Source organism: Eschrichtius robustus, chromosome 6 (genome assembly GCF_028021215.1).
Source record: "Eschrichtius robustus isolate mEscRob2 chromosome 6, mEscRob2.pri, whole genome shotgun sequence".
Lineage (NCBI taxonomy): Eukaryota > Metazoa > Chordata > Mammalia > Artiodactyla > Eschrichtiidae > Eschrichtius > Eschrichtius robustus.
The window spans coordinates 48,267,794-49,421,226 of NC_090829.1; the positions used below are offsets into that span (position 1 = coordinate 48,267,794).

Consider the following 1,153,433-nt stretch of genomic DNA (forward strand, 5'->3'; position numbering starts at 1 on the left):
CTCTAGTTGCGGCAAGTGGGGGCCACTCTTCATCGCGGTGCGCGGGCCTCTCATGATCGCGGCCTCTCTTGTTGCGGAGCACAAGCTGCAGACGCGCAGGCTCAGTAGTTGTGGCTCACGGGCCTAGTTGCTCCGCGGCATGTGGGATCTTCCCAGACCAGGGCTCGAACCAGTGTCTCCTGCACTGGCAGGCAGATTCTCAACCGCTGCGCCACCAGGGAAGCCACAGGATTAGCAATCTTTTTGATAGCTTTTGCAATCTGAACGCCAGTTTGGAGATTTAAATGTATTGACCTAGGCTAACTTAGCCGCGAAATTTGCATCAGGGTCACTGTTTTCCTCCAGGACTTGGAGAAATTTCTGGTCTTGGCCTGAACAGACATCAGGCTGAACAGCACATGTTAGTGAATTAGATCTGCTGCCCAAGGTGTGAATTAAGAGCGGGACTGGCTGCCGGTGAGACAATAAGCATCTACCCACCCCCCAGCCCTTGCCCAAAATAACAAGTGAGAGGCTGAACGAAGTAGCCGGGTTGCCTGCCTTGTGATTTATTTCTTAGTATTCACTTGCATTTTGCATGATTTATATTTCTATACATATAGCATATTTTCCCATGTCTATAAAGCTTTAGGAAGTGCCCTGGTGAATATGTGAATAAACTCTGCTTAGTCGGTTAGGTCCCCAGATGCCCTGGGATGCCTTGGGGGTGAGTGAATGGTGAGGAATTCAACCAGAACTGTTTTGTGTGGCCATGCCCTTCCATTGAGACTGTTTGCACGCCTTTTTCTTTAGCTAGGATAATCGTCTCATTTTCCCTTATATACTGTTGGTTTTCCATAAGGCAAATTCATAGAAGTGAAATATTCCTGGTTATTTTAACGTAAGGATGTGGATGGGACAGATCAACTTAGATCACTGCTCAGTTCTCTTTGGCCAGAACAACTGCTTAATTTATTCTTCTTCCTCCAAGCAAAGTGCCAACCAGAGTATCTCAAATCATTGGAGATTAAAGAAGTTTTAGACCTTTTAAAAGTTTTTAGAACTTTGGATATTTCACATATTGAAAGCTCTGATAAGACTTTCATCATTCATCATTCAAAGGAAAAAGACGATAAATTCAGGTTTAGCCTTCTGGCCTCCAAACTCAGAAATAGTTCAGGGTGTCCATGTCCTGTCTCTTTTTCAGTGAGTCTTAAATGTAGAGGGAGAGAAACTTAAGAGTTGAGTTTGTCAGATGAGGATTCAGTGATCGCAACCACAGCATGAAGTTTTCTGTGATTATTCCCATTTTGCGAGTGGGCAAATGGAAGCACACAAAGATAAAGAATTTTGTCTAACTTCAGAAAGCTAGAGAATGGTGCAGCCAGTGGTCAAATTCTTATCTGTCTCCTTGCCTGGTGGCAGGAAGAAGCATAGGCACCTGGTTATATTCTCCCAGAGTGTTTTAACTGTGATTTTCTCACCATTAGTGCATCATGATAGCAAGATACTGAGTCATGACCAACACTGCCATGAAATAAAATAAAGTAAGAGAGGCATGAGTTGTTTCTTGAAACTTTTGTTTCATTTATGTAATCTAAACACACATATTCATGCACACTGTTTTGTGATATAAACTATCTTTATTTCTTCCTGTGATCCTACTCAGAAATGAAACTAATTAAACTGCCAAACTACTCTCTTTTGGGGATTCTTTGTTATTCTATAAAGACCCCAGTTTATGGGTTTGAGAAACATTGTTCTGAGGCAAAGCAATTGCATTATGAGTTTTTTTCTCCAAGTGCAGAGATTAATAGAACTATTAACTCATGTAATTCCCCACTGTAATATTCTGAAACTCCCCAGTGTGAATCTGCAAAAGACAGCTCTACCTCAGTATTACAGTATTTATAATTTACTTTAAAATACTTTCGCATAGACAATGTGGTGAGTTTATATATGTGGACATGTGCATATGTACGGTGAGGGGAGGTTTATTAACTTAAGAAGTTAACGCTGGTGGTACACTAACTGTGAATGCTGTTCTCAGAGTTGGTGGATCCGCCCTTGAAAGAATCTAAGCCAGTGACTTCCAACCCTGGCTGTACATTAGACTCTGAGACTTTTCTAAAGAATTTAATAGGTATAATATTTTATTTTTAAAATTATCATACAATAAGATTGACCTTTTCCTTTGTTGTTGTATAGTTCTATGAGTGTTAATACATGTACAGATTTGTATAAAACTCTCACAATCAGAACATAGAAGAGTTTCTCCACCCAAAAAACTCCCTTGTGTGTATTACAACCCCTTCAGGGTCCAATGCCAATCTTGATTTGTTGAGAGGTTTTTAAAAAATACCAATGCCTAGGCTCTGCCCTCAGAGTTTCTGATTAAATTAGAGTGGGGTTGGTATTGGGATCTTTATTTAAAAGTTTCTTCGGTGGCTCTAATGTGCTTCCAGGGCTGAGAAGCTGGTGCCCTCATAAGCCCACACTCCCGAGGCTGCTATCACAAGATCTTCTATTCACTTCAGCTCAAATCTGCAGTATGTGTTTAGTTGGGATCATGGCTCTTAAAGACTTTTTTTTTTTCATTGTAGAAATGAATGTTGCTCAAAATATGTGAGTGACCTGGAAGAAGTCTTGCCCAGGCACCTCCCCCCACCCCCCGCAGAGAGGACTGGGCACCTGGTGAGCCCATCACCCATTGCAGAAGGCCATGGGCCTTGTCAAGGAAGATTGTCAGGCGCAGGATCTGACCAGACGTTTAGCTGAATTCTGTCCCTAGAATATTATAGGATCTGCATGAGCAAATCCTTTATGCCTCATGGCTGTCTAAAAGGATAGTGCCTAAAAGGATAGGTATCTGTGACTTCACTGAGACTTCAGAGAAGTTTGATGTCTCTGTCTCTGCTTACCTCTAAATGTTTGCTTTGCAAATTTGGTATGAGACTTGATTTCTTTGTAATTTACCATCCGATAGAGAGATGTTGGGGGAAAACATTATGCTTTCCAACTTCTAACTTTTAAAGCAGTAGTTATCAGTCTTAGCTGTACATTAGAAACGCCTGGGGAAATTTTAAATCCTGATACCCAGACTACAGCCTACTACAATTAATTCAGAGTCTCTGGGAGTGGGATCCACGTATCACTATTGATACTTTTGAAATTCCTCAGATATGTAGCTAAGGCTGAGAACCACTGTATTAGAGGCTACTAATATCTGGCAAAAATAATCTAATAATTTTGAACAAATAAATTAGCTTAAGTTTATTCAACTCGTTAAGTTGAACTCCATCTTCCCTCACCTGCACATCTGGGCCTGGCTTCCAGCTGAGCAACTGGCTGGATGCTTATTTATACCATGCAGCTGCACATTGCCTTCACCACTGGCCTCTCCGCTTGGAGCCATAAACACCCTTAGAAGATGTATTAGTTGTCTACTGTTGTGTAACCAGTTACTCCAAAACCTAAAATGATAAACATTTATTATCTTATATGTTGTGTGAGCCAGGCATCTAGGAATGACTTATCTGGGTAGTTCTGGCTCAGGGTTTCTAATGAGGTTACAATCAAGTTGTAATCTGAAGGCTTGACAGGGGCTGGAGGGTCCACACTAAACTCATTCACGTGGCTGTTGCTAAGAGGCCTCAATTTCTTGCCACGTGGGTGTAGGTCTCAACATAAGGCTGTCTGAATACCCTCATGACATGGTAGCTGGCTTCTAAGAGACGGCACAGAGGAAGCTGCATTGTCTTTTTTGACCAAATTTCTGAGTCACACACCATCAACCCTCTTTAATTTTATTTGCTAGAAGCCAGTAACTAAGTCTAGCCCACGCTCAAGGGAGGGGAAACTAGACTCCATCTTTTGAAGGAAAACTGTCAGATCTTGTGGACAAATCTTAAAACCACCACAGAAGATAATTGGATATGGCTAAGGGAATATAAAATGTGCTTACATTGCCTTTATGAAAAAAAAAAGTCTAATTCCACTAGGATGCATCAACTTAACAGTAATCAGACACCTACAGAATGCAAAAACTCTCGGAGTGGAGATCACAAATTTCATGATTGTTAATGTATTAATGGGCAGCCATGGCAATTGGTTCTCATACCTTAAGTCTTAAGAAGGAGAAAGAACACACCAGACCAAAAGAAGTCATCTCATCTTGCTCAAACCCCTGTTTTACAGTGAATCAGTTCCTTAAGAGACATGTACTTTATGGGGAATGCTATGCATGTTGTTAACAGATAAACAGAAATGACGTTTAATTTCAAGCTCCATTAGTGAGAACAAGGGAATAGGGAGAGTGGTGAGAACAAGGTCAGCCAAGATGGTAAAGGACAAAAGTACTTCATTTCCAATCACTTAAAATAGTGTACAAATGCAACAGCTAGGATAATGTTGAGTGCTTGCCAACTTAAAATAGAAGGGATTATAGGAAAGAACTAGAAAGCCTTGATACCAGAAGATCTCAAAATGCTCTATTTTCTATTGAAATAATTGTTTTTACAGCAAGCATTTGGATCATCTAGACTAGACATCTACAGTCTATAGGCCGAATCTGGCCTGCTGTTTATGTAAATAAAGTTTTATTGGAACACAGCCATGCTCATTCCTTTACACATTTACCCTGGCTGTTTTCACAGTACAGCAGCAAAGCTGAGTAGTTGCAAAAGAGGTTCTATGGCCCACAACACCAAAAGATTTACTATTTGGCCCTTTACAGAAAAAGTTTGCCAATCTTACAGACTCAAGATGGGGATATATGAGCATTATTAACTTCATTACAATAATCCCAAAGCTTTTATGATAGATTCTCTGGGCTTAAAGACAGATCTAAGAGAAAAAATGATGATCAAGAGACTGGCAAAAAGCATGCCATTATTTATTAAAACTTGCTACATTTAGGGCAATATGACTAAAAGTTAATGAGAGTATTTCCTCTCATCCCATAAGTAAAAATGTAATCTGGAAGTAAGTCAGTAGTCTTTAGTATGTAATTGATAGAAAAGAACCTTAAACTATTTTCATGAAAAAGAGGGAGAGACATTTATCAGCAAATAAAATTAAAGGGAGTCAGAACCTGGGAATTTGAACACCATTCTTCTCTTTCTTTATGATTCTGTCTCTCACCCTTTCCCACCTTTCCTGCGCTCCCCCCTACACCCCAATCCTGTTCGTCTTTCTCTGTTGGCTTCAGTTTTTCTGCTGCAACTGAGTTTTCTCCATGTCATAAGGAGTGTGACTCCTGGAACCTCCAAATATATGATTCCTGTCATCACTAGAGCAGCCAAGAGAGCATTTCTCTTATCTAACCTCAGTATAGAAATCCCAGAAGATGAAGTCCAATGATTGGTTTGGGGCCCACTCCAGTGGTTACAGGACTTTCTACAGATGAAGAACAGAAGAGGAAATGGTGTGAAGCCAAAACGACAAGCAATGGATGGACACAGCCTACTCCATAGTACCAACTGGCCCTGCTGTAATAGTTAGTGACAAGACCCAAGGAAATTCTAAGAGGATATTCCATCTCTTCCTTGGCTTAGGCATGGCTCTTGAAAATCGTAATTATTTAATATATTGTGATTTGAAAACCTCTCTAGGTTTCACAACTCCATTCACTTGTTTCTCAAGAAATTCTTTATTCTTCATGCTATACTTGATGCTTCATAGAAGATAGACATACAATGTTACGTTTTCCTTTGACCATATCTTTCTCAGGGCAAATAATTCCAATTTCTTGGTTCTTCCTCAAGACCCTATAGCTGAGAGTTCACTCGTTTTTGTTTGTTGTTGGTTTTTTTTTTTTACTTCTGTAACATTTGTTTTTGCCAAATTTAAAACACATCTTCTTAATATATGAAACTCAGAATGTGACACTGGGTAATGATCCATAGAACCCTGGCGATATTTAGAATTAACATTGGAATCAGATTCACCTGGGAAGAAATCCTAGCTCTGTGACTTACGTGTTGTACGATCTTTAAATAATACTCTCATTTCATAGATGAGGATTATAAGATTTCATTTAGTAAATATTTATTGAAGTGCTTGGGATATCAACAATGAACAAGAGAAATAAGTTCTCCACCCTCACAGAACATGTATGTCAAGGAGAGTATAGACACATTGATAGGCTATTTCCATGTACTGTGGGAGGTACTGTGATGTGAAACACAGGATGCTATAAGGGGACATAGAAAAGATATTCAGCCTAGACAGGGGTGGGGGTGAGAAGTAGACACTTCCCAGAATTGGTATTCAGGTGAGACCTAAAGCAGTGAGCCAGGGAAAGGAGAGGAGAGTGAATAATGATTGAACAGTGTTTGGGGGTAGCAAATTTATCATAATACAGGAGAGCATGGTGATTTAAAGGAACTGAACGTTAGTCAAGTATTAGTCAGGAATCTTCAGGTGGTGAGTGGCAGAAATGCATTTCCAACTGGCTCAACTGAAAAAGTAGAATTTATTGGCTCACTAATCAACCTATGGGTCTACTTGGCTGGCATCAGGGATGGCAAGATATAAAGACTAAAAAAATGTCACAGTTCTCTTCATCTCTGCCCCTGCCTTTTGCTTGTCTTTGCAGGTGAGGTTTATTCTCTACTTCTGTAGACTATTTTCTCCACACAGCTGAGAAAATAGATACCAACTGATGTGAATTTACAAACGGTAGCTTTGCTATTGAAAAGGAAGGACAGGTGCTATTTTCCATTTGCTCCAGGCTGCAAAAATGTCAGTAATTGTGCAGGGTCTGAGATTTACCTTACAAGCTAACAAGTTAGCCTGCCACAGTTACATGGATGCTGGTAGAAGACTCTAGACTGCTGGCTCAAAGACATGTAATTCTCATGGCACAGCGGGGCAACGTGAGCTTACTGTTCACATCAGTTCCCCCTTGGTCCCCTAGCATCATGGGGATGATGTGTAGCATCCCAGGTAGATGTTGCACCCACAGTGGGCTTGTGTCACCCCTAAGGATCTCTGATCTTAAGAAACTTTCGATCTTAGAGAGGGACTGCTAGCAAACCTGCTCAAATTTCACCCTGCGGGGAGACATTATCTTTATTATTCTAGCCAGGGAACAAAAATGTCCTCTGACCCAGAGGGAGATACTATCTCTAACGTCTGGCTGTTTGATAGGCAAATATCCTTGAAAAAGCCCAGGATAAAAGCTGTCACAGGATGTGTAGAAACACCACGGAGAATTGCCCTTCAACCAAAATCCCAGGGAAGGAATTGAATTTGTGTGTCTTGGGTCACGTGCCCATCTTGGATCAAGCACTTTGTCCCAGGATATGGGGTAATATTATTGGCTCTGGTCAAAATCAACTTCCCACCTAAAGACAGGAGTCAAGGTCGGTTACTATGACATTGGCTTGGCAAAGATGAGTCATATTTATTATGATTCAGAATTAGAGTACAAATTATAAGGCTGAAGAAGTAAGATGGGTTATGAAGAACTATGTAGTCATATTAAGGAGTTTGGAACTTTTCCTATGTGCAATAGGGATTTATTAAATAATTTTATAATGGGGTAGTGTTAGTGTTATCATTAGAAATATCACAGTAGCACAGATTTTAGGGATAGGAGAGGGTAATTGAGGAGACAAGTTAGGGGACTATTACAATAGTCCAGGTAATAGATAACAAGGACCTGAGCCAGGACAGTAGGGATGAAAAAAATGGGCAAATGTAAAGATATTTTGGTAGCATCAATAGGGAGCGAGGACAGAATCAAGGACAAACTTTGCTTCTGTTTTGGGAAACTTAGTGAATTGAGATTCAGAACCTAGAAAGAGAAGTAAGTTTTAGGAAGGAAAGAAGGCAAATTCAACTTTGAAAATTATAAATTTAAGGTAGGACGGGTCATAGAAAGCTAGGTTGAGGAGATGGATTGGGAGACATGTCCAAGACATGAGAGAGAAGTAGGCTAGATAGAGAAAAGGCTCCAGGACAAAAGCTGAAAAACACGGATATTTTAGGGGCAGGCAGAAGAGATACCTGAAAAAAAAAAAAAAAAAAAGTTGGGAAAGAGTAGCCAGGATGGTTAGAAGAAAACTAAGAACAGATAGTAGAAGGGAAGCCAAAAGAAGATAATTCAAGAGTAGAAATTGACTTTTTTTAAAAAATGCTGTGCAACATGCCATACGACAATGTACCACAAGGTAATGAGAATTAAGAACAAAACAAAGAACTCAAAGCTTCAGGAAATCAAAATTCTTTGGTTGTAAGATAAGAAAGGAATTCCATCAAACTTAAAGGAGCACTGAGGGGATAAAGTGGGTCCTGTTTTCACATTTCTCACACTATGAAGGCATTCAGTAAGTGTCCATCATTTTCCTTTACAACAGAGTCACTGTGACCTCCACGTGGCTCAGATTATACTTACTCCTAGATCCTACTCAATAACTCATAAATACCCAGTCATTACATCTGTACTAATATAGCATTTTTGTGCTCCACTGTACTTGGCCTTAAAAAAAAGTACCTTTTTTTCCCTTCTGATTATGTCACTGGTACCAAATCCTTTGACATATGGGTTGCACCAAAAGTCATAGATTAATTGGCAAGGTAAATACAAGTGGCATTTTATTTCTGCTCATCTCATTAATGTAGATCAGTTCTGGGTGATTGGTTCTCTTCCACACATTAGGTTAAACAGCCCTGTAACTTGGTGCCATACAGAGTAGAATGGTTTGCGATCGTTCTGTTTGCTTTCCCAGGGAGGAGTCAATAGTTTTTTTGTTTATTTTGTGTGTTTGCACATGACACTCTCTTACATTTCTCTTTTTTCTTCCTCCAAAACTAGCTCAAATAAAATAAAAATTCTTAGCTCTTCCTTTGAAAAGGGGGGGAAAAAAAAACTCATGTGCCAATCCAAGTCGAGAAAGATTGGGAAAGGCATTTTATAATTCATTAATATACATTGGTTCCTCTTAAAATTTTTTCCTTTTATGAAAAAGAACTGAATAATGTTACAGGATCAGAAACTAATAAAAAAATCACATACTTTCAAAGATTTATCACTTGCTTTTTATAGCTTTATTGACTATTACCAAGTTTCAAATAATTAAATACTGCAATTGGGACATTAAAAATACAAACTAATTTACCAAAATAATTGTATTCTGAATATTATGTACAATATTATACATTTTACATTACATAAAGGGTTTTTATACATAAAGATTTGATTCATGATTACCGAAAATCCAAAATACATTTGAACAAAACATTCCTAGGCATACATACATAATCACTCAACTGGGATAATCAAAACCATACATGAGTGTGGTTATTAAAAAATAAAATTACATTCATACGATAATGGTAGAAATTGAAATCTGTTTTTATTGATTTGAAAGTACTATTATAAAACCACACACATAAGAATGATGTAACCTAATTCTATTTAGTTAAAAATCTTTATACTGGAGACTGCAATATGTCTCTATCCCATGGGAAATTTTTGATTTTTAATATTTTTATTTTAAGGGACTTGTATAATTCATAATCATTAAAAGTCTATCCATGGGCATAAAGCAGACCCAATCCCAGCAAACAGAAAAGTCATAAGGGTCAACCATACCACCATGTGTATTTCACCGTATAGTTTTTGAAAAATACCCTATTCAATTGTACAATTTGATATGTCTTCATATTCATGCTTGTCATCAGTGAGTACATACAGAGGCACAAAGCTCACAGGGGAAATATATATTACTGTAGAGAATTAGATACTAAAACAAAGCTATCACTGGGTGACTACAGAATAAAAAGGGGTGCTCACGTGGAAAACGCCACCCATACACACTAAATTAGTTATTAAACAAGGTGTCAGTCCTTCAAAAAGGTTAATATGCTGATGTGTCATACCTTGTTTGAATCCTGAAATATCTAAGTCCAGAATACTGTCAAGTGAGTTTTAGTTCTATCTCACATTTAAATTTAATTCCTCTCAAGAGGAAGAGCTGTGATTTTAAGCAAAGCCAAACATTTCTTCTAACTGATCTGAAAAGCCTGAAAGAAATGTCTTTATAACAAAAACGTCTTTCTAACTGTATGTCACTCTGTCCATGAATCTTATCCTAGAGATACACAGACTGGTGAAAATTCTATCAGAACTATGCATAAGAACCTCGGAAAGGCAGCAATTAGTAAACTGGCCATTCTCCTCAATGTCTGTACAGCATTTTTCAGTATTCTCTATCCTGCATTTCATCAAAGGCAAACAACAGAATGCTTGGAACGTAGAAGACAGAGAAGGAACAACTTGAAACATATACAAAATCAATGTCTTCTCCAACATCACATAATCTATGAAAAATGAGATTCAGAGCCTAAGGTCTGCTTTATTCTTCTTCTCGTTCATGTTTTGCTTGAATATAAAAAGAAGCTCTAACCTAGGGTAACAAAATATATTCATATAAATGTATGAGCATTTCTAATACAAAAGTTAAAAAAAAGTCTAAATTCTTAATTTCTGTAGTTAAATATCCTAGAGTTCAGTAGGCAGATTTATTTTTGAGCAGCTTGAAAAGAATCCGTCGGCTGAGCTCTGTCTGTGAAATCGGACACGGCTACATTTCAGCTCTTTGCCGAGATTTCTCAGCAGCAGCGGCTCCGTCCTCCTCCTCCTCTTCTTCTTCCTCATAGTGATCCTCTCGGCCTTTGGGGTGGTTGTCATCTCGAACTTCTTGCTCTTCTCCATCATTGTTTTTCTCATCGGCCTTCAAGTTAAAAAGAAAAAAAAGGAAAACTAAGAGAGAGGGCACAGAGTTAGTGGTATAAATAATTCCCTCTAAAAAAAAACACCCCAAAAAACCAGTATGAAGTTATTCATTTTTGGAGAAAGAAAACAAGTGCAGAAAAATGTTCCAACAGGCGAGTGCTACAGTCTTTTCTAATCTTCACGTTGTCACAAATTTTCCTAGTTCTAGGTTGGCCTGTTAAACTCTACGGCACCTTAGATGTACCCACTGGTATCTTTCCAACTATACATACGTATCTCCCATACTTTAGCGCACAGGCACACAAGCACAATAGAAATAGGCAGATCCTACGCATACGTTTTCATCATTTTCACCATAGGTCTCTTCAGCATTATGCTCCAATTCCCTTTTTTTCTCCTCAGTCAAATCTTCCTGAACCTAAAACAAACCAGAGACATCAGGTGACACCTTGATCATTTCAACACTTGCAACAACATGCTTTGATTTCCCAAAAGTTCATTTAAAGCAGCAGAGATAAAATTAAACTAAAAATAAATTTGAAAAGAAAGTTAGAGATTTGACTGGTCTATTAGCCATGAAGAAATGTATAATACACCTACTACAAAAAAAATCAACGTGATTCAGAATCTAGGACCTTTGTGTTTTGAGTTTCTGATTTGTTTAACACTCCAAGTATAACACCTGAAGAAATTCACCTTATAAAATTAAATGGGAGAACCGCTGGAAGTCTGAAGGCTCTGACAGAATGTAAGTTCTTGCGAAGACAGGAACCATCTGTCTTACTCAACTAACTGCCTTCAATGCCTAGATGCATACTTGGCACATTGCAATTGCTTAATAAATATTGTTGAATGAATGAGTCAATGAATGAATCAATGCAAAAAAATAGCTGCTCTGTAAAGGCACAGGAATCAGGCACCACTACCTATATATAATGTAGTAGAAAACTGAGGAAAACCTGTGTGTATACATTTCTAACATTAAGAATAAACTTCTCTGGCTAAAATATCTAGAACACATTTCAGTTTCTTCATAAAATAGTTATTAAGCTACCTCAAATCCCTACATCTCTTTAGTGTCCTAACACATTTCTGTTTTAAGTAGTTTTCTTCATGTATGCTACTACAATCATGTGTCATTGATTCCGATTGTTTTTTTTCAAAATGCAAATCAAAGAAAGCATCCAAATATTTTTGCTAAATAATCTCTATTTAATGATCACATTCCACACAAATAGAGGGTAAAATATTTTCTAACTTAACTATTCTGAAAACTATACATATGCCAAAAGGTTTAAGTCATTTGAATACATTTCAAAAAATCGCTGACTACCAATTAAGCATAATGCAGTGTCCAGGTACCAGAAAGAACCCTGATCTCTCTGAGGAGAGCGGCATAAAAGGAAGTCTTCTTGAATAACACACAAAATTACCTAATTTTGGGGGCCGGGGTGTATGTGTGATAAGTATCCCAGAAATGGGCAAGGGAAGGAAAGTATGCAGGTGTTACAATTAAGGAACGACTAATTAAGGGCTGCCTCAAGGTGTCCAGCCCAGGTTCAGCAGGGTGAACTGCAACCCACCAGACTCACTTCGGAGGGACCCTGGCCTGTTAGGAGCTTACAAAGATGACCCTTCAAAGATGCCCTAACGGAGCCCAGCCTTCACGAACCTCTTCTAACCAGTCAATTGTTGGCTGGACTCTCAGCCCCTACACCACGCTGGCACCAAATAAATACATTGTGGGGACAGGTATAGAGTATATTTTATATTCATGTGTCCTGGTAGAGCGAGCTATGAAGAAGACACCTCTGTCTTACCTGCAGTTTCTATCAGTGGCCAATGACATCTCTTCTGCCCTTAAGTCATGGAATCTCATGACAGCATTTCCCAGGACATTGTAACGAAAACAGTGACGCACTTATTTCAGACTATATTAAGGTCTCACTAATTGAAAATTGCTGAAGTGTCCCCAGTCAATTTCAGTGAACAGACATGTCTTCTACAGCCTTAATAATGAAAATATACTAGTGAACACTAAACATGCTTTAGTTGGGGTTGGGAGGGAACTGCCTTGAAACTGTGGTATGGTGAAAAGAACCAGTGTTGGCAAACTTTTGCTGCAAAGGGCCAGAGAGTAAATATTCCAGACTTTCTTGGCCATAAGGTCTCTAGCAACTACCCAACTCTAGTGCAGCATCAGCCTTAGACAACATGTACACAAGAAGGCATGGCTTGTGTTCCAATAAGGCTTCACTGATAAAACAGGCCCAGACTCTGTAGTCTGCAGACCATGGAGTCAGACAGACCTGTGTTAAAACCTTGGCTCCTCAACTCTCCAGGTTGTATGAACAACAAGGTCATTTGTTTTTACTGTGAAGATTTTCAAGCACACACAAATAAAGGCAATAATTCAATAAACTCCTTAGAGCCATCACCAAGGCTCAAAGGTTACCTCAATGTTGCCACGCTTGCATCACCTATCACTTTTCTTTATTTTCTGATGAATTATTCTTAAAATTCTAGATATCATGTAATTTCACCCCTACTCTTCTCGGAATGTATTTCTAAACACACTGGACTTTTCTTATATAACCATAATGCCATTATCACATCTGATAAATAATTCCATGGTATCATCTAATGTCTAGTCCTTACTTACATTTTCCTGATTGTCTTAAATATGTCTATTTATAGTTGGTTTGTTCTAATCATGATCCAAACAAAGGCCACATCTAACACCAGTTCCACTCCCCTCTTTTTCCCTTAATGCTATCTTGAATTGTTGTCCAGTAAAATGACCCACATTCTGGATTTATTTGCTTCTTTAAGGTATCACTTAACTCATTTTTTTAGCCTCCACATTTCTTATAAAAGGAAGTTAGCTTAAAGGCTTGAATGAATTCAGATTCAATTTGCAAAACAAGGACTTTTCAGAGATGATGCTGTAGATTTCATATTTTCATCACATCAGGAGGCATATAATGCTTGTCCCACTTTTAGTGAAGCTAAGGTTGGCCAGTGAGCTCAGATAGCTATAGCCTGATCCCTCCATGGTAAAATCCCCTGACCTCCATCCATCTGGTGATATCATCCATTGATGACTGCTCTTAAATCAACTGTTTTAATTAGGGGGTTACAAAACTGGTGACTTTCTAATTCCATCATTCCTTCTGTATTGACTAACTTCTATAAAGAAAAATTTGCCCATATCAGCTATTTAGTTACTATGCTTAGTATATTTAATCATGGTAGCTTTTAAAAGCAGACCTGGGTAGGGTCTAATCGTGGTTCTAACAATAACAAGCTGTGTGACCTCTGAAAACTTACCTAACCTCTCTGAAGCTCAAATGTCTTATCTGTCAAAGAAAGGGTTAGATAAAAAGCGGTGATTTTTAATTTTCTCTCTCTCTCTCTCTCTCTGTGGAGGAGGGGGGACGGGTAGGGGGAGTCATGGACCCTTTTAACACTTTGGTTAGGAAGTCTTTAGTAAATGGGCATAGGTACACATAATTTTGCATGGAAGTTTCAGGAGGTTCAGACTTCCCAAAGTCTAGCTACAGAACTGACCTGTCGTATGCCTGCTTCTCTAAACAGCGTGCTCCTGAAACATCAGCATCAGCTGGGGGGCTTGTGAAAAACTCCAACTCCTAAACCCCACACAGATAGGATCAAAATCTCCAAGGGTAAGGTCTGATCCAGGAATTTGTATTTTTTACACACTTTCCAAGGTGATTCTTAGCCACAGCAAAGCCTGAAAGCCATTCGCTTGAGTGACAATGAATGTCTCCGGCTAGAGAGATAAACACCTGTTTATGAGTTCTGTCTTCTCTTCTCTTGGGATCTACTGTAGGAAATTTAGGTTGCTGACCAGTTGTCAATATAATCTGAGGTGGGAACCACTGATTTAAATTACTTTTTAATTTAGGGATTGCACAAATGAAAATTTTGTAGGTTTTCAAATTTATAAATCTACCTTTTCTATTCTAGTAATATATTCTTCATGTTTGGGGCAAAAGTAATTCAAATCCATCTTAAAGGCACTGCTGAAATGGGACAAAGTGATATGGAGTTTCTCATTTTAAAATATGCTTACACTAATAACCAGAAGCCAAATGTGACTCTTTTACAATGTAGACACGCCAATTATGTCTTCCACACTTGACCCTCTTTATTATCCTGCTAAAGCCGACGCAAACATTTTGTTAAATATCTCCCTACACCGCTCCTCATTACTCATTACTGAAATCTAATGTTTTAGGCATTTTAGAAATGGTCCCTATGTGATGTGGCAAAGTTTAATAAATAGCGAAAACAAAACAAGATAAAACAGATCTTCTGAATCTGAAATGGGCTTTGGCTAGCTACCCAGTCCCCGTATGTATTCGCGCCTTTCTCTGATGCATCAAAGATGTTACGGGATGAGCCAGGAACCAGAAGGCTGCACCTTAAGTAGTCAAGAATCCTGGAATCCAAAGAAGTGGATGGGATGTGACAATGGAAGGGCCTTCCAACAATGTCCACTATGGTGGTGAACACCCCTGCTTGCCGGCGAATGTTTAATAGGAGAGGTTCTGCTATCTGGACAGCTTCTTGATGTGGTGATTCACAGGCTGACAAACCACTAAAGGGAGCCAGGTAACCCTGTACCTGCTCTTACGTGAGTGTTCAGATCAATCTGTTTTCAGTTAGATGGGAGAAACTGAGCACTCGGGTTTTTCAAAGCGGTCATTTAGTCTCTATATATTTTTAAACATTTAAATAATTTTAAAGCACACATAGTACTTTTTGGCAATGTCATAGTTCGTCTCGTTTGCTCATAAGGATATAAAAAATCTGTAAAGTAAGCAACATGAGGATGGGCACACCATATGAATGTCTTTCACTCTAAGGATCCCAAACAGTAAACAATGAATGCGTGTTAATAGCCATCGTCTTTACGTCTCAGAAGGATAACACTGTTGCACTCAGATAAGAGAAGGCAGGGAGAATGCACACTTGTTTTGGGTCCTCTACTCTCAGAGCTCAATCAGTCTGATGAGCTGTACCTCTGAACAGGTAATAACCCTGGCAAGGTGCAACTCCTCCCTAGGGGCAAATGTGACAGAAGTCAGGCTGATTGTGGGCTGGAAGGGAGGGGACCCCACGGCAGCAATGGGCCTTACATCCCAGGGGTCAGCTGGGGCAGTGGAAGACTCTGAGGCTTAAGGAAGATAAGAATGATGCAAATCACACAGCATTTTACGGTTTTCAGTGCTCACACACACAGCACTTGTAAACAACACGCTATGTGTTCTCACGTATTGCATCCCTGTTTGTTTTTCTTATTTTGCTGCAGTCTGCTGAGAACTTCGTCTCTGTTACTAGTCCGTGCCTGGTATATGGAAGTGCTTCTCCCTCCTCAAGGCAAGAGCTGAGAACAATGGAAAGAGGTGGGAAAATCCAATAACTAATCACCACAGGAACTACCAGAAAAATATAACACAGCCTGAGCAAGGGGCGCTTAGGGGGCGGAGGGGAAAGGTACCCAGGGAATAAGAGAGGCGCGCTGGGCTTCCGCTGAGAGCTAACACGGCAACCACCCTAAATGAGAGGGCGTGTTGACCTGGAGCCTCTGTGCGAGGGTTAGGAAGTGGGGACAGGGGTGCCACAGCTAGGAGCTCTGGGCAGGGAACCAGGGGTCGGGCGGGGGAGGGGGAAGGGCTCCAGTCAGTCAGCCCACCTGAGGGAGGAGGGACGGCGGCATCGGGCACCAGGCTCTGCCTGGTCACCATCCTCCTTCCCTCCCACCTCTCTGCCTTTGTTTTCTTTCTATCTTTGATCCCTCTTGGATCCCGGGATTTCTCTCTCCACCTTAACTGATAGAATATAGAAGTTAAAAAAAATAAAATCAGTAAATACTGATTAAAATTTTATGTTTACCCTTCTGAATTTTTATAAAGAAGCCAAGGTCAATCTCTTCTCTTTTAATGTCCCAAAGATTCCTAGCATCTGACATAATGAAACAAAGTCATATTAGTCTAGACATCCTGTTACAAAGAGAGGTCCAGATGAATATCTTTCTCTTGCCAAATGTCTTAATATTCAAGGCTGCTGGGTTCTCTAACGCTCTCTTCTGATAACACAGCTCAGGGGCTTCGTTAGGATGAACAGCAGGATGAGAAAAAGGAGAGAGAATAAGAAGATCAAGCCAGGTAGACTGCACGTGACTAGAGGTGTATGTTGCCAATGGCTGCAAAGAATGATGTTCTTGGGCTTCCCTGGTGGCGCAGTGGTTGAGAATCTGCCTGCCAATGCAGGGGACACTGGTTCGAGCCCTGGTCTGGGAGGATCCCACATGCCGCAGAGCAACTAGGCCTGTGAGCCACAATTACTGAGCCTGCGCGTCTGGAGCCTGTGCTCCGCAACAAGAGAGGCCGCGATAGTGAGAGGCCCACGCACCGCAACGAAGAGTGGCCCCCGCTTGCCGCAACTAGAGAAAGCCCTCGCACAGAAACGAAGACCCAACAAAGCCATAAACTAAATAAAATTAATTAATTAAAAAAAAAAAAAAAGGATGATGTTCTTTTCTGTTTTCCCGGGATAAACACAAATTTCAGCATCAGCTCTGAAAAGCTGATAAATGCAATCTAAATGAGACGGCAGACCTGGTCAAGGGAACCATGCCCGTGAATGTGGCAGCTCGTGCCTTCTGAGCAGGCTCTCAGGGGTTGGGGGGGTTTGTTCAGGCCGCCATTTGTCCATCCTCTCCTGCTGTTCCCCTTAGGGTCAAGAGCCACACGTCTGCAAGAGGCCTGGCTGAGAGGTGCCTCTGAACCAGGGCTTTAATTTGGTGGTCCATCTGCTGGTCCAGAGAGAGACTAAACATGGGGCCTTGGCCTCACCCGTATCATATTCCCGAGAACTGAGCTTCAGCGGTCCAAACAGTACCCCGCCATGACTAACCAGCTACAACCAACAGCGTTCATCAGTCAATTACATGATTGTGGCACCAAGGTGGATGCTCTATAAACCTAATTAACAATGATAGGCCAGAGGTTTACAATAAAAAGCAAACTAAAATGAAATGTTAAGAAATTCCACCCAAGTGCATTTTACTCAACAGAGCTCCTTACATATTTTTCCTTTTCTTCTTTGTTAAACTTGATTAAGATGCTAAATTCTTAGAAGGGCAGAGGCTAAAAGGAGAGGCTATAAAATTTTTTAAGTGTCTGGGGGTGTTAAGTGTATTCTGATAGACACCATGGGGTGCCCCTGTGACACAGGCACTGTGGCCGTGTCTACAGGGAAAGTCTCTGGGGTTAGTCCAGACCCTCAGTGTGCAGAGCTTTGCTCTTCTTCCCTGTGAGGGCAAGAGACAGGAGGAAATAATTCTTACAAAGATCACATAAACCTAAGTCCGCCATTTCTGGAAGGCCAAGTGTCTTCCCAATTCAAAATTTCTAGGGAAAACCAGAGAGGAAGATTTTATCACCCCATTTTTGTTATCTTCTAACCACATGTCTCCACGGCCTTGGTCCATTTCCCCTCGAAACCACCCTTCCTTATCCAGCCTACGGCTCTCTGGACCTTTCTACAGAAGCCCTCGCAGCCGAGGTTTGTTTCAGGTGAGCGTGAGGCCCCCAGCAGTCTGGCCTCCTGCCCTCCCCCTTCCTACCTCCTCTTCCCCCTCTTCCTGGTACTGGTCATCCACATTGTCCTCCTGCTGGTCTGGATTCCCTGCCATCTGTTGAAACAAAAGGGGAGGCTCAGTTTACTGAACACTGGAGATGGGTTGTCCAGTCCTCTGGGACAAAGAACAGGCAGGCCACCATGAACAGTACACTTTCAACGCATCAGTGGCCAGGAAATGATGACTAACCACTCTCAACACAAAGCCCAGGATGCCCATCACCCGCTCTCTCTGAGGGTGGGCATTTCACATGATGACCCCCAAAAAAAACCCAAAGAGGTGAACCTCCTGTCCACGAGGTTATGGCTAACCTTTTGCGTAAAACCAGGCATTTGTTAAAATACCCGAGTGAAAACCACCCTCCATCGTGGCATCCGCTTACCACCAAATGCTCCTCCACTTCTGCATTCTCTTGCTTTTGGTGACTTTGTTTCTGCTCTTCATTTTCATCTGGCAAGTTTTCTTCCCTCACTTGCCCGGCTTCCTCAAATTCATCCTCCCCTTGATTATTAGGGTCGTCTGCTGGGTTTATATCCTCTACAGCTCCCCTCTGTAAAATTTTAATGAAAAGCAACCACCACTTCAAATTCCAGGATCAAGTCTAATTTCATTTGAAAGGCCACACACTGGCAGAAAATGCAATTGTCCTTCACCAGATTGTTCAGATCTATCCTTGCCAAGACTCACAAGTATTCATACCACTGTCGAAAGATAAAGCCTCTGCTTTATTTGTCAGAGACTGATGCATCAGAATTAAGTTCAAGTAGCATTTCTTTCCTGCAAGCGATTCCAAAATAGTTCTCAAAACTCTAATATCACAAGTAATATGAACATAACTAGATGACAAGAAAAACAGTTAATGAAAGCCAAAGGACCAAGTAGGAGAAATAATTAAAATGAGAGATTTAGATAGGCAAATAGTAACTTCTTTCACTGGTATGCTGATTTTTTTACAGACGAGTTATCCTTTGCAAAACCAGCTGTTACATGTAAGTGAGTGAAAAGCAGTTGAGGAGAGAGGAAGCCCACACCAGAAAGGACCCAAGAAGAGGGCCCACGAGGAGACAAGAGGAGGCTAATTCACATGTAGACGATCACGTTCTAGTGTGGATCATATTTCTTTATAATGAACACTACCGTGAAGCTGAGAGAGGCTGCACTGGCAAGAGACAGGAGAAAAGGGACCGGGCTAACTCAGCCTCCGGCAACATATTTTGAAAAATACCTCCCCCTCCCCGCCCCACCTCTCAAGTAGTAGTTCTGTTATGGTGTTCAATGAATGCCCTTCACATTATTAACTTTACAATTATCTGGATGTCCCACTTATGCTCCCAAAGCACCTTTCAAAAGAATACATGCCCTCATAAAGATTCGGATTTTAGAGCCTGAGCCGGGCAGGAATGGCGATGCTTGTAAGAGCTTCCCTGATCACACCAGGGTCATCAATAGGACACTTCACGGAAGCAGCAAATGCTTCCCAGAGACGGTGAAGCCTCAGAGTGAGATTTAGTCTCCAGACCACAAAATTCTACTTCAATTCACCTCAGAGCCTTGAACGTGTACAAGAGCTCACTGCAGTCTCAGCTGATGTATTATCTGCACATCCCTGGCTATGTACTTTGTTCAAGAGCAAAATGACACTTTTCTTGGGAATATAGAGAGTGACAAATCATAACCTTCACACTAAACTCCAGTTACTCCACAATCTTGTTATATGGATCACTTTTTGTATGTTATCAGTAAATTGTGTGGAAATATAGGAAAAATGTAACACATTTTCTTCAGAAAAAAAGTACAAGATGTCTTTTGCAAAAGTACATGAAAATGTACACATTAGTTCCAACTCTAACCAAGTGGTAAAAAAGGTTTAATAGGCACGGTTGTTAACGTTCAAAAAATAGTTAGATGATCAATTAAATCTCAGTTTGTTTTTACTTTAAAAATAAATGGATAAAGTATGAGACAAAGAGAGGGACAAGCAGGCTAATAATTTCTAATTAAGAGAAGGCATGGTAGAAAGGCCAGCGTTTCCCAGCGTGTTATCTAGAGCAAGTCAACTGATGAAAGGACAATAAAGGATTATGCAGTCAGGTAAGCAATCGAAACACACAGCGTTTCCCACAGTCAGTGACTGGAATACCCACCCTTCCCCTGTCCCCTTCACCGCTCTCAGGACGCTCTCAGACATTTGCATGCTCGCTTTCTTGCTCTCTCTTTCACATCCTCTGGCTTTCTCACACTCTCCTGCTATCTATAGCTCTTGCTCTTTCCTGAAAATATTTCAGGGCTAGGGTTCCCTGGAGCATACTCTGAGAAATGCCAATTCAGGGGCGGGTGGGTAAATGTGTTCTGCCACCTCTCAGTGCAAGTTATGTGCAAAAGCTGTTTCCATCAGGGCGGCTTCAAGCACCTATCAGGAAGACCTTCTCAATGTTTATCAAGGAAGAATATGGACAGGGCCCATAGGATAGCACAGACTGAATTTTATGAACATGGTGGTGGATTTCCTAGCAAAAGATGACAGGAGAGCTAGGATTTTACACTGTGAAAACTACCTACACATAAGAGTAAGGACACACTCATTTGCAGGCAAAGCCACGGCCCCAGACCACCCAACTGAATTGGGAGTCTTGGTCCTTTTTGAGTAAACAAAAAGAACATTTCTGGTTACTATATCTCTACCTGCTAATATTCTAATTTTTCTATAGCATCATGGTGTCTGGGAAATTTTTTTCTTTCATTTCTCAAACGTCACATTCTTATCTGTGTATTTATTAAAATAGTCACTGGACTGTTGGGAGATTACAGAGTCACATGACACACATTCACACCCCAGCAGACGGTTCCACGTGCTCCATAGTGGTTAATCTCCTTTCTCTGGTTCTCTCTCCAACTCCCACACTTGCTTTTTTTTTTTTCTTTTTCATCTTTCAGAACTACTACATATTTCAATCCCTCTTTTTTGCTTTTCTATTTTAATTTGACTAATCTAAAAGTCCCCAGAGGGAACCTCCTTGGATGTTTTCCCAGAGCAACCTTTAACCCATTCTCATCACACACACACCCTGTGGTTTACAGTTAACAACACTGCTCGTATCAGATAATTGTGTAAGCCACCTTCCTTCTGTGCTGATGAAATAACAGACATATCTGGAGCCAGAGTCACGGTGTCAGGTAAACCTTCACGTTTCCTTTCTGCCTTGTGAGTTCCTGAGTGTCAAGACCGGAAGAGAGGACACTTACATCTGCCTCGGATTCTGGGTCAGCTTCGTGGGGCCCTTGTTCTTGAAGCTCATGTCCATTCTCTGGGTCTTCTTCTGCCTCGTCTTGGTGCTGGTTGTCTCTCTCATAAGCTAGCAAATCAAAGGAACTAATATCAGCCCGAACAAACCAGACAGGATTCTTCCTTTCAAAGCAAAGCAAAGTCACCAGCGGGCTTTCCTATAGACCACTTCACCCACTCTCTCCTCCTGCTAGGTTAGCTCAACATAAGGTGTATGTCTCAGCTTTTCTGGAAAAGTTATGCCCTTTCCCCAGGCCTTCTGTCTACAGAGATAGTGTGGAAAGGCCTTGTGTCTACAGAGACAGTGTGGGTAAGTGACACCATTCTAACTCTCCAAAAACAAATGTTTACAACAAAAGCGGCATTTTCCCCCCATTATGCCAAAAACAACGATCAAAACTTTCTTGATAAAATAAAGCCCAGTCAATTGGACATCGCTAAAATTATCAACTAATTTTTGGTAACGTCAGAGAAAACGGCAAGGCACTGAAAGAAGAAACTGATGCTATTTCAGGAAATGAAAGAAATAACAACCCCATTTGTGGAGCTAAAAAAACAAATTCAGCCAGTCGTCCTGTGTTCTCTGAGGTGGCGGTAATGATGATGCCACAAGCATGGCATGTTTATACTCACACACACATTTACTTGCTACGTTTTGAAAAAAATTATTTCAATTAAGAGAATTTATTGATAGATAAGAGCACACAAAGAGAGGAACAAATAACTTCTTTTGGTAAGATGCAAGAGGAAAGGTTAACTATAGGGAGAGTATTCAGCCTGTAGAAAATAAAGATGCAGGTAACTTTCCATCAGGTTTCAAGTGCACCAAGGGATCCATTAAATAAAAGAGAGAACAAATGGTTCTCTAGTCTTACTGATAATGGAACAAAAAAGCTTAAAGTGCTGCATGGGGGGACATAAGGAAAACAATTTCTTGACTATAAGGGCTATAAAATATCAGAACAGGCTGTAGAGGGAGTTTGGGTAATCACCTTCCTTTAGATTCTTTAGGAAAGGATACAGAGCTAAGTGTTAGTGTTGCCAGGGAAACGGTTACTGTCTAGTCCTATTATCACAGTAAGCGGTATTTGATAAATGACACATAGATGCGCACTGCAAATGAAAGCTACTATTGACTCAATTTGAAAAACTTTCAAGGCAATAATCTAAACACCTCCAAGGTAAGAAGAAAATGTAGAAGTTTCCCAAAGCATAACAGTCCTATGACAATGTGTTGGAAATAAGTATTTAGCATACAAAAAGCTTAAACTACCATTTCCTCTCTAAGATGTCAGGGAACAAACAGACTATCTCACGTGATTTAGGCTACCAACGTGAACTGTTTGGGAGGATTAAGAAAAGCATACCCACAACAACAAAAGACAGATGGTACGCAAATCTCTGTACGTACAGGCATCCTCCACTTTTTGAAAGTTCGTTTTACGTCACTTCACTTTCACGAAAGACCTACATTAGTACCTGTTTTGGGTAACCGAAAGAATTCGGAAGAGGATTTCCAATTTTATGGAAAAAGGTGAAAAGTAAAAATAGCGACTAGTGTTGGTTCTGCAGCGAGAGAGAGAGAGAGAGAGAGTCTCGTGGAGACAGTACACACCCAGAGCAGAGCGGCGAGAGTGGCATCGTCCAGCTCCTTCCCCAGGACCTACACTCAGCGGCTCAGCATCAGCCCCCAGAGCTCTGAACTGTGCCTGTGAGCATCTGTGCTTTACCTCGATTTATTCTGTGTATCCCTTAGCAAGATGTGTCCTATGGTAACTGCTTCTTTGCTTTACACCATTTCCGTTTACAAAAGGTTTCACAGGAACGCTCTGCTTTCAGAGAGCGGGAGAAACATGTATGCAGATACACATATAACTCTGAGTTGATGTTATATATTACCAAGCAGTTTTATTAAAACATTCATCATCTAAGAAGCTCACCACCTCCTTCCTCTTCCTGGATGCCCTGGTCCTCTGCTCCCTGAACAATATCATTATCTACAGCATCATAACGAGCTTGCTGCCTGCAAGGGAAACAAACAATCATCACCTCAGGGACACAAATTAAGTAGCACCGTTTGACATAAGTCATTTATCTTTAAAGAGAGTTATCAGTGAATTTTTCGACACTTTTTTAAAAGCCATAAAAATATTTCTTAAGCTTATCCAATTAGGTTTAATAAAGATTCCAGATATACTTTCAAAACATGCCTTATAAAAGAGAAAATACCTTTCAAATGATCAAATAAAATGAAGTTAGCACAAAACCTCATAGGTTATTTTGAGACATACACTGCCATTTTTAAGCAGGGAAAAAAAATGTTGACTATTCTGAAAATTCAATGTTTGGAATGTAATTTTCAGGTAGTGGTTCTGCCTCAGCTACGTGAGCAATAGGAGCCCCTCAAGTTCAAGGGTAACAGACACAGGAAGCTGTCTTTATGCTGCCTGTGAACGCCAGAGGCGGGCTGCCTAGGCCCATCAGGAGGCTACCGTGTGTGCTCTGCGCGCTGCGGCCGGCCCTGCGCGAGCCCAGCCTGCCTCTGCTGGGCCGTCTCCGCGGCGAGGGGCCGGTGCTGCTGCGGCGAGGGTCCCTGCAGCCTCTGCTGGGGCGGGGCCTCCTGGCGCTCCTTCAGCTCCTGGGCCTCCTCCGCCCGCCGCGCCGCCAGCCTCTGCTGCTGCAGCCGCTCCTCGTACGGCGACGGGAATTTGGCGACCGGCCTGCCTGAAGGATACACCTGGGGAGCAGAGAGTCGGTGCTGAGCAAGAGCTGTCTGTCGGGTGCCCTGGGTCCTCCCTTCGTCCGTTTCGCGCGACACGCGCAGAAGGCGGGGCTGGTTTATGAACACCTATCTGTCAGGTCAACTGTCATAGCGGTGCAAAGCCACCCGCGGCTGGACTCCACTCCTGTTTCCCAACGCTCTGAATCACCCCTGGCTTCTTTCGGCAACTGGTCTCCTCCATTTGTTGGCATTAAGGCAGATTTTTGCTCCCTCTCAAATGGAGGAGGACGCAACAGAAGAAATGTTTCGACCCTAATTAAATTTATGCTCAGAAGGCTCTGGTATATGTGGGCACTTAATAACCTCAGACTAAATGGGGCGATTTGTGAGCTGAGGCTGAGGCTAAGGCTTTTCCATGAAGCGCTAAAGACCTAGGGAAGCTAATTAACTCTAGCAATGCAGACACTAATCTCAGGCTAAGCGGAGCCAAAGCAAGTCAAATTTCAGATTAGGGTGGAAAAGCAGAGAACCATTTCTCTTCAAAGAAACCAAAAATGGACAAGAAGAGAGAACTTTCGGATTAAAGGAAAACCTGATACAGGAATTCTTAAACTCTGCTTCCATTAAGCCGTCTACCGCTCCCTCCTCCACCCCCCCAACTAATACAAGTCCACCAGTTCTCAGCAAAGGAAAGAGGGTGCACGGTTGAGGGAAATTAAACCTAGTGGGGAATTACCTTTGAGGAAGGCTATGAAGGACCCAAGACTGGGAGAGAGGCTTCTTCATGCCACGTTTGCAACAATTTAAGAGTGCACCTGCAGGGGCCTTCACACCTGCCCAGCCAAAGCCTCTAGCGGCTTGAAGTCTTGGAAAGTTTGAGGCCAAACAAAGCTTCAGAGCTGTAAATAAAAGGTGACCGGCATCCACCTAAGGGCCAGGTAGCCTACCGTCAGGTATCACCTTCGAGGTTGTGTAAGGAAAGTACACCTGGCTGCATTCAGGGTTGCCTTCAGTTCTTTTAAAGTGTCATTTATAATAATGGATGTTTTTCTGAGTCTTACTTATGTGAGAGGGGAGTGCTCAGTGGTGGAGCCTGAGCAGAGACTGGTTAGACACACTCACCTGGTGGCGTGTCCTTAAGTCAGCTTTCTGATGACTTGCTAACCACCCTGAAGGCGAGCGTGCAAAACCCAACGTAGGATTTGACAGTAAGTGAACAGGGAGAAAAGTACCCTTGATCACAGAAACTGAGTCACTTCTCGGCCTCAAGATGCCCACGGGACTCGAGCACAGAGGGGAAGGTGCGGGACGAGGTGCCCGTCTACTCTCCTACGCTGTTAAAGGGATGTGCCTGAGTCTCTCTCACTGCGCACCCTTGACAAAGACAACACGTACACACATGCACAGCACCTTCTCTTTTCCCCAACCATCTTTCTGGGATAAGGAAGCTATGCTACTAACATCACAATAGAACATTTAAATACGTACATGTAACATTTAGCAAGAGCACCCCAATTTTATTTTATAGACTGTTATACATGAGGGCTTTTCCCTTAACACAGCTGACCCTTGAACAGCGTGGGAGGTTGGGGCGCTGACCCTCCGTGCAGTGGAGAATCTTCTCATAACGTTCAGTCGGCCCCCTGTTTATAGGGTTCCTCCGTAGCCTCCCTGTAGGGGCTCCTCTGGGCGGTTCCTCACATGCAGGTTCTACCAACCACGGATCTTGTAGTATTTACTACTGAAAAAAATCCTGGTATAAGTGGACCCGTGAGGTTCAAACCTGCCTTGCTCAAGGGTCAAGTGCACGTAGAAACAGCGGCGCACCCCTCATCCCAGCCAGCTGGCTGGGTGGTCTCGTACCTCAGCACGAGCCTGCCCTTGCGGGAGTCTGGCCTCCTTCTGTTCGCGCCGTTCCGTCCACTCCCGGCCCCGCTGCTCCTCCGGCGGCGGGTCGTGCTCCTCCTCGAGGCGCTCCGCCCGCCCGACCTGCTCCATTGCCTCCTCCTCCAGGGCCCTCCGGTGCTCCTCCTCCACCTGGCGCTCCTCGGGTTCCCCGCCTCCCGCTTCCTGCCGGGTCAGTCCTGCGGGGGCCTGGGATCCTGCCTCCTTCTGGGTGGGGGGGTACGGTTTTGCTTCCTCCGTTCTTCCAGGGACTGCTTCACGGTTCTGCCACACTTGGCCGTTTCGAGACACCTAGGCCAAGCACATCACTGGAAATGACACTCTTCTATTTCGAAAGTAGTGACAGAATTTCTTTATTACCATTGTCTACCGGGTTACAACATAAGCAAAATCCTGGAGTCTAGCAATACAGAGTCCTGACTGAAAAGTATGGCTGCAATGGAGTCACTTAACTCTTCTCACTGTGTGATCTCACCTACAAAATAGAGATAACATAAGCAAAATTTCATCGTGGAAAGAATACCGTAAATAACCTAAAAGTAAAGCCTACAAGTGACCACATCTCAGTAGACCCTACCCTCGAAAGCAATCTAACGCCTGTTCTCCCTTAGAATAGAAAGGGAAAAACCCTCATACTTCAAGTGATCAAATACTTACGTAATTTTCTTCAAGGTAAATTTTGTTTTCAATAATTATTTGAAAAGAAAAGGATAAGATCAAATAGAGGATGAGTTAGCTTTTTTGTTAGCTAATATAAAAAAAAGAATGCCATTACTAATGGACATCCATGTTGGCTATAATAGTGCCATAATTAAACATTTTTGACGTATTAAAGTGGTATTTCTTTGTAAACCAGAGCAAGTCTTTTGTGAGTATTTTATATTATTAATACAGAAAACCCTGAAGAAAAAAAAAAAAAGATGTGTCTTTTTACAGAGAACTCCTCTTCTAAAACTGGTTGATTTAAATCAGTTTTCTCTGCAAGTTTCAGAGATTTCTATATGGTCTTCATTACTTAGAAAAGAGAGGCAAAAGAGAGATGGTATAATATCAATAGGAAAATGTGTCACTGTCCTCCCTCCCACCAACCTTCTTTAGCAGAAAGAATACTTTCTTTGGTCAGGTTGCTGTCCCGTAATTGAAATAAATGTGAAGCCCTGTTCTTAAGTTAGCAGAAACATAACTTAGAAACTGGATTGTATACATAAACAAATAAGCCAAGGAAAAAAGTCCTTTCTCAGACATCTGAGGACAGCTTTTGGAGGTGTACATTTTACCAAGTCCTTGCAAACCTGGCAAGTTTGAATTGATACTGCCCTGGCTTTACAGGAAATATTTCTCTGAAGGGCCCTAAGTGCTTTCCAACACCTGTCACTTATCTCCACAACATCCCCGTGAGAAAGGTTAGAGCAGATGACTATTATCTCCACCTCCCAGATGGAAGAACTAAAAAGTCTGAGTCATTAAAAGATTAATCCAGTAAACTGGTAGTTAAACTTAGATAGAGAATAGAACCAATTTCCACACCAGGGCTCTGGTTGTGCTTTCTTAAGTTAGGAGCAACAGAAGACCCAGACAAAGAACAAGCATCCAGGAGGATACAGAATCTGTCTGTGAAGGAATGCTTTGCTCAGACTGAAGATTCAAACGAAGTCCACTCACTTCAACTTAATTATTCCCATAAGGTGATAAGAAGGTGAGTTGGGGAAGGTCTTCTCAAACATTCATTGTTTAAAACGACTTTGTCGGGGGAAAGATAATCATACTTGCCATTTTTATTACAGGTGTGATTGCAAAAACACCTCTGTAAGAATTAATCATATGGGCGACATCGCTTTTGATGTTTCACTTGGGAGATATTCTTAAGCAACAAGGCTTAATTTTATCAAGAACAGAATACAAAAAATGGATTCTGTGACTAGCACTTACACTCTTGTAGTTTTATGAAGGCTATATAATACAAACTTTGACATGTTTTGTATGGACCAAGCACAGCATCAAGTTCAAATACATTATCAGCTTTAATACTTAAGTGGGCTGATTGTCATATAATATCCTCATGATCATTTAACCTTCTCACTCTATCCCCAATCCCCCCCCCAAAAAAACCCCTAAAATATTCAGACATAACAGCTCCTTTCAGACAAATATACCCACATGAAGAAAGACAAAACTAGTTCAGTCTTTTCCAGGAAACAGAACAGCAGTTCTCAAAGTGTGCGTCCCCAGACCAGCCGAATCAGCTAGAAATGCAAATCCTCAGGTCTCACCCCAAATTAACTGAACTGTAAACTGTGGGCTGGGGCCCAGTTATTCTTGTTTTAACAGCCCTGCTAGGGACTCTGATATATGCTAAAATGTGAGAACCGCTGTTCTGCAGTTAGAGCTGGCAATATTTAGAGCAGTTCACCTGAGAACAGCTTGACTGGGAAAGCACAGCTTGACAGGGAAAGCACAGGTCAGCTTGACCTGACCACAGATGACCAGTTCATGCCTCTTACCTCCCGAGGCTCTCCGGGTAACTTGTCCCTTGTTGCGCTGACACCTTGTGGAGAATGTGCCACCTGGGTAACATTTTGCTGCTCTGTTTGTTCTGGTTTTCGAAAGCTTGGAATCCTATTCAGAGTATCTTTCAGTTGTTTATATTCTGCAACTTGAGTCTGCATACAAATTGCACAATTGGATGCAAATTGCACAATTTGAGGAGGGAAAAGGATATCATTCATAGACGGTTCACTGGAAGACTAGACAAAAATATTATACCTAAATGCAAGAAAGGATAAATATGCAGACTGCTTCCATGCATTAGCTATACTTACTTGGACATGCTCAACCATTTTTAAGCACATGCAAATTAGAGTTAAAGGGAACAGAGAAAAAGTATCTAAGACAGATGTTAGTTTCCCATGCTACATTAAACTAAGTCAGGATTTTTATATATAAATTTCTAGTCTAAATATCATTATTAAAAGTAAGAAAGCTATGCAATCAGTTTTATGACATTAAACTCTATTTTAAAATTCCACAATTATATAAATATAAGTGCAGATTATCTTTTACCAATATGGTCTGAGTAACACTTTTCAGCAGAAAAGAACCATAGGCTTCAAATAAGTTAACTGAATATATATGTAAAGTCACTCAGACCATCCTCTTCTTCCAGTCAATATGTGCTCACATATGGTCCCTTCCTCTCCAGAACGCTTCCTGTATTGTGCTCTGCAGTTTTGGAAAGCAATAGCATAGGCATGAAATGAGGCTGGATTTTTATTCTTCAATTCTGAACGCCCTTTTCTTCTAGAGCAACAAAGGCACTAATGAAGGCACAGGTCTAGAATATACTCATATACTCATATGTGTGTACCTGTGTGTATATGTGATAGGGTGTGTGTGTATGTGATATTTTTAATACAAGAAGCTAGAAAGACGGAAAAAATCAGACACTTTAAGTAGGAAAACCAAGAGACTATACTTAGCTCATCATATGCACCAACACTGTAACCCTAAAACAGAAATACTGTGTGTGTAAACACACACTTACATGAACACAAAGCACCCAGAAATCTCTTCTGAAAGAAAGAGCCTGCTGGCCAGGGCCGCCGCCCTCAGTGTGCACAGCAGAGCGGGAGTCGAGGCTGGTTGAGTCGTGCTCCTGCGGCCACAGCTGTGCACCTGCACGGTGCTCTCCCACCCCCTTTCTGCCTTTTTCTAATTCACACAGAGGTGCAGAAGTCCGCTTGCTAAATCTGTCTCAGGGGAGTGCTTCTTTATCATTTGAACAGAGGCGTGCCATACGGCTAACAGTGGCCCTTAGCCCAGAAATCTACCAAAACATTTGCAAACCAACTTTGGAGGTCAAAGAAAAAAAGATGACATCCACACAGTGATACTTTTAATAAGATAAATATTCTAGTCTTTCTTCTTTCTCCTCCTCCTAGATACATAACCTTTGAAGGCAGTAATGCTGTGGTTCTCAAATACTAGTGTGCATTAAGAATCATGTTAAATTATGGAAGGATCATGTTAAAAATGCAGGATCCTGGACCCCCCCACCCTAGAAATGATGATTCAGTAGGTCTGGAGCAAGGCCCAGGTAACTGTGATACAGGGAGTCTCCACAAATTCCAGCTGAAGAGTTAAGTGTGACTTTGATGTCCAGATGACCTAAGCTTCCAGCTTGGTTCTGGGCAATGATTTCGGGCCAGCTACAGTACTCCTTTTGACCTTACTTTATTTAGATATAAAAAAGATACCATATTTTATAACTCAGTAGGTTGTGAATAGTAAATAAAATTCTGTACATAAAGTTATTATGATAATCCCTGATAAATTGTAAACTCTCAAATTCTACTCTGTTCCTGCTTTCTCCCGCCCTTAATTATTACATTTAAAAATCAGGTTGTCAAGACAGAATCTCATAAAATGATTTACATGAGAGACGTAGATGCCTGAAATAGCAGTTGTTTTCTGAGCAGATCTGGGGAAAGTTTTAATACAGGGGTAAAAGAGCAGGAGAAACTTGGAGGCCCCACCCAAAAGAACCAAAAAGCTATTGAAAGAAATAGAAAATCATATGTACGTTAAATAAAAAAATTTTTTCTGTTGCAAAACCTTGTTGGCAATACTCCCAGGATGCTTACGACAGAATCTGGTTTTGGTCATTAAATGAACTATTTTACTTATATTTTTCTGAATTTTCACATTGTTGCTTAGTCTAATATTTATGGCTATTATAGTACACAGAGTATTCAAATTGGTTTGTCACATTTTTCAGTATGAAAAGCAGCCTCAGAGAAAATAATAATACTTGGTAAAAATTTTATAAAGAAGGTTTTGAATGTAATAATATCCTCTGAAGTCAATTTAATTTATACCCATGGAAAAAATTACCACACAGCTACAGTTTTGTAGGGAGATAATCAATGACTGCCTTGAAAAAGGGCCCCATAGACACAGATGCTACAGCCTCTGAGATGAATCAGGGCCCAGCATATGATTCTTTTAATAATTTTATAAAGACAAAAGATAATACATGGTCTCCTGGTAAGCACAGATAGTTGGTTTTCCTTTGCCCTTTTCTTTTAATTCTTCCAAGAGAAGAAAAGTGAAGACCGGTGATTAAGAAGACATAGCAACTAAACTAGCCATTCCTATTTCTTTGCTTCGACTAGAAAGCTGTAAAACACTCAATGTGATATTACTTTAATGAGCTCTCCAACACTTGTATTTGTTCATTCAGTAAGTGTCTACTGAGGGCCTGCCTTGTGCCGAGGACTGTTCTAGGCTTTGAACAAATGAAGCTTACGACTCTCATTTTCCTTCTCTATTGACTTGAGAGCTCTTCTTATTTCCTGTAATTTGACCAAACAACACATAAGCCTAGTCCCAAAAGCAGTGTGTGCAGGCTGTAAAGCTGGGAGCAAGGGAGGGAGGAATAAAATATAGAGCTTGACAATAATTTATTTAGGTAGCTAGCATCATAAAATCCTACAGATCATATAGCGTGCGTCAATACAGGTCATACGGTGGCAAAAGACCACATATGTGGGATAATTTCTGTGACTGAAACAAGTATTAGACTACTGCATGCAGGGGCTGGAGGAGGGTAGAAAAAGTAATATGCACCACACTGCCAGTGCAAAAAAAAAAAAAAAAATCAAAGGTTTATTTAATATTCTCTTGATCAAGTTTTGAAAGCATGCATGATCTTCAGGATCAGGAAAGCTCTGTCCTAAGGAACTCAGTGAAGCCTGGCCTTTAAGAGACTACACGCAAAGAGGAATTCAGAAATGTTAAGCAGACTTAAAAAGAACCCAGAGAGGCCGCTACCCTTCTAACCTGTGCAGCAGCTAGTGCACTCTTGTGGTCTTCCAAAGTCACTACAAGTTGTTCATGCTTGGAGAGTAAATTCTTATGCTGTTGCTACACAGAAAAGAATTTTACAGGTTGAGTTTTAACATTCTAGGACAAACTCTTCTTGGGCAGACAGTGGCATGAGCACCCAGATGCTGCTTTCTTGCCGGTTTGTTTGTTTTTGCAGTATTTGTTAAGTTCCAAAATCTTTGTAGAGGGAAGACTATGATTAATGTAGTATTCCACAATCTAAAACGTGCTACCCAAATATCACAATCACTTACAGTGAAATCAACACACACAAAAAAATACCTCTCATTATTAATAAACCTTTGTAAATAAAAAAGCTTATTAATCTAACAAACCTGCAACATTACAGCCATACTGGAAATAAGTGAAAAATATTATTAATAATATTAGAATTAACATTTTTATTATTAAAACATTATAACAGTAGTGCAGAATACTTGAAAAATAGATGGGGAAATATATAATCCCACTATCCTTAAATAAGTTACAAACGATTTTATATGTTTCCTTTCGGTCTTCTCTACATAATTGTATATAGCTATCATAATAGCCTGCATTCTATTTCATGTACTTATTTTTCACTTAAGGTATTAAAGGTATTTCTATATTGCCAAAAAAAAAAAGCTTATTAAGATTCAGCCATCTAGCAAAAGAATCATTTCAGTACTAATGGAAATGTTGGGATTTCCAGATCATCGTTTAGCTTATGATGCAGAAGTGGTAAAAGTATTGGGCCTGGTCCAGTTTATGCAAAGCCCAAAATAACAGTGTGCATTGTAAAGCATGTCAAATAGGGAACGACTTTTAAGGTCACTCTACAAAGTAAAGCAGGCAAACACTAAACAGTCAAATGCTGGGTTTTTTGGTTTTTTTTTTTTTTTTACCTTGACATCTTGCAGCTGTGTGTGCATGTCCTGATGCGCTCTCCTCAGCTGTCTGTTCTCTTCTCTCAAATTGTACACGGATTCTATTTTAGAAAAAGGAAAATCATGCGTAAAGCCCTGGGCCTTTTGGGCTCTTGATTCTATTATTTTCACATCTAAAGCCTCACATAACTTTTTCTAGGACTGTTTTGAACTTTGACAGTACAATATTCCAAATCAACAAAACCTATACCATTTTGGGCTGTGGCATGGATTCAGCTGGACAACCCGATACAATCTGGTTCAGTGGTTTAAATACATTTAAACAAGCTACACGTCGCAGAAGTTAAGGATTTTTAATTACTCCTGTGCTGAAAATGAAATGTTTCTGTTAAGGAGCAAACCCTTAGGAATGAAATGTAATGGGTAGGAGTCATCTAAGATTTTGATCTCTTCACAAATTAAAAACAGGGCTATCAAAAAGCAAAACCACATTTCTCAGAGCATGAATAATTTCCACAGTCCCCAAAAGGTATTTCAGTTACAAAAGCAACTCAAGAAATAAACAAGAGACAGAGAGACACCCCATCTGCTCAAAAATTCTAAATATATTTTCTTTCTCCCACCATTGAGTTCTTGACTGATCCAAATTCTCCCTCCAATAGCTATAGGACAGTTCTTTCCAGGGCTACCATGTGAGACTGTAGCAATCAGAGTAAAGTCTGAAAACCTCCTGAACCACAAGCTCCACTGTTCGGGGAACAACCTCTTGCTAATTTTCCCACATTTTCTGTATCTGGATGCAATGAACTGGCAGTGCTTGGGCCAAATCCAACACACAAACATTTTTTTTGGCCCCTGCAGTGTTGGCCTAAACTTAGTGTCTTCCACGTTTGAAGAGCTGTCACCATTTAAAAATCAAGAATCTGGGTCTAATAAGACTCTGGCAACATTAGGCCGGTTCTCATGAGACAGCACTCAGCAGAAGTTAAATGGTGGCTGGGTGACCATAATGACTCATTTCCAATGGGAGATACTGTTGAGAGTGAAAGGGGTGCTGTTAAGAATTACGCTGGGACAGCAGCAGGTGTGGACCTGCACTACATCGGGCAAGCCGTCCCCAGAGTGGCAGCCGCTCGCTGCAGGCAGAACTTTATGCCTCCAGGGTGGCCCTCAGCACAGAGGGAAGGTGCCAGTCACCATCCCGCCTCGTACTTTCTGTCCACTTTCACTCCACTCGAGTCCCTGCTTGATCCCTGGGCGCTGGCTTCGTGACTGGGTTTGGGGAGAGATCAAGAACAAGGTGGGAACTGTGGCCAGTGGTTGGGTTGTCCACCTACACGTCACACCGGATTTTCTCAAAGGTCAAAACAGGACACTGTGGCAACTGAAGAGGACCACAAGTGTGTCATCGGCTGGATGGGCCCTCAGTCTACACACAGGCACACATGCACTTGAAATACCCAAACGTGGCTGACTTTTAAAGGAATTCAGTTTATAACCTTAATGAGGTGTCTCCTGTGCCTTTGCTGTGTGACCCTGAGCAAGTTACCTAACCTGAGCAGGCCTCAATTTCTTCACTTGTTAAATCAGACTAAATATAATGCCTACCTTGCAGGTTGTTATGGGACTTAAATAAGATACCTGTACGAAGAGTTTCCCCCAGTACTGGCACATGGAAAACATTTGTTAAGTGTCAGCTATTATTATAACGATAATGGGAAGAGTAATCATCTAAGTTTATATGCTATCAGCTCACAGCTATCCATATTCTAAATTCTGAACTCCCTCCTCATGTCACAGTAATCTGCCAAAGACTACTCGGACTACACACGTCATAGGTTTGCCGCTACCGACCCACGTCTATCACGATGTGTCTATCTTTAATTTACTATCAGGGACCATAATCAAACAAAAGTGCTGATGTGAAAATCACTTATCAAAGTGTCATCAAAGTCACTGTCACATTAAGTTGTTTGAAGTCTCTCTGAGAAACTTCTTCCAAAAATTAACTGACACCAAAAATACTGTTCTCTCTCTCTCTCGCCCTGTCTCCATCTCTGTCTCTCTCTGTCACTCCCTCACCCACCAAGGTATTGGTAGATTCTCTCTTCTGATGACAAGAGCCCTATCACTTACTGTATTTCTCCTTTTGTTCTGGGTTCTAGGAAGCTCAGACCAGGCCATCAGGCTTGAACTATCTGAGTATGCAGAACTCACAGACAAGTATCCTCCTATTTTCCATGGTTCCGATTTCTTGTTAACATTTTACTATACATGGACTTGGTTTCAAAGAAAGAAGTTAACTATGGAGTAGACACAAGATAATATGCCTTTTAGGGCTATTACTAAAATTGAATGAACTAAATTATGTAAAGCATGCCAAGGTCAGACACCTAGAAAATTTTACTTCTCACTCCTTAATGGATCTCCTTAATAGCAATATAATTAAATATATTTCCTCAGCTTGGCTCAGGTTTGAAAATGCTAAACAGTGGATCCTACAAGTCAAATGTCCTCCTTCACCACACAAAGGTCTAGCATCCCCAGGGTGGCAAGTGCTGTCTGCACAATGGAGTCTTCTGGTTCTCTCTTCCTCTTACCACCTTCGTAAGGACTTTCTGTGTTTAGTCTCTTCCTTTCTCTATTTTGTTATCTTACTGACTCCTCACCACCTGGCTCACCACCAACAAGCCAAGGCCCCTACATGTCTGCATCTCTTGGGTGTCATCTGCTGACATCTGGCTCCATCAAGACCACCTCAACCCTTTGTAAACTGCCTCAGTGGCTATTTAACTCCCAGGTGCCTTTTTGGAATACTTACAAAGTATTCCTATTATTTTGGAATACTGTTATTAGCCTACTATTTTGGAATACTTCGAGACAAAGCATTGCAAAAAAAAGCACAGAAAAGTCCAAAGGACCCTTCACACAGTTTCTTTCTATGATGACATTTTATATAAAACCAGGAAATTGTTCTTCACCTGTGTTTTTGCAAAGCACCAGGATTTCACCCGTGTTTTTGCAAGCACCAGGATTTCACCCGTGTTTTTGCAAAGCACCAGGATTTCACCCGTGTTTTTGCAAGCACCAGGATTTCACCCGTGTTTTTGCAAAGCACCAGGATTTCACCCGTGTTTTTGCAAGCACCAGGATTTCACCCTTGTTTCTGCAAGCACCATGTATGTTTTTAAACCAAATCTCACACTTCAAACTTATTTAGTACCTGGATAGGTGATTGTAGAATATGCTATTGCCCTTTTCCAGAACTCACATGTACTTAGAAGTGATATATTTTGTTCCATATTACTATGAAAATACCTGATGCTGATGCTGATGGTGGTTAATATAGACTGAAGGTCTACCATGTACCAGTAACTGTTCTAGGTGCTCTGCATAATGTAATCCTCATACCAACTCTACAAGGTTGATACTTTTTATGAATATCCCGCTTTTACAGATGAGGACGGTTTACACTACACAACTTGCCTGTGGTCATATATAAACTAGTCATTGAAGAGGCCAAGATTCACCAGGGCAGTCTGACTCCAGAGCCTGAGCTTTTTGAAGCTACTATTAGCGATCAACAGGGAGTCTTTATGCCCCTGTGGAGATTTGGAAATGCATCACTGTAACTGGGGAGCACTGATGGCATTTTGTGGGTGGGGTCGGAGATGCTAAATGTCTCACAACACACTTAAAAAGAGAACCGTCTTGCCCAACATGGCCAGTGTGCCCCGTTGAGAAACACTAAGTATTCTATTCTGTTTCCCTAAACGAACCCAAGGAGATAAGTATAAGTGTGAAACTTCATAAAGAAGTAAGAAGTAACTGGTAAAGGACCACATGTAAGGTAATCAATCACCAAGCAACAAACAAAATAAAACAAAAGTCTATTGTTCTATTCAAACGTTAATATGAGTATTCATTTCCATGCACACTGACTAATTAGGTTTCCAAATACCTTTTAGCTTAGAAAGCTCTTGTTCTTTCTCTTGCTGCAGCTGCAGGTATCTCTGCTTGTGGTCATTAAATGTCCTACTGAAGTCTTCTCCTTGCTTGCGGTGTTCCTCTTCCAAGTCGCTGTGCTGTTTCTTTAGCTCCTCATGTTGACTCTGCAAAGATGAAAACTTTAGCAGGGATGTACATTCTCTAAATTATATCACAATCTGTCTCTCGATAGTGTAGCCTTTCTCTTGCCAGAAAGTAAGCACAAATGAAGAAGTAGACTTCGTTTTCCTCAGCTTGCTTCGAATTTGTGCAGCTCCCTTCCATTCCAAATGAATAGTTTACGATCATGGCCAAAAATAATTTTCTCCTGAATTTTTAACATTAATGGCAACAACAAGAAGTTGGAAGTTTGCATGAGAGATGGAAAAGGAAGGGATCTGGGGAAATTCCCAGGGACTCAAGTTACTGTGGAAACAGGGTAAAGCTAACGAAAAAATTACCCCTCCGTGGATACTCTAGACTGCCTCTTTCAATCTGATGTTTTCCCAGCAACATTTTTTATTTCCCTTCTTTGATTTTCAGCCTTCCTGGTAACCCAGTTTAAAGAAGGGGGGAAAAAAAGACTTTTTTTCCATTTGAGGGAAGTAATAAATCTATTGTTTATAGAATGATTCTTACATATATTACTCCTGATTATAACACTGTAATCACAATCTAGATAAATTCTACAGTCTCCAAATGCTTAATGTGAAAGGGTGGTCTGCTTTAATTCATGTATTGCTTTCTTGATAATAGGAAAGATGCTGGTTTCTATAAAAAGCACATGCCCTACTGATATAGGAGAAAAGACAACACCAAACAAAAAGCTGGGGGGTAGGGGCTGGAGACAGTGGTGTGTTTTTTTTCCCTGCTCTGCAGGGTGGCATAATGTCTGCTGCTCATCTCTTCTGGCCTGAACAGAAATAGTGCATCTCTCTCTCTCTTTTTTTCAATTTTCCTGACACAATAATGAGTTTTATCCAAGAACCAAGGAAGGAGAATCTTTAAACATAAATTGTGCTCCTGTGGTAGGCAGAACACTTATTACACATTAGTAACAGGAAGGCAGCATTTTAATACTTCTACTGCCTCCAGCGCGACTAAGATAAAAGAAAATATCTAAGAAAAACCACTCTGAGAAATTAGATTTAAAAAACAAACAAAAATCCTTAAAGGATAGAGAACAAAATTAAAAATTACGTGACCAGAGAGCCTGATTTAGAAAAAATGTGTAATGAGCTAAATATGTTCTTTGTAATCAGGTGATAAAACATGATGGATCATTACAATTATATATCACTTTTAGCCAGAAATGATTTTAATATACCATATCACAATACAAATCAACTTTCTGTAAACTTTCTTTGATCACTTAAGTTACTTAGTTAATCCTTTGATTCACTCACGAAGAACCACTTTAAATTACTCACCTTTAACATCTGATGTTGGACATTCAACGCGCTGTACCTGCTATTAGAATCTTGCTGTAAATTGAAAAGCAAACAGTTAACACAAAAATAACAAATTTGGCTCTTATGCTAACCAGAGCTTAAAGGTCTAAATGGAAAGATTTCACTCATTTCACTTGTGTTAAGTGAAAATGAACTCTAAGCTCGAAACAGGACAATTCTGAGGCCATCTCCTTACTTAATAGCAGAAATGAAGTTTTCACATTCCTCTAAGTTTGCTAGACTTTAATAATGAAAAATCAGGACATGGATCCTGACGGATCCACGGATTAGATCCATCCATTTTTTTCCCCTCATGGAAAAATCATGGACATGGACAAAGAAACAAACAGCAGCTTGACAGGGCCCTTGCAGGTGATTTACTTCCACTCTCATACTGAGAAGAAAAACTGATGCCAGAGGCACAGGGGAACTTGTCCTGAGATGCAGCACCGCATATGGCCGATATGGCGCAATATATTGTGCCCGGTGCTCCAAGGGGAAAAGGAGATAAACCAGGTCTCACAAGCTTCGCCTGGCTTCCGGGAAGGGAGAGAAAAGGCACTTTCCTGCCCTGAGCTTCAGCGGGTAAGAAATTCTACATACGTGACTTTACCCCAACTCGACTCCAACTCACAGAGTGAGAAACCGAAAGGCTAAGGAACAGGCCAGGGCAAACACTTCCTTTAGTAGCAGAGCCAGGACCGAAACTTGAGCCTACATCTGTGGCTGAAGCACGCGCTCCAGGAGTGTGTCTCTGTGTGCCAGTGGAGTATCTTCACATGTGGACCTCACGCAAGTGCAGTCCTGGGCGACCATAACCAGTGAGTGTGCAAACCACAAAGCGCCTGAAAGTTTTCTCTCCCCAGGCTGCTGTGTTGTTCTGTCTTATGTGCCCCACTCCTTGCTTTACCCGTCACCGGTACAAGCACAGCCTCAATTACTTCTTTCTTTCATATTCTTGCAGCTTCTAAAATGAACTGCATTTTTGCTTTATCATTTTATTTGATCGCTTTACCATTTTAATTTGTAATAAATTACATTACAAAATGCACAGCAGAACACACACAATTCTGGCTAGGGCTTTTACAAGCAGGTAAGAGTTGAAAGCCGACAGCCTCCTAGCTATTCAAGGGACAGGCTCTTCTCAGTTTTAATACCCCAAAACGCCAATGCTTTATTCAACCAATGCTTACATATTTTTCTTAGCGTAAGAGAAAAACTTGCTTTTCTCCAGTTAATTTGGACTTAAAAACTTTTTAAACTGCCAATATCATTTATGTATTCATTCGTTCCACAAATGTTTTTGAACATGGGAACTCTAGGCCAGGTACCATGCCAGACATTACACAGCAATGTCTATGCAAGTGACGGTAACGTCGTGCAAAGGCAAATGAAAATAAATATCACATTCTATAGAAAAGAGAGACTACAAATGAATAAATAAGTGAACAAAAGTAATCTGTTTATGGTTGAACATTAAGGCTATTTCCAATTTATCACTATCACAGTAATGTGACAAACAAAGGAAGGTACGTTTTAAAAGAACAGTTTTTAGGTCTTCCTCTGAGAATCTCTTGGGAAGGAAGGAAGGAAAGGAGAGAGGAAGGGAGGGAGGGAAGGAGGGAGACAGGGAAATGTATTTCAGCCCTTCAATCCTAATGATCAACAGAGTAAAAGGTTTTGCGACTGTATTTCCCCCTCTTTCAAGTTTCGTGAAATAAAAAATTAAGGGAGAAAGAAAAACTCACCCTTCCCTTATTTAGTGTTTCTTGTGCTTCTAATTTATAAACCAGAAAATCTAGAACATACAAAATGGAGAAAATAGATTAAAAGTTAATTCACTGTGGCATTTTTAGACATCTAAAAGAACATAGGCGTACTTTACTCAGACCTAAAAAATGTTTCAGGTTTAAAACAATCTACTTGGTGACTTATATACTTTGTCTTTTAATGCTTTAGAAAGAGTTGAAAAAAACTGTTATATAATTTTCCTCTTTACCTTAAAGTTGTGAATCTTGTATCAACAAAATACGCACTATAACCAACTGATTAAAAGTGCATTTAGAATGTGTACTCGGTGATGAACTGTCCATGAAATTAAGGAGGAAAAAAAACATGAAGTGCACCTAAGGACAGAGATGATTTATTGCCAGCCACTAGATGGCACACGAAAATCATTCAGGACATGAAAAGGAAATCAAGCTGTGGAAACCATCTTTAATGCTCTTAAAGCTTTATTATCCACTAGATGGCTCTATAAAATCACTCTGCTTTTGAAGACAAGGGAAATCCAAATCCTATCAAAGCATTTTAATGATCTTAAACATCTCAGTAAAACATCCTAGCCCACACTGCCCTCCTCTGTTCTCCCTCCTTCTACCTCACACCAAGGTAATCGGACGGAACACCTCACTCCAAGTTCAAGATTTACCAAAAAGATGAATAAATAAAAATAGAATGCAGGTAATTTCAAATCACAACCTGTATAAGCTCCGTGCTTTATAGAAAAACTCTGATAAAAATCAACAGCATTGCCTAATACCTGTGCTAAATGTTAATTTTTCAAACCAAACCAATCAGTTGTGCCAGTAAAGCCTTTACCACAAGATGAAAACAGGTGTATAACTTAAAAGACATCGTACGATAAGATCAATTCACTACGTTCTAAATGTACATGTATACGTATATGTTTATATAACGTTTGTCATATTCTGGACAATGCATGCTGTTACTTTCCTGGATGCCTGTGGACAGAAGTTTCAGGTGTTAGTAACGTATGCATTGATAATATTCAAAGAAAAACTGTGTGTTATTTCCAAAGCAATACATATAACCAATATATGAATGACCTCAAAGTGGCACCAACTGAATGAAAGATTCTAAATCTAGTCTTAGCAGGAATTATTTTGTCGCACAACGTATAGCATATTGCTTGGTATCTCCTTCTCCATCCATCAAATAAAACTGACTTTGGGTGATTTGAAAAATTTCTTAGCAAAAAAATAGTAAAGCAAGTACGTGATGCTTCAAAGAAGAGTATGATAAAAACACAGAACACAAATTACATTATTTATTTACCTTCCTTCGCTTTCTTATGTTCAAGTCTTTCCTTTTGCAAGGATTTCTCTAATCTTGATCTGTGTTCATACACAACTGGAAAAAAAACAGTTAAAACTTATCTTCAAAAAATGAGAAATTCTAAGGTAAAATTAACATCAATTTTCAAAACAGGAAGAAGACAGCTTAGAGTCCTTTCACAATTAAAATTAAAATGTATGCATTTTAAGTTCCACATTCTTGGTAAAAGATGGAAACAATAATAGACATAATTCTGGGCTGACTCCTATGCAGTCCGCCCCTCTGTAAAACCAACACTCTGGAAGAGGCTTCCACCTTCTTGGCCAGCTCCTTGCCCTCCTGCTTCTGGAACATGAGTCTCTGTGAGGTTCCAGGTCTCTTCCCGGACAAGCATGTCCACGCTCACGACTTCAGCCAACATCTACACAGCATTGACCCTCATATCTGTGTGTCCAGCTCCCACCTCTCTCTCAGGTGTTAGGAGAGGATTTCCAGCCAGATATCCCATAAGTACTGCCAAGTCAACATGAGCTGAGTGAGTCTCAGTTAAAGATGCCTGGGTGGGTGAGGAAACCTCAGCAGCATACTAAGGTTTGCTGAAAGAAGAGGTGGATTCCGCCATGTCAGGAAAAACTTAGGTAAGATAGCCACAGAGATGAAGGAGGGAGAGACTCTCCCCACTGAAGAACCTAAACAAGTGCCCACAAAGGAACAAGTCAGGTTTACATCTGCCATGGCAGGAAACCCAAGGCAAACTGATGTCCTGCTGTAGGACCTTCCTGCACTTTACCAACCCCACCTCCCCCATCTACTCTGAAGTAGCTGGAGTTGCCTGGTGAGTCGGGGAGAGAGAGCAGATGTGTTAGGGGGAAAACAGGCAGAAGCCCATCGGGACTCTCTCCCCCACTACAGGTTTCACATCTACAGCAAATGGGAGCTGCAAGAGTGTTAGAAGCTTTACCTTTAAATGAAAAAAATATGTATTACTGCACTGGACTAGACCAGACATGATCCTTACTAAACTAAGACTGTGTTTATGGATAAAAGTTACTGGAAGATTTTTTTTGATCTGAGAGAAGCTGAAAAGTAGTGAAGTCTGTCTTAGATTTCATGCAGGGACAGAAAACCCAGCTCCGCAGAGTGGTTGGAATAGGGGAGAGGAGGGGAGAGGCAGAGAGAACAAAGTTACGTTTCTGACGCGCCCTTTAATCCTGTTTGTTCAGCATTATGGTCACAAATGATCTCATTCCCTGCAAGCTCAGCCAAGCCCGTCACTTGGTTCTTTTACCATCCCTAGCTCCCCATGACTCCCAAAGATACAATTCAATCACCAGTCACTGACTGTCCGCCGTCCAGTGCATACAACTGCCCGACACTGCTGGCCGCCTAAAGTTGCCGTGGTCGCAGCAACTCCCCTCCCTGACATCTGCTTGTTGCTGATGGACCCCCTGCCCCGTCCCTCCCCCCGCCCTTTCCCCACTGCCACCCCTGCCAGTTACCAGCTATCTCTGTCCTCCTTCCAACACGCCCATCATCCCCAGGGTCCTTCCCCTTCTCCCAACACTGCACCTCTCATCTTGGCGTCCCATAGCAACCTGCCATTCCCAGGGCTCCATCTACAACTCCCACAGCCCCTCGCTCTCCTCACACCTCTGCTAACATCTCAGTCCAGAACTCCTAGAAGGCCTGCCGCCACCCAAACTGGTGTGGTGTCGTCCCCTGATGGCATGCCTGCCCCAAACTCATCTTTCCCCTCAATTCAGCGTCCCATTAGTCATCGAAATAATGACCTGCTCCATTCCCTTTCTCCACTTGGGTTCCTATTCCATTCACCAGATGATCCCTCCCCCTCCCCCAGTGCTATTATTACAAAGGGATCTAATCCAGCTCCACATTTATTGAGCTGCTGCGATGGACCTGGCACCATATTATGAGTAGAAATGCAAAATGAATAGACATGGGCCTTGGCCTCAAGAAGCTCTAGTCCAACACAGGAGATAGATTAGGTAATTTTAAATAATTGGAGCTAAATGCATTTGGCATAATAAAAGCCCAGTGAAAGAGAGGGGTGAGCTCTGGATGGGAGAGGAGCGAGGGGAGATTCTCAGAGGCGACAATCTCTTGGCTGGCTTTGACAGTGAAGAACAAGTTGGCAGATGGGAGCACCACAGGAGAAAGGCACTGCTGGAAGACATCACAGGGACACAGACACAGAGGTGCTGAAATCGGACTAAAGGCAGCTGTGTTCCAAAAAGTTTGGTTCCAAGTCCATTGTTGAGAAATTAGACTTTTTTCAACCATATAGGTGTACAGTATATAAGTCTCTCGGCCAATTCCTGAAAGCCTATTAAAACCAAGAGGTTCCTTGGATTGGTACTAACACTACCATCTTGAATGACATTTGGAACGAGGGAGGGAAAACAAAGACTAGTGCTGTGGAACCTCACCAAGCCAAACCCAGAACTGCCTGCTCACAGTCTTTGAGAATGTCCGTCAGGTAGTGGAGGCTTACAGGGGAATAGATAAATTACAATGTTATCATGATATACACAGGCAAGAACAGGATGCCATGGGAACACCTAAGCTCCCCAGCTGGAAGAAAAAACACTCCCTCATCTCCAATCCACTGGCCAAAGTTCCCACAGTCTGGGTAGAGGGTCACAGGAACATAAACATGCCGGGTAATAGGGAATCTGGGTGCACTAATTGGACATATTGCAGACAATTTCAGCAGCATGTACATCACTTGCAAAGAAGGGTCAACAGGCAAAGTAGTCAAGATCTTGCTCTAATGGAGTCAAAAGTGGCAGCAGGGGTCCTGAGTCTAGGGGGCTCCTGAATGGGGGTCAGGACCATTATGGGGAGACAATCCAGCCTAGCAACACCCAAGATAACAACAACAACAAAACCCAGCAGCAGCACAGCCAAGAAAACATATGTGGGGGACTGCTCACCACCATCCCCAGCCACCTCAGACTCTAGATGTTAACTATTATCATGGAAGGGTAAGGATGGCGGCAAACGTTGTAGTTACAACTTTTAATCCTGTGAAATTCTTCCTGACTTAATAAGATACGGCAGCAGTCACTCAACGTCACGTGGCACTTGGTGACGGCGGAACGCTTACCTTTGGTTTAGGCAGCAGAAAACTCATCTGCGGGATTTCATCTTCGATAAGGGCGGAGGGTCCACTAGATCCCACCTAGCGGAGAGGGGGTGTGGGGACTGGGGTGAGGAGTGCCCTATGTGGGGGGTAGGGGAGACGGTGCTCTGTGCTTTACTCTCTTCCCTGCCATTCAGCCAGAAGGATAATGTGCCAACGGCTGGTCCAAAGTCCCCATCGACCAAACTGTCTTTGACAGTTGTATGTATAATGGGGATTTACACATTCGACATCTTAAGAGCAGCGTGTCTCAAGAGCTAGAAGATCCTAGGATACACAGTTAGAAACTTTCCTAAATCACCTAAAGAGATGCTATACAATGTCCACAAAGAGGAGAGCATGTTTATGGATTACAGTCCGCGTCCAAAGGTCTTGGGAAATCTGAGACTAGCCACGAATCCATAAAATGGCATCACTCATAGCGTGACCTAAGGCATGAATAACGTGCTTTTGCAAATGCAGCAGAAAAAAGATGTGGTAAACAGGAACAGAGGCTGTATGTGAGGAACCGTGAGGTAACTGTACGATTAATATTATCTTACTCAGAACTGGCCATTATGACAGCTACCAGCTTTAGTCCTGATATACAACCTAAGAATTCAGCAATGGTTTGAGGGATGGAGAATATCACCGAGGAGGAAGGTGAGAGAATGGGGCAGCAGTGACTGACGGAAAGCTGGAGAAGTGCTCAGAAAAAGGAAAAAAAAAAACCCCAAAACCGAAAAGGAACCTTAAAGTATAGGCTGAGGAAACGACGTTAGGTAAAGGAAAGTGAGAGTAAAAATTAACCCTTAGAATTGGAAACTCTAGAAAGAATGGGAGAAGGAAAGAGGCAGGCGGTACGTAAAGGTCGAGAGCACAGACTCTGGTGTCTGGGTTCAAGTCCCAGATCCATTCCTTATGGGGAGAGTTGCTGAACTTCTTTGTGCTTCAGTTTCCTTATACGGTACACGGGAATAAAAACAGTGCCCATCCCTTTGGGTGGATGTCAGGGCTAAATGAGTTAATTTACGTGAAGTGCTTCAAACACGGCAGGGCACAGTGTAAATGCCAGAAAAATATTAAATATTTTTTCAGCTATCTGTGATGGCTTAAAAGTGCCAAAGGATGAATCAGGTGATTCCCTGAGCTCTTTCAACCCTACAATTAGAGTCTAATAATAACAAAGTAATACACATATATATTGAGAGAGAGACTTGAAACAGCAATGAAATACTGATCTCAGTTTCCTGTTACTTAAAAAAAAAAAATTCCCTTAAAAAGGGGGGAGGGTTGCAAATAATCATTCTAATAGCTTAGTAAAACCTATAAGCCTATTTTCTAATAAAAACTGAAGAACAGTGAAACGGACCAGATAGAATCTTTGTGTTCTTGTGGCTCTTCTAGAAAATTTCCCTATCAATTAAACACACACACACACACACACACACACACACACACACACACACTACCCTTAATTCTTTAGCATGCATTCTCCAGGCTTTGGGGCTGGTGATTTATCTAGATAGGTTTATTTACTGTTTTGCTTAGAAGGAAGATTGCTATTCAATCCCTGTCACCTATCTCTATTTTTCTATTTATACTCTGAAGTCAAGGGCATCAGTCAAGATGAAACCAAACTGCTAGAACCTTTGCAACAAAAAAGGTATATAATTAATATTCTCAAAGCACCCATCAGGTTCAAGAAAAAAATAAGTATAAAAATAATGGTTCAATCTCGGCATTCAAGATCATTAATGCAGACCAACACTACAACGGGGATAGGATGTGAATCATAAGAACTCATGAGAGAAAGATGAAAATCCACAATACTCATCATCTCCCCTACTTACTGACAAGGAGTTTAATATTTTCCATGCAGTCAAGGGTGGAAAGAGTTTTTATTCCCCCCTTAACTCACTCAAGAGTTTAAAAATATGCCAGCTTCCGACAGCAATTTTCCATTTTAACTCTGACTTCCATCCGAAAGGCACAGAGAAATTAGGTGCATGCATCCACATAGGGGTAAAATATACATCTATGACATTTCATCCATGACAAACTGCTCCAATTCAGAATTAGAAAACAACAGTTTAAAATTAGACAGAAAACACTGCTAAGTGTTTTAACACCTTAAGCCAAGAGAGGGCAAGGTTTCTTTGGCAGAAGCAACGGCCTGTGAAATTTTGCTTTCAGTCCTGACGACAATACAGGGTTTTATCTTTATTTAAAAAAAACACACAACCGAGTCTTGGTATGAAAGGCACACAATTCAACTTGTGAAAACACTGATTTTCGAGTACCTTTATCATTTTACAGGTGATAAAAATTAAAATGAACAAATTTGTGTTTTGATAATTGTGGCTGAAGATCTTTAAGTACGATAGCAAGAGTGATGACAAAAAAGGAAAATAAATTGAAATCACTATAGTTCTCAGAAGATAATACCCTTGAGGTTTTGCTTTATTTTGGTTTTTTAGGCCTAAAATCGTAGATATTTATTATGTCTTTATGAACAGTTCTCAACTGTGGTTTTAACTGGCCAGAAGTGGGCTGGAGGCCAGCCACTTGCCCACCCACCTCCTCTGCTGCACCATGAGCTGGTAATTAACATGAAGACAACATCATAGATACAGTTTTGCAATTATCTTTCCTTCCTTCTTTCATAATTTCACCTCATAAGAGGTCTGAGAAAGAATACCAAAGATCTTCCTAGAAAACAACCCATATAAAACAAGTAAAAAGACAAAAGAAGGGGGACACCTATTACCATTTTGAGGATCACACCGGATCCCCCTCCAGCCCCCGTGAGTGGGCAAAGGCGCCCCTAAGGCTCTTCTTTGGTGTCTCCACCCCACTCTTTCCACAAAGTCTGCCCCATCCTCCTGACTCATGGAGCGTTTTTCTCACAGGTAACTCCTAAAACATTAAGTCCAGCTTTGGCTTCTCACCCCATTCCGGTTTCACAACTTCCAGTACAAGTCAACCTTTCCGGTCTGCTCGACCATTGATGGCTGAATTGAATTATGGTTAGTTCCCTTGGTCACATTGCAGGCCTGGGGGCAAAACCTCCCAATGGCTTCCCGTCACGCCTTGGGCGAAACCCACAGCCCTCACGAGGCTTCACCCCATCGTCCATCCTGCTCCAGCCCCAGCGGCCTCCTCACTATTCCCCGAACATGTGAGGCGAGCTCTCACTTCAGCACCTCACACTGCCGCTTCCTGGCAGCCCCGCTGCCCCTCCTCCAGGTATCTGTGCGACTAGCTCCCTCACTTCCCTCAGATCTTTACTAGAAAGATACCTCCTCATCAGATCCTTTCCTGGACAACCTATCTAAGACTGCCACCTGCTTCCCACCCTCAACACTTCCAGGCTCCCTGCCCACTTCATTTTTCTCCTTAGTCCTTAACTCTTTCTACTAAATTTTTTACTTTTGGGGGCCTTATTTATTGCCTTTCTAGCTCACTTGAATATAAGCTCAGTCAGGGCAAGAATTTCTGGTTTGATTTATTTCAGTGTTGTATCCCTGTTACAGTGAGTTATAGGCATTCAACAGATAATGAATGAATGAATGAATGAATGAACTATGGGTGCCATGAAGGCTGGGATTGGCTAGCTCCTCTTTCCTTCTCTTCTATATTCCCAACCCTCACTACCACTTCAGTTCCAATCCCCCAGCTCCTAATATCTAGTGGTATTCAATAATTCTTGTGAAATAAATGAATGCATTTAGAAGCTATTTCATTCTCTTCCTCATTTGCCTGCCATCCTTTAAGTCCCAGCATTTTTAACTGAATTTCCATATTTGTTGGCTCATTAGTACTCACATATCCCAGAGAATAGACAGCTAACAGAATAGAGATTAAATATAAATTTATCTGTTGATGTATAGGCTCATAAGATTAGCATTAGTTAAATCACAGCCCTGAAATATAGAAGTTTTCAGAATGCTGAGAGAAAAAAAGGACAGTCTGATTAGGTATTTTTCTACTTCATGGCAATTGCTGTATTTTTTTTTACTGCACAATAAAGTTCCTATAATAGTTCACGAAGTGTCTATTTTTAAGTTTGCTAATGCATACAGTTTATGAAGTCATTTAAATGGAATTTTAACCATGATTTGAATTGGTGCCTAACTGCCTTTCTTATTTTGGATAAAACTATACGAAGGCTTTCCCTCATGACACTATCTAATTGAGATTTGGCTTTTTCAAACAAGTATTATATTAGCTGACTTAAGATATATGTCTTCACACAAGTCTTTTTCTTGGCATTCTTTTGAGTGGTGAGCTACTAATAATTCTACTCTTAGCTGCTCAGAGCTATCATAGCACCAGCAGTATTCCAGGCCCCTTGGGAGACACTAAAGTACAGGCATTACTCTTATAAAAAGCTTCTAATCAACAAATTTGGGTTGTGAGAGCAGGCTAAGACAGTTAAAACAGTAAGAAGACAATCAGCGCTCACCAAAGGTTAGGTAAGCCAGGATGACAGAATGACCTGCTGAGCCAGCAGATTTTTACATATAATCTCTTGGTAAGCTAAGAGAAAAATTATCCTCCTGTCCCATGAAAATGCGGGACTCGACAAAGTAAAAGTTACATTCTCAAAGGCATGAATAAGTACATATGCGTATACATTAGAAACTTACGAATTCACAGTAATAGAAGTAAAAGTTATTCTAAAATCAGATGTATATAAATAGACCCTCTAGAGTAATGTGCTTATCTAGCAATCAGATTTCAGCTGGACTGCATCACAGCATTTCAAGAAATAATGCATGAGAGAGATTAGGTTTCTGGTCACCCAAAACTGATGCAAGGGTATATAAGAATGCTCTTCAGATGGGCTAAAATAGGCAAAAGCACATTGGTTTTATAATGGGACTAAGAATTTATGCATAAACTTTTCAAAATCGATGTGCTTGAACCAAACATAAAAGACATTTAATTTTCTTAAGTTATCTGATTTCTTCATGGAAACCTGCCTCTACGGACACTTCAAGTAATGCCAGCATCTTTGCTGGCATTTTTTAGGGAAAAACCTAACATCCAGGACTCAAGTATCAACCCTGTTGTATAAACCTGCACCTCGGGACTTCCCTGGTGGTGCAGTGGTTAAGAATCCGCCTGCCAATGCAGGGGACACGGGTTCGAGCCCTGGTCCGGGAAGATCCCACATGCCGCGGAGCAACTAAGCCCGTGCGCCACAACTACTGAGCCTGCGAGCCACAACTACTGAGTCCATGTGCTGCAACTACTGAAGCCCGCGCGCCTAGAGCCAGTGCTCCGCAACAAGAGAAGCCACCGCAGTGAGAAGCCCGCGCACCGCAACGAAGAGTAGCTCCCGCTCGCCACAACTAGAGAAAGCCCATGTGCAGCAACAAAGACCCAACGCAGCCAAAAATAAATATTAAATAAATAAATAAATTTTTTAAAAAAACACCTGTATCTCAGAGAATACACACAACTCAGGGAGGATGAGCTGGGCTGCAACTGGCTTCTCCTTCAAACCAATGAAGCAGTACACAAGCAACCCCAGCTTCATCCAAACGCCAGTGTCAAGTTTTCACTTCAAAATGTGAAGGTATGCAACATATCTTGGAAAAGGCTTCATAAAAAACCTGGCTTATAAAGAGATACTATGTAAGGCCTCTTCTCTATTGCATCCTGAATATTACATTCTACAAATCAAACAAATATTCACTGAGCATTTATTATATGCCAGGCATTGTTCTGATATTTGAGAATATATTGTGAGCACAACAGTAGAAAATATTGCCTTTGGGGAACTCATATTCTGCAGAAAGATGTAAATGATAAACATAATTAAGAGTACATCAGAAGTCAGTGAATGCCATGGGGAGAAAAGAACGGAGTATAAGAGATTGGAGTTGTGGGAAGGATGGATCAGGTTTCACTTTTAAATAGGGTGGTCAAGACAGGATTCACTGAGAAGGAGACGTTTGAGCCAACACTTGAAAAACGTGGTGAAGGAGTTAGTACTACAGACGCCTCAGGGCAAGTGTTCCAGATAGAAAGAACAGGAAGTGCAAAAGCTCTACAGTACAACCATACCTGGGATGTTCTAAGAAAAGCAGGGAGGCCAGAACAACTGAGGCAGAGTGAGCCTAGAAGGTCAAAGGGTGAAGGTGGGGAAGGCGTCAGATGGCGATGGGTCTTGTAGGACCTCATGAAGACTTGGCTTTTACTCTGAGAGAAATGTGGAGCCACTGGAGCGTTTTGAGCAGGAACATGTGATGTTAACTTAGATTTTAAAATAATGATCACTCTGACCCAAGATGCAAGCGGGAAAGCTAGTTAGTCGCGGGCTTCTGCAGTCATGCAGGCCCGAGTGTAACGGGAGAGTAGGACTGTGTGCAAGCTGCAGCCGATTCTGAATTTTAACTGAAGGTAAAACCAGCGCATGTAATCAGCTGAGATGGGGAAAGCCACCGTGGACTAGGTTCATGAGGAAGATGGGGAGTAAGACTTCACTGACTACAGAGTGGTTTACTCAGCCTGCAGGAGTCAGTCTAGATTCCCAGAGGCAACATTTGTGCGGATGTTTCCTTCCAATGGAGGAGAATAACCCAGACAGTGGACAGAGAACATGTAAGAGCACTGAGGCAAAAACAAAATCAACCTGTTTGTAGTATTCCTCAAACTTCCCTGAAAATAAGAATAACCTGGAGTGCTTGTTCATCACACAGATTCCTGGGGCCCCACTGGAAGCTACTGAATCAGAATTTCCAGGGAAGAGCCTTGATAATCTGAATATTTAGCAAGTGTGCCTCGACACCCGCCCAACGCCTGCTCCCCAAGACCCTTCAAAGGGGAGTTCTGGAAACACTCTGTTTAGCATAGCATCGATAGGAAGGTAGGTAATCAGGGAGGGGAGAGAATGAATGGGATAGGGCTACAATTGACTTGATCAGGTCTGCGTATAGAAAATAACTTTATGGGTAGCACGGAAGACGGAGCAGAGGATCTGAGAGAGAGGAGAGGTTGATGGATCAGTTAGGAGGTCACCTCAATAACTTCCATGTTGCCCCAATATAAGATGATGTCCAGTTCTGCCAAGAAGATAATCTGATTTAAAAAAAAAGTTGATTTCTTTTCCAACTGGAATATACAAAATTTTAGAGGAGTGAAAATGAGTGGGAAGTGGAAAAGAATATGAACAGACGCTTAAGGATATCCTAATGGTGGTTAAATATTTGAAAAAGTGGTCAGCTGGGTTAAGTCATCAGGGAAATCAAGTTAAAATCATAACGTAATACCACTATTCTCCCCTCAAAATGACTAAAATAAAAAAGACAGAAAGTACCGAGCTGGCAAGAATATGGAGAAAGGCGCCCTCCTACCTTGTTGATGGGCGTGGAGCTTGGTACAACCACTTCAGAAACCTGTTTGCCAGCACCCGTCAGAGCTGACGAGGGATATCCTGTGTGGTCTATAATCCCAGTCCCACATAGGTACCCAAGCCAATGCTGGCATGCAGTCACCGGAAGTCACAGAGGAGACTCGGAAAAGCAAGACTCTTCACAACCCTCCCCAAATGGAAACAACACAAACATCTATCACCGGAGAATGGATAAGGTGTGGTTGTTCATAAAATGAAATAACCACTCCGCAACGTGGAGAAACCGAATGAAGCAACACTTGAGTTTCACAAACATAATGTTGAGGAAAGAAGCCAGACAGCAAAGTGGCGCTTACTGAATGAGTCTGCTTACAGAAAATTCAAAAATAAGCGAAACTAGCCCGTGGCGAGAGGAGGAAGGACCTGTTCACACCGTGCCTACTGGCAGTGGGAGGTGCACAGGCAGTTCCCAGAAGAGCGCAGGAGGGCGCATTTTTGGGTGCTGGCAACTGTCTGATTCCTGGTCTGATTCCACACTGTCTGCTTTGTGAGAATTCACTGAGCTCCATACGTAAGATTCATGTACTTTTCTGAATGTACAAGTGTTTACGTAAGATCATGGTCCTTGTTATTTTCAGTTACATAAGTGAAATTAATAGGGAAATATAAAACATTTAGATAGGTCACTTTTGTCCCTCCATCCGCGTCTCCCCAATTTGATTCCAACTCTTCACAGGCATGTCTGACATCTGCGTCTGCGTCACCTCAGGTCAGCATTTTAGTCCTCTGACAGTTTTCTGAAGCACATCCATCTTCACTGGAATACAGCATTAGTGGAATCTCTGTCTGATGCGGTCACTGGAAATGTCCAAAGTCACATATATTTGGTAAAAATTAGGATAGCTGACATCTCCATTTGTCTTGGAGGTGCAGATTCATGCTTTTGGTAGCCCTAACTCCTGCACGTATTGGAGGTGTTTTTGTTTTGTTTTGTTTTTGCAGGGGTGGGGAGGGTAGTGAAAAGGCTTATTTATAAAGATATTTTGCATTTACCATTGTGAGATCACATTCCTGGGAATAAATACCCACACTATCTTAAATATTGCCACATCCTTTAAAAACAAAAAAAAGATTTTTGTCAGGTGCCCTTCATAAATATCTAGTCGCATTAAACGAGGCCCTTTTGGGCCAGTGTGTCTCCCTCACACAGTGCTCTGTGGTTTAAAATAAAGCAATTGGGAGAGCTCCCAGAAATAGCAGAGGCTTTATGCTCACTCCAGTACAACGAGACCCCCTCTTTTCTGAGGAGTAGTTTTGCAGGAGGAAGGAAATCTAGCTTTGTAATATTCAAGTATATGCAGTAATTATTGATGGAGGGAGGGGAATGCACAGAAGCAAAATGTATTTAAGCAATAAATGCAAAATGCCTCAGTGACTGACTCAAAGTACGTTATCAAAGTGGATCCAAGGATGGTGCAAAGATTTCCGGCTTATGCTACTGCGTGAAAGGAGGGTCCAGGACCAAGGAGGACAGTGGGAGCTCTGTGGGCGGGGGCAGGGCATCACGCACCCTGCATCCCACTAATGCATCTAATGCTTGAGAGGGATACCAAGATAGTGCAGGGAAGTAGGAAGAGTAATCTAAGAAACACTCAAGTTGCTAGTAGCTAGAAGGTCACTGCTGGAAAGGTCTATTTCATTATCACTTACAAGTCTAAGAAGACCCAACACAAGGACCCCTTTGAGGTAAACCCCAGCCTACCCTCCACAGCCACCTTGTACGTTTCTTGACATTTGTTTTGTCCCACAACTAAACTGCTTAACTACTTATACCAATTACCACTGAGGGAACTTAAGAAGATAAGATACTGTGGGGACAAAGTCAACACCAGATGTCTAAAACCTGCTTCACCAGTTTGATTAGAATTCTTAGTGATATCCTGCATTCTCTTTCCATTTTTGGACATTTTAAGCTCTCCTTTGAGATAGGAGTATAATTAGGTATGATTTCTTTTCTTTCCTTATATTTGCTACAGAACAATGAATATTTTCAGTTTGCTAAGATCATATGTGACTCTAAATAAGAATATCTCCTGCATTGAAATCCTGGGCACTGCCTGATTCGGGGCAAGGGTCATATTTTAATCTCCACTCACTGCACGGGCCCATCAAAGCCCTTAAGAGTAGAAGGGTGAGCTCACTGATTGAGACCCTCCAAGGTCAAATAGAAACATTATCTTTTCTTCATCCTTTAAGAAAGGGTATATTACGTATCAGGACTTGTGGGTTTTAGGGTGACAGCAGGAGACTGCTGCTGATGATGTGACATGAGGAGGACGCAGAGGGCTTTGTGAAATTCTGGTGAGTAGCCCTTGAGGTACTGCAATTGTATCGGCCTCCATCATGTAAACACAGTCACCCACGATGTGAAACCCGACATGTGAGATCAGTGCCCACCTTCACTGTGGTCCCCAGAGGCTTCTCCAGGCAGTATGGATGCCCCACGTCTATTCTTCCGTGGGGGCCTAAGCAAATCTCTATCCGTGGTCTTATTATCATACTTTACATACAGATTTGTCACTCCTACTGTTTTGTGGAATTACTTATGAGAGAGTCAAATCTGTGCAAATTGTCACCCAGCCTTGGGTCTGGTACAAAGTGGATAGCTGCCGATGGTTTATTAAATGACTGAACCAAGATAATCAGCACATGACGTTAACGATGTACTCTTCATACCAATTATTTCACAAAATTTACATATAAAACTTGTACTTGGTTACATATCAAGATGGATTCCTAAGAGTCCAACTTTAAGAAACTTTAAATTTGATACAGTTGACTTATACCAATATAAGCATAGGAATTCATTGGCAACCTCTCAAGGTTTTCTATGAAAGGTAGAGACAATATATCTAATATCTATATTGTTTAAATTGACGAAGTACATGGGGATCTTTGAAAGCACAGTAAAATCAACAGACAGTCCAGATCTGTAGAAAGGTGCATACATAACTGGATGCTAAAAGAAAGAAAAAAATCGTTGATGATACCAGCATTCTAATTAAACTTCCAGTTTTTCTTTTCAACCCATTCCATAGTTAGTATTCACATTAAATCCACTGAAAATGACTTAAGTAGAACTGAGATGGATTAACCTGGAAGAAGAAAAAAAGAGAGAGAAGGAATAAAGAGACAGACTGACAGAGAAATAGACAGAAACAGATGGAGCCAAGAGACAATTTAATGAGAATTTTTCAAGTAATTTAGGGGAAATAACACTGGCCTGAGCCAAGATTCCTGAGCTCCATGCTACCAGACACTAACCAGTTCTGTGCTCACATTTAAGAAACTTCACCTTTCAAATTCTGTTTCCTCAGCAATAAAATGAGGTAGTTGGACATTTGAGTCATCAAGGTCCTTCCAATGCTAAAATTCTAAATATGCATATTTAAAGCAAAGGAGAAGAGTAGGTGGCATCAGCAATACACTAATCATTTCAAAGTGGATTTGTGTATTCTCAGTAAAATAAACTTGGGGACTTCCCTGGCCGTCCCAGTGGTTATGACTTCACCTTCCAATGCAGTGGGGTGTGGATTCGATCCCTGGTCATGGAGCTAAGATCCCACATGTCTCATGGCCAAAAAACCAAAACAGAATCAATATTGTAACAAAATTCAATAAAGACTTTAAAAATGGTCCATATCAAAAAAAAAATCTTAAAAAAATATAAATAAATTTGAATAAGAGAGGAAAGATTCAATTTAGCAGAATGCTGGGAAAGGCTCTGATTTTTTAGGAAACAGTTTTTGACAAAAGAATACTATTTCAGATTTATCTGTCACCTATGATTTTCAATAAGTTGAAAACTATTATATATAAACTAAGACCTTGTGTCATACTTAATGTGTTCTATGGTGGGGCTCTCCTTTTCTATAGGTACAACTCTAAAAGATACAGACACATTATCCTTCTTTGATACTGAATGACTAACAAAAGCAGTAAAGTACATACATCCTTGCTCCTTTTTTTCCCTGCCTGATTCATGTTTCAATTTGCTCTTTCCCATACTAGGGCATAACCAAGCATATCTTGTGAACAGCCTGGACACAGAGGTGGGAGAATGCAAATATCAGGTATTCTTCAGAATAGGCAGATTTTTGCATGTGTCTACTTGCACATATCTGCAGGCAACACTTCCTGGTGGAACAGGCCAAAGGCTAGCAGTCCAGAGATTTGGGTTTAATTTTTAATCTGAAAGGTATGTATTTAATGTCATACGTTTCATCACTGGTAAAATAAAGGGGCTTAGCAACTGATTTCTGAGGCTTCCTCCAGCTCTAAGATTCTCTGATTCTCTGATGTGGTTTAACAAGCAAGGACACAGAATCAGAACTGTGGAATGACCTGGATAAATGTTTAAGATCTTACAGCATAATAGCGATCCTCAGAAAGAATGCTGGCTTGACTAGACTAGGGGGACCCAGCGGGCTTATAAAAGAAGACCACAAGAGGAGGGGCAACATCTTTTTTGGCTGAAGGGCTTAAGTCCCTTTTCTTCTGCAAAGTATCTGAAAATGATTAAAATTATTTTGACAGCTGCAAGTAATTGGGAGGTGGGTGAAAACAGGAAGTGCAGGCACAGAATAACCTCACTGGTTCCAGATTCTGACAATTCAATATTTATAGTAATTTGGACAAGAATAGCTGACATTTATTATTATACTACATTTTGATTTTCAAGTAATATAGCATAAAACTAATTATAACCATAACTTAAAACAAGATTCATTAGCATACTAGACACTTCACCTCTGATGCTATGCTATTTCCCCATTGACAAAGTGTAAATCAGAATTTCTCTGGAAGAGCAAACAGGTATTCCACTAAAGATCTCGGTTCTATTCTTTATCACCTTGTAGATAAATCTGTCACTAAGAGGTTAAATACATTTGCAGATGAGTGTTCATATATTCAGGGGAAAAAAGTGTCCTTTAAGAACCACTTTTGGTAGCAAAACTATGCTTTTATAGTCCTTTACAATTTATATACAAAGAGCTTTTTTACACCCAATTCACATGTAATTTGTGAGGGAACAAAGTGCTAATAAGAAATTACTCCTATCTATTCATTAGAGGATCCAGTGACCTTTCTTTAGCCATTAGCTTAGTACTGAAAAGGCATTTACTTAAGAAGCATTAAACTTTTTAGTGATTTAGTGTACTCTTGTTCCATTATTCTGAATTTCTGGGGAGATACTTCATAAGAAAAGGAATCCATTTATTACGGTAATTTCGTGATTGTCATTCAAGAGATTGTGAGAAAGAAATTATTATCTTTAAATTCACCTTTAAATCATTGATACAACATGCCCACCACCCCACCATAAAGCTGTATGAATTTAAGTATATAGATATAAGAAAGGGTTTTTTTTTTGTAATTACTGCTGAATATGAATTATCATAGGAGAATTGGGACAATTTTTAGTTAATATTCATGCTTGGTTCTTTCATCTTTGCTTTAGAATCTTGGGAACTCACTAGGTAAATTTTTTAACATTTTAAAGAACCCACTTTTGAGTTCTACTTTTAATGAAGATAATTTTGTGCTACTTTGTTACTTACTCAATGATGAAATAAAAACTACAGTACTTACAAGTAGTCTATCCCTTCAACACCACAAATTTATGAATTAGGAATTGCAGCTCTTGATCCAAAACAATAAATCTACAAATACACATTAGGCATAAATACATTTAGCAGTATATGCAGGCAAACAAAAAAATAGCACTAAACAGTTATTAAAGTTTTTCTTCTGAGGCTATCAAACACACACACATACACACACACAAGCACACGATATAAAAAACCAAAAACCAAAAAACCCCAAAAAAACAAAAAAACCCTCTGATCTAAACATTGTTGCCAATGTACTGTCAGAGCTCAGTAAATCATCCCCATACTAAAAGCATGAGAGAAAACAACACAGGCATTTGAGGGGGGAAAAAAGGCCCTTACCGATTCCTGTAAGGCAGAAAGGACAATTCTACATTATCAACATGCGAAATATACATGATATTTATCTGAGGTGCAAAAAGGGAGTATTTCCATCATTTCGTCTTTCAGAGTTCATGAATTTGAAAAGAACATAGATAAAAATCTAACAAGAGCACATTCATATTTTCTGGCCTGGTGTTTCACTAGGAATATACAAAAATAACTTTTTAATTCCTTAACTTCATAACTAAGAAATAAAAGATGTTATGAGCTTTATTTCTCACTCTGAATTTAAATGAGTTTATAAAGTATCACTATATATGATATATATCTGATGAAAATATGTATCTGATAATACTGTATTATAGGATTGAAAGAATTTTCACAAGATTTTCCTTACAGTCAATTATCAGAAATTAACCCATGTAAGATAAAGAAAATATTGATAATTCATGGTTGCGTTTTTCTGTTAGGCTTACATTCCTTATTGTGATGGAAAAACCTGAAAGCAAGCCAACAAAAAATTACTGTGATTAAAACTTTTCTTTCAATACTCCAAGTCAGAAAATAAGTGGGAAAAAACCTCGTAAAATTTGGCTTCTGAATGGTTCTATTTTTCAGAGAAACTTTTTTCCCGAATTCTGAAAGCAGGTACCTGATTTACTATTTTACATATCAACTTCTTGCAGAATAAAAACCGTTTAAAAATAATCTGTTATTTTTTTTCTGTTTCCCCGATGCAATACTGATTAAGAACAGAGTTTTTAAGCCACAAAGGGAAGTTTCATTTCTGTTCTTTTCATCCGTTCGTAAATTTCTCTAAAACTTAAAGTGGAAATATGACTAGATAAAGCAAAACATCAAGTTAAACAGATTCTAAAAAGCTTAAACTAGTCAAAGAAAACTGCACATCCATTTGCCTTTGATTCTATAAATAAAGACTAAACACTAAAACTTTAGAGATTGCTCTGGTTGTTAAGAATTATGAGTGACTTTTTGTCTCAAAATTTTTCTGCACTTTTCAAATTTCTACACAAACATAAACTACTCAAGTTTATATCATAATAATTAATTATGCTAATGCTCATTTTACCATAACTTAAGTGGAATTTTTTTTTATTGTATTCATGTTCTAAAAGAAAGGGAAAGATCAAAATCTGTTGATAAGTTCATTGCCATGTCCAAGGGACAATATACATTTAGTTGAATCTTCTTCATATCTGATCTACATTTTCATCCCTAGAGGAGAACTGTTGTTTTTAATGATGGCCATTCTTAACAATGAAGTAAAGCAACTAATACTTTAATGCTTTTCAACTAATACTGAAATGCTTTTCAATAATATAACATGAAACAAAAAGTATTTAATTGATTTCTCTTTTACCAGAAAAAAACTTGGTACGGAGCTTTCAATACAACCTCAAATTCAATAGAATGATTTAGATACAGAGAGCAGAAAACACATGGGTGGAGAAGGTAATATGTTTTTTATTTAACACTGACAACTGAATTCACCAGAATATTCTATTTCCTGGCTATTCCACTTAATTGAGTTTTATTGCTTTGATGTTCACAGTCTCTGAGTAAAATGAATTAACGATTGAAGCAGCAGCCTTTCAAAGATCGTTCCAAAATATGCTTCATGAGAGAAATAAAAATGCCTGTTAAAAACATCATGTCTTTTAATATGCTAAACTTACTTGCCCTAATGGAGATCTTAAAAGGGTGTCATTAGAAAATAAAAATAGGACATAAAGCTCTAAGTTGGTGTTATATGAAAACTTTGATGTAACGTAGATAGTTTTCAACTATGAAGCCTTTGTATAGAAAGATGAAGTTACTAACTCACCAACAGTAAGGGGAGTATTTTAATTTGTTTTTCTAGAAGTCGTAATTTATCAACTAATTAAAGCGGGGTGGAGTTGACTACCTTTTTCAAAACGTCTACCCTGTACCAGGCACAGAATAGATGTTTTCATTAGACTCATAACTTCAGAGAGCAAGTATAATCTTTGTTCAAATAGGCAATGAAACAGGCTGAGTGGCTAGGTAACCTGTCAAAGATCATCCAAGTATTTAATTCTGGAGTCCAGATTTGAACCCTGGTCTACACTCATTCCAAATTTTGGGAAAGTGCATAGTTTCCTCATCTTCTTGAGTTGGGTGTTCACACTGTAGCTTCATTAAAGTCTCTGACGTAATCGTCTGCCTCATCAAATACAGATTCAAAGGACCTCTGAAAACACATTATAAAACTCAAAATGAATTATTTTTAATATTCTCTTCCAATGATAAAATTAATCAATAATGGCCTAATTTTCAACTCATGGAAACCACCTTCATTTTCATTAGGGTTATTAAAGAAGTAATTTAAAAAAAGAAAAACAGTTTCTGCGGCCTGCCTGGACAGAGGCACGTGGCTTTATAACCTGAAAGGGAAAGCTTATTTATTCAATGTAACACCTTTCTGATTAAAGATTAAAACCATACTCTGAAAAAATTGAGGTCAGGGAGTTCCCCCGACTTCTTTACATTTAATAAGTTCGCTCCTCTTAGTGAGTGGAGGTTTTTTTACCCTCAATTGTTAAATCTACTTTTAAGACCAGTTCTTAAAAAAAAAAAAAAAAAAAAAAATCAACACTGAAAACTGCAGCTTTGTCTTCATCCTGCAGGCCAGGAGCTGGCATTACAGACTCAAGGTGGACCCAGAGAATGGTGCCCAGGGCACATCTGCCACATGTGTTTACAGCAGCCTCCTGTGTCAGAAAAGGGATGATGGCCAGTGGCACAGACTTAAGCATGACCTAATGAAGCCTTCCAGCTCACATCATCAGAGTTTCTCAATGCCCTGGCACACCTAGAGGAAACGGGAGTTGTGCTAAATTGGAAAGAAACCTGAATTTAGAGTGGGCAGATTTTCATTCAAATTCCTTCTCTCATATACCACCTTCGTCATTCTGAACACAAAACCTTTCTGAAGCTCACTCTTCTATTCCATAATGTAAGTATTAGGGCCTATTTCTATGTATGGGACAAAATAGGTACTCAGTGAATTTCCGCTGAATTTAAAGCAAGAAAAGGGCAGAATCTTGGCAGGACTCTCAAGGCATGAATGATGAATAAATGCAAGAAATGCAACATTCAGAAGGGAGCAACCTGGAGTGAAGAAACCGGTCATGGTGAGAAGTTTCTGACGGTCAGTGGAAACCACCCAAGAGGAAACAAGGAAACAGGGCAGCAGGAAGAGGCCTAAACTGAAATGAGATTCTCTGGGGCACACCAGACAATCCAGCAGGCCCGGGAGAGGACCCATTTTGCTTGATGACTAGAAGAGAACCGCTGATTTCACTGATTTTGCTACTGAATGAGTCACAAGGGTGGATAAACTGAGAAAATATGTGAGGGAGTGGAAAAATGTAAGTAATTACATGGATGCTGTAGAACTTAATTAAAAAATTCCTTGCTCTGAATGTTTTGTTAACTCTGAGTATGTACAGGGACTGATACATCCCCCCATGAAAGCCCCACGGCCTTATGCTTCTCAAGGGCTGAGCTGCCTCTGAGTTCCACTGTTGTAAACCCCAGGCAGGGAGTGAAATACCATGTCGCAGCTAATACCTGCTTCAGGGTATCAAATCTCTAAAGGATACCTAGAGAGTGAGTTTAATTTTACAGTCAATCTTGGACTGTGAATTTTCCATAGGGCCAAGTTACTGGTACCAGTCTGCCATGAAACTCAATCTTGGATTGTTCCCCAAGTTGTGCTGACAATGTTAGGAAAGAAAGCTGTCTGCAGGACTGGTCCTCCGAGTCCAGCTCTACACCGCTGGGTATAAGCTAGGACATCCTTGTCAGAGTGGCATGCATATGGATGCTGCTTACCAAGGCATTTGTTGCCAGGCACCAGGTGGTAGAGTGTGAAGCCCATTCAACCTGGTGGGGATGACTGGGGAAGGAAGAGAGGACGGAAGAAAATCCATGCCAGTAACGTTCTAGGCCTTTAACATATTTACTCTTTACATCGACACGGTAAGATACAACTTTTTAAAAATCAGGCTCAGAAAGATACGACAATTTGTTTAAGGACGTAAAACTAAAATTTGGCAGACTTATGAGTCAGTCTGACTTCAAAGCCAACTGTGATATATTGAACAGAGACAAAAAGTTCAACAGCAAACCTAAGTAAAACAGCATCTTGTCTATTAAGAGAAGATGTTAAAACACAGGTGAGTACCAGAAAGATGAAAAAATGAGCCACCAAGAGCTAAACTAAAAAGAAAACCTCCCTTAAAACTTAATTACTTGAAAACTCTTTCATAGTCTCGTTTATTCTTATTATACATAATTCTATCAAGCGTGGTTACTGGACTTTCAAGTCCACGGCAAAATTAGATGAAGCAACTTTTAAGGCGAGGGAGACAGAATGACTACCATAAGAAGCTGATAACAGTGAAGAATACTATACAATACAAGAATACAATTGTTACTCGGAGAACGAATTGCAAAGATACACTGATTGAAGGCTATTTAAAGTATGGGCAACTGCTCTATATATGATGACAACCACACATTATGAAACATGATTTCCTTTATTTTTAGTCATTTCAGCAAGGTGATCTTTAAAAATACATAACTAAACAATTTACCATATCTATAATACTCTTGTAGACCAGGCTTCCTGACTTTTTAGTTGTTCAGGAAATATGGTTTCTTTCCTTCTTACATTCTGAGAATGCTAAAAGAAACACAATATTACACGACAAAATAACATACTGACCCTAAGACATCAAGAGGGCCTTCTATTGTGACGCCTCCTCCAATTCTCACCCTGCCTCTCGCACTGCAATTTTTTCCCTCTTCTTTATTTTACTCATTCTTTACTTTACTTGTTATTTCACTTGTTCTCATATGGCACATACCCTTCCTTACTTAAAGGACTCCTTGGGGGTAAAGACCATTTGGGGGTAAGATTATTTCGTTTGTAACTTCAGAGTATCTAGCACAGTGCCTTCTACATAAGGTAAACTCAGCAAATATTACTTAAACTAATGAAATTTATGTTCAGTACACTCAATTTTAGAATACAGGGATGCCTGTAGAAACAACTTCCATATGAAATGGTTGAAAAGGTAACCTATGTGTTCATTTATCACAAAATGATCTACTTCATTTCAGGCATTGTTCTAAGCCCAAGGATTAAAATAGTGGACATGAAATACCCATTTTCTGAATTCAAGGTCTCATACTCTCATAGAGGAAGACAGACAAACAAGATACAATTAACAAGGAGACACAATACAGGATTTCAGATAGTCATCAGTGCAAATAAGATAACAATGTAGGATAATGGGATAGAGAGTACTTAGGTGAATGAACTATCATCATTTTTCAGCTTATTCCCTTATATCAAGGAAGAGACGCAGCTATGACTTCTAAAGATTGTTCAGAGGTAAAAAATATGAAAGATGCGGGCTTCTCAAAAGTAACCAGTGAAATTCCCATGGGCTGCTGTAGTAGCCAGCCTTCCAGATGGTTCCCTATGATCCCCACACCGCCTGGTACTCATACTCTTGTGCACTCCCTCCTACACTGTACCAGGGTTGGTCTGTGTGATTGATAGCATCCAGAGCAAGTGGATTCGATTATAAAAGCCTGGTTTCTGTATTGGGCTCTTCCTCTGTTAGATCCCTCACTCTGTGGGGGATGGCACGTCATGAGGACACTCAGGCAATCTATGGAAGAGCGTTCTGTAGTGGAAAACAGAGGTACCTGACCAACAGTGAGAAACTGAAGCCCGCCAGCAACCACGTGAACGAGTTTGGAAGTGGATCCTCCCCCAGCCCATCCTGAGTCGACTGTAGCCCAGCCAACAGCTTGAGTACAGCCTCGTGAGAGACCCTGAGCCAGAACTGTCCAGCTAAGCTGCTCCTAGATTCATGACCCTCAGGAAACTATGTGAAACAGTTAATGGTTACATATGTTTGTTACTTGAAAGTGCTAAGTTCGGGGGTAATTTGTTACGCAGCAATAGACAGCTAACACTGCTGCCTTTGTAAGAGTTGGCATCTGAGCTGAGGCCTGAATAAAAGGGAGTCAGTCAGTGATGAAGAGATCTTAGGGAAGAACATTCCAGGCAGAGAGAATAGCAGGTTTAAAGACTCTGAGAAGGCTGTGAGCTTGGGGTGTCACTGCAACAGCTAAAAGGCCCATGTGGTTGGAAACTTGTTGGTGAAGCACAACCAAGTGGTAAGAGAAAAGTGAAATTTTCCTTAAAGAGAGATAGGAAATAACATTACCTACCCTATATTTTACAATGTATAATCTTTATAAACTACTGAGCTACTATGTGGGAGGTAAGGGTGGAAGCAAGAAAACCAGGTAGAAGCTTACTGCAACTAGCCCAGTCAAGAGATGACAGGTAATCAGACTAGGATGTTAGAAACAGAAATATCACAGATTGGTAAGATTCAGGAAATGTATTTTCAAAGTGAAGGCAACACAACTATATAAAAAGCATGCACGTAGTCTACACCATGCCAATAGGTTTTTGAGTCACCTGGATAACACCAGAACAGACCTAGAAAGAGGGGAAATTAGATATGATCGAATGAGACACAACTCAAAATTCAAGACATAATTCTTGGTGTGATGGTTAAAAATTGTAATTTCTTGCAGTTAAAATGCTGTGGGGCCTGGTAAGACTCTTCCCTTTACAAAATAATTAAGCAGTCAGTAGAAATGTTCTCTTTGGCATCTGGTCCAATTGGTGCCAACCAGAGTGTTTTAAAAAAAAAAAGTATTTAAGCAATCAAATAGCAGAGTTAAAAAAAAAAAAGGTAATAAAACAGAGATAAAGAAAACCAAAAATAAAGTCAGATTTTCTTTCCACATCGACATATTTCCAAAGGGACAAAGTTAAAGACAGGAAGTATTTCTTTAAGTTAAAGAACAAATACATGGTAACTGGACAATTATTCACTGGTTTCATAGAGTATTAGAGTTTTACTTACTGGGGCTTAACAAGAATCTACATGTTCCTACTCTGAAAATTTTCTGAGCAGGCATTGTTCACAAGAAGTACAGAAGTGAATTTGTCGAAAAAACCTGCCTTTCTTACTGCTTCTTCTATTGTATACACAAAAAGCATGTCAGGACGACTCACAGGAAATATTTATTTCCAAATCAAGGCCATATTTTTGTACCTGGGGACCAGCCTTCAGCTTCCCTTTTTTAGTAAAAAAAAAAAAAAAAGTTCTGATATTCTCAAGCTGAGACATGAAGAATCAAGCTTTAAAAAGTAAAAATATAAACAAATTGTTATTAGGATTATCTTACTACAGAAGACCAATATAATTCTTAACTTACTAATCATACACACACATATATACTATATATATATATACATCTCACATTAAATGGAAGGAATTAATAAATATGCAACTTGAAAAATAAGGGTGTTTTAAAGAAATGCTTAAAATTAGATAAATCTTTAAAAAGACAGAAAGACTGACAAAAAGACAGGGCACCCATCTCTCTAAATTTTCCATATTTTTTTCCCAAGACCTTGGGTATAAAAATATATAGCTGCCATAGTAGGCGCTAGAACCTTCAAGTAAATACTAATGGCATAATTTTTTAAATTTATTTATTTTTGGCTGCCTTGGGTCTTTGTTGCCGCACGCGGGCTTTCACTAGTTGCAGCGGGCAGGGGGCTACTCTTCATTGCACTGGCTTCTCTTGTTGCGGAGCCTGGGCTCTAGGCAGACGGGCTTCAGTAGTTGCAGCGCGTGGGCTCAGTAGTTGTGGCTCGCGGGCTCCAGAGTGCAGGCTCAGCAGTTGTGGCGCACGGGCTTAGTTGCTCCACGGCATGTGGGATCTTCCTGGACCAGGGCTCGAACCCGTGTCCCCTGCATTGGCAGGTGGATTCTTAACCACTGCACCACCAGGGAAGCCCTGGCATAATTTTTTCATTTAATTTTTTTAAAGAAAAGAATCCCAGTGAATATATAATGAATATTTTTAAAAAGCCAAGCATTACTTGCATATCCATGAGAAGTCTACAAAAATATTTAAATGCCCAAGCCTATCCATGGGTCCATGTTCTATACTGTTCTAGTTTTTTCTTAACCCACATAAATCAGTGTATTAAATTAAATCCTGTATTTGATCACATCTGTTTTTGCTGCTAAAATCAGCATATTAAATGTTGAAATACTTCAGTGGAGAAGTTCTACTTATTCTATGTCACTGAAAGAGCAATCATAAAAATCCGATAGAAAAGCCTTCAGCTTTAAAGGATACTTCATTTACGTTCTATCTCTTAATGGCAGCACCAGTAAAATTATTATATCCCCCCAAGAGAGCCTGTGGACAGCAGGTGCTTCAGAAAAAGTTTGATTAAAAGAACATATATACTCGTTGCCTTTTGTTTATAATTTATGCTACGTGCCTTTTCATTATGAACTCATTCCTTTTGCCAAGAAAACTCAAATATGACTAAAATTATGTTAACCTTTTTAAAAGTCTACGTCAAATCACTGTAAAATAATTCTTCAATGAAGGAAGCTTTCTTCTTTTATTTCACACTGTACCAATTCTGAAATTGACTATGGTACATAGGGTCATCACTCCTAATTTTTCACCCCTCACTACTGTAATTATATACTCACACCCTGCCACCCAGGCAGTAGTGCCTAGCTGTGCGCAGAATGTTCTTCCACGCCCTAGTCCATCAATGTTGGCATTGACCACGTGTCTTACCTGGTCAATGGGATAAGAGAAATGACAGTGAGTCAGTTCCAAGCTTGTCTACGCCTAGATCCAGACAAATCAGTCCCAGGCAAGCCCAGTCGACAGTGGTCAAATCACAAACAAACTGCAGACCTGTGACCATGAATATGCTTGTTCTTTTAAGGAACTGAGATTTTGAACTTGTTACAAAACAAAAATATATCAATGTTCTGTATCTTTATATGGCTACTCATGTAACATTAGTTGCATCAAACCACACCTCCTTGGATTACCTATCCTAAATTAATAATAGTAATTTTCTTTGGCTATCTTCTATTCCAGAAAACAGAATCAGAAATCTTTTTAATAAAGGAATTTTTAAAGAAAAAGTTGTCATGGAAAGATATTCTATGAAGTCTAATTTTCAGATATAAACGACGATATGCCAAACAAACTATATTTTAACAAACCCAAGTTATAATTTTGTAACCTCAGATATGTCTACAATTTACCAAGCAGTTCTCTAAGTGAACTGAAAGTAACCCATCTCCCTAACTATCTGAAATACTCCAGAACCACTCAAAAACCGCTGGTTTTTTGAGCAGTTCCTGAATAGCTTCCCTTCAAAACCTCGCAGGTGTGAACTAAGCAGTGTTAGGAGGGGGAACCAGTATAAATTAGTAAAAATCTTGAATTAAAGAAGAGTTTAGAAAGTACAGTTTTGTTACTTTTGAATAATAATACTTTTAGCGTCTGCCTGAATCACAAGACAGGAATCATCTGTTAATTCTGTGGCTAGGAGGATGTCTTTCCTTTTTATGCTAAGTGATTTAGAAATCTATTCTTTTAAAAAGTAGGGTAGATTTTTGTTTACTCAAATATTTTATTAATTTTTTTCTGTCATAATTTGTATGAAGACAAACTGTGGCCTAACACAATTCAATTAAGACAAGTTATAAAAGTAATGAGATTTTCATGAATCAATTCCAAGAACATCATTGCCTTTTTAGCCATTTATATATAATAAAGCAAAACTAATATAGTGTGAAAACTGTATATTAATAATTGGCTGAGCATGAGTCACCACAAATAATTCTTATTTTCATTATTGTTCACTAAAGCTAGCATCACAGAATATAAAAACAATATTTTAGCTTAGAAAGATTCTTAAGGCTACTTCAACCACCCACCAGATATTTGAGTTAACTCTATAACATTGCTCCCAAATGCTCAGTTATCCTCTGGACCCTTCCAGTGAGAGGCAGTGTTCCCAAATCAGGGGGATTGTGAACCTGTTTCAGTAAAATAGCAAAAGGCGGTAATCAGGCCTATTGTAATTTCCACTTTTTAAATAAAATAATTACTTTAAAAATGACCCTTTTACACAACACAAATGGGAAAAGAATGTATCAAAAGAGCACAAATGATGGTGAATAGAGAACAGATAAGTCAGCTCACATCTGGATGGACCCTTGGGCAGCTTATCCTTATCCTTGGCTGAGCAATGACACCAATACTTGCGTTTTGAATGTTAGGTTTTAGTTGTTTTTATTTTTGCTCATATTTTTAAATTTGCACTGATAATAGTCCAGTGCATACAGACAGGATGCATAAGGATATTAAATTAGCACTAGTAGAAGGGAAATAATAAAATAACAATTTTGCAAATGCACTCAAAATAGTCCTTAAGTTGCATTATCTTACTCAAAATAGTCATCAAGCACGTCAAGAAGTCGCTAGCCCTTAAAAAAAAAAGAAGTCAAAAGGAACTAGAGCATTCATAGCAGCAGATCTATTACTCAAATGCTTACCAATAGTAGAATGGATAAATTGTGATAGACATATAAGACGGCACACTAAAATAAGTGAACAATCTATAACTACATGTAATAGCTTGGATGAATCTCACAAACAATGTTAAGAAAAAGAAGTCAGGGGACCTCCCTGGTGGCGCAATGGTTAAGACTGCACGCGCCCAATGCAGGGGGCCCAGGTTCGATCCCTGGTCAGGGAACTAGATCCCACATGCATGCTGCAACTAAGAGTTCGCATGCCACAACTAAGGAGCCCACATGCTGCAACTAAGGAGCCTGCAAGCCACAACTAAGGAGCCCACCTGCTGCAACTAAGACCCAGCACAACCAAATAAATAAATTAAATAAATAAATAAATATTAAAAAAAAAAAGTCAGAAACAAGATTATATGTTGTTTGATTTCATTTATGTAAAGTAAAAAAACAGGCAAAATCAATTCACAGCAATTATCCTTAGGGGGTGGGGGACAGTTAGTGACTGAAAGGGGCTCAAGGAAACTTCCGGGGTGCTGGTATTGTTATGTGTTTTGATCAGGTTGCTGATTATACAAATGTGTTTGTGAGAATTCATCAAACTGCCTTGCTTACAATTTGTACACTTTTATGTATGTATGTCACAATTCATAATAACTAAAATGTAAAAAAGAAAGTAAATGCTAGACTTGATTGGGCTATTCACATGCCCAGTGTTTTATTTGTGAAGTGTTTGATTTCTTTCTTCTCATGTCAAATATAGGAACTCAATATATTAAGTGTAAAAGTAATTTTGTCTAGTTTTAAGAGCTACAATATGTAACTAATTTTAGACTACATTTTAATATACATCTGTGTCAAAAATCAAATACAATGTTATTTTGAATGTGTTGAAAATTGTTTTCTTAGACAAATAATTCAGAGACAACTAAATGGTCAGTGTCACTTAAAATGAGAAAAGTAATTTTAGTCTTTATATATCATGAATATTATCTTTAAAATTACTCTTATTATATGATCATTGATAATACACAAAGCTAAATTTTCATTTACATAAAATCATTTCTGTATCATGTGCCATGCAAAAATGAGGAAAAATAAACTCCTATAGGGGTTTATGAGAGTGTCTGGTATAATGAAAAGGTTTTGAGAATTAGAAGGAAAGTTGGGCAAGAGTGTAGTAATAGACAAAAAGAATGGTTAGAACCGTGGATATCAGCTGACAAATTCCAGACTTTCCACCAACAAGCTGTGTGAGCTCTGTGAGTCAGGTCAACACTGTCCAACAGAAATACACCATGAACCACATTTGTAATTGTTAGATTTCTAGCAGCCACATTTTAAAAGGTAGGAAGTATATGTGCACTGCAATACACCAATAAGATCTAATGCGACCCAAGAGTTCATCGAAATGTAGTGCCACCAAAGCAATAAAGTTGTGTTTAACAGAAAAATATTTCACAATGCTTCGGCTAAAAATTTTAAGTTTAAATTAGTTAAAATATGAAATTCCATTCCTCAGTCACACACTAACTGCACTCTAAGTGCTTCTGCCACACAGGACCAGTGGCTACCACACTGGACAGCATAGTTGTCAAGTCATTCGATCTCTCTGAGGCTCGCTTTCTTCATTGATAAACTAAAGGAGGTATTCGAGAGGAAGAATTCCCAGCGGAAATGTTTGCCAACCGAAGCCCACATGCCGCACTCAAAACACAAGCCACGCAGGAATGCAGCGCAGTGTCGAGGGATCCTATGACTTTTCAGACAAAGTTGGAAATCCGGATGCTCACATGAAATATCTTTCTTTTTCCATGTAGACAACAACCGTGAAATTTTTCCAAGCACTGTGTGGGCCAAACCAAAACATATCCATATGCTGCTCTTTGCAACCTGGGTTCTACAAAGCTTCTTTCCTGTTTTTCCAATCTGTGATTTATTTAGGAGTGATTTGGCTTCTACATCTGGAAACTAAAAAACACAGCTGGAGAATCAGTTGAGTGGTGAGCTTCAAAGCCCTCCTGTGAAGTCAAGGTGAAGCTACAGAGCCTGTGGTGAAAGTTAGCAGGATCCCGGTGTGGGCCCGTGCCATGTCTACACCCCAGGTTGCGGAGGAGTCTGAGAAAGAATCATCTGAAGGCTAGGGACAGCCCAGGCCGCTAATTTTGGATCAAGGACAATGTGCTGGAGAGAGATGGAAAGGGTGGTGAAGCCAAGTTCACCACACTGACTATCACTCTTATTACCCTGGGATCCAACCCTGTGGAGCCTGCCTCCATCCTTCAGGGCACGAGATGCAGAGAGGGACACCGTGAACATGCTGCTGACAGTAGAAAGCTGCAGAGGTGAAGCAGCAAGCGGTAGCGTGAGCAGCCAGCAGCACCTTCCGAGGACACGGAGATGGGGAGTGGTGGGGGATGGCAGTGGACCCCAAGGAGGCCAGTTCTCAAGTCCAGCTGCGTCACCATCTGGGAATATTCTTAACTCTGAGGAGGCAAAGTAAAAAACTCTGTTTTGTGAATAGGTACTGTCAAAACCTCCTTTTAGCTCCAGGGTGAGGGAGCCTTGGAAACTGAGGATTAGTAAGAGTCCTGAGTTACGATTCAAGCAATTTGAGCATTAATCCCAAGTGTGTCACTGTCTTGCTGTGTGACTTCTGTTTCCCCAAATTCAAAATGGTAATAATATTGCATATTGATTTACTCAACATCAGAGGGTTTTCAGGACCAAATGATATCATGAATACAAAGCAATTTGAAAAGCATAAATGTCTCATGTGATAGCAAGGCATTTTTTTTTTATTATTTACTAAGCAATTACTAGTGGATTCTAGGAATGCAATTTATTAGATGTCATTTAAATCTCTAATCAGGATTCTTACATTTGAGGGAGGTGGAGTGGGTTTGGGCTTTAGAGGAATAGCAGTCAGCACCGATGACTCCATTACAAACCTGGCCACTTTCTAGAGGGTTCATGGCGTGGAACCAGGGGAGGTCAAATTCCAAGATGGACTTAAAAAAAACCTCAGAAGGGGGAATTTGCCCGAAAGCAGGGGTTCTTAACCTTTTTCAGGTCACTGATGCTTTGAGGATCTGATAAAATATACAGCGTCTGTCTTGGAAAAAGGCACTTATACAAAACTGACATAAATTTTCAGAAAATTCATAGACTCCACAGGTCCCAAATTGAAAATGCCACCCTCAGGGAAGAGAGGGTCACAGACAAGACCCACGACGTGGTCTTAGGACTGAGCTGCCTCCAGGTAGGAGGCAGTTTTGAGAACAGCTGGAGGCCTGCAATAAAAACAAAGCAGTCTTTCCTTAAAGGCTCGGTCTCTGCTCAAAGTATTGCTACTGTGGGACCCTCAGATGAACACTTCTCGGGGGCTAAAAAACGGGGTCTCACATGTATTCACAAATACCATCATTCTAGCTAACTGGGTTAGTAGCTACTGCTTCCTTGGGCAGTTTCAACAGAAAAGAGCATCTGCTAGCTTAATCCATATGGACCCTGACCAACCCAGGGAGCAAAAGGTAAATGAGAAAAAGACAATCTGCAGCCTGTTAGGTGTCCCTAAGAACCACACTGCACATGTTAGTACTATACTGTAGAACACGTGGGGAATTTTCCCATTTTGGTTTTTGGGACAGAGAACAGAGACCACATGTCTCAAAGGACTTACAATCACTGAGAGTATCACCAAGAGACGTCCCCAGCAACCCAGCCTAACAGAGAGGATTACGGCAGCAATCTGGCACCCACATAGATAGCAGGAGAGCAGGAAGAGAATCACTGATTCCCTAGAAATTCAACAGCAACTTCTCACTGACAAGAACAGAACTCTCCCTGATGTGTGAATCAAGTATGGCCTCAAACATTTTGACAAAATATTCTCCACCCACTTCCCGATCTAATCTCTTACAGAAATATGTTTAGGAAAGTACAATGGAAGTCAAATGGAAAACAGAAATATTCATCTCATGTATCTCTAATTATTAAAGTATGTTTGGAAGAGTGAGGCGGTACTGTGAATTTGAAATTACAATTGTTCATAAAACATTTAATGACTTTTTTCATAATATGCTCATATGCTCTATTTTTTATTTTATCGACATCACAAAAGAATACCTCATGTATTGCAATATTAAAAACCTGACTTTCAAAATAGGGATGAATGAACAAGTTGAAATTACTACTCATGCAATTAATGCTCTTTCTTTAAATCAAAGATATTTATCTTTCTAAGACTAGTTGAACTCCATTAAAAAATATATCTTCTGATTATCAAATAATGAGGTCTTCACCAAGGACTGCAGGCTATATGAAGTCAGAAGGAACATTCAGAAGCAAATGAAAATACTATATGAACAAACACACTGCACTGCATTCCTATCTACTTGCCAAAGAAATACAGTCATTTGTAGGAGTGGGAAATTTTCACAAATTGTCAATGGATTTTGAAACTCCCCAAGGACAGGATGGCTTCCACTTTGGGATTTCCCCTAACAGCCTCCTAGTTATTAGGTTTATACTTCAGAGAGATACCTGGAAATCTCTTTTAATTTTAATTCTTCCAGGTCAGACGGTTTAAACAGCAGATAGTTTCCCTCTGTAGTGCCATGACTTCAAATGCCACTTCTTACTACTATATGTCAAATTAAATGGTAAATCACATTTTAATATATAGTAGAACATTTTTACGAAAGTATTATGTTGGATATTCCAAGAATATAATTTAGAACAGTGCCTGGCACATAGCAAGTGCTCGAAGAATGCCAACAATGACAACGTCGTTCTCACCTTGTGGGAGGCAGCTACTAAGATGGCCCCAGGTGATCCTTACTTTCTGTCATTCTTGCCCTTGAGCATAGGCTGGACTTGGTGATTAGATTCTAATGAACAGAATATGGCAGAAAGTGATGAGTTATCACCTTCAAGATTAGGTGATTAAAATACTTTCACTTTCATCTTGGGTTCATACACGCTCTCTCTCTAGCTTTCTCTTGGATCTCTTGCCCTGAGGGAAGCCAGCTATTACGTTGTAAGTTCCAGGTTGGAATCATGGAAGTTCCTTCAGAAAGGCCCGGATGAGTGAGATTGGAATTGGATCTTCTGAGGCCTGCCAACAACCACATCAGTGAATTCTGAAGCAGAGCCTTCAGTCCCGGTCAAATTTTGAGATGACTACAACCCTGATCGGCTGTTTGACTGCAACATCGTGAGACAGAGATCTTGAATCACCCAGCTAAGTCGATTCCTTTCCAGCAAAAACTGTGAGATAATATTTGTCATTCTAAGCCGATTCAGTTTGGGGGTAATCTGCTATGCAACAGGATAACTAATCCAGATTTTAGAAGTGGGGTGCTGCCATGACAAAAACCGAAAAGGTGGTAGAGGCTTTGGAACCAAGTAGTGGGCCTAAGAAGAGTGCCAGTGACAGTGTAAAGTGCCTTGGACACATTGTTCACAGAATATTGGACTTTGAAGAGATTTCTATTAAGGGTATGAATAAAGGTGAGTAAAATCTTATTGGAAACTAGAAATTACATAGTGGCAAAAGGTTTAACAATACGACACTTATGTGTAGTTACGTGACCTGCAGACCCATGCATTTATATGAGACGTTTAAAAAGTGCCAAATGAACTGGGTGATTTAGTTAAGGAGCTTTCCCAGCAAAGTACTGAAGATGCTACCTGGTTCCTTCTTGCTGTTTATAGCAAACTATGAGAATATAAATCGGGGGAGGGACTACCAAACAAAAAAGGAGGCAGGACCTGAACGTTTTGAAAATCCTCAGTCTCTCTAGACAGCTAACAATGCTAAAGTTAAGAAATAGTTTCCAAGCAAAGATCATTTCTAGGGAACTGTCTGAGAAAACATGGTCTAAAGTGAGATCAACGGTGTAGCTTCTGAAATCCTTTTGGTAAGCCCTGGGAAACATGGCATCTCAGAGTACTATTCAGTCAGACCGCAGGATCTCCTACAACTTTAAGGGTGTGACTCACGGATACTCTCAACAGGCCTTTGGTAAGTTAAAGGGCATCGTCTCTCCCTTGCCTCTGCAGAAACTCAAGGTAGAGAGGGAATCATCTCCAAGATGGGTGTGGTTTTTTGTCTAACAGAGTAAACCTCAACAAGTTTCACAGGAGACCCACACAAATTTTGAGAGGATTTTACCAGCAGATACACTGCCAGTTTGGACTGGAAGGAATGCAGATGGTCCTAAATGAAAAAAGGCCATAGATCCCCAAAATTCTACAGGCAGGAAGCTGACTGAGAAAACTCAGCTGCCAACACATGCTACCTTTCATGAAAAAAGGAAGGATGACTCAGTAGTCCATAGGGTAGAATCAAGAACCATGGAGAATTATTCCCGGGCCTGGACCTAGTTGAGGAACATTTGCCTAACTGGATTTCAGAATTTTCATGGACCAGCCACTCCTACACACCTTGCACTTTCCGCTATTTTGAATAAGAATATGTAGGTATCGTATACCTGGCCCACTGTTGTATGTTGCTTATGTTGAGGTTTAGTTTCACAGATCTACCAATGAAGAGGAACTATACTTGAGAAGTTGTACTTGAGGAACTATATCCAAGGAGCCATACCCACACCTGGATAAAACTTAGATGACCTCTGGATTTTGAGCTGATACTCACCTATCTAGTAAAGAGGATATGCTTTTCATCTTCTAATAAAAGTGATGTTTGACATCAGGACTATTTAACATGTTTTACAGAATCAAACCTTTAAAAAGGATATAAAGTCCTTTTAAAAATTACCTCTAAATGTTTGTTAATAGGTTGAGAGATTGCAGTAGGAAGCATAGATTTACAATATTAAATCTCACTAATGTAAAACTTGATAAACTGTTCTACACTAACCAAACTAATCAAGCAATTTATCAGCTGCCCAATATTAATCTACATTTAGAATACTTACTTTATGGTATCATAGCTATTGTCTAGAGCATACAAGCAATGTCAATGTTCTCTTACATACCCTGATTTGTAGAATTTTTTTTTTTTTTTACAAAAATTCCACTTAAAGAAGGGCTTTAAATGAGAGGTGAAATGGGAAATAGAATGTTTGACTCTCCTAAAATGATTATATATTTTTCTTAAGTTCCCTTACTCTCAAAGGAAAGGAAATGGTGTCATTCAAATGTTCTAAAATGCCTCATTCTTCAGAATGACAGCACATCTTTCACTTTTCTATTCACTACGTATCATATTGTGACATTTTATATGTGAAAAATAGCTAAAGCAGTATTTTTTTTTAAATGTCATACTATTATAACGAGCAATTTATTTCATGCCCATGTCCCTCCAGGCTATGAGCCTATTTAGTGAGCCTTATTAGTGTAGGGCAGTGGCTGGCATGTCCTCTGGAAAAGCACCCACGGGCCAATAAAAACAAAGAACACAAGTGTGCCATTCAGAAATACATAGCATTGTTTAAAAATAGCAACACCCATGCTGCAGACAGAGAGGCGGGTGCTGCCGGTCTCCAGCCGGGCGCCGCGAGGAGTGCTACGCTGTTCTGGAAATCAGCGTACGTGGGCTCTGGGCTCAGCTTGAGACACATGCTAAGTGATCCATCCTCTTCGGGATTGTTTTCTTAACTGTAGAATTCAGTGTCTGCATCACCAAGTGATGCGTTCCTAAATGTCAGACATGCAGGTACTCATAACACGAGTTCTTATTTTACACATGCAAAACCTGTCTAGGTACAATGGGTTGCCAAATGCTCACTTTTTACCCTAACATAAACTTCTAAAAAGGAAACTTTACACTACTACTTTGTAAATGAAAAATCTGACTTAACGTGCCATTAATGGGTAGTAACCGTAAAATTTAAATACAATAAAACAACAAAACAATTATTAAAGTCTACTTGTCAGGCTGTTGGCTGCCTGAAGTCTGCTCTCTGAAAACAAATGAGCAACTATATCTAGGAGAGAGGCTCTAGTATCAAACCGAGAGTGTCTCCTTGACTTGTCAAGAAAACACTGAAAGGGAATTCAAAACGGCAGAAGTTTCTCATGTGATTTGATGTTATTTTATGCAGCATCTGCAGATCACCTAAAATCAACTCCAGTATCAACTAAAATCACCTTTTTCAACAGCACCAAATGTCCTACACTCTGGAAATGCTGCATCAAATAATCACACCTGTTACTTCTGATTCTAAATTTTACCTTGAATCCTCACACGACCCACCTAACCCGCTTTCTCAAAACCTGTAATATTGTCACAGAGACACTAAAATAATTTTGAGGGCAATGGAGTACTGTGGAAAGAATACAGGCTAGGAAGTCACATTGGGGTTCCAAGTTCAGAGTCATTACATTCGACCTTGACACTGGCAAGTGAATTTACCCCTCTGAGTCTCAGACTGCTCCTTCACACCAAAGTGCTCAGTCAGGGTTAAGTGAGAAAATGCATGTAACGTGCTTAAGCCCAGCACCTGAATGTGGCAGACACTCAATAAATGGTTATGTATTTAACATAATTTAATTCTTTCAAGGAAATTTTCAAATTTCTATCAAAATAAATTCGTTTCAAATAAGAGTGGCTTGAAAGAAAAAATACAGTTGGCCATTTTTATTTTACAGTAAAGTTATATTATACATACCTTTCACTTCCAAACAAAGCTACAAAACCCATAAACCACTGACTGGCAAAAGTAGCAAACACATTTTGTCCTCAGTGATAAAATAAGAACACTTAGTTGTCAAAATGAAAAACAGCAACTCTTAGCTGCTACCATGCAAAGCGTTCTCAAGTCCTGTCTCACCAAAAAAGGGTCAATATGGTAGAAAAGACAGAGTGAGAGTGTCTTTAATCAAGTAAAAGTTTCAGCCAAGGTGGGCATATGGCTCTGAAAAGAGCCACATTTAGACCACAGATAATGACTCTATTACCTACTAGATGTAATACACGGCGGGCAAAATAAAAAGTAGCCCAATATTAATCCTGCAACAGCAGTCCTGGTTACCTAGTAAATGTCATAGTGATGTGCTCTGGGATTTGTGCCAGTCACATTAGATGTATTATTTCTAGTCCATGCAAGTGTGCAAAATAGACATTGCTATCCCCAGCAAACTAGGAAGAAACCGAAGTTCAGAGAGGTTACCTGCCTGCTCAAGGTCACTCCATTGGTAAACACCAGAGTTGCATTCAAACAGTATCTGATGCCAAACCCACTCCCCCTTCACCAGTCCCCTTTTCTTTCTTTTTAGGACATGCAGATGTGGGCAAGAATCTTCCCCAATGCTTTGAAATGTCGTAAACTGATGTTAGTCCCCTTCTCTCTCTCTCACGTCTTCTAGTTTCTCTCAAATCATTTGCATTTTCGTCCTCCCGGCTTCAGTCGTCATTCTCAAACTCCAATTCACTCATTCCTTAAGTCTCTAAAACCTGGTCTTGTGTCCCAACTCTTGGTAAGGCAGGTGGGAATTTTAAAAGGTCAAGGTAAGTTTTCCAATCTACTTAGATGTAGTGAACTGTATAACATGCCTGGGTCTTCTACCTCGGACTTAAACAAAAGGCTCACAGATACTGAGCAATTCTCTTCCCTGGTGAACCAATATTGGGGAGTTCCAATTTACAGGGACGACTAAGGCAGGTACAATGTGTGGAATCACACATATTCGTGCATGTCACATATATTTAACAGAATGCTTAACTGAGTCATATTTTCAAAAGTTATCTATCTTTTATTCAGGAAATAAATCTTAAGCCAGGGTTTTACATAAAGAGTTTTTATGTCTGTTCCATTTTTAAAATAGAACAGAAGTAAACGAAAACAGCTTGATACATTTCACCTTTCAACTGCACGATGTATGTACTTCAGTGAAAATGTCCATTTAATAGACAACATCTAATTGATGTTTGTATGTCCTAACTTTGCGCTTGAAAACGAGTATCCCTACTACGCATTGCCTATACCCGTGGGGCTAAATTACTGAGGCCTGTGAACCACTCTGTTGTACATGAAGTTCCCCAGTACTCCAAAATGCAAGTATCACCCTTCTAAGCACTGTATACCCACTAACCCTATTGATCCTATGATAAACTATTATAAACACCATTATCCTGATTATTACATATGATGAAAGCAAATCACAGAGATGTTAAGTAACCCAAGATTACCCAGCTGGTTAAAAAAAAAAAAAAAAGATAACAAGACATCAAATCCAAGAGCTCTGACTCCTCAGCCCACATCCACTACATTTCACTGCTCACCATATATAAGCACATTCATTGGCAAAGAGCCAATGAATATATAGGTATAGATCTATATATTTATTGATCACCTACTACAGTATATGCCAAGCACTTAGCACTGGAGATGAAAGAATTTTTTCAAAGGCTGGTCCTGAGCTGAAGGAGAACTTTTTTTTTTTTTTCTTAAAGCAAATTCAGGGTAGGTTGAAAACAAAGAAGAAACCAGATACAATATGTTTTCATGCTCAGGCAAATGGGCCATTCTACGTCTCAGGGGAACATAATGCAAAGGACAACTAACTTGAATAACCATGTCACCCTTAGAAGCACCAAACGTGTTTGTTTTAAATAACTGTAATACACTTATCTGGAATAGGAGCATAGAAGACATCGTATGAACCTTTTCTTGATGGTTTCTGGTCATCACTGGGAAGACCAGGAGCACTGCAATAATGTAATACAATGTTTTAAGAATGAGGGACTGTTTGCCCCTACTTTTTAAAAAAAATTTAAATAGTTACATCCCTCTCCCAGATCTTACTGCACAAGGTTACTGCCTACCTCTAGCAATCACACCCTCTCCTAATCTGACATGATATAAAGAGAGTTAATTAGTAACCAGACTTGAATTCTAAATTTAAATTGTCAGGGAGGGTCCCTTCTCCAGAGTAAAGTACTTGGATTTATTCCAGTCTGCCTATTTTCTTTGATGTTCATTTAGGTACAACAAAAAAGGAGCTAATTATAAAAACGAATTCTGCCAATTTCAAAGTTTTACCCATGGCAACCCTGGCAAGAGAAAATGATCAAATATCTCAAACAGGGACTGTTATGATAACAACAGCTAAGGTTGAAGGAGCAGTACCTACTATGTGCTAGGTATGTGCTAGGAGCTTCACAGGTATTAATTATTTTATCCTCACAGTATTCTATAAAATAGGTCACTCTAATCTCCATTATATAAATAAGAAAAATGAGGCCCAAGATCACACAAAAAGTTGCAGGGCTAGAATCTGAATCACATGCTTGGGGTAAAAGAAAAAAGCCTCAAATGTCTTTGCAGCCAAGCCAGCGAAGTAAACGTGTGAATCAGCTCAGTCTTAAGATTACAGAGCTGTGGTTCTCGACCTTGACTGCACATTGCAATCACCTGGGGAGATTGCCAGGTGTGTTCCACCCCACAGATTGCGAGTTAATTGGACTGGGAGTTGCCCCCAGGTGATTCTAATGGACAGTCAAAGCTGAGAACCACTGTTTATAGACACAGAAAATGGTGCATGGCCCCAAAAGCATTTTTGCTTTTTTTTTTTTTTGGCTGCTTGGCGAGGAACGTGGGCTCTTAGTTTCCTGACCAGGGATCTAACCCGCGCCCCCTGCAGTGGAAGCTCCAAGACTTAACCACTGGATCGCCAGGGAAGTCCCAAAAGCAGTTTTTAAAAAAAAAATTCTAAGTTAACTAAACACTGAGCTGGTCAAAGGTTGTTACTACTGCTTCTGCCACCAGAGGTAACCTCTGCCCCACTCCTCAATATAATTAAGGAACACTATGGATGGAAGATAGAGAGGCTGGCAGACACAGACATTTGTTTTTAGTGGACGGAGCATTGCCAAAGTCTGGAACTTTCCCCATGTAACCCCTGCCATTTCCTATTTATGGAACTGTTCTACTCCAAAATACACTTGGAGTTAGACATAACCTACTTTCAGAATAATGTCTGGTGTACAACCCATTATTAAACTGAAGATGACCTAAATATGTTCATTTAACAAATGTATACCTTCAGATTACATGGCCAAATTACTTAACGTTTTTCAAGAGGCATTTTTTAAAAAAAGAAGGCCACTCATAATTAACTCTGATTTTAATCCAAGCCAGGTCAAGAGATCTCACATAACTAAACAAGTCTTAAGAATGGAGAGTTTAATGTCCTAAAAACAAATCTATATGTGTACATAGCACCGCTGAGTAAAATGTCATTTGTCATTGGAAAAGGGAAGCAAAAGCTGCGTACCATCAGAAAATCTTCATTAAATGGCCTGCAGATGTGAAATCCAAAATAAATGCTACAGAATAGAATTGTGAAAAACGAAGAATTGTAAAAAAAAAAAAAAAAAGAAGAAGAAGAAGAAACTGTAGCCTGCTTGGGAAAGAATTCTTCACACATAATCATATTGCAACTGTGCAGCACCACAATTCAAGAGGAAATGGCAAAAGACTAAATTAAGAAATGGACTGTAAGGCCACTGGTTCAAACTAGCTACAACATTTTTTTTTCATCTACTGCAGCAAAGCAAATGTTGTGTATTTTAATGGTCTTGTATTACCACTTACCACCGCTCTCCCCCACTACCACCACCAAAAGAAGGCAAATAAAAGGAGAAAAAAAACTGAGATGGATTTTCTAAATGGAATACTGCAAATAAAGGCCATGACTCAGAAATCAGGGCCTCCTCAGTCAATGAGTTCCAGCACTGGGAGTTTAGGCAAATGTGCTACTCGGGCAAAATATTTCATTGTTGTTACTTGGTTTTTTTCAAAAAGCAGACAAGGAAGTGAAGTCTGAGAAAGCAGACAAAAGTGCTTGGGACTAGTTTTCTCACCGCAGTTAAAATTTGTTTGTTGACTGAATAAGTATATACATTGATCCCCTCCTGAGTGTCAGGCACTGTGCAGTGCTGAGGATGTATTGGTGAATGTGACAGTACCTGCTCTCATGACTCTCCTGAACTAAGAGAACAAGGCATCAACCTTGCATAATCCACCATATACACCCTTCCAGTCACGTGTGTGAAAACCCAGTCCTGCCATTGTACTACTGGATGGCAAATTTTTCCCTTGGTCTAACTGCTGCTGGTGTCTTCTAAGTAAACAAGTAAATAAATAAATATCCATATTTTGCATACCAACAATAACTCATGGGTAAATTTCAACAAGTTTTAAAGAAAAAAATTTTTAAAGTAAGACTGAATCAAAACAGATTTTCCTTTTGAGCAAAGCCCAGCTCACGTATTTTCATTGCCTGTGGCTACACAGCTTCAGTAAGCTAAAAATACTTCCTTTGTTTCTAAATTGGGAAAAGCAAATAAGACCAAGAATCAGCTGTGTATCCTTTTCTCTCATATTTTTTTTTACTAGAAAACATTCAAAATAGCTAAAGCAACGAAAAGGTATCTGTTTTATATTTGTACAAATATACAATGACAGAAACTATCCCTGCAGCTTGTATATTCCTAGTAATATGAAATAAGCTATATTTGCATGATCAGCAAGGACTGTCAACATTTCACTACTCACAGCCCTTTACTATTTTTACTTTTTTTGGTGGAGAGAGGACTGCACAAGTGTTGAAAACTAACCACAAGTACAAGAAAAAGCTTTCAAAAAATATGTAAAGGATGACTCTGCTCTTAAGGCCACATGGTGCTTACTTTGCAGTCATGCATCATTTATGTTCCCGAAATTTACGTTAAATGGGATTCTAACATAGAAGGATAGGAGCTTTCCGTCTTTCTGCAGGTATTGCTCACGTTGTGTTTGCTCTGTGTCTGGCAAAGTGAAAAACCAGGTTTCTCCTCTTGCACTTCTCAAGGCTAGCTGTAACTAACACACACACACACACACCCCTACCTCTCCGGGACAAACTGAAAGTTACTCAGTTTAATAAAACTTTTTTTTTCTTTTTCCAAAAACATACCTGCAGGATGGTGAACAGTAGCGTGGACTTTTCCAACACATCCAACATCTCTAAAGTCACACTAGTGAGTTAACAGAAATAAGAAACTAGCAGGTCTAGGCTCCATTCGACTGGGCCATTAGTTTGGACCACCGGGTCATGGCTTAATTTCCCTTGAAGAAACAGCCCAGTTTGAGAAATCTCGGCCAAACTCCCCATTTCTTAGGCTACTGACAACGTCAACTGGAAAGCAAATGCCTAGAAACCAGGAAACCGTGCCCCTCCGGATGGGCTGGCAGGAGCGGAGGCAGGGATCCTGGCTTGTCTGCCCGGATTGCAGCTGGGCCTTTGACAAGGGCTGGGGTAAAAGACTCAGTGTGTGCCCGCCCATCCATCGCCCAGTGGGACCTGGGCTGGCGCTGCCAATTTCAAATGTAACCACCCGAGGAAGCAGGAGGATGCGGATGTGTCATCTCTGACACTCCGGGGTCCGGCGGGGCTTGCCTCTGATGTCCCTGAAGGTCAGAGGTGGTGCCCGCGGTGCCAAGAGCTCATCAAAACCACTTTTCCAGCCGGGGCGGGAGGCGCGGGGCAAAGTTGGCCACCGGCCGCGCGCGTCCCGTTAACCGTACCTTGTAACTGGGCGGAAAGGGACTCCTGGTGCTGCTGGTACTTGAGGGCCACCGCTTCGGCTTTCCGCAGCTGTGTCTGCAGCTCGTAGTAGAGCATCGCGCCATAGAGAAAGCCGAACACCACGGTCAGCAGCAGCAGCGTCTGGAAGATCCGCTTCTGCTTTCGGGAGCACATCCCGTTTCCCATAGTCCCGTCGGGACCCCGCGCCGCGGCCGTCCTCGCCGCCGCCGTCCCTTCCTCCCCTCGGCCCGAGCGGGCGCCTCAGCAGCGGCCGCCGCAGGAGGTGGCCGGACGCAGCATGAGGAGGAGACGCGAGACACAAAAGCTGGGCCGGAGGGGAAGTGGCGCCCGCTCAGCCTCCGCGCGCCGCGGGGCGTGCAGCCATCGACGCCGCCGGGGCAGCCGCCGCCGCCAAACTTTGGCGAGGCTGTGTCTCCGCGAGTGCCTGGGCCCGGGAGGGGGCCCTCCGCATACTTCTGAGCGGCCTGTCCTCGCGCCGGTCCGCAGATGCCGCCTGCCTTGTTCCCTCCTCCCCACTTTTTGGCCCGGCTGCCCCCGGCGGCGCTCAGAGTCCCGCCTCTGCCGCTCCCCGCCCCCTCGCGGCGGCTCCCACTGCGCGACTTTGTTGCCACCAAGAGGGGGTGCGCGCCCAACAAAGGGAGCCGGGCTCCAGGCGGCGCCTCGGCGCGCGGCCCGCGGGGGTGAGTGGCTGGGTGGGGGCCGGCTGCCCCGGCCGGGTTTGGGGGACGGCGGGCCGGTTTCACTGACGGGGCTGCGGAGCCTCGGCCGCCGCCACCTCCCACCTAACTTACGTGTCACCCACGGCCCCGCTATTCTGGCCAACGGGATTCCGGGAGGAAGTCCCACTCGGGCTCCCCGCTCATTGGGCCAGTCAGAGCCGCCGCTCCCTCCCTTCTGGGAGGCAGTGCCGGGCTCGATTGGACGTCCGCTTTGTCCGTCCGACCCCGGGGCCGCGCCTTCCCTCGAGCGCGGGGGCCGGCGAGGGGCTCCGTGGGGCGCGCGGCTGCCTGGCGCCGGGGTACGCCAACGTGGAGTGCTGGTGGCGGGGAGAGGCCTCGGAGCCAGCGGCGGGGAGGTCGGAGTGCGCTGGAGACGCGTCCCGCCTGACGGCTGGGAGAGATACGGGTGTGTGTGTGTGTGTGTTTGTGGTCCTGCCCTTGGAACGCACGTGGGGAGAGGAGTACAGTGTATAAAGTGGGAGAGAGTGGATAGGAACAGCTGTGTACACTCCACCAAGCACCCTTTCTTTCCCTGTCCAGTGGGCAGATGCGGCAGGCACACGGGATAGCTACAAGGTCAGCACAATTTTCTTGTGAACCGGAGATGCCTTGTCCACTGAGTCTTGCCCCATCCAGTGTACTATCACGGATGCGTGTGTCCTCACAGACGGCAAGACACAAGTCCGGAGACTCGAGCGCGCTAGCATGCTAGACTTACCGCTCAAGTGTACACGTGGGTTGGGGAAATCAGCTTGTCTTTGGCAGAGGGGAAAGAAATGATCTCATATGTTTTCCCTGGCTGCAAATAGAATAATTTTAAAACAAATCTTACAGGCTGAAATGAGTATGCATTTATTTTGTCATATGTATTTGTTCTATTGTTGGCAAAAATACATCAGTTACACTGCTAAGTTACATTTTAAAGGCCAACAAAGTTTCCCTATGTAAAAACAAGTAAAACGAACATAATAACTACAAACCTCTTCAAAGAAAATCCATAGTACATTTGTTCTTTCTATGTACTTGAGGGAAAAATTGAGGTTATGCATAAATGATAATTTTGCTTCTGCTCTTGACCTAAATTCTAAAAAAGTAAATTATTTCTTAGGTGCCTCAGTAATGTCATGGAATTTATCACATACTGCATACTTTTTAAGATACTTCAACCAGATTTTAGTTCTCACTATCAATAATGGCCAGTGAGTACTCAAAATGAGGGTAGATCTGTTTAGCCACAAATACAACTTAAAGACAGCCCCTGGTGCAGAAATTTTTTAGTGTTAAAAGCCATAAAAGAAACCAAATTTACAACCTAACTAGCCTGTGACGTTTATACTACCATGAAAACTAAGTGTGCCTGGCATGTGCTTTTCCCTAATAAACGATAACTTACATTATATTTTTTAAATGCTTTCATTTACTATCTCATCACAGCCAGGTTAAGTATTTGGCTCACATACTGGTAAATAAAGAAAGCAAAGCTTATCAAAGTACTGTGATAGCTCTAGGACCTTCTAGAAAGCTAGGAGCGCAACAGGATTATAACCCGGGTCACAATCTTCCTCTTTCGATCTCTTTCTCCTATAGAAGCCAGGTTCTCATTCTTTTTAAGCAAGTTATATAAACAAGTTATATCTGGTCCATTAGCGTGAGAACCTAATTTAAAGAGAAAAAGGTCTGAAGTTTTAGTTTTTGTCCTGTCATGTAAATATTACGTAACGTTGCTTGTTATTGAATTTACCACTGTTTAAATTTCACTCTTTCAATGTGACTCGAGACTGGAAACTGAGATTGGATAATTCCTGTGACCTTGTCAGAATTCCTCGTAACTAAAAATTCCTCACCGTTGTCAGTGTACAATTTGCTAAACAAACTAAACTCTTCCTCCAAAAAAAACTACCAAAACTGCTCTGGAAGAAATTAAGTTTTATAGCAACAATCCTTGCCCATACATGAATAGATAATTATCCTAGACACAAAAGAAAAAGAAACTGTCTAGAGGACTGGGAAATTATTGCTCATATATTACACAGTATGCAGTATTTGGTTGTTTTTTAAAATCTTTGGAAAATTCCTATGCTTCCAGAATACATGATTACTCATTTTAAACCTCTGATTTCTTCCCAAAGTCTGATTTCAGACTCCAAAGGTATTCTTTGCCTAAAGCTGCTGGCTGACTCTACAGAATATAATAAATGTAGGTCATAAAACACAACTCAATATTGCAGTCATAAAATTTGAAAGAGAACAAAAATTATTACCTGAACTTATCCATTATTTCAGATTCAAGAAGGGTATGTAGAAGTACATAAAATCACTAATGGCAGCGTCTTCACAGTATTACTTTTTCAGGTTGGAGTGTGCTGCTAGTTTCTTGAAAATATCAGTGTAGAGCTTTTCAAAGGCCAACATTGGGGAGGCTATTCAAGGTCTATAAATTGAATTTACATAACATTGCCTTTGGGCAGAGCTTGAAATAGATGAGCTATTCATACTGGTCTTGCTAGCTCTGTTTTAAGTTCTATCTTATTTTTGTTTCTAGCATTTAAAAAATAGTATGTAATTATATTTCTGTATGCCATATATTTAACAATATAGTATGTAAAATTTAAAAAAATGTAAATCTTGAGGAATTTCACCAGTTTAAAGTTTTATTCCTAAGACAGGAAGAAATTAAAGAGATTCAAGATCTTACATTTGAGAAGGGCTAAGGCAACATTTGGGAGCCTTAGTATTCTCTCCAGTTTTAGTAAATTTGTCATTCTAACAAAATTTGTTTATTTTCAAAATAGGGGAAGGCAAGAAAATTATAGTCAAGAGATACAGCTAATTTATAAAAATAGATGACTTTAAATTAATAATGTTCAGGATCCTAGAGCAAATTTTTCATTTAAATCTCTTTACAAATTGAATTCAATATTTTTTAATTTGCAAGAGAAATCAACACTTAAGATGATGAATTTTAAATCATATTTTAAAAATATATAACTAGGTGTGGTGATGGACGTTAACTAGACATTGTAGTGCTCATTTCAAATAAATGCATATATCAAATCATTATATTGTACCTCTGAAACTAATATGATGCTGTATGTCAATTATACTCAATTAAAAATAAGTAAATAAAATTTTAAATGGCGTTTTGGTATTAATAAACGAGTTTTAACCTTTTCACATGAAAACTGCTGAAATCAACTATCTTTTTTTCTCTATAGGAAACTTCACTCTTTATCTCTGCCTTTTGGCTAGCACCTAATTAGCACACAGGCTTCCTGCATGCCACCTGTACCTGCCTGTTTCCAGGGGTAAAGGAAGCTACATTCAAGGTATTCTGTCTTTTTGAGGATTCTGTGAGAGATGTTTTTATAACTCCTTTTTACAAGATTTTGCTAATGACCTGGTGGTAATTGTTAGCAGATTAACAAGGTAAGCCTGTGGCTAAACGCTTAACAAAGCAATTGAAACCCCACTCAATGTGTCTTGGTGCCTTGCTTTGGTCTGTCTCTAAGCTGCCACGTGGGTAACTTTGAACTATTTAAGGAGTTAGAGGAGAGTAAAGGGGAAAGTAGATGATTAGATGAAAAGTAAAATGCTTTTCAACAACAGAAACCACACCATCAGCACCACTGGTAAATACTTTGTGAGCACACTCTGATAATGGAGGAAATGATTTAGAAGGTTCTACTTGCCACCAGATGTGTAGCTAAAGAAACAGAAATTATCATTTCAAACTTCTTTAACCTTCTAAAGCAGGACCATCCAGCATACTCTAAACTCTTCCAAATTCTAAGATGGCACAAGAAATTATTTTGAATTTGTTGCTTAATGTTTATTATAGCTAACATATTAATTTTAGAAAATAGTTTAGTTCCATAGAATGTTAGAATGAATGGAAAGGGACCGTAAGTGAGACTCAGAAGTGAAGCGAACTTCCCAAATTTTCTGCTGCCTGGTTCAGGCAGCTTTTCACTAGCTCACTGCCTTCAGTAACTCAAACACTTCAGATAAGCAGGTGGACCACGGAAAAGATCAGTGGCCAATGAAACATACATCTTTAAACGTTCCCCTCTAAACGTATAGTTTGTTGGAGTCCTTTGTATTAAAGAGGTGTTTGGTTTATCCATGACCATTTTATAGAATTGGTATTACAATTTTATATGTTATATGATAGGTATTTATAGTAATTTCTTAATCGTCATGAGACATGGCTGGTCATATTTATGATGTATCTAATGCTGAGTCCTGGGTCAGATATTCTATATTCAGTTTCAGAACTGTTCCTAAAGGAAATCGTAACCTGCTTCATAAACATTCTTTATGCTCTAGTTTCCAGGAACATTTTGAGTCAAAACAAAGGGACTATCAATGTTTTTACTTAGAAATAAAGTAGAGCAAATTTTCAAATAAATAGGAAGAATCGAGTTACCTCAGGATTAAGTTCAGCTCAAATAAAAATTGTGAAATAGAAACATTTGTCTTGTGTTATTCTGCTCCTTCTCATTCTGTTCTCTAGTTCAACTCCAACTCCTGGCATCCAACATCCTAATAATTGCCTTTAGTTTCCCAGAATTCTTGCCTTTGACGTGCCCTTCACTCCTCACCACCCACCCATGTACATATAATACATTGGACTTTCCTTCTTGAAGACAAAGTATACTAATCTAAAATAATCCTTCCACCAGTCTTGAGAGGAAGTTCAAGATGGCTGTGTAGAAGATCCTGAATTCACCTCCTCCCATGGACACACATATGGAACAAGTCCCTCTGAAAGAGACCTGAAAACTAGCTGAGCAGCTCCTCCACAACAAAGGATAAAAGAGCCACATCGAGACAGGTAGGAGAGGGAGAGACACATTCTCACCAGAAACCCCACCCCCTGCACAGAGAGCCCCAATCTGTAGGGATCTCACAAATACGGAGCTCTTCCCTGAGAAATGAAGCTCTCATGCACCACATCAGGCACCCTAACCCCTGGGACCTGCACCGGAGAGAAGAGCCCCCCAAACGTCTGGCTGTGAAAACCAATGGGGCTTACATCCAGGAGACCCAAAGGGCTGCAGGGAACTGAGATTCCTCTCTTAGAGGGCTTGTGTGCAAACTAACGTTCCCAGGGACCCAACGCAAAAGCAGCAGCTTGAAAAGCTTGTAGGCTGAATGTGAAGGAGGTTCATTTGCTAATCTTAAAGCATTAGGGTCAGGGGCCTGACCCGCAGCTCTCTCTTTTTGCACTCTCCCTCTACCTTGCTAGCATTGCAGGCATGTGCAATCACAGCCCTCTCCAGCTTCCCCACTAAAGCCTGAGGGTGTGCCCCATGCCTGTGCTCTCCCACTCCCTTGCAAAAAACAGTGGGTGCTCCCCAACCCTGTGCTCTCTCACTGCCTCGATAAAGCTGGTGGGCATGCCTTGACCCTGCACTCCCCTGCTGCCTCACTAAGGCTGTAGGCAAACGTGATCCACACAGGAAACGTTCCTTGATTGCCTGGCTCTGGTAGCTGGAGCTTGCATTTCTGGGCCCCACAGGACCGAAACAATTGGAGAGACAGTTCTTGGCAGGCTACCAGTCCCAGGGCACTGCACAGACTGAAACACAGCCCAAGTCTGCCTGTGAAAAAGGCCTATTTACTTGTACCAGAGCATCAGCTTGTGGGTCAGGCTTCATGTTTGCCACACATCTAGAGGCTACAGAGGTGCTCTCAGGAATGAGGCTGGAGGAGCCATCTTTGTGTTCTCCCTTGGCCTCACTACAGCTCACTAGTACATCCCAGAAAGGAGCTTATATACTCATCTAGAGCCCCAATTTTTGCAACTGTAACCCATGGGACACTTCCAGATCACCTGGTCTGGAGGCCAGCAGGGCTTACAAATGAGGTGCCATTCATAGGACTGTATATGTTGGCATACTTAAAAAAATGCTGCCTGAGTGTCTGGCTTTCAACAGGCTGACTGAGATTTCTCCTCTTCACACATGCTCAACAAATGGGACCTATCAAGAATAAATTAGGCTGCTCAGACAATCAAAATGTTTTGAGAGAAAGCCAAGAGCTAGGACAAGGTTGAGCTAGAAAGGTTCATCTCCTATACAAGGCCAATCCTTAAGACTGGGAAAGGTAGTTGTTGCATCTAATACATAAAAACTAACACAGAGTCAAGCAAAATGAGGAAACAGAGGAATATGTTCCAAAAGAAAGAATAAGATAAAACCTCAGAAAAAGGACTGAAATGGAGGTAAGTAATCTACCTGATAAAGAGTTCAAAGTACTGGTCATAAAAATGCTCACCAAACTGGGGGGAAGAATGGATGAACACAGTGAGAACTTCAACAAAGAGACAGAAAATGTAATGAAGTACCAAACAGAAGTCACAAAACTGAAGAAAACAGCAACCAAACTGAAAGAATACACTAGAGGGCTTCAACAGCTGACTAGATGAAACAAAGAACAGAACAGCAACCTGGAAGACAGGGCAGTGGAACTCACTTAAACAGAGCAGCACCCTCCCCAAAAAGGAAAGAAATTTAAAAATTGAAGATAGCCTAATGGACCTATGGGACAACATCAAGTGGAAAAACATTTGCATTATAGGGGTTGGAGAAAGAGAAGAGAGAGAGAGAAAGGGAGCAGAAAACTTCTTATTTGAAAAAAATAATGGTTGAAAACTTCCTTAACCTGGGGAAGGAAACAGGTATGCTGGTCTAGGAATCACAGAGAGTTCCAAATAAGATGAAACCAAAGAGATCCACACCAAAACACATTATAATTAAGATATCATAAGTTAATGATAAAGGTAAAAATACTTATTACATACAAGGAAACCCCCATAAGACTATCAGCAGAGACTTTGCAGGCCAGAAGAGAGTAGCATGATATATTCAAAGTGCTGAAATAAAAAAACTTCCAAGCAGAATACTTTACCCAGCAAATTTATCATCCAGAATTGAAGGAGAGACAGAGTTTTTCAGACAAGCAAAGCTAAAGGAGTTAATCACCACTAAACTGACCTTACAAGAAATTTTAAAGGGGATTGTTTTTTTTTTATTTGTCATTCCCTTTTTTTTTTCTTCTCGTAATATTTTTTTTTCACACACACACACTGTATTTTATTTTTACAAGAGATAAATAGACTGACACCAAGCATTGTACATGGATGACCACAACAAAAGCAACAATGACTGCAATTACCACACATGAAACACACTTATACTATGTCATAATATTGACATTCAGTCCAGTAATCCTCCACTGTAACAGCTCTAAAGGGGATTCTTTAAGCTGAAAAAAAAGGGCACTAATTCATAACAAGAAAACATGTGAAAGTAAAATTCTCACTGGTAAAGGTAAATATATAGTAAAGGTAGTAGATTAATCATATAAAGCTAGTATGAAGTTTAAAAGAGAAAAGTTGTAACAATAACAATAACTACAATAATTAGTTAAGGGATATACAGTGAAATGTGACATCAAAAACAAAATGTGTTGGAAGAGAGTAAAAATGTGGAGTTTTAGAATATGTTCAAACTTGGTATCAACTTATGAAAGACTGATATCTATATCTATATCTATCTATCTATCTATCTATCTATCTATCTATCTATCTATCTATCTCAGTATACACACACACACACACACAAACACAGGCTGTCATATGTGAACCTCAAAGAAAAAAAACCTATACACAAAAAAACAATTAGAAAGGAATCTTAACATAACACTGAAGAAAGTCATCCAACCACAAAGGAATAGAGCAAAAGAAGAAGAACAAAACAGAGAGGAACTTCAAAATAGAAAACAATTAACAAAATGGCAATAAGTACATAACTATCAATAATTACTTTAAATATAAATGCTCCAATCAAAGCACAAAGTGGCTGAATGGATTAAAAAACAAAAAAAGATCCATCTAAATGCTGCCTACAAGAGACTCATTTCAGATGTAAGGACACACAGACTCAAAGTGAACAGATGGAAAAAGATGTTTTATGCAAATGGAAACTAAAAGAAAGCTGGGGTAGCTATAATTACGTCAGACAAAATAGAGTTTTTTAATGCCCCAAAGATGGGCATTGCATAATGATAAAGGGGTCAATTGAATAAGAAGATATAACATAAGTAAATATTTATGCACATAAAATCAGAGCACCTAAATATATAAAGTAAATATTAACAAACCTAAGGGCAAAATTGACAGCAATATAATAAGAATAGAGGACTTTAATACCCCCTTATGTCGATGGATAGATCATCCAGGCTGAAAATCTATAAGGAAACATTTGCCTTAAATGACACATTGGACCAGATGAATTGAATAGATGTATAGAGAACATTTCATCCAAAAGCAGCAAAGTGCATATTCTTCTCAAATGTACATGGAACACTCTTTAGGATAGATTATATTTTAGGCCACAAAACAAGTCTCAATAGATTTAAGAAGATCATTTCAAGCATTTTTTCCAACCATAATAATATGAAAGCAGAAACCAATTACAAGGAGAAAACTGCAAAAAATCACAAATATGTGGAGATTAAACAACATGCTACTGAACAACCAATAGGTCAATGAAGAAAGCAAAGGAGAAATTAAAAAAATACCTTAAGACGAATGAAAATGGAAATACAACATACTAAAATCTATGTAATGCAGCAAAAGCAGTTCTAAGAGGGAAGTTCATAGTGATACAGACCTACCTCAGCTAACAAAAATCTCAAATAAATGAACAACTTTATACCTAAAGGAACTAGAAAAAGAAAAACAAATGAAGCGCAAAGTTAGTAGAAGGAAGGAAATAATAAAGATTAGAGCAGAAATAAATTAAACAGAAACTAAAAAGACAATTTAAAAAAATCAGTAAAACTAAAAGCTGGTTCTTCGAAAAGATAAACAAAATTGACAAACCTTTAGCTAGACTCACTAAGAAAAAAAATAGGGCCAAAATCAATAAAATCAGAAATGAAAGAGGAGAAATTACAAATGATACCACAATAAACAAAGGATCATAAGAAACTACTACAAGCAACTGTATGCCATTAAAATGGACAACCTAGAAGAAATGGATAAATTTGTAGAAACATACAATCTTTCAAGACTGAATCATGAAGAAACAGAAGATCTGAATAGATTGATTACTAGTAAGGAGAATGAAACAGTAATCAAAAACCTTTCAAAAAACAAAGTCCAGGACTAGGCAGTTTCACTGATGAATTCTACCAAACATTCAAAAAAGATTTAATACCTATCCTCCTCAAATTCTTTGAAAAAATTGAATAGAAGGGAATGTTTCCAAACTCATTTTACAAGGCCAGCATTACTCTGATACCTAAAATGGACAAGGACACCACAAAGAAAGAAAATTATAGGCCAATATGCCTGATGAACATAGATGCAAACATCTTCAACAAAATACTAGCAAACTGAATTCAACAATACATAAAAAGGATCGTACATCATGATCAAGTGGGATTTATTCCAGGTATGCAAGGGTGATTCAACATCTGCAAATCAATCAACATGATACAAAATGAAGGATAAAAATCATATGATCATCTCAATAGATGCAGAAAAAGCATTTGACAAAATTCAAAACCCATTTATGGTTAAAAAAATCAACTCAATAAAGTAGGTATAGAGGGAACGTTCCTAAACATATACATGACAAGCCCACAGCTAACGTCATACTGAAAGGTGAAAAGCTTTCAGCTCTAAAATCCAGAACAAGAGAAGTGTGCCCACCCTTGCCACTTTTATTCAACATAATATTGGAAGTCCTAGTCACAGGAATTAGGTTAGAAAAGGAAATAAAAGGCATCCATACTGGAAAGGAAGAGGTAAAACTGTCACTGTTTGTGGATGACATGATTTTATATGTAGAAAACCCTGAAGACTCTACCAAAAAAACTGTTAGAACTAATAAACAAATCCAGCTAAGTTATAGGGAACAAAATCAGTATACAAATATTGGTTGCATTTCTATACTCTAAAATGATTTAATCAGAAAGAGAAATTAAGAAAACAGTACCATTTACAATTGCAATGAATACCTACAAATAAATTTAACCAAAAAGATTAAAATAGATAAAAGATAAAATGTTAACGATGTTAACATTTAACATTGTTAAAATGTCCGTATTACCCAAAGCTATCTACAGATTCATTGCAATCCCTATCAAAATTCCATGACACTTTCTACAGAAATAGAGCAATTCTAAAATTTGTATGGACTACAAAAGATCTGAGATAGCCAAAGCAATCTTGAGAAACAAGAACAAAGCTGGAGGCACCATGCTCCCTGATTTCAAACTATATTACAAAGCTATAGTAATCAAAGCAGTATGGTATTGGCATATAAACAGATACATAGATCAATGGAACAGAATAGAGACCTCAGATATAAACCCATGCATATATGATCAATTAATTTGTGACAAAGGACCAAGGATACACAATGGGGAAAAACAGTTTCTTAAGTAATGGTGTTGGGAAAATTGGACAGCAACACACAAAAGTATGAAACTAGATCACTATCTTACACCATATACAAGAATTAGGTCAAAATGGATTAAAGATTTGAATGTAAGACCTGAAACCATAAACCTTCTAGAAGAAAACATAAGTGACATTGGTCTTGGCAGTGATTTTTTGGGTATGACTCCAAAAGCAAAGGCAACATAAGCAAAAATAAACAAGTGGAACTACATCAAACTAAAAAGTTTCTGCCCAGTTAAAGGAGACCATCAATAAAAGAAAAAGGCAACCTATGAAATGGGAGAAAGTATTTGCCAATCATATATATGATAAGAGGTTAATATTGAAAATATATAAGGAACTCATACAAATCAAGAGCAGAAGAAAATCCAATTAAAAAATGAGCAGAGGACCAGAACAGACACTTTTCCAAAGAAGACATACAGATGGGCAATAGGCACATGAAAAGATGCTGAACATCACTAATCATCAGGGAAATGCACATCAAAATCACAATAAGATACCACCTTACACCTGTTAGAATGGCTTTATCAAAAAGACAAGAAATAACAAGTATTGGTGAAGATGTGGAGAAAAGGGAAACTTGTGTACTGTTGGTGAAATGTAAATTGGTGCAGCCACTATGGAAAACAGTTTGGAGGTTCCTGAAAAAGTTAAAAATAGAACTACCATATGATCCAGCAATTCTACTCATGGGTATTTGTCCAAAGGAAATAAAAACATTAACTCAAAAAATCTCGGCAACCCCACTGTAATTGCAGTATTATTTATAATAGTCAAGATATGGAAATAATCTGTGTTCATTGATAGATGAATGGATAAAGAAGATGTGGTATCATATACAATGGAATACTACTAAGCCCTAACAAAGAATGAAATCTTGCCATTTGTGACAACACTGATGGACCTTGAGGGTATTAGGCTAAGTGAAATAAACCAGACAGAGAAAGACAAATACCACGTGATTTCACTTACACGTGGACTCTAAGAAATAAAACAAATGAACAAACAAAACAGAAAAAATACCCAAACTCATAATACAGAGAACAGATTGGTAGCTGCCAGAGCAGAAGTGGGTGGCAGGTGGGGCAAGTGAGTAAAGAGGATAAAGAGGTACAAACTTACAGTTATAAAATAAGTCATGGGGATGTAATGTACAGTATGATGACTGTAGTCAATATTGTATTATTTCTTTGAAAATCACAAAGGGAGTAAATCTTAAACGTTCTCATCAAACGAAGGAAAAAAGTTTGTAACTTTGTATGGTGATGGATGATAATTCGACTTATTGCAGTGATCATTTCACAATATATATAAATATAAAATCATTATGTTGTACACTTGAACCTAATATTATATGTCAATTAAACCTCAATTTTTTACATGAAATTAACGTTGTTTATTAATTTAAAATATCAATGAAACTAAGAGTCAAACAGAAAACAAAGTAGCAACAATAATAATATCTGAAAAAAATTTTCACTAACAACTCCTTCATTTAGCACAGCAACTATTTCCACTTTTGCATATTACGATCTATTTCTGATCTGCATACTTATATTTTATTTAATTAAAATTATAAAACAGCATATTGTTTTATATAATGCTTTTTAATTACCACTACATTTATAATATTTTGGTTTCCTATATAGTCTTTTTTTTTTTTTTTTTTTTTTTGGCTGTGTTGGGTCTTCGTTTCTGTGCAAGGGCTTTCTCTAGTTGTGGCAAGCGGGGTCCACTCTTCATCGCGGTGCGCGGGCCTCTCACCATCGCGGCCTCTCCCGTTGCGGAGCACAGGCTCCAGACGCACAGGCTCAGTAGTTGTGACTCACAGGCTTAGCCGCTCCGCGGCATGTGGGATCTTCCCAAGCCAGGGCTCGAACCCGTGTCCCCTGCATTGGCAGGCAGATTCTTAACCACTGAGCCACCAGGGAAGCCCCCCTATATAGTCTTAATTCATTATACTTTTAAATGTCTACCTATCTATCCTTTTCAATGATGTAACATGTACTTAGCTGGTCTCCTATATTTGGACATTTGGATAGCTTTTTTTAAAAATAATTAACAGTGAATATTTTATAAATGCTGTATTTGGTTTTTTGTCTCTTTTCACATCTGCTAATTATATTTTTTAAGGATAAATTCCCAGGAATGCTATTTCTGAGACAAAGTGTATAAACAACTTCGTGGTCTGAATAGTTATACTAATTTTTATGTGCATTAGCAGAATTTTTCATTCAACATCACATTATTTCAGAAAATATGCTAATTAAGTTTTGGCTTGTGTGATGTATTTGTTATCCTAGCACAAGTGATAAGTAAATTTAGGCTTATGAGATGGGGAAGAGTTGGATTAAAGGAATGCCAGAAAAAAGGCGATATGTGACTAGGAATTGTATTATGATGATGAGAGTTCCCTGTTGAAAGCATAAGAAAAACGTTCATGGACTAGGGACAGAACGATAGTCACAAACAGGTACAGGCAAAATGTAAATAGCAAGAAAAAAAAACGAAACAAAAAACAGTTTCAATTAACATTAGTTTTCTTTTTAGTAAGCACATTGTCGATCTTAGATGGAGAATGATGCCTGGAAGCCAAAGATGGCTCCATCTTCAACAGGAGATCAGGATAAGGGTTTGAAAAGAAATGGGACAAGAAACCTCAATTTTTAAAAATGCAAAAAAAAAGAAACAAATTCATTCTCAAAATGCCCATTCCTTTCCTTTCCTTTTCCTCAGGTAATTACTTAATCAAAGGAAAGCAAATTGGATATATTAATTAATAGAAAGATGTTAAAGAATGCATTATTAACTTATTATTCCTCCCAGGAATTTTGTGGGAAAATGTGTTAAAGGGCTGAACTCTAAAGGCATAATCCTAGACAGCCTGGTAAAAAGAGTAGTGATAATTGTGGATAGAAAAGTTTGGCTTTTCACTCTTTAGTTCCTGATTCTCCTGCCCAATTGGGAAGGAGCTTAGGAAAAATTAAAAGGTGACTCAAGATGCCTAATGCCTGGGTACAAATCCCATTTAAGTCACAAACTATCTATAGGGTCAAGGGTAAGTCAGGAGCCACTAATTCTCTCATTTGTCAAATGGAAGGGATAATTATATCTGTCCTATCTAGCTTAGAGGCAATTGCTTCAGAGAGAATAAACCCACAGGATTCAAGAGATTAGCAAAACTTAGCCTTCATTTAGATAAAATTGAAAGCTGTAGTGGTACTTGCCATTGTCCACCTAAATTTGTACATTTCTGGGAAACTATAGTTGATTTTTAAAGTCAGCTTCGCCGCGATGAAGAGTGGCCCCCGCTTGCCACAACTAGAGAAAGCCCTCGCACAGAAACGAAGACCCAACACAGCCATACATACATACATACATACATACATAAAAAGAATGTAAGCAGACAAGAATAGCATTAAAAAAAAAAAAAAATTAAAGTTAGCTTCAGCTACCCAATTAAAACTGATAGTTTTCCGATTATAATTGTCGATTGAGTTTCTTTCCTTTAATTGTTGAGAGGGGGGTAAATTATGACTTCAAAACAGAGGATTTTTCTTGTAATACACCAATTTCAACCAGATTTCTAATAATTCTTGGGTTGTAACTTATGGACCAACATTTTCATTATGCTTTATATCTCAATAATTTTTGAAGTAGTTACTGTGGGCAAGGCACAGTGCAGGGAGGGCAGCAGAAGGTGAGGGTTTGATGATGAATGAACCTTGGACCCCTCTGTGAAGAGCTTGCAGATGTGGTGGTTATTTGTTTAAAGGCTACACTGAAGCTCTGGTTGGAAATTAAATTTCTCAAGGAGACAGCAAAGCAAGGAAAGAAGAGGCCTCATGATGTAATCAAGATATTTCTGACGAATGCCTCTTAGACAAGGCAACTGGGACAGGTTAATCAGTAGAGTCAGTTACAGCTGGGAAAAATAAGTGATGCATAAACATCTTAAAACATATAAATCTACTTTCCTTTAATTCTCTCTTGATGCAGGGTCAAGGTCTTTGCTTTGTGTGTGGATCTGTTGTTGGTTGGAGCTCACCTTCGTCTGTTAAACCATAGAGCATCATTCAGATTCCAGTTTTAGCTTTGTTGAGTGGTGCAAGAACTTAAAGACACGTGCATGGTAAGGTCACTCAATGTAAAATATGTCAAGATTTGAAAAATATTTTTCTTGGCCTTGTTTTTCACCTGATTTGACTGCAATTTTTCTTTAAGCTACCAACCATTATGAAGCTTTTCCAAACCACTCATATTAATTTTCGTAGAAACAACTCTTTTTTTACTCTCATATCTCATTAGTTTATATAACATTTGATTAAATTACACAATAAAAACAGCAAGTGTAATTGCACAGTTTTTAGAATAAACTATTTGTCTCTACTGACTGAGCATATAGGTCAGTAAGTATACACAGATGGATTGGAAGTCCATTTTTTTGTGCCAGGAGGCTGCAGCCCTGAAGTGTGGTGGGGAAGGAACCCATTTACAGAGAGGGGAAGAGCCTCCCCTAATCCTGTGAATTAGTTACCTGGAGTTAAGGGCTTCTACTAGTGAGAAGGCTAGTGAGATAAAAGGAGGAATTGGTGATTAAGAACAAGGTATGTGAGAGGAGTAACAGTGAAAGCAAAGGTGCTGGGAAGAGAGTACTTTGCAGAGAGAGGGGAGTCTTAACTGATTGAGTTACAGAGAGGTCAAGTAAAGTTAACTGATTAGGGGTGGGGTGGAAGATTGCAGTACTTGGGGAATAAATGGGTGATAGATAATTAAGGGAAGGGAAGTAGTAAGAGTGGACTCTGCTTTTGTTATGTTTGGCTGAGAAGGAAGATAGATTGGGTGGAGTTTGAGGAAGAAACCAGGTTGAGAAGAAGTTTGGTTTTGGAGTTTCGGGTTTTGTTTTTGGATTAGCATACACTTAAAAATTTTGGAAAGGAGCTAGTAGAGAGGAGTAGGTTAAGAATGTAAAGGGCTACATTTAAATATATTAGAATATATGGAGCATGATTTCTTAAGGCAGTGCCCTATTATAGATCATTTTCCATTTTAGAGGCTCAATAAATTATGGAATGAATGGTCTTCAGAGTTACCAAAAAGAAGAAAATTGAAAACACTGCCTGGCTAATAGAAAAAGAAATTTGCTTGAGGACGTAAGGTAGTGTGTGCTTATATTAATTCACTTGGATTAAATGTGTACACATGAAAAAATGGGCATGGTTGTCTGATAATATCTCAAGTAGAGAATCTGTAAAAATGTCTATTTATTTAAGAAAAGAAACTAACTCTGCTTTGAAAAGTGTAATTGGTCCATTAAAACCTGTTAGGTAGAGTCAGCTCTACCCACCACCAGAGCCTCCCATCAAGCCTCTTAGATAGCCTCAACCACCAGAGGGCAGACAACAGAAGCAAGAAAAACTACAATCCTGCAGCCTGTGGACCAAAAACCACAGTTACAGAAAGATAGAGAAGATGAAAAGGCAGAGGGCTATGTACCAGATGAAGGAACAAGAAAAAACCCCAGAAAAACAACTAAATGAAGTGGAGATAGGCAACCTTCCAGAAAAAGAATTCAGAATAATGATAGTGAAGATGATCCAGGACCTCGGAATAAGAATGGAGGCAAAGATTGAGAAGATGCAAGAAATGATTAACAAAGACCTAGAAGAATTAAAGAACAAACAAACAGAGATGACCAATACAATAACTGAAATGAAAACTACACTAGAAGGAATCAATAGCAGAATAACTGAGGCAGAAGAACGGATAAGTGACCTGGAAGACAGAATGGTGGAATTCACTGCTGCGGAACAGACTAAAGAAAAAAGAATGAAAAGAAATGAAGACAGCCTAAGAGACCTCTGGGACAACATTAAACGCAACAACATTCGCATTATAGGGGTCCCAGAAGGAGAAGAGAGAGAGAAAGGACCAGAGAAAATATTTGAAGCGATTATAGTCGAAAACTTCCCTAACATGGGAAAGGAAATAGCCACCCAAGTCCAGGAAGCGCAGAGAGTCCCATACAGAATAAACCCAAGGAGAAACACGCCGAGACACATAGTAATCAAAGTGGCAAAAATTAAACACAAAGAAAAATTATTGCAAGCAGCAAGGGAAAAACGACAAATAACATACAAGGGAACTCCCATAAGGTTAACAGCTGATTTCTCAGCAGAAACTCTGCAAGCCAGAAGGGAGTGGCATGATATACTTAAAGTGATGAAAGGGAAGAACCTACAACCAAGATTACTCTACCCGGCAAGGATCTCATTTAGATTTGATGGAGAAATCAAAAGCTTTACAGACAAGCAAAAGCTAAGAGAATTCAGCACCACCAAACCAGCTCTACAACAAATGCTAAAGGAACTTCTCTAAGTGGGAAACACAAGAGAAGAAAAGGACCTACAAAAACAAACCCAAAACAATTAAGAAAATGGTCATAGGAACATACATATCGATAATTACCTTAAACGTGAATGGATTAAATGCCCCAACCAAAAGACGTAGACTGGCTGAATGGATACAAAAACAAGACCCATATATATGCTGTCTACAAGAGACCCACTTTAGACCTAGGGACACATACAGACTGAAAGTGAGGGGATGGAAAAAGATATTCCATGCAAATGGAAATTAAAAGAAAGCTGGAGTAGCTATACTCATATCAGATAAAATAGACTTTAAAATAAAGAATGTTACAAGAGACAAGGAAGGACACTACATAATGATCCAGGGATCAATCCAAGAAGAAGATATAACAATTATAAATATATATGCACCCAACATAGGAGCACCTCAATACATAAGGCAACTGCTAACAGCTATAAAAGAGGAAATCGACAGTAACACAATAATAGTGGGGGACTTTAACACCTCACTTACACCAATGGACAGATCATCCAAAATGAAAATAAATAAGGAAACAGAAGCTTTAAATGACACAATAGACCAGATAGATTTAATTGATATATATAGGACATTCCATCCAAAAACAGCAGATTACACGTTCTTCTCAAGTGCGCACGGAACATTCTCCAGGATAGATCACATCTTGGGTCACAAATCAAGCCTCAGTAAATTTAAGAAAATTGAAATCATATCAAGCATCTTTTCTGACCACAACACTATGAGATTAGAAATGAATTACAGGGAAAAAAATGTAAAAAAGAGAAACACATGGAGGCTAAACAATACGTTACTAAATAGCCAAGAGATCACTGAAGAAATCAAAGAGGAAATAAAAAAATACTTAGAGACAAATGACAATGAAAACACGACGACCCAAAACCTATGGGATGCAGCAAAAGCGGTTCTAAGAGGGAAGTTTATAGCTATACAAGCCTACCTCAAGAAACAAGAAAAATCTCAAGTAAACAATCTAACCTTACACCTAAAGAAACTAGAGAAAGAAGAACAAACAAAACCCAAAGTTAGCAGAAGGAAAGAAATCATAAAGATCAGAGCAGAAATAAATGAAATAGAAACAAAGAAAACAATAGCAAAGATCAATAAAACTAAAAGTTGGTTCTTTGAGAAGATAAACAAAATTGATAAGCCATTAGCCAGACTCATCAAGAAAAAGAGGGAGAGGACTCAAATCAATAAAATCAGAAATGAAAAAGGAGAAGTTACAACAGACACCGCAGAAATACAAAGCATCCTAAGAGACTACTCCAAGCAACTTTATGCCAATAAAATGGACAACCTGGAAGAAATGGACAAATTCTTAGAAAGGTATAACCTTCCAAGACTGAATCAGGAAGAAATAGAAAATATGAACAGACCAATCACAAGTAATGAAATTGAAACTGTGATTAAAAATCTTCCAACAAACAAAAGTCCAGGACCAGATGGCTTCACAGGTGAATTCTATCAAACATTTAGAGAAGAGCTAACACCCATCCTTCTCAAACTCTTCCAAAAAATTGCAGAGGAAGGAACACTCCCAAACTCATTCTATGAGGCCACCATCACCCTGATACCAAAACCAGACAAAGACACTACAAAAAAAGAAAATTACAGACCAATATCACTGATGAATATAGATGCAAAAATCCTCAACAAAATACTAGCAAACAGAATCCAACAACACATTAAAAGGATCATACACCACGATCAAGTGGGATTTATCCCAGGGATGCAAGGATTCTTCAGTATACGCAAATCAATCAATGTGATACACCATATTAACAAATTGAAGAATAAAAACCATATGATCATCTCAATAGATGCAGAAAAAGCTTTTGACAAAATTCAACACCCATTTCTGATAAAAACTCTCCAGAAAATGGGCATAGAGGGAACCTACCTCAACATAATAAAGGCCATATATGACAAACCCACAGCAAACATCATTCTCAATGGTGAAAAACTGAAAGCATTTCCTCTAAGATCAGGAACGAGACAAGGATGTCCACTCTCACCACTATTATTCAACATAGTTCTGGAAGTCCTAGCCACGGCAATCAGAGAAGAAAAAGAAATAAAAGGAATACAAATTGGAAAAGAAGAAGTAAAACTGTCACTGTTTGCGGATGACATGATACTATACATAGAGAATCCTAAAACTGCCACCAGAAAACTGCTAGAGCTAATTAATGAATATGGTAAAGTTGCAGGATACAAAATTAATGCACAGAAATCTCTTGCATTCCTATACACTAATGATGAAAAATCTGAAAGAGAAATTATGGAAACACTCCCATTTACCATTGCAACAAAAAGAATAAAATACCTAGGAATAAACCTACCTAGGGAGACAAAAGACCTGTATGCAGAAAACTATAAGACACTGATGAAAGCAATTAAAGATGATACCAACAGATGGAGAGATATACCATGTTCTTGGATTGGAAGAATCAACATTGTGAAAATGAGTATACTACCCAAAGCAATCTACAGATTCAATGCAATCCCTATCAAATTACCAATGGCATTTTTTACGGAGCTAGAACAAATCATCTTAAAATTTGTATGGAGACACAAAAGACCCCGAATAGCCAAAGCAGTCTTGAGGCAAAAAAATGGAGCTGGAGGAATCAGACTCCCTGACTTCAGACTCTACTACAAAGCTACAGTAATCAAGACAATATGGTACTGGCACAAAAACAGAAACATAGATCAATGGAACAAGATAGAAAGCCCAGAGATTAACCCACGCACCTATGGTCAACTAATCTATGACAAAGGAGGCAAAGATATACAATGGAGAAAGGACAGTCTCTTCAATAAGTGGTGCTGGGAAAACTGGACAGCTACATGTAAAAGAATGAAATTAGAATACTCCCTAACACCATACACAAAAATAAACTCAAAATGGATTAGAGACCTAAATATAAGACTGGACACTATAAAACTCTTAGAGGAAAACATAGGAAGAACACTCTTTGACATAAATCACAGCAAGATCTTTTTTGATCCACCTCCTGGAGTAATGGAAATAAAAACAAAAATAAACAAGTGGGACCTAATGAAACTTCAAAGCTTTTGCACAGCAAAGGAAACCATAAACAAGACGAAAAGACAACCCTCAGAATGGGAGAAAATATTTGCAAATGAATCAACGGACAAAGGATTAATCTCCAAAATATATAAACAGCTCATTCAGCTCAATATCAAAGAAACAAACACCCCAATCCAAAAATGGGCAGAAGACCTAAATAGACATTTCTCCAAAGAAGACATACAGACGGCCACGAAGCACATGAAAAGATGCTCAACATCACTAATTATTAGAGAAATGCAAATCAAAACTACAATGAGGTATCACCTCACTCCTGTTAGAATGGGCATCATCAGAAATCTACAAACAACAAATGCTGGAGAGGGTGTGGAGAAAAGGGAACCCTCTTGCACTGTTGATGGGAATGTAAATTGATACAGCCACTATGGAGAACAATATGGAGGTTCCTTAAAAAACTAAAAATAGAATTACCATATGACCCAGCAATCCCACTACTGGGCATATACCCAGAGAAAACCGTAATTCAAAAAGACACATGCACCCGAATGTTCATTGCAGCACTATTTACAATAGCCAGGTCATGGAAGCAACCTAAAAAAAAAAACAAAAAAAACAAAAAAACCTGTTAGGTATCACTATCAGATATTATGTTTACTAAGAAGCTTATGGCATATGCAAATATTTTATAATGTTAAATGGAAAAGGTAGAATGTAAAATTGTACAAACAATATGATTACAACCATGTTAAAATACTTATATAAAAGGCAATTTGTTATATCTTAGTACTTTTAAGTGATTAAATGAAGCAGTGGGGTGGGGGGGGAGCAGATATTTTTACTTACTTCTGAAAACCTATGTATTCTTTTCAGGATAATTATGCTTTCGACTCATTTGCATTTTTTAACGTTATTGAGTGTATCCCCTGATCATAAGATCTGTTTCTCTACAAGGAGTGAGTTGATAGCACAACATGCAAAAAGAGGGCAAAATCCCTAGCACTAGGCTACGGGGCCACACATTTCCCCTCCCTCTTCTCTCTTCCATTGGCAATCAGTTAAGTGCACTGTCCCACTGAGTGACTTCAAATGTGACTTCAGTATCCCTCTCAACATTTGTCTCTAACAATGATGCCTAACACTGTGCCTGGTACATAGTAAACATTGAATATATTTTTATTGAGTGAGTGAATAAACTTGGCACACAAGATGGAATCTATTTTCGATCTCTGCCATATGTCAAAGTAAATAACAGAGGGATTCACAAGATAAATGTTAAAGAGAGACATAGGAAAGAGAAAAAATTCGAGAAAAAAATGTAAGATAAAATTTATCTGATTTTAATTGCAGGACAACTTTCTGAGTAGGGAACCATTAGAAGACATCACAAAGGAAAACAAATAAATAGATTGGATTACTCAAAAATCAAAACTGTTGTATTTTAAACAATTTTTAAACACTTAAAAGCAAACAGAATATTTGCATAGATTAAATAGATTGCATAAATGCTAAACCTAAACAACTTTAAGGTTGTATAGGTTTAACAACTTTAAGTTGTGTAATTTTATGTATATTGTTAAAAAACACTAGGATAATTTAAAATTGCAAAGTTTAACAACTTTAAGTTGTATAATTGTATGTATATTGTTAAAAAACACTAGGATAATTTAAAATTGCAAAGTTTATAAACAGAGGGTAAACAACCAGTAAATATGTAAGAAAATATTTAATCTCAGCGATCAAAGAAAACAATGCTAATAATCTCATAACTAATAAAATAAGTTTTTAAAAATGTTTACATTAAGATTGGCTTATTGTGGTAAAAATATTTTTGAAAGCAATACAGATAGATCAAGCACTGTAAAATATGCCTTCATGCCTTTTGATTTAGTAATTTCCCTTCTAGGAATATATCCATAGAAAGCAATCTAGAACACATGAGAACATTTTTGCATACAAAGATAATCATTACAAAGCTAGTTATTGTAGAGAAAAATAGAAACAATCTAAACACTGAACTATTTGTAATCATTACAAAGCTAGTTATTGTAGAGAAAAATAGAAACAATCTAAACACTGAACTATTGGGAAATAGTTAAATTCTGGTGTAAATGGTATAAAAAAAATATTAACCAACCATTAAAACTTGTTGTTCTAACTTGGAATCCTCAGAAAGGGACCTTAAAAAAAGGATTTGTGTGCAAGAGTGTTATTAGGAAGAATTCCTGTGAAAAATCAATATAATTTCAGGAAGGATGGCAAACATGCAGCCCCATAGAAAGTAATTTTGCTCAATCGGCTTTATTCAGACTACCAATTTAAACTTTAACGTCATCCAGAAACATCCTCACAGACACACCTAGAAATAATATTTAATCAAAATCTGTGCACCCTGTGGTCCAATTGTGTTAACACATAAAATTAACCATCACATGGAGGATGAAGAAGAAAGGAATCAAAGACAATTCTCTGTGTTCTACCTTAGATCCTTGTGTGAACAGTGGGTCCATAATTTCTAATTATTATTTATTTATTTATTTATTGTTTGGGCTGTGTTGGGTCTTCGTTTCTATGCGAGGGCTTCCTCTAGCTGTGGCAAGCGGGGGCCACTCTTCATCGCGGTGCGCGGGCCTCTCACTATCGTGGCCTCTCTTGTTGCGGCGCACAGGCTCCAGACGCGCAGGCTCAGTAATTGTGGCTCATGGGCCTAATTGCTCCGCGGCATGTGGGATCTTCCCAGACCAGGGCTCGAACCCGTGTCCCCTGCATTAGCAGGCAGATTCTCAACCACTGCGTCACCAGGGAAGCCGGTCCATAATTTCTGAAGAGAGTATGGAAAGAAGGACAGACGAGGTACCAGTGAGAAGTTTAGTGCTGGACATGTTTTGTGGAGCATATATGGGGCATCCAATTGTAAATATACTGCTTTGGATTTGGATTGGAGATACAGAATTGACAGTGGTCAGTATATAAGCTTTAGAAGGAGAGGATGAAATTCCCCAGAGAAAGGGTGTATAAAAAGAAAGGGTAGAGGGTGAAGGATGGAACTCTGGAGGATTATAAATATGAAAGGACAGGAGAAAGTCAAAGTCACAGAGGCAAGATAACAGAATGAGACCAGGAACCCAAGGCAGGAGTTTCAATAATGAAGAAGAGGAAAACTATCATCCACTGCCAAGAGGTCAAATATGGTAAATACTGAAAAACGTCCAACAGAAATAGCAAATAGGAGGTTTGTGTTATCTCCAGGGAGAAAACCTTACAGAAGTGGGATGGACTGAGAAGTGCCAATGCAGAGGAGGTAGAGACATGAAACATACACTTACGCTGTCAGCAGCTTAGATTGATGGAAAGTGAAGAGATGACCCAGGATGGAAATAGGTTAAAGAATATTTTTCTAAAATGCTGAAGGGAAGATCAGGGATGGGAAGAAGAAAGACAGGGAACAAGGTCCCTGAAGAAGAATGAGATCAGAAAGAAATAAGATCCAGAATACATGGAAAGTTTGGTTTCAGACATGCTGGTATTACTGCCCATTCTTTTCTGGTCCAAATAAACACGTGGAAGTTTGTCATTACAATATTAAGTTGCATTCTATCATGGGTGATGAATAAAATTTTCTGTATTTTAGATGTTACCTTTATATATAAGCTTAGGACAACGCTTAGTTTCATGATTTCAAAAAATATCTTTATCCAAATGGAATAATATATTTGAAATTACCGTGTAAACTCTAAAGAACTATATAACTGCCAGCAGTAAAGTCACTGGGAGCGACTTGAACGAAACGTAATTTCTGTTCTTTATTCTCTACCTAAATAATAATAATATGTCCCAGGGCATATGTTCCTTTTGTAAGAGGTTCACAAAATTCCACTTTCTTGCCTTTCTTTCTTTTTATCTTTTTTTTCTTTTTAAAATACCTCCCAAAGATCTCCTTTGCTTTCTATCTTATGGTCCAGTTTTTTCCTGCACTGCTCTAATGATCTTTTCATAGTTCTCTATTTTGCTAATTTCTGCCCCCTTGAATCAATCCTGGACCTGTAGCCTAAATTTAATTTTCCTCAAACACTGATTGCTACTTCACTATTCTAGTCAAAATCCTTCAATAACTCCCCAATTTCCCTGTATTAAACGCAGAATAAAGTCTGTATTTCTTAGCCTGGAATTCAAGGCAGTCCATAATTTGGTCTCCACTTTTCTCTTCAACCTTCTCTCTAACTTCTACCTAGTACCTACCGATCTTCCACCCCCTTCAAATTGATATGTTTTGTTTCTTGAAGTCATCTAGATGGACCGTATATATATTTTTTTTATTGGACCATATATTTTTATAAGGGTTGTGTATTTCCCAACTTTCAGAAGCACCGTTCACACTGCAACGTGGTAGGTGCCCACTAGCGTTGTACAGCTTACAACCTGCATAAATGGATGTGACGGCCCCTGTTACAGAGCAGAAATATTATTCCAACTAATGAACTCCAATTATATCATGACCTGCAGCTGAATTTCCCTCTCTATTCTTCTGCAAACCTACATATAGAGAAATTATAACTAGTTCAAATTCAAACCCAGTATTCAAAATCTTCCGTCAGCTAACTTCTCTGTAACCCTCTTACCTTATCCTCAACATGAATTCTCCATTATGAGTGGGCTGTTGTCTACCATCAGGTCTCTACATATAGAATGCCCACCTCTGAGCCATTTCATTCTTTTTCCTTCAACCCTCACTCTTTCCCACCCTCTTCCAACAATTCAAAGACAATCCATCTTTCATGAAACAAAATAGTTTTCACCGTCTCTATAAACCTTCAATGATTGTTCTACTCCACAATCATCCTTTCTTTCCTGAATTAGTATTAAGGTTATAATATGTGCTGTAATATTTAGCACTTGGTTAAAATCACATCTTCCATTCATTCATTTGTCATGCATCAAATTTTGTCAGCCACCAACTAGACTATGATTCTTCAGTGGTTGAAACTTTGGCTTTTATAACATTTATATCCCTTGAGCATAATACACAGTCATATAATATTTGCTTGTTGATTTGATATTTTCACTAAAATTTAAAAATGATAAAGCTAACCCTTATGTTAGTCTGTAAGATTCTTAAAAAGTTAATTTGGATTTGCAGTGTAATTTCGTAGGGTTTTTTTTTTTACTGTCCAGCATGCTTCTATTGTCTTTGAGTTCCATTAGGAAACTATGCTTTTATTTCTGTATCTGGTATGACTTTATGAAACCCAAGAAGAGCCAATGGTTTATCTTTCCTGGAGTTTGTGACCTGAGGCTGCTGGTGCCTTTCTTGACTGCCATGGGGAAAACATCTCCTTAAATAATGAAGACAGAGAAATATAGAAAGAGTAGAGAGATGGAGAGAGAGAACTGTAATGAAATTCTTTGAGCCCGTAAATCCTTTTATATTTGAGGTCTGCTGCACCCCTGGATTGGCCGTTTATATGAGTCAATAAATTCCCCGTTTAGGAACTAAGCCACTTTGAATTGGGAGAGTTGCTGTTATTTTGCAACTGAGAGACCTGACTCTTACATTTGTAATATATAAACTTAAGAATGCTAAAATATGGGCTTCATTAGGAAAAAGGGAGTCATGCCAGAATATTGAAGAGGATCAAAGTATTGTAAAATACACCTACTATTAAAAAAAAATTGAAGCTAGTGTATAATGAAGAAACTTGGGAAAGGAAGTGTATGAATTATACTTGAACTATAACATTTATACATCTCTTTTTGTTCATAATGTTTTCTTAAGTATCTCTATCAACATCTGTCAACAAAACTTATTTCTAGCAAACTATATCCAAGTAGGTGACGGGGTTTGAATTAGTATCTTTCTTATAGATATTTTAACCATTTATACTATTGGTATTCTTCAGAGATTAACCTTTTGCCCAAAACATAGAAAAATCATTGCTATGACTGAGTTTGAATTATTTTACAACATGTTTATAACCTTTTATTATCCATTTAATTCAAGGGTAGTGATGATTACATTTATTTGAACTAGCCATAGGCTTGAAAGTAGAGTGCATTCTTTGGGTTGTATTACACAAGGTATTTTTAGAGAATAGATGATCTTATTCCTTTGTCCTTTATTCAGTTATACTTGGCACTCAGAAGCCTAGCTTTTGCATTGCATGTACATGCTTAAAGAGGAGCTTAGAGAAGTTCTCTTTTCACCAAACTGTGGGCAGAAAATGACATACTGTGCAGCACGTGCCAAGTAAAGAAGCAAATTTCCCACAGAATCACGAGACAGCCCCATCTGTAACTCTGGGGTAGCTGTGGTCTCATGCCAAGTCTTTGCTCTGGAAGAGTTAAATAGGACTCTTTCCCAGAACTTCTGAGAATAGTCATGTCAGTTGAAGGTCCTGATGCCAAGTATCTGATAACCACTGGCCTAGACTCATAGGAGTCCTTTCTACCTAGCAGCTGCCTGGCTTGCTGCAGTTCACTTAGGAGAGGCCATGTTGCTCTTCGACAAAGCAGTGTCTTAATCTGGAAGACCAGGGCCCACTTGGATAATCCTGAGATTAGTAACAACTTAAATTACGTTGTATTTACCCTCTTGGTAGAGTTGTGAAAACTTCTTATGCATTTTAGAAAGATTTCCACTTAAAATGTGTTGAAATAGAAAATTTTGTGTGGAAATTATAGTTGTCCCATATCTGAGAAAAAAATAGCTGGGGTAATTTTCTCTCCTTGGTGATTGATGAGATACAAATCACCAGATAGGCATTTCTATATTGAATTTGTATTGCAAGCTGAAAAACTAAACCATTTCTAAATTTGATAATCTTCAGGGAGCAATTATGTCATTTTGAGGTGAGGCAGTAAATAACCTATCTTACATACTTCTAATTCTAATCTTCTGTTGTGACTGACCAGAGACTGGCTAGTTCACCTAGGAATAAACTGGGGCACTGAGAAAAAACAGTAGAAGGTGTGAAATTTTAGAGACAAGGGCCTGAGAGAAAATACTGTTTCTTAGGGTGGCCCTTGAGGGAATAGTGCTTTATTGTTGCAAGAATGCCTAAAGGGCTTCTTCCTTTTGTTTATTTCTTGTAGTGCCTATGTACTCATCTGTGTTAGTATTAATAAATTACTCTTTGCTTAAGCACTTCATGTAAGAGCCTATTTTCCCCATAGCCTGGAACAATGCCACCACTATCACAAGATGAAACAAGCATGAAAATTGAGGAGTGCCTTGGTGAAGCAACATTCTGCTTTATTTTCTTTGCTCTTCAGATAATGACTCTGGGGAAGGAAGAGAAACTCCAGAACTACTTTGTTCTCTTCAAAGACTGAGCCTCAGGAGAAAAAGTAAGAAGACAAGACACCTTTCCGGCTGAAGGGCCACAAAACACGCCAGCCCTGTGCCTTTATTTTATTATATTGATGATACTGAGTTCAAAAATTACTTACTTTAAAAAGAAAAACAGCTATGGGTAGTGGATAGAAGAAAACTAATGGTAGTATTTAAATCAAACTTTAGTTTGTTCACATACATTCTCAGTTACGTTTCCCCTTGAAGAGTGCACAATTTTAATGCACAAGAGGAAAAAAAAAGGAAATGAAAAACCTCTAGATTCTCATCATGCAATCAAATAAATAAAAGAACATGTCTTCATAATTGTTGGACATACACAGATGAGTAAAGAATTGCTGAGATTTACTGTTAGTTGATGTGCTAGTTTCCAGTAAAAAAAACAGAAACATGAACCCTTGGACTGTCAGTAAGTACAATGTGGAGTGAAACTAAGTGACTGGTGATGTAGTTTTAGAGGAGCACCTAGACCATGGAAGGGAGAAAAGGAAAGAGAAGGGGAGGATTTTCTCCAGGAGCATAATCTTTCCAGGTCAGTCCCTCTTCTCCAAGCTCAGTGACGTCTAGGCTCCTGTCCTAACCATGGGCTATTCAGGTTTTGGCTTGCCCACCTCCAACCAACTGTGTACTCTGTGACCTTGAATAAGCAATTTCACCTTTCCTGCTCTTGGTTACACACTTGTTGTTATGGACTGAATGTGTGTATCCCCTCAAATTCAGAAGTTGCGGCCATAACCCCCCTCGTGACTGTATTTGGAGATAGGGACTGTGAGGAGGCTCATTAAGGTCATCAGGGTGAGGTCCTAATCCGATAGTGTTGGTGCCCTTATAAGAAGAGGAAGAGACAACAGAGCCTTCTCTCTCTGCCCTGCGAGGACGTAGTGAGAAGGCAGCCTTTTGCAAACAAGATGTGGGCTCTCACCAGAACTGAATCTGTAGGTCCCCTGATCTTGGACTTCCCAGTCTCCAGGACTGAGAAATGTTTTTTGTTTAAGTGACCAGTTTATGGTAGTTTGTTATAGCAGCCTGAAATGACTAAGATGACTGTAAAATGAGAAAAATGAGGTATATAGATCACCTCTTATACCTTTTCAACACTAACATTTTATAACTGAAGTTAGAGGTTTGAAACAGTAATTAGATATATTTTGCCTCTTAGCTGAATGTATATATGTGTGTATATGTATATTACATATGTCTCTAGATTCTTCTAGATCCTGTTGTGATTCCTTGTGATTTCTCTAAATGTCCATATTCTCTTACACACACTTGCCATCTCTGAGTAGAATGTTCAGGCTCTCAGATTGTCTCTTGTTGTTCAGTCGTATCTTTCCCATATTCAAACCACATTTGCCCACTTCAATTTCAGCTGGACCAGTCAACCCTATGAGAAGTGCCATGGAAGTGTTAAAGAAAAGGATCGAGAGGCCAGAATATATGATAGCAGAAAAGCTTCAGAAGTATGGATGATCTTAGGGTAATTAATAAATACAATTGAGATATTTTAAGGTAGATATAATTATAACTAAAATGCTATTCATGCTGCTATATTTTCCTCACAATTTTTTGATGCCCATTAGGCGTATGAGCCTTGTTAACTAGAATTCCCTCAGAGTCCATGAAGCAAATCTCTTCTTGCTGATTAGGTAGTTTATTTTGAATTATTGCTGACAAGGCTTGGAGCTACAGTTACTCTTCTTTGAGTCTTGAATAGACAAAAGAAATCCAATATGAGTTTTTTAAAATGAAATTTATACCATGAATTAACATGAAAAAATGTTAGTTGTAATATTAAAACTTTTATATGTGATATTAAAAACTTAATATTCTTAATAAAACCTATCATATATTATAGGACTTAATATAAGTCCTGTAATAGCAGAATTAAGTATTTTATTGTCAAAAGTATTAAAAAAAAACCCAGCTCCAAAGCCTTTTGTGAAATAGGTAGGAATATAAACTTTTGCATATTTATTTACACCAACACATATTATCATTGTTTTAGTATTTGTTCTTGTGTTCTTTTTTTAACTTTGGGGGGAAAAAGTGAAAGATAAGTTATTGACCCTTGAGCTGGAAAGTCCAAGAGTTGGGCCAGTAGATTGAGGTGCTCAGTGTATGTATCCAGAGCCCTGGCTCTGTGACTCTTTCTGTACTCCAGTATCATCTTTATTTAGAGGATGAACCTTTGTGTTGGGAATTTTAATATAGAGTAGCTGCATGACTGGTTTCTGAAAGACGACTGTATGTCACTTCATAAAGTTTTAATAGGACAGTACTTGTGCTTGCATGGAAAACTCTTGGCTACTTACTTTATGAGAGTGGGAGAGTCACGTGTTCTGAATGCCAAGGGGGGAATCTTTCCAGTGGCTGGCTGATTTCAAAAGAAATCAGACGACGACCCCTGACATGTTTACTGAGGAGATTTTTGCACCATCATCATGCAGGTACCAGTGGCTTGAACTTTCAAATATTTAGCTGCCTGACTTCAGAGATGTTTGATATAAGACAATTTATTCTGTTCTGTTCTATTACACGTTTTCCCAATGTAACACCAATAGCTACTTTACCTTCCTGTTATTGATATACTGATATTATTTCCTATATGTATACCACTTAATGAGTCAACATGAACATCCATTTTATCTCCTTTTGGAAGGAAAAAGGATCAATTATCAACCATCTCACTTAATTGCAATACATGATTGGTGGGCTTTGGCTAAACTCCATGAGGAGCATGACCAGGTCTGTTTTGTTGAATGAGTGATGAATAAATTCACAAATCTCTCACGTGCTTTGATTCCCTCTTATGATCTCCAACAGTTTCTCCGGCCAGTCCTCTGAAATCCCGCCAACACATTTTTTTTTTTTTTACTTAATATTTACCAGTTTGACCAGAGGGAACAGAGATACGCATTCTCTTTAATCCATCTGATCCTACTTATATTATTATATACTTACAATAATACCTTTGTTTATATTTAAAGTACAGATTATAAAGCACATTCACATACTTCTCATTGAATCCTCATAACCACCTCAAGGTTAGCTTATGTGGTCAAATTATGCCCTCCCTTAGCACCTGATTTACCTTTGCAGAATTTAGTAATTGCCTATTTAATATCTATCTGTGTGCCTTGCACAGTGCTTAGCAGACAGTATCTGTTGAATCAGTACTTGCCAAAGGAATGGATGACTTGAATGAATGAAAGTTTCTATCCCTATTTCATAGTTGAGAAAACCGAGAATCGGAACATCTGAGTAACTTGCCTAAATTCAGAGTTCAAAATAGGTTGAGTCAGGGCTCAAACTCTTTTGGACTTCAAGCAATCCAGCCGCTAGACTGCGGAGAAAATACGAAAACAAATTTATCAAACAAATAGAATTGATAGAAGCCAAATAGGAAGTATGATTGTGTGTTAGTTTCCTAGGGCTGAGGAAACAAAGTACCACAAACTAGGTGGCTTAAAACAATAGAAATTTATTTTCTCACAGTTCTGGAGGCCACAAGTACAAATCAAGGTGTCAGCAGGCTTGGGTCTTTCTTGGGAGCCCAGAGGGAGGATCTGTTCTAGGGCTCTCTCCTTGCTTCTGGTGGTTGACAGCAATCCTTGGCATTCCTTGGTTTGCAGCTGTATCTCTCCAATTTCTTCCTTTCTCTTTACATGGCTTTCTATTCTATGCGTCTGGTATCCTTTGTTCTTCTTATAAGGTCACCAGTGGCTGGATTTAGAGCTCACTCTAATCCAGTGTGACCTCATCTTAACTTGTATCTTAATTACATCTCCAAAGACCCTATTTCCAAGTTAGATCACATACACAGGTACCAGGGGTTAGGACGTCAGCATGTCTTTTGGGAGAACACAATTCAAACTACCAACAGATGATTTTTTAAAAAGGGACTAATATGTGAATAATTTAAATATGGTTGAATTATTTCCACAAGTTAACACTTGCCATAGGACTAAGGTTATAACTTTATTAAATCACTTAGTACAACATTTCCTCAAGTGTGTTTTTTAAACTAGTCTGTGGGATAATAGGAGGTACTGCTTAGGAGGGAAAAAGGGTCTTATTATTAAATAGCTTTAAGAAACAGTAGGTCAAAGAAAGTTAAATGTCCTTACAGGCTATTTACAGTACTCCTCGGAGCCTTTAATGTGCCAGAGTGCATTGGGAAGATGTAGTACATTTCCCAAACTGATATAATGACAGACCATTTTTTAAATTGAGTGCTGTCCCAGGGAACACCCTTTATGAGACCCTGACTTCACAGGTAACATTATTTTGTAACTATCTGTTTACAAATTTGTCTCAGTAGGTTGTAAGCGTCTGAAAGGCAGAATCCATATTTCACTAATTTTTGAATCCTCAGAACATGCTTAGCATCTGACAGCTATAGGGCCACGTGGTTGTACAGGACAGCGGTCCCCAACCTTTTTGGCACCAGGGACCAGTTTCGTGGAAGACAATTTTTCGACGGATCTGGGGGTGTGGGGGATGGTTTCCGGATGATTCAAACACATTACATTTATTGTGCACTTTATTTCTATTATTATTACACTGTCATATATAATGAAATAATTATACAATTCACCATAATGCAGAATCAGTGGGAGCCCTGAGCTTGTTTTCACTTGCCACTCACTGATAGGGTTTTGATATGAGTCTGCAAGCAATTGATTTATTATGGTCTCTGTGCAGTCACACCTCTCCGCTAACGATGATCTGTATTTGCAGCTGCTCCCCATCACTGCCTCAGCTCCACCTCAGATCATCAGGCATTAGATTCTCATAAGGAGTATGCAACCTAGATCCCTCGCATGCTCAGTTCACAGTAGGGTTCGTGCTCCTGTGAGAATGTGATGCCGCCACTGATCTGACAGGAGGCTGAGCTCAGGCGGTAATGAGAGCAATGGGGAGCAGCTGTAAATACAGATGAAGCTTCACTCACTCACCCGCCACTCACCTCCTGCTGTGTGGCCTGGTTCCTAACAGGCCACGGACCGGCACCGGTCTATGGCCTGGGGGTTGGGGACCCCTGGTGTAGGATACAAATAAATGATGCTTACTGGACTTGTGTAACCCAACCACACTGGACACATAGAGTGGTATTTTATCAGTGAGGATTTCTTTTAGCTATGTCACAAATCCTGGCCACTCTTCCCTGACCATAGAGGGGTTACTTTTTTTCTCAGATCATAAGAGATTTGGGAGGAGGCAGTCCAGAACTGATGTACAGCTGCTCAAAAGGAATCACCAAAGACGCGGATCATCTTGTTTCAGTCTTCTGTAATAGGAGGTTTCCTCTCAATGTTGCAGAATGGCTGCTTCATAGCCAGCCTCCACTTCTGGGCGCCAGGCAGGAAGGAAAAGTCTGTTTTCCTTCTCTCTCTCCTTCCTTCCTTCCTTCTCTCCCTCCCTCCCTCCTTCCTCCCTCCTTCCCTCCCTCCCTTCCTCCCTTCCTCCCTTTCTTCCTTCCTTCCTTCCTTCTTTCTCGCTCTTCCTCCCTCTCCCTCCTTCCTCCCCCACCCCTCTCTTTCCCTTTTTGTTCTTTCAACATTTAAGAAAACAGTAGCTTTCCTAGAAACCGCACCAAGAACTTCAGCCTGTATTTTATGGTCCAGCCTATATTTTATTGTCCAGCATCCGGTCACACAGTCTCCCCCAGGTGCAAGGGAGTTTAAGTAGGTGTCCTTTTAGGCTCATTGGCAAGCCCCCCAAAATGGGATCCCGTTGGCAAAGAAGAATGAGAGAAGGGCTTTTCAGTAGCAAGGTCTTGAATCCCATGCAATATAGGTTTGTTTGTCACTGTTGTTATTGTTAACAGTACTGGAGTTGTGACTGGTGCTGACCTATTTATAGAAAAGAAAAGGTTTTTTTAATTTAAATATTTTTATATTTTAAATTCCATAAAGAAGAAATTTGTTTCAATAATCACTTAAGCTGTTAGGTTATATAACCTGCTAGTAATAAACTATTTTGATGGGAGAGAAAAATGTGTTGGAGAGTGTCCCAGGAATTCTGGACGCAGAATAGTAGGCTAATTGAGTGCTTATGCAGTCATTGGATAAACTCACAATTCAACTGAACAAGAAATTAAATATATAACCTCAAAATATTTCATGATTCATTGCATTGGGAAACCAGTATTAACTTATTGCATCCTATTGATTCAGCATGATAAATAGAGCATTTTAATGGGGACTTTGATTCCATAATAATTCAGTTTCTGACATCTGTAGAAATTTTATATCAGCCAGCAGAACAGCTAGCAATCTTGAGCCACGCTGGTATGATGTTTGCTTTTCAAAGTTGGTGCCCTTTCCCTCTTAGATACAGCCATACTCAATTAAAATCATGCAATGTTGGCTAAGTAACAGGGCAGCAACCAAGATTGAAATTGTGGAGAAAAATTCCAAAGCATGTCTGAATAATAGGAAGCAGGAACTCAAAACTAGAAACTGCTTTCTGCTGTAATCACACCAGTGCAGCCGTTAGAGATGTTTCCATTGATTTTGGGAGTGTAGGAGACACAGATTAAAAATAAATAACGGTAGCAGCATTGCCATGACTTTTTCTGTCACATTTAATTAATTGGAAGTTTGGACAACTTAGGACTTTGATATAGCTGCTTTATTTGTCTTTCATTCTATTCTTAGGCTTCCTGTTCCTATTTAGAAGGTAGCTCTCCTTCAGTTTGTTTTAATCTTAATATCAAGACAGTTAATCAAGGAATTGCTCATCAATGATTGTATCATTAAACATGATGTTCTAGCACCTCTGACTTCTCAAACATGAAGCAAGTGGGACTGACCTCACTCTCCCTCAGATGTCTGCTCATAAAATCCTATTTTTAGGGAGAGAATGCAGAAGATTTTAGCTCTGTCACATCTCCCAAAGATTATGGGATTGAAGAGAGTATAACCCCCCACCGCCACCAAAACTCATTAAGACCAGACCCAGAGGTTTAGTCAAACCTCAGACCCGGACTCTGTGGCCAAATTCCCTGATAGGCACACGGTACGTTTTCACTGCGTTTCACTTCTTTAGGTTCTAAATGAAGCCCTGTGTATTGTGCTGAGGATATGCCAAGCCTTAGGCTCCTAGGTAGCTTCTCAGGGCCCTTTCTTCATTTCTTCCTGCCTGAGGGCCTTTGCACAGGCTCTTCTTGTTGCCTAGAACATTCCTCTCTCCCCTATTTCCTTTTGTCCTACATTCCCTTCAGGTCTTGTTTTAAATTTCACTGGCATACTAGGTGAGTTTTTCTCAGTTATGAACTCCCAGATACACTTCTACTTTACTTAGCATATTTATAATTATTAATACTTTCTCAATTATTTGGGTAGTATTTTACCTTCTTCCTTGGGTGCAATGTAATTAGAAGCAGGTCTGAGATATATGAGAGGAATAGAGCACTGTGGAGCTGACCCAGCATTGGGCTCGCATTTCTATTTTAACCCTAATAACAACGTATTATAATAACCTCTGTACACGATGCTTTTTTCTATCAAATTGTTTGTGCCCCAGTACTGAATACTTGTTCTCCTATGCAAGTATTCCCATAATATAGGAGCTGACAGTCTAGAGTCTAGTCATCTACTCATGAAAAGTAATTAACTTTTCAAGCCATCATACGCCAAATACCAAACAAATCAGCAAATGTGGTAGAGCTATACTATCCATTCTGTTGTCCTCTAGCCACAAATGAGATGGAGAAGCAATTTATTTTGATAGTCATTTTAGTTCCTAGAGATGGCATAAAGTCTGTAAATATAAATTTAAATGCTACACAGTTTATAAAGCATGTCATAATGAAATTCTGCATATTGGCTAAAGCAGTGCCTCAAAATACTGAAGATACAGATGCAGAATTAAAACTAGAGGGCTGAAATATTATAACAGGATGTGGAAGAAAAGCAAGACATGATATTAGTGGAAGTTTACTATTTTTAGGACTTGCTTGGGGCATAGTCATGTCTCTCAACAATATATAGAAGTTTGTAAAATATTATTAACTTCTAAATCTTATACTATGTGAATGAATTGCTTATTCAAAAATAAAACTAAGAATAGGGAAAACTTTGTAATATTAATATGCTTTATTTTTAACTTTTGGTTAACTAATACATCTTTTTAAGTTGGTTATATAAACATTGTTATATTCTTAGAAGATGATGTTTGAAATTATAAACATACTTTTAAATATATATATTTTGAAGATTGGCTTCAGGAAGCTAAGATAGAAATAAGTAGTGTAGATGACAATGGGGATGATGGAACCGTAACCAGTACACATTTGTATAAATTGTGAAGACCTTGCTGAGAGCACAGTTATAGAACTACTTTCCAGATAGCTGGTTTCATGAAGTTCTTCCATGATTATGTAGCAATTCTGATTTTTGTTATCATTGTTCCATAATTTAGAGGCTGTGGTTTTCAAGAGTTTTTCCCTTTGGTCCATTTGATGTGCAGAATGTTTTTATTATTCTCCACCCTCAAAACAGCTTCCCACCCAATTATTTTTTATTACAAAGGCATTTAACATTTTAGAAACCTCTCTATGACTGAAATGTTAAGACTATGTCTGTTTTTATTGTGAAAATAATGGATGAGCATGTCCCAGTTAATATTTCTGTTTTAAAGTTTGGTGGATGTTTAATGCATTCAATGAATGCTACCGGTTGCATTAATGCAGTCTATTTACAAAAGAGCTGCCCTTTATAGTCAATATATCAATATTAGTTACCAGATAAATCCTCCAAATCCTCCAAATGAGAAAGTTGAGGTTCCTTTTGTAATATTGCAAAAGCACATTTCTCTCAGGAGTCATAATGACTTGAAATAATTTTAAAAGTATACCTGTTTGGGCTTCCCTGGTGGCGCAGTGGTTGAGCGTCTGCCTGCCAATGCGGGGGGCGCGGGTTCGGGCCCTGGTCTGGGAGGATCCCGCGTGCCGCGGAGCGGCTGGGCCCGTGAGCCACGACTGCTGAGCCTGCGTGTCTGGAGCCTGTGCTCCGCAACGGGGGAGGCCGCGATGGTGAGAGGCCCGCGCACCGCGATGAGGAGTGGCCCCCGCTTGCCGCGGCTGGAGGGGGCCCTCGCACAGAGGCGAGGACCCAGCACAGCCAAAAATAAATAAATAAATTTTAAAAAAAAAAGTATACCTGTTTGTTTCCAGTTTCTATAGAAAAATTGGTTGATTCCTTACAAATTATAAGTTGAATGGGAAGTTTCCTCTTCTTAGGTTGAGAATTGGTTTATGAGAAATCGTTGAATCTCTTAGATTTGCATTTGTGTATTTGAAACGTGGCTCTTAACTGGTTTGGCTCTTCATGTCACATGGGTCTTAGTAAGGAATAAGGAATATATTTGTCATGCCAAATCCTCCCCCTACCCCGCCATTTTTGTTTTGGCTGCACTACACGGCATGTGGGATCTTAGTTCCCTGACCAGGGATCGAACCATGCCCCCTGAAGTGGAAGCATGGAATCTTAACCACTGGACTGCCAGGGAAGTCCCCAAATCCCCCTTTTGTAATGACAACATGCAGGGGGCAAGAAATCATATACAATTGCATTTGATTAGTTCTAAAGTGTGGAGGTTCATGACCACTAAAATAGTTATTTCTTAACAGTACAGTTTAAATGAAAATACAAAGAGTGGACACATCTTCCAAAATATTGTGTGTTACAGTAAAATATGGTTTATTGGCCACTCTGTTAACCTGGCATTTCTCTTAATAATGACATTTGTGTTTTGGCAGTAATAGGATAGAATGTGATAATTGGTATTTATTATTGTGACCCCCAAAATGTGTAAGAGTTTTAAATACCCTCTGACTTATCAAAGAAAGATTAAATTATTTATATTTTCCAAGGCACTTCAGTATCTAGAAAATTGTAATTCTTTGACAATATTTACTCTCTATATAATATAGACAATAATCCTCTATACATTAGAATACCTTATTCCTAGCATATGTTAAAAAAAGAAACCCTGGAATTTGCAGTCATTTTCCATTTCAAGTACTTCTTTACAGCATGTTGAAATTCCTGACATACTAATTATTATAGAATATGACTAACTTATTTTCCTTTTATTCATATATTCTGTGGGAAACAAAGTTAAAATGAAAAGATTTGAATAGTTTTCTATTTAGGAGAACCCCAAATAATGAAATATTGTTCAAGTTATTAGATCCCCTTAACAGTATCACTATTAGTGACTTTCTTCTAATCCAGGAGCTTATAATTGAATAAGAAATAATTGGACTTTTCTAAGTATGAAAAATAGACTCTCTGAAAATCTTAACTAGGGCTAAGTTTTTTTCTCAATGTAGTGAAAACCAAAAGGAACATGTTAGTTTCAGCATTAAAAGCAGGTAATATAATCAGTGAATGTATATAAATCAGGATATAAAAAGGATCTTGACTCATAGTGAGATAGAGGTCAAACCAATAGGGCAGGCTCTCTATTCTGTTTTGCTTAGAAATAAGTAAATAGGCTGAACTTTAGGTTAACTAAACTCTGGGTGTAAATCAGCCATCTTTCAAGCCCCTGAATTCATTTTCCCCACTGGGTTAACCTCCTTCACTTAACAAGGGCTCAGAGGCCCCATGGAATTTACACTAATCAAAGCAGTGCCGGCAACCAAACAGCCTCAGTTTCAATACAAGAAGAAGCCAGGGGCAGAATACAAGTTACTGGTGAGTCTTGTACTTTGGACCACTCAGCAGGGCAGACATTCTTCTCCAAATATACCTTAAAGCAAAAGAAGGGACAGTGCATACCGTTCTGCACCTGGTTGGAATCCAGGGGAAATGTAAACCAAGCTGACCCGACTGGTAACAAGGCTGACTAACTTGTTTGGGTCTCAGAACTTACTCTTTTGGTGAAAGCTATTAAAAGGTGGAATGTACCTTTGGCATAATTTCAGCTGTTTTATGTATTCATTCCTACTTCATTTTGTCCTAGCTTGTGATTTATTATGTGACCTTAAACTTGATTTAAACTTGAGAAAGCTCAGATCTGGAGATTCTTTCAAAGTTTGTTTCAGGAGAAGGGACTAACTAGAGTCATAGAGTATCCACTAGCAGCAGTTTCAAATCTCAGCTCTGCCAAATCTAGGTCTGGCAGGTGTAACCCTCCTACGCCAAGTCCCTCATCTCTAAAATGAGGTTCCTAACATCTTCCACGGAGAGTGTTACTGGTTTTTTAAAACTCATATACTGAAGCACTTGGCACATAGTAAGGACTCAATAATGATTGTTCTGAACCTCTTTCTTCCTTTTCTCTTTCTCCCTTTTTAAGGTGACAGAGGGCTACTAATAATGCCAGATTTTCTGTTTTTGTTGTTCTTTACTTTTTTCTCTCTGATTCTCCTTTCCTCCGTCTCTGAAACTGAGCCCTATGCTTGCTATTAAATTATATCTTAGTGTCAGGAAATGAGCCTTGCCTCTTGCTATTAAGTGTCTTTGTGTGTGTGTGTGTGTGTGTGTGTGTGTGTGTGTGTGCGTGTGCTGATATTTATGCTGTACTGACTGTCAGTTCATATATTCTGGCCAAAATTTCTTTTTATCATGGATCTTAATCCCTGCATTTTATCTTTTCTGAAATGGTAAAACGTCACAATGTTTTCAGTACTGCAACCGGGCAGCGATGGAGTAAAAAGGCAGAGAATGATGTTACTGGAGAATGACAAGTTAAATTTTCTTCTGTCTTCTGATCCTTTCTGGGTATGTGGATGTATTTACTTACTCAATGTAAGGAAGGGAAAATATTTTCTCTCTACTGTTTTCAAGATTAAAAAATATCAGGGCTCCTGAGCCTATAGAACTGATCACTACTGAAACAAGCAGACTGAAAAGGAGTGAAAGTGTAGAGTTCACATGTGTTGTGTTTACTATGCGTGAAGCACCATTGTAAGGATTGCACGAATCATCTCATTTATTTTCACAAAAACTCTCTCATTGTCCCTGTGTTACAGATGAGGAAGTTGAGGTGCAAATATGCTAAGATGACTCCTTGTCTCACAGAAGTGTCAGGGCCAGGATCTGAACCCAGGGAGTCTGGTGCTGAGGAGAACCTTATCCGCCTTCTAATGTATGATGTGAACACACCAGTAAGGGCTACAATCAGTCTCCATCTCCTAAAATGGTGCTACTCACCGGATGCACCGACATCACCTGGGAGCTTATGAAAAATACAGCATCTCATCCTCACCCCAGACCTACCAAATTTTAATTTGCATTTTAAGAAGATCCCCAGGTAAGTGTCATACATATTAAAGTTTGGGAAACACAAGCCTAAAGCATTATTTCTGGGATCATATATATACTTTTTGTGTGATGTAGGGAGGAAAACAATCAGGATTTTTAGATCTCAAAGGGATTAAGATGAAAGACAATGCAGTTCAATCTCTTCCTTTTATAATTGTTGAAAATGAGTTATATGGTGGTTAAATATGTATTTAAGAATAAATAAATTCTTAAGAATTCAATAAACATTTATTGAGGGTCTGTCACGTGCCAGACTATATGCCAAGTGGGCTGGGGATACAAAGACACATAAATCATATCCCCTGGGAGCCAAATGGAAGAGACAAATAAAGTGCATGAGATTTATAGGTGCTATGATACAACCATATATATATACTGTGTATAATAGAGCACAGAGGAACAAAGAGGTTGGGATAGGGATCAGGAAAGACATTATTACAGACATAGTATTGGAGCTGAGTCTTGAAAGATTAATAGGTATTAACCAAAGGCGCTAGAATTTGAGCCTTTTCATTTGCAACTAGGCCAATGAACATCATCATTCAGGACCACAAGTTATTCAGAGAAAGGAGATGTTTAGAGGAGTGAACCTCAAACTTGGCTTCACATAGCCAAGATTACCTGGAGAGCTTTCAGAATGCCTATTCATGGCTCCACCTCCAGAGTTACTGATTTAGTTAGTCTGGGAGGAGATCTGGACATTTGTTTCTTTGTTTATGTTCTACAGATGACTCTAGTGTCCACACAAGTCTATTATAGTTCTTTTGTGCTTGGTTTCCCTCTATACTCTCTGGATTTTCTGACCATTTCATCTGGTTCCTGACCCAGCTTCCGGCCCTGGACTTCAGACCCACTCTTGTCATGAATCGCAACTTGTTACCTCTTGGATCCTGAACTAAGTCTGACGGTAAATGCCGTATTCGTGTGACCCCCCGTGAGCATGGAGTGCTTCTTCTGTAAGTCACCACATGTTGGGGCCAGAGCCAGCCCACTCTCAGAGAAGTTAGCATTAGAGCTGCCTGAGAGCAGACCCACCCAATCTCTATAACTAGTGTGCAGCCCTACCCACAGTATAAGACGTCATAATTTTCTCCCCCAAATAAATAGAATATCAAGAGATTTTCTTTTATGGTTTTTTAAATTGGGGTAACATTGGTTTAAACGTTATATGTTTCGTATGTACAATATGATATTTAGACTTCTGTATACACTATAGTGTGCTCACCACCAAAAGCTTAATTTCCATCTGTCACAATATAGTTCACCCCCTTTACCCATTTCACCCTCCCCCACCATTCCCCTTCCCCTCTAGTAACCACTATATTCTCTCTGTATCTATGTATTGGGTTTTATTTTGTTTGTTCATTTACTTACTTATTTTTATATTCCTCATATGTATGAAATCATACCGCATTTGTCTTTCTCCATCTGACTTTAGCATAATATCCTCAAGATCCATCCCTGTTGCTGCAAAAGGCAAGATTTTATCTTTATTATGGCTAAGTAGCATTGTGTGTGTGTGTATATGTATATATAACACCTCTCTATCTATATCCATTCAACTGTTGATGGGCACTTAGGTTGTTTCCATATCTTGGTTACTGTAAACAATGCTTCAGTGAACATAGGGGTGCATATATCTTTTCAAGTTAGTGTTTTCATATTCTTTGAATAAATACCCAAAAGTGAACTAGCTGGGTCATATGGTAGTTGTATTATTAATTTTTGACGAACCTCCATACTGTTTTCCATAGTGGCTGAACCAATTGACATTCCCATCAACAGTGTATGAGGGCACCCTTCTCTCCACATCCTTGCCAACACTTGTTATTTCTTGACTTTTTGATAATAACCATTCTAACGTGTGTGAAGAAATATCTCATGGTGGTTTTGATTATCATTTCCCTAATAATTAGTGATGATTAACATCTTTCCATGTGCCTGTTGGCCATCTGTATGTCTTCTTTGGAAAAATGTCTAATCAGATCCTCTGTGCATTTTTTTAGTTGGGTTGTTTGAGTTCTTTATATATTTTGGATATCAACACCTGATCAGGTATATGATTTGCAAAAATCTTCCATTCAGTAAGTTGTCTTTCTGTTTTGTTGATGGCTTCCTTTTCTCTGCAGAAATTTTTTATTTTAATGTAGTCCCATTTGTTTATTTTTGCTTTTGTTTCCCTTGCCTGAGGAGACATGTCTAGAAAGACATTGCTAAGACCAATGTCAGAGTATACTGCCTATGCTTTCCTCTAGGAGTTTTGTGGTTTCAGGTCTTACGTTGAAGTCTTTAATCCATGTTGAGTTAATTTTTGTGTATTGTATAAGACTGTGGTCTAGTTTTGTTCCTGTGCATGTGGCTGTCTAGTTTTCCCAACACCATTTATGGAAGAGACTGTCCTTTCTCCATTGTATGTTCTTTGCTCCTTTGTCATAAATTAATTATTCATATATGTGTGGTTCATTTCTGGGCTTTCAGTTCTGTTCCACTGATCTGTGTGTCTGTTTTTCTTCCAATACCATGCTGTTTTTTTTTTTTTTTTTTTTTTTACACATCAGTGTATACATGTCAATCCCAATCGCCCAATTCAGCACACCACCATCCCCACCCCACCACAGTTTTCCCCCCTTGGTGTCCATATGTCCATTCTCTACATCTGTGTCTCAACTTCTGCCCTGCAAACTGGCTCATCTGTACCATTTTTCTAGGTTCCACATACATGCATTAATATACGATATTTGTTTTTCTCTTTCTGACTTACTTCACTCTGTATGACAGTCTCTAGATCCATCCACTTCTCAACAAATGACTCAATTTCGTTCCTTTTTATAGCTGAGTAATATTCCATTGTATATATGTACAACAACTTCTTTATCCATTCGTCTGTTGATGGGCATTTAGGTTGCTTCCATGACCTGGCTATTGTAAATAGTGCTGCAATGAACATTCGGGTGCATGTGTCTTTTTGAATTACGGTTTTCTCTGGGTATATGCCCAGTAGTGGGATTGCTGGGTCATATGGTAATTCTATTTTTAGTTTTTTAAGGAACCTCCATATTGTTCTCCATAGTGGCTGTATCAATTTACATTCCCACCAACAGTGCAAGAGGGTTCCCTTTTCTCCACACCCTCTCCAGCATTTGTTGTTTGTAGATTTTCTGATGATGCCCATTCTAACAGGAGTGAGGTGATACCTCATTGTAGTTTTGATTTGCATTTCTCTAATAATTAGTGATGTTGAGCATCTTTTCATGTGCTTCGTGGCCGTCTGTATGTCTTCTTTGGAGAAATGTCTATTTAGGTCTTCTGCCCATTTTTGGATTGGGGTGTTTGTTTCTTTGATATTGAGCTGAATGAGCTGTTTATATATTTTGGAGATTAATCCTTTGTCCGTTGATTCATTTGCAAATATTTTCTCCCATTCTGAGGGTTGTCTTTTCGTCTTGTTTATGGTTTCCTTTGCTGTGCAAAAGCTTTGAAGTTTCATTAGGTCCCACTTGTTTATTTTTGTTTTTATTTCCATTACTCTAGGAGGTGGATCAAAAAAGATCTTGCTGTGATTTATGTCCAAGAGTGTTCTTCCTATGTTTTCCTCTAAGAGTTTTATAGTGTCCAGTCTTATATTTAGGTCTCTAATCCATTTTGAGTTTATTTTTGTGTATGGTGTTAGGGAGTATTCTAATTTCATTCTTTTACATGTAGCTGTCCAGTTTTCCCAGCACCACTTATTGAAGAGACTGTCTTTTCTCCATTGTATATCTTTGCCTCCTTTGTCATAGATTAGTTGACCATAGGTGCGTGGGTTAATCTCTGGGCTTTCTATCTTGTTCCATTGATCTATGTTTCTGTTTTTGTGCCAGTACCATATTGTCTTGATTACTGTAGCTTTGTAGTAGAGTCTGAAGTCAGGGAGTCTGATTCCTCCAGCTCCATTTTTTTGCCTCAAGACTGCTTTGGCTATTCGGGGTCTTTTGTGTCTCCATACAAATTTTAAGATGATTTGTTCTAGCTCCGTAAAAAATGCCATTGGTAATTTGATAGGGATTGCATTGAATCTGTAGATTGCTTTGGGTAGTATACTCATTTTCACAATGTTGATTCTTCCAATCCAAGAACATGGTATATCTCTCCATCTGTTGGTATCATCTTTAATTGCTTTCATCAGTGTCTTATAGTTTTCTGCATACAGGTCTTTTGTCTCCCTAGGTAGGTTTATTCCTAGGTATTTTATTCTTTTTGTTGCAATGGTAAATGGGAGTGTTTCCATAATTTCTCTTTCAGATTTTTCATCATTAGTGTATAGGAATGCAAGAGATTTCTGTGCATTAATTTTGTATCCTGCAACTTTACCATATTCATTAATTAGCTCTAGCAGTTTTCTGGTGGCAGTTTTAGGATTCTCTATGTATAGTATCATGTCATCCGCAAACAGTGACAGTTTTACTTCTTCTTTTCCAATTTGTATTCCTTTTATTTCTTTTTCTTCTCTGATTGCCGTGGCTAGGACTTCCAGAACTATGTTGAATAATAGTGGTGAGAGTGGACATCCTTGTCTCGTTCCTGATCTTAGAGGAAATGCTTTCAGTTTTTCACCATTGAGAATGATGTTTGCTGTGGGTTTGTCATATATGGCCTTTATTATGTTGAGGTAGGTTCCCTCTATGCCCATTTTCTGGAGAGTTTTTATCAGAAATGGGTGTTGAATTTTGTCAAAAGCTTTTTCTGCATCTATTGAGATGATCATATGGTTTTTATTCTTCAATTTGTTAATATGGTGTATCACATTGATTGATTTGCGTATACTGAAGAATCCTTGCATCCCTGGGATAAATCCCACTTGATCGTGGTGTATGATCCTTTTAATGTGTTGTTGGATTCTGTTTGCTAGTATTTTGTTGAGGATTTTTGCATCTATATTCATCAGTGATATTGGTCTGTAATTTTCTTTTTTTGTAGTGTCTTTGTCTGGTTTTGGTATCAGGGTGATGGTGGCCTCATAGAATGAGTTTGGGAGTGTTCCTTCCTCTGCAATTTTTTGGAAGAGTTTGAGAAGGATAGGTGTTAGCTCTTCTCTAAATGTTTGATAGAATTCACCTGTGAAGCCATCTGGTCCTGGACTTTTGTTTGTTGGAAGATTTTTAATCACAGTTTCAATTTCATTACTTGTGATTGGTCTGTTCATATTTTCTGTTTCTTCCTGGTTCCGTCTTGGAAGGTTATACCTTTCTAAGAATTTGTCCATTTCTTCCAGGTTGTCCATTTTATTGGCATAAAGTTGCTTGGAGTAGTCTCTTAGGATGCTTTGTATTTCTGCAGTGTCTGTTGTAACTTCTCCTTTTTCATTTCTGATTTTATTGATTTGAGTCCTCTCCCTCTTTTTCTTGATGAGTCTGGCTAATGGCTTATCAATTTTGTTTATCTTCTCAAAGAACCAACTTTTAGTTTTATTGATCTTTGCTATTGTTTTCTTTGTTTCTATGTCATTTATTTCTGCTCTGATCTTTATGATTTCTTTCCTTCTGCTAACTTTGGGTTTTGTTTGTTCTTCTTTCTCTAGTTTCTTTAGGTGTAAGTTTAGATTGTTTACTTGAGATTTTTCTTGTTTCTTTAGGTAGGCTTGTATAGCTATAAACTTCCCTCTTAGAACCGCTTTTGCTGCATCCCATAGGTTTTGGGTCGTCGTGTTTTCATTGTCATTTGTCTCTAGGTATTTTTTTATTTCCTCTTTGATTTCTTCAGTGATCTCTTGGTTATTTAGTAACGTATTGTTTAGCCTCCATGTGTTTGTCTTTTTTACGTTTTTTTCCCTGTAATTCATTTCTAATCTCATAGCGTTGTGGTCAGAAAAGATGCTTGATATGACTTCAATTTTCTTAAATTTACTGAGGCTTGATTTGTGACCCAAGATGTGATCTATCCTGGAGAATGTTCCGTGCGCACTTGAGAAGAACGTGTAATCTGCTGTTTTTGGATGGAATGACCTATATATATCAATTAAATCTATCTGGTCTATTGTGTCATTTAAAGCTTCTGTTTCCTTATTTATTTTCATTTTGGATGATCTGTCCATTGGTGTAAGTGAGGTGTTAAAGTCCCCCACTATTATTGTGTTACTGTCGATTTCCTCTTTTATAGCTGTTAGCAGTTGCCTTATGTATTGAGGTGCTCCTATGTTGGGTGCATATATATTTATAATTGTTATATCTTCTTCTCGGATTGATCCCTTGATCATTATGTAGTGTCCTTCCTTGTCTCTTGTAACATTCTTTATTTTAAAGTCTATTTTATCTGATATGAGTATAGCTACTCCAGCTTTCTTTTAATTTCCATTTGCATGGAATATCTTTTTCCATCCCCTCACTTTCAGTCTGTATGTGTCCCTAGGTCTAAAGTGGGTCTCTTGTAGACAGCATATATATGGGTCTTGTTTTTGTATCCATTCAGCCAGTCTATGTCTTTTGGTTGGGGCATTTAATCCATTCACGTTTAAGGTAATTATCGATATGTATGTTCCTATGACCATTTTCTAAATTGTTTTGGGTTTGTTTTTGTAGGTCCTTTTCTTCTCTTGTGTTTCCCATTTAGAGAAGTTCCTTTAGCGTTTGTTGTAGAGCTGGTTTGGTGGTGCTGAATTCTCTCAGCTTTTGCTTGTCTGTAAAGCTTTTGATTTCTCCATCAAATCTAAATGAGATCCTTGCCGGGTAGAGTAATCTTGGTTGTAGGTTCTTCCCTTTCATCACTTTAAGTATATCATGCCACTCCCTTCTGGCTTGCAGAGTTTCTGCTGAGAAATCAGCTGTTAACCTTATGGGAGTTCCCTTGTATGTTATTTGTCGTTTTTCCCTTGCTGCTTGCAATAATTTTTCTTTGTGTTTAATTTTTGCCACTTTGATTACTATGTGTCTCGGCGTGTTTCTCCTTGGGTTTATTCTGTATGGGACTCTCTGCGCTTCCTGGACTTGGGTGGCTATTTCCTTTCCCATGTTAGGGAAGTTTTCGACTATAATCTCTTCAAATATTTTCTCTGGTCCTTTCTCTCTCTCTTCTCCTTCTGGGACCCCTATAATGCGAATGTTGTTGCGTTTAATGTTGTCCCAGAGGTCTCTTAGGCTGTCTTCATTCCTTTTCATTCTTTTTTCTTTAGTCTGTTCCGCAGCAGTGAATTCCACCATTCTGTCTTCCAGGTCACTTATCCGTTCTTCTGCCTCAGTTATTCTGCTATTGATTCCTTCTAGTGTAGTTTTCATTTCAGTTATTGTATTGGTCATCTCTGTTTGTTTGTTCTTTAATTCTTCTAGGTCTTTGTTAATCATTTCTTGCATCTTCTCAATCTTTGCCTCCATTCTTATTCCGAGGTCCTGGATCATCTTCACTATCATTATTCTGAATTCTTTTTCTGGAAGGTTGCCTATCTCCACTTCATTTAGTTGTTTTTCTGGGGTTTTTTCTTGTTCCTTCATCTGGTACATAGCCCTCTGCCTTTTCATCTTCTCTATCTTTCTGTAACTGTGGTTTTTGGTCCACAGGCTGCAGGATTGTAGTTTTTCTTGCTTCTGCTGTCTGCCCTCTGGTGGTTGAGGCTATCTAAGAGGCTTGATGGGAGGCTCTGGTGGTGGGTAGAGCTGACTGTTGCTGTGGCGGTCAGAGCTCAGTAAACCATGCTGTTTTTATTACTATAGCTTCATAGTATAATTTGAAAGCAGGAAGTGTAATACTTTCAGCTTTGTTCTTTATTTTAAAGATTGCTTTGGCTATTCAGGGTCTTTTATCATTCCATACAAATTTTAGGATTTTTTGTTCTACTTCTGTGAAAAATGTTGTTGGGATTTCAATAGGGATTGCATTGATTCTGTAGATTGCTTCAGGTAATATGGACATTTTAACAATGTTAATTATTCCAATCCATGAGCACAGAAAATCTTTTCATTTATTTATGTCTTCTTCAGTTCCTTTCAACAGTGTCTTATAATTTTTGGTGTATAGGTCTTTCACCTCCTTGGCTAAATTTATTCTTGGTATTTTATTATTTTTGCTGTGATTGTAAATGGGATTGTTTTCTTTATTTAACTTTCAGCTAGTTCATTGTACTTGTATGGAAATGCAACAGATTTTTGCAGATTGACTTTGTACCCTGCAACTTTACTGTATTAGTTTATTATTTTTAATAGTTTATTGGTGGGGTCTTTAGGTTTTTTTCTGTATGTAAAATCATGTCATCTGCAGATAGTGAGTTTTGCTTCTTCCTTTCCAATTTAGATGCATTTTATTTATTTTCTTGATTAATTTCTGTGTCTAGGACTTCCAATACTATGTTGAGTAAAAGTGGTGAGAGTGGGCATCCTTATCTTGTTTCTGATCTTGGAGAAATAGCTTTCAGTTTTTCATTTGAGTGTGATGTTAGCTGTGGGTTTGTCATATATGGCGTTTATTAGGTTGAGATATATTTCTTCTGTACCCACTTTATTGAAAGTTTTTATCATAAATGCATCAGTGCCTCTATTGAGATGATCATAAGATTTTTATTCTTTGTTTTGTTAATGTGGTGTATCACATTAACTGATTTGTGGATATTGAACCCTGGAATAAATCCCACTTGATCATGGTGTATGATCCTTTTAATATATTGTTGTATTTAGTTTGCTAATATTTTGTTGAGGTTTTTGCATCTATGTTCATCAGAGATATTGGCCTGAATTTTCTTTTTTCATGTTCTCTTTGTTTGATTTTGTTATAAATCATAAAATAAGTTAGGAAGTGTTCTCTCCTCCTCAATTTTTTTGGAAGAGTTTGAAAAGAATAAGGTATTAAATCTTCTTTGAATGTTTGGTAGAATGCACCTGTGAAGGCATCTGGTTCTGAACTTCTGTTTTCTGGTAAGGTTTGGATTACTGTTTCAATCTCCTAATGATTGATCTATTCAAATTTTCTATTTCTTCATGAATCAGTCGTCAGAGGTTGGTTGATTATAAGAATTCATCCATTCTTCTAGGTTGTCCAATTTGTGGGCATATAGCTGTTCATAGTATTCTCTTATAATCTTTTGTATTTCTGTGGTATCCTTTGTAATTTCTCCTCTTTTTTTTTTTTGATTTTATTATCTGAGTCCGTTCTTTTCCTAGTAAGTCTAGCTTAAGCTATGACAATTTTGTTTATTTTTTTTAAAGAACCAGCTGTGAGTTTCATTGATGTTTTCTGTTGTCTTTTTAGTCTCTATTTCATCTATTTCCACTGTGATTTTTATTTTTTCCTTCCTTCTACTGACACTGGGCTTCATTTGTTCTTCTTTTTGTAGTTCCTCTAGTTTAAGGTTAGATTGTTTATTTGAGATTTTTCTTATTTCTTGAGGTTGGCCTGTTGTTATAAACTTCCCTCTAAGTACTGCTTACTGTATCCCATAGATTTTTGGTATATCATGTTTTCATTTTTATTTGTCTTCAGGTATTTTTTTTAATATCTCTTTTGGTTTCTTCATTGACCCAGTAGTTGTTCAACAGCATGTTGTTTAGTCTCCATATACTTGTGTAATGTCCAGCTTTCCTCTTGTAGTTGATTTGTAGTTTCATATTGTTGTGATCAGAAATGGTGCCTGATATGATATCAATCTTATTAAATTTGAGACTTGTTTTGTGTCCCAACATATGGTCTATTCTTGAGAAAGTTCCATGTGTGCTTGAGAAGTATGCGTGTTTTGCTCCATTTGGATGGAATGTTCTATATAAATCTATTAAGTTCATCTGGTATAATGTTTCATTTAAGGCTGCTGTTTCCTTGTTGACTTTCTGTCTGGATGATCTATTCATTGATGTAAGTGGGGTGTTAAAGTCCTCTATTATTTTTGTGTTGCTGTCAATTTCTCCCTTTAGGTCTATTAATAATTGCTTTATGTATTTTGGTGCTCTCATGTTAGGTACATATGTATTAATAAATGTTATGGCTTCTTGATGGGTTGTCCCCTTTATCATTGTGTGATGTCCATTTTTGTCTCATGTTACCTGTTTTGGCTTGACATGTATTTTGTCTGAGTATGGATATACCTGTTTTCTTTTGGCTGCCATTTGCTTGGAGTATCATCTTCTATCTCTTTACTTTGACCCTATGTTTGTCTTTAGAGCCGAGATGAGTCTCCTAGAGGCAGCATATAGGTGGGTCTTGTTTTTAATCCATACGGCCATTCTATGTCTTTTGATTGGTGAATTCAAGCCGTTTACATTTAGGGTGATTACTGATAAATGAGGACTTAGTACTGTCATTTAATCTTTAGTTTTCTGGTTGCTCCATATCTCCATTGTTTCTTTTTCCTTGTGTTTCTGTCCGCCTTTTTAGTTTAGTGGTTCTCATGATGTTTTTCTCAGTTTCCTCTTTTTATGTTTTGTGTCTGTGCTCTAAATTCATGTTTTGTGGTTACCATGAGGTTTGTATAAAATATCTCATAGATAAAATAGTCCCTTTTCTGCAGATAGTATCGTGTCTTCATTTGGCAAATGGACTCTGTCTTTTAACTCTTCCCCCTTTAAGTTTTTGTTTTCTCAAATTATCCCTTTTTATATTGTGCATTTGTTACCAAATTAAAGTATTTTTACTGCCTCTTTCCCTTTATCTTTTATGCTGTAATTATGTGTTTAACAATCTATTCTGATATAGAATTGCAGTTTCCTGATTCTGTCTATTTATCAACTTACTAATAGTTTTGTGTACTTTTACCTTTTCATTTCCCGTAAAAAATCTCCTTTCAACATTTCTTGTAAGACAGGTCTAGTGGGGATGAACTCAGCCTTTGTCTGTCTGAGAAAGCCTTTATTTCTCCTTCATATCTGAAGGATAACTGCTGGAGGGAGTATTCTTGTCTGATAGTTTTCATCTTTCAATATTTGGATATGTCATTCCACTCTCTCCTGGCATGTAGAGTTTCTGCTGAGAAATCTGCTAATGGCCTAATGGGGTTCCTTTGTAGGTTACTGCCTTCCCCCCACCCCCAAACTGAAAAGTCTTTATCAATAACTTTTAACAGCTTTAATATAATATGTCTTGGAGAAGGTTATTTTTTGCATTTAGAAAATTAGATGATCTCTTAGCTTCATGGACTTGTAAATCTAGTTAATTCATGAGGTTTGGGAAGTTTTTAACTGTTATTTCTTTAAATAAACTCTCTCCCTTCTCCCTCTCTTCTCCTTCAGGGATTCCCATTATCCTTCTGTTGCCTTTCGTAATGGAGTTGGATAGTTCTTGTAGAATTTCTTCACTTTTTAAAATCATAGTTCTCTCTCCTCTTTTACCTGAATCATTTCTATATTTCTATCTTCGAGCTCACTAATTCTCTTCCATATGGTCTGCTCTATTTCCAATGCTTTCTTTTTTGTTTTTTTTTAACATCTTTATTGGAGTATAATTGCTTTACAGTGGTGTGTTAGTTTCTGCTGTATCACAAGGTGAATCAGCTATACGTATACATATATCCCCATATGCCCTCCCTCTGGAGCCTCCCTCCCACCCTCCCTATCCCACCCCTCTAGGCGGTCACAAAGCACCGAGCTGATTTCCCTGTGCTATGCAGCTGCTTCCCACTAGCTATTTATTTTACATTTGGTAGTGTATATATGTCCATGCCACTCTCTCACTTCGTCCCAGCTTACACTTCCCCCTACCCGTGTCCTCAAGTCCATTCTCTATGTCTGCATCTTTATTCCTGTCCTGCCCCTAGGTTCTTCAAAACCTTTTTTTTTTTTACATTCCATATATATGTGTTAGCACGTGGTATTTGTTTTTCTCTTTCTGACTTACTTCACTCTGTACGAAAGACTCTAGGTCCACCCAACTCACTACGAATAACTCAATTTTGTTTCTTTTTATGGCTGAGTAATATTCCATTGTATATATGTGCCACGTCTTCTTTATCCATTCATCTGTCGATGGACACTTAGGTTGCTTCCATGTCCTGGCTATTGTAAATAGAGCTGCAATGAACATTGTGGTACATGACTCTTTTTGAATTATGGTTTTCTCAGGGTACATGCCCAGTGGTGAGATTGCTGGATCATATGGTAGTTCTATTTTTCTTTTTAAGGAAACTCCATACTGTTCTCCATAGTGGCTGTATCAATTTACATTCCCACCAACAGTGCAAGAGGGTTCCCTTTTCTCCACACCCTCTCCAGCATTTATGGTTTGTAGATTTTTTGATGATGCCATTCTGACTGGTGTGAGGTGATACCTCATTGTAGTTTTGATTTGCATTTCTCTACTGATTAGTGATGTTGAGCATCCTTTCATGTATTTGTCAGCAATCTGTATATCTTCTTTGGAGAAATGTCTATTTAGGTCTTCTGCCCATTTTTGGATTGGGTTGTTCTTTTTTTGATATTGAGCCGCATGAGTTCCTTGTATATTTTGAAGATTAATCCTTTGTCAGTTGCTTCATTTGCAAATATTTTCTCCCATTCTGAGGGTTGTCTTTTCATCTTGTTTATGGTTTCCTTTGCTGTGCAAAATCTTTTAAGTTTCATGAGGTCCCATTTGTTTATTTTTGTTTTTATTTTCCTTTCTCTAGGAGGTGGGTCAAAAAGGATCTTGCTGTGATTTATGTCATAGAGTGTTTGGCCTATGTTTTCCTCTAAGAGTTTGATAGTGTGTGGCCTACATTTAGGTCTTTAATCCATTTTGAGTTTATTTTTGTGTATGGTGTTAGGGAGCGTTCTAATTTTATTCTTTTACACATGGCTGTCCCGTTTTCCCAGCAGCACTTACTGAAGAGGCTGTCTTTTTCTCCATTGTATATTCTTGCCTCCTTTATCAAAGATAAAGTGACCATATGTGCGTGGGTTTATCTCTGGGCTTTCTATCCTGTTCCATTGATCTATATTTCTGTTTTTGTGCCAGTACCATACTGTCTTGATTACTGTAGCTTTGTAGTAGAGTCTGAAGTCCAGGAGCCTGATTCCTCCAGCTCTGTTTTTCTTTCTCAAGATTGCCTTGGCTATTCAGGGTCTTTTGTGTTTCCATACAAATTGTGCAATTTTTTGTTCTGGTTCTATGAAAAATTCCATTGGTAGTTTGATAGGGATTGCACTGAATCTGTAGATTGCTTTGGGCAGTATAGTCATTTTCACAATGTGGATTCTTCCAATCCAAGAACATGGTATATCTCTCCCTCTGTTTGTATCATCTTTAATTTCTTTCATCAGTGTCTTATAGTTTTCTGCATACAGGTCTTTTGTCTCCTTAGGTAAGTTTATTCCTAGGTATTTTATTCTTTTTGTTGCAATGGTAAATGGGAGTTTTTCCTTAATTTCTCTTTCAGATTTTTCATCATTAGTGTATAGGGATGCAAGAGATTTCTGTGCATTAATTTTGTATCCTGCTACTTTACCAAATTAATTGATTAGCTCTAGTAGTATTCTGGTAGCATCTTTAGGATTCTCTATATATAGTATCATGTCATCTGCAAACAGTGACAGTTTTACTTCTTCTTTTCCGATTTGGGTTCCTTTTATTTCTTTTTCTTCTCTGATTTCTGTGGCTAAAACTTCCAAAACTATGTTGAATAATAGGGGTGAGAGTGGGCAACCTTGTCTTGTTCCTGATCTTAGTGGAAATGGTTTCAGTTTTTCACCATTGAGAACGATGTTGGCTGTGGGTTTGTCATATACGGCCTTTATTATGTTGAGGTAAGTTCCCTCTATGCCCACTTTCTGGAGGGTTTTTATCATAAATGGGTGTTAAGTTTTGTTGAAAGCTTTTTCTGCATCTGTTGAGATGATCATATGGTTTTCATTCTTCAATTTGTTAATATGGTGTATCACATTGATTGATTTGCGTATATTGAAGAATCCTTGCATTCCTGGAGTAAACCCCACTTGATCATGGTGTATGATCCTTTTAATGTGCTGTTGGATTCTGTTTGCTAGCATTTTGTTGAGGATTTTTGCTTCTATGTTCATCCGTGATATTGGCCTGTAGTTTTCTTCTTTTGTGACATCTTTGTCTGGTTTTGGTATCAGGGTTGTGGTGGCCTCGTAGAATGAGTTTGGGAGTGTTCCTCCCTCTGCTATATTTTGGAAGAGTTTGAGAAGGATAGGTGTTAGCTCTTCTCTAAATGTTTGATAGAATTCACCTGTGAAGCCATCTGGTTGGAAGATTTTTAATCACAGTTTCAATGTCAGTGCTTGTGATTGGTCTGTTATATTTTCTATTTCTTCCTGGTTCAGTCTCAGAAAGTTGTGCTTTTCTAAGAATTTTTCCATTTCTTCCAGGTTGTCCATTTTATTGACATAGAGTTGCTTGTAGTAGTCTTTTATGATGCTTTGTATTTCTGTGATGTCAGTTGTTACTTCTCCCTTTTCATTTCTATTTCTATTGATTTGAGTCTTTTCCCTTTTTTTCTTGATGAGTCTGGCTAATGGTTCATCAATTTTGTTTATCTTCTCAAAGAACCAGCTTTCAGTTTTATAGATCTTTGCTTTTTTTTTGTTCTTCTTTCTCTAAGTGCTTTAGATGTAATATTAGGTTGTTTATTTGAGATGTTTCTCGTTTCTTGAGGGAGGATTGTATTGCTGTAATCTTCCCTCTTAGAACTGCTTTTGCTGCATCCCATAGCTTTTGGGTCGTTGTGTTTTCATTGTCATTTGTTTCTAGGTATCCTTTGATTTCCTCTTTGTTTTCTTCAGTGATCTCTTGGTTATTTAGTAGTGTATTGTTTAGCCTCCATGTGTTTGTATTTTTTACATTTTTTCCCCTGTAATTGATACCTAGTTTTATAACATTATGGTCAGAAAAGGTACTTGATAAGGTTTCAATTTTCTTAAATTTACCAAGGCTTGATTTGTGACCCAAGATATGATCTATCCTGAAGAATGTTCCATGAGCACTTGAGAAGAAAGTGTATTCTGTTGTGTTTGGATGGAATGTACTATAAATATCAATTAAGTCCATCTTGTTTAATGTGTCATTTAAAGCTGTGTTTCCTTACTTATTTTCATTTTAGATGATCTGTCCATTGGTGAAAGTGGGGTGTTAAAGCTCCTACTATTATTGTGTTACTGTCAATTTCCCCTTTAATGGCTGTTAGCATTTGCCATATGTATTGAGTTGTTCCTATGTTGCATGCATAAATATTTACAATTGTTATATCTTCTTGGGTTGATCCCTTGATCATTATGTAGTGTCATTCTTTGTCTCTTGTAATAGTCTTTATTTTAAAGTCTATTTTGTGTGATATGAGAATTGCTACTCCAGCTTTCTTTTGATTTCCATATGCATGGAATATCTGTTTCCACCCCTCACTTTCAGTCTGTATGTGTCCCTAAGTCTGAAGTGGGTCTCTTGTAGACAGCATGTATACGGGTCTTGTTTTTGTATCCACTCAGCTAGTCTATGTCTTTTGGTTGGACCATTTAATCCATTTACATTTAAGGTAATTATCAATATGTATGTTCCTATTATGTGCTTCCTGGGCTTGATTGACTATTTCCTTTCCCATATTAGGGAAATTTTCAACTGTAATTTCCTCGAATATTTTCTCAGTCCCTTTCTTTTTCTCTTCTTTTTCTGGGATCCCTATAATTCAAATGTTGGTGCGTTTAATGTTGTCGCAGAAGTCTCTGAGAATGTCCTCAGTTCTTTTCATTCTTTTTTCTTTATTCTGCTCTGTGGTAGTTATTTCCACTATTTTATCTTCCAGGTCACTTATCCGTTCTTCTGCCTTAGCTATTCTGCTATTGATTCCTTCTAGAGAATTTTTAATTTCATTTATTGTGTTGTTCATCATTGTTTGTTTGCTCTTTAGTTCTTCTAGGTCCTTGTTAAATGTTTCTTGTATTTTCTCCATTCTATTTCCAAGATTTTGGATCATTTTTACTGTCATTACTCTGAATTCTTTTTCAGGTAGTCTGCCTATTTCCTCTTCATTTGTTTGGTCTGGTGGGTTTTTACCTTGCTCCTTCATCTGCTGTGTATTTCTCTGTCTTCTCATTTTGCTTAACTTACTGTGTTTGGGGTCTCCTTTTCAGAGGCTGCAAGTTCATAGTTCCCGTTGTTTTTGCTGTCTGCCCTCATTGGGTAAGGTTGGTTCAGGGGCTTGTGTAGGCTTCCTGGTGGAGGGGACTCTTTCCTCTGTTCTTTTTTTTTTTTTAACATCTTTATTAGATTATAACTGCTTTACAATGGTGTGTTAGTTTCTGCTTTATAACAAAGTGAATCAGCTATATGTATACATATATCCCCATATTTCCTCCATCTTGCTTCCCCCTCCCACCCTCCCTTACTGTGTTCTGATGGATGAGGCTGGATCTTGTCTTCCTTGTGGGCAGGACCACATCCGGTGGTGGGTTTTGGGGTGTCTATGATCTTATTATGATTTTAGGCAGCCTCTCTGCTAATGGGTGGGGTTGTGTTCCTGTCTTGCTGGTTGTTTGGCATGGGGTGTCCAGCACTGGAGCTTGCTAGATGTTGAGTGGAGCTGGGTCTTAGCGTTGAGATGGAGATCTCTGGTAGGGCTCTCGCCGACTGATATTACAAGGGGCTGGGAGGTCTCTGGTGGACCAATGTCCTGAACTCAGCTCTCCCTCCTCAGAGGCTCAGGCCTGACACCCGGCCAGAGCACCAAGACCCTGTCAGCCACACGGACCGGTGCATGGGGAGTTTCTTGCCTTTTGGGAAATCTGAGGTCTTCTGCCAGCGTCCAGTAGGTGTTCTGTAGGAGCTGTTCCACATGTAGATGTATTTTTGATGTATTTGTGGGGAGGAAGGTGATCTCCATGTCTTACTCCTCCACCATTGTGAACGTCCTGTCTCCAATGCTTTCTAATGCATTCTTCATCTCATTTATTGGGTTCTTCTGCTCCAGAAATTCTGGTGTGTTTTTTTTTTTTTTTAAGAGTTCATTCTGGTAAAGTGTTCCTTCTGTGCATTAATTTTACTCCTGAGCCCACTGAACTGCCTTTCTTAGTTTTCTTGTAGCTCACTGAGTTTCTTCATGACAGCTATTTTGAATTTTCTTTCAGTCAGATTGCAATATTCTGTGACTTTAAGTTTGATTTCTGGAGAATTGTCTTTTTCTTTTTGTGATAACTGTGTTACCATGGTTTTTCATGGTGCTTGAGGAGTTGTTCCTCAACTGGTACATTTGAAACAGCAAACACCTTTCTTATTTAGATAAAGCTTTTAAAATTTTGATTCTAATAACTCAACTGGTTGGTAATTAAAACCTTTCTTTTGATTTTCAGCAGGTGGCATTACAGCACAAGGTTTTGATTTCTCTTACCTGAACTGCCTCTGGCTATATTAGAGAACTGGCACTTTCCACCTTCCAATGCCTCTGCCAGAGGTGTCACTGGTGTCATCATTATCATTGCCTGTACCTCTGGGTCACTGGTGCCTTGCAGCTGCTAGTGTCACTACTGTTGCTGGCTTTGCAGCTGGGGACACTGGGATGGCGGGAGCTTCCACTGCACCCAGGGTCACCTAGATTGAGGGCATTGATGCCATGGCAAGGGGAGGGGAAGGGTGGGGGAAGAGTTAGGGTCACCAGTACCTCTACCACATCTGGGGTTGTTGGGTTTGTGGGTGCTGCCAGCTGTGGCAGTGGTGGGGGACTGGAGTTGAGAGTGGTACCCCGGCTGGAGGAACCAGGGTCATGGGCCCTGCTGCTTGCACTGCCCAGCTCACTGTGCTCACAGGTTCTGATGTAGCCAGGAGGCTGGAGTAGCATGTGCCTCTTCCTCTCCTGCTACTGGGTTCTCTGGGGCTGCAGCTCAGCCACTGCAGTCAGGAGGCTGGGCTTCTGGGCACTGCCTGCACTGCTTCCCCAGTCTGCCTCGTCCGTGCATTTCAATCCACCCACCTTCAGGTGTACAGGTGTGTGGATCTCTCTGGTGTCCTGGTGGGCTGGGCAGAGGAATCTCTGTTGAATTCTGGATCCTTCACATGTTCTAGATTGAAGAGGAGGGGGATAAAAAGAGCTCTTCATGCCACCATGGTGCTGACTGACATCAGTCTCTTTATGGTTTTGATGAGCCTGCTTTCCAAACTAATGACACCTGGATTCAGTGAGGGAGGAGTCAAAAATCTTTGTAGATGAAGCAAAAGTTGGACACCTCTTACTGATACACTATGAACCAAGTACAAAACAGAGAGTGCATGTTTCCCGTAGCGTGGCCTATGGGCCACCCACATCAGAAGTACCTGGGGAAGCTAAATATAATTCAGTTTCTGGCTCCTTCTCTAATCCTTTTGGATAAGAATCTCTAGAGACAGGCCCTAGAGTTTAACACTCACCAGATGTAATTCTGACAGGCATCAGGTGGGAGAGGAACTGAATAAGTGTGTTATTGTATATGAAATCATTTTAGTAATCTGGCAAGTTTCTGTTTTTCATTATTCTTCACTGATTCTTATTTCAATTATATCCAAAAGAAAATGTGTCATAAGCAGTGAACAGAACACTATAAATAACCACAGAACAGGAAGTGCATTTCAAATATTTGAACAGGCAAATATGTTGCTTATTTTTGTATTGGGACAATTTAAAAAGGCATGGTGTGGCAAGGCTGCTGAAGAGTTAAGGAGTATTCATCTTTTTAACGTCTGGAGCACGTATTTGTTGATGTGATTTCATTTTAAAGCAGTGATTTTGCTGACCAAGAGTACCCAACCGAACTGGCAACAAGGAGAGAAAGTGGCACAGTGCCCAGGAATCATTAATGTTAAAAAGTTCGAAAGGTGCTGCTAATGGGCAATGCTGGTGAGAAGTTCTGCTTTAAATGCAGAGATTTGTAGAGAGTATAAAAGATGTGCTCTCCTGCGTGCTTGTAAGGTTGGGGAGCAGCTAATGAAATTAGACAACTTGGTTGGAGTCAGGTGAAGTAGGGGAAAAGGTCTCCTACTACCATTACTATTTCTCTTACTTAATTTCCCTCTTTCTCTCATTCAAATTTTCACCACCACTCTTCATTTTTGCTGCTTAAATTTGGACTCTATTATACCTACTCTGGATTATTGCCAAAACCTTCTAACTGATCTCCTGGTCTTCATTCTCTTTCTTCAACTTGCTGCCAGAATCCCCTTCCTAAAATTAGATCTCTTTCACTTTTGAGCTTAAAATCTCGGCAATGAGTAGTTTCTCACTGCCTACAGAGTCAAGTCCAAAGTCCTCTCCATCCCAGTGAAGACACCCTGGCTCCTGCCAACCATTCCCCTCCTTGACTTGAGTCATTCACTTTATGCCGTTTGCAGCCATGTTTCGTCACATTGATTGTAGTTCACTGAGCCATTTGTGAGCGTTCAGCTCTATTTCTTCCTCATAAACAAGAGATAAGCAATGCAACAAATCAAACCTCTTGAAAGTATACATTTCTGGCCAAGGCCTTTAGAGGTCAAAAATGTAATATTTTTCTTCCCAACGTCAGCTTATGAGCTCCCAAATTACATGAGTGCTCTTGGGAGAGAGAACACATTATCTTGATCCCAAGGATTTTCACCTTAGTCCATGGAATTTCTCCTGGGAAGTTCCTCTTATCTTTATATGAGCTGGTGACATCTAATGACAGGCCTTTTAGCAATGGGGGATTTTCCCGGACACTTTGGCACTCAAATCCCTTCCCCATTATCCAGGATGCCCTATTCCCCACATATCAGCTGGAGGAAAGGTGAAGCTCCTGAGACAAAGGGAAAGGGCTCTTACATGGTGTGAGTTATAGATAAGGAACCTGGAAGAAGGGAACTGAACCTTATTTAATCTTGCAGGAGTTCTTACTCCAGGTTCCTCATTCTGCCTAGATTGGGAGTCTAGGGTACTTAGAATAGTCAATTAGAAGACAGGGGAACTTTAATATTCTCTCTCCTGTTTGCTAAAGGTATACCTGGTTTAAATATTAATGAGACACAAAGCTAATAATGCTGCTCAATTCCTTTTCTCCTTTTCTTCAAAAAATCCCCTGCTGTCTGCAAATGCTTAGATGCTTACTTTCCAAAAAGATTCTTAGATGCTTAAGGCAAAATATTCTTTCTGTCTCTCAAACAGAAATTCTTTTATGAGGTTGCGTGACTTAAAAAATTATATGGTAAGCTTTAGGGGCTTCTTGTGTTTGTAAAACAGACAGAGTCAGGCCAAGACCAGAATATGATTTGAAAGCAACTGTAAAATAGTGCCCTTATTTAAGGACAGCCTGTCTTTCCTTCCTCCCTCCCTTCCTACCTTCTTTCCTTCCTTCCTTCCTTCCTTCCCATCCTTCCTTCCTCCCTTTCCCCCTTCCTCCCTTCCTTTCTTTCTTCTCTTTTTCACTTCCTTTTTCTCTTCTTTCTTTCTCTTGCACTTCCGCCTTTTCTATTTCTGTCTCTCATCTTTTCCCCTTTTTCTCTCTCTTTTGTTTTTGCTTCCATCCATTTATTGAACAGTACTACAGGCCAGGCTATGCATGAGAGAGAGAAATATGAAAAAAAAACCAAAAAACCACTACTGCCTTTAGAGACCACACAATCTAGTGTTGGGAGAAACATACAGGTATGCAATTAACAAGGATGTTTGGGGTTAAGCTGATGTTTTTTAAGGCAAGGAAGGCTTTTTCTCCAATTCAATGACTTATTTATTAATTCATGGTACTAGATTATTCTCATGGTACTGAGAATTGTAACTTCTTTTTGCTATAGCATGAGGACCGAGTTGGAGAGTGCTGATAAATAAATAGGCTGGAAAGGGAAGCAAGAGCAGATGATAATGGCCTTACAGTTCATGATAAAGGATTTGGCATTTGTCTTGAAGTCTGTGAGAAGCCACTACTAAAGGACTTGAAGTAAGGGAATGAGATGATCATATCATTAGAAAAAATGTTATCTGGTAATAGTGAGAATAGCCAGGTAGTGGGGAGAGGGTAGGGCATTAGATAGAGGTAAGGAGACATTTTAGGAGTATGTCACCATCATCTAGACAGTGATAAAGGCATTAAACTCAGTCAGTGGAACTTGAACCTTTAGAGAAGACATGAGGTTTTAACCCACAGAAGAAATGTGGGTGAGTGGCAGAAACAGAGGAGTTCCAGAAGGCACCCAGGTCTTGAACACAGTATCATTAACACAGGTTCAGATCACAGGAGGAGAAGGCCTAGGGCTGGGGTGGAGGGAGCATGATTTGGGGTTCAATTTGAAGCCTCTAACATATATTTAGGGGGGAAATGGCTTAGGAACTCAGATGAGAGATTGATAAAAGATGTAGCTTTGGAAGTTGGTGGTCTGTAGGTGGTGGTTGAGACCATGGGGTTGGGTACAATCACTCAAGGATCGGGGGGAAGAGAGTAGGATAGAGGCAAAAGACCAGAGTCTTTGGAAACACTAATACTTAGGGAAATAAGAGATGGCAACTCAGGAGTCTGAGATTAAATGACCTGGGAGGTAGAAAGAGGGACTAAAGCAAGTGATTTTATGGGAGCCAAGGAAGAAAAGTTTCAAGAAAAGATAAATAAAGCCAGCATTGAATATTGTAGAGAATTCAAGAATAAAGGCCCCAGACAACATTAACTGAATTAGGCAACAAGGTGGTCATCAGGGACCTCAGTGAGAAAGGTTTCCATAGATTGGGGGGGTGGTGGAACACAAAATTGGTTGAGGAGAGAAGGGGTGGGGGGCATTGGAAAGCTGGGCAAAAGCTAATGGGGGCTACAACACGGTGACACTGGAAAAGCTAAGCTGATGGCAGAGAGGCTGTGAATCAGGGTCCTTGCTGGGGTGAGGGTGGCCTTCTGTGGAGGCCCAGGAGCGGGAACTAAAGGGAACAAAGATGTGTCAGCGCTGAGCCACCACAGGAACAGACAGAAGGGGCTGGCCAAGCTGGGCTCGCCCAGCGCCCACCTGTCTGGGGGCACTCAGGCTCCAGAGACTGAGCTTACGTTCTCTTCTTCTGCGACCCAACTCCAGCACTGAAGAAGGAGGAGAAGCAGGGAAACATACCCTGGGCCTCTCTCTCTGTTCACTTCACTGTACTCCTCACATCGAGCCCTCTGTCCTTCCCCCGACACCCCCTCCATCGAAAGACTGTCCCTGCTTAGCCAATCCCACTAGCAATACTCAAAGAGGAAAGAAAGATGTGAGCTTATTTATGGAGGAGGATTCATATTAGATTCTACTCCAGGACACATTTTTATTAGTTTGTGCTACTGAGTCAAGAGTTTTTGGTTTTTTTTTTAATTTCTTGTTTTATTATTTCTGGGGGGGTTGGAAAGACTTGAGGATGTCTAGATAGAAAAAAAGAAACAAGCTCTGAAGCGGTGAGAGGCGTCGCACACAGAGCAGCGGTGAAGCCAGGGACAGCCCTGTCCGCTGAGGTGGGAGGCTCCGAGGTGCAGTCGGGAACTTGGCTTCCTGTTCACTGGCCTCTAGCTGTCCAGGGCAGGAGACTCACCTTGGGCCTGGGTTGTGTTCATGGCTGGGCTGAGGCACGCCTAGGAGCGATGGGTAAATTCGGGAACAGACTCTGGAGCGGTCAGTTATATGAGTCAGTTTCCAGAAGAGTTTTTTATTTGGTGAAATGATGAAGAAGAAGTTTTATTCGCCCCAGGTGGGTGTGGGAGAGGGGCGAGTGAAGGTGGGAATGGGAAAAGAGAAAAGGCATTCACTTCCAGCTCCTCTGTTTTTTAGCAACAAGCTGAAGGAGCTCTTTTTCTTGAGATGTGGAGGCACCAGCTGGCACCAGCTGACAGTGTTAGTTGGACACAGCCTTACTTGGCACCTAGAGGACCCCTGCCGGCACTTTGGTTCCTGGCCCTGCAATGACAGAAGCCTTGGGACCAAAGGGGTTCGTGGAACACATGGAGATTCTCAGAAGATGCCGGTTTGAGATGCATGTTGGCCTCTACAGGTCTCTGTATCTCTCAGTTTGGGGTGGACACTCCATGGGGCTGTCCAGAAAATCATGGGGCTGAAGTCCTGAGGGAGCCAATGAAAGCAAGGGCTATCTTAATGCAGGTTACGTTTTCAGGAAGAGAGAGGCTAGGCCATCCCCGGGAGAGGTGAGGTGTGGGTCTTGAGGAGAGGAGGGAAAATTAATGGAATAGGACACAGCTCTGTCTGGGGCTCATGAAAGATTGCTGAACAGTGCAGAGGGCCTGGCTGGGGATGGCGAGAAGAGTTCGTAGCGCTGTCATATATCTGATTTTCTTCAGCGTTTAGTAGCTTAAACATGAGAATGTAAAAAGCAGACAGCCAGATTAATCCAGGCTGTCCAAAAAGAAATAATGTCCAAAAAGAAAGTAGAGGGACAAGTTTACAATAAGATTCTAAAAACTTCCCAGCAAGACTTGGTCGGGGGAGGGCATCTAGAATTCCCATGGGCTGAACAGGAGAGCACAGCTGGTCGGAGAAGCAGAAAAACCCTGTTTTATAAAAAGTTATTGAGGCTGGTGTGGCCTGGGGGAAATCTTTGTTACACTTCCAGTAAGGCAGCCTACAATCGAATTAGCATTTTTGGCAAACACATCACACCTCAGGCTTATATTGAGCTTACGGTCGACCAAAATCCCTAAATCTTTCACACGTGCTGCTCCTGAGTCATGTTTCTGCCGTGTTGTACTTGTGAAATTAATTACCGTTTGGGACCTAAAAGTAGGGCTTTACAATTATGGCTATTAAATTTAATCTTGTTAGATTTAGGCCATGGTATCAACTTTCAGAGACTATTTTACATACTGATTCAAGTTTTCACGCATTTCCCCTATAATTTTCAATGAGACAGAACCCAGAGGAATTCCTTATGCACATTCAAAAGTGACAGATTTACCCTATGTGTTGTTTTTTAGTTCACCTCCTCATTTTGTCTAAAAGGGACTTGGTCATATTTCTTCCTAACATCATAATTTGCCAAACTGCATCGGTTAGGATGTTTTTGCCTGCAAGTGTGAAACTCTGAATCAGCCTGGAATAAACAATAAGAACATTTATTAGTGCTCAGAGGTAGGGAAGACTCCAGGCACAGCACAACCAGGGCTGAGACTCTGTTCTGCTGTTTGTAGTTTACCTTCTCCCATGTGTTGTCCTCAGGCCAGTTTCCTTTGTGGATACACGCTGGCTGCCAGCAGCAGTGGGGAGAGTGTGCTTCCTTGTTTGTGTCCAGAGGGAGGGTGGAAAGGGGAGAAAGTGTGAATAGAAGACTGTTCTTTCAGTTTGACTAGGACAACCTCCTACATGACCTTTAGAGTGACCAGCAATCCTGATGTGCTTGGGAGTGAGGGGTGTCCCAGGATATGGGACTTTTGGTGCTAAAACCAGGAAGATCCTGGGCTAGCAGGTGACAGCTGGTCACCCTAGCCCCTACACCTAGACCGGTGACCATTACCAGGATAAAACCTGATTCTGATTGTCTTAACCCATTGGCAAAAGGATGGGCACTCATGGTTGGTTTGCACACATGTTTCTGAAGTGTGGCTCTGGTCTATCAGATTCCACTGGGGGCAGATTCCTTGGCACCAAACCTACTGATTCAGAATCTCTAGGCATGGAAATGGGAAATTAATTTTTATCAGGCACTGCAGATGGTGTTCCTACACACCAGTGCTTAGAGAAACACTGGTTTAGACCTAATAGCGCTTATCCCTGAAGCTTCGGTCAACACCCAAAACGGCATGACTGCTACGCAGTGGGGCAGGGCTGGGGAGGATCCTGGGGAGTCATACGCCCCCCACACCGACTCTAGTTCCCTGGTTTTCCTGTCAAGTAATCGTGTCTTCCAGAAGGGAAGGAAGTTGCTTTGGGATTACTTGTTCTTAGAGAAACCATCCTTCTTCCTGGTAATGCCCAAGGGCATTAGTAAGACTTCCCTCACGAAGTGTTCACAAACCATGCTTGAGAGTTACTCTTCCTTTTTTCTTGGAATCAGTATAAAACTCTCAAGTGGCAGCTTGCATAATCCGTGACTTTAAAATATTTTTTGACAGTCACAGAATAGTATTTCCTGTGTTCAGTCCTTGGGGAAGAGACCTACATTTGAGGTTAAGAGTTTGAGCTCTGGTCAGGAAACAAAACAAAGAATCTGAGCCCTTCCTTTGCATATATTGATTTTGCATATATTTTTTAACTTCCTAAAACTCATCATCAGCAAAATAGAATAATTATGGAACTTACCTCATTGGGCTGTAGAGTTAAATGAGGTAATGTTTCTAAAGTTTGAGCACAGTGCTCGTCTCATTAAGCAGTCAGTAAATTATGATCATTAATATCCTGCCTCCTCATTCTTTCGTTGTTTGAGATATTCTGAGTAGGACCAGGCACAGTGCTTGTCACTAGAGAACACAAAAATAAGGAGCAGTCCCTCCTATCAGGGAACTCACAGTATTGACATTATAATATAATGACACTGTAGTAGACTTATATGCCAGATACCAGGACGGAACAGAGGAAGAAATGATCAATTGAGGGGATGTTGAAGAATGATCAGGAGTTTTCTAAATAAATATGGGAGAAGAAGGAAAGAGGACATTCCGGAGAAAGGATGTAACGTGAGCATTAATAAAAGCACAGGACATGAAAGAGTAGGGCCCCTTTGTGAATGTAAGTTGTTTTGAAGGCTGGAATGCAGGGTTCAGGTCAGGAGCAGTGGTAGATGATATTATAGGAAGCAAGGGCTGACTCGGGGCTTTGGGCTTTTATTCTAGGGGTAGAACAGGGTTTTAAACAGAGCAGTTAGTTGCATGATCACACTTATGTTTTGGAAAGAACAATCTGGGGACAGTGGATGAGGAGTTGGAGGGTGGTGAGGCAGAGAAATTTAAGAGCTTGCAGCATTACTCCTAGTGAGAGTTGATGAATATTAAACCAAGAGAAAGATATTAGGATCAGAGTGGAAAGGATGTAAAGAAGAGATGTAGGGTAGATACAAATGACGGGACTGGCTGATTGATTAGGTATGAGGTGGGGAAAAGGAAGATTTGAGGGGAATTCCTGTTTCTGTCTTGCGTGGATGGTGATGTCATTGCCCAGACAGGACTACAGAGGGCGATGGTGGTAGAGTCAAGCTTTGAGCCTATTGAATTTTAGTTCCACGGGAGACATCCAGGTGGAGATGTACTAACTAGGTTGTCTGTTTCTGGGGAGTAAGTTCTGGGATGGAGAGATGGCTCGAGTCAGCAGGGAATGGCCTTCAGGCATTGGAATCTGTGGGTGACCAAAATTGCCTGGGATGATGCCTCAGCAGAGTGTGTAGATTAGAATGAAGACAAGAATCCTCAGAAGCTACAAGATTCCACAAAGCTCATTGACGATTAAGTGATATAACCTGTATGTTCTACCAGGGTCCAGGCCAGAAGAATTCAACATATTTAAGCTTTATTTTTTTCTCTCTACTCTTTCCAAGATTTTTTCTAGTCCTTCATTTATTCCCCTTCAAGTAACTGAGATTTTTCTCTCAGTTTTGTTTTTCAAAGGGTAAAAATATAATGTTCAAAAAATTTTAATTACATTTCAAGAAGCTTGTTTTCTGATTAGGATTGTCTAGTTTCTTTGGAATTTCTCATAACTGTTTTCTTAGGTTCTTGTCCAAAAAATTCAAACAGTTCTAAATAGAAAACTTAAAAAAAAATTAAGTTAAAATAGAATATTACTTCTGATGAAGACATAGGGATGAAGAGCTTAAAAGTGAGACAGGCCTGATAAATGCATGCAGGAGGGAGAAAAATACTACAAAATCTGTGTACAAAGAACATTTTTAAGAAAGTGAAATGGACGTGTTTACTGCATCTGCTCTGGTATTTAAACGAGCTGAAGCTAAATTCTTCAGTCTTTCCCCTCAGCAGTTAGAGAGGCAGCCTGGGAAAGATTAAAGGGAAAAAACCCACTAGTTTTGCAGAGGAAGAAAATGTACAAGTCTAGTGAAGTAAAAGACATTGGCCGACTGCAAACAAGAAACCATGGGTCACTGGGGAGAAAGACCCCCGTAGCAACCAGGAAAGAAAGAACTCCAGATAATGGACGCCACCTAGTGGGAAACTGGAGGATTCGGAGAAAATGAACCACAACAGGATTTCAGAACTTGGAGGTGGCTTAACATAATTATTATGAGATTTATTCACTCTTTCAATAACATTCATTGAGGACCTGCTATGTACCAGGCACATTAATAAGTTCTAGGAATTACGTAGTAATGATTATCAGTTAAGCCCACAAACCCAGATGTCCAAGAATTCCCACTTTATTTTTCTATAACATAATCAATATCTGTATTAAACCTCCATTTCATTTGGTGATGAGAACTTAACCTTTGTCACTTTAGTGCCCCTACACGCCTTGCCCTGGTTGGGTCTGAGCTCTAGGGTTTAATTGCAGTGAGACCTCTGCATTTAGCGCTCTGCATTGCTGTCTTCTGCTGAGATGGTTTTGTTTGTCTGCTCTTTGGACATGGGCCCTCATAAGTCACTGCTGAAAAAAAAAATCTGCTTGTTTCTGTACATAGGTTTCTTCGAGTCTGCCTCTTTCTCATCTACTTCCGTTACCTTCTCAGACATTCTGCTGCTCCTGTAGGGCTGTCTACTGCCCTATCTGCATAGATACACGAACATCCATTTTTATGCTGGCATCTTGAGGCCTCTTCCCTTGGTTTTATTTAGGAACTGGGTCACAGGTCCCTTTGACCTCAGATTCTCCAGATCTCCCTTGGGCTTCCTCTGCCCCATTTTCTTGAAGCACGGAAGAGCTCATTACGGTTAAATAGCCCTGTGTGACTAGGTCGTAGGCTGCATGTTGGACAGCAAAGGGAGATGAGGCCACTTTGCAAAATATTTTGTATGTTGTGCTGAATAATTTTGTATGTATGCAATGCAAATAGAAGGCTGTTTCAGTGGTCTGGGTAAGGGATGACATGATGCTGACTGGGAGCACTAGAGAAGACTTGGTCAATTTAAGGGACACTGGGTGGTGGAACTAACTTTATTTGGCAACCCCCATCTCCTCCAGCCCAAACAACACCCATGTGAAAATGAGACAAAGGCAGTTCCTATAGGAAGAGGCAACACCTGGGTACACAGCTTGAGGACTAGAGCGTAGTCTAGATTTCATCCCACCTCTTGGCTGAGTGCATTGGTGTAGGGAATCATCTTCCCCAACCAAACATGTTGACCCTGAATGTGGAGGTGAAGAGTGGGAGGAATAACTAGGTTGGTGCCTTTAAGAAATATGTCTGGAAATAAATTTCTATACACTTGTTTCTTGCCCTTAAGTATTTCAGAGAATGACTCCGTAGGGTGATAAGCTGCAGTCTGGTGTGCCATGTGAGTTTCTTACCCCAGTTTTTACCCCATGAGAATATATTAATTGACCCAGCAATTCCACTCCTGGGTATGTATCCAAAATAAATCAGAAACACTAATTTGAAAAGATACATGCACCCTAATGTTCATAGCAGCATTATTTACAATTGCCAAGGTATGGAAGCAACCTAAGTGTCCATCAACTGATGACTGGATAAATAAGATGTGGTTTATATATGCAATGGAATACTACTCAGCCATAAAAAGAATGAAATTTTGCCATTTGCAGCAACATGGATGGACTTGGAGGGCATTATGCTAAGTGAAATAAATCAGACAGAGAAAGACAAATACCTTATGATATCACTTATATGTGGAATCTAAAAAATACAACAAACTAGCGAGTATAACCAAAAAGAAGCAGACTCTCAGATAGAGAGAAAAAACTAGTCAAAAATCAGTTAAAAATATTTGTGTGGGTCTATTTCTGGGCTCTCTGTTGTGCTCCACTGATCTATGTGGCTACCTCTCCAGCAATACCACATTGTCTGGATTATTGTAGCTATATGGTATCCCTTAATATTGAATAGAGTGATTCCTTGCACTTTATTCTTCTTTGTCAAGATTGCTTTAGCAATTCTAGGCGTGTGCTTTTCCATATAAATTTTAGAATAATCTTGTCTAAGTCTATGGAAATATGTGCTAGGATCTTAGTAGGAATGCCATCAAATCTATAGGTCAATTTGAGTATAACTGGCATCTATACTATACTGAATCTTCTAATTCATGGACACGGTATGTCATTTGTTTAGGTCCTTGATTTCTTTCATCAGCATTTTGTAATTTTCAGCATACAGATTCTCTATATGTTTTAAGTATATACTTAAGTATTTCATTTTCTTTGGGGCAATTACAAATGGTATTGTGTTTTTAATTTTGTTTCTTGCATGTTCTTTGTTAGATGTGTAATTGATTTTTTTGTGTTTATCTTGTATCCTATGACCTTGCTAAACTCACTTATTAGCTCTAGACAATCATGTTATCTGCAAAAAGAGAGTTGGTTGCCAGAGGGGAGGGAGAGGGATGAGTGAAATAGGTGAGGGAAATTAAGAGGAACAAACTTCCAGTTAAAAATAAATGAATCATGGGGCCAAAATGTACAGTATAGGGAATACAGTCAATAAGATACAAACTTCCAATTATAAGATAAATAAGTACTAGGGATGTAATGTACTATGTGATTCATATAATTAACACTGCTGTATGTTCTATATAAAATTTGTTAAGAGAGTAAATCGTAAGAGTTTTCATCACAAGGGAAACTTTTTTTTCTTTTATTTTGTATCTATATGAGATAATGGACATTCACTAAATTTACTGTGGTGATCATTTCATAATGTGTGTAAGTAAAGTCATCCTGCTGTTCACCTTAAACTTACACAGCGCTGTATGTCAACTGCATCTCAATAAAACTGGAAGAAAAAAATAATATAAAAAGTAAAAGTTTTAAAAATTTTGATGAAGTTCAAATTATTGATTTTTTTTGGCTTTTGTGATTTATGCTTTTTGAGTCTTAAGTAGGAAATCTTTGCCTAAACCAGTGCCTCAAAGATTTTCTTTTATGTTTCCTTTTAGAAGTTTGATAGTTTTAGCTCTTATGTTTAGGTCATGATAAATTTTACTATAACTTTTGTATATGTGGTGAAGTAACAATCAAGGTTGATTTTTGGCTTATGGCTATCTAGTTGTTCCAGCACCACTTGTTGAAAGTTTTATCCTTTACCTTTTGAGTTGCCTTCAAATATTTGTCAAAAATCAATTGTCCATACGTGTGTGGATCCATTTATGGACATTTTTTTCCTGTTCCATTGATCTATATTTCTATCTTTACATCAGTGAAAGTCCTACAACTTTGTTCTTCATTTTATTTCCACATTACTTATAAAATGAACTAGTCAATTTCAACAGCAAAGAGCCTGCTACAATTTTGCTTAAGATTGTGCTAAATCTACAGATCAATTTAGGGGGAATTGACACCTTAACAAAATTGGTATCTCCCCACTTACTTAGGGATTCTTTTATTTCTACTAGCAATGTTTTGTAATTTTCAATGTATGTGTTTTGCACATTATTGTTAATATACCTCTAAGTATTTTATATTTTTGATGCTGTTGCAAAATTTTAAAATTTCAGTTTCCCATTGTTCTTTGTTAGTATATAGATTATAGTTGATTTATTTACTGAGCTTGTGTCCTGCAACCTTGTCAAATTCATTTATTAGTTCTAGCAGTTTTTTTGTAGATGACTTAAGATTTCCTACATAGACAATCATGGTGCCTGTGAATAATGACAGTTTTACTTCTTCCTTTCCAGTTTTTAGGCCATTTAGTTCTTTTTCTTGCCTTATAATACTGCCTAGGACTCTGGGTATAATGCTGAATGTAAGGGTAAGTGAATATCCTTGCAGTGTTCCCAATCTTAGAGAAAAAAATCTTCACTCTTTCACTATTGAATATTATGTTAGATTAAGAAAATTCCCTTTAGTTCTTAGTTTGGTGGGAATTTTAAATCAGAAATAGGCTTATATTATAAACGCTTTTTCTGTATCTATTAACATGATCATAAGATTTTCCATTTTTAGTTTGTTAATATTGTGCATTCCTGGGAAAGATGCCAGTTGTCAAGCTATATTACCTTTTTATATATTGCTGAATTCCATTTGTTAATATTTTGTTGAAGATTTTTGCATCTATTTTCATGAAGGATATGGGTGCATAATTTTTTTATCTTGCGTTTATTAAGTTTTAAGATTAGGATAATGCGGACCTTATAAAATGAGTTGAGAAGTGTTTCCTCCTCTTTTATTTTCTGAGAGTTTGTGTAGAACTGGTATTATCTATTTCTTAAATATTAAGTAGAATTCATCTGTGAGGGATCTGAGACTAGAGGGTTTGTTTGCAGGGGGAGAGAAGATGGGGTGGGGAGAAGGATAGGGGAAATAAGACAGACTCTTCTAAATTGTTACCTTAATATTTCTTATTATATATTCTATAGCAACTGTTGATGTTAATATCTTCAGGCCCATTAAATGCTTTCAAGTTGAGATCCTTAACAGTAGTACAGTAATTGCAGATTTTTTTTTTTAATTTTTTAATTAGTCATCAATTCAGTAATTGCAGATTTTTAAACAATTTACTTTGGTCAACTCTTTTTTTTTTTTTTTTTTTGTAGTGTCTCATATTTATAGTCTTCCAAATACTACCACACTCAGTTTTGTCTTCAAATGAGTCCAGTTTTCCGGTAGCTTACAAACCATTAAGATCCAAGAAGAAGTTACCCTCGCCAGTTGACTTTTCTCTCCATGACAATAGAGGTAGCTAGGTTTCATCACTTTTCATTTTACCCAATGGTCAGGTGAAGTACAATATCTTATTGCAGCAGCATGGTAAGAGCTTATGAGACGCTTATTATCTTATTAATAGACTCATCTATTCTGGAAAATTAATTTCTTGATCAATTGAATGCTGCCCCTTTTCTTCTCACTCTTCCTTCACTTGCAATTTTGACCCCATCTTGCATCATTTTGCTTTTTCTACCCCTTTCTTTTTAAGTAAAAATTGGAATCTAGGCTGTTTCAAGATTTGGTCACCTTGGATAGGAAGCTCCTTAAGAAAATAAATGCCTTTGAGTCACAGAGACTTCTGTTCTCCACACTAATCTTGAGACTGACTTTAGATAGTCTATCTTGCGACAAATAGAGCTGGAAACTATGGAACTAATGCCAGTGACAGAGAATCAGAGTAAAGCATGATCATTTGTTTAAAAGTGAAATTAAACACAGTGAAAAAAAAATTTAAGACCTTAAGATTTTCTGGAAGTCCATATCAGAATCTTTACATAAAAATATCTGCCAAGTCATAATTCTTTAATTAAATCTATCTTCCCCACCTACCAGCATTCAAGACACATAGAAAACAGTTTATTATTCTGGTTTTGTTTTATTACAAGTGTTGCAACAGCATTTCTCTCCTCCAGCTTGAATCATAAATATGCAGTTTCTGCATTTTTTTACGAACTAAATAAGTGCTGTACGCTGACCTAGGAAATTAACATCTAATGTAGCATTTTTTCCATGAGAAATTGCACTTGAAATAATAATCTCTCTTCATTCAAAATCAGATTTCTTAAGAATCTAGGCTACATTTATTACCACTAGTTACTCACTTTTCATTCCTCCCTCACTCACTGCAATCTAATTTCCACACCAATCCCTCCATAGAATCTACTCTTGCTGAAGCTACCAAAGACCTTGTATTTATCGAAGCTAATGACCTCTTTCCAATCCTTATTCTCCTTGACTCATCTTTCCTCTTGATAGTATTGATTACCTATTTCTCTTAAGAGTTTCTCTTTGTTTCTATGATACTTTTTCTTCTAGTCCTCTTAATATTCTGACCATTTTCTATTTGTGTTTCTCACTACCTTTTTCCCTTTCTGTCTCTTTGGGGCAAGTTGTTGATTTTCTTATTCCTGAGTATATTCTTGCCCATCATCTGTTTGGGTAGTCTCATTCACTCTCACAAATTCAACTCCCTAGACTTGCACACTTTACTTTTCTACTGAGTTCCAGTCTCATATTTCCAATGCTGAAGTGTAGTTTATCCTTTTCTTCCTTTCCCTCTCTGTCTCAGTTAGTGAAGTCATTCAACATCAACCCAGTTTCTCTTCGTTACTCAAGTGTTAGCTAGGGCCATTCCAAGTTGGACTTAAAAGTGACTACAATCAGTCCTAGGGCTGTTGAAGGTCTATGCAATGTCTTTTTGCAAATTAGACAAAGTCACTCCCTTCCATGAGATATTGTACTTCTTAAAACAATATATAATAACTTCCATTGTGTAATGATTTATTTATAATGAAACATTTTATATAAATCTATAGTGACTAGGATGTAAATGATACTCCCTTAGATACTGTGCTGCTTCGGTTGAGCAGTGTACAACCTATACAACTGTACATAGCAGAATAATATTTCATATCCTTATGGCTAAGAAAGAGAAGGTCAAGATGGTACTCATCGTTCCTATGGGGCTCTACCAAAATTTAAAAGATGTGATTCCAGCTACTACTTTTCAGTGGTTCATGGAAAAAATGATTAGTGATGTGAATTATTGGGAAGAACAAGCTTAAATAGATGATATAATTATCTTAGAAATATCTTGCAGGCAAATGAACAAATGTCTTGGTGATATAATCTCAACACTGTTCCTTGACTGATGTCATGAAATACATGAGATGCTCAGTGTCCAAACAGGTGCTAAGCATAAATCCTGAGAAAATATAGGTCACAATCTTTGTCAAATATCTGAGAGTTCAAACGTTTTTGGGATTCAGTGATTCGCTAAGCCTTTCAATAGTTTGAACTGTAGGTTCCAGACAATCAGCAAACCATCATGAAAATAATACATGAAAACAGACATCTAGAACATTTTGGGGAAGGTGGAACTTATTATCCTTTGTGGCTGTTGGGAGTGTACAGCTTTTCTTTTTTTGAGCATTATTTAGTCATTTGGGAATAGTGTCTGATAAAAGGGAATGGTGGCAATTCCTGGCAGAAACTTCAGTTCTCAGTAGGGCAATCCCAAAGAAAACATTGTGAAGGAGTGCATAGTGGTAGTTAAAGTGAACATATTCATGTATACTTCCAGGTTACTCTCAGAAATACTCAGGGACAATTTTGTAGGGGACTAGGTAATACAAATTTGTGTATATATATATATTATATATATATATATATATATAATATATATATATATATTATATATATATATATATAATATATATTAGATCTACAAACTAATGAAGCATAGGAAAGTCTATTTATTTATTACACATACATATAATACCATTATTTATACATGTTAAATATACTTATAAAATTAGATTATACTATATACATTTGCATCCTTATTTTTCATTTGTCTTATCATGAACATTTTGCCCATGTCCATATATATTTTTCAAAATCATTGTTTAAAAGTCTGTGTAGTAGCTCATTTTGTGCTATAATGTAATTTATAATTCTATTTTTATGTTTGTTTTTTTAACCTTTATAAATAACACAGAACACAGAAACAGAAGAAATATAAAAGAATGTAAAATCCAGAAAAAGATGTATGCACATAATGTTGGATTATTTTCTTGGTATATATTCCTGAAGGGAGATTTTATAAGATGATTTTTGTGAGCCTTGGTATATACTTTTAAATTGGTTTCCAGAAAGGTTATACAACTTCTTTTTGGCAGATAATTTGATTGTTCTATCAAGGAAAAATAGTAGGTGTAATGTAACTGGATATAAAGAAGGGTTTGGAAAAGAATTATTTCATCCTTATGGAAAAGTTTGTGAAATGCAGAGTAGATAATAGTTCAATAAATAGATTTAATGTACCCAGGGGTACTGATTAAAATAAAGACATCAACTTTAGAAAGGGCTTCTAGAAGCTTACCATTGGGCTCCATTCTATATAGTATTTTTTTAAATGAATGATGTAAATGAATATATAGAAAATCTTCTTAGAAAACTTAACGATTAAGAAAACTGACATCTAGGAAGCAATTGTTTGGCTAAACTTTGGAGGCACCAGAACATAGTAGTAGTTAGATGCATGGGATTTGGAGTCAGACTCAGTTTTAAAGATCAGCTTCACCACTTGCTGGCTCTGTAAGTTTGGCCAAGTCACCTAACCTCTCTTAATCTCGTTACCTTTCTTTTTCTTTTTTTTTTTTTTTTAATAAAAAGTACCTCATTTTTGGAGCATTTTTAGGGTCACAGCGAAACTGAGAGGAAGGTATAGTGATTTTTCATATACTCCCTGTCCCCATACACACATAGCCACCCCCTTTATCAACATTACCCACCAGAGTCAAACATTTGTTACAACTGGTGAGCCTACATTGACACATCATAATCACCCAAAGTCTATAGTTTATCTTAGTGTTCACTCTTGGTGTTGTACACTCTACGAGTTTGGACAAATGTATAATGACATGTATCCATCATTATAGTATCATACAGAATATTTTCACTGCCCTAAAAATCCTCTGTGGTCTGCCTATTCACCCTTCCCTCTCCCTAATCCCTAGCAACTACTGATCTTTTTACTGTCTCCATAGTTTTACCTTTTTCAGAATGTCATGTAGTTGGAATCATACAGTATATATCCTTTTCATATTAGCTTCTTTCACTTAGTAATATGATTTAAGTTCCCTCCATGTCTTTTCATGGTTTGATAGCACTTTTCTTTTTAGCACTGAATAATATTCCATTGTCTGGATATACTACAGTTTATCTATTCACTGACTGAAGGACATCTTGCTTACTTCCATGTTTAGGTAATTATTAATAAAGCTGCTATCAACATCTGTGTGCAGGTTTTTGAGTGGACATAAATTTTCAGCTCCTTTGAGTAGATACCAAGGATCACAATTGCTGGATGATATGATAAAATTATATGTTTACTTTTGTAAGAAAACACCAAACTATCTTCAAAGTGACCATACTATTTTGCATTCCAACCAGCAATGTTTGAGAGTTCCTGTTGCTCCATATCCTTGTCAGCATTTGGTATTGTCAGTGCTCTGGATTTTGGCCATTCTAATAGGCGTGTAGTGGTATCTCATAGTTTTAATTTTCATTTCCTTGATGAGACATGATATGGATTTTTTTCAAATGCTTATGTGTCATATGTAGATATTTGGTGAGGTGTCTGTTAAGGTTTTTGGTTCATTTTTTTTTAAATTTATTTATTTATTTTTTTTTATTTATGGCTGTGTTGGGTCTTCGTTTCTGTGCGAGAGCTTTCTCTAGTTGTGGCAAGCGGGGGCCACTCCTCATCGCGGTGCACGGGCCTCTCACTATCGTGGCCTCTCCTGTTGCGGAGCACAGGCTCCAAACGCTCAGGCTCAGTAATTGTGGCTCACGGGCCCAGTCGCTCCGCAGCATGCGGGATCCTCCCAGACCAGGGCTCGAACCCGCGTCCCTTGCATTGGCAGGCAGACTCTCAACCACTGCACCACCAGGGAAACCCTTTTGGTTCATTTTTTAATCAGGTTGTTTTCTTTATTGTTGAGTTTTTAAGAGTTCTTTGCATATTTTGGATAACAGCCCTTTATCAGATGTGTCTTTTGCAAATGTTTTCTCCCAGTTTGTAGCTTGTCTAAGTTCTCTTGACATTGTCTTTAGCAGCATAAAATTTTTAATTTTAATGAAGTCCAGCTTATCAGTTATTTCTTCTTCCTTTGGCATCTCATTATCTTTTTAGTTATGACCTTCCTACCTGTTCTTATCTATTTACATAGTATGGACACATTTTTCATGAAGCTTATTTATTTATTTATTTAATATACAGTTATTTATATAATTCCATTATGGTAAGATTGCTGTTCACCTCCACTAAGAAAATTAACTTCAATCAAAAGAGTTATGTTTTTCTTTCCAAGGGTGAGGGGGTAGAGAGTGGTGGAAGCTGGGAACAAATAAACACATTTCTAGTAAGATTGTTGTGAAAAAACGCAATAATATAAAAGATATAAAATGCTTAACATGTTTTCTATCACACAGAAACTATATAATTAGTTATTACTAATCCAAAGATGTCTTGGCAAACTGGAAAAATGAGTATATTAATAGGATCAAATATGCTAGGGATAAATACACATTTATATATTTGGATTAAAAAATGACAACAAAATTGAGTATCAACTTTAATGATAAAAACATGTTTGATTTAGTTAAATGTAAGTTCAGTAGTATGATGTATCTATCAAAAAAAGTAAATATGACCTATGGCTGCATTAAGAGAATTAAAGGGTTTAGAATAAGGGAGGTGATAGTCTTGTCCTACTCTTTGCTAATCACACAATGCCTGAAGCATTGTGTTCAGTTCTCCACACAAGATTTTAAAGAGGCTGGGGTCTGGATTTGGGATTAAAGTCTATTTTTAAAAATTCATTTCTTTAGATGGTTGGGATTTTTCTCCCCCAGGAAAATAATTTTGAAGAAAAGATTAATTAAGTATGTTTTATGTGGAGAAGGGAAGTTTAGAAGGATATGATAAATATCCTTAAGTATTTGAAAATATACCATCTGGGCAAGTTAAATAAAGTTCCTTTGGATACAAGTAATAGACATTAGGAAAGGATTAGGATCTAAGGAAGATCTGAATAACCAGGCTTCAGTGAGGTGGGCATCGGGGAAGTTTCAGTGCTTAAGCTTGAGGCTCCTTTTTCTGGATGCCGCCGCTGATGTGTCTCAGCACCGGCATCCCAGTCTCTTCTTAATTCTCTGCAGAGAGAATCTGACCATCCAGCCTATGTCAGGTCCACTCTTGGATCGGAAAAGTATGCTCAGGTAGTAAAGTGGGCTTCAAATTTAGTTTTCTAGAAGTCAAAACTAAGAAGGGACACTTCACATATTCACAGCTAGAACTGTGAACTTTACTTTCTCTTTCTGCCTTCTCTGAAGTCCAAGTAGATAGAAAGATTTTAAAAGAAGCTTTATTGGCATTCTCATCCTTTTCTTCCAGTGTATTGCCCTAAATTCATCATGACTGTTGCTGTTGATCTGTCCTTAAGACTGAGCAGAAGGAAATGTCCTTTAATAAGCGATTTCCTTTCCTCTGAAATTAACGATTAATGCGATGCAGCTTAAAAGGTGGAAGACTGTATTTGAAAATCCTGTGTAAAGGATAACTGTTAGGTAACAGATTTCTTTTAGATCTGGGCCTGTGGAGGCAGTCCCTTTTAAGACTAATACTTTAAGAAGGTATTGAATATATACTATTTTATTTATACAAGAGATGAGCTTTGGGTAACTGAGATTTACAATGTAACAACTGCTAAGCCATTGGTATGGAAAAATAAACATAAATTTCATGGCAAAAATATCATATCAATTTTTATAAACATTTTAATCAATATCAATGGCTTTTAATAATGAAAAACAGGTTTTTAAAAAATTCACTGAGCCGGGGAATTTTTAAAAGATGTCTTAGATACTGTAATATTGTAACTCAGGGGTTGGCAAACTTCTTCTTAAAGACCAGAGTTCAACTATTTTCATCTTTGCAGGCCGTACTGTCTCTGTTGCAGCTACTCAGAGGTTCTGCCATTGTAACCCACAGAGAGCTATAGACAATACAGAAACAAATGAGCACAGCTGTGTTCCAGTGAAAGTTTATTTACAAAACCAGGTGGCAGATGGGGTTTGGCCAAAGGGCCATAGTTTGCCACCCCTGCTGTAACTAATTATACAGTTGTATTTGTTTTGGCTGTTAGGAAGCTCAGACCCAACTTTGCAGTCCGCTTCCAGCACGGACCACACCGCATGCAAGCTGTACATCACCCCACTCATGTCATCTTTCCTTTATGCCAGTGTCCTCAGCCACCTTTTAAATATTCTGTTCTATTGTTTGTATCTCAAACCATCACATGAATTCATTTTTGAAATAAGATTAACGTAATTGAATTAGATTAAACATAGTGTTTAATTGGGAATTGATTTTATATTACTGTAGATATAATTCTCAGTTCATAATGTGTAAATTTGTTAAGTAAATACCAAAATATCAGTTTGGTAGATACAGATATCTGTATTTACCATGGTAGCTGTATCTACCATGTGCTATGGTAGCTGACTTCTATTATATCTCATTCTAGCTAATATTCAAAGTCATCAAGTTGTACTGATGTTTTCTGATTCATCTTCATCCTGGATATTGGGAAAATGATATCTTTTTCTGTTTATTATCTTTTGGGCTATATTCATAGGATATAAAAATTAAAATACACGAAGATAAAAATCACAATCCAGCTCCCCCCAAATCCAGTGGTTCCGACAGGTTTTTACCCCAGAATCTCGGAATGTCAGTTCACATGCCCAGTGCCTCTTAAGGTTAGACGTGCTTCAATTAAAAAAGATATCTGCTATTTAAGTTGAAATAAATGTCTCACAAACCAGTCATTCATATACAACCTTCATAATTTTTGTCATGCTTTATAAAACTTTTTTCACTTAACCTAGTAAATGTAAGACAAAATTATGTATCACCAATATAAACAGAAAATCAGTGTCGTTTGTCATAGAGAGGTTAATTAAAATTATTAATGTATCATGTATTATGCGATCTAATTTTATCTGTTTAATACTTGTAATAAGTGCTATATTTTTGGAAATACTTGTTTAAATAATTTCTGCTTCCTGCTCCCCTGCTAATCCTAGCCTAATCAAGCAATCAATCAGTTGATCAATCAGAAACTAGGAATTTACTCCCCGCAGTTTTGCTCCTACCCCTGCCCAGTCAAGAGCCATATAAATTTCTTGAGGCCGAGGATCTAACAGAAACAGGCTCACCTTAAGATCCCTACTTCTTAAAATTACTGGGTCCAAATCTGTCCTGTAGGTGCTACATCTGTCTTGTCAACATCCACCCAGGGACCACAGAAATCCCTAAAGGAAGGACTGCACGTGACAAATCCATGGGTTTCCTTTTTTAAGAGAGAATTGACAGTTTCAGACCTGATTTTCTTTTCTTTGGTATATTGATTTCTAGAAATCAGACGTTTTTCTCCTTAAATCACTAGATGCAATTTCTGAAAAGGATGTTAGACTTTTATCATTAATGTACACAAAGCTAATCAGAAAATAGAATTTTAAGGAGTAAAAGATGGTCCTACCCTTCATTTCCACATTATACAGAGCACACTGCATTTTTCAAAAAAAATACATTATTTAAGATTATATAATCGTTGAGACTTGGTGTCATGTCTTAGATCTCTTTCTTTATGATGCAAAATTGCTTTTAAATAGAGCAAAATATTGTTTGTACTATGGACATGTTGATTTAATTCTCTATTACCGTTAAAATTTGAGATAATTACTAAAGGAATTTGAAAAAGTTAAATCTAAATTTTGTCAAACCAACAAGCGCCCCTGAATCTTCCCCTTCTGTTTGGCAGAGAGGACTTTATGGAAAAGGCACAAAAATGTGACCTACTTAGCCTGACACAAGAGTTGTCCTTCTAAATTTGAGATCTGTCCAGTTGGCAGTGTGACACTGACAGGCTTAATCCCTCCAACTAACTGCCATTTCCACAACTAAAAAGGATCACAGGGGGTCACACTGTCCATCTGTCATCCTTTCCAATGAGTAAAATTATTTTCGATTTAATTAAAAAACCCATGACCATTCCCCTGAACTAGTGGTAAAGTTGCTTCATATACTTTTGTAAGATACATTTCTATCCTTATAATGAGGACCTACTAAACCCTTTGAGGAACTGCCTTACCTGTGTATGATGTTTCACCTGCACGCAGCAGGGAACAGAGAGGAAGTGCGAGAGCAAATGACTATCCTAAAATTAGTGGTTTAAATTGTTTGTCAATATCAGTCTCATTATTATAATAATTCATACCTACTGCCTTTCATTTTGCACCATGTATTGCATAGACAATATGTATCATTCTAACAACAATCCAGCACAATGGGTAATTATACTCATTTTTCTGTTGGAGAAACTGAGACTAAAAAGTTAAGTATCAAAGCAAGGCTGTGCTTCACATTGAGTTCCAATTGGCATCATCCCTAACATTTCTATTTTACCCCATAATCTTCCCTTTTTATCCTGCATGCTTTTTACGTCTGGAGTCTACGTGATTGACAATCAGAGCTACTGATGGGCATGAGATGACCAGGTCAACAACCTTGAGGTCGTATAACGTGCTTAAAAACACCTTTTAAAAGCTTTGTTTAACCTATGCATTCTGATTGAGGGGATTCACTGGCCTCAAACTGTGTCTCCCGCACCCCCCGACACACACACAAAGTTGTTGCAAATAAAGTTCCTGAATTCTCTACTTTCCAGGACTTTCTAGAACACTGGACTTGGCTTGGCTGTCTAAACCATGATTCTAACAGGCTCTCTCTACTGAATTCTGTGTCCTTGATTGTTCTTGACCGGATTTGTGAATCTTTGGTAACCTAGCTTAATAACTTGTCCTCCTAGAGAACATCTTTTCCAGGCTCCTTCCTCTTAATCAATGTCTAGCTATGGTCCCTTCTATCACTCTTTGCATCAGGGCAGAGGCTATTAACTAGCAGCAAGTGGGCCATACTCTCCCTCACACGTGTTTGGTTTATCTAACCCAGTGTTGTTCATTGGTTTTTGGTATTGTGACCACATTTAAAATGGAGTAATTTTAGGAGCCAGACACAAAAGATCACATACTATATGATTCCATGTATATGAGATATCTGGCGTACATAAGTCTGTAGAAATAGAAAGCAGATTGGCGGTTTTTAGTGGCTGTAAGGAGGAGGAACAGGGAGTGATTGCTTAATGGGTATGGTGTTTTATTTTGGAGTGATGGAAGTGTTTCAGAACTAGAGAGAGGTAGTGGCTGCACAACATTGTGAAAGTACTAAAAGCCACAGTTCACTTCAAAATGGTTAATTTTATGCTATGTGAATTTCACATAAATGAATGAATGAAGTGATTTCAGATTTTCTACCTTTCTTGGGAAACTGCTCTCTGATTCTCACTATGTAACTGTCAGCTAGAGCTGAGTGGCCACTACTTGTTTAGATGACAATATGTGCTTTAGGGACCACATTGCCAAACCCTGAATTGTTGACTTGAGTCTGAGACTAAAAGTCAGGGCCAAGATTCTACATGCCCTAGCTTTTGACTGTATTGTAGCAGAGAACTATTTCTCTGCAAGCTCCATCAAAAGCAAGAAAATAAAATATTTGCTGAGAGAGCTAAACCATTCAAGAAGAAAGGAGGGGTTAGTGGAAAAGTGAGGAAACAGATTTCATTTCTGGAAAAGAAGGATATTCTTTTGTGTTTAATATGTAAATGAAGTATATCAATGCTGAACCAATATCAGATGGGAGCTTCACTCCTTTACTCACCTCTGTGGGTATTTATACAGGTGATCCCTACCTCAGAGTGACTAATCATAGTAATCAGAACTAACAGTAGTGGAAGTGGAGCAGGGGAGAAAGGGAATCAAATGAAATAGAGACCTATAATGACAAAGAGGAAAAGAATAAAACAAATAAATATGTTCTCCCCTACTATCCCTGATACTCTGTATGGTGGCAAGAAGAGAGTTACTGGTTCTCTCCTTTAAGGAACATCATTAAATAATGTCTGAAATTAATTGAAAATAATCAGTTTGGATGCTTTTACTCCTCTAATTTTTTTTTTTTTTTCCACTAGGAAGCCTGTGTAGTAAAGAATTTAACCTTGCTCAAAAAGCATTCTGGCATTTGACCTTGGCTTCTGGGAGGTAATCACTAAGCCCTTGGAATTACAGGCCTGAAAAAAGTGTCTTTATTTTCCTGGGCCTTGGTTCACCAGATAGTCTAGCACTATGCTACATAGTGGGCACTGGCTATACCCAGATAGTCTTAGGGTGGAGCCAGCCACACTAGAACACCCAGCAATGTTATTTAGAGTTATGCTGGGTCAGACAACCACATGGGCAGTGAACCCATCGATCATATCTATGTAATGGAGCACCAGTAAAAACTCTGGACACTGAGGCCTGGCTGACTTTCCCTTTCTGGCAACACTCCATGTGTTTTGTCACATATTGATGCCAGGAAAGTAATGTGTCCTGACTCCATGGGGAGAGGACAGTGGGATCCCCATGTTTGGTACTTCCCTGGACTCCACCCTGTGTGCTTCCTCTGTTGACTGACTTTCATCTGTATTCTTTCCCTGTAATAAACTGTAACTGTGAGTCCATCTAGAAATTGTCAAAACTGAGGGTGGTTCTGGGATCCCCACAAACTTGCAGTTGGTGTCAGAAATGAGGGGTGGTTTGTGTATTCTGTGTACCCTCTAATTTTACAGTTGGCTAAACTCTTCCCAGTCCCACTCTTGATTTTAATTTAATACACACACATATCATATCTTGATTACTTAATGGCAGTAGAATTCATGGGGACAGGGACAAATGTTACCTCCTACTTACCCACTTCCATACTGTTTTAAATTTTTATAAGTACCCGTTACTTTATAATAAAAAACATTTTAAAAATTTAAGAGTCTCATCTTTTCAGCATTACCCCTTTATCAAGCAAGAAATATGGTGGAGAAGGAAGGTGGTTTACAGAGATAAAAGAAATGTGAATCTGGAAACTAATCACAGAAATACATAATTAAGGTGAAATTATGCACTGTACATTATAATTTATTTTAATCCTTGGCAATATTTTAAAGAAGTATGTTGAATTGGGCATATAATGTGTCTAATTTTGAATAGCAATTAGGTCATTTAAACTATAATTAGAATTTTAAAAGAAATCATCATAATTTCTCTAAATATGAACACTGAGTCATAATATTGCTTTATGGAAAACACATCAGAAAACTATTTAAATAAAGCTTGGAAACTTTCATGAGTTTATGTCTATGTATGCATTGAACAAAATAGAGTTTTTCAGTCAAAAAAAAAAAAAGAACTTTTCTCTAAATGCCAAATTTGGGACTAAAATAAAATAAATATTTGGAAATAATAGTGGGAGATTGTAGAGTTTAAGAAACACAGAGAATACTAAAATAAAATTAAAAAGCATCTGCTGATTTCTCTCTCCCCTCCTCCCTCTTCTTCCTGGGAGAAGAAGATGGGGCCCCGACCTTAGGCTCAAGGTGGAACTGTTTCATGATGTCAAAGACAAAACTGTGTCAGAGACAAAATGAGCAAAGGCTGTTGATTCATAAACTGGGCAAGGGAACCCATCTGTCATCGCTTTCATTTCAGCAGGAGTTCTAAGGTGGTAGAAAGGAGAATACGTTTACAGAGTAAAGAGAGGAAACACAGTCTCTGACTGGAGACATTCTCTGGAGGTGGGATTTTTGCAAGTGAGGGGGACTTGCTGCTTGGACTCCAGGCACACTCATAATTCCTTGGTTGGCTTCAGGGGGCAAGTGAGCCACCCAGGGACATTTCTAAAGAGGAAGATGTGTTTAGTGTTGTTAGGAGTAGGGGTGTTCTGGAGGTGGCTATTTCCTGGAACAAGTGGGGGTCCATGGGATCCTCTTTTTGAGGTCCAACTATCATAATGGCACATAATGGGCAGGGATGGCTACCATGGTAGATAGTTTCTCATTGAAAACAGGGTTGGACAGCTATGCACTATTATTCTAGGGGGAATCATGTATTCTTCCTCCTTTTCTTCCTTTTCTTCTGCCACACCCTCCCTCATCCACTCTGCATCCATCACTTGGATCTTCCTTCTGATCCTTAGACACAAGACACCAATTTCTGTCCTGGAGCCTCTGGTCTCTCTCTTTTCTCTCCCTGGAATGTTCTCCTCTTCATCTGGCTCAATCTTCCTGCTACTCAGGCCATACCTAATTACCCCTTTTAAACCAAGCATTTAAAGGAAGGGAAGAAAAAGAATGAATCTATATTCAGATGTGTTTATGCATGCCTAGTGATACTGCGGATACATGAGAATCCAACAACAGTGGTTCCTTCTGGGAAGGAGCAGTGAGAACACCTGAGAAAGTGGAGGTGAGCATTGGAAGGGGAGATTTACCATGTATCTTTTTATATATTCTGATTTTTTAAAGCATGTGAATAAATCACCTATTCTAAATGGTTTTTTTTTTAAAATGCAGAGTGCATATGTTTTAATCTCAATGAACTTGCATTTCTTTTTTAAAAAATCTTATTTATTTATTTATTTATTTTTGGCTGTGTTGGGTCTTTGTTTCTGTGCAAGGGCTTTCTCTAGTTGCGGCAAGCAGGGGCCACTCTTAATCGCGGTGCGCGGGCCTCTCACTGTCTCTTGTCGCAGAGCACAGGCTCCAGACGCACAGGCTCAGTAGTTGTGGCTCACGGGCCCAGTTGCTCCGCAGCATGTGGGATCTTTCCAGACCAGGGCTCGAACCCGTGTCCCCTGCATTGGCAGGCAGATTCTCAACCACTGCGCCACCAGGGAAGTCCCTAAATGTTTTTTTAAACTGAAAGTACATTAACATATGAGCAGCAGCCACTTGGCCAGCCACCATCACTCTCCCTGTGCATGTGTTTGCCTGAAAATGACTTTCTTCCACATTCACAGTTAGTTAATAATTTGTCTGAGTATAGAAGTTTAAGTTGAAAATAATTTTAACACAGAATTTTGAATATATTTTTTTCTTCATTATTTTCTAGTATCTGGTGTTCTGATGAGAAACTGAATGTGCTTTTTTTTTTTTTTTTTTCTGTAGGAGACCTGTCTTTTTTCCCCCTCCCCTTTTAGGACCATCTCTTTATCTCCAGTGTTTTTTTCCCCAATTTAAAAAATTGTGGTACAATACAAATAGCATAAAGTTTACCATTTTAACCATTTTTAAATGTACAGTTCAGTGGTTTTAAGTACATTCATATTGTTGTACAACCATCACCACCATCCATCTCCAGAACTCTTTTCATTTTGCAAAACTGAAACTCTCTATCCACTAAATATAAACTCCCCATTCCCACCTCCCCACAGTCCCTGGCAACCACTATTCTCTTTCAGTCTCTCTGAATTTGACTATTCTAGATACATCACGTAAGCGGAATCATACAGTATTTTATACCCTGTGTTTTCATAGCACTTTTCAGCCTTTTCTTATTTATTCATTTGTTTATTGTTTGTTGCCTCAATTGCATTTTAATTTCCATGAAAACAGGGTCATTGCTTTTCTGATCATCCCTGTAGCCTCAGAATTCAGAGTAATGCCTGGAACAGAGTAGAAGGTGATTTGATGAATGTTAAACGGTCCCCATCATGGCAATTCTTCCTAGGGAAGGGATTCTCTACACCACTTTCCCAGAAGAGGTTTGAACCTGGCAGACATTTAACATGTCATCAATTGCCTGGGATATGGGGCGGGCTTGGATTTGCTCTTTATTGCCTGAATTTCTGACTTGCTGTCTTTGTGATATTATGATGGAATAACCAAAGCAAGTCCCCATTTTGTATAATTAGGATCAAATTACCCCTGTAAGAAAGACAGTTTGGGGAAAATTCTTATGATGCAAAATCAAGTGGAATTTCTCAGTTGGCGAAGAACTGGTCCTCTTTATCTTCTCTCTTGTCTTGAAGCAGATTATTCTACAGTCATCAGATAAATACCAGCTTATCCTCTACTTAGGAGAACCTTGGCTATGATCTTGTTAGAGTGCCAATCTTCCTTTCTTTCTGGGATAGAATTAGGCTAAACAGGCGGGTCAGCAACATTTTCTTAAAGGGCCAGACACTAAATATTTTAGGCTTTGTGGCCAAATGACTTCTGTCCTAACTACCCAACTCTGCTGTTGTAGCACAAAAGCACCCAAGACAATAGACAATATGTAAAGGAATAATAACACTTTTTTATGGTTACTGAAATGGTAATTTTCATGTGCCATGAAACATTATTGTTTAGATTTTTTTTCCCTACCCATTTAATAAAAATCATTCTTAGTTCGTAGGCTATATAAAAATAGGCAGTGAGCTCGATTTGGTCCATGGGCAGGAGTTTACCCCCCTTGAAGGAAGGATTACCTGTGAAATGTAAAATGTAATTCTCAGAGAGTGCAGGGCACACAGAAGACAGCATATAAATGCTCACAGTTCTTTCAGTGTAGATGTTCTTGAAACCAACAGGAAGAAAACAGCTTTGTTAACTCGCTTGCAGGAGAAAACACTGTGTGTATAAACACCACTAAAACATGCTACCACAGGGTAATGACTTTCACTTCTCTCCTAAAAGAAATTATTCTAGCTCTAATATTAGACACTAACTAAAAAGCCTACACTGAGCAAAGCTGAATAAGCTGTTGCCTTCTTAGTGGAAAGGAAAAGTATCATGTCGAATTGGTTGCACAAAGAGTTCTTGCACGTGTATAAATTCTCACTGTTGTCCTTGGTGTTCTTTATCTTTAACCACTCAGCTTAAGGATTAAGTCTATGACATGCTACAAGGGTTTGTGTATACATGCCACAAGAGTTTAAAGATGGGAGAGCCAAGGCACAGAGTGGTTCCGAAAGTCGCCAAAAGTCACACAGCTACTGCATGCAGAGCCTGATTCAGACCCTGGCAGTGGGACCCTAGAATTTGCTCTTTTCACCACTGTGCTATTTGTAAATCATCACACCTTTTAATTTTCATGCTAATAATAGTCTTTCTCTCCAAGGAAAATTGTGCCCTCTATAAAACGAGAGTGAGAGTTTAAAAATATTTCACCTCCTTCAATAAACTGATAGATAAACATTCAAGTTTTAAGTACAGTCTATAATATTCTCATCAGCCTGGCAAAGTGAGTCCTAGTGAAGACCTAGTCAGGGAAATCACCTGGGCTCTACACAGGCACAAGATAGCCTTTTTAGAAGGAGGTTTAGTATTGGGTTTTTTTTTTTAGGTAAAAACGTAAGATGAAAACGCATTCTTCTCTAGAATTGCTCACTTTGCCAGATTTCATTATATTGTAAAACATAATTAAATAAATAAAATTTCAAATTGGTGCTAGTAAAATACCCCTTTGACAGAAATTTTTTCATTTAAATATTAAAAGCTAAGCAAATGTCCATGTTATCTTTAAGTACTAATTGTAGAATGTAATTCAGGAGCTGTTGTCTCTTGGGGGAAGGATGTTGGTCAAAGGTCTATTCCAGAATGCTGATATAGGGGCTGGCAGGTGAGTGATTTTCTCTTCATCAAACATACCTGGGAAACTATATTATAAAGAAATGAGACCCTGTGGTGATAATTCTTCTTTCCCAGTGGTTTATATATATATATATATTTTTTTTTAATTTATTTAATTTATTTATTTTTGGCTGCGTTGGGTCTTCGTTGCTGCACGTGGGCTTTCTCTAGTTGTGGTGAGCGGGGGCTACTCTTCACTGCAGTGCGCGGGCTTTTCATTGCAGTGGCTTCTCTTGTTGCAGAGCACGGGCTCTAGGCGCACGGGCTTCAGTAGTTGTGGCGCGCGGGCTTAGTAGTTGTGGCTCGCAGGCTCTAGAGCACAGGCTCAGTAGTTGTGGCGCACGGGCTTAGTTGCTCCGCCGCATGTGGGATCTTCCCAGACCACAGCTTGAACCCGTGTCCCCTGCATTGGCAGGCGGATTCTTAACCACTGCGCCACCGGGGAAGCCCGGTTAATATATTTTTAATCTCATAATTTATCATTGCCATTGATAAGTTTTTTAAAAAAAAGGTGATGTAGCTTAGCCTTGAGTTATTAATAAGGATAAAATTATACAGAAAATGCCACCTTTTGATGAGGCAGTTATTCAGTGTGCTTTGTTCTCATATTTAAAACCATGTCCTATATCTTCAGTCACTTCTATCCCAAATAATAAATAACTTATACTGTCTCGTGTAATTTATGAAGCATTTTTGCATATGTGAACTAAGTTTATCTATAAAACACTGATAGGTGTTCTTGTTCCTTTTTATGGATAAGGAAATTGAGAAAGATTAGATGAGCTTGCTAGGATAATTTTATTCCTATTGTCTCAGTTTTTTTTGAAATGGATCATTTGATTACCCACGGTCTCATAAGAAGACATGTAGAGAAAGGAGACTATTATGAGTAGTCTATAATTCTTCCTGGTAAGTGGGTAAAGATATTTAACTCTGGGAGGGATAAGAGAAAGAAATATTGCTGTTTGTCCTTTGCTTATATCTCTTAATAGTATTAGCCACCATCTATTGAGTTCTTACTTTAGTTCTTACTCTACTGAGTTCTTACTAGTATAAAGCTTACTTGTAAGCTTTATAAAAAAACGTTTAATGAGCACATTTAATCATCACAGTACTCTAAGTGGTGGGTATATAATACAGACTTGGAAACTGAAGCGTGGAGGTAGTAATTTACCCCAGAGTGTACATCTAGTAAATGATTAAACAGGGTTCAACCCAAGCCATCTGACCCTAAAACTTGAGCTCTTCTATATTCTCCGCTAATTCTTTAGACTACTAGTACTATATTCTGTATTTTCCTTAGCTATATCCTTTTATGGCCCTTATAGGGAACCACGTTTCCTGTATCTTATATAAAAACTAAATAGTTTGAAAAAAGCTGAGATTGGTTTTAGGCTATGTATTTTTTAAAATTTTGTTTTGTTTTTGATAACATTATACACTGTGGAGGTTAGAAAGATGAGGTTTTGAAAAGGCAAATATCAGAAGCTTCTACTTACTGCTGTTCATTTTGGAATATAGGATGTGGCAACTGGCAGAGATACAGGAGAGATAAGGTTAGGTAGCTATGAGGGACAATCTTGAAAAAGTAGGTTGGGTTCTCATCAATAAAATCTTAGTGAAAGTTTCCATAAAAATGAGTCAGGCTTAAGATAAGGCTAGCCTACTCCCACGGTATCTTACATATCATGGGGCCATTTGCTCCCCTAAGACTTAACAACAGGCCCAGACCTTAAAAAACATGACTCCCAAGTGAGGGTTCCAACAATAGGGACAGATTTGCCCAACTTTACCAACTTGCAATATGGCAGAGCTAGGTCTCAAGCCCAAGTCCTTTAAACATATGTTTGAAAGTAGAACATGACTTTCACGCAAATAGGACCTAGGCAAATCACAGGAGGCACATTTACAGATTCTCACCTCGTTTCCCTGGACCCCAAGCACTCAGGACCTGCAAACTTTCCTCAGGAGTAAGAGGGTTTTACTCTGCCACCCCTCCCTGAGCAAGGCAGTGTCCCCACGACCACACCTCCATCCTCTGCCCCTCAATGCACTTCCCTTTCATCTAGTTCAGCAAGTGGTGCAGGACCCGCTGATGACTCATGCACAGTAAGGTATGAAGGACTGACAGCTAGCATCCCTGACCAATCAGTGTTTTAACGCAAAGGAAGAGTTCTGGTGTTTGATTAGCAATACCATTCCCCCCAGAAAAGAATTCTGCATGGTGGAATTTCCGCAGTGATATATGGCTTAGAGTGAGAAATGGGGTAGAGAGGAGGGAGAAATTATTTTTAGGAGGAAGTTCATCTTAAGGCTAGAGTCGGCAGAACTGGATTTGAGTGCAAGCTGTACTCCTCGTGGAGTTCGCCTCCAGGCCTTCTCACGTCCCTCAGCCAGGCGAGCCGGGGCCGCCGGGCAGCCCGCAAGCCCTTATTTTATTGACAAGTCAGGAGCATCTTTACCCAGAGGAAATGCCAGGTGACTGAATTTACCCACAGAACTCTTCAGAATCCTTTGTTACTTTGTGTGGATTTGATCTGTATAGATGGCACATTAATAATGTTCTAGGGCCCAGAGAACTAATTATTTACCCACAGATCAAATCTGTCTTTCTCATTTGTATACCTTGCAACTGCAAAGGATGGGAGTTGGCAAACTTGTTAGCACTGTGTGAGTCTGGATACAGAGAACATTTATAGAACAAATTCTTGTCTGTGTTTAGGCATGGATGCTGATCTTAAATACTTTTGTACTAATCTACCGGGGCACTTGATTCAGTAAACATTTACTGAAGACCTACTTTGTATGCTGCCAAACGCTGAATATAGCCATTGCGTTTCACTGGGCGCAGGTGTGCATTTCATACAGGAAACACAGCAGTACAAGAAGGAAAGTACATTTCCTTTACTAGGGAGAAGTAGCAGATAGATCAAATTTTGAGACTTTTTTCCCCCCTCTTGCCCTGAAGCTTTTCTCCCTGTCATCCAGAAAGTCAGGTAGTTTATTCTGCTGCATCCCTTCCAAGGAGGATTATGACACTTTCCAAAGAAGTCACAGCCAACCTTCCTGGATTTTGTTTCCAAAAGCCTAAGCCAAGATGAACAAATCCAAACACTTAGAGGGGTCTGGCAGATAAAGTGAAGGGAGGAGTGAGCTGGATGGGTCTGTGGTGAGTGGAGGGCATGTGGTTTGGATAAAGAAGGCAACTGCTGCGCTGCCCCAGCTTTTGTTTCATTTTGTGAGCCCAGAGAAGCCAGACGTCCAAATTTTTAAAGGAAATCCAACTTTTGGTACAAAGAACTACCGGCCCCAGCCTACTTGGGAGAAGAGAACTAGATGAAGAGATAGGTTCCCCGAGACTAAAAAGGGATTTTCCTGGGTTCAGAAAGGAAGATAATTTTGTGCGCTCTATAGAAATAGAGATCTTTACCCACAGCCTCATGGCAGCCTCTGGGTTGATTGAGAGGAGAGAGATGACTTCATGGTGCCCTAGGGAGGTGGGATCCCAGGCACTGAGATTTCCAGGGAAGCCTCCAAAAATTTCAGTCAGCCAATAAAATGAACTTTGGTATAGAATCCCATTTTAAGGGAAGACAAGGAACTATAGATATAAAAAATAAACTTAAAATGCTTAATTCCTTGCATAAGATAGTATTTTATCGAGGCGCCTGTAGCAGAGTGGTTTAACATAACCTGGTTTCAATTACTGAGTTCAGACCATGAATCTCACATTTACTTGCTGTGAGTCTTGAGGAAACATGTAAACTCTCAATGCATCAGTTTCTTCATGTTTAAAATGGGAATGGTACTTAATAATACTAAGCCTACTTCAGTATTATGAGAATTAAAGTAAATAATATGTGTATATCTGGTATGACGAACAAGCAAGACTCATGAGATACAATTAGAAATCATCCTTATTTTAACTTCCCACTATCCTTTTAAAATTTATTTAGAAGAGAAGTCCTTCTGCTGCTGGTTGAAAACACAGGCTGATGGATGAATTTTCAACTTCATTTTAGATATTAAGACCTTTTTAAGATTTCAAGGTTGCAAACATAACCTTAATTCTGAAAATGGTCTGATCCCACATACCAGTAAAAACTCCAAATTTGATTTAAAGTTCAATCTTCTCCTCTCTTTCATCCGAAAGATGGGAAGGGAGGGAAGGAAAGCTCTTCCTTGTTTGCTACTGCTGTAAGATGGCATTGTGCACACTGGCCCTGGCAGTTAAATATGGATGACTCCTTGGCCATTTTATATATCCTTCGGGGCCCCCATAAGAACTTACCAATACAAGCCATGCCTTGTCTTCCAGTTGCCACTTTCTCCCTCAGTCCCCGTTTTCTTTTCCTTTCTTCTTCTGGAGGTCCACAGAGCAGACTGTATTGCCTTCTGTCCTATTATTTCCCCAGACAGTCCTCTGGGATAGGTTTTAAAACAGCTCCATGCTGGCACATGGTAAGTGTTTTTAAAAATGTCATTATTGGGCTTCCCTGGTGGCGCAGTGGTTGAGAATCTGCCTGCCAATGCAGGGGACACGGGTTCGAGCCCTGGTCTGGGAAGATCCCACATGCCGGGGAGCAACTGGGTCCGTGAGCCACAACTACTGAGCCTGCGCGTCTGGAGCCTGTGCTCCGCAACAAGAGAGGCCGCGACAGTGAGAGGCTCGCGCACCGCGATGAAGATTGGCCCCCATACTGTTCTCCATAGTGGCTGTATCAATTTACATTCCCACCAACAGTGCAGGAGGGCTCCCTTTTCTCCACACCCTCTCCAGCATTTATTGTTTGTAGATTTTTTGATGATGGCCATTCTGACCGGTGTGAGATGATACCTCATTGTAGTTTTGATTTGCATTTCTCTAATGATTAATGATGTTGAGCATTCTTTCATGTGTCTGTTGGCCATCTGTATATCTTCTTTAGAGAAATGTCTATTTAGGTCTTCTGCCCATTTTTGGATTGGGTTGTTTGTTTTTTTGTTATTGAGCTGCATGAGCTGCTTGTAAATCTTGGAGATTAATCCTTTGTCAGTTGCTTCATTTGCAAATATTTTCTCCCATTCTGAGGGTTGTCTTTTGGTCTTGTTTATGGTTTCCTTTGCTGTGCAAAAGCTTTTAAGTTTCATTAGGTCCCATGCACAGAAATGAAGACCCAACACAGCCAAAAATAAATAAATAAATAAATAAATTTACAAAAAAAAAAAAAAAAAGTCATTATTATCACCACAGTTGGAAATAACAGGTTTGAGAGGATTGTATGAAAAGACATATTTATCTAGTTCCAAATTAGGCACCTTATACTATATATACATTTTAAGAATGTTTCTTTAAATGAAAATTTGACAATTTGATGCTTTTCCCATGTACCTATTGTAAGTACCATACATGAGTTTACAAAGTATGAATGGGCTAACATAGGATTCATTAACTAAATATATGTGGATTTTTATGAAAGGGGCATTGAAGGCTTCCTGAAAGGAGGCAGCATTTGAATTAAGCCTTGAAATTTGAAGAGGGTTTTACCATGATAGGCCCAGATGGTGGGAAGGGGAAGGAGTGGGAAACCAGAGGCAAAAGAAATGTGTCTGGAGCTAATACTCATGAGTGACACTGTGTTACAGCAAAGGTTGATTACAGGTAAAAGTTAAAGCTAGTATTGACTGAGGATTTCCTGAGTGCTTCATTTGGACTACTTCATTTATTCTTCTCAAGTTTGTGAGGCAGGTACTGTGAGTATCCCTCTGTTATGCATAAGGACATTGAGCCTTAGGGAGGTGAGGGTAGTGGCCTGAGTTCTCCCAGCTGGAGAGGGCAGGAGATGGGATTAGATCTGGCTGTCTGACCTGGACAGGGCCATGCCTAACTACTACATTATACAGGGCCCTTAGTTGTTAGGGGTTATAGGTGGCATTCACAATACACATTGGATCATAAAGAAAGTTCAGGATGGTCTGCATAAGGAAAATTTTAATTTTATACATCAATCTTTGAAAAACTTACAGTTTTTCGCTATATAATACTTTTTACAATTTCCTGCCATTCCTTTCTTCTTCTTCCCTTCCTCCCTCCCGTCTTTCTTTTTTTTTATCAAGTTGTTATTAATCCAGGGACTGTGTTAGTCCCAGGATATATAATGGTGAACCGAAATATATGCAGTCTCTGCCCTCATGGGAATTATATTCTCAGGGTGGAAGGGAGATAGATATTTAAATAATTTCTAAGATTAAAATTGCAAGTGTGACTTTTACCTAAATGAATGGTAATTTGAGCTATTACAGCTTAAAGTGGGACCTTTGATTTGAAAGGCCAGGAGAGAATTAGTGACTTTGAACCAAGTTCTGAAAGATAAATGAGAGTTAACTAGATGAAGCAGGAAGAGAGGAGTGCCCAGGTAATAGGAGCAGCATATGCAAAAGTCCTGTGGTAGGAAGAAGATGGGCTGTAAAGGCCTGAGTGGCTAAATCTGAGCACACCAGAGTGGGGCAGTGTACAGAGCAAGGCTGGAAAGGTGGGGGCCTGGTCATGCAGAGTCTTGCTGTACATGTTAGAGCTTGATATTTATCCTAAAGGCAAGGGGTTCTGACTTTTAAAATGAAGCATTTTAAGCAGGGGTGGCCCCATGCTCAGATTTCATTTTGAACATACAGCCCTAGCTGCCTTGCGGGGAGCAGATTGGAAGCGAGAGAAGTGGAAGAAGTTGGAAGAAGTAGATTATTCAGTCAACCAGGTGAGAGAGGCATTGCTTAAACCAGGGGGTGGCAGTGATGAAGGGAGATGGGCGGATTCAAGAGACATTTAAGGGGTGAAATCAACAGGACTTTGGGATTGACTCCATATGAGGGGTGAGAAACAGGGGTGGCATCAAGCAGACTCTGTTTCTGACTTGGAAACTGGATGGTTTGCAATCATTGAAAAAAGGAAGGCTAGCAATAGTTTTGTTTTGTTTTGTTTCGTTTTGTTAAGGATTGGGTTGAGAGTAGCAGGGAAGACCATGAATTTTGAGTTAAAGCACCTTTCAGATCTCAAAGATTTTTGGTAATGGAGTTTTAGCTTTGACTTACAATTTATCCCACCAGTACCCTACCTCTAATTTCCCCATTCCTGGCTCAGTTCCTATCCTGTGGGAAAACTGGGTCATCATAGACTGACAGTCAAGGGCTGCTGTCCAGTCATTCACCGGACATGCCCTATAGCCCCTCAGATTCAACCTCTCCCTCCTGCAGATCCGAGAGCCAGCCTGGCTGCCCAGAGTAGACCTCAGATAGCTCAGGTGCTCTAGGCTTGTTACCCCAACTCAGACTACAACGTGCGACCCCTCCTGATGCTGATTAGGGCTGTCTAGCTGCTCCTACCTCGCTTCACTCTTGCTGGTTTGGCTTTATCATCAAAGGCTCCCCTCTGCCCATGTCTAGCCTGCCACCTCCTCTCCACCTCCTTCCCAGTAGTTCCCAGCATGTCTTACGGAGGGCTCCACATTATATGACTAGTGGAGATTAATAATTCCTTCCTTCCTTCCTCTGGTCCTTCCCTCTGTCCTTCCTCAGAAACAATTCATCATTCTCAAGTGAAGCTGCTAACCTGAAAACTATCCACCAGATGGCACCAAAACATTATATTCCAAGTATTCGGCCCTCAGTACACCTTCAAGAAAGCCCAAAGGTTCCACTACTACGAGATGGGCACAGCCCCAGGTGCCAGTTCAACAGAAATTAAAATTCCCACTCGAACCTCCCAGAATATTTGGTTTTGGATTTTGTCGAGAGAGAGAGAGAGAGAGAGAGAAAACCTTTCTCAGTAAACGATCTTTATTTTTTATTTTCTGCTCTTTAGGTTCTGGATAAAAGACTATGATGGACATTACAAAATGCGGAACATGAATATTTTCAGGGACACTGTCATTTTCACTTGTGTTTGCTTCACTGTCCTTTTCTTAGTGCTAAAGCTTTGCTTGTTACAGAACAGCATGTCAAGAATAGAAATACAATAGCTCCCTCTTACCAAAGTAATAATTAAGTGAAAACAAATGTATGCATCCAGCATCCTAGTTAAACAGAAGAGTAAAATTAACCATTTTCTCTAGTTTTAAAATGTAACTGTAATTTTTTTCCATTTCAACATTTAGCTATCATTAATATAGCAAAAATAGTATGAGAGACCATTTAAATGATTAAAACAGTTAATGAAATTAACATATCTTGGTATTATCTTCTAACTGTGGGATAGTTTTTTCTTCAATCAACATAATTAACAATTATGTTGTTGATGACAGTTTAAGAAACTTTGAGGGTTGTTTGTTGTTGTTAGTAATATTCCAGTGGCTTAAAAAATACCACACCCCTTATAAATTAACATTTTTTACTGGGTGATCAAATGTCTATCTGGCAAAATTTAGTCAAAACTTCATATGAGGAAATATCTATAAGGATTTGTTCTTTCAAATTTGGAGAGCTGGGTACTGAGTGATTAAAGACTTTGCCAGGGGATGGAAAATGGATAAAGAAACAATAGATGTTAAAATTTACTATTTTGATTCTTCTTTGGAGGCGGAAGAAATGATCTATGAATAAATGCACAGCATGAAGTGAATTTTAAAAATGAAGACATGTTAAGAAATAATTTGATGTTAGCTCAGTTTTGTGTATATATTTTTATAATATTTCATATGTATACTCTTTTGTAAAATTTGGCCAGCAATTGTAACATGCACATACATATACATAGAGTACATAAATATTCCTTGTTTTGCAAAGGTGTGTGTGCATGGGGGGTGGTGCTGTGTTTTTCCACTGCACAGAATAGAATGTGTCTGGCTCTAGAGCTTGGATGAATGTCTGGCTGCTTCCCTACCCTAGGGAGTCATCTGAATGTCCACAGTTCCCAAAGTGCTTTGGGGTCACTTAGGCTAAAAGATGCTACTTATTGTGAAGCTATCTTGTTTTATTCCCAAAGGAATTTCATCATTTTATATTTGTGAAAACTGTCAATGCATCTTTCTCAAAATGCAATTATCTGAAAGAAGCAAACCAACACAGAGTGGACCCCTTGTCTTCAAAGTCATTTTATTAAGAGTAAATTAGACTGAAAAAGTGATAGTCTGAAATGCATTCTCAATAGATTGCTGTCAGCCTTGCTACCTGTCAAACAGAGAGGCCGGAAGTTTCATAGTGACATATGGATTAGCCCGGTCTTCCCTGCAGCGTGAAAACAAAAGACAATTGGTGATGCATGGGGCAAACTCATCTTAAAACAGAGATATCAACAAAGGAATATGACAGCATGAAAAGACAGAGTGCAGCCTGCTGTCCACATTTGCAAAGAGATTCTGTCTGAATCCATAACTTCAATACACTATGAGACAGAAAAAGAGAAAATACACATTAAGTGTAATTGTTCATCGGGCACTTTGCTTTAGCAAATGGTGAATTTCATTCTCGGAAGGGAGAAAGAAGTGGGAACAATGGATAAAATAGCTGCAGTTATAAAGAGTCATTAAGAAGAACCATATGGAATTAGAATTATTTGATTTTTTAAAATCATCCATCATAGGGACTTTAAATGAATGTTCAAAATTCTCATCCATTAATCAATTGAAAAAATAAAGGCTGAAGTCACAAAAGAACCTCAAGAGCAAAAAACTCTTTTCCCAGTTAGGGCTTTAAACTAGACTGGCAAGGTCATTTAGTTCAGGGTTTGTGTGGAAAAGAAGTGCATATCAAAGTTAGAGAAAATCATACAGATCTGCTTAGGTCTGGGAAAATACAGTATGGATTTTTTTTTTAACACCTCATGTGAACAATTACATAGACCACTTGTATGACCAGTAACTTACAATTAAATAGAAATGAAAGTTCCTCTCATAGTCATTTTAATCCCTGCATCCTAAGAGACTCAAAAAACAAGTGTAATAACTAACACAATGCAAAAGTCAGTGAAGGAAAATGGTGCATTGAATTATAGAAACTGCTGATTTTGTAAGCTTAGGATTAGATGCTAAAAGACCAAAGTAAGATAGTTTTGGAGTTATGCAGTGGCCACCAGAGACCCACGCAGAGCTCAGAAGGAAAAGTTCAGGAAAGGGCAACTTTGGGGTATCCTGAAGGAGTTTGCATATGGGACAGGGGTCAGTGATGAATGCTATTTTGTCAAATCATCACCTGCGTGATGGCTTCCTTTGGCGACAGGGCTGGCTCTGCAAATAAGAATAGGCAGCTGCCTACAGAGGGTCACTTAATGGGAACTGGAAGCCTCATTGGGGTGCCTTGAAACTCCTGTGATTAGTCATGTGTTAAGTGTTCATGGATATTTTACACAAGTGGAGGATGGGGGCATATTTTCTAATTAATATATTAGGGAGCTTTAGGATATCCATGTCCTTCCTAGGAAAGTGCAGAGTCCTGAAGGTTTGAAAAATGGAACAAATGAGTTTTGGGTGTTTTCCTTGGCTGAGCCAGAGGACACACATATAAGATACTATTGATACATCAGAAGTCATGAGGTTTTGGAGGGGGCTGAGGTTATCAGAAATCAGTAGGGAAGTAGGAAAGAAATTAAGGGCATCAGTGGAAGCATTTCCAAAATTCATAATTTTGCCTTTAAGCAGAGTTCTTCCCAGAGAATTTAGCCTATTGATATTTGCTTTAGTACTCTATGGCCTTAAACATGCATAGGAAAATTAGATAGGAATAAAATAGACATGCTTGTTGTACACTTTACCTCATATTTTAACACTTGTGTTTCCTTGTAATGTCCCTTTGTTTTCTCTATTCATTATATCTTCTGTCAATAGACATTTCTTTCTGAATAGCATTGACATATATACACTACCAAATGTAAAATAGATAGCTAGTGGGAAGCAGCCGCACAGCACAGGGAGATCAGCTCAGTGTTTTGTGACCACCTAGAGGGGTGGGATAGGGAGGGTGGGCGGGAGGCTCAAGAGGGAGGGGATATGGGGACATATGTATACATATGGCTGATTCACTTTGGTGTACAACAGAAACTAACACAGTGTTGTGAAGCAATTATACTCCAATAAAGATCTATTAAATATAAATAAATAAATGTCTCTTTTTTCCCACATACCCTTAGGAATCAGCTTCGATTTCTCATTTTTGGAGTCTAAACTCACACCCCTGAAAACACAGTGTGTACTCTTCTGCCATAATTGCTGTTGATTTCGTTGCTATTAGATTTGTTCTTGTTGTTGTTGTACCAGTGTGGCTACACTATTATCTGAGCATTGACACACGGTGTCAGATAATTTTCAACTGCATAAAAGGGATCATAGTCGATTATCCAGATGAGGGTTTATTTTTCTCTCATAGAAAATAGACCAGGATCAGCCATCCAGGACTTTTACAGTGGCTCTTGTTGACATCAGAATCTAGATGCTTTCTCTCTTTCTGCTCTTCTATTTTTGGCTTATGACTTTTATCCACACGGTCACCTCATGAATCCCAGATGTTTGATCTCTAGCCTTTCCTGAGCATTACAAGTGGAAGAGGAACAAAGCCACATGGAGAAAGCGTGGTGTCTTTATCAGGAAAGCAAAGCTCTTCCAGATATCTCCAGGCATCTGCTTACATTTTCTTCACCTGAACTGTGCCTGATGACCACCCCTATCTTGAGAATGCTTGGAAATAACAGCTTTTAGCCGGTCACGAAACCACTTCTCTATTTGTATGGAAGAAGGAGAGACTAGCGATATTAGTAGGTGACCAGCAGTCTCTACCTTATACTGACTGTTCTGCAGAGTATACGTAGAGTGGAATAAGAAAATGCATTTCTAAAAAGATCCCATATTTAACTGCTTAGGGTATAAAGAAAAGATCTTGGAGGGAAATGTAGAGCAATGGATGGATGGTTGAAAATACTAGCCGGGAATGTTGAAGAGGTTGATGTTTGGCCCAAGTGCACCAAGAAAGCTATTTTTTATTTTAAAAGGGTTAGAGGTTGACTTGTGTGGAATAAAGGAAGAGGCGCAGGAAAGAATACTAACATGAAGGAAAAGAAAAAGATAACCATGACTTGTTCCTTCATAATGTTTGAAAACCAAAGATAGGTAGGTGAATTTCACCTGTCTGCACCGCACATGGGGCTGTAATGATGAACAAAGGTAGGCAGAACAGGCCAGTTCTGGCTTCTTGACTCTTTGCTGCTTGGGTGACTCAGTTACTTAGCCTCTATCCCCATGTCTGTGAAATTGAGACATTGACTATTCCTATCCCATTGCTTTGCAAGATTAAATGTTATAATGCCCAACCCATAACAATCCATCAAACCGTGTTAAGTTATCATCATCATTAATCTTATGACTGCAGGCCTGGAAATTATTTCACTGATTCTGGCTCAATCTTCACACAGCTGTTCTGTGTGATCTTGGACAAGTCATTTAACTCTGGGCGCAGATTTTTTATTTCAGTAAAATGAATGTAGTCATATCAACCTCATGCGCTAGTTGTAACAAACAAATAACAGACTTATGTAAAAATCCTTTAAATGGAGAATCTTTATATCCAAGTGTGAGATATTATTAGTGTTACTATATTGCCTATACTTTTTTCCCCTTTCCTATTTGTTACTTTTTTTTCTCTACTCTCTGCTTACTTTCTCAAATGAAATTGGTACAGGGTAGAGTAGCTAATATTTGGGATCTTTCTAAAAATTAGAGTTGACAAATATGGATGGTATTCCATCAATCTGTAGCAGCTAGTGCCCAAATATTTATCTGTGAGAAACTGAGCTGTGGTCTAAAATACTCCTTGTGAGTTTTAGCTCAGATGGAAAAACTGTGTTTTCAAGCTGTGTGTGCCAGAGACCAATGTACTCTTCTGACATGTTACAAGTTCTAACTGCTTCCTTTCAGCTTTGAAAAGTATTAAAATTGTCTACCGTTATGATAAACAATTCCCATTTAAAACAATCTCAGCGTGGAGAGTCTGCAGAGGAGAACAGTGCAGATGATCTGCCTCTGCTGGTGGGAGTGGTCACTGATCTCCACTGCCCCCTGCCTCAGCCCTGGGGCAATTCCACATGCACTCGGCCTTAACAGCACCACAGTTCCCACAGATGTTGTCAGCTTTAGTCACTTTAAGTGGTCTCTGGTAAGCAGTAAAGAAATGGGTTCAGTAGGATATTCTTAATTTTTAGAGTTCAGGTAGATACTAACACATTCCTTTTATGCCTCCTACATAATTTTCTATTAGTACAATATATTGAATTTCTATTCCAATTTTCCATAATTTTACTTAAGGGACACTTAGTACTTGATAACAGCTTTTTCCAGATTGATGCATCAGAACTTTTGTTTTTCACCATTAATTCTAAAACCTTAAAAATGAGGCTGAGTAATGGCTGGCATTTTTCTTTTTTATGTGTTAGGAAGAAGAGTTCTTCATATCTGGCTTCAGCTCTCCTTTAGTTTATCCCTCTTTTCTGCCCTTCTTTCTTACCCTACTTATAGATAAGATCAATGTCGTTCAAGATGTCAGCCAGCACTTAGGCAAAGCACATGGGTGCCATTGTCTTATATGATGCCTGTGGTTTGGATCTCATTCTCAAGGACACAGGACTAGGGGACTCAATTGACTGGATGCTGAGGAAGTGGTTCACAATCAAGAGACCCACTAGGGATTTCTTTACAAATAAGAAGGCCAATACACTAATTTATAATAGAAAATATTTCTTATCACAAGAATATTTATGACTAACCATCCCTGGTATTAGCAGGCCCACCCCTAACCGTGTGGGGCTGAGACAAGGGTACTAATCGGGGCCCACATACCATGTAAACATTTAGGAGTAATAAATTAATATATGATTGATCAAAACATGTTCTGTCTTCCTACCTTGACAAATGTACCTTCATTATAATCTAGAAGGCCAGGTTAGGATTAGAATTCTTCACTTTCCTTGTGGGGAGGAGCCAGCTTCATGGCTCCCAGCCTCCATGCCTATGCTCGCCAGCCTCTGACCCATCTCTTTTCATCCCTGGATCTTTCCATGGCCTGCCAAGCATCTCACATGTATGTTGTGAACACCTCAACTGACAGAAGCACAAGTTAATCCGTTCCACCAGCAAACAGCCGACCACTGGCCATTCCTCTGCCTGCCTTTGGGAGGTGAGACCCAGGGAAGAGACAGTACAGTCTAGTGAGGCAAACTTGGAGCCATTTAGGTAGGAACTCTAGGGTCCTGGGCAATCAGAACATGATGCTAGAGCCAGCCCAGATGCCCAGAGTAGACATAAGTTGTCTCAGGTGCTCTAGGCTGGTGACCTTGACTCAGACCACAGTGTAGGGGCCCTCCTAACACTGATTAATGCCATTCAGCTGTTCTGTCCTTGCTTCATCTCTTGCTAGTTTGGCTTCATCACCACTCACTTCTCCTCCACCCCCACCATCTTGACTACTGCTCTCCTCCATCTCCTTACCAGTAATTCCCACCATCACACACTCTCCCTGCCCCTCCACTCTGCCTAGAAAGCTTTATATGGACTCTCAGATCCTTGTTTCCAGAAAGGACAAACATCAATTACCTTTAATCAAATAAATTTTAGGTCTGCAATCTGGAAATTCCCCTGAGTCACCTTGCCTGGATTTGGGGTGGGTCTCTTAACTCCTTAGTTATCTGTCCTTAGGAATTTCCTGGGTTTACATACCTATTACTGATCTCATCTATTGGATGAGCTTCCTTAACCGTTATGAAAAATCATTAGGAAGTATTTCACTGGTTATCAGGATGATCTTAATATAAATTTCACCCCCAATATTCTGTTTTAAAAAATTTTAATTAAAGTATAGTTGATTTACAATGTTGTGTTAGTTTCTGGTGTACAGCAAGGTGATTCAGTTATACATGTATATATATATATATTCTTTTTAATATTCTTTTCCATTATGACTTATTACAGGATATTGAACATAGTTCCCTGTGCTATACAGTAGGACCTTGCTGTTTACCTATTTTATATATAGTAGCTTGTATCTGCTAATCCCAAACTCTTAATTTATCCCCACCCCATATTCTTTTTTAATTTTTTTGGATTATTTCTTATTTATTTATTTATTTATTTATTTATTTATTTATTTATTTATTTATGGCTGTGTTGGGTCCTCATTTCTGTGCGAGGGCTTTCTCTAGTTGCGGCAAGTGGGGGCCACTCTTCATCATGGTGCACGGGCCTCTCATTATCGCGGCCTCTCTTGTTGCGGAGCACAGGCTCCAGACGCGTAGGCTCAGTAGTTGTGGCTCACGGGCCTAGTTGCTCCGCGGCATGTGGGATCTTCCCAGACCAGGGCTCGAACCCGTGTCCCCTGCATTGGCAGGCAGATTCTCAACCACTGCGCCACCAGGGAAGCCCCCCATATTCTTAAGTAAAAACTTAGTATAAATTCCTCCTCACTATTATTAAATAACCACTTCAAGTTCCTCACAAGAATCAGTGGTTCTCAAACCCTAGGAAGTATCAGAGTCATCTGGAGGGCTTGTGAACCCCAGATTACTGGCTGGGGAATATGTATGTAAGTGTGAGAATTTCCATTTGTAACAGTTTTCCAGGTGATACTGATGCTGCTGGTACAGGGGCTGCACTTGGAGAACCGCTGCTCTTCGTGTGCACTGTTCAGTCTCCTCTCATTCACTCTTCAGTACAGCACAATCTATCTTCCAGCCTCGCCATCTACTGACATTGCTCTGACAAGAGGCACCAGTGCTCTCCTGTGGCTAACTCCAATGCTTAATGGCTAAGTCTAAAGGACACTTTTCATGTCCAATAGATTCTTAGGAAACTTCTGGTGTGTTTGATGTGATTTACCCCTACTTCCATATTCCTTCTTTTGAGTTTTATTTCATACAACTTTATGGTCCTTCTACTGGTCTGGATGCTTTTCTTGCTTCACTCTCCACCTGGAGGGCCTCTACCCACTCCTCTTTCTAGACTGGGGCCCAGTGTCACTTCCTCAAAGAAGTGGTTCCTTTTCTTGTCCCAGAAACATGGATGACCCTTTCTTTTTCTTTCCCATTCTACTCTACTCATGCTTATATCATTCTCTCTGTAATGCCTATAATGGCATATATTTACTAGTCTCCTTACTCAGGAGAGTAAGGATTTTGACCAGATTTCCTTTTGTTCTTCCAAGTAGTGCTAAACAGTAGGTGTAAAGACTTCCTATGGTTCCTTATAACCGTGCTGGGTACCAGTGCCCACTCTCATTCTCTGGGATGTAGCAAAGGTATGTTTATGTGAAGCACATAGGAAGGGTAAAAGCTAAGTCTCTGGATTGGGACAGATGTCAACTGCTTTGTTTCCCCTTGACAAAGTGCTGGTTGCCCATGAAGCGAAATCCTCTACAGATGCAGTTACCAGTGGCAGGAACTGCTAGCATTACCTTGAGAGTGTGGAATGTTTTGCAGGCATGGTAGTCTGAGGATGAAAATTCAGCTCCCATTCATCTCCCGGATGCCTGAACAATGCCATAGTTGCCCTTTGCTGAAAATATATTTCAGTTTGCATGGCTTTAGTGGATTTGGCCCTCTCTTCCCTTTCTCATTAAACTCTCTGCCCTCATCCTTTCCCCTTTCATCTCTCCTCCCTGAAAGAAAAGGAGAATCTTTATCTTTGAAGCAAATATTTTATCCATTATTGGAGTTCACTATGTCCTTTAGGGTTAAATCTTTGGAAGCAAAGTCAGAAAGAAGGAAGACTTTTTTTCTTCTTTGCTTTTTTCACCCAATTATGTCACTCTTCTGGGTAATATGCGCAGCACAGACTTGGTGCTTCTCTGTAGGGTAACGTGAGGGTGAGAAGTACTCTGTCTGCAAAAAGAAAATATGCTGGTTATTATGCCAAAACATAGCCTATAATTCAATTCATTGTGCTGCCAGAAAACTTGACTATAACCTCTCTGCAGCCAGGAACTCTATGCTATTCATCTTTGTAGCTACCTTGCCTATTACACCTGTCATGCCTGTCATGTTTACTAGGGAATCAGGAGGTATTATCATTTCACACAAAATGATAGCCTATTGCCACCATCTTTAGAAGAATTTCAAAGAATACACAGTTAACCCCTAATATTAATGCACCCTTGGAGCTTTAGGTCAGTAGGTCTGAAAAGAGCCTCTTGAATAATCATCCTTTCCCTCCTCCAAAGCCCTGTTTCTCCGTATAATCTGGGGTCAGTAACAGCAGTAAGAAAGCCAGCAGCAGTCACATATGTGCAAGTCAAGCTTCTCTCCATCTGCTTCCTCCTTAGGGAAAATCTAATGCTAAAATGACTTTCTAAGGGGAGGAAGCACAGCTGTTTTCACCACCATCTATGGCGTCACGGGATAAAAAAACCCGCTTCCTTTCCCCTTAAGCTCTGGTTTCTTTTGGACACGTTTTGGATGGCAGCGATAATTCATTTTGCTGCTGGGATGCTGGTTCCAACAGCACCTCCTTTGCTGCTCTGGCCTCCACCCCATTTATCTCTGGCCCTGGGAGCCAGGGAGACACGGCTATTTCTATCTCAGGCATCTGTGTTTTTGATCAGCTCATGTGTTAGGCCAATCTAGGTGTGAGGAGGAACTGAAACTACTTCACACTTGTCTGAAGTAGTGCCTTCATTTGGGTGAGGGGCAGAGAAGTGTGTGTTGATGTCGAGATGCCCGAGTCAGAGGGCAGAGATTCTGGCAGGGACACCGTCGCTGTCTTTGAGAGTCCTGGTGGAATCCAAGGAATGTAGAATGTGAGTTACAGAGGAAAACTTTGGACAAATCTGGCAAAGTCTTCATATTTCTTGCTCTAAGAATGAAACTGTGTCTAGATAGAATCACTTTTTATTTTTCCAGCCCAGAAATAAGATTATAGCCTGGCCAAGTGACCTCAGGTTTTTTACTGTAGTTTACTCACCTATGTGGAGGTCCTGATTTTCCAGAGGAGCTCTAACTTTAAAAATTAAAATTGTATATTAATAACTCTTAGATTCTTTTATTTCTTTCATGTAATATCATTCTTCTCAAGAAGGAACACTTAATTCTAGTTAGTTTGAAGGGCCTGGCATTAGTATGATTTCAGTGCTCCCCATATGATTGTTGTACAGCCAGGGCTGAGAACCACTGACTGAGAAGCCATAAGAGCATCTCACTCTAAAGTGTAATTTGATGAGTCAAAGATTTACTAATAACTTACTGATATAATCTATCGAGTGGTTTCTTTCTCCAGACTATAGCAGTATATAGTTGGCATCTTTAAATTTCATAATTTGTTTTCAGTACAGAAATATATTGGAATTGGAATACAGGGCTAAGTGACTGTTTCCTTTGTGACTTAACAATGATGCTATGAGAGCTTACATTTTATGGTCCCTTGCATTTTATCAACAGCATTTATACAACCTCATTTTACTTTGGAAACAATTCCACTTGGTCAGTATTTTGGCATTTGTAATGATATGAGGGAACTATTTCTAGAATGCTTCATGAGGAATATTACCAGAAAAGTAGCTTTTCTCTCTGCACACGGTCCACCCTGTGGTCCCAGCAAAGGTCAAAGTCAGGGATGTGAAATAGAAAAACACTTGACAAACCCAAAGATGTGTAAAGCCGGCCCCTTTCACCCCATGTAGGAAAGGGAAGGAGGAAAGGCTACAAAATGAGGGGAGATGATTGGTCAGACATGGTTGCAATGCCTTTCTTTCTCTGGGTTGAAAACCCCGGAGGGCATCTGGGACAGTGGCAGCCATTTTGAGAGGAAATCTGAAAGCAGAGCTGTACGCCGGTCTCCCATTGAAACGTAGGCATAGAGTAAAAGTGGAAGCAGGACATAATTGTGTAAAGTTCCATGAGACGTGGAAAGGCTACAGATGTTCTCTTGGCCCCTACAAGAAAGCAGAAGGTTGAGAGCCACTGGCTTACTCTGATGCTGTGAAGTGGAGAACATAGACGGGACTCAGAGAGCTCTGAATCAGTGAGAACCAAGGTTGGGTCAAGTCCTTAGGGGAGGGCAACTCCACAGCTATTTTAGTTCTCCCCTGAACTCATGGAAACTGCTCCAGACTCCTGGGTTATCTAACTGCTTCTTCCTTGTCAAAGTTACCTACCTATGTCTCTTCTGAATGCACACTGGTCTAGAGTAAGTGGCAGCTGAATGGTTAATGTGGATGATTCACACTGAGAGGGGTGGACTTGAAAGGCCATGTGGTCAGGCAGACCTCATCCGGTTCCAACACTTTCTAGTTTGTTCTCCGTAAACAAGTCATTTAACACCTCTCAGCTGAGAATTCTTCTCTCAGCATCAGACACTTACATCTAGCTCTTAGAGCAATATAAAAATTAACTACATAACTCTCCTCATTAATTTTGGTCTCTTTGGGTCATTGCAAAACTGGGCCTGGTCTATAGTGAGTGCTTATAGTGGTCTATAAGCAATTGTTGAATGAATTGAATGAACGTCTCAGCTAGGAGGCTTTTAGCTACAAGTGGCAGACAACCCAACTCGGATGCTCTTCAAAATGAATAAAATATTAATATATAGGATAACATAATTGAGAAAGTCCAGAAACTTGGCAATGATTAATTATGGTTGAATTGATAGCCCTGTTTTTTTTTTTTTTTCTTTTGTAATTCTCTAACTTTGACTTCCTGCCCATGCTGACTTCTTCATAGCTGTACTGATGGCTGCAAGAGTCCTAGACAAAGAAAATTCAGAGAAAAAGAGAACATTTTTGGTGATTCTGTCTTTGGAGTGAGGAAATGTCTTTCCCAGAACTCCCATCAAGGTTCTCTTCTTGTCTCATTTGACCAAATTGTAACACATGCTCATTTTTGAGTCAAACTCTCAATTAATGCAGTGTGCTGACTGCTCAAGGCCTGGGTTGCTGTGCCCATCACTTCAGGGACAAAGGGATTATCCTTAGAATAATCAGTCTCTGAAGCTAGCAGAAGGGCCAGCTCTGGCTGAAGCACCTGGGTCATATGTGGAAGGGGTGGGTACTTGAACCCAAATTAAGGTACTTTTTGGAAGGAGAAAATGGATGCTGGTGAGACAATCAACCACTAATATTTACCACAATATGTAAGCACCAGCCACCGTATTTGACATGTAGTGGGCTCTCAATTAACGCTGCCTTCGTTTCTCTTATAAGCAGGACTTGTATAAGAACTCAAAGAAAGTGAACAAGTGTTTTGGGGGTGGACAGTAAGTAGATTAGTGGGATTGGAGAAGGATGGAGAGTATATCAGTCAGAATCCCAGGAGCAAACACATAATGCACTCAGATGAGGCAACTGAGGAGAATTTTTATAAAAGGGCTATTTACAAAAGCAAAGGGAACCAACCAGGGCTAGAGAGGCACTGCAGTGTTGGCAATGAGGGACGTGTTACTACCCCTAGGATGGGGGGAAACTGTTAATAAACCTGGACAGGGTAGCTCTCAGTTGGTCTCAGTAGTAGGGGTCGGAGTGGGGGAAGGGAGGGGATTTTGCCTCTTGGGGTACATTTGGCAATGTCTGGAAACATTTTAGATAGTCAGGACTTAGGAGATGCTATTGACGTCTAGTGGGTAAAGACCAGGTATGCTGTTACACAGATCCATACAATAAAGTATTATCCTGCCCAGAATGTCAATAGTGTCAAGGTTGAGAAACCCTATACCAGAGAAAGCACTGCGAAAACAGAGGGATGCTCAAAGTCTGGCCTTCGCCTATAACTCCCAGCAGCCAGAGACAGGGAGAGAGCTCGAGCAAGAGGTACCCTCCCTGCCTCCCGCTGGCCCGTATCCCCGTGGCTCCCGTTGAGCAGCAGGTTCATTGTTGTAGTTCAGCGATTGTTTAACTGGTTTCGGTGGCCTTCGAAAGCCTATCCCCGGGATGGAGACCAAACCTATTATAGAAAGGTTCATCAGATGACTATTATTACCTTCTTTAGTTTTGCATAGGGGTTAATAAGAAAATAGTCATTTGAGACTGTCCTATGTAAAGAAATGAAAGACTTAGTTTTCACTGATTTTTGCCACTCTGGCCTCTGACCAGCATGTTTGAGAATTAGACATATATACACTATTGATACACTGTATGTACCCATATATACACTATTTATACTATATGTATAACGTAGATAACTAATGAGAACCTACTGTATAGCACAGGGAACTCTACTCAGTGCTCTGTGGTGACCTAAATGGGAAGGAAATCCAAAAGAGAAGGGATATGTGTATACGTATAGCTGATTCACTCTGCTGTGCAGTAGAAAGTAACACAACATTGTAAAGCAACTATACTCCAATAAAAATTTTTAAAAAGAAAGAGAATTAGATGTGGGTTGTTTTTTTTTTTTTTTGCCTTATTATAGAATTTTTTCCCCTTACTGATGTAAGTAAGTATGGAGCAAACTTTTGTGTAGTTTATTATCTGAGCTTGTTATTTATCAATAATTAATTAGAAAAAGTATAAATGGAAAATATGGACGTTCACTCCTTTCTTACTTCATGCACTTTTGAAGGTGTTCACCCTGTTGTCCGAGACATTCCACTTCAGGGTGTTTCAGTTGGAGGATAACTTGAAAGAAGACACTCTGAAACTTAAACAAATTAAAGTAATTTAAGACCTTGCGCCCCTTGGCTAAGTAGTACTAAAGCCATGCCAGATAGAATGATCACCAGGACTACAGCCATGTGAAAACATTCAAGGCTCTTTTCAGTGAGATTCAAGATAAAAGCAAACTTATGAGTGAAGTAAGAAGCCTAATTTTGTGCTACTGATAATTAGCTTCTTGTTTGCTTCTTTCTAGAATTTTTACTCTTAGATTTATTTATTTACAGCTAAATGAACGAAGTCATCTAACATATTGTAAACAAATATGGGCATATTTATCAAATTGTATCTGTGGAATGTCTTGGAGATTTGTCATTATTTTATCTTAAAATTCAAACCCAAACAACTGCTTGGTTCATGCAGTTGTAATAAGTTGGTGGCGATGAATAGAAGACACAGTCTGGGAGACCCTTATAACTCACTTAGGATGTGCCCCCCCCCCATACCTACAGTGATGGAAATGACACGTGCAGCCCACAGAGGTAAAAAAATAAATGCGCTGACAGATGCATCCTGGACCTAGAGAAACCTGTGTAGAAATACAAATCTGGAAGATTTGTAGCAAAATTTTTTTGGTTACTCCACCTGAATTTCTGTGTGAAGCTATAGTAGTTCTGAGGTGTTTTTTTTTTAAATTTTTTTTTAAGCAAGCTGAATAGCAAGGTATTAACTATAGACCACAAAAACTTCAAGGGAAGTATGCAGAGAAATTCATTTAGCCTGCTGCTTCTTCCTCAGCTGAAAGAGCATGGTCTCTGTTTTGTTTTTGATAAGCCAATGAATTGAAATTAAGATCTGGATATCAAAAAGAAGTTAGAATTTCAGGAGATGAACCCAAACCACTAAAACCCTGAAACATAAAAAGATGTTCTTTTTAAATTTCATTATTGCATCTCCTTTTCCAGCCTCCCCGCTGTCCAACAAAATCCTTCAGAAAGTAGTTACATGTAAAAATCAAACATAGTGAGCCACAGTTTTTTTCCTAAAGAGAATATACTCAGAATATTTTCAAAGCTTCTTTAAGAACCGAGGCAGATAGTGACAACCTTGAAAAACTTGAAGTGAGAGTCCAGGGAGGGGCTTAGCGCAAAACCTCCTGCAGAAAGCTCACACGAGCCACCAGAGAGGTCTGGTGAGAGAACATTACCTTGTGGACATAGATGCCCAAACTTTACCTTCACTCCCCCAACATTTGCACTGGAACCATTCCTTTGAACAACCAGGAAATAAACTCAATTTTAGCTTCAGTGTTTTCCAATGAAGCAACGTACCAATTATACCCGAAGACACTCCCTCACTCCCCTGTCACTCCAGGCCAGCACCTCTTGTCACACTCTACATAACACTCCAATGCCTTCTATATGTGCCTATGTCAATGTACAAATCATCCATAATACACACTTTTTTTTTTTTTTGAGTGGAGACATTACTCTGTATTCCAAGTTGTCTAAGGCTATTCCGTATGATGAATGTGCTGATAACTTTCCGCTATTATTCATCTATTTGGCCAATCACCTCTCAGCATGTCTTCTAGCTCCGATGGCACACACAATCACAGCTTATCTCTTGATCATACATTGTAGCTCAACACAATTTTATCTCTGAAACTGCATACTGTAGCAGATGTATCTTCCATTATGCCTCTGCCCTTTTTACTCATCTTCCTGGACTGGGAATCCTAAAAGTGGCAATCTTGGAAAGCAAGGTAATGAATCACAGGTCCTACGACACGTCTGCTCTCCTTGCAGACCATATAAAAGTGCTTGCTATAAAAGTGATGGATTCCCTAAGCTTGTTGTTCATCTCCTGTGACACACTCCACTCCGTGTTCAGGTTCTATCTGACTCTTTGTCTAGCCCTGTGGAATTTGGAGCTTAGGGAACCAGCACATACATACTGATATGTCTGCTATTGCTTTTGCTGTGAGTAATAAAGGCCTTTGTTTCTGACGAAGAGGCTTGTGTCTAGCAACCACGGAACTGCAGAAGGCTACCTACGCACTTTGCACAGCTATTTCATTCAGTGTTCTACAGCTTCCAGCCTCCCTCCACTCTGTCAAACTCATTTAAGTAGGATAAAATCTCCACAGCTGTGAGCCCGTATATCTACCTAAATGCACGGGCATTCCCTTCTACCCTTCCTTCCCTCCTGGCTTCCTACCGGTTTTATCTATCTATCTTCTATATATATTTATCTATCTATCTATCTATCTATCTATCTATCTATCCATCTATCTATCTATCCATCCATCCATCCATCTCTATCTACTTATCTGTCATCTACCATTTTTTTCATTTATTCAACAAATATTTACTGAGCATCTCCTTTCTTTCAGGCACTGTTCCAGAATATGCAAATTCAGGAGCAAGCACAACAAGCTAATATCTCTCATTGTTGTATCTTTATCTTCATCTTTATTTGAAAAAAAAATATTAAAAACAGATTTCAAGGAATACATACAAATAGCACAATCCATACTAGATACAGGTAAAGAAGAGATGAAAAACAAAGAGAAAAACGGTAACAGTGCTTAGGGATGAGATTAATACAAAAGATGAAGCATACTTGTTTGTGCTGCAAATTTGGCTCTAAGGTTTATGCTGAAAATTTCTAAGTTCTCTGGGTATGGAAAAGCTTCCTAGAATGGGCACATCTTTCAAGAAGGCCCAATGGCCAGGCACATAATTATCTTCCTTGTGAGATTCTTTCGAGTTGAAAAAGTGCTCTGCTATTTTGTGGGAGCATCTAATCATGGGGACCAGGATTAAACCACAGAGTGAGAGCTCATCTAAGCCACGCCCATTTCCTGGGCTTAGGTTCTTCATTCATAAATTGGTCTATTGTACTCTATAGCTTGTGTGTCTTCACTACTGTGGTATTATCTGTGTTACAGTATACAAATGCAGAGACATATGAAGGTGAAGAGTGATTATGACTCTAATCTGAGAGAGAAAAAATGGCCCTTTGGATAGATTCCTGTACGTGTAGAAAATTCATATTAATTCCTTCACTAGTCCTTCATGGTACCCAGGTGCTAGCGTTTCAACTCCTTAAGATGCTAACTTGTTCTTTAAGACATCCTTCATATATTAAACTCTTGCAATAAGGGTTGCTCAGCATGTTACTTGTTCATAAAGGACATCTGCATTTGTCTAAATGCTTATTTAAAAAAGAAATTGGGATCTAGTGCTTGTCGGCACTAATGGAATCAATGGTACTTTAATATGTGTTAATGGTACTTCAGTTCACTTAACAGCAGAAAACGGTGTGGTTATTAATCAAACACACTGTTGTTCCAAATGAAAGAAAAAGTGTATGGAATCTAGAAAAGGCAAAGATGGCACATGATTGTGCTAGTGTGAGGTCATTTGAACCTAAATGAAATGTATGCATTTTTCTTCTTTGCTGTGTTTTGGTCCAAAGGGTAAACAAAATTGCAATGGCAGGTGTTGGTGAGGCTATCATGCATCTTATCAAAATTGAAGGTAAAAGAACTTGCTTAATGCTCCTCTGTGTGAAATTTCAGTGAGTTGCTAACTGTCAGCTGCTAGCTCTAGGAAAGGGTTTTTCCTCCCCATTGATGTAAATATCTTTAAAAGACCGAGTGAATAAGAGGGCAATAAGGGAACATGTATTCTAGAAGAGCAGAGACGGGCAGTGCATTTGGTTAGACCTTAGCTTATCGTATTAAACCCTACAAAATAAGAAGGCAAATTAATGGTTGAGGCCTTGATGCATATACCTTGCTTTTGAACCTCCAAGGCTCCCTTTACCTTGCACCTGTATAGAGTTTGTTCTTTTAGTGCTCATTTCTGGATGCATTCATTACATCTGGTGGCAGATTTTATAACTTAGACACTGCATGTTGTTAAGTCAAAGGCTAGAAATAATGTTATAAGAAAGTATGACATGATTACCTTCCAAAAGAAAGAACTACTTTTCCAATCGCTATCTATATCAAAATGATCCTAAATACTTCCTAATATGGCTGATCCTTAGCTTTTTTAAAGTCTGGTGAAAATTTTCTGCAGTTAAAAGATTAGTCAAGCGTTTTGAATTAGTAGAGAATGTGCTAAACTTTTGGAATATTTTGTGTAGTTATTGGAAAATATTTATTTTGTTCATCTTTCCTTAACATTTGTGTTATTCTTCTTTGGGATGGAATATAATAGACTTACATCCTTGGCTGAAAGAAAAAGTCACTTGAATTCTTACAATTGATTTTTAAACTTTTACTTACTGGTTTATGGACTCTAAAAGGATCATCTCTGAAGTAAAACCTTTCTCAAGTCTTGTATAGAATGCCTAATTTTTGGCATTTTTGGAAACTGAAAGGATGTCTAATGATTAAATGTTTGAAATACTAAATTAGAAATCAGGAAACTTAAGGTATTATCTCAGCTCAACACACCGTGGTCTCAGATACTGTGCATTGCTGAGTTGTTACAAAACCCGATAAGGCAATTTTAAGAAAGTGCTTTGTACTTTTTGGAAGAAAGTTTTTATATCAATATAAAGCATCAATATGAGTCGCTTGAAGTGCCATTGCCTGAAATCTGGGAGTCAATACAGTATTCTCTGTTGCTAGTGTCTAGTTACATAAAACACTCTAAGATTATACTGTCAATTTAATATCCATGCAGGGTTTTTGTTAATGCACACTCTAAAAGGGGATGCTAAAGCATGAGATCAATGAGCTATTAGAAATCACTCTGTATGTGGGCAACATTTCTTCCTGTATCATCCCTCCTAGTTTCCTAAAGAAACATTTTCCTATCTTGAATTTCAACAGGTCATATTTACTTTCACATCACAGAGACAAACATAGTGTCTAATTTTTTTTCTCTTTTTAAAAACAATGGAAAACAAAAATCAGTGATTCTGAATATTTCTCAAAGGGAACCAATAATTCCACTGTGAAACTACACCAGGCTGCTGGACATGAGTCAAACAGCAATGAATGAAATCAATAATGCCACAGCTTCCACCCAGAAAGATTAGACTGCCTAGAAGGCAAGTATATATGTAACACAGTTTCTGCCACAAGACTGTACCTATTTTCAAATTTTACGAAAATGTCTTTCAGGTAGCATTCTTAGCATTTTAACATGGGGCCATTTTCTTCAGTGTTCTCTTCAGGGTGAGTATCTATCATCCTACAAAATAAGAATTCAGGGCACATGTCAAACTTTCAAGGAGGGACACTGGGAGGTGATAATGACCAAAAGATAAATTGGAAAGTTACCATAGGTATTAGCCTGTGTAAATGCTGCTTTCAATTTGTGTAGCAGCCACTGTAGCACTTTCAGAACAAGATAATGAATTAAATGTAATTCTTGGCTGTCCCCTGAAGTCCTAGTAAGGACCAAGCAGCTGAATCCAAACTGATTTGAAACTTATCCTGGAACCATGACATAGATGCCTCACTTTTATTCTATAATTGGGCCAAGACTAGCTATAATATAGCTTAATTTCTATCCTTGAAGGCACTGACAAGAATGGCTCTTGAATTATAGCAAAATCTCATGTGTTTTCTTGTTTTATGAAGGACTCAATAAATGCCAAGACTTGTCCTTGGTTCTCATTTCTTAAGTGGGATGGTGTTTATATTTTAGCCCAAAGAGGCATTGCTATTATCTTATGCTTCCTTTTTTTATCTGTTAACCAACATAATAATGACAGTATAAATCAGCTCATTTGTTAAATGGTTCAGATCTAGGCTGGCCTTAAGAAAACGTTAGTTTTAGCTAAAACACTTCAATCACTCAACATGACCTCACCTGATACAGTCTGGTACTCTGAAGGATATAAATAAGATATTTCTCATCTTAAGGCGCTCACAATAAATTTAGATGGAGGAAGTGGACAGTAAAATTGAAACACTTGGATATTAATATGAAAAAAATCAACTCAGATTTTAGCATATGAAATTCATTTTTTTAAAAAAATATCTCCTGCTTTAACCATGAACTCTTTTTTTTAAATTAATCAATTAATTACTTTATTTATTTATTTTTGGCTGTGTTGGGTCCTCGCCTCTGTGCGAGGGCCCTCTCCAGCCGCGGCAAGCAGGGGCCACTCCTCATCGCGGTGCGCGGGCCTCTCACTCTCGCGGCCTCTCTCGTTGCGGAGCACAGGCTCCAGACGCGCAGGCTCAGTAGCTGTGGCTCACGGGCCCAGTTGCTCCGCGGCATGTGGGATCTTCCCAGACTAGGGCTCGAACCCGTGTCCCCTGCACCGGCAGGCAGACTCTCAACCACTGCGCCACCAGGGAAGCCCGGAATTCATTTGAAGTGGACAGAAAATGTTGCAGATTTTGTTTGTTTGTTTGTTTGGCCTTCCAATATTAGCTCTTACTATGAGTGTATTGAGAAGGAGTTTGCAATGAGGAAAAATTGTGAGGCTGAGTTAAGAAGGGCTTATCTTCTTTGGAATATGCAAGTTGGTATTTTCTAAATTCAATTTGTATTTTAATTCATGTTTTGCAGGGCTTTTCCAAAATTGGTTCAACCAACCAGTAAATCAAAAAGGATTCATTAAAGCATTTCATTGCAAGGCACTGTTTATAAAAAAGTAAGAAGATAGCATCATTTAGGTTTGAATGCTGTACAGAGAGCACCAGCTTATGGAGTCAAGATTTTCTAAAAGAAGAGGCAGAGTGACTCAGAGCTCCCTCGTCCACAACCAAGTCATCAGAGCAACTCCACTTCCATGAGGGCACCCAGGTTACTGCTTTACTTTTTTTGAAGCTCTTGCTGGCCCTGAGACCACAGTTTTACACTTCTCTATCTGATCTCTTGCCTCTAACTACTTTGCAATTTGCCCTCTTGAATGTCTCTGTAACCAGACTCCAAGTTCTACCCGACTCTGAGTGTCTCGTCATCCAGTCTCCAGGGTCATTCCAGCCAGTGGCCCAGGCTCTTGTGGGATTTCCACTTTTTAAGTCTGTGTGGAAGTTTCCCTCCCATTATCCTCCAGACGTGTTGGGTTCAAACCCTCAGTGTATGATACTCTTCCTAGTACCAGGTGGGCCTTTGAGACTTGCAGAATTCAGACCCAGGACGTGGTCTCTGATTAGCAGGTGGATCTCTCTTTTGAGCACTGACACTGAGGGGGTGGCCCCAGTAAGTTGTGCCGAGCCGCCAGCGACCACAGCATAGAGGTCAGGGTCCCGTATCCTTCTGGAAGGAGAAGGAACGCTGTGGCCTCTGCCTCATTTGCCAGGGGGCCTGGCATACTCTTGTTTGTGTGACTTCTGTGGAATTAATATAAGTCAGATAGCATTCTTTCTATTGAGGTTCTTAAAACCAAATACTTAAGACAGTATAAAACCAGAGCTTTTCTGGATTTAAAGAAATGGAGTCATGTTAAGAAGAAAGAAAATTGTAGCTTCTGGAAAAGCACGGTAAAAAAGCAATGAGATCTGAACAGTAGTAAATGTATTGTTTTATTCAATGAGAGAGAAGACAAAAAATTCTTATTACTTAACGATTTCCTAAAAGCATAGCTTTATTTATTTATTTTTGTATTTAGTCTCTGCTTGTGGTTTGGGACATTTCATTAAAAAATGTTAAATAAAATGTTCCCTATTTATAAAAAACAAAAACAAAACAAAACAGAAGAATATCTTTGCATTAACAAAAGGCATGATGTAGAAAATAACTTGGCAGAGATGGAGTCCAGACAACAGCAGAGTTGCTTGGGAGAACCTGGGGTCAAGCATCAGATTGGCATATAGTCTTGAGAGCAGGGCCACATCACACAGTAAACAGGAATTCACACAAGGAAGCGCCAAGAGTCCCAGAGGGAGATTCAAGATACTAAAATCAGGGTCCTGCATTGATAATCAAATGGGAATTCATGTGTCATGAAAAAGAACAGGGCTCTCAGGCAAGGTGGCTCTTAACAGATTTCTTCAGTATCAGCCAGCTTTCACTGGTCCAATCTAATTTGTAAACAGATAAACCAGTGGTGTCTTCAGGGTAGCTGAGGCTTCTGACACAATCTCTGTGACAAAATTTCATTATGTGAGGATACGAAGAGAAATAGGCACATAAAAACTAGTCAGATAAATCCATATATCTAAAAGACATTCTATGTTTCTTGTAATCTATTCATCACAGGTGTGAGAAAGAATCCCTTCAACAAGAAAAAATTGTTTAAAATTGGATATTCATTCCAAAGTATGAAGATCCTATATCTTTTATGCTTCCCTCCTACATTATCCATCAAACAGCAAATAAAGTCATGTGCAGAGGTTTGGGGAGAGTCCCCAGTGAGGGCTACTGTGAAGACAAATGGTTAATGTCTGCTCTCCCAGCTGCTCAGGTAATTACTGTAATAGAAAACATCTTGAGGGAAAACACTGCATACAGTTATTAGCAATTAACCCACAACTCTAAAAATCACAATTCTTACTAATAATAGAACATTGCCCAGCCAGCCTCATTATAATCTCTACACAAGAGTCTTGTATTTTCAGAATATGTGAAATCTTGTAGGTTACGACTATTTCAAATGCAAATAGGAACTTGGTATGATGAAGATGACATTGAGAAATGCAAAATGGAGTAGAGAGAGAAACAGAGAGCCTATGATTTATGTGGTAATAGACTAATTCCCAGACATGCAAACGATTCAGATATATTAAAAAGAACTTCCCTCTGAATGTTTACTACAATTACAGGGCCCCGTGGTGTTAATGGTTGATGGTACTAAAGTGGTAAAGAAGGTAGGATAAATGAATGCAGGGCAGGAGAAATCCACGAACTAAAATAAACAGATATGGTATTGCTTTGTTTTTCTTTGAATCATGGAATCTTCTTAGACACAGCAGGTCATGAAGCTCCAATGCTTTTCCTCCCATTTGGACATGTTTCATCCACTGTTCCCCATATTGTTGACCTCATTCAATGCTTACCAGTCTTCTTGCCTTTCTAGAACACACTAAGTTTATTCTTGTCTCAAGGTCTTAACGCTTGCTCTTACTTCTGTCTGTAATATTGGTCCCTCAGGTTGGGTGTGACTGCCTCCTTCTAAGAATGCAGATATCTACATAGAAAAGGCCTGATCACACTACACAATAGCCTGCCTCTCCTTTCTCTTTCTGTTCTATAACATTCTCCTATTTTTCCATACATATACGTCTATCTGATAGAGTAGCCTATTCTATTATTTCTTAATTTATCATATTAGGCAGTATTTATTGACTTCCTCCCTATTTTGGCTCCATTATACCCCACTCCAAACCTTGCTTTCCACTATGCCTTCAGTAGTTGTTAAAAAAATCTGCATCAATATTTGCATTATTTTATAGATGGCATATTGTTTGCAACTACACCAAATAATGTCAGGATATTTACTTTCTCAATAAACTTTGTTTTTTCTTCAGTTAATAATTTTCTTGTGTTTTTTTTTTTTCCTCATTGATCAGTAGTTAGTTTTCTCCCCAAGTGTTCTAATGCCTAGAAATAATTTCTGTAACTCCCAAGCACATTAAATGACCCTCCTCCCCTTTTATCTTCCAGAGATTTTTTCTATATTCTCTACTTACTCGCTGGCTGTAGGATGCTTTTTAATTTTGACTCACAGTTTGGGTTGTAAAACTTCCCTTTGTCACCTTCCTGAGAATCCTCTTTTCCATATTTTCTGGTTTCCATATTTTCCTTTCTTAGCTCACTTCCTCATTTTGCTGGGATATATCCTCCACTAGCTTCCTATGAAAGTATATGTGAGTGGTCAGTTTTTTTGAGCTTTTGTATGTCTGAAATGTCTTTCTCTTAAACTTGATAGATAGTTCAGATTAGTATGGAGTTCTAGGTTGAAAACCATTTCCCTCAAAACTTTGAGGTTATTATTCCCCTATTGTATATCTCTTGGTGTTTGTTTTCAGAAGCCCAATGCTATTCTGAATGATGTCCTTCGTATCGTACTATCTCTGACCCTTTTAGAATTTTCTCTCTGTCTCTGCTGTTGTGGAATTTCAAGACGATGCATCACTGTGAGTTGTTGTCCCACAAACTCTGTGTACTCAGTCCATGTGGAGATTGACGTCTTCTGGTTCTTAAGTTATTTGTTTGATGATTCCTCACCTTTGTTTTCTCTTCTCCTCTCTTTCTGCCTCTCCTGGATTAATCCACTCATTTTATTTCCTTTTATTTCCTAGTTTCTCTCTCTTCTTCCCTGTCTCTGCCCGTCTGTCTCTCCTTTTATCTTCTGGGAGATTTCCTTGATTTTCTCTAACCTTTCTATGGAATGTTTTTTCACTGCAGTTATCCTATTTTGAATTTCAAAAAGATATTTCTCAGAGTGTTCCTGTTCCATAGCAAAACATTTTTTTGTGTATGTGAATGTAACATATCCTCTTTCTTAAGATAATACTTATAATTTGGGAGGGAGGGGATTTTTCTCCTTTTCTTTCAGGTTTCTTTTATCTGTTATTTTCATGTGGTCTCTACATACTGGAAGCTTTCTTTATATCTGGTGATCCTTGGCTGATTATGTTTAAGAGTAAGCACTACAAAGATTATTAGAAAGAAGTTCTGCTTTTGTGGGTGGGTGTAGTCAAGTGGTAGACTTAACTGGAAGATTATCAATCACTGACCTTTTTATTGGGGTCTCCAGAAAACAGTCCTCCAACCTCCTGCATGGTGCAAGATATACAGTTGGATATAGGTTTTCTGGGGACCACAAGTGAGAAGGACCATGAGAGGGCTTCAGTTTATCCTGTGGACTTCCCACCTAACGCTCTTGCGTTTAGCCCTCTGCCAACCTCTGTTTTCCACTGTGTCAAGGATAAACCCCTGCAATTCAGTTTTTCCAGAGAATACATCACCTGTGTCTTGAGGGGTATAAGGAGAGGGAACATCAGGAAGTCAACTACCCTACATATTTTACAAGCATACCCCTCATTTTAGGCATCACTCACTCCTTCCAGGTTTCTTCAAGCACCAGATTTCTCAGATGTTCTCTCTGGGGAACTAACTCACTTCTCTTCTCCTAGGCATTGCCTTTTACAGGCACCTACCTTGTAACTTTTGTGACTTCTATCTACCAATGCAGTTAGTAATCCTGCATCAGGCTTCTATCTTCCAAACTCTTCTTGAAATAGTTGACTAGTTGTCTCCTCTCTCGTTCGTATTGGAGGATAGTATCTAAAAACATTTCTTTACTCTTCATTTAGTAAAATTTGGGGAGGGAACAGATATAAAATATTATGATCAATTCGCTGTATTAAACTGAAACACTATTTTTTTTTTCAGGACACAGCATCTATTTTTTAAACTAGTTGCTACGTTTATCTAAAACAGTGGTTTTCAAGCTTTAGTGTGCATCAGAATCATTTGAAGGGCTTGTTAAAATGAATTGCTGGGCTTCCCTGGTGGCCCAGTGGTTGAGAATCTGCCTGCCAATGCAGGGGACACAGGTTCGAGCCCTGGTCTGGGAGGATCCCACATGCCGTGGAGCAACTAGGCCCGTGAGCCACAATTACTGAGCCTGCGCGTCTGGAGCCTGTGCTCCGCAACAAGAGAGGCCGCGACAGTGAAAGGCCCGCGCACCGCGATGAAGAGTGGCCCCCACTTGCCACAACTAGAGAAAGCCCTCGCATAGAAACGAAGACCCAACACAGCAAAAAAATAAATAAATAAATAAATAATAAATAAATAAGTCAGGGGCTCTTTAAAAAACAAAAACAAAAACGAATTGCTATTGGTCACCTCCAGACTGGCTGACTCAGTAGTTAGGGGATGGGCCTGAGAACTATTTCCAACAAGATCCCAAGCAATGCTGATGCTGCTGGCTTGGAAGCCACACTTTGACAAACACCAATTTATATGTATGGACGTTTGGTTTAATTTACTCTGGTTCTAGTCTTTCGTATTCAGAAGTATGTGCCTGCTGAGCTCCTAATCATCCTTTATCACCTACCCCATATACATCCTCTGGAAGGCTTTGCAGACCATATAGAAAGCATATCCTCCCCCAAACTAACCCCTTTCTCCTCTATATTTTATTGCTACTTGTTATACTAATCGCATAGGACAAGTCACATGTCTGACTTCCATAGAAGAAAGTAAACTCTTCGTGCATGTAGCACCTGTCTTATTATTTATTTACATTCTTCTTCCTCCTTCTCCACCCTCCCTTCTCCCTCCAGTTCCCAACCTCCTCGGACTCTTTCCCCTGCTCCTCCGTCCTCATTTCTATTATGGGACTCATTGCCTCACATATAGAGGCATGATGAACGGAAGTTTTGTTACCACGTGCAGTTGATACATAGGACGCAAGTTTGGAATGGTTTCTCTCAGAAGTTGTGAATGTCTTAATTCATTCATCAGTGTGTCATGTAACCATTGGCAGGCACATTCCTGAAGTCAGGCATGCAGATTACAGCAGCTTTACTCAAAGTAGCTGATCTGTGAACTCTTCATTACCTGGTCCCAAGGATGATAAGGAGCTTACCTCAGAAGGAAATCAATGGACTGCTTACTTCACTGGGAAAGTCTTGCCATTAAAAAATATCAGCTGAACTAAATAGTGCACTTAGTGATGCAGTCCACTTTGATTCTGGCAAAAGCTTCTCATCTCGTCAGGGACGAGTATGAAACACGTTGCAGTTTTGCACTGGTCAGCAAACAGCACTTAAAAAAAAAATGGGGGGCTTCCCTGGTGGCGCAGTGGTGGAGAATCCGCCTGCCAATGCAGGGGACACGGGTTCGAGCCCTGGTCTGGGAAGATCCCACAGGCCGCGGAGCAACTAGGCCCGTGAGCCACAACTACTGAGCCTGCGCGTCTGGAGCCTGTGCTCCGCAACGAAAGGCCACGATAGTGAGAGGCCCCGCGCACCGCGATGAAGAGTGGCCCCCGCTTGCCGCAACTAGAGAAAGCCCTAGCACAGAAACGAAGACCCAACACAGCCATAAATAAATAGATAAATAAATAAATAAAATTTTTAAAAAAATGGGGTATAATTCACGTCTTAAAACTTACCCTTTTAATAAGTGTACAACTCAGTGCTTTTTCATATTTTCACAAAGTTATACAACCATCACCACTACCTAATTTCAGAGTGTTTTCATTACTCCAGAAAGAAACCCTGTACCCAGGAACACTCTCCATTTCCCACTCTCTCCCAGCTCCTGGTAACCACTAATTTACATTCTGTTTCTATGGATTTTTCTATTCTGTACTTTTCATACAAATGGAATCATAAATAAGTATGTGGCCTTTTGTATCTGGCTTCTTTCACTTAGCATAAGGTTTTCAAGGTTCATCCAGATTGTAGAATATATCAATACTCCATTCCTTTTTATGACTGAATAATATTATGATGTATGGATATGCCACATTTTGTTTATCTGTTCATCAACTAATGGACATTTAGGTTCTTTCCATTTTTTGGCTTTTATAAGTAACACCGTTACAAATATTCTTGTACAAGTTTTTGTGTGGACATATGTTTTTCATCCTCTTACAGTGGAATTGCTGGGTCATGTCGTAACTTTGTGTTTAATGTTTGGAGGAACTACCAAACTATTTCCAAAGTGGCTTCACGATTTTACATTTCCCACCAGCAATGTGTGAGGGTTTAAATTGCTCCACATCATTGTCAATACTTGTTACTGTCTCTTTGATTATAACCATCCTAGTAGGAGTGAAGCTGTACCTCATTGTGGTTTTGAATTGCATTTCCTTAGTGGCTAATGATATTGAGCATCTTTTCAATGTGCTTATTGGATATTTATGTCTCTTCTTCGAGAAATGTCTATTCAAATCATTTCCCCATTTTTACTGTTGCGTGGTAAGCATTATTTATATATACTGGCTACCAGTTCCTAATGAGATATGTAATTTGCAAATATTTTGTCCCATTCTGTGGGTTGTCTTTTCACTTTCTTGATAGTGTGCTGACTGCACTTTGTATACCGTAGCGCCATAGCTGAAGCTGTCTGTCTCCTATGCTTCAGAAAACACACAGTCAAAACTACAGAAAATATTCCAGGTGCAAGCGTGTACTATGCTTGTATGAAAGTGGAGGGTGATGAACTTTCAAATACACTAGCTTTGGGTTGGTGATTTAGAGCCTCAGCTATAACTTGGGCTTATCCTTCCAGAGAATAGCCAACAATGTTTCCTATCTTCTTACGTGGGGTTTAAATGGATAGGCTCAAGACCACATTAGGTTTGATAATTTTTCCTTAGGTGGATATGTTTTCCTTATTTACACTGAGGTTCATTCGTCACGACTATGCTCAGTGATTCACTCTTGTGAAACACTCCTCTGATTGATCCATACTGAGTTGGAGAGGAATGGAAAATTCTATACTACCAATGATTGATTTTGATGTTTCCTGGATGTGAATGCTTAGCTTATAAAAGGTGAGCTAATGGCACAGTATGAGTAGCTTATTGCAGCCGGGGCCTAAATAACTGGGCCCACTATGAAGCACGTATCAGGCTGTGCTGCTCCATCTGTGTGTTCTTTAGGATTAGATCTATTCAACATTAGCATGGTTAGTTGTAGAGGCATTGATAGTGGCTGTTAGGATTTGATCAGTTACCCAAGGCATTCAGACATTAAAAATTGGAATTCAGAATAAAAGCTTCCAGGGAAGGGATTTTTGTATTCACTTTTTCTTCTCTGACAGGAAAAAAAAAAAAAAAAGTTAGGAAAAGTGGGCTTTATGCAAATAATAGTAAAGAAGCTCTTTACGTACAAAAATTAGCCTTAAGTCACCCCAGAGAGTCAAAGCAATCTTGAAAAAGAACAAAGTTGGAGTCCTCACATTTCCTGACTTCAAAATATACTACAAACCAACAGTAATGAAGATGGTATGGTTCTGGCAAAAAGACAGATATATAGACCAATGGAATAGAGTAGAAAACCCAGATAGAAACCCTTGCATATATGGCCAAACAATTTTGACAAGGATGCCATAACTACACAATGGGGAAAGGGCAGTCTCTTCACCAAATGGTGCTAGGAAAACTGAATATCCACATGCAAGAGACTGAAGTTAAACCCTTATCTCACATCATATACAAAAATTCACTCAGAATCGATTAAAGACCTAAACATAAGACCTAAAACTATAAAAGTCCTAGAAGAAAACAAAGGGGAAAAACTCTAAGACATTACATTTGGCAATGATTTCTTGGGCATGACGCCAAAAGCACAGGCAACAAAAATAAAAATAGACAAAGGGGACTACATCAGGCTTAAGAATTTCTGTGCATCACAGGAAACAATCAACAGAATGAAAGGCAACCTAAGGAATGGGAGGAAATCTTTGCAAGTCATATATCTGATAAGGGGTTAATATCTAAAATATATAAGGAACTTCTACAATTCAACAACAAAAACAAATTACTTGATAAAAAATGGGCAAAGGATTTAACAGACAGTTCTTTAAAGAAGATATACAAATGGCCAACAAACACATGAAAAAATGCTCAGCATCCCAAATTGTAAGAGAAATGCAGTAAAAAGTACAATGAGATATCATCTCACACCCATTAGGATGGTGACTATCAAAAGAATAGAAGACAACAAGTGTTGACGAGGATGTAGAGAAATTGGAACTCTTGTGTGCTGCTGGTGGAAGTATAAAAAGGTGCAACTGTTATGGATAACAGTATAGAGGTTTCCCCAAAAATCAAAAATAGAATTACCATATGATCCAGCAATCCCACTTCTGAGTATATATCCGAAAGAATTTAAAGCAGTATCTTGCAGAGATATTTGCACACCCACATTCATTGCAACATTATTCACAATAGCCAAGAGGTGGAAGCAACCCAAAAGTCCATCAACAGATGAATGGAGAAACAAAATGTGACATATACATACAATGGAAGCAACCCAAATGTCCATCAACAGATGAATGGATAAACAAAATGCGGCATATACACACAATGGAATATTATGCAACCTTAAAAAAGAAGGAAATCTGTCACATGTTACAACATGGATGAATCCTGAGGACATTATGCTAAGTGAAATAAGCCAGTCATAAAAGAACAAATACTGTATGATTCTACTCATGAAGTGTCTAAAGTAGTCAAAATCATAGAAACAAAATAGAAAGTTGTTTGCCAAGGGCTGAGCAGAGAGGGGAAGGGGGAATTCCTGTTTAATGGGAATAGAGTTTAAGTTTTGCAAGGTGAAAAAGTTCTAGAAATCTATTGCACAACAACGTGAATATACTTAACACTGCTGAACTGTATATTTAAAAATGATTAAGACAGTAAATTTAATGTTACATGTTTTTTTTTTAACATACACACATACACACACACGAAATTAGCCGTGTAAAGTACAGTTTCCAAAAAAGTACAAGTCAAATGTTTATCTGGGCTGATCTTCTAATTATGTTCTAATAAATATACATAATTCTGGAGTTCGTAATTCTATTATAACTCACATCTGATTGGTCAAGTCTTTACGGCCAATGAGTAGCACAATACTGAGAAATTATGTATTAATCACTAGACAGATATCTTAGGAGTTTTATGCTAAATTTATCATTTTCCTTAAAAAGAGAGCTATTGGTTTGTAGGGACAAAACATAGTGGCAGATGAAACCAAAGCAAGAATGATTATTCACATCTTGGTGTGACAATCCCAGTGGGTTCCTGGGTGAATTTCATTCTATTTTGCCTGACATCAAGATTTCAATGTACATGGCTCATTAGTGCTTGTAGGCATTTCTATAATGGCAATTTATTACACTTTCAGGTGACAGAATCTGTCCTTTGAAGAATTGCTTTCTGACCTCCTCCTCTTTCCACCCACAACACCTGCCAGATGAAGTGGCCTGTTCTCTTTTCCTGTCCCCGTACAGACACTGGAAGTTTTTGTGTGCAGGAGAGCAGGGCTGAAAAGCTTTGGCAGGAAGGTTTTTGCAGCAGCCTGCCTGTCGAACTGCATGGATCAACAATTTCTCAATTAGAAGAAGATAGACGAGAAGATAAAGTATGCGGGGACTGTAAAGCTTCAAGCAACAGCTGAGGAAGATTTGGGAACATCTGGTCAGAATCTATTTCTTTTTAGGTAAGCATTCCTTTTTACAACGAGCATACATACAGCGTGAAATTGGCTTACCCCGACTCCTCCTTACAAGGGAGAAGCTAGTTAGATTTATCACTCCTTTGATGCAGGTCTGGAGAGAACGGGGTAGCATGTGGCATTCCCACCGGAGGTCCCCCCAAATCCTTTGGGCTCTCCTCAGAGAGAACATTTGTCTGCTGTAGCAAACCCATTTTAAAAAAACCTGTTCAGGTTGGCAGTGTAAAATACCATTCACAAAAATAAAACCCAATTCATGATGTGTCTGTTTTTTCCTCCATGAAATTTATGTCTGAGCAACGGATGCCATCAACACAAAACTTCTCTCTCTCTTAATTTAAAAAGTTGATTCTTTGTGTGTGTGGCTCATTCCCTTGCTTTGTTAAATTTTAAAATTTCTTTCATGTTGGGCAATAAACGCTGAATGAATGGTTTTGTCTGTATCTGGCTTCATTTTGTGTGTTCATAGCATCCCCAAACCACCAAACTGCATTGCTCTTTTACTGTGTAAGACTGTAGGTAACAGGTTTCATAATGCACCCTTTTTTAAGAGAATAGCATAACCAGACAATAAAACCAAATTACCAATTATTTTTAAATTGTATGAACAAACTGCAGAAGGAGAGCTGAGTTCAAATTAGGGCTTCCCAGTTCATGGAAAATTTTAAATCCTTATGCTGGAAGAGTATATTTCATTTAATGGTAATTGCTTACATGGCGTTGTGTCATATTATTATCCATGCTAGAATAATTTGAAATCAACCTCACTTTATGAAATATACAGTAATCACATTTAGCGTCACATCTGAAGTGCTTTTAAATATTCATCTATAATAAACATGGTTTTAAACTAATGTACATAAAAGGAAATTTTTCTAATTTGGGATTTTCAATTTACTGATTCACTTCCCCTGTACCCAAACTAAGCGTGCCCTTTATTAAACAAACATGCAGTCAGATAATTTACATACATTCCTATATTTCCCCATTATTCTTTAGCTCTTAAAATAGTTCTGAGTTTCAGCTGTGGCTTACATAAAATTTAGCCTTGTAATAAAGAAGGTCTATTATTTATGCAAGACTTTCTTTAATATAAAGAAAAAAAAATGATTAGAAACTTTTTCCACTCCAGGAGAGAATGAGATTAGTTGAAGATAGAGCCCTACGGAGTTAAAACTAGTCCAGAAGCAAAGAAACGCTTAGCAAATCATACGAATTCCAGGGTACAGTTAAGCTATACTGTCATCTTTAGGTGTGCTGTACATTTTCATTAAAACAATTAAGATAAAACTGTATTGAAATAACCCGGAGTCTTTAGGTTTCATCCAAAGACAAACTAAAAGTTGAATCAATGGAAAGAATTAACCTTTTCACCTCTACTTACATCCAGAAGGGAAGAAAAACAGCCTCACCTTATGTAGTTAGTACACACAGCTCAGGAATCACCATTACTGTGAATTACCAGTTTCCTTTTCTTCATTTCCGCCCTCACCGTGCCCTGCCTGCCCTTGGTCATTTCACTGTTCATTAGCACCTCACTAGAAGAGGGAGAGGAAAAAGAAGAGGATGTGAAATTAAGCATTCAACTTTGTTACTTGGTAACAAAGGTGACAAAGAGGTTCAGGAGAAGTTAAAACTAAGAGTTAAAAATAGATGTTAAAATTATCAATGTGTTTCAGCGACCCATGCTGGGCATGTCATTATCAGAACTAATTAAGAGTTAGCCAAGTGACAATGCATTTCTACAACAGATGTCAGCACTTTTCCGAAGTCCGCTCTGTGATTGGAGAAGGTTTGGTTCATGTATAACAAGTATTTAGAAAAAAAAGAAAGAATGAATCCCTGTTTTATAAAATAAGGGGTTCAAATAATGATTTCTATTGTGCAAATTGCTTCAAAATTCCGTTTGTTAAAGATATCTGTCAAAAGATAGAGATACCTAGTTGTATATTTATGATTTTTCACTTTAAGTTAACTTCAATTAAAAAAAAGTAAAAAGAATAAATATGTCTAGGAGAAATAGAGAAGACTGCAGGGTGGTGTGAACTCCCAACTCCCCAAATCAAGGAGGGCAAAATCACAGAGTGTGAAATAATTCAGGAGTGGAATGGTTCTAACGCACCCTCATCTTTTTCTTTCTTTTCATAGAAACCCCAAAAGTTTGCTCCTCAGTCTCCCCTGTAAATGCCCAGTTGCTTCTTTAGTTGCAGAAAAAGCAGAAAGAAAAGAAGGGAGAACAAAGGCTCAGAAGACTGAAACTAAGAGCCAGATGGTTAATTCAGCTATGAAGGGCAAAGGGAAGCCCAAAAGACCATTTGGGGAAGATCCTTTTAGGGCTCCTAGGATTGAGGAAATCAGGTGGTACCACTTTAAATGTTTGACTAGGAGTGAGTCATTGGAGAGCCACTTTTGGTAAGTTTAGGAATCAGAGAAAAAAGTTGTCCCGCTGCAGATTGATCCGTTTCCTGCAGGGCTGAACTGCAGATTATGGCTTCGGAGCCGGGCTGTCCTTGTTGGAGGGCACAATGCACCATAGATTTTTATTTTCACGAATCAGACTCCAGAGGTTTGTGGCCTTCCAGACAGCAGCTGGCGCCGGGCAGAGGCATCTCTTCGGGCCGGAGCTGCTGGCGACCGCGCGGCGCTTGGCTATGCGTCCCAGGCAGGCGGGCCAGCACCGCAGCCTAAGCCTCCCGTTCCGAGCAGACGCTGTTCCCTTCTGGAAGGGCTCTAGGGGCTCGCAACTGACTGCTCCTCAGCAAATTTGGGGGCAGAGGGGCTGGTTTGAAGGAAAGGAGGGAGTAGGTTTGGAAAAGGGTTGGCTCCTCCTTATAACTCTGGTGCCTGAAGGGGGTGAGATAGACGGTGGGCAAATAAATGGAAGGGAGATGATCCCATTTGGAGTAACGAGGATTTCTGGATGAGCCGACGAGGTGTCCTGCAACTGTCGATTTGGCAGGAGATTTGACTTAGTCAACTGCTGTTTGGTTCCTACTTCAAACCGACCTCGCCCCACCCCCCCCCCCCCGCCCCACCCCCCGGCCTGTGTTCTGACCGACTCCCAAGACTCGGGTTGGGAGCGAGCGGAGCAAGAAAGAATCAAAAGTCAGCCTTCCTTTGGTCTCTGCTTGTGGCAGATGTACAGCTGGCTTGGTTCTGAGCAGGTTGGTGTGTGAGGGGAAGCCAGAGCCGCTTCGCCTCTTTGGCGAGGTTTGGGTGTGTGTCTTGGGTGGGTGGGTAGGAAGAGGTAGGGAGCAGGGTTAGGCGGGAGGATTGAGCAGAGCCCCCTAAATCTCTTCTTAGCTGCCCCTCCAGCCCCCAGCGTCCAGCCCCCGCCGCGCCTCCTCCTGGCGGCGCGGGAGAGAGGAGGGGGTGAGGAGGGCGCGGGGGTGGGGGGCGCCCAGCAGCCAGTCGAGCCGCGGTGGCGGCGGGGCTGTCTCTTTAAGCGCTCCGGAGGGGCCGGGCCCGGAGGGCGGCGAGCGCGTTTCCATGGCACCGAGGCTGAGGAAGCTGCGGGGCTGCTGGGCTCGCAGGTTGCCAGTCGCTCCCGGCGGAGCAAGGGCGCGCATCTCGGCGGCCCCGGGCGCCTCGGGGACTCGCCAAGGCGCTCCGCCCGCGCTCTCCGCGTCGCGGGTGATGCCTAGTGGGCCCGAGCTGCTTTCGCGCCCTCCGCAGGGAGACGCATCTCGTCGGACCCGCGAGCCCCGCACACCAACTTCTGCCCGCCCAGCGAGCTCAACTTCTGCGCGGGGCTCGGACTTGCGGAGCCGGAGTGGCGCGCGGCGCGCAGCCGGCGTGGCGGCTGGAGCAGCTCCGCCCGGCGGAGATGACCTGGCGACTGTGGCTCTGGTGCTTCTGCGCTTGGGTGGCCGCCGGCTGGCCGCCAGGCAGAGCCCTTCAGCTCCGTCCCGGCATGTAAGTGGCGCCCGCGCGCTCCGGGACGCGGTTGGGGGGAGAGTCGGCCCCGTATGCCTCCGCCCACCCCAGACCTGCCGCAGTCCTGGCGGCCGCAGCCGTTTCCTCCCGGAAGGGATGGAGGGCAGGAGTGGCAGGCGGGCACCGGGCGGGGTCGGCGAGCAGTCCCAGGCGAAGCGCGGCGGGAACGCTGTCCCCAGTGCGTCCTCGGGTCGGAGACGAGGACCCGGGGGCGCTGGGTGCTTTCCACCTGACAGACTTTCTCAGCGCCTGACAGAATTTTCCCCCAAATTGTGTGTGTGTGTGTTAATTTCCTGTTTGGAAGAGTGATGGGCTAATGCTAAGTTCTACTTTCTGAAAGGGTTTTGAATGAAATCGTTACTTGACATGTCCTTTCTAGAGACCAAAGAGTTTATATATATATATATATATATATATATATATATATATATATATAGTCTTTTTTTTTTTTTTGAGAAGTATCTCCGAGTCCGAAGGAGTGGATTATTCCACAGGTTTGACGACAGGCGAACCCCGGCTCATTCGCAGAAGTGAGGAGCTGGGGAAGAGAGTATGGCAAGGACTGAATGCGCAGCCACTTAGATGCTAGCCCGGTTAGGAGAGAACTAGAGTAGGAAGATGACTGAAACGCATCGTTAGGAGAGAACTAGAGTAGGAAGATGACTGAAACGCATCCTCTGAGGGTGGGGCATGCTTTCATTTCCAGATTAGAAGTGAAGAAGGCAGCAGATACTCATTCTTGGTCACTGTGTCAACTGTAGCGAGAAGCTCAGGGGAAGTGTGAATCTTTACCAATTGCCCGGTCACCTTGACCGGCGGAAGAAGTTTGCACTAAATTCTGTAGCATCAGGGGATCGTCATCGAACTGTCTTGAGAGAGAAGCCAAATTTAACTGATTTTCCTTCCTGCTCCTGAGCGGTTATGAATAGACCCCAGGGTATTTTGAACCTTTAAACGTCTTTGCTATTTCTTTGCTTCATCTTTGATTTTCTGAAATGTGAATGCTTTATAGTAGAAAAATGGTTTAGAGGAGTACACAAAGCCATCCATACCTTTCTGGGTCTTGAGTTTTTCTTATCAAAAAAATTCTATTCTTGGATTCACTTTACATTTCCATATTTCATTCTTCTCATGTGAGATTCGATTTGCTACCTGGTTACTGCAAATGTCACTAACTATAAATCTTGAGACATGGCCACAGTGCGGTGGCATCTCAGAACAACTTGCCTACATAGTTTGTAAATATGTTTTTTGGCAGAAATGCAAGAAATTTCTGGGTAGGTGACTTATTTTACATTGATAAGATGTGTCTTGTTTATCTGAATAGGCGTTTCCTCTCCAGTTTATCTCAGGAAACACATCTTACTTTGGGTAGCTTGTACATGCATAAGCCTCCACTTTTTAGCAGCTGCTTTTTTAGCATGCTTGCTGCTGGCTAGCCATGCTCTTACTTTTACAAGTGCTGTTATTGAAGTGGACCCTGGCTGGCTCATTAGGTAGCTACCCACGCACATGAAACAGAGAAATCCCTTTGGGGGAGGGACACTGAAAACCAACAGAAATACCACCTCACTTTTCATATTGCCTAGATATTTTACCTCATGTTTCGGTATTGATACTTTTGTTGAAAATGCTGGAAGGATGACATTGCATTTTTTTTAAAGGACACTGCTGCTGCAGCTCATTCATTTATCAGGTGAGATGAGATTGGATATTAAAACCAATATAAATTCTTGGGTGTTTAATGGAGATGCTCTTTCTGGGAGTTAATTGAGATCACTCTGATGACTCTTAGTACTTTCTGAAATCTGGATAGGAAGCCCTGGTATTAGAGTTAATGGTTTCTTCAGCAGGAACCATGTTGGGATTTAGTGCTAGGTTTCTGCAGATGCCTTTGCTATCATTGTAGGCATGTGCAATACAACCGTGTATAGCACTTGGCTTCCACACACCTGTCCATCTATTAAATTAAAGAGAATTCTTCCTGAGATGTTTATTGACCTCTGAGGTCCATTATCAGTGAGAGCAGGCTTCTAATGAGATGAGGACCACTAATGAGAACACATCATCCTACTGACTGGCACTTATAGGTCATTAACACAGGTAAAAATTTTGTGTAGCTGATCTTGTACTTGAGCAGATTTTGGAGCTGGGGTGACAACTGAAAAGAGGAAATGACTGTGCAGCTAAATAACAGTCAGCCTAAACGTAATGCATTGTATTTACGGTACATTACTCCACAGGTAAGCTCATTTTCAAAGGAAATTTTACTAATGAAGCAAAAGACGTATGACATATAGGTCCTCCAACTCTAATGATAATTGATCAGATAACCTTGTCTTTTCACTTTTAGGAAACCTTGTATAACTAAGGTTAGGCAGATTCATAAAGTCAGTATTTCACAAAGAGTGCCTACGTACCTACTATGTGATTCCACGTTGGAAATCACAGGTAATGAATACTTAATCTTTTTGAATTCTTAGTTAGATGCCAGGCAAATTTCTAACTACTTTACATGTATTATTTCATATTATCCTGGAAATAGCCCTACAAGGTAGGCATCATTATCATCTCTGTTTATGGTGAAGGAAGAGACACAGTCAGGTTACGTTCACACTCCTAGAATTCATGAGATTTGGATCCAGGTGTTCGAATTCCAGTGCTGGAGTTCTCAACAAATATCATCCCTTTCAGAACACCCAGGCCCAGCCAGTGTTTCTAAGAAGTTCTTTGTAATCACTGCAGGGGGTTCTCAGTGGGAGGGTGGCTGGTACCTTCTACCTAGTGCATATTGAGGAACCTGTGGGGCTTTTTTGACTGTTGTGAAAGCTATAGGGTTCTGTTGGTGTTTGGTGCTGGGTATGGAGGCGGGTTGGGGTGCTGATTGTCCTGCAGTGGGTAAGATCGTTCCACACAAGGAAGATCTGCTTTCTCTCCTCACTGAGACTCTTCATAAGAAATTTCCTGCTCTCTCATGGCTGTAGACACTTAAAACACTTAAAGCAATGGGCTCGGCTTAAACTGGGAATTGTGGAATAGGGAAAGCTATCCATGGCAAGTATATTATGAATTGGAGAGTTGTAACCGGTGATGGCATTTTAAAAAAATTAATTAAGCTTTGGCTGCGTTGGGTCTTTGTTGCTGCATGCGGGCTTTCTCTAGTTGCAGCCAGCGGGGGCTACTCTTCGTTACGGTGCATGGGCTTCTCATTGCGGTGGCTTCTCTTGTTGCGGAGCACCGGCTCTAGGCACGCGGGCTTCAGTAGTTGTGGCATGCGGGCTTCAGTAGTTGTGGCACACGGGCTTAGTTTCTCCGAGGCATGTGGGATCTTCCAGGACCAGGGATTGAACCTGTGTCCCCTGCATTGGCAGGCGGATTCTTAACCACTGCGCCACCAGGGAAATCCTGGTGATGGCATTTTGATAAAGGGGTATTGAAGAGTTTACTTATGTTAATGGTACTCTGCAAATGTTTTCTCAAGGATTAAATAGATGGAAATAAACTCTACTCCACATCTTTGAGACATCAAAGGAAAATGACTGGCTGTAATACAGTCTATTAAAATTTATCCTTTGTAATGCTCTCTTGTAAGCACTTGCATAATTATTGTATACAACATGATGGAAGTAGTAAACATGAGAGTGTTGCAGATAGATATCACACAGGCAGAAGTCTATAAAGGCAGATCCAGTAGCTGAAGCTCCTGGGACTTGAGATACTTGGCGTTCTCTGACACTTGGGGGGGAATTTTAAAAAGGTATGGTCACTTTGTGACTCAACAGTCTCCTAAACTGTTTAAGACAGCACACATCCATTCCCTAATGTAGGTATCCGATACAGGTTGACATATAAATGCAAAATGTGCCTGATATGATACAGTTTATCCACTCGACCCTCGCATCCAACACATGCCTGTAGAAGAACTGTTTCACCTCAGCCTTGTGTAGCTGATATAGAAACTTGTGGTCAGAGTGGCAGAGATTTAGATTTTCAAATAATGAATAAATTTAGAAGTAGAGAAAGGTAAAAAGGTATAATAATTCAGAATCACACCATGTTGGAATTTGTTTTATTTTGTTTTGGTTTTGTTTTTTACTTCTGAGAAAGCCTGAAATTGAGCCAATTAGAGACATCTGGGGCTAATAACAGTCCACTTTTAAATTTACAAAGAATTTAAGAATGGTCTGTGGTCTGTCATTTACTCAGTGTAAATTAGTTCAGAAATATTTTCCTTTCTCATGAAGTCAGCCACACTGAGAATAAAGTGAAGTAGAGAAGGCTGGGTGTTCTCTCCACGGGCAAGGCATTATTTCCAGTAGTTTGTATTTACTGATATCTTTAATCCTAGCAACAATCCTCTGAGGTAGATAGTACTGTCATCTCTGTTTTCCAGATGAGGACACTGAGGCAGAGAGAGAGGTTAAGTAACTTGTCTGAAGTTTTATAGCTGAGAAGTGGCAGGATGGGCTTTGGACGCATTCTAACCCCAGAGACTTGTTCCTAATCACTGTTACCTGTGATGGTCCCTCTGCCCTTGACCTCTCCTTTCGAGGCTTCCTAGGGTCTCAAATTACCAGCCTCCCAGACTCTCCTGCTTATATTTAGCAGTAGTTTACTCTTTCTCCTATTGCTTCAAGTGGACCTAAGCCTCACCTCGGCCATGTAGTTTTAGCAGTCAGCTTCAACCCATACTTTATTGATGAGATTGAGATTATATTATTTAATATATAATATTTTGTCAGGCTCCCTGTCCTCAGCTTCAATGTTGTTTTCTGTATCTTTACTTCTTTCTTAGGTGTCTCATGGGAATAACTTTCTACTTTTTTCAAGGTAATCCCTTCCCTATATGTTCCACATTCCACCTTTAAAATTTTTCTTTATTAGTCATCTCTTTTCTTTCTTTTATTGCCAACTCTTTCCTTTCTACTATTTTTTCCTCTTCTCCCCAATGTGTCCAAGTCTCCTTATCTACATCTCTTTCTGTTCCATGTTTATATGTCTGTGTCTATATGTGGATCTGTCTTGACCTTGCTTCTCTCCTTCACCTTCAATTTCTCAAGAACAGCTCTTTGATGCTTATCAGTGATCTTATCATTGATCATTTAAACCACTGCAGTCTGGCCTCCTCTGCTGAAATTCCTTCTCAGAGGCTGCCTTTTTTCCAGAACTTTCCCTACTCTCATTTTCCCGTAGTATGTGATATTACTGCCTATTCCTATTTCCCACTTCTCCACTGCTGCACTTGTTCCTTTCCTTGGTACACTCCGTATCATCTGTAGTTCTCCTGCACCGGCCCCTGCTTTCTCTCACCTTCTATCCTCATTCCTCTTCCCGTTCTATATACTTTACCTGGTTTATCTCTTCCTTTCCACTGGCTTCTATCATATGTTCTATTCTGGTGAAACCCAGATCTGTACATCTAGCCCCATTCTCTTCAGAGCTACAGACTTGCATTTTCAATGATAGATTTATCATCACCATGGGGTTCAGACTCAAAATGTCCTTAGATAATCTCTAGTTATCAACGTTCTGTCCCTCTGAGGTACTTCCCTCATCTTCCCCTCCCTTCGTATTTGAAATCCTTTATCTGTCACTTTTCTCCCACTTTACCTTGTAGTTATATTATGAGCTTTAGGTGAGATGATTATGAAAAGGCCTTTGTATATGACAATGGATAACTAGAAATTAATTTTTATATTCCTATCAGGTACCAAAATTCTAGAAACACCAGCAATGAAATATCTCTTGAATTAGTTCTCTTCCCCATTGCCAGCACTCAAGCCCAGCCAAGCTATTTTTACTCCTAGACTGCTATAGTCATCTCTTGGGTAGTCTTCTGTTTCATATTCTCTGGATCCTCTTTATTTTTATTATATATATGGTTTAACTTTCATCAAAGTTGGTTTCTAAAGCAAAGACTTACTAGCATCATTTCCTTTCTTAAAAACTTTGACTGTCCATGGAGTAAAGTTCGAGCATCAGAATATTATTCCTAAATAGCATTTATTAAATGCCAGGAACAATTTAAGTACCTTCCATATGTTAACTCATTTAATCCTCACAACAACCCTATCAGAGGGTAATATTGGTATCCACATTTTATAATGAGGAAACTGAGATCTAGGGGAGTTAAGGTTTTCTGGAGAAATTGCATATAAAGGTATAAAGCTCAGGAGAGTTTATATTGTTAATAATTTTAAAAGCTAGGCTATGAACCCAGACTGTTTGACTGTAGAATCTTGCCCTTAACTATTATACTCTATTTAAGACTTTATCTTTCTGGTAGTATTCAATTTCATAAACGTTTATCAAAGAGTTAAAAAAATTTCCTTTAGTTCCCTTCTCCTTGTCAGGAACTCTGAAGTGTGTAAGATTTTACTCTACCTTCAAGGTAACAAGTTAGTCTGCCACAGTACATAGCTGCTGACAGAAGATATGAGGCTCCTGATCAGAGACAAAGGACTTTATTAATCAAGCCATAGCAGGTAGTGTGAGCTTCATGTTTGCACCGGCTTCCATCCCCCCCCACCCCGAATTCCATGGGGCAGTGAGGGGTGGCCCAAATGGATACTGTGTACATAGTGGATTTATGTCGCAGCTGAGGAACCTGGGCCTTAAAAAATCTCCAATCTTATAAGGGGGCTGATAGCAACCTTGCCCAACTTTTGCCCTTAGAGGGAGACATCGTCTTTATTATCCTGCTCAGGAAACAACTCCGTCCTCAGCCCTGGCAGGACACACTCTCTAAGTCTTCCAAAGCTGTTTGCTATATACAAACATCCTTCTAGAACAAAAGGCATCAAAGCGTCTTCACAAGGTATGAAGAAATGTAAGAGACCTTGAAGAATTGTCTCCCAACGCCCCTAACATTTTCCTTCCCAATTTCAGCAGCATGGGCTTTGCTAAAGCTTAAATCTAGTTTTGTTCTCTTTTGCTAAATCCAGCACTTGTTTTTCCATTTCTTTTTCAATAGGTGGGAAACTCTGGAACTAGATGAACACAGAGGTTTAATGAGCTGACTCAAGGGGCTATGTTCAAATCCCAAGTATCTGTCTTTTCTCCACTGAAGCTGAAATCAAATCACTAACCTAGTTGCTTAATGTGTAGCTGATTTTTTTTTTCTTGTTACTTCCATTTAACAAATAGTTGGTCAATGTCAACTACTTTGCTGGGCTTTGGGGATACAGAGAGGATAAGGTGACCCTCTGTCCTTGAGCAACTCATAGACCTGGAGGGAGATCAAGGAACAGACTAGAACCTGTCAAAAGAAAAAAAAGTTGCAGAGATGGAACATATAACCTAGTTGGAGGGAAGAAAGAATCCAGGGCCTCAGTGTAGGTTTTCAAGAGTGTATTTTTCTTAAGCTGATTCATTGAGTAAAGGTTAGATAGACGATAAAGGTGGTGCTGGTGGGTTCTAGTTGGTGAGAAGAGCATGTGCAGGAAGAAGGAGGTCTCCTCTCCTTTAGGAAAAACCGTAAATCATTTTCTTAATGGTACGTCTGGAGAGAAGAATATAAAAGGAGCCACAGTAGAAAATGGGTTTAGGGCAGCTGAGAGGGGATAGAGCTCAGGAAGGATCTTACATATCAAATTGAGAGCTTTGGATTTAGCAGTGGACCAGTGAGGAGCCAGGAAGTGACTGACTGAAAGCAGGGGAGGGACCTATTCAGATTTGTGTTTATTGAATGAAGAATGGCCTGGAGAGGGAAGAGGCCAGAGGTAGGGAGCCTAATTAGGAGGTTCCTTCAGTAGTAGAGGGAGAAGTGGTGTGAGTCTTATTAACAAAGGAAATAGTGGTGGTGATTAAAAGAAGGGACAGATTCCAAAGAAGAGTTGGTGAATGTGTGGAAGAAAGGGAGGGAGTGAGAGAGAAAGAAGACTTGAGGTGACCTCTGGGTAACAGAGAAAATCAGAAACACAGGAAAGGCGAGAAGAAGGTGAGTTCAGCAGTGACGCTGTGGGCACTTATGTGTCTGTGGGATCTCAGATGGAGAATTCTGGGGAAGCTCTACAAAAGGGCTTGAGGCTAGGAGAAAGGTCTGGGCTAGAGCTATATTTGGGTGTTGAAGTGGCAGGAGACAAATATGTATAAAACGTGAGGAGAAAAGATTACTGAAGAATGAACGTGGGGAATTGTAATATATGACAGGAAGACAGATGAAAAAGGACCCAAGGAGGAGATTAAGAAACTGCCTGAGAAGAAGGAAAGAGGGAGTGTAAATGCCATGGAAGGCCTCAGGAAAGTTAAATAAAAGAGGAACATGGAAAGTGAGGCTGTCACTACTGGAAAGTAATTGACTTAGAGTTACCCAAACACACTCGATGGAAGAACCTTGTTTTAGTTGAGAACTTACCTGTGGCAGCCGTCATTTGCGGTTGTGGTGACAAGAAGTGGAGACTTCTGGAGAGTGGTTGCATGTGTCTGAGTTCGTGCTGGACTAGTGTCTGCCATCATTCTCGGCCTCGCTATTCCCATTGCCAGACATGACAGGACAAAGGACTTCCTGCTGTCCTATTCCAGCAGCGTTAATTACAGATGGGGCACACTTTAAGATCAACTCACAATCGCCAAAGCATTTTCCTTGGTTCTGAGGAGATTGTCAAGACGGGCAAGATAAAGTCCCCAGCCCCAAGGAACTTCTAAAACTGTGTTCTTTGTTGTAGGATACTTAGACCAAAGTATGAGTGTAATTAAAAAGGAAGGAGAAACCAAACTCATGAGAGGAAATCGTGGAAGGCTTCATGGAAGCGGTGGCATTTGAAGGCGAGGTAGGAATCAAAGCAGAAGAGCATCCATTACAGGAAGAGAGCAGAGCACGGCAAGGCCTCGGAGGCTGTTGGAAGGGCGGAGTATCTTCCAGGGGTGATAAATACTGTGGTTAAATGGTGTTGCCATCATTGCTCCCATGCCCTTGGAACTCTCCCCTCACCAGGGTACCCACCCCCAGAGGCCCCCAGTGTTCTCCACACTTTCCTTTACTCTCAATGAACTTCGCAGCACAAAAGTCATCTATTTCACAGAGAACTTCCAGGTCCCTCAGATATGATTAGTTGACTCTCTGTCTGTCCCAGCAATCTGAGCTGTCACTTGTATTTGTCATAGGTATGTGAAGATCTCTAGTTTTCATAAAGAAATCTATTTGATAACCATGTGATAATGATGAGGACATGTTCGGAATAAGTAAAGACTTTTCCAGCCAACTGTTTGTAAAGTCAGCTCCTGGTTTATAAATTATGTGGCTTGTCAACTCACTATCTGGGAAGTGTTTTCTGTCACTCTTCAGTGGACAGTTTTCAGGGGTGTTAAGTGTTCCTCCTCACTGATATGGTTAATTAAGAATTGACAGTATTTCTGAGCTTTAGTGGCTTTTACTCTTGAGGGAAGAGGCAATCCCAGGAGACTTGAGGTTTGGTTTCTCTGAGTTATTAAGAGCGCTATTTTCATGGTTTAACGTAGTAGATTCTGATCAGGATCAGGAGAAACGCAACCTAATTTTGAATTTGTTTTTTCCTCTGGAGCGTAAAGCACTAATCTTATTTGCAGTACTTCCAGATTGTCATTATACTGTAAAGGGTTTGATTTATAGACAAAGGTATGCGACAATAGAATAATAGTCAAATTGTATTGCTTTTTTATTTATTGCGGAGTTTAAACAAATTTTGGCTATCCTAGCTTACAAAGTCCCAAAGATAAGAAAAGTGTTCTCAGCGTGAATAAACTGGGAATGTATCTTGACATCAAAAATTTATTTTCTAATGCCTTTCACGGTTTATTCATGCTGAGAACCGCTTCTTATCTTTTGAACTTTTGAACTCTCTCTGTATCAGGCTGAGCAAAAATGAACACGGGTTTCCTTTCAATGGACTGAAATACCACATGTAAAATAAAACAAGTAGGAACTCAAGACACAGCAATACACATTGGCCTATTATGTGATAACAGAATAGTATTTGTACTGGGCTTTAGGCATGTTATATGCAATATGAAATGAATTTTGAAATAGGAATCACAATAGGCAGCAGCCATTAAAAGGTATGCCTTACATCTCTTGTAAAGCACATCTTGCCTGAATTCAACTGACAGTAACAAGTTGGGACCAGGAAATGACTCAGTCAGCATTCTCCTTTGATAAATCTATTTATAGTAGAAACACCATTAACCTTTTAATTGTTTCACAGCTAAAGTTGCTGTCAGTGCCACCTTTAAAAGGGCTCAGGTCCATTAAAATTTAAGGGACCAGTAAGTTCACAGTCTACTCTAATGACCTAGCGATGGTTGTGCAGGCTCTAAATATATTTTTGGCTCACTGAACAACTGAGGGATTCTTTGTAGTGGCCAGGTGTGCTCCCAGTAAGTTGTTGCATTGTCCCATTTCAATCCCACCAGAAAAGTCTCCCCCCTTCTCCCTCATCTGAATCCTAGGGTCTCCTAAAGTCCTGTTGAGCGTCTTCTGTCAGTTTTTATTTAGTTGGCCATGTTAATTCTGCAGCTAGATTTTAATTTCATTGAGGGCAAAGTGTGAGCCCAGTAATTGTTTGTTGAATTTAAACTAATCACTGGTAATCTGTTTCTGCAGCCCCTCTATTGCCCCCTCGTAGATTAAAAAGTACCCCAAACTTATTTATAAGCATTGGGAGTTCTTGTTCTGGCTGTGCTACTTATTACCTGGCTGAGACTGTAACATCTCTGGTCTCTAGTTTCTCATTTATCTGTTAAAACAGATGTTCCAAGAGATACTGGGTTGGCCAAGAAGTTCATTCGTGCTTTTCCATACCATTTTACGGAAAAACACAAATGAACTTTTTGGCCAAGCCACTACATGTTCTTCAAGGATTAACCAGCCTTAAAATATGTCCCTAATGTGATTTGTTACATATGATTATTTAACATTGGTCCCTTAAATGTAAGGAAATGTCTGCCCAAGACATTATTTTTTCTGTTTGGCTTTATTCTATGTTAAGCCTTCCCTGATAAGATGTAGTTAAAGGATGCTTTTTCTCTAAAGAATGTTTCTGGTTGATAATAATGAAACACTCTCATTTGCTTATAGAGATAAAATATTTGATTTTCTAAGAGAAAACTGAGATGGAGAGATATAAAGTCTAACATCAAGGGGATCCAGAAGCCTTACACCATTAAAGTGCATTAAATACCAGGAAGATCCAAGATCATCTCACTGTAAATTGTTATTTGGGGTGCTAAGGATCTATTCTTAATCCTGGGATTTGGCAGTAATATTAGGATGCAGATTATACAAAAACAGTAATAAGAGGGAGCATGTGTTCATTTATCCTTTTTACCATGTGATTTTTGTGTGTTTATAAACCTGAAGAGTGAGGTGAACTAGTTTTGTGTGATTGTCAGTTTCTGGAAGTATCTCCTATGGGCTTTGCCCACACTGTGTGTTCAGTTTCCAAGTACTCTTTTTCGCCTTCAAAAAATGGCCTCACGAGAAGTCTGCAGCCTGGAAAAGGGCCCTCACCAGACCATGCTGCCACACTGACCTTGGACTTCCAGCCTCCAGAACTGTAGGAAATAAATTTCGGTTGTCTGTTAAAAAAAAAAAATGGCTTCGGACTCATTGCCAGAAGATTTTGGTTAATGGTGGTATATAATGACCAGAGTAGATTTTAAGAAGTCTTATGCCCAGGTGGTACTTTTACAGGCCAGATCTGCACTAGAGGCTCTTGAAATTCTTTTGCTTTAGGAGGTACGTGCTTCGGTTTCACCATTTCTTTTTTGTCTTGTAGTTTTCCTAAAAGTTATTTCTATTTCCAGTAGATTTTGTCTGTATGATATCAGCACACAAGCTGCCCTTTTTATGTCTTAAATTACTTACCCATCTTACATTTACACACTAGACTGGTTTACCTGACAGTGTGTGTTCAAATAAAAAATAGTTTCATTATCCCTTATCCATAATTTTGAAATCCAAAAAGCTCTAAATACTGGCAGGTACTTTTTTGATTGCTGCTGTTATTTGTCACAAACTAATTTGGTGGCAAAACCTACACCGAGCTGATGTGAGTCTAATTATAGACTTTATTTTATTCAATATGAGAATCCTCAAGTTTCTTTAAATAACTATTAATGGGTTTGGTTAGGGTGTGACTCTAGACACTTCTGGGCACATATGTACCATACTGCCTTTCTAAAGTCTGAAAAATTCTGAACTCCAAAGCAATTTGGCCTCAAGAAATTCAGATACTTGTAACCTATATTTGTAAATATGATATTTGAAGAACATACTGATTTTCACAGGATAATTTAAAGTTTTAGAAGTTTTTTTATTCATATGATTCTTTTATAAAATGAGGAATTGCTTTTAAGCAAAGAAGTACCCACCTATTTTTGTTTGTTTAAATTCTGGATGTTGGGTGGTGTAAAGAAGGAAAGTTCAGCTTCTTCTGTTCCCCACAGTAAAAAAGAACATTATCATAATGTTAATGGATGTTTTTTATCTGAAATCCCAACATTTTATAACATACCTTGTCAAAAGTAAAAAAAAAAAAAAGTTAGTGGATTTTATCATTGAAAAGTGTTCCCAGGGACTTCCCTGGTGGTCCAGTGGTTAAGACTCCATGCTCCCAATGTGGGGGGCATGGGTTCAATCCCTGGTCAGGGAAATAGGACCCTGCACACTGCATGGTGTGGCCAAAAATTAAAAAAAAGAAAGAAAGAAAAAAAATTCCCATTTTAATCATCAGAAAATAGAGATTAGATAGTCCTTTAAGGGTAATGCATGAAAATGAGTTTTATTGTTATTCTCTTAAGCCCATTGCTTCTGTATGAAAGAAGCAGAATCAATGGAATCCATTGAGCAGAATCTCCACGCCAGGCAACATGACAAGGGTTTTCTATATTGTTTCATTTTATTTCATCTGAACAACAAACTCTGTGCAGTTGTACCATGCCTCTAAAGTTGAAAAATCATTATTTAGGTATAGCGATAAGGCAAAACAAAACCCATTTCTACAATTTAGATATTTTATTCGTTCCAATTTTATTCTCTGTGAAGTAAGGATAAAACTTCTTTGGTCCTACTCTTGGTTACTTTTTATGTTGTCTAATTCCAGAGGGTGAACTGGTCTTTTGAAAGGTAAGGCGGTCTGGTTAGGATCAGTCTGCTGGACCCCCTAGTACCAGATTAATATTAATAGAAGTGGACTTTGAAGTCTTTTGCTCTCCTCTGCCTCACAAACTTTCCTATTTCACTTTCTTCATAAATTTTATTTTGTTCTGTGAAGTCCTTATTTTGACTCCAACAAGCCGTTATATTTTTGAGATTGCATTTGTGATAGATCCATAGCTGTTTAGACTGTGGTAAGCTATTAGTTTCCAAGGAGAGTCAACCAAAATTCCTAACTCACTTTGCTGTAGTCCTTGCATTTCAAATTAAATATGCTTGTGATATTCTCTTTTGTATGTAGAATCTGCGTGACCACATGTTGCATTATTAATGGCCTCCCCAAGGCTTTGCTTCTTGCTGTGACTACTTCAATTATCTCAGAGTTTAAGCTCTTCATCTGGTAGCGTAGGTGGGGCACTTATGTTTCTGGCATGACTTTCTAGCATAGCAGGAAAGAAGCCTGTTCTGAAGAAAATAGGGGTCCTCTAAAGGTGGGGTAAGTCCCTTGGTAGGGAGTTCTGGTCCCCATGGAGACAGACACTTCAAGAGAGCCTAAGGGTCTGGAAGAAAAGTTAATTCTGAAGGACCCCAGAAGCCCAAGGAAGACACTTTTACATCTGACAGTCTGGCCAAGAATTGAACATGAAGAGGAGGTAAACAGTCTCACAAGGGAGGAGGGTTACACATGGGCAGGATTGCAGGTGAGGCTTCCTGCCTCTGTTCAGTGTGGCAACAAGAGATAGTAGGGCTTTTGACCTACAGACAAATTAAATGCCAGCTGTCAAAAATGTGAGCTTTATGGCTGAGTCTTTGCAGTTGTATGAGATGGAAAACATATTTGTGAGAAAGCAGCTAGGAATGGAAAGTCTGAATTAAAATTAATTATTGTTTGAAGGAAAGATAAATGCCTATTCTGATTGAACCGGAGGCTAGCAGTGAATCTATTACACGAACGTATCATCACTGTCTGTTTCATTGTGTACTTCATTTGCCTACGAAATAAAACTTGTTTTCTTTTGAAAACCATCTTTAAAATTTCTGTGTGTTAGCAAAAAAATTGGAAATGGCCTAAATGTCCAACAGCGAGGAAACAGTAAGGTAAATTATGGTATATCCATTACGATGGAACATTTATGCAGCTATTAAAAACGATGTTTACAAAGAATTTTAACGTTCTATAAAATGCTTATAATAAGTCAAAAAAGAAGCAGGATACAAATGTCTGTAACAACATTATTTTATACAGAAATGTACAAATACAAAGACAATAAGCACAAAAGGAGGGAAATGCATCAACATGTTTTAATAGTGTTTTATTTCTTGGTGGTGAATTATGGATAATTTTTATCCCCTCATCTACAGTTCTCAGTTTTTGCCAGTTTTTCTATAATGAACATCTATTACTTTTTTCTCAGGATAAATACTTAAAAAAATTCAACTTGCTTCTGAAATAGTTTTCTGACCTGACATATATTACTGACCAGAACCACTAGAAGACAACTTCGTAAGACTACTATTGAGGCCACCAGTGCCACAAAATTATTTATGATAAGAACCTTTATGGTTCATTTGTATTTCATTAAAAACATGTCATTGTGTGCTCTATCTGGGTTGCTATGATTTATTCCATTGATGGTCCAAAAAAAAAGATGCAGGCAGTGTCCTCTGTTTAAAGTTCTGGAAGCATCCCAGAGCAAGGGGGGAAGAGGTAGCTTTACCTCATGGGCTCCAGTCTTGTAATCTGGCTCACGATTAACTGACATAACCATATTCAGGAACAAGTAGGCCATAAACATGGCTTCTTCAGACCTATAGTTACTAACTCAGAGTTACAGTCTTAACATTTAATCTACTAGCTGTAAATTGCTAAATACTTTAACAAATTTATCACATTTTTTCCTACTCCAAAGGATGAGATTAACCTGACTTGGCTTTTAGGTGACTCTTACTTCTGTAACCAGTTGGTTACAGGTAGCACTATTTTGCTTACCTGCAACTCAATTTTCTGGCAGCCTATCTGCCTGGAAAATAATTGAGAATCAGGAAGTAAATAATAATAGTAACACGAATAACAATAGCTAACCCATATTGGGTACTTGTTATTGTTTTAAATTCTGTGGGGTACTTTACCTCATCATCTCATTTAGCCTTTACAAAAGACAAATGCAATTGTATTGCTCTCCCTAGTTACAGATGAGAAAACTGAGGCTCAGAAAAGTTGAGTAGCTTGTCCAAGGTCACATAGCTAGTTGCTCTGGAGCTAGAAACTGAACTACATTCCAAAGCCCAAACGTATACTTAACTATTAGAGTAAATAAAAAGTGCAAACTGATGTCACAAAGTCTCTATTCAGAAAATACTGGATTTTAAACTTCAAGTTCCCAAGTAAGAATCACTCTATTTTTCAAATGACTTTAGCAGATTTACAAATAACATATTTGAAAAGAGGAAGAGAGGACTTCTAGAAGCAGGAATTGATAGCAAAAAAGAAGATATGGCTGTAGACTGATAGTAAGAGGAGCTGAAAAAAACTAGAATATATTCTCAAGATCTCTGAAAGCATTATATTCTGGATTGGTTAGGCAAGGCATCCTGTTCACTTTATTAAGTGTACCAATGACTAAATATGGAACTTGATCATGGTAGATTTATCTTGTCAATAAAATGTTAAGTTCAATATAGTCCTAATTTTTTTGACAAGTCTCTAATTTTATTATATAACGTATACATTTTATTGAGAAAATATTAGAATCTACAGACGAGGTAACAAAATAAAAATCTTTCATGATCTCACAACCAGAGATATCCACTGTTAACATTTTGAAAAAGCTACACAATATAAATACAAATGTAAATATAAATATGTATGTTTATGTTTTAACAAAATGGGACCATGCTTTACTTTTTAATATTGTCCTCACTATCGTGTGAGCATTTTTTAAAATGTTCTTTGATTATGAAAGTAGAGAGGTATATAATATATTTGAGAATGATTTTCTTCCAGAAAGGATTAAAAAAGAACCTGAAACATTTATTTGATGCTTTAAGGAAAAATGCATATTAATCCAGAAAATTATTTCATGTGAATCAGTTCATTTCTTAATTATGCTATATCAGTGAAGCACTGATGTACTTGAGTTATCTTCATGCCACAGAGCTCTCATTGTTCTCCTCTATTTAGATTAAACCTTTTAAAGTAACCTTTTTTTTCAATAAAGAAAAAAGGATCAATAATGAGAGTGATAATTTAAGAGTGTTTTGAAAGGAAGAGTATACATTCCCTGGCTGGAGCTGATGTAATTTAAAGCCATCTGCTTCTTTCACTTGAGATGCAGTTAGCTTTGTATCCATCAGCCTACTTAATTCAGGAGGAGGGGCAGGACCAGCTTCCAAAAGCTGTGTTTTCATTTGCTATTTCATTTGACAAAGATTTATCGAGCACCTACTTTGTGTGGGTCCTTGTGTTAGATGCTTATTTAATGCAAAGAGGTATAGGATGTGTCCTCTGTACTCAGAGAAGTCAAGTCTAATGATGAAAAAAAGCAAATAAGAAGGTAATTGCCATTCAGTATGATAGGTGCAAGGAGAGAAGTGAGCTTAGGAGGCTAGAGAAGCACATGGTCAAGCTTCTTTGGCCATAGAGATGCCTGTGTGAAGTGTCTTGAGAGTGAGAAGGTAGGTGAGTGATGAGGGGAAGGAGGGTGACGAAGTATGTTTCAGGTAGAGGGACCGCATGTATAAAAGGTTTTGGGGACTACAGAGCAAACATGCTGTGTTTAGGGTCATGGAGATTACGATCTAAGGCGGAACAAAGCTTGAGAATTGGCCATGGCCTATCAAAGAGGCATTGTATGCCATGCTGAGGAGTTGGAATTTTATCCTAAAGGAATGAGGAGTCACTGAATATATTGTCAGTGGAGCCTTGAGGAGAACAGCTGTGGTTTTGAGAAATCACTCTGGCAGCTGTATGAAGAGGCTCTCAGTTGTGATAAGAAACGATCAGGATCTGAACTAAGGTGCTGGAGAGAAAGTAGTTGAACTGATTAACTTGCTGATTGTTGGATGTGGGAGGCAAGGGAGTGGGTGGGAGAGAGGGTGACATCATCATCTCCAGGGTAGTTGATTGGGTACACGGTGGTGTCTTCTACCAGTGAAGAGTGCAGAGAATGAAGCAGATTGAGAGGGCAGGTCAAAGATGATGAGTTTGTTTTGAATGTACTCAGCAGGCAGCTGGATGTGTGGATCTTGAGATGAGAGACAGCTGTGGACCAGAACAATAGATTTGGGGTTGTCTTGGAATACAAGTGTGAAACCAGGGAGCGGGGTAGGCTCACTCAGGAAGCGTCTGTGGATTCAGAGGGGTCCTAGAGGACCACCATCATTGAAAGGATCAGCATAGAATATGGGTGTGGGCTCTGCTTCTGGGTTCAAATCCTAGCTCCACCAGTTACCAGGGCAAGTTACCTATTCTCTCTGTCCTTCAGTTTCCTCATCTATAATATGGAGATGGCACATATTTCAGTCGTAGGGTAGTTGTGAATCATAAAGAGTTAATATATTAAAGTATATGTAGTAGACTGGCTTGTAGTAAAAAAAAAATTGATAGCTGTGGCTTTACTCTAACATTATAATGATTAAGGGAAATTTGGCCAAAAAAAAAAAAAAAGAGTTAGTGAAGAATACAGAATAGGTATTGTCATAAGGGTAGGGGAGGACATCTGTGAGGGAAGAGGAGGTCATAATAATTAAGGTGGACCAGAGGAAGATGAGTCGTATTAATGTTACAGGAAAGACAAGCCACGTAAGAGCTAGAAAGTGTCCTCTGTTTTTTTGTTACAAGAGTTTGCTGGTGGCCTTGGTGTGTTGGGGTCCAGATCCTGATCCTGGCCTGAGGAATGAATGGAAGCTGACAGTGGAGTGAGCAAGTGGAGACCACTTTTCTAAGGGGCTTGATTGAAGCCAAAGAATAAGGATGGTGGTCAGGGGGAGATAGAGAGTCGAGTGAATATTTATGGTTGTTTTAAAGTATGGGTGAGGGGACTTCCCTGGTGGCGCAGTGGTTAAGAATCCACCTGCCAATGCAGGGGACACGGGTTTGAGCCCAGGTCCGGGAAGATCCCACATGCCTCGGAGCAGCTAAGCCCGTGCGCCACAACTACTGAGCCTGCGCTCTAGAGCCTGTGCTCTTCAACAAGAGAAGCCACTGCAATGAGAAGCCACTGCAATGAGAAGCCCGCGCACCGCAACGAAGAGTAGCCCCCGCTCGCCACAACTAGAGAAAGCCCGCGTGCAAAAACGAAGAGCCAGCACAGCCAAAAAAAAAAAAAAATTAATTAATTAAAATGTTTAAAAACAGAAGTAAAGTATGGGTGAATCTAAAGCATTTTATATTAGTTAAGAAAGAACTAGGACAGGGGAGAGGACTGAGCATTGAATTAAAGGAACCCCTCATTTATTCATCAGATTTCCCTCAGTATTTTCTGTGTCTGGCACTGGGCCGTAAGCTGAGTATATTGTCAAGGAACTCTGGTCTTAGGCTGTGTATGAAGGTAGGTGGCCAGAAGTCTAACATCCTTGTGTTCTGGCTGACGATGAAGTAAGGCATTGGAGGGACTCTGCCTTCTCATGGCTAAGAACCTCTCCTGAGAGTACTGGTCTGGGTTAGGGGTAGTAGGACCCCTGGGTGTTGACCTGAAGTATATGAGATCATCTCAAGAGTTTCTTCAGCAGGTCAGACCACCATGCAGGGAGCCTCCTGAGTGAGGAAAACCCCCCTGCAGTCATGCTGACCAAGCTATTCCCTACATGACCACTGGTAACACCTTTCATTTGGATACTTTCTCTTTCAAAGGCACAACAGTGTATTGGAAAGAACATGAAGCTAGATAACAGAAAGCTTACTTGTTTCATTCATTCATTCATTCAAAACTGTGCATTGAGCACCTACTGTGTGTCAGACAATATGCTATGGGCTGGGATTGCAATGGGGTCAGGAGAGGTGGAGTGCATGCCCCAAAAAGCTTGCATTCCTGTGAGGGAGACCAGCATTGAAACAAACAGTCACGCTCCTGTAGGGAGAGCAGAGGCCCGCAGTTCTGTGCAGAGAGGTCAGGGCATCTTCCTGAGGAAGTGATGGCAAGACTGAGCTGGAAGATAGGTTGGGATTAGCCAGGTGCAGGGAACAGGGGGCAGAGCTTTCAAAGTAGAGGAACCAGCATGTGTGGAGTTATGAAAGAGTCTGGTACTTTCCAGAACCTGAGAGAAGTTTGGTTAGGCTAGAATATGGAGGCTGCTCTTCGTCCAACTAATTAAGTGATGTCGGGCAACAGTGATGCTGATCTTCTGTCTCCTGCTCTCTAAGGGCAGAGGTGGGAGAAGGAGGCCCCCGGAGGCTGCTGTTCTCAGAACGCAGAGATAAAACGGGATTTGTGGGAAAGGACTCGGAGGACCATATGTAAGGTGGATTAGGGCACAGGGAAGACAAGGGAGAAACTAGAATCAGGGTGGTCTGTTGGGAAGTTACCTGTTGATGAGACTACTGCACTGGACATGTGAATGGAGAACGGAGGGGACTGGGAGAAGAAATCAGTTTGTTAAAGAACAGGAGATGCTGGGATGAGCAATTCCTTGAAAATTCCTGCAAGGAGGCTCAGTTGAGAAGGATCATCATGATGTAACGGAAATGAACTGAATTTTCAAAGGGACACATCTTAGAGGATAGCAGCTGGAAAGCTAACGAAGAGATGCAGAAGGTATATCCCTGGAGAGAACTCAGTGAATTTGTGTCAAGGAATTTTAGAAGGGAGTGTTTGAAAAAATTAGATTGAACTCTAACTTTCCTTTGATGAATGCTCTTTTAAACCCAGTGAATTGGGTAAATTCTAGGCTTAACAATAAAGAACTACAAAGTGCTGTTTATGACCTGCCAAAGCAAACCGGGTTAAGTCCTAGATGCTGTTCTAGCAGTGTTAGCCCTGATTTTGTCTATTTCATTTTTATTGCCAGTTGGTGAATACTAACAAATGTTTGAAGTTTCCAGTATTTTGTTTGGGGTAACATAGCAGGAGACACTCACATTGCCTTAGTAGAGTTAGTTGTTCCTGAGCAAATCCGGAGAGACTCGAATCTTGTGCGAAGGCTTTCTAGCAATTATTTGCAGTGGAGTGTGTGGAAGTAGAGCTCTGTTGATGTGCGTTTGAATTCTGAGAGAGATGAAGGGTGCTGTGAAAATGCATCGCGCTGCATTTGTTAGGAAACGGGATTGCCCCAAGGGGCATGGCCAACGCCTGGTACAAGCTCACCACTGACCCACCCCGTGAGGACAGGAGGCGGGCGCAAGGTCGATAGGCAATCACAGCGCCGCCGGAGGCTCCCTGGCAGCTGGCCAGGCGGCACCGCTCTGCGCCTCCATGGAATTCAAGGTTTCCTGAGCACGCGGATGGACGCCTGCCTGCTTTAGCATTAACAGTCAAAGAGAAGAAACTTGGGACCTTTAAAAAAATGCCATCTTGGTTTGTTATGATTGGACTTTGTTTTCATTTTTCTCAGTGGTCAGAGAATGTTGTTTCCAGCCAGAATATCCTTCCTATGTGTCCCTCAAAAGACTGATTTATGGTTGCTACGGGAACCGGATTATCAAATTTTGAAAATTAGTGTATTTTAGGTCCCTAGACACTGAAACACTGTGTGTGTGTGTGTGTGTGTGTGTGTGTGGTTGCTTCTTCCATTTGGAGAAGGAAAGAATAGAATCTTTTTCATCTATTTTTATTAAATAAAGTGAAATATACACCTTTGTTAGGTGAATTGTGGAGTGTGTGGTGTAACATTTCATTCACATTTACTGTGTGTCTCCACTATCTCATTCCTATAGGGACAAATAAACTAAAATGCTGAGGAAGGGGGAGGTTACTTTATGTGGTTATAGCTCTATTCAAGGTTTCCTTTTTCACCTCTTTTAATGAAAAATTAAATGTCACTTTCTCAGTAAAGCTTCCAACTCCCCAAGATCTTGACCATTCCTCTCCGCCCTTCCTTATTCCACATTTTTCATAGCACTTACAACTATCTCAGAAACTATATATTTTGCTTATCTTATTTATTCAATATTTATTGTGCATTTCCTGCATTAGGATGTAAGCTTCATGAAGGCAAGGTATTTTGTCCGTTTTGTTTGCTGCTATATCCCCAGCATTTAAAAAAGTATCTAGCATGCAGTAGTTGCTAACAAGTGCTTGTTGAACAAATAAAAAAGTAATAATGTCATATTAATATTCATTTTATTGCTATATTGCTTTGCATATACTCCACAGTAGTATCCATTGCTTTTGGAAATAGCTGTACTGTCCTTATTCAAGTGGTGACGACATGCTAATCCCCAAAGAGTGAGGCATCACCCCTAACACCAGCCACTAGGATACAAAGATGAGTAGGAAGCAGGTGCTGTTCCACAGGGAGCTTACAGTGGAGGAAGGAGGAAGGTAGTCAGTGTAGTGCTAGAGTCGACCTCTGGTGGCTTTGGCTGAAAGGTACACATGTTTAGCCAGAACCTGTGATATGTCAGGCACCTTGCTAGTCCCTCACCATTATTCTCCTGTTTTTCTTTTTTCTTTTCTTTTTTTTTTTTAATGAGTAAGCCTTCTTTTTGGCTCCTTCTTTTTTTTTTTTTTTAAATTTATTTATTTATTTTTGGTTGTGTTGGGTCTTCATTTTCTGTGCGAGGGCTTTCTCTAGTTGCAGCAAGCGGGGGCCACTCTTCATCGCGGTGCGCGGGCTTCTCATTATCGCGGCCTCTCTTGTTGCGGAGCACAGGCTCCAGACGCGCAGGCTCAGTAGTTGTGGCTCACGGACCTAGTTGCTCCGCGGCATGTGGGATCTTCCCAGACCAGGGCTCGAACCCGTGTCCCCTGCATTGGCAGGCAGATTCTCAACCACTGCGCCAGCAGGGAAGCCCCTTCTCCTGTTTTTCTGATGGCAAAACTCAACTTCAGTGAGGTTACATCAATTTCCCAAAGTTGTACAACCTGGAGGTTCGATGTTAAGACTGGCTCTGTTTAGTCATTTCTTTCCCTCTAAAACCATCCTCTTTTACTGTTTTAAAAGTCTACAAACTATTTATGTGCTGTACCCCAGACAGTAAGTTCTGACATCAGTCTGCTTGGAGAACATGATGGGGTGAGATGGAAGGAAACTGGCACTTTATAGCATCACGAAAGCATCTCAGTATGGAACTTATCTGTCTGGTCTGTTCATTTTTCTCCTGATTTACAATTGTAGAAAATTCAAAAGCAAAACTGAACTACAGTGTTTAGGGATGAATAACAAGCTGATGAAACTATAAAGATATACAAGGAAGTAATTACCCTAAAGCAGGATAACTATTGCTCTAGAGAGAGGGGAAGGTCTTCTGAAAGGGTATTAGGGGTAGTTCTGGGATGATGTTTGTGACCTGGGTGGTTGGTACACAGGTTTGTTAGGATGTGCGTGCACTTTGCCCTCACTTTTCTCTCTGTGTGTAATTGTTTATCACAAAATAACGCGTCACTTCATATTTCACCGTTTTGCCTTTGAGGAGAAGTGAAATGAGGGAGGAATGTAGGTGTGAGGTTTGACTGTGTCAGGAAAGGAGGCACTTGAAAATCTGAGGTCAAAATGTAAAACCTGTGAAGAGAGAGAGCAAAAAAGCGGCTCTGTCTAGTCTTAAAGCCCAAGCTACAGATATCACTTTGCCTCCTTTGGTGGAGGAATGTTTAACTCTGTACAAATGCCTGTTGCCTCTTTCCTGGTAGTCCTTGGTGCAGGTGGCAACATGTGCTTTTAGGAGACTTAAGCTTAAAGACCTTTAGCCTTTATGAGGGTAGAGATTGTTTAAATTCACATAATTATTTCTAATCATTAAATATTCTGAAATAGTGTGACAAGGCCATTTTGAATGGGAACATTCGGGACTCATCCTTTAAGGCAGGGATCCCCAACCCCCGGACCACGGACCAGTATGGGTCTGCGGCTTGTTGGGAACCAGGCTGCACGGCAGGAGGTGAGCGGTGGGCGAGCTTCATCTCAACAGCCTCATTCATTCCCCCCTGCCAACGTCCGTGGAAAAATTGTCTTCCAGGAAACCGGTCCCTGGTGCCCAAAATGCTGGGGACCGCTGCTTTAAGGGTCTTCTTTGCGAAGCCTCTGAGACCTCTAGGTAAAGTTCAAATGCTTTGTTTTCTAGGCGCCCACAGTACTAGCTTGCATACTTATTCACGATCAAATTTTTGGATAAATGTAGTTTTATTTAGATATCTCCTTCATCAGATGGGGGAATGCCTTAAAGGTTGGAATTTTTATCTTAACTCTCTGTGCCTAGTGATTTTGAAATGTTTGAGGAAAACAAATCCATAGAAAGAATTCACAATTCAACCTATAAATCTATAGAAAGCATGCACTGCGTGGGTAAAACTGGTGTTTGTTAATCTCCATCGAATAAAGCAGGAGCTGGGGACAAAGGAAAATTGTGTCACGTTTGTGAACCATCCATGCAGAGCCGGACAGTGAGAAGATGTAGGAAACCTTGGTTTCTAAAGTGGAAATGCTACTGACATTTGGAGAAAGTGAAAGAAACAACGTTCATAATTAGAATTCATGAATTACTTTATAATTGAACAAATGCTTTCACAAATGTTATTAATCATCATAAAATGCAGTGAGATAAAGAGATATAATCCTGTTTTACAGACAAGGAATCTTCAAAGAGGTTAGGATAACTGTGAACTTGACAAAGTCACACAGATGAATTATGGAGTCCACACAGAAACTTTCAATTCCAAATCCTGGACATCTTCCACTATACAATGTTCTTTCCAGAATAGGAGACTTTTATCTCAGTAAGAGTATGTAGGACTCTGACTTATGTTCTCCATTCATGGTATCTACAAAAATGAGTTATCTATTGTTTGGTTCATTTTTTTTCCTATTCCAAAATGCTTTCATGTATGGCTTAATAAGACTCAAATGCATGTTAAATCACATTTTATATTTTATTTTTCTTTCATCTGTAAAATGGGATTATACCTCTCTATCTCACTGAGTAACTTGAAGTGCTTTAAAATAGATAATCTTGTGCAAAATCCAGATGGACACAAGTGTTTCATAAACTTAGAAATTGGTTTTATGTTCTTTTTTTGATTTCTATCTTGCGTATCATGACCTTTCAAAGGTTTGTGGTTAAACCCAGAGTAAAACTCTCCCAATGTTATTTGCCCAAGAAGCTATTAGTATGAGTTTTATATATATGACAGGAAGTAGAAGTAATCTTTGCAGATAACTATTAGTAATATGAAGGAGCAGGTATTAATATGGGAAGTGACGGCTTCCTTAAAAATACCAGGTGAACTTTCGACTTAAAGTTAATCCAGCAGGCCTGCAGGGACAGTAAAGAATAGACGGGAAGTCATGTTTCACACCTGCGTACTTAAAACATCCAAGTCTGATTTCCCTCCAGCATTACCAATTACACTGATTATAGTTCTTAGTTTTCTTGGCACTTCAACCAAGTTTCCAGACAATTCAAAGTAGTTAGATGATCGATCTGTGTACATATGCTTATTGATTGCACTTATCAAAAACCATAATGGAATAGTTGTCATAAAGATCTCGATTAAATAATACACAAGCTGCTATGGCAAACATCTCATAGTTGCATTTTGGCTGAATACACTGAGCTGCAGTTTTTCACTTCATATTGATTGGATAGCCTCGTGCTGTGTATGTGCCAGTATGTTAATCTGTGAAGCTAGGGTGAGAATGCTGGGAAAGTTCATGAATTAACTATTGATCTAGAATCTGGAATTCACTCAAGATAGTTTTTGAAGAACATAGGAACCTCTGTAAGGATGACAAAATGTCATCAGTTGAAACTGGTTACAAATCTTGATAATTAAGAATACTAGTGTAGGGCTTCCCTGGTGGCACAGTGGTTGAGAGTCTGCCTGCCAATGCAGGGCACATGGGTTCGAGCCCTGGTCTGGGAAGATCCCACATGCCGCGGAGCAACTAGGCCCGTGAACCACAACTACTGAGCCTGCGCGTCTGGAGCCGGTGCTCCGCAACAAGAGAGGCCGCGATAGTGAGAGGCCCGCGCACCGCGATGAAGAGTGGCCCCCGCTTGCCACAACTAGAGAAAGCCCTCGTACAGAAACGAAAGACCCAACACAGCCAAAAATAAATAAAGAAAGAAAGAAAAAGAAAAAGAACACTCTCAGCCTTGTTTAAAAAAAAAAAAAAAAGAATACTAGTGTAATCAGACTCTCTAGATTAGTAAGGGCAGAACTAGATTTCTACTTCCTTTTCTTGTTAATAGTGTTCATACCCTTTGTTGAATCAGTGCTCTTCTATAGAGAAGCTCTTCTCATCTAAAGGAATAACGTAAAATACGGGGAAACTACATCAGCATGAAGATGTTCACAACTGCCTAGTTTATAGAAAGGAGCAGCTGAAAGAAGCCTATAGGACGTGATGCATCCACTTGACAGAATTTGGGAGGCATTGAAAGTTACGTTTATGAGGTCTTAGCAATGTGGAAACTGCTTTGATATGATGCTAGGTGAAAAATTATTTTACACAGGTAAAATTGTAGATAACTTACTATTATATTTTCACAAATATGTATATGAAAATAGATTTATGGAAAATAGTAGTCATTTAATTACGCTTATTATCAGCATTTTGCAGATCAGTGCTGTTAAGTAACTTGTCGAGGTCACACAGCTACTCAGTGAGAGAGTTTGGACCTGATCCCAGCATTGTCTGCCTCCCAAGACCATGCCTTAAGATTATAGTAAACTTGTAATATTGCTTCTTTGACACATAAAATATATATCTCTATTATCAGGAAAATTAATGAGAAATCCAAAATGGTGCCATAAAAAGTTTTTCTTTGACTTAATTTGTTCAACTTTAATTTTCTTTCCACTTTCATTTTTTCCTATACTCATTCATTCTTCTCTTTCCTTTGCTATTCTTTTCTCCTTCCCCATACTTCTGTAGAAGAGGAAAAAGTTTTCCTTGACTCTTAGGGTCCTTGGCTGGGTCTGAAAATGAGACCAACAACGATGGACAGGACTAAAGCATACACACTTATTTAATATCAGTTTTATGTGATTCAGGAGCCTTCATAGGGAAACGAAGACCCAAAGAAATGGTAAACCTGAGTGTTTTTATGCTACGTTTGATGAAGAGTGGACATTTGTGGAAAGATATGATAAGACAGAGTAGGAGATAAGTATAATAAAATGTGGAAACTTAGTGAGGCTGTTTCCTTTAGATTCTTCTCAAAGTCTCCAACTTTGCATGTTGGCATCTTGGATGTTCATTTTTCCTCCAGGTATAGGGAGGGTGCTTGTCACAGGAGGGTCTTAAGACCTGCTTCGGGGGAGAAGGGAAAGTGGAGGGTTAAGGTCAGAGAAGCTTCTTGCTTCTGCTCTCTTCTCAAACTTCTTCAGCTTAAAATATTCAATATGCCAAGATACTATATTTTGGGGCAGTGTGTCCTGAGTCTAATCACTTTCAGTTCTCAACCAGCAAGAGCCGTATTTCTACTAAGACCGTGTTCCGGTGGATAACTGAATCACTGCCTCACCCAGCCTCCCCTCTGTTCCTGACTGGTCTTCTCCCATCCTTGGTCATTTCCTCTTGGATGCCTCCCACCTATCTTAGTTTATTCCTTCTCTTCCACTGGAAGTAGCCAAGGGAATTTCTAGACCCTCTTTGTGGAAGGGGGTGGGTGACACTCATTTAGTCTCGTATATTTTAAATCTGAGCAATTGGAAATTTCTACTCCTGCTGTTTAGTTCTCATTTTAGGAGCTGCCTTTCTTGGCGGTAATGGCAGGAAGACTATTTTCCCTGGCCTCCCAGGGGTAGTGGGTAGAGGTGGAAGATGCTGGTGTTTATCTCATGTTTTTAATTAACATGTTTGCTTTTAGGGTGTCTTTTCTTCTCTGACATTTCTCCCTCTGGACTCAGCAAGTTTTTGAATCGTTGGTTCTCCTGCCATGAGAACATCCTTTGAGAGAGGCCCTAGAGAAGTTAAGAGACCCTGGAGATCTCAAGAGATGTTAATTAGTAGGAGTAAATAAATGGCTTGTTTATTTGTATGCGCATTTTAATGCTGTCCTTTCCTTTTTTAAATTAAGAAGTAGAAAATGTGCTTGTGCTTAAATGTAGTGTAAAGTTTCCCATATTCCTCTGGGTGTTGGTCTATTTTCCCTGGTTGCAGAAAATATGTTCAAAAGAGTTCTATCTCTTGAGAATGGCCTTCCCCCATTTTATTGCCTTTTATTGCCACCCCTACCCTTGCACAGAAATATCATCTGAATGGTAATAATATTTTATCTTCTGCTATGGTAACCATACTTGCTTATTTTCAAAAATTATACAGGACTAGAGTTGAAGAAACAGAGGCTTGGGAATTGCCCATGATTTGCATAAAACTCTTTTCATCCGAAAGTATAAAAATTATAGTGACTGAGTTAGAAGGAAACTTTAGAATGTCTTCCCCATTCTTATCTTCAGGCAGCCTCACACTTAAGACTGCTCAAGGAAATGAAATGCTGGAAGCCATTAAAATTATTTTCAGAACTCTTCCTGGTATCCTTCCAAAATATGATAAGTCAAGCTATTGGAGCTTTCTTATTAATATTTTACTTAATCTCTTACAGCAGGATTCAAGCTTGTTATTTTACATCCTATTCAAGAGAAGCAGTATGGAATAGTGGTTAAGAGCATGAATTCTGGAGTTAGTCCACCTGGGTTCAGATCGTGGCTTGGCCACTTACTGCTGTGTGACACTGGGTAAGATAGTTTATTTCACTTGGCTGTAGTGTTCTCCTCTCTAAGACCAGGTAAAACTAGGTATGAGAATTTAGTGAGGTACTATATCTAAGATACTTAGAACAGTGCCTGGTACAGAGTAAGCACTAAATGATCTTTATGAGATTAATCTTACCATTAAAAGAGGAGAATGGTCTTCAAATTAGAAGGGGTAGAACAGCAGTTGAAGGGGAATTGAATCTCAAGATGTCAGGAGATAGTAAGAAAGCCCCAGTTTGAGGTTTTTAATCCTAGACTAATTACATTCCAGATTCTTGGGATAATGTGTGTAGGTTATGATAAAACCATTTTTGGTAATCATCTTGGAAGCTTGGAGATATTTCTGAAGACAATTAAGAAATAAATGGTATTTTCAAAAGCCATCCAACAAAACCTAATGATAAGGTTGTGCACATGATGGACTTGATTATAACACCGTTAGCTGGATTTGCAGATTTGTGCTCATACAGTTACAGTGTTAATTAATGGCTCATGAACATTTTTTGTTGCATCAGGAATTTGAAGGAGTTTACAATTAGAATACCAATAATGAAAGAAGTAACATGTAAATAAAAGTAGAAAGTTGGCACTATGGCACAGCAGAGCCCAAGCATGGGACCTAGGATCTAACATTATATGTTACCACTGGGCTTTAGATTGAGCTCTGAGGTTCTTGGCAGCCAAGATGACAAAGGAGATATGATCCATTGTGTCACTGTCATTATCCCAGACTAGAAAGTAAATAGGTTCCTCAGGAGAATTTTTCCTTAGTGCTGATTTTTAAAAGAGATTTTTCACATGGGACCATAAATAGTGAGTATTGATTTAATAGGCAGTTCCTTCAACAATATGTTTTGAAGCAAATGCTCTTTCTTAAAACAACCTTAGGAAAAAAGTCTAAAAGTTATTATTAAATGTCAGTTCAGCAAAGGCACTATTATGAAAGGCTAAGCTAATTTGCTCTATGTATGTGAACTTCATGTAGTCTGACTTGATCCAAGATTTAGTTTAGAGGTTGACTGTATATCCTTCAGTAGTGTTTTTCAACTCATTTCTCCGGTTGGGAATTTTAGCAAGACCAGTATGCTTTAAAAATCGGCTCGGAAGCTAGTTAAGTCAGCCCACTATGAGGAAAACCATAATTTATTTCTCCACCAAATCTTGAAGCTCGGAGTTCATGAGAGGTGCCAGGGCACTTGGTTGGGTGGCAGGGGATGGTGAAGGAAGAGAAAGACTTGAGGGGTAAAATTAAGCAGTTTCAGCTTTAGTTATTTTTACACATTGGGTTTTTGGAAAAGACTATGTGACAAACAATAAAATAAATTATTTTGTTTAAAAATTTGGAAAACTACCATCATGTTGCATGGCCATAGTGATATTGGTCTAGTTAGTCATCCTGGCAATAAAAAAATCCAAAAGGAACTCTCATGGATTGGTTTATTTTAATAAGAACTTTTTCTGAAGATCTAGCCAAATGATTAGTTGCACAGATTACCTCCTGAAAGGGGTGCGGAAAGGGGGAAACAGACAAATTCCAATTGCCTTTTGAAGAAAAATTTCTGCAGATACTGATTTTAGTTTTAGAGTAATTAATACTAATCTATAACCTATTAACTTTAACTTTGGCTAGAAAACAGAACAAATTATATATTTCTAGACCAACCTAGGATTCTAGGTTCCTCGACCGAACTAGAAGAATGAAAATAAAACCATGTATCAACATACAGGATAATAATTAATTTTCTAATCTCTGTGGAAATGGAGACTGCATGCAATTTATCTGATTATTTACAACAAACTTGAGACACTAAAACACAGCAGCCATACTCCACACACCAGTAGAGATTATTTGTTCTGCTTTGAAAACCCTCATTCTTCCAATGTTAAAAAAAATGCAAGTTTTGCAGAAGCACCTATAACTGGGTGTCCGTACTGCTATCATGTATCGATAGCTTAGGTCACACCTAGTCCCTGTCCTCAGTGTTAAGGACAATTCAAGGGAGATAAAAAGCTATCTTTAATCTCTTAGGAAATGGAGAAATACAGATAAATAGAGATGAGGCCTTTCTCTCTCAATCCCTCCTCTATACTTGGAATAGAGCTTTAGCACATCTTTAGACATAAGACTGGTTGTATATTAGAGTCTTTTACCCCTCCTCGAAGCTTTTATATCCCTAATCCTAAAAACTCAGTTAGGATAAGGTCACTGTTAATTTATTATGTAAACCAGGGCCCCTTTGAGTATGGAAGTAGTTAATGACAAGACAATAAGCAAAAATGGAAGGGACTGTCCTGGACAAACTCCATGTATAGTGTCCTAGAATCTAGGTATAAACAGTTGCAGGGATCCTAGAGTGTGAAGGGTTAAGGAGGTGGAGAAATGTGTGATTAAAATTAATAAAACACATTCACTATTTACCAGTTGAAGTATATAAAAATATAAATAAGAAATTATAAATCACCTGTAGACCTGCTTCCTAGAGATAGCAATTGTTAATATTGGGGTGAGTGACTTTCCACCTAGAATCTTCATGCAGAGTAAAGAACATTTATCTTTTTTTTTTTTTTTTAAATCAGTATCCCTTTTAACCATCGCTTTGTATCTGTTGCTTTTACTTAACTTTAATCATAAGCATTTCCCTGAGTCAAATATTATTTAAAAAAATTTTTTTAGGGCTGCAAACTATTTTATCTTGTAGTTATACTATAATGTATTAATCTCTCCCTATCATTGGTATTTTGAGTTATTACAATTATAAAATATGATGAACATCTTTGTAACTCACCTTTTGAGTGGAAGTCTCATAATTTCTTGAGAGTAAATTCTGGGAAGTGGAATTACTGAGTCAAACTTTCGGGGCTCTTGATACATATGTGTGTGTGTTTATGTGTGTGTGTACATGTATATATACATATAAATATATATATGTATATATAATTTAAATTGTTGTCCTTCTGCAAAAATACACCACCTTAAAATGCCACCAGCAATATATCAGGTTGCCCCAAATGGTTGACTTTTTCCTTATATAACATCTATAAAACCAGTACCTAGAATGGAAAAAAAAATGTCAGTAACTAAAACGGAAAAAAACAAATGTGTGTACATGTGTCTGTATAGTTTCCTTAGACACCTCATAAATTGCTATGTGGCAAGTAAGTAGGAAATAATTACTTCGTTGGAACATCCTTTGCTTTATTAACTTTGGAGGAATCATGAAATCTTTTATTTTTCTCTCAATGTTTTTATGTAATGACAAGCAGTATGTCTGGGGTTGGTTATGAAAATACAAAAATGTACAGAAGTTTTTTACATGTGTCATTGGATTGAAAAATGAAGGGGAATTAGGCTGCTAAGTAAGTGTTCAGTTGGTACTTTATTTTTTATTGTTTTATTTAAAAAAATTTTTTTTTTTGGCTGCATTGGGTCTTTGTTGCGACGCGTGGGCTTCTCATCGTGGTGACTTCTCTTGTTGTGGAGCACGGGCTCTAGGCACGCAGGCTTCAGTAGGTGCAGCACGCAGGCTCAGTGTTTACGGACGTGGGCCCTAGAGCAGTGCATGGGCTTCAGTAGTTACGGCACATGGGCTCAGTAGTTGTGGTTCGTGGGCTCTAGAGCGCAGGCTCAGTAGTTGTGGTGCATGGGCTTAGTTGCTCCGTGGCATGTGGGATATTCCCGGACCAGGGCTCGAACCCGTGTCCCCTGTGTTGGCAGGCGGATTCTTAACCACTGTGCCACCAGGGAAGTCCCAGTTGGTACTGTAGACTTAAGTGCCAATCAGGTGGAGTAAGTGACGTGGTAGTGTGAATATCAGGGCTTCTAGCTTGAATGGACATTCCCAACGAGGTGAGTGGGCAGTTTGGTGCATGAGAGCCACATTAAGCTGGAGAGTGACCTCTTTGCTTAGTTACAGAAGATAAGTCAGGTTATTTTTCAGAAGCTTAAGTCTGTCAGACTGGCCTTGTTATTTATTGGGATGATGGATAAATAACAACAGGGGCTCATCCTCAAGGGCTATTGTGATCAAGACACAGCAAGTGAATAGAACATACAGTCCATTCTAGTGGATCTCAGGAGCTATAAGCAGATCTTTGACTGCCTATGAAGGGTTTTTATTGGTTTGTTTGCTTTTTAAATTTGTGGGTGTCATCAGCAAAGTCCCTTCTTACTCTATTCCAAATAATCTGTTGGGGAAAATTCCAGCTCTGGTTAACTTTTCCTAGTTCCTCAAATTGAGGGAAGAGAGTTGAATGATCCACTGTTCCAAAAGGATTCTTGTGTAGCCATGTCTTGTTGGAGGAAATAAGGCAAGAAAGCTTCTAGACCTGATTATAGATCCTCCATGGTGCTCTTCAGGGAGTGCATCCTCTAATCTTCTCCCATCTAATGAGGACATTTCATGAGGCCAGTACAGTGTCCAGGGTTGTCTGGGACTGAACCTCTAGACTCAGGTGAGTGAACTCTTTAGTAGGGCTTGGTTGGTATATTATATGAGAACACAGTGTTAATTGGACACCTCAGATGTGCTGGTAATACATGTAAATCCTCTAAGCTAATAAGCTGTTTTGGATTTCTCTGTTTCTTCATTAAGATCACACATATCTTAAGGAGAGTTGGCCATACTACCATGTTGTGTGGAGGGTGGATTAACAACCACAGTTCACCAAGCTTTAAGGTGAATCTTTCGATCCTTCATAGACTTTTAATACAGGAACCATCAGCTTAGACAAGATAACTGTGCAGACAGGATAAAAGAAATAGGACGTCATTCGCAGAGACAAAAGTTAACATATTCTCTCTTTCTAGCAGGTAAATAATAGAAAAGGCAGTATTGTCCAAGAGAAAACCAAAATAATATCAAAAGAGTTTCTTGGGACATACTTTGAACTTCCCCCTGCTAATTATGCAGAGGAAAATTACCGTGCTCCACATCCACCAAGGTTAGAAAAGGAGGAGAAAATGTCTTTAAACTGCAGACTACAGTGTGAGAGATTTAGATTGGTTATAAGGAATAATATTCTGGTAGGATAGTTAAACACTGGAAAGTGTTACCCAAGAGACGTTTCAGGCCTAAAAGTGGGGCGGAGGAGTTGCAGGTACCCCTGACCCCTGAATGCATTACGGTTAAGAGTCTTTAGAGAGCAGTGGGAAAAAGTTATGTGAAAGAAGTACACAAGCTACGGTTACAAAGAATTTTCGGGACTTGATAGAAAGAAAGAGGAATAGCAAAGAATCACTCCTAGGCTAAATAAACATCATCTCAGGGATGGCGGAAGAGTCGGGGTGCTAATGCACATCAGAATATAAAAGAGGCACAGAAGGAACTGTCTAGAGAAGCAAAACACACTGTGAAAAAAAGATCGAGAAAAAGGGAGAGGAATTAAAATGTTAGCTTGCTATGTTTATAGCAAACAGTTATGTGCTTGTAGAAATGTTTTGGTTTGGTGTCTGGAAAATATGTATAAAATGTAAATAGCTCTTTATTTAAAACATTTGAATTACTTTCTCTGAAGAATATTAAATAGTGATAGATTGTGAATTGGCTGAGATATTTATGGGCTTTCAAGGAGAAGGATAAACTCAATGGTCTCCTACAATCAATTCTTAAATTATGATTCCTTCATCATTATTGTGATTTTTGGTGCTGAGTGTGTGCTCTGAGGTTCCGAGTGCATGTGGGTGTCATTAGACAAATGTTTACTAAGCAGCCTACTAAGGAAAACGGCATGGGTTCCAAAGATGTGATGGATTTATCAAAAGGAGCTTGCAGGATCCTCAGGGAGATATGACGGTAGCAGACACCATAAGGGCCCCCGGGAGGTACAAGGCATTTCTACCAGAGCTGAGAGCTGGCGGCAGTGAGTGTGGGCTCTGTGAGAACACACAAGGCTTTCCTGGAGGGATGGCATTTGGGCTGGGCCTTGGAGGGGAGATGGAGGCTTTGACGGATGGAGATATGCAAGCAGAGGAAGACAGGCGTCCTAGGAGCAGAGAACAGTGGTTGGTAGTACAGAGAAGCTCTACGCCTAATGTGTGGTGTTTTCCGAAAGCCAACAAGGGCTTTTAAAGGAGGAAAGAGCAGGATAACCTTGAAGGAGCGAGAAGACAGGAAGACCAGTTAGGCAGCAACTGAGCTAGTTTAGGCAAAGGAATGATGGCTTGTCCTAGGTAAGGAAATGAAAATGACAAGAGTCGTGAGGGAGAAACTGTGAGAAAGACCTGGGTAGGTGAAAAGGGGGGAATGCAGAGAGAACCAAAGATGGGAGGATACTTAGTAGAATGTTGAGGCCATTGATAAAAACTAGAGAGACGGAAAGGATATTGATAAGCAAGTCCTTGGAATCAAAACCTGCTTCTCTTCTGCCTGCTTTTCTTTCTTCCCTCCCATCCTCCCTTTTATCCCTTGCATGAAGCCTCTGCTTTGTGCCTGCTCTGCTCAACGTAAAGTAATGAAGGGAAATAAAAACATGCAAAAGACATCCCCTTGCCTTTTAATTGCTCACCATCTAGTTTGGGGAATAGGATCTATGCCTAGTTCGGAAATAATTAGCACACAGTTAAAGATAATATAACTACCGTGTGAGTGCAAAAGAGAAAAATGGTGGGTTAAGGTCTCTGTCCGGCAGAAGCTAAACTTAGAAGTGGATGTGCAAAGCGTGCTCTATTTTAGTCGTGCACCAGGTAATAAATGGGGTCAAGCTCATTGGTTCTGGTTCTAGTTTGAACCAGATTTCTCTTTCAGGTACCCTTGAAGGTGTTAGCATGTCTCCCATGTGTTGTCACCCTTATATTCAGAGATCAGAGGAATATTAAAAAAGTTTATGACAAGCTATTCCTGCCCTCTTGTTATTTATGGAGATTTCTTTTCCCTAGGAATTACATTGCAGATAATTCATTTTTGAAAGCTTTCCTGTATTTCAAAAATATTTGTTGAATGAACAAATAGAGTGACTTTTTAAATTAATTTAACCCCAACTTTCAAATAACAGCATTCCTAGATGAAGTGAAGCCTTCACATGATTTCAGGGTCGGATTTATCGTGGTCACATCTTAGTGTAGGATTCCAGCTTTGGATTTCACATCCGGCAGTTGTGAACTAGAAATTTTAAACACCATGCACCCATCCCCTATCTTTAAAGGACCTGTGACTTCAGTAGAAGCTCTAAGAATTTATTTTACTCCAAAATGTTAAAAGAATCCAAAATGGGCTGGTTATTTTGCACTTCCCTCTTAATAGCACCCAGGGATAAATACTGGTATCTTTTGTTACCATCTGTTTTCTAGTTTCTCTGTCTATTTTTATGTCCTGTTTCTATTCTGTTAAACATTCTCTTCTATTTATAAAAAGTACATATAGTTGGCAATATGATATTTTTTTTGCATCTTCGTGTATTTGATGAGACAAACTACTAGATCATTTTGGAAGACAGTGATTTGTGAAATTTGAATATGAAAAACCAGTAGCAAAGAGAAGAAAAACATTGGGGGTATTTGCCAGATGGGAGACGCCTCACTGCTCTTTTGCAGGCCCTGAGAGCCACTTGATAGGAAAAGGCTCACTGAATCTAATCTTTTGATATTCACTCAGGGCAACTGCTGACTTCAGAACAGGTACTGTCTCTAGAAGGAGTAGAGAGTGATCCCTGTGGGGCACTAGAAGGCCTTTATTTTCCTATTTCTCCTCTTTCGGGTCTCTGTTCTCTAATTAAAATAGGTGTTTTGGAAAAAGAGAACATGAATTCTGAATACAGTAATAAATTGTATCCTTGCCTCAGATGGAATTAAAATGACTGCAGACTTGAAATTTCCCTGCCTCTGAAAACTTAATTTGATATTTTCTGTTACACACCAAGTAGTGATTTGCAGAGGCACAGACTGCATCTAATCTTACATCTAATTATCTGATCATCTGAATCGCAAATACAGTAGTTAAAGGGTGTCTGTTTAAAGGGCAGCTGCAAAATGTAAATATTAAAAAGGAGAGCTCTCTAGTTTTCAGGAAGCAGACATGGAGATTTATAATAGCCATTATGTTATTCACGGTATTAGGTCAGCAGGTCACATAAAAATGTGGTTACGTTGTTCTGTCACTAAAATGTGAAGATAATTCTGAAGTCTGTGCTGAGCTTGTTTTGACAATTAACCTCCATTAGTATTCTAGGCCACATAAGAGCAAAACTCTTAAAAGGCTCTCTTTCTCATGAATGTACTGTCAAATTGACTTCATCATTTAAATAGGACTGTAGTCACAGTAAATGATGAGTTGATATTTATACAAAGCATAACCTTAATTAAAATATTATGAGCAATTAAACGCCGTGTTCACGGAATTATTGTACATTTATATGTAATAGAGTAAAAACATTGCATGGGACAGTTAAGCTTTTTGTATGAATCTAATTAACTTTGACAGGCTCTGGGCTTTTCTCCCCCTTATTTTTAGAAGTGCTGTGGAGTAAATGTTCTTGCATCTGGAAAACTTCAAACAGTTTTGATCAGCAGTTCAGATCTGATTTAAAATGTACGTATTGAGATGCTCTCTTAGACAAGCAGGGCTCAACTTCTTGTGGCAGGAAGGCAGATGCGGAAGGGAGAACAGCTGTACAGTGGTGCTGCCAGTGGGTATTGTTTTTGTCACGATTTACTGTCAAGCCGCTACCGCTGTGAGCAGGTCTTTGTATATTAGGCTCTGGTTAATGAAAAGGTGAACTCGCGTGGCTGATTCCCTGGAGGGCGATTAGGAGGGAGATATTTCTCTTCAACCTTACACTTCTGTAGCCCTGAGGGAACAGAGGCACCAGGGAAAGAAGGCACCAGTTGCACTGTGAAGCCCAGAGGAGGCTGCAGAAATGAATAAGGCACTGATTCTTCCTTTTTAAGGTGTTTAAAGCATCATGAACAGACAGACTTATGCCCAAACAGCTGACAGACAAAGCCTAGTGTCATACGTGTGTTGACAGTGGGAGAAACAGTGCCATGGGACATTTAAGAGGGGACAATTATAAGGCTAGGGCTCACGTGACAATTTGTTGGGTACCTAGGTAGATGTCTAGGAGCTGGACGTGATGGAAGATGCCAAGATGTGGCCTCTGTCCTCAATGACTGTGTAATGTTGTAGGAAGGAGAACATTAAAACACGAGAAAATAAAGAACAAGAGAAGCCAGGAGTAGTATGTAATTGACTGCTTCGTAATATAAGTTAGGCCCTAAGTGAAGTAAGAATTCAGGAAAGGCAGTGATCACTGTGGGTAAGAATTGTAGAAGAGGGTTTCATAAGGAAATAAATTACAGTACCAGTATTTTTTCTGCTTAGCAATTGCTCTGTGAAAGAGTAGTGGCCAGGAATCCTAGTTAGTCTGCACTTTAAAATTGGCCTTTGAGTGGAATCTCTCTTCATTCTCTGACCGTTGTTTAAAAAAGGACTGAATAACAATCAAATCCATTCACAGCTGATGCATTTAGTTTATATGTATATACACACATACACATACATGCATTTATGTGTTATATTCATATAAATCAGGCATCACAGATGTCTCCCTTTCTCTCTCTCTTCCCTCCTTCCCTCACTCCTTAGCTCTCTCCATCCCTCTCCTCCCTCTCTTTCTCCCTCCCTTCTTTCCTTTTTTTCCTACTAGTATTTCTCACACATTGGGCACAGAATCAGGCACACTGGGTTTAAAAAAGAGAGAGATTTCTACCCTAAAGAATAGGAGACTGGAAGTGTAGAGGAGCTAGCTGTTTAGGGAGTTTCCTTTGAACAGATATTAAATCTGTGTTCTAGATCCTTCTAGTAGTACCGTGATCATGTGTCTAAAGTATCTAGCACAGTGCTAGCACATTCTAGATGCTTAGCAAGTGTTAGTTCTCTTCTCCATCCTCTTCTCCCACCTTTCCACAAGGCTTTAGTGATCCAGTCTGGGGAGAAGAGAGAAAAACCCACATGGGAGAGACTAAAAAATAATCTAAGACTGAGGGTTGCATATTTGGAAAAAATTTGATGTTCAGTAATCAATTCCTGCCAATGTCTCAATATTAGAGTGATTAGGTCTATTATTGAGCAACCCTGGACTTCCTTAGAGTGAAGATAAACAATGTAAGTATATTAAAAATGCATATGCATCTAGAGCAAACCACATACACTGTTAAGTATTTGGGATGGTTATTTTTGAAAAAGATATTTCTATCATATTGACTTTTTCCCTATTTTTTTGTTTTTAATCATTCTAAAACAGATAAAAATCTTTCACAGCCTGTCTGACTCATACTTCTTTAAAGACTGAACTTAAGACTCAGCCCTTGCATTTTTTAAAATGATAATTTTTCAAGTTATATATGTACTCTCACCATAGAGAACCTGTAAAATAAATAAAGGAAGTATGAAAAACAAACAAACAAAAAGACATAATCCTACAAGCTGGAAAAAACTATTGTTAGCATTTGGTTTCAAGTTCTTCCAGTCTTTTTAATGCTTATTTATATTATGGGTGTTGTATATATTTGGTTGCGATTATACTTTTTGGATTTGGCTGCACAGTTTTTTAGTGTGATTCAGCTTAAGATCATTACTCACTTTCACAATGGTTCTGAGGGGGGCATAGAGAAGAGGCCTGTCATTGAACCTGAGTGGGCTCCATGCCAAGGCTTCTCTCTCCTCTGATGTCATCCCCCAGAGTGTGGATGGCCAGGGAGTGACCTGGGAGGAACTTCTGCTCTGTGCCTGATGGGGCAGACTGTGAGGGCAGTTGCTCATGGCAGCTGGCTGGCACACAGGTTCTTGGACGGCTGACTGGACATGGTCAGAAACAGGAAACACGAAGTAACTGGCACATGTCTTGGGATCCAAGTTCAAGCAGAATAACAAGTTAGGACCTGATATGACCTGAATGTGGTGGACTTGTGGGATCGAAACAGAGATGGGAGAAGAGAAAACATTCCAAGAGCATCTTTAGTCAGACAGGAGACTTGTATATTCAGCAGTCTTTTCTGTCCTGTCTGGGTATTAAAGCCACTGAATGCATTTATGCCAGACTGTGGGGGCCCAGAACTCAGGTGTATGAATGGTTAGCGTGGCAGCACGTTTGGAAAGGGAGACAAGGTGTTTATCCCAGAACTTTGGCTTATATGTGTTTATTTGGGATAGTTTTGGGGAGTCTTGTGGACATTGTAGGGGAAGGGAATGTTAAAGTGTCCCTCCCCCAACAATGACTTGGTTCTCTTACTCATTATTTCTTTGGAGCCCAAGAACTACCCTTAGTTCAGGAGAACTCTTGGAGCCTTATTTGAGGGAAGGTCCTTCTCATCTGAACTGACTAGGGATTCCATGCAAGGTCCCTAGGCCTATGGTGGTCCAGAAAATCCATGTCCTTCTGTGTTGGATGACCAATCGCAAATACTTCTTGATTTAATATATATTTATTAAGCACCAACCATGTATCAGATACTGTGCAGAATACTGTGGATATAAAGACTAATAGAAATGGTCCTTATACTGAGGAAACAATATACAGAGAGGTAGATTTGTAAGGAGATTAATATAAGCCTTGGAGTTAGAGGTGGGGTTATGCTTTTTGTCCAGCCATGGGAGATCGGTAGTGAGTCCTAATGAATGATTGTTGAATGATTACATATTGCATTTACCTACTTACTCTTACCTTTTATCAAAAGCAGAATTTTGCACATAACTTCTGTTTATGCAAAGCTTCTCATGCTATTACTTGTGTTTTGAAGGCTGAGCAAATACATGACTGTCATTTTTTCCCTACTGTTTCTACAGTGTGCTATTTTTTGAATAGTCCTCTTTACATACTACTTTCTCCTCAGTTCAACATTTTATCTCATTTATAATCCAGTAAACCAGGAACTTGACTTGGGATGTTGCCTGTTTTATTATTCCTCCAATGATCTTTAGAGGCAGTTTCGGGATTATAGCAGCAGTTCCCGAGACTCTGAAATGAGATAGATTCACTGAGCAGTGATTCTCCACCTTTGGTATTTGTCAGACTCCAGAGATGATCAGCTCCTTGTCACAGCTGGAGAATCATTGGGGACGTGGAGCTACAACTGAGATTGTTGCTGGATATGTGTGAATGAAATGTATATTTCATGACTGCAAACTGTACAACATTGTGAATCTGCCACTGTGGACAAAACTGGATCTGGCTTTTGACCTTTTTAGACCTTTTAGAGTAAAATAAAATTCTTTAATTGCTGGAAGTTAGCTAGTTCTCTTATGACCATAGGGAAAGGGTATGTGTGCTACTGATCTGGTTGATCAGTAAAATCTGGTTGATCTTACTAGTTAGTAAGTTCTCTTACTGATCTGGTTGATCAGTAAGATCTGGTTGATCTTCAGTAGGTCTCTAGGGTTGCGATTCTCAAACTGTAGCATGCATGCGAATCACCTGGAGGGCTGGTTAAAACACAGATTGCAGGGCTCCACCTCGAGAATTTCTGATTCAGTACATCGAGGTGGGGCCCAAGAATTTGCATTTCTAACAAGTCCCAGGTATTGCTGGTGTGGCTGGTACAGAGACCACATTTTGAGAACCACTAATCTAGGAGCTTCCTTTACTGCGTAAAACTATGATTACTTTTTAAAAATGTAAATTGGAAGGAAAAAACACCTATTGGAGGATGGATTCTCCTTTGGAATATTCATGATTCTGTGGAAGATCAGAAAATCTGTGTTTAAGTATTTTCAGGAAGGGAGACAATAGCTTTCCTCATAACTTATTCAAATAGTTTTTCAATTAAAAAAAATCTATTATAAAACCTTTATCTGAAACTTACCTCATCTTTGTCTTAGACTTTTTGACCTTAGAAAGGTGGCATCATTGATCATTGAAGATCATTATCAATCGTCTCTATTTCCTCCCATCCCATATCCCCAGTCTAAGTAATATATTGCTTTAGTACCCTAATACTGACCTTAATTTAATTTTGATAAACAAAAGGATGGTGAATAGTAAGGCCAATTATCTTTGAAGAGAGAAGGCTGAACTCTTTTAACCTGTACAAGAAAGATTTCACAGAAGACATCCAAGTTCCTGAAAGGAAGTTTATCTGACCCAGACATGACAGGCAGAAATGACTTTAATTTAGCTTGCCTCTTTCAAGTAAGGCTTTATATCAGAGATTTATTTGGATACACTTTGGTGCCCTTTGTGTTTTCCAGTTAGTAAATGCCCCATGTAACACCTAGCCTATGGAAAAGTTGTGCAACTTTTCCTTGGATATCAGGGGTAAATCCCAGTTTTTATGTAGCCTGAGACATAAAATCTGGGAGGCCCTCCTAACGAGTACAAATATATCTTATATTTGCAAATTTTACAAAAACTTATGCCAATGTGAAAATATTAAACTTCTTCCAGGGCTGGAAGCAGCCCAGGCTAGTGAGGGGCCCTGAAGGTTAAGTTTCATTTGCTTCAAGGACAGTTCACTTCTGACTGTATTACAGAGCCCTGACACGATTGATAACACATTGTGGATGCTCAAGGAAATTTTGTGGAGTGAATTCATGAATTCTTCATCACAGTATCTTCAAAGCAGTGTGATTTCCATTATTTTTGAGCTATTGATGTCACTATCAGTAACTTGATGTTGAACATGTATTTAGCACTAGTTTTTTTGTTTTGTTTTGTTTTGTTTTTTAGAGAAAGAAAACACAGGATCTAAATCAACCAGTATTTTTCTGTGTAGAATCAATAGCATATTCATAAGGGACCTCCCATCTTAAGCTAAAGAGATTAGCAGTGAAGACAAAACAGTGATGATGAATGGCTTAGGCCAGGGAGGATGTCAGCCTGATAGACCTGACAAATACAACTCAAGGATGGTTAGCTTGGAATTCTGAAGATTCTATTGCTCTGTCTTCTAATTTTTAGAGGATATAGGGCTGGGAGGTTTTGAATGGTGGAGAATTTGCTGTAGTGAAGTCCTCAATTTCTGGATGATTTTAGTGGAGCTTTGGCTACTGCACTGGGCTTGGGAGGCCAGGTTCAGGTGAGGATGGACTAACAGCAGGAGAACACGTGATCCTGGAGTATGGTCTGAGCTGTTTGCCTCCTTTGCTCTCGAGTGTGTATCATCAGGTGAAGATTCACAAGTGTTTCTGCGTTGAGATGGCAGTAAAAAATAAACGAAGAATAAATAGCTGCAGCGTTCTCTTCATTAAGCTCAATGTGGTGGCTTAGGTCTTTGCAGAGATTCTGAAAGAAAATATAATAAAAGTAGAGGATTAAGGAGGTAGGCAAAACAATTTAAAGATAGTCACAAGCACTGAAAAGGTTTTCCTTAATGATTGGATTTAGAGTTGTGAGGGGGTCATTTAAAAGGAAGGAGGACTACATTATTAGTCCATTATATCCCTGATCAATAGAGACCACCCATTCCTTTTAAATAGTTTATGCGTAATAGCTAATAGATTGACCGGGGAAAACAAAGTATCATTTATAATTGCTATTTGAATATTTTATGTAAAAGTCAATCTTCTGAAGACTCAGAGAAATCATCGTAGATTAAAATAAGAACTAAAGATTTGCATTTATAAGAAATTAATGATAGTTCTGAAATTGAAGAATCATTTAGTGCTGGGAGAAATAAATACAAATTGTAACATCTATCTGATGGAGTTTTGCTTAGATTGCTTCTGGTAATAAACCATCTATAATAATATAAATCAAGGGCTGGTGTTTGCCATAAATTTGCACTGTTTAGCATAATATTTGTTTGCATTTCATACTAAAGTGACACCAAGAAATATGAGATTAATAGTTATTAAGTGAAAATGACTTTCATGTCTGTAGTCATTTTTAGAAACAGTTATGTGTAATTCATTTAGGGAGCAGAGAAAATTAATTTGCAGCTGTGGTGGGATCTAGCACGTTAAAACAAAGAGGGAAGTGCCATATAGTAATAAACTTTTGGAACATAAGGGTGGGATTCATTTTTAACCCCTCCTTTTGATTTCTCTCTAACTTCTCAATACCTTATGGTACCCTTCAGGTCACCACACCTTTGTTTGTTGACTCCAGAACATTATACTAATAGCTTAAGGAACAGGAAAATTGATACAAGTTCTCAAATTATGTCATAACATTGGAGATCACAAGCTTAACCATACCTAGGGGGATAGAGGGTCAGATGGCAGCAGCAGCAGTATGGTGCCTTATATTAATTTTAATTAGTGTTTTCATTAGGAAGTGTCATATTAGATTCTGATTTTTTAAAAAATGACACACTATCTACTTTCATTTGTTTCACTGCACTACAAATCCACAGTGATATTGAAGTTCAAGTCTATAAATTTTTTTTGAGAAATCTAGCCTCAGGCTTTATGAGCTTAAAAAAATATATAGATTATATAAATAGATTATATAAATATAAATAGATTGTAGAGAACAGAGAATATGGAAAACATTTTCCATCCAACAGACATAAAATTGAGAGAGGAAAAGAGTAAGTACAAAAACTAATAATACGAAAGAGTAAAGACACTATTTTAAATGCTTTATATGTGTTAACTCATTTGTGTTATCTTGGGTACTGGAGCCCTTTTTAGGCAGTGATGCATTTACTTGTTCAGGTACCACTTACTGAACACCGTGTCTGTGCTGGTCACGGAACTAGGTTGGAAGCATTAATGTTTTAGAGGAAGGTGGAGAACAATGATCATATTTAAGAGTTTTTAAAAAATAAGTCCAACTTCTGGTCAATCTGGTGTTATAAGTTCATATTTTGAGGACGCTCTGCTCAAAGTATCTACCAAAGCTAGATAAAATATTTTAAAAACATAATAATAAAAAACAGTGTAATGTGAAAATTTTAAATTAGATCTCTAGGTGGACCAGAGACTGGACAGAAATGCCAAGCAGTGGTGAGTTGAAGTCCAATGTGGGCTTGCTAGGCTCTGGGTCTGGAAGCAGACAGAGGTAGCTTAGGCAGTGGAGGGGCTGGAGGAGGATAAAAGTACCCTGAAGCCAGAAACAACATGAAATTAGGAGCCATCCCTACCTGGCTGACCCCCTCCCCTCAACTGTTGCCTGGGACACTGATTTCCAGGAAGCTGTGTGTTTAGCACAGGGAGGACAGAATCAGCCCATGACCAGGACCTGAACCAAACCATCTGCTGCCTTGGTTTACGTGTCTGTAGAAGGCCCAGCCATATCATGGGGGCAGTAACTCTGAGCTAACAAGATAAGACACCTGGCTCTGGACTGAGTGCCCAGGAGGATAGGTGGAAGGAACTACAGATCAGCCAGGGATACTGATATGGAAGACATCTCAGTATGCTGCGGTATAACATGGGACTGTTTTTATTTTTTTCTAATCACTACTTTCATTTATGTTAAGTTGCTTCCCCTTTTCCCATCCTAACCAGTCATTAGCTGATTCCAGAGTTTTCCAGTCACTTTCATTTATTAACTTATTCCCGCTCAGTGTAAAACTTAAATCTTCAAAATCTGGCTCTTCCTTTATGCCACGACAAGCTAGAACTGTAGCCCTGGTAGCTTGAAGTGATCAGTAAGGGCAAAGGCTGGTTGTGGTATGGCTCTGAGGCATCTTCTTTTTCTCCCATTTCCTCTGACAGCCCTATAGCTCCTCCCGGTTTGGGAAGGGTAGGGAGAAGGGGTCAAGGAGGCTGACTTCCTGCTAGTCATGGAGGTGGTGCCCGGTGTTACTTGGATCTGGCAGGGTTCTGTCTGAAGTCGGTGCCCTCTATTTTAGGTTCCCTACGTTCTTGGGAGAAATAGTCATCTTCAACATAGTCCATCTTTGAGGATCATCGCAGAGAGGGGCTGCACAGTTTCCCTTTGGGTCCTAACAATGGTCCACATGCCCAACAGCTTCTTTGGTTGGGTGTGTGATCACTTGACCCAGTAGCCATATGGAGCCTGATGACTTCTTCCCCTCCACTCATCTTGGTCTCCTTTGCGTGAAACCAAAGTGACCTTCCAACTTTCTGGAGGACTGAGATGAAGTGGGATTACTGCAGCTCAGTACTGACAAGCCCTACTTTATAAACTCTTTTTGTAGGGTCTCCCTACTTTGGTTCTCACATCCATGGACCAGAATCAGGCACTCATTTACATAAGACTCCATGACACCAGGGGACTCATGCTAAGTACTTCCAAGAATGCACCTGCCAATGTAAAGGTAACCATTAAAATATTAGAAATATAATTTAAAACTAGGTCAAATAGATTGTGGAGAATAGAGAATATGGAAAACATTTTCCTTCCAACAGACATAAGAGTGAGAGAGGAAAAGAGTAAATACAAATTGCTGGTATACAGAAGCCACAAAATGAGATGGTAAAAATAAGTACCCTTGTAATGAAAATGTATTAACTATATTTACCTTACCTATTAAAAGACAGAAACTAACAAGTTTTTTTTAAAGACAGCTAAAGTTGTAAAAGAATGCATAGCAATATTTAAAGTATCAGAACAAGATATGCCTAAGAGAATGCAAACCAAATGAAATTTGGTATAAAAATGTTAACATCAAGCAAACAGATTTTAAGGTAAAACAAAACAATACAAACACATTATCGTGAGTTAGAAGACACAATGCAAAATGAAAAGGAACAATATACCAGGTATATACAATACAGATGACCCCTGAACAACATGGGTTTGAACTGCACAGGTCCACTTATATACAGCTTTTTTTCAAGAGTAAATACTATAGTGCTGCATGATGTGTGGTTAGTTGAATTCAGGGATGCAGAGGAACTGGCTATACCAAGGGCTCTTTGGATTTTTGATTGCATGTAGAGTTGGTGCCTCTAACATCCGCATTGTTCAGGGTCAACTGTCATCATCAACTCGTAAACACTTAACAACATAGCCTCAAATACATAAAGAACTAAACTGTCAAAATTGCAAGAGTAATGTCCAAGGTAACTAATGGAAGATTTTAATATGCATCTCTCATGATCCAAAACCAAGCAGAGAAAACATTTACTAAGTGTAGAGGCTTGATCAGTATAATGCACAAGAATGAATGTGTGTTGTGTGTGTATATATGCACATATCCATGTTCTTATTTACAAAGAATACATATTATTGAGTATACATGTACACAAAACTTTTACACACACTATACAAGAATGATAGATCTTTTTATAGTCATAGATTTTGAAGAATCACTATCATCTGGATGATAGTCTTTGACATCTGTATAATTTAATTAGAAATCAACAACAGTCAGTTCTTCCATCTGTCGGGCAAAAAAATTTGTCCTCTACCAACTTACGTTTGGTGGTCTGGGGACCTGCAAATTAATTGACAGTAGGCAGATTAACAGGAGAAGAGTTCATTATTCAGGCATGCAGGAGTCCTCTGTAGGGAGGAGCACACAGAACAGCTAGGGGTAAAGGTTTATACACCAGCTTAATAAGTGGGGAGGAGGGTGCTTAAGGCTTCAAAAGATGTAAGGTTCTGATGATGTTTGCTTACACAGATTTTTTTGGAATGTCCTGACTCTCAAGGTCAGTTGCATTCCTGACTGAGAACTCTGGAGTAGAGGGGGTGGGGTTTGTGGCAGATGACTCTAGTAAATCTTTGCTTTAGGCAGATAGGGAAAGTTTATGTTAGATTTCTTTTTGCATCTGTAGCTCAGAGGTTTTCACTTTGAAGTAATCTTTATATCATTTTAGTGGGTTGTTGGTTGCTTCATTTCCCCCATGTAAAACATCTTAGAAAGAAGCTGGGTTGATTGCTCTGGAGAGAAGGCTCAGATTAGAAGTTATGAGGTAAAGATCTGCAGAAGGAGAGAAACGCATAGATTAGAATGAGAAAAAGAAAGAAAATAAAAGATTAATGTTTAGAGCAAACTACAAATTCAGTTTCTAAGTCTATAGTGCAGCTAGTCGATAAGATTTTAAGCATTAGGTTTGAAGTATTTTTAGGTGGTGGAGTGAGGACGTCAGTGGCAATTCGACGGATTTCCTGGTTTGAAGTTTGGATGTCTTTGGCGATGGCAAATAGATATCAATGTCACAGTCATGGTTATTTCCTGGAGCAGAGCGTGGAAGAATGAAGGTGTTCCGGTGAACTTCCTGAGCAGTCCATACAGTAGAGCGCCAGCCACAAAAGCTGCCCATATATGATCTGTTGTAGTGATGGGCCCTTTGAAGTTTATGTCAAGTCATTCAGCTTCAGCTTGCAGGGCTTCTTTAGATCCTGGGGGAAGAGGACAGCTCCAAGACAACCTAGAATTGCCTGGGTTAGTCAGGCTTTAGTTCTCAGCGATTTCCAATCAGGAGGGTGGGAGAAAAGTAGGAAATGTTAACTTAGAGGGTTGTAGCTAGGTATTGAAGGGAACTAGAAGAATCTAGAATTTGGTAAGGATTGACAAAATACGTAAGATAGCAAGATCTAGTCCAGTTTACGGATAGAGAGTAAAACCTCAAAGGCAACGAACAGGGCTAGAATCTGATAACCCACAAGGGTGGGTTATAGCTTTCCATTGAAACAAAATTTCTCTCTGTGATCCTCTCAATTTTAATCGGAAATAATCAAAATAAGATGAGTATTATTTACAAAATACGTCTGATCTTATTACATTTGGCCAGATTATTTACATAAGTGCTGCCAGAATGGCAATTGACCACATAGGCCTTTTTTAAAATTTGCTTTGCTGGAACTTTTATAAAGGAATCTCAGATTGGACTTTAAAAGCCTCTCAAACCTCTCAAGGCTAGGAAGCCAAGGCAAAAACTTGTCAGTAGACTTCACCTGCAGTATACATGTGAGTAAATTCCTCTGTTCTCAAGGTCCCCCAAATATCCTGATTCCAAGGCCTCTGAAGAAGAGACCTTCCTTATTTACCCGTATGGCTGGGAACCCTCTAAGCCACATGCCAGTCCAGTTTTTCCAACAGGGCTTTGTAAGCTTTGGCTCCTTCAAGTCAAACTTAGTTCCTGCAAACTGTCTGATCATATGTGATTCTATGCATCATTTTAAAATATGACATTCTAGTCAAAGCCTTGATTATATAACCATGTTTCCAATTATGTTTTGTTACAAGGAGGACAGATTCTTATCAAATTTATGCAAGTAACTATATGCCATGAACCTAAGAATGCCTAATGAGAGTTTCCAACGTCTGGAGGGATCAGGCAGAGAGAAAAAGATAAATGTTTAAAAGTTTCATTTTTGTTTACAAAAGTGTAATTTACAAAATTGTAAGCTATAGATAGCTTAAGAGAAAAGCAAAGAGTGTTCTTTAAATCCAGCAGCAATATTCCAAATAAAAGCCATAATCGTCCTTTATGAGTTCATTCAGTCCCATGTAATTCTTGTTCTGCTTGATCTTGGATTAGCAGTTTCATGAACCTATCAGCTTTTCCACTAGAGTTCTAGAAATCGTGACTTAGTTCAGTGGTATAATCTCAAAGTTATTTAAGCCATGCCATTAGAAGCTTGTACCCCAGAATACCTGGCATAGTCCTTTTTCATGGGTCTTTAAGAAAGATCCTTTTTGTTAAGATAAACACTCTAGCCTGTAGCTGATTGCAAGAGCTTTCAGGAAAGCATCAGAGTAAAACAACTATCTGTGTCTGAAAAAAGATTTAAAATAGCTTTGGTTAAAGATCTGATGAGAGTTCATTATAAAAGTAACGCAGTTGGCAGAGAATTTTGGTAGTTTCCATGACATAAAATATTTTAAAATAAAAACTGGAGATATGGCTGAACATTTACTGTTGTTTTCTAATATCAGGTAAAATACAACCAGGACATACCATGGACAGTGAGGGCATTGATAAATCTCAAGGAACTTCATAGAATTTCTGAATACTTATATTAATACTATTTACCCATACAAATATAACCTAGGGAAGGTTAAGCATCTCTCCTTATTTGACAGTGCTTTTCATGCAGTTTAACATACCTAATTAATTTTTAACATCTCTCTTTTTACAAGGTGAAAAAAACAAATCCTTTGAGATTTTTTAGGTCCCTCTGGGCGATTTCAAAGTCAGTTCAATGTCAAGATTTTATTTAGGGTTTGACTTTGAGAAGGCAAAATATCCAAGTTGAAAAATGTAAAAAGGTGTGAACACTTGATTAATAATAGGATCATAGGTCACTGTTTAACAATACTTAATCTATTCAACAAAGTGACAATGAAAGATTGTAAAAGTAATGATAGGAAGTTACATGGTTATAAGATAAAGCTTAGCTCTTTTGATAGTTAGAAGACTTGGTTCTCTTAAGCTGCCAGGAATATAATGAAGACAACAGGAAATTATTCTGAAAAGACACAATCTTTGTTTTCTAGGCAGATTACTTAAAGGGTCTAGAAAAACCTTCTACAATCCCTTCTTAAGAGCAGGCCAATAGCCCAATGTAAAACTACAGTTTGGTTTTAATAGAGAGAGGAAACCAAACTCTAGTTTTGCATTCAGGTATTGTTAATAATAAAGCTCATTTAAAAAAAAAAGTATAAATAAACCCATTCAACTGTAGCCAGCTTTGACCATTCAACATAAAATTCCTTTTCTGCAAACCTCCTATGACTTTCTATACCATTCAGGTTTTGTCCTATTCTTTCCTTACTTTAGGACAAAATTACTCTCCTTTTTCTTTTAACAATAATGTGTCTTATATTCCTTGCATACTTTTCATACAAAGTTGTTTTCCTTCACTCTCTTATTTCTAGTATTTTTATTCACATTTTTATTATAATTTATTTTTATTAGGAGTAACTGTTGTAGACTGAATTAGTAACTGTTATGGACCTCACCTCAAATTCATATGTTGAAGCTCTAACTCCCCATGTGAGTGTATTTGGAGATAGGATCTTTAAGGAGGTTACTCAGGTTAAATGGGGTTATAAGGGTGGGGCCCTGATCTGATAGAACTAGTGTCCTTATAAGAAGAGGAAGAGGCACCAAAGACTTCTCTCTCTGTGTGTGCATACAGAGGAGAGTCTGTGTGAGGACATTGGAAGAAGGCAGCTGTCTAAGCAAGGAAGAGAGTTCTTACCAGAAACTAACCTTGCTGGCACCTTGATTTTGGATTTCTAGCCTCCAGAACTACAAGAAAATAAATGTCTGTTGTTTAAGCCACCCAGTCTGTGGAATCTCACACTAATACAGAAGACTTTCTGTTACAAAGAAAGCTAGGAAGTAGGCAGTTGTGAATTGTCTGTCATATACCAGCATTTTGTAGCAGATTAGTAAAATTTATGAATATACCATCTCACCATTTTAAAGATATATACGTCTTTATAGTACAGTTTCTCAATGTGGCAAAAGATTATGTTTATTTACAGATTTATATCTTTAACCTCTTTATACCATGTAAAAATAAAAAGGCAAAAGTATATACAATTTAACTTATGCTTAATAATGAATGTCAGCATTTGATCTTATTTAGAAATGATTGAGCTATTTAGTGAATATCTGTTACTTAACTTATCATCACTTTAAGGCTACAGGTTACCAAAAAGATTATAGAAATTATTTTTAGGCAGACATAATATAAATCATTATTATTATTGAAATAAAATTTCAAAATAATGACTCAATTTGATTAAAATCAAATTCATTATATTTATAATTTAAAATATCTAGTAGATACACTATTAGCTTACTTGAGTAGCAAACCTAGTAAGATAAATTTATGCTTGTATTATACTTAATGCTGATAACTCAGAAGACAAACCTATTTTTATTAAACCAATAATAATATTACACCAGTCTTATTTACAAAGATTTATCCAAATCACATAAATTTGAAAAATATTTGGGATAGTTCCTATACTTCTGGGAGGTTTAGAAATATTTAATTTATAAAAGAGCTTATTTGTCTCTAAGCCAAATATAATAGAACTCTTTTAAGGGATTTTATAAATTGATAATACCATCCAGAGGTAGGATATCTCACGTATACATAACATACGACAAACATAAATATACAAACAGATGCAAATAGAGATCTTACGTGGCTTTCATTCTGAAATTTTAGCTGTGAGTCAGGCATATTATAGTAATGCTAATTACACTAGTTTATATAAGAGTTGGTTCTAGTCTTTGCCCCACTTTATGTTTTATCCTAATTACATTGCTGGCAGATGGAACAAGTTGTTACCTGCTCAACATGAGAGCAAATCTTTCCACCAATATTTAAAGAGAAGGTTTTTAAGATTTTCTTTTGCCTTGATATATAATCTTATGGAGGCTGTAGACTAGAATTTGGGCAAGGGATTGAGGAGACATCAAGTAGTTATCTGGGTGTCTCCAAATTCTTCTAAGTGGATAAAATATCCAGTCTGTTTCCAATTGGCCCCCTTTTTTTCCCTTTTCAGCTTCAGATAGTTGCTTTTGGGGGTCCTTAAGCATCCCTGAAAGGGTCAAGGGGCCTAAATCAGTTGAGTGACTTCTGCGCTTTAATTTTGTTAAGGGAATATTTTAGGCTAGCTTTGATACTCTTTATGTTCTTTCCATTTGATCTCCTATAGGTACTAATAGGGCATTTTCTTAGGATGAAAGCTCTCGAAAAATCCTTTAAATATAAAAGTTTTTCTGAAATAATCCATCATCTGGCCATTGACAATTAGGATCTGCATAGATATACCCATTCCAAATGTGACTCAAACCAATAAGACTTTTTGTGGCTTAGTCATGAACACAATAGGTGTCTCTGAAGAGGGCGCAGAAGATGCAGCTTCCATAATTCAAAATAACTCCCAACTAGAGGTGAAATGAAGAAAACCAAGTTGCCATAGGTGCTAAGAATGCTTAGTTCCAGTCTTCCCACAAAAGTGAGGCACCTCCAATCACAGGCCTGCAAATCTATGATACCAGATGGGTGATACAGAGATCGGAAGTTGCAGCACTACGAAGGCATTGGGAAGGAGATGACAAGGGACCTTATGGGTTGAGACCCTTTAGGATTCAGTCTTAGACAACCTCCCTGAGAGCTGGCAGTGGTTGGCAGGAAGTTTTGCTTGTGCACCTCATGTCTCAGTACTCTCTCTGGTTCCAAGCTAAGCCCTCAGGACACAAAATTGAGACAGAAGGAAAAACTCATCTGGTTTTATTGGTGGCCCACAGCAAATTTGTCCAAGCAGATACTGGTCCAGTGAGAACCGCAAACTCACCAGTCTGTGAGGGTGGCTTGAACAGGCTTATGGAACCTATACCTGTGTTCTTTGCTTTGACTGTCCTTCTTATGACAAGCAACACTTTTAGACATCACAACACAAAACAACAGCAAAAAAGAAAGTGACAAAAAGACAGCGCAATGACTATTTATTGGAAGATCCAAACCAAGGGTCATAATACCCAAAGAACAAGACGAGTTCTAACCAAAACATTTTCTCCTGTAAATCTAAATTTTGGAAACTTTCTTTCTGAGAAGATGAGAGGCTCTTATCACTTTTGCTCAACTGGACCCCAAGCAGAGATCTGGGAGTCTGATGGTAAGAAAGTTTAATTTTGCCAGCTTGGTCAGAGATCCTAAGAGCTCAGCTGCTGTCTCCAGAGTGAGTGAAGATTTGTAAACCATTCAATCCTTGTTGCCAAAACTGTTGGGAGGAAAATCTTTTCCTCTGTCAACTGAGGTTCGATTGTTAATCTCCTGAAAGATTAACAGGAGAAAAGTTTATTACTCTCGTGCAGTGCATGCAGGAGTACTCTATAGGGAGTAGCTCTCTGAACAACTAGGGATTAGGATTTACATACTAGCTTAATAAGGGGGGTGGTTTAGGGCTTCAAAGGATGGGAGGTTCTGATGAGGTTTGTTTACACAAATTAGCTTTGAAATGTCCCACTGCCCAAGGTCAGCTGCCCCTCTCCCTGCTCCCCCCTCCCCCCTCCCCCCACTGGAGACTTCCCTGGAGTGGTGAGGAGGGAAGTGGGAGGGGGCACTTGTGGCAGTTGGCTCTTGTAAATCTCTGCTTTAGTCAATAGGAGAAGTTCAGAAAAGATTTCTTTCTGGACCTGTAGCTCAGATATTTTCACTTTGACGTAATCTTTATGCCATTCTGGTGGGTCGTTGGTCCTTTCACATGGAACCCTGGAGAGGTTCTGCATTAAGCATTTAGAGTGGAGGCAAGCAATGCAGAGGGGAGATGTGTGGGGCTGGAGGAAGAGAGTTGTCTGAAACAGTGAATGTAAAGTTAGTGCAATCCCCAGGTCCCTTTCTCCAAACTGTAGACCTGGACAAATAGCCGTGCTTTAGTCCCACGAGAGAGAGAGAGAGAGAGAGAGAGAGAGAGGGGGGGGGGGGGGCGGGGGGAGGGGAGGGGTGGAGGGGGAGGGGAGGGGTGGAGGGGGAGGGGGAGGGAGAGGGAGAAGTTGGATTGGTTCTTTCCTCTGGAGAACGAGAACCAGAGAAGCTTCAGAAGGGGTGCAGACTGACACTGTCTAGGAGTGGATATGGACTAAAAACATAGCTCCCTTCTGCTATCTGGTCCCCAAGCACCAGCCACAAGCTGTCTGCTTCCACAGGCAAGAAACTGGAGCTACTTTTCTGAAAAAATGAATGGCCCTAAAAATCAGATTTCCATACACTGACATCCAGGAGCTTCTCAAAAATAAAGTTCACCCCTAGTCACTTAACAGTGAGTCCACCAATTGTAAGCCCTTTCTATCACACATAGCTCCCAATCAGCTTCTGGTGCCTCGTGCTTAAATATAGACAGGCACTGATAACCTGATACTTGAGAAAGCCTAAAACAGAAGAGAGGGGCTAAAAAATTCCTGAACTGAAAGGACTCAGAAGAAATAAATATTTCATAGGAAAATATAAAAAAAATTTAATCTGTAATTCAGCTGTTTATATAAGGAGACTGACATCAGAGTTGTTTACAGTCACAAACTATTAGAAACAACTATATGTCTATCAATAGGATGTTGGCTAAATTAATTCTGCTATATTATTCTGATAAGTCCATACTCTGGAAAAAAAAAGGGTTAAAGTAATTCTATAAATTTCAAAATGGAAAAATATTCATACCATGTTATTTGATAAGTTAAAATACTTTTTATACAATTAAAAAAATAGTAGATTATGATCCCATTTATGCAAAAATATGTTTGTGTGCTCCCAAAAAGAATTGAATATGAATACATCAGATTACTAGCAGTGGCTATATCTGGGAGCATCTTAGGGGCAAACTTGACTTTCTGTATTTATTCACTGTTCAAGCTTCTTTACCACTAACATTTATGGTTTTCAGTGTTAAGAAAGGAGCTTAATTTTTTTAATCGAAACATACCAGGACACCTGCAGAATAACTAAGTGACTGATTTTATTTAGCCACATCTGCTTAGTAGGCAAGGATGATACTGCTTTACCAAAACATTCCCTAGCATGAATTAACCTAAAAGAAAAACTCATCTCATCCAAAACTATGTTGCTTGTTAGCTCTGGTTCAGTAATATAATATGTGAAGTTCTGAAGTCACATTAACATTTCTTACGATGTTATCAGCGAAATTATTTGGTGACAATCTGGATTACATATAATTTTCTAGAAACTTTAGTCTAATACATTTTCCTTTTGGTGCATAAAATTTGTGCTGTGCCTTTTCTTGTTCACTGGTGCTGCTGGGTTTGGGTCTTCTGAAGGTACAGAGTTCCCTTGGGGACTTCTTTCTTTGTAGGAATGAGGAAAACCCCAAGGAAGGCTTGGTGGATTCCTGAGACTTGGGGGCCCATTGCTGGATTGGGCTGGGCTGTTACTAGTGCGCAGGAGCAGATATGACCTAAGTCATTATCAAGGAGGAGAGTTGGTATCAGAGAGGATCACAGGTTCATCTCCAGGTTCTGTCTGTAGGAAATGAGACCAGAATAAAAACTCTCTGTGGCTTCCAGTGCCCTGAGAATAAAATCAAAACCCCTCAGCCTGAAAGGCCCTGTTTGCCCTACCAAGCATCTCATCATTTGAGCCAATTTGGCCTTTTTTCAGATCTCTGGAGGCCAAGCGTTTTCCCATTTTGGAGCCTCTACTCATTCTGTTTCTTTCCACCTCAATGGCATCCCCTGGCTCTCCTGTGGCTGGCTTCTGTTCACCCTTTCAGGTCACAGTGTCACCTCTTCAGTGAGGGCTTTCCTAATTAATGAATCTTAGCAAGCTTCTTCTATCTCTGTTTCAGTCCCCTGATTGTTTCCATCTTAGCGCTTCACATTTTGTATTTATTGAGGCGCTTTTACTTACTCTCCCTTCTACTTAGATTGTTGGTGCAAACTGAACATGGCCTTTCTTTCGTTTGTACCACCTGCAGCTGAAACTGTCAGCACAGTGCCCAAGTCCCTCTCCTTTATCACTGCTCACCTGCAGGCTTCCAACTGCTAGCATGTGCAGTTCTGTGCCTGAAGACTTACTCTGGCTTCTGGAAGCTGACTCTTCCTACCTGTGCTTCTGCCTGAAATGCTGGAGAGGAAGTAGCCCTCAACCAGTCACTGATAGGAATCAGTGTATAAATGCCCAGGCTCCCTCCCCCATTTGGGGAGCTCGTCAGCTAAAGTTGGCTGGCTCAGTAATGCATCCTTTTTCTTGGCTAACTCTCCTTCACTGTCTCATTTCACCACTTCCTTACTGATGTTTTCTGCACTTTCCAAATAAACTACTTATATTCAAATCCTTGGTGGCGGAGGTGAGGGGTGCTTCTGGCACGTGTAGGTGACAGTATTTGCTGAATGAATGGCTGGCTGGCTGGCTGGCCGGCTGGGTGGGTGGGTGGATAAATGGAATAATAGATAAAAAATAGATTACAAAATAGAGTTCAAGGCTGCATGAGGTGTAACATTTCAGACTACTGACTGAAAAAGCAAATGTTTGGTGAGCTCATTCTAACTGGGGCTAGTTGGCTCCCCCAAAACACATAAGCCCATATAAAGATGGAGGTATAGGCAGGTTAGAGACAATCTAATACGGCATTTTTAAAAGCTAAGTTTTCTTTAGGTCCACTGCCCAGTTCTTGATGATCACATGGATGCCCGACTTAGGTGCAGTTTTTAAATTTATTGTTTTATTACAGTATTTACCTAAAGCGTTAAAATGTGCTATGCAAACTCATAAATGACGTTCAACATGAATTTTATTCAGTTTAGGTGAAGTTAACAGTCAAAAAAATTACCTTTCAGAAATATATCTGGAAGTGAGGATTGGACTGTAAGTGAAATCGGAGGGTGAGGTTTAGTCAGACCCTCAGAAAGAAGTGATCACAAAAACGGACTGCAGCTGTGGAGGGTAAGGTAACTGATTTTAGTGCAGCAATCGCTATTAGCTGTTTTTTTATCAGTGTTAACACTGGACAGGTTCACAGAGTTGTTTAGAGACAGACTAGAATCCTGAATCAGAAATCATTTCTATTTTCAGCAGATTATGAATATGGAGAGTTCAACTAGACTATGAGTTTCCTGATAGCAAAAAAAGAACGTCAAAGTCTGACCCTAGGGAGGTCAGTGTACGGCATGCAGGTGACTTTGAATGCATGAAAAGTATGAGTGTTTGGGCCAAACGGCTTTTATAATTAGTGCTGTTTTCAAAAGCAAAGCAATTGGTATGGATTAGTAAATCATTCATCGCTAAGTAAAGCATTCCTCAGATTACAAAAGAATTTAATTCTGACACTCCAGGTGATGAGTGTTATCTAGCCCCACACATTTAAAAATTAAAGATAATATATCTAAAATCCTGTAAATTTATATAAACTTTCTATAAGGAAATATTGATATAATGGTGCTGGTTGAAAAGTATTTGTGTTTAAATGAGCATTATGGGTGAACCTGAATTAACTAAACCTGTCGATGGAGATATTGTTCAGGAATAATTTCCAGGAAAAATTTAACTCCTTTTGATGAATCAGCCTGCCTTTTTTCTTCATGGATATTGGGAATCCTGCAGTTGTGTTTCTTCAGATATTTTGGCTACCAAAGAGATCAGAACTTAATTTGCAGCTCAATTTTCTCAAGCACATGGGAACTTAGGACTTTTATATGTGTCTTCTAAATTTTTCCTTGTTTTTAAAATCTATTCTGATTTTTCTTTTTCCTGGCCTGCATTTTTTTTTTTTCACATTGCCCGTATTTTTCTCTCCTACTTTATGTAAGTCACCACAAGCTTTTTGTGGAAAATGAAGGAGCAAATGATTCATGAATAAAACATAAAGAAGTAATCTATTTTTATTGCATTACTATTCTTTTTTTTTTTTTTCAAGGCCAAATGTTTGCGAAGAACAGCAGCTGACTGCGGTGGGACTACCACACCCTTGTGTCCAAGCATTCACGCACATCATCAAGATCTGGAAACAGGGCTGCAGTGGCCCACGGTGGTGTGTGGGTTCTGAAAGAAGGTAAGGGTGCTCCTGCTATGTCCTTTTGATTCCTGAAAATCAAAGCCAAAGCCTGAACTGCATCTAAAGATTTCATCCAATAAATTTTAGAAAATAATTACATAATTAAGTAAACGAGTATAACATATGCCCACCAGGAACTTTCAAAGTTATATATTTTCCTTCAGAAATAGGCTATATTATTACTTTAGTTCATGCCTTGTTTTATGTGTGAGCTATTTGGGGTTAGATGCCACTGATTTTACCTCTTGACATAATAAACTTTTGAAAGCTGTAGATCAGAAGCTTGAGAGAAACAAGGAATATTGTGTTGGTTTGCTAAATTTAGCATGACTTGGATCTGGGCATCTACGACTGTGAACCATCTCACCTGCCCCTGGTTCTCTTGTAACGCTTTGAAACCTAGAGCTTCTTTAACTTTATTATGGCATTTGAATTAGGATTAACTTGGCTGGCTGGGAGAGGAGAGAAAAAGCAAGTATGCACTTTCTGTGCGTGAAGCCTTCATAGGAACTTTTTAAAAAAAGTTTTAAAATAATTTTATAAAATATCTAAGTATCTCTTAACACAAATAGCTGCTAATGTGTTCAGGTTTTACGTAAATGAATCAATTTGGTCTGAATTCAGGAAACAAAGTTAAAAAAAGTGTGGCTTTAGATTAATGAATTTATTATTCTTATTATTACTACTACTATGATTACTAAAAGAAAGTTGAGGGCATTTGTAAATAACTGGGTTTTCCATTGTGTAGAAATGGCAGAACACTGATAATATAGGACTAAATAAAATAAGATTAAATCATTTATAATTGTGGATATTTACATATACATTGTGTGTGTGTATTTTTAATCTTTAGATGAATAGTCTTTTTTTTGGTCTATACTCAGGACCTTTAAATTAAATTTAAATCAGAAAAAACTTCAGGCTTTTACTGGCTGTGTGGCACTGGTAGAATTTCCTACATTTCTCTGTGCCTTAGTCTGTAAAGTTGGAAAAGTAATACCACATATGGATATTATGAGGATTAACTGAAAACATATTTAACACCTGTGGCACAATGCTTGGTACATAGTAGGTATTAGAGTACCTGTTTTTGAAAATAGCTTTTCATTTAGATTTTTTGGTACTCATCCCATGAGGTTTAATCATTGTTGATATTACACTGAACCAAAGAAAGTCCACTACCATATAGACGTTCAGACTTGGGAAAGCAAACATGAACAAGTAAAACATGTTTTATTTATTTTCAAGAGCTTAATAGTTTTATACATCTGTTTATTCAGCAAGTATTTATGAAACTGAGTTTGGAGTTGAGGCAGTGTTAAAAGATGTTTGGCATTTTTGCCAAACTAATATCCCTTTTGTTTGTATGTAAGTTTGCAAACCTACACTTATATCCCTGTTGAAGAGATGCACCTCCAAAATATTAGGTGACACTTCAAGATGGTGAATAATTGTATCATAAAAATTGACATTAAATCCTACTTTTGACAGAAGAGAAAGAACAATATACATTGACATGATGGGGAAAGAGAAGTTGGAGGAAGTGAAACTTGAAAATGGCTTTGAATATGAAGGGGATTTGGGCTGGGGATATGAGGATAGGTATGTGAAAGGAAGAGAATATAATACTTTGGGGGTAAAGAGTAAATATGACATCAATTTGTTAGAAAGGAAGTAAGCCAGTTTAGAGATGTTTGGTATTATGGTCTATTAAGAGGTCAGCACAAATAGTTATAGTGTAGTGTTTTCAATTTTTGTTCATTATTGCCCCCCTAAGGAACCTTTGTAAACTTTTTTTGAATTTTAGTAATCGTCCCCCTCCCCCATGAAGTTTTAATACCACAGATATACTTTGTTTCTGTTTGTGAACTCTGCTGGTTCGTAGGACCACAGACCATTGTATTAGCTAAGATTTTTTTTCACTGCTCCTACCCAAGAACCAATTGTCCCCCCACTTGTGGGTAATGTCACCGCTGTTGAGAATGCACACTATCATGAGACCAATTCATGCGGGGCCTTCACTGTCAGATTGAAAAGCATGTGCCTTATTATCCTCCAGGATTTCATTATTCTCTTCATAATTTTAGGTTCCATTTTTGATAGCTTCAGTGACCCTTAGGTTAGTTTATGCTGCAGGACTGGAGGCCCCTCTTAATTTTCAATAACCTATACCTATATTGAATCTTGGTTATATATTTAGTAAGGCGTGTGTGTGTGTGTGTGTGTGCACACGTGAGTGCATGTATAATGTATACAGATAATATATTTGTGTGTGTGTGTGTGTGTATAAATGGCAGGATTTGGATTGCAGGGAGAATTTTTTAGTGAGTTTAAGGTGACAGCTTTGGCCTTAAGAGGAAGCATTACTGATCTAGATTCCTATTTCTTAGGACCCGGTACTACACCATCTACAGACAGGCATACAGCATGGAGCAGCTGACCATCTACAGGTGCTGCCCTGGTTGGAGCTGGCAGGACAATGAACCAGGCTGTCTATGCTGTAAGTTATAATTCTTCCTGTCTAACTCTCTGTCACTAGAAGTAGTGGTTTCACTCTGTTTTGGGCTCCAATCATATCATGCCTGTCAAGTTTTAGACATCTTTAGAATCACCACGGATTCAGAGCATCTCTTTGGACTGAAAATGCGCACATGACACGTGCAGAAATGCACAAAAAGCCTTTCTATTAAGCGCTGCTAATGATAGGTCAGAATTCAGGACCCATAGAACTGCTGCTTTATATTCTGTCTCTTTATGTAAAAGACAGTTTATTTAAAGCCAGACAGGTTACACCTTGTAAGCTTCCATCTCCCTTTTCTGTTTGCCCCTTTCCCATATCATCAAATTTGTAATCCACAGCTGATTCAAAAGTCCGGAGGGAAATCACTGTACTAAATCTAAATGGGATTTCTTGACTTGTGCTTGTCATGATTAATTGCAGAACTCGGGAGGCAGTTTACTTTTTAAGATGAGGTATGCAGTCCTTTTACAAACCTCTGGTTGACGGTATTGCAGAACCTTTGGAGTATATTTGACAGCCCTCAAGCAGCAGAACTAGTGGCATTATATAGTTCATTCACGCCAGGAGAAATGGCTCTGTATAGCGACTTCTTTACCTATGTGTTTATGGTTATTGTGAAGTCACTTAAAATGCTTCAGTGTGTTGCAGTCAGTGCAGACCACAGCACAACAATTCATCTCTCCTGTTATCCTGCACCTGCGGGAGTTTGTTGGTATCCTGCTCCCCTCCCCGCCGTGCTTTCTGCTTTCGAACTATCTTAGTGAAGTTGCCTCCGGCTTCCCATGGTAAGCAGGCTTAGTGTTGAGGGGGTCACTGTATTTGCAAGCAGTGCTAGGCCACTGCAGCTGGTTGGCTTAAACTCAGTGAATACATCTGCCCACGATGTCATCTCAACTATATTATAGACTCCTGGAAATTAATGACCGTGAGATGAATTCTTTATATTGTTGTATGGCACCTAGCACAGTCCTTTGCCTCTGGTAAGTATTCGTATTTCTTGCTTGTTTTTTAGATTGTTTGGGCTACACAGTCATCTTCTCCATGGAGTTCCTTTATTATTAATTCCACTCCTTTTTTTTCTTTAATTTTTATTGGAGTATAGTTGATTTACAGTGTTGTGTTGGTTTCAGGTGTACAGCAAAGTGAATCAGTTATACATATACATATATCCACTCTTTTTTGGATTCTTTTCCCTTATAGGCCATTACTACGCAAACGCGAATGTGAATAAGGATCAGCTTGTTAAGATGTGGATTCTTATTCACTAGGTCCAGGGTGGGGCATTTCTACAGGCTTCAAGGTGATGCAGATGTTACCACGTACAGAGTTCTACAAGGCTTTAGACAGCAAGGCCTTAACGTGTAATGAAAACACTGTTTTCTATAGAGGGGCTATGGAAGAGCTGGTGGAAATTTCTAGATTATATCTATATTAGCAACTTGGTGCTTACCTTGAGGATTTTCTTTCTTTCCCTCAACTCTGTTCTCCCTGGCCTTCTTGTGTACCTTCCTTTTAGCTGTCTCTGCAGTGGGGACTTGTTTCCATGGGAAGAGATGCTCAGTGGGTAAAGTCCAGCAGTGCCAGTGTTCCGAGGGTTTTCAGGGACCCCGCTGTCAATACGGTGAGTCACCAACAAGACCATTGTATTATGATTTGGAGCTGTCTGCCTTGCTTTTAGGGGCCAGCCAACTTTGTCGATTCAGACTAATGGCAGGGTTATCCCTCTGGGGATTGGTGAGCATTTTAAAGGAGCCACTAAGCAAAAACCCACAATCTACAGTGTACTCAGCATCGCAAATTATGCTTTGCAGTTTAGTTTTAATTATTCACTATAAGAGTTCAAAGGGTAGCAGTAAGTACAAAATAGTCTATTTTGTAAAGGAAATGGCAGCTTAATAAGAAAACCTCTTTCTGACCTCAGATGTTAAATCTTTAATGGAGCCATGGTTTGGAAGTGCTGATACAGTATTCTTCTGTGAGATTTATGTGGTTTGTGAATGAACAAAGTGGAGATTAAGACGAATTCAGTGTGATGTGATATTTACTACTATTGTGTTCGTTGTTTTTAAAAAAAGCATGAAAAACCTGACACTTGCATTATTCTCGAAGTTTCAAAACTCGGTAACCTAGTTTTTAAGGTTGGAGCTTAATCAACTGTCAATTTAGGACAAGTGCATTTAACATGTTTCTTGTGCAGGAAATTTTCAAAATGGCCAGTGATTTATCTTTTACTGTATCTGCTATGAGATTGGGTGCTTTCAAAAGGATTTGTTTTGACTTGATCATCTGATTCTAGTCTCCAGAGAATGTGAATGCATCTGCATTTATCTTTTCAGGGCAGAGAAAACAAAACAAAGCAAAACCTATTATATAGAAGTTAAAGAAATAGGTGTACAAAGCGAACAAAAATAGTGTCTTCATTATCTTCTGCTGATACGTTTGCCTTCTCTTATCCATTACTTGAATCTTTGTCAGTGAAATTGGAACGTTGCTGAGGGCTCATCACTCATGTTCATTTGTCTCCTCTGCCCTTGGCGTAAGGTTCAGGCTCATGTTTTTCATGGGGCACCTCAAAGCTATCCTTCTTGTAAATTAATCTTGATATTCTTTTCTAGGTTGTTTGCTTTTTTTTTAATTTGTGAATTAAAATAAAGCTGTTTTTTAATCCCAATTTATTCTTTGACTATGGAAGACTAATTGTGAAACAGAGGTCTGAGCTCTGGAGTACATCTTCAATTGTTTCCATTATTTCTAAATGCTAACAGCAACTGTACGTTGTTCCATGAGACCAAATTATTTGCCCCTAAAGAAATTGTTTCAACTACATGCGCAACACTGGTTTCCTCATCTTGATCAGTATCTGAGATGGGCAATTACACGTAAATGATTCATTAAAAATGAAAAACATCAATTATTACTTTATTAATTCATTTGTTTTGGTAGAGTAAATCTTGCAAAACATCAAGTCCCTGAGGGGGAAAGGTAATTAAGGAGACATATGGTAATGATCATAGCCTCGAAATTACACCTGGATTAATTTATTCTTTATTTTTCTACATCAGTACTTGAATATTTTGATTATTCCAATTTCATAACTTTTATTTATAAAACTAATTAAAATGCTTTTTGAAATTCAAATAGTTAGATTTTGTATTTTTCAGTTTTGGGTTGGTGAAAATACTGGATTATTTTAAATATAGGCAGAATCAGTGTGTGTTTTCCATAAGTTTGTTTTTTTTTAAATTAAATTAAATTAATTAATTAATTAATTAATTAATTAATTAATTTTTGACTGCGCTGGGTCTTCATTGCTGCGTGCAGGGTTTCTCTAGTTGTGGCGAGCAGGGGCTACTCTTTGTTACGGTGCACGGGCTTCTCATTGTGGTGGCTTCTTTTGTTGCAGAGCATGGACTCTAGGCGCGCGGGCTTCAGTAGTTGTGGCACGCGGGCTCAGTAGTTGTGGCTCGTGGGCTCTAGAGCTCAGGCTAAGTAGTTGTGGCGCATGGGCTTAGTTGCTCTGTGGCATGTGGGATCTTCCCGGATCAGGGCTCAAACCCGTGTCCCCTGCAATGGCAGGTGAGTTCTTAACCACTGCACCACCAGGGAAGTCCCCACAAGTTTGTTTTTATACCAAGAAGTTCCAGAAGTCATGAGGGAAGGTGAACCACACAAAATACCATTCAGGAGTCTGCATTGCACTTTTAAGTACTGTTGTCCAAGTGTGTTTACCTTTAGATTTTGACAACGTTTCTTCTCTCACTGTAGAACTCCTGTTGAATGTAAAAAGACAAATTGATGAACCCTGAGGGATATTCAAAACTTGAAATAGAAGAAGTTCAGGCATCTCCTACGTGATATCACATTTCATCCAGCAAAATGAGCTATCATAAAGTATAGAAATTTAGGAGGGTTTGATGGGGGAATTTTGAAGACTTTCTAGGAAATCAAATATTTGGTGAGACAAATGGAGAACACAGTTAGGAAGGAATGGCATTAGCTGAGTCTTGAAAGTAGATCAAAAATGAAAATTAGAAAAGATTTTTTTTAAAAAGAATATAATTGGTAAGACATATACATAGTCTGTCAAGCAGGTGGATTATAGTCTGGAGGTACTGCCTATAGCTGATCTCTTATCCAGTGGCTGGATTTGAGGTCTGAATTATGAGTATATAAACTTTGGTCTGATTGACATTACTCTCTCTCCCTCTAGATATAGTATATATATCAAAATGAAAACTTAACGTTTTTCAAGTTATATAAACAATGATTCAAATGATAAAAATAATTCAAATTAAAGATTTTTTAATTATTAAAAACTAACAGTATATACAGTATAAGAAAGTGAAAATGTATAATCCTATTGCCCTCGGAAAACCATGTGGTCATCCTTTTATGTATATTTAATCATATTCATACAACATATGGAATTTTACATAACTGAGATCACATCTTATATAATGGTTTTGTCGTGAATGCCCCCTCTTTTTTTTTTCTTACATTACTCTTTCTTCTTTCTTCTTCCCATCCAGTATTCTCTCTCCTCCCTAGTAACAATCTTCTGAATACTCTTTTGTATATCTCTCTGGGCTCATGTACAAACAGCTGTATAATGTTCCATGGAATTGATATACCATAAATTTTTAACCACCCATTTATTGATGGACATTCATTTTGTTTGCAGCTTTTTGGCATTACATTAGTGCTGCAATAGTATGGTGGTTTTAATTCCGTGATACAGATTCCCAGCAGTGGGATTGTTGGGTTCAAGGAATATGTGTATTTTTAAGGATCAAAATATTCATTTAAATTATCTTTGAAATGTTTTGTGGGCCATGGTAATGACTTTACAAGCTTATCTGATTGGGATGGATTAAAACCTAGATGAGTGCCAATTATGTACTTATTTTTTGACATATTAACATAATGGAGAATCACTTGCATCTTCATCTAAAACCAGATATCTGATAGATTAAAACATCTAGGATCAGAGTTATTGTAAACATGGATTGCTCTCAGTATAAGGTAAAGTTGATTTTATTTGAGACGTATGGGAAAAATAAGTCAATAAAATAAGCCAGATGGCCTTTTAAAAATGGAGAAAAGAATCCAGTCCTAGAGAGAGAAGGGACGTGCTAATAACTGAGAGAAATGCTTGAAGTTGATAGTGATTCTAAAATTGCTGATCTACTTAACTCATTTGAAGAAATCTGCTTCTAATAAGGAAAAATGAAGAAAATGTATTTGGACAATTAGGAAGTAATGAAGAGCTTTCTAAAATAGCTATTGATTAAAGGAATCAAAGGGATTACTTTGAAGATTTGAACACATGCAAATCAAGCTAGATAGCTAGTGGTGAAATTTTCTCTTTTTTAATTCTGTGGATCCAGGCAAAACAACTTGGAGCTTCATTAACTGATTAATTTCACACACAAAGTCACTCCTTTTCTCCTCATTACTTATTCCATCTTCCCTTTTCCTGGTCAGAAGTCAGGTTAAATTGTAATGTGCCTAAGGGTTGGATGCTAAGACTCAGAGGTCTTCTTATTTCTTTCATTTATATATTCATTCATTCATTCTTCTAGTCAGTCTTCTAATTAGTCTGTAGATACTAATACCTCAGTCTGTGTGCTAGGCGCTGCAGATTCCAAAACAAATGTGATATCCTTAGTGTGGTGGGAAATAGAGACCAAGAAATCAGTGATTCTAATATAGCTCACAAGTGCTATGATGGAGGATAGTTCTTTTCTAAAGAAAACAAGAGAGGGTTGCTCTGTGTGATGCTAGGACATAAAGGAAGTTTTATGAAAAGATTTGAAAATACAACTTATTCTTAAAGATGAATAGAACAATAATATGAAATTTGGCATAGAAAATAGAATATTTCCAAGAGACATTAAAAGCACAGCAAGGGCTTCCCTGGTGGCGCAGTGGTTGAGAATCTGCCTGCTAATGCAGGGGACACGGGTTCAAGCCCTGGTCTGGGAAGATCCCACATGCCGTGGAGAAACTAGGCCCGTGAGCCACAACTACTAAGCCTGCGCGTCGGGAGCCGGTGCTCCGCAACAAGAGAGGCCGCGATAGTGAGAGGCCCGCGCACCGTGATGAAGAGTGGCCCCCACTTGCTGCAACTAGAGAAAGCCCTCGCACAGAAACGAAGACCCAACACGGCCAAAAATTAATTAAAAAAAAAAAAAAAGCACAGCAAGTTCAAGGAATATAATTATAATAATAATAATAATAATAATAATAATAATAATAATAATAATAATAATAATAATAAAAAAAGTAGTTCTCTTGGCTTCAATAAGAGATGCACACGGGACATGGCAGAAAACGTGGCTTTGCTTTCCTTAGCTTTTCTTCATCGTGCCAAACCAGCTCTTCCAGAACCTTATGCAGAGATGGTTACTGATTCTTCAAGGACTTTGCCTTCCCTAAGTCCAGTCCCTAAGTCCAGCAGGCAGTCCAGCAGTCGGGGTTTCATACAACCCTACTGGTTGGTGCTTTATTCCTATGCCAGAGTCCCCAAACATCTCCATTAATTCGAAGTGTGATGTTTACACACATTAAAAATGGAGTGTTGCTGGAATGTTGTCTGGTGACATGGAGAACCTCAGAAGTTCTGGGGTTGAGGTTGGGTCTCACCAATGACGACTTGGAGAAGTCATTTTATAGCTCTAAGCCTCAATGTTATCATTTGTAAAATAATAACAGCTCTAAAATTTGCCTGAGCACTTTCCTTGTACCAGGCACTATTCTAAACAATTTATATGGATTAAATTATTAATCCTTACAACAAGTCTATGAGGCGAACACTCGTATTTGTCCATATTTGTAGCCAACTGAAGCATAAAAACCTATCCAAAGTCAAACAGCTGGGAAGAAGGGCATCTGGGATCCATGTACAAGTGTTCTGGCTCAGAGTCTGCAAGCTTAACCTTCAAGCCATGGTCCCTTTATAATAATATTTGCCATAATTATGTCTGCCAGGTTGTTATTTGTGAGTCACTTGAGATAATGCATGTGATCCATAAGTTGGAAAGCATTACTCAAGCATTACTTCTTTTTGTTGACTGTAGATTCCCTGAGAATCTTTAGGGGAAGTGCACAAAGTGAAGGGAGAAAGGCGCCTGTGGTTGCTTTGCTTCCCATCCTGTGGGAAATCTGAGCAAACCTTGGGCGTTGGGTCACAGGTGTGATTTTAAGCCAACCAGTAGGTTCCAATCAAGGAGTCCAGTGAATTCTCTGCATGATATATCTATTCTATGCAGATACAAGATTGGACCAAAGAATTTTCTTAAAATGGCAAGTCCCCAAGAGCATTTCAAATTTGAGAGGTGGTACAGGTTGAATTGTGTTACCCCAAATTTGTATGTTGAAATCCTAATCCGCAGTAGCTCAGAGGTGACCTTATTTAAAAATATGAGTGTTACAGGTGTAATTAGTTGGGATGCAATCGTACTGAAGTAAGGTGAGCCCCTAATCCAGTATGACCAGTGTCCTTATTAAAAGGGGAAATTTGGACATAGAGGCATGCACACAGGGAGAATCTCATGGGAAGATGAGGGCAGAGATCAGGGTGAGACATCTATAATCCAAAGGATGCCAAGGATTGCCAGCAAACGATCAGAAGCTAGAAGAGAGGCATGGAAAGGGTTTTCCCTCACAACACTCAAAGGGAAGCAACCAGCTGACACTTTGGTCTCAGACTTCCAGCTTCTAGAACTCAGATAATACATTTCTGTTGTTTAAGCCACTCAGTTTGTGGTACTCTGTTACAGCAGCCCTGGCAAACTAATCTAGAAAGTTTAGAAAACATTTTCTCTTTATTCACAGCTTCATTTCAGCAGTAGGCCTACTGAAACGATGAAAATGGGGAAAAAGTGGCAGGGGGTTTATAAAGAGCAAATCGTGCTAAGAAAACTTGATGGCTTATTTTAATTGAATTATAAAATTAGTGTGGGAGGAAGATTTAATTTGGAAAAATGCAAAATCATTAACTGAACATGCCTATTAATCTGCAATCCTAAATGAGCATTACTAGGAGACAGTATGAGATGAAACACAGGTTATATTATGGAGATAAATTGATATGCCTTCTTAGCATGAGCTGACAGTATTATTTTGTTCATCACATAAAGATGCATTGCATTAGAGCCTTAAGCCCTCAGCAGGGTTCTAGCAAGTTTATATTAGGGCTGCGGCATTCTGCTTTACATAAATTGACAGAAGGATATGGCAGTATTGACAGGGATTGAGACAAGTACAGTAAAGGGACAGCTAGACCGTTTATGAGGAAAGTAAAGCAACAACCATTTGACATCTTCCTGTGAGCCTAGTAAAGGGACATCTTATTTGGAATCCATGAAGAAGATTTACTACCCTGACACTGATTTAAAACTAGAAGCCTTGACAGTGCTTTAACTAACATGCCCTTCTATGTATGCTTTGCATGGCCAGTGTTAGCAACTATAAGCTAGATGCAGTTTAAAAAAGACTGCTTGAGAATTGCCTGATATTGCAAGAATGACAACCTTAGAAGAGAATGACCTAGCACCATCCAGGGTTATTTGATTCTACAGGGTATAATTAGTGATGGGCTAGAAAAGATTGAAGATGGATAGTAATGACAATAATAGCTAACTCAGAAATCACGAGTTTCTACATGGTAGGTGCTGTCCTAAATGCTTTTTGCATGTCAGCTCATTTACTACTCACAACAATCCTGTAAGGTAAGTGCCATTAATAATCCCCTTTTACAATAACACACCAGGAGTAAGGAGAAATTAAGTAACCTACATGAGATCATACGTGTAGTAAATAATAGAGCCAGGGTGTGGGCTCAGGCGGTCTGGCTCCTGAGTTCGTCCTTTGAACTGCTGTGTGATGCTGTATCTTTAAAATGTAACAACTCTCCTGTTTATGAAAAATATAGTTGATATCATTTCCCTGAAAGCGACATAAGGGATTTATACTTTACTTTTAGTGTTTAAAACTGGTCAGTATGCTGAGAAAACAATCTTCTTACAAAAAGTATGAGCTAAATGATTTTCTTCACTTAAAGTTTTGCTCATTATACATACACGTATTGAGGGATTTTTAGAACCTGTGTAAGAAATACATAGCCCTGCTATTGAAAAGGCTACATTCTCGTTACAGAGATAGGAAAACAAATCATTATAATGTGATGAATGATGAATGGTGTTCTCAGAAATACACTAAAAGAGAGGCAGGGACCAAGTCATAGTGGGGAGCAGGACTTGGGGAATTATGGCCAATAAGATGCATATTAACGCCATGCCACTCATTATTGCCAAATTGGATCTCAACTCCTCAGATACATAATGCCGCTGAAGATTTTAACATGGACATTTTATGTGTAAAACTGTGTTTCAAAGATATAGCTATAATACAATGGAAAGAGGCTGAAAATCCAAAGGAAAAGAAAACTTTATGTCATTCAAATGGCCAAATCTTGCATGTAGTCATGTGTCATTTCTTCTTTTTCATTGCTTGCTGCCAAAAAGTTTTTGTTGCTGTTACCGGTATTTTAAATATCACACTTCTCTTATTTTATCAGATACATAGTAAAACTTAACAATGCCCTTTTTTATTTTTTTGACTATTTTTAAGCCCCATTTTCTCTTAAGAAACTTGATGAGCATAATTTGAAAGAAGAAATCCTGGATAAAAAATTTAACATGCTTTATGGCAAAAATCAATACCGTTCACTATTTTTTGGAATAGTGTAACTGAGTTTTTGCTTGCCATTTGAATTTGAAGTATATGGTGTATATGTGTGTGTGGAGGGTAAGATTTTACTCAAGGTTATTTATATCTGGGCAAAGTGAAGTAGGCACACACCAACAGCAGCACCATCAGTAATGGCCACTGGGATGCATCGCTTGCTTTGGGCAGTGCAACTTCATTTCTTAGTCATTTTTGAAACCATGCGTTCCTTAATCTACTGTAAAAGCCTACTAGTAATGGCTGTAGATGGAATGGAACATTCCACACTTCTCTATCAGAGTTTAGGCTGGTCAGTGTTAGAAATTACTAGTATGACAATCAATCATTAAAATTCCCTAGAGTGATTAGGGTGTTTTATGTTGGGTAAAGAAAAATGAAACTTCTCCACGAGATTCTCTGCTCTCAGGGCAGTCCAGTGAGACTGTGTTAGAGCGTAGGAGTAGGAGATAGGAGGAAGCACCTGATGGGTCTGCTACCTCAGTGATGTTCTCCAGACAGGAGGGTCCTGGGGACCTAGTTAACCTGGTCATGGGCTTTTCTGAGGGTTATTTAAAGGTATATTTCCTGAAACAGGCAAAGAAGAAGACTGGAGAAGATAAAGCCAAAAGTCAAATACTAAGGTAGATAAAGGGTGGAGAGTAGTGATAATCAAGAGAATTGAGAGACTAGATGATAGTGGAAGCTACAAATTTAGCTGCACAGATTCGAATCTTTTCTCAACAGGAACATCTGTGCAGGGCTCCCTCTTCCTTACTGGTCAAGCTAGTATAAAGCTGGATGTGCAGGACATAATACCTTATTATTATATTTTTTAAACATGAATAATATGCATTATTGTATTTCGTAAAATTTATTCTCTGGATCAGTGTTTCCATTGGATTTTAAGAAGTGTTGTAGGAAATGAAGTTTCTGTGTTTAAATAAGTTTGGGAAATTCTATGTCAAATAGTCTTACGTTATGTTCATTCCTGTAGGATTTCCCAGACCCTGCAGTGTACTAATGTGTATCGTGACTCCCTCAGAGGAGTATCTAGATTCCTGTGTTTCCCAAACACATGTGATCATATAGCTCTTTTATGGGGGTATCTTGAAGTATTATTATTATTTTTTAATACCTTTATTGGAGTATAAATGCTTTACAATGTGTTAGTTTCTGCTGTACAACGAAGTGAATCAGCTATATGTATACATATATCCCCATATCCCCTCCCTCTTGAACCTCCCTCCCACCCTCCCTATCCCACCCCTCTAGGTTGTCACAAAGCACCGAGCTGATCTCCCTGTGCTATGCGGCTGCTTCCCACTAGCCATCCACTTTACATTTGGTAGTGTATATATATCAACGCTACTCTCTCACTTCATCCCAGCTTCCCCTTCCCCCCTGTGTCCTCAAGTCCGTTCTCTATGTCTGTGCCTTTATCCCGCCCTGCCACCAGGTTCATCAGTACCGTTTTTTTTTTAGATTCCATATATGTGCGTTAGCATATGGTATTTGTTTTTCTCTTTCTGACTTACTTCACCCCCTATGACAGACTCTAGGTCCATCCACCTCATTACAAATAACTCAATTTTGTTCCTTTTTATGGCTGAGTAATACTCCATTGTATATATGTGCCACATCTTTTTTATCCATTCATCTGTTGATGGACATTTAGGTTGCTTCCATGTCCTGGCTACTGTAAATAGTGCTGCAGTGAACATTGTGGTACATGTATCTTTTTGAATTATGGTTTTTCTCAGAGTATATGCCCAGTAGTGAGATTGCTGGGTCATATGGTAGTTCTATTTTTAGTTTTTTAAGGAACCTCCATACTGTTCTCCATAGTGGCTGTATCAGTTTACATTCCCACCAACAGTGCGAGAGGGTTCCCTTTTCTCCACACCCTCTCCAGCATTTATTGTTTGTAGAGTTTTTGATGATGGCCATTCTGACTGGTGTGAGGTGACACCACATTGAGGTTTTGATTTGCATTTCTCTAATGATTAGTGATGTTGAGCATCTTTTCATGTGTTTGTTGGCAATCTGTATGTTTTCTTTGGAGAAATGTCTATTTAGGTCTTCTGCCCAATTTTGGATTGGGTTGTTTGTGTTTTTGATATTGAGCTGCATGAGCTGCTTGTATATTTTGGAGATTAATCCTTTGTCAGCTGCTTCATTTGCAAGTATTTTCTCTCATTCTGAGGGTTGTCTTTTCATCTTGTTTATGGTTTCCTTTGCTGTGTAAAAGCTTTTAAGTTTCATTAGGTCCCATTTGTTTATTTTTGATTTTATTTCCATTACTCTAGCAGGTGAGTCCAAAAAGTTCTTGCTGTGATTTATGTCATAGAGTGTTCTGCCTATGTTTTCCTCTAAGAGTTTTATAGTGTCTGGCCTTACATTTAGGTCTTTAATCCATTTTGAGTTTATTTTTGTGTATGGTGTTGGGGAGTGTTCTAATTTCGTTCTTTTACATGTAGCTGTCCAGTTTTCCCAGCACCACTTATTGAAGAGGCTGTCTTTTCTCCATTGTACATTCTTGTCTCCTTTGTCAAAGGTAAGGTGACCACATGTGCGTGGGTTTATCTCTGGGCTTTCTATCCTGTTTCATTGATTTATATTTCTGTTTTTGTGCCAGTACCATACTTTCTTGATTATTGTAGCTTTGTAGTATAGTCTGAAGTCAGGGAGCCTGATTTCTCCAGCTCCGTTTTTCTTTCTCAAGATTGCTTTGGCTATTCGGAGTCTTTTGTGTTTCCATACAAATTGTGAAATTTTTTGTTCTAGTTCTGTGAAAAATGCCATTGGTAGTTTGATAGGGATTGCATTGACTCTGTAGATTGCTTTAGGTAGTATAGTTGTTTTCACAATGTTGATTCTTCCAATTCAAGAACATGGTATATCTCTCCATTTGTTTGTATCATCTTTGGTTTCTTTCATCAGTGTCTTATAGTTTTCTGCATACAGGTCTTTTGCCTCCTTAGGTAGGTTTATTCCTAGGTATTTTGTTCTTCTTCTTCTTATTATTTTTTTAAAGTCTTTCTTTTTTTTTTTAAATTTTATTTATTTATTTATTTATTTATTTATTTATTTATTTATTTATTTATGGCTGTGTTGGGTCTTCGTTTCTGTGCAAGGGCTTTCTCTAGTTGCGGCAAGCGGGGGCCACTCTTCATCGCAGTGCGTGGGCCTCTCACTATCGTGGCCTCTCTTGTTGCGGAGCACAGGCTCCAGACGCACAGGCTCAGTAATTGTGGCTCATGGGCTTAGTCGCTCTGCGGCATGTGGGATCTTCCCAGACCAGGGGTCGAACCCGTGTCCCCTGCACCAGCAGGCAGATTCTCAACCACTGCGCCACCAGGGAAGCCCTATTGTTTCTTGATAATATTCTTCAAACATTATTATTTTGTGTGACCCAAATGCTCTGGAGGTTTTTTATGTGTATATGTATATATTTTACGTGTTAAAAACCATTCAGTTTTATTAGTTAACATATTAATTTCACAAATAGTCTAAATAAAACCTTTCACAATGTACTGTATGATCCTAGATCAAAATACAGATTACAAGAATTTAGAAGCATTCTTGATCTTCTGATATAATCATCTGACAATTGTGAATTCTATGGTTTACACAATAGAGGCTAATTATTTAGTAAATATGGACTTACATTACTTTTATAACCTTTTAGAAAAGGGTTACCTATATTTACCTTGAATATCTTTGAAGTTATCTGTATTTCAACCATGTCACCTAATACTAATTTTTATTGCTTTTATGAATATACATCAATATTTTAATGAACTGCCATCTTTTTATACTGAAAAAAACAACTGCACCAACTATTTAAAATTTAGAGCAATCCTTTTACTTTAATACAAAAATTTATATATAAATTCTCAAAATTGGAAATAAAAAACTGAAAGCTATTTTTTCCAATCTACTCAACTAATAATAACATATTTATATAATAGTTAAAAAACATACATTAACAGGGTGCTTTCCCATATGTTACCTTATTTAAGCCTCACAACCACTTTTTGAGGGAGTTCATATTATTCCCAAATTAGAACTGAAGTGACAGAAACTCAGAAAGCTTAATTGATGTGCCCAAATCACAGCTTGTTAGTAGCTGAGCCAAGGCTTTAACCTAGATCTTTAACTCCAGCGTTTTATGGTATTGTCTGTCCCACAGTTGCCTGGGGATAAGCAAGGCTTGCCATGGGCCCCAGGAGCATTTTTTTTTTTTTTTGGATGGCACTATGAACTGTGCTGGGCTAAGAAATAAAGGGGGCAAAGTGGGGTTGGGAAATTGTTTCTCATCTTTCTCTATTCTAGCCCTCATGCATTTTGCATAATTTATGTATTTCTTTTTTCTCCTCTTCATCCGTTAGAATTTAGTTCCATTGCTTCTCCTAGAAACAACTTCAAACTCAAGTATTCCTGGATACCTCTGGTCTAACTACAGTCAGCTCTCAGTATCTGTGGGTTTTGCATCTGCGATACAGAGGACCAACTGGACCAAGCCATTTTATTTAAGGAACTTGAGTTCCTGTGGATTTTGGTAACCTTGGCAGGGTCCTGGAACCAGTACCCAGTAGAGAGATGACTGGAGTAGCTTAACCTAAATGGTGACAGAGTTCTGGAAGTCAGCAGGTAGGCTGATCTTGTTGGTTAGGGGAGCTTTGAGGAATCCCTCTACATGTACTGTGTAGGCTGCTGTTCATCCAGAGGTGCAGAACTAGCTGTGTTGGCCCCCTCCCAGGCAAATACTAGATCTTGGCGGCAATCCACTCCTTCACTATTTCCGTCAAGTGAAAGAGCTCCTGCCATGTTTGTTCCAAGCCCATAATGCCAAGGTCTGGGTTTTTGACCAGGCATCATACTGCCTTTTACACCTACTGCCTTTTGCCTCCATATGTATTCTACTGTAAACTAACTTTCTTAATTTCTGTTTTATTAAATACATCTCCCTTGACAGTCACAATGCCCAAGGGCATAGTTACAATCATAATGAGTATGTTTACCATTGAGATAGATGCCCCAAATCAAAGGCTTATGAGAAAAGTAAAGTGTGTAGAAAAGAATTTAACCTTATGCAAAAAGACTTCTGCCTTTTGACCTCAGCTTCTGGGAGGTCATCTATATAAACCCTTGGAATAACATTATCTGATAAGAGCATTTTATTTTCCTGGGTGCCTTGGGTCACTGGATAGTCTGACAATATAACAATAGCCCCCAATATCACTGGATGAGGGCTGGACACATCTAGATAGTCTTAGGTTACCATGTGAGAAAGACCAACAACCTGATTTAGGGTAGAGGCTTCGGGTTACTTCCAGAGGGGCTGGAGACTGGAGACTGAAATCTGCCAAGTGGGCAGTCAGTCAGTCAATCATGCCTATGTGAGGAGTCTCAATAAAAACTCTGAACACAGGACTCGGCTGAGCTTCCTTGATTGGCAACATTCCATGTGTATTGTCACACACTGATGTCAGGAAAATAACACATTCTGTATCCACAAGAAGAGGACAGTGGAAGGTCCACTTTTGATACTTCCTGACTCCACCCTACCCTATGCACTTCTTCCCTTGGCTGATTTTAATACAGTAGCCTTTAATGATTTCTGTGAGTCCTTCTAACAAATTATTGAATATGAGTGTGGTTTTGTGAACCCTTTGAACTTGAAATTGGTGTCAGAAATGGTATGGTTCTTGTGGGGACTGTTCCCTGTAAATTCTCAGCTGGACTAAACTCTCTCAGAAGGGGGGTCACTTCTTTCTTTTCTTCTTCAGGAACAAAGTGCTTTTGGTCTTCGTTCTTCCTAGTGCGTGTGGGGCACAGGGAAAATTACGTAGTACTCTGTGGCTGCTCAGTTGTGCAGGATGGTATTGGATGAGGGCTTTCCTCATCACTGGTGAAGAACAATAGTGTCTGGACTGCCTAAGTGGGTTGGAAATAATGGTCTAACCCATCCATTTATTAAATCAGATGACAAACCACAGAAGGCAAGTGCAAAAATAACATTTTTATCATCTGTTAGTTCTGAACAATGCAGGAGACTGGGGGATGCGGGGGAGTAGAAGAATAAAGTACATGAGACCTGAAGTTTTTAAGAACCTGCCTGCATTTTTAATGAATATTTGTTGAAGTCATTGTAATGGTTTAAAATGGTTTTAAAGACTATCCGCTGGAGAATATTTAACAACTGGAGATTTAGTTATGTAACTTAAATAAAGGCTGTTTTTTTTTCATTCTGACAGAGGAGATGATATGTTTTGTTCTGTTGTGAGTTCTAGTGACCCCTGCTTAGCTTTCATTTATCACAAATAATCTTCTCCAGGATACTGCGATTGCTGCATTGTTGAGTTGCTTATATTACATTTAACCTTGACGAAGGGTCAAAATTTGTGAATTAAGCAAGAATGCATTACAGCTGGCTGAAGAGCGTGTCAGGAATACCTGAAGAGAAAACAAAACTATTTTTCCCTACAGCCTGTGTACAAGTTGATGTGACTCCTTTTCTATCTACTTGGAGTTTAATAGAGAAATACTATTCTTCATTTGGCCCTAATTTGGGTAAACGTTCATCATGGACAGAGTACTCTCATAGAACAGAGAAAGGACATGGTTGCTGGCCTTAGCTTACTCACATATACAAAGGGGGAAATACTCAGATAAGGCATCAGCTGTGATCAACCCCACTTACCCAGAAACAAAAACACACAATGAGAAGCTCAAATGCCTTGACTATACAAATGTATAGTTGGCAGTGGGTTAGAGAAGATGTGAACATCAGGTAACCTCAATGGTAACTTCATTATTAACTTAGAGAATTATGGATAAATGCTGATGGCACCTGTAGAGGAAGCCATGTTGCAAAAGAATACCAGAAGAAGGGTGAGCAAGATAGAAATTAAAATTGAAAGGAAGCAAACCAAACAAAAGACTTATACTGGAGGAAATAGGAATTGACTAATATACTAATGTAAGGAATATAAGAGTTAACATATTAGACATATTTTTAAAAATGTGATTCAAAGTCTTTGTTGTTTTCAAGTTTTTTCCTCATTTAGATAGTCCTACTTTATGATGATGGTACAATTAAAGAGGGAAAAACGTGTTTTCTATGAGTGTCACTTGAAAAATGTTTTTTCATGACAAGCAGTGATTAAAATTTTATAAATACAACAGGGCAAATACCATCCTTCAGAGGCTTTTTCATACCAACTAACAGATAAGAAAAGTTAGGTAATAAGAAAATTAAAGCTGAACAACTCTAACAGTTTAATAAACAGGAAATGATAGATGATGTTTTGCATGATTCAAAGTCATTTTTGTACTGAAAAAGAGTGATGTCTTCAATGAAATCACTGACATGATAAAGGGTATTCTGCTACTGTGTTGGGAGATGTTACATATTCATTCATTCATTCAAAAAATCATTATGCCAGATATTTAGCTAAATCTTTTGACCACAAGGGTTAAATACTCTCAGGGTTAAGAAATTTTCTTGGTGGTTAAGCAAAATGGTTCAGCGCCTTCTGAAACTTTAAACATAAGCTAGTAGTAAATATTGTATTGTCTTCTTAAACATTTTGAAATCCTTCTAAAATGTATGTGACCTTAAGGTGATCATATTTTTCAGAGAATAGGAACAGTCTTCCACTATTCTAGATAAACTGAATTTTACTATAATGAAATGGTAAAGATTACGTTCAAGAAAAATAATAGCACAACAAGAACAAAACAACCTTTCAAAAATCAGTAAAGGTGGTCCCCATCATACCCAAACATCCACTGTTACTATACTCAGAAATTTCCCCCTTTGTTTGAAAAAGTATTGTCTGACTTCCTTACTCTGTTGTGTAGAAATACAGTATATACTATCCTGGCCCTCAGTCCTGGAAGAAGTAATCAAGGTGGATAGAAAACAGACTTTCAGTAGATTTCTTTGTGACTTTAAACTATATTATGATCCTTCTGGCTTCAATTTATCTCTGTTGTGAAATGTTGCCTGTGGGAACCAGCTGGGGATCAGATCAATAGGTGAGACTCAATATTGTGATTCTAAACAGTTTTTAATGTTAAAGACAGTTTTTTTGATATCTGATTATTAAAAGAGAATGTATGTGTACTGTTTATTGAATTACACAAACATTTTTTGCTAAGCAAAAAGAAAATGCATGAAATCCAATTACAGAGACTTAATTAAAGTGGCTACTTCAGTTTATTTAGTTATTTTTGGGCATGACATTGAGTCCTACTTAATTTTTTTAACAATTTTTTTTTTTTTTTAGCAAAAAAGGAAGATCTTTCTTCCCAGGGAGGTAATACGTTTCCTCTCATTGAAGGTGTACACTTAGATTATGAATGACCAGGATTGGCATAAAGAAGATTGCAAAGTTAGAGAAAAAATGACCTTTTAGAGAAAAAATGACTTTTAAGTCCATTTCAAAGTCCAAGATTCTGTGATCTCTACATGATGATTTTGAGGCCAGAACTGAATCTTAGCCATTTTATATCTGGCCCCCAGCAAGGGGCCAGAAACAAATTGAGCTTGAAATGTGCCTGTTGAATGAGTGAATTAACAGATCAGTAAGAATTTAATTTAGCTTGTTGTGTAGATTTAAGTTTGAGGCTGCAAAGTGAGGCTTAGAAGGTGGTTTCTTTTTCTTTGAGTGACTATGTCAACCTTTGGGTCCTTGTCTCAGGATGAACAGTCTTGCAAGGCTGCGGCAGTCTGATCAGCCCTGCTGGGCTTTTCCTGGGGTAGTCTTAGCTTAGTCTCACATTATATCACATGACCCAATCAATAAAGTTATCTTTTGAGAAGTAAACTTTTTATTCAAATAAAACATTCCTATCAACCAATCACTAACACTGGCATATATTTTTAAAGATGTAAAAACTCTGGAGCAAAATTGAAAGAAATATAAATATCTAGCTTTGAATTAAACGCTATTATTAAATTTCAGAAGCAACTAATCATTACCTAATCCCACTCCCATATCCTCCCAGGGATTAAGTAACCAGTTCATTCCACAATTTTTCTGGAGTTAACAATCTTCCTAGCTGCATTCATGGCTTCACAGCGCTTTGGGGCGACAGAGCAACTTGGGCATCAAAGCTTTTATTTCAGTCTTTGATCCTTCTCTTCAGGTTAGACCTTTTTCTGCCTGCTTGCAATTTCTCAAAGAGAAGGCATTAATAATTTGCCATTGGAAGACTTCCAATTTCATTCTCTTGTTTCTTCATCTAACAACTTTTTTTTTTTCACAAGGAGAAAGTCTTTTGTGACACTGTGTGCTTGGCTTCAGTAACTTGGAGGAGGATTACAGAAGCATTCCTATGGCTGTCTGTAGTATGACTCCCTGTGTTAGCATTCTCCCTCCACCTGCCCTGTTTCTCTTGCCTAATTCCTAACCTTGTAGCCAGCCTTGTAGCTTGTAGCCTTGTAGCCAGTTGTGAAGTTGCTATGCATTGAATTAAGATTCCATTTTAACAACTCTTGCAGGATTACTGCCGCTGTAATGGACAGTTTTAAGCTCAAATCTTCGAAAAAAACAAATCTGATCTCCCTTTTACCTGTAAACATTTAAGTAGAACAGCACTAAGTTTTAAAATGTAGGTCTAGTGGATTGCTAAATGATAATTCTGGATGATTCCTTTCCCATTGTAGGAACTCAATATATATTTATTGTTGAATGAATGAGAGTGAGAATCTCAGATGCTTGCCATATTTCTCTTTACCGATTTTAGAGTGAGACTGTTGGGTTAAAAGAAGAGAATATGCGTTTAAGGTTTATGCTTCTTCTGTATTTCTCTAGAGGTGATCTTGGTACTTAGATAAAATTGTAATGGACATTTGAAAAAGAAATCTTTTTCCACATTGGCTTATTTCAAACTGAAACTAGTTGGATGCAAATCTGCCTATCTAATCGTCTTAGTATAAATTTGCCTTTGATGTTGTGGTTTCATAGTCTAGATGTGCCTCTTTCTCATTATGTCTTCTGGCACACTGGTATTTGGGGAGACATTTTCATTTCCTGTGCTGGCTTGATTAGGGGTGGGCGGGGGAGGGGGGGGTGAAGGGATTGGTCTACCAGATGCCCCTGCTTGATGGTTGCTCACAAATGCCTACATTGAATGTGCATTGAATGTGCATGTCTATATCCGCAGGCATAAACCTTTGGAAAGCATCTCTGCCCAGGCCACCCCAGTGGCATTCTTTATCTTCAGTTTTCTGCCTCTTTAGGGGGCCTCTCTTCAAAGAGGCATAAGTACAAAACATTCGCTACTGTCAGCAATTTAAATTCATACCACATTTCTGTAATTAAAGTATTTTTAAAATTTCTATTTATTGTTTTATTTGCTGACAATTTTCAGGTTAAAATGTGGATGCTGAAGACAGATTATAATTATTCAGATTCTACTAAGATACCAGTTTAAAATAGCAGAATTCTTCTAGCCTTGCTATATGCTTTATCATAGAATGTGCCTTTTCCAATACTGCAAATATACCTTTATATTTGAGAACAAGAAGGAAACAGACATATTTTGAAGTTAAAACATTTGAAATGAAAAGGATGAAACTAAGAGAGATTTATTTGAAAAAGTCAAAGATATGAGGCGGGAAATTCGGCCAATTTTGTTTGTAGTTCTTCAAAGGTATTTTTCAGGCTGGTCGCAGTTGCGAGAGGATTGATTAATCACGCTGAATGGCTTTATATTCCTGTATTGAAATGGATGGGTGCTAGGCATAAACACAAGATAGGATATAAAGGGCCAGTCCACTACTATAATTAATTTTAATGGAAACCTCTGGGTGACCTCTAATTTCACATGTAAAACTAAAATATGTTTGGTGTTTACTATGTGCCATACAATAGTATAAGGATTTTAGAAGAGAGTAGTTTGCGTTTTTCTCCTAATCAAAATGGAAGAGACAGACTGAGATATTAGTGCATTTATTCCCCATGGCAGCTCTATGCAAGAAGTATTTTATTATCATTTCTGTTTCAGAGATGAGAAGATGGAGGCAAAGAGCAATTAAATAAATGGCTTGAGATCAGTGTATGTGTAGGTGATGGGACTCAGACGAAGAGCCCATGATCTGAATGTTATTCTGCCTCTTAGTCTTAGACTTAATGATCCTATGAATTCGTGTTTGTGGTTGACAGCACTGTTTCTGGTCCCACAAAGCTCTTGTCATCTGTCTTGTTAGAGAACCCATAGTTTAACTGGACAATGCAAATTCTCTTGCCTCTGGGTTTTAAAATGACTCCTGGCCAACAGGAATATCTTCTTAGATTTGAAAAGATGTTTTAGGTTTTTAACACATTATAAATCATAGTTAGTGCCATTTGTCAGAAATATTTTATTACTCAAAAGTGCACTTGCCACCGATTCACATGCTTTATAGAGCCTATTTAAAATTGAGGATCTTCTGTCGCTTTTAACTCTTTCTAAAAAGAAAACAGCAAAATGGTGATTGCAAAATCATCAGCTGGCTAAGTTCCAATGGTGATATAGTCCATCTTGAGGAAGCACTCACAAGTTTCTGAAATTTCTGCAGCTGTTCATTCAAAGATTCAGGGAGATAGACAGTGCACAAAATAGCAAACAAAGGCACTGCAGCCTGCAGGAGAATTGGGATTTCATTGTGTGTGTCAAAAGTAAATGAATTCAAGAATAACCACTTGAAAAGGAATTCTCCCTTAATGTCTTTGGTACAGAAATGTGCTCAGATTGTACTGGCTCTGAAGAGTGACTCAAAGAGGTAAATTACTTTCTAGCTACTAGCTTTCAATTGCTACTGGCTCAAAGTGCTAGCTAACCTTGTAAAAGTGGAGCAGAGAAAAGAGTAGTTTGCATCGTAATCAAAATGGAAGAGACAGACCGAGTGAGATCCCATAGTGGCACCAAGATTTCTGATGGCAGAAGTTTATAAATAGGCATAAACAGACCATTGCAAGCCTCAACAAGAACCACTTAAATGTCCTGTATACATTTTTCAAGCAATTTTTCTTTGGAATAAGAGGTCTAGGAAATGGTTTCGATGTGTGAAAACTGATGTTTATAGAGAGTAAACTGTTTTCTTTGAAGGCTTTTCAAGTATGTATTCAGCAGCTGTGTAATTATGTAAATTTGCCTGGGATAGTTAGAGCAGTTAGAAACCAGTACTAATGAAATGATGGGTCACGGGTTCACCCATGGTCTGGGCCAGTGCGTTTTAGCCAGAGAGAAGCCTTTAGCATAGCCCAGGAAGCATCTCTGAGGCTACCCTGCGATCTGTTGGACTCCTTTGGCCACAAGAGGATTGAGGACATAAAAATAAAACCCCTTTCTCAGGAAACCTACCCCCCAAACTGCATGGCAGTTGCATCCTTTGTATCTCAGTGGGTAGAACTGAATAAAATATAGGATCTGGAAGAGAGAGAGCTGTGCTGTGAATCTGAACACAGTAGAATACACATGGCATAAACAATGCAGGACATCTTTATAATGTGATTTCATTGAATGAGTTTAGGAAATCTGTGACTTCACTCACAAAATCACGCCAAAGGGTTGCACACTTCTTGAATTGCTTCTACCTTGTTCCCATCTGTAAAATGGAGCTACTAATGCCAGTTTCAGGGTTGTTGAAGAATTAAATAAGGTAATGTGTGGGTAACACCCACTTCAATGCCTGGCAGATACTAAGTATCCAATAAATGGTGCCTATTATTATTATTTTCAGGAATCTCCAACAAATACCAGTATTAACTAGATACCACAAACACTACTTTGAAGCATTGATATGAATCAATGAAAACAAGAATCGCAATTTATATACAGGACATTAATACCTGGATTTTATGAATCTCAGGAATTTGATATGCCTTACTGTATTGTAGCAGATAGCACAGCCTTTAGTGAAGAATTCTCTCACCATTACTGTAATCTGATTCATACCAGATGTTGAGGAGTCAAGAGGTAGGTGCATATAACATACAATGCTTGTATGAAAATGTGTTAGAAAGTTAGGAAGCATTCAGAGATGAACTCCAGTAAATACAAAAATGCATTTCAGGAACCTACTAGAGGCCGTTAGGCAGATTGACTGAAAGAGAGGGCAACAGCAATGCAGAGTAGATGGACCAGCAAGGTGATACATCTTCTTGTGCACAATGGGTCTTTTTGTTGTTGTTGTTTGTTTTTTTTTTTTTTGTGGGGGAGGTGATGGGTGATTAGAGCAGTCCATTCAAAAGAGCATGTGCATAATAGTAGGGGACTTTAACACCCCACTTTCACCAATGGACAGATCATCCAAAATGAAAATAAATAAGGAAACGCTAGCTTTAAAAGACACATTAGACCAGATAGACTTAATTGATATTTATAGGACATTGAATCCAAAAACAACAGAATACACTTTTTTCTCATGTGCTCATGGAATATTCTCCAGGATAGATCATATCTTGGCTCACAAATCAAGCCTTGGTAAACTTAAGAAAATTGAAATCATATCAAGTATCTTTTCCGAACACAATGCTATGAGAGTAGATTTCAATTACAGGAAAAAAAACTGTAAAAAATACAAACACATAGAGGCTAAACAATACGCTACTGAATAACCAAGAGATCACTGAAGAAATCAAAGAGGAAATCAAGAAATACCTAGAAACAAATGACAATGAAAACACGATGACTCAAAACCTATGGGATGCAGCAAAAGCAGTTCTAAGAGGGAAGTTTATAGCAATACAACCCTACCTCAAGAAACAAGAAAAATCTCAGATAAACAACCTAACCTGACAACTAAAACAATTAGAGAAAGAAAAACAAAAAAACTCAAAGTTAGCAGAAAGAGAGAAACCATAAATATCAGATCAGAAATAAATGAAAAAGAAATAAAGGAAACAGTAGCAAAGATCAATAAAACTAAAAGCTGGTTCTTTGAGAAGATAAACAAAATTGATAAACCATTAGCCAGACTCATCAAGAAAAAAAAGGAGCAGACTCAAGTCAACAGAAGTAGAAATGGAAAAGGAGAAGTAACAATTGACACTGCAGAAATACAAAGGATCATGAGAGACTATTACAAGCAACTATATGCCAATAAAATGGACAACCTGGAAGAAATGGACAAATTCTTAGAAAAGCACAAACTTCCAAGACTGATCCAGGAAGAAATAGAAAATATGAACAGACCAATCACAAGCACTAAAATTGAAACTGTGATTAAAAATCTTCCAACAAACAAAAGCCCAGGACCAGATGGCTTCACAAGTGAATTCTATCAAACATTTAGGGAAGAGCTAACACCTATCCCTCTCAAACTCTTCCAAAATATAGCAGAGGGATGAATACTCTCAAACTCATTCTGTGAGGCCACCATCACCCTGATAACAAAATCAGACAAAGGTGTCACAAAAAAATAAAACTACAGACCAATATCTCTGATGAACATAGATGCAAAAATTCTCAACAAAATACTAGCAAACAGAATCCAACAGCACATTAAAAGGATCATACACCATGATCAAGTGGGGTTTATCCCAGGAATGCAAGGATTCTTCAATATACACAAATCAATCAATGTGATAACTGCATATTAACAAACTGAAGGATAAAAACCATATGATAATCTCAAGAGATGCAGAAAAAGCTTTTGACAAAATTCAACACCCATTTATGATATAAACCCTCCAGAAAGTGGGCATAGGGGGAATCTGCCTCAACATAATAAAGGCCATACATGACAAACCAACAGCCAACATCATTCTCAATGGTGAAAACCTGAAATCATTTCCTCTAAGATCAGGAACAAGACAAGGTTGTCCACTCTCACTGCTTTAATTCAACATAGTTTTGGAAGTTTTAGCCACAGCAATCATAGAAGAAAAAGAAATAAAAGGAATCCAAATCAGAAAAGAAGAAGTAAAACTGTCACTGTTTGCAGATGACATGATACTATACATAGAGAATCCTAAAGATGCTACCAGAAAACTACTAGAGCTAATCAATGAATTTGGTAAAGTAGCAGGATACAAAATTAATGCACAGAAATCTCTTGCATTCCTATATGCTAACAACAAAAAATCTGAAAGAGAAATTAAGGAAACAATCCCATTTAACATTGCAACAAAAAGAATAAAATACCTAGAAATAAACTTTCCTAAGGAGACAAAAGACCTGTATGCAGAAAACTATAAGACACTGATGAAAGAAATTAAAGATGATACAAACAGATGGAGAGATATACCATGTTCTTGGATTGGAAGAATCAACATTGTGAAAATGACTATATTACCCAAAGCAATCTACAGATTCAGTGCAATCCCTATCAGACTACCAATGCATTTTTCACAGAACTAGAACATAAAATTTCACAATTTGTATGGAAACAAAAAAGACCCCGAATAGCCAAAGCAATCTTGAGAAAGAAAAACAGAGCTGGAGGAATCAGGCTCCCAGACTTCAGACTATAGTACGAAGCGTCAGTAATCAAGACAGTATGGTACTGGCACGAAAACAGAAATATAGATCAATGGAACAGGATAGAAAGCCCAGAGATAAACCCACACACATATGGTCACTTTATCTTTGACAAAGGAGACAAGAATGTACAATGGAGAAAAGACAGCCTCTTTAATAGGTGGTGCTGGGAAAACTGGCAGCTACATGTAAAAGAATGAAATTAGGACACTCCCTAATACCATATACAAAAATAAACTCAAAATGGATTAAAGACCTAAATGTAAGGCCAGACACTATAAAACTCTTAAAGAAAAACATAGGCACAACGCTCTATGACATAAATCACAGCAAGATCCTTTTTGACCCACCTCCTAGAGAAAGGGAAATAAAAACAAAAATAAACAAATGGGACCTCATGAAACTTAAAAGCTTTTACACAGCGAAGGAAACCATAAACAAGATGAAAAGACAACCCTCAGAATGGGAGAAAATATTTGCAAACGAAACAACTGACAAAGGATTAATCTCCAAAATATGCAAGCAGCTCATGCAGCTCAATATTAAAAAAACAAACAACCCAATCCAAAATTGGGCAGAAGACCTAAATAGACATTTCTCCAAAGAATACATATAGATTGCCAACAAACACATGTAAGGATGCTCAACATCACTAATCATTAGAGAAATGCAAATGAAAACCACAATGAGGTATCACCTCACACGGCTCAGAATGGCCATCATCAAAAAATCTACATACAATAAATGCTGGAGAGGGTGTGGAGAAAAGGGAACCCTCTTGCACTGTTGGTGGGAATGTAAATTGATACAGCCGCTATGGAGAACAATATGGAGGTTCCTTAAAAAACTAAAAACAGAACTACTGTATGACCCAGTAATCCCACCACTGGGCATATACCCTGAGAAAACCATGATTCAAAAAGAGATATGTACCACAATGTTCACGGCAGCACTATTTACAATAGCCAGGATATGGAAGCAACCTACATGTCCATCAACAGATGAATGGATAAAGAAGATGTGGCACATATATACAATGGAATATTACTCGGCCATAAAAAGAAACGAAATTGAGTTATTTGTAGTGAGGTGAATGGACCTAGAGTCTGTCATAGAGAGTGAAGTAAGTCAGAAAGAGAAAAAGAAATACTCTATGCTAACACATATATATGAAATCTAAAAAAATTAAAAATGGTTCTGATGAACCTAGGGGCAGGACAGGAATAAAGACAAAGAGGTAGAGAATGGACTTGAGGGCATGGGGAGGGGGAAGGGGAAGCTGGGACAAAGTGAGAGAGTGGCATGGACATATATACACTACCAAATGTAAAATAGATAGCTAGTGGGAAGCAGCCACATAGCACAAGGAGATCAACTCGGTGCTGTGTGACCACCTAGAGGGGTGGGATAAGGAGGGTGGGAGGGAGGTTCAAGAGGGAGGGGATATGGGGATATATGTATACATATAGCTGATTCACTTTGTTATACAGCACAAACTAACACAACATTGTAAAGCAATTATACTCCAATAAAGATGTTAAAAAAAAAAAAAAAAAAAGAAAGAGCATGTGTTTAGAAGTTGTAAGCCCGAGCTCTGTTTCTGCTATAATATCTTTGTGTTCTCCTTGGGAAAGTGACTTGATTTCCCAGGCATGATCATCCTCCTTCATACAAGGAAGAAATTAAGCTTGATTTCTAAGTTTTCTTTCTGTTCTCACATTCTATGGAGTCTATGGATCTGAGAGAGGCAGGTAATAGTGCAGGCAATTTGCTGTGTCCAAATCAGCAACCTTCATGCTCCTCTCATCTTGTTGAGACCCCACCCTAAGTAAACCTAAGTCATTGACGCACTGGTGATCACAATGATAAACATTTGTGTTTTCACATTGCAAAACCAGGGGTGAGGAAGTAGCTGCTTAACACTGCTGAGAACATCGGAAGCTTTGGGGTTGAATAGGATTTAGTATTTATTTGGTTCACTAAGGGAAAAAAAGGTAGCTTTGTTGATTTGCTGGAAAGAACTGAGAATGACAGAAACCAAGGAAGGTGGAGGAAGAGAGGGAAGAAGGAAGTAGATAGTGGCCCCAAAGGAGGAGTAGGGGTAGGGAGCAGAAGTGTGGGAAGGAAGCAGGGCTGGTCAGGAAAGGGTAGAATTGGGTGCTCTTTCCTTCCTGCTTCCTCTCCCAAAAGCAGATGTTAATACCACTTATAGTATTGTTTCCCACTGAGTCCACATTTGGCTTCAGAATCCTTCTGAACACAGAATTCCACAAAGTTACTATCAACAGGATGAGCACATTAAAAAGAAATTGCATTTTGGGATTAGGGAATGAGTGCAAGTTTATAAGTTGTAAGCTTTTTTTTTTTTTTAAATTTATTTATTTATTTATTTTTGGCTGTGTTGGGTCTTCGCTTCTGTGCGAGGGCTTTCTCTAGTTGTGGCAGGCGGGGGCCACTCTTCGTCGCGGTGTGGGGGCCAGTCTTCATCGCGGTGTGCGGGCCTCTCACTGTCGCGGCCTCTCTTGTTGCGGAGCACAGGCTCCAGACGTGCAGGCTCAGTAGTTGTGGCTCACGGGCCCAGTTGCTCCGCGGCATGTGGGATCTTCCCAGACCAGGGCTCGAACCTGTGTCCCCTGCATTGGCAGGCAGATTCTCAACCACTGAGCCACCAGGGAAGCCCAAGTTGTAAGCTTTTCAGGCCTTAGTCCCAATTTTTCTATGGAATTCACTCCAATTTCATCAACTCACTATTATTTTTCTGCCCTCTCAAATCCTATAGCATTTCCTGTCTGTCAGTTATTTGGCACTTCCCCCCTTCTGTAGTCTGTAGTCTATTTGTGGTCTGAGTCTTGTCCATCCAACTGGATATAAACTCTTTAAGCCTGAGATCATGTCTTCCATGTCTTTGCTCTCCTCACAGTATATACTTGACACTTTAAAGTTCATGGTTTATTTGTGACTGTATCTTCGCTGAAGAAAATGATGTAACTAATTTTAGTAAAGTTTTTATAAACAGTTGAAGTAAAAGTTTTAGCACCAAACTGAAATGATCTAGAATGTGTATTTCATTAACTGTTCTGAACAATTGGCATGTCATTACAAAATGCTGAGAACAGACTAACCAACAGAGACACATGCTCATTTGTTGAATGTTAAGACATCTACAAGTTTCCGGAAGAGGCACATTTGAGTACCGGCTATGATTCCAGTTAGTGACAGAGAAGACTTGATCTCAGCTTGCTGGAATCCCAGTAAAGGTGTACTCTGGTTTCCTTCTGTGCTGCTGGAATTTTCCAGTTGCTGAATTTGATGGAGAAAACTCCCCACAATATTATGGCATGAGCTTTTTAAATGACAGAGGGTCTTCTTCCTCATTAGTGCAGATGAGACACTAATAACTGATTTATTGAACTCTTAATATTTGCCAGGCATTGTTTAAAACACTTTCCATGTAAACTGCATATTCGATCTTTGCCACGTCTCTGTGAAGTATCAATAAATACTCATTATTGCTTCTTCAGCCTGAAGTGCAGAGTAGTTATGTAACTTGCCCAAGGTCACACAGCTAGCAAGTAGAAAAGCCTGGATTAAAGGCAGCCTGGCCCCAGAGTCCAAGCTCTTCACTAGTACACTGTGTCTCTTCAGGTGAGTTCAAGCCCCAGAGGACTTGTCTTTGATTGACCTCATTAGCTAATCAACATTAGCTAATATTCTCTGCTCCTCTCAGTGTGGCGAAGAGAAGGCAACAGTGAATAAGCAAGTTACTTTCTGGAAGGTGAGCATCCATATAAAGACTGCTTCATCTTTTAATTTGGGGCAATAGAGTGACGTGGTTAAAACAGTGTCCTGAAATTAGACTGTATGAGTTTTTGGTGAGTTCTGCAGATTTCCAGTTGGTGACTTGGGAAGAGTTATTTATACTCTTGACCTTAGTGTCTTCATCCATAACATGGAAAAAGAGAAACAGTTCTTACCTGACAGGAGTACTGAATGAGTAAATGCAAGAACCTATATAAAATACTTGATACTGTTCCTGACATGTAGCAAGCACCCAATAAATGCCACCATCATCATCATCTTCATCATCATCATCATCATCATCATCATCATCATCATCATCATCGTCATCTCACTGCCATCATCACTGATTTGGCAGAAGGGTAGCTGTGCTACGATGTCTGGCAGCCAGCCACATTCTTTGTTTGCCTTTTTGTGAAAGTGACAAGCCTGTCATAGAGTCACCTGATTGAGTGGCCTTTTTCTAGACCCAATTGTCTTCATAGGACAACCAACTGCATGTGCATCTATATCTACAAGTACATATTGCATAGAGTGAATTATTAATGACCCAATGATGATCCTGAGTAGTGAAGAAGGTATTACCTAATGTTCACTCTGTGTCTTATATGTAAGAATCACAATTCATGGTATATTTTAGAAGTATTTCTATTAAAATTATATTTAAGGTATGAAAGTTTAGACTTAGCTATTTAGAAATCTTTTTTTTTTTTAACCTAGAATGGTTCATTCTCAAAGAATTCCAAGTAACACCCATTTTACTTTCCATCTTAATGTACTACCATTTTACATTCAAATATAGTATAGATTATCAGTTAGATCACAAAAAAATACCCAGGAAGGCAGGGGGGCATGATTTAATCCCACAGCTACTTGTGACTGAGTAAGAAGTACTGTGATAATCCTTTGGTAGAGGTGGGGAGGTGGAGGATGGGTTGGGGGCTGGGATGGAGCCATCAGCCCCAGATGCGCCCTGCTGGGGAGGGATTTTCAGTTTCACAGAGTGCCTGTCTTCATGCTTATCACCTGTGTAACCTTAGGGAGGTGACTTAACCTTTCTCAGCCTGTTTTGTCTCATATAAAATGGGGACTGTAAATTCCACCCTGTAAGATTAAAATGAGAATTATGCTGTATGCAAAACACCTGATACATGAGAGGTTGCATACTCAACAAATATTTCCAGAGCACCAGCTATATATCATGTGCTGCCATTCAAAAATGGGGCTATTCTTATGATTTAGAGTGAATGTGCTGTGCACCATGTTGTTAAAACACAACCCTCCCATTGCCAAGAAAGGAAATTTACAAGACTGTCCATATTTTGAAGTGTGTGCAGTGGAAGAGAGGTGTGTCTCCTTAAAATGCCTATACTCGTATGTATCTAAGTTTTGGTAAATAGGTATAGAAATAGCCAAAATTACTGAGATGCATGGACTTTAAAGCCTCAGCTTTGAAAAACTGTTAGTATGGAGGGAGAAGTTTCAGGACTGGTGATACAAATCACCCTGGCATGAAGGAACCAATATGAACACAGGACTTGTTCCAATATGGGGATTCAGAAGAGCACCAGCAGGTGATAACTGACCAAATGTCAATAGGTGAATAGGGATCAGAGCAGATTCCGGGCACCAGTGTTTTCCCTGCCCTTGCCCTCCTTAATGAAGTGAGGCTGTCATTCCACAATGAACTCTGGTAGTTTCTCTGGGAGGCCTTCCCTGGCCTTCCTATCTAAAATTTCACCTCCCACTCCTGCTCACTTCCTGTCTCCTGCTCAACTTCATTTTTCTCGTTAGCATTTAACACTGTCTAATATACTGTATACCTTGTTTATTGACCATTTAACCCACCAGATGGAAACTTCTTTAAGGATAGAATTTTTGTCTGTTGTGTTCACTGTTCACACCCTCGTGCCTAGAATACTACCTTGCACATAGGAAGCACTCAGTGAGTATTTGTTGATTGAGTGAGCCTCATTATGGTTTATATTTGAATAATTTTTAATGATTGTGGGTGTATGTTCCACTTAAGTAATGTTGATTGTCCATCACCTAGTATTGATTTGGTTATTTTCAGTCAGTCTGTTCTTACAAAGCTCTTTTGGGAATTACTAAGGAGAAATATGTTAACTGATGGATCAAAACCTGATATTCATAGTTAAGGGCCCTGAGTTCAGAGTAGGCAGAACAAAGGCCCCTCCCATGGAATGGCATCTAAAGAAAGCATCACTATCCAGGTACCTTGATGATATATACACAGTAACAAACCATATACATTTCAGAGGGTGAAGAAGTATGAAAATCAACTTGTAAAGTCATAGGATATCCCCAAATAGGTAAGAGAATGATCATTAGATATAAAGTTTGTCATCAAGTATTTTAAGACTAGTGACATTCTGTTTATGCCACTAAATCCTTAGGACTCACAATACCTATGATGGCAGAAGAATGTGAAGCAGACAGTCCTGTGGGACTGAATGCAGATCAAACTGATGACCGTGAACAGTTTCTCTCTGTCACTTTCTTATAGGACATTAAATTATTTTCAGTTGTGCTGAAAGTACTTTAAATAACATTGCCGATATTTCCTAGGAAAGATACTTCTTTCTTTCCTAATATGTGGTTAAGAGAAAAAAGGTAAATATTTTTATTTCAAGGGACATATGCCTTTGATTTTGAGAATTTTTTTAATGTAAAAATTCAGTAAACAGCCACTGTGGTAGGCAGAGTAATGGCTCCCCCAAAATGGTTACTTCCTAATCTCTAGAACCTGTGAATATGTCACCTTAAGTGGTAAAGGGGACTGTGCAAATGTAATTAAGGTTAAGGACTTTGAGATTGGGAGATTATCCTGGACTATCTAGGTGGATGTGATCTAATCACAAGAATCTTTACAAGTGGATAACTTTTCCCAGCTGTGGTCAGAGGGAACAATATGAAGACGCTGTGCTGCTGGCTTTGAAAATGGAGGGAAGGGGCCACGAGCCAAGGAATCCAGGTGGTCTCTAGAAGCTGGAGAAAGCAAAGGAACAAATTTTCCTCTAGAGCCCCCAGAAGGAGCCCCACCCTGCAGACAACATCACTGTAGCCCAGTGAGACCCATGTAGGATTTCTGACTTACAGAACTCTAAGATCATAAATTTGTACTGTTTTAAGCCACTGTTTGTGGTCATTTATTATAGCAGCAATAGCAAATTAATGCATTCACTGATTGTTGAATAAACCATACTTATAACAAGGCTGTAGTCATATTTATTTGTCTTTATTTTTATTTTAAAACTTTTAGTCATAAAAATAAAGCAACTGTTGTTGCACTTGTGCAAGTCAGCATATTACTTAGTACAGAAAAATTTCACTTCCTCGCTAATAATACTAATAATTAGTATGTCAAATACTAATTAAAAGGATTATATTAAAGTGCTTTTGGGGTACTCTTGTACCATCACAATTTAAAAATCAGATGGTTTTGAAATATTTGAACTGTGACAGATATTTCTTTTGCACTGTTAGTTCAGATGATGTGAAAGCACTTTGATATTGTTTTAGTGTGTGCATTTCAGTGTTTGACAAGATGACTTTTTTGCATTGTGAACTATGTCCTGTTTACATATTCTGGAGTTAATTTTTCATGAGTGGTAAATGGTCAGATAACATGAGATTTTGCAAGTGAAATCTGAAACTACACATACAGATTGAACATAATGTGTATGAGATCAAATGGCTCGACACAAGTAAGCAATGCATTAGCACCAATTCGGTATCCTCATGATCCAACTGCATTCCTTTGCATGAGTAGTATTTATAGTAGTTTAATTCATAGTATTCTTTAGCTCTGAGTTTTGTTTAATCTAAGAAGGCTAGTGAAGTTAATTATGTTGTCTAGAACTGGGAAAAGAAACCCACCAACAACCACGAAGATTGCTGCTAATGTTGATATGATTGAATTCATAGTAGAGGCAGCTGGATTTAATTATCAGCTTGCAGTGTTGTGGTTTTGGCAGCAATTGCTGAGGAACGGATAATGCAAGTAGCCTTCAAAGCCACTCACATTAGAGATAAAAACCTTGTCATTCAGGCAGACAGCTGACTGAACAAGTATTAAAATGAACAAAGATTTCCCAAGGGAGGTTGCAGACTAAGGTTTGGTTTTGTCTCCTTGGCTTCGATTCAAATATGTCGGAGACACAGGATCTTATTCTTTCTAACTTAATAAGATGTTAGCCATTCTTAGCATGAGGGGTGAGCTGGGGGAGAGTTTGAGGGTGGAGGCATTGTGACAATTACAGAAATCCTTAGTTAGGTAATAACTCCATGCCTCATTCGGCTCATTTATGGGAGAAATGTAGAAAAGAATCCTTGGGTTCTAATTATCTTAGTAGCAATGTCTAAGTCCCAACTTAAATTCTGTCACAGCTATGACAGAGCTGGCTAAGAGCAGCAGTGGCTACTGGCAGCAGAAATCCAATATTTTCCCTCTAAGTCAGGGTCTCTCAAGAGCAGCCCTATTGACATTTGGGGGCCAGATGATTCTTTGTTGTGGGGGACTGTCCTGCTGTCCTGTGTCTTGTAGGATGTTTAGCAGCACCCCTGGTTCCTATGCACCGAATGCCAGTAGCCCCCTCCCCCGGCTGTGAAGACCAAAAATGTCTCCAAATATTGCCAGAAGTGCCTTGGAGAGCAAAATCGTCCCCTGTTAAGAACCACTGCCATACATCTATGAGAGGAATATAGGTAAGGTATTACAAGTTTTTACACACACACACACACACACACACACACACACACACACACACACACCATCACACCAGACCGCTATACATTAGCTCTGTTTGCTTTTATAAGTAATATCCGTATGATACTCTAGACAGAGCTTTCAGAAGCATAACGTCTCTCAACATAAATTCTATATGGGGCTGCTTCTCCACACAGCAGTACTTCATACTCTAGGAAGCAGCCCTTTAGCTACATAAGATATGAAACAGCGGGATGCAATAAGGAATGAATGAATCTTTAATGAACAGTTTTTAATAGAAGTCGCATTGTTTTAATAATAGGGAAGATAACATGTTATTAGTGCTGGCAATTAATTAAGGAATCCTTGCCAGGATAATTGATAATCATTTTCTTAATTTCTTTGTGTGATTCAGTAAATACATTTTGCTTTTTTTTTTTTTAAAGTGTGATAACATTAGCTGACTGAATCACAGCTCCCTTTGCGTGTAGCTTAGTTACTAGATTGAAGTTCGAAAATGTTGAGGGAATTTGTCCTGCATTGTGTTGATGAATAAATCAAAAGAATAATTAAAGTAAAAAGCTTGTCCGTTTTTTAAAAGCATGATTCAAAAGAAAGGCCCTCGTAAACCCCATGTGGATGATTTTATTTGTTTTTAGTTATATTTGTAATCCCTGTTCATCTCAAAGCCCATACCTAAAGAACGTAGGAACTCAGATCTGGGATAGTTTGCATGCAGGAGAGAGAACCCAGAAATCTGAGTTCTGCCCTTGGCTTTCTTACCTGTCTGACCTTGAGCAGCCTGGAATTTATTCTTCCTGTTTTCTTAGGTCTAAAGGAAGATAACCCCTCTCTCCCCAGCCAACCATCCATAAAGTGTTCTAGGGATTAATTAGAGAAGTCATTTGAAATGTTTTGCAAGCCTAGAAGAAAAGCACTCTCTGTAACACCAGATATTACTCAGGGTTTCTCTTTTGCTTCCTCTCTGCCAGGCAGCTCTGCTTCCCCTGTCTACTCTCATCTATACATTTAGCAGTTGGGGGTTGATGAAACTGTTACTCTCTTTCCCAGCTTGCATTAAAGGAACAGTATTAGATTTCATTTTGCTGAGAGATTTAAACCCTACCTTGTCTGACAGACTTTGAATTCACCTCTTAAATGCATTCCAAAGGCCCCAGTCACAGTATCAACAAAGTTGAAAACAGCAACTTTATTTCTTAGTCACCTCGAATAAAAATGATGCCATTTATTTTTAGCAAGTTTGGAATATCCTGATACAAACACTATCAGTTCTGATGTACTTCAGTAATGGGAATAGTATCTGTGCTATTTTTTTGTGTGTGGAAAACTTATTTCTAACAGTTTCCTTTTTTTGGTAAATCTAATTGCTTTTGGTTCACCAGGAATTCATGGGCAATTGCTTTTCTCACTATTACAAATCTATTGCAAGTGGAGCTTTTATATTCAGGGTTGCTGACCTGAATCTGTTTCCTTCACAGTAATCTTGTGCTATTTCCAAGTTTAGGAAAACTGACGGAGTTTGAAGAGACAATATTCATCCATCAGACTATGGGTGCTACTTTTGCATCCTTTACACATAATTGTCAAAAAATCCTATTAATACCCAACTACAGGCCAATGCATGAAAATATAATCGGAATGTTGCAGAGATGATTCAGAGACAAACAGGAACCCTCATTTTCGACCCCAATTTACTGCTATCCCACACAAATTAAGTGTTCTCAATTTCTGAAGAAATTATCTATATCAGACACGTAGACTCATGATCCAGAGGTTATAGGAAATGTCACTTTGTATTAAAAAGGGGCCCACCTCATACCTGGCTTTGTGCTTTACTCCTTGCATTAATAATGTTGTCTTTTCAGCCTTTAATTCTGCTTTTCAGTCCTGGGGGACACATATTTTAATTTTTTATTGGTTGTGGTACAGTTTCAGCAGATTCATAGGAAGGCCTTCCCATATGCTTACTGATCCATTCGAACTGCAGCAAGATGTAAATGCTTCCGTGTGTGTGTGTGTATGTGTGTGTGTGTGTGTATGCGTGTGTGTGTGTATGTGTGTGTGTGTGTGTTTGATGAGAAAGAAGGAAGTGGTAACAGTTGATTTCAACTGAAGGAGTACATTTGTATCCTTATTTAAAGTGGATATAAATCAGAATAATTTTATACACTTAGCCATTTTTTTTCCTCTTATTAGGCCTTGGCCTTTGAAATTTGATGGCAAAATGGATTAGGCAGATGAAAATAATAAAGGAGAAGTCAGTCTGTCCATGAATTAATCTATATGATAAAATCCATTGAAATTCAAAACTTTATAAGGTCAAGCTTTAATAAAAAATAATGGTTCCCTATACAGTCAACTGGTTTCCACCACTTAGATGACTGTCTGGACTGACGGCATTTAGTAGGTAGGGCACTGTGCATGCATAGGCATGTGGTCTTAATTTTTACTCCCTAAAATCTTTATGTGTAACTATTTTAATTTTAATTTTTATTATTTTTTTATGCACACTTAGGTTGTTTCTATATTTTAGTTACTGTAAATAATGCTGCAATGAACATGAGGCTGCTTATGTCTTTTTGAATGTTTCTGTTTTCTTTGATTAAGTGTCCAGAAATGGAATAGGTGAATCATACAGCAGTTCTATTTTTAATTTGTTTTTGGAACCTCTGTACTGTTTTCCATAGTGGCTGCACCAATTTACATTTCCACCAACAGTGCACAAAGATTCCCTTTTCTCCACATCCTTGTCAACACTTGTTATTTCTTATCTTTTTGACAACAGCCATCCTAACAGGTGTGAGTTGATATCTCATTGTGGTTTTTATTTGCATTTCCCTGTTGATTAATGGTGTTGAGCTCTTTTATGTTCCTGCTGGCCATATTTATGTTTTCTTTAGAAAAATGTCTATTCAGATCTTCTGCCCATTTTTTAATTGGGTTGTTTGGTTTTTTGATGTTGAGTTGCATGAGTTCTTTGTTTATTTTATGTGTAACTATTTTTAAATTTAAATGTTTAAGAATAAAATATACTGAGAGTTTTGAAAAAACCTCTAAAAACTTAGAAGTTTGAAAAAAGCAGAAAATATATGTATGACAGCTTGCCCTTTGAGAAATGACCGTGGGCCTTTCAAATAAGTATTTGTAAGGCCTGGCTCTTTAGGTGAGGACTGCTTTGTTGATCAACAGCCCAGTAGACTGAGCTTGTCCAAGGAGTCCATCTTGAATCCAGGTATAAATCACCTGGTGGGGCAGTAAACAAGCATAGATTATGTGGTACAAGTATTTATATCTGAATTCTAGCATTTATTCCTCACCTAGGCTACAGTGTATTCTGGAAAAAGGTGTCTATGCTCCCTTTGTTGCCCCAGGGCATCACACTACTCGATGATATTATGTTAGAATTGTCCAAAAAGGTTTTTTTGAGCAGATTTGAATCACATTTTCTATTGGAATCTTAATGATCTTTAAAAAATCTGAAATGTTACTTTTCATGTCTATAAGTGGAGGAACTAACTAAAAAGGTTTGTATCATTAAGTAAAAGTTAGTGGTATTTCCCCTTCCTGGACATCCCTAAAACTTATTTGTGCAATATGTTTTGATATCCAACGTAGTGCTTTATTTATTGAGCACTAGCTCTTAATTTATTCTTACATCATTTTAACTAAAGTTTGTTGCCTCTTAGTAGTGTGGGAATGATGGTACGCCCGTAATAAGTTCTTTGAAGATAGGGAATGTATGATATTCAGAATTTTCTTAGGCGCCAAAGTTTTACAAACTGAAATAATCTTTAAGGCCCATTTCCCCTACACCTGGTTTTTTAAAGAGGACTGGACATGACCCAAACTAAGCTCCCCATCTTCCTCCTGAACTTACTACTCCCAGGGGCTTCCCCTTCTCCTTGACGGTGACAACTTTCAGTTGCTCAGGCCGAACATCTGGATGGCAGCCTTGACTTCACTGTTTCTTTTACATCTCTTGCCCAATCTTTGAAAAATATCCTTTTGATTCTATGTTCAAATTATGTCCAGACCCATCACTCTTCTCCACCTCCACTGCTACTACCCTCATCCAAACTACCGTCATCTTTTGCTTTGATTATTGTAGTGGCCTCCTAACTGACTCCCTGCTTCCACCTTTGCTCTCCTTTCTCTTCTTACAAAGGAGCTGGAGTGAGCCTGGTGAAAGCATAGCCAGAGCCTGCTACTCCTTTGATCAAACGCTGCAGTGGCTCCCCACTGCCCCACCGCATATGAGACTCTACGTGATCTGCCCCCACCACCCTTTTTCTCTCTCTGAACTCTCCTCTCCACTGACTTTCTTTCCTCTCCCCTTTTGGACCACACTGGCCTCACTGCTGTTCTTCACATAAGCCAGGCATGTTCCTGCCTCAGGCTGAGCAGTGGCTCCTGCATCTACCTCTGTTGCTCCTACACTCTTCTCTTAGATATTCGAATGATGGGCTCCCCTCTCTAATGCCTCCTTCCCATCAGGGTGCCTTGACTATCTTAAAAATCACAGCTGTTTCCCCGGCACTCTCCATCCTCCTTACTCTGCTTAATTTTTTTTTTCTCTCTGGCACTTGCCACTGACTAGCAGACTATACAATTTACTTATTTTATGTTTTCTGTCGTCACTTACCAGAATGCTATATGAAAGCAGGGAGGATTTTTGTTGGTTTTGTTCAGTGTCATATTCCCAGTCTGAACACAGCATATAATAATAATATGCATTGCATATAAAAATAATAATATAATAATATGCATAGCATATAAAAATAATAATCACTCTCACTTACTTACTGCTTACTGTGGATAAATTTTCACTTTCATTATTTAACTTGATTCTCCTCTGCACTTAGGACCGTTTGACATAAGAAGAGTTCAGTCTTGACTCTGAGTGGACTTTGAACAGATAGTGAGAAACGAGAGGCATTCAGGCAGCAGAAAGAGAGTTTGCAAGACACTGAGAAGTGAGAGAGCAGAGTGTAAAGATTTGGGGATGAAGGGCTGTAAGAACATAGGACAGGAAATGGGAGAACAACATTCGAAGGTTAACAGCAAACAGATTCTCAAGGCACTTGTATATCAGGCCAAGGTGCCTGGATTTATCACGTAGGCAGCGGTGAATCATTAAAAGATTACACAGGAGTTGACTTGCTCAGATTAGCATTTTGGGAAAGAAAAATCACTGCAGTGTACATTCTTTAGAAAAATTGTGAACTCCTCAGACGTATAGATGAAAATAGAGAACAGTTTTTCTCACAACATAATTATCATGAAACAGTACCCTGGAAAGGTTTATAACTTAAATAAATTTGCATCAAAGTTACAGACACGGCTACATTTGCACATCTGAGCATGAACAAGGGCTTGTGTGACCTATGTAAAATAAATGCCTTTGGACCCTACCACAGTTTTAGGAATTTTAAGAACTGATGTGATGTTCCTGGGTTACCATCACAACAGGCTAGTTACTACTGCACTTCATTATCGTTGAACGCGCTTTGATATTATTTGCAGCTAAAGGGCAAATGATAACTTTCCTTTCAATTAGCAGCATTTTCAATTACTTTTCATTCTACATTTGTAAAGAAAAACAGACTAAAAGTTTTCCGCATGAAATCCACTTGCTTTGTGAAAACAAAGACTTTTCTTAGTGGCAGAAAAATAGCCCCTAGAGGAAGAAATTTTATTTTGGAGGAAGTGTTAGAGGATGGTATTTTAGAGATAGTATGTGGTGGCCAGCAGGGATTGCATTTTTCCAGGTGAAGAGAGCTTCTACCAGGTGGACAGTCTCTGGAAACAGCCACATGTTCAATTAAAATGTTTTAGCAAATTTAGTGAGAGTTGGGTAGTTTTTCTTCTTTATCTCAACTTCCAGCACATCAAAAGAATTTAGCTTTAATTGCCTCTTATAGGAATTAATCTGAATGGAAGCCTATCTCTAAGTAGCCAGAAAGGCCATGCCCAAATGTGAAGCCAATCTTCTCTCGACACTTGGAAGTGCCCCAAAGAGATTTGCTCACATGTAAACAGACCCCTATTGAGTTCCTATTAGTAGAGCTAACAGTAACTTATTTTGAGATTTTTAGAAATTCTAATAACTTTTTGTCAGTTAGGATTCTTGGTTCCAAGCAACAGAAACTGGCTGGTTATTTTAAGCCCAGAAGGATTTCACTGGAAGGCTACTGGGAGAGAAGAAGGGCACACAAATTGATGGGGGAGGTGCAGAGTCTGGCAGGGAAAATTTGCAGGAGCCAGGGAGCTCTGGGGGAAGCAGGAAGTGCAGTCAATAAGTAGAAGTCTGGTCTGTACATGATTCAAGCTGCCAGAAGCAAGTGCCTGATAGGCTACCAGGGAATGTGCAATAGAAAAGTCTGTCTTCTTTTTAGAGACAGGCCACAGTACAAAAAAGGTCCTACTGCCAAGACTATGCCAAATGGACAGTTTCCCTTAAAGAAAGACCACAGTGTCCATAGGTAATAGGGACTGGGGTGAGGAGGTCGGATGCTATCAAAATGACCTGTATATACTAGTTTGGGTTTTTTATTGTTTGTTGCTTTGCTTTTTTTTTTTTTTTTTTTTTTGAAGTGACTGATATGGTGAGGGGTAAGTGTTCTTCCCTTTGTAAGTTGGTTTAAAATATCCATATATCTATATCTATCCATATAGCATATAGATTTTTTTCTTGTGGAAAAGGTGTTGTGGGTTAGAATGGAAAATGAAGAAGATTTGATACAGACCAAATTAACTGTCTGCCTAGAATAACTCAGGATTATCTGTAGTACTAGACCCAAACTTGTTGTTTCGAATTATACTTGAACTGCTCTACTTTTTCTTTGCCCACTGCTCCAAATTACTAGCAAAAAGGAAAGTAGGTACACAAAAAAGTCTATGTTTGTTTTTCTTAGTCAAATCAGATTAGGATATTAGGGAACTATTGATTAAAATATAGGCAGATGTATGCATGTATATACACACATATGTATGTATTTATATATTTTATTTAATATCCTTAACTATTTAGATTCGGCTGCATGCCTGATGTCTTTAAACACTTCAGCACGTATTTCTTTTTTTTTTTTTAATTAATTAATTAATTAATTAATTATTTTATTTATGGCTGTGTTGGGTCTTCGTTTCTGTGCGAGGGCTTTCTCTAGTTGTGGCAAGTGGGGGCCACTCCTCATCGCGGTGCGCGGGCCTCTCACTGTCGCGGCCTCTTGTTGTGGAGCACAGGCTCCAGACGCGCAGGCTCAGTAATTGTGGCTCTCTGGCCTAGCTGCTCTGCGGCATGTGGGATCTTCCCAGACCAGGGCTCGAACCCGTGTCCCCTGCATTGGCAGGCAGACTCTCAACCACTGCGCCACCAGGGAAGCCCCCAGCACGTATTTCTTAAGAACAAACAAATTCTTTTACATTACCAAGGATAGTTATTAAAATCAGGAAATTAACATGGATATATTATAATCTATAGATCTCATTCATTTTTCATGTCCATTATAGCAAAAGGAAATCTCTGATCCTGTGTTCTATTCTGTTGTCATGTCCCTTTCGTCTTTGTAATATGGAATACTCCTTCATTAATCTGGAAAGTGTTTCTTTGTATTTTAAGATACTGATATTTTTGAAAAATATAGGCTATTATATTGTAGAACATCCCTCATTTTGGGTTTGTCTGATAGATTTCCTTATGAATGGATTTAGATTACTTGCTTTTGGCAGGAGGATTACTAAATGGTATATTCTCAGTGCATCATCTCAGAAAGCTCGTGAGGTCAGTGCCCATTCCTGGTAATATTAACTTTGACTACTTGCTAAGGTGGTGTCTGCCAAGTTTCACCACTATAAATTTTCTCTGTTTTTCTTTTGTAATTAATAAGTATTTGGTTTGGAAGTATTTTGAGGCAATGGAAATAATCTGTTGCTTCTCAAACTTTCACCTACTGATTTTAGCTTCTATTGATAATTCTTGCCAAATACTGATTTTCCTAATTTAATTATTCCTTCTACATTTGTTAGTTGGACTTTTATTGTAAGGAGGAACTTCCTTTTTTTTTTTTTTGGTTTGTTTATTTGTATAAGTAGGGTGGACCAACTGATGCTTATTTAATATGTTATAATCCTTTACTCTCGCTTGTTTGTTTTGATGCTCAGAGTCTCCCAGATTTGCCCAATGTTAGCTCTTTTAAAATGGCTCGGTGGGTATCTATACTTCTCTGCCTCTCTCAGGTAGGAAGACACTGTGTTTGTATTCCCCATAGCATGGCACTTTGTATAACATAGATGCTTAGTAATAACTATATTGAATTTGCCAATAATTCATGCATTGTTTCCTCTAAAATTCTCAGCCTTATCATTTTGTAGAATTACCCTCTTGTAAAATAGACTTCCTAAGAAACCAATTCAGGAAAATATACAAAACTGTGTTGTTTTTATTCTCACACTGAGAATACCATGGTTTGAATAACGTTTGTATTTTTCTACTTTTATCTACATTTTATTTGATTTTCTTCTTTTTAATAATTTATTTACATATATTCTTTATTTTACATAATGTAAGATAATTTGCAAAATTTAGAGTGAGTATGCAAGTGGGTCCCTTGTCTGAAATAACATTCAGGCAAAGCGATCTGTGTGTTACCTGTCCATTTGCCATCCTAAGAGATACTGGGAAATTTGGGGCTGAATAATGACAACAGAAATTTTCTTCCATGAGTAACTTCTGTCCTGCCAGACACCCCTTTGGAAATGGTTTAAAACATAGTTCCCCATATTCCTTCCATAGACTGATGTTTTCAAAATTAATCATCATTACTTCTTATTTCCTTTATAAAAACTAAGAAGCCATGAAAGAGATAAAATACCAAATACCAAAATACTACTCTTGTCTTGATGTCATATTTTCAAGGGAGGTTTCAACTTAACCCAGACCTAGTGAAATCTCTTGAGAGGCCAGTGTTAACTCATCCAGCATTAATAGAGTGCTTATTATGTGGCAGGCATTGTGCCCAGACCTTAATAAGTCACTGTTCCTCTTCAAGAGGCTCACAGGATAGAGGTACATAAGAAAAATTCGAGAACGAGGCAATAAGGGCAGTGTCCAAGATGTTCTGAGATCAAGAGAAAGGTGCTCACTCTGCCCGGAGGGAGCTGGTTAGCGAGATGCTTTTGAAAATAAGTGCAAATCAATGTGTCCGAGAAAGGAAAGACGTTTCACCATATCTTTTAGAATGGTTGAAGTCAAATGATAATTTATCCTAAAAGAGACTATAATTTATTTGAACAAAAGTTCTGACCATTTAAAATCATAACAAAGAATGTTATATAACCAATGTTATGAGTTTGTGAACTTGTTCTATTTGAAATATCTGTTCTTGTATAATGAGGTGACATAACGGTCATGTCAGTGAACAGAAGTAGTAAATGAAATCTATCTAGAAGGTTATGAAGACTTTTGATTATTTTTTTTATGTGACATAAATGGAGGATTATGAATTCTTCATATTGAAGACTTGAAAAATACTGAGCCTGGTGACTGTGGCTCCCTGAGGATGGACAAGGATAAGCTTCATGAGTGTATGAAATCCTTTAAATTATAGGCCAATTTCTTTGTGAATTTACATTTATGTATATTTTTCTCTCATAGGGCCTATAGCTTTTATCAGATTCTTAGTGGGTTCCTGGAATTCCTCTAAATTAAGAGGTATTTGTGGGCTGGTATGTTGAAAGTAGCACTCGACCACAGTTATAGCCCTAGATTAGTTATACTCAATGCAGTTGTAGACCAATAATTTAACTTTTCTAATCTTCAGTTTCTTCTTTTCTAAAATAAGAGTTTTAATTAAGGTCAAGGCTCCTCAATAGATGTATCTCAATCAACCAGGGTGTCTTAAAGAATTTTGCGATCTAGGTGGACACAGGTGAGGATTTTTAGCCATTACAGTGTTGGCCCTCACGGTGTATTAAGAAATTTGAATCTTGGTTTTCAGGTTCCCTTGAAAAATTCAAAGACCTGTCTGCTCTGGGCCCATATTACAGCCCAGCAGTAGTTTGGAGAAGGTCAGTGCTAACATGTCTGGACAGATGCATGCACTCCGGTCCTCCACAGTATCCTCCATGCTCTACAGTCTAACACCAGCCTGCTCCACTCAATTATATGGGTGTCCTTCCCTTGGAAGCATTTGCTATGGTGTCCTCACAATACACTCTTGAGCTGGAGAAGGAGAACGGCTCATAGAGAGGTGGCTAATGTCAGGCAGGCATGCCTCAGTGTGCCTTTACTGAGAGAATTCTGAAGTCCTCTGTGTTCCAATGTGTGCCCCGATTATGGGGGAAGATTTAACACTTTTTACTCAAAAGTGTTCCCCTGCTTGGGGTAGATGCTGGAAACTGCTCACTAACTTGTATTGCTCATCTTATCTGACACTCTTAAGCATTTGCCATCCACCGATATTTTAGGATGTTATGCTAGGTCAGGCTTAATAGATCCCAAATTCAAATTGAGAGAGAGGGTCTGAAAAAGTTAGACAGGGTGTGATAAAACTTTTCAGGCCCTGTTTGTTCATACATAAGATGAAACCTGAAGTAATTGTGCATTGTAAATAACTTCATTGACTACGTCAGGGGTCCACAAATATTTCCGTAAAGGGCCAGAGAGTAAACATTTTTGGCTTTGTAGGCCATACAGTCTCTGTTGTAAGCACATAAGCCACCTTAGATAATACAGACATACATAAGTGAATGATCATGTCTGTGTTCCAATAAAACTTTATTTACAAAAACAAGAAAATTTGGCCGAAGGGTTGTAGTTTGCCAACCCCTGGGCTAGGTGCTCATTAGAATATGGAGTATGGTCTTAATAGGGGCTTAAAAATCTTGAAGAGTAATCACAAAGGTTAAAATAGGATGCTAATCCAGGAGGTATTAGAAAAGAAGACCCATAGGAAAAGCGATCTGGGATTGTTTAACTCTACCAAGAGGAGGCAGTTGGATGACATAATTTATGTTTGACATAAAAGATAATTTCCTGACAATGAGAGTGGTTACATTTTAGAATGAATTATTCAGGCGGTTTGCGGACTCTCCCTGAAAGGTTGTAAAAATTGTATAAATTTTCATCTTTCTGAGATGGCTTTCTATAGAAATATGAACAAGGATAACCTGTAGTCACTGGGAGATGAACAGCTTGGAATGTAGAACTCTCTTTGAAAATAAAATTGGAACAGGATTGGACAGAAGAAGACCAACAATTCAGAATTCTGATCTTTATATCAGTACTTGATGCATTTGCATTCTTAGGCAAGGAGTTTAAAACAAAAAAAACCTACCGTTCCAGGGAACGTTGTTGATTAACATCTAAAAAAGCTATTAGTAGTGTGTTTAATGATTGTGAAATGCTACATAAGTTTTAAATATCAGATATAGTATCTATGTAACAGATTTATCCTGAAGTTCTTTTGAAATCCCTGGAGTACATTTACCTATTCTATTAAGTTACCTGTGCAGAAACTTGTGATTTTTGTGAAGGGGGAAATGAAGATTATGCACCTATATTTCATTTACTTAGTCAGTCACATTGTGTGTCACTAACTTAAGACAGTAATTGCAACAATTTTAATTGGTTTCGGGTTACTATCTCACATCAAATAGATTCATAGGAAAATATTCTGACAGTGTAGGCAGGGACTTTGAAGGATGTCTAGTTCAAACCTTTCATATTTAAAATAGAGAAACGATAAGCCTGTCTTGGGTTTCTCTGCATCTGATAAAGAACTAGAATTTCAAATATATTACTTATTCCACAAAACTAACTTTTTCAACTTGGCATTCTTTTTGGCCAAAAAAAATTTTTTTTTATATCATAAGAGAGTAAATTCAAGTTTCATAGATCTACTTAGCAAAAAAATTATCATTGTATATAACGTGTTCAAGTTTAAGTGCCCAATTCTCTTCCAGGATTGTGCTATGGTCATTTTGGCAGTTGCTTTTTTATTTTCTTAATGGGTGTTTTGTATTATGAGAATCTATGCTCTCCATCCCAATAATAGAATAAAATAAGGTATGATAGTAGAGGGTTAGATTCATTCTATCCTGTTACAGTCTTATTGGGGAGGAGTAACCCGGGGCAGATATGATCAATGTGTTATATACTGTGTTATATTAGACAGTAAATAAAATTTAATAGGGAGAGAAGACCTCTTCCCTGTTAGTAGGGATTAAATTAAGCATAATTTTTTTAACATCTTTATTGGAGTATAATTGCTTTACAATGGTGTGTTAGTTTCTGCTTTATAACAAAGTGAATCAGCTATACATATACATATATCCCCATATCTCCTCCCTCTTGCATCTCCCTCCCACCCTCCCCATCCCACCCCTCTAGATGGTCACAAAGCACCGCCCTAGCTGATCTCCCTGTGCTATGCAGCTGCTTCCCACTAGCTATCTATTTTACATTTGGTAGTGTATATACGTCAGTGCCACTTCGTCCCAGCTTACCCTTATTTGAGAATATCTGTGTCTTTCAGATATTATATAATGAAAAAAAGATGTGAGGTATTTCTTTCTTGGTATCACAAAATATGTATAATTAACTTATCAGGGCAATTATACTCTATCATCCCTTCTGCATGAGATTAAAGTTGCTCTCTTAAAAGTAGTGAACTAGGGAGGCTTTGACACTTATTTCAATGATTCCACATTTAACCCAAAAGTTTTTGGAATGCTTAAATTGAATTTACTATGCCAGTTAGTTAAGAATAACTGTTTTGAATTTACTGTGCCAGTTGGTTAAGAATAACTGTTTATGTCTATATTTGTGTTTTTGTGAGAGAAATCATCAGTTTGTGAGAAAAATCATCCTCATTAAATTAATCAGTATTCCAGTGTGACAAACAAAAATGTTCTTTTCCAGCTTAATCACTTGTAGTGAACAGACTTGACCCTGAATGATGCTGGCTGTTTCTGAAAGTTAATTCCATTTTTATGAGATTCACTGCCATTGATGTCAAAGAAATGTGTTGTAGCCTCTGAATGCAATTCCAAAAGAGGAGTTCCAAAAACTCTGAGCTACAGTAACATCAGAGTAGGAGGACTAATCTTCTTAAGATGAATTATGTCTGGTACATATTTACTTTTTAAAACTTGAAGTATAATTTTCAGACAGTAAAATGCACAGATAGTAAGTATGCAGTTGAATGTTTTAAAAATTGCACGTACCTGTGTAACCCACACCCCCATCAAAATATAGAACAGTCCCATTACCATACGGTTTTTCCTGCTCCTTTCCTTCATTCTCTGAATCGAACCTCCACCACAAGCCAGGCAACTATTGTTCTGATATCTTTGACCACAACCTCGTTTTGCCTGTCCCAGAACTTCATATAAATGGCATCATCATAAAGTCTGCCCTCTGTTGTGCCTGGCTCTTTTCCTCATTTTTGAGGTTCATCCATGATGTTGCACGTATTGGCAGTTTGTTCCTCTTTATTGCCGAGTAAGAATTCTTTTGTTATGACCTCTTGTTTTATGATGTAAGTTAAAACTATATGGGAAGACTGGACTCTCTTCTTAGAAGTTAGAGAACAAGGTCACATTTAAGTATTTTCTTCTCCAGTAGACCAGTTCTTACTATAGCATATCTATTACACAAAGTATTTCTATATAAACAATTGAATAATGAATGAATAATTTAATAATGAATAATGAATAAATAAAATTCAATCATGGTGATAACTAATAGTTCACATATTTTGCCATAAATGTTTTAGAAAAAATTGTAGCAGAGCCTTAGTATTTTTAATTGGTATCTATCTAATACTTATTAATTTCATTAAATGAATTCCTGTCAGGAGCACACTATGTGGCAAACATAATACTGTATGAATTTTCTCATGTGTTTTGAAATTATATGTAAAACCTCTAGAAGAAATGAAGCATCAGTAACTGATCTAAACGTATATACCTGTTTAGAATCGATGACCACCAGTTTTAGTACAAATCTGTCACTTTACAGGTTGATGGAAATGAAAAAAAAAATTGTTTGAGAAGATGCAAGATCTGTTAGAAAGGTATAGGTACTGAGAAAAGTGAGTACCTAGACACCATTTTTCAAAAATCATTTGTCCTGAAGGCTTTCTTTGCTGCTTGCTGTTGAAAAATGGACTCCATGGGGTTGAAGCATCATGGAGATTTTAATTAAGTTTTAATTAAATGTTTTCCATAATAAGGAGATCATATCAAATCTAATTCCTGCAAAATCTAGCATACATCAACACAGGAGGAAACTCTAAGCATCCACATTGTTTAGTACTATTTCTATTAAGTGTATTCTAAAAGGATGATCTTTACAATGTCTCTAAATGTGTTTATTAGAATCAGTGAACTCAGAACTCTTCAGGGGAGAACATTTTTAAGTTTTACTTCAAATTTCATCAGTTTACTATGATGGCAATTTAATGATTTAATGCCTCTGAAAATAGTGTGTTTTGGTGTTTGCTAATTAAAAAATCTTACATGAGCACTTTTTTTTTTGACTTTTGAGAGTTGAAGGGGGATAGAATCTAAAGTGTTGCGTCACTTTCAAATGTGTGAACATGATAGAAGTTGCCTAAACTCTTTGTTGGTCTGTAGTTGGAGGTAATGGTGTATCAAGAAAACAGGGTGGTTGTAAGGCTTGCATGAGATATTATCTCAGAGTATTTCATTGTCATACACTGGTTAGAACCCATACTTTAGGTCTTATATCCAAATGAAGTTAATTAGGGATAATTACTAAGATGAACTAACAGGACTGAACATGTAAAATATGTCACAGTTTTGTTACTTTTTCATTTTTAATATATTGTAAGCTTTAAACAAATGAAAGTACCCCATGCCTCTCTTGACCTTTGGGAAACTCTAGTTTAAAAAATCCATAGCATGTAATGTAATCCAATTGACCAAAAATATATTGAGTTTTCACTGGTTGCCAAGGGCTGTATGAAGTACTAGGAATACAAAGATGGGTGATTCAAGATCCCTCACTTCCTTTTCTCTATTCATCTGTTTTTCCTTGTTCTTCTAGCTTTTCATTCAATCTGTACTTTTATCCCTAATTTCAAGACCTACATTTTAACTGTAAACGAATAGGTCAGACTAGATGATTTCTAAAATCTCTCCCATTTCTTTAATTCTATGCCTTCTAAATCTACGCTCTGAATATGATCATGGATCTACGCAAGTACTGAATCAGACTTTGTTGAGAAATGCAGACAGTTTGAAATTATTTTATATCCAAACTAAAGAAACTAGGCTTTGGAATCAGACAGGCCTAGGTACAAATCTTTACCACTTGGGTAAGCTACTGGATCCCCTTGAATTTATCTCTGTGGGGTAATCCATAAAATAGGGTTATAAATACTACTTACTTTATAAAGTGTTATGAAGATAAAGTGAGATAGTGCATGTAAGGCACTGAAACAGGTATGTTCAGAATATAATAAGCTCAGAATAAATATTAGTCATTATTATTCAGGCAGTATAAATATAGGTAATTTACCTATCCAGAAAAGTATTTGTAAATATTCCCATGTTAGGTAAAATGTGTTTGTCTTAATTTTAGAAGCACTTGGTGATGATGACAAACTAAATGTATTTTCAGTCTGTTGTAGTCAGGCTTCGAGATGCTTTGGTGGCAGAGGAATATGGCACGGTAGAAACATCTTATATCTCAGCTCCTCATTGCTCAGCACAGTACTGAACACAACAGCTCTACTGCGTGTTTGCTCAATGAAGGAATAAATGATTGACTGGAGGAATGAATGAAAAGGATTCCACAAGATCATCCGTCCTTTATACACTAGGGGAAAAAACGTCTTACTCGAGACATCATCAGTAAACAGTTGAGTAGGGACCATAATCCACATTTGCCCACTTGTTGGTATTTTTCCATAATTCTGTAAGCTTCTGTTTCTCACAATGACACAAATTAATGGACATGTTTCATTATGGTGACTTCGTAAAACATGTGATAAAATCACATTTTTGACTTATCTATAGCAAGAATCCCGGGTACTAAGTGGGGCAGTTAGCAGCAGTTTTTCTATTTTATTTTCAGAAAATGTGGGACTAGGAGAAAAGAGATGACCTTGGATTTCAGACCAATTTTTAGTATCCAGAAAATGTGACTCTGTTCCAGAGGAGGTGCTTCTCACCCAAAGTTTTAATGTTATCTCATCTATTCAGAGTCAATGATGGCCTGATGACTTTGAGCTGGACTTTGCAACAGTGCTCTGTGGCTCTTTGGTATTCCCCTGGACCTGTTGTGATTATGGAACCCCATTAAGAAGATTCCCTTTGAGATCTTGAGATGAAAGACCCTGAATGTGTATCATTAAGAGTGTAACACTGGGCCAAAGTCATGCTTCCTTTTATCTGTCTTTGATCTTAATGATCTGAGTTTGGGCCAGAATGGAGTTATGCTCTTAGAACAGCTGTTGGGGTATGAAAGAGCATTTTTGAGAGGGATAGAGATTGAGAAATATGAATTGAAATCAGGACTAGTGAAGTCAATTCAGCAGCTGGGTGTAAAGGAGCATTTTGAAATCTAGTATGGCAATGCACCAATACTCATGGGCCAGGTGTTTTTAGTCAAACATATCTTAAAGTATCAAAAATTTGAAATGCATGCATCCTTCAGACTTTTCCCTGCATATTTTGTGTGTGGAGTTAGATAGAAAGTAAGAATATAAAAAGGAACTAAAGAAACTGCCAGTAGGAAGATCAGTTGAAATAATCCAGATGCTTCTACCATTTTTCAAGATCAAATCTGGTTTGCTCATAAAACCCTGAGTAGCATGAGAGATGTTTAATAAATCTTGGAATTTGGTAGTAGAAGAAAAGAGGTGAATTTACTGACCTTAAGCTTGGTTGCTTGGATTGTCACATTATGCTAAGAGTGGAAAAGATTTCTTCCAGCTGCAAAATTGTGGGTTAAAAGAAATGTCACACTAAGTTTTTTTTTTCTTATTTAAATGAATATCCATATGCTTTGAATGTTATCAGATTTTCAGGCTTTAGAAACTGAAGGCTTTTTATTCATAGGAGAGGCTTTGCAGGAGCTACTATAGTGCAAATTCAACCCCCATACTCTCCTAACATACATATATTTCTCTTTGGAAATATCAGCCCTTGGGTAGCAAGAATAATTTCATTGTGGCCTTCCTAGCTTTTGCCTTTTGTCTGAAAGATCCAGCAAGTGCAGAGGTTATAATGTATCGCTTCAGTGACAGGAACACTTGTCCCTTAGGATTGACATTTCAGGAGCTTCTTCATGTGTTACAGAGCCGCCTGCGGAGAATGTTTGAAAGTCACTGGATAGCTGACTTCACCCACAGGGAAAGTGACAGGGACCTGGAGTAGATAGAGGCTTTTCAGTGGAACCATTTAGGCATAATCAGATTATTCTAGCAGGTAGTGGATTTATGTCAATCTAGCCATCTCCAGAGGATGCTGGGGGCTACCAGCATCACGTGACAGCTTTGACTGGTTGCCACTGAACTGAGGTAACTTCAAGGACCTTTGAACTGCCTCCAGGGGGTTAGGGTTAGGAATGCAGCAAGCTCAAGAGACATTTTAAAGATTCATTCTTCATCTGAGTTGGCCTTAAGGATTCAGAGAGAACCTGGGATAGTGGAAGTAATTCTAGAGTCCTCTGAAATGTGAACTATCTATAAAGTACTGGTATGACATATAGTAAGCTATTCATATAATACTGGTATATATTATTCATAAAAATCTTCATAAAATACTGGGCTGCCATATAGTAAAATATACATAAAATATTGGTGTTGAAACATGGCTGATACTATGTATGATGGTTAATTTCATGTGTCAATTTGGGCTAATGGATGTCCAGATAGTTGGTAAAACATTACTTCTAGGTGCGTCCTTGAGATTGGTTTTGGAAGAGATTAACATTTGAATCAATCAACTGAATAAAGAATATCTCCCTCACCTGTGCAGGTAAACATCATCCAATGCATTGAGGGCCTAAATAGACAAAGAAGGCTGACGAAGGGTGAACTTTTTCTCTTTTCGCTTGAGCTGGGACATCCGTCTTCTCCTGCCCTCAGAGGACATCAACACTCCTGTTCTTGGGCCTTTAGACTCAGAATGGGCCTTACACCATCAGATCATCTGGTTCTCGGGCCTTTGGACTTGGACTAAATTATACCACCATCTTGTAGATGGCAGAGGGTGGGACTTCTGGGCCTCCATAATCGCATGCGCCAATTTCTATAATAAATCTTCCTATCTATCTATCTATCATCTATCTATCTATCTATCTATCTATCTATCTATCTATCTATCTATCTATGTGTTAAATCTATCTATCTCCCATTGGTTCTTTTTCTCTGGAGAACCTTGATTAATGCAGATTTAAGTACCAAGACTGGTTCTAGAGGAGCAGAATTTTAAGGATGAGTCTTATGAATTTATTCTGTTTTTTTTTTGGAATTGGCTCTCTAATCTGATTAGACTTAAAAGACACTAATGACTCTATTTCCAGTAGTGAAGAGAGCACGGATGGTTGGCAGTGTGAACTGTTTATATGGATAGATAAAATATCTATATTGGATACTCCTAAACAACCATTTATAAAAAGCAAGGAGCCATGTGATTTTATATATGATACTTTTGAACATTATTGGAAAACTTAGAAATATCATGACATTGGTTGGTTGCTTCTAATGTCTCTGTACAAAGTGGTGAAAGAAAAGGATGAGCTCAGGAATTTAAATTCCCAGCTCAAGCACTAGTTGCGTAAATGACCTAAGAGCTTCTGTGTGTGCCTTGAAGGAGAACCTTATCTCCTGTTGCTGTAGGGCTGAACCTCATCCTGTGGTTGGCTGAATTATAACACAAGTTGAACTTTAAGCCTCAAGCAGTGTCACCATTAAAGTGAGGGCATTGATTGGAAAGGTTGGGATTCTATAAGTTGAGATGAGGATGTGTGGGAAGACCCTGATTAAGCTGGGGTCATCGAGACCCTAAATTCTGATGAGTCTTTTTTGCTAGTGGAAGTTGCCTCCTCATCCACTATGGTAACTGCTTCCCCACTCCCAAGAGTAGAGATCTCTCTGCTGAGATCTGACTGAAGGGATTAGTCCTGCCTGGTCTAAGGAAACAGTAATGGCCTCCCCTGAAGCAGTTGCCATGCAAGACAATGCTGATTCTCCTCAGGATCCACCCCCACCATATTCCTCTTTGCTTCTAGACCTATAATTAGACTCAATGTGAGGTGCAGAGTGTGACCTATGAGGAGGTGTGCTACACTCCAAAAGAACTACTTGAGTTTTCTAATTTATATCCATCAGAAATGCAGGGAATGAGTGTGAGAGTGGATGCTAAGGGTGTGGGATAATGGAGGAAAGGCACATCAGGTTGGATCAGTCCAAATTTATTGATAGGGGTTCTCTAAGCAAAGATTCTGCATTTAATGTTGCAGCTCCAGGAAAGGTTTAACAGTTTGGTTGGTTGGACCAAAAGATGGCCCACTGCGAACAAGTAAAAAATGTTCAAATTTGTGAGGGGTGCCCTAGCATCCTTGAAGAGCTCCGTGTCCGCTCTTCTCTGTAGGCCAGAACTTACAGTGAGAACTACAGCCACTCAACTGGAAAACAAAATGCAATGAGAGTAATTGGATCCCAAGGTGGTGGAGGCCAAGTGGCAGCAAGGTAGATAGTGGTTACCATAATGGACAGCAGATACATTGATAAATGCATAACAACTAGAGAACATATTTTAGGTATTGCACTTCCAGTGTCTATGCTGTTCTTTAAAGCTGATCCTATATTTGGAGTAAGACTTGGCATAAAGACTAATGCATTTGAAATATCTCAGTAGACGATAGAAGAATTGGTTTAAGAATGGCAAATTTTATATCTAATAAGCCAACGCTCTAAAGTCTAAAAAATGTGTCTGGTGTGTCAAAATGGTTTTTCACATTCAGATACATACTGGGGACTATTTCATTATTTCAGCAGAACCTGGTGTGGGTGCGATGTTACAAATACCAACAGTGAGGGAATCTGGTTCTTTCAAGTCTGTTTTTGGCTGAGGCTCCAGCGTTTCCCAGTGGTGACTGTTATAAAGCAATGTGCAGGACTTGGCAGCAGGTTAGAGATAACAAAACTTCCATCCCAAAGATCGTCCAAGCTGCATGCTAAATTTTCCCCATCTGTCACCAGTCTCCTCTATCCCATGTCAGAGTCTGCTTTGGAACTGGTGACATCGGAGGTACTTGGTATGCCTGTCAGAACAAAACCCAGAGGTCTTATTGTTCATGACAGTTCAGATGTACTTGAACAGTAATTACCATTTGTGTGGACCTCCTTGTGTGGTGTTCTCCTGTTTCATGAGCTTCCATCTCCCTTTACATGGGTCCCAGGGTACATGGTACTGAATAGTAGAGCCAGCAAGAGATGGTACCACAGATGCTTTTTAGGATATTACTTTCTGTGAAAGCCAAAGAATGCTAGTACTTCACATTTGATTGGACTATATTTGTTGCTTATTAACCAAGTAGGTAAGGGTAAGTAACATAGGGCTATAAATATATTTCAAGAGAAACTATGGTTTGAAACATTTAACTTTTATGAGTATATAATTGAAAATGTCACGTTAAAACTTACCCATTTACACACAACAATATGGATGAATCTCAGAAACAAAGTTGGATAAAAGAACCATACACAGGAAAGTAGGTACAGTATGATTCCATTTATATAAAGTTCAAATACAGGCAAAATTATTATATGATCTAAGAAATTAGGTTAGTGGTTACCTTTGGGGTAGTACTTGGAAGTGGGACAAAGTGGGGACTAAGGAGATGTCAGCGATGTTCTCTTTTCTTGATCCCGGTAATAGTTACATGATGTGTTAACATTTATCAGGCTGTATATTGATAGTATTTTGTGTACTTTGCTGTTTGAATATCATTCTTCAATTTGAAAAGTGAAAAAATAATTACCTTCTAAAGTAAAATAAGTTGTTATTTAAAAAAAATTCACAAAAACCATAAAGCAAGAGAATTATTTTTCAATATCATTCCAAATTACTGTCAAGGATGATGATAATCATTTATTGTGCACATCTCCTATGTTGGACACAGCTCTAAATGTTTGAATTACATTATTTATTTAAAGATTCCACCAATTTTTGAGGTGCTTATTATCCCGATTGTTTGGTGTGCTAAGGAGGAATTGGGACTTGGAGAAATTAAGCAGCTTGCTCAAGGTCATGTAGCAGGTTGGTCATGTGTGAATTTGAATGCTTCTCTGTTTAACTTCAGAGGAGGAGGAGCTCTTGTACTAGGCCACACACTTCCACTCACCATCCCACTTGCACATTGAGACGAATTGTTGATTTCAAGACTCTAGACTTAATTTGCATTTTGGGGGCAGGCAGTTTTCTTTCTGGATTTAACTTTCCTTTCCCATGATAATGAATGGTCATTATTACTAACATATTTTGCTCTCAATCTGTATTCAGAATTTATAGAACTCAGGATCAAATATAAAGCAGCAATATTGCTTTAACCCTAAAGTTCAGAAAAGCCAAAGAGTTAGTACTATTTCACAGACAAGTCAAACAGGTAAATTCAGGAATATTTTGATTGGCAGCCTCATATTTATTTTTTATTTTAGGAAGCCGCTTCCTAGTTTTGGCTTTTGTGCTTCTAAAGCTTGTGGTTGAGAGAGAGGAAAAGAGATGTTAAGATAAAAACTTTGAATTTAAGAATTGTAGTTTTTAATTTATTAGGGAAATATTGGATGATTAGATTTTGAGAAACTGGGTAGTCTAAGGAATCACATTTATTTCTCATTAGAAAGTTGATTTCTTTCCCTGGGCCACACATAGTACATACTGGTGTAGGGGAAAGGGATGGGGGAAAAGGGATATAAGGGAAGTTGATGCATGCCTTGAGGGAGACAGGCATTAACTTTCCTGCAAGTTAGAATTAAGAGGATGTCTTAATCCTTTTAAGCTGCTGTAACAAAAGTACTGACTTAACTAACAAACATTTACTTTCCAGTTCTATAGGCTGAGAAGTCTAAGATCTAGGTTCTGGCAGACAGGTAGAAGAAGTGAAACATTAATGTTGTATCGTTATAAAAGCACTGTCACATCTCATTTTACCTTCACGATTCTGTGAGACTGGTATCTCAATTTTATAGATTACCGAGGCTCAAAGAATTTAAGCACATTTAAGTAGTAAGCAACAGACTGTGAAAATGAAGGGGGAGGAGCAGTTAATCATGACTAGATAAATTGGGAAGGCTTTTACGTAGAAAATGTATGAATTAGGTCTTGAGGAGCAAGTGAGATTTAAGCACAAGAAAGTAAGGGGAGGGACACTGTTGGTTGGGTGAACTGTGGAAGCCGAAATTCAAATGTAGGAGAAAGCATGGCTCTTTTGGTCTTGCCGTCAGCTGTTCATTGTGGGTGGAGAATAGGTCCTAGAGCCGCTGTAGTTCAGCTGCCTATGAAATTCTTTTGTGATCACGTCATGAGGTCCTGGCTCTGTAGGCAGTAGGAAGGAGTGACCCTCCTATGTTAGAACACCGTTATTGTGGGTGGGTAAGAGAAGTGAAGAGATGGAAGAAAAGAGGCCAGGTAGCGAATTATTACAACAGTGCAAAGGGGGTTTGAACTAGGATGAGATAGAATCAGGAAGGGGGGAGATTGGAGAGGATTCCAACTGTGACTGTTTCCCATTGAGGCCCAGGTGCTCCTTACTTTGCCTAACTTTTTCTTTGACTACCATTACAAATGCATCTTCAGGGATCTTGTTAGACAATTTTCATTGTAACTCTGTTTACTCACTGTTTTGAGAAACTATGGTTCTTTATAAATTTATGAAGATTGCAGAAAAAGTAAATGTGACACTTCTCATTTTATTAAGATTATTTTCTTTTAATTTTACATAGATAAATTATGAAACAGAATTTTGAATTGCAAAGTCTTGACTTTAAAACTATTTGAGGTAAATACACACTACTATGACTTCCTGTCTTCAAAACTTGCATACCTAATACATTTGACACCAGAGCACATTGGTATTTTTTAACACCCTCTTTTATATATAACAAGATTATTTTCAGTAAGAATTATTGGTTAATCAGCAATATAGTTATTTTCTTGTTCGTACTTAGTTTTAAAACAAATTATAATGTGTTTTAATTTTAATGCAAATAAAAAATAGTTCACAATATTAAATATTAAACCTTAGAGTTTATACTGTTTTCCTGTTTTAAACACAAATAAAAATTCCAAGTCATTGCATAGAAGGACAGAATTAAACTAATTCAAGTTCTGTTTTTTTTTTCTTTGCGAAGACTGTGCTACTATTGGTTATTTTGAATCTAAGGATTAAATGTAGAAATGTATAGTACCACATATCTTGGAGGAATGAATTGCACCTGAAGGAGGCTCAAATGATTTTGAACTATTATAAAATTACACTTGGATGTGTGTAGTTTGGTCCTCATCTGTTAGGGATTAGCCGTATTAGTGGAATTTAGTTGTACGCTTGAAAGTTCTCCAAACTTCTATGTGGAATCCACAGTTTATGAAAGGATACATAACAAAAGTATGTGATTTTGAAACTTGCATATATTATTCAAAATCAACCATAATTGTGCATTGTTTAAGAATCAGACCAACAAAATATTTTTTCAGGGTATTTTGTCACTAACAGTTTTTAAATTGTAGTTGCATGGGGATAATAAAAAAACTAACCTTGTTAAAATTTTTACGGTATCTACAGGTAGTGGACCCCCTAATTACCTGTGCCCAGGGTAGACTGCTTCCCCTCCCTCACGCTTGATGGTGCTGCCTTGACTGGTATTTTTTTCTCCTTCTAAAATGACTCCTTTTCCCCTCATCCTGCCTTCTACCATATATCTTCATTGCCCTTCCAGTCTCAGTCAGACACCACCTACATTAACTGATTCCCATGACTGAATGCTATGTTTCCTTCCTTTGATCTCACAGTGTACTATTATCGTTATTCTGTGGGCCACCTTGTAATATAAACTTTGTGAATATTGTCCCTGAGAGTAGCGTCTTACTTCACTTTTATTTTTTAGTCCCTAGCATTAAACACGTTTTTCATTTAGTCAAAACAGTCCTTAGACACATCATATCAATTAAATACAAAGGAAACTATTAGAGTGACCAGACCACATTTTGTTTTATTGTTGTTATAGAAACTTAAAAATAAGATTTGGGGAAATATTAATATATAATAGTCTTTAATGCAATATATATATTTAACTTTATATTTCTTCTACCAAAATCTAAATTTATTTAGTATTTCTATCTTCCTCCAGAATAAGACAAGGAACTCTGCCCCCTGATCTAGCCCCATAGTCTTTTCCTACTATCTTTCTAATGTCTGAACTTTTATTCCCACTTATATTTTTAACCCCCTCCAAATTAACTTTTTTACACTGTGTTTAATCAGAATTTCCAATATATCTTATAATTACATTCAGCACTTTTTTATACATTCCATTCCTTCCTTCTAGGCCTTTCTTCTTCCGAAGTATGTGCATTACTAATTCTTGCAGGGAGTACCTTTTGGCGGAAAACTCTCCTTGTCTTTACATGCTTGAAACAGTCTTTGTTTCACTATCACTGTTATTAAAGTTTAGTTTAGCTGGGTTTGTAATTTTAGGTGGATAGTTACGTACTCTTCGTATTTTGAAATACTCTGGCTGCTACTGTAGCTGTTGATATATATGCAGTCAGTCTAATTGTCATTTATTAGATAGTTTATATTTTGCCTTAGGAGGCTTTTAAAGTTTTTATCTTTAATGTGTTTTAGTTTCATTACTATGGATTTAAATGTGAATTTATTTTTAATGTATCATCGTTTTCTCCTCATTTTTGCCTTCTGAGGATGTATTTTTCTTCAATTCTTGAAAATTCTCAGTCATCTCATTACAGTTGTTAAAAAAATATTGCTTCTTTATCATTCTCCTGACTTACTACTGCTGGAACATCTATTAGCAATGTGTGGAGCAGAGTGATTACTAGTACTCAAGAGTATCTGAATATTTATTCCCTCAAGGGCATACGGGTGACTATGCCTTTTTGCTCCTTGCAGTTGAAAACTATAAAGTGTGAGTGGAAGTGATGTGTGTTGTTTCCAGGCTGAGGTAGGGAAAAGGCCTTTGCAACTTTACTCTTTTTCTTCCACTTCAGCAATTATGGAAGAGGGCCTTGAATGATTGATAAATGAACTTTTATTAAGCCACTGATATTTGGGGATGTTTGTTACTGCAGTGTTAGCCTATCCTATCCTGACTAAAATAGGGAGGTTCTCAATCTATGCTACATGTCTCATAAAATTATCTTTCATAGTTTTCAGTCATTTATTTCTCTGGTACAATCTTTCACTTGAATAATTATTTCTTTATCTATGGTCAGCTTAGGATTAGTCCCTTGTTAACTCTTATTCTAGAAACTAATTTACTTTGCAGATTTATAACTCTTTCTTCATCATAGCCATCTATTCTTGGTTTATAATGATTATTTATAATTTTTGTACTTGAATTACATATATTATTTCTTTTTATTTCCATGAGTATTTTGAACATACTTGTTTATAAATATAATATTCAGATAATAGTTTTATGTTTTGCATTCCTCCAAAATGAATTCTTTCAAGAATGTCAGCTGCCTTTTGTGGCAGTTGCCTCACATGGTATGAAATTTTTGTTTGCTGACTCATTTTGAGTAGGGGTTTTATTGTTGTTGTTGCTGTTATTTTATTTTTAATGCCCTTTTCTCTGGGCTTATATACCTTGCCTACAAGTTTTTGCCATTACCTTTATCTAGCTCCCTGGAGCTCTCTATCCAGAACCAGGTCACATATTGGCATGTGGGGCCTCCAGTCCTGCAGAGGTATTGGTGTGTTACAGGTCTTGTTTCTGAGTCCAAGAATGCCTGGACCCAGGGTCAGAGTGGGAAGGAGTCTTGGCTCCCACTCACTTTCCTGATTGCAGCTTGACGGAGTCTCAGCCCTGGGCAGTGGTCACCATTTTGTCGAGACTCCTTTCGTAACTCAGGGAAACTAAACCCAACCTCTGGTTTCATAGCCTGAGTCTGGCCCTGGTCCCCTGAAACAAGGGGAGTGTTTTGAGCTCCTGTCATTCCCCCTCCTCACTTTGAAATGTCTTGTTCCTACCCAGGAACCTAGTAGTTTACTATTACTGTTTGTATTTCTGTTCCAAGATGTCTATCTTGTTCCTGAGTCCAGTTTTGTGTTTTTAAATATTAAATATATAACATAAAATTGTAAATATATGTATGTGCGTTTCTTTAATTACTATGGGCCTGAAGCAGAGGAATTGAGTATTTATACCTGAACTCACAATTTTGTCTTAATAAAAAGACAAAGTCTTTAATTTAAATGAGATTAAACCTCCGACTCATCATATGGTGATCCTTCTCTTATTACAAATTACAGAGATTTCATTTTGATTCAGTTCTCTCCCAGTGGTTTTCATTTGATTTTTAAAAAGATTTTCTGAGAAAAAAGAGGGTTTTTTGGTGTGGGGTGGGGCAATTTATTGAGTCCAAAAGGCCATCAGAGCAGCCTAGTCAGAATCATTAAATGCACGTACCACTCAACTTTCCCCTTTGTTAAAGGAGGCGAGTATGGGTTAATTAAGCTTTTCAGTCTTCCCATATTTGTTTTTCATTTTACCCTTCATTCAATAATATATATATATATATTTTTTAACATCTTTATTGGAGTATAATTGCTTTACAATGGTGTGTTAGTTTCTGCTTCATAACAAAGTGTATCAGCTATTCATATAAATATATCCCCATATCTCTTCCCTCTTGTGTCTCCCTCCCATCCTCCCTATCCCTAGATTGCTTTGGGTCATTGTCACATGCTGATTCTTCCAATCCAAGAACCTGGTATATCTCTCCATCTGGTTGTATCATCTTTAATTTCTTTCATCAGTGTCTTATAGTTTTCTGCATACAGGTCTTTTGCCTCCTTAGGTAGGTTTATTCCTAGGTATTTTATTCTTTTTGTTGCAATGGTAAATGGGAGTGTTTCCTTAATTTCTCTTTCAGATTTTTCATCATTAGTGTATAGGAATGCAAGAGATTTCTGTGCATTAATTTTGTATCCTACTACTTTACCAAATTCATTGATTAGCTCTAGTAGTTTTCTGGTAGAATCTTCAGGATTGTCTATGTAGAGTATCATGTCATCTTTAAACAGTGACAGTTTTACTTCTTCTTTTCTGATTTGGATTCCTTTTATTTCTTTTTCTACTCTGATTGCTGTGGCTAAAACTTCCAAAACTATGTTGAATAATAGCAGTGAGAGTGGACAACCTTGTCTTGTTCCTGATCTTAGAGGAAATGGTTACAGGTTTTCACCATTGAGAGCAATGTTGGCTGTGGGTTTGTCATATATGGCCTTGATTATGTTAGTAGGTAAGTTCCGTCTATGCCTACTTTCTGGAGGGTTTTTATCATAAATGGGTGTTGAATTTTGTCAAAAGCTTTTTCTGCATCTATTGAGATGATCATATGGTTTTTATTCTTCAGTTAGTTAATATGGTGTATCACATTGATTGATTTGTGTATATTGAAGAATCCTTGCATTCCTGGGATAAACCCCACTTGATCATGGTGTGTGATCCTTTTAATATGTTGTTGGATTCTGTTTGCTAGTATTTTGTTGAGGATTTTTGCATCTATGTTCATCAGAGATATTGGCCTGTAGTTTTCTTTTTTAGTGACATCTTTGTTTGGTTTTTGTATCAGGGTGGTCGTGGCCTTGTAGAATGGGTTTGGGGGTGTTCCTCCCTCTGCTATATTTTGGAAGAGTTTGAGAAGGATAGGTGTTAGCTCTTTTCTAAATGTTTGATAGAATTCGCCTGTGAAACCATCTGGTCCTGGACTTTTGTTTGTTGGAAGATTTTTAGTCACAGTTTCAATTTCAGTGCTTGTGATTGGTCTGTTCGTATTTTCTATTTCTTCCTGGATCAGTCTTGGAAGTTTGTGCCTTTCTAAGAATTTGTCCATTTCTTCCAGGTTGTCCATTTGATTGGCATATAGTTGCTTGTGGTAATCTCTCATGATCCTTTGTATTTCTGCAGTGTCAATTGTTACTTCTCCTTTTTCATTTCTAATTCTATTGATTTGAGTCTTCTCCCTTTTTTTCTTGATGAGTCTGGCTAATGGTTTATCAATTTCTTCATCTTCTCAAAGAACTGGCTTTTACTTTTATTGATCTTTGCTATTGTTTCCTTCATTTCTTTTTCATTTACTTCTGATCTGGTCTTTATGATTTCTTTCCTTCTGCTAACTTTGGGGTTTTTTTTGTTCTTCTTTCTCTAATTGTTTTAGGTGTCAGGTTAGGTTGTTTATCTGAGATTCTTCTTGTTTCTTGAGGTAAGCTTGTATTGCTATAAACTTCCTTCTTAGAACTTCTTTTGCTCCATCCCATAAGTTTTGAGTTGTCGTGCTTTCATTGTCATTTGTTTCTAGGTATTTTTTGATTTCCTCTTTAATTTCTTCAGTGATATCTTGGTTATTTAATAGTGTATTGTTTACCCTCCATGTATTTGTATTTTTTACAGATTTTTTTTCCTGTAATTGATATCTAGTCTCATAGCATTGTGGTCGGAAAAGATACTTGATGTGATTTCAATTTTCTTAAATTTACCAAGGCTTGATTTGTGACCCAAGATATGTTCTATCCTGGGAATGTTCCATGAGCACTTGAGAAGAAAGTGTATTCTGTTGGTTTTGGATGGAATGTCCTATAAATATCAATTAAGTCCATCTTGTTTAATGTATCTTTTAAAGCTTGTGTTTCCTTATTTATTTTCATTTTGGATGATCTCTCTATTGGTGAAAGTGAGGTGTTAAAAGTCCCCTACTATGATTGTGTTACTGTCAATTTCCCCTTTTCTGGCTGTTAGCATTTGCCTTATGTATTGAGGTGCTCATATGTTGGATGCATAAATATTTACAGTTGTTATATCTTCTTCTTGTATTGATCCCTTTATCATTAGGTACTGTCCTTCTTGGTCTCTTGTAATAGTCTTTATTTTAAAGTCCATTTTGTCTGATGTGAGAATTGCTATTCCAGCTTTCTTTTGATTTCCATTTGCATGGAATATCTTTTTCCATCCCCTCACTTTCAGTCTGTAAGTGTCCGTAGGTCTGAAGTGGGTCTCTTGTAGACAGCATATATACAGGTCTTGTTTTTGTATCCATTCAGCCAGTCTATGTCTTTTGGTTTAATCCATTTACATTTAAGGTAATTATCGATATGTATGTTCCTATTACCATTTTCTTAGTTGTCTTGGGTTTGTTATTGTAGGTCTTTTCCTTCTCTTGTGTTTCCTGCCTAGAGAAGTTCCTTTAGCATTTGTTGTAAAGCTGGTTTGGTGGTGCTGAATTCTCTTAGCTTTTGCTTGTCTGTAAGGGTTTTAATTTCTCTGTCAAATCTGAATGAGATCCTTGCTGGGTAGAGTAATCTTGGTTGTAGGTTTTTCCGTTTCATCACTTTAAATATGTCCTGCCCCTCCCTTCTGGCTTGCAGAGTTTCTGCTGAAAGATCAGCTGTTAACCTTATGAGGATTCCCTTGTGTGTTATTTGTTGCTTTTCCCTTGCTGCTTTTAATATTTTTTCTTTGTATTTAATTTTTGATAGTTTGATTAATAGGTGTCTTGATGTGTTTCTCCTTGGGTTTATCCTGTATGGGACTCTCTGTGCTTCCTGGACTTGATTGACTATTTCCTTTCCCATATTAGGGAAATTTTCAACTATAATCTCCTCAAATATTTTCTCAGTCCCTTTCTTTTTCTCTTCTCCTTCTGGGACCCCTATAGTCCGAATGTTTGTACGTTTAATGTTGTCCCAGAGGTCTCTGAGACTGTCCTCAATTCTTTTCATTCTATTTTCTTTATTCTGCTCTGCGGTAGTTATTTCCACTATTTTATCTTCCAGGTCACTTATCCATTCTTCTGCCTCAGTTATTCTGCTATTGATTCCTTCTAGAGAATTTTTAATTTCATTTATTGTGTTGTTCATCATTCTTTGTTTGCTCTTTAGTTCTTCTACGTCCTTGTTAAATGTTTCTTGTATTTTCTCCATTCTATTTCCTAATTTGGATCATCTTTACTATCATTACTCTGAATTCTTTTTCAGGTAGACTGCCTATTTCCTCTTCATTTGTTCAGTTTGGTGGGTTTTTACCTTGCTCCTTCATCTGCTGTGTGTTCCTCTGTCTTCTCATTTTGCTTAACTTACTGTGTTTGGGGTCTCCTTTTCGCAGGCTGCAGGTTTGTAGTTCCTGTTGTTTTTGGTGTCTGCCCCCAGTGGCTAAGGTTGGTTCAGTGTGTTGTGTAGGCTTTCTGGTGGAGGGGAGTGAGTAGTGGCTGTGTTCTGGTGGATGAGACTGGATCTTGTCTTTATGGTGAGCAGGGCCATGTCCGGTGGTGTGTTTTGGAGTGTCTGTGACCTTATTATGATTTTAGGCAGCCTCTCTGCTAATGGATGGGGTTGTGCTCCTGTCTTGCTAGTTGTTTGGCATAGAGTGTCCTGTACTGTATCTTGCTGGTCGTTGAGTGGAGCTGGGTCTTAGCTTTGCAATGGAGATCTCTGGGAGAGCTTTCACCATTTGATATTACGTGGAGCCGGGATGTCCCTGGTGGCCCAATGTCCTGAACTCGGCTTTCCCAACTCAGAGGCACAGGCCTGACACCCGGCCAGAGCACAGCCACACAGCTATTCAGCATATTTCTGAAGCTGGGAAATTTCTGAGGGGCTGAGGTGGGCCCATTTTTCCTGGTTTTTCATGGTGGTGGTGAGGCGATCTCTTACATACCAGGTGAGAAATTCTTTATTCAGATGTTTGGCAGAATTCATGCTTCAAAGTTTCCACATGGCATGTTTCATTATAAAATACCTCAGGCTTTCAAAATATGCACTCTGTCAACATGAGACCACTGTGGTTATGGGTTTGTATTTTCAGTAAGGTATTAAAGCATGCAGTGTGATGCAGGTGAAGGCTGGGCACATCTCTGAAGCCAGAGCAACTGCCTTTCCGGAGAGGAACCGGGACTAGCCAGCGCTCAGGATCCTTTCCAATTCACACGCTCCACACCGTCAGAAGTCCCCCTCATGGCTCTGCTTCCCCAGAGGAGGATCATTCAATAATAGAATTAATAATTACTTAAGGAAAGAATTAAGTGAAAAGATATGTGAACATCTGGAATAAAATCACTTAATAAAATGTCAGTGGCAGCTAAGTGAAGAGGTTATGCTACATTCATTTTCTGTGTTACTCTGAGTGAGATAAAATCACACTCTGTTTCATTCTGCTTTGGAGAGCCTTTAGGTGCTAGATCTCTGAGGTCACATAGAATATAAAATGCAATATTTTTCCAAAGAGGCACCCATGTAGATGGAACAATGTTTTACTTTCAAGATTAGGTTTGCTTTCATCCTATTTTGCTAAGTGTTTGCTATCACAAATGTGTTTCCTTTGAGAATATGTTTATGGGAAATCAAAACATTGAAAACAATTTCAGGGATAATTTTCCACATTATTATAGAAGCCTTTCCTTTATTAAAATACTTAAAAACAAGCTTCCCCAGTGCATTTGCTTGTTTTTAAATAATTTCTTCTTTAAACAAAAAATACGTTACTTTACAAAAAATAATCATTTTGGTGAAACTAGTTCTAAAATGCATGACATAAATGTTACCTTCTGTACTGGGTTGAATACTGTTCCTCCAAAATTCATGTTCAGCCAGAACCTGTGAATGTAACTTCATTTGGAAATAGGATCTTTGTAGATGTAATTAAGTTAAGGTGATTTCATACTCGATTATGGTGTGCCACTATAATGGGCCAATGTGTTGTCCTTTATGTGAAGAGAGAAATCTGGACACAGACTCACAGAAAGGGGAATGACATGAGAAGGCAGAGACAGAGTTGGAGTGACGTACCTACAAGCCTAGGAATGCCAAGAAGTGCCAGCAGTCACCAGAAGCTAGGAGAGAGGTATGGAATAGATTTTCCCTCACAGCCTCCAGAAGGAATCAACCCTGCTGATACCTTGATTTTGGACTTCTGTCTTCAGAAATGTGGGAGAATAAATTTCTGTTGTTTTAAGCCACCCAATTTGTGGCACTTGTGTCATAGAAACCCTAGGACACGAATACATATTTTCACATAGCATATTTTACTGAACATCATGCAGCTTTTATCTATGGTATAAACAATTTGAGTTTGTTCTAATGCTGTGATGTTCCGAGGGGCCTTTGAAGTGTTGTGGACTTACCTTGGCCCTCAAAGAAGGTAGATAAGGCAACTTTGATATTCTTGCTGGCCTTTGTGTCTTACGGTCATCAGCTATTATATTTCTGTATATGTCTTTCCTTTTTTCTTCCTCTCTGTGTCTAAATAGCTGTCATACTCTAAGAAGGATTGAAGGTTTTCAGGAGAAAAAAAGGCCAACCAACTTAAGTTTGTTATATCAGTTCTTGATTTTTACACACAATTCTAAGTTTATGGGCTCAGTTCTAAGAGTTCCTAATTTCCCAAAGTGTATTTGGCTATAGATGATCTGGGAAAATATGGTGGGGGATGACGGTGGTGGTAACTGTGCTGTTTATGGTCAAAAGCAGTTTGGGGAGTGCTGCCTACTGTATACCCCCTTTGGCAAAGTCATAGTCTCTTTATACATAACATAATATGTGTGTGTGTGTGTGTGTGTGTGTGTGTGTGTGTATTTATTTTTTTTAAAGATTCCTAGAAGTTCAAAAGTAAAGAATCTTGTTTAAACTAGTACTTGATACTAGACCCTTTCTTTCATATTATCTATCTCAGGATTCTACAGAAATCACTTTGAGGAAGACTGTTTTAAAGAGGAAAATGTCTGTTCCCTAATAAACAGTTTCCTTTAAGCTTAGAGCTGAGGATTTCTTTGTGGGCCTTCAGCTCTGTGACTTCGTTTTGAATATTTGAGGTTCCTGAAAACCAGAGGGTCAGAGACAAGAGGAGTTGTTCTAATTTGTTCTTAGCAATAATTAATCTTCCTAAAGTACCATTTATTTACATAGGAGTTTGTTTTTTGTTTGTTTGGGGTTTTTTTGGCATTTATTTACCTGTCATAATCTAGGTGCTAAGGAAGATTAAGTAAATCTCTATTTGGAAAATGCCGTATAAAGTTGAAATTGAAGACAGGCAAACAAACAACGTTGTAGTTGGACTCGTTTTGTTTTTTTTTTTCCTGCCTATATATCTAGTCCCTCACATCTTCTATGTTATTTTAACTTTGAGGCTGCTTTTGAGTTAGTGCCAGTGCTTAATTATGTGGCATCCTGTCTTATATCTAATTATTTAAATTCAGAAACCGAACAGTGTTGTTGCCAGCCTTATGAAGAATTAGGACAAGCCATTTACGTACTAAATCAGTCAGATGGAATATCTTCCATGTGCCAGTTACTGTTCTAGGAGCCAGTGATGCAGGATCCTAAAGGAGCACACACCTCAGTGTGGAGAGACCAACAATAAATGATAAACCAGTAATATTTCTAGTATGTTAGTTGGCAAAAAGTGTGATGGAGAAAAATTAAGTAGGCCGGGGGGCGGGTAGGAATATGGGTGAGGGTACGTGAAAGTTTGTAATTTGGATGATGGTGGTCAGCAGAGTTATCACAGAGAAGGTGGAATTTGATAAAAATATCACAAGAAGGTTAGGAGAGAATTCCCATTCCAGGAAAAAGGAACAACCGAAGCAAGTCCCAGAGCCAGGGGATGTCTGATGTCAGCAACAGCACAGGCTAATATGTACAGGACAGAGGGACAGGACATGAATAGAGGGGTATAAGATCAGAGAGAAGTGATGGAAAGCATGGCATGGAGGTCTTTTAGGCCATTGTAAAAATTTTAGCTTCTATGCTGAGTGGGATGGGAAATCATTGGAGAGATTTGAGAAATGACATGATCTAGCTTAGATTTTTTTGCATTACATAAGAGTTTATTTTACTTTAAAAAAATTTTTATACAATTTTAAAGGTTATACTCCATTTACAGTTATTGCAAAATATGGACTATATTCCCCATGTTGTACAATACATTATTAAGCCTATCTTAAACCCAGTAGTTTGTACTTCCTGCTCACCCACCCCTATATTGCTTCTCCCCCCCCACCCACCCACTGGTAACAACTTGTTTGTTCTCTATATCTGTGACTTTGCTTTTTTTTGTTATATTCACTAGTTTGTTGTATTTTTGGATTCCACATATAAATGATATCATACAGTATTTGTCTTTCTCTGTCTGATTTATTTCACTTAGCATATTGACCTCCCAAGTCCATCCATGTTGCTGCAAATGGCAAAATTGTGTTCTTTTTTATGGCTGAGTAATATTCCAGTGTGTGTGTGTGTGTGTGTGTGTGTGTGTGTGTGTATACACCACATCTTCTTTATCCATTGATATGTTGATGGACACTTAGATTGCTTCCATACCTTGGCAATTGTAAATAATACTTTTATAAACATGGAGGTGCACACCTGTCAGAATGGCTATCATCAAAAAAACACAAATAAGAAACGTTGGCAAGGATATACAGAAAAGGGAACCCTCCTACACTGTTGGTGGGAATGTAAACCGAGCAGCCACTGTGGAAAACAATATGGGGGGTTCTCAAAAAACTAAAAATAAAATTTACATATAACCTAGCAGTTCTACTCATGGGTATATATCCCAAAGAAACAAAAACACTAATTTGAAAAGATACATGCACCCCAGTCTAGCCTATATCTGACATCATGCTTTTAGGAGCATGGTGACTATTGGACTGTTGGCACCCAGGCTCATATATCAGCTCTCATGAAAGCATTTTCAAGTAGACTGAGGTAGTTTCTCACGGAGGGGAACTCATACTATGGAGGCAGATGTCATAGGAACTATGGGAATAAATTAAAATCTTTCACTTTCTTTTTAGAGAAAAATGATCTAGGGATATCAAAGGAGTCACAGTAGTGGGAAAATGTTTTTAGAAAATCTGAGCTGAAGATTTGTCTGTATTCTTTTCTTTAGCTCTCTGGCAAGAAGGGCTGCTCAGGCTGATATGTGTTATTATCGGTTCTGAATTCACTCTGGCATTTAATGCCACCAGAATAAAATAATCTGTCATAAAAAGTCTTATGTTATAGAGATTCGAGGGGAAGTTAAAAGCCTAAGATATAAGCTTCTCTTCTTTCAGTGTGTTTGAACATGCCATCGTTAGAATTTTGAAAGCTGGTTAGCATATATTTGTCTTTCTCTGTCTGACTTACTTCACTTCGTATGATAATCTCTAGGTCCATTCTTGTTGCTGCAAGTGGCATTATTTCATTCTTTTTTATGGCTGAGTAATATTCCATTGTATATATGTATCACAGCTTCTTTATCCATTCCTCTGTCGATGGACATTTAGGTTGCTTCCATGTCTTGGTTATTGAAAATAGTGCCGCAACGAACATTGGGGTGCATGTATCTTTTTGAATTATGGTTTTCTCCAGATATATGCCCAGGAGTGGGATTGCTGGATCATATGAGAGTTCTATATTTAGCTTTTTAAAGGACCTCCATACTGTTCTCCATAGCGGTTGTATCAATTTACATTCATATGCTATCACTTATATGTGGAATCTAAAAAAACAGGTACAAATGAACTTATTTACAAAACAAAAACAGACTCACAGACATAGAAAACAAACTTGTGGTTGCCAAAGGGGAAAGGTGTGGGAGAGGGATAAATTAGGAGTTTTGGATTAACATATACACACTGCTATATATAAAATAGATAATCAACAAGGACCTACTGTATAGCACCAGGAACTCTACTCAGTATTCTGTAATAACCTATATGGGAAAAGAATCTGAAAAAGAATGGATATATGCATATGTATAACTGAATCGCTTTGCTGTACACCTGAAACTAACACAACATTTGAAATCAATGGTACTCCAAAATAAAATGAAAATTAAATTAAATTAAATTAAAAAATAAAGGAATAGAACATAAAAAAGATAACTGGTTAGTAAAGGAATAGAATCAAGAATCAGTCCTGTTTTTCTTAAACAAATTATACCTTAGGATAACAAAATGGTTAATAAGAAGAATGTTCTTGATGTAGAGCTATGTTACTTAATAAAGAACAAGAGTCATAATATGAACCATCCATTGATGAACCAACCACTCATAAAATGTACCCCCATTCAGATATCCCTTCCTACAGATGTCTGTTCTTCTTCTATCCCATCCTGTTACCATCTTTTCTGGCCAGTATATCTCATATTGTTAGATGTGGCTGTATTGAGCAGTAAAATGTGAATCATTTCTAAGTGAAAATAGTAATCATTCAAAAATATAGGGGATTTCATGGAGTCCACAGAAGCAGTGCTAGAGAACTCCTTCAACCACCTTCAACATTATTAAGAATCAAGGGTCTGGCAGAGTTATGCTAGTTATCATTTGAAGGAGAAAAAATGTCACCATGGGTGATCATAGTGCTCTTAAAGTCAAAGCTTTGAAATGTCAAAGATCAAGAATAATAATAGTTATCAATTATTAATGTATACCGTGCAGCAAGCGCTATTCCAAGTGCTTTACATATAGTCTTAGTTGGTCTGTTAGTTTGGCTAAGTGTGTCACAGGGTCACAATAACCCTTTTGTAGATAAGCTAGAAGTTTATTTTTCTTAGACTGAACTGATATAGTGGCTCTGCTCAGCAAAATTCCGGAGGCCCAGTTCCTTTCATGCTGTGGCTCTGTTTCCCTAGAGTGTTTGCCTTATGGGCATAATCCAAGAATTTTCACTCTCTGAGTATATTTCTCCTAGTCACAGTTTTCTTCCCTTTTAGAGCCCACACTGGAAGTTCATGTATCACCTTTGCTTTTATACATTGTTGAGTACTTAGTCCCTTGGCCACATCTAGATGCAAGGATGGAGGCAAAATGTAGTATTTATTTTTGCTGGCCAAATGCTCAGATGACCACTGGAAAGCTCTGCCCCTCTGGGGTTATTTTATTCCATCCCCATAATAATCCTATGAAGTAGGTGCCATTACCATCACAGTATTATAGATGAGATATCTTAGGCATGGAAAGGCTTGACAGTTTCTCAAAGTCAGGGAATTCCTTAAGTGTTTTTGAAAATGTTACAATCTTGCTTTAAACATCAAAAGAAATGTCACAAACTTTGTGACCAGCGTTGCCCTGATATCAAAACCAGACAAAGACATTCCAAGAAAAAACAAATGTGAAAGAGTAATATCCTTCATGAACATTGATACAAAAATTCTAAATAAAAATTTTAGAAAATCTAATCCAACAGTAAATTAAAAAAATAATCCAAAATGGCAAATAGGATTGTAATATAATGTAGCTCACCATATTGACAAATTTTTAAAAAAATGATCATTTAAGTAGATACACAAAAAACATTTGACAAATCCAATATTCTTTTCAATAAAACTCTAAGCAAAGTAGGGATAGAAGAGAAACCTTTTAGCTTGATAAATGGCATCTACAAAAAAACATCCTACAGCTAATGTCATAATTAATGGTAAAAAAATCACAAAACTGAATGTTTTCCTGGAAAGATGAGGAACAAGAGAAGAATGTTCACCCTCATCAATTCTGTTCAGCACTGTATAATGATACTAGCCAGTAAAATCAGGCAAGAAAAAGAAATAAAATGTGTCTTGATTGGAAAAGAAATAAAACTGTCTTTATTTGCAGATGGCTTTATTGTCTAAGTAGAACATTTGATAAAATCAATGAAAACAATAGTAGAACTAAAAAATGAGATTCATAAGGTTGCAGAATATAAAATATTAAAAAATTAAATATACTTTTATATGCTAGCAATAAACCATATGATATTCAAACTAACAAAGCAAAACCATTTATAATAGGTTGAAAAATATGACACAGTTTGGGATAAATATAACAAAAGATGTGAAAGAAGTATACACTGAAACTTGTAAAACACTACTGACAGAAAGAAGACCTCAACAATTGGGGGAGATATGTCATGTCTGTGGGTCAGAAGATGCAAAACTGTTAAGAAGTCAGTTCTCGGGGCTTCCCTGGTGGCGCAGTGGTTGAGAGTCCGCCTGCCAGTGCAGGGGACACAGGTTTGAGCCCTGGTCTGGGAGGATCCCACATACCGCGGAGCAACTGGGTCCGTGAGCCACAACTGCTGAGCCTGCACATCTGGAGCCTGTGCTCCACAACGGGAGAGGCCGCGACAGTGAGAGGCCCGCGCACCGCGATGAGGAGTGGCCCCCGCTCGCCGCAACTAGAGAAAGCCCTCGCACAGAAACGAAGACCCGACACAGCCAAAAAAAAAAAAAAAAAGTCAGTTCTCCCCAAAGTGATCTATAGATTCAATGAAATTCCAATCAAAATCCCAGCAGGATTTTTTTTTGGTAGAAATTGACTAACTTATTCTGAAGTCATATGGAAATGTGAAGGACTTAGAATGGCCCAAGTAGCTTTGTGATGGAACACAAGTTGAAGAACTAACATTACCTGATATCAAGACTTACTATAAATCTATAATAACCAAGACAGTATGGTATTGGCACAAAGATAGACTAATATATCAATGGAACAGAAGAGAGAGCTCAGAAATAGGTCTACACAGAGACAGACAGCTGATTTTCTACAAAGCAGCAAAGCCAATTCAGTGGATAAGGGATAAGTTTTTTTCCCCCCAAAATGGTGCTGGAACTATTGGATATCCATATGCAACCAAAAAAGAACAGAAAAGAAAAAGAATTAATTCAAAATGGATTATAGACCACTATGTAAAATGAGAACAATAACATTTCTTGAAGGAAGCATAGGAGAAAATCTTTGTGATCTTGGGTTAGGTGCGATTTCCAGACATGACACCAAAAGCACAGTTCTTAAAAATTATTGATAAGTTAGACTTCACCAAAACTAAAAACTTTAGTTGTTGGAAAGACACTGTTCAGAGAATGAAAAGGTAAGTCACAAAATGGGAGATTATTTTTATGAAGCATACATCTAATAAAGGATATGTATCTTGAATACATAAAGGACTCTCAAACATCAACAGTAAGAAAACCTAATTTTAAAATTTGGCAAAAGATTTAAATAGACACATCATGAAAGAAGACATACAGATGGCAAATAAGCACATGAAAGGGTGTTCAACATTATAAGTCATTCAACAAATTCAAATTAAAACCATAAGGAAACCACTACACACCTACAAGAATGTCTACAATTAAAAAGACTGACAATGTTGGCAAGAATGTGGAGGAACTGGAATTTTCATATGTTGTTAATGGAAATGTAAAATTATACAACCAATATGTAGAGTTTGGCAGTTTCTTAAAAATTTAAGCACACACCTGTCATATCACCCAGCCATTCTCCTGGACGTTTACCCAAAGAAATGAAAGCGTATGTTCATACAAAGATTTATACATTAATGTTCATAGCAACTTTAGGTATATTAGGCATAACTGGAAAAAACCTTAAAGTTTAGCAATAGAAGAGTGGAGAAACTGCAATAAATTCATACAATGCAATATGATTCAGCAATACGAAGGAATGAACTATTGATACACATAGCATGGATGAATCGCAAATAATTATGCTGAATGAAAGAAACCAGACAGAAAAGAGACATACTGCAAGATTTCAATATGTAGAATGCAAATTGATATTCAGTCGCAGAAAGTAGATCAGTTTTTGCCTGGTGGGCCTAGTGGGGTAGGGGAGAAAGACTAAAAGGAGCAATTACAAAGAAGCCACTAGGAAACTTTTGGGGGTAATGAATGTGTTCATTATGTAGATTTTGATAGCGATTTCAGGAGTATATACATTGTCAAAACTTATCAAATTGCATACTTTACATGCAGTTTGTTGCATATCAATTATACCTCAATAACGCTGTTAAAAATGCTAATTGTGAGGGCTTTCTGCTGCCTTTTGCTAGCTGTAAGGAATATCTTCCCAAATAGACAATTTTAGCTTTGAGTAAAATGAATAAAGATGCATAATCAGTGTTGCTTAGTACCAAGCAGCTATATTCCCTGTTGAATCCTTTTTCATCTTTGGAAGTGACTCTGTAATACCAAAAAGTTCTGCAAATTCAGTTTTTAATCCCTAGCATACATGAGACCTTAACGCCTTCACCAACCACTTTGCCAGGTGCTCTGTCATTCCAGCTATGCTTGAACAGGGAGCTCACTCCTTAACCGGAGGATGTACTGTTCTTGCTCTTAGAAAGTTCTTGGATATATTGATAAGTTTCTACTTATATTGTTATTGATTGGGAGAAAAATACAGATTGTTACAGAAAATCTTTAATACTTGAAAGCACAAATCTGAGAATGAGATAAACCTTCTTAAAATCGGCAACACGATATGCTGCAGTGATTGCCCAATGGCGTCCCTCCTTAACTTACACCAGGAGAGAGGTTCGGTATGGGGAGTGTCAAGGGAATGACCCAGCCAGTGGGGTGATGCTTCATTCGAAATAGAATTATTTTTGTCTGTTTTAATATCTTACTTTTGAGCAAGTTTTCTTTTGACAACTTTTTTTTTTTTTTTTTAATCACTGGAGGGGTGGAAAGAGCATGTTCTTTGAGCAGAGAAGAATGAATTTACATCTTTCTCACCCATTTCCTAGATGTTTTACACATTAGTAATGTTGGTAAGCGAGGTTAAGTGAAATAATTGGCTATTAGAATTGAGAGTTACTACATCAACATGGCTTCTGTATTAGTTAACTAGGGCTTCCATGACAAAACACCACAGACTGGGTGGCTTAAACAACAGAAAATTATTGTCTCACAGTTCTAGAGGTGTTAAGTCCAAGATCAGGTGTCCATAGGTTTGGTTTCTTCTGAGGTTTCTCTCCTTGACTTGCAGATGGCCAGCCTTTCACTATGTCCTCATGTGGTTACCCCATGGTTTGCATATTGTCTGTGCCATAATTTCCTCTTCTTGAAATTGACACTGGTCATATTGGCTTAGGGCCCACCATATAGCCTCATTTTACCTTAATTACCCCTTTAAAGGTCCTATCTTCAAATACAGTCACATTTTAAGGCATTGGGGATTAGAACTTTAACATATGAATTTGGGTGGGAGGGGGACACAATTTAGCCCATAACAGTTTCTTTTTTTATAAAATGAGGACCTACTTTTCAAGATTCTTTTCAGCAATGATAAAATAATCTATATAAAGTAAGAGTAAAGCATGTGACACATTTTAGGTACTCAGTAGATGATGATTATCGTAACTGTGAAATAAATGTATAAATCTGTCCTTATACAGAGAAAATGATTTTTAGACCATTGATGTCCTGACTATATAAAATGTACTAAGATATAATAGGAATCTATAAAGACATCATAGAAAATGCTATTCTGGTTACAATGCATGTCTACTGTTATTTTTAACAAGTTGAATTCAATGGCAATGGCAAGACTCAACTTTTTTTTACAGAGCTCTTTGCTCAGCTGAAGAGAAACAATAGCTCTCGGTGCTCTAGAGCAGGGGTCCCCAGCCCCTAGAGCAGGTACCGGTCTGGGTCTGCGGCTTGTTAGGAAGCTGGATGCACAGCACGAGGTGTGCCGCTCCCCATCGCTCACATTACTGCCTGAACCATCTCCCCCCACCCCCATCCGTGGAAAAATTGTCTTCCACGAAACCGGTCCTTGGTGCCAAAAAGGTTGGGGACCGCTGCTCTAGAGCGCTTCGATTAAGAAGCCAATGAGGACCACAGGTATGCAGAATGTATAGGATGGCAGTGGTGGCAATTTGCACAGCCTCCAATTTCCCTCATGTTTACCTCCATTCCAGAGGAGAAATGAGAATTTGCTCCACTGCTTTTTAAGCTGGGGTCATAGGAACAGTTATTTTTGTTTCTTTCCCTAGTGAGAAATTTAAGAAGTCTGAAATTCAAATACATTTGTGAAATGCAAATAGTTTTATTTATTAATGGTCACTAATGGTCTGTAATCATCACAGATGATTATGTAAATAAATCATTTATGAGAAGAGTTTGCAGAGTTGAATTCACAAATTTTCCAATTGTTTTCCCTTCATATGGGTTTAGCCATATCTGATCTTGAATTGAGTTTAAGGGACCAAGCTTCAAAAGAATACAATTTGAAGGAGCAGAGGAGTATCTTGTAATTATAAAACATGATGATACTCCTTAAAATTCTATATATTACTCATAATTTCTAAGCTCAATGATCTGTGCTGTTATATTAATTAACTCTCAAAATTCTAACAGCTGAGCAGATCACTTGATTTCACTTGCCTACACTACTTTATGTTAATTAATGAAAACCATAAATTCAGAGCCCTTGCAAATTGTGCTGCTTCATTGCATTTAGTGCTCTTGTAATTCCTACTCTTAATTAAATAATGAGCCTCTACAGCACATTCCTAGTTGTGAGTTATACTATGTTGTGGATATAGCTGGGATTCCCACTAGCCAGTCAGGTCAGTCAATGTATGTCTTTTCTAACAGGTAGAAGAATTTATTATTCAGACTTGGTGCCTGATGTGGGGAGAGACATGTTATGGGGAAACCCACCTTTGTTTTGATCAGGTTACCAGAATTGGATTTCCATTTGCTCTTTCCTGTTGAGGTCACCTGAATTAGAAAGGGTGAATACTTTTCTTTCCTTACTATTGGCACAAGCCACACTTTTCTAGAGACAGAGCAATCAGGGTGTGGTGCACTCTTTTCCTTCCTTGAAAACACCTCTTTTTGTAATTCATTCGGAAGTCAACAAATATGGATTGAGCATCTAAGTTGTACCCCAGGGGATACAGCAGTGAGTAAGACTGTTCCTTTGAGAAAGCAGTTAAATCTCCATTTACATCAGTTCCAAATCCTGAACCATTTCAATGGAGAAAACCTGTACAGTATTTTGAGAGTCTTTGCATACAAAGGAATTTTTAAAAACACAATATTTATAAGAAGTTGTCATAGTAAAAATGCATAGTAGAGGAATAATAATTTAAACTGAAAGATCTTACAACTAATGACAGGCGTGGGTTTTGCCTATGTTTATGGGATTAATCCACTTTCCCCCTTATTTCCTAAATACATTTCCTGACTGATTTATCATATAAAATATTTTATCATATGTTACTTTTTATTTTCAGGATCTTTCATTATATATAGGGTTGTTTAGCACAGAGTGAGATAAGGCATATTCTGTTTTTTATGGCATAAGTTTTACTCAGTTTTACCATTAGGAAGTAAACATCAGTTATAGTTTATTTTTAATGAGTGACTAAATCATTTTTCACACACAAGTTTTACTGCAGAACAAGAGCAATTGATCCACCAGTGGCAAGATAACTCAAGGACCATAGTAACCCAGAATAGCAGGAGGTACTAAATGCCTACACTTGGAAGCAAGAAATATTTAATTTGACTGACATGGCTAATTTTTGATTATTCACGAACCATGTTTCAAATTGGTGGATTATCCAATATTCTTTCTCCTTCTTCTTGATCTCTGCCCTCAGACATTTAATTTATTTGTGGCAAAGAAAGTGAAATAAGCCAATTTTACTACTTGTCTCAATATAAGAAAATATACTGATAATTGTGATTCAAAATTATATGTAATAAAATATTGATTAAAAGTGATTCAAAATTATATGCAATAAACTTTAGTTATTACAATATTTCATTGACTCTAACACAGTGATACTTAAAATGTGGTTCACAAACTGTTAAAACAAGCATTTAAAAGAATTTGAGAGAAGCATTTAGAAGTGTTAATAGCAATTTGCCTTTTCAAACACATGCATTTTTTTTTTAACATCTTTATTGGAGTATAATTGCTTTACAATGGTGTGTTAGTTTCTGCTTTATAACAAAGTGAATCAGCTGTACATATACATCTATCCTCATATCTCCTCCCTCTTGTATCTCCCTCCCACCCTCCCTATCCCACCCCTCTAGGTGGTCACAAAGCACCGCCCTAGCTGATCTCCCTGTGCTATGCGGTTGCTTCCCACTAGCTATCTATTTTACATTTGGTAGTGTATATATGTCCATGCCACTCTCTCGCTTCGTCCCAGCTTGCACTTCCCCCTCCCTGTGTCCTCAAGTCCATCCTCTACCTCTGTGTCTTTATTCCTGTCCTGCCCCTAGGTTCATCAGTACCATTTTTTTTTTTTTAGATTCCAGATATATGTGTTAGCATACGGTATTTGTTTTTCTCTCTATGACAGACTGTAGATCCATCCACCTCACTACAAATAACTCAGTTTCGTTTCTTTCTTTGGCCGAGTAATATTCCATTGTATATATGTGCCACATCTTCTTTATCCATTCATCTGTCGATGGACACTTAGGTTGCTTCCACGTCCTGGCTATTGTAAATAGTGCTGCAGTGAACACTGTGGTACATGTCTCTTTTTGAATTATGGTTTTCTCAGGGTATATGCCCAGTAGTGGGATTGCTGGGTCGTATGGTAGTTCTAATTTTAGTTTTTTAAGGAACCTTCATATTGTACTCCATAGAGGCTGTATCAATTTACATTCCCACCAACAGTGCAAGAGGGTTCCCTTTTCTCCACACCCTCTCCAGCATTTGTTGTTTGTAGATTTTCTGATGATGCCCATTCTAACTTGAGTGAGGTGATACCTCACTGTAATTCTGATTTGCATTTCTCTAATGATTAGTGATGTTGAGCATCCTTTCATGTGTTTGTTGGCAATCTGTATATCTTCTTTGGAGAAATGTCTATTTAGGTCTTTTGCCCATTTTTGGATTGGGTTGTTTGCTTTTTTGATATTGAGATGCATGACCTGCTTATAAATTTTGGAGATTAATCCTTTGTCAGTTGCTTCGTTTGCAAATATTTTTTCCATTCTGAGGGTTGTCTTTTCGTCTTGTTTATGGTTTGTTTGCTGTGCAAAAGCTTTTAAGTTTCATTAGGTCCTATTTGTTTATTTTTGTTTTTATTTCCATTTCTCTAGGAGGTGGGTCACAAAGGATCTTGCTGTGATTTATGTCATAGAGTGTTCTGCCTATGTTTTCCTCTAAGAGTTTTATAGTGTTTGGCCTTACATTTAGGTCTTTAATCCATTTTGAGTTTATTTGTGTGTATGGTGTTAGTAATTTCATTCTTTTATATGTAGCTGTCCAGTTTTCCCAGCACCACTTACTGAAGAGGACGTCTTTTCTCCACTGTACATTCTTGCCTCCTTTCTCAAAGATAAGGTGACCATATGTGTGTCGGTTTATCTCTGGGCTTTCTATCCTGTTCCATTGATCTATATTTCTGTTTTTTGCCAGTAGCATACTGTCTTGATTACTGTAGCTTTGTAGTATAGTCTGAAGTCCAGGAGCCTGATTCCTCCAGCTCCATTTTTCTCTCTCAAGATTGCTTTGGCTATTCAGGATCTTTTGTGTTTCCATACAAATTGTGCACTTTTTTGTTCTACTTCTGTGAAAAATGCCATTGGTAGTTTCATAGAGATTGCACTGAATCTGTAGATTGCTTTGGGTCATTTTCACAAGCTGATTCTTCCAATCCAAGAACATGGTATACCTCTCCATCTGTTTGTATCATCTTTAATTTCTTTCATCAGTGTCTTATAGTTTTCCGCATATAGGTCTTATGTCTCCGTAGGTAGGTTTATTCCTAGGTATTTTATTCTTTCTGTTGCAGTGATAAATGGGAGTGTTTCCTTAATTTCTCTTTCAGATTTTTCATCATTAGTATATAGGAATGCAAGAGATTTCTCTGCATTAATTTTGTATCCTGCTACTTTACCAAATTCATTGTTTAGCTGTAGTAGTTTTTTGGTAGCGTCTTTAGGATTCTCTATGTATAGTATCATGTCATCTGCAAACACTGTCAGTTTTACTTATGCTCTTCTGATTTGGATTCCTTTTATTTCCTGTTCTTCTCTGATTGCTGTGGCTAAAACTTCCAAAACTATGCTGAATAATAGCGGTGAGAGTGGACAACCTTGTCTTATTCCTGAGCTTAGTGGAGATGGTTTCAATTTTTCACCATTGAGAATGATGTTGGCTGTGGGTTTGTCATATGTGGCTTTTATTATGTTTAGGTAAGTTCCCTCTATGCCCACTTTCTGGAGGGTTTTTATCATAAACGGGTGTTGAATTTTGTTGAAAGCTTTTTCTTCATCTGTTGAGATGATCATATGGTTTTTCTCCTTCAATTTGTTAATATGGTGTATTACTTTGATTGATTTGAGTATATTGAAGAATCCGTGCATTCCTGGAATAAACCCCACTTGATCATGGTGTATGATCCTTATAATGTGTTGTTGGATTCTGTTTGCTAGTATTTTGTTGAGGATTTTTGCATCTATGTTGATCAGTGAGATTGACCTGTAGTTTTCTTTTTTTGTACATCTGTATCTGGTTTTGGTATCAGAGTGATGGTAGACTTGTAGAATGAGTTTGGGAGTGTTCCTCCCTCTGCTATATTTTGCAAGAGTTGGAGAAAGATAGGTGATAGCTCTTCTCTAAATGTTTGATAGAATTCACCTGTGAAGCCATCTGGTCCTAGGCTTTTGTTTTTTGGAAGATTTTTAATCACAGTTTCAATTTCTGTGCTTGCAACTGGTCTGTTTATATTTTCTGTTTCTTCCTGGTTCAGTCTCGGAAGGTTGTGCTTTTCTAAGAATTTGTCCATTTTTTCCATTTTATTGACATATAGTTGCTTGTAGTAATCTCTCATGATCCTTTGCATTTCTGCAGTTTCTGTTGTTACTTCTCCTTTTTCATTTCTAATTCTATTGATTTGAGCCTTCTCCCTTTTTTTCTTGATGAATCTTGCTAATGGTTTATCAATTTTGTTTATCTTCTCAAAGAACCAGCTTTTAGTTTTATTGATCTTTGCTACTGTTTTCTTCATTTCTTTTTCATTGATTTCTGATCTGATCTTTATGATTTCTTTCCTTCTGCTAACTTTAGGGTTTTTTTGTTCTTCTTTCTCTAATTGCTTTAGGTGCAAGTTTAGGTTGGTTATTTGAGATGTTTCCTGTTTCTTAAGGTAGGATTGTATTGCTATAAACTTCCCTCTTAGAACTGCTTTTGCTGCATCGCATAGGTTTTGGGTCGTCGTGTGTCCATTGTCATTTGTTTCTAGGTATTTTTTGATTTCCCCTTTGATTTCTTCAATGATCACTTCGTTATTAAGTAGTGTATTGTTTAGCCTCCATGTGTTTGTATTTTTTACAGATCTTTTCCTGTAACTGATATCTAGTCTCATAGCGTTGTGGTCGGAAAAGATACTTGATACGATTTCAATTTTCTTAAATTTACCAAGGCTTGTTTTGTGACCCAAGATATGGTCTATCCTGGAGATTGTTCCATGAGCACTTGAGAAGAAAGTGTATTCTGTTGTTTTTGGATGGACTGTCCTATAAATATCAACTAAGTCCATCTTGTTTAATGTATCATTTAAAGCTTGTGTTTCCTTATTTATTTTCACTTTGGATGATCTCCCCATTGGAGAAAGTGGGGTGTTAAAGTCCCCTACTATTATTGTGTTACTGTCGATTTCCTCTTTTATAACTGTTAGCAGTTGCCTTATGTATTGAGGTGCTCCTATGTTGGGTGCCTATATATTTATAATTGTTATATCTTCTTCTTGGATTGATCCCTTGATCATTATGTAGTGTCCTTCCTTGTCTCTTGTAACATTCTTCATTTTAAAGTCTATTTTATCTGATACGAGTATTGCTACCCTAGCTTTCTTTTGATTTCCATTTGCATGGAATATCTTTTTCCATCCCCTCACTTTCAGTCTGTGTGTGTCCCTAGGTGTGAAGTGGGTCTCTTGTAGACAGCATATATATGGGTCTTGTTTTTGTATCCATTCAGCAAGCCTGTGTCTTTTGGTTGTAGCATTTAATCCATTCACATTTAAGGTAATTATCGGTATGTATGTTCCTATTACCATTTCTTAATGGTTTTGGGTTTGTTTTTGTAGGTCCTTTTCTTCTCTTATGTTTCCTGCCTAGAGAAGTTCCTTTAGCATTTGTTGTAGAGCTGGTTTTGTGGTGCTGAATTCTCTTAGCTTTTGCTTGTCTGTAAGGGTTTTAATTTCTCTGTCAAATCTGAATGAGATCCTTGCTGGGTAGAGTAATCTTGGTTGTAGGTTTTTCCGTTTCATCACTTTAAATATGTCCTGCCCCTCCCTTCTGGCTTGCAGAGTTTCTGCTGAAAGATCAGCTGTTAACCTTATGAGGATTCCCTTGTGTGTTATTTGTTGCTTTTCCCTTGCTGCTTTTAATATTTTTTCTTTGTATTTAATTTTTGATAGTTTGATTAATATGTATCTTGGCTTGTTTCTCCTTGGGTTTATCCTGTGTGGGACTCTCTGCGCTTCCTGGACTTGATTGATTATTTCCTTTCCCATATTAGGGAAATTTTCAACTATAATCTCCTCAAATATTTTCTCAGTCCCTTTCCTTTTCTCTTCTTCCTCTGGGACCCCTATAATTTGAATGTTGGTGCGTTTAATGTTGTCCCAGAGTTCTGAGACTGTCCTCAGCTCTTTTTATTCTTTTTTCTTTATTGTGCTCTGCAGTAGTTATTTCCACTATTTTATCTTCCAGGTCACTTTTCCGTTCTTCTGCCTCAGTTATTCTGGTATTGATTCCTTCTAGAGAATTTTTAATTTCATTTATTGTGTTGTTCATCATTGTTTGTTTGCTCTTTAGTTCTTCTACGTCCTAATTAAATGTTTCTAGTATTTTCTCCATTCTATTTCCAAGATTTTGGATCATCTTTACTATCATTACTCTGAATTCTTTTTCAGGTATACTGCCTATTTCCTCTTCTTTTGTTTGGTCTGGTGGGTGTTTACCTTCCTCCTTCATTTGCTGTGTATTTCTCTGTCTTCTCATTTTGCTTAAGTTACTGTGTTTTGGGTTTCCTTTTCTCAGGCTGCAAGTTTATTGTTTTCGGTATCTGCCCCCAGTGGGTAAGGTTGTTTCAGTGGATTGTGTAGGCTTCCTGGTGTAGGGGACTGGTTCCTGTATTCTGGTGGATGAGTCTGGATCTTGTCTTTCTCGTGCAAACACATGCATGTTAGTGGACTCACATTGAACAAGATAGCACTGTATAAGAATCAGGGGTAAACAAACAAACATTTATCTTGCACTCCAGAAAGTTTCGGATATACAGTTACAAGATGTCCTTGATTGATAAATGCTTTATCAATTTTAAGATGCATCTCCACTTTAGAGTTGTTTAAATGTAAGGAAACTGGTATCTCAGGATTGTTGATATGATAGTTTTCCATTATTAATTTATTGCTGTATTTCTCCATAGGGAATTTCCTTTTGGGGGTATATCATAATGGTGATTATTCCATATTTTTTGCAGTAATTTCAGTAATTGTGTGATGTAGTAGAAAGTGAGTTGGCTTTTGACTGCACACAGACTGACATTTACTGGGTCTATGACCTTGGACAAGGCTCACATTCCTTTCTGATGAAGAGGAATAAGAAATACGTCTCAAGGTTATTCAAATTACTTTCTTATCTCAGCTTGATTAATGGAAGAGGGTATTTGAAACATGTTTCCTGTTATTTATAATTTAAAAAAATCAAATATGTGCACACACACATAAATAATTTTGGTGCCTTAATAGTCTATAAATTAATAGTTTCATTATGTAGCTATGATATTTTAAATATTTACTCTAGAAAACTTAAACTCTACTTATATAAATGTGCAGTCAAATTTTTGAAAATGAGGTCAAGAATTACCTCTCAGAGTTTTGACTCCCTTGACTCCCATTACAAGTAATGGCTCATTGAATAAATACTGTAAATAAAGTTTGAGTATTCTCTTAATTTTAGCTAGTTTTAAATTTATTCATCTGGTGAACCAAAATTTTTGATATACATCTTCTAGATAAATAATATTTTGTAACTCTATATTTTATTATTTAAAATAATCTTATTGTCCCAGTTTCTTACTAATATTTTAGTTAGTTGGAGTCGTATTTCAAAAATTTCAATACTAGTGTTAGCTAATGAAGATTTCTTGAAGTGTGTAGTGTTTTCTTTAAGAAAATACAGCTCTAACAGATTTTCTTTAAGAAAATAAAGCTAACTAAATAATATTGAATACCACCCTTATATAAACAAATTCATGTTTAGGTAGCCTTTATTTTGAACTCTCTGATTTTATCACCAGAATTGTATGCTAGCATCTGAGCTAATTAAATGAACTAGACTCATATTATATTTACCTTATGCTTGATAGCTATCTAGCATATCTCAAATTGTAATATTAGAATACTTACTCTTTGATTCATCCTAGATTGTTAAGAAACTTGAATTTATATTTGGAAATGAAACAAACTACAGAAAATAGGCTTTCTTATTTACCTTAATCTTTATTCAAGTAATTAGCCTATATTTTGGTAACATATTATGGTGTACAAAGTATTTTGCACATATTTTAAAAACTTTTACAATTATAGAAATACGTATTTATTTTGGAAAAGTAAAAGAAAGAAAATTATTATTTTCTGTTGCATGTGACTTTTACTTATTTATTATTTATTTTCCCAACTTTATTTAAAAATTATGTTTTAACTCAGCTATTATCAATACTATCCACTGATAGCTATTGTTAACATTATGGTGTGCTTTCTTTCAGGATTTTAGAAGTATATATATTTTTCACCTAATTAGGTAATATTTTATCCTTTAAAATAATATTATATAACATTTATTCAGTGTAATTACAGTCTCTTAATAAACATCATCCATCACATGAATGTATTAACATTTAGAAAACCATTCACCTTTTATTGAATATTTAGGTTGGTTTCAAGTTTTAAGCACCATAGATAAGGTTGTGCTCACATCTTTAGGTGTGCTTCACGTGGTCTCTTTTGATTACCGCAACAACTCTGTGGGGTAGGCAAGAATTGGTTTATAATTTTTTTTTTCCATTGCTACCAGGAAATTGAGAGGTCAAAATCCTGACCCAATGAATGCCTCAAAAGTAGGAAGTCTAGGTGCCAGTTGGTAAACCCAGATGTTTAATATTTAATTAATTGCTTATTCTCTTAAAACGTCTTCATCATTTAAAGGGTTTAAAGTAGAGGTGGTGCTCATAAAACATGTATGTATATGTATATGTACTCAGAACATATATCTTTTAGAAAAACCAAACATATTTCACCCCTTAGTTAGGCTAGCATTGTTATTTTCCCTAATACCCAGTAAAAGGTGTAGTGGTACCATTTCCCCCTAATGGTATGGATTTAATCCTATCTTCTCTTTTACTGGCTGCTCTGTAATTGAATCATGGAAGTTATTTGTGTTTCACACAAGGAAAGTTGGCACATGGCAGTGGACAAGCATATAGGCTGTAAAGAGTATACACTTAACCCTGAGCAAAAAGGTAACTGGCTCACTGGGACCTTTCATTTCCTAAAATGCTGAGGGTAGCTGAGAAGATAACCGTGTAGAGAAGAGTGATTTACAGTATTTATAAGTGGGAAGTGCTGGCGTGCTTTTGGGTCCTACCCTGAATGCCACATGAGAGAGCCACAGCAGAATACTTCACATAAGAATCTTCTTGTGCCCATCCTGGCTTGATCGCTGTGACCAGGTGAGCTCTCTTTGCTTTATTTTGCCTTCTGAAATAAGGATTCTGACTTGATTTTTCATATACCAAATTCTCCAAACAATAATTCTACAAACAAATACCTTCAAAGTTATTTCAAGGCAGATTTCACACAATGTCTGGCCAAGTCACGGATATAGTGATTTGAAGTAATATACATTTTTTTGTTCTTTAGTGAGTTGCTAATACAATACATTTAAAATTTTCTGAGCCTCAGTTTCCTTTCTGCAAAATGGGAAAACTAAATCTATCTAGAAGGGTTGTGGTGAAAAGTAATTATGATCATATGGATAAAGTACAGTGAAAACTCAGTGCTTGGTAGCTATTGTTATTTATATAACAGGTAGTCAAAATAATAACAGAAAGAAAATAGGTTTTGGTATCAGTTGGATTCATTTGGAAGTTTTATTTTTGCCACTTATTAGCTGTATGACCTTGGGCAAATACTTAGTCACTAAGCTCAAACATTATATTACTTGAGTTTTTAGATAAAAACTAACTCTCTTGAGTTTTTTAGATAAAAGAGAAATTGGGCACACATATTTTGGAGAATGCTTACAGTGTCAGAACTCTAATGAAATTATTTAGGAACAAACTGAGAAGAATTTTATAGTAGTTGATTTTTGGAAAGTACATGGTTGAATTTGGTTGTCAATATTTTGATGATGAAGGTATGTATCATGAATGGTTGACATTCACCCTTGCAATAATAATTTAAGCTCATATAATGAATCAGTTCAAATCACTGAGCATATTTACCAAGCTGCACACATAATTAACATTTTAATTCCCCCGAATATCTTATCTCATTATCCACACTGCTTAGGAAAATATATTAAATAGACTCTGGCAACCAGCAAACTTAAGCTCTATTAGACCATAAGAGAAGGACATCACACTTCTACTAGTGACCAAGTGGGTTTTTGTTAACTTCTGAAATGAGGTTAGAGAAAGTTGTACATGTTTTTATGATTACACTCACTAATCAGAGCTTTGAAATAGTGGAGGTCGGAATTTGGACTGAGTGGGTGAGATTTGGAAGTGGGAAGTTTTGTTTAGAAATGTTAATTTGTTCTAGTGCAAATTAAACATTTTTCAAGCCAACAAACTGGTAATTTTACCAGTGTCCTTCCCTCCTGTGCTCATCACATTCACACCCTCTACTCCTTCCTCTTCTTATTTTTCAATATTTGAACTGCCATCTAGATTCTGAGTTTTGATTTCCTTTGCTTGGTATTTCTTATTTGCTTTTTATATTACTTCTTTTTCTGAGGCTTATTTTCAAAAGAAAAAAGTGAATATTCAGTAACAGGATCAATTGTCAAGTAAGAAGCGAATATTCAAGTTTTGAGGTGAAGTGACATGTTGTGAGCAGTCCCTGAATTACCATTAAAATTCCCATTAGGAAATAGCGGGGAAAAAAGCCAATTCATAACAGTGAAAGCCAAGATTTATAGTCAATCTATTGCCAGAATATGGGGACGACTTGTGATAATTACTGAAATGAAAAAATAAATAGATTAGCTTGAATAGGGCTCATTGTAATTCACAAAATTGTTGAGGAGATATGTTAATCTAGCTATTCATTAGTAAAATTTTTGGAAAGATAAATAGAAATAACTGTTTTGAAAAAGGTAATCACTTTAAGGAACACTTCTGCCAATTGAGATGACCTAAAATTGAGATGTTAAAAATGAGGAAATCTTTTTGTTTAAAAAAAAGGACATAAACTTGAGTTAAGGTTCAGTTAAACGCTTAAATCTAAAAAATAATGATGTTTAAAAATTTGATAATAAAGTTCGATCGAAAAGTTAAACCATTTTTAAAGTGCTGTGGACAATGTAAACGTAATAATTTAATTGAAAATAGATTAAATCAAGAGATTAAATTAACTCAGACCTCAATGGAGAGAGTAGAGGATAAAGAGAGGTCTTTAATTCCTTGTCTTGCGTGGTGGAGTGTGAAAAGCTACACAGTGTCTTTTGATTATTGCAAATTTGGGATCTATAGTTTGAATATTTGAAGATAACCATTAGTGGAGTTAAAATATTTATTCCACCTCACAGATTACTGGAGAATATAAAAAATATTAAAAGTTATAAATCAAAGTAAACATTTAAAAACAGCACAGAACTATATAATGGAAGACTAAGTAGAATAGTTCTGGCAATAAAAATAAATAAGTTAAACTCCTCAATTAGAATGAGACACATACATTTGGTTAAAAACTAAAGTGTGACTCTTTCCTACTTGTCCAAGGACAGAGAATTTTAAAAAGAATCAATGGTTAGTGTAATATCTTAACACATACAAACAGAAAGAGAACAGAGGTGGCTAAATTAATTTCAGACAAATTTATTTTCCAAGAAGAATTTATTTTTCTTTGATTTAAAGAAAAATTACAATTTCAGTGAAGCTATATTCACTAGTTTGTTGTATTTTTTAGAGTCCACATGTAAGTGATATGATACAGTGTTTGTCTTCCTCCGTCTGACTTATTTCACTTAGCATAATACCCTCCAAGTCCATCCATGTTGCTGCAAATGGCAGAATTTCATTCTTTTTTATGGCTGAATAGTATTCCATATATACATACATACATATATATATATACATATATATATATATGTACTTCATATATATATATAGTGTGTGTATGTATGTGTGTGTATATATATATGTACTCCATATATATATCGTGTGTGTGTATATATATATATATATATATGATGGAATACTCCACCTTCTTTATCCATTTGTCTGTTGATGGGCACTTGGGTTGCTTCCATGTCATGGCTATTATAAATTGTACTACTATGAACATTGGGGTGCAAGTATCTTCTTAAATTAGTGTTTTCATTTTTTCCAGATAAATACCCAGGATTGGAATTGCTGGATCATATGGTAGTTCTATTTTTAGCTTTTTGAGGAACCTCCATACAGTTTTCCATAGTGGCTGCAGTAATTTACATTACCACCATCAGTGTACAAGGATTCCCTTTTCTCTACATCCTTGCCAACATTTGTTATTTGTGTTCTTTTTGATGATAGCCATTCTGATAGGTGTGAGGTGATATCTCATTGTGGTTTTGATTTGCATTTCCCTGATGATTAGCAATGTTGAGCATCTTTTCATGTGCCTGTTGGCCATCTGCATGTCATCTTTGGAAAATATGTCTCTTCAGAGCTTCTGCCCATTTTTTAATTGGGTTGTTTGTTTGTTTTTTGATGTTGAGTTGTATGAGCTGTTTATATATTTTGGATATTAACCCTTATTGGTCGTATCATTTACAAATATTTTCTTCCATTCAGTGGGTTGTCTTTTTGTTTTGTCAATGGTTTCCTTTGCTGTGCAAAAGTTTTTAAGTTTAATTGGGTCCTGTTTGTTTATTTTTGCTTTTATTTTCTTTGCTTTAGGGGACAGATGCAAAAAAAATATTGCTACGATTTAGGACAAAGAGTGTTTCACCTGTGTCTTCTTCTAGGTGCTTTATGGTTTCAAGTTGGTGAAACTATAATAACAGAAAAATAAATGAGGTAATTACTATTAGATATACAAAAAAAATGATAAAAATAAATGTTTTAGAAGAATTTAATATTCAATTCAACAAATAAAAGATTAAGTAAAATAAAATAAACACAACTAGGATAAATTAACCAGGTTAAGATAATATACATAAGGGAATTCTCTGGTGGTCCAGTGGTTAGGACTCTGAGCTTCCACTGCAGGGGGCACAGGTTCCATCCCTAGTCCAGGAACTAAGATCCCGCAAGCTGTGTGGTGTGGCCAAAAAATAAAAAAATAAACTAGTATCTCTTATAAAACACATAATGAACATAAAATTGAACTTTGTATCTTTCAAAGACTGTACTCTTTTTTAAAGAATAAAGAAATAGTGATTTACTAATTTCTGAAACTTCATTGAAATTTGTACAGGGTACATTCTTTGGTAACAAATATTTATCAAATGAATGTTAAGTATGACAAACAGACTAGAAATAATGACTTTTTTTGGAGAAAAAAACAATTCTTCAAAATTAAAAAGCTATACCCTAAGTAAGGAAAATGGGAACTAGAAGTATTTTAATTTAAGCTGTGTAGCCAAAACAAAATGTAAGGGAAAAATCTTAGTTTTATGTCCTTTCAATGTTAAATAGGAATTAGTAATATAAATTAATTAAGGATTTAAATCACAAATTTAGAAAGAGTAAAACAAAATAAGCCTAAAGAAATTAGTAAAAATAATGAAACTCAAGGCAGAAATCAATAAATTATTAAAAAGAAATATAAAACATTCAAGAACTTGTTCTTTAGAAAATAACAGTACATTCAGGAACTTGTTCTATTAAAAATCAGTAAGAATAAAAGATAAAGCCAATGTTGAACATTAGAGGGAGCATACAGATATTATAAATGAGATATTAAATTTTTTTCAGTAATATCATTTTACACTCCAAGCTATAATATTTGAAAACATAAATGAAACAGTTCTGAAAACATACCAATTATCAAAGTTTTCTCTAGCAGAAATCAAAGATTAGATAGACCAATAATCTTAACAGAATAGTATAAAATAAAAGTCAGATTATTCCCTCCACAATAGTTTCTGGAATCAGGTGATTTAACCCAAGTTCTGAAGACATCCTTGTACATACCATTGCAGAACATGGAACATTTAGAATACTGAACATCCTATTTTAGGAAACCAGCATTAATTTTGATTATTGAAAATGATAAATTCAGTACAAAAGGACTATGGACCTGACTTACAAATAAAAATTAAATAGATAGGGTGGCAGACATGTTATTAATTTTATCCTTGAACCATCTTCATTCCATCTCTTTCCTTGCTAATAGAATCCTTATTTTCTGTGTGCTGAGATCTTCCCAGCCCAAGGTGATTAATCATGATGGGTTTAACTCTAAACTAAGGATGACAATTATGTTCCTCTTTGCCAGCAATTCATTTTCCCAGCCCTCCTTAGAGCATGAGTATGGCTGACTGGCTCAGTTCTAGCTAATGGAACTTAAGAGGAGCTTTGCTAGAGAGCATCTGGGAAAAGCTAAATTGAAGTCCTAACATTAGGATCAGATGGAAGAGGAAGACTTGTTAGTATGGTCTGGATTGCAGCAGACATTTTGCACATATGAGGTGTCAAGTGTGAAAAACAAAAACTTTTGACTTAGAGATGGTGGAGGAGAGACAGATAAAAAGAGCTTAGGTCATTGATGACATAATTGACCTACTGAAGTAGGTTGAAGTCTCCTCTATGTTTTTCCTGTTAACTGAGATAACATACACACACACAGGCACATACACATACTATATGCCACTGTCACCGTTACAGGTTTTTTTCTTTTTGTTTTGTTTTTACAGCTGGAAGTGCTCGTCTGAAATAAAGGCCAAAATCCAAAATAAAATACTGGCAAAGAGAAATAAAACAACAATTCATGCAAAGAATCATTCACCACACTTTAATAAAATGATTCAAAACTAAAAAGTTATTTTAAGAAGCAAAACTGGTCTAATATTAAGAACCCTGTTAAGGTTATAGCATATCACTAAGTCTGATGATGCTACAAAAATTAACACCCATTATTAATTTTTTAAAATGCAAGTAAATTTGGAATAAATGTATTAATTATAAAGAATAAAATTTTAGTGACTTTTCCATTAGATATAGTTGGGGCAAGTTGAGGGTGCTCGTTATCATTATTATAATTTAAATACTGCTCTGGAATTTCTAGTCAATGAAATATGTGCTGAAATAGAAATACAATTATAAGTTTTGAAAAGGAAATTAATATTGTTAATTGAAAAGAATATGATTATATGCTTAGAATTGATAAGAATGCTCATTGAAGTGGCCCTAGGAGAAATAGACTGTCTGATCTCAGGGAATTAACAGAGTACACACAGACCCCATAGAACATAGTGACAATAGCACTGACACATCTAAAATTGAGGAAGTTTATTAAGAGACAAAAACTGTGATGGGCATCCATTTCTATCCAGGGGAGACAGACATTGGCTCTGAAACAAAATAATTTCAGTCACTATGAAGGTCTGTTGAGCTCTGTTGTAAGGTTATTTTATCATCTTTCATCAAGACTTAGATGAAGTATCCTTAAGAACATTTATCATCTTTCATTCTGATTTCATTTCCACCTAGCAACATTCTGGTGAATTATTTCGCTTCTCATATATCTTGGTCCTGGGAAGGTATGAACATGTGTGTCCTATGAATAAAGTCTTTGAGTATTTTCATTACTAATAAAAGTCTAATTCCATAAATACATTAAAAAATTGGAAGTCTAGTTTACCACAATAGAACAAGAAAAATATAAATTGTTCAATAAATGACATCATGAAAATTTGGTTATATGGAGAAAGGTCAAGTGACATATGTATATATATTCACATATGTATATTTATATATTGTCAAAATGAATTTACATGGATTAAACAGAAATATTTAAAAGAAATAAAAAGAATTTTTAAAAAAATATAAAAAGAACATAGTATACGTGAATATTTAACTTATATCCTAAGTTTAGGAAGAATTTCCCAATTGGGAAATCATGTCAAGTGTAATGAGATCTTGCCCAGATTAGTAGATAATATTCACCAAAAATGTATTTGAAATTTAAATGCCCCAAAGTAGACCAGTAGGCCCACTTATCTGGGGAGGAATGTCTCCTCTTATAAAGCTAAAAAGAATGATAAAATTCCCAACAAGGTTTCTGCACTCCCTGCCCCTCTTGGATCAGGGAAATCTAGAGGACTCTTAAGATCTTTCACAAGCTATGGGATTCTTTGGCTGCTGCCGTTAAGTCCCCTAGTCAATCTTGTTTTCCTCTAGGATTGATCAAGTCAAGACAAACATCTCCTCTTCCTGTCCATGATTGTCCTCTCATTTCTTCACAGTCAGAGACCAGATAAACCTGTTTTTAAACCTCTGTTCCAGGACCTGCTAGGTGCCCGGAGCAGGGAGAGAGGGAAAGGTGGATTTTCTGTGTCTTAGGCTGATGTGTATTTTGTGAGTTTCTCCCTGACTCTTCCCCCAGCACTTTTCTATACCCTGCAGTTGAAGCCTCCTGCCCTGTTGTGCCCTTGCTGTCACCATTACATGTGTCCTCCTGGTGTCGCCCCACAATGAAAATGAAGAAAAGAATGACATGAGGAGAAGGGTAAGGTAGTTGAGTCTCCTGGATATAATCAGTGGTCCTGCTTGAGTAAGCCAGCGGCTGGAAGACCCCAAATGTCCAGAGGCTTTGTGGGAGACCATTACGCCCTCATCTAAGCTTTGCCTGAGAGACAGGTCTGGATGAAATCCTGTCCTTATATAATGTCACAAAACCAAGTCTTCCCTGTCCTACTCTGGCATTCTAGCTGCCTTGTCAGGTACCTAGAATTTTATCCCAGATCTGTGGAATGGTTCAGAATCAGCCTTCATCACCTAATGTATAAAATGCAGGTTCAGGTATAGTAAAGGTATTTTAAGGTTATCAGCATATAATGTATAAACGTGCAGGGTGTCTGAAAATTGTCCATATCTTTGTTTATCAACTTCAGACTAAACACCAGCAAACATGATTGAAAGTATTATGTTATTTCAATCATGTTTGCTGCTTTTTAGTTTTTAGAATCAATCTACAGGCAAAACACAAAATAAATATACTTATAGAGGATAATTTAAATATTATAAAACTTGACGATATAATAACAATAGTAATGTAGCAAATTTTATAAAATGGAGGATGAGAGGGGAAGTAATGAAGACAAATCATTTTTTAGATTGTGATAAATTATATATATATACAATAAAATAAGAAACCTAGAAGAATTGAAAATAATGAGTTTACAAAATTGGCAGGAAGTTTAGGTGTTTTAAACCTCTCATTTAATAAATACTGTCTAAAATTAATAAACAAAGATATGAGGTCATTAAGATTTTAATAGTAGTCTCCAAAAAGCTGTAAAAACTGTAACAGTGATTATCTGTAGTGAGTGGGACTCAAAGGATGAAGGATAGAGAAAAAAAATTATCTTTCATTTTTTTCCTTCTGTACTGTTTGGATTTTTTTAACCATATGTAAGTGTGTGTGTGTGTGTGTGTGTGTGTATGTGTGTATATATATATATATATTTTTTTTTTTTTTTTTTAAGAAAAGGATGGATGTTGTGCCTCTTCGATTTTCCATCTGTGGCTCTTACTTATCACTCTTTTTATCCATTTCTTTGCTTTTCATTCTTTGACATGTTCTTACTTTTATCCTACAGATTACTCCCTTCAGTTAAGTTGTTTTATTCTATCATTAAATCAACTGTTTTCAAACCCTGGATCACAACACATCAATAAATCATGAGTCCTTTTTACAAAATAAATAGAATTATCATAGAATAATGACTGTATGAGGAATTATTATTTAGTGAAGCTTTATGCATATAACATATACATACATATACACTATGTGTCATAATGTTAAATGTATTTATTGGTCAAGAAAGCTTTAACACTACTGATTTAGTCTGTGATTAATTAGTTGTGTTAAAGAATTTCTAAATCTTACCTTTTTTGCCCTTGAATTGCTTCCTAGTCATAAGAAGAGTCTTCTTGATTTATAGATATAATATCCTCTTGGATCTCTCTGAGGACACTATATTTATGAAGAACTATTTTCCCCCCTGATTTGACTCAGTTTTATCCCAGGTTTGTTAATTTATTTCTTTATTTTGATTTCTTATTTTCATGCTTTTAATATTCCTTCAATATCTGATGAACCTTGTTTGACTGTTTAGATTTATGAATAAAGGACTTGTGTAATTAGTAGAGCTAGCTTGCTTGGCATTATGCAATTTTATAGGTCTGTGTTCCCAACAGCCCTTGAATGTGCGATTCTAAGTTCAAACTCTAAAAGCACAGTCTGGGGAATTCCCTGGCAGTCCAGGATTAGGACTCTGTGCTTTCACTGCCAGGGCCCCGGGTTTGATCCCTGGTTGGGGAACTAAGATCCTGCATGCGGCATGGCCAAAAATAAATAAATAAATAAATAAATAAATAAAAGCACAGTTTGCTGACAGTAGGCACTGCACAGCAGAGTTGTTGGGCAGCATATACTGTCCCGTGACCTTCTCCATTGCCAAGAGAAGGCTTTACTTTGGGAGTAGGAATCTTAGTGAATCTTATTTCTGAGTTGAACAGTGTATTCTTTCTTGCCATATATTATAGAGCTTTGACATGACCGTAAGCCATGTTCTTCTCTCTCTCAGACTTCAACACGCACATGTGGAACTGTCCTCTGGGAGATGACACATTTTCTTCGGAGAAAAGTTCTCTGGGCATAATCCTGAGGGAAAAGTCACTAGCCTCTATACGCAAAGGAGGAGAAGGGGCTCTCTGGTCCAGCTATTCTAAATACACGTAGTGCTTTAATTAATCTACTCATACGCTCCTTTCTGTCATTGTACTCACTGACTTTGAACTTGACAGAGCTCCCTTGGGGAGAATCCAGCTAAGCAGTAGTGTTTGATGCTGTGGTTTTCCCTATTCTGTGTTATTCTATAATCAGATTACATCTGATTTTTATGTTTCAGGAATTTCTCAAATCTATGGAGTAGGTTGACACCCTTTCTTCCATTTTCAAAAGCAACCTATTGAATGCAAAAGCAGATATAAGAATCCACCTGTCTTCTATTAAGTCAGAACACTCAAGATATTTACAAAACATAAAACATGATATTATTCTCACTATTTTTGGGCCAATATATTTATTTTTCATTAAAATGTGTTATAACATATAATGGGTTTATTATTATTATATTCAAATAATGACTATATGTTTTTTTTTAATTCTCAGTTTAAATTTCTAATACAGTGAATACTGATAGATACACACATCAGCTGAAACTCTTTGGGTTCTTTAATAATCTTTAAAATGTAAAGAAGTCTTCAATATTTCCACAGTTTCTTTTAACTTGTAATATTGTACAATTTTAGGTGACTTGCCCAAAGCAACATGCTACTAAAGGGCTGAGGCAGGACTTGAACTAATATCTGATTGCTCTTCCTAAATATTTCTACATTCAGTCTTTGAAAGCTAATGGGTTTTTTCAGATCTCTGTCAATGTCTCATCCTGAATAATTTCTTGCTTGATTATCACTTTCATCCATCTAGCATCCAGCAGGTTCTGAGTAGTGATGGGGTGTGTTTATGAGTAGAACTTTTGAGGAATCTTGTATACATTTCTGAAATATCCTTGACATCTCAGCAGCTATCAACCATTCTTTCTTCAGACAGAGCTGACTTTCAGTTATCACACCTGTGCCTATTCAGGCTTTCAGACACTCTATAAAACTATTCTTTTCATTTCTTTGTCTCTTCCAGATTTGAATGCTCTTAATTCTTAGTGAGTATATTGTTATCACAATTGTTGTTAATGATTGCTATTGTAGGTTACAAGTAAAACACGTATTGTTAAGCGGCTTCTATAATTTGCTACTAATCACTATTAAAATATATCTCATGCAATATTAACAATCAGTATTGAAATTTCAGTATTCCTATATAGCACTCATTTGACAGTTCAGTCTCCAGTGGTTTGTAATAGCTCTCTCTTGCTCATAGTTTCAGTTTTCATACGAGAATATGCCAAATTATGGTACCCACCAATATGGCTTCCTTCCCAAGTCATGAATTATGCAGCTCTGCAGCTACTGCTGGCTCTTCTGGGAATTTGTTGCCTGTGGCCTATCCATCCCAGGTGGATCACTTGCTCTCTTCCTGCCAAATCCCTCTCTCTGCCTGGACTCTGGCTCAGTTTTCCCTTTGTGGCCCTAAGAGCTCTGCCAGCTTTTTTAGAGCATTTGTTAATATTAGAAAATTGTGCCCCTTCCTCAGGGCACATGTGATCCTGAAACAGAGACCCATGAACCCCTTGTGCCCTCTTCCAGGCCATTATAGAGACCACACTCCTTGGCTCTGAACAACCTCTGAGAGGTCATACTGGGAAATTGGTGGAAAAGTTTAGTGACACTGATTTTTGAATACCACTGTTTCAAATGCCTTCTGGGTAGTCTCCCACTTTCTAGGTAAGAATGCAAACCATACTCTTTAATTTTCAAAAGAAAATGTCAGCTTCGCCACTTGCATATCTGGTCTCTATAGAAAAATGTGTTACTTCAATACAGAATAACTGTGTTTTTTAAGCATTCACTCCCTGTGACTTTAGTCTCAAATTGTCTGCTCTCTAGATTTTTACAAAAAAAAAGCCTAGATATCATTTTGCTATATATAATTGTCAGTCCAGAGAGATGCTACAGAGCTCAAATAAAATGAATGTCCTCAGGGATTGATCATCATTTGTGTCCTCTCTCTGGAATCTATCCTGTTTTCATATTGATGCATTTGCTTGCTTCTCAGTGTCAACCCTTGCTTGCCCAGACCCTTCCCAGTTGGTCATTTCTTGACCCTGACAGTTTCTTCTACCCTTCTGGCCTTCTGATCTTGGATTTCTCCATCTGGCAAATTTCTGTGGAGATTTCTACTGGCAGCCTTATCCTCACTCAGGAGGTCTGGTGTCTTTCCCTCATAGATACTTCCTTGTAGGCAGCCTGCTACCAGGATTGTTTCTGGACGTGAATGTAGATGTGCCAAATCTCCATTCGTCTGAATTCTCAAGGCTGGGTAAAGTCAGACTCCCAAGTCATCATATAGTTGGACCTCATGCAAATGATTTTACTCTGTGCTTTAACATAATGCCTTTGACTTCACTGAGAGTTAGATTAAGATATGTTCATATGAAGAAGGTTCATATAGCTTTTATTAATAGCATATGAGAAGACCTTGCACATTGTAATTATTATTATTTTTAGGTCATCTTTGTATAAACATCCACATGATATCTTAAAATATTGTGCAGGGTAAGCTGTGTCTTCCCTAATGGTACTTGTAGATTGTTACATAATTAATGGTGACTAGTCTGTCATACACCATGTTTTGCACCATCCACTAAGAAGCATAGAGCTATATGTTGGGATCATTCTTCTGTAAGTATATTTAGCCTAGGTTTATTGATACTCACCTTTTTATTTTATGTTTATGAGATTCCTTAACTCAAGCTGATGACTTAAATTACTCTTATGATTTTATGCTTTACCTCATTCCAAAAGTCACCTAAGCTAGAACTATAAAAATAATGATAACAGAACAAGAGCCATGCAATAAAAAGAGGATATAGAGACCCTGCAGGGTTCAGAGAAATTAAAGGAAATTAGAGATAATAAAATAAGCTAATTTTATCTGGGCCAGTAAAACTCCAAATCATCTTTTCGGCAACACATGAAGTACTTCCACCAGCTTGACTTCTCCCTCAGTGGCACTACAGTCCTCTCATCTGGACTCCTGATAAGTGCACTCGGATGATGGCTTTTCCTTGAAGTCTTTTCTTTCTGGCCTATCCTGCTTGGTCATTAGAGGGAGTGTCACAGAAGGAAGAAAGTGGCGCTAAGCAGTCCTATCCAAGTCACAGACCTAATGCAGATTGCTATGGCACTAAAGTGTATAAAGATGTATATACAGTCACCTGCATCAGTATGAGAATATTTGCATACCTTAATTAAATCTCTTTCTAAAAAAACTCAAAAAAAGAGGTATATGACTGATGATTAGTAGAGGGGTTTGGATCTTGTCAGTACTGTCTTATTGCATAAGGAGTTTATACACTGTGATTGTTTTTTTCTCTGCCATATGTTATCCATCTTTATGGATCCCTTATGATCGCTTTTCAGTTGTATAAGAAACTACTTCTTTTTCTCTTTTCCTCTTCGGCCATCTTCTTATAGGGCCCAGGAACTTTCTCTGAGGCCACGGGCTCTCAGGTCATTTGTCCCCGTTATCTTTATGTCACAGCTTAGATGAGTTTTTAAGAAGTTGATTGTTATTTTCTATAAAGTGAAATGGGGGAAATTTATTTTTAAAATATAAAACTAGGGCACATAAGAGTTAAGTGTTTATCAAAGCTTCCTAGCAAGGAGATCAGGGTGAGAAGTCACAGCTGTGAGTGATGGGGCTACTGCTTACCTCTGGGGACTTGTGGTGCAGGTTTCTAGCCTGTTTCTTGACATTTCTGTGGACTTGTTTGTAACCTTGATAGTCACAGTGTGGGAGGGAGAAGGAGGAAGAGGTGAGCTAAGTAAGTAACAGTCTAATGCATACTATCTCTCTCTTCCTAGAGGACATTTTATGATCTTTAATATATTCCTACAAAAGGAAATAAAATTTTTAGAAATTCACATAGAAATTCAGAGAGTCACCATGTGCAACATTATCTTTTAAATCGCATATATATGTATGTATATGGAGAGATGTATGTTTTTCTTTTTCTCTGTCTCCACATCCTTCCTGACAAAACTCAAATTGTATTTTAAGTGTTCTGTGCTTGGTTGTGGCTGCTACCATTTTCAGAAAATTTTTCATTAAATTTTTTTTTCAAAATTGGTTGCTTTGAAAGGCTCCCTAGGGTTATGTAGGGTGTAGGTCTACACAATTATTATCTGCTGTCAGCAAAACTGAATAGCTGGGGGGGAATAATTATATACTCCCTGGTGCCATACGCCATTTCTGAACATATTGCAATATACACTGGATTCCTTTTAAAGTGGTTGTAACTAAACAAATCACAACCTTTTGGGGATAGGGTAATAGATAGTATATTAAGACTCTGTATAGTCTGTAAGAAGTCAGTATATTAAAATCTGTCAGAAAAGGTCATCGACTATGGGTTAATGTCTGTAGTCAGTACCTTGAATAGTGCCAATATGTGTTGGCCCTTATCTTTCTCAGAGTTCAAGGCAGGAAATGAGATCTGAAACTTTAGCTGAAGGGGTATGATCCAGATTACTAACTTCTTAGTGGAGAGAAGTTTCTGGGTTTGTTTGTTTGTTTGTTTGTTTGTTTTTTTAATGATTCTGGGTATTTTAGTGTTGAGGTATATATAGGATTTTATAGTCTCTGGACTTTTGGATTCAGGGAGAGAAAGGATATGACCTTTTCCTCTCAACCTACCCCCAACCAATTACCTTTGGAGAGGTATCAGCTGTGTTTTGCTAATGAGCATTGCCGGAGGACGTTCTGGAAGCTCACTGAACACAAGGACTCGTAAGCGTCATAGTGGAATCAGACAACCTGTCAGTCTGTTTATACGTGTGCTGGTGTTTTCTTTGCAAGGCATGCAAACCAATTAGAGTGAGGCTCTCTTAGAACATTTCTGAGGAGGTGGTTATTTCTTTTAATGTTTGACATGGGCATCTGTTGTATTGGGGAGAGTGAGATCAAGAATTTTCTGATCAAGTTTGGGAGGAAAATTAGGATGAAGGTAAAAACCAAGTTTTGTTTAACAAGGATTTAGTAGAGAAAATGATCTGAGTCCCATATATCTGTACAGTTGGAAAGTTCAAAAGAATGAGGACAAACATGTTTCCTTGACCGTGCTTTTCATTAAGTGCCTATTGTTTTGATAATTAGTTCATTACAGAGGAGAGATGTGAATAGTGACCTCTGTCCAGTCTGACTCATGAAAAACAAATGGACTGATTTCCTCTGGGCAATATGATCAATTACCAGTAATGAAGCTGAAATGAATGATCCTGATATGCCTTTGCGCATTTTATTTTGCAAGGAAATCAGTGTTTTATGCAGCTTGAGAGACAGCTAGGACTTAATATTAACAACATAATGTTCAGCCTTCCTACTCTCACCTCACCAACTCAAGACTTACTGTCAGATAAATTCAACTGGTGCCTTAAGGAGGAATCAGGTGAATATGGGGCAGACAGCAGAGTTACATTTCGAAGGTTTCCTACTGTGTGAATAAGCAGTCAGTTATAGAACAGGTAACCGTCAGCAGTTTTATTTTAATTCTTTGCTGTATGGAACCTCAGGGAGGAAATGTTCTTGTATGTAGTGAAGAGTTCTTTTTTTCTAAATTGCACAATGACTGAAAATCGTGGCTATCATTACCTGTATTTGCACTTACAATAAAGTGATGGCAATGCTACTTAGAAGTTGATACTGAGGCTCTATAAACATTTATTGCAAAAGTTGGTACTTAGCATCCTCATTAATCAGAATTAGTGCCACCACATCACATTGAAAAACTGTCAAGGGTCTCTAACAATGGATGGTACCTGGGTATTGTCATCTCATTCTTTGTCTGTTTCCTTCTGGCTGGAAATGTTGGAGCTAATAACTGTAACCCTCTAATTAAGAAATGTGGGACAAATGAGATAAATTGCAATCTCACTCTAGTTTTGTGTGTCCTGTCCGTTTCCTGCTTGGACCAAAATCTACTTATAAAAAATTACGTGCTTGCTTTGTTATAGCAGTGTTGTAAATATAAAAGGTCTGTAAAGACTTAAACTCATTATTTGCTTCTAATGGTTGGAGAAAGAAAATTTGGGGGTCTTTCAGCTCCTGGTCCACATTACTGTAGGATGAGGGAGTAATACATGTATTGATTTAATACCCTTATTTATAGGAATAGCTTATTAAAATTGTGAATTTCAATATAGCAGTTCATAGTGTTTTAAAAGGGAAAGAACTGAATAACTGTCATCAGTAGACCCAGTCTGAGTCTTCATGGTTCTGTCATTTATTAGCTATGTGATCGTGAGAGAGTTGTCTAACTTTCGAATATAGTCTCCAGATGTGTTCCATAAGATTTTTGTGTTAAACAAACTTTAATATCACTTCTAGCTCTAATATTCTATGCTTTAGTGATCATTAACTGTAGTCATTCATTATTATGCTCAGTAGACAATATTTATAGTCACCTGGGTACCAGGACTTTACTGGTACCATCTACTAGTACTGATGAAGAAGGTTATAAATGAGTAGCAACAGACTCTGCCTTTCAGAAGCTTATAGCCTAGAGGAGAAGACAGAGAGGCAGTGTGTGGCAGGTACTGGGTAAGACCCATCTGCTTGTCTACTTCTGAGATAGGTAGTTAAGGAGGTATCTCAGCCTGTGGACCTTACGCATCTTTTGGGAAGACAGATGAAAAGACTTAGGGTCTGACCCTCTGGCTCTAGGATTCGTCTTGATAGAAGTTTTCAAAAAAGGCAAGGAGCTCATCCTGGGCTAAAATAGGTGCCTGCCCTTTATCTTAAAAAGCATGTCGATTTTTAGAATCGACAGATATTTTGGTGTGACTCTGGATGACGCCCTTCAAAATGTCCTCCAACCTAGCTCTGAAGAGATAAGTTCAATTTTATCAAGAGAGTGAGAGAACTGAAAAAAAGACAGCATCAGCAATGGAAGAGCTGCTACACTGGTAGAAACAGAAGGTTTCCTTTTCTGCGAGGGCTGCATTAATGAATACGGAAAGGGCATGATTGGATTAATAGCTATGGAGACAATACCCCACACATGAGATCAAGGCCAGTGAAGTGGCAAGAAGTGGTGATAGCTTCTATGGGAGCCCTCGGGTACTATACCAGCAGAGATACAAGGAAAATTTTTAATTTCATGATCTTAAAAATTTTTTTATGTGTGCCATAGCCCATTTAAGAGGGCCAAAGCATCCTTTGCTCCTCCCTTCCCAAGGATTCAACTTGCCAGGCATAAAGTTTGCCACTATCCCCTATATTTTATCAGAAATAACATGCCAGTAAATGTAGGACATGCCATTATTTTAGGTATCATCAAAAAAGAAAAATATACCAAGTAAACTAAGGTTTTGTTATCACTTTATTTTCTATGTACTGAAAGAGCTCTTTAGAAGGCCTCTGAGTGCCAGGTAAGTTTTCTGATTCTGCTTTACTCAACTTAAAACAAAGAAGAGTCTCTAATGGTTACACTACCTCAGCTGGCAGATATCAGAGCCCAGCGATGGTGCAAAGAAATCTACCTGGTCCTGCAGTGTGTTTGTTTGGCATACAACTCCCAAGTTTATAGTCCAGGGGTTCAGAAAGGGAAGGAGAGAAAAAAGGAACAGCTCTAATCTCACAGGGGAAGGATTAGGGAAGTAGTAAATTTTCAATTGCCCGAAAAGGCTACCGTGATTTCAGAGATATAAAAATGTTGGGAAAACTGCATTTTTGAATAGAGAAAATAGGATGTGTGTGTGTGGTGCAATAAGTTGGAGCTTTGTAATGTCACCAGGTATTGAGTGTTGAAAGGCAACTGGGCCACAGAAAAAAAATGAAAATTGATAGAACTGCTCATTCTTCTCTGTGAATGAGAGAGGGGAGGGAAAAAGAGACCAGTGATAAAGACTGACTATCTTCTCCTTTGAGGACAAGCTTCCTGGGCTGATTTTCAAACATTTGTAGAGCCTAATAGTGGTCAAGGATCTGACTTTGAGAATCATTTGGTGGTTTAAAAGACCACTGTGGTGCCTAAGAGCCATCTGGGGCTATTGAGAAAAGAGACATAGGATCTGAGTGGTGTGGTAGATGAAGGACATAAGTTAAAAGAATTATTATTTGTGCTTTTGTTGGAATTCATGTACTTCAGAGATTTATCTCAGATTTTCTTGGGCTGTAGAATCATGGATGATATGAGAGAAAAAGATGATAATGTATATTCCTTTCATTCCCCCCATCCGCCTTTGAGTAAAGCTTTTGTGTGCATTTAAACTAGGTTGGTATTTTTTAAAAAATAGGTATTAACACACATTTTCTTTGCATAGAAATATACTTCTTCCTAGAATTTTTAGATTTCACATGTGGAGGCAAGCTAAGTGCCTAGAAATACTTTTCATTACTCACTGCAGCCAGGCACTGCTGGGCTGCCCAATTGCAAACATCATTCCAACATGCAGGGCTCCTTAGCTTTGAAGGCTACCAAGACACATTCAGTCTTTTCTGAAAAAATAACAGAAGATGCATTCATGTGTTAAATTATTTGCTTGGTAATACATTCAGAGAGAAGAAGAAAACATACAATGACATTGTTAATTGGGTGACACAAACATTTGTGATAATGAGCACATTGTGCAGAGTATCTAAGGTGGATGGTTGTGTGGTGTGGATGGAAGAATGTCAGCTGGCTTTTAGCCCATTGGTGAAAGGTTTGGACCATTTGTGTTGGGTAATTTTATGGTGGATTTAAGAGAATTTGTTTTCCTTCAGGAAGGAAATGGTGCATGCAATATTCCATATGTAATTCTTTGAGTAAGAGATAATTGCACTGCAAATTAACCAACTATTTGCATTTAATTAGCAACGGTTTCTACTACTGTAATGTTTCTCTTAAGTAAATGTTTGGGAATGTGTTTGCCTTATTCAGTAACTTTTTAAAGATGTTGCCACACCTCAGTGCTTCTCAAAGGTTATCTAAATGTCCTACTCAATGAAAACATTTTTCAGTTACTCAGCGTCTTAGGCTTCAGTTTCCTCATCTACCTGAGGGCTTGCACTAGGTGTTGTGTAATATTCTTACCAGCACAGACATGCAATTGCAGTTATGTATATGGTGTTATAGAACATATTTTAGAATTGCAGTCAGTTACAATTAAGTTTGTGTTCCTTTTAGGAAGGATGTGTGGGAATAGATTCTAAAGCAAGACCTCTCAAAGCCAGGTTCTTGGGCTACCTGCCTCAGACTCACCTAGGATGCTGGCTGAAAATGCAGATTTCCATGGTGCTATGGACCAAATTGTGTTCCTGCCCCCCTCCCCCATTTATATATTGAAGCCCTAATCTTCAATGTGACTGTATTTGGCAATAGGGCTTTTAGAAGATAATTAATGTTAAATGAGGCCATAGGGTGGGCTCCTAATCTGATAGAATGGGTGGCCGTATATGAAGAGAAAGAGAGAGATCTCTTGTTCCACATGCACCAAGGAAAGGCCATGTGAGGACACAGCTAGAAGGGGGCCATCTGGAAGCCAGAAAGTGAGCTCTCACCAGGAACCAAATCAGTGGGCAACTTGATTTTGCACTTTCCACCTCCAGAATTGTAAGGAAATAAATTTCTGTTGTTTAAGCCATCCAGTCTATGGTATTTCGTTATAGCAGCCCGAGCTGACTACGACACTTGGTTCTACCCCAGTTTTACTGGATTCAAAACACCAGAAATGAGGTGGCTCGGGAATCTGTATTATAAAGAAGCCCCTACCCTGGACACATGTAGGCAGCAAGTACATGGTGAGCATATAGGAGAGGATAAATGGTGTTACAGCAGCAGGATGGCAGGGGTTGGGGAGTGAGGTATGGTGGGAGTATTTGGTCTCAACCTTTAAGTGTCTGAGTGTCCAAGACCCCAGGCATGGCCAGGGATCTGAAGGTTGGCTATGGTCTCTGCATAGACAGCCAATCAAGTATTTAGATGGCGTATGGAAAATCCTGATGACCTCTGGGGGAAGCCAGCCACACCCTGAGCGAACCTTGCTTGCTAGGGAATAAGACCCCAGATATTGCAGCCACAGACTCTGACAGATCTTTGGACATCGACTTTGCCTTCTCTTATGCAGGGTTGTATATTCTGTGAGAGCCATCTGGGGTAAACTTGTTAAGGAGTAAGAGATTGGATTTGATACTGCAGCTGCCTCTGAAGGTGCTTTTATGTTCCCTCCATCCAGGTTCTTGGCATTTTTACACTGTCCCTGACTCAGTCTTCTCAGACAGTGTTTTGTGTTCCAGACCTTGTTTCCTTCTCTATCTGTAACATCCTTCTCTTCCACAGAACTCTGAGCTTGTGCCTGTGTGCACACACTCACACTCTCAGCACCATCACAATAAACTTGTCCGGCCACAGCCCTGAACCAGGGATTTGATAAATTAATCCTTGCAAATACATGAATGGATTTGCAGGTGATGACTTTTCAGGTAACTTATTTACATTTTAATAGAGAGCCTCCAGGAGGCAAGGCCTCAAAACACCAAGCAGTTATTCTACTGACAAAAATTTCAGACCCTTTCTCTCTCAGATTATTTTGTAGGCAGCTGTCTCATTGACTTAAGTCCAGAAACAACCTAACTCAAGTTATAAATAAAACAGAACCAAACTAGTTCTATTCAAGGTCATAAAAAGTACTGAAAGAGACCCACTATCCCCTGACCCAATCCACATGCACCTAGATACTGTCCCTTCCTTTTCCTGTTTATTCAAGGATCATGCTTTACCAAAATTCAGTGTCTCTCTCTCTCTCTCTCTTTCCCTCTCTCTGTCCCCCTGGCCCCCTTTCTTTGCCTATTTCCACTTAAACTTGTTCAAATCTCTCCCTGCTTAAGACCCAACACCTTTCTCTCCTCTCTGTGCTTTTGAGCAAAATGTTTAGAAAAATGAGTCTATAGGATCCTGTCCCTGTGTTTTCTCTATTACTCATTCTTTACTCTGGCTTCTGCTTACAACTCTCACCCTTTACACAGCTCCAGCTAAGGTCATCGAGCACATCCGTTTCTTTAAACTTAATCAACACGTTCCAATCTTTAGACCTTGAGAGCCATAGCCCACTGCTAAATCTTCCCATGTTGTCTAGAACACCACCACCCATACAAACACCCACAGCAATTGTGTGTCCACCACATCCAAAAGATAAAAATTCCAAATTATCACTGTAACAACTCTAAGAATATGTTCTTGCTCCCCAATCCCTTATTCCCCTGCACCCAAATATGAGGATCAGAAACTACTGGTAGGAGTGGTAGGGAAATGAAGCTAAGACAGAAGGAAGAATCTTAGCACCCCCCGCCCCCATTACCTTTGCAGATTTCCAGGTCTAAAGTAAGCTCCCAACTAGGAGGCAGCAGTTTTCTTAAGGCAGGGTTTCTCAACTTCAGCCCTACTGAGATTTTAAGACAGAGAATTCCTTGTTATGGGGCCTGTCCTGTGCATTGATCCCATAGCATCAGCCCTGGCATCTACTCAATAGCTGCTCGTAGCATCCACTCTCCCCAGTTGTGACAGCGAAAGATGTCTTCTGACACTGCCAAATATTCCCTGAGGGCAGAGTACCCCTCCTCCTTCATACCTCTTTCCTAGTTGAGAACCACTATTGATGGAGATGAAGTTTGGAGTTTTAATTACTGCACTGGACAAGATATTCAAATTACTGAAGTGAACTTTTCTAGTGATGAAAGAAGATAGGAGAAGTTATGGGATCTGCCAAACCTTCACACAGTGATAGGGAAACAAAGTTTAAAAAGATCCATACAAAAAAATAGTTTTTTTAAGGATTGCCCCCTCCTTTGTCATCTTTTGCATAAAATTATTATACTTATTTCCTTATCTAAAGGGTAGATATATGAATATATATTTTAGTTTGCCCCAGATAATTTTGTCCCAGCTTAATTATTAATAGAACTTCCTTTCATTCTCAAAAGTGTCTGATTTTGGATGAAAATAACATGGTCACCTACTATTTTCTCAACTACACTAAAAGGGTCAGGAGGGAAATGAATTCTTTCTTGTGTGCTAATGTATCCCTATGGTACTGTCATGGTGGCTAATTTCACGTGTCAACTTGACTGGGTCAAGGGATGCCCAGATTAAACATTATTTTGGGGTGTGTCTGTGAGGATGTTTCTGGATGAGATTAGCATGTGAATCTGTGGACTCAAAGTACCTTGATCGCCGCAAAGTGGATGGGCCTCATCCAATCCACTGAGGACCTGAGTAGAAGAAAAAAGCAGGAGGAATCTGCCTCTTTTGCTTCCTGCTTGCCTGCTGAGCTCGGACATTGATCTTCTCCCGCCTTTGGACTGGGATTACACCATCGTCTCCTCTGGTTCTCAGGCTTTCAGACTCAGGCTGGAATTAGATCACCAGCTTCCCTGGGTCTCTGGCTTGCAAATGGCAGATCGGGGCACTTCTCAGCCTCCATCATTGTGTGAACCAATTCTGCACAAAGCATCTCTTTTCGTACATATGTCCTATTGTTTCTTTTTCTCTGGAGACCCTGCCTAATACAGTCATGTAGTGGTCAATCAATAAATATTTGTCAAACCTACAGTAAAAACAAAACTCAGTTATGTTATGTAATCCATCAGTGGGATTGGCCTGGCCCCTAAGAAAATGAGGCAAGCATGTATACAGGGAGTTTCCCTCTGTCATGGTGCAGTTTAGAAGTCCTTTCTAGGAGATACTTGGGTTTTCTCGTTACAGTTCAGCTAGATCACCTTGCCCAGATTCAGTGAGGAGAGTAGGCTGGTTATACACACAGTTGAATGTATTTCTCTGTCATTGCTCTACAAGCTTAATTATATTTTGAAAAGATAGTCACTATTCTTACTTTATTCCTTTTAGGTAGGTCAGTCCCTGTGATTTTTCCCTAAGGGAAATAAATGAGTCTAGAACTTAGATTGTGAAGGGTATTTCTTATACAAGAATACAGTTCCAAATAGATGTGCCTAAAAGTATCGTCCTAGATTAACAAATGTGTTCCCTCATCTTTACTCTGTCCTTCATCACTACTGAGCATGTACTGGCCCACCCATACCTACACACTCTCAGAAACTTTCACATACTTTACTTTACCTTGTCATTTTCAAGTTCCTATTTTGGAGTTAGTTGCTGAAGAAATTGAGAAGAGCTCTTCATTTAAGAACAAATCAGGAATGATATGTAATATGACTGGTAAAATCCTCAACTTGGCCTTTAATAAGGGCTAGATGGCATAATTGGGATGCCCTTATCATCTCTTTGAAGAAAAGCTTAACATGCTAAGATGATAGCAAACACGTATCTGTACTAATACCCAGAAAAATGCCTTAACACCTCTGGAATTACGGATATGTCTCCTTCCAAAAATAATGGTAAAATTCTGGAAACATTTATGATTCAAGGAGATGGAGAGTGAAATAATATTATTTTCCTGCTCTGTCTGAGAGCTTTTGATTGTGTTCGTTTTGCTTGTATTAATCATAATACCTGTGAATTGGGTGTGAGTAGCCTCATTGTATGTTTGAGTCAACTCTTTGAGTGACTCTTGAGAGTTTAGGATTTGACTCTGAGCCTTTGCATCTTTCAGTATTTCATTAGGAATCTTCTGGCCAATATTATGAGGTAAAAGAACAAATACTGTAGCATATTTATTGCATTTAATGTGGGGAAATCCTTTTGAAAATTCTTGGACAAATTACTTAACCACGCCAAGCCTCTATATTTCTAATTTTTTTAATCTACAAAGTGAAGACAGTAAGAGTAACTACCCTTACAGGGCTGTTAAGAGACTAAAATTAAATAGTGTATTTACAGAACTTAACGAAGTCTCTGCACACAGCGAGGGTTCAGCAACTTTTTATTAAGAGCAGAGCAGGAATGCGCTTGATACACCAGTAAATTATTTTTAATATGTATAAGAAATAAATTAGGGAAATTAATAATTCTTTAAAAATTATTTGGTTTTGTGTCATAGTTAGGTATTTAACAAAAATCTGTTACTTTTGCAGCAATACGCTAGACATCACGGAGACTGTAGAGAGGCATCTTGTCTGCTGTTGAACCCCTTGTGTCCTGGTTATGAAGATAAAACATATACATAAGTTAGAGAACACTGAGTTGTGAGATTGCACCTGGAAGAGCAACAGGAGTTTGGTGGAGGGAGCAATTATGGACCCCAGACTGAGATGGGGTTGATGTTGTGAGTTGGCTCCTTAAGAAGTGTAGTCTGTGGAGAGGGTGGGAGGGCAGGGGGAACAAAGTTCGGGAGACATGAAGAGCAAGGCCCTTTGGGGAGAAGCAGCGACACAGGGCCAATGACACTGCCTTATAGGAATAAGAAAGGAAAGAAGGCTTTTTTTTGTTTGTTTTTTTTTTTTTGAGTTTCTACTCTGTTAAGTGTTCTATCATTTTCCGTACAGAAATCTTGAGAACTAAATTTGTAAACTAGGCCTATTTGGAAATGCCTGTTTTTCTCCATTCCATGCAGCAACCCTTACAGCAGTGAAAGAAATGGGGAGTCTTGGGGGGTGGCGGGGCTAAACAATTAATAGACTCCTAGTGTGGATTTTCTTCACATAAATTAGCATATACAAAAATGCAAAGGCTGTGCTGTCCTCTGAAATATTTTATATTTACATGTGAAATAACTTAAATTGTTTGAAAATGTTACTCGACTATTTATATGCATTTCCAAGTAGCCTGCCCGCCTACCCTTTGAACTTTGCTTTCACCAAACAGGTGGGGAATCTTTATTAGACTGACTAGACTCCTTTGTTCCTTGACTCCAATACTATCCTATCACTCATGTCTTCTAATGCCTATTGCAATGGATGGAAGATTACTTCTCTTTAGATAAACTTCTGGAGAGATTTTAATAACTTTTAAGCCTTTGTACTTGCATTCGTCTTATCTATGCTTTCAGCTGTCCTTTCATATTATCTTATAACATTCAATTCATTCATTTAAAGTATGCGATTCAGTGACCTTTAGTATCATCATAGAATTGTGCAACCATTACCACAATCAATTTAAAACATTTTCATCATCTCAGAAAGAAACCCTGCACTTTTTAGCTATCATCCCCCCTCAGCCCTAGGCAACCAAGAAACTACTTTCTATAGATTTGCATATTCTGGACATTTCATGTAAGTGGAATCGTGTTAATAAGTGGCTGGCTTCTTTCACTTGGCATAATGGTTTTAAGTTCATGCATGTTATAGCCTGTATCATTACTTCATTTCTTTAATATGTCATTGTTTGGAAACACCACAATTTCCTTATCCTTTCATCAGTTCATAGACATTTGGGTTGGTTCACCTTCTTGGCTGTTACGAATAATGCTGCTACGAACATTCATGTGCAGTTTTTTTGTGTGTGAGCCTATGCTTTTATTTCTCTTGAGTATATTTCTAGGAATGGAATGGCTGGATCGGATGGTAACTAGGTGATTAACCCCTTCATGCCCTTGGGAGCCGAGATAGCCTCACGACACAACCTATATCCAGGCATGCCAGACATAAGCATCGGCCCTCACATGCTCTTGTTTTGCTTGGCTCCATGGTAGGCTCTCTGTTCTTCTTGCATTTATATTCTTCTTTATGTCTTCTCATAAATCCAGTGCTTAGAATACCACCCACATGTTTATCTCTAACCCAGACTGCTTCTCTGGACTCTGAATCTCTATATCCAAATGTTTGATACCAGATCTTTTTGAATGCTCTATAGAGACTTCTAAATCAATCTTTTATTCTCCTCCCTTCCAACATGCTCCTTCTTCTGTATATTCTAAGTGGGGGAATGGTACATCCTAATAAGAAATCCAATAGCCATACTAGCCTCATTCTTTCCCTTAAACAGTCCATCACCGAACCCTATTGATTCAGTCTCCTACGCATCACGACTCTATCCCTCATTCTTACCCTCACTGTCATTGCTTTGGTTTAAGCTCTCAAGGCTTCTCCATGCAGTAGCCTCTTAACATATCACTCTGTAGTTCATCCCCTTCCTCCTCTATCTGTTCTTCCTGAGGCTGCCAGAAGAGTTGCTCTAAACACAAATCATATCACTCCTCTGCTAAAATCTCTCAGTGTTTCCCCATAGTCTACAGCAATGCAAACTACTGGGCTTGGTACACCAAACCGTTCATAACCTGACCCTGACAATTTCTCGAGCTTCTTTGATTAGTGCCATCCTGTGTCCAGACACACCAAAATCTGTCAAGGACCCCACATGAGCTGCAGGTATTTTCACCTTCATGTCCTCACATCAGTTTCCTCTACCTAGACTGTCCTGGCCCTAAGCGTCTTTGTGGTCTGACAAAATTCCACTACAATTCTTTGTGGGGCGAACAAATAAACATGTATCATTAAAAAAAAAATCTTTTTGCTCTTTAGGACATCTTGAGCCTTTAGCAAGAATTTTCCATAATCGCAGTTTGCATTAGTTTGGTTCCCAAAGCATCTGTACCTTCTTTCATCATAGGTATTACTGGGCTATATTTTAAATAAATCCCTTTACTAGCCTGACTTCCTCAATTCACGGTTCTTTGAGGTATAAAGCCACATCTGTTTTATCTTTGTCATCTCAACAGTCAGTACAATAGTAGGTACTGAATAATATGTTGAATGAATGCATGAATTCTACCTGCTCCAAATATTCTAAGAACCCTCAGATGACCTTTTCTTACACCTGCTTTCCTGCCACCTGCTCAGCTTGCTTTTCTTTCTGGTTCTCATGGTTATTCTTAATGTTTTGCCTCAGTTTGGCAAGAATGGCTGCTTAGACTGATCTCCAAAGGCCATGAGACTGGAACTCACTCTGTGATTTGTGAGGGCTCTGTGTGTGCTTAGTCTTCATGCTGCGATCTTATTATTCTATGCAGCCCTGCAGGTGATTCTCTTTGCAAATGGACATGATGGGAAACCAAACATTTGCCTCTGTAATGGCTATTACTTAACGGCCAAAGAAAAGTGCAAGCAGTTTTATAAGCTTTCTATGAGTTTCTTCTGATTCTCCCTTTAAACAGTTGAATTTATTAGTTAGACTTTTAAAAAGGAAGGAGAGTGGAATGGTACAGGAATTCAAGCCCTGCGTACCTCTTTCCCCACACATAGTTGTAGAATCGCTTCTTAAACGTTTGCTTCATTGTAAGAAAAATAGCTTTTTATATAGTATCTCACATTGGACTTCCGATTCCTCTCATTAAAATGAATATATTTGCAGTTTGGAGGAAGAATTAATAGGACCGTCCTTTTGAATGTGGAATGGAAGAGTGAATGCATTTAAGGCAGAAGAGGCTCTTGCTGTATATACGTAAAATGTGAACTATTGTATAAAAATAGAGCTGACATCTAGTTTCAAAAAGGTATTACTAGGATCTTAATCAGTCTAACAAAATATTTCAGTGTTTGTTTTGTTTTTTTTTTTTTGTCAGTTGAGTTTTGATTGGTAGCTTTACAATTCCTTGTATTTGAATATTGATTAGCATGAAGTACAGAATAAAACAAGAAAAATTTTAGCTTTTTTTATATTTTATACAGTGTTCAGAATGGACAAAATAAACAATTACATTGGTGATTGTGTAATTCAGTGTTTATCATCAAAAAGCTGTATTTCCATGCTTTTTATCTCTGGGAAGTTTGTGGCTGAAAGACATTTGTAAAGATTTCAGACAACAAATGGAAAATCTATTTCATAAAGCAAAGAGAGATAACTATGGTATTGTGAGGATTGGAAGTAGTTACTCCACAGAATTGTTTTCAGTTTTAAATACAGTATTTTGAAGAAAGATGAATAGGTTTTCAAGCCTACCATTTCTCCCAGACATTGCCAATAAGGTCAAGTCTGGAAGAAATGAAAGCGAAAGTTATAAACCAGTAACTTTCATAATGAGACTTTGTTTATTCCAGGAGATAAATGAGATTCACAAATGTATACAAAAGACATCTGCATTAAGTGTAATATGCTGAATGACTAGTTTGTAATTTGCTTCAGAGGTTTCTTTTCTGAACACCTGAAGTAATTCTCAACTCTGAAAATTCCTACAGGCTGTTTCAGAATTGTTTCCTTCATTACTTGTGTTTGAAGTTTCTTGAGATTACCACCCAGATCATCTTAAACTTAGAAAAATCAAACAGAATCAGTTTTCTAAATCTTTTGGAAAAAATCCAACATTCCTCTAAGTTCTTTTTGTATACCTCTCCATCCTGGAGAAAGGGATAACTAGGAGAAGTTAGGGTTCAGAAGCACAGATTTATTGCATAGACCTGTGATCCACCCTTTATTGGTTATCACAGTGTGGAAACAACAGCAGCAAGCATTCCAAAAACCAACGGAGTTGAATAAGGGTGAGGGGCAAAGAAGCAGCTTCTTCTGTTACTTTCGTTAATGATTGTCAAATGAAAGTCTGTAAATACAACTCGGGGTGTAGAAAGGTCAACACAGAGGTGACTTTTATAGCATGACATATGAATACAGAACACACTGGGAAGGATGTTTTATGAGGAAGGAGTCTTTTGACGGAAGGCATCCCTTAAATTTTATGTTCACTGTATAAAAAGAGACAAACTGAAAGATCAAGTCATTTTCTAAGTTAAGAGCAAAGCCTTATTGCAATGACACATTTTTTCTTTGCACTGGAGTTCACACAATGAGGCAAGGCTTTTGGAGAGTTGGGTTAGTGCTTTTCAAGTATATTGACAATAGCGAGAAATCTTTTGTTTAGCTTTTGAGTAGATTTTCTTTCTCCTTTTACGTGTTAGTGTTAAGTAGTATTTCCTATCTGTTGTATCAAAATGGAAATGGCGGTCAGTAACTCAGTTCTTAGCACCAATGGTGTAAGTTTGATGAAGGAGTATTGACTTAGATGAAACAACAACAGCAACTCTGACTCATTGTTGAAAATGATGATTAGTTGCATATCAGGCATGTTAGTAGTATACCATGAAATTTGAAGGCTGTTAAAAGTTACCTAACGGGCTTCCCTGGTGGTGCAGTGGTTGAGAATCTGCCTGCCAATGCAGGGGACACGGGTTCGAGCCCTGGTCTGGGAAGATCCCACATGCCGCGGAGCAACTGGGCCCGTGAGCCACAATTACTGAGCCTGCGCGTCTGGAGCCTGTGCCCTGCAACGGGAGGGGCCGCGACAGTGAGAGGCCCGCGCACCGCGATGAGGAGGGGCCCCCACTTGCCGCAACTAGAGAAAGCCCTTGCACAGAAACGAAGACCCAACACAGCCATAAATAAATAAATAAGTAAATAAATTTATTTAAAAAAAAAAGTTACCTAACTCCCTTCTTTCCCAGCCAGTATTTCACAGCAATCTGAAGTCTAATATCCCCAACATGTATATACTTACTTGTTTGTTTGCTCATTTATTTAACAAACATTCATATGGCACTTACTGTTTATCAGGCACTGTCCTAAGTACTTAAGAGAACCCGACGGGATAGATATTCTTATTATCCTTAATTTGCAGATGAGTTAAATGGAGACAAAGTAGGGAACCATTATTCTTCCAAGACCACACACTGTAAGTGTCCAAACTCATGTAGCCTGACTCCAGAATCTGTTCCTTCGGCTACTAAGCTATATACTTCAACTTCTCCAAGAGAAGAGTTTATACATACAGGTTATTTTTTAATGATGAAAATGTCATAGTGAAGAAGGACAAAGGTCTTGTAAAGAGCTGGCTGGTTTTCCCAGAGGGGAACTGAGACCTAGATATTTACCAGAGGGAAGGAGGGGCAGAAAGGTTTAAAACCCAGGATGTAAGTGGAGCGAGAAGGCTGCAGAAAGGGTCTAGGTATATTTGGGAAAGGGAATTGTGAGAAGTAAGGTGGGCACCCACATGGGCTTCTGAACAGACTTGACTGTTTTGTAACATCAACCAGGTCTGGCCATCCTAATCAACCTGTTGTTTTGTCCGCTTTGTTTCCTTCATGACTGTTTTTGTTGTTCTCCTCTCCCTCCTCCCCTCTCTCCCTCAACCCCTCCTTCCTCTCCTCCTCTGGTCTTTGCCATCCTTGTACACTAATTTATGCCAGGATCATACATTCTATGTAGCTATCTAAGATTTTTTGTTCCTTGAACTCAAAGCTCTCATATGAAGCAGCTCAGTGTGATCTGTGGTCCATGGGTAAATTCTGGCCCACTTTGGTGTGTGGATTTGTGTTCCTTCACATTGTGCTGTATTTGTGTTTTTGATTGAGTTAGTGGCTATATCAGCCAGGATAAGCAACTTAGAGCAAACACACGAGCGCATACGCATGCATACACACACAACCTCAGCAGTTTAAAATAACACAATTTTCTCTCTCACTCATGTGGCACATATATCATGACAATTGCACTGAATTGTCTTCGCTCTGGACCTACTTTGATGAAGCAGCCACTATCTGGACTATTAATAGTTGCCAGAGCAGAGTGAAAAGAGACTTGGAAGGTCATACATCCACAATTAAAATCTGGTTTACAGGTCACTGAGCAGAGCTACTCACATGGTCCCATCTAGTCAGGAGGAGGCTAGGCAGTCCAGTTCTACTGCGTGCCCAGAAGGCTGAAAACCCCATGACTCCTATAGTTGTAGACATTTAAATTCAGAGAGTTCACATAATGATTGGAAATTTTAAGAAAAATCAGAATTTGACAACATTGCTCCCCAATCCCTGCTAGGAAGTAGTTGGTTAGAGCTAAAATAGCAGAGGTCCCCTTGATGTAAGTTTTGTGGCAAGTCTCCCATTTACCAAATCCCCTAATCTCCCTTGATTAGGTGCCTGTAACCACATTTACTGTTCTTGCACTGCTCATTTTCTTATAGAGGGTTTGTAAGAGAAGTATTTGTAGCCACATCTATCAAAAGTAAAAATAATAAAAGAGAAAAAAAGAATCCAGGTTTCAAGAAGAATGGAATTGTTTCATTGTTGTTGTTGTTTTTTTTTCCCTTTGGAAGGTTAAAAAAAATGTTTCTGGTTGCTTAATATTATTTATTTTGAAAAAAAAGTTGGTCAAAATTTATTTGATTTTTCCCTTGAGGACTCCATTGGTCTAAATAAATCTAGGATGGGGTACATGTGGATTAATTTATTTTTTTCTTAAAATATCTTTTAAAGTTTCACTTTGGACTTAGGTTTAAAAATATTATTCAGTATATATGTTTTTTGCAAACATGAGGTGACAGTAGTTCAGATTTGAAAAGAACAATAGCCCAGGTGGAATCTAAGATAAACTATGTGTATGATGTCATGCTTTTTTCCTCCTGCTATTTTAGATGTTTTAGAATATCTTATTTTCTTTAAAAAAATTCTCCAGGAAAATTAATTTACATTCATATACATTTTCATCTTGACAGCAATAGGGAAAGAGTTGAAGTTAATTGATATTTACTTGCCAGGTAAAACAATTATTAATGTAAATAGACTGAATGTGAATTTTGTTAAAAAAAAAATTGGTCAACCTAATGTTTCTGAAGTTTAGATGAATCATTTTTGGGATCTTTGAATGCATAGTTGAAGGAAAGATTAAGTCAAACCATAATCTTTGTTTACCATTTCATATCAGAAGACGATCAATTCTAAATGACCTGCATTTCAGGAATTGGTTCAAAGAGTCTAAAAACTGGTATTTCATTTACCACTATGGTGAGAAGACCTCTACATATTGCAGAGAACAAATTTCTTTTAACTTTTTACTATTAAATTGGGATGAAATATGCTATTTTACTCTGAATATGAAGTGTCACACTTTAAAGTATATTAAAATTTAGATGGTTCAATATGTATTGCCAAATCATATGAATGGCCACGGACAGCTGAGTGAATAATTTTGAGGAATGACAACTCAATGTGTTATTCCTTTCAAATGAAAGCTGTAAAAAAAACTCACTCTGCCTAGTCTACTTTTAGAAGTTAATATAAGTTCAATCTCATTTCGTGTTTCAATTGTACCTGAATTTAAAATGCCAGGTTTCATCCATCTCTTATGGTAACTCTCAAGTCTAACCATTTCCCAAAATATTTTCTAAAGTGCATATAAAAGCCTATGGGAAAAAAGAAACCTTATGGTATATTGGCTCTTGTGCAGGTTAATCAAAGTATGGATAGTTAAAAAGACTCTCCTTAAAACAAGGTTATTAACATTTTGAATGAAAGTACCTCTCATAGTGAAGTGTGATAGGCTCCATTTCTCTTTTTCTAAAAGAGAACAGTTGAAGTCACAGCATATTCAGGGAAATATAAGTATCCATTGTTTCTGGAGGGGAGGGAATTTTGAGATTTGTGTCCTAAGGCAAAAGAAACAAAAGCAAAAATAAACAAATGTGACCTAATTAAACTTCAAACCTTTTGCACAGCAAAGGAAACCATCAACAAAATGAAAAGACAACCTGCAGAATGGGAGCAAATATTTGCAAATGATAAGACTGACAAGGGGCTAGTATCCACAATATATAAACAGCTCATACAACTCAATATCAAAAAAAACAAAACAACCCACAACCCCATCAAAAAATGGGCAGAAGACCTGAATAGACCTTTTTCTAACAAATACATACGATGGCTAACAGGCACATGAAAGGATGCCCAACATCACTAATTATTAGAGAAATGCAAATCAAAACAACCATGAGATATCACATCACACCTGTCAGAATGGCTATTATCAAAAATTATACAAATAAGGATGTAAAGAAATAAGGACGAGGATATAAAGAAAAGGGAATCCTTGTACACTGTTGGTCGTGATGTTAATTAGTGCAGCCACTATGGAAAACAGTATGGAGGTTCCTCAAAAAGCTAAAAATAGAACTACCATATGATCCAGCAATTCCAATCCTGGGTATATATCTGGAAAAAATGAAAACACTACTTTGAGAAGATATATGCACCTCAGAGTTCATAGCAGCACAATTTACAATAGCCAAGACATGGAAGCAACCCAAGTGCCCATCAACAGACAAATTTAAAGAAGATGTGGTTATGTACATATATACAATGGAATATTACTCAGCGCATAAAAAGAATGAAATTCTGCCATTTGCAGCAAGGTGGATGGATCTAGAGAATATTATGCTTAGTGAAATAGACCAGACAGATGAAGACAAATACTGTATGTTATTGCTTATATGTGGAATCTAAGAAGTAAAACAAACTAATTTATATAACAAAACTGAAACAGACTCAGAGGTAGAGAAAACAGACTAGTGGTTACCAGAGGGGAAAGGGAAGGGAGGAGGGCAAGATAGGGGTGTGGGATTAATAGATACAAACTACTATGTATAAAATAGAAAAGCAACAAGGTATTATATAGCACAGAGAATTATAGCCATTATCTTGTAATAACTTTTAATGGAGTACAATCTGTAAAAATACTGAATCATCATGCTATACACCTGAAACTAATATACTATTGCAAATCAACTATACTTCAATTAAAAAAATAATGAAGTATAGCAGAAAGGCAAAAAGAAAGGTGGTTGAATAAAAAGAGAGACATCTCTCACCCCTATCGTTCAGGAAATTACAAGGGATTTATGAACTCTGCCAGGAACTGGGGATGAAGACCGAATACATATTTTTTATTACATCACGATATCACAGTTACTTACCATCTTTGCATATTAAGGATAGTTTTATCACAATATGGAGAAATCCCTAGGCAACTATTTGTTTCCTGTTGTTTTTCCCACGGATTTATTATCATCCATAATACCCTATGTGCTATTTTTTTGCTAGGTACTTGTCTTTTTCTTCACTGAATTTTAATTTCAGCATTTGAATCTCTTTGTTGAATTTCTTGTCATATATAGTCTTACTAGTTTTGTGAAGTGCGTATAATCTCTTGATAGGAACACACCTATCATTACCTGAAACATGGTCTGAAAAATGTTGAATCTTTCTTTTTACAGTTTTTTCTCACTTTTCCCCTGAGATCTTTGAACTTTATTTTCCTGAATTTTGAAACTTTTATAAATTTCGTGTTATACACAGCTATTTAATATCCTGTACAATGGTGTTAGCATTTTTTCCCAAATTCTCAATCTTTCCAGTTATTTGTAACTGAGAATGGGTGAGTTCCTCCTCCAAGTTGTTCTTTTTAGGGATGTGTGTGCTGCCTTTCATAACATCCAACTGTATAGTTTATTTGAGCATTTTATCACTCCTCTTCCACATTTCAGTTTAAGAGATTCTACTGAATGTCCACTTTATGATCTCATGTCTCTGAATGTTATGTAGCTTTTGCAATCAGAACACAGTAGAATTACCATAGGAATTCACATATTTAAAAGATGCTTTCCAGCATGTAAAAGTGTCAGTGTACTTTCATTGCACAAGCAGTTAAAACATGTGTGTTGTGGATTTGAGCAAAGAACTTTCACCTCAGACTCAGATTATCTGATTATTAAAACACCCTCACATCTCAAATCCCCAGTTCTCTTATAATGTCGTGACCTTTAACTGGAAGAAGACATGCAAATACCACTTGTTCTCACAAATACTTAAGCCATTAGAGGAGCATTTTAGATTTCTCTAGGCTTTTCCACTTATTCTCAGAGGATTACCTGAATTGATGAGCATCTGATGGGTTTCATGCACTTGGGCAGGCAGAGAACAAACCTCTCTATTAGCTGTCAAATGTATAATAATGTGTGGTGCCGTCCCTGTATTTAGCAGCCATTCACTAACTCATCACCCACCATTCTGTTCATCTGCTGGCACCTTAAAGTTGTGTGGCATATAGAATGCTGTGGCTTAATCAAAAAGGTCAGTGGCAACCTTCTTTGAAAAAGGCCAAAGTCTTAGACCTGTAATGTAACTTCAGAACTCCAGGAATATAAAGTAGTGGCCTTCAACCTTGGCCATCCATGGAGAGCTTTAAAAAAGTGCTGGTGCCTGGGATCTATTCCCAGATATTCTGGAGTGAAAATTTGGGAGCATCCAAAGTTTAAAAAGCTTCCCAGGTGATTTTAATGTACAGCCAACATTGAGAAACACTGAGGTAACTTAGGATAGTTCTCAAACCTTAGCGTGAATACAAACCTTAGCGCTTCTCAAACCTTAGCGTGAATACAAATCATCTGGGGATCTTGTTAAGATGCAGCTTCCTACTCAGGAGGTCTTTAAGTGAGAGCATTACTTAAAAAGAGTCTGCATTCCTAACAAGCTGCTAGAGGAAGTTGACGCTGCTGATTCAGGACCACACTGTGAGTAACAGGCATGTAGAATTTCTCTCTCTTTTCCTTCTTTGTCATATTTTTCCACTCTCCAGAATTTTGGTGCCAGTTTTAACCCTATACTGCTCTCCTAGAATCTTTTTCTTTCCTACTTTGTGGGTTGCTGCTCACAAGTTTTTCTAAGCGCTTGTTCCTTTCTAATAAACCAGGGCATAGAGAGGCGTTCCTCGACCCTTGTGCCTTCTTTTCTAGCAGGGAGGCCAACTTGCATTTACAGTGCACATAATTGGTCAGTGCCTTAGGCCGGAAGATAAATATAACTCTGGTCGCTGGAAGGTTTCCTTCAGTGGCCCTGTCTCCCAGGTCTAGTGTTGAAAAACTGCCTTTTATAACTCCCCTGGGATTCCTTTTTGTTAACTTCTGGGAAAAACTGCATCCAAGTGATCCAGACTACCTTCTTCCCCCGCAACTAACCTCTGCGTAATTGCTTGTTGTTGATAATTAGCGCTAATTTACCCCAGCTGTCTTGAATTTAGAACGCAGTATTCCAGTATTCAGTATTCTGTTTTAAAACTCATAGCCTTTTCTACCTCTTTTGCTCCATCTGATTCACCAAGATCTAACGCTCAGATCTCTGAATTATGTTGAATGGTGGTTCTCAAATTTTACTGTAGATGGGTATCACCTGGGCTGGCTGATTAATAACGATGATTCCTGGCTCCATTTTCAAAGATTCTAATTTGGTAAATCTGAAGTAGGCCCAGGTATTTACATCTTTATTAATTGGACACTAGGGTGACTTTTAGTTGGTGATCCAACCTTCGAGAAACACTATTTTTGACCCGGCTTCTTAAGCTTTAATGTATATTCAAATCACCTAGGGGTTTTGTTACCACACAAAACAGATTCTGGTTTAGCAGTTTTGGGGTGGGATATTTCTAACAAGACTTCAGGTCCTAGAAGCCACAATATCTTGAAGAGTAAGGTTTCAGATCATATACTTCATATCATACTATTCATACTTATAAGTATACACTACCTTTAATATAATGTACTGTATGTTTAAAATCTTAACTGTATGGTTAAAACATAAGCTTTTTAAGGGTAAAAATCTCAAATCATAGAATACCAAACTTAGAAGAGACCTTCTAGATAACTAATCCAGAGATATTTTGCCCAGTTTCAACCCAAGGATCCAAACCTTCGGCTGTGTTTAAAGGAAACATTACATTTGAATCTTTTTTTTTTTTTCTATTCAAACAGAAAGTCACAAAAATTATAATCATCCTCATCAGTTCACTCAGTCCCATGTAACTAATTTTTTTTTCATCTTGATCTTTTGTTAGCACTTTTATGGATTCATCAGTTTTCCATTAGAGTTCTGAAAATGCTTATTCATTCAGTTCAGCAGTATAGTCAGTTACCAGAAACCTGTACTTCTCAGAGTCTTTTCCATTAATTCCTTGAAGATGAAACCCTTCTATAGGAACATTTTTGCAAAAGCATCAGAGTACACCCAGAACTGTCTCTAAATGACAAAAGACTTAAAAATGACCACGGTTAAAGATTTGAAGAAAGTTCATAATAATACAATTGACAAGGAAATTTAGTTATTTCTGAGATATACATTTTAAAATAATAACTAGAATTATGACTTATAACATTACACCAGAACATGTAAGATTTTTAGAAATTTCATGTAATGTCTGAAACATTTATATTAACATATTTCCATACAAATAACCCAAAGAAAGTTTAGTATTAGTTGTTTTTGTTTGTTTGTTTGTTTTTGTTTTTTTTATACTGCAGGTTCTTATCAGTCATCAGTCTTATACACATCACTGTATACATGTCAACCCCAATCGCCCAATTCAGCACACCACCATCCCCACCCCACCATGGTTTTCCCCCCTTGGTGTCCATACGTTTGTTCTCTACATCTGTGTCTCAACTTCTGCCCTGTAAACTGGTTCATCTGTACCATTTTTCTAGGTTCCACATACATGTGTTAATATACGATATTTGTTTTTCTCTTTCTGACTTACTTTATGACAGTCTCTAGGTCCATCCACTTTTTAACAAATGACTCAATTTCGTTCCTTTTTATGGCTGAGTAATATTCCACTGTATATATGTACCACGTCTTCTTTATCTATTTGTCTGTCGATGGGCATTTAGGTTGCTTCCATGACCTGGCTATTGTAAATAGTGCTGCAATGAACACTGGGGTGCATGTGTCTTTTTGAATTATGGTTTATTCTGGGTATATGCCCAGCAGTGGGATTGCTGGATCATATGGTAATTCTATTTTTAGTTTTTTAAGGAACCTCCATACTGTTCTCCATAGTGGCTGTATCAATTTACATTCCCACCAAGAGTGCAAGAGGGTTCCCTTTTCTCCACACCCTCTCCAGCATTTGTTGTTTGTAGATTTTCTGATGATGACCATTCTAACTGGTGTGAGGTCATACCTCATTGTAGTTTTGATTTGCATTTCTCTAATAACTAGTGATGTTGAGCATCTTTTCATGTATTTGTTGGCCATCTGTATGTCTTCTTTGGAGAAATGTCTATTTAGGTCTTCTGCCCAGTTTTGGATTGGGTTTGTTTTTTTAATATTGCGCTGCATGAGCTGTTTATATATTTTGGAAATTAATCCTTTGTCCATTGATTCGTTTGCAAATATTTTTTCCCATTCTGAGGGTTGTCTTTTTGTCTTGTTTATGGTTTCCTTTGCTGTGCAAAAGCTTTGAAGTTTCATTAGGTCCCATTTGTTTATTTTTGTTTTTATTTCCATTACTCTAGGAGGTGGATCACAAAAGATCTTGCTGTGATTTATGTCAAAGAGTGTTCTGCCTGTGTTTTCCTCTAAGAGTTTTATAGCGTCTGGTCTTACATTTAGGTCTCGAATCCATTTTGAGTTTATTTTTGTGTATGGTGCTAGGGAGTGTTCTAATTTCATTCTTTTACATGTAGCTGTCCAGTTTTCCCAGCACCACTTATTGAAGAGACTGTCTTTTCTCCATTGTATATCTTTGCCTCCTTTGTCATAGATTAGTTGACCATAGGTGCGTGGGTTTATCTCTGGGTTTTCTATCTTGTTCCATTGATCTATGTTTCTGTTTTTGTGCCAGTACCATATAGTCTTGACTACTGTAGCTTTGTAGTATAGTCTCAAGTCAGGGAGTCTGATTCCTCCAGCTCCGTTTTTTTCCTTCAAGACTGCTTTGGCTATTTGCAGTCTTTTGTGTCTCCATACAAATTTTAAGATGATTTGTTCTAGTTCCGTAAAAAATGCCATTGGTAATTTGATAGGGATTGCATTGAATCTGTAGATTGCTTTGGGTAGTATAGTCATTTTTACAATATTGATTCTTCCAATCTAAGAACATGGTATATCTCTCCATCTGTTGGTATCATCTTTAATTTCTTTCATCAGTGTCTTATAGTTTTCTGCATACAGGTCTTTTGTCTCCCTAGGTAGGTTTATTCCTAGGTATTTTATTCTTTTTGTTTCAATGGTAAATGGGAGTGTTTCCATAATTTCTCTTTCAGATTTCTCATCATTAGTGTATAGAAATGCAAGAGATTTCTGTGCATTAATTTTGTATCCTGCAACTTTACCAAATTCATTGGTTAGCTCTAGTACTTTTCTGGTGGCATTTTTAGGACTCTCTATGTATAGTATCATGTCATCTGCAAACAGTGACAGTTTTACTTCTTCTTTTCCAATTTGTATTTCTTTTATTTTTCTTCTCTGATTGCCGTGGCTAGGACTTGCAGAACTATGTTGAATAATAGTGGTGAGAGTGGACATCCTTGTCTCGTTCCTGATCTTAGAGCAAATGCTTTCAGATTTTCACCATTGAGAATGATGTTTGCTGTGGGTTTGTCATATATGGCCTTTATTATGTTGAGGTAGGTTCCTTCTATGTCCACTTTCTGGAGAGTTTTTATCATAAATGGCCGTTGAATTTTGTCAAAAGCTTTTTCTGCATCTATTGAGATGATCGTATGGTTTTTCTTCTTCAATTTGTTAATATGGTGTATCACATTGATTGATTTGCGTATATTGAAGAATCCTTGCATCCCTGGGATAAATCCCACTTGATCATGGTGTATGATCCTTTTAATGTGTTGTTGGATTCTGTTTGCTAGTATGTTGTTAAGGATTTTTGCATCTATATTCATCAGTGATATTGGTCTGTAATTTTCTTTTTTTGTAGTGTCTTTGTCTGGTTTTGGTATCAGGGTGATGGTGGCCTCATAGAATGAGTTTTGGAAGTGTTCCTTCCTCTGCAATTTTTGGAAGAGTTTGAGAAGGATGGGTGTTAGCTCTTCTCTAAATGTTTGATAGAATTCACCTGTGAAGCCATCTGGTCCTGGATTTTTGTTTGTTGGAAGATTTTTAATCACAGTTTCAATTTCGTTACTTGTGATTGGTCTGTTCATATTTTCTGTTTCTTCCTGGTTCAGTCTTGGAAGGTTATACCTTTCTAAGAATGTGTCCGTTTTTTCCAGGTTGTCCATTTTATTGGCATAGAGTTGCTTGTAGTAATCTCTTAGGATGCTTTGTATTTCTGCAGTGTCCTTTGTAACTTCTCCTTTTTCATTTCTAATTTTATTGATTTGAGTCGTCTCCCTCTTTTTCTTGATGAGTCTGGCTAGTGGTTTATCAATTTTGTTTATCTTCTTAAAGAACCACCTTTTAGTTTTATTGACCTTTGCTATTGTTTTCTTTGTTTCTATCTCATGTATTTCTGCTCTGATCTTTATGATTTCTTTCCTTTTGCTAACTTTGGGTTTTGTTTGTTCTTCTTTCTCTAGTTCCTTTAGGTGTAAGGTTAGATTGTTTACTTGAGATTTTTCTTGTTCCTTGAGGTAGCCTTGTATAGCTATAAACTTCCCTCTTAAAACTGCTTTCGCTGCATCCCATAGGTTTTGGATAGTCGTGTTTTCATTGTCATTTGTCTATAGGTGTTTTTTTTATTTCCTCTTTGATTTCTTCAGTGATCTCTTGGTTATTTAGTAATGTATTGTTTAGCCTCCATGTGTTTGTGTTTTTTACGTTTTTTTCCCTGTAATTGATTTCTAATCTCAAAGCATTGTGGTCAGAAAAGATGCTTGATATGATTTCAATACTGAGGCTTCATTTGTGACCCAAGATGTGATCTATCCTGGAGAATGTTCCATGTGCACTTGAGAAGGAAGTGTAATCTGCTGTTTTGGGATGGAATATCCAATAAATATCAATTAAATCTATCTGGTCTATTGTGTCATTTAAGGCTTCTGTTTCCTTATTTATTTTCCTTTTGGATGATCTGTCCATTGGTGTAAGTGAGGTGTTAAAGTCCCCCACTATTCTTGTGTTACTGTCGATTTCCTCTTTTATAGCTGTTAGCAGTTGCCTTATGTATCGAGGTGCTCCTATGTTAGGTACATATATATTTATAATTGTTATATCTTCTTCTTGGATTGATCCCTTGATCATTATGTAGTGTCCTTCCTTGTCTCTTGTAACATTCTTTGTTTTAAAGTCTATTTTATCTGATATGAGTATTGCTACTCCAGGTTTCTTTTGATTTCCATTTGCATGGAATATCTTTTTCCATCCCCTCACTTTCAGTCTGTATGTGCCACTAGGTCTGAAGTGGGTCTCTTGTAGACAGCATATATATGGGTCTTGTTGTTGTATCCGTTCAGCAAGCCTGTGTCTTTTGGTTGGAGCATTTAATCCAATTCACATTTAAGGTAATTATCAATATGAATGTTCCTATTACCATTTTCTTAATTGTTTTGTGTTTGTTTTTGTAGGTCCTTTTCTTTTCTTGTGTTTCCCACTTAGAGAAGTTCCCTTAGCATTTGTTGTAGAGCTGGTTTGGTGGTGCTGAATTCTCTTAGCTTTTGCTTGTCTGTAAAGCTTTTGATTTCTCCATTGAATCTGAATGAGATCCTTGCCCGGTAGAGTAATCTTGGTTGTAGGTTCTTCCCTTTCATCACTTTAAGTATATCATATCACTCCCTTCTGGCTTGTAGCGTTTCTGCTGAGAAATCAGCTGTTAACCTTATGGGAGTTCCCTTGTATGTTATTTGTCGTTTTTCCCTTGCTGCTTTCAATAATTTTTCTTTGTCTTTAATTTTTGCCAATTTGATTACTGTCTGTCTTGGCACATTTCTCCTTGGGTTTATCCTATATGGGACTTGCTCTGCTTCCTGGACTTGGGTGGCTATTTCCCTTCCTATGTTAGGGAAGTTTTCGACTATAATCTCTTCAAATATTTTCTCCGGTCCTTTCTCTCTCTCTTCTCCTTCTGGGACCCCTGTAATGCGAATGTTGTTGCATTTAATGTTGTCCCAGAGGTCTCTTAGGCTGTCTTCATTTCTTTTCATTCTTTTTTCTTTATTCTGTTCCACACCAGTGAATTCCACCATTCTGTCTTCCAGGTCACTTATCCGTTCTTCTGCCTCAGTTATTCTGCTATTGATTCCTTCTAGTGTAGTTTTCATTTCAGTTATTGTATTGTTCATCTCTGTTTGTTTGTTCTTTAATTCTTCTAGGTCTTTGTTAAACATTTCTTGCATCTTCACGATCTTTGCCTCTATTCTTTTTCCGAGGTTATCTTCACTATCATTATTCTGAATTCTTTTTCTGGAAGGTTGCCTATCTCCACTTCATTTAGTTGTTTTTCTGGAGTTTTATCTTGTTCCTTCATCTGGTATATAGCCCTCTGCCTTTTCATCTTGTCTTTCTGTGAATGTGGTTTTTGCTCCACAGGCTGCAGGATTGTAGTTTTTCTTGCTTCTGCTGTCTGCCCTCTGGTGGATGAGGCTATCTAAGAGACTTGTGCAAGCTTCCTGATGGGAGGGACTGGTGGTGGGTAGAGCTGACTGTTGCTCTGGTGGGCAGAGCTCAGTAAACGTTTAATCCACTTGACTGTTGATGGGTGGGGCTGTGTTCCCTCCCTGTTGGTTGTTTGGCCTGAGGCAACCCAACACTGGAGGCTACCTGGGCTCTTTGCTGGGGCTAATGGCAGACTCTGGGAGGGCTCACACCAAGGAGTACTTCCAAGAACTTCTGCTGCCAGTGTGCTTGTCCCCCCGGTGAGCCACAGCCACCCCCACCTCTGCAGGGGACCCTTCAACACTAGCAGGTAGGTCTGGTTCAGTCTCCCCTGGGGTCACTGCTCCTTCCCCTGGGTCCCGATGCACACACTACTTTGTGTGTGCCCTCCAAGAGTGGAGTCTCTGTTTCCCCCAGTCCTCTCAAAGTCCTGCAATCAATTCCCGCTAGGCTTCAAAGTCTGATTCTCTAGGAATTCCTCCTCCCATTCCCAGACCCCCAGGTTGGGAAGCCTGATGTGGGGCTCAGAACCTTCACTCCAGTGGGTGAACTTCTGTGGTATAAGTGTTCTCCAGTCTGTGAGTCACCCACTCACCAGTTATGGGATTTGATTTTACTGTGATTGCGCCCCTCCTACTGTCTCATTGTGGCTTCTCCTTTGTCTTTGGATGTGGGGTATCTTTTTTGGTGAGTTCCAGTGACTTCATGTCAGTGATTGTCCAGCAGCTAGTTGTGATTCTGGTGTTCTCGCAAGAGGGAGTGAGAGCACATCCTTCTACTCCACCATCTTGATTCCTCTCTGAATGTCTTTTTAAAATATCTGATTTTCTAGTTTTTTCTCATATTCCACCTAGCCTGTGAAGACCTTTGTGTTTGCCAGTCTGTGAAAATCTATTTACTTCACCTGAGGTTCAGGAAGAGAAGGTTCTTGGTCAATATCACACTGTTAAGTATTGAAGAATGGAAAATGGGCTTAAACGTGTCACAAGCCAGGGCACATAGTGGCCACACAATGCTTGTTTGTTTATTGCTTACATAAAATCTGCATCAGAGTGATGATTTTGAAGTTTTTTTTGGGCTTATAGCTCTTATATAGAAAACATGGTCCTGGTTTTGCTTTAGTAGTAAAACATCAAAAGTTATATTAAAAAAACTGTCCTGGATTCATTGTTGATGGATATAAGGTTAGTCTTTGCCTTTTTCTTGCTTTAGTAGCTTTAGCGTAAGACTGATCCATCTAAAGCATCAATAAAATGGCATTTCTCGTGTTGAAAGGAAGCCTTGGCTTTTCAAAACATCCTTTACAAGTAAGATAAAATTCTTTTCCATCATCTCCTAAGGAATTGATTAGAGTGAAGAAAAATAAAAGATTTTTATTTGAGAGGAAAACTGAATCTAAAAGCCTGGTATGGACTGAGCAGACACTTTGGAGCTGGATAAGGCTGAATTTAATCAAGATCCTGCCACTTGGCTGTGTGACAGGCCCTAAACAACTTATTTTAGCACTTTTGAACTGATTTTCCCATCTGTGAAATGGACATGATAATAACTACCTACAGAACTGTATATAATTAGAAAACATGATAAAAAATATCTATAACATAATTCGTAATAAAGAGTAATCATTATCTTTCTTCCTAGATTTGTTTTCTTACATATTATTGCTACTATAAATTCTCATTATTTTCACATATTTGCTCTGAGTCAAACATATAGTATATTTAGTCTATTTAAGTCCTGGAAATTTTACACAGATGACTTTAAAGACATAAATATAGTTGGAGGACTGTGGTAAAAACATTCAAAATCACATATTATTACAGAAACTTTTTAATAAAAGCTGGTCAGATATTCAGAATACAGTTTATGAGAGAGGCAAGGTGATAAGTTTGTACTGAATTATAAAATGGAAGATTGTTAGCTTTTAATAAAATGATAATTTACTAGGATAAATCATTTCTCTGTAGCATTTGCTATAAACTGAATACTCTTCTTCTTTTTGAGAAGTTGGTTGCCATGACTGGAGGGGAATGCTACTGGCCTCCAGTGAGTAGAGGCCAGGGATGCTGTTCAACATCCTACTAGGCACAGGACAGACTCCCCACGGTAAATAATTATTGGCTCAAAAGGTCAATAGTGCTGAGATTGAAAAACCCTGTTTTAATCTATAGATTGATTAAAGTAAATGGTACAGTATTAAAAATCTGTGGGTCTAAACCACGCTTTCTCAATGGGGGTAATATGGTTTTTAAGGGAACAAACTGGTTCTTGGTGGGCAAAAAACATTTTAGATATTAGCGTGGATTATGGCCCTCCGAAGCTCAATCCTACTCAACAACATAAAGAGATATATAGTATATCTGTGATGTTAAAGTTTCATAGGGGTGGGGATGGCCTAGTCAGAAAAAAATATCTAAATAGGCTCCTTAGGGGGTGATATTGAAAAAAAAGGTTGAGCACCATTTCTCAAACAAATGACCCTGGACAGGTCATTTCAGCTTTTTGTGCCTTAGTTCCCCATGTGCGCTTTAGCTCATAGGGTTATTTTGATGGTTAAAGTAATATTAAGCACCATTTACTTATTGAGTACCCACCATGTGTTAGTCTAGACACCCTTCTTATATTGGCAGTAACTGACACAACAACCCTGTAAGATAGGTATCACTATCTCCCTTTTCAAGATGAGGAAACTGAGGCTTGTGTAGAATACTTAAGGATCCAAAACAAGCAAATAGAGAGGACAACATGTGATTTTGTATCTGACTTCAAAGCCTTGTCTCTTTCTCACTCTATAACAGGTGTTATGGCAACATTTCAAGTAATAAAATAAGCACATGTCTAGGATTTTTCTCTGGGGAAGTAAACATTATGGTTAACACTCGTGGCTTTTTAAACTTACACCCAGCCTCAGGAAACATGTCCTTTCTTCCTTTCAAGGTTTACCTTCCATCTCTCTTCTTGATGCCAGCATTTCCGTCTCCTCTGGGACCTAGAACAGCTGCCAACATTTTTTTCTCCCTTCCCTGCATTTTTCACTCTGTCATTTTGCTGGCTCAATATCTACTGCCTGTAACTTGCTCAAGTCTTTTGAATCTTAGGAAACCCTTCCTCAAACCCATGACCCCCTGAAGATACCACCTTATTCCACTCTTTCCCTTTCCAGGCATCCTCTTTTTAAGACTCGTTTACAATGTCTGCCTTTACTTCCTTAGCCTCTGTTTGCTCTTCAACATCCCCGAATTATGCTTCCACTCCTAATCACCAGATCTCATTGGACTTGATTTGTTTCTGGTGTTTATACTGTGGACCCTCCCTTTTACTTGAAACTCCTTACTCTCTTAGTTCCTGAGACATGCTTCTTTCCTGGTATTTCTCCTACTTTTCTGACCATTACTTGTCAGCCTCTTATGCCCAAACAGAAGGGAAGGTAGTCCACAGGGCTTTGCCTTGGCCGTCTTCTCTCCTCACACTGCTCTCCTTGTGGTCCAGTCTCATAAATCTGGATCTCCAGCCAGATAACACTGGTGAGTTTGCAACCCATGTAGTATTATCCTGTTATGTGCTGAATATCTGTCTGCACGGGGGGTCCCCAGGCTCCCCAGATTCATCTTCTCTGAAACTAGACTTTTCCTTCCCCTCCTCCTGCACGTTTACTTCTCTACTGATAATTTTTATCTTGGTATTGACACCACACCAGCACTGAGGCAGTCACCCGAGATAACACGTGTACCAGGTGTAGTCCAACACATGACAGCCACTAAGTAAATTGTAGTTATTATGAATTTAATCCTCACACAACGCTATAAGTACTATTATTATTGCCATTTTATATATGAGAAATTGAGGCACAAAGTGGGCAGGTCACTCTTGCTTTCTGCATTTCTCTAACAACAGCCAATTAGTAAGCAAGTTCTTTTCATTCTGCAGCATTTTCCCATCTCCTACTGCCCGTGTTCAGGTTCATTTCTGTGACCTATGGTAATAACCTTCAAGGGATGTTTCTCCCTGTGGTGCTGTCCCACTCCCATCAATCCATCTACACTCGGGTCAGGTCAGAGTGAGTGATCTTTCTAAAAAAATTAACCTGTTCATGGTACTACTTTTCTTAAAACCCTTTGATGGCTTTTATTTCTTGCACTTCAATCCAAACATCATATCATATTATGTTGGGCCCTCCTGAGCTAGCCTGTCCTGGCTTCATCTCTCTCCATGCCCCTGCTTTAGAACTCATGCCCAGACCACACGGAATAATGAAGTAATTCTCAAATGCATCATGCTGTTTCACATTTCCAAGACTTTATTCACACTGCTTCCTCTGTTCAAAATGCCCTTTACTTCTTTGTCTTCCTGAAGAACTCCTACTCATCCCCTATGGCTGACATAAAATGTCAAGTACTTTAGGAAGCATTTCTATCTGAAATATCAAGGGCACCTGAGCACTATTTACTCCCAATGAACTGTGCGTGTACATTTAGCCTTGTGTTTTTAACAGTGAAGTTGTCCTAATGTGGGTAGCAGTGTGGTTCAGAGGTTGGACTCTGGGTTTGAACCCTTAGTCCAACTCTTGATAGTTGCTAGGCAAATTTCTCTTCCCACATCTACAAAATGGAAATCAAATAGGGCCACTTAGGGCTGTTTAGAGCATTAACTGAGATAATCACAGAAAGTTTTTGGCACCTTAGGTCATGTGCCTTTCCTACTCTCAACCTTCGTATGGGTTCCTGTAATATTTAGCACAGAATGTAAACTATTGTTATATTTTGCTATCTAAGTAGATTCAGTTCTGATTTGAGAGAGAAAGAGTTTGGAAAGTGAGGGATACCTGTACTTACGGTTGCCTTTACAGTCTTGCAGGACCCAGCCATTGGCTCCCTTTCCAACTAGATTTCTTACAACTCTTCCTTTGCTCTCTCACTCCACCTGTTGCCAAATCTTGGCTCCCTGTCCACTGAATGCTGAATAGAAATACAGACAGTTTGGAGGAAATAGAAAAGAGTAGCTTTATTACTTTTGCCAGGCAAGAGGGGAACACAGTAGGCTAGCGCCTCAAGAACTGTGCCCCCCTTCCCTGGGGAATAGGGAGAGGTTATATAGCTCGGGGCTCCTGGTCTGGAGTAGGTGATAAGGCTCAAAGTAATTAAGGTCTTGCATTTCTTTTATTCTGCAAATTCATGGCCAAAGCTGGCATCAGGTGGCTCAGCAACCGGGTCTGGTGTCCCTGAAGTTCTCGGGCTGGCCATGACCTTCTTTCTGAAATGAAGAGTGCTACAAGGGAGTGTAGGGGGAGAAGAAATGCCAGGTGCAAAGGGTAATTCATATGAAGTCAGAGAGTAATCAGCTTTGTGAAGGACAAGTCTAGCTACAAGTGTTTGTTAGTAGTAACAGCTAAAGAATAACCAAGATTGCTTAACTCTTTCAGGCCTGTTTATGTTGTTTCCCCAGCCTGTTCATTGTTTCCTTATTTTCCTTGTTTATCAGAAAAGTCTCGTTTCTATTTTTGCTGCAACACACCCTCATTGGCATCCTTGCTCTTCGTTGACTGCGGCATCTCAACTCCTGCCTCAGAGCCTTGTTCCTTGCTATTTCCTCTACCTGGGTTTTTGGTTGCTAATGTCTAAATGATTCCATACAAACGGTTGCTCAAAGGTTACTTAAACAATTTAAAGTAGAACCCACTTCATTTCCCTTTGACCTTTTTTAATTTTCTTCATCACACTGATCATTGCTTGACATATTAATCATTCTTTTGCTTGTTTTTGGCCTCTCTCATTCACGGCAATGTAAGCGTCATGACTTTGTCAGGACTTTTTGTTTATTGCTGTATCTTCAGATTTAGAATAATGCTTGACTTACAGTAGGTACTTAAATACATCGGTTGAATGGACAAATTAGTAAATTAGTGGATGGTATTAATATTATTACTATTTATTGAAGGTTCCTGAATGGCAGAGATAAGATCCTTTTTGACTTTATACGCCAAGTTCATTAGTTTGTAAACTGTGTTCCTTGACCACGCTTAAGGGTTTCTACCAATATTCTTCTGGGATTTAGGTGTCCTGGCTTTAAAGTTAGAGTAGTTCCAATTTTATTTGTTGTATAATTTGATCTGTGGTAGTGGTTTCACTGCTAAAAGGCTTTGAAATCCACTGGTCTAGTGTAATTCTTAACACATTTCAAAAGTCAGTCAGTAAAAATTGGCTGGATGAATAAATAAGGTAGAATGAAACTGCCAGAAATACTATCTTCAACACATAGAATAATACAGAGCTGACATATTCTCCAACATCCTATTCATAATAAAATATCCTCAGTAGCATTAACCTATATTTATTCATCCTTGCAAAGCTAATTTAGATTTAAAAATTAAAATACATATTTAAAAATATTTTCCTAATACAGCCCAATGGCTTTTCTGCTTTTGTGGCATGACTTTTATTGTTTTCTTGATATTAAGTAGTCAGTGAATACCAGTGCCTGTTATGTTAATAGCACTAGTTTAATTACCTGCCGTAAGATAATTGCTTTATTATTAGCAAACTAAAAGGAGATGATGATTCAATATTCTCCACATCTTACTAAAATATTTCTTACTAAAAATATTCTGCATCTTCAAAATATCTGGTAATATTTGGATGGAGTTAATTTTTTATTTGTACTTGATGACGCCTTTGAAAAAATTACACAGTTACACTTGACTGATGTACATATCTAATGCAATTAAATTCATTTGGTTTGACAGAATTAGTAATGGTCATAATGAAGTAAAATTTTAAGTTTATTTTACCTATTTTATTTAGTTTAATATAATATTTAAATGGTAACAATACAAATGTTATGGCCATAAAAGAATCAAAAGAAATTTCATATTTTAACACAGAGTGTATTTCTGGTATTTGTGACTGGAATAATTCCTATCCTTCAGGATCTTTCCACCACAGTAATTTCCAAGAAAGTGTTTTGATTCTCCCCAGGTCCTATCTTTTCCTTTTTCTGAGGAAGAAAGAAAAGGAAGTGGTGGTGATGCGAGTGGGGATTTGAGATAGAACTTGAGAATACACAGAAATCAGGAGAATGTAATATGAATGTATGATATGTAAAATATTGGAATGCACGGAGTTATTAGTTCCTGAGCGTATCATAACAAACTACCGTAAACTTGGTGGCCTAAAACGAACAGAAATTTATTTTCTCATAGTTCTGGAGGTCTGAAGTCTGATATTAAGGTGTTAGTAGGGCCACACTCCCTCTAGAGTCTCTGGGGAGAATCGTTCCTTGCCTCTTCCAGTTCTGGTGGCTCTCCTTTTCTTTGCGGCTGCCTCACTCCAATCTTCTGCCTGTGTTGTCTTCACATGGCTTTTCCCTCTTCTCTGTTCATGTCTTCTTCTCCTCTGTCTCTTGTAAGGACACTTGTCATTGGATTTAGGGCCCACTTTGGCACTCTAGGATGACTGCATCTCATCCTTTTTCCAAATTAGGTCACATTCACAGGTTCTAGGTGGACATGTCTTAGGGGAAGGATTAATTCACTACAACATACAAATTCATGTTCAAGTGTAAGTACCAATACAAACCGTGATATAAAAACGAGAGTAGGTCTGAGGGCTTACTTACATTGCCATAATGTGAATAACGGAGGGTTGGCATGGAAATGAATAAACATAAAATGCTCAGTATTTTGCAATGCATATTATGTCTCCAGGACAGTGATTCTCAAAATGTTAATGTTCATATAAAATCACCTGGGGTCTCCTAGGTATTTTAGGATTCATTGCCAGAGATTTGGATTTAATAAATCAGGCATGAGACCCAGGAATCTGCATTTGGATAGACAGAGAGGGGGAAAAAATATCTAAGTTTTGTAGGGCCAGGAAAAAAAATCTAGGACTTAATACAAATTTGTAAGGGCTCTTCTGAAAGAAAATAACACAAACTTATAAGTATAAAATTAGGTACAGTGTCACAGTAAATATCCCAGAAGCTTAAGCTTGACTAGTAGCTTTTCGGTAAATCTGCCCCAGCAGGTACCCCCGAAATCTAGCACGTTGTCTATGGACCACACTTTGTAGAATGCTGTTTAAGATGACTCCTTCCACCTCTCTTTTGTTGTTCTTGTTAAACATCATCTCTTGCTGGAATGCAGGGCTTTTACAAATGGAACTTCCCTTTACAGTCTTAAAGATAATTATTTAGAGGAGGTCCTTAATGTTATTAGAATTATGACTATATTAGGGGATGAATTGATCCCTGGTATTAAATGTAAGACTTGGGAACTTCAAAAATTCCTCTGATATAGTCTTATTTCTACTATTAGTATTCTATATTTATAGTTTATTTCCTGGAGGCATCATTGGATACAAAAAGGGGCATGGGTTAAAATCCTGGGTATCCTTCAAGACTCCTCATGCATGAAATGAGTATCTCACCACATTGATCCAAGGATTAAATGAAATAATATATGAGTGTCTGACACAGGGGCTGTACAGATTCTTGGTAAATATATCTTTCCTCACTTTAGGTTTTTTCTATTCCCCCTCCTCTCCTCTCCCCAGATTCTGGAAAGTAGTTTGCCCCTCCGTTACTAAGAACTCTTAAGAAAGAAACTATTAAGTTCACTAGGGAACTTTGCATTTTGGTTATTACCCATTTCACACATAAACAGACCAATGAAATTTTGTTACTTTTCCTATATGATAGAAAAATTTGGTTCATGATAATAATAGTAATAGCAAAGTTTTTTACTTGGGGCTATCTGTAAGCTAGACTCTGCAGTCAGTACTCCATACTTGTTACTGTATTCAGTTCCCACAGAAAACCTATAATGTAGACACAGTTATCTCCCATTTTTACAGTGAGAAAACTGAGGCTTACAAAACTTTATGTAGCCTTTCCAAGAAGTCATACAATGAGGAAGTGGCAAAGCAAAGACAACTACACTGGCCTGACCTGGAGCCCACCTCTTGGCTGTAATTCTGAGATAATATTCCATAGACCTGAATCAACTTATTCATAATAACTGATTTCTCTTACATAACAATAAACTTCTCTGTGTATTAGCAGCTAGTGGTAATAGAATGCTGTTTGCTTCATTTAAAATACTAGTACAGAGATATTGTAGTTGTGGGCACTTTAACCCAGGAAATTACTGAGAATACAATTCTCAGTGATTGGGTAAAAATGCTTTTAATTTCCATCTTCTTTTGGCAGTTATACTTTTTAAATAAAATTCTTTGCTGTACATTTCAGTTTTACTAATGTGATTATGTGGTCTAACATCAAAAGGGTTCATTGCTTAATGACTAAGAACCAAGCATGTCAGGATGCAGGAGTTGGAAATGGTTTTAAATAAATCAATTTCAAGTGAATTAATCTTTGCAAACAGTGCTTGAGCATTTTCCATATGAAAGTTATTTCCATTATGACTCCATAGAGCCATTCAAAGTGTCTTTTTGATGTTTATTGTCTTTATGGTACTGAGAGTAGCTACATTGTGTTAAAATAACATGGTTTATTTCTGCCTCTGAATTATCTACGGATGAGAGTGGATTTATATAGCTGTGTGTATTTGCTCAGCGTCTCTTCAATATCCTTCCAGAATCACTCATACATCGCCTTTGGTTGTATACGTATCTTTGTGAAAACGACAGCAAGCACTGAATCAGAGTGATGCGCCATTTACTCTGTGGTGCTTTATGTATTGTCACTACATTGGCACGTTCACAGGCAGCTTGGTGTACTTAAGATTTACTAGTCATTTGTCTGCTTCCAAGAAGTCATCAGTGATGACACTGTGTATTAAAGTTGCTAAACAAATTATACTTTTTGTGCCTAAAATTTCAGTGATTCAAGCTGTATCAGCATCTTCCTTTCTTTTCCTTCCTCTCTTCTTTTCTTCCTCCCTTCCTTCTTTCCTTCATTTCTTTCTTGCTTTTATTTTTCTTTCCAAAAAGCAATACATCTTTTGTAATTTGTTGGGTAACTTCGCTGAGCACCTGAAATCATTTTTCTTAGAAATCTCCTTCCTTCCAGTTTTTGCCTTTGCATTTCTATTGTCTCTGTGGCCCAACTTAATATTTGTCTCAAAGCAATTCACATTTTTCAAGCATTTTCTTTATTGGTATTATTAAACTTAGATTTTATCTTTCCCCATCCAGTCACTAAATTGATAAGATCAAAAGCTCAGTTATAGATGTGAGATTTCTTTAAGAATAAATTTTCTAAGTACTTAATATATACAAAAAAAATGAAGCCAGGGTCTGAAAGAAAAATATTGCTAGAGAAACCTAATACTCTCGACAAACTAATAAAAAAAATTAATTTCCATTTTAAAAGAACACATGGAATTCTTACAAATGTTTTAGGTAAACATTACAGCAGCCACTTATTAAAGTGATACTTTTTTTTTTTTTTGAGTAGTCGTAGGTGATTTTACTCAAGCCAGGTTCCTGGCATTAACCTGGGAAGTATCCATGTTGTAATGTTAAGTTTTGATATTTGTTTTTTTGCTTTTTTTTTTTTTTTTGCATTTACTTACAGAGTTTCTTCTCTCTCTCCCCAAATGAGAAATCTATTGCTTATTGTTTAATTCAAAGTAAAATTGTGCCATGATGATAGTGCTTTATGTAGAACAATACAGTGAATGATAACTTGTGCCACAGGCAGAATTGTAGAAGCCTATATAATATATGTAATTTGTGCTCATGACAAACAACTTCTAATTCTGATAGTCCCAGGTAGGTAAATAAAGAGAATGTAATAAATATCCTTTTACATCTTCTTCTTTGTTTATTCCTGCTTCCTTCTTTATTCCCATCACAAATATAGTCTTGAGTTAGAAAAAATACATACAGATATAGAAAACAAACTTATGGTTACCAAAGGGGAGATGTGGGGGGAGGGATAAATCAGGGGTTTGGGATTAACATACTCACACTACTATATACCAGGTAGATAACCAACAAGGACCTACTGTATAGCACAGGGAACTCTACTCAATATTCTGTGATAACCTACATGAGAAAAGAATCTGAAAAAGAATGAGTATATGTATATGTATAACTGTATCACTTTACTGTGCACCTGAAACTAATACAACATTGTAAATCAAGTATACTCCACTAAAATTTAAAAAAATGATTAAAATTTTAAAAATAAAATATAAATGGAAATACAGAAGTGATTGAACACTGTAGAGTGGCTTTCAGATGTAGACTGCTGGTGCCTATGAAGAACTTTGTCACATAATTCAGTCTTTTTTGAATTGTATAGTCTTTGAATCATCAAATTTGAAGGAATTTGGCCGTTATTCAGTCCTACATCTGCCTCCAATAAAAGCTGCTATTATTAAGTCATCCAAGTGAGATGGGAATCTATGCTTTCTTTTAGGCTTTGAGAGAAAATGATTCAATGATCTCTTTTATAACTTATTTCAGTGTTTAATAACTTGAACTGTCACAAAAGATATTTTCATCATTAGCCTAAATTCTTTTTGTTGTCATGTAAGCTCAAGAATCAGATGAACAGCCTCATAGAATTAGTCTACGAATGCAACATCAAAGGACACAGTAATTACAATCCAAGCTGTTTTTTCAGTCAAGCCATTCTAATTCTAAAAGTCTAGAACTGGGACTCTTATTAATAGTGATTAAATGTTAGTATTTAATACTCCTAATATTTATAAAGACAAAATATGCTGGATGTGCCTCCGAACATCTGTTAACTTGTTTAAAGCCCTATTAAGAATGCTATTTCTTAATGATGTACATATTGTTACCCTTTCTGTTTACTGTGGTTGAACTTATGAGTCCCCAGTCTAGATCTCTTTCCTCTGATCAGCTTCCTGAGCCCTTTGACTCAGGTTCTAATCCTTCTCGTCTGCCTCAATTCCATGCTAGTTCTGCAACTTCAAGCCTATTAGTTTTCCTTTCTCTCTATACTCAGTTATGGGCCTTGGTCCCCCAAGTTCTGTCATCATTGTTGTCATACTGTTGTCTGTCCCTGCTGCCAGTCCTGGAGAGCCTGTAGCTAATGATCTCATTCCTTGGCTACTTTCATTGCTGCTGCTACACTTATGCCACCTGGTCAGTAGGTTCCAGAAGCATGAATAGTGCTGGGCCTGATCCTGGGACATGAAGCAGAACCAGAAATGAATACACTATCTAGATGTTTTGCTTGTATGTATTATCCAAAATAGATTCTATTATGTTTTAAAGAAAAAATTATACTTATTAGAATTTACCCAAGAAAAAGCTTTATTTGTCTGATTTTAAAGTTCATCCAAGAGTATTACACATTGATTGGAGTGCTTGAGATTCCGTCAAGTGAGAGAAGCCCAATTCAGAACAGCTCAGGCAGAAATGTAGATTGTGTTAGCCTAAGTAATCAAGTGATGGGAAGGAAAACACACATACAGCATCAGGAACATCAAGATTGGTGATACCGAATGACACCAGAATTCTCTCTGTCTGCCCTCTTTCTTTTTCTACGGAGGGATCTATTTTCTCAAGACAAGTTTCCTACACAGGGCAGCTCTGGTGCTTCGCAATTCATAGCTTTGCCACTCGTTGGGTCTTAGAATTCTTTCCTTAGCTACAGTGTAGAAAATTCTGATTTTAATGAGTGATTTTTGGTGATGTTAAGCAGGAGTGTGTCTTGATCTGTGTACATCTGAGAAGAATCACCGTGGCTGCTCTGTTGGATCGTGGAGGAAAGAGGGTGGGAAAAGAAGGAAGCCAGTTAGGAAGTTATTACTGTAGTTCTGGTGAGAAATAATGGTGGCTTGGGATAGGATGGTCAAAGTAGAGATGATGAAAATGGTTCAATTGGGGTGTATTTTGGAAGATAACTAACAGGTCAGAGTGATGGCTTGGTAGTAAGATACGAGGAATCAAAGAGAAACCAAGGGTAACTCCTGTGTTTTGGGCCTAAACAATTAGATGGATGGTGATATCACTGATGAGAAAGAAAACACCGTGAGGAGCAAGGATGGGGAACAGCACATGAAGATTAGTATGCTTAATAAATATTCAAATGGAGATTCAAGTGCCAGTTGGTTATCCAATTCTGGAGCTCAGATAAGAGGCAAGAATGGAGATACAATTATTGGAAAGGAGTTATATGATTATCATCATATGAAGATAATGTAATTCTTTACCCAGAAAATCTAACAGAATCATCATGAAACGTCTTAGAAGTGGAATAAAGGAATTTAAGAAAATGACAAAAAAATAATAATATTTTTCTGTATGCTAGTAATAATCAATAACCATAAAAAATGTTAATCTATTCTAAATTGCAGGAAAAAATCCAGGAATTGCCCTAATATGCAATATGTAGTACGTATCTTCCAGTAAAATATTTGCAGATTTCTTTTTCATAGATTCAAACAAATGGAGAAATACCATGTCTTTATAGCCAAAGGCAGACTATTATAAACATTCTAATTTCAGTTGATACTCAATTTTGCCTTTTAACAGAACCGGAATGAGGCAGAACAACTGGTGAGGAACAGCTTTATAAAATATAAGACCTTACCCCTCTCTGCCCATAAATGATTAGACTGGTCATGAACCCATATAAAACCAATACTCTGCTTAGTATACCAACTGAATATTTTAGCATGCGATTTTTACTAAGTAATATAGAAACTATTCCAGTTAGAGGGAGGGAGAAGAAAGTTGGTCTTAATATGGGGCTTCGGTCCATGCAAGAAGGCTGCAATCACTGGAAAACTGAATTTGAGGGGAGAAGAATCACAAGAAACCAAATAAATGACTCTGAGGAGAAACTCAGGACAATGCAGCAGACTGGAAGTGAGGCACAAAAATAAGATATGCTCCATGCTATGAGAGAATAAGAAGTTGCCTCCGTGCCTGAGTTTCCCTTTCAGATCCTGTTAGGGACAGCCACATTTTTGTTTCCTTTCCTTTGGGTATCAGTATTTCCTGTCCTAGATGTAGACTTGGAATACCCCCCGCCCCCGTCACCTTAGGCAGAGTCAGGAATTCTGATGCAGGTAAGAAAATTATCACAGTTGCAGAAAAATATCCATGTACAAAGATATGTATAACCAAAGTATTTAATAGGAAAAAAATAAATCCTCAATAAATGGAAATGATTAATTTGTAGTATTCACACAGAGGAATATTATGCAACCAATAGAACTATATATTCAATGACAATTTGGTGATATGTACAGATGCTTATATTATAGTACTATGTTAAAAGCAAAAGCAGAATACAAAGCTGGAAGTAGATATAATGACACATTTACACATGCATTCCCATATGCCATCAGCCTCACCGCCTAAAATGTGACTATATGTTACTTCTATACACCAGCCAACTGGCCAGGAAGCAGGCCCTTAAGTTATCTCTGAGAGTTTCTCGTGGGCAGGTCTATTCACGCTTTGTAACAGGCCCTTCTCTGGCCTTTGTTCGGGTTGTTGTGTCTTGACCTTGCTGCTTGATGGACCTTGTGAGATCTGCACTTCACAGGGACTGGCTGCCCTCTAATGACCATTGTGGCCAACACAGCTGCTGCAGTCTTGGGAGTGGGGACCCTTCTCTTCCTAATACCCCACAGCACAATCCCTCCAGACTTTGCCAAAGCCATAGGAGTAACAGAAGTAGAGCACAGATTTGCTCCTATCAGTGGCAACTCACAGCACGTATAATCTGAATGTAATCCCATATATAGCCTTCTCAGAAGGTCTCCATGCACTAGCTTAACTTCCAGAAATGGGAATTTCCAGGCAGGGTCATAGCTTGAATCTGCGTCTTAATGCACTGCAGCCATAGTAAGAGGAAGAAAGACTTTTCTGCCTAAAGTCAAATTCCTCCCTGAATGTTCTGATCCAGAATGGTTGATGATGGAAACATTTACTTCCTTCAGAGGAAATTTTTCTTATAAGGAGGATGCTGGATCCTCATGACCTCTGTGATAATCACAGTAACCATAGCACATTTCCCGAAGTCTTAAATAGCATTGATGTGGGACAACAGTCCCATCCAGGTCATAAACTCCTAGAATATGAAGTGATGGGGCCTGATAAGGAAGACACATCCTTCCTGCCATGATTGGATCTCCCAGTTTCTTTGTGACCAAATGTTTGTATGAGAGTACACCATGCACTAAAGATAAAGTTTATCATAGGGTAAACCAAATGTGTATTTAGGGGACAAGATACTTTCTAACTCTGCAAAGGTACAATCCTGCCAAAAGAACTAACTTTTAACCCTGAAAAGAACCCCCAGTGCCTCAATCTGAAGCAAGTTTCCCAATGACAATGGAAAGGTACCAACCAAATGCCTGATTAACTAAAAGGCTTGCAAAAGTGATCCCTTTCAAAAGGAAAATTCCCTTACAGGAAAATTCTCTTTTCTACCCTAGAATTCATAAATTGCTTACAATCTCTGAAATTATATTATCCAAATAAAATAATTTAAGTTACAGTCTTCTGTGGTCATTTGTGTACAGTGATTATCTTTGGGTAATGAGATTGTTCTTTTTAACAATTCTGTTTTTAAAATTTCCTCTACTGAACATGTATTATTAAAAAATAATTTTAAGAAGTCTATGTTGGAGTGTACTTCCATTTGCTGTAAATAATTAATAGTTGCTTGCCTAGCTAGCTTATTAATGACTTGAACACCAATGATTTGATAGAGTTTTAATCTAAATGAAAATTTCTAATTCTGAAGAAAACCAGATGCTTCTATTAATAGAGCGATGATTACATCTATAAGAATTTTAGTCAGAATTTATAGCAGTTAAGAAAAGAGCTGAAAACTCCTAGAAATTAGCAAACAAGATCTCATCTTCCCCTGCCCCAATTAAATTAGAACATTATTAACTCTCTGTTGTTTGAAACTTGAAAGGAAGTTCATTTTATTTTGTGTGTATTTCTATTTTGGTGATGGAGAAGAGCTTTATCCAAATGAAGTTAATTATTGAACTGTCAAATGTGCTATTTTAAAGTATAAACCCATGGATAATTCTATGGCATGGGCTCTGAGGTCATCAAAAGTTTCCAACATTAATGAGATTATTATATCATGTTATTATTTGTGGTAGCATTTCATGTATTGAGTTTAAGTAACCATCTTAGCTCTAATTTTTGAGCCAATTAATCTATATGCCAGCAGAATTCAAGTTGAGTTTGTTTCAAACTCAATTCTTTTTGACTGTGGTGGAAGTAGGCAAGAAACTTTAATTCAATTTTAAGTGCTAAATACTTAAATGAATTGAGCTTATGAATGGAATCTTGTGATTGGAAATGCCAGGAGGTCAGTTAAGTAGTTTTATAGGATTTCTGTGAATTAAAACATATCTCCAAGTATTGTAATAAATATTCACTTTATAGGACTAAAAACATTGTTGAATTAATTGTCTTTCTTTTAAATTAGTCTGCAGTAGATAATTTCATTAGATTGTACAAAAACTACTACACATTTTTGAAAGCACAATTTCTTAATATAGATTTGATGGGGAAGCTTTTATCATCCCTTTTTCTTGACCCAAATAAAACTCTTTGGAGATACTTTATTTTAATTTTCATTTCTTTCACTAATGTGATGTTTCTTTGCTTTATGTTGTGGAATGTATACAAATCATGTAGTTTTGGATACTGAGATTCAATTCCAATGGGTACCCTTTACCTACAGTGAAACAGCTTTTTAATAAATTCTATAAAACAATGGTTAGAATCACACCAGAAACAGTGTGATCTTCTGATTCATTTGAGGTATTTTAAAACAACTTACATGCCCTGGGACTCTTACTTCCTTGCATCAGTTGAAATGTCAACTATTAAATCATTTCTTAATTTCACTTTCTCACTTTCTTTTTTCAGTATGTAACTTATTCATCCTTTTTTTTTTACTGACCTTGATAAATGGTTCTCTTTGTTATAAGAACAAAGTAACTGTGCCCTCTAACTTGATAATTATCAGGAAACTATGAGATCAAAGAAGGAATAGCTAATTTTATGTCTTCTTCTTTCTCTAAATCTTCTGTGCTCTTTCATGTCACTCCTTATCGGCCAGGAGAGAAAGCCTACCTTAAATGTGGGGTTACAGGTAAACACAGTGTCTGAACTCAGGCAAAGACCATCTTTTAAAATAAAAATAGAGTTTTCCTTTAATTATGCTTAAGAGGTTAATTACATTTTTTTTCTATCAAACAAATAGCAAACAGGTCAAATTGAAATTATTTCCATTAAAATTCACATAATTTTTGCAGTTCAGTATTGAATCTGCCTATATTAATTAGCCAAGGAGGGACTTCTCTGGTGGTTCAGTGCTTAAGACTCTGCGCTTCCACTGCAGGGGGGCACGGGTTCGATCCCTGGTCTGGGAACTAAGATCCCACATGCCATGCAGCCAAAAAAAAAAAAAAAAAAATTAGCCAAGGACAACTCAGTTTTTTACAGAATAAATGTATTAGGCCAAAAGGTATAATCTCTGTCTTCATTTTACAATTATCTCTGTATAGATAGTTAGCAAAAGGAATGAGTTTGTCATCTTGGATTTTTTTTTTTTCCTAGGTACATTCTTACGCATTAGGTAGCTATATGTTCTGCTGGATAATTTTTGTTAATTAAAGTTGATAATCCCAGAAAATGAAGGCTGGCATGTTCATCTCTTGAGTCATTACTGCCTCCTCTAAGTTTTGGCTAATGAGGTCAACTGCCTCTTTGAAAGGCTTCATAACTTAGTGTTCCGAGAGACTGTCCATCTAAAACAGATAGCATGAGGTAATGGGGCTCCTTTCCCTCCTCCTGTTGAAAGAGAACATTCTCTTTTTCTGCTTAGAAATGCTATGTGGAAATGAAATTATATATCTAATATTTTATGACTAGGCATTTCTCCTTCAGGGTTACTGTTTTTCATGTTTTTAGTCTAATGTATCTTGTTAAACAAGAAAGCAGGTCAACACTAGCATTTGGCTTTAATGACTGCCTTCCGAAAAGCGTAATCATTCATCAAATTTATTTTTAAATTATGGTTCCCAAGGCCATTCACAAATATGCATTAAAACCATTTCTTATTGTAAAGATTAATCATGGTAATTTCATTGTCTAGGGATTAGATAAAGAGATCTTCAAAAACTCCTTTTGATGAAATAAGTAATAAAATATAGGAACAGTTCTGTGGTTCAGTATTTGTGTGTCTGTACTAAAGTCTTTACATAAATTTGAAAACTTTTAATAGATATTTTCAGAGTGAAAATATGCCAACACTTTAGGCACACTTATAAACCCATCTTGTCTTCAGTCTCAGTGGCTATGTCCAATAAAGTTTGATATCTCCTGAAGGACCATTATGGTTTACTGGCTTAATGAAGCAAGTTGGAAAAAGTTTTGTGCAGTACCTCTTCTGTGCTCTGGGTGCTTTATAAAGTCGCAGAGTATGTTCCAATTTTAAACAAATTCCCAATGATGGGTTTATTTCTAGGTTGGGCAAAACCAGACCCGAGGGAATAGTTACATGAGTGCCTTAAACACACACACCAGCTCCATCACCTGTCTTAGACCATGTTAACTGCTCCAAAGAGACAATCCTTCAAGCAGCGATGAGTAGAGTATTAATTTCCTCTTTTGGAAATTTGCCAGGATATCACGGTCAGCATAATTGTTTGGGGAATGGGTTGGGAGTCTGATGATTAACATTTTGTCATACAGGAGAAGATTTCTAAAAAATAGATTCATCCCCTATTTTGCAGATTTTCTCAATATACAGATTTTTACAGCCAGAGCATTGGTGTTGGATACTGAAGAATTCTGATTTTCCTCACTAAGATCAATTTCTAAAAGAAAAACTTAGAAATACACTTCTTAATTTAGAGAAAGGAAATAAGAAGATAATAATATATGAAGTCTGTTTAGTATTTAAATAGGAGAGATGAAGCTGGAAAATGTTCTTCCAACAAGCATGATTAAGAGTATAATCTTTTCCACTCTTATTTGATTATGATTTTAAAACATTGATTTCTAGGCTCTCACTTGTAGCTTAAAGGATACATTTTAATGGATACTTTATTTCATTATTTTATAAATTTGTTTTCTTAGTATATATTAAGTTATTACATTCTGGTACCATCAAGAGCTTTGTGTCAGAAAATATGTTCACTGTTCTCTGAAAAAGTGAATAAGTCTCTAAGATAACCTATTAGGTTTATGGAAACACCTGACTTGAATGATCTGGCTAGAAAAAACTGGAAGTGTATTGTTAATGTATAATTTTTTTAAAAAGATAAAATCACAGTTCTTATACAAATATAAAATGAACATATGTCAGAGATTTTACTTGACTCATTAATTAAAGAGAAAACCAGTAAGATGCTACAACTAGTTCAAAGGAGAATTCACAGAAACATATATTTGAACAATAAGGAAAGTTGAAATGAATGTACAAGTAGATGCAAAACTGCTCTGTTCACGAGGCAATAATGAATTGCATTTCAACAGGACTCAATTCATTTGTATTTCTGTAGAGAGGAATGATTTGCAATATTTTCAGTTTTCTATAATTTACAGGGTTATCAGTTAGCTCAAAGACAATGAAAGGCAGAGGTAACCAAGAAGGGTGCGTCAAACAGGGCATTCAGCAGTCTTTTTGCCCTTTTAAAGCCTTTCCCAACTTTTCCTGAAAGTGATAAAGCTGTTTACATGTCATCTTCCCACGAGCTTGCTCATTAGGCAAGAGTCACGAGTTTTTTCTGTTAATTTTTATGAGAAAATATCTGGCAAAAAATAGTTCAATTAGATTCGAACCAATAATTTTAGGGCAGCTATTAAGAACTATGATTCTTAAGATGAATAGAGTGTGCTTCCTGCCACCGAAGACCATTTAACCTACTGAGAGCAGCAAGGTCTGACATGTTATGTGCTCTGCGTAAATTATAAAGTGCAGGGTGAATGTTGCAGAAGTTTTGACTTGGGCGGATCAGAGAGGGTAGCCTTTAATAATATTACACATTTGACTTAACTTCACCCAGAAGGGATCTTTTATCATCCATATCTGATTTTCCTCATGTGTAGCTATTGCAATTGAGGAGAGACTGTCTTCTTTGTGAAGGCAAGCTAGTAGAGTGTGCTGTGCTGTGTCTCAAACATGTACACAAATTTTAACACAAAATTGAAGTTCTCTGAGTGGACAGTTTCTAGATCCAAGACACTATGCTCTGAAGATGTAGAAAAAAAAAATCATGAATGAAAAAAAAAAATTGAAAGGTCAGAGATGGAAAGTGGGAAACTCAGTTTGAAGAATGCTATGCCCAAACTGGGATCAGACAAGTGTGGGCATGTCTGAAAACCAGTGGACGCGGCTACCAGTAAACATGATGAATGTGAAAGAGCAAAAATTCTTTGAAATTAAAGACTGTAAGCTTTGTATCTACTCACGAAAGAGGAAGCTTTGAATGCATCCTGAGAGAGTTTAGTAAAGTTCAAGAATTACTTAGTTTTCAAGATGCTACTTAGTCATTGAGTTCATTAGGATATATGCATATTTGTCTTGATTTACAGACCTTTTGGCTGGCACATTAATATCAAAATTTATTAGAGCAAACTTTACCCATGACCTTTTTTTGTAACAAGGTTCGAAAGCTTCCTATAGGCACTTTACTGAGCTCAAGGACTTAACAAGGTAACAGATACAATCAATGAGTCCTGTCCTACTCATTAGTAGGGACAGACGTTTCCCCAGGACTACTGAGAGATGTTCTTAGTAATAATAATTACAATAAAAAAATCTCTGCTTTATTAAGATGTGTTTCTGAGGGAAAGTCTTTCATTTTAAAAGATAAAGAGCTTCTAACATGTCCTATTCACCAGAATCTATATCATGTAATACATGCTGGTAAAGTGTCCTAAATACAAATGCTTGGGATCTCTTTTCCTTGACTGGCATGCAATGAATTACCAAAATGAATAAAATAAAGGTAGTTAAGAAATCAATTTTGGCTTTTGCTAAACTAGTGACAAATTTTAAAATAAAGAATTGTACATGCTGATTAATTTACACTCTTGCTTTTTATAAAATTCTGCTGTTATAGTCCATCAGCTGTTGGCTAAGTATTATGGAGGCATTTGGGTCCAGTATAGAGACTGGATTTTTATTTCTCATGCTGTCATTTCCTAACTTTGCAACTTTCTTCTTGACTGGAAAGGAGACAAGTTCTAAATAAAGGTGTGTTTTTTTAAAAAATAAACATTGTATTTTCCAGTATAGAAGAGTAGAGCACAAGATTAAAGGGAAACATTTTTGCAAACAGATTTGGAAATTTCAATATGTTTGAGCACTGTAGATACGGCTATAGAATTAATAGACTCAGTTAAAAATTATCACCTGATAAAAAGAAAGTTAATAAGAATCAAAAATGTATGAGATTTACATCTGCAGAGGTATTGCAACCTAAAAAGAAAGGTTTACATACGTGTTGCTAATGGACTTTTAGGACTTATAGGAAATACAGGTATTTTCTAAATCTCAAGAAAAAAAGATAGTGGTATCTTCAGATATTAACTAAAATAGCACAAGTGTAAGATTCTTCTTCCCTCTTGAGGTAATGTTAAAATAAATGTTCTGGTTGGCTGGTAATAAGGGATATAGAAAACTGAATAATTTACCTTTAAGTGGGATAGAGACCCCTCTCTAGTGGATATATGTGTTTGGCAAATAGAAAAGTGTACTCTGTAGTATAAAACTGCTTTGATTCTTGATTTGGAGTAGGGAGATGTGTTGGGTGCTATCTTGCTACTTGTCAACCATCTATCCTCAGGAATATTGTTAAGTTCTATCCTCTTTCTTCATCTTTGAAATGAAGTTAGTGATACCACCATAGGATTGTTAGGAATAAATTAAATAAAATTACCTGACTTCATTTCTGGCATGTAAGAAGCGTTCAGTAAGTATTTATTGGCATTACCTCTTTCTAGAATTTGGTTGGAATGACCCATGAAACAATTCAGTTCCTTTGCTCTGATACTGTGATAGGCATCTTGTCTGTGTCACCACAGCCTAGAGGTACCACTTCCTGTCATATTATTAACAGAGGCATGTGCCTGCAGTTCCTGGATGACACTAGTATGTCTGGGTGAAATAGTGAAAACTACAAAGATGTATAATTTGAAAAAAGCCTCTCAACTGATTCTCATATGATTCTCTCTAATTGGAGCATTGGCATATTATAATTACACATTTTTAACTGAAGTACCTTGATGACAAGAAGAGGGCCTGTGAATGAAACGCAAAATTTGTCTGGCTCTAAAAATATACACAGTGTAATTGTCACATTATTATTGTGGATTATAAACTAATCACTCATCATCTTCAGGTGAGCTCTTAAGATTCAAACCAGTAGACCTGAGGACTCAGAGCATCAAGGTGGTGTGGCCAGGGAACGGATTTTTCTCTCACACATTTTAATCTACTTTTCTGCCCGGAAATGGACACATTGTATATGCTGAAAAGTTAATGCTGTTTTTAAAGTTAATTCATGATAATTGAACTGAAGTGCTGGGAAAGTGCTGTTAGAGAGTCTCTTTATGAACCCTGTGCCCTCTTTGTCAATTCTGTAAAAGCGCTGCTCGGTAAAAGAAAGGAGAGCGAGGAGACGGCATGGTGTGCACTTAGCCGTACGTGCCTCCTTTTCCCCCAAAGTATCTGTTTTTCTAAGTGGTGTTTTTCTTTTAATCCGTCCACCTCATTGAGTCAGCAGGCCTGCTAGACCCATTCTCACTCCACTTTGAAGACCGGGAAGGGTAGATAAAATGTGTTTTGGTGGTGATTCACTGCAAATCACTTTTGTCGCTCTGAGGTGTGTGTCGGAGTTGGCAGGATGGGTCAGGAGGAGGAGAATATGTGAGGACAAGTGAATTCAATAAATAAGCTACTGTTTTGAGGATCACATTGAAAAGTATTTTAAATAAATACAATTCCCAGTCTTTGTTGGCATGTGGGACATTTTCTCACAACTGCTGCTGAGAGTGAGTCCTTTATAGGAAGCATTACACTTTTCCCCAGCAATTCCATTTTATAATACCAAAAAGTTGGTAACTACTTTTATCTTCAACAATAGCAGGTTAATTTACTTATGCTCTATTCAAACAGTGGTATAGCTAAGTGAGCATTAAAATGATCATCTAAAATAATACTTAATTACATGGAAAACTATCCTTGGTTGATTAAGTGAAAAAGAGTAAAAACCATATAATAGGGACTTCCCTTGTGGCACAGTGGTTAAGAATCTGCCGGCCAATGCAGGGGACACGGGTTCAAGCCCTGGTCCAGGAAGATCCCACATGCCATGGAGCAACTAAGCCTGCGAGCCACAACTGCTGAGCCTGCATGCCACAACTTCTGAAGCCTGCGCACCTAGAGCCCATGCTCTGCAAAAGAGAAGCCACCACAACGAAGAGTAGCCCCTGCTCGCTGCAACTAGAGAAAGCCTGCATGCAGCAACGAAGACCCAACGCAGTCAAAAATAAAATAATTTAAAAAATAAATAAATTTATTAAAAAAAAGACTATATAATATTTCTTGTTTCTTTTAAGGAAAGTATTTATGTGAAAGAAAAGAGACAACAAGAATATGCATATATACTCTAATAAAGATGTTTAAAAAAAAAGATCTACTCTCTTAGCAACTTTCAAATTAAAAAACAGTATTGTTCGGTGCTTTGTGTCCACCTAGAGGGGTGGGATAGGGAGGGTGGGATAGGGAGATGCAAGAGGGAGGAGGTATGGGGATATATGTATATGTATACCTGATTCACTTTGTTATACAGCAGAAACTAACACACCATTGTAAAGCAATTATACTCCAATAAAGATGTTTAAAAAAAAAATAAAAAGAATATGCATATAATATTAACAGTAAATTTTTGGTGATGGGATTTTAAATTTCCTTACTTTCCTTTAAATCTCCTTCCTTAATTTCCTGTTAATATTAACAGTAAATTTTTTGGTGATGGGATTTTAAATTTCCTTACTTTAAATTTTTGTTTTCCTTATTACCCTTGATAAAGATGAACTATAAGAAATTATAATAACTTTATGAGAAAATTATAAATAAAAAGAGTATGTACATGTCAAAGGAATCATGCTTGTAAACAAAAAGAAATTAGAAAGCAGGAAGGGCTGATTCCAGTATATTTCTAATTAATTACCCGACTGTATTACACTGTTCCCAAGAATTGAGACTTCCAGAAGCCTCTTTGCCAATAAAACCATTTTAATGGAGAAACGTATAATGACCAAGAACATGTAACTGAGAAAGAATGTAGAAACCTCATCAATGTGTAAAGGCTTAAAAAATAATTGAATCCACAATTGCTTCTTATCCTGAAAATGAAATCAGATGGGAATTCTTTAGAGGTAATAAATGAGAGTGCATTATTGTGTGTGAAACTATGCTTTAAAATATTTATAATACAAAATGTTTATAATAGAAACGATTTCATGAACCAACAGAAAATCATGCAAACAAAGACAACTTCAGCTTGTCGGGGGGAACTGGCTGAGGTCTTCACAGCACCGTCTCTATGGTACAAAAGTGGGTAGTCTGGGAGGTTGGGCTGGTGGTGAGGAAAGAACAGGGAGTCAGAGTGGCTTTCTATTCACCTCATTGGATTGTGTGACCTCTTTGGACCTTGAGTTTCTAATCTGAAAATTGCAGAAAATAATAATAAATAACTATTAAAGTTGTTAAATAAAAAGCATATTTAAGTCTCCTAGGGAAATGCTTGCCAAAAAGCAGTGATTCAATGAATATTAGCTCTGTACTTGAATTTGGAGTCTCCCTTGGTGGTTCAAATTTAATTATTGAAAAGGCTAATGGCTTCAAAAGTAGCCATTTTAGAGAGTGAATTCACAGCAGGGAGGAAAATCTCAAGCAGTTATTCTTTCACAGAACTCCAAGAACAGGTCTTGGGCTAATTTATTCAATTTAGAACCAAACGGCCATGGAACAGTGAGTTTTCAAATTTCTATCATTTGTTTGGGTTCGCATTTGACTTTGATAAGTTCACAAGTGTAGAGATTCTTTCAGCTAGAGAACAAGTTGAGTTTTTATCCTAGAAACTTCATATCCAGTAGGTTGACTTGATTGGCAGCCATTCTAAGGGAGAGATCAGAAGCAGAATAACAAGTTGGTGGCAATTAAAGATTAAACTACTGAATAAGGAAATTAGGTTGGAATTTCATCATCATGATATTTATTTGACTTCCATAATCTTTATGTTGAGAAAAAAAAGTCATGGCTCACTTCTCAAAAGAATAATCTTTGTAGGGAAAAGGAAATACTGAAACAGCTTTATGAAATTACATCCTCTGAAGTTTTGTATGAAACAGTAGTCTCTCTGACATGTAATTTGCCTTTAAACAATTCAGAAGAGTCTGAATGGTGATTGTTACTCGAGTCTTTATCTAAAACGTTCAGTGATAGGGCAGCATATGGACTTGGCGATGTCTCTGGTGGAACATCTATTCAACTAAGACGCAGAGGTGAGGGCTTTTTCTGGGGTCACAATGATCTGAAGGTTAAATTCAGCTTGTAAAAGCAGAGTCTTATTGCCTTTCTATCTTACTTCTTTGATTCCATTTTGTTTTAAGATCATTGCAGCCTAGATTTCTTTTACCTGTTTTCAAGTCACAATAATTCCGAAGTAATCGTTTCACCAGTCACAACAAAAAATGTTCTCTAAGGCTTTCGTGCTACTCTATAAAACAAAGCAATTCTATGATCATAAAAAGCTTTAAACATCTGAATTTGGTCTGGGAAAAGAGCACTGTGTAATAATATCTTTTCAGACTTGTAAAGCACATAGAAATGGATAGTATTCAACATATGGAGTTGTTCATTTTGCAGAACACTTACTATCAGATGTTCTTAAATAACAGGATGAAGAACACATGCTTAATTAGCTCAATTGTCCGTGGATAACCGTGGTGATGCTCAACTTTTCTTTCAGTTTCAAGTTTATGATGCCTTGGAAATTCTCTCTGAAATTTGCCATGGCATATAATGCTTGCACATTGTGCTTTAATAAAATTATCATCCCTACTAAAATCCTGCTGTAATCCATCAAAATATTTCTACTCAGCAATAATATTACCACATAAAACTATAGCCATACCTTAAACTTACAATTTTATGGGCTATATTTTGAAGACATAATATTCTACAAATTTTATTCAATTGTGAACATGTTTTCCTGTTACCTTTTTTTTTTAAATTAATTAATTAATTTTTGGCTGTGTTGGGTCTTCGTTTCTGTGCCAGGGCTTTCTCTAGTTGCGGCGAGCGGGGGCCATTCTTCATCGCGGTGCGCGGACCTCTCACTATCGCGGCCTCTCTTGTTGCGGGGCACAGGCTCCAGACGCGCAGGCTCAGTAATTGTGGCTCACGGGCCCAGTTGCTCCGCGACATGTGGGATCTTCCCAGACCAGGGCTCGAACCCGTGTCCCCTGTATTGGCAGGCGGATTCTCAACCACTGCACCACCAGGGAAGCCCCGTTACCTTTTATTTAAAAAAAAAAATTACAACCTTTTGCCTTTAATATTGGACCTAATAATATTAGTATCTCTTTTTGTCATCGTCATTGAATGGCTGTTTTAGGTGTCATGAAGTCAAATGCTTATGATATCAACAGTAGGAAGAAGAGATAATTGTGGGGAACTGGAATTGTTGCAGTGTAGCAACAGGGATCTAATGTGTGCATATGTATTAGTTTCCTATTGCTGCTGTAACAAATTGCTACAAACTTGGTGACTTAAAAGAATGCAAATTTATTATCTTATAGTTCTAGAGATGAGAAGTCTGAAATGGGTCTCACTGAGCTAAAATCAAGGTGTCGGCAGGGGTATGTTCCTTCTGGAGCCTCTAGGGGAGAGTCTTTTTTCTTGCCTTTTCCATCTTATGGAGGCTGCCTGCATTACTTGGCTCCTGGCCACCTTCCATCCTCAAAGTCAGCAACGGCCAATCAAGCCTTTCTCACCCTGACCCACTCTGACACTTTCTCACCCTGACCCACTCTGATTCTTTTGCTTCCTTTTTCCACATTTAAAGGACCCTTATGATTATGTTGGGTACACCTGGATAATCCAAGATAATCTATTTTCACATCAGTTTATTAGCAACCTTAATTCCATCTGAAACAGTAATTCCTGCTTTCCATATAATATAACATATTCACAGGTACTGGGGATTAGGGCATGGATATTTGTGGGGTGGCAGTTATTCTGCCCAGTGTGGACTATATTTCCATTTTTAAAAGAAGCTGTGAAGTCATGTTTCAGGTGAGATATCTGGATATTTAAATGTTTAAAACTAATTGTAATTTTTTTTTAACTCTATAAGATACATAGCGTCTTAGTAGGTCCATTTTGGCCTCCAGGCTGTCTATTTACAACCACTTGTCTATTGCATGTCTGACTCTATGCAAAGCATCATGCCCTTTTTACTCATGTTTTTTCAATCTAGTTGAGGAAATAAACATTTACGAATGTCTGTAAAGCAACACGTGAACAACACAGTATAAGGAACACTATGTAGGGAGGTGCTTAGGGGATGATTAGTATAGGGTAAAGCAAGATATTCTTGAAAAAAATTCAGGATCTGGATGGACAAAAGGAAACTTGAAAGATGTTATGATTAGGTAGAATTAGACTATGAGCAGCAGTGTTAGGAAAGAACAGGGTGTGTATTGATTGACACACCTGGAAGCTGGTCTTGCTGGAGTAGGAGGGACCAGATCAGGATAGATGAAATGATGCAGTGGCCCAGTTAATACACAGCTTCAAGCCTTTCTTTAGAGTTTGACTTTATTTTGAGATGCATTAAATTGTTCTTTTGGGTTCTTGGGCCAAAGAAACAGGTAGATGTAATACTGGCTAAGAAAGTTATTTTGAGAGTTAGCATAACGGAAATGAAAGCATGAAGACCAAAAAGATGACTATTTGAGTTATCCAGGTGTGCAAAAATGAGAAATCTATCCTAGGGTGCTCAATGTGGATTGAAAAAAATCTGCAAGTCATTGCAAAGAAAGGATCAGTGGGGCTAGTGAATGGCTGGCTGTGAGGAGCTAATGAGATAAAGGTAAAGATAAGATTTCAAGCCTGGGTACCAGGAGGACAACGGAATCATGGAATCATAGAATCATGGGCTGAGGTATATTGATTTGGGTAATTAAAACCATTGGATTGGATGGCTTTTTTTTTCCCCCCCCCAAGGGAGAAGAGCATGGGACCAAGGACCAGGCTTTAAGACATGCCTATATTAGAGTAGTGAGGGAGTAGAAGGAGGGAAAGCAGAACCATCATAACACAGTGCCTGGACACTCCAAGGAGGGGGTAGTTGTAGGATAAGGAAAAAAAGAAGAATTCCATGATAACAAACACAGGGTTTTTTTGCAGTATGAGAATTGTTTGATTGATATAGAAGTTCAGAGAGCAAGATAAAGAAAACTTGTTCAGAAGAGTTTGCAATGGAATTTGAGGCAGAAATGGAATGCTCGTTAAGGGTGAGAAGATGAATTCCTAGGTTTGTTCGTTCGTCTTGAAGTGGTTACAAGATAGAAAAAGGCCAAGGAAGAGCAGAGAACAATGTTCCTGAAGAGGGAGATGTAGTAGACACCTTCGAAGTGTCTGCCAGCTGACAGCTTCTTCCATGAGATATGCTCATCCTGCCTTTAGGGTGAGTCCAGGAAACCCCTTTCTATTTTGTGACCTCACCCTATTGGCTACAATATATTTTCAGAGAGAGGGAATGGGCACCTGACTCAACCTAGGCCAATCAGGATCTCTTTTTCTAGAAATTTCTCAGTGAGCCTGAGAAATGTGTCATTTATTTCTGTGGGTGACAGGAAATGCAGACATGCAAACTCAGGTTCTGAATGTGCTATTTAACTATGTCCATGTACATCACAACAGTGAGAATCAGTCAAGAGATGGGAGGGAGAGGAAGCAAGAGAGGCAGAAAGTGGCGGAGTGAGGGGGCGGGCAGAGAGTCAGGGAGGGGCAGAAAGGTGTGAGCGCTAGGTTCCTGCTGGCTTTCTTTTCTCTGCTTTGAGCATCTTATGAAGTTTGCCCTCTTCCTCTGGGTTTCTGTGATTAATCCATTATTTTTCCCACACGTTCCCTTCTTGGCTTAAACTAGGTTGAAGGGATTCTGATACTTTCAACCAAAAGAGCCATGAATAAGATACCAGGAAAGGTTAAATCTAGAACACTGGCTGTCATTTTGAGAACAATTCTTCCTCAGGTAATAGGGAAGTGGAGGTAATTGTACCAATAGGTAATTGGTACAATGAATGATCTGGGGAACCAGAAAACCGCAAGAGGTACTTCGTAAGCTCACATTCTTCACCCTACAATTAGTTCAAGCCTCACTTTAGAAAGACTTCTGAGAAGGCTTCCTTAAGCCACTATTCTCAGTAAGGTGCCCCTTCCATATATTCTCCCCCACAAGAACGAGCCCATCACAGAATTTGTTATACTGTATTTAAGTTGTGGGTGCACTTGTCTATAACAGCCTCTAGACTTTAATCTCCCTGGAGTCAGGGACCGTGTACACTTGCTGAAAGAATATTTCATATCATCCCAGTAGAGACCAGTACTTTTCCATTTTGCACAAGTGAAACAGCTCTTTCCTGAAATGTTTAGAATAGAAATTTAGAGTTGATCCATACATCATCATGAGAACATGCCCAAAGATGGTAAATATGTTAATTTGTTGTTACAATTATGAAGCATTATATTTAAAATAATTTACTTAGAGATTTGTTTTGGAAAGTTGTTGATTGCTTTTGAAAGTAATTAATAGTAATAAAGAAATCTCAAGGTGTTATTACATGATGATTTTTAGGGGTCTAGATCTTCTAAATACAAATACGGAGGGAAAGGAAAAAGACAGAAAGTTCCTGATGATTTGTGATTTGTTTTAGCAGAAAATTTGTTAAGAAATATAATGTGCAGTTAGGGGGAGTGTGAGAACAAAATCAAGGAAGGAAGTACAGCTAGCTCATAAAATGATTTGGCCATTTGAATAGTCTGTATTAGTAATATCTAGCTCTTGCAAGCTTTGGATCAAGAATCCCTTCCTTCCGAGCCAGGTCTTCAAGTCCATTGCTCATCCATCGAATGATCTCAAAGTAAAGAAATTGGCATGTAGCTCTTCTTCACAGTAAGGCCAGAGACCTTTGATAGTAAGAAGAAGGTATAACAGTGGTATTACTGTGGACATAGTTTGGGTCTAGCATAGATTATTTTGGACTTTTAAGCTGTGAAAGAGGTGGTAAGCTTAACCTTTATTTCCAAGGCTTGATTACTGTAGACTCATGCCATAGGTCTTAGGCAAATTTACCATCCCCTTAGAACTAATTTTAGCAGAGTTGACCCATGTGTTTGAAATCAGTTTTGAAAATGCAGAGTCCTTGGTTCTAAAAATAAGAACACATTTCTTCATTCATCCCCACACCCTACTTTACCCTGAACTGGAAAGCAGCCAATGTATAAGGCAGAGACCTTCCTAGTCTCTCCCGCACGTCAGGGTTGGCAGGTATCAGGTTGTCAGTCCTCCTGGGTCTTCCTGCACACGCTCGAGCTATCTGAATCAGTTTTTTTTCCCTCATTGAAACCCATTCCATCATCTTCTGAACATACTGATCTTCAGTCATGCACAATACTCATCATACCCTTCATGGTGTTTCTGCCTGCAGGCCTCTCCTCATTATTTCTATATTGGTCACTCTGTCCTTACAGCTGATGCCAATCACGCTTCTTACAAGTGTATTTCAAAGGCATTGAGCCTCTGGTGTTTCACTCACAGGAAAATGACACTGAATCTCTCTCCTTTGTACCTGTAGTATAGATTCACTTAGCCGATTTCATTTGAGTACTCATCAAAAATTTTAAGAACTTTTATAAAAGTACACGTGCTTTCAACCCCTCCCCACGGTCCCTTTTCACGCGATACGCAAGTGGAAAGAGAAGGGTTTCATGTAAGGAGCACAGAGAACAATTGTACCACACGAAAAAGAAAGGATCAATACTAATCATGACCGGCAGTCATACTACCTTTGGCTATGACCATCTCAGATCTCTTATCTGAGAGGGGTCCAGCTGGCTGCATCTTTTAAATAGAGGGCCCTGTGGAAGAGCCAAGAGGTGGTCAGAAGCACTTCTGGTGATTCTGTTTGTGACACTGCATTCTGGCAACTCTGCAACTCTGCCTTTCTCAAGAAGATTATGTATGCTTGCTGGATTTCTAGTTGAAATTTTCACAGGATTTTTACTGGTAGCTTGTGGTCAGTGTGTATTGATTCTATCTTACCTATTGGATAGTGTGTTTTGATCCTACCTTACCTTTAAATATTTTGGTCCAATCAGATTCACTAAAAATAGTAACAACAACAATAATAGTTGTTGTCTTCATCTCATTAAATTTCAATAATGTAAATTACCTTTACCTGTAGCCACATATACTACAGGTGAGGAAGCTGTGAATTAGAAACATGAACATATTTCATCAATTTTGATATATACATTGTCTTAGTCCATTCAGGTCACTATAACAAAATACCACAGACCAGATGGTTTGCAAGCAACAAAGATTTATTTCTCACAGTTTCGGAGGCTGGAAGTTCAAGGTCAGGGTCCAGCATGGTCAGGTTGTGGTGAAGGCCCTCTTCTGCCTTGCTGACTGCCGACTTCTCGCTGTGTCCTCACATGTTGGAAGGGGCTATGGGGATCCATCAGGCCCCTTTTATAAGGGCACTAATCCCATTTATGAGGGCAGAGCCTCCCAAAGGCCCCACCTCCTAATACCAGCACTGTGGGCATTAGGTTTTCAAGTATAAATTTTGATGGGGACACAAACATTCAGACCATAGCATACATTTTTCACATCTCGCAAATTGGACTGTGTTACTGTTAATGTATTTTATGAAGATAAATGCATTTCTGTTTTGTTTTTCTGAGTGGCACATAAACTACCTGTGTATCTTACATTCACTGGTGGTTTCAATTTCATGAAATATGGCACCTTGTCCAAACCCATCCAGTTAATATGTGGTAGAGCAGACTGGAAACCCCATGCTATGTTCTCAAACGTTACACTTCCAAGAAAGGAAGGCTGGGAACGAGGGGGAGGCATGCTAGTGGATTAGAAGTGGTATGTTCTTCATGAAATTGTGACATTCTTTCCACTGCAAGAGTTGGCATCGATAAAGGATTTGTGAAGAGTTTTATTATGCTGGCCCCAGTTTTTAGGGAAAGCAATTAGACAGGTTAAAGGAAGCTATCTTAGTGGCACTGGATGGAGAAGATAACCTTGGAAACTCCTTTCATTTTTCCAAATTCCGATTCTAATATTTGCTATGAGGATTAAGGAGAAGACCTTTGAGTCCCTTTCTTTTTTGAATCTTATATTCTCTGAATTTTTCCATCCTCTCTTCTGCAGTCCTGAGCAGTCCCTGAATATACAGGTTATCCTCCCAGGATTCATAACCCAATTAATCAAAGACAAAGGCAACCATCTCTTTGCTTAGGGACTGATAGTTTCCTGTTACACATTAGGAAATGTGTCTCAGAAGGCATTTATCTTTCTTTACTTGCTGTTCACATTGAGGAGTGAGAGAGTGAGAAGAGCAATAAATGGTCTCTCCTCCTGTAAGTGTTTCAGCATTCTTTGTATGGCTTCTCATGTTCTCTTGCTTCCTGTTTTAATAGCACTTCAGAATGTCTGCCAGTCTGTTTTAGAGACAGTTTATTGGCTGTGATACTGAGAAACATGCAACTTATGTTTAACTTTTTTTCCTACTGTATTTTCCTTTCCAAATTAATACCACAAATGGCAACCATTTTAAAAGTGGGAACTTGTCAAGAGAATTTGAAAAAAATTCATCCAATCCCAGACGTCTGTGATACGATGTTAATGAAATATTTTGGTACGCTGAAACCTTAATTTAACACTGGCCTGGTAAGTGAAACTGTCTTGTAATGAGTATCTTCAAGTCACAAAAAGTCTTGAAGCATTTCCAAAGATAATCAGAGTTCTATAATAGAAAATTTTATCTTTTGCAATGTCATATGAAGACTTTCAAATATTTAACACCCTCTCTCATCAAAGATCAACCTCACTTTAGTTGTCATACCAAATTTCTTATTGATCTTTGATAATAGTAAATGCCTATCTTGGGAATCTTTATGTAACCAGGTCATTTGTCACAAGATGGATATTCTTAAAACCAGAAATTAGATGCCAAATTCCAATACTCTAATAACAGCTTTTTAAATCACAAGATTCTTTTTTTATGACTTGTGAGTTATTTTAGACCTTTTAAAACCATTGCCCCAGCCTTTTCACTTATTCTTAGGCTGGGGATTATTTCTTTTTATCCAGCCTGCAAAAAGTTAAAGGTCAAATTTCCACCTGAAAGTAGTTGGGGAGTTTCCAAACAGAAGTTGTTTCTCAATTTATCTTCCTCCCGCCTGCCTTTTACTTTCTCATCCCTTGTCTGCCATCCAATTAATGCATATCAGTTTTGTTTTGTCACCTCTGTTGAGAAATGTGATTGAGTGATTAGTCCAATTTTATGCTATTAGCTAACACATCACACATACGTAATTGAAACAAAATGCTGCAGATAGACTTGCTTGGATCTGTGCTTCAGTAATTTCTCACAAAGAGCTGATGTAAGCACCCCTTCTTCAGAAACAAAGATAACTAGGGCCAGCTACATAATTTGTGGAGCTAAGTGCCAAAAAAAAAGCACATGGCTGCACCTGGAGGTGAGGAGGTCAGTCTCCTTTTCCCACAGTCAAGTGGACAGGTGACTTCCGAAAAATTGCATCCTCCAGCACGAGATGCCTGGACTGACAGTGGACAAGAGGCGGACCAGGGGTGGGAAAGAGGCTCCTGCCAGGTGGACTGCTGAGTACGTCATGGAGCTGGCAGCCTGCCTGAGGGCTGGGGTCCCCCTGACCTGCCTCCCTGCACCCACACTCAGGCTCCCTACCAGGGGCCAACCCAGTCCCCTGACCCCAGACCGAGAGCAACAGCTGCCCACAGTGGGGCAGGGGCTGGTCTGGGAGAAAGAGGGTGAGAACACTTTCAGGGGATGTAGGACACTGTGTGAATTAAAGTTCCAAACTTGTGGTACCTGCTCCGCTGGTCCATTGAACTTCACTTAAAAGCACAAACTCAAAGGTAAAGTGATTAAGTAATTTCAAGATGGTGACGCAGAGCATTAAAGCCATTTGCAAAACTACTGGATGCATACCCTTGAACCCTTCCCTGAAAGATAACCTCTTCTTCTGCTGTGAACTACTTACTTCAATTACTGTGTTTTTTCTGCTTAACGTTACAAATATTTATTCACAAGCATTTCGCCCTGCTAGATCATCCACTGATGAGCAGTCTGGTAGAAGAAGTGGTATCATTATTGGAGCTCTTACTATTATATTTATAGCTGCAGTATTGCACATAATAGGTTCATTAATTGGACAAGCAAAACAGACAGAAATACAAAGACTCAAGGAATGCTACTTAAACCCTACTATATTATTTAATTCGGGAATGGGGTACTTATGTATACAAGTTCCTAATATCTGCTTGAGTATTATATCACTTTTCAGGTTTGAAGGCCCAGAGAGAATATAAGGAGGTTGCCTATTTTCCTCTGAGGGTTGCACCATGCTGTTAGTCAGTGGCTTTCAACCCTGGCTGCAGATTGCAGTCACCTGGAAATCATTTTATAAACACTGACCACTTGGGCCCTTCACCCTAAGATTGTTATTTAATTGACTGGGAGGTGAGAGCTGTTCATTATAGCTTTTCAAAAGCTCCTAGAGTGAAAGGGGAGTGTGAAGAGGGGTGATGCTGGTTGTGGCCTGGGGCTATCAACCAGAGCCTCTACACAAGCCCCTCAATAGGGCTTGGGCTTCTCAGAGCCTGGCATCTGGGTTCCAAGCGGGAATCTTCCAGGAGCAAATGTTAGGAGGCCCAGGTAGAAGCTTCAAGGTTTTCTCTGACCTAGTCTCAGAAATCCCAAAGCATCACTTCTGTCACATTCTACTTGTTAAGCAAGTCACTAAGGCCAACCCAGATATAAGAGGAGAGGAATTAGACTCCGCCTCTTGTTGGTGGAGTGTCAGGATCACATTTGAGGAGAGCATACGGGATGCAAATTATCATTGCAGTTATCCCTGGGCATACAATCTGCTGCAGAGGTCATGGACCCTTTAAAGTTATTTTAGGTAGGACTGAAATAGTAACAAAATCAAGGAAATAGCCCAATGTGTGCTTTGTTCTCCATTTGTTTTTCAATTCACAAGCTAGGCCTTTATCAGCCAGTGATTCCTGACTTTGTAAAAATTCTATTCATTTTTTTAAATGTTTGTGATGATAAAAGTACATTGTCGAATTTTAAAAAAATGAAAAAAATGATAAATGGCAAAATCCCTTTATACTACTAAATTTTTCTTCCCAGCCCTACTTCAAAAAAAGACAGTGTATAAAATCTAGGATTTGGACAACCAATCTAAATCTCTAATTTTATATCAGTATATTCAAAACTCGAGAACACTGAAAAGCCAAAATTTTATCAAATCTTACCTTGGCGCTACCTCTTGGTACCTACCACTTTGATTAAGAGGCTCATTAATCCTTTGTCCAATTTGATTCATCCCAGCCACCAGACTTATATGGTAACAGGTGTTCATCCATACCTGCCTTGCTCCAGGTCTTCCCTGGGCATGATAATGTTCTGAAACTTCACAGAGGACGACATTAAGTTCAGTTTGCAGAAGCACAATGGTATTGTTTTGATGTTATGAATGTTCAACCAAAGTTAGAAAACGGTAACATAAAGTTTCCTCATTTGGCATATTTATAATATCTGTTGAGCAACCTAAACCCATTTAGGCAACCTAAACTGAGTGTACAGTACACATGATATAGAGATATCTTATGTGACTCTAACGGGCATTCATCTTTGCTGAGGACACACTCAGCAGCACTAAATGCAGGCTACAGAAACATCTGTGCGTTTGTTTTTATCCTAGGTAAATTTATGCCTATGTCATAGTTTCTTTCCAAGGACGATGAACTATAATTAGTAGCAGAATCCTTGGATACATCACTAGGCCAGTCTTAAAGTACAAATTGGTACATTCATTTCACGGGCCAAGACTCAGCCATACTGATACTCTTCAAAGGTGTTAGGCTGCTGTCCTTTGGGGCATTATTTTTTTTCTGATTGAGGGTCTCCCTGTACACTTCCACATGGCTTCCTCTTGCCTTATTTTTTTGAATAAATAATTGGTCCTCTACACCCTTCCTTCATCTTGATAACTCTGGCTATTTACAGTGCAAGAGTGAACACATCTTCCTACTTTCCACTTTTCAGTGTCCCTAAAGGAAAGATCACCTCCTTTAATACCACTCAGAGTACTCAACAAAAAAGTGTAGGTTCTTGGACCTACTCCAGATCCATGGAATCAGTAAAATGCCCACAAATCTGCATTTTAACAGGTTTCCCAGTTGACTCTTATTCACAAGAAATTTTGAAACTTACTGCCCTAGAGCCTTGCTATTTAAAGTACAATCCTAGTACCAGCAGCCTGGGCATCCCTGGGGAGCTTGTTAGGAATGCAGAATCCCAAGCCCTACCCCACACCTCCTAAATCAGAATCTGCATTTTAGCAATAAGCCCCAATAATTGATATGCACTTAAAGTCTGAAAAGCATGGATGTTGACAGTTCAGTCCAAATTCCTAAGGCTGTCAAACAAGGCTCAACATAAATAGTTACTACCTATGTCTCCAGCTCCTTCTTCTGCCCTTTCCCCCACGTACACACTCCATTTGAGTCATTCTCAACTAGGAAGATAAGCCTTTTAAAATTGTGGATATTCTATCATTTTTGAGCTACAAAATAACAAATTCTGTTCATAGCATATTTGGGTTCAACCTAAGTACTTGCAGTTCCTTGTATAAGGGTTTATGCTTCAGAATTCCTTGCCTTTGGACATTGTGAACTTCTACTGCAATATACCTTTTCCCACTTGGTGAATCGTCATTCATTCTTGAAGACAATCCTCTATAAAGCTGACTTACATCTGCACCTCTGAGGTGCCTTGCAGGCTTTTTCCTGCTTATTGTCCATTGCAATGCCTAGAATATATAGGATGTTCAATTAATATTTGTTAATGAATGAGTGAATAAATGAATGAATATTTCACATGTTTTCAAACTATCTTCTCCAACACCATCTCCAACACCACAGATTTACTACTGGTGATGGATTATAACTTCCTTTGTAGCAGCTAATATCAAAAGAAAAGAGAGTAGAAATATATTTTCCAATTTTAAATATAAGTGATAGATAAGTGTGCTTGCATGATGCAAAATATCTCTGCCTAAAAAGTTGTAAACTAATTACAGTCTTAATCAAACAAATTATACCTTTAAGGGAAATGCTCATCTTTCTAAGATTTGAACCCGACAGTATATTCTTTTTTTTTTTTTTTTTTTAGCAAACAAAAGGTTTATAGTTTATTTGGTCCAAATGTCTCATTTTACAGATAAAGATCCTGAGGCCCAGGAGGTTAAGATGGCACCTAATCTTATTTTTCTTTTAACTTTTTATTTTGTATTGGAGTATAGCCAATTAACAATGTTGTGATAGTTTCAGGTGCACAGCAAAGTGACTCGGTCATACATATACATGTATCCATTCTCCCCCAGACTCCCCTCCCATCTGCCACATAACATTGAGCAGAGTTCCCTGTGCTATACAGTAGGTACTTGTTGGTTATCCCTTTTATTTTATTTTATTTTTTTAACATCTTTATTGGAGTATAATTGCTTTACAATGGTGTGTTAGTTTCTGCTTTATAACAAAGTGAATCAGTTATACATATACATATGTTCCCATATCTCTTCCCTCTTGCATCTCCCTCCCTCCCACCCTCCCTATCCCACCCCTCTAGGTGGTCACAAAGCACAGAGCTGATCTCCCTGTGCTATGCAGTTGCTTCCCACTAGCTATCTATTTTACGTTTGGTAGTGTATATATGTCCATGCCACTCTCTCACTTTGTCACATTTTACCCTTCCCCCTCCCCATATCCTCAAGTCCATTCTCTAGTAGGTCTGTGTCTTTATTCCCGTCTTGCCACTAGGTTCTTCATGACCTTTTTTTTTTCCCTTAGATTCCATATATATGTGTTAGCATACTGTATTTGTTTTTCTTTCTGACTTACTTCACTCTGTATAACAGACTCTAACTCCATCCACCGCACTACAAATAACTCAATTCCGTTTCTTTTTATGGCTGAGTAATATTCCATTGTATATATGTACCATATCTTCTTTATCCATTCATCTGATGATGGACACTTAGGTTGCTTCCATGTCCTGGCTATTGTAAATAGAGCTGCAATGAACATTGTGGTACATGACTCTTTTTGAATTATGGTTTTCTCAGGATATATGCCCAGTAGTGGGATTGCTGGGCCGTATGGTAGTTCTATTTTTAGTTTCTTAAGGAACCTCCATACTGTTCTCCATAGTGGCTGTATCAATTTACATTCCCACCAACAGTGCAAGAGTGTTCCCTTTTCTCCACACCCTCTCCAGCTTTATTGTTTCTAGATTTTTTGATGATGGCCATTCTGACCGGTGTGAGATGATATCTCACTGTAGTTTTGATTTGCATTTCTCTAATGATTAATGATGTTGAGCATTCTTTCATGTGTCTGTTGGCAACCTGTATATCTTCTTTGGAGAAATGTCTATTTACGTCTTCTGCCCATTTTGGATTGGGTTGTTTGTTTTTTTGTTATTGAGCTGCATGAGCTGCTTGTAAATTTTGGAGATTAATCCTTTGTCAGTTGCTTCATTTGCAAATATTTTCTCCCATTCTGAGGGTTGTCTTTTGGTCTTGTTTATGGTTTCCTTTGCTGTGCAAAAGCTTTTAAGGTTCATTAGGTCCCATTTCTTTAATTTTGTTTTTATTTCCATTTCTCTAGGAGGTGGGTCAAAAAGGATCTTGCTGTGATTTATGTCATAGAGTATTCTGCCTATGTTTTCCTCTAAGAGTTTGATAGTGTCTGGCCTACATTTAGGTCTTTAATCCATTTTGAGTTTATTTTTGTGTATGGTGTTAGGGAGTGTTCTAATTTCATACTTTTACATGTACCTGTCCAGTTTTCCCAGCACCACTTATTGAAGAGGCTGTCTTTTCTCCACTGTATATGCTTTCCTCCTTTATCAAAGATAAGGTGACCATATGTGCGTGGGTTTATCTCTGGGCTTTCTATCCAGTTCCATTGATCTGTGTTTCTGTTTTTGTGCCAGTACCATGCTGTCTTGATTACTGTAGCTTTGTAGTATAGTCTGAAGTCAGGGAGCCTGATTCCTCCAGCTCCATTTTTCGTTCTCAAGATTGCTTTGGCTATTTGGTGTCTTTTGTGTTTCCATACAAATTGTGAAATTTTTTGTTCTAGTTCTGTGAAAAATGCCAGTAGTAGTTTGATAGGGATTGCATTGAATCTGTAGATTGCTTTGGGTAGTAGAGTCATTTTCACAATGTTGATTCTTCCAATCCAAGAACATGGTATATCTCTCCATCTATTTGTATCATCTTTACGTTCTTTCATCAGTGTCTTATACTTTTCTGCATACAGGTCTTTTGTCTCCTTAGGTAGGTTTATTCCTAGATATTTTATTCTTTTTGTTGCAATGGTAAATGGGAGTGTTTACTTAATTTCACTTTCAGATTTTTCATCATTAGTGTATAGGAATGCAAGAGATTTCTGTGCATTAATTTTGTATCCTGCTACTTTACCAAATTCATTGATTAGCTCTAGTAGTTTTCTGGTAGCATCTTTAGGATTCTCTATGTATAGTATCATGTCATCTGCAAACAGTGACAGCTTTACTTCTTCTTTTCCGATTTGGATTCCTTTTATTTGTTTTTCTTCTCTGATTGCTGTGGCTAAAAGTTCCAAAACTATGTTGAATAATACTAGTGAGAGTGGGCAACCTTGTCTTGTTCCTGATCTTAGTGGAAATGGTTTCAGTTTTTCACCATTGAGGATGATGTTGGCTGTGGGTTTGTCATATATGGCCTTTATTATGTTGAGGAAAGTTCCCTCTATGCCTACTCTCTGCAGGGCTTTTATCATAAATGGGTGTTGAATTTTGTCACAAGCTTTCTCTGCATCTATTGAGATGATCATATGGTTTTTCTCCTTCAGTTTGTTAATATGGTGTATCACATTGATTGATTTGCGTATATTGAAGAATCCTTGCATTCCTGGAATAAACCCCACTTGATCATGGTGTATGATCCTTTTAATGTGCTGTTGGATTCTGTTTGCTAGTATTTTGTTGAGGATTTTTGCATCTATGTTCATCAGTGCTATTGGCCTGTAGTTTTCTTTCTTTCTGACATCTTTGTCTGGTTTTGGTATCAGGGTGATGGTGGCCTCATAGAATGAGTTTGGGAGTGTTCCTCCCTCTGCAATATTTTGGAAGAGTTTGAGAAGGATAGGTGTTAGCTCTTCTCTAAATGTTTGATAGAATTCACCTGTGAAGCCATCTGGTCCTGGGCTTTTGTCTGTTGGAAGATTTTTAATCACAGTTTCAATTTCAGTGCTTGTGATTGGTCTGTTCATATTTTCTATTTCTTCCTGGTTCAGTCTCGGCAGGTTGTGCATTTCTAAGAATTTGTCCATTTCTTCCAGGTTGTCCATTTTATTGGCATAGAGTTGCTTGTAGTAATCTCTCATGATCCTTTGTATTTCTGCAGTGTCAGTTGTTACTTCTCCTTTTTAATTTCTAATTCTATTGATCTGAGTCTTCTCCCTTTTTCTCTTGACGAGTCTGGCTAATGGTTTATCAATTTTGTTTATCTTCTCAAAGAACCAGCTTTTAGTTTTATTGATCTTTGCTATTGTTTCCTTCATTTCTTTTTCATTTACTTCTGATCTGGTCTTTATGATTTCTTTCCTTCTGCTAACTTTGGGGTTTTTTTGTTCTTCTTTCTCTAGTTGCTTTAGGTGCAAGGTTAGGTTGTTTATTCGAGATGTTTCCTGTTTCTTGAGGTAGGCTTGTATTGCTATAAACTTCCCTCTTAGAACTGCTTTTGCTGCATCCCATAGGTTTTGGGTCATCGTGTCTCCATTGTCATTTGTTTCTAGGTATTTTTTGATTTCCCCTTTGATTTCTTCAGTGATCACTTCGTTATTAAGTAGTGTATTGTGTAGCCTCCATGTGTTTGTATTTTTTACTGATCTTTTCCTGTAATTGATATCTAGTCTCATAGCGTTGTGGTCGGAAAAGATACTTGATACGATTTCAATTTTCTTAAATTTACCAAGGCTTGATTTGTGACCCAAGATATGATCTATCCTGGAGAATGTTCCATGAGCACTTGAGAAGAAAGTGTATTCTGTTGTTTTTGGGTGGAATGTCCTATAAATATCAATTAAGTCCATCTTGTTTAATGTATCATTTAAAGCTTGTGTTTCCTTATTTATTTTCATTTTGGATGATCTGTCCATTGGTGAAAGTGGGGTGTTAAAGTCCCCTACTATGATTGTGTTACTGTCGATTTCACCTTTTATGGCTGTTATTTTTTGCCTTATGTATTGAGGTGCTCCTATGTTGGGTGCATAAATATTTACATTTGTTATATCTTCGTCGTGGATCGATCCCTTGATCATTATATAGTGTCCTTCTTTGTCTCTTGTAATAGTCTTTAAAGTCTATTTTGTTTGATATGAGAATTGCTACTCCAGCTTTCTTTTGATTTCCATTTGCATAGAATATCTTTTTCCATCCCCTCACTTTCAGTCTGTATGTGTCCCTAGGTCTGAAGTGGGTCTCTTGTAGACAGCATATATACGGGTCTTGTTTTTGTATCCATTCAGCCAGTCTATGTCTTTTGGTGGGAGCATTTAATCCATTTACATTTAAGGTAATTATCAATATGTATGTTCCTATTCCCATTATCTTAAATGTTTTGGGTTTGTTATTGTAGGTGTTTTCCTTTCTTGTGTTTCTTGCCTAGAGAAGTTCCTTTAGCATTTGTTGTAAAGCTGGTTTGGTGGTGCTGAACTCTCTCAGCTTTTGCTTGTCTGTAAAGGTTTTAATTTCTCCATCAAGTCTGAATGAGATCCTTGCTGGGTAGAGTAATCTTGGTTGTAGGTTTTTCTCCTTCATCACTTTAAATATGTCCTGCCACTCCCTTCTGGCAAGCGGAGTTTCTGCTGAAAGATCAGCTCTTAACCTTATGGGGATTCCCTTGTGTGTTATTTGTTGTTTTTCCCTTGCTGCTTTTAATATGTTTTCTTTATATTTAATTTTTGATAGTTTGATTAATATGTGTCCTGGCATGTTTCTCCTTGGATTTATCCTGTATGGGACTCTCTGTGCTTCCAGGACTTGATTAACTATTTCCTTTCCCATATTAGGGAAGTTTTCAACTATAATCTCTTCAAATATTTTCTCAGTCCCTTTCTTTTTCTCTTCTTCTTCTGGGACCCCTATAATTCGAATGTTGGTGCGTTTAATGTTGTCCCAGAGGTCTCTGAGACTGTCCTCAGTTCTTTTCATTCTTCTTTGTTTATTCTGCTCTGCAGTAGTTATTTCCACTATTTTATCTTCCAGTTCACTTATCCGTTCTTCTGCCTCAGTTATTCTGCTATTGATCCCTTCTAGAGAATTTTTAATTTCATTTATTGTGTTGTTCATCATTGTTTGTTTGCTCTTTAATTCTTCTAGGTCCTTGGTAATTGTTTCTTGTATTTTCTCTATTCTATTTCCAAGATTTTGCATCATCTTTACTATCATTATTCTGAATTCTTTTTCAGGTAGACTGCCTATTTCCTCTTCATTTGTTAGGTCTGGTGTGTTTTTACCTTGCTCCTTCATCTGCTGTGTGTTTTTCTGTCTTCTCATTTTGCTTTTCTTACTGTGTTTGGGGACTCCTTTTCGCAGGCTGCAGATTCGTAGTTCCTGTTGTTTTTGGTATCTGTTCCCAGTGGCTAAGGTTGGTTCAGTGGGTTGTGTAGGCTTCCTGGTGGAGGGGACTAGTGCCTGTGTTCTGGTGGATGAGGCTGGATCTTGTCTTTCTGGTGGGCACGTCCATGTCTGGCTGTGTGTTTTGGGGTGTCTGTGGCCTTATTATCATTTTAGGCAGCCTCTCTGCTAATGGATGGGGCTGTGTTCCTGTCTTGCTAATTGTTTGGCATAGGGTGTCCAGCACTGTAGCTTGCTGGTCGTTGAGTGAAGCTGGGTCTTGGTGTTGAGATGGAGATCTCTGGGAGATTTTCACTGTTTGATATTACATGGAGCTGGGAGGTCTCTTGTGGACCAGTGTCCTGAAGTTGGCTTTCCCACCTCAGAGGCACAGCCCTGATGCCTGGCTGGAGCATCAAGAGCCTTTCATCCACACGGCTCAGAATAAAAGGGAGAAAAAATAGAAAGAAAGAAAGAAAGAGGATAAAATAAAATAAAGTAAGATAAAATAAAATAAAGTTATTAAAATAAAAAATAATTATTAAGAAAAAAAATTTTTTTAATTAAAAAAAAAACGGATAGACAGAACCCTAGGACAAATGGTGAAAGCAAAGCTATACAGAAAAAAATCTCACACAGAAGCATACACATACACACTCACAAAAAGAGGAAAAGGGGAAAAAATAATATATCTTGCTCCCAAAGTCCAACTCCTCAATTTGGGATGATTCGTTGTCTATTCAGGTATTCAGCAGATGCAGGCACATGAAGTTGTTTGTGAAGTTTTAATCCATTGCTTCTGAGGCTGCTGGGAGAGGTTTCCCTTTCTCTTCTTTGTTCGCACAGCTCCCCAGGGTTCAGCTTTGGATTTGGACCCGCCTCTGCGTGTAGGTCGCCTGAGGGCGTCTGTTCCCCGCCCAGACAGAACGGGGTTAAAGGAGCAGCTGCTTCGGGGGCTCTGGCTCACTCAGGCCGGGGCGGAGGGGGGGGGGTGGGGGTGGGGGTGGAGGGAGGGGTACGGAGGAGGCGGGGCGAGGCTGCGGCGGCAGAGGCCGGCGTGACGTTGCACCAGCCTGAGGCGTGACGTGCGTTCTCCCGGGGAAGTTGTCCCTGGATCACGGGAGCCTGGCCTTGGCGGGCTGCACAGGCTCCCGGGAGGGGCGGTGTGGAGAGTGACCTGTGCTCGCACACAGGCTTCTTGGTGGCGGCAGCAGCAGCCTTAGCATCTCACGCCCGTCTCTGGGATCCCTGCTGATAGCCGCGGCTCGCGCCCGTCTCTGGAGCTCCTTTAGGCGGCGCTCTGAATCCCCTCTCCTCACGCACCGCGAAACAGAGATAAGAAAAATTCTCTTGCCTCTTCGGCAGCTGCAGACTTTTTCCCGGACTCCCTCCCGGCTAGCTGTGGTGCACTAACCCCTTCAGGCTGTGTTCACGCCGCCAACCCCAGTCCTCTCCCTGCGATCCGACTGAAGCCCGAGCCTCAGCTCCCAGCCCCGCCCGCCCCCGCGGGTGAGCAGACAAGCCTCTCCGGCTGGTGAGTGCTGCTCGGCGCCGAGCCTCTGTGCGGGAATCTCTCCGCTTTGCCCTCCGCACCCCTGTGGCTGCGCTCTCCTCCGTGGCTCCGAAGCTTCCCCCCTCTGCCACCCGCAGTCTCCGCCCGCGAAGGGGCTTCCTAGTGCGTGGAAACCTTTCCTCCGTCACAGCTCCCGCCCACCGGTGCAGGTCCCGTCCCTATTCTTTTGTCTCTGTTTTCTCTTTTTTTCTTTTGCCCTACCCAGGTACGTGGGGAGTTTCTTGCCTTTTGGGAGGTCTGACGTCTTCTGCCAGCGTTCAGTGGGTGTTCTATAGGAGCAGTTCCACCTGTAGATGTATTTCTGATGTATTTGTGGGGAGGAGGGTGATCTCTGCGTCTTACTCTTCCGCCTTCTTCTCCTCTGGGTTCAGTATATTCTTTTTATGTGTTGACTCTTAAGATGGTAATAGTCACCCCTAACTTTACTAATTTTGTAACTAGGTTTGTTGCTACTGCAGCTGATATGGGAGAGGGTTGGCAGGGCACCTCTGATTTTATTCCAGAAGAAATAGGAAAACTAGAGAACATTTTTACATTTCAAGTTTTTTTGGTGTTTTTTTTTTTTTTTCCATGATATGACTATGACAAAGAACACAGCTTGGATCAGTTTCGGCTTGGCTAGAGAATACACACTACACATATGCTCTTTGACTTTGGCAATGATATCTGTGATTTAAGGATTTTCCTTTTGGTTGGCAGATTTTTCTTGAAATGAATGTATCCTTGATGAAAATGAGATCTTAATGAAACCTTAATTCAGACACTGCAAAATCACACACATATTCTATGTATATAAAAATAAAAAAACTGAATAGAAATTTTCACTTTATACCAAATACTAACAGATACATTTCCCCAGATGGCTTGCTCAGTTCCAATTATCCATTTCAATAAAAAACACTTTTCTTTTTATATTTTCCTACTTGCAAAAATGTTTGTTTATTATAAAAAATATAAATTCTTTGGAAATGTAGCAGAAAGTTCTAGTCTGTGGTAATAATCACTTTAACATTTTAGTATATAATCTTCCAGATTTAGTTCTCTGTAGATATTACAATATTTATGTTATAATCCAAAGAAGCATGAACCACTGGATCTAAAATGTGCACTGCAAGGAACCTATGTGTTTCTGGCCCACAATCGTGAAGCATTTTTGATCCAGTGGTTCATGCTATAAATGAGCCATATTCATTGAGGGCAAGGGATGTACTTTTTCCTTTTTGTGTTTTGCATGTATATAAACATTTATAGTTTATTAACATATACTTTCAGCAGTAAAATATTACAAATTAATATAGTGTTAAATGAAATGATTACTTCAGAGTTTCATTTAACTTTGTGTTTATATCTTTTTCTGGAATGTTGTGAAGTTTTAACACTTATTCTTTTTCGTGAGAAAATGATTAGCAGGATTTTGTGAAAACTAATTGTTAAATAATTCTTTTTCTTGCCAACTGGGGAACATTTCTAAATTGGGAGCACTAATTTGTCTAGGATTCTTTGAACTATATTGTTTCTAAAGAAAAAATGGAAAAACTAGTGGTCATTTACTAGCGAGTTTTCTTAAGCAAGAAATTGTTAGCCCTTTTTCATTCTCATATTTTGCACTTCACTCTTGTTATTTGACAATAGTTTATGTCAATTCAAATGATTTTTAATTTCTTGAGTTTGAGTTTACTTGTTTAAATTATCATCATTATTTAGAAGTTACCACAAGTGAAAATTCCCACTTTCCATTTTCTTTTCCAAGTTATGTGTGACTTACAGAAAATCTACTAAACCCATTTACACACACACACACACACACACACACACACACAGATATACATTTATTCACTTACAGATACTGGAAACATATTTCAAGTTCAGGGTCAAGGCCTAAGAGTTTCAATTGATTAAACTTAATGAGAATAAGGCATTTGAGACACTTGAATAGAGAATGATATTCATAGTTCCAATGATTATATGATAATTATAAAAAGTGGACCCAATGACCTTTACTCTGTAAAATTCTCTAAATAAGGGAAAAAAATCAAGTTATTGTCCTTATATGATATTGTTCTTTAAGATGACTCCTAAAATGGAGTTTTCATAATAATTACCTTGGAAAACTTTTGAAATGTGATTCATCAATAGCTGTGGGCTAGATTTAAGGCTTGGATCAAGGTCAGGAATAAAATCACTTTGCTCAGCAAGAATATTACCTTTGTAACTGAAATCGGAAAAAACATACACTAAGTATTTTTACTTCATTTCTCTGGTGAGTGGGAGATTCTTTGTTTTTATTTCCTCCTATCTTTTTAAGAAAATGAAACGGAAATATAGTCCCTTCTCCCTAGGACTGTATGGTCTAAATTCAGAAATGTAAGAGGCAAAATTGACCTGTGTCTTTGAGTTTTGAAGAAACTGGATTTTGAAAAATGAAGTATGTTCCTTCTTTAGGGGGCACTGTCATATGTAACTGTAAGTCTTTAATTATCTTAAATATCTGCTCAATTTATGAAAATGTCTTTATTAAGCTGATTACTTTGCAACAGTGAAGTCCAACTTTGTTGTGTTCTACTTGGCTTTGAAATGTCACAGCTGTGATGACCCTCTGCTCAGTAGTGGCAATGGTCCCTGGCATCCTTGAGGAATCTGGAGATCAGAGATGAGTACAATACAGAGTGTTTTATTGATGTCTACCATGAAAAACATGTGTGGTTTTTAAACTCAATAACCACATATACCAAGCCCTGTAATAGAGATGTTTCTTGCCTCTGTGGGACTTTCAGTCTGCAGAATTTCAAATTTGGGAATTAGGGTTTATGAGGGAAAAGAATCAGATGCTGTGAGGGAAAATAATGATATGTGTGGAGCTAGTGGGAGCTGGGGGTATTTTACGTTGGTTACAGGTGTTAGAGAAGAACTTTTTGAACAGGTGTTACCATAGATTGGGGTCCTAGGAAACAGACTCTGAGATTTGAGGTCAAGAGGTTGATTGTGGAGTACTTTTGAGGATGGCATGATGAGGGATGAGAGAAGCAGAACTGGGCAGAGGTTGAACTGTGGTGCAGTTTCGACAGAGGCTTAGCCATTCCTATGGAGAGCTCGAGAGCTGAGGTGGTCCCTCCGAGCTGTCCCTGCCTTGAAGCAAGGGGGGCTGGCTTGGGCTTTCTACAATATCCACTGCCCCCATACACCTTCCCAGGCATTGGGATGGGCTGCCCCTCAAGAGAGATCATCTTGGGCAAGATTGCTCTTCTCAAATGACGATAACGCCTGGTTAGAAACTCAGTCCCCGACACTCCCAGCAACACAGGGGCAAGCACCTCAGTTCTAAAGAGGAATCAAGGCAGCACACCAGAGCATCCACTCTAGCTATAACTAATACCTGAAGAATGAGAAAGCCACGGCCAAATGAAAATGGAGGAGAAGTGCTTTCTAGACAGATAAAGCATCGTGGGTAAAGTCCCCGAATTGGCAAAAACCTCCAGCTACTGAAGTAACTAAGAGTGTCAGTGGGGCTACTGCTATTACTATATGGAGAATGGGTTTGGTAGGAATATGAATGAAAGTCAGGACATTGCTATGGTTCAAGGAAAATAAAATGGTGGCTTAGATATGATGGTAACAATAAATAGGAAGGAAAGCATGTATTTTCAAATTATATTTGAAAGTAGAATCAATAGAACTTGGTGATAGATTGGGTGGTGGTGGAGTGAGTGAGGAGGGCTCAAGGATATTTTCCACATTTCCGGCTTGAGCAGCTAAGTGAAAGGTGGTGCAGTTTACTAAGATGGATGATATTGGGGAAGGAACAGTTTTCAGAAGCCTATTATAAAAGAGTGATTTGACTGAGTTAATATAAATCAAAATACAACTAAATCACACTTCCTTTGGAACACTGTACAACCTGTGGCTCTCTTTCCCATGACTGAAACATTTCCTAAAAAACAGCAGAGTCATTACTGGGAACTACAAGAGAAACAACATTGCAGTGTAGAGTTCGTATCAGTTCAGAAATGCCTGTCCTTTGACGTTTCATTGTATTCTGTAGCACCTGTATTCTGTATTCTGTTGTTATATGATAACAACAACAAAGTTCCAGATGGTTCTGGATACTCTGTATGGATGTCTTGGCACAGAGCCTCTCACTTTAGATAACCATCATGCAAAACATCCCTATTCATTCGATCACTTATTCAACTGTTATATATATATATATATATATATATATTTTTCTTTTTTTTTTTTGTACTTACAGTGTGCCAGAGACTATCCTAATGTGCTGGAAGACAGTTCTGAACATGGCAGAAAAGGTGCCTGAGCTCCTCAGGAAGCTTACAGTCTCAACAAGGGAAAAAGACAATAAACATGTGAGTAACAAACTAAATAAAATCATTTCAGATAGTGATTAATAGATAAAAATAAAAAAGGCAGTGTGGTGATGTGTTCTCAGTACGATGGGGGAGTGCAGTATTCAAGAGGGCAGATGTGGAAAGCTTCTTCCAGGAGGTGACAGGCAAGTTGAAAGCTGAACAGTAAGAAGGAGCCATTATGTGAAGGTGCGGGCTATCTTTCATGGCAAAGGGAAGAGAAAATTCAGTTACCCGATGTGGAAGCGAGCTGGGCGTGTTTGAGAAGCAGAAGGAAGACCAGTTGTGCTGAAGCATAAGTGACATGGTGACTAGCAGGACATGAAGTGAGAGAAGTAATTTGGGAAGTGTTTGGGAAGCCATGGAAAGGATGTTGTCATTCAAAGAGCACTGCAAAGGCACTGAAAAGTTTAAGTAGCTCAGTGACCTGATCTGATTGCTATTTTCAAAAGATCACTTTGGCTGGTAAGGAGAATGGATTTTAAAGGGGACATGGGTGGAGAGGGAAGAAGCTCTTTAGGAGGACCTGGCAGTTGGCAGAAACAACATGAGTGTGACTTGGACTAAGGTGATAGTATTGGAGCTGGAGAGAAGAACGGTTCTAAACAGCTTTTGGAAGCAGATCGAATGGGTATTACTCCTAGGCGGGATCTGGAGGTGAGGGAAATGTCAATTTTTCACTTGAGCAGCAGGGGGAAGCTGGTAGAGTACAGCAAGAAATGGGAGTCTGTGGAAAGAACCGTTTTGCACAAAGAGACCAAATATTTTCATATAGAGAGGTCAAGGATGCTATTGGGCTTTGTCTGGAGATGAAGGAAAGAAGTTTGAGTCAAAACTGTAAGTCCAGGGGTCTTCGATGGATAGCTATTAATTAATACTATGACTGGCATCACCTCCAGAGAGAGAATAAAAAAAGAAAGGATAGGGCTCAGGGCCAAAGCCAGGGAGAGCCTGTCTTGTAGAGCTCTGGAAGAAAAGAGTCCAGAAAAGACCTATGCACACCCTTTGGTGTAGGTGTGTCACAGAATGACTTTTCATTACGTACTGAGCTCGATGGAAAACCAGAAGAGGGCACTGTCACAGAAACCTATAAGAAAAAAAAAGTTTCAATCAAGAGAAGACAGTCAAAGGTATTGGTATCAGCTCCTACTGAACAATGAGGGCTGCCAATAAGAATGTCACTGGTAGGCTTGGTAACAGCAGTTCAGTGGAGGGGAGGGAACTGAAACCTGATTATGGAAGACTGAATGGGAGACGATAAACTGCAAACGCCAGTGAGCCACTCTTTTGATAAGTTGTATTTACTGAGAAAGTGAGCAGAGAAGGGCAGTGGTCGAGAAGGAAGGAATGAGGAGACCAGAAATGGGTTTTCTAAGAAAAAGACCTTAGCGAAGTTTGTATGCTCATGGACATACTCCAGCTGAAAGAGAACAAATGAAGATGCAGGAGAGAAGGGGATAATTTACAGAGTGATGTCCCCAAGAGGTGTATCGGGTGGAGAACCAGGGCTCAAGTGAAGAGAGCAGACTTCCATCTGAGCAGGGCCAGGATGTGTCTTCCAGACAAGGAATGCAAAGAATGTTCATACAGATGCAGAGAGACTGGCGGGTTTAGTGATGAGAAGATGAAAGTGTTTCTGCTCTGTTGCATCCATGTTTTTCTCCCATGAACCGTGAGGCACTGAGAGCGGCAGGGGTGATTGCAGAGGCAGGTGTGTTGGAAGTGTAGATCAGAGGAATACCCAAACAATAAATCTTGTGTACCTTTTGCAAGAAAGGTTATCACCAATTAACTGAATTTAGTAGAAATGGAAGTATGGAATGAGAGAAACCTGCAAGAGTGCCTGATGCTGATCATAAAGAGTAAACAATACTAACCACAGTAGTGAAGTTCCCTCAAGTATGATTGATACATTTCCATTGCTCTTAATAAGAAGTAACTATTTCTAATTGCTGAAAATTATGGACACATTCACTTAAGTTTAGTATGAGTTTCCTTTAAGTTTGTAAATTTAGTGGGAATATTTTCACTATTAGCTTTGTTGTGACCTTATTGAAACCAAGAAAATATTTCTTTAGGGAAGAGGGTTTTCAATTTAATGTGCCTTTTCTTCTCCATAAATAAGGAATGAACACCCCTTTCAGAGCCCGTGAAAGGTCACTTATAAAATATATATTTTAGGGCAATAAAACTCATATATTGATCTTGTACCTCTGCATCCTCAACTCATTTTCCTCTTTCAGCTTCATATGAAGATCACAAGGGGGGCACAAGCTGCCTTTAGAAGTGCTTGTGAGAGCAGATTTTATCATGCTTGGTATAATTCCTGTTCTAGAACCTAGTCTATCATCATGAGAACAGATCATTCTGATGTGGTATCTCGAGCATGGTTGTCACACCTTTCTGGATAACTCTGAGAAGTAGGAAGGAAGGTCAATTCTAGCTGAAAATAATCCTCTGTTCTGTTTTTATTGATGTTGCTTGTTTATTTAATAGCTGATAAGCAGGAAACCAAACCTGGGTTTTGTGATAGAGGGAAAGAAATTACCTGCCCAAATTTCTACCACCCCTAAATATGTGTATTATGTATGCATGTAAGTATGTATGTATGTTTGCATGCATGTATTTCCCTTCCTCCTTGACATTGGTCTTCTAAGGATGACATTTTATTATGTAATATGATTGCTTTTCTCAAGATTAAGAGCATGTAGTGGTTCTGTTTTTTTGCATTTTTAACATTCTTAAATTACAGAAAATATCTTGAGGAGTATATCACTTTATCCAATGCACAGAAGAAAATGGGGAATGGGGTATCATTGAAATTAGATATTGTGGAAGTACGGATTTGGAACGACTTAGTACTTTTTACTTAGGTTCTAAATTATTTTTTGAGAGCTGAGTTATGATTTACAAGGTGATAGTAATGAAAGTTTAGCTTTAAATCTTTCTAATTTTCAAAACTCCGAAATCTGTAACCTTTGGAGAAAAACAGAGGCAAACACCTAAAAAGTTGAAACGGTACCTGGGTACATAGAGTAAAGCAAATATGACCAAAAATTTTAACGATCTGTAGACTGGAGCCAATTTGCAAAACATTTCTGAGTCTACAGTGATCTTATTAAAATGCAGACTCACACACAGTGTGCTGTAATGATATGCATTTAAGCACCAACTTTGCTTTGCCTCCAAGTTTGTTATTCTCATCTGCAAAAGGATTTAAAAAATAAAATTATATTTTTTATTTAATATTTATTTTGTGCCTGGGTATTAGAATGTTTGTTATTGCTTAACACTTACGTATATACACATATGTATATACACATGTTCAATGCATCATATGTATATACACGTGTTAAATGCATATTCTTTGGAGATATGCTAAACTATAAGTCTAGGAAATAAGTATGTACCTATCATTAATGTATAGCTTCCACTGTATATTTATGATACATGATATTTTTCTTTGTTCTTTTAGGATGATTGACTTTTGTCTCTCTGTAGCTTTTATGGTTAGATTGAGTGATGATTTTCTCTCTCAGAGGTATCCGTGGAAACATTTCTAACTGCCCGAGGCAGTCATATGCCACAGCTGGCACCATATTTAAGCTACTTCCCCATGTGAGTGCATAATTTTGTTACCTGGTGAGAAACAGCAAAGAGCTACAAAAGGAAAATTTGCAAAAATAGTCCTATTTTCACTGAGCTAATGCTGCAGCTCTATCAATTAGGCCTTTCAAGGTAGATGAAAACATTTATTTGCAAATTAAATAACTTAGAAAATTTCATCAAGACTCAGCAAAACTCAGAATGCCATTTCCTATAAGATGCAGCCACATTTCTATTGGGTATAGATGAACAGATGCTCTCTGTGACATTTAGTGGCTCCCCAGGTATTGAAAACCTTTTAAGTCAAGGAAAAACAACACTCTTAACTAAGGGATGGTCAAAGAAGATAACAAATGAAACAAAAATACTAAAAATATGAAATAATTTAAAAAAGAGATATATACTGAGAAAAAAAGAAGGCGGGAGAGATGATTAATTGGAATTGGTAAATGTTTTCATTTTATTTTTCAAGGTTTAGCTCTGATTTCCTTATTTTTAAACGATAAAGCTTCCTAATGAAGTAACAGGAATATTTGCTGTCTGGATTAGTATGATGTCAATAGTTTAAACCCAGGATGATGATTTAGTAAAAAACAAACAAACAAAAAAAACAAAAAACAGCCATCTGCTTAAAGTGACATTATGGAAATTACCCAAAAAAGTCTATTTTTAAAGTTTTGTACTTTTGAAATTACTGCCTATTTCTTAACAACTCCCTCAAAATTCGTTTCTGGTCCAAAGAGAAGAAATACAAAAATATTTGCAGTCACACTGTGCCAAACCACTTTCTAATGTGATATGCTCCCTGGCTTTCCCAATGCTGTCTTCTCCAGGGCACCTGAGGCCAGCTTCTAAACCTTTCCTGACCTTTCCAAACCTTCTACCTTCCGAATTTGGGGTCCCATTCATTAAATTCCCTACTTTCTACTTATTAATTTTTGTTTCTAATGTAAAATGATACCCTCATCCAATGGATATTTATCTCCTTGAAAAAAAACACAGTTCAAGGCATCAGTAGACATGTTTGTCCCTATGGGAGGGAATGATTTGCTGCTTCTTTTCCCCTCCATCCTTACCAAATTACACTGGGTTGAAATCTGCTACTTTCACTCGTGCAGCTTGACCCTACATCTCTCGACAGAGAATTGAACTGTCAGCCTTTGAAATAACAGAATATTTTAGGTGGTGAGGTTTTATTTTTTTCTTCTAGGAGGATCATACTGAAAAACATACCACTTTATATAGAGAGACAAACCCCAAATTCTAATAGAATAGTAAGAACAGTGCCTCTTTCAAAATCACATTTATGAATAAAGTGAATAGTTCATGTAATTCATTTGAGGGAAAAGTTTCTTTCAAGAACACTAATGGACAACAAGATAATTAAGCTTTGGGGGAGTGGAAGATTGAGAGAAATAGGGCTGTTTTGATTCTGGGTAGATAGTGAAAGAAAATTTCTCATAAAAATGTAAAAATATGGTTATTTTTATTAGATAAGAAAATAAGAGACTGGGCTGGAGGTCAATGAGTAACGTTACTTTTAGGAAATGTTAATTTTTACTCTGAGTTCTGGAAAAAGACCAGAAATAATAGTCAGCTTGCTACAAATATCTTCCAGATTTTCTCATATTCGTATGTGTATAATGTACAAATATGGACTAGCCAGGTCATCTCTCAGCTGGTGGTTGAGGTAGTTTGTCCAGCTGGGCCAGCTGTTTGACAGGCTAAAAATAGAAAGACTAGAAGAGTCAATTTTAAGGGACAAAGGACTTAATGATAGTTAATAGGAATTCAAGGTAATACCAACTTTTCAGATATTCAGAGAGGGCCAACAAATAGTACAATCAATGCCAAGTTTGAACAGCAGATTCAATCCAGGCACAAGCTAAGCATTTGTGGTTCTCTGCTGGTTGTTCATGTCAAGAAAAGTTGAACAAAGTTTTAGGGATTTGGCTTTCATGGAGCTCAAAACTAACCTAATGAAGGAAACCATATTTAATAAAAATAATACAAAATTAGACCCAGGGCCTTAGAAGGGGCTCATGGAGGTGAGGAAGCTTGAAGCTTAAATTTCAGAAACTCATCTTAAATCCATCTGAGTCCAGAATGATGCCCTTGTCAGCTTTAAAGGCAGGTCATTCCAGAGGGAGTAAGAGCCGCTGTAGAAACGAGCCAAGGAATTGACTTCATGATGGATCAGTAGTTCTCAGCCAGAACTGAATGTTAGAGTCACCTGGGGGACTTTCAAATAAAACATGCCTGGGCTCCAGATTTCCACCCAAGTAATCTGGGTTGGTGCCAAGTCATTGGTATTATTTAGACCCTCTCCTCCATGTAGTTGTAAAATGCAGCCAAGGCTGAAATCTACTGATAGTTCATAATAATGGTGGTGAAGATGATTTTGTTGTTGTCACGTATGGAACATCTAACTTGCGTGAGAAGATACAGTAGCAAACACTTGACAGGCATTATCTTCTTAGTATTCATGACCCCCAGAGGTACACATGGAGGATTCTAAGGCTCAAGGAAGTGGCTTGGGTCATACAGCAAAAGTGAGATCTAAATGCAGGAGCCAGGATCTCAACTCTAGTCTGGCCAGTTTTCAGGCTCTTTTTATTGCTCTATATTTCTACCTCCTTAGACAATAGCATCTCTGAGGCGGCCAGAGAGAGCTCAAGACCTCGTAGATTGAGCCAGGGAGTGACTGGCTGCCAGTAGGGGATTTTGTACAGACTGCCTGCCTGCCTGCCAAAGAATTCTTGGAAACCCAGGAATATTCCCACAGGCCCATGGAGCAGAGGTGACTATTAACTACTTCTGGATCTCAAAGGTGTTATGTGGAGGCTGAAGTTATCCTTTTTTTGGGTCCTTCTTCTTACCCTCCCAGCCCCAGCAATGAGGGTTAAATTCACCGTCAGAAACAACGGCACAACAAGCCTTTCTCACCCCTTTTCTCCTCATTCACTGGGTCCCTTTTGTTGCTCACAGAGGGTTCCTTGCTTCCTGGCTCTATATCGCTGCTCCTGTCTACAGATAACTTTTTAAAAATTTTCTACATTACTACCTTCCATGACCCTCCGTTTCCCTCTCTGCTTCAACTGTAGGCTAATGAAGTGTGTTTGTATATACCTTGTACATACATGGATACACACCTAACTTGCCTCCCCAAATTCCTGGCTTAAAGTCTTGAGCTTTGTTATTCAGCTACTCAGATGAAGGGCCTGAAGCTGCTCTCAATTTCTTATAGCACTTAATTTTAAAATTACTTGCTCCTGTTTTGGTAATTCTTTTTTCCCTGATAACTGGACAGTTCCATATCCTAGGAGCTGGATGAGTCTGTACCGGGCCAGGGGCAATTTGAGAAGCATCATAACTGCATTTAAGATCACCTGCAGCTACTGTCCATTCATCTGTGTCCCTAGAGCAAGTTTATGCACCGTATTTTCCCCATCTAGCTGTTTATGGCTCCAAAATCAGCCAGGATCCCCACTGACCAATAAAATTCCTGATGTCCATCCAAGCTTCCTAACTTGCCTGGCCATGGGAGATTTTCCATGCTGGAAGTTACTTGGTGACTTGCGCTGGTTCTCCAAGAATAAATAGGCAGGAGAGATGCAGAGGAAGGGGTATGGGAGGTAAAGTCAGAGTCCTGGATTCAGATGTGCCTCTACTGCTTTCTAGTTATGGGGTCTTGGGCAAGTTAGTTGCTCTGTCAACTCCTATATAAAATGGAAATAGAATGCCTATGTGATGAAATTTTTAAATGTGGTAATGTAAAAAAACTCCTTTGAATCATGATTGATACATGGGGATGTCTAATATATTTTCAAATCTTATTTTAAAATAAAGTTGCTTCCCTTTATCAAGAAAGATGTCTGCTGTTAGAAATTTTTCACAGACGTCCCCTTTCCTAGCATATCATTTTTAAAAAGTTTACTGATCCTGGTTATACTTCTCTTGTGATCCCAATAAGCTGCCAAAAAAAAAAAAAAAGCAGTGCCCATTTTTTGAGGGATGAAGTATAGATTTAGAGATTCCAGATATTACTAAATTTTGTCACTTCTTGCCTGCTGATTTGAGGTCCAAATAATATGTAAATCAAGAGAAATCATTAGAAATATTTCAAATTCTCCTTTCTTGTTAGTGTAGCTGTGTAACATGCGTTCAGTCAGTACTGATTTATGCATGGTACCGAATTTCTCCTTTTTGTACTGAAAATGTGCTTTTATTGCTTTCAGGTAATTGATTAGATTAAATGACAGAATCTTTTATGATGTATATGGAGCAGAAATTAAAAATATATGATACTTTGTATCAGATATATGTATTTTAGGAAAAGACAAAAGGGAAAGTAATATACATATTACATATTCATTCATTCATTAGATCAGCAAACTGTTACTGATTTCCTACTCTGTGCCAGGAAATGTTCTAGGTGCTACAGATATAGCTATGAACAAATCAGGCTGAAATCCCTGCTCTCATCTAACATAACACAAACAATTAAAAGGATAAAACATGAAGATGGATTTTTTCCCTTATTTATATTGTATGCTTACTATGACCAGTTAGCATGCATTTGTTCTTTTTGTTTTATAACATGCTTTCACCTAATAATTTATCTAATTAAATAGTCTTAGTAAGTTTGTGAGGGCATGCTTGTACTTCATCTATTCTATATATGAGAAAAGGCCAGATTGGAGGTAGCCTAAGTTCTCACAACAACACCAGTGTTAGAGTTGACCATGGATTTCAGATCCTGTGACTTACAGTGACACACATTCTGCTGCTTCTACAATCCTTATTTTAATATTCTTTCTTCTCCTATGATTTAACACTAAATACCATTGCCAGAAAGAATGATAGAGATCTATTTTCTTCTTGCTTTGCCACACTACGAGTGCAAAAAGTACAATTATATCCATCCCAATTGATGGGTATAGGAAAATCTAAGCATTTTAGAAGAGGAATAAAACAAAATTAGTTGTATTAATCAAACAGCCTTACACATCTGGCAGTAGCTTACATCTGATATGGATTAATTTTTAAATTTTGTTCTGGCTTTTTAGTGGTACAGAGACCACAAGAATGTTGTGTTAACTACACAGGCAGTTTAAGCTAAGTTTCAACTTTGGCTTTTATTTTTCTGTGCTTGTTAGCTTTACTCTTAGCATGATGTAGCCGTTTGACTATTCCTCATATGTAGCCTCAATGGTCTCCTTCATTGTTAGTTAACACTGAATGAGTATCTACAGGTAGATAGATGATCCCTCAAGAAGGTGACAATGTGGTAATAATTTAGAGTATCTTTGGACATGGCTTTGGAAACCAGAAAATCTGATAAAAAATCTACATTAAAGCCTTTCTCTTCTGCCTGATAATCCTTTATGAACTATTTCATAGATGCATTTTGGTGGAGAATTTGTGGATTGAGGGGAAAGCACATTTTTATCTGTAGGACAATAACGTTCAGCTTCATCATCAGGAGCAATTGCTGAGCAGCTAAAACAGATTCTTTGCATTACTGTGAATAAATAAATGTTGATAGTATAATAGGGTGTTCTCGTCATCATGCAACAGTAAAGAAAATGGTCCATTTCTTCACTCTCTAAGAAATATCCTTTAAGAAGGAAAGGAAAAATGTCAATGTGAGGAAGCCAGGAACAAATATTCATAATCGACAACTGAGAAAAAGACTCGAGTGTTAGCATATGCACACACATACTATATTACACCCTGGACTTCTTCAGGTTACCTCTTTAGTGCCCAAAGAGCAGTAGCCATTCTACAAAATGTATGGAATGGAGCAGAAAGGTCAAAGAGCCTCAGACCTTGATTCTTTCCCTTTCTGAGCATTGGCTTTCAACATGGATGAAGAAACAAGTCAAGTCACAGTGAGGTGAATGCACTGTCAGGAAGGGACATTGTGCAGGTTTGTTTTATTTCTTTTTTAATTGTGCAAATGATATAAGAATATGATAATGAATTTTTAAAAAGAAATATTTAAGACATAATTCCACTGTATGAATTTTTTACACGATTTTTACCTATTGACCTCACTAGCAAAATTAGTGTAGAGATACTGTTCATCTTTAGAACCTTCTTACCATGTTACTTAAATTATCTGTGTTGTCCAGTGAATGTGACTTTTTAAAATTTCAGACTGTTTACAACAACACTAAAGTTGCATGATAATTGCCAGTTTGGCTCCTCTCAGTGTCTTTAGTGACTATCAAAATGCCTGGCACATAGTAGGTGCTTATAAATGTTTGTTGAGTGACTGAGTGAAACCATAGCCTAGTGTTCAAACTACTTTCTTTTCCAAGATTCTCCTCCTGTCCCCACCCCAACCCTCCAAACTATGCTCTGTTTTTCTTTACTTAGATAGAATTGACATACCATAAAATTCACCATTTTAAGGTATGCAATTTAGTGCCTTTTCGTAAATTCTCACAGTTGTGTAGCCATCATCACCATCTCATTCCAGAATATTTTTATTCCCCCGGAAAAGAAACTCCTCCCCATTCATATCCACTCCCCATTCTCCCCTCCCTCCAGCTCCTGGCAACTATTAATCTACTTTCTGTCTCTATGGATTTGCCTAGTATGGACATTCATATAAATGGAATCATATAATATGTGGCCTTTTTTCCCCCCGGCTTCTTTCAGTTAGGGTAAAGTTTTCAAGTTTTATCCATATTTTAGCTTTTATCAGTACTTTATGCCTTTTTAATGGCTGAATAATTCCATTATAAGACTATACCACATTTTGTTTATTCATTTATTAGTTAATGGACATCTTATCCATTCATCAGTGATGGTCACTTGGGTTTTTCCACTTTTTGGCTATTGTGAATAATGCTGCTACGAAAATATGTGTACAAGGTTTCTTGAGAACATATGTTTTTATTTCTCTCGGGAAGATGCCTAGTTGTAGAATTGCTGGGTCATATGATAACTATGTTTAACTTTTTAAGGAACTGGTTTTCCATAGTAGTTGCATCATTTTTCATTCCCATCAGCAATGTATGAAATTCTTGAATCTCCACATTCACATCAAAAGTTATCTCCACTTTTTAAAAGATATTATAGCCATCATAGTGGGTATGAGGTGCTATCTCATTGTAGTTTTGATTTACCTTTCTTAATGACTGACTAATGATGTTGACCATCTTTTCATGTGCTTATTGGCCATTTGCATTTCTTTTTTAAACAATATTTATCTATTTATTTATTTATTTTTGGCTGTCGGGTCTTATTTGTGGCACACGGGATCTTTGTTGGGATCTTCATTGTGGCATGCGGGATTCTCTGCTGCAGTGCGTGGTTTTCTCTCTAGTTGTGGTGCATGGGCTCAGTAGTTGTGCCGTGTGGGCTCCCTAGTTGTGGTGCGTGGGCTCCAGAGCGCATGGGCTCTGTAGTTGTGGCCTGCGGGCTCTCTAGTTGTGGCCCGTGTGCTCAGTAGTTGCAGCACACAGGCTTAGTTGCCCCGTGGCATGTGAGATCTTAGTTCCCTGACTGGGGATGGAACCTGCATCCCCTGCATTGGAAGGCGGATTCTTAACCACTGGACCACCAGGCAAGTCCGCATTTGTGTTTCTTATTTGGAGAAATGTCTATTCAAATTCTTTGCCCATTTAAAAATTGGGTTATTTGTCTTTTTACTGTTGAATTGTAAATGCTCTTTATATATTCCAGATATTAGACCCTCATTAGATATATGATTTGCAAATAGTTTCTCCCATTCTGTAGGTTGTTTTTTCACTTTCTTTCTAAGTGTCCTTTGATGCACAAAAGTTTTTACCCATGATGAGTTCCAATTCGTTTATTTTTTCTTTGGCAGCTTATGCTTTTGGTGTCGGGTCTGAAGAACCATTGCCTAGTCCAAGGTCATGAAGATTTACACCTATGTTTTCCACCAAGAATTTTATAGTTTTAGCTCTTACATTGAGGTCTTTAATCCGTTTTGAATTAATTTTTGCGTATGGCATGAGGTAGGGGTCCAGCTTCATTCTTTTGCCTGTCTACATCCAGTTGTTCCACTACTATTTGCTGAAACTATGCTTTTCTAATGCCTTCAAGGCTTTTCTCTCTGTGTCTGCTAAAATATAATTTCTCCAAGGTGGCTCTTCATTATTTAAGGCAGTAATGTGGATGAATAAGTTGTTTTAATTTTAATGGTTACACCTTTATTTTAGACTTCCCATTTATAGTGAAAACATAATTCTTTCAGTAAAAGTAATATTGATTTAAAGAAAAATATTAAGAACACCATAATATGGGTGGTACTTAGATTGACAAATACAATGACAGTAAGGTAGGGTTAAGAAAAGTATGGAAAATACTGTTTAATAAGTTGGAATTGACTAATCTTTAGATATTAGAAGTTAATATATTGTTGGAGGGGAGTAAGCTGTTAAATCTTTTCAATTGATAAGAACCACAAGTTTGGCACACAATGAATGCTCACAAACAGTGATAGACACTTCCTCATACATTATTACTGCTTTTAATTTGTACTCAATTAACTCTCCTGAAGTCACATGGCAAGGAAAGAGCAAAGCAAGATTGTGAATCTAGGTCTCTCTTACCTCTCAGCCTCTGTGGTCTCCTCTATACCAGGCTACCTTTCACAGCTTACGTCAGATGACCCTACTCTTGAGGTAGTCAGGCCATGTGAGCGCTGGATGTCAGGCAAAGGAATAGCAGGTGGGGTCCTCAGTCACCTCTGAACACTGTTGAGACAGCTGTTTGACCCTCCTCTTCCCTTCCTCTTTAACCATTCTCTCCCTTCTCTTTCTCCCTTTCCTGTTTTCTCTTCTGAGCGATAACTAAGAATGAACATTTTATTATCTCGTGCATGTGTGTAGTTACTTCTCGTTTACCAAGATTCACGTTTGAAATAGAGCTACAGTGATTAAAAATTACATGTTCATTGTTTTCATGAGTTATTACAAAAAGTATATAATCTCAGGTTCTGACACTTCACTTTAGTTTTGTAAAATTAATCTTGAATCCATTATTCCTTTTCTTCTTGCCTTCTTCCTCCTTCCTTTCCTTCCTTCCTTCTTTCCTTCCTTCCATCCTTCCATCTAAAGCACTAAGAAATCTGGAATATTAATATAAAGAAGAAGAACAACTTCTCTGTTATTTCTCCTTATCCTGAGAGACAATGAGAAGGTACATTGGCTTTTGAGTTTAAATCCTGGGACACTCCACTAATTATTAAATTTTTCTGAGATTTTTTCCTCATAAAATGGAAGCCATAAAATCTACCTCATAGGATTATTCTGCAAATTAAATGAGATATATTTATAGTGTCTAGTCATATCCTAGGTTACCCAACAAATGCAACCATTATTAATTTTTTGCATATTATATTATATTATCATTAATGTTATTAAACCAGAAATTACGGCAAAAATCAGAGTGCTTAGGAATCCATACATGATGAAAAACACTGGTGTTCTGTTGGTTGTTAAGTGGCTCCTTCTATAGATAGTTAGAGACTCTTGGATGTAGCAGAAACACCCGGCTAGTATTCAAAGTGTATAGATATTGGAAGTGTGCTTATGGCTCTCAAAAGATGCTATTTTGTCCTTTTATTGTCAAACATGATACTAATTAAGTCTGTTGGCAACACTTACTTATATTTTTAATAACCAGAGGTATATTAGCTAAAATAAAAGTGAAGAGTCATGATTCTTGACTGTTTCCAAAAATACCCTGATGGATTGTACACATTGTCTTTATATTAAGTAATATACACTATGCAGGATTTGTAATTATATTTCTATAGAAGAATTCTAAAGGATTTTGCAAACCATGATCCTCTGAGCATATAGAGAGAAGTTGTAAGTATTGTTTTGTCACCAGAACCTGCCTTGCTGTATGCTATTAGGTTGATGTAAAATGTACTAGTGAAATTTTCAAACATTTTGGTCTGGTCTGGTACACAGTAAGTTAATACATTTTATATTGCTAGCTTGCACATATACATTCTTAAGAACAACAAAACGGTCCATCTTTGCCATGTGCAATGTTCTATATTTTTTGATCTGGTCTCTTCTATTTCATTAACTAATGTCACTAAATTGGTTTTACAACCCACTAAAATGTTGCAACCTGCAGTTTGATAAACACTTCATTTCAAGAAGTAAACACTTTGCTTTTGAATTCCTTCCAGAATCAAACCAAGGAATTGTTTGAAACACCTAGAAAAATCTTATGAAGATTTATGAACTTTTTAAAGTATTTTCCATTTTCATGCCAGATCATTCTTTTTGGTAACATGCCCCTCCTCCTTTCACATTGGTTAAAGTTACTTTTGTTTAAAATAAGAATACAGAAGCACTCAAATGCATCATGGAATTGTATTGCATTCCCTTTAAGTACAGTAAAAGATAATTCTACTGAATCTATATTATGCTCTTTCATTTTTGCCTTCATGGTTTCTATTAATTTTCCTGCATTTGATAAGGTTTGCATTTCATATGAAGTTCTTCTTAACGAATGATTTGTATTGAATGTCATATTTTAAATGTAAAAAAGAGTATATTATCACAATGAAAAGGAAGCATGTTGAATAAAAGAGCAGATGGACAGAGCCTGATTGATGTTCGGAAGTTATTTTTGCTGTGAACTCCCGTCAGCCTAGAAATCATAAAATAGAAAGGAAGCTTGGTTCAGCTCACACGCCCTTAGGGGATGTATGGAAAAGGATTTAAAATTCTGATAGAGTAACTTCAAAAATGTAGCAGCTGAAATAATTTATTTCACTACAGAGCAACCAACTGAAGTTTTACATTGAAATTATTCTTTTTGAACTTGCACATTGTAGCAGGACGGCTCAGTGGTCTCTGCACCTCTGTGCTAAGGATGCCGGGCGGCACAGCTCTGCCTTCCTGACCCAAACCAAAGAGCAGCGGCTGCTCTGGTCCCTCCTGCACCTTCTCACTGATCATTCCCTGAATAATGGGCAAAAACAACCCAAAGTCCATGATTTCAAAAAAAAAAAGGTGAAGAGGAGGAGGCTGAGGGTAATGGAGAAGTTTTTCTTTTCTTCCTTAGGAAAAGTTTCCAAAGGTTAGTTTTGGGCATTGTGTGAAAGCAATAGAAAAAATACTGGGCATTTTTATCCATAGTGACTGCCACATTCAGTTAGCTACAATTGTGACATTTGATCTGGGTGATCCTTCAGATCATCTTAGAAGAAGAAATAGAAAAGTAATGAACCAGGCAAGGGCCACCGCTAGTTTTTGATACATGACATTCCTTTTCATTCTCTGTGCTCTTTATCAAGCTACGCCCGGACAGCTCCATGCGTCTCTTTGTTCTGAGTGACATTGAGATGATGACCACCAAGGAAAAAGCAGCTCTGTCACCTCTGGACAGTGTTTCCCAACCTGACCCCATCTATGATGGTTGCATGCTTCATCTCATCTAACTAAGAATATACAGAAAAATGACAGTGATGAGACCAATAAACTATAAATGAACGTCCACTGAATTAATCAAAAGCAACACATACATTTGATAAAGAGTGTATTTCTATGTATATGTATGAGAGTGTATGACCTATCATGTATTCAAGCTACACAAAAATTTACCCATAAGAATTCCCAGACTCTGTAATCACTCAACGTATCTACAGTGGTCTGAAACTCACAAGTTGAAAACCATTGCTCTAAAATTTTAAAGATCACTATCAATCAGGTGAGGAAAATGCAGCCCAAAGGGATCCCTGAATTAATCATTTAAATGGTCAGACACTAAACAATAAAAATAAAAGGAGGATGAATCAAAAATGTATTATCTAATTTGCCTTTATTGAAAACCATACCTGAGACAAATAGAGGAAGCCCAAAAGGATGGAAAATTATGTTTTTTTTTAGATAAACATTTCCCTGGAATATACAGATTTTATTTTTTCAGATGAAATCCCGCTATCTTACTTTGATGTAAAGAAACATCAGAAGATATACTGCTGCTATGAATAATATTTGTAATTTTAATAACTTTCTATGCTAATTACCTACATATGTGATTTATTATTAACAATTGCTAAGGTAGATAATTGGGACCAAAACAAACAAAAAAGGCACAATGACAACAACATCAACAAAACCAAGTCTTTACATCCACTTCTGGCAAAAGTGAAAGAATTAGAATTATTTTTTAATAAGTAGAATTATTTTCAATTTATGTTATTGAGTTTTTAGTTTGTTTTTATTTAAAGAGAAAATGTTTGCATTCTAAAAAACAGTATTATGGTCAGATACAGAGCTTGAAACCTGGGAAAATTCTGCTTTGAGGCAGATGTTAATATTGAGTCACTTCCTGGTTCATAGTTAATGAGCATTTATCTAATGTTGAATAGAGATAGTCAACTGAAAAGCAATCTCTAGTTAATAAGCTTTTACAATTGAGGGTAACTTTTGTCCCCCCACCGATGAATAGCTGGATTGCATTCTATGCTAATGAAACTGTTTTTCAGTGGAGCATACAGTGATTTTCATAATTCTAGTCCTGGCTGGGATGTTGGGAAAATGGTACATAGCCAGAATAATAAAAATGGGATTTAAGGCCATATTTTGGAAGGCTTCTGTTTTTCAGGATGGTTGTTTGTGAGTGCTGTTACTTCTGAAGTCTCAAAAATTTCAGACCTGAGAGTAAATTTGGTGTTGAGGGAAGTTGTGAGTTTTGATTCAGATTCCAAATTTGCTACTACTGGCTCTGTGATCTTGACCAGTTTGCTTAATAATGTGATATATACCTTGAAGGGTTGTTAAGGAAGTTCTATATCATATCTAAAGTACTTGTCATGCTGTATTCAATAAATCATAGCTGCTATAATTACTATCACTAGCACTGCTACCAGTATAATTCACAGAGTGATTATTATTGTCCCTGTATTATTTAGCAGTTGATCCTTTAAAATATACTGAAAGTAAACTCCTTTCTAATGAAGGTGTCAAGTTAAATATATCCAATACAAAGTAAACAAATGAAACTTTGAATTCATTGGTATGATGAATGGTTAATTATGAAATTTGGAAATGCTGAATATAGTAAGCTGCCTCAACAGAACAGATGAAATTCTAGAGGGACCCAGATCACCACATACATGAGTTGTTTGGTCACCTTTAGGACCTGCCCTTTTTTAAATGAATATTGCTCTTTGGGCAATCGTAAACAAGGTTGTAAAATGTGTGTACATCCCTCTGAATGCCCCAGCATCCCAACCAGGGCTTCTTTCTTAATATTGTCTGGACTGCGGTATTGATTTTTCCAAGCATAATCCAACCCACAATACCCTTCCCGCTGGAAGAATAAAGTGTTTATTTTATACTGAGAAAAGAGCAGGGTGGATGGAAGCTTTGTATGGAAAAAACAAAAGAATGAAAAGCTTAAGACACAGATAACTTGGATGTGGTAGCGGTAGGTCTCTCCACAAGATGGCACTCATTCTCCCTCCTTTATTATTTTTTCAATAGACAAAAATAAATCTGTCACTTATTTTCCACAGTCATAGAACAAATGTATTGCTGGTTTATGAATCAAATGGAGCTGGTTTCATGTAGTTTAAAAACATCCTATCATGTTTCTTATTCTTAGTAGGAATAAGTATAATTTTACCTCCTCTAAGGCTCTATTTGGATGTGAATACTGCTAATACTTAGGAGGACATACTTACCCCCACTCCCACTCCCAAATGTAACAAAACTCATATTAACCTTCTAAAATTTTTTCTACTAAAATCTCTATGGAGTATAAACTATTAAAAACACAATTGAAAAATCAAAGGCACAGACTTCCAGTTATAAGATAAATAAGTACTAGGGATGTAATGTATGTGTTAAATATAATGAACACTGCTGAATGTTATATATGAAAGTTGTTGAGAGTAAATCCTAAGAGTTTTCATCTCAAGGAAAATTTTTTTTTCTATTTCTTTCTTTTCTATTTCTTTAATTTTGTACCTATATGAGATGATGGATGTTCACTAAACTATCACTAATCATAATCATTTCATGATGTATATAAATCAAATCATTATGCTGTTCACCTTAAACATACAGTGCTGTATGTAAATTATATCTCAATAAAACTGGAATAAAAAATAAATACAACTGAAGACTAAAAATAATCAGAATCCCCTCTCTTTTTGTTCTTCTTATTATCATTTAAAAATTTAACTGGATGTACCTTTCCATTTGAAAGAAAATCCCGGATACCTCCATCTGAACATGAGTCAGAAGCATATTTACTTCCGAAGACCCTTGGGTCTCCTCACTCTTTTTAGTGATGGGAAATGTCACAAGTATATTCTTGTCACTTTAACTTCCACTGGAGTCTGTGCAATCATTCAGTTTTTCTTAAAACAGAAGAAAAACTGATTCATTAAATTTTTTTTAAGATCAAATGCAAAGTAATACATGTTACTTCTTAAAACATTAAAGAAAAAATGTTATGCTGTCAGTTTCCTTAAAAATAGGCTTTGAATGATAAATGGTAAGTAAATAAATAAAAGGGAATTTAATGGGACAATTTCATGCTTCTATCTTTTAGTACTTGCATCAGATTTTCTTTCAAAAGGTTTAGAAGGTATGGAATGTATGTGGGCAAAATTATAGCTTACTTGATTTGTTAATGTGATGATAATGAGCCCCTACTGAGAAGCTCTTTTTCTTACATAGTTTTCAGTGTCTAGATTTTTTTTTTTTTTTTGGTAGACTTTAGAGTAGTTTATGGTGACTATACGACAGATCGCTGAAGGTTAGAGTAAATTCTTTCCTGCCTTGATCATAACAACTATTATCATGGAGTCTTTGCCTCACTTTTTAGGGTGCCAACCCTGTTGGAAGCTGATACTTCAGAATGCTTTGCCACCACATAGCGAAAGTCACACTTTGAAAGAAGGCAGAAAAATCCCGAGAGGGTTCTAAGAAGAGAAAGATATTACAGAGAGGAAACTGAGACTTATATCAGAATGTTCAAGGGAAAACAAAGCTAAAGCTTGAATGATTTTAATAAAGATAATAGATAGCGCTATACTTGTTGTATAGGCTAGACACTAAACTAAGCCCTTCCTATTTATTAACGCATTCACACTCCCAGCGTTCCTAATGTGACCAAAATCACTACCCACCCTGTTAATAGACAGGATGGCTGAGAACTAGAAAGGATAAATGGCTTGGGTTTGGAGATAGGATTTAAATCCAGTTCTGACTTATTCCAAAGCCTATGACTTTAACCAATAGACATTCCTGACTCACTGACTTTTAGGGGCATAGAATGTTAGAATTTGACTACTGGCTTTAAACATAAGTAATATTTTTATATAAGTGTAGATCAGTTGTTCCACCCTTTCAAATTTTAAGAGAAAGTACGCTTTCAAGGAACTCGAGAGCTTTTGATGTGATGCCTGGAGGAAGTTCTTGATCCTCAGGGTGTTGAAACAGTGAACGAACTAAGAAAGTGGCTGTGTGGATCTGAATGAGAGATCTTCAAGAAGCAAGTGGTCATAACCACTTTCCTAGTCGTACGGGTCAATCTTCTAAAGAATGTAAAGAAAGGCACAGGTACCTTCTTTTGGAGATTTTTATTATGATTGTAAATGCCTTCGTGTGAAATATATTTCATACATATTGAACTCAGTCAACATCATTCCTCATTCACGTCTCACCTCTGTCAGTATAAAGCCCCAGACCTTTAAGTAGTTGGCATGACCTGACATGATCACTTTTCTTGTTAATCACTTTTTCACATTCTCATCAATCTAGGCACACCGTCTACTTTCATTTGTGATGACTATGTGGAAGTCTCTTCCGTGCTTTAGTTTATCTAGCTATTCATAAACTGTGGGACATGTAGATGTTCTTCCCCTGCTTGTTGCTATTTTTGAGTGAGCATGTGTTGTTCCTTTTGGCTGGAGTAGGAAGAGGGATGGGGGTTTAAGAGATTCGTGCAGGTTTCTTTGAAGTAAAGTTCCCAAAGTGCAATTATTCAAAAGATGTTAATAGATTTTTCACTCTTGTTAAATATTTCCAGATAGCTTTTTAGAGAGAACAAACACATTTTTAATGACTTCAGCCACCTATAGATCCTAAATTCCAAACTCAAATTCTGAATACGTGAGCTTTTCTCAGTTTTCCAAACTGGTAAAATAAGTGAGTGCAGCTGGCCAGGTGTTTGTCCACAGAGGGTGCTGAGGACAGAAACAACCTGAAAGGCACAGCCCCCATCTAGAAGGGGCAGCGTCCTCTACTCAGCATTGCCTGGATGTTGTCTTGTGAGAAGATAATTCCGGCGTTGGTATAGAACTTCAAAAATATATGGAGACTCTAGAAATCCAGGTTTTAGAGGAGATCTCACAACTTTTAAGCGTTGGCAAAACATTGGAAGTATTTTTGAAAACTGTGAGGAAAAAAATGTTTCTGGTCTGATGCAGCCCATTGACTGTCCTCCAGTTGGTGACCCTGACATATACATTCTAATTCCCTAAAGTCCCACATTGAGCTTTGTCATTTTTAAATTTTATTTGCCACGTCAGTAGGTATGCAAAGATACCTTAGTGTTATTTTAGTTATCATTTTTAATTGTTTGTAAGGCTATGTTTCCCCCCCTTATGATAGTCCTCTATCTCATTATTCATGTGAAATTTTGTGTATCTCCTTTATTTGTGAGGCGCTGTCTGGGTACTGATTTGTATAACAGGTCAGTCCTTTATACACATACAAATGTGTGTGTGTATGATAGTATGTTTTAATCAGATATATTTATTGCATGGTCTCATTATGTTGCTTCTTTTTTTTTCTTTAACATCTTTATTGGAGTATAATTGCTTTACAATGGTATGTTAGTTTCTGCTTTATAACAAAGTGAATCAGCTCTATGTATACATATCCCCATATCCCCTCCCACCCTCCCTATCCCACCCCTCTAGGTGGTCACAAAGCACCAAGCTGATCTCCCTGTGCTATGGGGCTGCTTCCCACTAGCTAGCTATTTTACATTTGGTAGTGTGTATATGTCCATGCCACTCTCTCACTTCATCCCAGCTTACCCTTCCCCCTCCCCGTGTCCTCAAGTCCATTCTCTACGTCTGCGTCTTTATTCCTGTCCTGCCCCTAGGTTCATCAGAACCATTTTTTTTTTTTTTTTTAGATTCCATATATATGTGTTAGCATATGGTATTTTTTTTTTTCTCTTTCTGACTTCACTCTGTATGACAGACTCTAGGTCCATCCACCTCACTGTAAATAACTCAATTTCATTTCTTTTTATGGCTGAGTAATATTCCATTCTATATATGTGCCACATCTTCTTTATCCATTCATCTGTCGATGGACACTTAGGTTGCTTCCATGTCCTGGCTATTGTAAATAGAGCTGCAATGAACATTGTGGTACATGACTCTTTTTGAATTATGGTTTTCTCCTGGTATATGCCCAGTAGTGGGATTGCTGGGTCATATGGTAGTTCTATTTTTAGTTTTTTAAGGAACCTCCATATTGTTCTCCATAGCGGCTGTATCAACTTACATTCCCACCAACAGTGCAAGAGGGTTCCCTTTTCTCCACACCCTCTCCAGCATTTATTGTTTGTAGATTTTTTGATGATGGCCATTCTGACTGGTGTGAGGTGATACCTCATTGTAGTTTTGATTTGCATTTCTCTAATGATTAGTGATGTTGAGCATCCTTTCATGTGTTTGTTGGCAATCTGTATATCTTCCTTGGAGAAATGTCTATTTACGTCTTCTGCCCATTTTTGGATTCGGTTGTTTGTTTTTTTGATATTGAGCCACATGAGCTACTTGTAAATTTTGGAGATTAATCCTTTGTCAGTTGCTTCATATGCAAATATTTTCTCCCGTTCTGAGGGCTGTCTTTTCGTCTTGTTTACGGCTTCCTTTGCTGTGCAAAAGTTTTTAAGTTTCATTAGGTCCCATTTGTTTATTTTTGTTTTTATTTCCATTTCTCTAGGAGGTGGGTCAAAAAGGATCTTGCTGTGATTTATGTCATATAGTGTTCCGCCTATGTTTTCCTCTAAGAGTTTTACAGTGTCTGGACTTACATTTAGGTCTTTAATCCATTTTGAGTTTATTTTTGTGTATGGTGTTAGGGAGTGTTCTAATTTCATTCTTTTACATGTAGCTGTCTAGTTTTCCCAGCACCACTTATTGAAGAGACTATCTTTTCTCCATTGTATATTCTTGCCTCCTTTATCAAAAATAAGGTGACCATATGTGCATGGGATTATAGTTCAGATGCTTTAGTTTTACATATCTGTGCTCATCCGTCTTGCCTCTGACAAGATTCTAATAGACTCCATTTTTTCAGTATCAGGGGTTTATCTCTTCTCCATAGCTGGAGAGGAACTGTGTTTTTTTTCTCCTAGTTTTCAAAAAAATGTTAAACTCTGACTCACCTGCAACTAATACACTGTGTGATATGAGAAATGACTCTAAGATAATTTTTTTTCTATACCAATATCACACTGGCCCAATACTATTTATTAAATAGTAATTTTTTTCTCTATTGTTAGGGATTCTTGTAATCATTTGAATTGATTTTATCAATCTCGGTTGTACTTCATCAGTCTGCTTTTTGGGGGTTTTGAACTGTTTCTTAATATGTAATTATGGCTTTGTGATTTTAATCTCTGATAGAATAAATCATGCAGAGGCATATCAAATAATTTTATTCTTTGGACAAAATGATCTTTTCATGTCCTCTAATGTTTCCTTCTTCCAAAAAAAAAAAAAAAGGTGTGTTAACTTCTAAAGCCAACTAATATGGTCAAGGAGAGTTAAATGTTATGAGCTGAGAATGAATGACAGATTATTTAGGGTAACACATTATACCAAGTGAGTTTTATCAGCTGATGCAATGGTGTGATTGACAGTTTTCACTGAATCATTTTATGTATCTATGAAATTAGGAAATGAAATCGATGGTCTCTGAGTTTCCTTAGAATGCCAGAAATCCCGTGACTTTTTTTCCTAAAATAACTGTAATCATTTCGATGAGTCCAGTGTCTGACAACATATAGGCTTTGTGATGGGAGGATGAGCTGAGACATTGTCTCCTCTGGGAAACTGTCCCTAACTTCCACTACAAGCCCCATGCTCAAATCTCCTGCAGCCTCTCCTCCTCTGGACCCCCTTGGCACCCTGCACATGTTACTGCACAGACCCTGGAACAACACAGTGGAAGAAAAATAATTTCTTAAATGAATTCAGTCCAGGCAAGGCCTGTGGAGTGACCTTCACTGTTACAATACTTTCCCTTGTGGGTGGAAGCAAGAATAATTTTCCAAACCTGGAAAGTTGGAGGCTCTGGCATCACAGAAATCTGCCTGAGCTGCTTTCAGGAGGCAGCTTCATCCTGGCTGTGGCTCAGATGTTTGAGATGGGAGTGAAAGCTAAAATGAGAACTGAAGTACCTGATAACCACCGTGACAAGATGAACATATGTGGATGCTTTAATCTCTCTTCTTAGTCCAGGAGGAACAGCAGGACCTGTATAGACATACAGAATTAGAAACTTAGAATATTTTGGGTCTCTATCCAAAAATCCATAAAGGATACGCTAAAGTTGAAAACTTAAAGCCATTGCATCTTTGCCCTGTAATTTATTGTTCACTGCCCGTGATAAAGTGGTTATTCCTGTTACAAGAGCACGTGGTGCTGAGACTCTGGAAACTATATTTATCTAGACAATGATAATATATAACATAGCACATAGAAATGAAGATTTCCCATCTAGCATGTTTTCTGATTACATCTTAAAGAAGATCATTTTGGTAAATATATCTAAAATGAAGGTGGGGATATTTTACAGCTGTAAACCATCCTTGCATAGCAGGGATGTAGTCCATTAATTCTCAGAGCTCCAGGCAAGGCTGACAATTCATAAGTGGTAAATCCGGAGAGTTATGAAGATATTAAATCTCACATCTGGTGAGAAAATGTGTTATTTCACTGGGTTGATTGATGGACACTTTCCCATTACAGTGTAATTTGGGAAATCGCACTGTTAATTGCTAGGGTTTTAGTAAAGCTCTGTAGTTCAATTCCAATTACTTTAGTTTTGAAAAACAGAACAGCTGGATGGTAAAACTGCCTGGAGCTGTCACCGAGGGAGGGCACAAGCCAGCAACCTGACCTCTGCCATTCCTGACTTGGATTTTCTACAGAACTGTTGGGTAGTGAAATCGCAGGCTCCTGGTATTAGATCTCCTTGCCACGTGCTTTCTTCTGGCTCAGGAGCAGGTCTGTTTGCTTACCGCTCAGGTGATCACCACCCCATAATCTGGAGCCCTCCCATTATTACTCATTTGCCTCCCTCTTCACAGGGGAGAGATGAGAAAAGTTAAATCCCATCACTTCCTGATCCCTCACTGCAAGGTGATGGCTTCCTTGCTTTAGAGCCAAGTGAAGTTTTCAACCTCCCCCTCAGAGATTTATTTTGCTGTCATATTGACCTTTCAAGTCTCTGTCTATGGGGCAAATTACATGTCTGCACACATGACCTCATTGTCTCTGTCTAAATATAGAAAGAACAACTCCAGTCGTGGTTTGGAAATGACCTGGTACCAGCAGTTAACTGTAATCAAATTGGGCGATTCAGCGCTCACTCCCCACATCTACCAGGCTTACTGACTGAGCCAGATGTGGATCAGATGCTTTTTTGGTTAATGTACTCTGGGCTCCAGGAGGCTCTTCCTTGCTTGGTGCAGCTGTGAATATATAAGGGGCTTTCTTCAGAAGTTTCAGGATTTACGGGCCATAATGAAATGAAGGCATGGCAACTCTGAAAATATCTCGATGAGGACAAAAGTTGGGGAAGGGTTTCAAGGAGAAATATTTGTGAAGAGAAGGAAAGCTTTGTTGTGCAGATGGGAAATTTAGAAAAAAGAGTGTCTTGCCTTTCTAGAATCTCTTCTTACTTTTCAATATATATTTTTGATACTGTAAATTCAGACTAAATTTTTTTTAATGCCCTGTTAAATTAATGCTCTTGAAATATGTGTTCAGTATATTTTGACAGGGCAAGCTGAAAGGCAGGGGCTGCAGAGAAGGAATCTTTCCTCTCTGGAAGCTGTCCTGAGCAGTGTACTCTGGCCCCAGGACTACATGATACTCAGCTAAACAAATACCTGCTCAAACTACTATTACTCTTTGGGGAATCCTTTCTGGGAACCTTACTCCCCCTCCTTCCCTCAGAGGCTTGCAGTACGGTGACTATATATCTCTGTGGTCTGTGCCTTGTTCTAACACAATTATTAACACCCCCTATAACTCTCAAAAGAGTCTGAAATAGGATAATAGATTATATAGTCACCCTGCTCATCAATGTATGTCTTTTGAACCACAAACAGTATTGAACCTGAAAGAAAATCTGATAAGTAAAAATTTCTCAGTCTCCCTTGATTGCCCTGTCCTGTTCTTTACCTTCGTAGACAGATACCCCAGGGAGTGACCCATCCCTCAGTCAAGCCACTCATAAAATCCCCAAGTCATGGAAATTTATGTGTAGTGGAACCCTTAAAACAAATAAGTAAAAATCCTCACTGCAAATTAAAGGGACTGACTACTTTCAAAAGCCAAGACTTAATGGTATTCATAAACGTTTGTTGTTGTCATTTGTCATTATTTTTTTACTTTGTATTTTGCATCAGTGGCAAATCTGTCACTTCTGACATCTTGAAACACTACCTTTCTAAGCTGCTGAATTATCTCCTCTAACTCTTTTCTTCCTTACACTTAACAGGCCCATTACTTTTCTCTTGTAGGGCCTCTTTTCTACCTTCTCACCCCTGGGTGTCTGTCCTGTTGCCTTTCCAGCTAGCATCTGGCTCATTTCTTTTCTGAAGACTGGACAGAGCTTTTGAACAAGGTGTGTCTGGTGGTGAGCAGAGGTAAGACTGTTTATGTGTACCTTTTTGAGGGAACCCAAACACTGCCAGCTGCATTCCTAATGTGCATTTTATCAGTGGAGACTTGACTCTTCATTATACCCCTCCAAAGCCATTTCTTGACAGTATGGATTTTACTATCTTGTTTAAGTGTATGCACTAGATATTTTTCTTCATTGAAATTAATTTACAGTCAGCCTTCTGTATCCAGTTTCTGCATCTGTGGGTTCAACCAACCACAAATCAAAAATATATGGAAAAAAAATTCCAGACAGTTTGAAAAAGCAAAACTTGAATTTGCTGCACACTGGCAACTATTTACATAGCATTTACATTTGTATCAGGTATTATAAGTAATCTAGATGATTTAAAGTAGACTGGAGGATGTACACAGATTATATGCAGATACTATGCCATTTTATATAAGGGACTTGAGCATCCACAGATTTTTGGCATCTGTAGGGGAATTGGAACCAATCCCCTGTAAATACTGAGAGACGAGTGTACTTATACCCCTAATAATAAGGGCCATTTATTTAGATTCTAGTTTGTACTGTCAACCAAACTAATAATGCAGGAGGCTGCAAGTAAAAAAATGGTTTATTTGGGGTTTTAAGAATTGCAATTCGAGAGACCCACGTTCTGGTAACCTGAAAGAGGGCTTTGAGGAAGGGAAAGAGTCAGAGGCTTATAAAGACAGAAACCCACTAGGCTGTTAAAAGTTGCCTGGTGAGTATTGTGATTAACTTTGATGCTAGTCAGAAAATATTTGCCCTTAAGGAATCACGAGTTATTTTAGGGTAAGGGCCTGATAAGTATCTTGAATTTCTGGTGGGTGTTCTGGATGACTTCATCAGGTCAATAGGTTGTATTCCATTTAGGCTGAGATGGTGCGTAAGTCACACTTCCTTATTGGCCTCTTTAAGAGAGCTCTCTTAGCAATACCAACTCCATTTTGATTTTCCTTTCACAGTACTCAATCTTGATCTTCCAGAAAGTGCCCAAGATTCAGTTATATTTCATTCCCTTCCCTTCCAAAACTGCTATTATGCAGAAAATTGGGTTTTTTTTAAAATTTTAGTAATTTAGTTATTCATAGTTCTGTAATCATTTCCCATGTGTGATTTCTGTCTCTCTGGCTATATTTAAAACATACTGGCTAGTAGAAACCATGTCTTCATGCACTTTTCAGATCTCTTACAGAACTGAGGTGAATATCAAGTAAATGAAAAATTTGCATTGGTCACCTTGACAGGTCCTTGACCAAAGATGTCAGTACCATTCTTGGATATAGGAACTGTTTCAGTCAGGGCTCTTTGAAAGCATCAGAAACCACTTCTAACTTACTTAAGTAAAAGTGAGAATGTTGCTGGGATCTATTGAAAGGTTATGGGGGTTGCCCAGAAAATTGAAGGAACAACAGAAAACCTAGTCTTAGAAACAGTTGGACTTATAGGAGACCTAAGGTTCCAAGTCATTGTTATTAAGAAGAAAATGCTTTGGTCTTTGTGTTTTTTGGTTCAAGATTCCAGTTCTAGGACTGAAGTAAGGTCTTATATTCATTTTTTGAACAAGGGAAGGTGAGCATCTGGATCACTGTTACCTTCATGACTGGGACCAATGAGTAGATAAAGACTTCAAAAAGCCCTACCTCTGAAGCCCTCCTCTTTCTGTTTGCTACTTCAGACTCCACACATCTAAAGGTACAATGATAGCATTACCAGCCCATTGAGTGTCCTCTGAATCCATCCCACTGTTGTTTCTTTTACATTTCTTACCCAAGCAAACATGCATGTAGCTCTGCTACTCTATCATGCATTTATTTATAGATCATCCTATGGCTTTCCTGCATTTAGAGGTTTTATTGTAAGCTTTTATATCTCTGTGGCCTCTACTGGATTTCTATGCAGGTTAAGGGAGTGAATGGCAATGCAAAGTTGCTAGGTTTGATAGAATGCTATTAAGCAGGGAAATTTATGCATGATTTGAAAATTCTAAGTTATAACAATTTTATATTCCCTTTAGTCATATGCTCAAAGTAATGTGCTGTCCTATTATTCTTCCCAGCTAAATTTTTAAATTGAAATTTCTTGAAATGGGTGAAGTTGTTAAAAAAAATTGCTTTCACTATGTTTTCTATATTACCTCTTCTCAGATAAGATCAACCTCCTCATTCCTAAAAATTAGAAGTTTCTACAGAATGCTAGTAAATAGAGTATATATAGTCAAAGGTAGCCTCTTGGTGAACAATAAAGAGACGGGGTGATAGACTCTGAAATTATTATGTCCTATACAGTAACATTACTTTTTCTTTGCACCATCAAGATATTGTGCTAGATATAAAAATTGCTTTTATTAATTTGTGTCATATTATGATGCATCATTCATATTTTAGTTATTAATTAATATTTCATTGTAAAATTGTCAACTTATCATTAATAATTAAAATAATTTCTGTATTTTAAATCATGATTGAATTATATTCTAGCATGCTGCCTCTTTTTTTTTTTTTTTTTTTTTGGTAAGACTTGGCTGATTTTTTTAAAAGAAAGCCTATAGGAAAAAAGCTAATACTAACTTTTGTTTGTAGTATAATTATGATATTTTGAAGTACTTTTATATCTGTTACTTAATATTTTGGTCATAATTGTGATATGAGAATGATGGGTGATTAAGGATGGGGGTTTGAGTGTCATGGTACCAGTCAACATGGAGATGGAAAACAACCATGTGAATAATCAATTAATCATACTACATAATGGAGCCCCAATAAAATCTCTGAACAATGAGACTTGGGTGAGCTTCCTTTGTTGGCAACTCTATGTATATTGTCATGCATCACTGCCAGGAGAGTAACATGGAGAGAAGACAGTGGGAGCCCCATGTTTGGTACTTCCCTGGACTCCACCCTATCTGCTTCCTCTCTTGACTGGTGTTCATCTGTATCCTTCCCTGTAATAAACTGTAACTGTGAGTATAGCAGCTTTCAGGGAGTTCTGAGAGTCCTTCTAGAGAAATAATGAGACTGAGGGTGGTTTTGGAATACCCCAAACTTCCAGTTAGTGTCAGAAGTGACGGCAGATTTGGAGACTGTGCCCTCTTATTTTGCAGTTGCCTGAACTCCCAAGAAACTGGCCTAAACTCTCACAATAAGGTACTGATCCATTGGATTTTGAATGAATATAATATTGAAATTCTGAAGTTATTAATTTTCTTATTCTATCCTATCATGTCAGTTATTTTATAAAAGAAACTAATTATGGATGCAATTTGGCATATTTATGCCAGACTTCACTCCTAAATTAATTATTTTCCAAGTTTATTAGGACCATATCAGTTCAACTACGGGTTGGTTGTTTTTTTTGTTTCTTTGTTTTTTTAAAAATATTTATTTATTTATTTGGTTGCACGGGGTCTTAGTTACAGCAGGTGAACTCCTTAGTTGCGGCAGGTGGGCTCCTTAGTTGCAGATTGCAGGCTTCTTAGTTGTGGCATGCGAACTCTTAGTGGCAGGATGCATGTGGGATCTAGTTCCCTGACCAGGGATCAAACCTAGGCCCCCTGCATTGGGAGCGTGGAGTCTTATCCACTGTGCCACCAGCGAAGCCCCCGGTTGGTTGTTGAATGCCTACTATATGTGAGACACCACTTAATATTTTGCACCATATTTTGGAAAAATGCAAGTCTTAGGTAAGCCTCTTTACTGTGCTTTCCATTTTGATGTTAGATTTGATGCGTGTGTGTGTGTGTGTGTGTGTGTGTGTGTGTGCGTGTGTGTGTTGCCAGACATCAGAAATGAAGTGTATGATCATCTCAACAAATACTGTCACATTTTAGCTAAAGAAACTGAGCAAATTAAATGATAGCTAGTTTAAGGCAAAGCAGGAATCAGAGTATAGATCTCTGGACTTCAGTGTACAGCATTATAACTGCATTTCCTTTCTTTCTACATGTTATTGGTTCAGAAAAATTCCAGACTCAAAATTTTCAAACTGGAGACATACAGGACATCTTCACACAAATTACAGCTCCCTCTGTAATTTCTAATACAAAGTTATGTGTTCGAGAAACAAAGGGATCCACGTCTCTCAATATTTAGATTACTGAGCAGCTTTCTTAGGAATTATGGAAACTTCTTTCCAATGTGGTTGCTAATTCCTCTCCAACCTGCTCTAAGCAAGTTACTAGTTGACAGAATTGAATGCTTACCCTAAAACAGATGGGAAAGATTCATACCTGAACTTGTTTAAATATGGATAACTAGGACTACAGTTTGCATTTACAGTGACAGTGAAACATGTGGTTTCTGCAGAAGATAGAGTGGGCAAACAAGCTTTCTTCAATGCAGTGTGTTACTTTAGGCATGTTCTCCTCCTTTTTACTTGTAACTGATAAATCCAAACCTAAGAAGGCATATAACTTGTGTTCAATGCTGGACATGCCAATTCTCCCCAGATTTCAGATTCCATTCCTTCTCAAAAATTTCCATGGAAGTCAACTTCACAGCAGAGGGAAGTGGCTTCTGCTTGTAGGATAGAGCAGCATGTCACGAGCAAAAGTGCTTTGAAGTAATAGCCTCTTGTTTGTTTTAATTTAAAAATTATGTTTTACATCTTTTATTCTTTAGCAAAATAACAATTAAAATTGTCACACCAGAGGTGTGTACCATACTTATTTTGTAGTTTTGGATATTTATGTCACATGGTAGTCTACCTTTAACTCAGGTGAATGTATATTCCAGTTTAAGAAGCAGAGAGATAGAATATGTGAATTTTGGAGGCCGTAGGTTTTTGTTTATAGATGTTCTCAGAGTTTTTTGCATAGTAGTATAGATTGAGAGTCAGAAAGAAGAGACTTACTAAGCAGCATTTCTCAAATATATTTTACCATAAAAGCTTTTTCACACTGCTCACTTACTGGCATCTTATGGAATGAGTGTTCCAAGGAACACAGTTTGGGAAAGGCTTGTCTAATTCAGTGTTACCTCTCCATTTTATTACATAAATAATATTTTTCTTAAAACAGTTTTTATTAATTAAAAAGTTAAATACTATAAATATTAAGTCTATTATAACATCAAAAAATGATCTATTTTGTTACTTCTTTTAAAGCTTGTCATAAAACTTTGCTATTTGGATAAAGATTTTTACGGGATTTTCTCAGTGTTTGCAAATAGTGCTGCTAGGTCAGTAGCCTAGAAATCAGAATAACTTGTTGCCGAGATTCTGACACCTATCTGCTCTGGGATTCTAACCTTTCTAGTCATATATAATCTCTCTTCACCTCAATTGCTTGTTTAAAAATTTTAAAAATTAAAATTAAAAAAAGAGGTTACACCTGTCCTATCAATTTCACAGTACATTTTGTATTGAATTAGTTAAATTTACCGTATTAACTAGAAAGTATAACAATGTAAGACATATCAATGTTATCACCATTGTTATAGGACTAAGCATATTTCCATTTAACCTTTTGTAAATGTTGGATACAGTTGGTAGAGACTTACAAACATTGCTGAAAACCATTTGAAGTAAAGTAATAATTGATTATTATCAAATATGAGTTTCTTCTAGCAGTTTCTTCCATCATTTTTTACAAAGAACCCTCTCTATATGTTTATATAGGTTAGATAGCTTTAATTTGTTTCTTCTTATTTCCTCTCAGCTATCACAGCTTACCATTCCCATGGGAGGCTTTCTTTTTCTTATAATTTATTTTTAAGTGAGATGGCACAACTGTTTTAGTTTAATGCATTTTTTCCCTAAAGTTCCCTGTAAGTGGCATTTATGAGCAATTTCAGATTTATTCTGTTATAATGGCATTTTAAAAACATTATCCTTAGGCATTATGATGGTTTTAGAATAAATCTAGCTTAAAAATTCATCTTTGTTGTGAAAAAGAAAGCTCCTAAATGTCTTTAAACATAGTCCATCTTTCAGAGACCTTCTGTTTGGAGACGAGTTTGTCTCCTGAGTAAATTGAACAACAGTAATTCATGGCATTTGTTCAGCATTGTGTATTTTCAAAGCGATTTGCAATCATCAGTTCATTTAATCACCCAGCAATCCCAGCACTGAGAAACAAATGTAGTCTGACCACCACCTGAGCTGGTATTAGCACCCCAAATTGCCTCCGTGCTCACATCGTCCAGGCTTGCTTTGATTAAAAATCACCCTTGGAACAAATGAAAAGCTACATGTAAGCTACTCCCGTCTACTTCTTTGTTCTTTATTTGCTCATAAGTGGAATAATGTATTGCCATTTCAGTGGGAGCTGTCTGTGTCCCCAGTACTCCTTGGAGATAGTGTGCTTGTGTAAATATGACACAATGGTGTGGTAAGATCCTTTTAGGGAACTTTTTGTACTCACCTTTTGAGGTCCAACTCAGATGTTATTTTATAACTGCAATGTTCCATATAACTTCTCCTTCTGTCTTCCCATGATTTAATTAATTTCTCCCAAAGGAACCCTCCTGCACTGTTGGTGGGAATGCAAATTGATACAGCCACTATGGAGAACAGTATGGAAGTTCCTTAAAAAACTAAAAATAGAACTACCATATGACCCAGCAATCCCACTACTGGGCATATACCCAGAGAAAACCATAATTTAAAAAGAGACATGTACCACAATGTTCATTGCAGCTCTGTTTACAATAGCCAGGACATGGAAGTAACCTAAATGTCCATCGACAGATGAATGGATAAAGAAGATGTGGTACATATATACAATGGAGTATTACTCAGCCATAAAAAGGAACGAAATTGAGCTATCTGTAGTGAAGTGGGTGGACCTAGAATCTGTCATACAGAGTGAAGTAAGTCAGAAAGAGAAAATCAAATACCGTATGCTAACGCATATATATGGAATTTAAAAAAGCAGTACTGATGAACCTAGTGGCAGGGCAGGAATAAAGATGCAGATGTAGAGAACGGACTTGAGGGCACTGGGGGAAAGGGGAAGCTGGGATGAAGTGAGAAAGTAACATTGACATATACACACTACCAAATGTAAAATGCACGGCTAGTGGGAAGCTGCTGAAAAGCACAAGGAGATCAACTCAATGCTTTGTGACCACCTAGAGGGATGGGATAGGGTGGGTGGGAGGGAGGCTCAAGAGGGAGAGGATATGGGGATATATGTATACTCATAGCTGATTCACTTTGTTGTACAGCAGAAACTAACACAACATTGTAAAGCATTTATACTCCAAAAAAGATGTGAAAAAAAATTAATTTCTCCCTCCTGTGTTCTCACAGAATTTTATACATACTTCTTTTACAGCTCTTACCACAATTTTGGTGTAGCTTTAAGTCTAGACTGGGAACATTTCTATGGCCTGTAACTATGTCTTGTTTATAAATCTACCCTCATCCCTTAGCACAGTGTCTGGAATATGTGGAAACCCAAGCATCTTTAACTCCCATTTTAGAACTCAGCTTCTCCAGGTGCCTTTCACCAAGCTATCTACCCTTTGCTCTACTTGATGTGAGTAGTAGAAGCAGGGTGTCCAAATCAGATGGGTTTAGTGCAGTCTCCCTGGAGGCATTACTGTTTTGGCTAATTTCTCAAAATGAAATGCTAAGATTTTGGTGAAGCTGATAAGAGGAAGCAAACAGGGTCTGTGAAAGTTCCAGGGCCAGTAACAGCATAACAGACTGTGAATAGTCTTAATAACAGTGGCCAGCACATGTCAGCGTTCCCTTCATCATCATCACTGCTACTGTCATCGTACAGTTACCCTTTACTAAACACTTTCTAGGTGACTCATCCTGTCCGAGGTGTCTTACAGACTTCTTTATCTCATGTGATAATCACAATGGCCATGCAATGTAGGAATTATCATCGTACTGTCTCAGGTTAAAAAAAAAAAAGAAATGTCAGAAGTCAGATTCAGAGAGACTAAGAAACCCTCTCAAGTTCTTGTAGCTAGTAAAGCGAGGTAGCCAGGATTGAACCTCATGGGATGAAGGTTGTATCTCTATTGCCTTGTGTCATTTGGGTACGTTCTTGGGCCTGCTTGCTTCTTGGAATACCTGCCGATTATATTGCTTCTCTTGTCTCCTTTGTCCATGAACCTGCAAGTGGTGAGCAACCAAGAGACTACATTCAGTGATGCTTTTCAGTTCTATGATTCTGTTCAGAATCCGCACTGTTCAGAAAGGCCTCCTGTAGAAGGAGTCGCCATTAACTGCAAATGGAGCTCTGATCACAGGAGGAATGAGGACAGGAGCTGAGACCATTATTCTGTATTCTAAGATGTCAAAAGCGGACCATAACAGCTTTCATGTTTTCATTCCTTGCTTTGAGGCCTCCACCTTGAAGGCTACCTTTCTTCTCAGGTCTCCCAAATGGTTTTTATTCTCAAAATTATAAAAGGCAATGCTATTAGTACATGCTCTTGCTGGTTAAGGAAGCAAAAACTTTTCAAATCTTGAGTACAATTACTTAGGGGGTGTTTAATTGAAAACAAGGCAGATTGAGCTCTATTGCTTGAGGTTAAAGATGTGACATGTTCCTTAGAGTGCTTTGGACCATGTAGTGGCTCACTGCAGAGTCAGCTGGAACCATTTGAGAGTTGCCTGACGCAATACAGAGTCACTTGCAATTTACATCAATCAAAGAAATCAATGAAATTTGCAAAGCTCTGTGGCTCTCTGAAGACTTAGGGGTTACTTACAATTCCAGCAAAGAGCGGCTTACTGTATTGAAGGGTACCATTCCATCTCCCATCCCTAACACACTATGTCATAAAATTAATTCAAGGGGAATTTAATTAATATGAAAAGGGTATAGAAGTGTGTGATGTGGAGTAGGTGTGTATGTGTGTGTCTTTCTATGTCTTTTTTTTGGTGTGGAACATGCGTTTGGAGATTTAGAAAATAGGTGGTTGTTATCATTTCTTCCTTTTCCTTTCCTTTTCTTTCATTTATATTTTCACTCCCGTAAGTTGCTTACATGTCCTTGAGTAAATCTTCATCCTTCAGCAGATGAGCATATTTATTTCTAAACTACTTTTACCTGATCCATCTTACGCATAGTTTGTTAAAAATTTACCATTAAAGGTTATATGCTTTCTTCATCTTGCCCTATAAACATTTTTCTTGGATTGTAAAAATCTAGGTTAGAGGTCATGGATAATGGCAAGGTATGACATTTTGGAAGCATTGAAATTTGTGAGCATCCAGAGAAGGAGGAAAATAATATAGAGCATTGAATTTTTAGCCTTGTCACATTAATGGATAGAAAACTAGTAATTGGTATTAAAATGTGCTTTTAAGTACCGTATATTTGGTGGTGTTAACTTGAACATTGTCAATATGATTAGGTTAACAAAGACTACCCTGAATAAGACAAAAATACAGTGGCTTTCAAAAATATATACAGGCTATATATGAAACTGCAGAAATATTAACAACACAAGTTATAAAAGTCCTGCTTGGTAAGAGTGAAACAGTTGAATGTCTTTCAGGTAAAGGCAAGTGAGGGGTGAGAAATGTAAGTTTCTTAATTAGAGTGGGAAAATAAATTTTTTAATACATCAGGGAACATTTAATAGAATAGTTGGATTTCAGAAACAATTTAACAAAGGCCATAATGATAAATTACAAAAAACAGAAAATATGCGAGGTATATTTATCATAATGATTAGGTTTCTGAAAGCCTCTCAAGTAGCCAACTTAGATTTGGAGTTATTTGAGATCTAATGAGAAAAAATAGGATTGGGGGATAGAGGTAAAGAGTAATCCACTGAATGCTTTTATATAAATATTTTATGAGTATTCAAATAAAGCAATTAAGGCAACACTAAATATACATAATATTGGTAAAATTCGTAGGTCTTAAAATTAGTAAAGATTTTTTACTATAAGAATTTCCATCTACCAATCCCTTTCCCTTAGTAAATATTTTATTTTATTATTTTTATATTTGGGTTATTTTCCATTTTTCATTATTATGAAGAGTGTGATATTAAGTATTCTTTAATCTTTCTGTTGACATAGTAAATATTTTAATATCTTCTGTCTTAAGAAACTGCTTTTGAATGTGCTGTGCTCTGTTTCAGTTATAAAGTTACAGCTCTTCCAGCCACCCTCCCAGCATTTAATGGGTTCTGATCGAAGCACTCAGAGTTACTGACCCTTTGTCCCAGGCTCTATGGGTCTCCCCCTGCCACCTCCTCTCTTCTCCTTCCTTCTCTCCCTCTTTCTCTGTCTCTCTGTCTCTCCATCTCTGTCTCTCTCTGGGAAATATATATATTTTCAAGACTTCATGGGGGTGGAGAGTTAGGGAAGAAAACCTCTAACTTTACTTTTCCTTAGTTTTTTAAAATGAGTGTCCACAGCTCTCATCCAAATTATCCCCACTTGTAAAGTCAGAGAATTTAGGCATATTTGAACTGTTTTTCATAATTACTGACCAAATATTTAAGAGTGTATTCACATATACAGTACTTGGATTTAGAATAAAGAACTGGTTGACAACAGAGTTGTTAGGGTCCTGATGAGGAACATGGTGTTGCCTCCGAAAACCAGGAGAATTCGGGAGGGGCCGAAAGAGGGAGGAGATGACCAACCTCCCAGAATCCTTCTCGCTGGAATCCACCTTGGCTGAGAGATGTGCACGCCACGAGGAAGGATCCTGAGTCAGACCAAATATAGGCCACGCAAGATGATTGGCCAGAGACGACCTGGAAACTAACCTCATTACCATAAAACCTGAGACTGCAAGCCACGTGGCAGAGCAGTTCTCCTGGGTTCCCTTACCCTGCTTCTGTCTGCCGGGGCGCCCCTTCCCAATAAAGTCTTTTCTTTATCAGTACGTGTGTCTCCTCGGACAATTCATTTCCGAGTGGTAGACAAGAGCCCACTCTCGGGCCCTGGAAGGCATCCCCCTTCCTGCAACGGATTTAGTATAGCACTTGAATACTAATAAAAATAAAGAAACCTAATTTACTCTCTAGAGCTCTTAAAAATGCTAGTCTTAGAAAAATTTTAATTGGGCTAGGCACAATACGCTATATATATATATTTAGCATTACAGAATAACCTTTATAGCAAGGAACCAGGGGGTTAAAAAATATTTTTAAAAATTTGTTGCTGATGTCAAAATGTAGGGATCCCCACCTGAAATTGTTCCCTTCTTTAGAGTTCCCTAATTCTGACTCTCTTGCTTCCCTTATTCCTACTGCCTTCTCTTTCCACACTTTCACTTGTTTTCATAAAGCAGATATGGAGCTTCAGGGCCAATGTGTGACCACCAGATGCTATGACTCCTCTGAGAAGACTTCCTAAAAGGGTCCCAGAATTGATGAACAGAGAACCCCTAGCTTCAACTAAAACTGCAGTATCGTGCATTCCAGGGGGGTCCGGTTCCGTGCTTAGCTTTTTAGCTCACAGATCTACAGAGCTCAAGGATGGTAAAGGTCTTTTCAAGCTTTTGAAGAATTTATATGTGTAGGGGAGGCCGACCTTTACCTCTTCCCATCTTTCTTAGGTTTTCAGCTGTGACTCTTGAAAAAAAGACAGGTTAACAAAGGAAAACAGTTTAAGGCAAGCAGCACACATCACACAAGAGAAAAAACTTCATGAAGAGTAGCTCAAAGTGGTGACTTAGAATTCTGGTTTATATACCATCTTCAACAAAGAACAATAAATTTGTGGAGAAACGACAGGACAAAGGAACGAGGTTTTAGGCTCCCACGGCGGTAAACTGTGGGAAGGTAAATATAAGGGAGAGAACTAATGGAGTTTGGATTGTTTACAGATTCCTCTGCTGCCATCTCTAGGTTGATAAGAGTCTGTTTTGAATAAAAGGAGAATTTATATCCTACCTTTAGGCAGAACAGGGGAGGTAGAGAGAGCTTTTCCTACATGCTGCCTCTTAATTGCCTTCAGCTCAAAATAATTTTTGTGTCAAAGAGGAATGTTTTGGCATGACATATTTTGGTTTCCTTCAGGTGCATGAGTGGAATCCCTATTTCAATAAATTTTGTAATAATGCATATCTGATCTGTCTTAAATTACTAGGGATTAAGACTCCAGGAACAGGTGATTTCAGCAGTCATTGAAATTCAGAGAGAAAAGATGGCCCTTCCCTGAGTCTTTTCCACACCTTTTTTCATAGCATTGATGTCTGCATACTTTGTGTCCCAGCATCCCCTCTCTGCAGATTTTCTCTTTGTTCATATTCAAGATGAGCAATGACTGAGAGTCAGGCTTCTGGACTCTAGACCCAGTAGAATATTAATTAGCTTTGTGATTTGTACAAAGGCACTTAAACTCTCCTGGCTTTACAGTTCCTACAAATGTAAAATGACTCCTTCTTCATGACCTTTAAGAGAATTTACAGTTTAAAGTGTCTTTGATTCCTTGCATTTCTGGTCTTCAGGTGTATATTAAAATCTCCATTAGGTTCTGACATATCTAGAACCACGCTGTTTGTAATTTAGGCGTTCAAAAAGTTGAATTCATTCAAAGGAAATAAAGTATTAAGGAATACATTCCTGCCATAACTTAAGGACCGTCTATCATATTTCCTTGTTCTCAGTGATGTATGCATTGTTGGTGTATGGAATAGGGTTAACTCTGAAACTGTTTTTGGTGAGACCAGCCTTCTTCAGACTCAAGTTGACAGGTTGTAGTAACTTGATGTTTTGAGCTCGTGGGCTGTATGTCTATACAGACAAAGCAGAGAGAGAGCAGTGGAATCGTAATGAATTTGTATTATCATTTCCTATTAGGCAGCAGAGAAAATTTAAACCCCTACTCCCATAGTCCCCCAAAAAAGCCCTCCTAAAAATAACAAATTCAAGTTATAACTCGTAAATAATCTATGGAGGATGATCTGTTGCTCACCTGAGAACTGTAACACTTTATCTCACTCAATTGGGGATGTTGTAAATGAAGAATCATTTTCTGGTGAAAATGGCAAATGAAACTGGATTTCTGGTTAAGGGGTTTTCATTGATAGCAGTTTTTCTTTCTTTTCTTTTTTTTCACCAAGAGTTCCTGAACTTTGTTAGTTGGAACCACACCTCCCACAGTTGTAGTTAGGCGTATAGGAATATTATTAAAAATACATTTTCAGTAGAGGAAGTCTCTAGAAAGTGTGACTGCTAATCTTCTGAGCCATTAGTGGTATTCATATGATAAAATGTTAATGTTTCTCTTCTAATTTAAGTGCATTTCTGAACATACCTCAAAGCCAAGCCACGCTGTGTTGAAATGAGGAATGTGATTGGATTTGATTTTAATAGAACATAACATTGATGGAATTGAGATTGACCTCATTATGATTCTCAATTCCATACTAGATCTTTGCTTTAGGCATTAAAGAGCATATGGTAATAACTTTTTTTTTAAGCTTTGCTGTTAAAGATTTAGTAGGAAGATTATCTGGAATACCTTTTTATCAAATATCTTATTTAAATAAGAGGAATTCTTTAAAGCATTAGCGTTAAAAATTCACGGAACGCATGAAATTAAAGATAGAAAAATCTATTAGGTTATCTTCTCTCTCCCAGAAAAGGATTACTTCAGAGGAAAAAAGCTATGAAAATGAAAAATAATAACTGAAACCATTATAATATCAACATTATAGATGAGAGAGGAAAGGATGTATTGGATTGGTTAGGGAAATCAACTAAAATAAATATTTTATTCTTTAAGAAGTCTTTTTCCCCATTTTTATATATTAAGTTTACATGTCTGAAACATTTACAATTAAATCATCAGTTCTTTTTCTTGTTTCTAAACCTAAGTGATTTTGAGGCATTTTTGTTACAAATAAGCAACTGAAATTAAAACTTGATTGAAAATTCTTAATGCAAATGATCTGCTTGCAATACCTTGTTAATATGCTCTGCCTTTTTTGTTTTTGGATTCTCAGCAGAGAATTCTGTTTAAACACCACATGATATTTTCATTTTGTTATATAATATACACAGAGATTGAAATGACTTGAAGTCTTATGTATGTATTAGAAAGAAATTATTAGCAGACTTATAAATAGAATTGTTTCTGTTTTTTTAAATAAAATCAATCAATAAATTTATTTTTTAAAAAAAGATCATATAGTAATAAAATACTAGGCAAGCAAAGAAATATCATCCATGGTGAGTAGAAAAATTATTCAAGAAGAAGTAGATAAACTGAAGTGTCCTATATCTATTTATTTTTTTTAATTTATTTTTTTAACATCTTTATTGGAATATAATTGCTTTACAATGGTGTGTTAGTTTCTGCTTTATAACAAAGTGAGTCAGCCATACATATATATATATCCCCACATCTCCTCCCTCTTGCGTTTCAAGAACTAATGAGCTCTCAGCCTACTAAACATAAGGTAGATGGGTGCAGGGGAGGAACAGCTTGACTTTTCTCCTCCATTCATCTTAGATTCATTGGCTGGGACCCTGAAAATTAGACTGACAAAAGACAGATTAACAAAGGAAACACAGAGTTTATAAACATATGCATCGTGCATAGACAGAGATCTCGGTGGTGAGTAACTCAGAAGGGCAGTTAGAACTTGGGCTTATATAGCATCTTGATAAAAGAATAGTATATTTGTAGAGAAGTGGCAAGACAACAGAAAAGCTCTTTTGAGTTTCTAGGGGTGGCAAATTATGTAAAGGAAAATATATAGGGAAAGTAATTGCAGATAAGGGCCAGTTAGCAAGGTTTATTTGTGTAGACTCTTTCTTGATGCCATCTTGTCTGCAGTGATCAGGTGGTTTTCTGTAGTATAGGAAGTAGGGGATGGGGGAACACCTTCACTCGGGGAATTTATATATTTATGTTCTGCTTTCAGGCAGATAGAGGGGTGGGCAGAGACTTCATCTTGTGTCTGCTTTTTCTAAATTGCCTTCTGCTCAAAATAATCCTTACGCCACATCAGTGTATTTTGGGGTAGTATACTCTGAACTGCTTCATGGCTAGGAAACAAACTTTACATTTGCCCACTTAGAGCATCACTGATGCTCTCAATTTTAATAATCTCTTTTGGATGACTGGGTACCTTTTAGGAAAATGTTTAAACTTTTAGATACCCCCTTCCCTGACCTTGCTTCTCTCCCACTGGGCATGTGTAGCTTTGTTGCTTGTGGTGAGGGTATATCTATCTAGCAACAGTGTGGCTAGTCTGGTTTGCTCATGAGGCATGCACTTATGAGATATGACTTGTCCCATCTGGACATTTGAGTGGAATCCTGATACCCATGGTTGGAATCTGTAGCCCAGCAAAGTGTCACTCACCATGATGTTCTGTGTTCTGTAGCCTTTTCACATTTCTTGTTTGATTTCAAGATTGATCCTATAGATTTAGGTAGAATTGATGCTAAGAGTCTTAGCTCAAGTAGTCTTAGCTCTAGAGAGAGAAAATATGATTGAGCTAAATAAAACAGATGGTATTAGACTCATTGTGTGCCAGTAAACTTACAGGTCCTAGTAAATGATGACCAAGTGAGAAATGGGTCCTATAGGGTTTGCCCTGCCTGTCTCCCCAGACTTGTCTTCTTCACTCTACAGTCTGCCAGCCACTCTGGCCTCCTTGCAATTAGTCCATTTTGTCAAACTCCTTCTAAGACACTGGTCTCTCACCCTAGAAAGCTCTTTGCTGGATGGTTCCTTTTTATCCTTCATTATCTCAGCACAAATGTCGCCTCCTCGGTGGTCTATATCTTTTATTCATTGCTGTGTCCCTAATGTCTAGAACATTGTCTGGCATATGTCATAATCCATATTAGATGAATGAAAGTTGAATGGATAAAGTGATATCATTTAATCTTTGTAATAACTTGATGAAGTATACATTGTTATTCCCAGTTCACAATGGGAAAACTGAGGCTTAGGAATGTTTGAATTTACCATGCTAGTGTGAGGCAGAAATGGAATTCTAATTCAGGCCTATATGGATGTAAAGCCCATCTTTGGACACTAAGCTATATTGTCTGCTTCCATAGTGCAAATTTTGTCACTTATTTCTAGTAGCTTTGTCCATATGCTAACAGACTAATGAATTATTTTTTTCTCTAAAAAAGAAATATACCCAGAATAAGCATATTATGCATATAATTTGAGGTAGATTTTTCTCCTTACGTTTTTTGTGAGAGCAGAACTATATCTGCATATTCATTTTTCTTAAAGCTTCATAAAAGGGGTGGTTGAATTATGCTCTTAACAGAAAAGCTGAAAATGTCATATCTTCCCAGGTAAGGAAATAATTTTCGTAAATAATTCAAAGAGATGGAAATATTTTTAGGCAGTAGCAACTTTCTGCAACTCTCAAAAATGTAAAATTTCTTATGATATTTGGCTTTTATGCTAACTCCAACTGGAAAATGTTATCATGGGGTAATATTTCATTTCATTGAATGAAAAGCAAAGGTTGAAGATATGGAGTTACTAAGGAATAACCCAAGACTTTCCTGATAAATTAACATGAGTTTATTTGGCTTTGGACAGACCTCCAAGTCCTCTTTGTGACCATGATTGTACACACTGCTTCTTGCTCTCTAGGCCACTGGCACAACAGATGATGGATAATTCCATCAAAAAGATTTTTATCACTCTCCTTTAAAGAAGGCTGTTTCTGTGCCTCTACTTGATACAGGTACTTTGGAGTACTTCTGGGTGAATACCTCTTTTCTTTTATGGATGAGAGAAGGAAAAATAAAAAGATTTTTTTTCTATCAAATTTCCAACCTATACATGTTTTGCTTCAACGACTTGTGCAATGGCAGGTAGAAAACCTGAGCAGTTGCTAGGTAGCATATTTCTGTAGATCAATCCACAAAGGACAGAATAGAGAGCATTCTGAGGGCTAGGGATTGGAAAATGAAGCCAAATCAGCAAAACAAAGCAAAACAAAAAGGCTGAAGCAAATTAATCATGACAAAACCTACATAAAATCTGGAAAACAAATTACTGTACCTTGAACCTTAATGAACAGATTCATTTTGAATTTTACTAGGATGGAAGATTCAAATGCAAACTGGTTCTAGATGTAAAGTAAAGTGTCTCAAATATAAGGAGAGATTCATTTTGAGAGAAATTGCTAGTAATAATTGAATACTTTGTTAAGTATTTTATAGTTTAAAGAAAACATTTACTAAAACATTATTATTGTAAACGTCAGAAAAGTGATTTTTTTTCTTTCTTAGAAAACAACTTTTTTGTCCCTTATTTAACTGAATATGATTCCACTAAAATGAATTGCTCATGTTTGGTAATATCATAATATTTTAGACCATTAGTTAATAATTTTGGATTATTATAATAATAATTTAATTTTTGACATAGAAACTTTGACAGTTTTTAATGCAAAATTGTTATGTTGATGAAGAAGATAAATTTTATCTATTGAAAACAAACTAATGGGAGACCTTCAAGATGGCAGAGGAATAAGAGATGGAGATCACCTTCCTTCCCACAAATACATCAGAAGTACGTCTACATGTGGAACAACTCCTACAGAACACCTGCTGAACACTGGCAGAAGACCTCAGACTTCCCCAAATTCAAGAAACTCCCCACGTACCTGGGTAGGGCAAAAGAAAAAAGAAAAAACAGAGACAAAAGAATAGGGACAGGACCTGCGCCTCTGGGAGGGAGCTGTGAAGGAGGAAAGGTTTCCACACACTACGAAACCACCTCACTGGCTGAGACGGGGGGTTTGGCAGGGGGTAAGCTTCGGAGCCATGGAGGAGAGTGCAGCAACAAGGGTGCAGAGGGCAAAGCGGAGAGATTCTTGCACAGAGGATTGGTGCTGACCGGCACTCAGCAGCCCGAGAGGCTTGTCTGCTCACCCACTGGGGCAGGTGGGGGCTGGGAGCTGAGGCTCTGGCTTCGGAGATCATATCCCAGGGAGAGGACTGGGGTTGGCTGCGTGAACACAGCCTGAAGGGACTAGTGTGCCACAGCTAGCCGGGAGGGAGTCCAGAAAAAAGTCTGGAACTGCCTAAGAGGCAAGAGACCATTGTTCCGGGGTGTGCAAGGAGAGGGAATTCAGAGCACCACCTAAACGAGCTCCAGAGACGGGCACAAGCCACGGCTATCAGCGTGGACACCAGACATAAGCATGAAACGCTAAGGCTGCTGCTGCAAGAAGCAAGAAGCCTGTGCACAAGCAAAGGTCATTACCCACACCTCCCCTCCTGGGAGCCTGTGCAGCCTGCCACTGCCAAGGTCCCATGATCCAGGGACAACTTCCCCAGGAGAACACACAACGTGACTCAGGATGTTGCAATGTCACGCTGGCCCCTGCCGCCGCAGGCTCACCCCGCATTCTGTACCCCTCCCTCCCGCCGGTCTGAGTGAGCCAGAGCCCCCTAATCAGCTGCTACTTTAACCCCGTCCTGTCAGAGCAAAGAACAGACACCCTCAGGCGACCTACACGCAGAGGCGGGGTCAAATCCAAAGCTGAAAGCCAGGAGATGTGCGAAGAAAGAGAGAAAAGGAAATTTCTTCCAGCAGCCTCAGGAGCAGAGGATTAAATCTCCACAATCAACTTGATGTACCCTGCATCATTGGAATACCTGAATAGATAACTAATCATCCCAAAATTGAGGTGGTGCACTTTGGGAGCAACTGTAGACTTGGGGTTTACTTTCTGCATCTAATTTGTTTCTGGTTTTATGCTTATCTAAGTTTAGTATTTAGAGTTTATTATCATTGGTAGATTTGTTTATTGATTTGGTTTCTCTCTTCCTTTTTATATATATATATATATATTTTTTACTTTTTCTCTTTTTGTGAGTGTGTATGTGTATGCTTCTTTGTGTGGTTTTGTCTGTATAGCTTTGATTTTACCATTTGCCCTAGGGTTCTGTCTGTCTGTTGTTTTCTTTGTTTTTTGGGTTTTTAGTATAGTTTTACATGCTTGTTATCATTGGTGGATTTCTTTTTTGGTTTGGTTGCTCTCTTCTTTCTTCCTTTTTTTTTATTACTTTTTAATTTTTAATTTTTAATAATTTTTAAAATCTTAATAACTATTTTATTTTTTCTATCTTTTTTCTTTCTTTCTTTCTTTCTTTCTTTCTTTCTTTCTTTCTCTCTCTCTCTTTCTCTCTTTCTTTCTCTTTCTTTCTTTCTTTCTTCCTTCCTTCCTTCCTTCCTTCCTTCCTTCCTTCCTTCCTTCCTTCCTTCCTTTCTTTCTTTCTTTCTTTCTTTCTTTCTTTCTTTCTTTCTTTCTTTCTTTCTTTCTTTCTTTCTTTCTTTCTTTCTTTCTTTCTTTCTTTCTTTCTTTCTATTAAATGCAGCAAGGGAAAAGCAACAAATAACATACAAGGGAATCCCCACAAGGTTAACAGCTGATCTTTCAGCAGAAACTCTGCAAGCCAGAAGGGAGTGGCAGGACATATTTAAAGCGATGAAAAGGAAAAACCTACAACCAAGATTACTCTACCCAGCAAGGATCTCATTCAGATTCGATGGAGAAATTAAAACCTTTACAGACAAGCAAAAGCTAAGAGAATTCAGTACCACCAAGCCAGCTTTACAACAAATGCTAAAGGAACTTCTCTAGGCAGGAAACTGAAGAGAAGGAAAAGACCTACAGTAACAAACCCAAAACTAATAGGAACATACATATCGATAATTACCTTAAATGTAAATGGATTAAATGCTCCAACCAAAAGGCAGACTGGCTGAATGGATACAAAAATAAAACCCATATATATGCTGTCTACAAGAGACTGACTTCAGACCTAGGGACACATACAGACTGAAAGTGAGGGGATGGAAAAAGATATTCCATACAAATGGAAATTAAAATGAAACTGGAGTAGTAATTCTCATATCAGACAAAATAGACTTTAAAATAAAGACTGTTACAAGAGACAAAGAAGGACACTACATAATGATCAAGGGATCAATCCAAGAAGAAGATATAACAATTGTAAATATTTATGCACCCAACATAGGAGCACCTCAATACATAAGGCAAATGCTAACAGCCATAAAAGGGGAAATCGACAGTAACACAATCATAGTAGGGGACTTTAACACCCCACTTTCACCAATGGACAGATCATCCAAAATGAAAATAAATAAGGAAACATTAAATGATATTAAATGATACATTAAACAAGATGGACTTAATTGATGTTTATATGACATTCCATCCAAAAGCAGCAGAATACACTTTCTTCTCAAGTGCTCATGGAACATTCTCCAGGATAGATCATATCTTGGGTCACAAATCAAGCCTTGGTAAATTTCAGAAAATTGAAATCGCATCAAGTATCTTTTCCGACCACAATGCTATGAGACTAGATATCAATTACAGGAAAAAGCCTGTAAAAAATACGAACACAAGGAGGCTAAACAACACACTACTAGATAACCAAGAGATCACTGAAGAAATCAAAGAGGAAATCAAAAAATTCCTAGGAAAAAATGATGATGAAAACATGCCGATGCAAAACCTATGGGATGCAGCAAAAGCAGTTCTAAAAGGGAAGTTTATAGCAATACAATCCCACCTCATAAAACCTGAAACATTTCAAATAAACAACCTAACCTTACACCTAAAGCAATTAGAGAAAGAACAAAAAACCCCCAAAGTTAGCAGAAGGAAAGAAGTCATAAAAATCAGATCAGAAATAAATTAAAAAGAAATGAAGGAAACGATAGCAAATTTTAGTCAATAAAACTAAAAGCTGGTTCTTTGAGAAGATAAATAAAACTGATAAACCATTAGTCAGACTCATCAAGAAAAAAGGGAGAAGACTCAAATCAATAGAATTAGAAATTAAAAAGGAGAAATAACAACTGACACTGCAGAAATACAAAGGATCATGAGAGATTACTATAAGCAACTGTATGCCGATAAAATGGACAACCTGGAAGAAATGGACAAATTCTTAGAAAAGCACAACCTTCTGAGACTGAACCAGGAAGAAACAGAAAATATAAACAGACCAATCACAAGCACTGATATTGAGACTGTGATTAAACATCTTCCAACAAACCAAAGCCCAGGACCAGGTGGCTTCACAGGCAAATTCTATCAAACATTTAGAGAAGAGCCAACACCTATCCTTCTCAAACTCTTCCAAAATATAGCAGAGGGAGGAACACTCCCCAACTCATTTTACGAGGCCACCATCACCCTGATAGCAAAACCAGACAAAGATGTCACAAAGAAAGAAAACTACAGGCCAATATCACTGATGAATATAGATGCAAAACTCCTCAACAAAATACTAGCAAACAGAATCCAACAGCACATTAAAGGGACCATGCACCATGATCAAGTGGGGTTTATCCCGGAAATGCAAGGATTCTTCAATATACACAAATCAATCAATGTGATACACCGTATTAACAAACTAAAGGAGAAAAACCATATGATCATCTCAATAGATGCAGAAGAAGCTTTTGACAAAATTCATCAGCTATTTACGGTAAAAACCCCCCAGAAAGTAGGCATAGAGGGAACTTACCTCAACATAATAAAGGCCATATATGACAAACCCACAGCCAACATCATTCTCAATGGTGAAAAATTGAAACCATTTCCTCTAAGATTAGGAACAAGACAAAGTTGTCCACTATCACCACTATTGTTCAAGATAGTTTTGGAAGTTTTAGCCACAGCAATCAGAGAAGAAAAAGAAATAAAAGGAATCCAAATTGGAAAAGAAGTAAAGCTGTTACTGTTTGCAGATGACATGGTACTATTCATAGAGAATCCTAAAGATGTTACCTAATCAATGAATTTGGTAAAGTAGAGCTAATCAATGATTTTGGTAAAGTAGCAGGATACAAAATTAATGCACAGAAATCTCTTGCATTCCTATACACTAATGATGAAAAATATGAAAGAGAAATTAAGGAAACACTCCCATTTACCATTACAACAAAAAGAATAAAATACCTATGAATAAACCTACATAAGGACACAAAAGACCTGTATGCAGAAAAGTATAAGACACTGATGAAAGAAATTAAGGATGATACTAACAGATGGAGAGATATACCATGTTCTTGGATTAGAAGAATCAACATTGTGAAAATGACTATACTACTCAAAGCAATCTACAGGTTCAGTGCAATCCCTATCAAACTACCAATGGCATTTTTCACAGAACTAGAACAAAAAATTTCACAATTTGTATGGAAATACAAAAGACCCCGAATAGCCAAAGCAATCTTGAGAAAGGAAAACGGAGCTAGAGGAATCAGGCTCCCTCACTTCAGACTATACTACAAAGCTACGGTAATCAAGACAGTATGGTACTGGCACAAAAACAGAAATATAGATCAATGGAACAGGATAGAAAGCCCAGAGATAAACCTACGCACATATGGTCACCTTATCTTTGATAAAGAAGGCAAGAATATACAATGGAGAAAAGACAGCCTCTTCAATAAGTGGTGCTAGGAAAACTGGACAACTACATGTAAAAGAATGAAATTAGAACACTCCCTAACACCATTCACAAAAATAAACTCAAAGTGGATTAAAAACCTAAATGTAAGGCCAGACATTATAAAACTCTTAGAGGAAAACATAGGCAGAACACTCCATGACATAAATCACAGCAAGGTCCTTTTTTACCCACCTCCTAGAGAAATGGAAATAAAAACAAAAATAAACAAATGGGACCTAATGAAATTTAAAGCTTTTGCACAGCAAAGGAAAACATAAAGAAGATGTAAAGACAACACTCAGAATGGGAGAAAATATTTGCAAGCGAAGCAATTGACAAAGGATTAATCTCCAAAATTTACAAGCAGCTCATGCAACTCAATACCAAAAAAGCAAATAACCCAATCCAAAACTGGGCAGAAGACCTAAATAGACATTTCTCCAAAGAGATATACAGATTGCCAACAAACACATGAAAGGATGCTCAACATTACTAATCATTAGAGAAATGCAAATCAAAACTACAATGAGGTATCAGTCTCACACTGGTCAGAGTGGCCATCATCAAAAAATCTGCCAACAATAAATGCTGGAGAGGGTGTAGAGAAAAGGGAACCCTCTTGCACTGTTGGTGGGAATGTAAATTAATACAGCCACTATGGAGAACAGTATGGACAGTCCTTAAAAAACTAAAAATAGAAATACCATACTACCCAGCAATCCCACTACTGGACATATACACTGAGAAAACCATAATTCCAAAAGAGTCATATATCACAATGTTCATTGCAGCTCTATTTACAATAGCCAAGACATGGAAGCAACCTAAGTGTCCATCGACAGATGAATAGATAAAGAAGATGTTGCACATATATACATTGGAATATTACTCAGCCATAATAAGAAACCAAACTGAGTTATTTGTAGTGAGGTGGATGGGCCTAGAGTCTGTCATACAGAGTGAAGTAAGTCAGAAAGAGAAAAACAAATACTATGCTAACACATATACATGGAATGTAAGAAAAAAAAAAAGGTTCTGAAGAACCTGGGGCAGGACAAGAATAACGACACTGACGTAGAGAATGGACTTGAGGACGTGAGGAGTGGGAAGGGTAAGCTGGGACGAAGTGAGAGAGTGGCATGGACATATATACACTACCAAATGTAAAATAGTGAGTGGGAAACAGCCGCATAGCACAGGGAGATCAGCTTGGTGCTTTGTGACCACCTAGAGGGGTGGGATAGGGAGGGTGGGAGGGAGGCGCAAGAGGGATGAGATATGGGGATATATGTATATGTATAGCTGATTCACTTTGTTATAAAGCAGAAACTAACACACCATTGTAAAGCAATTATACGCCAATAAAGGTGTTAAAAAAAAAAAGAAAATATAAAAAAAAACCCAAACCAAAAAAACTAAAAAAACGAATGCACTTCCCTGGTGGCATGGTGGTTAAGAATCCACCTGCCAATGCAGGGGACACGGATTCGAGTCCTGGTCCGGGAAGATCCCACATGCCGTGGAGCACCTAAGCCCGTGCACTACAACTTCTGAGCCTGCGAGCCACAACTACTGAACCCGCGTGTGTAGAGCCCATGCTTCGCAACAAGAGAAGCCACCACAGTGAGAAGCCCACGCAATGCAACAGAGAGTAACCCTTGCTCGCCACAACTAGAGAAAGCCCATGCGCAGCAACGAAGATCCAAAGCAGCCAATAAATAAATAAATAAATTTATTGGAAAAATAAAAACAAACTAATTTTGGGAATTCCCTGGTGGTCCAGTGGTTAAGACTTCACCTTCCAATGCAGGGTGTGCGGGTTCGATCCCTGTCAGGAAGCTAAGATCCCACAGTGCCTTGGGGCCAAAAAACCAAAACACAAAACAGAAGCAGTATTGTAACGAATTCAATAAAGACTTTAAAAATGGTCCACATCAAAAAATCTTAAAAAGAAAAAAACAACAAACTAATTTTCACTTTTTACTACCATCTATTTCAGTTCGTTAGAATGTTTTCTATTTAGTGGATCCAGCTTTATTAGGTATCACTTACCCTGGTAACCATCTGAATTGCTCTCATAGTGAAGAGCATTGGATTTGTTTTTTGTTTGCTTTTACATCCCTTGGTAAAAAAAGGACTGCTAAATTCTTAGTGACATGCTCCAGGACTCAAAACCTTGTCCTTATGACATCTTGTTTCTTCTTCTCAAAGCTAGTAACAGGTTGTAGTAATTGGAGATTCTCTTTTGACTGAGAGACACAGATGCAACTGTACATAGAACAAAACTGGTTTATAATAATGACATGCATGACAAAATCAGGTAACATTAAGAGGTAGAATTTGCTGGAATCCATATTTAGGTATTTGGGCTACTAGCACTTACAATAATATATGAAAACTCTGAGAAAACATATTTGATCTTTCTAAAGATGTAGGCAGGAGACTGAATATTTGGGGAGCCTGGCTTGAGTTCTCATTGCTTCTTTTAGTAAAGGGCGGGGACAAAGGAAGAGAGAAGACAAGTTGGGAAATAAATGGTTGGCTTTGAATTTTTAAGCCTGGGCTTAAGACACATGTGGTCTGTGAATAGGGATCAAAAGAATGGCAGACAGATTTCTTCTCTCACAAGAACTCTGTAATAGTTTTCCTAACAATGGAATGGGGCTGCACCGGAAGGTAGAATTCCTTAGTTCTGGGCAATGCTGAAACCAATGAAGAACTTTTTAGTGAGAGAACTGTAAAGAGGGTTCAAGCATAAGTGATAGGACTAGACGATAATTAAATATTCTTATAATCTGTGATTTTATTATTTGGTTAATTTTTGTGTATTAAAACAATTTTTTTACAAGGGAGTAATAAAACACCAGGCCAGTTAACCTAGGTCACAGGATATAAATATCAATTTCTATCTTTTGAAAAGAATAATCCAATACTCTAAGCCAATACCCAGAATTTAATCCAATATTCTAATCCAATACACAGAATTTAATATTTACAGAATTGAAAAGAAACCCGTGTTTTATAAAACATCATCTCAAACAAAAATTTTTAAAGAGTACTGTTTCATGTGACGCCACACTGGGGAATTGTGATATTTCAAGTTAGCTGTATTAGGAGGACAAAAACAAATAGCAAAATCTGGAACAATGGAGTAGGGTGGGAAGAGGACTGGATCTCCCAGATGACAGGAATGGCAAATGAGGAGGGTGAATTTTCAGATGCTGATAAAACTATATGCAGAAAGTGAAGTAAACTATGTTAGGTCAAGATTCCAGCTCTCATGAGACCAAATATACTCTTATATGACAATTGTCATAACCCTTCAAGTTCAACCCATATTTTATCCAGTCTTTTAAGCCAATGTAAATATTATGCATTTAACCATGTGGGACAATGCTTTTGATTTTATAATAAAAATTAATAGAAAATATGAATTATAACCAAGTTTTCTGAGATATATTCTATAAAATTGGAGGATCTTTATTTTCTGTTGTAGGATTCAATTGTGACATTCCTTAATTATAATTAATGAGTTACCTGAGTCAACATATTCTAATTTAATTAAACACAATTAAATAAAACTCAAAGAAAGTAAAATATAAGCTGTCTACCATAATATACCTTTTAATTCTCATTTTCAAATAATTTCAAGGAGAACCAAGTTGTCACGTGGAATGTACTATAGCTTGAAAACCTCTCCTCATGATAGCTGAAATCAAAGCCTTTCATAAGGTTTTGAGATGACACATTTTCCATTGCCGTCAAAAAATAGTTCATACTGCCATGGGCCCTTAGAACTGTCCCCCTTTCCTCTTCAGCTTTGGGTATATCTCTATTCTTAATGAATTCTATAGGTCATATGACATCTAAAGCCCTTTCCAAACTGATGTGTTAATATTCTATTTATTTTTCTTTTCTTGAGGATCTGCATCAATTTTTTTTTCTGTACTAGAATTTACTTTTTTCTATGTTAATAGTTAGCTCAGTGGTTTAGAAAATAGTTGTCAGGAGGGTGAGATCTTATGTAAAGTCTTTAGTATTGGACCAGTTGTTTTTGTTTTTTTGTTTTTTCTAAGCATAGCCAGCCACCTTGGAAATGCACATTATCAATTAGTTTTGCTGAACACAGCTGGGGACATTAGGGGAAAGAATGTGATGAGAACAGCATATCTATCAGCATACACTCCAAGGGAATCCATTATAAACACATCCCCTAGGGGCCAAGTGATTTCTGCAAACAGAGGAAGCTCATTTATTCAATAAGATTAGGACCAGGAGTTGGCCTGGGTACTGGACATGTTGGTTAGAGTATGGAATCCAAAGTCAATGATATATATACCCTATAGCATTTATTTTAACTTAAGACATGTAAATATACTTCTAGTAATGAAGAATTAAGACTTTTCTTTGAATATGGGCTCTTTTGTTTTGTGTTATATTTTTAGTATAAACCACATCCATTTTGTATCCTCTCTATATCCAGTTTCATTTTCTTGAAAAAAAAGTGAAAACATAAAGATACTTGCACAGTTATCTGTGAAAAATAATTCTAGGTTTTTATGATTTTTTTCATACCTAATTCAACAGTGTTTTCTCAACTATTCACTTTGAGCAAGTCTTCTCAAAACTTTCAACTAGCTCTAATTTAACACTCAAATTTTATTGACTTTTACAATATTTAATCAAATTTATATAATTACAAATATGTTCTAAAAGAAGAACATAAATTCGCGTTGTGAAGGTGTCCCCTCCCCATTTTCCATACCGAGAATGGGGTAACAGCCTTACCACTGGAGACAAGATGGCACCAAGAAAGTCTACACAAACAAACCTTACTAACTAGCCCTTATCTACCACTAGTTTCTCCATATATTTACCTTCCTACAATTGGCCGCCCTTAAAATCTAAATCCCTTTTTCTTTTTTTTATTGTCACTTCCCTACAAAAGTTTTGCTCTTTGTTAAGATGCTATATGAGCCCAAGTTCTAACCACCTGAGTAACTCATTACTGAATTCGTGCATATGTACATGCAATGTACCCATTAATAAATTCTGTTTTTCTCTTGTTAATCAGTCTTTTGTCAGTTTATTTTAAAGGCCCAACTACTAAACCTAAGAGGGTAGAGGAAATTTGTTCCTCTCCTACATAGGCAAACAATTCAACTGGTGGGTGAAGAAGCTAATGGTGAAAGAGTAGTTGCTAGCTTGAGTTTACAACATGCCATGGACATCAGTCGCGTTTCAAGGAGAAAATGGCTAGCGAGAGTTAGTCTAAGGCACATAAATGGAGCTCAGTTAGGAGAGCTTCCAATGTTTTAGTTTACTAGATTACAGACTCCCCAAAAGAAGTGTCTGCATCTTATGCATCTTTCTATTTCCTGTTTATCCAACACCGTGCCTGGCACATAATAAACACATACATTTGTTTGTTCATTTGCATTCATATATATTCATATATTCATATATTTTGACAGCACATAATCATCCCAGTGGGAAACCATTCCCTTCAAGGGTATGAGTGATGGTTGTATTTTGCTTTGTTTTCTCTCATGCTCACTGAGCAATAAGGCAACATTAACATCCTGTTTGTGGTTTATTTTGATTGCCATTTGGTCAGCTTGAGCCTGAGAAAATTATGCGCAATTGTTTAAGAGGGTCAATTTATGCTGAAAGCTTTGGAATTATCTTAGAGCCATCTTGAAGCCGCTGCAGATTGCAATTGCAGTCATAGAAATGCTAGAAAACAAAATGAATCTAGTGACATTTGGTGTGCAATGTCAAAACATGTTTGGATTACTCCTTTGAACACAAGCATTAAAGAGCTGGCCATTAATGGATTATAGGATTTTACTAGATGTTAACTTTCTATAAAATTGTGTTTGTATTTTGTGAAAGTTGTACATGTTCATCGTTTTAAAAGTCAAAGAGTAATAAAAGACCTATGTTTATTTTTTAAAACAAAGCTCTCTACTGACCCACCACTCCCATTCCTCAGTCTCTATTCCCTAGACTGGACCTAATTTCAACTCTTTCGTAGCTATTTTTTCTCATATGTAATTCTATATTTCTAAATAATATGGCAATATTTCTATCTTATGACATTTCTATTCCAATCGTTTGTCTCCCTACTATAGAAAATGAGGATTGAGCTTTCTTACTTTTTGTCTATCTCCACCCCTTGCTATATCCATTATTCTCTCTCCTTCATTCTCTCAACCTTACTTCATGTGTTTTATTCAACCAATATTCTGTATTTATATAACTATATAAATATTGTTCATAGATAAGCCACTTAGTGTACTATTATGATTACAATTTTTTTCTTTTCTGAGTTTTCTGTGGAGCCAGAAATTGCTTCATTTTTCTCATTTGTTTATTTGTCTCTGTAACTAACACTAATTCAATGCAAACTTTCTAAGAAAACTTATAGGCTCCCTTCAATAAGATCAGGCACGGAAAGGAATCTAACAGTCCTGGTTTTTTTCTTTAGAGACTGATCTTTTAGTGTCATCCAGCCGGTTGCTTCAGTGGGGTTGGTTTCCCTTATGGTTGCAGCACAGTTGTTGCTTAGGACTTCTCTGTCATTGCTTTGGGAATTTCTTCTGCCTCTCCCTTGCATTGGGTCCCCTGTTTTCTGAATCTCCTTGGCTAACTATTTCTTATGGATAATACTTTCCAGTAGCTTCTTGAGAAAGACTGACTGAAGGGTAAATTCCTGGAAATTTTCAGTGTCTCAAAAAGTCTTCTTATAAGCCCACATGTAATTGATCATATGGCTAGTTATAGGATTCTAGGTTAAAAAAATTGCCCCTCAGAATTTTAAAGGCAATGCCCCATTCTATTCTTGTCTACCTTCCAGTTTGATAAGCATGATAGCCTCTGTTGTATCTGACGGGTTATTTTTAAAAGGTTTTCCAATTTTTTCTTTTTACCTGATGTTCTGAAATTTCACAATACTGTATCTCAATGTAAGTCTTTTTCGTTCATTTGTGCTCTGCATTTGGCTGACTCCTTTAATCCAAAAATGCATGCCTTCAGTATGTGATAATTGTACTCTGTTTTGGGGGAGTCATTTCTGATCCTCTGTTTTCTCTTTCTGAAACCCTAATTAATCAGGTGCTCATCTCCTTGATTGATTCTCTACTGTATGTAAGTTTTTGGTCTTCTGTTTTCCATCGATTTATTTTTACACTCTCTGAGAGATTTCTTCAACCTTTATATTGGATTTTTTTGACAACCATTTTAATTTCTAAGCATTCTTTCTTGTTTTCTAAATACTTCGTTTATAGTTTCCTAATCAAATTATATATGTACAGTATCTGAAATATCTTTTCTTCTTTTATGTCTAAAGATACACATACACAAATACATTCACACTCACACATACACACTTGTTTAGTTTCTTCTTCTTGCACTGTTTTTTTTTTTACAAGGTTTTATGTTGTTTCGGATCCTGACTTCAGTACCAAACGGTACAGAAAAGGCTGATGAGAAATGTGTATGTGTGTCTGTGAAGGCAGCCATCTTTGAATTAATGGACAAGGGCTGGATTTTTTATTTTTGAGGGCATCCAAATGTCAGTCAGAATCTAGAGGTCTTTTTGCTTGGGCCACTTAGTTTCCCCAGAACAGAATTCTTCGCTTTCATTCAGTATGGACAAGTATATTTAACCCTTGTTTTCAGTGTAGTACTGCACCCCCGGGCACAGCTGGAGTCCCTGAATCTTTCCAGGAAGTATACTTCCTGTCTTCTATGAGGGTGTGGAAAGAGTAATTAATTAGCAGTCTGAGTGGACCATGGGCTCTGAGACTCTGCATATGCTCTTACGGACTTAATAAAGCAATCCTCCTTCTTTCATTCCTCCCCTGAACGCTGGACTTCCAAGGTCCCTGATAACTAATTCCTAAGCCTAGCAGGGATTGTGCATCTGAGCTTGGTTTCATCCTGCTGGTAAATCCATTTCCTCTTCCCAGGCAGTGAAGTCCATTTGGCTAACTGGATAACCTCACCTCCACCCACTTTCTTTCTTCCAAAATTTGCTGCCATCTCTTGTCTGCTGATGTCCTACATCCTGTTGTCTATGCACTTCTGTCTTTATACTTGATTCCTTTGTTTTCATTTTAGTGAGATTTAGGGAAGGAATGGGATAAAGATTACGAGAGTTTCTTCTCTCACTAGTAAGAGGAAACTGTTCAATATTTGCTTTTAAAATGCTAAATGCATTATATAGTAACTGCTATTAATTCATTTATCAGTTCCGACCTTCGGTTAACAGTATTTTGACTTTGGATATTAACTTTCCCAAATTATGTACACCTAAAACCACTAGAACTATGTATCATTTATTTTTATAACTTGAAAAATAAGCAGTCTGAGAGCTACCATAAAACGAAAACAGTTAATTTGCACACTGTTGCTTTTGAATGTGGTTACTTTAGATTATGTTCTTAAATTTATCTTATCTTATTCTATAATAAGATGTTTTAATGCACATCTGATTCCCTATCATTCTCAAAAGTATTTGCATTCAATGCTTTGTTTTCTTTATCTGATTTACCTTATGAAATATTCCCTTTGGCGGAGATTATTACTAATTTTCTGAGTCAATGAAATTTCATACATGTAAATATAATCTAGTTATATGGTCGAAACACTTCAGCATACATGCTTGAATCATTCTCTCTGCTAACATAATTTTCAATTGAAATATATTACTTTATTTTGAAGATAAAATATATTAAGGGTCTCTTTTTAAATAATGTATGCATTATGAATCTGTGCTTAGAAGTTTATGATGCCTTCAAGTAGGCCACGTTGTCAGTGGAAAAATTATGGTGCGAGGTTGTTTTTATGCTGCTGATAAAATGAAAGTGTGTTAGGTTAGGTAAGAATACATTAAAAATGGTAGTTAAATGGGATGCCACTGAACTGCGTTTGTGTTCAAATTGAAACAAAAAAGCGATATTTACCCAGCATTCCCTGAAGCAACCATTCCAGGTGAAGTTTTTATTGAACTTGGCAAACAAATGATGACAATCATATTCTTAAGTAGAATAAATTGCTGGAAAAAAGAACAGCTCCATCTCAATGACCAGTTTTGCTATTCTTTTTCACCAGATTTTGGCTTTAGCTAAGTTTAATTGATGATTTAATTGTTGCTTGCTTTAAGCGGATGTTTATTCTGTACTGTGTAGGATGAGTAAACTAGGGTTTTCTTTACTTTGCCTCAACTGAGCTAGTTCAACACATAAGTTACTTGAAGAATCCTGACCTCAGGACCAAACAGTACAAAACCAGAGGCAGTGTGATAAACTAAATAATGCTCCCTAAATCCACATCCTAATCCCCCGACCCTGTGAATATGTTACTTATATGGCAGAAGGGACTTTGCAGATGTGATTAAATTAGAGGTCTGGAGATAGGAAAAGTACTCTGGATTATCCAGGTGAGCTCAGTGGTGTAATCACAAGTGTCCGTACAAGAGGGAAGCAGAGGGAGATGTGAGACTACAGAGAGGAGAAGTGACGTGATGATGAAAGCAAAGAGAGATGTGAAGGCGCTGTGCTCCTGGCTTTGAAGATGGAGGAGGGGGCCACGAGCCAAGGAAAGCAAGGAGTGCCGCTCTACAAGCTGCAAAGGGCCAGGAAAGATTCCTCTCCTCGAGTCCAAAACCTTAACCTTAGCTCAGAGAAACAGATTTCAGATTTCTACCCTCTAGAACTGCAAGAGAATACATTTGTCTAGTTGAAGTGTAATTTGTTATAGCATTAGTAGGAAACTAATACAGCTAGTTACTCCCCAAATTACTACAAAGCAATAGAAAACCAAAAATAGAAGAAAAAAAAAAAAAGGCCACAAAGCCACATTTCCCTTCAGTCAGAACCTAGATCTCTACTGAAGGAAGATTCCGATGGAATATTTGCAAAATGTTCCAGCTACCACAATTTTTGTAGAAAGGTTTCTCAAAGCTGTCCATTAGGTAGAATATTTAGTGAAATGGTTTGTAAAAGTTATCAGAGGTAACCAAGCTTGGAAATATCCTTAGGTTCAGCAACAGAACAATTTTGTTTTAATCTCTCCTGGAAATTTTCTTTTTATACCTGTCCTCTAGGGAGAAATGAAGTGAATTATGTAATTTAGTAATTATAGAGGAACTTCGGGCTAATTTGTTTCCTGCCTTTTTTAGAGATGGCTGTAGCAGGTTTTATTTTTTCCTGCAAGTAATCATGGAAGAAAATAAGAAGCAAATGTATGATTTTTATGAAATGTAATGGAGAGAGATTGAACTGCAAAACACTTTACGAAGATGCAACTTCAAAAATGTGTTACTTATAAATTGCATACAGCATACATATATGAAAGCAAGCACAGTAATTGTCAATTCTTTTGAATATTAAATAAATTTCCTTATCAGTTATCGCTTGTTACATAACACATCACCCCACAACTTACTACCTTAAAACCGTAACCATTTATTTGCTCATGATTCTGCAGTTTGGGCACAACTCAATTGGTGGGTTCTTTTGCTGGTCCTGCCGAGGATCCTGCCTGGGCTCACGCTTGCAACTGGAGAAATTTGACAACTCACCTGAGGTCGAGGAGTCCAAAAGGATTTCATTCACAGGCCTGGCAGTTAATGCTGGCTATTGGCTGTGGCACCCTGGTTCTCCTTTATGTTGTCTCATTATCTGATCGGCTAGACTAGGTTTCTTCAATGGAAACATTCCAAGAGGGCAAAAACAGAAGCTGCTGTTCTCTTAAGGCTTAGCCTGAGCAGTCACACAGTGGTACTTCCATCACATTCTCTTGGTGAAAGCAAATCGCAAGGGGTGGAAAAATAGTGTCCACTTCTCAATGGACAGAGTGTAAAGTCACTCTGCAAAGGATGTGGATATAAGATAGTACGGTTCATTAGGAAATACTACTGTAACCGTTTACCACCCATCTCCATAGCACACAATCTCCACTTCTTATCTTTACCCAGACAAGGTGGGTCTTTGTTTTTTTTCTTAATCAGTGATGACTAATGGTGAGAAATAGTAGGCATGGGAGGAAGGATTGTGGAAATTTAATTGGGAAAAGCAGATTACTTGAATGCTTGAGGGCATAGGTAATGGGCATTTGTTTCTTCTTGCTATTTTTTTTTTTTTTTTTTTTTACCATTTTCTTTCAAATATGTTCTTTGAATATAGAAATACTCTTCTATTTGTATACAGAAAATGTTGTGAGATTGTTCAAATTTCTTGACAGAAACGTATTGAAAATCAGAGTCCTTTGATCTCTGGTTCTATGTGTTTGTGAAGGGAAAGTGGTTAAATCTATAGTTTTGAGAAGTAGGCTGTGAAAATGGATGATAGGACTACTAGGAAATTGCTTTAGGGCAGTAGCTCTCAACCCGGCTGCACCTTAGATCATCTGGGGAGCTTATAAAAATGTTGATGCTCAAGTCCTGTCCCAGCCCAATTACATCAGAATTTCTAGGTATCCATATTTTGTAAAAGTTTCCCAGGAGAGTCTCATGTGCAGCCAGGATTTAGGACCACTCACTGCTTTAAGGGTTAGAGATTCGGAGGAATGGTTTAAAATAATGAGGTTTGGGGATATAGGATAGAAATGTTGGGCTTGGACAGGAGCCTCCAGCCAGAGCTGATAAATTGACAGGGCCTCAAGGTGGAAAAATTATTAACCTTCCTGTTAGATTGGATAGAAGAGAAAGTGTCCTAATTTTCTCATGGGGCTCCTAATTTTTTAATATATTAGTAGAGGGCAAAATAGCATCAATGAGAGTACATTATTTTGAGCTAAAGTAATTGAAACTCATAGTGGAATGGCTAGAGCTAAAATAATTTTCAAAGAATTTTCATATACCAAATACATTTTTATGTCCTCTGTTTAAAAGAACAAAATTCATAACTAGAGCTTTGTAATTTGTACTCTGTGAAGATTATTCTTCACTCACTTATAGCTAGAGTTGAAAGTATATCATTTAAAAGTCGGTGAGGCTTTTCAAAGGAGTGAGGGACTATGCTAACTTCTTTTAATAATCCTTAAATATATTACCCCCAGAAATGGAAAAAAGACATATTTGCAAATAGTATGCAAACGATTTGTCCAGTTGGACTGTATTATATAGGAGAGAACTGTTAGCCAGCTGGGAAATTTACAAGGCTGTAGAGTAATCTGGGATGGATAGAAATGTGCTTGTGTATTGATGACACTGCAGTTTTGCTTGCTACTAGCAAAGCTCCTTTCTCACTAATATTTTCCGTAGTGAATGGAGTGTTTGTTTCTGAGCTATTCACAAGGGACTGAAATAATCAGACTATTCATTTGTTGACCTTCAAAAGTGGCTGATTAGAAACAGTGTCTTGATGGCTCAACCTTGTCATCCCAAATCAAGCCTTGATTGTGAATGGGGATTGTAATCTGATACTGTACCTGAAGTGAAAGATTAACGTCTCAGACTGGGTGAAACCATCAAGTAGGTAATATTTCCTTTTTTTTTTTTTCCCTTAAAAAGTAATTACTGGTGGAGTAAAGAATACATTCAGGCATTCAAAGATTTAAGATGACATGAAGTCTTTGGAGGTAGAGTTGTAAAAGTTGATTTATACCAGAGGATCCAGAAAAAATAGTTCAATGAAGCCATCTCTATATATAGAGACTGTTTGCTTCAACCTAAGTCTTGAGGATAGAAAAATCAGCACTGAGATGAAAAATTCCATCTCAGGAAAACACTCTACGTTAAGGCTTAAAAGTAAAATAAAATAAAATAAAATTACACCTTTGATCCTGAAGCTAAATCTAAAGTAAACTGCAGCAAAGGCCTTTTTTGTTTAAGGATTCCCAGTTCTTTGAGGTGAGGTGTGTGCTGTTTTTAATAAAGATTATGTGACTGATTGCTCTTCACATACTGACAGCCCCCTGTGGTATCTTTTATGTGCGTCTTGGGGGGTTATATTAAAACTCTGTTCTTCTGTGTAGTGGCCACCTGTTCTTAAAAAAGGTTGTATCAGACATTCTTGGAAATAATGTTGTGCTCCAAAGCACAGTGCAGACTGGTGAGACTTGCCTGCATGTGAACTGTGCAGTAGAGTGAATAGCGATGAACTGGGGAGGATGGAGCCCCAGGCAAGGGAGGATGTCTGCTTGGTTGTTATATTTATCAAGAATTATACTGAAACCCAAGTCTGATTATGGACAGTGTGGTATCCTGAAGTAAAGATGATGAGTAAACAAGAACAAGGAAGAACTTTCTTTTTCTGTGATGTGTATGCATAAATGAGCTTTACAAATTTATTTTATTTCCCTAATTGATTTCATGGAGGAGAGGAATCTTATTGAGTAAATATGGGAAAAGCAATTTTTACAGCAAGCCTTAGTGTAAAGTAAATGATTACTAGAGGTTCTCAAAGTAATTATATAACATGGAAATCAATATAAAACGATATTACAGCATTTATTTTACTTATGAACCCATCTGTGTATGGTTGAGAATGATTGCAATCTTGCTATAAAATAAGCTTTCAAAATAAAAAAGTAAATATCTTCTATGACAATATCAAATACAGTTAAAAACTGAGATTTGATAAAATAATATAAAAAACTTTATATGTTTAAGTGTTAAAATATTTCTAGTATGATAATATGACTTCCTATGGCCTACCAAAAGTTGGCATGTTCTTTCTCTTGATTTTTTTCCCTTTAATTTCTCCTTAAATTGGAAGTACTTGTTTTTCTGTCCTCCAGTCATTACTCTGTTTCTACATGCTGTCCTTGGGTTGTTTTGACTATTCTTTTGGTTTTAAAATCCAGAGTTGTCAAATCTATTATTTCAAATTTATCATATTTAAAATAAAGCTCATTATCTACCTTCTTTAAATCTCTTTATGTTTTCTTGTTTACTCTCAATAAATGGCATCACAATCCACATATTCAGGTAGACTGGAATCCCAGGTGTCATCATATCTCTCCACCCCAGTACCCAGTCTTCAAGCTCTATTGATGTTCAATGTTCTTTTCGCCTTCTCTACCACAAGTCTAAATTTAGGGCCTCCTCATTTTTCACCTGAACACTGCAACAGCTTTCTAAGTAGTCTCTAGTATCGCACCACTTACTGGTAAAGCATCCAGATTCTTTGGCATTGCATTCAGGGCCATTCACAGCATGGTTCCTTGCAAGCCTAATCTTTCATCAGTTTTCTGCAATTCACCCGAGGCCTCTCTCTCTTACTTGTTCTCTGGTGATAATAAACTTCTAGGAGATCCTGAGTCTTTCATATCTCACCTTTATACACCTTTCTCCCTCCTCTTGGAAGGCCCTTTCTATTTTAATTGTCCATTTGGTAAGTCTCTTTTCGTCTTTTGTGACACCACTCTTCCACCCCACATCATGTATTAGTGATGGTCCCATGGAATTATTATGTGACCTGTGCCCTTTTTGCAAGTTCTACCTTGACATAAAACTTTCTACAAAGAAGTTTATGTTGGTAAAATGCCACTTGCGAATTAAAGCATAGTACTTTGAGAAGTCCAATGACCTTGTAAAGAACTAGAAACTGTTAACAATGGTGCTCTCTCTCTCTGTCTCTCAAGGCTGGTATACTCGAGAGGCATAGTATCTATACCAGGATCTGAGCTCATGTGTGCGTGTTGGGGGGTGCTGGGTGGTGATCATGGTGGTTATGGTGGAGAAGGGAGAGCCAGACAGGATGGGTCTTTCTGTCTCAGGAAGCCAGAAAGGTAAAAGTCAAAGAGGCTAGTGTAAGACAGAGTCTTCAGAGAGCACTGAAGGTCAAAGCAAAGATACAAAATGCAAACACCAAGTTTAAATGTTAGTGCAAGTGTTGACACAATGAGATGAAGCTGAGCAGGGAGTCAGGTGAAAATGGAACTGAATAGGAGCAGGGAGGGAATAGAGCAAGGTGGTTTCTGGGCTACTGTCAGGATCAGCCATGAAATGTTCTTAGCCTGTCATTCTTCTTGGAGGGTACATGGAAGCATGGTGCTTGGGTACCTTGGACAGACACAGGCTACTGATTTCAGCAACCTCTCCTGCCCCATTGCTAAACTCATATTATAATGAAGGCCAGTAACTCCTGCTTCATGGTTTCTAAATGACTGGGCTTGGAATTGGACTATAGATTTATTTCTCTGGTATTTTTCAGCTCTACTGTGAATAATAAAATAAATCTATGATTTATTTTTATTTGATTATCTTATGTGGACCATAATTGCATTTTGCTAATTTAGAGGTAAGTGCCATGTCAGCTTGGTTTTTCTCTGTTGCTTAGTTTCTGTTTTCCTTTTTAGATTGAAAGATTGTGATACACATTTGTAACATCCTAAATTAACAGAATTTCTTGAAATTGTATAGTATGCTTTTTTTGACAGTTCTACATTTTCTGCATCAGATTTGTTAGATGAAGATTTAGGTATTATGAAGAAACTCAGTGGATTTATGTATTGGCAATATATCTTAAATTGTGTTTTTATATCTTTTTCTTTTGGTACCTCATACAAATATACTCAACATTAGAAGAACTGTATGGAAGTGCATACTTTGTAAACACAATTTGATGATTGAGAGAGTTAGACATTTAAGTCTCGAATGATTGGTGTAAAGTACAATGGATGAGACTATGCAGTTGAATTTCCCAAATGATAGAAAATAGGCAGTAAAGAAATATATACAAAATGAATTTCAAGAGTTGTTGGATGTTTACCTGTCACTACAAATTATCTTGGAGACAGTACAGATAATCTGAATGCAAAATTGCACCAGAAATATCTTCCTCTGAGCCATTTTAGCGACTCTTTTGTAAAATGTTATTTATACAGTGATTTTACGGTATCTTCTCTTGCTTTATTCGTCTACCTCCTTCTGCTGATTCTTCTGACATCAAACCTCTGTAAGATCTGCCAGAGATGCTCTCCTGGCCTAAGAAATCAAGCATGGGTGAGACCTGGTGCAGAACGGGAAGGCGACCCATACTTGGTTTCAGAGGCTGTGAGAATACCTACGGTCTAGAGAGAAAGCCATTTATGTTTATGCAGGCCTTTCAGAGAACAAAAACTTCAAGGCAACCTTGTTTTATTACAGACAGAAACAACTAAGAAACAGATATAATTCATAACTGTTTTACAGTTCTGATCCAATAGGATTTTTCAGAACTTTCTAAAGGACAGGAACCAGGTTGACAGATAATGATTTGACACCTCTGCTAATGATTTTTAAAACATTGTGCAGATATGAAGCTTCTTCCTTCTTAAGGACGTACCTCCTCTTTCCTGACCTGTCCAGCTGTGGCTGTTAGTTGTCCATGGTTTTGGAATAGCTCCCTAAGGGCTAAGAGAGATGGATGGAGATGCAAGGACAGAGTATGGATTTAGCGGGGGCCTCATTTGTGCTTTGGCATCTACCCACCCTTTCTCTAACCACATATTTTTCACACACCCAGCCCCACTCACAGCTGCTTGCCTATAGGGCCAAAAATCTTTAGTTAGTGATCTGCCAGAATTCCACTTTTCTATGTAGGAGATTGGAGTTATTTCAAATAACCCATCTGGTGGGATGAAGAGCAGTAAAGAAACTGAGGTAGATAAAATATATATTGTTAAATACTTGGTTGCGTGCATTGTGTCTTTGCTGATAATTTATTTGTTGAGCTTGTATTTGTTCATTGTTGTTTGTTTGTTTGTCTTCTACTCTTTAATTTTATTGGGGGAATGGATAGTGGGCATGGTGGTGTTGATACGTATTGTCATCTCTTAGGCCAGAGGAACCAGTTCAAAATTGCTTTTTATTTTCTCAATCAGAATTCTGAAGACCTGGATCCTTGGCATAAAAATTTAAGCTAGAAAGGCAAGTTCTGCCAAGTATATATTACATACCTCCTGGCCATGGATTTTGGTAGGCTTCCTTAGAGAAATATGAAAGTCGTTTCCAATAAAGACTTATTCTGTATTTCCTTAATTGAATTTCATATTTGTACATTTTTTATTTATAAACGGTATGACTTTGTTCCACTTAAGATAGTTTAATCTAAAATATGCAAAATTAATAAAGGACACGTCCCCATTTTGTTGAGTTCTGATACTTAAAGCAAATTCTTTGCTTAGACTTTTCCTTTGTTGTCAAATGAGTTGGAGAAACTCAGTTTCTTTTGAACTGTTTTCTCAGTTAAAGAACTTCTCTTGGATGGCCTAGAGAAGTGCTGTCCAGTAGACTTTTCTGCAGTGATGGAAGTGACCTACCGTATTAGAGGTCTAATATGGTAACCAATAGCCAAAGGACACTGGATATATGGCTAGCACAATTGAAGAACTAAATAATTTATAGAGCTTCATGTGGTTAGTGGATACTGTATTGGACAGCACAGTTCTAGAGTACTTCAGTCATTTAGACAATTTCTTCTAGGTTAAAAATTCACCAAATGTATCATTTTTCAGTTCTCTTATGGATTTGATAGGTTTGGTTAGTAATTTAAGCTTATATACTTTCTTTTTCTTCTTTTTGGTTGCACCACGAGTGCAGGATCTTAGTTCCCTGACCAGGGATCGAACCTGGGCCCACGGCAATGAAAGCGCCGTATCCTAACCACTGAACCGCCAGGGAATTCCCAAGCTTGTATATTTTAGAACAGTTTTAATTCATTACCATCTCCTTATACAATAAACTGTCCACAAAAGAGTGAGCTAAAACAATTTTCCAAGTTTTAAAGTATTTCTGTGGATGCCACTTTATTTTTAATAAAAGCACTCATTAGATTTCTGCTGAAAGCTAACAGCTGGCCAATTACCAAGCAATGACCACACACTGAGTGTTAGTCTTTGGCCAGTATTGCATAAAATACTCCATAAGCTACCAAAAAGATTTGATGTGATCCCTCTTCTCAATAATATTACAGTATTGCTAGAAAGACAAAACTAGCAGGCAAGAAATAATTAAAAATCAATCAGTGCTAAACTTTATTATGCAAAATAGGAGTGAAGAAGACTTTAAAGTCTAAAGGAGCCTTAGAAATCGTGTATTCTGAACTTCAGACATGATAAAATTGTATTTTGGTGGGCTTACCCATTCAAGATTTCACAACCAGCTAAAGACACGCCCAGAACATGAATGAAGGTTCTCCTGACCCTCAATCTATTGGTCTTTCCACATTGCCTTTAAGACTTGCCTCCTAGAGGAGACTGGCTTTTTTACCATTCGCTAAAAAGAAAGCTTGAGGTCAAGCAATTATAAAGCAAATTCCATTTCAAATATCAGTTTCCTCTAGCAGAGTGTTTTCCAAACTTAATTGTTTACTTAACACATTCATAAGTTTTGCCATATCCTTTTACCACCTGTATTATTATTTATAAATACTTCTTTTATTTTTGATTTAAAATTTATTACAAGGAAAATGGAAAAACAGTATCATTTATCATAAATAAATGGTAACTGGGAAATAAATACAGGAAAAATAAAAGCTAAACTGTGCTATAAATTCCTAGGCAGACACTTCACCTTAGCCAGAGGACTGTTCTTATTAAGCGTATTAGTAAGTGTTGGAAAGCCTTAGATACAGTAGTCCCACATTACCATAAAGAGCAATCCTTTTCTTCACTTCAAGTTTTAAAACTGTGGGATTTACAAAGTCTCATTGTTGAATCTAATAACTTCTCATTGGCCCCCTCCTGGCTGTTTAAGACTATCTTAGGAAGGAATTAGCCGAGGACCCTTAGTTCGGTACCACACACATACATGTCTGCATGAATTTGTGTGTCTGTGTTGGTCGGTGGTATGGGGTTAATGGTGGTTACGCTTTCAAACTATGTAATTGTGTAAGTTTCCTGATTATTTTCCTAATTGAAACAAAGATTGTTTGATCTACTGGATGATGTTTTTGTGTTGTTATTTTTAATAGGGAAAGTAACTGTGTAATTAAATAATCTTTTCAGGATATTAATTAAATGGAATTTAGCTAGATTATCTCTCCATCTAAAAACATACAATTCTATCATTAATTAAATAAAAACAACTTCTATGGTTGATTGTGGAGCACGCAGGAGTCCATAGGTAACTGTGATTTCTGGAAATGGTTTATTAGGGGGAAAGATGACATACATTATTTCTTTAAAAAGGTGGAAAGGGCTGTCAAAGTATAGTTTTAAAAATCTTAAAAACATGACTCTCATTCAAATATCAAGTAAGGATGCATCATAGTTTATTTAACCCATCAATGAGAGAACCCTCAGGATGGTAGAGGTGGTTTAAAGAGCCTTTGAAGAACTGAGATTATATAGTTAGTTGGGAAAGGTGTGAAGAAATAAGTTTGCTAAATTAGAGAAAATACCAACAGACAATAAAATCATAACCTTTGAGTATATCTTTTCCACCAGAGAGAAATCATTTGTGTCTCTAACAGCCCAAAAACTACAAGTTAAAAGTAATTTGACTGACTCTGGACACTATAGTAAATAGTAAATCAAACAAGGGTACATTTCCCAAGAGCAGTACTTATTGGGAATCCAGGTGATTTTTTCCCCCCTGGGGATATTTGGCAAAGTCTGGAGACAGTTTTGGTCTTGGCAACCTGGAGGGTGCTATTGGCATTGAGTGCGTAGACTCCAGGGACGTTGCTAAACATCCTACAATGCACAGGAAGCCCTCCCTGCCTCCTCTCACACCCCCAATGAAGGATCACCCAGCCCAGAGTCTCCGTGGTTTTCCAGTTGAGAAACTCTGCCCTGGAAAATTAAATAACCTTTGTTAGCCCTGTTAGTGCTCCAGTTTGACATTGAAAGAACCCACAGTCATCCTCTTGCCTTATTTCCAAGTTTTGGATAATTTTTCTCAACAATGCAAACCTTCCATGCAATGCAAGTGTTTTTAATGGACACTTGAATTATAATTTCTGAGCATACCTAGAGGAAGCAGACATTGTGAGCTAGGCTAGAGCTCTGCTTTGTTTTTATATTTCTTGTCCTTCTCTTTCATTCCATGGTTGCTTTCTTACATTTGAATTTTCTTAATCTAAAAATAAATGGTGAAGAAACGTTAAAACATGCATTATCTGTCACTGTGAACATTTTAATGAAGGCTTCATTCCATTTTCTACAGGACAACATTTTTCTCAGCTGATTGTATCTTTTCCTGATTGACACTTATGATTCTTGAAAAAGAAATAGAGGCTGATGCACAATAATAGGAAAGAAGAGATATTAGTAACGCATAGATTTCCCACATTTCTTCTGACTAAATTTCCTCTACAGTTGGGAAGTTAAGGAAGGCTGACATATTCCCATAAAGAAATACAGAGTTGGGGGCATCATACCCTAGTCTTTTTCATACTTTAGAGGATTGAACTGAGAGTCAGAAAGCAAGGGCAGTCTTCTCTTATACCTCTAATATAGTGAAAAGCTAAAAGCAGAAGGAACATATATTCATAATCTACTATGATAACCCAGCAGCAGCCACTATAATTTTTGTGTGTTAATTCAGGCTTTTACTAGGTGCAGCCTCATGGATTTTCTTCTTTTTAACCTAATGTGATTTAATTCCACATATGCTTTTTGGACTGGGCCCAGGCACACCGAAATGAGGGGGAAGACTTGCTTCTGCACCAAAGGACCTCTGAGACTAGTACCTAGAGTTGTAATTATAGACAAGATGCAATTTTATAGACCAGTTTTTCACTTAATATTAGACTTTCAGCATTTTTTTTCATGTTGCCGTATTGTCTTCATGATTATCATTTTGATAGTATGATTTAGATGGGTTTAAAAACAGTACAAGTTTCCCATAGAAAATATGATATAATTTATGGTTACATTTCTATATAAGTCTTAGCAATAGGATCAAGACTCATATACAGGAGTAAGATTATCCTCCAAGTCATCTAGCAAAGTACCTGCTACTTGGTAGGTGCTCAGAAAATGTTTGTTACTTTACTTCTGTCCAAATCCTAGGATTTTTGTGCTAGAAAGAACCTTGGGTGTAGACACATTTCTCTCTTTCTTTTTTTTTTTAATCGGAAGGAAACGGAGACCTAGTTAATTTAACTGAGGCAATGTGTTGAGCTCTGAACTTGAACTTAAAAGATTGGATTCAATCCTTATCACTGCTCCTTATTGACTATGTGACATTAGATAAGTCACTTTACTTCTTGGGGAATTTTTCTGTATATTAGGGAGAACAGTTGCACTAGATAATATAAAATGTTTATTTAAGATTTAACATGTTTTGTTTCTATCCAAGATCTCACGTTAAAAAAATTGAGATAAAAATCCATGGTATACTAAAGAAAGAAAGTCTACCAAAGTTAATCTATCAAATAAGCTCACTATATAAGGAGCCCCAGAGTACTATAAAATAATACACAGAAACAGAAAAACTAACATTTTAAGAGCACACTGTGTATTAAGGATACCTTTAGATATCTTGTGTGCGTTTTCACTATTAATCTTCAATTATGCTGTCAGGTACGTGGCATGCTTTTCAGTTTATCTGAGGAAACTGAAACTCAGGAAAGTTACCATACTGCCCCAAACAGCCCATCTAGTATACTTTCTAGGATATCATGCCAGTGTCAAGAATATGGATGTGTTCATTGAAAAGTAAGTAGCAGTATTTTTCCTTCCTTAAAATCCTAGAAGGACCTTATGAGAATGGTTTTATGGACCACAACTATTGAAACAGCTCTTCAGGGAAGTAGGAAACAACTTTCGAATCTCACGTGTTTTGTTCCTGTAACAAGGAGGCCATCAAAATCATTGTCCTCATTCTTCGGAGAAATGTCAAACCTTGAGGACAGATAGCTCCTTGAACTGGGAGCCCAGTGCTTCAGTGGAAGGTGCTCCAGAACTGAGATCAGAGTTCTACGCTCTTGCTAATGACTTGGTGTGTGAGTTAGCTCAGTTCCAGGAGGCCATCTCTAAACATGAGGGAGATATACCCGATGATCTCCAAGATCTTCCACTCTGTCTTCTACCTCTCCTTGTGCATCCATTTTCTTTTGCTCTTTGCTCTTCTGTCTGAGGTGGGAGCAGGGGGTGTACAGTTCTGTTGGCGAGCTTTCCATGAATCCTCTATTTAGTAGCCTCAATCAGCCACTCTTCTCTGATTCTACAAGTCCCAAATCTTCTTAAGTTTTTGTCTGGCAACTTGCTCCTTTCTGTGACCACTTTTGGCTTCCACTCCTCCTTTTTCTCTATCTGCTCAAAAGATTTTCCAGAACTGTAATGAGAGCTCTCATCCAGAGATGGCTCTGTCCTCCTTCTCTTTTTCTTGCAGTAAGTTTTATTATCATTATGCCTTTCCAGTGATTTCAGTGTCATTTCTGGACAGAAAGCAGATAAATATATGTAGGGATACACTATGTTGTAGCCTTGAGAAAGTAAGTGGGGAGTGGAGATTATTGATAAATTGAAGTGAAAAGCAAATAATGTCGTTAGAATGTTCCAAAGGAAATGTGCCTCCAGAGGAACCCATAGATGGCTAGAAAGGCATCAAGAGGAGAAGGGGGAGTTGAGTTGAACCACAAGAGAACTGTAGACTTCTTTTGCACTGTGAGGAGCTGGATGAGATACTAAAGTCATTTATTAACTCAACAGATATTTACCGATGACGTATTATGTGTAAACTCTACCCTGGGTACCAATTCCGAGAGGACCAGTAGGTACAGCTTCTGTCTTCTATTTGCTTGTGAAATTGAGGTAGAGCCAGAGGCTTAAATAAACAGAATAGAAATGCAACACAGTTAGTGTTAATGAGAAGATATCATAATTTAGAAGTAACTAATTGCTCAAACTGAAAGGGAAAATTCTATAACACATATTCCGGTTAATATTTTGTAGAATGGATGCTAATTACTTTTAAACTAATCAGGGGTTTGAACAGTATTCATCAAAGAGTGGTTCCTATGATATGTATATAAACTAATCAGGGGTTTGAAAAATATTTATTAGAGATCGGTTTCTGTGATACATCCAATCTATGATTAAAATGTGACACAGAATTCCAAGAATCATGTTTTGAGTATCTAATCATAAGGCATACGAAATGTGGAACTTTAGAAGGAAGAGTTAATTATGGTTGGGATTCATTCTTATTTTGGAAAATATAGTAAACAAAAGGTAATGATGCATTGTTATGCACCAGCCATAACAGTTCAAGGCATGGACAGTGCTCTATAAGGAGACGCAGTTTAATGCAAAGATAATGCCTTGCAGGGGTGCGGGGGGTGAGCTCAGGCATCCCTTGGTTTAGAGGGGAACATAGGTTCTCCAAAGTAGGTAGACTCTCCTGAAGTATTCCCAAAGATCATAACCATTTCTATCCAGGCTTTGAAATAATGAGGACTGGAGAATGTAGATGGGATCTCCTGGGAGGAAAAGATAACCAAATAAAGCAAACCTATGCTCCTAACCTTGGGATTTCTCTACTGCTTACCAATCCATTATCTACTCCTACAATTCCCCTTATCTTGTAACAGGGGAGGGGCTACAGAGGGCCAAATCCACATCTCCCATTCTCTTCAAACCCCTTCCAAAGATCAGGAGAATAAAGCCATGAAATAGGAGACATTTACTCCCAGGCACTGCCTTTATTCATTTTTAATAAGAAATTGTTACCAGCACAAGTCATGCTGTTATTAATTTCAAATTAAAACTCAGACTATGTGTGACCTCTTTAAATCAGCTATTTTCCAATTCATTTATTTTGGCTGTAATTATGACTGATTGCTCAATTCTTATTGGAATAGCTAAGGTGCAGTTTAATTTTAGTTGAGGCCTTTACAAAAATAACCAGGGAATCTTTTCCACATAACTGTATAAGACACCTATTTTTACCATACAGCATTAAGATAACAGACTTGGACACCTGATATATTATTTCTCCTTACTGCATTGTGGAAAATAATTTGTCTGTCTATTTTGTGGCTATGTCTAAGCAGCTCCAACAACTTAAACTTTGTTCCATTAAAAGGAAAAAAGGAATGAAACATATCAGCCATATGTTTCTTAATGTCAGTGCTTAATTTATTGATATTGTATGTGTGTGTGCACATATACACATATACATACACACAGTCCCATATATAAACATGTCCAGAGGTTGGAAGCAAAATATTTCTTGGTAAGAAAATTTCTTAAAAAGTGTCATATCAAGGTCTGGGTTATATCCCTCGTCTGAAAAATAAGCGCCCCCCCCCCCTTTATTTCATATTGAAACTAGAAAAGAAACTTCATTGATTGTTTTTATTATGTTAAAAGCTTCAGTGTTTCTGTTTGACACTGTGTTCTATTTAAGCTCATCCTTTATCATCGGACAGAAATCCATTTTAAATATTGTTTTGGAAGCCAGATTTCTGATGCTCTCCACTGCTACTAGACCTTATTTTTGTGTGTGTGATGTACTGCACAAAATTGTCTATTGATATGAAGCAGGCTGCGGAACGATTTTTCAGCTTTGATCACTAGAATGAATCGATTTTTAACAAGCCCTCGGTATGGCAGCAGAGGCTGATGTTGTGTGTCTAACAGCTTCATTGAAGGGCTGCGTTTGATTTGCTGTTGCTAAGTGCTCTCTTTTAGTGAGCTTGTCTGTGAAGACTTCCTCAACCAACTGAAGCTCTATTATTGGGTTATAAACTGCTGTTACATGTTATCTACTGATTAAAAAATAATTACAGGCAGTCTACATTACACAGACTCATCAATTTGCCATTAGTGCTACTTGGTGTAAGCTTTGAAAATGGGAATGAAACTCAAAACTAGCTTTCCCTCTGAACATACTGATTAAAATAAAAAGGTATTTATTTGTTCATTTTGAATATACAAGGTTAGTGGCAGAATCTACAGTGATGTGGCTTTCCCTTAGTGCTTATTATACTTTGTGTTCAGGTAGTAAGTTCATTGTTGCCTTCACAGGAGAATCATGCAATTGGAAGTCTCTTTGGAAATGTCAGCATGCTAACATAATTGGAAGCATGAAATCATAAACCACTGGTTATTTATGTCCCAGTTGTGAACTATACCATGGACCAGTATGCTAAGTTGGACAATTAAAATTATCACTGGCATCCTGAAAATAGCAATATAGTTTTTCAAATCTGCACTAGGGTTGTCAGTTCCTTTTCGTTTGGTCTTTATTTGATTTCTACAGCCAGTTAACAAACCAAACTGTAAAATGTCAATAAAGACAAAGTCTTTATTTTATTTTATTTTTAATTTTTATTTATTTATTTTATTTTATTTTTGGCTGTGTTGGGTCTTCGTTTCCGCGCGAGGGCTTTCTCCAGTTGCGGCGAGCGGGGGCCACTCTTCATCGCAGTGCGCGGGCCTCTCACTGTCGCGGCCTCTCTTGTTTCGGAGCACAGGCTCCAGACGCGCAGGCTCAGTAGCTGTGGCTCACGGGCCCAGTTGCTCCGCGGCATGTGGGATCCTCCCAGACCAGGGCTCGAACCCGTGTCCCCTGCATTGGCAGGCAGACCCTCAACCACTGCGCCACCAGGGAAGCCCCAAAGTCTTTATTTTTAAAAAGAATTCTCATTTATGTTGCTGCAAGTTTTATTCATCAAAGTATATTACCCTACTTTTTCTTTTAATATCTGTTAAGGAGTTAATGCATCAGAGGATTTATGTGTTTGAGTGTGTATGTGTAGTATGAGCTCTTTGGAGCGTAGAAAGGGTTTGTTTGTCTAAGAAAGTTTTTAGCCTAGTTGTCAGGCATTTTGGCATTGTCCTTTTCTTGTTGGATTCCATTAAGAATATAATTTCCTTTAAATATATTGACAACATGACCCAGAACATTCATCATTTCCTCTTTCCATTTAAAAATATAGTTTAGCTCTTTTCATTAATCTTGAGATTTTTAATCTGGACCAAAGATTGACAATTTTAAAAGTATTTTTGACAGCTGTGACTGTCAGGAATAGAACAGAATCAACGACTAAATTGGGTAAGTCCAGGAAAACCAACCTGACATAGCAAAGAGAAAAATTATATTTCTGGTTTTAGAAATAAATATGTCAAACTAAAATAATTGCATTTGTCCTTAGCCCACTTTCCTGAGAAGTTATCAGCCACTTTCCTGAGAGGTTGTCAGCCACTTTAAGGCCATGAAAGAATTCAGATCAGAGAGGGAGCAAACATTTTGCAGTTTCACAGCATAATCATGTCATTGATCAGTACAAAAATTCTCTCTCCTATTAAAGTAGTTTAAGTTACAGCAAGAATGAAAAGAAACCAGAATCACAATAAAACTTTGCATTTTGTTTTACAGGCAAACAAAATATGAATAGGAACCAGATAATGGCAAAATTGCTTATAAATTCATACTTACCATTTTCCTTTCTTGTCTTTGCCTTTGTTTTTGTGTGTGTGTGTGTGTGTGTGTTAGATTGACCAGAATGGGCCCAAAATTCTCTTTTTTTTTTTTTCCTGTTAAATATATGATGAAGCACTAAGGGTGTTAGGTACACGAGACACCATTTGTCAATATTTTTCTTGTCAGCTCTCATTTTGCTCACTGTTAATAAGATTGATCAAAAGAAACAATTCATTGAGTTTCTGTGTTTATTCTGTTTGCTTGGGTGGTCTCTGAGTTTCTGTATTCTTTTAGGAACACATTCACATTTCATTCTTGAACATGTAAATATAGAGCAAAATTTAGGGGCTGGTCAAGAGACATGGAGTGGACTGTTTGTTTTTATGTGTCTGTTTATTCTTCAAGTTACCCAGGCATAAACAGCTCTCAACAGTCTGGCTCAAGCCTGCCTTTTGTGAATGAAACTTTGCTCAGACCCAGAACCATAAATTTACAATAATTACCTGTGCAGTTGTTACTAACAAGACCCCTTGGTCCTCTCTTGTTTATTCACCAAATCACAGATACTTAATCATTTACCGCTTACCATTTTTATCACACCTCAGAGTAAAATTAGGCACTCCCTTTAAGTCTTTTCATTTCCCTTCATTCTCCTTTGGAAGAGGAAAAATACTTTGTCCCAATGGCCACATGTTTGAAGACCATCTTTTCTTGAATAATTTTCTCAGAAAATACCCAAAGTTTCCATCACTTTTCAAAAATGGCAATTCTATTTTCCTCTCTGAATACATGTTAGAATAAAAGATACCTGACAGCTGATTAGGAAAATGACATATATTTTACTTCCTTTCAGATGAAGCCTTCTAAAAACATATTTACTTACCAGAAACAGTGACAGCCTGTCCGGCAAAAATAATTGATATCCTTTCTGGTTATTGTAGAAGGGGAACAATGAAACGAGAAAGACCTTTCTCATACCTTCCGAGATGAAGAAGCTGGAAGAAATTGTCGTTAAATTAAGGTTTTCTTTTGGGCACTCTGGCCACTGACACATTCTTGAAAAATTGTAGGAACTCTTTGCCTCACTGGTGTTAATAATTAGGCTTGGTTTGCTGTTTTCAAATATTTCTTCCAGGGAAACATGCATATTCTGTCTTTGAGGTAGGGTAAAAATATTCAAAAATTAGCAGGTTTATACATCACTATGTATCCCTGAAATATCATCCCAACTAAATATAGCGCATCTTCAGTAATTCAGATTAATTTATTCAAAAGTCTTTTCTAAATGAAACCTCATTTGCTTTTGAATGAAATTTGAACTGGAATGTTGGTTCCAGTAGTTATAAGCTAAGTAATTATAAGGAAGACCATCACACTTTTTGGAATTTTTACTTTTGAGGTATATAAAACAGATGGGTTGTAGTACTCACTTCCTAGAGTTTTTTGTTGTGAGGTTTATCTGCATTCGTGTAACTATTATTAATTGTTATGAGATACCTCTAAAGAAATGTAGTTTTGGCACTTATTTGTACAAAGAGCAAGAATGAATATATATCTATCCATATATATTTGTATATTCTGAGAGAGGGTCTGTCTGTTCTGCATTAAGAAATAAATAAAATCTGATTTTTTTTCAAGGAGCCATAGCCAAGTCAAAATTGTTCTTTTAAGCACCACAAACATTTTCAAAGGAATATTTACAACATAATTTCGTAAAGATTTTGTCATAAATCCCTTTTTCTTCTTAACACTTCAACCTAGTCTAGAACAAACCATCATCTGCAGAGGTAGTGTATATGTTTTCTTGTTTTTTGAAATGCAATAACAAATCAGTGTGGCTTGTTTTAAAGCTTGGTAGAGTGTGCTGATTCACCGCTCTAGAAACCCTGATAAATCTACGGCAAACCTAGGAAGCAGGCACTGAGCTACTCTGCCACATTCCGTGTTTTCTAGGCACTGTGGAATATCTTTGTTTCTGTATTAAAGCATCCTGTCATACGTACATCCTTCTGTGGCAGATGCCATCTGGTCAGAGTGTAGTTGTAGGGCGGCTGTAGAAGTCATGCTTTGTTGACCTAATGGAAGCTCTGTCTTCAGAGAAGTAGAAAATTGGTTGTTTCTATGGGTTATAAAGTTCCAAGCCATTGCTTGCCACCTGAGAGCATTAATCCCATTATATTGGTTGTTTCCATAGTTCAGGAGGGGCTTGTCAGAGTGATAACTGGCCCTGTCTCTTCTCCAAGCCATTAGGTAATAAATTGGATATAATGTGTAATTTCTCAGGGTACTTTTTTTTTATATAATGAAAGATGTTATGTTAAATTCTCTGCACTCAAATGTTCTTCAGCCATCTCATATAATCTCACGTTTTTCTGACCTGTGAAAACGGCAAAAACTCCCAGTTTTCAGGAGAGACTCCATTTTGTCACTAGGTTTATTTGTTTTCTCCCTTTAAGAATGTTTGACTTTGGGGAATCACATGTAGGGTTTTTGACTTGATTAGATGTACATATTATTAAATCTGCCCTTGACCTGTAACTCCTAAATAGCTGTTCAATTTTTAATGAATCCTGAGAAATCAGGAATTTTGCTTAAACTTTGTACTGTCAAGCTAATAATTTTTTGATGGACATCCCTTACAATCTTGAAGTTTAACATTATAAGTCATAAACACATTAATTGAAACATTGAATATGTACATAAACTGTTTCTTGAGATACTTGTTAAAATGTTTCATATTTTCCAGCATATTATAACCTGTAAACACATTCAGTTATATTATTTCACTTATTCTTTATTATTGTTTGTCTCAGTATGGAAATTGAACTATTTGTTTCATTTGTGAATTGAGGAGATTGAAATGAGAAGGTTGACTTGATCATTGAAAGATCATATGACAGTTATTGGTTAAAAAAAAACGCAAAAAAAAACCTAGAGTACAGATGTAGTTAAATATCATCTCTGCTATAATACACTGAAAGTAATACATAGTTGCTGTTATCAGAGAGGTATTTTATGTAATATGTCAAGCTTGCTTTCTCGATAACTGTGGCTATTTACTGCTTTCTGATAACATGAATGAATCATGGGGCTGAAGAATTTTACAAATACTGTCTGTCCAGTTTACCCATTGCCAAAATTTCAGGTTTAGAATCTGTCCGGTTGCAAGTATAGGCATTCTGTGCTACTGCACGAAAAAAAATGTGACTAGGGACTTTTTCTTGAACCGCAGCAACAATGACAAATTTCCACTGAATTGTTAGATGACTGTACACAAAACAATGATATTTTATGACATATCAGAGCAAATTCTAAAGCATCCACCATATTACCAGTTGCAATTCACTGCAGTATTTTTTTTCTCCCCTAGGAGAACAATGTAATTTCTATCATTGTAGGTTCTCAAAGAGAATTATAACTGAAAAAGTTACAGAGTTTTCTATCAAAATTTCACCAACCTTTTGCATCCCCCTTGTTTTGGTTGAGAATCAAAGAAGGGAAACTGTGTTCCCAGTGGAAAAGCCACAATGAAGTCTTTCTGTAGAAGCCAAAGTTAACATGATGCCAACAGGCAGATGGAACCCAAGTCTGAATGAGAAAATCCTGAGCCAGGCCTCTTGCTGTGGCTCTAATACAGCCCTGTTGTGCCCTGATTTCCTGTTTTTATTACTGGGATTCTAGTTATTTATGAATTGAATTCCCATGTAGTAATCTTGCTGTTATTGTAGAATGCCACATGATATTTTGTGCTAAGTCCATAAATGACTCATGCCACCACTTTATTTACTTTGGGTTTGTAATCTCTGTGCTTTTACCCTTTTTCTGACATTTTCCAAGTCTCTCCCTACACATCAGCTGGCCAAGAAGCAGTGCTTGCTTTGAGCAATTGACAGTCGGCTACTGCTGCAGGCCTAACCACCAATTCCCACCGCAGGGCACTGCCCACCCCAGGAAGAGATTTTGCTTTCAGTCATCTGACACTTTAGTGACTTTAAAAATTACTCCCAGGATTTGGACTTCTTGCAGGTAATTCTTAGAGAAACATGAAAAAATATTGGTTGTTTGAAGCTTAAATTTAAAAATAAGGAGAAGCAATAAAGCAGGATTATTTGAATTGGAGAAATAGAGGTGATTTCAAGAAGTCATGGAATAAAATTCTAATTCAGAGGCTTTCAAACTCGTTTGACCAAGATTCACAATAAGAAATACAATTTACAGTGTGACTGCTTATATTCATCTATATACTACAATTGAAACCAAAGTTTTATAAAACAATATTTATCCTTATTTGACAACAGGATTGTCAAAGTATAATATTTTTAAAGATATGATTTTCATACCAAAATAAAATGAACACATGTAAAAGATTCCATTCAGCTTATTAATTAATGAGGGAACCAATACGATGTTGAGATTGGCTAAACGATTATTTGAGGAGCTGAGTATTTATAAGCAATTTAATAAAAGACGTTAAGATGGCTGTTAGATACAAAACTGGCTAATGTGCGTACAATCAATCATAACTTTTAGGGTTATCTTTTCTACTGGACAGAAATCATTTATGTAGCTATTATACAAACATCTACAAGTTAATGTGTACTTTCACTGGATCTGGGACCCTTCGTCAGTAGTAGAGTCAAACAAAGTTTATTCCTCTAAGTAATTCTTGGCCAGACCTCTTAAATAATACCCTCATATGATGTTGAAAAGCACAGTGCACAAATGTTTTACTCATTTCTTCCAAATTTGGCTAATTTTTCTTAATAAGATTTACTCTGATATTTTTTATTGTGTTCTGTTTCATTTTTGAAAGCTGATACATCTTCCTAAATTGTTTTCATATGATGTAAGTAGTTCACGACTTGGTTTAAATACTACTACACCAATGTTCAAATAGGACACCCCCGAACACTGCCAGACGGAGGCAAGTTTTTTTTCTCTGTCTTATGAATAAAAAGCTAAGGGGAGAAGGTAGAGGAGAAGAAAAAGCCTCAGCCGGCTGTCTTCAGGGACCTCAACATTCTATAAAGCGACATGACTGTTAATAAAAGTCATAATTCTTTTCTCCCACAGAGCACATATTTTGCTTATGTTGCAACTTAGGCTCTTTTCCTCCTGATTAGAGTAGAATTTAGACAACTTTGTAGAGTTTTTACAGCTATGGGAGAAGGTGAATTAGTTATCTGGAACCACTGCCTCATTTCACAGAGGAGGAAACTGATTCAGAAAGCTGAGGTGACTGGCTCCATCACCCAGCAGTTCCATGGGGAAGCCCAACAGGTAGCCATGGCATAAAGAGGATGGACACTGCACTCAGAAGGGTGTGGGTGACAGTCACCAGACAGAGGACCTCAGGTAAAGCTCTTGTCTTCCTGGTCTGAGCTGCCTTATCTCTAAAATAGAGAGAGCTGTAATGAGAATTAAAGGATGGACGACATGTAAATGTCTTTGTGAAACAAGCACTCTGAAAATGTAAATTCTAGTCACTTTATCCAGTGTACATTTTTCCATCCTTGGATACCATCTAACATATAAGATCTAAATGTTGACCTATTTGCACATATTTACCAATAGTTGAGATCATGGGTACACTCGTCTACACACAGTTCTATGTTAAGTATTTAAAGATGTGCTCGTTATTATTGCTAATAGGTCATCACTTTAAAATGCTCTAAAATTTGCAAATTAAAGAGCACCATTCTGATAAAATGTACGGTTCTTATATAAGGCTTTCCACCTGTGGAGGCTTCTAATTATGCTTCCCATGCATAAAAAAAATGCAACTAGAAAAACTGATAAATGGCCAACAGTTACTTCTCTGCTGATTATACAAAATTTCATTATAGTAGAACATTTAACAGTTTAATTCTGAGCTCTCTCAGGAATAGTCTGTAAAATGTTTTGCTTAGGTCTCTTTTTAAGCACTGAATTCTCAGCTTAAATAAAAGGTACATCAAGCCTTTGCCATAAGCAAAGTTAAGTCATTAAATCACAAGAAGTGAGCTTGAAGATGACAGGTAAAGACAGAAGAAATAAACACAATTAAAACATGTCTGAGGGGGCTTCCCTGGTGGTGCAGTGGTTGGGAATCTGCCTACGAATGCAGGGGACACGGGTTCGAGCCCTGGTCTGGGAGGATCCCACATGCCGCGGAGCAGCTGAGCCCGTGTGCCACAACTACTGAGCCTGCGCGTCTGGAGCCTGTGCTCCGCAACAAGCGAGGCCGCGGTGGTGAGAGGCCCGTGCACCGCGATGAAGAGTGGCCCCCGCTTGCCGCAACTAGGGAAAGCCCTCGCACAGAAACGAAGACCCAACACAGCCAAAAAAAATAATAATAAATGAATAAAAATAAAACATGTCTGAATGTTTTCTTCTCTCTTTCTCATTCTTAGACAATAATTGCTGAGATGGAAATGAGACAGCTTTACTGCAAAGGCTACTCTCTTGATTCCTAAGAGATATGTTTTAAAATACCCTATAAATATTAGGAAAAATACTCTAGGTGTATTTATGCCTTTTACAAAGTGCTTCAGACAGCTGAAGTAATGGGTCTCTTGAGTGGTCTCTTTTTCAGTGCTTTCTTCCCCCTCCACCTCCTTCGCTGGTTCTTCTGATTACATGAGAGAAAAGAAAAGGCTTCATTTAGGCACTAATGTGTCTATTGTACTTGCTGCTTCAACACTGGGCAGGTGCTATCCTCCTGTTTTATAACTAGAAAAGCAGGCCCCAGACCGATCATCTTGGGACCTCTGCAGACAGCAGAGTGGTGCCAGGACATGTGGAGAAAGAGTCTGCATCTGAGAACCAGCAACGCTGGAGCCTAGGATGAAAAACCAGGGACCATTTATTAACAACTTTGCAGCTTGAATTCAGAAGGTTTATATGCCATTATAATCCCACGAATCTTCCTTTGGTTTCTCCATCATGTGACTTAAATCACCACTTTGCATACCATTTCCTGTTGCTAACTTTTAGGATCTAATTTCCTTCCCTTCTAAGGATGCTGGGGGAAGATTAGTTACTTCATTTACACCTGGAAACACTTCTTTCTTTAATTCCTACTAAGATATTCTGACCCTCTGCTATTGACCCTTCTTGGACATACTCCTGTTCTCCTCTTTACCCCATGCTTCAGCCACAGTACATACCACATACTTTCCTGCCCATGCAAAGGGAAGGCATTTGGTGTAGAGTAGGTCATGGGCTTGGAATCATTTCAACCTGTGCTTGATTCTGGGCACTTACCAGCTGAATGACCTTGTACAGGAGGGAAAATACTTTCTCTTCTACCCTCTTATGTTCAGTATCTGGGGAACTGCAAATTAAACTGTCAAAAGACAGACAAGCAGGATAAATGGTTTATTACATAATATACATGTGGAGGCCTTCATAGAAAAACAGTGACAACCCAAAAGAAGTGGCTGGAATCTGGGGATTATATATCATTTTAACAAAGAACAATAAATTTTTAGAAAAGTGACAAGACAAAGGAAAAGAGGTTTAGGTTTTTAGGGATGGCAAACTGTGAGAAGGTAAATATACAGGGAAACTAACGGGAGAGAAGAGTTGTCTGTAAAGTTTGTTATGATACCCCTTAGTGCCACCTCTGGATACTAAGGGCATAAAAGTCTAGTGTAGGCAAATAAGGGGAGGGCAGAGTGGAGAGCTTTGTTTTGAGTCTGCTGTTTCTCAATTGCTTTCAGTGCCAAATAATCCCTCTGCCAAAGTGGTGTATTTTAACGTGGTATATTCTGACCCCCTTCAATCTTAACAAGGTTACTCACTTCCTGGAGTCTCAGCATCGTACTGTGTAAAAGGAAGTAAAACCCCAGGTGATTGTTGTGGGAATAAATGCCTCTTACCCACTGCCTTTGCAGTGCTCTGCTCCCTTTTCAAAGCTTCTGAGAAAAGTGTTTCTGTCCTAATGTTCCTGGATTTTTACTCTTCATTTTCCTTCATCTTTTCTCTCTCTCTCTCTCTTTTTTTTTTTCCTATTAAGTTAACTTAATATCTTCTAGTTGGGCAATCCTACTTAGAGGTTGTGGGGGGGTTGGAAGAAGCTGAAGGGAGATAAAGACAAGTGTTAGGGGATGAGGAAATTTCAACATTTACAGTTTTTGTCCTGCCCCATAAACCCATAGTAGCCACGTAGTAACCTTGCCTATAATACCTCTTTTAATCCTCCATTTCTTCCATCCACAAACAGTGCGTTTCTCTAAGTTTCTGAAGACCCAACCCAGATTTTCTCTCTTTGTTGAATGTATTTAAGCACCACGGTTGGAAGTAAGTTTTCTCACTCCAAACTTTAATAGAGGTTTCTTTTTAGATGTTATATATTTTTATTGTCTTGATTACTTTCCATACTTTAGGATGGGTGCATGTCTTAAGTTTCTTGTTTAACTGACCTGTAGAATGACCTCTCTCCCAGTGTTTTACAACATGAGAATTAGATAAATGATTGCACTTGAGTGGTTGAATTCAGTTCTAGAAATAGAAATATTAGATTTAACTAAGCCTTATGGATGACCAGCATCCTGATACTGTCCTCCCATCACTAAGTGTTATAGAAAGAAAAAAAAAATCTCTGAAAGATGAATTCATCCCTCAGGCCCACGTTGGCTCTCTCCTTGCCACATAGGTTGCCCATTGTGCCAACAATTCAGCAGTGTGAGAGATGATTATTTTCCTTAGATGTTTTTATTGATTCACTGCTTGGTAGCAATTCTGATCACTGCTGATTTAGCCAGAATTCAAATCAGGAACCTTACAGTGAAAGCTGCTATACCGTCACTAAATGTGTGAGGTCCTTCATCTTCCAGTTTGGAAGTTTCAAATGAAGCTCTTTTTTTTCTCTCACATTTCACATACACTGTGTTTAAAGCTAGAGCAGACCCCTCAAATCTAACCTTTTCTTGAATTTTAGAAATTGAATAAGAGGAAGTCATAACTGATTTCATTTCAGCTGAATTTCCCATAGGAGGGCCGAGGAGAGTTGTGGATCACGTTTTATGTCATTCGATGAGAATGAACCCATGATAATCTATGGTTTAAAGCAAGATACATTTCCCCATTATGGCAACTGGGTTTTGTGTTAAAATATGACACTTTACTACAGGTCACTGCTTTATTTCTTCAAGACTTTTGGTGAATTGCCTTTTTCAAAACACCAAGAACACATCTGTACATTTTACTTCTTTAATGACCAAAAAGGACAATGTGCCCTATATTCAAGGAGAAGAGAGTTATTCTTGGTGAGAAAATGAATATATATATTTGAAATTAAACTGTGATTCAGTTATCTAGAGGATTAGCCAATAAATCCCTCTGTGTTCCGATAATTGATTCCATTTGCAATTTGAAATTTTGCAAACAAAACTCACTTGCTACTTTCTTGACACCACTGACTTTGTACAGTTAAATTCATGTGTATGCCTCAAGGGAAAAAAAAGGAAAACATGTCTTTCTTTTACCATCTATCTCTGTCTTACCATAAATTTATATTCATTGTGATTTTTCTTTTACGGGAAGGTAAAGCATGAATGATTTTCCTTGTAACATAAAAAATTCTGATTTAATTGTTTTTAATAGTTGATTCTGTTTTCTGACTTCAATTGTGTTCTTCTTGACAAGCACCTATTTCCCGATCTCCCAGCCACCCCCGCTTTCCATCCTGCAGCTTGACAGGAAGACATTAAAAGACTGATGAAAAACTGCCTTATGCCTCTAGCACTCTGCATTTTACCTTAACAGTTATTCAATAATTATTTGTAAAATGAGAGCTTAATTTTCACTTTTATGTAAGACTTTGGTGTTTGGCAGACGGCAAGAGATTGAAGGTGGTAGCTTACACAGGCAACGTAGGGCTGGTGAAACAGTACACCAAACACCAGTGAACAGCAAGGCACGGGGAATAGAGGGATGGATGCATTTGTGCCCCTGACCTGGAAACCTTAAGAACATCATCTAGCCATCCAGGATCACTGGATTTGTGTGATCCATGAGGTTAGAGACTAACCCTTCCTTTGTTCTTGTCCTCGTATAGCTCATGCATCTGACACAATACCCGGCTTGGGGGCATAAAAAAATGTTATTAATAAACTTACTATTAATACAAACAGAAATAACATTGTCTAGATGCAAAATGGAATTAAATGAGTCTCCTTTTAATCTCTGAGATACTGTAAGTTATTCCAGAGTGTTTTTTTGAAAGATGATTTTCTTTTGATGGAAGAAATGTTCATAGGGGAAAAAAAAGACATTAAGGCTATCTGGATAATTACAATAGAATCAAATAGCAAAGTTACCTGTTTATTTATTTTTAATCTTGAGTGGCATGGCAGTAGCTCACACTGTGCAATAAAATATTTGGCGACACAGACACAGAAGGACTTTTAAAATTTCTATTTTGGGAGCAAAAGTAGGATATCTGATCAGTGCGGCACCCTTTAAAATCATTCAGTTGATGCCTGTGTGTTTAGGGAGAAAAGAAATGAGGAACATGAATAGATTTCCTGAGAGAGTTAGAGTGAACAGTGATTAAGCTTAGAACATAAAATTACCATTTATGATTAGTTCAGTTCAATTAATTCCATCTGTCTATCCATCCCTTAATTCATTTATTCAATCAACCAGCATTTATTGAAAAACCTATTTTGTGTCAGGCTCTGTGTAAAGCTCTGGGGATCCAGGAATCAAAGACTCCATCCAAGAATTAATAGTCTTGCAGTGAAGTCAAAGATGTAATTGCAGTACCTGAGGGTAGCAGGAGTTTTCTGCTAGGGAATACCAGGGGGGTCGGGGAGCACCTAGGGCAGGCAGTGGTGCAGGCTGTTAAGTCACAGATTATGCAAGAACCACGTGGTAGGCAGGATGACCATGTGCCTAATGGTGACCAAAACATAGTCCCCACTGAGATAGAAAATATTCCCTGCCCTCAGGGAGCTTACAATTCTTATTTCTTTTAATTTTAATGCATATGTTTGTTGGCAATCATCTTTGAAGATATTTTTAGCTCTGAGTAGTTTTAGTGAAGTTTCTCGCAATAAACACTGGATATGTAGTCCTGGTTTTCCACTTGCTTGTTTGTTCCAAGATTCCTGGGTTTGCACACCACCATTCCCCTCCACCAAAGACTTCCATAACTATTATGATTTTTGATCAATGCTGTATTCAAAAGTCACCCAGAAGTACAGCAAGAAAATCCACCCAACGAATGTTAAGTTGGATGAGTGCAACATATTCATAAATTTTTGAAATGCTGTAATCCTGTTTTCCCAAGAAAACTCTTGCATTCCTGTCTTAATTAAATCTCTCAAAAGCAAGCAGTTTTCTGCAGGATGTAATCCATTCATTCAGGTGTGAAAGGACAGAACCTATTTACATATTCACAATCCTGATAGCCATGTCTGGGATAAAATACTTTTATTTCTGAGTTGTCTGGGTTCTGCAGATATTGCAATTACTATTGTATAGTCAAGCTTTCTCCTAAAAGACTCATTTAGGGCAGTTCTGAAAAATACCAGAAATTCGAAAATAGATTGTAAGCTCTTGGGGCAAAGACTATGTTTTGATTTCAGTTCTCTTTACTGCTCTGAAAGTGCTGTGTATGCCTAAAGCTGCTTATAAATATGTAAATAAAATAAAATGATTAGCTGAACTGGGATAAAGAAAAGAGACTCGTATAAAAGAACATTTATGAGAGGAAGTAACCAGATTTTAGAAAATACAGCCACTGGGAGAGAATGTTCTGGATTATATAGCTCTGGTTGTATTTTCTTAGACTCATCGCAATGGGAATAATATTTGTTTGAAGTTACACCAATGGCTTTCAGTGAAAGAGGCTACAAGCACACCAGTAATTCAATACATGGCAAGTCGAGTAATTACAGTTCTGAGTGAGTTGTTCAGTCACTTGTAGGGGGTCAATGGCAGAACACTAAGGAAGGGGAAACTAAGGAAGGATCACAATTCAGAGAGGGGAAAAACAGACACACAACTGAGCTTAGCGTATTTGAGGAGACTATCCCAGGGGCACTGACTCTCAGAGGAAAAGTGGTGTGCAACAGTTCTGGGAATTTCTTTAAAAGTAAAAAATATGACAGTATTAAAGGCAAAGCATAGAGATAACCATGCTGATGCAAAGAAAGATAAGAAAACCAGAGCATCGGGCTGTTTTTAAGATCTGAAATGCAAAAAGCAATTATCTGCTGAATAGAACAAGGGCAGATCAGCAAGGACAGAGGAAGGAAACAGCAGAAGCCTGCAGGGCGGTCAGAGGGGCCGGGACACAAAATGAGGTCCAATTAGAGCAGGTCAGCAAGGAGAAGGAACCAGCCTTTCATAACACATTTGAAACAAGAACAAGACCGAAGGAAGTACAGGCTCCCCAGTTAATAAGGAGAGGAAACAACATGACACAGAGAAGGCTTAGGTTTTATATCTATTTATTTTTAGATTATGAGCAAGAAAATAAACATCTACACTAAGAGACTAACTACAACCCACAAATAGAGGCTCACCGGTAGACATTACAGGAAAGATCAAGCAATTAAAACTTTCCTCATTTTAGCTAAATGCAGTAGATTATCTATAATAATCAGTGAGGTGGATGAGAGTATTCTTTCTGAAGAGTACATTTCTACTGAGTCGTTTAAGCTCAGACAAAATTCTGCAAATCAGAGGTTTGAGAGACCTTTTGGGTGAAGTAGCCCATTATTATCAAAGAGCTAGAGATGAAATCATTGTAACTGATTTTAAATGTAGGAGATGCTGGGAATATGTACCTTTTAACCAAATTTCTTTCCATTCTTAGAAAGAAACTGGACCATTTCTTCCCAAGTATTCAGGTGTCAATTAGTAATAAATATAAGGTTCGCATTAGAAAATTAGACGAACTATCTTTTTAAAAATATTTTTATTGGAGTGTAATTGCTTTACTGTGTTGTGTTAGTTTCTGCTGTACAACAAAGTGAATCAGCTATATGTATACCTCTATCCCCATATCCCCTCCCTCTTGCGTCTCCCTCCCACCCTCCCTATCCCACCCCTCTAGGTGGTCACAAAGCACTGAGCTGACCTCCCTGTGCTATGCGGCTGCTTCCCACTAGCCATCCACTTTACATTTGGTAGTTTATATATACGTCAATGAACTAAATATCTTTTAAGAAAATTACTGAGCTTTAAATAGGCAATGTGTCTGTGTTTAACTTTATATTATTTTCAATTAATACAGTACAAAGGATAAGGTGAGTGATAATGTTTTATATTTAGAAATGCAAGAATATCTGAAAATGGTATGAGTAGATGATCCCTAGCCCCTTCATGATTAACAAATTTTATTAAATATTTATTAAGCCTCTCCTATAAACATGTAACCAGTTTATCGAACAGCTGAACTCAGTAGGATAGTAATATGGAATGCTTTTTTTTTTCCCAATCTTCTCCTTCAAGCGCATGTTTGTGTCTCCTTTTGTAACCTCTTAATGTGGAGAGGTAGAAGACTGTGGTGATTAATAGAGGGGACCTGAACTGCCTGGTTCCAACATATGCTAGTTGTGTGACTACAGGGAAGTTACTTAACTTTTAGTGCATCCGTTTCCACATCTGTAAAATGGGAGTGATAATAGTGCTGGAGAAGGAAAATATTTTCCTCTACCCTTCTATGTTCTTCTGGCTGGTCTAAGAATTAAATTGACAGGAGACAGATTAACAGGAGAAAATCAGTATTTTAATTACGTACATACAGGGGGCCCATAAAAAAAATGAGACCCAAGGAGACGTTAGGCAGTTGGGGCTTATATGTTACCTGAAAGGAGAAGGGATAGGGGTTTGGGACTTCAAAGGGGAAGAAAACAATTTATAGGAAGATGGGAACAACAAATGTTTGGTCAACACATGTTTGCTATGATGCAGAGACAATGAGACACAGAGGGGACTTGGTCAAACAGGCCTTGCTGAGTTCTGCCCCATCTACGACACCATGCTCTGATTCCTTATGGTTGGCTCTGGTGATGGCTCCCTTCCTGGGATAGGTCCCCTATCTCAATCCTTTAATGCTGTTAAGGGGGAGGAAGTAAATGCTCTTCCTGAACTTTTTGTTTCTTAAAAGCAACCAGTCTAAAATAATCCGCATGCCAAAGAGACACATTTTGGGGTGGTAAATTTAGCTCTCTTACAATTACAAGAGTCATTTAAAAGATTGTTGTGAGGATTCATTGGATTACTCTGTTTAAATCGCAGTGCCTAATATGTTCAATGTTGGAGAAATGTTAGCTATAGTATTATCTCAGTGAAATTCTATATTTTCTAGTCATGTTCAGTTATTGGAAACTCAACTAATATTTTTAAAAATTCTAATCCCATCTCTTTTCTTCTAGGTTTGACCCTAGATTTCAGGGAGCTGCTTTAAAAAAGAAGGCAAGATCTCTTTCAATCTTCTTTTGGGTTTTAACTCTTCTGACATTGAGACAAGCATTTGAGTTTTGGGGCAGAAGGCAAGAATGCCCATGAGAAAGCCAGACTTGGGGTTCCTGCCACATTGAGGGGATTGACACAGTAGGTAGTGGGGAAAAGCAGGAACTGTATGCAAGAGCCCCTTGCCTGGCCTTCTCAGGGGGCACACGTGTGTGTTCTTGGGGGAGGTTGCTGTGGGAATTCCCCAAAGCCTAGTTGCTTGATGGAGATTCTGGCTCCTGCTTGACATCTTTGACTCTCTGTAACACTTGCTTGTCCTACTTCCTCTTAACTGGTGAACACCATAGCTGGGGTTTCCTCAACAGGCAGGCCACAGTCTTGGGAAGGCATTGGTCACACAGCCAGGACGTATTTTTCTCGAGGTTTCTCAGCAATCATAAGCTTTCTGCTTATAAAGGTTGGGGGCCACTGGGTAGCAAACCTAATGTGAGAACCTCTTAAGAAGACCTAACTGTTGGCAGTTCTTTCCAGAACACAGGATGCTCAATATCTGTTTGGTCTTAGTTTGGGGGCTAGTCACCAATTCCAGGGCAACAGGAAAAGTCCCCTGTCAACTTGTCACAAACATACAGATTCAATAGTTTGAGGCCAATTTACTGATAGTAGTCTTTTAACTTTAGAGATTCTCTTTGTTTCAGTCCCCTCTGCTGTTGCCCAAGTAGACCATTCCTTCTTTGGGTACTGCATATCTGATTTATCACTCTCCACCTTTGAGTCTCATTTATGAAACTCATGTTTAATGACATCTTGGGGATTCCCATTAAGAACAAGTGATGCAGAATTACTTATGTGGGTAATTTCAAGATTACAGTCTATTACAGTTTTCCCAGCCCACACATATGGTTTAACTCCATTAAATATGCTTGAATAGCAGGTGTTTTTAAAAGATGTTTATTTATTGGATTTATGGGCAAAAAGGATAAGATTGAGAAGGTTCCATTCATTGGTTCCCTGTTCCTGCACCCCTGGCCCCATGTGTCCTCTCACATATCTGAATATGATGGATGAATATGCTTGATTATGAGGCATACGGCTCCTCTTATATCACTGCTTGGCTCCTTTCATCCATTTTTTGCATCTCTAAGAGAGAGATGGAACAAACAGTAGGTAGGGGCCCGTCATTATATTACTGGAAGAAATGTATCATTAGCTGCAACTTCTCTGGAAAGGACACAGACTCTTTATAATTCTCATCCCAGAACTCTGTTGGTTCTGGGTAAAGCCAGCTTTTCATTGGTCCCTCTCCCTTATAACTATTACCCTTGAAAAACGTTGTTTTATCCTTAATTTACTTTCTTCGTCCTAAAATTCATGTGGAAGAAAGGAGATCTGATACTGTATCTTATTTGAAAAATTATGTTTAATGATTCAGATCTTTAAAAATATGGCCTTGGCTCCTAACTTCCTTTAGTTTTTGTAAACAAGATGGGAAATACCCGTGAGGAAAAGTTTCTAATATAGACTGAAATCTGCTTCAGCTTTTGTATTTTAACTGCCAAGTTTCGGTAATAAAATAGAGAAATTTAAGAAGTCTTTTCAACAAGACACTACCGTTTCTCTGGATACTTCCTGTATTAATTCATTATACCAACTTTTCCTTTGATATTGAGTGGTAGTCCCTTCTCAATTTAAGTCTGGTGTAAGAAAATTGGGAAATAACCCTTTAATCCTGGAGGACTGATTTCATTAAAGATCTTATTACGCATTGGTGATCCGGCCTTGCCCTCTTAAGTACGGCTCAGAGATGACATTGAGAAACTGTTCCTGTCATTAGAAGTCAGGTCTAACACAGTTGCAACTCCCAGAGGCACGGAAGTGCAGAGTCATGCCAGAAGACTCAAAATTAGATATTAAAATTCTTGATTTCTACCAGTTTAGAAAACCACTCAGTCTCTCTGGACCTCAGCCCCAGATGGAGTTCAGTAGCTCTTTTCGTTGCTACTACTTTAGTTGGGGTCTCCACTCAAAATTAGTCCCATATTTTGTCATTTGTATTCCCAAATAATTGTTACAATGCTGTAATGATAGCTAATATTTACTAAGTATTTACTATGTGCCAGGCACTGTGTTAAGTACTTCCAATGCATGATCCCAGTTAATCCTTGAGGTAAGTAATATTTTATATATGAAGAAAATGTTAGAGAAAATAAGTGTCTCCCTCAAAGCCTAAAAGTTTATGAGTAGTGAGAATCCAGGTCTTTTTGGCTTCCAGGTCCACATTTTTAAACAGATTACAAATATTGCTGTTAAAATTATTTGGACTGTGTTCCTTATTTCTTTATCAATTAGATCATTTATTAGGATGGGACAGGATAAGGCTGAAAATTTTACTGACAGCTTTTCAGATCTACATTGCAAAATAATATTTCTTGACTGTGTCTCTCTGATAGTCCAGTAATTCTTCATTGTATATTTGAATGCTGTTTCACATATCAGAGATTCAGGTTCTCTCATAGAACAAGTCATCCACCTCATGGATGATGTTATGTGTTTAATTTATTCAGTTTACATTGTTTTATTCAGCTCTTCTGTTTTTTGCTCAGTTTTGTTGCTTCAGTTCTGTTTCTGTTGACATGTTCTGTTTTCTGCCCTCAATGTCCTAGGGCTTGATCTGTTTATGTTTGTCCCTGTGGTTCAGTCCGTTGCCAAACTTTTACTAAGTATCTGAGGCAGTGTTGTTAACAAGCGATTTTAAATTACTACCTGAAAATGGTACTTATCTGTTGTTAATGGGGCAATAGCAAATGAAAAGAAAATTCTTAGAAAATGCCAATTTATGTTTTAGGGAAATTGTTTAGTCTTTTTATTAACCAGGAACAAGTATAGATGCTATTGTTAATGACAAGTGGTACCATTCACAGTGATCCTGCCATGTGCCAAGTGGCTCACGTGGAATATTCTGTTAAAGTTGCTGTTACCCTAGGGCTTCTCTTTTTCCTATAGTTATGCTCTTATTCTTGACACAGCAGCAGCTTCCTTGCAGTAGAAGAATCATAAATCGGGAGTAGTTTCAATAAACCAGAGAGAAAAAGAAAGAACAGGGAACAAAGATTTCCTTTTGTGAGCACATACTCTGCTGACTACAGAAAACTTCTTTTTCTAGCCCTCCCCAAATACCTAAAGGAACCTGAAATCTTGAGGTCACACAGACTAAGTCTGAGCAAATCCAAATCTGCTAATGTCTATGTTTTTTAAAGCTGCTTTTGGTTAGTCTTGCCATCATTTTGCGAGAGGAATTTTCTAAAATAGATTCAGATTTGGGGGGGATTCTTGTGTGTCTATTAGACAACTGTATACAATGTGTGCATCATCTTTTCTTTTTTTCTTTTATTTATTTATGTATTTATTTATACAGCAGGTTCTTATTAGTCATCAATTTTATACACATCAGTGTGTACATGTCAATTCCAGTCGCCCAATTCATCACACCACCACCCACACCCCCCCACGGCTTTCCCCCCTTGGCGTCCATACGTTTGTTCTCTACATCTGTGTCTCAACTTCTGCCCTGCAAACCGGTTCATCTGTATCACTTTTCTAGGTTCCACATACATGCATTAATATACAATATTTGTTTTTCTCTTTCTGACTTACTTCACTCTGTATGACAGTCTCTAGATCCAGCCACGTCTCAAAAAATGACCCAATTTCGTTCCTTTTTATGGCTAATATTCCATTGTATATATGTACCACATCTTCTTTATCCATTCATCTGTCGATGGGCATTTAGGTTGCTTCCATGACCTGGCTATTGTAAATAGTGCTGCAGTGAACATTGGGGTGCATGTATCTTTTTGAATTATGGTTTTCTCTGGGTATATGCCCAGTAGCGGGATTGCTGGGTCATATGGTAGTTCTATTTTTAGTTTTTTAAGGAACCTCCATACTGTTCTCCATAGTGGCTGTATCAGTTTACATTCCCACCAACAGTGCAAGAGGGTTCCCTTTTCTCCACACCCTCTCCAGCATTTGTTGTTTGTAGATTTTCTGATGATGCCCATTCTAACTGGTGTGAGGTGATACCTCACGGTAGTTTTGATTTGCATTTCTCTAATAATTAGTGATGTTGAGCAGCTTTTCATGTGCTTCTTGGCCATCTGTATGTCTTCTTTGGAGAAATGTCTATTTAGGTCTTCTGCCCATTTTTGGACTGGGTTGTTTGTTTCTTTAATATTGAGCTGCATGTGCTGTTTATATATTTTGGAGATTAATCCTTTGTCCGTTGATTCATTTGCAAATATTTCCTCTCATTCCGAGGGTTGTCTTTTCATATTGTTTATAGTTTCCTTTGCTGTGAAAAAGCTTTGAAGTTTCATTAGGTCCCATTTGTTTATTTTTGTTTTTATTTCCATTTCTCTAGGAGGTGGATCAAAAAAGATCTTGCTGTGATTTATGTCAAAGACTGTTCTGCCTGTGTTTTCCTCTAAGAGTTTTATAGTGTCTGGTCTTACATTTAGACCTCAAATCCATTTTGAGTTTATTTTTGTGTATGGTGTTAAGGAGTGTTCTAATTTTATACTTTTACATGTAGCTGTCCAGTTTTCCCAGCACCACTTATTGAAGAGACTGTCCTTTCTCCATTGTATATCCTTGCCTCCTTTGTCATAGATTAGTTGACCATAGGTGTGTGGGTTTATCTCTGGGCTTTCTATCTTGTTCCATTGATCTATGTTTCTGTTTTTCTGCCAGATTACTGTGGCTTTGTAGTATAGTCTGAAGTCAGGGAGTCTGATTCCTCCCACTCCATTTTTTTCCCTCAAGACTGCTTTGGGTATTCGGGGTCTCTTGTGTCTCCATACAAATTTTAAGATTTTTTGTTGTATTTCCATAAAAAATGCCATTGGTAATTCGATAGGGATTGCATTGAATCTGTAGATTGCTGTGGGTAGTACAGTCATTTTCACAGTATTGATTCTTCCAATCCAAGAACATGGTACATCTCTCCATCTGTTGGTATCATCTTTAATTTCTTTCATCAGTGTCTTTTTTTTTTTTTTAATAACATATGTGAAATGCTTTTTTTAAAAAAATTTTATTTTATTTATTTATTTATTTATTTATTTATTTTTGGCTGTGCTGGCTCTTCGTTTCTGTGCATGGGCTTTCTCCAGCTGTGGCAAGTGGGGGCCACTCTTCATCGCGGTGCGCGGGCCTCTCACTGTCGCGGCCTCTCTTGTTGTGGAGCACGGGCTCCAGACGCGCAGGCTCAGTAGTTTTGGCTCACGGGCCCAGTTGCTCCGCGGCGTGTGGGATCTTCCCAGACCAGGGCTCGAACCCGTGTCCCCTGCATTGGCAGGCAGATTCTCAACCACTGCGCCACCAGGGAAGCCCTCATCAGTGTCTTATAGTTTTCTGCATACAGGTCTTTTGTCTCCCTAGGTAGGTTTATTCCTAGGTATTTTATTCTTTTTGTTGCAATGGTAAATGGGAGTGTTTCCTTAATTTCTCTTTCAGATTTTTCATCATTAGTGTATTGGAATGCAAGAGATTTCTGTGCATTAATTTTGTATCCTACAACTTTACCAAATTCATTGATTAGCTCTAATAGTTTTCTGGTGGCATTTTTAGGATTCTCTATGTATATAGTATCATGTCATCTGCTAACAGTGACAGTTTTACTTCTTCTTTTCCAATTTGTATTCCTTTTATTTCTTTTTCTTCTCTGATTGCCGTGGCTAGGACTTCCAAAACTATGTTGAATAATAGTGGTGAGAGTGGACATCCTTGTCTCGTTCCTGATCTTAGAGGAAATGCTTTCAATTTTTCACCATTGAGAATGATGTTTGCTGTGGGTTTGTCATATATGGCCTTTATTATGTTGAGGTAGGTTCCCTCTATGCCCACTTTCTGGAGAGTTTTTATCCTAAATGGGTGTTGAATTTTGTCAAAAGCTTTTTCTGCATCTAGTGAGATGATCATATGGTTTTTCTCCTTCAGTTTGTTAATATGGTGTATCACATGGATTGATTTGCGTATATTGAAGAATCCTTGCATCCCTGGGATAAATCCCACTTGATCGTGGTGTATGATCCTTTTAATGTGTTGTTGGACTCTGTTTGCTAGTAACTTGTTGAGGATTTTTGCATCTATATTCATCAGTGATATTGGTCTGTGATTTTCTTTTTTTGTAGTACCTTTGTCTGGTTTTGGTATCAGGGTGATGGTGGCCTCATAGCATGAGTTTGGGAGTGTTCCTTCCTCTGCAATTTTTTGGAAGAGTTTGAGAAGGATGCGTGTTAGCTCTTCTCTAAATGTTTGATAGAATTCACCTGTGAAGCCATCTCGTCCTGGACTTTTGTTTGTTGGAAGATTTTTAATCACAGTTTCAATTTCAATACTTGTGATTGGTCTGTTCATATTTTCTGTTTCTTCCTGGTTCAGTCTTGGAAGGTTATACCTTTCTAAGAATTTGTCCATTTCTTCCAGGTTGTCCATTTTATTGGCATAGAGTTGCTTGTAGTAGTCTCTTAGGATGCTTTGTATTTCTACGGTGTCTATTGTAACTTCTCCTTTTTCGTTTCTAATTTTATTGATTTGAGTCCTCTCCCTCTTTATCTTGATGAGTCTGCCTAATGGGTTATCAATTTTGTTTATCTTCTCAAAGAACCAGCTTTTAGTTTTATTGATCTTTGCTATTGTTTTGTTTCTATTTCATTTATTTCTGCTCTGATCTTTATGCTTTCTTTCCTTCTGCTAACTTTGGGTTTTGTTTGTTCTTCTTTCTCTAGTTCCTTTAGGTGTAAGGTTAGATTGTTTATTTGAGGTTTTTCTTGTTTCTTGAGGTAGGCTTGTATAGCTATAAACTTCCCTCATAGAACTGCTTTTGCTGCATGCCATAGGTTTTGGATCATCGTGTTTTCATTGTCATTTGTCTTTAGGTATTTTTTGATTTCCTCCTTGATTTCTTCAGTGATCTCTTGGTTTTTTAGTAACATATTGTTTAGCCTCCATGTGTTTGTGTTTTTTACGTTTTCTTCCATGTAATTGATTTCTAATCTCATAGCGTTGCGGTCAGAAAAGATGCTTGATATGATTTCAATTTTCTTAAATTTACTGAGGCTTGATTTGTTACCCAAGATGTGATCTATACTGGAGAATGTTCCGTGCGCACTTGAGAAGAAAGTGTAATCTGCTGTTTTTGGATGGAATGTCCTATAAATATCAATTAAATCTGTCTGGTCTATTGTGTCATTTAAAGCTTCTGTTTCCTTATTTATTTTCATTTTGGATGATCTGTCCATTGGTGTAAGTGAGGTGTTAAAGTCCCCCACTATTATTGTGTTACTGTCATTTTTCTCTTTTATAGCTGTTAGTAGTTGCCTTATTTATCAAGGTGCTCCTATGTTGGGTGCATAAATATTTACAATTGTTATATCTTCTTCTTGGATTGATCCCTTGATCATTATGTAGTGTCCTTCCTTGTCTCTTGCAACATTCTTTATTTTAAAGTCTATTTTATCTGATATGAGAATTGCTACTCCAGCTTTCTTTTAATTTCCATTTGCATGGAATATATTTTTCCATCCCCTCACTTTCCGTCTGTATGTTTCCCTAGGTCTGAAGTGGCTCTCCTGTAGACAGCATATATATGGGTCTTGTTTTTGTATCCATTCAGCAAGCTTGTGTCTTTTGGTTGGAGCATTTAATCCATTCACCTTTAAGGTAATTATCGATATGTATGTTCCTATTACCATTTTCTTAATTGTTTTGGGGTTTTTTTTGTAGGTCCTTTTCTTCTCTTGTGTTTCTAACTTAGAGAAGTTCCTTTAGCATTTGTTGTAGAGCTGGTGTGGTGGTGCTGAATTCTCCTAGCTTTTGCTTGTTTGTAAAGCTTTTGATTTCTCCATCGAATCTGAATGAGATCCTTGCCAGGTAGAGTAATCTTGGCTGTAGCTTCTTCCCTTTCATCACTTTAAGTATATCATGCCACTGCCTTCTGGCTTGTAGAGTTTCTGCTGAGGAATCAGCTGTTAACCTTATGGGAGTTCCCTTGTATGTTATTTGTCGTTTTTCCCTTGCTGCTTTCAATAATTTTTCTTTGGCTTTAATTTTTGCCAACTTGATTACTATGTGTCTCGGCACATTTCTCCTTAGGTTTATCCTGTATGGGACTTGCTGCGCTTCCTGGACTTGGGTGGCTATTTCCTTTCCCATGCTAGGGAATTTTTCAACTATAATCTCTTCAAGTATTTTCTTGGGTCCTTTCTCTCTCTCTTCTCCTTCTGGGACCCCTATAATATGAATGTTGTTGCATTTAATGTTGTCCCAGAGGTCTCTTAGGCTGTCTTCATTTCTTTTCATTCTTTTTTCTTTATTCTGTTCCGCAGCAGTGAATTCCACCATTCTGTCTTCCAGGTCACTTATCCGTTCTTCTGCCTGAGTTATTCTGCTATTGATTCCTTCTAGTGTAGTTTTCATTTCAGTTATTGTATTGTTCATCTCTGTTTGTTTGTTCTTTAATTCTTCTAGGTCTTTGTTAAACATTTCTTGCATCTTCTCAATCTTTGTCTCCATTCTTTTTCCGAGGTCCAGGATCATCTTCACTATCATTATTCTGAATTCTTTTTCTGGAAGGTTGCCTATCTCCACTTCATTTAGTTGTTTTTCTGGGGTTTTATCTTGTTCCTTCATCTCGTTCATATCCCTCTGCCTTTTCATCTTGTCTATCTTTCTGTGAATGTGGTTTTTGATCCACAGGCTGCAGGATTGTAGTTTTTCTTGCTTCTGCTGTCTGCCCTCTGGTGGATGAGGCTATCTAAGAGGCTTGTGTAGGTTTCGCATCATCTTTTCTTAAGGTGTGTTTCGTAGAGTATGTTTGTAAGTCAGAATGATAGCAGGTGCTATAAAAAGGTGGGGGCCCTCAGTGGGAGGTGTGTTTGAGAAACAAAGTTAAACAGTTGCCTTTCTGACAGGATATCACAGCACTTTGAATATACTATTGTGTAAAGCAAATCTCTAAGAGGTTAGTGAGAATATACTTTCCTTATATTTGACCCCCCAACCTTCTTTAGGAAGCAGCAATGGAGATGAGTGTTTCTAGGAATGCTCTATGGAAAAGAAATGCTATTATAGAAAAGGATATCTGAATGGTTCCCACTGGCTTGGGTACAAAATGTCATATTTCCTTTGCTAGCAGAAGTTCTTAATAAATATTTTCCACATATTTCTGATGGAGCCTCATTGTTACAACCACTTTAGAAACAATTTGACAGTACATGTAAAGAACCACTAAAGTGTTCCTATCCTCTACCCCATAATAACACTTTGGAAAATATATCCAAAATTAAAAGTCTAAAATAGAGAACATGATATATGACTTTTATTTTTTAGTTTACCATTTTTTAAAAACACGTTATGGTACTGGAAACAAATACCCAAGATAAATAAGAAAATTATACTGGATTAAATGTGAATTATAGTCATTAAAATGATAATTATAAAACTACAATATGGAAATCCTTAGAAGATGTCAATAAAAAGCGAGATACAAAATTATATGTACAGAATGATTTTGTAAATGACAAAAGAATCAAAGGAAAATTTTCTCAAGGAAAATACAAAAAAATGCTAATAGCAATTATGTTTTCTGAGGCTGGTAGGTTTATCAATGATTTTCTTTCCTCTATTTTCTAATTTTTAAAAACAATGTGGTTATTTTATATTTGTAATGGTACTTTAAAGATATTTTTGTTAAATGACAGACAAATTGAGGCAATTACCCTCTTTGTGTATTCAGACACTGACTTCTGAATGAGTACAATTTGTTAATATTATTTATGATAAACAAAGCCAATCTTTTTTCCCAATGCAGGAAGCCTACCTTTGAGGGGTGAGGAAATTCCTCCAACCAGACAAGGATGCTCCTGCTCAGGCTTTCATTGCTATAATGGGGAGGTTTTATTTTAAAGTTTCAAATATTTGTGCAGTCTAAATACATGGACCTCATCATTCTGCTTTTTATGCTTTCCGTGAGTGATCAGGTAGAAAAATGCAAAATGAAGAGAAGCTGATGCAAACATTTCTGTTCTATTTCATTTACATGGACTCTTTTTTTAATTCCCCAAATGAGCTCTTCAGTGTCTGAAAGCATTTCACACAAAAATGTTAACATTATTGAAATGAAAGGGGAAAAATCAGTGATAAACATTCTGGTTATTAAATCCATTGTGAAGCTCTCTGCAACTTGCTTAAATTCCTCATGCTCTTGACTTCTGAACATGTGCTTCAAGTTTTCTAACACTCTTTGACAACTTTTTTTCCCCATAGTATATGACTTATTTAAGATGCAGCAGAAATTTTCAAAATTTTTCCACAATTTGGCATCCGAAAATTGTCTTTATTAGTTTGAGTTTTGAAACAGTACAAGACAGGAATGAATAATTTTGTAGTAATAAAAGGCTCTCTTAGCTTATTGTCCTGGAAATATTTGCTTATAGAGACACTTCTTGTCTTTCAAATGAAAATTAAGGTATGATTTACTAATGTTCGTTGGATATACATTTTCATTCTGCTCATACGAAACTCTTCTCATCAATTTTTCAGTGACCTTGACTGTATTTTATAATTCCGAAATCTCCTTGGGGAATATTTCAAGGATAAAACAAATTCAGTGGAATCTACCTTTAGAGAAATCATGTAGAACATACTCAGGTATGGTGTAAAATATGTTCAAGTTTAAAGATCTAAGAGTTGCTTACACAATTAGTAGTTTGTCTCCCATTGCAAGTCGTCTAAGGAAAGGCACACAAGACTGGTACAGTGGCTCAAGAATGCCTCCAAGTACCCACGCTCTTTTAACTTTCCCACTTCAGCATCTGTAGAATGTGCACTTTTCTTTCATACTTTTCATCCATGGTTTCAAAATGGCTTCTGCACCTCCAGGCATCTCATCTACATTTCCATTCTCAAAGATGATGCATAAAGTAGGATGGGTCAGTGCTTATATTAGGAAGTATCCCCAGAAATCCTGTGCAGACTTCTGTTTACATCCCATAAGCTGCCACTGTGTCACCTGACCACCACCAGCTGCATGAAAGCTTTCGGGCATCTATAGAAGACAAAAACAACACAGGGGGACTAGGTGTTGAATCATCTTGTCTCCAGTAATTAAATTGGCCATATGTCTCTCCAGAACACACCTTGGAACCATAAAATCATCACAAACATTTTTTTTCCAAGCCAAATTAGATGTTTCAAAGGTCAGACACTAAAAGTTATGAACTTTGCTTCCATCCATCAGATATGTTGCCCAGTTCTTACCGGGATTGCTGCTGTGTGAGCAGGCAGCCAGCGCAAATGAACTGCTACCAGCTCTGACAGGGAGCACTCATAGGTAGGAAACCAGAAGTCAAGGGTAAAGAAATATTAGAAGAAAATTCTATAGATGTATTCAAGTCATGGGATGGCCTGGGTTCATTTAAGGTAGACTTAAGAAGCTCCTTCTTGTTACAGTAGAGAACAATAAATAATGAGCATAGTGATGGTCTCTGAGTTCTCAAAAAGAGGGAAATTATATTGAGCGTTTTTTTCTAGTAAGGAGGAGATGGCAGAGAGATTTATCTTCCATGTGTTCATAGTTGAAAATCTGACATTCAGTAAAGAAGCAAACTCTGATAGACCATCTAAAATACTTTGTTAGCTAGACAAGGCCTTTTAGATTTTGCGAGTCTCCACTTTTTGTTTTTTTTAAATGAGGAAATTAACATAGCGAAGGTACTAGGGGAAAAAATCTATTTAAATGATTACCATCATTTCGTATAGAAGATCATTATAGTACCTAAAAAAGGAATGACACAATCTGAGAATTAAAAACCTCTTTAAATTGAGGAAAAGTTAAACTTTATTTTTAAAAAAATCATACTTTTCCTTTTTCTTTTTCATTTTGGTGCAAATGAGCACAAAACTTGGTTACCAATCAGCACCAGTCCAGGGATGGGTGTTTAGGGACCACTGACCCATTGTGAAGGATTTTAAATATTTGGGACTTGGTTGTTTTTGCATCTTCTACATGCATATATGCAATTCATATTTGTTTGGTGGCTGTTGTGTGTTACTGGCCCACTGTCATTCACATGCATGGTGTGAATTGTGTGTGGCAAATTATTTCCCTTCCACTGTGTAAAGTAACTGTCTTGCTTTTAGGATAAGTCTGGAGTGGTGAACACTATACATGTGCCATCACTGACCCTACCCTATGCCAATGGCAAACTTACTATTCATGGTAATTTTTACGGCTGAGACTAGAAATGCTATAAGATCCTGTCTCACCACAATGTTTAGGAAGCCACAATCAATCCATTGGAGCTGACACATAAAATCCCTTTGTCCTTCTTGAGTTAGGTATTATCCCAGAAGACCTTTGTTAAAACATGATGGTTATGTGAAAAGGGAGACACTGACACATCAGTTCATATTAACCAGCTGTTACATGGCAGAAAGAAGAGTACCAAGGGAGTACAGACACAAATCAATTGTGTTTTAAAGGCAGTGGGAGGAAATCTCAGAGAGGTGGTGAGGGCACTGTCCAATGTGTCGGTTTGAGGTCATACAGTTCCCCCACTCAAATGCTCCCAATGGGTTCTCATATGCTTGTTAAATTCAATCTGGATTTCCACCAAATAGCCTGCACAAATTATAAATGCTGGAAAATCCATCAATAATCCCAGAACATTGATCTGTTTGCTTCTCTGGGCTTTGATGTGGCTGTTCTTAAGCCTACATGCTTAAGTATTCCAGGTAATTATATATAAGTAAAGCTAATGCAAAAATGATATGTATTGTGGAAATTTGGAAATGCTAGCCATCTCTCAAACATTACCTCTTCCAAGAGTTCTTTCCAGAAATCCTGTTGTTTTTTTTTTCTATCTCCCAAATAAGATATGAGATTCATTTACTGAAGAAGTAGAAAAAATATGTTTTTCAGCAACTTTTTCTGTGCTTTTCTACAAGGAGCATTCTCAGGATTAAAACACACCACACTGTTAAATAGAACAAATTGGAAGTGTTTAAGCTGTTATAGGACAAAGTCTAAAATATATGTTTGTTGAATTATAATTTTGCTTTTAAAATTAATTTAATTAAAAATAAAAAGTAATAGAGGGACATGAAAAATAATCACCCATGATACCATCATACTAATACAAATGCTTTGACATTTTGGTACATTTCTTTCCAGACTTTTTTTTTATTAAAACACCATAGAACAATTATTAAAACGTTATAAAATAGTCATACCTGGAAAATATTCATGGAATATTATTATATTTAGCATTACTAAAATATATTTGTATTTCACTCATTTAACAAATATTTATTGCATAAATTCTCATGCCAGGTACACTGTGCTAGCCAACTATGGAAACAGTTATTTGTTTTCAGTTCATATGATTTTATATCTGTGTACTTGCATATATAATATATATGGCTTCATCATTTTTGACACTTCATTCAACATGAATGTATTCAAATTTACACAGTATTATTGGCTATTTATGTTATTATTTTTTCAATAAATGAAGGCATATGCATTTCCTATAACATCTGATTAATATTAACATATTTCTTTACAAAAGTTTAGATAACCGTGTGTACTAATATCTGGAAGAGCAAACACCCCTTTATTGTATCTTATCTTCTTTTTTAAATTGTCATGTTTTATAGGTTAAAACATGATGTATCATTATTGTATTAACTTGCTTTGTTTGGTTTCTGGTGATGGTGTTTTCTAAAATGTTGGGAATTGCCAACTTTTGTGAATTGCCTCTATAGAATTTCTTTTTTTAATCTATTTAGTGATTTTCTTATAAACAATTATGTCCTTATTAGTGAAGATGGTATTCTGTTATTTTATCCTATTTTCAAACACTATATTTTATTTGACCTATGTTTTTATAACATGCAAAAGTTTAAAAAACAATTTCCTGAGTATAAATTCATTGATGATTTTCTTTGTGATTTTTCTAACTGCTGATTGTAAAAACTCCCCCCTCTTCAGAGATTCGATGAATATCCAATTCCAGTTTTTTAATAGTTTGTTTTAAAACATATTTAATTCTAATCCACCCGAATCTGTTTTGGTAAATGGTGTGAGGTGAGGCTCTAAATGCATTTTCCCCAAGATTGCTTATCATTTATTCAAACAAACATTATTGAATAATTTACCATTCCCTGGTGATTTGTGATGCTCTATCTATGATTCAAATTTTGCAGAGAACACAACTGTCTCTGGTCTAAAGAATTATTTCAAATTTAAATTTTAAAAGACAAAACACTTTTTTTGAAATGCAAAATATTGTGATATTCATTTCTAATGCAAGGTACACATGGCAGACACTTTGAAATAAATCTCTGAGGAGAGAACACTGAAGTCATTATTATAGTATTAAGTGCAGAGTATGCTTGCTGTATTTCCTTTGCAGACAGAACTTTCAGACCAGTATACAAATGACAAGTTAGCCTCAGTTGTGTCTGATTGTTCTCAGCAGCATTAAGGAGTCCTATCATAAGCATGAATAGGCACAAATGTTTAGCTAGAAGGATGTTAACAGGAGTATTATAAATAGTGAAAAAATAGAAATAGACTGAACTCCATTAATAGGAAGCTTTCTCTATAAATCATGGTACTTCTTTATTATTAAAACATTATAGAATGGTCATAACCTGGGAAGTATTCATGGGGAATATTATTACGTTCATAAAATTAAGTAGTTCATAAAAGAGAATGTGCAATGTAATCCCATATTGGTAAAACAACATGCATGCAGTATTATAGCCATATATTATTTTCTTTGCTCTATAGAGCGGAAATAGTAGAAAGATATCCAACATGATATTAGTGAAGATTACCTAGTTATCTCCATGTGGAGATATTATATATCTATATAAACACACCAGGATTAAGCAGCTGTCTGCACGTCCTTTCCTTGATTCTCTCTGATTTCTACTATAAATAGACAATTGGTTTTAGAAGAAGTTATTTTGAGGTGGTTGGCTCCACAGCATGAAAATAAAAATGGTACATTTCACCTTCTTAGGATACTGGGTTTTTGTTCAGATAGGAAAATGAAACTCTGGAAACAAATGCTACTGTCTTGTCTTTCTTTGGCTGTACCATTATCAAAGTTCAGTAATAAATTTTCCGGAAGCACTCAACATCCTTTCAAACACACCCCCAAAACATCGTGCAATTAATTTCTAAACTCTGCAGAAGAATATGGAAAGGTTCATCCCAATAAATAAAACTCCAGGGTAAATTGAAGTATCCATGCAAAATTCTTTTGTTGCCACTTTTGCCTTCTTACGTACCATTTTGGCCACTGTCTGAGGAGTTATATGAGTGACTGGTAGTGACAAGACCAAACCACTTAGCATAATTTGTTTGTCATCCTTTGAAAATTCTATTTTCATAAAAATTGTGTACTGAGTATGGTTTTACTATTTTGGTCCTTAATTGGTTTGCTGACCATTAGGGACATTGATAGTATTCTATTATGCCAGGTAAAATTCTGTGTAATGCTCTCAGAGCAAAATATTTTAAAAGAATAGATTAACAGTGCAAAAAAGACTAATTAGTCTCTGGAGTTCTCTATAAGCACTAAATTTTCCTGTGTAAAGACCCCTGTGAACATGAGGAGAAGAATGCATATTTTATTTGTGCCGTGTAAGAAATCTTCGTGCTCAGAAGGCTAGTTTTACCTATTGACTAATACAAGGCATGACTGAGAAGTAATCAGGGAAATCCCACAAGCCACATGGGAAAATCAGTTTCATCACTTTATAGTCACATCTTGTATTTCCTTTATTTCATGCTGTGCCACTCTCAGAAAGGGCTGCTGGAATTGGAAACAATAATTGAAGCTTTGAATTCAGTAACAAATAGTGATATTAATATTCCCTTTTGTTAACATTATAGATACAGGTGATAGGTTGGGGGAGCTTACTTTTTTGTGAAGTGTATGGAAGACTAGTATGAAAGGAAGGGTGGTTGCAGGGAAGAGGGAATGGGAAAAATGATACAATTCATTTTAAGTGTTGGATTTAGGTAAAGGTAAAATTAAAATTTATTTAGTAAACTGTATGACACAGGAAATTTACAAATTCAGAGCAGATGCCAGAGCCACCAGGGTCCTCAAGGGCCCCTGCTTTAATAATTTATTAGCTGGGCTGGGAGAAGTCTGCTAGACCCTGGGACTGGGGAGGCCGTCCAGAGGGTAGGGGCACTCAGTGGTCTCAGGACAGAGACTACTTTCCAAGTAGCCTGAAAATATTCAGTACATCAATATTTTAACATCCAGTATGCATATCAGCAACTAAATTCTTACAGAATATATATTTGGAGAGTTTGTCTAGGATTTCAGGTTCTGAAGTATTATTCTGAGCTTAAAAGTCTAACATTTTCAATTCTAAGAGATTTCTTCTAAGCATTTCCCGCTATCCCTTCCCTTTGAGTCGCAGGGTCCTGTGCTTTTTTTGTTGTTTTTTTGGTTTTTGTTTTTTGGCTGACCTTGGTTGGTCATGCTTCCCAGCTCAAGCCCTAAGAGGGACAATTATTACTGGCCTGGTGAACCCATCAGCAAGATCATTTCCTGTGTGGCTTCTGATGGAAACAACTATCAAGGCACTGACCCTGTCCTAGGACTGGAGGAGATCTCTTCCCCTGAAGCTCTCCTCTGAGACTGATCCCCTGTGTCTGTGGTCACCTATCAGTGCTTCCCTTTCACTCACTCAGAAGCCCTGAGAGCCACGTTGATCCCCAACATCTAGCCCGACTTGGAGGAAACCTGCCTCATCACAGGCACCTTTCTCAATTAACAATTGGAGGTGTCAAAATACACATTTGTCCAGGAGACAGAAAACCCCACTTGCCCAGGGAAGACACACTTGTCTTTCCTAAAACTCGCTAATGGTTTGACTTTACATCTGTAATTTAACATGTCTCCTCTTATCCAGTATTTGGATTGTCATCTCAATTCTTTGTCACTCTTGGGAGCAGAGAAAGTTTGTTTCTGAGAATCATTTGTTTCCCATGGACCTATGTCTGATTTAACCTTAAATAACGTGCTCTAGAAAATAAGTTTTCTCTCTGCCGGGTTTAACTCTTAAGTCACCCTGAATTCATTTTAATGACTTTTTTTGGTCAATAAAAATTGTTTATGACTAACTAAATTGAAAGATTCTTTTGTTTTTAAATCTTTTTTTAGCATGTTAATCTTTTTTCTTTTTCTTACATAAAGTCCCAATAATTTTTCAGGGGGAAGAAGTAGGAAAAATAATCCCTGGGTGAGATAATTTATGAACTGATTATTTCCACGAAAAGAAGAAGAGAGGCAACACAAATACAAAAGTGGAGATAATGATAAATTCTGCTGAAATTAGTGTAGGGAAATGCAAATTATCATGAGAAAAATCATAGGAGAAATGCTTCTGATGGGTCTCTTTTAAATTCAGTTTTTAGTCCTCCTACAGCTACCTTCCTGAGATTTAAAATTTTAAAAATAAGCAAAGAATAGGAATCATTTTCCAAAACCTTTCATCAATGTGACATTGATTTATTGATATACAGCCCATTAGCCTAGAGTTTCATCTCTTCATCTATCATTTCGCTTATCTCCTGATTTCCCCAGGGCTTTTGATAAATGGGAGGCCATTTACATTTGGTGCATTAATGACCTTGGTAAATTTTGAAAACGCCCCCTCCTACTATATGTATATGTATATTTTTCAAAATGACCTACTAGTTCTTTGTGTATGCCAAAGGATAGAGTGGCATAGCGCAACTCCATTACTTGGAGATAATTTTAAAATAAAATTCCGAAAATATGGGAGCTTATGTTGGTACATCCATAACAATAAGTAATTGTGTAGGGGTTAAAAGTTACCTAGAAGCAAAAGAGGCAGAAGAGCATTGTTCAGAATAAATATGACCCTTTTGGGGTTTTCTTCCTCTTTAGAGTCCATTCTCCAAAACCTTCCACATCAGACATGGTTACAGAGCATAGTTTTATTTGTTTGTTTGTTTCAGTGTTGATATTATTTTGTTATTGTCATTTTCCTACTATGATGAGTTGAAAGAGAAATTTTTGTCTAAAATCTTTTGTCAGCTTATCCCAAAATGTACAACAACCCAAGGCAACACGCTATACGTATATCACTTGTATATGAGATGTCCATCTATCTGTATCTATATTAATATCTATATATTTATTTCCCTATTTTTACCTTATTTGTAGTTGTTTCTTCATTGGAAGAGGGGCCAGTGGAGTGATAGAGGAACACACCAGTGTGCCTGCTCTACTATTACTCTACCCCGGAATGCACTTGAAAAGGTAAAAAAAAAAAAAAAAAAAAAAATCATTGCTTTGTAGCCCTCAGTGGTTAAGTTTGTAGAGGACAAGGATATATTTTGTTTATCTGTATATCTTCTGGTACCTAGTACAGTGCTTAGCACAAATGAGGCATTTAGTACTTTTTGACAAACGAATGAATGAATGAATGAATGAGTGAATGAGTGAACACTTTGTTTTACCTAGAGGTTACCAGAGCTATTTTCAAATCACATGACAATTACCAGCACATATACAGTAAAGAAAAGGAGCTTCTGTCATTGAGCCACAGAAGAGGCTAAAGGTCAAAGAGAAAATTGAAAATCTTGACTTTTATATGGCAAGTTTCATCTCTGTGCCAGTGACTCAGATCTACTTCTCTGGCCCCTCTCTTTTTGGGCAGTTCACCTGAGCACCCACCAAATGATTACTTTGAGACTCGGGCTCTCCCTTGTATAGGTCTAGACTGGAGCAAGCATTTCCTACCGGAAGTATCAGCTGAAATCTCAATCCAAGGGGCCAGTCTTGCAGAAGAGAAAAGCTGAGATTCAGATACCAGAAGGGAAACATAATTACCAGATATCAAAGGGCCAGAAAAGTAAAGCCAGGTCAAGCACTCAGAACCAAAATTTTTAAGCCTGTTAGACACAGGGGTGGCAGTGAAGTAGGTTATTGAGAAGCAAGGAAGAGGGAAAGGGCAGAGTCCTGGGTAGTTGCCTCTAATTCCAGCCTATGATTGAGTGTCAATTTGATGAGCTCGCTGATGAGGTATGTGTAAAGATCAAGCAGAGTTGACAAATGTATTCAAAGCTGTTCCCCTACTGAAGTGCAGCCTCAGCCCTTCAAATTGCACATTGGACTTTCTCCCCTGTTTCTTTGGCACTACATATTTAGTATACCTAAAATGAAAAATAGCTTCTCCTGTATTTATTGCCAGAAAAAATACCGCAAGACTTGGGAATGGGCAAAGGAGAGTACAGGTATCTGTACTCTCATTGGAGTACTGGGCATACCTAGGGGACCCTCCGGGGATTATCTAATTCTATAGGAATGTGCATGTTTTATTGTCTTTCTGTTGACTGGGTTATTTTACAACTCTGAAAGTGTAGAAGTTGTAGAAAACCGCTAGTCATGCAAATGATTTTTCTCCACAGCAAGGGTATTTTGTCCCATAAATACACACTTGATTATTGCACTATTGAAAAGATGACCCAAATAATTTTATTGCCCTTTATAATATATTAACCAGTTTGTCTTTTTTTTTTTTTTTTTTTTTTTTTTTTAGTTTGTCATTTATTAACAAATTATTATCAGGATTCATGATTGCCCATGTTTGGGGTATGTTGTGTATGTATATATCACTGTTTTTTTCATTAATGAAAAAGTTGAATAAAATATTTACCATATTTATTCTGTACATACAGGAGAGTCATGTTTTTAACTTATTAAAATTATACTAACATCCTTATTATTAATATCTCTACCATGCTGAACACTTGGTACCATTGAGCTTTCTCATTCCCTGGCTCTCCTTTAGAAAATCAGTTGCTGAGCTAAATACACTTTACTTCAATTCCCATTCCCACTTTCAGTGAGCCAGTTCAAGTCACAATTATTTTGTACTTGAACTGATCCAATGACCCAATACTCTCCAAACTGATCTTCCTAAATTGTCTCCCCCACTGTCACAGACCAAACACAAAAAAAAGCCAAACCTTTTCATCTAACCTCAGGTCTTTGGGACCGTCTCAGCTCACAAAACTTGTTTGACTTTCTATTGGCTAAAAAATCAAGTCTTCAAACTTCATCTCCTTAATGATAGAGATCCGAGGTATCATCTTAGTCTTATATTCACTGACACCTTATATTAGTTTTCTAAGGCTGCCATAACAGAGCAACAAAGATAGGATGGCTTAAATAACAGAAATTTAATTCCTCACAGTTCTGAAGGGTAGAAGTCCAAGATCAAGCTGTCGGCAGAGCTGGTTTCTGCTGAGGGCCTCTCTCCTGGCTTGTAAATGGCCATATTCTCCCTGTGTCTTCACATGGTCTTTCCCCTCTGTGTGTCTGTGTCCTAATCTCTTCTTATAAGGGCACCTGTCATATTGAATTAGGACCCATCTATATGAACTCATCTTACCTTAATTACCTCTTTAAAGGCCCTATCTCCAAACACAGTCACATTCTGAGGCATTGTGGGTTAAGACTTCATCACATGAATTTGGGAGGAACACAATTCAGCCCATGACACCCCTATAGGAGGGAAGAAAACAAATGTTTGTTGAATGCCTACCATGAGTCAAGCACTGTGTTTTATGCTTTCACATAAGTTAAAAAATGGTTGACTTGGTGTTTTTCTGAACCTATCCCAACCCAATTTCTGCTTGTAATATATCACCTCATCTAAAATTCCTCCATCTGTAAGAATCCTGGGATCCTCCTATCAAATGTAATATCTCTTTATTTTGAAACCTCCATGGCACTTAATTTTTCCCTTTTATAGTACTTTCAAATTCTACCTGGTCTTATGATCATTTTGTACCTGTGTTTTCTAATGATAGATTATTAATTTTTTAAAGGCAAGGGTATTATTGACTGTTTTAGGACTCCCTTGAGATATGTGACCTGCTGTCTAGAAGATAGATATTTATTAAATTAAGAATTCAAAGGAAGAAGAAAAAAGTTTGTGAAAGAAAGAAGAGGCAAGGTGGTCAGATTTTTTTTTTTCGAGGGGGAGATGTTTGGTGGAGGCTGAGGGAGGAGAAGAGAAAGAAGCACAAGAAAGATGTCAGATAATAGCCACAATTATAAAGCTTTTAAGTTAGAGGCCAATAATATAAGACTGTTTGGAACATAGAGGTTCTAATACTTTATCTTTTAATTGATGATATTCTTAGTAAATCATATTCCATTTAAGTAGTTTCCTGCCTTTAAGCAATGGAGAACATTATGATTTGTGGATCAAAATGATTTTAATATTGATCTCCATTCCCACTGTATCACATTGGCTTGAAGATCTGACATCAGCTAATTTGTCTCTCACAATCAGCTGGGGTGTGACTTGAGGCGACAAGTTATTGTGTGGCAGCAAATATATTCTGCAGTTCAGCCAACGTGGTGTGGTTTTTGAAGCATCAGAAGATTTGAAGGTCTCAGCTAATGTGCATTACACATGTCACATTCCCCAAACTAGGCCTAAGACTTGTGAAGGTGTGATCCATAACTCCATCTACTGCCACCAGACTGTGATATTTATTGCTGTGAAAATTCCCATGACAAATTTGTTTCTGTGGCACATTTACCATTATAAATTGACATGGAGCCATAGATGTGATGGCTTCAGATGTAGCAGCCCCAGTACTTTATTGTTGTTCAAGTCTTAGGCTGCTGTGAAATTTTTAGAAGTTCCTGTTTCCTTGGGTTATTTTAAAAATAACCAGCAAATCATTCTTTTAATAGAGTATATTATTATTCAAACCTTTTCTGAAGTAAAGTTTCATCTGATTTCTAAATTTAACAGTACGCTCTTATCTCAAAGTTTTTGCCACCATCCACTTAACATGTATTTTTCTCATTATTGAAATATTCCAGATGCTTTCTTTCAAAAGAAATTAGGACTAAAGGTAACCTTCTATACAGGGACTTCTGTGGGGTAGGGATATAAATATGATCTCCCATTAAAGTAAGATCTTCTAAATTGAGAATTGTAGAGTTGGATTCATGGCTTCAGTATGTCTGAGGCCTTGTGCTGTGTCTGAGGGACATAGAGATGCATGAGACATTAAGCTGGCTCTCAAGAAGTTTACAGTCACCCGAGGAAAGACACAAATAACCATATCGAAGTTAACCACCGATTTTCAACTGGGGGTGATTTTACCCCTCAAGGACATATTGCCAATTGAGATGGAGATCTCTCTCAGAAAGTTAGTTGTATACATATAAAGATTTAGTAGAGCACTGGGCTGGAGATCTAGATGTGAGAGTCATAGCACGATAGTTGTTGAAAACAAAAGACGGGTAAGATTACTCAGCAACAGTGTGTGGATGATCAGGGCACCGAGTAAGGGACACCTGCATTTTAAAGGAGACACAAAAGGAGGACTCATAAAGGCAACTGAGAAAAATATTAATATAATAACATTAGCAAACATTTTTAAAGAGCCCATACTATGTGCAAAAAGTAGTCCTCATAACTAGCCTATCATTGTCAGCTCTTTTGAATAGTGATTGAAGGAGGGATCAACAATATCAAAACCTTCAATACAATGAGGGCTAAAGGGCATCCATAGATTTGGCAATTGGGAAGTCACTGGCAGTCTTAGCGAGAGCCGCTTCTGTAGAGGGGTGGAGCTGGAAGCTAGAGTCCAGTGGATAGAGGAACCACAGGTTGGTGTGGAAGTAGAGATAAAGGAGTTTGCATTAAGAGGATAGGAAAGAAAATGACAGTGTTTTAATGGCAACAGACTAAAGGGAGGGCATTTTGTTTTAGGATGGAAGAAGGTTAAGAGTTGCAGATATTGTTTATAGACCTTGAGTGGAGAGATGAAGATTCCTTACAGACACTAAGAGGACTGGCAAATTCTACAAGAAAAGGCAGTGTAAGAGACTTGAGAGGCAGTGCCTAGGGCCGAGCTGAAGCAGGATACCACTTTCCCCAATCCATCAGTCCATTAGAGCCCCTTTTTGGAATTTCTTCCCTCTTATCTAGTTTGGATTTATCTGAATTATTCTTTCAGGAGGACCTCTGAGTGTTTCATCTTCACTTATCAGGACACCATGCTACAAAACCATATCACATGAGTAATATAGTATAGTCTTCCATCTCTGTTCCTGCAAAGTTAGGAGTTCAGTGCCAGGAGGAAAAACACTCACTGTGGGACTACTGCCTGTACTAAGAGATGAGGACTCCCCACATGAGTGTTGAATAATTTGCTTATTCTTTGTGGCCATCTTACTATAGCATGTTAATGTATTTGGGGCATTTCTTTTCATTAATGCAATGCTAATATGGAATAATTTTTCCTTCCCCCAATATTTTCCTATTTCTGTATCTTAGTCCGACCAAAAATGTGTTTTCTATACTATTTCTAGTCTCTACCATTTATTTAACCTCAAATTTTGAATATCTGCAATGTAGTAGGTCCTAGCTTGTAGGATACATACAATATAGCTATGGTACTTGAAGAGCTCACAGTCTACAAGAAAAACAGATAGGTAAATAAACATCTAGAATAGAAAGGAGTAAGTCTTTTAATAGATGTAATATATCCAATGATTTTGCAAGCCAATGCAGTAAGTAACTATACCTCCTCCTTCATAAAAGAAGTCTTCTACTCAAATACTGAATTACTTATATTTTTTTAAATGGGCTGTCAAGAATAGAAACACCCCCTCTCTTTGCTTGATGGATTTTTTCTTCTCTTTCTTTCCCTCTTTTCTCTCCTTGGCTCTTACTCTGCCAGTTCTCTGCACTGGCTCCTTTTATATTCTGAAATCCCACTTAAGGGACTTTCTCACTGATTATAATGACATAGGTCTGTTTTCACAGCTGCAATCTTTAAGTTTCTTAATAATGCCACGTTTTAAACATTATTCTGAAATGCTAGAAGGTTTGAAGGTGCTCAAAAAAGTAAACAGTCGGCCCATATGAAAGGAAGAGAACAGTTGTAATATAAAACTTTCAACAATTTGTATAAAATCATTGGCACTTCATTGAAAATCTCAAGCTCTTGAGACAACAAAATTTTCTGCCAAGGGGAACTAATTCACTAGACATGTGTGTACATTAGAACCAGATGAAGGTGATGCAGTGAAATTGGAAAGACAATTCCTGGGCTTATTAGAAGCTGGAGACCAAGCATTTGTATTTCTGCTGGATTCTTTGGGCTTGCTAAGAATCGTTTTCCCAGCAGAGCAGATTTTGGGAATTTGCATTTATGTTCATGATCACCTTTGACATCTGAGACTCTGAGGACTTGACATCACATACTATTATTATTATAAACAGAGCTCCCAAGCTGTTCAGCTCAAATTGCTACTTTAGTGTTAACAAGAATGGTGCCACGTGGTGAGCATATGCTGTTTGTGAAAGTAAATGATGCTTTAAGAATGTTTGACTCTTAAAAGAAAGTCTACTAGCAGATATCTTGTATTGAAACTGTGTATGTTCTCATTTGACCATCATAAACAATGTTTAAAGAGTCAAGGTTGTTACTTGAGAATAAATCAGGGAGCTCTTGAACATTTGGGTGGATATATTCACTGTAGAGCATGACAGACCTTTTCCCTATGTTTATCCTTCTAAAAATGTATGTATTTCACTTCAGGGCTCGAATAGATCTTTCAGATGGTATCTTAATAGAGCTTCCTCAGCACATAAGTGATTTATTTCTTTCAATGAAGGATTTACTTAAATCTATTATTTAGGCATTTAGCATTATTATAACTGGATGTAGAATTCCTTTACCTTGGACAGATTTAAAAAACTCCCAAGACTAATTAGGCAGTTTAAATGGTGAGCAATGCTATTTCCCTATGCATTTTCTTTGTGAGCTAAAATGATGAAGATTTAATCTTCTTTTTCACAGTTTCTTTTGTTTGCAAAACTAAAGATCCACCTTGATAAAAGATTTTCCTTTGTTTTGTTTTAGAAAGGGATTTGACACCTGCATGGCAGTGGTAATGAAATTCTCTGTGGGTTAGGCTTCAAGAAAGAAATATTAACATGAAACTAATGAAGTATTAACAAATAAATTGAGTTCATAATGGTAACGATTTCCCTATGTTATATGTGATAACTGTAGACTTATGTGTGAGTAGTTTGGAGCTTTGCATCTGATCACACATAACCATCAATGCATTTCTAAAAATAAGGTGATTGAGGAAAACTATAATAAATAATTTTTATCAGAATGCGATTATGAACACTTCAGCTGTCACAAGACTTTTTTTTCCCTTCAAGCAATTTATTTTCTTTTATAAGGACTAAAGTTCTAATGTATTATAACCTGAAATTTGAGATTAAATATAAATACAACTGAAATCAAATAAGGAATATTACTTCCCTTCTTGCATCCTATATATTCTCATTCTTCACAGGGAATGGCTGCAGCATACAAGGTGCCAGGTTAATCTTGCTTAAATTTGGCTCTCAACAAATAACTTCTGTCCACAAACTGATGGAGGACCATGTGAGGCAACAAAGGAGTTTAGGTCTGATGCAGTAATAGAGGGTGAGTTATTGATAGTATCAGAGCAAGAGAATGAGAATATGCAAATGCCTTTTAAGGGCAATTAGTCTGGAAACCAAGAATAAAATGGAAATGACAGATTGAAAAGATGGAGACAAAGAGACAGTATTTGTATCACAGGGAGAGCCTGGCATCAACTCAGAAACTTCCTTTTTCACTTGGTATTTACTTGGTATGGCTCAAGGCAAATTACAGTGGCGAAAAGGCCATTGGGCTCACAATAAGAAGGCTCGTGGTGACTTAAGAATGTCCTCTTTTTAGAAAATTATGGAAACAGCAGTCAGCTTAAAGAGAATTTGATGAGGAAGTTTCTGGAGATGTAAAGACATCTAATGCATATAGAGAATGAGGGCTGAAGGAGGAAGTGGAAAAAAAATGAAAAAGTAGCCAGAGGAAGAAGCAATATTATTTCTGATTTTCTAAAGCCATGAGCAATTTGTTACAATACAAGAATAATGCACAGTGAACACGAGTGTGTGTCAATAATGAAATTGGTGACTTTGGGGAGGAATTCCAATCACTGAGAGTAGGGATCCTAAAAAAATCAATTCCTCAACTAAGTAGTCCCCAAGCCTGGGGAGTTCATGATTACATGTTTAGGCACATCTTACGTTGGGGGATTCAGCAAATGTTTCGATTTCCTGATGATAAGTTTTGTGAATGAGTCCACGTTCCCAAGTGGCAGACGTTTCAGGAGGGCCCATCAAAGGTGACCTGGGAAATCCCTTGGTTTCTCTTTCTAAAGGCAGGAGAGAGCCAGTTCTTTGTCGTATCAACACACTGAAAGCGTGAAGGGAAAATAGAACGTTCATTAATATTTTCATGAGTCAAGTTTTATGGCTATCACCGTCTCCAGCAGGAAGGGAATTCATAGAAGCAGGAGAGGGCAGGGGGAGGAGATTGAAGGGAAGGATACTAAGAGTGTGTCTGAGAAAGTGAACTAATTTGCCTGCCTACCAGGAGCTGATTTTTATACCAAGAGTTTCTCTGCAATTAAAATGCTTTAGATGCTTAGTTTCAAAGACATACAGGTTGACCAGCAGTTGAAAGAATTGTAAGTTGCTGGATAACGAGCTCAGTCTAGCTCCCTCCCTTCGCCCAAACAGAACTCTTCAACCACCAGCAGTAATTACGTGGATTTTAGCTTTCGGGCACCAGACAGTGCCTCATGATCAATAACAGCTCTGTCATTTGGGAGATGAGGCTGCAGGGGAAAGGTGAGAGGTACTTCTCACTTCCCCAGCTTCAGAAAAGCAAGTCTGTTCTCCCATCCTTGGTCTGCTACGCTATTGGTGTGTGTGCCTGTGTGTGTGTATGTAAGTGTTTAGTCTAGGTCGTTTGTTCCTTTTTATAAAAATAATTTAAATTTGGATCTATGATATGCCAAATTCTAGTTGATTCTGCTTTTGAGAGACTCTGGTCCTTATAGAAAATGAACTAAGCGAAGTGTCTATTTTTTCCTTTTATCTCAGATTTTTAGTCTTATTGAAATTCTACTCTATTTTAAAAGTCAAAGTAGAATTTAGTTCATAAACAGCTTAGAGAGTTTATTTTCCCGATCGTTTCTAGTTATGGAAAATGTAATATTTGAAAGATAAGTATCTATCACAAATCAAAATTGATGCTTAAACACAAAAGATACATTTGCCAAATTTCTGCTTCTCTCTGGTGCTCCTTTAGGGACATATGAGTACGGTAAATGGAAATTAATTCTTATTATATGCATGCTTTTCTTCCTGTCTCTGAAATTCATTGTTTTCTTTCAAATTTGAACATTCCAGATTTTTTTCTGGTCTTCAGCACTAGGCTCTAACCTCTTATCCCCCCACTCCGCCACCCTGACTTTTCTGCAGTCCTGTTGCTGTGGCAGTTTAACATTTTCTCGTCCTCATTTTGAGAATTTGTTTTCATTGTAGTGGTCCCTGTTGTCTTTGCCTCTGCCCTGTACTTTTGGGCAAACAAACCAGAAAAATCTCTTAACAGTTCACTGTAACCTTGGCCTGAAGTAACAGGATCAGAGAAGGATGTTGCATTTGGTGCCTTAGACTGAGTGGGGGGACAATTAACCAAGGACTACAGGGTCAGAGGAATCAGACAGATGTTGATAAAGATAAACAACATAACAAACAGTTGGGATAACATTGAAAGAATATATACTTACAAAGCACAAAAAGCTGAGTGCATTTAAAATGTCATTACGCTAAGTGTCTGAAGACCTACTGAGTTTTTATCCTAACTTCCCTGCTTACCAGCTAGGTGACCATGGGCACATAACTTCACTGAGTTTCATTTTCCCTCTTGGAATATCTGGATCGTAACAGCCTGCCAGGATTACGATAACAAAAGTGTGAATCCTTATGCGCTATGCAAACAGTGCTTTGAATACCATTTATTCTTAAAACCATATTATGCTGGAAATGTGGAAGAGAACTAAAGCTAGCTAGATGAGAGCCATGGGGAATCTGATTTTTTTTCTTTCTTCCTTTACAGTTCAGGCTTGGCAGTGGTAACACTAGAATTAAGGCCAAAGCCTTAATTTGGCTTGAAATCTAGGTGCTGTTTTTTAAGCAGAGTGACAGTTTCTACTTACTGCTTTTATTAGCTTGACGTTGCTTCCCAATCCAAGTATTCACTTCTCCTTCACTCTCTCAATAGCAGATTCTTTTAGAAAACAGAGACTCATTTTCTCTTACCTTGGCAATGGCCATGGTGTTATTTTTGCCCTTGCTTGTCTTCTAAGTAGAGTACAGGAACTCTGCCCAATCCATCCTCCTGGTGACCTCTTGTTCAGCCTGCTTGGGAGCATTCCTTCCCATCAAGCAGTCCTCTTCAGCCCTCTCAGACTGTCAAGGCACTGAAACAGTGGTTCAAGAAAACCTCTCATGTTGTTGAAAGGCTGTTCTTCACATTTAATGGGTTGGTTCTAAAGGTGGCATAGAAAGTTTTATGCCATTTCTCTTTCATCTCTGCCATATTCCTACAGCTCAAGGTGAGAATGCTGAAAGACATTATGATAAAACTGAAGGTTTTCATTTTCATCCTCATATTTAAATATCCAGAGGATACCAGTAAAGTGGGTAATTGCAGAGTATTAGAGAAGACTCTTACACATTTCAGTTGCCATGTTACTGCACAGCAATTAATGTCAGCTCTTAAATTATAAAGCTTGTTTGTCCCTGTGTTAATTTATCAGCCAACAAAATATGCATTTGCTGTGACAGTTAAATTATTCACAGAGGTTTTAGTTCCATTAGGCCCTTTTTTCTGGGGCCCATCCTGGTACCTGTGATTTTAAGAAGCCAAAACAGGTGGCTTGAAGATTTTCACTTTGGCTTAGTGTTGCCAGAGTTCATTCTTTTTTTTTTTTTTTGAAGTATAGTTGATGTACAAAGAGTTCATTCATTCTTAATGCTATTTCTGGACCTTTATTGTTTACTCCCCTGTGAATAATACTTGATAATCTGGTGGTCTTTGGTGGACCAGTTTTCTTTGGGCCCCTGAGCTGACCAGTGTCTTCTATAACCACCAGCTTTCCTTGGCACCATCTTCTGGATAACTTTCTTCTCACTCCAGTCTCTCTTTACCTTGTGCCCATCCAGTGATCTCTGAGTTATTGATTTGGCTCATTTAGCTTCAAGTGCCCCACAACCCAGCCAGGTTTTCCCATGAGGCTGTTGGGAGTAGGATTCTATTCTGCCTGGTTCAGCTCTGTCATCAAAGAGAAACTTTTCCACAGTTAAAGTTGCAGGATAATGGACTCTTGAATATCTTAAGCAAGATTATCACATAGGTGAATAAATTTGCATAGTATCAGGTTGAGTCCAGAAAAGTGATAATATATAGATGTTAAAGAAACTACACAAAATATGAATGTATAAGATGTGTGTGTGTGTATGTGTCTGTGTAACCTTCTAATGATTCGTGCTACTTCTCTATTTTATTATACTTAAGTGGAATATCCAGGACAAACACAGATACACTGTCATAATGATAAATTATATAGTTTAATCCAGCTTCACCAGTGATAACTCAGATACCTTTTACAAATGTATTGCAAGAACAGCTTTTTCATGTTTGCGCCTAATTCCAGCAGAAGAACCTAATTATAGAACAACATTAGCCAAAAAAAAAAAAAGAAAAGAAAGAAAAAGAAAAAAATGGGTTTGCTTGGGGAAAAGGCTTTACGAGTAATCAGTGCAAAGCAGGAATCTCTTGCTGGGAATAATGTGGACCAGCCAAGGCTTCTGGGAGGTTTTTCTTTTTGGTTCTGTACTGCCTGGGTGACTTCTTCTTCTCATCCATCACTTAATCAGGAAATCAAAAGACAGCAAGCTGCAAGACAGACTCTTGTTCCAGATAAACCCTGTGACCTCCTAACAGGTTACTGAATCTTCTGTGGGAGTTCAGCTGACCAAGTGACTTCTTATGTTTGGGGATTTATTCATGAGCCAGCAAAGCTGTGGCTGATGTCACATAACCTGAGAGCGCTAGTTCTGTTCCTGGCTTCGTCTTCAGGCACAGCTGCTATATTCTGTTTTCTTTAGAAACTCCGATGAGGTGCCATATCTTTAAATTCAAATATATCAGATAAAACAGAGCCTATTTTTCCCATGAGCATATGTATATCCTCTATTAACCCTAATGAGCTGGGGACATTCTGAAAAGAACACCCACATAAGGTGATAGTACTGAGTATTAGCTGAAAAAGAAATAGGTTTTCGGTGGGGATTGGGGAGGAGGTGGAAAAAGAACAAGAAGAAAAAGACCTTCATGTATTAAATGGTTTAAAGGTACAGCATATAAAATAGGAATGCTTTTATTCCTTTTGTATTTTCCGAGGACAGTTCTGCCCATGAATCCACAAAATGGTACAGATACAAATGCATCACATTTGCCTGCTGTGATTAAATTTCTCTAATTACACAACCACACTTGATATGCGGGCCTGATGTATCACCTCTTTTTTTTCTTTTGTAATCATTGTTATATCCGTGCTCTATAATCAACGTTCATCACAGCTAATTAGACTTTCTTCGTCTGTTGTTTCTGAGATCTGACATTCCTAGGGTTCAACTGCAAGATTCATTTTTGAACATTTCTGGAGGAAAAAAAACAAATGAAAATTCTAGGGCTGTATTATTCACAAATGGCTTTTTGAAATTTTAATGTACTATGAGTTTCTTATTTTATTGAATTTAAATGATTACTCTTGGTGCAGGAGACCAAGTCCTGCATGATTTTGCATGGCTATTCTATGATTTACAAGTACATTCTTGTTGGTAAAGGAGCTGGCAGTCTTCCTCATTGCTCAAGATCTTGTAGATTTCTATGTGATTCCCGAGGACAGACATTTTTCTTGTATTAGTTTGACATTAATGTTGATTTCTCTTCTAAAAGGAATAGAATGCTGCAGATTTATATCATTTACAGCTTCAAAGCTTATGTTCATTCTCAAATGCAGTTTTCTTTCAGCAAATGTTTTTAATTATGGACACTTTAAATGTGAAATTACAGTGATAAGAAAGCTAGTTAAATTTGCGCTAGTCTATTACAACAAATTTAATCTACTTTCTAGATGTTAATTTGAGGCCAAAGCTTCAACTCACTGCTCTGTTTTCTCATCTGGAAATCCCCCATCTCCTGCAGCCCCTTATTAAGGCAATTATAATCTTTAAAGCTTTGATAGAAGGGTAAACCTAAGTGGAAGTCAGACATTCATTACCCATGTATATCCCACCTTCTTTATTTTGTGTTATCCTACCTTGTTTTCGCCATCCTTTTTAATCTACATTTTCATTGCGGCTGTTTGAGCCTGTAATTTGGACTGAGTCATTCCCTGATAAACAACCCTGTGTTTCTGAGCAACCATTTTGTTTCCAGCTCTTGCGAAGTTCACAGTACACTAGAGGATCTCAGCCCATGAACACAGAATTACAATACAATCTGAAAAAGTAGATTAGAAAAGAGGTAACTTTGAAGCTTGAAGAGAGAATGAAAAATCAGTGTGAATAGTAGAAAGGCTCCACAGAAGAGGTGATACTTGTGCTGAGACATGCAGATACTAATAATAATAAAATTTCAATTTTAAATTAAATTAAAAATAAAATTTATGAAATGACATTTTCTGTGCTAGGTACTGTTCTAAACACTTAAATTGAATTAACTCCTTTAAACCTCAAGAACGCTATGAAGTGCCATATATTATACCTATTTTATGGATAAGTAAACTGAGGCACAGAAAAGTTAGTTAACTCTACCAAGCTCACCGAACTTTACCAAGCTCATCTTTGGAAAATAAAATCTGCCACAGCAACGTCTCCTTTTCCACATGTTCTTCTCAAACTTTGCCATTCCCACATGAAGAGAGGAAGTCTAATTCCTCTGGATGAATCTGGATGGGTTTGGGACTCTGATGAAACCAATAGAATTGTGGCAGAAGTGACACTAAGTGACTTCCAAGGCTAGGTCAGGAAAGAAGATACAACATCCACCTTGATCACTGGAACACTTGTGATGGAGCCCTGAGCTGCCAGGCTGCCAGGCCAGCTGTCCGAGGCCACCGTGCTTTGCGGAAGTCCAAAGTAGCCCGAATGAGAGGCCACCTGGGGAATCTTGAGATTACAGGGAGAGAGAGAAACGTGTGCCTGGCTAGTGCCAGCAGCTCCAGTTCCCCTCTGCCCTTCTAGTTCCAGCCACTATCTGGCTATAGCTGCATGAGTGGAGCCAGAACTGCCTCGCCAAGCCTGCCCCAAATTCGTGACCCACTGAAACCGAGACAACAAAATAATTGCTGCTTTTAAGCTACCAAATTTTGGCAGTTTTTGTTACACAGTAACACTATTGGTAACAGTCATACAGCGAATAAGTATTAGAGCCAGAATCTGGACCCACTGTGACTCCAGAGCCACTCTTACTCCTTAGCCAGAAAGTAAAGTTTGAGAAGATTTATGCACATTCCTTCAGGTTTAAATAAAACCTTCATGTTATATGAGCGTGTTGCAGAACCCTCTCCTTCAAATCAATATTATGAGAGAACAGAAAATGTTTTTGCTAGTGAACTTTTTCTTGTATGACTGAAAATTAAATGAGGGACGAATAAGAGAATGTTTAATGGGATCATAAACATATCAACTGTCATAACTGTGAAAGCTGACTGTCCAGCGATTGGGGAGATATATATTGCACATCTGAGTAATGATTTCTAGCTATATTAAAATGATATGGCAGTTTAGATAGAGGGGGAAACAGTGAATTTTTTTTCTTTTTGAGGCAATGATTTCTGAATAGGCAGCTTGGAGTGGAAAAGACTGAAACTGCTTTAGAGCCAGAAAGCTTGGATTTTAGTGAGCTTAAATTTCAATCTTGCCTTTAGTTTATTTACAGCAACTTGTTGAATTGCATCTCCTACATTAGCCAGTAAGCTTACTTAGTATGGGAATGAGGCTTATCTTTTAAAAAAATATTGGGTTTGATCCTCCAGGCCCAGCCTAAAGAAGACATCCAGTAAATATTTACTAAGTGAGGGAATGACTATTCAACACAGTATTGTTAACTATCATCACCATGCCATACATTAGATCTCCAAAAACCGTTCCTCTTATATAACTGAAACTTTGTACTCTTTGACCAATATCGCCTCATTTCCCACTCCCCCCCTTCCCCTGGCAACCACCACTCTACTCTGCTTCCATGGGTTTCATTATTTTAGATTCCACATAAGAGTGAGATTACACAGTGTTTGTCTTTTTGTGTCTGGCTTATTTCATTTAGCATGATGTCTTCCAGGTTCATCCATGTGTTGCAAATGATAGGATTCCCTTATTTTTTTTAAGGCTGAATAGTATTCCATTGTGTATATATGCCATATTTTCTTTATCTATTAGACCATTGATGAACATTTAGGTGGCTTTCCTGTCTTGGCTATTGTGAATAATGCTGCAATGAACTTAGAAGTGCAGATATCTCAAGATTCAGATTTCATTTCCTTCAGATATACACCCAGAAGTAGGATTGCTGGATCCTCTGATAGTTCTATTTTTTAATTTTTTGAGGAACCTCAGTACTGTTTTCCATAACGGCTGGACCAATTTACATTCCTCCCAGTAGCACTCAAGAGTGGCCTTTTCTCCACCTCCTCACCAACACTTGTTACTTGTTTTGTTTTTGGTATTTGCTATTCTAATAAGTGTGAGGTGACATGTCATTGTGGTTTTTGTTTGCATTTCCCTGATGATTATTGATGTTGGGTACCTTTTCAATACCTGTTGGTTATTTCTATGTCTTCTTTTGAGAAATGCCTATTTCGCTCCTTTGCCCCTTTTTTAATTGATATATTTTTCTTTTTGCCATTGAGTTGTATGAGTTCCTTATATATTACCTCTTCTTCACAGACACACACACACACACATACACACAATGGCAATTATATAGAAGTGATGGATAAGTTATTTACCTTGACTGTGGTGATATTTGCACAATGTATACATACATCAAAACATCAAATTGTATACATTAAATATATACAATTTGTATATGCCAAAGATATCTCAATAAAATTATTAGGAAAAAGAATAATTGTAACTCTTAGACCTTTAGTTGCCTTATACCTAAAATATAAATCAATAGCTGAGTGTGCAATGCAGAAATTATCAGCACTTGTCATACCTTGGACAGGGAAATTTTCTAGGTCATAGGGAGACCTGTACTTCATAAATAAATGAATAGCTACTTTTAAAATTTGTCTTCTTGACACGTTAGAAGATAGATCAATGTTATGGGTAAAACAAACACTATTAGCACTAATGTGACATCTGTTCCTCCCATTGTCCTGTAATGATGCATGAATGAAAGAAGACTTGAGAATCCAGCTAAAAGATAGATTGAGAATATCTCATTTTACTTTAGGTGACAGAGGCTCATGTGATTTCCTAATACTCTTCTGGGATAGAAGTTTCTCAACCATGGCTACCTTAATTTAGAAAGTTGTACTGTACTGTCATTAATAATAAGGCCTACTCTACTTCTCTGGTTTGTGAAGTTTAAATGAAACCCAGAATATGAGAACATGATGCAAATACACAAATGTTAATGAGAACATGATGCAAATACACAAATGCAAATACACAAATGTTAATTATGTGAAGCGATATATAATTGGTAATTATAATTATTAACTATGACTAATTTGTGTTGCTGATAGCTTAAGGGAAATATAGACCAAAAGAGCAAATCGGTTTTAGTTCCTCATCTAATTTTTGTTAGCTGTGTTATAGACTTGTCATGACTTTTTGACTTCATGGACAAGTAAGATTGTGTTTTCTACAAACTTGCAGCCTTCCAGCGTATCGCACAGTGGAGGTATTTTTTTTGCAGCTACTTGGTAAGAGTTATATATAAGTTGCATAGAGAATTTGAATTAAAGGCAATTGCACTTGGAAGGTTACATTACTATGAATTGGAAGAAAGAAAAAAGAGAGAACAAATTTCATTTGTAACTAACATGAGAAATAATGATAATAATAATAATAGGTCACCCTTACTGTGTGACTAACTGGTTCCATTCATTTTACAAGTAATAATTCATTTAATTTTCACAGTTAACCAGTGGGGCAGGTACTATTGCTATTAATATTACCCTTATTGTACAGATGAGGAAACTGAAGAATAGAGAGGATAAGTGAATTTCCCAAGTAAGCAAAGGACCTGATATTCAGATTCAGTCCAAACATCACAGTCTTCACCATATCACTATAGTTAGTATGTGATTATTAGTTTCAATTGAAAATTTCAGTTAAAAATTGCTTTATAAATATCCCCAAATATTTCAAACACATCTAATTATTAACAGATAAGAACTATAGTAAGAAGGTAATGATTTTAGAATTGTTATTTAATGTTGCTGATTTATTGGAAATTTAGTGAGCTTAAAGTCAGCATAACATTAGTTTTAATATTTTTGTCACCTTTTGAAAAATTCTTAAAAAATAAATATATCTCTAGAAATGTACGCTGCATTGACTGAATGTGCTGTAATATAATGGCTTTTTTTCAGTGCCTCTGGTTTCATTTATTTAAAGTAGCCATTGTTTAATGTAAGTTTTTCCTATCAAAATCTAATTGGCCATTTGCAGCAACATGGATGGACCTAGAGAATATTATGCTTAGCGAAATAAGTTAGGCAGAGAAAGACAAATACTATATGATATCACTTATATGTGGAATCTAAAAAAGTAATACAAATGAATTTATATACAAAACTGAAATAGACTCACAGACATAGAAAACAAACTTATGGTTACCAAAGGGGAAAGGGGGGGGAGGGACAAATTAGGAGTATGGGATTAACAGATACAAACTACTATGCATAAACCAGATAAGCAACAAGGATTTACTGTATAGCACAGGGAATTACACCCAATATCTTATAATATCCTATAATGAAATATAATTTGCAAAAAAAAAGAATCACTACATTGTACGCCTGAAACCAACCCAATATTGTAAATCAGTTATACTTCAATAAAAAAAAAAAGCTTTTTCCACAATTCCTTTTGTTAGATGAAATTATGATTAATTTTTTTAAGAAGTCTTTTAGTGGAAATATGAAAGAAAAATAAAGCATTTGTATGTAGTATGTGAGAGTGCATTTATGTTGGGTTTCAAAATTTGCAAAGCATTTTTATAGGTGTTACCATAGTTATACTTCTCAACATTTTTATGAATTGTCATCATATTATTTTTCAAATGAATAAGAAGCAGCTCACAAATGTGAAGTGAATTGCACAGTTTCTCACATAAGGGTTAGAACTCAGATTCAAACTTCGATCCTCGGAGGCTGAAGTTCAGTATTATATTGCGTTATAGCTGTGATTGTTTCTTCCTTCCTGTACGGTGGCGGTGTAAGGAATGAGGTCACTGGATCGTAAGAATGGATCTCCTCTCCTCCTCTCTGGTAAGCTAACACATTTCCACATTCCTCCTTTCTTTCCCTCTACCACCAATAATGAATAGTAGAAGAAGGAACTCGGTTGGGCCTCAGGAGACTCATAAAGGTTAAGATTTTTGTTTTGAGGTTCTCAGTTTGTTCTTTAGTGACTAAGAGTAGAACAAGGTGCTGAAGCCTTGATGTGGAACCACAGATGCACTATTTTAAGGAAAATCCTAGAATTAAAACCATACATGCAAGTGTATGCTATTGGCATTATGAAAATTCTTCAGAATACATATATGGTTAATATACTTCATTTATAATTCTATAATCCCAAAATGAGATCGTAAAGACCCAGAACATTGTTTAAATACATTTCCCAATTATATTTTGGGCATGTATGAATTTTCCAGAGATGTTGATTACTGCCATATCTTAACCTGTAGAGAATTATATTAAGCTTGGGACCTAAAGAGAAATCAACTGATTTGCTGGAAAAGCTAATTGCAATAAAGAGCTTAGTTCATCACTCCAGCAAGTCTATTGATTTGAAAATGACTATGATACATAAAATGTGTATATGCACTTTTGGGGTAATTTTCACAAAACAAACACACAATCCTTTAAAAACGAAAGTGTCCATGCTAAATTGGGCCAAATATATTTGATTTAGAGAAAGTTGTGAGTAAAAATTGAAACACGTCTGATTTTGCTTCTTTACTCTGCCCTGTGGCCAACTCTGTTCAGTATTTGCTAAGTTTCTGAAAGCAGCATAAGCAATCACTAAAACCCAATAACCACAAACTAAATGGATCATGTGACTTTAGAAGTGAAGCATGTTTTAGGAAAATGATCAAATATACAGAGCCCAAATTCACAAATTTGTTTAAAGGTAGAAATTAGTAGCTTATTTTTGTAGCTAATTTAACAGATCTTTTATGCATTTGCAGTTCTGTTATATTGTTTTGTCCTACAACTAGAAATGCAACACTGCCCTTGCAAACATCATAGTTAATTCTTGAAGAGACTGCAGTATGTCATTGCAGATGGATTGATAGCCTTAATGATGTCATTGAACTTTTGTCATGCCTAACCTGGAAGACTTGCTATATGTCAGAGAATTTTTGTCATTCATCTTGCTTTTGAAAGGCCAAATTTATTTGCAACCTTGAATGACATTGGGCACATGAAACAGCCTGAAATCTATCATGCAGTGAGTATTTTATAAAACTGCAATGTTAAATCCTAAATATTGACTTGGCTTTCAGAACCATCTTCAAAGCTAATGACTTTCAAATTTTTTACTTATGAACACTGATTTTCAGTTGATAAAAATAACATAATATTTTCATATATACTTTTCTGAGTACTTGAGGTCACCAAATGTGCACCATGCTTCCTTATTTACTTTTTAAAGTAGAAAAAAAATACAATTGGAAATGCGTGCTTATATTTTTTTATTTATTAATGTCAATATGCAACAGACCAGTGAACAAGCACTAGCAATGAAGTCTACCCTTTGGTTGGATTATTCAGCCAATTTCTAAAAAAAATCTCAGATTGTACATAAATACAGCAGGGTTGTATAAAAAAATAGTGTTGTAAGAGGAAAAGCAAAATTGTTTTTGAGCTTTCTGTGTGTAGAGCAAGAAATATGGCATATGTTACTATAAATTTATAATTCCATCCATATAAGATGGAATTCATGTTCAATACAAATTAAACAAGAGAGCAATTGAGTGCTTTACATGAACCAGGCTTGAATTCTCAAGTATAAATAAATAATAATAGATAATGTTTAGTTAATAATAATAATAACAGTAAGAGCTTACTTTAAGCTAGAAACTGTGTTATAGTAAATGTATTATATAATTTGATCCTCACAATAGTCTTATAAAATAATTACTTTTTTCCCCTTACTATACAGATAACAAAATTAAGAACTGTGAAGTTAGCATCAAATATTTCATACAGAAGTTTACTCTTGTGCTCATTTGTGCCCTGGCAGACCAAGACTTAAGCTTGATAAGAAGAGCCATTGCGTTTGGAATTGTTGCCTTGCCCAGGAAACTCACCTGCTTGTTACATTTAGTTGTCCTTAAAGGGTTTCTACTTTAGCCCTGGCAGGAAGTTCTTGGTATAGACAGTGTGCCATCCTCTCCTTTCATCAAATCTTCAGTACATAAGCATGGGTCTAGTTTTCAGGAGAATAGTGGTCTCTTGCATACCTTCCACACAGAGTATTCTAGAATGCTATCCTTACCATTTGAATATGAAGATTCCTCCAGAGATCAGAAGCATTCACATGCATTGCTGCTTTCTCAAGTACGGAGCATCCAACTCATTGAATGATACAGCCTTGGCCACAGGAAATGGACTGAAGAGAACGCCAACATTGTATATCATTGAGCAGCTTTAAGCTCTTTACAAAGCAGCTTAACAAGCAAAATCTTAAAGATCATTCATCTTTTTATAAAAGCATGCCACGTATTCTAAAATTCAAGTGAATACACTAGAAGGCATATAATTGTGCACCATGGCAAGAGTATATAAAAAAAAAAGAAAGGGAAGGTAGTAGGAACCTTTTAGCCTTAACTTAAAATATAGTTTTTTGCATTTATTGTGCTCTTTTTCTGAAAGTATGCTCATTACAGAGAAGTTTAGGAAACAGGCAAGTGCAGAGCAACAAAACAAAGCCAACTGTAATCAATCATTCAAAGATAAGGACTTTTAGCATATTTGAGTATGTACTTGCATTTAAAAAAAAAACATGTATTAACAGGTTAAGTAGATATATGGGGTGATCATTATATATGTATACGTAAGTATACACACCCTTAGTGTGTCATATTTGCAGAGGTATATAAATATTCTCCTGGCCTGTGATTGTTAATTATCATATAGTGGTCCTTGATTCGTATGTATTATAATTTACTTACTACAGTTTTATATTTAGTTTCTATTTTTTTTTCTCTGGTATTAAGAAATACATAAATCATTATAGACACTTGTGATTATCTCCTTATGATATATTCTTTTTTTTTGAAAGTAGAATTGCTGGGTGGAAAAGTATTTGCATATCCTGATTTTTGTAGACACTTGAATCTCAGAAACTATTTCTCAGCTTGTGCTCTTACTAGCAAAGTATGGTACATTCCTTTCGTCACACCCTTACAACCCTTACACATTAATATTGATTTTAATCTTTGTAAATCTGATAAAGAAGCAATAGTATAACTTTATTTTTATTTTAATTTCTTTGATTATCAGTTAGGTTCAAAAACATTTGACATTTATTGGACATTTGTACTTCTGATGTTTTTCAATTTATCACATTTCATTAGATCAAATTTCTGTTAGGGAGAGTTCACCTTTTCCTATTGATTTATATTAACCTTTTATATATTAATGATTTCTGCCCCTTTTGCCTTCTATGTGTCAATGTTGTTTTCTTCATTTCTTATTTGTCTTTTAATTTTGGTCTCTTGGAATGGTAGATTTTGAAGTTTATGTGGAGCAATCTATCAGCTTCTTTCATTTATGTTTTTCACTACTGGTATTAATCTACTTCCCAAAACATGAAACACGTTTGTAAAATATCTTTAACAGTTTTTTGTGATACTAAAATTCTTACTGAGCAGAAGAGATTTTAAGTCCTTTTAATGTTATTTTTATATACTAATCATTTTGACCAACAAAACCTTTAAATGTCTTTTATTTCTTAAACTCCTGCTACATTAGCCCCATCTTATCTGTTTGATTATGAGTTTTGTGAAGGGCCAAATTCAGTTTGACACTTGTTAATATTGTTCATGATTGTTACGGTTTAAAGTAAATAGACATATGTGGAAAGGGATCCTTACACATGATATTTATTATTTTAATATTTCAGAATCAAAACTGGGTCCCTTTATTGACAGTTTTCTCTCATATTACCTCCCAGAGATATATTTATTCACATTCTTTAGGAGTAAAAGACCTTGTCTTCAACTCTCCTGTAATCAGATGTAATAGTCTAGGGAAAGGATTCAAATATTTTTAGTAGCAAAAACAACCACTTTATTCAAACAGATTTTAAGTTGAGAGCTACCCAATATAAAAGTAATAAAAGCAATTTTTCACTTATTGAATTAGAGGAGTTATGCTAGGGTGCTCCTCCTCTCCATCCCTATCCAGGCCTTCCCTGAGAGACATCTGTGAATCTTTAAGGATTTGAAGCCAAGTCTTTCAGACCAGGAAGGGTAAGGTCATAAGCTTTCAGAGCCAGTCAAATAAAATAAATGAGTGAGACCGCTCAGTGAGAAGGGATATGTTGTGGGAAAGACTGTGGTGAACTGGAAAACACATAGAAAGTATGAGTGTGGTCCAAAAGCATAAACTATTTTCCAAAGCCCTGTTCAGGACTATGCAAACCAGCATTACTTTCCTTTTTAAAATTATAGATTTATTTCAGGTAAAACCAGGCAGAGGCAATTTGGACCATATTGTTTCAGCTTTCAGTTGAACTAATTTAGCCATAATATGCTATTCCATTAGGCCTTACCTCTTAGTACAGGTCAATATTAGTCAAAAATTGTTGTAAAAAATGTTGGCATTTTTGGAAAAACCTCTATTGAAGATTCATCATTGTTTTATCCAATAATCCTTATGTTCAAACAGATTTCCATAAGAATTTAATAAGAGTAAAAATCCATCCCTCCTAAAAAACAAATTATTTCCCTTTGAACAGTCTCCAAAAATTGTATAATCCATTGTTTTATTCTTTTTTATTGCCCGTCAGACATCTCAGACCAATTTTTTAAAGTAATGATGGCACAAGTAATATAACAACCAAAACTAAAACTTTAAAAGACATAACTCTACTATTGTTATGTCAAATTATTTAATTTTTCAATCTTTCCAAGCTTTCTCCATAAGAATATATGGCTTTTATAGTTGCAACTAAAACACAGAAACAATTTGTTATCCATTTCAACATAACAGTTCTCCATGTTGCTTTATAGCCATCACAATTACAACTTGTAATGACTGCATTGAAGTGATACATTTAATTTACTTAGTTATTTCCGTATTGATGAACATTTCAGTTGTAATAAATGTTTTACTTAACATATATATGACTTTCAGTTTTCTTTTTAATGGCCATAGCTTTTTTGAATAAGCATAATTTTTATGATTTCATCAGTTCATTGTGAGGCTTGCATGATGTTAAGTACGGAAAGGTGTCTAACACAGTTGAATTCCATTGGAATATATTTTTGGATGAATTCTTAAAAGTGGAATCACAGGACTCTTGATATCTGACCTATTCTAACATATCTCCTTTTTTTCCAGCAAACTAAGCTTAGAGAATAATATGTGAACTTGTACTCAAATATTCCTTAGAAAGTCAGCCTTCACTGATCTTTCTCTGTATGATATTTTGCAACACAAAGCTCAGGACCTATTTATAGAGTCTTGTATTCTTTGTTAATCATTTCATGAATTCCTGGTTTATTGGCGAGTCAAGTTTTAAGAAAAATAAAGAAGCATGTAATGCCTCAGTTAATGGAGTTTTCTTTGGACTAATGTAATGTAAGGAAAAGTAAGGAAGATCAGGAAAAGTGTGAATAGGCATTCTTTTACTGGCTAAAGTGGTCTACATGGTAGTAAACCTATTCTCGTGCTGAGAACAAGTAGAAAAGTTGCATGTAATATAAAAAAATCACTCATCTGAAGATATCGGAGAATATCATGGCAGCCAGGAGTGTCAGTGAGATAAGTTTTCCCCTTGAGGGATTGATTCATACGTGACATAGTGGGAAATGCCAAAAGATGAGAAGAAAATTGCTGCTAATAGGAAGAAAAGGTAGACAGGGCAGTCATCAGTCTCACTGGACTGGGAAGATGTAAATTGGAATTCAGAATTATCATGAAAGCCAAAATTTGAGGGATCAAGGTACTGGAGAGAGGGTATACCAGAAACCACAGCCAAGGATGTGATCAGGAAAAAGAATTACTATAAAAATTATTAATTAGAAACTAGAGATACAGTACTAAGAAGGGTTAAGAGAATGTTAAAGAATATAGGAATAGCAGATGTAGGGAACAGCCACTATTTCCAGGACTGAAGAAGAGTGCCCAAGAAAGGAACAAATTTAGAAACTGTCTCCTAATCTCCCCACCAGGTTGAAATTCGGATCCAATTGGAGAGGTTCTGGCTATAGGTCACTGGGTGGCATAAAAGTTTGCTGAGGTGCTGCTGGCCAGAAATGGTGGATGGCAGTGAAATTCACTGGGAAGCTGCCTGTTGGAGTAGTGGTGAGACTTGCTGAATGGTATGTACCACTGGCAGGGTAGCTGCTTGCTGATAGATAAGCTTCCCACTGACAGGGGAGCTGCCTACTGGCAACCACAGTGTACATGCCTGTGAAACAGAAAGTACTAGAATCAAACTGATAAGTCCCTTCCTCTTACAGAGTTCATACAGTGCCCTCTACTAAGAAGGCTTACCATTGTACCACCTGGCAAGGGAGAAGTGTTTACAGGGTCCAGCTTCAATATTATAAAGCAAGTCAAAAAAGAGTGGATTGGTAAAAGTGAGAAAATTGATGATGAAATGTAAAATTTCACCTAAGAAGTAGAATTTATAAAAAGAATCAGCTATATATAATAGAAATGAAAAAGACAATAACTTTAATGCAGAATGCAGTAGATGGAATTAATGGTATATTATGAACAGTTGTTTATAGAATTAATAACCTAGAAGACTGGTCAGTAGAATATATCTATACTGAAGCAAATAAAGAAAAAAGATAATAAAACAAAAAAACAGAAAATAGCATAAGAAAAATGATGTATAGATCAAAGATCTCACAAACATGTGTTATGCGGTACTAGAAAGAGGAGAGAGAAAATGGGCAAAAACAGTATTTGAACATATAATGGTGAGAACAATTTCTCTAAAACTGAAAGACATCAAACCACAGAAATGTGATGTACCATAAACTCCAAGGAGGAAGGCTACCAAAAAAAAAAAAAAAAAAAAAAGAACCACCCCACGTTAAAGCATACCGTAGAAAACATATCAGAAACAGGACAAAGAGAAAATCTTAAAAGCAGACAGAGAAAAACAGTCACATTACATTCAAAAGGAAATTTAAATGATAATGAAATATCACTTTTGAAATGCTTAAAGAAAACAACTGTCAACCTACAATTCTATTCCATTGAAAATATTTTTCAAAAATTAAAGTGTGATAAGTGGGGGGAATAGGCAAATCTGTGCAGAAGAGTTCCAAATAATTTATATATATACCTTACCTTTAAGGAGGGGGAAGCATAACTCCACTCCTTAAATGTCCGTTGTGCATAATGACTTCATTCCAATGAACACTGGTATGGAAAAGGGGAAGAATGAGAGTAAACTTACAGTGGAAAAACCTGACAAACACTGTCAGCCTGGGGATCAAGGTTGACATCAACAGGACTAAGTGATGTGTTGATAGTATGTACCCTTGATATGATCATGAAAATGGCACTTCACCTCTGTGCTCTTCCTCCTCAAAGCACATAATCCCAGTCTAATAATAAGGTAAACATGATAAAAATCCAAATTGAGAAACATTCTGTAAAATACCTGACCAGTACTCCTCAAAACTGTCAAGGTCATCAAAAGCAAAGAAAGTCTGAGAAACTGTCTCAGCCAACAGGGACCTAAGGGGACATGACAACTAATGTAATATGATACCCTGCAAGGGATCCTGGGACTTAAAAAGGACATTAGGTAAAAACTAAGAAAGTCTGAATAAAGTATGGACTCCAGTTCATAATAATGTATCAATATTGGCTCATTAATTATAATAAATGTACCACACTAATGTAAGATACTTATAATAGTGGAATATGGAATAAGTGGGGTTTATGGGAACCCCCTACTATCTTTGCAGTTCTTCCGTAAATCTGAAAATGTTCTAAAATTTTTTAAGTTTATTTAAAAACTAAGGTGAAAAATGTCATTTCCTGACAAATAAAATCTGAAAAAAAATTGTTGCCAGCAGATCCATATGAAAAGAAACACTAAAAGGAGTTTTCAGGCAGAGGGAACATTATTCCAAATAGAAGCACAGAAATCCAAGAAGCAATAATGAATACCAGAAAAGGCAAATATGTGGATAAAGCTAAATTACTCTTGACTATATAAAATAATAACAATAAAGTCTTACGGGTTCTAAATATCTGAAATTAAAATGCATGATAACAATAATATAAAAAGCAGGAAAAGCATAAAGAGAATTAAAGTATAAGTTTCTAGCATTGTCAGGGAAGTGGTTAAAGTACTAATTTATATTAGACTTTAATAATCGATGTTGTAATATCTAGAGTAACCACCAAAAGAATAATAAAGGAATATATTACTGACAACCTAATAAAGAGTATGTGTAGAACACTTAAAATTATAAATTTAAAAGGATCTACGAGTTCAGAGTAAAAGTAATGTAAAATATATAGAAATTTAGAAAAATAATAAAATGGTAAATTTAATCTAAATATGTTAGTAATTACATTAAAAGTCAGTGATATAATACCATGGTTTAAAGATGTTAGAATGTTTAAAATAACACATACAGATAAAGGTACATGGATATAGTTTCTCAAATATGTGCATACAAAAAGCCTAAAGTTTAGAAAATGAAATGTCATGCAAACACATGCCAAAAGAAAACTTATATAGCTACTAATAATCACAAAACCTCAACTTCCTTGCAGGACATTTGGTCCTGTCTAAAATGTCCATAAGCATATTTGGTTCATGCCAAACAGTTTTGGACAAGACTAAATATCTGGGACCTTTTGGCATGGACCAGATGTCTTATGGACCAGATGTCTAATGGAGGTTTTGGACAGGACTAAATATCAAGGATTTTTTGGCATGGACAAAATGTCTTAGGCATGTTTTAGACAGGACCATATTTGCTAACACCTCAACTTTAATGAAAGAAAAGTAGCTGGATCTAAAGAGGAACATTTTATAATAACAAAGTGTTAATCTTTTGGAAGATGTGGCAATTCTGAACTTGTATTCCACTTATAATAGGGCTTCAAAGTATATAAAATAAAAATTGCAGTCATAAAAGGAAAAACGTAAAATTAGAGAGAATTTACTATGCCTCTCTCACTAACTGATATATAACAAACATATAAAAAACTCCTAAGGATATAAAGATATGAGAAACATGATTAATGGACTTGAACTAATTAAATATACATTTGTACATATTTGAAATATATACATATAAATAATTTATATGTGCATATATACATACAGAAAACATAGCACCTGACAATTGTAGATCACACTTTATTTTCCAGTAGATATAGATTTTTTTTAAAATCAAAATTGACCATGTGTTGGAATATAAAGCAAGACTTAACAGATTTTGAAGAACTGAAGTCATGAAGAGTGTATTCTCTGTCCACAGTGGAATTAATCTAGCGTTTCATAATAACAAGATGATGGGACGTTCCTAAAATGTTTGGACAACCCCCAGAATATACCTCAAAATAACCCAAACAAAAATATTAATTTAGATTAGGAGTTCCAAATTCCATAAGATTCATTGTCTGAATCAAATGATAATTAAATCATAACATAGCAAAACCTGTGGGATGTAGCTAATACTTTATTTTTAGGAAAATGTATAGCCTTAAATGAACATATTAGTGTGATACACTCTCTCCAAGAAGGTTGCCATCAATTTCTTTCTTCGAGACCACCAGGCAGTGAGAAAGTCAAAGTTAGGCACGTGGAGATAAAGGGAGATGCCCGACCAGCCTCTCAGATATTCCAACCGTCTCAGCCCAAATCCCAACATGTGAGTGAAAAAGTCTGCATGCAAGTCTAACTCAAGCTGCCACCTGACTGCTCCCATATGTGAAAACCCAAATAAGGACCACCCAGCTGAGCCCTTCAATCCCCAGAAATGTGAAAGATAACAGTAAATTGCCTCTTTAAGCCACTTATTTGGAGGGTGGTTTGTTATACATTTATAGATAACCAGAAATATCTTTAAAGAAGAAAGTCCAAAAATTAATTAACTAAATTTCAATCTCAAGAACTTAGAAGCAGAGCAATGAAAGAAATCTATAGAGCCAAAAGTTTGTTCTTGGAAAAGATGAAGGTGATTGATAGATAGATGATAGATAGATAGATAGATAGATAGATAGATAGATAGATAGATAGATAGTAGATAGATAGTTAGATAGATACCAAATCTGATTAAGAAAAAAAGAGAAGGCACACATTATTTATTTCAGGAATAGGAAAAGGAACCTTGCTACAAATTGAACAAACATTAAAAATATAGGATGAGAACATTGTGAACAACTTAGCAGAAATACACTTGAACATTCATGTGAAAAGGACAAATTCCTCCAAACATATAATTTATCTAACATGTTTAAATGAAAATCTGAATATTCTTATTTATTAAAGAAGTGGAATCTGTAATTAAAAGTCTACACACACATACACATGCACACACACATACAATATCCCAGGCCTAGATGGTATCATAAATGAATTCTTTCAAAAATCTAAGTAAGAAAGACAAAAGTCTCAGATTCTTCAGATAATAGAAAAAGAGGAAAAACATCCTCACTTGTTTAATCCACCCAGTATGACCTGGATGCCAAAACCTAACAAGAATATTACAGGAAAGAAAAAGTGCAGGAAAATCTCTTTCATGAATATAGTCACAAAAATCCTAACAAAATATTAGCTAACTGAATCCAGGAATATATAAAAGGGTAGTATATCATTACCAGGTTCATTTCAGGGAGGCAAAAAATCAATGTTATTCATCATATTAACAGAATTAACTAGGAAAGCCATATAATTGTCCTTCTAGATTCAGAAAAAGCAGTAAATAAAACTTAACACCTATTTATGATACAAATACTTAAGAAACTAGAAGTAGAAAGGAACTTTTTTAATCTGGTAAAACTAATCTATTAAAAAAAAAATCCCCACAGTACGTATCATACCTACAGTGAAATGTTAAAAACTATCCTTTTGAATTCAGAAGTGAGACAAGGATAATCATTGCCACCATTTCTGTTTAACATTCTACTTGACCCACTAGTAAAAGAATCAGTATTTTAAGAATTGGACAAATGGACAAAATATTTGAACAAGCACGTCAACAAGATGTTATCCAAATGGCGAATAACATGAAAAAGGTGTTTAACCTAATTAATCATCAGGAAAATGCAAATTAAAGTCACAATGTGATACTCTTATACACTCCCCAGAAGAACTAAAATGAAAAACAAAACAAAACAGAATATCCCAAACATTGGCAAGGATGAGTAGCATCTGGTCTCTAATACACCACTGGTGAGAGTGTAAATTAGAATAACCTCTTTAGAAGACTATTTGGCTGGAACTACTAAAGCAGAACATATCATACCTTTTGATCCAGCAATTTCAGTCCTAGATATATTACCCCCAAAAATGTATATGTACATTCATTGAAGGCATGTATAAGAATGTTCATAGCAACACTCTTTACAATAACCAAAAATAAGAAAATAGGTAAATTCCCATCAGCTATGAAATGGATAAATAAAAAGTGTGGTATATTCATAGATTTGAGAAATATACAGGAATAGGAATGAGCAAAGTACAAGTACAGTCTCAAAATCTCATAAGCAGAATGCTGGGCAAAAGAAGACAGACACGAAAAACACACAGTATGATTCTACTTCTATATAGTTCCAAAAGACAAAACTAACCTATAGTGTTAAAGATCAGAATGGTTGTTACCTTCAGCTAGGCAGGGTGCCCCTTGGGTGCTAGCTATGGTCTATTTCTTGGGGTTGCATTGCTATAGTTTATTTCTTAAGACTCATCAAACTGTATCCTAAAGATCTGTATACTTTTCTATGTGTATGTCACATGTCAGTGAAAAGTTAACTGAAAACAAATGGAAGCAGTCTCAACAGCTGCGCAGCCAGGCCTCAGACAAATTCAGTTCTATCCATTTGAGGTGCACCTTACCCCACTCTGCTTGGTACCTCATCATTTCTTCAGTATCAGTTCTCTGCACTCTTGGTTCCAAAGTTATGGGAACTCAGTTCCTCTTTGGCAGTGCTTCTACTTTGTCAGCTTCTTTGGCTGGTCCCAACTAACTCATTCTTCCTCTCCCCCTCTCTCTCCCTCTTCTGCCCTCTGCCATCCTTACCTGCCCCTCCCCAGTTCTTCTCTGCTCTCCACCCTCTCTGTCTTCCAGCCACACTCGTTTCAGGAAACAAATACCATTGTCAGCAAGTCAACACGCAGAAGTGACTACTTGGAGCAGAACGGGCCACTCACTATCAAACCTACAGACGGGTTGGAATGTTTACCAGCTGGAAGCTGGATGGGGGTGTACATAAAATTGAGCCCTATCTGTGAAGATGCTTTCTGACCACAGGTTAAGAAGTAGGCTGTGGACATACCCAGCACATGGACACAACCAAATCACACTTCTGTTTAGTCCTCAACCCCAGCTGGATTTGAATCATTGGAAGCCATGAAACTACCCTTTTACCTCCCCACACTGTTTAGCACAATGCCAAATATATAGTGGTGGGTGCTCAGTAATTATTTATCTGAGAAGCCTGCAACAAAACATTTAATGGATAGATAGGTGACCTGTATTCTGACTTGCTAGTTCCTCACTCTCTTCTTAATCTCATCCTGAAATGATGACTTGGATGTGAAATATCTGGATCTGTACCATAAGCCTCCAAATTCCATAAGATTAGACAACCCCTTAGGGACACTGTTCAAAAATATTTACTTCAAATACCAAAGATTATGACCTGTCTTTTTCTTTACATCAAAATTAGAGTGTGTTAGCTCTAATTAAAATAAGATACTATAGTTTTATCTCATTTCATCTGAGGTCAAAGAATGATGTCACTCTGTGATGGTACATTTTTAGGAGAGCCACTGAAGTCTTTTTGTGTGTCTAGTTTCAGGAAGCTAATTCTGTTTACATATTCAATTGCAGATATAAATGAATGTACCATGGTGTCTGTCAGGACCAATGCTGTAATACGATTGGCAGTTATTACTGCAAGTGTCAAGCTGGCCAGAAGCTGGAGGAAGATGGCAGAGGATGTGAAGGTAATGGTTAGGACTGTCTGCTTCCTGATAAGGAAAGAGAGAACATCTATGTAGTGCAGAAGAGGGGCTTGTCTTTGATCCAGAGCCAGTTGAAGTGCCTGTGCTGAATGTTGTCAAGAGCACAGATCTTCCTCTCGTGTCTAGATTACAAAATTGTAACCCTAAGAACACTTCAAGTAGCTTATTATGAGAAACATATGATTATATGCTGGTTTGGTTGTGTCATGTTCTGATTGTGGAATTTCAATCGTTCATTTAAATCCCTGGGTAAAGTACATATTTGTGAAAGCATTTTGTTTAATTCTAAAGTGAAAATGGTGCTTATCATAAAATACTCATATGTTGTTACAATAGAAAGAGAGGGACACAAAACTAACCAGAGAAACAGCATTCTTAGTGTACAATTAACTTTTTTTTTTTCACGAACTTCCATTTTCTGACTCCTTTTAAAATTAATTCCTTCCTTCCTTTATTTATTAATTCATCATTTTGTTCATTTGACAATCATTGAGTTGCTGCTCTGTATCAGGCATTATTCCATGCTCTGGGGATACAAAAATTAATGAGAAATAAATTCTGCCCTGAAGAAGCTCGCTGATTAGAGGCAAAGATTGAAACATAAGCCAAAACTTTACAGATTAGTGTTTTAAGGCATTGTAGAATGAGGTTAAGTGCATTGGATTCAAAGAGACCTGGATTTGAGTCTTAGCTCTGTCACTTACAATTTATGTAACCTTGGGCATGTTATTTAATCTTGCTAAGACTCTTTCCTCAACTGTAAAATTTAGGATAATGGTAGCTCCTAAAACCACAAAAGTTGCTGCGGGAATTAAATAAGATAATGCATCTAAAGCACTTAGCATAGTGGATGGAATATAGTAGGTATTCAAATGATAACTATGAATTGTACTCTCATTTATGACCATGCTGTTTCCCATTTGGGGAATATAATTGGGACCACAGACCACCTCCTTGTCTTCTTCTCTAAAAGAGGAAACACCCAAAATAAAATGATCCCTTGTACCATGCCTTATAACTGTCCTTTCTGACTTTTTCCCCTATCTATTCTTACCATTTAAATGCTTGAGCATTTTATGTATTCAGCCTTTTTTTTTAGATCACATAGAAATGCATTTATTCTATGTTTTAAGCACCATAAGCACCTCTGGTTAGCACCTCTGGTTCCCACTGACCTTACAAAATCACACTTATTTTTTCCCCTGACAATGTCAATTCCTAATGGGACATATCTGAATAAGTTGTTGGGATAAAACAAAACAAACAGAAGACATCCAACTGAAGGTGTCTGGTGCCGGGGCTGTGGGTTTGCTTGGGACTGCCAAGACAAGACAAGTTGTAGATGTGAGTAGGTTGGAGAATTTCTCAGATTCTCAGGAAGCAGTGTAGCATCTTACCTTCTGGAAATGTTCTGGCAGGCAGCAACAGGAAGGGCTCCAAACGGACAACCAGATGTTCAAGGGTGACTGCATCTGGGCCTGTCTGAGACAGGCTTCATTCCAGGCAGGGTCCTCTGCCTATAAGGGTATAAATTTATAAAGGCAAGCCCTAAATTCATCCAGGTCCTTTTTCATTCAAGTGAGATCATCTTTGTTTCTGATGAGATTGTGTGGCAATGGTGTTTCCAGTATGGACTCAATATCAGAGAACCAGAGGAGTAAAGCACCCCATGGTGTCCAAATGAAAGGTAGAAAAATGGCCACTGAAGTTAGAATGATCTGCCTGATGATGCACAACCCCTTCCTTGCCTGATAGGCGGTTTTGTTTCTTTTTGGCTGAGTATTACTTTTATCAACATGATTATTATCACAGATACATTTGAAGTGCCCAGCACAGCAATTAGCCAATTGTTGTTATTTTTATAACAACTATTAGGCTGATAAGACAGGGTAAACTTTATATCCACTAATTCATTTATATGCAATTATCTCATATTTTAATTGAAATTAGTCCCTCTTCATATAAATGTCAACATTTCAGAGAACTGATTTCCATGCTTTCATTTAACTGATGTTCATTCGCGCAAACTGAGCAAGAGTAACATCAGTATTTGTCAGAATCAGGAGTTTGACACTGAATTAACATTGACTTCCTACTTACCAAGATGCAGAACTTGGGATGGTGGTTTGGGGTGGAGCAACTTTCCAATAAGGAACCACCTCTCTCGGTCTCATACTTCTCAGCATCTTTTCTTTGTCATTTCTTTAAATGACCATTTGGTAGACATAGTGATGCTAGAGATTCATCTTGTTTGACTGTTGAACATGCAGGTGATCTCAGATTTGTTTATATGCATAATTAAATTAAAATAATAGAGGTTGTTTTGAAATTAAATACATTCTAAAGCCACTGCAAATGAGCACTTCAATTCATGTGAGGGCACTGATGAGTCATTCATATTTATTTACTGGATACTAACAATAAAGGTCAGTTGGTTTCAAAGACCATTGTGTTAAATACTGCAGACATAGAATTAAACAATCATTTGAAAATACTTTTTCTTTGCATTAATATAAATTGGATTTAAGTTATTTGAATTGCTTTTTAAAATACAGATCAAAATTTTAGTAGACATTTATTGCAGCATTAAAATACATCTAGAGTCTACCCTTCAGTGTAATTGAAACATTTATAAATGGCTTTGTGAGTTAATCTTATTCTTTAACCTTTTCTTTAAAGAGCCATAAAACTTGTGGAGAAGGCTTCTGATTAGCTCAGGTACATGAGTGTCCCCTTCTTTCAAGCACAGCACTGAGCATAAAGCACAGTTTCTAACTCACTCTGCAAATAGTTTATTATAATGTGTAAATTATAAGGGGAAATACCTGCATACCACTGGACACTGTGAGAATATATATATATATATATATATATATATATATATATATATATATATAGAAAGGACGTAAAGCTTTTCTTCTTTAATTTGTTAATGTGGGTTAAAATAGTTATAGTTTTTCAAATATACAACCATCTTTGCATTTAGGGAAAAAGTCTAACTGGGTTTTGTAATTTTATTTGTTACTAAATCCAATTTGCTATAATTTTGTTTGTGATATTTGCATCCATAACCATGAGTGACATAGGTCAATAATTTGTGTTTCTCATATGTGTTTTATGGCAGTGGTTCTCAGCTGGAGGAACTTTGTCCCCCAGAGACATTTGGTAATGTCTGAAGACACTGATTTTCACAACTGAGGGGAGGGAGTACGGTTGGCATCTACTGGGTTGAGGCCAGGATACTGCTAAATGTCTGCTTCTGTTACACTGATTTTACGTATGTTGGACCTTCTCATTGTCTCACATGCTGCTTTCATGTGCTGTATTTTCTTTTCTCTCTTTACTGCATGTGCTCAAATAGTTTTATTGAGTTTCAAATATCAACAATTTAACTTTACATTTTTAGAAGTCTCATTTTTCTCCAGTTAGTTCCTTTCTATTGTATGCTCATTATTATCATTATATCCTTTTCTTTTGATATTTCGCCCACAGCTATTCTGTATTCTGTGTCTGATTCCAACATCTATGGTCCTTATGGGGGAGTCTAAATCTATTGTTTCTTATTTCTAGGCTGTAAGTTAGACTCTTTCCTTTCATGTTATACATGCTTCTAATATAAAACTTCTCACAGAGCACTGTATTTATTTACACATTCGTACTATCTCTAGGAGATTAGGAGTATCTCCTAGGTAAGGGCCATGTCTTTTCACTTTTTTATACCTATATCACAGGTGTTAGTACCTAGCAGAATTCCATAAATGCTTATTGAATGAATGAATGGATGAATGAATACATACCCATCCAAACATAAATGCACACAGACATACAGTCAGTACACATTTTATTCATTTCCTTATGTACAAATTTTAATCATGCTGGGTTTGTCATTTAAATTCTGACTGGTTAAACCATTTGGTTATCAGTAGGTCTGTGTAAATATTTGCTGATAACAGGTCTGTTTCATTTGAAAGGGCAAATCACATTTTTCCTTCTAGAGAGCAAATCAAAGTCTTAGCTTAGTTTGAACTTTCTGAAGTTTCTCCATGTGGCTTGTCTAAATTATTGGTGCAGCAACATAACTAGTGTGACTATTTGAGCATGGTAGTACCATGGAGTCAAGGAATTTTTCTAAATGAGATGGTAATTAGCATTACTGTACATTATAATAAGTAAACTGACAAAGATAATGAACATTGATTGGACATTTGGGATAGTCTTCCATTTGGAAGAAATAAATGAACATAAAGGTATATTGTTTAATGAATTGACTTAAAATATTTTAAAGTAGTTTGATAATATTTTTAGCCAAATTTTTCCTGAAACACATTAGAAATGATAATGTGAATAAACAGTGTAATTCAGCAAACTGTTGTTGTTATATATGGGACTTATCATATTTGACACATAAATGTATACAAAGATCTCTTTCTTTTTATCCATCCATCCATCCATCCACCAAACTATGTGTCTGTCCCATACACTGTGGACCACATTGAACAAAGAGCACACACTTTGGGTTTGAATATTGACTCTAACATTCTCTAACTCTGAGGTTTAGGGCAAGTTACTTAATATCTATGGGCTGTCCCTTCTTCCATCTGTAAAACCAGAATAACAATATCTAACCTAATATAGATTGAGAGATTAAATGAGATGTTGTAGGAAAACAACTTCATGGTGAGAAAACTCCTTTCCCCTACTTCATGACCACATAAAGAGGGATATTATCAATCCTGACATCTCTCTGCCCCCTCACTCACTCTCTTCTTCCCAAGGGAGGAGTTAATTACCTCACTGTGGAGTTTTGGGAAAGAAATTGTTTGTTTGGGGAAAGAAATTGTGGAGTTTGGCCCACCTCCCTATTTCCTCTTTAGGATCTACAAATGCCTACAGGAAATGCCCATGCTGGTCTGCTCTGCTCAGATGCATGTTTCACCAGGTCAGTACCCCACATGGGGAAGACTGAGGTTTTCCAGCTACACCTGTGGCCAGGTGGGAGCGTTTGCCTAATTCTGCGTACATCTTTAGTAAACCCCTAAATCCTTTTCTCCAGTTTCAACTTTAACAAAAATTAAGCTGATATTTTGTCTACATCGGCCTGTTTTGGATTAAATCTCAGTTACATCAAAAGTCAGGCAAGGAATACAAATTTGTTATTGTATGCTTTCATACTAACACCTTGCATTTGCCTAATACATAATACATGCTCAAAAATTTTTCCTTTTTCCCTCATTTTTAAATTTCCTCCTATGCTATATGTTGCTGAAGATAAAAATATATGTAAGGTTATCTTTCTCTCTCCAAGGAGCTTCCAGTTCAATAAAGAAGATAAGATGGATATACAAACAACTATAGTTTAAGTTAGCAGGAGTATATATACGGCAGGCACAAGCAAAGTGCTATGAGAATTAACCAGAGAAAGAGATAACCCACTGTTGAATCAAAATGGGCTGTGAGGAACAGGGGCAGGCACTAATCATTCAGTCTTGGGACTAAACAGCCCTCCTTCCACTTCTTTAATTTCCTTAAAAAAAATTCCTAATTTTCTTCATACTCCCTGTTCTGCTGTCATTCTTCCTTCTTGTTTGACACTAGAAGACATCTGAGATTTGAACAGCAAAGCTGCCACTGTCACACCAAGGTCATTCTTTGTAGAAACTCTGAATGTATTCTTAAGTATCTGTGTCTTTTCGTCTAGAGAGAAAACACATATAATTCAAATCCAAGACTCTGCTGTGAAAGTGGAAATCCACTTTGACTCTTTTGAAGTTAATCTTTTAACTAAAGCCCATCATTTCTCCCCTAGTAATTCAGAGTAATCATTTCAACACCTCAGTTTTCAGCTAATACATATTATAGTCAAAAGTGTATTTGGAAGTGAGGCAAGCTGGAAGAAACCATCACCGATATAGATTCCCCAGGATGAACTGGCTCACTTTCCAAATTTAATTAGAGATGTATAGATTTATGGCATAGCTCCTATAGGTGGTGCCAAAGGAGGGAGACCGGAAAAAAGAGGTCTCCAAAGTATGAGGCTGAAAAGCAAGGCATCGCTCACAGAGGCCTCTTGTTGGTAATAAGCCAAGACAGAAATCCTAAGGCAAACCCACTGCCTCAGTAGGTCCTGCCACTTGCAAAAGTGATGGAACAGAACAGCCAATCAGGGCAAATGGCTCTATGAGACTCTCTGGGAATGGTGGGCAGCAAGGGACCTTCTTTCCAAAGTTTGGCTCATGGTCCTCGAATTTTGCCATATATCAGGAAGCATAATATAAATTTATTATTCTTAAGAATAAAACCTTTTAGTTTCATTCACAATTATTTGAATTTTTTCTATTTAGTCCTCTTAAAATGAGCTCATCTTTTTGAAAGAGTTAAAAAAAAAAAAAAAATCCCCCAGGAAGCACAGAGAGTCCCATACAAGATAAACCCAAGGAGAAACACGCCAAGACACATATTAATCAAACTGTCAAAAATTAAAAATAAGGAGAACATATTAAAGGCAGCAAGGGAAAAACAACAAATAACACACAAGGGAATCCCCATAAGGTTAACATCTGATCTTTCAGCAGAAACTCTGCAAGCCAGAAGGGAGTGGCAGGACATACTTAAAGTGATGAAGGAGAAAAACCTACAACCAAGATTACTCTACCCAGCAAGGATCTCATTCAGATTCGATGGAGAAATTAAAACCTTTACAGACAAGCAAAAGCTGAGAGAGTTCAGCACCACCAAACCAGCTTTACAACAAATGCTAAAGGAACTTCTCTAGGCAAGAAACACAAGAGAAGGAAAACACCTACAATAACAAACCCAAAACATTTAAGAAAATGGGAATAGGAACATACATATCGATAATTACCTTGAATGTAAATGGATTAAATGCTCCCACCAAAAGACACAGGCTGGCTGAATGGATACAAAAACGAGACCCATATATATGCTGTCTACAAGAGACCCACTTCAGACCTAGAGACACATACAGACTGAAAGTGAGGGGATGGAAAAAGATATTCCATGCAAATGGAAATCAAAAGAAAGCTGGAGTAGGAATTCTCATATCAGACAAAATAGACTTTAAAATAAAGACTATTACAAGAGACAAAGAAGGACACTATATAACGATCAAGGGATCGATCCAAGAGGAAGGTATAACAATTGTAAATGTTTATGCACCCAACATAGGAGCACCTCAATACATAAGGCAAATACTAACAGCCATAAAAGGGGAAATCGACAGCAACACAATCATAGTAGGGGACTTTAACACCCCACTTTCACCAATGGACAGATCATCCAAAATGAAAATAAATAAGGAAACACAAGCTTTAAATGATACATTAAACAAGATGGACTTAATTGATATTTATAGAACATTCCACCCAAAAACAACAGAATACACATTTTTCTCAAGTGCTCATGGAACATTCTCCAGGATAGATCATATCTTGGGTCACAAATCAAGCCTTGGTAAATTTAAGAAAATTGAAATCGTATCAAGTATCTTTTCCGACCACAACGCTATGAGACTAGATATCAATTACAGGAAAAGATCAGTAAAAAATACAAACACATGGAGGCTACACAATACACTACTTAATAACGAAGGGCTCACTGAAGAAATCAAAGGGGAAATCAAAAAATACCTAGAAACAAATGACAATGGAGACACGACGACCCAAAACCTATGGGACGCAGCAAAAGCAGTGCTAAGAGGGAAGTTTATAGCAATACAAGCCTACCTCAAGAAACAGGAAACATCTCGAGTAAACAACCTAACCTTGCACCTAAAGCAATTAGAGAAAGAAGAACAAAAAAACCCCAAAGCCAGCAGAAGGAAAGAAATTATAAAGATCAGGTCAGAAATAAATGAAAAAGAAATGAAGGAAACAATAGCAAAAATCAATGAAACTAAAAGCTGGTTCTTTGAGAAGATAAACAAAATTGATAAACCATTAGCCAGACTCATCAAGAGAAAAAGGGAGAAGACTCAGATCAATAGAATTAGAAATGAAAGAGGAGAAGTAACCACTGACACTGCAGAAATACAAAAGATCATGAGAGATTACTACAAGCAACTCTATGCCAATAAAATGGACAACCTGGAAGAAATGGACAGATTCTTAGAAATGCACAACCTGCCGAGACTGAAACAGGGAGAAATAGAAAATATGAACAGACCAATCACAAGCACTGAAATTGAAACTGTGATTAAAAACCTTCCAACAAACAAAAGCCCAGGACCAGATGGCTTCACAGGCGAATTCTATTGAACATTTAGAGAAGAGCTAACACCTATCCTTCTCAAACTCTTCCAAAATATTGCAGAGGGAGGAACACTCCCCAACTCATTCTACGAGGCCACCATCACCCTGATACCAAAACCAGACAAAGATGTCACAAAGAAAGAAAACTACAGGCCAATAGCACTGATGAACATAGATGCAAAAATCCTCAACAAAATACTAGCAAACAGAATCCAACAGCACATTAAAAGGATCATACACCATGATCAAGTGGGGTTTATCCCAGGAATGCAAGGATTCTTCAATATACGCAAATCAATCAATGTGATACACCATATTAACAAATTGAAGGAGAAAAACCATATGATCATCTCAATAGATGCAGAGAAAGCTTTCGACAAAATTCAACACCCATTTATGATAAAAGCCCTGCAGAAAGTAGGCATAGAGGGAACTTTCCTCAACATAATAAAGGCCATATATGACAAACCCACAGCCAACATTGTCCTCAATGGTGAAAAACTGAAACCGTTTCCACTAAGATCAGGAACAAGACAAGGTTGCCCACTCTCACCACTATTATTCAACATAGCTTTGGAAGTGTTAGCCACAGCAATCAGAGAAGACAAAGAAATAAAAGGAATCCAAATCGGAAAAGAAGAAGTAAAGCTGTCACTATTTGCAGATGACATGATACTATACATAGAGAATCCTAAAGATGCTACCAGAAAACTCCTAGGGCTAATCAATGAATTTGGTAAAGTAGCAGGATACAAAATTAATGCACAGAAATCTCTTGCATTTCTATACACTAATGACGAAAAATCTGAAAGTGAAATTAAGAAAACACTCCCGTTTACCATTGCAACAAAAAGAATAAAATATCTAGGAATAAACCTGCCTAAGGAGACAAAAGACCTGTATGCAGAAAAGTATAAGACACTGATGAAAGAAATTAAAGATGATACAAATAGATGGAGAGATATACCATGTTCCTGGATTGGAAAAATCAACATTGTGAAAATGACTCTACTACCCAAAGCAATCTACAGATTCAGTGCAATCCCTATCAAACTACCACTGGCATTTTTCACAGAACTAGAACAAAAAATTTCACAATTTGTATGGAAACACAAAAGACCCCGAATAGCCAAAGCAATCTTGAGAACGAAAAATGGAGCTGGGGGAATCAGGCTCCCTGACTTCAGACTATATTACAAAGCTACAGTAATCAAGACAGTTTGGTACTGGCACAAAAACAGAAATATAGATCAATGGAACAGGATAGAAAGCCCAGAGATAAACCCACACACATATGGTCACCTTATCTTTGATAAAGGAGGCAAGCATATACAGTGGAGAAAAGACAGCCTCTTCAATAAGTGGTGCTGGGAAAATTGGACAGATACATGTAAAAGTATGAAATTAGAACACTCCCTGACACCATGCACAAAAATAAACTCAAAATGGATTAAAGACCTAAGTGTAAGGCCAGACACTATCAAACTCTTAGAGGAAAACATAGGCAGAACACTCTATGACATACATCACAGCAAGATTCTTTTTGACCCAGCTCCCAGAGAAGTGGAAATAAGAACACAAATAAACAAATGGGACCTCATGAAACTTAAAAGCTTTTGCACAGCAAAGGAAACCATAAACAAGACCAAGAGACAACCCTCAGAATGGGAGAAAATATTTGCAAATGAAGCAACTGACAAAGGATTAATCTCCAAGATTTACAAGCAGCTCATGCAGCTCAATAACAAAAAAACGAACAACCCAATCCCAAAACGGGCAGAAGACCTAAATAGACATTTCTCCAAAGAAGATATACAGATTGCCAACAGACACATGAAAGAATACTCAACATCATTAATCATTAGAGAAATGCAAATCAAAACTACAATGAGATATCATCTCACACCGGTCAGAATGGCCATCATCAAAAAATCTAGAAACAATAAATGCTGGAGAGGGTGTGGAGGAAAGGGAACACTCTTGCACTGTTGGTGGGAATGTAAATTGATACAGCCACTATGGAGAACAGTATGGAGGTTCCTTAAAAAACTACAAATAGAACTACCATACGACACAGCAATCCCACTACTGGGCATATACCCTGAGAAAACCATAGTTCAAAAAGAGTCATGTACCAAAATGTTCATTGCAGCTCTATTTACAATAGCCAGGACATGGAAGCAACCTAAATGTCCATCAACAGATGAATGGATAAAGAAGATGTGGCACATATATACAATGGAATATTACTCAGCCATAAAAAGAAATGAAATGGAGGTATTTGTAATGAGGTGGATGGAGTTAGAGTCTGTCATACAGAGTGAAGTAAGTCAGAAAGAGAAAAACAAATACAGTATGCTAACACATATATACGGAATCTAAGAAAAAAAAAAAAAAGGCCATGAAGAACCTAGTGGCAAGACGGGAATAAAGACACAGACCTACTAGAGAATGGACTTGAGGATATGGGGAGGGGGTGGGGTGAGATGTGACAGGGTAAGAGAGTGTCATGGACATATATACACTACCAAATGTAAAATAGATAGCTAGTGGGAAGCAGCCACATAGCACAGGGAGATCAGCTCGGTGCTTTGTGACCACCTAGAGGGGTGGAATGGGGAGGGTGGGAGGGAGGGAGATGCAAGAGGGAAGAGATATGGGAACATATTGTATGTGTATAACTGATTCACTTTGTTATAAAGCAGAAGCTAACACACCATTGTAAGGCAATTATACTTCAATAAAGATGTTTAAAAAAAAAAAAAAATCCCCCAACTGAGGCACCCTGACTGAATTCCTCAGATTTGTGTTTTCCCTCTAGATATTTTTTTAGATTATGGAATCACACCCACCAAAGGATAAGTATGATTCTGTATTCTAAAGACTGATCTTTTTAGACTTCTGAAATGTGGAGGGTTGGTTCCTACCTTTGCAAGACCCATATTATCTTCTGTTACTGTCATAAAAATAGTAATGGGTAAGAGATTTTTTAATTTTCTTGCTATAAGAAATTCTTCATCAATTTCTAAATAATGGAAAAGTTTTTTTCTTTCAATAAGGACTCACTAAGGGAAACTCTGAATATATGTATGTGTAATTTTTAATCAGTGAGATAAGCCAGTTAAAATTGACTTGTTATTTTGCTGTTGACTTTCATGTGTCTGTATTTTTAGTGACCTGAAGACCAGAACTTCCTCAGTATAGGATCTCATAGAAAGAATTGAAACTACTCATTTCTGAAAAAAAACTGTGTACCTTAGTTCATAAGTTCAAATTAAGTTTCAGTTTTTATTATTTATTCTAGTTTTTCATCTATTTCCAGACCAAGTCTGCACTTCCTTGAATACAACTAATATCAGTATAAAAAGACATCACTCATTTTAGTTATTGTGGCTACACTTGATGGATATATTCCACATGTATTGCCAGTAAAACCAAGCACATGAAGGATGCATATTTATTTGTATTTTTACTTTATATCTTCTATACAAGTGTCTCACTGGCAACAGTATATTCCTAAGAATAGTAAATACTGTAAATATGTAGAGTGCTTCATGCTATTACAAACACAGATGTTCATGTATTTTATCATTCCCCATAGGTAGTAAAGGTATATTTAAAAGAATCATATCTGAGAATTTTTCTGAACAGTGTTGTTCTCTTTCTACCAAGGGGCATGGCGGGCCTCTGGCATTGTATAAAAGTATGGTCCTGTGACTGTTTATCAAAATACTCAGGGTAATTGATCACAAATTAATTGTTATTTGCAGTCTCTCTTGCAGATTGAGAAAAGCAGTTGGATTTTTCTAAAACCCTTTGATAACTGTCCAATAATAGACCACCTGACAATTCTGAGTGGTGCTGCTCATCATAGGAGACCTTCACTTCCCAAGCACACACCTGCGATGGGGAAAGGAATTAGCCCTGGTTGGTATGAGTCTGTCACTCGGTCCGACTGACCCCCATTTCTGGGTTGAGATGGAGAGCAGAAGAATCAAGATGCCTCAGGCTTCCCTGTCTGTGTGGGCATGAAAGGTCAGGGGCAGGAAGGAGAAGAAACGAGAATAATCCTTGAAAGGAATGCATTTTATATGTATATTTATGCTGTAATTAAGTACATGTTTCTCAGTTATAAATTTATCTAATTTCTGACAAGCTTATAGATGTGGGGCACTTCACATCTTACAGTATTCCCAGCAATATCACAAACCATCCAGCAGAGTTCTGAAAAAAAGTCTTTTCTCTGCTTCATGTATATTTAATATTTTTTGAGCATGACCAAAATAACCCTTGCTAATTCATCAAAAATGTTGACAATACTAAGGAAAAAAATTGGTGGTTATAAATTGCTTTCACTGATGAGAAAATAAGCTGGTTTAAAATAATTTGTTATGTATCTTTGAACAAGGTAACTATAAGCTTTTGAATTTAAATCAGTGATTATAAAAGATGGCCTGTCTGTAAAATTCAACGGACTAAAAGACCTGAACAAGTTATCTATTTATTTTCATTTGATTTCTTCTATTTTAAATAATCATAACATTTTGGAGGCTTGACTGAGCACTGGAAACATATTAAAACTGCAACTGAGAAAATTAGGTTAATTGTAATTCATTAGATGCTGTCCTTATTAAAAGTGAACTGATTTAATCCCTCTTAAAAGCCCTAAGGCACAAGAAAGCAAAATAGCTATGTAAAAGCTTAGTGTTCTCAACAATGAGAAGATACTACAGTTCAGTGCTTTTCAAACTTCAGTGCACATATGAATCACCTTAGAGCTTGCTAAAATGCACATTCTGTTTCAGCAGGTGTGGGATCAGCCTGAGAATCTGCATTTCTAACAGGCTGCCATGGCATGAGATGCTGTCATCCATAGACCACCCTGAGTAGAAAGGCTTTTGTTAGCCTTTTCTTTCAGTTCATTTGTCAGATAATTGTTAAGCCCTTGCTAATTAAAATATGGCCGTAGGGAGGGATTACCAAATGGTGTGATACCTGCTATTCTTGACATTTAAAAAACTTTTCTTTTTTGTTTATTATTGTTAATAATTATAACCTTTGTTTTATATAGAATGATAAAAGATGATAATGATATCTTACATTTATGTAGCATTTTTCATATATAGTATAAAAGACTTTTCTTAATAACCAGTTTTATTGAGATGTAATTCACATACCCTACAATTAACCCTTTGGAAATGTACCATTCAATGGTTTTTAATACGTTAAAAAATATATACAATTATTACCACAGTTGATATTAGAACATTTTTATCACCTCAAAAAGAAAACCGATACAATTTAGTATCACCTCCCTTTCTCCCCCTATTCCCCTCTAAACCTAAGCAACCACAAATCTACTCTTTGTCTCTATAGATTTCTCTATTCTGGACTTTTATATGAATGGAATCTTACAATATGTGGCTTTTTGTGACTGACATCTTTCATTTAGCATAGAATTTTTAAGGTTCATCCATGTTATAATGTGTAATATAATTTACAGAATTTCCTTCTTTTTTAAGGCTGAATAATATTCCATTTTATGGATATACCACATTTTTATCCATTTGTCAATTGATGGATGTTTGGGTTGTCTTCACCTTTGGGCCATTATGAATCATACTGCTATCAGTATTCACGTGCAAGTTTTTGTGTGTACATATTTTCACTTCTCTTGGGTATATACTTAGGAATGGGATTGCTGGATTATATGGTAACTCTGTGTTTAATTTTTCTGAAGCTTTTAATTTAAATAAATAAATAAGATTTAGAAATACAGATATTTATATGGGTATGCATATGGATAGATATACATCAAACAGTTGGCTTCATTAAAAGAGTTCCATGGTCAAGTAATTTTGAGGAATGGTGCATACCAAAGCTCTCTTAAGGAAAACCAGGCAAAAGAGGAATCATTTAACTTTGTTTAACCCAGGCTTCCCAAACATGTTGGGAAAACATGTCGGGAAATCTTTGAAAGTAAAATATTTATATTTCAGTGATGTGGTGTTTTGTAGAATGCATTTTGAGAAGTTGTTTAATTCCATGTTCTGGATATAGAAGAACTATTGGATGGGGCAGAGAGTATTTTCAGGGAACTCAAGAAGGATTTGTTTTGGCTACACAGCAGATGGCTTCAACTCAAGAGGTTCATTCTATAAGTACATGGGAAGGAGTATGGTTTTCAATGGGAGATATTTGAGTAGAGCAATAATAGGGTGAAACAGCGATTTCTGAAAGTTATTCTGGCCATGATATGTAGGGTGATATGGAAAGACAAGAAGATATGGAAATGGCAGGGAGACCATTGAAATGGTCCATATATTGATGTTCATAAGATGTATAAGGAGATAAGAACCAGCAAGTTCTGATGAATTACTAGACCCAAGGGAGAGGAGAATACCAAAGTCTTTGTAAATAAGATGATGAATAATATGGAATAAATTATTGATAGCAGAAATGCCATGTGCAACATGATAGAAAAAGTACTGAACAGAGATACGACATGTAAATCAGATTTATTAGCATATCCATATAAAAATTTCTATCATTAGAAGAAAATCCCAGCCCTTTTCTTCCTCATTTCTCATTTGAAAATCAGTGCTTGACTGCTGTGTGTGACCTGCCATGGGTTTTGATAGTGCCATCTGGCAGAGCTTGCTTATTGTCTTCATTATAGACCTGGGTTTTCTTTATGCTGATTCCTATTTTTCTTCATTAAATCCTAAGTTAAGTCAATATCAAATTAATGACAAGTCAGATTAAAGATGAAAACTTGCCCTGAATGTTATTATGAATTATGTTGTGGGGTGCATTCTTTAGCACTGCTCAAATCTGCTTGTAAATAAGTTCTCTCTTTGAAGAGGTGACCTGCTTTTGCTTTTGTTCTTGTTACTTTACTTACTGTTTTCCTTTGTCATAGGAAGTGGAATTGCCAGATGGTTTGCAAAAAGTGAGCAATGACGTTTTTTAAAAAGACTCTTTACATACAAACAAGCTAGAAAACAAACAAAAAAAGAACGTTAGCTTAAATTTAAAAAAAACAAGAAAAAACTTTTGCTTAAAACATAAAAACACAGGCAGAACCTCAGAGTGTTAATTACATAATCTTATTTATAACAGGAAAAGTATGACAAGTATGGGTGATAGTCCTTAAACTAGCTAGAAAAATGGATCTCTAGGAGCCACGGATTGTCAGTGTAAATACACACAACATGCAGACAGCCCTCCGGCCAGCATTTTTCTTCAGCTATAGCTGAAGAAAAAATTCATTCATTTTCACAAGTGTTGCTCTCCAATATCAGTAAAGATTTTCCCTTGTTAGCCACATAATTGTTTGAAGATCACTAATGTGGACATTATGAAACCCCTTCAGTGATCACTTCACATCCCCCACTGGGAACTCAGAATATATCCCTTCCCTTCTCTATGCTTCAATTTCCTCATCTGTAACATAAGAAAGCTTCTTGCAGGTTATAAATTCCATAACTCAGAAAGCATAAACCTACAACTTTCAAGGTAATCCAAAAGCTGAAATTCTGTGAAAGAGGCCCAGAAGAGATTTCTAGAGGTTGATGACAGTATAAAGACTTCTTCCCTGAACCCCACAGCTTTTCTTCATTAGCCCTGGGGCTACACAGAGAACCTAAGTTATCTAGTAAGATGTGAGAACATATCAAATTAGAGGATGGAAAAGAGTAAACCATAAGCAGCAATTAAACTTTAGCAGATGTTAAAGAAGCCATGGATTCCTCCTGCCTTTTAGGCATGGCTTTAAAATAACCTTGTTTTCCATATAGATCTTGTTTCTGTGGCTCTCAAAAAAAAAAAAAGTTCCATCTTGGATTGCAGTGTCATTCGCCCCACTTCTGCACATGGCCCACCTGAGCTGAGGTGTTGGTGGCAGCCATTCCACAATAGGAACTCCAGTCAGAAGAGCCAGGTGCGAGGCCTCTGCATGTGGCCCCGTGTGAGCAAGTGAAACCTGACTAAGCACAAAGGAAAAAAAAGCCATCTCAGAGCTGTGACTATTTTCAAGGCTACTGTTTTTCTCTGTGGAACACTGCCTTTCGGGCAAAACTAGGAAGAAGCAGGTGATTCTAATGTGCAGCGCAGAAGGAGAGCCACTGCAGGCCAGCTTCTCCAACTCTGAAGGCACTCCAGCCATGTGGCTGATAGGGTCTTGGTGCGTGGGTCGGGTGTCAGGCCTGAGCCTCTGAGGTGGGAGAGCCAAGTTCAGGACACTGGACCATGAGAAACTTCCTGGCTCCATGTAATATCAGTCGGTGTGAGCTCTCCCAGAGATCTCCATCTCAATGCTAAGACTCAGCTCCACTTAACGACCAGCAAGCTCCAGTGCTTCACACCCCATGCCAAACAACTAGCAAGACAGGAACACAACCCCACCCATTAGCAGAGAGGCTGCCTAAAATCATACTAAGTTCCCAGACACCCCAAAAGACACCACCAGACATGGTCCTGCCCACCAGAAAGACAAGATCCAGCCTCATTCACCAGAACACAGGCACCAGTCCTCTCCACCAGGAAGCCTAAACAACCCACTGAACCACACTTACCCACTGGGGCAGACACCAAAAACAACTGGAAATACGAACCTGCAGCCTGCAAAAAGGAGACCCCCAACACAGTAAGTTAAGCAAAAGGAGAAGACAGAGAAATATGTAACAGATGAAGAAGCAAGGCGAAAACCCACCAGACCAAACAAATGAAGAGGAAATAGGCAGTCTACCTGAAAAAGAATTCAGAGTAATGATAGTAAAGATAATCCAAAATCCTGGAAATAGAAAGGAGAAAATACAAGAAAGGTTTAACAAAGACCTAGAAGAACTGAAGAGCAAACAAACAATGATGAAAAACACAATAAATGAAATGTAAAATTCTCTAGAAGGAATCAATAGCAAAATAACTGAGTCAGAAGAATGGATAAGTGACCTGGAAGATAAAATAGTGGAAATAACTACCGCAGAGCAGGATAAAGAAAAAAAATGAAAAGAATTGAGGACAGTCTCAGAGACCTCTGGGGCAGCATTAAACACACCAACATTTGAATTCTAGGGGTCCCAGAAGAACAAGAGAAAAAGAAAGGGACTGAAAAAATATTTTAATAGTATAAGAGATTATACTTGAAAACATCCCTAATATGGGAAAGAAAATAGTCAATCAAGCCCAGGAAGCACAGACAGTCCCATAAATACAAGGAGAAACATGCCAAGACACATATTAATCAAACTATCAAAAATTAAATGCAAAGAAAAAAATATTAAAAGCAGCAAGGGAAAAACAACAAATAACACACAAGGGAATCCCCATAAGGTTAACAGCTGATCTTTCAGCAGAAACTCTGCAAGCCAGAAGGGAGTGGCAGGACATATTTAAAGTGATGAAACGGAAAAAGCTACAACCAAGATTACTCTACCCAGCAAGGATCTCATTCAGATTCAATGGAGAAAATAAAACCTTTACAGACAAGCAAAAGCTAAGAGAATTCAGCACCACCAAACCAGCTGTACAACAAATGCTAAAGGAACTTCTCTAGGCAGGAAGCTCAAGAGAAGAAAACACCTACAATAACAAACCCAAAACATTTAAGAAAATGGTAATAGGAACATACATATCGATAATTACCTTAAATGTAAATGGTTTAAATACTCCCACCAAAAGACATAGACTGGCTGAATGGTTACAAAACCAAGACCCGTATATATGCTGTCTACCAGAGACCCACTTCAGACCTAGGGACACATACAGACAGAAAGTGAGGGGATGGAAAAAGATATTCCATGCAAATGGAAATCAAAAGAAAGCTGGAGCAGCAATTCTCATATCAGACAAAATAGATTTTAAAATAAAGACTATTACAAGAGACAAAGAAAGACACTACATAATGATCAAGGGATCAATCCAAGAAGAAAATGTAACAGTTGTAAATATTTATGCACCCAACTTTGGAGCACCTCAGTAGATAAGGCAAATGCTAACAGCCATAAACGGAGAAATCGTTAGTAACACAATCATAGTAGGGGACTTTAACACCCCATTTTCACGAATGGACAGATCAACCAAAGTGAAAATAAATAAGGAAACACAAGCTTTAAATGATACATTGAACAATATGGACTTAATTGATATTTATAGGACATTCCATCCAAAAACAACAGAATACACTTTCTTCTCAAGTGCACATGGAACATTCTCCAACATAGATCATATCTTGGGTCACAAATCAAGCCTTGGTAAATTTAGGACAATTGAAATAGTACCAAGTATCTTTTCCGACCACAATGCTATGAGACTAGATATCAATTACAGGATGAAAACTGTAAAAAATACAAACAATTGGAGGCTAAACAGTATGCTAATAACCAAGAGATCACAGAAGAAATCAAGAGGAAATAAAAAAATACCTAGAAACAAATGACAATGAAAACACGATCGCCCAAAACCTATGGGGTGCAGCAAAAGCAGTTCTAAGAGGAAAGTTTATAGCAATACAATCCTACCTCAAGAAACAAGAAAAATCTCAAATAAACAACCTAACCTTGAACCTAAAGCAATTAGAGGAAAAAGGACAAAAAACCCCAAAGTTAGCAGAAGGAAAGAAATCATAAAGATCAGATCAGAAATCAATGAAAAAGAAATGAAGGAAATGATAGCAAAGATCAATAAAACTAAAAGCTGGTTCTTTGAGAAGATAAACAAAACTGATAAAACATTAGTCAGACTCATGTCAAGAAAAAAAGGGAGAAGACTCAAATCAATAGAATTAGAAATGAAAAAGGAAAAGTAACAACTGACACTGCAGAAATACAAAGGATCATGAAAGATTACTACAAGCGACTATATGCCAATGAAATGGACAACCTGGAAGAAACGGACAATGTCTTTGAAACGCACGACCTTCTGAGACTGAACTAGGAAGAAATAGAACATATAAAGAGAACAATCACAAGCACTGAAATTGAAACTGTGATTAAAAATCTTCCAACAAGCAAAAGCCCAGGACCAGATGGCTTCACAGGCGAATTCTATCAAACATTTAGAGAAGAGCTAACACCTATCCTTCTCAATCTCTCCCAAAATATAGCAGAGGGAGGAACACTCCCAAACTCATTCTATGAGGCCACCACCACCCTGAAACCAATACCTGAAAAAGATGTCACAAAAAAAGAAAACTACAGGCCAATATCACTGATGAAGATAGATGCAAAAATCCTCAACAAAATACTAGCAAACAGAATCCAGCAGCACATTAAAAGGATCATACAACATGATCAAGTGGGATTTATCCCAGGAATGCAAGGATTCTTCAATAAATGCAAATCAATCAATGTGATACACCATATTAACAAATTGAAGGATAAAAACCATATGATAATCTCAATAAATGCAGAAAATCTTTTGACAAAATTAAACACCCATTTATGATAAAAGCTTTCCAGAAAGTAGGCATAGAGGGAACTTACCTCAACATAATAAAGGCCATATATGACAAACCCACAGCCAACATCGTCCTCAATGGTGAAAAACTGAAACCATTTCCACTAAGATCAGGAACAAGACAAGGTTGCCCACTCTCACCACTATTATTCAACATAGTTTTGGAACTTTTAGCCACAGCAATCAGAGAAGGAAAAGAAATAAAAGGAATCCAAATCGGAAAAGAAGAAGTAAAGCTGTCACTGTTTGCAGATGACATGATACTATACATAGAGAATCCTAAAGATGCTACCAGAAAATTACTAGAGCTAATCAATGAATTTGGTAAAGTAGCAGGATACAAAATAAATGCACAGAAATCTCTTGCATTCCTATACACTAATGATGAAAAATCTGAAAGAGAAATTAAGGAAACCCTCCCTTTTACCATTACAACAAAAAGAATAAAATACCTAGGAATAAACCTACCTAAGGAGACAAAAGACCTGTATGCAGAAAAGTATAAGACACTGCTGAAAGAAATTAAAGATGATACAAACAGATGGAGGGATATACCATGTTCCTGGATTGGAAGAATCAACATTATCAAAATGACTATATTATCCAAAGCAATCTACAGATTCAGTGCAATCCCTATCAAACTACCAATGGCATTTTTCACAGAAGTAGAACAAAAAAATTTCACAATTTGTATGGAAATACAAAAGACCCCGTATAGCCAAAGCAATCTTGAGAAAGGAAAACGGAGCTGGAGGAATCAGGCTCCCTGACTTCAGACTATACTACAAAGCTACAGTAATCAAGACAGTGTGGTACTGGCACAAAAACAGAAATATGGATCAATGGAATGGGATAGAAAGCCCAGAGATAAACCCACGGACATATGGTCACCTTATCTTTGATAAAGGAGGCAAGAATATACAGTGGAGACAAGACAGCCTCTTCAATAAGTGGTGCTGGGAAAACTGGACAGCTACATGTAAAAGAATGAAATCACAACACTTCCTAACACCATACACAAAAATAAAGTCAAAACGGATTAAAGACCTAAATGTAAGGCCAGACAGTATAAACCCCTTAGAGGAAAACATGGGCAGAACACTCTGTGACATAAATCACAGCAAGATCCCTTTTGGCCCACCTCCTAGAGAAATGGAAATAAAAACAAAAATAAACAAATGGGACCTAATAAAACTTCAAAGCTTTTGCACAGCAAAGGAAACCATAAACAAGACGAAAAGACAACCCCCAGAATGGGAGAAAATATTTGCAAACGAAGCAACTGACAAAGAATTAATCTCCAAAATATACAAGCAGCTCATGCAGCTCAATATCAAAAAAAAAAAACAACCCAATCCAAAAATGGGCAGAAGACCTAAATAGACATTTCTCCAAAGAAGATATACAGATTGCCAACAAACACATAAAAGGATGCTCAACATCACTAATCATTAGAGAAATGCAGATCAAAACTACAATGAGGTATCACCTCACACTGGTCAGAATGTTCATCATCAAAAAACCTACAAACAATAAATGCTGGAGAGGGTGTGGAGAAAAGGGAACCCTCTTGCACTGTTGGTGGGAATTTAAACTGATACAGCCACTATGGAGAACAGTGTGGAGGTTCCTTAAAAAACTACAAATAGAACTACCATACGATCCAGCAATCCCACTACTGGGCATATACCCTGAGAAGACCATAATTCAAAAAGAGTCATGTACCACAATGTTCATTGCAGCACTATTTACAACAGCCAGGACACGGAAGCAACCTGAGTGTCCATTGACAGATGAATGGATAAAGAAGATGTGGCACATATATACAATGGAATATTACTCAGCCATAAAAAGAAACAAAATTGAGTTATCTGTAGTGAGGTGGATGGACCTGGAGTCTGCAATACAGAGTGAAGTAAGTCAGAAAGAAAAAAAACGAATACCGTATGCTAACACATATATATGGAATCTAAAAAAAAACAAAACAAAAGAAGAAAATGGTCAGAAGAACCTAGGGGCAAGACGGGAATAAAGATGCAGACCTACTAGAGAATGGACTTGAGGATACGGGGAGGGGGAAGGGTAAGCTGGGACGAAGTGAGAGAGTGGCATGGACATATATACAGTACCAAATGTAAAATAGATAGCTAGTGGGAAGCAGCCGCATAGCACAGAGAGAGCAGCTCGGTGCTTTGTGACCACCTAGAGGGGTGGGATAGGGAGCGTGGGAGGGAGACGCAAGAGGGAGGGGATATGGGGATATACGTATACGTATAGCTGGTTCACGTTGTTATATAGCAGAAACTAACACAACAATGTAAAGCAATCATACTCCAAGAAAGATGTTAAAAAAATTGTCACTTAAAAAAAAAAAAGTTCTCTTGGATTCCCACAGCTCCAGCTCAGTGTCAGACACCTACCTTATATCCAATACATATTCAATATATTCATGTTGAACTTATTGTCATCAATTATTTACATCAGTAGTCAGTCTAGAGGAAATATTAGATAAGAAAATAAAACACTATTTCCTCAAATAATTTTTGAATTGCTCACATAACCCACAAGGACCTACTGTATAGTACTGAGAACTCTACTCAGTATTCTGTGATAGCCTATATGAGAAAAGAATCTGAAAAAGAATGAATGTATGTCTATGTATAACTGAATCACTTTGCTGTACACCTGAAACGAAAACAACATTGTGATTCAACTATACTCCAATAAAATTTAAAAATAAATTTTAAAAAATTGCTCACTTTTAAATTGAGAGAAATAGCTGCATTCCCAGTAAATATTTCTGTAAATCATATACATATACTAATAAAAAGTATAAGTTCTTTTTTGTCCAGTAAAATGGTTCACGTTTTCTGTGCTGATTTTCAGGAAATTTTAAACTTTAAAGGGATATATGACCCTTATTTTAGCAGAAGAATTAATCAAAAATTTTATCCTTGTGTTTTCTGGGTATACTTGAAACACACATAATTCAGTTAATAGTTATCATAGGTTATCAAATGCATAAGAAATGAAATGTCGCCATTATATTTTTAAGGGGATGGTGTCTTTTAAAACGTTTATTTTTTGTGGGTCATTTCTAATTGGCCTAAGTGAGGGTTCCAGTGAGGCCAAGCTTAAGGATTTGGAGACAAAGAAAACTGGATATCTTCTGAAAGTCAACACAAAATCAATTAGAGTAAAAATAAACAGATTTAACTCTGTTCTCAGAGAAATTGAAAATGGCAACCACAACCTTAAGTCACTCAGAGCTTGAAAAAAAGTGTTTGTCAGTTAAGTGTGGTTAGACATAAAGATGTAGAAAGAGGATAGCCCCCAGGCATGCCCAGGAGAAACGGAGCCTTAAACCAACAAACTTAGAGAATTCCACTCTTGTGTGCCAGTGAATAGGCTAATTTATCCCATTAAATAAGAACAAGTATCATCTAATTCCATTTGTTAGATTTCTGTGATAGACTATAATATGGTTCCTGTATCAGCCTGGGTCCAATTACGAGAGATGGAAACCACACAGTAATTTGAAGATGGAAAGCTTAATACAAAGAATTACTAACCATAACAGGAGGTTAAAGAGGACTTGGCCAGTAAGAAAGGGTCCAATTAGGAGAGACCATCACCACACAGTAATTTAAACATGGGAAGGTTAATACAAAGAATTATTAACCATAACAGGAGGTTGGAGTAAAGAGAAATTGGCCAGTAAGAAATAATAGAGAACTTCAAAGGATACAGGATTACAACTACTACCCCAAGGGCTAAAAGCTAGAACACCTGAGGAAGAGACTCCCCAGGACTGAGATCCTGGGGATCTCAGACACTGTTGGAGAGAGTGTGGTCCTGGCTCACTGCATGGCAGAGAGGCTACTCCTGCAGAACTTGCTGGAAATGTGACCTCTGGCACTTGCCTGAAGTCTGCTCTCTGGGGCGCTGGAGAAAACTGTTCATGGAGACGTGTCTCTTCACTACAACATTGCTGAGAGGGTGTGCCAGGGGAAGCTGCTGGTTGTTGGGTACTGCTGACCACCAGTCACTGCAGGAGCCAGGGGCTGAAGAAGCTGCCTGCACTGGAGAAGCTGTGCACAAATGCAGCTTCCTATTGCTAGAGAAGCCGCCCATGCTGCAGAAGTGTGATGCTGGACAAACCAGCCTGCGTTACAAAGCTGGGTAGTAGGAGAGCCTGCACCCTGCAAGAGCCAGATGCTGGTGAAGACTTCTTTGCTAAGAGAGCCAGGCACTGGAGAAGCTGCGTCAGGAGCCTGCCTAGAGAGCAAGCTGCAGCCAGGAAGGAAAACTCCTCCTTTCTGGTGTCTCTCCAGTGCCCTCTACTGGCAAGGCTTAACATCATGTTGGCTGAGAAAGGAAAATTGTTTAAAGGGCCCAGATCCATTTTCACAGAGAGGGCGAAAAGTACATTTGGAGCTGGGGAGTAATAAATCAACAATCAGCACGATTCCCAACTATGCTCACCCCACCCCAAACGGGGATTATAAATACATGTCCTTTGCCGTGTACATTTGGGTACTCCCCGGAAGGCAGTTACTTCCCCTGCCTGTTGCCAACTTGGTCATGTGACTTGCTCGGGCCAATAGTGCTTGCGTGGAAGTGATACAGCGCCAGTTCTGAGCAGGGTTTTAAATGTGAATGTGTAGTTCATCATGGCCTCTTGCATCACCGCCCTCTGCTGTGAAGAAAACAAGTCCCAGACAGAGGCTACTCTTTTATCTGGGTCGCAGAATGAGGCGCACAGACGAGTGGAGCCACAGCCAACCTGCAGACTACTAAGAGAAGAAAAGGCGTGGATGGTTATACACGCCTGAGGTTTTTGGTTGTTTTTGATTACAAAAAAGGTGACTAATGCAGTCTCCATGCTTGACAAACAACTCTGACTTTGGTGTGGCTAATTATGATTATGCTGCATAAACTGTAGTGTAAACCATTCTGTTATTTTCTGATTTTACATATTTACCTGCCCTAAGAAAATAGAATGGAGAGACAAGACCTGTCCTTGGATTGAGGAAAATTCATCCCAGCAGTGTCAACCTGAGAGAAGTCTCAAGAGGCAGCTAGCTGGTATTTGCCAGATGACATTTCCACCTTGCTCGGGTATACCTCCCTGGTGGAAGGTTAGAGATGGAAAGGTTATAGTCAACTGTTTCATTAATGCAAAAGGTCCCTCTACACTGCTATCACTCTTCTCTCTTTGCCAGTTTTGACGATTAGCTGTCAGGTTACCGTTTATTTCATTTTACCTTATCTTAATCAAATGTCCCCATATCAGTTGGGATCCTGGGTTGTGGTTTATCTTTAGATAACTTGCTGTTCTTAAATAGACTTGATAGACTTCTATACAACTTTTTGTGGAGGAAATGGTTTTTTGACAGAGTTGTATAAATTCTTCTTTGGCTATCACTATACTCTGACAACTTGATATTCATGTAGACTTTCTCTTTTCTCATTGATCTATTAGGAAAAAATTATATTCTAACTCACTGTTCTACTAGCCATTATAACTATAATTGATCTCTTACTACATTACTATTATTATTATGTTTGATAATCTCAAAGCACCTCCAACCACACAGACACAAGCGCACGTGCGCACTGCACACATACACACATACACACACACCAGCAGCCATCTAAGAGTAGATGTTTCAGCCTTCATTCAGCTGAAAAATCATGATGCTACTCAACAATTTTTTTTTAATTTATTTATTTATTTATGGCTGTGTTATGTCTTCGTTTCTGTGCGAGGGCTTTCTCTAGTTGTGGCAAGCGGGGACCACTCTTCATCGCGGTGTGCGGGCCTCTCACTATCGCGGCCTCTCTTGTTGCGGAGCACAGGCTCCAGACGCGCAGGCTCAATAATTGTGGCTCACGGGCCCAGTTGCTCCGCGGCATGTGGGATCTTCCCAGACCAGGGCTCGAACCCGTGTCCCCTGCATTGGCAGGCAGACTCTCAACCACTGCGCCACCAGGGAAGCCCTCAACAATTTTTTTAATTAAAATTAGAAATAAGCATTCATGGGCTATGATTTTAATCATTGAATATTTAAAATGTGGGTCAAATACTAACATGTATGTAATATATACATATATAACTAAAGAAAAATTAAATAGTTCTAATACTTTTCTTTGAATGTGAGGGATATTACTTCCTATGGATATTAAAAAAATATTGGCTAGTGTTTTCAGACCCTGTTTCTGTACTAATGATCCGTCCTAGAATTAATTTAATTGGACAAATGAATGAAAGGCATCATGAGAAGGTAGAAAAAAGCCACAAAGTCTAGTCCAGTCTCTGCCACCGTACTTGCAGAATCTCAGTTTTCTCATCTCTAAAATGGGGATAATAATATCTGCCCTACCAAACTCATAGGATTTTTTAAAAGAATCAAATGCAAATGTGTCAGCGAAAAAGATATGTAAATTATAAAGGTGTTTGCAAATATGAAATTTTTGATACTATGAAATGATTAATGGTGGATTGGTATCTTCCTAAATCCCATTCAACTTGGAGCCTAGACAAGGAGATAAGACTCAATCAGAAGAGTAATCTCCAAAATATATCCTACCACAGAAAGAAACACAAGATATTGGGATAGACTTTAAAGGTAAGGGTAGGTAGAAATGTAATTTCTCCTTTTTCTGAAGTCATTAATAACCTAATTATAACTTTGACTACCAGGAAGTATCATGTTCCCCAAAGTCCCATTTTTTAAATATGGGGTCAAGCAATAGAGAAATTTATTGCCAATAAGCTCCCTAATAGTGATATAATATTATCACTAAAATGGGAAGAGAGAGAATCATGGGAAAGAGGCTCAATGGCAGATTGGAGGTGGAGGAGGGTAGGGATGTAGGGAATACATTCAGCCCATGGTCACCTTCTCTCTGAACTTTCCTGGACTCTATTTTCCCAAGAATCTAGTGAACACTTAATCTCTTTGTTTCTTGCAATCCCCTAGCCCTTAGGGCATACCCCCTATTAGAACGTCACATGGTATACTGTATTTGTTTGTTAAATTGTCTGTCTCTCCCATCAGACCATAAATGCCTTGAAGTTAAGAATCCTGTCTTCATTCTCTAGTAGTCTTGACGGATACCTTGCACAGGGCCTGGTATATAATAGATATTCAATGAATGTTAGGTGAAGGGATGAATAGGTAGAAAATAGATCAGAGTAAATTAATTGGAAGAGAGAGGCTTTAGGAAGTTTTTAACAAAGCATTGCACTTCTTAAATATTAAGGAACTTTTTTGGAGACACAGCACAATACATATTTTATATTAAACTTTAATAGGAGAATTAGTCCATCAACTTGCAAATATTTTGGGGGGAGACTCCTAGAAAACATGATTAATATCTAATATCTGAGTTCCTATGTTTATATTAATGCTTTTCTTAAAAATAGACTTAAAACAACTATGATATCCCATTCAAAAGATAACTATATATATATATATTTTTGTAAAAGGAATGTATTTTTAGGCTAGAATAGAATGGAGGAGGAGGTGTTATAAAAGTCAGAGAGGTATGTCCACTACGTAAACCTAAAAACTTAGGGATCTTTGTCATCATATACAGAATAGTATACTTATTTTATAAAAGAGTAAGTTTTATAATTGTTTGGCTTGAACATATTCTAAATTATAATAGGGCATTAACTTTCATTTTTCTCAGATGTCTTAAAGATAACCTGAAACTCTCAAACATTTTCTAGTATTTTTGAGCAAGCTTAACTATTAACAATCTGTAAACGGGTCATCGCATTCCTAATCTTAAGCATGACAAAAGAGTATGTATAATCTGTGAATGTGCTTACAAGAAATGTTAGGAGAAATATCATATCTGCCAGGCTGGAGAGATTTGACTTTCAATGGAAAGTTCGTTAAGGTAAATCTTACTTTGTCCATTACCTTGCCTGCTATGTGATATAAATTCTTTGCCTACTAATCACAAATCTCAAGATCTGGGAAATGGCGTTCCCTAGAACAGGCTATATATTTTTTATTGCCATCTCGAATCAAACTGATGTCGTTTATCATGAGAGGACTAATAAAAGTCACATTCTGTATTGAAACATCCCTGTATTTTATGGACCCATCTGATAGACCCTTAATAAAGTTTTAAAACAATCCATGATAGATTTTGCAGGAAGCTCAGATCTGCCAGCACTCTCATGAGCAGCCCAATTTGAAGCACTAATTTAGGCATGATTATCTGCAAAATGTTACTGGGGTTGTTTAATATGAAAAGACTAGCTGAAGGGACAGGAAGCTCAATTATTAAAAAATCCAGTTAAATTGCTATTTAGAGTAATTTAACAAACAAAATTGAATTTTGTTCTTATTTTCAAAGTATAGAAGTGTATTCATTTCCTCAAACATGTAGTTCATTGAAAATGCCAACTAGGTGATTCTGCATGAGAAGAAATAGTTGATTAAAAGAAAAAGACCCCCAGGGCTTTCCCTGGTGGCACAGAGGTTAGGAATCCGCCTGCCAACGCAGGGGACACGGGTTCGATCCCTGGTCCGGGAAGATCCCACATGCCGCAGAGCAACTAAGCCCGCGCTCTAGAGCCCGCAAGTCACAACTACTGAGCCAACGTGCCACAACTACTGAAGCCCGCATGCCTAGAGCCCGTGCTCTGCAACAAGAGAAGCCACCATGATGAGAAGCCTGCGCACTGCAACGAAGAGTAGCCCCCACTCGCCATAACTAGGGAGAAAACCTGCTCGCGCGGCAACAAAGACCCAGTGCAGCCAAAAATAAATAAATAAAATAAATAAATTTTTTAAAAAAAGAAAAAGGAAAAGACCCCTTAGCTTGTTAAAACTAACATGACACTATGCTCACACAATATTTGCCCAGTTAACTATATAAAACAAAAAGGCCAGAGTCTTTGCCCCACCTACTGTTCACAGAAAGGACCAACAATGAGCAAATTCAACACATGCACTTGTCTTTTACATATAATTGTCTTTTTATTGACTCCTCTATCTGGAGAGGATATCCTTTGGGCCTCAGACCTGTTTACAAAAGTATTCACTTACCTAGACTTTCCTGCCTTAATAAAAGGTGTTAGCAGATTAAAGCATAAGATAATCATCAAAAAGAATGAGACAGTTACCTTTGTTGCAATGAAAAGTTCTCACCTTGTATTAATCCTTGTGTGTATGTGTGCAAGTGTGTGTGTGTTAGACTTGGTATTGAAAATATCTGGATGAATTTATAGCAAATTATTGAGAATATGGCTTCAGGGTCTGGGAGGATAAGAGAGGGCAGTCGAAAAGGGAGAAGTTTTACTTTCAATTGTTTCTCCTTTGTACCGTTGGGGTTTTGTTTTGTTTTTGTTTTTGTTTTTTACCTTGAGCATGTAGTATTTTTTTAATGAAAACAAAACATTTTCAAAATGGCACTATTCAGTTTCCTTAAACTTTACTGTATTTTATATCCAGTAAAAATATTCAAACAAAAATTGACAAAATATACACTAAATTCAAAACATGCAGACAGTTTTTTTATTGTTATTAACTACAATGAAAGGAAATCCAAGCCATAGTTATTAGATGACTAGGCCTCGTAGTGGATTTAACAACAACACAAATACAGAAAGAGACTTAAAACGCTTGCTACCAGTTATCCTTCTCTGCTGCACATGTTAGTGGAACTTTAGCCAGTATTCATTCTTTATTGTACAACTTAGACATTAGACACCATTTTTGTATACTTTTGGCATTAAGTTCAGCAACATATTCAGTTCTTAGTATGTCAGTTGAGCCATTAAAGTCAAACTTTAGTCATAAACTTTAAAGTCATAAACTTCAGTCATAAAGTTATTAAGATTTGGAATTACAGAACTAGAATGAACAATAATAATATACTCTTGTTCATATTTCTTAGTTTTTAAATCACAAATGTCTAACTTTTGAATCTATTTATTTTAGAGTTCTACTCGTTTATCCAAAATTATTTTAAATTCCCAAAGATTATTAGACCAGATGTAGGGCAAAGTTACAAACATAAAATATTTGAAATCATTTCTCCTCCGGCTTTCATTGGCAATGTCCTCATTGTTTCATCCCTAATGATTACCTAATCCTGGATGAGACAAGGAGGACAAAATGAGATAAATTAACATCCTGGGCTCCTGGGTACGATTCAGTGAAAGGCAGTTTTACCTGCCCTGCAGAGACAATCTAGTTTCCTTGGAAGAATTACTTCTTTTACTCATAGAAAGCCGTGTGCTCCCCTGCCTTGCCATGAAAGGTAATAATTACAAAACCTGTTTTTCACTTTGATGTATCTGTTTGCTTTTTTGGATAGTGCTTCTGCTATTATTGTAACTGTTGCATTTCAAACGCTTGCTTATACAACATCTCTATATGCCAAGCAGCACCTGGACTTCTCAAGTTATACAACACTTTGTGTATGACTCACTCCCACTTATGTCCATGGTATTCTCTATGACCAAATCTGCAATATCTTTTTTTAAATTTTGTTGCTCAATTAATGCTAACTTTAGTTCGCTATTTTCAATGTTAAGAGAGTCAGAAACACTCTCTTTCCGGTTAATGACACCCTTTCAGGATGATTTGGGGATTTATTTTCATATCTAGGTTGTTATTCTTTTTTTTCTAAAGCTAGAGAAAAATAATTTAGGATCATTTTGGAAGATCCATCAAATGATTTATAATTTGGAACTACTTACTCCAGGCATTGTTTTTGTTTACATAAAAGAAAACATTACCCAAATGTTCTATGTATATCCTGATTTAATGACTGTATTCTTTTTAATGAAGGCAATTTATTAAGGGCATTACTAAATATATATTTATTTTGTAACATTTATTATTTGAATAAATTTATACATAAAAAATATTTTTGATTAATGTGTACCAAATCTTGGTTCAGGAAATATAATCGATATTTTCTTCCTCTCTGGCAGGTAGGCAATATGATATATGATCATAATGAAATAATTTTGGAGGTTAATGGCATAAAAGACTCCCTTTTTACAGTGAGTTTAATGAGATGGTGGGTTAAGCCTCCCCAGGTAGCCACTGGGAGTTTCTTGGCCTGGTTGAGGGTCAAAATCTGTCCTCGTCCTGGCTGAGGTTTGGTGCACTTGTTGGCAATTGTGTACTCCACTTGAATATCAATAGAAAAAATTCTGGGTTCCATGGCTGGGTGGAACCCAGTTCCTCGAGGGTAGTTGCGGTGATTCCAAGAGTGCCCCTGTAGGTGGCTGCCAGGGACACTGGGCCGGGTGAGTGTTGGGATTACAGTAAGATAATCATTACATTTAATGCCCAAACTAGGACACTTTGGAGAATAAAGGGTGGAGGGGTATTTAAATAATTAAAATGTTATAAGTATTGAAACATAAAAAAGCATTACATGCCATAAAATAAATATGTGTGATTTATAACATATAATAAATGAAAACACCAGAGTAGCAAGGACATTCATACTACTCTCTCTAAGCCCTGCGGCAGGACTTTTCAGCCTCCCACGAACGAGCCTATAATTTCCCAGGTTTTCCACTGACCCTGTCAACTGAGGGCCTGCTGTAGCAAAAGGACTATTCAAGCCAATCTTCTATAGAATTTTAGAGAACAAGGTGACTGTAGCTGATATGTGGGTTCCACCTCTATCTCCTGAAATGGTTGAAAGAATTAAATTGATTAGGATAATGTGTGGGAAATGCCTACGGTCCTGCCAGTCTGAGTGCCCCAAAAATGTCAGCTTCCTTTTCCTTCTTTTCTCACCACTCACCGCAAGCTCACACAAGATTCACACAGACCCACTTCACCTTATCTTTATTATAGTTAGTGGTTCACACGTTTGTCTTTCTAGACTCAAAGCTCCTTGAGTACAGGTCCTTTTTCATACATCTTTTTATCTACCCAGGACTCAGCACACTGTTGGACCACAGAAAATAAATGTTGCCTAATTGATGTTTCTGACGCTCCCCAAGGAAGGGCCTGCTCTTCTACCCATCCTGCTTAAAAAAGGAGAAATAATGTATAGTAGAGGATGGCAATCCGCTGGGGTTTTGAGCCTGAGGGCACTAAGTGTTGAAGGCATGTGACTTTCTTTGTTCAGATGGACACTGCCAGCTTCTCATCTATAATTTGGTTTCCTGAGTAGATCTACTCCCCAGGCACCCAGTTCACTGTGAAGAACAGTCCAGGTTTTTTAGCTACTAATAGATCCATAAATAGGAATTCATTTGAACCTGTATGTCCTTGCTCTCCCAGGCCCTCGATGTGAACCAACACATTCAAACCTCTGAGTGGGCCATGCTGAGAGTCAGAACATGAAGCATTAAGATCAGGGCCAGGCTCTCTGAGCCCAATCTACTCATCCAAGTCTCCAGGGTATTCTGACTCGGCACTCTTATACCCTTTCACAGGTTGAAATAACAGTGCCACCACGTGCTTTTACTCTTCAAGGGCATCATTAGTCCGTGCCAAGTTTCATTTTTGTCTCTGGGTTTTCAGTTTTTGTGTTTTTTTTTTTTTGCCTAAATTTCTATAATAGTGTAAATAAACACATTGTTGAATAACACTTTGTAACTCATATAATCTACTATCTAGGTAGAAAGTATTATTATTGCTATTTCCAGTTGTGAGGAAAATGGGGCTTAGAAAGATTAAAAGATTTGCTTGTGATCGGTAAATGGTAGAACCAGCCTTTTTATTTATTTTTTCTCCAAATCTAACGCTCTTTCCACAATGCCACCTGCCTCCATATACATATTGTGCAAAGATATTTCTAATCCCTCTAATGAAAAATTTAAGTTGAAAATGTGTTAGTTAATATCCCAGAAATGCTTCCTTTAATAAATATAATAAAAATTAGATAAGAATTTAGTGAGAGGATATTCCATTGCTTTACTTTATGTAATTATTGTCTATTTTTTATGAGTATGACCTAGATCCTAGATTTATTGGACATTTTTAAATGCACGTTCCAAACTAAGTTCAAGTCTATTTAAAATTTTCTAGGCTGCTTTGATTTGTTTCTGGGTCATGATTGCTGTTTGCAGACATTCTGAATCTGGAATCATTGGAAGGTTTTATTAATGAATCCTTCTCAAACTGTTCATCAGTGAAAATAGCACAAATGCATATGGATGTTAGTCTCTGGGTAGCAAAGTATGTCATCATGCCCAGAGTCCCAGAAGACCTGAGAAATTTGGCAACACCTATACCCCTTTCTTAGGGGACCTGATTTAATGTTGTGTATTTTTTTCTCCAAGCAGACATATGGGTGAAAGCTTACCAGTGAAAGGAAGTAAGGGAACCATTGGACCTAGAACAGTGGATTAGAAAAATTTTAATATTAGTCAAAGGCAAACAGAAATAATAGATTTTGATTATTGATTTTTTTTACCTTACCTGCTCCTTTGACTCTGTGTAGAGAGGAATCTTGACTTATGCTGTGGAGAGGAATAGTACCTTCTTTTCTTTATTTCTTCAATTTTCCTCTCTTTGCTTTCCTTCCTAATTTTTTCTTTTCCTTTGTAACATATTCTTAAAACCATGGATCAAGATATATTTTGCTATATCTCTTTTTTCTTAACCGATTCTTCCCTATTATAAAAAGGATATGTGTTTCTTACAGAATATTTAGAAAATAGAGATTTTCAGAGAAGATTTTATGGTGAGTTTTCATATTAGACTCCTCATCCTCTCCAGAGATTTTGTAGTGGTAAATAGACTATATTTTTTAAATCAAGTAAGAATAGCCAAACTTAAAAAAAAAAAAAAAAAGACAAACTTTTCCATATTAAAGAAAAAAAAGACACAGAATCACAGAGTTGTTAATGGCTGTGGATGGAGTTGGCTAAAGTCAGACACTGGGGGCTCCCAAGTCTGGAAACCGGCAAGACACCAAGAATTGGAGTTAGAGACTGAAATAAGCAAATGGTGAGTGTATTAGTTTGTTAGGGCTGGCATAACAAATTACCACCAACTGGGAGGTTTAAACAACAGAAATTTGTTGTGTCACAGTTCTGATGGCTAGCAGTCTGAGATTTAAATTGTCAGCAGGGCCATGCTGAAGGCATTAGGGAAGGATCTGTTCCCGGCCTCTCTCCTAATTGTCATACTTTGTTGGCAATATATGGTGTTCATTGGCCTGTAGAAGCATCATGCTAATCTCTGCCTTCATCATCACATGACACTCTGTGTACATGTCTTTCTTTTCACAAAGCATTCTTTTTGTAAAGATTGTAAATACTGGATTAGAGGCCAATCCTACTCCAGTATGATCTCACCTTAACTAATTACATCTGCAACAACCCTATTTCCAAATAAGATCACATTCTGGGGTACTGGGCGTTAGGGAGAAACACAATTCAACCTATAACAGCAGAGTACCAAGGTCAGTCTCCTGGCAGGAAACCAGAAGCCAGGAAAGTATTTCCCTACCTTTGAAAGGAGGCTGCCTAGAGCTGCTTGTTCTAATTTGCTACCTCAGATGGTGAAGAGTCAAAACTAGGCCAAGGCATCTGCTTGTTCAGAAACTGTGTCTGTGGTAGCCCCATTCCAGGAATGTATGTGCCCTAATGCAACACCAGTTCTGGAGGGTCCAAGTGTAGGTGACCCCAAAACTGACAGATGGAGAGGAATGAGCTCAGAGAGACAGCAAATGAAGTAAAATGCTTTCATAAAAATTGAAGTTGTAGGGGCTTCCCTGGTGGCGCAGTGGCTGAGAATCTGCCTGCCAATGCAGGGGACACGGGTTCGAGCCCTGGTCTGGGAAGATCCCACATGCCGCGGAGCAACTAGGCCCGCGAGCCACAGCTACTGAGCCTGCGCGTCTGGAGCCTGTGCTCCGCAACAAGAGAGGCCGCGGCAGTGAGAGGCCCGCGCACCGCGATGAAGAGTGGCCCCCGCTCGCCGCAGCTAGAGAAAGCCCTCGCACAGAAACGAAGACCCAACACAGCCAAAAATAAAAAAATAAAAATAAAAAAATAAAAAATTGAAGTTGCCAACCAAAATTCTAAAGCCCATGGGAAAAAAAAATCAATGTTAAGGAAAAGAGCTAAAAAACTCAACAGTGAGTAGATGAATTTAGTTTTATCAACAAAAAATAATGTACCAGCCATAAATGGCTTTTAAATAAGTATGTTCAAGATCATCAAAAAGAAAAAGAAAGGAATACTTAAAACAAGCAGTGAAACAAAAATTGGCAGATGTGAATGTGAAAAAGGGGTCATGAAATAAAACTGATGGAAACTGTGCATGTGTGTGTGTATCTTAAGAATTAAAAGTTAGTTCTGAAAGTTGCACTTAGCACATAGTCAAATGATATGAAGAGATGAAAAATATGAAAGCAGAGTTAAGATATATAGATGTTATATTGAGAAGTTTCAACATCTGTATATTAGGAGTCCCAGAAATAAGGGAGGAAGGGCAGAGAAGTAATATTTGAAGAGATAATGGCTGAAAAGTGTCTTTCCAGAATTAGAGAAATGTATGTATTTTCAGACTGGAAATAAACACTATTGTAGAAGTCACTTAAATTCATACCTCTCTAAGTTATAGTGAAACTTCAGAACATCACGAATAGAGAGAAATTTCTAAACGCAGCAAGATAGAAAAGACAAATAGCTTAACCTGAGAGATGATTTGTCGCAGTCGAATCTAGAAAAACAAATGGAGCAAAGTCTTCAAAATGGTGAAGAATATGCAGTCAATCGTCATTATCTGTGAGTTCACCAACTCACTAAACTTTACTTGTAACCCCCAAATCAATACTCCCAGTGCTTTCCCAGTCATTTGAGGACACGCACAGAGCAACTAAAAATTCGAGTCACCCAATGCATATGTTCCCACCTGAGGTCAAACAAAACAACACTCTGCCTTCTTGTTTTAGCTTGCAACTGTAAACTTGTAAAAAAGTGTTCTTTTTGCAGTCTATTTAATGCCACGTTTTTCATAAATCTGTGCTTTTAGTTGCTGACTTTGCTGTTCAAAATGGTCCCAAAATACATATTGAATATGGTGTCTTTTCAGGCAGAAACACACATAAAACAATGTTATGTATTGATTGGTTGGTGAAAATGTTGTGAACAGAGGCTTGCAGAAAGCTAACCTAATATTCCCCCTTGGAACAATGATTAAATCTCCCCTAGGAATTAAAATCCAAAGAATCAAGTATATTCTTCTTATACTTGAACCAGGGCATCACATTCTTAGCAAGAAACCAAAAAAGAGTAACTTACCACATGGACACTCTATTAGCTTGATTGTATCACCTAATGTTTAAACAATTTGGGATTTATATTTATTTCCCACATTGTCATATATGTAACGAAGAGCCCATCTGTAAGAAACATCTCATTTTTTCATTGACCTAGGGCAGGCATCACCTTTCTTGGGTATCAATTGTTGCTTAGAGATTTTCTTATACTTCAAATTTAAAAGAAATTACCTTAATAAAAAGCACTGGCTGTATTCCTTTTGGACTGTGTATGCCTTCGCTGGCATTTTTCTACTTCCAAACAGTATTAAGACTTCTGCAAAACCCGGAGAGAGGGCACTTGTTTAGCTGCTAACAAGAAGCAGCTGTTTTCCATGGGAGATCAATCACCATTTTCTGTATTTCTTATTTAATAACCTGGTTTTCAACATGTGTCATGTCCTGCTGAGGGGAGGTTCAGGGGGCCTGTCATGTAACAGAACTGGACACAGCTTGAGTTTTGAAACCGCAGACCTTCAACTGAAAAAAGGAGTCCAACATTTTCTTCTTTAATGATTTTGCTATTATGATAATAAAGGGTTTTGCAGAGACAAATAGAATGTAGATGGAACTCTATTGGATAGAAATTTTGTATATGTGGGGATAGGGCAGACCTCAGGAAAATTCCTAAGTTCTCTGTGTTACTTCAAGCTTATTTGTTGTTGTTACTTCTATGTTCTCCTCAGGATAATACTTTCACCTTTATCAACACGTGCCAGAACCCCAGTGGTCTCCACCTTATCAAAAGCAGAATAGGGAAGGATATGCTATCACTGATTTAATTCCTAGTATTACTAGGGGTAAACTCTCCCAGAGAATTCTATTTAATTTTTATCAGCTTGTCTTTGGTTAAAGGGATTTCAGACATTCTGAAGTAGGAGAGAATTTGGATGAATCCTCCTGAAACCCCCTTAATAATAAGGAAAATAATAAAAATAATAGTAGAAGGGAACATTTGTTGACTTTACACTAGGTACCAGGCGGTATGCTATTGACTACTTTTATCCTTAAGACATACCCATGGGTTAGGCCCTATTACAAAGCTGCGTTTTTACAGATGATACAATCTCAGTGGCCTTAAGTTACCAGCAGCCTCAGCATCACCTGGGAAGTTTTTAGAAGTGCATATCCTCAGCCCCCCACCCCCAGACCTAAAGAACCAGAAACTGAGGAGTTAAAACAGCAATCCGCTTTAGCAAATTCTCCGGGTAAGTTGGATGTCCTAAAGCTTGAGAACCACTGGCCTAAACCTGTGCCTTTCCAATGGAACTTCTCACAGGGGTCTTTTTTGCTTTGTGCTGAATAGCAGGGGGCTGTGCCATGTTCCGATCTGTGTCCTAGTGCCAACAAATGTGCCTGCATCATGAGAGGTGTTCAGTCAATACACACTTTATAGTTGTGGGTCAATCTGTAATGATTCATCCTAGGTAGCTCTGAGGATGACAAGATGATTTGATAATTCACAAGCCCACTTTATCTAGATGTATTTTCTCTTCTTACAGGTAGAAAGAACTGTAATTCCTTCCAAGCAAACATCAGGCTACTGAGACACCAGGGTCAGTGTGTAATGATGGGGTTTTCACTTGTAAATTGGAGCATTCTTCTGAAGACCTCGAGGCCTGAGCAGTGCACTTGATTCACTGTGTTTGTATTTTGACAGAGTGGGGGTCAGGAGTGTAGGGGAGAGGGCTTCTACTATATTCTTTGTATTCAGGGAGTCACAAACAAGCAGAAAAGTTGTGAATACACAAAGCAGATAAACATTAAAGCTTAAAATACAAATTTAAAGCGATAAGAGAATCCAAATTATAAAGCAGATCATAATTTTTAATAAAAAAATCTATGCAGGTAGTCATTAAAGTTGTAGACTGTGGTGTTGTGTCCAGAGCACTAGAATAGGGGGCTTCATTTTGTCTGTAAAATGCCCTACCTACCTCATCATTTTATTAGGAGGATCAAGAAGCATAACACACAGACCATTGTACTGTAACATGTGTTCCTAAAAACATTCACAGCCCTAAAAATAATGCAGCTTTAAAAATAAGAAGGGCACGGCACTAAAAACAAATGCAACTTTATAACCTGAGCTCTATCTAAAACAACCAAAATTTTAAAAATATTACTGTGGTTTAAAAGACCACTTAAATTCCTAAAAAGGAAATCCTGCAATAAATATAGGATGTTACCTTAGAGAGAGAGTAGACAGATAAAAGGGGAGTACAGAAGTGCTAAAGCTTTTGATTTATGAGGACAGATCAAAATACACCATGTGCATGGGTAAGTGCTTCCAAGAGCAAGCAGGTGGCCAACCAAAGTTAAGAGGAAGAATATAGAATGAATGGGTATTGCTTATAGCACCATAATCCACCACCACCCTTTCTGTATTTCAGTTGTGTAGTGTGTATTTCACTCCTGGTACTTGCTGGGACAAAACAGTAACATGCTGTAAAAAATTCAAATCTGAACCAGTGCATTAAATTGATCTAATTCCATTATATACCTATATCTTATCAGCTAATTCTCCTTCTGAGAACACTTGTAACTAAACAGGCTGTGTTTAAAAGTATTGTAAAGCACAGTATACAAGTAGCTAGTTTCATTGGCATTATTTTGTTTATAAAGAAAGGCCCAACATAACCAAAATCATCTGTGCAATCAAGGCATCTATGAATTTTTCATTAAATCTTTTACAGCATGCAAATGGTAGGGTGCTGAACGACTTAAGGAATATTAGCCAAATGAACTATTTGTAGTCTTTGAATTCTATTCTGCGTGATTGGGATGTATCTGTGGATAAAGCAATCAGTTAATATACCACTGCTTATAAAAATTTTATAGTGATACCAAGATAATCTTGATATCTCTAGGAATTAGGCATTTTGAATAACCAAGCTTTCTAGAGGTATTTTTATGTTTATTCACAAAATCTTTTTAATTTGATGGAAAGTTTTCTAAATTAAAATTAGAGAACGTGAAAATAATACAGTAACAACAGTAATGACAGGAATGCCTTTCTTGTTGCCATGGCCTCACAAGTCAAGAAAGTAAGAAAGGGCTTCTCCACCCATTCCTTCATCTTGTCTGCTTTCCCCCACCTTCAGGGAGGCACCCCCATCCCTGGGTTTGGGCCCGTTCGCCTCATAGAGTGGTTGCCATGCTGCGGGTTTTGAAAGCCTACACACCTGAAGAGAACGTTACTGGACTCTAGAATGTGGAGAGAATTCAAGGCGATATAAAAAAAAAAAGGGGGAAGAGGCAGAAGCAACCTGAGGAAGAAGTGGAGAGAAATTGCTGGTCACTTGGGGAGGAGATGGGTACATCAGTGTCTCCCATTGGGAACAGAGTCAGGCCCCATGGCTGCAGAATGCCGGGGACTTGACAGAGCCACCAGAAAGTGGCTTCTTAGTGTGGAGTCTCCCAGTACTGGCGAAAGGGCCCGTCCCATTCCCAAGCCTGGCACAAGGGTGAGGGAGAAATGCTGCCTGTAGAAGGCCCTGGAGAACCCTGCATGGGGGTGACTGTTGTGGACCAAAGAGCAGGACCATTTCCTGGCACTTGTGTCACCCTGAGGAAGATGAGCCTCTGTCCCCAACCCAAGGACCCGGAGAGAATTTCCTGTCTGATGGAGATCAGTGCAAATTATACTTGGTTTAGCAAAGAAAGTATTAATAAAACTGACATGCGTTATCTCTCGTGGTGTGTGATATAGTGAATATCTAACATGAACATAAAACACCCCTCCTTGGCTTCTTAAGCAGTGCATGAAATAATTTAACTTTTCCTATCCATGAACCTTACATATATGCACGTGTATTTACCTTTACAAAACAATGTAACATGACCCTCTGCTTTTTGGAAGTATTGAATTAGCTTTTTATGGTTATTTCACCTCTTCTTCAGTTTTAATAAATGTCTCCTGATTTCTGATCAGTTCCTCTTTTTAGCTCTGGACTTACTTTTAGACAACAAAGCTCATTAAAAATATAAATAATACATTGGAATATTAAGGAGTAATTTTGAAAATATACTTACAACATGAGAAAATGATTCTGATACACTATTCAGTGAAAAAAATCTGAGTACAGATTTGTACAGCATGATTTGAAATCTACATTGGAAAGAAAATATAGCAGATATAACTAGAGCCTCAAAAGGATTGAAATGGACTTGAGAAACTCTAATTAGCTAGTGATGGGGTTTTGCCAGGTTGAAGACCAGATGATTGGCATGAGATGGGAGAACTTTGCCTAGAAGCAAAAAAAGGGGAGGGGGTGGCAGAAAGAGCGTTTTCTGCAAGGATGCCTTGAAGAGAGATCCAAGGAAATGGAAGGATAACTTGGAGTTCACCCTAAGGGTCACTACCTGATAGATAGATGTATGTTCACAGAGATTGAAAAATAAATAAAGCAGAAATTAGACATGGATGTAGCTAGAGATATAGGAGCTGAGAAAGAAATTCATAAAGATAGAAATACAGATCAGATATGTGAGGCTAGAAATAAACACACTAAAATGTTAACACACTCTCTCCCAATAGTGGTTTTATGAGATGTTTAATTTCCTTTTTAAAAATTCTTTTGTGTAATACCTACCTTGTTGATGACGGTAATATGTTACTTTTAGAATCCTAAAAATATTTTTTAAAGTTTATGCATGAGATAAGTGTGGGGTAGGAAAAAAGTCTTTCTCTACCCTTTTAGGTTCTTCTGGCTGGTCTAAAAATTAAACTGCCATGAGAAAAATTAACAGGAAAAAATCAAATTTAATTACGTACGTACGGGGGGTTCCTTAAGAATATGAGGCCCAAGGACAAGTTAGGCAATTGAGGCTTGTATGCCATCTGAGAGAAGGAGAAGGAGGTAGGGGTTGGAGACTTCAAAGGGGAGGAAGGCAATTGACATGGAGACGGGAAAAGCAAATGTTTGCTAAAAAATGTTTGCTGGGCCGTGCAGAGACGATGGGACACAGAATGGACTTTGGTCTCCAGGCCCTGCAGACTTCCCCCTACCACACCTAGCCCATATTTTTTTGTAGATATCTCTGGTAACAGTGCTTTTTCTGTACCAGGCACTTTACCTAAGTTATTTTAGGCAGTTAAGAAGGAGGTAAAGATAAAGACTTCCTGAGCCTCTTGTTACTTAAAAAAGATCATCCCCAAATAATTCTCAAGCCAAAGAGACACGTTTTAGGGTGACAAGTTTTGTTCCCCTACATAAGCTTGAGTAAGCATAGAGTAAGGCCCCATTTCCTTAGATGAAGAAGACAGTGTAAGCTCTAGGTTTTAAAATTCTAACTTGCTACTTTTCTTGATGAAGAGAAGGTTCTACTGTGTCACACTCTACAGGAATATTAGTGCTGGCTGATACACAATGACATATGTATTAAACGAATTTTAGGCTATAAAACTTTTAGGTGTACCAGGCTGTTGATATTTTGCCTTTTATTATAAAAAATACACATATGTATAGAGGTTGCTTAGGGGTAAAAGATAGTAAATAACCTCTGGACAGTAATTTCTCATGAGTCATTTCTTTAGATTTTATCCTGGAATCCAACCATTAATCTTGGTCTCCTTCACTTCTTTATTGTCTCATTGACCTCATTGACATAGTTCAAAAGAGTAAGTAAATTTCAGAATGAGTAGTACCAACAACATCAGAAAGAGAATCTTAGTAAGCTAGAAACCATCCAAGAATTTATCAACTGGAGTTGTCTGTGTCTTTCATTTTATGGGAGAAATAGGAATAGAGGAGAAGGAAAGGGAATTAACCCTTTCTGCTGTTCCTTAACATTTCAGAAAATGAATATATAAAAAGACTCCATATCTCCATCCCTTAGGGGTGTTGTCAGGGTTTTTAGTAAAGTGTTCTAAGAGGATAGATGAGATCATCTTCTCTTATCTTGGATGAGATGCTGATGAGAATGCTAAACTATATTCACTGTATTGCAAACTAACTTGCTTCTCCCTTTCTGTGTTTAGAAATGTTTTTAAGACCAGTTGCTACCTTACTCCTTTTATTCCCCATATTAATTAAAAATAATTATGTTAAGGTCTTGAACATTGTGAGTTTGGTATGAAGGAGTAAACAATAGCTTTTTAATATTCAAGTTGCTCCTAATAGAAAAAGCTTTCAAAAATTGATAATAGAAAGATTCAGCATATTCCTTTTGAGCTGACATTTTGATAATGTATGATTTAAGTTGGACAGATGTGCATTAAATTTCTGTGAAAATATTCATGAGAATATTTGACATACATTGTGATGTAAGAATATTTAAAAGTAATCTAAACTATTTTTCTGGGCTCAAAATATGTTTCTGAATAATTAAATTTGTCAAGCCCTGTTATTAGATTTTTAATAAAGGAAAGAAAATGGCACCAAATATTAAAATTTGCTTTCATATAATATATTTAAAATAAATCTTTAATATTCTAACTATATAAATTTTGTACTTGTACCAAATGTTATTACTTTTATTGCAAGGATTTTTTGAGAGAATTACTTTTATTTTAAGGATTTTTTGAGAGAACCTTGAATGTATTGTGTTCAGAGTTGATTACAATTATAGTTCAACTTTTATAATGGGAGATTTATGTAAAACACTTATCAGACATTTGCAGTAAGTCAAAATACTGTAATGGCAATTCCAATAAGGAAAAAAATATAGTCCTTTTCTCCTTGGAACATAAATTAATAACTAGAAATTGAGAAAACGTATCTTTCCCTTATATGGCTTTCCAATCAGTTTAAACAATTACATCTTTAGTTAAAAGTGCATTCACAGCTCATAATTTTTTTGGATTTCCCCTTCAAGAAAAGCCTTTTCTTAGGGAAGTTTTGACAGCTTACATTTTAAGTTTCTTGATGTTGAGGGCTGAGTGTTAATATTTTGTGTCTTCCACATAACCTCACACAGTGTGATTACTAGTAATTATCTCTTTCTTGATTCATTTAACCAGAAATTTATCTGCCATTATTATTTCCAAAAATGAATTTTAAAATAAAGTCTACAGTTTGGAGTGTTTCTTAACTATGTCTATTAAAAATAATTTTTTCTAGATGTTGTTTTATGTATCTCTTGGTTAAGAATTTGTCCCTCTTTTGCTGTGTTTTACCTTCTTCAGTTATAACACCTATGGTTATCTAGCTTTCTAAATGCAGGCTTCCACCACTGATGACCTTGGCACTTACTTTCAAGTATCAGTAATTTTACTTACATTTAATAGTGATAAACATCTAGTCCTTATTACACTTTTATCTCTCTTTATTATAAACATACTTTGCTTTCACCTCATGACAGCAAATTCAGCAAATTCAATAATTTCCCCCCAAAGATTCCTTCTCAAAAATTAATAATGAAATGTTGTTTCACAAAAATATGTTACAAGTTCAGAAATATGTTAAATAGTCACAAAAATATGAAGATAAAAATTATTTCCAACATTCACATTTCACCATATTTTTGAAATGTTTTTTCTGGTGAATTATTTTGTTTCAAATTTGATTTCTTGCCTGATTTTTAAGTAAACTGTCACAAGGTAGGTTCCCAGGAAGCAGATTCTGAGATGGAGATTAATGTGCATGAATTTTATTAGAAGGTACCCTAAGGATCACAAAGTGTGGAAAGCAAGGAAGGGAACAGGATTTGGCAGAAAGAAGAAAGTGATGTGTGATGCAGTCACACAAAAAATTCAGCGGAACTCATGGGAAGTTCTGAAACTAGGATGGCCCTTCAGAATTGTGCTGACTGGGGGCCAAGGCCTGGGTTTTATACTCTGCACGCACCAGTCTTTGGATTTGGGCTGCCCCCAAAAGGGGACATATCCTTGGATAAAGAGGCTGTCTTCAGTAGAGGTAGTTCCTGAAGAGGGATGGCAGCTGAAGGCTGTGTTCTGGCAGCACTCCTGGCACCTAGTGTGTAAGTCCTCCATTCCTAAAGGGGGCTCTGGGTGGCATATCGTAGCATCCAATACACTAGTCTACCACAAGCAGAGCTGGACATGTTCACTGCATCTACATCAAGCTGTTTTGAGCTGAGCCGCTCTCACAGCCCTGGCACACGAAATCACTGAGCAGATGCTTCTTTCTTCTCCTACCTCTTCACTTCCCTGACACTTTACCTTTCTTTGCATATTTAGAAGACCAACCAGTGATGTGCTTTGTTTTCTCAGCTTTTGTGTATTAAAAATCAACACGAAGACTGCAGATAGATTTAACTGAGAAGGAGTCTGTTATATTGTTCTCTATGTGTAGTTCCTCTAAAAGTGTTTGGTAGATCTTAATATAGTCTCTTTTGACCTTGTTTAATTTGAATGGACACTTTTAATTAGAGCCTGCAAAATTTCTAAATGTGCCATATGGTTTGCATAAAAGATTAAGAATAGAAAGAAGGGTAATTATTGTCTGTGGAATAGCTAAAAGAATATTCAACTAGCCAACTATCAAATGTGATTCAGATGTAAAAGACAAACTGAAGGAACAGTGATCGGTTTTGAATTACATATGATAATTCTTTTCTGGCCTTTATATTTTCTATAGAATTTGTGGGTAAGACCTTAATACAAGTAGTGAATAGACACCCCCTAAAAACTTATGTGTTGTATAGTGATCAGATGTAACTTACTTCTATCATGTGTTTGTAGCAGTTACTTACGAATACATTAAACCTTGAAAGGAGCATTTGCTCTCAGATTATATCAAAATTCTGAAAAATCTTAAATGTGGATTAAATATTGATGCTCTTTCCTTAAGTTCAGATTTTGAAATGTGGGAAATAGGCCTTGCCTGTGAACCATCTTAAGTTACTGAGGATGTTTAAAGAAACCCTAGACAAGGTTTAGTTGTAGCTATGATATTAGATATAGAATATGTAATATATTCACTCTCTGATAAATAGAGATTGGCAGCCAGGTGCCACTGGTGATTTCAGTTACCAGTTTTGGAGACATAATGCATGTAATTTTTAAAATATAGAAGTGATTCATTCTGATTATAATATGTATAAATAAAAAAGGGAAAGTGCAATTCTCTCTTTAGTAACCCTTTCTACCCTTTGTGCTTTCCTTTCTCTTTAGGTAGACTTAATCACTGGTGTCAGTTCTGTGTGCATCCTTAGTGGTCTTCTTCTAAGCATTATATGCATCTGCATGAATATATCTGTGTATATATTCATAAATCCTAAATATTTGCATAAATGCATATGCATATATATGCATGTACACATATGTATATGTATACATTCATATAGTGCCATATATACTGTTCAGGAACTTTCTCTCTCTCCCACTCCTCTCTCTTATTTAGCATTATGACATCGACGTATTTTCACGCCAGCCCATTTAAATAGAACTTTTTATTTTAAAATTGTTGCATAGTAAGTATTCTATAGGGTGGATTTACCAGTTTTACTTAACCAGTTTAAAGCATGTAGATAAGTGTTCTTTGAAGCTATCTTTATTTGATTTATTACAGTGAATTTATTTTATTAAATAGATGGATAATTTTTATTTCCTTCTAAGATCAAAGTAATATATTTTTCTCCATTTTTGATGCTTAAATTTTGCAAAACGTAAAATATTACATTGTTATTTATATATTTCTTAAGACTAGGATATTAATTATAAAATAAACATTTTATGTTTTCAAAAATACTTTTAAGTCCTTCTTTTTCATTATGTTTCGTTTCTCTGAAGCAGCCTCTTCTGTGCTTTTCCTTTTTTCTGAGAATGTAATTTCCTCTATGACATTGTGTAATATGTAATAACAAATGCCAGGTTCTTCAAAAATAGGCGCAATCCTATAAATTAAAATCTACCTCCAAATAAAGTTTGTATTTGGGGTTAAACTTCGCATTTTTGAGACATGCATTATAAAAACCTGACCTACTGGAGCACATTCTTCCAATTTCTAATCAATGTCCATTCAACCAGAGCAATAACTGCTTCATAAGCTAAATTAGAGTGCCTTCTTAACAGCTGATAATTCTTGGTACAGCCTCTTGAGCATCAAGTGCGAATTTCAAGGGAATCCGTCCCTAGACAAATTCAGCCTTATCAGCCTGAATCCAGACAGCTTGTGCTTCCCTTTGAATGCAACTAGCCTGTATTTTTCCATCTCTTTCATTTGTGCTGCCTTTGTGAATCCACAAAATCATGTTCAGAACACTAGTGGGAGAAAGAGCATAGGGGCCAGAACGCATGCTTTCTTTACTAAAGCACTTCAGCCCCAACATGTTTGTCTTGCTTGTTCAGTTCTCAGTGAGAACCTCATCTATGTCTTGTTTGCCTGCAGTCAGAAACTCTTAAATGATAAACCTGGAAATGTATTTTCCTTACACTGTCACGTCAGGCGCTAACAGAGTTCTCCCTTTTAAAATCATATCCACTCTCTAAAATGAATGACTTAAATCTAAGTCCATACTGTGACATTTGTTGGAATATTTCTGACATTGTCAACTGTATCCTTGGCATCTGTGACTCTTTTGGATTGAAGATATGTCTCTTGATAAATAAGTTGTCCTATTAGAGTTCTTTTATGTTAAGCAAGGTATCTTTTTTCAGTGTGAGTACTTTTGTTTATATTCATGTATAGTATCATTAATTTATTAATAAATCTCTCTTAGGCTATCTACTACGCCCAAGATATTACACTAAGTACTAGGGGTCATTTATTTTAGACCATATAAAAGTAGTTATAGGCAGCATGGTATGAAGGAGAAAGAACACTAGATGCAGCATCAGAGACTATGGGTTTGAATCCTCGCTTTGACATTTAAATGCTGTCAGATTTGGGCCAAAGTACTTAACCTGTAATTTTTGGATGTGAGAGCAGAAGTACAGTTCTGCCAATGCATCTAATTTACATGACTAAACTGAACATTTCATGTCTCAGTCAAAAGTATCTGCATTTGAATTACCTCATTGATTTTGAGATTCCTGAGGGACTTCTTAAATAAAAGACTATAGGCACTGAAGAAATCTCTTGTAGGAAAAAGACAACATTAATCCCAATGGAGAATTCCAGTCTCTACTCTGAAAAACATGCATTACTTGTAGGCCCAGAAAATGAAATATATTCCAACTTCTGCTATGTTCAGATCTTTACTGGGCATTCTGTTAAACTTCCATTTGGTGAGTGATAGGATGGAGAGGAGAAAATACCCAGGACTGGGAAGAAGTAGTCAAGAAAGTGAGAGAGAATCACTGAAGTGCCAGGACAGCAAATCTAAGGTAAGAGAGAGAACTGAGCAGGGAGCTGGTCAGTGCTTTCCACATCTACAGAAAGGTCCAAAGTACTAGGTCCACAACTACTAGGCAATCTCAGGTAACCTTTGATCAGGCGGTTTTAGCAGTATGATGAGTGAGATGGCCTAACTGCCAGAGGAGGTCAACGGAGCAGGGACAGTAATAGTTGGGCCACTGGCTTTTGGAGTTGGAGGAGTAGCAAAATGGTAAAGAGAGGGGTTGGAAAATGGAAGACACAGGGAAAAATAACCAATGACAAGGGAGAGAGGAAGAGTTAAGCTCAAGGATATAACTGATGTTAGGAAGCCTGAAGGGTGGAAATGGAATCAGATTGAGGGCATCATGTAGAAAAACTGACTTTAGAACCCATAAACAGAAGAGGAAGAGAAGTGGAAATAGGAGGCATTTTGTCATAGAAAGAGGGAAGTCAAAGGGGTTCTCATCACTAGCTCAGGGTTCACAATAAGATCAGAGGGGAACAGCTCTTAGAACCTGAGAAATGTGTGCAGGGTGACCTACGTAAGTCCCAGGGTCCACTGCAAAAATGAAAATGTGTAGCTGTTGTTCAAAAAGTAAGGAAAAAGTGTTATTATAGGTACTAAAATACAAGGCTTTTATTTTTTAAAATAATCTCTCATCCTATCAGGGTGTTTATTGCTACCATGCTCCTTGGCATGGGGGTACTTGGTGAAGTGCAGATACTCACACAGGCCCCGTTGTCCTGCCTTGCAACTAAGCATGTGTGTGCCTGAGAACCCACACAGTGCCCTGGTTGGGGGCCAGAAAGCCAATCTCTCCTGCCTACCAGCTTACAGCCTTACCCAATGTGGATTGGCAAAGCCCAAGGGTTCTCTGTGCTTGGACATGCTCAGTACTGGATCAGGGGTGAGTGGGAGGCTCAGCCCTGCAAAATCATCCTCCAGGTGTGCTCTGTGGCTGCCAGCCTGGAGTGTGGCCAGCTGCTGCTAAATCTTGCCAAGATGTCATGGAGAATGTTCACCAAACCCTAACCCTCTCCCAACCCATGGTCAGGTCCTCACTGAGGGGTGTGGGCAACAGAGAGCAGCAATGGTCACTGGGTACAGGTGGGGAAGGGCAGCCTGGAGGAACCGTTTCAGAGAGAAGGGGAGTTGGTAGGAGATGAAAAGATGTGTGAGTTGAGGTTCCAAGTCCTTGGATCATGCCCTATGGTCCCACCCGACTTCACCTACAAAACACAAAGCCCAAGTTAAAGTATTAGATATTTCAAAATGGTGAACATAGAACGTTAAACTCTAAACACTGGGCCCTTCTGAGCCCAATGCCCTTTGCCACTGTAAGTGTCACACGCCCTTGAAGCTGCCTCTGAGTGTGTGTGTGTGTGTGTCATATAAAAAGCTTAGAATATCCACTGTAGAATTCAATAGGGCATCAGCATGAGCAGAATTGTTTGTGAGAGTTCCTCAGTAATGCTAACTTTGGTTGCTGTCTTTGGTGGAAAAGTAGAGTAAGTAGATGGTAGAGCCATATTAGGATCTTCATGGACCCCAAGGCGTTTTTGCCTTCATGGACCCTTTCAGTCACAGCAAATTTTTAATGTATATTTTATGATTGCAATGATATAAAAATTCTATATTAAAATATTTTCTTCAACCTAAAAAGTTATAGTATTAAAACATTTATGTGGGCCTCTAAAAGTATTGTGGGTCCCAGGCACTGTGCCTAACGGATAAGTTGACCCCTGGTGGATGGTAATTGTCATTCAGAACTGGCACACGCATATGGGATGGGATCAGGCAAAGGATTCCGGAGAGCCAGTGAGGACAGCTTGAGATCCTGGCTGGGTGGAGAGACGGACAAGAAGTCCCTAGCGAATGAGGAATTTTTAGATGAGGGTCTGGAGCCACAGCAAAAGGAGAGGGAAGTAGTCAAGAGGAATGGATTAATAAACAAATGAAAGTCTGGAGTCCAAGTGGGAAATAGTCTAGGTCCTATGGTGTTGAAACTTTCAAAAAATGAAAAGGTTCAGAGCTTTGGTCTAGATAAAGGCCAGTCATGGGCCACGTAAGTGTTTATTTTTATGTTTAATTTTACTCATTGTATACACACAAAATGAGTTTTCTCAGGGGGAAAAAACCTTTGTAGATGACTCTTAAATTTTAAAAAGGAAGATACCTAAATTTTACTCTCCCAGTTGCAGTTTATTTGGCTATGATTAAAGAAAGAAATGAGAAGAGGCAATATTGTTTTGTTCCAGTTGGGGCTTTTAAATATAATCAGTGCACCAGTTTTTGTGAACAGGAACTTCAGGGTTTAAATTCAGCACATTTCTACTTAATTTACAAGTGCTAATGTTTCTCAGATAATTTTAAGAAATGTAATATCAGATTAGAGATGAGCTATTTTATAATAATGGAAGTCGCATTTAACTACAGGTTAAGTGACTACATTAAAAGGGAATACAATTATTTTAATGGATTTCTAATTAAATGCTTAAATCCCGGATTGACTAGAGGTGCACTTTAATTTCAATTGATCTTTCTTGGAAATTTGGTTGAAAGCTGTTGGCAAAGAGGAAAAAAACTAAAAAAAAAAAAAAAAAGATTTCATCTTTAGTGTGTAATACTTTATGATAAATTGTACCTGTTTTGGTAAACATCAGACAAAGAAAGCTACAAAGAAAGTACAGGAGAATGTAACTTAATAATGGGTGAAAAACATAAACATATTTTTCCAAAAAGGAAGTATAACTTATAAACAAACGTAAAATGTTTATTCTCAAGAGCAAATAAAAGAAAGGTGCCAATGTTACTAAATAAGTAAAGTAGCAAAATGTTGCATTGTTTTATTTGTACGATTGTGTTTACAATATTTTTTTTTATGTTTTAAAATAACTTTCTCTGATGGAAAAAATACATAATTCATTTTTTTCCTTCCAAGTGTTTTGTATGTGGTAATGTTACATAAATACAAAAGGACAAGGGGGAGGAGAAGAAATAGGAGGAGGAAGAAGTCATAAAAAAGATAAAACAGTGGGCTCTCTGCAGATGTGTAATCAGAGTATGAATAGCCATTTGTTAAAAATGTTGAAGGGACTCCTGCCGTGTGTAGGAGTTGGGAATAGTTTATCTTTTAAAGCCCTTTTGAATCCTACAATTGGATAAATAAGTTATTCCTAGCATTTTAATACAGAAGTTTACTAGAAAAGAAATAAAGGTGACCTTAGAAGTGGCACACAATTTAACTACCTTCACAAAAGTATAAAGCAAACTCAAGCTTTTGTAATGTAAAGAGTAACTCAAGCATCATATAGAAAAAGCAGTGCTTCTTTCCTAATATGAACAAGAGTCCGTGGTGAGATTCTGTTTCATCTGGGTCACATGCCCTTCCTTGATCTAACCGTGTGGTTAGGGAGACAGAATTCTCAGGGTGTCCCAGCTGGGGTCCTGAGCCCACCCTATAGTTTGATGGTGGTCATGGGACAGACGGGTGCCAACAGTCCTCACTCTGCCCCAGCCCACAAGAAAGGAGCTCTGTAATCACGGAAAAGAGAAGAGAAAAAAGTTTTGTTCAGATAAAATCCTTACTAGAACCCCCTAAAGTCATAATATCAATTCATCACATACATTTTTTATCAGACTCCCATTCATGGTATGAATTGTGAGGTTTCTGGATGTATAAAATGGCCAGTTCCCTTTAGCTAGTTTGATAGTTGAGGCTGAGGTGTAGAGAGGCAGTCAACTAAAAGGGGTAGGGTTAATCAGAGGTAATAGAAAAGAGAGGCTGGTTTCTGAGCTCTGTTTCTGAGTCTTAATTCCTAGCTTCTGAATCCTCTTCTCACTCCATCAGCTGCCCCATGACCTAGAGCTGTCCAAGGCCCCAAAGCAGCCACTCTCCTAGTTTCTCTGCTGGCTGTCCCAGCTTGTGTGTCTCTCCTTCTCACTACCATTAAGGGATCTTACTCTTTCCTTGAATCTGATATGTGGGGACAAAGCTAATCAAAATCCACCCTGAGAGGAGAACACCACCCTCACATTCACTTTCCCAAGAGAGTTTTCCCATTCACTCATACAATCACTGGGCAAGAAAAGGCTCCCCGTCTATCATCTATCTCTCATCTATCTATGTATCTATCTATCTATGTATCTATGTATCTATCTATCTATCTATCTATCTATCTATCTATCTATCTATCTATCTATCTATCTATCTATCTATCATCTATCATCAGAACCCCAGTGTGTTTTCTGTCCTGTGTCCCAACACCTGGGAAAAAATGCACCTTTCAAGCAGTGACCTCTATAGTATCCAGAGCTCCAGGTGCCCCTCCCCCCTATTCAAGACCCTTAGAGTTAGGTATTCAAAGGTCTTTGAATAATTTCTAGATCAACCCAGTTATCTCAATCAAGCAGGCAGTCAGCTAACCATTATTCATTACCTGCCTCTGATTTCCAAGCCCTGCTTTTGTCCTCCCCTCTCCCATGGCCCCTCTTCTCCCTCTTTAGATGTGTCTTCATTCACCATTCATAGGAAACACTTACTAAGCAGCATCTAAATGCTAGAGTTATGTTAGACCCCGAGGAAAAGAGGAGAAGCAGAACCAGTCACTCTCCAAAAGATTAAAACCTCTCAGAGGATCATACCTTTCATTCTCCTAGGGGGTGAACCTTGAGTTTGGCTAAACGTTTCTGTTTCTCTAGCCGAATGCCTAGGGTGAATGCCTTATCCATTCCTGGAAATAATATCCTTAGCTCTCAGCCTACAGAGAGTCTGGCTCTTTCTTGAAAACTGGAAGTGGGACTTCCCTGGTGGCGCAGTGGTTGGGAATCCGCCTGCCAATGCAGGGAACACGGGTTCAATCCCTCGTCTGGGTGGATCCCACATGCCGCAGAGCAACTAAGCCCCTGTGCCACATCTACTGAGCCTGTGCTCTAGGGCCCACGTGCTGCAACTACTGAAGCCCGCGTGCCTAGAGCCCCTGCTCTGCAACAAGAGAAGCCACCACAATGAGAAGCCTATGCACTGCAACGAAGAGTAGCCCCCGCTCACCACAACTAGAGAAAGCCCACGCGCAGCAATGAAGACCCAACGCAGCCAAAAAATAAATAAATAAAATAAAATAATTAAAAAAAAAAAAAGAAAACTGGAAGAGAATGAATGTATTTGGACTGTGAGTTGAACTGGATGTAGAGAAAAGTAGCTAAGCAAAATAAACTAGATGAATTTTTGTTCAGCTCAGTTTTACTGGCTCACTCACCTTCCTTTGCCATTTGTGTGTGATATGATGAAGTACTAAGATGGTGTTGCATATCATTAAGTGTATGTCAAGTTGATGTTTGCAGTAAGCTCTGTGTACAAGCTTTGTTTTCATTGCTTGCAGCTCCCTCACATAAAGAGACTGTGATGACAATATCGTATCACAATATACCAGAGCCTCGTCACAGTGTGATCCTCAGGGATGATATTGGGTCATGTTATAGATGAAGCAGCAATATAATAGATCCACGGAAGCATGACCTTGGAAGCTCTGTTTTCAATAAGAAGAAAGAATAGGTTATTCTGGGCTTGGAAAAAATTTTAAAAATAGTCATCCCCAAAGGCTAACTTGCTGTCCACATTCTGCACTGTAGCAGAAAGGCTTTATAATTTCCAAATCGACCAGATCGTTTTTAGTCCTCATTTTATTTGATTTTCAACAGAATTGATTTTGTTGTTCATTCCCTTTTAAAAAGTCTCTCCTCCTTGGGTACCAGGATTCCACACTGTCTGCTTCTTTCCACCTTCTCCCACTCCTCTTTCTCAGTCTTTTTTGCTGAGCCTTCTTCCTCTAAATTAATCTATCCATTACTCATCTATTCATTTTTTTCAGTTTTTTTTTTTTTGGTTTTTTTTTTTTGGCCATGCCAGGTGGCATGTGAGATCTTAGTTCCCTGACCAGGGATCAAACCTGCGCCCACCACAGTGGAAGCACGGAGTCTTAACCACCGGACCTCCAGGGAAGTCCCTTTTATTTTTCACTTTTTCAACAAATATTTGTTGTGCATACTATGGGCCAGGCACTGACTTAAGCACTGGAAATACAGCGATAAGCAAAATACACACCATCTCTGCCCTCAAGGGGCTAACATGTAGTAAAATTGTTGGTTCCCTGGATTGGGTATTTTCGATGTTCTTTAAAATCTCATTGCAGGCACACAAGTATGACATCTTTTCCTTCCTCCTTCCTGAGCTAACACAAAGGATCAGCTTGTCAAATCAGGCCCAGGAAGATAAGAGATCTATCCAGTATTATGATTTGCTAATACTTTCAAGGCTACAAGCAATCAACAGGCGTAAGTGGAACAAAGAAAAAACAGGAATATCTCTGCGGCTGCTCAGGTCTTCCCACTCTGCAATGGACATGATCTCTCTAACCCAGAGTAACAGATGCTCATGTGTGTGATTTCTCTTCTGTATATAACAAGGACTGTGCAGGGTCTCAGATTCTACCCTACTTTTACCTTAACCAGTTAGCCTGTAACTGTTTCATAGATGCTGACAGAAGACATGAGACTCCTGGGTTAGAAACAAAGGACTTTATTACTCTGGGCAAAAGCAGTAGCCAGAGCTTCATTTGTTTGTGTCAATTCCCCATGTACCCCCAAATCCCATAGCAGTGACACAAAGGGCTCATTATAGATGCCTACATATCAGTTGGTTGCATTACACAAGGGGAACACTGAGCTTGGGGAATCCACCACTTTTAGAGTTAGTGGAAACAAGCCTGTTTGTTTTCTCAGTGGAGATGTTAGCTCATCTCTCTGTGCAAACCCAGCCCTGAAAAATAGCTTGGGTAAAGAGTGATCAGACATCACTGTATGTAAGGATGCTCAGGGTCCAGTGTAGATTGCTACTCCCAGCATATACTTTCTCTTGGAATGCACTAATACGGTTTGAGATTATCAATAATTTGAGAATTCCCTCTCTTATATCTTTAAGTCAACCTTCTCTATTGGTCCCTTCCCATCAATATTTAAACTAATGCAAATCTGGTCCACCTTAAAAACTCTCTCCCTCTACCACACTCTCCTGTCCAATTACAACCTTTTCTTAATAGTCAAACTTATTACAATATGTGTCCTAACTTTCTGTCTCCCTTTCTTTGTCTCCAGTTTCTTCTTCAACCCCCCACACTACATCTGGGATCAATTTGATACTCTACTGAAACAGCCTTCTAAGTCTCAGCTTCCTCCTCTGTAGGTAGAAGTAACAGAAATATTCACTTAATAGGTCTGTTCTGAGTATGAAATGTGTTAATAAATGTGACGAGTTGAGAGCAGTGCCGGGCACATTGTCCGTGTTCAGTAATTGTTAGGTGGCAACCTCGTCCTCATCATTGTCATCAATGAAATTCTTGTTGCTAAATCCAGTGGGCACTTTTCAGTTCCTATTTGACACCCCTGTGTTGACCACTTTTTCCTTCTTGAAACTCCCCCTCCTTCAGCTTCCATGATGCCAGACTCTCTTAATTTTCCTCTTACTTCTCTGGACAGCCTTCTTGGTCAGATTTGTGTGTTCTGTCTCAGGCTGTCTTAAATGGTGATATCCCTCAGAGTCCTCTGTTAACCTCCTTTCTCTTTTTTATCTACATGCTTTCACTTAATGATATTATCCACTCCCGTGCCTGAATTACTTTCTATATGGAGATGCCAATACTCTGTACCTTTTCATTTTCTTTTTTAACAGATATTTTTAGGACATCTTCTATGTGCCAAACACTGGGATAGCTATTGTGAGTAAAACCGACAGGATTCCTGCTCTCATGCGACTTAGTCTTTAATAGGGAAAGCAGATATAAAGCAAATAATCACGCATACGACTCTACACCTATAGATGAGTTAATGGCTCCAAAGCAAAGATAGTCCTAAGAAAGTATAACACGTCAATCTGACCTAGGGTAAAGGAGAAATGCAGGGCTCCTTAAGGCAGTGGTGCTTGGGTAGACATCAACAGGATGCAAAGGAACTCACTAGGTAAAGGAGGAGAGGAGGAAATAAAAGAGAGTACAAAGTATTCAAGGAACTTAAAGAAGATCAGTTTTGCTAAAACATCGTACGGGGAAAAGAAGAGCAAGATAGAATTAGACTCTCGGGCTATGATGGCCAGGGCAGAGCAGCAGGGGCGGCGCCCAGGAGTCGGGGTAGGAGTCGTGGTGACCAGCTGCAGGCATCCTCACTGCATTCTCCTGGGGAGGAAGAAAGGGTCATTTGGAGCCGGCAATTTCCAACTTCCCAGGGGCCACTTGGAGTTCGGTGAAAGCTGGAAAGAATGTGCTCAAAGGGAAACCTGGGAAGAAGCAGCTCTTCACCTGAAAAATGTTCGCTTGGCCTCGGTTGTGAATTCTTTCGTTGAGGAAGAGAATTACCATTATGTCACTATTTTAATGAAAGGAGAGGCGGACGTGACTCATGGTTCAGAACCAAAGAATGTAGAGCCTGAGAAAAATGAAAGTTGGGAGTGGATTCCTTGGGAAGAATTTCCTCCCCTGGACCAGCTTTTCTGGGCACTATGTTGTTTAAAGGAACAAGGCTACGATCCATTTAAAGAAGATTTGGATCATCTGGGAGGATATAAAGGAAATCACCTACAGGTGAACAAGGAGACGCCCTGATTTTTTTTTTTTTTTTAATGGGTTAGCCAAAAAGTTCATTCGGTTTTCCCGTCAGATGGCTCTAGTAGCGCTTAGTTGTCTTTAACTTCATTCGAAACAATTTTGTTAGATTGTATTGTGACAGCTGTCATATCAGTGTGCATTTAAAAAAACACTTATCAAAACTGGTGAATTTTTGTGTAACCATTTCAATATTGAAGATGGAAGAAAAAAGCAACATTTTTGGCATATTATGCTTGATTATTTCAAGAAAGGTAAAAATGCAACTGAAACGCAAAAAAAGATGTGTGCAGTGTATGGAGAAGGTGCTGTGACTGAGCGAACGTGTCAAAAATGGTTTGCGAAATTTCGTGCTGGAGATTTCTCACTGGATGAAGCTCCACGGTCGGGTAGACCAGTTGAAGTTGATAGCGATCAAATCGAGACATTGATTGAGAGCAATCGACGTTATACCACTCGGGAGATAGCAGACATACTCAAAATATCCAAATCAACTGTTGAAAATCATTTGCACCAGCTTGGTTATATGAATCGCTTTGATGTTTGGGTTCCACATAAGTGAAAAAAACCTTCTTGACCATATTTCTGCATGCGATTCTCTACTGAAACGTAATGAAAACGTTCCGTTTTTAAAACAAATTGTGAAGGGCAATGAAAAGTGGATACTGTACAATAATGTGGAACGGAAGAGATCGTGGGGCAAGTGAAATGAACTACCACCAAGCACACCAAAGGCCGGTCTTCATCCAAAGAAGTTGATGCTGTGTGTATGGCGGGATTGGAAGGGAGTCCCCTATTATGAGCTCCTTCCGGAAAACCAAACGATTAATTCCAACAAGTACTGCTCCCAATTAGACCAACTGAAAGCAGCACTCGATGAAAAGCATCCAGAATTAGTCAACAGAAAACGCATAATCTTCCATCAGGATAACGCAAGACTGCATGCTTCTTTGATGACCAGGCAAAAACTGTTACAGCTTGGCTGGGAAGTTCTGATTCATCCGCCCTATTCACCAGACATTGCACCTTCGGATTTCCATTTATTTTGGTCTTTACAAAATTCTCTTAATGGAAAAAATTTCAATTCCCTGGAAGACTGTAAAAGGCACCTGGCACAGTTCTCTGCTCAAAAAGATACAAAGTTTTGGGAAGATGGAATTATGAAGTTGCCTGAAAAATGGCAGAAGGTAGTGGAACAAAAGGGTGGATACGTTGTTCAATGAAGTTCTTGGTGAAAATGAAAAATGTGTCTTTTACTTTTACCCAAAAAACCAAAGGAACTTTTTGGCCAACCCATACATAAAAGGCAAAACAAGGTCCTGTTAAAGAATGAAAAATATCTACATTTCAGAACAACTCCATTTTATCTGAATAGTCCCACGTGATTGCCCGTAATTTATTTGGAGTCTCTTAATATACCCAACACCCTTTCAGCCAGTACTTGTGAAAAATTTTCAGGGATTGTGTTATGAATTGTATTTCAGACTCAGAAAATGTGATAAATGGTGATGTTGTGGTAATTCTGCTTTCCCTATTTCTCTGTGGTATTGACCGTGCTGTTTGTCATTACCAGTGTGCATGGAGGAGAGTGCAGAATTTGTCTTAGTGTTTCAGTTCTAGTAGAGAACCTAATTCAGGTGCAGGACATTCTGCAACAGTATGCCCGTTGCAGAATTTAACACATTTGTTGATTTTCCTCTTTTATTTAAATCAAAAAAATTTTGGGTAATATATTGTGACAGTCCCTGCAACTAGAGCAAACAGGACAGGTCTTTAGGGTGTATTTCCCAGGTTTCGGATTGAGAACCTAAAGTACGGGAAGTGAGGCAAACCATCCAGGATCTGTATCCCATCATTAACAGGCCCTGTCATTTTGGATCTCTCAGTTGATCTGAGATTCAGCTTCCTTATGTGTAAAATGCTATTAGACTAGGGCAGTGGATCTCAAAGTGTGACCCAGGGAAGTCCTCAAGACCCTTTCAAGGGTCCTCAGGGTTAAAGCTGTTTTTGTCATATGAAGACTTCATTTGCTTTTTTCATTCTCATTCTTTCCTGAGTGTACAGAGGAGTTTGCATGTTGTGTGATACTGTAGCAGACTGAATGCAAAGCAGATATGAGAGTCTAACTCTCTTCTATTAAGCTAGACGTGAAAGGAATGGACAAAAGTGTAAAACAATGCCACTCTTCTCACTGGTTCTTTTGTTTTTTCTTTAAAGAAAAATACCTATATTTTTTATAAAAATTATGTTAACATATAACGGTTTTTGTTATTTATAAATAAATTAATAAAAGAATTCTTAAAAAACAAAAAAAATGAGAGAGAGAGAATTAGAGAAGGAAGCAGAGACCAGACCACACAAGGGCCTCCAGACCATGTTGGTGTTCAGTTTAATCCTAAGAGCAACGGGAAGGAATTGAAGGGTATAAAACTGAGACAGGAGTGAGGAAGCGGGTGACATGATCAAATTTTTGTTTTTGAAACATCACTGTGGTGCAGCAGATATTAGAGGACCCAATGGTGGATGGTGGGGGGCAGGGGGGGCTTTAGTTTGGATTTGAGTGGTGTCAGTGGACATGAGAAATGGACAGATTTGAGATGTTTTAGGAGATAATTTTGATATAGTAAAATTTGGTATTAGATCAAATGTGGGTGAAGGAAGGGAAAATATCAAGGATGACCCCTAAGTTTAGACTTGTGCAGGTAGATAGATGGTAGCTGAAAAATACCCCCATATTTTTCTCCTGATTTTCGTCCACATACTCAGTTGCCTACTATATATATCCCTAACTTCCAGTCTCACTTGCCCATCAAATCATGATGTCCAAAACTGAACTATTCTTCTAGTATCAAATGTTCCTCCTTCTGTGCTATTGCAGTGAATGTGGTGAATGCCACAGCCAGCCATCCAGTTGTTCAAGTCAGTTGACCTTGACTCTTTCTTCTCCATCACATCCAGCTAATAACCAAATCATTTTGATTTTCTCTTCTTAAGCTCTTTTATATCTGCCCACATTTCTCTGTTTCCACTGCTACTAGCTTAGGTCGAGTCCTCATCTTTTATCTGGATTTTGGCAATTGCTGTTACTTGGCTTCCCTGCCTTCAGCCTCCCAATTCTCTAATCTATCCTTTGCCCTGCTGGTGCCCATGGTCTATAAAGTAAAGCCATGTTCCTTAGTATGGCAGAAAAGACTCTCCATAATCAGGGCCTAGCCACATCTTTAGCATAATAATTTTTTGCTTTAATCCTTACTCTACACAGACCCAATCAAGGAACCCTCACAGAGCAATTGTGAGGAAACCATTCAAGAAGGCATCTTCAACCCCTCTAGCACTATCAGATATGCCACAACTTTGCACAGGCAGTTTGATAAACCCATATATTTGTAATAAAAATGAACCAAAATTGTGACAAATCCTCAAATTCATTAGAATCTTGACAGAATATAATTGCTCCAATAATGTTACAAGCCTTGGTGAATATTGATGAAAACATTTTACTGATTGGAAGACAATAAATCTTTTTGGAAAGTGTGTACTAAGTTTGAGCTGCACTGGGTAACTTCCTCCTGCACACCCACTTTACAGTATGCATGCCTCAGTTACGATGACTTCTTTTACAATCAATAGAATCATGTGACTTAAAATGCTTCAACCCCAAAAGGGAGGGTATTGAATCACTTAACTGAGGAAGTCAGAGGTAGGAGGGCTTCAGGCATAGTTCATTCAGGGCTCCAATTCCTGTTTTCTGTTAGTCCTTCAGCTCTGTCCTCTTCGTTGGCTTTATCTTTAGTGTAGCTTCATTCATGGGAACAAAATGGCTACTGCACGATGGCTCATACACACATTACAATTTCCAGAGCAAGAGGGCCTCTATGTCCCAGGGTTCCCAACCTATAAGTTGAGCTTCCTGCTGATTGGATCACATCTGAACTAATTCATTCATTCCTGAGATGGTCATATGCTAATAAAGACATTACCTTGTCCAATCACTGTGGCAGATGGAGGTAGGTTTATGCCAAGAAAAGTCCACCTCAGACTTGAGAGAGGAGTGGTGTTCATCAGTCCCATATAATCTACATGGTTTCTCTAAAATGACAGGGATAAAATTCCCCAAAGGAAAACCTGATAGTTATTGAGTATTAGTGACAAGAAAAATGGATGAATCCCAAACAGCCAACCTGTGAATATTCACTATAGACACAATTTAAATTTGTTCACGAGCAAACAAAAATTACTCTGTGCCCTGGAGTTTTTAAAGCAACTTGTAAAGGGTCAAAAACAAATATCAGTAGTCTATTGCAAGGGTGAAGAGAGCGAAGTGGAACAGAGCCCATTTCTAAGAAATCCCATTGATGAATATGGGTGGATAGAAGACTGAATTATGTGGATGGCTCTCAAACCACACATTCATTCATTCATTCATAGAACATTTATGGAGTATCAACTCTATTCCAGAAAATGCTTAATATAACAGGATCCTTGACCTTAAGGACTTCATCCGATCAGGAACTACAGAATTAAGATACAAGTGAAAAGTCAGCAATATTGCATATCAGAGTGAAAGTATAATAGAACAGAGTGAAAATAAAGCCACATAGAAAATCTAGTGGAGTCTTCAACACACCCTTTAATATTTCCTTCAAATCTAACACTTCTATAATGCAGTCTTTAACATAAAGCAATGCTTATTTCCAATCAACAGGTGTCCGAGAACAGAAACCTATATTGCCTATATTAAAAGGTAAATGGAAGAATAATTTATCTTACTCTGGCTGCACACTCTAAAAAAATAATATAAAACAACCTTGATTGTTTGGAAACAAAAGTGGATCATTGTTTTCTCAGGGAGCTTTTATGTGCAAAATACATTTGATAATAGTGTGACTTCTTTTAAGCTATTATATTCTGTGATTGTCTGGGGAAATAGTTTGGGAGATAAAAACAGCAGAAATATTTAGAGAAAGGACATTAAAAAGGAAGAATAGCAGGCACAGTTGATTCTTTTTTGACATTCTTTTACAGTATAAAAATCATCAAATCCTTGGTCCATATCACAGGGATAATGCTGAAAAAATTCTAATCGCTTTATCATTATTCCCAGAAGTGTCCTGGAGCTCCAATTCTGAGGGCAGGGCTTTCTGTAAGCATCTAACATTAAGATATAACTGAGAGAAAAATTGGAGAAATGGTTTCTTCACATGAAGTATACTTCATAATAAAATTTTAATGTAATATTGACATTTCTGGTTTTTAACTCTGTTGGGCAGAATCTTGATGGAAAAGAAAATCACTTGTGACAGCTTCAGCATGAGTGTCTAATATCATGGCAATTTAACCCGGTTTTATCCTATATCAGAGGTATTTCATCAGAAAAGAACCAAAATGTCCTTCATGTTTTACAGAAGAAAGTCATTTCTCGTAACAGATAACGCTAACGTTGTCTTAAAAATGTTAGCTATTATTGAGTGAATAGTGTGGGAAATATGGGTGGTTTATTTTCAGAGGTTTTGGTAAATAATTTAATGTATGTATATATGTTTGTATGTATGTGTATACACACACTATTTTGGTCAGAGTATTGATTTATCTATCTGAACTGAATTGGTCTGCTTTGGTGAAACAGCTGAGAAGTTGAGCCAAATCATGACATTTGTGACCCGTGTGACATTTACAGTTGAACAGAGGACTCAGGCTCACTACTCAGAGTATGGTCCACAGACCACAGCTTCAGAATTCCCTTGGATCTATTAGAAATGCAAAATCCAGCCCCTCAGCCCCAGATCTACCGAATCAGCATCTGCATTATAACAAGATCTCTAGGAGATTAAAGCATTAACTACATAAGGGGATCTCAACTCTGACTCCCCATTAGAATCACTAAAGGTGATTTTCAAATATTTGATTCCCAAGTCTTACCCCAGACCAATTAAATCAGACTTTTTTAAGGACAGGACCAAGGCTTGGGTATTTCTAAATGCCCACCAAGTGATCCTAATGCCCTGCCAGATTTGAGAACGGTAGGTTACACAATGCCCAAACAATCAGTAAATCCAGTGTATTCTGAAAGGACAAAAAAGAAGAAGAAAGTCAAACCAATTACTTTGCATTTGGTACCACTCTATAAATGATTGATTTTTTTAAACTGTTAGTAAGTTTGCTTAGCTACTGTGTGAACACAGCGTGCTATGTCTCAACCTGCCCAGGAGTGTATTGTATTGTAAATCAAGAAGAGGAAGACTTTGCTATCTAAATTAATTAAAAGAAGATTTTAGGTTTGTTTTTCAACTTTACTTTCTTTTGCCAACCTTATTCACCAACCTGACAGGTCTAAATACTGAATCTCAGACACTGCATGTTTAAACCTCTGCACCTTTGGATTACCCATCCTTTTCTCCATGCACTCAATTCTCAGTTTTTACCTCAAACATTCCCTTATCACTGTAGCCCAAATGCATTTCCCCTTCCCTGAATTCCCACATTTCTCAGTACTTCTATCATTGCCTGTTTGATTTCTACATATAATCTCAAGCATTAGCAGTCTATTCCAATCTCTTATGCATGAATAGGAAAGGAAAACATAAATCAGAGCATAGTACATGTGGCAGTCATTATTATCCCATCTTACAGATGAGGAAACTGAGTCTCAGAGAGGCAAAGGGACAGGTTAATAAGTTTCAACACTAAGATATTTTTCCCAAGACTGTCTGACTCAGAGGACAGAGGAAGTTTGGTTTGCTTTTGTTTGTTAGTGTGTATGTGTTTTTAATAGATTATAGTACTTTAATTATAGTTCTGGGGCAGATTAAGAATATGAACACACTAAAACATACTGAAAGAATACTCATCCTTAAAATCAATGTCCACTCTGATCTTTGGAATGAACCCAGTGATTTTTCTCTTTTACACTAACTTGGTTTCTCTTGCCAGAAAATTATTGGAGCTTGAATGGGAAGGGGAGGTATTCTTTTTATGCTTCTTTCTTTAAAATTACTTTTTAATACACAAGTAGTAACTGAATAACTTTCTTGTGAAAAATTAGAACATTATAGATGTGGATAACATTCCTTGTCCAACACACACATCTTGCACTCTACTCAGTCAGATACCTTCCTTCCCTCCTCAGAAGTAATCATTTTATCTGTGCACACTCTTTAAGACATTTTTAATGTATTTAAACACATATATATGGTATATTATAAAACATTTTGATCATGGCAAATGCTGATATATTGATTGTTTTGTTGATAAAAACATATGACTCTTGGGAATTAAGAGTTTTATTTGTATGTCTAAAGTAGAAGACCTGGGAAGGATATATAATTCAGGGGTTGACAGAATCAAGATTCAAAATTATATCTCAACCCTGTGAATAACACCCTAAAGCTAGAAAGATAAAAATTTAGGTAGCATAAATATTAAAGCCCTGCACAAAGTACAAGTTACAAATGGAGAATTCTGATTTGATATTAGTTTATATGGAAAAAATTAGTGGTTTATCACAGACTCAAAATTTAATAAAAATTCTAACACTTTGAAAAGTCAGTAGTTCTTATCTCTAAAATAAGATTCCTTTTAAAATATCAGAATTACTCCAGAATATCTAATTTTAGAAGGAAAATACTAGACTGTGTAAAATGTGTTTAATATGGTAAACTAGTAATTTTAAAATGTGGGACTTATTTTGTGATTTATATTCTTCCTATTTTTTCTTCTTCATAAAAAGAAAAGCAAAAAAAAAACCACTGCCAAGTAAAAGAAAACTCTTGTGCTTCTCTCAGGTCAAATGCCCTAATGTTTACTACAGTACAAAACATTCATTAAGATTTCAGTGTGAAAAGGGCCTATGACGAAACATTGCAATAGTATTCCTTCCCAATATTGATGTCTTCTCGAGTAAGGATCTTGCCCTGTGGAATTAAATCTCACTCAATGTAAAGCTAATTATCTATTATGATAACATATTTTAGTGAAGAATATTCATACTCAACAGTCTTGGCCAGAATGTCTGGACCTGGGGACAGGGGAGTCAGGGACATTCTCTGCATGAGACGCGTGCGGACTAAATCTTGACCATTCTGTCTGATTTTTCTTTGGAACATGTCACAAAACAGATTCTCCAAACAGGAAAATTTAGAAGCTCTGAGTATCTGAAAAATCACTGATTATCTGAAAAGCTTTTCCTGTGTTTGTGGATATCTTCTTGTTGTGATTTTAGATATATCAGAACTGATTGTATAGGGTACAAGGAAGTATAGGTTCTAAGAGATAAATTGGTTTTCCTTTCCAAAGGAAGACAAATATTATATTCATTTATCATAACCTTGACTGATCGTAAGACATAGGTGACCATGAGTCTTGACCTCTTTTCATTTATTCTAAATTAATGTAACTTCATACATAAACATGCTAAGTATTTCAGAAAGTGGAACCCTGAAAGATAAGGAAGAATCTGAGTTAATGGAGCAAATATATCGATGTGTTTTTAAGAACTCCAAACCATGGCTTTATTTGAATTTATCTGTCTCTGCCCTGATGTCCACCATAGCCCATGAGAAGGAGAGTCAAGGTGTTAACTCTATTACTGACTTTATTCAGCAGCATCAGACCAGTAAAGGTGTTTATCTACTCGTGTGTGCTGCTCCAGGTAGAGTAGTAGCTCATTGTAATTCTCCCCTCCAGGTTCCCTTCCCTAAGGAAATATCTATATCTCAGATCTGTCTAATTAATCAGGATGTGAAGAATAGAAAATTGTGAGACATTCCCTATGCTCATCGTTGCTGGGCTTTAAAAAGCTCAATAAAGTTTCTATCTACATTTTTTTGTTTATACTGTGGAGTAAAATGGATCAAACAGGCAAAGAACTGTGGCAACAGAGATGGTGCCTTTGTGCAATAAAACACATACTGTGTATCAAAGAAATATTGTGCCACTTCTCTGAAGCTGACATTGGAATGACATTGTAATCCTGACCATCTGTCTTCCTCCTCTAGATGTTGATGAATGCACGGTAGTGAGTGGAGGCTGCCAACAGCGCTGTATTAACACTCTGGGCACTTTCCATTGTGCATGTGATACGGGGTACAGTCTCCATGCTGATGAACGCACCTGCCTAAGTGAGTAAACATTAGAACCAGCTTGAAGTCGTTTTCAGTGAAAATTGACCTGCCCACGTAGGGGCAGGAAGAAAAGGTTTTTCTATTGTAAAAACATCTATAGAAGCTGACAATTTTCAAGTACAATTCTATCTCTTAGAATTTAAAAAAGATATTTTGCTATTAAAAGACTAAAAGACAAAAAAGATGGGGAAGGAAATATAGAAATTAACATTCGCAAGCAAGGCTTGGATCCCCCCAAATGTGTGACTGTTCCGTAGGGTATCATTTCTGCCACATGCAGTAAAGTATAAATTTGTTAATTACTGCTTATATACAACAAGTTCAGCACAGACTCACAATAAAGAGAGGAGGCTGGGCTGTTACAATCACTAGCTACAATGTTCACTCATCTCAAACCAGACTCAGAAGTGGACTCATGATTATAACAGCAGAAATTATAACAGATTATATACTAAGGAGTTTAGGTTTCTCAAGAATAGTTAAAACTACACACATTAAATCTGAGGTTACTATACACTTATTGTGTATCAAAATGTTCTTAGATATCAGTTTTGGGTGGTAAGATTATTATTGTTAAGTCTTTGTATGTTTCTGAATTCTAAAAATTTCCTAAAATGAGTATGTACACAGGAAAAAAAAAACCAGAAAAACTTTAAAAATACTGTGTTTCCTGTATGATTTATAAATGTTCTTGTTTTTAATTTATTTTTTTAACGTCTTTATTGGAGTATAATTGCTTTACAGTGTTGTGTTAGTTTCTGCTGTGTAACAAAGTGAATCAGCTGTATGCATACGTATATCCCCATATCCCCTCCCTCTTGCGTCTCCCTCCCACCCTCCTTATCCCACCCCTCTAGGTGGTCGCAAAGCACTGAACTGATCTCCCTGAACTGTTCTTTTTTAACTGAAGTAATTTACGTAAAAGTGTTTTTTTTATTGAATGATGATCCTCAGATGGCATCAAGCACATTCTGATTTCACCTCCAGGTCCCTTTGAAAAATATCTGTTATACTGAAAGAATAGCACCTTATACAACACAATTTAATTGCTGGTTTAATTTATATAGGGTTTGTTAACTTGTCCATCTACTCAAAATTATTAGCATTTTATGAGTATTGTATAATTATGAAATTTGGAATAGAAATCAGCCAGTTTTGCTTAACTTCATAACATATACTCTCTCTTTTTCCTAACATAGGAAATGAGAGGAAGCCAGGTGAAACAGGTAAAGATGTCCTAGTCATAGATCTGATTTTGATAGAAGAAAATGGAGGTTTTGAGAGCAAAGAAAGGACTTTTCCAAAGTTGAGTGAAGATGCAGGTAGAAGCCATATCGTAGTATCAGGGAACTCAGTATCTACAGCAGGCACCAGTGGTGGGACAGCAGCACATGCATATTTTTGTAATCTCCCGAATATCCCCTTCTTTTTGCAAAATTACTGCTTGTTGCAACAGGAATCCCTTTCCCATCCGCATCTCCATCCCCAACCTGTAAAGACTTCAGCTGGTAATATCCTTAAACTACCACTCTAACTTCTCTCAGTCACAAAATATTTAGGGGCAGGATTACCTATACATGCAGATATGGTATTTATCGGTAAAGGTTGAGCTGGTGAATTTTTTTTTTAATTATTTATTTATTTATTTATTTATTTGGCTGTGTTGGGTCTTCGTTTCTGTGCGAGGGCTTCCTCTAGCTGCGGCAAGCGGGGGCCACTCTTCATCGCGGTGCGTGGGCCTCTCACTATCGTGGCCTCTCTTGTTGCGGAGCACAGGCTCCAGACGCGCAGGCTCAGTAGTTGTGGCTCACGGGCCTAGTTGCTCCGCAGCATGTGGGATCTTCCCAGACCAGGGCTCGAACCCGTGTCCCCTGCATTGGCAGGCAGATTCTCAACCACTGCGCCACCAGGGAAGCCCGAGCTGGTGAATTTTTGTGTCTGATATAAAAATATTTTGCAAAGTAATGAATTTTATATATCTATGGTATCTGGTCTTTGCGATAAGGCAAAATAAACACTCTAGTGACCAACTAAAATTATATCTTCAGGTATAATTAATTTTCTAAACTCTGGCAGTTATTAGCTATTTCTTAGTAAAATCATTAAGCTCTTTCCTTGTTCCTCACCACCATTGCTCTGGAATTTTCCAACTTTTGTTTCAATGACCTCAGGTCAAAGGTGGACTTGGATAAGAATATTATGGTTTATCATTTCTATTTCTATTCCTTAAAATCCATCCTGTACAGACACATGGACACTATGGCAATAGCATAGTTGCAGCTGCATAGGCTGATCCTCTCCTTGTACAGAATTTCAACATAGTGTACAAATTAAACATTAAGCTAAAGAGAAATATGGATTTCATGACTGCAGTCATTTTAAAGCTTTTAACCCCTTGGATGTCATTCCACAGAAGTACTGGACTCAAGAGTCCAGCAATTGACCTTTGTGGAAATTTTCACGCCTCTGTCACATGAATATACTGGTTCTGGTTTCAAAGAATGGTCCTAAGAACCTCAGTTGACACAATTACAGCAGTCTTGTTAAAATGAACTCAAGAAGAATTTAAGCATTTTGTATTTAAATACTAATAATGTGAGCTTGAGGATAAGAACTGTTTGTTTGCTTTGAAAGAAAGGGTGTACTGTAGAGAACTGAGTCTCACATTGGTTTGTATTTTGAGTAATATTGTAGCAAGGGTCAGATATTTTTAAAAACAGGACAATTAAATTAGCCCACTTTCCCTTTGGTATTTGTTACCTGGCAGGAAACTGAGAATGGTGGTTGATCTTACCAGGAAACTGTAGTAGACAGAAATTCTTCATGACCTGTGGCAGAGTCACAGAAGAGAAGATGGAGTTATGGAATTTTATGATTCCACTACTTTAGAGTCCTTGAAATTAGTTGCCTCCATTTCTTCCTTCCTCTCGACCTTCTTTCCCTTCCTTTGCTCCATTCTGCCCATCAGTCACAGGCCTAAGCTAGTGTGACTTTTTGAGTTAGAGCCGCTGGTACTTTTTGCACTTTCTCTTAGTCACAGCAGCAGTAAACTTCTTGTATCCCAAATCCTTACAGAGTTTAAGATGACTTCATTTCAAGAAAGGATCTCCTCTCTAAGGGCTGTGCACTTGTGGTGACATATGGCCAGCAGTTACTAGTCAACCTCCACCAGAATGATAAAGTTACACAAAGTGGTGTTAAGAGAGGGGGTCCATAATATCCAGCTATAGTGTACAGGCCACTTGGCTCCCCATAAAGTGCTGCCTGGATTGCTGATAAAATGTGATCCCAGTAAAACTGGGGATCATGGCCTCAGTGGCCCTCAGTTTGAGCCCCTGAATTTGTTTGCAAATTTTTGGAATGCATGTCACTTTACTGGTGGCAAGGGCCTATTACTTTCTTGAGCTTTTTAAAGGCGTCTATGACACTTCAAAATATCCCCCACATAATTTTGTCCTTATGATGGTGCTTCTTTAAAAGGTGTATACATGGGAGGATTTCATGATACTGTTATATCATGATACAGTCTCACGACACTGTCGTATAGTCTGAGGCTAAGCTGGTCAATGACTGCTTCTCCCTACACCTTCCTTTATAATGGGATTCTGGGCCAGAGGTCTGGGTCCTTGTCCTTGAGCAGCACAGTTACACCTGGTTGGTGAAGGGTCCAGACATAGCATGGGAAAGCAGTCAAAAATGAAATTTTGACCAGATTTGCTTTGCTATCAGTGGTCTCCATTAACACAGATATTACCAAGTAATACATATACTTTTAAATTTCCCTTTACTTGGAAACCAACAGCTTAAAAAAAATGGAAACTAGAGTTTAGCCATCATCAGAAAGACAGAAATATTCATACTAGCCCACCATTGACTCTCGTCCATGGGCTAGGAACACTGGCACGGTGGAATCCAAGTTGGTGCGTGGCCTTCAGCAAATCACTTAATCTCTCTACAGTCTCTACGGTCTGGTTTCCTCATGCGAAACTGCACAAAATGACCTTAAAGTTACTGCATCTCTAAGGTGTTATAATATTATGGGGTTCCCCAAATTACTAATTTGTTACGTATCATCTGCTAACCTGTATTTTTTAAAACTCCATTGGATTCTGTGGAATAATTATTTTGTAGAGCTCAGATTTTATTTGAAAAGTATATAAAGAGCTTAGACTTTAGAAAGTCTCACATAAAAACAGTGAGTGAGAATTTTATATCCAGTTTAATAAAAATGAGTGCATGACTTTAATGTTTTTAATGAAAACAATAACTACGCTTTGGTGCTTTTTTGAAAATACTGTTTTCTGTATCATAGAATCATATTTTGGAGGAATCCAGGGACTAATTCAGCCTAATCTACTTTAGAGATAAGAAGTCTGAGATCCAAAGAAATCAAGTAACTTTCACTCTGAACAAAAGAAGTTTTCAGGAAAATCTGGCTAATTTCACTTCTAATCAAATGCTTTAAAATAATTTCTGATAAATATTTTAAAAGACTAAGAAAAATCATAAAAGTACTGTGAAATGAAATTCTTACATTCTATTTTAGTAAATAGAGCTGAGGGTTAAAATAATGTATTTTCATAATAGCTATTGATGAAAGAAATCCACCTTATATTATCACCCTATAAGTGCAAATTTATCACTTCTCTCTTACATTTCTATCATATTCTCCAACAAACCTGGCTACTCTCAATTCTCCAAGTCAGCTATGCCCTTTTCCACTTCCACACCTTACCTTACTCAACCTGGACTTCTCTCTCACCAATACTCCACCTGTCAAAAGTCTACTTAACCATGTTCCATGTTCAATGTCGGTTGGCCTGTTAAACCTTCTCTGGTGACCCCAGACAAAAGCATTCCTTCTTTTTCTTCTAATACCATATGATTTAGTGTTGCCTTAATGACACATTATAACATATAGTTTTATATGTGTGCAATTGGGCTTCAGACCAAATGAAAGACACTAATGACCTTCTAATGATCAGCTTTCAGAGAAGTCTTTTCCATGCCTTTCTCAATGGCCTCTGACACTATTAACCACTCATTTTTCTAAATCTTCCTCTTGACTTCCTGACAGCACAATTTTCACCTTTGACTGCTGCCTCTCTGTACTTACATTCTTGTTACCCGGTTCTGACTTTGGATCATCTTCCTCTCTCCTTGCTATGGACTGAATTGTGTCCCCCAAATGCGCATGTTGAAGCCCCAGGTTCCAATGTGATGATATTTGGAGGTGGAGTCTTTGGGATATAATTAGGTTTAGATGAGCTCATGAGGGTGGAAGACCCTCATGATGGGTTTAGTGCCCGTGTAAGAAGAGAGAGCAGAGAGCTTGCTGTCTCCACCATACCAGGATCTAGCTGAAAGGTGGCCATCTGAAGCCAGGAAGAGAGCTCTCACCAGAAACCAAACCCTACTAGAACCTTGACCTTGGACTTTCCAGCCTCCAGAACTGTGAGAAAATAAATTGATAAGACCACCCAGACCAGAGTATTTTGTTACAGCAGCCCAAGCGGACTAATGCACTCATCTCTTCTTTATTCCCCCTTCTCTAGTCTATCTCCATTTTACTCTTCTACTTTTAGACAGAAGTCAATACCTATACAATATCCAGCAAGTATTAGTTAAATGTTAGCTATTATTATAACAGAATGTAAAAAGATGTAAGGACTTTATCCAGATGGATTTGCTTGTTGGGGAAAAACTCAAACTTGCAGTATTTCTAGCTTTGGGACTTCGGACAAAATACATTATCTTCTGATAGCTTTGAATTGAAGATTTTCTCATGTTGAGAGGCAGACTTTAGTAAATATGACTAAATATAAGTAATGATAATGTAGACTAAACTCCTTCTTTTGCCAGTGGCTATTTTTTAACAGCCAGGGGCTAGATACCAAAATAATTATATTACCCAAATTTTCTGTATTTAGCTGTGTAATTTGCATTGTAAGTAACTTGTAAGGTTTTAGCTATAATTTGATATGCCTCACAAAATCTTTGTCTTTCCGTTTTTTTCTTTTTTATAACAACCTTGTGAAACATGCTCAGCTCAAATCTCCGTTCATAATCATGTCCTTCCTCTGCTATATTTGTTGAAATTAGCCTTCCCAGAGGGACGAAATAATTAAATGATTGAAAGTTTTCATGCTTGCTTAGTTCTCTTACCTCTCTTTCATGCCTTCAGCACATAGGTTTATTAACATCTGTACTCACAAATAAACAAATGGAATCACTGGTGTCTGCACAGAGAAACCTCAGATAAACAACATTTTAATTATTTTCATCTTTAACACAAGAATTCTTTATTTCCACTTGCTGGAAGTGGTCAGGAACTGTTTTTGTTCAATGGTTCCTTTTTATTCTCACTAAATGAGGTTGGGGGGAAGGAAGAAGAAAGGTTACCTGGAAGCTGTAAACCGAAGATTTTTCTGTGTGATGAAGTGTGAAGCATAATAGAATCAGAGGTCATATTTTAATTCTAAGTAAACAGAAGTTAGGTGGCAAGAAGAGGGTAGATGTACAACCTGGAAGCTTGATTAAATACATATTCTTAGTAAAATTTTGAGCTTGAATAAATTTTCTTACATCAGATTTTTATGTTTCACATTTTAAGATAATGCTAAACTTAGAAAAAAAAGATTGAGAAAACTATTAGATGTGGTGGTCTTCACACAATGGATTCTTTTGTTTTTGATCTCAGTGTTCTGATCAGTGATGTCTAAGTTTTATTTGATAAAAGGAGTGGAAGATTCTTTCTAGGGAATGCAAAGAGATTGCCCTCAAATTAGAGACGAAAGAAGTTGAAGACTTTCATTGTAACTACCTTTCAATTAATTGCATTATTTATGAAGACAAATTAGAAGCATAATTCATTTCAGGTGACAGCTGATATCTTGACTAGGGCTATGTCAGGTTAAAAAACTTGTTTAGTTTGTCAGGTTGATGGCATCTCTCAGTCATTATCAAATTCATCGCCCTCGCAATATTAATCACTTTTGTGTGGTAGGTGATATATTTAATTCCTCAAAGTTGAATTTAAGGAATACTTCTCCTCTGCCGTCCTCGTTCCCTATCTGTGGCCTTGAAAAAAAATCATGAACTTCCCAAGTTTTTATCCATTTTGTTGATAATTAACCCAATTCAAACCCTATTTCCAAATCCAATGGATTTTAGGAATGCATTCAGAAATCTTTTTTTTCTACAGTTTTTCTACAGTCTTCAGACTTGAGGAGGTAAGACTGACAGTTTTAGATAGAGTCAGACTAAGGTCTGAATTCTACTGCATCGTATAAGAGTTGTGTGATCTTGGCCCAGTTTCTTAATCTCTGATCTTCAGAGTTCATATCACCTTTATCTCTTGCTCTGTCTCTCTAACTGTATCTATACCTAATATAACCAGGATAATAATTCACAAAAATCAATATTATACATTGTACAAGGCCACAAACCTTATAAAGAGGGATGTATTTAACACACTAGAATGGGGAATGGGGGAGACTGAGAGTGTATTCTGGGCTAAAAGTGAACAAATGAAACAAGAGTGGTCCTTCCAAGGACTGGGGAGTGATAAGAATTTTTCTTGAACTGAGCAGTGTGATAAACTTCACCTTCTGTATCCAACGTTAAAACAAAACAAAGTGATGAAATGTTAGCCCAGTGGTCTTCATCCTTGCCAGTTGCCTTTTCTTTTCTTCTTTCCCTCTATGTGGAAAGTAAATTCACAGGTCTTCCTTCAGAATAATCTCTAGGAATTTTTTCTAGCTATATTTGTAAAATATTTTTAAATGTAAGATTTTCAGAACATATATTGAACAAATAATAAAACCCTACTTTTAAGCACTAAATAATTTTGTTTTCTTACGTTTCCCAAATAATTTCATAGTGCATTACAGAATATACCCCCTGTATGAGATGAACAAAAATATGAAGAGATTAAAATAATACCTGGCACATAATCGAAGTTCAGTAAATGGTGGCTTGAATCAGTAATTTATAATTATTATGTATCTACCTTTATTATTTTCCCACAATCAGAGCACCTATTCAATGCACAAAGATACTGAGAATAGGAGATTCTGAATTGTATGCAACTAGAAATACAGGAACTTCTCTTTAAATTATTTGTTTATGAAAATAGAGAATGGGATTTAGGATTGTGAGAAAAATATTGATAATCTGAAAGCAGCATGTCTTGGGGAAAAAAGTCCCAATTTTTCAGGGTAACAATATTAACTTTACCACATAGCTACCCTGTATAAAAGGTGTGTGACTTTGAGCTGTCACTTAGCTGTTCAAAACTCCGTTTCTCCATATGTAGCGGGTAGTAAGGAAAAGTTACAGTGAAATCCTTAGTGCAGTGCCTGACACAGAGCGAGCAATCAATAAAAGTTAGCTCATAATATTAATATTAGTTCTATACTTGCAGTTGGCTGTAGGCATAGGACTAAATAAAATTACAGAGGGTCAGACACTATAGTTATAAACTGACTTTGGTGATCAGATGGGCAGCTTTGTTGCTAGCTTTTTAGCAAACACACATTCATTGATTCTTTTAACAACTCCCTGTTGCACTTTCTTTTTCTTTGCATTTTTAATGCTTTTGGAGCTTTAAAGCAATATTCACAACTATATTTTCACTGAATAGTAAAATATTCTCATTCCCATTTATCACTGGGTTGAAGATTTATATCTCCCTGTTTCCAAAAACACTGGAGGCAGCAAGCTTTAGGCAGCTTATGCATTTTCACGGGGTTCAAAGTGCAAAAAGACGTGAAACATAAAATAGTACTACCTCCATCTAGAAGCAGCAGAAGGATTAAATGCTTGCAAATACCAGATATGAGCATAAAACTTAAATCCAAATCTAGTATCCTAGTATAGTTTTCTAGCAGCTGACAAGAGCCACATGGTTTAAACCATGTTTGCATTTTCTAACAACAATAATCATAGAGACATTTTTTAAATTCAGTGACTTCAGAATCTACTACTGAATGCATGTCTTTCATTTTGCAGAGAAAACAGAAATTTTCAGTGAAGAGACCTCCCAACTTTGACTCCCATCTAGAACATTTGATACTAACTCTTAGCTCTGTCTGCTTTACTCTTCACTGAGAAGAAAAGTGCTCTGCTGTTATTTCAGGTTAATCCCATCCTGCCTTCCCCTGAGAACCTCAAAATGTTGGAGGTGGATGGAAGGAAAAGACTATATAAAAGAGGTTATGGAGTCATCACAGAAATGGAAGGGAACCCAGAGAAAGTTGTGTCCTACAACCCACAGAGGAGAGAATGTCAGGAAGGAGGGGTCATTACGTTCAAGATTTAAGTAAAAGGACTGAAAGGTGTTCCATGAAACTCTCCGTGGATAATGTATGGATAACCCTGGTAAAACTAGTTTTAGGGAGGAGTTTTATTTTAAGATAGAGAGAAAGAAGTTGATGATAGAGGAGAAAGAAGGACGTGTTAGGAGCAAGGTTCTCTATCTTTCAAGGAGTACTTTTCAATCATTCTGTTTAACATCTTGAAGGCAAAGACCTCTCCTTCCTTCCTTTCTCTTGTCCTTGGATTGTAGGACACAACTTTCTCTTGGTTCCCTTCCTTCTTTGTGATGACTCCCTAACCTTTTTCACATAGTCTTTCCCCTCTGCCCACCTCCAAAATTTTTTTGATCTTCAGAGTTCTTGTTTTGGCCCTTTCTCCACTCCCTCCTGAGTGATTGTTTCCACTTGCAAATCTTTACCTACTCCAGTTAGCTAGAAATGAATGATGTTCAAATCAACATTACTAAATCAGATGGCTCTCTTTGTTCTCTGGACCCAGAGATCTGGCCACTGCCTGAGGCCCTCTTTGAGGACGTCCTCCGGCCTTGCAAACTTACTGGACCTAAAATTAAATATATCTTCCTTCCTGCCCTCCACCCCCCCAACTTTCTTCTTCTCCTCTGAGTAGTAAGGACAGCTCAGGCCACCGATTTTCCAGGTCAGTCTAGTATATCTGGAGTCACTCATGACTCCTCCTTTCTCTGATTCCACATATCAAGCTCCCCAGCAAGACCAATGGGCAAGTTCTCCACAATATCCCCCAAAGAGCTGGCTCCACTGTGACTACTTGCATTCTGACCCTCATAATTTCTTACAGAAAGGTTTACTGTAATTGCCTCTTAACTGGTATCATCCTTCGTACTTGCCCCCTTCAACTGATTATCTAAACTACTGCCAGAGACACCTCTTGAAAATGTAACTTAAAAAATTATTTTACTATCCTTAAAACCTTTTATTGTCTCTATATAGCTTTTAGAATTAACTCAAAATTCTTACTAGGGCTTACAAGATGTTTCAGGGTCTGACTCTTTGTTACTTCTGCTTACCTGCTGTGTTTCTACTCTGTACTTCATGCTTCAGGCTCAGACACACTGAAAAGTTGCAGTTCCTTACGTGTACCAGAAGTTTCCACACTCCCACACCTTTGTCTTAGTGTTCCATCTGTCAGACACTCCCTGCTTCTGCACATGCTTCTTCCTGGATTTGAGTGCAAGTCAACACTTTCCCCTCTCTCCTCCTATGCTTTCCTCCCCGCCTCTCCTCACCTGACTTCTCCTGTCTTTCAAAGCAAAGGTTAGAATCACCTCCTCTGAGAAGACTTTCCAGATCTACTCCCATACTTATAATCCAAATTTGTCACCTGTTTTATAAGATTTATAGATCGTTTATAGATTTAGAGATTCTTTCAATGGTGGGACACAACATAAAGACACTCAGATAGATGAAAGGAAAAACCTTTGTTACTTACAGCTCCAAGTGAGAAAAGGGTACCACTCAGGGCTACACATTGGGTTACACCCAGGACAGGGTAACAAGCAAGCTGATAGGAGGTGGCTTATATATGGCAAGTGGGGTGGGGTTAGGCTAAACTCACAGTCTTCCTGGGGATTAGGTATTTTGAATAATTCCACAACCCCAAGGGAGAAGGGGGCATCCCTGGATGTTAGGTACCTGGGGACCTCTGGCAGTTGGGTGTGTGTGTATCTTAACTCTGGAATGTCTGATAAGGGAAGTAGTCAATAGTTGGGGTGGGAGCTTATTCTGTGAAGGGGAACTGAGGGTTTTGAGCCATGGCTTCAAAACCGAGTTAAAACAGCACTTGTGGAATATTACATCATACGCCACATAGAGCCAAGGGCATGTCTCTAATACAGCCTCTCACGATGGATTATAAAGTTTCTCTTCTTGTCTGTCTCCCCCACTAGGCTTTAATCTGTTTTGTGTCCTCAGGACCTAGCATGTAACTGAAATAAAGTGTTTACTTTTATTAAATGACCCTGTATTTGTTCAGGGTTTAAAATATAAAGATCCTTGTAATAAAGTATGCTTTGTTTAAAAGTAAGGGCATTTTCCCTTTCTTATGATCTGTTTCTCTTTATTAGACAAGAAGAATTATACAATACATGGCTTTGGCTCTTAGGAAACCCAGCACTACGTTGAAGGCTTAATTACATAGACTCTATTTAACCTATATTCCTAATTTAGCTTTCTCCACCCCACTTCATAACATGGTTTTGTTTTGCTGCAGTGGTTATTTTTTGTACCTTTCCCCCTCTTTTTAAACCATAGCTTTAGTGGTTCTATTATAGATATGTTTTAGATCGTACACAGCCTCAAATCATCTTTGGAAGTAGACGGAATATAAATGGAATAAAACTAACCAAATTCAAGCCTAGATTTATCGCCTGGCTTCTTTTAAAGCATCATAGACAGTATTTAAAACCCCAGATTTAGAAAAGATATGAACCTGTCATTCAGTGGGATGGTTTGCCTATTGGTACTCAGAAATCCCGGGTATCGTTGTCAGTGCCAGAGCATGTCAGGAGAACAAAGACTGACCTCCACACCACAAGGGTGGGAAGACTACCTAGGACTTTGTAGAGCCTAGAGCCTGATACTGAGCAACCAGTTCATAAAGGCAGGATATATGTATGATTATCAATGGGAGTCAAGGGCAAAGCCGTGGTAAGAATGCAGGCTGTCATTTCCAATCATCTTCTTGTCACAGGACAAGGAGTAAGACACAAAACCTAAGGGAAAGGTCTGGGGTCACTATTCGGAAGTCAGGCTGCATACTGAGTCCTCAGTAGATAAATACATATTCTGAGGATATGAGTTCTGAAGGCGGGTGGAGGTGCTATCTATAAGCACAGGACCAAAGCAGGGTTAAAGTTTGAGCCAAAGAAGGAGAGAGGCAGGAAAGGGGTTTGAACTCTGACACTGAAAGCTTTTCAGAGACCATCTCTTCAGTAGTCATAAGACAAGGATATAACCATCGACCTAACAATCAAAACCACATGACTCCTGCCCCTGCATGCTTGCTGGTTTGAGTGGATTAAGGCTACTGGGATGTGGAGCGTCCCCGGGGAAAGGCAAGTCTCCTCAAGGCTCTGTCCTCTGGGTTGACGTGTCATCCAGAAGCTCAGCAAGCATAGTCTATGTACTCTCCCTTCAGACACATTAATTCATCCAGAGATCAAATTCTAGAATCTAAGTAATTACAATTTGGAAGTAATTTTGGCTGTGTCCATTAGTAAAAATAATGACTATGATTTTAAAAATCTTATCTCTAATCCTCACAACAACCTTAAGAGGGAGATATTATTACTCTCATTTTAAAGATAATGAAACCAGGGTTCACAGAGGTTAATAGGACAGCTTTGGAATCACAGGCTTGGGTTTACAGCCCTGTAGATGACTGGTCTGAAATCAATAAGCACCATGGGGAAGTATGCTGAAATGTGCTTTATACTTTTTGAAGGGGAAAAAGGAGTTGGGTACATCTGCCATGTATCCTTTGCTAAGCTTCTCTCTTCCAGGCTATATGGTAAGGTAATTTAGTCTTATTTCATCCCATGCTTGGGAACTTAAGAAGATTCTCTGTGCTCCCGCTTGGAAATAAAAGTTGGCTCCTTCTGTAGACTCCCCCCCTGGTTGGTCTGGGCTGCGGTGGGCTGGCTTTCTGTCTGGGCAAGAATACCAGCCAGACTCTTAAGCTTTCACAACAGAATGTCAACCTTGTCTCCCCAGTGTCTGGTGTCTAAATCTTATGGCTCTCACTTCAATCGACAATGTAGAGATTCTGCACTACAGGCTTGTGTTAGAGTATTTGACTGTGAACTGAATGGGAGCCAGCATTCATCCAAATTTCCCTTAAGACATCTGATATACAGAGTGCATAGCAGAAAGATCACAAACCTTGGCACCAGAAAGCTCTATGTTAGAATCCCAGCTTTGCACCCACTAGCTGTGTGAACGTGGGCCTGTTGTTAAATGATAACAATGGCTAATATTTATGGAGTGTGTGTTATCAATTGGGGCACAGTGTTAATCTTATATTCACTGTTTCATTTACGCTTCATAAAACCCTGAGAGGTGGGTGCTCTTGTTATCACTCTTTTAGCAATGTGAAAAATGAGACTTAGAAAGTTTAAGCAACTTGAGGAAGAACACTCAGCATGTAAGTGGTAGATATGGACTATGCCTTTTGGGCATAGCTGATCAATTGAATCCAGTTACGTTAAAACAAACAAGCGCATCTGTTCAAAAAAGGTGTTTGGATGTTTGGACTCTATTGTTAAAGCATTTTAAGGAAGGAAAAGACACCAGTTAAAATCTAAAGGGCTCACAATGCAGTGCAGTGTGGAAAATGGGTTAGCCACATGTAAATCAAGGAGAACCAGTAGGGATTATTGCCTTCTGGTTAGACTGGTGAGAGATTCTAGCACTTTGGACTGTCAGAGTTAAGACACCAGGAAGCTGCAGGGTTTTTTTCCTATGTATATTCAACCATATGAATTTTTTAAAAAATCTATCGAGACAAAAAACAAATTATTCTGGTGACTCTTTTTTTAAGATACTTTTTTTTTTTTTATAAGTTTATTTATTTTGGCTGTGTTGGGTCTTCGTTTCTGTGCGAGGGCTTTCTCTAGTTGCGGCAAGCGGGGGCCACTCTTCATCGCGGTGCGCGGGCCTCTCACCATCGCGGCCTCTCTCGTTGCGGAGCACAGGCTCCAGACGCGCAGGCTCAGTAACTGTGGCTCACGGGCCCAGTTGCTCCGCGGCATGTGGGATCTTCCCAGACCAGGGCTCGAACCCGTGTCCCCTGCATTAGCAGGCAGATTCTCAACCACTGCACCAACAGGGAAGCCCCAAGATGCTTTTTAATTTTTATTTTGTATTGAAGTATAGTTGATTTACAGGGTTGCGTTAGTTTAGGTGTACAGCAAAGGGATTTAGTTATACCTATACCTATATCTATTCTTTTTCAGATTCTTTTCCCTAATAATGTAGGTTATTACAGAGTATTAGCCACATGAATTTTGTTTTACAAAAAAATAGTATCATATAGACCATATACAACTTTGTAGTTTGAGTTTTCACAGTTTTAAAATTAGTTTTATCAAAATCAGTGTAATCATTTGTATTATATACATTCTAAGAACACAGGATGTGCTTCAAACTCTAAAATTTTGCTGTATTATTTAATAACAACCTAATGGTTTGCAACAAAGTGAAAAGAAAGGTGTTCCAAGACTTATTCTTGTCTGACATTGTTTAAATTTTGATTTGAAGGTTTTATATTGTATGGTTTCATATTTACTAGAAGCCTTCATCATCCTACCACCATCTCTACCAAATGAGATTCACAGATTATAAACCAATAGCAAGAAGAGTGCCTTTGCCTGTTCTACTTTGCCATAATCTCAGTGCCCACATTCATTTATTTTAGAAGTGAATATAGTATATGGCTCAAACTTTTAGTAATTGCAGTAGAATGGTTGGATTGATTTTCTGCCTCTAACATTTTCTCTCTCATATGTTGGTAAAAATATTTACGATTTCAACATTTCTTCTGAATACAAGGGAAAAGAATGCAAATTTATTATTATATCAAACCAATTAATTAGTACTCTTTTGTCTAGGGAGAATGCTCTGATTCCTACAACTCACATTTTTAAAATTCTTTAAGTCTGAGAACAGTCTAATTTCAACCTGGCCTTATTTCCAAAAGAAAATGATTTAACAATCTTCTGTATTTCTCATTATAACTTTTATGCGACCCTGTGGTATAAGAACTATACTGTTTCATCTCTTAGTATTTCCACGAGACTAGTGATGGTTTCGCTAAGTGCCATATCACATACATATCAGAACAATGGATTAAAACTAGAAAGAAAAAATTGTGTGTTAGTCTCTGCAGCCCCACTCTGAATGTCGAAACAGACTGTCCTGCTTTGTCACACAGTTGATTAAACCCATGGTACAAGGAATTTAAACTTGTATGGAATCATCGAAATAGAAAATGTAAGATGTGGAAGAATAGCCTTCCTTCATTCCAATGACTGACATATTTGCTAACCCTTCTCCTTGTAGAATGCATAAATTAATAAGTGCAGAATCTCAAATTCAGTAGGATACATCCTACATTGGAAGCAAAAATTATGAGATCAAGAATAATTGATATTCCATGTGACCCATTAAAACAGGTCTCATTTAATGCAATACGGCTTAAAATTGTATCTCTTTCAAGTAGGCTAACCTGAATATAGGCACCCTTTTTTGCACTTTACAGCAAAACTGAGCAATTCCCTCAACCATCCCGATCAGAGGACCTTTAACTGAGAGCACATGTTTAATGATGCCTGGAATAGCTATTGATTAAACACTGACAATGTTCAGAGGAATTGAGAATCAAAAAGCCTCCCCATGGCCAGCTCTGCCAGGCTCACTTCTTAATAGATGGCAAAGGAGGATTCTAAATGAGATCCGCTGCCCTGCTCATCCTCAGAACTCCACAGGCAGTGGGATTAATTTCTGCTTCGCAGTCCTTTGGAACTACCATGTCTGAAATGTCCAAAATGAATACAGATGTCCCTCCTTTTTTTATTTCCTTGTTCCTCCTTTTCGAGGAAAAAAAAGTTCTCATAAGAATTGAATGCATAGAATCATATTGCTTTAAATGTGGAATGAATGAAAATTCACCATTAATTAATACATAAAGAATAGGACAAATCCTGGGATGATAATTCAGGCCGAATAATTCCCCTAATCAAGCAAGCAAACAACAACAAAAAGGTTAAAAGAAAATAAAGAATAAGAGTAAATAAAAAGGAAAAAAAGGATTTGAAGCCAGAACTAATAGTCACACTGCCATTGCTCTGTTGAGTTGGTTAGTATCCAGAGGCTTAGATATTTTTAGGATATTCTTTTGTCTGGGTGGGAGATTGTGACCCAGAACTGTGAAGTAAGGCTGTTTCTACACTTAAAAAAACATGATTTTCAATGGTGGAACCACCCAACTGTTTTACCTTCAACAAACATTGATGGAACACCTAGGGGGTGTCAGGCACATTGCTTGATGCTTTCCCTTTTAAAGTTATTTAATCCCCCCTACGATCCTGTGAAATAACTCATTATAATCATTTTAAAGATGTGAAAACTGAAGCTTGGAGGAATTAAATAAATCTCCTGTTATCAAACAATCAGTAAATAGGCACGACTAAAGTCACACTGCTAGAAATGGTCAGAGCAAGGATTAAAAACCGGATATTTTGAATAATATTCTATCGAGCTAAATACCATATAATACTATCCTTAGTTTAATAATGCACGTTTAATGAAAGGTTCTGTGGGAAGCTCAGATTTTTTTTTTTTTTTATTGTAGTTTGTTCTTTTGCTCCTTTTTTTTCTGATTTCCTAAGGATTACATCCTTAGGGTAAAACATTTTTGGAAGGACAAACAAGTATAAATAGGGAGAGAATAAAAGAATCACAACCTCACCACTTGAAAACAGCTGTTGTTATTTGGACTTTTTTCATTTCAGTTTTTTCTCTTCATAATTGAGACCATGTTACCTTTTGTTATCTATTCACATAACAGCATACATATTATACACACTCCCACACACACACATACACACCTTCAATAGACAGTAAGCTAAAACTATTTGTAAGGCTGACTTATTGTGGCAAATACCTTTTGATATTTATATAAACACACACATTATGGGATCTTTTTTCTCTTCTTAAGAATGCCGACATTAATATTTATTTGCATATACTGTCTAGATATTTTTATTGTTTTCTAGGCAATATTTCAAGCAGGAGGATTAAAGAAGTTAAAAGAAAGCATATTTAAAAATTTTTTTAAAAACTATTGTCAAAATGTTTTCAAATTTTTCATATGATTTATTGATCCATTACCATTATATGATAGTTCCTGTCTTATTTTTACTGGCATCAAATTTTATTCTCCCTTTCAGTGTTTACTAATTTGATAAGTAAAACCACTCACACCCTTTTACTTCTTTCTTTAAGTTCAGATTCTAAAAGTATATGTGTCATTTGTATTTCCTTTTATGAGTTTGCTGCTGAGGTACTTTTTCTAAATTTTAATTGTGAATTTTGTCCTTAAGAAATATAGATATAGATGTAGATATAGATATAGATATATGTACACACACATATATATTGCTTTCTAAAGCAAGTATAATCATTGTCATACTTGTTACAAATATGTTATCATAATTTTTCTGAGCATAAAAGCAATATGTGTGTATCACAATTTAGAATATATATATGAAAAAAGTGGAAAAGAGTAAAAAATCAATACCATCACTCAGAATTAATCATTGTCAATATTTTTGTTAAACTGGTGGAAATTTGGATACTGAGGCCTGGAAAGATAATTGGGGCAGAACTAGAGACAAATCTAAAAGAGGTTCCTTGTATTTCCAGCACTTTTGCTGTCTATCTATGTATCTATATATCTATCTATCGTCTATATCATCTATCTAGTTATCTATTATCAATCATCTAAGTGGTTTTAAGAGCTTTTGAACTAGGACTGTCTGTCCTCCTTTCTCAGAAGATGAGATTGTGTCTTAATTCGTTGAATTGTAACATAATGGAAAGTCAGGACTCCAAGGGAAAGACTCATCAAAGGGCTCCAGCTCTCTGTATTCCCTAATTCTAACAATACCACCCTTCATCGGACCTAACATAGCTGCTACGTGACAGTGGGATTCTTCTCAGGGCCCTGGAGCTAGTGCAGAAGAAACTCTTTGCAGAGGGGCTGCTAAACACTGAGGTTTTCTAGCAGGGACAACCAAGCAACTATTCACAGAAAAACTTCTGACCTTTAACATGGTTTTATTCAAGACAACAAATTAAGGGCCTGTGGCCACATTAATTCAATATATATTTAAAGTTTGGGACATTAGTGGATATTCATTTCCATGATATTATGTAAAAACTCATAATTTTAACAGCCTAAAAGCATTGATCTTAAAGAGGAAATTTTGAAGAGACAATTAGACAAGCATGATTATCAGTCTTCAAAAAGGACCATTAAGATGATGCAGAATTCGCTATCTTTAACTGTAGATTTGGAAAGCAGTTTCTTAAGAGAGGTATGTAAGCCTTGAGGAGACAATGTCCTTAGTCTGCTAATTTCAGCTTTTGCCCACAAGGCAGAAAAATGACAAAGTGGAAGAGTGTTGAATGGGAGTTAACATACACTCCTTTTTCTTTCCCAACAGAAATGAAATCATTCTTTATATAACTTTCAGCAACTCTTTTTAAAATGTAATATGTACCCTCTTCCATGCTATTATATATTTGACAAAATCATTTAATGATTGCTATTCCTTTTTTATGCTAAAGAATCTCTTTAATGGTTTACCTGTTTGTGGACTTTTTTGTGTTCTCTCTCTCTGCTGCTGTAGTGAACAAAGTCACTGATGAGCACATTTATAGCCAAATCTTTGACTATCTCCAGAATTATTTCCTTAGACTGAATCAAGCTACATAGAATGACGACCTCAGAAATGATGTTTATTGTCAACTCGTCCTCCAGAAAATAACAATTTAAATTTCTATCAGCAGTATTTTAGGAAAACCTGCCCTTTTTCATTATGCCCAAATAAGACATATACAATATCTTTTATTTTATCACGTTTCCCAACAGGATAGGTGTCATTGATTGTGTTCCCTAAAAAAGAGACTTCAAGATTTTTGTGCAAAAGATTTACTGGGAACAACACAAGTGAAGGGTTAGGGAAGCAGGATAAGGCAGAGAGAGAAATTGAAGTGCAATGCAATTTCAACAAGGGTTCTGCCGACCCTTACAGAGAATTTGAGAGCTGGGGTGTCCCTTCAAAATTGTGCAGGCTTGAGGCAAGGGGATTGGGACTTGATACCCTTGTAACAACCTGCAGGCTGCCCTGGGAGGAGCATGACCTTGAATGAGGAGTTTCTCTTCAGCTGAGGGCAGCTCTTCTAGAGAAGGACTTGGCTGTGAGCTACGTGCTGCCAACATGCCCAGCAGTTGAGGAATGAGTGTGGTTCAACTGGGTGGTGTTGCCAGAGCTGCTACTGCAGACCATGCCTTGTGCCACTCAGATCTACTTGCTTTTGTAATTGCTTGCTTGCTAATTAGTGGGAACCGCTCCTCCAGTTTGCTTTCTTTTCCAGGAAAATTTGCAAGAGTAAGGTTAGTGAAATGAACTACAATCCCTGCCACTGCAGCTGGTCTTGAAGCTGAAACTGATGCTCAACATCCTTTTTCTCATTACAGTTCTAGATTTTTCTCACCCTCCTTCCATTACCAAGTATCGTAGGTAGAGCTCTCTGGGAAACAGACTCTGAGATGTGCATACAGGACACTTATTGAAGAGAGCTCTTGGGCACAACACATGTGAGAGGTGAGGGACGCAGAACTGAGTTAGGTGGATGAATGAATTGAGATGCAGTGCAACCAGCCTCAGGCAATTCTGTAGAAATGTCAGAGCTAGAATAGCTTTTCAGATTGGCCCTATCTTGGCACAAGGCGGCAGGACTTTGTACTCTAGAATTGGGCCAGTCATTAGATGAAGGCTGCTAGAGTACAGCATGTGACCTTGGGCAAGGTGTCTCTCTTCAGCTAATGACACTTCTGGAGATGGACTCAGCCAAAATCTGTCAGTTGCCAACACCCCTAGCAGCTGAAGTAATGAGCATTTCAGTCCCAAAATGGAATCTGGGCAACACGCTGTGGTATCCGTTATAGTAGTTTAAAATGGCATCTCATTATTAATGTAATTTGTATTATTTGATATGTATTAACACATGCATTTTTTTTTGAATTGCTTGCTTATTTCTTCCATTTTCCTATGTAGGTAATATATCATTGATTTGGGTTTTTTGGTCACATATGTTACAAATATTTTGTTTTTCAATTTTTCAATTATTGTTTTTCAGTATATTCATGTTTAAATTTTGTTTAGCACAATATAGTTATATGTTTTCCTTTTGTGTTTCTTTCTTCCATTTGAGTTTTAAGAGCCTTTTATCCAGCTTATAAATAAATACAGATAATTTTATCTAGTAATTTCATAGTTTTATTTTGTTAAATGTTTAATCCATTTAGAATTTATTGTGGTATATGGTGTAAGGCAAGGACTTAAATTATGTGTGTTTTCCAGATAGTTCAACAATTATTCCAGCACCATTTATGAGTGGTCCTTCTCATGTTCAATGATTTTCGGCTTTCTTGGTAATATATTAAGTATATTAAGTTCCTTTATAAACCAAGTTTTGTCTATCAGATATTATTTTGCATCATATCAATCAACCTGTTTATACTAATGTCAGAAACATATTGTCCAAATTATTACAGTTTTATACTATGGCTAATTACTCAGTTGAGCTAACCCACCAGAGGGAACAAGTTATTGACACAAGAGTAGATGATTATGGTCATCTTAGATACTGAAATTTTTACATTTTTTCACTTATATGGACACATCTATATTTCCTCACTTCTGACCATCGGTCTATGCATTTTTCCATTTGACAAATATTTAAATGCATTTTGAAAATGTCACACTCTTGTCTTCTCCTCCTTTTTCCCCTCTTCTTTTCCCTTACAGTCAATTTTCGAAAACTATTAGTTAGTTGCATGTTTCTTTTTAAATTTCCTGCATTTTCTGTTTCAGGCCTGAGCATATGATACAAAATAAATATTTATCAAGTGTTAAATGAATAAGATGATCATTCATTTTCTGCGTCAGCTTGGCTCTTGATTTCTCTATACTACAAATCATGTGTAGAATACTTTAACAATGTGGGAGGAAAATATTAAAAAAAGTTACGTTGAAATACACTGAAATAACATATAGATATGTACTTTTCTGTCCTTTGTTTGTTTGTTTGTTTGTTTCTAAAAAGATGTCATTCATGAAACTTTGAATATTTAAGCTAGGTTTACTTTCAGGGAAGTTATAGAGACTAAATTTGAAGGCCTCCAAACATGATTGAAAATTTTGGAATTCATAGGATGGCAAAGCTAGATGATGATTGCTTTTGTTCATTTGTTTTTATTCATTTGAGTGAAGGACTGGCTACATAATATGCAGGGATGAGTACAAAACTAAAAAGGTGGGCTACCTTGTTCAAAAAGTATTAAGAATTTCAAGATGGTGATGGCCAAGCATTCAGGCAAGGGTGAAGTATGGGGCCCTTTTGAAGCAACATAGGCTTAACACCCACAAAGATGGCCCATGACTGAATATAACCCACATATTGTTCTAAGCAGTGGGATTATAGTGGGGAGGAAACTGACACCGTTACTGCCTTTGTGGAACTCAGATTCAGTGTAGATGAAAGCAGAAGAGTGTTAATTTATTTCTTTGAGTAGTTCTCTAGTATCTTCTCTAATTCAGAATTGGTTTTAGAAAATTGACTACTTTACACTCATTCCCAATCCCCAACATAGTTTTTCAACTGCCCGGTCCTTGGATATAATTTTGCAGAATTTGGTAAATGACCACTGTGTGCAAGACACCCTACTATGAGCTAGGTGAAGATAAAATAAAATTAGAAGCTTATTTTTATCATTAAAACTTTCACTCCCAATAAAGCAGTATACTGGCCCTTTGTAGAGGGTTTTTTCATATCTACAGTGGGTATATATGTACTATGAATTGTAGCAGCAGCTGGAAATTTTCTTCTCATTACTCTGACTCCCTGAAAGGATATTGTCCTCCAAATGTGAGAAGTTCTGTCACTAAGGAAGAAATACATCTTATTAGAATGAGAATGTTGTAGATAATGATTGTGTGGTTTCTCTTGAGTTTGGGGCTAATTTATGTATGATGGTTTTCTTCAGAGGAGGGGGGTCATATCAAAATATATTAGCCAAAGGACCTCAGGAGTAGGTAGGAAATAGACAGAAATAGATTTTCTTTAGCAATTGATTCCTCAGCATGCTATTTATGCCCAAACAAGCACAGGATTTTTTGACATCTGTTTTACTTTGTTTCTTGCCTCTTCCAGCATTCAAGCTGTCAGCTCTTGCTCTGTTAACAATGGGCGCTATGAGCCATAGTGTATTCAGATCACTGATGAACACTACCGGCCTTGGAGCCTTTCACACCACCAGCTACAATGAGACGGCAGACACTGTGAGAGGAAGTCACAGTGAACACATATTACCTGCTGCAAAGGAACAACGTCTTGAGAGCAATAAAACTTCTTCCAGCTTTATGTACCATTTTGCAAGGCTGTGTGTTTGAAACAATCATTTTTTCCCCTGCAATCTACTTCACACGTTGCTTTCCATAAACAGCTGTTGCCTTAATTCTTTCTGGAACCATTTGTGGCCTTAGGTTCACATTCACTGAGTTTTAAGGCAGGGCAGCCAGCTATAGCAATATGATTCACGGTGATGAAATGTGACGATTCAAGAATTTAAGGTGATATTAAGTATCCCATTGAGTTTATAAGAATCGCAAACAAAGATTTCTGGAAAATGTGGAAATGCACAGACTAAGCAGGATGGGTGAGGGTTTTTATTCTCCACTGTGTATTTTGTTACTAGTACATCAAGAAGAAATGGTCTGCAGACCCAAAAGAGAAAGCTATGTCTATTCACAATAATGTTTTTGATAAAAAGCAAGTCTTCTCTCTTTTATTTTTATTTAATTAATTAAAATTCTCTGAAAAGTCTCCACTTGCTAACTTCAATTCATTCAGTAGCGGTGTTAAGGGGAGGCTTTAGCCTTCCTCCCATAATTTTTATCCATTTCCCAGTTGTACCCCAAAATGATAAGTATTTTTTAATATGGGCAATATATTTTTCTCAGTCCTACGTAAGATGTAAATAAACCATCCTTTAATTTTTTGATATTTTTATTAATCTCTAGCATAAAATCTAAATATAAACGGTGTGCTTGCTTTTATGAAAATGCAGCTTCAGGACTGCATTCTCTTCCAAACAGGGCATTTTTCCCCTAAGATCTTTCGGTATCGAAATTCTGGAATCATTGCTTTTTCCCTAGATGGTTCCAACTTTTTTTTTTCCAAATTAGGTCTTTGGGGGTTTTTCTTTTCCTAACTATCCCAATGTTTTCTCCCCTTCTAGTCTCCTAGTCAACATTATCTCCAACCTGGCAACCAAGCTCTCCTTACTAACCTCCCTTGGGATTTAGTGTTGTATCGCTGCTCCTCCGTCCCCAAGCCTTCTCACTGTCAGAGATATGAGCTCCCTTCGGTCTACACTTCCTAGGGGTTCCTTAATTAGAGATCTTTCTCAGACCACTTGAAGTTATGCAAAAGAATGACAGCTTTTCATGAACCCTAGAATTTACTCTCCTAAGCAAAAGACTAGAGGGCAATTGGGATCAAGTTTACAACACTGCAAGGCGGGTAGGGTAAGGCAGAGACCCCCATTATACACTGAAAGCAAAAATGCCCTACCTATTTTAACACCACTGACAAACAGTGATCTTTGTAACTGAAATTATGCATATTTTATCTGAGCAACTATATACATTTTGAGTTGTGAGTTATTCTGCTGCAGTCATTCTGTGTAACCAAAGGAAAGCAACAGAGGCCATTTTGCTGGGCATCAACAGAGGTGGGTGTGAATTTACAAGTGCAAGTTCATAGTCTAAATGGTGGCTAATGTTCCAACACCTATAAAATCAACAGTTTGCCTGCCATAAATAAGTAACAACTGGCAATTTTGGATAGAAGTAGGAAGAAGAAAATGAACATATTAAGGTTTCTTGCTTTTAGAATTATGTGGGTGAACTAAAACTTGATATATTATATAGTGGAGACAAACTTCCCAAGACCGTGGTTTTGTTATACTTGGGATAAAATCAGGATACAGAGGCATTTTCTTCTAGTATCCTGGTACACTTAGTAGGAAATTCCAGTAGTCCCCCAAAAATCTGCCTTCCAGCAACTACTGACATTAGCAAATACTGTGCATAATTAAGTTCTTTGTTGACATAAGCAGATTCTCTGCCTACAGTCAGCTAATCCTAATCCAACAAAAGATGGGAAGACTTTATTTGTTCAACAGACATTGATGGATCACTTCCCTTCTGTTTGGCAGTTTGCATGAGAGTGATTTTTCTGCCCCTAGGAAGGTGATTATAAATTTGATTGAAAGGCTAGTTCAGCTGTAAACTGAAGTTTGGTAGCAGCACCTCTTTTCCTCGAGGTAGCTCATGGAATACTGAATAACACAGGACAGGGAAGTGGGGCCCTTTTCCAACCACTGACTTAGACTGTCTCAGCATAGTTTAATTACTTTATTTCAAGTTAATGTTTGGGACTTTGCTGTCACACATATTTTTTCTATCAAAAGCTATTGGGATTACTTAAATCATATTCACTTATGTTTCCAGTTATGAAGTCACGTGGTTGGAATTTCATTGATTTAATCACATTGATTTGTACCATTTTTAACAAAAGCTCGAAATCATGCAACTGTGCCAAAGGAGTTGACTTTAGAAAAATGTAAAGACCTATGGGGTGATTCATGGTTCACCTATATTTTTATCCAGAACCCACAAATAATCATGTGGCAGTCGGAAGGACATTTGCAGTGCTCACAGACACAGGGCTGTGATTTTGCTGACAACGTGTCACTGTCCAAGGCAGTAAAGAGAAAGCAACAGGAATGTGACATGTATATACGTATATATATGTATATATATATATGTGTGTGTGTGTATATATATGTGTGTGCATATATATATATACACACATACATATACATATATATGTTATGACATCTTAGATACCAGCAGTGATTTTTACCAAATAATTTGGCATCACAAAAGGAGTACCGAAAAAAATCAAGGTTAAAAGTGCATAAGGGAAACCAACACTAAAGGTGTAGAGCCACCATTTGGAATGATTGAAGATCCTTCCACTCTTGTATCCCACTGCCGTTTACCACGGGGGTGGATTTGCTCAGACCTTGAAATGACACCTAAAACTGAACTGAAAATAAAAATAATCCCCAAGAAAGCATAAAGAGGGCCTGAATTTAATCAGGGCCTTACATATTTAACTCAAGGTAAAATCACTCTATTTCCAGATCACTAGAAACAATTATTTTCTACTTCAGAGGTAGTGATCTTGATGTTGAAATTGCACCTTTTGTGTTTTCAGCAGACATTGACTTTTTGGTCCTACTGTCATCAACCTCAAATTCTATTAATTTATATTGAAAACACTGAGTCCTCCTCCACACCTCTCCTCTCCCTGTGGTCTTTTTGGTGTCATTAGCATCTCTTGCCTCAAGAACTACTGACATACTAAAACCAGCAGCTTCTACTGAGGTCCTCTTAACTTTGTCACGGATCAGTATATGTCATGCAATTTATTTTATTTTTATTGCTTTACACTTTCTATTATAAAAGCAATACAAATTAATTAAAGGAAATCTAAAAAAAAAAGGATAATAAAATAACACAAAAGAAAAATAGTAGAAACTGCCCATTCCGTGATAGAGAAGTAACAATTTTTATGTATTGGTGTATATATTCTCAAGTATTTTATTTGTATAAGTAAATGACATAACATTATACTGTACCTTCCATTATACAATTTGCCTTATTAAAATATTTTAAAACATTATTTAGTGTAATAAATTTAATTACAAAAATTTAACTAAAATTTAATTTTTCCATATGATGTTTGATGACTGTACTATAATAATAGCTTATATTTACTTAGAATTACCTTTGGGTCAGACACCACTGAAAAGTTCATTTATATGCATTGTCTCATTTAAATTCACAGCAACTGTATGAAGTAGGCACTGTTACCATCCCCACTGTACAAAAGAGGAAATAAAACACAGTAGAAGTTGGGTAATTGGCCCAAGATTTCGTAGCGTGAAAGTGACAGAAACAGGATTTGAACCCAGGAACTGGAACTCTGGAACCCAAAATTTTTCCAGCTGACTGTACTATGCATAACATACCATTGTTTTTATAACTGCAGTCCAATATCCTGATGTAGGATAATTAGATTTGCACATTTTAATTATTTTAAAGAAAATTGCAGTAAATATTCTTATAGATAAATCTTTGCTCCCAATATGATAATTTCCTTAAGATAAATTCCAGTGGTTAAAATTGTTAGGGTTCAGAGGTTATCTGCACAATTCATGACATCAAATTTTTATGCAAACTTAAATCTTAGGGCACCTCAGCCTTACACACATAGACTGAAAACTGGAAGCAACAGAACACTAAATTCAAATCCTGTTTTGATTTCTAGAAAATCACATCACCACTGTGTATCTTGCGGGAAACAAGCCTAATAATTCTGTTCTGACCTTACGAAATATTTTGGAAGTCTAAAAGATGATTTGTATAAATTCACATTTGACAGAATCTTTAAGACTCAGGTGCCTTGCATATATAATAGGCTTTCAGTAAGGGTTGATGACTGATTAGTCCAGATCTGCAAAGTGTCCTGTGTTTCCTATTTTAGTGATATTTGACCTAAGGGAATGTTTGCCTGAATCCTTTGAATTACAGAGATCATCTAGAAGCTGAATAAATGATTATTGGAGCATTGAGGTTAAACGGTTTTCGTTGACCTATTGTACCTTTTGCAAATACATCAAGGAATTATATCTACCATTGCTTTCATAGAAGTTTCAAGTGTGTCTGTTTTCAATATTGGTATGTCTAGAAATGCCTTTATACATGGAAATTATTGATGACAGTTATTAAGCTATAGTAACACTTTGGAAATGATTTGAAATTTTTGTATTTTAACATTTTCCGAACCAAAAATTAAAATGAAAGGTCTGGTATCTGTAAATATACTTGAACATTTGACTTTCCTTGAAAAATGTAGTATCCCAATTTGTAAATCAGTATTCCAGCATTCCTCCTGCATCATTAAGAGGAAAACTCTTGTGAAATAATTTCCAGCTTTAGGAAAAGCTAAGCAATGAAGACCCATTTTCATTGTTCTTATCACTTTTGAAATGATCCTTTATTATTGAATTCTCTTCAATCACTCCTGCACATGTCTTACCTCAATCACCCACCCAACAAGTGCCCCCATTAAAAAAATTGCTCACAACTCTGGGGATGTTTTCCCTAGCCAGCACTCCAACTCGGTCCTTGGGGTTGGTGCTACACACATACTCAGTTTCAAATAACTGATCCCCAATTGCCACTGCTGCCATAGCTCTCAACTTCCTGCATTCCTATACTTACGCATTGTGGATTAGATTCCAATTTCTCAAACCTATTTTTTTCTCACTGGTAACATCTTGTTATTAAAGAAGCAGTATGACCTAGTGGTATAAAGGACTATGGGATCAGATAGATCTGGGTTGGAATCCCAGCTCCCTCATTCACTGTGAAGATGCACTGTTAATTTAAACTCATTAGTATTTCCTCATCTGTGATTTGGGCATAATAATCATACATATGCCATAAGATTGTGAATGAAGGTTAAATAAGTAATGCATGTTAAGAGCTTAGTACGTTGCCTTACAAAAATTATTGTTAGAACCCTAAAGCAGAGAGGAGTACATTTTTTTTTTTTTTTTTTTAGGAGTACATTTTCAGCTACAGGGTTACATAGCTGTTTCTTGATAGAGTCAGGACTGGAATTCAGTTATCGATGACACCAAATCTTGTTCTCATACCACATATACTTTATCCAGTGCAACCTTCCAGGAGCCTCACTTTGCTGGTTGCCAATCCTTGATTACTGAGTTTTAGGAATCAATTTCTGTACACTCTCAAATTTTTCTTTGACGCCATTTCTCCCATCTCCCAGGATCAAAAGCCCCATTCCCCCACTGGCTGTTCTGTCTTCTGTATTTATCATTGTTGTCCAACTTTAATTCTGTCTTCTCATCACTTATCTTCTGGGTGCACCACCCTTTATAACCTATCTTTGTAAGCATCCCATCTCTATAGCTATCACGAGAGAGCCCAGACCTCTTCTCCTCTAGTATAGTGTAGGAGTTAAACAAGTTTCTGAATCCAGCCTCCTGAGTTTGAAGCCCTCTTTTTTCCACAAATCCCAGTTCTGTCACTTTTTAGCTTTGGAATCTTGAATACAGTTTCTGCCTCAGTTTCTTTATCTATAAAATGGATATTTAAATTGTACCTACTTCATTGAGTTCTTATGAAGATTAAATGAATGAATGCACATAAAGCACTTATAAGAGTTACTGGAACATATTAAGCACATATTATCCATAATTTTAATAATTATTAGTCTGAATTATAAAAAGTATTATTATTTGTTAAAGATTTCCAAATGTAGCTCAGAGCTATTATCTCTTCAGTTCATCTCCTTGTTCCCTACTACCATTCAATAAATACTTTTCCTTATCTTACTTGAATGATGTATTGAACAAATATGTGAGAAGTGCCTGAAACTGTACTTAGCACCAGGAAAGCACTCATAACATGCTAGCCCTTTCTTTTGACTCTCAGCCCTCAGCAGTTTTGACCCAGCTTGCACTTGACTTCCTTCTTGAAAGTCTCTTCCCTTAGATTTTGAGACCCTATTCTTACCTGGTCTGGTTCTTTTTCTAATACTTGATCTTCTCTTTCTACGTCTTTTCCCATTTGTACATACTTGTTCATCTCCCCGCATAGTGTCACTTCTTATTTATCTTTCTCTCCTAGGATCTTACACTTAGTAAGAATTCAGTACATCTTTGCTGATTTTAGTATTTGCCTTGATTCTTTTAACTCCCTACATAAGGATTTTTTATTTCCTCAACTCCAGTCAGGTTTAGCTATTCACAAGCCTGAGTACACTCTGGATTTCATATCACTCACAGTTGTTTTACTTTAAATGTATTAAATTCCAAAACTCTCTTTCTGATGTTAGCTTATTAGTCTTTTGTCCATTTCAATTCCTCTCTTTTATATTTACACTTATAATGCCTAACATTTGAACAATATTCCAGATACTGTATTAGTTGATTTACATACATTATTTCACTTAATATTTGCAACAATACCATGAAGTAGTTGTTATTATGCTTGTTTAACAGTTAAGGGGCTAAAAGCTCCTAGAAGTCAAAAGACTGTCCCAAGGTCACAGAGCTAGTGACCTTGGCAGTCAGGTTACAAATTCATGTCTTTTTTATCTTTTCTCTATGCCATTTTGAAAGTTTAACCTGTTAAATATCAATGTGAATATTCTAGACAGTAATTATTATAGCAATTCTGAGGAAGAATAGAATTTTTAATAATATAAAATACGTAACTTTAAAAAGTGTTTGTTTTCTGTCCATTGGTTTTCTCGTTGCATCTATCAATGCTGCATAAAGCAGATAGTCTCCAAAGTGCCTCAGAGAAGGTGGCATTTGACTACCAGACCTCTTGTTGGAGCTGTTGTGTTAGAAATTGGCTCTTCAGCTGGGCTGGACTGCAGTTAGGAAACATGATCATCGATGGTGAACTGCCACTGCTGGGATGTGAAGCAGACACGAATGTTAAGCAATAGTGTCCACAATTTGCAACCCAGGAACTGCCAAGCTGACAGCTAGACTAAACTATAGCAGCATAGGAAGATGTGGCTAGTTTCTCCATTCAGTCAATACAAAGTCTTATACCGTACTTTGATGAATACACTCTCCCTGTCCTATACACCAGGATGCTGTCTATTATGAAGCTCAGTTAGATTCTTAGCCAGCATTTCATGTCTGAGCACCCTTGTCAGCCTCATAATGGCCCTGACTCTAGTTGGATGGGATTAGCCTTTCAAGTGACCAAGCAGTTCATTAAGCATGTAGAAGCTCCCACGGCAGCCGTACTTCTCTCCATGAGCTAAATAGGTTTCTTGCATTTTATCTAGGACTAGATGAAAGGGATCCATAATGCTGTGCTAGAAATAAATCTTGACTCTCTGAGGGACTTTAACAGATCTAGTGAGGGTAGGAAATGAATAATATTAGTAATGAGCAAAACTTAAAAAGCAAATCTAAAGGTGTGGGGGGTTTTCTGCCTCTTTTTCAAGAGCATGGAATGAATGATTGTTTTATCTCATTTTTGCTTTGAGGATTTCTTTCTTTCAGGCTTGGGATAGTCATTTGGTATTTCACCCGATAGAAAATCTGCTTATCTTCTTCACCATTCTCTCACATGTTGCTTGCTTTGTCATTCATTTCCTTCCTGCAAGGGACATTTCCAACTTCCTATTATATACCAGGCACTGGAGTTGGAAGTGAAGAGTTCTTTGATACAAAAATCAAAGGTCCCTGCCCTCAAGAAGCTCATGGTCTGGTGGGGGAGACAAATGCATGAAGAGTACACAGTAGTAAAGTTGTACATAATATATTACAGGCACCCCAGTACATAGCATGTAAACCAGCCTAAAGGGCTTCAGAAAAAGCTTTTAAGAGATGATATCTAAGTTAAACTTTGAAAGAAGAGTAAGAATTGGTCCAGAGAACAATGCCAAGGTCACAGAAGTCCTCTACCTAGAATTGCTGCACATATAGAGACCCATATATTTAAAATATCAACAATTAAGGAAGCTGTTGGGATTTTATTGCCATATTTCCAAGTAATTTTCATAAGGAATATATTTCGTGGACCAGAACATATTCCCCGGTAAAATGCAGATTAACCCTCATATATGAAGAGGTGCATTGTTTAGCCACATGGGTATTTTGTTAAACATGGATATCTTAACCTTATGAATAGAATCACTGGCTTTCAGGCATCTTTGAAACTCAAAAAGTGAGACTCTAGAGAGAGGAAATCAAGGGGCTCTGGCTAGTGAATACCTTTAGCAAATGCTCTGGGGCCTATGGGGATATACATGGAGGTTACCAACATGTGCTCTTGAGAAAGTGTTACCTGAGAGTCTTGGGAGGTCTTAATACTAAGAGCAGAAGTAGCCAGATCTTTTCCATGGCATCTTTAATTATTCCGTCTTTAACTGTCAGAAGACTGGTGACTGGAAAACTTGAGGAAGTGTAATAGAGCATCTTTAAGAGAGGAAAAATTCTGGTGTTGAGCTTGAAATTTGTGTCACTGATTGTAATTAAATAACATTTAGCTGCCTCAGTGTACATGTGTACAGATTCTATAAGAAGTTTTTCTTTAAAATTCAGAGGTGTAAATTGGCTCAGTTTGCAAGATAGCTGTATGTGTTTAATTTTACAAATAAGTCAAGAATATCTCTCTGGCTGTTTATCCAATACATTCTTTGGAAAGTAGAAGTATATGACAAACACTCATTTGAAATAAATATTATAATCATAACCAATTTTTAAATCATATTTTTATCTCTTATTTGTTAAAAACCTAAATAAGGTTTTAAGTTGTACTGGGAATATATAAAATAAAATAATAATTTTTTTTACTTAAACATTTTCCATAATTGTGACTAATAATCAAGCCCTTAACATGATTTTCAGCCAGAGTTTGAGCTGTTCAAGATAAATTGCAATGTATTATTTTAAACTGCTCTTAAGCTAACATATTTAGTGAAATCCATGCAAACTCATACATCCAAATTACCTTTTCATTTGTCTTCTTCAAGTTACACAGAAGTAAAAAAGAAACAGCAATTTCTTTTGAATTTGAAATGCCTTAACTGTGCATAAGAATGCAAGATACAGAGAGATTTTTAAGATTGCAAAGTCATAACATGCATATAACAAAGGATAAAGATTTTATCCTATGTGGCTTCAGGGCTACCATTTTGTAATAAAGCATTTTCTTAAAAAATACACATATTTTAACCATCTTTAATAAAGATAAAGGATTATTGAACCAAGATTTGGGAGACATGGGAATTTTACTTTTGACCCTACCACTTCTCCATTTAAAATCTTCAATGGCTTACTACTGAACTTAAATTAATTCCAAAATCTTTACTGTGGACCACAGTGTCTTACATGTGCATCCAGAGGTTTCCTTTTGTTCTTGAGTGTGCTATGCCTTTTCTACCTCAATGTCTTAAGACCTCTACCCCAAATTCTCTTTTCCCGTCAGGCTCTCCTCTTCAGCTACTGTCTCTCACATCATCCTGTTTATTTCCTTCACAGCACTCAGAATAATCTGTGATGATTTTTCTTATTGATTTACTCATATACTGTCTACCTCACCCAGCAGAATGAATGGTTCAGGAGGACAAGGACATGCTCCTATTCCCTCGTATGCATCTAGAGTCTACCACTGTGTATCTATTGTGTCATTCAATTTTCCAGCTTCTAGCAGACCAATACCTGAAACTGAATTTCTGATAGCTGCATCCTCTTTCCAACAAACCACAGTTTATAAAGCACCTTCTATATAGATTCTAGACATATGGGGATATCAAGTTATATGAGTCAGGTCCCTGCCTTCAAAGAATTGTATGTAATCTATTCAAATATATAAAATGTGTCCTGTAAATGAGTAATTGCAGATGTTTTGTCTTTTTAATTTCACTGTCCATGTGTTCATTAATAGTTTATATAAATGCAATTTCTTTTTATATGTTTATCTTGTATCCTGCTGACTTGCTGAACTCCCATTTTAGTTCTAGGAGTTTGTAGATTCCTTAGGATTTTCAGACAATCATGTCATATGCAAATAGGAATAGTTTTATTTCTTCCTATCTGATCAATGATCCTTTTATTTCCTCTTCTTGCCTGATTGCACCGGCTAGAATTTTTAGCACTATGTTGCATAGAGCAATGAGAATGAACATTCTTGTGCTGTTCCTAATCCTAGGTGGAAATAATTTGTGGTCTTTTATCATTAAGTATGTTAGTTGTAGGTTTCTTGTATATGCTCTTTATCAAGTTGAGGAAGTTCTCAGTGCTCCCATTTTCTTTTTATCGTGAATATGTTGAATTATGTCAAATGTTTTTTGACATTGATTGATACTATCATGTGAATTTTCTTCTTTGTTCTGTAAATATGAAGAGTACATTGATTGATTTTGAATATTGAACCAGCCTTGCATGCTGCAATAAACCTACTTGGTCATGTTGCATAATTTGTGTATATATTGCTGGATTCTATTTGCTAAAATTTTGTGAAGGATTTTTGCATTTTTATTGATGAGTGATACTGGTCTACAGTATTCTCTTTCTTCTTTTTTTTTCTTTTTTAGGTACTGTCTTTGCTGGGCTTTGGTGTTAGAATAATACAAGCTTCATAAAATAAATAAATTGTAAAGTATTTCCTTTTCTATTTTCTGGAAGAAATTGTAGAATTGATGTTAATTCTTCTTTAAACATTTGGTATAATTATTCAGTGAAACTATCTGGGCCTGGAGATTTCTCTTTGGGGAGTGTTTAAATGATGAATTAATTTTTTCAGAGTTATAGGTCTGTACACATTCTCTATTTCATATGAATGAGTTGTGGCTGTTTGTATTTCTTTTAAGGAATTAGCCCATTTCATCCAAGTTGCCAAATTTGGCAGAGTTGTTTGCAGTAGTGCCTTATTATACTTTTGATGTCATCAGGGTCTATAGTGATGTCCTGTTTCATGCCTGATATTGGTAATTTGTATCTTTTCTTTTATTTTCTTTGTCAGTCGCTATTGCCAGTTTTATTGATCTAAGAACCAGCTCTTAGACATAGAGAATGGACTTGAGAACACAGGGAGTTGGAAGGGTAAACTGGGACGAAGTGAGAGAGTGGCATGGACATATATACACTACCAATGTAAAATAGCTAGCTAGTGGGAAGCAGCCGCATAGCACAGGGAGATCAGCTCAGTGCTTTGTGACCACCTAGAGGCGTGGGATAGGGAGGGTGGGAGGGAGGGAGATGCAAGAGGGAAGAGATATGGGAACATATGTATATGTATAGCTGATTCACTTTGTTATAAAGCAGAAACTGACACACCATTGTAAAGCAATTATACTCCAATAAAGATGTTAAAAAAAAAAAGAACCAGCTCTTTGCTTCAATAATATTATCTATTTTTTCTGTTTTTAATTTTATTGCTTTCTGCTTTCATTTTTACTATTTCTTCACTCTACTTGATTTGGGTTTCTTTTGCTCTTCTTATTTTAAGTTCTTAAGGTGGGAGGTTAGATTATTGATTTGAGACCTTTTCCAATATATTTAGCACTGCAAATCTCTCTCCCTCTCCCTCTCCTTCTCCCTCTCCCTCTCTCTCTCCCTCTCCCTCTCCCTCTCACTCTCACTCTCAGCACTGCATTAACTGTGTCCTCAAATTTTTGATGTTGAATTTTTATTGTTATTCAGCTTGATGATGTTTATTTTCTCTAGAGATTTTCTCTTTGGCTTAGGGATTACATAGAAGATGTGTTCTGTTTAGTGTTCTGTGGGCACTTGACAAGAATGTATGTTCTGCTGTTGTTGAGTAGAGTATTTTATAAGTATCAAATGGATCTTATGGATTGATGGTGGTTTTGAGTTCTATGTTCTGGATGGTTTTCTGTCTAGTTGTTCTATTATTAATGGGTGAAAGAGTGGTGTTGATGTCTACAACCAAAATTGTGAATTTGTCTTATTTCTCCTTCATTTCTATCAGCTTTTGCTTTGCATATTTTGCAGTTCTTTTGTTTTGGTGCATATACATTTCGGATTGTTATATCTTCTTGGTGCATTGACCCTTTTATTATTATATAATGTCTCTTTCTGTCTCTGGTAATTTTCTTTGCACTGAGATCTACTTTACCCGATATTAATATAACCATTCCTGCTTTCTTTTGATTAATGTTTGCACAATATGTATTTTTTCCATCTTTTTACTTTTGACCTGCCTATATCATTATATTAGGAGTGAGTTTCATGTAGACAGTATATAGTTGAGTCATGTTTTCTAAGTCACTCTTCAAATATGGGCCTTTTAATTGGCATAGTAAGCCATTTACATGGATGTTATTGATATGTCACAGCTTGTCTGCCATTTCTTTTTTCTGCTTATTGTTTCTGTTTTTTTAATTTTTCTGTATCTTTTTCTTATCTTCCTATGCATTACTATAACATTTTTTAGAATTCCATTTCATTTTATTCATAACAGTTTTGAGTGTATCTCTTTACCTAGCTTTTTAATGGTTGTTTCAGGTATTATATTGTGTATAACTGACTTATCTACTGGTAGAATCATTTTACCAATTCAAGTGAAGTGTAGAAGCTTTAACTACTTTCTCTTTACTCTTCTCCATTCATATATAATTATTTAATTATTTCCTCTATGTACATTTATAACCACATCAGACAATGTTATAGGTTTTGCTCAGTTATTATAAATATTAATAAGAATAATAAAATTAAGAAAAGGAATTATAAATGAGAATATTTCTTATTCTTGCTCTTTCTTTCTTTCTGATGCTCTTGTTCTTTCTTTCTTCCTGATGTTCCACTATTCCTTTTTTTTTAAAATAATTTCCCTTCTATTTAGAAAAATGACATTATTTCAGAGTAGTCTGCTGGAGATAAATTCTCTTAGCTTTCCATCATGTGGGAAGGTCTTGGTTTCTCCTTCATTCCTGCAGGGTAATTTTGCTGGATATAGGACCCTGGGTTGTGTTTTCTTTCATCAGTTGAAAAATGTTGTCACTTCCTTCTGGTTTCCATGATTCCTGATGAGAAATCTTTTGTTATTTCACATTTTTCTCTGATAGATAAGGTATCGTTTCTTTCTTGTTGCTTTAAGGATTTTTCCTTTGACTTTAATTGTCAGAAGTTTGACTATGGTGTACCTTAGGGTCGGTTTTGGGAGGGTTAATTTGCTTGGGCTTCACTCAACTTTTTGGATCTTTAGATTTATGTCCTTTGTCAAATTTGATACATTTTTTGCCTCATTTCTTTGAACATATTTTCAGCCCCACTTTCTCTCTTCTATCCCCTAAGACTTAATTGACACAATGCTATAGCTTTGTCATAGTTCCATAGGTCTCTGAGGCTCCATTTTTTTTCTTTTCTTTTTCAGTCTGTTTTCTCTCTGTTGTTCAGTTGGGTAATTTCTATCATTCTATCTTCCATCTGCTGATTCTTCCCTCTGTCCCCTCCATTCTGCTATTTAGCACATCCATTGATATTTTATTTCAGTTATTGTGTTCTTCAGTTCTGAAATTTCCATTTGGTCCTTCATATCTTCTATTTCTTTGCTGAGACTCTATTTCATTTGTTTTAAACATGTTTGTCATTGCTCATTGAAGCATTTTTATAATAGTGGCTTTAAAATCTTTGTCAGGTAATTCTAACATTTCTAACATTTTGATATTGGCATTTCTTGGTTGACTTTTTAAATCATTTTGAGATTTTCCTGATTCTTGATGTTATTAGTGATTTTCTATTGAAACCTGGACATTTTGTGTATTATGTTATGAGACTTTATATCTCATTTAAATCTTCTATCTTAGTTGGTTTTCTTTGACACAACTCTAGGAAAGATAAGGGGAGAATGCCACCTGTTATTGCCTGATTGAGGTAGAAGTCCAAGTTTCCTATCTGGCTTCTGTGAACTCCTGAGGAGAGTATGACTCATTACTTCTGTGCAGAGATTGGAATTCTAGCTCTGCCCTGGGCCGCCACTGATGCCACTTGGCTAGGAAGTGTAGATGTGCCTATTTACTGTTCCCATATGGCTTTCATGGATACCATGGTGGAGTGGGCTCATTATCAGAGTGGTGGTGAAAGTTTTGACTCTCCAAAAGCTTCCTCTGATACCACCCCAAAGGAGGGGGAGAAACACCTCATTACAGCCTGCTGAAGGGGATAGTCTAGCCTTGCCACTCAACCTCTGGTGTCATGGTTGGGGCCACATTATTTTTATGGTGTTTGGCTACAGCAGGGCGGTTATTTTGTAGAAGTTTGCTGTCTTGCTAGGCTGCCTCTTTCCTGGTACTTTGACTAGAGAATCTCCTTCTAAAATTCAAATTACTTGATATTGTCTGCTTAATATTGCCCTACTGGTCACCCATACTTGCTTATTTAAATTGTATAGGCCTTTTTTTTTTTTTCTTTCCTTGCTTCATTTTGGATAATTTATATGTCTAAGTTTTTTCAAGTTCCATAATTTTCTAATTATCTAATCTGCTGTTAGTCCCATTTAGTGAAATTTTTATTTCAGTTCTGGTATTCTTCTTCTCCAAAAGTTCCCTTTTGTAGTTTTTTAATATCTTCTATTTTCCTCCTTATGAAATGCAATTTTTCTCTTTAGGCATATTTGGTTTATTTATAGTGCTACTTTAATATCCTTATCTGCTGATTTAATCATCACTAATATTTCTAAGTCTGTTTTTACTGAATGAGTATTTTCTGGATTATGGGTCACATTTTCTTACTCTTTACAGATGTTTATTAATTTTTCATGTGGTATGGGACATTATGAATTTTACATGGTTGAGTGCTAGCTTTTGTTGTACTCCTTTAAAAAGTATCATACATTTTTTTCTGGATGCCAAGTTAACTCATGTGCAGATTAGTTTAATCCTGTCAAGCACTGTTTTTAAGAGTTGTTAGGGCGAACCCTGAGTAAACTTTACTCTGGGGTTCAATTAGCCATACTACTTAGCCATGGCCCTTCTGGAATCTCTACTGAATGCCCCGTGTAGTCAACAACATTTCTCCACTTTGGCTGCTGAAAACTGATTCCTGGCTCTGTGTGTGCTCTGGGAATTGTTTGGCTAACAGTTACCCTCATTCTTCTTTCCAGTGTGTTGTTCTTTGTCTGATTCATGGAGATTTACCCTATGTATATATTGAATTATATTTAGTCAAAGGTTCAAGAGGATCATTATATAGATTTTGGAGGTTTTTTTTTCTCCACATAACACTCTCCCGCCCCCTTTCCAGCACTCCACAAATTCAACTTGCCTTAACAATCATGATGTGGGATCTGTCTCTCCAGTTTAGGAAGATCATTGGGCTCTCCTTTGGTTTCTCTTTCATGTGCTGTAATCCAGAAGTTGCCTCCAGCAGAACTCAGCAATAATTGAGCTTTTTGTTTCTCTTCGCTCAGTGTTCTACCTCCTGTGCTGTCTGTTGACCAATATCCGTTGTTTATTGTAGAAGGTAAACCCAGTTACGGTTACTCTTGGAGGATCACAAGCCCCATTTAAGTGCTGCTATGTAAAGGTCACTGTTCTTTATCTCTAAACACAAGATAAACATTCTAATGTCTTTTCAGTCTTTCTTGACTGAAAATAATACTTGTGGCCCACATTCTACTTTCAAATGCCCTCCTATGTTCTGCAGCTGAGAATAAAAGCTGCAAATTTACAATCAAATGCTTCATTGTAGGAGATTTATTTTATGGTTTTTCTAGAGTCCAATCCATATGTTTTATTCTAGAGCCCAATCCTTAAGTTCACAGTTAAATCAGTCTCAAAAACAGCAGGGAGTTTTGACAGTACAATGGCTTGCTGTAGGGAGGTTATATGCAGCCATTTTCTGGACCGGTAACCCTCATAGTTGGAGACCTTGGGCATCAAGAAGGCATTAAGGGCAATAAGAGATTTAAGTAAATTTAGAGAAGTTCCCAGAGGTAGTCGTCAATGAGAAGAATATATCAAAGATAATTGCAATCTGCTTATAATCTTGCATCTGGTGGAATTGACTTTCACTTTTCAGAGTTAAGAAAAGTTACCTCTCCCGTTGTCTTAAGCAGGGGTCCCCAACCCCCAGGCTGCAGACCGGTACTGGTCCGCAGCCCATTAGGAACCAGGCTGCACAGCAGGAGGTGAGTGGCAGGCGAGCGAGTGAAGCTTCATCTGCTGCCCCCCATCGCTCCCCATCACTCGCCTTACCGCCTGAACCATCTCCCCCCAACTTCCGTGGAAAAATTGTCTTCCACGGTACCAGTCCCTGGTGCCAAAAAGGTTGGGGACCACTGGTCTTAAAAGCTGGTGGTAGAGGTTATGGAGTAAAGAAAGTAAGTTTCTGGTATAAACATGGCTGTGTAGGTCAACATCTTTTTCTTAACCTGTGACAAGGCATACAGAAAAAAATGAAGAAAACAAGCAAAACCAAAAAGGTCCAGCAAATTTTACTTTTGTGAAATTGTGGGGCAGATTGAATCTGAAGACTCGAATGTAAGAGTTTCTTAGAGAGTTGATACTGGGCAGAAGCAACACAAGGAGAAAAAGGATGAGAAAAGGTAAGAAAAGAAGGAAGGCAATAATAAAGATTTGTATAGAAATTGATGAAATAGAGAATAGAAAAACAGGAGAGAAAATTAATTAAAGCCAAAAGTTGGTTCTTTGAAAATGTCAATAAAATCGACAAACATTTAGCTAGACTGACAAAGGAAAAAAGAAAGATGACTCAAATAACTAAAATCATTAATGAAAGAGGGGCATCACTACTGACCGTAAGGAAATTTAAAAAGAAAATAGGATATACTATGAACAACTGTGTCACAATAGATCAGATAACTTAGATGAAATGAACACATTCCTAGAATGACAACAACTACTGAAACTGACTTCTAAAGAAACAGAAGATCTGGTTAGACATTTAATAAGTAAAGCTAGACTTATCATGGTGATCATTTCATAATGTATTTAAATGTCGAATCACTATGGTATACACCTGAAACTGACATAATACTGTTCCTTAACTATATTTAAATTGTAAAAAAAGGTAAAAAAAAAAAGTAAATAAAATAGTGTAGTATTTGTGTGTGACCTACACACATCCTCCTGGGGGGGGGAAAAAAAAAGAGAGACAGAGAGGGATAGAATTAGTAATTTTAAAACTTCCCAAAAGAAAAGTTTAAACTGAGATGGTTTCAGTGGTAAATCATACCAAACATTTAAAGAAAAATTAATACAGATTCTTCACAAATTATCCCAAAGTATAGAAGAGGAGAGAACAATTCCCAGATCATTCCATGGGGCCAGTATTACCCTGATACCAAAATCAGACAAGGATTTCACAAAAAAGAAAACTACAGACCAATATCTCTTATGCATGTAGATGTAAAAATCCTCAGCAAAATATTAGTAAACCAAATCCAACAATTTATAAAAGTGATTATACACTATGATCAAGTAGGATTTAGCTCAGGAAATCAAGATGGGTTCAACATCTGAAAATCAATTCATGTAATATACCATATCAAAACCCACCTGATCATCTCAATAGATGCAAGAAAAAAACTTGACAAAATCCAACTCCCTTCCGTGATAAAAGAACTCAACAAACTAGAAATAGAAGAGAACTTCCTCAACCTAATAAATGGAACCTATGAGAAACACACAGTAACTTTACACTAAGTAGTGAAGTGCTAAAAGCTTTCCCTCTATAATCAGGAATGAGGCAAGGATATCTATTCATGCCACTTCCATTCAACATTGTACTGCAAGTTCTAGCCAGAGCAAAAAGGCAAGAAAATAGAAGACATCCAGACTAGAAAGGAAGAAGTAAGATATCTCTGTTCACAGATGACAGAATCTTGTAACAGAAAATTTTAAGGAATCCACCTAAAAAAACTATTAGAATTAATAAGGAAATCCAACTAAGTTGTAGGATTAAAGATCAAACTATAAAAATCAATTGGATTTCTATACACTAGCAATGAAAAATCTGGAAGTAAAGTTAAGAAACGATTTTAGTTATTATAACATCAAATAAAATACATAGGAACAAATTTAACGAAAGAAGTGCCAAAATTAGATAATGAAAACTGTAAAACATTGTTGAAGTAAGTTAGATACTAAAATAAATGGAAAGACATCTCGCGTTCATGGATCAGAAAACTTAATATTGTTCAAATGGCAATACTGCCCCAAATTGATCTACAAATTCAATTCACTCTCTCCCTACACAAAAGCAAGAAGGAGAACAATGTATATTGTATCTGTGATAGATAGATAGATAGAGAGATAGATATTTGTATCACTTATATTTTCATAAAGTCTGGAAGGATTTACAAGAAATTAATAAAAGCATGTAAGCATTAATGTACCAGCAGCTTACATTTTGTGGTAGTGGTTACATTGAAACTGGGTGAATGTGGGAGCAAGGTAGCTTTATTCATTGTTCTGCTTTTTCTATTCTGTGCATTATTTTAAAAAAGGAAATGGGGAGCATACAGGAGTAGGAATTCCCACCCTAGCGGCTTGTAATGTAGCCAAGGCTGATTTACAGAGTCAGACCAGGATCACTTAGCTCATCAATTCAACAAATAAGCTCTGTGTGGAGGTACTCCTTATAGGACATGTGGCTTCACATTACTTTGGACTTCCAGAGAATATGACTAAGACTAAGACAAGAGCAAGTGAGGGGAAAAGGAGGTCAGAAGGAGGTCACTCACTAATTCCAGTGGGATCTGAACTTCTTTATTTCATCTCCATGGCAGCTGTAGCTAAGACTCTCCCATGTTGCTCCAGTTGGCCTTTTCTTGGCACTGCGGTTGCTTATCCAAAGGCAGAGGAGATCTAGAGGAGTTGAAAGGTTTATCTGAGGATAATTGCTGCTCAAAGGAGTAGAAAAGGTGGGGAGAGAAGGAGAAAAACTGCAAAGGTGTGTGGAGGAGTTCCTGCTGACTCTATTTAACTTTGGGTACAAGAGCACAGCAGATGGACTTTTGAGAAGAGTAAAATTAGCCAGTTCTTTGACCTTGATCCATGTTTGGATTTGTTCAGATTTTGGAGTTCAGATCACAAAATGGGAAACATTTTGTTGGATTAGCGTCATCTGAAAGTGGGAAAGCCTTTCCAGAGGCCTTACCATCTTTATGTAAGAAATCCTCCTGTCCCAGTTCTCTTTTACCTTCCTCCACACTTCTGCTCTGTACATCTTTCTAAAGTTAATGAATTGAAAACTATCACTGCTTAATTGCTTTTAGCGATGGACCCCTGCATGGGTGGAAATGGATGTGCTCACATCTGTCAGAGTGAGCATGGCGTGGCCAGGAGTGCCTGTCACCCAGGGTACCAGCTGTCTGCATACAAAAAGGCCTGTGCAGGTTGGAAGTTGAAGCTGATAGATTAATTGGGTAATTGTTTGAAATTCTGTGGTAATTCAGTTTTGAATAGTCAGAACAGCTAGGAGAAAGGTGTTTTCATTTATGCTTAAAAAAGAACATTTATATTCTTATTTGATCACTCTGAAAGGTATTTTTATGAAACTGTAAAAACTCAGTGAAATTTTTAGTTACAAAAAATGATCTGGTGTAGTTTCAGAATTAATTCTTTTTGTTTTCTGTTTTTCATTCTGAAGTGAATTCCAGAATTAATATTTCAAAACCTTCCATAACCTCACAGGGAGTTTTTGATTATAGGCTACAGAAGGTGGGGATAACCTTTGAAAAGCAAGTATGTGCAAATGAGTGCTCTCAGAAGTTAGGAATAATTAAAACCAAAAAGATAGAAACTCTATAACTACAAGGTTACATATTTCTGTTTCCTAGAAATAGCAAAACAGACATACTTCAATTCAAAGATGAAAGTGATAAATTACTTCGTGACCAGAACTGATAAATGAAGTCATTCCTGTGGGACTGTCTTTGTTTTAATAACTTCGGAGAAATCACAGAATCCTTCATTTTTATCACAGCATTTCCATGAAATGAGAAACAGTTTATTTGCATTAATTAAGAAAATACAAAATGTTTCCTGACTTATGGGACTGATAAACACTTTAAGAAATTGAGAAAGAATTAGACATAAAAATTAGTGTGAAGTTAGTTTTTTTTTTCTTTAAGCCAAAACCAAGATAAAATTTTCTGTGGATTATGTTAATGTACTTTTCTGACAGAGAACATTTCTGCTTTGGTCCTCTGTGTGCATAGCACCTACCTTGCTGAGTTTCTGGCACAGAATAGGATCTTATTAAAATTTGTGGAAAATTGACAGATGTATACATATATAGATATATACATATATCCATACTTATCTATACAATATCTTTTTCAAATTTTTATTTTAATAATATCTGGTACATTATTCCTAAAAAGTCTGTCCCCAAAGTTACTGCCTATGTAGGGTTTTATAAATACCTTAGAAAAATGAGTATTTCTCTTAAGAGTCCTGGTGGGGGGTGACATGCAGGACTGTACAAGGAGGAGCTGCTATTTGGGAAAATAATGGTGAGACCTATCCGTTTAAAGGGTGGGGGGAGCTGCAGAAACTACATGGGCCACAAAATGATGTTATACTGAATAGACTTGGCCGTCAGTGTCAGGAGAGAGAGAGGGCACCAGTGTTTAAATGGCATTGCCCTGTGACAATCATATGTACAATACACACCATGGATTGCTACATATGAAGACTCCAAATCTGCCTTGTGTATGGCCACTGGTACTGTCTTAAATCAGAGAGATACCATTTTTGGTTAAGAATTTGATATATATTCATGAAGACAAATTACAATGACTTCTGCTTGTATTATTAGAGGATAGAAAAGGTCTATTTTTTGTTTGTTTTCTCTTTCTTCAAATTAATAGATACTAGTAGGTTCTAATAGGTAGAAAGAAGTGTTTGAGAACATAAGACCTACAGTAGAGTTCATGTCATTCGCAGTTGGTTTATTTGCAAATATGGAGCCTATGTAGTATTTTACTGTTATGTTTGATGTTGGGGGTTGAGAGGCAGGGGATGCTTTAGTTCATTTCTATAGTTTACAAATAAACCTTAATTCCAGCTCTGAAGACACAGCTCCTGTGTATCTCTTTCTGCAGATGTAAACGAGTGTGCTGAAGCGCTTGCTCCCTGCAGCCATCGCTGTGTGAACACAGTGGAATCTTTCACTTGTGCCTGCCACCCTGGTTTTGAGCTGGGAGCTGATGGAAAACAGTGTTACAGTAAGTGGCAATAATCGCAGCCCAGGAAATGTGTAGCATTTTACAAGTATTAAGCAAGAGTAATAAACAAAAGAACTACACTGAATGTCTTGCCAAAGTGGAAGCTCCTGAGAATGTTTTCCACTGGGGTAGGATGGGAGTGAGAGCTTCGAAGGCCAACCCCCTCATTTTAATTTGACAAAACAGGGGCCCAGAGTCAACAGACAATGGTCGGCATCATGATCCACAGTGTAGACCACAAGGACTAAGTCTCAGGTCTTCTGACTCGGGCTCTCTTGGACCCATGGCTCTCCTTTGTGAAGAGTCTGTCTTCCTTCACCACCTCTGCTGTGCAATATTTATTGAACACTAATAATTCCAGTGTAAAACTCAGGGAAAAGGAACTAGCAGGGGTGAAGGAACCAGCAACACAAGGAGCGGCTCTAGATTGTAAGACCATGTCTGATTTCCGATCTCAGTTCCAAAGATGCCCTTCCCAGCTCTCCACATCTTAGTAAACCATCCTTTCCGGGCGGAAGTCAAAAATGCAATTATGCAAATGAGTAAGTGACAGAACTGGGACTTGAACTAGGGTCTTTAGGCTCCAAATATACTATCCTTTTAACTTTGTTATGTGTTTGTATACATCATATGTCTCTTGATCAGTTTTAATTAAGGAAGAAGAAGAAGGATAATGATAAACAGAATAAATTATGTAGTGTTTTTACCTAAGCTCTCTCATGAAGGGACATTCTTTTTTTTTTTTTTTTTTAATTATTTATTTATTTATTTATTTATTTATGGCTGTGTTGGGTCTTCGTTTCTGTGCGAGGGCTTTCTCCAGTTGCGGCAAGCGGGGGCCACTCTTCATCGCGGTGCGCGGGCCTCTCACTATCGCGGCCTCTCTTGTTGCGGAGCACAGGGTCCAGACGCACAGGCTCAGTAGCTGTGGCTCACGGGCCCAGTTGCTCCGCGGCATGTGGGATCCTCCCAGACCAGGGCTCGAACCGGTGTCCCCTGCATTGGCAGGCAGATTCTCAACCACTGCGCTACCAGGGAAGCCCCGAAGAGACATACTTAAGGTCACTAAATTTTTCCTTCTCCTCCCCTGCATAAAACTCTAATTCTTTAGTGCCTGGGTTGCCAGTGTAGCCTTAAGGTCTGTTGATATATTTCTACTGCTTAAAGACAGGGCAGTTTTGCTGCAGTGATATTTGTCTTTTAAAGAGCAAACTAAATAACATGGGAGAGAAGAATTAACTACTAATTAGGTTATAACTTCTTTTGAAGTGAGTCTTTCTCTCAGTGCCCTGAGGAGTCCTTTCAGGCAGAGAGAAATGTGGATGGGTTTTTCTTTCTTATTAATATTTTGGCTTTTTAATGTGGCCAGAGGTTTAGGAGATGAGTACATTTTACAGATGCCTGAAATAAAATCCCTTGCAATCTGACTGGTGAGTTCTCAGTTATCATGAAAGAGGGGGCCTTTATTGCTAATGAGTCATGAGGTATAGGCTTTCTGTGAAAGTTACTTGGGAAAGCAATTTGCCCTAGAGTTGAATACATTTGGTAGAAGTGTATTTTTACATTTATTTCCCTCATGTGAATATTTGGCTGAGTTCTTTGTGTAGCTCTCACCAGACCTCAATATTTGCTGACATACAAAACTTTCTTGGTGGAAACTGGTATTTTGAGTGTTTTAAAACTTGTAGGTGGGGTAAATGTTTTCAGAACATGGTAATGTTTAAGAATGAGGGACTTCCCTGGTTGCTCAGTGGTTAGGAATCTGCCTGCCAATGCAGGGGACATGGGTTCGAGACCTGGTCCGGGAAGATCCCACATGCCGCAGAGCAACTGAGCCAGTGTGCCACAACTGCTGAGCCTGCGCTCTAGAGCCCGCAAGCCACAAACAGTGAGCCTGCGTGCCACAACTAGTGAGCCCACGTGCCACAACTAGTGAGCCTGCGTGCCACAACTAGTGAGCCCGCGTGCCACAACTACTGAAGCCCATGTGCCTGGAGCCCATGCTCCACAACAAGAGAAGTCACCGCGTTGAAAAGGCCCGTGCACTGCAGCAAAGAGCAGTCCCGGCTCGCTGCAACTAGAGAAAGCCCGCGCGCAGCAACAGAGACCCAACACAGCCAAAAATAAATAAATAAATAAATTTAAAAAAAGAAAAAAACAATGAATTACGTGTTCTTCATGTAACAGTATATTTTAGGCAAATATTGTTTTAACTTTTTCCTAGGACAACAATATTTTGTATTTATATCATTTCTTCTCAGAGGCTCTCAAAATACTGTATAGCATAAACATCGAATCCTCAAAGTGTGCTATGAATGAACTATCACTATCTTGTGATTAGAAATTAGAAAATTCCAGATCTAGCATGGTTAAATAAAACTGTTCCCAAACTACCAAGCAGTATATAGTGAACCTAAGTTCCATATGTATTTAATGCATATTTAATATACTGAGTAAATAATGATTTTTTGCTATCTATGAGAAACCACAGGGATCAGGTTTTAAAGTTTTTTTAAAGCATATTTTTAGGTATGATAGTTAAACAGTTTCATCTGTATCAAGAACGCAGACTCTCAGCTTACTTCTAGTGGCCAGTTCTAGATGCGTATGCGCATGTCTGAGTCCCGTATAGTTTAGCTCTTTATGAGGTTACAGTAATGTCATTTATATGTAAAGTACCTCCGGCAGTCTTACAGCTGCATTGATCACAGGGAAACAAGAATAGGAGCCAAAATTTGAAATACGTCTCCCTACAGAGTATATGCTAACATATTGTGAAAAATCTCAGTTCCCTTAATTATTTCAGCCTTTCCTTTAGCTCTCTTATTTTGCTCATTCCTAAACTAGCTGTTTCTAAACCCAAAGGCATTCTTATTTTCAACAATAAATTGATTAGCATAATCTTTTTTCTGTTTATTCAATCATTCAAAACCTATTTTTTTTAATTAACATCTTTATTGAAGTATAATTGCTTTACAATGGTGTGTTAGTTTCTGCTGTATAACAAAGTGAATCGGCTATACATATACATATATCCCCATATCCCCTCCTTCTCACGTCTCCCTCCCACCCTCCCTATCCCACCCCTCTAGGTGGTCACAAAGCACCGAGCTGATCTCCCTGTGCTATGCGGCTGCTTCCCACTAGCTAGCTATTTTACATTTGGTAGTGTGTATATATCCATGCCACTCTCTCACTTCGTCCCAGTTTACCCTTCCCCCTCCCCGTGTCCTCAAGTCCATTCTCTACTCTCAAAACCAATTTTTGAACATCTGTTAGGAGCTGGGTAATACAAGATGATGAAGGCACAGAGGAATGAGCACAAGGACAGGGACGTGCCCTGGGTGCCCTGGGACACATGGCTGCTGCCTAGCGTAGACTGGAAGCTGGGACCAGGGAGCATGATTTCTGTACATGTAACCATACAGGAACATAGCCGATACCTTGGCAGTTTGAATGGTGATACAGGCTCTCAAGGAATACCACAATCCTAAGTGTCCTTGTCCTGTTCTTTCCCATCTTTCTTCTTTCAAAGGATTCAGGAGTTAAGGATGGAAGGAAATGAACCAATGTAGTCGCTCTCATTTAGAGGTGTGTCCAAGCAACACAAATGAAGAACAGTAGAGGCCAATGGTGAAAATAGCAGAGTATCTAATTCCATATTTTTAACAATGATGCAAAACATTCTTTTATTTTTCATTTTCTCACTTAGAAAATGATTGGTTATAATACCTGTGTGCTCAGGAAAATTGGCATCTGTACACTGAGCTGGATGCCCCCCAAAGTGCCCCAAAGTAGCGGCATGTACCACGATCATCAAATTAGGGCTCAAAGGAAGAGAATGTTTATGTAATAAGTGACTCTTGTATACATCAAAGCTGCTTAGCATACGAACATGATACCAGTTACATATAATCAGCTAATTCATTGGTTTTTTGTTCATAGTTTTGTTCCAAAGCCATTTTTTTTTAAAATTTATTTATTTATTTTTGGCTGTGTTGGGTCTTCGTTTCTGTGTGAGGGCTTTCCTCAGTTGTGGCAAGCGGGGGCCACTCTTCATCGCGGCGCGCGGGCCTCTCACTATCGCGGCCTCTCTTGTTGCGGAGCACAAGCTCCAGACGCGCAGGCTCAGTTGTTGTGGCTCACGGGCCTAGTTGCTCCGTGGCATGTGGGATATTCCCAGAACAGGGCTCGAACCCGTGTCCCCTGCATTAGCAGGCAGATTCTCAACCACTGCGCCACCAGGGAAGCCCCCCCAAAGCCATTTTTAACAGTATTTTCATGTACTCACAGCCTAAAAAAAAGAGCAGATATTAACATACCATTAGTTTGAGAACAGATATGTCAGCTGTATTTGCTTTCTGATCATTGATTCAATACACGTATTTTTTACATTCTGAAAATACTGAAAATTCCCAGACGTAAGTGTCCTTTAAGATACGTTTAATAACCACTGGTGGACTCATTACCTTTCTGCCACACTCTGTCAATTTGACATTATTTATAGGTTTATTAGCATTTTGATATGGTATAGATATTTACAATGCTTAATAGTCCTCAGTCTTTTACTTTTATATGCTTAGAGTGTTGACAGATTTCCAATAAAGTTTGTCATCTCCCAACAGAGAGAGTGTACCCATTGTTGCCATGTATTCAGATTTCTCTGTTATTATGCTAATAATTCTCTTTTGCTTGTTTTGGGAAGGGATTGAATTGGAAATTGTCAATAGCTGTGAAAAGAATAATGGTGGTTGTTCCTGTCACTGTGAACATGCAGTTGGTGGGCCCTGTTGCTCCTGTAACCATGGACACCGGCTTGATTCAGATGAGAAAACATGCATAGGTAATGTATGGTAAATGCCATCTTCCTTCAGAGGTTGCCCTGGATTCATTTAGCCCTTTCTTCTCTAATACTTAGTGCTCTAATGTAGCCACATCTCTCAAACTGCAAGAAGTAAAATGAACAGTGTCTTTGGCTACTGGATAAATGTAAAAGAAATACTAATTGACAGAAGACATCATTGTGTTTAGATATTTACTTTGAAGTTAAAGGAGATTTAAAACTTATTAGCAATATATATGGACTTAACAGTTTTATTTCTGGAAAATATTCTAAGGCCTATCTAACCATTTAATGTAATTTATAATTCAAACAAAAATGCCACCACGCATGCTAATTCTCTCCACCACAAGCAGAAGCAATCATGTTCATTGGTTTTCAACTTGGTGATAATTTGGATGCATGTTCACCTTTGACATGGGCAGGTAGCTACATTCCAAAAGAAAACTTTAAAAGATGTTATTCTTTGGAAATCCCAGCTCAAAACTATTTTTAATGGATAACTTTTTCAACGTATTATTAGAACTTATATCATTTGAGACAATGAGAAGAATAAATTCCACCCCAGCCTTGCTTCATAATGAAATGTTTAATCTAGAACTTCTGAGAAAAAGGAATATCTACTAAAAATAGGGAGAGTGAACATCAAACTAAATTACTATGTGCTCTGGGTCTGAGAGCACCTACAAGCCCCTGAAACAATTTGCCATCATTCGAGAATTATGACACCATATTTGCTTGTTTTCTTTTGTGATACTTTATATCACCTTTCTTAAAAATTATGATGTGAGTACTAAAAAAAATCTTTGACCTTTTCATGCTACAGTATGGTTTGAGGCAAATTGAAGTACCAAAAGAGGAGAGGTGAATTTCAAAAGCCTAAGTCATTGGGATTTTTTAGTTTGGTACTAATGTGACAGAGTGAACTTCAAGGGATTTTGAAGTATTCTGGTTTCATAAATTATTTAACCAAAACAATGTCATTACTTGTTATTTCTTGATCGAACATCACCTTCTGCATTTTTCTCAGTGTCTATGATGATTAACTTAATGAAACCAGTTGCTTGCCTTGCTTCTTTTTTGTAATGAGAATTATGCTTATAATTTTCTACCTTGCTAACATTTGTATCTCTGGAAAAAATAAAGGGCTTCCTTTCTTCTTTGCTCCCTCGCTCCCTCCCTCCCTTCCTTCTTTCCTTCCTACCTTCTTTTTTTGACTGTTGGGTAAGGGAAACTGGAATTTTGCTAAACCTTTTGTTTGCAACTTATAATTTGGTATCTTTCCTTATTCTTTGAAAAGTACAATTCAGTAAAGTTCTTATTTACAGCCAGAAAAAATAGCATCTGCCAGGGTCAAAATGTAGAAAATTGCATATTTATGACATTTCAGCAGTCAACATGACAACATTGTTTTGTTTACGGCTCAAGTTTATTTCATTTTCCAACAATAAATAACACTCATTCCTAAAGACCAAATATTCACTAGAGTAAAGGCAATGATTTGTTTGGAGTGTGCATATACATACTCTGCTTATTTGCCTGAGAACAGATTAAGGCCATGGATGCTTTGTAAAACATTCATGCATGAGGGAAATTAAACAATTTTCTTTTTAGTGTATTTTAAGATCAACTTTCCTTTTACATAACTTTCCTTTTACACGACTTTCCTTTTACATATAAATGTGTTCTAGTCTGCAAATGGTCAGTCTTGCCCACATGCAAAAATTTATTAGGGCTAAAACCTAGAGATGTGTTAACACAATTTGAAAGACAACTATACAAAATACAAGTGTCTGACCAGCAGTAAGTTCACTAAATTTAACAATTGGTAGTTATCAGAAAAATAATTTTATTCTAATCTTTGGAGCTTTATTCAGTGACTATGTGTGGGGGGCAGATACAGAAGGTCAAGTTTTTTCAAGGTTTACTTTTGATGCTTTTCTGAAGTCATAGTTGAAATGTTTAATTGTTTCACCTGACTGCAATTAATGCTGTAGTTTTGATTAGGGCTAGATTTTTAAGTACAGGTGAATTTCTCTGTGATGCTGCAATATTTGGTGTATTGGCCAATGTAAATAGGAAAAATATGATCATCAGAGAGGAAGAAAAATTAAAAATAAAAAGTAAGCAAGCAAAGATATTACCAAATAAGATCTGAAAAGGAATCAAGAAATTTAGGAAAACAGGTGATATAAGGGTTGAAGGGACAGGGCATTTTAAGAAAGGAAGAATGGGGTTTCAGGTGAGTTCTGTACACGAGACAGGAAATAACCCCAGAGGAATGATAATAGAAGAAGAATCCAAAATGGGTCATAAAATGATAGATCGAGGAATTCATTTTTCCAGTTATGTGATGCAATTGTGCTCCTTACTGGTTGAGAACAGGGAATCATGAGACGTATATGTTTAGAGGCTCTGGTGATATCTGAGAAGACTTTTTAAAAAATCTTGAAATAAGAAAATCCAAAAAACGTAAAAGATAATGTTTTAGATAAAATGAAACTGAATTTTTTAAAGTTTTTTTTTTTTGTCCTCTATATTCATGCTACGTAATACAAAGGATAAATGAAGTTTTAATATAAGAAAGGAAAAAAATATCATCTAGAGTTTTGTGAGTAGCACTGCTTGTGACATTTTGCAGGAGAAAGAATATTTTGTGTCCAAATGACCTTCATTTGGATATTTTATGGTGACCCTTAACCTTAGCTGATTGATTGCATTTTCTTTCCTTCCTTTCTCTTGTCTGCATTTTCTTACATTGGTACCCTTTCCAAGGTTAATTGAGACACTGACCTTTTATATCTGGGGCCGCTCATGTAGTTATGGAGCAATGGGATTTTGTAAACTCAGCGCTGACAGGCCGCCCAACTTAACAGTTCAACAAAGGGGGTAGAATTGAACTAAGGACCTATAGCCAAAAACCCTGACCACACAATTCCCAGGTGTCTAGCCTGGTGAAAGCAGTGGGTAAAGAGTCTGTTGCTACCCTTTAGCCAATTACATTATAAATGATCCCCTCAAAACTCAGGACAAATCGATTAGCCTTTGGCTGAAAGGTTTCAATTTGACATCTTCTGGTGCATTTTTATTTTCTGCAAGGCAAATAAAGGAAGACACATGCCAGACTGTAGAATTCTAGAGTAACAGTGCTGAAGGAGACTTAAAGATCATCATTTAGAAAGCTGTTTATCTGATAGGACATTCCAGGGTAATAGTGTCACCAATTATAATAAAAACTCATCCCAGTCAAAGCATCATCGAAAAGTTCAAGCAAATGCCCTGAAATATTCTGTAATTTAACACATAATATTTAAAATGATTGTCTGCCCTCTCTCTAAATTGCCTTTATCCACGGCTCTTCCCAGTCACGTGACTTCTTTTTGCTTGGGAACGTTCTTTCATCTGAAGTTCCAGAAGAACAATCACATAGGGGCCTAAGACTGCCTCCTCTTTGCAGCTATTAAATGTCCACTAAATGGAATTTTTGGGCTATTCTTCTCAAGCTGTTTTTTTGTTGTCGTTCTTCAAGTTCTCTGTTCAGTTAGATTGCTATTTAAACTGGAAAAATAGCAGAGATCTCTTACCCTGTGCTTATAAATGCATTTGGAGATGACTTACATGCTTTTCAAATAAATACCAGGCATAGAAGCATGTCAGAAACGTAAACCCAAATGCGGCCTCATTTGTTTTGTGTTATAGTCTCTTCAGTGTCTGTACTCTGTAACCTGAGAAATAGGGAATGATTAGTAAAACAGTTTTAATTTCGAAGTGAGGCTTATCGGCACCTTCACAGGTCAGTTAAATTCCTGCCCTTAAGTAACAGAAATGTCCTTTCCCCCTTTAGACCTTGATGAATGTGAGAGTGGAGAAGCCTGCTGGGCCCAGCTCTGCATCAACTATTTAGGAGGCTGTGAATGCAGTTGTCAGGAAGGCTTTAGGATCAGTTCTGACGCTTGTGGATGTGATGGTGAATTCCTGAGCTCTAATGTGAAATCCCTGATGTGATGGGGCAATCAATGGAGGGGGAATATCTGAGATAGAGTGTTAGGGTGGGAAAGGGAAGGCTTTGACACTAAAGAGACTTGGATCTCTCTGTGGCTCGACCACGTTCTATTATATGAACTTGGGTGACAGTGCCCTGAGCCTCAAATCCTCATCAGTAAAGTGAAGACAATAATGGAATTACGGGGGAAATTAAGAAAAGTAATAAATGTAAAGTGCCTACTACTGTGATTGACATCGAGAAATCACTCAACTAAAAGTAGCTATTATTATTATAATAACAGTCATCGACCCATAATCCCTTTTACCTAATTTAATATATATAGGCAAGTGAGAGATTCCAGCAAGCCATAGCACACTGCCACAGGAATTGCTCGTGGCAAGCTTGACTGGAATCAGAGGTGATTACTGAGTGTCCTTCTAATTTAAGGGCAATAGCAAAAGGATTGCGGGTTCATGAGCCACAGTCCAAATCTGTATCAGAATCCTTTATATATCTGATATTAATCTGGCTAATGCAAGTTTTAAGATGAGTCATTTTATAGTTTTCTAACATATCTGTTGAAATTGATTCACTTACCTTTCAGATGACTTCTAGCTGATAGGTACATTTTTATATGATAGGAGAGTTTGAATTCAGTGAGTAGAGTTAATTCACTTTTTTATACCATTAAGAAGGGCTCATGTCAGTCATTGCTGTAAATTGCTTTAACGAGTTTACCTTAAATATATAATCTTTAAATTTTCATTTGTGATTATTATTACCATTATTTTGAACCTTACTTTTCTTGAAATAAAAGATTAGAAGATTGTTATCTATTTCAATAATAGTCAAATTATATAAGAAGACTTTAAAAAGAAGTGCCTCAGAGAAAATAGTGTTTCTTGGATTAAAGAAATAAATTCTTGTATTCTGTTGAGGATAATAGTTGTGTTTCTTCATATAGATGCCAAACTCCCCAGCCTTGCAGTATAGATAACAGCAAAGAACATACAACTATGATATCTATATATTCTAAACACAGTAGAGCATATTACCACTTACACCTCCCATCCAATTAACAGGGCCAAAAAAAATTGAATTTCATGTGCCATCTGTTCTTAAGCAGAGTGAGCCAAGAGATGATTGTATGGCGTGAATATACATACTTGGGTACACACATCCAAATGGAAAAGGTATCCACAATCTGAGGCCAGGCCTAGAAACTCAGCTTCATAAATGAACTTTTAGTATACTGAACACATTGATCAAAGTCTGGGCTCAGACGTGGACAATAGCACCAGTAAGTCATATGAGATTAAGGCCTAGGGTTCTTCCATCTCTCAAATTCTCCACAAACTGTGTACAGAATTATGCATGGAATAAAGGCTTCACCATAGATATTGAATAATTCAAGAGTGAATGAACGTTCTGCAAAATGGTACACAGCCTAAGACCATGTAAGTTTTAAATTCTTCCTCAAATCTCATGAACAAGCTCTCAGAAAGACCTTGTCTATGTAGGTAAACTATGGTAAACTTGGAAATGAGTGAAGGAAAAATAATTGGCAGGATATATTTGAGGAAGAATTTGGGGCTATGCTTTCTATATAGCAATACATTGTTATTGGTTAATAAAGGTGACAAATATGCCCGTGAGTTCATAATGTCTATTTTATCTCTCAATGCCTAAGAGCAGACACTGTTTAAATTTTCCCAGGTGTGGATGACTGTCTGGATGTCAGTATCGTCTGTGACCAACTATGTGTCAACTCTGTGGGAACCTATGAGTATACTTGTGAGGAAGGCTGCAGAATTGGAAGTGATGGAAAAACTTGCATCTGTAAGTTGCTGCGGAGAGTTTTATCAAATCTCTTCTAACCAACTTCAACCCTTGTCTTGTTCTTTGGGAGCACGGAGACCATATATTCTTTAACTCAACCTGTCCTCCCCTTTCTGTCTTCACAGACTGAGATCTTTCTTTTCCTTTTGTTCTTTCTGCGGCAGTTTCAACTCTGTGCTTGCTGCTTCTCACCTTCATTTACAATAGGCAGTTTGAAATGGCTTTCTCAAAGAGTTTTACCTTTCAGCTGCCCCCTGCCTTGACTGTATAGTTCAGACTCTCTCATTTTTCCCATCAAGCCTTGCTCAGTTTTTCCTTCTTTTAACCAGCATGTGGAATCCAGGTCTTTCCCTGTGCGGTCTGAGCTTTAGTTGATGATGAGTTAAAGGAAGAAGAAGAGGAGTTAGACATTGTGAAGTTTCCAGGTCTTCTATTCAAGAGCCCACCTCAACTGCTTCATTATGTGGCCACCTCTCTGCCTCTCACCCACGAAGATGAAGAAGATGAGGAGGAAGAGGGGAAAGGTATTCGAGGAGAACTGACTGCTTTGCACAGAGTTGGTGCGTAAAAGCATGTATCTCATTAAAATCACCTCTTTTCTCTATTTTTAGATAATTCACATAAATCTTTCATAGACAATTTCATTATCACTGTTTAATGGCATCAAGTGTTTTAACGTGATATTAGCAAGAAAAATGGGACCAAAATTACTTCTTCATAGCTCCCTATGAAATTCATCATCTTTTGTCTTTCTTCCCTTTAGCACAAAAAAAGGTTGCCATGTAGGTATGTGTGGATGAGGGGGTGCAGGGGGGTGGGCGCTATTGAAAATGTGATACAGTGAAATGGAGCTGAAAAATAGCTTTGAATTAGCGTAATGGAGAAAAGGATTGGGACCTTTTAGTTCTAACAGTTTAAACTCTACTAGAAGTCATTTTTGTATGGTTAAAATTTACCTTAAATAGCCTTAAAATCTAGACCCTTTCTAAATTTTAAAATGCAGAAAATCAATGGTTCAATATGCTCAAGTGGACCAAGAAAAAATATCTTTACAAATGTGAGCAGTTTTTCTTATATATCCATGCAACGGAACTCAAGCATCAAATCACTTCTGATCAGAATAAATTAGCATAACCTCATTCAAAAGTAACAGTTTGCAGCCAGTCTGCTGCTTCTTTTTCTTTTCTTTGTAAGACAGAGCTGCTCTTTTTGTTCTCCCTCTATTCCTTGTATTTTAAGAGCATCAAAGCTTAATGATTTCTTTAGAAGACATTCAGTAAAATAGCAGATGTGTTTATACGCTGTGGTCAATGATAATAATATCAATAAGTGCATCTGCATAATGATAGAAATGCTTTAATGTTACTGAATTAGACTCCTGATACTTCGGCTACTCAAAGTCAGAATAGAAATAGTTCAGGGCTACCAAGACAGTCAGAACTTGAGTGGCCAAGATCTAGAGAGAAGAGAAGCTCAGACAAGTGAGATGGACAATCTGTGCTACTTTTCTCCTTGAGCCATTTGCTAATGTATGGGCTATGCAGACAGAGAAGCCAGGAAGTCTACCGACAGCTGCAAAGAGAGCAAGGAGCTAAGCCCAGTTACAGCAGTATCATGCATGGTGCTGGAGAGGTAGAAGTTGGAGTTGAGAATCTGCCAAGGTGGAGAAGCCTTGCTAAACATGACAGGCTTTCAACTGGGACATCTGAAAGACCCCATCTAGAGACAGGAGCAAATCTTAAAATGGAGTGAGCCTTAAAAAAACAACTGAGATAAAGTCTCTCCATCCTTATTCAGATTAAGGTAATTTCCCTCAAGAATAGAATGGATAAACACATTATGGTACATTTATACAATAGAATACTATATAGCCATAAAAAATAAACTAGTGAACACACAATATGGGTGAGTCTCATAAACATTATATAGAATGAAAGAAGCTTGATACCAAAGAGTACGTACTTTACAATTCCATTTATATAAAGTTCAAAAATAAGGGAAAATAATCCATGGTGATATAAATCAGAATAGAGCTTAATTGGTAAGGCTGATGATTAAGAATCATCAAGTCACCTTTCAGTTTTTGGGGTGCTGGTAATAAGCTATTTCTTCATCTGGGAGGCATTTACATGGGGTAGTTTACACTGTGGGAGAAAAAAGTATGAAGTGTACACTTGAGTTTTGTGCACTTTTCTGCATGTATATTAAATCTCAGTAAAAAGGCTTACTTGGGAAAAAAACAAAACAAAACTTTGCATAAAACAGCCTGGAAGGAAAAACACTAAAGTGCCAGGACCATTGATTATTTTTGTGTTCAGAAATTAATGGTAATTTCTTTTCATTTTTTACTTTCTTAAATATCCTAAATATTCTTTAGGGACTACTTCCAAGCTCTATTTTAAAAGGTATCTCTTTGCTATTGTCTTTTTCTGAGACTCTTTAGGTAATGTGCTCAAGCATCATGTTTATTTGTTTTTTGGGACATGAAGGGTTTCATCTTTATTTTCAGTGACGTAGACAGTATGGGTCCACTAAGATGGTCTTGCATTCCGGTCTGTTTAGATCATACCTTCGGACACGATTGCACGTTGAGCTGTGAGGACTGCATGAATGGAGGCTGGTGCCAGGAAGGAAAGAGTGGATGCTCCTTCCCAGCTGACTGGGGAGACATTCCTTGTAATGAAAGTAAGTGATTCCTTGGAGCCCTGGTAAGAGAGTGATGAATTTTCCTTTACTGCTGGTAAACTGTTGGTCATGAGCTCTTTACGTATGTTCTCCCCAAAACGTTTTAACAAGGTTAACAATTGCTATGGGTGCAAAACCAATTTATTTGTTGTGCACAAAGAATGTCTGTGAAGCACTGAGGTTTCAAACTGAACATGTGATTAAAATGGGAGATTTTGTGTTCCCTGGGAAACTTGATGTGCTGTCTCTTGTTTATCCATGGAACGTAAAAGTTTATAAAGGATCCTCATATTCTAGGCCTATAAAAATCCCTCCATTTAAATAAATCATTAGGCCCTGGCAAGCTACTCCCAATGAAGAAAAAAAAAATGAAAGGATTTGAGTTACGAAGTGTAGTTAATGGAACTGCTTGACTGTTTGCTGCCTCTTTTTTGTTTGTGTTTTCTCTTCTTTTTCTTTTAAACAATATGTAAATACAGGCAGTGACACTTGTAAGTTTTTTATATAAGTCTCTCATGAGAAAATGTCAATGATTTGAAAAATAATACCTCTAATACATTTTTTCCTTTATATTTTAAATGGAGGTATATTTGCAGATACTAAAACTGCCAAGTAATAAAAACAGAATATATGGACTATTTTTATTTCCTTTTTCTCTTTTTAAATTTCCCTCATACATTTTTTAATAAAAGAGTTTTCTTGGTCTTTGTGAATCGCTTGGAAGATGATATGAGCAGATTTTCTTTTGAAGCCCCTGCGTGTGGGAAGAAAGAGCACAAATATTGTTTCTATCATGAGATGGATGCAAAACTTGAATTATAACATAGTGAAGTGGTTCCCCCAGAATTACTAGTTAGAGTGTGGAGGCTCTTCCTGAAGCATCACTCTGATCATGTCTGCCTGCTGCTCAGAAAGCTTCAGGAGTGTCCCATTTCCTGATACATAAAGCTTTATGCTTCTAATCTAGTTACTGGCAACCATCTAATATCAGGCCCTCATAAATCCTTTTCTCTTTCTATCCACAACTCTTTGACCAGCTTATCATTTCCAGCAAGCTAAACCACTCACTACTTAATGCTTTGCACTTTGCAGCTTTGTGCCTTTTGCTAAACTGCCATCTTTGTCTATTGCCATTTATTGCACGACACTTTATTTGATGGCCCCAGTCTAATCACAGCTATTTATATTTTTGGTGGGTTTAAAGCCTCTCTCTCTACTTCTCTCTCTCTCTTTCTCTCCCTCTCTCCATTGAATTAGAGTTAGCTATGCTCCTGTTCCATTTCCTTACTAGCCTGGAAGCTTATTGGCCGGGTCCTTTTCACATTTCTCCAAATTGGAAGCACCTGTGCATGAATGGATAAAACTTTGTATTGGGACTCCCAGCTATATGGACCTGCTGCTTGACGTAGTCAACTGTATAAAACTGGGATCAAATAAATCTTATTGCATGACTATTAGGAAGTAAGTGTTTTCCCTATATTGTAAATTTTTTTGGGTAAATATGCATCTTCCAAACCCTTGATCCCTAACATGTCAGCATGAGAGATGAAACTAAAAATCTATTGCAAATGCATCAGAATAAAACGTCTGACACAAAATTAATATAGAAATGTTGAAAATGAACTTCCTGATAAAATGAAGATAACATGACCCCTTCTTTGGCTTTGGAAAACCTTGAGATACTCTAAGTGTTCACATGGTCCAGAAAAGGGCAGTCTGTCCCTGAAAGCAGAAACTTATGTCTTCTTTGCATTTCCTGTCTTTCTTTCATTTTTTTTCTACAAAAATTAAAACAGAACAATCCAGGTTGGAAAAAAGAAAGTGCTCAGTAATTCTTTAACAAAAAGGGAGAGCAAGAACACTTTCTTAAAAATCCCTATAAACTGTAATAAATGGAAGTGACCAATCATTCATCACTAGTATTTCTAAGAGTACCAGCTCTTCAAATGCAGCAAGAGACATTTAAAAAAAAAAAATTCTGCAGGGATCTGGAAAGTTGATTTTCCCACGGAGTAGATCTTCTAGCCCAATATCTTTATTGGTCTATAATGAAAACATATACTTGGATGTTTTAGGAATTTCTCCAAGTAGTTACAATGAAACAATTAAAAATTACCACATATTAATTTTAACAGCACATTTTAGAACTCCATTTCTTTTGAAGAGATTTCATATTGACTGTCTCATTTGTTATTGTGAGACTCTATCAGTGGAAAGAGAAGATAGGAGTATTTTCATATGACAAATGAATGGACTGTATATTATATGGAAGGGAAGATTCATGACTTCTTCCAAATCATCCAGCTATGGTTTGGCGCATGTTTGTTTTAAAATTTTCTTCTCCAGGATAATGGCTCTGTTTGATGTTAATGAAGTATTTAGCAAATCCGTGTGTGCCGTGATATCATATTCTTTTAGTGGGGGACTACCAGATGATAGTGTTGGTATGCCAATATTGATGCCTTGCTATAACCCACATACTGTTCAAGCTATTTAAACTTGCCTAGCTTCATTTTCCAGGTATATATATATTTAAAAATGTGCCATCTGTAGTTGCTGTAAGAATTCAAAGACTTACTACATGTAAATTAACAATGCAGGTCTCAACCAGTATTTGTGGCCAGTTTCTTTCTCTCTTACTCCTTTCGTTTTCCCCTTTCCTTTTCATAGTAACCTCGGGCTTGAAAGCAAAGAAAAAAGCGAATAAGAAGCCAAGTTTCCATATTAGCAACATCTGGAATGGTGTGGGTGGGTAGATGGAGGAGGTGATATAAATGTAGTTTTACAATATTTAGCCAATTATGATAAAATGTCAATTTAAATAGGTACTGAACTTATCTCAACAGCACTATTTACTCAAGTTAAGCTTAAAGTCATAGACATTTCCCCCACTTTATTTATTTTTAATGGAATACTAAGCACTTCCCCCCCCCCCAAAACAACAAACCAAAGAAAACAGTTGTTTGCTTGACGTTGTCAATCTTTGTGCAGAACACCTTGGAACCCTCAAGACAGTCTTAGTTGCCTTCATTTCTGGTTAAAAATCCATGGCTTTTTTTTCTACATTTTCTTCCCATTTTTCAAAATAGAAGATGCAGTTTGTTTCTCACTAAGGTTAGTAACATATATAGAGCAAAAATGTTTAAGTAGTTCTGACAATGTGAAGGTTAGAGTTTAAGGAACAAGGTAAATTTTGCATGTAAACCTTGTTAGCAGTTCTTCAGTCAACATCATTTTAACTAGCTGTATCAGTAATTCTTCCAGCAATGATGACGCCATTCAAACTAGGAACAGGCCAGAGACTCTTCCTGGGTCTGCAAGTTACAGAGATTTTAATTACTGAGAATCCATTCTAATAGAAAGACAAGCTTTTATTCTCTAACCATTTGTATCACAATGAGTATATTACACTGTGTGTCCACCTTCTCCATTTTCTTCATAGCTCGTTCCCTAGAGACCAGTGGGAAAGAGTATGACGGCATCTGTGATTGTCAGAACGGAGGCACCTGTGACCCTCTGAGCTGGCAGTGCCAGTGCCCCTCAGGGGTTCATGGGAAAACCTGTGACGACGGTAGGAATGGCTGGTCACATGAGACAGCTCTTTAAGTTCTTGATGTTTCTAATAGGAAATAAACAAAATAAAAGCTGCGTCTCTACTTTTCAAGGTGGTCTTTTCTTTTTTCTTTTTAATATGGTTTTTATTCTTCAATTTGTTAATATGGTGTATCACATTGATTGATTTGCGTATATTGAAGAATCCTTGCATCCCTGGGATAAATCCCACTTGATCGTGGTGTATGATCCTTTTAATGTGTTGTTGGATTCTGTGTGCTAGTATTTTGTTGAGGATTTTTGCATCTATCTTCATCAGTGATATTGGTCTGTAATTTTCTTTTTTTGTAGTATCTTTGTCTGGTTTTGGTATCAGGGTGATGGTGGCCTCATAGAATGAGTTTGGGAGTGTTCCTTCCTCTGCAATTTTTTGGAAGAGTTTGAGAAGGATGGGTGTTAGCTCCTCTCTAAATGTCTGATAGAATTCAGCTGTGAAGCCATCTGGTCCTGGACTTTTGTTTGTTGGAAGATTTTTAATCACAGTTTCAATTTCATTACTTGTGACTGGTCTGTTCATATTTTTTATTTCTTCCTGGTTCAGTCTTGGAAGGTTATACCTTTCTAAAAATTTGTCCATTTCTTCCAGGTTGTCCATTTTATTGGCATAGAGTTGCTTGTAGTAGTCTGTTAGGATGCTTTGTATTTCTGTGGTGTCTGTTGTAACGTCTCCTTTTTCATCTCTAATTTTATTGATTTGAGTCCTCTCCCTCTTTTTCTTGATGAGTCTGCCTAATGGGTTATCAATTTTGTTTATCTTCTCAAAGAACCAGCTTTTAGTTTTATTGATCTTTGCTATTGTTTTCTTTGTTTCTATTTCATTTATTTCTGCTCTGATCTTTATGATTTCTTTCCTTCTGCTAACTTTGGGTTTTGTTTGTTCTTCTTTCTCTAGTTCCTTTAGGTGTAAGGTTAGATTGTTTATTTGAGATTTTTCTTGTTTCTTGAGGTAGGCTTGTATTGCTATAAAATTCCCTCTTAGAACTGCTTTTGCTGCATCCCATAGGTTTTGGGTCATCGTGTTTTCATTGTCATTAGTTTCTAGGTATTTTTTGATTTCCTCTTTGATTTCTTCAGTGATCTCTTGGTTATTTAGTAACGTATTGTTTAGCCTCCATGTGTTTGTGTTTCTTATGCTTTTTTCCCTGTAATTGATTTTTAATCTCATATTGTTGTCGTCAGAAAAGATGCTTGATATGATTTCAATTTTCTCAAATTTACTGAGACTTGGTTTGTGACCCAAGAGGTGATCTATCCTGGAGAATGTTCTGTGTGCACTTGAGAAGAAAGTGTAATCTGCTGTTTTTGGGTGGAATGTCCTATAAATATCAATTAAATCTACCTGGTCTATTGTGTCATTTAAAGCTTGTGTTACCTTATTAATTTTCTGTTTGGATGATCTGTCCATTGGTGTAAGTGAGGTGTTAAAGTCCCCCACTATTATTGTGTTACTGTCGATTTCCTCTTTTAGAGCTGTTAGCAGTTGCCTTATATATTGAGGTGCTCCTATGTTGGGTGCATATATATTTATAATTGTTATATCTTCTTCTTGGATTGATCCCCTGATCATTATGTAGTGTCCTTCCTTGTCTCTTGTAACATTCTTTATTTTAAAGTCTATTTTATCTGATATGAGTATTGCTACTCCAGGTTTCTTTTGATTTCCATTTGCATGGAATATCTCTTTCCATCCCCTCACTTTCAGTCTGTATGTGTCCCTAGGTCTGAAGTGAGTCTCCTGTAGACAGCATATTTATGGGTCTTGTTTTTGTATCCATTCAGCAAGCCTGTGTCTTTTGGTTGGAGCATTTAATCCATTCACGTTTAAGGTAATTATCAATATGTGTGTTCCTATGACCATTTTCTTAATTTTGGAGGGTTTGTTTTTGTAGGTCCTTTTCTTCTCTTGTGTTTCCCACTTAGAGAAGTTCCTTTAGCATTTGTTGTAGAGCTGGTTTGGTGGTGCTGAATTCTCCTAGCTTTTGCTTGTCTGTAAAGCTTTTGATTTCTCCATCGAATCTGAATGAGATCCTTGCTGGGTAGAGTAATCTTGGTTGTAGGTTCTTGCCTTTCATCACTTTAAGCATATCATGCCACTCCCTTCTGGCTTGTAGCATTTTTGCTGAGAAATCAGCTGTTAACCTTATGGGAGTTCCCTTGTATGTTATTTGTCATTTTTCCCTTGCTGCTTTCAATAATTTTTCTTTGTCTTTAATTTTTGCCAGTTAGATTACTGTGTGTCTCGGCATGTTTCTCCTTGGGTTTATCCTGTATGAGACTCTCTGCGCTTCCTAGACTTGGGTGGCTATTTCCTTTCCCATGTTAGGGAAGTTTTTGACTGTAAGTTCTTCAAATATTTTCTCAGGTCCTTTCTCTCTCTCTTCTCCTTCTGGGACCCCTATAATGCGAATGTTTTTGTGTTTAATGTTGTTCCTGAGGTCTCTTAGGCTGTCTTCATTTCTTTTTGTTCTTTTCTCTTTATTCTGTTCCTCACCAGTAAATTCCAACATTCTGTCTTCCAGGTCACTTATCCATTCTTCTGCCTCAGTTATTCTGCTATTGATTCCTTCTAGTGTATTTTTCATTTCAGTTATTGTATTGTTCATCTCTGTTTGTTTGTTCTTTAATTCTTCTAGGTCTTTGTTAAACATTTCTTGTATTTTCTCGATCTTTGCTTCCATTCTTTTTGCGAGGTCCTGGATCATCTTCACTATCATTATTCTGAATTCTTTCTCTGGAAGGTTGCCTATCTCCACTTCATTTAGTTGTTTTTCTGGGGTTTTATCTTTTTCCTTCATCTGGTACATAGCCCTCTGCCTTTTCATCTTGTCTATCTTTCTGTGAATGTGGGTTTTGTTCCACAGGCTGCAGGATTGTAGCTCTTCTTCAAGGTGGTTTTTCTGAATAAGTAAAGGGCTGTGTCTATATATACAAGAGCACAATTGCTTTGACTGATGAATGTGTAACAGAAAAAAATAACTGATACTTAAATCACCAACTGTGATCTAAGCAGGATGAATCCAGATACAGAGACAGCCTTTCTCATTTGCTGAGCAAAATGTTGAGTCTGTGTGCAGAGGTTTACACATACGGCCTGAGTGAATTGTTTTGCTCTGCATAATAAAAGAATGAAGAAAATGAAGCGCTTTGGGCATATCAGGGAGGAAGTGAGATAAAAATCAGAGAAGAAAAGGAGAGGAGAGAGAGAGGAAAAGAGAGGAGAAATGATGGTTGAAAAGCTCACAAAATACCAATCCAATGATTGCTGTGTGTGGATTTTTCATGGAAACCAGTCAAGAGACCACATTTTCTACATGGGTTGATAAAACACAAAAAAGAAACTGCTTGTACAGTCCCAGGAGTTGAAGGCAGAGAGTCAATGAAGATATAAGTCTTCAGGAACTGCCAGAAATCATGGGGAGTTTATTAGATTCTCACAGGTCGTGAAACTGGGGAGATGGAAAGCAAGTTTAGTTTGCTCTCAGAGAGGTGCAGGAAGGCACCTCTAGTTGTTTATCCTCCGAACACTATTTATTCATTTATTCAAAATACATATATTAAGTGCTTGCAAGGCACTGTGCCAGGTTTTATGATATGGTAACAAAACAAAAATAAAAAAGCTCCTGGTCCTTCTTCGTGGAACTTACAGTCTTGTTCAAAGCAGACATCAGTTACAAATGTTGGTAGGTATTTCAAATTAAATATTAATGTGTGCTTGGAGGTCAGACCATGAGAACCATACAGACTGTGTGAGCCAGGGAACGACTTCTAGAGAAGTGACCCTTAAGCAGAAGCCTGCAAAAGGAGGAGACATGAGACAGGGGATGAGAGAGTGAGCCACGTGTTGCCCAGCTGTGAAATGGGAAAGAGTGAGGTACATTAGAGGCACCTAAGGAAGGTCAGCTGGTGGAGCAAAAGTCAGGGAGATATTAGTGCAACATGAGGTCAGCCAGTGCAGGGGCTCATCAGTCTTGTTATGTTTGGAGTTTTTAACCTGACAGCAATGGCAAGTCATTGCAGAATTTTTGGCAGAGGACATAAAATCACAGGGGTGGTTTTTAAAAGAGCTCTCTAGCCTTGGTCCAATCAGATTGGAAATGTCTTACCTTTTGCAAGCTCCTTATCTTATGTAACAACAGCAGCTCTAGTGAGGTTTGCATGTGGGTTAATATTCACTTCCTTTGTCTTTCTACCCTTTAGGATGCCCAAAAGGGTTCTTTGGGAAGAGTTGCAAAAGGAAATGTAACTGTGCCAACAGTGGCCATTGCCACAGGGTGTATGGCGCCTGTATGTGTGAGCCAGGGCGCTATGGGAGGTTTTGTCATCTGAGTAAGTCACAAGCATGAAATTTTCTCTCTGTGTGTAAGCAAGGAGGCTTAGAAGAGTACTAAAAATACTTCAGTGTCAACTTAAAGGAAGACAGCCAAACTTAAGAGCTGCAAGCTTAAGTTTTATTCAGGGTCTTGCTGAAGACTAGAGCCTAGGAGACAGCCCCTCAGTTCGCTCTGAGGAAACTGCTCCAATGAGGTAGGGGAGAAGCCAGTTTATGTATATATATTTCTATCCTCCCATACACATCTCATTTAACTTTAGGGTTGACTTAACCGGCACCACACCTGTTGTATGATATTATACATTATCCTTTACTTATGTAAAGTGAAATGCCTTATATATTATTAAAGAGGAAGTGCAGTAATATGAAATAGCCCATACATTTTAAAAATGTTATTGCCAAGTTATGTAAATCCGCACCTCTGTAAATGACATTTTAAGGTAATTAAAAAAAATAAACCCTCTTTCTACTAAATATATATATATGTGTGTGTATATATATATATATACATATGTATATATATATATATATATATACATGTTGGTAAAAGAATCTGGGTTCATTGAAATTTTTCCTGAGATATGCATCTAACCATCTAAGTGCCTGTTTATCCAAAGCACAGAGTGCCTCTTCCTGTTTTTCATCCTGGATTCCCCTCAGGGTACACTATTCTGCAGTGGGTTAGGACTTAACTGTTGTAGAACTGGGTGGTAAGCAACACATCTCTGTTCTTCTTTGTTCATATTAGACAAAAGAAGAGAGTAAAAAGTATAACATATTTTATATGGTCGTATCATATATATATATATATATGACGATTTATGCTCTAATCTTTATTTAGCCTCCTTACGTTATAGAATCTATATTTTGATGAATGAAAGAAAAATATTTCTGGAGTCCTTCCATTTTTTCCCTAGTTAGGTTTACCTTGATTATTGAGAGAGGATTGTTAATAGTTCATTTAAGTGGACATTCCACACTTTATGAAAGTTGAATATCGAAGGCCCAGTACAAGTGTCTTTTATTTCTGGGTTCTAGTGCAAAACAATATCATTCCCTAAAATGTCTAAAACGTATTATTCACTTTGCATTTTGGCCAGCAATCACATTCTGCAAAAGATGTGCGAAAACACAATCACCAATAAATGTTTCAGCTCATCGGTAACTTTTAAGTTGTCTCCCAGTGGGACAGCTCTGGACGCCTACCGACCATCCCATCTTGAAGCTGTGTGCAAGTACCTGTGAGCCTGAAACAGTCTGTACCTCGCTCCACCACCTATTCCATATGCCTGCCTCTGAAAATCCTTCCTGAGTGAACCTCAGTAATACCATGACCCTTTTTTAATAACAGAGACCTTCTAGAGTCTTATATTGTATTTTTAGCTGAATGTCCATGGACCTTATCTACTTAAGAAAAGGCATGCTCCTTAAAAACAGAGAGTAAATTGTGAATTCTCCAATAACAGAGCCAGTGAAGGCATCATAGAAAACTGAGCCTGAGTCATGAGGAAAGGCTTGGACAAGCAAAAGGGAAGAGAAGGGGAGAAGACATGGGTAAATGAGAAAATGGAGAGGCCAATGGTATGTTCCAGAGCATCAGATACTTCCTGGAACATGCCAAGGGAAGAAAACTCACCTAGAAACAAAGATAGCATCACTTCTGTTATTGTTCCTCTAGGGTAACAAGACACTCCCCATTTTTTAGTAGTAACTTTTGAATATTTTATAAGCTAATACCAGATGTTTTGGCAAAAACATTTAAGTCATAATTTATCTGCTCAAAAATTTAAAAAGCAGATGGTGGTGGTGGCAATGTTGGTTGGCATTTGGAACGTGACCCTCTTTAGAAAATCATACACATTCCAGTTCTTCAGGACTCTTATTGCTCAGACTTGAGGCTTCATTTATTAATGCCACTTGCCTGGCCCTAAGAAGCTTGAATTTTGCAACCCTATATTAGTTTTCTAGAGCTGTCGCAATAAAGTACCACAAATTGAGTGCCTTAAACAACAGACGTGCATTGCCTCACAGTTCTGGAGGCTGGTAGTCTGGGATCAAGGTGTTGGCAGATCATGCTCCCCCTGCAGGTGCTAGGGAAGGGTCGGTTCCAGGCCTCTTCCCTAGCTTCCTATAGTTCTTTGGCTTGTGACAGCAGAACTCCAACATCCTCATGGCATTCTCCCTGAGTGAGTGCCTCTGTGTCCAAATTTCTCCTATTTATAAGGACACCAGTCATATTGGATTATAAGCCCATCCCACTTCAGTATGACCACATCTTAAGTAATTATATCAGCAAAGACACAATTTCCAAATGAGGTCACATTCTGAGGTACCGGAGGTAAGTACTTCCACATATGCATTTTGGAGGATACATTTCAATGCATAGCAAATCCTGAGAAGACACTAGATTGCTAAAATAGTTACTTCTTCCACTTTTTCTTTTTTTGTAAGTGTATCTCTCCAGTTCTATGTTCTTAATGTACCCAATTGTCGCATTTAAGTATTCCGTGGTGTCTGAGTTGTCCCCTGAACCACTGTTCTACAAGCTGAACCAGGAAGAGTAAGTAGGGCATGGAAGCCAATCTAAGGAGGTGAGTGCTCTAGAATGAGCACGAGGTCCACATCGAGGAAGACAATAGCTCTGACAGACCCTGGGGGCTTGGTGGGCCTGGGGAAGGACTCAACACTAAGAAGATGCAGGAAGGATGACAGAGGTATCATATAATTTATCATCCAAATAGGATACCATTAACAGTGAAAAGGAGCCCTGTTAATAATTCTGTTCTGCTTTAAGGGGTAACTCTGTTCCTAGCAATTGAGACAAAGACCACCCTCCATGGTGGCATTGTAACCACCACTTCAAATTAGCCCTGCTAATAATAGCAAATATTAGCAGATGCTAATAATTTCCATCCATCAGAAAGTCGAGTGGTTTATTTTTGTTCTCTCCAAGCACCTGTCCACAGCAAAGCCTATATAGGTATATAATATAATTATTTTGATCCTGGAGGGCACTTGAAGGATCTTTTATTTGAGTCCTGTAGACACTTGTAATGGGGGAGAAAAAATTGTCAGAGTTATATTTTGGAAAGGGAATTGAATTACTATAACTCCTCAAAGAGAGAACTAAGGTGCGGTATGTTTTCCTGAATGCAAAGGTGGGACTTTCTCAAATTAGAATTCCTGTGCTGACTAGCATCCCTAAAACTCAAAGTCATGGGGAAAATAATTAAGGAAAGACGAGCACCATTTGCCAAAGACATGGGCCAAGATAATGCTGCTGTCAGGATGAAAGTTTTGTGTCATCTACACGATGTAAAATTACTTCAGGTTACCGTATAATGAAAGGGAATGAAAACAATGGCAAGCTTTCCCATCAATGCTTGTCCATCATCGCCGTGCTGCGGCAGGATGAATATGGGGCCTGGCAGGCCTTAGCAGTCCTTGGAGAATATTAAATACAGGCACCAATGGAGCGCATTGAGAAGCGATTTCTCTCCCGGAAGCACTAAAGCCTTTTAAGTAGTTCAGCCTTCACTGTTCACATCCAGTTGCCAAAAAGCAAATGAATTGCCTGATTTGAAAGACATTTGTTTCCCTAATTTTTTGGCAGTCAGGATGATCCCCTTGTTTTCCCCATAATCGGGCCCCACAGAACTACATGCCTGTGCACTAACAATGCGAAAGAAACAAAGCATGGTTTTCAGGTGACAGGATTGCCTCAATCTGCTTGCAGACTGTCCCAAGGGAGCCCATGGAGCTGGCTGCACTTCAGAATGTCAGTGTGTGGAGGAGGACACCCTGGGATGCAGCGCCAAAAACGGCAGTTGCACCTGCAGATCTGGTTACCAAGGCAACAGATGACAGAAAGGTACTATCTGACTATAAATTTTCTTTCTTCTCTAATAACAATGCTCAGCTTTTGTTTAGCACCATACGATCATTAATTAGTTAATCCACCAGAGTCCTCAGGAGAGCAGTAAACTTTATTAATCCCCTATTTGCAGGTGAGGAAACTGAGACATGGGGCAATAAAGTCATTTAACCTTGTTTTCTTAGCCTCTGATGTTAGCTGTCCCCTTGCTGGTTTGAGCAAGGGAAGAAAGATCACATTGCAGAGAATCTTATCCTAAGGAGATGAGAGCTGGCCAGTCACTTCCTTGAGCTGAGCTAATCAAGTAAGGGCCGCTAGCTTCCAGAGTTAAAGAATCATTTCTTTATATCTAAAGACAGACTATTCAAACAAATACAAGAGAAACCATAGAAAATCTTTGGAAAATTTAAATATGGCTATCAGTGTGGTCCTTTCTCAAATTTCTAAACAATTTCTTTATAAATCTATAAAAATTTATGTGCAGCATAATTCCAATGATAAGTAACATGTATAGATATATATGTGTGTGTAGGTGCGTATAAAATTTGGAAAAAAGGTATTCCAAGATGTTGGTAATGGCGCTCTCTGGTTTATGGGCTCATGGAATGCTTCTCCCAATGCATCTACATGGCTCTCTCATTTTCTCAAAAACTTGTATTTTACCTCTTCACTGAATCTTGTCAGTACCAACCTACTTAAAATTGCAACTTGCCAAGTCTCCTTGAACTTTTGCATTTTTCCAAAGTGCTTACCATATACTCTAATTGTTATTATTATGCCTAATATTTATTGCCTGCCCTTCCTGCTAGAAGCTAAACTCCAACAAGGGGAGGATAGCTATTCATTTTTTTCACCAAAGTATCACCAAACTCCTAGAACAATCAGGACATATAGAAGTTACTGAATAAGTATTTTATTAAATGAATATATAAATGTGAATCATCAATTTTTATTCTTTATTCATTTTTCTCATATTATACATTCTGAATTGAGCACATGTTACTGTATTATTTAGGGGAAATTATCACAGCATTTTTTTTTTCTCTTCAATACACAGCAAAACTGAACATATAACAAATACAATTATCATAACTAATGGCAAGTGAACTTTTTGCCTTTGAAGTGATCCAAAGCAATCTTGTTTAAAATCAGGAGAGAGGGACTTCCCTGGCAGTACAGCAGTTAGGACTCCACGCTTCCACTGCAGGGGGTGCGGGTTCAATCCCAAGTTGGGGAACTAAGATCCCACATGCCGTGTGGAACAGCCAATAAATAAATAAATAGATAAATAAAATCAGGGGGAGATAATAGGTTTGTAAGGAAGCTGTCATACTGTTGGGTCCACTTACAAAGGCAGGGACTGGGGTGGGAGGTTGTCCTTGGCTCTCGTGTATTACATGTTCCTCCCTGCATTGTCATCTTCAAAGGGTCTGCAGGGCTTGTTCAAGCTGACTGAAAGGGAGTAAGGGTCTTCCAGGTTGCCTGCGGCTGTGGAACTGGCTATGGAACTAGAGTATGTGAACAGCATTGCTCATCAAGATTTTGTAGAGATTAGGGCTATTTAGGTAGCTGGATTGTGACTTTCTAGGCAATGGGGAAGAGAAGTTGGGGAAACAGAAGGCTGACATTACACGAATGCGTATAATATGGTGTGAGCGTGGGTCCCATTCCAATATCTAAGCCTCCTTCTGCTTCAACTGGTTTTTAAACCTAGAGTCAGCCCCTTATGCATTCGCCCCCTAGAGAAGTCGTGCCCTAGAAGTCAACACATGGGAGACAATACCATATACACACACCTGGGTAAATTTAATTTATTCTGATAACATTTTCTCAAAGCAACTGCCGAATATACTATATTGGAAAATGCTTCTGAGATTCCCACTGTGAAGGAAAATGAGTTGAAAGTATATGTAAATCAGCAAAATAGAGAGGTCACCATCATCTCAGGAAAACATACTATTTTTCAGTCAGATAACTTTGTCCAATTCTGATATTTTTGTCTAACCACAAAATGAAATTATGACTCAGACTGGAGCGGGTGAACGGGATCGCCATGATTGGCAGCTGAAATCAAGGGAAAAAAAGCTTTCTAAGTGTTGTTGCATGATGAAAATCAGGCCTGTTGTTCTTCTTTCTCTTTTTTAAAGGAGTGAACTAGCCCAAGTGCTCCTAGAGCCAGGCATATCTTTAAAAATCTTGACTCCAGACCTGTGTCTAGATTGCAGATGAATAGTTAATTAAAAAGACTGCAAATTGTTTCAATGGCACTAATGAACAGTACTCTCCACAATCAGCACCAGGCCTTATTTAGCCCATCGGTGATGACTTTTAAGAGCAGAAGAGCTGGTTTCTATACTAATCTGTGAAATAGCAAAAAAGAGAGAGAGAAAAAAAACAAAGCAAAACGGTGTCTTTGCCTTATTTTGATTAGTTTGTTGCCTGGGGTATTTTGGACCCCAGCTGCAGGCAGACCTGAATGTAGAGGACTCTGGCCCAGCAAGCCTCTTGAGTCCATCTAAGGAGGCCTGTTCAACCTTTGTGTCACCATGAAAAGGACAGATTTTTGTTACAGTAGTTCCACACTGATGGCCTTGAGATTTTGAACACGGTGGGTCTCTAAGAGCAGGTTAATTGACTTGAGAAGTGCTGAGTACTTAGTATCGTAACATAAGTTGGGTGTAGTGGCTGAGAGCAACAGTTTCACAAGCCAGATCTGGATTCAAATACTGACTTTGCTACTTATTAGCTGCGTGACCCAGAATAAGTCACTTAGCTCCTCCAAGCCTCAATTTCTTATATAAATGGAGATAAAGTTGCTTATGTCATATAGTGATTTTTATGGAAATGTGAGCTAATTTATGTAAAGTGCTTGGCACAGAGGAAGTGATCAACAGATAGTAGCCAGGAATTGTATGAACATCCCAGAAAATTTAATAATTCTGTTTTCAGAGATTCTGCTTAGGACAAGAAGATACTTAACAGCCCAATTTGGTTTGATGTAACTTTCTGTAATTGTCACGTGTTTAGGAAAGTTTCACTGTTTTCCCTGTGTTGAAAGCGTGCTTTCCTCCAGGTTTCTAATTCCAGTGGTTTCAACAGAGGCTGAAACCTCAGCGGTCCCTGTAGCACCAGCCATGCTTTTCTAGTTCAAAGGGCATCCAACGAAGCAGCACAAGTTCCTCTTTCTCCACCTTATACATTGCCCGCTCTTATAAAACACACAAATTACAAACCTCCTGGGTGATTATTCTGGCTTACAAAATAAGCAAAGACTGGGAGAACAGGATTCAGGTAAACATTTGGGGACAACTTCCCAAGCACTACACCTCCCAAGCTTCCTTTACAAATTACATCTCATTTCAGATTTTGTGTGTGCAACTGCCTCCAAAGATATGTATCAAAATTGCTTCCATTGTTACATCTGCAAAACCACATTTTCAGCAAAAAGCCAACCTCTGTATCTGTGTTTCCAAAGTGACAAGATATGGCATCATGTTGATTTCTTCAGGGAATATTTTTGGAAGTGCTATAAATCCTTAGAGGCTACTCTGTTTCTTTCTTTGCAACTCATACACACTCACCTGCACACACACGCACACGCACACTTTTCCAACTCACTTAGGCAACAGCAGAAATCTGGGACCACCTTGAGATTTATTACAAGTCTTAGCTCCTTTCTTTCTCTCTCATTTTATAAACCTGCCCTAATGGCCTCTGGGGACCAGATCGTCCGTTCTCCTGTGGACCCTGTGAGAATGGAGGTCAGTGCAACAAAAAAACTGGAAACTGTGTGTGTCTTCCTGGTTACACGGGAAAAGCCTGTACCATACGAAAGTCATTAGCCTAGACAAGATGACCAACAAAGTTATTAAAATTGTTAGCTTTATAAATGCTTTTTAAAAACTGCTCTATGGGCTATGATAAAAGAGTATATGTTTAAATTGCCTATTGTATAACAAACATCCCAATACTTGGTAACAAATCCTGCCAACAACAATTTATTATTTTTTTGATTCTGTGGATTGATAAGATAGTTCTCCTTCTGGTCTCACCTGGAATCACTAGTGGCTGCTTCTAGCAAGTAGATTAGCTGGGAACTGGGCTTGACTAAGCTTCTTAATCAGGGGAATCTGGCCTTTCCTATACATAGCACTTCCACAAGGTTAGCTTGGGCTTCCTCATTGCATGGCAGTCTCAAGACAGCAATCCAAGAAAGAGCATCCCAAAAGTGGGAAAGCAGACGGTACAATGCATCAAAAAGCCTACCTTCAGAAGCCACACATAGTTACTTCTGCCACACGCTATTGGTTAAATCATAAGGACATACAGATTCAAGGGGAGGAAAAAGAGATTCTACCTCCTGATGAGAGGAGTAGTAAAAGCTCATTGCAAAGACCTGCAAGCTGGGAGATATTGTTGCAGCCATCTTTGGAACCAATCTATCATAACATACTATTTAAAGTTATACTGAAAGGCACTTTAAGAATCTGCTAGACTGTATTTATCATTCTTGTCAGAGAGAGAGCAGATTATAGACTGATAAAAAGTGATTAGTTAAACTCAATCTGCTTCAAAGAGCCAGTAGAACTACTTCCTTGCTATCTCTTTTTCTGCTTGTGATTCTTATATAACCTCTGTTAACCCTGACGGTATTGCGTTCTCTACTCCATCCGTGTTGAAACAGGGTAACCTGAGAACTTGAGGACAGCTGTGGGCTGGATGGTAATGATGGTATTTTTACATTACTATGTCAAATGTGTCTGATGAAGGTTAGCGAAGGTCTATTGTTTGGATTGTCTATGATGTTATGAGGTGCGAACAGTGATCTGAATTAGCTTCCAGTGCTTAGAACTTTCTATAAACCAACAAGCAAATAAAATCAGAAACTTAAACATAAATATAAAAAGTAACACCAGGATAGTATTTAGCACTTAGCTAATCATCTGATCATTTGGGAAAATGCATTACTGCTCCTAAGGATAACCCTCAAGCAAGAGTGATAGGACAAGGTTGTTGCCTGATGATTTTTCTGGATATAACTAGATCAGTTTATACTTTAGGACTGTCATTCTGGCACTGTTGACAGGACTTTCAACAGTATAAAAGTTTGCTGGTGCAGCAATTGGCTATCCCTAACCTACTTGTTTGCTTAAAAAAAAAGCTTAAAGGTAAGAATTTACATATTCAAAAAGTAGTTACTTGCTATTTCCACAATGAAGTGACATTTTCTCTTGTCTAACTCAATTTTAATGGAATAATTATTAAGCAGATAGTGATATATCTGTTCCACTTGTCAGGTGATATAAATAGACTATTTAGAAACAAGTCGAGAGATAAACTGCTCATTCTTTAAAATATTAATTTTAATAGTTATGTTACAACTCTCTTCCATTCTAAGATTTCAAAACCCAGGAGAATATATCATGATAATCCTGAGTGATTTTGGGTGACAATTCTAATTTTATTGTCAATCTGATACATGAGATCATGTATTGAATTGGATAGGCAAAAATATTCCCCAACTTCTAGTACCGTTCAACTTTAGTGTTATATGCTATCATCTGATTTCACAAACGAAGGTACACACACAAATTATATAATCATCGTAATAGGCTATTTAGGAAAATAAGTGGAACCAAAGGATAGGACTCATTAAAAATGCTTCATGTATACTCCACAAGGAATGTGTGTGCCATTTAAAAAGGGACTTATGTTTGAAGAAAAGTATACAACATTTTTCTAAGTACCCTGTAAATGGTGCTTACAGAACTTTAAAACTTAGTTATTCTGCATAATGAACTTAAAAATACTTATAGGCTATACAAAGTAATATGTTTTAGAGGCAGGAGAGATGAAAAAGCTATTTCTAAAGATATTGGCTTTATATAAATTCCAACTTTTGGAAGTTATAAATACAGATACTTGGGCAAAATAATTCTTTTTTAAAAAGGGTTTTATTTCACTGTGTGAAAACTCTCTGCATTATGGTAGATTGTATTTTTTTCTTTCTGCTTCCTAGACAATATTGGGTTTGGGGGCAGCTGTGGCTGCATGGACACTCATACCCTTGATGACAATGTATCGTCTCTGAGAAAGTTTAGCCTCGTATATCAGGCCTTTTACCAAATAATCTCAGAAGTGATCCCAACTTTTTCTTTATCCCAGAATTATTTATAATAGTCAAAGTACAAAATAAAAATAACCTAAATATCCACCAGAAGGAGAAAGAGTAAACAAATCATATAACACATCAGTGGACTATTCTGAGGCCATTAAGATTCATGTTTTGGAAGAATGTGTAATGTCAGGAGAATTGACATTAAATTGACATTAAAAGTTGTATATAGAGAATGCTCCAAATTTGTAAAAACCTGTATGCATGTATGTATGTGCAAAATTGTAGTAGAAAGGACAGCAGTTGTTAACAGTGGCCATATCTAGACAGCGGGACTATTAGTGAATATTTTTCTCCTTTTTACATTTCTGTCGTTCCCGTATGTACTACTTTACTATTTTTCCCCTTTACAAGGGAGAAAATACATCATCTTCAGACCAATCATTTACTAAATATCTAAGTAGGATAGTTGTCTGTTCTTAAAGTATTGTCTGGTGATCTTAACTGTTCCCATATAGTGAAGATGTTTTTTCTTCAGTCTAATTGATCTTGTTGCTCTTTTAATTTAAGACTGTTTTCTCCTGTTTCAGATGAGGTGGATATTGAGCATAGCTTGGCAGCACTACTAAAATGCTTTTAAAAAAAGTGATAAATGAAAGAACATAGTAATGTTTCCTCTGGACACTTCATTTCCCTTTTTTCCAGAACTCCTATTTTCTATCCCTCAGTCATTGTTATTACTTCCCTGAATTCTGCCATGTCTTCATGAGTGTTTACAAAATAGGCCCCTTCACTATTGAAGGAGAGAAAATTAGAATAGGGGAGAAGACGTTGGAAGGGAGATACCAATTCCAAATACAGCTTTGCTTTAAACATCATATGATCAAACATCATGAAATGATGAATCATCATGAGGTGATGATGGTCAAACACCATCAAACGTCATGAAAACCCTAATGAACACAAGTGTGAACCTTCTGTAGATAAAAGCTGGTAAATGTTTAACAAATTATTCTCTGAAATAAAAGCCCTGGTTTGTATAATTTGACGATTTCCCCTGTAATACTCCCACAGGGGAAATTTCGAACAACCAATGTGGTGTCAACTAGCTCACAAAATTCCTGAAAATTTAACAGGTTGCAGTTTAACCATTGGCTTTCCAAGCTGGTAGTAACAGCTCCAGTGTACCACTGGCTGGCAAATAATTGTATTCTGAACACTCTTAGGAATCTGGATGATTTCTTAACACTTACTTTCTCTTTTGATATTAAGAGCTGATAACTTTGCAGGTGTTGATTTTACTTTCCTGTTTCTAAACAGATGACTAATTTGACCTTTTGGGTTGAATTAAATTAACCAACAAATCAACCAAGAAAAATTTCACTCTCAGGCTAGTCTATTTTATTTTTGAAAGAAAAATCAATTGCTCAGATTAATTGATTCAAGAGTCAAAAACTAGGGACTTCCCTGGTGGTCCAGTGGTTAGGAATCAGTCTTGCAATGCAGGGGATGCCGGTTCAACCCTTGGTGGTGGAGCTGGGATCCCACACGCCACGGGGCAGTTAAGCCCGGCACCGCAACTGGAGAGCCCGCGTGCCCCAGCTGTGGAGCCCGCGGGCTCTGGAGCCCTTGCACCACAACTAGAGAAGCCCACGCACTGCAACGAGGAGCCCGCATGCCGCAATGAAAGGTCCCACATGCCACAACTAAGACCTCATGCAGCCAATCCATCAAAAAATAAAAATATTTATAAATAAATAAATAAATAAACACAAAAAAGTTGCGTTGCTATATGTGTAGACACACACACCCCCCCCCCAATCCTTTTTCTCTAAGGTTCATGTAGCTGGAGTATTGACTCAGATCTCAAGGAACCAAATGAGCCCTCAAACAACAACTACGCTGTTTTCCAACTTCCTGTAACACACCTACCCTAAACCAGTGCTAGAATTTCCTTTGTGACATACTGTTATAAAAAGAGAAAAAGGCAATTATCTAAGGCAGAAAAAAAAAAGAGTACTTGTAATGTAAAATAAGATAAAACAAACAAAAAACTATTAGTAGAACAATTTTGAGTGTTAAGCATCACCAAGCACAAAGAGGTGAGGTGCAATAATATGCTTCGAACCTCTCTGAAGCAATCCTCAATTTGATTTTTAAAGTTGCTGTAAAATAAATTGTATTTAAATAATACATCTCCCATGCTTCCCAGCAGTGAGATGCATATCCTTTACCAATCTGGTTCTCAGCAGGCGGTCCAGCCTGATGAAGCATCAGCAAAATGTCAGCTCCCACAGAGAAGTGCGACAAGAGGCGACACTAAAGCAGTGACAGGCCTTTCAAAAAGCTATTGTGCAAATTCAGTTTTAAAATAGGGATGTGGTTAAGGACTGATGGTTATGTCATTACCAATTCATTCATCTCCCCATCTTCTGCAGGAACGGAAGGGAGTCAACGGCTTTACGTTGAGGAGTGGTGGGTCCAGGAGCTGTTCTTTGCCCTATTCTTATCAACTTCCATAATGTCCCAGTTAGATCTTTTTTAAAAAAGTTCATCCTGTTATTACTTTATAACCCTCAACAAATTACTGATGCCTTACAAAATTCCAAAATTTAAGCTTATCATAATTTTGACTACTTTCACCTGTACCCCACATACCTTCATCATTCTCCCAAGCACCATGTGCTTTTGAAACATGGTGCTATTGTTCATTCCTCTTCCCTTAAATCAATTTTTTCTTCCTTCCTTTTTGTTGCCTGTTAAAATTCTTCAGGGATTTTTATTTTTCAGTATATGTAAACAAACAAACAAAAACACTAAATCCTTTCCTTCTGTAGTATTGCCCGTCGTAGTGTATTATAATGGTCTGTTTACGCATGATTAAAACTATCATTCATTTTTGTATTCCCCAGCTCTTGATTTACAAGGGATGCTCATTAAAAATTTGCTAGATTCAATTAACGAACATTCTTGACAACTTAGTAGAGCAGTTTGAGATTAAAGTTTCATAGAAATAATCCATCAAGTCAAAAAAAGACATGAGAAACAGAGTTTACGGTACTGAAAAATATTCAGTAGTCTACACTAAACCAGGTTAAATTGCTAGGACTTTTAAGATGGCAGCAGTGGCACAAGGAGAAGAAAGGAGGTTTTTTGCTATAACCCAGCACCACAGCTTTGTTGATGCTCAGTTTCTGAAAGCACTTTTCAGAAGAAGCTTTTTCAAAGGTTTTGATGACTAACATCAAGCACCAATGAAGTTTTTTATGGTTCTTTAGCTTCTCAAGAGTCTGGATTTCTTTCTTTCTGTACTCACCTCCAATATATTCAATCCTTTCTTCTGAATATAACAGAGCCACATGAAAATAGTGAATAAATGTCTCTGGCTTTTAGTTTTTGTGGAAAAACGGAAAGGATTTAACTAGATAATATGTAATAGGTAATATCTATGTAATAATATATAATCCAATGTGTAGTAAGTAACACAAGATGATAATTATAGGTATATGCTGTATAATGATAATAAATTACTCAAAGCTCTTGTTAATTGAGTGCCCATTCTGTGTTCACTGTGCTACATGTTTTTCATCAATTCACTCACCTAACCCTCAGGACAACTAATTGTGTTTGGTACTCTTACTATTCCCTTTTTATGAATGAGGAAGCTGACTCTTGGCAGAACTAAGTAACTTGTCAAGCCCCATATAATTAGTAACTGAGGACTAGATAATCAGTGAAGTTCATACAAACACTAGATATCTATAAAGTGAGACTGTAGTTATCAATATTAAGTAGTGTAGCTGCCTGCTCGTAAAAATGTAAAGAAAATAGAGAAGAATTAGATTCCATAGAAAAACCTAAGTAGTCAGGAAGTTTCATTAAGGTTGTTCTGTTTTTGGCCTTGCATTTGTAGGTTGCAAAAGGAGTGACTGACATAGCCAAGAGCATTGTTGAAATGTAAAGAGCCGTAACAGCCTATGCTCAGTTTAACGATGGAGGGAGGATGCTTTTTGTTTGTCTGTATGCAGCTTGTCCAACCTATTTCCACAGCTTAAGCTGCCTGCTGCCCCACATCAGTAATGATAGTTCTCAGTGGGACCGTGATACCAGCCAGTGTACCTGCCTGTCAGATGGTGCCTGCTGACAGATGCTGTAAATCAGAAGCTGATTATAAGTCCTGTTCATCATCTAACATAAATAATGACCCAAAGAATTTTTCTTTACATTATGCACTTGCTGAGTGGTCTCAGTGCTTTTCGTTTTTATAGGGCTGCCCAAACTTAACCATGTTTAACATTCTCTTTGTGTGTTGGTAAATATAGCTGGCTAGCTGCCTACCATAATCCATGATTACTCTTGCTGCTTTCTTCCAGAGCCCTAAATTGAATATCTGGCAGAGCACAAAATAAATTCTTATTTCTACACAGTGAGTCATCCAGAAGTTCTGCATTCCAGTACACACACCTTTCATATATATATATATATACACAGACCCTTCGTGCATTATTAGTTTGTTTCATGGTCCACTGTTTTTTGGAATTTTTATCTACAACGGCTGAATATTTAGTTTTACTTGTTGGGCATGTATTCATTCTAGTACTGTAATTCCTTAGTACTTAAATATAAGGGTCAGTATGACATACAGAATACTTTATGTTCTAATTTGTTTTTTGATATGACTGTGTCCAGATATCATTGTTTCCTTCCCAAGCAAAGATCTTGTAAGTCCTGTCCTTCTATCTTTCTACACTTGCAATAGGTATGAACTTATTTTGCCTTAGTTTCCTCATCTGTAAAATGTGACTAATGAGGGACCCAGCTTACTAGATTCTTATGAGGATTAAGTAGGTTAATACATATTATGCCTTTGGAAGGGCATTTAGCACATAGTTACACTCGGTAAATTATAAGCTAAAGCCCTCTCTCCTTAAAGAAAATCTCTACCAATCTTTGAAAATTAGTCTGTAGCACTTGTTATATACCCTAAAAGTGACCGAACATGTACAAATCACAAAACTAGATTAGCACTTCCTCAGGAAGACCTGAATAAATTGTCTAGCACACAGTGAGACCTGAGGTTTCTTCTGCAAATCTGAGACAACAACAACAAAAACATTCCGTTTTGTATCCTGCTATCTAGTCAATATTTTTTTAATCCTCATGATAACCTTGTGGGATAGGGACTATTATTATCCTTTCTTCCAGGTAGGGAGAGTGAGGCACAGAGAAGCAAAGTCATTTGCCTAAGGCCACATGGTTAATAAGAGAGGATGTTAGGTTTGGAACTCAAGTCACAGGTTTTAGTGAATAGGTATGGAAAATGAAAGATGACTGAAGTTTAACAATTATTTGATATATATAGTTTGAGACATGCTGAGCGGGATGTATGTGAACAATACTTTGTTGGAAAGTCAGATCCTAAGAACTCAAAGGAAAGATCAGAGCTAGTAGTGTAGAGGTGAGAACCATCAACATAGAGATGGATTGGATGAGATAACTGAGGAGAAGATGCTAAAGGGGAAAGCCAAGAAAACTGTGAGCAGAAACTCGCTAAATTCCTTACATTTAGGGGGATCTAGAGAAAGAGAAACCAGTGAACAAGATTTACTTAGAGCAGATGTTACAAACTGGCAGGCTTAGAGCTGAATTTGACTTGCAGATGTACTCTGAATGGCAGGCAAATTCCTTTTAAAGTATGTGATTCAATATTTTAAAAATCAGAAGATGTAGGAACTCTGGACCCGTCTTCCTGTGTGGGAACAAATGGCTCCGTTTAATTAGCTCATACCTCTTTATGGGGGCCGGGGTGCAGGCACTCTCCCTTTGGTCCTAATCCCACCACCCCATGGGGAGTCACCCGCAGGAACTCCACCTGCTTTCTCCTGGGGGTTGCCTGCCTGGGTCTCGGGGACCTGCGTTTGTGACTCCTGCTTTTAAAAGATGGAAGAAGGTGGAAAGGAAATAGGAGAACTCAGAGATATAATTCCAGAGAAAGGTGACTCTCAAGAAGAAAAGGATAATCATTGTCTCATATGCTGTTTAAAAAGGAAAATAAAAAAATAGGGGACAAGCACAGGATTTGTGATTTAGGACTTGGTAGTTTTTGGAAAAAAAAAAAAAAAAAAACGTGAACTACAATTTGGATTAAAAATGAATGGTAAATGAGGAAATTAAAATAGCACCTGTGGACTACCTTCCCAGAAAGCTCAACAATGAAGGAAGTAAATATTCAGTCCATTTTGTTCTCTGTCAACAGCATGTTTAAAATTTTCTTGCCTCTTCAAGATGCATAATCCCTCCCAGTCATCAACATACATCATTTTCCTGTTGATGAATCTTATTCATTCTCGATCCCTCTCACACTTGAAGGTCAGGTCCAATGTAGTCATGACAGAAAGGATTCAGAATCCCTGAGAGTTATTAATGTTGAAATGAAATCAAATACCTGGAAATTTGCTCTCATGTGAAACTTGCGAAGAATATATTTAAATATCTGTGCTGATGGGTACTTGGAGAAATATGTAACTTTTTAAACTCATTGAATTTTTCTATTGTCAAGTTTTAGCTGCATCTCCCTCTTTCTCCCTCTCTCGCGTACACAATATTTATATCATGTATCCTGAGACACAGTTTTTTTGACACTTTAACATCTCTAAAATTAGGGAGTGTCTTACAAACTGATAGCACAGCAATATATAATTATATTGTAACTTTCTAACATAGTCTATTTTCTAGGAACACATTGAAGTCAAGTGTCTGTTACTACATTATGAATAATTTCCATCTCCTGGGCCCCAAAGGAGATAGAATATGGAGGGAAAAATCAAATGTAATATGTGTATTAATTTTCAAGCAGTTTGAAGTGCCTCAATTTTAAATGCCTGCTGGATCATAATAGTTATTTCCAAGTTGGAATAAATAACTGCCTTTTGGCTTCAGAGACAATAGTAATGCTCAGGCTGAGATATCTGAGTTTGCTTTTATTCTAGAATAAAAATGACAGGCCCAAGAAACTAGAATAAAATCCTTCTGCTATTTTAAGATACTGTCGATCTCACTAACTGTGTTCTTGTGCCATCATTAATCAATTGTCTGAATGTAGAGAAGAAAGGGAAGGAAGCCTGCAGACCACTTAATGTGTCTCACTTTAGCATAGTAGCAAAGAGCTCAGCTTCCTGGATGCCTGCCTTTGTGAGAGTCTCCACATAATTCATCTGTTTTGCAAGCTCAGTCTGAAACTTTGCAAATCTTGAGGAAGAAATTCTGTAATATCACTGAAATTGCCTATGTATTCCCACAAGGATAATGTGTGTTAGCTATTACTAGGGAACTATATTTTATTATATTATAGAATCTGAAATACTGCCATTGTATACTTCAACTGTATGTTGCTAAATTTTCATTTAAATTTAAGAAAACACAAAATGATAGTGCCAGCCATACCCATATATAGTATACATAGAAGTGTGCATTTCTGCAGAGAATGTCTATAACTTAAACTATGTGATCCAGCAGTCTGATGTACTTTAATAATCAAATCATGACAAAAATTGTTTAACTTTATGCTTTACAAAGCATTTCTCACCTCTGTTATCTTGTTCAAAATTGGAAATTTATCTAAGGGGGAACAATGGTGTCTACCTTAATATTACACTACTGTTGAAATGGTAAAAATGCCAATTCCAGTTATATTTAGTGTCTTAAATTATTATTGCTTTCAATCTTGAGTTATATGTTCTTTATGGTATCTAATATGAAGTCTTAATAGTGCACTGTCTTGGATCTTATATTCTTTTTTCTCTTCTATGTTAGTTTTTTGAAAATGAAAAGTGAGACAATTCTGGTTGAAAATATATGAAAAGACTAGATGACAAATAGTTTTAAGAGTGCTGTGCAAATGTTTGCAAAAGCCAGCCTGTGTAAGGTGGCACATTCCACACACTTAGTATTCAAGTACATTATCCACCTGACGAGATAGTAAAATATCCTACTCATCTGTTCAGGGCTAAGTTTTCAAATTTTAATAATTTTATTAGTCCCTAGCAAGGCCTTTTAAAACTTTGCAAAGAATATTAATAACTCATTAAAGATTAATTACATGTCAACTTTGAGGTCAAAGAGTTTGAGTGGTTTTTAGTTATCTGAAATAAAATGCATCTGCTCTGAAAAGGACACAGTATAAAACTCTCTGCCTTCTTCACCAACCTGAAGTTCTTATTTATTAAAACACATACACGTAGACTTTAACTCAAGCGTGTTTGACAACAATTAAATGAGAAAATTATGGCCATATGCATACTAGTCAAGAAATTTGGTACAGAGGAACATCCTCTAAGGAAGACAGGTTACCTCTGGAACCTTTTGTAACTAAGTTTGCTAACTGGAGGACCAGTCAGAGATATGACAGTTATGATGAAGTCTTCCTCACGGTCTAAAATCTGCATCTTGTTTTCATGGAGTGAAACCATAGAATTTAGTGCAGAAAGAGTTTGGGAATAAGGTGACCAATGAAAAATAGATATCTAAATGGAGAATAGAGGAATTTTGAGATATAAGGTAATCGAAAAGGGAGGTAGGGAAGAGAAGAACGGTCTTAAGAGGAGTCTGAATTGTTCCGACTTTGCTGTTTTCATAGAGCCAGCAAAAAATGACAAATGTGAAAGGCAGCAAAAAAAAAAAAAAGCATTAAAATTGTTCTAATCAAAACTATTTATTTAAATCATTAATGTATTTAGAAGGTGACTTCTGGTGAATTATATATCATTTTCTTTTCATTTTCCCCATTTTTTATATTGGAATAACAATAATACCTTTGATGAGGGATCCTGTGAGGACCAGGGTTATTATAAAAAATCAGCTACACGGTCCTCACGTGTAGATCCTCAATAATTAGTAACTCTTATTATGACAGTTAATTTTTTAAGTATCCAGATACTGTTTTCCAAGAACTTTAAATTTTACAAAAAGATAATCTGGTGAACAGTGCTATGTTATTTAGCATGATTATGCAAATTTCTGTACTCAGTTTCACTACCAATTCGGGGAAAATGATAGTTTCTCTGACTTTCAAAGGGTGTATTTCTCTCATTGTAGATGTTTGTGAGTCCATCCTCAAACCCTCCTGGTTTCCTTTCTTTATAAAATATGCTTTGGGGGAATTATATTCCTTCTCGGACTTCTGTAACTTAAACGACAGACTCTGCCAGTCAGCACCACCAGTTTTCCCTTGGTCCTGGCATGCAGAACACGAATTGGTTTCCAAGGCAAAGCATTCAATAATCTGTATGCAAAGTAGTATTTTTACACAGCTCTGAATGTCACATCCAAATGTAAAGCTGCCTGTTGCCTCAAGTGTGAAATTCACTCTCATTTAAATGTTGTGTTTCTTTGCAACTAGTGATGCTGGTATTTGCAGACTGGGCCATGAAACACATGTGATGGTGGTTAAAAGTAGTAATAACTGTGACCTCTCCCGCTGTAGCTTCTGTCTTCACGAAGAGGGTTTCATGTGGCAGCTACCCCTGGGCCAAAGCAGGAAATCTGCAAGAGTCAAGGAAATAGAAATGTTTATTTATTTTTTTTTGTCTTGATGATACTTTACAGTCCCTTCCAAGTTGTAGATTTTTCAATATGTTGCGATCACCAGTGCTTTTAGAGAGCCCATGTTTAAAATTATACAGTTTCTTTTATCATTTGAATTCAAATATGTAGTAGATTGGATACTGGGTTATTTTCAGATGTCTTTGCCTGGGGACAGTCTGCTCAGCAATTAGAGTCTGGTTTTTAGGAAGAAGAATATTAGGATGCTTGTCTTTGCTCAATTACAGAGGAGCACACCCTGGGACCAATGTCCCAGTTGGTACCTGTCCGTGATGATCTAAAGATACTAGTCATTTTCGGAATACATTTCATCTTGAGCTTTTGAGGTTGATTTCAGTTCAAAGTGCCAATTGAGGATGAAAAGGTTACTAGAGAGTTTGCCTATTCATGATGGAACTCACTTTTCATCTGGGTCCCCAGTCACCCCATGCCTGGATCACTTTTCATCTCCCCACTGCCTTCCTGTACTGGCTGCCACTCCTTTGAACTACCTTTTCTAATGCAGCGGGTCAATGACAAGAGACTAGTGTCTCTGTGGTTAGAAGCAGACCTCCCATTTAGGTAAAGCACTTTATCAGAAATCTGGATTTTTAAAGCCATTAATTGTAGTAATTGTGTGAGGTACTTTGAACTGTACCTCACGTGAGATAGCAAAAATGATAATAGCGGCTATAATCTAGAATCAGAAAAGGAGTGTAAAAAACTTCTTTAGAGAGGGAATTTCTTCACTATAATGTCGGGCAAGATTATATAGCTACTGCTGTATAACACATCGCCTTAAAATTTAATGACACAAAACAATATTTATTATTTCTCAAGAGCCCACGGATAGACTGGGCAGTCGTGCTGTCTAGGCCAGATTCAGCTGGACTCTCTCACGTGTCCGAGGGCAGCTGGCAGGTCAGCCATGTCTGGCTGGTCCAAGGTGGCTTCGTAGGTCTAATCTCAGAACTGGTGCATCATCATTTCTGCTGCAGTCAGGTGGCCAAAGCAAGTCACAAGGCCAGCCAAGATCCAAGGGATGGGGAAGTCAGCTCCACCGCTGGAAGGGAGGAGCTGAAAGTCACATTGCAAAGGGCAGGGGTTCAGGGCTGGGAGGAGAACTGGGGACGTTTTCACAATCAGCTGACCACAATTGCTTTCTCAGATTATGAGGGGGCAGTATTGAGAGCCCCTCAGATACTGCATCTCACCAACTCTTTCACTCATGATAACCTCCACAGGTCAAAATTGAGGTGGGAGGTTTTGAATTATCTCTAGCCCTCGACGAAGTTAGCATTTGAGAAAAATAACTAGATAGCTCTATATTGTTGTTTTGCGCTGGTTAATACAGTTCTACAACATTTGGTTTAACACAGATATACTTTCTCTATTTAATGGAGTTTTGATTTTGTTGGTTCTGAAAGTGTTTCTTCTTTTTTCTTTCATATATCTATGTATCTATATGTGTATGTGTCTATATATGTGTCTATATATGTGTGTGTACATATATGTGCTTTTATATACGTGTATACATACGCACACACACACATTTCCTATTCCACTTCTGCCAGCATGCCAGCGTCCTTGTTATTCTTTTGCCCTTTGAGGCACCACCTTGACTTCTGATTACCCTAAAGTTCACTGCCCGGAAGGGGAGATGTTACCTGCTTCACTGGGGCCAAATAGTTACTCTATAGAGAGTGAAGATGTTAATAAGCATGTTTATACGTTCCTTCACGTGATGGTTCTAACCAAAAAATCCACAGGGCTCAGCAATAGGGGGCTTAAAATCTGGCCCATCATTTTGCACCTGGGAAAGCTGCATTTATAACCTTCTTTCAGCTGTAGTGTCATCAGCCCCACTAAGAATTTAACGAGCACTAACAGGCCTAGCTAATGTACAGAACACAGAGGCAGGCACATCGCCCCACCCAGCAAGCTGTTGCCTGATTACAGAGTCGCTGGTGTGCACGAGGACCTGGGACCTCCCCATTTTCACTTACTTCATAAATCTAGACACAGACCTCACTTTGGGGCTCGTATTATTAAGAGGAGACTACAGAGGAAAAATAAACCCCATTTGGTAAAATAAATGATACGCCTGCTTCTGTAGCCACCTGTGGTTTATTACTGCTATATGCTGTTTCCAGCAGTACTTATAACAGTGATCATAAGGGACCTTTAAAGACTTTCTGATGCCTCTTGGGCAGTTTCAGAATAATACAGTTTATAAATAATTCTGCCTACATATCTTATAACTTCAGGATTCCTTTTGCCTTGCTTTGTTTGTTATGAGTGTATTTGCATGAAAACAGGTTATTTGGATATTTGTCCTCTGAGAGCTTTTGCTTATTCTTCCCTCCAAGTCAGAATCACATGTTCTCCATGCTACAGTCACATCCACAGCCAAGTGCAGATTTATGAACTGTAGTGAGGGACACAAGTAGGAAGAGACAAACTTCTAAGAAAATACTGTGATCTTACTGAAAATTGTTTTGTTTTTTTAACGTTTTTTGTGGTGGGTTTCATCTGAGGATTCAAAGTTGGACTGCAATTTAAGTGTGTGTGTGTGTGTGTGTGTGTGTGTGTGTGTGTAGGGGGTTGTATGAGAATGACATTTCACTGTACATCGGGTGCATATATTTTATAGATGTCACCTTTCTGTGTGTAACAGAATCAGTAAAGTATATGTGATTTTTTTTGGTTCATATCATTTTTATTCTCCAAAGACATTTAAAATACAAGCTTCTATATTCAAGCTTTATTTTTTGTCTACCCTCATTTTGAGGGAAGTTAGACAAAAGTATCAAAAGCCATGTGTGTGCAGTTAAAACTATGGTTTCTATTTAGAGTTCAGAAATGTGAGTATGTATCAAGGTGTGCAAAAAACACCTGTACAATTTTATTTCGCATTTTACGAAGTGTTTCACTGGAATAGCTGTTAAAAATACAAATTAATGGCTCTTTGTTAGTCCTGCTGAATCACACTCTCTGGGAATAGAGATGGTGTATCTCCATTTTTAAGTCAATGCCCTAGATAGTTCTTTTTTTTTTTTTTTTAACATCCTTATTGGAGTATAATCGCTTTACAATGGTGTGTCAGTTTCTGCTTTATAACAAAGTGAATCAGTTATACATATACATATGTCCCCATATCTCTTCCCTCTTGCATCTCCCTCCCTCCCACCCTCCCTATCCCACCCCTCTAGGTGGTCACAAAGCACCGAGATGGTCTCCCTGTGCTATGCGGCTGCTTCCCACTAGCCATCTATTTTACGTTTCGTAGTGTATATAAGTCCATGCCACTCTCTCACTTTGTCCCAGCTTGCCCTTCCCCCTCCCCACATCCTCAAGTCTATTCTCTAGTAGGTCTGCATCTTTATTCCCGTCTTGCCCCTAGTTTCTTCTGACCATTTTCTTTTTCTTTTTTTAGATTCCATATATATGTGTTAACATATGGTATTTGTTTTTCTCTTTCTGATGTACTTCACTCTGTATGACAGTCTCTAGGTCCATCCACCTCACTACAAATAACTCAGTTTCATTCCTTTTTATGGCTGAGTAATATTCCATTGTATATATGTGCCACATCTTCTTTATCCATTCCTCTGTTGATGGACACTTAGGTTGCTTCCACGTCCTGGCTATAGTAAATAGAGCTGCAATGAACATTTTGGTACATGACTCTTCTTGAATTACGGTTTTCTCAGGGTATATGCCCAGTAGTGGGATTGCTGGGTCATATGGTAGTTCTATTTTTAGTTTCTTAAGGAACCTCCATACTGTTCTCCATAGTGGCTGTATCAACGTACATTCCCACCAACAGTGCAAGAGGGTTCCCTTTTCTCCACACCCTCTCCAGCATTTATTGTTTGTAGATTTTTTGATGATGGCCATTCTGACTGGTGTGAGATGATATCTCATTGTAGTTTTGATTTGCATTTCTCTAATGATTAATGATGTTGAGCATTCTTTCATGTGTTTGTTGGCAATCTGTATGTCTTCTTGGGAGAAATGTCTATTTAGGTCTTCTGCCCATTTTTGGATTGGGTTGATTGTTTTTTTGATATTGAGCTGCATGAGCAGCTTGTAAATCTTGGAGATTAATCCTTTGTCAGTTGATTCATTTGCAAATATTTTCTCCCATTCTGAGGGTTGTCTTTTCATCTTGTTTATGGTTTCCTTTGCTGTGCAAAAGCTTTTAGGTTTCATGAGCTCCCGTTTGTTTATTTTTGTTTTTATTTCCATTTCTCTAGGAGGTGGGTCAAAAAGGATCTTGCTGTGATTTATGTCATAGAGTGTTCTGCCTATGTTTTCCTCTAAGAGTTTGATAGTGTCTGGCCTTACATGTAGGTCTTTAATCCATTTTGAGTTTATTTTTGTGTATGGTGTTAGGGAGTGTTCTAATTTCATTCTTTTACATGTAGCTGTCAAGTTTTCCCAGCACCACTTATCAAAGAGGCTGTCTTTTCTCCGTTGTATATTCTTGCCTCCTTTATCAATGATAAGGTGACCATATGTGTGTGGGTTTATCTCTGGGCTTTCTATCCTGTTCCCTTGATCTATATTTCTGTTTTTGTGCCAGTACTGTACTGTCTTGATTACTGTAGCTTTGTAGTATAGTCTGAAGTCTGGGAGCCTGATTCCTCCAGCTCCGTTTTTCTTTCTCAACATTGCTTTGGCTATTCGGGGTCTTTTGTGTTTCCATACGAATTGTGAATTTTTTTGTTCTAGTTCTGTGAAAAATGCCATTGGTAGTTTGATAGGGATTGCATTGAATCTGTAGATTGCTTTGGGTGGTATAGTCATTTTCACAATGTTGATTCTTCCAATCCAAGAACATGGTATATCTCTCCATCTATTTGTATCATCTTTAATTTCTTTCATCAGTGTCTTATAATTTTCTGCATACAGGTCTTTTGTCTCCTTAGGTAGGTTTATTCCTAGATATTTTATTCTTTTTGTTGCAATGGTAAATGGGAGTGTTTACTTAATTTCACTTTCAGATTTTTCATCGTCAGTGTATAGGAATGCAAGAGATTTCTGTGCATTAATTTTGTATCCTGCTACTTTACCAGATTCATTGATTAGCTCTAGTAGTTTTCTGGTAGCATCTTTAGGATTCTCTATGTATAGTATCATGTCATCTGCAAACAGTGACAGCTTTACTTCTTCTTTTCCGATTCGGATTCCTTTTATTTCTTTTTCTTCTCTGATTGCTGTGGCTAAAACTTCCAAAACTATGTTGAATAATAGTGGTGATAGTGATTGCCCTAGATATTTCTTATGCATATTAAAGTTTGAGAAACACTGCTAGGCTTATCCCAGAGTTAAATTTAATTACTAGAAGACCATATACTCAGACTTAATAATTTAATTCCCTAGAGAATTTCTTCATGGTACAATGATTCACTCTTTTGTGCTTGATATTTACTGAGAATCAGTATAAGAAATGACAGCATGTAAAGTGATTCTGTACTTTTAAGAAACTATCATGAAACAATAGTTCATTATGTTGTTCAAAGATCGTCATCCAGAAACTCACATGACACATCCTCCCTCCTCTAACCTAACTAAACTGTGTAATTATAACATACATATAGAAAAGTGAATGAATCATATGCTTTCAGGGTAATAGATTTTTCAAAATGAACACATCCATGTCACCAATACTCAGATTATGGGATAAAACATTGTCAATATTCCTAGAAGCCCCCTTATGCTTCATGAAAGAGTAACTATCCTGACTTCTATCACTATAGATTCATTTTGCCAGCTGGCTTTTGATCTTTATGCAAATGAAATCATGATATATGTACTCTTTTTTTTTCTTAGATTCCATATATATGTGTTAGCATACAGTATTTGTTTTTCTCTTTCTGACTTACTTCACTCTGTATGACAGACTCTAGGTCCATCCACCTCACTACAAATGACTCAATTCCGTTTCTTTTTATGGCTGAGTAATATTCCATTGTATATATGTGCCACATCTTCTTTATCCATTCCTCTGTTGATGGACACTTAGGTTGCTTCCATGTCCTGGCTATTGTACATAGAGCTGCAATGAACATTTTGGTACATGACTCTTTTTGAATTATGGTTTTCTCAGGGTATATGCCCTGTAGTGGGATTGCTGAGTTGTATGGTAGTTCTATTTTTAGTTTCTTAAGGAACCTCCATACTGTTCTCCATAGTGGCTGTATCAACGTACATTCCCACCAACAGTGCAAGAGGGTTCCCTTTTCTCCACACCCTCTCCAGCATTTATTGTTTGTAGATTTTTTGATGATGGCCATTCTGACTGGTGTGAGATGATATCTCATTGTAGTTTTGATTTGCATTTCTCTAATGATTAATGATGTTGAGCATTCTTTCATGTGTTTGTTGGCAATCTGTATCTCTTCTTGGGAGAAATGTCTATTTAGGTCTTCTGCCCATCTGGTTTCTTTTACTAAACATATTTGTGAGATTCATCTGTAATGTTGGATATAGTTGTAGTTTGCTCGTTCTTATTGCTGTTTAGTATTTAATTTTATGAGTATTCCATAATTTTCAATTTTATTCTGATGATGGATGTATTAGTTATCTATTTCTGCACACAGATTACCCCTAATTTGCAGCCAACTTGCCCCTTAAAAGATCAAAGATTATCTTACACTGTTTCTGAGGATCAGGAACCTGGGAGTGATGCCGCTGGGGGACGCTGACTCAGAGTGTCTTAGGAGATTGTGTTTAAGCTGGCAGCCAGGTTCAGTCTTTGAAGAATTGACTAAGGCAAACTGCTTCCAAGTTCACTTACGTGTCCATTGGCAAAAGGCTTCAGTTTCTCATCATATAAGTCTCTTCATAGAGTTTCGCCTGATGTGGTGGCTAGCTTCCCCAAGAGAGTGATGAGAGTGGTGGTGGTGGGGGGGGGGGGGAGAGAAAAGAAAGAAAGGAGAAGAGGGGGGAGGGGAGGGGAAAGTCCAGGAGAGAAGCTGTAGTCTTTGATAACTGAATCTCAGAAGTGACAAGCCATCACTTCTGCCATACTCTATTGGTCACACAGACTAACTGTTTCAGTGTGAGAGGGGACTACGGAAGAATGTGAATACCAGGAGGAGGTAGGGACATTGCAGACCATCTCAGAGGCTGGCTACCACAGTGGTTATTGGAGTAGTTTTCCACTGTTGGCTAAATAGTACTACTTTGAACATTCCTTTACATATATTTTGTCAGTATATTATGCATTTCTCTTAGGTATATACCTAGTAGTGGAATTCCTGCATCAGACAGATACCAACAAAGAGTTTTCCAAAGTGCTTATAAAGTTTTGTACTTTTATAAGCAATACTCTAGTTGCTTCATCCTTGATAACACTTGATATTGTGTGTATTTTTCACTTTAGCCATTCTAGGGGTGTGTTTAATGGTATCTCATTGTGATTTTAATTTGCACTCCCCTAATAATTAATGATATTTATTCCTTTTTCATATGTTTATTGTGATTGGGGTTTTCTCTTTTGTGAAACCCTATGCTCTATTATGGCTGATTTTTAAGTGGGTTGCCTGCATTTTAGTATTGGTCTGTAGACGTTCTTTCTATATCTTCTATAGACTCTCATAATCTATATGTATTACAAATACCTTCTTCCACATTGTGGTGGCATACAGTTGCACTCTGTTAATACTAATATCCTTTAATGAGCAGAGGTTCTTAATTTTAATATGGTTGAATTTTTCATCACTTTTTCTTTTTTCCTTGTGTTTAACTTTTTGAGACTTGTTTACTAATTCTTTGGCTACTCAAGCTTGTGTATATATTTGCTTATTTGTTTCCAAAAAGCTTTGTTGTCTTATCTTTCAAATTTAAATCTACAATCCATCTAGCAATATATAAAGAATAATACACCTTGCCCAAGGGGGTTTGTAACAGGTATTCAAAGGTAGTTTTACAATTGAAAATCAATCTGTGCAGTGCACCATAGTATTAGGGAAAAAATAGGACACAATTATATATGTTAATAGATGCAGCAAAGTATGTGAAAAATTCAACACTCATTATAATGAAACACATACCCATACACATAGATATATTCACACACATATTCTTAGCAAATGAGAAAAAGAACTTCCTAAGTCTGAGTTTTTTTAAATCTATAAAAATAAATACAGCAAACATACTTTGTGGTAAAATACTAAAACTATCCTCTTAAAGATTAGAAATACAAGATAAGAATGCTACTGTCACCACTTTTTAAAAATATTGCACTTGAGGTCTCATTCAGTGTAATAGGTCTAGAAAAAGACTTACTGGAAAGAAAAACGTAAAACCGCCATTATTCCTGGATGACATGATTATGTGTCTAAGAAACCTCAAAGAAACTGCATACTGTTAGAACTAATAAGTAACTTTAGCAAGGTCACCTGGATACTATATCAATGAACAGACTAATTGTATTTCTGTATCCAAGAAGCAGATAAAAAACGAATATTTTAGAAGATTCAATTTATAATTTCATTAGAGAATATCAAATATAAAAAATAAATTATATGCAGGCTATATAATACCTCTAACTTAAAGCGACAAAATATTATTGAGAGAAATTTTAAAGGAGCTTAGTAATGGAGGCATATACCATGGCCACGGATTGGAAGATTCAACCCAGAGTGATTGATAGTGTTAACTCAGTCAGAATCAACATTCCTTCAGTTATTTTTGGAATTGGGAAGCTGGTTCTAAAATGTATTTGGAAAAGTAAAGCTCTAAGAAGAACCAAGACAATCTTGAAGAATAAGAACAGAGCTAGAGAACTTGCGTTACTAGATAAAGCTATAGTAATTAAGATAGTAATTAAGACAGTACTGCTTCAGATATAGATGAATAGATCAATGGAACACAATAAAAGTTCAGAAAAATGACCCTCTCATACAGAATCAATTGATTTATGACAAAAATCACCCTACAGTGCAGTGGGCATATACTGGCCTTTTCAATAAATAACATTGGGTTCCTTCAGTATTCATACAGGAATTAAAAAAAAAAAAAAAAAAAGAATCTTCACTCCTACCTCACACCACACACCCAAGCCAAAACATTTTAAGTTTAATATTACAAAGATATGTGTCTTTTCTTAAAAAAAATAGTATTTTTTAATCAGAGAACTATATTTTTATTTGTTCATTTGTTTTTGCTTTAGTTAGCTAGAAACTCCTAGATAAAGTATATCTGATTACAGTAATTTTCTTTAATCTAAGGTTTTTGTCCCTTTTATTGCATGGTTCTTGTTCTTTCATCCTTGCTTTAATGATTCTATTTTATGGGTCCTTCCTTTTTGTGCAAGTTACTTTAAGTCCATTTTTTTGAAATAGGGTATAAACAATGAATAAGACAATCAATGAGGCAAGTTAAACTTCTTTTGAGATTTTGAAGCCTGATTGAATTGTCAAAAAGAATGATAGCTCATATAGTACTCCTAGTAATTGGGCTTTGATAAAATTACAACTGTCCAATATCGTATTGCCAATACATATTATGCATATAAATATTACATGGAATGTTCTGTAAAAGTTAACATATATGTCAGTATTAAAAATAAGTAGCATTTACATGGAGAAAGAATCTGCTTTTTATAAACTGCCTAGAATATATGCTTAAACCAAATAATAGATCACTTTTTCCTCTTTAGTCATCGTAATGAAAGAGTAAGGAGGGGAGAAGGAATAACAGTTTTGCAAGTAGGAAGTGTAATGACTGATGTCTTTCTACCCCTGTTAATGATTAAGGACACAAGCTTTACAGTTATCAAACCAACCTGCGTAGGAATCCCAGCACTGCCTCTTAGTGACTGTGTAATCCATGGGTGAGTTACTTTTCTTAAGCCTCAGTTTCTTTATATCCAGAGTGCAGATAATAATATCCACCTCATACAAACTTGGCTCTGTGTATGGCCGAATGTATGCATGAGACCAATTGTTTTGCAGAGTGTACTTTTCCAAATCTTAATATCCATCCTAATTTAAGTGGATGATCTTGATCTTGAGATTCTGGAAGAGAATAAAAATTGGAAACCTATATGAAACAAGCTAGCTGAATATGGACTAACTCAACTAGGAGAGCAAGTTAAAAACCCAGACGATGTGGGGCAAATAAGAAATTCCGAACGGTGTGTGCAGCCCATCGGTTGCAATGAGGCCTCAGGGAGTCGTAACGTCTGAGACTGTAGCTGCTGTGGCTGTACTGTGAAGCACTGCAGCGCTGGTGGGCCCTCTGAACTCCCATTCCACCCAGTACACGTGGCAATAAAGTGCAGCACGTGGTACCCACATCAGAGCAATAGCTACATCTTCAAAGTAATATTTTAATGACTTCTGTAGTCTGCATTTGGGAAGATGATTTTAGACCTTGTGTTTTGTCTTTTTCTAGATTAATACACCTTCCCCTTCAGCTCCCTGCATTTGGGGAAATCTCTTTCACAGTGTATTTCCCAGCGAGTATTTTATCTCTTTCAGAATGCCCTGAGGGAACCTTTGATCCAAAATGTAAGGGCAGCAGCCAAAACCAGAATCAGGGTGTCTGTGGTGGTGGGAGAAGTTTGCACGTGTTCAGGAGGATGGATAAGGACAGTTTGTGGAAAGGGTAATGTTTCCTTCTTTCCCACGTCAGTCTGGTTGCTGATTTTTTTTTTAGGTTCCATCATCTTTGGCAAAGACGGACAGACTTCTGTCACAAAACTGGAACTGAACCCTGTGTTGCTTGGGAAGTTTGTAGGGTCTTTGTTCCCTTCTGTTGACACCCATATCTATTGACATTTGCAATGGTGTTATTTAAATTTTTTCATTGCTAAGGTGACCGGAGCACCATATCAAGATGCAAATAAGGGAGCATTTTTTATATTTAATATTAAGTCAGCCTTTCCTCCTCCCCCTACCATTTCTACTGACAGTACAGAATATTTTGTTATAGCACAGGGAGTGAAATAGCGGATTATGTCTTTCACTTCAACAGGACCCTGTTTTAAGAATTCTGTACACCTTATATTGGGTTATATAGGCTATAAAGTACAGATTAATAGCCAACCAGCCAAATTACAATGCACCAAAGACTTAATGCCATCTTAAAACCTCACCATGGAAAGCAAAACTCTGAGTAGACACTTTAGTAAACAAATCTAGAAAAAGTTCAATTTTACTTGCTTGTAAGAAATTATGAGCATGCAAATATCTAAAATTAAACAATGCTAGAGAAAAAAATAAATTCACTTTTCAAAAATGATTAAAGTCTAGAGTGAATTTGCTATCACGCAGTAACGTGCTAAACTGAAGCAGGAGTTATTTTGGATTGAGTTTGTTGCATAGCTCATGCACGAAATGATCTGTTGCTTGTTCTTGTGAAGCTGTTTTCACACTCCGAAACGGGGGGTGGGGGTTGGGGGGGGAATGTATTCTGTCTGAGGCATTGTAAAAATATTGAAAGCTCTGACTGAGGTATTTTGTAGAGGTATCCGACTACAACTTGTCATTGACACTTTACGGGCCAATAGTCATTAAGCCAAAATCGCAGATGTTTAGCTTCCAGAATGATTTCTTAATGTAGACTTGGGTTCAAAAACCCAATTCAGGCACCTTGAGACCATCACTCATGTGATTATACTGCCATCGTGTGGTTTCAAAGATCTCTTTCAATTCGGAAAAAACATCAAAAGAAATGGTCTCTTACAAAAGGGACATTATCCAAGTATTGTCTCTGTTTTACTTGTTTGTTTGTCCTCTGTCACAATACCACATATAGTCCATGGATGACCACAGGTAGTAGGACAGGGAGAGGGCAACATAGAGGTGGCAGTATAGGTAAGATTCTAATAATCCTGCAAAATTTGCCAGGGCTTCGGCTTCTGCCCAGCGAATGCATCAAGATGTTTGTAAAGATATGCCGCCTTTATTGACCTTTTCTGCATAAATGTGGCATTTACTATGTCCAGAAAAAAACTGAAAAATTCCCTATAGTTAACTATAGGCAAGTGGATCTCAAACTGAGGTCCTCAAAACTGCAGCAGCAGCTTCCCTGGAGAACTGGGTGGAAATTCAAATTCTTCGGCTCCATCCTGTACTGGATCAGAAACCACAGAGGTGGGGCTCAGAAATCTGTTTTTAACAAGCTTTCTAGGTGATTCTGATGCTTGCTAAAGCTTGAGAACCACTGCTATAGACAATTGTACCTGTCCTGTGGTGGATTAACACGTATTTCCCTAGATAGAGCTAAATTTAGCAGCACCTGCTCCTGGCCCCCGAAAAATTCCGACAGAAGATGGAAGAGAAGGGCCCTAGGACTTCCCATGAGTATATTCACCCAGCACCCCCAAAGCCACCCTGGGAAGGAAGATGCAGAGGATCTCTGTGAGGTCTTCATTCTCATCAGCTGGTGTGTCAACCTCTCTTTAACTGAAGAAGATGCTAGAGTCAATCAGGGACAAATCTTTCAGTCTTTGGGGATTATTGGAGATACTGGAGTGGTCGTCTGAGTGGATATTGTACATATAAGTCCACTTTTTCAGACATTAAAAACACAGTTTTAATAAGGGAAGCTAAAAATGGGAAAGGACCTCAGTCTCTAAGAAATGCTAAAGAATATTGGGATGGCATGAGGATTTCCTGTCCCGTCATAGCGACTTCCCAACTCCACTGGCTGTGGCCACGCAGGAAGGTTGGCTCTGGGCTGCTAAGACTTCTGACCATTTCAAGAAAAACCAAAAATAAGAATTTTTATGTGAAATATTCTAATTTTAAGTGTGAGTTCCATTTTAAGTGCATGTCTAATTAAAAAAAGTGAAAACATATTTACCTTTATGATTCAGTCTACTGACCTCCCAGATTATGATCTCTGGGATGCACAGGTAAGGAAAACTGTAGATGTCAACCTCCACGCGGGTTTATGACCACATTCATATCTTACACTTAAGTGATATGTGTCCGTGTGTTTTCTTCTCTGTACGTGTAAATACATATATACAAAGCATGAAAATCCAGTGTCTCAACACGTGAGGGAAATACTCTATTCAGCAATGAAGTAGCTTCAAACTGAATAAAGGTCAATAATCTGAAAGAGCCCTGAATTCAAAAAATACATGCTTTGAGAGGAAAATAAATGATAATTCTACTAATGCAAAGTATGCTTTGACAACATTTTAAAATTTTATAAATTTCACAGCATACCTAGAATGAAGGTAATGAGGATATACAAATTACTTGTAGTGTGACTTATTTTTAGGACATATAAAGTACTTCGAATATATAAAGCTCATGAATAAATTTAGGCACTCATCTGGAGACAAAAATCATGTTTTAATTATATATGTATATATACACACATATGTTATCCCTGGCTCTGAAAGGAGTGCTTAATAAATGGCTCCTGAACAAATAGAAGTTTAAGTATTGGTTCAGGTATTATCAAGTGAATTTTCTTTACCAGGCATACTCTCTCCTGGTCTGACCCTCACTGTGGTCACTGCATCCAAGATTCAGAGCATGCTGCCTTACTTATTTCACTGCAACTTGTAGACTTTCTGAAAGACTTTAAGGTAAAACCAACTTTAGGTAGACTCTGCTTTTCTTTTTAGTTTCTTTCCAAATCTAGTAAAATTCCAGTGGCTCCACTTCTGACAGTATCTTTTAGATTGTCTGATAGGAGAACTAGTTCTAGGGTAGGTTATAATATTCACGCTGAGCTGAAGATCATTCTAGTCACTGGAGGCCGATGCCTGATATACTCCTACCCTTTTGTATAACAACAGACTCTCTTGGGGAGCTAGTTCTTTAGATGTATTGCCAGACTCAATGAAGATTCCCTCACTGAGGTCTCTTGCCTTGTAGTGGACCATTGTGCCTAGGATTCGGGCCATGGGAATCATTTACTTCTTCTCATGGATTTTTGGGTTTCAAGAGTATCTCACTAAAATGTACATATTCTCAGGAGGGATGAAAACATGATGTTTTCCTCATCCACTCAGCAAATATTATTGGGAATTTGTCATTGGAACTGGATGGAGCCGTGTGGATATGTTAAAGACTTCTGCCTGGTTCCTGGCCAGCAGAAGCACAGAAACCAGGAAGAAAAACAAATAATTGCACAACGGTATACTTAAGGTGTAAAAAATGCTTGTAATTCACTGAGAAAACAAATAAACAAACAAACAAAAATCTGCCCCAAAGGATCTATAATGGTTGCACAGGTAGCTAATATTTGAATGGGGTTTCACAAGATTAATAGGCACTTACCTGGTGAAGGAGGAGGAGATACAATGTGAAGAAATGCTGGTCATTTCTTGTGACTAGAGTGTTTGTCAACCACTGGATCTTTGAAGCATAGCACAGGGTCCCTATAATGAATCCAATAGTTATTCTTTGCATGCAGGAGTAAATGAGTGGAAGAATGATTAGTATTGGGTTGGCCAGAAAGTTCATTCTGGTTTGAGATGATAGGGAAAAGCCCGAACGAACTTTTTGGCCAACCCAATATGTTTGTAGGGCATTGTGAGTAGTGGAAGAAATAAGGTAAGACTAGAAAAATTGGTTAGGCACAGAGACCATGAAGACAACACTAAAGAATCTAAATTTTATTCTGTAGTTTAGTTTCATTTCTTTGTCAAGATCCACTTGCATCATGATCTGTTGAGCTACTTTTTAATTCTGCGAATTCCTGGCTCTTATCACAGATCGAGTGAATCAGAAACTCTTGAAGACTGAGCAAAGAAATCTCTTGCAATCTGTGAAAACTACTGCTAGAAGCAATGTCCAATTCTTAAAACATTATTTTTAAACTATTTTGATTGTTCAACATCTTAAGAGAATCTGTCAAAAGCTATGGAAATTCTCTCCAGAAAAATATATAGGCACATTCATTTTTACTAGCGATTCCAGAGAGATTATGAAACCCCTGAGATTAACTCACGGGCTCAAGTTAATAACTCCTGAAACCAAGAGGGCTAACAACTAACTGAGAGAAAGTCAGATGAGAATCATCGTTACCAGAAGTTACAGTGATGGAGGGCTTTTAGATGCAGTTGAAGGATACAGACAAATCCTTGCTTCTTCACAATTTTGTCTAAGACCAACCTAATTTCCTTCTGTCCATATTTACTATAAAAGAGACATGTTCACATTTAAAAGGAGAAGAATTTATGCTGGGAGCCAGGAAGCTTCTTGATCATTTCCATCTGAAGTAAAGCATTTAATGAAAAATTGGAATGTTTCAAAAGGAAAAACAAAAGTATTTATTGAGCATTTAGAAACTGATATGTTGTTTTGCTTTATTTCAAATAACAAATGAATTTGTTGGTATTCTAGAAAGTGTATGAGCTAACTGTTTATATACATAAAGCTTCACGTATTTAGATCATATCTAAAAATCTTGGTCTCTTTCTGACAATCTAATATTTGGGAACCGCAGTACAGTTCTATTTCCTTCAAAATTGAGAGCTATATCTGCAAATAACAACTAAAATGGTCTATTGCTGGGGATATGTCACAGGGAACAAGAGAAAGTCTATGAAAACAGCCTTTTAGAAAAGTCATGGCTGAACTCTAATGACCTAGATTATTTAATGCAAACATCGTGTGCAATTTTGGAGATTTAGGGCAGCCCTCCCTGTAGTCAACTAAAACAAGCCGGTTTACGTAAAACCAACATGGAAACAGTTCAGAGGCACAAGTTGCTATTCTGTGTACCTGGAGCAGAATCACTGAACTTCATCCAAACTTGGAGCAGAGTCAGAAAAACGGGTGAAGGAGAGAGTGTGGTGGGATGTATGGAAAGGGCTTATAAAGTGGGGAGTCTTATACAGAGTTAAGGAGTTAATAATATATTGTTAACCACATATAATATTATTCTGTAAGCTTTGAATTCTTTGGTTAACAAAGAACATCATGCTGTGCTTCTCAATCTGCCATTTGTTTTTTCACTTAGCATTCTTCTGGAAGTTAGTTTGTATTGATGTACGTTGACTGGGTTCCTTTCTTCTGAGTGCTTAAAAGGCTACTGTTATTTGAACATTCTACAGCTTTGTTCTCCATTCCCCTAAAGGAGACATATAGGTTGTCTTGGATTCTTTGCTATTACCAAGTGTTTCAAGAACGCCTCTGTGGGTGTCTCCTTGTGTGCACACGTGGAGGGCGTTCTTTAGGGTTTGTACTAAGTGTGGATTTGCTGGGTCACAGGATATTCTATCTGCAACTTTGTTTAATAATGCCAAACTGCTCTCCAGGGCAGGGCTACCAGTTATGTGAGAGGTGCAATTGTGCTATTTTGTTGTCTAACTTGTGTCCGACTTTTAAAGGAAATATTTTTATTTGCACTTCTCTAATTACTGGTGAGCGTTGGCATCTTTTGATGCATTGTCTCTTCAAGGGTACTCTTCTGTGAATTGTTGCTTAATGTCCTATGTCCACGTTTCTGTGGGCCAAGCACTGATCTAGGCTCCTGGGATATACCCGTGAACAAAACAAAAAACACTGCCCTCTTAGAGCTTGCATCCTAGCAAGGAGAAAACAGATAATAAACAATAAAAGTAAAAACAAGTGCATTTTGTTTCAGGATAAGACGGTAAGTGCTCCTGGAAAAAGTCAAAGTAAAACAGGTCAAGTAAAAGGGCTTCGGAATGCAGCATAGGCAAAACAGTTTAGAGTAGTAAAGAGTGATCAAGGGAGACCTCGGCGAGAAGACAAGATTTGAGTCCATTGAGAAAGTTAAGGAACAGTTAAGAAGCCAGTGTGCCAGGAATGGAGAGACAAATGGAAAAACACTGTAGAGATGAAATCAGAAAAGTAGAGGGAAAGGATTGTTATGTAGGGCCTTGTGGATCATTGTAAGACATTGGCTTTTAGCTGAATAAAATGGGGGATCCATTGAAAGGCTTTGCACGGAGGAATGACATGACCTGCCTTGTTATAAAAGGAGCGCTCACATTAAACTTTCCAATGCTTACGTGCTATGGTTTCTACATAATAAGGAACTTGGCTACATCTTTTCTTCCTACGGGAACAATTTGATTAAAGGTCAACTAAGACTGGGAAAGGTTGAAATGGATTACTCCTTGCGCTTGGATGAACAACGAAGGTTTAGGACTTGGATGCGCAGCGGCTGAGTTCTAACTGTGACTTTACACTTTTCGTTCTGGCAGCTCTGGCCTGCTGCCTTTGACCTAGGTTCCTTATAGCTTACCCATTTGTCACTCAGGGGTAAATTTACTATTGTTGTCAACCCTATGCCAGGCCCTGGACCAGCTGTTGTTAAGCATTATCTCTAATATCTGGGAGGACAGCGTATTGTCACATTCACTGTCACCTTTGCAGAGCTAGACTGGAAGGCAAATCTGTCCAACCCCAAGTCCCGTATTGTCTTGTTACACTATGCTGTCTGCTGTGTGTGGCAGGGCAGTTATAGGATTTCTCTTAACTAGATGGCAATGGGTATTAAAACAAGGTGGCTCTGAATACTGCATAAGGCCACATTGAGACTTTTTAAAAAAATAATGATTTTAATGTATAGAATTTCTGAAGTATTTGTCTTCTTTGAAGCTGGTATATAACAAGAGCTAGTTGTCTCTCTTCTGTTTGTTCTGATATTCACAATGAAACAAATTTGGGGAATGAATTTTAGATCTCCAAAAAGATTTATCCTAGTTCTTTGGGAAAGTAGAAGTTTCAATCTAATATGCTAATCTGATATACGGTATCCTCCAAACCCAGCCTAAGTGACCAGTTCAAAGTATCCTAACAGATTTACCTTTTTGGAAGAAAACTACTTTCTGCCCCAGTGGATTGTGAACAACAAACACTGTCTTATTTTCTTCTACCTGAGTGAGAATACTCCATAAGCTGGCGGGTCTATGCTCCTCAAATATGTTCGTGAACTTTTGTGCTTCGTGTGACAGAACACAGATAGTCCCAGCCCCAAATGGGTTGTATTCTTTTGCAAATGAAGGCAGCCACTTAAGTCTCCAACTCACGATCGTTCAAAGGCAGCCTTAGCCAAGGATGCTTATGTTATTGTCTCCGTAACCATGCAAAGGCCAAACAAGAGTTGTTGTGTTTTATTCTGAGCCTAGAAGTCTATGGTAATACACATTGTCTTTAGGTACATTTTATTCTTAAACAAACTCCCGAAGAGACAGGTCAGAATAAATAATTTCAGTGTCAAGAGTGTAGTCAATTGCTAGGCATATCATCATTTACTGCAAATAAAGGATCATGACTGAAATAGGGAACGTTGGATGGATGTGAAGTCAACTACCCAGTCATTAAATAGTGACAGGAAGCAGTACTGCTCACTGCCAGGTTTACCTTCCATCTTTGTCTGGAAGACTTCTTTCAAGTTCACCTCAGTTGGGTGGACCTGGAATCTGGAGATTAAGATAGTATGCACGTGTGTGACTGTGTCCAGTTGGAATAACATTTTCTTCTTGCAGATCATTCTTTATAACACGAAAAAGCAAAACAAAGCACACGAAACGAAGTTCGTTGACAATTATATCAGATTATCTATGTTGGATAAACCTACCCCTATAAACTCACATATTAAAACACAAAATCAGAAGATCAAGATGATCTCCCAATACATTTTCTCTCAGGATAGCCACAGCTTGAGAAAGAAAAACAATTAGCAACCTTTATTACTTGTCTAGAAAAAAAATTGCCTCTTCAGGAACGTTACTTCTGTTTGCTAGTCTGTTCTAACCAGATTTCCCTTTCTCGCATGGGAAATTTAACTGGAAATATTAGTGGCCTGTTTTTGCTTGATAACATTTCTGCACAAGCATTTAAAAGGCAAGGTCCCTATGCGAAGTAGTCTGATAAAGACTTTCTTTGCAATGGCAAAAACACCAGTTGACTTGTTCAAAATGATAAAGAGTTAAGGCCAGAGTTCATAAGCTGAACTTATCCTGCGACACTCCCTCCCCCTTTCACTTGATGAAAACATGCTCATGTGAAGTGAATTCTGAGACTGAATCCACTGAACACACTGAGCATTTGGTAACCGATTTGTACTGTGACATTCAAACATCTGCCATGGCCGTCGCAATGTAAATAGGAAATTCTAAATGTGATTTGAATTGCCCTTTGGGGAGTTTTACACTGAGAGACGGTACATTTCCAAGGTAGCCAATACTTAATACGGAGCAAGCCCAGTGGTCGGGTTGGAGACCGTTGTGCTTCAGAGCACAAGTTGACAGGAAACTCTGCTCGCCTTCAACTGGACCGAGGGAATTCGGCGGTTGACGTAGCCATACATATTTTTGAAATAGTTTCTCTTGTTAGAAATGTTTTAGATTAGCCCGGGAAAATAAGCACCTTCATCATTCACATACAGTGATTCAGTTTTGAGGTGACAGCTGCCTACATAGGTCCTAGTTTACAGACCGGCATAAGCAACGACTGGCTTTTAATTAGCAATAAGCTTTTTGTAATTATTAGAAGTCAGCCTTTCCTGTGATTGAAGTATCTATGCTAGCACATATGCTCTCATAGTAAACAGAAGGGCTCAGACCTTTCCCACGAAATGCAGCTGAGTGCGTAGGTACTGCTGTGTGGCACGTTGAAAATGGTCATCAATTCACATTTTATTAGGATGTTGCCAAGACTTTCTAAGCAAGGATTAAATTCAAGGGCATTGAGTTTTGTATATTTTTGATATTACCTGATATAAAATTCTAGTTGTGTCTACCCATAAATAAATTCGGCTGTTGAGGTTTCTTTACAATGCGGGGTTAAGGGAAGAGAGGTGCATTGCTAGAATTCTCCACTAGAGGGCCACAGCTCCCTCCTTCCTTGTGCGTCTGGGTCAGGGCTCAAAAAAAAAAAAAAAAAAAGAAAGGTAAATATTATCGTGTTATTTTTTTCCCCTCAAGCTCGTTGTTTTTATATATAAAATAATAACGTAAAAACATATATAAATATACGCTAGGTAAAAATATTTTTAAAAAATAACGGTGCAGAATTGTGTAGAGTAAAAAGCTTCCCAGCCAGTTTACAATTTCCCCCTCCAAGCCCCACCAGTTTTTCTTTTTAACGTGAATGTGATTGCACTAAACGTTAATTTTATGTCTTGCTTATCTGTTTTATTTACTAAGCTATATATTGTAGGCATCTTTTCCTGTCAGTTCACACAGATCTACCTTTTCTTCCATATGGTTCCAGAATATTCTATCGTAGGCCCCTAAAAAGATTTGTTTAATAAATCCCCTATAGCTGGACATTCAGACTGTTTTCAGTACTTTGGTATTAAAAAAATGCTGTGGTAAACATTCTTTCATTTATTTCTTTGCATGGATGTGAGAGTTTCTCTGTGAGTTAAATTTCCTAGCTACATAATAGCAAGGCTTATTTATTTAAAACTTTAATAAATATTGCAAAGAGTGTCTATCTCCAGAAAAAAAAACACCTGTGATTTTGTGATTTAAACTCACACTATGTGTGAAAGTGCCTTTTAGCCCTGACCCTGGCAAACAGTGCATATGTCAAACCTTATAATCTTTGCCAATCTATTAAAGGAAAAATAATATCTTGGTCTAGGTCCATGATAACTAACTTCAATGAATAAATTAAATTTAAAATTGAAAAAAAGTTGTGAAAATTTGCTTTACATGTGTTTATCAGAAGATGGACATAGGATGACCAGTTGTTAATGGTTCCAGAAGAAAACATCATTGGGCAAACTGACCTGACTTCCATAAACTAGTGTTAATAAAACCAGTCCTAGGTCTAAATATTTAAAATTTTCCACAAGACTTTTATATCATTTGACAAAAATTATTATAAAAAATCTGTAAAAGAAGGTGGGTGGGTATTATTATTTTTAACATCCAGGTGAGAATGAACCTTTTTAATCATGACTATTATGACCTCCAGCATAAGAACTTCAGTAATGAATCTTGAATCTAAAAGTGAATCTTACTTCACCTTCTAAGCCTGTTTCTCCCTGTCTCCTTAGAGACTGCCTATCACAATTTGCCCATTCTTTTCTCTCCATTCTAAACTACAGCACCCACCCTTTCCTCTTCGTTTTTAGCAAAGAACAAAATGCCCAGAATTTAAATGTCAAGTATTTTTTTCCTAACAAATATTTTTGTTACTAGGTTAAACATACACCCAAGTAGCAGGTTAAAAATAATTACAACACAGCTTGGCTAGTTTGTTGTACCATTTTTGTTCATTTTCCTCTGACAGAAACCCAATACCTTTCATGATAGCCAATATATCTCTTACCTGACCCCAAAATATCCCATCAAGGGACAAGGCCACCTTGGAAAATTGCAAAGCAGTCAAGGCTTGTCCCTTTCCCTCCCCACTCCCCATCCCCGCCATATCCCACATTTCACCCCTTTCCTCCTTCCACCCTCCACCTAGCTGTGTTTAGCTTTATCCCAGTAATCTATAGCAGAAGGGAGATATCTGAACTTCAGTGTTAGTTGACTATGTCTTCCAGGGTGTGGAGCGTACATATAAATGAAGAACATTCAGAGAGTCAAAGGAGAGCTTTCCTTAAGGGGATAATTAGGAATAGAGAGCAGGAGATGTATTGTCAAGCACAGAATGTGTCCTAGGAGGTTTCTGTGCCTATTGATGTGGAGCATCTGAGTCTATGTAAATGCGAAATTCCAGTTGTAGAAAAATAGAATGGTAAAGAACCACTAGATGTCCTGGGGTATCATTATTTCTTTCAATCTAATAGTTTGCTCTGGTATGTATGTGTGTGTGTCGGGGGTGTGTGTGTGTTTGGTTTTGATCACCCATACTTCAAGCTTTACAATAGAAGGTTTTAAACCACATGCCAACCTTCCTGGGTATGGGAATTTTGTTGGACTCTGGCTGATGCTAACTGAGGAAATAGCCCCCTCCTTCCTGCCCCCTTCTCCAACCAGATAAGAATCAGTGTGACTTACGTTATCTCAATAACTTCTTATTTTGCGGTCTCTAAATTTTTAGGTTGTTCTATATAAGTTCCATTTTTAGTAATTAACTAATATATTTGAAATAAAGGAGATAAATTGAGGCAGAAGTGTAATTATTGGCTGCCAATTTATGAACTTGAGAAATACGGCTTTGCCAGAAAAGGAAAATACATAAGAATAAGGAAAAATGAGTTAGTTACATATGTGGATATGGTTTTTGTTTGTGAGAAATGAGTTATGTATATGGGGTGAATTCCTGAGTGTGAATGTTATTGTAGAAAATAATAATTTAATAAAAATTCATTTATACAAACCAGAAAGAGATTTGTGTAGATAAACTTGAATTTATTTCTGCCTTGTACTGTAATTTTCTGTGGTGAAAATGTGATTTTAGATTATAAAGCTCCAGCTATGCAGTAATTTCTTATCAGCTGTGTAAAATAACCTTTGGACTGAATATTTTTAAATTGTTGTATATTCTGTATAACAGATGCTATGCATACAATTCTCCATGCGCCGTGTTAGAGAGGTGATGAATAATTTGACAGAGGGTCAAATGCTTTTCAATATGATTGGGAAGCTATTTTAAAAATATTAAAAAGTTTTCCAGTGGTTGAAAAGTTTATGTCCAGAAGCCTGGAAACAGAGTTGGTTCATTTGACAGGCACTGGAGCAGTACACAGAAACAGGAAGTGTATTTTACAAAGGAAGGGAGAGGAGAGGAGAGGAGGGTAGGCGAGGGTAGAGGAGGGGAGGGGAGGGGAGGGGAGGGAAAGGAAGGGAAAGAAGAAGGGAGGGAGGGAGGAAGGGAGGAAGGAAGGAAGGGAGAAAAAAGTTGATTTATTTTCCATTTTCAGCTGTCCAGATGGACTTTTGGACGTTGAATTGTCACCAGGTGTGTCACACTGTGCAGTCCATCTCTGGGATATCCTTCCCTCTCCCTGGCTGGTTTGGAGCCAGAGGTGACAATGGAGGTGGACTGAGCAGCTCTACCCCATGCCCTGTACACACATGCACCTTTTTTTGTCCAGTAGATTCCTATAGTTTAAAATGAATAAAATTCTGGTAAATGAACATACATCTAAATATGGTGTGTTTCATATACTCTATTCTAGTGTTGACTTGCAACTACTTTAAAAACATGATCCTTAAATTGCAATTTTGGGAAAGATGCTGTATATTTCCAACGCTTGAAGATGATACAAGCTCAACTCCAAAATATGAACACAGCTGATCAGCTCAATTAATTCAAAAGGAAGAAAACCCAGACCAGTTAGTGTAGGCAAAATAACTGGGTGAATAATTGAACTTTTGATGTTTCAACCAGCACTTTTGACAGCAGGTTGATGAGGTCACACAGTAAGAGATACATGAATGCATCAGTATCCTTAATTGAAGGCTACTTAACTTAAGGTGTGCACGTGTCTTGCTGGTATCCTTAGGTGCACGCACACACTGTAAGCATCCTCAGGTGCACGTGGATGTCACTTTCTATTAAGTTGCATTCTCCAGAGACCCAAAGAAATGCTCATGTGTTTCTAAGTAACTAGCTTGTGCCAGTGTTTAAAACCTTCAGATGTCACAAGAGCTTACACGTTGGCAAACTATTAAAAGGAGAAATGTCTCTAGTGTTTCTGGGATAGATCATCTATTGTTGGAACCGCTGAATTACAGAGCATTTTGGGATGAACCTCTGAAGCGCTTATTTGCTGTTTGTGTGGAAAAGTGCATTTTTCTAGACTAATTTGCAAAAAGATTTTGTTTGGAAAAATCAGTACTTTTATGGAGATATCAAGACTAATAATATTGAATTGTCATACATTTCTGGACTGGTAGAGAGAGTTCTCTCTCCTCCCAGATCTGAAGCAGAAGGTAAATAAGAACTATACCCTTCTAAAATATTAAGATCAACATTATATCATCAATATTAGACATTTTCCAACATTTAATCTTCATTTATTTTGGTTTTAAGCTAAACTTGAAGACTGGATTTTATAAGTATTTTTAAAAATCATATACACATTTTAGTTTTTACCTAGTTAAAACTCACTGGAAAAAGAAGAGCTGGTGTCATATACCAAAAACAATAATGATCTGTTATTATTTAAACTTCCAAGCCTTTCTTTTCCTCAATTGTGGATCCACACTGCCTCAATTCAGTTCAACCAACGTTTCATGAAATTGCAGTTTAACTCATGACATGATGAGCTTTAACACTCTCGTAAAATTCTCACTTGATGATCATGTTTGGCCTGGCCTTAGCTCTTCCATAACCTCACTACACTTCCCTCACTTACCAAAATTGTCTTCTCTGGAACAAATATTTTCCCTTGTCTCCCCATAGCAGCCTTTTCATTCCCTCTCCTCTACCCTTATCTTTGCTCTAAATCCTGCAAGTAAGCCAATTAAAACAATATAATCTAATCTGATTTGGTTGTGGCAAGGAAATTAAGACAACATTATCCATGTCTCTGGATAGTTCCTCTCTTGTCTCACTCATGCTCTTAGAAAAACTTCAGTCCCAAGAACTGTGCAGTTAGCAAGCTCTCAGAATGACCCTACTTATTCATCAAACTATTTGAAATCATGGCAAAGTTTGGTCCTCCATATTTTATTAAACTCAATTAAGTAATGGAATCTTTTGTCATCAGTCTCAACTTCATCTTCCACGGAAAACCCACTGCACTTTACAGTTCATGAGATGCCAGCCATTCATTTCTTTGTTGAAGGTAATTTGATCTATGTCTTGCTCTAGTTAAGATGCTCATGTCTTCCAGCATTTTTGACTTGGAGTTAGAGGCTAAGGTCAAGTTAGCAATGGTAATCTGTCTCTCTGCGAGCAAACAATGAATCATCATTTGGATTTTAAGACTATGGTAAGCTTTGACTTGGCAGATTGGTTCAAAGGTTGTCAGCAAAATGTATGAAAGTGGCCTGCATCTGGAACCTCTGCTCATACATGTCAAGGATTCCCTAACAAGGCCACCAATATAGTCGTGAATAATTGGTAAGAAGGAGGAGTGGTTAAAGAAGCATTAGTCCCATGCCCTATTTCGACTGGATTGATTTGATCTAGACTTAATAATATTAAAAGCTCTTCTAGTCATTCCCAGGGCACAAATGAAAATGCTTTCAAATTATTAAGAAAGACTGTGACCTATTCAGGACAATATGTAAGGAAAGAGTGATAACATGAAGTAGTTCATTTCAGTCCCTGACTTTGGACCAAGTAAACTGCCATTTGAAAGGGAAAGAGCTTCATGGAGAGTTGCAATATTTTATTACTAATTGAATTGGAGTTTGTTTTGGAGAGTTGGCAGGTAAAGTAGCTGAAGCCGAGACGAACAGCTCATAAAAGTTAAGGGCCAATTTCTTTCAGTTATCTTGTTCTTATTCTTAAGGAATTCACACAAACTGGTGACTTTGAAATAAAGAAAACTTTGAGATCTAGTCGATTTTGAGTTTTTCCTAAACAAATGCAGTGCCTGCTACATAGTAAGCATTGAATTAATATTTGCTAATTGAATGAATGAAGCCTGAGTGGTTGTTTATGAGTGAATATTTATATCTGTCTTTAACATACCGGCATGAAGAAAAGGCATCTGTTTTCACAAGCCATGGCCTAAAAGCAATGATTTTTATGATTTGAACTGATGAGAATCTACTTACTCTATTAGAGTTATTTGATTTTATTGCATTATGCAAAATAACATTAACTGCTTCTCTTGTGTTTCTCTTCCTGATGCTTTATTTTTCTATAGTGATAAAGGGGGAATAATATTCCAGAAAGACATCTGTTTGCCAGGTGAGGGTTTGAGCTGATCACTAATATAGAAGCTTCATTAGTATATGTGACTATCATTTGTTCACTTTCATTGACCTTAATACCGACATGAAGAACATTTTCATTAAGGATTCATTTTACATGGATGCCACAAATTAACACTCTAGGATAACAGTCAAAGAGCAGTTGCCTCTCTTCTGGTAGCAAATCTGAAAAAAGAAAAGAATTACTATTAATTATGCTGTTCCTGGACTCTCTAAACTTATCTTGGGCATGCACTGAAGGGAGTATTAACACACTTGAGCAGAAGCGGAAACACTTGGGGATTTGGGATTCCAGGGTTTCTTGCCTAGTATATAAGCGCCTCCTATACCTCGTCTGCCCTCTTTGTCTAATCACCATATTGCTCATCATCCAATCTGTGAGTTCTAAGTAGATAATACTGAAAGTTTCCTTTAGCATTTCAAAGTAGAATTCTTGCCTCTGGTATGATTGGTGCCATCCTCTAACTCAGTGGATTGGACATGGGTGTCCTTCTTTCTAGGTACTACCCCTATCCTTCAAATTCTGTGGATCTTGTGGAAAGCAGTGATGACTGGTGACATAGCATCTCAAGCTTAATATCTAATTGTTTCACAGAGAAGCAGAAAATTATGGGATCTAATCTTACTTATCAGTTTCTATGGTTTTGAATATAGCATAGCCAACTTATTGTAAACTCACACTAAATTAGAATGTACCAGATTTCCATCATTGTAGGTGTTTTACTGATCATTTTCATAATAAAAAAGATTTGAAATGTAAAACTAAATAGAGCTATGGAAATAACAGAAACCAATATGGCCCTCAGAGAGGTGACTTTCCCAGAGTAACATGGGTAAGAATTAATAGCTCCCAATGCCCAGTCCCGGTCTCCTCTCTCTGTACTATCCTGGTTCTGTGAAATGAGGTGAGAACATGGATCTCAGGTCCTTTCTTAAGGGCCCATAAACCAGAAGGGTAAGTTCTTATCTCCCAGTTAGCGTAGTTACTCCTGGGAAGAAGTATAAAGTCATGTTTAAGAAAATGATACTGAATCACGAATGCTGACTCAGGCTGTGCAAGCTGTGGGCAAACGACTTCACATTAGTTTCCTTAGTTTCTTCTGTAAAATGAAAATAATAACAGACATTCCCTTACAGGGTTATTCTGGTTATCAAATGAGATAATACAAGGATAGGGCTTAGAACAGATCTGGCACACAGTAGGTACTCAGAAAATGTCAGCTCTTTAATCATGAGCCTTTCCTCAGTTCTCCAAGTCATTCATTTCCCATAACTTGCTCTCTGGTCATTCTTACCTTCTCTTATTTCTGCAAACTTTTGTCCTCTCTCTGCTTGAATTCTTACATTCTGAACATCTGCTGGAGGTCAAAAGTCTCCTAACCACAGTTTTAACCATGCTACTTATTTTCACCTTTTAGTAGCTGAATAAAACATAAAAGAAGATTGAAAAAGAGGCATGAATAAATTAACACTTGGTTTTCAGAATGGATATATTTCTTCTGGGGGTATTAATATAATCCATCAGGTTTAAACTGAAATGTTAAAGTTCTAGAATTGTTACGTATTGTTTGGCTTTTATCTGGAACACTGATGAAGAGGAAATGTTGTTACTAGATAGTTATTAGTACTGTCCACACATCTGGAGGTTGGCAACCACCAGGTTCCACAAAAGAGGCAGCAGCCATCATGAATGCCCTAGTGAGATACCGTGCTGACCCTGGCACCTAAGGTATCCATTGCAAAAAGGAACATTGCCACTTGACTTCAACACTGAAACACTCCGAACATTTCCGTAAGGATTGTGCTGTATGTGAGCATATATTCAGAAAACAAGCCTAAAAGAAATGAGCTAGGAGGAACTTGCTTTCGGGACCTATCCCAGCCCCATTGTCTTAGGCTCATTTCCCTTTTCTGATCCACATACTGTTTTCCAATCCTGAGCTGCTGGATTATCCACACTCTGTAGCCCCTGCCCTGTCCGCCTGCCCTCTCCAACCAGTGCTTTAATTGCCAAGGTAAACTGAAAAGGCCTGTTATCAAAAACATAAGAATGGCTGCATGCTGATTCAGATTTGCTTAGTTGCTATGGCCTTCTGCAGTCAATATCTTAATATTTTCTAGCCCATTTGCAACTGGAATATGAGCATATTAGGCCATTTTGGAAGAGAGATGCCATATGGCAAAAACAAGCAAACAAACAACGACAAACAATGAAAGAAACATTTAGGGACCAAGAGAGTATTCCCTCTGATCTCTTATACAATCTGTCATCTGGTCCTATCCATTCCACCTCAAGGAAAATCTCTTGGTACAACCTTTTATCTCCATCCTTTTCCAGATCTCCAGTTCAGGTTCTTGTCTCTCACTAAGATGCCTGCAATGGCCCCCAACTGGGCTCCCAACCTCCAATCCAATATGCACACTGTCGTCAGTCTGACCATGATGTTTTTATGGCAACCTGCAAGCACCAGATTAAAGCTTCAGTGTGATATTAAAAATGGTTCGCTTTTAAGGACCAGCACAACTCTTCAACATCATTCTTGTTCCTAAACCCTGTCCTCTAGCCATGAAGAAAATGTGTCTCTCACTTTCAATAGAAGACTTTACTCATTCATTCTCTTCCTTCTGACTGATGAATTTCTACTCTTCTTGACCCAGTTCTAATGCTACCTTTCTGAAGACACCCTGATTCCCTCCTGATAGGGTTAACTATTCTTTTCTTTTAGATTCCTTAGCGGTTTCTATGTGTCTGTATTCGCAGCTCTTGTCAGAATGTTCTGTATCAATTTTTCACATCTTCCTGAATAAGTCTCTTGGCTTCTCAGAAACAATACCAGCCTTATTTATTTTATATCATCAGTGCCAAGCACAGGACCTTGTGAATAATGTAAATGTTGAATAAATGTTTAATAAGCAAATGAACGTATAAGCATGCCATGCAGGGAGCCAGTGTTCTGTTTTTGTATAGGATCAGCCTTGCACACAGTTGTTATGCATATTGAAGTAGAGAAGCATTCCTTCCTTCTTGTTTTCTTTTCTTCACCAAGTATTTATTGATCAACTTCTGTGTTCTAGGTTCTATGGGAGGTGTCAGGCATATTAAAAATAATAAGACATTGCCTCTTCCCTAGAGGTGCTCTCAATTTTAATATGAAGGAAAAACAGCAAAGTAATAATATGAGTTGGGTACCAATTGCTTAACAGGAGCCCCTTCATGTTTATAACTGGACTGTGGAGATGTCTTCTGCTCTCTGAGGGCCAGCATTTGAGATGAGTCTTGAGTGCACGTGGTCACCTCCATATTGTGCCCGACACCTAAGCATGTGCAGAAGGTCTTGGGAGAACCTCCTCAAAGTATATCAGTAGCTCCTAGAGAATGGTGTCTGATGTGGAGAATGAAAAGGTCATTGATCAAAGGGTCAGGACCCCTGAGTTCTAGTTTTAGCTCTGCTACTAATTAGCTATGACCTTGGGCAAGTGATCCAATCTATTGGATATCTTATCTGTAAATTGAGGGTGTTGGTCTATACTCTAGGTCAGTGGCTCTCAACCAGGAGTTTATCAGAGGATTTTAAAAATATATGTATTCAGCCCCTACCAAAGAGTCACTTAAATCTCCCAAGCTAAGGCCAGGCCGTGTGTATTTAGCAAAATAACTTGCTGGTGATTCGGAGAGGCTTTGACTGAGCTATATCTGCTCTCGATGGTATCTTGACATCTGAGGTCTCTGGGCCTCTGTCTGGCAGGTCCCCACCCTGACTGAGACACGGAGACTCTAGGCCCACTCCAGTCTTTCTCCTTAATAGGCTGTGAGAACCAGGAACATTGTTTCAAAAAACAATCAGATCAGTAGCTGACATCATAGGTCTTCCTGAAAGAGAGGAAAGAGATGCAGAACAGAGATAAGACAAAAAAAAAAAAAAAAAAAAATCCCCACATGCTTGTAATCACAGCCGGCACCACGGCTCTCTGCAGCTTCTTGAACTTTAAGATGGACCCAGTCATTCTGATGCCCTGACTCCCATATATTTATTCTCTGACTGAGGCACAAAGATCCGAGTGAGCTAATGCATCAACCCATGAAAAATGAACAATTAAAACAATGAAGTTGTCAGTTCTTTTACCAGATTGCAAATAAATAACCTGCCTGTCAGGCTGGCTGCTCTGCTGGACCATTAGTTTAATACAAAGACGTTCTGAGAAACGGGTGGATGACAGCGGATCTATCACCGGGCCTTTGATAAAGACTTGAGCAAAATATGCTGTCACAAAACACCTAAGGTCAATCCCAACTTGTGAGAAGCAGAGTATTAGATGAAATTTGAATACACCTCTCTGCCCATCATGAAAGCTATAGGCTTTAAAAAAAAAAAAAAAAAAGAAACTGGTGAGATGGTGGGTACTTGCTTTGACAGTCTAAAACACTTCTCTGCTTATGCTTATTTAGCTGTCAGGGACTCTGTGCTGATGTAGAAGACCTTGGAGTTTCTAACCGTCACAGTGATCTTGGGACTGCACAATGTGTCTTCTTACTAGGCCGGACAGGGTCTTCCCATGAGAAGTTACTCTATGCCGTGTCAAATGCTAACACAGTCATGAATTTCCAAACAAAAAAGTCAATTCATTGCATTTTCTTATGTGTATCGTTTGACTTCTGTGTGCCATCTCAGAAAATGTTTGCCAGCCAGATATATCGCTCAGGTAAAATAATTACATAAGACAGTAGACACGACAATTAAACAAAGACAAATTCATTACATTCTCTAGTTGAGATCTCATCTATCTTTCAATTTTAGTGGGAAAAGTAAAGATATGAATGACCTCTCACAAGTCACTCTGAAGAAGATAACTGTTATTTCTTAGAAGCAAAAAGTACTATTAGAAAGTTTACCCTGTAGTAAAACTAGGTGAGAGGCAGTGTTTATGAGGTTTTCGGAGTTAACCAACTTGTCTCTCTAACTGATTTGTCTCATCTTGAATTCAGCAAAGCTGACTCCTCAGTTTTTAATAAAAATCATTCAAATGCCCGAGAAGCAAACAAATCAAAAACACAATATTTCCCCTTCCAAAATCTTTTGGGTATTTATCTCTATTCAAGTCATATCTTCATGGTCAAAGTGATGTAAGTTCTACCTAAATCAAAAAACAGGAACTGTCAGTTCAATCTTATTTTGGAGTACATTCACTGGTTAATTCAGAGGGTGAAATCTCGCTTTAATATGGAGAAACAACTTAAATCTACAGAGAAGCCACCCTCAGAGGCTTTGTGGTCTATGGTTGCCCAGAATGATTTCAACCAGAAAGAGGCATCAACTATATTACTTCAAACTGGTTTGACCAGTTCTTCCAGGGGGCTTGGTGGCTAACTAGTAAATAAGGTGAACAAGAAAATGTCAATATAAAACTCTCCAGGCTGATTTTCCTACCTGCTAAGTCAAACCACAACTTGGCCTCTTGTCCAACTTTGTAATCTCTTCAATGTTATATAAAATTAGCACCCTCTCACCTCCTAAGAAGAATCCCCGAGAGACTGGAAAAAAGCTCAGAGCTCATCCTAAGGCTACCTTGGTTTTGTTCCTGATTTTTCCTTAGTAGCCTTGCCATTTGGGCAAATGGCTTAATGTTTGCTTATCTTGCTATGTGCACAGTAACATCTGCTTAAAGGAGACCTTATACATAAAAACAAACACTGTTCTATAGTCAGGGGGAGCCCTTAAAGTTGTTTTCTTCAAACAGAAAAAATAATGTTATTACATTGAGCACTAAGAAGAACAAGCAGTTCATGATATAGAAACTTCCACTGCAATCTGCATTTAGTCTTCTGTCAGGTTTAGCCCTTGAGAAGTCTCTTCCTCCTGAGTCTTACTGTAGGTGTATATGGGCACTCAAGCTGCTTCCCAGGTTCTTGCTGGGTTCTGACCTTCCCTCAAGAGTCCCAAGTCATTCTCAAAGTGACAGTTATTAAAACCTGTCCTTTGGTTCCGTTAAGGAAAAAAACAAATAAATTAATTAATAATTGATGATAGCTTTTCCATATTTTTTTATTTTTTAAGGTTATTGTATGACATATAGGTTTATTTGTTTATTCATTCATTTATTTATTCATTCATTTATTTATTTATTTATTTATTTATTTATTTATTTTTGGCTGCATTGAGTCTTTGTTGCTGCACGCGGGCTTTCTCTAGTTGCATTGAGTGGGGTCTACTCTTCGCTGCGGTGCGCAGGCTTCTCACTGCGGTGGCTTCTCTTGTTGCGGAGCACGGGCTCTAGGTGCGCGGGCTTCAGTAGTTGTGGCACGTGGGCTCAGTAGTTGTGGCTAGCAGGCTCTAGAGCACAGACTCAGCAGTTGTGGTGCACGGGCTTAGTTGCTCCGCGGCATGTGGGATCTTCCTGGACCAGGGCTCGAACCCGTGTCCCCTGAATCGGCAGGTGGATTCTTAACCACTGTGCCACCAGGGAAGTGCCCATATATATATATTTTTTTGATGCTAATTTATTTTTTTAAACATTTTTATTGGAGTATAATTGCTTTACAATGGTGTGTTAGTTTCTGCTTTATAACAAAGTGAATCAGCTATACATATACATATATCCCCATATCTCCTCCCTCTTGCGTCTCCCTCCCATCCTCCCAATCCCACCCCTCTAGATGGTCACAAAGCACTGAGCTGATCTCCCTGTGCTATGAGGCTGATTCAGTGCAATCCCTATCAAACTACCAACGGCATTTTTCACAGAACTAGAACAAAAAATTTCACAATTTGTATGGAAACACAAAGGACCCCGAATAGCCAAAGCAATCCCGAGAAAGAAAAACGGAGCTGGAGGAATCAGGCTCCCGGACTTCAGACTATACTACACAGGTACAGTAATCAAGACAGTATGGTACTGGCACAAAAACAGAAATACGGATCAATGGAACAGGATAGAAAGCCCAGAGATAAACCCACGCACATGTGGTCACCTTATCTTTGATAAAGGAGGCAAGAATATACAGTGGAGAAAAGACAGCCTCTTCAATAAGTGGTGCTGGGAAAACTGGACAGCCCATATATTTTTTATATCACATGGTTTTAAAAATATTTATATTTGTATTTATTTCTATAAAGACTTGTGAATCAAGCTATTTTTAATAACTTAGCTCTATTTAATAACATGGTCTCTAAGGGTAAGTCAGAAGCTACTTAAAATATTTACAAATACAGAGATTGTGATAAGCTGAATAATACACCCTCAAAGATGTTCTAATTTCTGCAGTCTGTTAATAGGTAATCTTACATGGCAAATGGGACTTTGCAGAAGTTAAGGATTTTGAGATGGAGAGATTTTTTTGGATTACCTGGTAGGCCTAATGTAATCAAAAAGGTTCTTTTAAGAGGGAAACAGTCAGAGTAGAAAGAAGCAGCTAAACTGCTGGCTTAGAAGATTGAGAAAGTGGCCACAAGCCAAGGAATATAGGTGGGTCCTAGGAGCTAGAAGAGACAAAGAAATGGATACTCTCCTCAAGTGTCCTGAAAGAACACAGCCCTGCCAACACCTGATTTTAGACTTCTAACCTGCAGAACTGTGAGGTAATAAATATATGTTTTTTAAAGCCACTAAATTTGTGACAGTTTGTTACAGCTTAGGAAACGAATACAGAAACATTTATAATAATGCAAGCCTTACCTTGTCTAACATACATACATACATACCATTGCCAGCACACTGTTTGGGAATTGTATCGGTGACTCATATGTACCTGGGTCTTTCCCTCTGGAAATTTTTTGTCCTCCCTACTCTTTTTTTCCTCCCCCTTCCCCTTCCCACTCCTTATACTCTCTCTAGTGTTTCAGATCTGTTAAACGGTAATCTCCTCAAAGAGAACATTCGGAACTAAACACACCCCATCCCCTGCCTGCCAATCTAAATTAGGGTCCCTGATGTTATTCTCTCTCATACACACTAACCCCTTATAACATTTTTAAATTAGGCACTTATTTGAATGATAATTTTGTTGTGTTCATCTTTCTACTATTGCAAGCTTGATGGGTACAAGCACCATGCTTGATTTTGCTCACTGTTGTGAACCTAGCACATAGTAGGTATCCAGGAAATATTTTTTGGCTGAATGAGAACATTCTAGAATTCTGCATATTTTGTAAGATAGATTGAAAGCATGCCCCATAATGCAGTCCATCTGGGATCATGAGGCAACAAACCAACACACCACCTCCTCTTTCAGAGGACATGAAGCAGGCTTTGCATTAACTTTGATTTGCTCTGAAGTCTTAGTCAAAGTCATGATTATTTAGCCAGATGACAATTGATGGATGTTTTTCATGATGCATATATAATCTAAGAAATGCTAGAGTATTTCTCAAGAATTCTCTTTAACAACATCCAGAATGCTTTTACTTACTTTTATTTCCATTTGCACTTTATTGCTTTTCAATATAAATTGTAAATTCCTGCAAAGACACTTAAACATCCATTTAAGAATAGACTTTGAGAACTTCAAGAGATCAATCTTCCTGAGTAATTATTTATGTCTTCTGCAATTTTGATTCCACTGGAGTTCAGGAATCAAAACTAAGGATTTGTCTGAGCTCTTCTTGGGACGGAGAAGTGATTAACATTTGCGAACATTTTTGTGAAGCCTCCAAACACGGAACGATTAATGAAAAAGTGGTTACATTTTATTTACATGTGTTTCAGAAACATCAAGCCAGGTGATTTCAATGTTTTTTTAGAAAAGCATTGGTCTTTACATATTATATATTTTTCCCATATTATTCTGAATGTGTCTATGGTTTTTGCCCAGGTATAGCATCTTTGTTGAATAGTTGATCCTGATTTTAATTTATTTATTTTTATTTTTATTTTTTTGGGTGTGTTGGGTCTTCGTTTCTGTGCGAGGGCTTTCCCTAGTTGCGGCGAGCGGGGGCCACTCTTCGTCGCTGTGCGCGGGCCTCTCACTGCCGCGGCCTCTCTTGTTGCGGAGCACAGGCTCCAGACGCGCAGGCTCAGTAGCTGTGGCTCACGGGCCCAGTTGCTCCGCGGCATGTGGGATCTTCCCAGACCGGGGCTCGAACCCGTGTCCCCTGCATTGGCAGGCAGATTCTCAACCACTGCGCCACCAGGGAAGCCCTGATCCTGATTTTAAATGCAAGGGTTTCAATGGAAAGGAAACACATTTTACTGAAGTATTACGAGATTCCCTTATGTTACTATGTCTACTAGGTTACTCCTGATAACAATCTGTGAGATAGATTTTATTAATCCCATTTTTACAGAAGAGGAAATTGAAGGTCTTAGAGCTTAAATAACTGTTTAAAGCCAGAGATAAGGTCCATAGCCGTGCCGAGCCCCCCGACCCAAAGTTCCCACCATTTCCTCTAGACCACACAACCTTCAGTGGATCTTGCAGACCAGCATGGTATTCAGGATGGCTCCCTCTCTCTCAAAGCAGACCAGTCAGAATACCGCTTCCCTCAAAGCCCTATGCCAGTGGGCCCCATAACTCAAGATGGGAAATGGCTAAATATCAATAGATGGGGATACTGGAACTTATTATACAAACCCTATTGTGTTCAGCACGGCCACTTTGACTCCTCTAATGTTATTATTCTCCTCAGAGCACAGGGTTTTGTGGCCATGTTTGCTGTGGCCATATCAAGATTTATACTCAGGTAACCCCATGGCAAATTCTTCCCAGTGATGGGAAGAATTTGTAATAACCACAGCTCTTGGTTTCTAAAGTTATCAGAAGGCTTTAATGAAACATTTTGATTTTTCTGATTGTTTGTGAGCCTTCCATTAGGGATCACCTTTCATCACGTCACAGTGAAATGTAGGTGATGCTGTTAGGCGTTTACTGACCACGATGTGAAGGAAGTAAGAATATCACAAACATCCACTCCCAGTCACCTCTGAAATGCCATAAGCAGTTCTTATTGCTTAGTCACTTATTAACAAACAAAGTTAATAAACTTTTCAGGCAGTAAACCCAGATGTGCTCTTTGGCATACCTGGCAAGTTCAGGATAAGTGCTTTACTGATATATTTGAACAATCAGTGATTCTTAGATAAAAGAATGTCTAGACCAACAGCAGACTACGTAAACAGCTGTTCGGATGCCGAGTCAGATTCTACCTAATACTCCCTTATTTGTACATATCCCACTCAAGAAAGGGAGAAAAAAAAATGCATTTTTTGATTAATCACCCCGTGTTTCATTAGTCTTTGTTTTTAAATACTAAGCAAGCAATCAATGGCCCTTAAAGGTAGCATTTCTATTACTGCTGTCATTTCTACTCAAAGCAAACTGGAAGATGAAATGTTTTTAAGGATAGTGGATGCTAAAAAAACGAGTAACACCACAGGAACACAGAGCAGCCAACAAAACACAGGGAGGCAGTGAATAAGACAGTTAATAACTTCTCCAGTGTGAGGGCTTTTTAAAAGGTTTGCTCTTTCACGATGACAAACCCCCAAGGTGATAAATTAAAAGGTTGACCCAGAAATTATTATTCAAATTTAGGTCTGCAACAACCTAAATTGTCTGACTTTTTTTTTTACTGAATTTGTTTGAATGTTCATCAAATACAATCATGAAACTCAAAATGTCTACTTGACTCTGTTTTGTAAGCTGAAAAATACCCAGAAAGCCTCTCTCTTTTCCTAGCAAAATGGCATGATATTATTTAGAAGTTGGAGAGAAAGCTTTCACTGCTTGGCCTGTAGAAAGAAAACAGCACAACCAGCAGAGTAGCTGACAAGTGACACAAATACAGTACATACTAATGCAGAGAGAGAAACAACCTTGAGAATTTAAACCGGCTGCACCAAAAAAAAAAAAAAAAAAAAAATCTTTATCCAGATATGTGGTCCCTCATGAATTATACTATTATTTTAGTTGATTTTACCTGACATCACCCTATGATTTTCTTCAGTGACAAGAAAATTGCAGCTGGCCCTTGACAGTCGGTCACAAATTGACTGAACAAAACAAAATCAAAGAGTGAAGTAATCCCCAAGTAAATTTAATGAAACCTAAATCCCAAAGGGCAGCACACTTCTGTAGGCAATGGTCTTATTTAATAAATTTTTCCCTGCTTTCACTTTTAGAGCTATATTTACACAGACAAATTTAATTCATTGGGTTTACATTTCCTCTTTCCCTTCGTTTGTCCACCAGGAACAAACGGGAAGGACTGTAAACAGGTGTGTCAGTGTTCAGCTGAGAATGAGGAGTGTCACCCCATCACGGGGAGATGTACCTGTCTGCCTGGCTACCATGGAAACCGCTATCATCTCCGTAAGTGTGTTCTGTGCTTTAGCTGTAATTGATTGAAGAGACACCGATGGGGGTGGTCATCACTCAGAATGCTAAAGGGCAAATGTTAATTCAAGCTTCTAATTCATTGCAAATCCCCTGGGAATTTTTATTGGACTGGTTGAAAACATACTTTCCTGTGTAACTCGTTCTCCTATTTGCCTTTTCTATTCAAAATATCCCCAAGAAAAAGATAAGAAATAAAGAAGAACATATGAACCAATGAGTATAAATCAATATACAGTAAATGGCAACATATTTAAGGCGATTCATAAAAGTAAGTTAGTTCCAGGATCTGCTTAGGAACAATCAAATTAAACAAATTGTTATTCTGGAATGAAAACAATGACTTGCTTAAATGACAAAATGCCAGTTGGCTCCCTGTTGTGTAATAAAAAAGAATAGTCCGTAGACCAGACACCTTATATTGATTTGTTAGGACATTTTAACATCGAAATGGTTATAGGAGAACACATGATAAAAAGTCCCAAAGAGCATGTTAAAATGTTCAGTCAGCTACTTAATTTTTAAGCTCGTAATTATTTATAATGTACTTTTTATAGGTTTAAGGATAAAATGATTTGGCCTCAAGTTTCATTTTCTCCCCCAACTTGGCTCTTGCCACTCTTTCTCCCTAGTCGTTCCTATAAGAGATTTTTTTTCGACTTTCCTTTCCTAACTCTGCAAGTATATGGATGAGTTGGGGATATTTCCTAAAAAACACCACCCATAAAACATAGACTCATGGTCAAGCTATTGGTTTTCATTTTCTACAAGCCATAGAATATATATTTTGAATCTCACTTCTCACATTTGTCCTAATTTTAAACGTTACTAGCTAAAAACACAATTCAGCATGTATGAAAATGGTTTCATACACCCATAGGACCCATAATGATTGCATTATTCAAACTTAAAATGAAGAACTAAAATATATAATTAGTAAAATTTCAATTATTTTTTTCGGTCATGGCAAATTTCAAGCACTTTTGCAGTGGAAGAAAGGAGTTATTTCCTCACATTGCATGCTGTCACATTTCTCAGGAAGAATTTCTTCTTGATATCAAGGGTATTTCATCTGAATAAAATAAAATTAAGTTACATAAAGCTGAGAGTCCTTCCATTTCAGAAGGCCAGCTCCCTTGGGTTGAAGGAAGGGAACTTCGCCTTGTAAAAGCCAGGCTGAGGCAGGGAGCCACTCCCTGACTAGTCAGGTGGGCTTAGTTCCAGGCAACACGTGGTTGAAAGTTGCTGCAAAGGTTCCTTGGCAACATCCACTGTAATTACAGGACGATGAAAAAGGGTTCAAGAAAATATCCATGAAAGGTGTAGCTGGCTCAAAAGCAAAAGCTCCAGCAGCCAAAAACAACTGGGCTTTCATGTTCTCAGGTTCGGAGTGGAGAATCAACATTTTCTCTCGGCAGAGGCCAGAGGAAGCAGAAAAACTTGCAGTAGGAATCTCGCCACTTGTTCATAATTCGCACTGGGCAGGTCAGTCCCAGTCTGTGGATAGCATGCAGGGAAAAACAAACTGCTCGGTAGATGCAAACTCATCATGCTATCTATGTATTTTATGACCAATGAGAAATTGTATAAAGTGACTGCAGGCCCTGGAAATCTTTTGTTTCTCCAAACTGCAATACTATTTATTAGAAGTCTCTTTGAGAGAACTGAAGGCATTGGAGTCCTCTAAAACCATGGGCATTTCTGTTGACAGTATTCATAAGAACACCCTTACATTGGTCGAGGATGCTTTGAGAAACATGGACCACAGGGAGCTCAGCTGTGCCAGGAGGAAGCTGTCAAGGCATTAGTGGAAGCTTGGCTTTAATGCTTTTGCTCATAGCAATAAAAATTCAAACAGACCGCATCTTAGTATCTGTTTTTAAGAGTAAAATAAAACTGTGCAACAATGGCTGGTGTGTGTGTGAGCAACCTGGTCAAACACTACTAGGAAAACAGACTGAAAAAAACAGATTCATGCTTTTCATTTGCTTTGGAGCTAAGTGTCTCAAGATACAGTCACAACCTTGCCTGTTCTAAGTTTCTAATAAAGCTACCAAATGTCACTCCCATCATCCTGGTATACAGTAGCCTTCAACATTTAAACAAATCAGAACTGTGAATTCATTTCCAAGCTTCTTCCTAGTTAATCTCTTTCATGTAGAGGGGATGGTACAAGGATGGGGAAAATAGTCATCTTCTAATGGAAAATAACCAAATATCCCTTTGCCAGAGAAACAAAATTTCCTGGGAGAGCTAATTGTAATGAATAGAGCAAAGGCCAAGCAATGATCAAAATGGAACTTTAGGAAATGAGGGAGGGGAGACCAAACACACAAACAAGCCAAATGAAATCATTATGTCCTGGGTGTATGTTTCCTTGTTAAATTTAGTGAACACCTGAGCAAGAAATGTATGCATGATTCCAGAAGTCAAACTTTCATATAACTACAGAATTATATGAGAAAGTGGAACTGTCAGTAAAATAACTTATTCTTGGGGAAAAAAGTTATGGGCACTTTTGTAAACACATATCATACTCTTGATATAAATTTACTGAGTTGCGGGACTAAGAGGTTAGTGCATATACTGTCTTTCAACAGATGTTATGCTCATTAGTAGGTTAATTTCATCAAGTTCAGTATTCCGATTTCAAAAGGATAATTAAGTTGAAGGCTTATTTTTTTTTTGTATATACGAAAAAGGAACAGCAAGGGATGATTGTTTTCAAATGCAAAACCACCGTTCAGATAATTCGAAAATGAGTATATGTCAGAGAGAAATTGTTTTCCAAGTAACTTCAGCTCAAATGAAAGTGGTCTCAAAATATAGATCTGTACACATATCAGTTATATAAATTCATCAAATAATGGCATATAAACTCTTTTTTCCTTTTAACTGAAATGCTGATTCTTTTATACGCATTATTATATCCACAATTTAACATTTCCCTTATTAATAAATATGTAAATTTCACTTTATCGGGTGTTTCCCTTTTCCCTATTTGCACAAAAATCCATGTCACTTTTCACTTCCTAGTCATGTGACTACAGAATTTTCTATGCCAATCCATTCTGATTCATTTAACCTCCTTTTTGGAAGCAACATGCCAGCAGTGCACCCAAGACTTCATTGTTTCCAATTGCATACCTTTAGCTTGCTTTGTGGTTTTTTTTTTCTCTAATATCAAGCAACCAAACATTCTTTTAAGCATCACACATAGTAATGATAAAAATTATTTTAAAAATTACATTCTGAAAGATTGACCTTGATAGACATGAAAGCATTTTATATCTTGGTGAATAAGAGAAGAAGAGGAGGGACTTCTCTCGTGGCGCAGTGGTTAAGAATCCACCTGCCAATGCAGGGAACACGGGTTTGATCCCTGATCTGGGAAGATCCCACATGCCACAGAGCAGCTAAGCCCGTGCACCACAGCTACTGAAGCCCACGTGCCTAGAGCCCCTGCTCCGCAATGAGCAGCCACTGCAGTGAAAAGCCCGCGCACCGCAACGAAGAGTAGCCCCCGCTCGCGGCAACTAGAGAAAGCCCGCGCGCATCGATGAAGACCCAACGCAGCCAAAAATAAATAAATACTTTCTTTTAAAAAAAGAGAGAAGAGGAGATAGAGACTCTTTTTAAACCACTAGTTCTGTTTTTAGGTATACTCTATTGAATTTTTGTGTGGGAGAAAAATAACTTCTCTAGGAGGACCAAAGAATGCTGTTTACCAAAGAAGCATCCATTAGCTATGAGAACTGACATCCCTTGGAAGGAGGGAACAACAGAATAGAATGTGAAGTGCATCCATCATTTTTCATAGAAAGGAATAAAGAAATACGGCAGCTGCAACAGAGAAGTAACCTTTGGTAGGAATGATTCTAGGTGTTTTGCTTTCCATCCCCATCATGAAGGGTTTTATTTTAAAACTGAAAGAGAAGGGAGGGAAGAAGAAGCCATTCTTTGAGACTCAAGGTGAGACCATGGGTTTTAGGACAGGATGTAGATAGGGATTATAAACGATCTGAATCTCAATAAAAACCATTCTTTGGCTTCTACCTCTAAAACCTGCTACTTGTGCAGTACTCCAAAGTGTTCTTTACCATCTGATTCTTATATAGAAATACAGGATAAAAGGGAAGGAAGCAAGTGTCATCCAGTCTCTAATTTAGTCATTTTTAGAACTGAGCTTCCAAGTGAAAAGATTTTGCAAGAGGAAGGACCTAAAGCAAATATGAAGCCTTTGGACTCAGGTCAAGCAGGTAGGGAAAGCGTTTTGCCATGTGCCCACCAATGATCCTGCCACCATGAATGAAAATAATGGCTACCATTGACTTGGGAGCTATCTGAATTTGGCAATATGCTAGATGCTCTACTTGTTCACACAATAAGCCTGTGATTCTGTTATCATCCCCTTTGGGAATGAAGAGCCAGGAACTCAAAAGAAGGACTGACTTAACAACACTAGCAAGTGGAAGATATAGGGTTCAAATTATAGTCCATTCAAAATTTCCGACAGCTTTATATTTTAAATATATGACAGGAAAAAAGAAAGTTATCTTTAACAGATGACAGAATTTTGTGCAGTAAAAGTTTCAAGTAACTGTACTCTAGGACTCAACTTCCTCATCTTAAAATAAGAGTTGAATCAGATGGACTTGAGGTCTCTTGAAACTCAAACTTCTATGATTGTAAGACTTTAAAGTACCAGACATTTCACAGAGCAGGAGAATATCGTATTTGGAAGTGCTTCAAAGTTAATCAAGTGCTTGAATCCCTGCTGCATTTTCTCTGCTAGTTACTTATCCTATTTCTGCTGGAACTCCTACAAGGATGGGTAACTCATTACGTCCTGGAAAAAGCTTATTCCAATCCTGGACATGTCTTTCAGAAAGTATTTCCTTATTGAGATAAAATCTGCCTTCCTCCTTTTCCATGAGACTTCCTTTTCATGTGTGAAGACAGTTCTATCTTCTGAGGTCTACTTTCTCCTGGCTAAACACCCCCAACCTTTCAATCATTGCACAGATAATGTGGCCTTCAGGTCACTCTTTGTCCTGTTCAATCTCCTTTTATCTTGAAGTCTGGCCATTTATCTATCTCTTACACAGGTATCAGAATGGTTGGCCATGCATCCATGGATATGAGAGTAGAAAATTGAGAAACTAACAGAAAATAAAGATGCTTCCTCCATGCTTGGTGCCATTTTGAATTCTTATTTGTATTAAACCCAGATCATTCCAGATAAGACAAATTATAATACTTACACATTAATTGAAATAATGATTTTTTCTAGGCTGGAATGAAATAACCTTGTTCAGTGAATTGTCTTTTATTCTGAGCATTCTCTAAAAGTGGGTAGATTTTCAAGGAAGCTCAAAGTTAAGTTTCTTATATCTTATTAATGAACAGCATCAGGAATTTTATGTCCCCTTCCATATTTCTAAGGGATGTATCTATATCAACTCATATCCTCAGATATGTCCATGACTTGAATCAGTAGCTTAAAGGTGATTACAAATACCAAAGTAATTGGAATGTTGAGTTAACCACATGACTATGGGAATGAAGTTAAACACTGATAGCTTCAAGTTACAGTACCACATATAGTTTTGTTCTCCTTCAACAGGTTGCCCAAGAGGCACTTACGGTCCTTATCGCCAAAGGAAGTGTAAGTGCCTGAACGATGGCAGCTGTGACACCATGATTGGCACCTGTGATTGCCCTCCTGGCTTCATCGGGGCTGACTGCAGTCAAAGTAAGTCACTCTACATACTATGAAGCAGATATGCTGAAGCAGAGTTTTAAAGAACTGCACTTAGAGAGTAAATGTGGTTGCATTTATTTTACATAATGATTTATTGCAGTAACAGCAATCAGCAACTGACCTGTATTCTAGGTTGAGGAGTACTTAACAGCAGGCATTTGACTGAGAGCTGAAGTCAGTGAAGGCAGCCAAAGAGAGACCTTTGGTCACATCCTCTCTTGCCCCCAGAAGTGCTGGACTCAAGTCAGGATAAGAAAATCTGTTTGGCAAGATCAGAGCAGACTGGAGATTCCTGCGTACAAAATGTCAAACTCATTGTCCAAAGTTCCACAATTTCATTTATCCTCAGCAATTTCCCAGTTCAAAATTAAGTAGTTCCCCTAGTTACCAAAAAGTAACCATTTCCTGAAAATCTGAAGACCCCTTAACGACCTATCATACAAACAACTATTGACATCAAGGGACCAGATGTAAATGAAAGATTCCTTACAAATGCACTGGCTTAGACACTATGGGGATATCCTTAGCAAATACATTTTGCTTTCATCAGATCTGCCATTTTCTAACTATTTAGACAGTTTGTAAGATGATGAGGAGGAGGCAATGAGTAGGAGAGGGCGTGGTGGGGAGGTGGTCCTGGCAATGCTGTGTTCTCTGACCTAGTGCTGTTGATGAGGATATTTGCCTTGTGATCCTTCACTGATCTGCGCATCGATGTTTTTGTGCACTACTCTGTATCTTGCACTTCACAAAAGAGTGAAGATCTTAAAGATAGAAGGGCTGTGATTGTAAACTTGAGATTCCTTTATTTGGAAGAATGATAATGAAGTTTGTGATCAGGCAGAGCACTAAATTGTTATGTGCTAAAGCTATCCAGAATGCTTATCTTCCTTAGGCAGGTAGTTACTCTGTCTTCTTTGTAGGAGGGTAATTTTAATTACTCTGCTTCAGTACCCTGCTGTTCTGAGGATAAAAGATGAATAAGATCAAGTCCTGGCTCCAAGTAGCAGAAAATTGAAACCTAACGGATACTGCCTCTGAGGCCTCAACGGCCAAGTTATCTCTGAGTGAAAGCCAACCCATAAGCATCTCCCAAAGAAGGTTCTAACTGGCTCCTTTGTGTTTGTTCTTCAAAGAAAATCGTTGGAGAAATTTCTTAATTTCCTTAGGCCAGAGCATCTTCAAAAGTTACGGTTTCCCTGAATATTGGGAGTAGTTTTGTCTTCAGAAAGCCATGATTTCCCTTCTTTGCTTTGACGGCTAGGGAAGTCAGAGCCATATTTGCAGTCCACCTCTTACAAGTTCAAAGAATTATGATATTCGTTTATGTATACACTGTTACTATATTTTCCCTTCACTTGATTCTCACAGACATTTATTTTATCTCTGTTTTATCTGTATTTTGATAAGCATCTCAATGAAACTGTGGAGTGAGATTGCAGCAAAACAAGCAAGCAAATTAATAAATGTGTTAATTTATGAATAAATTAATTTTTAATTTATATTCATAATATTAATTAAATAGATATAATCTATTAAAAGTAATTTAACAGATTTGTTGTTTTTAATAAATGCACAATAAATTTACAAATAAATTAATAAATACATAAATAAATATTTAGAGATATGAACATAATGGATCCTATATCAATGCATAGAAGTGTAAGCTAAAATTTCGGAGTGGACTTTAAGAGGAAACATACTCAAGATTATCACATACACACACACACACACAGGCAAAGACAACCATGCGGTAAAGCAAGACTGAGTCTGTAAGTGTCATTTATGTCATATACATACATAAATGTCTGACACGATATATTCGGATGGAATTCCTGATATCAACTAAAATTGCACTAAGTAAGCAAGAATTTGAACAGGTCCTTTTTTACTTCGGTTTTTTGGAGTAAACTTTTAAACTGAAAACTTAAGGCAAATCAAGGAAACCTATTTGACTAAAAGAAAAGGTCATGTATTTACACGTTTTTAAAAATCTTGACTGGCGAAACGTTTTAATAAGGAAAATCTGGTTTCCTTTTGCTCTGCTTTGTTTTGCTCCTTCCTGCAGCTTGTCCTGAAGATCACTATGGGCAGGACTATGTCCAGCGGCGTTCCTGTGGCTCAGGACAGTGTGACCCAGTGACTGGAGAGTGCCAGTGTCCACCTGGCCAAACGGGAGCCAGGTGTCAGCACGGTAACAATGCCGTCAGGGTCACCTTGTTCGTCCAGGCACTAATTAAGCTAAACTTTGAAGGCAGGTGCCAGGGCATATAATTAAGTGGGCATTGTTTATAACACTTTCTTCTTAAATGTGGCTTTAATAACATGAAAGTACACACTCCTGTAGAGTTATAAAGGACATAGTCTACTGGGGAGTAAACAAAAACAAAGAATAATTTACACATAGTCTTGACCAGGAGCAAATTTTTAAGTAACTGGCTAACTTTTGTAAAACTACCTCAAATTTTGTGTTGGAGGTATCTAATCATACCAACTGAAGAGTTTTATGTCCTCATCAATATTCAGCCCATTGAAAGCTGTAAGAAAAATGAGAGACAGGAGAAAAAATAAACAACCATGATCTTGGTTTAAAACTGCAAAACTTTCTTGAACTGCAAAACTTTCTTGAACTAAATAGTATTATTTATTATTATCATAATAACAATCATGATAACTGAAGAACTGTCAAGTTCAATGAAAAGACGTGCATAGAGGATGTTGGGCCCCTACAGCTCTTGAGTGGGGTCGGCAGAGCAGCTGTTTCTCCATGGCATACACAGAGGAGCAAACCTAATGACCCTTTGTTGAAATACAAGAGTTGGGTGTGTGGGCAGGCTGCAGGAGCTTTCTTGAACCCTACCTGACATCACAAAGTGGCAGGGAAATGGGATAAAACCAAGAAGTGCACAGACATATTATCTTTTCAAGTCTTCTCTAGAATAGAGGGGAATCTATGAACTAAAAGCGGCCTTGCAAGCTAAAGGGAGGCTGAGCCTACCCACGCATATACACATATCCCATGACTTTGTGTCATATGGGGTCTTACTCTGGGCCAAGGAGGCATCCTAATAGCTAAAATCATTTTTCTAGCCCCGAATTGATACTACCCCCCTAAAAATTACAGGTGCACAAGAAACCAATCTGATACATTAAAACAAACTGGTGCATATAAAAACCTTCCCTCGTCTTGGAAACAAAATCTGAAACCATTCAAAGCTTTTTTAGTACAAATTCTGTAAGAAGGAGAAAGGAGAAAAGGAATAGGGAAACAAAAAGCAGACGAACACAGAGCAGAAGAGTTTTGTTATGGAGCTCATGAAAATATTAACCAGAATTTCTTCCAAGCATTCGAAGGACATAATGAAAAAATGTTCCCTATAAATTGTGAGGGCAATGCAGAGATACAAGGGTTCATGGAATAGATGAAAAGACAACAAAGGGAAATGAAAAAGTAAGCTGGCAGAGCTCAGAAAGAAGTGGAAATGAAAATTAAACCTCACATCATATAAATGTAGACCACACTGAACGCAGGTATTGGGAGAATAGAACCTGCTGATGCGACAACCACGTACATGGAGAATATACTTGAGGAAAGTGAAAACAGTGAAATGGAAAAAATAGACAAATATAAAAATGGAAAAGAAAATATTCATGTATAATCAAGATGTTTTTCCTCTGAAATGAAAGATCTGCTGCTACAGATTGAATGAATACATTCTATCCCTAGAAATACTAGTTAGGATTGATCTTAAGCGAGGGGAAACTCTATTGGCGATATAAGAAAAATCATGAGATCTCATATGAAGAGATGGGGAAAATCAGTCTGGCCTGATACTTCACAGCAACATTTATTGCTAGAATATGGCTATCAAAGCCTATGAAGTTCTAGGGAAAAAATATGACTCAAGTATTTTATACATAGTTAAACTGTTATTCAAGAATAACATATGATGGAAAATAAACAACAATTTTTAATAATCAAAAGTTGCTGGGAATATAGTAGCCATAAAATATTTTGAAGAAACTTCTAGAAGATAAATTTGAGCAACCAAGTAATACGTGGAAAATCTCTGGTTAAAAAAACATTTAGTGGGTGTTAAGTCTATTTTAATTAAGGCTAAGTTTAAAACAAATGTGGAAATTATGGTGACACGGTATATGATAAATACATAGATATTTTACATGATAAAAATGTTGAGATTTTAACATAACGAGCATAAGCTGAAAGGGAAGAGAGGCTGGAGGAGTATAAGTATCTTGATCTTATTTCTTCATTAAAGTTTGTGGGATGGGAGGGACAAATCTGTGTCAAAACATATTGTTCAAATGTGACATCTCAATAAATATGTTTAAGTGTATAAAGATAAATGCTGGAGTTTAGAATGCTGTAATTGAGAATTTAAGACTAAAAATACAGCCAAGTAAAATCAGGTGAAAAGAGAAATGAGAAAAATTCGGAGAAAGCAGAATCATATCAATTCCATCACCACTCATACTGGTGAGTCAATATATACCAAATGAAGAAATTCATTATATTTTATATTATATGCACTGTCTAAAGAAGATCCTCTAGATTATATAAAATTATGTTTATACGGTTTTCACTTAGAAAAACTGGAGTACACACACTTTTTCCTATTCCTCCCTCTAAACCCAGTAAAAATTCTAGACACTATGTAGAAAACATAAGACTCTCTGAAGGGTGGAGAGAAGACGGCAGGCTTGCCACAACTATGGGGACCTAGGGTCAACATGATGGTAAGTTCCCTGGGTTTTCTCTTCTGTCTCATGTACCCTGGACTGGGAGCTGGAGAGCCTGCAACCCAGGAGGGCCAATGGGTGCAGACAAAGAAAGGTCCAAGATAAGCTTGCTTTCTCTAGTCAAAAGATCAGGAAAGGACAGCCAAGCAAGACAGAAAACTCTTAAGACAGTAACGAGTGTATTCCCATCAAACAGAATAAAACTGTTTCCTCAACCACAGCCCCATTAGCAAAGGCCAAGTGAGGAGTCTAGCCTTCCAACTTCACTGGGGTGTACGAGGCACCCCTCACCCTGCACTGGGATGCGATGAGAGAAGTACTAGTGGGGCTGGGACTTTCATCCCTGCCAGATAGCAATGGACCCGCCACCCTGGCAGTGACAGTGGAAACCATGTGGAAAGCATGAATGTCCACTCCCATCAGATGGTGAGGAGACCACACCCCTCTGTGCTAGGGTGGAATCAGAGGAGGTCTAGTGGACAGTCAAGGCTTTCATAAGCAGCAACGAGGCCACCCCACACAGTGTCGGTGGAGGTTGAGTAGGGAGCCATAAGGAGGCATTTCTACCCCTCTGTCAGGTAGGTGTCAGCCTAGTGGGGAGCCTGAACTCTTGCCCTGGCCCAACAGGAATGAGGCACATTTATCCTTGCTCCCCCTTGGAGGCTGTATGAGGAACTTGGACTTCAACCTCTAACTGATGAACAATGATGTTTTTTAGAAGGGAGACTGGAAGACTAGAGCACAGGGATGGAATACTTTTTTCCTTAATATACCTTTATATACTGTTTGAAATATTTATCGTGTAATTACAGTAACTTTTAGAAAACAATAAAGTTATTTACACAATTATGTGTGAATATTGTTCTAGGACTTAGACCTGTGGAAAGAAAGATTTCTAAGTACTGTTCACTTTTCCAATTATGTTTTTTATCCAATGTCTTATCTTGGAGTCCTATATTTTCACAGATTCACCAGTTTCATCAGTACATTTCAACATTCAGGTTGGAAGATGAATGGGCCTCCTGGTTGATGAAGTTGTTTTGGAACGGTGAAAGGGACACAGATGAAAGTTTATTTTTATAGTATAAGACTCGGTATCATTGATTTTGCTTAACTGTCTTAAAGGCAAAAACCAAAAACACATACGATGACAATTCAACCATTAATTGCAGAACTGTACCTGTTTTTTGTTTTTTGGTTTTTTTTTAAAAAGTATTTATTTATTTATTTATGGCTGTGTTGGGTCTTGGTTTCTGTGCGAGGGCTTTCTCTAGTTGTGGCAAGCGGGGGCCACTCTTCATCGCGGTGCGCGGGCCTCTCACTGTCGCGGCCTCTCTTGTTGCGGAGCACCGGCTCCAGATGTGCAGGCTCAGTAGTTGTGGCTCACGGGCCCAGTTGCTCCGCGGCATGTGGGATCTTCCCAGACCAGGGCTCGAACCCGTGTCCCCTGCATTGGCAGGCATATTCTCAACAACTGCGCCACCAGGGAAGCCCTATACCTGTTATTTTAAATAAACAAAATTGAAATGCTTCTTTCATTTGAGACTAAAGTTAAGCACACCTATTCAGTTAAATAAAGGCAAGGAAGGAAGTGTCATACAAATTGAATTCAAGTATGTGCTCTGTTGTATATTAACCAAAAGCTTTAGGGCAAGTTAAAAATTTTTTTTTCTCTACCATTTCTCCCACCATCTAAAATAGAAAGAGAAGCCAGAAGTTCTAGGTTTGAATCTTGGTTCTTATCTTTACTGGCTGCTTAAGCCTGAGCAAGAGTTAAGTTTCTCAGCTTCAGTTTTCTCAAGTATAAAATAAGAATACTGTTACCCACATCAGAGAAATATGTGTAAGCATTAAATGAGATAATTCATGTGGAAAATATCATTATGTAAAACTACTATAAACTAGAGGATATAAATGGCAGGATTTTGGCCATATCTAGCCACAAATGTGTTTGAATTGGCTGACATAGTTTTGGCTTCCACAATGCTATAAAACAATTTTAATTAGTTGCCAACTTTCAAATATTGGATGATTTCATATAAAGTATGGATTTTTAGTTTTCCTGAAAAAAATCATATTAGCTGGCTGTATTGGGCTCATATTCTTCTTGGCAAAACCAAATAAATGTGAGTAATGGTTCCTCTCCCACTGGTGGCACTTCCCGTCATTCAATTATTTTCCCCCTGACAATGAAGGCTCAATTTCCCTTATGTCTGGTCAGCTTCACTCATGTGTAGCTTAACTCCTCTTGCCAGTGCATTTCTGCTTGTGTCACCCACCACTTTGTGCTGAAGTGCTTTTCAGATTTCAGCACAGAGACATTAGGGAACAAATGACTGGTCCGTCTTCTTTATCAATTATGAGATTAAATACATAAAATCTCCCATCGCTACTCTAAGGTTGATCTCTGTTTGTCCATAAGGCATCTCCAGTTCCTGACGTATACCAGGCACATAGTTATGAGCTCAATAAATATTTATGGAGTGAATGAAAACATGAAAGAATGACAGTGATGTGCTTACTACCCTAAGGATACATCTGAGTAGTTGTTTGTTTTAATTTGAGCATTTGAAAAAATGGTTTTGCTATATAGATTTCTTCCTGAAGATTACTTACTGAAGCGGAGAAAAATGTTTGCTGTGTGACATGTTTATTGTTTGATTTTTTTATTTTTACTACAGGATGTCCCCCAACAAGGTATGGCCCAAATTGTGAGCTAAAATGTACCTGTAAAAATGGTGGCCTTTGCAGTCCTGTGGATGGAAGCTGTACCTGTCCCCCTGGCTGGACAGGAAATTATTGTGAAAAAGGTAAGTTGATTACTACCTTCTTTCATTCAATAAAAATCTACAGCGTACTGCCATTGGTTGATAAAGTATAGTAGAAACCTGTGAAGGGGCTCTTTTCCAATAAGTTTATGAAAGTTGTTTGTAATTATGATTGCATTTCCAATAGAAATAATGTTAATACTGATTGATTTTGTTACCTTGTTACTGGAATACCACATGAAAACTCTTAAGTAATTGAAATAGTATTAATGGGAAAGAGCTCCTTTGAGACCTAAATCCCACTCCCCCTCCAGCCACTTCTGGAGGCGGGTGGGATGGAGGATGCAGGGCCCTGGGCAGAGCCAGTTCACATCAGGAGTGGACCCAGCTGCAAGGAGAGAAGTGGAGGATTCTGGGAGCAGAGGTCTCCAAACTGCACCTCATCAGGAGAAATTTAATCACGCACCACCATAAATGTACTTTTATTTAGAAGTGACATTCATGTGCTTCTCCACTAATATGTACATTATAAAGGTTTAAATTGATAATGAATGGATAATGATCAATAGTTGTTCTAATGTTTTCTTTTGGAACCACAGTTGATAATTTTGTACAACACTGAAAAGCGTGCACCATAGTTAGAGCACATTATTGTAGGAGATAGTGCTGTGTTTTTGCAGAATATCGAGAAGGAGCAGTGAGGCAGAGCATGGGTGAGAACACTGTGCTTGGGGCCTAAACTTGGGGCGCCCTGAGTAAAACATAATCCACGGGGAACTTTTACCTAGATGGTTCCAACTTTGGGGGCTATGGCTCTTTAGACCTGCGGCCCTAACATACTCTCACAGTGAGTGTGAGTACCCACCATCCTTCGCCGCTAATTTGACCGTCATGAAACTTGGCAGCATGGCACAGGCAAAAGCACCTTGCACCGGGGGTGGATAGACCATAGGCTAATCTCTGCTCTGCTGACCATGCTCTGTGCCTTGGAGAGGTTCGCAACCTCTCCCTGAGTTTCCCATCTGAAAGTGAGTATGATGACACTTTGAAATGACAGCCCTTCTAAATCCAACATTCAAGACCATTTTTCACAGAATTTTTAAAAACATGGACATCCTCCCTAATTCATGGGAAACAGCTCCTATCAATTTTGTGATATTTGGGACTCCTAAATCAGAGGAATAGCAGTGTGTTTAGAATAGATGTGTTCATGTTGTTTTTGTTTCTAATTCAGAGTTGGATAATTCTAGCATTTTGGGTTGTGGGATATTTTAACTTTTGATTCTATCATTTAAACTCTTTATTATGGAACATTTCAAACACATACAAGAGTTACTGAGTCATGGGGTAAGTACAAATGTAGTTTTGCAACATACTGACAGATTTTCTTTCATGTGGGATTGTACCATATTGCATCCTCATAAACAACATATAGAATGCCTGTTTCCTCACAAGGGAATCAAAAGAGTATATTATCAAAATTTTGGTGAGAAATGTTGTATTAGTGGAGTTTAAATTTTCATTTTTATTATTATGAATAAAGTTTAGCATCCTCTTTAATGGGTAAGGACCTTTTTCTATAAATTGTCTATTTGTACTGTAAGTAGTTGTACTTTTTGTGTGCCCATGGGAGGAGGTGAGCTCGGGGTCTTTTTTATTCCACCATCTTGACCACTACCATCCCTGCATGGGTTTTTTTTTTCCAACAGGATAATTGGGTTTCTAACACGACAGCTGACTTTTTTTTTTTTTTGGTTGTGTTGGGTTTTCGTTGCTGTGTGCAGGCTTTCTCTAGTTGCAGCGAGAGGGGGCTACTCTTCCTTGCACTGCACAGGCTTCTCATTGCAGTGGCTTCTCTTGTTGCAGAGCACGGGCTCTAGGCGTGTGGGCTTCGATAGTTGTGGCACACGGGCTCAGTAGTTGTGGCTCGCGAGCTCTAGAGAGCAGGCTAAGTAGTTGTGGCGCATGGGCTTAGTTGCTCCACGGCACGTGGGATCTTCCCGGACCAGGGCTCGAACCCGTGTCCCCTGCATTGGCAGGAGGATTCTTACCACTGTGCCACCAGGGAAGCCTGACAGCTGACTTCTTAAAGCACAAGTTGTCAGGTCTTCCCAAGGCTTGGAAATGATATAACATCATTTCCACCGCATACTATTGTATACAGCCAGTTATGGGTTTAGCCCAGATTCCACAAGGGAATTGATGACGCAAGGGTGTGAATCCTAGGAGATGTGCTTCATTAAGAGCATCTTTGGATTATAGATTCTTCATGACTCAAAAGACTTTTTTTTGTTTTTATAAAATATGTCTTTCCTCTGTTTTTTAAAATTTTGAGTCATAATTAGGCATGGAGTCCCCATTCTCAGGTTTTAGAGGAATTCAACCAGGTTTTCTTTTAATACTTCTATGACACCATTTTTGACATTCAATTCTCTGATCAATTTAAAATATTTTTCCTGGTATATGGTGTGAGGAATAGATCCATTTCCCCCTTATGTGGCTTTTCAGTTGTCATAATGCAGTTTTACAAGTCTGTCTTCCCCACTGATTAAAGATGCAGGCTTCATCAAATACTAAACATTTATATGCAGTTAGATATAGTTTTCGATGCTCTGTTCTATTGATCTATTTATGTGAAAATGCAATAATATTTTTATTATGAAGTCTTTATTATATGTATTTGGTACTGGCAGGGCTAGCTGCCCTTCATTGCTCTTCTTTTTCGGGGATTTTCTGGTGCTATTCTTGTTTGTCCTTCCAAATGAAATTTATAGTCAAATTGTCTAAATGCAAAAAAAAAAAAAAAAAAAAAAAATCAGGTTTCTTCCCACTGTTTTGTTGTCCTCTGTGTCTACTCTTTTAAGGAGAATTAGCATATTTCTGATATTAACTCATCTCATTCAAGAATAAACATTGTTTATCCTTCCATCTGTTCAAGCTGTGTGTTCGCCAATAAGTAAAACACTTGATTTTCATATTCATATTATGATATAGCTATTAATTTTTAATTTATTCAGTATTTTTACTAATTTTTAATTATTGTTCAAATGTTTCTTCTGCATTTATGAGATTAGTAATATGATTTTTCTCTTTAGGTTGATAAATATGATGGATTTATCAATGAAATTTTTATAATATTACATGACCTTTCATTCTTGGAATAAATACTATTTAGTTGTGATATATTACTTTATAATATGTTGTTGGCTTCTGTGTACTTTTTTTTTTTTTTTTTTAAAGATTTATTTATTGATTGATTGATTACTGTGTTGGGTCTTCGTTTCTGTGCGAGGGCTTTCTCTAGTTGCGGCAAGCGGGGGCCACTCTTCATCGCGGTGCGCGGGCCTCTCACTATCGTGGCCTCTCTTGTTGCGGAGCACAGGCTCCAGACGCGCAGGCTCAGTAGTTGTGGCTCACGGGCCTAGTTGCTCCGTGGCATGTGGGATCTTCCCAGACCAGGGCTTGAACCCGTGTCCCCTGCATTAGCAGGCGGATTCTCAACCACTGCACCACCAGGGAAGCCCTGTGTACTTTTTTTTATAAATTTGGCATTGATATTCATAAGTAAAACTGAGATGTAGTTTTTTATGCATTTTTTTCAGGTTTTGGAATTGATGTTATACTAACATAAAGAAACGTATTTGAAATTTTCCTTCCTTTTCAATGCTCTGGAATAGTATAAGTAATAAGGTGATGATCTGAATTGTAAAAGGTTGTAGGATTTACCCGTGAAGGCTAGGACGGGTGGAATTTTTTTTAATTGGAGCTATTTTACTATTTTCTCTATTGTTTTTCTATTATAGTTAGCCTGTCTAGGTTTTCTGCCTCAAATTAGGCCAATTTGGTATGTTGTCTTCTATAACTTTTCCATTTCATTTAGGTTTTTATATTTATTCATATACTTTTCAGACTTACTCCTTTTGATGATCATTTGACAATTTTTGAAAATTGTATGTATTTGTGCTTTTTCTCTTTTTTCTTGATTACACTGGCTAATGATTTGTCTGCCTTTATTTTTTTTATTAATTCTACCGTTTATTTCTGTCTTTGAACTCATTACAAATGCAATTGTCTTAACTAGAATTATTGCTTGAGTGGTTTCTTTTTCAGAATGTTTTCCTGGTTATTATGGTCTGGGCTGCCATTTTAATTGCAAGTGTCAGAACAGTGGAATTTGCAACAGGTTTTCTGGAAGCTGCGAGTGCCTCCCAGGTTATTATGGAAGAGACTGCGAACATGGTAAACCAAGAAAATGAGTGGGCATATTATGGTGTTGATATATTTTAAGCTTTAAAAACTATTTTTTAAATCATAGAAGTAATACGTTCACATTATATCAAATTAGATCAACAATAGTTTAATGTATATTCTTGCAATGTATTTTATAGCTCTAATTTAAGTTGTGGGTGTTGACAACTGGCATGATGAAGTAATTGGACTTCTTTATTCTTTTTGGAATGGTTGTTCAAAAAATTTTCTATGGTTCTATGATTATCTAGAGTAGACACGGGCTGGCACACTCAGTGGAGTCAGCTGTTGGTCTTTTTCTTTTTTTTTTTTAAAGATCGTTTTTTGTGATCTCAGATTTACATCTTTATTCTTTTTAAATTATTTATTTATTTATTTATGGCTGTGTTGGGTCTTCGTTTCTGTGTGAGGGCTTTCTCTAGTTGTGGCGAGCGGGGGCCACTCTTCATCGCGGTGCGCGGGCCTCTCACTGTCGCAGCCTCTCTTGTTGCGGAGCACAAGCTCCAGATGCACAGGCTCAGTAGTTGTGGCTCACGGGCCCAGTTGCTCCGCGGCATGTGGGATCCTCCCAGACCAGGCCTCGAACCCGTGTCCCCTGCATTGGCAGGCAGATTCTCAACCGCTGCGCCTCCAGGGAAGCCCAGCTGTTGGTCTTTTTGAATGAAATCATTCTCCTTCCCCTGGCTGCCTTTAGACAGAATATAGACAAAGAAGCTGCTTATTTGTTTCATGTTAACTTAGGCGTAACTCTAAAAGATCTGCCTTCAAGTTTCCTTTGAATATATTTATTTATATCACTTCTTCATTTGGACTCAATGTTTTCAACTAAATTGGGAAAAAGAAGAATTATGCAATAATTTGCCTTTGACATCAGAGAGCCCTGATGGACAGCACACAGAAATTAAGATATGAGAGTTTAATCTCCAGAATTAGTTGTATACGGCCTGGCTCTGCCATATAAAATATGTATAAACAAAACTTCTGTAAGTTTCAGTTTCCTTATCTATAAAATGGGGATAATAATAACACCTGCCTTAAAAGGTTATCATGAGGAATAAATAAGAAGATACATGTAAGCATTTAGCACTGAGGCATGTCGTAAAAGCGTGATGAACATTAATTATTTAGAAGTAAAGAATTTATAAAGCCTCTGTAGTGATATTAACAATATTTTAAATTGTTTCCACTTGTTTCAACCTGTCTTTAGGCTCTAGAAAACATATTTCACAGAAACAAATCCTACTAATCCTTTCCAGGTTTAGAATTTCTTGCCAACCACTCTGATGTTTCTTGGGTTAGGGAGTATGGAAGCAAACATCTTGTAGTTTTTGTTCATTTTGTTTTCAAAATTGGAATTAGAGATACAAAAGATGGAAAAATATATATTCAAGCCCCATAAATTTCATCCTACATGCAGTAGGGTAGCAAGTAAAATTTTGAGCAAAGGACATCACTTTGGTGAAAGAAATCTGTAAAGTGGATACATTATTAACTGTTAGGAAAAGGAACCATTTGTTGTGTCCATGTAGGAAGCTGTAGTGATAGTCTAGGATTTCAAAAATCTATTCTGGGATCAAAATGTAAATGAATGAACAGAAAAATATCTTGGAAGAACAATTGACTGTATTTGGCAATCGATTTGGACATGTAAATGAGGAAGATGTAGGAATCCAAGATAACTCTTAAGTTCTAAGCCAGGGGACCTGGAAGAATGATAGTATTATTTAGACAAATGGAAAATTTGAGCAAGCCAAACTTTATGAGCTCATTTCTATATATAATTAAAATAGGGGAGATAAAGGAGATTTGATTTTTTTATGTATTGTCAACGACTATTATATAAGAATGAACAGAAGAAACCCTGCACTGAATCTTCCTTTATTACTCATTTTTTTGAGTTAAAATGAGATTAGAAAATGGAAGACTATTTTATATAAAATAATATATATCAAATTAGATATTTGATATATATTCTTCATCCTCATCTCTTTTGGTTTTACCTCCTTTTTCTGCTCTCTGAATGTGAGTTTTTCCTAATGTTAAATCTGTCCTGAGTAGCTCCATTCATGCTGAAGAAGTGTCACACACATGAAGCCTAGGCAAATCCAACTCTAGGTGCCTGGGCAGGGGGATCAGGAGACACAGAGAGAGAAAGAAAGAGGAGAGAGCAAGAGTGAGAGGGAGAGCAAGAGAGAGAAAGAGAGAGTGGATAATTGAAGGGTGAGGAAATTGCATGCCCCTTCTGTTCCCAATGGTGAGTGGTGACCACAGCCCTAGCAAAAACTCAAGGTAGGGAATGGGAATCCTTTGTCTGCAGTCAAACTTAGCTCTCACGTACATCCCTCAGGGTGAGGATCTCCCTGGGCAGAGGACAATTTTAGCATTCCAAGAAATGCATTTCCTTGGATGGCATAGGCTCTAAATCTAAACCAATTACTTCTGATGTTCAGACACAAAAATACTGATCTTCTCCAACCATGGAGGAAAAACACGTTATATTGGACTTACTAAGAAACAGTTCTATATCATACTCTATAGGCTATCTAAGGAAATCTTTCAAAGATTAAATTTCACTGACTTTACAACATAACTTCTTCATAAGATGTTAACCTACTACATATGCATCATATTCTCTGTCTTCTATTTCCTTTTTCTCTCCTTTTCCTCGCCTGTCTCCCTCACACCCACTTCTGTCATCCATTCCAGGACTTTAAATATCAAGAGCTGCATGAATCACCTTCCACAGATACTCTCTTATTTATTTAAAGAATTTTAAATTCACACTAAATTTAGCCTGGATCTGAAGTTAGAAAACATTGCTATTTTAGGTGCTTAGGTTATTAGAGGGTTTTGATGAAGTCTTTGTTAGATTATAACACATTCTAGCAAATAAATTTTATCTACATGAAGATATTTTAAATTTTCTTATGGACTTTTCTAGACTAGTTGTAGAGAATGGCACTGATATATTCACATATCTGCATGACAAATGTATTGTCAATATGCTTCTCCGTGTAATTTTGTCTTGCTTTTCAATTCTGTGCGCTTCTCTCCTTCTTTGGTCCTGATGAAGAGATGACCTAGAGCATATCCTTTAATTTTCTCCTTATTTATTCTTAAATCCAAAATAGCATTTTGACATTTTCATTTTCTAGCATGCCTTCCTGGATTTTATGGTTTGAATTGTGCTCACATCTGTGACTGCAAAAACAGAGCCAACTGTGATGCAGCAGGTGGACAATGCATTTGCCCAGCAGGTTTCCACAGCAGCCAATGTGAAAAAGGTATAGCCAGGGTGTTTTTAAGTGTTGAATGTGGGAATTCTGTGTGACTGTGAGGTCTTTCCATCTGAGGGCAAACGTGTAAACCCGAATCTGAACCATGGAATAATCACCTGAGCTTCTGATTTGGACATTAAAGTGACAGGAATTCACTCTACAGACAGTATAATGAGTCCTGATTTTGTTGCTGCTTGGTCAAAATTTTTATTTTGCCCTAAATGAAACTATTTAATATGTCAAAACACTACGAAAGCAGTTAGTCTTCAATGGACAAAGATTCTACTCTAAATGAGAAATATTTCATTGAATGCTTTTTTAAAGAATGACATGCATTGGATTCAGTGGTACTGAAACAGACTCAAGGGCTTTATGAAAAATATTTAAAGATGTGAATTAGGCATTTATCAGTAGAAGTAATGGCAGCCATGAATGTGGATGAAGATACAGAGGTGAGAATTTGGGCTACTCAGTTTGAAATAAAATATTATGAAGCCCTGGTCCATTCAAAACAATGCCAAACCACATCATTCTCAGTAAAGAATTCCAAGTCCCATTTTAGTCTACATTATGTTTGCTCTTGTGTATATATGGTTACAACCCCAATAACGATAATGATAATATAATGATAGTGGTAATTTGACTTTGAATCAAAGTTCTTACCTTAAAAAGGAACTATAAATTAGTCCCATACGGTGTCCTCATATGTCACTAGAACTTTACATGTAGTGACTCTTGTCCATCCTTTATTCACTTATTCATTTATTATTTAGTGATTCGATACAATGTGCATCTATTATGTGCCTGTTCTGTGTTAAATTCCGGGAACATAGTGAAGCTTACCATCTTCTGGAGAAATAGACAGTAAATAAATAACATTTTAAGGAAAACTATTTAAAGCAATACACTTGGCTGGGCGACTCAGTCTCATTCCTTAAATTCCTGTCTTCAAAAAGCTTGCATACATTCTAACTTGTACAAACCAATGTTGAAGTAACTCAACTTTAAGGCCCGAGTGTGATACCGTGTATAAAATGAAGCTTCTTTCTGAGAATTCCGAAAATTTCCTCTCTTCTTCTGACCAATCAGTCTCACTTTATCATCCCACTTTGCTCTTGTGGAAATTGTATCTTTAATCTCAATTTAGGCGCATCACTGACAGCTCAAGGAGTTAATTTTTCAGCGTTTCTCTTTCCTGGGTAGAGTGTTCGCCTGGAATATTTGGGGACAATTTCCATCAACTTTGTGATTGTGAAAGAGAAAGCTCCTGCCACCCAGTAACTGGGAAATGCCTCTGCCCACCTGGAAGAACAGGAGCCCTATGTGATGCTGGTATGAACCAAAGCACTTTAGGATGTCTCTCTGACTCCTAAATATATATTTAGAAATATATGCACACGTATGTATCTTGGAAATATATAGACATTTTCATACTAAAAACATTATTCCGTTAAAGAATATCGCCCCACCACTGCTTGTCACCTTGCCTTAGGGTATGTAGTTGTTACGTTGTAGGCACCCAAAATCAGCAGCACAGCTGACAGAGAGTACCTTGTAAGTACCTCAAAGTATGCAGTTAAACACTATGATCACAAAAGTGATTCAGAGAAATAACTAGAATTAAGGCAATTAAAGTAAGGTCCAGGTGGTATTCTTAGGAACCAAGTTCTCAGCTATTCTTTGGGAATTGAAATCGATACTTTTTCTTTTCACTCACTGGAAGAATAGGCTTGAGTGTAAAATTCTAATTCTTCAGGGACTATCTTTAAAAAAAGAGAAAGTAGATGGAATGAATCATTGACTTATCACTTGCTATTAAACTTAACGGATGCTTACTAGATGAAAAGGTTTTATATTAAATTCATAATAGCCCTGAAAGACTGACTCTGCCACTGATATGACCCAAAGTAGAGCATTTAATCTCAGAATTTACCTTCCTCATCTGCCAAAAAGGAGGGTTGAGGCTATGTATTTCTAAGATCATTTCCAGCACTAATCTATGATTATGTAATCTGGGATTTCAATAATGCTGAGAAAACCTCAGTGACCTTCCAGGCCACAGGAGAGTGCTGGTCACCTGGCACCATCTCTTCTACCCCACCTTGCTTCTGAGAAACAGCAATAAAAACTGCTTTCTTCGAATGCCAGGCACCATTCTAAACACTTTGCTTGTATTCATTTCATCCTTATTGCAACCCTATGAGATTGTTGCTCTTCTTATCCCATTTGACAGATGAGGAAGCTGAGGCTCAGAAAGGAAGAAAGTGGCAGAGCCAAGATTTGAACCCAGGCAGTCTGGCTTCAGACCTTGGGTGATGCTATTAGTAGACAATATTGTATCTATGTATATATGTAAATATCTGTATCTAGTCCAGAACAAGGAACTTCCAGAGACTCATTAAGAGTCTTGTATTACTTCCTACCCCTCCTTCTTCCCTTTTGTGTAGACTTATAGGATAAGGCCAAGGGGTTATGAGTAGTGACTCGGAATCCTGTAGGATCTTCCAACTCAGGAGCTTATTGATATTGACATTTCTTTTCTGCAAAGCTGCTTCATTAAAATCTCTAATTCTTGTGTTTCACTGCACTACAGGTTTCCTAAGAGTCACATCCATGTTTACTTGTCTTTTATCAAAAACGTTTAGAACCAAGTCTAGCACATGATAGCCTTCAGCAAATTTTTGTTGAGGGAATTCTTGCTTCCCTTCTCCATGTTCTTCATGGAGTCACAGTAGACAGAAGTATCTGAACTTCGTGAAATCTAAACTAAATCTGTCAGAATAAACATCCACATGACATCTTGGTGAAGCCACGGTAACATGTCACCAATGAAACACTCACTAAAGGCAGTGCTTATAGCATTGGTGCTTGCATCTAAATCCTAAAGAAAACCACTAATGTGTATTGAATGCGTATTATATGCCAGGCATTTTCATTTATACTAGGCGCCTTTACTATTATCACTATACCCATTTTATAGATGAGGAAGCTGGGAGCTGAAGCACAAAAAAGGTTAAGTAACTTGCCCAAGGTTACACGGCTAGTAAGTGGGAGCTTGGGGATTTGGAACAAGCAACCTGGGCCCAGAGCTAGACTTTTAACATCCCCACTGTACCGCCTCTCAAGGAAAAGAAAGGGATAGGACTTTTCAGTGGTCAATCTGCATTGTCCATTAACCACACGTGCTACTTAATTGAAATTTAGTTTAATTTAAGATTCACCTCCTTAGTCTCACATGACATTTCAAGTGCTCAGTGGCCACACACGGCTAGTGGCTACAGTATTGGATAGCTCAGTAGAGAACATTTCCGTCATTGCAGAAGGTTCTATCGGACAACAGTTAGCAATGACTTAAAACTAGCCACTAAACCAGGAGAGCTTATAGACAGGCCAAAAATTAAAGCCTCACTCTATGGAATTTCTGTGGACTAAATTCGCTATCACATAGTCTCTTTCATCCACAAGTAAATTGCCACGTGACAGTGGATGCTATGTATCAACTTGTGCATTCTAGGTGGGCACCTCAAGGCCTCTCTTGTCGTGAGCTCTTTGGGGTACCCATGGCCTACACAGACATACTGCAGGCTCTTTTATTTGCATTTTTATTTTCAATTAAGCACAGTTCATCTGCGATATTAACTGTGAACAGCTGTGTCTATGCAGGCACTATAAAGATAAAAGACCTCATTTTAATTTGAACTCTGGTAAAGAACCTATTAAACCGCCATAATATTAATTCATAAAAGAATGTAGCAGCTTTTTATTGGATTACTTCCCCACCCCCTTGGTAAATTAACATTTGCAGACATTCAAACAGATGTCTTAAATACACATCGTTATTAATATGAAAATGCGGTATTTTTGTAAATTAAAATCAGATTCTGAACTGCTCAGTAGAGATCCTGACTCATAACTCTTTCAAACAAGAAAACTATGTCTTACCACCAAACTAAGTAATTCTCCCACACACTGGACACAGGTGGTTATGTTAGGTTAAATTTGAAATGACACATAGTTTTTTTTTTTACTTTCATAAAGTTTGATGATTTAAAGAGAAGATTCATTTCAGAGCAGTATTTGTGTCGCCTCCGAAGTTCCTTTTACCTACCTGTAGTTCCTTGATTTAGGAAGGGATTGAATTACTGTTTGCTCACACTGAAACTCTGTAAAAAAAATTAATTGCAAAATTGATATATTTTCCATTTATCTCACATTTAAAATATAACTAGTTAGTTAAGATGAGAGCTAGACCATACTGTAACCTACCTTCATTATCTGAGAAAGAAAAATAATATCAAATAAACATCCACTGCTCGTGGAATATTCAGGGTGACTCTCCAATCCAGCATAGAGAATTTTGAGGCAATAAAGAAATGTTTAACAAAATTTGCTCAGACTCAGAATTTGCTCTAGTACCTGTATCTTTATATTTATATCAATATCTCTACATTTTCCACTTTCCACTTCCTGATTTGGGCTTTCTTCTACATATGCTTGATACCTTGTGTCTTTCCACATCATAGTGCAAAGTGAGGAATGAGCACTAGATGAGAATTTAGAAATCCAGCTCTGTCATTTACCAGGGATCTAACGTTTGAGAAGGTCCCTTAAGACATTCCAAACCTCAGTTCATCTCTTTCTAGAATGAGGGAGCTTACCTCACTGCCTCTCCTACCTCAAAGGTGTTTGTTAGAACCAATTAAGATAATGTATTAGGAACCCATTTTGAAAAACGGCATAGGGCTAGCTGACTGTTATTATTGCAAAGTTAAGTTTCTCTGGTCCTTAAACATTGGTAAATTGAGTTATTTCCCAGTCTTGCCTGACTGCCGAGGAAATGTGAAACCATTTTCTGTTTCCATGGGCTGGGCTTGGCTTTCTTCCCAACCTCACAATCCTTCAGAAACAGAACCTGTTAATTCTCTGCTAATTCCCTGCTGGATATCAGACTAAGACCAAATGCACAGGCAGGGGTGTGATGTTTGAGGGGGCCCCTTTTAGTCCACGTTTCATTATTTTGATAAAGCTAACACTTTTTAATTCCTTTTCTTCATTTCTCTACTGGTTGCAATCACAATGCAATTCAACTTAAAGATAGTTATAACCCTTTAGTACATATAGTATTATTTTACACAGGGGATCTATGGCCCTTTTGACATATTTTAAGAGATGAAAGAGTTGAATTTAAAGTCATTTCCTTTTCAGCAACATAAGCATAAATAATTGTGTTTTCAACATAAAGACAGACTTCATATATTGTGTATTCAGGGTGAGTTTTGCCTTTTTCTGGTCTCAGGACAACTAATCCATTTTCCGTGTTTCCCTCACAATGCACTGCTATTGAATAATCTAATTCTGAGAAGGCACTTTAAACATATAAGTTGCTGTCCTGTCTTCTCGTCTTTTCGATTTTGTCACTAACTTCCTTGACACTCCCCAGCCTCCCCCTGTTTTCCATTAAAGTCCTTACTTTTCTTATATAACATTCTAGCATGGGAAAAAGATACCAATGGTTAACCAGAATTCTTTACAAGCCTATCATTATCTTATTGCATTCCAAGACATAGTAGTAAAAAGACTGTATGATAGAAAAGCATATTTGAATTGGCTTTATTTTTATTTTTCCCTCACGGAATGCAGGTCAGGCCAGTATGGACCCAACTGCTCTCTGAAGTGCCAGTGTGTCCACACAGCTCACTGTGACCCTCTCAATGGGAGCTGCACTTGCCCCCCCCCCCCCGCCCCCGCCAAGAGAATGGGTCCAACCTGAGAGGAATATGGTTTGGACAATCCTCAATAGCCAAACACTAACAGATTCTCAGTGGATGAATAGAATTTTGCTGAGGTTCACCCATGGTTCATCATCTTAACTTTGGCAGAGAAATGTACTTACTCAACCATCTTCAGCCCAGCCTCGCCTGTTGTGAGGTGAAAAACAGGACATCTCAACTTTATGGCCTCCAAGCATAAGTTCCATTCTCTAGCCTACCCTTCCCAACTTCCTTTTGCTGCAGAACATGCCCAAGAAAATGAGAATGTTTTTTCAAGATCCCAAATCATAGTAACATTTTGGACTAATAAATGAAACTTTTTATATGCACAGGAGGTATTTAAATTTGGAAGTAAGAACTGCTTTTCAGTTCAGGTTGGACTGCACTGAAATATTCACACCTATTTACTGAAGACCTCAGTGGCCATTAAGTAAGCTGGATCCTCTTTAGAAATGTCTAGAATTTCATCTACGTGTCCTCGGTATCCTGCTTCACAGCTAAGTCAGCTTCAGATTGTTAATGCATTGTATTTCAAACATGACTTTTGGTGTGGGAGGCTATTAAGACTTTAGCCACATAAATATCAGGGTAAAAGTATGAGGTGCAGACTTACAATGAATCATCAAAATGTTTAGTGGTGTTCTCGCCATCACAGGTCAGCAGACAGGAAGAAAAAGTGAGTAGAAGTGATCAAGGCAAGTGCTTAGCCTGCTCTGAGGGACACAAATTTCCCATGGAGTAGGGCCTGCCTGGAAGGAGAATTTTAATCTACACTGTAACCTTGACCCAAATTGTTCATCGTTTAGGTCAACTCTACAGCATTTGTAAGCGTAAGCCCTGTGATGAGCCCCAGAAAGACACAGCAATAAATATGATTGTATTTTTGCTCTCAACTGGTTTATACGTGTTTAAAATTTCAGACGACTGGTTAATTCACTTTAAAGAACAAAAATTTTCGTGATTAGAAATGTTGTTACTCATGTTATCCATGCTTTATTGGGATAAACATAGAGAATACTGAAATTATATGACTAGTTATTTGACTTATATACTGTCTAGAGTAGTTTTTAAATCAAAATCTATTTAAGATAGACTTGACTAAAGGATTTATGAAAAATGCTTGGTGTTATCAATTCAGTAGAGTTTCTGAGCTTTACTTAACATTTATCTTCCTATATCTCTGCACATTTAACAGAGATATAGCATACCTATAATAGGCAGCCGTGTCAAATTTAATGTTATTAAATAATATGAAGGACTTGATTAGATAACTTCCTAAGAGATTACTTATAAATTTGCTTTGGTCTTAAAAAAGCTGCAATCAGCTTATCCTTTTCTATTCTCTATCTACAGTATTTGAAATTAAAGTTTTTTGTTTATATTTAAATTCATTTTAACTATTTTTATCCAATGAATGGAAAACTATGCTTTATTCTCAATATTTGCTCATTTTCCTTACCTTTTACTTTTCAAGCTTCTCTCAGCTATCCTCATCTGACCTGCAAAGAGAATAAGATATATAAAAGCAGCATTCTTTCTTGGGCTGCCATCCACCACTGGACTCCCTTCATTTCAAGACTTAAAAAAAACAATGATTGCAAACAGGGAAGAAAAGCAAGACACCAGGTTTCTCTTCCTTATTAGAGATGTTGTTATCACCTAGTAAGACAGACAAGAATTCGGCAGAAAAAAAAGTAAGAGATTTCTTTAGGTTGAATTTTTTTCTTATATACTGCTTAACTCTTTATAAATGAGAAGCCACATGTAAACTGTTAAGCATGATTCTTGGCAAATGGCAGATGGTCCATATATTATCTCCCTTCATCCTCTTTTCCACCCCAAGCTCTAAAACTAACTATGAGAGTGGGAAAGCAAAGTCATAGCATAAACCTGTATTTGCACAATCACGTGACCCTTTACACAAAGTGAATTTCACTTTCATTGTTATACCAGTCAACAGGAACCAATGCAAGTTACTGAAGCCCCTTTTCTTTACAAAATTGGTATAGGTTTCCCTTTCATATCAAAAAAGAAAACAGAAAAATATTTAAAATCCAGAAGGTTTCCATTTTACTTTTAGTCACCTTGAAGAATCTTAAGTAGGACACTACAAAAGTTAATAGTCATGTGGTAAGTCATCCGTTCTAAAAATATTCCAGTTCTTCTCTTTGAGGACACTCAAAGTATGTAGATGTCTAAAAATCATTGTAGGGCTTCCCTGGAGGCGCAGTGGTTGAGAATCTGCCTGCTAATGCAGGGGACACGGGTTCGAGCCCTGGTCTGGGAGGGTCCCACATGCCACGGAGCAACTGGGCCCGTGAGCCACAATTACTGAGCCTGCGCATCTGGAGCCTGTGCTCCGCAACAAGAGAGGCCACGATAGTGAGAGGCCTGTGCACCGTGATGAAGAGTGGCCCCCGCTTGCCACAACTAGAGAAAGCCCTCGCACAGAAACGAAGACCCAACACAGCCATAAAATAAAAAATTAATTAATTAATTAATTAAAAAAAAAAAAAAAAAAGGAGGTAAAAATAAAGACTTCCTGAGCCTTTAAAAATCACTGTAGGCAATGACATTTCATTCATGGACCAGCATATAATAAATGTTAATCTTAAATAATTTAACAGATGGAAAAGTGTAAAATAGAATTTCCTTGCAAAATCATATAACAGAATTTTAAAATTCATTTTTTAAGTAACTGGCATGTTAAAATGCTTTAAATTAAGAAAATAGTATACAATGACCCGCATTTCTGAATAAATAAATATAGCATACGTTTTACTTCTATAAGGATTTACCTGAGCTTTCTACATGTCAACAGCTATTCAGGTACAGTAAAGTGTAATTTGGCTACCAAGAAATAATTTGCACAAAATTTTTAAAAATTCAACTGTTGTTTAAAATGAAGCATGATTTAATAGGCATGTCCTCTTTATTTATTTTTTTAAAATCTTTGCTGGAGTATAATTGCTTTACAATGTTGTGTTAGTTTCTGCTGTATAACAAAGTGAATCAGTTATATGTATACATATATCCCCATATCCCCTCCTTCTTGTGTCTCCCTCCCACACTCCCTATCCCACCCCTCTAGGTGGTCACAAAGCACCCAGCTGATCTCCCTGTGCTATGCGGCTGCTTCCCACTAGCTATCTATTTTACATGTGGTAGTGTATATATGTCCATGCCGCTCTCTCACTTCGTCCCAGTTTACCCTTCCCCCTCCCCATGACCTCAAGTCCATTCATGTCCTCTTTAAAGTCCAACATCAAATGAGAATCACTGTCATTGGGTAGAAATACTTTATATTATTCCTTCTACTTTCCCTCCCTATATAATCTGCCCCTTAAATGTAGACATGCTGACCCCAAAAGAAATTCATCCATCCATAATACCCCTTTTCAAAGGTGCCTATGCTGTGATGTTTCAGTCTCTCTCGTTTGAAATACAACATCAGAGTGGGGATTACTATGCTTTTCTGTGATAATATAGCTCAAGTTTAAAGAAAAGTGAGCAGATGTATAGAAGTGCGCTGGCTAATTTGGAGTCTCCATCTAAAAAGCCTGGGATATACCATCTCAGTTTAACACCTAACTTTCCCCTTACTCTTTCTAACTTCTATGTTCATTTATGTAGTTTTCCAGATGAGACAGCTATTTGACACAGGTTAAATTATTTTTAGAGAACTTGGAAATCATTCGAAGAGTTAGTGGCAAGAATGGTATTTCCTTTGTTAGAAATAGCAAAGAGGGTTTGGCTTCTCCTGGGCCTCTTTCACCTTGGTTTCTCCAGGACCTGGTAATACAAATGTAGCAATAATTTAAAAAAGCATTTTGATGAAGTGAACAAATAATAGCAACTGTCTGCACTCTAGGAGTTATGTATGCAATTCAGTTGAAATAACTTTTCATGGTTCTATAACAGAAAAAAAAAAATCAAAGTAGCTGAGCTTTTAAAGTAGATTTCAAAGCAATTCCAAAGTTTTGACTCTTTTTGCTAATCATGTGGAAACTAGTTCTACTTTTCCTGCTTATATTTTAGTTTTTCTAAATCAAAAAACACAAAAACCAATAATTAAGGCCTAGGAAATATATTTAAAAGCAGTAGATATCTCTTTTCTATATTCTTACAAATACTGACATGCTCTTTCATCTCTAAATCTTTTGTCAGGATTATAGGAAACACCATTTAATCACTCCTCATTTTAATGTTTATGTGCAAATAGCTCAAATTTTGAAGAATATTAATTCAAATGACAAATATTAACATTTTAATTAATATTCTTCCACTGGATATCTTAAAAATATATAGAAAATTTCATAATGCCTCTCCTTGGAAAGAATGTAAGAATATCTATGAAATATAATTTTATTGCTCAGACTTCATGAGAAAAATTCAACAATAGTCCATCAGACAAAAAGATTCATGTGAAGAATTGGATATTAAGTGCTTAAGTGTTGACAATATTAGTCTCTTGAAATGTAGAGCATTGGTTTGTGAATAAAATTCCATATGTAAGATTTGGATGAATTTGGTAGCTAGTGTTTAGCATGTATTTGATGAATAATGGAACTGGTAACTGATTAGATATATAAATAGTCCACTGGTAATATTTCAAATCATTTATTGATTGAAAAATGGCCTTCGCTAGTGTCACTTTTTAACTATTACCTAAAAAGCAATTTTCTGTATTTTTTAACTCTCTTCTGAATTTACTAATTCACTCAGAAATATTTATTGTCTACAACACTAGATACTATTGGAGGCATGACAAAATAGTGGTGAGCAAGATGGATGTGTTCCCTGCCCTCATAAACTTACAGTCTAGTATACGATGTTAGCCAAGGAGAACAATGTTATTAAACATTCTTAGCTTTGCAGTGGGTTTTATAGTTCATCAGTCCTTTTAGAGTTCATTAATCCTTTCCTAAGTCTATTTCTCACAAATGTGTTAATTCTCCTATATTAATACACACTTTGATAAATCAAATGTATTCTACCTAACCTTAAAAAATCCACACACCAGGTTTTACTCTTAATGCCACTACAGGAAATGAAATATTTTTTAAAAACTCGTGAAATACCATTTTACATTTCTAGAAAACTATATTATTTTTTGTAATGTAAAAAGGAAGTCCACTTTCAAATTTGTTATTGTAGCTCTAACGGCATGGAGATTTAGGTAGTAGAAGTAGAGAAAAAAAGGAAATATTTCTCTTATTCTGAAAAATGTCATGTTCTTTCAGCATCCACTACTGCATTCTCTGTCGGTCAAGATAAGTGTTTCCCAGTGAGAGAGGAAAGTTTTCAGACATTTTGAAGACTCTGGTTTCATAACAAAGCAAGTAGTTCTCTCAAGCCTTAAAAAATACTTGCTATTTTAATGATATCGGAAAACAAGATCAGATCATTTCTTTTTTAAAAAAATTGGTAAAATACACATAACGTAAAATTTACCATCTTAACAATTTTAAGTGTCTAATTCAGTGGTATTAAGAACATTCACATTGTTGTTCCACAACCACCAAGCATTATTTCTTTTTTTATAGGAAGAACTTCTTGATGCCAGTTGCGTAGTAGGTACAGTCCTCAGCACAAACTGTTGGTCTACTTGAATAACTTAATTGTATACTGCCTGCACTTGTGAATTTTTTCATATTTTGTGAATGTTTTGATTATTTGAAATTATGCTTTCTGTAAGTTTCTTCTTATTTGCTAGGCATTTCTGAAACAAAGACATTTTTCACCTTTAAACAGTTACACTTTTCTGAAAGATCGTGCAATTAGAAAAGCAGTCATCGTTTGCTAAGCATGTCACAGTTGTAGCGCATCCATTTTTTCATGTTTCTAAACATATTGAAAAAACATCAGACAATCAGCAAATTCATTGTGCTCTATGAGATATTAATTGAATTTGTAATTCTGTTTTGAACAGCCCTCATGAATTTCCCAAATTTGTACCCTTTTCCTAAATATCTGCTCCCCGGAGGCCACTCTGGCCTTGAGGCAATCACAGTATCAAGGAAATGGTACAGAGGCTCTCAAGGCCTTGAGGCCTCAAGCAATGAGTGTTCCATGGAATTAAAAAGTAATCGTATTTAATAAAGAGAAAAGGGGGGAAGGAGAGGAGAATTGCATGAGTCTTATAGTCAAAACAACACCAATGACTAGAAAACTCTGGGTTAAACATAGATTAAATAGTATACTTCACTGAAATGCTTGTTTGGAGCTCTAATATGGATTTGTGAATTTCAAATAGGAAGACACAGTATGCAAAGAATTCCAAATTTTTTAACTAGGTAGTTCCTTTTTTTTTTTTTTCTTTTACGTAGTTCCTTTTTTTAGGAGCGTTTTGAAAAACAAGTGTCCAAAGAAGCACCATTTGTGAAAAATGAGAATATATGTGTACTTGAGTGAGTCCTCAGAATCATGCTTGGTCTGGATATCCTGATCACACAATTTTATGGTGTTTCTAGTAACTGCTTGAGAGGATTCTAAGCAAGGCCTATATTAGTTTATAGTTTCCCACAGATCTGCTATGAGCCAGTAAGTATTTCTCAAAATGGAGCTTTGAAATGCGAAGTAAGATGTTGATGAAACTCTTTTAAAGAGTTCTGCCTTTCTTGTTTGTCAAATTAATATGAGAAATTGAGTAAATGCTTTTTTAAACATTAAGGACAATTAGGAAGATGTGAAATAAATTGTATTCTTTTTAAATGAAATATTATAAAAGTTATACAGAAATATATGTTAGAAAATAAAAGGCTAAGGTTTTGCTAACATCTGGGCATTTTATAGTAGTTTTATATACCATATTTTGAACAACCCATGAGGATTATTATAAATGTGTTAAAAATTCCAAAGCAAGAATGTTTAATAGCACACTGGAATGAACATAATTTCTTTTTGAGAATTGCCAAATGGTTACATAAGTTGTTGTCATATCATAATTGAAGTATGTGGACTCTAGTGATACTAGAGTTATTATGATCTATTATTCTTCACTAATGATCATCATATCATTTATTAAAAGTTTAACATAAATTAACCCCAATTCTATACACACACACACACACACACACACAGACCTATTTATGCTGATGGTGGTGAAAAGTTGTGGAGAATTTCCATCTGGATTATATATTTTAGACACTTTCTGTTAAAACTCCATTAAAAATTCCAAATTATTACAAATAAATGTATAGGCTGTAGTATTCAGAAAAATCATCTTCCTCACTTGTAAACAAACACCTCCAGTTTTATGTGACTTTATGTATATACTTATTTAAATTTAAAAATTAATAAATTGCAATCCCATATGAATCACAATTCATATCGGTTCAGGCTAAAATACATCTTCCATTTGTAATATGAGATACCATAACCTAGCTATATGATGTGTTAGATAACCAAGCAAAACAAGGGTGCAACACTTCTGGAATAGAGAATTTTGTATACTTGGAATCATAGAAGCTCAGAATTGGAAAAGACCTTAAAGCTCCCCTAGTCTTTTTTTTAGGCAAGGAAACCGAGAATCACAGGACCAAAACTTTTTCACCTCTTACCTCCCATCTTATGTCTTTCATCTTTTGCCTTTTGATTCTGCCTTTTCCAAGACATATGAAAAATTCTTCTGGCTTAGGAGAGTCAGAGAACTTTGCTTTACAGAAATTCCTTTGAATTCTAGCTTTGGTGTCATAGACCTTCCCAATTTTCAGTGTCACCATTTATTAGATATTGATGCTATATCTGGGAGCAGTAGTTTCATGCAGATATAAGGAATTGAAGCCAAGGAGAGGTTCATAGTCCTGTAATGATTTCACTGCCCTGTGAATTTTAAACATATATATTTATATTGTCTTTGGCATATATTATTCAAACCTTATATTTTATATGTTTAAAAGACAGTTTAGCCTACATATAACAATATCTTAATTAACCACAGCTATCAATTTCTATAATGAATGATAAGCACAATTCCTAGATTCAATCCACACAAACATTTAAGTTTAAACATGTAATTCTTAGCAATTATACTCCAATAAAGATGTTAAATAAATAAATACCTACATAAATACAAAAATAAAAATAAATATGTAATTCTTTAAGTTTATTATGTAAGTGCCAAAGAAACCTCTGAGAAACATTATTAGTAATACCTCCACCTGTAGCCATAAGGAAAAGTTGCATTAACTTTTTTTTCCATTAGTGTGAGAGCACTTGAAATGGAAACCACACTGATAACAATGAATCTATTCCACATAATTTTAACTAACCAAGTGTACTGCCTTATATTTTACTTACTTGACAAAGATACGTTCAAGGTAATTTAAAATAATTAAATAAAAATGAGTAATCTGAATATGTGTATACTTCTAAAGCAATGGTTACCAAATTTGATCAGGAAGCATCTGAATATCATGGTGATCAAGGTAGAATATGAATTATTAGGATATTTGATCATATTAATGAGTTGGAATCAGTGCTTCTTAGAGAAACTATAACTCTATTATAGGTACATGGTGCAAAAATCTTAGACATGAATATATATGACCACATTTATTAACTGTCCAGTTAGGCACAGTCACCTTTCTATACGTATTCATAAAATACATATTTTATGATACTTGGACATTCACTTTGTCAGACTCAACAATTATCAGGCATCAGTTTTTTAAAGGAAAACTTATTGGTCAAACTGTTAAAAAATCTAATCAAATGTGAACTGGAAGAAAAATTGGCCATATTCAACTAAGCAATGGAACCCTTTTCCAAGTTTTCAGCCCACCATTGTATAGTTTGAGAACTATTGCTCCAAAGTCTATATTATGGTTTGTTGATTAATAATTTAAATAGTAGGTAAAAACGGTGACTACATTTCAATCTGTGAATATATAATTTTGGAAAATAGAGAACATAAAAATTTACTCAATAATGTACTTTTTTAAACAAAGGCGTATTTTAAAAATGGTGCTTATTTTGAACAAATGTTTTGATGAGACATTTTTCTCTGCAATAATGTATGTGTTAAGAGTCATAAACATAACTGAAATATTAATTTTGGAACGAACTCCAATAAAAATGTTAAATAAATAAAAAAATACCTACATAAATACAAAAATAAAAATAAATAAAAAATAAATATGTAAATCAATAGCTAGCAATTAAAAAAATGTTAAATAAGTCTGACATTTGTTAGATCCCCATGAGTCGATTTGACAATGTCAATTAACTGACTGACACGGTGCTTTTTCCACTCTGGTTATTTGAAAGGGTTGTTGTGACACATTAATCTCTTTAAGAGGTTTTCCTCTCCCCTTAATCTCCTTGTTCTAGTCTGGCTTTTATAGATTTTTTTTCTCTTGTATGTTATATCCTGATTTCATTTTTTTCTTCTTTGTAAACAGTAAGAATATCTTATCTTTTCTAACTCACAGAGTTGGTGCCAAATTATTTGTCCATGAGGGAATATCCTTAAACACTAAAGTATTATATGTATGTTATTATTACCCTTTTCATTATTATTTAATCAAGCAAAATGCGGTGAATCAGCTGGCTCCGTGTACAGATAAAGTGGTTTCTACAGATGTTTCTTCTCAAGCTGATTATGTATGTTTATCTTTGGGTAATAATAATAATTATATAATTGGCTAATGACATTTATCAAGTTCTTAATATACACCAGACACCACAGTAAGCATTTTTCAAACATTTACTTAATCTTCACAATAATTATTTGGTAGATACGAGTTTACATCTGATTTTTCTTTTTAACAGTTGAGAAAGTTAAGACCTAAAGGAGTCTAATCACTTGCTGAGGTCATAGGGCTCATAAGTAGACAGAGCTCAGGTTTGCTTGATTCTGGAGGCCAAGTTCTTGTCTATATTATGCGTGCAGTTCTAAAGCACTACCATATAGGATGAAGAGCTATAGCTGAGAATTTGAGAAAGTAATAAAATTTTGGCAAAGCTAAACGAGAGTGGGCTTATACTCCAGATTCTGATCAACACATGTAGATTTAATCACATTTTCAACCACTACCATTTTTGGCACATAAAAAAATGTGTGCTGTGTGTGTGTAATTTTTTTTTTGATATGTGTACAAGCAATGATTAAGCAAATGGTATCTCTGAGTGACCTTAACTTTTTTTTTTTAAATTTATTTATTATTTATCTATTATTTATTTTTGGCTGTGTTGGGTCTTCGTCTCTGCGCCAGGGCTCTCTCCAGTTGCGGCAAGTGGGGGCCACTCCTCATCACGGTGCGCGGGCCTCTCACCATCGCGGCCTCTCTTGTTGCGGAGCACAGGCTCCAGACACGCAGGCTCAGTAGTTGTGGCTCACGGGCCTAGTCGCTCCGCGGCATGTGGGGTCTTCCCAGACCCGGGCTCGAACCCGTGTCCCCTGCACTAGCAGGCAGACTCTCAACCACTGCGCCACCAGGGAAGCCCTCTGAGTGACCTTAACTTTTGACAAAGAAATTCACACTAATTCTATCTGTACCTTGTTCTCTCCCAATTCCAAACCAGATTTTTAAAAATCAGAATGAAAAAAAAAAAAAAATCCCTAGGGTGATTTAACTTAGGTATTACATATTTTGGTTTTTAACTGACAACAATATTTCCAAATATCTCTTGCCCCTATTTATCTGTCCACTTAACTTCAGACCTTACAGACATTCTTTACTGGAAAGAGGAATCAGGTTTTCTCTTCATATTTGTGGGAATGTAATACTCCATTTCTCAGGATTCATTGAGATGGAACTTAACATTCTTTATTTTAAAACTTTTGATGATGGCTCTTTGAGTGTACCAACAAATCCAGCATCTCTACCATCCCCTCCGACTTATGTTTCTACATCCTTGCTCTACCCTTGAACCCATCACACCTTCCTGCCATTCTCTCTGCTTGAAATACTCTTTATTCTCTTCATGGTGAGGTTATTTATCCTTAAAAGCTCATTCAAAGAGTCTAACCTCATCCTAACCGCCCCCCCCCCCCACCAAAAAGTATAAAGAAGTTTTCTTTTCAGGCTTCTGCAGCACAGAAGCTGGCAGATAAAGGGACGGAAACAATGATTTATGGAATTGTCAACTTCATTAAAAATGAATTAGAGACTGATCTACCTGTCAGGAGGCCTCCTCTCTTAGAAAATTTAGAGCTCCTTGTTTAAATTTCAAACACTCATTCCCCTTGTGGCTATAATTGGCTTGGACAAGCAATAGCCAAATGAACATATGTGGACAGTAGATGCCAAATAATGCAATTTTATTGAAATATTCATGTGGCTCTTTTGTTGGCGGGAGAGTATACTGTTATCTCACCATATATACTTAGTTCGAAAAATGCAGCATAAGGAAAAAACCAGATCCCATCTGCCAGACAAAATAGCTATAAAGTGGAGAAATAAGGTTTTTAATGAATCCATTGAGAGTAACTTGAGTTATTTTTTAATGTAACAGCAAATAAACTCTTGAGCAGAGCTGCATAGCCACGTAGTATTCTTTTAATTTATAGCTAGGCCAAATCCAAATCCTGGTTTTAGCTAAATTAGAATGTTCCCAGAAGAGAGAATGATTAGACAGTACAAATGAGCTCTAAAATCTGGCTCATTGTCTAAGGGGACTAGAATTCCATCCTCAATTCAAGACAAGTAAACATTTCTCCATATATTCATGAAACTCACTGCAGAACTTGGCTGGATTTTTCTGTTTTCTTTAGCACATGTCCACAAAAACAAGAGCTCTTCCATATTCCACTCTGAAGGAGTGTGGGATAAGATCAAACACCTGTTCTTTCTTCTTTCTTGGCCAACGTTGTCTGTCTCCATTTTCAGACTTCTATTTTAATGAGTGCTTTTTTTCTACTAATAGACTCATTTGCAATATAACTCATTCAGTTGATTTTAATGATTAACGAAAGATTCTTTAACAACAAGGTCCCACTGTATAGCACAGGGAACTATATTCAGTATCCTGTGATAAACCATAATGGAAGAGAATATGAAAAAGGATATATATATATCTGAATCACTTTGCTGTACAGTAGAAATTAACACAACGTTGTAAATCCACTATACTTCAATAAAATAAATTTTAAAAAATAAGATTCTCTATATTGGTAAAAATTAATTACAATGTACATTGTGTAAAGCAAGACATTGTAAGCAATCAGAGGTATTTGGGGTTTGTCACTATTGAGATGCATTGTTTTCCTTAATACGTCACAGCAGGGAGAAGAACTCTGCAGAAACAGGACTTTGAATCCTTCATTTGTCCTGTCCCAATTGAGTATCTTGGACTGTAGTTTAACATGCCTGTCTCAAGAAGGGAATAACTCAACTCAGGTCCCATCTGTTTTACAGGCTGATGTGGGCGTGTTCATGTTATCATCATGAAGCCTTACAGGTTGTTTATGTAATTACGTATGAAGGCATTTACAAAATTCCGTGCCTCTTAGAGTCAGGAAAACTTAGGTTGTTTCCCAGCTCTACCTCTGGGCAGCTGGGTGATCAAAGCAAAATATTATCTGTTAAACTACATTTTACTCACCTGGACAGAGAGGGACAAATTTCTTCACTCAAAGTTAATGAGATGTCTAAATGAAAACAGAGAGCACAGTGCCTGGAACACATAGATACTCAATAAATACAAGTGGAATTTGGACTAAGTAGTATAAGAAAATCATCTGAATCATCGCTCTAGGACTTAAGTCTTTGAGTAGAATAAGTATAAATATCGAAATTGCCCAGAATTTTAAATATATATATTCTGTTATTTTTACTGGAAGATGAATGGTTATTGGTATTTGTAACAATGTTTCTAATACTATTTGGCTGGTTCCTAAAAGAATGGTGTTACAAGATTATTTGCTTCCTATCTGGGGCTGACAAGAGGTGAGGGTGTCACACTCATTGGAGATCACACAACGGGCCTCCTCAGCTAGGGGGCTGGGATGTCTGGGAAGGTGAATCAGAGAATGTCTTGTGCCGTTTTTGAGTAAGATGGTGCGGAAATTGATGGCATAGCGAAAGGGATGGATAGCATGCGTCATGTCTAAATGTGTGGTCAGATGAGTGATAGAAATCTGAGCCCATCTTATTCTTTCTGATTTGCCTTAAGCCCCTACAAACCCCAAGCCAAGTGAACCCCGCCCTGCCATTATAATACAAAACACATTATGGTAAATTAGACAAGTCACTATATTCTGTCACTTCTATTCTTTAAATTGGAGGCTTTATCATGAGGAATTTACTGCTCTTTTAGCATTGTTCTCAAGGGCGATTTGCCCCTGTGACTCCCAGCACAAGAAGTCAGCATCTCCTGTCAATGTGGGAGGGAAGTGGGAGCAGGGTGGGGGAAAGAAAAGTGAGGAAAAGGAAAACCAAGACTTCTGACCTCTAGAGTGTTGGGCAAATATGTTAGCAGTGTTTAAAATAATAGAATCCAAGGGTTGAAAAGACCTTAAAAACCCCATAGTCTTAGTTCTCACTCAGTGAAGCAATCATTTTTATAACCATATGTCTGATACCCATCCAACCTCTTCTTGAATGCCTTCAGTAATTCTTGAATATCAATCTGTTCCCTTGTTACTAGAAATGTCTTTTTAAAATTAAGACAGGTGCTAAACTCCATAGAACTTCCAGTCGTTGGAAAATAAGTCTTGTTATTACTCTACTTGACAGTCTTTCGAAGGGTTGAAGCTAGCTTTTATGTTTCATTACTCTTTTTTTCTCCAGGTGAAAAAGCATCAGTGCTATAACCGCTCCTTATATCCTTTGCTGACATCCTCTGAAAGTGCCCCAGATTAACAGTGAGTCCTTTTCATAATTACCGAAGCTATAGCTGTTGTTTAAAATAAATTATTATATAAAACAGTTTTTTCTGAATACTTAAGTAATAATATTCATTGTGTCAAATCACCCATAATCTCACCCCAAGATAACCACTGTTGACATTTTCATGTGCTTCTTTTCATCTTTACATACTTTATATCATTTTTATAGAATGGATTATATACACAATTTCGAACCCTGCTTTTTTTCTAATGTTATGTTTGAACAATTTCCTATCTCCTTAACACTCTTTGAGAAGATGTCTGCAGTAATTCATCCTAAATCTAGCATTCTAAATTCTATCTTGATAATATCTTCTTCTTGACCCCTTCACCCTAAGTATCTGCAGAAATTCTTTCTGAAGCACTTTGTCAACATCAAGACTATGGCTATAAAGACTTGAAGCACTTGGCAGGTAATCATTGATAACAAAACACTTCAGGTACAATAGAAAGCCAGTGTTTTTTTGTTTAGAAAGTTGGTTGAAACTGAGAACACTTCTCTCTCCTTTGTTGACCAAGTCTTCCTTATTGAAAAGACACTTCTGAAGCAGATAAAGAAATTTACACTCTCTATTCATAAGGTATTTAATCTTTGTATTCTCATGATGACACACTGAGGGCCATTAGCCGAGGAGACCCTCTCCTGATGACAGAGGTGGATCCCCAGTGAAAGGAATCAAGTGAAGGTAAAGCAGCACAAGGCTTTGTAACCATAGTTACTTTAAGTCTAAGATTATAAACGTATTGTTTCCATTATGAAAGATGCATTAACATTCCTGTTTGTCCAGTCTTAGAAACCTTGTTATCATGGCTAGCCTGTTTACTTACTTATCTCTTAAGGGATGGCTAGGCTTAATTAACACTTAAACATTAACCTTGAAGATATATCCTGGGAGTGCCAGAGAGAGGGGATAGAAATCTTTGAAAATGGGATGGAGTAATCTCAAAGAAATGCTGAAATTCTGAGAGAAACAAAAACTTTATCTTATGAGCCTCTTCAAGAATTTGCTCCTACCAACTTGGAAAATTCTAGAAATGCCCACCTATGTCATTATACATGCACCTGAATGAAGTGAAGGGTGAAATGGGGGGACTTTGGAAAGTAATCCTTAAAAAACAAAGTTGCTATATACTTTGCAGCTAATCATTCATCTAGTTGTAGCAGATGTTTTCTTGTAAATGGTAAAAAAAATATTCCCAGTAACCACTGGAATGGTTCACATATTCATAACAATGAAGTAGAATGATCTTTAATGACTAGGCTGTCACCACATTTAGGGAAATTGCTTCCTCAGTTATTTTTTTCTCTCTTTGTAGCAAACATCCTGAAAACCATACTGTACTATCATTTGCATGAGAAGTTGGCTATTGTAAACCACTATATCAATTACGGAAGTACTGTAGTGTTGCTATTTCCATGGGGATTTTCAAAGAAAGGATACCAGTATGAGTTGTCTCTAACTATTTATAATAAATTTCCAGGGTTAGGAGTTTTCAACTGGCTTTTCAAAAATATTATAAACTCTAGTGTTAGACTTTTGAGATTTGAGATCTTCTCTAAAGTTTCTTTCTGCCTTGTAAAGCAAGGAGAAACTTAACTTTCACTCAACACAGGACCATATTAGTCAATATGATAACCCTCCCCAACATGACTCCTATGCATCCTGCAGAATTTAGCTTTAACATAACTTTCTCAAAGAAACCTTCTGTTTTGCTGTGCTACATTAACCAACACACCACCCCATTACCTGATCACATTTTACACCCTCATAGTACCCTAAAGTTCTTCATGTAACTTAGCACACTTTTAATGCTCACTCAGTACCTGTCTTCCCCACCAAGTTTAAAACTATATCAAAACAGGGACAGGGACCTTATCTATGCTTTCTCAGTGCTGTTTACTCAGAACCAAACGTAGTGCTTTGCACATGGCTGGCCCTCCACAAATGTTTGTTGAAAGAATAAAATCGAGGCATTACATATACCTAGAGTTTTTGAAGCATGAACTTTTCTATAATACCACATTACTAGTTTTATATAAAGAGTATATCATACTTTGGAAGGCAAAATCTAGTACATCTGAATTGAGGCACACCAATGGTTAGTGACACAGTTTGCCATCTTGGGGGAAACTCAAAGTTATTTCCCTCTCACTCTATTCTCTATTCTACCTCAGGAGGAAGATAAACATGAAGAAAGGACAGTATTGGGTCATGCACAAAGGTACAAAACCCTCCATGTGATGATAAAAGAGGTTAAAACATCTTGTGTTCTGCTAGTAAATTTTCTTTGTAATTAGGAACCAATTTCCACACTCTTGGTAACTGAGAATACATGCTCTAGTGGAGAGAAATTGAGACTCCATGATCAAAGGAAGCCTTTTAAAAGTATATATTATTATTTCTAATTATCTGGACCAGAATATTTGCTTTTGTACATCAAATACTAATACTGTGTTGTTTTAAATAGAAATTATATTATATAGTAAAATTTTTTAATTATCCTCTTTGTAAAGTCTCTCTATTTTCAGAGTATTGAAATAGTTATTCCAGTCTGAAGAGAAGAGGCAAATCTCCTGTGCAGAAGAATTCCAAAAAATGTCCATAGACACTCTACCCCAAAGGAGGTGGGGCATAACTTCCCATTACTTAAGTATGGGCTGTGCATAGTGACTTCTTTCCAAAGAATATAGTATGAAAGGCAGGGGCCAGGAATAACTTAACAGCAGAGAAATCTGACAAACACTTCCTCATGTAGGTGAACATCAACAGGGATAAGTCATGTTGGTAGTCTGTACCCTTGATATGATGTGAAGAAAACGATACCTTACTTCTGTGGTCTTCCCCCTAAAATGCAACATCACAGCCTAATTATGAGAGAAACATCAGTCAAATTCCACAAAATAGCTGACCAGTACTCCTCAAAGTGATCAAGGTTATCAAAAACAAGGAAAGTCAGAAATTGTCACAACCAAGAGGAGCATAAGGAAACATGACAATGTAGCATGATATCTTGGATGGGATAGAACATTAGGTTAAAAGCTAGGAAATCTGAGTAAAGTGTGTGCTTTAGTTAATAATAATGTATCAGTATCAGTTCATTAGTGGTAACAAGTGTACCCTACTAATGTAAATGTCAATAGAGGAAACTGTATGGAGGAATTCTCTGTAGTACTTTGTAATTTTTCCTTAAATCTAAAATTGTTCTACATTAGAAAGTTAATTTTTTTAAATGACTCTTGAAACCTTAGAAATTTTACTAGATTAAAATTCTTATGGTCATAATTTGAATTCTATTTACTATAGTTGTTCTAAAAAGAATATGGACTGTATTAGCTTCCTAGGGTTGCTATAACAAAGTACCACACACTGTGTGGCTTAAACAACAAAATTGTCTTATAGTTCTGGTATATAGAAATCTGAGATCAAAATGTTCAACAGGGCTGGTTCTTTCTGAGGGCTGTGAAGAAAAATCTGTTCCATACCTCTTGCCTGGCTTCTGATGATTTGCTGGCCATCTTTGGCATTCCTTAGCTTGTAGATGCCTCACCTTGATCATCTCCACATGGCATTATCCCTGTGCGCATGTCTGCTTCTGTCCAAATTTTTGTTTTGTAAGGGTACTTGTCATATTGGATTAGGGTCTTCCTTAATGACCTCATCTTAACTTAATCATCTCCAAAGACCCTATTCTCAAATAAAGTCACATTCACAGGTACTAGAGGTTATGATTTCAGTATCTCTTGGAGGAATATGTTTCAACCCATAATGAACACAGTCTTTGAATTCTAAGTGTCTGTTCATCTAGGAAGTCACCTCACTCATTGGATGACCATATGAGAGGGGTAGGGTAAGGATGGTACTAAAATTTTCTTCTAAGCCTGTATCTGCTACTTACTGAAAGTGATCCTGGAATTAACTAACTACTGACCCTTTTATAGGGCCAATCAGATTCAGGCTTTACTACATTTGAGTTGATACAATCATAGCTAAATCTAGAATTGTAACTTTTAGCTACTTCTTAAATTGATAAGAATTTTTAAGCTCAAATGAATATATGTACATCGGACTTGGATGTGCATACTTCTCTCTTCTTGTCCCCACTCCACCTCTCCATCTTCCCAGCTTCCAACCATGTTCAATAGTCAAAGTGTTCAAATATGATTATAAAGCACAGAAACTGATCAATCTTAAAGAATTTTTCAAGACATAGTTCCAAGAAATCTGCTCAGCCCAGCCAAACCTTTTGAAGATGATCTGTTGGTAGTCAGGAGTAAATTATAGACTCCTTAATCGACCAGACTTATAACCCCACTTATGTGGTTATTTATCCTGTCTCCCTTCGGACCTGTTACAGTGGATACACTGCTGTTACTTCTTTTAAGACTAATGTATCAATTTGAGCTTCAAATCACATCACTTCAAAGAGCCACAAAATAAACAATATAAATAAGTAAAATATGTACTTTAGACAGTACGTTAGATAGTAATAATTGTTAAGGAGAAAAATAAAGCATGGAAAGGCAATGTGAAGTGTTAGACTTGGAAATTCTAGATAAGGTGTGCAGGAATGGTCTCATTGAGAAGGTAACCATAGAGTAAAGAACTAAAAGAAATGGAAATTTAGACATGTATATATCTGCAGGGAGACAAACAATAACGTCCCGGGCAGAGGGAATAGCTAATGTGAAAGCACTAAGGAAGAGGCATGCCTGGCATGTTCGAGGACAAGGTAGTTGAAACAGAGAGAATGAAGGGTAGAATATTGAGATGACATCAAAGAGCTATCAGGGAACCAGATCATTTAGGAGGTTGTTCAACATACTATTTTGGTTTTTACTCTGAGTGATGTGGAAATCCATTGAACTGATTTTGAAAAGAGGAATGATAGGAAAATAATTATGTTTTCTGTGTAGAGAATAAATTATGGAGAACTAGGGGCAGAAAAAGGGAGACTAGTTAGGAGCTATTGCATTAATCCAAGCAAGAGAAGATGGTGTTCAGGATGTCAAGTAGAGTGGGAAGAAGTTGTTAATGTTTGATGTAATTTCATGCAGAACAAAGAGAATTTGCTGATGCAATGGATGTGGTGAGTGAGAAAGAGAAGAGAAAAAAACCAGCATGATTTATGAAAGAATTATATTACTCTTTGAGATAGGAAGGATTACAGAAAGAGCTAGAACTTTATTAGGGAAAGACAGACATCAGGAGGTCAGTTAAGTTTGAGATACCTATTAGATTTTCAAGTGGAAATGTCAAGTAAGCTCTTGGAGAGTTGAGTCCAAGATTTAGGGGAAAAGTCCAGGTGGGAGACATAGAGTTTTGAGCCATTAGCGTATAGATGGTATTTCAAACCTTGAGACTGGATGAGGTGACCTAGGCAATGAGTGTAGGAAGGAAAGAGAAGTGGTCCAAGGACTGAGCCCTGGATGTTTCAGCATCCCTTAATTTTCATTCTTCCTCTGATGTTCCTCTTGTGTATTTTCTGCAGATTGATCTGCCTTATAAATAACCATTAATGGTTGGCATTGCTCTACTGTATGTCAAACTTAAAAAGCTACAGTAATTAAAAGAACATGGTATTGGCTTATAAAGATATAATGAATAGAATCAAGATTCCCATCAACAGACAGATGCGTATATGGACATGTGATTTACAACTACAGCGGTACCGTAACAGTGGGGAAATATGGTCTTTTCAATAAAAGATACTGGGAAACTTGACTATGAATAGAAAAATTAAAAGAAATTTGACCTTATTTCGTATCATACAAAAACATCAATTCCATATGTATTGTAGATAGTGGGGAAATATGGTCTTTTCAATAAAAGATACTGGGAAACTTGACTATGAATAGAAAAATTAAAAGAAATTTGACCTTATTTCGTATCATACAAAAACATCAATTCCATATGTATTGTAGACTTAAATATGAAAGGTAAACAATAAAGCATCTAGAAGACAATTTGGAGAATATATTCATAATCTTATTATAAGTGAAAACTTATTAAATGGGAAACAAAGCACTAACCATAAGGAAGTATTGAGGATATATACTAAAATTGAATATTTCTGTTCATCAAAATATACCATTAAGACAGTTAAAAACAAATCACCAAGAGGAGAAACATGCTTTCAACACGTATTGCCGATAAAGAGCTTTTTTCCAGATTATGTAAAGAACTCTCACCTAGGAGTAAGAAAGAAGCAGACAACCCAATAGAAAAAAAGGACAAGAGAACTGAAAAGGCACTACACACTCAAACACTGTGGCAGCAAATATCCAGTAAACATCCAGAATATATGAAAAGATATTCAAACTCACTAGTAATCAGGAAAATGCAAATTAAGATCACCTAAAGAATGACTAACTTTAAAAATACTGATGATAATAAATGTTAGGGCCAACAGGAATTCTCACACACTAGAACTGGGTGATATAGTACTACAACTACTTTGGAAAAATGTATCTACTAAAGGTGCCCATATTTTATGACCCCCCTAATTTTACTCTTTAATATGCGCCCAAGATAATGCAAAACGTGCATACCAGGAGACATGCACAAAAATGTTCATAGCAGCATCATTTACCATAGTCAAAATTGGAAAAATGTCCTTTAAAAGTACGGTTAAATAACTTGTGGCATCGTCATGAATGGCTGGATGTAATTGTGAGTGAAAGAGTCCAGGAATAAATAAATAAATAAATAAATAAATAAATAAATTTATATACAGTATGTATGTATGACTCAAAGTTAAAAACAGGAAAAACTGGAGTGTTTAACAATACGTGCTTTGATGGTATTAATAAAAGCAAGGAAATCATTAGCCTAACATTCAAAGTACTGGTAATTTTCAGGGGGAGGGAGTGAGAGAGAGGAGGCACAAAGGGGCCTGCTGGGCACTGACAATATTTTATTTCATGGTCATGATGATAGTTACATGGGTATTTGCTTTGTGATAAATAATAATTGCACTTTCAGACAAGAAAAAATGATTGAATTAGGAAACTAAAAGCTCAACTACAAATTTTTGTTTCACTTCCAAAATTATTTTTCTGTTACAATTCAAGAAAAAATAATATTTTTGTTATAATTATTAACAGGCTTGTTAAAAAAGCCTGCCTACTGCCATGATGTATTGTATGTTTCTTTTGACTTTTATGCTTGGGTCAGCTCTAGAAATTGGTAGAGCACCATAAAAGAAAACAAAAGAGGGACACAGAGCAGCGTGATCATATCAGACCAAGAAGAAGAGCCTGTGATCAGGGAGAGCAAAAGTTTTCTCACTTGACAGTCTGATTGATAGGTACTCTGATTGATCTTGGACCCACTAATGAGCCTAAAAAGAAAGTATTTTGTAATCGATTATTAATATCTACTCTCTTAGTCCATACAGGATGCTATAACAAAACACTACAGACTGGGTGGTGGAAAACAACAGAAATTTATTTTTCACAGTTTTGGAGACCTGAAGTCCAAGATCAAGGAACCAGCTTGATAGCCTTCTGATGAGGACCCTCTTCCTTGTTCATAACCAGTGCCTTTTCTCTGTGTCCTCACATGGTGGAAGGGGTTACGGAGCTCTGTGGGGCCTCTTTTATAAGGCACTACTCCCATTCATGGGGGCTCCACCCTCATGACCTAGTTATCTACCACAGTCCCACCTTCTAATACTGGGCATTTGGATTTTAATATATGAATTGGTGGGGAACAGATTTTCAGACCATAGCATCTACTATTAGTAGATATTTGCTATATTTTTCCTAAATTATACAATTCCCAAGAAACAAATTAGCTCTAAATCCTACTAAAAGATAAATTTGGGGAGGTAATAGTTCAGTTAAACCTGGGCTTAAATAGAAGTCCCAAATACTGTGATATAAATTTGGCTTGCATTTTACCTTCTGAATAAAAAGACAGTGTATGTATTTTCAGTGTGTGTGTGTGTGTGTGTGTGTGTGTGTGTGTATAAGGAATGGAGTTGTGTGGGATGTGAGGTGGAGAATGACTTCTCACTAACAGGAAAATCATTAAATACATTCTCAGCAGAGAAGAGAGTTTATGTAAGATTGACTTGGAGCACAAAGACTTCTCTTAGCATAATCCTTTATATTTGTATTTAGAAAGTGCTTAGACTTAGGATAAATATTGGAAAATACTTGGGAAAAATATTGGAAATAGTACCAATTTAAAATCAGAGCCTTGGTTTCTAATTTCAGTTATGTCACTAGTTAGGTATGTGAACTTGTGCAAATTACTTTTCTACTCTGGACCCCTGCTTCTTTACCTGTCAAGTGAGCAATTAGGACTACATGCTCTCTGCATTTCCTTCCAGCTCTAATAGTCTGTAATTCTGTGATGGAGACCGTTCGATTAGGTGGAAAAACCGTGAGCATTGGTGTCAGGCCTTTGTGACACACAGTATCTTACTTAGCCTGTCTGAACCTCATTTTGTCATCTGTAAAATGAGGGTGAGTATATCTACATCATTTGATTGTGAAAGTTAAAAAGAGATGAAATTGTTAGTCAACCTGGTGCTTAGATGTTAATGAGCTTCCAAAAATGGTAAATTGTAATTCGGGCTGAAATCATCTGCATAAAACTATCTCACCTACTTCAGACTCCAGGAGTTCCCCTTTCTTCTGATCTCAGAACAATTAGTGTCTGGGTCAACCATTTGCTAACCCATCCATCATGTGACATCTCTTCCATTTATGTGTTAAATATTAACTAAATATTATATTACCTTACTAGTAATGATAATAGTGGCCTTTACCTATCACTGACTATGTACCAGGCACTGTGCTTGGTAATTGCATAAAATCCTCACAGCAGCACTGTGAAGTAGGTACTTCCTTGCTTGAGGGTTAGGGCCAGGTCATATTTCATTAAATACCCACACAGCGCCAAGCACAACACCTTGAACTTGGTAGATGCTCATTACACATATTTTTGATTGCCTGAAATGTGGCAGTGGGTCCCCTGCATCTCCCTCTAATGTATGTAGTTATTTGACTTATAAGAAATTTCTGTCCCTGACTGTAGTCAGCTACTGAATTTATGTTTGACAAGAAAACCATAGAGTTTGGCAACTCTGCAGTGATAGGTGATGTGTGATTCATTTGGGGAAGAATAGACATTTTCTATTCAGACTCTGAATTCTTTATGGTTCTTATGGTCTTATGGTTAGTTAATCATGTCTCTAGGAATGCATGACTGAGCAGACAGGTTCAAAGGTAGGAGACTTTAATCAATTACTCCATTGTATGTTTCCAGATATCATCTTGTCGCCCACTGGTAATATTTTCTATACCCACTGCTCAGATGTATGAGATGAATACAGTCTGGTGTTTGTTTATCTTGAGAGAAATTCCGTAATACAGGAAGCAGGGTCCAAGCTGGAAGCACTGGGTACCTAAGATCCAGAACACTGTGACCCTTCAAAGCAGCCAGGAGATTCCCCCCAATAAGTCACATCTTTCTGTATCCCAAGGAAGCTGCCTGGCTTGGCACACAATGGGAGATTCATGGGAACACGCCCCTCTCCAAAGAAGCTCCAAGGAAGGAATCAGAAATGGTTCTGGAAGCTTCTCAGCCACAGAGGTAGCAGGGTGAGAGCTGGCAGAAGTCACAGAGAGCCGTCATTCCAGCTGCTGCTCTCAACCCTTGCTGCCAGGAGGCTGGCACAGCAGTTCCTCCTCAAGTAATTACTCTTGGCCTCCTTAAAATACCCCCAGGTTCCCAGTGGATGTTTTTCTTCACTCTCCCCATGAAATCACTGGAATCTGGGCAGTGGTGGGGGCAGGGGACTAGTATGGTAGGTACTGAACAATCCCAGTTTCACCGGTGGGAGGAATGGCCCTGTAAATCCTTTCCAAGAGGGCCCACCAAGTCCTTCAGAAAGAAGAAGCAGCCAGTGACATGAATACGATTATTGTAATGGAGCAAAATGTGTGACTCCTGGGGATTCTGTTAAATTCAGCAAAAGTGAATGCTACAGTTAAGCCATATCCCTGGGGAGCACTAACCCTGAAGCAGACTTATTAATTAGGGCTTCTGAGGGGCACAGCAAAGGCAGGAGTGGGGAGAACTTTTTTAGTTACAGAGACAGAGCTCCATTCTAATCTGCTTCTTTCTATGGGGGCAACTCTCGTATCTTTTTTTTTTTTAAACCAAACAGTTTGAGCTGCTTGCTTACCAGATCCCTGTCATGCCAAAGAACATTTTCAATTCAAAACGAGAGCAGAAAAAAACTTTTTAAAAATGAATCAGTAGGTGGAGCTCTTTCTTTTTATTTATTTTTCAATCCAAGGTCCCATTTTTAGTGAGGGACACAGAACTTTTAAATGAAAAAATGGGCATTTTAAAAATGAAAACACGTATACGATGTGCTTTCCTAATTGAAAGGGTATATTGTGAAATCATTACTGTCACAGAACATTTGCGTTGCATGCGAATGCTTAAGCAAAGAAAATATATAAACCTAAAATGACTTTAGCAATTTGAAAGTGATAGTGGACATCTGTATTCAATAACTTTTTGCTGGTAACTGGTGTTTAATATTTCATGTCAAATCAAGAAGAGTGATAGAAGGTTTGCGAACACAGAGATGGCTGGCATTTTTGCAACACAGCCTGCCCTTTGTCATATTCACCATAAAGAAACCTGCTGTAGTGAGGGTTGAAACTGCACCAGAGTGACTCCTTTTTTGGAACTTATATAAACTTCCAAAATACACGGGGCTCTATTTTCCTTTAGAATGATGTCTATAAGAAACAAAGGTTAAAGGACTTCCAAAGCTTATTATTTATTTAAGAGAAAAAGGGGTGTGTGTGTGTGTTGGGGGTAGGGGGGGTTCTTGAAAGAAATTACAGAAGAATAAATCATCTAGAACAAATCTTACCTTTGTGTTTTCGTCAATCCTGATTCTTTCCTAGTTGGTGTGCAGTGATGTTTAGGAGTTTGGTTGCCAATAGAAACATACCTTCCCAAGGCTTACAATGAAGTATGTCTAGATAGTATTTTAATGTTTATTTAGTTGGGCAGGATGGGGGTGGGGAGTGGAGAGTAGGGAGCAAGAGCTTTTAACTTTATAATTTTATAATTTCTTTTTCCACATCATCTTAGACCTGCAATCTTGATTCTAAATGCACGTTTGTCTTAGCAACAAATGTGATAAAAGGAAGGACCGAGGGGACAGCATTATTCTTTGAGCTGACCACAGGATTAGCACTTAGTGCGGAAAATGGTCAAGTTGACCTTGCAGTCATGTTAAGCCATGCCGACCTCAACATCTTCTTCTATTCAATTCTCAGGAGGCTGGACCCTGGGAACTGCTTTGAGTGGTACATAATAAAAAGTCAAGTAAGAAGGCTCATAGAGTTTGAGATACTCTAGACATCTAAGCACAGTTTGTATTCATGTTGATATAACAGGACTGTATATCTAAGCAAGGACATATTCCCCTTCCCTCCACTAAAAGTAATGTGGTTTTATTGGGATGGCCAAAAAGTTCTTTCGGTTTTAGTTAAAAAGACACGTTTTTCATTTTCACCAAGAACTTTATTGAACAACGTATTCATTAACCAAATGAACTTTTTGGCCAACCCAACAGAATGACCAGATTCTTATGCAGGTATACGCTCTTTTTCATTTTAAAGAAACTAATTCTAGTCGCATAAAAGTAAGATTGGAAAAAATCCAGAAAACTGGAGCAATTTGCCTGTATGATTAAATTCATCTAACTTGGGTTCAAGAGGAGAAATAGGATTATGCAAGTTAATTAATTTTTAATAGAAAAATGACCACCAAAATCTGTTAGAACTAATAAATAAATTCAGTAATGTTGCAAGATACAAAATCAATATATAAAAAATAAGTTGTGGCTCTATACCTTTAAAACGAACTATCAGAAATAGAAATTAAGAAAATAATCCATTTACAATTGCTTCAAAGAGTATAAAATACCTAGGAATAAATTTAACTAAGGAGGTAAGAAGATATGTACACTGAAAACTACAAGACATTGATAAAAGAAATTAAAGAAAACACAAATAAATGGAAATAAATGGAAATATGTGCTCATGTATTGGAAGAACTAATATTGTTAAAATGTCCATACACCCAAAATAATACACAGATTCAATTCAATCCCTACTAAAATTCCAGTGGTACTTTTCACAGAAATAGAACAAACAATTCTAAAATGTGTATGGAACCACAAAACAGCCAAAGCAATCTTGAGAAAGAAAAACAAAGCTGGAGACACCACACTTACTGATTTCAAACATATTACAAAGCTATAGTAATCAAACAGTATGCTATTGGCATAAAAATAGACATACAGACCAATAGGACAGAATCAAGAGCCTAGAAGCAAACCTGCATATATGGTCAATGAATTTACAACAAAGGAGCCAAGAACATACAAAAAGGAAAGAACAGTTTCTTCAATAAATGGTATTGGGAAAACTGGTTAGCCACATGCAAAAGAATGACACTGGACCCCTATCCTACCCCATAAACAAAAATCAACTCAAAGTGGATTAAAGACTAGAACAAAAGACCTGAAACCATAAAAAAATTTCTAGAAGAGAAAGATTTTTTTGTATTTGGCACCAAAAGCAAAGTCAAAAAAAGCAAAAATAAAGATGTTGGACTACATCAAACTAAAAAACTATTGCATAGCAAAATAGACCATCAACAAGATGAAAAGGGAACCTATGGAATGGAAGAAAATATTTGAAAATAATTTATCTGATAATGGGTTAATATCCAAAATATATTAGGAACTCATACAACTCTGTGGCAAGAAAACAAAAAAGAAAAAAATTCAATTAAAAAGTGGGTAGAGGAACTGAATAGATATTTTTCCAAAGAAAACATACAAATGGCCGACAGGTACATAAAACAGGCTCAGAAACACTGATCATCTGGAAAATGCAAATCAAAACCAAAATAAGATATCACCTCACATTTATTAGAATGGCTATCATCAAAAAGATAAGAGATAAGTGTCAGAAAGAATGGAGAGAAAAGGTAACACTTATGCACTGTTGGTGGGAATATAAATTGGTGCAGCCACTATGGAAAATAGTATGAAGGTTCCTCAAAAACTTAAATAACACTACCATATGATTCAGCTGTTCTACTTCTGAATATATGTGAAGGAAACAAAATCACTATCTTGAAGAGATATCTGTACCCTCATGTTCATCGCAGCATTATTTATAATAGCCAAGACATGGAAACCACCTAAGCATCCACTGATGGATCAATGGATAAAAAAATGGAAACAATAATTCCAAACACACAATGGAATATTACTCAGCCATAAAAAGGAAATACTGTCATTTTTCAACAACGTGGATGGACTTGGATGGTGTTATGCTAAGTGAAATAAGTCAGACAGAGAAAAACAAATACAGTATGATCACAGTTAAATATGTAATCTTAAATAAAAACCAAACTCATAGAAACAGAGAACAGATTGGTAGTTGCCAGAGGCAGTGGTAATAGGTGGGGGAAATGGATGTAGGTGGTCAAAAGGTACAAATTTCTAACTGTAACATTAATAAGTTCTAAGGATATAATGTACAGCGTGATGACTAGTTAACAACACTATATTGTATATTTGCAAGTTGCTAAGACAGTAGATCTTAAAATTTCTCATCATAAGAAAAAATAAATTTCTAACTATGTGAGGTGATGGATGTTAACTAGACATTATGTTAATCATTTCACAATATATACAAATATCAAATCATTACGTTGTACACCTAAAACTAATACAATGTTATAAGTCAATTATATCTTTTAAAAATTTTTATTGGAGTATAGTTGATTTACAATGTTGTGTTAGTTTCAGGTGTACAGCAAAGTGACTCAGTTATACATATACATATATCCACTTTTTTTTTTTTAGATTCTTTTCCCCTATAGGCCATTACAGAGTATCGAGTAGAGTTCCCTGTGCACTACAGTAGGTTCTTATAATTATATGTTAATAAAGAAAAGAATGAAGCAGGTCTACATGTACTAAGTAATCTCGGAAAATCTCAGTAACACAGGAGAAAACGAGTAGATAAAAAGAATAGGAACATGCTCAGTGATATGATAGAGTCTAACGGCAAACCAGGCTAATTTTGCACCCAGAAATGTATATCTGCAGACAAAAAATAGGTAACTGGACATAATAAATCACATGGAGAAGGTATAATAAACATCTTACTTTGTTTCAAATTGTTTTTAGCCAATAATATGATATTTTACATTTTGCTTTATGTTTTGCAAAATTACAATCATCCTGTCACTTGATTGTGATTAATCTCATGAGGATCAAGGAAGTACAAGCATCTTCCTTGTTGGAGACACAGGGAAAAAGATGGCTGAACAATGAATTTTGCCCAAGATTACAAGGAACCTTTGTGAATACATTTGTCCAAAAAGCTAAGCAGCATGGATAGGGCTGGTGGCAGGGGCCTCAAAGGCCACAGCCTAATAGCCTGTCTCTTCTGTCTCTTAAGGCAAGAAGCCACAGTTCTCCACCAAACTTGGGCATTCAATGTGCAGCATGCAAGGGACCATGCTGATCTCACTGGCAGATGTTAAAATGATAGGAAAAAAAGCAGATAACATACATGGGAAAGTATAGCCTTCTCTTTCTACAGCTGCCAGGGTGATCTGTCTTGGAGGCTTAGTCTGTTTCCCATATATTCTTTAAGTAAAATCCCAGCAACTGTGGCTAGTCAAAAGTGTGAAAGAAAAAAGATGTCATCACTCAAATGTTTCCCATGTAGGGTATGTTTATTAGTCATCAGTCTTATATACCACCATTCAATGGAAAGGTCCACATTTACAGTAACCATGCGCCCCTTCATTTTCTCCAGGCTGCAACTAAGTCTGGACAATTTAAATGCCTCTATAAGCATCCATTTGTAAGCCATTGTAGCTTCTTGCCAAGTTATTGTGGCATTGAAGTCAGGGGAATGAACAGAGCTTTACAGTACAGCTAGAGAAAATGATCTTTCCAGCAACATATCAAAATGCCCCATTTTCCTCTTCATCATCAAAGAAGATCCAACACTCAGTCACAGAATATCATCATTCAGAAAGCCGATTCTCATTTTTTTAGGAGGCTGCTTTAGCTACCTAATTGCAAATTAGCATCAGCTACTGCATGTAAAAGAGCTCTGCTTCTCAATTGTTAGTTCCTGTTACCTATTTTATTAATAATCACTTGTGTTCTTTTCAATTTTAGACATTAACTGTCTTTTAAATAAAAATGAAACGTGTACTTGGCGACTTCGGACTCAAGCATTTGGTTCCCCATAAATCCTGGAAATGACACAGTATGCACTTTGCCTCTGGTGCACCTCTTCAAAAACCAGAGTTATGCAAGGAGGGACGCTTGAGACCCAGGGATCCCTATTACACAAAACCTCCCCAAGTTCTGGGAAGCAGTGGCATGTTGAAAATGACAGAAACGAAGCTGCTTAATCACATGGAATCAAGTGTGTGTGTGTGTGTGTGTGTGTGTGTGTGTATTCGAGTAGGCCAAAAAAAGAACCAAGCTGAGTTTCACTTCTTAGCAGTCTTAAGCAATAATTTCCTGGAATCCAATATTCTCCTCGTTTGTTTACACTTTCATGATAATCCATGGTTTCCAATTCTGATTTTACTAGAAGCATGTTTCTCATCTTCTTGATCCCACCCAACTTTTCAACTAATTATGTAATTATAAATTTCTCTTCTCCAAAGTGTTCTTTTACCCAATTAAAAAACAAGGTTGTTTTAAAATTTCCCTTTTTCCTGACTCTCACTTTTTGTCCTACCACAAACACAAAGTAATTGGGCACATGTTTGATCAGCCCGTTGCAATCATCAGAGTTCCTTTACATTGGATCCTTTTAATTATCTCATCAAATAGATAGGAAAGGTACTATTCACCAATTTAGAAAGAAGGAAATAGGCACAAATGTTAAGAATTGTCCATTGCTGGAGTGATCCATGCGTTAGAGGTCAATAGCCCTCATTCCTAATCAACCCATAATGATAATCAAAGCTCCTGTATATTGAACAGAGTACCAGAAATTGCAGTCAGTGCTTTACATTCTTTATCTCTTTGAATCCTCACGAAATACTGTAAGGAAGATGTTAGAACCCTCATTTGAAATATGAAGGAGCAGACTTCAGAAGATCAGAGTGCTAACCTAAGTCTGCCTAATTCACAAACTACTGGCATAGTCACTGGGCCCTGGAGTCCGCCCATACTTCCAGTCTGCAGGCTAACACACGGACTGTAACATCAGAAGTGGCATTGCTGACTTCCTCTTGATGAATATGCATTTTCTTTTTCCCAGGATTCTTATAAATATGACTATGGGAGAAATAAGAGCAGATAGTGCATTTTACTAACCAAGACAAGAGTCTGGCAATGCCACTCACATATTGAGAGGCCAAAAACAAGGCCACAGGAACCAGTTTGGAGGATGAGTCAATTGGCATACGATTCCTGGGTAAGTGGAGATTTTTGTTCTGTATTACGCTCCGCACTCAAAAGAATGCAGTGCAAGTGCATATAATCATAATATAAGAATAGACAGAAGACTGATATGTTGTAAATGCTACTTCTCATGTTGATTTTATCTACCGTCTTCCCTTCACATGTCAACAGACTTATGTGAGAGGGAAGACAGATCCCAAGGTGGGTAAAGACTAGTACTTTCGGTCACTATGAATCTTTTCAAAACAACTGTCTATAGTTGTTATTTTAATCTAACCTGTTTAGTTTTAATTTAATCCATTCAAATGAGAACTTCTTTTTCCTTCCTGGATTGGATTCCAGATCCACCAGCAATTGTTTACGGGTTTGCTTCATCAAGCCCACCTCTGCCTCTATTCTGGTGGAGGAAGAATATCATCTCGTCTTTTCTCACAACCGATGCAAAGAGCACAGCTTCAAAGAAGGCAGGACATTCTCCATCAAGTGCTTTTGCCATTCCCTTTACTTTAATATGAAATGATTTTTTTTTTAATGTGGTTAATTCAGGTGTGAAAATTTAGATCAGAAACCAAGGCATATTTAGTAAGTAAAGATGAGTGTGTCATTAACAGGGCAGTAAGTCTGAGAAAGTGGTGAAAAAAATTTCTAGTGTGTGTGTGTGTGTGTGTATGTGTGTGTATGTTTAAACACTTTATTGAGGTATAATTGACATGTAAAAAGTTGAATATATTTAATGCATATAACTCGATGAATTTAGGAATGAGTATAAACCATCACCATGGGACTTCCCTGGTGGCACAGTGGTTAAGAATCCGCCTGCCAATGCAGGGGACACGGGTTCGATCCCTGGTCCGGGAAGATCCCATGTTCAATGGAGCAACTAAGCCCGTGCACCACAACTACTGAGCCCGCGTGCTGCAACTACCGAAGCCCGCCCACCTAGAGCCCACACTCTGCAACAAGAGAAGCCACTGCGATGAGAAGCCCGTGCACTGCAACGAAGAGCAGCCCCTGCTCACCACAACTAGAGAAAGCCCACGTGCAGCAAAGACCCAATGCAGCCAAAAAATAAATAAAATTAAAAATAATAATCTCTTAAAAAAACAAAAAACCATCACCACCATCAAGGCCAAAGACATATTCATCACTCCTAAAGTTTCTTCTTGACCCTGTGTTATTATCATTATTTTGTATGGTGTGCTAAGAACACAACATAAAATCCATCTTCTTAGACAATTTAAGTATTGCTATGGTCTTAATGTTTATGTCTCCCCAAAGTTCATGTTAAAATCCTAATGCCCAATGGGATGGTATTAGAAGGTGGGGCCTTTGGGAGGTGCTTAGGTCATGAGGGTGTAGCCCTCGTTAATGGGATTAGTGCTCTTATAAAAGAAGCCCCACTGAGCTCCTTAGCCACTCGGACTATCTGAGGACCCAGCAAAAAGGCACTGGTTATGAACCAGGAAGAGGGCCCTCAAAAGAATGCAACCATGCTGACGACTTGATCTTGGACTTCCCAAAACATCCAGAACTGAGAGAAATAAATTTTTATTGCTATAAGTTACTCAGTCTGTGGTATTTTGTTATAGCAGCATGAACAGATTGAGACAAGTATACAATACAGTAGCTTTGGGCAATATATAATCAATCTCCAGAACTTATCTATCTTATATAACTGAAACTTTGTACCCTTTGACAATCACCCCACCCTCCGACAACCCTACAGCCCCTGGCAACCACAATTCTACTCCCTGCCGCTATGAGTTTGACTATTTTACATTCTATACAAAAATGAAATTATACAGTATTTGTCGTTCTGTGTCTGGCTTACTTCACTTAGCATAATGTCCTCCAGGTTCATCCACGTTGTTGCAAATGGCAGAATTTCCTCCTTTTTAAAGACTGAATAATATTCCATTCTACATATATTACACATTTTTTAATCCATTCATCCATCAATCGACATTTAGGTTGTTTTCATAACTTGGCTGTTGTGAATAATGCTGCAATGAACATGGGAGTAAAGGTATGTTTTCTAGATAATGATTTCAATTCCTTGGATAAATACTCAGATGGATTGCCAAATCACATGGTCATTCTGTTTTTAATTTCTTCTCAAAACTCTTTTCCATAATGGGTGTACCAATTTAAATTCCCACCAACAGTGTACCAGGATTCTCTTTTCTCCAGATATTGTCCAGCCCTTGTCTTTTGTTTTTTAATAATAGCCATCCTAACAGGTGATATTTCATTGTGGTTTTGATTTGCATTTTCCTGATGGTTAGTGATGTTGAGCATCTTTTATGTACCTGTTGGCCATTTGTACATCTTCTTTGGAAAAATATCTATGCAGTTCCTCTGTCCACTTTTGAATTAAATAGTTTGGCTTTTTTTTTTTTTTTGGCCACAGAGTTGTATGAGTTCCTTATATATTTTGGAAGTTAACCCCTTATCAGATATATTGTTTGCAATTTTTTTGGCCATTTCATAGGTTGCCATTTTATTTTGTTGTTTCATTTTCTACCCACAAGTTTTTTAGTTTGCTTAGTCCCACTTGTGTATTTTTGCTTTTGTTGCCCTTAATTTTGGTATCATGTTCCAAAAAAATCTTTGCCAAGATTCGTGTGAAAGAGTTGTTTCCCCAATGTTTTCTTCTAGGCGTGTTATGGTATCAGGTCTTAAATTTACATCTATAATCCATTTTGAGTTCATTTTTATATATGGTGTATGACATGGGTTCAATTTCATTCTTTTGCATGTGGATATTGAGTTTTCCCAACACCATTCATTAAAGAGACTATCCTTTCCCCACTTTGTATCCCTGGTGTCCTTGTTGAAGATTAATTGATGTATATGCATGAGTTTATTACTGGGTTTTCTATTCTGTTCCATTGGTCTATGTATCTGTTTATATGTGGATACCATATTTTTTATTACTTTAGCTTTGTTATATAATTTAAAATCAGGAAGTGTGATGCCTCTAGCTTTATTCTTTTTGGTAAAAATTGCTTTGGCTATTCAGGGTCTGTTGTAGTTTCATACAAATTTTAGGATTTTTTTTCTATTTCTGTGAAAAGTGCCATTGAAAGTTTGGTAGAGATTACATTGGTAGGTGGCTTTAGGTAGTATGCACATTTTAGCAATAATAATTCTTCCAATCCATGAACACAGGGTATCTTTCTATTTATTTGTGTATTCTCCAATTTCTTTCATCCATGTCTTGTCGTTTTAAGAGTACAGATATTTTACCATCTTGCTTAAATTTATCCATAATTATTTTATTCTTTTAATCCTATTGTAAATGGCGTTATTGTCTTCCTTTCTTTTTCAGATGGTTTGTTGTTAGTGTATAGAGACACAACTGACTTTTATGCGGATTTTGTATCCTATAACTTTACTGAATTTGTTTATTAGTTCTATCAGATGTTTGGTGGAGTCTTTAAGATTTTCTATATATAAGATTATGACATCTACAAACAGAGAATTTTAATTCCTCCCTTCCACTTTGGATGACTTTTATTTCTTTTTCTTGTCCAATTGCTCAGGCTAGGACTTTCAGTACTATGTTGAATAGAGTAGCAAGAGTAAGCATCCTTGTCTTGTTCCTGATCTTAAAGGAGCACCTTTCAGCTTTTCACCAATGACAGTGATGTTAGCTGTGGGGCTGGCATATATGGCCTTTACCACAGTGAGGTACATTCCTTCTGTACCTCATCTGTTGAGAGTTTTTATCATGAAAGGATTTTGAATTTTGTCAAATGTTTTTTCTGCATCTGTTGAGGTGATCATGTAATTTTTGTCCTTCATTCTGTTAATGTGGTATATCATTTAATTGATTTGCATATGTTAAGTCATCCTTGCGTCCCAGGGTTAAATACAATTTGATCATAGTGTGTTATCCTTTTAATGTGCTGTCAAATTTGGTTTGCTAGTATTTTGTTGAGGTTTTTTGCTTCTGTGTTCATCAGGGATATTGGACTGTAATTTTCTTTTCTTGTCTGGCTTTGGTAACAGAGTAATGTTGGCCTCTAAAATGAGTTTGGAAGCGTTCTTTACTCTTTAATTTGTTGAAAGAGTCTAAGAAGGATTAGGAGTAATTCTTCCTTAAATGTTTGGTAGAATTCAGCAGTAAAGCCATTAGGTCTTGCACTTTTGTTTGTTGGAAATTTTTTGATTACTGATTCAATCTCCTTACTCGTTACTGGTCTCTTCTGATTTTCTATTTCCTCATGATTCAATCTTGGTAGATTGTAAATTTCTAGGAATTTATCCATTTATTCTAGGTTGTTCAATTTATTGCCACAAAATGGTACTCAGTATTCTCTTATGATTCTTTGTTTCTGTAGTATCAGTTGAAATGTCTCCTTTTTCATTGATAATTTTATTTACATGTCTTCTCTCTTCTTTAATTAATTAGCTAAGAGTTTGTCAATTTGTTTATCTTATCAACTAAGTAATTTCAAATGATCTGTCTTTGAGCTCATTTATTCTCTGCTTGATTGATTCTGCTGTTGAAACTCTCTATTGACTTTTTTTATTTCAATCATTGTGTTCTTCAGTTCCAGAATTTGTTTCATTATTTTTTTAGTCCCTATATTTTTCTCAAACTTCTCATTTTGTTCAAGTATTGTTTCTGGATTTCATTTAGTTGGTGATTGATAGGTGTAGATTTTTCTTAGATGCCCTTTATCAGGTTGAGAAAGTTCCTATCTATTCCTAATTTGGGTGTTTTTTAATCATGAGTGGCTATGGAATTTTGTCAAATGCTTTTCTGCATCTATTTTGAAGATCATATGGTTTTTCTGTTTTATTCTGTTGATATAGTGAATTGCATTGATTGCTTTTCAAGTGGTAAACCAAACTTGCTTTACTGGAATAAACCCTAATATGACATGTTAACCATTTTTTAATTATTAAATTTGATTTGCTAAAATGTTGTTAAACATTTTTGTGTTGATGTTTATGAGGGTTACTGGTCTGCAGTTCTCTTGAAAAGTCTTATCTTGGGCATAAATTTACTAGTGAATAAATAAATAAATTTACTATCTGAGTCTGTAATTTGGGGGGGATTTTTAATCACAAATATGATTTTCATAGATATAGAACTATTCAGATTTTTCATTTCTTTTTGAGTCAGTTTTGGTAATATGTGGCTTAAAAGGATTTGTCCATTTCATTGAAGTTGTCAAATTTATTACCCCAAAGTTGTTCATAATATTCCCTTATTATCCTTTTAGTATCTGTAATGATGTCACCTGTTTTGGTCCTTATGTTAGTAATTTGGGTATTCTTTTCTTTCTTTTTTCTTTAATTGAGGTGTAGTTGTTTTACAATGTTGTGTTAGTTTCTACTGTACAGCGAAATGAAGTAGAGTGACTTGTGCTATACAGCAGGTTCTCATTAGTTATCTATCTTACACATATTGGTGTATATATGTTAATCCCAATCTCCCAATTCATGTCACCCCACCTTTCCCTCCTTGGTGTCCATACAATTGTTCTCTACAACTGTGTCTTTATTTATGCCTTGCAAGCCAGTTCATCTGTACCATTGTTCTAGATTCCACCTATATGCGTTAATGTACGATATTTGTTTTTCTCTTTCTGACTTACTTCACTCTGTATGACAGTCTCTAGGTCCATCCACGTCTCTACAAATGACCCAGTTTCATTCCTTTTTATGGCTGAGTAATATTCCATTGCATATATATACCACATCATCTTTATCCGTTCATCTGTCGATGGGCATTTAGGTTGCTTCCATGACCTGGCTATTGTAAATAGTGCTGCAATGAACATTGGGGTGCATGTGTCTTTTTGAATTATGGTTTTCTCTGGGTATATGCCCAGTAGTGGATTGGCTGGGTCATTTGGTAATTCTATTTTTAGTTTTTTTTTCTTTGATCATTCTAGTTAAAGATTTATCAATTCTTTAAAGCATTTATCAAGATTTTTAAAACCCAGATTGTTACTTAATTGCTATTATATATTGTTTGTTTTCTATTTAATTTTTCTTGCTCTTATCTATATTATTTTCTTTCTTCTATTTACTTTGAATTTAATTTTCTCCTTTTTATTATATTTTCAAAGTAGATGCTCAGATAATTGATTTTGAAACTTTTTCCTCCCTTTATAGTAGCTTTTAAACTATAGTTTTTCCTCTAATAGCAGCTTAAGCTGCATCCCACAAATTTTAACGTATTTTATTTTCATTTTTAATAGGTTCAAAATACTTTCTACTTTCAAGTATGGCTTGTTTTGACTCATGAGATGTGTAGAAGTGGTTGTTTATTTTACAAATATTTGGAGTTTATTCATATATTTTTCTGTTATTCATTTCTAGTTTAATTTCATTGTGGACACAGAACCATTAGTCTAAATAAATCTATAAAGGTAGTAGCTAGATTGTGGCTAATTAGTAATAATATTTTTAAGTAAAGCTGGATACCTGAGACAACATAAAGACTTCTTCAAAAGCATTAATGAGTATTAGTTTCTGCACTAGACAGAGTTCTCAGAGAAACAGAACCAATAGGATATATAGATAAAGAAATATTAAAAATTTTACTTTAAGAAATTGGCTCACATCCTTATGGAGGATAGCAAGAGCAAAATCTGCATGGCAGGGCCAGCAGGTTGGAGATGCAGAAAAGAACCAATACTACAGATGAAGGCCAAAGTCCATCAGGCTGGAAACCTAGAAAGGAGCCAATGTTGTAGTTAAGTTCTGGGACCATCTGCTGCAAGCCAGTTTTTTTTGTTCTATTCAAGTCTTCAAATGAATATAGCCTATCCACATTATGGAGGGCAATCTGCTTTACTCAGTTTCCACTGATTTAAATTTTTTTAAATTAATTAATTTATTTTAATTTTAATTTTTTTGGCTGCATTGGGTCTTCATTGCTGCGCACATGCTTTCTCTTATTGCGGCGAGTGGGGGTTACTCTTCGTTGCGGTGAGCGGGTTTCTCACTTGCGGTGTCTTCTCCTTCTGTGGAGCATGGGCTCTAGGTGTGCAGGCTTCAGTAGTTGCAGCACATGGGCTCAGTAGTTGTGGCTCGCGGCCTCTAGAGCGCGGGCTCTGGAGCACAGGCTCGGTAGTTGTGGTGCATGGGCTTAGTTGCTCAGCAGCATGTGACATCCTCCTGGACCAGGGATAAAACCTGTGTCCCCTGTGTTGGCAGGTGAATTCTTAACCACTGCACCACCAGGGAAGTCCCTTCACTGGTTTAAATTTTAATCTCATCGAAAAACACCCTCACAGAAACATCAAAAATAATATTTGACCACGTAACTGGGCACCATATCCTATCCAAGTTGACACATAAAATTAACCATCACAGTCTCAGTCACAAAGTATATATTATAGGTATGAAAATTAAGCAACAAATCCAAATGTATAATAGGTTAAATAACTTATTCCCTTACACCAGGTGAAATGGTAATTTACCCACGGGATTTTGAGCAGTTCTTCTATCCCTAGAGCGATGTCAATGTTGCTAAGATGTTGGTTGGGAAGTGTGGTCGTAGAGACAGTAATTCACAGATTGTAGCTAAGAAGTCCGCAGTCCCCACCTATATGGCCCCTTCAGATTTTGTGAGTCTCAGTAGCCTCAGTGCCTTTGTGTTTAGATTTAGAGTTTCCTCAGTAAGCTTACCTGTACAAATGTCTATTGAGTAATGTAATCCAGAGCCTTGAATGAGGAGGGGGAAAAGGAGAATAATGCATAGATAAAAGATATAAATTAATATCTCAAAGATTGTAACCAGCCTTAGAAACTTCAGTTGAGTAGATTATGAACTAATTTAGTATTCAAGATGCCATGCATTCATTTATTTATGCATATATACATTCACTCATTTATTTTTTCAACATCCTAAACATCTATTGCATTTGCCTTACTAGATTGGGTACTAAAAAGTTGACCAAAACAAATTATTCTTGTCTTGAAGCTCACTGGAAGCAGGAGAAGTATACGAAATACAGAAAAAATAACCACCAGTGGCTCAAGTCTGAATCCTGGCAGTCAGCCTTGTCTACTCCTTCTTTAATGTTCACATTCAATCATCCCTATTGATTTCACCCCCTAAATGTATCTTGACTTTTCAAACTTCTCTGTCTTCCTGGCTACCACCCTGGTACAAACCACCATCATCTCTTGCCTGGACTTCAGATGTAACCTCCAAACAGATCTTCCTGAACCCACTCTTTCCCCTCAAATGCATTCTCCATGGTGCACAACGGATCTTTTAAAAGCACAACAGTTCACACAACTCCCCTCCTTAAAAGTCTTCAATGATCTCCCATATCTCTTAGGATAAAACTCAAAATTCTTGAAATGGTCCACAATGCTCTGTGTGATCCATCTCCTTTCTATCTTCATGTCTTGTTCTTCCCTTCCTAATTCACTCTATACTACCTTTGGCCTTCTCTGTCCCTTGAGTATAGCATGTTCCTTCCCATCTCAGAGTTTTTGCATACTTGTACATATGCTGGCTCCTCTATTTGGATGTTTTCCGTCTCCTTTCTTCACTCACCTAGAGTCTTCTCTCTTTCTCTCCCCTCCTACCTAACTCACTATCCTTTCAGAGTGAAATTTTGCTTTATCCAGAGGTTTTCTCTTTCCATCCCATGTGACTCAGCTACCTCCAGTATAGCACTCAGATCACTTTATGCTAAATTATGCAGCTACAATTATGTGTTTATATACCTATCTTATTATATGTGTCATGTCTTTCTCCATGACCAGACTGCAAGCTCCATGAAGGTAGAGACTGTGTCTGTTTTTTCATTTTTATATCTTAAGATCCCTACACAATACCTGACTGATGTCAGAAAGTGAAAAACACCACAAGGGAGGTACAAAAGATTTTGAGTAACTAAGTGGCATAATCCACTTTGTTAGAAATGATGGCATTGGGACTTCCCTGGTGGTCCAGTGGTAAAGAATCCAATGCAGGGGACACAGGTTCAATCCCTGGTTGGGGAACTAAGATCCCACATGCCACGGGGCAACTAATCCTGCACGCCACAACTACTGAGCTTGCACGCCTCAATGAGAGAGCCCATGTGCCACAAAATACAGAGCCCACGTGCCCTGGAGCCCGCACGCCACAACTAGAGAGAAGCCAGCGCACCACAACAAAGAGCCCACGCCACAACGAAAGATCCAGTATGCCTCAACTAAGACCCTATGCAACCAAAAAAATAAAGAAAAAGCCTCTTAAAAAAAATAAAAAGTAGCTATAAAAAAAAAGAAATGATGGCATCGCCTTAAGTCCATCTTCCACTATTCACAGAACCAAAGATTACAAGAGAGATCATATGTTTTCCATTACCTTTGACATCATGCCCCTAAACAGAATAAGTGACGTTTGTGTTTGCTATTACCTAGCTTTTCCTACTGTTTTCCTGCTTCTTTAGCATTCTTCTTTTCTCTCATGTTACTCCCATTTCTCATGTTATGTAGGAAAATGGCCTCATGAAAGTACATTTCCTCTCCTGGAATATTCGCATTTTAAAAAAGAATCCTAGAGGAATTTCCACTCTAGTAATGGAATTCTGACATTATTAGCAAGGGCAGGTGCACATTCTGATATCCCTCCAGCTCGTGCTTCATGTGCCCACAAATAGTGCAGATTCTAGGTTGTTGATGGTAACCTCTGTACTTCTCCTCATTCTTGGAATCTTTCTGAATTAGCCATGATAGGCTAACTGAGAACTCCAAATTTTAGTGACTTAATATATAATAAAAGTTTATTCTCAGGCATACAATAGTCTACTGTAGAGTTCTGAGTTGAGTGGCTCTTCCTGCTAGCTTTCTTCCAAGGAGAAATTCCTATTCCCTTGTGGCTCTGCCCTGCTCTGAGTGCTTAGGGTCTTTCAGATTCAGCCTACAGATAGGCAGAGATGATGCAGAGAGAGAATAGTGGCTCCTTTGTCAGATTTAATAAGCCATTTCCGAAAATGGCTTACGTGAGTTCTATGTGCATTACATTGTCAGGGTGGCTGGGAAATGTAGTCTATCTCTGCCCAAGAAGGAAAGGTAAACAGTTTGATGAACAAATAGCAAGTCTCTGCACATCTTTCACTCTAAGGTAAAAGATTATTCCAAATATTAATTCATCCACTAAGAAGTCCCATAAGTTCAGATCTGTATTCCCCTCACCCCAGCCTCAGGAATCTGTAATCTTTACACATCTTCCGGTACAGCTCTGAACATTTTAATTAAAAGTCATTTTGTTGTTATTATTGTTGTTTTGGTATGATAAAGGGTGTGCCTAGCATTACAAGAAAATTATTTGAAGCACCATTTGAGCGATATTTCATCACCCCCTTTTATCTAGACTCTGACTATACTGGAGCTTTCAAATAACATTTGAGGAAAAGTGAATAAAAGATATTCTATTTGTAGACTTTTTTCCTGATGTACCTTACTTTGGTAAGAAGTAAAAGTATTATATTTACATAGCCACTAATTCCAGCTATAATAAGTACTTCACCTAGAGAAAAAAATAAAACTTCTATAAAAGGTTCAGCTCTCCATGACTCCATGAAATCCCCCATTTTTAGTGAAAAATAGAATAAACAAGATGAAAGTATAGGCAGATTCAATGAAGACAGAAATTAAAAGGTGAAAATACTTTATAGTCATTGTATCATCGATCCTACCATTTCTTCCCAATTTAAAAACTTTTTGCTCCAATTATGTCAATCTTTTCTGATTCCACAAAGAACCACCGTTTATATATGAAACAAACTCCCAAAGGAAATCCAGTGTAGCAAAAACTTCTGTCACATATGCAGAGCAGAAAACTCAAGAAATAATTATGAGCTGACAAATGGCAACCTTTTGGGGTTAACCTATTCAACCTTCTCAGTAATTCTTTGTACTATTGGGCTCATCCAATTACTATTTGATCAGCCAATCATTGTCATTTTAAGGATGAATTTGATAAATGCTGAATGTCAAATATTCTAGCGAATTTTAATTCCTGAAAAATAAAGCCATGGCTGAACTAGATTTAGTGCCTAATACGTTAAAGTTCTAATTTTTATTTGCTTTCCACAGAGAATTCTTTCCCTTTGTCTACAAAATTGCTGATTTACTGCTTTCTTTAAAAATAGGTGAACTGAAACCATAGATAAGTTTAAGATTACATTTGTTGAGTTGGATATAAATACTGAATGTACCAAGAAATATCAATTTCCAAAATATCCTTTGTTTCTCTCCTCAGATTATAAGCATAATGATTATTTCTCAAATCTTTTGCAAAAACGGGTTTCTGTGGCGTGGTTTCAATAGTTTCATCTTGATATTTTTTTAAGCGACCATTTTAGAGTAACTGGGTTTTAGAGCAGACAAAAACAGTTGGAATAAAGAGTGTGGAATCTGATCAGATTTGCTTCTCCGGGTCTAAGAATCATTTTAGAATCCTTATAATAAAGTATTCTAAACATCATACTCTATTATATTCACCTTCCAAATATCACACTGGATTATACCCATCCATAATTCCCAATGAACTGTTAACAGTTTCAGAGCAGGGAGAGAATCTTAATTGTTGCATTCCCAGAACCTTGGGCAATGCCTAACACATAGTAGACACTTGATAATTGTGTGGTGAATAAATGAATTAATCGATTTCTATTCTGTTTCTATAAAAATAAAACAAAGTGGCATAACTCATAATCTGATAAATTGCATTGAACATCTCACATTCCTTTTTATCTGGGCTACCCCCACCTCCTAACTGCCCAATTCTCAAATTCCACTGCAAAATGTCATGACATGACTCCTCGTATAATACACATGTGGTCCATAGTAAATGCTAAATAATGTCCATTTACTGAATGAGGGGATGAGGAAATGATGATGCTCAATTTAAAAAAAGCATAATAAATTATGAAAATTTGTGAATAGAGTTTAGATATATATATATTTTTTAATTTATTTTATTTATTTTTGGCTGCACTGGGTCTTTGTTGCTGTGTGTGGGCTTCTCATTGTGGTGGCTTCTCTTGCTGCGGAGCATAGGCTCTAGGCGAGCGGGCTTCAGTAGTTGTGGCTCACGGGCTCTAGAGCGCAGGCTCAGTAGTTGCGGCGCACGGGCTTAGTTGCTCCGCGGCATGTGGGATCTTCGCGGACCAGGGCTTGAACCCGTGTTCCCTGCATTGGCAGGCGGATTCTTAATCACTGTGCCACCAGGGAAGCCCGAGTTTAGATACTGAACTGCTCTTTTGGAAGAGGCAGGATGATTGTCATATAAATGGAATTCTACATAGTTGATGAAAATGATAAAAAGATATTGGTAAAAGTATATTTAACCAATTTTTTGATGCATTGAGTTCTACTTTTGAAAATCACATAGATGATTATTCAAATTTCAACTTTTTTGACATCATTAAGAAAAATGTAATGCCTATAACACATAACTGAGTATTTCATTATATAACATACTGTTCACTTATTATTTATTTATGATAAATAGTCACTCTAAAGTTATGGAAAATTATTATTCATAGTAATACTACCATCATTTATTGAGTGCTTACTGTATTTCATACATTTCATACACAACATTAAAACAGCCTCTTAAAGCATATCAATTTCTTTCTTCTGAGAATTTGTCTCAGTTATTTGTATGATTTTTTTAAGAAAATTCTGTATCCAAGACTGTAAATTTTATGAGGGCAGGAAGTAAAGACATTCTGTTTATCACTACACATCCGGCCTTTGGTACAGAAGAGTCATATATATTAGTTCAAACATAGATTTTTCAATAAATAAATGAGTAAATAAATAAATTAACGCTTCATGGTAGATATTACTGTACCCATCTTACTTACAGAAATAACTTAGGCCTAGAGGCTGTAAAAAACTTGCCCAAGGTCAAATAAGTGTGGAGCCAGAACTTGAGCCCATATTTTTAAAAATCCAAATTCATGCTATTATATGCTATGGTCTCCAGCTCACAATGTTTTTTCTTCTTGGCTTAGTCTGTTCAGGTTGCTTAATAAACTACCATAGACTGGGTGGTTTAAGCAATAAACATTTATTTTGCAGAGTGGAGAGTGAGAAGTCCAAGATCAGTGTGCCGGCAGATTTGGTACCTGATGAGGGCCCACTTCCTGATTCATAGATGGCCATCTTCTTGCTATGTCCTCACATGGCAGAAGAGGGCAAGAGAGCTCTCTAAGGTCCTTTAAAAAGGTCCTTTAGTCCTATTCATGAGGGCCCCACTTTCACTACCTAATTACTGATACTTGCCAAAAGCCCCACTTCCTATTGCCATCACACTGGGGCTTAGGATTTCAGCATATGAATCGGGGGAGAGGGGAGACACAAACATTCAGTCCATAACACTCCTCATTTATTCTCCAAAAAAATTTATATAATGTGTGTTATTGGTTTATATTAGAGACTTAGACAAAGGTCTCTAAAGAAACAATATGGACTACTAGAAACATTTTTTGAGACATTTCTGGTTGAAAAGTAGGGATTAATTCATTGTTCAGCTTTAGATTTTGTTAAGTTCAATATGATAAAATAAGGGTTACAAAGGCCAATGCAGTGCAGAAAAAAAAAAAAAAAACATAATAAAGGAAAATAAAAGCAATAACAGAAATCTCAACCTCAATCAATTTTTTAAAAGACTTTAAGAAAGGAGAAAAATAATATACAATCTGGATATAAAAATAAATATATCAACCAATAATGTCAATAATCATAATTTTGATTTCTCAGGTAAAAGATTTTTCAGAATGAATTAAGGAAATAAAGCTATATGTACCAATAGATTATAAGAGAAACACCTGATGCACAAAGATAGAAAAGGCTGATAGTAAAAGATTTGAAATGACATACCAGGCAAACACTAGCTAAAAGAATTCTGGCAAGTAATATAATATCAGTAAAAATAGACTTTAAGACAAAAAGTTATATTAGGTTACATGCTACAAGATGGATGAACCTTAAAAACTGTACACTAAATGAAATAAGCCAGACAAAAAGAGCAAATATTCTATGATTCTACTTGTATGAGGAATAGGTAAAATCACAGAGTAGACACACTCATAGAAACAGAGTAGAATAGCGGTTATCAGGGGCTGGGCATATGAGGGAATCGGGAGTTATTATCTGATGGGTACACAGTTTCTGTTTGGATTGATGAAAAAATTCTGGAAATGGGTGGTTGTGATGGCAACAAAATATTGGGAACGTACTAATCCCACTGAATTGTACACTTCAAAATGATTTAAATGGTTTTTCAAAATAAATGCATTCAAAGTTTTTTTTATAGCTCTACTAGGTATAGAGAGGATCATTACCTAATACTAAACGTTCAGTTCATATAGAAAGATACCACTTGGCTGAACCTAATAAAATTACCTCAAAATATATAAAGAAAAAAATGAATAGGCATCCAGGTAAAATTGATAAATCCATTTTCATAATGGGAATTTCAACATACTTTTAATCATTGCTAGGTCAAAGCAGAAAAAAATTAATATAGACATGGAAAAGTTTTAGTAAGCTTAATGTAGTAGAAATATACATTATACTATATCCTAAATTATAGCATATACATTCTTCTCAAGCACATTTATAGTATTTACAAAATTGATTGCATTTATATTAGGCTATAAAGGCAAGCCTCAACCATCCTAGTTGGTACTCAGGAAGAAAATAAAAAGAAGTTAAAGACATCAAAAAGGAATTAATAACCCCGAAAGAATCTGAGTTGTTGAGGATAATATAAGTATATAGAGCAAGTTAACAGAATATTAAATTAAAATACAATAATCACTTACATCATTATGGAATAGAAACAAAGAATAGAAAATGCATATTTTTGTAAAAGTCATTTGTAATAACAATAAAACATATAATTTATTGGGGGAAATCGAGCAAAAGACGTGCAGGACTTAATAATATTTTAAAACTTTATCCAAATAATTTAACCAAGACCTAAATCAATGAAGAGATGTTTTCTATGTAGATATTGTCACTGTTGTAGAGATATCATATGTCCCCAAATTGATCTATAGCTTTAATACTATTCTAATTAAAATTCTAACAAGAGTTTTATGTAGGATTTTAAAGTCAGATTCTAATATTTACATAGAGGAGAAAAGAGCCAAGATTGGTTAAGACATTCATTAAGGGAGAATAATAAAGAGGGGTGATTTGTCCTACCAGATATTAAGAATTAAGATTAAAGCCATAGTAAATAAGTAATTGTGGTATTGGCACATGGACAGAAAGACTGACCCATAGGACAGAATACAGGTTCAGGCATAGAAGAAACCTTGATTAATACAGGGGTGGCACCTCATATCACTGGGGAAATGAAAGACTATTCAGTAAAAGTAGCTTAAAAAAGTGAATTCATATTTAAAAATTAAATTGGTTCCTTCCTCTCACCATGTTAAAAATAGTTGCTAATGGTTTAAAGATGTCTCTATGAACATAAAACTAAAATTTTTTTGAAGAAAATGTAAGAGAGATCCCTCTGAAATTAGGGTAAAGAAGACTTTCTTACAAAAGCATTAACCACAAAAGATTGCTGACTGTGATTACAGTAAGTTAGCAACTTCTGTGTCTTAAAAGAAAATGAAAATAAAGTCACAAGCTCTGGGAAGATATTTGCAATATATATAACCACCAAAAGATGATTGTCTCAAATATATTTTTAAAACTCATAAGTCAATAATACAATTACTCTATAGAGAATTGGGCAAAAGACATGAACAAGAGTTTCACAAAAGAAGAAACATTTCGCCAAGCAAAATTATGGAAAGAAGTTCAATCTCATTCGTAATAAGGGAAATAAAAATTAAGATGCAATGAAATGGCTATCACTTTACCCCCTCAATTGGCAGAAACTAAGAATTTGACAACACAATAATTGGAGAAGATATGGAAACTCAGTCATTGCTGGTGCAGTATTAATTCTTTTATTTGTTTGTTTGTTGCATTGGGTCTTTGTTGCTGCACGCAGGCTTTCTCTAGTTGCAGTGAACGGGGGCTACTCTTCGCGGTGGTGCGCGGGCTTCTCATTGCGGGGGCTTCTCTTGTTGTGGAGCACAGGCTTCTAGGCGAGTGGGCTTCAGTAGTTGCAGCACGTGGGCTCAGTAGTTGTGGCTCGTGGGCTCTAGAGCACAGGCTCGTTAGTTGTAGCGCACGGGCCTAGTTGCTCTGTGGCATGTGGGATCTTCCCAGACCAGGGATCGAACCCATGTCCCCTGCATTAGCAGGCGGATTCTTAACCACTGTGCCACCAGGGAAGTCCCCAGTATTAATTCTTTTCAGTTAGACCCTTGTATCTCATATGTTTCCTAGCAGGACTGTGTAATATACACATTCTTGCTTATGTCCTAGTTCTTAGGCTCATGGTTGTTGGGTATGTGTGTTCTTATGATTTATAACACATTTGTTATTACATTGTACATCATTTTGTAATAAAAGGAAAATGCAAATTTAAAAATAATTTATTATCAATATAACAAGTCAATTAAGAAATCTATAAATTGTATTTGTGTTTGTACTTCTAGTTCAAAGACATCTAATTAAACAGAAGTTTTTATTTATACTAATCCCACTTATAAATGAAATTTCTGAAGCACTTGAATTCCTGCATTTGTATGAAATAGCCTTCTGAAATTTCCCTATTCCTGAAATGCAGCTGCGGTTTTAGTTCTCCCAGAGAGTGACTATAATCAAGAAGAACACATTTTATAAATTTCAAAATTATTTATTGTGCTTTGCAGTTCAAAAAAGTGTTTTTAAATATTTTTGACTCTCACAGTAAGCTTGGGTGGCAGGTGGATAAGGCAGTTACTAGAGGGACTATTTAAATAAACAGAAACTAAGTTTTTAAGAAGGTAGATGCCCTACACGGGGCCACACACTGGCTAGTTGCATAGATTATACTTGACTTTTCACTTTTTTCTACTCTCTCCCTTACACCATTTTACCTCAAAAGATAATAATAAGCTTGTAAGTCTGTGAAATGTTTCACCACTTTCAAAATGCCTTCTGAGTCACGTCATCTGTTTAGATTCTCGCATTCACCCTTGAGTTTCTTCAGCATATTTCTTCGTTTTCATAACATACATAAAGCATAATTTAAACCAAACAGAGTATTAGCCATGAAAATATAAGATCTTTGTGTTAAAAAATTTACTAGATAATCAAATCAAATCAAAGTAACAGTAATCTTGTTTTTGGTTCATAAACCCCACGGTTGTATCCACTGATTTGTCTGAGAAGTAACTAAAATTAATTATTTTGGAATTTCTTGTTTGTTTGTTTGTTTTTTTAAAGTAAATGCATGAGTGAATGGTCATATCATCCAAACAGCTTCTGCTTTTCTGGGCTTTGTGAAGAGAGGAAGAAATGTCCTCCTCCCTCTAGACATCTACTTATTTTACATTGAACAAAGTACAAAGACAGTCTTTCTGGAAATATTTCTTTAGATATTAATTTAAATATAGTGATTGTTATTCAAATGAATAATGCAGTGTTATTAAACAGGATGATTTCTCTTCAGTCTTATTTGTAAACATCCTGCTTAAATTTTCTCTCTCTCTCCCTAACGCCCATGTGGTCCTGCCTGCGAATGGTAGTCTGGTTATAGGCAAACTACATTTCACATCCCATCAACCCCACCTGCTCACACTTGGCAGGGTTTGGCCTTGAGTTGCTGCTCATTAGAGGCTCTGGCAGAGAGAAAGAGTGGGTGGAAGAAGCAATGAAACTAGTGCCTGAAAAGTGAAACTGAGGTTTAGGTTTTATATGGGGTTTTATTTGGTGAGTGGTTACACCGCTTTTCATTATACCAGATAACAGGTTGCTGGCAGCATATTTAAGAGATATGGAACTTTTAATGGGCTGAACATGAAATTAAAGCCTGATGAAATGAATTCTAATCGGTGCCCCATAGTCACACGTGTGCCAGGAAACGTACACGCTGGTGCTTTCATTGTAATCAGCCGTTCCCTTAAAAGCAGCAACGATCTCCACTTTGCTGCACATGGAGAATCTAGGAAACAATGCCATTAAGGGGTTATATGCCATCTTATGCTCCACTTTCTTCATAACATTACATCAGTTCTACAGGCATTTTCTGCCCCATTTACCAAACTGGCTCTAGTCAATGAAATTTTGCATTATAAGCCCCCAGGGAAAAAAATAATGCGAGAGTTTTACTGTCCATGTTAATGTCATTTAATACATTACTCAAACACATACTTAAGACCAACAGTTCTGATTACACAACTTTGGTTTAAAGTGGCTTCCAAACAGACTTCTTAACTGGCAACTTCTCAACACCTCACGTCTCCCCAAACTCCTCTTTTGAGGATAGGAGGGTCGAGGGAGTACAGTTTGAGATGCTGTAAACTGGGTTGTTTTCAATGTTATATCTTCATTGTCTAAAAAGGAAGAGAAAAAGGATGTCCAGCCTGTTTGTTTTGCTTTGTTTTTCAAAAATTTGTGTGTTTAAATGTTGCTTCAACTGGAACTAATCCTGACCTACCTCTTGGGAGACTACTGCCTCTGAAAAATGGTTTAACATTCTAAAAATGATGTGAGTCCAAAAGTTAAAGTTTGAAGTAGGAGTGAATAGTGAGGTAGAACAGCATTCTGTCTCTTTTTTGGAGGATTTGGATTTCACTCCACTCTTTTTGAGTAGGAGAAAACAGATCTGTCTTTTCTCTGTTTGGATAAGGAAGGGAGAGGGCTTAAAGAAGAGAAACATTTTCAGTACCAGCTGTTCCCTAACTCAAGCCCTGAATAAATTTATTCTTTCTTGAGCTGGAGATACTAGAACAACACCCTAAAGAGAATGGCAAATGGAGAATGAATCAATGAAGCCAATTTTATTATTCTAAGTACAAATTTTTTAGAAAACACAAAGGCTACGGGATAGGTTAACCACAGTTTAATCCAGAACCTGTGATAAGAACATAGGTTTCTAACAGAAGGTCTGGACTATAGTGTAGTGGGAGAGCTTTCAAGACTTCTCTGAGTGATAAACCCCAGTTGCTAATTCTTTTCATAAGGGTCTCCATCATATTTAAGCAATTATTACCAGATAGGTGAATCAAATAATGCCATCTCAAGACTGAGCAACTTTTATTTTTGGATAATTGTGGCTTTAACATCTAGTCTAAATATAGTCTTAATAGCAGGGTCTTCACATCAGTACACTATCTAGGCTTAATATTTAGATTCTTCGCCAAGTTTAAGATCTCATGAGAAAGATTTAACTCATAAACATATTGCTAACTAAATTTACAGAGCAGGTTTGGGATGTGTGTGCTTAAGCTCAGCAAGAATTTAACTATTTCAGTAAAGATTTGAGTAGAATACAAATGAATAAGCATGTCAAATGGGAATTTAAAAAGAATGCTTCGGTGTGGCTGCATATTTTATTCATTTTGGCCACTGACAATATGTCTGCTTAAAGCTAATATGTGGGACCTCCAGGCAAGCTAGAATTCTATCTTTCCTTGACCCACCCATTCTTTTATGAGAAAATATTTACTCCACAATCTTTTCTCCCCCTGTCTTACCCAGATGCTCTCTTCAGAGAAGTTTTCCATTTCTTTTGAGGCACCAAATTTTTGGATTTGCTCAAGCAAAACTTGTCATTTTCCCCACACTCTACTATAGGTTCTATACTGTTGCCTGGATTTTGCATCCTTCCAAACCACTCTCAGCTCTGCTGTACGAAAAGTCATGGATCTTGGCACTCAGCAGACGTGGGTCCAAGCACCATTTCTATCACTTGCTAGTACATGTTCTTTTAAACTTAATACGGTGAGCATGAGTTTCCTTGTCTAGACAATGACACAGTTTTGCAGCATAGTATAAGAATTAGAGACACAGTGCAAAGACAATGTTGAACTTATTGGAAGCTCTTTTTAAAAATGTTTATTGGAGTAGAGTTGATTGACAATGTTGTGTTAGTTTCGGGAGTACAGCAAAGTGAATCAGTTATACATATACATATATCCGCTCTTTTTAAGATTCTTTTCCCACATAGGTTATTACAGAGTACTGAGTGGAGTTAATAAGGAGCTAAGGGAAGCTAGAATGAAGATGAATGAAAAGCCATTCCTGTCCCTTCCAAATAGAGTCGGTGTGTGCTAAGCCCAGGACTGTGGGAGCAGCCGTGGTCCCTGAGAGCAGTGAGTCTTCTCTGAGAAAGGGAGTCCTTGGCCGGGACTTCGCTTCCCCAGTGACTAACCCATCTGGGCAAAGGAAGCGAAGCCTGAAATGTTCGGAGTGCTGTGAGGGGAAGTCAGACCGACAGGCTGAGTTGCCTTTCTTGTCCTTGGCGTTGTAACAGTGCACGGTCTTCTGTTGTTGCTGGAACCACTCAAGCATATAATGAATGGAGTACCAGTGATTGGAAACGGTCGGCCCTCGATGATATTTCCGCAAGTTGTTTTCCTTCTACAACTTGGTAATGGATTTTTCTAACTTTAACAGGATGGTTGAAGTGTCTCATGATTTTATATGCTGTTGCCCCCTCTGGAGCCAACTCTGTCCAGTTATCATGTCATTTTTTTTCAACACTGAAAATCAACCGCTCTCCAAAATCTTAAACGTTTTCCTTGGATGGTTACATGATCCTAAGCAAACAAACAAAGTGAAGAGCCATTCTGGTTCTTCTGGAGACATTAGAACTCTTTTTTCTTTTTTTAATGAGTTAAGTTTTTGGATCTGTAGATGAGGTTCACTGAATTCTGCGGAGGTCAGGGGAGAGTAAGGAACCTTTGACAGTCTTTGTGCAGGAGGGAAATGGAGCTCTGTGAAGGTGACCCATTGCTGTGTGCGGAGGCCTGGCGGGCCATTTCACTGAATGGTAAGGCAGAGGGCGAAGTTGTGAGTATCGAGTAATGAAGCACTATGAAGACAGACTAGCAAGACATACCTGGGTTACAATCCCAGCCTCCAGCTAACTAGATGGATGAACTTAGACAAAGTTCTTAAAATCCATGAGCTTCAATTTTTACATCCTTTGTAGCATTGTGATGATTAACATGTATTGCATACTTATATGCTGGCCACTATTCTAAGCACTTTGCTGATATCATTCTATTTAATTTTCACAATAATCCTATGAGGTATAAAGCAAATACTACTCTTTGGATTGTAAAGGTAAGAAAACTAAGATAAAGAACACCTAGCTAAAGGTAACAAAGTCAGTAATGACAAAGTTAGAATTTTAACCTAGGCAGTTGGACTCCAAAGCCTATATTTTTAACCATTGTGGTATAATTAAGTCACTTGACATACACCCTGGCATATAATTAGTATTTAATAAATGGGAGACTCCAATATATACTTACATATTATTTTTATATTTCAACATATGTCATCTGTATTCAAGATTTGTTTTTGGAACTTAAAAGAAGAATCAGTAAACTGTGCTTAAAATTTTTTTAATAAGCTCTGAGAATTTGCTGCTGGAGCTTTAGAGTTGGCAGCTACACTGGTAACTGATTTAGGAAGTTCTACTCCCCCCTTATCACTGAGTGTAAACTCAGAGGTGACAGAGATGCTCTAGAATTGGTTTCTGCATTGGATAGGGATCTCTTTCTCTTCTGTTTCTAAGGACATGATTTTTTTCCCATGGAAAGGGAAAATTGAATGAGTCGATTTTTCATTTTTACTCTGTCATCTTTAGCTTTCTATTAATTGATATGATCTTACGATTCTTTTCCCTAATTTTTTGGGTTCATATTTTTTCAGTCAATCCACTGATTACCCTTTCACCAGTTGAGTTTCTGTGCTCTAGACGCCGTGAAGACACCGTTCTACACTGGCTACACACTAGGAGGCAGAGTCCCTTCTTCCCTTACTGTTGACACACATCAACACTATGCCTTATTGCTTTATGGAAAGGCCCTGCTCTAGTCCCTCTTGAACAGAAAACCACAGAATTAACCACAAGGCCCTCTACATGCCTTCCAGAAGCCCCATCCAGCTTATTCTTCATACCCCAAAACATGAAAAAAAAAAACAACACCTAATTAAATCTTTAAATTTGCAGAATTTCAAGTATGGAATCAACCAGCCTTATTTTCAGATTTCCATTCAAGTCAATGTATTTTTTTTTTCTTTTGGGCACCTTAAAGTGTTCCTCAATTTTCCACATTATCTGCTAACATGAACATTTTTCTCCAGCCCCACCGATGACCTTCTTTCCAGTTCTTACCTTGTTTACCAGCCAACGGGACTCTGCTTCTACAGCCACACGTCCTGTATGTGTCCTCCCCACTGATGGTCCCTCATGCATCTACCTTTAAATTTATGTTATCTAAAAATATTTTCGCTGACAAACTTCACCCTATGATAATTCTTTGTATCCTAAGTATGAAATAAGTTTTCAGTAAATTATTGGTTATATACAGATACATGGCCTTTGAATTCTTTGCTAAGCATATATTTAGATACGTAACACATGAGGTAATGACAGCACATGAGCATTGTCTGGTGTCACGTCCTGTCATTGTTACTCAGTTTGTATCATGTTCCTACATGGGTTGAAAAGTTGCTTTGCAAATGTTCTCTACACGTTTCGTATGTGCTTGTTTAGCATCTCATGCTACCTTGTTTTGAGGAAGAGAACTTGATTTTTAACTTTCCCCACTTAATTCTGTCGTCTGGCCTCCTGTAAATTTCCTACTCAAATGTTTTCTGAGATAATAAAAACACGTCAACTGTTCTTTATTCTTCATGTCAATTAAATCAAATTTCTTATCCCTCATAATTGCTTAAATTCTTTAAAATTCTGATTTAGTTTTGCTCTTTCTTCTACATTTAATCCTTAACTAATGTCTGTGTATACGACCTATTTCAGGATCTTATTTTTTAATAACTGTGCTTCATTCTAAGATTTTAATAAACCAACCAGCCAACAAATAAGTAAATAAAGATAAATAGAACAGATCAGTGAATTAAAAAGGGCCTTCGGGTAGGGGAAGCCCAATACCATTTTGATATTCTTGAATGAATTCACATGAGAAATCTAAATCCATGTGGTACATAAACTGAGCTTAGCAACCAAGTCTGACATACTGACCATTTCACTAGACTTGTAAAAGCTGTTATTTTTGAATGAAGAAATGAAATTTGCATTGATTACCTAAATAGACTGACATTCATTTGCAAGAACATGATCAAGCTACAGCAAGCACACTAGCCAACTAGCACGTTCATTGGAAAATAGCTTCAGCTTAGTGTAAAATTAATATGTTCTTTTCCTTTCTTCAGCATGGGCAGTAGGAACTTTTTGGTTTTGCTTAAGCATTATCTATTCCAGCTTATTCTTTGTTTACCTTTCTTAATGTAATAATAACACCATGGCACAAATGCATTCTTCCCATGTGAGATAATTATATGAATTAAGTTAGTCCAAGACTGACACCTAGCTTGAGTTCAAAACAGTTTTTTTTAATGTTTTGATTATAAGCAAGTAAATGAGCATATGTCCAATTACATTTTGGGTGCAATAGCTTTAGCCACCACATTTTGGCATTTTATTTTATTAGCTAAAAGTTCACATATGGTTTCCATGTCTCCAAGCTGTCTTTAAGGATACAAGAGTTGTATAACCTAACATTGTTTTCTTTCCTTCTCGCTCCCAGCCCCCTCCCTATTTCTCACATATGCTCCCTCATAGAGGTGCCTCTCATAATTTTAAAGATTATATGTGCAAATTACGAAAATCTGAAAGTTTGCTGGTGCTTTGAAGAAACGATGAAAGAAATGCTTCCAACCCTAAAATTTTTACCTAAAAAAAAATCTAAAATAAATGTCAAAATGTTTACTCTAGAAACAGCAGTGTGTTAGTATGCAAATATAGAAGGCTTTCGATGATTTTTAGCTGCTTCCTTCTTATGGCCTGGTGTCACAGAGTTCTTGTAGCCCCTTCCCTCTTCAGAACCCTCCCCAGCAGCTTTGGAATGAAGGAAGGGGGAAGCTCAGTGAACATCTTAAAGACTGAAACGTATGAGCCACAGTCGTGCTGGTGAAGGACACAGGATAAGGGAGCACAAAGACACATATTCAGCTCCTTTTGGTTTCAACATTCTGCCCTGTATATCTGTGTTACTGATACAGTTAATGGTTTGGAAAACTGCAAGACTTGCATATTTTGGCCGAGAGTTAAAGACAACCTTTCTAAACAACTAAAACTTGGTTACTTTTTAAGGTTGTTACTCTAGAATTTCAAGAGCCTTGGGGTAAAGCAAATCTATTTGTTACCTTGCCTGTATATTGAAAATGTTATATCCAATTTCCAAAAAAGTGGGAATTTTGAATATACTGTTGATTTACAAAGATTTCTGAAACTTCATATACACATAGTATTTAATCAATATTAGAGACACTCTTCAAGTTCAATACATATTTAATTAAAAAAGGAAAACAGTAAGACCTTGAAATAATCAACTGTGTTAAATGTTGCACTAGTTATGCTATAGCAGTAGATGAGAGCTCTGCTTTCAAAGATTAACTTAAAAAGCTATTTGTAGGCAGTCCTTGAGAACCAGGACATGGAATATTTTGTCTCTTTTTCTCCTAAGGAACAAATCTGATGGGTAGCTGATGTGATGAAAAGTGTTTGAGCTTCACAGACCAGACAGAATCTACTTATCCAGATGATTTTCTTCTTTCACCCCTACAGGCAAAAATGTCTTTTCAGGTGATAGAAGAATCTTTGTTTCTTTGTGGGAAGTAGATCACAAAAGAAAGCCAACTGCTTGCCAAACGGCTTTAATCTATAAAATCATTAACAATCCAAAGGAGACATTTAGGGTTTTTTTTCAGTTATAGTATATTGCATTTGAGCTGTGGGACGTATACCAATAGTGCTATTTAGAATTTGGGCATACCATGAATATCGAAGTGCAAGCATGTTGTCCTGACTTAGGTTCACTTTTCAAATATGTCTCTCACTTATATTAACTACCACCTTTCTATATTTTGACTCATTTTGACTTTTTGAGAAGTCAGTTTTTGCAACGAATTGCCAATGAATTAGTTAGAGGGTTACAAATTTATAGTTGAGTCAGAAGTTTCAATTGCCTTTAAATTTGGCAGAAATGTATTCAAGACTGTTCACTTGCAGTGTCCAGACCTAACATTAATAGTATTTAACCTAGAGAATACATATCTGTCTTACAGAATTGAGGCTAGTGGCTTAACTGCTCATATCACATGATATGAAGCTTGTAGAAACTAGGATGTTCTCAGACTGCGGTTAAGACATAATATAGGCTATTGTTCCTTATTACAGATCTCCTGTTACTGTATTATTTCTAAATGGGCCAATCTTTATATTATTATCCCATTTAGAGAGAATGTACAGAGTCCCATATGAATGTTCTCAGGAATAGTAATTATTTTAATGGTAATAGAAATAGTAGGTGCCATTTATGAAACATCTACTCGGTGCCTGGTACTATGTTAAATGCATTACATACATTATCTAGTTTAATGCTCCAACAATAACCTTATCCCCATGTTGTACACCAGAAAAGGAAGCTTAAAGAAACTACAAGTAACTTGCTCTAAGCCATACTACCCATAAGTGACAAAACTGAAGTTTAGCCCACAAACTTCTCCAGGAAATGGTTAATGAATTTTTTAAATGGTGCAAATTGTATGGTAGAAATTACTCTTTTAATATTAGAGCATTTGATTAAGAAAATTATGTGAATCCGAAATTTTGAAGAATTTCACTACAAAGCATTTTCAAAGGAGGTATAATTTTTAATTAATATTTTTGTAATAAACAATGTATGCACTAGGTATAAAATTCAAGTTAGAAAAGATCATACAGTAAAGAGGATATCTTTACTCTTACTTATAATCCTCAGTTTATACAATATTTGCTAAAATACAATATTTCTAAGATACTTTGCCATTTGAACAGTTATTCAATACAGTTCTGGCTAATGAGAGGAAAACAGAAATTGATAGTTGGGGTTTTGGGGAATGTTCTTTGGAAGGCTGCAGAATGTACGGTGTCACTTCTCTCTGCCTGAAATATCAGTAAGAAGATGTTGGAAAGGGAACAACCATCCTGTAATAAGTAGATGGTAAGCCACATGGTGAGAATTAGTGAGAGAAAGAAAGAAGCAGCCTGGATCTTTGCTGGTATAATGGTAACACTGTGGTAGCACCAGACTGCTTTTCTTTATTAGAAAAATAAAATTCCTAATTTATGCTTCACCTTTTTAACAACAGTGTAATATTCTACTTTGTGGATGTAGTATAATTTATTTCTCATCACCCATTAAATTCCATTTAGATTGTTTTAATGCTCCCGTTAAAGACAATTCTGCAATAAATATCCAGGTTCATGTCATTCTGTGCATGAGCATGCATATTTGTGCAATAAATTCCTAGAAGCAGAGTTGCTTGGTCAAAGGGCACACACATTTAGAAACTTTAGGTGCCACCAAATTGCTTATAGAAATCGTTGCAGTTTATTTTATTTTATTTTATTTTATTAATATTTTTCTTAACCATATTTGCTTATTTATTTATTTATTTTTATTTTTGGCTGTGTTGGGTCTTCGTTTCTGTGCGAGGGCCTTCTCCAGTTGCGGCAAGTGGGGGCCACTCTTCATCACGGTGCGCGGGCCTCTCACTATCGCGGCCTCTCCTGTTGCGGACCACAGGCTCCAGACGCACAGGCTCAGCAATTGTGGCTCACGGGCCCAGATGCTCCGCGGCACGTGGGATCCTCCCAGACCAGGGCTCGAACCCGTGTCCCCTGCATTGGCAGGCAGACTCTCAACCTCTGCGCCACCAGGGAAACCCTGTTGCAGTTTATTGACATCAATTTATGAAAAAGCAGGTTTCTCCACATTCTTATTAATAAAACATAAAATTTTAGATTTTGTGTTCCAAACTGAAAAGCAAAAGGCAGATCCATATGTAGTTTTAATTTAAATTTCTGTCATTATAAATAAGGATGAAAATCTTTTTTATTTGTTATATGGCCATTTATTTTCCTTTTTCCACGGACTTTGACATTCCTCGTTCAAATTTCCTTGTGTTCATTTTTACCTAACTATTCAAAGGAAATTTTCAAATATTAGGAAAATGATTGCTTTATTCTTATATAATTTATACACTTCTAGCTTTTAATTTGTATTTATTGTTTTATGTTTTTTTAATCCATGAAGATTCTTTTACATTTAGTTGAATTTATTCATGCAGTTGAATTCAATTTATGCGCTCAAAAAAGCCTTCTCCACTCATTATAAAAACATTCTCCCGTGGATTTGAATATTCAATCCTTTTTGGAATTCATTTTGATGTAGCATGTGAGGTAGGGATTCAAAATCAGTTTCTTCCAGATGTTTACTCAGTTGTTCCAACATAGTTATTGAATAAACCCTTTCCCCTTACTAATTTGTAATGCCACTTTTATCATATACTAGATGCCTATCCATATCTGAGTCTATTTATGGCCATTTTGATCTATTCCATTAATCAATCTGTCTGGTCCTGTGCCAGCATCACACTGTTTTAATTATTGTAGCATTATAAGATGGTTCTACGTTGGGCTTGGTCCCTCATTATTTTCATTTTTCAACGTTGTTCTTGCTCTTCTTGCTTGTTTAGTTTTCCACATGAACTTTAAAAACAGTATGTCTGCTTCTGAAAAAGGTTCTTATAAATTGAACATTAAATATATAGATTAATTAAGGAAAAATCTCTGAGATGTTGTGTCTTCATATCCAAAAACATTATTTATTTATTTTCACATTTTCATTTATTTTAATCTTATTTTATTTCCTCAGTAGCATCTTATGATTTTCATCTTACAGATCTTATGCATTTTCTGTTAATTTATTCTTCTATTTTTCACTTTTTGTTGCTATTATTATTGTAAAAGGCGGTGTCTATTTTATCTCTTAACTTGCCATTGTTTTATACATGATTTCAGAATTTTAACATTTCCCCAACAAACTTATCAAATGCATTTCTTGCTTGTGAAGCTCTTTAATTGACTTCCTTGAATTTTCTAGGTAAATAACGTATCATTAGCAAATAGTGGTAATTTTCTTCCTTTCCAGTGTTTAAGATTATTATTGCTTCCTTTTCTCCAATTACAAAGGCTAGAGTAGAAGTTCAAATTCAAATTAGGGCTCTATTTTAACTACAAAAATATTAACAGGCTCTCCCAACTTGGCTCCCTACCCCATCCCCAAATGCTATTAAATTTACCCTGTTACAGCCTTCTCTTGGAAGAGCTTAACAATCCATAGAAAATGTATGTTAGCTACAACTATTTTTTGGTGGAAAACAAGGTAGTGGAGAAAGGTAAAAATGGTGATATACTTAAAAACTATATTGAGAGCCAATGGAATTTCTAGTTAATGAAAATATTTACAAGCCTTAGGTAACAATTCCACCTTCTTAAATAGTATTTGCAGCAATAAAATTCAATATAAAGAACATTTCCCTGGAGTTTAGTTTAAAGATATCTGTTTGGAAAATTCTTCACCTTAATCAAAGTAGATGTTCACATATATGATAGAGCTTTATAAATATGTTCAATATTTTTTACTGGAATCAAATTTCAGTTATTTAATATGGAATGCTTTACATCTAGGTAAGTGAAAACTTTAAGATGACTAGATAACTTTTTAAAATTAGTGAACTTTGGATCAAATTATCAAATATTTAAGCCCTCTTCATTATTTGTTATATCTCACATTTGATTTTCATGAGAAACAAAAAAGTGGCTAAGAGGAACCATCATGTAAGAAAAATGAAATATGTAAAATAATGAATTAAATAAGATCAAAGATGATAAAGTGAGTTTACTAAGATGAATAGTTTACCTGTTGCAAATGTTGATCTCAAAACTAATTTCACAGCAAATTCTTTCCTTAAAAAAAAAAAAGAAAGAAACATGTCATGGCCAATAACTGCTGAAAAACTGTGGAGACTGGCACTTCCAAATGCTTGGCAGATTATTAAGCCAATTTTTATTGAGTCCATTCTAGCTGTTGGAGGGTCTGCGATTCCCAACTGTTTCACATCAGAGAATGAAAACAAGTAGGGCCCAGCCAAGACCACATTGGTGACTGCCAGCCCCTTTGTATGCCAAACATGAAAGCAACAAGTCCAGATGCTTTGATCCTTGCATTTTTGGATTTAGCCCAAAGTTATAGAAAAAAAGCACAACTCATGTTAGGACAACATACATTATAACTAGAAATCAATCAATAGCACTGTGACCTTCAAACTCAGTAAATGTTTGGAGTTAGTTTCAGAGCATGTAATCTAAATTGGGGACTGGAAGTTGGAACTGGTCCTAAACTAACAGAAAAAAAGGTATATTTTTAAAGTACAGAGATTAAAGGAAGCAACAGATGAAGTTTTAATTTATATGTGTGTGTGTGCGTGTGTATATATACGTATATATTCATGAAGAATGTATTCTAATTTAAGAGACTTGGAATGGTAAGAAAAGAAAGCCACGACCGCAATGAAAACCTCTTTCCCTGCATATAATTAAAAGAGAAACCAAACTGTGGCAGGAAAATATATTGGAAGGAAATTATGAGCTTTCTCCCAGTTTAGGGTAAGAGAATAATGAGATAATTTAAGAGGTGAGTCACTTGGTTGCTAGGACACCGTCCTGACCTGCAGCAGCACTCTGGCCTGCCAACTTAGGAAACAATGGCTCTGGTCTGGGCAGGACTGTGGCCCTGAATTCCCCAACAACACAGGTATATTGAAGAACTGGTAATGCAGAGCTGAGCTGAAGAATTGATGGCCAATCTGGATTTGGGCACGAGTAAAACGGCAGCCTCAACCCTAGTATCTTTTTTTTTTTTTTTTTTTTTTTTGTTTTTCTGTCTTTTTATTTTTTTTTTTTTTATTTTTTTTTTTTAAACATCTTTATTGAAGTATAATTGCCCCACAATGGTGTGTCAGCCTCTGCTTTATAACAAAGTGAATCAGTTATACACATACAATATGTTCCCATTTCTCCTCCCTCTTGCATCTCCCTCCCCCCCACCCTCCCCATCCCACTCAACCCTAGTATCTTAATCACTGCCTGTGGCCAGGGTAGTTACTTGAAAAAAAATCTTCTGGGAGAGAAGAAATAACAGTTAAAAGCAGCTTAGTTTAGGGGGGCAGGATCCGGCACCAAGAAATAATTAAAAGTAATCTTGCATCCTTTATTTTATTTTGTTTTTTAACTTCACAGTAATGATTTGACTGTATTCTCACACAATTTCTGTCTAGACTACATTGTGTTAAAAACCTCACCGTTTTGTATTATAAAGCTTTCGAATCGTTCCTGGCACCAAACAGGCTGTTCTAGCACAAAAGCTAATATATTGTAACGCTGATAACGTTCAAGAACCTATCATTACGATTTCTCTCTCTTTTCTCTTTTTTTTTAAGTACATTTTTTTTTCTCAGTCAGAAAAGTAAATTAGTGGTGGTGATAATACACTGCAATCTCTACTGACATGTCAGAAAGGCAATGTACAGATAGTCTAACATTTTCAAAACCTTCCAGGAACTGGTTTCTCCAGTTCCTGGAAGATCTGGTCTCAGCCTGCAAAAACAACTTTTTTTTTTTCCTGCAATATGAACTTACTCAAAATGCCTCACAGCATCTCCAAGAGAGCTGGGTCAGGAAAGATGATGATTCTATCAGTTTGACTGTGTTATCCACATATTTTCTGGATGTCTACACATATGCCCGTGCACAAGGCAGGGCCTATTAGTGGAAGGTATAAGATAAGAGTAAATTAAGGCACAAGATCAGAAGGTGGCTTGTTTGTAAATGAGCCCGTTTACCCAAGTCTGGGAACAGCCTGATCCGTAACTTAGAAATAATCCATCTTTTGCATTTAATGCTCATATCTTTGTACATGTATTCTATTCTCTTAGTAGAATTCTTCTTTTACTTGAAACAAATATTATGTCTAAATAGATATATACATAGTGAGTTGAAAAAAGTATATATCTATTCATTTATCTATTCATTCTTTGTTGAGCCTTTATAACTTATGAAAGACTTTGTTGGAGGCTGAAAGGAATTTTTAAAAGTGGAAAACAGTATGCTACAGTAGAAGGGTTACAGATTTGGAATAACAATGTTTAATTCAATCCTGGATTCTTCATTTAGCAAGGATACAACCTTGAAGAAATCACTTATTCTCTCTGTATTTCAGTTTCATCATTTCAAAAATTGAAATAAGGTCACTACCTGGCTCTACTCTGGTCTTTGAGGATTAAGGAAGGAAATATTAAATAGATGACAATCCTTTGTAAACTATAAATGTGGGGTCAGCATAGGTATTATGGAGAGGACTTTTTCCTGTTTCAAAGGAGCTTTCCATCCATTTCTGGAGGCAAAGTATCTTTACATCAGATGGTTTTGGTACCCATAAAGTAAGTCCTTCATTAATCGCGAGTGGAAAAAAAAAAAAGTAACTGCTTTAATTATTAAATCTACAAAAGACATCAGGAGGACTAGGTTGGTGAATGGAGGCTTCAAGATTTGAGAGGACCCCAAAAGATGGGTATAATTGCATTCAGCCAAGAAAAAGAGAAAACACATGTAGTTGGGGAATTCTGTGAACCACAATACGAACGTACAAATATACAACAGATATCCACTTAGTTGATCATTTATCCACTCAGAAGTATTTGTTTATGTGAAGAGGACAATTTGGCTGAAATTCTTTTGGAGAAGATGGGAGACAAAATGTAAAGCTTTCACTTCTTTCTGATATGCTATATATAATTGTAAAACCTGGGGCAACTGTGTCATATTAGAGATAGAACAAGTAAAAGATGTATATCCCAAAGGAGAAAATATGAGCGAGGCTAACAAGAAATCTCTGTTCCAATTTCTCTAGCCCTAGCATGCCAAGTGGGGAAGTGACACTCAGGCCAAAATATAGTGATGTATTTTTGGAACAACTCTTGGCTTAGTCCAGGGTTTGGAATAATGATGGAGGGGTATTTTGGATGGTGTATCTGGTCTACTTTCTGTTGGCACCTCTGATGTTATTCCGAAGCTAGGTGAGCCACTCTGTCTTGTCAGAATGCAGGCAACTCTGGATGTCAGGCAGATGGCCAGGAACACCAAGAAAGGCCTGAAAGAGGGTCAGAGGTGGAGGAGGGGAAAAAAGGAGAGCTCAGTCAGTCCCATTCCCAGCTGGAGTACATACAAGAAGTGCTGGCAGTGTATGCCTTAGATCTACAGTCCAACAAAGAGTCTGAATAAAGGACAGTGGGTTACATCCAGTGACTGGGTTGGCCATGAACTTCCCAGACCGGTTAATTGAAGCGACAAGAAGGGACAGACACGAGAAAGATACATGACATTAAAAAGTCAGAAAAACAGAAATGCAGCCACAGGATGAAACCTATCACGAGATCCATAATGATCTGTTTTTCCACCTCTGCCTTGGTATCGCCTCTTTTTTTTCCTTTTTCTCTTTCTCTGCCTCCAATTTCTCTGGCAAAACTCTCTGTCGTCTCCCTCACCCCTTTGCTTTTCTTTCCTGATTTCTGTTTTTAGCAACTAACTCTATGAACACATTTTCAAGTTCAGGATTACACATCAGGATTTTTTGCAAACTATTTTTAGAGAATTTTTTTCAACAAACAAACAGTGAGTGTTTAAGAGTTAATATCAAGCATTTTCATCTTCTGGTAATGGTGAACTAGCTTATTGCAGATGAACTCTCCCACCAAAAACAAGAAAAAATGGACAACACACAGACACACGTATACACATAATTACATCTCTTTATCTCTCTTTCTCTCTGAATAGATAGATAGACAATTTTTATCCTTAGGAATTGGGAGCTTTTAAGGCAGTGAGGATAACAAAAGTCAAAATTTCCAAGATAAAAGAAATATAGAGGGGTAGAAAGCGGAGCCCAATGTCCTGTACAATTTTTTCCCCACTATATACTGATGCACAAGCAGAAGCTAAGAGGCTGAGAGGGTGAACAGATCTTCTGGAAGAGCTGGGTAGCAAAAATTGAAGTTTAGGCCTCACCAACAAGGAGTTCTCCAAAAGACCCCAGGCTTTCAGCTGGGACACCCCCAAAGGGCCACACTTTTGGTGTAGGGGTAAATTAGAGCTAGACTGAACTTAGCAAAAACTAAAGTTCATTTGATAGTTTAAAATTATCTGTCCCTACCTTGACTGCCTACAAAATTAACAACCTAAAACAAACAAAAGACAGGAAAGAGGAAAAAACTCCAGAGAAATCCAGATCCAGTAGTTATCAGGCACAGACTCATAAAATAACCATAATTAATATATTTAAGAAGATAAATAATAAGAGGATTTCAGCATAGAATTGAAATAAAAAAATAAAATATAAATTATAGAGATGAAAAATACAATATTTGTAATTAGAAACACAATAGATGAGGTTACTATCAACCTAGACATAGCTGAGGAGGGGATTATTGAACTGGAAGACAGATCAGAAAAAAAAAAAAAAATCTAGACTGAAGCATGGAGAGAAAGAAGGATGGAAAAAAAACCCCCCAAACCAAAAAATAACATATAAAATATGGGGCCAGGGGCGGGGGGCGGGGGAAGTTCTAGAAAGAAAGAAAAGAGAATTTTCTAAATCTGAACAAAAATGTCATTAGACAGAGTTAAAAGTATTGTGAACTCCAGATGGAATAATACAGAGAAAACACCACTTAGGCCATTCACAGTGAAACTTCAAACCAAACTAAAGAGAATATCTTTTTTTTTTTTAACATCTTTATTGGAGTATAATTGTAAATAGTATGTTAGTTTCTGCTTTATAACAAAGTGAATCAGCTGTATGTATACATGTATCCCCATATCCCCTCCCTTTTGCGTCTCCCTCCCACCCTCCCGATCCCAACCCTCTAGGTGGTCACAAAGCACCCAGCTGATCTCCCTGTAAGAGAATATCTTAACAGTCTAAAGAAAATAGACCTATTTCCTACAAACTAGCAATAAGACTGACAACCAATGATGAAGGTCAGAAACCAAAGTAATGACCTTTTAAAAGTGCTAAAAATAATAACTGACAACTGAGAATTCTATAACTTGTAAAAACATTGTCAAAGATGCAAAATGATGGCATTTTATGACAACCGAAACCTAAGATAATGTATCATCAACAGATACACACCGATGGAAATATTAGAGGGAGTTCCTTTGGCAGAAGGAAAATGATCCCAGAGGAAAGCATGGAAATGTGGGAAGGAATAATGAATGCGCCACGGAAAGAGTAAATATGAGGATAAATCTAAATAAATATTGACTGATTAAAACAATAAGGATAATGCCTTATCGAATTGAAAACATATGTAGAATTAAAATCTGTGGCAACGCTAAGAATACATAAAAGGCATGAGGGTGATAAATAAAGTAAAAGTATTCTAAGGTCCTTGCATTGTTTAGGAAATGTGAAAACTAATTAATATTAAATTATAAAAATCAAGAATAATTTTTAATATCTAAGGTAACCAACAAAAGAACAGAAAAGAATAGAAAATCCATAATTAACAAGCAAATAAAAGAGAAATTAAGGCAAGAAAAAATGGAAAAGGAATGTAGAAATGTTGAAACAAATAGGAAACAATACTTAGATGGTAGATTTAAAACCTAATATATAAGAAATAACTTTAAAGTTCAGTGGAGTAAATGCTCTAATAAAATACAAATATTACCAAGTTGTATTTCTAAGAAAAGCAACAACAAAATCATATGATATTTACTCTTTAAATATAAAAATGTTTAAAAGTTAAATGATGGGAAAATTATATCTTACAAACCATAAACCAAGGAAATCTGGTATAGCTATACTAATATCAAACCAAGTGGACTTTAAAATAGGAATCATTACTAGATCTAAAATAAGAATTTCTTAATGTTCCAAATTCTAAATTTCTCTCTACTTAGTTAAAGCAAAATTGATAGAACCAGAAGGAAGTATTAAAAAATATACAATCACTTTCATATACTTCACTCAGAAACTGATAAAAACAAATAAACAAACATCAGTAAGGATACAGAAAAATTGACATGATTAACAAATTTAACTTAAATGACATCTATAAAACTACACACTTAACACCAGCAGAATGTATATTCTTTACAAATGCCCTTGAAGCATTGACAAAAAATTGGACATATGCTGAACCATAAAACCAATATTAGCCAATTTGAAAGACTGAAGTTATTTATAATATGTTATCTGATCACAGTAGTATGAAGCTACAAATCAATCATTAAAAACATTTTCAAGTCCCCAAATATTTGAAAATTAGTAACACACATCTACATAAACTGTGGTCAAAGAAATCATAATGAAAATTAGAAAAAAAATTAACTCAATGTTAATAGACGTATAACTATCAATACCTGTGAAATACATCAGCTAAAGTTATGCTTAGAAAGAAATATATACCCTCAAATGTGTATATTAGAAAAAAGAAATGTTGAAAAATTAACTCTCTAAAGTAGAAAAGAAATCATAATGTGATAGCAGGAATTAATGAAATAGAAAACAAACATGCAATGGAGAAATTCAATAAAAGCAAATTTTAATTATTTTTTAAATACTATTAGGATTAACAGTAAAGCAACACTGAGAGGGAGAGAGGGAGAGAGAGAGAGAGAGGGAGGCATTAATTACCAATATCAGAAATTAAAATGGTAAAGCCTACAATTTACAATTAAAAAGAAACATAAAAAGATATTATGAGCAATTTTATGCTAATAAATAGGCACATGTCTAGAAAAGACTCTGCATGATAGTGTGCTAAACCAATTATTAGCTTGATATTAAACTATCCTAAAGAATAGGTTTTAGATTAATACTCTGTATGGGTCTAAAATAATCTCTCTTAGGACTATTCAGAATACCATTCTAGTCATTTTCTGCCCCTCATTTTGACAACTGCAGGGTATTAGGAAATCCTTTAAGAGCTGTAGTACAGAATTAGCCCTTGTGGTTTTAGTTACAAAATCACATATGGAGATGTTTTAGACAGTGACAACACAGAGGTTCGCCGACACGGTGAAGGAGAGAATAAAAGCAGGGAGTTGAGAGTACTACATTATCCCAACCCTTCAAAGAGTTGCTTGGTACACATGCCAGGTCTTTGCTGAGGTCCAACAGGCCAAGGTGCCGCAAATTCACTGGTGATGTGTCTGAATGTGTTTTCAGAGAAAAATGAACATTTGATGCAAAAGGTATTCTTCCCATCTCCCTGCAGTCCCTTTCTGAATCTTTTCCGGTTTCTCTATTTCTTCCCTCTCTGTGTATGAAAGAAAGACTTTCCCAAGTTCCATCTTCAGCCTGGTCTTCTTACATTAAACACGGTCCCAACTGACCATTCTTTATGGATCACTCCCCAAAACCTCTAAGTGTGGCTTCTCCAGTGAACTCAGGACACACATCAAATCATGACACCCCTCACTGTTGAAAGTCCTCGACCCATGATTCAAACAATTCTGTCACTCAACTCCAAGTGACCATCTCAGCTTTTACTGTTATTACGCCCTCCTACCCCACCTAGCAACCAAAGAGCCCCACTTTCCTGTCACAACGACATCCGCACAGGTCTACAAACTTTCTTTGCCCGCTTCTATTCACTCTCATACTCACTCCTCTCCCAGAAATGCCCTTTCCTCCTGGATCCACCTCTCACATTCTTCCTCATCTTTCAGGGGCTAGTTCAAACTCCATTTTATCTGAGAAGACTTTTTAGATCAATTGCCCTCCCTTCTCTGCAGCCCTGCAATAATATTTACCTTTGCTAGATGAGTGCTCACTCATCCCGTTTATATTTTTAATAAATGAGTTATTTAAATTGTTTTTTCTGCTAGATGACAACAGTGGGGACCACCTTTTATTCATCGTTACTTTTTCTCAGCTCTTTGTCCATATTTATACGATGTAATTAATAGAATCCTTTGACTTTTGAATTTTCTCTCTGAATGTTCATTTTGCTCATGCAGATCTCTATGCCTAAACTGTTCCTCTCCCCCTGGAAAAATCCTACTTATTCTTTAACATCCAGCACTTGTGTCGTTTCCTTAATGAATTCTCCCCCCATTACCACATAGAGCCATGTTCATAATTTTTATATGTAAAATATACTTTTATTAGAATGTCTAAAAAGTATTTCTCACAAAGACATGATTTATCTGGCACTAAATTTGTGATGTGAAAGTTGAATTGTACGTACATATGCTTATTATCATCTTGAAACATTTTATTTTATTGTGTGTTAGGAGATATTTATTGTGGTAATGTGAATAACTGCAAATCTACGTAATGTTGAAGCATATTTTAAAGCACCGTTGATTACCTGCAATTCTTTTGTATATTTAGTTAATTTTGACTAAATTTTGCAACCAGATTGTGTGAGAAAAAAATATATTCCCACTAATATGCGTCTTCTAGAACAAAGTGTTTGAGGGCAAAGGCAGTTGCTGCAAAATTGCAAAGTCAAAGGGAAAGTGTACAAGAATAGTGCCAGGAACCTCAATCAATGGTTCAGCGAGATTGCTTTGGCTAAAGGTAAGTGTCTTGGGAAGAACTCAAATTTGATCCATGTGGTGATGCTTTGGGAACAGCACTCCACCAAAAATTGAGAGCATACACGTAAAGTTCTCAGGAGTTGAAACCCTACATTCAACCAAAGGCAATATTATTCAATGACAGAAAAATCATAACTCACTGAACATTTTTGATCCAGACCCACATCCAACAGTTGGATGTGTATGATCAGCTAAACAGTGTATGTTCTGTAGCAGGCACTCCTAGTACAATCTCGAATTTGTGCCATTATACCATACTTTAATCTTATCCTGGGTCACATTTCTAGATAGGTGATGGTTTGAGATATTTGACTAAGTTGGTAGTTAAAAAAAAAAAAAGCAGTGTCACTTTCATTAGAGATACATTTTAAAAGATGAGTTGAGTTGCTATATCTCATCCTCTACTGGTTTTCTTCAAAAACTCATAAACCTTGTTCAAAACACTGGGACGGAGTGAATGGAAAGACAAAGAAAAATGACAGCTTTTGCTGTAGAAGTCACAGTTGAAATGGGAAGACAGAAAATATGCGTGAAACTATAAATAACAATAGGAAATACCAAAAACGAAATATGTAGCTTGTGAAAGTTTCTCTCACATGAGAAGAGATTTAGCAGATTGCTAGGATGGGAAGGAAGAGGTAATCATTCTCTGGGGGAATGGCACACATTCTTAGTCAAGAGGCAGCAACAATCAATGTCAGCCCAAGCGCAAGTCAGAGAAAGAATGCAATGTTCTTCATTTAATTTTCTTAGATAATAGACTCATGAAACTTACCAGTTCCAGCGTCAGCTTACACACTATATGTTCATGGTGCATGTATGTAATTTGGGTTCTCATCTTTTCTGACAGTTCTCCCATAAGTTATTCTTTTAACTGGCTGAGTTTAATTCTGCCAAAGTGATTCCATAGGCAGATATCAATGACAGATTTTGTATAAATTACCCAGCAGTTTTAGATTCTGAATTTTAATCTGGCGATAATTCTGCATTGATAAGTGAGGTTGAATTTCAATGGGGAAACATGAAATACATTTCTTCATATTTGTGAAAATAATTCTGGTCAAAAAGCATATGACCCAATCTTAGTAGGTAATGAGGTATGAATCATTTCAACAGAAGTTTGAGAAAGTTGCTTTAAAACTGAAATGACCAAGGTGTTTTTTTTTTCTTTCCTATTTTCCTACAATAGATCTTCAAAGCTAGATACATACCACAATACTTATCCAACATGAGTGTTTTTGATTGAAGAAATATCTTTAACAGAAATAGGGTGTACCAATAATTTTTTGGTTGTGTCTTTCTTAAACTGATGGTTAGTTTTTTTTCCATAGCTAACAATTTGGGATAAATCTGAAATATTCATTTAACAAGTTTTAAACCACACTTTCTGTGGACAGTTTCATTCATTCGTAACCCAATAAATCATCTGGTGTTTATTGAATGCCTGCTTTGTGCTCAGCTCAAGCCTCTGTTTATGTGAGATTGGAATAAAAAACTGCATCCTTGGCCATGAAGAGACTGTAATCCAATTGGGAAGACAATCAGCACACAGAAATGATAGCAAACTTGACCAGACCAAATAGAATCAAACTTCTGAGAGTGTGGAAAAGGCCTCAGGTGTGGTTGAAAAAAAATGAGAGAAAAATTTCATTCTGAGGGAATCCCAGAAACTGCACAAGCAGAATTCAGGAGGTAAAGAGTGTTCCAAAGCCAAGGAGCAGCACTGACCGCCCCCCATCATGTCCCAGGGCAGACGGTGCTCCTCGCTCCAGCAACGCCAGGCACACTGGTCTCCACGGCACCCCTGCACTGCACACATTTCCACAGGCCATGTCTTTACAACGTGCTCTCAGCCCCTTCTCTCATTTCCACGTGCCCAAAAAGTATTCCTTCAAGGTCTACTTCAGATGCTGCCTCTTCCATCATGATGCCTAACTGACCCAGCTGTTTTCTTTCATGAACTCTTAGTCTGCACCTTTCTTACTGCAGGACTATTTTTTACTTTGTATCATAGATCTTGGCATCTGGGCCTTAGGTTCTCACTTTTTTCCAAAAGCATCTTGACCCAAAGTGATTCTTCTTTAAACAGAGCCTAATAAGGGCTACACAGTTAGGATAACTTATTGAATGAATGGCTATGGTAGAAACTAATCAACATATGTGGAATAAACTGTAAATTACATATTTGCCTTTATACCCACTTAAGTGATACTCGATAAACCAGGTGAAGTAGCACTCCAGGTCTTTGAGCAGAAAAAACGATCTGCGTGCAGATTACATACAAGAAAGAATACAACCCAGTCTAGGGTGTGAGTGAAAAGGATTTGGTCCCAACTGTGAGGTCACAAGGGCAGGACCAGGCTATTGGTGGTGGTGTTAGGGGACAGAATGAAACCACATGATTTGGAAGATATAGGGCATAAAGTAGGTAGATAATGAGTTTGGTATATTTCTAATTTTTGAGTTCCATAAAAGTTTGGACAATGTTTTGTGTGTCATGTTAGACGTCACAATATTAAGCAGTGATTTGCAAGTGAAAGAGGATCACCGGAAAGAGGACTGCTAAACTCTAATCCCAGTCTGGGTTCCTAGCTGTGAGATGTTGAACAAGTTACTTGACATCTCTGATCCTCAATTTACTCAACCATACAATGGGGATAGTAATGTTAAGCTCTTTTGACTGCTCTGAAGAAGCAAGAAAAAGTACACAAAAGTGCCTACTGCAGTGTCTGGCACATATTAGTCAGCTGGTTAAAGGTAATTATCAATGAATGTTTGCCGAATTTATAAACAAATACATTAGGATGGAGGTGGAAGGGAAGGAGCAAAGAAAAGACACACAGAAGGAGTGAAGAGGCCATTGGAAGAGAGCGAGAATAGTTCAAGGTCAAGAGAATCTGTGGGAGAGTTCAATGTCCTCTAATTGCTTCAAATGGTGGCAGAAGACCACGCCAAAGAGGTGAGCCTCTGTGAAAAAGGAGTTAGAACCAACAGAGTTCATTGTTGTGATCATATAAAGCATACCACAAAATGAAATCGACACATCTTTAATATGAATAATTCTTGTTGGTTCATTAGGTATAAATAGTTTGGTATTAGGTATAAATAGTTTGGTATTAGGTATAAATAGCTTGCAGTTAAGATAATTGACTATTACCATTTATAGTTGCATGGCTTAACTGAGCACTTGTTGAATTAGTTAAGGAAAAAATAATGAACCAGGCAGAGGCCTTAGACTATGCAGCCATCTGAATAACAAGAGCATGGGGGTAAAGAATAGCCAATGACATGACACATCATTCACTTAAAGAACATGTCTCTCTTAGAGAACAGACTTGTGGTTGCCAAGGGGGAGGGAGGGTAAAGGAGTGGTGGATTGGGAGTTTGGGGTTAGCAGATGTAAACTATTATATGTGGAATGGATAAACAACAAGGTCCTACTGTATAGCACAGGGAACTGTATTCAATATCCCGTGACAAACCATAATGGAAAAGAATATAAAAAGAATGTGTATATATAACTGAATCACTTTGCTATACAGCAGAAATTAACACAACATTGTAAATCAACTATACTTGAATAACATGAATTTAAAAAAAAAAAGAACATGTCTCTTGCTTCTGCACACCCCATTTTTTCTAAAACTCCTAAATCTTAAAAGAATGAAGGGCAAGGAGCTTGTGGCATGAAACCTTTTAGATTTCCTCAGGATATAGAAGACAATTTGGGTCAAAGAAAATGCCAGTTAAATACATCTACACCATATGATTGTACCCCAGAATACCTATTGACTGAGTATCTGTATTGTATGCTATCTTCTTCATACCTAAATGGTTTAGACTAAGAAGAACTAATGCATGGCATTCAGGCCAGCCTCTACCCTTATATGTGTCTGAGTTCTTATTCCTGAGCCTGAGCAAATTAGGCCCTACTTTGCCCATCAGACTCAGTACTCCTTCCTTGGACTTGCACTCAGAATCCACCTCAACGCATTGCTCTAGCCAGTCAACTACAAATGGATTGGAATCAACTTCTAAGTTAAAACCTATTTGTTATCCTTGGTTCAGATATTTATCTGCCTTAAGGCAGGCGTCTGGAACACATGCTAACTAAAATTCATGTCTAGTTCTATGAGCCTTAAAAATCTCAGTTCCAATCATCTAATTAGCAGAACAAGGTCATGATTATATATAAGAAGAAAACACTTGAGTCTTGAAGCCTTAAGGTAAATCAAGTTCCTTAGTTTATGTCTAGGGTTGCATGGGATAACTATAACTTTATTTGAGTATCTTTAGGTCCTTCTAACTGTGCATGTGTGCATTTGTGTTTATAGAATTACTTCCTATTTAATTTTACCCATGTTCCTAATTTTATCCCACATTTACTTTCATAATCACTTTTTTATATTTTTTATTCTAACCGTCGAGTGTTTCTGAACTGACGGGTAATTCAGTCTGAAGTCTTCTAATCATTCCTCTTGGCATTACTAATCAGTCTGGAATATGATGATAGTAACACACTTTTTGACCCCCTGGCACTATGAATGATGATACTCATATCGCCTTTAAGGAGAGCACACCTGGCTGTTCTCTCTTCAACACACTGGACAACAATCTGAGAAGTGTTTAAACATCAAGTATTCCAGAATTCAAAGCTAGTTTATGATCTTTCTACATCTTTATATATTTTGAAAGGCTTTTTCTTCTTTTTTATAATTTCCTGCCTTTCCTCAGTGTCATCCCTCAAATATTCCTGACTCTCCCTTCCACACAAAAGACCTCAAAGTTGTAGGTGTGCCTCTGTACTTATAGTCCTTTTTGTTACTCTTTACTTTTTCTCCCCCAAAAGCCATCATGGATTATTCTCGTTATATTTCTTTCCAATTTTGTGCAATATTTTCCTCAAAGTTACATTTAAGCAAAGAAGCTATACCATGTGCCTATTTACCATTTCTCTCATGGCACCAAAATAAATAGAGTAGAAGGTCTAACTTCTTTTGCTTCTGTAGAATACACATGCATGGCTCCAAGATTTTAGCACTTTCTGTATTGAAGGGCTGTTAGTAATTAACTAAATTCACCTAAAACATAGAGCAAAATTAAATTGTACTTCAAAAAATTTTACTCTTTTTGTCATTTTTTCATTGCATACATGTATTGAATGGTATTAAAGAATGGTCTGAATAAATATTCAGTGACTAGAGTGAACACATAACATTTTGGGGGTTAATGGGAAGATTAGCCCGGCTGAAGCAGAGTGCTTAAAGCATTTTAAGGAGGAGTAATTTAGGTATAAAGTCTAAAATCAACCAATCACCATAGGGTATTACAGCTTCGAAAAGATGGGCACCCCTAACTGTTACTTGGGTGTCTTTACAACATTTTAATTTTCATGGGTCAGGGGGTGGGGTTCTTGCTAAGGTTTCTCCAATTCATCTTAAAATCAAACACTCTGGAGACCATTCTTTAACAACTCCTTTGGGTCATTCCAAAACACCTCTGTTATGGAGATTAATACTCTGGTTCTAAGCCAAAAGCATGGTTTTCAGATGTTACAATTACCTGTTCAGCTTCTCAGGGGCAATTACTTGAAAGGAGTAAGTGCTCTGGCTACAATTGCCTCTGTGAGAGTCACAGTAATTGCCATTCATCAGGGCAGCAACCTGCTGAGGGCATCCATTCATAAACTCTGAGCCATCAATAAACTGGAACCTCGGCCCCTGGTGCCAACATGCTTTACACAATGAAATATTATTACTGGCAATTAGGTAAACAATGAGCCAACCCGGAAATGGAAGAGAGATTGCCAGTGACTACCTTAGCGCGTCATCCACAGATGTCTTAAATCTTTTCCTGCAAGAGAAATACCTTGGGATAGCTCTTTCTACACCACCAGCATCCAACCTATCACAAAAACATTCACAGATTAAAGAATAAAGAAAGAGGGAAATGTTAACAAGTGAGTTTTTGTTTTAATCAGGACATGTGGTGTGGAGCAGTAGACAACAGCCTTCATATCTTGGTTATCCATAGATATCAGGTACCAGCTACCTTTGCAGGGGCTGGTGTAAGGTAGGGTCGGGGAGGAAGGGGGCCATGTAACTGGACTCAAGGCAGCTAACACCACAGCCACGGTGCTGGGACAAACTGCTTAACAGTGTTCAGGGAATCTATGTTAATGAAAGGTGATAATTTGTGAAGTGCTTAAGAGTTTAAAAAGATTTTGCCATCCATGATGAAATTTGATCACCATCCTATATCAGTGAGGTACATGGGGTGAACATCATCTTTTCTGTGTTATTATTGTTGTTTTAAATGAGAGGAGAGAATTGAGGGTCAGAGACACTAAGTAACTGCTCAGATTCCTGAGGTCACTTTCAGACCAGTGCTGTTGTTTGCTTTGGTCGGGTTCCCCCGATTAAGGTGCTCAGACCAGTTTAGAAGCACGTTTCCAGCTCATCCCAAACCTACCACTTAGCCCTTGGGCCCCAGCTCCTCTCCCTCAGGGCCATTCCTCTCCCAGGGCTCTGCCTTGAGGGCACAGGGCTACATGGCAGTCAGGGAGAGTGGGAGGAACTTGCGGTGAAGCCCTGCTTCTCATGCTGAAGCTCGAAGACCAAGGGGTGAAACCCAAGGCACCACCAGCAGCTTCAGACAAACAGAGACAAGGCTGTAAAAGTTATTCAAACTGACAAACACAACGGTCAGGTTGAAATGCAGTCAGGAAGTTGACATGTGGTGAATGTTGGGGGTATTTTATGAAGTGAAAAAGAAAGTAACTCCAGAACCAGATAATTCTAGTCATTTTTCTGTCTGAGTTGTAATTGATGAGTCCCTCATTGATACTCCTGTTGTTTTTACCCAAGTAAATAATGCCACTGAAAGCAGTTTGATGGGATACGAGAGTACTGCTAAAACAGGGAAAATCTGTGACAGCAGAAGTGGTGGGAGGTCAGGAATTTTTAAAAGGCACCGTTAGAGAAACCATGTGGTTTGGGGTATGTTCCTAAGGTAAGGCAGTGGCCCTTACCCAGGAAATTCTTTTGACTGATAAATCATATTTTATTTTTATACGACTCAAGTTTATTAAACTCATTTTATATATCAAACAAGTTTAGGACCGATAAAATGTATTTCTGAAAACTAAGCAGGAAGTGGCCGTCTAGCGGTTAGAGCACAAGATGGAGACCCAGGAGTTCTTTATTTTATTTTCACCTCCTCCACCGCAAGCTCACGACTTAATGTGATCTGGGCAGAAGAGCAAATGATTTTTCTTCTCTTTCTCTCATTGGAAAAACAAAGTAAAACAGAAACAAAAACACAGACTTTTTCACCCTTTTCGAAGCACTTACCCTATTCATGCTTGCTTGCTCCTCTTATTTTCCTTTTTCTCCTTTCCTGATTTGTAAGCCAACTCAAACGTCTAGGGGGACCGTGGCATGGTGTAAGATAGATAGATATTCTTTGTAGGTCTTTTAAGACCACTTCACATTTAAAAGAAAAAGTCAAAGACAGGGCAAACCCTAAGGAAAAGTTCAAACTATAATTTGACCTTCACTTAGAATAGAAACAGGGTTAAGTGAACAGGATCTTGAGAGCCAAGTATATGTAAAGTATTCAAAAGAATTTCCTCTGAAATCTCAATAGAAAACTTTCTAAGATTGCCCTAACTCCTAGGTGTGGGATTCTTAGACTCAAGAGAGGAAATAAATATTAGAAAATAACTATCAAATAAAATACTCCCCAGGCTCAAGAATATCCTGGTGTAGTCCATGTCTAAAATTAGGCAAGTAAAACAAGTCATTGAAGAATTACTTTAGATTTTTAAAACCACATTGGAATTAGTAAACATTTTCACAAGAAGACGTGATTTACTTTTTCACTACTTTTCTGTGAGTTTAAATGCCTCATTATTTTCTCCCTCATTCGGTTATAAACTTTTGAGAGCAAGGACTATAGGTTTTATTTATTATTGATTTCCCATAGCTTCTGACACCGTTGATTGACAGTCTGAAGTGTTGGACTCTCTAAGCTAAAGGATTTTTCCCTGATGGAAGTATGAAAATTTCCTATTTTTCTTAAAAAAAAAAAAATGACATCACAGACATAAATTGATACAGTATCAAAATTATCAGGAATCTAGAACATCAAATCTTTTATTTTATATTTATATTTTATAATATTTATTTTATAAAATTCACAATCTTGCTACACAATGAGGGTCTTTAGAATGAGTTGACAGAATCTCTCTGACTTTTTAGATTTTAATCTAATCTTTGCTATTTTATATTAACTCCAGTTAAACATGCAATTTTCAAAGTTCTTTTGTTTGTTTGTGAATCTAAGTGCCAAATACACATGACTAGTTATTTGTATTTAGGGTCTTTATCGAAAATCCTGGACTGGAGTTTCAGAGACATGGAGACCCTAGATTGCACTGAGCCTACTGGTTTATTGGACTGTACCCTGTAGCACTTAAACCTCCAGCACAGAATTTGGGATTAACTACTCACAGTTTTACATCGTTATCTATTGCTCATGGGTGGATATTGTTTTCTGAATAGATGATAAGGTCCCTGAATGTAGCTCTTACAGGATCAGTAGCATGTAACACAACTCTGAAAGGTGAAAGCCATCTCATTTATCCAAGATTTCACAAACCAGAGTACAGCAGCTTGATAAAACATAACAATTTTTTACCTTGTACTAATAAAATTGTGTGGAGTCTGCGTGTGTGAGTAACTAATGATACGTGAGAAGCGACATGCTGAAGACTTCTAGGTACAGAAAAATAAGATTTTGCATTGTGTTTTTAAATGAATCTGTTAGTCACTTATTTTAATTGTTAGTCATGCATTCCCTCACATGAAGAGAAATGCTTTCAAAACATGTTCCTGACTCAATAAGAAAATGTTCAACTCTTACCTTCTGATTTGTCATTAGGAACAGTGTGACCATCACTTATGCGTCACAAGATTGGTAAGCAAAATTAACCTCGAAGAACAAAGTGTTTATGATGCTGAGAGAACAAACACAATTCTCTACAACAAATTGAATGACATTCTAATTAATGTCTCAATGATTCAAGTCACTCGTTGTTGGAAGATAACTATTAAAGTAAACCTTTAGTATCATAAGAAAACTCTTCGCTTTTTCACTCAAAATAGGCTGAGATTCTTTTATGATGACTATAAAAGGATTAACTATAGATATAACTTAAATTTTATGCCAACAGGCATGTAATTTTTTTCTCTAATACTGTCTCTTTTCCCCCCCAAAAAAGCTCATACTTAATCCAGTGCTTCAGATTTTCTAAAATCTTGTGTCAGCAGCTTTTTCATTAAAGGTTTTAATTAGGTAGCTTTGCAATTTATGGTTCATGAATTTATACTGTGATTGTAGTCATTATTGAATCAAAGACTTTGTGGCCCGTAGTAAATTATTTCCACGTAATATGTTCTTTCCATTTCTCAAGATATTGTCACAGGTAGCCAGACTCTTTCACCCATTTTCCATGAATAAGGATGGCATTTGCTCCTGGCAGCCATTCTGTGACCAAGAGGAGAATCAGCCTGAGAAGCTGACACAATGGCATCAGAGCAAAGAGATGATTGCCCTACCTCTAAACTTCCTTTAACACAAGTAAAATAGTTTTATTATTATTTCAGCTTAAGTTTGACTTACAGACAAGAGTAAACTAAGACAATACTCAAAGAAAAAGAGAGTAAAGAGGTAGCACAGAGAAACTACTCAAATTACAATTTTTCCTGAAGTCTTCCATGATTATTGACTAGATTTCACCCAACTTATGCAAACACAGGAGTTAAGATAAAAGCAATAATCACAGACCAAAGGGACAAACAATAATAACTCCAGAGGTAGTTGCAAGCAAGAGTCGTAGGTTGCTCTAGTGGTGGTCCTGTACTTACCAGCTACTGCTGCTATTGTTAAAACCTTGGATTTCCTCTACAATAGATGAGGTTTATTAAGCTTTATTGTATGAATCAAGTAATTTGTTATCTACTGCATTCAGAATGTGGTTCCTTTGCATCACCAAGAGTTGAAGCAACCTGTTACTTAATTTTGTTTATTTCTACATGGCTACCTAAGAAGAAAGAGAGAATCATTTCTCAGCCTTCATACAGTACTAACAACCACTCAGGTGATCACATTAGCTCACCGCTGAAGATTTTCCTTGCATCATCATTCGACTCATCCAATTAATGGATAACACCCTTGTGCTTTGACAGTTTCTAAGCTAAGTATATGCTTTCTGTTTCCGTCATAGATGGCCAATGGCTGTTGACTATTAACATGTACAACATTCATTTTTCTTTTTTGTCTTCTACTCTTTAGTAAAGTATTTCAATAACTTTGTTTTTTTTTTTTTTTTAAGGCAGCAGATAGAGCAGTCTGGAATCAGGTTGCCTGGGTTTGAAACCTAGTTTTTACTTACAAACACTTGGACAAGTGAAAATGTTTCTGTGCATTAATTTCCTCAATTGTAAAATAAGGAATAAGTAGAATCTATCTCATAGGATTGCTGGGAGGATATCATGAATAAATATATGTAAAGCAATTAGGCTAATACCTCACACACCATAAATAATTAGCTATTCATTCATTCATTCAACAAATAACTCATTGAGATCCTAATATGGATAAAGTGTTGTCCTGGGACTTGTGAGAATGCAAAGGTAAAAAAGTATTTTTATGCCTTCATGTAGTTAACTGTCTAGTATGGGAGATAGGGCACAAACAAAAATAACAACAATGTTGGATAGTATTAAAAAATTACGTAAGTCTATTATATATGAAGAGGCGAGAAGACAGAGGTGGGTCAATGCTAATATTGTTTTTCCCTTGTATTCATGTAATTTACGTAGTGTCGTGATTTAGCATTTTTCTGTTGCTATGTAGATTCTTTGGTCAAAGCTTGCTTGCTTGTTTCCTGTTGCCTGTTTTCCTATTTATCCACATAGCAAAGTGGCACAGGGTATTACAACAGCAAACAAGGATGCTAAAGAAAGTACCAAAACATAGAAAACATATTGTGGCCTTCTCCCTGTTCACTAATTGAGTAGAACTGACCATACCCTCCTTTGTGACTCATTGTACCCTGCAAATACTAAATTTGAAAGATCAAAGATCACATTCTGTTGAGTTTTGAATCCTAAGTATCTAATGAAATGTCTCTGATTTCAGAGACCTGGTCACTTAGAATATCACTTTCTCCTGGTCACAGTGATTGGTTCAGAAAAAGCGAAAATCACCCAAATAAGACTCAGAAATTTTCTGCTAGAACAATTGTTGAAAGATTCACTCTGCCTACTCATTTTGCCAAGCTGTTGGAATATGAGATGGAGTTGCCAACAACCATCTTGCTGCCACCTGGAGAAAGTCTGAGAAGGAAGCAGAGGAGAGGCAAGAGAGAGGGAGAAAACTGACAACACTGAAATGCTGGATTTGGCTGGGCCTGACCCACTACTTGGCCTTCTAAGTTAAAAGAGTAAATACACTCTCTCTTTGTTCAAAACCAGTTTGGATAAGGATGCTGTTTGCTCACTACAAGACCCAGAGTATGTGTTATTATTATTATCCACAGGATTTTTTGTCAGTAAAACATAGTCTTAGTCTTTGAATAGTTATGCAAATGAAACAATCATCAACATTTCCATCACCCCATCGCAACCACAATTCTCAACTTTGTTATTTGCATACAGCTTTGCACTTTACAAAGAATTTCTTCTCTCACATTGGATCCTAATTACAATCCAATCATCAAGTAGGGAAGCATTAATACTTTATGTGCAAAAAAATTAAGGCTTTGGTCAGTTAAGTAACTTGCCTAGCTTAATTCATTTAGTAGATGAATACCTGTTTTCAAAAGCTTAATTTTCCATCATAAAAATAAATGTACATTGACTTAGTCTTATAAGTCTTATATGAAGCAACAGACCCAGATTTACCCTCTCACGTTATACAACTGGAAAACCTGGGTGTGGGGAGAATATACACAGTTGACCTTTGAACAACCTGGGGGTTAGTGGTCTCAACTCCCTGCCCAGTCGAAAATCCACGTGTAACTTTACAGTCAGCCCTCTGTATCCGTGATTTCATATGTATCTGCAGATTCAACCATCCACGGGCTGTGCAGTACTGTAGTATTTATTGAAAAAAAATCCATGTATAAGTGGACTCCCGCAGTTGAAGCCCATGTTGTTCAAGGGTCAACTGCATATATATACAGAGATAGATAGATAGATAGATAGATAGATAGATAGATAGATAGATAGATAGATATAGAAAGTTTCAACAATTTTCAGGCAGCACAACCAGAGAGCTATAATCTCTGAGAGAAGAGAAACAAATAAGTTGAAGCATACAGTCATTCAAGCCTAATGCCTGGAGGCTCTTTCTGGGCAGCGAATCAGGGAAGAAAAATACAAAAGTGCCTTACAGCCTTTCTGAGTTGAGAAAACAGTTCAGGGAGGCCAGAAAGGAGGGTATTTCAGTGAAAGACTACTCCCTGCACAGAGACAAAGCTCCAAAGATCTGCAGAGGAAACCTTCTGTTTCTGGCTGAGTACTAATCAGTGCCAGTTGACAGAAAATGATCCAAGTTCAGAGAAAAAGCCACCAGAAAGCAGTAGGTAGAACAATTCCTGATGCTCACATCAATCTGAGAGTAGTCTGAGTTCCCACCAGCCAGAGTGGGAAGACATTAGATTACAATAATAGGGTAGAATCCTCAATAGGGTCATGCACTGGTGGTGGACTGAATTAGCCCTAGACCAAAGGATCCTCTTCTTCCATTCTAGAAAAGTTGAAAAGCAAGTCTCAACATGATCTAATCGATTTTAAGTAACCTAGCTGCACACCAAAACAAAATTCAACCCTATTTAAAGGAATACAATATGGTCCAACTAAGAACAATAGAGAATTTACAATGTCCAGCATCCATTAAAAAAAAATTTACCAGACATGCAAATGAGCAGGAAAATATCATTTCTAACCAGGAGAAAATCAATCAAAAAAAAAAAAAAAAAAAAAAAAAAAAACAGTCCTAGAAATGACAGAGATAAGGGATTTACCAGAAAAGCACATTGAAATAGTTATACATATAATGTTCCATATGTATATGGAGGTAGACAAAAACATGAGCGTGATGAAAAGAAAAATTAAAGATATGAAAAAGACCACTTCTAAAGATGAAAAATAAAAATTAAATGGAAAATAATTTAGGTGAAATTGGCATTATATTAGTCACTGCAGAAGAAATACAGTAATAGACTCTTGAAAAAAATTATTGAAGTGGTAGAAACTATTAAGGCATGTTAAATGAAATTACCCAAAATGCAGCACAGAAGAAAAGATCAGTGACCTATAAGACAAAAACAAGCAGTCTAATACATGTTTAATTAGATTTCAAGAGAGGTTAGAGAAAGGAATAGAAAAAATATTTGAAGAAATAATGCTATTTTAAAAAATGTGATCTAAATAATCTGCCTACCAATATAAGAAGTATAAAGAATCTCAAGGAAAATAAATGTATGTGGTATACACACACACACACACACACACACACACACACACACACATTGGAAAATTACTGAGCCATAAAAAAGAATGAAATCTTGCCATTTGCTACAACATGAATGGACCTAGAGGGTATTATTCTGAGTGAAATAAGTCAGACAGAGAAAGACAAATACTGTATGATTTCACTTATATGTGGACCTAAAAAACAAAACCAATGAACCAACATAACAAAACAGAAACAGAGTTATAGGTACAGAGAACAAACAGGTGGTTGCCAGAGGGGAGGGGGCTGGGAGGAGGGAGATTAAGAGGTACAAACTTGCAGTTCCAAAATAAATGAGTCATGGGTATGAAATGTACAGTGTGGGGAATATAGTCAATAACTATATTTGTATGATAACATATTGTAACTAGACTTTTGTGGTGATCATTTTGAAATGTATAGAAATATCTGATCACTATGTTGTGTAACAGAAACTAACACAGTGCTGTAGGTCAGTTATACTTCAAAAACAAACACATGAACTCACAGAAAAAGAGATCAGATTTATGGTTAGCAGAGGCGGAAGCTGGGTGGAAGCGAACTGGATGGAGGTTGTCAAAAGGTACAAACTTCCAGTTATAAGGTAAATAAGCACTAGGGATGTAATGTACCACATGATAAATATAATGCACACTGCTGTGTGTTACATATGAAAGTTGTTCAGAGAGGAAACCCTAAGAGTTCTCTCATCACAAGGAAAAAAATTTTTCCTGTTTAGTTTTCTGTCAATATGAGATGATCACTAAACTTATTGTGATAATCACTTCATGATGTATGTAAATCAAACCATTATGCTGTACACCTTAAACTTATACAGTGCTGTATGTCAATTATATCTCAATAAAACTGGGGAAAAAATGAACACTAATTTATGTAAAAAGTTTGTTGTGTTTAAGGCAAAAGCCCAAAGATTGGGAATACATCTTCTTCCTGATAAAACGTATTGTCATTGTTGGAAATGTTTGTATTCTCTACCTTTGCTAGAAGGTTTTTCTAATCACCAAGGCTAGTGATTTATCTGAGTATAACGCAAGATGTCTTCTCTAATATCATTAGATGGTATCAGTCCATTATATGGTTTCCCTGTATTATTATATGGTTTGTCATAGTCATTGCCTTTAATATTTAGACCTATGGGTATAAGAGAAAGATTACTCTCTTCTGTCTGTATCAACACTCATGAAAATAGCCTTTACCTCCGATCACAAAAATAATACATATCTAATATTTTAAAAGTCCGCAGACGTACTCACACAGGAATAATAGTTTCTTCTGGAGAAACAAATGGAATAACTGAGGCTATAGGGTAATTTCATTTCATTGTTATACTTTGTTTCTGTTTTTTTGTGTAAGAATGTATTTATGTATCATTTTATAATTAAAAATGTAAAATAAAAAGGAAATTTAAAATTTGAAAAATATGGTAAAGTAGAAAAATAAATTCTACATATTGCTGTTAATACTTTGTGTATTTTCTTCTAGTAAGTCTTCTATTTTTATAAATGTGTAATTACATATATTTATAAAACTTTGGTTATACTCTTTCAATTCAATTTCTCATGGTTATATTGAATTCATTCACTGATCATAATCTATTTAACCATACTTCTATTGCTGAATATTTTTATGGCAGTGTAAACAATGTTACAAAGAACAAAATGAGCATAAATCTTTTTTAATATACCAAATTGTTTTCTTAGAGTACATTCCTACAAGTGAACTTGCTGGCTCAAATGTGTGAATATTTTTAAGGCTTTTGTTATATCATACTCACATTGCTCTCTAAAAAGCTGTTATCTTACATTCCTAAAATTAATTTATAATTGTCCTCACTTCCCACCACCCTTGCCAAAACTGAATATGATCATTTTTTTCACCTTTGCCAGTGTTACATGTGAAAAATCATTTCTTTGATTTTTTTTTGTGATGTAGACACTTTCTTGTATTGTTCATAACTTGTATGGTGAGTAGCCAGTTATTTTCTTTTATCAATTTTCCTCTTTTTAATGTACCTTATTAATTTATAAATATCTTCATAAATAGGAACAGTTCTCTATTTTTACTTCATTTTAAAATTTTTACTAGTTTGCCATTACTTTATTTATGATATTTTATGCAAACAGGTTTTTATTTTTATGTACTTGGATATATTAACATTTATAGTTTTGATTATTTACTTTGGGTATCTACCAAGAATCAGATTTATCTTCATCTATACATTATTATTTTATGAATTTAAAACTACATCCTCTTTAACATTTTAATCCATCTGCAGTTTTTAAAAATATTATGAGGTAAAAATTTCTAATTAATTCAACAAATTATGCCATCCTTCTTCCCATTAATTAAGCCATTCTTTCTCACTAATGAAAATGGATTCTTTATTATATTAGAAAACACATTTTTTTTTTTTCTGGTTATCTAGGGCTATTTATTCATCACTCTTACTTGACTTACATATGCAAAGTAACGTTTGTGTTCAAATATGGCATGAATTTCAAATTTTCGTCACAAGATATTCTCGAAATGGCAACAATTTGGTTGAGTAAAGTGATGAATGTGTCTTGGGTCACTTTATCAGTTTTCTATTCCCTTCCATTAATTCATCTATCCTTACACTAGTATCACACCAGAGTCATTATATTATACTTTTGATAACATGATATATAATTTTGAAAGCTCTCCTCATTATTTATTCTTTCATTGCCTTTTTTGTTTGCTTATTTTCACTTATTTATTCTTCCACAGAGGCTTTAGAATCCATTTTATTGTAATTGCTTTAAATTTGTACATTTATTTGGGGAAACTTACAGCTTTATAATACTTGCATTCAGGAACATGACATACATCTCTATATAATCAAACCTAATTATATGTTTCTCAGTAAAATTTTATATGTATAGATACTCTCAATTTAACTGAGTTTATTCTTAGGTGTAATTTTATGTCTTTTATAAAATGTATTTTCTTTTGTCATTTTATTATTCTAAATGGACTATTATTGGTAATTACCCCACTGAGACTATCTTTGAAACCTCAAAATAGGTCAGAATTATTTTCATATAAGGGGGTCACTAATCCATTCTTATCAGGAAGAGATGGCTACCACAAAGGGAATAGATAGCAGAAAATACAATGTGACGAACTTGGAGGTGTTGTTCAGTCTGAAGGGAATGGACACTCATGAGCTTCAACAACTGTTGTTATTGAGCACTCTGCTTGGGCTCCTGATTTCACAAGAGAAGATAGAAATCTGGTTTTATGTAAAATAAGTTCAGAGTTTCTGAGGACACATGAAAAATGATAGGAGCACTCGAGGAAAGTTAAACATAAGAAAGTAGTAAGAGCCTAGTAAAAAAAAGTTTTGTAATACATTAATTTACTTACTCCAAAAATGTTTATACATTATACACTTATTATGTGTCATATTTTGTGGAGAAAAATGATAAATGTGTTAGTCAGCTTGAGCTGATATAACAGATGGTATACACTAGATGGTTATACACTGGATAAACATTTATTTCTCACAGTTCTTGAGTCTGGAAAGTCCAAGAACAAGACACCAGCAGCTCTGGCATCTAATGAGCTTCCCTGGTTGGCAATATTCCATGTGTTATCATTCCATGTGAACTGTCAGACATCAATGCCAGGAAAGTAACACATCTATGACTCCACAAGAAGAAGACAATGGGAGCTCCACATTTGATACTTTTCCTGGACTCTGACTTATGCCCTTCTTCCCTTGGTTGGTTTTAAATCTGTATCCTTTCCACGTAATAAATTGTAAGCATGAAGATAATCACTTTCAGTGAGTTCTGAGACCCTTCTTGCAAATTATTAAACTTGAGGGTGCTCTCTTATGTTTCCCTTAAACTTTTTCAGCTGGCTTAAACTCTCATACTGTTCATTTGGGTTAAAGTTCTAAATAACTTGGCCCTTAACCCCGTAACAAACACACACACACACACACACACACACACACACACACACACAGAGAAAAGGTATCAAATAGAGTTTTTCAGTTTTCAGTGATATAGAGAGAAAAGCCATCAAGAAAATATTGGATCTCTACGTGAAGCAATTTTTGTTAATGACGTGGAGAAAGTAATTCTCTGAAGGTAAAATTTTTCCAGACTGAAATATATAGAACAAGAATTGAATTGATTAGAGTTAGATCAAAATGACAATCATGATTATAAGAATACCTAGTATTCTACATGTTCTAAATGAGGCCAGCTCAATGTCCTAAAATCACTTACAACTGAGATGACAGAACCACGTGGTAATCTTGGAAAATCACGGAAAAATGCAAATATCTACTTTCAAAAATGAGTAAGAGAAAGAATTTTATAATTGTGCATAGATATATACCTATGGTAAAGTAAAGAGATCGGATTTAGCTTTGATTGATAGTGAACGAGTTTTCCTAACTGATTCTTGGGAAGGACACTAGGCTGTAGTTTAGGTTCACTAATGATAATCTAATTCAGTATACAAACATCTCTCTGTTTGAAATCTGGGGCTGCTCTGAGAGAAATCTGATTCTAATCCAAATGACTCAGATAACACCTCTACACAATAGTTCAAAATGATAAATTGGGTAATATTGAGAAGGTGATTAAAGAAGATGAAGTAATATGGGTAGCCATTTTTAACATGGATGAAACAAGTTTTGGGGACAAGACAGTATCCTTCAAATATCTGAGCAGTCATTAATCAGAAACATGCACACTTCCACCTACATGGCAATGATGGGTGGAACCAATTCCAGGATGCAATGAGCTCAATGTAACTAGAACTTTCTAATAACCATAGCTGCCCAAGGGTGGAATGAACAAACAGGCATCCTTCAGGGGAGGGTGGGGAAGCATTTGTCTAAGCATATGATGGGGACTTTGTATAGAACACTTAATATGGTCAAGTGGTTTTTAATTAAGTGAGCTTTTAAATAAATGATCTTTAAAGTGGTTTTTTAAATGAGTCACCTCTAATCACCATCAAAACTTCAGATTTCATATCTTCAGATTTGTTTTCCTAGCCCAGGACAATTTAGGAGTAGTAAATTGGGGGGACGTAGTTACCAGAAATGATGTAACTTTTATTGAACTCCTAATATGCTTTTTACATGTATTATTTAATTTATTCTTTCTTAATAGCAGAAAAAAATCTACTATTAAGCCAACTTTGTAATAAGAGAGATAAGGTCAGGCATTGAAATAACCTACCCAAGGTCAAACAGCTAGTAAGCAAAAGAGTACACATTCTGACCAACCCATATTTCTCTACTTCTAATGGTCATGTTATTTCTCAAACCACTTCTTTCTAGTGGCAGGAGATGAGAGCCAACAAGAAGTCAGTGAAGGAATGAGAGATTTCTTATAAATCAAACCCAATATCTTACAAACCACAGCTGTCTGGGGCCATTTAGTGTGGGTACCAACAGCCTCTCCTATTTCAAAAAGCTCTTGAATGTGTTACTGAATTATGAGTGCAACAATTAATTTATTTTCATATACATGCTCCACATTATCAAGAAAATATAAGGGTGCGTTCAGTATGCTATGTCTAGGAAGATCAGTGCCATTGCCATTTTTAAGAAAAAAATTTTCTGTGAAATGTTCCATTGCTTCATAAAATTACATTGACTGAGGTTTGCATAAAAATCACCTAATCTGTTTTGTGATGGAGTTCGGAAGTTTGCCTGAATCAGCTGTAGACAATACAAACATGTGATGATGTTATCAGGATCGTTTGGTTTCAAGTGCCAGAAATTCAAAGGGAACCAGCTTACATAATAAGGGAAACTTATGAGAAGACTACTTTTCTAACTTCAGGAAGGTACAACTAAGCTTCAGAGATAAGTGAACAAAGCAATCAATCTTCCCCAGGAGCCCCTCTTTCATCTTTTGTCTTTCTATTTACCTTGTCCTCTCGCATTGTCATCTTCTTCCACTGCAGACTGGATTCCTCCATGCTGTGGATGACGGACACCAGGAGTACGTTAGCATTACCTCTTGGAGCTCTCATCATGTACATTCCAGGGAATATAGCTTAGTTTTATTTGAAAATCATGGATAGAGACCCTATTACTTCGTTTAGGTCAGGTATCTAACAATGAGTCAATCAGCTTTGTCCATGAGAAAGAGTTCACATAAATCAAAAAGGTCCCTGAGGGACCAACCTCAATATTAGGGCCATTGGTCCTATAGGCAAGCAAATTATAAGCCGGGGAGACACCACAATTAGCATCTATTAAATTTGGCCCTCAGGTGAATTAAAAATTTTTAGGGAAAATTCTACCAAACTATGAACAAATTTTAAACATAAAACGTTGGGTACTTAATGGAATAAGGCTCAGTTATCTAGAAAATGTATTTATTTGGGGCATTTCATTGTTTAATGATATGGGACAAAACAAAAAATCAAAGCCTTTTGCCAATGGTGTCTTAGCAATAACAGAGCATTAAGTTGCTAAACCAATCAGGTGGCCTAGAAAACAAAGCCCTTTCAGATGTGATTGAAGTCCTAGAGAAAAATGGAGTCCTTGATAGAATGACATTTTTGTAAAATATTCCAAGGACCTTTTCCTCTTCTAGCTCAATTGCTCTGAAGCATTCGTTTATAAGTTGAAGTGAACATGGATAATATTATTCTCCTATCCTGAGGTCGAAGGCAAAACTTGGTGAGAGCAATACATGGAAATGTACATTAATCATTAGAGGAGGCTTAAAAGTGTATATTCCAATGATATGGCTATACAGATACAGTTCTCAACTGGAAAACTATTTATGTGAAAATTCAAGGAGCTGCCACTAAGAGAGAGTTTATGCCGAAGGCAAATTGTCAAATCTGAAATGTAAGGCCTAAAAGCTGGTCTTGGACAGATTAAAAAAAACACACAGCAAATAGACTGCATTGTTGTAGGCTGAAGCTCATTTTCAGAAATACATTGCTCAGCACTAAAGTGGACAGTCTAATCAGTTCCTCTGCAGAAACAGCAAGATTTTTACAAATGAAAGAAAATCTACAGAGATGAAAATTTGATCCACATGGTTGTATTTTTAGATCTGTCAAAGACTGACCACCGTTTGCAGTTTTTCTAGCAATAGTTTAATGCAAAATTAGCCTATATGTAGCATTTCTACGTTTCATGGAGTTATGCTATATATTATACCTTATCTATTATTTGTAGAAAGGTCAAATATGCCCTTTATTCCTTGCAAATACTCCTTCATTTTAAGCAATGCAAATGGTAATTAGCCTACTCGGCATACATTTTGTGTAGGATTCTGGTTAATTAACTTAAAATCCTCACCTGTGATAAGAAAGTTTGGTGGAAATTTACTGAGGATGGAATGTACTATTTTGTTACCTTCAAAAATATCTAAAGGGTAAAGAGATGGTGAACATATGGGGAAATTCTCACCACTGGAATCCAAACAGGAAGATTTCTTATTTATTCAACAGTATGTGGGAAAATCTTGAGTGTGGAAAAATAGTGACTTCTCCATATTTAAAACTGACATAACCTGCTTGTTTTCACAGGCGTATCGTTATTATTTCACAGATAAGTGAGTATATAAGTGTGTCAACACATATATACATGTGTGTGGGTAAGTAGCATGGTGAGCAGGGGAAAAAAGCTCTAGAGTAAAACCATTACCCTATTTTAAACTAGGCTTTTACTAAACCTATTATTGGCAATTTAGTTGACAATCATATTGCTGTGTGATATTCAAATGTCAAATGCATATCTTATTTTCAGCTAAGACCAGTAACATCATTCCTTGTCAAATGCACTGAAATATGGCTAGGTCTAGCTCTGATTAGATAAGGGACCTCATGCTGCTGTTAGCAAATCCAACCCCAGGGATTGATTCCCAAGCTGGGGGAAACGGCAAAGTTATTATTGCTGATGGTGCCAAAGCTAACAGGTTTCACATGTCCTTCATGAACATATGGCTACAGCCCCAACAGTGACACCGTGAAAAGTCATTTGTTCAAGTGTCCTAGAATCCTTGCTGAAAACAAAGGTGAAAAATCCATAAATTTTAAATACCCACCCAACATGGCAGTGTGTTCAACTCATTGTAGGTTGCCTGGTTCACTGCACTTACTAGAATCATATGAAAAATAATCCTTTATGCATGTGCAGGAGTTTGTCTCATTAGAGAGGCCATATAACATGTACATTAGAATCCAAGTCAGGGGTTTGAGTCTGGGCTCTGGGCAATTCTAGCTATTTGTCTTTAGCAACGTTCTCAATTTCTCTGAACCTCGATTCTTCTACACAGTTGCAATTATTGTGAAAATTAAATGAAATAGTGTATGACCAGTAAATGGTAGCTCCTCCTGTCATGTTATTTAACCTTTCTCAACTTCATGAAATGTGTAGGGTACACATCACAGTCTTGTTCTAGATCAAGAAACAGACACCCCCGAAGGAGAGTGGCTTGTCCAATATCACATGGCTAAGAAGAGTGAAAGAGAATCAAGCTCAGGTCTCCTAATTTGAAATCCAGTATTTTTAAAGTGTCTGTGGAGGAATAGAAACCCTGGAAATTAGACTGTAGTTAAGGTACTGCTATACTTACAGAGGCAAAGTGAAATAGTGGATTGGTCCAATTACCTCAATAATTCAAACCCAAAAGTACCAAAACACTTTTATGTAGTATGTCTGAATATTTCAGGCAAAATATCTGAATAATTGTCCAATTATTCATATCATTTTGAATATATGTATAAATCTGGTCTTTTTTGTGGAGGAGGGGACCAGGGTAGGCTCTGAATCATGTCTCCAATCTTTCCAACATAAATAGAGTATTACTTTTCATTTTCCCCTTCTAATTTGTTTCAAAATCCAGTGGCTTTTTTCTTTTTTATTAAATTGGAGTTTGTGGATAAATGGGAAAATCTTTACTGAAATATGGTACTTCCAACTGTAATTTTGGTTTGAAATAGGCTGCTTACAAGCACAACTTCATACAAGAGTGACAAGCCATGGCCTTCGTGGGTGTTTATGGGGCGTGGGGCAGAGTTCAAAATCCTTTCAGCTTTTATTTTAAGCACGGAATCAAATTCTGACCCTGGAGAAAATGTTTCAACTCAGTTAAAAGGGGTTATATCCAAATTAGTCCAAGACAATTCTGCTATCAGGAGTGGACCAAAATTACAGTTATTTGAAACTAAAAGAAACCTACCTCCTCTTCTTTTTCTGACATTTACTAACCGTATACCTGTTTCAAGGTAGAATTAAATTCTCTTATCATATTTCCTTAGCTACAGCCCTGAAGCGAACATAATAACAGCATTAAAATAGAAATTAGTGTAGTTTAGAAAAAACGAATGGAAGTTTCTTTAGCTATAGAAATACACATCAATTAAAATAGACTGGGCATAGTAAAATCTAGTGTCTGTACTAAAAACGAAAACAAAACTGTCAGCCTATCATCTTTTATGTTTTGTAATAAATATAGTGCTTAGCAGAATGTGGGAATAACATTAACATGGATTGACAAGTCTATTATACTTTGAACAGGTACCATGAGAAAGCAAGTGTCTTTGTTCACCATGAAGTCTGCTTGTAGAATGACCCCTAGAGATGAGGAAGGAAGAGGTTCAGACGTAATTAGGGCTCGTTTGAAAGCTACCGCTCAGTATAATGGTGTGGGTGTAAGTTTCTCTGCAGTAGCGTGCCCACCCTCACTTATGGTTGCTAATAAGGTCTCTGCCCCTCTGGTCAACGTCCAGGTCTTTGCTCTAAAACCTGTCCAAACAGAAAGGCAATGAAAAGTCTCCTCAAGCTAGACAAAAGGAGTGTGCCCAAAGCAGGTAAGATTGCCACTCTCCTCTCTTTGATAAGTCCTATCTTTGGAATTTTCAACCTACTTTTAGTAGTCGCTGCACTCTGCTACTCCATGTATACATTCCCTTGGGTGTGAAATGGAGGAGGAGGGGCAGTGCCTTTAGAGAAGAGATTGATGAGAGATGAACCCCACACATAGAACCTCAATAGACTTTTATTGACCGGACATGAAAGAAAGCCTAAAAGGCAGCAAAGAGAAAATGATAGAATAGGGTGAGGTTACAGGTTATCTTTTTAAAGGGGGAAAATATGCCCACTTTTAACCTTCCCTTGCATGAGGAACAATCTGAGACCACTTTTTTTCTCGCCTTAATCTAGAAAGGCCACATTATGAATCAAGTAAGATAGAAGAAAAAGAAACAAAACAAAACCCTTTGCCAAATTGTGATTGCAAAGATGCTGAAAAAGAGGATTTTATTTAAATAGCTATCCTTTCCATATACTTTGGCCCCCAAATTCTACTTCTAAGATTTTTTCCTAAGGAAATAATTATAAATGTGCACAGAAAAGAATTTCAACAAAAGTAAAAATAAGGGACTGGTTAGAAATATCACAATGCATGCATATATACAATGGAAAAAAATGCAACCATTAAAACAGTGTCTGAAGATTTTAACTTAGTCTGTATATACTTGTTTAGTTCTTACTGTTAGACAGATCCTGGCTGGGCACTGACATCCAGTGGTGTCTGCTTTCAAAGGCCTCACACTCTAGCAGTAAGGCAGAAATGGAAATAATTATTTATTTATACTTGAGATAGTGTAGTTATTCTATATTAATTCAATTAACATACATTATCTGAAAAAACAGGCTAAAGGACATTATGCATTTGATTTTATTAAATATATATGTATATATACATATATTCACATATATGTATATACTCATACACAGATATTTATATGCACATTGCATCTGTTAGCTACTGCTGCATAACAAATCACCCAAACCACAATTGCTTATTATCACTCATGCATTTGTGCATCACTATTGGCATGTGGATTGACTGGAACAGCTCTGCTCCACATGTTTCTCATCCGCCTCAGAACAGTGTGATAGTCTGAGCATACTGTTTTTATCACAGTGACAGAGGCACAAGGGAGAAAACAGAAACAAAGGAAGCCTCTTTTGGTCCAGGCTTAAGAATATACAGTGAAAAATGTAGAAAAATCACAAGACACCTAGGCACCCACATTAGTTACCTGAATGAAAGGATTATGTGATTTTTAATTCCTTCTGCTTATTTTTTCTAAAGTTTCAACAACAAAAAAATGTACTTTTCATAATCAAATCCCAACAAAAACTTATTTTAAATATTTTACCAAACTGAATGTTCACAGGTTACCTATTTCTTATGGTCCTTTTTATAATTCCTCATATAGAAAGGAGGACAACTGGAGAAAGAAAACTTAATATTTTATGATGTCTATCCATATGTCAAGAGATCATAATTACCTAACGTGTTGCCTGGCCTTCCTATATATCAATATAAACTCTGTAACAACTGACAAAGTGATAGAGAATTGTGAAGATAATATCATCCACGTTTATTTACTTTATTTAAGAAAAACCAAACACTTAAAGAATTTCAGTTGGTTTACAAAGGTAATTATCTCCTTAAATTTACTTTTATGTGCGTGGGCACAACTAGGTGCTTTTTAATGGTAGGAAACTAGATAACACCTTGAGATGCTGTTATTGCTTTTCAAAGGATGCATGATCCTTCATCTCAAAGCATTCCTTTTAGTGGCACATAAAAGCAATGCTTTATGCCCCATCCCTGCTTTATGCTTTCTTTTCTTGGGTAAGGGGCTTTTTTTTCTTTCTTTCTTGTCCTATTGACTGGTATAGGAAGCCTTTTTCCCCTCCTTTTTTGGTACCATGATTAGGTTGAATGGTTGATGTTTCTAGTGAATCATTCCACCAATTAGGCCAAAATATTAAAAGACAAGTAACTTGAGAAGGAAACTCACATTTCTATAGCACTTTGCAGCAGATGTATCCTATTTACTGCTTTATTTTATTGCTTAATGACTGGATCTGAAGTAATTGCACCATTTGACAGATATTTATTTGTAAAATGTGATTCATTCAGTCAGACACTTTTAGAGTGATTTTCATGCCAAGTGTTAAAATTGTGTAGTCTTGAGTAGCTCTTTCAAAAGATGCAAACATGCATGTAAATTCCACGCATCAAGCACATCTACTTTCGGCTCTTTTTTTATTATAGAAATATTCCAGTTGACAAAGAGTGCTAGTGAATAGACGGCAGGGACTTCTGGACTTTAATCAACCTCAATCACTGGCAGGTTCAGAATTAATTTCCTAACCATGAATCACCTGCAGACAATGAATCACGTTCTAGAGAATTTTGCCAAGCAAAACAAGCCATCATGCCCTGTACAACTTTTGAGGACGGGGCCATGGAAACTCATTTGACTAGCATAGTTGAAGTAATGAAAAGAAAAGAATACTAGAGAATAGCGGAACAAGCTATCAGTGTCTGGTGACTTTCAGCTTTACAAAGACAAAGGAATCAAGAGTTCAGCATGAAAACACTCTTTCTGAAATGGTCTGCTCACTGGTGGGATTCTGTTCCTTAAATTTTAGCTAATGAGAGTCAAGGTAAAGGATCCTTTGTTATTACTTTTTTGGCTGTGACAGGTTCTACACATTACAGCACAGACATCAGAACATTTTCACCCATTCTTTAACCAAAGCGTTAGAAACTTCTTTGGTTTCTGATTCAGACACTGTCTCACTATGGAAAGACGGGAGTGAGGAGAATTAAACAAATATCCAGGTAACACAGATGAAGAAACACTTTTGAAAGAAGTAGCCAAGTCATTTATATACTTAAATTATTGATATGATTGCCTCAGTTTTCCATTTTCTCTTCCAGCTGTACAAACGAAGGAACCTATGATCTTTATTTGTTTCTAGACATCATAAAAAAGCTGAGATAAATTTCAGTTGCAAGACATTCAACAAAATAAGTAGCACTATACACAATATCATCACAATAAAAACTGGTCATTTAAAAAGGAAATATTTGTATTGACAAATTTGGAGAATGTTAATTTCAAATTCCATCAACAAGTAAACAACATACAACAATAAAAAAGTGAAAGACTTCGGCCTACTAAAGATATCTGACATATACAGCTCCAAATTATGCATACCATTGCAAAGAAAATAAAAAATAAATAGAAAATTATTATCTAGAAAGAATAGTAATAAGAATTTGCAAACACATTATTAGACAAATATCAGAAACTCAAACAAAGACTAGACAATATACATTTTCAGAAACTGGCTTGAATTTTTTTGATTCATTGATCATTACTGTCAAATAAATTTGCCTTTATAGATTCATCCAATTTTGGCATATAGAAAAAAAGAAGGAAGATTCATGTCATATGGCACAGAATGGAATAATTTTCTAGACAGGCAATCAATATTTCATTTTAGACCATGAAAACAGGTAAATCGGTCTATAAAGTATCCATTGTCAGCTACTTTAGCCAGGTGAATGGAACGCATTAAGCATTATTATTATTGAGTGATGCTAGCTGGAATTTTTGTCTTTGACTTTTATACCATCCTCTGTCCTTCAGTGTGTTGTCTTCAGATCCAATCATACCCTTTCACTTACTGATTGCCTTGGCACCTGGGTTTATAATTCTCCTCCCTTCCACAGGTTCTGTTATAATTCTGAGCGCCTGGAAAAATGCGTGCTCAACTCGAACAAACCCTGAGCTCTCAGAATGTTGACCTCATCTCCAGTGACTTACTTTCCTGCACAGTGCCCTTCAGGCACCCACCACCAAGTTGTAAATCTGGGACCTTAATCTTTACCTGAAACTGGTCTAGCTCTTAAATTGCAAATTCATACTCTATAGGGATTTGACCCGAAACTCTTATTCTTTGACTGTTGCTTAATTATTTCCAATACTTTAGTCTTTCATCTCAATTTTATGCCACTTAACAAATAGTACTGAGAGCCCACTTGGTACCTTATATTGTTCTAGACACTGGATATCTTGGAGTGAACCAGGAAGTCAAAGATGCCTGCTCTCATGGACCTATTTGCAAAATCATTGACCTTGCTTCAGTCTCTTGATCAACTCTACCATATCTCCCTTTTCTACACAGCTTAAGTCTCACAGTTCATCATTTCGACATCTCTGTTTTTAATATCCTTACCGCTTTGCTCATTATTCTTCCATCACCTACTGGCAGAAGTCCAAGACGAGAGGGCTCTAACCACCTCCCTCTCATCATATTCATCTCAGTGGCTGAATACAACTTGGAGGAAATCATGGAACTGTGCAGATAAATACCACAATAAATTCACAGTCACCACCACAGCAATGGGGCCCTCACCCCTCCCCAGAAATCCTTTCTTCTATGTTTTCCTGGCTGTATTTCTAGATCCCCAGGTACTTATTTCAAATAAACAGCAAGGTTAATAATGTTGGCATCCAGGGCAAGCATTTCCAAATGGACCCACAAATCAAACCTATAATTCATGTTGTGACTAACAGATGATGGTGATTATTATCAGTGCAGAACATCTGGAAGCATCCTTCCCTAACTAATCAGGGCTCAGAGACTGAGGCAAATAGAAAAGGTTCTGGGCCTTGCTTGGGGTGGAGCAACTGATTTGCTTTGCCTTGGTGTTAAACATTGTGTTGGGGCTCACTTTAACTTTCAGCTTATATTCAGCAAAAGTAGTTAAAGAAGGAAGCTTCCAGTATGCTTCCATATAGCATATTCCATGCTATATGTTATTCATATAGAAAGAACAAGCATACATAACTTCCCTAAGCTGTCTGACCAGCTGCTATAGCACAAGCTGATTAAGGATGCCCCCAAAACTTATTTGAAATCTTTGTGCCTTGGTTTTCCATAAAATGTACATAGTAGAACCAACTTAATAGGGCTGTTGTAAGGATTGAATGGGAAAACATACTTAAAGTGTTTGAAATATGACCTGGCCCCTCATAAGCACTCAGAAAACGTTAGCTATTAGTTGCTGATCCTATTCCCATCCATAATTCTGTCTCCATCTCTCTCCTTTCTGCCACACCAAATTTCTTTAAAATGCTGCCTGTGTAAATTCCATTTTCTTACCTCTCTGGATCTCTTCACACCACCACTCCCAACCTGTTCTTATGGAGGTCACCAATGGCCTCCTTGACCCTTCCCCTGGTTCTTATTTTGTTGATCTATTAGCATCATTTGACACTAGTGACCACTCTCTTCTTCCTGAAACAATCTTCCCTAAGCTTACATGAAGAGACACACCCCTTGATTTCCTCCTATATTTCAGGTTACACCTTTCACCTCCTTTTTCAGGATTCTTGTCCGCCTACTTTTTCAATGTTGTTTTGCAAGATCCTATCATAGGGTTTTTCTTTTCTCACTCTACATACTTTTCCCTGGTGTATCTAATATACTCCTATAGGATTACCATTTCTGTTCTTTAGGGTGGAGACTAAGCTACAATGAAAAGAAGAGTGGTCTAAATAATGAGGTTTATCTCTTTCTCGCCTAAGAGCCAAGTTGCACATGGTCCAGCCTTGCTCCACGCTGTCACTCAGCAACCCAGCTTCTTTTGCCTTTTTGCTCTGCATCCCTGAATCATCTGCATCATCATTGTCTGCTGTTGGAAGCTGGCTTTCTGTTAAGTTCAGGGACCTGAGGGAGGCAAAAAGAAAAGAGGAAGTTCAGGGGTAAGGACTACTCTTTAAACCAACGACATGGGAGTTAACATACATCACGTCTATTCATATTGCACTGGTGAGAATGTGGACAAATGACCACATGACTCCACAGTGAGAGCTGGAAAATGTGGACTTTGGTTGGGCACATCCTTAGAGAGAAGAGGCAGATGGATTTTAGTGGACACCTAGTAGTCTCTGCTACACCAATAAGCCAATAGCTAGAAATTCTGTATCTTCAGCCCCGATCCCTTTCCTTACTTTTAGACTCAAACATCTAACTGCTTACTGGACCGTTTCACTTGTCTCCCACTGACACCTTAAATTCAGTGTGTCCCAAATAGAATCTATATTTTTTTATATCCCGTGATCTCCATACTCCCTTCACCAAAAATGAGTCCTCTTCCTTTGTTTCCTATCACAGCAGTAGAAACACCATAGACTTCTCCCAAACAGATAATTTCACATCATTCTTCATTCTCTGCCTTCATCATGCTTGAACTCCCCTCTATATAGAATCTATCACAGTGGCCTATTGATGCTCTATTCTAAATACCTCTCTAATTCTCAGGCCACTGCCAATTTACTACCTTGATTAGGCTCTACCCTCCATTATTACCCCACTTAAATTTACAAATGTTCTTCATTTTCTGAATCTATTTGATTCCTCAGTTTGCACAACAGGAATTCAGACAGAGAAGGACATTAAGTTCTCAATTTATTTGGCATAGTGATTAGCAAAGGTTTGGAGAGTGGGAGATTTATATAAAAATTTATCTGAGTCTCCTTACCCCTGAATTGAGACAATATAAGCTGCACTAATGATAATGTGGGTAGCAAGGGATTCCTGTATCCTCTACAGTAATATCCAAGTGATCTTCCTAAAATATAAATCTAATCTTACCACATATGTAACTTTTCAATGGCTTCCTATTGCCCTTACAATAAAGTCCAAATTCTTAACATGGCTTAGAGGTATTATATTTTCTGATTTCTACTTAATCTTGCCCCTTCTCATCCTGAACTTTTGACTCCAGACATAGATAACGTCTTGTGGTTCCTTGCATGCACCATCTCTCCCTTGTCTTGAGGCCTTTGCACATGGCATTCCATTTGACTGGAACTCACTTCCTTAACACTGATCCTTTAGCCTGACTAACTCCTAGTCATCCCTCAGACAACAGCTGAGTTATCATGTCTTCCAGGAAGTCAGGGGACTCTTACTTGCAGATGGGATTAGGTGCCTTTTATTATTTGCCCCAACAGTACCACGTGCTTACCCTCTATAACACATAAAACTGTGTTATAATTGCTTTTGATTATGTATTTCCCCATTAAGAATGTAAACTCTGTGATGACAGAAATTATTCTGTTTATTCTTGCATCTGCAGAGATTGCATAGAGTTTAGAATGTAGTAAATGCTCAATAAATATTTATTAAATATTCATTTAATACTTGGATATATGAATAGTTTGAAATGAGAATAAAAGTACTACAGAAGTATTTCATGGATATTAAGAGTTCTTGACACAATTATAATTATAATGAAGAGATTAGTGTTGTTTACTGAAGTACACTTTTATTTAGAAAAATAATCTAATAACACTTAGAGAGTAATGAGCTAGAATGAATGCTGTCAGGACAGTCATGGAAATGTCAGAGTCTGCCTGACTTTGGTCTCCTTCCCTTGCCTGAGGCTTCTCATACAGTCTACATGCACAGAGCTCTTGCCTTAGCCCCTCAGTCCAGGTCTTTGAGGCTTACGAGGTAAGAGTTATGAGGAGGTGGTAGGCACAGAGACATTAACCCATTAGCTGGTCTGACTCTTCATTCTGAGTCAAACCTCTCTTTGGGGCACTTGTCCTAGGAAACAGTACTCAGCTATGGTGGCAACCAACTGTGAAATGTGTCACTGGTGATTACTAATACCAAAATACCAAGGCTTATTATTTGTCTTCTTTTTACATTAAAGCGGATTCACTGTCATCTCTGTTATAACATCATTCTTACCATTTTTCATTCTGATATTTTCTGGAGTGGGAAAGAAATGTTACCAACTATGCCGAAAATGACCATGATAGCTGGATATGCATGTGATAAATCACCTAGTTGTCTAGTTTTAAAAGTGGAAGTGCAGTTTTCTCTTTCATATAAGTTAATGCAAATTTTATACAGAAAATACGGAACTGTCAGGTATGAGTCAAACTAGAGCAAGCTACAGTTAACACTGCCACATTACAAGAGGGCAAAAGGAAAACTCTGTAGGCTAAGGAAAAGTCTTAGGACTGAGCAAGGCAGGGTGTTGCAGCTAAAAGAGGAGGATGGAGTCATCTTCTGAAAGCCTGTGTGTCCAAAGCATCTGAGTTTAACTCCCCCAAGCAGGGAGAAGCAGCAATTTCACCAGTGGGTTCCAACAGATGTATAAAGTCCCGGTAAGTGTCTGTTACCTACAAGAAGGAATGTGGATGCTGTCATCATGCAGGTAACCAGGTATAATCATGAATTTTTTTGCAAGGGTATTTAGGGGCCTGACTGCCCATACACAAATAACATACTAGTCTTTTAAAATGTTATTGCTAAAACTAAACACACTGTTATATTTCAAATATAACATTTAGTCCTACATTCAACTGCTGCTATATTGCAGCATCCAGCTTTTAATTTCAGACCTCCAGGCTTAATTATTTTTTTCTTTTTCTTTTTTTTTCACATCTTTATTGGAGCATAATTGCTTTACAATGTTGCATTAGTTTCTGCTGTATAACAAAGTGAATCAGCTATATCAATACATATATCCCCATACCCCCTCCCTATCCCACCCCTCTGGATGGTCACAAAGCACAGGCTGATCTCCCTGTGCTATACAGCTGCTTCCCACTAGCTATCTGTTTTACATTTGGTAGTGTCTATATGTCAATGCTACTCTCTCACTTCGTCCCAGCTTACCCTTCCCCCTCCCTGCATCCTCAAGCCCATTCTCTACATCTGCGTGTTTATTCCTGTGCTGCCCCTAGGTTCATCAGAACCTTTTTTTCTTTTAGATTCCATATATATGTGTTAGCATATGGTATTTGTTTTTCTCTTTCTGACTTACTTCACTCTGTATGACAGACTTCAGGTCCATCCACCTCACTACAAATAACTTTATTTCGTTGATTTTATGGCTGAGTAATATTCCATTGTGTATATGTGCCACATCTTCTTTATCCATTCTTCTGTCAATGGACACTTAGGTTGCTTCCATGTCCTGGCTATTGTAAATAGACCCGCAATGAACATTGTGGTACATGTCTCTTTTTGAATTATGATTTTCTCAGGGTATATGCCCAGGAGTGGGATTGCTGGGTCATACGGTAGCTCTATTTTTAGATTTTTAAGGAACCTCCATACTGTTCTCCATAATGGCTGTATCAATTTACATTCCCACCAACAGTGCAAGAGGGTTCCCTTTTCTCCCACCCTCTCTAGCATTTATTGTTTGTAGATTTTTTGGTGATGGCCATTCTGACTGGTGTGAGGTGATACCTCATTGTAGTTTTGATTTGCATTTCTCTAATGATTAGTGATGTTGAGCATTCTTTCATTCGTTTGTTGGCAATCTGTATATTTCCTTGGAGAAATGTCTATTAAGGTCTTCTGCCCATTTTTGGATTGGGTTGTTTTTTTGATATTGAGCTTCATGAGCTGCTTGTATATTTTGGAGATTAATCCTTTATCAGTTGCTTCGTTTGCAAATATTTTCTCCCATTCTGAGGGTTGTCCTTTCGTCTTGTGCATGGTTTCCTTTGCTGTGCAAAAGGTTTTAACTTTCCTTACGTCCCATTTGTTTATTTATGTTTTTATTTCCATTTCTCTAGGAGGTGGGTCAAAAAGGATCTTGCTGTGATTTATGTCATAGAGTGTTCTGCCTATGTTATCCTCTAAGAATTTTATAGTGTCTAGCCTTACATTTAGGTCTTTAATCCATTTTGACTTTGTTTTTGTGTATGGTATTAGGAATTCTTCTAATTTCATTCTTTTACATGTAGCTCTCCAGTTTCCCCAGCACCACTTATTGAAGAGGCTGTCTTTTCTCCATTGCATATCCTTGCCTCCTTTATCAAAGATAAGGTGACCATATGTGCGTGGGTTTACTCTGGGCTTTCTATCCTGTTTCATTGATCTATATTTCTGTTTTTGTGCCAGTACCATACTGTCTTGAGTACTGTAGCTTTGTAGTATAGTCTGAAGTCTGGGAGCCTGATTCCTCCAACTCCGTTTCTTTCTTTCTCAAGATTGCTTTGGCTATTCAGGGTCTTTTGTGTTTCGATACCAATTGTAATATTTTTTGTTTTAGATCTGTGAAAAATGCCCTTGGTAGTTTGATAGGGATTGCATTGAATCTGTAGATTGCTTTGGGTAGTATAGTCATTTTCACAATGTTGATTCTTCCAATCCAAGAACATGGTATATCTCTCCATCTATTTGTATCATCTTTGATCTCTTTCATCAGTGTCTTATAGCTTTCTGCCTACAGGTCTTTTGTCTCCTTACGTAGGTTTATTCCTAGGTATTTTTTTCTTTTTGTTGCAATGGTAAATGGGAGTGTTTCCTTCATTTCTCTTTCAGATTTTTCATTCTTAGTGTATAGGAATGCAAGAGATTTCTTTGCATTAATTTTGTATTCTGCTACTTTACCAAATTCATTGATTAGCTCTAATAGTTTTCTGGTGGCATCTTTAGGATTTTCTATGTATAGTATCATGTCATCTGCAAACAGTGACTGTTTTACTTCTTCTTTTCCAATTTGGGTTCCTTTTATTTCTTTTTCTTCTCTGATTGACATGGCTAAAACTTCCAATACTTTGTTGAATAATAGTGGTGAGATTGGGCACCCTTGTCATGTTCCTGATCTAGAGAAAATGCTTTCAGTTTTTCACCATTGAGAATGATGTTGGCAGTGGCTTTGCCATATATGGCCTTTATTGTGTTCAGGTAGGTTCCTTCTATGCCCACTTTCTGGAGAGTTTTTTTTATCATAAATGGGTGTTGAATTTTGTCAAAAGCTTTTTCTGCATCTATTGAGTTTATCATCTGGTTTTTATCTTTCAATTTGTTAATATGGTGTATCACATTGATTGATTTGCATATATTGAAGAATCCTTGCATTCCTGGGATAAACTCCACTTGATCATAGTGTATGATCCTTTTAATGTGTTGTTGGATTCTTTCTTTTTTTGTGACATCTTTGTCTGGTTTTGGTATCAGGGTGATGGTGGCCTCATAGAATGAGTTGGGGAGTGTTCTTCCCTCTGCTATGTTTTGGAAGAGTTTGAGGAGGATAGGTGTTAGCTCTTCTCTAAATATTTGATAGAATTCACATGTGAAGCAATCTGGTCCTGGGCTTTTGTTTGTTGGAAGATTTTTTTTTTTTTAACATCTTTATTGGAGTATAATTGCTTTACTATGGTGTGTTAGTTTCTGCTTTATAACAAAGTGAATCAGCTATTGTTGGAAGATTTTTAATCACAGTTTCAATTTCAGTGCTTGTGATTGGTCTGTTCATATTTTCTATTTCTTCCTGGTTCCGTCTTAGAAGCTTGTACCTTTCTAAGAATCTGTCCATTTCTTCCAGGTTGTCCATTTTATTGGCATATAGTTGCTTGTAGTAGTCTCTCATGATCCTTTGTATTTCTGCAGTGTCAATTGTTACTTCTCCTTTTCCATTTCTACTTCTGTTGACTTGAGTCTGCTCCTTTTTTTTCTTGATGAGTCTGGCTAATGGTTTATCAATTTTGTTTATCTTCTCAAAGAACCAGCTTTTCGTTTTCTTGATCTTTGCTACTGTTTCCTTCATTTCTTTTTCATTGATTTCTGATCTGATCTTTATGATTTCTTTCCTTCTGCTAACTTTGGGGGGGTTTTGTTCTTCTTTCTCTAACTGCTTTAGGTGTAAGGTTAGGTTGTTTATCTGAGATTTTTCTTGTTTCTTGAGGTAGGGTTGTATTGCTATAAACTTCCCTCTTAGAACTGCTTTTGCTGCATCCCGTAGGTTTTGGGCCATCGTGTTTTCATTGTTATTTATTTCTAGGTATTTTTTGATTTCCTCTTTGATTTCTTCAGTGATCTCTTGGTTATTTAGTAGCATATTGCTTAGCCTCCATGTGTTTGTATTTTTTACAGTTTTTTCCTTTAATTGACATCTACTCTCACAGCATTGTGGTCGGAAAAGATACTTGATACAATTTCAATTTTCTTAAATTTACCGAGGCTTGATTTGTGACCCAAGATATGATCTATCCTGGAGAATGTTCCATGTGCACTTGAGAAGAAAGTGTATTCTGTTGTTTTTGAATGGAATGTCCTATAAATATCAATTAAGTCCATCTGGTCTAATGTGTCATTTAAAGCTTGTGTTTCCTTATTTATTTTCCTTTTGGATGATCTGTCCATTGGTGAAAGTGGGGTGTTAAAGTCCCCTACTATGATTGTGTTACTGTCGATTTCCCCTTTTATGGCTGTTAGCATTTGCCTTATGTATGGAGGTGCTCCTATATTGGATGCATAAATATTTAGAATTGTTATATCTTCTTCTTGGATTGATCCCTTGAACATTATGTAGTGTCCTTCTTTGTCTCTTGTAATAGTTTTTATTTTAAAGTCTATTTTGTCTGATATGAGAATTGCTACTCCAGCTTTCTTTTGATTTCCATTTGCATGGAAAATCTTTTTCCATCCCCTCACTTTCAGTCAGTATGTGTCCCTAGGTCTGAAGTGGGTCTCTTGTAGACAGCATATATACAGGTCTTGTTTTTGTATCCATTCAGCCAGTCTGTGTCTTTTGGTTGGAGCATTTAATCCACTTACATTTAAGGTAATTATTGATATGTATGTTCCTATTGCCATTTTCTTAATTGTTTTGGTTTTGCTTTTGTAGGTCTTTTCCTTCTCTTCTGTTTCCTTCCTAGAGAAGTTCCTTTAGCGTTTGTTGTAAAGCTGGTTTGGTGGTACTGAATTCTCTTAACTTTTGCCTCTCTGTAAAGGTTTTAATTTCTCCATTGAATCTGAATGAGATCTTTGCTGCGTAAAGTAATCTTGGTTTTAAGTTTTTCACTTTCATCACTTTAAATATGTCCTGCAGAGCTTCTGCTGAAAGATCAGCTGTTAACCTTATGGGGATTTCCTTGCATGTTATTTGCTGTTTTTCATATTTTTTTTTTTGTATTTAATTTTTGATAGTTTGATTAATATGTGTTTTGGTGTGTTTCTCCTTGGGTTTGTCCTGTATGGGACTCTCTGTTCTTCCTAGACTTGATTGACTATTTCCTTTCCCATGTTAGGGAAGTTTTTGACTATAATCTCTTCAAATATTTTCTCAGACCATTTCTTTTTCTCTTCTTCTCCTGAGACACCTATAATTCGAATGTTGGTGTGTTTAATGTTGTCCCAGAGGTCTCTGAGCCTGTCCTCAATTCTTTTCATCCTCTTTTCTTTATTCTGCTCTGCATCATTTATTTCCACTATTCTATCTTCCAGATCATTTATCTGTTCTTCTGCCACTAGTTATTCTGCTAGTGATTCTTTCTAGAGTATTTTTAATTTCATTTATTGTGTTGTTCATCATTGTTTCTTTGCTGTTTAGTTCTTCTAGGTCCTTGTTAAACATTTCTTGTACTTTCTCCATTCTATTTCTGAGATTTTGGATCATCTTTACTATCATTATTCTGAAGTCTTTTTCAGGTAGACTGCCTATTGCCTCTTCATTTGTTTGGTCTGGTGAGTTTTTACCTTGCTCCTTCATCTCCTGCATATTTCTCTGTCTTCTCATTTTGTTTGACTTACTGTGTTTGGGGTCTCCCTTTCACAGGCTGCAGGTTCGTAGTTCCTCTTATTTCTGGTGTCTGCCCCTAGTGGGTGAGGTTGGTTCAGTGGCTTGTGTATGCTTCCTAGTGAGGGGGGATTGGTGCCTGTGTCCTGGTGGGTGGAGCTGGATCTTGTCCCTCTGGCGGGCAGGGCTACATCCAGTGGTGGGTTTTGGAGTGTCTGTGAACTTAGTATGACTTTAGCCAGCCTCTCTGCTAATGGGTGGGTTTGTGTTCCTATCTTGCTAGTTGTTTAGAATGGGGCGTCCAGCACTGGAGCTTGCTGGCCATTGGGTGGAGCTGGGTCTTAGTGTTGAGACAGAGGTCTCTGGGAGAGCTCTCGCTGATTAATATTACATGGGGCCAGGAGGTCTCTGGTGGTCCAATGTCCTGAACTCGGCTCTCCCATCTCAGAGGCTCAGGCCCGACACCCAGCCAGAGCACCAAGATCCTGCCAGCTGCAAGCCTCGGAAGAAAAGGAAGAAAAAAGAAACAAAAGAAAAGAAAAAAATGAACAGACAGAACCCCAAGACAAATGGTAAAAGCAAAACTAAACAGACAAAATCACACAAAGAAACATACACACACACCCTCACAAAAAGAGAAAAAAAAGAAGGGAAGAGAGCAACCAAACCAATAAACAAACCCACGAATGAAAGCAATCACTAAAAACTAAACTAAGATAAACATAAAACCAAAATGAAATCAAATGCAGAAAGCAAACCCTAAGTCCACAGTTGCCCCCAAAGTCCACCGCCTCAATTTTGGGAACACTTGTTGTCTATTCAGGTATTCCACAGATGCAGGGTTTACCAAGCCAGTTGTGGGGACTTAGTCCTTTGCTCCTGAGTCTGCATGGAGAAATTTCCCTTTCTCTTCTTTGTTCACACAGCTCCTGGTGTTCAGCTTTGGTTTTGGCCCGCCTCTGTGTGTAGGCTGCACTCAGGCGTCTTTTCCCTGCCCAGACAGGAGGGGGTTAAAGCAGTGGCTGATTAGGGCTCTCTTGCTCACTCAGGCTGGGCAGAGGGAGGGGTATGGGTACGGTAGTCACAATTGGAAAGCAGGACGTGCCTGCAGCAGCAGAGGTCGGCGTGACGCTGCAACAGCCTGAGGTGCGCCGTGTGTTCTCCTGGGAAAGTTGGCCCTGGATCACGGGACCCTGGCAGTGGCAAGCTGCACAGGCTCCCGGGAGGGTATGGGTAGTGACCTGCACTTGCACACAGGATCCTTGGTGGCAGCAGTGGCAGTGGTAGTGGTCCATGCACACCTCTGTGTCGGAGATAATAGCCATAGCTTGCATACATCTCTGGAGCTCACTTAGACGGTGCTCTGTCATCTGTGGGTACACAGAACAGGAAGCCCCTCTCCTCACGCACCCTGAGACAATGGTCTCTTGCCTCTCTGGCGGGTCCAGAGTTTTTCCCGGACTCCCTCCTGGCTAGCTGTAGCGCACTAGCCCCCTTCAGGCTGTCTTCATGCAGCCAACCCCAGTCCTCTCCCTTGGATCTGAACTCCGAAGCCCAAGCCTCAGCTCCCAGCACCCACCCACCCCGGTAGGTGAGCAGACGAGCCTCTCAGGCTGCTGAGTGCTGGTTGGCACTGATCCTTTGTGCAGGAATCTCTCCACTTTGCCTTCTGCACCCCTGTTGCTATGCTCTCCTCCACGGCTCCGAAGCTTCCCCCCCGCCCACCCCCTGTCCCTGCCGGTGAAGGGGCTTCCTAGTGTGTGGAAACTTTTCCTCCTTCACGGCTCCCTCCCAGAAGCATAGGTCCCATCCCTATTCTTTTGTCTCTGTTTTTTCTTTTGCCCTACCCAGGTATGTGGGGAGTTTCTTGCCTTTTTGGAAGTCTGTGGTCTTCTGCCAGTGTTCAGTAGGTGTTCTGTAGGAGTTTTTCACATGTAGATGTATTCCTGATGTGTTTGTGGGAAGGAAGGTAATCTCCACATCTTACTCCTATGCCTACTTGAAGGTCTCCCTGCTCCAGGCTTAAATTAATTTAGTGGACAATTTATGTCCAAATAGTCTCATTGTAAATTGGAATTTGCATGGAGTAAGACACCAGGCTCCCAAAAGCAGCTATCTCAAGGGCCCCTGCCCACACAGCATATGCACATCTAAGAGAAAGTAAAAAGAGACAGCCTTCCTCTGGGCTACTCCTATCAGCAACTGCATAGAAAATCTACGTTTCACCTTGACCTGTTCTAGTGCCTGCTCCTACTAGGCACCCCTGTAGTTTTGCACTTGGAGACATCTGGAATATGGTCAGGGAAAGCTGGGTATGTTCTAAGATGAAGGGTCCATGGAATCTCCTCCAGAGGTGCGATGAAGAAAATTCCTGTTAGTTTTTCATGTTTCACATTAACTCTCTCAGGTCCTGCAGACCCAAATATAGACAGGTACTCATTCTTAATTTCATTATTCTTCTCTTTTGTTCATTTGCTTTGTTCATTGTTTTTGTTGCTCTTGTGTGTTTTTTTTTTTTTTATTCATTTGAAAAGTCAGTACCTTAAAAAAGTGATATTTTTAAAAACCTGAAGAAAAAATTTCAGAGGACATTGTGTAACATCTGAAAGAGCTAGGAGTCTCTCTCTTTCTAAAAATTTAAACATTCTCAGACTTGCTCTGGAGGAAGAATCTATAGTCCATGCAGACATCAATCAGCTGTCCTTCATCTGCCGCCACCTCTCCTTGCTCAAATTATGGGTGAAACTATAGCACTGTAGAACTGGCTACTCTCCAGTGAATCCGAAGCTGTCCTAAAGATCATTTTCTACCACGCTGAAGGTTTAACTGCAACTATATCTAATTGGCACTGGTGGGCAATTCATCAGGGGCATTGCAGTGTGACTATTCAGGAAGTGTCTGCCTGCCCAAGTGCTGGCAAGCCTGTTCCTTGCAAATCTCCCAAGATCACTTGTCGAAATGTTTTGCACTGCAGTGTTGATGATATGCCCAGTTCAATCAATCAACCAACAAATATTTATGTGAAATGCCTGTTCTATCACTACCGCTGACATGAAACTCCCCCTCTGTTGGCCAATGTGCTCATGTGAATGGTGCTCAGGCCAAGGTCAGGGTGATCTTTGTCTGACCCCACTGGATGCATGCTGTTGTTTCTAGCCCTTCTCAAATGGAAAAAGAAATCAATTAATCCACCAAAAAATAGTTATTGAACATCTACTATGTGCCCACATTTTTAATAGATTTATATTTCTTTTCACCTAATGAAACTCTCAGACCAGGGTCATTCACTCCTTCTCTCCTTCTTTCTCTCTTCCAATAAGTTTACTATATTAACACCCAATGTTTGTATAGAACTGTGTAGCTAACAAAGTATTTTGATTCTTAACCCTACCAGCAATACTGGGAAGGGGCTGTTTTTTCCCCTTTTACAGCTGAAGAACCAGGAGATTTGGATTTGTCTAAAGTCACTGCCCATAGAGAGCAGGGTAAGCACTCAAGTCCTCTAACCCCAGAGTGACTTTCCCCAGAACCCCATTGCTCCCTGCTAAATGTAAAGCACTGGAATAAGGGTTTGAGTTTGAGAATAGGAGTGATAATCAGATGAATAAAATAGTTTTTAACCTCAGGAATTTAATATCAGAGGTAACCCAATGATTTTTGTCTGACTTTAAAACAGAACTAAGAGCCTGATGCATTTCAGAACTCCTCCCTCATATCCAGCTAGAGGTGATATGAATCTTTGGAATCTTCCATAGTTACCTGGCCTCAAAAAGTCCTATTTGCATGTCTCTATCTTGGGACTGCTTCAAACTATATTTCTCGATCTCGAAATCAAACTTACAGTTACCAAAGGGGAAACGTGGGGGGAAGTGATAAATTAGGAGATTGGGATTAGCATATACACACTACTGTATATAAAATAGATAACTAACAAGGATCTACTGTATAGCACAGGGAACTCTACTCAGTATTCTGTAATGAACTATGTGGAAAAAGAATGGATATACATGTATATACATATATACGTATATTCTTTTTATGTATATATGTATACCCATATATATATATATATATATACATATATTCACTTTGCTGTACAGCTGAAACTAACACAACATTGTTAATCGACTATACTCCAAAAAACTTTTTTAAAATATAAAATAAAATTAAAAATAAGAACAAATTAAAAAATAAATGAAATACATACACACACACACACACACACACACACACACACGAAACTACATTTCTCAGAGCCATGATTCTGAACAGCTGCTCTTCTAGCTGTGTCTAAATGCAGCATCCACTTCTTCCCTCCCCCTCCCCTCTCAACTCTACAATTCACCTCAGCGTGGTTGTTAGCCTGGCCCTGTCCTTCCATTCAAACAGTCTGTGGTAAGGTCATGATAGACCTTCATGTCACTGAAGTCAAACACATTTTTTTCTCTATCTTTGACTTGTCAAGAGGCAGAACTACGTAGTGGTAAACAAAACACAGAACTCTGCAGTCAGACTGCCTTGTTTTGAATCCTAACTCCTCTGTTTACTGGTCTTGTGATCTCAAAAAAGTACTTAACCTCTCCATGTTTCACTTTCTTCACCCACAAAATGGGGTGATGACAGTATCTGTATCATAGTACAGGTGGAAGAATTCAAGGAAGTAATATAGGTAAAACCCTGAAAAAATATCTGACACATAGTAGTAAATGCTCCAGGTGTTGGCTGTTACTATTTATTATCATCTAAGCTGCTCAGCACAGCAACCATTTTTTTCTTCTGTAATCACAGTCTTCCACTGATCTCTGTGGCACCATGTTCTCATGAATCTACTCTATCTGCTCCAATAATTTTTCTCACTCTTCTTTGCAGACACTTTTTCTCTCTCTTTTTTCTTTGTTTAAGTTCTTCCTGTTTTATTTACAAGGTAGATTATTTGTATCATTTTTCTATCCCTCAGCAATTCATAAAAGTCACACATTAGAATACAGGTTCATGCAAATATATATTTTCATGACAGACTCTTCCCCTGAATTCTTGGTGGACATAGCCACCTTCGTTTTTAATAGCTCTACTTGTGTATCTCACATACAACTTAAAAACAATCTTTCTCCCCCAAACTTGTCACCTTCTGGCATTTCTCTTAGTAAATACAACAGCAGTCACTGTGTTATTGAAGCTAGAAACCAAGGAATCATCCAGAATACTTCTGTCACCCTCACCTCTAGCATCCAAATCATCACTAAGTCTTGAAGATTATACCTCCCATGTACTTTTATTCAGATATTCCTCACACCCCATCAATGCTACAGTTATCTTTCACCTGGAATAGTGCAATAGCTCTCAAAGTGTCATCTTCTCATCACTCTGATCCCACACATCAAGCAGAATGGTCTTTTCAAACACAAGGAGATACTGTCATTATCTGCTTAGAGCATCTTGATGTCTTTCTTATACTTTTATAATAAAGACTAACTCCTTGACTGAGCCACAAAACCATATCTCAACAGCTTTAATTCTTCTCACACTTCCTCTTGCTTCCCTACTACCAAGTCACTGACCCTTCTTTCATTTCATTGAAAGTTCCTTGCTCCCTCTCACTGCAGGGCCTTTGCACACCCTGGTCCTTCTGCTTTCTCTCTCCTCTATGACTCCTCCGTTCCTATTCATCTTGACATCTTGGCTGTATCATTACATCATCAGGAAAGCCTCATCTAACCTTCCTGGTCAGATAGATTACTCACATTTCTTTTCTTCCTAGTATTTATCCTAGTATTTATCTTTATTTATTTATTTATTAATAAATAAATATCTTTATTTATTCTTTTCTTCCTAGAATGTGGTTGTAGTTCCACATTCCTTCACAGTTTCATTTCCTCACGGTTTATGTCTGTCTCATAGATTAGACTGTAAACTCTTATGAGGCTGTGCCTTGGGGGATGGTGGTTACTATTGTATCCCCAGGACTTCATAGAAATGTTGCTCCAATACAGATTTACAGTAACTTAACCCTGGACAATCTGAGCTCAGTTCTCTCTCTATAGCTTAATGCCTGGAGTGCATGGACCTCATTTTACAGAAGAATTAGCCCCATGAATAAAATATATATATATGCTAATTATGGCAGAGTAGCTACTAACTGTACTTAAAACCTGCCATGTTTGAATAGATGTGGTCGTAGGAATTGAAGTCAAATGAATTAGAAGTTTGTTAGCATCATAATTTGCATGACTGACAATCAGACTTGGGAGAGTAAAGCATTTCAATTTATTCTGACTTCTTATAAGACTGCTGAGACTGCAATTCCTGGGTCCTGTCTACTCATGGGCAGTATTACATGGCCAAAATGTAACAGAATGATTTTATTTCTTAGCTTTATCTTATTTATGCTATAATACATAGCCAGTCTTTGAATTTTTTTTTCCATAAAAAGAAACTTTTATATTATGATGACTAAACTTAGACCCTACTGATATTCCCAAAACCCCAATAAAGGAACAAGCTGGGAATTGCATTATTTTACCTTCAGAATGGTCAGAACTATTTCAAACTTCAGCCTTTTGATGACTTCATAGATGAATGACAAAGTGGTTGGTTTTACTAAAAAATCAATGAGAAACAAGCCTTTCCTCTTCTTCAACCCCACTGCAGTAAGTACTTCATTAAAAAAAAATAAAGAATTATTTTGTGGCCTTGATGTTCAAATGTCAGAGACACTAAATTTGCTACACAAACAAAATTTGATGACTCTGCTTGAAAAAAATTTTCCTATTAATAAGATCTGTTAAAAAAAAAGAAAAAGAAAAAAAAAAGTATCTGGACAGTTCATTTGAATGGCCACAAGAGAGCAGTAAGAAATTAAAGCTTAGGAAGATAACTCATAGTCACACTTTATATGTATGTGTTCCGCTATGAGGAAGAATTGAAAGACAGACCTATTTCTATTTGTCCTTAAGTTTAGAAATACAGTTTAGAATTTCTTAATGTTTTAAAGCCCTTTAGGAAGGGCAATATAGATAGCATTAGCTGAAATTTACTGAAAAGAATCTTGAGCTAAGGCTTTTAAAAACCTCAAGTTCAAGTGTGCAAATAAAAGAAAATAATTATTCTGGGCAAAGGGACCTCTTGAGCAGTCATCTGGCCCACCCCTTTGGATTATTCAAGCCTGACAGAAAGGTAATGCAACTCATTTACAAAGTCCCTCAGAAGAAGATCCCAGCATCCTGTTCTAGAACATAGCCAACACTTTACAATGTTAACTATGAGGAAATATATTTTTATGCATAACCCTAGTCCCTCATGTTGTAATTTAGCTTCTATTTTAAATAATATCAAGGGAGACCTCGGATCTTTCCCCAAGGCCCGTCCCTTTTTCTATATGTGCCCTGCACTTTGCTGCCCATACAAACTTTGTCACTTTTTACTTGGAATTTTGGATGCCATGAATTCTAAATTAAAAAATTATAAATCTGCAAAATGACCAGCAATAGCTCCAATATACGAGACGTTGTTAAGAATCAGTCTCAGAAAAAGGTTAATGGCCAGTAGAAGACTAGACAAAGGTCAGGAACAAGCAATTCACAAATGTAGACTCTCAGCTAGTCAATAAACATAGGGAAAAATTATTCATGCTTAACAGTAAACAGAGGAATGCAAGTTAAAAGTGGTACTTTTATATTACTATATAAGCACAGGTTTAAAAGAATTATAATGTCCAATGTTAACAAGAGAGAACAGCCACTCATAAGCACTGAGGCATTTGGTGGAACAATTTTCCTGAGGGCAGTTTGGAAATATGTATCAAAAAGTTAAAAGTGTGAATTTTCTTTCACCTAGCAATTTCACTGTTAGGAATTAATCCTATAGAAACAATCAGGCAAATACAAGCATAGGTTTTAATAGTAAAAATAATTAGGAAAATAAAAACTTAAATAGTCTCAAAAGGAGAATTGGTTAAATAAATTAAGACATAGCCATACAAATGGACCATTATGCAAATCATTAAAAATACTACAAATATACATTTATTGGTATTGAAAGCCATTGGTATATTTTAAGTTAAAATGAGATTGAAAAGAGCACAGTATGATTTCACATAGGAAGAAACTGTGACTAACTACATAGAAAAATGTCTGGATGATATATACCAAATAACAATTATCTGTAGGTAATGGACTCAGATGATTTTTTTCTTTCTTCTACAGAACTTCTTGTATAGTCTGCATTTGTGTTCATATGTTTGTTTTTAATCAATTATACAAGTTACTTATAAAATTCATAAACACACAAAAAGCTCTTCTACACTTGAAAACATGCTTAGAAAAACTTATAAGTTGGTGAATTTATAAGAAGTTTGAAGTTTAATCTTCATCTAGGAAGTTTTCTATGAAAACACAGATTAATAAATCTGATCTGTGGTTATCTATATTTTTAGTACAGTTATATGAAAGAAAACGACATAGCAACAAGTTACCAGGTTATATGCAGCTTGTGTCTATATGCTGCTAATATAACTAGATGAAAATTAAAAACAAACATTCAAATGCTTGATTTACTGCAGAAGGTAAATAACATTGCTTTTTAAGAGGAAAAAAAAAAATCTTCCTCACCCCTTTTACCCAGGAACAATCCAGTGACCTGATATCCAACCGATTTCATTTTTTTCCAGATGTTCTAAATGGTCATATTCTCATTGATTTTCAGGCCCATGTTCAACCTACAAGTAAAATAATGAAATATCTTTTGAAAGGGCTTTTACTGAGTTCGGCTTCTGTGTGGCTGAAGATCTCCTATATAAGGGTAACTTTCAATTGCTGCAGATTTGGAAAAGGAATCCGAGGTTTTCCTCTTATAAACTACTAGCAAACCTTCATTTTTAACACAGTTCAAATTATCTTATGATTTCTGAAACTATCAACTACTGACTATCTCCTGTGAATCTAGTACCAGTTTAGACCTCAAGACAAGCTGCAAGGTAAGTATTAGCCTCAATCTGGGATGGTGAACAGGTTCAGTACCTCGCCTGTGACTGGCTGAATGGTACAGTGGAAGAACTGGGGTAACCTCCACACTTTTTCGGCTCCCATAGCTTTGCATTTTTCTTTTGTTTAACATGGAAGAGGCCTTTTTTTCCCCAGCTGCACACTTTTTTCCTCATAGCATTTCCTCAGCCATTTGAGGCCCATTTTCCTCCTATCCCTGAACCCTTCCAGATGCCCCCAAAAAAGGTCTATGAGATGCCTCCTATGAACAGCGTTTCAAAGTTTTGTAATTGTCTTCCTGCCTATGCTCGTGGAAATTTAGAGTTGGGCTGTAAGGGCGGGTGCAAGGCAAAGCAGCCCAGTGGGCCAGTCGGGAGCCCCCTTCCCTGCCCTCTACCAATGGCCTGAATCACCCTGAGGTAATTGCCCACTTGTTGTACCCTATGGTTCCCCGTCTACAAAATCAGAACAGGTGTTGTTGCCACACTCGTGGGTCAGTTACAACTCCAGCCCTCTTAAAAATGGATTTTATCCTCCTTAGAAAAATTTAAAGAATGTGTCATGGAGATGTGATATCAGAAAGTAAGTGCCTCTGTTTCCTCCATCACATCTGAAAATGTCTTTAGCTGCCAATCAAATTGTGTTTAACAGCCAGCGCTTTTTAATATCCTCAACTGTATGGCTCACAGAACGGCTTTGAAGCAGGACGTTAAAGTCTGGGCCGCACAATGCAGAGAACATTGCCATCAGTGATGAGTAAACGCACTAGTCATTTCCAGTCTCTCTTCTGGCTACCTTTGAAAAGGAATTACTTCACCATACCCTGACCTTTGTCCTCTTTGGTAAAGAGGTTTCTTGAACTTCAGAGGATCTCTTGATTCTTAACAGTCTCTCCCCATCCCCTTTCTTTCCTATTCCCTGAAGGCCACTCTCTTCCCACTCCCAGGTCTTTTGTTCATGCATGCTTTTAAACAATATGCTGAAAACAAGAAAATAAGTTTGAACTTTAAAAAAATCTAAAGGGAACCAAACAGAGCAAAGACATTCAAACAGCAAATGGGCAGGAAGGCAGAGATATAGGAGATGAAGGGAAGGGCTCTGAGTGGGGCAGGAGATTAGAAACACGGTACTTCCTTTCCTACCAGCTCACCAGGCTTGGGTGAGTCACCTGACAGTAATCTTGTCTGGCAAAGGGGATGTAAGAATACTTCCTTAAAGGAATTCTATGTGAGCAGATACAGTAATATGTAAAACCTCTTTGAAAAATGTTCCCATAAAAACTCCAGCTATTCTCTTTACCGCTCAGCTTGCTTAGCCTCTACATTTCGGAAATCATGGCACGGTACCTTGCTGACATTAAAACAGGGGGAGTGTGATCGCTAATTTTTTGGAAACTTGGCTTTTTTAGTAGAGCTAATACGTTATATGGCAAGTATGAGGTTGCTCAACTTAATTAAAATAAAATGTCAGATTCCAATTCCACTAACATTCATGAGGTACCTAGCTTGTGCTGGGTTCTCTCTTTAGGCACTAATAGAAACTAAATGAATGTAGGGCTCTGGCAAGAATTAAGGTAACTATAGAAACTAGGGGATGAAAGTGAATGGGCCCTGAGTTAGTTGTAGTAGATCAGTAGACCAGTAGTAGTAGTAGACCAGTCCTGGGCTTTTTCCGGCCAGTGGGCTTAAATAAATTCAATGATTTGGTCATTCATCCATCCATCCAACAGAAAATGTATTGAGTGGCTCTACCAGGCCAGGCAATGGCCCACCAAAAATAAGATAAAGTCCTCTTCCTCAGGAAGCACACATTCCTGTATAGGGAGACAAAAAATAAACAATTAAGCCAGTGAAGTAACTAGATAATACTAGAGAGTAATGAGTGCTGTGAAGGAAATAAAATAAAGTAGTTGAAGGAGAAACCCTCAGAGGATTCTTTAGATAAGGTGGCCCTGGAAAGAACTGTTAGCATTGGTGACATGATGAGTCAGCTGAGACCTAAACGATGGCTGAGAAGTCAGAACTGTGATGAGGGAGAAAAAGTGTCTTTCAAAAAGAAGGAACATCCAGTAGATAGTCTTCAAGGCAGAGCCAGGAAGAAAGTCATTGTGCATGAAATGTAGTGTGCAAAGAGAAGTGATAGGAACTGAGGTCAGGGAAATGGTACAGCCTAGATTCTGGCCGGTTTTTGATGTCACAAAAAGGAGTTTGGATGTTGATCAGCGTGCAATGAAAAGTCATTGGAGGAAGGATTCTAGCAGGAGAAAGAAAAGATCTTATTTACATTCATTTTTTAAAGAAAATTCAGTCTCCTCTGTGAGGAATGGATTGTAAGAGAGTAAGAATGAGAGGAAGGAGACAAGTTAGGAAGCTTTATCAGTGAGCCTTCAGGTCTATATAAGCTTATGAAGAAGCTTATATTAATTTATATAAGAAGCTGTGTAATTCAGGTGAGCAGAGATGGTGCCATGGACCAGATTCACCATGTCAATATTGGGTAGGACTGGGGCTTTTTATGGTACATCTAGAAGTCTTTGGCAATGTTCCTTTGAAAGATAATGACAATTGTCTCACCAAATGAACTTGGTGGTGACAGAATTAAAGCACAAAAGCGATTCACTACAGCTCTGCACTAGACAATCCCTTTCTCTTTGAGTTCGATTCATTATGATTCTCTTCTCCAACGTAAAAGCATTTTTACCAGAACTGATAATGTAGATAATACTTATTCTGTGTTCACCTCCTTCACCACGACCCCTTGGATTCTCAGTCTCCCCAACCGTTGCAGGCAAAGATGAGGAAGGTAAGGTCAATAAGTTGCTGGTGTTAACATGGAAAATGAGAAGTAGAACTGCTAGCAGAACATAGGTACTAAGTCTGGATTTCAATAAGGCTGTAATCAGAACCACATTGCTTTGCAACAGGAAATCTGGGCTTCTAAGAACTGCAAAGTGGAGATTTACCAACTGACCTAACCATGAAAAGAAAATGTCAAACTGCAATAACAGATTTTTGTACTTCTGTCTGCCTAAAGAGCAGAGGTTGGGGCCCCTGCCCAGCATAGATCACGAAGCACACAATCATCCAGGCTCCATGTTTCAGTAAAGAGTTTTGCTTAAATGTGCCAGGTATTGTTAAAAATACAAAGAACCCTGTTCATAAACACCAGGCTTTCTACTGATCCAAAAGCACATGTTTATTTGTGTGGTCAGTGGCCTGCATATTTTAAGAATCATGTAAATAATAAAGTCAAACTACTTTAGTTGATAAGAGTGAAATTGATGGCCCAATCATCAGACACATTTGTGGGCTCTTGTATCTGTGCATATGCTATTTATGAGAAATAGTGACCGTATACTTGTGAGAGACTTAATAAAAACATACTTCAATATTTACATCTTCCTTAATGGGAAAGGAGGGCCTTTCTCTTCTTTGCTTCGTGAACACAACTAGAAAATAGAAATAATAATTTAAAAAACCTGTAATAACTATTCATTAGCTATGCCTCCAAGGAAAAAGCAATACAACAGTTTAAGACCAATCAGATCTGGAATGGAAAGCTTTCTAAGCATTAAATATAATCAGAGTATTTGAATTATTTCTTACCTTAGGAGAGAAAAGTAGGTAAGTCTACTTCTCAGACTGAGACAACTGATGGTTACCCCATTTGAACCCTAACCAGAATGAAAATTAAAATTAAAAAGTCTTCAATCTCACAGAATAAAGTACCTAATCATAATTTTAGAATATTTTGATGTTTCCTTGAAATGCTTTCACATTTGTGTTAGACCACTAGATGATTCTTTTTTTTTTTTTAAAGAGGAAAGTCTTTTTAATTAATTAATTAATTTATTTATTTGTTTATTTATTTATTTATTTATTTTTGGCTGTGTCGGGTCTTCGTTTCTGTGAGAGGGCTTTCTCTAGTTGTGGCAAGTGGGGGCCACTCTTCATCGCGGTGCGCGGGCCTTTCACTATCGCGGCCTCTCTCGTTGCGGAGCACAGGCTCCAGACGCGCAGGCTCAGTAGTTGTGGCACACGGGCCTAGTTGCTCCGCGGCATGTGGGATCTTCCCAGACAAGGGCTCGAACCCGTGTCCCCTGCATTGGCAGGCAGATTCTCAACCACTGTGCCACCAGGGAAGCCCTAGATGATTCTTTTTGAAGCCAAATGTTTGACTGAGTAACCATTTTTTGGGGGGGGATGCCACCTCACCCTCACTCTTCTGTCTATAGGGTCCCCCAAACGCAGAACATGCTCACTGCAGAACTGAGTCCAAGCTAAAGTCATCACCAGGTGTCAACGAATTTTTTAAAAAGTGCTAATAGAAAAATCAACATTCATTTTTAAAATTTATACATGTATTTTTACATTGTCTATTTTTACATATTTCTTTTTCTCAGACCAAGCCAGAGACAAGTTGAAGTTAGCATATAAATAACTCAAAATCTTTTTCTGATTTTTGGCAATGCATGGCTGGTCATTTGTGATCTTTGCACATGTATCTGGATGGCAGACTTTTCACTTTTGCAACCAAGGGTTGACATCTCCACTTTGATCATGGCATACTTTCTCCCTGAGCCTGCCTGAGACCTCACCACAGAGCTGCTGCAGAGACATGAAAGCTACTTAAGGAGATGAAACCTCCTTGCTCTTCCGGAGCTATGTGCAAATGGAAGTGAGTTTTCTCATATAGAGTAAACATACGAGAAACACTTTCTTAATAAACTGCTAAAGAAAGACCTGAGGGAAAATCTCCAGGACTTCAGACAGCCTGGACATGGTTTTTAAAAAAAAAAAAGAGAGAGAGAGAGAGAGAGAGAGAGATGTAAAGGTGGCACATTTGTTTCGTGTTCTATTATCCAAACAGGCTGATGGATGCCAAGTCAATAACAAGATGGTCAAAATGGAAATGCAGAGCCTCGGTGAAGTCAGCATCAAATTCCATATCCTCCCAACTCACCATGTTTCTACTGCCAAGTTATGTGGTATATTACGGCTTTAATGTGAACTACAACTTGCAGGGGGCAATGGGGGCTGGCGTTGTTTTCAATTGTAATCTTACGGGACAGCTGATTAAGGGAAGTCACAGACCAGATGAAATGTTTGGCTTTGATTTGAACCCACTGCACAGAGATTCCTTTTGGGTATCAGAACTAATAACAAGTAAAAGCAGGAAACAACACCTTTAATAATTAAAAGGAAAAGAAAGAAAATTGCAGCTTCAGGTGTGCATTTAAAGAGTCACTTCAGACTCCGACACTGCTTGACCATAGATCCAGGATAAAATAAAGCCAATATCTGAGTGTTAACTAATGATGTGAATTAAGAAATCTAAACCTTGGTTAGGGATAATTAATACTTAAAAGATAATCATTTCATTTAGCATTCAACAATATAAATTATTTTAGTCTGTTCAGTATCTTTAAAAACACTCAAAATATACTGTTTAAAGCCTCGTGGCTTAATAAGGTCAAACATACACTCTGGTAGGAAGAGAGACTGACTTACAAATTTGGAAATTTTCATTGAGTTATATGAAATAAGAAGCTAGTTCTCTCCTGAATGTTAAAGATGAACAATATGGTTTTTTTTTCCCAATTAATTACTGGGTCAACATCACCATCACTCGAGGAAAATACTTAGTATAAATAACTTTAAAATATTAATATAAAAGTTAATTTCCAGACTGTATTGGTTGTGATATTACTGAGTTATTTCTTAAAGCATGAATAATATGGTTCATTATTTTATTTGAGACTTTAGGGTAGTTTAGACTCATCTAATACCCAAATCCAACAAATATATTAATAAGTATTATCTTTATGTCAGTCCAGGGAGCTAGAACAACAGTTCTTACCATGAAAAGGGTGCTGAAGTAAAAACCAATTTAAATGAATTGAAGAGGAATGGTCCCACTTAAATAATTATCAGTTATCTCTTTTCCAGATGAGATCTTGAAGAATATCCTATTTTACCTGAATATTTATCTTCAGACAGTTTTGATTACTTTCCTTTTTCAATTACTACATTCACACATCTAACCCAGAGATTACGAAAAATAAATAATTTGCTTCTATGCCATTGTTCAATTTTAGAATTGTGAATGACCTACCTGAATAATGAGTGGTTATTCATTTGTTAAGGATCTCCAGTGAACTTTATCCTAAATCTATGTAAGTAGTAAGGGGCATTTGTGAAATAAACAAAGGGAAAAAACAGAAAACTATAACTTGTCTTATTTTTTGTACTGATTTTATGAATGGGGGACTCTCTGGCTTAAGACTCAGGGTTTGGATTTACTTTTAAAAGTATAGAATCATGTTTTAGTGTAGATTCTGCAAGCAGAACGGTGTTTCTTACTACTGAGTCATACTGTCTGCGAGAACTAGAAAGGATTCTTTATATTTGCTGTTTGTGTGTTTTAAGTCTTCTAAATTTTCTTTCCCAAACCAATGGAAGCATACAAACGTTGCATTGTAAACGCACACAATGGTGTGAGCTAACCTGACATAATATGACTGTTGTTGACTGTGACTCAAAAAAAACATTTTTCCTCCAGCAGCTGCTTCTGACTCCAGTTTTAAAACATTATTTCCGTGCACATCCTTAAAATATTTAGAATTTCTTAGTTTGTAACTCTCCGGCCGATTTTAACACTGGTTTTGAACTGTTGTCCTTAGAAAGATAAAGCACATATAAGACTGAATTCCACACGAGCCCCCTATTTATGTAAAAAGAGTTCTCCATAAGTGCTTTTACTTTCCGGGTTGACTTTGTTGTTCAGCAAAGTGAATACATCGTTCATTAGAGTTTTAATATAAACCAATGTAAAATGAGAGTTTAGGTAGGCACAGAATCTGCAAATATAATGGAAAACAGTAAAGAATAATTTTGCATTATGAGAATTGTATCTGGAAACAGAAAAGTCTCCAGCTTTTATCAAATTATGAGCCAGCAAGGATGACTGAGCTCTCTAAAAAGTTTTCCTGCCCATATTTTTCAAGTTAATAAAAGTTTTATTCTAGTATCCTTTTAAAAAATATCCAAACACCTAGTTCAGAAGAGTATTCTTTATTGATATGTCTTAATTTCTTAATTAAGTCTTAATTTCTTCAGCAAAGAAAAAGGCATAAACACTTGCTATCTAAAGGAAAAATTTAAAAATTACTCAACTAACTGTCAGATACTTGCAACAGGGCGATCACATACAGGGTACGTTGCAGACCAGCCATCCTTGTAGTTGGGGGGAAGGCAACATCATTTGGGTGGAACGGTACTAAAGTCTGTAGTGGAATCTGTCTTTCCAAATCAAACCTAGCTTTCTTTGCTTTCTCTTTTTACTCTTACCTTTTCCCTTTTCCCCTCTCTTTTCTTTATGTTCCATTGAAGTTTTGGCCTTCTCACTGCTCAACTCAAATGGAGCACCTAGGACCAAGCAGGTTTTTCTATTTGACCTGAATTTTCATCCAAATGATTTGCATCCTATAGACACAAAACCATTTTTCAAAATAAGATCTGGCAACATTCGACTGTGGGGTTCAACTGCAGAGGCCAAAAATGCAAGGTGCTATGATGGTGTTTTATAGTGTCTAGTGGAAAAACTCGTAAGTGGAATTCTTTCTCCATCAACTTTCTTACATTAAAAGGATCAATTTTTAAAAATAAACTCAGGTTTACGGAAGAATCATCAAACACAACGGCTTGGTTCCTTAGGGCAAAACTGCTCACTTAAGACACGTTTTTACAATTTGCTTCTATTCCAAACGTTTGATCATTTTACTATGTTTGAGGGAGTGAAAACTTTCTCTTCTGGTGCTTCTTGCATTCTCCAGTAAATGTTGTTTATAAAAACTGTAAACAAATCTGACTGAATACATAAAATTACCATCTAAGAATATAGCCTAAAGTAATCATTTTCAAAAGAATTTTAAGGTGGTAATATTGCAGATCCTTAGTAGAAAACAGGTTTTGGAAATTTGTCTTGATAGTCAAACTATGAAAAAGATATTCTAGATACATATTTTAATAATACACCAGATTCTTTGACAGCAGAAATTAATACAATGTAATAATATAAAATATTTCAGGACATTATTAAAAATTATATATGTCGATTTCATTTTAAAATTACCATTAAATTTTAATTTGCATTACATTTTTAAGTCAACTAGTTTTAAGAAGTTCCATAAGACACTTTGAAAATGAGTGTTGAATAAATATGAATTTTTTTAGAGGACACAGACTTCTCCAATGGTTTTGAAAATCGTCTTAAGAATAGTTTTTAGTGTTCGGCATTGTCAATAGTATTAAAATAATTTAAATTGAAATTTGTTAAACTAAAAAATTAACATTGTTATATATTTTAATAAGTTATTAAGTCAAAAATATTTATTTGTAAAAAAATATTTATTTCTTAGTTCTTTCCATTACAGAATGAAATAATATGATATTCTTAGGGAAATAATATTGACGTTTTTCTCTCAATAATGTAGACTGGTATGTACTCTCTCCTCGTTCCATGGTGTGAGCACAAACGGGAAGCACAAAATATATTTTTCTAAACTAGTTTGAAATCTTTTTTTTAAGAACTGGAGTGTACTTTGCATGTATGGCTCTCAGCTGTTTGTTTGTTTTTTAGACAGGATATAGCAGTAACTTCCTACAATTTTAACCCATTTGAAAAATATACTTATTCAAAAAGTCTTAACGGCAGAAGATAAAACCAAGAATCACTGACACATTTATAGCAGGAAATTTGAAAACTTATATTCTTATGGGTTTTTTTGCAAGGAAATTTTTTTTCCCCCAAATGCCTTTTCAAATAACATAGAGCTCATGATAAACAAGATGTATCTTGCAAAAAAGATCACATATTAAGTAGGTAGTTAACCCAAGGTGCAATATTCCCCACCTTTCCTAATTATTTGGAAATACTTTCCAGGGTCAAGGAATAGCTCAGTTATTTATATTTGTATAACGTTTAAGAAACGATAATGTAATTTTAGTTAAGAAATTACTTAAGTGAAATTATATGACTTGTGACTAACACTGTGTGCTTTTGTTTTTAAAAGAAAAAATAGAGTTAAGTACATTGTTGGGATGTATTTATAGCGCATTTTTATTGTTAGGTTATGCTTTTAGAGCTTTAGGAACATTTGAGAACAATAATCAGTGGTGTGTAATGGTATTGTTAGTGAAGTCCTTTCTATTGAATTTTCAAGATGTTGTAAAATGAGATTATGTGAGTAGCACCTCTGGACACTTTTTCCCATCATTGTGTTGGTATCAATCGCTGACTTCCACCATTTCTCCCGGTATTAAATAGAAACACTGTTTCCCACTGCCTTGATTGGAGGGTTTATAATACATGACAGAACTGATAACCCTACTGAGATTAAGCATTGTAACCTTATGAAAACTAAATGAAACCTTCAGCTACGGAGTGTCTCCAAGACAGACATAAGAAGGTATAAGAAATCTTACTTTCATCTCTTGTTTTGACAAAGCACTTCTCTCCCTAAGCATACCCAGAAGGATAGTGAGAAACCCTATGTCTTCTTTCACTTCAGCCACAGTCTAGCAGCCCTTCTACCCACACAGGCAACCTTGTCAGATGCGGATGACAGTGCCTCGCTGCAGAAAGTGTGGTTCATGCTCTTTGTGAGCACGGACAGATCGCCAGCACACACCAGCTCCGTTTCCACTTGGCAGGGCTCGGCAGGGCTGGAAATTGAAATATGTATGAAAAACAGGTGTCTATTCCTGGCTCTGCCCCTGGAGTCGTCTGTAACTGTGGAAAAAGTCTTCTCACACTTGCCTGTTTCCCACACACACACAAAGAAAATGAAAGTTAACAATCGATCACTCACCTTCCTCTGTAAGGATCAGATATTAACGTATCACCTAGTCTCATACATTGAGGGTGGTATACCAGTTCGTGAGGCCTGACTGTTGAGACTAATAGATCTACATCCAGTCACTGGCATTGTAAAGATTTTTGTTACGTTTTTATCATTCTCATTGGTTATGGGCAATCCCCTATGACCGCGAGTACAGAAATGGTATACACTTTCCTCTCCCCAGGTTCTTAGGAAGGCAGCCATCTCAAAGTAATCTTGGAGAGTGCCTTGTTAGCAGAGAACTGCTACCTAGAAATGAATTGTTTTTTAAATCTTTCCACCTCTCATTTATTGCCCTTACTTATGTTGATCCCTCTTTCAAATGCACCCAATCCACCCAGTGTTCTCATTGACTTAGAAGTTTAGTCCCCACCCAACTTCCATGAAGTGCTGCTTGGATTCTGGCTCAGGACTCCCCTTCCCTCTCTCAAAATGTAGGTTTTACAATTCATTTTGAGACAGAAATATCAGCTGACCCATTGGAAAGAATGTAAGCTGAGGTTGGAGTAGCTGGTGACAACTTAATGCTTAATGTCACCTTAGTCCAAGTCACCATTGTCTCTCACCTGAAATATTTCAAATGTCTCCTAAATTTCATTCCAAGGTCATTCTAACCCCATTTTCCACATTGCAGCTAGAGCAATTTTTCCAACCAGTTCTGATCATGTCACCATGTTTAAAACAAGACTTATCAAGACTTATCCACACAGTCTGGGTCTTGGCAACCTCTCCGGCCTCATCATATACCACTTTGCTCCTTGCTCTCAGTGCTCCAACCATAGAGTTTACCTTCAAAAATGGAAATTTACCAAGTTTTCTATCCCCTCAGGACCTACGTACTTGCTACTTCCTGTACCAGGAACACTTTTGTTCTACCACCCTTAGGCTAGATAACTTCAACTTAGCCTTTACATTTTAAATTAAGTATTATGTTTTCAGGGAGGTCACCCCCGTGAATGTTTGCTCCCATGGCACACAGTTACCACTCTTGCAACTTTCAGCTCAGTTGAATTCATTAGTTCAATGTCTGTCTTTCCCACCAGAGTATAAAATCAATGAGGACAACTGCTAATGTCAAATGAGGACAGTGCTTGACATAAAATATAACTCAGTATATATTGTGGAGAAAATGAATTGTTGGAAAGATTTAGATCTAATACCAGGCATTCTGAAGATGTGAAATTCTAATTTCCTTACATTTTCAGAGAATGAAAACTTCACATGTCTTAAAAACCCAAAACGTAATTAGAGAAAGCAAGACCCTTTATGAAAACTTCTAAAATCAAAAGTATACTTTAAAAAGTGTTAGGTTATTTCTCCAAGGATGAAAAGCAATAAAAAATTTTATGTAGGTTACGTTTGGTATAACTAAACATTGGTATAAAGACATGTCAGACAAGCAGGAAAAATAACAGATTTTAATTCTTTCAGGAAATTTGTATATCAAGTACCTAATATATGCCAGGAACTATTCTAGATATTTTAGATACAGGGTGAAAAAAATAGAAAATAATTCTTGCCCTCCGGGAGTTTATATTCTGGTAGAATAACATTGTTAATCAAATATACAAAAATAGGAAAAAAATGAAAACAATGAGGTGTTCACCCAGACTTGATCAAAATTTTAAAACTTAAATATTTCTAAAGTTGACCTATGAAACATTAATGTTTTCTCTCCTATCCATTAATCTCCTAGGGAATCTTCTAGTTATTGCATCGAGACACAAGGAAAAGACTTTAAATAAATGTTGAAACACAGGTAGATGTAATTTCTTTGTAGATTTGCCAATTCAGAGATTTATGTCTAAATAAATTATGTAAATATTATTTGAATTTGGATAACAAACATTTCAAAGCAACAAAAATGCTAAGATCCTCATGCATCACACACTAAATAATTCTATCCAAAGGTTTACAAAGAATAAGTTAATTTTAGTGACGCTGCCCTTCTTCATTTCCTCTAACACCCAGCTGGGTAGCAGAGAGATTATGGCGAGAACAAGATGCCTACCAGTCTCCAGATCAGATTGGTCATGGGGATACGTGAGAATCTAGATGCCAAGAGTTGAAAAGAAACCTTGGAAAATGAGTTGATACGATATCTCTTTTAATCCCTTTTGTTTTAATTCCAAGAGATTCTATGTTGGTTGCAAGGCAAACAATAGACTCTGTAAGAGCAGAGTTCACAGTACAATAGGTGCTCCAAAATGGATGTCAATGCAAAAGGAAATTGGGGCACTTAGAAAACAGAATGTTGCCTTTCGTCTTAAAATCCAAGCCAAACTTAATTCAGAGAAGACAATTCTGAATTTAATAGAGGTCTGTGGCTTCTGTCATTGGTTTACTCAGAACCCACAAATGTGTCCAACAGAGATCATCAGTGCAATATCTGATAACACTAAGAAGTCAATAATTCATTCATTCATTCATTTGACAAATATGTATTTTTTTAATAAATTTATTTATTTATTTATTTTTAGCTGCATTGCGTCTTTGCTGCTGTGCGAGGGCTTTCTCTAGTTGCGGCAAGCAGGGGCTACTCTTCGTTGTGGTGCGCGGGCTTCTCATTGTGGTGGTTTCTCTTGTTGCGAAGCACGGGCTCTAGGCACGTGGGCTTCAGTAGTTGTGGTATGTGGACTCAGTAGTTGTGGCTCGTGGGCTCCAGAGCACAGGGTCAGTAGTTTTGGCGCATGGGCTTAGTTGCTCTGCGACACGTGGGATCTTCCCAGACCAGGGCTCAGACCCATGTGCCCTGCATTGGCAGGCAGATTCTTAACCACTGCGCCACCAGGGAAGTCCGACAAATATGTATTGATGCCTACTGTATATCAGGTACAGTTTTAGACACTGAGGATAAAGAATGGAATAAAACAAATTCTGCCCTTACACAGAGTACAATCTAGTGTGGAAGATAAACATAGAGCAAATAAATTTGTGTCTAGTATAGTGTCAGATAGTGACAGTGCTATGAAAGAAAATGTAACAATGTAAGGAGGTAGAGAATACTGGGAAGTGGTCTTTAGGATAAGATGGGAAGATATGACTTGTCTGTTAAGGTGACATTTGTGCTAGAGAGGAGTGAGCCGGGAGAAGCCTGTCCAGAGGGGAGTGTGGAGAGGGAGCTGGGGTCCAGATAATGAGGGCACTATGGACCATGACAGGATATAGTGGTGGCTTGGAGAAGAGTAATAGGAGGTGGTGAAAGTAGTCAGATTCTGGAGAAAGAGAGAGAGGGAGAGGAGAGGGAGAGGGAGAGGTGACACTATCTATCCATCATCTACCTATCTATCTATCTATCATCTATCTATCTATCTATCATCTACTCAGGCTCACAAATAGAATCTTGGTGCTAGATCACCAGTCAGCATTGAAAACCCCATCAAGGATGATAAAGAGAGCACCAGTGATACTTGACTTGTAGTCCTGGTGCAATTGTTAAAATGTTCATTGGTAGTGACCTTGGAACTGTGCTTCCTGATAACAGTGTCAGTGATAGAAACCAAAATAATAACATAAGCAAGTTGGGAACAATTATTATAATGAGCACCAAGTTTGGTGAGGCAGGTGAGAGGGCATCTAATAGTTATTGAAACGCTTTCTTTTGACCTTTTGCAAGTGAATGCTGGAAGCTCAGGTCTAGAAACTGGGCAAAGCATGGATCCTGGAGGATGATGATGGACAATTAAAAACTCAACCAAGTAGTAGCCTTACTTGTAGCTGCTATGCCTGATATGGTATCTTTGCTAAAGCAGATTAATAAAGCCTCAGGTACATTGAATATGGCCACTGACCTGGTGAAGTGCATTCTTTTCTAATTATATCAGAATGGAAGATCAGGAACAGTTCATATTCACTTGAGACAGACAACAGTGTATATGTGTTATTTTGTCCTCGGGGTTAACTCTTACCCCCTGTCAGAGGATCATCCAAAAACCTTCACCATATAGATAATCTGCAGAAAATCACATTGGTAAAACTTATCGATGATGTCATGTTCATTAGACAGAATGATCAAGAAGTGGCAAGTATATTGGAGATCTTGATAAGACACACGCATTCCAGGTTAGAAATTAACCCAACGAAAATTAGGAGATTGGCCAGTCAGTGAAGATCTTTGAGATGCAGTGATCTGGGACACATCAGAACTTCCCATCAGGTGGATTCATGGATAGGTTAACTCAGACGGTTTATGCAGGCCAAAAATACACGACAACTGTTCTACTGCCTCACTAATAGGTAGTACTGAAAAGCAGTGGTGATAGGAAATTCTCTTAATGAGAACTGGGCGTAAACTCAGTTATCCTGTTCACCAGGTCACCCACTTTGTATAAAAAAATAAGTAGTTCAGGTTAGAATGTATACAGCCTTGTAACTAATTTGACTGGTTATTCTGGACCCTGATGGAGAAAGATTGGCAGGTGAGGGACAGGGAAGTTTAGGAAAAAGGAATATGGATAGATTAATGTGAGTGGTCATGAAGTATGAAGATCTTTGTATCACATAATGTCTCTCACAAGACAGCAGCTGCCAGAGAAGAGGCCTTAAACAACAAAATAGAAAAAATGACTCAGTTAGTTGACATCACCCTTCTTGTCACTGGCAGCCTCCATTCTTGCACAGTACATGCAAGAATGGGAGGAATGGAGATTCTGCACAGGACCAAAAGCACAAGCTCTCCCTCACTGAAGCCGATCTAGCTACACCTGCTGCCAAATGTCCAAACAGTCATCATTGGAGAATAATATTGAGTCCTCTATATCAGGGGTCCCCAACCCCCGGGCCACGGACACTTACTGGTCCACGGCCTGTTAGGAACCAGGCCACACAGCAGGAGGTGAGTGGTGGGCGAGTGAGCAAAATTTCTCCCCATCGCTCCCCGTCGCTCAGCATTACCACCTGAACCATCCCCCACCCCCAGTCCATAGAATTTATTTATTTATTTCGTCTTCCACGAAACTGGTCCCTGGTGCCAAAAAGGTTGGGACCTCTGCTCTATATGGTACCATATTTCAAGGAGAACAATTTTGGAGGAGTTGATGATAGTATTTGACCACTTCTACCTATATTCAACATATATTCTAAGTATAGATTTGCCTTTTTTGCTTGAGGCCCTCAACTAGCACCATTAGCTGAGGGTGTGCAGAGTTTCACTACTAGCACAGGATCCTACACAACACTGCGTAAGACCAAGGGAACCTCTACAGCAAAAGAAGTGCAGCGCTGGGCACAAGACAATGGGATCCACTGGGCATGTCTCATGACACACCACCTAGCTGGCCTGATAGGATGATGGAAGAGTGTAGTTGAGGGACCAGCTTGGAAATGATACATTCATTGCATAGAATACCTGAGTCCAAGATCCAAGGAGTAGAAATAAGAGTGGTCCCACTACCATGATTCTCATTGACTTGGGGAATTTGTACTTTCCATACATGCAGGTTTAGAGGCCCTGATTCCCAGAGGGAAGTGCTTTCACCAGGAAATGTTATATTAAACTTTAAGCCACAGCTGCTGCCTACTGACTTTGGGCTTATCATGTCAAGAGACCAGCAGCAAGGAAAGAGATGACTAGGCTAGTAGGGATAATTAATCCTGATCAGCAGGGCAGGGAGAGTTGCCATCACACACAGGAGGCAGGGAAGAATATGTTTGGTACTCATGTGAGCTACCTGGGTGTCTCTTGACACTTGTTCACCAATTTTGATGGTAAATGGAGAAATGAAGTAGCACAGGTAGAGAAAGTCATGTTGACCATGTGATCAGACCGCTGAGAGATGAGAGTCTGGGTCATCCTCACAAGGTAAGTCACCTAGAACAGCATATGGACTAACCAAGGGAATTTTAAAATGAGTGATAGAGGTGGGAGATAATGAATATCTGTTGCAACCTCAATATCAGCTATAGCAGTAGCAGCTGCAGTCCATCTTGCTAACATTTTTCTTTTAAGTTTCTCCATGAAAATATGTCCATCAGGATCATCTCCCAGAAAGTGGATCTGAGCTATGCCAAGAATGGTCTCTATGGATGCTGGGATGTGCTATGCATATTTTCTTTCCCACGTCAATATTAGTCATTCAGCCTGTCAGCTATTGAAAATTGCCCTCAGATGAGAGGAGTCACCTTATCCAAGACCATGTTCCCTTCCCGGAACCAGCCCTCCTCCAATGACTTGTTGATGCTGGATATATGGGACCAGCCCCTTGACACAATTTGGGACAACTCTAAAGGCCATCTCAGCTCCAAAGCACTCCACAAAGTGGGCTGAGATCTTCATTGTAATTGCATCACAGTTCCACTTCTCTCTCCCCTCTCCAGTCCTACCTCCTTCACTCCCAATGGTATTGATTCCAAATACATTCCCTAATAAATTTCCTGCACACAAATCTCCATTCCAAAGTCTTTCTCAATATCCCAACCTACACCACAGGATGAGGTATTAATTATTATTATTAGGCACTTAGTATATGTTAATTTAATTTCCCTCCCACCCCCAAATCCGTAAGGTTTATATCCCATTACAGTTGAGGAAAGTGAGATTTAGAGAAGTTAAATACCTCAGCCAATATCACACCATCTATAACTGGTGGAGTCAGGGTCTGAACCAGGTCAGCAAACTTCTCAAGCCTATGCAAAGTTTTATGAATGGCTGATTATTGTTGTCAGAGGCAATCGCATGAACAAAGATATAGAAAGGTAGATGATGAATTAGATAGATAGATAGATAGATAGATAGATAGATAGATAGATAGGCAGATAGATATAGATGAATTGTACAGAGTATTTCATTAAAGGTAGTAGTGAATGGTGGCTGGTGGTTGGGGACAGGAGGAGATATAGGAGGAAATAAATCCGAAAAAGAAGAGTTCAAGTTGGGATAAGGCAAGAATTCCACAGCAGACATGGGCTTACTCCAAAATTGAAACAATTCTGTAAAATTCTCAAATGATACTCTCATCTCCCCAAAGAAAAAGCAATATGGCTTCTTGACAAGGCGAAAGCTAATGGAAAATTTACATTTGCCCCCTTAATTCTGTTATATCTTTGCCCAGTATGAGAAAAGACAGGGGTGGAGGGAGAAGTGGATGGCAACAGCATAAAAAGAAATCCCAGACGCCCCTCTCCAGGGCTTCTGGGGCGAAAATGCCAGTTGTGGAATGCTGCACTCCCACCCTCCTGTGTTTATTCAGCCCTGGGGCTGAGGTTTGCCTTGGAGTTGTAACCTTTATAAGGGGTTTGCTTAATGACAGAATTATTCAGCTGCATACCTCACCCCAATTAGAAAAAGGCTGTTTGGATTCTAATTGGCCTTGACACAAGTCTGCTTAAAGAGATTCCCCAAGAATTATAGAGCTACTTTCAGAGTTTGACTTGGCCAGGAGTATGAAATGTAACACGGTTTTTTGAATTTTCTGCACTTACCATGAAACGACCAAGCCACAGGTATCAAACATGCTTTGTTTTTGTGTTATAATCACATTACAAATTGAACATTTCCACATGTGCAAGTTGGAAAATCTAAAATGAATGATTATGAAGATTGTAATTACATGTATCAGGTATATATGGCCTACATATTTTCACTCACACAAGAGTGTATTTTCTCAAGTCCCTAGACATCCACGTATAGTGTGTTTATAGGATGGAAAACCATCATCCTATATATATAAACCAAAAATGTATATTTTTAAACAGTTATCGCCAGGTCAGGTGATAAGTTGACATAATATTTGGAAGGTGCAAATACCAGGAAGGGATAGAGATTCCTAAGTTAACCATGAGGAAATGACTAACAATAATAGGTTGAAATCAAGAAGAATATAACTTGGACTAAATATCAAGAGGAGAAAAAAATCAGCTTCCTGGCTACAATAACTGTTAGGCTATGAAATAATTCCTAAGGGAAGTGGAGACCTCTTCCTTATGCTGGACTTTGGAAATGAGTCCCTTATAGTAAGCCGTTTTGCTTTGGGGAGAGGAAGGAGATCCTTTCCGTTTCCATTTTCTGTGACCTGATGTTAAGGAAAAATCTCAGAAATAATCATGTAATAACCCATTAAATGTTCACCAAACCACCTCTGAGCAAGGTCCTGCATTTACCTTGTAGTGAACATTATGTCTCCTGTTCCTTTAGAGCCAAGAAAAATCCAAATCCTATAGTCAGGCAGTTTGTAGCAACCTGGAATTTTTTTTTTTTTTCCAAACTTAGCTTGGTCTTGACGGCCACTTGGTGGTCTTTCACTCCTCTCTAAGCACCTCTCCCTGCTACTGCAATGGAGATTTTTCTAAGAAAAGCAACCGTATTCATCAAGGTTTCTCTCTTCAGCGCCCTCTCAACCTCAACTACCTTTTCTCCACAGAGACGGGTTCCCAGTTTGCAGAGAAAATGAAAGCATAAAGCATGAGCACTCTCAAACTCCCTCTCCACCTACAAATTACCTTGGATCCATAATTCCTCTCTCTTCCTGTGGAGGCCAAGGCCCTCCTTTGGTCCCTGCTCTGTGCTACATCCTGACCCCTATTATCTCCTACAGAGACTTGATCTGTCAGTCACTCAGTCTCTTCAAGCTCTCAACTATTCCCCCAAGGTTAGTTTCTTCCCCCAAGCATGTAAATATGCTTTTGCTCACCCATTATTTTGGGAAGTGCTTCTCCAGTCAGCTCTCTAAAGGGCAGACCACCCCGGTTGCTGGGCACACCCCAAGGGGTAGCCGTAAGGGGGATGGTGGCAGGGAAAGAGGTATGGATGGAATTTGGACTTACAGGCTGGGGCTGCACTTATGTTATGTATGCAGGATTCCTCACTGTATGGAGGTTATGGGGTGGGAGCAAAAAAGGGCTCTTGCAGGCTGAGGTTGACCTCTCCAAGCTACCACAAGCCAGAGCAGAACCCTGAGGAATCAAAGAGCTCAAAAGTCAAGGCTGGTCTTCCAGATGGTTATACAGGTATATTTGTCAAGTTAGAATGGTAGAACATCTTTAACAGTTTTGTTCTATTGGTTCACAGATAGATATTAGACATACAGTATGTTTGCCTCCACTGATACTCTTGCTTGGACCCTGTTAATATAAAGGGTGTCCTGCCTCAAGCTACTGTAAGCTGGCTTCCGGTATTTACCATTCTCTAGAAACACTTATTGTTAGAGTCATCAATGATCCTTTTCCGGTTCTTTCCATTTGACACTATTGGCCAATCGCTCCTCCAGACTGTCCTCCCTTAGAATACCACAGTTGTCTCCAGTTCTCCTCCTTCCTCTCTGCCCTTTCATATTGGTCTTTCATGGGTGCTTAGTCCATCATCAGTCATCTAAATAGTAATATTTCCCAGAATTCTGTCCTTATTTCCTTCTCATTCTACATTCTCTCCTATTGTTTATAGATTTTTACTACCAAATCTATAATTTACCTCAACTGATCTCAGCCAAGACCCATTTTCCTATACCCAGACAATTCTTTTCATTGGGCAATACCATCTTAATGTCCACATGCACTGCAGGCTCAAAATGGCCAAAATTAAACTAGTTATTCACTCTGCACCTCCCCCCCCTTCACACACGTTCCTCCTATTACATTCTTCACTTCTACAAATGGCCCTACCTTCTCCCTAGTTGCCCAAACAAAAATCTGGAACTTATTCTTGAGTATGATTTTCCCTCTATCTCATATCTAGTCCTTCACCAGCTGCTGTTGACACTACTTCTTAAACCCCAACTGACTTCCAGTTCCTCCCCTTCATCCTTCCAGACAGTTCTTAAGACATGTTTAGTTTTTAATACACATCCACAATTTCTCCCATAGATTATTATAACACCTCCCAAATTCAGTCTTTATCATGTTATAGGATGAGATCCATTAGTGGTTATGAAATCCTTGCAATGGATCATGACCAGCACTTTTTAAAAAATGGAATAAATAGAAGAGAAGAGAAGAGAAGAAAAAATATGAGAGTGAAGTGCATGAGTTAAAGGCAAGGGCTGTTTATTGAAACTTTTGATTCATTTATATTTATGCATATACGCATTCATAAGTACAGATATATGTATTGTATGCATTACCTGGTATGGATTCTGACAGCAATTCCAGGGTGTGTGTTTGGGGGTGGGGGGAGGTTTTCCTACACATCCAAGCGACCAACACCAATCCAACACCAGCTGGGTGTCCTACAGTTCAGCTTAATTCTGACCCAGATTTAGCATCAGTTTCCACAGGTTAAAAGTTCAGTCCAAAAGGAGTGCTCCCTACCCCCACTTCAGGTTGTTTCCTGCGCTTCTGACCAACTGACTACACATCAGAGATTCTAACCGCCCCTCCTCAGGTTCCATTAATTTGCTAGAGCCTCTCACAGAACTCAGAGGAACATTTTATTTACTAGATCACTGTTTTATTACAAAAGGCTAGAACTCAGGAACAGCCAGATGGAAGAGATGCATAAGGTAAAGGATGGTGAAAGGGCACAGAGCTCCCATGTCCTCTTCGAGCTAGCCACTCCTCTCAAATCCCCACGTGCTGTGTTCACCAGCTCGGAAGCTTTCCAAACGCTGTCCTTTGGCGTTTTTAGGGAGGCTTCTTTCTTTAGGCATGATTGATTAAATCACTGGCCACTGCTGATTGCTTCAAACTCCAGCCCTTCTCCCATCCTCAGAAGACAGGGGTGGGAATAAAATTTCCAACCCTTTAATCACATGGTTGGCTCCAGTAGCAACCAGCCTCCATCCTCAGGTGCGGTCCAAACTTAGTCACCTCATGAACATAACAACATACATTTATTGGCTCTCATCACTTAGGAAATTCCAAGAGTTTTTAAAGCTCTGTGCCAGAATTGGAGATGAAGACCAAATATATATTTCTTATTATAAATTGCAATACTATCCTTAGATTGCAAATTAAAAATTATGATTTTACTATGGATAACAGTTGCTAAAATTTGAGAACAATTGAACCAATTATTCTCTCAGTTTCCAGTCCTGCCCATTGCAGCCTTTTCTCCTAAAGTGAGCTTTCTATGTTCTAAATTTGATCACATTCTGGCTAAACTCGTCAGTGGCTCCTCATGGTCACCTGCAGTGTAAATCCATAGTCATCATGTAGCTTTAGGGATTTTTAGTCATCTGGATTCTCCAGCTTCATCTGCTATTCCCTCCCCATATGCATCTCTATCCAAACAGTCCTCTGCAATTCCTTGATCCCAGCATTCTTTCTTGTGGCTCTGGGCTCTTATACTGCTGTTTCTTTTATCCAGAATGTGCTTCCCTCCATTGCCTGCCTCACTGAACTACAATACATACCATGTATGCTTCATGCTACTGGTATCCGTGAAGCATCCCGAGACTTCCTTGGGAAGAATTCTGCGTGTATGCCCACAGATGGTTTCATGGTAGTCAGCAAAATTTCCAAATTTTTTCCTCAGTGCAGGGCAGGGAGACTCAAAGATCCTTCCGTGCTCCACATACAAATTAACATTATGATGTATTTTCTTCCAATGTATATGTTAACTTTTACAAAATTTTAATTACATCATACACAGTTCTGTTTTTGTCATTTTACTTTATCATGGTATCATAAGAATTTTTCCGTGTTATCTGTTTTTTTTTTTTTTAGCACGGCATTATAAATATCTTTAAAATATATTATCAGGTTAGTGATTTGAAAAATAAAGTTGCTGATGGTATGAAGGGCTGATGGGAGTATGAACAGACTAGAACCAGGGAAATCAGTCAGAAGTCTACTCGATCAGCCAGGCAAGAGACAAGAGACGAAGAGGGCTAAAATAATGCAGAGCAAACGAGAAAAAAAGCAGCAAGATGGCATGGAACAGATACAAGAGAACTTAGTGAAGAGGAACTGATGGGCCTCGGTGAAAGATCCCATGTGGCAGATCAGGTGGAGGCAGGTGTTTCTATTAGGTGATGCTCTGAACCAGAACACAGAGGAAACTTCCTGGAGGGAAGTCTTGCAGAGGACAGTGATGAGTTGGCACAAGCAGAACCATTTGACGAGTCTTCAACATACAGACAATAGTTGAAGGATTCAGAGTTTAATAAATTATGGAAAATAAATTAGAGCAAATGTGTAAAGTGAATATTAAATTAGAAGTTTCAATGGTAAGAACTATCAGATTTCAAAAGTTTAGATATAATTTAGAGATTTTAGGGCAAGTCTTACTTCCAGGAAAATGAGTTAATACAAAATAAAATGTCATGCATGGGTCAGCTATGAATAATATTTATATACTCAATATAAAATATATTCATTATCATAATTTTTAAACACAATGTTTTTGAGCTATTTAGTAATTGGTATATAACCATGCTGGGGAGCTAGGAGGAAGGAGTATGGAGGGATTATGTAAGACAGTTAAATTCTTATTTTCTATAGCAGGAATCTGAGGATAGTATCTAAAACTGAAACCAATGGATAACTATAATTTATCACATATAAATATAATAAATATATAAATATAAGCATATTATATATTAGCATAGAATATAATAAATACTTATTGCAATATAAGAATGTTATTTATAGATGAGTATTTAAATACCTAAAAGGCTTGAAATTATGTGCATGTGAAAGCAGGAAAAGGGAATCAGACAGGAGGCCAAAGGATTTTTAAAAATATTTCTTATAAGGTATGTAATAATTTGATTTTTAAACTTGATAATAATTAAATAATAAGCTGATTAAGGTAAAAGCCTATATCTATATGTATACATAGGTATACATATATATGTATTTTAATGCACAATTATAAAAGGGGACAAATCATAAGTCCTATCTCAATGAATTATCATAAAGTGAACACTTCCATGTAACCATCACCCAGGTTAAGAAATAGAACATATTAGTACCCCAAAGTTCCTTTTTACGCTCACCACATCATTCACCCTATCCTCCTATAGTGATTCACTATCCTGACTACTTAATTCATAGAATAGTACTACCTAGTCTTTTTAACTTTATATAAATTAAATAACACAGTATGTATTCTTTTGCCTCTTGAAGTAAAAGAAGCTTCTTTTGCTTAAAATTATGTTTAGTGAAATTCATCCATGTTGTTTCATGTAGCTGAACTCTTTCATTTTTAATGCTATGTAGTATTTTCCTGTATACAAATAACAGAGTCGTTGGTATATTTATTCTACTTCTGATCAATACTTGAATAATTTAGTTCGGGGTTACTACGAATGATGCTTCTGTGAACACATTTGTACATGAATTATGGTGCAGATGCGTACATATTTCTGTTCAGTAGCTGGATCCTGTGGCATAGCATATATTCACTTTTCATAGGTGATGTTTAAACAATTTTCCAAAGTAGTTGTACCAATTTATGCTCCAACTAGCAATGTGTGAGAGTTACCATTGCTGTATGTCTTACCAACACTTGGTATTGTCAGTCTTCTTAATTTTAGTAAGTCTAAAGTGTGGGAACGGGTATCTCATTAAGGCTTTCTTTAATTGGTACTCCTTGCTTTTTGATGAAGTTGAATATTTAGATACCATCTTTTGTGAAGTATCTAAGTCTCTTGCCTATTTTCCTATTGAGATTATCTATCTTTTTCTATTGATTAGGAGGAGTTCATTGTGTATTGATTAGTATGAATTCATCATATATTTGGAAGACAAAATGTTCTAACCAATTATACTTTTGGTTAGAATTTTTGCATCCCGTTTAAGGAAGATGTTTTACGTTAAATTCATGAAGATAGCCTTACTGTATGTCATGTCTAATTTTTGTTGTTTAGCTTTTGTTTTTAGACATACAATTCTGCTGGAAATAATTTCATTTTTTGGTATGGTGTGAGGTAAGTGTCAATTCTCCCTGGATCAATTTGTGACCTGAATGAGTCCCAGTTGAAAAACAACAAGTCAATAGGACTTTTTAAAACTAATAAGTTAATTCTAAAATTCCTTAAAAAAAAAAAATCAGTAATAGCTAGCAAATTCTGAAAAAGTTAAACGATTGCATGGGATTGACCCATTAGCTGTGTAGGCTGTGCACTGAACAATTCTGGCATGGGGTAAGGTGGTGGGCATCATTAACCCTATAATTTATGTAAAAAATGGTCCTGAAAAGGAGTTATGTGCAACCTACATGGTTGTACAGAACAGCTTTGACCCTACCATAAAACCTTCTAAAAAGCTATATTGATTAAAACTGTGTTATTGGCCACTCAATAGGTAGACTGATCTCCCAAAATAAAGCAAAATTCATATAGAAATCTAGTACGTGAAAAGGTGACATTTCAAATCAGCTGTAAAAAGATCAATTATTATTAAATGATGTTTAGGAAACTAAAAATAATCTCTACCTTATATCATACAACAAAACAAACTTTAGGCGAAACAAAATATAATTTAAAAATAATCAGAGTGGGAAGCTTCTCTCTACATAAAAGCAAACCAGAAAAGAAAGAAAAGGTTGATGAATTCCACTGCAAAAATAATCTTTGCAAAAGATAAGTTAAAAATTATAATTAATATCACAAATGAAAGGCTGTTTACTTAAATAGAGAGCTCCTTGGAATACAAAACCAATAAATCTAGAGAAATACAGGCAAAGGATAGGAACAGATAACTAAACAGATAACTTACATAAAATATGAAAAAACTAATGGTCTTTAAACACATGGAAAGATTCACACAACCTCACTCATAGTAAAGAAATACACTATGTTTTATCACTTTAGATTGACAAAGCTATCAGATTATTTGTTACTTTGATATGCAGAAACAAGCACTCTCACACAATGATGATGACAACTCTTTAGAGATTAATTTAATGCCCACACTTTTTGACCTTGCATTTCTATGACTCCTTACGAGGATATTCATTAAAGTAGTTTCCAGTAGTAAAATATTGGAAACACCCCTAAATGGTCATTGATAGGTGATTAGGTAGTCAAATTATGGTACAGTGGAATATTATGTACTTGAAAAAGGAGAAGAGAAGGCAGGAGGGGAGAATGAGAAAAAGAAGAAGATAACTTTATTTGAATTTAGATGCAATGATTTTTAAGAAAAATTAAGTTAAAAAAATCCATATAGTGTTCGACCATCTATGAAATAAAAGGACTAATATGCATGTCTTCTGGAGAGATATACAAGAATCGTACAACAGGATTTGCATTTGTGAAGCGGAACCAGGTTGCTGGGGTATAAGCGAAGAAAGAAAATTTATTTTTTACTTTGCTCCCTTTTATAATTTTTAAATTTTTACCAAGAGCAGATATTGCCTATGCAAAAAGACGAATAAAATAACAATAAAAATTAAAAAGAACAAAACCAGAAAGGATTATAATAACACATGAATTTTGCACCAAAAGCTTCATGTGTAACAATATTTGCAACCTTCTTTCCCACTATGTGATAGTTATTACTATTCCCCCATGGTCCTGCATTAATAGCAAAGCTGTAATCCTTATCCCAGTGTGTCTGGTTCCAACCATGAACTTTTTCCACTGTGCTTTCTCTTGCTATGACGTATTTTACTGGGATTCTCTTTAAAGCCAACTTGCTGGTGCCATACCCCACTAGTCAACTTCTAATCCATCCATCTTTTCACTTGCCCCTCTGAATTCCCTCTCTGCCCCCTTACGCTCACACAAACTCAACTCGTGTACATACAGAAATGACTTTATTTGGAAAGCAACCACCTACCGTGAAGTGACCCAGAACCTTACACTGTTCCATGGATAATTGTAGGAAACCAACAAATAGTTTTCATGCTCAAGACATATGTGAATAATTGGTCAAAGCTAAGTGGCATCCATCCTACTCTGCATAGCTGGACTGTTCATGCAACCCTCAACCCTTGCATTCCTCTGCAAACTGTTCTGTTTACACAGGCAAAATTCTAAGCACATGGATATATCTTAGGTTGTCTTCATGATCAGATTCCAAATGTTCAAAAGACAAGGAGAAGGATAAAGTGCTTGTAAAAAAATGTAATTGCTGGTTAATCAATGGGAAGGCAAAATAGCATCCCTTGCCACCAGGATAAAAGAGTGATTGAGTTCATAGCCTTTGGAGACAGATACAGCTGGGTGTGTTCCCAGATCTTTTATTAAGCTGCTGTGCAATCCTGGGTAAGTTTCTTAACTGCTTTAGCTTCAGTTTTCCAGATGATAAAATGGGAATAATAACATTAACTCATTGGTAGGATCGTTGTAACAAAAGAAATAAAAACATTATCTTCAGTGCTAGATACATACTAAGGATTCAATAAATAATAATTATTGTTTAGGTACTATTTGAATATCCCACAAGCCAAACCATCAGCAAGTCCTTATTGGCTCTCCCTCTACAACCTGACCCAAATGAGACACTTTTTCGCCTCCTCTGCTGCTGGTTCCCTGGGTTATCTGATCTCCCCTATTCCATTCTTTCACCACATATCTCAGGGTGTCTGAGGATATTAACACACTTCTCCCTCTCCCTTCTACACAGTTCACCCAGATTATTCATGGAGGACCTCTTTCCAACATGAGGTCTCTATGGGGATGTCACCCTACCAAGATAGGCTTGCCTCAGCCAAGTACCATTTTGTTTTGTGTATTGTTAAAGGAATATTTGCCCTTCAAAATACGCTTGTGCTACATTGCATAATATCATAGAGCTCTAAAATAAGACCCACTAAAATGTTTTGATTGTATGCTGAGCAATTGCCATCTTCACATGTTTTTCTCTCACCATCATAGAGCCAAGTATTTTCTATCATTTTTTTGAGAAAGGAACAAAGGATCAAAGAATTTTCATATTTTTTCCAGCATATTTTAAGAAATTGTTCTCTTTTAGTGATTCTTAACTTTTTCATCATAATCAAGAAGAAAGTCTCAAATTAGAACTAAGATTTCTCTAACATCATTCTAACACTTCCTAATATCCCCCTTTTTCCAATAAAGCACAAATAGACAAAGAGATCACAGTCTTAAGTGGGCAACAGTGTTGTACTAATCAGTATAGGTCAGGTTTTGCTGTGGGTGAAAACACACTCAAGGTCTCAGTGCCTGAACTGAACAAAACTATATTTCTTATTCACCATTCATATCTCAATGGGTTGGTGTTCAGGGTGGAAGCAAGTCTATGCCGTCACCACTCAGATAACAGGGCTGAGGGTACCATCTTATAGCTGCATCATCTGGGACCTGCAGCTTTCTTCCTTGTCACATCAGAGGAAGGGAATGAAGAGAACTGTGTAGTGTCAATTAAATTATTTGGCCTAAGAGTGCTACGTGTCACTAACCCTTACAGTCTTTTAGACAGAACTAGTCACATTGACCTCCCTAACCGGAACATGTGCTTTTCAATACACCCAGAGAGTAGTAACGTTGACTACAAGCATCTCCCTAGAATCTAGTAATATTGCTGTAGTTTTTCATTGTATTTATTTTTATTACTAAGTGATATTTATGAAAAGTAGGTTTCTATGTATATGTTCTTTTAAGGTAAAATTATCAATGTATAAAAAATAAATCAAGAAAAAGAAAGTTAAACTAAGCAATGACTCAAGTGGTATACAGATATAGCAAAAATTGTGGTGATAGTTAAATTGTTAAAATTGGGAATAGCTGTTCTTGCATGAGGTCACACAGCTAGTTTGTGACAAAAATGATAGAATTCCAGGTCTCTGACTCCACCACCATGCCCTCCCCATATTGCTGTTGCTTTTCCGAGAACTGTGGCAGACAATCAAGCCTATGTGATAATCCTAAATCTCTTCCAAATGTGAACATATGAAAGAGAGAAATTCTACTTTCTCTAATTATTCTTTATATATATATATATATCTTTGGATGGCATTTTAAGAAAAAAAATGAAGGGCAACTGCTTTTTAGTCAACTTAAAAATTTTTTGGACTTATTGGAAGAATTTGGAGAGGAAATTATTGATTTCAAGTAATGAAAGAACAGTAAAAAAAAAAGTCACCCATTTACTAGTTTAAATAACAGTAGACACTAAATTAGTAAAGACCATATTAAAGATATTCAGAGCTAAACAATTTAAATCTTTATCTTTTAGCCCCTATATTTTGCTCAAGAGGTTTACAAAGCCACAGAGCTAAATGAATCTCCCTATTTATACTGTCACATAGATTTGCTTATCAAAAATTCTTCACTGAGATTTCCAATTTATCCTTCTGTTATTTTTTAAATCTGTCAGTTGAAGACCTTAATCCTTACTTTTGTCTTTAGCAAATGAATTTTGATGAAAGAATTGGTCCTTGACAAAAACAAAGCAACGCAAAGCAAAACAAAAAAATCTGCACTCATTTCTCCTTGTTACAACACATTTTCCCATCCCAGGTCAACAGAACCAGATCTGGATTGCAGCTACCATCTTTTGCTTCATAAGCCCCAGTCTTGCCCATTCAGAGAGTACTTCAAATCTGTCTCCTTACTGTCCGTCTTCACCCTACTCTGACCTCTTCAAAAAATATGGCCTCTCCTTGCTACCACAGAGAAAAGGCCGATCGGATTCACTAATTCAAAATAATGCTGACTGAAATCACTTAATATGTCACCCCTCCTAGAATAATCCATTATTATTTTAAGTGAGGAGAATGTGACTGCCACAGACCAGGATGACTTCAATGCTGGTGGTGAGGAGATCTTTTTTGACAAGGTCATGACACTAACTGGCCTCCTGCTATCTTTGTTAACTCTGCTTCTTTGGGGGACTCTCTGATTCTTTGTTCTCCTGATTTATTTATCCTGTTTTAGAGATGCTGCTAAAAAGAGATGATTGGAAAAAGCCAAAATTTTATCTTGCAGAGAAATAATGCAGAGGAAGTATTAAAAGTCAGCTTTGCCTTCTGAGATGTCAAATTGGGATAGGGTTTTTAAACAAGATGCCTTTGACCACTTCTTTCTTGATTATATGAGCTCGATACCATTCAGCTAGTTAGTCAAATGGGCCCCATTTCTGATGAGCAGTCAGAACTTGAAACTGAAATGAAATCGACACGAATCTACATGCGAGAAGCGGCTACCGTAACTCTATTCCTATAATATGTACAATTAGTGTGTTGCATTAAAGACATGTTTCCCTTTCTTTATGTTGAACATAAAAACACGGTCTAGCACTTATGTCGTTGGTGTTGATTTAGGCACATTCAGAGGTACTCTAACCCCTGAACTCACTATAGAAACCCTTGACCCCAGCTCTCTCATGGAACACTAGAATTGCACCCCACTCCACTCATACCCCACTCCTCACCCTGAGAATGGTTCACAGGGAAGTGGTCCAGAAAGCAGAAACTTGAGTTTGGACTCCACATCAGCTCTGTGACCTTGGACCTTGGACAAAACCATCACTGTTCTTTCTAGAGCTCACTGTTGTCACTTACAGAATGAGCAGTTTGGCCCCATCCAACACTCACAGTTGATGATCTGAAGCATATACATCACTTCCTCAGACAAAACCTCTTTTTTGTTCTCTTTTGTCCTGTTTAATAATTTGGAAGAACCTTTTTGTTTGTTTTTATAATGTTTTTCTTATTTAAAAATTAATGCATGTTTATTTTTAGATAAAGTAAAAATGTAGATAAGCAAAAAGAAGAAAACAAGTGAAATTCACGCAAAATCCTACTAACCAGTAAAATGTTACAGTATATAACCTCCAGTCATTTGTAACGTGATTGTTTGGCTAATAATACGTTGAGATTATCTGTCCATGTACTTAACCATGGTCATGCAGACATAGCACAGTTTATTTCACCAAGTCTCTTTTGTTTGACTTCTATGCTGATAAAATTTTTAATTGTTATTAATGTTTAATGAACATCCATGGATGCAAATATTAGTGTGTAATGCTAATTAATATCTTAGGATGAATTCTTGGAATTGAGAGTCTCATGCTCATGAGGTATGCTCATAAAAAGAAATACACGTGTTTTTTTTTAACACAAGAGTAATTCATTCTCGTTGAAAGCATTAAAATAAAAGTGTACACTGTAAAAAGTTACTCTCTCCACTCCACTCCTGGAGGTAACCACTGAGAATGGTTTGGAGTCCATCCATTGATTGAATGAAATTTACGGAATAACCACAGTGTGCCGTACTCTGTCCTAGTCACTGGGGACAAAACACTGATCAAAGTACACATAGTTAGTGCGCTCATGGAGCTTAAGAGTTTAGGAGTAAAGATCTTAAATCACCTACAAATATATATACAATGACAAATTGTAATGGGGGCACTGAACACGTAGTAAATGCTTTGATGAGAGGCTACAACAGGACTACTTAATTTACATTAACAGGTGGAGAAGAGTGAGGAGTTATCAGGGGAAGTTTCTCTGAGGAAGTAAGAGATAAGTTAAAATCTGAAGTTAATTTAGCCAACCAAGAACATGGCAACAGGGAGAAGCTGGGGGAGAGGGGTTCTGAACTGAGAAGGAGACAAGGGGAATCATTCCAAGTTCACAGCGTACAATGTGCAAAGTCCGTGGAAGTGGAGTTGAACTTGGTGACCGAAAGTAAAGAACACATGTGAGACAAGCAAGTGGGAACAGACTTGAGAGGTAGGCAAAAACTGGGTCATGGAGGGCCCTGCAGGCCATGATGTGTTGATATCCGTTCTAAAAACGGTGGGAAGTTATTGGAGGATTTTCCTATTAAACTAGTATGTATATCTAGTTTCGGTGGTCCCATGCCAGATACGGTCTGTTGGCACTCAGCACCTTTCCTAGCATTCATCTTTATCACAGGAGCCTGGATGCTTGAAAACCTCACTCCTCAGACTCCCTTGCCAGCTGGTTTCCAGTGACGTGCAATGGAAGGCATTGGTGGGAGGTTAGAAGGCAGCAGGAAGGGAGATTCCAGCAGCAGCAGCCCTGGCTCCACAACTCCATGGTGAGGGTCACAGGCCACTTCCTAGTCTGATTTACATCCTTTTCTTCCTTTTGCTCTTTCAGCCCTTCCAAAGCTTTCAATGTTGTGTTAGTTTCTTCTGTACAGCAAATTGAATCAGCTATACATATACATATATCCCCTCTTTTTTGGATTGCCTTCCCATTTAGGTCACCACAAAGCATTAAGTAGCGTTCCCTGTGCTATACAGTAGATTCTCATTAGTTATCTATTTTATACATAGTAGTGTATGTATGTCAAAGCCCTTCCAATGCTTTTGTATGCAACCCTTTGCATTCAGTCCCTCTCTGCTTAAAATATTTAGAGTGGCTTCTGGTTTCCTTTCCAGACACTGGCTTACTGAATGTTTTTTATTGAGACAAATGCTTTAGTTTTTTACTCACCATGATTACTGCATGTGCCCCAAAGAAGTTTGTAAAATACTTTTATGAATCAATTCGCTTTAATTCTCAGTAACACATGGCTACTTGGCTACAGTTTTATTGCCAGTCTTGGTACAGTCATTAGTAGGAGTCATAGTTGAAGCACTTTAAAAAAATATAACAACAATCCTTACTTCAAGAATTCATTGAAGCAATTATTCCTTGGAGGATGGTTAAGTTCTATGGTTTCTGGAACAGTTCTAGTTTTGCATGTGCTATCATGTTATGCCTCTAATTACCCTTGACATTACCAAACCCTGTGTCCTGCCATGAAAATATTGGCTCTCACATATTTGTTTGTTTTCCTATCAATCAGCTGGTGTGGATATTTTTTGTTTTTGACATCCATAATTTATTCCCACTTATTTGGGAGGATTCTCTCATTTTGGCTATATGGGGACTGGCCTTTCCTGCCCCGTACCTTTAGATGAGTTTAATGGTTCTCTTGATCAAGTAGGATTTTAAATAGAGCCATTTTCATGCTCTATCTCTAGAATTTTAATCTAGACCCAGACTGACAAAAAAAAAAGCTAAACATAATGGTAGTTGATTCATCTTGATGATAACAGCCTAAGAGGTGGGTTCCAGCTTTGCCTACCCACTGGTTCTGGGTTATGCTGTAGGCCTGGGTCCCCGGCTTTCCCTTCAATTGTTATGAGCTCTCTTATACACACCAATTAAGAGCTCTCTTAGTTTGCTTCTGTTTGAGTTGAATAGAATTATGTTCTTTCACCTTAAAGAACCACAGAGAGAGAGACTGTATTATTTCTTTTCCTTTTAATTGGAGTAAAAATATACGTAACATAAAATTTATCATCTTAACCATATTAAGTGTACAATTCAGTAGTGGTAAGTGCATTCACATTATTGTGCAACCAATCTCCAGAACTCTTTTCATCTGGCAAAACTGAAATTCTATACCCATTAAACAACAGCTCCCTATTCCTTCCTGCCACCAGACACTGGCAACCACCATTCTACTTTTAGCTCTATGAATCTGACTACTCCAGGGGCCTCAGATGAGTGGAATCTCAGTATTTGTCTTTTCGTGGCTAGTTTATTTCACTTAGCATAATGTCCTCAAAGGTTATCGATGTTGTAGCATGTGTCAGAATTTTCTTCCTTTTTAAGACTGAATAATACTCCATTGTTTGTATATTACACATTTTGTTTATCTAATTCATTCATTGATGGATACTTGAGTTGCTTTTACTTCTTGGCTATTGTGAATAATGTTGCTATGAACATGAGTGTACAAAATCTCTTTGAGATCCTGCTTTCAATTCCTCTTGGATGTATACCCAGAAGTGGAATTGCTAGATCATATGATAATTCTACTTTCAATATTTTCAGGAACTGCCATACTGTTTTCCATAGTGGCTGCACCATTTTACTTTCCCACCAACAGTGCACAGAAGTTCCAATTTCTTTACACTCTTGCCAGCACTTGTTAATTTCTGGATTTTTTTTTTTTTTATAGTTGCCACCCTACATCCTTCTTCTAAATATTTTAAACACTTTCTACATGTTGCACCAAGGACAGTCTCTTGTATTCAGAAATGAGTTATGCAGAATATAATGAACAATTAAATTCTAACCTAAGTCTCTTGGGGGAAGAGCTGGCTGGCTCTCTAAACTCTCTTTGGGGCTCCTGGACCCAGTCTACTAGTTTTTTTCATTTTACTCTTCCCACTTCTCTCCACAATCTTTCCATTAAGAATTCTTTGAACCTGGGGAAAATGAAATGAGTACACATTTTAACTATACTTGCTTTCACATTTGATTTCTCTCATGAGTCTGCTAACCATCTAAAAAGGGTTTAACTCATGCCATGTTACTAATTTCAAAAGTTCTTTTTCAAAAAGGATTAGGAGGAAACTCAAGATACCTGCTAAAAATTTGTAAACAAGATGACTCAGGCCCTTCTCTTATTAAGGAAGCATTTAGGATCTTTTAAAAGCACTGGTGTCATTGGTTCTGACTTGAGATAACATGAATAGAAAAAGCCCGGGAACCAGTGCTTGGCGCTCACCTTTCAAGCTCTTCACAACCAAGACTCAGACGCCTAAATGTCTCCGGGGCACATTTGCATGTCCAACAGCCTTACTCTCTGTGGGCACATAGCCTTGGTTTGGAACAGTCCTTTTTGGAGTTCTTTAGCTGCGCCTGAACCAGGAGTTCTGAGACGCTTGCCTAAGTGTGGGCTAAGGAGGCAGGCACTCCTGGATTCTCAGCCAGCCAGTTCCAAGCAGGGTGACTTTGAAGTAGGTTCTTAAACTCTCTGAGCTCCAGTTTCCTCATCTGTGAAACAGGAATAATACTTCCTGCATGCAGGCTTACTGTGATGATTAATGGAGCTCATGGATATACACATTCCCAGCATGACATTGGCGTAACAGGCAGTTTAAAAAACGAATACCTCATTTTATTTATTCTGTGCAGAAAAAAAAGACTGGTTGATGGTCATTATCTGAAAATAAAAGTGTGAGTGTGCTTATTCTTTGAATGTGTTTTCTTAACTGTCCTTGGATTTTTGGAGAGTTCTCAACAATCAGACTGGATGGCTCATGTTTTCAAAGGGCTGAGTTTTCTTTATAAAAGTTACATATTTGTTCAAGAAACATAATTAGGAGTTTGGGGTTAACAGATACACACTGCTATATATAAAGTAGATAACAAACAAGGACCTAGTATAGCACAGAGAACTATACTCAGTATTTTATAATAACCTATAAGGGAAAAGAATCTGAAAAAGAATATATATGTATATATATACACACACACACACATATGTATAACTGAATCTCTTTGCTGAACACCTGAAATTAACACAGTGTAAATCAACTATACTTCAATAAAAACAATTTAAAAAGAAACATCTCTAACATCTTTTCAAAAAAAAGGTCCATATCCACTTTTATACACTCTAGAACAGATTTCTGTTATATTCTAAAAATTTCTTCTTAGCACAGTGTTTGTGTACGTGTGTATACACACACACACATTCTATTCTCTTATCACCATAAAAATTATGAAGCGCCTGCATGTGTAGAACTTTTGCCAAATATTTCTAAAAATGTATTTTGATTTTCAACATCCACAAAAACCCAGTGCAGTAGCAGGAGAAGCAGGTATTATTACCCTGGTTTCACAGATGAGATTCTGAAAGGTATGTGACTTGCCCGAGACCTCAAAGCCGCTAAAGTAATGGAGCCACAATTCAAACCCAGGCCTTCAGCTTCCAAATCCAATATTGTCTCTACCGCATCTCACGGCCTCCCCACAGGGCCGTGCGGTGGACTGCTGGAGAGATGAATGTAAAAGAAAGCAGAAATGTAAGGCTTGAAAGCCTCTTTGGAATTTGGAGGCACTAAGCATTAGCAAACTACTGAAATGTCATGCTCAGAGTCTAACAAGAATTCAGTAGCGACGGGAGTATTAGAATGGCTTCAGAATTTATAGGTATTTTCTTTAAAACAAAGGAAAATGCACAACACGTTCCCAGTCTCCACTTTCTCGAATGTGTTGTTCTTATATCTCAAACACTAGATTCTTCTTCTCGTCTGTATACACCAGATTTATAGCTTTAGTATATTTTCTCAGCACTTCCTGTGCACACTTTCTATTTAAAAAATCAATATTTATACCCCACATATTTAATTCTTATACTATTGACATTTAGAAAGGATGTGAGGAGGTTTCCCTGTATCTGGCATTTTGACTAAGAATGAATGAATAAACAAACGGAGAAATTAGTCTGGATCTACTTCCATGTGTCATACTTATTTAATATGCAGACCTTGTTAAAACCTCTACAGCTGGCCAAGTTGAAATAACCATATTCTAAAACAGTTGGCATTATATTTAAGGTGCAAAAAAATATTCATAATGGCTCTCCCACCAGAGAATTTATTGTATGGAAATACCACTCCTCACATTCCAACTCTGTGTGTACATATATGAACACACAGAAGCAATTACGTGCATAAAAATTAAAGTACCATAGCTTACACTAGTGAAAAGCAGAAAACATAAATTTTCAACAAAATCTGAATGGTTAAAGACATCATAGTAGATCAAACCTGATGGAATATGGAGCAACTGCTAAATGATTATTTTGAAGAATTTGTAGCAATATGCAGTTTTTGTGGGTTTTTTTGGTAGAGAAAGAAAACTCGAAATCAAATCTGATTCTAACCATGAAAATATGATATTTTGCATGTGGACAAAGACTTAAAATGATCATAGAAAAGTTAAAGGGTGCCCACCACTTTGGGAATCAATTAACAGTATTTGGGTAATTAAAAACAAAAATAAGAAACAGAACGCCTTTTGGCAGGCACTAGGTAAAATCGAGAAGAAAAATTGTAGGTTGCTCTGTCCTAACTAAAACGGGTACCGCAGACATGGGGTGATCCCAAGGACCATGTAGTGTTGCACCTGAGCCCTGACTTTGTACCACATGGAGAAAGTCCAGAGCAATGAGTGGGAGATAGTCCAAGTCCCTCTGGGCCAAGGGCTATCCTTCATGTCATCTCAAAACTATACACACATGCTCTACATTCCATGTATCTATTAGGGCATCAAAGTCCCAGACAGCATATCTTTAAATCATTGGATCCCAAAGGGAAACCAAAATTGCATGAGAAGGGAAAATACCACACTGTGGGAAAAATAACCATTTTTGTAAGTCTTTATTTTTTAGTTGCTCCTCCCATAGTAATGCACTGAAAGGCATAACAGTTTATATTGTACAAAGCATTGGAAGAAAGTACCTCAACTTGCCGATTATTTCAAAATGAGATTACAAACAAAAAGAAAACAAATCTGGTTCCTCGATAAAGGGCAAAATAACTGAATACAGTCTGTTATTTACGTCTCTCTTTTAACATAAGGTCTGGAACACTTCATTTTACAAATAGGATTAACATGAACATAACAACGCACAAGCTTGCAGACAACCAGCATAAAATACGGGGTACAGTTTTTAATCAGAAGAATCATGCTTTCATGAAAGAAATTATAATCGTTTATACAATTGAATCAATTTCAGTATTACAAAAACTAAGTTGCATCTATTCGTATTTAGCTCATTAAGAAGGAAAACAAAACGACAACAAAAAAAGGAATGTTAAGAAAAGCCAAACACCATTTGGCACTCCCATACACAGGTCGAGTCACCTTGGTCCTTGAAATTCAAAAAGGGGTGTGCCTCGGACGTCAGAAAGTAGTGGCTGACTGGAACAGTGCTATTTTAATCAACAAACAATAGTTTGCCAACAAATAAATACATGATACACGCAACACACACAAAAAATTAAACATTAAAAAACAGTGACATGATTGTCTAAAATTAAGATGTTATTACAAGGATTTGGCAAACCTTCTATTAGCGTAGTGGTACAGCGGTACTGGTGATGAACAGGTTACTTCACTGACTTAACCTCTTTGAGCATTGAACAGCCATAGTTTACAATATACACATACCCTTGTTCCCTCGCTTTAAACAATGTACTTAAAGAAGGCAAAAGTTAATGGGAAAAAAATACTCCCTGTTATCAGTTTCTATAATAATCAAGTGTGCATTTCATCCAACTACTTCTGTCTTCGAAGGGTTAAATTACATAAAACTTTAACAAAGCAAGAAAATGAAATCTGTAATTAAAAGCAACTGTTCCCAATCATGTGTCAGGTGATCTTGTACAAAAAGGAATTCAGTTTCTATGGAGTGTTCATTCATATCAATGCTGCCATCTTAACTGCTCCTCTCACCCACCCACTCCCAGGGGCAAGGTGAACGGGAAGACGCTTTCTGCCCAGCAAGTTTTTCATTTTTATTGAATCATTTTAAGTCGCATTGATCCTCCAGAAGTCAGCAGCTGCCTTTGCTGTGCAAAACAAAATATCGAGAATAAATAGTTTCTTTTTCTTTCTTTCTTTCTTTCTTTTTTTTTTTTTTTTTTTTTAATCATTCAGTTTAAGGTCCCCAGACTTTACATGAGTGACCCTTCAGGTTTATAAGGCATTCTGCTCAGCAGTCTTTTAAATAGTCCTATGTGAAAGAGCCATGCTACCGTTGGACTTGGTCCCATTCTGGTCGACCTTGGGAATGTCATACGTGGCTTATGGACTGGATAGCACTGGATTCCGCCGCAGCCCTGGCCATACTGTGCCACACGTTGGAAGAATTGTGGGATGAAGAATGGAGGGACTCCTTGTCGGACAATGACAACATCATAGCATATGCCTGAGGTAAAAAGGAGAGACTCGGTAAATGGCATTTGAAAAACATCACTTTTCATTCGAAGGGTATCTTTGGTGAATGTTACAAAGAGAAGGGACCCTGAGAAAGAGCATCCCTCATGGGTGTGTTTGGAAGAGTGCGGGACATTTTCTTGTGTTATAACGACATGGAGTTACGGCTGGCCTTCATTGCCTCGAGGCCACAAAAGTAACACAGTCTGCAGAACAAAAAATTAATGACCCAACCTAGAATGACAACAGTGCCCCCATTAAGAAACAGGAGTCATCCCCCTCCCCGACCTTAACTATAATAACCATTCATCCACTGTTTATGCACATGTTCAACTCACCCACAATATTACTGAATGCTTACAACTGAAACTGCAAATACAAATAAGAGACAGGCCTGCCTTGACAGCACTGTGGTCCAGAGGAAACAGTCCCACGGACTCCTGCACTGGATAATTGAGAGCACTGAAGGTGAAATGACTCGCCCAGAGTCACTCACCTAGAGGGGAGGAGGCATAAGTAAAACTTATTTCTGCCCAGCTTTGAATGCTTTGTCCATTTCCCCTCCACGCTTGAAGTATTCAATGCTGACACTCAAAGACCTTGAAAGTCGAGGTAAATCAAGTCGGTTCTACCAAAAAATAAAACAAAACACAAGACCCAACAAAGTTCTAACCCCTGTGCTCTGGTATCTGCCAGCATAAGGTGCACAGGGGTGCTCAAAGTCAAAGTCTAAATAACTGTTCAGAGAATCTCCCCATTTGCTGCCAAGTAAAATATTCAAATGAAATGTTTGGTCTTGACTTAGGAGTGAACTTTTCACTGTTGATTTGTTGGTCTCATCCACTGCTAAACTTGCTTGTCAAAATGCTGCTGAAGAGGAATCATTAAAGTCCTGCCAAAGACATTCCACCGTTGGTAAACAAAGACAAAATGCCTCTGTTGTTAAGCAGAATTTCATCTCTGGGAGTCGTGCTGAGACATGTGGCCGGTCTGTGGTTTCTTCCGTAATCATGGCATTCAGTTAGAAAATCTGCTCTCAAAAGACTGATTTTGATTTGCTGGGTGATTGCTCTCAATGTACACATTTGACTTTTATGTATGCTATTTGCCTTCTGGACCTCTACAAAATCTCAGCAGACATGTTACAAATATTTCTTAAGCATCTACTCTATGCCAGGCACTGTGCTATGTCCCAGGGAATCAAGGATAAATAACATAGAGTCTTTGTCCTTTGTAGGGTTTAAAGTGTGGGTGAAGTGAGCATTGAACTTTATTCCAATTACATACCCACATTTAGAGATCAAGATGAACACCATTCTGAAATGGTTTTAACAAAACTCATTCTTTCTTTTTTTTTTTTAACTCATTCTGATATGTGGAAAAATAAAAGGGATTACAAGAAAAATTTTGAAATCCTGAGGTTTTTTTTTTTTTTTAATTTATTTTTGCCTGCGTTGGGTCTTCATTGCGGTGCACGGGCTTTCTCCAGTTGTGGCAAGTGGGGTCTACTCCTCGTTGCGGTGCCTGGGCTTCTCATTGTGGCGGCTTCTCTTGTTGCGGAGCACGGGCTCTAGGCACGTGGGCTTCAGTAGCTGTGGCTGGCGGGCTTAGTTGCTCTGAGGCATGTGGGATCTTCCCAGACCAGGGCTTGAACCCGTGTCCCCTACATTGGCAGGAGGATTCTTAACCAGTGCGCCACCAGGGAAGACCCAAAATCCTGAGTTTTAATCCTGGCTTTTAACCTGCCTCTATTCAGCTAGCTGCGTGACCTTGGGCAAGTTGCTTAATCTTTCAAGCAACTTAATCCCTCATATGAGATGTGGATAATAATAACAAAAACTTACCTCCAATGGCTGTGGAGGAACCACAAGCACTAACTTACATAAAGTGCTTAGCTTAGTGTCCCTGATGTAAACAGTACCTGTTATCATGAAACTAATTTTTGTAGGATAGGGTTTTTCAGGGAAAACTCCATACAGAAGGCAGCCACTGTTGTATTGGTCAACTATTTTGGATTCAATCACTATAAAAATCACAGAGTAAATATATGAGTTTTGAGTAAAGCATCTGAGTCTATTCAGATTCTAGAAAATGATAAATATGGAATGTCTGCCTTTTGGTAATCAAAGGAAATAAACATTTTCATGCACAAGGATCAGTGCCAAGCACATAACTGACAGTTAATGACAACTGAATGAATGAATAAAGTCTCATGAAACAAAGTCAGTTTGCAAAAAGGCATGACCATCTTCAGATTGATATATATATGACATTATCAAGTAACAATAAAAATATGAGCTAAAATTGCAAAATGCAAGTACTTCTTGTGAAGGTAATTGTTAGCCCAGCTGGGCCGAGACTTTATATATCAAAATGCTGGTACTGAAATACATCATTTCCATTATCTTTAAGTTCCCAGGACCCTTTGCTTTCTATCACTGTGACAGTTTCATGAATTTTCAGGTATTGTGCCTTATAATGTCATAATTTGGGGTGGAATAATTAAAAGAAATTTTAGAAAAAGAAAGAAAAGCTGGCTCCCCCACTTTCTCTGATCCACTGGCAAGGAAGAACGGGAAATCAAGAGTCAAAAAAATATATTGGCCACTTCTTACGGCTGTCTCCACGTGAAAATGAGATGTCTACTCTGGCTGGTTTACTTTTAATGTTAGAAAATGAGAAATTCATTTTTATCCTCATTCAATGATAGAGCAGGAAGGGATATTAGACATCTTCTCCACTCACCCCACTTTACAATGAGGAAATGGTACCCATAGTTGTGAAGTGATGTTCTCAAGTTTATGGAGCTAGGCAGCTCCAGAGTTGAGGGTGGGTGCTTTCACTTCAATTCAGAAAGAACATTTATGTTGCCTATCACCATACATGATATCTTAAGACTTTTTATTGACTTTACTGATATTTTCAAATTTGTATTATCCCATTGGAATAATGTTTTCCCCACTTTAGTTGTGATATGACCACATTTGCTGTTAAGACCAGTGCAAAACATCTCATCCAAATAAGAAATTTCCAAATGTAGGAGTTAATATGGTCACATGGTTTGATATGTCAGGCCACCTCTAAAATGAACTCTGGATCAAACAATTAGACCAAAGTGACCAACAGATATAACAACAGAAAGTTTCTTTTTTCTTTCTTTAAAATGGTCCTGAATAAACAACCTGGTTGAGTGCAGATGTCAAGTAGAAAGGACTGACTTCCCTTTTTTGTGAAAAAAGAACTGAAGCTCTGTTCAGTGGTATTTATAGATCCTTAAATGGATTTATTTTGGTTACCATAGTGCTGATAGATTGCTATAGACCTCAGTGAACTTGGGTACCACTCATTCATTCATTCATTCATTCATTCAATAAAAATCGATAGGGTTTATTTCCAGGTTTGCCATTAAGTTGCTACAGACTTTTGGCAATTCATTTCATCTCTGACCCTCTGTTTACTCCTAAATTCTATCATTAGATGACTTGTTTATTAATTATGTACAGTAAGAAACAAAAATAGAGGACAGAATTCACTTTCCAAAAATGCAATTAGGTTGACAAAACTTATAGACACGAAGCATTAGAAAATAATTCTGAAGTAATATACAAATAGGTGCAAGCAAACATTATGGACCATCTATACATAGGTAAGGTAATTGCAAAGGAAAGGGAAGATTATTGGAGGTCAGGGTTTGACACAGAAATTTCTGTGCAGAATCCAGTCATATTAATTGCTGTAGGGGTTGACTATTTTGGATTCGGTCATAGACAAAGATTTGAACGTTTTGAGTAAAGCATCTGAGCCTGCTCAGATTCTAGAACATTGCAAAGAGTATCTGCCTTTGGTGTCAAAGGCACAATGTCATCAGGATGCTATACTGCAGGAAAGTATGTACCTGTGATTTGGACTTTCTGTGTAACGGCTGTTTAAGTTCCTCTGGCACATGGGAAGCACTGAAAGAAGACACCTCAGCTTCAGTATATTGATTATCTTCCATTTTCCTCATTTTGAGGCTATCTGTGAAGTGCCTTATATGATCTAGAGCAGAAAGTCCAGTTTTATATTCTTCCTCTTTATACCTAAAATGAACCAATGGGAAAGCACAGAGGGTTTTTTTTTTCTTTTTCAGTTTGATATCCAACCAAATCACTTTTCATTTGAGTCTATACACTTGTCAAACGTCATATTATATTTGCAGTAGAAAGTAGCCTGCATCAATTCTTGGGTTCTTTAAGAAGCTTACAAATATTCTATCTTATAAATATATTTCTTTTAAGATATTTCATGACTAAAGCAAGAGTATATTTGAGATAAAGAATTAAAGTCAATGACATGGGAAGTCAGCAATGCAGTGGAGACAGAATTCATATGTTTATAATTTCCATTTAAAATAAAGCCAGTTACGATTATACTCGTTTGGCACCAATTATCCATATGAAAATATAATAAAATTCCCATCAATTTAACTATTGGGCTAATTTTTTCCATTTAAATATCTATCATCTATATAGGTTCCAAATATATCAAGTAAAGTGAAATCTATCTCAATAATATTTGAATAATAACACACCAGATAAATTGAATAAATTAGATTATGTTGAAATCTCTATTTTTCTTTTGAGTAGAAATAGGTAGAGTCTAAATAAGTGATTGTGTACTTGTGTAGCTTTCATTTACCCTTCCTTCCTCAGGTTAATCAGAGTTCCACAAATACTGATGTATTTTTATGCTTGCGGATTATGTTGATGGCCACTTTGTTTCCATCTTTAGAAATTAATCCACTGTGTATGCCTTGCTAATTCAAGTTTAGTTTTTATAATTTATTGCTCGCAAATTGCTTATCACCTGGAATAGTGCACTAATGGAAGAACAGAGCAGCAGGAATTGTAACCCTACATGGATCTACTCTTGCTTCTCACCTCATTGGGGACGTCTTGCAACTCATCTCCAGGGCGCTGGTGTCTTCATAGTCATCCTCATGGTTTCCTTCATGTAAATTACTTGTCCCTGGTTCCTTTCCTGTTTTCCCAGTAATATCATTGTCTTCGTCCTCCTCATCTAACAACACCTCGTCTTCCACCTCTTCATCATCCAGTAAGTCTGAATTTTGACTGGTCACCAAAGCCTTTTCATCTTTAAAGTGACTGCCATTCATTCTTTCAAAAGCATAAAAAAAGAAAGAGGTTCAATTACTGGTATCATTTTTAAACGTGCAGTTAGCTCTATGATCACGTCTTCCAAGCAACAATTTAATTTTCAACATTTCTAGAGCAAATTTTTTATTGTTTATGCTTTATGGCAACCATGGGAAAACAATGTAACCTCACAGATGAGAAAATGAAGAAAAAAAATAATTGTGTGATTATTCAGATTATAAATAGAGCCTCTGGTCGAACTGGGAAAACAGTCTCAGTCTCCTATTTCTTATCAGGCCTTTGCTTGATAAATGATATTGTTATATATGATATAAAAAGCACACAAAGGTTTTCTCTAAGTAAAGTTACCTAATTACCATATAAGTATGCACCATTTAAAAGAATAGATTTCTGGAAAACTCATACCCCTGAGCAACATTGCCAAAGCTTCAATACACATGCTTCAAGTGAATCTAAGAGTTCAAAGAAAATGTTAAAGTGGCTGCCAAGGACTGACCAGTATTTGCTATTTCTAGGTGACATTGGTGGGTATATGGCACTTAAACACTCTACTGAGACTTGGAAGTGTTTGAGTGCTCATTTATTCGTACTTTGTTCAAATTATCCTGGATGATCTGAATGTAAAAAAATTCCTTGTTTCCCAGGATAACACTGGAGTGGGAAATGATATAAAAATGTAATTGTACAAATATCTTTTGAAGCTTACTTAGCAAGTGTGTATAACATAATGATGCAAAAGAAGACTATTATATTTAAAAAGCCATCTGTAATATTTTAGTCTGTGGTGGCAAGGATTGCAATATGTGATTCAAAAGTTTAATTATAAAAAAAGCTTAATAACATAGAAGTCCCCGTTTAAAACGTTTGAGGGCATTTATGAAACTAGGATAAGCTTTTCAGGCTTTAAAGTAAACATTAAAATATGTGTAACTTGAATTTAAGTTTCATTGTAAGATTTTAAAGTTGAAACTGTTATAAAACAATTATAAATGTTTTGAATCTCTCCTCCTAACTTCCTCCTTTTAAAGATGTATGATCAGAGAAGTTAAGGCACTTGACCAAGTACAGAAAGCTTGTTAGAAATTAAATCATCCTAGGCATCCAGGTGTCCTGATTCCTGGGTCATTCAGAATCTTTCAATTTTGTCTTGCTCCTTTACCTATTTACTAATTCAGAAAACTTGCTGAGACTGCTAAATTATTGTTATAGTCATGTACAATTTTCACATTTAATGTAACTATTTTTCAGATTATGGAAAATCAGGTATCAGCGATAGACCCCCATCACTTTCCCACATTAAAAAAAATGAGTATAATTTAATACTTAGATTTCTCAGGGCAAAAAAATACATAAATAAAACAATTGGGGATGTGACAGATGCACACAGTAAAAATTCATTTGACCAGAAAAAGTCATATCATCATTAAGTTTTTTTATACAATCCGTCTCTTAACCTCTTTTATCAAAGAATGATGAAAACATGTTTTGCACAGACATAAATTATTAGTTTCCAGTTACACTGCCAACTTGCTAGCTTGAATGGATCGAAATTGTTGTTTTAAAGAAATGAAAGAAAAAGTAAAAGAACAAAAGAGTACATGGATGAAAACCAAAAGTAACAAAGCCAACGTGATTAAGAAAACCTATTTGTTAATTATGCTTTCAAATGTGGCAATTTATGGGGGTTAAATTATTCATCAAAAGTAGTCTGATAGGAGTTGAGGGGAGAAAAGTTGGATGACTCAGTCTTCTTACTTCTACGCTGTTTAGACATGTTGAAGCCAGATGTTGCAGCTTTATGGTTCACAAATCTCCGGCTAAGGGCTCGAAATCTGAATAGGAGTCTCAGAACACAAATGGTGCTTTTTGTTCGCTATTTCTTATTTGTATCATGTAACTATCATTAACAAAATGTCAAAATTATCAAAAGATCATGACTGTCTTTCTTACTGGTCCTTAGTACTTTGTACTTCTGATATCTGCCTCACCTCTCTCTCTCTCTCTCTCTCTCTCTCTCTCTCTCTCTCTCTCTCGTTTGCTCTCTCTCTCACACACACACACACACACACACGGGCGAGCAGAGGGAAAGACATCCAACTGCACAAAGTTATAGTTTTATCAGACTTCTGAGAGGCTGGGAAGAGTCATGCAATAGCAGATCTTCTCTCCTTGTTCCCTTAGAAACAATTTTATACAAGTTGAAGAACAGAGTGGTCATATATTTTTATGTTATCTTGGAAAATAATGTTTATTTGATACTTGCCTTAATGGAAAAAGTACCTAAAACAATTAACTTTGACTTTTAATAGCATCAAAAATAGAGAACACTAACAATAACACTTGCATGATAAAAAGTCATGGAACTTTCATTAATTTCCGGTTACATTAAAATGTACATTGCAGCATCCTAATTTAACAGGCCATTGGATAGTTATATTCAGAACAACATAGTTCTCAATATCAGATACTTAATGGTAACTTATAGATAAGAAAAATTAAACCCAGTAGTTTGGGTAAAATAATGTTTCATTTACATCACATAAAATGTAAAATACTAGATAAGTATTCATTATCATTATCAGCAGCATTAAAAGTTTTTCTATATGAATTAAGCCACATGTGCTTGATGTTGATAATGACAAGAGCGAGCCAGTGCACCAGGTCATTGAAAACAAGGATGATTACACCCACTGAAACAAACATGCCAGAATTAAATGAGGATGGACCTGAGAGCATATAAGGAAGGGATAGAATCTTATTCAGAAGTCACAAACGGTTTCTAAAAAGATATTTGGATGACATTCAATAAGTATTTTATATGTAAATATCTACAGGTATGTATAAATATATACAGATAGATATACACACAGATATATATATAGTCATATACTCTCTGTATACATTATATATCATATGATCTATAATAGTAAACACTGTTAGTCAGTGATTCAACTGAACCCCTGTGGTGGCTTTCCCTTCTAGTTGGAAAGTTTTGATCAAATATTCTAATTAGCTATCAAGAGAGGCAGAACAGAACGGTGGTAAAAGCCTGGGCTCTGGAACCACAGATCCCGGTTGAATCCCATTTATTACTTACGTGACCTTGGGCAAGTTATTTAACCTTCGATGTCTCCATTCCTTCACTGATAAAATTATATAACAATAGTCGCTATCTCATAGGGTTATTAGGGTAATTAAGTTAACTAATAATATAAAGTGCTTAGAAGACCATTTGGTATTTAATCTGCACTAAATAAATACGAGCCATTGGTGGCAGGAGTAAAGTAGTGTCACAAGAGTGAGCACTGCAAATGTATTTGAAAACGTTCATTTGTGAAACCATCGACTTTAAAGAGGAAAAAACAAGCTTTACCTCTCTTCTGTGTTCCTGGGAGACTGGCTGCTATGGTTGCTATTCCCGATGAAATTTCGAATTTCTGTGAAGTAAGCATCTTCCTTGTCATCGAGAATCGCACCTGTACTTTCCAGTTCAGAATGAGGCGACGATGTGGCCGTACCTGAGGGGAGAGAAAGCCTTTTGTGAAAAAGACTATTATTTATAGGGCAACTTATTTTGAATCCCATACCTTCTTCATTTGATCAGTGTTGTTTCCTAAAACAGGCTTTCTCGAATATTAATAATGACAACTTTAGGAGGTCAAGGTCTTCCCAATTTTACCACAGTGCCCATGCCAATGAGTAATGGGGGCTATTTTGAACCATTGAAATAGTGAGATACAGTCACCCAAAGATGCCGTTTCTCCCACTAGCTTCCTCCTTTTCCCAATGTGACATGGGAACATTTTAATTTGTAGAATGAGAATATGGGGTGAGGCAAATTATAGAGAGGTCTTACATACATTCTGCAGAAGAAACTGTATACCTGGCTGCAGTCAATATGTATCTATTGCCCCTGTGCTAAAGTATGTTATCAAATAAAGACTGAACACGTGCTGGAAATACTGCATTTTGATTTGGTGGATTAAGCCGTGGGTAGACTCAGAACACACCAGTCGAGAGACAGTTGTGGTATAGTATTAAGAGGACAATATTGAGTCTGTGGATTACAGAATTATTGTCAGCCTCCTTACCTATAAAATTAGAATCAAAATACCTGTATCACAGATTGTTCTAAAGTTTCCATAAATTTACAAATTATAAACACTTTATAACATGTGGTCAAACTTTATACTAACATTTGCTTCATGCTGTTTAGCGTGCCCATAAAATATCTACAGTTTAATAGTTCATCACAATAGTCTAGATGACAAAAACAAGAGGTTAGAACACCCCTCAGCTTAACGAAGTTATAACCTGGACCAAAAAACAAGTATTCAAATTTGACACATTATATCTTTAACTTATTTATTTTCTGAAATAATTTTGACTAGACAAATTATAGTGGTATACTGTAAGAAAGTGTAGCCACTTTTGTGTATTGGATTAGACTTCTGCCTCTAAAATCCGATATTTTTAAACCATGATCATTAGATTTTTGGCTTTAAGGGAAATGAACAGTATATAGTTCATTCAAAATCATAAGCAATGTTCCTGTACAATAGAGGATGGATTAATAATAAAAAAAATTTCCTTCAGTAAAGATTACTACTTTGTATAAACCCAACTTTTCTCTGTTCTTAAAATCCTTTTCAGGAGCTGCATGCACAACCCCTCTCCTCACTTCTAAGTCATTTCCTTAATTCTCTAGAAACAAATTATGACTACATAAGTTGGTTTCACACACATATGCCAGCTGCTAAACATTCGTTAATGGCTTATTATCTAAGTATTAGAAGTCAAAGGCAAGAAAACCTACCATGTCTTCTGCTAACTATGTGCTGGTACATCTGGGTTAAGGGAAGGCTCGTTTTTTGCCACTTTTAACTTAATTCTACATTGGAATTTGTGACCAAAACCACACAGCACTATCATTTGCTACGGGCTACTCTGATCATGTTGACAGTCTTCTATCACTCATCTCTAAACAAGGTCCCCTGGAGAGGTCCTCTGAACTGCAGGCCTTCTGCAAAAGCAGCCATGGTTTCTAGGTTAATACTCAGAGCGTGGTATTCTGGGGCTCCACCGTGGTCATCCTGCCAGGCTGGGGGCCACATTCTGTGCCAATAGATGGAAAGATTGTTCTCTGCAATTTAGGAAATCTTGGTTCATCAGTCTCCGGTGAGTTCGGGTCATGGTTCTCTTTGCTTGAGATTGCCCACTGAGACGAATCCAGGAGAAAATAAAATCATCCAAATAAAGCTCTGAGTTGTATATTATTCAACGATCACATCATTCACTTCATTCAAAAATCTCAAGGGAAACGTGCTGCAAATTTGCACAACAGGATCTGATTCTCGTGTCAAAGTGGAACGAAAGAATGATCACAGCTGTCTTTTAAAATAAGAAAAATAAGCTACCGTCTCCTCCTCAAAACACAATTGATGACCTACCAGACATGTTCCCATTCTCGTGCTTCTTTAGGTGTCTGTCTAAGTTGGTTTGTTGACCAAAACACCTATCACATAAGTGACACTTAAAGGGCTTCTCCTTATTGTGGATGTTGCGAACATGCCGCTGCAGGTTAGAAGATATGCTGAATGACCTGTCACAGTACTTGCATCTGAAAAACAAACACAGAACAAATATTTGCAAGCAAATCAAAAGATATTTCTCAAGACAAGCAAACCAGATCTCCAAAATTATCACCCATAAAACAGCACTGTAGAGAAGATTACTACCCACACAGCCAAAATTTCAATTCCAATAAATAGACTTTGATTGCATTAAAGATTTTCATGACTTCGTAAAAAACCATAATAAAATCACAAGTTTATGAAGGTAATCAGTTCTAATATTTCAAGTAAAGCTCACAAAATCAAAAATATTAAGAAATAGTAGTTTTGTTTTATCTTCTGCTTAGGACAATACAATTAAATCTTCTGTAAACAAACATGAAACAGATTCACATATTCTTCAAATAAAGTAAAAAGGTCATTTTTTAATTCAAAACTTCTGAGCCTGATTAAATAATTTCTTAGTAAATTCACTTTCTCAATTGCTAATCCTGAAGGAGAAATTCTGTTATCTTCTCCAAAATAACAATAAAGATTCCAAACTCTTAAAACTGGGGCAATGTAATAGTTTACTCTGATACCAAAGAGGCTGATTTTCATAATCTATAGTTATTAGGAGCCCCCAAAGCCTTTATTGTGTTAACGTTTAAACCGTCACAAAGGAAAGAGTACCACTAAATTCTCCTTTACAGATAAAAACACAAGGTCTTTGCTAACTCCCTCTCTCTGGATTCCCCCCAGTTTTCCACTTTTATTTTTCCTAGAGTCTGTGGTAGTTCTGAACCAGGCCAGTTTCTTCAGGAAAGCACATATTATTGCCTGGCTAATTGTTTCTGCCTTCCATGATATTTACGATAAAAAATCATAAATTACTGAAGTTCTCCTTCAGTCACAAAATAAAAATGTAACCTCCCACCCTCTCCCCTTCCCACCAGCTCTTATGGTGAGGAAGAAAAGTGATAACTGACAAGATTTTCTCCTCTGGCATTTTAAAGAGTGCATTGTCTGTTTATATGATTTTTTTGTACGTGTGTTGCGCAAAAGGAAAAATCAACTTTCTCTAGATGACTTTCAAGTGAAAATTTCTAACTTAGCAGCCAAAAAATCCGAAACTCATTCTTCCGTGTGTGAAGGGCCCTTCTCCCACTTCTGAATGCAGACTCAGCAGTTCGAGGGACTCGACATCAGAAACTACCCCACTCCATTCAAAGTGTTTGGGCTTTATGGCTGTCTCTACATGATGCCAGATGTCTAGTTAGTTCAGTGGGGAAATAAACCTGTTAAACTAGTTACTTTGTCATAGTATCAGTAAACCAACTCAAGGGCTGATTTAATTTCCCTCCTAAAAAAACCATTCTGGCATCATGAGGTTCCTCAAATTTAAATTAATAATATTAATTTTAAAATGGGTAAAATCCCACATTGATAGTAGTTGTAATATTTAAGCTTCTGCTTTTGAAAAAATATATATATGGACTCTTGGCTTTCTTTGAACTTCCAAGGCCCACTGCAATGAGAACCATGGTACAGTTAGCACAGTTGTGTTGTCCTAAGCAGAATAACCTAGGAAACACTGATAGAGAAAACTTACACTCCCATCAAACTTTTTAGAAAAATTTTCACTCAAAATATTTTCTGCACAAATCATGAGGAAGAGAGATTTTGTCTTTGACATGCTTCCAACTGTCTGCTTATAGGGACAGAGGCTGTAAATCCCATAAATATCATCCACTCTAGTATAATCAGTCAATAAGGAAGTTTTAACCAAAAACCATCTGTTACTTTGTATCTTTCCTCTGCTAATATCTTGGCCAAATGTCTGAGTGCTCCTAAATAATAATCATTCCATTCTATTCCAGTAAATTAGCTGGTGGTCAAGAAACAGCTCAATTCAGAGCCTAAGTTTCAGAAATCCTAAAGAGGAGTACATAACACACTCATGAGCATACACGATTAAGCCTTCCTGGTTACTGGATGTAAACACAGGGGTCAAGGGAGCCTTTCAGATCATGGTATGAGACTAAAAACACTGACTTGAGAGTTCCAGACCTGGGTTTTAATTTTGGGTCTATTAATACCAGACTTTACAGAAGGCAATTAGCATCTGTGGATCTAATTTTTTTCACTTGTAAAACAGAAGAGCTGGACAAATAACTGTTTAAGGTCTTCAGCTATGAAAAATTCTGGTTTGTGTTTTTAAAAATATACGTACAATAATAGCACCATTTACAGGGTAGAATGAAACCACTGAATTCAGGTACAAAAAAAGAGTAAAATGAGCATGGTGTCATAGTTGCATACCAGACCCTTGGCCATAACAAAATGTAGGTGTGGAAATCTTTCCTCCACTTAAGCAGAATTCCTTGGATATGACATTTTCTCAAAAAAGGGAAATCATCTAACACTTCCCATTTTTATATCTCTCCGAGACCTACTATATCAAGCACATTCTATCACATATAAAGTCACTTATAAATATTACTTATGATTAGTGATTTACAAAACATGTAGGAAAGCAAAGAATTTAAGAAAATACTTTATTGTTTTCTGAGTTTAAGTCCCTCCAGTTTTCTCCTAAAATTTCTCCTAAAATTTGAACAATCCTCAAATGAACATTGGTCTGCCCATTTTCTTATCCTCGTATGTAAAAAAGTCTTTGAAAGCTGAGAATTTATTTATTTTAATGACAAAAGCATTCAGACAAAAATAATTTTACACATATGCAATGCATAAGAATTTCAAAGCAGAATGAAATTACGATATTACTTAAGATAAATAACATTCACTCTTTGAAGAAATATTCATGAGTACCTAATACTGTGTGCAAGGCATTACACATTCAACAATGTAGGTGATATTTTAAAACTGGAATGGAGAATGGCGGTTAGTTTCATTTGTTAGTAAACAATAATATTAAAATTAAACACAGGTGCCATGTGTCATATGGCTGATTTGACACTTAAGAGAATAAGTTAAGAAGCACTTGAGGAATTGTTGACAGAATTGCTCCCTTCCTATAATATATTCTATTTTATCTGTTCTACCCCTACCTCCCTTTTCTTCCTCCTCTCAAGGTTTAAAATTTATCCTTTAAACCTCCTAATGGGACCTGTAGACATTGACTTAGCTGTACTGGGAAAACAAAGATATATCCGGGTTGTTAATTCCTAGCAGAGATTTAAGGCTTGGAAGAGGGAGGCTGCAAGACTATGATTATTGTCCATTAAAATGGCATGAATCACTGAGGAGAGACAGCACTTAATTTTAAAAATGGCTAACTGTTCTTAAACGCTTATTCTATACTAGACACTGCTAGAACTTTTAAACTGAGATATAAGAAGACGATTCAAGAAATTAGGACTTTTCTAAATTCTAACCCCAGCCATTAGTTAATTCTTCTTTGACTCAAAATTGAACAGACATACATTCAGACATTCACAAAAACAGCCTCTTTTAAAATTGTGGCAATGAGCCCACTTTATTACAATATTTATCAAGATATTTAGTAAAAATCATTGTCAAACCTGTAAGGCTGCTCTCCTGTGTGGGTTCTCAAGTGCCGTGTTAGGTTCGCAGATCTTGGAAAAATCTTGCCACAGTATCTATTATGAAAAGATGTTTATAAGAGAAAGTCAGCACAATTGACTGTATTTCACTCAAGCTGCATAGAAGCCAGATGCTTATTCCTGAATTAATTAATCTTGCATGGAACTCACATGTCTTTGGTATTTAAAATTTGCAACCAAGCCATTCTACAGATATAAATAACTCTACAAATAAAAGACTACGTTATGAGATCCGGTTGAATTTGCTCATGCATAAGCAAGCAGTTTATGAAAACAGACTTGAGTTTTGATGACCCCCATGCTCCTCTTTTATTAACTCTGTATCTTTACACTCACAAAACTGAACCAGACAAGGGGATTAAAAAAATGACAAGAGCCTGTGATTCTGGGTTGATGTAAACAGATTTCAAATGTTTCAACTCATTTTACATGTTAGGCACAGTGACAGCTCTCTGTACATTGAGTGGTATCAGATCAGACAAGATTCTAAAACCTCATCCATCAAGGTATGTCCCTATAAAAGCTTTTCTGGAAAGAAAGTGACACATTTTCCAAACAGCAGATAAATTGATATGCCTGAGTCAGATGCCACAAATTTCTGAAGACAATTCAGAAATTGTAAGTATGATTTATTAAAAAAGAAAACAGGAACCAGAAAAGAGCTTTACTGTACTACTGATGAGTAACAAGAAACTTATTAACTAGTTTTCTTCACTTATCGACCTTATTTGTCCTTCATTAATAGCCTTATTCTTCAATGCCATGACGATTAATAAATATATGCTTGAGGACAGTAGTATTATACCTTTGGATGAAAATAATTAACTGTGAAAGAAAATTCATAAATATCAAAGTGAAACAAGTAGATAGCATTTGGACCATTTCCAACCTCATTTATCACAACCAAATGGCCTGTGTTAAAATTTTCATTTAATAATAATTTTTTAAACCACTATTTTTACATCTCACTAAATAAAGAGTACTTTGAAGTGCTTGAGATCTATCATGGTTGCTATTAATCATCCAATCAAGAATAATTTCCAAAACAAACAGCAAGCCCTTTTGAAATCAGAGGGGAGATTTTTGGAAAGCAGGCCATGATTAACTTTGCAGTTACCTGCAGGTATAGCGTTCCTTTCCTTTCCGCAGGAGGTTCTCTGGCAGGGCGTTGGGAGGAGCTCTGAAGTTGAACATGGAGGGAACCGACTGTAGAAGTTCACTGGCCTCAGGTTTCAGGGCACTGAAGCTCTCCAGCTTCTCCGCCATGTTTTCAATAGCTGACATCTGAAAAGCAAAAGCACAAGACCATGAAGGATGGGGCAGACATCCTTCTTTCTGTAATCATCTCTAGCAAACCAAGAACTGATTAATAAGAGGGAAGCATCAAATCTGCTGAATGCAAGGGGCTGTAGAAAGAGATTGTAGTGTCCCAATATTAAACAAATGAGAGAATTCATTGATTTTAAAGATAACAAAGGTAGAATCAAGCTTACAAAGTGCCAAGTGAACTTTACCATAAGCCCTTAGTTAGACCATTTTGTAATAATTTGATATACAATTGAGCAATGAAATACATGAGAGAGAATAAAACCGTTAGATTTTTTATTAAATTAAGAGACAGCATTAGTATCATGCTATCAACATTCACCAGGCCCACCCACCTGTGAATGACTGCAGGAAGGAAGAAATTAACACATCCCCTCCAGAGGCTGACTGGAACCAGGAAATGTTTGACTTTACTCCCTCCCTTTTTAGTATTAAAAGACGCTTGAATCTAACTCTGGCAAGATGGTTCTTTGGGACACAAGTCCACCATCTTCTCGGTCTGTGAGATTTCCGAATAATCAGAAAAAAAATAGTAAACTGGAAATTATAGCAAGAGATCCTGTATGCCTTGTCTAGGTAATAAAAACCATAGGAAGTAGGGAGTCCCATGAAAAGAACTCACAGCATGAAAAACATCAGGTGTTCCAAAGTTATAGCTTTAGCCAGATGTATGTAATGCAGAAAGAAAAAATTAAATGTGTAAGCAGTGCTTTATGTTAAATTAATATCTGGATATACTAGATTTTTAAGTGGGATTATGTATAAAGAATTTTGGTGAAATATTCATTTGTCCTGGACAAAGATTAAGTTGAAATGACAGTTCATGATATATTATCATAACTTCACATAACCTGGCATGGGCATTGCAAGTATAACCAAACTCTTAGAGCAGTATTCTTGAAGAAAAACTATGCTGCCTGGTTCTTCCCCTCAAATAACCTAATTTATTTTGCTTATAATCTTCAAGTTTTTGTCTACCTGCACACATATTCGACAGAGTCATAAACAGAGGGTGGCATTTACTTTCAAAGGCAGCTTGATCCTCACTGTCTATAGTTAGACAGACTCTCTCACCTTTCCTTCAACCCTCCCAAAATGTTGTTTCTCCCATGCTCACATTTTATTTGGAAGCTGCTTACTACTGAATTTTTAAGAAGAAAAAGCAAACTCTCAGGCCATCTTGTAAAATCAACTCACCCATTGTTTATTTGGTTCTCACGGCACTATGCCACTGGAGAACTCACAAAGCTGTTTAAAAGGTGTTTGCATTGTGTACAAACTTTGTATGTTTCTCAAAAGGCTGGGGCGGTAGACCAGAAGACTCCATGCAAGGATTAAAAATGTTAACAACTATACATTCAAGCAACTGATCAGCCCAAGAAAAAGATTCTTTTGCTGATAAGATGGTAAGACAGAGTTGGAGGTCTAATTTATTATGAGCTCAGGTTAAAAATAAAAGGCAACATTTCATACTCAAAAAGAAAATTAACAAAATGTATACTCCGCGGACACACAGCTGGACAGAATACCACTGACTTCTTAAGCTGGAGCAAAATCTTAACCGAATGGCTTAAACATGATTCTCTTCTTACAAAGGGAATATTGTATGCTTGATTCTTCAAATGACTATTCATGTTGTAGTTAGCTTTCTTTCTTTTCCCTTTATCCTGGAGCCTGCCCTCTCATTTCATGCCCGGACTCCTAATGCTAGCTACAAATTGCAATGTACAGGGTACCACTGCCAATTTGCCAAATGTCTTTCATCAAACACGGTGCAAAAAAAATCTCAGAGGAAAGTCAAGATACATTTACTTGTCAGACGACAAATGTGAACGCACTGGGAGGCGGCAGGGGCTATAAGCTCAGGGGTTTGATTCATAATCACTCAGCTGCTAAAACATTCTCCACAGATGCAAGCGGACAGCACATTTGTCACTATGAAGGATTTTGACACATACTGATCACAGGGCAGAGATATAAAATGATGTTGCTGCTCATAGAGGTTGGAGGAAACTCTGTCCCCGCTGAATATGGTCATTAGCCCCCTCTAACCAGAGCATTAGCATTTTTCATATTACTTTGGACTTTATTTATTAAAAATCAATCCAGAAATATTTTATGATACTATTTTATTTGCATTTATTCCTTCTAATTGTTCCTTGCAGAAAATCATTTTGATATTCCACCCTCCATGGAATAAATTGTCTGAGTGAAAAATGACCTCTGGCCTTCAAGCTGATTAGCAGTAACAAGCAGGGGTAAGGGGCATGATCGCATATATTTTTTGGGAAAAATATTAAGTGCATGGGTGATGATTATAAATGTTTTATTTATGTACATTTAATATTTGAGTAAAGTTTCATTATCTAGTGGTTTTAAATCATTTGAGTGTCCGCCCTGCCGACACACTCAGATTCCTGGGGCAATACATCTTGTAGAAACACTTTCCTTTTATATGGAAAATAGCTTACTCATGACTATCATTATTCTCGGCTTTCATCTCCAGCATATATAAACTACAAGTCCCTCAAGTTATTTAAGAGCAATTGGCTGTTGAGAAATGTGTCTTGCTTTAGTAGCTGCTAATAGCTCCTTTTAAAGGAAGATCACTGTGATTACTTTACCTCAAACTGTTTCAATTTGGGAAAAGCATTAAGAAATAACAAAATATAGTATGGACTTGATGACTTAATAACAACATTCTTAAAGATAATAAGAAAAAGAATAGGGGTTACCCAAGCGCCTCTCTTATAAACCACCCCCCACCTTTGGCTTGGGGTGTCAAATGAAAAGAGGATTAAGTCAGAGTGGGGAAGAGGGAGAGAAGAAAGGTGGGAAGTGAGCTGAGGGTAGCTATTAACACCACACATGCAGACACACACCCCCTCTCCACTTTCTTTCCAGCTAGCAACCACCAGAACAACATAAAAGCCATCACTGAATCCTTCCTCTCATCTTCCAAAGATTTGCTCTCATAGCACTTGACATCAGCTGAAAAGAGTAAGTTTCTCCATTAGGACAGATAGAAGTGACTTAGATTGACATATAGACACTACTATGTATAAAATAGATTAATAAGAACCTACTGTATAGCACAGGGAACTCTACTCAATACTCTGTAATGACCTATATGGGAAAAGAATCTGAAAAAGAGTGGATATATGTATATGTATAACTGACTCACTTTGCTGTACACCTGAAACTAATACAGCATTATAAATCAACTAGACTCCAATAAAAATTAATTTTTATAAAAAGTGACTTAGACGTCTGCTAGTTGGGGTAGTTTAGGCATTCTGTGACCAACAATCAGCCCTGGTCCATATCTTGGATTAAGGTGTCGGATTAAGATGAGTTTTATCTACTGTATGGGTCCAAACCTCAACTTTCTCTAGCTATCTGGGCTGACTCATGTGATACTCCTCTTGGAATAACATGCATTTTGTAGAAGTGGTAAGTTTTGACATTCATTTTGAAGTCTGACTTGGTATTTTAAAAATCAAGATGAATTGGGATAAATGAAACAGAATCTAGCTAGATATACTTTTCAACTGTGAAGAAACCAATGAAGGGGGAACAATGTGTACTACAATGAAGAGGACATTTGCTGAGAATGGGGGAAAAAAGGAGGAAAAAGTCACATCATATATTTTAAAAACGTATTGCCCTCTGTCCTATTAATGTCATAGGCTAATCTCCGATCACTAAATGACAGTTTTTTTCCTATGGAACAGTAATTTTTATTTACATATATTATAGTTGCTGATGGTATCTGCAGCCAGATGTCTGGAAAAGGAAGTCATTTCACCCCCTTCCAGTCCCCAAGGGGCTATTAACTTTATACTGACGCAAACTAATATTTAGACACAATTCCCTAGCTCCTACCAAAAAATGTAGCTATCTCTCTCGTCAAATAAAGTTAGTATTTGTAAAAACATTTCAGCAGGCAAGATATCATCAACTGGGTCTGAAGCACTTAGCTTAACATTTTTTATCTGGCAGCCAATAATTGATGACATAAAGAAGTTTCTCATTAAAACTGTTAAAGTGACAATCTGATTATACAAAATGATATGTCCAATGGCACCATGAATTATGTGACCTAATGTTTCACAAATCAGATTACACATGGCTTTATCATAAAATAACTAACTTTTCATAAATAACTTATGATGGGAAAGTTTGTAGATTTGGTAGTTTTCTATATTTATTCACTTGATAATCTAGAGAAATCTTAAAATCATGGCCATTTGGGGGAGAAATACATATTCATATTTTATGGTTGTCTCATTCCATATATCACATTCTGCAGTCATGATTATAAAATTATAGGGTTTTGTAACCACTAAAAATTATAAACTTTAATATTTTACTACTTTCCACTAATATCTATATTTTATAGTACAAATATAAATTATTGCTTTGAAAAACCTATGATTCAAAGAATGGGAGTGTTTCCAAAGCATTGCAATGGCAGTTGCTATACCATTGCACTGTCAGGAAAGGGTGTCTAACTTAAAATCTGAACTGGCTTTGTAAGTTGGTAGAAGCACTGGCCATTTGTGTGGGAGACAGCACCTTATGCTTGAAGCACCTAACAGCAAAGCTACTAGCAAGTAATACTCTACATTAGAAATAATGAGGACAATGACGTACGATATTCTGGACAGACCTTTGCCAGGAGAGGCAGACAAGAAACACTGAAAATATAAGCCAGGATAATGAAACAACAACGCTGTCTACTGCACAACTTTGCCTAATAAGGAAGTTTCTGTCTCTCTACTCTTATACTTTTGAAATAAATGAACTTAATCCTTAAAAGTTGATAGGATGAGAAAAATCACAATTCATCACATATTCCACAGAAGAAACAAAATAGAAGAACTTCTGGTAAAGGAAAACTAACATCAGATAGAGGAAATAGGTAACTGCCAAAGTGCTCTAACTTAAAATAATTTATGTAAAGGAAAATTTAACTACATTCCGAGATTCTACCCATACTTCAGAATCAGTATAATTTTGAGTGAAGAGGAGAATGAAGGAGTAAAAGCACATACACATAGAGGAGATTTTGTAATATATGTTATTTACATATACTTCCATTGACTCAAGGTTTATTTGGTAGTGAAAACTAAATAAATAGTATTCTTTGTATCTTGAATAAAAAATAAAGTTTTCCCCTACTGATGTCAACCTTACAACTGACTGTATCTGGAAACGTTAATTGAAGGTTGATGGGGAGGGATAAATTGGGAGATTGGGACTGACATATACACAGTACTATATATAAAATAGATAACTAATAAGAACCTACTGTATAGCACAGGGAACTCTACTCAATATTCTGTAATGGCCTATATGGGAAAAGAATCTTTAAAAAGCATGGATATATGTATATGTATAACTGATTCACTTTGCTGTACACTTGAAACTAACACAACATTGTAAATCAACTATACGCCAATAAAAATTTTAAAAACTTTAAAAAAAAAAAAGAAACTTGAGGAAATGGACCCAATGCTAAAGGATACATTCACTAGTTAGATAAAGATTTTTAAACATTTAGTCTTATGACTCCACATAGCCAGAACCAAGTTCTGCCCCGGGTTATATGAATGTGAATTCCAATGTCATCTTGTGTCTACACATAAGTTCAGGTTTTATCCTTTTGAAGGCGTTATCATAAGCATCTTTAACATGCTGGTCAGGCTCCCCCAAATAATGGTTGTTTCCACTTAGTGACCCATCTCGAAGTCCCTTTTAACAACATGCTCCCAAGTGCCCAGAAAGAGTTCTACATCAAGGTATAATTACATGGAATGGGTCAGATTTAGAGAATAAACTTCTTTCTGTAAACAATTTATAGCACACTAAATGCCCAATTATAACTGAAAGCATTCTGCAGCTTGACAAAGCTGGAAATCTATCTGCTAAAGCCATATCATTTTATGGAAAGGGCTCAGAATTCTTTGTCTGTATGGCAATTTATAAGTTGTTTTCCTTTTAATTCTACATTATTTTAGTCAAAAATATAAGTAGGAAACTTACCCAAGTTCTCTGATCAGGCAGTTGGAACTGGGAGCAAAATTGAAACAAAAAACAAAAAATTACTTCTGTATCAGTATCTTTATTGCAATCTATCCTTTGAGAAATTAACATTTATACTACGTAATTTTTGCTTATCATGTAACTATATCTTGAGTAAAAGCTTTGGAAATGAAAATTAGTAATTTTATAACACTGCTCAGTTTCCTCTATTTACCTAAATTAAATTTTAAAATCATGGTTATAAACCAGAATGTGCTTTTTTCCAAGAAAGCTAAACACTACTTACTATCAAATCTTAAATAGCAAAGTAGATACTTCCTTTTTATTTGTTTCTACTCACTGCAAAACAAGATTCCTAAATTTTACTTTAATAACTAAAAATTAAGCAATTTCCTGCAAAAAAGATACAGTCTCTTGCATTTTTACAATGTTAGTAACAAAGAAAATAAGATATTTACTCAAATGTGAATCACTGAGTAACAAAAAGGTAATGTCCTTGGAAATAAACTGCTTGACTTCTACTAGGATGGGATTGAGGCCATCAGTAGCCCAAACACCGGAGGATATTAATGAAAAGAACTACAAATGTCGAGTTATTTATGACAATTTATGACAAGAATCAATGGAGAAAACTTCAGTGAGTTAGAAGCTCTATCAGAAAACACAAATGTTCCATCTTTAAAAATATCATTTTGGTTGCTTAAAGGGGATATATCTTGCCTTCTTAGATTATGGTATCTTTAATAAGGAAGATGCACAGTTTTTAATGATGAAAGGTTTATCACAGAAGAAATCTAACACAAGAAACACTTGTTGAAAGCAAGAAAGAAGATGAAAGGCAAAAGACTTAAGTGATTTTCACACCCATATATAAATGATAACTTGGGAAAAGACCTTAGTCTTTTTCCCAGTTCCTTGGGATACAGTAGCAAGTAGACATTTTAAAGGAAGAAAATTCAAAAAACGAATGCATAAAGGACAGAAATGGAAGTAAAATAGAGTCTCTGTTGCAGATCAACACAAAGCCAAACATCTGAAAATGAAATATATAAATAACCAAAAATAATATTTAAAGTATAGGAAAATCAAACAAAGGAATAATAGCCAGTTTTATAATAGTATAATTGCCAAGTGATATCTATGGCAATTCAAATGAGCTATCAAAGTGAATGCAAAGTACCCAAAATGCCAAGTACCCAATGGAATGGACATTCCAAAGATCACATGGCAATATCATTTCCTCCCTCTCACCTCCTGTGGCTGCCATCTTCTTTTCAAAATTATAATATGAGACTCCACAAGTAATTTTCAACCACATATTCAGGAAGAACCTCTATAGTGTTTATTTCACCCTTATATTAAACTAAGTTATCTATAAGAGAAAAATAGAAAGCTAAATAGTCCTCCAGTGGCCCGACAGAGCAAACATACTTCTTTAAGAACTGAACTGAGAGGAATTTAGATCCTAAGAATGATAAAACCAGCATTTACCTTTTGATTTTGATGTATGTGTTCCTATACGTTTTATTTTTGACAAGGATTTGAAAAATATACATTATTCCAAAAGGCAGTAAGATGGCCTAATAATCTTTCAATAACATTTAATAAATATCCACTGAGGTGTTCGACTTTCATTGATTAGGCACTGTGCACTGGGGAAGGAGGAGGGCAGAATACAAAGACATACAAAAAATTGTAAAATCAGGCTTGCCCAGAGAATACCACTGCCAAGCATTTACATATCTATCTATTTATAGGTTTTCCCTGAAGCATCAAGAACATGTGGTCTCCTCTTTATTATTATAATAACACTGAGAAGTAGATAGGGTAGGTATTATTCTCATTCTGAAGATGAAGATACAGAAGGCCCAGAGGGACCATGTGATTTGCTCTGCTATACTTTAAATGAAAAATGAAGCAGCAAATGGTCTTAACCAAGCACTTATCTAGCTACAAAATCATGGCAAGCCCTGGGAGCAGAGGCAAGTCCTTCCATTTTGGTTTCTTGCTCTGTGCCACCCTGATTGCTGCCCAACAAGGCAGCACCAAGAACACAGTAAGCATCTTTCCAAGGACTTCTAGATACTTGGTATAGCCCCACCAAAGAGACTGGGTTCAGGGGATGGCAGGAGGGTATTTTACTGACACCCCTTTATATTCAAAATGGAATACATCTGCAACCAATAATAATAAGAGCTTTTCCGCATCTAGGTCCTTCCATATGCCAAGCACAATGCTAAACACATTATGTACGTGATCACTAATCCTTGCAGCTCCCCTAGTAAGGCTGGAGGGGTGTTCCCATTACACTGATAGAGAAGGCTCGGAGATGAATTACATTGCTCAAAACCGAAGCATTTGTGTGAATAAGTAGGAAAGCCAGTTCTAAAGCAGTTATTTCTGGCCCCAAATCCTGGGCAGTTTCTCTTTGTTTTCATTTGTTTGTTTGTAGGAAAGTAGATCTTGAGGCTAGGACAGAACTGATTGAGGACTAGAAAGAACAGAAACGTTCTGCTGAAACTTCAGAACATTTGAGGCAAATTTTCTGGAAGAACAGACTGGTCTGAACGGTTGGTGAAAACTGAGTGACCCAAGCTTCTCTCAGGCTACGCTTTTTATGCCACCTGTATCCCACTGATATACGGCCCTTACACACGAAAATAGCCACCGTGGTTATCAAAATAATGAAATATTTCTGTAGTCGTTGGTAAATAGCCTCTGCCCCAACTACCCTGAATGTCCTCCTGCAGCCCTGGCCTCCTCCCAAAAGACCCTTCAGACAGCCCACCGGCCAGCAACTAAAGCATGAACAGTTGGTGCAGCAAGGGCTTCCAGGACCCGGCTCCAGAATGGCAGGAGTCCATTCTGATTGATCGGTATTCATTACATATGATGTGTTAAATATCTGAGCATCACTGTTAGGTCCTGTTCTTATAGCAACACGCAGCAGTGCACAGCCCCCTATACCAAGACGTGACATTCTGGTGTGGGAAGAAAACTCTCTGCCACTGTGACTCCCACAGGCATATTTTCAACGGTCTGAGTGGGTGATTGCTGTACTCCAAACACTGTACATGCGCCTCATCTTTTGTGGTCCTTCATTAACTTTGGGAATCTTAAAACATAGCAGATTTTCTTATATTAATATTATTTGATTAAAAACATGTATATACTATATTTTTTATTCATATTTTTAACATCTTTATTGGAGTATAATTCTTTACAATGGTGTGTTAGTTTCTGCTGTATAACAAAGTGAATCAGCTATACATAAACATATATCCCTATATCTCCTCTCTCCTGCGTCTCCCTCCCACCCTCCTATCCCAACCCTCTAGGTGGTCACAAAGCACCGAGCTGATCTCCCTGTGCTATGTGGCTGCTTCCCACTAGCTATCTATTTTACATTTGGTAGTGTATATATGTCCATGACACTCTCTCACTTTGTCCCAGCTTACCCTTCCCCCTCCCCGTGTCCTCAAGTCCATTCTCTACCTCTGTGTCTTTATTCCTGTCCTGCCCCTATGTTCTTCAGAACCATTTTTTTTTTTTATTCTATATATATATGTGTTAGCATACAGTATTTGTTTTTCTCTTTCTGACTTACTTCACTCTGTATGACAGACTCTAGGTCCATCCACCTCACTACAAATAACTCACTTTCGTTTCTTTTTATGGCTGAGTAATATTCCATTGTATATATGTGCCACATCTTCTTTATCCATTCATCTGTCGATGGACACTTAGGTTGCTTCCATGTCCTGGCTATTGTAAATAGAGCTGCAATGAACATTGTGCTACATGACTCTTTTTGGATTATGGTTTTCTCAGGGTATATGCCCAGTAGTAGGATTGCTGGGTCGTATGGTAGTTCTATTTTTAGTTTTTTAAGGAACCTCCATACATGTATATGCTATATTTACAACAGCTGCATGCACATGTAAAGATATTGATAGACAAAACTGCCCATCTTCTGAACCAGTAAATTTACCTTAGCTAGCTAGAAATCTGAATTTCAGAGAAGATAGGGACCTTACACCCAACTCCCTCATCTGACAGGTAAGGAAACTAAGAGCCAGTAGACTGAGTCACTCAAAGACACTGAATCCCAGTGGCTTTTTTTTTCCCTCCCTTATACCATGTACCCACAGCACTTAATTTTGAAATGATTAATTACTAGATTTTAAAGATAATTAGAATATGAAAACCACTTGATTTATTGTGATTAAATGTAGATAACTATAATATCCTTATAAGCATTTAGTTAGGAAGTTATCAAGAGAGACATACTTTTGTGTAATATCTGACACAAAACGCACATTATGTTCAGTTTTATTAGCCCATGAGGCTGGCAAGTGCAATTTAGGTCAACCTAAATATGGAAAATAAGTACCCGATAAACATTTACTAATTTAAAACTTGCTTCTTTTCCATAAAATAATTTAATAAATTATATCATTCCTTAGTCCTCCTACACAAAATGAATACTAACTGGAATATTTCTAACCCCTTTAATACTAAATCATATATTCTTTCAGTTTAAAATAGAGAGAATTTTTGAGCAATGATAGATTTCTCCAGCTAACCCAGAATATGGTATTTCAGCTCTCATACTGTGTTGTCCAGAATTTAGGAAAGTACTTTAAAAAATGAAGAAAGAAGAGGTGGTGGCAGGGGGGGTGAACGGTGGGGGGAAAAGTCATATTCCATGATTTAATTTAATTAGCTCATAATGTTCTATAAGACAGCTTGCACAGAATTCCACCAATTTTATTAGAGGAGCGTAATTTTTGGTTTGAATATATTGAAACAGAACAAATCAGTTAACTCTGTTTTCAAGCATTTTCATAAAAATTTTGCTTACTATCTATAGAGACCAAAGCTTATATCCTTAATAATAAGTAAACAAAAAATAAAATATCATTAAGAAACCAGACTCAAGATGTTTATATATTTCTTCTTTCAATACAATTCCCCACATTTTTATTGATGCGTAAGTCAGCTTTTTAAAAAATGACCAAGTATTTAGGGACATAAAGATGAACCAGTTAGATAACGCTGCTTTGTATTTTCCTTGCAATGAGAAAGTGTACATATTTTGATAAATGGACACAACTCCATCCAGCAAATAGCTCTGTGTATTGTGGTGAATTCTTGTGCAATTACAGAATTTTGCTGGAATGCCCAGTGGTCTCTAGATAAATTCCTTCACCCTCTATGGTAACAACTTGTCAGGTAGACTCATTTCCTGTTTTTATCTGAGCACTGAAAGAACATGAACGACCTTCATGAGCTTGGGACAAGTCACACTACGATCCATTTCTTACTATCACAAATTTTTAAACATGAAAGATAACTTCAATATTTAATTTCTCAACTGAATTCTGCTCACTCTAAAGTACTCTTTGGCTCAGTAAGTAGTTAATAGAGAATAATTTAACAGCAAAACCATGTTGTTTTTTCACATAAATTAACTACTTTTTCTTTAAAGAGTTTGGGTTTTAATTCTGCTAGAATTTCCTGTGTTCTTCCACACCAGCGTCATAGGAAATCCTAGTGTTCTCAAGATTTCTTTCATTTCACTGCACCTGCTTTTCAGGATCAACAAGTTAGTTTACAAGCTTGAAGTCTCAAATTCAAAATACTTACTTGCGGGTGAAATAAGAATCCTGGAGAAGGTCTCAAGTATTTCTCTTTTAAAGCTTCAAGTGGGTCAGTTAGTTTTCTTTTCTCTACTCTGAAAGGTTAAAATTAGATTTTGGAGATGAATCAGTCTCATATATCAATCCCTGCATACTCGCTGACATTTAAACAGCTAACAATAAAGCAAATGGTAGGTTACTGGGAAGCACACTAATAAAAATATGAAGACATCTGTTCAGTTCTTGAAGAATACTCCTGGCATTTCTAGACGCTCAGAGAAAGAAGGTCCTTTTTATAATGGAAAAATCCTACTGAATGACTAGTAATAATAATAATGAGGAAATTTTAAAAATGAAGTCATGAAATCAGAGGCTTTGGTCACAAATTTGTACCTTTCCATTTAAAATGTAGACAAAAAGTCTTGGTGATTTCAAAAGCATAAGAACAGGGCTCATTTTAAAAATTAAAGTCATTTTCTGTCAAGAAGGTGCTTCCTCAAATCGTCATCATATTTCTTCTACATTTGTGAATGTCAGCAAGAGAGTTTCTAAGCATACTACACACCCTGCTAGCCGCTCTCAGGCACAGGCATCTTCTTGTGGATACTGCTGCTGATAAACAGAGTAGGTGAAAGGGGGGTGGTAGGGAGAGGATGAGGAGCTTTTTGAAGACAGGGAGAGACATTATCAAACTTATCAATATAGCCCTTCTGCTTTAGAAATGTTTGTCATTCTATTTTCTATTAAGCATATAGAAAATGACATCGTGGACTGAATTAATTTCCTTCATCAACTGTTGGTGATTTCCTTTTAAAAACTGTTAAATAAGTATATTTTAAAATAGAATCAAAATGAATAAAAACAGCTCCCACTTCTTGAAATTGTACGTATGCTATGTTTTACATTCTATTTCACTTATTGAAGTAGGTGCTCTTATACCCATTTTATGGATTAAAAAAAGTTTAAGACATGGGAAAGCTGAGATTTCAACCCAGGTCTTACACTAAAACTGGTAAGTTTAGGTCTTTCATGAGTTTGGTAAAATAACATGCCTAAAGCCGCAACTGACACTGACGTACCAGAGAGAAGACTGAGATTAGAGTTAGCAGGAGGGAGGTTAGGAGGTGATGGAGAAGAGTGGAATGGGTGTATGAAGGAACTGGAAGCCCATTGCCATTGGGAGGGTCTAAGAAAGAGAGTCTGAGAACTTATCTTCACAAAGGGCTGAGACATATCGCTGAGTTGGAAATACAACCTTACTGGCCATGTGTAACATACAAGCTACACACAAAATATGGAAGATTTGTTTTTCCTTCTTTTTCTTTCTCTGCCACAGAAATGAAAATATAATAATTGTTTAAAAAAAAAAAAAACAGTGCCCAAGCATGGTAATGATGGCTCTGAGACATTTTTGTACTGTCCTTTTCTATGCCCCTTGTCATGTTCAAGTGACATACTGGCAATGTTTCTTGGTTAATGCACTGAAGATAATAAAGCTAGAAAAAGAGTTTGAAGGGAAAAGAGTTTGCAGCTGTGGTACCTATTAAGTCATAGGCACTCAAAAAAAAATATTGTTGAATGAAGGAATTGAACAAAACTGCCTCTTGATAAAAAAAAGAATCAGGCAAAAATATCAAATTCTCCCAGCTTAAATAAGTCCAATAAAAAATTATCCACATTTTCCATTAACTCTTGACAATGTTCACGATTTGAATGAGAAAGTAAATGTGAAAATTTGTGGTAATATTTAAAATACATCACAAATTAATTATTGTTATTCATACAGTTTGAAGAAGACTAGTTTTTAAAAGCTAAATCTTTCTGAATGGTCGAGTGTTACAGAGGACTGTCTAAGAGGCTTTTTATTAGCATATATTCTCCTCCAAAAAATTTTGGATGCATCAAAGGAAACTGGATAATGAAGGCATTAAACAGAGATGTGTTTTTTAAGCCGACCACTCACATTATATACAAAGCATTTTTGTGATTAATATTTCAGTTACATGGGGCTCCTAAGAGATTTATTTAGAAACAGAATAGGACCAGTACTTATTAAGGATGTGTTGGTAGGTTAACAAAGAGTAAACTCTTGCTATGTCCCATCTCATTCCAAATAACCTGACCCATTTAAGTACCCACACATATTTGCATTAATCCTTCAGGAGCCTCATTCTTCCGTCACTTGACAACTTGCTTTAAATATGGCTTTCCCATATTTTCCACTTAAAAAAAATGTGTTTAAAAATAAATTTATTGTCAAGGGAAAGAACTCTGTGGGCCTATTCCAAAACCCCAAATTCGGAGACATCCAAAAATAAGTCCAAACCTAATGAGTTGACTTTCCGAATAAAAAATGAACTCACCAGATCAAACAACTTTACTTTCTGCTTTATAAGAATAATAAAAAAGGTTTGTTAAAAGCCGTAACTTGATAGTGTGAAAACTACCTTTCATTCTTCTGTCCACGTTTAGCGGTCTCCCATCCACCCTTACCTGTAAATAGGGTCCATGAAGAAAGGAGTGGGTCTAGCATGCTGTAAGGAACCATCAGATGCTGGTCTTGGTTCACCGTTGCCTCCTTTCTTTTCCCCAAACACGTGGTTTTTACGAGGCTCTGTCAGCTTGGTCCCACTGGCTCTACTCCTACTGCCCATACTTAGATCCAGGGGCTGGTCTTGGCTTGTGGCCGGCGTCACTGGAGGCTTGGCGGGTACTGGGGTCAAGGGCTTCTCGTCCTTGCGTTTAGTGGTGAGATCAAAGGGAGACTCAGAGCTGCCCTTCTGCAGTTTCTTTACTTCACTTGGTGACTGGGGTTCCATTTTCAAAGGTAACGATCTCAAGTCTCTATCAGGAAATGGGTACATTGATTGAGAGAATGCTGGAAAAAACGGGAGGGGAAACATGGAAGGGTAAGGTAAAGCTCCAACTTTTTTGTCTTGCAGCCCCACCAGTCCTGCTGAACCAAAGTATTTCTCAGCAATAGAAGCAATTGCCTTTATAGAATCATTCACAGCTCCTGATACCGCAGTCTGCTCCTCTAAAGATGGTGAGAAAATGGAATGATTGCTGTATTCTTTCTTATTATGGATTGAAGCCAGATTCGGAAGAGGGCTTACTTTGTCTTTGAACATTTTACCATTTTCTTTAAATTTCTCTTTATCACTTTCAATGTCACTTTCCAGATCAGAGCCCGAGGTGGTTTCCAGGTCACTGCCACTTGGCGTACTGACATCATCAAGGTCACTACTCTCTGACTGGTCACTGATTTTCTCAAGGGGCCTCTCTTCAGAGGACCTCTCGGGCTGGAGCTCCACTGGCTTATTTTCCCCTACAGGTGGGGGTTTAGATAGTGCCTTCAAAATATCCTGTGTAGCTGGCAGTATCTGAGGATGTGTCATGAGGGGACTTTGACTTTTGTTTGTCTGTTCAGTACTTGACAGTCCTTTAACAGGAGAGCTAGCAGGTATCAAAGGAGGCCTGTGGTACAAGCCGGAAGGAAACAGACCAGGGAAGCTAAAAGAAAATCCAGGAGCTGTTGGAAAGGTAAGACCAGCAGGATGCCTATTGGCGCCAAAATAGTCAGCAAGGCCCGGGTTGGCATGACTCATATTAACCATGGACGTTTTATCCATAGCTGGGGTTCCAGGAAGTGAAATGCCTTGGCCAAAAAATCCACCTGCCGCAAAATGGTTCTTGCCCTCACAAAACCTCCTGTGTTTATTTAAGGAAGACGTAGTGCTGAACATTTGTCCACAGTCTTTGCACTTGATTTGGGTTCTGCAATCAGCATGCATGCGCTTATGACGACAAAGGTTTGAAAACTGAGTATAGGATTTATGGCAGACCTCACCTGTGTGCAAACAACAAAAAAGAATCTCAGGCTTTATGGCAATTGCTTCTGAATTTAGCAAGTATCACAATTGGTTTACCCCAAATTTCAATTAGGAAGCCAGGAAAAGACGTTGGAGGCACCAAAGTGGGTGCTCCAAACACAGAAAACCCCGTTTCACGAGATTCCAAAGCAAGGCATCCAACCTGACAAATGTCTTGAGACAGCACAAATATTTCATATATATATAAATATTCTTTCATCCCCATTGCATAATATTTTGTATCATATTTGTGTATTTAAATATTTATTAAAAAGTCAAATTCCAGCATGCATTGATTTCCCACCCAATTACTACACTAACAGAATCCTTACGATTAAATTCTTAAGATGTACTAAACATTAAACAGAACAGGAACCCCTTTACAATTTTAGACCATTTGAAGAATTCTATATTGTAGGCATCAACACAAAATAAAACAGCCTTTCGCTCGACCAGAAACTTCACCTTTATTCCCTCTCCCCTTGGGGAAAAAGCCTGTGACTGCTCTACCATTATTTAATTTGTATTATATCATATGCTCTCATCATTCACACATCAAAGCCACACAACAATGCACATTGTGTATTCTGAGACATTTTTAACAATCATTTTCATGATTTGAGAAAGACTGACATAATTTACAATGGCGCTATTTTAAGCCTGCAAAGGAAACTAAATTGAATGTAGCCCATCCTGCATTGCTGGTTCCCATGAACTATGATCACGTCCTCTGACTTCCCCTCACACCAGTGGTTGTGCTAACCTTCCTGCATTTATGAAACCCCGTCCTTGGGAAACATGTCCACTTGTTGTCATATCTTCATGGGTTATCTCCGGGCTTGACTTCTATGTGGTACAGCCAACTACAGTAAGCAGGGGAGAGTGCGCTGAATGCCATAATCCAGTAAGAACACAGCAGTGGGTGCAGCTGGGAAATAACTCTCGTCCCCGAGAATTTGCCAGAAAAGTAAAACATCTTCTTCCTCATATACGTGCGAATAGATCTAAGTACATTTTAAGACGGAACTCCGTAACCCTTAATAATTCCTTTGCTAGGTAGGAATCTTACTCAGTTCACGGCCTGGCAGGATTATAGTTTCCATTTCCCAAGCATCACACCTTTTACGTTACTTTAATAAAGATGAGTCCCCTTTATGTGTGAGCTTACTTTCATGCTTCCGTGCACGTTTAATACATGCAGAAACATGATATGCCTTGCTGGTAATTGTTGAAACCAATTTGTATAAGAAATTAAATTGAAGACAAAATGCAACATTTATTTCTTTCATGTGACAACTGCCTTTAAGCTCCTAAGTCAAAACAATAACAATTTAAAAAGAAAATTCAAAGAAGATTTTATAGACCTTCAGTCATACAAAACTCATCCAGAACTTGGATTACCCCACGCACAACCAAACAGGAAGTACCAAGTGATTCTATGTCTATTTCCTTTACTACTAACAATTAAAATGCATTGCTACACATATCAATGTGCTTAGTAATATTAAAGGAGCTTTCAACTGTGGAATGATTTATGACATTGTAGAGACTATAACATGCATTTTAATGGGAAGAGAAGATGTGAGTGATTTCTTTTCAAGTTATTCTACTGGAATATTGACCAGAGTCTGCTTTAAAAATATATACTAGTTAACCATATACAATAAATACACATACTGTTTAAATTCTTTGATACCCTAATTAAAACCATATGAAGTAGAGGGTAGAAACATGAGACTTTCGCTAGTTATACTAATTCAGCTATGAGCAATAACAAGAAATAGTATATAAAATATTGATGGAGTTATAAATGTGCACTCATTAAGAAAGTGACACCTCTCCTCTGGGCATTAAAAGGCGTTGAGAAAAGATCTCGATGGGTATTCAAACAAGGTATACGTTTTTGAAAGGTTAGCAATGTTTTACCAAACAAATGTTGCTCTCTACATTTCTTTCTAATAGCTGGATAGATTTAAGAAAATCAAGAGTAACAGAGGTGCATCTGACTTTCCTGGTTGTAGGCTCTGTTATACCAACGAATGGTGTTTGTATCAGGTCTCAAGAACACAGAATCCGGGATGTCTCCTTAGGCAGAGGCTTTGTTTTTCTCACTTGAAGATCTGGCCTGGCTCACCACAAACCACCAGGCCTCCAGGTAAGTGGCTCAATTGATGCTGCAGTCTATACTCTACTGTAATCTTCTCAGTAATAAGGAATTAGGCAGCAGTTAACATTGCATTTTTCTACTTATTAAACAAATTAAGAGGTATTTTGAATATATTCAGCCTATTAGAGCATGTGGTTTCTATTTGGGAAGGCTGGAGGTTTCTGTAAAGGCAGTGAGTAATTGCCTTAGCACTGATGACTCTGGGCTCAAGCTTGGTGGCACACTGTAATAAGAGACAGTTGCCATAAACACACCAGGGGGGGTAAATCATGGTGTGTGGCCTTCTGGTGAGAAACAGATATCAACTCTAGGTGAACCTCCTCCACTCCAAAGTCTCCACACCAACTCCTCTTTTGTTCTGAAATTACACGGCTATTATTCACAATTACCCCATGGTCCTCTGTCAGATTTTATATTTGAAGAATGCCATCTGCTATTTAAATTTACCAATAATTACTGAAAATACATTCATGGGAAATAGTCTGCACAATCTGATTGGAAAGGGACACCCTATAGTGCTTTAAAGCAAAACACTTGATTTCAACACAATTAAAATTCCAGATCCCAGAATTTTAGATGATAGGAATGTCTGTTTTCTGACTTTTACTTTAAATAATAAAGAAAGCATTAAATGGGTGATCGTAATTCACTGTGGTCAATTTCTCCCTATTTTCCACCAAAACATGAGAAATTTATCAAAATTTATTTCTGAAAAATCAGAAATAAATGAACTATGGATGTCTGTAGCACTTGCAAGTACAATTTAGGGCACTACGACCTAGAGTCAGGAATGTCTTTTTGAGACAAGAAGTCTAAAATTTCCATTGTATACTTTATTTCCCATGACTTTCAACAGAGCTTCCTCAAGGGAGACCAGAGAGCACCCTTTTGTTTCTCTGTTAGTCCTCTTTACTCCACCAGGGAACAGAAGAACATATGAGCAAAACAGGATGCTAGGGTAAGCTGGAAAGCGAAAGAAAAGCTCTCTTGGTGCTTGGAAACACAAAAGAGGGCTGTGTAAAGGCGAAAAGGAGGAGCGTTAGTCTCTGGCATCTCCATGTTGGCACTGAAAGTAAGGTTTTTTTCCATCGGGTCCTGTAGTAGTGTCTCATATACCTACTACAAACCATCGAATATTTGTCAGAGAAACTGTTTTGCAAGGGTTCCCAAGTCAGAGGTTTTGCCAACTCCTGAGTATGTTTCATCCAGTTCTGTGCTTATCTGGATCCAAAATCTGTCTTAAATTTTGTAACACAGCTCAGTGAGTCACTATGTTTATATGCCCAGCCGAGCAATAGATGAAAAGAAGTCCAGAGTCGTTGCCCAGATGGACTGAGAACAACTGATTTTCCATATGAAACATTTCAGCACAGTACAGAGAAGAGGGGTGGGTGGACAAGAGAAGCAAATGAGGGCTAAGCTGTACTTGTACTAAAGCGCTCTGTACAAGGATATTCTAAGTAGGTGGTCAGATTGGATGTCCCCTGGAAATACACTGCCTGTAAATCTGCTTCAGTGCAGTGGGTTATAGAAGCAGCCTGTCCAGCATCAAAGTGAAAATGTTCTGCTTTTCAAGTAACTGAGAACTACCGATCTGCAACCTGTGATCGGCAACAAAGGGTAGATTAAAGGGCATTTTATCCCACCCCCAACATACACACACACACACACACACACACACACACACACACACACAAACACACACAGAGTCCTAATAAGCCTCCTTGCCAGGTAGGGTTCTTCTAGCTCTTTCTGATCCAGAACAGGTTTTTCTCACTTCACCTTGTTTAGTGGTATCTGCGATTTGCTGTTTTACAAAGCCACACACATTTTCAGGATGAGACAAATCTCGTTGTCTCTATTAAATCCCACAACCTGGGGAGGCTTCCTTTACATTACTTAACGACTTCTCTACCTGTTATTGATTCCATCTAAAAGAAAACACCCCAGGCATCACAGACAAAACACCATAGATCTGGTTATAAAAGATTTTCTTGTAATAGAAAATAACCCAACTGGATGAGACCATGAATCGCTAATTCAGAGGCCCCCCTCATGGCCATGCGTGGCCCACCCTCCTGATCATAGTGCCTTTTGGATAAGAGACAGATGCAGGAAGGACGGCTGGAGTGTGAAAAACTTACAGATAAAGGGCTTCACACTGCTGTGGATGTGCTTGTGTTGTTTGAGGCCCGACGAAGTGGCAAACGTTTTGCCACACTCCGGGCATGCGTGGGCCCGGGCACCAACATGCTGAGAGCGGATGTGCCGCTGAAGGTTGCTAGGGTCCGTGAAAACCTGCTAGGAAATGAGTACTGATTAATCAAGAAACTTAATTCTAGGACACAAGAAAGAAGACCGGGAATAACTCAAGAAGGAATTTTGTATACGTGTTTTGTTTTTATTTGTTTACCCAAAGACCGAAAGAAAGTCGTATTTCCAAAGTGTCAGCCTCTCTAGGGTCAGGACTTACAAATTATTCAGTTTTGTACACTTAACACAAAGTACCTGTTGGTATCAGTTGAACAAAATAATTAATGGCATTATTAGAGCATATTCAAGGGTTTTTTGATCCTATTTAGAGTGAATGGAGTTGGATAATAAAATGCAGGCCATGACATTATTAAAAAATGGTGTGCTATTTACACCCTTTAAACAAAGACACACTATGTACAAAATTGGGGGTATTTTGACTAAAGTATCCCAAATCTATTCAAGGAGTTCCCCTAGGGTATAAATTCTAACACAGTGTTTCATTAAGTTACCATTAAGCTAAAATCATTCCTTCGGACATGGTACTAAGAAACCCAACCAAACGAACAACAAACAAACAAAAATAGAAATAGGAAAAAGAAAAAGCTACCCACACATCAGGGAGCAACACATCTCTAAAGATAACGTCAAATGTCCCAATTTCCACTGGCATGAGAAAAGATATTCAAATGTTATGAAAAGTTTTTGGAAAGAGAAATCAATTTTCATGACACCAGGACATCTTTTAGTTAATTGAGAAACATGAAAATTCAATGATGTGAATTGCCGTTCCCGTAGTTCAGAGTTACGGTCAAGGTGAAGGGCTTTCATTTCACTCTTACGTTGTTCAGCCCTGGCCACTAAGGCACTACACTTTTAATTAGAACCGGGTCATAATTTATGGTGGGGACTTCGGTGGAAAAATCTGCAAATGTAGGAGTCTCCCATTCTTTCTGAATAGGCATTCAGAAACTTTATGGGATTTCCTCACAGACTGATCTTAAAAGAAATTAGTAATGTGCATTGGATACAATTTTCATTCTCCATAAGGCTATAAAACAACCCCACGCTGGAAAGCCAGTAGCGGAACCAGGAATTTACCAAGGATGTCTGACACTTCGTTCTGGAACTCACCATCAAGCCTTGCTTCCTCCCTTACGAAAATAAAAGGATACCCACTAAGTGTTTCTATACACTGTACTAATGCCTTGTAGCACACAACACTCCGTCTACTTTTCTCAGGATATTTATAGTTTCCCCTCTCAAGGCTTGTTTTTATATACCGTGGCAAATGATGGATTAAGAGAGAGCAGGATGACACAGAGGGGCCAAGTAGTCTACAAATTCACTGTACCTTGGCACAGTTCTCACATTCATAGTGCTTTCCACTGTCATGTGACATCTGGTGGCGGATTAAATTGGACTTCCAGTTAAATGCCTTGGGACACTGATCACACTTGTATTCCCTCTCTTCAGTATGTGACAACATGTGTTTCTCCAGGCTGTTAAGAGAACAATTGATTTAATAGGACATGGTGACCAAGAACACATTCATAAACAGAACGTCATTTTATTACTAATCCAACTGGCAATTAAAGAAAGAAGAGGGAAAGGAGTTGAGCCGGAGAAGAAAGAGAGGAAACAGGCTTGCAACAGACAAAAGTACATTTTATATTCCCTAGACTGTGTCTCTCAGCCATACAGAGAAGTACCCCTGTTGTTAGGAAATAAATCTGATTCAGCTAGCAGAGTTTAGGTGCCAATTTAGGGGAATGATAAACAACTAGCGATTTGTCCAGTTCTGGATTCATTACACAGTTCTAGCCGCAACATGTATTGCTGTTACCCACTTAATTCAAACACAAACACTCAAATAGAAAACATTAAGAAAGTGCTTAAGAACATGCAGGAAGCTATTCTAATGTGTATAACCCTTACATTCAAAAAAGCACTTTTATTCCTACTCAAATCACCATATGGGAAAGTGAGCTGTAAGCTAACTATTCAACAAGCAACTTCCCAATACAACCAATATAATGGATGGTCAGACAGATGGACCGATGAATGAACATGTATGCATATAGATATCGAAGTAGATATAGATAGAAACATTATCTAGAAAAAAATATATATGTATATATACTATAACCTAAGATTATATATATACAACCTATGAATTAGGGAGGAAAGAAAAGTATATCATAAGTGGATGCACTAGTAAAGCCCCTCAAAAGACAAACAGAGTTAGAATTTTCTCACAAGCATAGCTTCTCTATGTTTTAAAGCTTAGACAATTTTACCTTCTCAAATGTTTCCTTCCCTCTCTAAAATTTGAATATGAAATCTGCATGAATATAATGAAAAGTAAATATTATAGATAATGGATTACTGTGATATTCAGAAGATGTTTGCAACATTTTTGTTAATTAAACACACACACATAACACATTAGGATACTACTCCCAAATAAAGTAACCAGAGCTCCTCAGAGAAATAGCCTGTTTCAAATGTGAAGCATGAAATACACAAGATGGGCCTTGAACATCTTGTTACGGCAAAAAGCAAGAGAGTTATAGATCGTGTCAAAAAAATTAGGGTGCCAACCTGAAGAGACACCCACTGACTAAAGATGGGGAAATTTAAGCGTCAGTAAGAGTAATAATCTCATCTTTTAACGATAATGATACTCAGAAACAAACGGAACCTCGCCAGTTACCCCAGGAAGATGCTGAGAAGCCAAATCATTATTCTGGAAACTAGTAAATAAAGGGAAAAACTCCTGCACATATCCTGCCTTTCCTATACGAACTGTACTTCAGGGTGAGCAAATAAACAATGAGGGGAAGTTTCTCTGCATTGAATTAATCCAGATAATAAATAATGAAAGAACGGGGGAATTCGAATACATTCATTTTTCAGCCCCTAAAGAATTAATGAATCTAGGCAATCCATTATATGCCTCCTGATGGAAACAAATGATACCATCAATGAGGTATTCTTCCTAAAATACTGAGCCTAAATCTGATCACAGCTTGGGATGTAACTATGAGTATACAGGAAACAGAGGAGATGGAGAAAGATGTTAAACAATACCAAGGGGATATAATCAGCAGAATACAGACTGGAGGAAATGCTACAGGAAAAAACACTCAGTATCTTCTGTATATAAACTGTAATGAGAAAGAGGGAGAGAGACTTACTGGCTTTGACTGGGGGAACCTATAAATTAAGAAATAGAAGAGGGACGTCAACCAATTGCCATGATGGACCTTATTTTGATCTTAATTCAAACCAGAAAACTCTAAAAATAATGAAATGACTGGGGGGAATTTGAACACCGACTGAATATTTGATAGTATTAAGGAACCATTATTTTTAAAATGAACTTACGTTTTACAGTCCTTACTTTCTACAGACACATACTGAGCTATTTATGAATAAAATGACATAATGTCCAGGATTTGTTTCAAATAATCCAAAATGAGTATAGCTGAGACAAGATAGGCCTCGTGTGATCATTACTGAACCTGAGCGTGTGGGTGTTATTACACCGCCCTCTCTAGTTTTGTGTGTATTTGAAATCTTCCATAATAAAAAGGTATTAAAATAAAAAACAACTAACTACCAAGCATGCGAGCACTGTTTCTTCCCTATATTTTATTTTTCTGTGAAATGAACACCCTAAGTTTGAGAATCAAGTAAGACCTCTGTGTGCCTAGAATATGTTATCCAGTGTTTGTACACACCATGTGCGTGGGAGTGTGTGTGAAAAAATGATATGCCCTTTCTCATATCTTGATAAATTAGAAACACCTTTCCATATTTTTCTCCTCCTCAGTTTCCTCCTTCCACTTCTATTCTTATTGGCACATGAACTTATTTTTCCTGCCCTATGAGTCAGTCGACTTGGTAATGCTATTCTATTTGAGCACTAGTGGCGATATCTCTGTGAACAAAAGGTACCAGGAGAGTACAGGTGTGTGGAGTCACAAGAACGGCCCTATCTTTATCTACAATATGTAATCCTCTGTTTGTTACACAAGTTGAAATGTTAATCAGAGAGTTAAGAGAAAGATATCAACAATGGCAGTTAACATTGAACTGAGTCAGGGACATCTTCCAAAATCGTTGTACAGATTGCTATTCGTACTACTGTCTTTAGCAAACTATCAAGGCATGCCATTTTATGGCATATATTATATTCCAATATGCATCTCAAATCATAAACTCTGAAACCTAGTGGTAAAAGATTGTCCTATACATTGAGACTGTTTCTTGCCTCCTAACTCCAAGGGTGTGATATTGTTTTAAGAGTATAGTACATATCACAAAAAGGGGAAAAAGATAGCAAAGTAGGGAAATTTTCTTTTTTTTTGCTTCTTCTAATCCAGCATAAAACCCATATTGTTCCATGGAATGATCAGCTGTCAGCTAATCAGTGATAGACAATAAAAAGGCAAGTGGTTCTTGCAAAAGCAAATGTTCATTGCTTTCATAAACACAGAAGTATCCAGTCAGTCATTAATGAAACTTCACTTTTCATAGAATTTTATCCCAATTTATAGCCTTCTGGGTTCTTTACATCTTTTGCATATCAACCTTTGTTTCTCGCCCCCTTTTTTTTTTGGAGGATGGTATTCTTTTCTTAATATTTTACACAAAAGATACAGAACAGAATAATATATCATGTCAAGAAAGGAATTCTTTGTTCCTTTTTTAACAAAGGAATTTGTTTAACGTATAAAACAATATCGGTTTCAATAAAGTGGAAAATATTCAGGGCACATAGGTTCTGCACTGGCTAAATTATATAACCCAAAATATCACCTGGATGACTGATATCAGGTCGCATAGTGACATGTTATATCCATCTGGCTGAGCTACTGAAAAGTGAGTTTTGAGGGTTCATCCAATGCCAGATAATTAGGTTTCCTTATTTTTTTCTACTGAATGTTTGACTGAAGGAGCTAAATTGACAGTTGGTTTTGGCATTAAGTAGCATTGACTCAGGCTTAATCTTATACCTAGTCACAGTAAGAAGTTTTCTCCACCTAAGAAGTATTGTTATACACAACATTTTAGTGTTCAGTCTGTCAATTTTTGTTTTATAATGCTGTCCATTATTTTTGATAACAAAATAGAAGGAAATATACTTACTCTCTGGCATCAGAGATATGGCTTTACAGTATAAGTACTTTTCTTACCTGCTGGTATTTATTTAGTAGCAGGTAAGGAAAGTATTTTCATTTTGGTTTTTAATTTGGACACAATGTATTTAGGAGACATACTGTGATGGTTTTTGATTACAAATCCATGTTTTACCAAACATACATAACAGATTTATTCTCTATGTGGGTTTATATTAAGTAGTAAAGATGAGTTTAAAGGGTACTGGGAAAACCCTCTTAGCCCCCAAAATGTTTTCTCTCTAATAGCTAGATTAAGCCTGAATTTTCAAAGCTAAACAGATTCATTCTTTTGACTCAGCCTCCTCAAGGAATGGGTTATACTTGATGCCTTTCTGGTCATCTATGCATTAAAATGGAATGACTACCATATGAAACCCTTTCCTACGAGAAGAGAGATGCGGGGCAATCAACAGAGGTGAAAGGAGAAAGAGGAAGAGGAGGCACTAAGGAAAGAAAGGAAACAAAAAGGTAAATTAAAAGAGGTGAGGTGTCCAAGACAAACTGTGAGTAATTCACATCCTTGACTAAGGCCGGCTGATATACTCCCATACCCATTTAAACACAGTGTTTTTATGTTCAGTTGAAATTCTGAGTATAGGTTCCAGATTTAAAAGCAAAGTAATGAATACAATTATTAAAATTATTTGTGGACCAAGGCAAAAACCATTAGGTAGAAACAAACAAACAAACAAACAAACAAAAAACTTATTAGCTGGTTAAACACCTTTCTGATCTGAAAGACCATTTTGTAGCATAATTATCACTACAGTTTTCAAAACATAGGTTCCAGGGTTGTTGTTTTCTTTAACAGAAATTTAAAAAAGGTTCTTGAATTAAATTCAAAGGGCTATGAAAAGTTAATATTATCACTGAAATATGATTTTCGTTTTGTTAAAAATAAGTATTATAGAATTATTTCATTTAGATCATGTTTACTTTTTCCCTTTTTGAAAATTCAGTATTTTCTTCACTGACTGTGTGCAGTTTAGATAAATAGTTGAAATTAAACCCATAGATTACACTGATCTATCAAAAGACTACTTAATCTTTCATTAAGTAAGTACCAGCACAGTCTCTTTTTTATCGTCTAAATGTTTCTAGAGGGTCGCTTTTCTGTTTGGTGTATAATTAGATTAATTAACATCATCGTTGCCTCGTCTACTCTTGATACCTCCGCTAAGTTACGTTTTACTATAATGTTAAACTTTCAATTGCCAATAACCCTCCTTAAATAATAAAAGTATTATTTTCTATCTGGCATCAAAATAACTAATTCTAACTTCACTGAAAATATTTGACAGGTGAGAATTTCCAGGGGAAAATGATTTCCGAACGTGTGACTAACACATTTGTCCAGCTCCTCGCTCTTCCAAATTTCCCATTTGCATCAATTCTGAAAATTCAGCATAAACATTTTACTGTAGAGTAAATAAACACGTTTTTGTAGTGCAACATGCCATGTCTAACCTTTGCAAATCGGGAAACACTTGGTCACATTCCTTACACTCCTGAATTGCATGTATCTCTCGGAGATCATTTTCACTGTCGAGTTTTTGTTGAAAGTCCTCCTCTACCATGGAGAATGCCGAGTGGGGTGTGCTGCATGGGAACTTCTGGTGATCCGCTAGTTCAGCCTTGGACTCGAAGAGCTGGTCACAATCCTCACAGCGGTACTGCCGTTCTTCTGTGAAAATAATTCAGGTGTTATCAGAACTCGGTGATCAGGGAGTGCCACCACACACTGGCAGTTCTTATCGAATTACGGAAGACATAATAGAAACTATTTGGTTGTCCTTTCCATCAATTCCATTTTAACACGGATTAGAAATAGTAAATGTAGGGACTTCCCTGGCGGTCCAGTGGTTAAGACTCTGCACTTCGACTGCAGGGGGCACGGGTTTGATCCCTAGTCAGGGAACTAAGATCCCGAATACCGTGCAGTGTGGCAAAAAAAAAGAAAAGGAAAAAAAAAAAAAGAAATAATAAATGTAAAGAAGCCAGGACAAAGCCTACAACAATAACAGAAGTGATTGCTGTGGCTCCGTATAGCCTTCTTATCAGATAAAACTTTATGACGAAACCCTTCCAGGGTTTAATATTCACAGGATATTAAAAGTCATAATGACCGTTTACTGAGCATCATTATGTCCTCAACCCTGTACATGGATTATTGATATTCCTAAAACCTGACCGTGAGGAATTATATGTCAGATTTGTATCCCAATTTTCAGATGAGGGTATTGATGCTCAGAGAAGTTCAGTAACCAGTCAGGGATCATAGAGCTAAGTGGTTATGTCAGACTTTGAACACATCTCCGTTCCACACCGTTCTCGCTGTGCCATGTTACCTGGACGGGACATGGTACAGAGTCCCTATCTGAGCCGTACTTAAGCCTGGCTAATATCAATAAACTTGGAAATGCTTTAACATTCGTCATTACTTATAATGTGACACAGCATGATTTTAGCACTTTTCTAGGCTCATTTATGTTCCCTCAGGGCCAGTGCTAATTGGCATAGCTTTGTTAAATAGCCAGCATATCATGCATTTGCACTTTAAATCACTAAGGTAAATAAATGGTAATAGTGGGGACCAGAGATAACAAGGCTATGGAGTGTCAGGTAGTGACGCCATTGTTTCTATTCTTTTTGTTGGAATAGCTTTCAGCCAACTCATGAGGCCATACTATGCACTGATCACACAGATATCATCACAGAAGTCCTGCAAACAGCTCACAATGCTGAAAGACACAGAGGACAACAACACGATACATCACCCCTGTGTTACAGACCTGCAGCCAGGACCTATATCCAGTTATTCATTGACCGAATGTTTTTGAGGGAATGTTTTAGTCACCTACTGAACGTGAGGCATTTTGCTAGGGAACGAATACACAAGAAACCCAAGGGGATACACATGTGAACAACTAGTATGATACATCTTATGACAGATGCATGCACAGGCCTAAGTTAGGAGCCCAGAGGAATATGCCAAATCCATCTCTCCTGAGGGAGAGAGGTTCAGCAAAGATTTTGTAATGAGGAAGAATCAGCCAGGTGAAGCAGGATGAAGGAAGACATTTCAGGCGGTGGGAATACCATGGACCAATGACGAAGGCAAGAAAGAGCAGGGCAGGCTCGTGGAAAGGCAAAGCCGTAGTAAAGTGTGACAGGTTTATAGGGTGCATGTAGGAGAGGAGTGGGAAATGAAGTTAGAGAGGGTAGCAGGTCACTAGGGGCTTTTTAGGTCCATGCTAAGAAGGGTACAGGAAGCCACTGAAAGTTGGAATGCCCCATTGCAGCTTGAGAAGCCAAGCAGGGAGGTCAAACGGGTCGCTGCTGCTGTGATCCATATACGATACTGGTTTAGTTTAAACTAAACCAATAACACAGGGGCCAGAAAGGTAAAGAAATTAGTATGTAGATTCAGTAGGGTTTGTCACCTTTGGACTTGGTTAAAGAAGAGGGAGCTATTTTAAAATAAATCACCTCAGCTGTAAGACAGGTTTCTCAATAACATAAACTAGGTAATGGAAACGTTTCCTATAGTTTGTGACGCTATTCACATGTTTAAGAGCTAAATTTAGGATCTCAGCCAGCAGTCTGAACACAAACAACCTCCAGGCCTATGAAAAGGCACAGGCTTTAGAGACAGCAAGACCTTGGTTCGAATGCTGCCTCTACCACTTTCTAGCCATGTGGTCTTGGCCAACTTACTTAGCCTTATATGGCCTCGTTTTCCTATCTGTATAATGGAAATAATTCCTTTCTTACAGGTTTGATCTATGTCTAAAAGACTAAATGAGACACTAAATGGAGAGCATAAAATAGCTAGCATACAGTAGGTGTACAGTGCATGTGTTTTATTTTGTCTTTTCTAAGAAACATTAAATCCTAGAAGTATGAAATACAAATCACCATGTAAACATTATAAACATTATATTTAACATATCGGGTATATGTATGGATATGGGTATGACACATTGAAAATGAAAAGCAACCGATGGGTTCCAGAGTGTTGTAAAGGCAGGTAATTTAGGAATGGTAGCCCTAAAAGAAAAATAGTCACCTCTATTTAGGCTTTTCAGAATAGTACGCTAACCATTTATATTTTAAAAAAATAATTGTTTGAAAACCTTTTTAGAGCAAACGTTCACTGATGAAAGATGCCTTATACCAGAGACAGCCCAAATTAATTTTTTTTTTTTTTTTTTTATCATCTGAGCACTCCCTACTGTCAAAGAGCCCTTTCCCACTGGGCCAGCCTCCCCATTCAGGCTCAAATTCTACCAGGCTAGTTGACAAGTCTGGGTTTCTGAGGCCATTGACTTGTCACAGTTTCCAAGAAGAAAACAAGTTCCAAAAGCCTCCTCAAAATACAACTGGTATAATCTACAAAGAGGCAGAATGCAGCTCAGCCAAAGGAGAAAAATGTTCAAGTAAAGAGCCAGCCAATAGTGGTAGCTTTCTTTGCAGGAGCTGCAGATGCAGAGGCTGAGGTTCGCCTGTTTGGAATGCCAGAGACATGGGAAGTGGCGCCATCCTCACCTCTCACTGGTAACCCTTCCCAGTGGTCCTTCCAACTATAAACACACTCTACAGACACCACTAGATTATGCTAAATCAAATCACATTATATGAGGGGAGGGAAACAGGAAAAAGAAAGAAAACAGTCTTAAACGCTCATCCCAATGATACAAATCAACACAAATAAAATTTCCTTTTACTCTTACCTGAATATACATCACTAGTAATTATAATTCTTTTTGATCCCCCCTTCATTAATTTAGAATAGGTCTCTGACAAATACAAATTCCTCTGGCTCTAAAATTTCCTCATCTGTACTTTTCTCCCAATCCTCATCCCTCCAGCCCTCTCCCATATGGTCATGCTGGCTAGGATTTTACTCAAGTAGAAATACTTTTCCCAGTAACAGAACATTAGATGGGAGAAACAACTGCTAGATATACAAAAGCCCAAGACCAAGCTCCCTGAAATGACTTTTGTACAGTGAAAGGACTCTCACTATAGTCTAAGGCATTGACAAAAGTTTTACCTATGTGGTGTCTCAGTCCAAATATTCAAAATTCCCCTGACCTCCATTTCAGAGAAGACCTCTGCTTACTTTAGCTTCACCGTAATATTAGCCAGATGTCATACCAAGAAAACAGCGACGCTATGAGAAGGAATTTCTTAAAACTGACATTGACTACCCAGGGAAACTAACAAGTACCAAGTGTGATGGACCCTTTGGCATATGCTCCATCACAATCTCCAAATGAGGGTGGCGCGGATGGTGGCGGGAGTGGTACTAACCGTGGATATCCGGTGCCATAGTGTCATGGGGATAGTCTTCACTCTTCATGAGCAGCAAGAGCTCCTCTCCTGGTGCGATGTCTGCAACTACTCTATAAAATATCTTCAAGAGACAATGAAGGGGTGGGCGGGGCGGGGGGAGAGACAGAGAAGTGACTATTAAGAAAGGGCAAGATATACACGAAGATAACTGTACATTTTCCCATACCTTAACAAAAATATTCCTTTTTATTTTCATCAAAAGAACTAGCTTTCCTGTTTTATACACTGAGAACTAGCCCTCTGATGACAAATGGAAAGCTGTGACTCTCCTGCCAATTCATACATCTTTTCCAGCTCCCACTTCACAAATCAAATTTTCTTAATGCGAGGCTTGCTGTGTCACATACACCCTGTGTAATGCTTAACAAAGAACAATCCCTTCTCTGAATTCCTTACTCTAGGGAGCCACACACATACTCAGAGAGTTGAATGTGTCTTGCGTTATCCAGGAGTGGCCTAGCGAAGGCTGGCAGGGGCACAATTGCTCCCCTCGAGCACGTTCTCAAAAGTAGCACCTTCTCAACAAGGAGCTTTTAAGGTAATAGGCTGGAGGGACACAACATAGAGAATCATGACAACAAGATCTGTAGAGAACATAGTCAAAGGAGAGCATTTTGTTTTTTAAAAACTTAATCCCTCTTTTACCAATCAAAAGTGCCACTCACAGGTCCAGGACCTGCCTTCATGACCCAGACCCTGATCCCACTCTTTGAAAGCAGGCATTATGCCTTCAATTGATTCCCTTACCAGGGTTTGGGGGTGGTGCTTATTCCTCTTACTTTCTAGCAAAATGCTGATGAGAGGAAGGATTTAAGAAATCCATTAATAACTGACTAAAAAGCAGTGGGGCAAGTGTGGAAAAAACCCTGACCTATAATTTCCAAGAGCTGCCTACCTCTCCCCTGACCAGCGTGGTTACCCTAGGTAGGTCATTGCCCAATCTACTTGTCCAGGATTCCGGGTTTCTTCATTTATAAAAGCATTTAATTCTGATTTGTAACATACACAAACATCTAATCATTATGTTGTACACCTGAAACTAATATAATGTTATATGTCAATTATATCTCAATATAAAAAAGATTTAATCATGAAAATATTTAAGGTGACTTTTCTTTTTCACATAATATGTTCTTAGTTTTTAAATCTATTCTAGGATTATTTATTAAACAACGATTCCGTAACCGGATAGAGGTTATGAAAGAAAGAATAAAGTTATACAGTTAACTGGTGAAAATGAGAACAATTACATTCACACACACTCACACACACACACACACAAATACCACCAAAAGCAACAATGACAACAACAAAACTAGGGGTTCAGTTCTGCTCAGTCTCGATGCAATGGGGAGAAAAATCACATAACACAAATTGGCACACCCTACTAAGAAATGGGAAGGATCTATTTTGAGCAGACATTGCTCTACCTGTGGTTTCTTGCAGGACCACTTATTTCAAACTGAGAAAAGTTGAGTCATTTACCGTTTTATAAGATCAACAGGTATGTGCATAACTTTAATTATATTTATCTGTTTATCTCTTGAAAAGCAGAGGACGTTAAACATAAGTACGTGCCTCTTCACTCCAGTAGGTGGCTCTGAACTCCAATTGTTTATTTTTCTTTAAAAAGACCAGAGCACAAAACTGTGCTAAATTCAAAAAATAACTCAATGAGGAGTATTTTCTGCTTAGTTTCTTTCCTGTCAAAATAAAATCAGTTTTTTCATGCAACAGTAATTTAACCACATGAAGTTGCTTTATAGAAAATAATGCCAAACATAAAATGTTGCCCTAATATAATATAACCTAAGATTCTTTATCTCTATCCTTAGATAAAATCCAGACTATCTTAGGAAAATTACTCCTTGTTATGTGCTGATTCTATAAAAACCAGAGAATTTACAGTTTGTATCTTATTAACCCTAACGTTCACATTTTCCCTTCTCCGGCAGTACACTGAGAGGAATAATTCTGCTCAAAAAGTTACCAGATTAAAAAAAAAAAACAAAAAAACTGTGCATTTGCTTTTTTCCCCCTAAACTTTCCAGTTAAATGCTTATTAGTGCCCTGTTTCATTCTAGAGTTCTATTTCCCCTTAGAAAACAATAGACTTCTCTCAACAGTTTGAATCACCTCTTCTTTTGGCATCTCTCAAAGGTTTAACTTATTAGCTTCCTTTCCAACAACATGTTGATATTTGAATTGTGACATATTAGAACTTTTCAGTGGCTTCTCGGAAACAGTGAGGTTAAAGAGACAATATCCCGAAAGACCGTAAACAGTACAATTGTCTCTGTTGGGGAATGCTGCAGAGACACACATGCCAGATCATTGGAAGAAAGTATTATGATATCATTATTTCTTTTGAATAATGGAGTCCACTATTAATCATGTCTCTTTTAGTTCCATTTTAGATTTACTCAATCCAGTGTGAACAGTCCAAGAAACAAAAGAAAGTGATGGATACACTGTAACTACACATTAGAAAGATAATTCTCTTTGCCGGGACATAGATCACTACTGTAATTTCCCTTTAAGTGTCCAGATTGTCATGTGAAGAACACTGAGTGCATAAAAAATAAGACACGGAAGAGCGTTGATGTTGGCTTTATTTATTGGAGGTAAAAGGTGACATTCCAGGCCACGAAAGGCAAGGCAAAGCAGAGTGGGTTTTAACTTCAGGGTGTTCTTTTCGATTTTAAGTGAATTTTTATGGTGCTCATGAAACTGAGGTTTGAAAAGAACTGGCAAGAGCCCGAAGTAATGAGGGCAGATTCTGGGCATGCTTCCTCATATCGCAGTAAGAATGTGCCTTGAAGCCCCATCTACCGCCCTTAGAAATGCAGTGCTTTTTTCAAGGTGTTGTTACCACTTGCCATTTCATTATATCTCAACTCTTTGGATTTTACAGAGACTTAAGCAAAATTATGTCTTTGCTCTTATAATTACAATGGTCCCAAAGTGTAATTTGAGTGCTTGAATCCAGAGATGTCTACATACAAAGTTGGTTTATGTTCTAGCAATAACAATACACCAGCAGGCGTTTGAGAAGTGAGAGAAGTAGTTTAAATGAAAACATAATGACAATTTGTTGCCTCAAAACAATTATGTGGGGGAAAGATGGAATGTAATGTTGGAGGAATCAAGCCTTTCAGAAAAAAAAGTTATCGCATCTATGCTTTTATGTTAGAAAATAGGTCTTTCAGCAAATAAAAATATAATAAAGAATGGAAGTGATTTATGTAGCTTCTCCCACAGGTTTGTCTATTAAGTATGCTTGACCATGCTTATAAAAATGTAATCATAACATCTTTAAAATCAGTGTATTCTCAAAATTTCGGCTATATATTGCAGTCCTATGAATTACATGTCATCTGAGTTACGTACCCAAAGCAGAGACATGACTAATATAACCTCTCTGGGTTTTGTGTTAGATAAAAATGGAAGGGAATCAATTCCTCTGTTAAATTCCGTAAAAGAGTTAACAGGTCTCTTCCATCAGGGAGTTTTATGGCAAAAGTTATCTGGAACCAAAATAAAAATGTCCTGGATCTGGGATTTTGTGATGAATTCAACTCAAGTATTTAAAGAGGGGCTCAAAATCTCAAACACTTAGAAAAAGTTGGAATGGATACAAAAGGGCTGTTGATTTATTATTTTGCTGTGTGTCTCTCAGAATGCTCTACTAGTAGGGAGAACACAATCTCTCCCAATATAAGGTGAAAAATTAGAGGAATGGGGCCTTTTAGTATAAGAAAATAGGATTATATGAGAATTCCGTTTTTTAAAAGTCATGATAAATATTTTAAAACTGTGTTAACTCCTTTAGAGTTTTCTATTTGGTAGCTAATACCAAATTCCAGAAACACAACATGTTATGAACATGACCTAACTCTCCATATATCGGAAACTTTTGAAAGTGGAGGTGGTCTTTTCATTTTATCATAGAAAAAATTTAATTTTTCCAATATCTTGCTGGACTCTTTTTAATTTTTCCAGAAAGCTTTATCTCTGTCCTTGTAAGTATGGATATTATATATAAATCCCTGAATACTTTAATTTATAAGAATAAATATTATCATAAATGGTTTAATAGATCTTTCTATATTCTTTTATTTTAAAATTTGCCAAAATATCACACTAGTGAAATTTCTTAATATTTTTAAAAAAATTCTAAAGCATTCAGATATTTGAAGATAAAACTAGAAATCCCTCAAATTGTTCACTTTTACTACTGGTGAAATTCACAATTTAAGGCATAAATATAATATTATGCATGCATATAGGAATTACTCTAAAAAATAATTATTATTCTTAATTTATATTAATCAAACCTTGAAATGGTTCCAAATGTCAAAAGGATATCTGTTCAATTAATATTCATAAGGCTAAGCTAAAGGTAAAAGGCAGTGGTGATGTGGATTTGATTTAGCAAATTTTAGACTGCCAAAATGTATATTTTCATACAACGTTATATATTAGTATATATGTGCTTGGATATAGTATATATTTTATATGTGATTTATAAATGTGGCAAAGTATACATTTTAGGGACATTTTAAAATCTGCACAAGATGTTAGTAATCTCATATTTTACATATTAATATAAATTAATATTTAATGGCATGTGATTAATTCTATTATATATCATATAAGTTATATACAATTATATATTTTATAAATTGCATATTATATGTAATATATGTTATAGATAACTATTTATTATATATAGTTGGAACTGAAATTAATCACACTTTATTAAATATTCATTTTCTTTTGTTATTTAAGCCCAAGAGGACAGCCACTAAAAGAGAGTATGGACAGTTTTAAGCATTCTGATAGCAAAGGCAATAGGCTATAAAAGACTTTCAGATTAATTCTGTTTTGTACTGTCACAGCCTGTGTTCAACCTATTCCTCCATCAAATTGATAATGCTACCATTTGTATTTATAAATGGCAATAATGTGGGTTCTTGTTTATTATCCTATAAAATAGAAAAATCTAGAATCTGTCAGATCAGACTTGCTGTCTAGTTTGCTATGCTTGGATCGATTCAAAGTATTATGCTTGTATTACTGAGACAGAAGAAAAATTCAGTGCACACAGAGAAAACAAGAAAGAAAGAAAACATCATTTACTTTTAAAAAGATGAATAAGGACTCATTGTTATGAATTCTCATTTATTTTTCCTGGTCAAGCACTGGAAGTTTTATTTATGCTTAATAGACTGCATTTGGCATGTCTGAAAATGGCAGAAGTGTGAATTATGAGTGACCTTCAACCTATTCAGGAAGTTGTAATAATTGAAATAATAGAGAAATGTACTCCCTGCAAAATCTGTACCGAGAGACAACTTTTTCAGACTATTGCCGTCTTTTCACTTTGAAGTAGACAGTTGATTTCTTCCCTCCCACCTCCCAACAATCAGCCTGAATGCTTTATTTTCTATAGCTTCATTCAATTTACCAGTCCGAAGACGAGGAAAAGCTGAATGGAACTTTAATGTTTAGAGTGTGGATAGAAGGGGAGATAGGTGACCATTTGCATGTCTGAACAAAGTCAATATTTGATATGAGCACATCTGTCAGTCTTGGTGCTGCAGAGGTAACATCAAGTCCACAGAGACAACGTGTGCATATGTGCTGGCTTTAGGAGACTTGCTCTGGACCCCTGATCCTTCCATAGCAACATGGGAAACCCCTACTCAGGAGGGCAGGAGTGACAAGTTTTTAACCTCTGAAAGAAGGACCCTATTACACATTCTAATCCTGATTAGTAAGAGATAACTAAAAGTGTCTTCAGCAGACAGAGATTGATGACAGAATGTAAAGATATTTGTCCAACAGAATGGAAGCATTATCGTGGCCAAACTTTGCTAAAGCAAACCATCCTTAGTTTCCTTAGTTCCTCCAAAGACATAGTATCCCGAATTTGTCTTTAAGGTAACAGTCTAAAGACTATAAGATATTAACTGAGAAATGTCAGGTACTGTCTTGCTGTATCTGCTTCCAAAACAAAATTATATGTATCCACTGGCTATTTTCAGAACAAAAATATTAATGAAGGAGAAGTTCTGCCCCACACATCTTTATCTCTTCATTAAGAACATGAAGAGAAAGCCAAGTGTAATTTATTGGATGAAACAAAACAGAAAGGACTGACTGTTGACTCTAGTTTGCAAGAACAGGGCAAGTGATAAAGATACACATTATTATACCTGGAGCCTACAGTGTACCCAGCCTGGAAGCCTTGCAAGTTGTCCTGTTAAATAACCTCTAAGGATCTCTCTACAGACCCCACAAGAAATATTCATTAGCCACCTGTCTTTAATGTGGCCATTTTGTCTGACTCTATGAAAATTGATCATTCTGAACAGTTTCAGAATGCTTGGAAAGTGAGGAAGCTAAAGATCCTCTTTGGGTTTTTTACTAGGCTGGAGGTGTTTCTTGTGTTCTTGACCAACATGTTTTCCTCCTTGATGACTGGCTTGTAATGAATTCTGACAACTATCTTTTTGGTACCATTCCAGAAATAGCTGGAGTCCGGTATGGTTGTGATGCTTTTAGATCTTCCTGAATGAAAAGTGTTGTGTACATGCAAATATTAATTACTTAGAATGTGCAGATCATCTTTTTTCAATTTATGTGGTTTGTGGATCTTGGTAAAAATTCCTAGTCTGTGTAGTGCTATGGCAGGGCTGTGTGCTGGGCATAATTACATGAGGGAAACTTTTTTGTGGGGAGGGGATGCTATTTGTTTTATCATGTAAATATCAAATGACAGACTATGTCTGAGACAGCTTCATCTTCGGGTGAAGGAAGTAACTTATCAGCCAGACAGCATCCCCCCAAAGTCAGCTTAGGCACCGTTCACAAAGCCAGTCTCTGGGTATTGCCAGCTGGCATTCATCTTAAAACAGCAGAGCATAACTTTGTTATAAAAGTGGAACTTGACTTAAAAGCAAAGCAAAGAAAATGGCCAAAGCCAATAATAATTTTAACATCAAAAGAGGTCATAGAAAATGTGGACAGAAATCCTTGTAAAGGAAGAGCAAATTAACAAATTACCTGACAGTTGACGCAAACATGTTTAAAAAGTAGAGAAAGGCTAAGATACTACATTTTGCTTTTTTGCACAAATTGCATTAATTGAATGATGTAGGCATACATTTTTTTTTCAGTAAAAAGCCAAAGAAAATAACTTGATAACTGAGTCCATAATAAGCCTGCAATAATAATACTGTTATAGTGTCACAGCAGCCTGATAGCACTGCTGACGTGGACCCAGGGAGAGGGAAAGTGGGTGTGCCAGTTCAGCCATGATGGTCCTGGAAGCAGTTAAAACTTTATAAGGTAAAGCACAAACGAGAACAATGCCTGATCCAACTGAAAACACTGTAGAATCTTGCAGCTGTTCCTCAACGACAAGGGAGCTGGCAGAATCCCCTACGTGAATTCTGACCTTGTATTCTCTGAAGGGCACTCCTTCTTCTAGATCTTATTTCTTCAAAATATACATCAGGTATTAGATAATCTCTTATCGACACATTTTGTTTTCTTCAGAGGGAACAGCAGACTTCTCTTAGTCTACTTACTAAATACCAGCTGTCAAGGGCCTGTTTAAAAATGAAAGGACTTATCACCTTGTGTAAATGACAAGATTAATAACGTCTTGGGTTTCTGAGAACTTTATTCCACTTGTAGACCATGTTAGGGCAGGCCAAGAGCTTGAATGAAATTGCGTTCCTTTCTGTGATGCACACCTATAAAATGTTACCCCAAATCACATGCCCAGATCTTTCTCATTATCATGAGTGGAAAGGTAGGTCTTGTGTAAGTCGAAAAAGTTCACTTACACGAATTGGGCCATAGTGACCTGTCTGATTACAACCAAAATGGTTTCACCATGAAGAAGTATTAGAGGAAAACTTGTGTCCAGAGAGCTATTTCATAAGTACACTAAACTTGTGAACATATCCTAGATAAGCACTGGCCTGATTTGAGGTACCTAGGGGGTCTGTGGGCCCACTTGCCTTTGATCTAGGTGAAGGGTATAGCAATTTGGAGGTCTGAGGAAGCTCATCAAAGGATGGAGGGAAAGGCAGGGGCAGGGTGAGAACAAATCTAATGCAACATGCTCCATCGACCCATCAAAATGGATGTAAAAGTAAGATATCTACAAGACAACAAAGAAAGGGACATCAAAATATCCAGATTTAAAAAAAAACACTCAGTAAATCATCTAGGTGTTTGGCCTACTCGACATTAAACACATGGGTGCTTCCAGATGTAATGAAACCTCTGAATAATTAATAAACCATTTTCATGCTGCCTCTACATATTTGGTCCTCTTGAGGACCTATTCTGGAAAGAACTTTCATTATCCAATTCTCTGCTTTTGCTCCTGCCCTGATCTACCTCCAAGTGCCAGTTCTGGATCCTCAACCAGGGATAATTCAGACCATTAAAATGCAAAGATATTGAAGCATTGCCTGTCTCAGTAAAAATTTCCAGCTAAAGGCTGTGCCACAGCAGTATAGCTATGTAACACTGTACAAAAACTTTAAGGAATAAGGGGAAAAATAATTAGGACTTCAAGGATAAAGAGCCTTGGGTGTTTTTAGTGGATCTACTATTTTATGACTGGAGTGTGACTTAATTTACTAGTGTCTTTGGTGCGGCCTTCTTTTACAAAGATAAATTACTGTAGTTAATACAATATTTTCAGGGGGGAATAAGGATATCAGTCAGAAGCTGCGGCTGCTTAGAAATTATGGTTTAGCAAGTATGCCAGTGTTTTCAGAATTTCTATCTCCAAAAACATCACTGCAATAATTTTGAAAACATGAAATGAAAAAGACATCTAAAAACAATAAACTCGAGTCTTCTAGGCAGCATTGTCAAGAAAAAAGCTGCCACAAAGCTCACTCTGGCCTGAAAAAAAGAAATCTGCAATAAAATAACTTGCAGAAATCTATTGGAAGATTTAAACTCTGAAAAATCCCCTCAAATAAAATGCTTGTAGAGAGGTATTAGGAAAATGTTCATGGAATAACCTTTGTCTTTATGATACAAAACAGATTGCACGCTTTATCAACTTTACCTGAAAATCAAAACCTAGGCTGTTTCTAAGTACCTCATCACCCCAAACAAATCAAATACAAGTTTTATCCAAGACAACGTGTTTTGACTGTCCCACTATTATCAAACTGTATTATCACCTTTAGCAGACACGTTAATTCTCTTTTATAGAACTCCTTCACATCATTATAAAACTGATCCAAATTGACTAAACTTGATCCTGAATATTAGAATTTTAAAAAATACGTATCTTTGCAAAAGTAAACTATAATTTATACCCTCCTTTTTGTTTTAGGTCATCTTTTCCCTTCTTTGTTGGATGCCCTAATTATTACAATGACTAGCTTGCAGTTGAAAGATTCCCCTGAAATTCTTCATTTTTAAAGCCCAGGACTTATTTAAAATTCATTTTATAAACTTGAGCTCTATCTAAGAATCAGAGCAAAGAGGAACACTTTTTACAGTTTTTTGTCGCGTGCTTAATTTGCTTTTGTGTGTGCAGGTGAGTTGATGTTGTTAATGTTTAATAATTACTCCTGATCCAGGGTGTCTCTTTATATCTGGATATTAAATAATATGTCACACAGTGGGAGCGTTCATTATGAGATGAGTTGTGCTTATTCACCATTTGGCAGCTCCTATTCCTCACGGAAAACAGAGTGAAAAAATAGACCTAGAGAATCTCTCTAGTCAGCTCTTTTATCATGGCACCTAGTCCAACATTCACATTTCAAAGCTGCCTGGAATTGCTAGTCTTAATTGGCTTTTAGAAAAGATGCATACACTATTTTGATGTCTGCTCTCATTTGTCTTGTCAACTGGGTTAAATGTGATTGTATGCATATATGTCTATCACACAAATCTGACTTTTACCTCTGACTTTCCTCTCGTTGTTTATGGGTGAACTTACTTGACCATAGAATGTCAATTTCACAACTATGTTATTTGATATGTACTCTCTTACCATCTTAGATTTCTGCCAGCATAACACATAAGTTTAAAATGAGAACTTACAGAAATAATAGTGTATGTCTAATATTAGCCTTTTACGGTTTTCCTGATTAACTATGTTCCCTGATTCTTCAGTTAAAATATGTAAACGTGCTCTTCATTAAGATACAAAACCATCATATTTTCTTTCGAAAGCAATGCATTTTACAATGTGTACCTCAAAAGTAACCATGTGAAAATTGTAAATGCCTACTCTAATAAGCGATCTAATTCATACTTAAGAACAGCAAAATAGTTTCCTTTTTAAATGAGATCACAATTCCCAAGGACAAGAGTATATTTATTAAAAAATATTAGACCCATAACTATTAAATGAAAAAATGTATTGGCCACAAGTCTCATTCTTCAACCATCTTTTCACTGATCCTACAACAGTTTTATCTGTCTAAGGAAATAGCTCCTCTTGTCAGTAAATATGGATAGCAAATAATTATTATGATATAATTACATTATTTCATCTTACAGCTGCCTTTTGAGGTCTTCCAGTTCCTTTTTTAGGAGGCATCACACGCACAATTCACTCATTTACAACACCTATGTAATTCCCACACCTACATATAGTCAGTGCTCAGAAATGTTTGCTGTTGATGGTGACAGTAACTCATGTGACGGACTTGGGATATTTTCTGCTTACGATCAATAGCTAATTTAATAATGTTTTCCTTTGTCAATAATGTCTCTTGTTTTCTTACAGCAAAGGGAAGAAACCAATTGATTGGTTTATTATTTTTGATATATGTTGAAGATTTTTAAATGATTCCCATTTAAACCTAATTTTATAATTTACTACCTCTTACACAGTTTAGTCAGTAAAAATTATCTAGTAGCTGGTAAAACGCCAAAGAATAATCTCATAACAATGATTGAAACAGAGTCTTAGACAATATGATGCTAGCATTACTTACCAGCTTTCAAATGGAAACATCTAATTTAAACTTTTCTTTTTCTTGGTGGTGATTTTCATAGTAGATTTGCCAAGCAACCATTTTAATATGGTCTTTGAAACATATTTGATTTACATAACCATCGGTTTAAAAGAAATAAACGATGATAATATAACTATATTCTAACTCAACGATGTTTATAAAACAAAAATTAGCAGGTTGAAGTTCTTGTTGCTTTAAGTATTGTCATACTAAGTTACAAGATCCATAACCTCACTTTATCGAGTGCAAAATATGTTTCTTGATATTTTCATGATCTTGTTTCATAGTTATTGTTATTAAAGTTAACCTCACTGCATGAGCCTCCATAAAGCAATTTCCAGCAGTGATACTTTTAAACATTTCACATAAACAACAACAAAAAATGTTATTTGATTAATCTAAAAGTGTTTCTCATTTATAATTAGGCAAATCAAATGCATAATCAGACAAGTTCACACGTAGATCATACATGTATCTCTACCTATTATTTAAAATAAAATCTATATAATATTTCAAGTGTATCACTTCCAATTTCTGCATAAATTCAATGTTCTTGATTAGTTCAGTACTTTCTATGAATGTCTCCTTATTATGATGGCAAAGGAAAAAAAAGGTAAAGAATAGCTACTAATAAGTAGTATTCAGTTTTTAAATCATTCAGTCATTCCCAGAAAACTAGAGCATTTATGAAGTTTACTAGCACAAAATTTACTAGCAAAAAACTACCCAAAAAAGAAGTACTGAAAATGACTTTATTCTGCATCTTATATTTGGGCATTACCTTTCACCATATCGACAAACAGGCCACAAGGGTCTACTGAAGCTCACTGTTATTTTTATTCTTCAGGCTTCACTGATACTTTTAGTGCTCTCCAAGAAAGACAAGAAAATCTTTACAACATACCTGATCATTTATCTGGCATGCAACGAGGTTGTGCTGATCATAACAGCCAGCGAACCTGATGTACTTGAGCCAGCTTCCTACATCTGGTTGACTAGCATCTATGCAGAACTTCACATTGCAAAACTCATCTAAGATCTAGAAGGAAGAAGACGAGAACAATCAATTTCCATTATCAGTTCATTCATTAGAATGGTTAATTGCTTGAAAATATTTTATTCAAATGTATGTTTCCTCCTTTGAATCCTTAAGAGAAAAAACGTCAGACAGCACGCATATTAATAAAGAAGGAATAATAATAAGTTATCTTAGAAGTGCCAATGTACTGCCTTTAAAGGAACAAAGCAATTGTAAATTATTACAAAAACTGATTAATTGGTTTTAAGAATGCTCGATTCCTTGTTATGAATGAATGAGTGCTATTGCCTTAATTTTATCCAATGTGATTTTTACGAAAAATAATATTGAACAGCATATATTAACATAATATTTCTAAACGATACAAGTCAATATTTTAGGTTCAGATAATCTTCCCTTGTAAGTGTATACTTTCGCATATTTTGCACTTTAAATTAATGCAATTTAAAAACTTTAATCTAAATATTGTCAAATTCCTTTTCAGTTTGCATTGCACTACCATGAAACAAATCACACCCGTAATTGAAGAAGATAATAAGATTTGTCTCACTGATGCTTCCGACCAAACTAAAGAAAAACAAATGAAAATAAATAATTGGTAAACAGTTGTGCAAAATATGTCAACCTAAAGTTTTAGGTAACACATGCCAATGCATATTTCAACTTTATGTTCGTAAGTAAAATACCAAAACTGGCTTGTGAACAAGTAAAAAATATGTAAGAATATTGACATAAATTGCCATCATTATATATGGTTGTGTATGTTAGTGTTGTTATTTTTCATGAGATTTTATGTTTGGCCTATGCTAAATATTAATCACTACTCAGGATACCTATTAAACAAAAATTAAGATGGGAAGTGTCCATTTTTAAGGTCTTGTCTACTTAAACGAGGCTATTCGGATTCAATAGTAGCACTAATGTTTTAAACATCAATATTAAAAGCTGCAGAGTTGTTGACCTGATGGTAAATAACTAGAAAGTCTGGTAATGTTAATGTCAATCAGTTAGCGCAAACTTGAGGAAGTTTCCTATCAAAGACTAAACAATCTAGTCTAGAACATTAATTGATGAATTAAATAACCTCCTCCCCGCCCCCCCAGAACTCTGGTGTATCTATACCTATAAAAGTTAAAACTAAACACTTGGGTGCATAGACCAAAGCAATTTTGCACAGAATTCGGGTAATCACCCAGTTGCAGATTCAAGTCATTAACTCACCACAAACTTCAAGAAGAAGCCCAGTACTCAGAGGGCTCTAGTCAAGAGGCATTATGAATAAGCCTTTGGCCATCAGGCAATTAAAGGGCAATAAGTAGTCCCACAATTTTTAAAAGAAAAATTGAAACATAAGATAGGAATAATAATTGCCACACACACACACACACACACACACACACACACACACAAATCAAGTCTTTTTCAAGGAGGCCTCTTCGCACCACCACCAACAGAAAGTCTATATTAAATACCCTCTCTAGTGAGAAGAACAGATTTTAACAATTCCTCATTTATAAAATTACAAACTTTAAGTTGTTTTCTTCAACTTTCAATGCTGAGCAGCTTAGATGGCAACTTGAGATTTCCCCCCTCCTCACATGTCTGGAAGGTGCATAAACAATAACAGCAATACACACTTTAAAACAGTAAAAGGTTGGGATTGTTGCTTTGTTTTTTGGTTTATTTGATTTCTGGTTAATATTTGTTGTTTGTTTTCTTGACTAGCCCCCCTCCCCCCCAAAAAAGGTAGTTCTACTGACACACTAGAGAAATATTTAATGAAGGAAACAGGGTGAAGGCAGTGAAATGCAACACCAATTCCATTTCATATTTGCAGAAAGACGTGGGAAACTTGTTAATTTCAAAAAGGTCAAAAATCATTTATCCCCTTAGCTTTCTAGCATTCCCTTTTTGCAAGGGCAGGGTAAGTACTGCATATACTGCACATAAAAATTCTAGGTGTAATTTTACTCCGTGTTAACATTATTGCCATTGCCACTGTCAACAGTGAAATTAATTTAAAAACAGGTTCATTTCCAAAGAATGTCTTTTTACATACATGTAATATGATTATTCAAATATTTCACCAACGTATTAACTTTCTTACTCTCCGTATTCTTGCCCCAAGACAAAAGCTTAACTTTCTCCAGAAACCTTCCCCCCCACCCCGGGTGAATTATTCGCTTCTGATTTGTTAATACAACTGCATTTGTCTCCCAAATGTCTTAATCGTCTCGGAAATCTCGAATAAAATAAAGTTAACAACACATCTTCCGTCATTTCATCGAACACACTCCTGTGTTTTTAACAGCTGTCAAGTTCCAAAGATAGCTTAAAAAAAAAATTCCCTTTAGGTGGACTTTAGAGAAAGGCCCTTTCAAAAATCCAACAGCGAAAGGAAAAAAAAAAAAATCCCCACAATCTAGCCAAAGGGTCCGAATGTGACTTTCTCGCGAAGCAGCACACGATGTTGGACAGCAAAGCTGTTACTTGGCAAGGTGGAACTCGGCCGAAAGCGGCTCCAAAGTCGCGTGGCCAGTGCCAGGAATTCAGATTTTGGCAGCCCCACCTTCTGAGTCCCTGATACCGACGGACAGACACACGGAGGGAGGGGAAGGAGGAGAAGAGCGCGAGGAAAGGAGGCCGACAGCCGGCAGAGAGACCCACCGAAGGCCGGACGACCCACCCCGGAGACGCGTCCAGACCGCACCGTTGCACAGGAGGAACAAGGAAATCGCCAGTCCCGGCAACGTAGATAAGCACAGGGCTCCGCGAGACTGCGGGCAAGTAGGAAAAGAAGGCTGGGGGGGCGGGGGGCGCCCCGGAGAAGGGGTGCCAAGGCAGGAAACTGTCCCAAGAAACAAACTATGCACATCGCCAGGACTTCTTTTTTTAAAGTGAGTTGTCTTACCTTAAGATTTCTATGGCCTCAACTCAGCAATAAAAGGCAATCACAGAAGAATTAAAACAAACAAAATAAAATAATCAGCAGCCCCCAGGTTTCCTGCACGAAAATCCTTTCATACGATCCCGAGCCACATTTCGAGATGTTTTTTAAAAAAAAAAAAGCCTCGCGTCTCGATTTCCGAATGGTCTCTGATAACTTTGTCCGTCTCTAGGATCTGCTCGCCAGGACCACGCGTTTCAGATTTATTGTCCGCCAACAGTGTATTTTTAAGACCAGAAATGAAGTCTCCTCTCGTCTGGGTGACCCGAGTTTGGTGTGTTTTGGCTTTTTTCCCCCTTCCTAAATGAGTTCCGAGCTATTCCTTCTGGTTCACATCACCTCCCTCTTTTCTCACTTTCTCTTGCTCTTATCAGCCCGATGTGTAATGAAAGTTATCTGAAACCCACTAAAACTTCTTCCACTTCTCTCTCCCAGTTCCGAGGTGGGGGTGGGGGGGTGGGGGGGGGGAGATACAGGCAGGAGGAGGAGAGTTTGAAAAGGTGGGGGGCCTGGGGAGGCGAGGGGAGCTCTAGCCCCCTTTCTGATCCTCCGCTGCGCCTTCCCCGGTCCTAGACCCTCACGGGATCGTCCCCTTTCGCAACTCCTAGCTCAGCCGCCGGGTTTCTATTTCATGAACTGTCTCTTTAAAGAGGATCTGCTCGGCCATCCAGAAAGAACCCGGGGCGAGGGAGAAAGGGAGCTATCTCCCGCCGCCCAGAGTGATCGGAAGCCAGACAGGCTCCTCTTTCAGTAAATTTTTAAAGTGACAGCAGCCTCCTCTGGCGAGAGAGGTCACAAAAAGGTCGCCAAGACTCAGTCCTATAGGGACAGGCTGATTACGGATGCACCATCCCCCTTAAACATGTAGATTTCTCTGGGTAAACAACCAATGGGGAGATCTCGCCAGGCAGGATTTCTTTCCCCAGGGAAATATCCTCCGTTTCGGTATCCTGAAAGCACAAGTGTAAGTGTGTGTGTGTATGTGTGTGTGTGTGTTGGGGGATGGGAGTAATGGGGTGGAGAAGGGCTTTCGGGGTGTGAGGGTGTGTGCACGAGGCTGGGGGTGAGGCGCTGGAGGGGGTGAGGTGGAGGTTTAGGGTGAAGAGACGCTGGCTCACGCTAACCGTAATTACTTTAGAAATTCTCCGAAAACAGTAGCCTAAAAAGTTGAAAAGGACATTTCCAGTTTTCTGTTAAGTATTTATTATTCTTATTGAAATTCGTACTCTGATTTTTCCCTCCATTATCATAGTTAGGTCAGCAGAAGAGCATGCTACTTTTTAAATCATATTTTTCTTAGAAGAAGGAATTTAAAAATCTGAAACATTATTTGCATATAACCTGCCCAAATAGCGTATAAGGAGCTTAGAGAGGTTGACGATTGTCTGGTGAGTTTTTGCTATATTCTCTGATACATTAACTAAAACATCATGAATGCCCCAAAGTGGAATTGATAACTCAGATTATTTTTTAACTTTTAACATCATAAGTGTTGTTTTGGGGGAATCAGTACTATATGGTGATTAATAATTTTCTAATATATATGGTCAGCTTTTATCAACACATTCCAGAAACAACATTGGAAGAAAGAATATAGGGAATGCGTGGCAAAATAAAAGTGTCTACGGATTTACTCCAGCCAAGCTTGGAAATTTTAGTAAAATCCATCGGTTAAATGGAAATAAACGCTTTTTTATCACAAAACTCCATTCATAAAAACAAATGGACAAAATCCAACTTCTCAGCTCAACAATGGAAAGTTAAGCAAAGTAAGCGAGTCAAGAGACACTTGAGGGGGAGGGGTAGAGAGAGACGGGATGGAAAGCGCGTTTATGTTAAACTTCATCTGCAAACGGAGACGGTACAAGTCCCTTTTTGTTTTCTCCAAGTGCAAATAGACGTGTAAATCTAGTAGATCTGTATTTCCCCAAAATGCTGATTTAAAAACAAAAATAGTAACAAAAGGGAGGGATGGGGGGGAGAAAATGACAAGAGGTGGTGACTAATTCGTTTTGGTGGCCTGTTATCTGTGACATTGAACTGTTATTTCAGATAATGGCCATTGTTTGCGGGAAAATCGCACAGCAATGGTAGGTAGGACAGGAAAAATCCTTTGTAAATAACCTAAAACCCGGTCAGATATTCCCATAGAGTTCGGCGCTTGAGAACCTTTAAGAACTCCGGACTTGCTGCTGCCATTGATTTCCTGCCCTTCCTCAACTTGCCCATTGTAGGAGCTCCCCCGACACTTTTTTTTTTTTTTTTTTAATTTAGCCATAAATTAGACCGGCTCGAGCTATGAGCTGTTCTATTTTCTTCCTGTCAGGATGAGGGATTTGTTTTATGATGCATTGTGTGTTAAATACAAGTAATCTGGGGAACCAATTGCTTCAGACAGTGCGGCCTGATCAGGGGGTCTGAGAGCTCAACGCCCCAATCCCCCGCCCTAGTCTCTGGCCCCCACCTCCTTGCCCTTTACAAAGCTGCTCTGAAAAGGAGGAAACGTCGGTGGATAAACAAAAGTTCGTATGGAATCAGTGGCAGGTCCTGGCTAAATTAGGATTCGTGGAAAGGGCCTCGGAGTTTTTTCTCTTATATTGGGTTCGGGTGGGGGAGGCGGGGCGACTTTCAAGGTCTGGGCACTTGCAGGTGCGTCAGGAGGCCGGTAGATGGCGTTGCGCCCCGAATTAAGTAGCGGCGCTGGCGGCTCCAGCCACCCAGGTGAACCCGTTGCCGCCCGCCGGGTGCCGGCAGGCGAGCTCTGCCCTCCGCCTCCCGCGCGATCCTGCGCCTTCCGGAGCCTCAAGCCCGGATGGGTGCACCCTGCAGTCCAGACCCGCACACACGGACCTGAGCTAAGGCTATTGCTACGCATGAAATTCTCTTCCTCAGATAGAGCCAAAAGAGTTAACACTTTCTTTCTAAGTCCTTGGAAGATTCATCTAGAGAGATAGGGGATTATTTAGCCTTATCATTATTATTTTATTAATATCATCCTCCTCAGTCTGGTTCTCCACTGAATAACTTGTGAGAAAGACTAAAGGACCTCGGCAAACATCAGATCTCAGTATTTCTTCTCTCTCTCTCCTCTCCCTCTCGTTCCCCCACCCCCGCCCCTCCCCTCTTGATAACTTCACGGAAAGGCAATCACCTCGCTTTTTCCTGACGACACAACTTGAAGTTTAAAAATGGGGTCCTGAAATCCCAGAGTAGCTAGAAGGGCCTTGATTCTCAAGAAAGGAGCCTCTGGCTATTTCAATAATAACCCTTTAGGACAAGACCCTGACCTGCCTCCCCTGATCAAAAGCGACACGGAAGAGGAGCCGGAGGGCTGGAGGAAAAGGTTTTTGCATGGGGGCTTGCTTTGCTCCCCGGTTAACTGGCTCAACATCAGGAGGTTTCTAAAACAATAAACAAATAGAAGGAGACAAATACCACCACCAATTCCCTTTATTCCTTGGGATTTCTGGTGAAATCTGTTTACAGTAGTTCCCAGTTACAAATTAGTCTGCAAAAGCTGCTGTCTGCTCAGCAGTAATCAGTAACATGCGTGTTCTGCAGTGTTTAGCGCTGCCCTTGAAATGGGCTATTAAAAATAATGGTTTTACTATAATCTCAAACCAGCTTTAATTTGCAAACATGTATCAGCACAGATGATCTAAATATTAAGGGAATGGAATAGGAGAACATACAAAAACAAATGTACAGTTTAAAAGCAGAACATAGAGTGATTTGGTGGCGATGTTTTTTAAAAAGAATCATACTTTAAAAACATTTTTCCGGAAGGAATGATCGTTTTTTCTGCCCTGTTCTGTTAATTGTTGTTTACCAGGAAAAAGGCATTGGAAAATATGAGGTTTGAGTGTGACTTGATAGATTTTCAGGGAGCTGTAAAGATCCCCCTTTGGCTGATGGCAGGGCTGGGGTGGGAGAGGTTAATGTGTTTTCTTCCTGGTCTGAAAAGGGCATAAACCCTCCTCAGGCCCCTTCCTTCCTCCCCCATCTGCGTGGATTGCAGAATCTTTAAAAGGCTCAAAGATTTCCAATAAGGCCACTGGCTTTGCCTTCATTGTGTAACTGTTTATTTAAAATAAGTCAATATACTAGTTAAAGCAGTAAGAAGTTAGTACTCCAGTATTCAAGTGATTCCCACAAGACTGTAAGCTGATGCCTCTTTTAAGCCTTAAACTTCATGGTTGTCCCAGAAGTAAAAGTTCTGCTAATGGAGACCCTATGGGCATGGTACATTCCAGCACATCATTAAAGGAAAGAAAAGCAGTCCAGCCAAAGCCAGATGAAATGACTGCACTGTCCACTTTTAATAGGCTTCCTGTGGACAAACAACCCTGTAACACTCTACAGAGGACAATATTTAAAAACAAGACAACTTGCTGGCAGTTTTCAATACCATAAAGTTAATAAAGTATGTTCCCATTCACCCTGACATTATGTTTTTAGTTTATAGAGGAAGGCACTTTATAACCTCAGCCTAAGTAGAGTTCCCTTAATTCTGTAGATTTGGGTTTCTTGAGGACGCTAAATATACACTGAGCTCCAAGCCTGACATTTTTGTTTTAACGCTGTGTTTGTTTTGTTTTTTTTTTTTTGGTTTTTTGGTGGGTTTTTTTTGTTCGTTTGTTTGTTTTGTTTTTTGTAGTTTTTCAAGAACATACAAGTGCATTTTTACATTTCTCAAGTTCAGTTTCATTCATGGAGATCCTGTTAAATCCTGTTGCATACAGCTCACGTCAAGAAGCATGAAATAATCTGAGAAATTGACATTTGGCTGAACAATAACTGCTTGCTAATTAAATTAGCTTCATGTATGGATATTGATGTGTGTTTAAAAAGAAAATCAATGCCTCCTTTTCCACATCAGAATCGGATTTTGTAAAATCTTACCTAACTTAACTGATACAAAGCTAAGAAAAAAAATATAAGTACATCTTTAGGACTCAAGAGATTTCCCACTGATTCGCATATAAATATTTCTCCCAATACAGAAACTCCAATTTGTCTCTCCTCTTTCCTTCCCTCCAAATTCTTGACCACCTACAATTTCTTCTCTCAAATCTTTTTACTTAATAGGTAAGCCTTGTAATGAAGAATCATGTTTAGGCAAGATAAACTAGATTGGGAAGCCATGGAATCAAAGGTAATATTTTGTTTAATTTTAATTTATATGTTTTAGTCAGGGGAGTCTTCCACAAGCTTGGCTCCCTAAACTTAAAGACGAATCCTGTCATGTTGGGTAGGTAGACCCAGCAAAAAAAAACAGTCACGCACAATAAGAGTTTACAAATAAAAAGCACTCTGGATGTCCGGTCACCAACATATATTATTACCAGTGCTCAGGAGAGATATTTCTGGTCTCTTTTGATGGACTTTGTCTTTTTTTTTTTTTTTTTTAACTCTATGGGGGTGGGGGAACTGTTAAAAAAAAAAAAAAGAAAGAAAAGAGGAAATTAAAGGTAAAAAAAAAATGTAAATAAAAAATTTCCCTTGGTCTGGAAATGGGCCCGACTGAAAGCATGTTAATCTCCACCTCAGTAATTTGGTTCTCCAGGAGAAGACAGAAGCCCTGCTGCTGTGCCCTGCACTTCATAAATCACATCTTTATGTGGACAAGGTCAGGGCACCTAACAGCTCAGACATGGGCCTTCCCAGTGGCTCGAGGATTCAGGCATGTTTACTCTCCCGCCCGGCTCTCCGAGGAGTAGTCCAGCACGCTTCTAATTACTTTTGATTATTTTCATTTGCTGGGGTCAGTCTGGCTTGCCAGGACTGCTGGAGGGTTGATTTCCTACAAATCTCGATGTCTTTGTAGGACAGCCCTGTGTGCGTTCAGAATTAGCACCCCATTATTGTCCCTACAGCATGGGATCCCTCCTAACAGATACTGTGATAGAAAAGTTTCCCTAGTGAATCATTACCTACTTCCCTTTTTATTAATTAACTACACAAACATAATCACCTATCTGATCTTTTTTAAAAAATGCAGATGACTCTCTTAACAGATGAGTATTTTATAGTATATTTGTCCAGAATAAACATGATCCTTTTGTTGTTGTTTTTTTTTTTGCTTCGACTTTAAATATATTTAGTAATATAGCAGCTCTTTGGAAACTAAGATGAAATACTTTGCTGAGACAACAGCCCTAGTGAATAAATTATTATACTCAAAGATTTATTTCCAAAACTCCAATTAAGGCTGCCATATTTAAAATATTTTTTGTTGGGCTATTTTGATGTATTTCAGTCCTAAGCCATTATGCTGAGTGGTTATTTTGTGGCTAAAGCACAACAACAAAAAAAAATTTATACCAAGTTTAAATGAATACACTGTGATAAAATAAAAACTTTAATAAAATATGTTGTAGTAAAATTTGGTAGAGAAGAAGGGTCAAAATATCATTATTTTTCTCTTTCTTATCCCTCGAAAGTATAGACGTTTAATACAATGATGCATATGCCTTAAAAGATACATTCAAGAAAAAAATGATGAGGAAATAAATATCCACAAAACTGAGATAAATATTCATAAAAAAACACATAACACATCAACCTGGTTGTTCAGACAATAAGCATTTTCAGATCACTGAACAAAAATTACTATAATCTTTTTTATTTTATAAAAGATAACTTGGATCTTGATTATAAGTTGTCCCCAAAAGCCAAATCTCTCATTCTTCCTAACTTTAGATCAAAGAATTAAGGTCCTAAATTAAGGCTTTAGGAATTAACCTCAACTGCTAGGAATTAATTTTTTTATTATTTTATCAATTTAAATTAAGTCAATTTTTCAAGACAGCATTTAGCACATTATGTAATAAATCCACAGTCAGCTTCTTTCCTGAGGCTTTAGGAACACCATTTCAGAATGCTTTTAGACTTGTAATCTTGTGGAAGAAGTGAGTTGGAAGACATTTCTCTGCTCCCATCTCTTCTCCTACCTGTTTGCCTTTGGGTAAGTCACTTAACCTTTGTGTCGCTTTCTATGAAAGTTTCACAATATCAGCCTAATAGGAGTGTTGGGAAAATAAATTGGGTAATATGAGTGTGAACTGCTCTGAGTTCGTGCGAACAGGTCAAAACACTAAGTTTCAGAGTTTTTGTGTTTGTGTAATGGGTTAGACTAGACTTACATACACACACAATGAGGAAGATAGTCTGGTTTGTACTTTAGGGAACAGCAAAGTATAAGTATTTTTCTATCCTCTTTCTTCCATTCCAGTGTCAGTTGCCCTCATCCTTACCCTGACCTATGGAAGAGAAGAATTTTAAGAAAAATGTTTTTTTTCTCTCAAGCTGTGCTATCCCCGAAGATGTCCGTCTTTGCCTGGCTTGCAGCTGAGTTTGCTCTGTCCCACCCACTGTGTTCTCTGCCAATCAGTAAGCAGGAGAATTCTGAGACAGAGGTGAAATACCACTGAGATCCAAGAGCCCTAAAAACTGGGATAGGAGGCCATGTACACACACACACACACACACACACACACACACACACACACACACACATCCAGTCTAGTTTTCGGTCAATATTCGTTATCAAGGTCCAGAAATGTATTCTCTGCAATGTCCTCTGGTGGACTTTAAGTGCCAGTAGTGTAGGAATTGGGTTTCTCTCATTTGCCTCTATTGCCCAGATCCTAACATAACGTCAGACATAGAATAGGTATTCAGTAGGGTTTGTTGAAAAAAACGTATTGGGTCCTTCCTTGATTTTCAGTCCCATGTAATTTGGATACTTAGCTTGGATGCTTGTTACCTCTAGTCTGAATTATCGCAATGACTTCCTATTCTGACCACCACTCACCCACCCACTAGTTTATGCTCAACACTGTTAATCTTCCCAAGCATCAGCTGTTACTCACTCCCCTGGTCAAAATTCTTCAATGGGTTCCAGTTTCCTAACAATTCAGTATAAACTCATTGTATTTATTGAAAATGAAATGAGGTAATGTATGTAAATTACTTAGAATCATGCATGACACCTAGCATGTGGTCAATGAAAAAATAGCTATTATTATTATTGGTATTGCTAATATAATTATAATTTTAATCATTATTGTTCCTCAGCCTATAATTTATTTTGCCTTCATTATCTTGGATGAAATCTTATCTATCCTTCAAAGCCACCTCTTTTTCTATGACCACTGATTCCCTAACTACCAGGTTTGACCTTTTCACCTTTTATCCCAAATCATCTCCTGGTTGATAGTCAGTTCTATCTTACGTTACAGTTGTATCTGTAATGCTCTTCAGTATGCATTATTAAAATTGTCAGTGGTCCTCCTTAAAGGGTTGCTGTAAAATTCTTAAGGATGGAATCAAGTTTGATTCATATTCACATCTTGAATAGCATCTTTTCAGAATAGGCTAAACTACCTTTGAACTGTGCTGCAAGAATCAATTAATTATGGCCAACTGTATCAGGAATTGTTATATTTAATATCTAAGGAAACTGGACTATTTACCACTGTTCCCCCATGGGAATCAATTGATGCACTGGTAATTCTCTTTTAGGGAATCTAGAGATAGAAATTTCTACCACTGCTGCTTCCCAGGAGTAGCACTTTATTGCTCCCCCAATGCACCCATACTTGTGTTTCTATACCAACTATCTGAGTTGGCCCTTTACCTGGGTACCAACCCTGGACAATATCTGGGATGCCTCCCTTTTCTTTATCCCCAGTGAGCAGTCATTGGCTATTACGTTGTTTCTTTAGGGCCCTCACCTTCCCACTAGCACTGGCCTGATGCAGGCCCTTGTCATTTTAGGCCTGAATTCTGTGGCGTCTTTACACGAAAAATTAGTCTTCCTGAGTAACAAAGTTATGACAATGTTTTGCTTTACTTGAAAACAAAAGCTAAAAAAGAAAAACCACACTAATAAAAACCCTAATTGTTCCTAATTTGCTAGAAAATAAAGCTCCTAATTCAAAATGCAATCTTCTCTATAAGTGGAGGTCAAATTTATCTTTCCAGGACCATGGTCTGATTCTTCCCTCTAAACAAATCTTAAGTTCTGGTTAACTAGGGAGATGAGTAGAAGCTCTTGGCCCTTTAACTGTGTTCACGCAGGCCCTTTGCTTTCCTTATCTCTGATACTCAGAGCATTCAGGAGATGAAACAGGAGCTCAAGGAGGAGAAGTCAGAGTTCTATTTATCAAGCTCATACACAGCCCTCCAGGCTCCTTTCCTTGAAATTCTTACAGTGCTCATTATTAAAAACATTCACTTGTCAGTCATCATATTTAGGGTCATTTGGGATATTTCTGTCATCTGCTGATCTACCTATAAGTTGTTTGATGGCAAGAAATGCACTTTACACCAGCATTTTCTCATCAGTGACTTGTTACCAGGTATTCTCTGAAAACGTGTTCCGTGGTCAAATGAGGTAAAGATAGTTCCATCTTGGAGCGTCACAATAAACATCAATGTGGTAAATGCTCTAAGACTCTAGAAGTCTAAGAAGTCCTTCAGTGAAGAAACCTATTTTGGCTTGTTTAATAGAGCATCAATAAAGATAGTTAAACATGTATGAAAGCCCCTTTCCCCTTCCACTGAACACCTAAGGGGAACAATTTTGGAAGTAAAGCTTTTTATTATGTTGCATCTGTTTCAGCAAAGCTGATACTAGTAAAAATTGCGAAGTATTCCCTAAATATTTTTCTATTAATTGACTGTTTTCACTCTTGACCAAAAATGTTACTAAAAAATAGTGATGGATAAAAAGAGACAAAATCAAGCCTCAATTTTTCATTCAGCTTGAAAGCATTTGGAAGGTCTATCAAACTCACAAAGAAAGGAGGTTATCAGTAAACTCTCTCCAACTGATCCTTTGCCTGTGAACTGTTGTCATTTTACTTGAGTATCTGGTATGAGAACCTTCCAAAGAAATGTGTATAATTTCCTTTCAACATCAACCCACACCTTCCTATCCTCTTCCATTATAAGCCCTTCTAAAGCACAGATTTTACCATGGGCATATTTACACACAATGTTTTATATTATTTAGGCTCTCCTTAATAAGATTTGGCATTATCTAGATATATATTTCCCCAGGAGAAAGAAAAGCAGTCATTTAATCTTAGTCTACCAAAGCCTGAATTAAACATTTAAGAATTAAACTGGCCTTTTCTCCAGTTTTTGATATTGGATTCCTGTGTTGTGCCTGCCAATGGCTGTCTAACTGCTAAACTAAGTGGACATTAAATCAGATGGCATACAAAATTACAGGAATTTGATCTTTATATAAACCACAAACCTTGATGAACTAACGTTGTTCCAGATGAATTAACTCATTATCCTGCGGAACAGAACATTTCGCAGGAGCAACCACACAATCTCCTCTGTAAAATGCACTAATGGCTGTGATTAATTTGTGATCTATTGAAAGTGCTCATTGCTAACTAAAGAAGCCTGTGCTAAACAAAGGGGGAGGGATGGTGAGGCAGCCCTGGCCCAGAATTACTGCCCTATTTCAACATTCTGATGGTGGGTGCTAGTTATGGTGTCCCAGTTGCAGAATTATCAAAAAAACAATCAATATGCTAAGTTCTGACCAGTGATGTAGTGAGATATCACTCTTCCCTATATTGGAAATCCTAAAATTCCATTTTATTATGTCAATGACTATAACTAGATACTTTAAAAATAAAAAACTCTGTAGAGCCAGAAAAGTGTGAGGCTTATAATCCATTTCATGTGTGCCATATCTTTTGATACATATCAAATAGTAAAATGTCAAAATATTCCAGTAGTGGTTAAAGTACCCAATAAAATCTCAGTATCATTATGAAAACACGGACATGATTTCAGGTGTGGCTTTAAAAATATATTTCTGTTAATTTTGTTGAGTCACTCCTTCAACTTCAAATAAAATCCTAATATAGCCTGTCTATAAACTCCAGAATTAAGTACCGGTCAATTTCCAAGATGCAGATTCTCAAAGTATTTTTGTTTTGGTATGTAGTTCTTGACTGGAAAACAAATCTAGGCTTGCTAATGCAGTGCCTACAACTAGAAAGGAGAATGCCAGAAGGGATATAAATACTTAAAAAGAAAAGAAGAAACACACTTTGATTCACACATAATTTCTCTCCCCATGTGATCTGGACTATCAATTTACAAATAAACCATGGAACCCAGTCATGAGATGGAGAAAGTCAAAATTATAAGCCTAGGATGGTAAGATCGAAATGGCTATAGATTTTAAATTTTAAACTCATGCTTTTGTGTAATATTACATTGTATCTAATACAGTTTTATATTCTTCCCTACCACTCTTCCAAGAGCTAGCAAAGTTCATATGTCCTCAAAAAAAAAAGAAGTTGGATGAATCAAATTTAAATGATTCACTAAGTCCTTTAGCATGTTCATTTGTATTGATTCTGTGGTTTTTGTTGTCTCTGCAGAAATTATCATAATAAATGTTTATCATTTCCTATACATATCTCTTTGGTAACCAATGCTGAAATATTTCAAGAAAGTCATTAAAAGTCTTTATAAAATATATTTTGCTACATTTCAATCTTGGAAAGCCCAGTGGTGTTGTAACATAACATATATATACATTCAAGTTACTAATGTTCAACTATTGTGAACAGATAGAAAGAGGGAGATGGAGATGGAGAAGAGAGAGAGAGAGAGAACAAGAACGAGAATGAGAATGAATGATCCTTTATCCAGAAAAGAGCATCAGATGGAGAAAGAATCATCTGTTCCCTCAGTAGGAATCAGTGTTTAAATGCGTTTTGTATTGAGTATCTTGTTGCATTGAGTGTGACTCTTAGGTTTAGAGAGATGTATTTTTCACACCATGCAGCACCTGAATGCAAATACACCACTTTCTCCAATGCTCAACCAAAGCCAAGGTGATCTGTGTCCATACTGGATGGTTTAAGGGCTGAGCAAGGGAAATTTTGATTACACTTGATTTTCAATTACTGGTTCACTGCAGAATCTAATCCCTCAGTAAAATGCAAATTTGCTGAATTTGGTTTAGACTTTGAAAAGTATTCCATAGCAGTGATGAGATAAATAATTAAGGTAAATAAATTAAAGTATCTTCCAGTCAAAGAACCTGTGGATGGCAAACCAACATTTCCTCTCTAATTATTCCCTGTTCCCAATGATTTTGTTTAATATGGTCCAGGTGATCCCAGTGGCTCATGACTCACATGACCCAGCTGTCAAATCATTCACACCTAGGATGTGGTGGCCATGCTGTCACCTGTTTTCACAAATGTGCCACCTCTTGTGGCTTTTAGCAGGGAAGGCGATGGGCTGAATGTGGTTAGCTGCCGTAATGAAGTAAGAAGATCGTCTTCCCAGGGCTCAGTAGACCACAGGTTTCCTCTCTGCAAATCTAAAATCACTTGGGCTCATGAGCAATCAGTTTCTCCCCGGTTTCCTGCTAAGTTGTAGCCCTCTGATGTTGGAGCCCTGGATAGAATCTGCTGCTAGTTATGTGATACTGAGCTGCTTCAACTTCCTGAATTTCTCTTTCAATATCTTTAAAATTGTGGTAATGGCATCTATATCATAGGAGGTTATTAGGATTAAACAATGGAGATTATACATATGTCTGTGTATGTATGTATATATATATATATATATATATATATATATATATATATATGGCACTTAGTATAATGCCTGCTACATAGTAGACATTCAAAAGGAGGGGAAATAGTATAGTGATTAAAAGTACAGACACGAGAGTAGGACAGCCTGGATTTAAATCAGAGCTTCACTACTGCTAGGCGAGTGACATGTGCCAGGTTACTTATCACCTCAGTTTCCTCGTCTGTAAATGAGGATAATGATAGTATCTTACAGAGGATTAAACATGATAATCCATGCACAGCACTTAGCTCAGTGCCTAGAACATAAGCACCTAATAAACATTAACTATTATTAAATGGAGTTCTAACTCTATAAAATAGCTGTTAGCTTCTTTCTGTATAAATGCCCTTTATGGTTTTTTTTTTCCATAGACATCTCTACATCAGAAGAGGAATAAGCATTTTTTTCATCCTAATTTATCTGCTGTCACACAAGCAGCAGTTTGTTTTTTGAGAAACAAAATGGAAACATATAGAAGCAGAGAAAAAGAACCAAAATAAGTGACAGGAATGCAAATTCATTATGGCATCTAACAACTTAGCTAGGAATCCCAATCTTGGGAGCGGGGAGAAATATTTCCTAAGAAAGGGATATTTTCGGAGATAGGTAAAAGAAAACACATGAAGAGAAATTGGAATCTTCATGATTCTATTGAAGTGATTCATGTTTTCAAAATAGACCTTGAACAGAAATTCAGTACGTTTCAGTCCATATTTAAAGTAGGCTATTAAAAGACACAATTCTTCAAAATGTGAATAAAATGGGGGAAATGGGAGGTGAAACATTCAAGGAAAAGGAAAGAGGACACACACAGAGTAAGATGTTCATGTGAATCTAGAGGATCTCAGCAGAGGTTGTTCAGTTTGGGGTGTGTATATTTCTTCTGTTGGCTGGGGCAGAAATGTGAGTGGGTGGTGAGTGGGGTTGGATCTTCCAGAGCCAGTCAAATCTTTAGATGACTGTAGCTGCTATCTTAACTGCAACCTGATGAGACCCTGGGCCAGAACAACCCAGCTAGCTAAGCAGCTCCTGAATTCTAAACCATAGAATCTGAGGACAATACATGTTTATTATTGGTTTCAGCCACTAAGTTTTGGGGTAAATTGTTGTGCAGCAATAGATACCAAAAAAACCAGCCAAAGATCTTTGGTGCCTATGGAGAATTCAGTCACCTGGCGTCCTCTGACTGTCAGAGACTTCTGGCCCATGAAGGGGCACCCCGACCTTCCCAGCCTGCACTTAGCCTCAGCCTGCCCTTTCCCTCCTGCAGCTGGAAAGAGGTGGTTTCACACCCGCATCTAACAAATACTTGCCTCTGGTTCCTCTCATGAACTGTTGCTCAATAAACTCGTTAGGATATCCCAAGAGCCATGAAGTTGAGAAGCATTAGTGAATAAGACTTGATAAGGCCAAATTATGGAAAGCTTTCTAAAGCCTGTTGGAATTTAGGCTATCTTGGATTGAAAGCAGAAAAAGCAGCGATCATAAGTTTCAGAGTGGTGATATTATGACAACAGATTTCAGAAAGATTTGTTTCCCTATTTCCAGAGTCCTCATTTAGTGGATCGTGAACTTTCAACTGGTTTGGCAGCATGTACCAGATGAGGGCTAAGTTGCTTTGCCGATTCAGACGGATTTTTCTTTGTTGTGTATAAAATGACTAAGATGTTGATCTTTGAATGTAAAAGGGCTCTGATAAACTGGTTATCAGGAGTTCCCTCAACATTAGCCCAAACCTAGAAAAAAGGTAATACAACAGTATCACTGCCAAAGGCAGCAATGAAAAATAATATTAGCAATCAATGTTTCTCTCCCTTCCCATCACTGCCATGGATTAGAACCTTGCCCCTCTTCTGTGGTAGCAGGAGCTCTCCCGGGAGTTGCAACCACTTCTGATAAAGTAGCTGTGGGCTGCTATTCCCACAGGTTCCCAGAGAGATTGCCAGGTTTTCAAAACTAACAACCAAACCATATCAGATGTGACAGAGCATGGTAGGGATAACACATCATCCTTTGCAAGGGGCTTTCACCTAGATTAGTTAATTAAAAGTCACAAATGATGCAAATCTATGAGACGGTATGACAAGTAAAATTATCACAATAAAAGTGAGAAAAAAGATGCAGACATTAGAGAACTTGCCTAAGGTCCTCGTGCTGGTAAGTGGTCGACCTGAGGCTGGAAGATAGAACTTCTTAGCTACTGTTCTTTTCTGCTGTACCAGTGCTTCTCCATCTATCCAGGCAAAGAGGCTGAATTTAAATTTAATTTTCTTTCCTCTTAGAGAACCTGGTAATTTTATTTATCACTTCACTTCACTTTGGTATTTCCTTTGAAGTTTTCATTTTTAAGCATTTTCTTGGAAGTCTTTCAAATTATAAAAGCAATTCGTACAGTTTTACCAACTAAACAACACAACACAGTGGTGTTTCACCATTCTGAGGTAATTGATATTCAGTCCCGTGTGGGTTTTTTCTTGTTGTATTCTTTGCTCACACCAAATTTTTAAAAATTCACCAAAATAAAGTTATACTTTACGTATTATTCTATGACTTCCTTTTTTTTGCATGTGACAATATATCACAAACACACTACAAGTTAAAAAGTCTATAATATCTAATTTAAAATTCTTTTTCTAATTTGTTTTTGTGTACATAAGCCACATGTACATACATGCACACACAGACAGTTTTACAAGGACTCTTGGGTTTCAGAATAACTCTGAGATTTCTTCCCAATCCCACACCACTCTCTTCAATTCCTTGGCTCTTGTTGCACAGGTTGAAAATGACCTACTAAAGATGCTGCCGGATAAGGTTTAGAAGACGAAAGGAATGAAACATTAATATAAACCACTGTCCCTGCTGTTTAGGCCCAGGCAATCTATTTAGAGAGGCAAGACTAAGCCACTTGAAAGAACAACAAATAGTACAAGACTGTAAGTCGTTAAGCACTAAATTATGTGGCTCGAATGATAAGTGCTACGGAGAATCAGGCAGGAAAGAGATGCTGGTGTGGTAGGGGAAGCTTTATGGAAGGGTGAGACTTTCACTCATTCAAAGACTGGGCAGAAGTGGACAAGAATATTCCTGGGGAGCTTTAGATGTGCTAAAGTTAGGTTAAAGGTATTTTCAATGTTTGTTCAATTTCTTTGATAAAACTCAGCATCCTATTGTTCCTTATGATTCCCAAATCATTCCCATATGTTTTTAAAGTATAGACTGTAGTAGATTAGGGATATGTACATTCCTGTGTGTGTTTTAAACAAAGAGATCAATTTTCCTGATGGATTCTAATACATAAATGGATTTATGCTGGGTGAATCTGCCAGCATAAATGAAAGAAACAGTGAAAAATAATTGTTCTGATAAAATCTAAAAGCAGTAAGGTCAAGAAATTTTTGGAGTAATTCTGTTTTAAATTTAAGAATAACTGTTAACGTACTGAAGGTACACCTCTAGGTAATGCTTTGTAGATACACTAGAAACACTTTGTTTCAGATAATGAGTCTTCCTATTTTGTTTAACAGCCGAAGACCTAGTCAAATCATTTTCAATAGCAATAACAATAAAAAACAATAACAAAAATCACAAAACACTTTAAATCATAAGCACTATGCCTAAATACATACAACCCACTGCTGTTTTCTGTGTGGTGATCACTTTTTTGTAGATTATTTGATGTTGATTGGAAATGTAGGCAAAATATATCCATTAGCTTTTTTAAAAAACTGTGTATTTAAATAGTTTATTTCTAACATTAGTCAGCCTTGGTAATTTCACTCATTTATTCATTCATTCTGAAAAGACACCAGACATGGTCTTTGCCAAATTCTCATCCTTAAAAACCATAATGGCCACAATGTGGCAAACGTATTGGGGTGGAGCAAGTGGATACTGGTGACCAATTAGCAAGCTACTGAAGTAATAGAAACAAGAGATGATGGCAAGATGGTAAAATAGAAGTGTCTACTCCATGTCAGGGGCTTATTATGCATCATTTCCTTTAACAACTCACTAACCACCATAAGTGATTATTATCCTTGTTTTGCAGATGACAAAATTTACGGACTCAGTAAGATGGAGTAAATACCTTGCCCTAAGTCACACAGCTGGTAAGTGTTAAAGATGGGATTCAAATTCTAGTTAATCTGACTGTATATTTTGCTGTGATCTTTACCCAAAGCTACAATACCTCAGACATAAAGACCTAAAAGATTGCCCTGCTAACTTGCCAAAGATGTCATCTTTCTGATATTGGGAGTTGGCAATGAGTGTCACTCTGAGCCAACCACTGACTGACAGGGACCCTAAGGAAGACTAACCTCAGTTTAATAATAAATATCAGCTACACAAAGGAAGTATTCACTAGGGGTATTTTCAAGACCAATATAGACTCCTGGGACACAAGTGCACCTATACTGCATATTTGTAATAACACAGTCATTTTGTGGATGTGAAAACAGAGGCCAGAGAAGGAACTTGATTTTCCCAAACCTAAATCATAATAAGAGTAAGAATAAATGTAACCGATGCTTGGTTTGTGGCATCATACATTTTTTCAATTACCCTGTCATTGATTAATGTATTTTCATTGTAGTCTGTTAGGAAAATACACATGAAAAAGGAATTCAGTACTCGAAGTAAAGAAGAGGGGCACTTAGAAGTAAAATTCTCATCTACTAAGGTTCTCAAAAAGTGGCCCTAGAAAATGTATCTTTCATCCTCATCTTACATTCTTCACTTAGATTTGTGTAAAAACATAAAGGTAAAAATAAAAGAAGATAAAACGATTTCTTATTTTTCTGTCCACAACTATAAATATGTCATAATAGGGATGCTAATAAAAACAATGAAATTTGATTTTTAACATTATGTCATTAAACCATAATTATGCCTCATAGCCCAAAGAAGGTCATTTGGGGTTTTTAGTGGTTTCCTCTTAAATCTAGCATGCCTGCCCTTGCTATCTGCTTCCTTATCTGATTATTTACACTGTTTGAAACTTCCTTGTGCTTTTATCATCAAAAACCACTTGTGGTCTGCATCCTGGGTGCAAGGCACCGACCCCGTGTCATATTCCTTGTCTAAGCCACGTTCCTAGTAAAGTTTCCTGACAAAAGTTTTGTCAACATAACAGCCAACGTCAGTTTTGATAGGAAATAAATAGGTTTATAAAAGTAAGTCTTAAAGTGGGAATCAGTTCCTCTGTTTCAAGATATCTTTTGAAACTGCTTAATGAGAGTTCTTGGAGATTTGGGTGAAGACACATCAGGATGCATGTAATAGGAAAGCTTCTAAGTCTTCATATCTTAAAACTGTTAATAGAAATAAATTGTTCATTGCATCATCAGACAACACATTTCCACTGTGACTATGCTCAGCGGGTATTCATTCTAGTGAGAATTAACATGAAAATGTATTAAGAAAATGAAGTTGTGAAACTGATTAATTTCAGCAACCATAGGAGATAGAGTATAATCAAAATGTTGCAATTGCACCAGACATTCAAGCCATCTATAGTGTAAGAGAAGTTTGTAATTAGTCTATGTTTCTCATCACTAGGGAAAAAAAATACGTGGTTTTAGATATCATGTTTAAAGCACCTAAAGAACCCAGAGTTGTCATGCTAAATACAAGAGATCTAAAGATCTGCTGTTACACATCCATTACATTTAGTGAGCTGTCCTCCTGGCTTTTTTGAAGTGCTGTATACACAATCTCGCAAGGCGAAACACTTTATGTACCATAAGAAATTTGAGGCATAATGTTTAATGTTCACAAGATAAGTTAACAAAACTGTATGCTAGTGACTTTTTTATTTCCCAGTTTTATGTCCTTCGAGTACTTTAAGGAAAGATAAACAAGAAGGTAGGAGAACAAATGTGCCTTTCCCTTCTACCTTTTTCACTGTTTCCTAAATTAAATTATAACTGCTGATTTGCACCCAAGGAAGAAATCATGTTAAAATATGCTGGGTTGTTTTTTTTTTTAATGTTTAGATAACAGCTTTCAAAACACAGCTAAGTAAAATGTGTTTTGAGATGGAAAACATTTGGTCTTTTTTGTAGCTTTCAACAGCTTAAGTGAAGGGATTTTTAATGTTCCCAAACAGCTGGGCCATACGACGTGTAGCATGAATTCCACTCTCATTGAAGGGTCCCATCTCCCTCCCTGCACCGAGAGGTTCCTCTTTTTCTTCTTGTTATTACTGCCTGTTCATCTAAATATCTTTCCATTATTATTACGGCTTTCTCATAGGTCATGCTTGCAGCAGTGATTGCTGAAAGAACTTTCCCTTGAACAAAACATAAAATTTTCCTTCACAAAAATGCTAATTTTTAAAATGTATTGTGTGGCAGCCGTAGAAAACAGCAGGTGAGTGTATACTGGAATAATAATAATAACTGTGTGATAGGGAGGGGGGATTCCATTTATTTTCAGGACCTCTTGCAGCTTTCTCAAAAGTGCTAATGAACATTACAGTACACATTAACTGAACTGCCTTAATTTTTTATCACTCTCTCAACATCACTCCAAACATATGCCCAAATGGAGTTTTTCTCAGAACTAATTATTTCACAATTATCTTCAAACCCCTTCCCAGGTAAGTACATAAGTACTTACATAAGCACATAAGTACGCGTAGATGTACATAAGTGTATCTATGCGTCAGTACTTATTTATGTGACTGTAATAAGTAAGTTAATGAAGACAGTGTGAATGGCAATCACACATGTCAATTCCATGTGACAACAAAAGTAATCATTGTAAAAAAAAAAAAGAAGCTCCCAAATTGTAGAATAGTTATTTAATGCAAATGTACTGAGTTAAAGTGCATCTTACATTTAACAGCAGGTTTACTGTTTTACAACCAAAAGAGTAAAAACAATAGTTCAAACGTTTGCCTACACTAAATATACAAACCATGTAAATAAACTATGTTCATAAATATACATAAATTATGTAAACTGCTTGGCAAGAACTAGCAAAAATGTCATTGTCTATTTTTATAATCTGTTATTTATTTCTGTTTCCTAGAAAATGTCACTTTTTCCCGTATCTATTTGTCTCGAATTTAGGGGTTGAATTGAATGGAAATGTATCTTTCATTCCCTGTGCCTTCCCTCCTCAACTACCTCCTCCCATCCTATTGCAAGCTATGGGACCTTCTAGCCTTTACTAAGGGCCACTGCAAAGTTCTAAGGTCGGGCAGAGAGTGGGGGAAGACAACATGAATCCGTTAAATGACACATCTGATTGGCCGGGAAACTCAAAAGTTCCACATGGTAAAAGAAAAGATGCTGTGGTATTTATTACCTACTGTGAAGTTCAAAATAATAAACAATTCTTAATAGGTAGATGATCCACAGTCATTTAAATTGCTTTCACAAAGCCTCTATGATTGCTTTTCACCATGGTTGATCTGTACACTCCAAACTCTACTCCCAAAAAAGTTAACTTGTTCTTGGATAATTGAAAATTCACTTAATACATATAATGACCCATACATCTATGAATAGACATGTAACCCTCATATAGGAAAATTGATTCTGTGTGTAACACACACACAAACACACATACCCCACAGCTTCAAAGTTGTTTTTAACATAAAAACACACCAGAATGCACACATTTAAATGGCTTTTGAGTACTTGTCCTTCCAGGTTCCATACTTCAGTCAACAGTGTTATTATCCCCCGAGCTACTGCCTCTGATCCCCTAAGAGAATATGTCTTTCAAATATTCTCCGTGAAATGAAATAAGTGAAATAAATGAAATTTTAAAAATTGCTGAGAAATGAAAGAGAATAGCAGCTTCTCATGTGAAAACATTGGTAGGGAAAAAAGTTATTTTCAAAACAATTGCAATTCTGTGGTTAAATAATTTGATCACTTTTAGAAGAATTTTAAAAATCAGTTTTAGACTTTTCATAATGAGTTTTTGTTGAAAATGCCTCAGATTCCAGAACTAATGCTGCTAATTTCCCATCTTAGAGTACTATCTGTTTTTTTTTTTCTTTCATGCTGCTTCAAATTAAGCTACTTTGTTCTTTATTAAATCATGGTACTGTTTTATTTTGGTTTGACTGAGATATATTAGGTTAAAGAATTGTAGCTGTGAAATTGGTAAATGTTGCCAGTTTCTAGATTAAAATCCTGCTAGGTCAGATTTGTTAACATGAATTGCATTGTAATTACTTATGGGCAAACCAAAAAGGTTCTAAATTCATTTCTATATTGACTTAAAGGTTCTGTGCTGACCCTTCGTCTCATCTTTTTTTTTTTCTTCCTCCATATCAAAACTGTCTTGGAGACTTTATTAGTCCGCTTTGTGAGATCCTTGGTGCTTAAACCTTATAGTCAGACTGAGCTAAAAATAATGAACTAGTACATGGTTTTCACTGAGGAGGCTCTTCTGACTAAAACCAGATAAGTGGCAAGTCACATAGAAGAGTTGGAATACTAGGAAAAAATTCAAATTTCTATACAAAGAGTTACCTTCTTTAACATATATAAAAATTCAAAGGATATAGTAAAAGCAAAGTATTTATGATTCAGAACAGATTAGAGATAAAATTTATCCACATTAAATTTAGACATATTACTAATAGAAAAATTGCCATGTGAGGAATAACAATGAAAATTATGCATGCTCAGGTTTTGGTTTCTACTCTTTAAAAGGTTATAGGTAATATTTCCCCTTTATCTAGCTTAAGTTCACTCCATAAGCATAGACTCAATTAAATTTAACAATGTGCTTTAGCTGAGACCAATAACTATCAAGGGGAATTTGTTTTCTGTTTTACTATTTAATGTAGGAAAAAAATTACACATGATCTCTAGCAGAAATATAATACTTAATATCTTATCTGGGTCATAAGTGAAATCTTTCCCTAATTCAGAAATACTAAGTAGAAGGAACTACGATAAGAAACCCAACGTCTGGAGTTATCAAAAATAAGTTAATTAATCTCATAATGTGGACAGAAATAATCAATATGTTATAAAAATTATTTATCCATGGAAATGATGGTAATTATACTTCCAAGGGTGTTCTGCTATGTCCTTTGAAAACATTCCAGAACCCAAGTGGCATATTTTCGCTCACATTACTAAATGTTTGCTCTGACCTCAGAGTGTTAATACAAATAAAAATATTGACATTTTTCACACTTATTCAATACCCACTGAAAAGAAACCTAAAGTATCATTCAAACCTCGGTACATCTTGTACTTTAAAAAAAAAAAAAGAAAAAGAAACCTTCAACATAGAAGAAGTCCAAACTCTAAAATAATATGTCCCAGACAGTGAGAGCAAGAAGTAGCCTTTGGTTTCCCTGTACTATTCCAACTTCCTGCTTAACCGTCTTATCAGAAGTTTATCTTAATAAACAGAGAGGGGCAGCATGATACTCTGTTCTGTTCAATTCTCTATGAGGGCAGTTCTACTTTTATTTATTTTTTTCATGGGAAAGAAGAAAATGTCAGCCAGCCAAAATACAAAAGCCAAGATGATATCTTACTACTGGCCCAATGAAGTAATATTTTAGGAAAATTATATTTAGCCATTTATGTAGTTCGTACTGGAAATCAAATCCCTAGACTGTCACAAAAGCTATTTCATATACATGCCTAATGCTGCAAACCCTCTTTTGATCAAATCATTCTATTTTAACCTCTGTTGATTTAGTGATATCATTAAAATTAATCATTAAGATTGTCTGTTCCAACTCAGACCTTAAAAGTCCACACCAAGCCTCCCTGTTCTCTCAGAAGTAACTCTCAGATTATAGTGTTTCCATGGCACTTAATTAGTCCAAGCCAAATGAAGACACAATTCAAAGGTATACACACTTTTGTGAGTACCAAAAATGTGAACTTAGCCAATTTTTTTTTTTTTTTCCATTCTGCACCAAGTGGCTAATGCTGTGGTGATTTCTCTACTCTGCATTATATTATAAGCCAGCCTCTCTAATTCTGGAAACATTGCACAAAGCTCCAAAGGGAATTCCCCCAAGACTTTACCTAGGATTGGGAGAACTCAGTGTCCCCTCAAATAAAAGTAGCAGCTGGGGAGTCTTTTCCCTCTCCTATTATTGAAGAAGGATGCACTGTTGAACTCGGCAGTTTAATAGGAAAATCAAACTATATTAACCTATTTTAAATAAACTTATTGGAGCTTTTGAGATTCTACCCATAATGTTCTTTTCCACCAAGAAATGGCCAACACTGTAGATTTTTTGATTTTCCATTCTGAGACTACAAATTCTAAATCCAGTGGGCAATGTTTTTCATTCGTAAATTATAGACCAGTCTTCCATATGCATACAATAAAACTCCAAACTGGATATTCTGCTTTCCATGTTGTTAAATTAATAGGAAATTTTCAAAATGTGCTCCTAGAATTTCTTTTTATTTTTATATCACTGTATGCTTACAAATTCCTTGCATTATTTTAAGAATGTATCTCTTCTCTAAGTATAGACATGCATAATTTAATTTTAAAGATGCCAATTTTCTACCAGAAAATCCTTTATTTATTTATTTATCTAGCAAAGGAGAAGCAATAGTGAAGACCTGGAGGAAGAAAATATTGCAAGTAAAATGTTATTGTAGTTTTCTATGTTATAAGAATAAATTACTTTGGTTTTCATGAAGAAATCTATTAATAATCAATAATAATTCAAGGTAGATTGTTAGATTTTCATTCACCCTGAATTCCCAGTTAGACTTTATTCTTCTTGGAGACATGGCTCTTGTAATTTTTATATCTCTTTTAATGCCTAGTTCTGTGGTTTGTACATAGTAGGTACCCAATACATTTCTGAGGGAATAAAAGTTTGAAATACCATGTTAGAACACAGTTATTAAGCTCTTTAACATTTATAGCATGGCCATTTTAGTCCTTTAAAAAGAGAAGTGTAAAAATAATCTTAAAAATGTATTTAGAAATTGATTCAAAAGAAAATAAAAATAATTATAAATGAAATAAGTGATTGTTTAATAAGTGAATAAATAATTTGATACTCATTTGTCAAGCACTTCACGTTACTCTGGGGCAGAGGAAGGAAATGAAAATACATAATAACAAGGATAAGAAGTTATTCCTCAACTATTGTAAGATGGAAAAGTCCATTAAGAGAAACAGGGAAACTTGCCTGGAAGAAGTACTAGAGAAAACTATTAAGATATAGATGAAGGGGTGGGGCAAGGAAGAACTATTGGCTCTTAGTTTTCTCAAGGGAAGCCAGAAAACTGATTCCAGCAAAATAGAAAGTTCCCAAGAGAAAAAACATTAATGCTAAAGGAACACCACGTCACTTCAGAGTGAGCAATAGGAAATTAAACCAACATTCAATGGGCTCCATCCAGAGTGCAATGTAAGACAGGAAACTCATATGAAATCTAACAGGCAACACTGACAAAGAAAGAATTGAGGAATGAGATACCAGAGGAACTCTCCTTTTGTCCAGGATGTTATAAATTTTTACTAAGAGGAATATATGCAAAAAAAAATTTTTTTTTAATATCTGTCCATGATTTTACCTGACTCAGAAATGCTACTCATGTTTAAGAACTAGGGTGACAGATACCTTGTACCAAGTAATGTAATCATGCCACCTCCAAAGACATGGATTTAATTTTTTGAGTTGTCTTATACAGACTACTATCTATTTTATTCAGTATAATGTTTCCCAATATTCTACAAAATGCTGACAAATGTCAATTTATTTTCTTTCTTTCCACCATATTATGGGTTTTTACTTTATTCACTATCTGTTATCTGCAGATAACCTTGTAGATAATATAATTAAAGGCCTAAGCATCTAGACGTTATTCCCCAAATAAACTTAATCTCAAAAGAAACAACTTGTGACTGCAAATTTTTTTCTAGGATGTGGAAAATGGAACAGAAAAGAGATTATGTAAGAAAGGTAATTGATATTTTAATGATTGCAATTTTATGAAATTGAAGATTTTGAATGCTCATGATTAGGAGGAAAGTAATAAACCTGAAGAATGGATATGAATATTTTGTGTCCATGGGCTAAAGGAATATAGACTATTCTTTGTCATGTTTGGATTCCTACCATGCTTTCATGAAGACCTAGTGGGTCAGGAGGCTGAGGACATTACACTGTATTGTCCAAGCTCTACAACTCACGTGCAGCTAGCTGTGACAAATCCCTTAACTTCACAGTGCATCAGTTTCTATGATTGGAAAAAAGGGAGAAATCTGAGGTCTCAATGCTTGTCTTATTAGACTCATGTGAAAATAAAATGGCATTGGATATCAGGGCACTTTATAAACTCTATATAATTATCAATTAAAGGATTGTTACTATAATTGTTTTATTTATATGAAAATGTTGTCTTTCCCTAGCTTATCCTAAGGAGAGGACATATTTTTACACTTTGGCCCTATTTGTACCATACCTATTTTCATCATTAGCAAATGCAATAAAAAATTTAGCATAGGAACAAACATAAAATATAGGTGAAAGTGAGAGAAAACATTTGACACGAATAGCCGCTTCCTCCTTGAAATGGTCTACTTCTTTGGCATTCATGACTCACTCTCTCCGGGCTCACCTTCTACTCTGGATTTTTTTTCAGGATCCTCCACCGGGGTCGTTTTCTCCCCCTGCTGAGTAAATGCTGGGTTTCTCCCAGGGTTTTGTCTTCAGCCCATTAACCCTTTAACATGCCCCCTAGGTACTCTTCCAACCGTTCTCAAAGCTTTAATCCTCCCTCCCTCCCTAGGCTGGTAACTCCCTGACATCTCTAACCACAAGTTCCACTCAGAACTCCAGACTGGTATATCCAGTTGTCCTGGAGGCATCTTAAATTCAGCGTGGTCAACTCTGAAGACATTCTGTGTTCACATTCTTTCTCTGGCCTGCACTATCTTAGACTTCTCTCACATCCCCAACCCAGTCAGTCCCCAAGCCTCATCAATTGTATTTCTTAAATATTTCTCATATCAGGTGCTTCTCACCATTGCTTGTCTTCTCTCTCTATTTTAATTATCACACTCAACTCCTCTCATCCAGGCTTGCTTATGGTAGACCCATTCTGCCAAATGCAGCCAGTGATTTAGCTTGTGTTCAAATCAAACCATGTTAATTCGATGGTTAAAATCCTTCAGTGACTGTCATACATGACTGTCTGAAGACCAAGGAACTTAACATGACACACAGAATACTCCATGTGGCCCCCACCAATTGTGTCAAACTCATGTCCTCTTACTCCCTACCTCATGCTTTGCAGTCTCTAAGTACAAACCAGTCTTTAAGTTCTCACATTCGGGTTCTGGGCCCTTGCCTGGGCAGGCTCCACTTTCTCAGCACACCCTTTCTACCTTCTATTTACCTGCCTAACTCATGTTCATCATTTTAAAGACTTCATCTCCAGAAATGTGCGACAAATTCCCAAAATCCCAACAGTGGGCATTTTGCTGTGTTTCCACAGCCTCACAGCCATAAATCTATTTTCTTAATATCTATTTATGTATATTTACCAGTAAACTCTAGGATTTCCAAGACCAGAGAAAATGTCTGATACCTTTGTCCTTGGCTCATATTAGTTGTTCAATTAAAATGGGACTAAATTTTGAACAAATTAGTAATGGTTCTACCAGTAATCATTTTCTTCCAGCACTGTTATACATTACTAATGTAAGGGACAGGAATGGATGCACGGCATCAAAATTATAGAGGTTTTCTTTTTAATACTCTGGACTGCTACAAAGGATAGGTAGAAAAAATAATAACTGTAAAGGACATATGCAAAAAAAAATCTTGTGTAAAAACATCTTTATATAAAGAAAAATCTACAGTCAATAATTTTACACCTAAATTATCAGTCACATCAATTATGGACAATTTTTAAAAGACATTTTATCCATATCACGTTAATGCAGAGATTTTTTTTTTTAAACCATGACTCCTTGTACCTTCTAAGGAAAGGCACCAGATCTGAGATTCTGTAGAGTGCTGTCCACCTGAAGGTATATTTGGAGAAAGCAATTTATCAGCACAAGACAAGGTCATTCCTTTCTTATCTTCCCTTCTCAACCTGACACATAGTATTTTTAAATTAAACAGAAGAATATGCTGCTTCCCAGGGATTTAAGCAACCATCTGGCATATTACTCACATGACCACTGCTGCCCATTACTTAGGAAATCAAGCACAATTTTATTCACAGAAACCAGACATGAAGACAACTTCTTAAAACTCAGGCTTTTAAAAGCAGAGTCTTTCTCTTCTGGTAACTACTGATTGCCTTTCTGTGAACTTCATTCACTGGGTGGATGTTTATCTGCTCTGGTGTAGAGAGTAAATACTAGAGTCTGAAACTGGGCAGACTTGTGTCTCAACCCTGCCTCTGTTGCCTTCTATTTCTAGCTTTATGATCTCCAAAAGTTACCCGATGCTTCCAACCCTTTCTCCTCATCTATAACATGGGAATAACAATAAGAGCCAGAACTTAAAATGGGCCAGGCGTACTCTGATGGCTTTGTGAATATTATCTTATATAATTAAAATTCTCCCAATGATCCTAAGAAACAGATATTATTATTTCCAGTTTATAGTTGAGGAAACAGAGAGGTCCCAGTGGCACATTTAAATGGTCTGTCTCTAGAGTTTGAGGCTGTAGTTCTATGTTCTTCCCTTTTGCTATACTCATTTCACAATGTTTGCATAAGGATCAAATATAGTTGACCCTTGAACAACATGGGGGTGTTAGGGGGACCCACCCTCTGCCCAGTCAAAAATCCGCATATAACTTCGTAGTCAGCCATCCCTATCTGCTGTTGCACATCTGCAATTCAACCATCTGCGGATCTGGATCATGTAATACTAAAGTACATATTTATTGAAAAATATCCACATATAAGTGGACCCATGCAGTTCAAACCCATGTTGTTTAAGGGTCAGTTCTACTTTAATAGGGGTAAAATATTTGTGATGGACAGGTACTCAACAAATGATTCCCTCTAGCTTTTTCAGACATGCCTCTCTATCTTGTATGCCAGCCCCTCACCCAAACATCTAGGCACGCCCTTACACCACAGGAGCTAAACACCACCAAGTGAATAAAGATGACCAGTGAAGACTAAAGGGGAGCCCAGAACCACAGAGTCAAATTGGGCTTTTATAAAGCCTGCAAATCTAGTTTCTATTAATTTGATTCTGTTTTATTTCTTTAGCATATATCAGTAGGCTCTAACCTAGAGGAAGGATCAGGGAAGCCTTCCCTAGGAAAGGATGTTTAAATGAGACATGAAATATAAGAATGAGATAGCCATGTGCAAAAGAAAAACTGTCTGAGAGGACAGCTTTTGTAGTTATTTATTCTGTTTTTGGCTTCCTGACTAGTTCGTAAACTTCAAGAGGGTACACACCATGTCTATTTACCCTTTGACATGGCCCTTAAAAATCAGCATGGTGCCTGGCACAGTCAGTGCTCAATAAATATTGAAGAAATGAATGAATGGACGAATGAACGAATATATGTGCAAAATGTTTAAGAGACTGTGGGCCGTTAAAGGAACTGAGAGAGGAACAGTGGCTGAAGACTGGAGAGAGGTGGTAAGCTGAGGAGTTTGACAGAGAGTCAAATGATGGAGCCAAATGATGGAGGGTCTCATAAGTGATGATATGAATTTTGAACTTTATTATGAATGCAATAGAGGAGGGTTTTGACAGAAGAGAGACATAATCAGATTTAATATTATTTGTGAAATTGATGATGTGCCCTAACCCGCAAATAGAGCAGAGATAAGATGTCACCATCAAGAAGGACCTTGGTTCCTCAGAATCAATCCTACCACATTTCAGTGGGTTCTACAAGCAGAAGCTAGAAGCGTGGAGCTCGGGTGGGGGAAATAGTGTATGGCCAGGAAAGAAGCAGAAGGTTCTGACCATGTATTTAGTGGAATCAGGGAGTGTTTGGCAGCTAAGATCAAGTTCACTAAACACACACTATCTTTGGAACAATAGTGCCCACGTGCTAGGTTCTCCCATGTTTAATATTTCAAAATGAATTTTTAAAACATAAATTGTTCAGTTCTTTCTCTCTGTATTACTTAATTTCTACGTAGTAATAAATCCTAGGATATGTTATGCTAGCTATCCAATGCCAAAGTTTTATTGTTTTTCTTATAACTCTTGAGACCATAAAGCTCCTTAGAAACAATCACTAAACTGTCCCTTTTGTGAGGTTGCTAACCTTTAGTAACACTGAACACCTCTGACTGCACAAAGTTTTCATGGGGCATTCAGATTAGGCACTATTAATCACGAAATCACAGTGTGTTAAACCATGAAAAGTTCAGTTCGGGATAGACTATACCTACATTATTTATTTAGCAGAGTAATAAAAAGTAAATGTTTCTTAAAAATGAACAAAAACAAAAGGGTGATTAAAATCTCTTTGACATGCACTCGAAAGGCAAAAAAAAATTTTTTTATAAAAGGAATGTACGTTTTAAAAAGTATCTAAGCCAATTCACAGCCTTTCTCTTCACTATAGATAGCTATATTGTGTCAGCCCAGCCTTTCTTTGCCATTTATGTTTAAACAAATTTTAGACACCGTAAACAGGCCTTTGCTATATGAAATAAACCATGAGATATTAATGCAAAAGCTATTGTGCTGAGAGCTCAGAAACCCTACACTTCCACTCTCAATGTCAGTGTGTTAAAAGAGATTTTAGTAATGGCAAAGCCAGTCAACAGGGAATAATTAAACTCAAGTTGTCTGAGATTTGCTGTGATGTGTGGAATGATAGTTTCCAACCCAGCTGCTGCAGAATGTTTGCCTAAGAAGAAAGAGTGTGGTTGACCAGAGGCTACAGTTCAGATGAAATGCAATGAAAAAGCTCGTTGACCTCTGAAACAATAGGCGGGGCCTACTTGAATAATAAAATCGACACAAAGTCAACAGTTAAATCAGGCTGTACCAATAGGGCCATCTCTATAGCATGCCACTGAAAGGTTTTAAAAGGAGAGAATTGCTTCATAGGAAACTGAAAAATATCTATGCTGGGCACCTTTTACCAGCTATTAAAGGTGTAGGCTGGCAACTGTGATCAGCAAAACCCTTCAGAAGGAGCTCAGTTCCCGTTTCCTGAAAAAGTTCTTCAAATTCAACTTGTTAAGAGGACATATTCTATTTCCTTCAGTCCTGTGGTTGGTCTCTCTTTTGAAGCTGTCAGCCAAGCAGGCATGAGCTCTCACTGGCAGCGTGGTGACTCCCAAGCACCTCCCCGCCCCCGCCAATGCCACCTCTGTCCTAGGCCTGCAGCCCAGCCTAAGCTCAGCAGCCTGAGTGGTTCCCTATGAAACTGAGTTGTTGGGAATGTAGTCAACGTCGATCGCAGATGAAGAAGAAAGACACTTTACGAGCCAGTGTGTTGTTTTACTTTAGGAATTCCTTTTTAATTTTACTACTTTTTCCATTGTCTGGCATTTACAATATGGTCACAAAATAAAAAGGCAATTATTTACCTCTCTTTCCTATCAACAGTACTCTAAACCTCAGGTCTAATAGAATTTCCATTTAGAAAATATTTGTTTCGCCATTTACAAGGTCTTATAGAGTGAAGGCATGCCAAGGTAGCGCTAAGGTTCAATTTATTGTGGCCAGACTTAGTTGGCACTAAATCAAAAGGTTTTACTATCTAATTTTAATGTCAATATTAATATTTGTACACAGACACACAAACAGATATATACACACACACACACTATATGTGGTGCGCAAGTGTCTTTAGGTGCGTACGGTTATTTTGATGCACAAGGTCCTTGTATACTGACTGGCTAATAAAAATCACGAAGATCAATCTATAAAATGCCTGATGAGAAATGGTTTCCTGCTACTTATCACGTGTCCTATTAAAATAGACTTTCCCTTGATCACATTCTCACACATGCCAAACCTGAACTTTTTAAGATCATGGGTATTTGAGTCGCATGGGACAAGAGATGAGTGAATTTTATTTTTTCTTAGTAAGAATTAGAGTCTCTTCACTTCTTTTTCTTCTCATCCGCCTTGACCAACAAACAGACTTGCACTTTTTAACTGCATATCTGAAGAAGGGAAGGCGTTTTCTGAGATTCTCTGCGTCAAAAGTCCTAAATCTGAGAGATTTCAAAAATGTGATTCAGGGCTTCCCTGGTGGCGCAGTGGTTGAGAATCTGCCTGCCAATGCAGGGGACACGGGTTCGAGCCCTGGTCTGGGAAGATCCCACCCACATGCCGCGGAGCAACTGGACCCCTGAGCCACAACTACTGAGCCTGCGCGTCTGGAGCCTGTGCTCCGCAACAAGAGAGGCCGCGATAGTGGGAGGCCCGCACACCGCGATGAAGAGTGGCCCCCACTTGCCGCAACTAGAGAAAGCCCTCGCACAGAAACGAAGACCCAACACAGCCATAAATTAATTAATTAATTAATTTAAAAAATAAAAGAAAATAAAATAAAATTAAAAAAAAATGTGATTCAATGCATATTTATGAAGCCGTTCCCATGTTGTCGGCACTTCTAAGTAGATTTCACATCACAAAAAACGCAAGCAACTTGAAATTATTTAGGAAGTTGAGTTAATAATAGTAATAGTAAAATAACAGCTGCTGAGATTGATGAGCCTTTACTATGTGCTGGGCATTGTACTTATCTTTACATAAAACTGCTCATGTAATCCTCACAACTAACCTGTGAGGTACATGCTATGATTATTGTCATTTTATATTCAAAGCAATGAAAAACAGAGATAGCAAATAACTTGCACAAAGTCACACAGGCTAATGAGCCGGTTTGGCTTTAGATCTGAATCCTTAGCAACTGGACATCATCGTCTTCCTGTAGACCTACCTAGGCCTATGCTATCCAATACAGTGGCTGCTAGCCACAGGTGGCTATTTAAATTTAAACATAAATTAATTAAATTAAAAATGTTAAACCCAGTTCCTCAGTCACTCTAGCCATATAGTTCAATAGCTACATGTGGCCAGTGCCAAAAGTACTGAATGATGCAGATATAGAGCATTTCTCTCTTGGCGGAAGATCCCATTAGTCAGTGCTGACTAAAAACTCAGCAGTGGTGTCAGGGGAAAAGGTCATCTCTTAACTACACACACATTAGGTTAGTGAAACTGGGAAAAAGAAATATACACACAAAACTTCTACTAAAAATAATTCCAGATTTTAATTATGCCTCCAAGCTTAAGTGATACCATTTACTTGCTCTTCCCTAGGATATAACTTTGTAAGGTGAGGATCTGAAAAGTACCACAGACATATGTGTCACAGAAACAGTCTTGATGACAGTGGTACCCAGAGGTCCTGGACAGGATGCTTTCACTGAAGCTACATCTGCACCTATCAGGAAAGAAGCCAACTGAGATGAAGCAACCCGGAATACTGGGGAAAGGTTTATGGAGTCACATGATTTTGGAGTCAGGTGATCTGGGTTTAAACTTTAGTCCCAACTCCCTGTTTATGTGACCTTGAGCAAAGTCTCAGTTTTCCCATCTGTGCAATGGGACTGATAATGTCTCCTCAGCAGGATCTTATAAGAATTAAATGAGATAAATGTAGAGCTCCTGCTCAGAGGAGCCTCTTAGAAAATGACTTATATGTATTTGGAGATGAGAAATGAAGATCAAAACTAAACAACAAAATAAAGAAGGGTAGGAAGAGGGATCACTTAGGCAGGTGCTAGAGCTGCTTGAACTGAGTCTAAACATTTACAGAGCTGATATGCTTGCGATTAATTACCACAGAAGGTCACTAGCTGAAAGGCATTTGGCAGAGTGTAATATAAAATAGAGCTGCCAAGGCTAACAGCTATTATTAAATGTCTGCGTACTTTAACAACCATGCTTAGCACTTTTAGTCTCACTTGATTCGAAGGACCATCAACACTCCTGTTCCCTGTGACTGTTATTTCATAAAGATAAGCAGATTCTTGGGCCTCACCCCCAAAGGTTCTAAATCAGTAGACCTGAGTTTGAGTCCAGAAATCTGCATTTTAAAACAGTATCCTTATTTTTGATGCATGGGGTCCATGGACCACACTTTGAAAAGTTTAAGAGATTCAACTTGTTTAAAGCAGTGAAGCAAGCTGTGAGTCTACATCTGCCAGGATGCTATCAAACAACATCAGCTATGTTGGAAAGTGTAGGAAAATTGCCCTTAATTTGGGTGGCACAGAGGTTAAGCCCACGTGCCAAAGCTTATACACTTTTCTTAAAAGAGAGTCATTTATTGCCAATTTACTTTGATTTAGGAAATGAATCCAACAAGATTGGCTCTCTGGTTTCCTGGACTAATGATTTTAGAAAACTTTTCATCCTTTGTGGTAACAATATAGAAGCCACGGAGCTCAAGGATGTGAGCTCCAGATATCTAGAGAGCTCGTTTCTCTGGAACACTAACTTCCCTGATTTGCATTTATAAAGGAAATATTACCCAAACACCTGTGAGTATTCCAATATTTGATCCAAAAAATATTTGGCTAAACGGAGCTTGTTGAGATTGAGCAGTGAGTGGAATAGAGGTCAGATCTGGAGTCAGATAGACTTGAGTTCTTACCCTGGGTCCACAACTTCCCGGCTAAGAGGCTTTGTTTGAGCTAATTAATGTCTCTGAGCCTCACTCCCCTCATTTCTAAAGTGAAGGTAACAGAATGGCCATCATCAAAAAGTCTAAAAATAATAAATGCTGGGGGGAGCGGGGGAGAAAAAGGAACCCCCCTACACTGTTGGTGGGAATATAAATTGGTACAAGCACTATGGAGAACAGTATGGAGGTTCCTTAAAAAACTAAAAATAGAGCTACCATGTGATCCTGTAATCCCATTCCTGGACATATAACCAGAGGAAACCATAATTCGAAAAGATACATGCACCCCAATGTTTACTGCAGCACTATTTACAATAGCCAAGACATAGAAGTAACCTAAGTGTCCATCGACAGATGAATGGGTAAAGAAGATGTGGTATACATGTAAAATGGAATACTACTCAGCCATAAAAAAGAATGAAATAATGCCATTTGCAGCAACATGGATGGACATTATCCATGGACTAGAGATTATCATACTAAGTGAAGTAAGCCAGACGGAGAAAGGCAAATATCATATGATATCGCTTATATGTGAAATCTAAAAAATGATACAAATGAACTTATATACAAAACAGAAACAGACCCACAGACGTAGAAAACAAACTTATGGTTACCAAGGGGAAAACAGGGGGGAGGGATAAATTAGGAGTTTGGGATTAACATATACACACTACTATATATAAAATAGATAATCAACAAATACCTACTATATAGCACATGGAACTATATACTCAATATTTTGTAATAACCTATAAGGGAAAAGAATCTGAAAAAATATATGTATGTATAACAGAATCACTTTGCTGCACACCTGAAATGAACACATTCTAAATCAACTATACTTCAATAAAAATAAATAAATAATTTTTTTAAAAAATAGAAAAAAATACAGTGACGGTAACAATAGTACTTATCTCACTCTCTCTCATGAGGTAATGTGAGTGATGTGTACAGCACAGTGTTTGACACGTAGTAACAAAGGCACATTGTTGCTGTTTGCTACTGCCACTCCAGAGATGTGATGGGCATGGAGAGGGCTGATAGAACCAAATAGTTTATCTATGGAGTGAATACACAGTGCGAGGGAATGGACAGAAGCACTCATTGCCGTAGTTGGGATTGCCAAAGAAAATGATATACTTTGGTCTTCCACCTTTATCCTCTGAGATTTATCCTCTCATGCCATCCATTCAGCAATGAATCTGTAGTAGATTTTAATCTAACTCATACCGTATTATTCTGAGAATCTCTGTGAGACCCCATCACTCTGACTCCAGACTTTCCCCCTTTTTACCTGTTCTGCACTTGTTTTTAAGATCAATCATCTTAAACACCTAAAATACCATTCTTGATATTTCACTCTTTTGCCCACAAATGTCCTCTGGCTTTGCCATTGTAGCAAGAGCAGCAGAGCAGCCAGAGTTCACACGAACTGAGCAGCACTTCCTGTATCACAGATGCTGGGCTATCAGCTGGGGTGCAAATAGAAGCAAGGCTCACTCTCTGCCATGGGGAAAGTAATCTGGAGGGGGAGGCAACTGACGTGTTAGGGATTGTAGAAGAGATTTATGAAGAACGCCTTTCTGTGGGTTCCTCTCTCAGGGAGAGCTGTGAGAGCAAGATTGGAGTTGAATCATCAGGAATTTGCCACGTAGAGATGGTGCAGAAAATGGAGAGCAAACACGGGAGACTTCCAAGGGGGAAGATCAGCATAAACAAAGACATGCAGTGGTGGTGGAGCACAGGGCTGTCAGGAGAACTCCGAGTGGATGAAGATTAGGGTGGGGGCCAGAGCGAGGGGAGAGCGTTTGGAACGAAATTGCCAAGGGCCGTGTCTATCAGGCTACAGAGTCTGGCTTCCTAATTTTTGAAAGTTTTTAGCCACAGAACACTTTTTGTTCCCAAGCAAAATCTTATAGAAGTCCCTTAAGCAAATAAAAGACTATCTTGGTTTTGATGTTTGATGTTTAGAAAGGATGGTCTTGAATGGAAGGGAGACCAGTGTGATTTGAGGGATCAGGCAGAATCAGGAACTACCTCTGGGGTGTAGAATACTAAATGTAGCAAATCACTGAACACGGGTGAAGAGAAAATGAAACGCAAGAAGCCAAGGCAGACTTCCAAGTTCTAGCTTGAAAAACAAGACAGATGGTGAAACCACTGACTGCAATGGGAATAAGGGGAGGGAGGATGGATTTCACTTCATCAAAAGTGGAGCAAGACACTCAGGTAGAGATCTTCAGCAAGAGGTTGAAATTGTAGGTGTGGAGCCTAAGATAAAAGTTTAGGAGTCCTTGATGGATAAATAGATGGCATCTTTAGGTGAATATCATCCAGGGAAATCAAAGACTACAGGATGAAAGGAGGGCTGAGGTCCGGACTCTGGGGACCATTTGAGGTCTGTGAAGGAGAAGATAAGGAGAACTCAGAGAAGGAGACAGAATTAGAAGGGAACCCAGAAGTAAGCGGTGGTCCAGAAGCCAGAGGTGGAATAGGTCCCAAGAAAGAGAGAATTGCCCTGAGAAAGAATATTATAGTGGACCAAGGACTGACAAACACCATGGATTTGGCTGTTGGGACCACTACTGACGTTTTCAAGTATTACAGGCAAAATAGGGGCTGCCATAAGATGAAGACAGAATGGAAATGAAGACAGAATGGTAAAGACTATTTGTTCGTGGAGAAAAGGAATGCAAGAAGATAATAAGCTATAGATATGCTACTTATCTTTCAAAATCTTTCTTAAAGCCTTCTTTGTTTACCATAGTCCACCATGACCACTTTCTCCTCTGAACCCCAAGGGAAGTTCATAAACTGTGTCCTTTGTTTGGGGACTTATCATTCTATCACTCACTACTCTAGATTATTCTATTATAATTAAAGAGCAGTATCTTGTAAACTTCATAGCTCCTAATGGTATCTTACAAGCATCTAATGCCTGTTGAATTCACTTTATCTTTCAAGGGAATTCAACTCAGTCTCTTCCCTCACTACTCTCTCTGCCCTCCAATACTCACACGGAACTTTTATTAGTTCATGGACTCCACCATGCTTTCTCTTGCCCCTGGGCTGATACCTGAACATTCTTTTCCACTACTATCTAACTCCCCTTCGTTGGAACAAAGTCAATCATCCTTCGAGTGTTGGTTTAGATATACTCTCTCTAGGAAACCTTCTCTGACTCTCTCTAGACTTGGTTGCATGTCCCTTCCAACCATTGCCCATACCTAATATCTTATACCTTTGCCATGACAGCATGGTACCAGCTCAGTTGGCTGTATTGCTCCAGAGGGGCCAGACCTCCTGAGGTCAGGGAAGGAGTGTGGCTTAGTTATGGATTATCTCTAATAACTAGCCTAGATGCATAGTAACTGGCTCAGATTATGGGCTCAAATATTTGAGGAAAGAGGAGAAAAGAAGAATGAAGGGAGAGAGGAATGAATAAAGGAAGAGGAAAAGAGGAAAGAAGAAAGGAAGGAAGGAAGAAGAAAGAGTGAATTTAATTTGCTTGTAGTTTCAGCACTGTCGTTAACTAGAGGGTTACCTTGGTCTTACATTTTGGTTTGTTAATCTATAAAGCCATGATATCATATTAAATTTCTTCTAGGATCCTTTCCATCTTACAATGAGATTCAAAAAGAAATCCAGCATTTATGCATGATTCATATTTCTGGATAAAATAACTCCATAACTATATTCTGTGGCTCCCCAAAACTTTTAAGCCTTAATAAAACAATTATCTACTGAACTTTTCTCCTTAAAAGATGACTATGCTAGAAGTCTGGATGAGTTTACACTTACACCTAAGTGACCTTGACCAAATGACATAGCTTTCCTCCAATTCAGTTCCTCTACCTAGAAAAAAAAATGGCGACAGAGGATTAAATGATAGGGTAAGCAGCAAAAATGACTTATGAGCTGCCGTTGGCTTTACATAAGTTAGTCATCAGATATTATTTGTAGATGGCCAGCTTTTAGGTTGGAGTTTCATTTACAGAATAGCTACCTTGATTTAAGAAAAGTCACTACTTGATACATTAGTCACGGCTAGTGTAGTTACAATCAATATTCAGTGTATAGTTATGTAAACAATTTAATAAAAACTTAGAGATTTAAACTTATTCCCAAGCAATAGGAAGGTAATTTATTTACTGTTAGCTACTGAAAGTCTGAGTGTACATGCATTTCATGGGAACCCAGCACACCTCGTGATGCTTGTCATAGTCTTCAACAGGGACTTCTGCCTGGAAAATTGCAGTAGAGGTTTCCAATTCAAGTGGGTGCCTTCTCACCCTTCCAAGAAGTTACAGATTTTCAGTCTCTTCCTGGCTATGATCAACCTCTCGCCTTACTGACAGAGTTTCAATTTAGCCAAACCTCACTGAAACAAATGACTGCTACACCATACTGTTTCTCATGCTCTACCAAGGAGTTAAGTTTCACTTAGCAGAACATTCATCAATGAGTAAGAAAATGTACACAAATACAAATAAAAATGGAAAAGCCGACACCTTACAGTTTTTTGCTTTATGTAAGCTAAATTTTCTTCCACTGGAAACAGAACTACTTGTGCAGGTGGTTGCTAAATGCTACCAGCTGCTCTGTGGCAATATAGGTTTGGAAACAGAACCCTGAAAAGAAGGATGGAGAGAGGAAAAATAAAGAAATGGGTGTGGAATAAGACTCTATATTGAACTAATTCCCTGGGTAATACAGCAGAGGGGGAGAGCAACTTCAGTCGTAAACAGTAAGCAGAATTTCCATTCAGCTGGCCTGCAATAAATTTATTTTTCCAAGAAAATGAAATGGAACAAGAGAACAGACATACCTGCTTTATGTTAAAGAAAAGCATGTATGAACCTAATACAGGAGGAAGTTGTTTAAGACTGTACATCCTTGAGAAAATATTACCTCCATAATAGTGCCAGGGTCTCTGTTAACTTGGGTTATCAGCTCCATAAATTAGACGCACACTGGGGCAGTCTAACCTGTACAGCCATCTGCAGTGCTCACAGAATGTGTACTTCACTCCATCATTTGCTTCCTTTTGTCCTCCTTCCTACTTGCTAAGTTATTTTTTTAAAGGCCTTTGCACAAATACTGTTTTAACTCTCTTATTATTCATATTGTACCCATTGGAAAAATGCTGAGAAAATAACGGATCCATGTAAATTCTAGTAATAAAATTAGCAATACCAAAATAGGAATTGGAGGAGAGTCACATATGCAGTTTTAAGGAACGTGATTCTCTTTTGATACCAGAAAACCTCTTTCCTTTAAGCAAGTTCTTGACAGTGCCAAGAATTTAACTATCAATATACTTAACGTCAGCTTCTTTCCCACCCTGATGTGGAAAGCAAGAAACAGGACGAAATGGAGAAAGGAAAGGGGAGAGAAAAATAAAAGAAAGAAAAGGAGAGGGAATGAAGAAAATAAACAGAAGAAAGAATGAGAGAAATGAAGAGATAAATAGGAAATTGTGGACCTCAAAAGACAAGAGGTGGAGACTTAAAGAAGAAAAAGTCAACTGGCCATACACATGCTCATCTTCTGTATAGCTTTTTACCTTGCTGAGTAATTTGGGAGTAACTGGACAGCTTTATCCTGATATGGAAAAATCACCGCCATGTATAACCAAGATGCTGACGCCAGTACAGGAGTATTTCTGACACCTGTGGAGGGAATATGGATGCCTGCTCTTATGGATAGAGGTTTACGGTACCATTGTTGCTGAGTCTGCCGCTGCATAGCTCTGCTTTGTGCAAACATTGTGAACTCAGAGTCGTACCCGAAAGGAGCCACCAATCCCACTTACCAGCTTCAAATTCTAATTCTCAATGGCACATAATATCCCCACATGTGGGTTTTTAGGTCATCAACAAGGCTGAATGAAACCATTCTCTTATTAAGCATGGAATTTAAGAACCAAACTGCTGCAAGTGGAAACATCAGTCACAGATTCTCAGAACATTATGTTGCAAAGGCTGTGATGAAGTTGAGGCACTGCCCATATTTCCTAAAGTAATGACACTTCATCTTAAAGGCCCACTCAGTTGTGTCACATTTGTATTTGCATCCTGTAATGTGAATGTATTAGCTCCAAATTGTTTGGTAATAAATCATCATCAAAGAAATATGTTTATTTTTATTTTTAGTATTCATGACTTGCATGATCCTAGAACAACATATATTTAGTACTGCAGAGCCATGAATCCATAACTTTGAGAGAAATGGCTTTATAGATATCATTAAGGCCTATGTTGCTTTAACAGTTAATCACATTTTCACTAATAATGTGACATAAGTCCTTTATCTAAAGAGTGACAAATGAATGACCTTTTTGCTTGCGCTGAAAAGTCCTCTATTTGACATTTACCAAGGGCAGAGGGAAATCCAGTATAATCGCTGAAAGCTTTGCCTACAGCGCTATCAATACTTTCATTCAGCCAACAGACTTAACCTCCAGTTAGGGCTCCTTGAGTCCCCAAACTGCAGAAGGGAAAAATCCTTCGGGACTGTGCTGTAACTTTGAACTTGGGGTCACGTGGTGATGTCTCAGTGAACCCTGAATCTTCTGGAGAATACCTCAGATAGCTGGCCCAACAAAGACAAATATTATGGCAACGAAAAATAAATCTGCCATTTTTAACCTTTTCAGGGAAAGTAATTCACTTATTGGCTTTAGTTAAAACGTCTTACCTTTCTTCCCCTTTTTGTTGTATCTGTGAGTAATTTCTCCAGTCACATTGTTTATAGGAAGTGAAGTTATTCGTAATCACGCCTTAAGAGTATGTACACAAACTGGACATCCTAAAAGACCACTATGTATTAAATTCCTGATTGTTTGACATAAATTCTCTCTCTCTCTTTCACTCCGACAGGAATCTTCTCATTTATTTACGAATAGGTTAAGACCTTCGCCTTGTTTCTAACTATGTTCCTAAGTGCTAACATATATTAAGTAAATTTAGAGCCTCTTCTGCATAGGAAACAAATTAAATTGGTTAAACATGGAGAAAGACTAAATGTAATCCATCTCTTGTCATGTTTATGATATCTGAACTCATCTTATATGAATGTTCCAATTTGGCTGTCGTAGCAGATGGGCTGCTTATGAGAAACCATAACGACAGACACAGAATGTGATAATATAAATCATAAAGAAGATAAATAATGAAATTCTTTTAAAATAACTCTGGTTAAATATTTAGACAGTCAATTTTTAAGCTTACTCGCACACAAAAATAGCGTTCACATATCTAGGCAAGGAAAGAATGGTGCTCAACCATAATATAAATATAATCTAAATCTAAACATTCAGGATGCAAGGTATTTTAAAAATCTGGGTAAATTTTTAGAGTAGCAAACAATAAAGTAAGAGGCCTTTACCAGAGGTACTCAAAACAGGAGAGGGCGCTTATGAATATCTCTTTATAAAGATACCCCACCACCTATAATTCCAGAATTAAGTAAAGCCTCCTAAACTAGGATCTATTTCTCATGAGAGAGGAAACTCAGTATCTCTCTTGATGGACAACATGGGGTCCATGACCCTGTTGTCAATTTGTATCAATTTGTGACCTTGATAGTGCTTAGAGTTTGCAACTGTTTTCAAGTGAGTCTGGTCATCTCAAAAACCTGAACATGGGCCAGCAATTATACAGATGAGGAAAATACAGTTCAGAGAAGTGACTTGTCCAAGGTCACATGTTCATACATGCTGGAGCCAAGATTTGAGCAGAGGTTTTTGATTCCTAAACAAGTGCCAGTTCTCTTAACCATGGTACCTCAGCAAATTTAGAAAGAAGAGCCAGTGATAAAGGGGTATGGGGCCAAAGCCTGTACAAATGACCAGCCTGGTAGTTGGGAAGAGGGGCCTGAAGCCAATTATGTTGTGTATCAATATGAATCTACCTTACTAGGGAGCCAAATCTACTCTCAGACTTTCAGCATGTGTGAAAGTGGATGATTTTACAAATAAATCTGTGATTTGGTGCACTGTTTCAGCCTCTAAATAGGAGGGCCTGTTCCCATCTGGAGTGCTAACTCCTCACCCATCTCTACGGCAGATTCCTAGTAGGTAGCTGTGCTCCAACTGAAGTTGCATTTGAGAGAGTTCTTAAAATACTTTTCCATAAAATGGCATTTGTTCCTCTCTCCCCTCTTCCCTTGCTTTCTCTCGTTCCTTATTACTTATTGAGCTCCTATTACATGCCAGGCTATGTGACCGTGCGCAAGGCAGCCGGAGGCCTAGGCTTCGTGGAGCATCCAGTAAGCTGGCAGATACAGACACATAAGGAGGCACTCTCAGGTCGAAGGGAGCAGATAAGAAGAGCGCCTGCCTGCACCAGGGGTGGGGTGGCAGGCAAAGGGCCAGGAGGGCATATGTAAGATTTCCCAGATGAAGGCAGATTTAAGTTAAAAGCTAAAGGAAAGTGGGATTGACCGGATAAAATGGAGGAGGGCAGTGGTCTGTCTTAGAGGCTGGAGATGAGAAGATGAATAATATGTTGGGGTGCTTTTGTTTGGGGTGGTGGGAGAAAGTGGGGAGACAGTCAGTGAAAGGGGGACGAGAGGGGAAGAAGAGAGAGAAAAAAATATCCTTGTCACGTCACCAAAAAAGGAAAAATAGGAGCAAAATCATCAAAACCTGATTTGGTGGAATTTTTTACACTGTAAATACATTGGATTGCTCGGAAAAATTGGGAAAAACATGCATGTGCATTGGGGGTTGGGGTTAAAGACTAGGGTGGATAGAATAAGTCTGTAAGTGCCATTTCAGTGGCATCAAATAGCTGTCATCTTTGCTGGTTCTGTCTGGCCTTAGAGTAAAACGTTTTACCTACTAGACTGTTCAGCCACTAAGTCAACCTAAAAACGCAAAACTCTGGGCATAAATTTTGAGATCACAGCCAAGGAATCATTGTAGGCCTGGAATGAAGTCTCAATTTTTTTCACCGAGAACCCATGTTTTAATGTTTGTTTATTTTTGGTTCAAGATTTTTTTCTAGAAATATTGAATTGGAGCGACAGAGCCCATACCTCTTGGTTATAATCTTATAAAATATGTTTACTAATTCAAGGTAGTGATGCAGAATATATCAGACATGACACTATTCAGATTTAACTACCAATATTTTAAAGGAATATATTATATATATTCCCATTTATATATTTCTCTATATATTCATATATAATATATAATTTTTCCTCTCTGAGAAAATTTTCTTAGCATTTTCCAAAATTTCAAATAATTTTTCATCAAAATTTTTTTACCTATACTCCTGTGCCTTCCACGTGATGAAAATTATGACCAATTTTCTCTGTTCTATTATCCTGTAATTAACCCAGTTGAAAATGTTATAAAAAGAATGCAGACACTGTTGTAAAAGAATATGCAGAAAAGTATGCATTGACATTCCTTTTCATTTTTAAATTGTCAACTGCCAAACCGGTATCTTGCCATACTTACTTTGGATCATGTAGGATTAATCAAGAGAACTCAAACTGGTCCAGCTCGCCACATTAATGATGCTCATTGAATAACCAAATTGTCTACCCTATTTGGGAGTGCTTTCGTACTATCACAGATAGTGTGAATATCAATTTTCCAATTGCAGTGCATTTCACCAAACCTGCTGCAAAATCCACCCTGAATTACTACCACCTATACTGTTACTCTAATTTGGAAAATGACATAGGCATTCATTCAAGATATGAAAGTGATATCTTGTTTATTCATTTTTATCGTTGGAGTCTGTTGGATATTGGAGCTCAAGGATATGCAAACAGGGACAATCAATGGCTCAACAGCAACCTGGAAATTGCCCTATTCCATTCAGTCATTTTATCAGTGACTTGGATGAGGTGAGGAGGGGATGATATCCAAGTGATGGAAACCTGAGAAAGGGAGTAGGCCTGGGTAAAAGTAGAAAGACAATGAAATACAGAACCTAGATATTAGGTCAGAGCTATATGTTTAAATTAACTTTTAAAACTTAACAGACATGAATGTCCTGCACTTACATCTAAAAAATTAATTTTCTAAATACTGAATGGAGAAAGACCTGACAATCATAGTTCACATGACACAGACATTGGGATTTTTTTTCACTGCAAGTTCTATAGCTCAGACTGTGATATGATTACCCAAAAAGCTACTACAGTCCAAGAGTATTCTTAGAAATATAGTGCTCATAGCAAGGGAATAAATAGTTCTCTTTTCTGCATTTGCTGGACATCCCTGGTATTGCTGATGTCATCAAATGGGCAGAGCGAATAAACTAAGGACTGAGGAGGTCAGTTCTTTGTGCTGTGGTCTTTGGATCAACCCTCTCTGCTCTTTGGATTTTTCCTCTAAAGCTAACATAAATAAGTTTTCATATCCTAAAACATTTACAGAAGGAAGAATTATTAGTCTAAAAATGTTTAGAAACACAAAAGAGGTCTTCCATATTATTACACAAAAATATGTGAAAAAGGAAAACAAACGAAAGCAAGACTTCAATATTTTCACAGAAAAACGTCTGAAGGAAAATACTAAATAATAAATATTTAATGTAATTTGTAAAGATTACAGGGTGGAAAAGCTAAGGCCTATCCTGAATTTTTGGAATGTTAATAACTGATTTCAAAAAGATGTTACAAATCTAAACTCATTGGTATTTGTTTAGGTACCAAAAACTAAACAGCATTTGTGCTTATTTATAACTTGTATTTGAAATTGATCTAATCCAATGGTTTCATTTTATTAAATTTTTCTCCTTTTATTTTTTCACTTTGTGCTCTGAAAATACATAACAAAGTTAACAAAACTTTCCCCCCCAAATACTAATATGGTATTAGTAAATGATTACAACACTTTTACGTAAAACCAAATGTGAATTTTACTGTATGTTTACTCACATTGTGGTGAGACTATAGATTTTAAAATCCATGTACATTTCAAGATGAGTAAGCATAATCTGGGAAACAAGTAAGTTTCTGATAAATAACAAAAAGTATCTTCTCTGCTATATAAAAACCAAATCCTCAAAAATGCCTCTTTATAAACATCTCAATAAATAACAACAACAATAATATGGACATGTATGCATATATTTTTTTCTTCTGAACAACATGCCTCAGGATTGCTCTTCTGGGAAGCTGCATTTGTGTGTATATTTCATGCTGACACTATGAAGAGACTATATGCAGTTTGGGTGTTACTCCTGAAAGCACCAAAAGTCCTAGGCTTATCTGTACCAGGAATAGTCTCCTCCCAGCTTCAATCATTCAACCTCAGAATTAAATATAGCATCAGCTAACATAATATCAGACTGAACTTGCTCAAATGGCTTTTACCATTACAAACTCACATGATTACACTTAGATTCTGAGTGCAAATACTGTGCCATTTAAGAGAGCAAATAGGCAATTAGCCACGACCCCAAAAGACCATAGTACACAAAAGAGAAGGATATGGTGAGAGTGCCCAAAACTGAACCCATGTCCCATCTCAGCCACCTACAGCTATTTTTCTAGCAGGCTCTGAAAGCTCTTTCAACCTCAATTTCCACATCTATTTAACAGGAATCCTTACAGCTCCCCTGTTTGCATAAATTTTTTGTGAGCATCAAATCAGATAATGCATGGGAAATCACTTGCATAAATAAACCTTGCAAAATAAATATTGCTGTTTCAATTAATCCCTGTTCATATCTCTGCACTGTCACTGCTCCATTGTAATTAGACAAGAATCTGCATATCCTGAGTGAAAATGAGCCCTCCGTCCAGGTAGATCTGGCCAGCCGTGCCTTTCCTTGCAGGGCGAGTGGCCATCACATGTAGAATCCAAATCTGACCACTGTAGATTGTAGAATACAGCTAAAAGCAAAAACCTGAAGTATTAGCTGTGTTTGTTCTTTATTCTTAGCATTAACTGGCTTTACAGAAGCATAAGAAATGGCTTACAATTTTATAAGGAAAAAAAGGTACAAGCACAAAAAGGGTACAGCTAAGTGATAGATAGTTTTTGACTACGCCCACAATCATTTCTCATCAGGCTGTAAAATAACTTTTATTAATGCCAATTAATTCCTTGCACAGCCCTGTGTCACTTTATAACCCTCTGCTTAAAAGAAATCAATTGCATGAGTTCAGCTGAGAAATAACCATCATAATAGATGTTTTCCCTCTTGCCGTTACTTTTTTCTGATAGCCCTTAAGGTGGTCAGAGGTAAAAGCTAAAGATGCATTGTAGCCCGAGGGATGATTGAATGAAAAAAACGGGGGATGGGAGCAGAACCTACTGGAATAGACCAATTTCCCACCACTGCGAGCCGGAGCAATTGATTGATGAATCCTCGCTCTGTCAAGAGGCAGCCTTCAGATTTGATCACATAAATACTCATTCAACCCAAATTCTGCTTGACAAGCCTCAGACAGCTTTGTTCTGTCACAGATATCATTGGAAGGAAAATACTCCATTAATCATCCTTAATTAACTTTACCATAGTCTGCTGAAACCAATATGCTCTCTGGCTAAACCTTGTACTTAGTCAGGATTCTATAGTTATCAAATAGAAGAGACTATTTCAAGTTCCTTCTTTCCTATTACTACTAATTAACTATAGGGATTCAGCATGAGTAGAGCTCAGAGGAAGTTATGCCCATTGATTATCTGAGATAGCTTATCAGTGGGTACATTCTTCGCTAAAGGAAACATAATTTTAAATATGACTGACCTACATGAGATGGCGTTTTATAACTATATCTCACTTGATGCTCATAAGTTGTTTCCTTCCCAATTCTCAGGTATCATATGTCCTAAGATATTTTTAAGTAAGAGGAAAGAAAAATTTAAAAACAGCAACAATAATAGAGCCTTAATGTGAAAAATAGAGTTGTTAGCGACACAAAATGGTTTAGTGACAAATACTGGGTTGGCCAAAAAGTTCTTTCGGTTTTAAGTAAAAATAAAAGGCACATTTTTTCATTTTCACCAAGAACTTTATTGAACAACGTATTCATTAACCGAACAAACGTTTTAGCCAACCCAGTACATAAACACACACGCACACACACCCCCCTCACTCTTAAGAATGCCTCAAATTTTCATAAAGCTTTAATACGAACATGGTCTCGTTTTGATTTTTGCTTAGTACACTTATGAACCATTTTCTCATTTTGGAATTACTTCTTGGGAAGTTTTGATAACAAGGATCATGCTTCAGCAGTAATGAGGGCAAAAACAAAAATGGGGAGTGTTCACACTTTAAATACAAATAAAGTGCAATATGTGACCTATAATATAATAAATGGACAGAGTTGTCAGTATGTCCCAGGCCACTTCGGATGATGTCTGCTCGCCCCGAGGCTTCCCAGGTTTCAAGACAGATTTCCTAGCAGCTTTGGACTGTAGCCGTGTTTCTGTGAGTACAGGCGATCCCAATCAGAATGTCAGTGACCATCACAGACTGTGTGCTTTTAAAGCCAGATGAGCCACAGTAGAGTCCCGAGAAACTGGTATTTGCATCATAAAATTCTCTAATCATATAGGCGGCTCCTGAGAATTGCCTACAGAAAGGCAAATGGACTTTCAGAGCAATGAGGTGTGCAAGGTCACTGTATGTGTGCAAACTAAGAAGAAAACTGAGGTTTCTGAAGTGATGAGCTCAATAAAGACTAAGGGCTAAAATGTTCTGAAAATGACTGTCCCTTTTTAAAACCCCTGGTCTGGCACTGTGCCATAGCAGACATAACATATTGCCCCTCACACCCCAGGAGAGGTAACAATGTAATATGATGACATGCATTTGATTTATCATTGATCTTTCTAAGACACTTCTTACGAGCTATAGTTTTCTAATTGGAGGCAGAGTAAAAAGTCTGTGGTAAAGCTCATCTCTGCGAATGACAGATTTGTTAAAACAAATACCAAATCATGTCCCCTTTGTGCAAAATGATATAAAGAGCATGTTTTCATGGAAATCCTAAAACATAGATTTTATTCACCAACATTAAATTTTAAAACTATATATGTGTGAATGCTGAAAAATTGATTTATAAATATGTAAACTAATTATGACTCTTATGACAATAAAAGAGGATGTCAAGTTGGTGGGACCAATTCATAGCAACAGACGCCTTCTTTATTAAAAAGGTTTAAATATTTTATATTTATTTATTACAAAATAGGGTTTTACTTTGGGGGAAAATACATATCTTAAATCAAATCATTATATCAAACTGTCACTTCCCATTGTTTTCTCCTTTCCTGGGCAGTGGGGAGGGCAGGGGGGAGGTCTGAAATAAAAATAGGTGGATGAAATCCTCCTTGTTATAATATGTTGTTTAATATTATAAATTCTGGTTACTATTGCTGTAAGTTATTCTTTACTTGTCTTATGGTTTACTTCCTCCATCTATTTTGGTGCCATAACTTCATCCATGGCTTAGGCACGAAGGTCCCATCGCAAAGTCTTTATTTCTCTTCCCCTCGTTCCATTCCCAGCCTCTCTTTATCTACTTTCTGCCCTTACCATCGACTCATTTCCTTTGCAGACCTAACCACTGTTCATTTCTTTTTTGCTCCTTCCAGTAGAAATCTACTTCCTGGCCACTCTTCCTTCTGCCCTGTCCGGGTTCAAGAGCCTTTTTGCCAATTACCATGCTGGGAAGTGGGGACAGAACACCACACATAACAGGCCTGGGCAGCAGAGGGGAGGTAGGCACTGAACACTAAATCCCAATAATATTTGATAAAAGATATGGTAGAACTTTAGTGTGTTATGGTAACAAATAACTGGAACATAATTTAGTCTGTGAAGAGCAGTCAGGAGAGTTTTTCCTGTGAAGTAACAATTAAATGGAAACCCAATGGACAAATAAAGAAGAGGGATAAAGATAAAGATAAAAAAGAGGGAACCAGGGGTGGTATGTATAAAGGCCCAGGTGAAGTTCATTTATTCATTTGTTCACTACTTATTTACTGATGGCCTCCTATGTGCCTACATCTTACGTGTCTCCTGTGTCACCTGTATTGGTCTTTCATTTGTTGATTTAACACTGTGATATTTGGGAAATTTGAGTGCATAGATTAAAAAAAAAAAACCCAAATAAACCTGAACTAGAAATTAATTTTAGAAACAGTGGAGAATGAAATGAAGACTACATTATAGGTTACTGTTTGTTTAGAGCCTGCTTTGGGGATACTTCTATTCTTTCCCTTCTGTCTCCACCCCAGCAATAGCTGAGTGGATTCCTGATGATGGGGGCCCCCTCACTCACATTGCAGTGGGGACTGGTGAAGAAGGAAAAATGATGGGAGGAAAGGGGAAAAAAGAACACCTCACTCTTCTTTCTGGTAGCTAGCATTGTGATGCACTTGAGAAATTCCTCCCTAAACACTATATATTTGACATATACAACAACATAACTGCATCCATTTCTGGGTCTTAACAAAAACCGGAAGGGGAACGAGGAATGACCTTCTTATAACACCCCAAGGGGGAATCTTGCCAAACTGTGCTGAAGAAATTTGATTAGTGGTCATTTCATAAAACATACTCTCAATATACTCATGTTTTTAAAAGTCAGCTTGGTGAGCCGTGAAAAATGTAGGCTCTAAATATCCAAGGGAAAGTTGTTGACAGCATCCATTTGGGAAGAATACAACTTTGCTTGTGTTATTTAAGATATTTAATATCAAGGCATACTAAAATGTTCTCTGTTTTAAGCAATGAAATGAGTTAAGGAGATTCACATGTATGGGGTGGGAGTTGGGGGAGGACCATGAATGTCCTTCCTCATTTCAAAGGTCAAAGACAGCATTAATTATTTTTAACTAATGTCTATTTAACCACATGCAAACTTAAATCAGTTTGGGTCTGACCGATTCAAAGCCGTTCTTTGGTTCCCTGCTCGGCTGCAATAATTGACTAGGTTAGACTTTGCAAAGGTCAAAAGAATGGACTCAGTTCATATTATTTCAGCTAATAACACAGTTCTTAAATCAAAATTTGAGAATTGATCTTTCAAAGTCACTTTTCCTCTCTATATTCATATGTAATTTCAAATTAAATGATAGATGGATCCAAACCTCACTTTTTATTTAATTACTTTTTAGTAACAGAAGACACAGTGGGAGGGTTTTTTAACAAGATCTAGGTTTGTCTCAAAAAAAAAAAAAATTCAAAAGAGAATTAAGAAAACCATGGGAAACTTGGCATTTAGCGAAGCATTCTAATGAATGCAACTGGATGTGGGCAATCTGGAGGAAAAAATTTAGAAAGACATAATGCCAAGCAAGAGAGAAATAAAAACGATCTTAGGTGAAGTTCAGGCAAAACGTACGTAGTGCACAGTAGAGTCAGGTATTTTGGCAATTAGGTCTTGCAAGACTTAAAATATCACACTAAACATTAAAAATGTTGCTTTAGAGTCAGGTCTACCCCAGATCACTTAGCACCACCTGCCTAGGCTTGCGCCTTTTGTTGAGACCAGAGTTTCATCCCAGCTTCGCCCTCCCTCACCAGGAATGGTCTCCCTATCCCTGGTGTGCCAGGGTTGTTGCAGACCATCATTTAAATGGTACATGGAATCTACCTTCTTCCCCCCAAAACTTTCCTGACTAATCTATGGTCAGATGGTGATGTCTCCTCAAGGTTCCCTTATCAAACCTTGCAGCTCCCCCAAGCTGCCTCACTCTCATCACTCCACAATGTACATTTACCCCTTGGCCTGTAGATAATGAAATCTTTATTGAATATGTACATCTGCTCAAAGTTTATTCAGTTGCATGTACATCTTTCAAATGTATTCTATGACAGTTTTATCTCTCACACCTTAGATGACAGAGAATATATATACTTAATACATTTTGCATTATGCCTAGCACGCCACCAGGTGCTGATAATATTTAACAAGTGTGTTTGATTATGACATATTCAAATGTCATTTTAGACACACAAGAAGTGTGTGTGTGTGTGTATGTGTAGACAAAATAAAATTCGGAAAGAGAAAATCTCTTCTAAAGTAAAATTCAATCCCTGATTTAGCTATTTTCAAACCATATCCCACTACCACATTAACAGAACCAAAATGAAACGGAAATAGAGGGTTATATTATTATCCATTTTATGTAGGGTCAGGTCTTTTTGTCTGAATTAATTGGTTCCTTTCTCATTAGCTGATTAGAAAACTTCATCCTCTCAAGCTGTACTACTAGAGACCCAGCCCATTTTAAAAAGAGTTTTCAAATCAAGGTTTGTATAAAGTTTAAAGGTGCTTTCAAAACCTTGTTGTAGATATCTATAGTAAATATATTTTATGGTGGATTACTCACCAATCATTCAATCTATAAAGCATGCTGACTATATTTAAACCTGGATAAGGTCCATTTTTTCCGTATGTCAAAATGCCAGGTTGGCTCAATAATCTTACACTTCTAACCATGCTTAAAGAAATATAAAATTTATGTATGGGATGAGAAAGACATTCATAGATAATTTTTCTGGCTTCAGTACCAAGCACATTCATATTTTTCTCCTAAATCTGAAACCAAATGTTTGGTTTCCTAATATTTTTCCTGTCTACTGGATTTTTCTTTCCTTCTTCCATGTGGTCACTCACAGCCTGGCCTTTGTGTATGCTCCCAAGAAAGAATTGTTTATTTATATTAGCAGTCCTTTCTGGGGCTCCCTGTAGACACTGTTTCCAATGGCATGCCGAGTTACTAAGCTTTTATTGTTGACAAGTGGTAGGTGGGATCCAAGCTTTTGTGGTTAAATTGTTTATTGATAATTACCTGTTAATTACCCCACTGCCTGACTCCTGTAATTTACTCTAATCATTACTTTCCTTTTTCTTGAAAACCATGGGCACAAAAAACAAAAGTGAAGAGAAAAAATATACTTCCCTACCACCTTAAAAAAAAAAAAAAGATTGGTTTTTTAATTAAAACCATTTAGAGTCAGAACATTTCCTCATCGTATAATATTTGGATTTGGAAAAGCAAACCAGTGTTATTAATGTAATTATAACTATGCCCCGTAATTGATTTATAACTGGTGAAAGTAATTTTGGGTGGCAATCATCAAATTAGGTGTCAAATAGTATTCTTGAGTCATTAGTGTTTTATTTTACTATAGAATGTTTTCCTTCCTAGAGCTGGCCAGAAAATCTTTACTAAATGAAAGGCTTGAAACAAAATAGACTAAACTCCATATTACTTGCTAAAGTTTGAAGCTTTTTTATATCAAGATTCCAGCATCCAAAGTTTTATTCCAATGCAGTTACATAATACTCTTGATTCCCCAAGATAATGGATAGAGAGGCCTTTACACTTTTAACAGGGTTATCATTTCTATGGTACAGTCCTCCCTAACCAGCCATGGTGTAAGAATGTATTGATGTCTGGGGAGATAGTGCTCAATGGACCGCTTCAGTTTCCATGCATCTCAAAAAATCCCCCCTAATCCTCACTCCCCAAAGCTCTTTCAATACTAAGAGCATCTGGTAAAATACCTTGCCACCAGTAAAAGTTTAGAGTTAACAATTAAGTCTGACATTCTGAGAATCAAAATTAGCTCTGCCAGGCAAACAGATGGATTTGTTAGGCATATATTCTTGAAATGTATTATACAAGGGACTGCAAGGAACAACCAGATGACATTCTAAAATAGCAAACCAAAAAGAGCCCTGAACTAACCATAGTCATCATCCAGCCTTTCTCACCAACCTCCTCTTGTTTCCCACCTTTTCACTATATTACTAGGCATTTTCATATTGTGTTGAAGGTAAACATGGTCAAGGTGAATCCACGAACTTTGTTGGAGCCTTTGACAACAAATTTCAGAACTGTCTGTGGTTCACACCACCCACTTGACCTCGACAGGAAGCAGCACAGAGATGAATGGCAAGAATCCTTGATGTGCGTTATGGCAATCGATCTACACTCATCTTCCACGGGACCCCCTGTGCTAACTGCAGCTCCTTTAAAAAACAGGTCATTTTAAAACCACAGTGGAAAGAACATGGCGCTTAGAGTTCAAATAGCTGGATTGGAGTCTAGGCTTGACACTTAACTAGATGTATAAGCATGGACAAATCACTTAACCTCAATGAACTTCTTTTAAAAAATTGGGATAAAAAAATAACAACCTTGATCCAACTCATTTCTTGAAGTTCTTATAATGATGACCATGATGTAATGATACAATAATGCACATGAACACACTTTATAATACTGAAAAGCACTGTCTGATTATAATAATCATTATTAATCATGAATAATAATAAACACTCTTTAAAAAAAACCATTAAAAGAACTTTGCTGGACATAGAGAATAAATAGAAGGTCAAAACTATTTAAAAATCTAAGTAAGAGTGTCAATACGCACACATTATAGCATTTCTAGAAATATTTTTCCTAGGGAGAGATTAAAGTCAGAAGAGGAAATGGAACGGCTTCAGTTGCTGTCATTGCATTCTTAGTATTTTCCTTGGGAGAATGAGCCTTGTCAAATGGAAAGACTGAAATGAATGCATTTCTCAGCTGCTTAGCAGATATGTTTTCCAATATAAGCTAAACATTTCAACCAACCTCACTTCCATGTGAATGTTTACACTCCTGAATAGATGATGGGAACATTAAGGGGAATGGGTTGATCTTGGCCTTGGAATTATATGGCCTAGGTGTAAATTTATTCTTAATCTCCAGCTATTATGTTTTAACATTCCTAGCTGAAATTTGGTTGAGCTATCAAATTGTTCAAAGGCCAGTTCATGCCACAGCCCAAGAACCACTGCTGCGAGAAGGTGGAAACCCCAAACCACAACCAAGTCCATCCATAGGGCTTTTCCCCATGAAGGTTACCACAACATACCTAACATTGTTACAGACAAATTGCTACCATTACCAAGCCAAACAATTGTGTTTTTATGTTTTTAAATAGTTTTGGTGACTCTTTAGAAACTTTACAGCTGGAAAGGAACTACATCTTGATGGAGCTACATTTATAGAATTTTGTTCTGTGCCACTTTTTTATCGGTTTCCTGATCTAAACAATAGTCTCAATTGCCAGCTGCACATCAGTTACTCACAGGCCTGGCCTGGGTCTGTGATTCAGCCAAGCTCTGCACAATCTTCCCAGCTCCCAACAGCTTATCATCATTGTTTTGTATAATTAGAAACAGAATTATTTATATGTCCCTGCTTACTCTTCAAGCAAATTTACAAGGCAACTGTCTCTCTTAATCTACAGTAGACCTAATGTAAACAGTAATGCAAAAGAGTATTCAGATTTATTACATTACTTCCTTAAAGATCAATATTTAAATGAATACATATTGTGCTAATTTAAACACTGCAACGTATCACAGAGCTATCTACACAAGAAATTTACAGTGGCTTAAGACATTTTTATACTCCATCCCTACTTCCTAGGAATACCTTTTTTCAAATGGAAAGAAAAGAAAAAGAGTTACACGTTCAATGTTAATTAGCCTTATTTATAAACGTGCATCTAAACCTGTAACCTCAACAGACAATATATTAAGCTACTAAAAGGAGAATTACAGTTACATTGAGTGTGACCCAAACAAGAAAATGAAGCCACTCCGCCCTACACAGTACAAGACGTCCAGTTCAGAGGAGACCACGGTGAGGGGCTCTGTGAAACCAGCCACAACCTGCTGATCTTAGAGTGGTTATTTTAGTTTTACTCTGCAGTTCCTGGATTCTGCGGGTTTAAATCAACTCCCTCTCTTTATTTAGACCTCATCGTGGAGCTTTAAAATAGTATCCCGTTGACAAGAATCTGAGTTCCTTCAGACCTAATATCACGTCAAGCTGCCGGGCTGAGACCTTACATGCCAAGTCCCAGCCTAGGATGAATTTTTATAAGTGAGTTATAAACCCCTCAAAAACAGGGTTTATAATGGAAATGCTGACAGACTCTTAACTATCGAGTTTCTAGTGGGTTCCTGTTTAATATACTGTATTTCTTCCCCTTGAAGATATTAATTTACTTTTTGAAATGTTCATTGCTGAGATTAAGCGTAGGTTTTTGAAATGTGTTCATAGGCAATTTATGCATGAGTAGAAATGTACTCTTCTCCAGATGTACAGAATACTAATTTGAAAATGATTTATAGGCCACACCGTACTGTACATTCCATTCCCTTCTGAAAAGTTAAGACAAGCTTTTCCTCTGACATAACACCAGCATCCTCTATATAACATAAAGAGAGTGTGTTAGCAATAGTTGTATAAATTCTTGAGATGTCAACTCTAGGATAGGTCAGAATAGAAAGAGTGAACTGCCAGGACCCGTGGAATAAGGGGGAAATGGGAAGATTCAAGAAGAGGAAAATTAACAGAAGCACAAGTGCAAATAGGAACTTTCCATCTTAAGGGAGTATTTTCTGGTTTTGTCTTAATTAGATCTCTTAGAATCTTAGAATGTTAAAATTGAAAGAATTTTACAAATCATCTAACCTAGACATTGCAAACTTGTGGCCTGGGGTCCAAATTAAGCCCCATAATATAAGTAAGGCGCATAAAAAGGTTGGCATCTAATGATGTCAATAAGTAATTGGGAAATTTCACCCCAAAAGGAGAATTTCTATTTCTCTTAAAAACTGGAAAGATTTGAACACACCTAACTTGCATTCTCCCATAGAAATGATTGGCCGGAGATGAGTATCGGTAATTCCCTGTAGAATGGGAGTGAGTCCTCTGCTGTGCCAGGGTCCACTCTTCCTGTTTCACACATTCATGTTATCTTCCCGGCCCCTGATGCATCATGTTTGTGAATCCTGTCTGGAGATTGTCTTGCCCAGGAATCCAAGCTTGTTTGTGGCAGGGTTGGGATGAAAGTAAGGTCAAATCTTAACGCATTTCCCTCTCTGCACTACCAGCACATTATCCCCCAACACAGTTCCCTTCCTTGGTCAATTCCCTGCTGAGCGAAAGATGACCCCAGAGAAAAATAAATGCAAAACTCAAAAAACTCAGGGTCTTCAGCAACTATGGCTTCCTTTACCCCATTGCCACCCCATTTATAGAACGCTTAGCTGAATACTTCGGTGACTCTTCGGAGGAACGAGAAAACCTCTATAATTCCAAAGGGTGTAGTGTTTTAATGCTTGCAAAACCTTTTTGCATCTCGAACACTGTTTCTCAAACCTTGGCTTCACTCAAAAATCACCTGCAGAGTGCTTAAAATTATGAAGCCTGAGTCCCACAACAGATTTATTAAGTTGGAATTTCTAGGTGGGAGATCCAGGCACAGTATTTGCAAAACAATTCCCTAGATGATTCTAGTGAACAGCCAGGGTTAACAAACACGGGTCCAGAAGGTAGTTGACTATTTTATTATATTCAAATGGAAATATTAAACGTATTTTGGGGTAGGAAAATGATGTGTAATAGAAAATGGCTTGAAAAGCAGTTTTAAACTGTGTCTCGATAAACAAAATGATGATAGAAGGCAAAGAACAAAAAGATCTTGAAACATAGTGACCTCTTTCCTAAACGAAGGAGTCGTTAAAAGATTATCCATAGCTACTCACTTCATGGTTATGTGCTTTCATCATTGAGGAAGAAAGGTCTTCCTAAAATAGCTGGGAAATAAACAGTGAGCACATAAATGACAGGTCAGGCAGCAAGGAGAGGTGCAGTATCTCTGAAGGATGACACAAGATGTATAGGAGTTCCAGGTTAAGAATAGTTCTCAATGTTTCCTGGAAAGGAGTTCCATATCCTCAGGAAGAAGAGACTATCTCAGAATATCCCATCTGGATACACAGAAGACGGAAGTCACATTTACAGTAAGAGTTGAGCTTAAGCAGAGAATAAACTATAATTAATATCTGGTAAAATCCGAAGAGCAGCAATTACTCACGTAGGAAGCTCTTTGTAAAAATATGGGTATTATGTTAACAGAAAGACTATACAAAATTTTACGAGGTAACAGGGACGTTTATTAGCTTTCAGAATCCTGGTTGCACAAGGGCTAAAGACATAATTTTCTTAAGCAAACAAAAAACTCCCTACATGTATATACATAATGTATATTTGTGTGTGTGTGTGTGTGTGTGTTATATGCAGATGAAGTTCTATCTGTTTCTAAGAATAAAAGAATGCTTCCTAGTGTAGATGATATTGATGATTTTTCTTGATACTCTATTTCCAAAGCTAAAAAATTATGAACTTCACAAAAGATTTAGGTAATTAACGCTTAATTGCTCATGTCTTCTGTTAAGATTCATCAAACGTGGCCTCACATTGACAAGCTTATAGTTTAGAACTCAGAGATATTTTAAGCAATTTCTGCAGTCCTTTAAAAATTCAGAAGCGGTTCTTCTCAGTTCCCTCACCTCCCCACCTCGCACCATGTTGACAATGTGCATGATAACAGGAGTTACATATAGAATTTCAACTCTCATATTTGAACCCCTATAACAAGTCAGACACTGTGCTGGAACGTTTACATGTGTTATCTTTAAACCTTACAACAAGATAGAAAACTAATTATTACTTTACCTCTTTACAGATAAGGAAATTAAAACTCGGCGAGAGTAAGGAACTTGCCCACACTCACATGGCTGGCTGGTAGCAAATCTGAGATTCAAGTCCAGATGTATTCCAAAGCCCTTCATCTTTCTATTATAATGCACTCTGCTAGAGATTTTATATATATATATATATATATATATATATATATATATATATATATACATAATATATATACACTATAATTTTTTAAGCTAAAGAGTTGGGTACTTTTATTGAAATTTGTGATGCTTCTTGTATAAAATGCCCTCCCTCCAGTTTCCTATCTATTCAAAAAAGCTCACAACAGCCTCTGTTTTTGATTGAAGATGTCAGTTATCAAAAAAAGAGTGGAATTTGTCAAGTCAATAACATTGCTATAGATATCGCAAACTAATGGTGCTAGCACTTAGAACATATTTAGATATATTTTATTTAAATCACTTTATATGGTAAAGTAAGGATCAAAATAGCCATGTAAAGGTGAAGAAGCGTATTTCTCAAGGCACGGAGGCATTACTGTTAAGGATTCTATGGAAATACACAATAGATATCAATATACAATAGATATCAGTAACTGAGTGACACGTTGACTGATATTAAGCAGTAGAAAAGAGAGTTCTTGAAGTAATCAAGGGGAATATGTTACCAATGGGATAAGAAAATGACTTAGGGCTAACTAATCAGAAGAGACAGTGCTCTCAGTCTCTCTCTCTCTCAATCAAGCAATCAATTTTATTGAGATATAATTCATTCATTTTAAGTAAGTCGATGACTTTTGACAAATGTATATAGCCACGTAACCACCATCACAACTGAGACATAAAACAGTTCCATCTCCCTCATGCCCCTTTGTGGTCAATTTCCCCTTCTCCATGACCCTCCCCAGGCAATTATTGATCGGTATAGATTAGTTTTTCTCTACTAATCAGTATAGACTAGTTTCCCTGTTCTAGAATTTTATATAAATGTAATCAGAGAGTATACATTCTTCAGTGTCCAGCTTCTTTTGCCCAACACAAGGTCTGCGAGATTCATTCACTGCATGGCATATATCAATAGTTCATTCCTATTTATCGCTGAGTAGTATTCCAGTGCAGGATACACCAAATTTGTTTATTAATTCAACTATTAGTGGATATTTGGGTAGTTTCCAGCTCTGTGATATTATGATTAACAGTACAGTGAATGTGTGTTGCCTGTCTTTTTGTGGACCCAAGTTTTCGTTTTTCTTGGGTAAACAACTAGGACTGAATTGCTGGACTACAGAGGAAGAAACTTCTGAACTGTTTCTCCAAGTGGAGGCACTGTTTTACATTCCCACCAGCAATGTATGAGATCTCTCTATTTTAAGATACACTTTTCTACCTCCAAGGGCCAAATAAATACTGCCCCTTGAGGCTTGAGACACTATCTCAATGATCAGACAAGTTAGCAAAAAACAGAAACAAAAAAAATAAATGAACACGCAAACAAAAACACGATGCTACAGATCAACCATCCCAATTGTTGGCCTGTCTTCTACTGTCTTTGTCTGGCAGGGAAGGTAGGAGTCTCTTTCACACTTTCTGTCTTCCTGTGAAATTAACCAACCGAAGATCTCTTCTCCAATCTCGTTTTCCAGAGCGGCACCACTGACCACCACCTCTTTCTTAAAATATGCCCTCTCACAGACTCGCGTGACACAGCACTCCTGGTTCTTCTATATCACGGAGCGCCTTGACTTTGTCTCCTTTACTGATTCCTTCTTTAGATGTTACAGTACCTGTGAGTTTAGATTTAAGCCCTCTTCCTTCTCTGCACTCTCTTCTGAAGATGGTTCATCCAGTTCCAGGACTTTAAAGACCATCTATGCTCACAATTCTCAAATTTATATCATTAGTCCTGACCTCACTTTTGAGTTCCAGACCTTTCTATCCAGTTGCCTACTTGCATCTCCATCTAAATGTTTCATAGATATCTCAAATTTCGTTTCCTATATTCGGAACTCTTGAAGTACCTCCCTCCCCGTCCACTCCTCACTAAGCCTCTCTTGTCTCACTCATCTCTACCCCAAAAATAGCTCATCCATTTCCTCAAGCCAATCATATAGGAGTTAGACTCAATTTCTCTTTTTTCTCTCTATCTACCTCCAATCTGTCAGAAAAGCTTTTGGGGAGTTCTCTCTTTCAAATATATCTAGAAACTGTCTGCATGTCTCTTTCTCTCTCTCTTCCACCTCCTCAAAGTTATCACCATTCAATGCAGCAGTCGCTCCTCTATTATCCCTACAATTGGTTCTCCTCACAGCAACCAGAGTGATCTTTAGACAACATAAATCAGGTCATGCCATCCCCCCTGTTAAAATGCTCTAATGGTTTTCTATTGCATCTAGAATAAAGTTCAGACTTACACCATGACCTATACAGCCCTACCATACTCTCCTGCTTGCAGAACAGGGCTTGTAGTTAACTGTAATGTTAATGAATAAAAGGCACGGGGTGAAACACATGTGCTTAACTGCTTGTAAGGGGACCAAACTTAACAAGTGACCATTTACACTGTCTTCTAAAACAGTGTGAAGACCTAACAACACAGGCAACCAAAGTAATCAGCTACCTCCACTTTGTGTACAGCTCTGGCCCCCAACTAGCCTCTTTTATTCCACTCTCCCCTTGTTTACTATGCTTCTGGCTTTTCTGATGTTCCCCAAATATGGCAACCTCCTTCTTGCCTCAGGGCCTTTGCACCTGCTGTTGCCTTTGCCTGACATGCTCTCCTGCCTGATTTTCACATCAGCAGATCCTTCTATCATTCAGCCCTCACTCAACCCATTTCTCAGGGAACCTTCCCTCACCTCCTCCTTTAAAGTAGCCACCCCCCATCACAAAGCTTAACCCTAGGCACTGTCACATTACCTCACTTTGTTGCTTTCTTTGTATTTTTTACTGTTTGGAATTTGCTTATTTATTTACTAATAGAATATCAATTTTCACAGCAGGAATGGAAGCTCCATGAGGCCAGAGATAATATCTATCTGCTTTATGCTTGACCCGTAGCTTTTAGGCACATTGTAAGTGCTCAAAATATAGCTGTTAAAGTAATGGGTCTTTATAGTAATAAAAAAAAAATGAGAAATACGCCTGTGAAAAGTAGAGTTAGGTTAAATTTCAAATTTAAAAGTATTTTGGAAGATCAAAAAACAAAAAAGAAGCAAAAAAATTTAGAAAGGAATATATGCGAGCTTAGTTAATTTCATCCTGTTTTGGCATTTTGAAAATTTCCTTTACTTTCCCTTTTTAAAAAATGTTTATTCCATTTGAAATAATCATCTTTTTGCTCCATTTTTACTCTACATCTCAACTTTCACCTCACTGAGAGAGTGAGATGGGGGTCCATTTTCAAATAAGGACACACTTGATTAACTACAAACTGAGGAGCCTGAACCAGTTTTAAAGATCGCCAGAGAAGGAAATGCCACAGGCTCTTTTGATGGTTTTAGGTTCTTCTTTTTAAACAAACTTAGCTGGCTCTTAATGCAAAAAAAAAAAAAGAGCATAGTTATATTTTGTACTCTTTAAAAACTGCCCGGCTTTATTAATATTTTGCCAATAATATACAATTAAATCAATTTCTTTACCCAGAGAAAATGAAGTTTTTATTTGAAAGAGGGTCCTAAACCTGAACCAGAAGTTTCCGTTTATTTTACCAACTGGGACCCCGACTTCAGCAGTAAACACTTCCTGCTCTCATGGCTGAAGGGCCATATATTATCTGAAATAATTTCTTTAGTCTGTGACTTGAGGAAGAAAAGTGACTTGCCCTTATTTATCTTTTTTAGAGGCTACATGGATTTTAGTGTCCTTGAAAACCAGTGATTGAGAGCAAAGAATTAGCATTACCACACATCTGTATGATACCATTCATCTAAAGATCCCAAAGCATTTTTGAGTGTCTACACTGCCCCCATCTTTCAATTGCTAGAGCATTTTGGTTGAAGGCAGGCAATAGCTATATTTGTTCCCTTTTGTGGCTTTGTAAAAGCCAACATTTAAGAAGAGTAACGTGTATGGGTGTCAGTGGGATTAAGCAGGTCTCACTCAGCTTGCAGTGCCAGCAGCCAAAAGCTAAACACACAGGGGATGCCCAGCATATATTTGTCCAATTTAACTTAATCATGTAATTAGGCCTTTAATATTAAATAATGGAAAAGACACATTTGAAGGGACACATTGACGTTTGCAAACAGGAAGAATGGCGCTCAGGAGCACTACATTTATTACTAACTTAAAAAAAAAAAGAAAACTAACGCTAGGAAACTACGTTTTGATGAAAAACAAATTCTTAAATCTTTTTTCGGGTATAGCTCTCACAAGTTCTTGGTCACGTTTCAATGAGGAAAAGGGTTTTTGCTTGTTGTTTGTTTTTAACTCTCTTTAGCCTTTAAGTCATTGAGTAACCTAATACTAATAAATCCTACAAGATAAGTAATTCAAAATGAGTTTTAAGAAATGTTGTAGTGGATGATTCTGAAAAATATCTATATATACCTGGATTCATTAATAAGTATATTTTCCTTCATTAGAGGTGCCAACATAATGATTGTTATTTTATAATTTTCTACCACCTAAATAAATAAGTCTGAAAGTTTACAAGGAAAAATATCTCTAATATATAAAATATATATTATATAGTGTTATATTATTTATATATATTATATGTTTTTAAAATCCAAGTAGAATTCCCTCTGCTAAACTCAGAAGATTCAGAAAGCCAAATGCCCAGGCTTCTCTTACAGAAATTTGAAAATAGAAGGGCAATTTTTAAAAAGCCAGTATCATTCACTGAAAGTAGCCATGTTTGTTGAAGTTTATATTAAGTTCCATGCTATGTAATTATTCTCTACACAATATTCTTTGGATTAAACTCTTCCCTAAATAAAGAACAAAAAACCAATCAGAAGAAGTCTTATGAAGTACTTTCCAGAAGACTCATTGTCTCTCCCCTCCCTTTCCTTTTTTGAAAAAAGCAGACTTTCTTCTAAAGAAGCAATTTTACATGGTGTGTAAAACCGACCTTGGAGAAAAGATAGAACACAAAGATTAATCACTTATGGTAAATTTAAACATGAATCCGTGGAAATTCTCCTTTTCTGAAATCCTCCATTTCTTTTAAAACATTAAAAGAAAGAAATAAATTTTGGTAATAAATTGCTGTGAGTTTTTGCCATATCCTATGTCCTTACTCACTCGGAACAATTGATGCTTGGCACCATTCAACGAGGGTTACATACACTTGTAAAAACAGAAGCCCCTTCACTTTCCCTTTAAGAGTCGTTTAGTGAAGTTATGCTTGTTGATTTTTACTCTCATTATGAAAATTCCTCATTAAACCTGCCTGAAAACTGAACGTAATTCCTTTCACCTGATGTGGCAAAATCACCCTCCCCCGCCGCCCCCCCCGCCCCCCCGCCCCCCAACCAAGGACCATTTTATTACAAAAGAACGATAGATTTCCTTGCTGGGTACAGTAAGAGCCATGTGACTAATGCACTTTCTATCCCACAGAAGGCCTAATATTGTTAATTTACAAAATCAATTCAAGGGAACCACTTCGAAGGCAAACTAGGGTCGGGCATATGGATCGCTCCAGAAATGATGTGTCAGTTCCAAGGCTGGCATCCCGCCTCCGCTGGCATCTAGCAGTTTTCACTCTTCCAGACAATTTGGCCCTTGATTTCAAACAAATGCATCCTGAAGGCCTAATGCCAGGAATAGTTTGATATGATTTATGCTCCGTGTTTTCTCACAACCCAGAAAATTTTAGACCTAAAAGACATATTTTTGCATTATTTAGCATTTGCTGTGAGTCGTGTGTAAGCCAAAGTTATTTTAGTGTCAGCCTTGATTTTTCTGGACCTCTGAGTGGAGTCAGCTCAGCAGTGTTTCCACCTCTTGTTTGTTGCACAATAAGAAAGTTTGCTGGCTGCTATCACTGATCCCTAAGTTCCAGATCTCTCCTTTCTAATGGGAGGATGGAGAAAATAGCATTTGGTTGCCATTGTTTGAGGTCATGAGATGGTGTGGTTTTCCCCCAGCTTCCTGCATTCATCTTTTTTGCTATTTCTAAAATGAGGAGAAACGAATGCACTACTTACTTAAGCAAACTTCTCTCTAAACAAAAATGCACATGAAGCCCTCTCCTTATCCACTATTTACATAGACCACTTAAAACAGAAAAAATATACTACTCCATAATTTAAAAGTCATAAAAATCCACCACAGGGTTTAGCCACTAATAGCCACACAAACAGGAATGGTACCATGTAGAACAATTGACACCCCTGCCCCATGGGTTGACCTTGGCTTCCTTGCACAGCCAGGTAACAGGAGGGCAGATTATCCACTATGCAGATAATGGGCACCACAGACTTAGAGGATGAACTGGTGACAAAATGATGTGGATTAGGATGCCAGAGTAAGCACTGACCACGTGGCTCTCTCCTCACTTCTGTTTGACCCCCACAGATCAAATTTCTTATCTCTCGCCTGTGCAAGCGAACTACAGCTAGACTTGGATTTATTTTCCTTTGATTTTTTAAAAAATTCGTATTTTACATTGGAGTATAGTTGATTAACAACCTTGTGATAGTTTTAGGTGTACAGCAAAGCAAAGCAAAGTGGAACATACATACAATGGAATATTACTCAAAGAACGAAATACTGCCATTTGCAGCAACATGGATGGACCTAGAAATTGTCATACTGAGTGGAGTAAGTCAGACAGAGAAAGAGAAATATCGTTGATATCGCTTATATGCAGAATCTAAAAAGAAATGATACAAATGCACTTATTTACAAAACAGAAACAGACTCACAGACTTAGAGAACTGAACTTACAGTTACTGGGAGAAAGGATAGTTAGGGAGTTTGGGATTGACATGTACACACTGCTATACTTCCTTTGATTTTTGATAAAACACTTCTGTGGATTCAAGAAGGCATAAAACAAAAAGAGGAAAGGTTCAGATACAGGGTTCCATTTGGGGCTTATACTAAGCTAGAACATTGCACTTCATACTGCTCAAGTTCAGAGAGACAAAGTAGCAAATTCTTTAGTATTTTGGTAAACTGTCCACAATTAACAAACTACTCACATGAAATACTTGACAAAATAAATATCGTGTCTGTAATTTAAAAGTGATAAAAATACCAACATAGAGTAGTTTATCTCACTCACCCACAAACATAATAGGTGTTTACAGCCTGGCCAAGGCACTGACAACAATCTCATTATACATCCTAAATTCTCAGTGTTTCTGATTAAATATTTTTTAATAACTGTAGAGTGAAGCTAATGCCTATGACAGCAATAATTTGACCACTTAAATCATGCCAGGCTAAAACTTTCATAATATAGCCTGAGGGCTGGGGATCTAGAAATTACATTTTTATATTGAAGGAAAGAGGAGTCTAACTTTGTGCTTTTAAAATAAAGTCTCAAAAATCCATGAGTTCTGAAAAGTTACAGAAAAAATGATTCATTTACTCAAAGTTGTGTGACAGTTTGCGACATTCTGACAAAATTTTTTTTTTAAATTTTTTTTTAGATTTATTGATTGATTGCTATGTCGGGTCTTCGTTTCTGTGCTAGGCTCTCTCTAGTTGCGGCAAGTGGGGGCCACTCCTCATCGCGGTGCGCGGGCCTCTCACTATCGCGGCCTCTCTTGTTGCGGAGCACAGGCTCCAGACGCGCAGGCTCAGTAGTTGTGGCTCACGGGCCCAGCCGCTCCGCAGCATGTGGGATCTTCCCAGACCAGGGCTCGAACCCGTGTCCCCTGCATTAGCAGGCAGACTCCCAACCACTGCGCCACCAGGAAAGCCCCTGACAAAATATTTTAATATAAGAAAAAAAACTTTCAGCAGAGTCATCAGAAAAGCAGGGCTGCTACTTAATTTGTAGTAGAATCTTTTAAATCTTAATGGAGGGCTCTAAAATCAGGTGTATGCAGGCACTAAAAACCTTAGGGACCTGCCAATGTGATGGAAAGTTACTTTAGGCAGTGATCCCAATAACGCCACACTTGGGTGGGAAGTTTATAAGGAGAAACAGGAAGTGATGCCAGGGATCACAAAAGGACACTTACCTTTTGCTTGGAATGAATATTTTAATGTCCCAAGTGCTATGCACCCGGGGGAGGGGGGGGGCAGGCGGAGGCAGTGTCTCTGATAAAGCCCACAACCTGTGGCCACACACATTGACTTCAAAAGCGGTGGAATATTGTGTCAGGTTAGTAAAAGTTTCTATTCTGTGTTTGAATACTACCAAATGAGATCTGTATCACTGTTAACTTTTATTTCTTAGTCATCCTGTACTAGGTTTGCAAAAAGCCTACTACTTCTTGCCTACATTCATTCTGGGGATTTAAATTGTCTCTCTTTAATTAATTTTACACTTTTATTTTGACAGAGAGTGTTGTACCTTACTGAATTTAAATTCATCATGACAATGGGTTTGGGTGGGCTTGCAAATTCAGCAGATAACACTCTCTTCCTAATTATTCCATTCCTCCCACTCACCCAGCCCCACTTGTGTAGCTGCACGTGTGTGTGTGTGATTTTCTCCGATATCCTGAACTACGGGTAAGCTCCTGAGTGTGTTGTACCTGCCACATCCGTAGCACACTGTACCTCCCAGTGTCACTGCTGTGGCCCTTTTTTGTAGCAACTGTAAAATTCAGCACATTATCCTCACTTGCTATAAAAGCAAACACTGAAGGGTCACAAAATCAAAGGAGTCACTTGCAAATACTTTTAAGGGCAGAGGTACTGAGTTTTCAATTGTTCTGCTTCTTCTGAATATCACTCTATATCAGGTCTTCTTAAAAATCTTAAGATCATTCCTAGATTATAAGGTAAACTTACAGCTAACTCTGTGGCAAAAAATTAGGAGGCTTAATGTATAATTAGAAAATAAAACTTACTTCTTTTCTCAGTGAGACCTAACTGTGAGAAGAGTTTCTACCTGTCCCCCCACCTGCTGACACTTTATATTCCTCTTACTTGTTTTCTTTTTCCTTCTTAACACTTATTTCTATATAATAAGCTACATATTTTTCTTAATTTATTTATTGACTGTTCTTATCAGTAGAAGGAAAAGTCCAAGAGGGCAGGAATATTTGTCTGTTTTGTCAACTAGTGTATTTCCTGAGACTAGAACAGTGCCTGGTCCAAAGATGAGGCTCAAAAAAATATTTGCTGAATGAATGAACAAATCAATGAAACCAAAGAGGGAGGTTAGGGAAAGACGCAGTACAGAATAATGCTCAATGGTGTAGGTACTGGTTTCAGGCTGCTTGGATTCAAAAGCCATTTCTGTCTTTTTCTGGTTGCATAACCTTGAGCAAGCTATTTACACCCTCTCCTTTTCCTAATCATTCAAATGGGGGAAATACCAGAACTATCTCACAGTATTAAAAGGATAAAAAGACGATCCTTGCATAGAATTCAGCACCATTTCTGAAACAGTATGCAGTAACTATGTGTTAACTAATTGTGCTACTATTATTATTGTCATCATCACTAGAGCCATCTTCCTCATCATAATTTTATGAGGGTAGCATTAGATACAAATCATGAATGAGTATTTAAAAATACTTCGGGGACTTCCCTGGCGGTCCAGTGGTTAAGACCCCACGCTTCCACTGCAAGGGGAGTGGGTTTGATCCCTGGTGGCGGAACTAAGATCCCACATGCCGCACGGCAAGGCCAAAGAATAAGAATTAAAATAAATTAAAAACAACAAAAATACTTCAGTAAATGACATTTTGGAGTAAATTCACAAATTATTCGTGTCTCTTTACATACTTCTGTCTGGCCACACAATCAAAAGGTCCCACTATCCAAAGAGAATTGCTTCCTCCCTCCTCAACTTCTTCCCGTGCAAGGAGCTGAAGTATGTGCCCAGAAACTGTCCATTCATTGCCTATGGCCATCTTGGGCCCGTGGGCTTTTCAGGGTCTGAAAGAGACGTTTCAGGGAGGGTCAGCGGGCAGCTTCTGGAAGTCAGTTGGTCTGGTTTTGAATGGGTTGGGCTAAGTGATCATTAAGAATTTATCTGGTTTTTAAATTTTATGATATTTGCCTAACTTGTCACTCAGAGAAAGGGCAGCGAGAGATGTAAAACTGGAATAATCACTTACATTTCTTGCTTTCATTTTGTCATTATCCATGTAGTATTCATTGCATTCATTCATTTATCCATTCCTTTGTTCTACATATTTTGACTCTGTACAAAGGTACACCAGACTTCATCTGTGTCACCAAGTAGTTTGGCACCAGTGAGAGGCAGACTAAAAACCTGAGTGAAATGGTATTTCTGTTGTGGTTTTCTGATACTCCTGGTCTCATCTTACAATTGCTCCGTAGATGCCCTATCCAAAATGGTAACCACTAGCCACATGTCATTATTCAAATTTACATTATTTAAATTTAAAAATTCATTTCCTCAGACCACGAGAAATATTTCAAATGCTCAGTAGCCACATGTGGCCAGAGACTACCACACTGGACAGCACAGAGAGAGAATATTTTTATCATCACAGCATGTTCTCTTGGTCAGTGCTGCTCCTAGAATATGAGTTACTGATAAGTTTAAAAGTAACAAACAATTTTCCGGGGTCCAATATTAGCTAGCTTATTAAAGCAAACTTAATTGAAATGGCAAGCAGTAATCATTAGCAGAGATTCCAAATTAATTTAAAGGTACCTATGGTTTTGAAATTAATTCCAAACATTGGCTGCCCTCAGGGCCTTGTTACAGCCTCTTATTCCTGCCATTAGACAACAGCGAACCCCACATATGGTGCCCTGACTGGTCACATGATTTTTTAATATCCACATGATGGCACTAAAATGGCCTATTAGATTTACAGTGTCATTAACCTTCCAAAATAAAATGAGAGTCTGCTCTGGCAGGGGAAAAAAAAGTGTGACTGCTGTTGGGTTTTGGGTAACCAGTCTGTGAGGAAATGTTGACAGGGGTCAGTGTGACATCATCTTTCATTCGGCCCCAAAGCTGTCAGGCCCTCCCCAGATGTCTGAAACACAGATATAAATTTTCATTATCCAGCAGCAAAGGGCCAGAGGTACACCAAATGAATTTTTTACCAATCAAATTATAGCTCGTTGCCAGATTAAGTGTAAACGCTAATTTTGTGAAGTTTTCTTCTGGTCATTTATCTACAACTCCACAAAGTAACCTTGCTGAAGCTGGAAAGATTTCTAAATCAAATTATTGTTTTTATAATCTCATTGTGGACACCGCAAAATTGAATAAAAAGAAATTCCATTAAGAATGAATAGTGCCTTCTTCCATAGAACAATTAGGTTTTTTTACATTTTTATTTTTTAAAGAAAATGCAAAGGCAGGGAATACTAAGGACTCAGAGAAGACATGACTTCATCATTCTGGGCCTCAGTTTCTCCATCTATGAAGTGATGGGACTGGATATGGTAACCACTGATTGTGTGGTATAAGAATGGCTATAAGGATCCGTGCTTCTATATTGGCAAATCTCATGTCCAAAGTCCTCTATTTTTAATATGAGGTTTGGGAATAAGACAGCCCCCAATTAAAAATTTTAGTAGATTGTATAAGTCCAACTATATATTTCTTGCTTGGAAATTAGAACTCATTTTCCCATAAAAAAAGTGATACATTTCCCTTCCCATCTGACACATGGTACGTCACAGTTATAGTTGATGTTACAATGAAATATGGCTGTAGACCAGATCAGAAATAAATGAAAAAGAAATGAAGGAAACGATAGCAAAGATCAATAAAACTAAAAGCTGGTTCTTTGAGAAGATAAACAAAATTCATAAACCATTAGCCAGACTCATGAAGGAAAAAAGGGAGAAGACTCAAATCAATAGAATTAGAAATGAAAAAGGGGAAGTAACAACTGACACTGCGGAAATACAAAAGATCATGAGAGATTATTACAAGCAACTATATGCCAATGAAACGGACAGCCTGGAAGAAATGGACAAATTCTTAGAAATGCACAACCTTCCAAGACTGAACCAGGAAGAAACAGAAAATATGAACAGACCAATCACAAGCACTGAAACTGAGACTGTGATTAAAAATCTTCCAACAAACAAAAGCCCAGGACCAGATGCCTATATAGGCAAATTCTATCAAACATTTAGAGAAGAGATAACACCTATCCTTCTCAAACTCTTCCAAAATATAGCAGAGGGAAGAACACTCCCAAAATCATTCTACGAGGCCACCATCACTCTGATACCAAAACCAGACAAAGATGTCACAAAAAAAGAAAACTACAGACCAATATCACTGATGAACATAGATGCAAAAATCCTCAACAAAATACTAGCAAACAGAATCCAACAGCACATTAAAAGGATCATACACCATGATAAAGTGGGGTTTACCCCAGGAATGCAAGGATTCTTCAATATAGGCAAATCAATCAATGTGATACACCATATTAACAAATTGAAAGAGAAAAACCAAATAATCATCTCAATAGATGCAGAGAAAGTTTTCGACAAAATTCAACACCCATTTATGATAAAAACTCTACAGAAAGTAGGCATAGAGGGAACTTACCTCAACATAATAAAGGCCATATATGACAAACCCACAGCCAACATCGTCCTCAATGGTGAAAAACTGAAACTATTTCCACTAAGATCAGGAACAAGACAAGGTTGCCCACACTCACCACTATTAGTCAACATAGTTTTGGAAGTTTTAGCCACAGCAATCAGAGAAAAAAAGAAATAAAAGGAATCCAAATCAGAAAAGAAGAAGTAAAGCAGTCAGTGTTTGCAAATGACATGATACTATACATAGAGAATCCTAAAGATGCTACCAGAAAACTACTAGAGCTAATCAATGGATTTGGTAAAGTAGCAGGATACAAAATTAATGCACAGAAATCTCTTGCATTCCTATACACTAATGACGAAAAATCTGAAAGTGAAATTAAGAAAACACTCCCATTTACCACTGCAACAAAGAGAATAAAATACCTAGGAATAAACCTACCTAAGGAGACAAAAGACCTGTATGCAGAAAATTATAAGACACTGATGAAAGAAATTAAAGATGATACAAACAGATGGAGAGATATACCATGTTCTTGGATTGGAAGAATCAACATTGTGAAAATGACTATACCACCCAAAGCAATCTACAGATTCAATGCAATCCCTATCAAACTACCAAAGGCATTTTTCACAGAACTAGTACAAAAAATTTCACAATTTGTATGGAAGCACAAAAGACCCCGAACAGCCAAAGCAATCTTGAGAAAGAAAAACGGAGCTGGAGGAATCAGGCTCCCAGACTTCAGACTATACTACAAAGCTACAGTAATCAAGACAGTATGGTACTGGTGCAAAAACAGGAATATAGATCAATGGAACAGGATAGAAAGCCCAGAGATAAACCCACACACATATGGTCACCTTATCATTGATAAAGGAGGCAAGAATATACAATGGAGAAAAGATAGCCTCTTTGATAAGTGGTGCTGGGAAAACTGGACAGCTACATGTAAAAGAATGAAATTAGAACACTCCCTAACACCATACACAAAGATAAACTCAAAATGGATTAAAGACCTACATGTAAGGCCAGACACTATCAAACTCTTAGAGGACAACATAGGCAGAACACTCTATGACATAAATCACAGCAAGATCCTTTTTGACCCACCTCCTAGAGAAATGGAAATAAAAACAAAAATAAACAAATGGGACCTCATGAAACTTAAAAGCTTTTGCACAGGAAAGGAAACCATAAACAAGACGAAAAGACAACCCTCAGAATGGGAGAAAATATTTGCAAATGAAGCAACTGACAAAAGACTAATCTTCAAAATTTACAAGCAGCTCATGCAGCTCAATATCAAAAAAACAAACAACCCAATCAAAAGATGGGCAGAAGACCTAAATAGACATTTCTCCAAAGAAGATATACAGATTGCCAACAAACACATGAGAGAATGCTCAACATCATTAATCATTAGAGAAATGCAAATCAAAACTACAGTGAGATATCATCTCACACCAGTCAGAATGGCCATCATCAAAAAATCTACAAACAATAAATGCTGGAGAGGGTGTGGAGAAAAGGGAACACTCATACACTGTTGGTGGGAATGTAAATTGATACAGCCACTATGGAGAACAGTATGGAGGTTCCTTAAAAAACTAAAAATAGAACTACCACATGACCCAGCAATCCCACTACTGGGCATATACCCTGAGGAAACCATAATTCAAAAAGAGTCATGTACCACAATGTTCATTGCAGCTCTATTTACAATAGCCAGGACATGGAAGCAACCTAAGTGTCCATCGACAGATGAATGGATAAAGAAGATGTGGTGCATATACACAATGGACTATTACTCAGCCATAAAAAGAAATGAAATTGAGTTATTTGTAGTGAGGTGGATGGACCTAGAGTCTGTCATACAGAGTGAAGTAAGTCAGAAAGAGAAAAACAAATACTGTGTGCTAACACATATATACGGAATCTAAAAAAAAAAAAATGGTCATGAAGAACCTAGGGGCAAGACAGGAATAAAGACACAGACCTACTAGAGAATGGACTTGAGGACATGGGGAGGGGGAAGGGTAAGCTGGGACAAAGTGAGAGAGTGGTAGTGTATCTATGGACATATATACAGTACCACATGTAAAATAGATGGCTAGCGGGAAGCAGCTGCATAGCACAGGGAGATCAGCTCGGTGCTTTGTGACCAGGTAGAAGGGTGGGATAGGGAGGGTGGGAGGGAGGGAGACACAAGAGGGAAGAGATATGGGGATATATGTATATGTATAACTGATTCACTCTGCTATAAAGCAGAAACTAACACACCATTGTAAAGCAATTATACTCCAGTAAAAATGTTAAAAAAAAAAAAAAAAGAAAAGAAATATGGTTGTACCATGACAGAACAAGTACCCTATTACTAGTAGTAGCAATCATTTGATTCAACAACACATACATGGGAAAAATTATTCATGCTTTACTCTGGATATCAGAAACTGTATCTCCTTTGTTTAAGACTCTGCAGCCCCTCCGTCATCCTTCAAATTCCAACCCACTAGTAGTGACTCTGAGGACCTCAGGTAGGCCTCCAGCAGGATAGGGGCCCAACCAAGAGAAGCAAAGCAGCAGTAGTGAAGGGAAGGTGGGGAAAGGGAAGTTCTGAGCATGGGAGGGAAAGCACTGAGGAAGACCTAGAACTCCTGACAGGTTTAAAACTCAGAAGCTTTTCTCAAGAAAAAGAAAAACAGTGACTCTAGAATTTTCTTTTGAGCCCCTGGAATGCTCTATTTGACTACTGTGTCCTAGAGTTCTTCCCAGTTTTTCTTTTTTAAAAACATACATACCTTGTAGAAAAAGACAAAGACCACTTAAGTGCCAGGAATACCCAGTCTTTGCTCCAAAACAGAAAAAGACTGTATTTCAGAGGAAAAAAAACAAACTATACACACCGACTCTGGTTTTTCATCTAGGATGTGGTGGGGCAGCTGTACTAAGAAGCACGGTAGAAAGTAGCTTAGAGGTTAGGGGGAGAATAATCTAAGAGCGTATGGAGAATGTCAGCTTGTGCAGGGCCCATTTCAAGTCTTCCGTCCCCTACACCTCTCATCACCAACACTACTGCTACCTAAACTTATGTTCGAGACCAGCCATGGAGTGTCTGTGGAAAAACAAAGACCCAGCCGTGATGGAGCGTGTGAATAGGAGTCAGGTGGACAGAAATTCAAAGCAACGGCAAGGAGTCAGGTGGAGGTTCGGTGGTCATCCAGCAATGCGCACCCAAGTGAGTGGTTTCTGTGTTTGAATGGCTTAAGGGAGACACCATGACGTCATGTGTTCTCAAAACCCAGCCCCAAGACATTTAACAGGTCGCTGCCATCCATACCCAGAAACACACAATTCTATCCTGAGTCAGTCACTTCAGTGGAAAACCCTATGCCTCAGTCATCATATTTAGACCTGTCTCAACAAACCTCAGAGTAAAAATAGAGTGAGGCCACTGCGGATCGGAAGAAGGGCGACAAATAATTTCCCAGCCCTTGTAAATACTGAGATAGCCCATTGTTTACAGTGTGACTTAATTTTTAAATAGAGAGACTGAGTATAAAACGTACAGTATTTGTGATCCATCAGGGATCGAGAAGCAAAGCAACAGGGACCACAGAGAATCAAGAAACCTGAAAAGCCCCACCGGCCGTAAGGCCATCCAGCACTTGGCTAACACTGCAACAATCTGTTGAGTTGAGCATAAACGAAGGATACAAATTAGATTTCCCCTGAAAGCCACAAGATTAAACATTAAGGGGCAAGTCTTGGCAAAATGTATGTGTGTATTTTCCAAAACCAAGTTTTATTAAAAAAAAAAAAAAAAAAGTTCACAAAGTCTGTTAAATACATTGCTCAGATTTTCACATACTTAAATATTTGTTTAACTTAAATGAACACAGTATTCAGGTAAATCAAGACAGATGATATTGACAATCCTAATGAAAGTGTTGATTGGGAGGGCTCTAAAATGAATTTTATAGAGAAATAGTATCATTCGGTATCAATAGGTGAATTTTAGCAGGAAAGCCACACAACTATATAATATTAAGAATATATAAACTATGGGAAAAATTCAAAATGTATCCTAAGTGGAGAGAGATTTGGATTTCACTTTCAATATCCCATAACCTGTATGCTAAGAACTAACGTTAGGTGAGGATTCTGCTGTCTCAGCTGCTTAGAGGTGCATGCCTGGACTTACTATCTAGAAAACCAATGGGGACAGAGTAGGCTGAAGTGGGTCAATAAGAGTAAGAAGGGTTGCTTGTGTTTTTGAAGCACGTAGGAGAGAAACATCTCTGCCTTATGAAGGGTTAGTGGTCTTAGCTGTATCTTCTCCCAAATGTGCAATACCAAACAAAAAAAGGACCCATACCCAACGGCACCCCATTCCATCATCTTGTCTTGCAGATGGAGATGAAATATTAGCTGGCTTATCCTAAGATCTTTTCTTGCAAGCCCACAGACTGGTAAGGGAAATAAGTAACATACAACAGTAATGGTTCCAAAAAGTTCTTGTGACATAGAAGAAGGGAAATTGGCAAAGGGCTCCTGATTTCAGCAGGTAAGCTTCCACTGCCTCTTTTCATCCATTCCATTACACGCTGCCCTTGGTGGCCAATTATCTCCTTGTTCTCTTCAAGCTGTGTTCTCCCCACCCACGCTCTACACTTCTTTTTTAATCCAAGTGCAAGGAGGATGAAATGGACATTATGGGTAACCATGAACCCATTAAGGGAATCATTCGACCTAATTTTACCTGGGTAAAAAAGACTAAGGGACAGAAGCAGAATGTGGTTTTCCACGGGGCCCGGAGCTTCGAAGGGCAGCTCTTTTTCTGGCTCTATTACGAAGATGCATAAAGCAATTTGTGAGAAGTACGCAGAAAGCGTTTTATCTATTTAAACCTCATGAGTTACATAGATTTTATTTCCTAAACCTTTCCGTAAATTCTTCATACTGGTTCTGTGCCTGGAGCTAATATTTTATCAAGCATCTACTATGGGCCAAGGAGGTGCAGTTATTCCCCCCGTTTTATACATGAGGAAATGAAGTAATAGAGAATTTAGGTAACTTGCCCAAGGTCATAAAACTAACACTCTAACAGAGGGTTGAAACTACATCTTTCCCCTTTAGATATCTACATACAATGTGAATGTATTCTTTTTATTCAGGAGATTATATGCAATGATCAGTAATGGAAAGGGAAGTCAGCTAGTTATCCAGGGTCGTTCACATACAGAGATTTTACATAAAGCTCTTATTGACTGCAAGGAACTTAACGGACTTGTGCTGTATCTCAGAACTGCACTAAAAGTACTTCTATTTCCCCCATTTTCCAAAGAAGAGTTTTGTTTTGCTGTATCCGTGGCACTGGACAGGAGAGTCTTTGACATCTTTTGATTTGAGAAAAGATGTTCATAGACGATAAAAAGGCTCCCTTCCCCAACTCTCAGACCCTTGTAAGAGGGGCTTAACCTCATCAGTCTTCATTGTCTTCACTGCGTGGCCTTAGGCAAGTCACTGACTGAGCACTGAATCTTCCTTCTTTGAAAAAGAATATCTGGGCTATTTAGTCAAACTCACTATTTTATTTTATAAAGCAGCCCGTGATGATGGATTAGTAAGTAGGTTAAGATTGTACAGAGTACTAATATTGTACAGAGTACTCATATTTACAAATGGGAAAAGGACTAGAGAGTTTTTATTGAACAAAAAATTTTTAAGTGCTTAAAATCCGAAAAAAGCAAAAGGTAAGTTCTCTGTAATATTTTGATTTTAAGATATACGAGAGAAAGGGGGAGAAAGAGAGAGCACATATATATGAATTCTGAACTTCACAATTCTTACTTTTGTCTTTTATTTTGTCTCCTATCTGATGTGATTTGGGTATAATATCCGATCTTTCCTCTACCAGGAACGTATTTGCCAAATGCCCTATTGGGTAAATGCTTCTAACTGAAAAATTCTGTACAGGTTTTCCTTTCTCTGTATCAGACCACAGGAGCTGACAGTAATCAGTCAGTGTGATTGGTTTTCTGGCTATGGGGACAGGGATGTCATGAACAGGCTTTGACTCCAACTAGGACCATAAAGTAACACACCTGAGAGATGAGAACTTTAAAGATCTGCTCTCAGCAAGCTGAGCCAGTTTGGCCATTCCTGACTGGCAGGCCGGATCCAGCATTTTGCTCAGGAAATGCACTGGGAGGGGAGACCTCAGCGCAAAAAGTCATTGATACAGATGCAGAACTGTGCAAACCCTGGAATAAAATGGCCTGTTTTGAAAAGGAAACAAGATTAGAAACATGACAATATTTCATGATGAGGCACATTATTTCGAGATATGTCTCCAGAAGTGGGAATCAGTATGCATGAGGCCAGAGGGCCTTTGTCACTGTGAAAGTGAGCCCAAAACAAAGGGTGGGTTTGGAGCAGTGTTCCTGGTGGGAACAATTGTTTTCTCATCTGAGATTCTTTCTCCCAGAGCTCAAGAACAATTGAGACAAATGCTTTCAAAGGTCAAGGGAACAGACAATGCTGGGAACTCCAGGGAACACAGTGGCGAGTCCCCCGGTGTTTCCGTCACCACAGAGAGAACTGACAACAGCCCAAGGAGGTTGAAGCGGTCTGATGAGAACAATCTCGCAGCGTTCCTGAGCAATTTCTGTGGTTTCAGCGGAGTTCCTCCTCTACTGTAGTCTGTGCCGCAAATCTACCACAGATTTGGCTCAACAGATGATTTTCTTAAAAAGAATTATCTATGGTGGTTAAGCCATATTTCGGATGATACTCTAGCTGAAAGTCATAATGGAAATACTAGCACATGACTTATTTTTCCTAGCCTCAGTGCAATACCTGTTACCACTTAAATTGGATCATTTAAAATCACTCATTATGTGTGTGGATGTTATGATCAAGGAATAAAAAGGAACTGAAAAGTAGAAGAGGACAGATTACTGTGCTCTTATAAACTATAATTTATGCAGAGACCAGTTTTTCAAGAGGCTTAAAAAAAAAAAACAGGGGTGTATTTTTGCAAGACTACAGTAGACTTTTTCAAGAGAGCAGTATATTAAAAATAAAAACAGGATAAAAATAGAAAAGAAATTTATGAAGGAAATTCAGAAATGTGATTATAGCATCACGCTAATGACATGACAATTAACCTCAAAGGCATTTCCATGCAAACTTCCCTTTCCAACATAAGTCACTTCAGGCAAGGAATAATCCTGTCAGGCTGAAATACTGCATACTTGGTGTGAGTCTAAAAGTGTTTCGGCTTTCTTCATTCTGTTTTTATTGCCAAGTTGGACAGCATTAGACAGAGCTGTTCGGGAGTTAGAAGGATACAATAGTCTGCAGTTTTAAAAGTTTAAGGTTTTTTTATGCTTTTAACTCAAATGTACTTTTTAAATCCCAAACTGGGGCGCTCTCGGAGCTCACACCATGCACTAATATTTTGGCTCACTGGGTATGACAACATCAGACACAGTGAAGATGCTATTCAATGTTTTTAAAATAAAACGCAAAATCATTTGATAAAATACATGCTGATTATACAGTCGAAGCTTTTCACACTCACATGTACGTGAGCGTTAACAGCACTGGCTTGAAAACTCTGGTTCTGGCTTTCTGGTTAATGGTCCGTTTACTTAGAGTACAATCTTCCAGAGGGATTCCATAAAAAAATCTGCTCTGCTTGTGAAATAAACTACCAACCTTACCAACCCCTTACACAGGAGCTGAAGAGCTTCCTTATGCCACCTGAAAATATGACGTGCTTAGCTGGAAAGTACCATCCCTGTCTGTGAGATGGCTGGTGGCCACCCAAACAGGCCAGTGAAAAGGCAGTCAGCAGACACCAAAGAAGCCACAATAGCATCCTAACCCCACACAATGAAACCGAAGGCCCAGAGATCACGTTCTCCAGTTGGCCGTGGCGCCACCTGCTTGGCCTTCAGTTTCCAGAGGCAGGAGAGGTTTCATCCTGGATACACAGAGAGGCTGAGGATACTATCCCAGGTCAGTGGTGGTCACCAGATAAGGAGTCAGGTGAGGGTCCTTCGAGGTGAACGTGGCCCACTGAGCTGATGAGGGCCTGGATGTGGATTCTATTTCTGCCACTCTCTACAGCCTCTGGTCCCCTCGTGCCGGTCATTATTAAAAGCTGGGCCTCTGAGCAGCTTGGCTGAGGCAGCTACTCTGATCACGCCCTGTTGACAAGATCCATGAGGATGAGATTCTATGTATCTCAGAAGCCTCTACAATCAGGCACTGTTGTGCTTTAAATCATACAAATATGAGACTATTTTCTAATTACTTGTATTGATTTTCTATTCCTTCAGCTATGAATTCTTTTCATGTCATAATCTAACGCGGGTCAAAAAATATTTGTGGGGCTTCCCTGGTGGCGCAGTGGTTGAGAATCTGCCTGCCAATGCAGGGAACACGGGTTCGAGCCCTGGTCTGGGAAGATCCCACATGCCGCGGAGCAACTGGGCCCGTGAGCCACAACTACTGAGCCTGCGCGTCTGGAGCCTGTGCTCCGCAACAAGAGAGGCCGCGACAGTGAGAGGCCCGCGCACCGCGATGAAGAGTGGTCCCCGTTTGCCACAACTAGAGAAAGCCCTCGCACAGAAACGAAGACCCAACACAGCCAAAAAATAATAATAATAATAATAAATAAATAAATAAATAAATAAAATTAAAAAAAATATATTTTTGAAGCATGGAATCGATTAAATACAACACACCTGAACAAAGAAAAGTCCAAGTAAAAGAAGATTAAAAACGTCCAAAGAGCTCAATTTAATTACATTTTTGAGTTGTCTTCTTCCACTCCACAGCATTTTCTGTCAAGGAAGAATTACTTCAGGGGGCTCTTTATAGGTTATACTTGAATACACAAATGTTCTCTTTGAATTTACCTCTCATCTTACAGAAAATTTCTGGGATGTCTTGAGGCAGCTACCTCTTCTCAGAAGCCACTAACTCACATACTCACCTCACCTCCCCCTAAGCCAGACCTTTGTTACTTCAATCTGCCATCTTGGCCTTTCTCTGAATGTTCTCTGTTAGTGCCGAAAATAAAGAAAAAAATTCTGCCTTGCAGGCTCCCTTTATCAAGTATACCAGTTTTTCCTTTCTTGAGAAATGGGATAGGAAGCATCTTGCCTCCTTAACGATATGATGGTGCGGTGATCGTACCTTACACAGAGGACAATTTGCTTTTCTTTAGAAAACTAGGTCAACGGTGGTCTTCATGAGGGATGTTATAAATAGACCAGTCTTCCTAAAGGAAGTTTGGATGGATTTTCAAGATACCAATTCATTACTACTTAGTTCCTCATTTTTTATTCAATCATTAAAAAGATGTTTAATGAATATCTATCAGGCTCTAAATTAAGGTTTCTCCTTAGAAACCCAAATCACACGTTGAACTCTTTTCTAGAATGGTTAAATCCTGCTCTGAAGGAACTCACAGTACTGGGGCTGATTGGCTTGGCCTCAAGGGTTTTGCTGAAAAGAGAAAGTGGGGCTTCCACCTTTTAGGGTCCATAGTCAAACTTTTACCCTAGGCCTAATTTTATTTCCTCCTTGGTCATTGTGATGGCCAATCATTGGCTCACTTTCCCAGTAGACAAGGACAGTTGCTGCCACATACAGAACTACTTCTCACTGACCCCCCTCCCCATAAGATAGTCAGTGACTTCTCCCACCATGAGCATAAATTTGTTCTTAGTATTAACACAGCAGCATAAATAATATAACTTATTTTAACTTGCCTTTGGAACTTTTATCTTACCACCATTCACAGACATTTTTCTTTAAATACCTTTTCTTCCCTTATCCTTCATTCCATCATACGAAGTATGCCCTTTCTAAAGGAGTCCCCAAATATTCTTGGTCGCAATGATGTCTCTCACAGTTCTGGGTGTTATTATATCTATAGTCTTGATCTCTCAGATTTCTCTCAATTATAGTCTCCTATTTTCCTTTTGTTGTGTCTATTGAATCAGATTGAAAGCTTCTCAAAAGAAACACAGTTCATGCACTAATGTATGTATTTTGTTCGTTCTTTCATTTATTCACTTTTTCATTCATCCACTCATTTATTCAAAAAACATTTATTGAGCACCTACTTGCACCAGGAGCTGGGCTAAGTATTGGGGATGAGGAAGTAAACAAGACACTCGAGTACCCTGCCTTTCAGGAGCTTATATTCTGGGCAGGCATGAGGAACACACCATAACAAGGAAATACATAAATAAACTAGCAAGATACTTGTGGCCCATGGTGATTGCCATGCAGAAAACAAAGCAAACAGGATGATGTGATTAGGAGAAACAGAGTAGGAAACTTTAGACAGCTGTGGTCAGAGAAGTCTCTACCAAGGAAGTGATATTTGAGCCAAGACCTGAAGCTGGAAGAGGTGCCCCAGAAAGAGAAATCTTTAAGAAGCAGAAAGGAAGCCAGTGTGGTTGGAGTACACAAAGTGAGTAAAGGAAGATCAAGAGGTAAAAAGACAAATAACCTATGGCCTCATGGCTGGGGAAGAATTTGGATATTACTCCTTATAGCAAGTACTCACTATATTTTTTATTGTTTGCTTAATGAAATGACATGCAAATGTAAGTTTCTCCTATAGATTTGGTCTAGTTTGTCACAAATTCACAAAGTTCAGTAATAGGGGTCTTTTTCATTCTAAGTGGTTAGTCCTATCTTTTCAGCATTCAAAATTTGACACCAGATGATGCCACTTTAAAGCCATTCTGGCACAAGTTCTGAGGAGCCGACGCCCACCTTGCATGGTACCCTTGTACTTGGAGATGACATTGCCCCCAACCCAATGCGTACAGGTCAAAATGACGGGCCAGTGTAGCTAGACCCCAGAAGAGATTTAAAGCTTTTCCTCTTCTCTGGTCATGTGAGAAGGAATTCAGTTCCAGGGGTTCTGTGAATTTCTCATTTTTCTCTTGAATTCACCTTTTTGAGTTATTCTAAATTCTGGTGGGCTTTCTAAAACACCATACCCCAAACTGCCATTTTGAGGCCATTCTACAACAAAGTGAAAAACAACTTGGACACAAGAATCATGTTTTTTTGAAATTTTCCAGCTGCACTACTGTAACCTATCATTTGCTGTCCTTTCAAGCATGATAGAAGCAAACCACAACAAAAGCTTTTGTTAGGAGCCAATTTAATAGCTGAAAGGTTGATCTTTTAAAAAAAAAAACAAAACGGGGCAGGAATCTTCAGAGAACGTAAGCACTGAAATTGGCATAAGAATTACACAGTGAGCTGTGAATCTGGAGAGAGTAACATCAGGCACATTGGTAGAGAGTAATACGTTTACAGGAGGAAGTGAGTCACAGAGGGAGTATAGGGGACTATGGCCCCATTTTACATGGAAATCCAGTAACTATTTGAAAAACATACATACATATATACATCGTTCTCAACGATGTTTGTGGTGTGTTTTCAAAATGAGAATTTATAAAAATCAAATTCTTGAAAAGATTTCTATTAACCACACTATTCAAAGCTTCAGTGAATATTTGATTCAGGCCCCAAACACTGCATGTTGCCAGTTTTTCTCAGTGTAAACTCTAGCATGCCCCTGTGCCAAGCTGATTTTAACAACCTCTACCTTTCTAAGCAGCCCTTTCATGTAGATTTACTTGAAAATGGCATCTCAGCCTCTTGTCACCTCATGTTCTCTTCCAGACCATTCACCCAGGTCAGTTTCCTGGCAGGTCCTCAACAAGCAGTTGGGGGTTCTTCGTAGACTGAACTTGGAGTAATTATGCTCTGTAATTGTGGAGTCAGGGCCTGTCTCCCAGTTAAGATTAGAAATGCCAACTCATTTCCTGTTTCCAAATCCAAACGAAAGATACTGACGTCTGATACTGATTCTCCCACATTTCAATTATTGTGGGGCACCCTGGAGCTGCCTTTGAAGGGTTCTCTTTATAGTACCTGGATCCCAAGCATAGTGCACAATCCTGGACCAACACCAGAGAATACAGAAAATGATTCCAGCTATCACATTTGATAACTCTTCAGGTCATTTCGCCTAAATTCTGGCAACCTGGGTCATATGGAATTGCGAATCTCATCTGGAGATGGACTTATTATTGGGTGTTTTGTAGAAACAGGAGAGCATCTGCAGAAAAGGGAGTTGAGAGGCATTTGGCACGTGTTAAAGGGTAAAGCACCTTCTTCTTAATTGTACAGATCCTTTTATTTTACAGCACATTAAACTTTAAAAGGAAAGGTAGCAAAGTTGAGCATCTGTTTTTTTCTCATATAAATTCAACTCCTAATAAATACTAAGCAGAGTTTCCTCAGACCCAGTTGTGGGCAGATAAGCAGTTCCATACACACAGAATTAATTGCAGTGCTCTCTAAACCTCCCTCGACTGTTTTTTTTTTTTATTTCTCTGCCAGTGAAATCAGCTTTTGTCAATTGCGTCTTGGGAAAGATGACATTCCCCAAGAGAATCATAGCCAAAATAAACAGGGTTAAGATGGAGAATAATACTAAAAATTATTACTATTTATTCCATACTACAGGACCTTCCACTGTAAAGCACATTCTGCACCTAAATTAGTCACAGTAATACGATTTTCATGCTGGAAATGAACCTGTGCATGTCCCCCCAGTTTCCTGACTTTGGAGGAGTAAAATATGTGTTGCTGGTTATCAGATTTTTAAATGTATTTCCCTTTCACATCCACTTCTTTCTCTTGAAAGTATCACAAAATCTATAACACAGTAGATAAGGTTACAAACTGCCTGTTACACTTTATAGTGACAGCTGTATAACTTTTAAAAACTGAAATGTAAAAGTGTCCCTTTGGGTCAACTTCGTACAGAAATGTGCTTGTGGTATAATTTTTTACAAAGAAGAAGATGAGACAGATTTTTGGGGTGGACACACAGGCCCTAAAATAAGGGGCTTATGAAGCTGTGCGTTCACCATCCCCCAAAGAGGTACTCTGTGCCATCCAAACGATAAACACTGGGAATGATGTCAAGGGTCATCTGGCCCCTTTCTCTGCTGTCTTCTTTTGGTTGGGAAAAATCAGCGTTCTAGATTCCATCAAGAGTATTCAGTATCTTTAAGTTAAGCAAATTGAATTAAACTATCAATTTAGTCAATTATGTCATTGAGAAAATGATGGGAAGAGAAAGAAGGAAGGCTAGAGATAAGAGATATAAAAGCAATTTAGGAGGAAAACAAGGAGAAAAGGGAAAGAAAAGAAAAGTAAAAGAAAGAAAAGCAAAAAAGAAAAATGAAAGAGAAGGAAATGAAAGAATCCATTTACTGTTAGATTCTATGTTGGTTAAAGAAAATTCTAAGAAACATTAAAAATCCTTTAGTTATTTGCAATCACTAAGTTGATCTGTTTGTGTGCAAATCATTTATTTGCCATTGTGTTAAGTAAGTTAAAGCAGTAGCCCAGCTTCCTCTTCTTTTTTGTCATTGGCTCTTATTCTTGGCCGTATTTCACATTTCAACCTGCTCACCATATGTGTACATACTTATGCTTTCTTTGCCACTAATTGCTTCTTTTTTGACAATACCATCTATATGTGCATAGTATATGGCCGTTTTTATCACTCTAAGCCTATTAATGCCCAGACTTATGGTTCCCAGAGGAATTAAAATTAACCAGCTCTCTAAATATTGTTCATGAGTTGGAAAACTCCTGTATTTTAGAATCTCACTTCAGTTGTTTTTAATTGGTTTGCAATATTTCACCCTTCAGGGCTTGCCCTTAACTTTTCAAAGTATATATTAAAAAAAATTTATGAGAGTGATATGAAAGGCAAAACTTAGGAAAAATAAACACTGCTTTTGCACAATGATAGTACTTATTCTATGATTTAAAGCCTGATTTTATAGTTTGGTAGAGACTAAACTCCTATTCATTTTCCACTAACTTCTATGATCATCAATGAGATTTTTACCTGTAAATAAGCTACCAGCCTAATGTGCTCTATCAGCAAAAAATACAGGGCTCTATATAAAACCAAATTCTCTTATGGTGAATTTCTCTTTTAGAGCTAGAGATCCCTAACACATTAATTTATTTTTTGAGTTTGTCTTAAAATGTTGCTTTTTATTTCTAGAATACAGAAATAAAAATACTTAGCTTTTGAAGAATGGTCACTTTGTATGACCCATAAAACAAATCACTGACAAAATTCCCCTAAGTCCCAAAGACCCATTTATTGTTAATGACAAATGCACGCACGCACACACACACACACACACACACACACACACAAATACACACGCAACTCTCAAGTATATTAATAGTGTTTACTATTCCTCAAAAATAAAGTGATAGGTTCTACAGATAAATGATAACATATCTAACTTAGAACTACAGATTGCTATGTTTCTGTAACCAGGGCAGACAGAGGAAAATATTAATTTTGTTTATAGAAAGAACAAATGAATGAATTAATAATAATATGTCGTAGTCATGTAAAACGGAGATCTTTTATATCTTCATTCTTAGTTCCCCCAAATAACAAAAAATTTACTATCTCTCCCTAAGAAGCCCTAGCATCAAACCATTTGGCTTAAAAAATAAGTACTATCAAGAAATTTTGAGCAAGTACATAAAGCTTGGAAATGCTGGCCCAGCCATAATATTTCAAGCAGAAACTTTTCTTCACAAATAAACTTTCTCTTAGAGTTTTGCAGGATAAGTAACCACGATGACTTGGATTTCAATGAATATTTGTTAAATAAGGGAGTAAACGGAGAAATAAATGAATAAAGTGGAGAAGTAAAACCACATGGAGGTATCAATCAGAAGTCTATAAGAGAAGAAATCCACTACCAGACTGATTTTAAGTAAGCTTTTTCACATCTCAGATGATCTGCTATGTGCATATTTCCTACACTGACAAAAACAAAATGCTATTCAGAATTTCCCAGATTGGGTGCCCTGTGTATCTCAAAGAGCTATCATAGGAAAAGGGCAACCCTGATGGATGATAATCAGTGAACAAAAACACTTTTTTAATTTATGTAACGGTGCTTTTCTCTGTGAATAAGTAGCATATACTTGTACAATAACAAGTGGCACGTGATCATTAATTGTGAATTCCGAGGTTAAGAACCTTTGACTTTGTGTGCATGAATATTGAGACACTTCACTGTGCTCAGACGTTCAACAAACATACCACTCGCTTTCATCTACGCTGAGTCTGTCACTTGACTTTCGACCTTTCATTTGGCACTGTCCTGTCATTTCTTTGGTTTTGCAAATTCTAGCTTCTCACTTGACCTCTCCATTGTGACCTTTCACTTGACCTGTGATCTCATAAATTCTGAGATCTCATACATGTAATTGGGGAAAAAATAAACAAAACATCTGGATGAAGCTCCTCCTGAATTAAGTCTGAGTAGATGAAACATAGAACCAAACACTTCAAGATGTCTGAAAATAATTGGATACCCATTAAGATGATATGTAAATGGTAAAAAATAACTTTTTAAAGAAATGACCATAATACATCAAATTATTATAAAATAGTTCATAACGGTTAAGCTATAAGCAAAAGATGCAGAATTCGCTTCCATGAGAATATTTCTCTGGTCTGATCACATTAAAAAAAACAAAAACAAAAAAAACTAAATTACTCCAGTTAAAAATGAAACACCTTTAATGTAAGTAATACTGAATTTTATCATCTTATTACTCAAACATGGGAGTCAGAATTATTGTGTAAGAGGGACCAAAAGATTTTACCTAGATAAAGAGTGTGTAACCCACTACAGTATTCAATATAAAGTTGGGTATAATTTAAGTGCTATCTGATCACCCTTAATCACTCACTCTCTATAGCACTGTTTTATTATCTTTGTAGCACTAATTAACATCTGAAATAATCTTTACTGATGTGCCATCTGTCCCTCCCCCCTCGAGTGCAAGCTTCACGAAGGCAAGAAATTTGTCTGTTGTGGGAACTGCTGAGTCTCCATCACCAAAAAGACCATCTGGCATTTTCTAGTTGTTGAATATTCGTTGAATAAACAAAAGAATGTCTACCATAAATGCAAGTGTCCTCTCCAAACATCACTTCACATAATTGCACACCAGAGCAAAAGTCTAAAGTAGATCTTCCTGGCTAATTTTAAAGTTTTAATTACAATTCACCCATTTTTCAAAAGTCCAATACCCTTTAAAATGTATCCTGAGGTTTTCAATATTGGCATCTTATTTTACTTTTATTACTCTTACCATTAAGATATTTTTCTCCTACAAAAACAAAGACCCCCCTCAAAAATCTCTAAAATTAATCAAAGTTGATTACTATCCTCAAATGCCTGCTCTAGTACAGATTTAAGATTTAAGTCACACATCTTGCTAATTAGAAGAGTCATGTTCCTTTCATTAGATTTCTGGATTCATATATTAGAAAACTAGTTTAGATTCACAGTGATATGAAAAGAGTTATGAAACATTAGAGAATACCAAGTTTAATGTTTTGCCACCTGAAACGACCACAAAAAATTTATACTTAAGAATGTTCCAGCTAAAAGTTACAATGCACTTCAGATTACTGTGGAAAGCTCAGACAGAAACCACAAAATAAACGAACAAACAAAAAAACTGGACTGGACAAAATAATTATTGGACAAAATAATTATTAAATAAAACAATTTGAAGGCAATCTCTTCCAAAGGTTCGCTAGAATATCACCTGGACTTTGTTTTAAAAGTTTGCAAAAGACATAAAACTGATCAAAAAACCAAATCTGATTGAAAGTCAACTTCCTCTTAAATAAGATCTTCCTTTCCAATTAAGGAAATTTCAGTTTGAATACTAAGAAAGAAAAAAGTGAGTTTTCACTTTCAAAATGGTGATAGAATAACAACTATGACTATTTACATCCAGCATTTAGTCATTTAACAAAAGATTATAAACTGATGAATGCTAAAATTTAATATAATTGAGCCCTTAAAATTTTAACACCAAATAAATACCAAGAATGTCTTATGCTTATTTAAATCTTATTTGAATATATTACGTCTTCAGCGTAACAGGTATGTAATAAGAATCTATAATACCAGATTAATAACATGTATTTTTGGAATGTAGAGGAATCCTCACCTTTTATGGGTTACAAAATACTGAAAGAAGTGTAAGAAATGTGAATTGCTGTTAAAGTGAAATTTAAACTAATCACAAAACCAGAATTTTCTAACTTCCTCGAGCTAAGTTGAATAAATGGTTCAAAGTTTGGCTAAAGTTTGAGGTTCCTTCTTGTTTAATCCAAAGCAGTTCATTTTTCCTTAAAGGTAATCAAAATAGTCAGACATGGTACAAATAATTTTGTTGGAGGAGAATGATGTCTGTGGTTTATTTAAATAATGTAATACCAATAAGGGGAACTTTAAGCAATATTAGAGTATTTGAAATATATAGAGAAATAAAAATGGCAAAACAAAAATATAAAAGAAAATTAAGTACAGGAATAATTTTGTAGATGCCACTGATATATTGGTCATACTAACAATATAATATATAAAGAATAAAATCTAAGTAATAACTGTCAAAAAGAATAGCTCCAAAAGTTAACCTGAAGGGAAAACTATTAACTATTTAGGAATATATATTAAAATATAATCAAGACTTCAAATAAGAAGTTCTGGAATTTCAGATAAAAAACTAATATGGGGACTTAAGGAGATATTCAAGTTTTTTGACGCCCTAATAAATAAATTAACAAGGCTACTATTTCTGCGTCATAGCCTACTTTAATGTATTAATGTAATCCAAGAAATGGTATTTTCCTAAATAAGTAAAGAATAGAACACCACTTACATTTTAAAAATTACAGAGAAATTAGTAACAGAAACAGTTGTGGATACTATAAAAAGCAACGTGGAAATTTTGAGGAGAAAAAGGACAGAGAATCTAAATCTATTGTGTTGATATAACAAAGCCCAGACTTAAAAACAAAAGCAGGGTTTGCTGGCTTTACTTCTGCTTTAGGTAGAAGCTTTTTACTACAAGAATTCAACTGCTGAAGTTCATTTCCTGTCTTTAATTCTAAACGAGCAATTTGCTGATAATTTCCTGTCTACATTTTCATAAAGTAAAAAGAACATGACTGGTTAAGCTTAATGTTTCAATAACCAAATAAACTTCAGCAAGCACAGTTTAGGAAATTAGACAACTATCTAGAAACTAGTTTTATGGTTACGAAATTCCTGAAAACTGTTTATCTCCCCCAAATGTTTGAAAATATTCTGAAGGCCTTTGTGATTGCCTCTTTGACCCCAAAACAAATAGAGCACCGTTTCTTTGCCTCAGTGGGCCCAGAGCAATTAAAGTCAAAAGGGTATGAATCCCCCTGAACTCTGAGCTGTCCCAACAACATAGATGAGGAAGAAATTACCCCTGGCTTGGTTTTAGCCTACAGCACGCCCCCAAACCCTCCACTAGATCTTTTTGCCTAAAGTAGAAATTTGCTTAACTTGAACTTTTTATAGACTATGCCCTTGGACCCATGGTTATCAGCATTTTTGGTCGAAAGTAAACTGGTGCATCACTAAAAGGGACCCATCTGAAACCTAAGTTAAGCTATCAATTAAAGATGGAGAATCGCTCGTTACTATTGCCTTAAAATGAGGCACCCTCTTTCTCCGGTTGAGGTCGCAAACATCTATTACAGCATTTGCAGAAGTGGATCTTAGGAACTGTGTACTGTTTCCAAGGCTCAGAAGAGGGCATAATCCATAAAACCATGAAATGTGGGGACATTTGATAAAACTTCAAGAAATGCCGGTTTGTGCCACCACCCACCTCCAGGTGCCAGCCAGTGGTAGAGAAGAAGTCAAATACTAATTACAAAGGGAGACTTTATTAGATTTAAGGGGAACAGATGAGCCCAAATCCCCCTTTTTACTATCTACTGTACACTTAGCTAATGCTTCCTCCTGTGAGAAAGGCTTAAACAGTAAGCACAAACAGCACAATGAAATTGTAATAAATACTCTCTCAGCGTGGACCTGGATTATTTCAGCCACCAGCAATGTGAGCAGCTGCAGGTGTGGCACTAAATAAAGTAATATAAAGTGTCTAAATTGTAACAGTGGAAGTACTGTTTCAAGATCCTTGTCTGCTTTTTATTAATAGTCAGATTCCTTGCTATCAGCAGCCACAACTACCTTTACCCTATTATTCAGCAACAATATTTTGATAGGCAAAGATCTATTAAAATCACTGTTGATATTTTGTGACCATAGTCATTTTGGAGTCGAATAAGCGTTCAATCTTCTCACAGAAGGGGAGAACGTAAACTTGTGATTCAGGAAAAGAGGAAACCAGGGGTTACAAAGGTGGAGAGGCCAAGTAGAATGGAACAGACCCCCTCCATCAAGTAAAAAACTTGGCAGGATAACTAGAAACAGACCAACCCTAAATCTTTGGGTTCATGAGCCTTTAGTAACATACTTAACTGAAATAAAACTAATATTCCAGTGTTAAGTTTCACCTTAACATACATCAGCAGTTATAAGTAATAACACCAGGTATAAAAAGTTATAATCAGAAAGTATTCATTTTGTTTACAGAATATACCTTAAGGGAAGGTGAGACATTCCTTAACGCATTCGCGTAATTTCTAAAAAGGAGAAAAATTATCTACACAAAGAGAACTGTCAACTTTCCCTTGCTTTTTCTATCAAGAAGCATTACTTTTGGGGGAAGGTGGGCTGATCACTTATTTGAAGTTTCCTACAAAAATAGAGAGCACCAGATTTCCGAAACATTTGTTCTTGAGACAAGAACCACTAATACCTAGGAAAAAAATGTTGAACAGGAAATGCTTGACCAATGTTGCATCACAAGATATCAAAAGAATTTCACTTTGGCTACTTCAGTGAATCAAGTCAGGACATTCTTGATTTTTTCCGCAGTCTCGAGCTTCTACAAAATGAATTTTTTAAACAAAATTAGGGACACCAAAATTGTTCTAAAAGTTTCCGATGAGTGAAATAAAGTGAAACTCTTCCTCCAGAATGAAATGTAAAAATGTATTAGTGCTGAGAGAGTAGATAAACAACATTAGTGATCTGTGAATAGCATTCAGGAAATTCCATTTATCTGATGAGCCGCTGGCTAACAGAGCAGTGTTTCATATGTCACCAGCTAGCTAAAGCTCCCCATTGTGTGCACAGATTTCCTTTAAAGGCATTTTAGCATCGTTTTGCACATTAGGAGATAGTTTCCTTACAAGTGAATGGCAGACCCAAGGAAGGAGTCTTCTTCCTAGTTTTCTTTTTAAATTGATGTCCATCTGCACCTCACAGCACAGTAATTCCACAAATCCCTAACTCAGGATCCTTGTCATAGGACTGCCTGCGGCAAATCAGCCCATGAGTTTCTTTTTGAACAAGCTTTCTTTGAACACTTAAAGCCAGGGATGATTTAACAGAAAGTGTCTCAAGTCGGTGAGCTACAGCCCCTTTAGACTCTACCCAAACAAAGCTACTAATGTGTGGTCAGTTTCTTGGCAACTCCAGTCCCGGCTGATAACGCCCCTGCTTGCTATTCTCCAAGGAGCCGGCTGCTGGAAGACTGCTCGGAACCGCATCCCCTGGTGCTCCTGACGCGGGCGATCCCCCGACTGCTTGGCGCCAACCACAACATGCTACCCACCGTGAGAGAGCAGGACGCGGGCTGCTCTAGTCAGGACTTATCGTCTATCATACTGATTGACGAAACCAAGAGTGAGCAGAAAAAATAAACACGAACAGAGGCTGCAGTGTATGGGCCAGTCAGCTGGGAGTTTTAGTATTTGGCCTTGGTGATCCTACTCTCATGGTAGGTTATCTTTGCCTTGTGCTATCATTTATCATAACTTTTGAGGGCCAGGGAGAGAAACAAACCTACAATTTTTCTATTGGTTACATTCATTAGACTGCTTTCTTTTTTTCTTTTTTTTTTCTTAGCACTCCTTCCTTTGCCCCCCCATAATAATCCCATCCCCTCAATAGTATTCCCCAAAGAACAGGGAAATTAAATCTCAATACAGTTCTCCCCCTTTTACTCCTTTTCCAGCATAGATCATTGCAAGTAATTAACCTTTGTTATTCCATCAAATCTAGAATGCAAACCTCCATGTTCATTTACTTAAGTCAGACCTAGTAATCAATCTGCTTCTCTAGCAGCTCAACTCAATGAAGATCCTGGATGTTGTTCAGTTATTCGGATTACTAACATCTTCTTCTTAAATAATGGCACTTGACTTTTTCAGGCACAGACCATGTTTTGTATTGGTCTTGACAGCCACTATAAAGTACTCCCCCAAGTGTCAGTAACAAAGATGATTTGTATGTGGCTTGCAGTCTTCCAGTGTTCTAATAGCTTTCTCATTCCAACCCGGGAACATGGAACACAGGGCAGCTGGTTAAAGCTGATACAAGCATTTCTTCTCTCAGCAGGCTATTCTTGCATAACCATTTATTTTGCAAAGTTTTAAAGTGCCTGAAGGATTTAATTATGTACATAGACAACCCCTATAAACTCTATTCTAGGGTTTTATTGACTTTTGTGCTGGGCAGCTCTTAGGCATTTCAATTAAGTGTTTTTATAAGAAAAACTACAATATTGTAAAAAACAAAATTCTTTATAGATACTTCCAAACAGTTTTTTTTTTTCCCCCATTCTGATTGAATAAACTCTATTTAATTGACAGAAAAAATTCCAGGTTAATTCAAGGTTTAGTTTTTCCACTTTGGAAGAATATAGGGTTGGAGTCCCACGCAGGTTTGGGAAAAGGGACCTGCCAATATCAGTGAAGGAACCAGGGCAGAGGGAGGGGGACAAGATGAGTCTGTAACATACTCTGAAGAGTCATGAGGCTACCCGATACTGGGGAGTTTACTTAAACTCACAAGGTAAAAACCAAAATGCAAAATTTTACATGTTCCACTTAACAAGTGCAGAATAATAAATTACCAAATTCATTTGGAGCACCCGCCTGACAGGTCTAACCCTCAAAAGTCTCCAGGAGACCCTAAAGCCGCCTTTGTCTGCCTTCTTCAATTGCAGGGCTCAAGTATTTACAAGACTTCTGCAAACCTGCCTTCATTACGATGTGGGATATTTCAGTCCCAGCAGGTGGCCAACAGGAGACCAGACCTGCCCCGTGAAATATGTGATACTTTTTCATATACTTTAACCAGAAATGTGCCCCTCTGCAACTCTCCTAACTGTTCTAATTTCCCTTTCTCCTCTTAATCTCCTCAGCAAGCCATGAGCTTGCATTAAAATCTACCTAAAACATTTCACCCACAGGCAATGTAATTCTGAAACAAGCAACCAACATTTCACAGCTCTGGAGTAATAGATTAATTTGAACCTAATGCTGCTGTCGTTTACTGCTCCAAATGTTCTGGGGTAGACATAGCCCCCAGGCATGGTGCTGTGGCATGCACAACTTTGGGAGCCGGAGCTACAGTTGGCTTCACATCTGTGCATCACATTTGCCATGTGCCTCATTATCCTGCACCCCACTGTGGCTACCTGTCCCCCCTCAGCTTCTCAGCCACAGGCGATCCCATTTTTTTCCCCTCCAACTAAGAATCTTTGTTCTCCTTCTCACTTACTACATTTTTGCGAGACCTCTGCACCCAAGCCGTGGGGATTCAGTCCATGTGAACAGCTCAGGCCCTTTAGACTCTTAATTCTCCATTAGGAAGAGGAAAATCACAGCATTAAGTTTCTGACATGCCACTGCATAAATTGTGCCATGTGCAGAATCTACCAGAGTCTGTGACCAAACATGGGAGCGTGTAATAAAGCCTGGCGTTGTTGGTTTTGACTTTAACAAGTTTGGTCGGTTTCAATTATCTGTAAGCAAAAAAAAAGAGTAACTTCCAATTCCAGATTTAAGGGGGACCAAAAAAATATTCACAGAAAGGAAAGATTGTCACAACAGAAATTAAAACCAAGGGTCTTGAGCTATTTAAGGAGTCAGCATTTCAAAGCATATTGCCACAAATAGTTGACATATACAACGCCCACCCCCCCCCCAAAAAAAAAAAAAACACAAGGCTTTAAAAATACATGTAGTAAACCAGGCCAAACAGCTGCTTAAATTTTAATCCTGCTTAAACAATAAAAGAATGGTATGACTCTTTTATTGGTTTTCCATTGGAAGTGTTTGGGGCACCCATTTAACAAGAGACAGAAGAAAGTTTCAGTCCTGCCAAAATTATTTAAAATATGCAAAACTTAAATAATATCTGTCGTTATTATTTTAAAGTGTAGGTGTTATCAATAATAATAGCATCAATAATGAAATATGTAAAAAGCAACAGAATACTGGTGTTTAGATATAGAAAAACCACCGTCCTTGCCACAAGATAGAAGAAAAAATTCAAACCAGAGGAGTTAGCCTCAAAAAGACCAAAGCTATGAATAAAGAAATTTTAAAACTTATCTACGTATTACATATGACAAGCTGGATTTAGACAGTAGTCAACACGGAAGAAAGGTGGCTTAGAGCTCTTCAGTTATTTACTTGTGTGACAGGAAAATAACTTACTGTGGGAGATAGGAAATTAATTAGTTTTAAATGATCATTTTCATAAAACTAATACCTTAAAAGATAAATCAGATTCAAACATTACCTACAACCGATCACTCAGATTTTTAATCCCTCAGAGGAGAACAAAATTGAGGTCTAGGAAGAGAATTTTTTAAATGCCTTCCCCAAGTAGAAATATGCTTTGCTCTAGAAATTGTATTGGATTTCCACACCTCCCCACATAATCCTCAAAATCTACACAGTACAGAGCATTGAGTCTTGTACATTTCATTATATGCTTGAATTAATTTATCCTATATGGAATTTGTTACCTTTACAATAAAAAAGTCGCTATTCATTATGGAGAGTGGACAGATGGAACGTGTTCAGCTTAAGACATCAATAAGAAGAGAGGGAAAAACTTATAATCCATGAGGCACAGCTTTCGCCATCTGGTAGTTCCCCACTTGTCTGCCAAGACTTTTTCCCCAAATAAAAGTGAACGTTTCTCTTTGGAGTTAATGGAACATTCTTAGATACTGACCCCGAGCCTGATTTATTGATAATAAGCAACCATACAATTAAAATATTTTCCAAAAATAATCCATATTGTAGGGGAAAGTTTTGAGCCTAACTGAAAAAAAAAATTAAAACTACTCTTTCTCTAAAAGCATTATCAGATGAACAAAACAGTTTTTTGCTTTGATAAATAATAAAGGCCATTGAACAAGTTATTTCATCCCCTAGAAAAACACATTGTAAGCTACATAAATACAAAATGGTGCAAAAGAGAGGCTGGCAGTCTCAGGCTCAGACTATGTTTACACAACATTCCCAAGCCCTTTATCTGGCAGATGATGCCTGATGTGGAAGGCAAGAGGCTCCATGGACAGGTACGTCCCAAGCCACAGCTGTTACAGCATCCCTCTACCAGGACGCAGCACACAAGCCTACCACTCTTAGAAATATGTTAAATGCTATCATATACTATAAAACGTAAGTAAATCATCCCATCTATTAACTAAAACAGTGCATATACCCTTTTCATGTGTTTACCTCTCCTCCTATGTGTCTGCTTCGTATTGCTGTTGTTCTTTGCAGTAAGCTCTCTCGTCCTATGAAAGACATAGGGCCAGTTCTTTGTTTATTAGTGCAGTAGCTCCAGATCCTATGAATAATATTAGGAAACATACAGCCATTTCTCTGGCAATTGTCTAGCATTTAAAAAGATCCTTGTGTGGAAGAAAAGCTAACTACCTAATTTTTGTATTCCAGGATTAACAAAGGACTTTACTATAACAATGTAACAGCATATAATGAAATGTACAAGAGTCATTGTTACAATGTAACAATGTTACATTGTGACATTGTAAATTCTTAAAAGAATTTCTAAAATTTATTAGCAATTTAGACAATACACATTTATTAAACACTTACTATGTGCTTAGCTCACAACCCCCAAAATGTGGACTAAAATGTGATGGATATGCTATAGTACTTTTGACACTGAGAAATTTAAAAAAAGAAAAACCTTACTGGCATATATATAAACTGAATTTTGGGACACCAAGGCTGACTACACAAAATATATTTTTCTCTAAATTGCTCTGTTAAAAATGTGATGGAGTAAAATTAAACCAAAGCTTGAATCAATATGATACCAGCTAGGTGATTGTCACCAGTTGCTCTACTGAGCTGCTCAATTTCCTCGCCTTTAAGATGAGAATTATTATAATGATACCTACATCATAGAATCATTATGAAGATTATTAAGATAATACGTGTAAGAGCTTAGGATAGTATCTGACACAGCATAAAAATAATATATCAGCTATTATTATTTTTATTAAGTTTGCTTTCAGAATTTTTAACAAATTTTAAACCATTTAACATCATTGGAATCATATTAAAATTATTTGTGAAAACTACCCCAAACCAACTAATCCAAATCTATGAGGGTAAATATAATGTGTAGCTAGAATTGAGACCCTCTGATGAAGATGTTAAAATTCTACAGATTGGCAACCCCCAAATGATTTGCTTTGGTTACTTCCTTGTGTTCTCCTGCAGCAAAGCCTAGCTCAGTGATTTGCATATAGTAGATGTGCAATTATCAGATAAAATAGAAAACTGCTAAATCTACCTCTCAGTTTGCATTGCATGAATTCTTGGTCTTAGAGTTGTTTCTACACATGGTAAAACATGTTCAAGAATGCATTCCTAAGCATTGTTCAGGGAATACCCTTTTGTCTCATATTTATTTGACATCTCTCCATTAGTACCATTATGGGCTGAATTACATCCTCCCAAAATTCATATATTGAAGCCCTAACCCCAACCCAATACCTCAGAATGTGGCTGTATTTGGAGATAGGGTCTATAAAAGTGGTTAAGCTAAAATGAGTCATTAAGGTGGGCCCTAAACCAATCTGACTGGTGTCCTCAGGAGAAGAGAAAATTTGGATGCACAAAGAGGGACCAGAGATACACACACACAGAGGAAAGGTCATGTGAGTACACAGAGAGGTGGCCATCCACAAGCCGAGGAGAAAGGCCTTGCAGTCTGTGGTATTTTGTGATGGTAACCTTAGAAAACTAATTCAACTCCATTCATCTTCCCACTCATTGACTCATCCATGGGTAGGGTTCCAGGATCCCCCTCTCTCACAAAAGTTCTATCGCCCAACATATTCTACAATGTATCATATTTATTTACATGTCTGAAAGCCCACAAAACTGAGATTTCTTAAACTAGAGACTATCTAATTTATCCTTGTCTACCTAACATCTACCTATGTACCTGGCATAATTGCTGAATGAATGAGTGAATGAATGAACAAACACCAAAATGATTACCAAGTCAAATAAATGAATAATGAGTGCTTATAAAAAATGGAAGAGAAACTCCCATAACAGAACCTTTTCTGACTGTTTCAAAACCCTACACCTGATATGCAGTGCCACCTACTAGCGCCACTGATAAGCAAAGCACACGGACATAAATATCCAAAGAAAAAGACGGAACAACACACAGTTCTATGATCTCTGGACTACTATGCACAATTCAATCAAAAAAAACCTACATATATTCCTTGCTTAAGATCTGCAAATCTTCCCTGGCTCCTTGCCCGAGGCAGAGGTATGTTCACTCTAATTCAAGCCAATCTGTATCCTTTCTACTTTAAGGACTGTAAAAGCGTTGCTGAGATTTGAAAATCTGGCCTGATATGGCAACGAGCTTTTAAAAACTTTGATCCTTAAGAATCTATTTTTAAATAAAGTTATGTGGTAATAAAATGTGAAAGTCTGGATTGCATTGATATGGAATTATGGAATTGTTGATAAGTAATAACATTTTGGGTACAATGACTTTAAACATAGTTTAAAGCCAAACAGAGTCCTAGGATACCACCGCCGTATTATGGGCATTTTCTATCACTCATTCATAGCACAAAAAGCCAGAAGGTGGCCCTCAGGGATTACACACAGTGTAATGACACAACAGGGAATTAAGGTGAACCAACCAATTTAAGTTTCAGTCTCTCCCCTTCTATAATTGACTGGAACTGAGGTTACAGAGCCTCCTTCAAAATTTGTTTTAAAAATACAATAAAACAGTGTGAGCGGACATCTTATTTTTATTGGTACTTATATTCTGCATACGATTAAGCACAAACTTGCAAAGAATTAACCACTCCACCAACCCATTGGATCTGTTATCAAACTTGCAAGAGCCAGGAATGTTTTGAAGGGAAATGGGGGCGCGTGACCTGAAGCCCACTCCCTTGGGTCAGTGCATGCTGGGAGGGGAAATGAGCTACAGAGCAGACAATTTTCAGCTTCAGTGGTTTTACTTTCTTTACCAGGCCTCACGAAAACACACTGACAAAACAAAGGACACAAAATTAATGACCCATGCATTCTGTCAATTGACTCTTAGTAGCAGTGGCCAGTTCACCTTAATTTTTTTGTTCACATTGAACATGTAGCCCAAGGCATTGGTTAAGGTTCACTTAAGAATTCTTCAAAGGCATCACTTGGTTTTCATTAATTTGTTAACTGTAACTTCTCCTTTCTGCTGAGGAACCCACAAACCAAGTGAAGGCCTTTATGCAAAAATGAAAGAACAAAAGGTAAATGTTTGACCAACCAGCCCTTCTTTTGCCTCCAGAGCAATCATTTCTCCTTCATGAATATTACAGTAAATGATATCCACCGGATTTTTCTAGAACTTAAACTATATTTAAACCTTCTTGATTTTCTCAGAAATCCAAGTGTCAACTCACAGCTATTGTAGAGGGATAAGTAACACTGTAGCTTGTTATTTCTGTGAGTAATTATTTCCCAAAGACTGTGGTCTTTAACCAATAATTTTTTATGAAATCTAATTTGAGCATACATAAAATATGGTCGATATTTGGCCTTGGGACTTCCCTGGTGGTGCAGTGGTTAAGAATCCGCCTGCCAATGCAGGGGACACGGGTTCGAGCCCTGGTCCGGGAAGATCCCACATGCCACGGAGCAACTAAGCCCGTGCGCCACAACTACTGAGCCCATGTGCCACAACTACTGAAGCCCTCACGCCTAGAGCCCAGGCTCCGCAACAAGAGAAGCCACCACGATGAAAAGCCCGCGCACCGTAACAAAGAGTAGCCCCCCGCTCGCCGCAACTAGGCAAAGCTTGCGCGCAGCAACGAAGACCCAACGCAGCCAAAACTGAATAAATAATTGAATTAATTAATTAATTAATTTAAAAATATATTTGGCCTTAGATAAAATTTAAGAATCAACAAAAAAGCAATAAGAATTCAAAAAGATGTGTAATGGAACTTAGTACTTTCGTACCTGTACAAAAATTATACCACTTTTAAGATGATGGTAACACTTTGCATTGAAATTTTCTTTCACTTACTGGCGCACAATGGACAGTTTGATATTACAGTAAATTTTTCTGTTTGGTCAAAAGTTACAAGAAGGTTCATCTCTATGAACATCTTTCTTCGTAAAATTGCAAAAAAGTTGAACAGTTTTCCAAGGACACATAAATAATGAATACTGAGGCACCAATGGCAGGGTCAGAGTTTTCTTTATCAACTTGAAACCAGAATATAGGGTGAGGCAACAGTTGCTTTCAAGCCTCGCAGGAAGTTGGTAGTTTCAACATTTCTCTTTATTAAAAAACAGTATCAAGACAGTTCTAAGTGCGACGGAGTCTACCATGAGGCCATTTGGTAGTTTTTAGCAAAGGAAATGGATCCCATGAAGCAAATGTACCATTCCTTTCTAAAAGCTTCTCAGACAGTTATAAAATATGATAGCAACGCTTGGTTGGTACAACTTCACATTAGTTGCATCTGTCAGCATTTCCATTACAAACCCTTGATTTTCAAGGTTTTATAAGTCAGCTGTGAAAAGTTGCTTTAGAAAGAAAGTTGGCAAGGCAGTCTCAGCCAGGGAGTTTATCAAATCGAACAAATCTTTGTTTAGCTATCTCTCAGTTCTGTGAGCCAAGGTCTACTCCCAGTTAGACATGCCAAACTTCCAGTGACTTCAATGCCAGAGAAAGGTTTTTTCTCTCTCTTTAAATTCACTTCACAAGAGCTTCTCTCATTCTTGCTTCAGAAGCCGCCAGGATCCAGCTCATATCCTGTGTAACCCAGTGGGAGAGGAGCCACATCATATGTAACCCTGTAGGACATATGAATCGAGTCTTGGCCAAGTGTCTCCGGCATGAAGTGTGGTCAGCACTACAGAGAGATGTGGAACTTTTGAATATGTGTGCAATTAAAATGTAGGCACATCATACTACTGCTTGCAAAGTGAAGTGGCACTAATTTATTAAAAGCCTTGTTGACTGTGGGAGCATGTGTGTATTTCAGGGGAGTTCTAATTACTTAGCATATGAATTTACTGATACACTGTCTTTGAAGAAGCAGAGGAAAAAAGACAATCCGAACCATGTATATCATGTATAGCATACCTGTTGTATAGTCTTTTATATATATTTATTTAATTGAGATTTTGATGTTGGAATTTATTATAGACGTGTTCTTGCTCAGAAGTGGGTGTAGATCAGTTCTAATCAAATATAAAATTACACTATTTATAAACTTATAAGAAACTTAGAAGAGATAGCTCTGGACAGGATAGTATAATAGTTCATTTTTAAGATTGTATCAAAATATTTTGTAAGATATTTATCCTTACATGCAATAAATTTCATCTAGTTATTCATTTAGATAGATATACTAGTCTAGATATCTTTGACACATAAGAATACAAATCAGACAAAAATTCTTCACAAAATCAATTTTAAGTTTGAGAGGGGAGGGAAGACATACGTGGAGACTACCATGATAAATGCCCTAAATGCTAGGCATCAGAAGAGAACAGAAAAGGTGTTTCAGTAGATCAGAAAGTGGAGATTTATGGGATATGCCCAAGGGCATATTACTATTAATAAATCTGTACTACAATTTAGTAAAATATTTAAATATAGTAACATTCAAATATTTAAATTTGATATAAAACAAGTTTAACATTTACAACTATAATGTATAGTTTTATAAATACTTAATTTGTATATTTAAATATAACATCCATTGAATTAATAATGGTCATGTCTCAGACTAATTCCTTCCTTATTGACAGTTTACACTTAGAAGTATCGTCACAACAAATCTGTTAACAACATTTGAGGCTGTGAATTTACACATTCCAGGTAGCTGGCCTACAGAGGCACTAAACGACACCACATGGCAAATTCAGGTGTCACCAACAGTTTTATAAAGGCCTGGCCTCGTCAGAAGGCTTTTGTAGATGGCAGGCTAGCAGATGGCTAAAGCCAGGTATGGTTTGGGTTTGTTCAATGTCTTAATCTATTTTCAAACTCTGGATTTGGCAAAACCAAAACCACATTTTGCCAAGTACTTTCTCCCTTAATTTTTAAGCCCATGTGCATTTTCAGTGAAATTTAATCCATATGTTTCTTATTTTTTTACACTTAACTCATCAAATATTTTTCTGTAAGAGCCATTTGACATTCAAAAGCCTTGTGAGTCTTTTTGAAAACTAGAAGTTTTTCAGCTTTTTTTTAAACTAAAGGTTTTTAGCATTTCCCCCCCCCCCCAAAACAGGAAGTCGCAATCTGCCAAGTATAAATGAATGTGAACATGAACACAGTATGTTAATCCAATGCCAAAAGGCTTGAATTTGGTTGGAAACTTCAACTTCACAAAAGTGCCCACAATTTTTAAAAAAATACTCCTTTGTGAATCTGTCTGAACCTAGACAATGACTGACAGAATTTGAATTTTAAAAAACGAACTTTACCAAAGCTGACCAACGAGAGGGGCAAGAAACATCTCTTCAGCATTTCACAAAAGGAATTCTCATCATCCGTTTGTAAAATGATCAACTGCTGTTTCTTTCTTTCTTTAGCTATTATATTTCATTTTCTAAAAATTGTTTGGAATATACACCAGTAAGAAATAAATTAATTATCAGGACCTTAAAGTTATATATTTTCATGATAGAAAGACATAGATTTATGTATTATATATTTATTCGGAAACTTTATTGCTTATGGAATACATCAGTGTATACTTCATATTATTTTTTGAATTTATATATTTGCAGAACATTTCTCCCAGAAAAAAAAAGCAGTGAGAATTTTTAGAATGGCTTAATACAACTTAATGCCAACATATAAATTCAATAGGAACGTACTTAGAGAAGCAACCCTAACAAAGAAGCAATCAGACAGCCTACCCTCATCACATTTTATACTTTGTAGCCCAGCCATATTTTACACAGCTAGGCTCATGGCAGGCACCCAATACATTCTTATCAGATTAAGTTGAATTGAATCCGATAGCATAAGTGATGAGTTATATTGTGATGATCCAAAGAATAATGACACTGTAATTCCTATAATATATTTAATAATTTCTTGTCAAAATCATATATATAAGTTATTCCTCATAACTATTGTGTGATGCCATTTTTTTATCAATTCAAATTCTCTCTTCTGAGTTCCCATGGCCATTAAGTTACAACTCTGTTATAGCACTAAGCTTCAGGGAGGAGAAAGTGAAAATCTTGGAGTGAACATCTGAAATCAACCAGAAGCTGTCATTGGGAAGCAAAAGAAAGGCTGAGGTCTATGGGTGTGATGAGTCATCTAGCATATCCCAAATACCTTTCCAGGAAGGCAATCCCCGGAACCCATCATCAGAGGACTCGGCCTCTAAACCTAGGAACCAACTTTCAGCTTTTACTCTAGCCCAAAAGTCACTTTTCTCATTTTCCTTATGACACTCAATAGATATCTCAGTAGATATCTTTTTTCCTTTTTCGTACCTTATATGAGAGTTTGTCTGAAAGTAATATTACCATGTTTGTCAAGAACACGAAACCTCAGGAAAGTATTATTCAACTTGGTTTCTTTTTTGTTTCTGAGACAATGTGCTGTTAGAGTGGTGAGGTCACTGTCTGAGATTCTCAAGCCAAGAGATGTTCCAAGAGTCTCTCCTAACCCAATTCAGCAGATACTCATTTGTTCATTCACCAAATGCTGGTAAACACCTACTTTGTTTCGGACACTCTTCATGACCAAAGTTCTTGCCCTCTTGAAGTTTGCATTCTAATAGTGACTTCATCGCTTTGATAGCACATTACCTCAGAAACAAAACGATTTTTGCGCATTTCATTTCAGTTTTAATATTGAGACATCCCACTGAATGCTACTTTCCCAAATTTTCATGTTCTTGACAAACATGATAATATTACTTTCAGATAAACCCTCGCATAAGGTATGAAAAAGGAAAAAGATATCTATTGAGATATCTATTGAGTATCATAAGGAAAATGAGGACAGAAAAAAAAAAAAAAAAAAACTTTTGGAAAACATTCCAGAAGACTTAGAATGTTCTAGGGCAATGAAAACAGTTGTAAGTGGACAGAGGAGGCTGATACATGATGCAAACAGGAGAGCAGAATGATAGCTCTAGGTGTAGTCTTGAACCTCACCTAGTCCAGCAACGGCAAAACCAGGACCCACGAGTGTCCTTCTCTCCTCACAATGCTGTGGCTACCTTTGCTGTTGGCAGAACATGGAACCAGATCACAGATTCTGAAACTGTCCGAAGGACCAGAGATCTACCAAAGCAAAGGATGCATGAGAGTTGAAACCTATTTGACTTCCCTGATAATCCATCTCCTTCATGTTTAGATAACTTGCCCATGGTCACACAGCTACTAATTCTTCACGTTGCTTGCAGTGGTTTTCATAATTGACAGAGAAGCAAACAGCTTAAGTTGGAAGAGAAAGGAAGGCTGACATCCGCCAAGTGCCCAGGACACAAAACCAACACAACATCTCACTTAACACACCAATCTTGTGAACTAAGTAGCATCCCTTTTATACATTAGAAGCCCATGCAATCCTTCCTAGTCAGATACCATACCTAAACTGCCACAACAAACAAACAAACTTGCAGAATCTGGTTTTTCTCTGTGCTTGTATTGCCTCTTTTGGACACTAGGTATAGGCACCCTCTCACGGGGGACGTAGGTAGTTGTAGATTATTAAACAAAACAAAATGGTGTAGCTCAGGGGAAGCCTCGATGATCAGCCTCTTTATTTTTCTGTTTCCTCTTGAGGTAAATAGGCTAGAAGATGTGAAATAGTTTGATCTCCTTGGAAGTAAGATGTTAGTTTAGAAGCTCAAAATAATCTAGTCCTAATTTGCTATGGCGGCACAGACTTTATTGGTCAAATTCATTACAATTGTCTAGTGTTTGCATCAAAATCTTGTGTTGTTATGACAACCGTTTTCAAGCCCTGACTTCTGTATTGTGGCTTAAACGTGATAAATTCCCACTTTCAGAAGACATCCAGCTGGTAAGCTTACTTCAACTGCCAAGATGATGTCCCACAATTTCCACATCTGCTTCAACTCCTCTGTCACAGCCTCATTACTAATTTTTTTCTCCATTTTTTAAGAATTGGGATAATTTTGTTTCCCTGGAGCAGGCTGTAAGTGCACACCCAAGTCAGACTGTTACTTCTGAGTGGCTTCAATTTACGGATGAGATGTGTTTGTACCTTATGTTCCGCGTAAGTCCTCTCCTGACTTTCTCAATAATTTGACTTTATGACAAAATTTAGGTGATCTCAAACAAAAAGGAAACCCAGAGATATTTAACCCATTTTAAATATTCATTCTCTAGTTTTTCTAGAATTCTGTCAGAAAACTCTTCAAAAATACTTAGCCTCATCTAGTTTCAAATCAAACCAATATAAATAATGGGTAGAATTACTAACCTGCAGGGAATGTCATCCTAAATTTCCTGGCGCTGACTATGTAACCATAAGCATGACTGGTGCATTTACTGGAGGCAGTATATACTGTGTAATGTTCCCTGAAAACTCATGTAACTAATGCAATATGATAACCACTAGGGTGCTACTGTGACGTAAAGGACATAGTACAATCTTATCCAATTCAAACAAGAAAAAAAATAGTTGACTTTAATGGTCCTGCCCTCCAAACAAATGCATTGCCTGTTCTACTGAACTTAAAATTCCAGGTTATATATAAGTTATCCTGAAATAAAAGTAATTCAGTGGCATACACATTCCAGCACCAACATATGATTTTACTCTTTGATCAAATATTTCTAACAGTGATTTTAAGGAATCAAGTGCTATACAGGACATGACATTTACTGAGAGAATGTAAGAGGAAAATAAATGGATTCAATAGCACAGATTTCAAGTTGGCAGAAGATGGAACTAGTCTAAGAGGAGACATGTTTCCACTCGGGGAGTTGTTGGATGTTGATATCAAAGTGTTTTAAGCTGGATCCAGCAGATATGCTCAGGCATCAGCAGAAGGAAATTCAGAAAGGTAAGCTCTGAACCACAGGACAGGAAAGATGGAAGAGAGCGTCGAGGCTCCCTGCTCTTACCTTCTCATACCCTCATTTCCAGGATCTTACAGATGTGGAAACGGAGCTGTAATTTCCAAGGGTCCCAGTCCCATCAGAGCAGGCTTACAGCCATCTAACTTCCAAGATGCCAAGATGCTGATTCTCCTGAAATAAGTCCTAGGGCAGGAAGAGCTGGAGCTGGGCAGAGACTGCTTCATGGCAGCCTTCCAGGGAGACGGCCAGCACAGTGATAATGGATGTAAGACGAGTGACTCATAAGATGTTAGAGCTGGTTTTAAAAAACTGAATTAAAACGATATCCATGATGAAAGAGAGAGAGAAAGAAAGAAAGAAAGAAAGAGGGAGGGAGGGAGGTAGGAAGGAAAAAGGGAAAGGAAAGGAAAGGAAAGGAAAGGAAAGGAAAGGAAAGGAAAGGAAAGGAAAGGAAAGGAAAGGAAAGGACAGAGCAGAACAAAGCTAGAGAAGTATAAATAGCCTGGTGTAAATGTACCTGGCCTCCAGCTAAGGCTACAATATACATTATAAACACCAAACACTGTCAAGAGCATTTTAAGAAATTGGTCATCCCTTTCCACCACTTTGTGAGTAATGCTTGGGAATGGGATAAAAAAATAATAATGGCCTCCAGGGAATGTTTAAGAATGAGGTAATTTGCATGCTTCTTCCAGAAAACATTAAGTGTATCCTTCTCCTCTGCCAGGATAATTTTGAATTTCTGGCATCAAAGCTGAAATTTTCTACCAAAGTTGATCAATCTCCTGTTACCACTCTGTATTTGTGTTGGAGTAACAGTTTATTCTATGCAGTGTTAGACTGAGGCTAGTCAGCTATGTAATCTTAAGGTTTTTATTCAGGGCCTCATTGAAGAAAATCCCCAAACTTCGTGTAGACCAATTTTTGCGCAATTTTTCGATACTAATTCTTCCGATTTGGGGACCATGGCAACTCAGCCAAGGAGGGTGAAAATGATTACTTCTCTAAAGAAAGACCTTGGTTTATTCTCTTCTTCCTTCCCTTTTTTCCTTCTATCACATAATATTTTGGCTTCTTCTCCACCATCACGTAAGACCAGTGAAGTGTGGAACAGCTGCCTGAATTATGTGGTTAATTGCTTCTACTTTCTTTAGAGATGTCAAATATATATGGTATTTTGATACATGCCTATCTTGATATCTTATTTCACAAGAAGTCAACTACCATGTGCAAACAGAGGTAATGAATGCATTAAAAGAAAAAGTAGATTTTAGAAATTCATGACAAATACATTGAGGTAGAATCATAGAAAGATCGTAAAAACCAGAGTGTAGTGGTAGGAGGTACTTTAGAGTTTATTTACTCACAATCATCTCTTTCTCATAGCTTTGAAATTGAAGCCCAGGGAAGTTAAGGCAACTTGCCTAAGTCATAGATTATTTCCAGTTGCTCATTTAAAAAAAGATAAATCCATTGGTATCTCCATTGCTGTTCTCCTGAATTCTGCTGAGTTGATTGCCATATTAAACCAAGGATTAACCTCTCGCTCCTTTCTCTGACCTTTGTGCTTCTGAGTTTGTTGCTGTAGTTATTGCTTTTGGGGATTTTTTTTTTGTTTTTCTTTTGTTGTCTTGTTGTTTTGGTTAGGTTGTACTAGCTCACCTTTTAGATGATACTTCAGGGATTTTGTCTAGCAACTCTGAGTATACCCATACCAATTTTCTGTGAATGGGGAGTGATCAATATGACTATGTCATTCAAAGTCACAAAATGAAAATTTTACACAAAGAATTTAAGCACCTCCACTGCCCTAAAGAATTCTAAAACCTATCAAGTCACATGGAGGTATTTAAGATTAATAATATCGACTATTATCTGTTTTCAGTTAAAAAGTGCCTTCATAATGTACCCACATGTTTAATCTCATTTAACACTTTAAAAAAAACCAATAAAGCGACCATTTTAGCATTCCTATTTTATAGATAAGACTGAGGCCACACACTGGACACTGACAATGTGGTATCTGGGGTTTGGAATCCCAAATCTCAGTCACTGTCTACTTTACCATTAATGAATAAAATTCTTCAAGTTGAAATATTGAGCTACTATGGCCGACACTTCCTCTATCAAGGTCTGTCCTAATGAGTTGTGTCATATTTACCAGGTCAAGGGAGCCAAGACAGAAGCCAAGACAATAGGGCAAAGTGTCCTACACATTTTTTGTTTTTGTTTTCTTAACTGCTGGCTACTTTCTCTTGGAGAAACAATTTGGGCTGCCCTAATAGCTACCACTTTGCAACTCTCCATGGTTCAATCTTTTTTCCCCACATATCTTAAGGTAGTGACTGAAAACTTATGTTATCCAATATGTCTGGCTTAAAGATCAGTCCTGAGAACGGCATTTAATATTATGATTAGGTTTTTTGGTTCTGTTGTGATCATGCTTTTTCTTCTTTTCCTCAAAATGTCTTCTATTTTTCAGTGTAAGGCCTTCTTGAGTCCAGGGAATATTGACCAAAAGCATTCAACGAAGAATATATTCACTAAAAGCAGAGGAGTGTACTGAGGTAAGTGCCCCGTCTCGGGAGCCTGATTATGTGGATTCAAATCTCAACTTCACAGCTCACTAGTTGTGTGACCTTGATCAAGTTATTTAACCTATTTGCGCCTCAGTGTTGCCCCCTGTAAAATGGGTTCTTAGGAGAGTTTAATGAGTTAATGCTTATAAAGTGCTTAGAATAGTGACTGACACAAAGAAACTATTCACATGTTACCTATTATGATGAAAGCATGTATAAAATGGAGAAAATGGTGATTAATCTCTAATTTTTTATCAGTTGGTATTAATAGCTTTGTGTTCCTTTATTTTTTGATAATGCTGGATTCCCTGACATTTGGTCCACTAAATGTTTCATTTACATTGGTTCCAAAATTGGCTAAGCTTATCCCATTGTGAAATTTGCCTTTTAAAAAGCATACATCCAGTGACCAGAGTTCTAAAGAGCTCACATTGAAACTAACAAATAAAACTCATCTGTTGTGATATGTTCATTTTCATTAAAAAGACATCAGTCTGCTCTGAGCTCCCATTAGAAATAGAACTTAATCTCTGACAGGCGTTTCTCATTTTCCAGTTATTCTCTAGGGAGTATACATTGGCATGCTGGCAATGATTTTTTTTGGCTCTGTACTGTGGTTGCAAATGGTGTCATTGTTCTTGGTTAACTCTGTGAAAAGTCAGCCTACCCCTCTCATTTTTTTGGCTTCACGCTAAAGTAGCCTTCATGGCAGAGAACTCTATGAGTTTATCAGTCTTTATTCACTGCCCATATTCCAACATGATCAAACTCTGCTAAAATAGCTATACACTGAGCTTTATTTTCCCCTCCTTTTCAGTTTCTACACTTGTCAAGGATGATAATATATGTTGAAACAAAATCTAGATTTTTCTATTTGTTGGTCAATACAGGAGTTTCTGAGAGAAACAAGACAGGATAAATAGTTATTCTTAAATTTCCTTGCAGGCGGAGAAACAGGTTTGGTTGTCACTTGTTAATGCATTTTGCCACTGAATATTTTAAACTACTTAGTCATACTTAGGACAGATGTTCAACAAATCATTAATGAAAAGATGGCCCTTAATGTGTGTCAGAATTCAGTGTATAGACTAGCGGTTGGTTCTAATGATTCCAAGGATATGAGAAAGAAACAATGAAAAACATTCCATGATCATAGACTACTTTTTCCCTAAGTAGTTTGTTCATTCTCTTTGGAATCCTACTTGCATAATAAAGTTTCCTCTCAAGTTGTTTCTTTATAAACAGTGTAAACATTAACAGCCTCTGTCTGAAATAGTAGATCTTAAATAAAAGTTAAATTAATATAATTTTACATTGTTATAAGAGCCAAAGTGATATTCAAGAAGACAAAAAATTTATTTTACTAAAAGATCTAAACTATATTTCTTTGGCTTTTATTCAATATCAGATTTTACATGCATAAAGAGCACTATGTATATTGACTAATTGTGCAGTGTGTCAAATTATTGATGTAAGTCATTCAAAGTTCTGTGTAGATCAGCCACAGTCAGCTGCTCCTTTTTTTCCAGGAAAAAGGAAATAGACACACTGGGCTGAGTCCTTTGCAAGTTCCATTATTTGCTCATCAAATAATTATGGAATGTCTGGATTGGACCAGGCCCTGATCCAGGTGCTTGGAAAAGTTGGTGGAGGGATCAGAAGAAAGACATGCTGCTCTATAGGAGCTTCCACTGTAACTTCTAATAGCAACATCCTAAATTTTAAAAATAATAAGTCTTTGCCACTCCTGGCCGAAGACTGCTGCTGACCAAAGGCACATTACTGATAACAATATGCCTTTATTTCACAGCATACTGGCACATACTTTGGTATTTGACTATCACAACAGGAGAATAGGCCTTTGTGCCTAAAGTGCCCTTCTTGACCAAACTCCTACTCAAATGGAAAAGCTCAGCTCAACTGCTTCCTCCAGGAAGCCTTCTCCGACTCATTATGGAAATCAATTTTAGGTTACACAACATGTGTCTCAGATATCAAGGAAATGATGTCTCCAGTTCCCATATCACATCAATTCCTTATTTAATCCCCTCGTTTCCCAGCTTCTCTTGCACTGAGCTAGAGTCATGTGACTGAGTATGACAAATGGGAGGTAAACAAAGGTGATGAGTCACTTGAGTCTAGGCACTTTAGAGTTGGTGATTCTTCTCCATTGCTCTCTTCCTCTCCCAGGGTAACTATCAAGCCTTGTGTTGCAATGGTAGCATCACAAAGAAACCTGAGTCCTCAAGCTCATTTCTGGAGAAACCTCCACCAACCAGCACTGAACACTGATGGAGCGAGAGATCTACTGTTGCTGTGCTAAGCCATGAGATTGGGGGATTTGTCTGTTGAGGCAACTGACATTAATGACTGTGACTAATACAGTGACAGAAAGAATGAACTTCTTTTGTTTTTGCCCAAAGAGGCACATCTCCTACATAGGAGACAAGGAGTGATGTTAAAGATGCACCAGGCTGCTACCTACCACCTCTGCAGTGGCTGGAGCAGGGCTGGGGATGGGCACTCCTTTCCCCAGTTCGGCTGCCTCTTTCCCAAACACTTTCTCCTGTCTTTTCTCTTGATCCCAAACAGGAAAACTCATAAATCACCCTTTAACAATGAGCTGAGTATACATTAGCTATTTGTTACTTTTTCTTCAAGATAAAAGGTATTTAAGTCCTGTCACTGAAAATGGAAGGAGCAGGTGCTCCTTGTGTAAATCTCTCTTTAGATCATATACAGAGCACTTCACACACACACACAAACACATACACACACACGGAGTCTACTTTTAAACATTCTTTTACTCATAAATAGGATGGTTGAAAGAAAGGAGAAAGTTAATTCTAGATTCCAATTAATTTCACCGCTGAAATAGTAAAGAAAATTATGTTTGCTTTCTTAAAGTAAATGGAAGTTAGACTATCAAAGGTTAGTAAAGATTGCTTATTAATAGCTCAGCCGCATACCAGGGAGATCAGCTTGGTGCTTTGTGACCACCTAGAGTGGTGGGATAGGGAGGGTGGGAGGAAGACGCAAGAGGGAAGAGATATGGGGATATATGTATACGTATAGCTGATTCACTTTGTTATACAGCAGAAACTAACACACACCATTGTAAAGCAACTATACTCCAATAAAGATGTTTAAAAAAAATAAATGTACTTTAAAGGGAACAAATAAATTACTATGGAAAAGAAAAAATAAATAAATAAAAAAAATTTAAAAAAACATAACCAGCCAAAAAAAAAAAAAAAGGTTGCTTATAATAGCTAAAAACAAGGACCCGTTGCTTGCTTAATAATGTCCCTTTCCCTGATTTAGCATAAAGGAGTCGGGGAAATAGGGGAACATGAGTATAAATCCTACACTCTTAATGAAAGATTTATTATTAAGTAAAATTATTTTTGCTTCTTTTTAATATGTTAAATTTCATACTACATTGATAGAAAGATAACAAACAAAAACTATTTTTTATTCCATGTGGAAAAAAACAACTCTGGCCCAGGACGCTAGTTAAAGTAAATGTAGAGATAGGAAAATAAACTATGGTATTAATTAACAGATTGAAAGGAATATGAACACTTCCATGCAGGATAGATTCAGACGTTAGGTATTCCAAGTGCAGGATTGATAGCCCTAGAATTAAAACCTGAAATCTAAGTAGATTTTTCCCAATGTCATGATATACTTAACTTCTAAATCCCTGGGGAAAATTTGAATCTAACATGCAACATGGGAAAATAAACACCACCATGTGCCATTTTCTCTTCCATAAATTTTTGCTTTGGTTGCTGGGAAGCTCAGAGATAAAGAGTCAGTACTTTCTTATAGTTCTTTCCAGAATTGGTTATTAAATATGCTGCCTTCCCCCTTCTTCTTTTACTCTTCAGTATTTATCCTATGATAATAGTCTTGGGTTTTGTTTTTTTGTTTTTTGTTTTTTGGTACCTGTATTTTTCTTGCAAGCTGCCTCAGGTACTTCGTGGAAATAATGGTGCAATAAATTTTTAAAAACCAATAAATTTTAAAACAGCGAAGTGTCAGGTACAAATATGATTGCATTTCTGAAACTATCTACTCCAAATGGAACCACAGAATGTTAGAAGGGAAGGGGTCTTAGAAGCCATCTAATCCAAATGCTTGCTAAGTAGATAAGGAAGCAGATCCAAAGAAGTTAAGTAACTTACCTAAGACACACAGATAATTAGGGGCCATTTCTCCTGTAGCCATCTCATTCCCTTCCACTACGAGATGTATCTCTGCTTCAAATACAATGCCCACATCAGCACATACTATACTGGCTTAATTTATTTATTTTTCACAAGTTTTTGAAGCTTTCTACGTAAAGAACAAGTATTTAAACCTAAAGTGCTAAACAGAGACCCACTCTCATCCTTTCCATAGACTGTCGCTCAGGCAGCTGCCAAAGGAAGGAGATTATTCCCATGGACTCCTGCCAGGAGCCTGGCTGGGGACACGCTCAGGACTAACCGTTGCTCTGAGTAGTTATATTAGTCAGGAGCTGGACCTGTCAGGATCTCTACCAATTAGGATCTGCTTAAGCGGCAGCAAAACAGAAAGAAGTTAGAGAAAGCTCAGCTGCCAATATTCTTGATATATAAAACCCCAATCTTTGGGGAAAGATTTTTGTCAACCTTATCCTGGGCTATGATATATGGTAAATAATGGCATCCTTGAGCTGTTCATTCTAAATCACTGCACCATCAGTGGGGTAATTGGCGGGGCTGATCCTGGTCACACAGGTCCTGCTGTGGCTAATATATAGGATCCTCTTCATAGGGCTCTGCACTGATAAGATATGGCAGCTGGCATGATGGAATCCAGACAGGCAGCCGGACGTGCCATGCGTGCAGACAGAGATGGGCTCCAAAGACACTCTGTCATTTGAAAATCAATATATTCACAATATTCTTGCTCGATAGCAAAAATGTGCAACAATTATCTGGCAAAGTACACTTAAGAAGCGCTCTGATGTTTTATAGATACTAATACTACTGTCTCTAACTTGTCGTTGTAAAGGTCCAATTTTCAAAATGGTGAGTTTGGAATTTGACACAGCGATAATCATTGGAAGATTCAGGCTCACAAGCCTTGCTGTTAGGTTCTTTTCAGGTTAGAGATTGGAGTGAAGGGGTGTGTGACATCAGAGAACACCAGAAGGAGAACAAAGTGGTAAGTTAATGCATATGGAGTCAAATACTTTACGAAAGGTTTAATGGAAGAGGCTGGGTTCTACCCCATTACTGACTACATTTTCCCATGCACACCAGGTGACATATCACATTCCAATTCTTCCTCTTCACTATGGCACTGGGGTAGTCAGTGGCTAAGGAGTCAGGAGCGCCAGGCTGTAAAGCCATTCTCCACTAAGAGGACACAGTGACATTAATGGATTTCCGGGTGTGGGAGCCTCCCAGCATTATTGCTTCTCGAAACCTCCTTGATGTCTCCAGAAGTCTCTAATCTGTATCCTGCCAAGAACAAACACTATACATAGAGTGTGCTAGTTACGAGGAACACAGCTGCCAGTCTGACATTCAGGAGGGTTTTCACTTTATTTCTTACTCGAAATGATTATCTTAGATTAAAATCAACATAACTAAAAGGAATTAACAGAGGAAACTAACCTTAGTTAAGAGACAAATTCATAGCCAGACAGCACCATAAATCTCATGACCAATGAAGATACTGGCAAATAAATTCTCCTCAGTGTTGCCCACAAATGCATCTGCTGGTAAAGTTATGCATTAGTAAGTTTACTTCCTCTCAGTAGGGCCTGAGAGATTCTGTCATTGTTAGTCATGAACCTAAATTACTTAATATGAGTTGCAATTTCAGGCATTTGAAAATTATGTACCCATAAAATATGTAGGGTGAAGTAAGCAAACTATTTGCTATTTACATCTAAATATTTAAATGGTCTTCATTAGTTATCTACGAAGCATGCCTCAGTGAGGTCAGCGTGGTATTCATTGCCAGGCTCACTTTCAAGCCAATGGAAACAACGGAAACAACGTCTCACTGAACAGGGAAAGACAACACACAATTCAGACATGATAGTTCCTAAGTTATCCTCCCATTGTTTCATTCACATAAAGCGATATCTGATCCCATGTTATACTTGGTGTTTTCATACTGGCAATTTGAAGAAATACCATTAAAGAAAAAATATTGTAAAATATTATGCTTCCAAACCCTAAAGTAACTGCTTAATACGAAACATAGGGGTGTAGAGACAAAAAGTTGCCTGCCCAATATCAATTCTTCTTTTTGACCTTACCAATAATAGATCCAATATTATTTAAGGCATGAAAGAAGGTGGGGGAGAGAGAGAGAGGCAGGCAGGAAAGGAGGAGGGAGGGAGAGAAGGAGGGAGGAAGGAAGGAAGGAAGGAATACATTCCCCAGCTTGCCTTGCAGCTGCACTGGTTCTGGTCAATTAGATATACAGTTATCACTGGGTAGGGGCTTCCAGAAATGCCCTTCAAGGGGAACTGACTTACTAGCATGCACCATTCTTCCTTGTTGTTCTTAACATTTTTCTTGCTTAGAATGTGCACAAGATGGCTGGCACTTTGCAACCATCTTGAGAACGCGTGGGTGGCAGTCACACCTAATCACAGTACAGCAGGAAGCTATAAGGATCGGGATTCCTAATGACAACATAGAACTGCCGTACCCATGACTGGCCGCCAGCCTTCATACTTCTTTTAAATTTTAAGCCACTATTTTGGAGTTTCTGTTACTCATACAGATAAAAACAAGGAAGTTGACCAAGTATTGGCTCGAGGCCTGGTTTCTAGCCCTTGCCCTTCCATGAACCATGTGGCCTTTGAAAAACTCTCTTTACATCTCATGACCTCAGTTCTCTTCTCTTTGTATTAAGTTGGGCTGAATGCTATTAAGAAAACACCTTTCATTTTACTAGTTGTGATTTTTAAGTACCCATCTTTACTTTTCCAATACCATCCTTAAACATCCATGTGAAAAAGAAAAAACTTAATATTGGGTTGGTGAATTTTAAAATAAAAGAAGAATAAGAAGGACAAGTAGTTTACAAACCCTAGAATCCACAGACCAGCAGATGACAGCTTAAACGAGTTTTAATTAAAGTAAGCTAAGGTTTTAATAAAGGCCATCAACTAACAGAAAATATTTTGGCCTCTCGGAGAATCTGACTAGGATAGGTAAACTGAGGCAAGATGGAGTTGCCTTTGCCTTCTTTTAGCTCTATTGAGGAAAGGGACTTGTGAGCCTTGGAGGGTGGGCAGTAGGGAAGAGATTAACCCCGGCCCAGGCTGTTCCACTCTTACGATGGAACATTAGCCTATCTGGGGGTAGCCCTGGGTCAGGGTGGAGCTCAAGGTGGTTGGAGCTCTGCTGCCCTTGGCTGGAAAGGAGCCTCCCTTCTTTAGTCCCCCTACTTCTTCTTGAGTGCTCCTGGGGTGTGGCAGGAAGGTGACGGAAGAACATATCTATAGCATAGTCCATTTTTGCAGAGTCCAACAGTTCTGCAGGAGTACACAATCTGTAGTTATTAGCCACCTACTGTGTATATGCCACTTTGCCACGGGTTGGAGGCACTAGGAAACACAGTGTCATTCCTCGTGATCCAGAGATGCAGGGAAAATTGGGGAAGACTCCTGTGATTTCATCTTACCCTCCCAACTGAAGAATTTATTGTTAACACATGTAAGCCAGAAGTCACTTATTCCATTCAGGAAGATTTCCCCTAATGGCCTGGTCTAGCGCACATTGCAAATAAGCACCCTCAAAAATCTCACAGAATTTTTCATAACCTTCCTGCTAGCAGAGGGAATAATGCTGAAAAATTTTAAATATGTGTATTTAAAAATCCCACAATGACAGCCAATTAGTTTACTGTTTTCTTCACAAGAAGCAAAAAATCATATCCATTATTAAGTCTATATAAAGTTTCTATGTCCCCGTCTGGCAGAGCCAAGCAATCTTTCTCTACCTACAGTGCCCTTTACCACACTGAAACTAAAGCATCTGGGATGGAAAATCTTTGATATGCCTTTCATACCAACCTTGTGAAAAAAGATATATGTCTAAGTTTATGGCGGCAAACAGTGTCATTATCTCCCTTCCTCTAATATTTAACCAATCTGAACACTCAGGGGAAAAATGTTATCTGAAATCCAACTACCTTATATACATTCCCTTGGTCTTCTTTTGACGATTCAACCAGCTTTTCTCACAAGTATCTCAAATACTTGTTTGGAAAGCTTTTCTCCAGTGGGTGTGCAAACAGGAGGAGGACTGTTCTTTAGCAATCCCTCCTTATAAGCCTCCAATGATACTATCTTCTTGTACTTTAGTTAATGAAAAGATAAATATGATTTGTGCCGTGCCCAGCTGTGTTTTTCTTGCACTGAGGAATTCACAAAAGGAAAATTTTGAATCATATATTTATCAGTGAACAAGCTTGCTAAAGCAAATAGATTTCAGTCTCCTGAGTTTGCTTCAATAAAAGATTAAACACTAATAGTGCAATTTACCACACTCAACAGATTTATGAATAATCAAAATTTGGAGGAAGGCCAGGCCGTTTAAGAACATTACCTAGCAAGCAGATGCCAACAGTATGTAGACATCTGCCCTGTAGCTACGCAGCTGTATTTCCTATCACAGGATTCAATATTGACTGAATAATTGGCCTTTACAAAACATTTATTAAAACGCACCATTTACCACACACCCAATGCTTGTTTAAGAAGTTCAGGCAGGGAGGGGGATGGGGACAGGGGAGACACACGAGTTCTTTCTAATTACTGAGTGGATTTAATTAGTAAACAGCAGCAAGTCAAGTCTGGAATTGTTAGACCAAGGTGCTGAATTGTCAAGGAGTTCTTTAAGGAATAAAGGGAATAAGCACCTCATATTCAGTTTTGGAATAATACTTTGCATTATTACTATATACATTACTGTAATGTAGATATATAATATATAAAATTACTATATCATAATACTGTGAGTGGGGTCACTCTCAGGACACCAAAGCCCATTTTCCATGCGCTTACTTGCATGTTCTAATGCTGCTCCTTGGTGGTCAGGCTGCCATTATGTGGTTGCCCTCGTTTTCCAAGATTAATACGCTTAGGCGTGGAGAGTTTGTTGAATGTTGTATCTACCTTAGGTAGCAGGTTAAGTGAATGATTAAATGAGGGTTGGCATCCCAGGGCCAAGTTTCTAACTCTCTGAAAAAGATTTCTGATTTCTCTATCTTACTTCTTTGCATCCAGCTTGAAAAAGAAAAAATATCGGCTGATTGATTCGTTGTGATAGAAGTCACCTATTAAAAAATCTCCTTGCTAACAAATTTGGAATATGGCGTGGACAAAATGGCTCTAGTTCGAATGCATTAAGCTTAGTTATGATGAACTCAAAACACACTCATGGTGTGACTGAACAATGAAAACTATCACCATGCTTTACAGGTTAACCACGGCAGAAAACACAACTGGATTCCAGGTAATCTCCTGCCAAATGAGAACAGGTTTCCTAACCTTTCGGCACTCTGCCTAGTAAAAGTGCTGGCCCCGCTCTCTGTAACAGGGCTTCTAACCCCAGCCTCACTTGATGCCAGGAAAATGAAGGTATCATTTACCTCTGGCGTTCAAGTACGCCTTGGGTAGCTCCTCAACTTGTGTAAGACTTCTCTGACACCTAAAGCTAATTATGCTAGTTCTTCGGTGCTCTTTTTAGTTACGTTAAACCTTTGGTGTCTTCAGTTTTACTTGGACTTTAAAAAGAGAGTAGGCTTCATTATGGCACAGCTTGCCATTAAGTGGACTCAGAAATAGTGTTGTCTAAATCTTACCTTCATATTCATATATGTATAATTTATATATATATATATATATATCATATATATAAATTTTTATATATTTAAATTTTCAAAATATTTATCTAATTTTTATTCACACTCACTTGGCCCAAAGCATAGGTGTTGTGGGCATTTTCCTGATGGTCATTTAAAAAGGAATTATTTCACTGTGTACGTTCAAGCACACACAATAAAAATGGATAATACAAAATATTTACAAACTCACTGACCCCCAATCAGAAAGGAACAATGTACTAGCCTAGCGTCTAGCATCAGAATCCAGATAATAAATGATAAAGTTTTAAAAGATGGATTATACCAAAGGGTTGGCATCTAGCTAACTTGCTAAGTCAAATTTATAAAAACTAGAATAGAGAGAGAACAGGAATAGATATTCAAATAAGAGAAAAACAAATCCTAAGTACATGAACAAATTACTCACCTTCAAGATAATTGAAGTTCATAACAAAGAAATTTTAGTATTCCATATTATATCTGTATATATATATATAGATATGTATATATATACAATTTATACAATTTGTATATCTAATTATAATTTTAAATTTTATATATTAAAATATACTTTAAATATTAAATTCAGTGCAAGTAAGTACACTCGTATGCTAGAGGCTTTGAAAACTGTTAGAACCCTGTAAAAAAGCAGGGAAAGAAATAGATACAGATACATAAAATACGTATAGTATGTACAAAACAATTGATGTTCATACTTTTTGTCTTTATAATTCTATTGTTGGAAATTGTCCTAAATGCATATCAATGACAGGTAAAAGTTACATTTGTTAGTTTACTTGTAGTGTTACATTTCGTGGTATAAAATTATAAATCATGCAAGAGACTAATAATAGGGGTGAAAGTAACTAAACTATTGTACACAGATAGACTAACACCTATAATTGCAATAATAATTATAAAGTTAATGGGAAAACATAGGCCCATATTTAGGATAAAATATTAAGCAAGAAATAGTTGAAACGGTAAGAAAGTTAATCAGGCGGAGTCAAGCCAAACATAAGAGAGTGAAGTCGTTTTCAATTTTTCAATTTTTTTATAATACCGCTTTTATGTTTTAAAAGTGAGGACAAGAAGTGGAGGCTTCCTTGGCCGCATTTACGTGTGAGGTACCACCGTCCCTGTCCTGAGACCCCTCTCTCTGCGGACAGTAGTAGGGACTAGTCTCATTTCTCCAGTGAGAGTCAATCCCAGAGGACAGCTATCCCCAGGGACAGGTGCCCTGTTATGGCAGTTTGCTTTCTGAGCATGCGCTGAACTCAAGCGGTCGCGGTCTGAAATGATGTCCATCCTCCTTGAGAGCCACTCCCTCTACATCAAAGGACTGTCCTTGGCACAGCACACAGGGAGTGTGCAGCCCTAGCTCTGAGCACGGCCTGTGAAGCCAAAGTGTCCTGGTAAGGGGGCAGGGTCTCATTACCAGACATCTTTTTGTCAAAGCAGAAGCATCTCAATGTCATATCATCAAAGAATCATTTAGCTTACCGAGCCAAACAACTGCTCATTGAGAAAGGGAAGGAAAAGGCAGCTTTAACACTCCAAAATTAAAACAACAACAACCAAAAAAGACTTTCCAAGTTTATACTGCTTTTAACGTCTGTGTTTTAAAACCAGATATTTATTGCCCTTTTAAAACATCTCAGGGTAACATTTGTAGTTCTGCAACAGTGCTGATAACATTCCAAGATCAGCCAAGGTGCAACTGCCCATAAAAAAATTAACACTATCAAGGCCATTTTTTTCTGTGCTTAAGCTCATGCCAATGAACACTACCCTATGGTCATAAACTTGATATTTCTGTTCACCACACATTAACCCAGAGTTCCTCGGGGTGTGACACCCAGGTGACTTCTGTGATGCAGATTTCTAAAAATCTGGCTAGAAACCTGCATGATTGAACACCCCACTCATGGCCAGGTACAACCATTGATCTTCTCTTATTCTACCCAATCTGCATTTAGTCTCGGAAGATTAACCCTTTGGCGGTATGAATTCACATTGCTAAATGCAAAGAGAGTCCCTACTGAGGCTTATGAAAGTGCATTAGCTCCCACAGTAGGACCCAGGGACTGCTGGGGGTCTCACATGATTCATGAGAGACAGAGAAGAAGTGGCTGAGATGGGAATCGGGGTGTCTCTTAGGCTCTGGAAGGAATAGAACTGCAGAGTCTTGGAGGTAAAGAAACCATAGTGATTACTTAGCACAGCCCTTTCAAAGCACCGCCCAACTAGTTAGTGACAGAAACGCAGTCTAGCTTTCTCTCCACTGCCCCAAAATATTTTGTGGTGAGAGAAATAGGGACAGAAGGAACCTGGTTATAGAGAAAGAAAATATCATACTTTATGATTAAAGAAACATAACAGTAAATGAGGATAAAATATTATGTATCAAGATAATCCCTAAGATATATTCTGATAAGGTCCTGGTATAATTTTTAAATTATATGTGGACACGAAGGAGACCATCTCCCAAGCTGGAGGTGGATGGCGACTTCACAGCAAGAGTGCTAACAAAGCGAACACAAATCATTTACACACCTGGCTAGCCCTCCATGACCTTTGAAAGTCAGTGGCTGCACATTGACTTCAACATACACTTTTGAGCATCTCCTCTTTGTCTGGCAATGTAATTCCCCACATCTCACGCCTCACACTTTTCCAACAGAGAGAAAAGGGTCATGGTGTGGGCACCGCGTGCAGGAGGTCAACTCTACCTCCCTCACATCTGCTGAAGGCAGGGACGAGGGGAGGCAGAGACGATGGGGAAGAGCACGAGATGGGGCAGAGGGGAGCAAGCTGGATGAAGAGAGATATCTTACCCCATTAACTTCTGCTGGAAGCATCTATCTCCCCAAGACACAGGCATATGAAAAGAGGTAGACAGCTACAGAAGAGGAAAATTGCTTCCACACAAACAAGGTGGAGTTAGTTGTTTTTCAGCTGCCCACGTGCTGTTTTATGTGAACATTTAGATATTTATAAAGACGCATCTCCATAGCACCCCTTTGTCACAAATAAGGCATCTTCACAATTCACAGCATCTGTCAAAAAGCAAAGGTATACAAAATATACTATACGATTTTGTCCATCTGACCCCACCTGCACATTCAAAATCACAAAGATGAATTTGAAAGGGAATGTTTCGAAATGTTAAAGCCCTGTATGAGGTAGGGGCACTCGAGCAAATTACCTTTGTCTGGGTCGCTGAAGCTCTCATCGCAAGGAGTGAAAACCATCATGCTTCTACATAGAAATAAGCAAACTACATCGATGAAACACAACCAGGAAGAGAAAATGAATGCAGCCCCCATCATTAATACTAAAACTAGTCAATAATTATCTAGGCGGTATCAGTTATGTCTTCTGTGGATCCTGGTTGGTCTCTAAGTAAAGAGAAGAAGCTTGTGAGTAGTACTTGGGAAGCCTGCAGTTTCTCTATAGGACTATTGTCTCAGGCGGCATGTGTGAAGTACAGGGTGGGGACAGCATGCAATCTGCATGTTTACTGCTTCAACATTCTACCCACTTCTGGAGAATTACTGCTCATCCTAAGCCCTGCAAGGGCAGCAGGAAGTTCCTACTTACTGGCAGTTTAGTTCTTGGAAACCCTGGGAGGAAGATGAGCTTTGTCCCTGATGTGCTAAGTCATGGCTGTGTGGAGGCTACTAAAGTCAGCCCATTCTAAATCTGGACGGGCAGGAAGGAATGAATCACACCTCTCCAAAGTTCCTTAATGCTGGGTGAGGATTAGTGCTCATTTTAAAATCTGTCTGATTTTCAAGAAAGGAAAGATACATGTTCGAGAAACATTATTTGTTTAAATTCAAGTAAATTTGATCATAAGAACTAGAAATCTAAGAAAGCCATTCTGTAAACTTATATACTTCATGAACTAAGCATATTATCCTATTTCATAGCATTACATCCTTTTCCAAATGTAAGTTTTCAAAAAAACAGCTACTAGCTGAGGGTAGTATGGGGATTGAGCAGAGAAAAATCAAAAGGTTAGAGCAAGATAAACCCTGGAGGACAAGATTAGAATCCAAATCCTAGAGGCAAATTAAATAATGTTAAACAGAGCCAAAGGAGTAGCTTTTTCACATGAAAAGGCTACAATATAAATGTTGAAGTTTCTCTAGATCTATATGAACGTGACAAAATGATCTATGGCTATACTGTCAAATACGGTAGTCACTTACCTTATGTGACTATTTATACTGAAAATTATTAAAATGAGTACAATTTAAAACTTACTACTAACACAATATTGTAAATCAACTATACTTCAGTAACGAATAATTTTAGTTTCTCATCTGCACTAGACACATTCAAGTGCTCAATACCTACATAGGACTAGCGGCTACCATATTGGACGGCACAGATTATAGAACATTTTCATCACTGCAGAAAGTTCTATTGGACAGGTCAGATTCCAGAGCTCATAATGGACTTTGAAGTGAGCATTGATATACAATATAAGCTGAAATAAAAAGCCATGACTCCACAAAGTGCACAATAGGAAGTAGCATATTGAAACCATAAACAAACTTTTATTCTTGCTTTGGCTCAATCTTTATTTGGGAAAAAAAAGTTAGAAAACAGGCAGGGCAATACTTGGGCTAAGTAGCCAAGTTTCAGGGAGAGTTCACAATGAAGTCCTTAATTTATACTGGAAAGGTACAGATGTAAGTTTGTGTGTGTGTGAGTGTGTGTGCGCGTGTGCATGTGCCAGTATCCTCTGGGGTATCCAAAGCATGACCTTGAACAGAGAAATGTTCATCCTACGACCTGCCAAAATGGTGTGGATGGCCCAGAATAGTGACATTAAGGCAAGGACTTTAAATAAAACAAGAAGTCAAAACTACCTGGCACCCTTTGATCTGACCTCAAAACAGATTGCTATAGAAAGTGTCATTCTTAAACAGAATAGAGAAAGTAGGCATTTTCTTTCTTCATGGGGTGAAATGTTCAAAGCAGTCTTCATTATCGAAATCTGCTCAAGATTGAAATGGTTATCCAGGTATTGTCACTGGGTCTGTTTTTGGAAAATCTCATGCCTGGAATATTTAAAGTATTCCGTATCTTGTGAGCAGGAGGGCTTGATAACGTCCCAAGGTCATTCTCTGTGTTGGAACATTGATATCCTGGTAAATATCTTAGTTTTCCAATGAAACACAAATACCAATTTAAAATACACTATTTGATTTCACTCTTTTCCTTTTTTTCTTTTCTACTGCTCCCATTTGATAATGTGTGTGCCCACATGCTTGCACGTGTGGATGGTCACATGGTTAAAACAGCTGTACAGATCTAAGGCTCCAGAAACTACATATCCAGTGTGAGCTACAGATTAAACTGGTTTGTAGTGAAAATATTTTAAAGTATACCTAATCCTAATTAGCACAGTTGTAATAAAATAAAATTTCAGTGATTACAAAATTTCAAAACTATATGTTGTCATATTGAATTGATTCTTTACTAATACAACTCAAATTCCTTTTTTTTTCAATCTAGATGACATCTTTTTCAAAACTAGGGAATACTCCCTGGAGTATTTACTTCTTGTGGATTCTCTGTTATTTTCACTGACTGAAATCCAGGTATGTTAGAATAAGAGTCACTTGAATGTATGCATACAGCATCTTACAAAGCACTGTAACATTTCACATTGCATTTGTCTGCCATGGCTCCACATCCAGGATTTTATGGCAGGTGGTATCTTAAAAGCGAGAGAAAAAGATCAGATTCATTATGATATATGCCTAAGAACTTCTAGCCAAGAATTAATTTCTAAAAATTAATTTTAATTGCACAAGCAATGTATGAAATGCATTTTCCTTGGAAAATCTTGTACAGCATTATATATAAAGCTAAAGCCCCTCTACCCACAACTACATTCATGTCCTCTCTCCCTCCTCAGAGGCAACCACTGTTATCAGCAATGATGTGCCCAAGATCTTTCTTATTCTTTCACAACTGCTCACACATATCCTGGAAGGCATGTATAAGATAAGGAGATTTGATGCAGCATTTTTCATTGCAACAACAAAGAAATTGGAAGCACCCTAAATATCCAACAATCAGGGAATAAACAAACTAATTATAATTTAAAAGTTGTGGTAAGTCAATATTAAATAATTTGTAGTATCTAAAGTGCTTAGAAAGTACATGACACAGAATGAGCACAATACATAAAATTTTTGCTATTACCAATACATGCGAGGGGTATATATATATATATATATATATGAGAGAGAGAGAGAGCCAGAGAGTGATAAACAAACACTGCATAAAGATACAGTATGAGCCAATTTATGGTAAATATACACACACACACAAACACAAACACCACATATTTTCTAGGAGTTTCGAGATTCCTTTCACTGCCTGAGGCTTCCTCTGCTCTTTTACGTCACGAGGATACTTTTCAAACACAATAGAGTAGGAGAGGATGTGGATATGTGTGTTTGATCTGCCTCAATGGTGTTTCTCTGGTCCTCACCCTTAGTAGCTTTCAAGGATAGTTCATTTTGTCCTTGACTCTATAAGCACTCAGAGAATTCAAACATAACCCCTCCCCCAAAACAAAGAAGTGAATAAGAGAGAAGAAGCCAACAAAATCGAGTGAGCGTGAACCCTGCTCTGCCAGGTTCTAATTCTTCTGTTTCCCATGTGGAAGGATCTTGTCAGATAAATCTTAATTTATAGTAAAAGAAAGGAATTGTGCTCTACTGAGCAAAGGATCCAAGAGGTGAATTTTAGTCCCGCTCCGTCGTGCCTCCCAATTGGGCACAGAGCAAGTCCCTTAACCCCCCTGTACCAGAGGCTTTGGACATAAAGTCTATCATTAATTCTGCAGTGCCTAATGGGGGTCCTTTCTTCAGGATCATGCATGTCCTTTACAAATGAAGCTTCCTTTAAAGACAGGCAAGAGCTCAGATTAAGCCTTTCAATATATATCACTTCTTTTTTCTCTTGGTTCTCTGTTCTCCACAATGGCTAATTCTCAGAGGGGTTCCAGACGTGAACTCTGCTCCAACTACTAAATAAGACAGTAACAAGGGAACTCACACCACAATCCGTTCTTCTTGACTTTCAACCAGGGTTTCTCCCAAAGAGGTGCTCCTATGCAATCTGCTCCAGCAAAACTCAGATCCATTCCATTAATCATGGCAGTCTCAGAGTTTCCTTTCCTAACCCTGAAGAAATCTTAATTATTCTCTTGGTTCAAAGTATTTCTGAGTGGACAAACTCAAGATTCTTTTAGTGAAGAAGCATCGTAGATGCTACACTTATAAACACAGCACCAACCACAGTTCCTGGAACGAAGCAAACTCTCAAGAAGCATTTGTTGAATGAATGATGGCACATTTTTACAAATATGATGTCTGGGGATCTCATTTGTACATTATATTTATATTTTCCACCAGGCTCTGTACAAATATGTAAGCAAATGTTCCATTATTTCTTGCTCTCTCTTTAAAGGGCTGTATTAGCCTTAAGCCTCCTGACATTCCCAAGGCTGCCATCACAGTTTTGTGCTCACTCCAAGGCAACTCTTGACTTTGCCAAAATCTCTGGTCATTTGGTCAGTCTACATTTTAGACAAGTTCAGTTCTGCAAATCCAGATCCAATCCTAAATGCCTACAACTGAGGACCAATTTATTTCTAGTGCTTGAAGGTAAATTTTAAACCACAGTGTGCCAAATTAATGCAGTAAATACTTAGCGGGCTTCCAAATTTATTTTGAGAGTGGTAACATAAAAGTCAACACAGAAAATAAAAGCGTTTGTATAATCTCAGAAACATTACTCTATGGAGGGTGTTTCCAAAGGTTGGGTGTAAAGTTTCATTAGGTTCATCCATACAACTGCGAGATTATTCATATTAATTCCTTAATTCTTTGATAACCAAAATGTTAGGATGACAGACAACAAAATAAGAAAAGGGGGAAGCCGGGTGGTCAAAGGGAGCTGCATTAGAGCAGTCTCAGCCAGAGCGGTCCAAAGGAAGCAGTAAGGGCTCTGACGAGTGATTCACTCACTCTCGAGTCTTTCCAGAGATGTCAAGACACTTAGAAAACACTCAGCACTTTGAAAACACGGACGTTCCAACCATGAATTATGTTGCACTACTGGCCAATCCCAACTCCTCCCAGTAGAGGGTCACTGATCCCCTGTCCCGGGAGGCTCAGGTGTACTTACCTGAGTTCGTTCTCAATGAAAAAGTAGAACAGGCTTTACCCTCACTATTTTTTTTTTTTTAAACATCTTTATTGAAGTATAATTGCTTCACAGTGGTGTGTTAGTTTCTGCTTCATAACAAAGTGAATCAGCTACACATATACACACGTTCCCATATCTCCTCCCTCCCGCATCTCCCTCCCTCTACCCTCACTATTTGACAGAACTTTAGATAAAAATTAAATTGAGTGATCCGTTCAGGGTTGGTTTAGTTCACCCACGTGTGTTTCTAACTTGGTCTTTACTTTGAATTTCTAAGCATTTCCTCCAAATTGGTCAGGGGCTCTGCTTCCCTATACCTCATCTACCACCGTAATACCAAGACCTCAGCAACCTAGAGTCAGGCTAGGGCCTGACCACAAATCCCAATCTTTCTTGTGGTTTGAGTCATGCCTTTGCCTTGTACTTAGAATCAGGGTCTTGTTGCCTGGCTGAAACATTGGAATTTACAGGGTAAATTTTTCCAATACCACTCTCCCTTCCCTCCTCCTACTGCGCATATGAAGACCAGAGCAAGTTGCCTGTTAAATAGTTGTTGAGTGGGAAATATGTGATACATATGAGGGGAGAGAAGAGTGGGTAAGTGGGTGATAGTGGTAGAAGCACAAAAAGGGAGATTTGGGGGAGCAGAAAAGAGAGAAAAAGAAGAAAAAGGGAGCCTTGGGGATTCCCAGCCATAGAAATGCTTGAGAATTCATTCCAGGAAATTAAAGATATTTTACATGTTTGTATATGTACATGTATACGTGCCTGTGGGTGTGAAAATATAACTGTATGCACATATAGTTTTGTTTCATGATACCAAAATCAAAGATAATGCTATCTAGTTAATATCTACTTATTTAAGTACATCTTATAAATCCTATTCAATATTAATCTACATTTTAATTAACAATAAGGTCACCTGGTGACTAGTTGTTTTGTTTCTTTTCTTAACCAGTACTGCTGTTCTAACAAAACAAGCTTACCCCTTTGATTATTGACATTTCTATTGCTTCCCCAAAGACAAATGCTCTGCTATTTTGCTTGCAAAACCAAAGGCTAGTGTTTTATTGTTGTTATGAAAGGGTCAAGATTTTTAAAAGCACCACCCTTTAAAGTTCTTCCACAGAGATCTCTTTGAAATGAACAGCTGTCCCACAGATAGAAATTACAGGACAGAGAGGCAGAGGGGAGAAAGACAAATGGGCCAGCTATCATTATTGGTCATAAGTCGCCCAAACTATAACTCTTCTGAGTGAAATAAAGTTGGCAGGACGGGGGAGAAAAGTCTCTGGAACATGCCATGGAATGAGGCACAATCTAAAGCTAGAGCCATATTTCTCTCTTACTCTAAACATGTGATTCATTGGTCAAGACCAGCTAAATAAACTGCTCCGATATGTCTGTGGTTTTCATGCATTTCCTTAACCATAAAATGATTATCTTGAGCAATTTGTTGTAAAATCCAGACAACTCTCTGAACCTAATCAATTCATTTTCTTTCAAGTTTTAGAACAATTCGCCAGTCTCACATATTAATCCAACATGATTGTGGTTGTATCAGGCATCTAGTGTATCCATTCCACGAATATTTATTGTATGTTCCTTATGTAAAGAACGCCAAGTATCAGACACACACACATACACACAAACACACAAGTTAATACCCCACAAATTCCTTGTAAGAAGTTTATAAACATAGTTGTTTATAACTTTTCTCAGCCTAATGAGAGAAGTTTATAAACAAATAATTGTGTGAAGAACTAGAACCGATTTAGAAATGAAATTCCATGAAAGGAAAAGAGCAAGCATGTTGTATTTGGGGTGGATGGAATAAAGCAGATGTGGATGGGGAGGGGTGTGGCCATGGTGTAGGCTTGTAGCAGGGTGAAAGGGTAAAGGGGCAGACTTAAGGCCCTCACATGCAGTGTTCAAAAGATGCAATTCAGCCTATTGGAAATGGAGCACCAGTGTGGGCCTTTACAGCTAGGAATGGCATGATGAGACTGCATTTCAGACAGAAAAAACTGAAGGCAGTGGAGGAAGCTGCGGGGAAGGGAACAGATGTTAACCAAAGTCTGGGATTGTTGTGTTGGCTCAGCTGAAAAGCAGTGATAACCATTTTCGAAACTTTTGCTCTCATTATCCTAAACGCACTATACACCGAGCTCCTCAGCAAGCCTGTCTTTAACCACATCACATAGGAACCAGTTATGACGCAGAATCTTGCTACTCAAAGTATGAACTATGGATAAAAGCATCAGCATCAAGTGGAAACCTGTTAGAAATGCAGAATCTCAGTCTCACCCCAGAACTGCCAAGTCAGAATCTGCATTTTAACAAGGCCTGAGGGAAACACATTCACATTACAGTCAGAAGTACTGATGTAAAGGAAATATCCCTGGGCTTAGAAAGAGTGGGGAGGGGGGCCTGCTTCTGTCACTTACTTCTTGGAATTTCCACTGTTTCCTCCATAAAATTAGGAAACACGTAGTGATTGGCTGTAAGAGTTAGATGTGAGAACCAGTGTAAAAATGCTTCATGAGCTCTGAAGCACATACCAGGTAGATGTAAGGTCATTTTATCATTGTGATCATCTTGTCTCATAACAAAATCATATGCTCTATTTGTTTGTAAAAAGAATTCTTTGAACCCTAAATGTAAAAATGGTAAAAGGGACACATTTGCAGAGAAAACATCAGAGTGTTAACCAGCAGGGTTGTTCTGGATTTTTTGCGTATTATTTCCTTTGTACTACATTGCCATACTTCCAAGCTTTCCATGAAGTCACGAAGCCTACCTCGTCCTCTCTACTGAAACAAAGAAGAGGAAAAGGATGACCCTATTAAGCGATGCTCATTCAACAAGCCTAAGGAGCTTATCTTTACCATATTTTTTCCTGGTCAAATAATCATTATATTTAAAAGTACACCCAAATTCCAGCACTTAAATAGGTTCCTGGGGGAGGATGTAAAGATTGTTTAGAGTGCAAACCTATTTGTCCGTATCGTCCTGCCTAGAAAGGAACTGATGGTCAACCAGATGACCTTCTTTGAGTTCCTTCAAGTGTTAGCTCCATGATAGGCTATTTTCAAGACCAAGCAAGTAAACAGCATGCACGGTAGCCCATAAGGTGTGATTTGAGGGAGAACAAGTCTTTGTTCCCTCCAGAAGATTTCCCCTCTAATATGGTGCTGTATAGACCCACAATTAGACTCAAATATATGGAAAAGATAGTATTTCCATATGAGTCTTTTAAAAAGCATATGCCACATGTTAATCGTTTATTAGAGTAAGCAGCTTTTATTTAGCAACTCTGAAGGAAAGGGACATAAACCATTTGTTGGTTTACTCATTCATTTATTTACTCTTTTGCTGAATATTTATTGTGTCCAAATGTGCCAGACACTGTCACTCACAGTAAAGGGCCAAAAAAGATGAGGAGACTCTCTGCCTTCATGAAGAATATAACCTAGAAAGTAGTCCTCAAATGTATATCATCACACTCCCTGTGAATAAAATTTGTTCAGCATGCATCCCCAATATGTGTATATATTTATTTTTATATTATTCCCTAGGCTAATGTACTAATACTAAATAGTAATATAATATTGATAAATCCAAATCTAAAATATGACAGTAAAGTAAAAACAGGTCTTAATATTTTTATTAAGACGATTTTAAGAGATCATCTTTTATAGCCCCTGGCATATGAACACCCAGTTGGGAGATCCCTCTTTTAGAGTAATTTCTAAGAGAGAATTTTTTCCGTGGGGACAATGTTTTCCAGAGGAGATGATTACTTCCATCACCTCCAGAATTTGAACGAAAGAAATTACATGAGTTGCTCAGAATCAGAAACTCAATCTACTTTCTCTTTGCATGTCTAGTAACTTAAATTGCACCTAGGGCACAGTAGATGTTCAGTAAATGATTGTAGAATTGAGGGGAAAAGGGAAGAATGAGGGGTGAGGGGAGACAATGAGTATATGTATTATGTAAAAGAATTATTTGTACAATAAGAGAAAAAATAGCTTGCTTGTCAGGAAAAAAATAATAAATTACCTTGATTATTAAAATAATAGTAATAATAATAAAAGAGAATACAGTTCCTGTGTAAAAGAACCCATCTCCAGCTCACTTCCATTTGGCAAGCTGAAATATCTAATCATAAATCTCACCTCCAAAATGTCTGGGTACAATTTCCTGGGTTCCTTCTCTTTTTTAAAATATTTATTTATTTATTTATTTATTTATTTATTTATCTGGGTACAATTTCCTGGGTTCCTTCTCTTTTTTAAAATATTTATTTATTTATTTATTTATTTATTTATTTATTTATTTATTTATTTATTTATGGCTGCGTTGTGTCTTCGTTGCTGCGCGCCGCCTTTCTCCTGTTGCGGCACGTGGGTGTCTCATTGCCGTGGCTTCTCTTGTTCCTGCAAGGCCCTAGGTGCGCAGGCTCAGCAGTTGTGGCTTGCGGGCTCTAGAGCGCAGGCTCAGTAGTTGTGGCGCACGGGCTTAATTGCTCTGCGGCTTGTGGGATCTTCCCGGACCAGGGCTCGAACCTGTGTCCCCTGCATTGGCAGGCGGATTCTTAACCACTGCGCCACCAGGGAAGTCCCTCTTCTCTTTTTTAATGCACAAGAAATTAATTTTAGTATAAAAAAAACAAATGGTTTTTGAAATGCATTTCCATGTAGATTCCTTAAAATTATTTACCTTGCCCATAATTCACTGAAAAGGGAAATGGCGAGAGACATAGTTACACAGTTACACGGCCCCATAGCTTACACCAATAGCCATTCCTTTTATTCAAAATCAACTGTATTTTCTTTGTGTCGAACGACTTCTACTGATAGTTGGTAATACTAATATTTGTGTCATGTTACCACAAACATTTCCTAAGAGTCATGGTTGCAGTGTTATCAATAATATATTTATCTGTTACATCAAAGTTTTGGTATAATAAACTTATCACCATTTCCACCCGCTTCCCCCCCCGCCCCCCCACTCACTGTCGGCCTGGACAAAAGGCGCTTTGTAAAGTGTGTCCCCATCAGAAACAGTTCCTTCAGGTGCACAGACCATTTGCCAGGTTCTGCCACCAGATTTCTCCGTTGAGTTCAGAACGCCCCCACCAAGACTCTGCTGGAACAGAGCCTTCCGCCCTCTGAGGACTGTCCCATCAAGGAAAAAGAATCCGAAGTTACCACACAGGGAACTGCACTGTGATACCCCTATGCTTGCAGATATTACGATCTGGTGTGTAATAGCCTTTCAGGAATCCCTAGGTCACATTCGAGCAGCCTGGGGAATCCTAGGTGTTTAGATTAGGATCACTGCTCACTCTGAGCAGGGATGTGCTCTAGCTTAAAAAATCTATTTTTGCCTCAGCTTAACCCTGAGGGTCTCCAAAGTTCCCAGTTGGCTGGGGGAGGATTTCCCCAGGAACCCTTCTCCTCCTCGTGAGCAAACAATTAGACCTCTCTCACAATCTGAAATCTCAAACGGTCCCCAAATCCCCAAGGGATTCTTGTAGGAAAACTGCTGACATCCATTTTTACAAAGTATATGTGCACACAAAACACACACACATATATACATATACGTGCTTGTACACGTATATGTATATACAAATCTGTACCTATACATATCTGTATATATGCTTAGTATGTGCTGCTCACAAAAATTATATATGGTAGGTCTTAGTTTTCTCTTTCTAAAAATAAGGACACAGGGGCTCACAAAGTTTATAGAGCTTATTAAAGTCCCATTGATGGGACTCATGCTTCACACAAGTGAAATAATAAGAAAATTCTTATTACATAATCATATTTTTATATTAGCATGGCTGCAATTGTCTGTTTCACGTGCTTGTAGGACGCCCCTACTTCCCTGGACATCGGGGTGCTTCCCCCTCCCTGCTCAGGAAGCAGGAGAGGAGAGGCTGCCCTTCCTAACACGACCCCCAGAGCGGCCCCCGCGGGGGTGGGGAAAGGAGGTTAGTCCCCAGCAGTGACTCTTTCATCAACTAGGAGAAATCTGACCCTTCTTTCAGATGTGTGGAAAGGTGAAAAAGCCCTTTTTTTCTTTCCTTACCGAGCATGGGACTTAAATTCCTTCCCAACTAACCCCAAGGGCCCTGGGGAGGCTTCAGGGCCATTATAAAAAGTGGCTGTGGAACCCCTTCAGTGCCACGGTGAATGGGCAGTGCAGACACAGGCCGAACAATAACAGCCGAGCTGCAGACATGCGGCAGCCCTGCTTCCGTGGCGTTCTGACAGTGCCTTTTCAACACATGAATATTACTTCTCGGAGCAGTAATCCCATGGTCCTTATTAAATTTTCCATATCCCACAGACCCCACCACAGCTTTCCCACCCACCCTGAAGGGCGCTCTCTCCTCCCAGGGCAAACACATTCCATGAGGGGCTGACCTAGAACTGCATCACGTTTTACAGCCAAACAAACTGGCCAGCTAGATTTGCATGCTATAGCCAAGTGAAGCCCTAAACTTCCTCATATCTGGTTTCTTGCACAACTTCAGCAGAGTGTACGACTGGCGAAGGCAGAGAAGGTTTGGGGAAAAGGTGAGAGACGTTAAGGAAAACTCCACTCAGACGATACTGTTAAAAATATTCTGATTGGTTAAGATAAGATGTACTTTCATTTTCCTGAGAATTTTATCTTTATAGATAGGCTGCACAACCCCTAAGAAAGTCTTAGCTGAGTGTTTTGGAGTTGGTTGTTATTTTCAAACAGCATGTGCTGTGGGAACACATTCCAACTTCTTAATGGGGTATAATCAGTAACACGTTCGCTTCAGGCCTTATAATGATGACGCTGTTAACTGCATCCACCCAAAATCCTTTAAAACAGCTGTTTTCAACCAACTTTCACCGTGAATGTACTTTTGTGTGTTTAATGTACTTGGCAAGCCTTTTGAGAAAGCCCTTGCCTACTGTTTTATTTGTTTCCATTTATGAAAACATGCGTTGGCTGTGAAAATCAGACGCATTTGTAAAGTTATCAAGGAACTCATAAGACAAACGACCCTCTCCTTGTCATCGTTGGCTGAATCATCTCCACTGAAATCTGCTTGGAAGAAACTTCCATGCATTTGTTTAACCATAAAATGATCAGCGGCTCTTCTTCAGGCAAGAACTGGAGTGAGCTTATTTCTAGAATTATGTGTCCTGAAATTAAAAGAGAGAGGGAGAGAGAGAGAGAGAAAGAGAGAGAGAGAGAGACCCAATAGGGCCACCTGGTCAAGGTTCAGAAGCAAAGGTTTTCTACTAGGCAGCTTGCCCCCTGCTACCTGGAAAATTCATACCCAGAGTTTTCCACCAAGCCTTACTGTCTCTATCATTTACCAGGCCTCTGCTCTGAAATGCAAGAATTATCCTCAATTCAGAGCCTTAATAAGAATAACGCCTTCCTCTCTTGTAACATTATCCAGCCAGGAATCAGGCAGCGTGTACAAATGGTTGGTTGAAGTCTGGTCTTTGTTTTCTGTCTTCCTCAGTTGACAATGCTTGCTGCAAGGGAGCAGACCAAAATCAAACTGCCAACCACCACGTTGCATAAACCTGTAAAAGCAGGAAAAAAATGTCCTTGCCACCTTATGCCCATCAAACCCCTAAGCAGATAGGATTGTTGTCACATTACCAATTTATCAGCTTATTTGTAACAGGGCATGGGATTAAGAAAAGAGCCAACAACAGGCTGGCATCACAGACGTGCCCACCACCTGGTGAGAGCCGGGGGGTGCCCTGAGAAGGCCCAGAAGCTGTCCTTTTCCGCTTTACTTCCCTCAGTCTAATCTCCTCATTTCCTCAGTGATGAAGTTATTCCTTAATCTGCAATCACTGGGAAGGCAGATGCTTAAACAATCAGAGCAACCTCGGGCCTTGTGTGCTTGGCCTCTTTCTCGAGTCCTGAACAGTCAATCTGACCACTGCCCTTGCGCTCAGGGTGATAGCGAATGCCAAGCCCCAGCTCAGCAGCAGGGGTCCTATTTCCTGGGCCCTCGGAAGATAGAAAATATCACATTTCTATTTCATTCACCCCTTAGTCTCTCTGTCACGCGTGGCTGCCTTTACAAGTCACCATTTCACCATCGCAGCAAAGCTTACAGGGACTCTCACAGGTGAGGCCTCAAGCAAACACGGGCTGCGAGCGGGCCTGGCAGGGCAGCAGAGGACAGCTCGGCTTATCTGCTCCCTATCTCGCCACTTCTTACCACGAGGCCTGCTCCATGACAGCCAAGCTGTCCCGGGGCAATGGCTCAGTAATAAGATACACAACAAATAATGGGGTTTTTTGCTAGAAAAATATATACTCAGGTAATTAAATTGTTAACATGATGGATGGCCTTATTTTATATTTGAATCCAAAGTGACTTTCTGTATCATTCCACTCAAATGGCTAGATGTTACAAAAAGGAACAAAAAAGCAAAACATAACTCCAGAGACATGGGAATATAGATTTTTGTTCATTTATTTTAAAAACAAACATGGGACGTTTTCACCGAGCTGGGTTGTAATGTTCACGTGAAATGCATGGAGCTGGTGTTCAAATTTCATATTCATTACCTCTCAGTCCTAATTTTTTTGTGCCATATCCTAAAAGGTGAGGCGATAGAACATTTGCCAATGGATGTACTTTGTTTTATGCAGGAAGAGTAAGGACGTATTAGAGAGGCCTATTGTTCAGAAGATTCCAGAAGCAAGACCATAGTGTCTGAGTTTAAAATGTCAATGGACATCCATTTTGCCCATGTTGAATCCCAAATGACAATATGTTTTGTGCCCAAGGCATGGTTCTGACAAAATCAATAAACCACTCTAAGTTTGATAAAAGTTTTACAAAATATCCAGGACATTTAAAGTAATTGTTAACATCTGCTCATTATTCAACAGTGTATGCAGGTTTAGAAGCCAGATAAATATATTTATTCATCAGCAGCCAGCATGTCACTGCTACCTCAATGGTGATATAAAACAGTTAGACACCAGAACCTGCCTTAGTCTTGGGTTCAGAGAATACAAATGAACCATTGTGAAAAAAACAGAATGTTCTGCTTTATCCATGTTTTACACTGTGCGAGAGGACGGGGGGAGGGAGAAGGAGAGGGAAGGAGGAAAGGGGCCAGTTTTGGTAAAGAAAATCCTGAAAATTTACTTTGAACTGAAAACCTGGGGAATTATGCAGGGGAAAATAAATAAATAAATAAAAGTATAAATCTTAGAGAAGGGATCTGAAGACAATCATTGCTGCAACAATGAAGAGCATTTTTCTTGTTTATTCTCAAAAACACAATTCAATTTTGATTTTCTTCTTTCATTTCACAATATAAGAAAGTTATGTCTACACTGGTGGGGTGAAATAGGCTTTTGAAAATAACATTGAAAAGGTTCTCTCTATCACAATGAAATTAGTTCTTTGAAAATATCCACCAACTTACAGCTGACTCGTCCTGTGTAAAAACCAGCCTCAGATTCATCATTTAACAATAGCAAGAAGATATTAACCAACTCACATTCACCTTTGTTGGTATACTATGGGGATAGGGAGGCATCTCAAGTGGTTTTATGTGAGGCTTTGTTGTTGTTTTCTGTACTATGTGTGTGTGTGTGTGTGTGTGTGTGTGTGTGTGTGTGTGTGTGTGTGTGTTCCAAGTACCCTTCCAGTAGTCTCAGTGACCTCTAGCGATGCAAACAGATCTCAGGTTATGTGTTCTTTGAGTATTTGAAGCTGAGTTGATTATTAACTTTCAACTACCTTACATTATCCTCAATTATGATTGTGTAAAATAGACTGAATAAAGTTGCCTCAAGGTTCACCTCTTTGGCGAGGGAATAAATCTGACAATATACCTATGAAAGGTGCAAAGATTCCAGAGAAAAGGGTAATAGTAGAAGAAAGTCACTGGTCAACATTGTTGCATTTTTCTGAAGTGTATAAACTCACTACCATGTGCCTGCACAGAGAATGTCACATAAAAGACATTTAATAAAAGTTGCTTGAATTGAATACCTAGAACAATACTATCTATCTGTATCTAATATCTAATACAATCTGAGGCATTAATTGAAAACACTAGATTTCTCTACCAGGATCAGATCAGCAAGATAGAGATGAGAAAATTAACAGAGATGCTATCTAGCTAATTAAAGCTGTAGAAGAAGCAAGAGCCTCTTCATGGATTGTTCTGTTAACTAACCTGTAATTATATTGTCAATTGCATTAACTTCATTGCCCACTAATAGAGTAAGTTTCAAGGGAGGCAGCCAATGTGGGGATGGTTATTTATTTTTATGTCCTAATTAATCAGTACTGACACCAACCCACATCCTTCCTCCTTGCTCATTATTTAAATGACCCATTTATATGGATGAACCTCTTTGCTTTGTGCATTTCATTATCACATTAACATACTTTCAAAACAAAAAGGGTTGTTTCTGCTTCAGCACATACTTTGAACAAACAGCCACTTGAGTTACTCCTGACAGGCTATGCAACCCTCATCTCTCTCTAGGCATTTACGTTGGCCAGTTGGAATTTGACTAAAATCAAATGACCACCACTTAGAGGGAAAAAAATTAATTCCCGATGAATTTTGTAGTGCTTGGAGAGAGACAGGGGAGGATTTCGCTTAGTAAATGAAAACAGGAATTCCAACTTTTCATCCAATGTTAGGTAGCAACTATTATTCAGGTAGTCATTTCTTTGTGCCTCGTATCCGGAAACCTGAAAATAAACCCTGCCTCTGAGTGAGGTTAAAATCTATTGGAATCATCAGATTGACATATAATTTAAAAGTAACTTTGTGAGCCATTCTCTAGGACAGCGGTCCCCAACTTTTTGGCACCAGGGACCAGTTTCGTGGAAGACAATTTTTCCGTGGACCGGGAGGGGGGGTGGTTCAGGAGGTAATGTGAGCGATGGGGAGCGATGGGGAGGGCAGATGAAGCTTTGCTCCTCGCCCGCCACTGCTCACCTCCTGCTGTGCGGCCCGGTTCCTACCAGGCCACAGTCCGCTACCGGCCCTTGGCCCAGGGTTGGAAACCCTGCTCTAGGACATGATTCCCCTCTAGGGAAGACTCTGGGAACTGTAACTATTTTGGATTGCTGTAGCTTTGCCCTCTAATGAAAGGTTCTGTGCTTAGACTACATCTTAACAAGCCAACATCGTTCATTTTAAGCATATCAACCCTGATACCACCATAGAAAATAGTGTTGGGAGAGCACAGATGCCTTAATATGACCTGATGAAAGGTCTTTCCCCCGCCCCAAGTTTTCCCTTAGAAAAGAGAAAACGTGCTATAATCAGATGTTAACAAAGTCTCTTTATATTATAAGGAACATGCTCAAGATAATTTTGGGGAAAATTCATTAGCTGGAAAAAAAACTGAAATCAAAAGTTGATTTGGATGGCTATAGATGTCACATACTGAAATTATTTTTAAGAAGAGGCAACAACATTGAAACTAGATTTATTAGCTTTCCCTTTGGATATAATCTGACAGTTGCAAATGTTTGACGGATTGCAGTATAATTTTACAATAACCTTTAAGGGCTTCCCTGGTGGCGCAGTGGTTAAGAATCCGCCTGCCAATGCAGGGGACACGGGTTTGAGTCCTGGTCCGGGAAGATCCCACATGCCGCGAAGCAACTAAGCTTCTGTGCCACAACCACTGAGCCTGTGCTCTAGAGCTCGCGAGCCACAACTACTGAAGCCCGCATGCCTAGGGCCCGTGCTCCGCAACAAGAGAAGCCACCGCAATGAGAAGCCCGCGCACCGCAACGAAGAGCAGCCCCCGCTCTCTGCAACTAGAAAAAGCCCGCACGCAGCAACAAAGACCCAACGCAGCCAAAAATAAATAAATAAATAAATATATAAAATAACCTTTAAAAATATATAGCAAAAAATTACTTTGTGGAGTCCATGAATACACACCCATAGGACACATTAAAAAATAAATAGTTCTGAATTTATATGAGTGGGTACTTGGACCTGAGATGAACCTCCTAGTGACAGTCACATATGCAAATTTTGAAAGTGATATGTCTCAGATACTGTGGATGAAATGAAGACACATGCTCTTGAAATCTGTTGGGTGACACAACAAACAAACGTTAATGATGCTGATGACATATTTTAATTTTGAATAGATTATGCCATGAAAGTGAAATAAAGCAATATTTCTAGATTCATAAATACTATAACCATCCTTTGATAATGGTAAAAAACCATTTTTTTTTAGTTTCTGGCTGAGCAGCACCAGTTTTCACTCTATATTTTGAGTCCCTTTCAATGGGGCATGGACTGTACTTGGGTATGGTGGTGGTTTTAAGTTCTGTCCTGATGAAAAATTTTCGATTTGTAGAATGTAGCAGAACAAACAAAATCATGGCTTACACTCCATACTTTCATTTACTTTGGGTGGTTTTCTCATGTTTTCAACAGTTACGAGCCACCTTCCCACTACCACCACCACCTCTGTGGTCTAGGAATCCATCTATGCTGAATTCCACTTATTAAAAGGAAATCCTTCTGTGTACTTTACCTAAATCCTGCATCCTTCAGTTGAAGCTCATTTCATATTACTCAAACTTCTCTGAACAGTAGTCCAACATCACCTCTTTATGGGAAAAATCCATTATCTGCAAATAGTCAATCAATCACTCTTTATCCTTCATTTCCCCCACTTGAATAAGCCCAACTCCCCAGGGCTTTCTCTATAACTCTCAACCTCCAACTCACTATCAAGGAATAACTGAGTTCCTGGGAGAATTAGTCATATATTATGACTAATTATAACATTACATACTATAAAAGACTATAATGATTATTCATTTTAAGTAGTAAATACAATTGCCATAAAACTTGGCTTATGCCTTCCTCTAAATTCCTCAGGAAATTCTCAGATTTCTCCTTGACTACCTCAGCCTGCTTTAGAAATGCTCAATCCTCTGCATCAGTGACAGGGGAGACCAGTTTATATTTAGGAGAAGTAGGCAAATGTCTGGTATGGAACACATTAAAACCAGGGAAATCTGTTCCCTTGTAACCTAAGACAAGATCTCCAAAACGAAAAGGTAAGTTAATGAGCCCACAGTCCTCATCGGAGCACCTATTTATTGAAAGTAGGCTCTATTTCAAGCCTCAAATGTACAAACTTTTCTGAAAGGCTTTTTTAAGCAGTGCATACACGCAGACCCAAGAAAAGTTTGGTTTGCTTTGTTTTGGGTGGCGATGACCATTCTGCATGTTTCACATCAGGTATTAGAGTCTCTGTCCAAATTAGATTGTCACTTTGAAGATCAGGGATCCGAATCAGATTTGGATCATGTGACTAATGCCAGAGGGAGCCATGTACTTCAGGCAAAACTCAAGAGCTGATATTTAGGTCAACAGCTTTATATTTTTTAATTTACTGCCTAACTTTTGTGTATGGGGCATGAAACATGACCCTGATACTAGACCACAAGTGCTTAGAAATGATTCAGAACTTTACATTTTAAAGAGATTGAACTGATAGAGGATGAAGAAGCATCTATTTAATGTGGAAGAATGAAATGCTGCTGCAGTCTCCCTTCCCGAAACTCATGACTAACATTTTTCTATGTCCCCTTACTTTTTGTTTGCGGAAGATGATGACAGAATTTCACTGTGATCTCTGTGCTAATCCTAAAAGATGCAAGCAAGTCCCAGTGTACCTCCCAGACCCTCAAGGTCAGATTCAAATGAACATTAAGGAGGGCCCTGAAAAAGCTCACAAGGGCCACAGGCTGTATGACAGTAGGGGAGGGGATTTCTGGTGGGGCCTCCTCTACCCAGTGACAACTCTTGTCATCAGAGTTCCTCAGATCAGTCTGATAGGAGATTGAAGATCTGAATTTGGGCATCACAGAACGTTTGCAGGTTCCCAAGGAGTGGAAAAGATCTGGATCAAATTATAGTCAATTCAGAGGCATGTGGGGCATTCTAACGACTTCCATTACCCTTGTGGTCATCATGGGTGGTGGAGCTCATTAAGGTTCAATCACAAAAATTAGGACTCAGAGGATGTCAGACCTGAGAAAGATGCTATGTGGACCACCTAAACTCAGTGAGGCGAAGTGACTTGGCCAAGACCTCAGTTGCAGGCCATTTTATAACCCAGCGGTCCCCAACCTTTTTGGCACCAGGGACCGGTTTCCTGCAAGACAATTTTTCCACGGATGGGAGCAAGCGGGGGGAGAATGGTTCAGGCGGTAATGCAAGCCATGGGGAGCCATGGGGAGTAGCAGATGAAGCTTCGCTCACTCGCCGGCCATTCACCTCCTGCTGTGCAGCCCGGCTCCTAACAGGCCGCGGACCAGTATTGGTCCTCGGCCCGGGGGTTGGGGAACCCCTGTTATAACCCACAGCAGGAACCTCCATGACTATCAAACAGATGGCTACTACTTATCTTGTGAATACCTGTCCCAGGAGAAGTTAGCTGGAATAAATCAACAGAGCATGCAGAGATTCAGAGAGAAAGAGCTGCCTGGCATGAGCAGTGCTTGCCAATCCAGGCCACCATCAACACTCTCCTGGGATCCCAGAAGAGGCTCCTAA

The 1,153,433-nt window shown here is 37.7% G+C and overlaps 3 protein-coding genes, 2 long non-coding RNA genes and 1 pseudogene across 18 annotated transcripts in view; 4 read left to right on the top strand and 2 right to left on the bottom strand.

Moving 5' to 3' along the window:
* Positions 1-9,084: 9,084 nt before the first annotated feature.
* GOLIM4 (golgi integral membrane protein 4) lies at positions 9,085-83,701 on the bottom strand. 2 transcript variants are annotated; one of them, XM_068546202.1, is made up of 16 exons: positions 83,129-83,701; positions 41,571-41,645; positions 40,241-40,290; positions 38,472-38,525; positions 37,016-37,166; positions 33,073-33,155; positions 32,144-32,227; positions 28,807-28,965; positions 26,264-26,596; positions 24,171-24,415; positions 23,622-23,701; positions 21,639-21,748; positions 18,778-18,945; positions 18,381-18,449; positions 11,061-11,141; positions 9,085-10,721 (listed from the first exon to the last, which is right to left on the bottom strand). In XM_068546202.1, exons 1-16 carry the CDS (start codon positions 83,313-83,315, stop codon positions 10,572-10,574), a joined length of 2,079 nt encoding a protein of 692 aa, XP_068402303.1. In that variant the 5' UTR covers positions 83,316-83,701; the 3' UTR covers positions 9,085-10,571. The 2 variants fall into 2 exon arrangements, with proteins under 2 accessions (XP_068402303.1, XP_068402302.1); XM_068546201.1 differs by having other exon boundaries at positions 9,087-10,721; positions 23,619-23,701; positions 83,129-83,693.
* A 455-nt stretch (positions 83,702-84,156) lies between these two features.
* Positions 84,157-98,475, top strand: LOC137765757 (uncharacterized). Its single transcript, XR_011074250.1, has 4 exons — positions 84,157-84,275; positions 87,085-87,195; positions 88,552-88,703; positions 98,349-98,475. It is a non-coding gene; the product is annotated as an uncharacterized lncRNA (long non-coding RNA).
* A 115,381-nt stretch (positions 98,476-213,856) lies between these two features.
* LOC137765868 (EGF-like and EMI domain-containing protein 1) lies at positions 213,857-717,812 on the top strand. The gene is given in 14 exon segments (XM_068545640.1): positions 213,857-213,945; positions 271,136-271,270; positions 273,664-273,773; positions 275,311-275,415; positions 587,917-587,928; positions 587,931-588,032; positions 652,920-653,042; positions 695,146-695,265; positions 696,979-697,101; positions 701,807-701,944; positions 705,786-705,908; positions 708,131-708,329; positions 710,302-710,450; positions 717,781-717,812. Coding segments are annotated over 14 exon segments (1,560 nt in total).
* On the top strand, positions 643,411-643,926 carry LOC137766819 (nucleotide triphosphate diphosphatase NUDT15 pseudogene; annotated as a pseudogene).
* Positions 717,813-951,459: 233,647 nt separating the features above from the next.
* The window catches only part of MECOM (MDS1 and EVI1 complex locus), a 566,050-nt gene continuing 364,076 nt past the window's right edge, over positions 951,460-1,153,433 (bottom strand). Inside the window, exons 1-16 of one of the 13 annotated variants that reach the window (XM_068546209.1) lie at positions 1,118,153-1,118,421; positions 1,011,093-1,011,227; positions 999,126-999,228; positions 995,277-995,493; positions 989,975-990,122; positions 988,512-988,668; positions 982,822-984,178; positions 980,336-980,423; positions 974,687-974,713; positions 968,430-968,596; positions 967,271-967,348; positions 963,624-963,793; positions 961,547-961,691; positions 957,937-958,173; positions 956,913-957,096; positions 951,460-953,009 (exon numbers count right to left, since the gene is read on the bottom strand). In XM_068546209.1, coding sequence (XP_068402310.1) covers positions 952,875-953,009; positions 956,913-957,096; positions 957,937-958,173; positions 961,547-961,691; positions 963,624-963,793; positions 967,271-967,348; positions 968,430-968,596; positions 974,687-974,713; positions 980,336-980,423; positions 982,822-984,178; positions 988,512-988,668; positions 989,975-990,122; positions 995,277-995,493; positions 999,126-999,174 — 3,159 coding nt within the window. In that variant the 5' untranslated portion in view covers positions 999,175-999,228; positions 1,011,093-1,011,227; positions 1,118,153-1,118,421 and the 3' untranslated portion in view covers positions 951,460-952,874. Of the gene's footprint in view, positions 953,010-956,912; positions 957,097-957,936; positions 958,174-961,546; positions 961,692-963,623; positions 963,794-967,270; positions 967,349-968,429; positions 968,597-974,686; positions 974,714-980,335; positions 980,424-982,821; positions 984,179-988,511; positions 988,669-989,974; positions 990,123-995,276; positions 995,494-999,125; positions 999,229-1,011,092; positions 1,011,228-1,013,646; positions 1,013,668-1,013,894; positions 1,013,915-1,014,138; positions 1,014,865-1,108,234; positions 1,108,254-1,117,505; positions 1,117,551-1,118,152; positions 1,118,422-1,153,433 lie in introns of those variants that run through there. The other 12 variants (XM_068546211.1, XM_068546214.1, XM_068546210.1 and 9 more) reach the window with 12 other exon arrangements.
* LOC137766254 (uncharacterized) lies at positions 1,118,025-1,123,149 on the top strand. Its single transcript, XR_011074284.1, has 3 exons — positions 1,118,025-1,118,091; positions 1,120,590-1,120,674; positions 1,122,877-1,123,149. It is a non-coding gene; the product is annotated as an uncharacterized lncRNA (long non-coding RNA).

What these genes read in the sequence shown, in the direction of transcription:
- GOLIM4 (XM_068546201.1), bottom strand. Translation starts at nt 83,315, where the DNA reads ATGGGAAACGGGATGTGCTCCCGAAAGCAGAAGCGGATCTTCCAGACG. An exon ending in TCCAACATCAGATGTTAAAG is followed by an intron (nt 37,167 to 38,471) that starts GTGAGTAATTTA and finishes TCATCTTTGCAG; the next exon opens with AGTCAACATGAGGAGCTAAA. An exon ending in TACCCGGAGAGCCTCGGGAG is followed by an intron (nt 26,597 to 28,806) that starts GTAAGAGGCATG and finishes TGCTTGGCCTAG; the next exon opens with GTGTCTCGAAACGGCCAAGT.